At 41.3% G+C, this 1,153,433-nt stretch overlaps 1 protein-coding gene and 1 long non-coding RNA gene across 7 annotated transcripts; both read left to right on the forward strand.

Annotated features, from left to right (window-relative positions):
• The first annotated feature begins 27,402 nt into the window (after positions 1–27,402).
• NAALADL2 (N-acetylated alpha-linked acidic dipeptidase like 2) lies at positions 27,403–927,100 on the forward strand. Of its 6 annotated transcripts, none has more exons than XM_054039851.1 (16): positions 27,403–27,621; positions 77,270–77,332; positions 245,167–245,255; positions 405,530–406,031; positions 507,174–507,447; positions 534,205–534,324; positions 578,577–578,727; positions 677,502–677,645; positions 689,327–689,419; positions 696,484–696,689; positions 702,946–703,065; positions 745,819–745,962; positions 784,877–784,972; positions 866,393–866,486; positions 878,566–878,764; positions 916,916–927,100. In XM_054039851.1, exons 4-16 carry the CDS (start codon positions 405,538–405,540, stop codon positions 917,112–917,114), a joined length of 2,334 nt encoding a protein of 777 aa, XP_053895826.1. In that variant the 5' UTR covers positions 27,403–27,621; positions 77,270–77,332; positions 245,167–245,255; positions 405,530–405,537; the 3' UTR covers positions 917,115–927,100. The 6 variants fall into 6 exon arrangements, with proteins under 6 accessions (XP_053895826.1, XP_053895828.1, XP_053895827.1 ...); XM_054039853.1 differs by having other exon boundaries at positions 245,170–245,255; XM_054039852.1 differs by lacking the exon at positions 27,403–27,621 and adding an exon at positions 73,025–73,107.
• A 122,609-nt stretch (positions 927,101–1,049,709) lies between these two features.
• Positions 1,049,710–1,115,553, forward strand: LOC128842675 (uncharacterized). Its single transcript, XR_008446087.1, has 3 exons — positions 1,049,710–1,049,838; positions 1,113,234–1,113,331; positions 1,115,060–1,115,553. It is a non-coding gene; the product is annotated as an uncharacterized LOC128842675 (long non-coding RNA).
• The last annotated feature ends 37,880 nt before the right edge of the window (positions 1,115,554–1,153,433 follow it).

A 1,153,433-nucleotide genomic window follows, 5' to 3' on the forward strand; every position in this document is an offset into this window, starting at 1 on the left:
ACCAGTAGTTATCATCCTGGCATCTCTCATGGTATGCAGACCAGGTAACTTCTTTTAAAATGTGTTATGCTGATGCTCCCTATATCATATCCATATCCATGAAGGTTTGAGCTGCTTTTTACTTATCTGAACTGCCACACCCTTCTTCTGTTGAGATTCCTATAATTCCTATAAGTTAATTAACCATTTACATCAAACTCATCAGCATTTGTGTCACTTGCTTGCCATAGTATTATTGCTGTCAAATCTTGTGCACTTCAGTAAAACTATCAGTAACCCATGTTTTTGGTTTTCTTCTGTCACATCCATTGGTGTTTAGCACATCTTATTTATTGCAGTGCAAGCTTCTTGTGATTTATGGTCACTTGCCTGTCATCTCGTTATATCAAGCCCAGGCCTTTGTTAGGTTAAGCCATCCTTACCTTATAGGCCTCGGGCCTGTTGCTTTTCTACTTGCATGACAGCATTAATCAATACTTTTCTTATATGCAAGGCTACAATACACACACGTTTGTGGCTATCCAGAACCGCTTCCTGGAACAGACAGGGTGGGGTCATGATCTTGCCTCTTCCCTGCCCCTTTGGGAGCTCTCTAGGAAGCACTAATAGACAGTTAAATTGTGCTCAGCAAAGCACAGGTTCTACAAATGTGGCTGGCATTTTGTGCAGGGATTAAACTGGGTAAGTGTCCTTGCTTACTCTTTTCATTGTGTGTAAGGCCCAAGCATAATCTGGCTACAACAGGTGCACGCAAGCTTTAAAAACGAGTGAGTGTGTGTCTGTGTGTGTGTGGGGAGGGATATTATATGGGTGTCAGTCATGGCTCCATAGTTAAGACTGAATTAATTGCTCTAGCTTTGACAAGCGTACATCTTGTATATATCTTGACAATTGCATACTTAAATGGAGAGCCTGAGTAAGAAGATCAGAAGAAAAATCATTTGAACAATATTCTGATGGTCAAGCGCCAGCAAAACAGACTAAGCCAAGAGGCTGATAAAGAAAATCCAAGCTACTATAGGAAAATGGTCAAAATAACATTGTCATACATAGCGGTAAAATAAAATAATGGCTTCGTTCCTCCCCACGAACGTGACACATCTCTGCATGAGTTAACTTGACCTCCAAGCCTTTGTTTCTTATGGATGTGGAATAATACATTAAGCAGCATGATGAGAAATCGCTTGATGAGATCTTGCAGAGTTGCTTTTGGGTTGCACGAAATGAGAGATTTTCTGTATATTTCACAAAAACAGACATCAATGTCTTAATAGGAGGCCAGCTGTAAATTACAGCAAGACACTGCTTGTTCGGTATTCAGCTTTTCTGGAAATAATTCTGATTTAGCAAATAAGATGTTCCGTTCATGTGCCCTTCTTTAACACATTTCGGATTGCTATCAGGAAATTGCAAAATGTTAGTGAGCTGTATCTACTATAATAGGGGAGAGGGATAGCTCAGTGGTTTGAGCATTGGTCTGCTAAACCCAGGGTTGTGAGTTCAATCCTTAAAGGGGCCATTTAGGGATCTGGGGCAAAAATCTGTCTGGGACTTGGTCCTGCTTTGAGCAGCAGGCTGGACTAGATGACCTCTTGAGGTCCCTTCCAACCCTGATATTCTATGTATGTAAAATAAACAAGCCAGACTAGATTTACAAAATCAGATTTCTCTTTCTCTATTGTTGTTCCTTAGTGAGGAAGTAGAGAAAGAACTGACAGCGGTTTGAAGGGGATTTCAATGCAAACAGTCCCTCTGTGAGCAAGAGTCAGGCTAGCCATAACCCTAATAACGCGAGACTTGTAGAAGCTGCACCCAACCTGAGAGTGAGAACTTGTTTTTCTCTGACATTAGTATGGAAAATGTATTATTTTCCAAATTTGAACAAATGGCTTGTGAGAGTCACCATTATCCACTTTATAACTTATGGCTCTTCTGCTACAATAGCCTTTTGGCTAAGATATAGAAACAGATGTCAGTAGATTTGAGACCTTGTCCCAGCATTGCTGCAAATTCGCGTATGATCTTGGGCAAGTTGGTCAAAAAAAATTTCATCAAAACCTTTTTTCAATGGAAAATTGGATTTAGATTTGCTTTCTGCAGAAAATTTTGACTTTCAGTTGAGAAAAAAAAACCTGAAAAGTTTTCATTTTCCAGACAAGAACGGAAACATTTTGATTTGGAAATACACCCACAGAGCCTCATGGGAGGAATAGTTTGGGTGCCTCGTGCCCCCATTCTCTTCTGGATTCCCCAGCTGGATTACATCTTCCGGGTTACAGTGTGGGGACTCAGTAAGAAGAGAAATCATGGTGCATTATGGAAGATGTAGTCCAGCCTATAGAGGAGAATGGGGGCATGAGCTTCCAAACTACATCTCCAATAAAACCTCTAGGCCGTGTTTCCAAATTGAAATTTTAATTTTCAGCTGAAAAAGTTTGGCCTCAAAATTTTAGTTTTCAGCTGAAATGTTTCAAGTTTTTGATTCATTTCCTTTGTATTGAAATTTTCCATGGAGAAAGAAACATTTTCCAACTAACTTTATGGGCACGTCATTTAGGTCAAAAAGAGATAGTCAAGATCAGCACCTAGATCCCCAGTCAAGCACCTAAATAAGGCCCTGATCCTGCTGCTTTTGTATAGGCGACTGAACAGATCACATGGACTTCATTGGGTGCAGTACTCTGCTCGTGCACAGCAAGTTGCAGGATCCGACCTTATTTTGAGCACCTTCATTTTCCATTGACTTTCCTCAAAGGTGCTGTATAAATACAAAGTATTTTGATAATAAAGCACTCCTTTGACAATGGCAACTTTGTAGATAAAACCCAAACAATTTCTTTTCCTCAAAATTTTACTAACAATGCCCCAGTTTATATCAATTATGAAGGACATAAATCCACACCGTGTAGAGGTCAAGCATAGAAGTTTATTACACACAGCGCTGGCGGAGCGTCACCTTGCTTATTAGGCTCAGAGACACTGTCAATCAATTGATTACAATAGAATATATAGATTTTCCATGGGCGGGGGAAGGTGATGGGGTAGGCAGTTCCACACCCTGGGATCGGTTTTGCAGCAAGACAAGATAGCACATTAGCCAACAGTTAAAAGGTTACATAATGTCTCCGCCCATGGTCTCAAGTTAGCAAGTTAACATTTAATTAATACTTTGATAAAATGTTATTAGTATAAAATATATATGTTGAATTCTGATTTGGGACCATAGGAATGGAGCAACTCCTCTGATTGTCCAACAGGTACATTCCTAGGGGTTAAAGCAAAGAAACAGTGAAAGTACATGACAGTAGATTGTCTTCTTTATGTCTTAAGGCAGGGCATTGGTCCCTGGGAAGGGAGGTGGAAGGATGCCATATCTTATAATGACATGTGCCAATTTTCATAAACTCAAGGTTGGATCTGTGGGAAGAACGTTCCCTGCAGAAGAGACTGACGCAATAGGAACAGGGATCCTTTGTTCAATCTGAAACATTGGATGAAACATCATTATTCAGTTATTGCTTCAACATCTGGCATTTCTACTGACCAAGCATATCTTAGCAAAGGCAATGTTATCTGTTTACCCCAGCTTTTTCTTAGCTGATCACTATTTGCTAGGCCTCTGGTCTCCAAACCAAACTCTGGACTTTGGGTCTGAAAAAGAGCTGGCACAATCCATATACCAGGTTGTTATATAAAATGCACATGGATTTTTAACCCTTCAAATTACATCCTGGATAACTTCAAAAACAGTGCTGTCATTTGGCTAGTGAAATGTAACAAGGATAATATATTGTCAAAGCTGAAAATTAAGACAAAAAACAGAACCCCTTACCACTCCCATGTGTAGTATATTACTGTATATATTATTATTATTTATTATTATTGCTGCAGTGATACGTGCAATATCAGCAGTGAGTGATATCGATTATATGTTGAGTGCATTGTGCACAAGTTAAACTGGAAAAATAAAGTGGAGACAGTAGATTACTTTGTTATGGGGCTATGAAGTAGAGGGGGGAAATATAAGACTCAAGATGTAAGAAGTCAATGGAGTTAGGAAACAATGAGCTGAGCTGTGATTAATTGATCTGCTTTGCTTCTGAGCTGTCCTTGTCTAATTACAGGTACATGTGTCCAGGGGTGCAAAATGAATTTGACTGTGTAATGCTTTCTCTTTCTTTTCTTACGCGATGCATACACGTATCATCTCCAACACTGGAGTGTTTAAGAGACTGTAAAATGATGGCAGTAGATCTCATTATTAGCATTGGGAGTTGTAGCAAGAACAGATAAGGAGGCTGACATCAGTCTTAGGGATTGATTTACCTCTGCTGGAGCATTGGCTGCAATTTGCACCTTGCCTTTACTAGCAGGGGCAGCTACATCCAAAGGGAATTAAAGCCCTCCAAGGTAGTGCAAATGTAAAGAACTGCAGGCGTTGTCGGAGCCTCTCTGGTAAAGACTACTCAGGAGATGTCAGTGGATTTATAGAGAGAGCGATGGATGTTGCTGAGAGGGATCTCTTAAAGGGATTTCTTCATGTTGCAATTTTTAATTTTAATGCCTGTATGAATTTGGCTTAAAAAAGTTTTTCTAAGTATAGGAGCCCAGAGAGAGCCATGTCCTTGAACAGGTCTTTGACAATGGAAGTGAGTAAAACAAAGGAGAAACAAACAGCCAATGAGCTGCGCCTGATCTAACAATACTAGCCACTTTGCAGTGCTGGACTATGAGGGTTATAATGTTAGCTTCAACCTACATGGAGCAGGCCCTTTCCAGCACATTTAGAGAGTCTGTGGAGTAGCACTGGCCCAAAGCCAGCTTTGTCTAAGTTATCATGATGTAAAGGTTCTGTCAGACATTTAGACATGATAAGGTTGGACGTGTGAAGGGTAAGGATCCAAGGAAGTCCATGATTGTTATGTGAGTAATAGAGGGCAAACATTCTGATGGGAAGTAAGAGAGCCCTGAATTATTGTCTTGCAAGTACCGCAGAGTTTAGAATAAGACTGAATTTGAATAAATTGTTTATTATTTGTTCCCAGTTGAAGCCGCTATTGCCAATATTAACTTGATTAAAGAGAAGCAATAGCTACGTCTTTCTGAAGAAACTCACCCTGACAGCTTTGAAGCTGATCATGTATCATGCAACCAAATATCGGGTTTTATAAACAAGATTGTTGTTTCATACACATTATATAATCAAAAAGTAAATCATCCCACAGCGTTATTTGCCTGTTTTTTGTTAAAACAGGCATGTGCTCACTCATAAAATATATATATATTTGATAATTTAATATATATATATAATTTTATTAATATTTTATTATATAGGCCAAGTCCATCTTTAATTATAGCATTACATTGTAATAATAATATTTACTAATGGCCAAACTTATTTATACATTTACACAGTTGGTAATAAGATTACCAAATGGGAAGATCTTCTGATATAATCCCATAAAATATGTGGATTTTTAAAAGATTTGTATTCTCCCTGTATAAAAGCACTTCAGCCCCATAAGAATTCAGACTAATCTAGTTTAATGGCAGCAGCTGAATTTATTGTTTTGTGCTGCTATAATTCCATTAAATGTCTGCTTTACCATGCACTTAGATCCTGATTCAGCAAAGCCCTGAGGCCCAGGCTTAACTTTAAGCAAATGCTTAAAATCAATTGACTGCAAGATAAGCATGTTAAAGTTAAGTGAGTCCCTGAGTGCTTTGCTGAAAAGGGATTGATTTAAGCACATTCTTTAAATTAAACTGACACTCACCATCAAAATGGGCCTACATGAGTGCAGAGCACCAGGACTGGAGTGGCTAACTCCATATGTAGAACAGCCGAGGCCTTGACTAGTCTGGCTAATTCCACAGCAGTTGGTCAGGTTCTCACTCAGTCAGTACCTAGATAAACCCATTCCAACTGGAACAGCCTCCATGTGCAATGCAAATCCTCTTCATGCACTGGTCATTTACTCCTGGGGGAATTCTGCACCATTGTGCAAGCACAGAATTAATGTCCCCCCAGATTTGCCCCGCCCCCGGTTATGCTGGGGAGGTGAAGGGAAGTTGCAATTCTACCTTTTGCCCCCACCAGGTGGTACCAGAAGAGAATGCAGTGGGCTCATGGGCCAGAGCAGCCAGCTGCAGAGAGGGAGGGTTAGAGGTTGCCTTCCTCACAGCATCCTGCCTGCGGGGCCAGGTGAGGAGACATGGAATATAGAGGGGATGGACAGAGTGGGGCACATGGGGCTGCTGGGGGGGCGGGGTCACACAGCCTGGGATATAGAAGAGCTATGGGGGGGGACAGACAGGCAGGGGCACAGGAGCTAGTCGGGTGACAACATTGAGCCAAGGGCTGAATGGGAGTGGGGGTGCAGGGCCACATGGGAATGGGGGAAAGTGGGTGGCTGAGTGGGGGTGTAGAGATAGGGGGATGGGGAAAGGGGTGCAGGGACACACAGGGATGAGGGGAGTGGGGATGGCTGAATGGGGGTGCAGGGACACATAGGGACAAAGTGGTGTGGGGGTGCAGGGCCACATGGGGACATGTGCAGATATGCCTGGCTGAATGGGGAGTGGGAGTACAGGGACACACGGAATAAGGGCAGATGTGCCTGACTGAATGGGAGAGCCTAGGGGTCAGCCAGAGTCTGCATGGGGGAGGCTCCCCAACTCCCTAACAATCTCTCCCCCGCAACAAAAGTTCTATACTTCTCCCACCCACACCCAACAACCCTCCAGGTTCACTCTCAGGCTCCTTCCCAACAATTACTTCCCTCTCCCTCAGCTCCTTCATTGCCCCAGACTCCCCCAAGCCTTTGCACTGCTTCTGAGGAGTGCAGGAAATATGGTTCTGTATTGTAGTTTAAGTGAATTATTACTCAAAGTTCTGTATCAATATGCCTAATAAGGACACTATTTGTCAAAAAGCATTTTCTGAATCTTTTTTGTTGTCTGTATTGTTACAGACTTACTTGCTGACAGATATTTTGAAATAAATTACCAAAATAATTGAAACTGACATGATTATATTGACAAAGAAAATATGCAGAATTGTGCAGAATTTTAAAATATTGGTTCAGAATTTTTATTTTTTTGGCGCAGAATTCCCCCAGGAGTAGTCATTGTTCCACAACCTTGCAGTTGACTATCTCCACAGCCCACTGTTACTCCAACACCCCCAGAAAGTGCATCCCCACCATCACAGGGAGGCGGCAAATTACCTCTGCTCAGCCTCCAAGAGGTACTTATATATGGCTGCCTGGCAGATCATGGGAGCTTCAAGGCAGACTACTAAGGCATGACTCATGAAGATGCATAGGCAAAAATGAGCACCACTCATCCCAGAGGTCTATCTTTCTTAGGTCCCCAATGCTATAATATTGATCACATAAATCTTTGTTATGTATTTATCCCCAGCATGCCCTGGCGTGAGATGGGGAACTGAGGCACAGAGAGATTAAGTGACCTGCTCAAGATAACACAGGAAGTCTGTGTCAGAGCAAGGAACAGCACTCAGGTTTCTCAACTCCCGGGCTATTGTAACCACTAGACAATCCTTTCTTGTATTTCACAAGAAGTGTTTAGCTCATTCCCTATTCTTCCTTCCTGTATCCATGTTACATATTTTAGATCAAATTTCACTGCACATATCACACTTTTTCCTCTCACTTCTTCATGATTTCTAGCACTAACCCTTCTTCATAAGCTATAGAGAACACCTGTTCTCTTGTTCTGTTCTTACAATGCAATCCTGATACATACAGATCCCGCAAAATACGTGGCAACAATGAACCAGATTATTTACACATGACAGGAGACTGCCTGTGATTGATTTTGGAGGGTGGTGGATTGAGACATGTTACAAAATTTTGACAAGAAGGGACAGCTTTCTAGACAACTGTTCATGTGGGGTACTTTGCATTTTGACAGATTGACAAACCTGGAACAAAGAGTTCTTAACATTCTTTCTCTTTTCACTTTAGGAACAATGCTATTCACGTGAGTGGGAGTCCAAGCTCCTACATGGCTCATGTGCTCCAAACCAATGCTATGAGCTCTTCAATTTGGAAAATGGCATGCAGCCCAGAGTAAAAACGAGGACAGATTTGATGACATTTGGGCTCTTGATCCCAAGATGTTACAATCACTCTGTAGAAGTAATTAGAGGAAAATTCTTCTGGCTAGCAGTGTAATGCTTGAAAATAGCGCTCTGCTCCCTTTTCTTACTCAACACAGGAAATTGTGTATGTAACAATTGATGCAACTTACTGTAAATGAAACAAGTTACTGTGTACATGTGCAGTAACAGCTGTAGGTGGTTATGTGGGAAGGAAGGATGAAGGAAAATACAAAAGCTGTCTTTGACTTAGTTGATAAAATGCTACTGCTTGTTTGGAACACTTCATTGTAACATTCCCATACATGCTACAGAACTCTGTTCTGTAGCTTGGGAACCTAGGTCCTAAACCCACAGGTTATGAAGTCAGCGGGGTTCCACCTGGATGGAGAGGTCTGCCTGGGCGGTACTCATTGCATGATCGGGACAGTAGGTATCCTAAAAAATGTTGATGTGTGGAGGCAAGGATCAGAATCTTGCAAGGCATTTAAAAACAACAGAAGAGAATTAGCTGGACCCCCATTACTCTAGACACTAAAGACCTATTATGCAGACATTGCATGCGTTTATAAAGTTTTCCAGATTTTCTATTTTTTAGGTACAACAAGGAGCTATCCTTAACTAGGACACCTACTAATGCTTAACTACTTTTATTCTCAGCAGGCCAACCTTCTTGCACACCAAGGACCTAGTCAGAAATGTTCTTGATGCAGCCATAAACAGCTGCAACTGCAAGCTGGTCACTGAGACCTGGTATCCAACTGAATCTTTCTAAAAATACTCGCCCCCCCCCCCCATTCCCAAATCCTCCTTTAATGATGGTGTTATTCTAATAAAGTGATTAAATCGCCTTATCCCTGCTGTGGATGCTGCTAAACGAAGTGCAAATACCCATCCCCACTGGGATTACCCTTCAGGCAAAATTCAAATGACCCACCAAGGAGTGCATCTGTTGTCATTTGACTTTTTTTGCCCTTGCTACTTTTTCTGCCAGTTCTTTAAAAAGCTGTAATTTTCCCCTTGAGGCTGTGAATACTGTTTTTTTAAAGAATATATCTTGTTTCCTAGAAACGACATCCTTGTTGATAAGTCCTCTGCTTTCTCTTCAGCTAATAATCCCTAAATTTCTTCACCACTTTCTGACAGCTCTTCATATCCCTGGAAATGTCTGTAGCAACTAGACATCACACTTCAAAAAACCATCCACTCCAGGCTGACTTGTTGTCTTTCTCTGTGCGCCGTCACTCAATATAAAAATGAACTAGGCCGTTAAAAAAACATCCCTTACACGATGGCACCTGTAGGCATGTATTAGTCCACAACGATCTTTCATTCTACTTAAAGTCTAGCCGCTAAAGTAGCAACCAGCTTAAAAGCCAGTTCAATCACTGTTAGCCTTCAAAGCTCTGTTGGCCACATGAAATAAAAACGTTAATATCCCGAGATAACACCAAAATGAAATGAGACTCAATGAAACTGCTAAACGACCCTCATCACCATCTGATAACAGAAGCACTGAGATGATATAAACTCCCCCATGGTCTTTTTTGGCTCCCTTCTGCTTCTCCATATCCCAGCTCTTTTTCTAATTTCATTCTAGCCATCTGGAAAGACAGTATGTCTCCAGTTACCAGCTATGTACTTCCCCCCTTTAGCCCACCAATTAACAAAAAATAAAGATTCTCTTTAAAACAGCCAGGACTTCCCCCTCGCAGCCTCAGAGATGGAAGCAATTTATTTATTCTGTTTGGTATTAAAGGGCTTGTGCTTCCCGAGCAAGCACTAGAAGGAGATAACATGGGACTCAAACTCATGAATTCTCATCTAAATTGTAATCATATGAGTGTGTTTGAAATTATAAGATTTAGTAATATCTTGAATGCACTGCACTGCTTTAGGATGAGTGAGTCAGGCTGTCAACTGTTTGTTTGTTTAAAAAAAAACCCCACAGATTAAATCAGCTAAGCTGTCGTTTAATTGAGAGCAAAAATAAAATAAAAGATCAGTGAAGGGCCAAATTGAGATCTGATAGGAACAGATGCAATTCTAATGAAATTAATAGTGTTGCACGCACTTTCGCTACATTTGCGGTTGTCCCCTAGATTATATATTAAGTGATTATGCAGATTGTATTAACAATGTAAGTCCCAGCGTCTGCTTTTTTTGATGCATGTGCATGGCTCATCCTGGAGTTAATGGGAGCCACATCCACCAATCAAAGGTCAAACTTCGCCCCAAGAATTTTATAACTATTTGTGTCAACGTTTGTTTCATGTAAACGCTTATTACACAGGGATGAGGAGAGGCATAGAGCCTTGTAGCGGGGTAGTCACCCCACTCTTGCTCGGAGGGGTTAAAAGCAGCCCTGGAGAGGTCTGTGGCTGGGAAAAGGCTGATTGGGAAAGCAGCCACAGCTGAGGCCACACCCCAATCAGGCCACAGCTGGCCCTATAAAAGGGCTGTGACTTGAGCCAGGAGCTCAAGAAGACACACACTCTCTAGCTCCCTAGAGAGAGAAGGACCTGGCTGCCTGCCTGGGAAGCTGAGGAGGGTACCTAGGGGGAGCTAGGGAGCTCCAGCCTAGCAAAGCCCCAGGCTGCAGGCCGAGTTAAGGGCCCACAAAGGTACTGGGGCTGCAGAGGGACAGCCCAGATATAGGCAGAGGCAGCTGGTCCAACCAGTGATGAGTGGATTACAGACTGCCGTCTGCCCCAGGGAGCAGGGGCTAGATGATGACTGGCAGTAGCCATTGAGGTAAGGTGGGGATAGGGGGTTGGGAGTTCCCCTGGGAGGGGAGACCCAGAGAGAGGGGGTACTGCAGTGGGCAGAACCCCTGAGCAAAGGGCTCCGGGGTCCAAGAGGGACCCAGGGCCAGCAGCAGGTGAGGCTGGCAGAGGGCGCTCCGGAGCTGGAAAAGAGCTAATTCCCTGAACAACCAGCAGGAGGCGCCGTGCCAGTGAGTTGTCACCTGCGGCATCTATCTCCTGGTGACTATTGAAAGCAATCCGGGAGATTTTAATAGGATATTTTAAGAAAATAACATTACTTCCTGTTGGGGGAAAAAATCTGCTGGAATAGCTTCAGTCAGTATTGGCAACCCTAAGCCTGGTCCATGCTGACTCCCCTTAACACCCTCTGAAATCTATGAGCCCACTTTGCCATGGTTCTGTACACTGTGATACTATTTACAACAGTGCACAGGAAATGTAACATGTCATTTTGAGTTGGCAGCATTTTACACCCCTTTGAACTGTTGTAAATGATGGCACAAGAGGCTCATTGCACTAGTCCAGAGGTTCTCAACTGGGGGACAGGGGGGACATGTCAAACATTCTGGAGGGGGTGTCACCTTCTCATAATTCAGTGGTGGGGTGGCAAGCACCAGATTGCAATGCCATTCACTCAAATTTGGTCCAGCTGCCCCTCCATTATGACATATGATGGGGCAGCCAGGGTAAAATTGAGTGGTATTGTGCACCAGGTCACAATGCCACTCGCTCAATTTTTTTTTGGGGGGGGGCTTCCAAGTTAAAAAAAAAACTAATCTAAGGTGGGGAGTGATTCAGAAAAGATTGAGAACCCCTGCACTGGGGGGGTCCTTGGGGAATACACCTAGTGGAGGGGGCTCCTAGAAATGGTGCAGAACTAGTTCTGTGCAGCTCAGTGCCATCTCTGCAAGAGAGCCGGATACATGGTGGGGGCAGAGGAGAAGCGGGGGATGTGACTGTGACAGATCTACAGTAGAAGGGATTGTGGTGGGTGCAGCCCTGCACTCCAGCAAATCTGCATCCTTGCAAAGTCCCTTAAGAGTCTTGCAATCGGGGTGCAAGTTGGGGCAGCCTCAATGTTCCTGGCAGCATTTAACTAGGGCAGATGCCAACTACCCCAGGTACAAAGTCATGGCAAACCAGGCTCATTGTCAAGGTTCTGAACACCTTGCAGATGCAGATCTACTTAACTAGTTATTGTTTGCAAAGCACTTTGACGACCTTGGATGGAAAGTACTCTGGGAGTGCACAGTGTTATTGTTCTGCACATTTGGCGCTCTAGCAAATAAATGATGCAGAGATAAAAGCAGTACCAAGAACATGTCGAGCTTGTAATACAAACCACATTCTCACACCCCGACTCACTACAGTAGGCGTGGTTCCACTGACATCAATGAGACTTATCATGTACTTACTCACTGCTGCCCAGTAATGGGTTCCCAGTCTGGCCCTACAACAATTATATTAAAGTAAAATGTTCCGATTACATTTCTAATGATGCGTTGTAAGTGCTGTTCCATGTTATATACATAAGACTCTGCAGTGAGTTAAATTTAAATGCCCTTGATGCTGTTGATTTATGTGAGAACTGTAACACCATTTTATCAGTTTTTAGATTTAATTAGCTTGCTTCAGGGAACGGATTAACATTAGGAATATAGCCCTGGTTGTGTGTACTCCGTATTGTTCAACAGGGGAGTTTGTGCCAATAAGCAGGCCCTGCCCAAAAGAGCTTACATTTTAATGGGACAAACAGAAATACACAGCAGAAGACAAACACAGAAGTCTATACTGTCATTACAGATTGGGATGAGACGAAGAGGATAAAATATTTTAATTGCTGTGATTTTGTTTAGACAGTCCACATGTCTCAAGGTTTCAAAGGTTTGTTGCAGAAAAAAATTGCTTCCCTGGATATTCTATAATTTTCTTTCCTTCTGCGTGTGGTTCATACTGTAATTTGCAGAAAGTTTAGCAAATATATCTCCTGTTGCTGTAACTTTCACTTGTCTTCCTTACTTCAGAAATCTGTCTCATGATGTTTTTGCATCTAAGTTATGGCATTTTTCCACTACTGACTTTCCATGTGGTCATTTAATTCCTGTGGTTCATTTAATTAGATATCTCCATGAGGAGACACCATGGTGGGCACTGGCTCCAATGACTCTGCAGGATGAATTTGAAGGAAAAGTTTTGACTCATTAGGATAGTGATTGGTCTGTTTGTTTTTTAAAATATGATTTTGAAAAGAATTTACTGTGACTTTACCCACAAACAATTTTAGACTCAACTGGTCATTCTAAAAACAAGAGGTTGTCAACACATCATGGCAAAGCAAAGTAGAGGGGTGTGATTTGTAATGTGCACCAATGTGTTGCTCTCTAACTGCCCCATGTAGACCCTGCTGATGTGCTCTAGTTCACGGTATTGCAGATCTATTTCAAATGGGTGTTGTAATAAAGGGTCATGTCTGTAAAGATTTTTAGATGCCTAACTCCCATTGATTTCAAATGCCCAAATACATTAAAGACTTTCAAGCACTCATTAGAAAGACAAAGTGGGTGAGGCAATATCTTTTATTGGATCAACTTGTGTTTGTGAAAAAGACAAGCTTTCGAGCTTTTTATGGTAATAAAAGCCATATAAGTACATTTGATTGATGATCATACCAACCATCCTTCCTCCATAATCACATCTCTTGATGTGCTGTTCCATGCTTTTAACTCCTAGATATGCTTCCTTTGCTAGTATAGTGTGTATTTTACATTCAGAGGAATTCAGTGGAAGATTGTATCAGTGACACTGAATATACTGTAACAGCAGGACTGTGGAACAGCACATTTCTTGGCAGTGACTTTTTTCTGATTATTGAGGGGCAGTTGTTCTGTAAATATTTCCATTCTTCCTTTAGGTACAGCATGAGTAGGAGAGAGGGAAATAGGTGTTTTGAACTACAGACATCTCTTTTAGACCTCAATCTTGCAACGAGCTCTATATGGGAGATTCCTGCAACACAAATATTTAACCCTTTTTTAACCCTAATAAGCTCCTGATCCTAATCCTATTGAAGTCAGTTGTAAAAGCCCCATTATTTTTAATGGTGGCGGATCAGGCCATAAGAGAATCAAGAGAGAAAAGAAGATACAGGGATCTGATTCTGATCTCTTTTATGCCTGCATAACTATGGAGTTATGCCTGATTTATGCCAGAGTGATTCCCCTGTCTTCAGTGGAGTTACTCCCGATCTACACTGGTATATGTGAGATCTGAATCCGGCCCCATAACAGATTTGTTACCACAAATCCAGGTTTGTAAAGAAGGTTTTTATCTATTAATTCATTTATTTATTTATAAAAGAAAGCACCAAATGATTCCAAAAATATATCCACGTCTTTAAGACTGAAACCTGTGAGTTAAAATATCTCCTGAAAAACATTCCCAGGCCCATCACCAACCCCCGAAACATGAAAACTCTCTTATCTGAACTGATTACATAAAATGCCATCCTACTGAAGAATAAGAGAGTAACATTTAGTTTAACCACACATTATTTGGTACTTGACAAAATGATTGGTTATAGGACAATCATTAAAATCATAGGCTACAAGCTACTCTCCTCTGAAGTAAATTACACCTTATAGGCTCTGTGGGTCCTTGTCTTTTAACACACCAAAGGGAGTCTGAAGTCATTGGGACTTTCTGGGCTCTCCCTTATTTTTGCCCGATCTGCTTTTAAATAAAATGTTGCCACTATTAAAAAATAAAAACAACCCAAATAACAACACAACCCGGCACAGTTTTAAATTAAAGCAAAGCTTTGCTTCTGTTCATATCACCTGGGTGAATTTTAAATGCTAATGCAATGCTTGATGAAATAAAAGCTGTTATGCAGGACACATTTGCAGCAAGTATTTATCTTCTTGTTCAAAAACAATTGGAGGTCCAGTTATGTGAAGAAACTCCCCGTTGAGTTAAATGATAAGGACCCAAAGCACTAAAGTCTGTAGTGCTTCTTTCCCACTAGGAACAAATTACCCATCTCGGTTTCAATTCTCAATGAGGGTGAATATAGATTGGTTTTTCTATTTAGTTCTAATGTTGGGTAAGCCACCCCACCTGTGCTCTGTGTACTTGCTGGGAGTGTGAGCCCTGAAGGATGTCAACTGGCCTTTTCCAGTGCAGTATCTTCTCTCGTTTTAATTTTTTTTTTTTAGCCATAGTGGATTAGCCAGTGTGGGTCAGATGTGGGTGGAGGAATTGAAACAGGAAATGTCACTGACTGCGGGAAACGTGTGTGTCTTATGGTAAATGAGAATAAGAGGATCCCGGACTGTTCTGCTTCAGTGGAAAAGTGGCTTGGGTCATTGAATGATGGTTGTATTTCGTTGCTAAAATGAAAGGAAATTAAAACGTGGATTAAGGGCCAGCAGCTGAGGCTTCTCTCTCTCTAAATTCTCAAATATGTGATAAAACCCACCACTAAAATGGTTAATCAAGTAAAAAATGGTATACGGTTGGTTTTCTTATTTTTGATCGTTTGTAGTTATAATCTTTATTGTCAGTACTGATTCTCTTGTAAAACAGCGTAGAACTATATGCAAATACATTAGTAGAGAACTGGATATTATACACTCATTTAATCTGTTTGATGAGCCAATCAATGTGAATATTTTAGTAAACTGCATGTTCCAAGGAGGTTTGATACTGAACTTGCATGTGATCAGGAGTCCTGATCCCTGATCCCATTGATATCAATGGCAAAACAACTATTGATGTCATTAGTGCACAAAGTTTACCAGTCATTAGTTCACCTATAGTTTACCAGCCTCCAGGGTCTAAGGGAAACATATGGGGTCTTTCTACATTTCTTGGTAGCGTTGCAGCTTGATAGCTTCCTGTTTGAAACTGGTCATTGAGAGCAAAGTCAAAGATGACCAAAAATCTCTTTTTATTATATCATAATATATTAAGTAATAATAATACAATGGGCAGCCTTGATTAAGGACCCAATTCTGCAAACATGTACAAATGGGAGTAATTTTATGTGTGTGCTTTGTCCCCTTGTTCGCAGGATAGATACTTTATGTCCTTGGAATTGTATTACTTTGTGTCTTCAGGCTCTTTTTTTTTTTTTAATTTAAGAGGGAGCAGCAAACTTGTTTGGATTTTGTTTGGATCTCTTATTTTTTCCCCATCCTTTGTTTTATTGGCCTGACATTTTTATTTATTTAAATACCTTTAACTGAACTTTTCCACAAGCTTCATATTCAGGGCATTTCACTATGTGTACCATTACCATCTAGCATGTCTACATGTCAAATGTCTTGGACCTTTCATGCAATGCAGAAAATCACCAGAATGGTTTCTCCTGTCCATTGTATGCAAGTGTGAGCTTGTAACCTTTTATGAAACATTGGAAGTATAGTATAGATAGGCACTGAGGAACTGTGCAGTAGTGTGAAATTTACTAAAGCATAAAGGGCTGAGCATATCAATGCAGGAAGCATTTATAAAAGTAGTGGGCTTTAAGAAGAGTTTTGAAAAAAGAAATGGTGTAGAATAAAATAAAAGGTTTTTAAAAATAAAGCTAAAATATGCCATTTTTATGCCGTATGGACTGATGTGTCCCAATGGTGAGTCTTAGGACTAAATTTACACTGGGACTAAACTGGAATAGCATGCCATTAGTGGAGTTACGCTGGATTTACACCAGTAAAACTGGAGCCAATTTCTGAAATTCACTTCAATCCACACAATTTCTATGCATCATTGCAGCCTCCATTGAGTAGTTAAATGAGCATTTTAACATGGATTTGAAATTCATCCCATTTTCGGCAAAAATATGTGTGTATATAAATAGACCAATATAGATATCTTTTATTTTTGCATGTGTGTGGAGCCCCATTGGCTTCAATGGGGACCTATGTGAGTACGGAGGCCTGCCTATATAGAGAGACATATCAGTATGTACTGAGAAGAAATGCATATTTTATGAGGTTGGGGCCATAAACTGTAAACTCATCAGGGCAGGGATGCAATCCATGTGTATGGTGCTGTATAAAATACTAACCAATAGCCCTAGCACATAATACTGTACATGTTTTAATTCCTTATCTGCTCTTCTTATCAGTAGGCTTTCATTGGTAGATAATATTGACTTTAACTGGTTTCAGAGTAGCAGCCGTGTTAGTTTGTATCCACAAAAAGAACAGGAGTACTTGTGGCACCTTAGAGACTGACAAATACATGTTAGTCTCTAAGCTGCCACAAGTACTCCTGTTCTTATTGACTTTAATGGTACATAGCATATTTTTCCAGGTTCGTTATTTAAGAGGCCATTTCCAAGGTTGGTAGGTCTAAAACGGCCATTCTTGGCACCTGCCCCGTCTGTCTATTCATTTCATTAATTTCTTGCCAAATCATAGATCGGTTTGACAAAATACACACTTCAATTAATTCCTGCAGTGTAAAAAGCAGAGATTTGTTCACACAGAGGTGTTTCAGGCCTTTTCATCACATCTTGTTTCTTGGTTCCATAGCTGGGGTTCCTGTCGTTTCACGTCTTCACCTCTGTGCTTAAAAGCCTGATAATGCATTCCATGCACACCTAAAACTCCCATTGACTTCAGTGGGGTGGCTTGCTTAATTAAACAGCGCAGGATTAGAAAGGCCCTAATCCTGATAACAGATTTTTGCTTGAGGACCCCCCTGCCTATACAGAGCCCCATTGAAATCAGGAGGGTTCCCTGTGGGAGCAGAGGTTTGCCCACATGAGGTCATAGACACTTTACATGCTTAAAGTATGTAACAATGTAACTAAGTTACTTCCTGCTTGCAAGGAATGAAAAGTATGATTGACCACAGATACGCTGAATTGTTTCTCAGTTACAACTCACACTCACCTTGCATCTGAAGAAGTGAGGTTCTTACCCACGAAAGCTTATGCTCCCAATACTTCTGTGAGTCTTAAAGGTGCCACAGGACCCTCTGTTGCTTTTTACAGATTCAGACTAACATGGCTACCCCACTGATACACAACTCACACTATTGCCTTTAACCTGAATATAGCTCCAATAGAGATTACACACGAGTAATTAACAACACAAGCCAGTAGGTGTCACTGTTGCTCCACACAAATACAGCAGATAAATCATTTACCAGGCTGTAAAAAAACCAGCCAGTCAACCAGCCAACCAAACCAGAACAAACACAAGCTTGTTGCTGTGGTTGACAGTTCAAGGTTAGTAGTTAGGAGCATCTAGAGGTTGCTTCCCTACAGTTTGGCCTGATTTAAAGTAAAAAAAAAAAAAAAATTGTGTTAAGTTAGACTCATAGACTCATAGACTTTAAGGTCAGAAGTGACCATTATGATCATCTAGTCTGACCTCCTGCATGATGAAGGCCACAAAGCCATCCCTACCTTTTCCCTTGACTCTGCTGTTGAAGTCCCCAAATCCTGTGGTTTAGAGACTTCAATTAGCAGAGAATCCTCCAGCTAGCGATCCCTGCCCCATGCTGCGGAGGAAGGCGAAAAACCTCCAGGGCCTCTGCCAATCTACCCTGGAGGAAAATTCCTTCCCGACCCCAAATATGGCGATCAGTAAAACCCTGAGCACGTAGGCAAGATTCTCCAACCTGCTCCTCATTAGCCATTATACTATTTACCAGCGATGGCTCGCTGTTCCTTTGACTAAAATCACGTTATCCCATTAAACCATTCCCTCCATAAACTTATCTAGCTTAATCTTAAAAGCAGACAGGTCCTTCGCCCCCACCGTTTCCCTCGGAAGGCTGTTCCAATATTTCACCCCTCTGACGGTTAGAAACCTTCGTCTAATTTCAAGCCTAAACTTCCCCACGGCCAGTTTATATCCATTCGTTCTCGTGTCTACATTAGTACTGAGCTGGAATAATTCCTCTCCCTCCCTGGTATTTGTTCCTCTGATATATTTAAAGTTAAAGCACATGCCATATAGGCTTTTACCAGAAATTCTGGTAAATGCTTTTATAAGGCTTTTACCAGAATCCCACTTCAGACTTTGTAATCCTTAGTGAGGAAACCTAAAGTTTTCAGTATGTATTTATTTATTTTTGTAGTTTTCAATTTCCTAAAATATGTGTTTATGATGTTTTACAATGATGATTACAACTTGTTCTTTACTGGATGACCAGTAAAGCATTTTAGCCAGCAGTGCGGCATGCAAAGTACACTTTGTCCACTCTGCTTGAGCTAGGCTGTTCTGCATCATTTCTGGCCCATCTCAAGGCCTGTGAACCCACCATAGTGTCATAAAGTGATCATGCGAGGGTTAACTGGGTTGAACTTGCTCAGAGTATTATGGGGTGGAGTCATGCTCCGCCCCTCCTGTTTTGTATGTTGGAGTTTTCCCCCCCACTCTGTTCTGATGCAGTTGACTAAAGCAGTAAGTTCTCAGCCTGCAATACTGTGAGTAGAGAGTTTGTTTTTGTTGAACCAAGTGGCCCCTTTGCAAAAAATAGACCAATTAATTGCTTAAGATTGTATTGTTGGGGGGCACTTTCCACCTTAAAGAAACAAGCCAGTTTAGTATAGACTTTAACACACCTGCAGGCAGTGACTGTAATTTGACATTTGTGATCTCTTGCCAGTACAGTACCTCATAACAGAGGCCCCAGTTCAGCAAAGTCTTTAAGCACATACATAACCTTAAACTGATTTCATTGTGACTTTAAGCCTATGCTTAAGGACTTGGCTGAATGGGGATGGATTAAAGCACATAAGTGCTTCGTTGAATTGGGGCCATAATTTTGGTAGCTGGTGCTGTTTTTCATTTTAATCACCTCACATTTTTCCTCCCTCCAAAAGAGGCTTTCATGGGAAGGGGCAGTATTAAATTTCATTGTCCTGAATGTTATTTTTAAGTCACGTTAACAATTTGCAAATGTAATTTCACCTGTAGCAGTCTTCTTCAGACCCTAGTTTCATGATTCTGGATGCTGACGCATCACTTTTTTTGTGTGTGAATCATCTCTGGAGACTGTGATCCTGAGTCACAAGCCAAAATGGTTTATTTTCCTTGCCAATGAACTCAGACATTTGCCTTTGGCTATACCTGAGTACTGTGGGAAGCTGAATATATGTTTCTCTCATCCTGATAGAATCTGGCAGGTACCATGTAAGAATGACTGCGGGGAGGATGGGTCATTAGAACAGTAACATACAGAAAGTTTTTTAGGTAGCCAAACAAGTGTTGTGTTTTTAATCTGAGTAATAAAGTTTTAGACATTGAGCGACGCTGCATCACATGTGTTGTTGCTACAGGTAGAGAAGCAGAAGAAGGGATATAGATGCTAAATAATATAGGACCTCAGATACAACTTGGACAGAGAATTCCAGAAAGGGTTCTTTGTGACTACATAATGAAATGTGAGGCTCAGTATTGGCAGTGTGGCCTGATTCATAGATTCTAGGACCAGAAGGGACCATTGGGTCCATCTAGTCTGACCTCTTGTGTTACACAGGCTGTACAACAAAACAATTCCTAGAGCATCTGTTTTATAAAAAGCTATGGATAGAGCACTGGACTGGGATTCGAAAAAAGACCCAGGCTTTGTTGCTGGCCTGCAGGAGAAGGTAAGAGCAGAGGCTTAGGTTGGGGCAAAGTTGTACAGGATCTTGAAGGTAAGGATGTTGAACTTGAGGTTGAAGGTGAGAAGAAGCAAGTGAAGAGATGCAAAGTGGGGATTGACACGGATTGGATCACAGAACCCCCCTTTGGGAATGCCACCTGATGTGCTGAGACCACCCCTGAGCCCGTTTTCCCTGGCAGCTTGGGACTTCAGTGCCCTGCCTGGTTTGAGTCAGACACTCTAGCCTGCTGCAAACACAGACCCAGGTCTAACCCACACCCCCAAAAGCTGCAGGCTTAACTGAAAACAGCTTAAGAAGTGCTCCTGTCTCCAACACTCAGATGCCCAACTCCCAATGGGTCCAACCCCCAAATAAATCCGTTTTACCCTGTATAAAGCTTATGCAGGATAAACTCCTAAATTGTTCACCCTCTATAACACTGATAGAGAGATATGCACAGCTGTTTGCCCCCCCCCAGCTATTAATACATAATGTGGGTTAATTAATAAGTAAAAAGTGATTTTATTACAAAAAGTAGGATTTAAGTGGTTCCAAGTAATAACAGACAGCACAAAGTGAATTATCAAGCCAAATAAAATAAAACACGCAAGTCTAAACCTAATACCGTGAGAAAGTGATTACTGATGAAATCTCACCCTCAGAGATGTTACAGTAAGTTTCTTTTACTGACTAGCCTCCTTCTAGTCTGGGTCCAACAATCACTCACACCCCTGTGGTTACTGTCCTTTGTCCCAGTTTCTTTCTTTGGGTGGGGGGGAGGAGAGAGGTTATCACTTGAGCCAGCTGAAGACCAAATGGAGGGCTTAAATAGACTCTCTTGTGGGTGGAGAATCCTCTCTCCTATGCAGAATCCAGCTGCAAGATGGAGTTTTGGAGTCACATGGGCAAGTCACATGTCCATGCATGACCCAGAACTTTACAGGTGGCAGCCATTGCTCCCATGCTACCGTGAAAGTCCCCAGGGAGACTTCTTATGTGGATTGGAGTCTGCCAAGGATCCATTGTCCGTTAAGTGTTTCTTGACTGGGCACTTAACTTGCAAATTCCTTTCCTAAGAAGCTGACCAAATGTCTTACTAAGGCGACTTAAAATCAAACAAGTACACAGCCAATATTCATAACTTTGAATACAAAAATGATACATGCATATAAATTGGATGAATATATTCAGTAGCTCATAACCTTTGCAGAGATATGCTACGTGGCATATGTAGCATAAAACATATTCAGTTATGTCATATAAACATTCATAAGCATATTTTCATAAAGTGTTATGGGATGCAACGTCACAGGGATATCCAATGGCAGGCTGAGGGGAGGCAGGATGACTTAGGAGAAGGCTAGAGAAGAGAAGTTTGTAGTAGTCAAGGTTAAAAAAAAAAAAAGACCAAGTCATAGGCAAGGATTTTAGTGAGAGAAGAGGACAGATTTTAAGGAAATATTGAATTATTATTGTATTCAAGCAGTAAGGGACAGATTAATGGTCCATGGGACTATGCAGATGAGTAAAGTTATTAATGTACTTAAATGCTTGTAGGTTTGGGCTCCCTAGTGGTTACGCTTTGCGGTGGCTCTTTCAAGGTCCTGTCCACAAAATGCAGGACTTTGAGGAGAGAGGAAGGCTCCAGGTTACAATGCCATGACACATTGTTTTTCTTCAGGGTACCTTTCCTACTTCTTCCTTCCTGTTGGAAAAAACTGCTTTTTTGACTAATTTTGTAAATTAGCTTCTCCCTCTCTTCTGCTCCTCAGAGTGACTGTGTTGCTGCTCTCTGAACTATTCTGAAATCGCGTTCGTAGCTGTACCTGTCTTCTCAGACATTGCAATTGCAATACTCGAAGAGCAGAAGTTACTTTCCTTAGACGGGTTGAAATTCAGAACTGCTCTGCTCTTATACAAGTCAGAGGTGTGAAGGTTTTGGTGGTAGCACTTTTATCCTCTGGTCGAGAAAACAATATCCTAATTTTTGGTTTTTCAGTGGGGATGGGGATGTCATAATCACTCTTCTAGGAAAGGCTTCCTGATCCCCGTTCTATTCTTCTCTTGGTGTAAACAATAGTCCCTTAACCCTGACTTTTAGGCAGTGAAATTTAACAGATTGTTTCTCCACCTTTGCTAAGGGCTCTGTAGCCTCTACATTAGAAACACGGAATCCAAGACAAATTGCAGCTTTAGGACAGAAGGAATAGTAAAATGCTCCCAGTCAGAACAAAATCATTAATTGCCTTGAGGAAGCTCCTTTTTTACAAATGGACAGTATTATAATGGGACTGGATTCAAGATCAAAGTTTATCTATTGATGTTAAGGGGGTCAAATTACTGCGCGTCAGACAATTATAACGCTATACATAATCTATGATGTGCATTGGGAAACTGTCCTCTGATGCTGTGGAATTAATTAATTAGTATTGATACATGCTAAATTTAAGAGTTTGCCGAATACCGTTTAATTGTTCAGCCTACACATTCATATATAATTGTGAAGAAAACTCAGGAATCGAGGATTACTGGCTAAACCTCCGTGAGTCCACCCCATCCCACCCCCTTCCAAATGGCTGATCCTTAGTGGTTCCCTAAATTACTTACTCTACATATACACCACAAAATGATATCTTCTGTATATGTATATAGATTAACATGTCCTCAATTATCTGTAGGGCTTCTTCACTAATAAAGAAGAAACGTGAGTATCCCTTATTTGATAGAAGTATAGGAACTAAAGATGCCTTTCATGAACCTGGCCCATGAGGTTGGGAAAAATCCTTCTCCAGTCAGAGGAAAGCAGACATGCCAGTTGGGCAAGGAAAGGAGTTTGCAGGTTAAGGAGGCTGAGAGTGGACTGAGTAGAAAAATGTATGCAGTGTAGTTGTAGCCCTGTCTGTCACAGGATATTAGAGAGACAAGGTGGGGTGGTAATATCTTTTATTGGACCAACTTCTATGGGTGAGAGAGACAAGCTTTCAAGCTGGAAAAAGGCATAACAGCATGGAGCTGCCAGTCAGATGGGATGTGACTGGAGGTCTGATGGGGAATGGGACAAAGAGAACTGAGCTGCTGCAATAGGATAGGAACAGGAAAGGGGTGAAGCACAGCAGTAGGACAGAGCCATCAGTCAGAGGAGAGGGGATGAAAGCAGAGTAATAGGATTGAGGTGCCTGCACACTATCAGCACTTGATGCAGGTACAAGCGAATGGGCCAACTATAGATGCTTTCTCACTCTCTCAGATCTTGGGAGACAGACCTGTCCTCGCTTACAGACAACCCCCCAACCTAAAGCAAATACGCACCAGCAACCGCACATCACTGAACAAAAACACTGACCCAGGAACCTATCCTTGTAACAAAGCCCGATGCCAACTCTGTCCACATATCTATTCAAGTGACATCATCATAGGACCTAATCACATCAGCCATACCATCAGGGGCTCGTTCACCTGCACATCTACCAATGTGCTATATGCCATCATGTGCCAGCAATGCCCCTCTGCCATGTACATGGGCCAAACCGGACAGTCTCTACGCAAAAGAATTCATGGACACAAATCTGACATCAGGAATCATAATACTCAAAAACCAGTGGGAGAACACTTTAACCTGTCTGGTCATTCAATGACAGACCTGCGAGTGGCTATTTTACAACAGAAAAACTTCAAAAACAGACTCCAACGAGAGACTGCTGAGCTGGAATTGATATGCAAACTAGATACAATCAATTTAGGATTGAATAAGGACTGGGAATGGCAGAGCCATTACAAACATTGAATCTATCTCCCCTTGTAAGTATTCTCACACTTCTTATCAAACTGTCTGTACTGGGCTAGCTTGATTATCACTTCAAAAGTTTTTTTTTTTCTTTCTCTTACTTAATTGGCCTCTCAGAGTTGGTAAGACAACTCCCACCTGTTCATGCTCTCTGTATGTGTGTATATATTTCTCCTCAATATATGTTCCATTCTATATGCATCTGAAGAAGTGGGCTGTAGCCCACGGAAGCTTATGCGCTAATAAATTTGTTAGTCTCTAAGGTGCCACAAGTACTCCTGTTCTTTTTGCAGATTTATCAGGTTATTCTCCACTGGCTTGAAGCGGAACCTGGAATAAAACCTATTTGCAGACACAGCCATAATGAGTGCTCCATACCAACAGCAGCCTAAACTAGGGCTGGTCTGTATTTCGGTGTAGATTTCAAACCAGGTGGATGCTGTCCGTAATATTGTTTGGGTATTAGAATTTTCACTTACTTTTGAAATAAATTATTATATAGCCTCAGTTGAGACTCATAGCCTCAGACTGGTGGTGCCAATGACGTTTTAATTTATAGTGAAGTATGGGCAAAACTAAACATAGAAGCCCAAGTGAAAGTCAGACACTAAAAACTAGAGCATAAAAATGGGAAAACCTGGCCCAATTGTCCGAAACAGCAAGCAGAATGCAGAGAGGCAATTGCAGCAGCAGTATTATTTCATTTTAATGTGCCTGAGAAAATGAGAACTCAGCCCCCAAATATGGGCAAGCTCACTTTTTATTGAACAACCCCATTCAAAGACTTAACTATACTTAGACAAATGGTCAGAATTTCCGCTGCAGATTGTGGCCAACTGTCACTGTTGCCAACTCTGGCAATTCTTTCGCAAATCTCACAGTCTTTACGGTTTTTCTTAAAGCCTCAGCTTTTAGGCTCAGAAACCAGATTGTTAAGAAACAGGACCCAAAACAGAGGATTTGGCTCCTGCCTCATGATTTTAAACTTAAGTGTGGTTTACATAGTTTTTTACTGATATAACTATTTCAGCGGTGGGGTTTTTTTATACAAAGAAGTTATACTAGTGCAATTCCTAGGCCTGGTCCCAACTAAGCCCCCACTTCGGACTAAGGTACGCAAATTCAGCTATGTTAATAACGTAGCTGAATTCGAAGTACCTTAGTCCGAACTTACCGCGGGTCCAGACGCGGCAGGGAGGCTCCCCCGTCGATGCCGCGTACTCCTCTCGCCGAGCTGGAGTACCGGCGTCGACGGCAAGCACTTCCGGGATCGATCCCAGAACATTGATTGCCTGCCGCCGGACCCTCCGGTAAGTGAAGACGTACCCCTAGAGTGGACACAGTTATACTGATATAAAGGTACCTTACACTGGTAAAGCTTATTCTCCTTCCCTTAAGCCTTGTCTACATTAGAAAGGGCTTGCCAGTTTAGCTATACTCAAAACTCCTCCTAGTGCAGATGTAACACCAACAGGTCGTTGGCGGGCAGGATCAAACTGGGGACCTCTGCAGCTTAGTGCATGAGCCTCTACTGCATGAGCTAAAAGCCAACTGGGTGGGTGCCCTGCCAGTCTCTGCGAGGGCGGCAGTCAGGCAGCCTTCGGCGGCATGCCTGCAGGAGGTCCGCCGGTCCTGCGGCTTCAGCGGCAATTCGGCGGCGGGTACGCAGGACCGTGCTTGGGGCGGCAAAAAAGCTAGAGCCACCCCTGTGTAGAGCGGACTCCTTTAACTCTCTAAGTGGTCTCGGTGCCACTAGATGGGACAGAGCACCACACCCAGGAGGTGTGTGGGTTACACAGACACATCGTATACTAGCAAAAGAGTGCTTTGGGCGGTATAGCTTAAGCCAGTTCCTAGACAAAATAAGTCATGCTCATCTGCGAGGAAGGATTGTCTAGTGGCTAGGGCACTAGAGTGAGACACCCATTACCTGGGTTCAGTTCTTGGCTCAGCCACAGACTTTCTGTGTGGCTCTGGCCAAGTTAGTTAGGCCAGAATAAAGTGGATGCAAGACCGATTACACTGCCCAACTAAGTGTCTACAGTAAAATTTTGCTCCTGCTGACCTAACTGCCCTGCTACGCCAACTTAAGATCTCCATCTCCTCGAGAGGCCTAGTAGAGCAACGGTGATGTAGTTAGGTTGACTTAGTGTCAGACAGTGCATTGCTCTCAGCAGCCATCCTACGATGCCCCACACGGACAGTGCAATCGGTATAAGCACTCCTGCTGAGGATGCGCACTGCCGACACTAGGAGTGTAGTGTGGAGACCAGGGGTGAAAGTAAGTTAGGACACTTACTGGTACGGGCTGGGGGTCCTTCAGCCCCTGGAATGGGAGGGGCCTCGGGCAGAAGGGGGCGGGGCTGGGGGTCAGCATCCCTCAACCAGCCCTTCCAGGCCGCCTGGCCCGCACCGCCCAGGGCTCCCGTGTTGATTTAAAGGGCGCGGGGCTCTGGACACCGCTGCTGCGCTAGCCCTTTCAGATCGCCGGCCCCAGGGCAGCTGCTCCCTTTGCCCCCGCGCCCGTCAGAGGCTGCGGGGGTGGAGGGGGGCAATGGGGCAGGGACATTAAAGCGCTGCAGGGCTTTAACATTGCTGCGCCTGCCGCTTTAATGTGGGCTGGGTATGGGCCGGTGCGGGTTCTTACTGGTACGGAGTATCAGCCCGTACTGGCTCACCTTCACCCCTGGTGGAGATGCAAAAGCCATTTAGTTATTGTGGTGACTGTATGGTGGTGAAACCAAGGTCAACGTCCTTTGGTAGTGTAGACAATGCCCTTAATCTACCCTATCCTGCCTCCCCATCTGTGGGATGACACTTTCCTACTTGCTAGAGCCCGGTGAGGATAAAATCCCTGAATGATGGTAGGATGACACTGAACACCTGATACTGAACACCTCTTTGGCTTCATGTTGATGAAAGGTCGTGTTTACATGTAGGACAGTGACCATCTGGACAGCAAGGGGGTGGGGAGCAGGGTAGAGGCTCTTCTGCTTTTCCACGTGGCTAGGCTCAGATTTTTCTTTTCTGCTACTCTTTAGTTCTGTTCTGCAGGAATCCACCCCCCCCTCCCCGCCACAGCCCCTCTCCTCCTGCCCTTTAAACCCTGTTCCTCCCTGTGCAGACATGTCTCCCTGGCTGTGACTCATTCGCTCTCTCTTTCCCTCTGGCTCTGGCCCTGGCCCTTTGCTGATCTCTTGCAACGAGCACACACAGCAGCTCAGGGAAGGGAAAGGGCTCTCTCCGCTTTACGGCTGCTGAAAACCCTCCCTCCCCAGCCAGCTCAGTGTAGCCGCGCCGCGCCGCGCCGCGCCCGGGCTCGCTCCTCTCCAAGGTAATGGGACACGCGGAGATGAATTGCACAGGGCGGGGGCAAGTTTGCCAACTCCGCGGCGCCCCCGGGTAGAAGCGCCTGGGCGAACGCCCCCCGCCGGGAGCAGCCTGCAGGCGAGTAGGGCGCCGCTGCTGCTCCAGCTGTGCCCAGCTGCAAGCGCGCTGCGCCCGAGTTCTGCCCCCTCCCCCGCCGGAGCTCGCCGCTCGGGCTCGCCTCCCTTCCAAGCAGCGGAGTGATGGGCTGTTCCAAACGGGGGGAGGAAGTCTCTGACACTCAGCTGAGGCTTGGTCCAGAGCAGCTGCAGCAGTCTGCCAGCTGGAGCCATTTCCTGACCCGGGGGGTGGCCAGAGGGATCGGTGGGGTGTGCTTCGAGATCAGTGCGGGTCCTTGCTCCTCACTCGGTCCTCTCTTGTGGTGGCAATACTGTGTGAACGTGTTTGTAGCAGAAGCGAAGCCCCAGCAGTGCGATCGGCCAGGGCTAGCTAGAGTGCCATTCATTGTGTAACAAGTCACGCCTGTGTCTGTGGGAGAGAAACTGACCAGAGAACTCCTGGCGGGTTGGACCGGGCATATTCCTTCCGAACGGGGGAAATCCCTCTCAGAATGACGCTGAGGCGAGCTCAGCAGTGTTTTAAAGAAATCTTCTTTGAACCCGAGGGAAGAATGATGAAGAGGGATAAAACCTCCCGTCCTTACTCAGGCAAAGCTCCCACTGACTTTGCTGGAAGTTTTGCCTGAGGAAAGAACGCAGTAGTTGGCTTTAACGTTGATCTTATTTTGGTCTTTTAAAACACATTTTTAAAAAGGCAGGGCATTTCGATCTCCGACGTTGCATGAGCATCAGGCAGTAGGCATAAATATATATTCAAAGAAGTGTTGGAAATAACATAACGGGACAAAGGTTTGTGAAAGCAAAGGCACCGATTATTTTTTTTTAAAAGAATCGGGAAATACTTAGAGGCTCTTTTGAGAATAGAGAAGACATCTTGATGGGGTGTGTGAACTGTTTGTTCCAACAGAGTTTCTGTATCAAAATGCAGAAATACTTTAAAGACTTAAATGGTCTGTATCAAAATGAGGTTTGCTGCTAAATTTGCTCACCAGTAACAAGAAGTCAGCAAACTTTGAAAAATTGGTTGTCTCTTTCTTGTTGTTGCAGGGCATATTAGATGTCAGACAAAACTGGAAATTAAGTATTCTGACACTGTCATCTGCATAATGCAAATAGAAGGTGATTCAAGCTACCCAGAAACATAACATTTTAAACTCAGCATGATTTCTCTCTTGTAGCTGGGTCTAAGGTGCTGTCTTGAATTCATTAAAATTTTGCAATGTAACAGGCAATCTGCATTGCAAATATCCCTTACACTAATATGATTAGTTGCATTGTCACAGTGTTTGATTCTAAATTTTAACTTGTTGCCTTGAATTACTCAGACCGTAGATTATTTTCTTGTTTGTTCTTTGTGCAGTTAGGGATGAACATCTTTTTAACTTGTAAAATTGATGAGAAATAGAAAATGTAGCCTCTGTTACACTTAAAAAAAGCTTAACACACTTAGAGAAACTGAATTGTGCTCTGATCCCTTATGAGGCTTTGAAGGATTTTTAACAATTTCAGAGGTGTGAAGAAGGTCACTAGTGCTGTGTGACTTTTATCAGTGATATTTTAGAAAATTTCCACAGAGGCCAATGTCTCTTAGGTTTTTTAAATAACTATTAAAATCATCATCTAGAAAACCCTGTTCCCAGAAAGCATGCAAAGATACAAATCTATCCAAACTCTTTCTTCCCATCCAAGGTCCCAGTCCTTCAGTCTTCATTCACTCAAGTAGTCCATGCTCATATGGGTAGTTCATTGATTCCAATTTAAACCCTGATCATGCAATGTGATCTGTACTGGTTGCATCCCTGCACCTAGGTTGCATCCCTGCACCTAGGTAGCAACCCATTCACTTCAGTTAGACTCTATAGAGGTATAGTCTGCCTATGTGAATTAGAGTTCAGGATTAGGACCATAATTAAGAATTACTATGTAAAGGCCATGGGATTGGCAAATACAGCAAACGAGAACATCACTGAGGACTTTGGCTGACTTCAACTGTACTGACAATTCTATAGTTGAGCCGTATAAAATGATGGGGTCTAAATTAGCTGTTACCACTCAAGAAAGAGATCTTAGAGTCATTGTGGATAGTTCTCTGAAAATATCCACTCAATGTGCAGCAGAAGTGAAAAAAATGAACAGAATGTTGGGAATCATTAAGAAAGAGAGAGATAATAAAACCGAAAATATCATATTGCCTCTATATAAATCCACGGTACACCCACATCTTGAATACTGCGTGCAGATGTGGTCGCCCCATCTCAAAAAAGATGTATTGGAATTGGAAAAGGTTCAGAAAAGGGCAACAAAAATTATTAGGGGTATGGAACGGCTTCCGTATGAGGAAAGATTAATACGACTGGGACTTTCAGCTTGGAAAAGAGACAACTAAGGGGGGATATGATTGAGGTCTATGACTTGTGTGGAGAAATCAATACTTGTGTGGAGAAAGTAAATAAGGAAGTGTTATTTACTCCTTCTCATAACACAAGAACTAGGGGTCACCAAATGAAATTAATAGGCAGCAGGTTTAAAACAAACAAACAAGGAAATATTTTTTCACACAATGCACAGTCAGTCTGTGGAAGTCTTTGCCAGAGGATGTTGTGAAGGCCAAGACTATAACAGGGTTAAAAAAGGAACTAGACAAATTCATGGAGGACAGGTCCATCAATGGCTATTAGCCTGGATGGGCTGGGATGGTGTCCCTAGCCTCTGTTTGCCAGAAGCTGGGAATGGGCAACAGGGGATGGATGATTGCCGGTTTTGTTCATTGGCCACTGTCGGAAGATAGGATACTGGGTAGATGGACCTTTGGTCTGACCCAGTATGGCCATTCTTATGCTCATCTAAAGAGAGCAAATCTTTAGTAAGGAAAGAAAACAGATCATTCAGATCTTATTCTGAATATCTTGTTAAAAAATAACCTATTTCATATAGGCTTCTTTTCAAATCACTCAGTACAGTTTTTTATTGATATTATCATATACAAGCAATTTTGTTAGTAATCTCTATATAGAAGGCATTAGATAGTACGTACTGTAACAATGCCAAACTACTGTATATCAACCAACGCAACATATTTTTAGATTCTTAATCTAGAGAGCCTTTGTAAGAGGCCAAGTACATCCATAATCCAGCATTTATTTCCAGTATCAACAAAATTAGGACAAGAAAAGAGCCTACTCCCAGTTTTGTTCATCTTGCAGTCACAGCATTTCAGTGTAGAGATATTTCTAGAATAGAAAAGAAGTGCTGTATGTATTACTTGTCTAAAATAATTGAAAAATAAATGATTTAGAGTTGCAGGCAGGTTGGTTTGTATGTTCTAATTTTATTAAGCAGTGCTATTTTATGCAGAATAAACAGCATTTAATATAATCAATGCAATTATAAAGCATTACGAAATTTTCCTAGAAGGTCCTGCATGTTAACCTATATATTTTAGGTTCCTTACCTTAAGAATTTTCAAACAAGGGTGAAAAGCACTTGATTCTCTTAAGAGATATCAGAAGACCCATTCACATTGCTGAATGTAGAAAATCCTGTTAACCAATCCAATATTAATGGGTTAAATGCTTCAGTTTTTACTCAAGCATAGCAAAGTTGATGTCAATGGGATTTTTTATTCAAGTAAGTAGCACAGAATTTGGTTCATAGTATTATATATGAAGAAGTTGGGGGAGGAGGGGGGAGGTTATGTATAGTGAAAACCACCAGTTGTATACATCAGTACAAAAAGAAGAACAGGAGTACTTGTGGCACCTTAGAGACTAACAAATTTATTAGAGCATAAGCTTTCGTGGACTACAGCCCACTTCTTCGGATGCATATATGTTCCATTCTATATGCATCCGAAGAAGTGGGCTGTAGTCCACGAAAGCTTATGCTCTAATAAATTTGTTAGTCTCTAAGGTGCCACAAGTACTCCTGTTCTTCTTTTTGCGGATACAGACTAACACGGCTGTTACTCTGAAACTTGTCATCAGTACAAAGATACTTATGGCTCAAATGGTTGTCACAGGTTGCACTCAGGTTCACTACAGTAACAGCCAGGGCCGGCGCAACCCATTAGGCGACCTAGGCGGTCGCCTAGGGCACTAACATTTGCGGGGCGGTGACCGCGGCGGCCGGATCTTCGGCCACCCCGGTCATTGTCGGCATTTCTGGGGTGGGACCTTCTGCCATCTCTGTCGGGGGCGGCATTTCGGGGGTGGGACCTTCTGCCGCCTAGGGTGGCAAAAAGGCTGGCGGCGCTCCTGGTAACAGCATCCAATATCTCCTATATCACAAGTTTTCCAGCTTCACTAGAACATGGGCCTGTCTTTCCAAGTTCTTTCATTTACAGTGTGGTTACATAACTGTGTCACCTGCATTTTTGGTCTTCCTCTACAACCCTGAGTGGGCAGGCAGGAGGGAACTTGGTTTAAAATGAACTTTCTTCAGTTTAAAAAAATGTTTTCAAAAAGTTAGCTGATAATATGTTGAAACTCCATCTGTAAATCACTGGTAAACAGAGCTGAGTGAATAATTCGTTTTTTTTGGTTTGATGGCTGAACCAAAACATATTTTGTTCATGTTGACATAAAATGGAAATGTTTCTCACCAAAACAAAACAACAACAAAAATCATTTCAGGTCGAATGAAGTGTTTTGTTTGACTCAAATGATTTCTTTTGTTTGTTTTCAGGTATATTTACTTCTTTTTTTTTAGAAATAAATCTAGCTAAACTTCTCAACAAAATGTTGTTCTGAAACTGAAAATCAAAACGTTTTGTTTTGAAAATGTCAAAATATTTTGACTCTTTTTTTGCAGAAACAATTAGTTCACACTTCTGAATTCACAAATAGTTCCAGTTGACCCAAAACTGCATTTTTTTGGTGAATAAACTATTTGTTAAAAACAATGTATTGCAGGTCCTATCTGTGCCTTTGGCCATTCATACTTTTGGGCTTTGCAGGTCCTTGCTTCAATCCCCAGTGTGTTGAGCAAGAGGGCGGCCATCACATGTCTACTGTTATTGTTTTGGTAAAATGTACATGTTAGATGTTAGTATAGGAACAATATATAGTAAATATCATGGTGAAGAATAAATTACTTCAATTTGTAAATATTTTAAATACGGTTGTGTTGTATATAAATTTCTCTGTGTGTATAGATAGAAGAAAGATCTAGATTATCCATGTGTAATTGAATATGGACATATGCAGTATAATGTGAGAGAAGAGGCAAAGTAGTTTTGTGGACTAACCACAGGACATGGAGCTGGGAACTTTTTGCATTCCAGTTCACTAACTTGCTGTATAACCTTGGGTAAATCACTTCCCTTCTGTATGCCAGCTTCCCCATGTGTAAAATGAGGATCATTACACTCATAGGGGTATTCTGAGTATTAAATAACTGTAAAATGTGTGTGCGTGTGCGTACACTACTCTGAATGTTTAAAGCACTATTACATATTATTTTGTAATCGAGAGGATTGTCATCTTCCTTGCCATGAAGACACACCTTGGTGTCATTCTTGCTTTGAGACGCGATTTGCACTTGGTGGCTTTCGTTACCTATAAAAACAATAGCTCCCTGTTATTGCCTCATTCCTTGTGTGGTGGGGCACAGCATACAAACAGTAGTACTGTGCTGGGTCATACTCATTTTTATTATATGCCATACCCTATCTTTTATGTGGTTTTATACAGATAGTCCCAACTCCATATCAATCACGTTTATGTCTCGTCCATATATTTTTGGTAATTTTATGTATGGAGTACAATGATCTTTAGCATGAACCACTACTCAGGACTCTTCTTATGTTGGTGTGAGGAGATAAATCATTTGTCTCTATAAACTTCACAAACAGCAGATCCATGGAGCTTACACTACACGTGTTTCACAGGGCTGCTATATTGGCTACCAATTTTTGCAGCTGTCTTGCTCTGTTGATTATTAGGTTTTTGTGCAATGAAGTGTCGAAATCAAATATCGCTCTAGATAGAATAGAATCAGTTTAGGAAGCAAAGAATGAGATCTTGGGCAATTTTCTGATTACACTTCAAGCACACAAAGAGACCTGTTTGGGAAAGGGTCCACATGTGTAGTATTCCCTTTTTTAAAGATATAATAAAGCACTCTCATATTATAACTATAGGAATAGCCTTGCCCTCCATAGCAAACGTTGCAGAAATGTTCTGTTTGAACCCCCTGTTTATAACTTTCGGAAACTTTAGCCTTTTGTCAGTAGAATTTTTGGTTTCTTTTTCTCCTTTCCCCTGTGATTGAGTACTTGTCTACACTAAGAATTAGTTTGGTGTGTCTTGCCCTGGGGTAGACTGTGCCAGTACAAAATCATTTCTGATGCTGGTGGAGCGAGCTGCACTAGGGATTTGCACCAGTGCAGCAGCATTGGTGTAGCTGCTCTAGTGTAAAAAAAACTTGTGTAAACAAGCCCTAGGGGGAGAGTGGGTACATGTTCTCATTGTAGAAGATTCTGGTGATATCAAGCCAAATACACCTCTACCCCGATATAACGTCACCTGATATAACACAAGTTCAGATATAACGCGGTAAAGCAGCGCTCCAGGGGGGTGGGGGTGGGGGGCTGCACGCTCCGGCGGATCAAAGCAAGTTCGATATAACGCAGTTTCACCTATAACAGGTATGATTTTTTGACTATATCGGGGTAGAGGTGTACTTCCATATTATGGAATTTCTCTTTTTCTAGCTTGTACATTTGATTGAAAAACCTATGACATTTCATTTAATGAAACCACATTTAGAAAACATTATGGTTGGGGTGGTTAAGTACTCAGAAGGCAGGAAATGACAAAATGAAAGTTTTGCAAACAACAGTGATTCTGCTTCTTTATGGCTAGGTATAAAGGCAGAGGACACAGGTGGGCCTGAAGTATATGAATATACAAATATGCTATATCTCTTATTGAGTCAAAGCTCACGTCAGGTCAAAGAGTGAAATCCTGGCCCCCATGAAGTGAAAGGTATTTGCAGCATGAAAGGCAGGGGTCTCAGCCGCCTTCTGCCTCAGTGGCATGCAAAATTAAGAGTTTTACTTCCATTTAAATCCTGACTGTTCCGTGTATTCAATATTGATTTTTTTTTTTAGGTCTTATTTATTTTTACTGAGCAACATATTACTGCAACAATTTTCCAGACCATTGTAAACAGCTCAGTTGGGCCTCTGGACCATATCTGGGCTTAATCATTAATCAGAGTTTAAGGCCAAAAGGGAACACCAGACCATCCGTTCTGGCCTCCTGTGTGCCCTAGGCTGCCATCACCACCACCTAGCACTTGTTCACTAAACCCAGCAACCGAGATTAGGTCAAAGTATCACAGCCCACAAGAGACTAGACTATTATGTGCAACCAAAAAAGAATAGGCAAGACCGAGGTGCATCACCAGTGCCCAAGGCCCTTGCAATGGCAGGGAAATGATTGAGATATACCCAGATAATCCTGGCAGGTGATCTGCACCCACATGCTGCAGAGGAAGGCAAACCCCTCCCCCCCCCCATAACCTGGGATAAAAAATTCCTTCCCGACCCCACATATGGTGATCATTTAGCCTCTGAGCAGGTGAGCAAGAAATCCCTGCCCAATGCCCCATCTCCAGCTGTGGCTGTTCCTGATATTTCAGAGGAAGGAGACAATAAAAAAACCTGCAGAATACATTGGGAGAGAACCCTTCCTGACCCTGCAGGGGGCCAGCTGAAATCCTATTCCTTTCAATGGAATTTGCGACTTTGGAGAAAGTGATTTACAGTGACATAAACCAGAATAAATGGAATATGAGCTTTAATTTACAATGGAAAATGGAAAAAAAATAGGAATGGGATCCTCCAACATTTTTTGAATTCCCTTTTAACTCCTATGAAAGCAGGCATCTATAGCATGAAGAAAAGTAACTTTGAAACCAAACTAATATAAATTTATTTTTAAAACGTTTAGAGTATGCGTGTGTCAAAATACAGTAAGGGCTCAATCCTGCCACGTGCCGAGCGCTCTTAACCCATTCCAACAAAGGTTGTAAGCACATGCTTAACTTTAGTTTCATTGGACTCACCCACATGCTTAATCATGAGCTTAAAGTTATGCAAGTGCTTTGCGGGATTGGATTGAGAGTGCTCAGCACCTTTCGAGTTTGATCTTAAGTCTCTGCAAGTGTACTGGAATAGAGTGGAACCATAAATCTTACTGTGAAACAAGGATACAATATAGCAAATACACGTCAAAGCTTTGTGTTTTGTGTTCATTGTTAAAGACAAACTCAGTATTAAGGATATTATATAGTCTTGCAAAAAACTGCACAGAGTAACTAGGCTAAATCCAAAGTTATATATGGACAAATATGAAAAATACCAAAGTAAATAAAGACAATGAGAATTTTTTCTTGATAGAAACATTGAACATTTTTATTATTTCTTTTAGCACCAACAATGTGCTTAGTTCACTATATGGGTACGTCTATACTTACCTCCGGGTTCGGCGGTAAGCAGTCGATCTTCTGGGATCGATTTATCGCGTCTTGTCTAGACGCGATAAATCGATCCTGGAAGTGCTCGCCGTCGACACCGGTACTTCTGCTCCGCGAGAGGAGTAGGCGGAGTCGAGGGGGGAGCCTGCCTGCCGTGTGTGGACACACGGTAAGTACCTTTAAGTTCGAACTAAGATACTTCGACTTCAACTACGTTATTCACGTAGCTGAAGTTGCGTATCTTAGTTCGAACTGGGGGGTTAGTGTGGACCAGCCCTAAGACACAAAATTAAGATGGACCCTGCCCTGTAGAGCTTGAGTAATGCCAACAGACCCTGGTCATCGGCTGGCGGAATTGAACATGGGATCTCTGGAGCTTAGTGCATGAGCCTCTACCACATGAGCTAAAAGCCAACTGGCTGTTAGATACCTCTGTAGAGCAGACTCATTAATTCCTTTCTCTCGCGCTCTCTCTCACTCGTGTCTCAGTGCCCCAAGATGGGACAGAACACCACTCCCAGGAGGGTGGGTTACACTTGCATCTAAAAGACCAGCAGGGAGAAGAAGGGACCTACTGAGAACCCATGGAAATATCAGTAACTTGGAACTTATTGTTCTTATTAGCTATTTATTCTCTTCATACAGGCAATGTTGAAGGAGGGATTTGAACAGAAACTGAGCTGTAAAATATCGAGTAGGAGTAGAGAGATTATATTAATTTTGTATTTGGCACTACTGTGACTGCTATCGGAATAATGTGTCCAATTATGGTATCCACACTTCAAGAAGGATGTAAAAAATTTGCAGAGTGTGCAGAGAAGAACCATGAGAATGAGTAAATGATTGAAAAACGTGCCTTATAGTGAAAGACTCAGGGAAGTCAATGTGTTTAGTTTATCAAGGAGTAAGTTAAGGTGTGACTTGATCACAGTCTATATGTACCTATGTAGGGAACAGAAATTTGACAATAGAGAGAGCTCTTTGGTCTAGAAGACAAAGGTATATTAAGATCCAATGTCTGGCAGTTGAAGCTAGACAAAGTCAGACTTGAAATAAGATGTAAATTTTTAAACAGTGAGAGTAATTAATCATTGGAACAGTTTATCTAGGGTTGCAATGGATTCTCCATCACTGGAATTTTTAAATTAAGGTTGTATGGTTTTCTAAAAGATATGCTCTAGTTCAAACAGGAATTAATTCAGGGAAATCCTCTGGCCTGTGATATGTAGTTTAGACTAGATGATCACAATGATCCCTTCTGGCCTTATAATCTATGAATTTATAAAGAATACAAAAGAGAATTAAGCTACCTAGAAGATGATTCTTCATCACACAAGGATATTGCTGAAATCAGAACAGGTGGAGCTGAAAAGGCTACTAAGAGTTTGAAAATTAATGAAGTACCAAGAAATTATGGTTATGCTTTACAAGTTGTACACTGGGCTTTGGAGAAACGGAATGCTATGTTACCAACAAGAGTTCTTGAACAATGGAAAGATGCCACCACTAGGGTAACCAGATGTCCTGATTTTATCGGGACAGTCCCGATATTTGGGGCTTTTTCTTATATAGGTTCCTATTACCTCCCACCCCTGTCCCGATTTTTCACCCTTGCTATCTGGTCATGCTAGCCACCAGACTCAGTCACTGCAACAGTAGTATGAATTCATTTACAAAAAAGGACCACAAGAACTAGGTTTTATGAGATTCTTTACAAAGGAATTGTTGAATTGGACCTACTCTTGGCTTCAGTCAGCTGTGGGTAGAGGGTGGAATTCAATCTCTCTACCTTGGAGCACGCTCCATATAGCAGAATGGATCAACTTCTTTGGAAGACGGTTGAATACAGCAAATTATTTTACAACAAAGACAACTGGAAAAATACAGTTTTATTGTAATTTTTGGCATGAGGCAGTTATAGAACCTGCAAGATCCTGCAGAGATCTGTGGAAAATCTGCATTATTACAATACGTTATCTCCTGCAGTGAAGAGCCAGCAGGAATGTTCTACAGTTTTTGGCTCTCACTTCTTTACATGGCTTTGGCAGACTATGAGAAAGGTCTTTGACTTGGTGGACATAGAAGCAATATAGGAAGCAATAAAAGAACAATAAATAAGAGCCATGAAACATCTTCTTGACATTGAAGCTTGACAAGAGAGCAGAAATCAAATTGAAGTGTGAAGTCAGATGAGGTGTGACTTTGTTCAGGTAAACTCTTCACCTCTTTTCTGGAGAAGATCTCAGAAACCATCCTCAAATAGAAGGACAAGGGCATCAAGATAAATGAAAAGGACCTGGCGAGACTGGTAAGTGAAAGTGACATTTTTGTGCAAATCCCTAAAGACCCTGAAGCAGTGATCATGGGACTGCTTACAAAGGAACATTATGCAGGAGACCAAAATAATGTTTAACATGCAGGAGGAAAAACATCACCGTAGATGCAAAGGCTTTTTGAAGTATATTTAACAAGAACCATCTGGTACATAATATTCCAGCCAAGTTGAAGTGAATGGAAGAATATAGGCTAGAAAGAGACATTGTGCAAGACGGAAGAATGTCATGATGCTCCTTTGCTTGGAAAGGCTTTTGAATGATTAAGCATTACCAGTGTCATGAAACATTCAAGACAAACATGAGCATTTAAGAAGAGCATTGCTTAGAAGGTAAAAGCTGGATAGAATGCATGGAGAGGTGTCCTTGATAGTACATGATGGAGAAGAATACACAATAAGCAAATTAAGGTGGAAGGGCTCTAAGCCATCTTCTCTCTGCAAAATGGAAAACACTCATGGCTTGGAGATCATGGATGGAAGGCATACCAATCACTGCCAGTGAAAAAGATTGATCCTGTAACGGCTATGTCATTCATTAACCTATGTTCCAGGATAGAGATGTTTGGCAATATAGCTATGAGGACAACAATATTCCTACTTATATCTAGCCATGTGCTTAAAAATTTTCCCGTTTGTCTCCTTTAATAATATTTTTTTAAAACAAGTTTGCTGTTTCTTAGTTTAAATCGGGTTTACAATCAGGCAGTTTGGTAATTTGTTTAAAACAATTAAATGGAGCATTTGTTTTAACTTGACTGCTGTTTTATATGTGCATCTATATTCAACATTATTTCAAAGCCTGTTTGAAATTTTGCATTTTTTTTTCCAATGTTTGGTAATAAAAAATAATTTGTAAGTTTTTTAGCAAATGGAGTAAATGAAATTCTTGCTATCTTCTGAACAGTGCTCTGGCTACTAGTTTTAAGGGCTACCATGACAATTATACATGACTTCAGATACCAAAGGTAAAATCTAAACCCATGCTGAATAGAATTGGTGGTTAGCAAAGGGTTACTGTGACAAACCTCTATCTAGGCAACTACATAATGTAATTAGTGAGGAATGACACTTTCATTTGAGGAAAACAACATGCGTATTGGCAATTTCCAGGTGGACAGGACTATATTTTTCAGCCTGTTATAGCTCTTATTCTACAGGTGAATGTTCTAAGTGCAGTGCAGAATTATTTGGCCATATGCTTCTGTTTTTTCAGTGCTTTATTTTTCAGGCTTTCCATATAAATAGAATTATTCTGTTCCATCAGGAGTGTAACTGTGTGGTAGAGAGGGGAAGGGAAAGGAATGTTGTTGTTTCAAACATTATACCTTTTGTGAGTGAGCAGATGGTGTTTGTATGTCGGGCTTCCAGTAAGTTTTGTATCTTGCTGAAGCTACAACATTCTTCCAGATTGACTCTGTGAAATTAGTGGTTTTAGATCTCCCTAAATGTACCAGGTTGTATTACATTTGATACCAGTTCGTTTAAAATCGTCAAATCCTAGAATTTTATTATATTTTTGGAAACATTTATTTTACTGTCTGACAGTGGAGTTACATAATATGGGTGGGTGGGGTTGGTGGAAATAATACTTGCTTTAAAATTTTCTAGGTAATTGGTATTTTGGCAAAAAGACAATAAATAAATAAATAAACAAATCAGGTACCCAATCTGTTTCCCAAAGATGGAACCTAAAATCATTGCCTGTGGACAAGCTGTTTCTTGATCAGAGTGAAATTGAAGGACTCTACCAAGAAGTCATTTACTCAGTACAGCATAACTGTTTTAGGAGTTTGGAGAGGCAAAGTCTAAGGTCAGATTTGCATGTTGCCAACTGCAATAGGTTTATTAGACATGAACACATGTAGGAAAATGCTGATTTTAAAGAAAGAGAAAGCTATTGGGAGTGATTGAATTCAGCAGAGATCTGGAATCAAATAGTTCAAAGCACTTATGTTTTTTTTTAAAAAGGAAGAAACATGGCTTAAATAATCTAAAGGTAATTGAAGAGAATGGGAGTTTTGCCATAGTTAGGACAGGAAGACTGGTGGAACTCAGAGGGTTTGTTCAAGTGAAAACACCAGATTTGAAGCTATTTTTGACTTTTTATTCCCCTGAATAGATCCACTGATATCTATGGGCTTTGACTTTCCTTCTGCTTACACCGATTATCCACCTTTGACTCTAAGACCTGACTGTCCACTCACAGTGGTAAATGAAGTCAGTGGAGTTACACCAGTTTTATACCAGTGGGAGAGAAGAATTGAGCCCAGTGGGAATATTCATATAGAGTAAGCAGCATTTAGGCCACTCTGTATTTTTTTGATGAGGAAAAACTGAACATCAGCTCTTTGTCTACAATAATACAAATTCAGCACGTCCCATAAGCTAGCAATTCTTCAAGGTGCCCTGGAGATAGTTTAGGAACACGTGGTCTAATTACAAGAAGTACTGAGCAGCAACAAATCACATTGAAGCCTATGGGGAGTGGAGATTGGATGTGCTCCTCTCAGGATCAGGCCCCCAGTTAACATGGAGGCTTGATATCATGCCTGGCCTGTGGAAAAAAGGAGAATTTGATTTGATGATGGGCCATATCATGTAATCTACATTTTAAACAGAAATCATCATAATTAAAAACCTGTATCTTAATGCATACACAAAAGGGTGTGAATTAAGGTTACATGGGCAGCCTTAATTCTGGCATTTCCTACATTTAGATTGCTTAACTTTGCAACGCTAACATTCTTTTAACATAGTTTTCCCAGTTTTTTTTTAAAAAGCAAACCGAGTCCCCCATCCCTCCCCACGCCCTCAGAAATTCTGTCAAGTGGAATCATTCTGACTCTAGTAACATGGGTCTTGGATTGGAACCTTTAGAGCCAGTGCACAGACTTCTGCCACTTGAGCTAGTGGAGTAACTAATATATAGGTTAATGGCCTACTACTGCTGTGACTGGCTGCCACATGGAGATAAGACAGATTTTGCTAGTGGGTTTCACAAACATTTGCTGACAGCAAAGGAATGGTGAGACTCAAGAATCTTAAGCTCCAATCCATGTCCTGGAGGGGAGTGTGCTCTCGTGGTCACAGACTCATCTGCCTCTGTTCCCCTTGAGCCTGATCCCTTCTGCTTCTGTCCCTCCAGGCTGTCTGTGTTTGTCAGTGCTGTCTCTTTCCCCAACTATTCATACCAGTTCTTCACTGTCAATGTGACACGTCTCTCAGGCACTAAAAAAATTCTAAAAACTATGAAAAATACTTAAACTCTTGAGTTCAAACTTTTTTTAAAACACAATTTGGCTTTCAATTTGAAGTTTGAGAGACTGAGTTTAAATTATATGGTATGAGCCAATAACGAAATCTTTAATGAAAATAATACATCTTTGGCTACATGGTCCCATAGGAATTCATACATGGGAACTATGAGCTGCATTTAAAGGCTAACACTATTAAATATGCCTTTTTTGTAAATATATGCTAATGGATAGACCTCTCTGAATCACAGAACATCATGTTAGGTGGAAATAAGGGCAGTGATCTACATTGTGCTGCTGCCTAAATTAGCTAATTGGCTTTCTATGGTACTTCCTTGCTTAATTTGTTTTTGGAATAATAACAGTTGGAGCATACTTAAGAACATGCTTCCAATGCAGATATTTGCTTGGAATAACTTAGCTTTCTGTCATAATTAGTAATAACAAATTCACATGATCCCTGCCCCAGAAATTGCCCACACAATTCACTCTAGAGACATTTAAACTGGAGTCAGATGGAGATTTTTGAATTTCTGGACATATGCAATCCATGTCTAGAATAGGTGAAGAATTGTGATGAGGACTTCCACTGAGCATTGCAGTCTTGCTGCTACCAGTAACTGTTGCTTTGGGAATCATTGCCAAGGAGCTACAATATGAAGGAGCTAGTTCTGAAGAGAAAACAGATGTCTCTGGGATCAGAAAAAAAAACAAATATTGCTCTACTTCTGCCTGATGGACTGGATTTTATCTGCAAATGAATTTTGAAAGCCTATCTAAATATTTGCAGTCCTGATCTTTAGGGGCCTTGAAGAACAGCAATGGAAAATAATTGACATGATTAAGGGAAGGAGTTCTTGGTCTGGTAAAGCATGTTGCTATGGAAAATGCCCTTTATCTGACATGCTGTACTTTAGATGGTAGGAAGTGTTCAGCAGTGAAGGTCTATAGACATATAGCAGCCACCAGATACTAGGACTTCTCTGTAATGATCGCCTCAAACGATATTTCTGCAAAGAGATGTAAAGCTCTGATGCAAAAACGGAATATGTGCCGTGTGCATACATGCATGCTGCTAAGAGCCGATCGACTGCCTCAGGATGTAAGTCTGTTTGTATTTTCCCCATACCCAGCATGGATAAACCTAAATAATATTTATAACAATGCTAATAGCTAAAAGGTTATTACATATTCCATCTACAGGAAGGCAGATGCTGATGTATGCAAGCAAGCATGGTTTTGTAGCTAGGTCATTGGACTGGATTGGGGTTCAGGAGAGCTGAGTTCAGTTCCTGGGTCTACCACAGATAGGGTGACCAGACAGGAAGTGTGAAAAATCGGGACAGGAGGTGGGGGGTAATAAGAGCCTATATAAGAAAAAGCCCCAAATATCGGGACTGTCCCTGTAAAATTGGGACATCTGGTCATCCTAACCACAGAGTATTTGTATAACCTTGAGAAAGTCATTAAATATCTGGCTATTTATATTTATTATATATTATAAAGTAGGGTGCCTCTGTTTTAAAAGTGTCATGTAGTCTGTGGCTAGGTATGACTTGTGTGTGGTTACTTTGCTGTTACACAAGTAAAAGACAAATGTCATTTTGCAAGGATTCCCATAGGGAATGGGGGCTGTTTTTAATTCCCAGACAGAGGAGGTGTTCCTGTTGCAGCTCAATTATCAGACTTCTTCGCATTTTCATTGTAGTGGTTTGCCACAGTAGCGGCTGTTTAGGTTGAGTTCCAGCTTCTGTTATAACCTCTTTATTCACATGCTCCTGGTTTTTCGAAACATTTCCTTTTGAGATGATATTTTCTATGTTTGGTGTCAGCCCAAAGATCAGCATGTTTGGAAAAACCGGAGAGAAACGGGATCAGCCGTTTTTGATGAATATGGGTGTGGAAAAATAAAGTTTCCTATGTATTCTGGCTGAAAATTTTCTGCAGTAAATACATATAATGAAAACATTACTATTATTTATACCGGCCCCCGGAAATTTCCACCACATGCGTCTGACGAAGTGGGTATTCACCCACAAAAGCTTATGCTCCAATACGTCTGTTAGTCTATAAGGTGCCACAGGACTCTTTCTCGCTTTTTACAGATCCAGACTAACACGGCTACCCCTCTGATACTTAACATGACTATAGGCCCTCTCATAATCCCAAAATGACTGCAAGTAGACACTTCACTCTTGCTTGCTTTGTAGCCCTACACCAAGTTTTTAAAATCTAAATTGGAAGTAAATGGGATCATTAGCTTTGAAGTTATGGATGTTTAAAGCTATACATTTTGTACAAGCACATACCCAGTTTTGGGGGTTTTCTAAACACATTTTTAAAGGGTGTGCCACTTCTCCGGAGCAAGTCAGATGTGCAGTACATTTAAAAAATGAAATAAAAATGGGAATCTTTAAATGCAAAATCTTTTATTAGTGCAAAGTTAAGATTGAGAAATCAAATACTCAGAAGTCAGAATATCCCAGAAGCAGAGGTTCCCCCCACTATGTTAATTCAAACATGCAGTATTTTCTATTCCTGTTTTCCTTATTTGTAAACCTCAACATTATTATCATTTGAACTACTGTACATGCTGTTTAATAGCAACCAAGATATTAATAATTTTCAGTTAGAAGTAAGATTTTGTTGGGAACAATTCCCTCCCATTGTCTTTAATGTTAATGGGATTTGGATATTGGCAACAGTATGCTGCTTATTAACATTTTTTTGGAAGAGAGGCCCCAGCTGCAGGCAGGTTTGTGGGGCTGCAGCCTGTGAAGGAAGTGCTGAGACATGTCTTTCCTGGTTGCAGCCCTGCAAACCTGCCTGTGGACGGTGCTTAGCCCATCCCAGCACTTTCTCAGGGTAGAAGCCCCTCAAACCTGCCTGCATGCAGAGACAGACTGCATGTCGGGTTGTCTGGTGAAAAGGGGACCTGTGCAGTTGTAACCCACACACCTCCTGGGTGTGGTGTTCTGTCCCATCTAGTGGCACTGAGACCACTTAGAGAGTTAAATGAGTCTGCTCTACAGCCTTAGGCCTTGGCTACACTCGCAGATTCACAGCGCTGCCGTGACAGCGCTGTGAAGCGTGAGTGTAGTCGCGCCGCCAGCTCGCAGCGCTGCAAGTACTCCACCTCTCCGAGGGGAATAGCTTGCAGCACTGCGAGCGAGTGTGCAGCGCTGCAGGCGCTGATTACACTGGCGCTTTACAGCGCTGCACTCGGGGGGGGGGTGTTTTTTCACACCCCTGAGCGCAGCAAGTGCAGTGCTGTGAATTGCCAGTGTAGCCAAGGCCTAGCTACAGCCAGTTGGTTTTTAGCTCATGCAGTAGAGGCTCATGCACTAAGCTCCACAGGTCCACGGTTTGATCCCGCCCGCTGACGACCGGGATCTGTCGGTGTTACACAGTGTCCGATCAGTACTGCTGACCAGACACCAAAAGTCTGGTTACTGCAGTAACTGCAATTGGCTCCCACCACTGGGAGGGCGGGAAGAGCAGCTGATGCTGGAGGAGGAGGGATCTTGACAGCGCACAGCATTTGAAGAGTGGGGCCGGTGGCTGGGCTCACTGCCTGGGATAGCCCGTCCTGCCCTCTCAGCCTCCCAGGGCCCTGTCTCTCTCCGGCTCCTCACTCCAAGACCAACCCCCCTCCGATTGGGTAGGCAGGCAGGCTCTGCATCAGCACTTGAGTCCTGGGGGAGGGAGGAGTGAATGACTTCGGGGGGGTTGAGTGACGGGGGGGGAAGCAAGTGACGGGGGCATGCAGTGTCTGGTTTTGGAAAGCTGGCAACTCTAATAGAAAATAAGGGGCTGGCTGTGGGCTGAGCGGGAGGCTGTGGGCAGAGCAGTATCAGGAAGTGGGGGGGCTGCAGCCTGGATGCCGGAGCTGCACAGTACTACTTCTTCTCTGGGCTCTTCCCTGGGACATACTGAGCCCTGACCCCAGAGAGCACAGGGAGAGGTACTATGCAGCTTTGGGGGGCCTCCAGTGCCCCTACTTCCTGTAGAAAACCCTGCATCCAGGCTGCAGCCCTCCTCCTCCCCGCTGCTACCTTGCCCACAGGCAGGTTTGCAGGGGTGTAGCCAGGTAAGGCATGTCCCAGCACTTCGTTCCCTGGCTGCCGCCTCACAAACCTGCCCTCCGCTTATTAGCAACTGCCAGATAATGGCAACTTTTTGCTGGCAGCTGAGGGGTTGCTAATAAGTGGAATCTACTGTAGTTGTGAAAAATATAGAGGCCCAGATTCCCAGCAAGGGTAAATCAATGAAACTGCACCGCCCTCAGTGTCGTTTATCTGACCTAGAATGTGTAGTGTGACTGCTGTGTCTTTGCTCTATACGCAAAAGTAAGAAAAACCTTTACTAACTCTATACAAACATACAAGGCCTAACTCCATATACATACCCCTGCTCAGCTGCTAGGGGCTTGCAGAATAGAAGACAGGGAAGCCCACCAGAGGCTTACAAACCGCTAATAGGGATAATACCCAATTCCTATGTATTACAGCAGCGGTTCTCAAACTATGGGGCAGGCCTCCCAAGGGAGGCACCAGCTGTATGTTCTTTTTTTAAATTATTATTATTTTATTTTTATTAGTATTTATTTATTTTGAAGCTCTCTGGCTGTCAGCCCCGGGCAGCCAGGGCTTGTGCAGAAGGGCCGTGCACGCCCAGGAGGGATAAAGAGGATAGCTGGAGCCCCACCACCGAGCTCAGACTCTCCTTCCTCCTCCCTCTCCCCCCCGCAGTCCCTCACCTGGAGCTCCGACTGTCAGCCCCAGGGTGGCAGCAGCAGCACAGAAGTAAGGGTGGCAATGGGGCACTAAGTCTGCTATGAAAAATGATGACAAATGTCATTTTCACTTTGCCTCCCTTTCTTCTGTGCTGCTGCTGGCACGGTGCTGCCTTCAGAGCTGGGTGGCGGTATATGTACTTGAGGGGCGGTGGGGTGGTAAACAACTACAGACCCAAAGAAGGGGGCCCCGATCAAATAAGTTTGAGAACCACTGCAGAACAGTGACCAACTTAACTCTCTGAGAAAACCTTATCTTTTTTCCTCATTTTGGGAGTGTTTGAGCATGGCTACACTTGCAGATGTAGAGTGCTGGGAGTTAAACCAGCCTTCGGAGACTGCAGCAGAGAAAACGCTGTCGAGTGTTTACACTGTCAGCTGGAAGCGCACTGGCGTGGCCACATTAGCAGCTCTTGCAACGCCACAAAGCGCAGTGCATTGTGGTAGCTATCCCAGCATTCAAGTGTGTGCAACGTGCTTTTCAAATGGGGTGGGGTGGGGTGGAGTGTGATAGGGAGTGTGTTGTGTGTATGTGGGGGGGAGAGTGGGTTTTTGGGGTGCTGAGAGTGTGTCAGCATGCGGTCTTGTAAGTTCAGACCCCCTTTGCCCCCGCCTCTCCCTCACACACTCAAAGCAAGCAACATTCCACACTAATGGCTTGCTTTGTCCTCGAGCAGATAAGCATGCCGCCTGTCAGAAACGGAGCTTTGAAAGAGGATCTCTGCATTCCTATAGCCGATTCCAAAACAATGACAAGAGTGGCCACTTGACTTAAGGGGATTATAGGACGTTTCTGGAGGCCAATCAAAGCGCAGTAATGCAACACCTCATTCACACCGACACAGGGGCGTTTCAGCCGAGGCGCAACAAGCATTATGCCTCATGTGGAGGTGGATTACTAGGAGCACTCCAGCTGCAGAGTTCAGGTGCTCTAAGTGCCTTGCCAGTGTGGGCAGGTCGGGAGTTAGGGCCCCCGGGGCTGCTTTAATGCACTCTAACTTGAAAGTGTAGCCAAGCCCTTAGGGCACGATGTAGACCGCTTTAAGTTAAACCAGCCTTCAGAGAGTGCAGTAGGGAAAGCAATGCAGTCTGTCCACAGTGACAGGTGCAAACACACTAGCGTGGCCACATTTGTAACACTTGCAGCGGCATGGGGAGCGGCGCGTTCTGGGCAGCTATCCCACAGATTACCTCTTCCCATTCTGTCGCTGTGGCTTGTGGGAAGGGGGCGGGGTGTACAGGGCATTCTGGATCCTGTCCCAACGCCCTGTGATGCATCGGTTCGCATCCCAACAATCCCTCTGCTTCCGTCCACATTTGGTGCCATTTTTCAACTTTTTTTGTGCTACGCACTCTGTCTTCCCTTTCGGTCTGCAGGAATGGAGCCCGAATTGCTGAGGAATATGCTGATGAGTCTTGCCAGCACGTCACGTTTGGCAGTCGAGTTACTCCTTAAGATCCAAAGTGACAGTGAGGGCTCCGACAATGATAGCGAGTCGCATAACGTGTACGACACGAGATTGCTTGTGGCATTCACGGACATGCTCACCACTGTGGAACGCCGCTTTTGGGCTCGGAAAACAAGCACTGAGTGATGGGATCACATCATCATGCAAGTCTGGGATAACGAGCAGTGGCTGCAGAACTTTCAGATGAGAAAAGCCACTTTCATGGGACTGTGTGAGGAGCTCTCCCCCACCCTGCGACGCAAGCACACGAGATTGAGAGCTGCCCTGCCGGTGGAGAAGCGGGTGGCTATTGCAATCTGGAAGCTGGCAACTCTGGACAGCTACCGATCGGTCGCTAACCAGTTTGGAGTGGGAAAGTTGACTGCTGGAATCGTGTTGATGCAAGTTTGCAGGGCCATTAATCGCATCCTGCTCAGAAGAACTGTGACTCTGGGTAACGTGCATGACGTTGTGGCTGGCTTTGCAGAAATGGGTTTCCCTAACTGCGGAGGGGCGATAGATGGGACACATATTCCAATTCTGGCACCAGCCCACCTAGCCTCCGAGTACGTTAATTGGAAGGGCTATTTCTCTATGGTTCTCCAGGTGCTTATGGATCACCGTTGGTGTTTCATTGACATTAATGCAGGCTGACCCAGAAAGGTGCATGACGCACGCATCTTTTTGACCCCTGGCCTTGCAGGAAGCTGCAAGCCGGGACTTTTTTCCCAGACCAAAAGATCAGGGGCAAGCCAAAATGCCCATTGTGATCCTTGGAGACCCCACTTACCCTTTAATGCCATGGCTTATGAAACCCTACACAGGAAGCCTTGACAGCAGCAAGGAGCGGTTCAACAGCAGGCTAAGCCGGTGCAGAATGACTGTGGAGTATGCTTTTGGCCGTTTAAAGGGCTGGCACTCTCTGTGTGGGAAGCTGAATCTGGCCAATGACAACATCCTCGCGGTTATATCCACGTGCTGTACCCTCTATAACATTTGTGAAGGGAAGGGTGAAAGCTTCACTCAGGCATGGACCCTGGTAGTTCAACATCTGGAGGCTGAATTTGAACAGTCAGAGAGCAGGGCTATTAGAGGGGCCCAGCATGGAGCTGCAAGGATTAGGGATGCCTTGAGGGAGCAATTTGAGGCTGAAAGCCACCAGTAATGTTTGGTGCCCTGCATGGGAGTGATGTGCAGTGGTTCCAATGTTAGTAGGAATCTGTGTTTGCTACACTGATTTGCAGTGGCTGTTGCTTTCCTGGGCTAAGGTGTCTTTTACTTTATACAATAATAAAGAATGTTTTCAAAGCCAAAAAATCCATTTATTGAAAAGAAAATTCATTTATTGAAAACAAACACAACTGCTTGGGAAACAGGGCAAGGGGGTGGGGTGGGGAACGGTACAATAACAGATTTGCATATGTCCTGTTCTCATACTCAGCCTTCCTGTCTGGGGTGCTGTGCAATGAGTGCTGCACTTCAGGATGGCTATACTGCATGGTGATGGGGGTTGCATGCAGTGGGTAAGGGTCGTAGTTTTCAGGGCTGGGTGGTGAAGCTACAGCTATTGGAGGCAGCTGGTGGCGATATAAGAACCCGGATGTTGGGGAAAGTGGGTTGGAGGTGACATGGGGGCACAAGCGAAAGAGTTTTGGGATAACACAGATGGCTGAGATCAAGGTTGCATCTGTCAAGGCAAAATGCAACACTTAACAGAAGCAGCATTGTTCACACCAGACAGAGTAATGATTCTCCCGTACTTAAGAGCAAGCACAGTCTACATAACAGCATAATTTGCCTGTCCCAAAGTGAGCACACATAACCCATGGGAACCCCAAAATGGTGAGTAAGCACAGGGTCAAGGGGGACTGATTGTTTCATGGCTGTACTGTCCTCTGGGTTTCTGTGCCTGGGGGAGAGCCAACAGCTGCAGGGGCCCCCTATACCGAACACTGTCCCCACATTTTCCACAGGAGTTTGTCCTGGAAGATATCTCGCTACTGAGGGTAACCTGGGAAGCAAGGGAGGGTCTTCTGCTACAATGCAGCTTCTGCCCTGGCCCATGTACAGTTTGCCTGTGTGCAGCAATGGTCCCCCCACCCCTCACGGCACAGTGGTGCAGACATGTTAGCATGACTGGGACAAGGGCCACAGTGGCTCTCCCAAGAAACCTGCGCAAGCGCATTGCCCAAGTTCTGGCTGACACCTTTGAAGAGATCCCTGAGGCTGATTACTGCGATATGAGAGAGCACATCAATGCCCTATTCTGCATCTACATATGCATGAAGCCCTAACCTTCCTTGCCCCAAGAGCCTGCACTGAATAACTTTCTTTCCAAAATAAAAACCGCTTACCGGGAACCTCTCTGGTGTTTGTCCTTCCCCAAGCACTGGCTGCTGTGACTGGCTACCTTCCTCCTGGCTTGAGAACATTTCCTGGCTGCATGCATCTAGGGATTCCGGGGTGTCTTCCTCCGCCTCAGCACCCTCGCTCCCGCTTTGCTCCTCCTCCTGCCTTGTTGAACTGGGCTATGAAGTGTCCATGGTGGTCCTCGTAGTGGAGGTGGGGTCAACCCCAAGTATCGCATCCAGCTCTTTGTAGAAACGGCAGGTCACAGGGGCAGCACTGGAGCGGCAGTTTGCCTTGTGGGCTTTGCGGTAGTCATGCTCCTTCATTTTAACCCTGCACTGCAGTGCGTCCCGGTTATAGCCCCTTTCCATCATGTCCCTTGATATCTGCCCAAAGGTATCATAATTCCTGCGGCTGGAGCGCAGCTGGGATTGGACAGCTTCCTCCCCCAAACACTGATGAGGTCCAGCACCTTGCCATTACTCCATACTGGGGATCGCCTGGTGTGTGGAGGAATGGTCACCTGGAAAGATTCGCTGAGAGCACTCCACGCCTGGATGAGCAAACAGGAAGGGGATTTTCAAAATTCCCAGAGAATGTAAGGGGCAGGTCTGATGGTCACCTGAGGGCAGGGCAGTAGAGTTCAAACTGATGACCAGAGTGGCTAGAACAGGCACTGTGGGACACTTCTGGAGGCTGATCAGAGCGCATTAACAGACCAGGGTGTCCACACTGACGCTGCGGCGCTCCAGCGGGGGCGCATCAAACGTATATATATACTAATGTGCTATTGTTATCGAATCACTGTAGCTAAAACATTTATGATAAAGCACAATTTGTGTATTAAATTATTACAGTGCTGAGGAAGTCTTGTAAGAATGGTAAGTAGATGAGTTACTTTCCTTAATAGCTTAACATCGTTCAAAGCTACATGCAGCTTTATTTCTAACTATATGAAATGGATCCATTCAAGCCAAGTCTCTTTAGTCATTGAAATGGGTCCTAGACTCGTAGGGTCCCACTCAGTGCATTCTAAATATGATGATGAAGTATCTCATCTAATCCAAGGGTTAGACCTCATTCAGGTCCCTCTTCATCTAGGTCTGGATTCAGGAAAGCACTAAAATGCATGCTTATCTTTTTAAGCATATGTTTAAATCCCATTATCAGTGGGAGTTAAGCACGTGCTTAAATTCTTCCCTGAACAGGGACGCTTTCCTGAACTGTAGCCAGTATAAAAACCATTCAGGAGTAGTCTCCATTATTGAGAAGCAAGTACCAAATTAGCATCAAAAGAGGCTCCTGCAGTTGTGATATTGTTCAAACGATGGAGAGACTTGAAAGGTGATTTAAAAAAAAAATCTCGTTTCTACCTCTGCTGATTAAGAACGTCCTCAGAAAATACTGTTAATTCCGATGCCTTCAGGGCTTCTGAGACAGTATGGTCTTTCTGAGGCTTACCACTAGATGTGATACAAAAGGTTCTTCTATTTGTATAAAAGGCTCTCAGTGGCCAAGCAAGGCGGCTTATTCTTTTCCTACCTACTAGACACTGTGTGTGTGTGTGTGTGTGTGTGTGTGTGTGAGAGAGAGAGAGAGAGAGAGAGAGTGAGTTTTGGAGCTCGTTCTCTGTTTGCCTAATAGAGACATTTCAAATGTTTTTTTGGTTGAAAGGCACTAATTAAGGATACTTTTCAGAAAAATGGGATAAAAGAAGCATTACCAAAAAAAAAAAAAAAAAATCATCCTGACCTTTCATGCTTAACCATTTTTAGTACTGGTTCAGATGTCTGGAAATCACTGATGTCCTGAGATGGCATTAAAAATAAATAAATAAAGGCATCGTACAAAAATATATCAAAGTTATTTCATTTTTTTCACAACAAGTTGTAATGGATTTGATTTTAAAGGGACACTGTCAAGCTATTAAAGTCTCAAAGTTAATCTTCCTTTTAAAGTTACATATGTTATAGATGAAAATATAATTTTTTTTGTTCTGCCTTAGCAGATTTTATTTTTGTTCAGTTGACCCAGTATCTAATTAACTACAAGGTCTAGAAAACCTGAAAGGCAGCTATTATAATTTCCCACACATAAAAGTAATCCATTTACTATATGAACATTTTTTCATCCAGAAGAATCTGGGTGAGAGGAAACTTTACGTTGCTGTATCTAGCTTGCAGAGAGCATTGGCTTCTCATGCCCCTGGAAGGTAGTTTAAAAGTGCACTATACTATGTTGTTGCTGAAAGGAAGAGAATAAGAATACCATTTCAAATTGAAATTGTCGGGAAAATTCGATTATTTAGTAGGTGTGTATTGTACTTTACGAAACAGACATAAATTAGACCACCTCTTGTCCCAGTGAGCATAGAGTCTAAACTGGATGGATACAATAGAAAGGTAAGGCTGAATGTTAGTCTGGAAGCTGATAAAGTTTCAGTCACTGAGGCCTGGTCTACACTGGAGAGGAAGAAGGGGGATCAATTTAAGTTACGCAGCTTCAGCTACGTGAATATTGTAGCTGAAGTCAACGTACTTAGATCGACTTACTGTGGTGTCTTCACCACGGTGAGTCGACTGCTGCCTCTCCCCCGTCGACTCTGCCTGCACCTCTCGCTGAGCTGGAGTACAGGAGTCGATGGGAGAGCGCTCGGGGATCGATTTATCGCATCTAGACTAGACATGATAAATCGATCCCCGCTGGATCGATCGTTGCCCGCCGATCCGGCCGGTAGTGAAGACATACCCTTAGTGATGGCAATCTAGGTGAAAGAAGTGAATTTTAAACCATAATTGGAGGGGAGGGAATTTGGAGCATGAACAGAAGGAGATGGTGTCAGAAATGGACAGGGAAAGGGGGATGGAATTACAGAACCGAGTCTAGCATGGGAGAAAATTTCAAAAGGAGCATTAAGGAGAGAGGATTTGGCAAAGCATAGGACCCAAAAGGGAGTGTGGGAGAATGGAAGGGTTGAGATGTTACACACACAAACAACATGCACGCACACACACACAAACAACACACGCGTGCACACACACACACACACACACACACAGAATGATAACCAAGCTCCAGCAATTTGTGACATCCGGGATATTTCACAATCAGACTTTAGATTGGGGCACAGCACGGAGTGACACAATAATCTGTGTATGGCAACAGATAGAGATCACATCTCAGTGCTCATCCCACTGAACCTGTCTATAGCTTTCCACATTGTTCGTCTCAGTTGCTGCTGATCCATTTGTATGATGTAGCTGGAGCAGATGGTGCAGCCCTACTGTGGCTCCAATTATTCATCTTCAGAAGGACCCAGAGTGGTGTTGGGTAACTTCTTCCCCCAGAAGTTCCCACCTGCAAATTGCAATGCTGATCATTCTTTTTTGTTTCCCCCTCAACATTGACATGAGCCCACTTGGAGAGGTCATTTGATGAGACAGACTCATTGCCAACCACATACAGGTGCAGGTATCTCATTTTCCACACATGCAGCCAGTAGTATCTTGAGGCTGTCATTGTGCTTACAAGAGAACAGCTTGTGAATAAAGAAGAGCTCGATCACACTGAGCCCAGTCAAGAGCAAAGTGGTATTGGTTGCAAGGGAGAAATGTGTGGAAGAGCTAGTTAGGACAGTGTCCAATCAATAAAAGGAAGTCATCTGCCTCCCATTCACCAAAGCCATGCAAAGTTTTGGAGTTCTGTCAGTAAATCTAGCAAATCTGTAGGCCCCTCCCCCAAAAGCCTTTTCCCCATCTTCATCTCATGCCTTTATTACATATAAGCTTCTATCTAGCTACAGTCATTATCAGACGACTTCATACCTTCAGATTAGATTACTGTAACTCACTGTACCAAGATCTGAAGGTGAAGCTATACAGAGACAAGTGCTTGTGTGGAATGCAGCTGACCTCCATCTTGTTTTGATGGGTTCCCAGAACACATCTCTTTTGTGCCCCAAAGGTGTTGCTGCGTTAGATGTATGATGATGATGATAATAATGAATAGGGATATTCAGAGCTCACTACCTTCCAATTATGACAGAGGCTCATAAAAACAGCAGTACATCTCATTACAGTGTTGAGGCTATATCATTGCAATGAGAAGGGCTAAACCTCAGCATATAATTCCGCAGAATTGCAAGGGAAAAAATTTACAATCCTTGCAATTTGCAGATTTTTGTTATTCAACCTTTGGAATAATCCAACCTAGCAAAGCAATTTGCATGCGTAATTTAGAAAACAAATGTGGTATGTAAACAGCATTCAAACTTCCCTGGGCGACTTGTGGGACAGAATTACTGTATAAATCACAAGAAACATCTTGACTTTGTTCCCTTTAGCATTTCTGCAAAAGATTGGTGTTGAATATTTACCTTTCTGTTTCACCTTTTTATCCTGTAGTCTACTCCATTGAACTTGTGTTGAGGGAAATGTATTCTTTATCGTCTGCCCGTTACATTGGGTTGGTAGTGGACTTTGGAGGAATGTGATGTAAAGATGTAGGTACAGTGGTTCCCATAGGTTCCTTTATTCCTACAGAAATACACTGATTGCAATTAGATTCAAAAGAAACAGTATTGTATATCTAAAGAAGAGATTTTTTTTAAAGTACCCTTCTGCCTATTCAGATAAAGTAAAACAAAACATTGTTTTTAAGGGTTCTTTTTTCTCTTCTGTTCAATCTCAACATTTCAGGTCTGTACAATTGGTGTTTCTTTTTCTATTTTCTTGATTTGTTTTTAGAGCCGAGGACAATAACTAGGCTGTTTTGGCTTCTACCATGATTAAGGGTAGCTTTTAACAAAAAACTCCTGTGCTCTGTTGTAACCTTTCTAGGGAAAGTTGAAGGGAGAACTAAGCACTTTCTCACATGCTCTTTGGTCCTTTGATGCTGGTGGCTGATGTACAATTCAGCATTAAATGTAGTTGTTGTGCCTTTTTCTTACCAGCACTTTAAGTTTGAAATTCACAATGTATTGCATCATCTTAATAGTTACATGTGCACTCTAATTCAGTGTACACTAAATGAGTTAAGGCTGGAGGCCAGAAAAATTGTAGGTTACATAATTCTATCAGATGAAAAAAAGTGAATGTCTAAGGCTATATCATTTCAGCTGAAATCTCTGAGTTGGTATTGGTTCTTCTAGAACTGATCTAGGGGTTGAAATATTGCAAGGGTTGGTAAGACCGATTTCAGTCATTGTTTTTTTCTTTCATTGAACTATTGTGTGTGTTAGCACCTCTGTTTCAGAAATGTTGGTATCTGTTCATTACAAAGAATAGCTCTCTGGTTTGTGTAATTGGGAGAATATCTATGACTAGGATTCCTAAGTACTGTGATAATACAAATAACTAATTATAATAGTGATACCCTCTTGCTTTTGGTGAGCAGGCTATTGGCAAGCAAAGCAGTCATCTAATCTGGGTGGATGGGCAAGTGGTTGCCTTTAAATTGTTTCAGATGTCTTAATTAAAGAACAACAGAGGGTCCTGTGGCACCTTTGAGACTAACAGAAGTATTGGGAGCATAAGCTTTCATGGGTAAGAACCTCACTTCTTCAGATGCAAGACTCACTGAAGAAGTGAGGTTCTTACCCACGAAAGCTTATGCTCCCAATACTTCTGTTAGTCTTAAAGGTGCCACAGGACCCTCTGTTGCTTTTTACAGATTCAGACTAACACGGCTACCCCTCTGATACTTAATTAAAGAACTGTACCTACGTATTTGCAGTGTTTTTCTAGATATTCCCTTGATTTTCAGTCAGAAATGCACATACTAAGGCTGCATTATCTAGTTATCAAAGTAAATTTGGAATTGTTTTAAGGCTAATCACTCTAGATAGTTATATGGATAATGCCTGTCCATGTCCCCTGTAGCCTATAGGACTAACCTGCTTGCTTGTGTGTGTGTGTGTGTGTGTGTGTGAGCAAGCAGGTTAGTGTATATATATATATATCTTTTCTTATAATTTAAGTATTTGATGTATTTGAAGTATTTGTTACCTAAATAGATGAGTACCCACGCCTATGTCTATGACCTTTTATCTAAATGGGAAAAACCCCCTATGCCATTTTCTATTGTCTATTGGTCTAGAGATAAAAGGTCATAGACATAGGTGTGGGTACTCATCTATTTAGGTAACAAGATATAGGTCAACTTTGCTTTTTGAGTAAAAGGTCTTAATATAGATATGCTAACTTTGCCTTAGCTTAACCTACAGGATATGGCCTGTAGGTCTCTTGCATTACAGCCAAACTTACTTTAATATAAATTTATAAACCTGTTACAATACATCAAATACTTAAAGTATAAGAAAAGATATATATATATATACACAAGCAAGCAGGTTAGTCCTATAGGCTACACCCCCCAGCAATGTGTGTGCATGTGTTTGTGTGTATAATCACTCTGTTTTAGAACTGTTTAATCCTTATTGTTGTACAGTAATTGGATTCTGCGCTGTGTATTATTAGTCAGTTTTATTGATAGCTGTTTGTAATTTACAATGAATGGTTGATGAAAATTAAACAGACCAACACTATTGACTACAGACTTAGCACTGAGAAATTTCAGTTCACCAGGACTTCATACTAAGAATAAAACGGTACCAGGGGAAAACTTAATTCACATATGCTTATCCAAGATACTGTACGATTAAAGAGAGGCATGCTTTCTGACCCCATATTTCTGAAGGGTGTTGACATAGTTGTAGTACTGATGTTTTTTCAAATGTTTATCCATAAATCTTTTGGCCAGCCCTAGCTCAGCCTCACTGCTTAAGAATTATTCCAGTCCCCCAAAATTGGCAAGACTGACTAGAGATGGGTGCATGAGTGCCCATAGGTTACTTTGATTCTTATGCAACCCTAATTGCAAGATGAGACCGCCCTTCCCTGGCAAAACTTCCAGGGGCTGGTGCAAACACCACCTGCCCTCCCTTGGGATGAATTTCCCTGAAGATATTGCAAAGCTCATTGACTCAAGGGATGACATTTACATCCCCTGCATTAGTGTGAAAATCACAAGTATTCTCAATTAAGAGCAATTTTTGTGTGTATGTATGGGGCAGTACTTGTATTATTATTTATTATTTTATTATAATGCAAAAGAAGAATATGAAACAAAAGTTAGGTTAGAGTAATAAATTCATGAGGGTATTCCCGTAACAAAAGCCTAAAATGTTAAAATGTGTTACCACAGTGCAAACCTAAGGCTAGACTCAATGAAAACTCTGTCTAGCTAAAGAAGTTGCAGTAAATTTTTACTGAATTCAGCCCTTAAGAACAAAATATCTGATTTCACTGCCAAAATAATGATTTCTCCAAAAGTTGCTGTCTAAAGTGTATTCCCTCTGAGAATTTGTGATAATTTTATGTGTAAGGAAATGACGATTCATGAATTGTTTCTCTAAAACTAGGTGTCACTGATTTATACATGAGCACAGTAGCTTTAGGCAGGCCCAGAAGGATTACAATAGTTTTCTAAAATTTCGGTTGTTCTGAGAATATCAAATACTGTTCCCCATTGACTAGCACGTCTTTTGCTTTGCATTGTGAAACGGTGTGTCTGGTGCCAGCTTGGGGGTTGAGTCGCTGTGGATCCATGTTTGGGGATCTGAGATTGGCATTTGGATTCTGAATTCTTGTCCCTCACTTGGGAACAATAGGACCTGGGAGTGGTATAGAGGTGGGATAATGGGTGGAGTGCCAAATGTTGTCTTGCAATTGCCTTTCTGATAGCCAAAACACAGAGGTATGGGAGGGGTCTTTAATATGGAGATTTGGATGTAAGTCCTATGAGAACCTCCTCACCTTCCCCAATAATTAGAACTGGGCAAAAATTTGGGGCTTAAACTATATTAAAAAAAATGCAAATTTGAATTTGTGTCAGTTTCACTTAATTGTTCACATTAGGAAAAAACAAAACAAAACAACAAAATATTCCCCAAAAGTCAAAATGAAAAGGCTTTGCTTTTTCTGTTCAAAATGACTTTTTATTTCTAAATTTCCTTAAGCGTTTTAAAATATCCGAGAACCTTAAATGCTCAAAATCAAAACAGAATGTTTCAGGTGAAAGAAAACATTTTGTTTGATCCGAAACAATTTTATAAAACCTTTTGATGATTGTTTTATTTTGCATTTCCCTATTTAGTGTGTGTATGTGGGGGGAAGTAGAGATTGTGGAGGAAAATGTTTTCTACTTTCTGTGTTGCCCCTAAAGAGGTATACAAGTTGAAAGCAGGAAGCCCTTGTTGAAAATATTGGCAGCACATCAATGAGGCACTCCTAATTGAGCCCTGTGAACAAAGATTTAAGTGTTTGAAAGTTTTAAATGAGAATATTAGACCCACCATAGAAAGGGAAGAAACATAATACTTGATAACAACAGCACTTCCAAATTCTTGGCCAAATTCTTCTCTTGATTATGCTGGAGAAATGTTGAGAAAGTCAGTAGAAATGAGGGGCTACTCCAGATTAAATCAGTGTAACTCAGAGCGGAATGTAGCTCTGCATCTTCAAAGCGCCGTCCAAATGTTAACTACCTAATGAGAAAGCTAAAGGAATTCAAGACTCAGCTGAGTATAACAGAGATCATATTGTAGTGGGTTTACTGGCAGATATTCCTGGTTACAGAGACTCCCTGGGAACTGGAACTTCCATTATGAATGGCTCAGGTTGGTACAGGGCTTCATCCAAAGCTCATTGAAGTCAATAGGTGTCTGTCCATTGGTGTCACTGGGATATGGATCAGGCCCATTGTGAGTTTCCGTAGTTTAGGAGAATAAAGTTGGGAAGAAGTATGTCCATGAGAAAGCTTTGTTGGCAGTTTTGTGGTGCTAGTTTCACTGTTGGAACTGTTGGAATGGCTTTCCTAGATTTTACAAAATTTGCTCATGTTGGTCACTTGACCCCAAGATAAGGACGTTTATTTCCTTTGCGCACGCTTGAAAAGACTAAGCTGTTTGGTGCAGATGGTCACTTAAGGATTATCTAACAAATCGTGGAATTAGTAGCGATTCATTTGTGCAAACAAGTCACTGACACTAAAACAAAAAGTTGCTAAAATCCATCCTTTTCCCCAATTGCTTAAGTTACATTCTTGCACTAGAATAGCAGAATTAAAATTGCAAATGTATACCTAGAGTTTTATCTTAGTAGAAATTGTATAGTATGTTGTTGTTACTACTGCTACTAGTATTATAGTAATTCTATACGTTAGGTCATCGGTTTGCGATCTAGCACAGAGTTAGGAGCAGCACATTGTGATTCCTTGACATACTGGCATAACTACACCATTGGATGCATTGTGAGGATCGAGTCAAGCTTTGGCTGATAGCGGATGAAAATTTTCCGACAAAGTTTTTCCATCAAAAAATGCTGGGTGAGCAGTTTCGACATGGAATCAATATATTCCCATGCAACGCGTTGATTCCGTCAAAACTTTTGATGGAAATCGGGCAACCTGCTTCTCTGCCTGGTTCACAACCCTAAAATACTTGCAATCTAAGACAAAAATAAAGACAGGATACAAGATTGGCATATGTTTCTTGACTACGTGGGCTAGTTGCAGATTAACCCACGATAAGGACCTACAAGACCAAGTAAAAGAACTTGACTTTGATCTTACTTCCACTGACATCAGTGGCAAAACTCACAGTGATTTGATTAGTAGTGGGACAGGGCTCCTTTTACAATTAAAATGTGAATACATCATTTAAATCTGACCTGTGAAAAATAAATAAATAGGCTGTAGACTAAAAAATGGATCAGCTCCAAAGCACTATGTGTTTTCAGATACTGTTTCTGTCCTTGGCGGTATGGTTTCACTCTGTGGTTTTCAATAATGGTGCATAAGAGTGACCAGTGTATCTCCTGAAGGATGATGTACATTTCACGATGAGCTGTGCTCCACCTTATACTGATTTTAAGGTGTTTGTATCTTTTCTTTAACAGTATATCTTCTGGGATGAGCTATGAGCAGGGCTTGTAAATATTTATTCTGATAATGATGCAGGGCTGAAAAGTATTCATAAAATTCATGTGTCAGGAGCATGTGCAGGGCTGACTTATAGCCAAAGCGAAAGATTTTTCATTAAATTTGGTTCTCCTTGATGCCTGGGTGAAGGAAGAAGCCGCTTTAGATAGCATCGCATGCAGAGCAGGTGAAACGATACTGCATGTTTAGGGCTGTGAAAGAACGAGGCCATATTTTCTGCATTCGTGTTGTTTATGTAGAGGATTGTAATATTCGTATCCTTGAAGCAGTTTTAAAGCAGTTACACAGTTTTGTTCAAAGGGGAAGTTAAAATGGGAGGTGTTGTTTCAAACTGAAGTAGTGGGGAAGCTGTTCATTGCATCTGCTGGCCTGACAGATGGAAATGTGAGAAGTATGAAAGGGACTGAGACTTTGGGACTAGTGAAGATGTGTGGACATACATGGGCCCTTTTCCATGTTTGGGCTCCCTTTCATTGGATAAACTACTGGACAGTTAGAAAAGCTCTGTATGGAAAAGAAAACCCAGACAACCTATGGTAAAGAGGTACCAGGAGAATTTACTTCAAGTGAATGAGTCTTAATGCAATAGAGTTCTGTGCATCTTCTACAATCAGTGTTTCTCTGCCTGTACATTCCCCTCCAGTCCTCCTTTCTGTCCTGAGCACAACACGTGGAAGACAAATGCTGTTACGCCATATCAAGTCATCGATTTTTAAATGGAATTTCCAGTGATAATGAATGAAGACTGCTTAAAAATAAATGGCACAATATGGTACATGGTATAGCACTTTTTTCAGACCTAAAATAAAAAGTGTGTGTGTGTGTCAGGAATCATGTGGTAATATTCTTCATCCTTCTTTCAGCTGCACTCAAGGGTAACTATGGGGAGTAAATGCAGTAGTGATGTGAACACCTGACCCAGTTACATCGTGTTCTTGGACTCTTAACATAAAAAGAAACAAAGCTGGCCAAAAGGAAGGTGGCTTAATTGAAGCCTTGACCAGATGCTTGTGTGTAATTTACACAAACACAATGTGAGTCTTTGTCTCCCTCTGTTAACTAGACCAAATAAAGAAGTTGATGAGTCTCCCAGCTAATGGAAATGGTCCTTTAATTCAAGCAGTAGAGGTTCATGTGTTTAGACCTGGTGGTCACAAATCCAGTCCCTGCCCATGGCAGCTCATTTAGGGGTGTCATTACACTTGTGCCCCTCAAAAGATAGCCTCTATGTTCCTGACCTATAGCAGTTTGGAAGGATGATGAGTTTTGGAATAGGATAGGAGCAGTTCTTAGCACTGCAGTACTACAAGGCTATTACTTTTTAAGCATCAGTCCCATTACACCTCGCTGATAAACGACCTCAAAAAGAGAAACTGTTCTGTATTTGTATCCTGATGTGATGGAGTGAAAGGGGAAAAATCCCTTTGTAAAAATTCTCCACCACTATCTCCATAATCTCTACTTCAGTGAGCTTCAACCAAGTGCGAAAATGAAAAATTATAACCTGCCAAGCATCAGTGGCAGACTGAAATGAAAAAATTGCAGGTTAATAACAGTGATGCCTCAGAAAAAATTTGCTGGCCAATTTAACATTGCTCCATCCAAGGTCACATCTTGCAGCTGATTATTTTTAGTAATTTGCAGATGAGGATGCTCTACCTTTGTCATGGCAAGTCAAGATCAAGGAAATGGCAGGTAAAGTTTAATATTCAAGGTTATCTATCTTCTCAACTAAGAAGTAAGTCATGGTTCCAGCTTATTTATTTAAGACAGGGTACAGAAATCATTTCCACAGTGGTGAAGTGGAAAGCCGATCTTTTATGGCAGTCATAAAGTCACTGTAACATAACTTGGAGTGGAGAAAGATGCGGGGGTAGGTTGGGGAGGGGGGGATCTGACCTAGTAGCTTCTGGAGCAACATATCACCTTGGGAATGAGGATCTGATAATATTTACCTGATAGTGTCATTCAGAATATAGAGGTTACATTTCACATTTTATATGTTTCTTGACTACGTGAGCTAGTTGCAGATTAACCCACAATAAGGACCTACAGGAAGCTTAGCTCTGTAGTTGTTGCCATGGGACCTGCTTGTGAAGGAGGTTTCATTCCAAAGAGGGGTGGATGTGGAGAATGAAGAACAGACTGGGCTATGTTGCCTTTTGGGTGAAATTGTCTGTGGGGGTGGGGTGGGGCAAATAGTGCATTCCTGTTGCACCCATAACTCACCTACTGCCCCTGGCCCTACCCACATGTGTGACTCTGGTCCCATTGAGGCAGTTCTCTGAAATCTGGGCCACTGAGGGCACCGGGCCGGCGCAACCCATTAGGCGACGTAGGCGGTCACCTAGGGCGCTAACATTTGGGGAGCGGCGACCGCGGCGGCCGGATCTTCGGCCGCCCCGGTCGTTGTCGGCATTTCGGGGGCAGGACCTTCCACCGCCTCCGTCGGGGGCGGCATTTTGGAGGGCTGAACCTTCTGCCATGTAGGGCGGCAAAAAAGCTGGCGGCGCTCCTGCCGAGGCATCTGATACCCACCTTCCTTCCTGATGTGGCAGTGTGAGAAGTGTGTGTGTGTGTGTGTGTGTGTGTGTGTGTGTGTGTGTGTGTGTGTGAAGGGAACCCTCCATGTGAAGATATAAGAAGATAGTTCTACCCTCCACACCCTTGTCTGGAGTTGTGCCAGAACAACAGAGTCAACAACTTCTCATTTGCAAAAAGTGCAGTTGGATCTTTAAAGATCACAGCGATTAGAACCTTGGATTTAAGTCTGATCCTAAAAAGGCGGCACCTCCAGCAGACTCTGCCTTGGGCATTGGTTCAACAGGGACTCATACTGCACTGAATCCCCATTACTATTACATGCAACATCTAAGTTTTCAGTAGAAATTCCCTATCCAATTACTTCTATGCCTTGACTCTGTTTAGTTTCTGAGATCTGACAGGATCACAGCTTGAGAGCTTTTTAATTTTTCCAGCTGTCATACAACATATCAAGCTAGTTCAGTAGTTCTAATCTAATGCTCCCTGCAATGAAACTGTGAATGTATCAATCAATACTTGTTAAAGTACATGTAAAATCCACACCAAAAAAAAAAAAATTAATAGTCTCTTGACAATCTGTCCATTTCATTCTCTGTCTCTTTATCTTCTACCAAAAACTGTCTCTAAAAGGTTCCACATTTCCTCAAACTCGTGTAGCCTGTCTTTGTTCATATAGATCATCTTTGTGCCAGCAGCTCTCTCCTATCCCAAATAAGGCCCCTCTAAAGCATTAGGTTGATCTGTTGCCCCGCTGTAGAGTCTTCATTTGACATATCAAGACAGTAGTGACAGGCAGACTTCCAGTCCTAGGAACAAAAATGCAGGGATGGGGGACTTCAACCTCAGTGCTTTCTCTGTAATTTATTTTTCTTCCCTTTTTCCACAAAGTAGTTTAGCTTTAGGATAGTCACAAAGCAGAAAGAGCACAGAAGTTTTTTGTATCAGTTTCTAGCGCATAATCCAGTTTGAAACTATCTATTACTATAGCTGCCCTGGTCGCTACACACCACTTCATTTTAACTGGGTTCTCGCAACATGTGTTACCCCATTATGCTTAACAATCCATCTCACCTTGTATTTGGCTGTAACACTCTAGTTACATTTTCCAGACCTCTGTGAAGCTTGAAAGCTTGTCTCTTCCACCCTCAGTAGTTGGTCCAATAAAAGATATTGCCTTGCCCACCTTGTGTCTCTCATATCCAGGGACCAACACAGCTACAACAATACTGCTAACAGTTTTAATATAGCTAACAGGCAGAGTGTGTTCTATGAAGAACTGGATAATTAACCCAACAATTACCAGTGTCTCTTAGTGCTCATGCCCAGAGCGGAATCTCCTCATCCAGTTTCTCCTAGGAGGTTATAGGGTTTGATTCTCATTTATACCAAAGCCACTTTACACTGCTCTGACAACGAAAAGGCCTTAAAGTGCTTGTAAAATGTCATCTAGTCTCACTTTTGTGGCCTTAATGTAAATGAGAATTGGGTCCTGTTACCCCTAAATGCACCTTCAATCAGACCTCTAGTTTAGCAACTGTTGATGAAATTAAAGAGATCAAAATCTAGACACAGAAGAACCAAGTATATAGCATGGGAAGGGGGTCTGTCTACACATGGATGGATGTTGATTATTTCCCCTAGATCCTTGGGCTCCACATAGTATGAAGGCTTAATTGTCTGCCCCTTCCATGGAGTTACAGATCCCTTTCCTTTGTGGTAGCAGATCAAACTTGTGGAGGCTGACAGCCCTTTTTTTTGGGGGGGGGGAGGTGTGTCTTGTGTGGTTTTCCATGGGAGGGGATGGTAGAACCAGATCTCTTAAAAGCTTTCTTATGTTCACTTATAGATAGTCATAGATGTGCAGGATACCTTACGGGTGCTAACCAAAGATAGGTCCTTGTCCCAAGGACTTTACAATCTATGGACTAAATTCTGGCTTTTGTGGCCATGGTTGTGCAAATTGGAAGAATGGGAGGTACAGAAGAGCTGTGCATCCAGATTGACTCATGAACTCCCCTCCACCTCAGAACTGTAGCTCCACCACCCTGGAAGAAGATGCATATGCTTCCCTCCGTCAGCCCAGCTCTGTTAGCCTTTGTGGATGGGGCCAGGACCCTGACCCTTTTCAGGCAACTAATGCCCATTAGCAGTGTATGGTCTTCTCAACACTGTGATGACTGGTCCTTGCATGGGGGCTCAATAGGGAAGCCACCTTGGGCAATTATGCAGGTACTAGTCACAGTCTGATTCTGAATGAAAAACTGCAAAGGGGCAGCTGACCTCAGGCAGAGGTGGGCATGATAAGATTAAAACCGGTATTTTCACTTGGTGAAACTCGATGGCCTGCATTATTCAGATCAGACTAGTAATCTTAATAGGCCTTGAAATGACACTTTAAAATACAGATGTATAATTCTATTGATGTAGCTAACATCTTCCCAAATATTTGGACAATATAAACAAGCACCTCTTGAAAAAGAATTATTTGTGGCAATGCATTGCTCAATCTATTACTTATGGGCTTGATGCAGAAGTTATTGGGCTTGCGTTATGTGGGAGGTCTAGATGATCATAATGGTCCCTTCTGGCCTTAAAATCTATGAATATATGGAAGCATCTTGCAGGCTGTGTTTTATTTACAATAACACTCGTTTTTGATAACACAGCCCAGTACATACATCTGAAAATGTATCTATTTTCTGGTAAGTTTGTAACTTCCAGGGAGGAGCGAGAAGTTTTATTTCCTGTGTAAGAAGCTTTTCTTTTTGGAAGAACATCTGCTGATTATTAAAGTGCACATAAGGGGCTCTCTGGGTCTACCACACGAGCTTTCTTATGCCAACAGAAAGCGTAAGGCATTTCCATGACATTTATAATTGCAGCACTTCCAGAACAATTACCCTGGCAGTTCGTTTTCATATTGTTGGAATTATATTTGCTTGTTAGATTTAATTGAAATCTGTGCCGATGCACTTGCTTGACAAGGTTTTGCAATACCGTCAATATTCAATGGCTTAAACTTGGGGGAACGTGCATATTTTCTCTGTTAGCCAATCATTTACAGATATGACAGGAGACATTATGGGGTACATTTTCAGAAGGGCAGCCTCAATACTTGCCATCACAGTTTGTACCCACAAAAATATACATCAATAGGAATATTTGCACCTCTGTCTACCTAACTCTGGCCACAAGTCAGGTAGTTGTGTTTTCAAGTCCTCAGATCTGTGCTTGTAGTTCATTTGTGGTCAAGTATTGAGCACCTCCTCCTCAGTTTGCATGAACTGGCATTGCTTCATGTCAGGTAAGCTATGTTGATTTATGTCAACAAGGATCTAGTCCAGTGAGCCTGCAAATAGGGAAACTGGGCCTCACTCCTGTGTTTCATTTCTGGCAGCTTCCTCTTCAACTTGGTCTAGTTGAAGGCTGTAATATAGTGACCCCGATCTCTTGTAAAGAAGGGGCATTGGACTTAACCCATGTAACAAGAGACACTTGCCTGCTACGTATAGTGCAGGAGGCTGAAATAGGGAAAACATTTTTACAGTGGGTGGAGATGAAGAAATAAGAGAAGGATCTGGCACAAAAGGAAAAGGTTAAGTAGATTCATGAGTGCAAAACATAAAACATTTTTTTCCCTTTAAAGCCAGCTCTGTAAGTTAAAACGGATGCAAACATGCTGTCCTTTGTGACAGCCTGGAGATGGGCATGCTGGAACGTTAGACTTGTCCTTTGCTTGGATAAGTGGATTTATTTCGTATTTTGAAGTTAAATGGCTGTGGTAAAAATAGATCCCTCTATATGCTACCGGGATCTGTAGTTTAATCAGGCTGCTTCCTGGAAAGAAGCCTGAAACTACTGTGAAGTACTGGGCAAAGGTCATTATATTGATGTTAGGCCCATTATATTGATGTTATTTTGAAAGAGAGAGAAAGCAGCACTCCTGGTCATTCTTGTACTGTATAGAGAAAGAGCTCTCTAAGGCCTCATGCAGCACTGGCTTTTCTACAACCTCCCCCAACTTGCCGGGAGCAGAATCCAACTGTCTGGGCTTCTCACCTGGCTCCAAGCTGGGAGCGGGGTCTAGCCGCTAAGCTCTCCAGGGGAGCAGGGAACAGCTGGGCTCTATCTGCCCAGCTTTCTTGTCAATGTCACAGTTCTGGTGAAATTGAGAGGAGAGCTAAAAGCCGATGTAAGTAACAGTGTCTACGCTGGGGTTCTCAAACTGGGGGTCGGGACCCCTCAGGGGGTTGCGAGGTCATTACATGGGGGGTTGCGAGCTGTCCACCTCCACCCCATACCCTGTTTTACCTCCAGCATTTATAATGGTGTTAAATATATTAAAAAGTATGTTTAATTTATTAGGGGGGTCACACTCAGAGGCTTGCCATGTGAAAGCGGTCGCCAGTAAAAACGTTTGAGACCCACTAGTCTATGCAGACACTGCATCACCCTAACTACATTGACATAAACCCTATGCCTCTATGGAGGTGGAGATATTATGTCATTTAATGAGGGGAGGGATAGCTCAGTGGTTTGAGCATTGGCCTGCTAAACCCAGCGTTGTGAGTTCAATCCTTGAGGAGGCCACTTGGGGATCTGGGGCAAAATCAGTACTTGGTCCTGCTAGTGAAGGCAGGGGGCTGGACTTGATGACCTTTCAAGGTCCCTTCCAGTTCTAGGAGATGGGATATCTCCATTCATTTCATTTCATTTCATTTTATGTCGGTGTAGTAGAGCACTTATATTGGCGGGACAAGGCTGTAGCGTAGACACTGATATAATTAGGTCGACGTAAGATGCCTTATGTTGACCTAACTGTAGTGTAGACCAGGCCTTACAAATCATTTTCATTATCTGGCTTTCATTTTAGCCCTATGCAGCAAATTCCAAGTTGCCAAGTTAACAGCCCTGGAAGCTGAAAGGTCAGTATTTAAATATCAAACACGTACCGTACCGGCAGTGCAGGCTGCCTGAATCCCTCCACTGTGCCTTATCAATGTTCCTCATCCCTGGCATGGAGAAAACAGCTGGGCTGAGGGCAGTGTTTAGTGTCCATGCTTATTAACTGTTGGTTTTGCTGTTGAGACTGGCAATAGGAGTGTCATTTGTGCACCACTTTGGTCAACAGCACTGGGACCTGGAGTAAAACTCCATTTCAAATAATAGTGTCAGATGGGAACAAATTTTGGTTTCTACCAACTTGGGCAGGAAGCATACAAGGTAATTCCATTGAGCTTGCCAGTTTCCCATCCTTTTATTTTAATGTCTGCCTTCGTAATGACCATATTATAACAAAGTATTGTTTTTCCCCTCCACTAGCATTGAACGATAACCTATCACATATTTATTTTTATTTCTTATTAAAAGGAGAATTTTTCTTGAGAATAATGGAAATTAATTTTTATTCCATTACAATCGCATTGCTTATGTTTTTATATTTGCACTAAAGCCCTTAAATACAGACACATTAACACATAATAATTTATATACGTAAAATAAAATCACAGTCTGGAGGAAAGGATTAAGGATTTCTCCTTTTCTTTGCCCTAAACATTAAAACATGCTCTTTACATTTTGCTTAAGCTTTCATGTCAAAGTTATGAGCAGCTTTAGCCTGGTTTGAGTTTGAAAACAAGACCCAAGCCAGGACAATAACAGAATGACACAAAGATTGACTACACTGTACTGGCTGGATGAAGTGAAAACCGATGAAATATAAATCCTATCTCATGGGATTTCACTGCCTGCTGGAACTAATCTCATTAACTTAAAACCACCTGAGGCTTAAGAGAGATATACACTGCCGTGAGAAATTATATTTATCCCATCCAGGAAAAAAAACCACCAGCTTATATCTTACATTTGACTTTGCTATTCTTGAATTACCAAGACATTTCTATCCCATGGGAAAGTCATTATATCTTGCAGCAGCACAATTATGTATCTTATCTAAAGTTCACTATTACATGAATTCTCAAATGTTTGTTCGTTTTCTTTTTAAGTTATTTCCTAAGGAAAATAAAGATTGGATACTTAATACAAGCAAATGGTGATAGATTACTTACAAGTACACAATGCAGCCTTCTAGGGTTACAGGCAAAAAATCCTGAAGTTGCGAGATGATATAAGAGAAAACGTTGCTATTTGGAAGTAAAGGTTTGTGAGAGACTGCTTGTACTATGCAGTTGTTGTAATTCAACCTTTCTGATCTTTTTTTTCAAATAGCTGATTTTACAAGGCACTGACTGGCTCATTGGAAACAGAGCCTTCAGATGCGAGGTTACAGGTTTCAAGCCAGTGCAGATCAGGAGTGAGGGATAGCTTCATAACCATTGGATCGCTGTGCGAACTTCAATGTAGTGCCCAATGGATAAGTGTCCATAATGTACAAACCACCACAGTTGGCATTAAAGGTCTGATCCAAGCCCCTAGCTGTGGTGCTGGAACAATTTTTATGGCGGGGGTGCTGAAGGCGGAAACCGTGTGTTTGGGTTGTTGTTACTACTTCAAACCAGGGGGTGCGGCAGCACCCCCAGCACTCCTAGTCCCAGCACCTATGGGATATTAATAGGAATATTCCCATTGATAAAGCCCTGTCTGACAGTCTTGTCAGCCTCAGTAGAGACCGGGTGTCTATTGAGAGTCTCTTCATTATCTTCATTTTTTATATTTATTTTTATTTAAATTAGTTTTAAATCAATCATCCATCCATGGCTCCACGGCTCACATTAAAGCATAATAATAAGATAAATATCATTGATAAAAGATTTACCTTTCCTCTCTAATTTTGATGCATCTGTCAAAAAATACCCCAACAACCTATCCACCGTACATAAAGCCTCCCTCAATCCGCTCCATCCAGGAGAAGAAATTAGCTTTGCAGTATGCTCTGAAGGTCAACATGCTGATGTTCTGGTGGGAACTGCATGTCAGGCTTGAGGATTCCTCCCAGAAAATGTCTTACTCCAGCATGTCTCCCTTGTAACCAAGAAGCTGTTAGCTGGAGCATTGCTGCTGATGGCTAGCGTTACACAGTGCTCTAAGATCCTCACATAGTTCCATGAAGATCTGCTTCATCATGTAAGTTCTACAGCTACTGCTGGTCAGCTCAGTTCTGCATGATGATCCAGTCTGCTTGTGGTCCTGCCCTGGAAATGCTGGTCTCCATGTGGGGAATCTTCAGCCATTGCAGCAAGCATCAGCTGCATCACCTGGGTCACCGCTGCTATGTCTGTATCCGCCTCTGGGAACTGCTTTCAGAAGGACAGAGACTACTGCCAAAATGTCCACCAACTTTTAGTAGGTACTCTTCCTGAAACCTGAAATAGCAGAAAAAGATCAATCAGTGCTGGATCCATGGCCTGTCTCCAGTAGCAAGGAACGTGCAGAGCCAGAAAGGTCTTGGCTGAATGTGTTGGTGGACAAAAAACACTTTTGCACAAGGGTTGCGGGGCAAATTCTTCCCCCAGTGCACCATGAACCAGAACCTAGAGCAGCTACAGTTAGTAACATGCTAAGAACCCCTGGGATACACCTCCAGAAGCCACAGCATCAGACAAGTGTCAGTACATCGCCAGTATGGATGTACCTGTCAGGGTATGAGGAATGCATCCCAATGCAGTGTGGATGCTCACAGGAACAGGTTCACATGCATGGGTATGTGGACCTGGGTATGCTATGCAGTGTAGCCACACCCAAAGAGAGGCAGTCTTTCAGGTAGCCAGGAAAATTTAGATACATAATTAACTGAAAAATGTGAAAATCGCATTCAGGCAGTGCAATTTTTCTGAGCTTGACAAAATCCAGTAAAGCTGGTGAAATCGTTTGTGGACTTAAAGAACAAAAAGAGTGTCAAGGTTCAATATTAATGGTGGCTCATTAGCCCAAAGTCACCACTTTAAATACCAGGACATGTAAAATGTACAATGTTACTATTGTCCTTATAAGCCATTTATTAAGTATAGCTGAAATTAGATTAATAAAAATGATACCTTAACACCCAACCTCTCAGACTCAGTCTGATGGTTTATGAGTAGATCACAGGATAGAAGGCAGTGCGACTCACAGGTGCATTAGCATGGAATTATTAGAGGAAAACGAATAAAACATTTTGAATGTCAAAATCTCCTATTCAGCCACCTGCAGCATGGTGTGTATATTGAACTGGTGTGTGCTTCAAACACTTGAGGCCAGAGATATGGGTCGAACGAGCACCCATAAATGTCATGTGACTTGGATAGATTGCAACTTACACCCTGGGGAGAAAGGCCAAATTTAAGTAATGATTTTTCTTCTCTTGTTGAAAGTGTTAAGGCAACTCTAACTTGTGCACAGAGGGCTGAATTCTGTCTGACATACACCCAGTGCCATCCCATTGACTTCACTCAGGTTTCATGGGATGTATGTCCATGCTGAATTTGACTCTGTGCCTACCTTAAAATAAAAGTCCTACACCTGACCCCATAAGAATCCTCAACATCTCACCAATTCTCCATACAATTGTCTTATGAAAACAAAATAGGATGAGACTATTTTCTCATACAATACACTACTAATTAATGCTCTCCCATGCACATAGTATTTGCTAACATTTACATAAATGTTTTCAGTGTTGTTGTGGCGGTAACTGCTAGAGTCCAGCAAGATCGGTTGTGCTTTATGCTGTACAAACCTATGGGAAATGACTGTCAACTCAAGTCACCTGAGTTTGGGATAGAATTTTATCACAAATGTATCATTTTAAGAGTGTGTGTGTGTGTGTGTGTGTGTGTGTGTGTTTTATAGGTTCCTTCTATGTTGATCCACAGACGGTATGGGTTGTTACAGCTCCCGCGGCAAAGCCTTGATTCTTCTGCTCTTGCTGTAGCATCCCATGCTTTTAGCTCTCGAGGTTCAATCCCTAATGTGTTGGCCATGAGAGGGTGTGTGTGTGTGTGTATCTATATATTTAAATCCCTGGGTATAAAAAAGAAACAGGAAAATTGTCAAATCTATTTAAACTGCAGAAAAAAATATTTCAAAGTAGAAAATAATGTAGACTGTTCAGGGCATTTTTTCCCTTCTCTTTAAAATTAGGGGGGGAAAAAACCCTTCCATATTTTCAAAAACAGGACCCTAAATCCAGATTTAGGGTCCTAAGTAGGTGACTGGAATTTTCTAATGTGCTGAGCCCCCAACAGCTCCTGTTGAAATCAATAAGAACAGTTGGACACAAAACATGTTTGAGAATTACGTCTTTGATGCTTACGAGCCTAACTATGGACTTGGGAGCCATCAAGTGCCTATGTTTTAAAATCTTGGCCTGTACAAGATCTGCTGTATCTTTCCTTTCTTGTCCAAAGGCCAGATGCTCCTGCCACTGCACAGAATGAAAATAAGCAGAGACGCAGAAAAATAGTTGGAAAGGCCCCAATTTGGAATTGAGTGGGAGGTGTCTGGCAGGAGTAAGTGAAGAGGGGAGAGAGGATGCTTCATGCAGCAAGCTGCGTTAGAAGGTCTGAAATTCTCTGGCAAATAGCTGTAGCAGACTAGCAGTTAATGTTGACTAGACGAGCATTACCCTCCCCCTGACGCAATATGTTTTGCATGTTCGTGCTTGGCAAATAAGGAAAAAAAAATCTGCTAATATTGTTATTTTGTAAAATGAACTTGCTTCAGTCACGCTCACATCTCCATCTTATTCACTTTCTGACATTGTTCACATGATCAAGTTTGCTGACATATATGTTCATCTGCAGGTACTCCTAGAAACCCAATGTGAAATTTGCATGTGCAGGTATTCACACCAGATGCTGATGTACACAGTCAGGGAAGAGGAACAATATCATGTGACTTACCTGACGAGTCACAACTAAGCATCACAACTCCAGTTTTAGATATTCATGATCACTCCTGAGACTAAAATAATTTGACCAAACACACACACTTGATCAATAACAAATAAAGTGGAGAAAGCTGCACTCTGAATGGGGGCATTTTGTTAGCAGAAAAAAAGAATATATTCAGGCTACGAATGATTTGTTACAAATTATTTGCTTAACTCTCATGTGTTTTTCTTTCTGTCCACATGCAGGTAAGTACAGTGTATTCCAGTTATTTACTGATGGACAGGATGTTAATTCTTAAAGTATCTGAAGAACAGGCACCCAACAACATCCCTGAATAATGTATGTGCTTTCTTTGTAAGCTTGCTTCTGTTTTGTAACCTTTAAAACATGGATTTTATGACTGACATCATTAAAATTTATACTCCCTCTAGAATGTGATGTTCATTATTATTACTCCACTGTGCCTCTGGATCACCTGTCTGCATTGTGGTGCAGCCTTCCTCAGGACTAAAATTCTGATCTGTGTTCCACTGGTGTAAATCTAGAGTAACTTCATTATTTTCCATGAAGTTCAGTGGGTAGAACTGGGATCAGAATCTGGCTGTTTATGCTTTCAATGGAAATTTAAAAGGTTGCTATGAGTAACTATATATTTCTAGAAGTGAAATATGAAGTGCCTTTTGAGCTTTGACTATGGATATTAACAACAAGAAACTGCCATGGAAGGCTTGTTTTCAGAGGCACTATATTTCTTTGTTTTAAAATATTCTAGATTTTGTCAGGCCCAGAATCCAGGGCAGTCCTGAAACTTGCACCTACCACATTCACATTAATTTCCACAGGAATTTTAGGTGCTCAGGGAATGAGGTACTGGGGCCATTACATATTATGTAAAAATTTCAGTTTACATTGAGGAGAGAATAGTTAGTAAGAGCCAAACCTAAATACAAAGGTTACAATTTTTTGAAATTGACTAGTGATTTTAGATGCCTCAATTTGGGGTGCCCATTTGAGACACTTTTTAAAGGCATATTTAGCAGAAAGTGCTGTTCATCCATACTTAAAAAATCAGGCTCCAGATGGACACCCTAAAAATTAAGGCACCCCAAATCACTAGTCACTTTTGAAAGTCTTGGCCAGATTTTGCAAAGTTGTAGGTCTCTGAAATGAATGAATTGGCAAAAGGGAGCGATTGAGCTTTGGTGCATTGGGCCATTAAAGTTAAGGCGCAGGGCTTTTGTTGCTTCTTTGTGATGCATAAAGATGACCTCAGATTTTTTGTATATGGAAAAGTTGTCTTGCTTGTGATTTTGCATTAGAAGTATGAAGTCTTGACTTCCCTCTTTATGCTAAAGGACTATCTAGTGGACTGCAGAGCTAGTGGAAATAGGACATCACAAGAACGCCGAACAGAACAAATGAAGCAAGGGTCACCCAATTAAATGAATAGGCAGCAGGTGTAAAACAAACATAAGGAAGGTCTTTTTCACACAGTCAACCTATGAAACTCTTTGCCAGGGAACTTTGTGAGGGCCATAAGTATAACTGGGTTCAAAAAAGAATTAAATAAGCTCATGGGGAATAGGTCTATCAATGGATATTAGCAAGTTGGTCACTAAGGCAACCCCATGCTCTGGGTGTCCCTAAACTTCCAATTGCCAGAAGCTGGGAACGGAAGACAGGGGATGGATCACTCAATAAATTGCCCTGTTCTGTTCATTCCCTCTGGCACCAGCCACTGTTGGAAGACAGGATACTGAGCTAGATGGACTATTGGTCTGACCAGTATGGCCGTTCTTATGTAACATGAGCTATGTTTTCCCAGCTTTCATTCAGAGGGCATGTGTAGTTGACATAAAAAAAAGAAGTCCATTGTATCAAAAACCCAATTTCCCACTGAAAAAAGGCTTAGAAAGAAAATTCTCAGCCAGCCCTAATTAAATCACCTGTGATTGCTAACATGTTGTCTAAAGTTCTCCCTGTTGCTATCACTGGTGAAGTCTGCTGTGGAGTTTTAGCAAATATTTCCTTTTTGCAGAGTTAATATCCCCTCTCCTTCAACTGAGGAAAGAATACTTAGTAAGAGACAAATCTAAACACAAAGATTCAGATTAAGCTGCTGATCCAGGTTTAACCAGTCCACCAGGGCCACCCAGACGATTCAGGGGGCCTGGGGTCTTCGGCAGCGGGGGGGCCCCTGCCGCCGAATTGCCGCCGAAGACCCGGCGCTTCGGCGGCGGGTCCCAGGGCAGGAGGACCCCCCACTGCAGGTCTTCAGGGCACTTCGGCGATGGGTGCCGGAGTGGAAGGACCCCTGCCACCAAATTGCCGTCGAAGACCCGGAGCGGAAGAAGCTCCGGGGGCCCGGGCCCCATGAGAGTTTTCCGGGGCCCCCGGAGCGAGTGAAGGACTCCGCTCCAAGGGCCCCGAAAAACTTTCATGGGTGCCCCTGCGGGGCCCGGGGCCTGGGGCAAATTGCCCCACTTGCCCCCCCCACCCCCCGCTCCCGGGCGGCCCTGCAATCTACTAGTTTCTCAGTCTTTTAGTAAAACCAGGAAACAGCCTGTCAGACATACAGAAAGGCATGCCTATGTAATCATGCATTAAATAGTCACGTCTTTTAAAGATTCATGATCCTTGAATGTAAATTGTACCTTATAAGTCTTGCCTCGTTCCTGTGTGATCATTGCACTGTTACTGGTATGAGATTCTTCATATCAGGGTACTTTTTTTTTAAGAACAGGAGTACTTGTGGCACCTTAGAGACTAACAAATTTATTTGAGCATAAGCTTTCGTGGGCTACAGCCCACTTCATCGGATGCATAGAATGGAACATATAATAAGAGTATATATATACATACAGAGAAGATGCCATACCGGCTCTAAGGGGCTAATTAATTAAGATGACCCATTATCAGCAGGAAAAAAACTTTTGTAGTGATAATCAAGATGGTCAATTACAGACAGTTGACAAGAGGTTAAGGATCGTTATCATAAGGAAATAGATAACCTAAGGTTATCAAAGCTGCTTTTATACATAATAAAGGAGCAGTAAATCTTAAGAAAAAAAAACATTGTCCCCCTTGGCAGTTCACCTTAAAAAAACAGAGCCTGGGAGGAACTTATTTTACAGCTGTCTGAAAGCTGTGTATGTTGCTGTCAAGGTGCCAATCTAAAATGCATAGTTGTGACACAGCATCTTATGTAGTCATAATACAACATTTAGGGATAGAAATTCCTAGAAGTTTTACTGACTGGCTTAATGGAGTTATGTGCTTCAGACTCTTAGCTCAGCTGGTCATTGAGTGATAGCAAGTGCTACTTGACCTGGAGGTCATTGCTATTATAAACCCAGGAAGTATTAACATGTAAAGGGGAAATAAAATAATTACTACCTTAAGTGGGAAAAAGTTAAAAGTTTGTCTGCATGTTGCTTTGGATATCGTGTTTATAATAAAAATCCTAATAGTAGAAGGGCTGGCTCCAGCAACGCTTGCTCCTGTGAATTATCCTTGCTCATGCAGTAGTGTCCTGTTATTTTCAGTGAGACATCTCATGTGAGAAAAGGCTGCAAGGTCAGACCTCAGTAGCATAGTAACCAACAGGAAAGTAGGACAGCATCTCAATTTTCTGTTTTGATTTATGGCATAAAGTATTCTTTGGAGAAATTTAATGTCTTAACCTGAAGCTATAGCCGAGTAAGTGAAGTGCAAGAAATATTCCATATTGTCAAATTTGTCCTATTGTTTTGCAGTCAATGACAAAAATCAGGATTCCCTCTCTGCTCCTACCTCCAAAGTATTCATTCTCTCAGCAATTACTTATAAGCTAAATTTCAGCCTGGATTATAAATGTTTCCAAAATAGGCAGTAACCTAAATGGTTCCTGTAGACACTTTTAACCGCACAATGTTTTTAGTGTAGAGATGGGGACACTACTTATTACAAAGAGCTAGATTCTGCCATTCTTACTAATGTTGAATATAGTACCTTTCTCTTGGGTAGTCCTCTTTTCTTCAGTGTGACCGTTCATTGATTAAGGCAATACACAACATGAGCAAGAGGGGCAACATATTAACAGTTGTTTTATGTCATTTATACTTATTGAAATATATGTTTGGAATTCCCTTTTATAATGGGAAAGATGAGAGGGAGACGAGGTGGGAATGGAGTACTGAGGCAGATTAAAGAAGGGTGATTTCAGTTTTTCACAGGGTTAATGCTTTCCAAATTAGGGGAATACGAAATTGAAAGTGAAGGGCATGCTCCTTGTTGGGGGAAAGCTTTAGAGTGGTCCTAATGCAGAATCTCATTAAAGCAACTGTCAGGATTCCTCTATTTTACCATCACCTCCCCAGTTTGTAAGAGGCAACTGTCGTTTTGAGTGAGAGTACTGCCAAAGAGGCATTTACAAATAAATGAAAAATGTCACAATTGATTTTGCTCCTTCCAGAGGACTGTGTCAGCTTTGTCACAAACTGTCTTTGTTATTCTGTTTCAGATTTCTCAGCTGGACATTGGAAATAGCTTTTGATGGTTCTGGGCTTCTTTCATTTGACCCAGGGTAAGACCTCAGTCTGTGACCTTTCATTAATATTTGTGCAACGGTTTGGGCCTTTGGTAAACAGTCTGTTATTTCCTCCTCTTTGAGCATCCAACAGGCAAAATCGCCAAAGTGTGCAAATCAGAGATGTAAAAAACCGTCCACATTTGAAAATGTTACCAAAATAAGTTATGTTTCATAGTTTCTTCCCAGCAGAAATACATATCAATGTGATGATTATTTAGAGGAATATATATTGAAACAATGGTGCTATCCCTATAAAAGGCACATGGCTATACTTTTTCTTTGTTACCAAGGAACTTATAGCCATATTCCTAAATTATTAACATTCTTTCCCTCAGATGTTGCATATTATCCCTACTTCTTTTATAATGCACTTTTCTATAAGACATTCTTGCTGTGCAGATCCTTGCTTGTAAATATCCGAGAATGAGCAAGTTCTTATTTTTCCTAACATGTTTTCTGGCTAGATAAGTAGGCTAGTGGGGTATTATCGATTTAAAAAGGCTTTTATTGGAAAAGTCTGAATAACGTAAGAATGCAAATCCTTTTTGGAACTCGAGTTTGAAGAATTATTGGAAACAGTCCTCCGAAGCCTCTGAACCACCGGAGCCATTTCAATACAGTTACATATCTAAGTAGTTATTTTGCTCTTTGCACTTTACTTTGTGCTTTTAGGAATCAAAAGTACAGGATGTATTTTGCTAAAATTACTATTCCAGGACAACGTCAATTGAAATTCTGCTAATGATTCTTTCTATAGTGATTGTATATAGGCTCATAATGACAGAGCTTAAATGTAACCTTACCTGGATGACATATGTTTTCTAGCTTTATGCATTTTCTGTATGTGTTTAGTGTTCTGGTGGTAAAGTGCAATGGAAATCCTGTATAGTAGCTACAGTTTGTAACAAACAATAATACCAAGAGGAAGTAGGGTGACCAGTCAGCAAGTGTGAAAAATCGGGACAGGGGGTGGGGAGGTAATAGGAGCCTGTATAAGATAAAGCTCCAAATATCGGGACTGTCCCTATAAAATTGGGACATCTGGTCACCCTAAGAGCAAGATTTATTACTCTATTCCCAATGACTTTCAAGTGCTAAGCAAAAAACCCAACACCAACTGTTTGTAGCATTGGATTATAAACAGTTTCCTGTTAATATACTTATATCTACTGCATTTACAGTATTTTGAAAGTTTACCTCTAACAAAGGTACGTGTGTGTGAGAGTATTGTCCATAGAATATATATTTTTTAGAAGGATAGTGTCAAGAGAAAAGTAACTTTATTTGAAATTTTCTCCTTGTTACCAAGAACATACTATTAAAACGGAAAGAATTTTAGGTCCCAGTCATCTGTTTTTGTACATCTAGACCTCCTACAGAGTCCAATGGGAGGCTGGATTATACAAGGTAAACATAATCAGGTTTCTGATTTGCTATTTGATTTTCATGCTGGTGTGTTTACTTTCTGTACTTCATTCACCTTGGTCAGTGAAAATAACGTGGTTAGTTTCAGTTTTGTTAACAAAAGCGGTAAAATGCTACTATCTCTAAAATGCCACATTTGTATATGAATAACTCAGTCCTGTTTGTTTAAACTGGGGAAAGACCCCAGCTGTTCCTTCCTAATTAAGATTTGACACAAAAGCAGCACTTTCACAGTTAGTTTCAGTTTCCCGTTCTCATGTACTCACACAGCGGTGTTGTGTTTGGGTTCTCACAGATCCAGGGAATTATGTTAAAAAGAAACTGGTTTTGATTAATTAAAATTAAGTACCTAAACCAGATTTGAAAATATTTATATTTAGAATAGTTTTTGTAACTTCCTCTTTTTTGATTCAAGTACTTAACAGTTTAAAACTGTTCTCTTGGACAGACACCCTGGGCTGAGTGCTCCGTTCGTCCTTGAGACCGGACTCTCCAAGAGAGTCATGGTATTATGCAGTGAGCTGTTTACTGTTACTTTCAGTACCTGTAAATTAGGAGAAAATCTGAGATGTGAAGCAGGACTAAGGACAGAAAAGATCTCTCCCAGCGCAAAGGCTGATGAAATAGTAATAATCAGACATTGTAAGGTTGATGCACTGATATAATGAATCAGAATCTCTCTCTCTCTATATATATACACACTGGTATAATGAATCAGACTATAGTACCTAAGGAAATTGGAAACAAAAAATGAGGAGGTGAAAATACCATAATGTACAACACTATCAATTGCAAACCCAGAAAACATTTGACTTTTAACATTACAGTAAAATGGTTTTTATGCAAATAGAAATAGAGAAACATAAAATGTGAACAAGTATTGCTCAGAGAAATCTAGGCAATTCTTCAAAGGTGTCCTGAATGGTAGAAAGATCTTGGCAAACTGTGATTTGGCAAATGGGCAGCAGCTCAAACTTTAATATGTGAGTCTCCTAATCAAGTAGTGATATTTAGCCTCACAGTATTACCTGGAATTATACTGAAATTGAATTGTCCCAGCCAGTCAGAATGAAGGGGGAGTGCTGTAATGTACTGATGTATAACTCCATGGGTTTCCCCTCCTAACTATATATGCAATTCTCTGAGCTGCAGTTGGTTGTACATAGATGATGTAGTTATTTCTCAATAACAGTGTTGTGCAGTTCGAGGAACTCATGATTAGCTGGTGACCATCACTAGCACAAACTAGTCACTTAACACGATCACTGTGGACAAAGTTCTGACTTGGACAATGCATGGGTAAGGGACTCACAGGGAATAAGAATTCCCTTAACCTCTCTATACTGGCTACCCAGACCCAAGAGTAATAAGACTAGTCTCTCCCTTGGCCCTCCATGGAATAGGTGGACAGGGCATGAACCAGGAAAGGCAAGGTGAAAGAGGCTTGGCTCTACCAACCCCTCACTGGCCAGTGTGGCTGAGCCAGTGGGTAGGCCATCAGTAAGTAACTACCTGCTAGGAGCAAGGAGGGAGATAGGCCGGAATTGTGACTCAGAGCTATGTCTTTGATTTAGTGTTTTCTGAGCCCATTCCTGGTATGGTGTAACTTACACACACCCCCTTTGCGCAGTGTGTGTCTAAAGTCACAATCTAGCCCTGTCTGGTTATTTTTCAATAATTGTACTGTGGCTGTGTAATGTGTATGCTATATGTGTCTGTTCTTACTGGCTGCTAAAATTCCTTTATTCTGACTGGCTCTTGTACTCGGAATATCCAGGCTGTTTGCCAGCAGTGAAATATGTTCAGCTTTTTCTTAGAGTGAAGAAAAAAATTCCAAAAAGCAATGAAAGTGGATCTGTCCAAGTTCTGAAGGGGGAACTGTTTAAAAAAAAAAAAGTTAAATTCTTCGACTTATCTTACTCCTTTTTATCTGTCTCCAAAACTCAACAGGGTTTTTTTTCCTGTGAGAATTATTGGAATATGTGTCATTTCCATTTGTCTTCCCAGTCTTTTTATACTAATTCACAGATGCTATATAAGCAAAATAATAATAATAATAATAATTAATAATTAATAAAAATTACAGCTCTTCTGGGGAGAAGAGGTTGCTTCACAGTAGGAAAAGAAAGGAACTGGAGAAGGGAAATGAAAGAGAAGAAGGTGGAAAGGGGGAGGATGAGGATGTGACACTGGCAGACCATGTGCCATCTCTTGCCAAGGCTTTAGGCCTCAGCTGAGCACTGACAAATTCGTTGCTGGAAACCAGTCCTGCTCACCTGTGTGTTAGTATGGTTAACATGGGTATTGGACTTATAACAATGTGTTTAGACTTTATGAAATGCCTGTAATTTGCTACATGTATTAATCCTACTTATAATGTCTGTTTCCCATGCTATAAAATAATGCTGACGTGTTTGTGCTATAGCTGTAAAATGTTTGTTCTGAACTATGTAGCTCGCCAAACAAGGAAAAACTGTACCTTGTGCAAAATGCTAAATCCCTATAAAAGGTATAACTTCTTGCTCATCAGGAAGGACTGTCAAAACGAAATGGGCCATGGTGGGACATCACAGTACAAAGGTTTTGCTAATTGCCCCTGCAAACCCATGAAGAGGCTACCTGCAAAAGGGCTCGTCCTATCAGCAGGAATGCTGGAAGAAGGAAATAAAGATAGCTGCTAAGAAAATTTTTCATCTCTCTTTTACTGTTTAGACTCTGACAGGGCTGCAGCTACAGAACAGAAGAAGAGATCTCCAGGGTCAACCTGCGTTAGCCCTAAAAGACATTTAGTGCTGACAGATTACTACAACTCTGTCATTTTATGGAATCGTAGACTGTAACTCATTTGTGTCTATATATTTGCCTGCTTTAACCTGTAAATAGCTCTCTCATTTCTTTTTTCCTACTTAATAAATCTTTAGTTAGTTTACTATAGGATTGGCTACAAGCATTGTCTTTGGTATGAGATTTAATAAGGTAAGTGACCTGGGGTAAGTGACTCATCCTTTGGGATTGGGAGTAATCTGAATTTTCATAGAATCATAGAATATCAGGGTTGGAAGGGACCTCAGGAGGTCATCTAGTCCAACCCCCTGCTCAAATCCCCAACTAAATCATCCAAGCCAGGGCTTCGTTAAGCCTGACCTTAAAAACCTCTAATGAAGGAGATTCGACCACCTCCCTAGGTAACACATTCCAGTGCTTCACCACCCTCCTAGTGAAAAAGTTTTTCCTAATATCCAACCTAAACCGACCCGACTGCAATTTGAGACCATTACTCCTTGTTCTGTTATCTGCTACCACTGAGAACAGTCTAGATCCATTCTCTTTGGAACCCCCTTTCAGATAGTTGAAAGCAGCTATCAAATCCCCCCTCATTCTTCTCTTCTGCAGACTAAACAATTCCAGTTCCCTCAGCCTCTCCTAATAAGTCATGTGCTCCAGCCCCCTAAATATTTTTGTTGTCCTCTGCTGGACTCTTTCCAATTTTTCCATATCCTTCTTGTAGTGTGGGGCCCAAAACTGGACACAGTACTCCAGATAAGGCCTCACCAATGCTGAATAGAGGGGAATGATCACGTCCCTCGATCTGCTGGCAATGCCCCTACTTATACTGCCCAAAATTACGTTAGCCTTCTTGGCAACAAGGGCACACTGTTGACTCATATCCAGCTTCTCATCCACTGTAACCCCTAGGTCCTTTTCTGCAGAACTGCTGCCTAGCCATTTGGTCCCTAGTCTATGGCAGTGCATGGGATTCTTCCATCCTAAGTGCAGGACTCAACACTTGTTGAATCTCATCAGATTTCTTTTGGCCCAATCCTCTAATTTGTCTAGGTCCCTCTGTATCCTATCCTATCCCTACCATCCAGCATATCTACCACTCCTCCCAGTTTAGTGTCATCTGCAAACTTGCTGAGGGTGCAGTCCATGCCATCCTCCAGATCATTAATGAAGATATACCTCTACCCCACATAACGTGACCCGATATAACACGGTAAAGCAGTGCTCCGAGGAGGCGGGGCTGCGCACTCCGGCGGATCAAAGCAAGTTCGATATAACGCGGTTTCACCTATAACACGTAAGATTTTTTGGCTCCCGAGGACAATGTTATATCGAGGTAGAGGTGTATTGAACAAAACTGGCCCCAGGACTGACCCCCGGGGCACTCCGCTTGATACCGGCTGCCAAGTAGACATGGAGCCATTGATCACTACCCGTTGAGCCCAATGATCTAGCCAGCTTTCTATCCACCTTATAGTCCATTCATCCAGCCCATACATCTTTAACTTGCTGGCAAGAATGTTGTGGGAGACCGTATCAAAAGCTTTGCTAAAGTCAAGGAATAATACTTCCTCTGCTTTACCTGTAGAGAGACCTGCCTAGAAGGGGGAAACCCCTGTGTCCTAGTGCACTCTCTCCCTCTATGCAACTGCTTAAAAATAAAGTATCTGACTTTGCTGCAACCAACCAAAGAGTGAGAACTGTGTTTTTCTCTGACACCCTCATCCACAGAGCCAGTTATCTCATCACAGAAGGCAATTGGGTTAGTCAGATATGACCTTCCTTTGGCGAATCCATGTTGATTATTCTTGATCACTTTCCTCTCCTCTAATTTTGGCAGGATTTTTGTTGTAAATGACCATCTGTTACATCATTCAGCCTGCCTGGCTGGCAATACAGATTGGAATGTACAAGGGGACTGTCTGTGACTGATACAGTGCTTTGGGAGTTCACACTTGTTACTGGGTTGGTGAAATCTAATTGTAGAACATACAACCAGTTTGGGGTTTCCATCCTGCTTTTTGACACTCTGCCCTGAGGTTGGCACTGAGTCGTGAACCACTCCAGACAGTGTGACAGAGGAGATGGGGAAGGAAGAGCCAGAAGGATTTAACTTTTGCTTTTGGGCTACTTCATGACCCTGTTTGATTGTGGTTTTTTTCTCCCGATCCTTTAAAATGGCAATATTGAATTAAAATTCCTGGCTGTTAATAAGACCTTGAGGGTCATTTTGGTTAAAATAGAGCCAGATTCTGCCACACTCATTCACAGGGAGTAGCATCTTGCTCCATGAATGACCTTTGACTTCAGTGGGAGCACCCATGAAATAGGGTATTGTTCAACATGAGATAAGGGTATCGGAATCTGGCCTTTAGTAATAGCCATATATGTTTCAGCCTAAATAACTCCTTGGTATTCAGATATAAAGTTCATTGCCTATAACCACCTTGAATCCATTTGGTCTCGGAAGCAATTAAAAACTAAACAGGACTTATCCTCAAGTTACTGTTCTAATAACTTGCGTCATCCAACCAACTTTGTCCTTTGTATCTTCCAGAAACTTTTGTATAGATGCTTGTGTCAGTAACTTCACTTCAAGTGTTGTAACAATATTCATAGGAATAAGGGCACTTAAACAGAAGCTCTCCATAAAGCATACCCTCAGCGGCACTAACAGCCATTTTCCAGTTACTTGTCTGCGTGGTTGAATGAGCTGAGTTCAGGTAATTTGCATTTCAGAGAGTAACCAGGTGAAATGGATCTTCATTCTTCATTGTGACATGGTGGTCAGGTCCAAGCCACTGAATTGTTCTAGGGTTGTGAGTGGGAAAGGGGAAATTGCTAAATCACTTGGTTAGTTGATCACCATGACATTATTGCCTCAAGTCATTGCACATTTAATAATGTCCAAACAGATTAACCATCAAAAAACAAACTGTGAAGCAACTTTAATGGAGAAACCTTTGGTTTATTTTCTTAAAAGCTGAAGATTAAAGGGTAGAGGATGGGGGTGCTATCACGCTGGCTCTTAGGTGCTAATACAAGCTTTGACTTAATAAGGTCAAAATAAATGTGACTCGAATTGGGAGGTGGAGGGACTTATCTGTGGTGAATTCATTCCCCTGATGGTCATATTAGCAGGATAATCTAGAGAGGTGTAAGTGAAAGCATTAGTGGCACAGCTAAAGCACTGCAGGTCTGCTTCTGTAACATCTGTAGTGTAGATGTATCCTTAGAATCTTAGATTGTGATCTCTTTGGGAAAGGGACTTCCTTTGGATGTGAACAGCATTCAGCACTATGGACACTGTTAACCAATTAGGGCCCCTAGGCACTATAACAATGCAAATAATTAGGCCGGGGTTTTCAAAGGAGCTCAGATTTCATTGATTTTTCACTGGATTTGGGTGTGAAACTCCCGTAGGCCTTGTTTACATGGTAAATGCAACCAAAATAACGAAATGGGCTGTAATTCACATCTTCCATTATTTCGGTTCAAGTTTGTGTGTGGATGCTCTCATTTTGGAATAAGAGTGTCCTATTTTGAAAAAAATGTAATTGAGTAGAATAGGGAACGATTTGCACGCTTATTCCAAAATAAGAATGTCCACACAGAGACTTGAACTGCTGTAAAAGAGGCATGAATTGCAATTGATTTAGTTATTTTGGTTCCATTTATTAAACCAATCTGTATGCTGCTGTGAAAATCCCAGTGAAAATTAAGAATGGCTGAGCATCACTCGCCTTTCTCCCCTTACCCCCCGGCTAAAAATGGGGTGACATCTTGGCCCCACTGAAGTCAATGACAAAACTCCCATAAATAGTACTCATTGTGCTCCATTACTTTGGGAAAGGACTCGGATTAAGGTCTCTAATTTAGTATGTAGATGTAATTAAGATTTTACCATCTGTAAAAACTTGAATTGCAAAAGGCAAAGGAAGATTGTGGTGGCATAGCGTGTCATACTAAAATGATACATAAGGCAAACAACATTTTGCAAATATAAATGTGATGATATTTTACAGTTGTATCTCTCTATTTCTGCAGGGCATAATAAGTAATTAAAAAGGACCATAACATAATCCTTTAGTATTGCATATTAATTCCAGAGAGGAAAGAATTAATCTTTTCTGACTGCATAGTAATTTACAGATCACCATGGTAATACTGTAGGGCTATAAAATAATCCTGTAGAACAACATATAGGTTTTCTAGATGGCATATTTATGTAATAAAACTCCTGAAGGGCTGCACTGTCTCTCAGTGATGCTTTGGTTGAAGCAAACTGGAAGTGAAAGTATTTGTCTTAGAATTTAAAATCGACAAAAAATGTTGTGTACTTTTGCCTTAAAGGAAATACGAGGAAAATACACTTTTGCTCAGTGATGATTGAAGAGTACTAGAGACTCTGTGCCAAGACAAAAAATATATTTTTCATGACAGATGGTTGTGAGTTTTGGCAGCCACTGTAAACTAATATAACTATAGAGTCCTATAAGGAAAATCATTTAAAAAAAACCACACACATTTAGATTAACAAAATCAAAGGGCCACGTGTCTGTGTCCAGAGCAGGATGAAGACCTAAATACATGTAGCTTGACTAAACAATATAAAGATGGCTTGATATTTTAAATGGAAAAACAAGACACAAGTCTGGGATTTGGAGTAGGGGAGTAGTTTGGTGTGGGGCAGGGATCTGGGCATGGAAGGATTTTGACAACATGTGAGGGAAAGAGACTAGAGGGTTTGATCCTTTCTTCCACCTCACTCAAACAGTCCCTTTCTTGATTAGAATAAAAAGATCATGTTAAAATAATGGACAAGTGGAAACACTGAAGCACCTGATCTCCCTATGGACTCACCGGGTCCAGTCCTGCCCAGAGTCAGAGAGTTCCTGCTTCAAAGTAGAGTAGGCTTTATATGTAGATAAGTTCTGGCAGAGATTTGGGGAGATGTCACTGTGGATATGTCTGCACAGCAGCTAGACACCCGGGGCTGGCCTGTGCCAAGCAACTCAGACTCGTGGGGCTCAGACTGTGGGGCTTTTTCACTGCTGTGTAGACTTCTAACTGGCACCTGGGTTCTAGGACCCTGTGAGATGGCAGGGTCCCAGAGCTTGGGCTCTAGCCTGAGCCTGGAAGTCTACATAGCAATGAAATAGACCCACAGCCCAAGCCCCGTGAGTCTGAGTTGGCTGGCATGGGCCAGCTGCAGGTTTGTTTTTGCTGTGTAGACATACCTGGACAGGCCTAAGGCAGTGAGGATGGTGTCAACTTGAGACAGGCCTGAGGAGGAAGAAGTCCTTAAGGCACATATGCACTCAGCCTCCCTGCGTTCAGTTTCACCTGCTCCATTGGACAAATGGCTCCTTCTTCAGGTGGCCAATCTGCTGAGTTCCACCAAAACTTGGACAAAGTGGATGAGAACACAGACGTTCCTGGTTTCTACAAGCTTATTTTATGTAAAAAGCGACAAGGAGTCCCGTGGCACCTTATAGACTAACAGAAGTATTGGAGCATAAGCTTTCGCGGGTGAATACCCACTTTGTCAGACGCAAGCTTATATTATGTTAACTATCTACAAATATTTACAGGAGAGAGACTCCAAAAAGGGGGAGGAGTGGTTTTAGGTTGCCTGATTTATCACCCAATGCAAAAAGAAGATGATTTGTTGGTTACTTTCTTGCACAATTATGGTAGTTACAGCATACAGAAGTATTGCATTATCAAGCTATGGGTTTTGCTTGGTCTCTTGGCAAGTCCATAGATGAGATTTGCCTTGCTGTTCAGGGGCTGCAGAACCAGGCTTGTAAATTGTGGACTGATGTCTGGGCAGCAATGAAAGGATTGCTTTATAATGAACTGTTATGCAGAGCCAGAAGAGAGAGAGAGAGTATAAAAATCATAATTCCCCACCCGCCTTTTTTAGCCTCTCCGAGGGCTTGTCTGCACTTAAAATGCTTCAGCAGCACTATTGTAGCACTTCAGTGAAGTTGCTGCCTATGCCAGCCAGAGGGCTTCTCCCATCGGCATACCTGTTCCACCTCCCTGAGAAGCGCTAACTAGGTCAACAGGAGCTCCTCCTCCCCCGCACTGCCCCTCTTAAATCGAGGCAAGCGTTCCTGGTGAGGATGCGCACCACTGACAGAAGAAGGGTAGTGTGGCCATGAAAAACTGAGGTAATTACTATGGTGGCTGTAAGTCAACCTAACAAACGTTGACTTAATCGTGTAGTGTAGACTTGGCCTAGGTACTAAAAGGCTGTTGTGCTAATGTGTCCTAGTGGGACCTGCTCATGGATTCAAAGGGAGTTCAGTTTCAGGACAGATTTACTCCGAAGTGTCTAGGAAGTCTGGCAAAAAACATATCAGTTGCAGTAGTGTATTTTGTGACGTGGTCACTAGGAACCGGACTGAGACCAGCAATTTATTTCTCATATACTGCTGAATGACCATTAGACAGTGTAATGAGTCATTACTAATGAGTTTCATTTACTGCTGGCCTGAGCCAGTGAAAGGGTCTTTTTAATCCCATTTCCAGTCACCTGGACCGCCAACTCCCCTGTGTTACACTAATATTTTTAGCTGATTCAGAGTGATTCTAGTAAAGTGGTAGAACTGAATTGTTAATGAGTCCTTTAAATGTCACTTCATCAAATAAGGTTTCCTCCCAGAAGGGTAAACTGGAAGTTGGGAGCCATCATAAAATCCTGGTGTAATTTGGTATGTGTAATTGCTTCTTGTGTCAAATTGATTTAAGATTCATTCTAACTCCCTGTATCTTTCTTTTTTAATTTGCTTAGTACATTTTGGAAGCCAGATCAGTGGATACTCTAACATGTAGCAGGAGAAAGACTGACTTTTTTTTTCTTTCTTATCTTTAACTCCTTGCCTTGTCAAACTTTATTCTCCTCTGTTTCACACAGAACATTGAAACCTGCTACACATTGGAAAGGTTAGTTATTCCCTTGACTGTTACACAGGATATGACTTGTAAAGCCAAACCGTGTATCCAGCAAATGTGCACAATAGGCTTGGGATCCTGCTCATTGCAATGTTTTCCACTGAGTTCAAGGGGAGCAGGATCAGATCCTGTGTAGTATGGCGTGTGCTCTTACCCTCAGACTGACACAGCTGGTCTATAATCCCAAACTGTGACTCTGCTCGGGCCTGGCCCTTGTGTAGGTGCACAGTAGAGGACTGGGCAGGGTGTAATGAGCCTTCCTTAAGCCTTGTGTCACCTATGTAAAGGTCTGGCAGGGAGGTTACTTCTCTACTCCCTTAGGAGTGCACAGCAAACCAAAGGGGGTAAGGATGAGGCCCAGCTAATCCCCCCCCTTCTCCCTGCTTTTGCCCTCCAAGTGGAACTGACACACACAGGCAGCAGCTGGCTGCACCCGTAACCAAAGTGCTTGCCCTGTGTGCTGGAGAGTCAAGAAGGCATTCTGTTTCTGTGAGGCAGAATGCCTCCCAGTGCTGCCCTTTGGGAGGTCAGGCTCTTACTCTGAGCTGTGTCTAACAGGCATGATACAGCCCAGGGAGAGCAAAATTCCACTCAGTGTCATCACTCGCATCTTGTGGTTACTGTCATGCCTCCTCACAGCTCTTTACGGGGTATCTTAAGCACATGCTCTGCTCAAGCAAAGGCTATAGGCAAGTAAAAGAAAAATCCAAAAGGTTAGTAAAAGAAGTAGTGACTGTGAGCCCGATCCTGTTTTCCTTACTCAATCAATACTCCCAGGGTCTTGTAAGGAGTTTTGCATGGATGAGGCAGGAATGGCCATGTGACAGAGTGGGAGTAGACTCATCACTCTGTAAGCTTCCCTGCAGCGGCTAAATTGGGGAGATAATTGGTTAAGGACTGGGTGATTAACCAGTTAACTAGAAGATTCAGCTCATCATCTGGGAATGGTTAAAAGGGAGACAGGGAGAAAGAAGGGAAGGCTGGAAGGAAGGGCAAAGAAACCCAGGCTCTCAGAGAGGTGAGATCTCTTCCCCCTCTCTCACCGTGTGCTTAGGGAGTAGGTAGAAGCTTGGGGAAAGCCTTATGCTGTGGGGACAGGAATCTGTATAAGATGTTGTAAATAAAGCAGGTGGTGTTGAACCTACAGAGGAGTGTGAGGACTGGCTGAAAAATGAAATGCATGGGGAAGGGGAGCTCGCCTTGTGACAGTCTCCTGTTCCTGCAGGCAAAAGCAAGTAACCCACCACCTAAGACTTAAAACAGATCCTTTGATTTTACCGCATTACATTCAGCCTTCTGCTTCAAGCAATATAGGACAATCAATATTTGCTCTGTTAACACTGGTCTACAATTTTTGAGAAGTCGTCTGCTTCAGAGATAAAATGTGGTATTTATTATGTATTTTGATGTGCTGAATTCAAATATGACAATTAAAACAACTGATTGGCTACTGTTTTTAAGTTATTTAAGTTTTTACATTTTATGTCTATGTATATTGTGTAGATAGTAGAGTTTTAATCATAAATTGTAAACCTAGGTCTTTTCATGTGTTTATGGTTGCTTTACATGATAATATTTCACCTGTCCTGTTTATGTAACACTTTAAAAATCAGCAAAAGGGTTATATAAATAAAATGTATTATGAAACAAAAGGCAAAAAACTATTATGTACATAGTTTAGTCCTAGTCAGTGTCTACTCGGTGCTTCTTGACTTGTCTCTTGTATTCATTAAATGGAGCATCTCTTGTCGCTGTCCAGCAATAGTCTGCAAGCATTGATGGGCTCCATTTGCCCGGATAGCGTTTCTCCATTGTTGCAATGTCCTGATGAAATCGCTCGCCGTGCTCGTCGCTCACTGCTCCGCAGTTCGGTGGAAAAAAAATCTAGATGAGAGTGCAAAAAATGTATCTTTAGTGACATGTTGCAAGGCTTTTGTATGCCTTGAGGAGGTTTTTCACCACCAACCTGTAGTTGTCTGCCTTGTTGTTTCCGAGAAAATTTATTGCCACTAACTGGAAGGCTTTCCATGCCGTCTTTTCCTTGCCACGCAGTGCATGGTCAAATGCATCATCTCGAAGAAGTTCACGAATCTGAGGACCAACAAAGACACCTTCCTTTATCTTAGCTTCACTTAACCTTGGAAATTTTCCACGGAGGTACTTGAAAGCTGCTTGTGTTTTGTCAATGGCCTTGACAAAGTTCTTCATCAGACCAGCTTGATGTGTAAGGGTGGTAACAAAATCTTCCTTGATTCAACGAGTGGTGGATGCTGAACACTTTTCCTCCCAGGCTCCAATGACTGTCGGAGTGGCCAATCTTTCTTGATATAGTGGGAATCTCTTGCACGACTATCCCATTCGCAGAGAAAACAGCAGTACTTTGTGAATCCAGTCTGCAGACCAAGCAAGAGAGCAACAACCTTCAAATCGCCACAAAGCTGCCACTGATGTTGGTCATAGTTTATGCACCTCAAAAGTTGTTTCATGTTGTCATAGGTTTCCTTCATATGGACTGCATGACCAACTGGAATTGATGGCAAAACATTACCATTATGCAGTAAAACAGTTTTAAGACTCGACTTCGATGAACCAATGAACTGTCTCCACTCATCTGGATCGTGAACGATGTTGAGGGCTGCCATCACACCATCGATGTTGTTGCAGGCTACAAGACTGCAAACATAGCAGAAGTTATCTGCACTGTTCACACAAGTACGAGGCATCTCTGCTCACTTTGGCTAAACAGAAATGTGTCCCTTTGCAAAATCAAACACTGACAAATAAGAGAGCACGACACTGTATGATTTCTAGAGCTGATATAGGGCAATTTGTTCAGCAGAGTGATGTAAGCTTCGTTATGATTGCATCATCCATGACTTCTAGGAATAACATGATGCAATTCATATCATGTATTACGCAATACCAGCTTCAGATTGCATCATTCATTGTTTTGCCTAAAAAGCAAGTACTGTCCAAACCCAGTCATAGATTTATTCATAGATCCAGTCAAAGATGTATTTTAGTCATTTCTGGTTTAAACTGAGATCCCTTCCCTTTATAACTCACTTATCCTCCGCCATTCCCAAGTCTAGGGTCGTATATACTGACCCAATAGCATATCTTGAAAACTAGAGCCAATCAACAATTTTAAGCATCATTTTCGTTCTCAGTGATCCAGAATTAGTAAAGTTTGACTACATTTATTTCAGAAGCATTTTGGCTGTAGAGCAGTGTAATTGTGCAAGAACAAGTCCATATATTTGTGACTGTTGAGCAGTTTTTGTTTTTTTCTAATATTAATTTTTAGGACTAAAGGCAAGCATAGAGGAAGAAGACAAATAAATGTTTGTGCTTGGGCTGTAGTTTGGAAAAATCACAGCATTTAGCAGCCTAAAGTCTCAGAAGGAAAAAGAAAAAAACAAACAATCTTCATTTTTGCCTCCTGCTGTCTCTCCCACAGGGAAGAAATGGAGAGGCAATTGCAGGGAAAAATGGTAGTGAGGGGTTTTTTATTATTATTCCTCAAATGCGGTGTCTTTTAAAGTTACACTAGTGTTTTTTTCAGAGCACTCCTCTCACTTTCACAGAGGTGAATGCCATTTCCTGCTGGAGATGGGAGTACATACATTTATTTTGGGCAACTGAAACTCTAGTGATAATTTGCTGTTTGAAAAGTTGGGGAAGGGGGAAGTGTCCGTCAACTTCAGATCTAGTTCATAACACCTGTTACCCAAAAACTTCTTGGAGATTTTTACCCGCTTGGTCTTTAAACTATTTGTCAAGGCAACTGCACCTGTGTTCCCCCTCTATGGTCTAGCAAAGACACCCACTCTTAGGCTTCTGCTCCCCAGCCATTGCTTCTCTTGGGCAGAGAAATATCTTTCTCTCTTCTGACTGTGGTATTTCCAGGCTGCACAGACCCTGCTTACAGTGTGAATTCCCCACCATGTCCAATAGCATAAATAGGCCTGCTTTACTTTTCTCCTCCGAGATGGTAATTGCCACAATTAACACACAGCTCTTTCTAAGCAAGCATATTTATTCTGAAGATAAAAGCATTACAGAGAAAAAATATTAAAATAACAGCAGAATCTACTCCCCCACTAACAAGTTTCCCAGAGATCACCTCAACTCCCCTAAGGGCTCTGGCTGTGATCAGTCCTTCAAACCCCACCAAGGGGGTTTTCTGTGGTTACAAGTTCATAACCCCTTTGGCTCAGAAAAAAGAACCCTCATGAGTCAGAGAGTTATTCCTTTATTCTGTTTGGGCCTTTGATCCTGGGAGACGGTAATTTGTACACAAAGTTCCCCTCCTCAGAGCAAAGCTTCAAAAGATCAGGTTCAGAGGTGGGTATTTGCATTTCCTTCCTCCCCCGTATTTCCTAGGAAAACTCGTCAACTAACATTTCATTCTTAGCTTAGCCCATTGTTTAAAAGAGTCCTTTGACGCGCATAATGCTTCCCAAGGTTTACTTTAGTTGTGTCAGTTATGTCTCCTAAACAAGTTACATACAATCCCACAATAACACAAATATTTTCCTTTTAATTCAATGAGCTCCTGAGATATTGAAACTTAATTTAAAAGGTTTAACTTAATTCAGTAAGGTTTATCCAGGATATTGCCGGAAATCACCGTCTTGGTCACACTATTCATCCATTACTTACTTGTCATTCATAATCAACCCCTGAGAGAGAATTCTATTATTATTTATTATTAATTTGTATTACCGTAGCTCCTAGAGGCCCCAATTATGATCAGAACTCCATTGTGCTAGGAGCTGTACAGTGGCAAAGTAAATGACTGTCCCAGTCCGAAAGATCTCTCAATCTAATTTAACTTATTAAGTGTAGGAAAAGAGTTCACAATTAGCCTTCCTCTGCAGAGCTGGGCATAGGTCACTTGCTGATATGAACGACAGTAAATGGTAGATTCTCTGTAACTTGAGGATTTCAGTAACTCATCCAAAGGTTATGGATCTACTACATGTGTGGGTGAGTTTGATTCTGTGATCTGGAATGTGCAGGAGGTCAGATTCGGTGATCATGATGATCCCTTCTGGCCTTAAAATCTGTGATATATATACATACTTATACATGCGGTATTTTATATCTGTGTATCTAAACATTAATTCTTATACAATATACTGTTTTTCCATAGATAAAGCAATCTTACTGTTGTATTTGGCAATTGTAGCATATCTGATGACGACTTCTGCTTCTTTCTCAAAAGGAATTTTGCCATTGCAATTTTAATAGTATCAGGCCCGCAGACTGGTTTAGCAGGAAAGGAATTAAGAAATGATCAGCAATTGCTTGACCAATTAATAAATTGCATTCAAATCAGTTTAGTTAATGAACTTTTAAAAATCGTGTTTATGAGATGTGGCTACAATGCTGTCATTTTCTAGGATTACTATTAAACGTCTTACTAAACATCTTATTAAACATTACATCTTACTAAAACATCTTTCTTACTATTACTATTAAAAATTCCATGGATTTCAGTGGGACCATGATTTGCTCCAATGAAATTTTTTTATATATGTAAATATACAGTGCTGCCCAAAGCAAAATATTTCACAATCCTAGTATGAACATTTTAATTACTTTACTTCTCAATGCATCAAGGAAGAGAGCTCATATCCACTGACGCAAATATTTTGCACCTGCTTTTATTTTCACAAAAGTTAATTGTACCAGTATCGACATACTTTCAGAAAACCATAACCAAGAAATGATGCCCCAATTTGTAAAAATCTGCATAATATGAAGACAAAATCTCCATTAGAAGAACTATAAGCTTTCAGCATCAAAAGTTAGGCTATCTAAGGCTTGCAAAAAACTGAATATGGGCCTCATGACTAAATCTATTGTTCAGACCATTTTCTATCATGCAAATATAGGCAAATAGGGCATTTCTGCGCAAACTGCTCCAGCAGTGCTTAGAAGCATCTTTCTACAACCTCTACATGGTACTACAATTGCCAGTATTTTAAAAGGGATATGGGATGACCGGGGTAATTATAGGCCTGTCAGTCTGACATCTATCCCAGGCCAGTTAATGGAGTGGCTGATATGGAACTCCATTAATAAAGAAGTAAAGAAGTGTAACATAACTAATGCCAGTCAACTTGGCTTTATGGAAAATAGATCTTGTCAAACTAACATGATATCTTCTTTTGATGAGATTGCAAGTTTGGTTGACAAAGATAATAGTGTTGACATTATATACTGAGACCCGGGGTAGGCAACCTATGGCACGTGTGCTGAAGGTGGCATGCAAGCTGATTTTCAGTGGCACTCACACTGCCTGGGGCCTGGCCACCGGTCCAGGGGGGGCTCTGCATTTTAATTTAATTTTAAATGAAGCTTCTTAAACATTTTGAAACCTTATTTACTTTACATACAACAATAGTTTAGTTATATATTACAGACTTATAGAAAGAGACCTTCTAAAAACTTTAAAATGTATTACTGGCACACGAAACCTTAAATTAGAGTGAATAAATGAAGACTCGGCACACCACTTCTGAAAGATTGCCCACCCCTGACTTAGACATTCTATAAGGTGTTTGATAGATTTGTGGGTTGCAGAGCATTATCCGCTGTATGTGAACTCCCAGTGCCAAGTTGTGGTCAAAAGGGCTAATATAATCCTTGGATACATAAATAGGGGAATCTCGAGTAGGAGTAAAGAGGTTATTTTACCTCTTTTTTTGACACTGTTATGACTGTTGCTGGAATATTGTGTCCAGTTCTGGTGTCCACAATTCAAGAAGGACATTGATAAATTGTAAAGGGTTCAGAGAAGAGCAAGAAGAATGATTAAAGGATTAGAAAACCTGTTTTATAATGATAGACTTGAGCTCAGTCTATTTAGCTTAACAAAGAAGAGGTTATGTGGATGCACCATCACTGGCAATTTTTAAATCAAGATTGGATGTTTTCTCTAAAAGATATGCTGTCGGAATTGTTTTAGGGGAGTTTTATGGCCTATGTTATACAAGAAGACGTACTAGATGATCATAGTGCTCCCTTGTGGCCTTGGAATCTATGGAAGTACTGCTGCCACTTCTTCCCCACTCAGCTATGTACTGGTATTCTCTTGTTAGAATGACTTGCATCTGCAATCTTTTCAAAGCACTTCAAGCCAAGTGTTGCCAACTTTGTAAACTTCAGAGAACACATGGACTTTCAGTAAATCAGGGTGACCTTATGAGGAGCGTTATTATTTTCCTGGGTTAATGTGTTCTTTTTACAATGTATACCTACCTCTCTTCCTAGAAAAATGATTTCTCATCCTAGACAATACTATAATTACTTTTTCATCAACATATATAATGCATGCAGTACAGATAATGGAATAATGCAGTTTATAAAAAAAAGTAGGTATAATTAAAAAAACAGGTAAAATCTTTTTGTGAGTTGCAAATCATTTCATTAGTAGATCAGTTTGGACATAGACCTAATAACTTTTTAAATGCATTGTGTAACATCTGTTGAATTCTCTTTCGTAATTACAAAACTCATGGTTCAGTTTCGCAAAATGCCCCAACAAAGTTTTTAGAACACGAAATATGCTCTATGCCAAATAGCATTAAATGCGCCCCACAATTTCTCTCAATGGGAAAAGTTGTTCTTTTCTCTGGAATATCAGCGTAATAATAACCTGTCATGTTGCCAGTCCCTTTCTGGGTACCTTGAACCTCCTTCTCCTTCTCCACACTCTGCTGCTTGCTCCCTCTCTCCACTTATCCACAATGCTGCTGCCTCAGTGATGCAAGTAGAGAAGGAGGCTTGAACAGCACATGAGTTGAGGTAGAATGAATGGGAACTTGTGAACTGGAGTGGGATTGGGGACCACACTGACTACCACTACCAGAGACGCAGAGGAGAGGATTCACCTACTACTTCTGCCCACCGAAGGGAGAAGTGGGGAGATGATGCCTGACATTACAGTTTTCCAGAGTGCAGCTACCTTTGGAACATTTATGCCATAAGAAACACTATAACCTTTTGTTTATAGCACTGGTGGGCAACCTGCGGCCTGCGAGCCGCCCGCCACCCGTCAGGGTAATCCGCTGGCAGGCTGCAAGACAGTTTGATTATATTTGCACGGCCGCCTGCAGCTCTCAGTGGCCACCGTTCTCCGTTCCTGGCCAATGGGAGCTGCGGGAAGCGGTGCTGGCCTCAGGGACGTGCTGGCTGTCACTTCCTGCAGCTCCCATTGGCTAGGAACAGTGAACCGCGGGGAGCTGCAGGCGGCCGGGCAAATGTAAACAAACTGTCTCATGGCCCGCTAGCAGATTACCTTGATAGGCAGCAGGTGGCCTGCAGGCCGCAGGTTGCCCACCACTGGTTTATAGATATCAGTTTTTCAACAGCTCTGTGTAGTGAGGCGGCCTGGCCCCCGACGGCCCCTGAAAGAGAGGAGCCTGCATTGGCACCCAAGTGGGCGGAGCCACCGCCACCTGTTCCCGCCCCCCGGAAGTCAAGGGGCGGGACAGGAAGTATAAGAGCCAGGCCCCAGCTCTCAGTTGGAGCCCAGCGGCCGGAGAGGCCAGACATGCCGGTGCGAGCTCCGGCTAGACCGAGCCTTCCCAGAGCCAGGTACCCAGACGCGGACGGACCGAGCCTCCCCAGAGCCAGATACCCGGACGCTGACCGACCGGACCTCCCCAGAGCAAGGTACCCCGAAGTAGACTGGCCGAGCCTTCCCCAAGCACGGTACCCCGAGAAGGGGCCCGAGCGCCCCCCTGACCGGAGACCGGAGGAGCAGCCCGACCCAGACGACCCTCTGCGAGCTGAGGAACCCATGGTGTGGGACCCCGCTGCCGAGCCCAGCGAGGAGCAGGTACCAATGGAGGGGGAAATGGAAAGCAGCCCGGGGGTAGCTGACCCCAGTCTAGCTACAACAGAGAGCGAACCAATGTCGGTGTGTTGCGGTCAGGACCCCACCGACACAGCGGCAGACTGACTGCCGCTCTTAGGGCCCCGGGCTGGGACACAGTGGAGTGGGTGGGCCTGTGTCCCCCCTGCCACCCCACTTACGGGTGGCAGCTTCCCCCTCCAGCCAGCGCTCTGGCACCGCTACGGAACTATTGGTTGTTGCCCTGAACTATTATTGGTTGCCCCGCCCTGACTGAGGGCCTGGGCCGACTAACTCTGTTCGGGCTCAGCCTGCAGGAAGGTCCTGCGCCCCTGAGCTATTGTTTGTTGCCCCGCCCTGACTGAGAGCCTGGGCTTACTAACTTTGTTAGTCCTCCGCTCCAGTGACCCGGATCTGAACCCCCCTGGACTATTGTGTGCTGCCCCGCCCTGATTGAGGGCCGGGCCTTAACTCCTGACTTTACTGCTCAGCCTGAAGGAAGGTTCTGAGCGCCCTGGACTATTGTGGGCTGCCCTGCCCCTGACTAAGGGCCTGGGGCGTCCTGAGTTTGTCAGGGCTCAGCTCCTGATACACGGACCTGAGCGCCCGAACTATTGTTTGTTGCCCCGCCCTGAGCTAGCGCGGGGGCTTGACTGACTTTGTAATTCCCAGCTCCGGCAGTGAGGACCGGAGCCCGGACCAGAGTTGCTGCCGAACCCTGACGGAGAGCGGGAGCTCATTGCAGAGGCCGTGTACCTTTGGCCTAGCCCCTGCCAGAGGGGCGAAACCCCGAGACCGATCCAGGCCGTGTAGTGAGGCGGCCTGGCCCCCGACGGCCCCTGAGAGGGCCCGACCCCCGCACCGGACCTTTACACTCTGTCGCTTCCCTCAACCAGACATGAAAAGCCCATTACATTTCTCTTTGTTTCATATTTCACTCATTCAGATTTTTCCTAAACCTCAGGTCAGCTGGAGCTTGACAGATACGAATATTTTACTGATTTGTCTCCATGTGATGCCTTAGTTATTCACCCTTCACCCTCTGCAAGAAGAAATATCTGTTCAGTTTTTTTACAGCTTCTTTATGATAGGCGTTTCAGATGTCTACTGCTGAAATACTAAAACTGTCTGCCTAGATTAAGGACACTATTTTTGAAGTCGGTCGCATTATAGAATGCAGTTGGTTGTCCTGGTAAAGATGATGGCCTCCCATTGAAATGAGAACATAATTATTTTTACCTTTCTCAGGACATGGAACAAACGATTCCTTAAACCTTTCCATAGAGGTATTATACTTAACAAGTTCTCTTGAGAGAGATGGCAGCAAAGCTGCTAAGCTATCAGTTGAAATACCGAATGGCTATGCTCCCAAGAGTTTGCTTAAATTTGAAAGTAGATGGGCATTGTGAAGAAATGTATTGCAATCTGATAAAGAAGCTGTAACATAGCTCCAGTGATTTCAACAGCAGTAATAGATAGGTATAAAACCACATATTACCCTAGAATATAGGTAATATAAAGCACTTGTAACAAAGTTGCTTACTTTATATTCATACTCTGCATATCTGCTCCCATGTCCGGTCTTGCTGAGATCAGTTAATATTGTAATCTCTTTGAGGAAGGGGCTGTGTCTTTATTCATTGTGTAAAAGGCTGTGCACATTCATCATGCTGTTTACAAATGTTAAGTAATAATATGTTAAATGTGAAAAGTATATTGTCTTGAAACGATATTCAAATGGGGTGACGCAAAACATAGCCCAAGAACTGTGAAGGGAAAGCTCGCAAAGGGATGGGTCTCTCCTGTTAGTCCTCAGCTCTCCGGCAAATTAGTGCAAGAATATAGGCATGTGGCGGATGAGTTTATGGAAATTCCTGGCTTTCTGGAGCTTGTAGTTAATGTAAAAAGTGACAGGCCTTCTTAGAAGTTTATAATATTTTCTGTTTAATTATTTATCAGTATGCAAAATCTGTCAGTCCATCTGTTTGTTTCATACTGCTGCCCATCACCATAGTATCTGAATGCCTTGTGCATAAAATCACTAGCAATAACCTACCAGACGGCATGGAATCTCTTGCATGTTTCTCTTTTTGGGCTCAAACATCTGCTTGGAGTAGAGTGGCTCTTTTGGAAGGGGATATTAGTGGGGGTTTAGGAAAGGGATGTCTGTTTTTATTGTGAACACAACCGTGGAAAGTTTTTCTCAAAGAGGAAGATTTAGCAACATTTCTTAAAGCTTGTCAAACTCTGGATGTGCCTAGTTTTCTCTGGAAGATCTTTCTATAGCTGGATTCCATTGACTGACAATACTTTTGCCTTCAGCTGTCATATACTCTGTCGTGGGCTTTGTGATCTGTATTGTCCCATAGAAGCGCAGCTGTCATGGTGGTTCATAGATTGAAATTTGGTCTTTGATTTAGCCGGGGCTTGATCCATGAATTGCCTATCTAAGCACATGTGCATGTTTAAGCACAAACCGAAAACCTGTCCCAGGGAGTTGTTATTCGTAGCAAAACTGAACACAAATATTATGGAAGATATTCCAAACTCTTTTTTGTTTTTTTTTGAAAGAAGGGTATTCTGAAAACTGTAGTATATATCTTCACTGACCCATATACAGTGGCTTAGCAGCCTAATTCCTATGGACTTTCAATGCGATTTAGGCTTCCAAGGGTCAGATTTTGAAAGGTGTTTAGGTGACTTAAGATGCAGATAGGCACCTACTGGAATTTTCAAAAAAGCCTTAGCAGGTTAGGTATCTTAACTCCCATTGAAAATCTGGTCCTCGGAAGCCTGGCGCCTAATCTGCTTAGACTCTTGTGAAAATCCCACTAAGCCTCTGTCTTCATTTTTAGGCACCTTTGAAAATCTAGCCTCGAGTCTCTAAGTCACATATGAAAATGGGACTTAGGCTCTTGAATCACTTATGTAAATGTTACCCTGCATGAACAGATGAACGTTACATGGTGCCAAGGAGGTCACCAGACTGTAGGTTCTGATTGGCCAGGAGGTAGAATGAGTTCATGCAGACTATATACCTGTATAACTCTCTTTTATTTGTATTTATTTATTTGGCTTGTTCTGCCCCATTTATATTTCTAGGAGTCTGCTGTCTGCCATAAAGCAGAGATGACACAGCTTGCTATGGAGGAGACACATAAGCCTAGCCCCCTGTAGTGGGCCTGGCAATAACCCAACTGGGACGTCACTAAGACATGGAAGACACTGGCAAGATCCATTTTAGAGCAAATGCTAGTCTGTCAGAAAATCTATATTTATAATTTTGTTTAAAAGATGCTTTCATGATTCAATGACCCGTAATGGCTACACATCTGTTGTGTAAATCTGTGTGTATGTGGTGAGTGGTGTGCTACCAGATTGCTTCAGAGTGTTGAAGCTAAATCCATAGCGATCATACACGTGTTTTATTGTTTTTTGAATAATATGATTTAGGAATAAATATTCAAAAATAAATTTGAGACTGAGTTAAATTTGCTCTGAGGCTCCCATTGATTTCCCATTAAGGGGAAGCATTGATTGCTCTTCCTTCATATAGATATATTTATATGTGAATTATGGTAACATAACATCTATTAATAATTATTTATGTAAATAAAGGTATTAAGTATTAGGAGTAATTTTTAGCTCACTGACTGAAATACAGTGAGACCCAAATGTTGTTTAAAAGAGAAACAATGTTGCATGCACATTTAAAGTTTATTTAAATATCTCTGATTTGTATAACCATTTAAAAATATTAAATCCTGCTTAAAGCACCCAGAAACCCCTGCTTTGGCCAAACCCCAAAACAGGAAACTAATTATAGACCTCAATTTCTGTAAAGAAATAAATCAGTTTCCTTTTCTAGTTATAGAGGTGCATATATTTTATCAGCTACAAGACTGTCATTGATAGAGAAGAATATTTATGAATGCTAAAACTTATAGTTGATGCAGTAGCAATTTCTATAGGTTGTAGAGCTAAGACTTTCCCCTTGCTTGATGTCATCTCTCCCTATGTCATATCATCCTTTCTGTAAATTGAAGGAAATGGGAGTTTTCCCATGACTTTACCAGGAGTTGGATCAGGTCTATAGATTATAAACTCCTTGGGGCAGGGACTGAGGCCTGATTCCATTATGGCTCATTTTTGCGGCTTCGTAGTTAAAACCGGACTGGAAATCAGAGGCATCTGGCTAGTTGGAATTTCCCCTGTGTAGGATTCCCTGGGCGGCATAGAATCAACTGTACACTACACTCCCTTTCCAACTCCCTGCATAAGTAGCATGGCCAAAGCAAAGGAAGCATGAACAGAGCACTGGGCTAATTCCTAGTTGCTGGTATACCCTCTTGGGGCTGTAGGCAACAAGACGTAAGTTAGAAGAGCCCTGAGGCTTCTTTTATTTAGGACAGAGGCCATACTGGCTTTTATGAGTTCCAGAATTGGTGATCCATGGAGGTCAGTCAGGCCTATGAAGCAGGCCTTGTGTTTTTATTGTCTCAGTAAACTTTTGCACATACCTGTATTTGAAAATAATAATAGTGAAAGGATTTAGTAAAACATTTTCTTTTAAGTAACATTGAATTCTGAAGGTAACCCCAGTGGGTAGAAAAGTTATTGCCCTGTATATTAACACCAGCAGGGTATTTTTGCACTAAAGAAAAAAAGTTTAATATTTAAATTTTAATATTTGATCTTTTAAAAGACTGCAGCTCTAATGCTCTGGCTCCACATAACTCCCAGGTAAGTCTGTGAAAGTATTGCATGCAGAGCAACAGCAAAATCAAGGCCATCCTGTGGAATGGAAGAGAAAGCAAAGTGTATGTAAAAGCTAAAACTCTCCAAAGGAGAAGGATGTTCTGTACACTGCACTAGCTCTTGAATATATGTTGTCCTCAATAACGATTGACAGTGTACCATAAAGATTATATGAGCTGGCAAATTAGCTCACAGTTGGGGAATTCTTTTAAGAAAAGCTAATTAATCACATTAATTTTAGGTTTAATTTCAGGTAATAACTATTCATATAGATGAGGTAGCCGATAATTTAATCAATGTACTTCAACAGGAGAAGGGACTCTCGTCTTGTCAGCAGTGGCATTTTGCTACAACCTCCCTAGGAAACCACAGCACCTGGTGTCCTCCCTCTGGGTAAAAATCCTTCAGTCCTTACTCAGGAAGGAAGGAGCTCCATGGTGACAAGTCCTGAGGCACTATCTCAGGCAAACCGAACTCCCAAGTCAATGGGATTTTGCATGATAAAGGAGTAGGTAAAAACTGCAGAAGGACCTTAGGGTTTGCCCATTCGATTTCAGTAGGTCTTTTGAAGAGCTGAATAGCAGTGCGGTGCTGGATGTGGAGTATATTCTAGCCCTCTACAAGGGCTTTTCCTGTATCAATCTGATGAAAGTTCATTAAGGGAGGCTCTAAAAAGATCAAGACTCCACGCAGAGGATCTGGGCTGGAGGTTGACAGCAGAGGATTCCTACTGATTTTTCTTCAGCCTACAAACCAGAGGCCAGGCTGCTGAGGAAAGGCAGGGAGTGGAGCAAGGTTCTTTCTTCTTCAATCTGATTGGTCCCCAACCACCATTGCATCTGAGCACCAGCCATGATTGGCAAAACCTCTAGGGAACACACTCAGTTTCCTTTTCCTGCGTAAGGAAAAATGGGTCCCTGGGTAAGGACTATCTGTTAGCAATTCCCAGTAACCAGCAGGGGTTTACTTGTGTGTAAGTGCGCCTGTGTGCGCGCACTGTTATATTTTGTTCACATAGCTATGGGAGAAAAGCATCAATTTTCTTTTCTATGAAAGTCAAAACAAAAAATACTGAAATAAATTATTATTTTAGCAGAAAAATAATCCAATTCCAATATTACCTGCTGAAACAATGAAACTTTACAGTCCATTAGTTTTGTACATAAAAAGTTTGACTATATAATTTTCATGCCAGTTTTAAAATGTCATTAATGAATTTAGTAACTAGTCTTTTATGATCCATTAATTATATTAGATGAAATTAGAATTGAACTAATTATATGCTAAATTCTAAAAGATGGATTAATTTCAATTGCAATAAAAATACAGATGTTTAGTTATCCATAAGGCCTTGTTTTGAAAACTCTTATTTGATAACTAAAGAAAATCTGTGGTTTGAGTACCTTACAAATATTAATACTGTAAATTAATACTGTAATACTGTAAAACTCAACAGGTGTTTGATTATAAAGATTGTTCAGAATGACTCCTACGAATTAGTATGCTATCCTGTTAGTGCAGCGTGTTGCACTGTGCTGCAGCAAATCAATATAATCTGAATTAGAATGTAAATTTACTGTCTTATTTTAACATATTCCTGCATCCTGCAGCAATAGAGAGCTAACCATACTCTTGGCTTGATTCTGTGCCCATTTGCAGTAGTATAACTCCATTCACCTCAGCTGAGTTACTCTTGATTTATGTTAGTACACCTCTACCCCGATATAACACGACCCGATATAACACGAATTCGGATAGAACGCGGTAAAGCAGTGCTCCGGGGGGGGGGCAGGGCTGCACACTCTGGCGGATCAAAGCAAGTTCGATATAACGCAGTTTCACCTATAACGTGGTAAGATTTTTTGGCTCCCAAGGACAGTGTTATTTCGGGGTAGAGGTGTATAACTAAGTGCAGAACTAGGTCTCTAAACATGGTGGCTGTCCCTTAAATATATCGAACACACTATTTACATAGTGTATGTCTACACGGTAGAAAAAAACCCTGGTCTCAGAGCCTGGGTCAATTAACTCGGGCTCATAGGGCTCATGCTATGGGGCTGAAAATAGCAGCTCTGATACCCTGGGATGGGTGTAGGTCTCAGACCCCTGGCTGTAGCCCAAACCCGAACATCTACACGACCTCATGTCAGTTGACCTGGACTCTGAGACTTGCTGCCGTGGGTTGTTTTTTGCAGTGTAGGCATACCCGTATCCACCTCACTGTGTAATTTCCTTCCACATAATCCCTTTGCCTGTATTGGCTTTTCCCCCAGTTTTTTTATTTGTTGAGATCATTACAACCATTTCTCTCCTTTGCATCCTTTGGCTAGCAGGAAGCAAAAAGACCAACACTCTTCACCCATGAACAGACAGGAAAACAAAGCAGAAGGAAATAAAAAGAAAGGAAAACAATACAAGCCAGTACAGCACCCTATTTGTATTTTCCCCATCATCTCAGTGAGCATCTGCAGTGTTGTATTACTGCCACCATCTGGAGCAGTCTGAGCCTATGAATCCCTAAAACCCCTAAAACCACACACATGCTTTTCAAAATGGTGTCTCCCAACAGTACACAGGCTCTGCTGGCTTCTCTTGTGTGCTTGAATTAGAGGAGACCCAGGACACCAAAGAGCATTTCCCTAAGGTGAGAGACTCATCGGGTCTCTGTTTAATGTAGAGGGGTTGGAAAATGGAGGAGACCAATTCTGTAGTGTACCCCCCCCCATAGGTATTTTCACCTGTGTGTTAGGTCTCTATTATTAGACTTTGGATGAAGGGGTTAATGCCTTTGAAGTTAAGCATTCTCTGGCAACCCTCTAAGGCTTTTCCCTAGTGATGAATAGCTACATCACAATGGTGTTTCAATACCCTCCTGCCAGCAGATGGAGACAATACCTTGTGGCAGTTGGATCCATTATCTACCTCATTTAATGCTTTCATAGTTTTCTGGCGATGTCTGATTTATTTCAGTTAATGCAAAACAAGCAAACAAAAACTCTGGTGTACACGGATCCTGCATATAGCAGAGCAACTGAAATTAGCTCATATAATTAACTCGCTTACGCTAAATGACAAAGCGTTGCATTCTTTTGGGAAAGCATATGCATTTGGATGAATGAGTTCACGTCAGCAGTGTACTTTGCAGAGGGATCTGATGTTCTACATGCCATACAACTGTTGAAAATGCCGCCTATTTAAAAGAATGTGGTTGTGTGTCAGGGATTACTATTATGTCCATTGCTGAGGCGCCCAAACATCATTGCCCAAGTTAAGCAGCACGCCTGTCTTGTCGATCAATGCGCTCAGCAGTGCAGTAAAACAACCATGTATTTTGGCCAAGCATCTCAGGAAAGAAATACATTTGCATGGTAATCTAATGGTTAAGAGCACGGTATTTGGAGCAAGTCCACTAATGACACTGTCGGCTTCTGTGGCCTTTGATAAATTCTTTTACCTCTCTGCTTCAGTTTTCATATCTGTAAAATGGGAATGATACTTACCTCACAGAAGTGCTGAACACATGAGTTCATACTTGTATTGTTATATGGGAGAGGTGTATAGGGATGCCGTGTGATATGTATTTTACTGTCATAACATGAAAAATAGTGTATTTTTACTGACTAAAGTCAATTGTTAGCAGTTGAATAAGGGTTTCATTTATATTTTTAGGCCTGAGTCTAATCTCACCCTGGGCTTGCATTGTTGCAGTCTATTTACTTAAGTGGAGTCACTTCTGATTTGCAGACTGCTGTAACTTAAATCAGAATCAGGCCCATATGTGTTAGATTTTATTTATTTATTTTTGCTTGGTTGATCAGGAGGTAGAGAGCGGAAATCGCAGGTGAAGAGCACAGGAGGGATATTGGCAGACAGGTAAAGTGTAGCAGGCTACTTCTGAATAGATAACTTGTTCATTTGGAAGGGACATCAGGAACGACTTGCTGCATGGGAGAAGTGTTTTTTATGCCCCTAGCCATCTCCAATACATTTTGCAGTTTCCCTCCCTGTCCAGGAGTCCATATAATGGAAAATTTTCAAACTAATATCACTGCCATGGAAGTTAAATGACTGACTTGAAGTCATGTAAGTAAACTTCTTTCACTGCAATGGGAGTTGCACAAATGGGCAGAATTGAGTTTATGTGGGTTTTAGTTTAGGGTCCCATCCTCATCCCAGTAAAGTCAGTGGCAAAGCTCCCATTGACTGCAGCGGGAGCTGGATTGGGCCGTCATTGAGTACAACGATGGTGCAATAATCCAGTGTGGACAATAGTATAAATAAACTGATTGTCTGAACCCAAGTGTACAATACAATGATTAACAGGGCCTTTTGTTAGCATGTGAACTGCAAGCACTCTCCTCTGCTCTCCATCTCTCCCCATTGTTACTCCTACTGTTATTTTTGGAGCTCTATTATAAAAGATTTCTTTTATTTCTCATAGTCAACACATTTATTCCCTCCCCTCCTCTTTCATATCCCATGTGTTTTTAATTAACATTTCAAAATCCATGCTTCTCCCCCTGTTTTGAATAATCCAGGCTCATCTGCATTTCAATAGCACACCTCCAAAACTGTACAGGCTTCGTATTAAATACCAATTAACAATTCCTTTCTCCATCTAAAGCACCTAGTTTCCATGAAAACGTTTAATGGCAAACCTTAAATGTATATGCCACTTAAAATATTAAAATATTAGGTATTGTAGCTGGAAGAAGTGAAGTTTTAATAGCTGGGTTAAACGGAGGATTGTAAATGAACTTTGCTAAGTACGGTACCATTTATTATGATATTCCCAAGCCTTTTTAAAATGAATTTAATTTGATTAATACATTGTCCCTCTCCATAGCTGTCTAGGTGAACCTAGAATTCCAAAACACAAACAGTAAGCCAATATGTCAAAAGAGCATTAAGATGAGCCTTCCATAAAAGCTCTTCCAGCCCAGTCCTTCCTATCATTCACCTTGTAACGCTAATCAGCCTCTCCTCTGCTATCCATAAAAGCCTGGGAAAACACGTAAGCTTGCTCTGAAGGTCACCAAATCCAGATGGTAGCACACGATGGGTGGAAGTGAGCTCTAGAGCCAAGGATCTGTCACTGAGACCATCCTGCAGCCGCATACCTGCTGTTTATCCTACAGGTTCTTTTTTGCTTGATCACCTGGAGCCCTGGTGTGCATTGGTCCCTCCTATTCTCTGCTGTGGCACAGTATAGTCTAGTCTATGGTGGGTTGTAAATGATTTAGTTTCATTCCCGTTGCTGGGTTTAGTGTGCAGGTGCTGGGTGCTGTTGGTGGCCTCTGATATACAGACTAGATGATCTAGTGGTCCTTTCTGGCCTTAAACTCTATGAGTCTAATTGCCGTGATACTGCATGGTGGGGAGAGGGAGAAAGAGGCCATCTCCAACCAGGAACCAAACCATTTAGGACTTTGTAAAGTTAAAACCCTTACACCTTAAACTTCACCTGGCAATCCTATGGACGATTCTGCAAATGGCATAATGGAACACTACTTAATTAGCTACTTTCTGCTCTGACTGCTGTTTCTGAGTGCATTGCAGTAATTCAGACTGGAGATAGTAGCTGTGAATAACCATGGTGATGTCTGCATCCTAAAGAAAAGGAGGCAACCTTCTTGGTAAGAACAAGTGACAGAAATTACATAGGTAGCTAAGGGCTACCTGACTCCAGACGCAACCGGAACCTTGGTAGCAAACAGTTGATGTAAGCCCTAAATCCCATTGTCTTCAATAAGTCTTAAGCACATGCTTAAGGACTTTCCTGAATTGGGATCATGTCTGTCAGACAGGTGCTGATATAAGTATTATCCTGGTCTTATCTGAGATTTTAACTCTGAGCCTTCCACAATCTCTCTTAAGCACGGGCTCAGCGATCTCTTGCATGAGTAGGATTAGAACACATGGAGTTGTACAGCTGCGTGTCTATCTCAAGCCACCCCTCCTCCTTCTTAGCACTCCTGTTGGCTCCATGTACACAAAGAACAGGAGAGATGACAAAATGAGAGAGCCCCTCCAGGAAAATAAACAGTTGCCTCAAACTGTCTTGTGGGATCACTTAGAAAGGAACAGAGCCATTCAAACTATTCTGCCTGTCACTGTAAGAGCTCAATACCACCTCATAATCAGTGGTGTAGAATGCAGCTGATAGGCCTAAAAGCACGACACCTTATCTTCAGTTATCACCAGAAGGAGTTCCCCAACCAACATCTCCAGCCGAGTTACGATGTTAATAACATCACATACAATGTGTTCTCAAACTTTAATGCGACTTCACTGCATGCAATGAAAGGGACAATTTAAAAATTAAACTCCTAGACTACACATTTAGTATTTTTTTTAAAATCGCAATTACATATTTACTTTAAAAAAAACACAATTCCAATCATAATATTTAAATAAACAAAAGATCTAACTTTCAAAATAAGTATTTTTACATTCCTGATCACTCTTCATGCTGAAATAAGCATCACACAGTGCCTCCAGAGATCTATAGTGTCTTTCCTACCTGTAAGAAGAAACTACGTGCATGGGAGTGCCTTGCTAATATGCTACCCTTTTTGATTTGCAAGAATGCTTACAAAGGTTCTCCCTCCCCCCTATTATATTTCGTAGTGGTTGATAATATTTGAAAGAACAGATAACTTTCTCTCTACATATATTCATGTTTCTGACCCACTGGAGCATCTTTGTAGAGCATTTTTAATAGCCAGCAGTAAGTAGCTTACTACAACTATAAGGTAACTTATTTTTATGTGTGGCCGCAGGACAAAATTTTCAAACACAGATTGCTAAATTGGATTCAACTAACTGAAACTACAGGAATTCAACCTGGAAAGAAGGCACACATTTGTAATAGTGAGGGGCAATTAGTCTTTGGAACAGTTTAAGGGAAGTGATGGATTCTCATCACCTCTAGAAATCAGGCCATTTATTTAAGTGTCTAATTTAGGCACCCATGTTTGTAAATTTTGGCCTACGTGACAATGATGCACCACAAGCTTTTGGAAAAGTTTGGAATAAAATCAAGTGTTCTGATCTAAGATTGGGGCTTTTCTCCCTGAAGAGTATTGGAACCAATCAGGGCTCATGTTTCTGGAGATGCCAGTAAAATGGATGATTGATGATCTCTGAGTGCACTTACTGGCTGGAAGAGTTAGTCAAAAAGTGTGAATTGCAATGTAGTGAGCTGCACAATTCCACTTCCAGTGTCCATATTCAGCTGGTTTCAGATTATGCTTAAGTGGCCTTGGGGAGTTAATTTTTATCATCACCTACCAATCTCTCCCTATAATTTATAGTCTAGTATGAGAAGCACAAACAGTGCACAATGGCTTTCTTTACGAACACAATGGAGAAGGATGACAATCTTTTCCTGTGCTAACGTCTATTCCACAAGGTCTATGTGAGATTAATTTGGGTTCTAAGGAACAAAATAAACTTGGCTCCAAATCCACAGAGCTGGGTCACACCACATAAGGGGTAAGTAAGTAATTGTCCACTCCAGTGGGGTAGATGAAACTGTGCCACCTTCCTAGCGTGACCTATTTCTGTGCTAAATCTCTGCTATCATTTTCCGGTCTAGATAGAAAAACACATTAAATAAGTAAGCAAACAAGTGAATAAATAAATTAGTAGAAGCACTGAAATGTGTATAGCAGAGGTCATTATTAATGTGCAAAGGCTACAGGAGCCCTTTATTGCAGACTAGCTATAAAAGCTACACCACAAGAGAATTTCCCATGAAGTGATGTGAATGTTTAGATAGATAACCAAATGCAATACAGCACAGTTGACAGAATATTTTCTTCAAGCATGCAAATCAGTACACCATGGGAACAGAGTAGTAGTGGAATTGGCTGACCCATCTACTCCATGGAATAGAGATTTCAGATTGAGGACAAATGGGTCAGACTGAGGACACATCATAAAGGGGAAATATAGAGTCTTGGGGGTAGTCATTTTCACTGCTAATTGTTTTCTCCAGCCCATGAGATCTATTGATATTTCTCCTTAAATAACTGATACTTAGTGAGATACACACACACCCACACACTGAAAAATTGATAGGTTAAGAAAAGAGCCACAAGAATTATTTGACTTCTGGAAAGCCTGCTTTACAGTGAGATACTTAAGAAGCTCAATCTATTTAATTTATCATAGTGAAGGTTAAGAGGTGACTTGATCAAACTCTGTAAGTATCTACAAGGGGAGAAGATTTCTTAAATTGGGAACTCCTTAGCAGACAAAGACATATAAAGACAAATCCAAACAACACAGGGAAAATGAAGGACTCTGATCACAAGAAGTATTTGACTCAAGACTATGTGTCTTTCTAAAAGATATGTACTAGCTCAACTAGAAGTTAAGGGCTTGATGCAGAACTTGAGTGAAATTCTATGCTGTATGTTATGCAGGAGGTCAGACCATATGATTATAATGGTCCTTTCTGGCCTTAAAATCTATCTATCATACACATACAATTGAATTAGTTTAAGAAGCATTGTGTAGAAGAGTAGTATCAATAGATTGCCTGGGTTGAAGTAAGCGGATAATAATGAACAAAATATGTAATTATTCTGGAAGGATAAAATGAATGGTTTCATGAAACTGACAAAAGAATTGCTGCTTTCAGGAAAGTGCTGCAGTATGATTGGTTATTTTGAAACCATTAAAATTCTTTACAAACGCCTATTGACAGTTTTATCAAATTCACAAATTTGTTATCAGATTAATGAAATAGATGGACTCTTATTGGATTCATGAATTCAGAAGACAAAAGACTAATCCATAAAACAATTTTGATCGGGACTGTGGCATGTTTAACAAATATTTTGGGGAAAAAAGAGTACAGGAGTGGGAAAAAGATCTCCCAACCATTACATCAAACTGCTGTGCTAATTTAAAAAATAGAGAGCATGGTTCTGTAATTTGTTGCATGCAAGCAAATGACTGCACCTGTGTGGAGCTTCAACCATAAAACAGGGGAATCTTGAGTAGGAATAGAGAAGTTATTTTACCTCTGTATTTGGCACTGGTGTAACCAGTGCTGGAACACTGTTTCCAGTTCTGGTGTCCATAGTTCAAAAAGGATGTTTGTAAATGGGAATAGGTTAAGAGGAGAGCCATGGGAATGATTAAAGGATTTGAAAATGTGCTTTACAGTGATACTCTCAACAAGCTTAATCTATTTAGCTTAACAAAGAAGGTTCGGGGTGACTTGATCGCAGTCTATAAGTATCTACATGGGGAACAAATATTTGATAACAGGCCCTTCAGTCTAGCGGAGCAAGGGGTAATATGACTGTATGGTTGGAAGTTGAAGCTTGACAAATTGGAAATGAGGCGTACATTTTTAATGGTGAGGTTAATTAAACATTGGGACAATTTACCAAGATTCATTGTGTATTCTCCATCACAGGAAATGTTTAAGTCAAGACTGGATGTTTTTTCTGAAAGATCTGCTCTAGGAGTTATTTCGGAGAAGTTCCATGGCCTGTGTTAGACAGGATGTCAGATGATCACAGTGGTCCCATCTGGCCTTGGAATCTAGGATAAACCCTTCATGTTGGACATTTATTATGAATTGCAAACAAATGTTACAGAGTTCAAAACCTGGGCAGAGATTTTACTTTCCATGATTTTGGTGAATCACAGGTTTTCAGTGGTCCAATAAGAGCAGGATTGGACTTTTAAGCGGTATTAACATTAGAAGAAAAATTAAGATGTATTCAGATGCAACCCTTTGTACTTAAATCAGGCAAAATAACTAGTGTTGTAGGAGACTGATCACATATAAAGAAAAATTATAATTGCCATAAATGGAGATGCTGGTCATTTTAGTGGGTATTACTGAGTATTTGATGTGTTTTTGTTACTCAGCTGTTATATGTTTCTTAATAGTTTTACAAACGTAACCTAGTTCCAAATTTATTTTTTCCAGGGGTGGCTGTGATGCTTGTCGATATTCTCGGCGGGGAGGGGAGTGAGAAAAGTGCATGTTAGCCCAGCATTGCTGACATTTCTAAAAGATCATCAGAGGAATGAATGGCCTCACAGATAAGGAGAAACAGGCTAGTGCACACTGGATATCAAATCAAATAGTAAATTCTAATCTCTGAGATTTATCACTGAGATAGAGGAAGCCTTTTATTTTAAAATTTAAAAATCATCCTTTTTTTTACACCCTTGTATGTTGTTCTGTTACGTTCTGATCCTGCTACACGTTGCATGCAGCTAAACTGCTGCAGTCCTGTCCCACTGTCTTCCAAGTGGCTGCAGGAAGGAGATATCTGCTCACACAAAACAAGCTTCAGGATTGGGACCTTGCTTTTTGAGAGCAATTTGCTCTATTGCCCTGCTGTATTCCAAGGTGATGTTCGTGCATGGCAGAACTTCATCACTGACTTTCTCCTTGCACCCAGAAATATTTAAACTGAGTTGCCTCTGAGAGAAAATGAACAGAGCAAAGCAAAATTGAGTTGGGTTTAAGTATTCATGACCTTTCTGCCCTACATATCAGATTAATTTTTCTCCATCGGTGTTCATATTGTGCTGCATTTAATTGCATATTGCATATTCTTTATTCATCGTATACAACTGGTAATAACCAAAATTACATTTTTAATCCCCAGTGATACCTTCATCTAATGTTGCATTTACCTCTCTTCTTAACTAATCTTCTAACCTCTGAGCAAATTTGATTAAAACTATTGCATTTATTAAAAAGAAATAGCCTAAACTAGATCAATTTAATTCTGGCTGCTCAGGGGGCCAAGCGGTCCTGAATGTGGTTTGCAACCTAATGTGCCAGGGAGGAAGGGGGAGGAGAGGAATCATCTGCTTCCCAGGAGTAAAGCATGGAGCTACCTGCAGATTGAGAAGTCATAGAAATTATCTCCTTTAGCCACTGCTCCTTCATCCCCTTGTGTAGATTCCAACCCCTTCCATTCTGTGTTGGTGCCCTGGAGGCCGAGGAATTATTACATTCCAATTATTACAAGGACTCTAGTAATTCCTGCATAACTTCTAAAATTAAACTGGAAACCCTATTGGGGCTATGCAGTCAAGCCAGGAGGAACTCAGGCCATGTTGGGAAAACACTGTTTATATTCGCAGTGTCTCACCAAAGGTTCACTTGCCTATCTTGTCCATCAGGCTGAGCAGAGACTGTGATAGTCCCTTCCGGAGAGGATTGTGCAGCCATGTAAGTGCTACTGCTGCTGCTGCTTCTCTTTTGCTCCTGCCAGAAGAGGTTACTTTGGCTGCAGGTCTAAAGCATGCCACAGAAACCCTATATACTTTGTGCGGTGGAGGAAAGGCGGTTTGGTTGACGCGTTGTGTAGATTGCCCCCCTTTTATTACGCAAATAGAGAAATGGATTTAATTTACTCTGAACACGGCTTTTTTTTTGAAGTTGAGACCTTGATTCTTCTGTGCAGGGAGGGAGATGGAAAACACAAGTATTTCATCCCTTCAGAGTTTAATTAGAGCAAACACTCCTCCATTCAGACTGGTTAGTACAATTACAAAAAATAATTTTGGAATAAAGACAAAAAGACGGATAAACGGCATGAAAGAGAAAAGGAAAACAAAAGCAAGCAGGAAAAATTACATCAACTCGGTCTCTGGTGGCTTTTTCAAGTTTCATCTTTCCACTTCTCTTGGGCATCCACTGACAAAACAGCTCTCAAAGGTGCTGAAGGGACCGGCAAATCTTTCAGTGTCTTCAGGTGCCTGTACCTAGAACACACACAGTCCTTACAGATTTGAGCAGTCCCATTAATTTCAGAGGGATGCTTTCAAAAGTAATGGTTGCAAGATAGGGCCCCATATTTGCTGATAGCCATTCGTTCTCCAGTAAGAGTGCTAGCCATTCACAAACATTTGCAAAGTTCATTCCATAAAAAGTTATCAGAATATTAGACTAAATAGAAGTTCTTAGTTTAAGTCCAGCTGCGGTTTTTGAGTTCACAGCAGCAAAATAGTTTTTAGGCCACAAGACTCATTTCTCTAAGAGGAAAAAAGAGAAGGCCCCAACCAATCTGAGACTATGGAGCAGATTAACTGGTTGATTAAGGCCTGGTCTACACTGAGGGAGGTGGGATCGATCTAAGATACGCAACTTCAGCTATGAGAATAGCGTAGCTGAAGTCGACGTATCTTAGATCGACTTACCTCCCATCCTCACAGCACGGGATCGATGGCCGCGGCTCCCTCGTCGACTCTGCTTCTGCCTCCTGGCCTAGTGGAGTTCTGGAGTCGACGGGGAGTGTGTTCGGGGATTGATTTATCGCGTCTAGACGAGACGCGATAAATCAATCCCCGATAGATCGATTGCTACCCGCCAATCTGGCGGGTAGTGTGGACGTACCCTTAGAAACTTGAAGCTAGAGCCCCATTTAGTGTAAACTGGTATGGCTTGACTGAAGTGAAAGGAGCTATGCTGATTTATACCATCTGAGGATCTGGTTCCTATTTTCAGATATGGTTGCAGTGTTTGTAATCCAGTTGCTTTAATCTTATGATAACAGCATGTCCAATATGTTGATCTTAGAAGTACAAAATCATTAGAATTATTTTGTTGGCCGTCAGATGCATCTTCCAGTTTCTCTATTGTCATTGTTATCCGATAGTAAAGTGCCTACACGTTGCCGTGATTGGTGCTTTTTAAACACCAAAGATAGGATTGCGCGTATATGTAGAGTTATTTAATAGTGGTTATTTTAGGTAGCTTTCGATATCATTTTCACAATGTTCTGGCTTAACGTTACATTCAAACTTTAAACTGAAGTAAAAATGAAATAATGAGAAAAAATTATCTTAACCAGTTGACAAAAGTAGCAAATTCCCCCAGAGAGGAAGCTCTATTTCCACATAGCTATAGCAGTTGAGAAATCCATATTGTCACCTGAAATTTCAGCTGTAAATTGCCTGAAAAATATTCTCTTTCTGTCTCTTTTCTCCTCAATATACAGTATAGGTTTGATTGCTTCCTGAAATATTTAAGACACAGATTACACTGATTGTCCTTTCACAAAAGATGCACTCATCATCCTGTGATTGCTGGACCGTCATTGCAACATGATAAATTACTTTCCTGCTGATAGGAAGAAAAAGAAAACTGTTGAAATAGTAATAATGCAAACTTATGAGCATCTCAGGCACAAAAGTACAGCCACACTGCTATTCCTTGGTTCATTAAACATTTTCAGATTCTATTCATATATTCTTTGAAATTTATTCATTTTTCTCCAAGTAATGATTATAAGTATGTTATCTGAATAATGTTTTTCCATCATGTTCCTTAATTTTCAAATCTCCTCAAAAACACACTAGAATATCTTGCCCCCCCCCCCCCAGCATGATAACTTGATCAAATAAAAGGAACAGAGATGGAAACGCCCATTGTGGTTATCTCTAACACGGGACTGGAGATGCATATCTTAGTTTACAGAATAAGTGGCGGTCCTGGTATTTATAGCAGCATGTAACATTGTAAGATCTGTTGTTATAGGGCAGCCACTACATTGCTATATAGTGAAAGTACACTGTAACTCAAAGGGCCTCAGGAAGCACAAATTCTATTGCAGTATGGGACTACCACAGTTTGCATGTTGGGGTTTTATTCAGGTCGAGAAGGCAATTTTCCCCCCTTACTCAGGGATTTCCAGGCTTTGGATACAACCCTTGTGTTACTATGGAAACTGAAGCCATATGGCATTCTCTTTGGCCCTATTAGACATGTGTCAGGGATGGAGGATGTGAAGTGAACACGTTCTGAGAGCACACGTTCTGAGAGCACCTCAGGGAAGGCTTACTGACATCACCACTGTTCTTTGAAACTTGCAAAATGTGGTTCTTATTGGAAAAATGACTGTGTAAAAATGATGTGCAGTGCGACATTTGTTTCCAGTCAGTGATTTCTGCCTTGAATGTCCATAACTTGCAAGTGAAAGGAAAGTATTTCTAACTTTCAGCTCTGTAAATTCAATCTGGGCTCTGAAAGTCAAGCTGGGTTTTTTCCTTCCCATTCATCATTACCAGTGATAAAGGTTTTCACGGTTAGATTAGACGCTCAGTTTCATCATACAACCTCAGTGTCTATCCTGAGCAACTCCTATGTAACTTATTTGCACAGATGTATCAGATTGGAACTTAGTAAACAATTCCCCTTATGTTTAAGAAGGAATACAATCCAACTCATGTCCTCTGAGTTGTCAGCGCTGCAGGGTTAACCGGAGCAATTAGGATTCTGAAAATACATACGAGCAGTTCTGATAACTGAACAAAAAGTGCCATTTTCACATGAATAGATCTTATCTTATCCAGTGGTTCTCAAATTTTTTTTCGCGGACCACTTGAAAATTGCTGAGGGTCTCGGCGGACCACTTAATGATCTTTCCAAATGTTGTTGCTACCGTTAGCTAACTATTGTAAAGTGCTTTGGATAAAAGTGCTACATAAAAAAAAGTAATAATAATAAACTTTTTTTGTTCTTCAAAAAAAAAGTACACAACTCATATTTTAATATCCGTAGTCTTACCTTTCTAATGCGACAGATGTGCCCTCTCTCCCCCACTACAGCAGCCCCCGAGCTGGGGCTGGAAAAGAGGGGGGTCTCTCCCTCTTTCCCCAGCCACGACAGCCCCCGAGTTGGGGCTGCAAAGGAGGGGAGGGGTCTCTCCCATGCCACAGCAGCCCCAGAGCTGAGGCTGGGAAAGAAGGCCATCTCTCTCCAGCAGCCGCAGCCCTGGAGCTGGGGAAAGTCACCTCTTTCTCTGGCCGCCGCAGCCCTGCACGTCCCAAATTCCCCCCACCACCCTGCCTTCTCATCCCACTCCCCCTCCCACCTACCCCCTGTGCGGCTCCACTAATTTGGTGGGTGGCCCTTCATTCTCTCATGTGCAACCACCCAGGCATGCACTTTAGAGGGAACTATCCACGGACCACCTGAATGGAGCTCGTGGACCGTGGACTACAGTTTGAGAACCTCTGTTATAGACAGAGACTTGTGTAAGATGCGTTTGAGTCTATGAGTATTGGGGTTAAGAGAAATTCTATCCTGTTATTTCTAGATCCCAAGCTTGAATTTAGCTCACCAATGTCTAAATACCATCATCTAAGACTATGAAATGAAATGGTGTTTTCAGTACAATTCCTAAGAGGCAGATGTCTGTGTCTCTCTTTGCCTCATTTCTTAGTGGGCATGACTGGGAAGGTAAATGGATGAGTGGGCTAGAGACAGGATGTCTGTACTAGCTGAGATAAGGGGAAACAGCCTGGTACCATTTACAGAGAACATGCTATCAGGGAGTGGTTCCTGCAGAGTAACCAAGCCAATCCTGAAGCGTGTGTTGCAATGTATAGTTAAGAATGCATGTGTTGTTAGTGTGAGTAAAAATGTATATAAGGAAAAGTTTTGCTGTGTAACTTTGGCTGTGCGGTATGCCCTATATCCACCTGCTACACTTGAATCTCATCTACTCAGAGTAAATTTGCTGTATGCGAAATAAAGGAACCAGAGGGATGAATTGAGTTCTTGGGGAACCAAGTGGAAGACATCTTGGGGGAACCCCAGCAGGTGTGAGGAAACCAGCAATGCTACTGTCCTTGCTATTACTGATCTGTTGATATGTCTCTCTAAGTTTTCAATCTACACTATCACTGGCATTTAAATCACCTATGTTCCATCTGGTATATCACAATCTATTCATCAAGCCAAGGAAACATGCTTATTATCCCCTGATCTATAGGGCTGTATAATGGTGAACAATTACTATTAGTCACAACTGTGCCACACAGGTCGTATGGATGCAGCATGAGAAGTTCACATTAGCTACCAACATAATGGTTTACCATTCTGAATTATGCCTCGTCATCACACTAGATTTGTTGGGGGCAAAATTAGAAGAATTAATGTATATAACTTTTCTCTCCTGCCCACATTGCGTGGCATGGATTATTTGGGCATAGGAAGTGTAGATAGTTGCTTTTAAGATGACAGCAGAACTGTCCATGCTTTTCTGTTCATCACTCACTTTCTCATAGGCTATAGCATCATCCTCTTGGATGTGGGACACACTCACATGCCTTTTCTGACGGATAAGCACCAGAAAGAGGTTGGAAGCACTCAGCACATTGAAGACAAGGAAGACAAACATCTCAATGAGACCTACTTCTAGCTTGAATTATTCCTGATGCATGCTGCATCCTAAGCTATTCTCCATATGTTCGTGCATGCCGTCACAAATGTCACTTTGTTATAACATCAGTTAGTTAAAATGTGTTGTTTGGACTAACTCTTGTAAGAGTATTATTGCAATGGGATACTGTATGATGCCAGCATCAACGGTATTAAGCTGCCCTCATCAAATACTGCCATTTGAGAGAGTTTATTCATTCCATAGTTTTCAGTCTAACCTCTCTGAGGTTGATGACCAATGAAATCTCACCAATGGTAGTGCAATCTAGGAAGATTCAGGATTTCAATCCCCTCCCAAACATCAGTGCACTTTTCTTGGAGACATGTCCTGTTATTTGTGCTGCAAATAAGAAGATTGCGACTGATGACCAACAGATGACCATCTCTTGAAAATGGTGTATTTGGGGGAGCAAAAGGGAACCAGAAGAGGGGCCGAGGTAATGAAGATGGAAGTGGAATGCAAGAATGTTTATACTAATGGAGAACAGGGAAGCTCTATCTTTGATACTTGAATTCTTTAATGTCAAAGCTTAAATATAAAGTTGAAACAAAACCAACAGCTTTGTATGAGTATCATATATTTTTTTTTTCACAGCTGCAGCAGAATTGAACCTTGGAGTCCAAGAGATGACCAAATTCCCTCTCATCACACTGAGTATTATATGTAGTCTTGAAGGAGAGGGAAGAAATACAGTACATCAAGAGGAAATCCATATTCCAAAAAAGACATTGTTTATGTGTATGGTCATATAGAAGATACCACACAAAAGACTCTGTGTAATGTCTCTCCCTCAATCTCTGGATTCTAGTGTTGGATCTCTTTTTCTGAATGCCTACACAGACTAGGGAGATGACTCGGAGCATGGCATCCATGTATGTGGTATGGTGTGGAGTGTGTACGCTTCTGAAGAGTACCAAGACACTGTGAACTGTGGCTGTCTGAGAAGTCATACAGAGAAGGAACTCAATGTGTGATCATTGGATGGCAAGAGGAAAGACAGGTTGAACCATGGAATAAATCTGGGGCAATACAACTTCAGTGGGGCATAGAGGGGGATAAGAGATCATTCATAAGTGTCTCAAAAGTGCATTATCCAGTCCTGTCAGCACCAGTGTTTCATGACATGTGGTTGTCTTAAGCAATTGGACAGAGGAAACAGGCGTGGTAAGAGGGCAAATAAAGGAGCAGTTGTACCATCATAAAATAGTGGTGCATTTGGAGGATAGCATTCTGAACAGAAAGCTTCTAAGGAACTGGTTGGCCTTAATGACATGGGGTACAGGATGATCTGAGACAATCAAAACAGTAAGTGAAGTTCACCCTGCAAGACTAGCTCATATGCCATTGAAGGGACCAGGATTCCTTTCTGAGACTTAGGCAGCTAAAGTACATCCTCTATAATCTCCTGTTTCTGCTCTTTCAGGCATCTTGCTCTTACTAGGGCATTATCTTACCCATTAAGAGCTTAAAGGGATACCTCAAATAGTAGGTGACAGTGTAGGGAACAGTATCCAGGAAAGCAAAAACCTAGAAATTAATACTATAACTTTCTATATAATTTCTCTCTTGGCAAAAGCAACCTTTATGTCATCCACTATACAGTAATATGCTTCTGTTTTTCAGTGATAAAATTATATTGAAACTGTATTTCTCTGTTTGTGCTGCTTCTACAGTAGTCGTAAAATTAACTTTCAATGGTAATGACTTTATAAGCTCATTAGAAGAAATGTTGTCCTTTCCATGTTCTCGATATACCAGCTTAGAAAAAATGTTTTTTCCCCCACAAGTTTTCTTGTCATTTGTTCTATGAAGAACAGCAGGTGCATTCTCCCTCTCTCTCTCTCTCTCTCTCTCTCTCTCTCTCTCTCCTTGGCATCTTCCTGTACCAGTATTTTCTCAATAGCATGCACCACACACTGAACATCTTTGATATCTTTTTGAGACAAGACAAGGGATTTTCCCTGGGTTCTGAACAAGCACCTTACTTGCACTTTCAGCTTCTCTATAGTCAGTGAAAAAACAGGTGGCCAGGTGTGTTTAATTTTGCATCTTGTGAGCTGGACTGAAGGGATAGGTCATGAGATGTGTTTTGAAGACTCCTGCAAATAATCATAAAGGTTGAAAAGAAGGTCATGGTCCGCGATGTTGGTAATTATGGGAACCTTTGAAATACTTTTGTAATTTAATTGATATTATTTGAAAACCTACTAAATTTCTGTCATCCCTGAAACTTTCCATGTTAAAACTAAAAATATATTTGGGTAGCAAAATGAATAAAATGACCAATTTTGCATCTTTACTCCTATTGAGTAGTACTGCAAGTAAAGTGAATAAGAGACGACTTGCAGAGTATGGTACGACTTTACATGATTAAGGGAGGTGGAATCAGACTCCAAGACAGCATTGCCAGTATGTGTTCTGTGACACTTTTATTAACTAGAATTTAGTGGCATTGTCCATTCACACAGGAGAAATGTTCCCGAGTTCTGGAGCACCAACGCAACACAAGTAATGTTCAAGGTTCTCCAAAGTTATATGTCACACCATACTCATGACATACACTTACGTTGTGTTGCTGTTGATAACGAGCTGGTGCAATTTGCAGCTGCAAACATTGTCGTTTTATGATGCAGCATCATGCTACAATTTGTATTGTCCCGAACATATACAATTCATACGTGATGACACAGTGCAAGCTCACTATTTGGATGGTCTTGATGTGCACAATAGAGGAGGGTCCTGGATACTCTTCTTCATATCACAGCCTCAGATTGGCTCTGCCAGATATTCTCAGTAACATTTTTAGGGGGGAAGGGTAACTCTGGGTACCTTTTTGTTCCCAATTAATCTTTTTTCTCAGCTGACACTGGTCTAATGAGAAAACCTCATTCAGTCCTGTTCTGATTCTATTCTTGTGTAAGAGCTTTCATGGTTTGAAATGTGTTCTATGTGTTTACGTCTTGGAATTGAATTAATGTCCTGTAATTGATAATGGTATACTTATTTTATTACTTTTGCTCTAATTAAATTGTTACTGATTTAAAATTCTTAATCTTCTGTGTGAATTATGTGATTGTTTTTGCTCCCTGTTTCAGTTTATCCATTTTTGTAAAATTAGGATGTTGTAATTTACTTTTTATTTTTTTTTTCTGTTTGTTTGAATTAATGATGTCTGCTGAGAAGCATGATGTCACGTTACTAACTGATTGGCTGAATTGGTGGGGAGGAGCACTTTCACAGGCTGGTAGAATTTAAGCATGGCTCTTTTCCAAATCTATAACTCTAGGAGGCAGTTTTCTGCTGAAACATTAGCTTTTATTTATCTGGGTGGGTTTATTTCCCCTCTATCCTTTGTATTTGTGATTAATTGAATTTAAAATCTTGACTGTTCAGATGGCGTTAAAGCTCTTCGTGAAATGTGCTCTTATGAGATGATATGCTGTCTTTGTTGGCGTTTCTGAGCCCTTTGTTGAGCACCCAGTCAGAAGGTTGGTTACCCATTTGTTATGAGCTCTTCAGCTATGTAATTAGCAAGTGTCTTTACTGGATGTTTTCAGATTGCTGATGTTTACTCCCATTTACATTCATTATTTAGTTTTCCTCAGCCTGTCTCCTTTTATTTTCCCTCCTACTTGATCCTGCAGAGGACTCATAATGCTAATTTTGTAATACTGCAATTTAGCGTGGTATCACTATAGCAACGAGTTTCTCTCCAGAATCAAGGAAAAAGGAGTTTCTGGGTTATGAGAGCAAAAGCTTGTTGTTCCAAGCTCTGGATGCCAAACCTGTTTTCTATCAAATAAGGAGATAACTTCTGCCTAGAACTCACACAGGGAAGACTAACAAGGCAGAGTAAGGGTACGTCTATACTTACCTCCGGGTTCGGCGGTAAGCAATCGATCTTCTGGGATCGATCCCGGAAGTGCTCGCCGTCGATGCCGGTACTCCTGCTCCGCGAGAGGAGTAGGCAGAGTCAATGGGGGAGCCTGCCTGCCGCGTGTGGACCTTTGGTAAGTACCTTTAAGTTCGAACTAAGGTACTTCGACTTCAGCTACGTTATTCACGTAGCTGAAGTTGCGTATCTTAGTTCGAACTGGGAGGTTAGTGTGGACCAGCCCTAAGATTCTGTCATTGTATGAGTGAGAGATGCTGTCCCTTAATGGTTCACCTGCAGGGTGAAATTCACCTCTCTGCAGAAAAGCTAGCACAATGCCCGTGCACCTCTTACACCATCTCTTGAGGGATCAAGTGGGCTACTGAAATACAAATAATAATCATCATAATAATTTAAGTGAAGTGATGATCCTCTGCCAGCAGTGAAGTTCATCCATAGAGAATAAGGGACTCTTAGCTCAAGTGATAGAGACCTCTGTTTTTTGGAAATGAAAGATGAGAGTTCTGATGTTTGTATGTGAGCTATACAGTAATTATCTCTTGTCTGCAGCACATGGATTTCTTACAGAAGGGCAGAAGACAGAAAGTGTTATCAGGTTCTCAAATGAATTACAGGAAACTACATTAGAAGCAGCCACTTGATGCCTAGAAATGGGGAAGATATTTGAGAAGTAAGAATTCTACATCTAAATAGCTAAAGGGCTATTTTACATCCCAAGGCTTTCTGTTTTTATTTCGGTTGTAACCAACACGCTCTAAAAATACTAAAGAATGAAACCTTGAGGAGGAAATCTGCCTAAGTGAAAAATGGTTTGTTGTTGCTGAAATGGCTGATTCACCCAAGTAGCTTACATTCATATGTTAAATAAAAATGCTATACTAGCAAAGGAAATGCAGAAAATATGAGGCAAGTTGGCTTTTTCATGCAAGTTTTCTCTCCTTTCTTGATAAAAATTTAAATAATTACCCCTTAAAACGTTCCTAAGGAGAAAATGCCACATTTGTAGACACTCTAGGGTGACCAGATGTCCTGATTTTATAGGGACAGTCCGGATGTTTGGGTCTTTTTCTTATATAGGCTCCTATTACCCCCAACCCCGTCCCGATTTTTCACACTTGCTGTCTGGTCACCCTAAGACACTCACTTTTCCTCCTCAAATCCCAGCACTAACATACATGAGAAAAACAGTTATTTGATGATGGTATGAACACAATATTAGTAATAATGCACTGCCCTGTTTTGACTGGACTTTCTCTGCCCTGTGCTGATAGGCTATTTATTCCAACACTCTGCCCCCTCCTCCCTCACAGTGTCTTCACCTCAATTTCACTCCAAACCTACCTTTCTTACCTTCTTCTCCCCTGCTTCATCCTCCTCACCCCATTTACCTCTTCACTTTTTTTGCCCTTTAGCTGATCCTCCTAATTCCCCCTGCCAACATAAATAAAATAAAATAAAATTAAAAAATGGTGGCGCTAACTTGGCATTTCCTGCCATTACCTTGTTTACTCTGCTTGTGTGTTATACCCCTTCCCCCACCCTGTGTCTGCCTTGGCTGTTGAGACTGTAAGCTCTTCAGGCAGGGACCATCTACTACTCTGTGTTTGTACAGTGCCTAGCAAAATGGGGCCCCGTTCTCATTTGGCCCTTAGGCAATCCATAATAAACATTCATAGAATCATAGAATATCAGGGTTGGAAGGGACCTCAGGAGGTCATCTAGTCCAACCCCTTGCTCAAAGCAGGACCAATCCCCAACTAAATCATCCCAGCCAGGGCTTTGTCAAGCCTGACCCTAAAAACCAGTAAGGAAGGAGATTCCACCATCTCCTTAGGTAACCCAAATATTAATAATAATATTTAACATATTGCTTGCTGGAATAGCCTGAGATTATCATTGTGAGGATTCCAGAGAGGGTACAACTATGCAGTATTCCCAGAGCAGAACATACAGTAGCTACAATACTGGGCATTTGGTGTGCAATAGTGGGCAGCAACACTCAGCAGTCACAGTCTGAATGGGTGAATATCTTTGAATCTCTCCATTTATCTACCGTGCCAAACTCTGGGCTGGTCTACACTGGCAGGGGAGGGGGGATCGATCCGAGATACGCAACTTCAGCTACGCGAATAGCGTAGCTGAAGTTGAAGTATCTTGGATCGAATTACCTGGGGTCCAGACGGCGCGGGATCGACGGCCGCAGCTCCCCCGTCGACTGCGCTACCGCCGCTTGCTCTGGTGGAGTTCCGGAGTCGACAGTGAGTGTGTTCGGGGATCGATATATCACGTCTTAACGAGACGTGATATATCGATCCCGGATAAATCGATTGCTACCCGCCGATACGGCGGGTAATGAAGACATACCCTCAGTTGTTCTCATCCTCACCTGACCGCCTTTTGTAAGTTGACCCCCTCTGTAGTTTCACTCTTATTGCTCACAAGCCCTTCCTCATTTCCCTCTACCCTCCTTCCCCTTCCTTTCTGCCTTTAGTCTCCTTTTCCCGCCTTAAACGTTCAGGAGGAAAACTGAGTGAAAAATGGCTTGTTGTTGTTGTCACTGAAACAGGCTGAATCGCCCCTATTTTCACACACCAAACACCTTCACTCTACTTCAGATCTCTTTGTGCGTCCCACGTCTTCCAATGGTTCCTCCCCTTCCCTTCCTGGGAGAGGTTTTCAAAGGCACATGGGAGTTGGACACCTAACTTCTTCCATTTGTGATTTCATCTATCTCCCTCCTTTGTCTTTATCGGCGTATGGGAGGCATCATGTTCATGCCCGGCAATCTCTGCAGTAATCAGAATCCTTTATCATTGACCCCCCCAAAAGATCAATTTGTAAGGACAGGACAAGGAGTCAGTTCAAAAACTTTTTTTGTTGGCACTTGAATTTCTGTTCAAACTGGGCATTATCCCATCTATGAGAGGGCAATTTGTCACTTTTTAATGGCATGAACAGAAAACGCTGCATGCATCGATGTTTGATGGTTGGTGACAATATCCCTGTTTAAAATTTCCAGAAAGCATTTCAATGCAGAGTTTTGGCATAATATTAAGGAGATAGATTAATCTATTGCAAGAATAAAAGAGCTTTGGGGATGCTTGCAATGAGGATTTGGTCTCGGGTGAATTGAATCAGCATTAATGATCTGCGTGGGAGGAAATATATAGGTGTAATAATGAATTCACTAACTCTGAGCAGCTGCCCTTAGGAAGCATCCACTTAACTGTATGTCCCAGATGACATATTTGCTGCCTGCAGAAGACAGTCCCCTGGGCATTTCTCCCATGGGATCTTCACTATCACGTCTGCGGACTTGAACTCATATATAACCCTCAGAGTATTCATTGTAATCATATGTTGAATGTTTAAAAATGTTCATTAGGGGAACATGTTAATTTCCAACTAAATGGTTCAAAGGAACTTTGCATCCTTAAAATGTCTGATCAATGATTTACTTAATTTAGTAAAGTTTAGATGAAGTATTTTCATGATTGCTTTTAAAATATCCCAAATGGTTTAAAGTAGCTTTTAAAAAACATTTTAGAAATTTGTAAGTATTTTGTAAACATTTGTTTGTACAGAGAAGTGAAGTGACTTGCTGAAGGTCACATAGCAGGTCATTGGAAGAGCTCATAGTAAAATCCTGGTCTCTTGCCTCCTAGTCCAGTGCTTGCTCCAGTGGACCATGCTGCCTCTATAACTTATACTCATTAATAGTCCCCCTATGCCAATGGTGCTCAAACTTTTCCAGTTGTACCCCCCCCCATTACCATTAATGGAATCTGTCCCCTCCCCCCCATTACTGCACAGCCAAGGCTTTCTCAGCAGCAGAGCTTGGATTGCAGGCGTAGCTGGGGCCAAAACCGGGGATGGGGGAGAAGCTGGGGCTAGAGGCGGAGCTGGGCTGGGGGCGGAGAGGGAATGAGGACAGAGCGGGGTTGGGGTGGAGTGAAACTGGGGGCAGATCTGGGCCTGAAGGCGGAGCAGGACTGGGGGCTAAATGGGGTTGGTGGCGGAGCTGGTCTTTGGGCAGAGCGGGGCTGAAATCTTGGTGCTCCCTCCCTGTCCTGCATAGGAGATGGCCTGGCTCCTGCCACAGACAAACCAGAACATTCCTCTGTGCCTCCCTAGGGGGATGCACCCCACAGTTTGGGGACCACTGCTCTATGCATATTATAGTAGTGTCTAGGGCCCTCAGTCTGGACTAAGTCCTTATAGTGCTTAGGCACAGAAAGAACGTATAGTAAAAAAAGACAGCCCTTTCCCTAAAGATCTCACAGTTTAGGTTTATGACAGGATGCATACAGATTGTTAAGAAAGAAAAATGGAGGTTTGTGGCATGTGGACAAGATAAAAGTAAAACAAGTGGGATTTGTAGTTTGCTTAATCTTAGTCTTTGCTCACCATCTGTGCACCAGGTACAGTTAGTTCGCTCTAACTTAGTGTTATCAATTTTTTTTGTTTCTTTAATATTTTATTTGCAAATAGATTTTGATCAGTTCTATTCAATAGATAGGTAACTGCCAAGAGCCCATAACAGAGGAAACATCTTCCTAGTTACTGTCCTGGAATCTTAACATTCCTCCTCTCCAGTAGAGATTTCCTATCCTGCAAGGTGAATTCCAATGAATAAATAATATTCATATATTTAAGAAGACACTTTACATGCAGAACAGATAGAATTTTAAGTCCCCTTGACTGTGTGCACATTGTGTGTGCATAAAGAAGTGGACTGTGTAAATTCAGCATTGGCATGATCAATCCTTCCTGGTAAATACTGGTTAGGAGGGTTTTTGTTTTGTTTTGTTTTGTTAAATAACACAAATGTGCTTAAGGATAGGAAATCAGGCCCCTTGTTAGTTAGTTAGCAGAAGTGTCTGGGCAAAAACTCATGCACAATGGAGAAGACGCAATGGGCCAGTTCTTTAGTTGGTGTCACTCAGCATAGGTCCTCTGCCAGCTGAGGAATTGGTGGTGTGTGATTTTGTGGTATTCCTTTTCAGAAAAAATATTGGGGATGCAAGCAGGGGAGACTGTATTTGATTGTGCTGTGTAAAACACACAGCAAAGCAAAGGAACATAGTATGATTGTTAAAATATGGAGGAAAGAAAGTAAAAACAACTTTACCATATTGCAATGTCGTAGGATTGTGCCACTGCCAGTGTATTTCAAGACGCCATATGCATGCTATCTGTATCCACAGTATGGAGATGTAGGATAATAACGCCAGATACCACTCCACCAGCCCCTTATCTAGTCTGCTGTGATAAATAATTCTGCTCAGCTTGTCAGCCGCAACAGCTGAGACTTTTTGCTTAAATTGTTGACAGTGCTTGTATTAAACAGCCAGAGCCATACACTCCATTAAGTTTTTGTAAAATGAACTGCCTGCTACTTGCTGTTTCACTGATAGTGGCAGCAGTTGTGAGCTAATCCCCTCCAGTTGAAGGGTTGCTTGAGTGAGTGCTTTCAGTCATCTGACAGGTAGCAGATCTTGTAATTTCTAGTGGGGTGGCTTCGGGGCTGAATATTAGCTGTGTTAGACAAGGAATAATTCAGTTCAAAACAGACACTAACTTCAGTTTACTCTAAATCTGACTGCTACTGTGCTGCTAAATAAGAGGAGCTGACCTTTTAGATGTTGAAGTGATAGTTGAAAGAAAGTATATGCAGGAATTTAACACTCAAACCCTGGACATATTCTAATAGGGTGAAATTCACCCCTGTAGAGAGAGTGAGGAGAAGGTCTGTGCACCACAATGCCTGCCCTCTGTCCAGGGATGGATTTCACCAGGAAAGAGTTGCCACTGCAGATGGAATAAAAGCTAAAGGGAAGGCTTTTGTGGGGCAGGGACTGTTGTGTTTTCGTAGAGCAGGTAGTGTGGTGGCCTCCATCTTGACCAACGCACTGGGGAATGAACTGGGGTTCTCCAGAGCTAAAAGCACTCGCTGCTACAGCTTGAGCTAAAGAGCCCATGTGCTCTAGAGGTAGCGGAGTCACATTCTTTGTGGATTGGCACAGTGGGGAACCTGTAACGCACACACTAACCAGAGGGTTACGCTAGCACAATGAAGCTGAGGATATTGGTGGGGTGATGTCAGAAAGCTTGCACTTCTGCTGCTGGTGCTGTATTTTTTTTCTGGATAAATAGGACAGGGAACCAATGTGTTTTAGGTGGTATTCCAGACTCCATTATGGATACACTGTGTGACCTGGTGCAAGTCATTTCATCTGCCTTAATTTTCCCATCTGTAAAATGGGGATAATGTTTACCTGCCTCACAGGATGACAAGAGATTTAATTTAATGTTAGCAAAGTGCTTTGAGATTCTTGAATGAAAGGTACTGTATTCATGTAAAGTCAATAGGACTCACATAGCTGAAACCCTCTGCAGTGCTTTAAAATATTTCCCCTAAAGGTCCAAACACAGGAGCAGAGTAAAGGCTTTGGAATATTGTTACTGCTTGATAAGCATGTAGAACTCCTGTTAATGCTGATATGAGTTATCCACATGATCCAAGGCAATAGTTCCCATTCAGTGCAACCTCACTGCTCTGTTGTATCTGGATATTGCAAGAGGATGAGATTAGGGTGTGATCTTAAGTAACAAAAGAGCTGAAGTAATGAGGCACAGCAGGTAAAGTTGAAGTTTGAATGGAAACCTTGATTTTTGCATTTCTTTATAATGGTACAATTCATTTACCTTTTACTTTGCTATATAAAACAATTCACAATGGAAGTATGTCACATACTGCTGTACTCTATGGATCATTCACACAGTAGCTTGTAATGTCTCCTTCAAAGTCTTCAAATGCTGCTGTAATTAAGGGGTTTCCTGCATTTCCATCTAAAACCTTATTTTCAGAGGTGTGTAACTCAGCCATAAAAGTTTGTTCAGCCTGGGTTAAATCTTGGCATGAAATGTCTCACCCTAGGAGAATATATAGTTTTTTATAACATTTGGTTTAACTGACACTTTCCCCCCCACTTTTGTGATTGAAAAATGGAATTTAGCAGCCTGTTAGTACGATACGTGGAATTACCGAGTGTATCTGAGGCCACATTTTATTTGTTTGGGGTTTGTTTAAGAGCTATGAAATAAAATTTTAAGAGCTAAAAACAAGACACATCCCGAGTATTGAAAAAGAACTGTCCTGAGGGAATTGCTCCATCGGGACCTGGAAAGAATGAAGAGCCCTAGGCGGACAAGTGGCTTAACACATGAATTTATGCAATTAGAGACAATTGGATTGAGCAATTGAAAATGGGATTATACTGTGATGGGTCAAAGCTTGCAACACATTGTTCAGGAAACAAATCTGGCTTGATCCTAAGTCTGTCTTTTCAAAATCAGACAGTACTTAGAAAAAGCAAACAGAACCTCTGGCTTGGTCTACACACTTATTTTGTACCGGCATAACTATATGAGTTAGGTACAACTCCAATGTGGACACAGTTATACCTGTATTAGCATGCCTTATACTCATTCTTTCTCTTTCCTGTATGGGAATAGCTACACAGATATAAGCACGGTTATACCGATACAACTACGTCCACAGTTGGGGGGATGTGCTGCTTTAACTAGACCAGTGTAGTTATAAAACAGTACAACTATCTAGGCAGAGTCTTAGCTGAATAAAAGGAAGATCAGGCACCACTAGGGAGAGATCCTATGCAGAGGCTGCAACCATAATTCAAAACAGATGTAAGTTCCAATCCTGCAATGAACTCAGTGCGGGCGGAGGGTTCTGTCAGCATGGTGGCTTGTTACAAGACTGGGGCCTCAGGCCTAGAGGGGGAAAATAAATAAGCCAATACAGGTAGATGCCTGCCTCCTTTTTCCCCTGAAATGTAATGCCTTTCCGTGCATTAATGTGTAGTAAAATATCTTCTTTTTAAATGCTCAGTGCTAGGGTTACCATATTTCAACAATCAAAAAAGAGGACGGGAGGAGCCCCGCCCCCGTCCTGCCCTAGCCCCGCCCCTGCCCCTTCCACTCCCTCCCACTTCCCGCCCCCTCAGAACTTCCAACCCTCCCCCCCACTCCTTGTCCCCTGACTGCCCCCTCCTGGGACCCCTTCCCCTAACTGCCCCCCAGGACTCCACCCCCTACCTAAGCCTCCCTGCTCCTTGTCCCCTGACTGCCCCCTCCTGGGACCCCTTCCCCTAACTGCCCCCCAGGACTCCACCCCCTACCTAAGCCTCCCTGCTCCTTGTCCCCTGACTGCCCCCTCCTGAGATCTTCCCCCCATCCTAACTGGCCCCCTAGGATCCTACCCCCTACCTGTCCCCTGACTGCCCCAACCCTTATCCACACCCCCACCCCCAGACAGACATCAGGGACTCCCACGCCCCATCCAACCACTCCCCACCCCCTGACAGCCCCCCCAGAACTCCCAACTCATCTAAACCCCTCTGCTCCCTGTCCCCTGACTGCTCCGATCCCTCTCCACACTCCTGCCCCCTGACAGCCCCCCCCCAAAAAACTCCCCCCCCCCGCACTCCTTGTCCCCTGACTGCCCCTCCTGGGACCCCTGCTCCTAACTGCCCTCCAGAACCCCACCCCCTACCTAAGGCTCCCTGTGCCTTGTCCCCTAACTGCCCCCTCCTGAGACCCCCCCCACACCTGTACTCTGACTGCCCAAAACCTTACACCCCCAACCCCCAGACAGCCCCCCCCGGAACTCCTGACCCATCCAACCCTCCCCCCTGCTCCCTGTCTCTTGACTACCCCCTCCAGAACCTCCCTGCCGCTTCTCTGACCCCCTGGCCCCCTTACCGTGCCGCTCAGAACAGAGTGCTGCAGAGCAGCGCGCTCGGCAGCAGGGGGAGGGGAGCAGGGTCGGAGCTCCAGACTGCCGGAGGCCCGATGCGAACGGCCGGCCGGCGATCTGCGAATGCAGGGAGGGAGAGAGAGGAGGGGAGTGAGCTCAGCTGCAGGGGAGAGGAGGGGGAAGTGGAGGAAGGGCTCTGGCTGCCGGAGCCCCGTACGAGTGGCACGATCCGGCCGGCTGCCATGTCAGCCGCGCGCGCTCTGCATGGAGGGGAAATCTGGACATTTACAAATTCCCCCCGGACGCTATTTTTAACTCAAAAAAGCCAGACGTCCGGCAGAATCTGGACGAATGGTAACCCTACTCAGTGCACCTTTTTCTTTGATTCTGAATTTGGCGGTCTCACCTCTCTCTCTTTTTTTTTTTAAAGTGTTAATTTTGATCTTGCCCTATTTCTGTCGAAGTAGCTTCAAATGCCAAATTTTGTAAAGCATGTTTTCTTCCATGCCGAGATCCTCCATTGACAACAACCTCCCTGGAGTGTCTGTTTTAGTAATAAGCCCCTAAAACAAGGATAGCTAATGGAAATACTGGCAGACCCTTAAACTACAGAGATGCAAGCCTACATCTCTCTAATTAAGGCTGTGATTAGAAATAAGAGATGCTTTCGGCCTACAATTTCCAACCATGAAATGAAGGGCTATGCATTTGTCTCAATTTGGCAAGGAGTGGATTTCAGTAACAGTATAAGCTTTCTGAGCTTGGCGACACAGATGTTGTTTAAAAAGTGTTTTGTAAGGAATCAGTAACAGTGCTTCCCTATAGAGTATTTGATCACAGCTTGTAGCTGTTTCAAAATAATTATTGCCTTGATTGTCTTCTAAAATTGCCATTTTTGGGTTCTGTTTTTTATTCTTTAATGATGGTGTTTTGTTTTTTGAAAGCAAGAATCTTAGTAGATCTCTGCCCAGCGCTATAAAACAATAGAATGATTATATTTTTCATTCTAAAAAGAGACACTGACCACTTGAAATGTAGACAAGAGTTAAAAAATTAGTTTCAGCTCCTACAGCTGCCCCCGAGTCTTCCAGTCAGTTGTTGTGGTTTTACAGTAAAATTTTCCTGGGTTTTGCAAAAATGTTTTTCTGTCCCCTGATGTGTGAAAGCATCAACAGGGGAACAAACAACAGAGGAAACTAACCAGTTAGGAACCTGACTCATGATTTTTGAATGTTTGTGGTTGCCGTGTTGTCATAGAATCATAGAAGATTAGGGTTGGAAGAGACCTCAGGAGGTCATCTAGTCCAATTCCCTGCTCAAAGCAGCACCAACACCTACTAAATCAACCGCAAGCATTCAAAAATCATGAGTTAAGTCCCCAAAAACGTGAAATTGTTTTAAATATCATGAGTTTTAAAGGCAAAAAAAACATTTTGGGTGCTTTTTATTTTCTTTCTGTTGTTTGAACCTTTTGGGTTCATGTTTTCAACCTTTTTTTCCTTCAGCCAGGAGCCTAGCACCTTACTTTTATTTTTTAAATGAAAGCTGAGAGTCTCATATAATCACATGACTCCAGAAGGGAGGTTTATAAGAAAAATATCTAATATTTTAAGAATTGTGATTTTATCACAAGAGTTGACTGCTTTGTGCATTTATTAGCATTTTGCGTGTCAACTGAAAAAGCAGAGAAAAATCCTTTCCTTCTAGTCTCTTCACATATTGTAATCGTAGGTGTCATAATAAAAAAATCTGAAAGTAGTATGATTTTTAAACTGACATTGTCCCTTTAACCTCTTAGTCTCATACATTAACTGTCTTAAGTGGTAATGACCTGACAGAGGCAGATGTTGTACCCTGCTGTTAAACATTGTTTTAATGTTTTCTTATGTTTATAGAGCCAATTAATTCCTGTGTATTGCCTTAAACTATGCTAGGAAAAAATTCCTAGTGTTTGTCAGCCTGGGACAACGAGAGCAGCAACAATAGTGAATCAGGCCAAATAGTATTTAATTACTATAGACTAGACTGTCATTAGCCCAAATGTGATTTCTCAGGGATTGCTAGGGAGAAAAGGTATCTTTCCCCAATCTCCATGTAGCTGCAATAGGGCTACTGGAATTACAGCTCTGGGTCCCTGGTGGAGCACAGCCCCTGCATAACTGCTGCTCCCACTCTTAGCAAGTGGGTGGAGAGGCCACCACCCTTCTCAGGGCTGCAGTAAGTTACTTCCCCTTTGCCCTTCATCATGACCCCATTTCCATGTAAGCAACATGGTGGGAACTCTCCCTAGTGTTCAAGGCACCCTATGGTGGTGGAGGAATTGGATAGTCTGGTGGCCCATGCACTGCTGCTTCAAGTGCTAGGGGCTGTTTCCAACTTCCAACCAGCTGCTGTGTGTATTGCAGCCAGCAGCACATACTAGCCAGGAGTGCACACCGGTCCCCTGTACAGCAGCAGTAAAGTGCAGTCCAGAGCCAGTTCTCCCAGGCTTGCCCTGTGGTCTCCCATCCTGACTGGCAGGATTCCCAGAACTTCTGCCAATACCCCTGCCAGGGCAGGCTCTGGCTCTAGCAGTATACTTTTCTTTGCCTTACTCACTATTTTTAGGAGTGCAGGGGGAAAAATAACTTATTTTCCATCCCCAAACACAAAGAATAACACCTCCTCTCTCCAGTTGACATGATGGCTTTGATTGGCATCCATGGTCCACCCCATTCAAACGTCAAGATATATGTAACAAGCACAGACATTTCTAATAATGAATTAGGTCAGTGCCACTGTCTTGTCCTGAACCCAAATATTGAGAGGCAAAGTCCTTGTCAGTCTTCTTGCTATCTTGGAGAGAGGATTTTTGACACACTGTTATGCAGCCTTTACTCTAGGCAAACTGAACCAAAGGAAGAGCGGGGTTTCTGTATTATACTGTCAACTTAGGAAAACATGATTACAGGATCATACAGTGGTTGAATAGACAGCAGCATAGACAAATAGTTGTAAATCTGGAAGAGAGATGCATATTGCAGTCCAAGTTTTTCTTGCTCCCAGGTACTTATGGTTCAAAACCGCAGTAAGCTTTTGCAGCAGTTGGAGGCCTCTAGCAGTTGACACAGCCAGCTGAGTTCTAAGTGTCCTTCCTTTCTTGAAAAAAAATGATTGTGATGCTAAGAGGATTTGTTGACTAAAGAGAGAACCTTATTGCATATGTCTTTTCTCAAAGAAGAAAGAAAGAGACTCAATGGAAAAGAGAGATTAGATCATTTGTTGGAAGATTAGAGTGATTACCACAGGGCCTGCTCCCATTATATCAGAGTTAAAAGACATTCTCAGCTGTTTTTAACTATACTCTTCATAATATCAGGTAGGAAGGCTATCCTTTGAATTAGAAATTCAATAGGATTGGAATAAATGAAGCTGGAACAGGTGTAATTTAAGGCAGAGTTTGGCCAGTAGTATTCGTGAACATGCTTGGATTTGTCTACATCACTGGTTCCCAACTTGTTCCGCTGCTTGTGCAGGGAAAGCCCCTGGCGGGCCGGGCCGGTTTGTGTACCTGCCGCGTCCGCAGGTTTGGCCGATCGCAGCTCCCAGTGGCCGCGGTTCGCTGCTCCAGGCCAATGACAGCTGCTGGAAGCGGCGTGGGCCGAGGGACGAACTGGCCGCCGCTTACAGCTGCTCCCATTGGCCTGGAGCAGCGAACCGCGGAGCTGCGATCGGCTGAACCTGCGGACGCGGCAGGTACACAAACCGGCCCAGCCTGCCAGGGGCTTTCCCTGCACAAGCAGCGGAACAAGTTTGGGAACCACTGGTCTACATTGTATTATATTCATACACACTGTGTACTATACAGATAGCGTACATTTTATGTAAATAAACAATTGTTTATATATAAGGACTTTTTTGACTTCAGTGGTATTATTCTAAATTCATAGCCCTGTAACTAAGCAGAATTTGGCCCATAAAGTACTTGAGCTGGTCTAACGGTTTGAATGCTAGCTCTGGAAACAGGTCCAGTGAGTTCTAAACCCAGCTTTGACACAAAGTGTAGTAATTTATTCATAAAAATCTGATCCGGACAGATCCTTAGCTTCTATGAAACAGCATAACTGTTGACTTTACTGGTGCTATGCTGATATAATCAGAGGATTTTATAGATTTTTTTTAAAAACGTTTAAGTAGCCCTTCCTGCATCCTATGAATTAATGTTCATTTTCATGTCTGCACTTCTATAGCTTGAATATACTTAAGAAATCCTAAACTTTTTAAACTAACACATACATTTGGAAATACTCCGAGGCCTGTTAAGACATACAGTTATCTCTTGTGTGGGTTTCACTGTATTCTATATATGGTGAGGCAACATTTACATTGGGTGGATTGACATAAATCTTTATTTTCATTTCTTTATGTAGTTAGCGGTTTTAAAATTTTGGAGTGTGCCCTTAATTCCCTGCCTCTCACAGACCTGTGCACTTCTCTGTTATTAAACTGCAAGCATTAGAGACAGTCTGATTATCACATAACAGTTCTAGAGGGAAAATATTCATAGTATGTCTGCACAAGTTTTGTCTTGTTTTGTCTAGTGAATGTTTGATATTTTATAACTAAATCCATTATAACAGTTTTAATACATGGAAATAAATAGATGATGGATATTCAGTTTTTGCTGGTAAGTGTATGATCACTGTTACACATGATCATCTAGTATTCTATTTACGATTTCATCTTTCCTTATTAATAAAACATGTATATAACATTGTAAGTTTCCATGGGGCTTTACACAATGTTGCTGTCACTTGCTCCATCTGAAAGAACTGACACTCTGTATGACACAACAGAAGAAATTGAGGTCTGATCCAAAGCCCAATGAAATCGATAGAAAGGCTCCTATTGACCTCAGTGGTCTGTTGCATCAGGCGCGTGAAACTCACTGAGGGGTAGCATGCAAGGATGGGATTTTTGAGAGCAACTAAGCGAATCAGGCTCCCAGCTCCTAGTGATTTCCTGTGGGAATTTGGTACATTTATCTCGCTTAGATGCTTTGAAAATACCATCCGACTTCAGGACAGAATTTGCCACAAAGTGCTTGGGAAATATTGAACAAATGTTAATTTCCATTAACATCACCTGGATCTTGAAACCTCAGTGTCTTGTCAGTTTTTAATACCCCTCCAGTCCTCTAACAAAAACAGAAACACAACAAAACAAAACAAAGATGATGATGATTCTTGTTCACAAATACAGGTTTGAACTGATCGCCAAATACAAGTAGGGATGGAATACCTTCCTCTGTGTTGACAAGAGACTTCTGATTAATAGCTTTCCTCTGGAGCATTGAACAGGCATCATCATAGGATGATGTGATGTGGGTGTATCCTACATGATAGATTTATTTTTATTTCAGAAGGACATGCATTGCTTATTTGGTCCTGTTCATTTCTGTGTGTAGAGCCAAAAACCACACTATGATCAAAATCACGATGGAAGTATTTGTATAAAAAAGAGAGGGGAAAAAGCACATTAAGCTACGTTTTTACACTCTAACTTACCAATGATCAGCCAGATTTAAAAAGGTAAAAAGCTTTGCTCTTGGGATGACCTTATGTGGCAAGTTGCAGCCCTCAGCAGATTTTATATGGCTTTGTTACAAACCCCATGAGACCCTGAAGCAGTCTTAACTACATTGCACAAATTGTGCCATTTTAGTACATGCAAAGATATATTTGTGTAGCCTTCATCTAGAACTCCCTTCTTCACACCCTGATATTTTCATAACCCTCAGTATTTATTGAATTTGTGTCACCCTGACCTCCTCAACTCTGTGGCTGAAAACTATCACTTATACTTTTACCCCATCTTGTAATTATGCTATTCTTGGTGATTCAGAAAGATTATGTGAGGGTTTTAATGTTGACTTTCATTAGCTGTGAGTTTACGCTTTTTCAAGTTTAAGCTGACAGAACAATAAAATAATGGTGTGTGTGTGTGTGTGTGTGTGTGTGTGTGTGTGTGTGTGTGTGTGTGTGTGTGAAATTATGTAATTATATATTTGCAATTATAGGGAGCATAAAGGCAAGAAAAAAGTATGTGCCTTTCATTTACCTAATGATTTGTATCATACAACAAGAACAAAAAAAATATGGAACTGAGATTTTTTTTAACCTTCTTGCATCTTAGAGAGCATTGGAAGTGATGCATCTTTCACTTCAAATATTTATCCATCACTACCAGACACGTTGTGTATAAGATGATAAATAATACACAGGTAGAACAGCAGAAAACAGTTTTTTAATGCATCGTGCATGAACTGTTACTGTTTCAGGAAGCAGTTACTGGGCACTGTACTATTTAGGGGAAAGTTGTCTACAGCATCTTTTTATTTTTCAAAAACATATTGTTTTGGGCCCTACTCCAACTATGAGTGAGGTCAAATTTTTCTCTAGTAAGGAGCAGTTTTTCATCTGCTGTATTTAAATAAATAAATAAAAATCTGAACCTCTCTTTAGAAACTTAATTCCTCAATGGTCAGTGATGAAACAATTTTGTAGTTACCATTCTTGACAAGACAAGATGGGAAACAGGGTTGATCAGCTCTAGAAGGAGCTCTAGAAGGGAACACTAAAAGATGTCCTCTCATCCCCACAGATGGAGATGTTCTACTTCTGCTTTAAGTGAGGGAAAGTCATAGATCACTTTATGGATAGCTTACAGTATTGGTGATATGAAACCTTTTACTTTTGGATGAGCTATTTCAATCCTTTTTTTTTTTTTTTTTTTTAACCTTTGTCCATCCCATGCTTTGCTGCACATTGGGCTACCCACATTTGTCATCCTGGCCTGTCAACAGCCCTTCTCTCCAAATCTTCCCATTTCATGTTGAGGTGCTTGATGTCTTTCAGAACTGTTCATTTCCATGTTATTCACGATCTTCCTCTCTTTCTTCTTGCGTTTTCTGACTTTCATTCAAGGGCGGGATTTAAATTTAAATCCAGCCTATATCATTAAAGCCTGAAAGTTATTACTCTAGCAGTGTAATGAGTTAGTGATTTAATTCCAATTGCTAGTAAACAGGTTATTCACATCACCAAACCTATTATCACAGGTGGCACAATTCTTGTTAATCTTAGCAGGGAAGGGGAGAAATTTATTGTCCGTGGTGTCCTTTCTACCTTTCAGATCTAGAAGTGGTCCTCCCACATAAAGTTATGGAGACACTTGCCCCTTTGACATCTGTGCTGTTTCTGTCTGTAGTTAGAGAACACCTAATCCGGATTCCATCAAGACACTGAGCATTCCCACAAACCTAAATATGAACTGAAGGCAATTGGTATCTCACAGAATTAAGACCTTAGTCTGCTATTTGCTAATAAATTAGAAAAAAAGACAGTATAAACTTAGCAAGACCATCACCTATCCTAAGAGTCTTGGACTGGTTAACTTGCTTGGCAATTTCTCTGAACTGATACAACAGTAGTGGAACTGGGGCAACTTACCTAACCCCAACCCATGCCAAATACCAAAATCATGTTGTTGCTGCTTTCTGTAGCCCTGCCACGGGCACCCACGCAGATTCTTATTTCAAACCTTAGCATAACAGAGTGTGCCTGATCATTCTGATTGCACTCAGACTCATGTTGCAAACCACTCAGGAAGCAAAACAAAACTAGGAACAGAGGTTTGCTTTTAATAAAAAAATTTAAAACGCCCCAAATTGAAACTAAACATTTTGTTTGGCCTGAAACTTTTTTTTTTTTGGGTGGGGGGATGTCCTCAAGAAAAGAGATTTTCATTTCAGCTCAATCCAAAACAAGATTTTTTTGCAAGATTTTTCAGTATGATCAGTAAAGCTAAAAATTGATTATTCATACAGCTTTTCGTAGGATAGCCTCACTTCTAGTCAATGTCCATTCCTTTAGACCAGGTGGCCTGAGACAGTTGGTGGAGTTTTCTCTTTCTCTCTCTCTCTGCTCAAAAATATAAACAAAGAAATAGTGTGAGGCGTTTCAAATTGGCAAGGATTGTTTCTAACAAAGTCTTGATGTCATCACTTCATTATTAGGGGGAATGGTATTTGCCATCAGATCTCATTGAATCTTGCCTATATTGAAACTGCAGGAGGAAGTTAATCACACCGCTAGGATGCTATGAGATAATGGGCAATTTTTTAAGGCAGACAAATAAGGGGGAATTCTGCTTAAAAATCAGTGGCACCATATGGCCCATTATTCCTAATAAAGCTAAGACACTTTACTGATTCAGGTTTATGTTCCTTACCATTTATGAAAATCCCCATATGTATTTGATTTTTGTGTGCGTATCTGCCGTTAAAACTAACATACTTCATTGCCATTTCATATCACAGGTTGTATATATTTGCAACTGATCCTGCCAATTAGAGCTTGGTAAATATTCTAACTTTTATGTGAATCTGCTTCAACCGTGTTGGTGCTTCTCTTATATTTACATTCTGTGAATATACTAGTGAACGAATTAACTGACAGCAACATTTACTGGCTCAGCAAGTGAATTTTGGAGATCTTTGCTGAGTTAATTTTAAGTTCACAAACTTTGCACAGGAAACCTTATTCTAAGAGTTGTGCTCATCCAGTCAGAAAATAGAAACATACCATATTTCCAATCAAAACTAACCAACTTGAGTTTCAAACCTGGAGTGTTTGCAATGAACTTCTTGTACTCAATCTAAAGACCAAGAATTATTTGCAGAAATTATTCAAGAAATAGTTTAAAATAAGTAATAAATGAGAACATTGTAGACAAATCACTTGGAACAAAAGTGGTAACACCTGTCAACTGAATTATTTATTATGAATGTTGGCACAGCGCTATTGCCAAAAGTCTCTGTTCTGGTTGGTGCTTTTCTCTACTAACTGGAATGTGGTGGCATATGAAGATGAACATGTCGCCAGAACTGCCATGTAAAAATGTTAGGCTGCATAATTAAACAATTACAACCCATACTCAATGGTGACCACATCCTGAAAGAAATCTTTTCCAACTCCCCCCATTTCTGGCCTTCATATATCCCCTCCAGCCTTGCCAAGCTCATCATCAGAAGTAAGTTCCCCACAGACAAGAACCCACCAACTCAAAGTGGCACCAGACCCTGCCAAAACAACAGATGCAAAACCTGCAGACATATCTCCACTGCTCTGATGATCAATACTGCCCACAACACACATTTTAAGATCCGTGGGTCCTACACATGCCTATCACAGCATATGGTGCACTTCATCTAATGCACCAAATGCTCCAATAACAACTGTGTGGGTGAAAGCAGGCAATCACTTTGCTCTCAAATGAACTTGCACAGAAAAATGTTAAAAATCACAAACATCATATCACACGTGGGCAAACACTTTTTCACAAAATGATCACTTTTTCACAAAATGATCCTTTGAGGACAAGGCCTCTCAGGCCTTGTTCTCAAAGGAAGCTTGCACAAAACCTTCAAAAGATGAGCCTGGGTGCTTAAATTCATAACTTTGCTTGACACTAAAAATCAGAGTCTTTATAAAGACGCTGGATTTATGGCCTATTACAATGATCTGTAACCCACTAATCCCCTGTTTTGTTGTATGACTGCAGAGGTATTAATGGGCCACCTCACCTTGAGTGGTCTCTTAGAATGTGTTTACTTATGCTAAACAATATGTTTTACCCTGTATTTAACTCTGATATTCTACATACCTTTCCGATACCTCAACAAGATCTCTGTTTAGCTCAAGCACTTGTCTCTTTCACCAGCAGAAGTGGTCCAATAAAAGATATTACCTCACCCATCTTGTCTCGCTAATATTCTGAGACCAACATGGCTACAACCATTGCAAACATGCTGCATAACATCAGTTTGCCTTCTCCCACCTGGAAATTCCTTAATGCAACTTTGTAATTCTAACTTTTTTTAGTTTGCTTTTTAGTATGTTTTACTGAACTCAGGTTAGAATTATATTCATTTTTCCACTAAATAAGAGGAAATAGGGGACAGCCTGAAAGATATTTCAAATTATGAGGGTCTAAACCGAGATAGATTTATCTCAGATTGTTACTATACAAAGTTTTCAAAATCTGCCCCTTCTTGGGTTTCAAAACCTTATGACGTTTTTTCTTAGTGTTAGTAGTGGACATTTTTCGCCTGCGTAAACTACCCTCTTCTGTCATCTTTTGGACAACTTCTGTTGTTACTTAGCTAAAAATTAGGATTTTCTAGATGAAGAGGTTTAATATAATGGAACAAAAGACTCAGAAAAACAACCCAACCAAGATCCTTCCTTCATAAATCTAAACAATCCGCAACTAAGTTGGTGATTCGTAATGCAAACCTGGATCTAACCCCTTTTTGACATAGTGGGTTAATTCAATACTCTGTCTCAATTTCTGCCAAACCCAAGTAATACCTTAAAATATATGGTCAGTTCACCACCTGTCCCAAATAGCCAGAATTAAGAAATTCTGAACTGGGGCCTTAAACAAAATTATGAACCTTTGTCCTGTTGTGTTTCTGTGACAGGGCTGGGCTTACCAGTGGTGTTGCCTAGTGGTTAGATCACTGGGTTCCAGTGCTCTGTCTTCAGTGTCCCTTGCCAGCAATCACTCCGACGCTGTGGTGATCCCCCTTCTAGTATAAAGCAACAGAGTGTCCTGTGGCACCTTTAAGACTAACAGATGTATTGGAGCATAAGCTTTCGTGGGTGAATGCCCACTTCGTCGGATGCATCCGACGAAGTGGGCATTCACCCACGAAAGCTTATGCTCCAATACATCTGTTAGTCTTAAAGGTGCCACAGGACACTCTGTTGCTTTTTACAGATCCAGACTAACACGGCTACCCCTCTGATACCCTTCTAGTATGTAGTAACTCAGCCCTTGGGCCAGATTAGCCATTGTGTTTGCCCCCTTACAAGGTAATAGAGCTGCCTTCCTGGGCCATTTCCTACCACTTGCTTTCCCAGACCCAGGCATGATTAAAAGCCTTGCAAATGACTCACCAGAAGTTAGAATGAAGGATTCCCTAGTCCTAGGGAAAGGCTAGTCCCCTCTCTGGGTCAGGCGTAGCTACCACATGTAGACATCTCCCCTACATCCAGGACTACTGCTGTACCCTAACTCAGGCACTCGGAAAATAAATGTTTCCTGTCTGCCCCCTTTCTGAGCTGTCTGGCTCTCTTTTAAGCTCCTGCTCCAGTTTGAGAAGGCTCTGCAGGTGTGGCAGAGTGGAATCTCCTGGGTACAGAACTGCTCCTTAACCCCTTCTGTCCCAGCGTAGGTTTTATTCACTCCATCGGTTTCCTTTATCAGACCTCCTGATCTGCATGAGCATGTCAGTGGGGCTCATGTGGCATCCTTGCTATTGGCTAGTGAACATATTTTGCTGAAGTGAATTGGTATTGGCCCATCATTCTGCCAGTTTAGTTTGAACTTCTATTGAAAAGAGTGTAACATGAAAAGTTGGCACAAGTATATGCTATGGAAATTTGATTTATTTGTCAAGATGTGAATAAAGCTGAAGGATAAAATACTACAAAATAGAACCCTCTCAATCAGGTGGTTTCTAAAGGGTTGATTTTCTTTCTAGGAATATCACAGTTCTTGTTTGACCCCCACTCTATTAAAGAAAATAACAAATGCAACAATGGAGCGTTCTATGGTATCTGAATAGTTGATTGAGTTTATGGGCTTTCTTTAGCGATAAAGGCCTAAAATTAAGTCACAGTTACAGAGATGTAAAATCTGTCTTAACATCACTGATTTCAGTGAGTTTACACCAGTTTTATACAAGTGTAACTGAGATCAGAATCTGGCTGAAGGGCAGTCCCTACTGTCTGTAGTATAGTGTCTGATTATTTTTTATTTCATGTTCAATTATATTTTATTACGTTTTGTATATTTCAGTATGATGGTTTAGTTGATATATATGATTCTTTGAAAAAATCAATTTAAAAATATTTTAGAAAGGATTTTTATGCAAAAAACCACCAAGATTATTTCTTTAAAATATTTTAAATTATACATTTAGTACTAAACATAACTCAGTTGTATCATTCCGAACATCTTTTTTGTTCTTTTCATGACAGTACCTCCTCACTTCCTTGCAATAGTTGTTTGCCATCTGGCCTGGAGCCATTCAGAAATTAGTTTTCTGAGAGAGCTGCACCTTCGCAAATAGCAAGTAGTAGAATTACTAAAATGTATCTAATAATACCACCCTGCCACCCCCCAGACCCTTTCATTATCCTGGGTAATGTCTTGTAATACTGTAATAGGTTCAAAAGTCTCTGTTTCCTCCTTTTTGCATTTCTTGTATCAGACACAAACGTAGGATCAGATTCTCCATTTGATTATACCATTTTTACTCTGGCTAAGACCATCTCGCAGCATAAAATCAGGCTAACGGAATAGAGAATCAGACTCATAGTGTCATTCTTTCACATGAGAAGGATTTATTGATAGCTCCTGTTTCATCTAGTTACAAAATCCCTATTTTAAGGCTCTGAGATCATGGTTGTCATTGCAAAAGCTTTCCAGTGACTTTTCTTGGTTTTTCAGTGATTTAGGCATGGAATATTACGTGGAAATTTGCTGCTGGTTTTGAGCTGGCCAAGGAAATGCAAATGTATTTTTGGGAAAAGATGGTAGATCCATTTATTAATGGTAGAAATGGATGAGCTTATGAGTCTAAATAGTCCACTGAAGATCCTGATAACTACAGCAAAGTTCTGTTCCTGCTACTCTCAAGAGCTAGAATGAACATGCTCAATATAATCAGGGGTAGTGGACCAGCTTCTCCTGCATCAATTCTTACGTTGGGAAGAGCTATTCTGTTAAAAAATAATGGCTCTGAATGGTGCACAGACACACTACTTATTTTACATTGATCTTTTTTCTTTAGGGGGAGGTTCCCAGCTTCCCCAGTGGCACAACAATCACTAGGGCTTGGAAGGGTGAGCCCCTCTATCCCAGCAACAGTAAAAAAAATTATTATAAAATGCGGAGATGCTGCTTGAATAATCGTGCAAATAAATTATTTTAAAAAACGTTTAAAGGTAATATGTTATCCACGTGGCAGTTAAATGTGGTCTAATAAATGACAGAGTGTTATAGCAGCTTTCCACTTCCTTTTTGAAGGCTTTTGTCAGGAAATACAGTAGACATATTAGTAAAAGATTACTTGACTTTGGAAAAACACCCTAAATTTTTTAAGATTTGTGCTGAACGTAAGAAGGCCCAGACCCTTCAATGTATGTAGGTGCCTCACTCCCATTTATTTCAATGAGAAGTGCGCATCTGAGGATATAGGCCTAAAGATCTAATCCTCTTCCTGCTGAAATCAATGGAAGTGAATTCAGGCCATAATTGTAGGAAGAGTACAAGCCGTTTCATTTCCTAGATCAGGGATTGGCCACTTTTGGCATGCGGCCCATTTTGGCATGCGGATCCGCAGGTTCGGCCAATCGCAGCTCCCACTGGCCGTGGTTCGCTGTTCCAGGCCAATGGGGGCTGCGGGAAGCAGCAGCCAACACATCCCTCGGCCTTCGCCGCTTCCCGCAGCCCCCATTGGCCTGGAACGGTGGAGGTTGGCCAAACCTGCGGACGCTGGAGGTAAACAAACCATCCTGGCCTGCCAGCGGCTTTCCCTGATGGGCTGTGTGCCAAAGGTTGATGATCCCTGTCCTAGATAAAGACAAAGAACAACACCTCTTGGAACACAATGAGATAAGCTTCCTCATGGATGAGTTATGTAAGACAACAGAGGAACTAATCATAGAAAATTCCAGTGCTTAACCACCCAGACCGCTAGAAAGCTTTTCCTAATGTCCAAAAGAATAATGACAGATGATGGCTTAAATCAAATTCATAATTGATTTTTTATGTATGATACATTGTTGCAGGTTATTGAGTTGTCTGTTGAGAACCATGAAGTTAAAACCACCAGTGAACTGGGCTAGGGAGTGTACCATATTGCATTGTTCCTATATGTAAGTCTTAATGTAGAAGCAAGGAAACCTTTTAAAACATTTTTAAATTTCCCAGTACCACAGGGAATTCAAGCAATACGCCCTAAGTCTGAGTATTTAGTAGTATCGTAATTACAAAAACAAACGTTCTTGAGAAAGAAAGATGAATTGCCGGAGATGTCATCAGCTCTCCTTTGGAAAGACTATTTGGTGCTGCAAGAGTTCAAAAATGATGAACTTTCCTTGTTCTGTTCCTCAGTTACTAAAATATTTGATTATATCAAAACAACTTTAACCCTATACAAATAGAATATGTGGGATATGTTGCTCCTCTGTCATTCCTAGTCAATGCTACAATTCCACAGAGGCTTACCAAACAGGCTTAGGTGTACAGCAGAGTTGTCATAATAATATTATTATTTTGCACTTAAATAGCACTTTGTACCTTGCTCTGAAAATATAAACAGTAATTAATACTAACAATGGTCCTGGAAGGCCAAATTCAGCACTTCAGACAGCAAATGATTGTGTATTTTATACAATGCTGAGCACGTTGTTGGTTCTAAGCAAATAATAAATTATATTAACAACAATACCAGGGTAAACCCATTTAAATCTGTGGGGTTACACTTGGGATGAATCTTATCCTATAGTCTATATCAAGATGGTACTCAATGTCCTTCAGTCTGTCTGTGCTCCTGTCATCTGAACCAAGAGGCTATCAACATATGAACAGATGTATCCTTAAAGCTAGTTTCAGTCTCTCAGTGTTTCTCTGGGTATATTGAAACTCAGTCTGTCTTACAGTATTTCATTCTGTATCCTTGGTTAATTATATTTTTCTGGGCATGGTAATGCCCTGTGTTGTGTAGGTGTGCTAGATGCTTAGAGGGATAGGGAGCCACCGTTGCAACCTGAGTTGCTCAAAGAGAGTGCTTGTTGGGGGACCAATTAGGCACTCTACTTGGTACACAAAAACCCTGGTTTGTTGTCCTGCTGGTCACAGTCAAGCTCCCAAACACCTTAATGTTCAGCAGGTGCCATCTGACGATATGCTACAGTACTTCATTTTAAAGTAGCTCTATCTGGAAAGAGAGAAACAGCAGTGGCAAAAGAAAAGAGCAAGTACACACACACATACACATTTTACGTATACAAACTGAAATAGAACATATGCGTATATACATGAATGTGTGTGTACACACACACACACACACATATATTTATTGTTTTGTGTGCACCACCACACATTCCTACTCCTCCCTCTGACCACCTTTAGCCATCCTGCCATAAAAGTTCTGGGTCCCACCAGCCAGCACTATTCTTTTCTCCTGACCATAGTGGCTCAAAATGGGGAAAAAGGCAGCAATTTGCTGTGTCTGGTATTTCAATCCTGATTTCACATTCCTTCATGGTAATGGATGCACATGCAGCGCTTGAAATGAGAGGGAATGTGATGTGTTCTATTAATTACATTAATCCTGATTGTCGAAATCAAGCAATATTTGATAATATTTGTGTGTGGTCGCTTTCCTCAGTATGTGTGAGGTTACATTAACTAAGTGATGCTGAGGTGTCAGATAGTATTCATAAGCTGGAAAGTTCTTTTCCAAAAGAATTGTACTACAATTTGATTTAATTAGAAGCAAAAGAAGAGTGAAGAGTGGATTGTAAAGTGCTCAGAATAGTTTTTTATATGCATATATATGGATATGTGTGTGTACACACACATTCATGTACATATGCATATGTTCTATTTCAGTTTGTATAGGTAAGACGTGTATGTGTGTGTCTACTTGCTCTTTCTTTTGCCACTGCTGTTTCTCTCTTTTCACATGCCCTAAGGGAGTAAGAGACCAAAAGAATCTTCAGAACCACCCATTGTCATCTACCTCCTGTCCCTCACCCCTTGGTTGGACCCCAGATTTTGAAATTAGAAATCATAAGTGTTGCTAACACTTTTTTTTGGTAATGATAGTAGGTTAAATATTTTCAGAACGAAGCTTGTTAGTTTTGCTAGAGGTGCCTTTTTAAGTGGGCACTGAAGGGTAAGTAGTAGGAAGAAAGGACTGAGAAAAAGAGAGAGAGAGAGGATAGAAAAGAGGGAAGGGAATAAGTAGAGGTATGGATATCTGGTGAAAGAAGTGATCTTTGTAGGCTGTGATATCTCTTGTAAATCTTGTACATATTGTATAAATTTTGAAGGCATTTTTTTTCCATTTAACATGGATTGAGGATCAAAAAGAATAACTGAATAATTTCTTGGTTGTATTTTTTCAAAACTTTTGATGGGTCATTTTAAGAAATAGTAACAAAGTGTCTTTAAAATTCACTGGGTTGACATATTGTTTTAAAGGTAGATTAGTTATTTACTTTTGTCCTTTTGAGAAATCTCTGAAATGCAATGCATAATTAAGAAGAATCGATAACACAACTTGTAAAAGAGAATCCTCTTTCATTTTACCTGACCTTGGCTTGAGATAGTAAAATTTAATAAATGTTTTGTACAAGTGCGGGTAACACAATCCTGGCAGAAATTTGGAAGAAAACAAATTGTTATTCAGTATCTATAACTCCCCAGCGCCCAGTTCACTGCTCTAACCATTAGACCAAATTGCCTCTGTACTAGAAGACCTATTATCCACAAAATTGTCTGGGAGAACTTCTCTTCATAAATTCTTTAGAATCACATCCTGCCAACATAACTTTTATTGAGCCACCTTATAAACCAATACCTGCTACTACACCTTTCTGAGTTAAGGGCAATTGTTACATCTTAATGCCTGTTTTAGTTTGGCTTGGTCTATGGCTAACAGGTATATGGGCCTTTTCAAAATTAGTAACAGAATGGGCCAAACTGGGGCCTCATTCAAAGGGTGCATGTAGTTTCAAGTAAATCCAATGGGAGACGTGTATGCAATGTAAAGGAGAAAGATAAAAGCCCAAATACAGTGTGATTTATTTATTTTTAACATATCTTCAAGGCCTATGAACTAGACAGAATTCTCATTAATGTCTTTTCCCCAAGTTGTTGTTGTTTCTTTGAGGGTGGGTTGGTTTATTGTTGTTTCACATCCATTACAGGTAAAGATACTTACAGTCTGCACTGCAAGGTAATTTTGTTTTCTTTTGGAATCTTTAATTGACTTGACATATTTTCCTTGGCTGCCATATTGAGTAACTCTCTGTATATAACAGAGAAAGATAAATGAGGATTTACTCTTCCTTTTTAAGACAAACTCTAGTTTGAAAATCTGCGAAAGGTTTATCATAGTTGTCTCCTTCAATCTAGGTTCCATTAATGGAATTTCTTCGGTTTGTGGTTTGTAGTAATTGTAAAAAAGGCACTATACTCCATTTTGCTTCCATGCAACCTTTTCAGGAAACAAATTGCTTTAAAGCTGCAATTTTTCTCCAGATTTTTTTTAAGACTTCATTCCCGTGTTTGTTAAAACATTTAGTAAAGGGACCATTTGTTCTTTGTATCAATTAGACCAAATGTGGCTTATACATAATTCAATGTATATAGATAGAAGTCTTTATTATACAGCACTATGCTAAGCATTAAGAAATTTGCATTAAATTCTAGCATACTTGATGATGATAATAATAAAACTTTGTCAGGGACTCCATCCATGCAGATAAACTTCAGTCAGCAAGTCCATATCCAGTAGCTAATTAGAAACTTCTACTGTTTGAGTAAGAAATTGAAACATTAGAATGTAAGAATGGCTCCAATCTAAACATCCTTTAAGGGCTAGATTTTTATTTTAGTTGCAGCTATGAGCAAGGGTGGTGTGCCTAGGAATAGCACTCAAAAGCATTGTGTCTGAGAGTCACAATTTTCTCCTTGCTCCTGGAGGGTGTTGATTTGCCATGCTGGCCAGCACGATCCCAACTTTGCAGATGATATAGGTCTGTCGGACAAAGATGCTAATACTATGAAAAAGACCACTACCAATGTCAAATATGAGGCTGCCAAAAATAGGATTAAGAATCAGCCAAAAGAAAATGAAAGTCAAGCTCATTGAAAGAGAAGTCAGCAATTATGTTGCCTGTATGATCGATAGTGAAGAATGTGTCATGGCTAACGAGTTTATAAATCTTGGAAGCACAATTAGTGCCGCTGGCAAACCTCAGCAGGAAGTGGAAGCGAGAATTGGGAAGGGAAGTGGAGCCTTTTCAAGACCAGCAAATGTTTGGAAAAATAAGGAGTTCTTCTTCGAGTGCTTGCTCATATCCATTCCATTAGGTGTGTGCGCGCCGCGTGCACGATCGTCGGAAGATTTTCTACCCTAGCAACACCGGCGGGTCGGCTGTGGAGCCCCCTAGAGTGGCGCCTTCATGGCGCTGAATATATACCCCAGCCGACCCGGCGCCCCCTCAGTTCCTTCTTACCGCCCCTGACGGTCGTTGGAACTGTGGAGCGCTGCTTAGCTGTTCTCCACTCTCCCTAGCTTAGTTTGTTGTATCACAGTTATAGTTATAGTTATAGTTCTAGTGTTTATAGTTAAATAGTTAAATAGTTTAAAAGTTGTTCTAGTTGTTCTAAGTAGTTCAGGGGATTAAGGGGGTCGTCTCCCCCTTTCTCCCCCGGCTGCGGGGCCGGGCTCATGCCCAACGCTCCCGGCTTCAAGCAGTGCGCCTCCTGCGCTAAGCCTATGCCCACGAGCGACCCGCACGACTCCTGTCTGAAGTGCCTGGGAGAGTCCCATCAAACAGATAAGTGCAAGATCTGTAAGGCCTTCAGACCAAGGACCAAGAAGGAGCGGGACTTTCGGCTCCGGCAACTCCTGATGGAGGCGGCACTTAGTCCGGACGCTCCATCTACAAGTCAGGCCCCGGCACCTAGCACCTCGGTGCGCAGTGCCCCGGCGGCACCGGCTATGACGACCACGCGAGTGGCGTCAGACAAGCCTCCCCGGCACCGGACCTCGTCGGCACCGCAAGCAGTGCCTCGGCGCCGGTCATTATCCCCGGGGCATAAAAAAGCCCATAAGACGGGGACATCCGTGCCGAAGACGCCGGCTCCCTCAGTGCCGGGGGTAGAGCCGCGTCCGCCGGTGGAGCACCGGAAACAGGTGCCTCCAGCACCGTCGACTCCGGCGCCGAGGCCGTTGAGTCCGGTGCAGATAGCGTCTCCACCGAGACCGGCGGTGATACAGTGCCTCCCGTCGACTCCAGAGACCTTCGCGGCGGTGAGAGACTTAATAGCTCTCACGGAGCCGGCACCGCCTCAACCACCGGCACCGACTGCACCGTTGACTCGCCCGGTCCAGTCGAGGGGGAAACCTGCCTTGATGCGCCCTCCATCGCAAGGGCTGGAACCTCGGCACCGATCCAGGTCCCGAAGCAGGTCCCCGCGCCGCTCGCAGTCCCGGCACCGAATATCGCCTCGGCACCGGTCGTACTCGCGGCCAAGATCTTCTTCGCGGCACCGTTCTACGTCTCGGCACCGCTATGATCGTCGGCACCGATCAACGTCGAGACGTAGTTCTCGGCACCGCTACGGTCGACGCTCGACGTCGAGAGGCCGCTCCCGGCACCGGGCATACTCCAGGTCCTCGTCGAGGTCCAGATCCGACTCCCGGCACCGACGAGGTCATCGGCACCGGTCGCGGTCCCGGCACCGATCGCCGGCACCGCGTAGAGATAGATCATCTCCGGACCGGCACCGTGCGGCACCGCAGCCAATGGGAATCGTCTCGACGCTCTCGGCACCGCCGTGGCCATCGAGATCGGTGTCCCACTCCTTGGAGGACCTCTCGAGATCGGCATACCCCCCTCAGGGGCAAGCCGAGGAACAGGATTTGGGACATTGGCAGGACACGACAGGGGACCATTCTCATGGCCCATCTCACTGGTCGTTTTGGACCCCGTGGGCGTACCATCAGGCGCAAGGGGCTCCAATTGCTTCGACCTCTCGCTCCGGTCACTCCATCAGAGGGGCCCCGGAGTCCACCATTTCTCGGCCTCCGCCAGGGGGCATGGAGGCTTCTGGGTCCGCACCACCTGATGCCCTGGACCCAGGCACAGGTGATGCTCCAGCCCAGGAACAGGGAGACCAGGACCAGCCCTTGGATCCTGTTCCACCGGAGGCATCTTCCTCTTCTTCTCCGGATGAGGCAGTGGCGGGCACATCGTGCACAGGCCCACCTCCAATAGATCTTCGGGCTCACCAGGATCTTCTGCGTAGGATGGCCCGTAATATGGACCTGCAGGCGGAGGAGATAGTGGAGGTGCACGACCCGATCGTGAATATCCTTGGAGCGGATGCCCCATCGAGGCATGATTGCACGATTCAAACGAATGCGGATACGATATGGCAAACTCCTGCCTCTATCCCACCCACAGCGAGAGGGGTGGAAAGGAAATACTTTGTCCCGTCTAAGGACTACGGGTACTTGTATACCCACCCCCAACCGTGTTCACTGGTGGTGGAATCACGAGAGCGCCACGGCCAGCAGGCTGCAGCGCCTAAATCAAAAGAGGCTAAGCGGCTCGATTTGTTTGGCCGTAAGGTTTACTCAGCCGGAGGGCTGCAACTTAGAGCAGCGAACCAACAGGCGCTACTGAGCCGCTACAATTTTAACTCCTGGAACTCTATGGGGAAGTTTAAGGAGTTGATTCCCCAGGAGTCCAGGGAAGAGTTTGGAGCCATGGTAGAGGAGGGCAAGAAGGTGGCTCGGACCTCCTTGCAGGCCTCCTTGGACATAGCAGACTCAGCTGCGAGGACCCTGGCTTCGGGTATCGCTATGCGCAGGATCTCCTGGCTTCAGGTTTCGGGTTTGCCTCCGGAGCTGCAGCAAACCCTACAGGATCTGCCCTTTGAGGGACATGGATTGTTCTCGGACAAGACGGACTCTCGCCTGCAGAGCCTCAAGGACTCGAGAACAATCATGCGCTCCCTGGGGATGCATGTTGTGGGCCCTCAGCGCAGACCATTTAGGCCGCAGCCTCAGCGCTTCTACCCCCCCCCCCGCCTCGTCAGAGACAGGACTCGACCCGGAGGCGAGGGCGAGGTGGTAGAAGAAGGTGGACCGGCCCTCAACCCGGCCAAAACCAAGGGCCACCTAGACCACCTTCAGGCCCCAGGCAGAACTTTTGAAGGTGCGGTCGAGGACGGCGCCCCAGTCATCCCCCAGGATCCAGCCCCCTCCTTCCGGGATCGCCTCTCCCACTTCCACCGTGCTTGGTCCCTTATAACTTCGGACCACTGGGTCCTCCGCACGGTGGAGAAGGGATACGCTATCCAGTTTTCTTCTATCCCCACCCCCCACCCCCCTTCCCCGTCCCTCTTCAGGGACCCTTCTCACGAGCAACTTCTTATACAGGAGGTTTCTACGCTCCTGGCCATGGGGGCCATAGAGGAGGTTCCGATAGAGTTAAGGGGCAGGGGATTTTATTCCCGTTACTTCCTGATCCCCAAGTCCAAAGGAGGTCTGCGGCCCATCTTGGACTTGCGCGGACTCAACAAATTCGTAGTAAAGTTGAAGTTCCGCATGATCTCTTTGGGGGCCATTATCCCTTCCCTCGATCCTGGAGACTGGTTCGCCGCCCTCGACATGAAAGACGCATACTTTCACATCTCAATTTACCCACCTCACAGACGCTTCCTGCGATTCGTGGTAAACACGGTGCACTACCAATTTGCAGTCCTTCCTTTCGGCCTATCCTCGGCCCCAAGAGTGTTCACGAAATGTATGGCTGTCGTGGCAGCGTACCTTCGTCGGCAGGAGATACAGGTGTTCCCGTACCTAGACGACTGGCTGGTACGCGGTCGCACCAAAGAGCAAGTTCAAGCTCACGTCCACAGAATAGTGCACACATTCAACGAGTTGGGCATCCTACTCAACAAGGACAAATCCACTCTAGAACCTACCCAGAGAATAGATTTCATCGGCGCAGTTCTAGACTCCAGACGTGCACAAGCCATCCTGCCAGACAACCGCTTTGGCACCATCACGAGCCTCATTCAAGGGCTACAGGCCTTCCCAACTACCACGGTGAGGTCGTGCCTTACCCTGCTGGGTCACATGGCTTCCTGCACGTACGTAACCAGGCATGCCAGACTTCGGCTTCGCCCACTCCAGACCTGGGTGTCATCAATATACCGTCCACATCGGGACAGCCTGAACATGGTGGTCACGGTCCCGAACTCGGTCCTGACCTCCCTCACCTGGTGGCTAGATCACAATGTGGTCTGCGAAGGGAGGCCATTTCACGCCCCACAACCCTCTCTGCATCTGGTCACAGACGCTTCATCTCTGGGTTGGGGCGCCCATCTCAACGAACACCATACCCAGGGCCTGTGGACTGCACCCCAGTTAGCCCTGCACATCAATGTTCGGGAGCTGATGGCGGTGCGCCTGGCGTGCCAGGCATTTCTCAATCAACTACGTGGCCGTTGTGTGTTAGTTCTCATCGACAACACCACGGCCATGTTTTACATCAACAAGCAAGGAGGAGCACGTTCGTCAGTTCTATGCCAAGAGGCCATTCGCCTGTGGGACTTCTGCATCGCCCACTCAATCCATCTCACGGCATCGTTCCTCCCTGGAGTCCAGAACACTCTAGCGGACCGACTCAGCAGGTCCTTCCAGACGCACGAGTGGTCTATCCGTCCGGACATCATACATTCCATCTTCCGGAGGTGGGGGTTTCCCCAGATAGACCTGTTTGCATCCCGAGACAACAGGAAGTGCCACGTGTTCTGCTCCCTACAAGGTCGAGCTCCGGGCTCCCTCTCGGATGCGTTTCTCCTTCCCTGGAAAGACCACCTGTTTTATGCCTTCCCTCCGTTTCCTCTGGTCCACAAGGTACTGCTCAAATTGCGCAGAGACCAGGCACAGGTAATTCTGATCGCTCCAGCGTGGCCGAGACAACATTGGTACACCACACTGTTGGAACTCTCGGTTCAAACACCGATCCCGCTTCCATTATGTCCGGATCTCATTTCTCAGGACCACGGTCGGCTGCGTCACCCCGACCTGCAATCACTCCACCTCACAGCGTGGCTGCTCCATGGTTCACCCAGGCAGAGCGGCAATGCTCGCACTCTGTCCAACAGATTCTGCTGAGCAGTAGGAAGCCCTCAACACGGACTACGTACCTGGCCAAGTGGAAACGGTTCTCATGTTGGTGCGAACAACGAGCCACGCCCCCGTTGCAGGCACCTATTCCTCTCATATTGGAATATCTCCTCTCCCTAAAACAGCAGGGGTTGGCGATATCTTCAATTAGAGTTCACCTGGCTGCTATATCAGCCTTTCACCCAGGGGAATTCACGTCCTCGGTATTCTCTAACCCGATGGTCGTTAGATTCCTCAAGGGCTTAGACCGGACGTACCCACAACAGCGTCAGCCCGTCCCGACGTGGGACCTTAATCTGGTTCTCTCCAGACTGACATGTCCTCCATTTGAACCACTAGCCACCTGTTCACTTTTGTATCTATCCTGGAAGACAGCCTTCCTCGTAGCCATTACCTCAGCAAGGCGCGTTTCTGAACTCAGGGCGCTTACATCCCTGCCCCCTTATACAGTTTTCCATAAGGATAAAGTGCAGCTTCGTCCACATCCTGCCTTTCTCCCTAAGGTGGTTTCTCCATTTCATATCAACCAGGACATATTTCTCCCGGTCTTTTATCCCAAACCACATGCCACTCGCCAGGATCAACGTTTGCATTCCCTGGACGTACGAAGGGCCCTGGCCTTCTATATTGACCGCACAAAGCACTTTAGAAAGACGACGCAACTCTTCGTTGCAGTGGCCGACCGAATGAAAGGCTCACCGGTCTCCTCACAACGCCTATCCTCCTGGATTACGTCTTGCATCCGGACTTGCTATGACCTGGCAGGCGTCTCAGCACCGCACCTCACCGCTCACTCCACGAGGGCCCAAGCCTCCTCGACTGCTTTCCTGGCACATGTTCCGATACAGGACATTTGTAGAGCGGCGGTTTGGTCATCAGTCCACATGTTTACAGCTCACTATGCACTAGTGCAGCAGTCCAGAGACGATGCTGCATTCGGGTCAGCGGTTTTGCACACAGCAATGTCTCACTCCGACCCCACCACCTAAGTTGGGCTTGGGAGTCACCTAATGGAATGGATATGAGCAAGCACTCGAAGAAGAAAAGACGGTTACTCACCGTTGTAACTGTTGTTCTTCGAGATGTGTTGCTCATATCCATTCCAAACCCGCCCCCCGTCCCCACTGTCGGAGTAGCCGGCAAGAAGGAACTGAGGGGGCGCCGGGTCGGCTGGGGTATATATTCAGCGCCATGAAGGCGCCACTCTAGGGGGCTCCACAGCCGACCCGCCGGTGTTGCTAGGGTAGAAAATCTTCCGACGATCGTGCACGCGGCGCGCACACACCTAATGGAATGGATATGAGCAACACATCTCGAAGAACAACAGTTACAACGGTGAGTAACCGTCTTATTCACAGAAGAACTAGGACAAAGCTGTACGATGCCATTGTGATACTCACGTTGTTATATGCTTCTGAAACTTGGCAAATGCTAGAAATCCAAGGCTCTGCCTACTCCTTGCGCCTCCCTGCTCACTCCTGCTTTATGCCAAGGTCTGGGTAGTCCATGTAGAAACATAATGAGATATTTCTTCTTAACTCCGTTGCATGGACATGTAGTCCATGTCACAGTCGAGTCCTAATTTTGGGGACATTTAGAAGTGATAAGGGACATTTGTCCTTTTGAGACATTGCTCTGTTTCCATGGGAGTAAACAGTTCACTCCAGATCTGAAGATCGGTGTGATTTTTATTAATAAAGTTATATGGTAATTCTTTACAGTGAGAAAAATTTTACTCAAAAATTAGAATAGTTCTGATGTGATAGACTTTGCTGATGGGATGGTCAAGATGAAAAATCTGCCAGATTCAGCCTTGGGTTTCTGCCACAGGTGCTCTAGCCTTTTCCCCTCTTACCTTGTCTATCATCAGTCATTGGCATATTATGGTGAGCTGTGAGGATAAAGCCAGCAGAGAGACCGTTTAGTGACCCCTGGATCAATAGTGAAAAAAAAAAAAGATCTTTTCAAAACCATCAGTAGATTGGTTGGTTGAACAATATTCTCCCTCAAGGCTGTCTGGAATCTTTTAATCTTTTTATGTTATCTTCCTACTTGTTTGGACTTTTTCATTGTAGTATTTGAAGTATGTCTAGCATCCTACAAGGATAGATCATCAAAACAGGTCCCACTCCTCAGTGGGATAAATGATGAACCTCACATGAGACCTCAAACAACATGAGACAGTGGTGAATCAATGAAAAGTGTAAGATCCACTTTTCCTACCTTCAGTCTTAACCCAAATTTCAGATCCAGAGTGTGCCCATGTTTATAAGCAGAAACAGTGACTCCCTGGGACAGTCCCATGGTTCTTATTATAGCCATGAAATTCTGAACTTATCCAGAGGAATGCTTACCTGAGTGGATATTGAAATCACCAAGAGCAATTAGTCTTAATTACTCCGGCACCACTGGGCCTTCACACTGGAGAAGAGTGACCTATAAACCATTACCTGGTACTCAAACATGAAGTGGGTGAATTTAATTAGATCTGTCTTTGAAAACAAATAAGTTTTAACAATAGGATGTGGAATATGAAGTGATATGAAAACTCATCTGAATATAAAACTACCATAAACTGTAGTTTGACTTCACGCTCAATGAGATGCTATTTAATAGGTAGGCATGTAGTTACTAACATTCTTATGGATCCCAAAGTGCTTTGCCAACTGTTTTCCTATACTCCCAGTAAAATGTAGTCATTTCTGGGCTGGAGGATGAACACTACTTGGTAAATCTTTGCCCCAGGACACAAAGGCAAAACCCTACTTCTATCTGTAGTGACATGAGGTCATAAATGTCCATGCACAGTAGGTAAGATGGGTGCTTTTAAGGTCTCTTTCAAAAAGCTTACAATAAACAGTTTTGTACTCATTTTTCTGAGATACCACATAAAATATTAGAAGGAATGATAGAACTATCATACTGATGAATGGCTGCATTCAATGACATTGAAGAAAATTTATGTTAGAGAACTGTCAGTAAAAACGTTAATTAATCAAAAACACTTACATACCAGTTTCTAATTTGATTTCCATTAGTGTCCCATCAATACTACATTAGTTTATCCTTGCAATTAATGACAACCGTAGACACGCACACAGAAAAGTGATACCATAAACTCTTCAGATTCACTTATTGTTTGTAATTATAACGTATCTTGGGCTTTTCTATAATTTTAATAAAATACTGATATTATTTTTCCCTCCTAGGACTTCATGTGTATTTTCAGAAACTTCTCAGAGACCTCTGAAAGGTGAAAAAAAGGCATGCTTTTGCATGTCCAAAACCCCAGAGTACAAAAAAGGCTGAGAACAACCCTCAAACTATAGTTACGCATTTGAGGCGGAGGTGAAATACTAGCCTTATTAAAGATAATGGCAAAACTACCATTGACTTCAATAAGGCCAGGATTCCATCTTGTTTTCTTCTCTGCCTTGCTCCCTATTCAACATCTTTAAAGTCAATGGATTAGCACAAAGTGTAAAGTCAAGGGAGAAGGTAACCCATTATCTTCTTGCCTGATATATTTTTTTTATATTGTGGATACATGTATCAAAGCACTTCTCCACGGGTGAAGTGAATCCCCTTTGCAGCAGTATCATGCTGTGCATTCTGATATGTAAAGGTTACCACCTGCTTTGTATTAAATGTATTGATAACGTGAGACTGCTATTTAAGTCTGAGATGCTTTGGGGGTTCAGCCCAGATCAGTAAGGGGTTGTCACCACCTGCCCTGCCAGCCTGGATGCCTTAAATGCTGTGCTGCTGTGATTCACAGCCCTGACACCAAAAGCCAGCCTGCAGATCACAGCCTGGTTTCCATTGCCCAGTTGCTTTTTGCAAGGTGATTCCAACACCCCCAGTCCTGAATTTCCTCAAAACTGTCTGCTCTGTAGTCTCCAGCCCTCTCCTGGAACACTCTCAGAAGTTATTAAGCTCGCTGCTCCTTTAAAGAGATGGTAAACAGCAGCTTATTAATTCAACTGGGTGCTCAGCTTGCTGTGTCCTCCAGGGAGCTGACACCATGTACATTTGGTTTTTTAGTCTCTTCCCCCGTCATGATAGTTAAGAGGCTCCCCCACTTGCTAGTTGAATGGCTTTATTAAGCAGTAGTACTTCTCAGAGCTGATGGATCTTTGTGAGTTTTCAAAGTAGGCGAGGGAGAGTCATTGATGGACTTGGGAAACCTGTATTTCTGCAGAATATCACCCATCCAATGCAATGATAATTTACTATAAAAACAATATATTTTAGTAAGTATTGTTATAACTAAATAATATTGCAAGAGATCACCATGGTATATGGGGTACTAAAAACTGCCGTAACAAGACTACACTATTGGCCTGAAAATCAAATATTCATTTCAAAGGCACTTCCTAATTTTAATTTCCCATTTTAAAGAAATAATCCAAAACTTTCAATATTTGTAATTATTAGGGTGCTCTCACTGTCTGTTTGCTGTGTGTGTGTGTGTGTGTGTGTGTGTGTGTGTGTGTGTGTGTGTGCAGGATATAATATACAAATCGTCTCCATATGCCAGGTAGTATTAAAAAAATAAAATTTTGATTAAGCTAAGCTCATTATTTGATTTCTCTTCCCCCCACCCTCCACCACACATTCATGAGCAGTCTATGTAATAATCTGTTGGGATAAACAAAATGTTCTTAACCTGGCGACTCTTAGATAGCGGTTATCTTAAAGAGGACACATTCAGCCTGATCCCATGAATGCCTTGGAGGTTATCAATAGGACAGCATTATTTAGGATTATCAGGAAAATCAATATTGAAATACTATTACACTGAACAGTAGTATCATCAGTAGAAGTAGATGCTTTCTGACTAGAGGTAATATAAGGAAATAACCAACACATTTACTGAAGAAGGGTGTACTTTACAATACTCCTATGTCTTCTGATGGTTTTGGCAATGGGAAGGCCATAATCTTTGGATAAGGTGAAGTTCATATGCTTGGAGGGGCAGACCATTTTCCTGCCAGCTGCCTATGGCATTTGCATTGTTGTATATCTTCAGTTGTAGACCATTCATAGTGTGTTGTGGTACAGTGTTAATTTGGATGCACACATTGCTGTTCTATGTGTTGTGCAAGCCAACTGTATGTTGGGTTTGGTAGGTGGTCTCATGAGTTTAGAAAGCTCTGGATTTTGTAAATGAATGTATTTGGTACAGGGCATGTTGTAAATGTGGTTCTGGTACTTCCATCAAAGTCTCATAATTTCAGACGCACATCAATTTAGTATCCCACTGGATTGAAACTGTCTGGCATCATACATGCCAGGTAATGCACATTTAGCTATCTGATATATTTATGGAACCAGAAGTCCTCATGGTGTCTTTGAGAGCTTAATGTGTGTGAGTTTATAGCAGACTTGTCCTGTTTGTGCCATGTTGGGGGCATTCAATTATGGAACCAGAAGGCTATCTTGATCATTTTTCATTTTCTGAATACCAATGTAGTTTTTCATTTCATTGCAGAATCTAAACCAGAGGTGGGTAAACTACGGCTCGTGGGCCACATCTGGCTCGCGGGACCCTCCTGCCCAGCCCCCGAGCTCCTGGCCCGGGAGGCTAGCCCCCTCCCCCACAGCCTCAGCTTGCTCCGCCACCAGCACAATGCTCTGGGTGGCGGGGCTGTGAGCTTCTGGGGCAGCGCAGCTGCAGAGCCTGGCCTGACCCGGTGCTCTGTGCTGTGCGGTGGTGACAGCGTGGCTGGCTCCAGCCATGCGGCTGTAGTGCCGCCAGCCACCGGTGCTCCAGGCAGCACGGTAAGGGAGCAGGGAGGTTGGATAGAGGGCAGGAGAGTTCGGGGGGGTGGGTGGGGTCAGGGCAGTCAGAGGGCGGGGAACAGGGGGGTTGAATGGGGGCAGGTGTCCTGGGGGGGGCAGTCAGGAATGAGAGGAGGGGATGGATGGGGCGGCGGGGGGCAGTCAGGGTTCCGGGGGTGGTCTGGGGACAGAGAGCTGGGGGGATGTAGATGGGGCAGGGGTCCCGGGGGGGCCGTCAGGGAACAGGGGGGGTTGGATGGGGCAGGAGTCCCTGGGAGGGGGGGTGGGCCACGACCCCCTCCCCTAACTGGCCCTCTATACAATTTCCAAAACCTGATGCGGCCCTCAGGCCAAAAAGTTTGCCCACCCCTGTTCTAAACCCAGTCTTCTGGAAACAGTGTGCCCACCATTTAAACATTTCTAAGCTAACGCTGATGAACCCCTGGTGGAAAAAGCAACTGAACTGAATTCGATCACAGACTAAGTTTTATACTCTCCCATCTGCTTGCAAGGGCAATAGGAAATTTATATGGGTAATTCCTGGTTATTCTAATGGGAGCACTATTTTCTGTTGGAAAATCATCCTTAAAATATTTCCCATTCTGCCTTTGAATTTCTCCAAACATTTAAACAGCTGTACTGATTTTTGTATCGCATCATAATTTCACATAAATCATATCTGCACATATTTGAAGGTTTGTGGAAACCTTAATGTCAGTATACAATAAGGCCCCAGACCTGCAAACAGTGAGGCAGGTGCTTAACTTTACATGTGTGAGTAGTGCCATTGAGTTCATTAGGACTAGCTCCATGCATAAAGTTAAGCATATTCATAGCCGTTTGCTGGATTGAGGCCTAAATGTTTAAAGTGGAAATGCCAAGTGGCTAGGATCAATATTTAGATCTACCATAATGTTTGTTATTATTAAATGGAAAATATCTGTTTAGAATTGAACATTTTTTTCTTTAACCTACAGTTTTGTCACTAAATTATTTTCAAATGTGTTAAAAGTTAACTAAAAAACTCCCCCCTCTCCCCCCCGGGGGGGGGGGGAGAGAGAGAGAGAGAGAGAGAGAGAGCACGCTAGCTAGCTAGCTCAGTGGTTTGAGCATTGGCCTGCTAAACCCAGGGTTGTGAGTTCAATCCTTGAGGGGGCCATTTAGGGAACTAGGGTAAAAATCTGTCTGGGGATTGGTCCTGCTTTGAGCATTATATGACCTCCTGAGGTCCCTTCCAACCCTGATATTCTATGATATCATGACTGTATTTATTCACAAGCATAAAAACAAATGAAACAGTCATATTTGCTTCTGTTTGTAAAAAAAAAAAAAACAAAAACCAAGGAAACCCCATTTTGTTTGAGAATCAAAATTATTTTCTAACTTCCAAGTGTTGACATTCTGGTGAGACATTGCTTGGGTCATCTAGTAGAACTACTGCCCATGGTCTAGAACAGGGGAGGGCAAACAACAGCCAACGGACCAGATCCAGCCCATCAGGGCTTTCAGTCTGGCCCGCAGGATTGCCAGCTCCCTGCCTGCCCTGGCCCTGTGCCGCTCCCGGAAGTGGCTGGCACCACATTCCTTCGGCCCCTGGGGGAGGGGGGAGCAGAGGGCTCCGAGCGCTGCCCTCCTCTGCAGGCACCGCCCTCCCATTGGCCAGGAACTGGGGTGGTACCCACAGGTGAGGGCAGTGTGCAGCGGAGCCACCTGCCCCACCCCACTCTCAGGAGCCACTGCCGGACATGCTGGCCACTTCCAGGGCAGGCAGGGAGCCTGCCTTAGCCCCGCTGCATGCTGCTGCCACCCCAAAGCTGCTTGAGGTAAGCAGCGCTGGGCCGGACCCCAAACCCCAACCCCCTGCCCTGAGCACCCTAACCCCCTGCCTTGAGCCCACTATAGCACCCTTCCTGCACCCCAACTCCCTGCCCTGAGCCCCCTAACCCCCTGCCGCACCCCTCCTGAGGCCCCTCTCGCACTCTGCACCCCCTCCTGCACTCCAATCCCCTGCCCTGAGCCCCCTGCTGCACCCCGCACCCATCCTGCACCCCAACCCCCTGCCCTGAGCCCCCTCCTGCACCCCGACCCCTTGTCCTGAGCCCCTTCCTGCACACCGCACCCCCTCCCCCACCCCAACCCCCTGCCCCATCCCTAGCCCTACATTCATGGCTCTGCATACAATTTCCCCACCCAGATGTGGCCCTGGGCCAAAAAGTTTGCCAACCGCGGTTTAGAAGGATCCTTATCTGATTCTTCGATTTAATGATCTTCAGCGTGCATACACAAGCCTAGCCTAATAATTAGCTGTTTGCCTTAGCATCTGGCTATCAGATGGGTGAAAAGAATGGGAGAAATGGTAACAGCTTTTATTGTCTTGGCTAGAGGAAAGCCTTTTTTCACTCCTCCCTTAATGGAAAGGAGAGCTATTGTTTGGGTCGCAGTTGTCTTAAAGTAGTGGAACTACTCTACATGGAAATAACTAGAGGCGGTATGAGAGAAGTGGGTCTGGGCCCTGTTTGGCACATTACAGACATGGAGATCAGCTGCCAAGTTGTATTTATATCTACGCTTTCAAAAAAATCTAGAATTATTCAGAACCAGAATTTCATTTGGATCTATTTCTAGAAATATTCTTTTTAGTCCATGCATCTTCAATACATACAAGACTAGAAGAATTGAAGCCCTACTAAATTTCACTGAGAATTGAACATGCACTCTATTATAACCCACTATGACTTAATCCAAGAGTGTGCCTCAAGTGGTTTTGAACTTCTGCTTCATCCCCTGCAAGTAATAACCATTCTGCTGTTTTGATGCTCTCAAATAAACAAGAGGGGCCAAACTCTCTCCTAGCTGTAACTATTGTTTTAGTAAAAACGTTAATCTCAGATTAACTAATTCTAACCTTAGATTAATTAGCCCTAACCAAATTTTCAGACCAGAATGCAGATTCATGAACGAGATCTTTAGCAGCTGTAACTGAGCATAGCTGGATCTAACTCTGTACCTCTTTAACGTGCTCCAAAACTAAAAACTCCCAGATTTGGGAGATATATCTCTGGATGCAAATGTGCAAATCAAAAATGTGGAGGTGTTTGGATGGAATGTTGCGATACGACCCATTCTAGAAACAACTTTGAGCTGCGAATTCATATCTAAAAATGAACAGATGCTTGTGTATTCTAGAACTTGATCATTACTAGCAAAAATGTAGGTTCAGTGTCAACTGCTTTAATTAATTTTACACCAACAAGGTTTTTCAGCAGTAGGTTAATTGGGAAGAATTAAGGAAACTTGGAAGCAACTTTTAAGATATTTGAGCCTCTTCTCAAATACACATGATGGCATTATCATGAGAAAGCACAAACTATAACTGGTACGGAGATAAGGGCAAACCATCAGAAAGAGTTTTGGGATTTTTTTAAGAGTTTCCTTTAAAGCAGATCCACACACTTTTCAGTTCATCCATGGCAAACTGTGCTTGGACTAGAAACCTGTGCGCCAATTCAGGAAAACCCATAAACATGTGATCAAGTCCAATTGATTCCAATGAGACTTAAGTATGTGCTTAAGTGCTTTCTTTAATCAGGGCCCTAGTCTCCCTTCTTCGATGACTCCCTATTTCTTCCCACCTTTCTGTCCCTTCCAGAGATCATGGAACCTGACTAGGTGGTATTGGTTCTTGTTTTTATATTATCTACATTTGTTAGGGTCCGAAATTTGTGAGCTCATTTTTTGTCTGTATAGTATTTTCTGAGATATAACGTACTTTTTAATATCAGATTTCAGGGTTATAAAAGGTATGGTGGGTTCTTAAAGTGAAAACTTGAGGATTTAAAATTCCATTGAAAAACCTTGAGTTCCTTTTTTTTAAAAAGAAAACAAAGCACACACCACATCCTTCCTGCAGAACAGGAGAAACTTTAAAGGACCTGGACTATATAGTGAGTTTTGTATTTGTTTTTTTTCCCCCCTTTAAAGTTTAGGATTTACAGATGGTTCTAGCTATCAGGAAAGAAAGGAAACAGAAAAGATGTTTTGTGCTCAAGTTATTGCACAAATCTGCTTGTCTGGTTAACCTTGATCAGAATAACTACCATCTACTGCTTCATCTTGTGAAAAGAATGCTGAGGGAACAATGTTAATTAGGAGGCTTTTCAAGATTAATATTTTTCCTGAAAGTGAAGCACTCACTACACTCCACGCTAAGTAATTTTCTCCATTTAGCAACAATAGAATTTGCAACAGTAATTGTGCTCATAGAACATAGTTGATGGTGGAGAAGACAAGTGCAGAAAGCAATTTTTGCAACAGCCAACCTTTGTAGTCTGTTCTCCATTCCCAATAAATTAATGGGTTTAACCTTGCAGTTGTGGCATTATTATTATGCAAATCTTTTCCCACTATTATAAAAGATGACTGATGTTCTGTGGACAAAGTTGTCCTTTATTTCTCAGCAGATTCCAAGTGTCCGGTTTATTCATGTCTTCTATACCATAATATTCCTTTGTATATACAATGAAGACAAATTTTGCTACTCTAGCTTACCTTGAGTAGCACCCACTCTGCAAGTTAACCCATTTGGGCCAGCTCTTCAACTGTTGTTAATCAGCCTAGCTCCATTGATGTCAGTTTGTGTATTCACTTCAATAGAGCTATGCTGATTAATATGGAACAGCAAATATGAAATTACATAATAATGGAAAGATACAAATTATAAAGGCTACCGTGTAAGACCAGATTTCATTAGTTTTCCCAAATCCTAATAACAGGCAGACTGATAAATAAGCTTCTATTACATCATAATGTGGAGATTGAGTCATATCAAATGAATATTTGTCCTGTAATATTTTCTCCCAGTCTTGCTGCTGCTGCTAATCTTGCCTGTCATTACTTCTCAGCTGTCTCTTAAATCTCTTGTTTTTTCAGGCTTGCTGAGACGCTGAGTTAGAATAATACTGCTCTCCCTGATGTATACTTGTGACTGTTTTGCTGCTAGTGGAGGGAAGAGGGAGAGAGGATATCATGGTTATTTTATTTACTAGAATTTTTTCCTCAGTGATTAGTGCTTGAACGCAACAGAGGTATGACTCTGATCTTCCTTTAAAATAAATAGCCACCACTGGGGCTGACTCATGCATAACTCCTTCAGAAATCACGTGTTTATCCTGCAATCTGTGGAAGCTTGAAGGACTTGCTATAACAGTAATGTCTACTTTCTTTGCCAGATGGGCTTGGATTTGTCCTGAGTAAACAGCAGAGTATTGACTGCATATTTTACAAATAAATGTTTAAGAGAATAATTTCCAAGGCACTTAGGCCTAGATCCACAAAGGAACTTAGGCGTTTTAGGCATTTTGAAAAGCATTGAAATCCCCAAACTCTGGGTTAGGTGCCTAGGTTCCTTATACAATGAATGGGGAGAGAAAGGTGCCTGTGAATGGGATCCACAAAAGCCAGACTATTAGGCAGGGAGCTGCCTAAGGGAACCAATGGGAGACACCAAAGAGAAAGGTGTATCCTAAGTCCCACCCCTCTCATGGAGTTTGTGTGTGTGCTTAGAGTATGCCTAAGGGATGGGGTCCCACAGGTGAGATAGGAGAGATTTGAAGATTGCACTGGGGCTTAGGCATGAGATAGGTATCTGGGTGCCCACCTGAGGCACCAGTGCACATGCCCAGAGGCAGAAACATAGGCAAGTAGTTAATCTTTACAGCAAAAATGTAAGTGCCAAGTGAGTTTAGGTGCCTACAGAGTTAGGTGGTAGCTGAGTGTGGGGCTTGTGCATCACAGTAGTGCCTAAATCTGGGGTTTAGGTGCCTAAGTCCATTTGTGGACCTGGGCCTTATTACTTACAGATGAACCTCCACTCCTTTGTAACATCAAACCTTTTACAAGGAGAGATGAACACCTGATCCCTTGGGCTTTCTAAAGACCTCTCTTAGTCATTCTGCATTAGTACCAGAGTGTCATTATTAAAATCAATAGCTGTTAATTTACAGAAGTGCCCATGATGTGCTAGGTGCTTTGCAAACATTCAAGAAGATCCTGCTCTGAGGAGTTTACTATCTGAGGACAGATAGACAAGGAGGTACAGGTGAGGGGGAACATAAACCAGTGTGCAGACTCACTAGCCAAGTCCCAGCTACAAGTCTCTTTGCATCCCTTTCTTCAAGGCTATCTTTATTTGCAAAAACATGCTCAAAACTGAACCAGAATCAATCAGGCGAAACCTCTGGATAAGAACCAAGCAAGCCCTTTCCAGTTCCAGTTAACTACAATGAAGGAGGATAGGCAGAAACTTCCTAACCCCATCCAAGCAGGAATGCCTTAACTCTCTGTCATAGGGAACAATGGGAGGTAATTTATGCCCCTCAGTTCAATTTACTGTACAAAGCATGACTGAAGAAGGCCTTTAAAAGGAATTTTTATATTGACAGGTTGGAGATTGACTTATGGATAGGCAAAGAAGAATTTGAGAAGAATGTATTTCTTTAAAAGTATGCATTAGTGAATGACTTTAGAACTCCTCGTTTGGTTTTAAAGATGTATATAGCGTGACTTGACCTAGAAGATGCTTCATCAGCATGAACATCCCACATGGGTTACAGAATACTTCCACTTAGTTCAGTGTCTCCACTTTATTTATAGATATCTGTTTGGATGGTCGGAAATGCTGGTTCAATTAGGAGACCTTTCAGCACTGAGCACTCTTTTAGAAGCAGTAGAAACAGACTTTATTAACAATATATGCCTTGGACTCTGGTTTCTCACAAGGATAAATAAAAAAGGAAATATATTAAATTCAACTTAGTGCTCTGACCCTGCAAGCTTCTCCAGACACATTCAATATAGAAAAATTAGAACAAACTGAGATGCAATTATATTTCAGAGGGTCTAGAAGCAAAATCTGCAAAGTTTGGTGGGGTGAATTAGAATCCGGAACTAGGTTTTTTGGCTACCCACATGTTTATAAAGGGCCAAACTGAAACCCCAGTTATGAATATCCCTAGGCTTCTGGAGTTTCAAAACCTACATCCCAGTTTTGAGGAATGTAGTCATCTCTAAACTGAATATACCCATTTCTGTATAAGGTTGGTCCAGTAGTTAGGAGACTAGCCTGGGACTTGGGAGACCTGGGGGTAAGTCCCTGTTCCACAACAGACTTTCTGCGTGACCTTAGATGAGACTCTGTGCCTCATCTGTAAAAGGAGGGGATAATAGCACTTTCCTTCCAGGCACGGATGTTGTAAGAATAAATAGATTTTTGTTGTGTGGGTTAGTTTCTTGATGGGAGACCTCCAGGAAAAATGCAGAGAGTTGCAGGAAATGGGGCTGGTCATTCAGAAGTTGGCATTTTTCATTCTGAGCACATATTGAAGCAATGTCCTGGTAGTGGGGCTAGTACATATGTAGCATTTACAATAATCAAAATGGCTTTTCACCCGAAATATTGTGCACAGGTTGTCTTAAACATCATTATCCCCATTTTATAGACTGGGTAACTGAGCCACAGATTAATATATTGATTTAATCTCAATATTCTGAAAAGCTGTTACCTAGACAGCCCTTTTTTATAGTAGAGGTAGTATAATACTTGAGTTGTCTAAGATTTTAGCTCTCCATCCCATTAGCAATCTGAATCTCTGGCTGTCTGTCTCTGTCATTCTGATTCTGGCAGTTGAGATTTACAATCATTTTGAAGACCTGGAGCTTGTTATTTATATTATCATAGAGCTGAGTCATGGATCAGGACCTCATTATACTAGGCGCTGTACAAACACAGAGGAAGAAGATGGTCCCTGGCCCAGAGAGCTTACCTTCTAAGTATAAGATGAGACAATAGATGGTTACAGATAGGGGAATACAAGGAAACAATGAGAAGGTATTGATCAGCATGACAGGAAATGATGTCATCACACCAGCAGCCCAAGTTGTATCTGTTTTCAGGAGGGCCTGAAAAACCAACTTTCCTACTTTTCCAGACTGAGTACAAATGTTGGGTTTAGTGAAGCAAAGGAGCCTTTCTTTGGGTGATGGAGCTGGGGGAGAGCAAGCAAAGCACCCTGGATGGCTAGCTGCTTTTGATGATTGGAAGAGCAAAGTGGTTGGACCTTTTACATTTTTTCCCACAGGACATAAAGGGGAGAGACAGGGAAAGACTAGCCCCTGAACTGTTCTTTGCACTGGTTGAGAGTGAGAAGCAGAGCACTCACTGGGCTACAGGAGTAGGGAAGGTGATGTGAGGAGTGGAAGGCACAGGTATAGGGGGAGCTAGGTGTTGGAAGTTTTTATTTGTGCCCATGAGAGCAGTGGGGGCAGCAGCAGAGGAGATAGGACCAAGCATTCTTTGCTTTATTTGGGGTGGGTAAGGCAACAGTAATTGACTCAGGGGTTGACACACACATACAGTTAAACGATGCAGATTTTGTCTGCAATTTTGTCAGAAAAATTGGGAACAGAACTGACGCATTTTGTGGTGGGAGTCATCCGCTTGGGGCTTGTGAATGTTGGAAGTGTAAATTAAAGAGAGGTGGGCTTGTGGCATGTGGCTTTTGGGAAGAATGGTGGCACAGATGTTATGTGCTCAGGGAAAGTTTTCAAGCTACAGATGAATCGATTTCAAAGCTAGGACAGACCACCATGAAGCAGTCAAGGAAGTTTTTGAAGTCTTAGATGAATAGATTGTAAAGCCTGAAGGGAATACAATACTGGGCTCATCTAATCTGATGCCTGTGCGTCTGCATTCTAAAATGTGTATTGTGAAAGCAGTCAGTACAGGTGCTTTGGGATCATTGTGAATACTTATCTTTAAAGCCCAGGTCAATATAATGTTGTTGTTGTTTTTCCCCATAGTCCTTGCCTTTGAAGTTTGAAATTGCCTTTAGTTTGACTGCTTTTTTTTCCTGAAAATTTTTGTTTTAAGTAAAAAAACAAACAAACAAAAAAACCCGGGTTATATTATGAAAGCAAATAAACCCTATTTTAAGGATTCACAGCAATGTTAACACAATACCACTTTTATCCCTTTTCTGATGTTAGGAGCCTTTTACTTGCATTTGAGCTGCTACGGCTCCCCTTTGTTTAAAGCAAGTAAAAAACCATCAAGATCATTGTTAGGTGCTTGATTTAGATTGTTAAGAGGTTAAATTTTGTCTCCATGCGGCAAATTAAATGGGAATTGTCCACTTAGGGAGTAATGAAATAAATAGAACACATACTTTATATAATCAAGACTATAACATTCTTAACTGTAATTACAAGATTTGAGATTAGCATATGCCTGCTTTTAATTGTATAAGTTACAATTAAAACAAATTGTTTTGAGAATGACATTAATTGACAGAAATTATAAACAGAATCAATGACCTATTTAGAAAAGTGAGGCTGAAACCAGTTCGATCATTTTCCTAAATCATTTCAGGCTGTGTGTTATGCTGGAACATTGCCATTTCTTGAGACACTGAAGGTTTTTTGTCACTTGTAGCATCTCAGTATTCAGAATGCAGCATAAAATTATCCTAGCATGATATTTGGCCTGGAGTTTCCAGCTGGAAATGGAGCAGGCTTGCTTTGCTAACTGTATGCATGAAATGGTTTGGCAGAAGATTTCTGTATACAAGAACTATGCTCCTCACCTTTGATTGAAAAGCAGGCCCTTTGAGGGGGAGAATATTTGACTTTCAAAGCAAAAGCTTCTTCAGGCAGTGCAATTTGCCTTTGTTACGATGATGATCTTGTGTTCTTTAATTTTTTTTTACTTTTCAGAATGATCTCATTCACTACTTTCAGATGTTGGGGTGGTACTTGTTGATTTGGGAGAGATCCATTTTGACTTAGGACTGAGTCATCAAGGCTGGGGAACTGAGAATATCTAAGAAGAAATACAAAATGCTTCATCAAAAAGCTCTCCTTCAATCTTATCTTTGGCTTTTTCCCAGGCTCCTTTAAAGGATCAGTAAGATTTCCCTTCCTTCCCCTGTAAGATTTTGGGATAGCCCCTTCCTTTATTAAAATACTCCACAGTTGCAAATGCTAGAGTTAAGGTTGAGATGCACTTTGCATTCTTACCCTTTTTCAGATGCTTCTAACTTTCTCAAACTCCTTTGAGGATTGAAATTGTCCATGCTTGGTGTCAGCCCAAAGATAAATTACGGTACTTTAATGGAAATTTTCAAGAAAACATGCTTAGTTAGCTGTGAGTTTCAGTTTTTACTGTTTCCCCATATGTTCCAATTGGAATTTTGAGCCCATAGAACTCAAAGATGAAGGTAGAAACTTGATACTTGTCATCATAGGCCCCAGTAAAGAAAGAGACACTGTTCCAGGATCAGTGTGTGGCTAGCCACTGTGGAGATGTGCCCGTCACAATTCCAGTCATGTGAGTTTACTATTGTCAACTTAAAAAAAAGTGTCCTGTCACAATGCTGAGAGGAAGCCATGGCTCTTAAGCAGCTTGGCAGTGAGGGCAGCAGGGCACATCCTGGGCAATTTAATGCAATTTCAATGTTAATATCTGATCCCTTGGTGTTTGTAAAAGTTAGGGGTTCAGCTAAACAGCTAAAATGCAGCGAGTCTCAGTACTCTCCCAAACAACACCCCTTCAACAGTCCCCAATAGGCACCCTGCCCCCATGACCTGCAATTCTTTTCTTGCCAGGAAAGCCCACTGGTCCCCATTTCGCCATCCACCCCAGTAAATTTTGAGGAGGAACAATAGGCTGTATCTGTCCTCTTATCTGCAAGGTATATCTCCTGCACACACTGTCCACTGGATGACCTAGAAGAGAGATTTAAAAGGGATTTGGGTGCCTAACTCCCTTAGAAATCCCATATGGGGTTCATGCTCCTAAATCCATTAGTCACTTTTGATACTCTGCCCCATGAATTTTAAAGCTGCGGATGGATTGTTAAACGTTACAGCACAAATAGTTAACAATGACAACTCTTTAATGATACAGTTTTTCAAAAGGGGAACTTGCAAGTGTTTTTCTCCCTAACATTTAATGATTCACCTGAGCACATAAATATTTAAACTTTGCACTATACACAGCATCACCACATGTTGAGATTATTGATGCTTTTCTCTAATTTTGACCCAGAAGAATCAATAAACTGGTGCTGAGAGAATTAAAGATGCTCATGCACACACAGTGGGAAGTCCAATTACTGTATCAAAGTAGTAATAGCTTTCTTATTTGGTACCACTATATCTTCTACACACAGAGGCTAATGAAAGATGAGATTAACAACAAATAGGGTTAGGGAAGAACTAAAACAGGAAGCCACTCCCACATAATGAAGAGTAACTGATCATACAACCTGGAAAAAAAAATCAACAGGAACAAATACATTTAATTAGTGTTAAGGTTGTAATTTAAATCTAGACAAAATAAGAACAGTCAGTTCAGGGTTAAAACTCCAATACCTAAACAAAATCATATGGGGATTGAACACACATTAGATCTCATCCTTTCGGTGGTGAGCAAACCTCCAAAGTTTGAAAGGCTCATTCAGATTAAATAAGAATTAAAAAGTTGTAATGTGCTTCTTGAACTACTGTGGCCAATTCTAAACTTATTTACTCCGGTGTCAATGCAGAATAAGTTGTTTGAGGTCCATGGAGTTACTCCAGAGTTACAGTGATGTAATAGAGAGGAATCTGACACCTAATTTGCATGGAATCTGTTGAGAATAATGCTTGCTATGAATAATAAGAAAAATGACCTAATTTACAGTTCTGTGGATACCTTGGACAGAAGGTCCCCACTCTCGGCCAAAATCAATAGAGTTACTCTAGATTTATGTCAGCGTAAATGAGTAGAATTTGGACCTCCTGCCTTCTAACTTGGCCTTTCTCATTCATTATAACAATCCTATTTCTGCAACCTTCCCCAAACCACATAACAAGGTGTATACAACTGTACCATTTTTGTTTTAATAAGATATACTTTTGTTATATGTAGGTTAATAAAAATCAAAACAGCGCTGATCTAGTTGGCCATGATGCCAACTGACTAGAAATAAACGTAGGATTGTGAGGTTAGTTCATCAACTTCTGATTTTGTAGACCGTTCTTTGACCACTTGTGAGTGATGAAATGAGAATTTCTAGAGAAACCACTCCCTTGGTATCTGCATATTAAGTTCGTATGCCTTCCCATAATTCTGTGTGACAAAGTGCCTCCTCTATCTTGGTGGGTCCTACGCTTATTGGCAGATTTTCTTGCCTCAGAGATTCACCATGTGGGTTGGGGAACAGCCCAGAGTCCTTCCCCTCTGGAAGAACCCACAGTCCAGGTCAATTGGGAGGTTTGGGGGGAACCTGGGCCCACCCTCTACTCCGGGTTCCAGCCCAAGGCCCTGTGGACTGCAGCTGTCTATAGTACCTCCTGTAACAGCTGTATGACAGCTACAACTCCCTGGGCTTCTTTCCCATGACCTCCTCCAAACACCTTCCTTATTCTCACCACAGGGCCGGCCGGCCGGCCGGCCTCCCTCCTGCTGTCTGATAATGCTTGTGCTCCTCAGTCCTGCACGCCCACGCACCACAAACTGAAGTGAGCTCCTTTTTAAAACCCAGGTGCCCTGATTAGCCTGCCTTAATTGATTCTAGCAGCTTCTTCATAATTGGCTCCAGGTGTCCTAATTAGCCTGCCTGCCTTAACTGGTTCTAGCAGGTTCCTGCTTACTCTAGTGCAGCCCCTGCTCTGGTCACTCAGGGAACAGAAAACTACTCATCCAGTGACCGGTATGTTTGCCCTCTACCAGACTCCTGTACCCCACTGGTCTGGGTCTGTCACATCTGGTTTAGAAGCAAAAGGGGACTGAAGCACGGTGGTGATGGTGGAGGATGGAACGCAAGAGAAGCATTGACCAAGATGTATTCTAATTTTAAAAATGCATAAAACATCATTTAAAATGTACAAGATTCTCTTTTAGGGAATGTCTGCTGAGCTGTGATTGGGCTTTCAGAGGATGAAGAGGAGTTTGAAACACTCATCCTCATCTTGCTCTCTATATTCAGAAGTAGAGAAACAAGATAAAAGGAATGCTGCCAAAACACTTCAGGTGTTACTACTTGGGGCACTGTGCATATGGAGGTCTGAGTCAAGGAATAAACTTATTCATCTTTAAATTAGACAGAGGGAAGTACTCAAGGAGTATTAACAGAATTGCTAACTACTGCAAGATCCCTTTTGCAAGGGCAAATTCTGTCTTCAGTTTCACCTGTATGAGCCCTTTTAAGGCCATTAAGTGTACAGGAATAGTTTGTCCTGCAGAATTTTTATTACTGGTTGATATACAGGAAAGAAATAACCAAACTTAACATTCAGATCCCAGGCTGAGTTGGCATGGATGGAAGTTAGAAGAAACTTCTTCTTATTTGTAAACTGAGCTGGTTTGATCTGGAATTCACAGAGACACAATAATGGTGGAAACTCACTTTGTTACTGAGTCACCTTTTAGAATAGGACTTCACTGGAAGATAGTATTTGCTCTGTCAAAATTGGTTGGTTAAAATTTACAAATAAAATCTCACGAGGCAAATTGGCAGAAGTTTAATAACCATGTGGAATGATTATCAACACCACTCCTGTCAAAACTACAGAACCTAGTGGCCAGACTTCACCTAGTCTTCGTGCAGAGATCATTTTGCCCACATTGGGCCCATAAGAGCCTCCCTCACCTTTCAGTTTTTATTCAGCTTTTGCATACGAAAATTAACTAAAAAAGTCAACACCCAGAATTGAGGAAATGCCAGCATTAAATTGCCTATTCCACTTAAATATAGCCACTTTGCATGTATGTATTTTAACCGCCTCACCCAATGTCACTTAGGTAGTGTGATGCTCAATCCAGCACCTTTAGGAGAGTAAAAGAGGGTGGTAGAAGGAGTCTCTAAAAACTTCATATCCAACCAGAGAAGGAGACCACCAATGCATTAACTGTGGAAAACAGCCATAAGGTGGGCCTTGATGGGGCCCTTTGCAAGCCCCAGCACAGGGGCATGCTGTGGACAGGACTGGGAATGGGAGGAGCATGCCAAGTGTAGAGATTCGGGGCAGCTGCTATAACTTACATAGACCTTTAGAGCTGTCTAAAGTATTCCAGGGCCTCTGCAGCCCCCAGAGCAGCCTAGGAGTAGGAGGGCCTAAAGATAGCTTAAAGGTATTGTAGCGAACACACAGCACAGAATGTCAGTCAGGAAGTGTGTGGCTGAGCCAGAAATAGAACGTAGTCCAAACCAAGAGAATGCCCTTTCTTTTCTTATGACCTTCTGCTTCACTCATCATCTATCCTGTGCACTGAATGTGGCAGGGTTACTGGAGAACTAGTAATATGTCATCATGTAATTAAAGACTTTAACATATTGTATGCACATAAGAGGGAGGGTCCCTACATGGACCTGACCTAGGCGGAACGCAAAGGTAGCTTAAAGCCATCTTAATGCACCACTGTTTGTTCCTACACAAGTGCAGGAATGGAGGCCCAGATTCACAAAGGTACTTAGGTATCTAAACCCCACATTTAGGCATCACTGTGATCCCAGCTCAGCTGCCACCTAATCCTGTAGGTGCCTAAACTTACTAGGTGCCTAAATTTCTGCTAAAAAAGTTCCTTAGGTGCCTAATTTTTTGCCTCGGAGCATGTATGAGCACCTGTCTCAGACCTAAGCCCTAGCACAATCCACAAAGCAGAGGTCGATAGGTGTTCCCCCACCCATGTTGCCTGTGGGACCTGAGATGGTGGGTGTGCCTATTCACAATCAAGGAGGAGGAGCAGGTGGTGGTAGTGCAGCCTCCTTGATATCTCTTTGCCCAGTGGTTACAGCACTCACCTAGGATGTGGAAAAACTGAGTTCAGTTCCTCCTCTGCCTGATAGAAAGGATTTGAATAGGGTTCCCCAGAGGTGAAAGTAAGCTGGTACGGTGTACCAGACTGGACCAGCTTCCATGGTGGTGATTTAAAGGGCCCAGGGCTCCAGCATCTGGGCTTTGGAGGGGATTTAAACGGCCTGGTGCTCTGTGGCAGCTGGAGCCCCGGACCCTTTAATTTGCCCCTGGGCTCCCAGCCCCCTCTGCAGCTAGAAACTCTGGGTTGATTTAAAGGCCCTGGGGCTCCCAGCCACAGCTGGAGCCTCAGGGCCTTTTAAATCTTGAAAGGCCCCACCTCTTCCAGTTGAGGCCATGCCCCCACTCAGGACTCCAGCATACCAGCAAGTCCTTTAAGTTACTTTCACCCTGGGGTTCCCCCACCACTTAGGACAGTTTCTTAACCATTGGTTTATGGGATATTCTGATGGGGGAGGGGTATAAATATTTAAATAGTTACTGTGCCAGAGAGAGTGAGTATGACTCTGTAGGCTGGTAGTTGGGACACCCACTTGGGAGAAAGGAGTCCCACAGTCCCATTACCTAAGGACTCTTTAATTATTGATCCAAAGCAGAACAGATTCAACAGCATGGAGGTTAGCCCACTCTCCTGAGACATGACACGCTCCTGTTCAAATCCTTTTTTCCCCTCTGTCTGATAGAGGGGAATGCCACATCCCAGGTGAGTGTGCTAACCACAGGGATAAAAGTTATAATGGCAGCACCTCCTCCTCCTCCTCTGTTTCTTGAAAGAAATGACTTATGCCCTAAGCTATCTTAACTCTAGGAGAGGGGTTCTCTGCTGTGTGTTGCAAGCAGAGATAGGTGCCTTCCTGCAGTGGGATTTAAGTGCCTAACAGAGAGAGAGAGAGCTTAGGACACTCTTCTCTTATCAGTATCGCCCACTAGCTAGCTTAGGTGGCTCCCTGCCTAACAACCTGACTTTTGTGCCTCCCCTTCTTAGGCACCTATCTCTCCCCCATTCATTGTATAGGGAGCCTAGGCAACAGACTCAGGCTCTATGAAGCCCATTGTTGCTCTAGTCATTAAGTGTTGCATCACCTTGTGGATCCTGGCCAAATAACTGAGAATCAGGCTCTGAAGGGTTACCAAAAAAAAAAAAAAAAAAAAAAGTCCAACCTCCACATTCCTTCCTCTGTTATGCTTATTGACAGGATTTAGGGACAAGGCAGGAAAGAGTTAAGGATGTGGGAGGTGGGTCAGCTGCATTATTTACCAAGCAGGAAATGAGGCCCAGCTGCATTATTTACCGATCAGGAAGCAGAAATTAGAGAATGGTGTAGAAGATGGCTGGTTTGGCCTGATTGTGTGTGAAGAAGTAGAAACAGCTGCAGTTCCTCCTCTTTCTCTAAATGAGAATTTGGTGTGTGTTTATAGCTAAGAGTTGCAGGACAATGTTAGTTTGTAGGAGGAGAACCTGGGATAGATCCACCTTCTGAAAGGTGGGTGGAAATTACTTATTTGGATGTGCCTTAAAAAAAGAATTAACTTGGTCTTTTGTGTTCTGAACTATGGTGTCATGCTTCTCTGTATGAAAACTGGCTGGCTGATATGTTTACTGTTGCCATCATCTGCCTTGTCTTCTTCTCTGTTAATCAAATAGATGGTAGAACCTCTAATGCTATTTTCTGATGTGTGGATAATATCACTGTGTGAAGAGCTGAGAGCTAGGTAACAAGTCTCTGCAAAAAAGTAATGGTTTTACTTAGTCCTTCCTTAAGGGTGTTCATGCTAATAACTTATATATAATCTGAGGGACCACAAATACTTCCAGAGAGAGAGAGAGTTGGATCATTAACTTCTGATCACACAGGATATTGTTGGTAAGAACCGGCCATTAACTTCTGATCACACAGGATATTGTTGGTAAGAACCGGCCATTAACTTCTGATCACACAGGATATTGTTGGTAAGAACCGGCCATTAACTTCTGATCACACAGGATATTGTTGGTAAGAACCGGATGCTTCAATGTGCTATGTATCTTCATCTCTTATTGAAATCAATTGGAGGTGAGGGTGCCCAGCTCTTTACAAGATCAGGTACCATTAGAGTTAATATCAGGACATGCAGTTGTCTAAACAAAAACACATTGGCATATTTTTCCTCCATAGAAAAATCCCTGAGTGTAGTATTCTTAATTCTCCCAAAAGAATATTCTTCCTGAGTGCAGAGGAAAGACCATTAAGGAGATATACGCTGTATAATGAGCCCAGCTAAAAACTAATAACAAAAATATTGATTGGAAAGGACAATGTGAACCACCCAAATCAAATTTTGCCCACCAAAATCAACCAAGAATTTCTGTAACCAAGTGGTAAGTGTCTTTCACAGACAATGGAACAGTAGATTGATTATCAAAGCAGAGGGAAAGTAAGTGTGGTAGCTGTTGTTTTACTCCTGAGAAAAGAACAGGCATCCCAGGGTTATTTCAGCAGTTTAGATGGAGAATGGACAAATTACAAGTGATCCAAATGAGATCAACTGGAGACTTAAAAACTACACTGAGAAATTACACTTCTCCGGGACCTCATTTAACTTGGAAGTAATTAAAACCTTCTTGCAGAATATTTCTTAACCTGAAATCTGCAGATCATGGATGTTTGAAGCAGGGAGAATGCAACAAAAAGAAAGACAAACCACTGTTGTCTGTAATGAGGCAGGCAAAGCTGCTAGGCCACGTGGTCTTCAGATAGCTACATACACATGACATGCTGAAGATATAACTCCCCCCTACCCCCACACAGAATTGACTTTAAAAAAATCAAAGGTTTACTGCTTCCTGCCTCCTCGAATTTGGCTTCCATTCTCTGTGGGTCAGGAAATATGGGCCAGTGGCTGGCACTAGTCTGGGACTTGAGAGGCTTCTGGTCAATTCCTTGTTCTTACACAGGAAATTGTGTGTGATCAATCACTTTGGTGCTGTGTTTCAGTTCCCCATCATTAAAATGGGCATAATAGTATTTCCCTTCTTCTCGGGGGTGCTGTGAAGATAAATTCTTTAAAGATTCAGGTGCTCATATATTGCCTCCAGTACCATAATATCGGTCCATAGAATTGCACCTGTGAACTCTGATGAGAAAATTCTAGCCAAAATTATTCCCACCCATACAGAAGCAAGCAACATAATTGGGCCACTTACGTTATCTATTAGCAAAACATGAACGATACTTTTTTACAGTGACGTGTCGTCTAGTAAGCATTAATTTATTACTGTTTTACCTTTTTGGTTCTGGATGTATATCCATTTCTGCCTGATATTGATTTGCAGCTTTTGTGAAACCAAATAGTGTATATCAAAGAGTGCTCTGGATTGTTTTGGGGGTGATTTTTTTATTTTTTTAAATAAGGTTTTCAGAAGTGTAGAAAATCCATTGCTCCAATTGAAGTCAATGGAAACTGCAGGTGCCTAGTACTTCTGATAAGTGGTGGTTGTTGTGAGGACTAGTAGGATGATTGTTGAAGAACTGTAGCAACTGAGCGGTAGTACTGTGGGCTTTCTGCCTGAGAAGGGGAGATGCAAGCAGAATGCCTCAAAGGGTGTGAGAGGGAAAGGTTGGGCATGACTGGGCAGCTTTGAACATGATGCAGAAAGCTGTAGCATGCACTCTGGCTACACCAACTGCTGGGCAGTTAGCAGGTGATCAGGAGGCCCACGGCTACGGCAAAATCTTGATCCAGCTGGCAGTGTCAAGTTTACGTGGCCATGTTAACCACCCTTGTGTGTCTGGAACACAAGTGGTTGCATTCAGACTCAGCCCTAGCTATAATATAGTCTTTAACTCAAATAGATAGCTACAGAGACATTGTGCCTGGTAGGTACCAACTGACTAGCATCGCTCATTTAAAAACAAAATCTACATAGTCCATGCTTCCTTTTCATTTTAGAGTAGTAAAATGATCTTGGCACAGGGCATTTCCTTGGGATTAATGACAGCCTGGGGTTAATGGCCCTTGGCTGCGCTGTGAGCCATCAACTCCTCCCAGCTGGTCATTAATCCGCAGGAAATGCCCCGTGCCAAGATCATTATTGCTTTATTTGGGTTCTTTCAGAGCTGAATTCAGGAACCCACACTGCTCTAATGTGTGAAAGCCTGCTGCTTTTGTAATATTTAGAGTCTTCTGTAGTTCATTTTTTCCTGAACTCATCTTAAGTTTCCAAATGTTTCACATAATGGAAAGGGCCTGTGGTGCTCTGGGTCCTTTTGAAATATTGTTTTTTTGTCAAACAACCACTAAAAAGAATGCTAACATATTTTATGCAACACAAATAAAACCCCTCGAAACCAAGGGTTTTTTTTCTTTTTGTTTGAAGAGACCTCGGGGGTACGTAAACTGCACCACTCCAGGAGTAGCCTTTCATGGCGGAGTGACTCAGAGGACTGCACCCCGAATCACAGTTCATCCTCAGCTTCCTCCCAGGAGGTAGTATTAGGTATTGAAGGCTTATACCTGCCCTATACTATCCCCTGCTCTGTCCAGTGGGTGGAGTTGGAGCAAAGACTACACTTATTCCATGTCCTACTCCTGACCACGTGTCCTGAAGAGGGAACAAATATTCCCATGTGCCCAGACAGCACTTGCAGGGATGTAAAAGGGGGTTCTTAGTCCTCTTTACTCCCTTATGTGTAATTCTCGGATAAGTTGTTGCTGCTGTTGGTGCTTCTGTGGGTGTAGTCACGGTCTAGCCCTATTTGACTTTGTATCCAAATGAGACCCTGATCTTGCAATGAGCTTCCCTCATTGGAATGGCTTCAGCTTTAAATCATTGTGTGAAATATCTTTCAGGGCAGAATGGTGAGGGGCTGTTATTTCTACAGAAGATTTTGTAATATAGAAACTACAGGATAGTGATGCAGGTCAGGTATGTGAGAGAACCTAACTTAATCTGGATGCTTTGCCACCATTTTAGTTGCAAATGTTATAGAATGTGCAAGGACAGCATGATTCTAGCCAGCTCTTGTGTGATTTCTGACAGTGCGTTGTCTGAGACGCTTTTAGGGGAGAGTTCTAAGGTGGTTGGTGTTTGTTTGTTAATGCAAAAAAGAGGTGGTGGTGGGGATTTACATATGAATTAGGACCAAATTTTTCAGAAGCGCTCTGCTCTCACAACTGAGCCAGATTTTCCAAATAGCTCAGCTTGCATTTAGGTACCAAAATAGGTAGCCAGACTTGCAGAAGGGCTCAGTGTGCTGGCTGCCCGTTGGGTGCCAAGCTCTTTTGCAAATCAGGCTATGAGCATCACAACAGGTGCTAAACGTACTGGAAAATCTGTTCTGTATTTTGGTGGCTAGGTAGCTGAACTATGTATCCTGGTGATAGAGTTCATTTCTTCCAAGTTATGCATTCTAAAGGTTCTAGAAAATATCAGTTAATAGTTTGTAGTGTGTGTATGTAAAGTTGTGAATTTTCTCCTTCATTTGTTCTTTTGTATCCTGCAGGCTGTTGACATTTTATGATTTTATTTATTTATTTATAGAGAGAGAGGCTTTGAATTGATAATTCCTTCAGAAGAAAGAGCTAGCATAATTTATATATCCGTTAAAGTCAAAAGACTATTTGTGAGGTAATATTAATTCACTAATGGACTGGACAAGAAGATATAGAACCTTAAAGCAGAAGGCCTTAGACAAAAATAAAGCCATAGTATTAATTACTTTGTCTAGGTGCCTGCCTTCACCAGCTTCATATTCCTACCTTTAAAAGAGGGAAATATTTACAGCATATTTCAACAAAAGAAATTCTGCCATGCTTTAGCTGGCTGCGAATATCTCCTTTAATTTGGAGCAACAAAATGGGAATGACTTAGAGGGAGCAGGTTTGGAAACTTCTGTTTATATTTTCAGAGATGGTTTAGGGGATATCTTGCATCCTTTGAAGAAGAAATGCAATGGGGTTTTTGAGAATTGGAGAAAACCCCAGTTTTAAGAGCATTTTTCATTCTCTCCTTTATGGATTCTTCTCTGTCTACATGTATGCCATGTTAATTATATGCCCACAGACCCCTGCTTTTTCTTTGTGTATATCTAACCACCTTTTTTCACATTCTCTCTCTGGGGCCCCCACTGTTCTCTCGCTATATTTCCTTCTCTCACCAGTACCCAAACTGTATGTTCTTTCTCTCCTGCACCCTCCCTCTTTCTCCTTCTGAGTCCTAAAGTTAATCTTGTCTTCCTCCCTCATTTTGAAGCTCCATCTTTGTTTTGTTTATAAGGCCAGACTCTTATTTCTCCCTGTCCCAACCTTCCCTCACTTCTATCTATCGTACATCTCATCGTGTGACACTATAGTAGTTGTGCTTTACTCTGCTCAACCAATCTGGACAATGCTGTCTTTTACTTTTCCCTCCTGTCACAGAGCTCCGCCTACCCACTACAATTTGACAGGCTGGTTTGGGTTGGAGGAAGGAAGAAATGAGTGAGTGAACTATCACTAAAACTTCTTCCCTGGCAGCCATGAATAGGGAAATATAAATGGAACATCAGTTTGGACAGATCTGTTTCTCCTGGGTAGTCTCAAATTCAGAATGTTCTGTTGGTTTCCAAATCCTCCAACACATATTTATGTAGCTTTGTTGTGTACCGTCGGTACATAATAAGCAGCGTAAAACAGGTTTTTTACTTCCTCCTCTTTTTAAACTTTGGATGGGCCTGTTTACCGTCCCAGCCTGCACATGGCAAGACTTGAATTGTGTCACACTTGGTTTCTTTGTTAGGATCATCTTTATTTTATCTTAATTTGAATTTGCCTTTTTACAATAGTGACAACCCTAATATAAAATATGGAGATATACCTATCTCATAGAACTGGATGGGACCCTGAAAGGTCATCGAGTCCAGCCCCCTGCTTTCACTAGCAGGACCAAGTACTGATTTTGCCCCAGATCCCTAAGTGGGCCCCCTCAAGGACTGAGCTCACAACCCTGGGTTTAGCAGGCCAATGCTCAAACCACTGAGTTACCCCTCCCCCCCTTTGGTAGTTTCATTGGGACTACCTGAAGCATAAAGTACTACGCAACCTGTCTAAGGGTGGTATAATCCGGCTTTATGTAAGGAAACACTTGATGTGAGGTAAGGAGGCATAGATTATTTTGCTTAATTCAAGGTCTGATCCAAAACTTCTTGTAATCAATGGAAACGACTTGTATTTGACTTCAGTGGCCTTTGGATCAGGCCCTGAGATTTTAAAGTTGAGGTATCCTGGTTTACAGGGCTACCCACAGAACTGGGAGTTGAGAACTCCATGGTATGAATCCCATCTCCCATACTGAAAAGCAGTGTGGCCTTATACAAGTCACTAGGATTGTGTTTGTCTCTCTGTAAGAAATGTAGATGATGATGCCTGCTGCAGTATGGGATGTGAGGAGAGGGACCAGCATGTTTTCTTGTTCCGTTTTGAAGGGGGGAAATTGTCAGTCATGGCAAGTAGCAACTTTTCAATGTTGAGATACTCCAATGTTAATGTACTTATCGCACATGTATTTAATGATTCTGAATTTTTTTTTTAAATGAATATGACTTGGTGAAATGTTCACTTTTTTGGTGCTGCATGGTTTTTGTTTTCTTTCTCTCTCTCTCTCGCTGATCCAGTCTTAGGTCTCTAACGTGCCCTGGTCTTTCCTTTGCTTTTACTCTGCTCTGTATAGATGGCAGTCTCTGCAGTACTGGCTTCTGTTTTCAAATCTGTCCTTTTGTGAGGCTTCTTTGGATCAATGAGAACCACACATAGCATGCATCTTTGCTCCTGGAAATGCTACAGAGAGTGTAAGATCTGAAGACCGCAGCCAGAGATTGTCAGGTTTGCAGAGTCCTCGTGATGGAAATCCATAGCAGGATTTCAGCAAAAGACAGGGAAGACTTTTTTTTTTAATGGGCGGAAGACATCTTGGATCAGGTATGGATACAAATTGACCCAGATCTTTGGATCCAATGTGATTTTGACTGAAGCTGTGGATGATGATGATATTTTTACAAATCAATCCTCAAATCCCAGTGTTGGGGCCTATTCCTGTCATCCTTACTTAGACAAAACCTTCTTTTGAAGCCATTCTCTGGATCCAGTGAATAAAAGCTGCTAGACTGTCCCCCTAGAAATCTGTTCAGGAGAGGCCATCTCTTCAGCATGAGAATTACTAAGTTGATCTAAAAAATAAATACTGATATAATAGGCAAATTGAAGCTTATTAACACTTCGTAGATAAATAACAGCATTGTCACTAGTAGGTTCAATTTCCTTCCTGAAAGAATGATAGCCACTCTTAATAGCCTATAGCTGTGGGAAGAGAGGATGCTCCAAACTGCTCTATCTCCTGTCCTGTTGGTGACTTTCCATACCTATTTTTTTTTAATAATTCTGTCATTTCCCAAAGATCCTCATTACAGAACTGATACTAAAGTCAGACATTAATTCAGAAGGGTTGAGATTGGTTTTGATGCATTAGAGTATCCATCTGCTACCGTGTGAAAATAATGCTGTGGAGTGCAAGATAGTAGGAGGGATGACAGCGCTGACTTTCTACATATCTAAGGAGATACCAGTGGGGAAAAAAGCATCTTCCATTTGTAAAGAAACGGTGTCCTAATTAGCAGCAGGGTGAGAAGAGATCAAGTATTTATTCTTTCAGTTTAGTAAAGTCAAGTCATCCATTTGTAGACGTGTACTAAAGTAATGGAGTGCACACAACCACCTTTTGGGTAAGGAGCATCATTTTCCTTTGGAACTATTGTCCCTCCTCCTGCCCCCTGAAAGGCTGGTCTTTGGAGTTGGGGGTGACAAAAGATATTTTAAGGGGAGGAAGGGTGTAAGAACATCAGAAATGGGGTCTGAACATGCTTCGATTGAAGCCCGATTTGGAACTTGCCAAAACATTTGTGAATAATGTTGAAAGTACTTGGCTCTGCTCCTGACCTGCTTAGTGCTACCCAGTTAAAAGCATTCTTTACATTCCTAGGATCCCGATGCTACAGAATGTAGAGTCCATCTTAAGCCCACTCTGGACTTCAGTAAGAGTAGAGGACACTTAGATACTTGCTGCCACTTACTGAGCTTCACCTGCATTGCAACCTCCCTTTATGCAATGGGTAAAATTCACTGCAGTGTGAAGGCCACATGAGTTTAGGGCACATTTATATTGACTGGCAATTTGGAGTAAGGGGGTTTGAATAGCAGTGTGCATTAAAGTGCTGGACCATGTGGACATTACAGGTGTGAACTTAGAGGTCTTGAGTTCACAAGTGGTGTATAATAATAGCAAACTTGGAAAAGTCTAAAATGTAACCTAAGGTTTTAAAAAATAAAACTAATTTTCTGTTCCTTAGATTTTATTTGTGTGTTGTCAGCCTTTCTACTCAAATATTTGCTTTGGCTTCACTGTTTTTGACATCAGACTTGGGTTCCAAGGCTATTTAATTATCTATCTCTTGCTGCTCCTAGGATCTTGGTCATTTTATTAAATCTGATTATTTTTTCACCTTTTTTTGTCACCTTTAACAGATAACACAGCTGTTTTCATAAGTGTGGCTTGCAGCAGTATCGCATTTGAGGGGCTGTTTGTTGCTGTGCTTAATATGTTGGCAGCCTTATTAAAGGTAGCTAGCAATAATTTCCTTTGGGCTGCAAATCATATATTTTTTTTATTCAAATTTTACTTTAAACAAAGGGTTTGAAGTGTTCATTTTAGAGTTAGTGTTATTAAGGTCATATTCAAAATTGAGTTAGCTTGGATTTTGTGATGGATATAATTCAGATATTATTTGTGATAACCTTGTATTGGATTCTAGCTGAAACACAGTGGCTATGTATCATTTTTTGAGAAATGATGTTTCATTTAAGCATACACCACTTCCAACTCTTTTGATCTATATGGACCACTGAAGGCCCTTTAACTAAGAATATAGAGACTGACTCTATCACCATTGAAGTCAATGATGGGGACCGGACTCTCATTGAGTTAAGAGAGCAGGATCGTGTACTGATTTTTATATAATTTTCTACAATGATAGTACATTCAAAAGGAAGAGGGCTTTTTAGAAGAATGAAGCAGAATATTACCAAGCATTTATTTAAGGATTTAAAAAAAAAATCTTAGATAATAAAAATATTTTTAAATTCTGCTCAATATTTGTCTTGGTTGTCAGTCACAACTACACCTTTTAATTTGTGATGTCAATAAAAAGATTGAGGCTACAATACTGATTTGAGTGGGGGTTCCAAGTAAATTAATGATGTTTTGACAGGCTTGTTAATCAGATACTGCCATGGGGGGTGTGTGTGTGTGTGTGTATATGTGTATCTGTTGCTCAGTTTCATTGATTTCAGCAGAAAATGTATCATTCTCTTTGAACTGTGCAATATCGTAGGAAAAAAGAGAGACTCTTAGCATTTGCAGGCCCATGATACCTGGAGAACTCAGTTTGCAATCATAAAAAAAAGCAGCCGTGCCCAGGAGACATCACTCCTGGACAAAGGAAAAGGTTTGCCAGTAGGCAATATATAATGAAAAATATTTGTCCTCTTCCTGAAAATGGGGCATTGGGATGAAAATAGGACAGCTGTATTCTTTAATTGCAGCTGGATTAATAAAACGTATTTTTTTTACAACCCATTTGCAATATACCACTGGGGAATACATTTTATTACCACTTTGGGTGTCTTTTAGTTAATCAATTCATGCATTTTGAGCATAAGTGTTTTTGGCTTCAAATCCCAGATACAAGTTTATTAAAAATTGTAATAGTTCTTGGAGACTATAAAATGAAATGAAGTGCACAAAATGTGCATATCTAGTGCTTGAGTTTAAAACCATTTTTACATGACTAATTTCAATATTTCTAACTTAAGTGTTGTATTGAAATAATTATTAAATATTTAACCAACCAGAGATCTAATATATTGTACATGAATTCAGAAGTTTTTTGGTTAAAAAAAACCCTTTTTATATTTGTTAAAATAGGACCGAAATGACACTATAAAGAGAGTCCTATAATAATTATAAAAGCTTGAACAATGTTTATGCAAAGCTATGACATTACCAGAGAGTAAAACAAATTTAATTGATGTTAGAAGCAGAGATCCAAATTAGTCTGATGGGATTTGAGTGCAAAAATCACCCATCCCTGGTGAAAAATTGCTGAGAGACCCTCTAGGGAAAACTCAAATGTAGCCCACGAAAGCTTATGCTCAAATAAATTTGTTAGTCTCTAAGGGCTGGTCTACACGGGGGGGAGGGGGGGAATCGATCCAAGATAGGCAACTGCTGAAGTCGAAGTATCTTGGATTGAGTTACCTGGGGTCCAGCCGGCGCGGGATCGATGGCTGCGGCTCCCCCGTCGACTGCGCTACCGCCGTTTGCTCCGGTGAGCGCGTTCGGGGATCGATATATCGCGTCTTAATGAGACGTGATATATCGATCCCGGATAAATCGATTGCTTTATGTACCCTAAGGTGCCACAAGTATTCCTGTTCTTTTTGCGGATACAGACTGTCAGATGTTGCCAATGATTCAGAGGTAGACTCTTTCGTCAGAGCCAGAATTGAACCAACACCTTATTCTATTGGAAAGAGATGCCATTTTCCTTTCTGTGAGCAAGCTTATTGAGAAACAGAGAGAACACTTTCAAAACATATCTGTCCACAGCCAGTATCAGGGGCAGTCAGTTTCAGGGCAGGATACGGACAGAAACAACAATGATGGCGCTGATCCATGGCAAACATCCATGCTCATACTCTTGGATCTCTCCTCAACTATGGGATTGTGAAGTGGCTTGAATCCTTCCTTGAGTTCTGTGCTCTGATCCTAAAGATGGACAACTGCAGTTTGTTCTTCCCTCGTTGCTCTCACCTATGCAATACCACTGGGTTTTATTCTTTCCCTTGTACTTCTGCAGTAGTTGTGTGCAATTGGTATGAGAAATGGAGAAACTAAATTGTTTCCGATGCCACCAATTTGTAGACAGGATGCTACTCTCTGTTCTTCAACACCTTGGCTAATGCTGCTTTCACCTAGCTACCCCAATGTCTGAGATCCTCAGATAGATGAGGAAGATATGGCTGAAGTTAAAACTCGCAAGAGAGCTTTTGTTGCTAGGCAGAGAGAAACACTTAGCGCTTGTGTCCATAGTACTGTCTTTGTTAGAGGTTAATTATCCACAAATCATATATGTATGCAGTTTAGTGGCTTCACTTTCTTCAGTTAACACTGGATTCTCAATTAACAGCTTTCTCAGGAAACACGTTCTCCCTCTTCTGATCCCATTTACTGAACACTATAAACCAGGCCATGATGAGCTGCTCTCTCCTTGAAAAGAATTCTGCTATTGGTCTATTCGGTCACTTCCTGATTAATTGTTGAAAGGCAAATTTACTGGATTCTGCGAACTGGCCTTTTGGTGCCCTTTTTCTGGGTGCAGGGTATGTACGTACTTGTAGCAGAATCCCTACTTTGTGAAGAAAGACCTAGTTTAACTGCTGTAGCAATAATAAATCCAGAAAAGGTAACATCTCATTAGCTGTAGAGTCTATAAATGAAGTCCTAGTGACTATTATGTGGAAGAATGGGAACTTTTATTGAAATTTTCCTTGAGCCTCTTTAATCTTTCAGCTTGCAAGTCTGTTCTTCCCAGCTGAGTAAGAAGAAGCAGAGTTTAAACAAGAGTCAGCAGAAGAATTGATGGTTCTTATTCCGGTTACAGTTTGGGGAAACGAGGGCTAACCAATAAAACTTTGAAAGCTTCTGAGTAACTAAATGCCCTGTCTACACTGCAGTGGCTATAGCCACACAGTTATGCACTGCAACTGTAATACTGTCATGTAGACATGAACTACATCTTTGGAAAGAGTGTTTCCATCAATGTAGTTAACCTCTTCAGGGGGCAGTAGCTAGATTGATGAAAGAAATCTTCCATCAACCTAGCTGTCTACAGTGGGAGTTATGTCAACCTAACTACTTCACACACAATGCGAAAAATTTCACACCTCTGAGCCATGTAGATAGGTCAATCCAATTTTTAGGTGTAGATTGGAGCTTAAAACCTCTGTGGTCTTGTAGCCACTAATTCATGACCAATATTCTTTCCTGTTTTCTCAGGTTTGATCTACGCTACAAAGTTAGGTCAATGTAAGCTGCCTTTTATCTCCCTAGTTGTGCACGGGTCTACATTTGAATTTGTCTCCCACTGATTTAAGTGCACTGTTACGCTGACATAGCAACACCACCTCCCTTAGCGGTGTTGAGCCATGGTTGAGGTCGATGCAGTGTGAACATAGACACTGTTACTTAAGTTAACCATAACAGTCCTTCACCAGCTGTCCCACAATGCTTGACTGTCTGATACTGTGACAGAGACCAGAAGCATTTCCCGCCCTTAAAACCCTGCAGATTTTTGAAATGCCTTTTCCTGAGCAGCTGTGTGCAACTGCCCAACTGACCATGCCAGGTACATGCTCCAGATGCACTCTGGCTTGGAGTAGAGGAGATATTGGATTTCCTAGGTCTGTAAGGAGAAGAGGCTGTGCGTTCACAGCTACAGACCAGCCATAAAAATATGGACATCTATGAGCAGATTGCACAGGGGATACAGGAGAAGGGGATCAGCAGCAGTGCCATGTGACAGTGAAGGAACTGCAGCAGGCATGTCAGAAGGCCAATGAGGTCAACAGGATCTGATGCTGAGCTGCAGACCTTTTACAAAGACCCACATCTCATGCTTGGCGGAGACCCCACCAGTGCCCTTCACACCACTGTGGATACCTCTGAGGAACCCAAGCCAAAGGCCTCTGGCAGGAACAGCAAGGATGAGGAAGTGGAGGAGGATCTAAGGAGGGAGGCGGTCTAGTTATGCTGTGAGCCAATACATGTTTGAGAAACCACAACAGTCTGCTCAGTCCTGGCAGTCGAGCACATGTGAGCCCGATGCAGGGGAAGGAACCTTGGGAAAGCCTATAAATTTATTTCCCATTACAGTGCTGATGCCTCCAACTTAACAGGACTTAGCTAGATACTTATTGATTACTAAAAGAGGTAGTGGAACTACAAAGAGAGGTAGCATTATGTACTGTTCATTCCCCTATAGAGTTAGGCAAGGAGGGGAGGGGAACATGTGGTACAGTTTATGTACTTAGGGATGTCCCTGGAATCCTCCTAAGAGTTCTCTATGAAACTTTTATGGAGGTACTCTGCAATCTGTTCTCAAAGGTTTCTAGGGATGGCAGCCTTGTTTTTGTCTCTATGGTAGGACGCTTTCCCATGCTTGTTGGCGATAACTTAGACAGGCACCACTATAGGAAACAGGCTAGCAGCCTATGGGCCCAGATGGCTTTGGGACACCAATCGCAGCTGTGCTCTCTGTGCCTTTGTCACTATCAAGAGTGAGAGATCAGCTAAAATCACCACCACCTGTGGAAAAGGGTCCCAGTGTTCAGTGCCATTTCCCTATATTCATAGTTTCATGCAACTGAACAATTCCCTCCTCGTTTCCTTCACCCCCGGTGGGCCATAGTCACCTTGGCCAGTTGCTATGAGTGGTGCCGTGCACAAGCGCTCCAAAGTAGAAGGGTCAATGAGCATGTCTTGCTTAAAATTTTAGATGAGGAAGGGAATTCTGAATCTTAACTTCGACTCTCCATTGTGACTATACTGGCACTGGTACCTTTGTGTATTTATCTGCAGCTACTATTGTGGCCTTTAGGGGAGGTTCTCCCTCAACACCCATAGAACTCCTGAGCTGGATAAGGAGGAGAAAGGAGAGGACTTGGGATGACATGTACAATGAGATCTGGCCACCCAGTGAGGCATCCGACACTGGACAGAGTCTGGAGGATGAGTATTGTGGACTGTATGGAGAAGGAAAGAGTGGACAGGAGACGGTCCCAGCAGGAAAAGGAAAAGGGGATGGAGCAGGGCATAATGGGGCTTTTCCAGCAACAAACGCTGGTGCTGTAAACTCTGGCCTAAATCGTCAACTGTCCTGGGCTTGCCTCATTTTGCGGTTCATGGAGAACTCCATTATAGTTCTTCCATCCACTCCCCTCTCCCCCTCCAACATGCCTCGTAACATGTCTACCTTCCACACTGGGAGACATTAAGGATAACCACAGCTTCATATACACTGAGCAGAGAGTCACATTTGATATTTGTATAGCTAAAATTGATATTAATGTTCTTTTTCCTTTTTTTAAGCCCTGTTTCATACATTTATTAAGATTTTAATGTATTTGCTTTTAACTTGCATTGCATTTTTAATGTGTTTTTCATTACTCAATAAAACCCTGTTCTTTAGAAAATGATTCATCTTTATTCGTTCCCAACGTATGCTGCCAAATGCCTGGCGTTGGTGAAAGCACCGAGTCAGGTGTTGCTGTACATTGACACAACTCATAGGATCAGTGACAAACACAGTGTAATAATCGTAAGTATACAGCCCTCACCACAAAATCAAAAGACGTATTGTCAGTGTTGCATTCATAGATGTTCACCACATAATCCCTAATAGGCCCCTAAACTGCAAGGCCAGATAGAGCACAGTGCACCCGAATGGATTACTGTGGCTCTCTGTTGAACTGCTCTTTCAAAACTTCTCTGAGTTTTGTATAGCATTGCGTTGACCTCTTCTGATAACCCTTGTGTCTGGCTGGTCAAACTCAGCAGACAGTCACTCCACCTTCACCCCAGCAGCAACTTTCTCCTCTTTGCTTTACAGATATCATGCAGGACGCAGAAGGCAGCTATAACAATGGGGATTTCTTTTTCACTTGAGATCCAATCTTGTGAGGAAACAACACCAGTGTCCCTTCAGTCTACCAAAAGCACATTCAGCTGTCATTCTGCACCTGCTGAGCCGGTAGTTAAATCATTCCTTGGAGCTGTCAATGTGGCAGGTGCACAGCTTTGTGAGCTAGGGAGGTGAGGGGTAGGCTAGGACTCCCAGAATCACTATTGGCATTTCAACATTTCCAATGGTAATTTGCCAATTGGGAAAGCAAGTCCCTGCTTGTAGTTTTCTGAATAGTTCTATGTTCTTAAAGATGCGAGCGTCATACAGCTTCCCTGACTAGTGAATACTGAAGTCTATATGAAGTGTCTCAGGTGATCCATCAGCACTTGCATAACCATAGAAAAGTAGCTCTCTGTTGATGTACTCTGCCAACGTGGTCTGGTGACAAAATAGGGATGTGTGTGCCATCTATTGCTCTGCCGCAGTTTGGGAACCTTATTGCTATAGGTCCATCCACTATGTCCTGTAAGTTGCCAAAAGTCAGTCCTGTGTAGCAGGAGATAATTAATGGCACTGCACACTTGCATGGCAGCTCTCCCCCTTCCCCCCAGTGGATTTTCCAACTCCAAAATGACTTCCCACTGACTGGTAGCAATCCAGCGTTGCAGGTTTTCAGTGTGACTGACACTCAGGTCTCTACTGTCAGTGTAGCTCTCAATCTGGTGTCCTTGGGCTGAAGGGCTGGGGTGAGATTGGCACACAGATCCAGGATGTGGCCCTGTGTATCTGAAAGTTCTGCAACCGTTGGCCATCATCCCAAACTTGCATTCTGATGCAATCCCATCAGTCAGTACTCATTTCTTAGGCCCAGAAGCAGTGCTCCACCCTCTGCAGCTGCTCTGTGAACTCCACCAACAATCTTGAATTGGTTCTCGCTATGTCCCAGTGTCGTCTGCCCTCCACAAAATTGTCTTATTCCTCCAGCTCTTTGTATGGTGCTGCAAATACTGGAGGATCGTGCGTCCTGTGCTTGCAATGTTCATGACAGTAGTGCAAAGCTGTACAGGCTCCATGCTTTTGTCACAGATGATGGACAGCAACACATCCTGGATGGGTGTGAGGTATTTTCAAAATAGGTGTGAAAATTATGGTATAAAGATGGCATTGTGGGATGGCAAAATTTATATGATAGGAACTTGACCCCGCAGTCTGTCACTCCGGCATGACTCGTTTCTGACCCACCATGCATTGCCAAAACTTCTAAAAAGACAGTGCGCTGAACAGTAGTGTGTTGCATACTTGGATACCTAACCATGGGGCACCAAAACTGTGCATCAAAACAAGCATTCCTGGTGAGTATGCACAGCACTGATGCAAGTAGCCAAGAATGCATGAGCACAAGCGCTATATTTACAGTGGCAGCTTTATACCAATGTAACTTGCTTTGGAAAATAGAGATGCCGTCTGCCTCATGCTATTCCCTGAGTGGCTGACTGAATCAGGCTTTTCACTGTGTGGGTTCCCAAGGGAAGTCTTCTTTCATGCTCATCTGCTGGAAAAGAATGAAATGGGGAGGGAGTGACTGGCACTGATAACACACTTGTCACTTAGGATGATCACCATTTGAGCTTTTCTGTGACTTGGGAGGCTATTAATTAAGCATCTCCATAAGGGCTTTCTCAGCATAAATGTCAATAGGCTGTGACTTTTTTTTCCAAATTGGTAGAAACTCTCCTAGGGTTGGGCTTAACTGCAATATAGGGGCATTTAAGCATAGCTGCTGACAACTTCTGGGATATTCTTTTTTTGGTTTATTCCACTCTCTTTCCATAGTTTCTTAACTGGAAAGTCAAAGAATAACAGCAAATGAATGTCAGTTTAACTGATTAGAGTTAAGGCTGAGCAAATAATTAATTAAAAACAAACAAACTCTGTGATTTTTGTGTTCAAAACATTCAATGAATTTCCTGTGACTCTGTCCACACTCCTTGTGTTCACATTCTATGAATATTTTAGCAAATGAGTTTAATGATGGGTATGTTTCCTGAGGACCTGATCAAGACTCCATTGTTTTCAATGGGAGTCTTTCCATTGATTTAAGAGCTTTGTCTGGGGCCTTGAACTGGCAAATTTTAAACAAACATTGTGGAATAGTCACAGAAAGGGAACTTTAATTTCATATTTGTACTAGACACCTGATTCTAAATATCACACTCCTCCCATCGGGGGACAGAAAGTGTGTGAGGGAGGTGCTCTACAAGCCCCAAAGCATGAAAAATTAACCCAGCTCCCTGCCTCTCTCATGGGAGATGGGGAAGTGGCTGTGACAATCCCATATCTAGAAGGTAAAATGTGACTATCCCTCTCCCGGACAGCTGAGAAGCTGTGTAGTTTTCTGGCAATAGGGACCCACTGTTCTGAGGGCTATTCTGACTCTTTTTTGTTTATGAAGCAGTAAGGAAAAAAGAATGAAACTCAGCCATTGGGGAGAGCTTTTTTTCATAGTCCCTGGCTGATAGGTCTACCCACCGGCCTACACTGTCCAATCAAAACAGCATTAATTTTAAACTGTGCATATCAAAACAATGCAGTCTGCTGCTGATGATTAAGTCCCATAAGAAAAATTATTCGCAGCCATTATTTAACAGACTACTTTAAATTAGAAATTTGAGAATCTCTGTCTGAGGGCACTCAGCACCTCACCTGTGAAGATTGCCCTTTGATGTCAGGCTGAGTTAGCATCAGGCAGGATTTGGGCCCATGTTGTGTAAGCATTCATGACAGAATATTGTCTGTTACCTGTGTTTCCCAAGTGTATCATAGCTGAGCTCCCCTTCAGGAAAAATAAATCCAGTCATGCTCCCCCTGCAATCCCACCAAGTAGTGTTAAAGGCCTAATTAATACACATCTTAATTTATACATCAGCTGTGCCGACCCACTCCCACTAGTTCTTTGCACCCCGCACTTCTGTAAGTGCTGCATTAACAATTAGCTGTAGCTGATTCCACTGCTTGCTATTTTAGATGAGGTTATACTTTAATATATTTCCTTTGTTAATTAATAGGATTGCTTCATTGAGGTGGTCACCTCATTTACAAGCACGTCCTGTGAGAATTGCAGGCAAAATTGCACAGTATCCGTATAAGCTCATTAATATGTGATGTTGCGGCAGAAGAAAACATTCTATAACTCCCAGATGGACAGTTTAATGCAGCAGCTCACTTCGTCAAAATATTGTGGAAGGGATTAATTTTTGCTTTAATGGTCTGAAGTCAGCTTTCTATTTTTTAATTGTAAATGAGTTAAAAGCTTATGAAATGGATGCACTAAACATTGGGATGAGCCAAACCTAGCTAGCTCACTATTCATCCAGTGCACCTCAGTCCTGAGCTTCCTATTTCATCTTGTCTAGAGTAGAGACTTCCAGTAGTGTAGAGATGTGGTTAGACATACTGTAAATGTTAAGTGTTCAGAAGTAGTCTATTTTGGTATTATAAAGTTATTTCATCAGCTGGATTTCTGTAAATAAAGGTGACTACCAACCAGTCTCATTAAGCTATATTTTGTGATAATTTAGGCAAAGCATAGATAGCCAGGTTTGACACTGGGGATCCTCAGAACACAGTGTAGACCTCTTGGTCACAAATTGGAGTATCTGCCATGTGTTCCTGTGTTACTATAACTTTGCTGTGTGAGTCATGCATTGCATTGCTCAAAGTAATAAAAGGGATTGTGGAGAGACCAGGTGGGTAAGGTAATATCTTTTTAATATCAGACCAATTTCTGTTGGTGAGAGAGACGAGCTCTGTGTAAGCTCAAAAGCTTGTCTCTCTAACCAACAGAAGATGGTCCAATGAAAGATATTGCCTCACCCATCTTGTCTCTTCAATAGCCTTGGACCAACATGTCTACAACAGTACTACATACATGCGATATTTCCTACTGAGAATATATTGCTTTATAATGACCATTAATTTGGTCAGTTGCTGCATGAACTAACCTGATAGCATTGTAGGAGAAGTTTTGAATGGGTTACAGAAACTATATATTGTACTAGGTTTATAATTCAAGTTTATTCCCCTTATTCTTTTATATGAGAAGTCTGCAAGGGATTCTGGTTTGTCTGTATAGATAGCTAGGCAGAAACCATGCAGATTTGTAGTGTTTCATGGGAATATGAGTGTGTTGGCTGTATCCTGTATGCAGTTTATCCAGGTTAAAGTTTATAGCATAGTTAGTATAGATCTTTCTTTCTTCATGATTGGGGAACTTCTCTCTGGATCCAGGACTGTGCCCAGAGTCTTGAGATTGAAGAATTGCGTTTCCTGCCCTCATCTCCTCCATCAGTGACTAACATCAATACTGCTTTTACTGTCTGGGTGAGGCACATATTTCTCCTACCCACTCAGAATTCCTGAAAGCATCTGTTGGAGAAAGCTATGAGGCCCCTCTCTGATCTGGGCCAAGGAGACCCCATTGTACATTGACCTCAGCTAACCAGCAGTGCCCCCTCCAAGCATGTGCCTTGGGATGGAGCCCCCAACACTTAAGCCAAAGGACACTTCTTCTGGGGCTCCACATGAGGGTAGAGAGCACTTTCATGGGCATAAGGACAGATCCCCGTCAAGGACTGTTCATAAGAGACTTGTTTTACCCCCAAGCCTGTGCAGGTGGGGTGGGTGAGATGTCATGCACAAAATCTAAGGAACCAGCACTGCTAAAGACCCCCAAACTGGAGGATAAAGCACGTTTTTTTTTTTTTTTTTTTTTTTTTTTAGAGAGAGAGCTCTGCTGGTTCCACGGTCACCTTGGTACTGAACCGTAAGGACAGATGTTCACCAGTTCCATCTACGGTAGACCCATTGTTTGTACCACCTCATTAATCTAAGGATTGTCTGGCTGATGCAGATGCACCAGGTCCTTCAGACTTGACTGCGGAACCCCTTGGACACCAAGGTGTATGCAGACTTACATAATGCTGCTGGATATATTCCTCTCTTGTCCACAGTCTCCATTTTTCTCTGCCCTGGCCCTCCTGAGGGATGTCCTGAGTCCAGAGGAGGAGTCTACATCCATGTCCCAGGAGCATCCCACCGCCAAGCATCTGGCAGGAGTGCCCTGGTATCAACAGCATTGCTTCTACCAAAAGAGGAATTCTTGGACTCGGATGAGTCAGAGGAGATAGCCATACTCTGCGGAGATTGTTGAGGTCCCGTTGCCTGGAGATTTATGCTCCAGTCCCCAGGAGGAAACCCCAGAGACAGTCCTGTAGATTATGGCCACCACTTGCTCATGCACCTTACTACCAGAGCCCATCCAAGCATCTGCACAACTGACAGAGGATTCAGAAGTCTGGTTTCTCAGCCCCCTCTACTGCCACAACCTCTACTCACTCTCAATCACTGGCTAAGGGCCATTTTTGACCTATTGGTCGAGATCCATGTACCACCGCTGATGCCACCTAACTCTTCACCTGCCACCTTGGGGGGGAGGAGGCGGGGGAGAGGGTGTCTGTGCATCTCACACTCTTTGCCCACAACTGGAGGAATATCTCTATGGACAGTTGGGTTCCAAATATTGGCCATCTGGATATTCACAACTCCTTTGCAGAGAAACTAAGCAGAAGCGTCTTAACAGACTACGAGTGGGAGTTTCACGACACAGTCCTAAGTCCTATATTTACACAAAGGGATACTCTTCTGTGGGACCTATTTCCATCCCAAACTAACAAAAAGCTCCCCCTATATTGTTCCAGAGGAGCCATGGGTCACAACTTCCAGGGTGATGCCCTTCTTATGTCCTGGACAAACAACCTCAGACACACCTCCCTAGTTCCACAGGTTATAGGGAAGAGCCAATATACTTCTCCAAACTTCCTACTGGCCCAGACGGTTCTGGTTCACGGAACTTCTAACCATGTCTGCTTTCCCCTCAGTCAGGATCTGCCCATTTCCAGATCTGCTAACCCAGGACGGGGGAAAATATAGCATCTCAATCTGGGCTAACTCCATCTCACAGCCTCGTGTTTTGATGGACATCGGAAATATTGCAATCGTGCTCAGCCCCTGTTCAGGCTATCCTTAGACAAAATAGCAGGTTCTAAAAGAATCCTTTCTATCTGGCCACATGGAGACACCTTTTGGCCTGAACACAACTTCACCGACATTCTCCAGACACCATGAGCATCCTGGGTATCCTAGACTTTCTCCCTGTCCATGAAGACATCAGGTCTCTCCATTAGCTTGTTGCGAGTACACCTCGCAGTGGCTAGTGCCTTCCTCCCTCTGGTGGAAGGACATTCCTTCTTTACTCACCCAGCTATAGTACGGTTTATGATGGGCCTGATCAGGACTTTCCCATCAGTGCTCACCTACACCTCAGTGGGATCTTAATGTCGTTCTCTACACTTACAGGTCTGACTTTAGAACCTATGGCATCATATGCCATGATCCACCTGTCTGTTAACGTGGTGTTCTTAGTAGCTATCACTTACTATACCCCAAGTTTCTCCCGAGTTCAACATCAATCAAACTATATACTTACCTCTCTTTTTCCCTAAATCCCATACTTCTGCTGAAGACAAGAGACTCCACTCCCTTGATGTGTGGCATGTAAAAACATACATTAAAGTTCATCGGATGTCACAATAGCCTATGATAACCAATGTTGATTTGGAAAAAATATGAAAGGAAGACAGACTGAATGACTCCAAACAAAAATGCCTACTGATATAACTCATGGACTGTGTTAAGATCATACTTGGTAAACAAGAAGAGTGTAGAACTAGAAATCAGTGAACCAAAACTGGTGTGTCAGAAACTAGGCTTAATTGGTGGACAAAATAATGAAAGGATGAGCTGTTCCTCCCACCACTCCCTTTCTGAGTTCTTAAAGAAAGACTTTGGGGAGAAAAAATAGCTACTGGAATGAGATACACCATCACGACTGCCACCTCCACCATCTCCTGGGACACCAGGCCTTCATCATCCTGATATTGAGAGATGTCAGGACCAGACCAGACTAGAGAGAGGGACCCAGATCACATCACGACCTCCACTGGCTCCAGCTAAATCCCAATCACTGTCTGAAATGGAACGGGATGGGTCTTTAACAATAGCAAGAACAAAACAGCTCTGCTCATCTCTGCTAACTTTCTTCTCTTTTCCCCCAAAAGAACTGTTATTACCCTCTTTGATACATCTCAGATACTGTTAAACAAGGGTGTTTTTGTTTTTTTTCCTTCTAAAAACTCTCTACAGCTGAAGGGAAAGGGAACAAGGGATGTTGTTAAAATGAAATCCTTATTAAATATTTCACGTTCCAAATGCTTTAACTGTTTTTTTTCTTATTTTCTTCATCTTTAATAAAGGTTAAAAGGCTTTGGTATGCCATGGTTCTAAGCAGACTGAGATCATCTGTATACTAAACCCTGAACCATGTTTAACAGTGTTTAATGCTGGACAGAGATGGGGTTATAGTAACACCTTTGGCTGATTTTATTCCATCCAAATTAATATAACAGTGGACACTGTAGTTACGTTCATCTGAATTAGGCATCTAGCACTCACGTACAATTAGTTCTAACCTCTCATTAACATGGTATAGTTTCTAGTATAATACGAGCAGCACTACCTAGCATGATTTTGCAAGGTGGTTTAGCCATACCCTCTTAGCCATTATCTTGGGCATAAACACTCCTGCTTCCATCTGGGAATTTTTTTTTGCATTGATTTGAAAACTGTAATGGAGAGATATTCCTCAGTAGATGCCATATATATCAGACTACAACTAACAGCTTTCCTTTCACTTACTTCAAACAGACTTGTCCCAGGTAATGAGTCGTAGTTACTGCTACTGAAATACCTATAGCTATCAAGATGTAGGAAACATAACATCCCGACAGACTGAACCCTGACCTTCATCATTCTTGTGATGTGCAAACAGCCTGTGCATATATTTGTACAGAAGGTTGTATTGATTTGTCACTTGATTCTTTACAAAAGTCTAAATGGATTGAATAACCATCTACCAGTTGCAATATGAGTGGGTCCTGCAATGTAAAAAGTGTGCCCAAACTTCTGATTATGAAGAGCAACTACTATCCCACTGCATTTTAAGTGAGCTGTGTGATCTCACTACATTAAATTCTAGTGTGAGATGTATGAAGATGGGCATTCACATTTTAAAGAACGCCCTATCAGCGACTCTGTGAGAACAGTTGCCTTTTAGATTTGTTATAGCTGCTGTGTGTTGCTTAGTAACTGGAACCCATATGAAAAGGCAGGTAACAATGTAAATCTACATTATTATGAGTTAATGATTTCTTGCATCAGTTGCTAGGTACATATTCACTGTGACTGAAATTGGGCAGGTAGACCATGTACAATACATTTTAGAACAATAATGTTGTCTAAGTCACTCTTGAGGACTTACTTCTGTTGTGCTTCCTAAGAAGACTCTAGTTAACTTAAACTGACATGGATTTTTCCTATGCTTCTCAGTTTTTCTTCTCTCTGCTGTCCTCTCAGCAGTCTACACCTCTGTGTGTTCCCTCTCCCGCACCCATATTCAATGGCTACAATTAATTCGCAGCAAGCGATAGAACAGTTGTGATAGAGAGAGAGAGAGAGAGAGAGAGAGAGATGTCTGTATCAAATCATGAGCTCCATTTTGTGTGGTGGTGAACATGTGTCTAACCTTGCCTGAGAACAGCGTACTGTACTACATTCTAGATAGCTATCCTCCCTGGGAAAATTTCTGGACACCTCGCTGAAGGACTATCACAGGGAAGCCATCAAGATGGTAATCTGGGATCATTGACTGTCTCTGGAGTACTGGCCCATCCCCCCAGAACAGTGAACTATCTACTGAAGGATGTACATGGAGGATGGAGCATGTCTGGTAGGAGGGAGGTTGGAACTTCCCAGTAGAGCACATGGTAAGAGACAGCTTCTATTTAAGAGCAGGGTGCTGCTCTGTTAATGGGGGAAGGGGCAACCATTGACATGCACAAGGACTTGCAGGAGAGAGGTGTAGGATGGACTCTGCCCAGCCTGAAATGCTGAAAAACCTCAGATACACAGGAAGGGTGATGTTAGGCCAAGTGAGGACACTTGTTTGTTTTCCAACTCTTGAGTGCTTTAAGAGTAGTCTCTATAGTTAAGAAATTCCTTGGCTATGCCTGTGTTGTTTTCCTGCCACATTGTCCCCAAAGGGCTAGCCTAGGTGGAGCCCTCGGAGACCATGTGTAAGAACATAAGAATGGCCATTCTGGTTCAGATCAATGGTCCGTCATAGCCCAGCATCCTGTCTTCCAACAGTGGCTGGTACCAGATCCTTCAGAAGGAATAAACAGAACAGGGCAATTTATTGAGTGATCCATCCCCTGTTGTCTAGCCCCACATTCTGGCAGTCAGAGGCTTACAGGCACACAGAACATGGAGTTGCATCCCTGAACACCTTGGCTAATAGCTATTGATGCACCTATTCTCTACTTTTTTTTTTTTTAACCCAGTTATACTTTTGGCCTTAACATCCTCTGGCAACAAGTTCCACAGATTAACTGTGTATTGTGTGAATAAATACTAACTTTTATTTGTTTTCAGTCTGCTGCCATTTTAATTTCATTGAGTGACCCCTGATTCTTGTGTTATATGAAGGGATAAATAGCACTTCCGTATTCAATTTCTCCACACCATTCATGATTTTATAGACCTCTATCATAGCCCCTTCTTAGTCATCTCTTTTCTAAGCTGAACAGTCTGTCTCCTCATATGGAAGCTGTTCCATACCGCTAATCATTTTTTTTTTTTTTGCCCTTCTCTATAGCTTTTTCAATTCTAATATGTGTTTTTTGAGATATGGTGACCAGAACTGTACACAGCATTCATGGTGTGGGCATATTAGGTATTTATACAGTGACATTATAATATTCTTCTGTCTTATCTATTCCTTTCCTAATGGTCCCTAACATTCTGTTAGCTTTTTTGACTTTCGCTGCACATTGAGTGGATATTTTCAGAGAACTGTCCACAATGACTCCAAGATCTTTCCTGAGTGAACAGCTAATCTAGACCCCATCATTTTGTAAGTATAGTTGCAATTGTTTTCCAATGTGCATTACTTTTTATTTATGAGCATTGAATTTCATCTGCCATTTTGTTGCCCAGTCACCCAGTTTTGTGAGAGTCCTTTGTATCTCTCTGCGGTCAGATTTAGACTTAAATATCGTGAGTAATTTTGCCAAACTTTGCCACCTTACTGTTTACCTCTTTTTTTCAGATCATTCATGAGTATATTGAACAGCACTGGCCCAATAATATCCTTGGGGGACCCTGCTATTTTACCTTTCTCCACTGTGAAAACTGACCATTTATTCCTATCCCTTGTCTCCTATCTTTTAACCAGTTTCTGACCCAGGAGAGGACCTTCTCTCTTATCCCATGACTGCCTACTCTACTTAAGATCCTTTTGGTGAGGGTCAAAGGCTTTCTGAAAGTTCAAGTACACTATATCCACTGGATCACTCTTGTGCACGTTTGTTGATCCCCACAAAACATTCTAATAGATTTGTAAAGGGAAATCATACCTCAGCAAAGCTGTGTTGGCTCTTCCCCAACATATCATGTTCATCAATGTGTCTGATAAGGATTCTAGTCCTTAGCATAGTTTTAACCAATTTGCCTGTTACTGAAGTTAGGCTTTACAGGTCAGTAATTGCCAGGATCACTTCTGGAGCCTTTTTTAAAATATGGGCATTTCACTAACTATCTGCCAGTCACCTGGAGCAGAGGCTGATTGAAATGCTTGGTTACATACCACAGTTAGTAGTTCTGCAGCTATGTATTTGCATTCTTTCAGAACTCTTGGGTGAATACCATCTGGTGCTCGTGACTTCTTATGGTTTAATTTACCAACTTATTTCAAAACGTCCTCTATTGACACCTCGGTCTGGGATAGTTCCTCAGATTTGTCACCTAACAAGAATGGCTCCAGTGTTGGAATCTCCCTCCCATCCTCTGCAGTGAAGACCGACTCAAAGAATTCATTTAGCTTCTCCATAACAGTCTTATGGCCATATAAGTGATTTGGGGGCTCAGGAGGTCTCAGTGATTTGGGGGGTCTAGAGCAGCTGAGAAGTGGCCCCTCACATTCTGAGACAGGACATCAGACAAGAAATCTGGGCCTGAAAGTGTGCCCTGTACACCTCGATCTAGAAATGATGAGTAGACTCTACCTGGATCTGGTTGGCTTAGAAACATGTTTGACCCGCTATCAACAGACTGTTGACTGAACAGATTGGTACAGGGGTAAATTGTAATACCCAATTACTAAGGCAATTTATCTGTGCTGGAGCTTGATCTAAAGTCCGTTGAAGTTCATGAGTATTTGATCAGATTTTTGGAGGGAAATTGTGCAGAGGAATATTTACATTTTCATGTAAAATATTTCTCCAATTTACCCCAGCCCCTCCTCCTGAAAATTTTATCTATGTCCATATCTGCATAGTTTATATTTGCTATAAGAATGTGTGCTTTATAAATAAAGCCTCCCTTGGCTGCATTCAAATGTTTTCTTGACTTTGAAAAATATTCCAACTTTATGAAAAAGTATTCTGCATTTTTGTTTGTATGGGAAGGATTGCTACTCCCTCCCCTATAATTCAACCACATTATAATGAGACGGTTATCCCTGCTTTTCACTAGAAAAGAATACCCCTTTGGTGAAAATTACAGCTACATCATGTCATACAAAATGTATGAATTATTATGGTAATCATAACTTTAGTTATGAACACAGCAAATCTAGTAGGAATGGTCAATAAAATGTATCTGGTGGGTTCTCACTGCTCATCATATGCTGTGGGCATATTGGATAATTTTGGTACTGTTCAATATTTACAGAGCTAAAGGCAGATAAACATAACTAGTGAATTCTTACTGATGAAAGTAAAGAGAGCTAGTTACGGATTTCTTCAAGATAAGTCAAATAGTTTCCTCTTCATTCATTGACACTTTTTTGTTCCATAACCTTCACCCACAGGCTAGTAGCTTCAGTTGATTACAGCATTTCTGTGTTTATATGTTTTCCCTTATACACTTGCCAATGGTTCAACATTAAAAGTTATTGTTACAGCAATTTATTATGCGTGTGTTCACTGCCAATTCTTGTTTTTTCACATTAGTCCCCCTCTTTGTGAATCCTGGTGAGTGTCTTCGATCAGTACTATATCCACATTCTTTTGCAGGTTTTTCATTCTGCATATACTATTTAGTGTGTGCAGTGGAGGTGAGGATGGAGGAGTGTGTATATTCAAACTGATCCCTGCCTGTGGGAAACCTATTCTTTGCTTCAGAAGATGCCTAGTTTGATTCCCTGCTGGAACTATTGATATACAATGGAATTTATAAAAACTGCAATGTGTCTACTATATATTACTCTGGTACTTTGGTCCTGTTTCCTGTATATGTTATAGTGTAAGTCTTTTGCATAAGCAGCTGAGTTGTACAGGAATTGCTAAGGTGAGTGATTCTGCCACATTTGTGTCCACTCTGAACAAGCTAAAATTTCACCCCAGAGCTGGCTGTGTTTCAGTGGTGAAATTAGCCCTATCCTGCTGCTTGTCTGAGTGGGGAACTCCCACTGAAGTGAACAAAAATCTATGTATGTGGTTTGAAAAAAATCAGCCTGAAATGTTTGTAAAGTGTTTTGAATCCAACTGAACAAACTTTACTAGCGTGGGTTACGTTGCATTAGTTTCTGAGCATGTTATACTACGTAGTAGAAAAATAATGAATTTGAACTTTGTCATCATGAAGGTACGAGGTCAGTTAAAAACAAGTCAAAACCACATGGGGAAATAGCCACTGTGATGGTCCTATCCCCAGCTTAAAACAATTAGGTTCAGGATTTCATAGCAAAGCTGGGGATTTAGCCACATATTTTAATGAGAGTTGTGCCCCTTAGTTAATAAACATACCACTTGATACAGGGATGTGGGTTCAGGCCGGGGGGAGGGGGGGGTATGAAGGGGTGGGGCAAACCACACAACAAAGACAGAGAAATCATAAACAGAGTCTTAATGATGTCTCGTGACAAATCCCATAATCCCTGTGCGCGGCATGGATGGGAAGGATAAAGAATTAATCTAAACCTTGGGTTAAGGAGGAAAATCACTGATCAAAAAGCCAAGAAAGGAGCAGTATAAATGACTATGATAAATATGACCAGTTACAGCAGTGTCTGTCAGGTATCTGAAGCCTCACAGATTGCACATGCGTCTGACGAAGTGGGCATTCACCCATGAAAGCTTATGCTCCAATACATCTGTTAGTCTTAAAGGTACCACAGGACTCTCTGTTGCAGATTGCACATAAGTTCTGTAGAAGAATATGCTGGATATATCTATTTATTTTTATTTTAAGGGAGGCTTCTGCCCTAAACTCCATGTGAGCTTGAATTTGGTTGTCGGGGGTCAGTACTTTTCAGCTTAGTGGGTGCATTCCATTTTTCTTAGTTCATTTAGATGTGAACCTCTTGACTGGGTTGCTTTATGCTAGGCTCTTCCACTGTAGACTGTGCACTTGTACAGCATGATTGACATTACCAAATATTAATAAAGCAAATTGTATTTTTCCCCCTAAAGTCCATGGAGCTTGTAGACTCAAACTGAACAGGAAATAATGAATGTTCTGTTCCTTTGCTTTATAAAATGTTTGCTTTGAATTTAAACTCAGCAGCGTTATGGAAGTTGTATATTGCCCCCCCGCCATGCGAAAGGGGAAGTAACCTAACATTTTATAACTCTGACCCATGTCACGTGAGATTAGCCTTTTACCAGCTACCAGTGTGCTACACCTTTTCAATGGCTAAAACAAGGTTTTCTGCCAAACATGTTGGCATATGACTACTTGATTTCTAATCAAGTGCAGTAGTACAGACATTTGTATGCTGTTTGTATCAAGTAAGATGTTAGTGGAGGAGCCCCTGTGGCTTAATATTTCCTGGTGGTTAATAGTTTTTGTGTGTGTGTGTGTGTGTGTGTGTGTGTGTGTGGTTTGTCACATTGATTCTACCACCTTACGGGAGATTTTGAAAGATAGGCTCTTAACTTCCATTTGTGCCTTTTGAAAATATTCCCCCTTGTCTCCTACAGGAAAGAGCTGTTTTATACACACTCATGTTAAGAATGGGTATATTGATTTAACTCAAATAGTTACAAAAATTTATTTCGTGTTTGGAGCCAGAATATTTTATAGCCTTTTCTACAAATTGGCTATGAGCATTACCTGACATATCACCTCTCTATGCATTTTTGCATGTTTCTAACATTCATTGCGATATAATGTTAACCTATTGTAAATACAAAGATGTCTACTGACCTTTTAATGCAGACTGCCAAATTTCATGTGGCGAAAGATTCCAAGATTGGGTTTAGATGAGCCATTGTGAGTTAACCTCACAATTTTGGACATCTCCATAAGGTGCCGTTATGTAACTTAAGTGTTTTTCTGGTTTTAAGAAAAAATTGAAAAGTGAGTGCTTCTACAGACACTGGAGTGGGAGCTTTCCAAGCAGCTCAGTTGTGGGGCTGCTCTTTGACTCCTGCTAACCTGAGGTATGGCAAGAAAGGGAGGTGTGGCTGCATAATCCTTGCTGGTGAAACTTCCCATCTAATCAGGGCGAACACTTGATTTTTTCCCCCTCCCTCCCACCTGACTTCTAACAAATGGTCCAATTAGAGGGAAGGGTATAAAACTGAAGGTGCAAAACAAAGACCATACCATTTATGTGAGCTGTTTCCATAGGTGCTGGAACTCAGGGTGCTGCTGCACCTCCTGGCTTGAAGTTGTTTCTATCATATACCGGGTTTACAGTTTGGTTCAATGGCTCTCAGCGCCCGCACTGTACAGATTGTTCCAGCACCCCTGGCTGTTTCATCGCAGCTTCTGTCTGAAAGGTCTGCAGCTCCATTCCATGCAGTGGGTGTCTGTGGTCAGAGAACTGGAGGGATCAGAGGTGTTCGGGTAGTGTGAGGGGATAATCTGAGCAGGGCACAACAGAACTAGCAGTTTGGCAGAGTATTCCAGATGACTAGGTCCCTAAATGGGCCTAAAAGTTTCCTTCCACAAGGCACCATTAGCCCATTGTCTAGAATTATCAGCGGGGAAGGGATTCAGTTTGAAGTGGAATCACTAAAGTACTCCCTTATTGTGAAGGAAACCCTGGCCTGGTGGATGCCACAAAAGCAGCCATTATGTAAGTGGAGAAATGAGGAGTGAACTGGCGAGAAGTTGACTGTGAGGTTCTGTTTATTCCTCGTGTGATGAAATCTTCAAAGACACTATCTCTGCCTATATTTTCTTGCCACCTCTCACTACCTCGCCTTTTGCAGGAGAACTGGGTTCTCTTCCTGTCTGTCATTTCACACTCAAATCATATCACCTTGCTGTGCCTCAGTTTCCTCATCTGCAAAATGTGGATAAATATAGGGCCCCCTCCCTGAAAATTGCTTTGAGATCTATGAATGAACAGTGCCTTTTTTTTTTTTTTAATGAAGAGAATGAGGAATCCCTACAGAAGGGGGGTGTGTGTGTGTGTGTGTGTGTGTGTGCGCTTCCGCTAAAGCGGATGGGCTGTTTTACCCCTACTCCAGGTTCATGGAGTCATGGAATGTTGCAAGACTTTCTTTCTCAAAATGAAGTGACACTGTGCCCAGTCCTGATGATGATGCATAATCTTTATACCTTATTAGTAATGAGAGTGGTCACCAACAGACATTAATTTCCAGTTCAAGGGAACTATGTTAAATCTTCCAATGCAGAGGAGGAAATTTGGGTTGATATTCTTGTTGTTTCCAAAGAGGTCTCTGGAACAGTTTCTTACAAGAAAAGGCACTTAAAAATGGGGTTTGATAGGTGTAACTGAGAGTAGAATTTAGCCCTAGAATGAGCACTGGGCTAAGTTCTGCTCTCCTTTATAAATCCAGTGTAAATTTGTAGCATATACTGGTATGACTTGGGAGCAGAGTTTATCTGTTACTATACTTGTAGTACAAGTCTGACATTCTTTTGGAGTTGGGAATAAATCTTTTTCCTGGGATTGAAACATGTGGAGCTGCTGCTGATAATCACAGCTTCATGGTGTTTCACCTCAAGCAGGCCAGTGTGAAAGGGGAGAGGCTTCAGGGTATAGGCAGAACTAGTGGATTCATGATTACAGGGAACCACCAGCCTTTCTCTTTTCCCCCTCCTTTCTACAGGGTGGGCTTATACCAACTGCAGAGGCTGCGTTACCTGCCAGAGTGAAGTCTGGAGACAGGTCACAGAGCAACTCCCCCAGTATATGGCTCATTTACTCAGACTTTGACTTGTGCATATTTAGCCCATTGTAAATTATTTTGCAGCAATAACCATCAGACCCTGCCATATCAGTAGGAGTGATTCTCTAAACACACAGGGGGGCATATGGGGATGTGTAGGCTCAGACTAGAGTAAATTTACTCGGTAATCCTGAATACTCCTCTATCAAGTTTGCCATATGCAGGTAGATAACAGAGAATTCTACATTTTCCTCATCAATATATTCATGTGTGTTTTGTGTGTGTAGCTAATTGCTGGTTGTAGTCATGACTACTGCTGATAACTAAGTTTTTTGTTCAGCACTGGATCGTGTGCTACATGTTATCTTAGGCAGCTTATGTTTGAGGAAAATTTCAATCGATCTTAACAGTTTCATGCATTTTTTTTTTTTAATTATAAAGGGAAACCGAGGACCCAATGTTCTTTGGGGTAGGGAATTGAAATGTATATTTACATATAAATTTTGATTGATGAATGTCACTGTTAACACCATTTCCTGTGTCTGTCTTACACAATATGGGAACAAAAGTCCCATAACCTCCATCTAATGTTAATGATGTATTTTGCAGTAAGCATTACATTCAGAGCAGGGAAATAAAATTCAGGAAACGATTTGGTTATAACTACATTAAGAGAAAAATATAATTCTGAGTATTACGTTTAATCTGACTCTTGTTTAAAGCACAAGTTGAAAGGAAATGGCAAACTACAGGAAGCATGAAATGCTGCTAACCAGCAGCAGCATTTAGCGACTCGCTAGTACTGTATGTTATTTCTAATTACTCCTGTACTTTGTCATTGTTTAACACAATCAAATCTAATTGGCCGGAATTTTTTTTTGTTAGGTTATAGTAGGCTATGGCAACTTTCTTACTGATACTGTTCCACTTCCATTGTGAACATCCCAAACTTTTTTGCATCATTAAATCTTAAATTAGACTCTGATAATAAGCATATTTTATTAGAATTATCAAAAGATGCGATGGAATACACCCAGCAGAATCAAAATGCATTAAATGGGAGTCTCCAGCATCTTTCTATTTCATGTTTAGCAATCCCTTGTGGGTCATCAGATAGAGTGAGGCTTTGCTTTTAATTAAATACTCCTTGTTTAAAAGGTATGACTAATAAATGTCAAGTGGGCATCTTTGCGTCTATTTTAGGATGGAAAAATATGTAGGCTATTAGTGTTACAACTGTTGTGGAGCTGCTTTCAGTTCAAAATCCTAAACCTAAAATTACTAATAAAGCTGAAAAATTATTAGAACATTTGGTGGCCTCTTCTGTCACAAAGTGAAGTTAATGACATTTATTGTAATTAAGATGCCTACGAAACATTTCATTTACTTAAATGCTAAACCGACGTTCTGTCACTCTAAACCTCTTGTACATCTTGTTTCATGCTAAGTGAGGGCGGGTGTTAATTTATCCCACGAAGTGGGTGGGGATTTGGTGAAAAATGGTCTTTTTCAAATAGGCAAGTTACTAGAAGTTTGTCAGTAACAACCATCCCATGGGCACTTGACAAATTGATGTGCACAGATGGTTAATATTTAACCCTAGATTAGACACATCTGTTGCATATAATCACAAGTCAGTTAAAAAGTTAACTGCATTATAGGATTGAAAAAATCAGCAATCCACCAATATGCTAACTTTTTAACGCATTGCAGATTCCACTCTAAATCAGGTAAGTGATTTTTGCATCTTACCTGATCAAAAATAGTGCACATCAGACTTGCCAACATATATAATTTCAAAAGTATATTAATGAGGGTAACTCAAATATTAACGTTTAGGAGACTATCAAACCAGAATTGCATTTAGGTCTAAATCTTGAAATCCTTTGTTGACATTTGGGCAAAAGTCACCATTGTAGGTCATGAGTTGTGTGTGATTAGGGATTTAGTGAGGGCTGCAGGATTTGGCCCTTAATGATCATATGGTAAGTGATCATTACTGCTCATATAACTTAAATGCAGTTGTATTGGTGTAAATATATAATGCAGAATGAGTAAGGAAGGACACACCAACAAACAAGTCTTCTGTATGATACTGTCTAAATGCTTATTCCATCCCCATGGCAGTGGAGCCCCTTCCAATGATGCATTAAATGAAGTGACTAACATCTGTCACGTGTGACTCCTTGTTCAATCCTCTCCTCAGGAGGAAAATCATGTGAAGCTTTTTATTTATGTACAATGTGCTTTTATTAGTAAAGGCCAAGTTGAAAATTGCACCATGTACTTGAAACTGAAAGTGACATGCGTGATATAATTCTAATTTGACATAGTTACATCACGGTAATTGAAAACACATTTCTCATGATAGATGAAACTCTCAGCTATGAAGTACTGAACTCCGGATTGTATTCTGTTAATGCATGGGAGAACTTTTCTATCACACCATCCATTGAATGCAATGAAAGTGACCTGGGTAAATGACTCTGGTTGATCAAAGAAGCCCCTGAATTTTTTGTGCATGGTGGGTTTTTTAAAATACAGTATTTTAAATTGTGTTTAGGATAATTTAGCATAGGATTTTATGGAGCTTATATATTTTGTTACATTTCAGTAAGGACCTTCATATAGAATTTAAGTTTACCTATGTGAGGAGGATAACTTTGCAGTGTTTTGGGCATATAAGAACTGTGACAGAATCTTGTAACCATTATGTGTCCCCTCCCCGCACAATGGATTGTCTGTGGGGATTGAACCTGCAAACTTTACACTTGAACTAAAAGGGTAACCAGGACTCCGTATTGCAGATAAAACTAAAGAGTCTCCCAGAATCTCATTCTGAGTAATAGTTCTTTAGTGATCGGACTCTTAATTTCTCCTCTCATCTTACAGTAAGAGTAATATCTGCTGGCACAATTCCGCTGACTTCAACTCCATTGCACCCATCAGAGAATTTAGGCCTCAGAACTCCCTTTTGGCCTCAGCTGGGAAGGTTTAGAGCTACTGCTTTGGGTACAGCCTCCCGTGCCCCCATTAGGCACATATTACTCCAGGGGGAATTCTGCACCAAAATATAAAAAGTTCTACACATAATATTTTAAAATTCTGCAAGTTTTATTTGTCAAAATAACACTACATAATCATGTCAGTTTCAATTATTTTGGTAATTTATTTCAAAATACCTGTCCGCATGTATGTTGGGAACAATACAGACACACACACAAATTCCCTTAGGATTAGAGAGTTAAATAAACCCCTATGACAACCCAGTTCCTGTTTCTCTGCCCTCTCCCCTCCCAGAGCCCAGACGGGGGCCAGAAACTCACAATCCCTCCCCCCCCCCCCAAGCCCAGCTGCAGGGCCCCTCCTAGCCAATACACCCAAACCCCCTCCACCCCAGAGCCCAACCATGGGCCTCCCCAGCCCAGATACCCACACCCTCCCAAGAGCCCGGCCATGGGGCACCTCCCAGCCAATACACCTGTACCCCTCCCCGCAGAGCCCAGTCGCAGGAGGGCCCCCCGTTACCCAGATACATGCATTCAAGCACTCCCTCACTCCCTCCCTCGGCTGGGCCCTCTCCCTCAGCCCAGACACTCGCCCCCTACCACTCAGAGCCCAGGGATCGAGAGGGAGAAAGAGCCTGATGCTCCAGGCTTGAGTGGAGTTTCCTGCATGCCGCCGTCTCCTTCACTCAGGGCGTGCTGGGAACTGCAGCTGTCAGGAACCCTCTAGTTCCCTCCCCCGGCAGTGTCTTCTATGTGTGAGCTGGTCTCTGCTGAGTCCAGCAGCTCCTAGTGGTGGCTGGCAGCACTGGAGCCCATTTCTGTGGGGGGAAAGGAAATTCTGCGCAAAAACCATTAATTTCTGCAAAATTTTGCATTGCGCAGTGGCACAGAATTCCCCCAGGAGTGATAGATCCTGTCTTTTGTCCTTGAAGGATATTCAGCAAAAAAGAAGATTATTAGTACCAGATTTTTTTCAAACATGAAGAACAAGCAGAAAAAAATTGAGGCTTTCCTATAAACCATAAAGTGTGTAAACCAATCAGTTTTGTTTATACAACGTAGCTCACTTTTAAGTGTGAGGCCAAGGAGCTAAAATCAGGTATGGAAAATGAGAGCAAGCCAATAAAGGAGTTAGGAGGGGAGTATGAGTGGGTCAAAAGAAGAGGAAGAATCATATTTTGAAAGTACATACCAGTGCTGGTCCGGATCCTCAACTGAACAGCTCCATGAAGTTAATTTGCACCAACTAAGGTTCTGGCCCACTGCTTAATGCAGGGTGAAGGCATGTGGAAGGAGATATTACGAGGTGAAAGCTAATGATCTGACTGGCAGATGACCTCCCGTACTATTTCCAGGTTTTCTATACCTGGGGTGAAGAATCTAGACCAGAGTTTTGGGTTTTTTTGTGATTGGGTACCACTTGTGGAACTCTGTACTTTAAAAAAATGCTATATCTCTTGTGCTTGCAGACAGATTTAGAAGTGAAGAATCAGTCACTGCACTCACCTCATTTTGAACTGGATAATGGGCTGCTGGATTGCCAATGTGTGTTAAGTGAGCTGCACCAATCCACATGATGACTGTGCAGTTTTGAACTGGTCATAGTGGATGAGTTGAATCCTTTCAGTCAACTGGGCTCTCTGTTGTTCTTCCACATTTTGTAGTCCTGTCTTCCAAGAGAGGATTTTCTCTCAACAGGTGATTGGTACTGCATTTCTGCTTCTAGCTTCTCTTGCAGAGAATCCAGGACTGAAAGGCAGGAGTGAGACGTGAACTGTTTAAAAAAATCACCTTTTCTGATGTGACTTCTTATGATTGAGCTAAGACTAAAAGTACAGTGGCTGCCTTTATAAAATGGAGGCTTATCATACCTCAGTATTTACCTTTACCATGGTTTATGGTACCCTCTTTTGGGGAGTGTAACAGGGTTGGCCATCCAGTGAGCACTGCCTTGTGGCCAGAGATCACTTTGTGGCACCTAGCCTCTGGGTACGTCCAGACTACCCGCCCTATCGGTGGGTAGCGATCGATTTGTCGGGGATCGATATATCGTGTCTCGTTAAGACGTGATATATCGATCCCCGAACGCGCTCCCCGTTGACTCCGGAACTCCACCGGAGCACGTGGCGGTAGTGGAGTCGACGGGGGAACCGCAGCCGTCGATCCCGTGCCATGAGGACCCAAGGTAAATCGATCTAAGATACTTCGACTTCAGCTACGCTATTCACGTAGCTGAAGTTGCGTATCTTAGATCAATTCTCCCCACCCCCACCCCGGTGTAGACCAGCCCTCTGTTTCCCCTCTTGGTTCCTCAGTAAACTCAAAAACACAACCCAAAACACTCCCCTTCTAGGGGTACATTTTATTCAGCCCTCTGGGCGCATGCTGGCCCTCCAGTTTAGTGTGTGTTTCTCTGTCTCACTCTTAGGTAGGGAATCCCTAGCCTTCCTTCCTGGAGCTAGGTCTTGTTTCAGCTCTCAGCCCCAGACTTTACCTGACTGAAGTTCAGCCTCCAGTTTCAGACTTCTCAACTCCCTTGGTGTCAGGATCTTCCCTGAAGAAGCCCCTCCGCCCCCCGTGTGCTAGCACGCGCTCTCTCTCATTTCTTGAATTTTCTATCACAGCTTCCCCCAGCCCTTCGCTGATGCTTCCTGCTGCTCTTCATAGGGGAATCGCCTGTCCTCCATCAGGCCCCATCAAAGCTATTAACGCGAACACGTTGGAGCAGTTACATCAGTAATCAGGGTTGACTGGCCCCAGGACTCCAGTCCTTAAGGATCAACCCACCCTGTTACAGGGAGTCTTCTCTTGGTCCGGTGTGGTGCTTACCCTAGGTAGCTTACATTTTACTCCCTAGCACATGGATGCTACCAGTTACGTGTTCCGTAATACCCATTTCTTTATTCTACAGGAAGAAGACACAATGGTCAAATAAACATTAGTGCAGGTACACCTAGAATTAATCTGTCCCAGTCACTTTGGAATTACGGTATGTTTAGGAGGAGTGGGCAGTACTAAAATTTATAGGACAACTCTATCTTGTAGGATATAGAAGCCACATCATTGAAGTAATTATCTGTGTATCAATATGTCTAATTGTCTTCAACATTGTAAGGTGTCATGCTAACAGTTGGCATTACCCCTCAACTCCACTAAGGAGGTAGATGGTCAGCGTTACAGTAATACCATGCCCTTTATGTCTCGCTCAGAAGAAGCAGATGTCTGTGTTTTCAGAAGCAGAACTGAAGAGAGAGTCTGAGGATATCTTGTTGACAGTACATTCTTGACTCTTCGTTTGTCTGGGATATGGAAGCATAATTTAAAAAAAACCCCAAACTATATACAACACTGGTAACCCTACATCTAGTGTTGCAACTGGTTTTCTCCCCCTTCTCTCCCACCCAGTTCCCAACTACTAAGTGATCAGTCAGAAAGTGTCTTCCTGGTGACCAGCACGCAACTACATGTTTTCAAGCAGAAACCAAAACTTTCCATTGAAGTTCAGATTGTTTTATTTTATTCAGATTGGAATAATTTTGTATTAAAGGATTTCCAAAAATTATTTTAGAACGATATAAAATACTGGAATCTACTGCTCAATTCCACTTACATTGAGGTCAGTGGGAATTTTGCCTGCTTAAGGACAGAAAGATCAGGTTTGTGTGGTCACGAGGATGACTTCATGTGTGACGCATGAACTTTTAATGTAAAAATAATATTAATTCAGCAGATGTGGGACATAGTAGAAGTTAAATAATCGTTATAGGAGGTGGATGGCCTAAGAACAGACCACTCTGAAATAACATCCTGCATTTAGTTAGTAGCTTTAGTGGAGAAGGCCAATGGACTCTGTCTCTCATCTTTTAAAATTGATTCTTGCTGCATTCCTATTTCCTAGGCCATCCTTTAATTGCACTTATGTTTTCATGAACGACTCTTGACTAGTAAGACCATTTCTTCCAGTTATCTCCCACTTTACACCTAAAAGGAGAGACTGATTTTTAAAAGATTGAGTGGGTGATTAGCTGATTCAGATCCTAAAGTAGATTGTAAGACCATGACCTGATAATTGCATTTGAAGGCGAATACCAATATTTTGTACAGAAATTGAGTGATATCTTTACAAAATATAAGCTGAAGTGTGTGTGTTTACTGCAAGATTTCTCTTTTTATATAAACAAAAATAAATTGATATGAAATAACAATTCAGTATGAAAATGGCAAAACTAGACATAGATCTAGTTAAGCTAAGGTCAAGCTGCATTACACTGCTTTTACTTTTGGTCTTACGATTGCCATCATGGCTTTTGGTATGTTTTTACATGTAATTTTTCTACAGAGAATCTGGTTTATCCAGGAAAGGTGACTGGGTATTCCCAGTTGAAGGCCTTTTGCTTTTGGAACAGTCCCAGAAAGCATGAAGGTGATTATCAAATCTCTCTTTCTGTGCTTCTGAACTTATTTGATACTTGTTTGTCCCCCCCACCATACCTTTTGATATTTCAATGCAACTTTATTTACTTTGATTACACACAAATTACATTAAAAGATAGATTTGCAAAAGTCAAGCACTCAGAAGTTAGAAAATGCCAGAATTAAGATTGCTGCTGCAATCTTATAGTTTGGCTCCTTTGTGTGCATGCATGACAATTTCGTCTTTAATCACATATTAATTTTGCCATATGACACCTAGCTCTCTCAATGGACAGCATGGACAGTGCTCACTGATTGAGCAATGCTCAGTGTTTTGTTATCCTCACTGTTCAATGTATGACCTCATGCTCTATGAACTGCAAACCATTCAAATCTGGTTCTGAAGACAGAATTATTAATTTCCTCTTGGGTTCTATATCCCTCACCACTATGTCATCTGAGTGCTTCACAAACTTTAATTTATTTTCACAAGACTCCTGGGAGATGAAGCGGTAATATTATCCACATTTTACAGATGGGGAACTTGTGGCATCATAATTTTGGATACCCAAAATTAAATGCATAGGACATGATTTTTCAGAGTACTTAGCATTATAGGGCATTTTGTATGCCAAGAGGAGCTGTACTCTGAACTTCAGTTGGAGCTTTGAGAGCTCAGACCCCAGAATCTCAAATAGAAATCAGACCCCAGGTTGTCAAATTAGGCATCCAGAAAAAGTAACCATAGTTAAGTCAATTTTTCACAGGTAGTTATTAAGTCACTTGCCTAGTACCTCTGTGGTCGAGGCAGGTACCTCAGTTTTCCAGGGCAGCATTCAAATGCCTTAACCATGAGATCATTCTTTCTCTTTCTGCAATTGTCTGGTTAATTCACTACATACTTTGCAGCTTCCTCAACAAATGAGACTGGAGTTCTTCTGACAGCATCTTCCTTCAGTAGACAACTCTGATTTATCTTCAGAGCATTGTCATACCCAGCACTGAATGAGCCAGGGATCCTTTGGGGAAAAAATTGCATATGATTGTGTAATTAGACAGGATCATAAATGCATGTGCACAAGGGGGCTGTATTAAGGTGGCATGTGCAACCTTAATTCTGGCATTTCCTAACTTTTGAGTATTTCACTTTGCAATCTTAATTATGTTCTTTTAACATAATTTTTGGTGTGTAGTTCCCTAGGCTTTTAAAGAAGCAAACTCAAACCCCAGAAATTCTATTATGTGGAATCATATTAACACCCACATAGTTCATCAATAGGGTTGGAATCTTTGGATTCACCACATTAGGCCTCTGCCACTTGATCTGACGGACTAATTGATAGCAATAGTAGGTTGCCATCCTTGACATGGGCCAGCACAACTGCGGGATGAGAGAGACACATTTTACTATTGGGTTCCACAGATATTTGCAAAGGAATGTTGAGAGTTTAGAATCTTGGGATCTACTCCAGGTTGTGGAGGGAAGTGTTGTCTAGTGGTCTGAAACTCCTCTGCCCATTTTCCACCAAGCTTGACCCATTTTCTCCTGTCTTCTCTAGCTGGTGTCTGTCTTGCCTCTTTCCTCCTCCCAGCCTCCTGCCATCTTCTTATACCAGTCTCCATACGCTCCCTTTTTGGTGTCTTTGCCCCCATCCCGTCTTCATCGCCTCCTTGACTAGCCAGACCCAGTCTCCTCCATATTTTCCCCAGGCTCCTTGTCCTATTCTGTTCCTGCTACTGTTGGCTCTCCACCCAGAGATCTGGTTTTTGTCCCCTTTGCATTTGAGTCAACTGTTTCTTCCTCCACACTGCCTGGGTACCAGCAGAAGAGGATTTGAGAAGACAGGAAAGACAGTCTTCCTGTTCTCAGTTCCTATGCCCAGCACCACCGTGGCATGCAGCAAGTGCAGGGGAAGTTCTGCTTAAGCCCTGCAGCCCTGGGCTGGAGCATGCTCATTGCAAATGAAATCTTTGGAGAATTTAGCTGCCAAGCTCTAATGTCTCTACTGAGCATGTGCAAGTTGAGATTTTTCAAAGGCATTATAATATGGATAAATTTGGACAGTCTTTCACAGGGATACAAAAGGTCTTTCCCTAACATAAAGGTAACTGCCTTGCTAACCTTGAAGCCCATGCTTCAAAACATGGAGATGCTAGAACTTCTCAAAGAAATTGTTGTAAGCATTTAACAATGGCAAAATAACATATTTCCCCTCATCTCATTTTCAGAAACAGCTGAACCATATTTGCTGAAACTTAAACAAACAAAACAAAAAACAAACAAATCAAAAGCTGGAGGCAGACACCCAGAATGGAAGAATCAAAATTTCAGCCTGAACAGTTAAAATTTGGCAAAATTATAAGCAACTGAAAAGGGGTCTCAAAATGGGAGATTCTGGGCAACCTTAAATATAGGTAGAGGTGGTAGCACTGCCTATTGAACTATAGGAAAACCAGTGACTCCTTTTTGCATGGTTAATATACTGTATGAACAATTCAATTACTTACCACCATACTCAAAATTAGCCTTGGTAGAGGACCTTACTATTTTTGAGGGTTTGATGCTGACCTTACGTTATTAATATTTAAATAAACGGCTGCTTTAAAAAATCCCCCCAAAAAATCTACTAGGCATTTCCTTCTTCTGTACTGAATTAGTATGATAGATCATTTAACTTTACCTGAAAAAAAAATACAGAAATTATCTTTTTACGTATGACAATCAAAAAGCTTTTAAGACCTGAAGAATTTGTCTAAATGTGGTGTTTTTAATATTTTTTCTAATATTTCTTCCTTTTGTTCTTTAAAAAGAAGACAAACAGTTATCAGGTTCTCCTCTTTGCCTAAAGAATAAAAAGCAACCTCCCTATCAGAAATAAATAACCAATCACCAAAGCTGGAAACATGTCTTTTCCCAAATGGATGATTCTCAGATAATTAATTCGTTCAGTCATATGCAATGTAATCTAATTTTTAGATGTGTCCTGATTTTTGCCAGTGAGGTTTTTTTGCACATGATCCTTTAATCAAATTTCAAATATATCAATTTTTTGCAGCCACATTAATCAGTTTGGCATCAGTTCATTCTATGCTTGATGCTGAAAATGATCACTAGAAACTGTTTGCCTGCCTAACATAAATAACACAATTCTGCAACATTTCTCTTACAAATCTGGCAAGAGATGCTTTTGTTAACCTGCACAATAAGGTGTCTAGACATGTATGTCTCAAGCATGTCTGCTCATTTGCAAGAACCAGCTTCATTGTTTTATTTACAAGAAAAATCCCCACAAAAATGACTTTCCTTTAACAGTATTCTTGATTTTTAAAGTGTGTCAGGCATCTGGGTTTGTAATCTTGTGTTGCTTCTTTCTGAAGTAGATCGATACTGTTCTATGAATTTATTGTTTCATTAGCAGCCTAAAATCAATTAATCTGCTGCAGTTTTCATAAATAATAATATACTCTTTGCATGGTGGTGGTGCCTAGCAGTTCTAATTTGGGGATCAGGGCTCCAGTGTGCTAGGCATTGTACATGTCGTCCTCTCCCCTCCCTCCGAAAAGACAGTCTGTGCCCCCGAAGAGCTTACAATCTAAGGCTAGGTCTACACTACCCGCCTGAATCGGCGGGTAGAAATAGATTTCTCAGGGATCGAATTATCGCGTCTCGTCGGGACGCGACAATCAATCCCTGAATCGACGCGCTTACTCCACCAGCAGAGGTAGGAGTAAGCGCCGTCGACGGGGAGCTGCGGAGGTCGATTTTGCCGCCGTCCTCGCAGCGGGGTAAGTTGGTTCTGATATGTCGAATTCAGCTACGCTCTTCGCGTAGCTGAATTTGCGTATCTTAAATTGGACCCCCCCCCCCGTAGTGAAGACCTGCCCTTAGTGTATGACAAGAGACAACAGATATAATAAACACAAAGGGGGAACGCAAGCTAACAGTGAGACAATTATGATTAGCATAATAAGCAGTAAACACAGCACACTGGCTCTCTTGCATTGTCAAGTGCTTTGTAGGCATTGTAGCAGAGGTTAATAGAGGCTAATGTGGCAGCTTTGCAGACTTGATGGGGCGCTCCTCCCCAGCAGACGAGGCAGTATGAGAGAAGTCACAAGTTGAGGCTTAGAAGCATGTACCATGTGTTTGGTGACCCTCTAAGATTAGCAAGTTTACACTCTTTTTTTCAGTTTATAAGATGCTTGAGGCAGAATGTGATGAAAAGATGCTATTGTGCCCTTCTCAAAAGGAAAAGGATTGTCCACCACCACTCTCCATCTCCTATCACTTCCTCAGGCAAATGCTTTGGCATTTCCTCCACGTTGTGAAAAGAGTTTTTGTTGTGTTTTGTTTTTAAGATATTCTGCAGGCTCGACTGATTCTGGGCCCCCCTCATGCCCACTGTGGGGTAGAGTTTGTCATCAAAGCTCAGAAAAGACATTATTAACAGCATTCAGCCTTATCTCCATTTCCAACAGTTTAGGAATAAGTAGGATGGTTATGTGTAATAGGGTTATTATTGAGTACTGTTAGTACCCTGTATGTTCTTAGTAAAATCATGTGCTAGAGCTATGTAAAACATAGGCTACAGTGGAGACCCACTTTTCTAGTAAGTGATAATTGCTCAAGGTAAATTTTGTTATTGTTTTGGAAGGAAGATGCATTATTTGGAAGCCTATACTAATCTTAAATCCACCCACTCCTTTACACCTTCCATTTTAGCCCTCATATAACTTTTCCAAATAGACTTTCCAAGCCCTCGTTCTCCCAAAATGTCAGAGTTCCCCTTCCTTAAAGTGGACCAGTTGTTCTGCTGGTGCATTCTAGCACTGGGGATCCTCTTCAAGGGAAGCCTGCCTTCTTCTTTTGTCCTCTGGTAGCTTTAGAGGGTCAGTCAGGAGTCACACTCCACAGCTGTAAATGGGGACAACAGCAGTAACCCACTGCCTCTACCCTCATTCAGTGGGAATTAGAAAGCTGAACGCTGGCTGCTGGTGAGCTGTGCCTTTATAACATCAAATTCTTTGTGGAGTTGATGCCTGAAAGTGCGTTGCAAAAACATCTACATTTTGTAATATAAGCTCACTCCTCCCTCTACTGTTGCGAGATTAGAGTTTCTTGACTGCTCTGTGGGGCATACATTTCAGTGGCTTTTAAACCTTTAAGGGGAGATTCTCTGGAAAAATCAGCCAAGAAGCTAGTTCATCTCGTGCATTTTCAGCACGATGGGTCCTGAACACAGTGGAGAGTTGAATGTAATAAATCCTAATGGAACCGTAGAATTGGGAACATGTGTACAACATTGTCTGACTACGCCTTTGGACTACACTATGTGAAGCAGCATATCGTGTGGGTTATATAGCTGGATTGATTTATTCTTCACCAAGTAGGTGAAGTAATAGTAGGTCTTTCTTCCTGGTCATATATGTAAAATAAAAATTAAATTGTAAAATGTATGTACAGTCAAATCCCAACACCATGATTTCCAGTGTTATTTGAATATTGTGCCTCAGTTAAATATACTTTGAGCCACATGGAATGTGGATTAGAAGAGACCCCATTGTGGTTACATCTTCTGGTCCTTGACTTAAAGCAGATATTCTCTGTATATCTACCTTGATATAACGCTATCCTCGGGAGCCAAAAAATCTTACCGTGTTATAGGTGAAACCTCATATCGAATTTGCTTTGATCCACCGGAGTGCACAGCCCTGCCCCCCCCGGAGCACTGCTTTACTGCGTTCTATCCAAATTCGTGTTATATCGGGTCGCATTATATTGAGGTAGCGGTGTATATACTAAATTGGTAAGCAGGTAGTTCAAAAAGTGCAGAAATCAAACCACTTAGAACCCCTTTAAGCTGCCAGGTTGCTTTCTGACTTTGCAATTAAACTTTTGGTAACAAGTGAATTTTTGCAGTGGTAAGAGAGTAAAAAGCATTTTGTAACTTGCTTAAAGGTTACAGCTTCTTATGGCCTAACAAAATTTCCTGAAATTAACAGTTTTTGATTTTAGTTAAACCTCATGATATGTCAAGTCTAAGGGATTTGAGAGAGATTTAAATGCCTGAATTTGCAGTCAGACTGTAATAGTCACAGATTTTTACTATTAGCTCTTTTATCTTTACCATATGTATTTCCAAGTGTTGGATTTGTTTAGTTCACGCTGGCCTGGTTTTTATAGTACAAGCTTGGAGCTGGTGAATGGGCTGTGAATAGTTGACACTGTTTCTTAATATGGCCATACAAATTTGCAAATGTTACACTACATATGCAGGGCACATTGGTGTCTGCAATGTTCTGTCCTGATCTGTTTCTTACTAAATGCATATTCAGCAATCACAGGTTGTGAAAAGTTAAGAATATACATTGCCAGCAGGAGCCCAGAGATGGCATACTGATAATGGCTGTACCTGATTTTGATCCCAATTACACCAGCATAATTCTGTTATCCGTGTAGTTACTCTTGATTTGCACTAATGTAACTGAGGGTATGTCTGTACTACAGTGACTCAGCTACAGCTCTCTTGCTGTACTCATCGAATCATAGAATATCAGGGTTGGAAGGTACCTCAGGAGGTCATCTAGTCCAACCCCCTGCTCAAAGCAGGACCAATCCCCAGACAGATTTTTACCCCAGTTTCCTAAAGGATTGAACTCACAACCCTGGGTTTAGCAGGCCAATGCTCAAACCACTGAGCTATCTCTCCCCCACCCACCATAGTGTAGATGCTCTACGGCTTCTACTAATCCTCCTCGTCGAGAGGCAGAAGAATTTGTCCATTGACCATGGTGCTGCTACACCTTGGATAGGTTAACCTAACTAGAGTGCTCAGGGCATGGAATTTTTTATAACCCTGAGTGATTTAGCTAGGTTGATCTAATTCTTAAGTGTAGACCAGGCTGAAGAAGAGAATCTGACCCTTTGTTTCTCCTTCACTCTACAAAATGATTGAGTCATTGCTCCATGATCTTTGAACAAATCAAATTACATCCTTTGTCTTGTCAAATCTGAATATTACTTTATACATTGATATGCACATAAGATTGTGTTCCAGCATGAATGTAGATGTCAGTCGTAGGTTGAGTAATGCTTGTGTCTTGCTCTCATGTATATTTCTGTTTTGTGGAACTGCCCTGGTACTGGTCCTTCTGTTTTATATACCTGGCCAAGCAGGTCTCTGTTATTCTGATGTCATCTTTGCTCCACCTACGGGAATATTGATTTTTTTACAGTGTACATGCTTAAAAATCAATATGATTTATAATCGCTCACTAGCAAGTGCCTATAGTTAAGAGTGTCAGTAACTGATTACAAACATACATTGCAAAGGGGTTGACCAACAGCCAGGCAAACAAGGTAATTCAGAGCAAAACAGCATACAAAATGTGTATCTTGCTGCTGAATGCTTAGCTACTTTATGGGATGTAAGATCACCCGTAATGTAGAGACCATTGCAATTCATACTCACTGGAGCAATGAAATCATTGTATCATACCTTTTGGAGTGCCTATTATTGGTGGATTAGCTGGATTTGGATTAGCCAAACCAATCATTAATAGTATCATGTATAAAAAGTAACTATTGTGGAAATCAATTAGTGGTTATAAGATTTCTGCATTAATGTTGGTGCTTATGAAAATCAGGGATTAATAGCACTAGCGAAAGCAAGGCAGCCACATAGACAGTGTGACCTTCCTCATACAGCTCTACTAATGCCCTTTAGGGCTGCCTGAATCAGCCCTTTGCTATTCCTGGTTGTTTTTTGTTTTTGTACCCTCTGTTGAGCAGAGTGTGTCAGCTATGCTGTCCTTATATGCTACTTTGTTTAATGTGGATAAATGTCCATTACGGCAGGAAACCTTTTTTACACTTGTGCTATGGATGGAAGAATCACTGAATAAACTCTTAGATTTCCTTAACAAAATGGCTAGCATTTGACTCGTATAGAAACTGTGGAGAAGTCATTGCTGAAGCAGAGCAGATAACGCATGTAAAGTCAATAGTCTTTTTTTTTTTTTTTTTTTTTTTTTTAAACTCTAAGTTAAAAGCAACCTTTCACCTTGTATGTTAAGGTTCAGACTGGAATACATTTTTATTGATTTTTATAAACCCCACAGAAAGAAGGAATTTAATAAAAATGCTGACACACCATTATCTATAGTTATGCCATTATAAACTCCAGTTTGGAGATCTTTATACCTTCGCAATTACAAAATGCAACAAATTATTAGGAAAAATAGGTGTAAAGCTAGAAATTGACTTTTTGGTAGGATTTTTATTTTTATATTACACACACACACACACACAGAAACCTGCGCGCATTCCATTAGAAAATAGATATGCAGAATGAATCTTGATGAGAAATACAAGTTTTGAAAAATAAGTCATTTTAATTTTTAAGGGGACAGCACAATTTGAAAACAAATTTTCATAGTCCTATGACTGAGAAACACAGTTTTGCACTCATACCCTTTTTTCCCATGTCTGGAGATATTTTGAGCATATGAGCCTTGGCTTTCCTCAAAGGAGGAAACTTGAATGCAAGATGTGCCATACGTGCCGACTAAACCAAGGTAACTAAAAGATCGTTCTTGATATAATTTCACAGGAGATAAAGGGCCTATTTCAAAGCCTGTTGAAGTCAATATAAGTCCCATCAACTTCAAAGGGTTTTGGATCAGGCCCAAAGTGAACTTTATTATTGAGTATAACATCAACAAGTTATTTTCTGTTTTTCTTTCAGAATATTACCTTATCTGTCGCCTTCGTAGTCCTATCCATACTCACCCTTATGCTACTCTTGCCTCTTTGAAATACTGAAATGTGCCTTATTCTCAGTTTATGCTGCTCTATACCAGCAAATGCTGCTTTTATCTTGGTATCAAAGACTAGAGTGTGGCTTTAAAATTGACAAGAAGCACTCTGAGACAGTGACTGGCCTTTTGAAATTGACAAGAAAGAAACCTTATGGGATTCCATTAGGAATAGAAAAGATAGGTAATACTTCCCCCTCCTCCCCCCCCCCGAGATACAATATTATTCCACTTCTTGATGTTAGACTTCTTTGTAACTAATAACAAGATTTTTCTTGACCTTCTGCTATCAAGTCAAGGCAGAGATATTTATCCTCTGGTTTAAGTACTAGATATTACTTTTTCTTTAGCTTTTTCCTGAATGTTTTTGAGCTAAATTGTTGGAGATCTTATCTTGAAGACAATATATATACTATAAGCATAGGGTACAACTTATCTCCCTGCTTAATATCTTATCCTGGGTCTTTCTTCCTGCAGTTCTTTGTTTGAGGGCTTTGAGATACACACGGTTGCTGAAACAATCAGCATTGCAAGAGTGAGCAGTGGCATTGCAATTGTTGGTTGATTCCAGTGTGCTACCTGGCAGTTGCTAGAACAGTACATCTATTCTGTCACATTGCATGTTCTGCTGGGAGTTGAATTGCACGGTTTGATTCCAGCTATTGGGGCGGGGTGTGTGCGTGTGTGTGCGTGTTTGTGTTTGTGTGTGTGTCTGCACACCTCTGCTAGTAATGGAACAAGTAGTATGATTCTTTCTTCTTGAAGATTTAGATTGAAAAAGATAGGGGATTTTTTTAGGGGTGATTCTCCTTCAATATCCTCTTCCTTCACCAAGCTCTTGTATTGTAGTACCCCTATCTCAATCCAAGAAAGGCTTGAATCACAAGAGGCTGCATCCAGCTTGATTCACTTTCAGTTTGCAAGATTTATTGAATCCTTACAATGCTGCTCTGAGCACTGGGAAGAAAGGAGGTGTCCCTTGAGGCACTCCCTCCCCTCGTCACTGAGTTACCTTTACTCAGTGATATGTTGAAGAAAACTTTTGGGGGCTCCTGGGCGAGCTCATTATTAAAATGCTGTCAGGAAGTTGAAGGGAAGTTCCAATGATTGCTCCTTCTCTGGTAGAGTTCATTCCCTTACTGGAAATTGCCAAATTATGAATTTTCCCTCGGTATTGTAAAAATATATCTGAAAGGCAAATTGTTCGTATGCTTTTGAAATGAAGCTGGGTACATCAAATTGGCAGGTATTTACAAAAAAAAATAATTCCCCAGTGGAAGGTGTCTCTAAGCTCCCATACAAGGTTTTCCACCCAGGCCCCCTCGCATAGTACAGGTGGACCGCCAACCTACACCTTCAATGTGCACAGGTTATGGTTTTGCTAATAGAGCCTAAACAACTTCAGTTACAGGTAACTTCATACAACCAAATTTACCATTCAGTGTTTCCTTTCTTGGTTATGAGAGTCATTTTGTATAAATATGAAAATAAACAGATTATCTGTGCCCTCATTTGCTCTCCCGGGAAGCACAGGCACGCTTGGTACATGGAATTTGTCACAGACTAGGAGAAACACTTTGTGAAAGCCTCCGATTAAAATATTAGCAGCATTTTCTTGCCTATGCTGTGCTCTTTGTCCTCTTGTGTCTGTGTGGGTGAACCAAACTCGCTTCCAGTCATTAACCCCACAATTTATAGAGATTATTTTTCAGGACATATTTCTTGTTTAGGAACACATCTTGTCATTATTTAGCATTATATGTTGGTGGCTTTGTTAGTTTGCTGTACTCAGCATTGATGTTTTTCATTCAACTCTCGTGCTTGGAAGGTGCTAATATTTGTTTTCTTGATTGGCCTTCTATTCTGTGAAACTTTTAGCATGTTCTGCCTTGGGGTTCATGTTTGGGTCTGTGACTGAAGCATTGACCTGTTGTCTATTTCCTGTTCCAAAGCAGTTTTTCCAACAGTTAGTTCATTAATCAAACCACCTGGATTAAATTTCATGCTACTTAATGGAGAAAATCAGCCGATTTAAACTGATCTAAAAAGACTGTCTGTCTGTTTTCATGGTTGGAGAGTGACTTTTGGGAGGGTTCAAACACTACTATTTTTATTTTTTTAATTGAGCTATGGCCAGTGACACACGCTGACGATGTGGAAATAGTTCCTGTCACAATCTGCATTATGGATTCATATTTTGCTTGGTTTTTGAGGGCCAATGGGGAAGAACCAGGTTCACTGCAGGTGGAGCGTTTCAATGCCTCTGTCAAGGGATATGCCCTCACTGTCTGGTGGAGAGAAGACTAATGAACTCTTCTGGGCCTGTTCAGCACTAATAAGCTGCATCTGCCAGGTTTGTTCTGCCTGGAAGGGGGAGGAACTTAAATAGGGAAATCTGCCACAGGAAACATGGGGCGAAGAGGAGGAGGAGTGTCGCTCCAACTCAGAAACTGCTGACACCAGAGACAGGTCAGCTGAGAAAGGGACAGTGACAAGCTGCACTGCTTCCAAAGCCACATGGACCAGTGGCAAAGCAGTTTGCCGCAAGAAGAGGAGCTAAACCTAGGCCCCAGTATGGGGCAGTAGACTCGGGTGGACCGAGCTCATAGACCTGGATCCAGAGAGACAGACCACTTCTTCATTTCTTTGTTTTCACTCAGGTTCCCATCTCTCATAAAGGAAAGAGAGGGGAGGTGACCTTTCTTTTGCCTGTTTGTTTGACTCAGAGAGCCCCTTCTGTGCCAAGAACTAGAGGGAGGAAAGACCGCATAAATGATGGACAGCTGAGTCTGTAGGGGGGTTTAGAGAGCCCCTGCCCCCCACAGCCTCCCTTAGGGAGAGCAGGTTACTGGCTTCAGTGAAGGAAACCTCAGTGTGGACAAAATGAGTTCAACTACTGCAGCTGTGAACAGATCACTTTGGTTTTCTCAACCGAAAAAAACCTTCATTTTTTTTTGGTTGAGAAAAACCTCACAAATCTCAATATGCAAAGCAGATAGCAATTGTTAGGGAAAGCTGTGATGCATTTTTCTTGTTCAGCAAGTTGGAAGCTCTATCTGTGGTTATATATTCTCTTCTGCTCACAACTTCTGATTTTAGAGTTAACCCAAATGTCACAAGTGTGGTTATTGGCTTGGCCTCAATTTTTTGATCAAAGGATTAGCTATTTGGATTCAAAAGTCAATGTTACACATAAATGATCAATCCTTCCCTTGAACCCCACATTTCTATGCAATAATACAATATTAATAGATATTATGTGATTATCTATACTAATTTTCTCTGCCCCTGAGGCAGACTTTAAAATAATTAAAAAGGAAGAAATAGGTTTCATTGTTACCTAGCATTTAGGTTGCATTTAATCATTCAGATTATTGTCCACGGATCTACAATAGAAGCAAAATATTAAGTGTAAATAAAAATACTTATGAAAAGTATTAAAAGGACACTGTTAGGGTAAAGATATATCTTTAAATAAAAATCAAATTTCCTCAACTATTAGACTTCACATTATTAAAATGAAGGAATTTTATAAACCTGATTTACTTGTCACTGTGTTTACTTTCTTTCATTACTCAGCTTGAACAATGAAAATCGCTTTAGCTTTGTTTAGAGTCACCTTCACTCTCAGGCTCTCATTAACCAGCAGAAGGCTGCAGTGTTTAGGTTGCGGACACTGATTTGCAAAGGTTGAACTGGGGGTTAGGGAAGCAGTGGTATTCTTCTAAGCTGTACCCAAAAACCAAGCACCACCCTCTTGAGATGCCAAAATGAAACACCATTCTCAGAGGGCTGCAGAAATTCCTTGACGTGGCTCCCCTTTAGTGAGAGAAAGCACAGGGCCGGCTCCAGGGTTTTTGCTGCCCCAAGCAGCCCAACCAAAAAAAAAAAAAAAGCTGCAATCGGCGGCAATTTGACGGGAGGTCCTTCACTCCGAGCGGAAGTGAGGGACCCTCTGCTGAATTGACGCTGAATAGCTGAACGTACCGCCTCTCTCCGGACTGGCCGCCCCAAGCACCTGCTTGCTAAGCTGGTGCCTGGAGCCGGCCCTGAGAAAGCAAAATGTGCATTAAACATTACTTGGCCTATTCAAGTTTTACCCTATTCATGTTCCTACATTTCATTGCATTTCAAATACGGAAAAGTGGGTGAAAGGAGGCAAGAGACACTGTCATCTTAAAAATATATTAAACCCACACTTCCTACATGTTTTTACTCATAACAACTTAGGCTATTAAAACAAAGGCTTCAAATGGAATTTAGATTTTTTTCTTTTGCTGTTTAACTCCTATTTCTCTTACCTTGGATATTGAAAATACTTATTAGTGTCACTTTGGTTTCTAGTCTGTTTTTAGCTCCTGATTTTCAGGCACTACAAGGCTCAAAGCACAACGATGTTTGAGTTGTACACCTCTACCTCGATATAACGCTGTCCTCAGGAGCCAAAAAATCTTACCGCATTATAGGTGAAACCGCGTTATATTGAACTTGCTTTGATCCACTGGAATGCGCAGCCCCGCCCTCCCCCGAGCACTGCTTTACCACGTTATATCTGAATTTGTGTTATATCGGGTGGCGTTATATCGAGGTAGCGGTGTATATGTTGTGTCTTTGGTTTTGTAAAGTTTGTTTCCATAAAAACTAAATTTTAGGCCAAATTTGATCTGACTGTGTCCCATAAGAGGATAGTTTTGTTTCAAACTGTTGAAAATCCATTGTTGGCCAGTTGTGGTTCCATCTGTTATTTTAGCCCACATTAAGTCCTGCATTAGGTCATATCAGTGGGAGAGTAGACAACTTTGATAAGCAGCAAAGCCGTCCAATCCATTCAAATAACAGAATATTTTTGCTGTCTATCTCAGTCTTGCACCCTCACAGATTAGTCTGGTTTCAACAAGTCTCACTTGCAAACAGCAGAAAAGCCAAAGCAGGATTTGGTTTTAGCTTTTATAGTGTTAAATAAGATGGCTATCTTTTTTTGTGCCTGCAAGCAATTGGATGGATACAGTTTAATGCAGTTTGCAAAAGATACTTTGAACAGAAAATCATTGTCCTAAATAATGGTAACATAAGGGGTGGAGAAGAAGAAACATTTAAGCTTTCTCATTGTCAATCAATGTACTTTTATGATATATGATCATTTTAATTTGGAAATGCTTTTATGCAAGGATTCCGGACAGCTGCGCAGCTGGCTTGGGTTTATATTTTAGACTGTAAAAGGTGTTTTCTTGTCAAGGATGAAACTGCCAGAAATCATATCTTTTATTTTATTCCCACCATGACACAACACCTGCCTATCCAAATGAACATGACTGCATAGCCCAGTCTGACTGGGCAAAGAGCAAAACTGAGGAGAGAGGCAAAGATCCCCACCAATGTTGTGTATGAACTATATGAAGAAAATTGCAATCACCACCAGTTTGAGCACCTCTCATACTCAAAACAAAGATCTGCAGGGGAACCGCTGTTGTAGGTGCACAGTATCCACCTGCATAATTGTGCAGTTAATGGCTGCCTTAAAACAGTGTCCTAACTACATTCTCCCTTAAAAATGTGGAGGAGCTGACAGTTGGAGCATATTGGAGAAGAAAGCCTGAAAGCCCATGGATAGACTACAGGAGAAACCCTTTGTTCCTGTCAGAAATGCACTCTGTCTAGGTCCTGGGCCAGTGAGATCTGTCTGCTGGACCTTGGGTCTGTGACATCTGTTTATGGGACATAAGGCCATATAACAAAGAGGGTGAGCGGCTCTGTACTTGGTCTGCTTTAGATTTGTGCGATTGCTGGTGTAACCAAAGGTGTGTGTTTGCAAGTTTATCTCTCCACAGGGTCAGAAATAAAAGGATTTTTAATACCTACAACTGTGTTGCTCAACTCCAGTGAGCCTGGCCTCAGACATCTATGGACCCCTTGCCCATTGCACAGACCACAAAGGTTTCCAGAAGAATAAGAGGTCTTCACCTACTTGTGCCTAGCAACCTCAGGTTCTTTTGTGGTTGGGCAGATGATGTCTTCCTGCGGACAATCTCCATCACTCCCAGCTAATGGTGAGATGTCTGTTCCGTGGGAGGATATGTCTCCCATTTCTCTGCTGCAGTGCTGTTGGAAGATCATATAAACCCCTCATGCTCCAAGTACAGCCCTCAGAGGTGGCTATCTAGATCACCTACTGCCAGACCCACATGTGAGAGATAGTCTGAGGCCCTAAGCTTTGTTGGCATTGTCATTCTTTTAGCTACTAACCACTCTTCCAGCCATGACTGGAGATTTGAAGTTGAAGATGTAAGAACCAGCATTTGAGAGATTGATGTCACTGGGACAAAACAGGACAGGAAGAGGTTGCTTCCGAAGATTTGTTCCCTGGTGGAATTATGTGAAACCTCCCAACAAAGCCTTGTCTAAAGACTCTATATGTAGATACAGATCCTCCTTCCTGACACTCAGACTATCCTGTGCTCACACTTGATAGTGTGATAGTCTGCTTTTTGACATGGATGAAGAGGATGATGTCAAAGTACTGGGGGAGGGGGGAAGAAAAAGTAGGGGTAAACATGGAGACCAAGTGAATGGACTCCCTGTGAAACAATCATCTCTGCAATTTTGGCTGTCTAAATTAGTCACATGACCACCAAGTTTTTGGGTCTAGTTTAAAATTCATAATGGTAAATCTGCTTGAGTTCAGTGCACCCTTCCACTTCCATGGGCAGAACTGGGTTGAAATGTACCTGTTGTTTTGCCCCCCACTAATTCCTCGCTTTCAGTAACCTCACTGTAGTTGGCAAACCATTCAGTGTGAGCTTCACTGGGATTTGGGGCCTATCCAGGACAGAAACCAGGGAACAGCTGCTTCATATTCCTCTTGAGAACTAGTGGTTTTTAAGGCTGCCAACAAACAATAGTAATTCTCCTCTGGCATCCGCAGTTTTCCTCAGAGGAGTTAGCTTAGGCCCCACAGAAGCAGCCCCTTCACCCCCATGTTGATGTCTTGGGTTGTTTCTTCAACCCCCGCAGTGGAAGAGAGGATGGGAAGGGAGTTCTGTGAGGTGAACCTCAATGTTTCCAAGAGGCTTTCCCCCTCTTTCAGAGCTTCCTACTGGAGAGGACAATTAGGCTTTTTGTTGTTAATTAATCTCCTGATATTCTCTGTGTGTGTGTGTGTGTGTGTGTGTGTGCGCGCATGCGCACATGAGTGTGTGTAATCACTCTCCTCCAATTAGTGTCTTTTGATATCTGCTACCAGAAGTAGTGTACAGACAAGCTGCCATTTCAGCCAGGTTGATCTTTTTCAGATGTCATCGTAACTAAATGAAGCCACTCTCTCACACTGTTTTTTGCCATTTGTTCCTTTAGCTCAAAGCACCTAAATAGTTTTCATACAGCAACACTTTGCCTGTTCTCACTCACATGATTTCCAGGTGCATAGGCCCATGCCCAATTTCCTGTCATGCAGAAATAAGTCAGTTGATTACATTTCTGTTGCTTTTCTGAAACCTATAATCTTCAGGCGTCAGTGATGTTTAATGAATAACAGGATAGGTTGCTTCTGTGTCTCTAAATGGTTTAGATTGAAAATAAGTGTGCAATATTTGTCAAGAATAATTTACTACTTGTTAAGAGGGAAGAATACAATAGTAAACTATTACTATTGGAATTTTCATTGCAATTTCCTTTTGAATAGACTTTAAATTCAAACTGAGTAGAGAGGATGTCAATTAGTGTGCAGATTTTTAATTGTCTATAATAAAAAGCTAATTGGTATTTTGCTTAACGAGTGAATTTAAAAAAAAAGTTGCTATAGAAACTTTGCGTGTGAATCATAGAAATATAGGGCTGGGAAAGGCCTTGAGAGGTCATCAAGTTTGGTCTACTGTGCTGAGGACTAAGTAAACCTAGACCATCCTTGCAAGTGTTTGTCCAACATGTTCTTAAAAATCTCCAATGATGGGGATTCCAAGGGAGAAGCCTGTTGCTGAATTTAATTACCCTTGCAGTTAGAAAGTTTTTCCTAATATCTAACCCAAATCTAAAACTGCAGATTAAGCCCGTTACTTTCTAGTCTACCTTCAGTAGCCATGGGAAACAGTTGATATTGCTGCTATAAGTAGCAGTGAATATAAATTTAATCTAATAATCTTTCTGGTCTCCTATCAGCATAGTAGAGGGGAACAAAGTGTTTAAGATCAGTAATACAAAAACGAAAGGCAGTAACTGGTTTGCTAATGTGATCTTTCAGGTGCTTATAACTTTGCCCATTTCATGGCATTAAACCCTCTGTAGGAATTTCTTGCAGATTATGTTCTATTTCTATTGATTATTAACAAGCTGTATGTTCAGCCAGTCCTCAAAAGGCCTACACTTTCACAAATTCTGAATGCCTCCATTTTGAAACTGTAATCTGTCAGCCATGAAACATACTACTCTGAAAACTACAAATTCATAATTTTGAGAAACTGTAATGGTAGATCATAAGTGACAGGGGATCTAATTGGTCATCTGCTCACATATTCTCAGCCTCTGCATACTTCTCGTGAAACATCTGGATTGTTAAAATGGTAACGTGCTTTTGGGATGTTTGTTCTTATTCATAACATTGCCTCTCCCACCAAAGTACGCAGCTCTTCAAGCATCAGGCTCTTCTGTAAGCCCAAGCATATTACATGAGAGACTGGGCAATAGAAGTTTCTCTTTGCCAAAACCTGCGTGCTTTAATCGTTTCAGAGGAGTGATCCATATTCCTGGCAGTCTCAATGGAAAGCTAGATGTGGGTGTGCCATGAATTCAATATCCGAACTTCGGTAGCCTCTGAGTGCTCTTAAAGTCTAATTAAGAACTGTTTTACAAATATTTGAAATTTTGTGATCATAAAAAGGGACACATTTTTCATCAGTAAAATTTACCATTTGTCAGCCAGCTCTAATAACCAACTTCCCAGTTTTTGATCTCATTTACATCACTGCAAATGAGGAAGGAGTAACTCCATTGAATTCAATGAAATTCTGCCAATATAAGATTGCTGTGTAGTCAGAATGGGGCCCAGTAGTGTTTTAAAAAAAATAGAGGTGTCAGAGTTTGACACAGTAAATATTCTGAATAGATATAGTGTCAAGCAAAGCCGCTGCTTTTCCTGTGGATAGTCAAACAGCCATCCTTTTGGGAGTATCCTCAGGGGCTGCTTATTATTATTTCTTGAACTAGTTGTCTCCTCTCTAGTCCTGACAAATCCTGCTGATTGGGGGAGTTAATGCCATTAAACTCTGTTAAACCCATGGCACTTAAAAATAACCAAGTAGATTTAAAAAACACATTTATAATAGTTATTTGGAGACTTTGTTACCCAAGATTTACCTCATGGCATTTTTGTTTAACACACAATCAAAAAACACTAAAAGTTTGGATGTGTAATAGTGAAGCTGCCATCTTTCTATAGTGGCTCCAACAACTTCACTGCAAGAAAACATTGCCCTGCAAAAATAGCTATCACAATGGCCTGATTTCTTTACCTGCAGTGAAAATGCAGAAAGAGGAGTGACATTAGCCTTCTCATGGGATCCAAATATGCAATACACTGAATGCAATATAGACTGGGTCCTTGCATCAATTGTATTGAGATTAGAGGGTTCCAGGACAGGCTCTGTTCTGCTTGTCTTGAAGATGCATTGGGCCAGTATTAGAACAAAGACCTGATTTTGTTGGGCTCCCTTTATGCTCACACTCTCCTCTGGCAGATTCCCCTCAGCACTGAGAGGATAGTCCAGTGGTTAGGGCACTAGCCTAGGCCTTGGGAGAACTGGAATCAAGTGCCTGCTCTGTCCCAGGCCTCTGTGTAATCTTGGACAAGTTACTAAGCCTCGCTGTGCCTCATTTCCCCATCTGTAAAACAGGAATAATAGTAATTCCCTACTTTACTGGGGTGTTGAGGATAAATACAGATACTATGGTAATAGGGGCCATATAACTGTTGAAGATAGTGACACAGGATGGGCGTACACCCCTTTACCAGTCCCTTAGGATAGTGCATATAGCCTGCTCTTCTGGGTGTTATGGGGGAGTGCATGGGATGGCAAACAGGGCCATACATTCAGGAGTGAAAGTAACATTAAGCACTTACCAGTACCGGGTCAGTCTCCACAAGCCAGCCCATTCGAGCTGCCTGGCCCGTGCCACCCGGGGCTCCAGTGGCAATTTAAAGGGCCCGGGGCTCTGGCCACTGCTGCCCCTTTTGCTGACATGATAGCGCTTTAATGTAGGCTGTGTATGGGCCGGTACCAGCAGCCACTTCTGACCTGTACGCCATACCAGCCCATACCAGCTTACTTTCACCCCTACATACATTGTACCAGGAAGAGCAGTGCCTGTAGTTTCTCTAGTACCAAGGCTGTGATTATTCCTGAGCCTTGCTCTGGGAACCTACTGGGAGGTGAATACCCTATCCATATACAAGGGTCAGGCACAGTCTAGACCCAAATATTAAACTCATGAGGAAGACCGAACTCATGCCAGGGCAGGCAAAGCTGTACCTGACATAGTTCTCTTTGAAGATTTGCTTACATTGTAGACGGAATTGATGAATCCTGCCCCAGTGAAGCCAACGTGAACTTGGCCATGGACTTCACTGAGTACAGGCTCAATCCCTACATTAGATGAATCAATATAATGTTCTCTTGTTCCTGGGTAAGAAGCTCGGAAGCCACATGGACGGTGTTTTGGTTGGTATAACATGTCTCTCAGCACACCACTGAGAAGGCTGTTTACTATGTTCACGCTGGTAAAGTACTAGACAAAAACCAGAGTTTTAGTGGCAAGTAAATGATACAGAGAATAATGCATGCCCCTGACCGAGTTCAAGCTTATACTTCAGTGAAAGGTGTTTACTCCAGAAGAACTCAATTCAAGTGGTTAAGAAAGAACATTCTCTTTGACTGAAGTGCAATTTGATATCAAATATCAATATGTATAATACAGTTTTATTATATAAGTGGATAAAATACATGTCATCTTTGAATTCCGTATGTATATCATACATAGTTTCATGAGTATGGGGTTATTGAGTGTATATGTTATTGGATATATTAAAAGATAAAGATATGCTCTTTATATTTGAAAAATATTACTTTTGTGTGTGACTGAATACAGAAAACGCTGGGCAGAATTCTACCAGGAGCCAATGGGATCAGATTAGAATTTGGTCCTTCAGAAATATTGAGGCATTAAAAGGCAAGAGGAGAGCAAAGTTGCAGTGAGCAAAGAATGAAATGCCATCCAGCTTCACCTTAACTGAAACAGAAATAATGTATTTGATGTGTGCATATATAAAAAAGCACACTCAAAGGGGGATCCACAAACAGCCCTTAATTGCTTTTCTGAAGCTTACAAAAGCCTAGGGCTAACTCCGAACATCAGCAAAACAAAAGTTCTCCACCAACCATTCCCCGGTCAATCATCAGACCCAGCATGGAAGATCTACGTTGACAAAGAAGACCTAGGCAAAGTATTCTACATTTTCTATCTTGGCAGCCATCTCTCACAGAGGGTAGACATAGAAGTCGAGATTCAACACACAATTTGCTGTGGTAGTCTTGACTTTGGCAGACTGTCTCGCTGGGTGTTCAACAGTCACAACATCAGAACACATACTAGACTTTTAGTTTATAAAGCAGTGGTAATACCAGCTCTCCTCTATGGCTGTGAGACCTATAGAAAACACCTGAAAAACCTGGAATGCCAGCACGAGCACTCTCTTTGGAAGACCCCCAACATAAACTGGGAGGATCATCACACTAATGTCAGTGTCCAGCACCAGCTGAAGTGGAGCGGGCATTGTGTGCGCATGCCTGATGTACGCTTACCAAAACAACTGCTGTATGCCAATCTCACCAAAGGAGAAAGGAAACAGGGAGGCCAAAAAGAAACGCTTTAAAGGCACCTTCAAGATAAACATCAAGAGATCTGGCATCAACACCACAAACTGGGAGACAGCAGCCCAGGGTCGAGATAACCAGAAAAGACTCGTCCGAGAGGGAACGTCCACTTTTGAGGAAAATCGCCTTGCCGTGGTCGCAGAAAAACACCAGAAAAGAAAGGAAAGACAACGGTTACACAGCAATCACGGCGCAACCTTGTCTTCCAGCACCACCTGCGATGTCTGCCAATGAGCCTGTGGCTCAAGGATCGGACTCCTCAGCCACCCATGAAAAATAAAACCTGTGAAAGAGATCATCCTCGACCTCGAGGTATCTCCAATGATATAAAAAAGTCAAATGCAACTCACATTTTTTTTAATGTTTAATGTTGTGGTTCCAAGTAATAGGTCTTTATAAACCACTTCTTAAAAAAGACTCCTTTAAAAGAAGACAGTTGATCTGATTGTGCAGTATACATAGAGCTAAATGAGAGAAGCTCCGTTCTTCTGCACATTCTCTTGTGAGCTCATAGACTTTAAGGGCGGTTAATATTGTTCCATACAGAATAAACTCTCCACCACATTAAAAGGAAATTATGCAGCATTGAGTTACTAGTTCCTTGCATCTCATAAACACCCCACAAATTTCTACAGTGCCCAGTTACATGGTGTTTGTGTGCAATGGTGTGTGCTAGTTAAGGGAAAATGTGTGGTAAAGCCTCCGCTGTTTCATTTTACAAAGTGTGAAACTGAATGCAGTTTAAGTGGAACAAGTAAAACTTTATTAAACCCTATGGATTGTCTTCTGACTCCAGTTCTCCTGATCATGATACAACCATTCCCCCATATACCTGTTGTTATCAATCAGTTTTTGTGCAGTCTTGCTTTCCTGTGTGCTGCACAGTAAAAGAGAACACCGTGAGTCCTTATTTAGTGAGATTTTAGATCTATATTGGATCCAGTAAAAATCCATAAGAACATGGATAACTGTAGTGTCTGTCTAGTGGTGGGAGAATACTTGAAAACGCTTTCATGACTATATACAGAAATCACTTGGGTTGTATTTGCTCTTCCTTTCTATTGGCTTTCCGTAAGAATTCTGGCAAATAAGTTTAAATGACAGCCATGATTGTGGCATAAGTGAATTTTAAGTAGAACTGGTTGAAAAGAAGGGGGGGAATCAACAAAAAACTTGAATAAGTTTTCATTCTACAGATTTTAAAAAGAAATGAGTTTTCATTGATTCAAAAATCTTTACAAATAATTTTATTGAAAATATTTCTTTTAATTTTTGTTCATGTTTTGTTTTCTCTTTCCCTAACACTTCCCCCCCTGCCAAACTTTTCCTTTCCCCTTTCCTACAAAAACAAAAGAAAAATTCAATTTCCCTTTTGATCTAACAATAGAAATTTTTTTTAAAAGTCTGAAAATGTAATTGAAAATGTTCAGATTTAAAAAAAAATTCAGGAAAAAAGTCAATTTTCACCACAATCTCTTTTGTTTCAAAAATTTTAACCAGCTCTAGTTTTTAGCCAATATTGCAAATTATTTAGTTGAAAGTATTTGCACTGGAAATATGATCCTAAAAGGTATGCTTATCCAATCTGGGGACAGATACATACTATGTGCCTAGTCAAAACTGAAATCATTACAAATATTGATGAACTACTTGCTACTGACAAAATTATTCACATGATAATTATATTTTGAATACTGGAAACATTTGAGAAAATTATGATCTGTTCATGGGGAAATGCATAGATATATAAAGAGGTACTTAACTGATTGTGTATGAGTTACCCTTCTCTCCCTCCACATTTTAGAGTGGACAGAGGAAGGAGCTGTTTCAAAGATTTTTGTTAAGCATCACTAGCGTTAGAGTGCAAAAATATTAATTTAAAAATATTTTAAACACTCAAATGCACTAATTTTTGACCAACTGCCAAATGACTTCTCTTCACCTATTTCCCTTTGGATAAAGTGACAGGAGGTGCATACACATGTGGGTCGTATTCCCTTGTAGATGTATATACATTTTTTTTTTAAAGGACTCAGATACTTTTTGGGAAGCTTTCTTTGGAGCCCCCAGGCTAGGATTAAGGACTGGAGTATCTTCTTTCAAATACATTCTTCTTTGAAGCACATTTGAACAGTAAAGGTGACTTTTTTTTCTATTTGGAATGCAGTCGATGTCTGCCATATTTTGGGAACTATTTGATCACTTGGTGTTTAGTGGAGATTCTTGGTATCTAAATGTTTTTGGGATTTTCACAGGAAAATTCAGTGAGTTTAAAAAGTGACCTTTAAATGGCTAGAGAGCACAATCAGTGCTGACTTCGCAATGGTAGGACCATTGCCCTGGAGAGGGCAGAGCAGCTAACTGTTGCCAAGGGGGTGAGGAGAGACGGCACAGATTTAAAGAGGCAGCCCCACTGCTGACATCCTGATGATGGGTTGTTTCTGCGACCTGGCCCGTTTATTTGGGGAAAGGCTCCTAGTGGTGACCTATCAGACTCACTGTTTTGCGTGGAGTCAATCAGCTCATTTCGGCAGTATTTTGGCTGTTCATTGGGGATTTCCATATTGCCTATAAGAAGCTTCTTCTAGCGGCATTTTTCTGTGTCCTGTTGATAACTTGGCTATGTTTAAACAACAAACTGGCCTGCTTAGTGTGTTTAACTACAGTTCATTGTCTCTTGAAGAACACGAGTAAGGGCAAGGTGTGAGGTTAACTGGACTCTTTCCAGATCTGTTGAGCTCAGTGGAACAGGAGGAGGAGCACAAATCTCAAAGATATGACTGGGTCCATGTTTCAGAGGTACTTGAATGAAATTCTAAGGCCTGTGTCATGTAGGAGTAGGGTTGGGCCCTTGACTGGTCTGAAAATAATTGGTCAAATATTGTCAAAATGTTTAAAAAAAAAAAAAAAAAAGGTAAACTATTTTAAAGCAGTAATTTATTAGAACGGTAACAAAAAAGAGTAAGACTTTATGGTCTCTAAAAGGCTGAGCTTACTTACACCTACTTACAAAATCCAAGCTTTTCTTAATCAAGTTATTTTAACTCAGAAAAACGTGAAACACAATGAAATGAAGTTTAAAAAAATAATTATTACATTTTTTAACAATGTTAGGTTAGCATTTAAATGTGAATGCTATTCGAGACCGAACAGTTACCAAAGGAAAGAACAATGAAATTAAACAGAAATAAAACAAACACATTGCAACTATAAAGGGAAAAAAGTCATTTTTAAAGGCACTTATGTTGGGTAGGCAGCAGGCCAAATTTTTCAAGCATGTTGCTTTTCAGTATCATCTTTTTCTTTATCAGCTTTAAGTGCTTTACCTATGTCTTTGTTGCCATCATGAAATTCATTGGTATCTCCTTTTTCCTCCTCATCTGATGAATATTGAGTCCATTCTTCATCTGCCACTTTCTCATTTAATCTTAAATTGTGATACATGGTCACCAGTTTCCGAGCAGTGGAGTTAGAGGTCTTCAGTCTACTTCTGGTTTCTGAATGGATGATTCCCCAAACCGACCAGTTTTGTTCCATGCATGCAGTAGCACACAGAAGTGTTAAAAGAATTTCTGCCACTGTACCTGGAGTGCAAGGCGAACACAACCCTTTCCACCTTGACAAAGGAGCAAACTGATTTGATTCAACTGTTGGGATTGCATTCCACATTGTTTTACTATTGAATGGGCTGCTTCTTGCTTTATTTTATGCGTCATCTGTCAGATTGTTTGTTTATATATCCTTTACAATTTGCAAGAGCCACTATAAGGTAACAAACTAATTTAATTTGTCATCAGAAATGTCTTGGCTTGGAAGCATGGATCAAGAAGGCAGGCAACAATATGTGCAGAAGTGATCTCTTGATTTCCTCCTCTCCCACCCCATCCCCAATATTATTTTGTCAATTATCTTTTTCTCTTCCACTTTTGTAAGTGGACTGCGTTCAGTAGACCCACAAATATGTTTTCCTTTACGTTGAGGAACTTGTTCTTGGCATCAGACCAGACAATACAGAACTACCATTTCCATATTCTGAATGAACTGAGGTATGGGCTCAACAGTGAGATGAATTTTGACTTTGAATTCAAAAGACATTGTCATCAAGAATGTCCTTGTGGATCACTCAGGGGCAACATCTGGTCATCTCCTCTTCAACAGTAGCTGACTGAGCCTTCTTGCACATTTGAAGATCTTTGAGACATTTAATAGAAGAAGATGCACATTAACTACAACAAAGCTTACCCACTGTGGGTGAAATTAACTGCTGTGCTAAAAGATGTTGAAAAATGATTGCTGGTACTTTGTTTGAAAAACTTGACAATGCTTTTCTCCTTTGACATATGTGAAGAGAAAGTTGTTTGACCTTCAACATCACCACAGAAAAATTGTTGTGGGCCTGCAACATTTGGGTTTGCTGCCTGAGCAAACCCATTATGTTTTTGTGCACTTCCTGATGCTCCTCCTGGTCATTTTCCCACTATGCAGAAGGTCAGGATAAGCTCAGCTCACAGCCCAAGAAATGTGACATTGCACAACTGAAAGTTCTGCTATCCTTGCTTGTTGTCCCAAAGCTGCATTATGATGCATTCCCACCAGTCCATGCTCGTTTCTTGCATAGTGCGGTGCTGCTCCATGAATGCCAGCAGCAATCTGGCATTGTTTTTTCACTGTGCAGTTAGTGTGCTCAACAATCTCCACATCATCCTCATCACAATCTAACCATGTATAAGAGAGAGTGTGGTTCTGCAAGTTACTGCATACCAGAGGTGAAAGTAAGCTGGTATGGTGCCGCATACCGACAAGAGCCGGTATGCCGTGCTGGACTGGACCGGCTTCTCCGGTGGTGATTTAAAGGGCCCAGGGCTCCAGCCACTGCAGGGAGCCCCAGGCCCTTTAAATCTTGAAATGCCTCACCTCTTCCAGTTGAGGCCATGCCCCCATTCAGGACTCTGGAGTACCAGTAAGTCCTTTAAGTTACTTTCACCCCTGCTGCAAACAAGCCACTCACAGCCAGATCTGCACATTGCAAATATTTGTTTTGCAACGGAAGTACCTTTAGTAGAGGCTTTGCATCCCTGATCTCTCGTTGGGGTCTGCAGGAACTTGCCTGCTCCAACTGTTTGGTAATCAGTAATCTCACAGAGATGCAAGAGAGAGCTGCCAGGGTGATAGGTGGGCAAGGCAGAGTCGCGTGCTTCTTGTGCATTGTGGCACATTATTTTTAGTACTTAAGCTTTACAAAACCAGTGAATATTAGAGACCGCTTTAGGGAATCCTTGGGGAATACAGTTCACAGCATCAGAACACATTCTGGCTCTGAATGCAACAGATTGCACAGCGTATATTAAAATAAAGCTTAATACTGGAGGATTCCCAAGGTCCTGCTACTAGACCCCTAGAGTGTTGTAAAATGTTATGCTTGCCAGAAGTCTTAACTTATCATCCTTCGCCTTGCCGTTTATACTATGCTCATCACAGTACTTCTGGGTGAAGGATAAGGATCTCCAAGACCAAAAAAAAAATTGCTCTAATAAGCTTAATGATTTTTATTAGTAGTTAAATTATCTTAATCCGAGGCAACGCAGCCATTAGCTACCTGTGAAATCAGATGAAAAGGCAAACCCAAAGCAAAATATTGTTGAATCACATTTGCACTGTTTAAAACTCTCAGGTCTGACATTTTCCCAAGTACAAAATTATATTACTATTTGTAGTACAATAGCTTTGTATTGGTCCCAACCAACACTGGGGCCTCATGGAATTAGACATTGTTCCAACACACAGTAAGAGAGCATCCCTGCCCCAAAAAGCAGATTTATTTTTCTCTGGCAAGATATTTTGAATTAAAAATCAGTTTCCTTGTAAATTGGTTTTCCAAGTGGCGGTTGGGAACCAACTATTCTTGTTTCAAAACTTCCTGCAGCAAACCTAAGGGTTTTTCTCAGAAAGGACATTTTCTTGTGACACATTTTGGTTTTGACAAAGCTATAGTTGTCATCAGGAAAACCTTAGGAATTAAAATTTTGATTCAGCTCTACTATAGCGTGAATAGACAAGATAGAGAAAGGAGGGAAAACAGAAGCACAGAGATGAACTTGTCTCAGCTCAGTGCCCTATCCACTAGACCACGCAGCCTCAAACTACCTCCTCAATCTGTGAGGAGATTTAGTTTTATATTAATAACACATTAGCATCTTTCATTAAGGATCCCTTAAACTTTCCATAAGATTAATTAAATATGTCTGAGGGGCTTCTGAGGTTATGTAGAGCTGTCCACATTTTAAAAATGGAGAAACTTAAACAGGTCAAGTGACTTACCCAAGTACAGAATGAGTCCACGGCACAACTGAAGTGAGAATAGAATCTTACCCTGTTTGCAGTCAAAGAGATTGTGGACTTTACAATTCACCTTCCAACGTGTTAATTCTTTTAGTTCAAATGTAAATCTTAGCTCCCTAACACTTCAGGCACTTAAGCATATGAATATATTTACTGATACGAGTATTTCTATTGACCTAAACAAGACTATTCACACAAGCAAAGTTACACACATTATTAAACCTTTGCAAAATGGGGTTTAGTTTATTTTGATGTCTTGGACCTAATTATTTTTTATTTCTTCTAAGTGGATGTATTCAGGAAAATTATTTAGAACAGCGATTCTCAAACTGTGGGTTGGGACCCCAAAGTGGGTTGCAACCCTGCAGGGCTGGCTCCAGGGTTTTTGCCGCCCCAAGCGGCAAAAGAAGAAGAAGAAAAAAAAAAAAGCTGTGATCGCACTAGGTGGCAGTTCCACCATGCCGCTTTCTTCTTCAGCGGCAATTTAGCGGCAGGTCCTTCCCTCCGAGAGAGACAGGGACCCTCCGCTGAATTGCGCTTTGGTTCTCCTCCCCCCTCTAACCCCCCCCCGCCCCAGTGGGGCGACTCGGGCGGGTTCAGGCTTCAGTCCTCCCTCCCAGGGTCATGTAGTAATTTTTGCTGTCAGAAGATAATGAAGTTTGAGAACCCTTGATTTAGAGCATACTCCTATTTAATAGTTGGTTAGTATTGGTTTTCTTACAAAAATATGTATCACGACTGGCTAGCACCATAACTTAGTGGCTGTTCTCCTTTTATGCGTGTGTGTAAGCCCCATTACCATGAAGGCCTTTTTGGAATGCCTGTCTCAGAATTCTAATATCGACTATTAATGTCCAAACCCCTAACCTCTTATGAGATATTTATAATGTGGCTCTCTCTAGGGTTTAGCAGTAAGGTGGATTTAATCTTATAATTCATCTTTTAAGCAATAAAACTGTAAGACAGATAAACTGCTTTGCTAAAATGAAGCTTTTATCTGAGCAAACATACCTATTGATGGCCCAGGGAAAGGGCTGTTTTTGTATCCGGCCCAATAAGTAATGAGTGTAATATGCACCACTACAGACATTATCATTTCAAAGTCTCTTATTTTTTTAAGAAAAAAAAGTACAATATGTTTGTGGCTGTCAAGGAATTATTTCTCCCCCAAATGAAATATTATTTGCTTTATCGCTTTAAACTTCTGCGGCTTTGATATTCATTGTCACCTTAATTATCTTTCTGTCTTACTTTGAAGGGCAAAATATGGCTTAACTATGGAGCTAATGCTGTTTCTTTCTCTTCTTTGAAGGCAGCAGTGTTTTGTTTTATTGTCTGGCTTGCCAGGCTGAGTCCCTTGTAGTGAAGATGCACTGTGACTGATGGGCTGCTTGGCTTTCTGCTACTGCACTTGACAACTTCATCTTCGGCTTTTTCAGTGCAAAGCAAATGATACACTAGCTAAGGGGAAAGGATGGACTATTGGTTAGGGGCCTGGACTAGGACTCTAGCCCTGGGTTCAATTCCATGTTCCACTACAGACTTCCTGTGTGGTTTGGTTAAGTCGCTTAATTTCTCTGTGCCTCAGTTCCCCAGCTGTGAAATGCCCTACCTCACAAGGGGCTGTCCAGGGGGCTGCTAAACTTGGCACTAGGTGCTCCTATGAACCTTACAGCTTTGGTTCTTTTATTTAAAACCAGGTTCCCCTTTGACTTTTTGAATACAGTCCTAGCATATCTAGAGAGCCTCATCCTTTTCTGTTCTTTTTTTTCTTTCCCTCCAATGGGCAGAATATTTGATTCTAGTGTGACTGCTAAACATAGTCATTATGTTCTATCAATACAGTTGTACAAATGGTACAATTTTCATGGGCTCACATTGCAGTCGTCCTGTTTTATTGCATTATTTCTTTCTTTTGCTTGGTGATGTTTGAAGCCTTTGCAATTAAAATTGAGCATTTCTGATGGTTTTATGGATTCCCAATGTGAATTTCAATGGCAGGCCTTGGAAGGAGGTGATACTGTCCTTCTTTCTAATACAGCCTTTTCATTACCAGCATGCTACTGTGTTTTCAGTGGATTATAATAAGCACCTCTCAATTACTATTGATCCTTCTTTCTAATTTAATGCATATTACACTGCCAGTGATTGTGTAGCAGCAGCAGGATTACTTTATTATCTGTAGTATCTTTGTATTAGTTTACAGTTAGTACATCAGTACCAAGATCCTGCAGGACAAGTAGCAGCTCTGTTAAAGTTTGCACCAACCTGCCTTCTCATTACTGAGTGAGACATTTCGCTTTTGTGTGTGATGTTTTTGAGAAACAATTAAATAAACGCTCTTATATGTCACACGGAGTGGGGGGGGGTTGTTTTTTTATTTCAATGCACTGGTTGTGACAAGGTTGGCCAATGGAGGAGTATGGAATCCCACATTCCAGTTCTCTGGAATGTGGGGGGGGAGATTGGTGAGCTACAGATGACAGATTGCATTTATAATTAATTTTAAGTTTGAATGTGTGAAATATTAGAGAATAAATGGTTAGTACTCAGAGCTGGCTGTGGAATTGGAGTGAGAGTTGTATTGCTGACGTGCTAGATTATATAAGAAATGCTCTTTTTAACAAAACACCACTTAATAATAAAGAAGTCATCCACCAAAAGCGATTGCAAAGTTTTATACCCGGATAAATGGTCTGTGAAATAAATATAGACAGATCTGACATGAGAACACCTGGATGTCCATACAGCTATTTTTCCTCTCTCATGTATTAAACAAGTCTCATCCTGCTTGTAGGGGAAAATGGGTTCTAAATTAGATTTTAGTGAACAAATGTGGGTTGTTTGTTTTTTGGTGGGCAAGGAGGTCTTGATTCTACAAGTCCATATGTGATATGCAGCAGGGAATGCAAAGTTGTTGTGGTCCAGCACAAATGAAAAGGAATGCTATTAACCATGTCAGATTAAGTGCCAGGCATGACCTCTGCCAGGTGTGATAGGAAGTCTCAAGTGCCTAAGTGCCCAGTGTAGGAAGATAAGTAGTTTTATCTTTATTTCATTGATGGCGTAAACAAGGCACCGAAAGATTGCCCAGCTTTCTTTAGCAGGTTAATAACAGAGCTAGGAGTGGAACCTACCTCTTTGCCTCTTAACCCAGGGTCCTATTTATTAGATCATATGGATAGAAGGTTTTTGTTTGTTTGTTTGTTTTTTAATAAAAATTAGCTCTAAGTTCTTCAGGTAGGTGAAAACTCTTTGTTTAAATGCAAACCATTTGAAAAGTAGTAACAAAGCCTTCATAAATATATCTTGTGTGGGGTTTTGGATATCAAGGAAACAGCATCTTTTGTTTGTTTGTTTTCTAAATACTACTGTATAATGGTAACTAGATTCATGGATTCCAAGACCATAGAACTTCCCTAAAATAATTCCTAGAGTAGATCTTTTTAAAAAAAAATCCAAGCTTGATTTAAAAATTTCCATCTTGGAGAATCTACCACAACCCTTTGTAAAGTGTTTGAGTGGTGAATCCTCTTCAGTGTTAAAAATGTATGCTTTGTTTCAAGTCTGAATCTGTCTTGCTTCAACTTCCAGCCATGGGATCTTGTAATACCTTTTCTCTGATAGGTATAAGAGCCCATTATCAAATATTTGTTCTCCATATAGTTACTAATAGACTGTTATCAAGTCACCTCATAACCTTCTCTTTGTTACGCTAAATACATTGAGCATGTTGTCATCAATATAAGGCAGGTTTTCTAATCCTTTTATCATTCCCAGGGGTGTTACCTGAACTGTCTCCAATTTCTTGGATTTCCTTATGAAATTTGTTGTGAAATGTAATAGAATGATTTCTTCCTTTTGCAGCAGATTAATCTAGAGATCTGCACTCAAGACTAGAAATATGCCTTCATGAAAAGGTGTCTTGCAGTGACCCTTGCTGTCTTGGCTTTAAGGTATGTGAAACCACTTGTTATACTGCATGTCGCTTCTAACTTTTTGTTTTATGGTAACTATTTACTTTCACTTTGTGGAGAGAGTTTTGCCATTGTGCTAAGGAGAAAAATGTATTTGAAAGACAGATCACTAGAATTGAATGAGAAGTTTGCATTATTAAGGCCGCAGAAGATAAATAATTTAAAACCATATTACAATTCTCCCAAGCTTCTGAAATATAGAATAATAGAAATGTAGAACAGGAAGGGACCCTGAGAAGTCATCTGGTCCATACCCTCTACAATGAGGCAGGACTAAGTATTATTTAGATCATCCCTGACAGGTGTTTGTCTAACCTGTTCTTAAAAACCTCCACTGATGGAGATTCCACAACCTCCCTAGGGAATTTCTTCCAGTGCTTAACCACCCTGATAGGAAGCTTTTCCTAATATCTATTCTAAATCTTCCTTGCTGCAATTTAAGCCTGTTACTACTTGACCTGTCATCAGTGGTTAGGGAAAAAAAAATCACCCTCCTCTTTATAATGACCTTTTACATACTTGAAGATTTTCATGGCCCCCCGCTCCCAGTCTTCTCTTCCTCAGACTAAAGAAACCCAATATTTTCAGTTTTTCCTTGTAAATTGTTTTCTATACTCTTAATCATTTAGATTAAGGATTAGCCCTCCACTGGGCTTCTCCTGTTTGTCCACATCTTTCCCAAAGAGAGGTGTCTAGAACTGGACACAATACTCCAGTTGAGGCCTTATCAGAGTTCAGGAGAATGGAAGAATTACTTTCTGTGTCCTGCTTACAACACTGAAACAGTGTTGCTATGTTCTTAAAAACGAAACAAACAAAACCACAACCACCCCAAACTGCTTTATCTTTTAAGAGTGGTAGCCGTGTTCGTCTGTATCAGCAAAAACAACGAGGAGTCCTTGTGGCACCTTAGAGACTAACAGATTTATTTGAGCATAAGCTTTCGTGGGCCAAAACCCATTTCATCAGATGCATGGAGTGAAAGATACAGTAAGCAGTGTATATATATGAAAAGATGGGCAGTATTTCATATATATACTGCTTACTGTATTTTTCACTCCAGGCATCTGATGAAGTGGGTTTTAACCCACGAAAGCTTATGCCCAAATAAATTTGTTAGTCTCTAAGGTGCCACAAGGACTCCTCGTTGTTTTATCTTTTAAGTGTGTTTAAAACAAAGTAAGCTTTATGTTTGTTTTTTATGGTGCAAAAAAGAGCAAAGTGTTAAAAATAAGGGTAACAATTAAATATCTTAAGGGAATGCAGGCTCTATCATGTTGTACGTTTTATTGTTCATTTTTTCTGCTATTATTCACTCTCATTTCTCACATCTAGTACACTAGTCCTAAAACACTATGCATTGAGTCAGCATCTTTGTATTCTGCCCCAATCCTCATAATTATTGCTTAGTTTACTATATGTTTTATGGCAAAGCGTGACAGGCCTATGTCAGTGTACAAGGGAAATCATCATGAAAATGTATCACGTAATAACTTTGCAAGCTCTTTCTTACTTATCTATATTCTATAGGTAACTATTCTCAATGTTACAAATACTGAGCACTGACCTTAAGCATAATTTAATTTGTGTTCTCGTTCTCTCTCTCTTTCAAATCATGCAAAATGAGTATTCTTCAATTAGTAAAGCCTTTGGATCTCAGTAGCGTGGCATGCATGGGAACTGAAGATTAGGGGAAGCAAGAATCCAGTTCTAATTTGCAAGTAAAATTTATTTAACCTTTCCCCAAACTTTAAACAGCTGAATATTAATATGTGGGCTGTTCTCCCTAATTCTCAGATTTACCTGTGGGCCCTATTCATCCCCTATTATTAACAGATATTGGATCGTGCCTCAGAACTGTGATCCAGATGACAGTTTGAATTTTGAACATCCCAGAAATTCAAAAGTGTTCAGCTGCCTGGTTTTGGTTCAGACCTGTCTCTTGATATTTAGAGCCAGATAGTTACTTAGAGCCTGATCAAGTCTAACAGAAGTTTTGGGTGAGTATGGAGACCCTGATCAGGTTTTTAATAATACTTCAAAATTAGTGAATTCTCCTCTTGATGAGCGTACAAGGCTAACCTCAGCTCTTTAGGGTGGGACTGCAAAACAAATATCCTATCACCTGTCTTCTTCTGTTGTAACTGATTTGTTCTTCCTCGTGGTCATACCACTATGTAATGGGTTGATCTGTCCTTCCTTCAGCATTAATGGCAGTTGAGCACTCATCAAATGGGGACTATCCCTCGGAGACAATTACAAGAGTTTAAAAATTTACAGTTAATATGCAGAGGTTGGTACTTAAAACACTGCAGTTAATGACAAATATAGTATCTGAGCTCTCTGGGACATACCACAGTTATTCATACATTACAGGTAGGTAACTGCTGGGGAAGCTGTTGTGAGCACTGTATTTACCTAAATTGCGGTCATTGGACGAAGGTGTATAAAAAGATAATTTTAAAAAGCTTTAATAAATTGCTGATAAAGGGAGTTGGAAGGAACTTATAATGGTGAAATCATGTGACATTGGAACTTTCACTAAAATATATTGAGGGAATTATTGTGGTTGCCATTTAAATATTCATCATTTTCCAGCGGTTACCACATAGTAATAGCTGAGGGCTGGCCTACACTAGGTGGGGGGGGGGGGGATTGATCTAAGTTACGCAACTTCAGCTACGTAAATAACATAGCTGAAGTTGACTTACTTAGATCTACTTACCGCGGTGTCTTCACTGCGGTAAGTGGACGGCCAACACTCTCCTGTCGACTCCGCTAGGGTTACCATACGTCCGGATTTTCCCGCACATGTCCGGCTTTTTGGTGCTCAAATCCCCGTCCGGGGGGAATTGCCAAAAAGCCGAACGTGTCCGGGAAAATGCCGGCATCCCTGCCCCAGTCCCCTGCTTACCTGAGTAGCTCTGGCAGGCCGCGAGCCGCAGGTGGATTCCCCGCAGCGGCGACTGCTGCTGCTGCTCCCCCCAGACACCTCAGCTCTGTGTAGCTAAAGGGCGGAGCTGCCCGAGTGCTACCGGCTTCACGGTTTGCTGGGCAGACCTCCAGACCCTGCGCCCCCAGCCGGGCGCTTCCCCTCTTGGGCTCCGGCTGCACTGGGGAAGCGCCTGGCCCGAGGCACAGATCTGGAGGTCTGGGGGCTGCCCAGCAAACCGTGAAGCCGGTAGCGCTCGGGCAGCCCTTTTCGCGTGGCTGGGAGGGAGGAGGAGGGGGAATGCGGGGCGCTCAGGGGAGGGGGCGGAGTTGGGGCGGGGACTTTTGGGGAAGGGGTGGGGCCAGGGCCCCGTGGAGTGTCCTCTTTTTAAAAACCTTTAATATGGTAACCCTAGACTCCGCCTGCATCTCTCGTCCTGGTGGAGTACCAGAGTCAACAGGAGAGCACTCGGCGGTCAATTTATCGTGTCTAGACTAGACGTGATAAATCAATCCCTGCTGGATCGATCGCTACCTGTCAATCCAGCGGGTAATGTAGACAAATCCTGAGATGCAGCGGTTTCCCCTATGTACTTTAATGGGAAACAGCTGCAGTATCTCAGATTTAAGAGTATAGAAATTGTGACTAGTCATCCACTATATGTGCCTCCAATTGTCTGATGTAACAAAATAAATGCAGATAAAATTGTACACATGAAATCCCTATTTCCATGCTGTAGGTTCTTAGTGGAAAAAATAACAAAAGTCCTATAACTGGATTCTGGAAATGACAAGAGAATCTCTACTTTGGCTTTTAAGTTCTCAAGGTTGGAATAGCAGGCAGGAACAGCCTTCCTGTTTCTTTTCCTTGGAATGTGGGCTCTTGGACCATCCACCCTTTGATGTTGACCCTGGTGTCACACACACTACACTCTGTAGCTTGTAAAGATGTTACTGTTGTTGCATGCACAAGCGTGAGCAGAAGCCAGTTTTATGACAAGGATAGCCATGTGCATGCCCACATCTGAAAGCAATAGGGTGACCAGACAGCAAACGTGAAAAATTGGGACAGGGGTGGGGGACAATAGGAGCCTACATAAGAAAAAGACCCCAAAATCCGGACTGTCCCTATAAAATAGGGACATCTGGTCACCCTAGAAAGCAAGCTGGAGTTGTGCATTGGCTAAGGTATATACAGTGATAAAATCAGATGTTTTTCATAGAATTGTAGAAGTAGAGAAGTTCTCTTTTCATCTAGTTCCTCTTTCCAGTGTAGGGTTGTTTCCCTGCAATATATGTATCTTGCATCACCTGTTTTCTCCCCATCCAGGACATCTTACATTTTATGAAAGATATTGTAAAATACCCAGGAGCCCTATTTAAAGAAGCACAGTAAACTTCAAGCATGATGTGCCTGTACTGTGTTTTTTCCTATCAATTCTTTACATAAAATGGAAGGGTTGTGTACACATTTCTTTCTCCTGCAGCTGCTCTGTACAGAACTTGGAATAATTCAAATAATTGAATCTAATAACACATGCTTTAGAGATATTCTAAAGGATTGCTATTAACATTGACTTTTAACAGAGCCCCCTGTACAGCAATTATATGAATTGTGTGGTTTGACTGAGGAACTTTAGACATTAATATTCAAAATGATGATACTTTTGATCATAAAGAAAGTAATCTTATTTTACATAATTGTTATCTTTGTTCTTTTTTTATTATTATTATTTTAAAGTAGGCATTATGGCTGTTACCATAAACCTAACCATATTATCACAGTTGCCTGGCAACTGGGGAAGATCTGTTGAAGGCCCCAAAGAATAAACAGAAGATTCAGCAACAGTTTGGGTCATCTCTAGAGCTGTTGAAGACTGACTTGTGCATTGGGATTTTAATATCTTAACGTGTAATGATAGATGAGTTAGGCTTGGTCTACACTACCCCCCCCAATTCGAACTAAGGTACGCAACTTCAGCTACGTGAATAACGTAGCTGAAGTCGAAGTACCTTAGTTCGAACTTACCTTGGTCCACACGCGGCAGGCAGGCTCCCCCGTCGACTCCGCGGTACTCCTCTCGCCGAGCTGGAGTACCGCAGTCGACGGCGAGCACTTCCGGGTTCGACTTATCGCGTCCAGACTAGACGCGATAAGTCGAACCCAGAACTTCGATTTCCAGCCGTCGAACTACCTGGTAAGTGTAGCCAAGGCCTTAGATTCATATGTTGCCCATCTTTCTTTGCATGCTCTTCTGTAAAAGCAAGGGGAATGACAGAAAATCCAGTATTTATTTAAAGAAAGAGGCAGCATGTTGTGAACTCCCACTCTGTATTCCTTAAGGGCGTTTTGCTTTAAGGCTGATAAGCACATTCAGTAAGAGAGATTACATTGCTAGACCTGACATGGACTATCATTGGATTTTTGAGAATTCTGTGTATTTGGTGATGGGATGGTAAGGATCAGTATTACATAGCAAACTCAGGAAACATCTGGTTTTAGAAGTTAGTGAAGCATAGGGGTAAGCTTGCTTTGAACTGTGATCTCTGTAGTAGCCTCTTCAAGATGGAGTCATTACTGGCTTAGTCCAAAACCACTCTGGGAATTACCACCAATTAGCTAAATGCCTAATAGCGATAAATTGAGACTTCTGGATCTTAAATAGAATGAATTCTCTGGGATTCAAAACATGGTGCTTGTAGGTAAAATATAATTTTTAATCTACTTTTATTTCCCATGTTTTAGTCACACCATCTCAGGCTGTGAATTCATCCAGTCCCTGATCTTGTGGAACAAGGAATACAAGAGACTTGACTGGCTTAAGCTATCAGAGTTGCTCTTTCAGTGAGAATTGTTTTGAACTGTGGGGGTTAGTATTAGCCCAAGAAGTGGCTTTTCCCTCTAGTTCGTTAATTGTGTGTGTTCTTTGGTTCATTAGGGAGATGTAATATGGTCTGTGGCTGTTGATGGCTGTTCTCTGGAAGATCTTTGTAGATAGAAGATACATTGGTGGCTAGCACTAGATTTGGCTCACAATGCCAAGCATGGGAGCTCAAGGGTGATTTCCAGGAATGGCCAAAGACCAGATGCCACCCCAAGAGAGGAGTGTCTTCGGTGCTCCCACCCTTTGTGGTTAAAATTTGGAATACCTTATTTTTAATGGCATTTGTAGCCCATTTCACAACTTTGATCAATTTGCATGCATGATTTATCCCCGTCATACAAGTCGATACATTTGCAGACTAGTATCTGTAAATCTGTATTGACTCATGCTAACAAAAAAAACAGCACCCCAAGCTTGGCACCCCAGGGGGTCGCCTGGGTTGCCTGCCCCTTAATCCGGCCCTGGCGATTTCCATTACAAGTCGGATTAAATGCAACAGTCTGTGAGGCTACATATTGAGTTTAGCAACTTTATTCCTATTTCACAAGGAGATTGTCTTCAATTATATAACTGAGTGCAATTGGGAAAACATGTGAATGGCTCGTGAGTGCAGATTGCTATGTGTAGCAAGTACCTTGTATATAGCTGATATTTGTAGACTGAGGAAATAGCATAATTTCTCACTCTTCTGCACACACATTTCAGTTGCTTTTCTAGAAAGACATTGTGTCCTAATAGTTAGAGCAAGGGTTGTGGGGTCAGGAGACCAGGTTCTGTTCCTGACTGTTCCACTGTCTTGCTGTGTGTGATCAAGTTAACTTTGTGTGCCTCCCTCTTAACAGCGGTCAAAAGGGGATAATTATATGTAACCACATTGGTGAAGCGCTTTGGGAATCTTTAATTAAAGTTGTGATGCAAGTGCAATATCCTGTGGTTGTTTGCTTTATTTAAAAAAAAAAAAAAGTAGATTGACCCTCTCCTCCCCACTGAGAGAGTTTTCAGTTCTCCCAGGAGTAAGATGAGACAGTCCCATAAGATTCAAGGCTGACGTTTTTAAATGTACTTTGAGACGTTCCTTGTGGGAATGGTGAAGTAAACGGACTTATTGGAAACCTTTGTTAACAAACAGCATATTTTACAAGGTGATTCTACATAAGGAGGATACCGAGACAACTGAAGATGGAACTGATCGGCTAATTCTGATGGAAGCAAAGACAGACCTGATAAAATTGGAAAAAATAAAAACAAATTTATCATTATTCATCTACTTCCATGAAGCATTGTACTCCTATATGCTTCAAATCAATTGGCAGAGCAACTATTAAAGAAGCTGATAATGTGTGTGCTCTCAGTAATGAAATTAAATTGAATTGTAAAAGTTTAAAAAACTATGTATAGGTAAGGTACAGAATACAAAATTATATCTGTCTATGCATGAAATAGCAGAGAGGCCAAACATCCGTGTTAAAATAGACGTTATAATCATTTTTAACATAATCAGTATATACAGTGAATAAAATTCTACTTCTAAGGTCTTATATCGATAAAGAATTGTCAATCTTTCTTTTAAAAATTTACAAACGTATCTTCCACCCCCCCACGCTCCCCCTTGACTTCCATGGCATTGTCGCTGAAGTTAAAGACTGGGCCTTATATGTCTGAGCCATATGAGAATCATATGCTCTTTCAATATAATAATAATAATAATAATAGCTATTGAAAATCCATATAAATAATGAAGAAATTAGCATGCTTATAATCCATCAGATCATGCTTCCACTGAATTAAAAAAGGAGAATTACACAACTGATTTTATTGGGTCCACAGATTGTAGTTCTTAGAACACATCAGGAGACCAGTCCCAGGTGAAAAGATAGGCAGCTTGTGGGGAAATGTTTCAATGAAAATTGATTGGAATGTTTCCAAGGTATCACTAAGTAATGACAGATTGCTGGATATTCTGGAAAAGACAGTTCTAATTTCATTTTATCTATGTTTAACAATACTTTCCCATTCATGTACCGTTATCACATATAAGAGCTAAAATACAAGGTCCGACATTTCCAGAAGTGTTTCCCAATTTTGCGTTGTCTAGAAGCTAAAACTACTCTGAAAATTGGGTGCAAGGTGCATCTGTTTGGGCACATAAAATTAGTATACAGCCGGATTTTTCAGACATGTTTACTTTAACATAAACATGACTGGTAGTGTTTAACTGTCTGAATTGCAATGCATACTTCATTAATATTGGTGATGTTTAGACATTTTGGTTTTGCTTGCTATATAAATGGCAGGAAGAGGTTCAGTGTTTGGATCTGAATTTAGGACCAAGACACTTGGATTGTATTTTTATAGTGCTTGTCCCAGCAGCAGATTCTACTGCAATACAAATAATAAATAGTAGTAATAAAGGTTGAATATTCTAAGGGATTTGGACATATTGGGTAAAATTTTCAAAAGTGCCTCAAGGTAGGTGCCCAACTCCCATTAATTTCAATGGGAGTTAGGCACCTCAAATTTCTTTGAGGATCAGGATCTTAAGTATCAAGATCACTTTTGAAAATGGGACTTAGGCATCTAAGTCTCTTAAAGACTTTTGAAAATTTTACCCATCTTCCACTAAAAATCCAGTTAGACTATTATTAGATAATCTCAACTTCTATTTATTTGTACTACTGTAGCACCCAGGGACCCAGTGCTAGACATTGTACCTGTACTAATAGATATGAATACAGTCTGTATCCCAAAGAGTTTACATTTTCATTTAAGACAAGATGCAGCAAGTATCCTCACAAGCAATAGGAGGCTGGTTAGAGAATGAGGCTAACAGTAATAAGATAAATTACATAGTCTAGCTGTGTGCATAATTAATCATCTGAATTAAAGAAAAAAACCCCAACATCTCCCTGACTGCCCCTCAGTCTAGTCATTATTGTTTGGATGTACGGTTTGTGTTTGTGATGGGTCTCGAGGAGAGATTTGAAAGAGATGAAGGTAGCACCTTCATGAATCAAGTAATAAGAGAAATAAAGTAATGGCAAAGTTCTTGGTTCAGGCTTGTAGCAGTGATAGAATAAACTGCAGTTTCAAATCAAGTCTCTGGAATACATCCCCCGCTGGGATGGGTCCTCAGTCCTTTGTTCAGAGCTTCAGTTTGTAGCAAAGTTCCTCCAGAGGTAAGAAGCAGGATTGAAGACCAAGAGAAATAAACTTACTCAATGTTCATGGGCATTTGGGCCCAAATTTTTGGTTTGAACCCACATTAGTAATTAGTATGCTTTATACCAACTGAATGCATTATACAGCACTACTTTTATCTGTATTTTAGGGAGACTCCCGGCAGTGCTAAACAATGTAAGATTTTCCTCAGTGCATCACAAAGCATATTCTGTTCAAAAGCACTAAAAACCAGAGCGAGACTGTTTCCAAAGGAACATCAGTACAATTGTCCAGAGGATAACAACCTCTTGTGCAGAAATTCAGTTACTAATTATGTTTTTATACCTTGTAGCAAACTAGAAAGTTTGTCTGTTAGGTAACTGAAAACTATATAGCATTTTTAATGGGACTCTGTGGTAATTGAACAAGAAACTGCCTGTTGTCAGCATTTCTTAATTCTAATTTTGTTGCTCAGGAATATAATAGAATGGTATTTCTCTAATGTGTACAACCTAGTGGTTTCCTGTTATCAAAAATATTTGTGGAACTGGCATTGTATCCTCGGAAACTGCTATAACACTTTCATTGGCTGTTCTTTTACGAAACTGAACTCGACTATTTTGACTCAGGACTCTCATTCACACAATACTAGGCCACTCAAATGGATTTTTGGTGTTCTGAGGGTTGGGGTGGTGTGTGTTTGTTTTTGTGACTCAGGAATAAAATCTTTGAGCTCAGCAGTTGGCAGTCTCAGGACTGCTCTACCTTAAAACTAGGGTGACCAGATGTCCCAATTTTATAGGGACAGTCCCGATTTTGGGGTCTTTTTCTTATATGGGCTCCTATTACCCCCCCACCGCCTGTCCCGATTTTTCACATTTGCTGTCTGGGCACCCTACTTAAAACAACTACAAGCGATGGAAACAATGTGGGAGATTGGTGTCAGCATGATGTAGCATATCCTGGCCATGCTGTTTTTCTCTAGCTATGCTGGCAGCGGGGAAAAAGAGTGGTGTGAGAGCTGATATGGTATCTCTACACTATGGGAAGATCATACTTGTGTTGGGTGATCCTCCCTAGGATGGTTACACCTGAGGTGTGGAACAAAGTAGCCATGCCAAAACTGAGAATCTGATCCAGAGCAGTCAAAGGGTGTATCTGAGACTGCACAATGCAGCAGGAGCAAAACTGAAGGGGTTCCTAGCATCATGTTCAGTTCTAGGGTGACCAGATGTCCTGATTTTATAGGAACAGTCCTGATTTTGGGGGCTTTTTCTTATATATACCTTTTACCCCCTCCCCCACCCCCATCACAATTTTTCACACTTGCTATCTGGTCACCCTACTCAGTTCACTAGATTCTGCTACTTCTCTATTATAGCACTACAGTACTACATTATGCTATAACAGCTATACAGAGAGACAGGAATGAAAAATACACATACGAGACAAAGCCTTTTCTTTGGCATGTCTGGTAACTATCCAACTGATGTGGCAATTTCCTCGAGAAGTGTCTGCATATAACTAGTATGTTTTATTTGTAAGTCACAGCTGGCATGAAGTGGAATAACTATTCTTACTGCTAAATGCATATTTAAATTGGTTTCTTCATTCTGTAACATTCAGATATTCCTTTGCTGGGCTTTTACTTTTCCCCTGGGACTTTACAACATAGAACATGTGCAAAGAGTGACCTAGGATGGAAAACTTTGTATGTGCCTTAAGCAACATTTGGCAGCCTGGGAAGGATTCTGATTCCCTACCTTAATTATGAACACACAGCTAATGTCTCAGTGAAAAATGTTTTGTTTTGCATTTGGCCTCTGTGCTGTTTGCTTTGCCTTAGCTTCCACCTTATCAGATATATTAAGACAGTTTATTGATTAAGGCACATCAGACAAATGCATGGAGTATGAATGGCAGAAAGGGGCATGTGTGATGAATTTTAGATCTCCTTTCCAGTGTTGGTTTTGAATTAAAACATCTATAGAAATATGTTTAAACGCAGTAGTTATGTATTAAGTAAATACAGAGCAAATAGCTGTGAGATTCTAAAATACAGCATAGTGACTGGAAGTGAGCAAAGTAATGCCTTATTGCAAATTTCAGCAGCATGGGAGAGCTATACTAATCTAAAAGTCAGCTTTTCTCCAGTTGGAGATGATATGGGTTTGTGTCTTTACTTCCTCTAGAACATATATATTGATTAGTTTTAGGAATAATGCATGGATCTAGTCTTTAATCCTAAAAGAGATGCATGAAAGGATAGTGTGAAATGATACTCCATAGCAGAAATGCTCTATGTAAGACATTCTAGTTGATCTTTATATAGTGATTAAGAACACACACATTGTAGGAATAAGCTATATGGGATATGTTTGTTTTAAAAATGGGCATCCTATCCCTACCTTCAGGACTGCACATTTTAAATCCTTATAAATGTTTTTTAGCCAGGCTATAAGGAATGAGTTCTGAAGATCTTTGTAATCTAACAGTTTTGCAATGGTAATTATTCTTTCAGCCAGGGGCTGCATTCCTTTTTTTTAAAAAAAAATCCCTTATGCAGTTGGGTCACATTAATTTAATAATGTATGCAGAAGTCAATTCACAGATTCAGAAAAATCATGCCCTATATATAAGCTTTTGCGCCAGTGAATCACAGGGGCCTAATTAAGTGTGGCACTCTGGTGACAGAATTAACATCTGTAGTTTTACATAGGACATCAATTAGCCAGTGTGGTCTGACTCACAATTTTGTTGCTTTCCTTCAAAATGGCAGTAACGTGATAGATCAAAATAATGCTCTTCAGCCTCTCTCCCTTGCAGCTCAAATTCCTATCTCCGTCACATTTAACCTTTTGTTCCCCAAAATGTGGCATTTCTTTTAATCATAAGTGATGGGTAACCTGAATTGAAAAGCAGTTGGGAAGGGGGAGATGATGAGTTACAAATGTAATGAAATGTGGCCTGGTATATAAATCAGTTATCAGCAGGGGTCAAACCTAGGACCTTCAGCAACAAAACCACAAACTCGTAACACTTGGGTTAAAGGAGACAATTCCTTCTGTTGTAAATAGCTGGCTATTATGGTTACAGGGGTCTGCTGTTTATGGGCTTTCTCTTCCTCATCTTGTTCCATTTAATTCAGTGGCAAAACTGATTGACTTCCGTGTGTGCAAGTTCAGGGCCTATGGCAGTGCACTGTATAAACAATTGAATTAACCGCCTCGGATTCATTTGAGTCATTCTTCTGACCACCTCTCTGAGATCGTAGACTGAGAGGTAGGCTCTTCCATCTAGGGGAGGGATTTCCCCAACTTCTTTTGGGAAGGCTTAAGCTATGAAGTGGAGAAGATTGTTTAATGCAGAGTAGGAGTTGCCCGACACAAGGGTTCTCTTGAGAATGGATGGTGATAAAGGAGCTAGTATAAACACTTGCTAACATTGCCCTCTAAAGGCTGAAAAAATAACTTCATGGTAGCACCGTGGATGAATCTGGCCCATTCTGTTTAAACTGTCACACTCCATGTGCATTCTAGTCAGGCTTACCAGGAACTCGGCAGGAACTCACAGCTCCTACGATCCTGGAATCTGTGGGAGATGCAACACATCAAACAGTTTTGTTCCCCTGGCAACCTGATGTTTGTGTTTCCTTAATAAACTGATTGGTGGGTGAGAGATGAGGCATAAGTATTACACGAAATGTTATTTATAAAAGTTCTCATTGCTGCCAACCCACAGTAACTTATACACTGCGTACATTTTCTATTGCTTGTTTATAGCCTACCCCATTGGTAGGTAACACTACACCCTACGGAATACACCACCTTGTTTTTCGATAAATCTGAACCTGCTACCTATAGTGAGCAAAAAAGAAATAGCAAATAACTTTGTGTTCTTTATGATCCTCCAAGTTCTGCAAAATTCACATTTTTCACGTGATTTTTTCCCACCATCATTAGGAAACTTGGACTCCAACAGTGGGCTATTTGGGAAAGGAAATAAGTGGAGACAGACCAAGGATGCTTTATATTGTATTTTAGATCGTAAAAGTAGGGTATAACTCAAAATGTAGAGCTTTATAAATAGGGATCCGTATATATATACCCGCCAGCTGGGTCTGCAACTGCTCCAGGACACAGTAGTGCAATCCCTGTCAGCATGCTGGGGCCAAAATATTCAGAACTGTCAACTAATTTTGGGTACCCTGAGTTTTGGGTGCCCAACCTGAGCTGCCATAGGCCTGATTTATGCCAATGGAGGTGCATAACATATTTGTAAATCAGTCCCTTGGAAAAGATTTACTTTTCACTTGCACTAGTGTAATTTCATCGACTGTATGCCATCGTAAGTGAAGGGAGGATGAGGCCCCGGGTGTGTCAGGCCGGGAACTCAAATTTAGTGCACACATGAAAATGTTGGCCTGAATCTTTAGTGCTCAGTTAAGATTCCTAGTGTCAGAACTATACTGTTTGGGGAAAGGAAGTGCCTAAAGATTAGGTGCCCTGCAAGAGTACTTCGGAGAGCACACTCACCAGTGACCCTTCTTAAACCTTTAGAGAAGGTTTAGCTTGCAATTGAACAAGCACAGGCCACTGATGCATGCCATTGTGCTCGGATGGTAGTCCTACAGGCGTGACTCCATCTCTCTACGCATACCCCTTTCCAGATTGTTCAGTGCTCCTGGCAGCACCTCCTCCCCTGCACTTGGAGAGTGCTTGCCTGTCTTCTCTTTGGGAAGATAAGGAGCCAGAAGGTGATCCCTGTGTCTATACCCCTTCTAGGGCATCTGCAGTGAAGTGGTCCCAATTTCATTCCTTAAGTTAACACTGTTAATCAAAACTGATCTCTCAGTGTGGGGACCAGGTGTCAGTCAAAACCATCTCCTAGGCTGGCACTGAAGTATCCTTCTTAGCCTGGGAACCATTTGCCAGCTTTTGTTGCTCCACAGGATACAGTCTGACTTGGTATGTTCAGAGAAACAGCTGCTGGTAGAAGTGCCCTGCTACCATTAAGAGAAATAATGTGTTGTGGAAGTAGAGCAAGGCCTGAGAAGGATTGGAAAGGGATTTCAATGCAAACCGTCTCTTCTGTGAGCAAGAGTCAGGCTAACTGTAACCCTAATAACGCAAGACTTGTAGAAGCGAGGATTGTGTGAGGCGAGTGGGAAAGAACTGTGTGAGAAGTTGTTGCGACCTTGAGTAGGTAATATGGAATGTAGACTAGAGTCTAAAGAAGTGAGAAAAATAAGATATCAGGATGACCTATGTATAAACAAAATGCAGCTGTTGCTTATTATTGTATGTAACAAAAGGTATAAATGCTTGCTGTAATTGTTTACCTGTAGAGAGACCTGTATAGTTCTCTCCCTCCATGCAATTGCTAGAGATAATAAAAATATCTGACTTTGCTGCACCCAACCAAAGAGTGAGAACTGTGTTTTTCTCCGACAGTGTTTAATACAGTATTGATTGTCTAAATTCCTCATTTGCTACTACAGGGAAGGGTGGTCTGTAGTAGTTGTTAACTCTTTCCAATGGAAGGATTCTATCCCCCTCATATATACTTTATAGGGTAGATTTCCAAAAGTTTCTAAAGGAATTAGGGCACAAGTTCCATTGACTTGAAAAATCTCCCCTTATAATACACTTTCTGTGTTTTATACTCTGTATTTGCCACCACAGCCTGGGCTCTTGCTAGGTCAGAATTCCAGTGGTTGCACATTCTAGTGTTTTTAAGAAGCACACTCTGTAAGAGAGAAAAAGGGTGTAGGGAATAAAGTCATAAAAATAGATTTTAAAAAGAGGAAAAGCCTTTGATTTCATTTCACCGAGGTTTTTACACTTCAACCTTCTCAATGTGGTTTTCAGAGCGGTAAGCTTTTCTTCTTAGTTGTGCAAGATAAAGTTCAGCATTAGTTGGCATTTATAAGCATTTTAGTTCTCTTGCCAACAAATATTAGAAAAGCACTTTTCAGTCCCTTGGGTTTTTTTTAAGCCTGCTTGCTTTCATCAGTCAGTTTATCCTTTTGATTTCAAGCTTTTGATGACGACTACACGTTCACCAAAATGAGGGTCGGTGGAAATTAGCGGTGCAAAGATTTTAGAGTAAAAATATAATCTTGCAAAAAAAATTAAATTCTTGCAATTAATCACCATTCTAAATGATGGGGTGTATTGAAAGGCAGCAAAATCCCTTTTTTCATTTCCCATTATACTAGATCCAAAGGGGTGTATTCTGAGCCTTCAACTAAGAAAGTATCATCTCATATACATTGGTCGTTTAAACTTGTTGTACACAGATTTAATTTGTTTAATCCTCATACTTTGACTCAAGGCCAAATTAAAGCGGGAGAGTAAATATTTCTGTTTTCTCTCTTGTTATGGACTGAAAATGAGTTTGTTACTGCTCTGTTCATCACTTCACCTTCAATGCCAATGTCTTTGTTCAGCAACATAACTAAACTTTTGTGTTACTAAAGCTAGTATTATGATCCCTGTTTTCTGGACCAGGGAACTGGAATGTGGAGAGCAGAAAAAAGTAGGTACCTCTGGCTGGCTGGGGCACAACATAAAAACATCAGAATGGCCGTACTGGGTCAGATCAAGGGTCCATCTAGCCCAGTATCCTGTCTACCGACAGTGGCCAATGCCAGGTGCCCCAGAGGGAGTGAACCTAACAGGTAATGATCAAGTGATCTCTCTCCTGCCATCCAACTCCACCCTCTGACAAACAGAGGCTAGGGCCCCTTCACCTTGAAAAACAACAAGGAGTCAGGTGGCACCTTAAAGACTAGCAGATTTATTTGGGCATAAGCTTTCGTGGGTAAAAGGTGAAGTGAGGTTTTTACCCACGAAAGCTTATGCCCAAATAAATCTGTTAGTCTTTAAGGTGCCAACAGACTCCTTGTTGTTTTTGTAGCAACAGACTAACACGGCTACCCCCTGATACTTCACCTTGAACTGTCCCTTAGAATATGTGCTAATTCCTTATGCTAAAGTATCTGTTTGATCTTATATTTAGCTGTGACACTCTGTACCTTTCGCAGACTTGAAGAACTCTGTGTAGCTTGAAAGCATTTACAGTGACACTCAAACAATAGGGTTTATTAGCCAACTGGAACACAACATAGAAAGCACTGAGATTAGCATAGGGAACTGAAGGTTAAAGCATAGGCCATTCTGCTTAGCACAGAGCCCAGCCAGGCTGTAGTGAACCCCATTGTTCAAACTCTATCTGTCTGATCTCCATGGTTAGACTCCTGGTGATGGAGCGCCAACTCATTCCAACTCTTATCCCCTCACCTCACAGATTCCCAGTCTCTTGTTCTTGAACTGGAGGATGTTGCTTAGTTTCTCTGCTGAGAGATGGGGAACTCTCTGTCCCTGTGGATCATTGGTCCCTACGTGTCAGTGTCCTGCTGACTGACTTTGCCATTGGCTTCACAAATTCTCCGTTGATACAGGGTCAGCTTCAACTAGTCTTTTTCCAATGACCTATTTAGTCTCAGACATGTAGGTGACATTCATACCTATGCCTCTTAGCCTGCCCTGAGAGCAAACAGTCCTTTTCCACTTACAGGTAATAATGTGTCATATAAGGGAAATCAACGCACAAATATAGAATTCATAAAAGTATGACAGAATATTCCTACTTTGTCATACTACCACAATATAAATAGTGAATAAAAATATTGCTAATAACTACAAACCATATTGCTAAAAATAATAGCACTCGTACAGTATCTTTTATCCATATATTTCAACACGCTTCACAAAAAAATAGGTGAGCATTAGAGCTAATCAGGAAATAGTTGGTTTTTCCCATGAAAAACGTTGATAATATATATATATTTTTTTACAGAATTTTCAAGGTTTTGATAACCATCCTCCCCTTCTTTTGTTTTTGGCACCTGAAAGCTTAAAAAATTTAGCCAGTAGGGCCAAAAAAACCCCAAAACAATAACAAAAAATCCACCAGCTGAACTTTTTCAGTGTTTAGTTGCCAAAAAACAAAACATTTTCAAAAAGTTTTGGTTGCTGAAAACTCAAGTGTTTTCCTCCAAAAAAAAAAAAAAAAAAAAGTCATAGAAAATGGACATCTCCCGGGGAAACTTCCATTCAGATGAAACTGATATTTTCTATGGAAAAACAAACAACCCCCCAAAATTATAATGAAACTGAGGTGGAGAGAAAGAGGTTAAAGGACTTGCCCATAGTCACAAATCCATTGGTGGCAGCTGGGTCAGAAGCAGAACCTTGGGCATAGACTCCCAATCCCCTACATCACAATTGCTTCTGGTGTGTCACGGCTCCTGGGCCACTTAATTCATTTGTTGGAAACAATGAGTACCTATCTTCATAATCTTTATGTAACGAATTAGGCATTACAAGATTTGTAACACAGATTTTACAAGTGGATTACCAAAGACTCTCTTAAAAAAAATTATGAAAGTTTTGAACTCCCCGTTTCTGCTCCAAACTGGTACGCTCCATTGCACATCCATTCCTCCCCCCAGGGGGGCCTTGAGAATCAGAATCAACTACATGTGGTAGATGTAGTTAATCACTTAATGCACTAATTGATGGTGCCCAGATACTACAGTGATGACAGTGGCATAAGAAACTATAGAGAACAGAATGGTTTGTATAAAATTGTATCTTAATTCCATTAAGAAAAGGTGTCCCATATTGCTACTCCCTACCAGCTACTTTTATACAGTGAGGAGGAATCCTAATTAAATGTGCTTTTGAGTTTACGCATTTGTTTAAACAAAATTTTAAATCACTTGACACCTACATTGTGGGGCGGGGAGGGAGTGACACCTACATGGGGGGGAGGGGGAAATGACAGTCGGAAGGCTGTTACTTTACAAAAGCACTGTAGAAATTTTTGACCCTTATTTCTTCTTTTCCACAAGTATCTAATGATTTAAAAAAAATCATTTCCCTTTATTTTCTTCCTTGTACGTCCTTGCAGTTTGTTTTCATTGGTGGACCTAATTAAAATGTTCCATTTGAGAGATTTTCTTACTGACCTTGAGTCTTGTTAAGCGTCTGCCTCATCTCCACTTGTGAGTTCTCACATTGGTCAAAAGTGACAATGTTCCTGGAGGGGAAACATTTATATTGCTCAGAATATGAAAAAAAACTATACAGTATAAGCTGTCTCTGAAATGGAATTTACGGAAATTTTTAGTGTACGTAGATAATTGTGTGGAAAATGTATTGCAAATGTCAGTTTGTATGCGAATGTATGAAACGTTAACGCTTTTCAGCACAGCATGTGCTGTTTTTCTCTGCATCAGAAAGAAGAAAATAAGGGAGCTTTTCTCAAGAACAGGCACGTTTTTCTTCCTTACAAATGTGAAGTGCTTTTCTGTACATTTAGAGAAACCATTTCAAAAATCCAAGCATCTGGTGTCCTTTTCATCAAGGATGAATTGAACATCAGAAGTAGTGTTTTATTTAAAAGAAATACTATATTAGTTCACTTATTTTTCTTTTATACCTAAAAGGTTTATAGTAAGATGTCCTACCTATGATGGTGTTTTGGTTTCTAAGCGAGACCTTGTGTGTCTTTCTTGGCCCTTTAATAGCCAAAGCAAGTGAGTTACTAATATTGCATTGGTTCAGAAACATGCTACTTTTAGGGGTGTGCAATCCCAGTTCCCATGAATTAGTTGTGTGTGTACCGTAGGAAACAAATATACATGCTGAGCTCCACGTCTCCTGGAGTAGAAGGGTAGGGGAACAGAACCAAAGATCATATAGAATAAGTTAGGAATTTGGGGCAGGATCAGAGAGTTGATTATCAGCGCAGCTTTACATATAATGGCATGATCCTGGGTGCACAGAAACTGTGTAAGAGAAATAGTTTTGCAAACCCATCACAAAATGTTGGAGATGGCCCTGATGATTGTTTTCTTTACTGCAAATGTGAGCCAAGTTCTGAGGGCACTATAGAGACGCTACTTAGAGAGGGCCTGATGAAAATGGAAACTATGTTTACGAAGGCAAGAGTGCACAACTCAGCCATAAACATAAGCATCAAGTGTAGAAAGAAACCAGGTTATAATTTTGAATTTAGATCCCACAATCAAGCTATAAACTATGTTTAGTTCTGTATAACATTTACAGGGGAGGAGTCTTGTCTAATGGTTCGAGTTGAGGGAGGTGGGGCTGGGACTGGAAATCAGTAATTGTGTTTATTTCCCACCACAGCTCTGTCAGGAACTCCGTGCAAATTTCCCTACCCTCTCCTTCATGCCAGGAGCTCTGTCCTCCTCCTCCCCACTCCTTGCCCCTCTCCACCATAGCAGGGACCCTGTGCTCCCCTCTGTGTCTCTGCCCACGGCCTTCCTCTGCCTCTGATATGTGTGGGCAGCAGCAGGAGGTGACAGAGAGGTTCCTTTGCCTTCCCAGCTGGAAGTCTGGGGCCCCTGATTTTCCTCTGAATCAGACTTTTCTGATGATCATATTTGCTCCCAAATCAATAGGGTTCTGCCCATGGATGCCCAGAATAGTCCCTGAAAATTTGGAGTTGATCATATGCAGCATTCCAAAGTCACCCCATTACAGATAGAGTAATGAGTTGAGTGTAGGGCTTTGCTTTGGCCAGCTAGGGTCTGATATGCTCGTTAACATCTGGTCTCAGCTAAGTACCAAACAAATGAGCCTCCACGCAGCTGGGATTAATTGGCACAACTGTCCTCAGATGCAGTTTTGAGGCTAAGGACTGGATGGGTATAGAGATTGAATTATTCTCCTCCTTCTACAGCTGGTGCTTCCGAGACAGGTGTAAGCATACTGACAGTGCAGTATGGGAATGCTTGTAATGGTGCTGGCCCATCTTCTGCCTGGGTTGTGGATAAAAAGACTTCACTGTGTTATATTTAGCAGACACCAAGATAATCCTCATACATAAAGAGCTCATATTGTTCCCTGTCAGGTACAGTTTAGATGCTTCTTAGTTCTTGTACATATACAGACAGAGACAGTTCTTGCCCCCTGAAGAATTAAAAAAAAAATAGAAAACATTCTACGCTTCTATTTCTGGATTGTTTGATAACAGGAATTTGCAGATGCCAACATGAAGCCGTTCGCTCTTTATTCTTGCTATTTCTCACCTACCCCTGTCCCTTTCAGAGTGAGCATGGATGGAAAGCTTAGGTCAAAGAGTGGGGAAAAAAACTTCTTTTGTGGGCAAAAAGAGCAGTTCTGCTTTACTGGCTTGAACTGAATCGCTTGTAGTTAATGATGCAGATTGTGCCAATGGAGAAGATTACTTTCAGAATTCTGGGAGATGAACCTAAATTTCACTTGCCATAAGATCTCTTCAAAGATGACACTTCATGTCTCATGCAGAAAGTTTACATAATATTATTTGATGGCTAGCTACAAAATCCAGCCCTCTTTTCCCTCGTCCTAAATTTGGGTTCCATCACCAGATAACATGCTTTCTCTTTTTACACTGCTTGTGGTGTCAAACGTCTCTTTTTCCATTTTTTGCAAAAGATCTGCTGTTTTATTATGTTTCTGGTGGTCATGTTGTTCTAATTACCCTCCTGCAATCTCAAAGTGCCATCCATATCCTAAATAATCAAGTCTGAGGTAGCTAAATAGTTTTATGTGCAAGACAGTGATTGGGTGTTACTGTAGTACAAATAATAATCTCCTGCTGAGATCAGACCCCATTGTATTAGCTGTTGTACATAGATCTCAAGACAGTTATTGCTCAAAAGAGTTACAATCTAAATAGACAGGCCAGACAAAGGGTAGGGAAAAGAAGGAAATGTTTTCTTTTTACAGGTGGGAAAACTGAGGCATTGTCAAACATCATGTCAGAAAGAAGATGGAAATGTGGGGGACATATGTTAAGAATGAAGCAAGAGCTTCTGCCATGATGGGCATGCCATTGGACTGTTGGGGAACATGTAAAAGGGTCCTCCATCAAACACTACTCCAAAAAGGAAAATTTATGGGACTTAACAACACAGAGAATGTGCAAAGGGTGGCCCAGTATAGACAGGGATGGTAGAGTCTTGTTCATGCCCTGAGCAACATCTGATGGCACAAGAAGAATTCAGATGTCAGTAGCAGATTTGATTCCCAGCTTCAACCAGTAACCCCATTACCTTCCTCCTTTTATAGTATTTCCATGGCACATGGATAACAGACTAGTCACTACTGTTGGGTAAATCTGGCCTAATGTTGTCGCCATTTAATTGGTGGTATTGGTTTCCTTACATTTCTTTGTGCTATAAAATAGTATCAATAAAGACAGCAATGAAAGCATATAAATTGCTTGCTATTGCTGATTAGTGTTAGCCAGTCATTGCTTCATTTGGGAGAATTTCTGTCTTTCTCTCACATACGTAGACAGCCCTAATTAATGGGTGTTGTGCAAGTGAATCATTCATGGGCTGGATAGGAAGGAGGGTTGGAATTAAGTCCGAGAGGATGGGTTCGGGGTTAATGCATAGGAATAGGACTTGGAAAATCTGAGGCCCATTTCTGGCTCTGCTTCAGGCTCTCTATTAGACCTGAAACAAGTCACTTAATCCCGCTGTGCCTGTTTCCTTGTTTCTCAAATGAGGATAAAATGCTTAAGAACAATATGATGCATAGTAAATTTGCATTTGCGCAGTGCTCAGACACTGAGGTGGTGATGAGTGCTATAATAAATAGGGCTGGCTGAAAAACAAAAATTATGTTTCATGAAAAATTTCAGGCTTTCAATTATCAGAGGTGTAGCCGTGTTAGTCTGTAGCCACAAAAACAATGAGGTGGCACCTTAAAGAGTGACAGATTTATTTGGGCATAATCTTTCGTGGGTAAAAAACCCACTTCTTCAGAGGCACTTTTTTCAGGCTTTCAATATTTCTTTTCATTCCACATTGGAATGAAAATAGATCTTTTGAATTTTTTCTTGAAAAATGAGAGACAGCCACTTCTCCCCAAAGGGACCATTGGCTATTCTGGATCTCTCTTTCTGTCTCTCTCGAACCAGAAGTTCCATCCGAGACGACAGGAAAAACCTTCCCAACAAAAGTTTAGTCAAAACTATGTTTTTGCTAAAAGTTTTGACATCTATAAATCCACACTTCGTGATTTAAAAAAATTGTGAAAAATCCCCCACTAGCTCTAATAATAATAATATACTTCAAAATGAAAGAAAATGATCTCTGTGGTCCAGAGACAGGATGCTGCTCAAACTCCGGAGCTGTGACTCGTGTGCGTGCCTATGCAGGAGTTCATGGTCAGTGGTTCCACCAAACTGCAGGCAAGTTGGCCACTGATATATAGGGTGTTGGCCTGGGATGTGGAAGACTCACGATAAAGTGACTAGTCTCCCTGATTTCAAGTGATCTGGGATGAAACACTCAGCTATGACTCATGCTTGCCTTCCCGTGAGTTTTCATCCCAAAACAGACATTTTGAAAATTTACATTTTCACAAAAACATTCCAAAGGTCTTGGGTGTTTTTTCCCCAATGCAGAATTAAAACAAAATTTTAAACCTCAGAAGTTGCGCCAAACAAAATTGTCGCCTCCTGACCACACTCTGGTGCCAGCCCACCCCCACCTGCCCTCTCCTTGTGCAGAAGTGAGATCTGCTAACGGCAAGTAGGACAGCCATGGCTCTGCCACCTCCCCCCATCACCCCATCTCCCCTTGTGTGCTCTGCAGCTGTCAGCTGTGTCTGGCTTCTACTGCAGCACCTGTGTTGCTAGGTGAATTTCACTCGGAGAGGCTATTTTCTAGCTCTGCTGTTGAGCAAAGGGAGATTGATATTTGCTCAGGTCCCTTTCAGAATTAAATTCATTAAAACTGTCCTCTAATTTTGATGAAGGAAGGTAATTTCATGTCTAGATTCTATAAACTCCACTTCGCGGTAGCCTAGACTCACTTCCACAGACTCTCAGCCAGTGTGTGCTAATGTTCAGTCACCTCTTCATTGATCTATCATTTGTACAGACATTGAAAATATATTTTCCTGTGTTTCAAGACTTTTTTCTTGCTTTATGCTTAGACAATTTTCACTGTAAAAACAGGTGTATACAAGGACATACCTATTTTTCTCTTCTCCAGCTTTAATAAAGGTTGCAGGCTGAATGAGCTACTGGCTGTAATTTAGGAGACTAAAGAAAGGGGCTGTAATTCTATCCATAACACACCTATGTTCTGCATGAAATAAGATCTTCGTGTCCCTCTTCTCCTCTCCATCAAACAAACAAACCTGCCATCACCATGTCTTCCCCTGTCTTCACAGGCATTTTTACCACTGCTGAAAGCTAGGTATTAATTATCTTAATGGATATAATCCCTTAGCGGTGTCTTGACTGGCAGTTCAGTCACTACCAGCAGGCTTTGTGCAAGGGCTCTCCCTCTCACAGTACCTTTACTGTTAATCTAGTAGCATGTTTATAGGGTGACTGGCTCAGGAAGTGAATAGAGTTCATTGCATAAAAGACCTTCCTGTACCTTCTGAATTTTCTGTTCCAAATCCTGGGAAGAAAAGCAATTATATCACTGAAATTTCACATGTACTTAATACCCTCACTATTTATTTTTTGTAATACTGAGATTGTGAGCTTTATGGGACAGGGACCTTCTCTGTTGTATGTTTCTATAGTGCCTAGCACATTTGGGCTGTGATTAGTAGGTGTTACTGCATTACAAATAATAAATAATAGTGACATGCCAGATTTTTATGGCACTTGGCCTATCACCGTGATCTGTCTATTCTTACGTATCCATCTACCTAGATTCTAATATGATCCCAATCAGCGTGTTATCTGAATACCTCTTCAAATTATCAAGTTTTCACATAAAGATGTTGGCCAGGATTTTCAGAAGTGACTAGTGATTTTTTTCGTGCTTCAAGTTTTGGTGCCCAACTTGAGGCACCTTTAGAGAGGCCTGGTTTTTCAGAGGCTCAGATGCTCAGCACTTTCTCAAAATCAGACTCCTTTAAAGTGTCTAAAGTTGGGCACCCAAAATCGCTAATCATTTGCCCAATTCTCTGTCTCCCCTCCAACTGGAAGACCTGGACTATTGTCTATTATTTTGAATTGGCATTAATATGGGCTGGCTATGTCAAAGAAATGGGTTTTGCATTTTGTCCTCAAGTTTGACACATTTGTTAGCCTTATTTCTGGGACCAAGTTCCAGGTTGGAGGGCCTATTGCCAAGAAAGCTGCTATCTGCCCAGGTTTATTTCACTATTGAAAATGACCGTTCCATTGTTCTAACGGTCAGTGGAAGTCATGAGCATATAGAGTGTAGTAGTCCCTAAGCAACTGGGAGCTGTTGTTTGGAGGTGTTGAAAGAGGAGGACTGAAATGTTGAACCTGACTCTGCAATCCCTACAAAACTAGCAAAGAGAGACAGGTCACTGGGGTGATGTATGCTTGGCGGTCTGTGTTGCTTAGTGGGTGGCTTGCTGTGTCTTGGATGAGCTACATGATGCCTTTTCAGGGTGCAATTCCATAGTGTATAATTAATTAAAATAATCAAGGGGTATATGGAATTTGATTTGGGTCCATGAGCTTCCAGGATGGACCTTCAGAAACTCATTCATTTTATTTGGATAGCAGGGGAAGGTTCTGATCTCAGCCTGAAAGAGGCAGAAGCCAGTCCAGGGATAAGTAGGGTGTTTCTTGTCTTCCCTTTAGCTCCATCCAGGCCTAAAATCAGGTTCAAAATATGACTATGCAGAAATTAATAAGTAGGGCCATTGCATCAGAGGTGTTCTCAGATGTTGGAAGTTTCCAAGGAAAACAAGACTTGAGAGCTTTATCACCATGTCAGACAGCATCTCAGGCAACTCCTGTAGGAAACCTTTGCTTTTGGGATTAGTAAACTGCTTGTTTGGACTACTCTCTGGATCTGCAAAGCTTCTGGATACCCTCAAAGGATTTTGTGTCAAGGTGACCCGTCTTCCATAGAAGGTTATACTGGAATACGATAGCTACTCCCCCTCTGTCCTTGCCTTGTAATGGCCCTAGGTCTGTAGTGTATTTTGAGTAGACTGGGTGACTTGATGTGCTAATACTGGGCCTGCAGCATCATCCAGCTAGGTTTACGTAACATGAGCCAGATTGTGGGCTCCTTCCTATGAAGAGATTGTAGATGGTGAAAGGCCTCCTGATCAGTAGGGTGACCATACATCCTCGGTGGGACAGTCCCTTTTTTAAGCCGTGTCTTGGCCGTCCCAACTTTTTTGGCAAAAGAGGGCATTAGTCCTGTTTGCTCTTGATAAAGTTGACAAGAGCAAACAGGACAAATGCCCACTTTTGTCGTCAAAGTGGGGTGAGGAGGAACATGCATGGAGGCAAACGGCAATGCCAGCCCCATGGAGGGGAGGGAGGCAGGGCTCAGGAGCAGGGCAGGCAGGGTTTGAGCGAGCAGTGATGCCAGCCCCAGCCTTGTGCAGGGGGTAGGCAGGGCTCCTGCGAGCAGCAACACCAGCCCTGCGCCGGCCCTGTGCAGAGAAGTGGAGGGAGGGCTCGGGCTCGGGCTTGTCCCAAACGATGTCCCGTTTTCCCTTTGGGAAATATGGTCATTCTACAGATCAGTGATCTTGTGCAGATTATTAGAAGCTTGAGATCTTAGTGTATTAGGAGCTTAGGAGTTTGGAACTTATGTGCTTATGTGAACTGACTAGCCTACAATTATTTGACTGGTAAGTATCTAGTGATCAGCTTTCTGGGTGCTGGTTTTTGATTTCGTGGGGAGTGTTTCATCTAGATAAGACCTGGATATGCAGCAAGTGTTAACTATGGTGGCTGGGGAAGATATGTGGAGGTGTCAGATGCTCAGAGTGCAGCAAGTGTGCTTGACACACCTATGTTCTTGCTGTGTTATAAAAACTTCCCCAGGGTACTTGGGCACGTGCCAGTTTTCAAATGTCATAGTAAGCTTAATTTCTGTAGGTGGGGAGTACTCAACTTTCAGGAGCACCTGCTATATCTCTGATTTGTTGTTTTCATTTTGTTACACATGCATATTTTATCATGTATCTGCATACGGGTTAACATTTACCTTTTCTCCTTCAACAGAAGTATAATTGAAAGCTAGTTTTACACCCTAGCAAACTATATTTCCCTTCATTCTTCATCAATTACCTCCTAAGACCCAAAAAACAACTAAAATTACCTCGGTTGGCTTGTATTTTTCTATGCTTACAACAAAGGCAATTTTAGTGCTTTTTTGGGGGGTGGAAACGCCTATATTTTACGTTAGGGTCATGCTACAGATAAATTAGGTGAACTAGGATTGATTCTTTGGGAAACAGCCCATTTAAATTGCTACACATAATTGAGCACAATGAATAGTTTTAGGAGAACATAAAATGGAACTAACCACCTCTCCCCACTAGAAGCGGTTGTTGAAAAGGGAGTGTGAAAACGATTGTATTCCAGTCCTTTTTGCACTGTTTCTGACTGTAGGTTTCTTTTAAAATAGAAGAAACATTTTCAAAACTGTCATTCCCTTAACTCTCAGAAGCTTAAATATATTTTAAAAAATCAACAGAAGGTGATGTGATAAAATTTCGGAACCTGAAAAGCCACAGAACACTTTAGTAGGCGCTAAAAGCTTAAAATCAGAAAGAATCATGCTGCCAAATGCAGAATGTCAGCACTCAGCAGCTGGAACGAACATTTCTCTTTGTTGCTTGAGACTTCTTTTTTCATTGCTGGAAAAAAAAACTGAGTGCATAGTCTTCCATGGAAAAATACAACCTCTGCACAGTTGTAAAAGAACATACAAATCATTATAATTTCCTCTTTGTTTAGAAATGGTAATAGAATGGGACATTTAGGTGCTTCCTTGCTCTCAGGGTGTGTGTGTGTGTGTGTGTGTGTGAGAGAGAGAGAGAGAGAGAGAGACCAATGTAGACATAATAATAACAAAATACTGCATACTTTGCAATAGAGAATCTAATTGGGATTCAGGAGTTACATTTTTTTTTGCACTGACACTGTCTTCAATATTGAGCTCATGCTCCCCATGCAGGGGAGTGGAGAGCCCTGAAGTAGTGAGGGTCTTCTCCACATGGGGGCAGCATACGAATGAGGGGAGGTTTGTACCCTCTGTGTACCATGGAGCAATCCAGTGCACAGGGGTTTTCAGGTTGCATAGAGGGTGGAGGGGTGCACAAAAACCACAGAGCAGCTCCACTAGCCCTCTGTCAATAGGGTGGGCTGGCCAGTCAGATGATTGTGCCGCATCCCAGCTAGGTTCGTTAACTGGCCTCAGGGCTGAGCCAGCTAGCCCCATAGTCAGCTGAGGGAACTCGGGCCCATTGTTCATGACAGGAGGATGCCATCCCGCCTACCTTGACAGTCCCAGTACAGGGTCTGGTAACCTGGGTGAAAGTAAGATTTAACCATAGAAGCTTTTTGCATTGGACTTGACCCATTTTCCAGGCAAGGAGAACTGGATACAGCTCTTCTTGTAGTACTCTTGAAGTACATTGGCTAGAGGGTTTACTCAGAAGACGTAAACCATTCCCTCCAGCTAAGAAATGAGCATGCTCTAGCCCAGCCCATTGGGCTGAACAAACAGAGGATTAAGCTCTAACTTGGTCTCAAATTCAGGGCATCAAAGAGTTTAATGTTTGTGAATGTGCAGTGCAGTTGGAAGTACTTTGCAGAGAAACATGGTATGAGAAGCAGGAATGGTGTCTCCTCAGTAAAGCATCTTCCCGAAGCTAGGAGGCATAGTGGTTTCGCCTATGATGGAGACAAATCCTGGTATAGATAATACGTTCAGGAAAGCATATGTAATGGGTTCATTTGGGCCTTGTTTCAGCTACATCATAAAACCACCACACCCTATACTTGAACTTAATGATCTACTCTGCTCAAGGAAGGACCATGGCTTGGAATATTGTGCGTGTTGAAGACGAGGAATGAAGATTTTTTTTGTCACAGTTGTGCGGTGAAAGCGTATATGACTCCTGCTTCCTCTCTCTGCCTGCCTCAAACTTTTTATGTATGAATTCTCCATGTTCTGGAGACTAAATATCCTTCTCCATTCATATTTTTTAAAGTATAGCACATTTCCTACACACTGTGCTTGTTTATCCCTCTGTGAAAGAAGATCTCATTCCCTTACTTAATAAATGTGCAAATGAAAAATATTGCATTTATATCTGCCTTTAATCCAGAGGCAACACATGGGGGCAGCATATGGGGTGTTGTCCCCCCCAATTTTTTGGTTGCACGCCAACCCACACAGGCTGAGTGGCCTGCTGAGGTGAGTGGGGGTGGAGGTGGCGTTCCCTCCCTGACCCCCACCGTCCGAGGACTGGCCCAACCGAGCCCTGCTTGGCATCGCTGCCCAAGCTGCCTGGCGTCACCACTCGTCCCTCCCCTTCCACCCAACAATCTTCTGGGGGGTGCGCCCCACAGTTTGAAAACCTCTGTGTGGCAGTCTCATTCCCCCCAGAACCTTTAAATTGTGCCTCTGCTATCAACAGTTGTCGTCTCTGCTTTAATCAAAGGTCTTGGTGCAGTTTCTAAACGACAATCCATTCAGCTTCTTTGCATTTGTGTAAGGTAGGTAGGTACGAGCCTTGCCCTTTTACATATTGTAAACCAAGGCACAGGTGAGTTCCCAAGGTGTCACAGCGGGTTAGTGATAGAATCTGCAGTAGAACACAGCAGTCTTGGCATGCAGTCTGTGCTCTTTTTGCTAGGCTAGGCAGTCTCTCTTAAAATAGGGGGGTGGTTCATTGAGGATGGTTTAAAAAATACTTGTGTGTATAGATAAGAGAAATTGTCTAGTGTGTACGTAATAAAATGCCATTAAGTTACTAGTGTATCAGAGGAAGCTGCTAGATAACACTGAAATCTTCATACTGCATGTTAAGCTCAGTTATTTCTTTATGCTTTTGTTCTCACCCTGAATCCATTCTTCTCGTGCTTTGCTACAGCTTGAGGAAGAAAAACATTAAAAATCAACATTAAAAAAAAAATCTTTTTTTGTTAGTTTGTTTTTTTTGTTTGTTTTTGTTTTGGGGTAAGGGAAGGGATCATGTCTAGCATTACTGATCGGATTGTACTCATCATGTATGTCTGCAGTGCAGTCATTGGGTGTGATTGCAGCTTGTGTAGACATACCCAAGCTAGCTCTAATCTAGCTAGCGCAGGTGGCAGAGCAGTGAAGTCACGGCAGCCTGGGCCTCAGTGCAGGCCAGCCCAACGAGCAATTTCCCAACGTTCTGGGCAGCCTTGTACGGCCCGTGCCGAAACCCATGTTGTAACGGGTTCACTCTCCAGTACCTATGCTAGCTAGATTAAAGTTAGCTCGCGTATGTCCATATGCGCTACAATCACATCCGGTGATTGCAGCACAGGCATACCCGTAAGTGATCTAAATCCAGCTGAATATTGCTGTAGCTCCTTAATAGTATTTAATTCCGTTTCTTTCATAGTTGTTCCCTCAGAGTAATGTTGTAGCGCCAGTTTATCAGCACTGTTTTATATTTTATAGATATGCATGTAAATGTCAAAATAAAATAAAGTAGTTAAAAAGCCAATGATGCTTGTTTGGTAAATTGGGCGTGAATAGATGAAAATGCTGCTTGTTCGCCTCATGTAGGAGAACAGAGTAAATATTTCCTCAGACCACAAACTTGCCGCTTGGGTAGTGTTATCTTAGCATTTGTGTCCTTGGGCTAGAGCGGGAAGGGTAGAGAAAGAAAATACCCTTTTGTTTTGTTTGTACTCCCCTTCCTTCCTCAATGATACAGTCAAAACAGTCTTGAAATTGCAGTGTTGAGGTAAATCATTTTTCTGGGAGATCATTTTTGTGAAAACACACAAAATTTGTCTGAGGATTTTGCCAGTGCCACCCTATCTCAAATTTTCATCTTTCTCTGTGCTTAACAGTTGTGCCTGTAAAGTTCCTCTCCCACATAGACTAGCATGACAGTCAACATTTTATTTTTAGCTTCCCCTATGAAATGCAAATTCAAAGAATCTTTAAAATCAATTACTAACTTTCTAAAAGCTTCAGCGTTTTGACTATGACACTATCTGCTAATGATAAAAGTTGTTCAAACCGCTTTTTGGCTGAAGAAGTGAAAGTAAAAAATGAGTTGGGGGGAAATGAACAGAAGAGTCCCAAGTGAGACAAAGCAATGTTTTCTGAAGCACATGTTAATACAGCATGAGAGATCAAAGGGTGTGATGTCACTTCATAGAGAAACAGGTCAGGCAAGCCCAGGTAACTCAGGAAGCAGGATACTAATTATTCACAGAAGAAAGTCAGGTATATGGTTACAGTGCTACAGTAGAAAGTTTGGAGGTCAAAACCTGCACAGTAACTGACTCAACTTGAGACTGCTTGGCCGCTTGATAAAGAATTTAAAAAAAAAAAATATGGGAGAGAATGCAACAAGTTTACCTAATACATCCCTGCAAGGTAAGTACACACAATGTATGAAACAGTTTCGTTGCCTAAAAGAAAGGGTATTAGGTTAGTCACAGTGGATGTATGTTTCTGTTTTGCTTTCAGCAACAGCAACATGTGCTGCTTGACATACAGAGGGTGACTTGTTTCTGCATGTGCAAGCATTTTGGGAGAAAGAAGGAAAGCCACATTTCGGGGCTTGCAGCCTGTTCTTGTTTGTGAAATGCTGCATTAATCCAGAGGAGTGTGGGAGTGTATGCCACAGTTGTGGTAGCATTTAGCAGTGTGTGTGGAAGTCGTCCATTGTTGACAGAAGCTCAGTGTTTAACCGTAAGGTTACCTGTGGATTTTGTGGGTTGCTGTTTCTAATGAAGTTTAGTTATTTCCCAACCTTTTTAGTTAGGAAATCGGCATTGTAGTTTTTGTCTTGATACTACAGACGCATGCAACAGGTGTTCAGAGCTGGGCACAGCCAGGAATGAAAAATATATATCATTTTTCCTTTTCAGTTCCCATTTTATTCATTTTTTCTTTGTCATTTTGTGCTAACATAACATTGACTTGTGAATGCTAAGACTGCTCTTGTAAGCAGTACCAACACAAAGGATAGCTGGTAGAAAAGAACTCCGTGATCTTTTAGTAGAAGTCTGAGCGGGGCAGTTGAGAAGCTTGCATTGTCCTTGTTTATTGTGTCGTTAACATGAGGATTTCATTTCTCCAGTCCAGCTTTGAATTCTCCGAACAGTGACACTTTCTTGACAGGCTATTCCATGACTTTCTAGATCTTTCCAGTTAGGATGTTTTCCCTGACATTCAGCCTAAATTTTCCCTTTGCTGAATTCCTTCCTGTCTTTAACCTTCCCCCAGTGTGTAACTGAGAAGTCCCCATTAATTCTGCATAGTGTCGATGGATAAAACTCATGGAATTGGAGTCTCCAACTACTCTTTGTGTTGGCAAGGATCACAAAGCTACTTTCAGTTCACACATGTTTGTCCTACAACTGAAATCAGCGGGTGGCTTTCTAGCCAAAGGGAAGCCTATTCTATTGCTTTCCTCAAAAGGTAGGCTGGCACCAGTACCCCCACATATGGTGTGTGTGCGTGTAAACTTACCGTGCTTAGGGTCTGATTCTCCTCTCATTAATATAAATCAGGACTAATTCCATTATGATCAATGGAGTTAACTACAGTGTAAAACTGTTGAGAGAGAGAGAGAGAGAGAAGAATCAAGCTTTTATTTTTTATTAGAATATTTTTTTCTCTCTCCGCTCCTTTTGTGTCATAGTCTTTCTCTCTCTCTGGGCCTGATTCTGCAGCCACTTAGTAACACAAACTGCACCACTGACTTAAGTATTATCCAGGGTTTTTGCTTCTGGGAGCAAGAAAAGGTAACATGACCCTTTACTTCTAGCTTGTGAGTCTGAAACTCCTTTGCATGTCACAATGATGAGGAGGATTTATTTATTTATTTATTTATTCATTTTGAATTGTGGAAAAACATATGGTTGCATACTCTTCAGACATATCGGCTTTGATTCTGATTTCAGTTATGCTGGTGTAAATGAAGAGTAACTTCATTGATACCTGTGGAATTATATCAGTGCAAAACTGGTGTAAAATGAGGGCTGGGTAATCCCGTTGTCTTATGTAACTCAATCAATGTACATAGCTCTGAACCTGACCTGATTTGTACCATTTTTATACCGGCTTATTTCCACTGACTTTAATGGCGTCCCTCCTGACTTACACCAGTGTAACTGGGGTTGGAATTAGGACCATGGGGTGAAAGGGCTCTTTTCAGAAAAATAAGAAGTGTTATATGATCCTTTGTATCTTACAAAACATCCTGTTCTTCTGCATTTCTGTCCTGAAAGTTAGATTCTTTCTGGGTTTGTTTTGTTTTAGAAATGCTCCAAAATAATTAGAGATTTGATGTTGAAAATCAATAACGAAAGAGTTTGCACCAAAGACCTCTCGAAGTTATTGATGGCAAGGTGGCTGTATTTCTTCTTTATTTATGTATATATTTGTAGTGGAGGTAGGGCTTGTGTGAATTGCTGAAGGTGCCAGACTGACCGTCCTGGAGGCTGGCCTCATTTATTAACAGAACAGATACAGCATGAGCAGCAGGTGCACAAACTTCCTCGCTCTGTCCCTCAATGTTCTGTTGTGGAGGAACCACTTGTAGAGTCCCAGGAGTCCAGTCCTGTTCATTCGTTAGCCTCTCTGCAACATCTGCTTGTAAGCGTGAAAATTAATGCCATTGATGGTCTTGAGATGAGGATACTTGTACACTAGTGACTGGTTGGGGGCTGCCACCTCATTTCACTGAATAGCATCAGATGATAAAGAAAGGTGTATTTCTGCTTCAGGCTTACATAAATCAGCCAGTTCCAGCCATCTGGTCAATCAGAAATACAAGGTCACTCTGCCACTGCAATTTTCTATTTCACTTCAACTAAAGTAACTTGAGAAATCTGTTCCTTAACTCTGTTGCTGCTATTATCACTTGATCTGCTCTGTAAATATTTTCAGACACTGATGTTGAAATGTTGTACACTTTCGTTTTCACTTGAATGTGCATTCAGAGGGCCGGGGTGCGGCTCTGGAATGGGTAAACATAGAACAATAGGCCTTTTGACTGTTGATTTTAAATTGATTCCTGATTCAAAATGATTCAACTGAGAGTATTTTAGAAAGGACTTGTCCATGGACACTTACTATGCTTTTACACTTGTAGAGAAGACTGTAATATTTTTTTACCCTGCTTGTGCGTTTTATTACAGTTTGAATCAAGACACATCCCTGCATGCAGTGCACTTTGCATGGCTTTCTTTAATCTTAATGTGCGATTTTGGAGAATTTGGAAACAGTATGGGGAGGGCTAATAATGTTAGTAACTGTTTGCTTTCGAGAGGACATTGTTTTGTGTTGTAATTTATTGCATCCCATATTGCAATGAAAGATGACCAAAGAGAGTCCATTCTATCTGGTGAGAATGTATAATATGGTTCTCTCCCCAGCCCCTCCCCCCCCTTCCCCGAATCTTATTCGCAGCTTCAGACAAAGAGGTTTAGTGCTTTATCTCAAGCTGTAGCAGCTTAAGCTTTTGGTGGTGGAGGCCTGGGAGGTCACTGTCACATATGAGGATTATTAAAATGTCAGCTAGAAATACTTTATTTTGTTCTTCGGACTTGTCTGTATGATAAAAATTGCATTGGTATAATTAAATCACTTTTAAAATTGAATGTGGACATATGTTTAGATTAGTTTAGCTTAATTGTTAAGTAAGGTTTCCATGGGTTGAGAAGCAGCAACTGGTTAAAGTCCCGATACAATACCCAATGAGGTCAGTAGGATTCTTTCATTGATGTAAACAGGTTTCAGATTGAGCCCAAAGTGTGTCTTCTTTAGGGCTTTGCGCTGGGACAACTTTATAGATTTTTACACTGATGTAGTTACCCTTGTGCAACTTTTTCTAATTCAGCCCAGGCCTGAATGAGAATCCTTTTTCCTCCTACACAAAGGGGTAAGAAGATGATTTCAGGAGCCCACGTGAGGAATGGGCACCCACTGCATGGTACAGAGTAAAGCTGGGGTAGGGAAGAGAGTGGTCCAGAAGATGTCTCTCCATGGATCCTCTAGATTCTCCCCCCTACCAGCCCTCCAGGATTGTCCTGGCATCTCCAGGAATAAAATATTAATCTTTAATTAAAGATTATGTCATCTAATGAAATCTCCAGGAATTCGTCCAACCAAAGTTGGCAACCCTACCCTACACAGAGAACCCCAAGGCCCTGGAGTCTACTCCAGCCAGCTGCACTGTCGGGATGAGTAAGCCCCCCTGTGAGTTAACAAAGTATAGTTGAGAAGTGAGGAGCACTCTGAATAATGCTCATTATCAGTGCAATCAGTTGTACTTATTAATGGCGGATTTGTAGCAGGAGGTACGAATTCTGAAGGCCTATTGTAAAATGCTATTTTTTTTTTGCACATAATGACCCTAGTCCTTGGACATTTTAATGCCTGTTTGGTCTGTGGAAAAGTACTAGTGGAACATCACTGGACCCCTTTTGGCGCTTTGAACGATAATAGCGAGGGTATTCTGTGGTCGCATGTCTGACATAGATTGGCTCTATTCACCAACGAGGAACAATCACAATGGGTAGTTTAAAATAATTCATTTTATTGCTGCCTCCTGTAGATTCCCGACTTCCATTTCAAAGTGGCAAATGTAGAGACCTGAAGAAGTACATACTGATCACTGTCCAGGTGCTATCAAAAGTATGCGATTCAAACAGTCCCACAGAGCCAGCAACACCTGGATCAGTGCAGAGCACTGTGCTTGACTTCAGCATAAACCATTATAACACTGCCCAAATGTTTTAACTCTTTCATCACAGATGTGATATTTATTGCTTTGCTTCCTCGCTTCAATTGTGGTTGAGAACAGCTGTTTGGATTTTAGTTTTGGCTTGACAGAAACAACCCCGCTCACGAAACAAGTAAAAATAATAATAATAAAACCTTACCATACTGATTTTTAAGGATGGATAAATTGAAGCACAATGGGGTTAGTTGTCTTACCCAAGGTGATCAACTGAGTCAGTTGCAGAGCTCGAAATAGAACCCTGGACTTCTGATGTTCAGTCCCTGCTCTCACCTACTCATTGCTTGTAAATTAGGATCCTTTCCCAATCTTCACAGGTGTGCTTGCATGCTTTGCTTCTTAATATAGCATGCCTGTTATTGAAACAGGAGCCCATTGCTAGGGAGATAGCAACATGTCAATGCAATAAGTGGGGCAGAGATCGAAGGAGTTAGTGGATTTTTGGTAGAAGGGGGGAAGATCTTTAGGAATAGTCAGAAAATTGTCATTTCTCTTGTTTTGATCATGAAGTTGAAGGAAGTCAAATCCTAAAATGCACTAGAACGTGCTAGCGACCTTTTCGCAGCTGGGGAGTGTAGCAGACAGTAGATCCTGACTTACTACATGGAAAATTATTTTAGGATTTTTTTTCTTCCATATCATTTTTCTTACTGGATGACCTATATAAACCTCAAATGCTGAGGAGCCGCATTTCCCCCCCCCCCCCCCACCATCCTTTAGCATCCTTCGCCCATTTGAGAAATATATTCTGGAGAGCTGAAATCAACTAAGCTCAGGCCTTGGCTACACTGCCACTGTACAACGCTGCAACTTGCTGCGCTCGGGTATGAAAACGCCCCCCCCGAGCACAGCGAGTAAAGTGCCAGTGTAATCCGAGCCTGCAGCGCTGCACGCTCGCTCGCAGCGCTGCAAGCTATTCCCCTCCGAGAGGTGGAGTACATACAGCGCTGCGAGAGCTCTCTTGCAGCCTGGCGGCGCGACTACACTCGCGCTTCACAGCGCTGCCGGGCAGTGCTGGGAAGTCCCGAGTGTAGCCAAGGCCACAGTCAGTAGAGTCATCCTCATTTTCGAAGGTTCAGGCCATTTTCAATGACAGTGTGACTCCAGTGGGAGCTGCATGCACACCTGAGAATTTGACCCTGGAGTGTTTTACAAACATGTATTTGATGAGTTTTGTTTTGTTTTAGTTTCCCACTTCAAAGGGCAAAGAACATTTTGTAAGTTTTTTGACTGGCATATTTTTTTTCTTTCAATCCCAATAGTCTAACAGCTGGAGTCTGCTGACCTTCCCCTATGCAAACTGGACATACTAGGATAAGTTACATAAAGTAAGAATGGCCATACTAGGTCAGACCAATGGTCCATCTAGCCAGTATCCTGTCTTCTGACAGTGGCCAATGCCAGGTGCCCCAGAGAGAATAAACAGAACAGACAATCATCAAGCGATCCATCCCCTGTCGCCCATTCCCAGCTTCTGGCAAACAGGGCTAGGGACACAATTCCTGCCCATCCTGGCGAATAGGCATTGATGGACCTATTCTCCATGAATTTATCTAGTTCTTTTTTGAACCCTGTTATAGACTTGGCCTTCACAACATCCTCTGGCAAAGAGTTCCACAGGTTCACTGTGCGTTGTGTGAAGAAATAATTCCTTTTGTTTGTTTTAAACCCGCTGCCTATTAATTTCATTTGGTGACCCCTAGTCCCGTGTTGTGAGAAGGAGTAAATAACACTTCCTTATGTACTTTCTTTACACCAGTCATGATTTTATAGACCTCTACCATATCTCCCCTTAGTCGTCTCTTTTCTAAGTTGAAAAGTCCCAGTCCTATTAATCTCTCCTCATATGTTCCTCATTTGTTCCAAACCCCTGATAAATTTTTGTTGCCCTTTTCTGTACCTTTTCCAGTATCAATACATCTTTATTGAGATGGGGCGACCACATCTGCACTCAGTATTCAAGATGTGGGTGTACCAGGGATTTATATAGAGGCAATATGATACTTTCTGTCTTACTATCTAGCCCTTTCTTAATCATTCCCAACATTCTGTTCACTTTTTTGACTGCTGCTGCACATTGAGTGGATGTTTTCAGAGAACTATCCACAAAGTTTCTGACTCAACCATGCTTTTGAATTCTGATTTCCATATAAAAGTTATTTGTATTTTATGAGCTCTCTGTTCACATTTGGCCTCTGCCTCTGCAGGTACAAGTGAATGTGTAAACTGATCGTATTTAGATAAAGGTGCAAACGATACAGATCCAATTTCACAAGCTAAAAAGACACAACGGAGGGCTCCTAAATATTTGGACTATGCATTCTCATTTTGCAGCAACTAGAATAAACCCATATATATTTTTATGTTTGCCTATGATTTCATGGGCTGCTGCCACTCTGATACTGTGAGAAGTTCAGATCTTACCCAAGATGTCTGCCATATACAGGTTAAACTTTATAAAAGACCAACACAAACTCTTGAAATTTAAATATAAATCCTAGACCCTATGTATATTACCACAAAATATGTCTACCTAGGATGCAGAAACTGCCAGGAGGCCCTATATGCATATTTCGTTTCTAAGCTACACATAATGCATATTTCTTAGACTTACTACTAGAGTGTTGCAAATCTCTAGCAATGAAATGGAAACCAGGTGACACGTGCCTTGCTCAAACTTTGCTTTGAACCTGTAACTGCATCAGTTCCTCTAAGGCAGTGGTTCCCAAACTTGTTCCGCCGCTTGTGCAGGGAAAGCCCCTGGCGGGCCGGGCCGGTTTGTTTACCAGCCGCGTCCGCAGGTTTGGCCGATCGCGGCTCCCAGTGGCCACGGTTCGCTGCTCCAGGCCAATGGGAGCTGCTGGAAGTGGCGGCCAGCGCATTCCTCAGCCCACAAGCGGCGGAACAAGTTCGGGAACCGCTCCTCTAAGTGGAAACTTCATAACTCTGGTGGATCTGCACAGTTTACACCCCAGATCAGGGGTCAGCAATGTGTCCGTATACGGACACAGGTGTCCACAGTAAACAGTTTGAGGTCCGTGGGGGGCACTCACGAGCTGCTCCCCGCAAGCGGCTCCCGGTCCCTGCTGTTGCTGGCGGAGGTGCGGCCATGTGGCTCTGACGCTGCCTCCATCCCCCCTCCCCGAGCGCTGACTCCACGGCTCCCAGCCCACTGGCCAGGAATTGTGGCCAATGGGAGCTGAAAGGGCGGCGCCTGTGGATGGAGCAGCGCATAGAGTCTCCTGGTTGCGCCTCCGCGTAGGAGCCGGAGGGGGAAGTGGGACATGCCGCTGCTTCTGGGAGCAGCTTGAGGTAAGCATTGCACGAAGCCTGCCCCAGCCCTGATCCCCCTCCTGCCCTCCGAACCCCTTGGTCCCAGCCCGGAGCACCCTCCTGTACACCAAACCCCTCATCTCCAGCCCCACCCCAGAGCCTGCACCCCCAGCTGGAGCCCCTATGCCCCCAAACCTCCAGCCCAGAGCCCCCTCCTGCACTCTGAACCCTTCAGCTTCAGCCTAGAGCCCCCTCCTGCATCCCTGATCCCTGGCCCCACACCAGAGCCTGCACCCCCAGCTGAAGCCCTCACTCCCCCCCCCAACCCAACCCCATGCTCCAGCCCGGAGCCCCCTCCCACACCCTGAACCCCTCATTTCTGGCCCCACCCTGGAACCTGCACCCCCAGCCCAGAGCCCATACCCCCTCCCACACTCCAGCCTCCTGCATCCGCCGGAGCCCCTTCTGGATAATTTATGAGATCTTCCACTTTTGAGTTGTGCAGGTGAATTTTTCTTGTACATTTTCCATCTTTCCTGATCCCAGCAGTGGCTGTAGGGAGGAGGAACAAAATGGGGGCCAGGCAGAGGAGGCAGTTCTACTCCATCTCCTTTACTGTGTCCACAAGAAAGGAGCAGCTGGGTTCTCTCTTACCGCTCTGTGACAGTTCCAGCAGGGGCTGGGCCAGCTTTGGCAGTGGAAAGCATTTGAAGAGGGAGGGGAGAAATAGAGCCTTCAGGGAAGTAATGCTTTCCAGTAAAAGGACTGAGTTGTCCAGGTAGAGGGGCCTGGTCAGCATTTCCTGACTCTGGCACCCCTGTTATCAGCCCGGTTTGTCAGCTAAATCAGGAGGATAATTTAGGAGTGGGGAGGAAGCAGCAACTGTGCTGAACAAGCAAAGAACATAAATTTGTGCATGTGTGGAAGGGGAAGAATATTTGGAATAATTGGGTGCAGATGCTCATGCTGCCTCTGGGCAGCTTGAGTTAAATGTGATGAGCATGCAGCAGTTGATGCCTGAAGGCACTGATACTGGAGGTATTACAGAGGTTGTGTTTTCCTGGATTGTGCAAAAGTTTTGTGGCAGATCCCCAAAACCAGGCTCAGCTTTTTTGGAGTTGACTTCAAAACAGAATCCTCTGAGGTTTGTGTAAACATCTCACCCAAAGTTGAATTAACCAAGTGTGAGGCCCCTCCCCACCCCTTCTGCCTGTAGTCCAGCCCCCGTTCCATCCCTTCCATCTGCAGCCCTGCCCACAGCCATACCCTGTTCTGCCCCTTCCTCACCCCCGCAGCCCCACCCCATTCCACCCACGGTCTGCCCCATTCTGCCCCCCCCACTCTGGCCACGCAAACAGTTTGTTCCTTTTTGCCCCCCCCCACTGTGGCCCCAAGACCGAAGAAGCTCTGTTTCCCCTCCTGTCATGGCCCCAGGGCTGCGGCGGGGAGTGAGAGCTCCCCCAGCCCTGAGGCCGAGGCAGGAAGCTAGAGCTCCTCCAGTCCTGGGGCTGCAGCCAGGGTCTGGGTGCTGGGGCGTCCCCCACCTAGCACTCCTGCCAGGGGGTGGAGTTGTGATTGTTTGTTTTATCACAGTTATACAGTGCTGCATTATGATAGCACAACTCAGTAATTAAAACAAAATGCACAGAGTGGTGGGAGAACATCTGCTTTTCAGAAGTTGGATGTGGATACTTACCAGAATTCATGGAGAATCCAACCACGCTCTTCAATTTTCCCTCTAAAATCATCACTTACTAAGCAATGCCTGGTGATCCCACCCACCTGTTATGTTCTTGGTGGCCTGCTACCCTCATCTATTGTGACTAGGGGTGAAAAGTTGGTCAATTCCTTCTCTGGCATTTTCATGAGTCATATCCTTCTTCGCTCACCAGTCCCTCCCATCTCCCTTTCCACTCTCCCTCAACCACCTCCACCTTCCTCTTTCTCAATCATCGTTTCAACCCTTCCTCTGGTAATACCACTGGGAGGTTTCCTTTTCTCGTGAGATGGGTTGAAGTGAAGCTGATCGAGGTGATGTACATGCATATCGAAGCCATCAAAACCTGAAAAGCTAAATTGGTAGAGAATTTTGAAAGTTTCAGTGTGGGTCATTCGAAGTCTGTACCTCACAGGCTGAAAACTTCTCCTTCAAGCTATTATTTATGAGAGATGCTGGCCTTGTATACCATTAACTTTCACAATGTCTCTGGTAAAAGTACATGTATCAATGGCTATAGGGAACAATCTTGCCTTGGCAGAAGGACCGTTTTGATGAGCTAGTAGAATTTTTCCATCTCTACTTTCTGTGATTCTCTTTACCAAGCTCAGGTAAGCTATTTTTGGATGAGGTATTGTGACATTACCCAGGGTACAATCTGGACCATTGAACAGCTGTCCCCCCTTAATTATCTAGCCTGGGGTGCCACGCTGCTGTGGCTGTCAGAACAGCCACTCCTGGCAGGCTCACACAGCCTTCAGCATGCAAATTCATTCCCACCTAAATACATGAGCACTTTTACCAGTCACTCATGAATTGCATAGAGGGTGACCACCTGCAAGTTGTTAGTCCCAGCCTTGTTCCCCCTCCCCCAAAATGTGCATCTTATACTGTCCAGTACACTACTGAACAATACAAGCTCATAGAAAGTCCGTCATTTTATCAAAGGAAAATGAAATATGCGCCAACTTTGTTACCCCAAATGGAGTTTCCCACCCACTTTAATCCAAACACACTGGTTAAGATAAAACAATAAGATAAGTTTATTAACTACAGAAAGATAGATTTTGATTGATTACAAGTGATGATGCATAAAGGTCAGGATTGGTTACAAAAGAAAGTAAGAGTAATATGTAAGCTAATGTCTAACTTAACAAGACAAGTGAACATAAAAGCAAAGATTTTGTCTCATCATACACCATTGTACATGTCACAGGCTGGGTCTCCTTTCAGCCTGGGACCACTCTCTCATAGTTCAGTTCTTTGAGAGTCGTTGATGTCATGAGCAGAGAGATGGGAGGAGGAGAAGTCAAGCATCTTCCTTCCTCTTTATAATTTAATTCCTTGTGCTAAAAATACATTTGCTGAGTCACTGTGATATGCAGTGCATTGTGGACGTGAGGTTTGAATCATCCCTGTGATGAACTGTACATTTCTTCACACCCTCTCCCCAATGCTGGAGGATGGCTGCTTAAGTAGGTGACTTGTCTAGAGTGCTAGTGTGTCTCTAGAGTCTCTGAAAAACTGGTTTGTGGCTGCTATCTAGAATTACAACATATTTAAGTAACAATCATAGAATAGAATCTTGTAACTTCACATAATGCTGTTACACATATTTTAATAGGATAATGATACTCAGCATGTTATGACTTTTTTCAAATGATACCTCATAGGGGATACTTTGTACAAACTTATCATATATTCTTGTAAAAGTGGTGACCACAATAGTATAGACTCTTACAGGTATGTTGCTTGATTTTTGCTTCATAAAGCTGTTTATGAATTGTTAAACTAGAAATAAATGCTTTAGGCATTCAAGCAGTATCCGCTGGACACCAAAAGTGTATTATGTCAGGTTGTTTGCATGCATCTTGATAAGAGGTGGAGCAGAAGTACAATGCATCACATAATTTTACACTCCCATTAGCAATTTTGTTTGTTCTTGCCATGCATGTTTTATCAACCATTGTTGGGCGAGGTGTCAGGTTTCCCCTTTGCTCTTAGACACTCACATGTGGCTCTCTCAGCCAATGAGTCAGTTACTTCTGGAGTGATTGGCTGGCATCCCTACAGCACACTCAGCAAATAGTACCTGAAGTTCTTTTGAGTTGTTGCCAATGCACAAAGACTGAAACTAACGAAAATAGCCCTATTCGTATTTGTCGTCTTTGTGTGCAGTTTGGTCACTTTCTTTCAGTGATTTTGTTTCTTTTATGCAACTGAAGGAGTGGGTTCTAAGATTCCCTTTCATCTGTTTTGAAACAAAAGCCACACACTCCCTCTGGCTCCAATCCTGCAAAGACTTCACACATGCTCTAAGTATATGAGCACCACTGAAATTAATGCAAATACTCATGTGTAAGTTCTCTTAAATTCACATGCTTCCAGCTTAAAGTTTAGGTGATCATGAATGAAAGGAAAGTGCCATAAATGTACCTCCACACACCTACCTAAAATGATTTTTACAATTGATGTTTTGCTCATGCAGAGGAATTTTCCTCTTCACTGTTTCTATACTTACCAAATTACATATAAAAGCCATAAACTCCTTTATATTATCCATAAACATAATAAAAATGTTACACCACATAACTTTGACTTAGTCAGTAATTCTTGACTTAGCCTGAGGGGTTGAAAAGAAAATTATTCCTGTTACACATTTTAATTATGCCATAAACTTTGTGAAATAGCTATTGATCTTCAGCATCTGGCATCAGAAAAGTTGCTTGTTTGTTTATTACTTAGCCTGAGTAGTATTGCCATCTAGGATAAAAATAAAAAATATCTCAGGACTTGAAGATACCCCATCTGTAAAATAGTAATACTAAAAATAATTGTGGGAGGGCTCTATGCTAAAAATATTTTATTGCTGAAGAGTATTTTTACCAGATTTTTTTTTCCAGCCACTTCTGGAGAAATTTACATTCCAGACTCTGGAAATGCAAATTCGGATGCAAGAAAATATTAACTGCTATTCCAGAACAATTCAAGAATGGAAGCCTTGGGCCTCTTTGTTTATTTTTATATTTTAAACATCAGTAATGAGACAAATCTGCATTATAGGACTGTTTCCCTGAGGAAATGAGAACATCTCAGCTGAGAGCTCCACTCATATATTGCCAATTCTAACATGTTGAAATTTACATAAGATTTGCTTCTTTCCATATGCAAACTGCATTTGAAACAACAATTACCATTAAATTGGTATTTCAGTACTGTGGAAAAGTGACAATTCTAAGGGCCAAATGCCAGCAACTAGAAACCAGCTTCCATCCTTCCTGCTTTAAAACTGGGCTGACAGATCAAACACTCATGTCACCGTGTAAACATCAAGCATCTCCTTTAAATACAAAAGGTGAAATTTTGACCTCCTTGAAGGCAGTAACAAAACTCCCATTGAATTCAAGAGGGCTTGAATTTCATGACCACTAAAAAATGAAATCCGTATACTGTAGTGTTTCAGTTTGCTAAGCCGGTAGTAAAGTGTAATAGAAAGTGGGTTATGGAAATTTAGGTCCTCATATTTTTTTCAGTGTCACAAGTTGTTACCATCTTAGGTGGACAGAGCAGGCTCAAAAACAAGGAGCTGAATTACAATTTTCACTTTCAGATACAGTTGTCAGACTACACGTGGAGAGAGGTGCTGTTTCCCTCATTGAGTTCAGTATTGTACTGAGCATACAGGATGTAGCATTCTTTTAAAGGTGTTATCCAGCCAGCAGCGTTAAGTACTGCAAGTGACAGACTGGAGTGTGACCTGGGAGCTAAATGCTGACTTCCCTTCTGTGCCGGAGGAAGCCAGAATACTTCTGATGATCGCTCACTGAGTGCAGGGTGCTGGGAATTCTTCTGCTGCTATTCAACCCCCTCCCCGCACACCTTTTCCACATGTATTGAAGTAGCATGTTTTGCACCTTTTTAAAAAGCGTCGTTGTAGGCTGGGGTGCACTCTGCCCAGCATCCCTCAGGGCAAAGTGCCTACCGATATCCTCCTCTTGAAACTGCTGCTGATGTGGCGCCCCGGATATGCTTCCGTTTTGTCTACACTGGCACTTTCGTCACTAAAACGTTTGTCGCTCAGGGGTGTGAAAAACACCCCCCACCACCACCCTCGAACAACAAAAGTTTTAAACGACAAAAAGCGTGGGTGTGGACAGCGCTTCGTCTGCAGGAGTCGCGCTCCCAGTGATGAAGCTACCGCCCCTCATTGGAGGTGGTTTTATTTTGTTGCTGGGAGAGCTCTCCTGTCAATAAAGAGCGGCTACACAGCGCACCTTACAATGGCGCGGCTGTAGCGGCGCCATTGTAAAGTGCGCAGCATAGATGTAGCCTTAGGCCCCGTCTTCCTGCTTTAATTTATCTGATGCACTTAAACCCTGCCCCCTGTTCATGCAGATTTGGCTTCAAAAGCCACAGTACAGCTCACTGCATTTAAAAGTAGTATGAAATCATTCCCAGAGGAAACCCAAGGGAAATGGAGGTTAAATTGTAAGTCCTCCTCTCCCTGGTGGAATGGTGTCTCTGGTTCACCTGGCGTGCACACTTTCATCATGTAACTCCTACCCAGGAATTGCTTTACCGTGGGTTCATGAGCTCAATTGAAGCCACAGAGATCACTGTGTCACAGCACCACTCAGGTTTGGCCCAGCCACCCCGCTATCATGACAAAGCCAAACCAAGCCTGAATAGTGCTGCAATCCCGTGTGACAGGTCTCAATGCTTGGAGCAAAGAGCCTGGCCCAGCCCTGCAGGACTGGTGTCAGCACTGCAGGGTGGGTATGGTGTGGACTTGCTCACCGCTCATCAGACAGCAGATTATCTGAGCTAGGACATAGGTGATGACCAAAGTTGATTTCAGATGAGCCACTTGTGATGGTAACTGCTAGCTCTTCTACAGGAAGTCCCTCCTCCCTAAGTGCAAGTACCTGATGCATCATCCCTTTCACTGACATATCTGTGCCTAACTTAAAGTGCCTGAGCAAAGGATGAGAGAACACCATGGTGCTTGCAGGTATCTCAGGTTGCCAAACTGACAGATTGCATTCCAGCAGGTACATGGTAAACCGATTAAGAACACACTGGGTGACAAAACATGTCATATCAATATGAGGCATTTTGTTTGGCTGGCATGCTATGAAGAACAGCCCTGGGAGACCATCCTTAGCAGTCAGAGTGACAGTGGGTATATGGGACAGTAGGTTGTGTCTAGGCCTTTGGAAAGAGGGTTAACAGTTGAAGATAAATAAGCCAGTCTAGCTGTTTCTCCTTTGCAAGTTAATTCCAGTTCAAGAATGGCAAAAGAAAATATATCTAACACATGTTGGGTTTGTTCGGTTTTTTTTTTTTTTTTTTTTTGGCAAGAAATCTTTTCATATTCCCTGATTGGGTGGGATATAATGCACAGAGTGAGGGAGGTTTGTTCTTTACACTTAAGCAAGGAAAATTTGTGTTTTTTCTTTAAAAAAGCATATAATGAGAATCATGATCTAGAACCAGGATAGCAGAATACCAAACCCTTAACTCACAACTGGGGCCAGCTCACAACAAGAACTCAGTTGTCCTTCAGGTACCTTAATAAGGGCCAAAGAAGGGGGTCACTGGAGAAGGTTAAGTAGAGGTCTCACTGAGAGCTCAGTGGAGGTGGCCCAAGGCTGGTAGGATCTGGGCTGGAGGCTGAGGGATCCAGGCTACAGTCAGGCTGGGTTGGCAGGACAGCTCAGCAGATCTGGCTGAACTGTACATGGAGGGGTGACAGAAGATATAATGGGGAATATAGAAGATGATGAAAGGAGATAGCAGAGGGGAAAACTGGTAGCAGGTTAGGAAAAAGAATCGGGAGGATATGCCAGAGCTAGAAGAAGAACCAGCAGGCAAAAGACAGGAAAGTAAGGAGAAAAATCTAACTGTTATAATACTGAAATCACCAGTCAAGGATGTGAAGATGATACAAGTGGCAGAGTGGATTTAAAAAAAAAAAAGTGCTGGGGACAGAAAGAGTTAGAAAGCTACAAGCAGGAGATCTATTAGTTGAATGTAGAAGCAAGGGACAAGTGGGGAAACGATTAAAAATTAAATCATAGTAAAACAAAGTAAGCTGCCACGTATCTGATGGGATGCCGATCTAAATGACTAAAGGTGAGGCATAGGGGATAAGGTACTATATGCTAAGCAGCTGTTTTGCAAGAGGAGTGGAAAGAAAGATGTCAAGAGCTGTGGTAGATGCATTTAGAGGAGAAACCCTTCCAGATAGGGTAACAGGATATCAAATTTTTTGATCAGAACCATATATTCCACCCCCAGTGAGGTGCAACAGGTGCCAAAGGTTTGGACATGTGGCAAATGTATGTAAAGGGAAAATTAGATGCAGTAAATGTGGAAGAGAGCTCTTCTATCACAGTTGTGTGGGAGGGACAGAATTCAAGTGTAGAGGAAAGCACTTGCAGCATATGGAGGTTGTACATCAAAACAAACGAAAGAGATTCAAAAAACAAAGGTTAAAAATAGGTGGAAGCTAGTAGGAGACATCTAAGACCAAAAGGGGAAGAGGAAAGGAAACTTAGTAAGGATAAAGAGAGAAACACACAACAGAATAAATCAAAGGATATGATGGGTGTTACAGGGAAGATAGAAGACATATGCATGCATAGACAAATAGACATTAATAGCTTTTATGACTGAAGTAATGATCTGCATATCACAGACTGGGGGAACAGAGAAAACGAAAATTCTAATTAAAGCAGCAGCAAAGTACCTATGTGTTAGCAACTTATTGGTAGAACAACGCTATGCTTTTTTTTTTTTTTTTTTAATTAACGAAATACTGAAGGATAAATAGAATAGTACTGACTATTTACTGTTGGACTGCACATAGCCGAACAGCACATGGCCAGGAGCAAATATCTAATATCCATGATAAGGTTACTAAACCTGATATCATTTGCATACAAGAAACTTGGTGAATAGGAAAACTAGATTTCAGAATCCCAGGATATGGCATCTATGCAGGCTAAAGAAGTGGGGAGGAGTTTTTACATTCATTGAGGAAAACAAATTATATTTATTGTAGTTTCTTCACCTCAATTACAAGATAGAGTATAACGCTAGGGTGAGTTCAATGAAAATTAAGTCTCCGTTTTTGAAAATATATAATGTTTACAACCCCTGTGAAAAACTGGAAATTCGGGATCTAACAGAAATAATTGAAGTTACAATAGACCCATATAATATATGAGGAGACCCAAGAATCCATAACTGATTATGGGGAAGGGGAAAAAAGGATAAGAATGGCAACTGTCTAGAGCCATTAATTGGTGAAAATAATCTAGTAATATTGAATGATGTTACATCCACAAGGTTTAATACAGCCAATAGAAATCTCTCCTGTCTCGACCTCGGAATTGCCAAGTAGTATAACAAACAAATGTAGCTGGGAAGCCCATAAACAAGAGGGAATGAGAAGTGATCATTACTTACACGATGCCAAGGTAACAGTGCTGTTGAGGATGGATGACGGCCCATTACTTGTAATATTTAAAAAAAAGCAAACTGAGAAATATTTGAAGCAAATTCAATGAAAATACTAATCAACAGTGTATAAGTGATGACACTGAGGATGTTAGTAGCAATATAACTAAGGGAATCATGATGGCAGCAAAGTTAGCTATACCTAAGATATCAAGTCACCCTAAGGTAGCAACTGTATACCATGGTGAACTGAGGAATGGAAAAAAAGAATTAAGGAAAGGAACAAGGCATATAAGAAAGCAAAAAATACAGTGAATAGTGAGGGAGGACTTACCGAAATGTAAAAGCAACAAGGCAATTGTGCAGAGGGCTATTAAAAAGTCAAAGAAAGCTGGAGTTAGTATGGTGGCGAACATAAATAAATTCTAAAGCCTCAGACATATATGGGCAGATTAAGATAATAAATGGAATATGGAGAAGCAGTTCTGTACCAAAGCTAACTGTAGAAAGCCAAGGGATAAAAAGCTATAATAAAGAAAAAAAAATAGAAACCCTAGCAGACATATTCCACACATTAGTAATGGTGAAAATCAGATTATAGAAATCCATATGAGGGGAAAAAATAATTAGAGACACATGAGAACGGGAAGAGGTGGGGGGAGGAAAAGAATACAATACTAAATGAAAACTTCTGTATGAAGGAACTTCAAAAAGCTATAAATAATAGCAAAAACTCTGCATCAGGGAATGATGGCATAGGTAACAAATTGCTAAAACACCTGGATGAAGGGAATTAAAAACCGTACCACAGTATATGGGGAAAAGATGAGCTACCGGTGGAGTGGAAACATGCTGTTGTAGCCCCAGTGTGGAAACCAAGTAAGCTGTGATACAAGATGTGTACAGGCCAATTGCCCTTATATCATGTATGGGTAAAGCCATGAAAAGAATGGTGACTGAAATATTAACAACATATCTGGAGAGAAATGGACTGACAGACAACAGGCAAAGTGGCTTCAGAAGGGGAAGGAGTACAGTTGATCACATAGTTAGAGTACAGATGGAAACACAGAAGTATGAGAAACAATGAATATAGGATAGTAGTTTCCCGATACTCAAAAAGCATATGATGTGTTATGGAGACGGGGCTTATTGCATAAAATAGCCTCCATGGGCATAAAAGGAAAAGTATATAGATAAAGGATTTCTTAAGTAAAGGAACTATGCAGGTCCGATTAGGGAAATCCTATTCTAGTATATCTATAATCACAAATTGTACTTCTCAGGTGAGTGTCATCAGCCCTGCCTTATTCAATGTAATGATAAATAATCACCAAACCTACAAGATATTAGCATATACAGTCATGGGAAAATGCATTATGGGTGGAGAATCACTCCTCTCCCTGATATAAATGTGGAACTATATAAGGAAATTAAAATTGGAAAGGAGAACTAAATGTATTAAATATAGCAACTCAATATATATGTGATAAACAAACTAGCAGAGATAATGGTGGTGGTGTACTAGATCAGAGGTGGGCAAACTATGTGGCCCGCGGGACCATCCTGGCCAGTCCCTGAGTTCCCGGCTAGGCAGGCTAGCTCCTGGTCCATCCCCCACTGTTCACCCTCCCCTGCAGCTCGCAGCTCCGCCAGTGCTCTGGCCCGCCTCTCCTGCCGGGCAGCGTGGGTGGCTGGGCTGTGAGCTCCTGCTGCTCCAAGCAGCATGGTAAGGGTTCGGGGGGAGAGGGGGGTTGGATAAGGGGTAGGAGGTCCTGGGGGACAGTCAGGGGATGGAGCAGGGGGCAGTTGGATGGGGTGGAGGTTCTCAGGGATGCCGGTCAGGGGATGGGGAATGGGAGGTCTGCATAGGTGTGGGAATCCTGGGGGGGGGGGAGGGGGCTGTCAGGGGGCGGGGCTGTGGATAGGGTAGGGTGATCAGAGGGCAAGTGTGAAAAATCAGGATGGGGCTGGGAGGTAATAGGTGTCTATATAAGAAAAAGCCCCCAAAATCAGGACTGTCCCTATAAAATTGGGACATCTGGTCACCCTAGGATAGGGGTCGGGGAAGTCAGGGAACAGGGAGTGGAGGGGTTGGATAGGGGGTGTGGTCCCGGGGGGGCGGTTAGGGGCGGGGGTGTGGATAGGGGGTCAGGGCAGTCAGGGGGCAGGGAGCAGGGGGGTTGGATGGGTCGGGGGTTCTGAGGGGGGCAGTCGGGGATGGGAGGTGGAAGGGGGCGGATAGGGGAGAGGATCAGGCTGTTTGGGGAGGCACAGCCTTCCCTACCCAGCCCCCCATACAGTTTCGCAACACCGATGTGGCCCTCGGGCCAAAAAGTTTGCCCACCCTTGTACTAGATACTGGATGTGCGACCTACCTCCGTTGTCATCTTGTCAGATTCACTGTCAGGACTTCTGGCAATCAAAAATAGGAATTCAGATAGCAGAAATGATATAATTAATGTGAAATATTGTTACTAACAACAGAATTGGTGCAAATGGAAGTCAATAATTGAAATGGCATGGATCCCACAGCATGTTGGGACAGCAAAAAATGAGGGTGGCAGACAAAGTAGCAAAAAATGCTGTAAAAATGACAAAATGGCAGATTCCTTTAAATAGGAATTTAAAATTAAACTAATGAACTAAGAGGGGAGTGTCAGAAGTATGGACAAAAGAAACAATGGGGAAAGGATTTCGTGAGGATGCCCTAATCGGAAATGCTGACATACAGCAAGAACCTGAGCAAAAGAGTGAGGTAGCTTTATCTCAAATACTTATCAGATACTGTGGCTTAAACAGTAACTTGGTCTCAATAAACACATAGAAAAGGCAGTGTGAAATGTGCAAGGGGGATTCTAAGTGACAAAAGTTACCCTTAAATACCTAGTAAAAGCATCAGGAAAATTGGGAATCATTAAGAAAGCAATATTACAATTTTTTTAAATAATGGGAAAAGAGAGAGATTTAACTATATATTCCAAAATCCAGCACCTAGCGGTTATAGACTCGGAGTGTGACTCTGTTGCACCTTAAAATACAAGAAGGAGGGTTGCAGGAAGAGAAAAGACAAATTTTGCACTGGTTGCCAGAGAGTAGAGGAAAGGCCTAGAGAGAGGTGGACATACAGCAAGCCCAGGGAGAGGCCCACAAAGTCTTATTGTTTACAAGTTTTATCTGTTTTTAAAAAATGTAAAATATCACATGTACCTCTTGTGGATCAGTTACCTGTCCCTTACTTGTTTGCAAAGTCCTTGCACACCAATGACGCATGTAAAATTATACATTCTAAAAATTCAGCATTCCATTCCAGGTCTGTAATGGCTGAAATTCATTAATACATGAAGACTCTTTGACCGACATGCAGTGGTGTTGGAGGTCTCCTTGCAGGTCTAAGCAAACATCTTAAAATCAGCAACGTATCTTGGTATATTGCCTTGTATTGTATGGACGTAGAATGTAAACCATTTTCTTGTGTCTAAATGCAGTCCTCCCCGTTTCCCCCCTACCATCACATCAAGGCTGAGACAATTTGGCAGGGCAGTGTGAGGGAAGTTTATATTATTGCTATCCTTTCTGTACCTGTTCTGTGGCTAAACACAGCATCTCCGTTTTCAGGCCTTTCAATCTGGCATCTTTTGCTAGTACTACATTCAAATTAAAATAAACCCCACCACCCCTGCTGCTCTCCCCACCTTTTTATAACAACTGCTTGTGATTATACTTGAAACCCATGGAGCTGGCAGCATGTTCACCGAGAATAATCGGATTAGCCCTTCTGTTGTCCGCTTCCTTAACTGGCCATGGCATGGGGTGGAGGAGGCATGTCCTGTAGATTTAGCCAAAAGCAAGATGCAGAACAAGGGGGGGGGGAATTGTTTGGATCTAAAATCTGGAGCAGGCTCCATGACGGCACATGTGTAGCCCCAGGTTACTTATGTTTATTTTATTTATGTAATGAGAAGAGGTCATTTTAACTTTGTTCCTGTTTATTGCCTTCTCTGGAATGTAGACAGCAAAAGACATTATTAAGCTCAACAAAATTGTTTATGTCCTAATTTTGCAGCTTGTACTATCATTACTTCCTAGAGTAAGGTCCAGCAGAGCGTATCTTTGACTAAAGTGTGCTATTGAGCCAAGGAGAATTAGATCATTCATTCTGCGGCTTGATGTCAGCTCCAGATGATGTGAATTGATACCTTTTAATTTAAATTAAACCAAAAAAAACCCTTCATAATTCTCAAACGATTCTTTAATGAAATAAAATGTCCTTTTGCTGTGGTTACAGAAACAGATGTTTGTTTAAAGACATTTTGATGAACTTGGGCTCAGACTTAATTCGTCACTTAATCTTGTACCAGTCTTCAGTAATTGAAACTGCCTCAGGACCAAGCTAATAAGAGTCTTCAGCGTGCCGTGGTCTGTGAATGGGGCTTCTTTTTTTTTTTTTCCCCCCAGGGAATTAAGTGTCCCAGGAAAAGCAACACAGTTGCTAGTGAAGCAAGCCCATGAATATTGATTATTTGCCATGCATTTCAATTATGCAGGAACTTAAATCTGAACTGGATACCTGCAGTTAATGATGGGCAATCCAGTTTGGACCAAATAGGGTCCAAAACTTTAAAATTTGTAGAGTTTCAAAAAATTTGGCCTGCCTCTTTTGTATCCCCTGCCATCCAATATTTTTCATGTTCACTAGTCTTCATTCTTTCTTGTTCAGATACAATGTATAGGTAAGTCCAAAGCTGACTGCAAAGAATTACAAATAGCTCTCACAAGGATCTGACCAGGCAACCAAATGGCACATGAAATTCAATTATGATAAATGCGAACTAATGCACATAGGAAAACATAATCCCAATTATGCATACAAAATAATGGGGTCTAAATTAGCTGCTACCACTCTAGAAAGAGATATTGGAGTCATTATGGATAGTTCTCTGAAAACATCTGCCCAGTGTGCAGTGGCAGTCGAAAAGCTAATAGAATGCTAGGAACCATTAGGAAAGGTAAGACAGAAAATACCATATTGCCACTATATAAATCCATGGTACATCCAGACCTTGAATAATGTGTGAATTTCTGATCACCCCATTTCAAAAAAGATATATTAGAATTGGAAACGGTGCAGAGAAGGGCAACAAAAATGATTACGGATGTGGAACAGCTTCCATGTGAGGAGAGTCTAAAAAGACTGGGACTGTTCATCTTAGAAAAGAAACGACTGAAGGCGGATAGGATAGAGGTCTATAAAATCATGAATGGTATAGGGAAATGTTATTTACCCCTTCACATAATACAAGAGCTAGGGGTCAACCCATGAAATTTAATAAGCAGCAGGTTTAAAACAAACAAAAGGAAGTACTTCTTCACACAACATGCTTTCAGCCTGTGGGACTCATTTTTATTGGACGTTGTGAAGGCCAAAAGTATAACAGGATTCAAAAAAATATTCGATAAGTTCATGGAGAATAGGTCCATCAATGGCTATTAGCCAAGACATAAAACAACGTAAGTAAAACTACGTTAAAACCCTACCCAATGCACCCAATCTCGCTAAACCTCCGACTGCCTGAAGCTGAGACTAGATGACAGGGGATGACTCACTTAAAATTGCCCTGTTCTGTTAATTCACTCTGAAACATCTGGCACTGGCCACTGTCAAAAGACAGGATACTGGGCTAGGTGGACCATAGGTTTTGATCCAATATGGCCTTTTTTTTTTTTTTTTTTTTTTTAATGTAGCTGGAAAGGTGGTTTTCTGTTGTATTTTTGACATGCTGATAAGTAGACAGATACATACAATCTTATGACAGAGTTTCTTTGCAGGAGATTTCCAATCCAATACACAAATGCCAGTGTTTGGATAAAATTTGGAACCAAAGCCAACTTCTTAAAGTTTTACCTCACTGCAATCATACACATCTTAACAGGACCTTTTTACTGAGTCCATTTTTCCATTAGATTCAATCTGTTCTACCCATCATGGTTCCTTTCTATTATAAGAGTAAGTTCCATTACCCAGAGGATTTGGCTGAATTTCTCTTTTTGTCAAAGGGTACGGAGAAGGTTAAGTATGTTTTCCCCCCTTGCTGTTCAGTAAAACCATTTCATCTTGTGTGTGTATGTCAAACTCATTATTACTGTGCCTCTAAGGGCACCCAGGCGGGCGTGCACACACAAAAATGTTATTCAGACAAAAAGGACAAAATCTGTGTTTAAGAAAAAGAAGTATGACGAAGGGTACATAAAGCAAGAAGCCAGTAGCAAAGGTGCCGCTGAAAGAGCTTTCCCAAATGAAATCCCTATTCGCTCTTAGATGTTTGCACAGGATCATGTGCACTGTTTTCTCTTCTTGGCCGCCATGAGTCAGAATCAACTAGTGAAAATGATACCATGCGGTCTGCACAAGCTGCCTTTTGCTTTTAAGAAAAATTCCAGGTGAGAATGAAAAACATTAAAATTTGTGTATGGTCCCTGGAAAATATGTCTCTGGCTCAGCCCTAGATTGCTCTAGCAGTGAGCTTTTTGTGTGTATGGTGGCAATCATTGTCCTTGCAATTATTTGCACTGACTTCTGATCAGTCTTTGGGGCACCTGTTTCACTCCATGCTGAAAACATATTGTTTCCTTCTGTTCTTGGTTTTCTACCCCTTAACTAGTTTTCAGTCCATTAAATAACATTACCTCTCAGTCCACGACTGTTTTCCGTAGCAGTTTAAATAATAAATGAAGAGTATCCATGAAATATGTTGCTGTCAATGCTGTGATTTTTAGTTAGATGGGTCCAGAAAATTCTGTGATCCTTAAACAGCCATTGAGTTGCATGTAGATTTTGGGAGCTTCAAGCACACATGAAGTAGAGTAAGGTCATGATCCTTTACCACTGAAATCAATGGGAGTTTAGTCTTGACTTCAGTGGATGCAAAATTGGGCCATATATAGCCATATTGACTTGTCCTTGCAACAATATCTGTACATGGGAAATAATTTTTTGTGCTTTTTACATAGTAGAAGCATCTCCTATGTATCTGTGTGGAGCTGTCTTGAGTTATACTTTGTCAGTTATTGTTTGCCTGGAGTTATGTTCAGAGGCGTTTGTCTAAAAGAATCTATCCAGCAATTGAAGTTTAAGAAGAATTGTCAAATCTTGTTCAGAAAATCACATTTTAGTTAAGAATTCTCAATAGATCTTCATTAACATTCCTTAAAGAATAAGAAATCTATACAGTTGTATTCCCTTTTTGCTTGATGAGCACTGCTTTTAGCTGATATTTTTTTCCTAGTGCCATTTCCTGACGTGCAGTTCATATTTTCTAGTGGCTAAAAGGTCAGCATTGGCTATGCTTCTCATTCTATATTAGTTTTTATTTTCCTTTCAATATCTGTTTTGGAAAGTTAGCATTTGATTCTTTGAATATGCACATCTGTTGTAAAGATACAAATCTGAGGGAGGAATACTGTAATAGGAGTGTTTAAAACTGCATATCACAGTGCTAAGATATGTTTGAAAAGAGTGGTGTTTAAAATGTTACTTTATCGTGCAGTCATTGTTTGTAAACCCTGCAGCTATTTCAACTATTCTAAATTACTAGTGTATAAATGTTTAAATTATGCCAAATATAAAGATAAACATTTACATTATGCTGCAGAATTTGAAGATGATCAGTAACTTCCTATTCTTCATAAAGTTCAATTTCATGCAAGAGAAATTGATGTTTTCAGATGCACACAGTGATGCTGTGGCTTCAGCAAAGCTCAGGTGGCAAGAGAGTATATCAAAGATGAATAATTTTGAACAGTGTTTGCCTGATTTATTGAGTCTGTTAGGACAATGAATCTGTATACTGTGTTATTAAACTCAAGTGTTATCATATTATCCATTTTATATATCATCATAATTGTAAAATATGAATCCCCTCTTGTATTTCACATACCAAGTTTGTGTCCCCAAAGCTTCTATCTTTTAATTTTTAGGTAGATTTTTAAATCCAAAGCAAAGAGGAACATGTGTCCATCTTCATGTAGATAGCACTTCTAAGTTTTGACTCAGGAGGTCTTAGTTTTCAGAAATCAAAACTAATTTAGGATTCTAGGTTGTTATAAAATTAACCAAGTAAGACAACCAAATGGAAAATGTGATATAAACTGGCTCATCATTCCAAATGGAAGTCCACCTTAAAAAAATTAATGAACCACATTTTATAGCAAACCTTACTTCTGGGTCTCTTACTGTGTTGTTTGGTTCCTGTATACAAACAGTTCACCTCTTGCTGATTAAATTTCCTTCTACAATTCCACCAAAGTGCCTGTCAGGAGCATCTATATTGCACTGTCACTGCTGACATGATATGGAAATTCACTGAAAATGACAGGCTCATTCAACATGAGACTTCATCTTTTGTCAGAGACACAATGACCGGTATCTTAAAATCTTAAAAAGTAAGACACAGTTACCCTATTATAATACAGGGCATTGCTCTTATCTAGCTAACCACCTGTGCTCTATTTGCATTAGTATGCTGTTCCTATGTTCCATTGTCTAGCAGTAACTAGCATAAATATGTAATTATATGGTTTGTTTTGCTAGTAATAGACTTTGTAAAAAGTCTATTATTACGTTGGTGTTGAATTGTGTTTACTGTATCAACCGAAAGATATAAATTGAGTCAAATTACTTGTGTGGTTAACTGCAAAATACAAGTTATTTCAGCGGTGGTTAGTTTTCAGAACGATTTATGGCAATCTAGTTCTTTGCTTGGTTTTGTTAAGAACTTGCAACTTCTAAAACCTTGCCGTTATTAGGCATAGTCACAGGGCAAAACTAATGTGCTCAGTGAAATCCTGTTCTCTGCATGTCTTTGTCACTCAGAGGTTCCCAAAGGGTTGTAAGTGTTTAAACAATGGCTTATACATAATAGAAAATTGAAGATGATAGCAAGGCTTAATGTTGGGATTCCTTTCATTGGAGGTTTAGGGCCCAGTCCTGCATTGTGGCCACAGTAATTCATTGTGGGGTGACACTTGGTGTTTCAAGTACGTTTGGGAACAAATAATTAAAAAAAATTAAAACAAAACCAAAAAACCTTGCTCATCAGTCAAAGGGGATGTCTACGTAGCCCTTGGCAGTGCATCTCCGAGCCCAGGTTGACAGGCTCAGGCTCGAGTGGTTCAGGGTACTTTGCTAAAAATAGCAGGTGGATGTTGTGGTTCTGAAGCCTGGGGACAGGGGTGAGCTGCTTCAGAATCCGAGCTCCAGCAAGAGCCACGAAGTCTACACAGCTATTTTTAGCATGGTAGCCCAAGCCCCGCAAGCCTGTGTCTGTTGACCCAGGTTCGGGGACTTGCTGCTACTTGTACCCTTAGGGTACATCTACACTGCAGTTAGACATCCAGAGCTGGTCTGGGTCAGCTGACCTGAGCTCGCGGGATCAGGCTAACGGGCTGTTGGATTGCGGTGTAGATGTTGGGCTCAAGCTGGACCCCTGAGTGTCCCAGAGCTCAGGTTCTAGCCTAAGTGTCTATACCACAATTAAACAGCCCCTTAGCCCATGAACCCGAGTCACTTGACCCAGGCCAGGCATCGGTATCTAATTGCAGTGTAGACATACCCTGAATTGTAGAGTGCGAAAGAACTGAAGCTACTGTATTTTAGGGAAGGATTCTTGTTTAGCGGTTAGAACAAGGGACATGGGAGTCAAGACTCCTGGGGTCATTCTTGTATCTGCCACTGACTCACTCTGTGGCCCTTAGGCGTGTCACTTAACCTCTCTGTGCCTCAATTTATCTGTCTGTAAATCTGATGTTATATGTCCAAAGTATTTCTAAAGCCATATGTGACTGGATGCCACTCACCACTGTGGTGCCTTCTGTTGGCTGTCCTGGGAATTAGCTTTGCTCACCAGTGCCCTCTCTTCTGGTGATTCTTGCCGTCGTCACTTCTGCTCCAGGATCCACATCACTCCAAGGCATGTGGCATCCTCTTCAGGACACAGCCCTCCGGCTGTGCCATACTCTGTGCTTCCCCCCTTCCGGGGGACCTGCAGTCTGCTGTCCAGCCACTTCCTTCAGTGGCAACTGGAGCCCACTGTCTGGCCCACTTCCTCAGTGGCCAGGTAGGGGGACGATTCAGGCCCACCCACTACTCCAGGTCCCGGCCCAGGGACCCTGTGGAAGGCTGCTGCTTGCGGTGCTTGCTCTGACTCTTCAGTAGGTTTCCCTGGTGACTTCCTCCTGGCCCCCGCACCCTCTTTGCTCTTGAGAACCCAGTGTGGGGCAGGGCGCCCCATCACACCTATAATAGTCTCAGATGAAAGGTGCCATATAAATGCAAAAATAATTAATGGTGTTAATCATATTATGGTACTTTTTGCAATTCTATTTAAATTGTGTAATTCAAAAAGATTTTTAGTTTGCAAATTGAACAGGAAGGAATTAGAAAATAAGAATTCAGAAATAACATTTGATTCCAGAGCTTAGCTACCTTTATTTTCTTTTACCTTGGTTATCCATCTCAGCACTGGTTGGTGACCTAGCGAAGCAACATTGAATTGAGTTAGGGCTAGGGTTACCATATTTAAAAAATAAAAAAAGAGGACACTCCACGGGCCCTAGCCCCGCCCCTTTCCCAGCCCCGTCCCTTTCCCACCCCCGGCCCCTTCCCCAAAGTCCCCGCCCTAACTCCCCCTCCTCCCTCCCAGCCACGCGAAAAGGGCTGCCCGAGCGCTACCGGCTTTACGGTTTGTCGGGCAGCCTCCAGACTCTGCGCCCCCGGCCGGTGCTTCCCCAGTGCAGCTGGAGCCCGGGAGGGGAAGCGCCCAGCCAGGGGCGCAGGGTCTGGAGGCTGCCCGGCAAACCATGAAGCCGGTAGCACTCGGGCTTCGGGCAGCCCCTATGCCTCCGGACCCTGCGCCCCCGGCCGGGCACTTTCCCTCCCAGGCTCCAGCTGCTCTGCTCCTCCCCGGACTCAGACTTCGGCTCTGTTTAAGTGCCAAGCTGCCCGAGCCAGCGCTACCGGCTTCGGGCAAGCCCCCATGCCTCCGGACCCCAGCCGCCGGCTGGGCACTTCTCCTCCCCGGCTCCAGCTGCTCTGCTCCGGCAGCGCAGGGTCCGGAGGCACGGGGGCTGCCTGAAGCCAGTAGCGCTGGCTCGGGCAGCTTGGCTCTTAAACAGAGCCGAAGTCTGAGTCTGGGGAGGAGCAGAGCAGCCGCGGGAGAGGAAGTGCCCGGCCGGTATTTTTCCCGGACATGTTCGGCTTTTTGGCAATTCCCGCCGGACGGGGGTTTGATTGCTGAAAAGCCGGACATGTCCGGGAAAAACCGGACGTATGGTAACCCTAGTTAGGGCTGCATTGGTACAGGGACTGGATTATTATTTCACCGTTTCAGCAGCTCCCTGCAAGCAGATTGGCAGAGGCTTCCATTGGTGTTTCCACTCTACATTTTTCATGAATAAACAGCGCTTGGTCTTCATCTTGTCATCATTTCACCAACATTAATTTCACCAGGAGATGGGGTGGGAGAGTAACAGAGAGGAAGGGAAATTCAGCCTGACCCATGAACATTTCTTTCCCTATATTGGTTCAATGCAGATACCTGACATTTGAAGGCTGAGACAGTTAATTTAATTTACGATGTGGTGATGGTTTGTCTGTTTTAACAATACATTTGTGAAACTTCTCTACCGTGGCTTACTTTGCCATAAGTGGGTCAGAAATTAGGAAGTGGATTGCCATGGGCAGGCTTTGTTGTCTTTTAATGAAGAGCCACAAATTTCATAAACTGATTACAATCACAATCAGTTTATATGGTCCTTATGCATTAAGAAAACCATAAAGATAAAATGCTTGTTGTTATGAACCTGGTTCCACTTGGGATTCAACTCTTATCTTGCCCATGGTGCTTTCATGTAACAATGTAAGTGTAAGATTGTGGGTAGGTGCACACACACAAAACCCAAAAACTGTTCTGTAGCCCTTATTTTAAAAAAAAATAATCTTTGCCTGTCTTGTCTGTGTAGGTTATAAGCTATCCTTGGCAAGGATTGTCTCTTACTATGTGTTTGTATAGTGACTAGCACAATAAGGGGTCAATCTTTGGTTGGTGTCTTGTCTAGATGCTATTGTGGTACCAGTAATAACGTTGTGGAACTACACTCAATGCCAGGTCTGCACAGAGCTTTCTGAAGAGGGGCAAATACATGATGGAACACAGACTTTATTTACATTTTCTAAAATTTGGTCCTGAAGTAACATGATGTTGTCCAAATAGTGGTGAATGTAGCTATGAAATTGTGATGTCTGTGTACTGCACATTTTAAATGTCATAGAACTCTCCCTGTATACGAGGGTGCCCAGATAGCAAGTATGAAAAATCGGGACAGTGGGGGGGGGGGGGGGGTTAATAGGCGCCTATATAAGAAAAAGCCCCACATATTGGACTGTCCCTATAAAATTCGGACATCTGGTCACCCTACTGTATAGAGTCCATTAGCAATTCTGAGAACAAAACGGCTGCAAGCCTGTAACTCCCTCTCTCTAGGCCTGATCCAAAGCCCACTGAAGTCAATGGAAAGACTCCCATTGACTGTACTAGACTTTGGGTTAGACCCTCTCAAGGGGACTTCACTTTTGTTCTTTCTTGTTGGAGATTTTCTTAAATTGAAATGAAATGGAATTCCAGATGGAAAGGGCATGTTTTGTTCTTTGTGTATCTACTGTTGCATAATATCAGTGTCACTTGAACAATACAGTGATACATGAGGCCCCATCATGTATGGTTAATTGAGTCTTCTGCTTGCTGATGTAAGAGGATAGCTGAAATTTCAACACCTCCACTCCCCCCGTGCAAAACTGCAGCAATGACGGTTGTAAGTGCACTCTGGGTGTCTTTCTGCTTGTGAATCATGTCACTTCTGGGTACATGATATTGCACCAAGTCTTATCAGTACTGCCTGAATAACAAACCTGACATGTCATAATTGGGAGCAATTTGCTGGATGTTAGATATTATTTCCTGCTTTGCAGGTTATTCATTCTTAGGCGTAGAACTCGTTTTTTTTTTTTTTAATTTAAATGTTAATGATCCCTTTTTAGATGTAAAGAGAAACATGAATAATACACTTTCACAAAATGAAGATTTATTTCATTCTCCTGGAAATTATAGTAGTAGTAACTTTTATGTTCTAAGAATTCTCATTGAATAATCTGTCCCACAATTTGGCAGTAAACTGTTTACTTAGAAGGTATGTGGACAAGTTTTAAGGTGCTTAATCACACTTAAGACCAGATTTTCAGACAATCCAATGTGTTTGGAAGGTGCCTCTTACTTAGAGCTGTTTAGAACAACAACTACAACAACACAAAAAACCATAAACCCACACACACAAAAACCAACAGGATTTTTTTGAGTTTTCCACCTCATTTGCTTAAAAATTTTGATTTGTTGAAAAATTTTGACCAGTTCTACAGTGAGTTGAAAAACGCGAATATATATATATGTAGATCGATGCAAGAACTATGCTGCAAAACTCCTATCCCCAATATACATACCAACCCCAACCACATACACTGATGAAGGGGGGGAAAAATCCCATCCTACCCTTCCATGACTTTCCAGGTGACATTTGTGTCTTGCAAACCTACAGAGAACACCAGAATAGCTTTGCCACAAGTCATACTCTGTTTGTGTTCGTCCCTCAGATGATAGTGCTATGTCCAACTGTGGTTTTTAAGATCATGTGATTTTTGACTCTCCTAATTCTAAATTAAACAAGGGCATACTAATAAGCTAATATTTAGTGTCGTAAAGCAGAATACTACAAGAAATGTGTAAATGCTTATGTTGTGAAAAAAATGCCAAAACCCTGTCTTTAACACTGCAAAACTTTTGAAGCAGTGGTGGGCAACCTGCGACCCATCAGGGTAATCCGCTGGCTGGCCACCAGACAGTTTGTTTACATTTGCACGGCCACTCACAGCTCCCAGTGGCCACGGTTCGCCGTTCCTGGACAATGGGAGCTGTGGGAAGTGACGCGGGCCTCAGGGAACTGTCTGGTGGCCTGCCAGCGGATTACCCTGATGGTCCACATGCAGGCCACAGGGTGCCCACCACCATTTTTGAAGTGTTCAAAACACAGACTGGGATTTGAATTTTGGGGCTTCTTCAGCTCATCTCTAGTTAGAACCAATTTGAAAAGCCATTGTCAGATGAATTACTGGTACAACTATGGGAACACTAGGTTGATCTGCCAACATCTTAATTGCAATCAAACTTCAAAAATTTGAATTGCACATAGTACTGACGAATACCTAAAAAAATGTATTGCCTTTATGTGCTTCTGTGCTGACCAACTGTTTGTTTGAAAATTTAACTTCCTGTTCAGTAAAAAGCAAAACTAAAAGATCCATGCCCCAATTATGTTTTCATTTATCCTGTTGTTTATGGCAAGATCAAGCTTTGGAAGGGGTCTGTGATTTACAGAAAACCATGCTATATTCAGACAGGCACAGATGCACCATATAGAGCAGTATGTGAAATTCAAGCATACTGTTTTTTACTGTTATGGACAAGTAACACAATTGACAATATACAAAACATTTTCCAAATGAAACTTATTCACTAATGCATTCAAAGAAGTGGGCTGTAGTCCACGAAAGCTTGTGCTCTAATAAATTTGTTAGTCTCTAAGGTGCCACAAGTACTCCTGTTCTTTTTATTCACTAAGGCTCTGGTTCAGGAAAACACTTCAGCATATGCTTAACTTTAAACATACTTAAGCACATTGAAATCAACGTTAAGCACATGCTCAAGTGCAGCCCCGTAGGATAGTAATTAAGCATGTGGTTCAGTGCTTTCCTTAACCAGGGTCCTATGTTTGATCAACAGTCTCCTCCCAGGGTTTTCAGTGGGCTTTGGATCAGACCCTAGGGACAAATCTTCCTCCAACAGATATCAATGGGTGTTCCCCCTTCTACTGACTTAAGTAGAATCAGGATTTGACCCCAAATGCACTTTTAATCTAAAATAAATAAATAAAAAGACAAACCAAAGAACATTTCTACTAGGACATCAAGGCAATGCTATGACTAACATCCCATTGCTCTGTACAGTATATTGTATCTGAGGGAAAGGCATTAGACTCAACCAACTTCCAGGTACACCAGAGTGGTCTCCCTTCTCAAGGGTGAAGATGTCATTCAGTGTAGAAGAGCCTTTGCGCCTTACCAATCAATTCCATTTAAAAACAGTTGTTTATGCTTTCAGGTGGCATTAGTGGGGTCTAGAAATCAACTTTTTGGGCCAGAAGCCTTTAAGGTATTTGTTCCATCTTTTAGTAACTTCAGTTCCCCTCCCCCAATTCTCACTCTCTTCTGTGTAACAAAGCAGTTCATTAATCATCACGCAAACTCCAGTTACCTCCTTATATCAAAACACACGCGCACATGTACGCCTTACTGAAAGAATGCCAACATACAGTAGGTTCAGGTAAAATAAATTAAACCTCCAAAGGAAAAGCCATTACAAAAAAGAAAAAAAAAAATCCAGGAGGTTGTATTTGTTACACTTGTCTTATTTGCATGTCTTCCCTGAAATGACTAGAACTAATACCAAAAATTACATGTGATATCTGTGCATTTGTGGGGTTTGTTTTCTTAGAAAAGAGAGAGCTCTGCAGCTTAGAGATAAAATGCAATGTGGCAGTTACTGAAGTACTGCATCTTTTTGTGAATAGTGGAACAAATTAGGTGAGGAAAACATCTGTAAATTGTCAATACAGGAGTTAATGCTGCCCTGAGGCTACAGAAATTAACCACTTCAGAGCTGTTAGACAAGCCAGGAATTTGGGGAGAACTGGCTTCTAGTGCTGATCTATTTATTCAGTATATTACGTATGAAATACTGATATTCCAATATGATGTTATCGCTTCAAAAAATGCTGCCATGTTAAAATCTGAGAACTGTTTCACCCTTGGACCAGTTGCCTTAAATAGTTTCTAGTCTGTGAAGAAAACAAAATAAAATGTCACCCACTTGGATCAATCGGTGAGGGAAATTGATGGGGCCAGTGATGAAAGGGGAACAGTCCCAGTAACCCCAGGGAGTGAGACACTCACCAGGTGACAATAGGTAGCTCCTCCCCTGGGAGTGTCTGGCACCCATTGGCCAGCTGGGGGGAAAGGGCTGCTGATTGGCCATCATTGCCCAGCTCCCAGAATTTAGACCCAAACAGGAGGCTCTTTCCACTCCGTTCCAGCAGTTCATCCGACCCACCAGAACAAAGAATTGGAACCCGGCCTCACAGATGCTGTGGGACTAGCTGATCACCTCTTTAGGGGGTAGGGAGGCATATTTTATTCTCCCATGGGCCAGTTGGCAGAGGTTGAAGGTGATTTTTGCCTTCCTCGCAGCTCCTGCAGGCCACAGTGGCGTAAGTAGGAATACGCATGGTACCTTACTGAGAGGATGGTGTTTACTTGTCACAAGTTGCAGCAGGTTTCCAGTGCAGTTAAGAGAATAAAATGAATGGTTCTGAGTGGTAAAAGACCTGGGATTTTGGTGTTGGGCTCATGTGACAGGGTGAGACCTTGTGGCCTTTGTGGGCTGAGGTCCCCATCTTGCTGCACACTCTACCCCCCCCCCCCCCATGAGGGGGAGGGTGCTATTGTAACACTGACAGACCCTGGTTGTCGGTGGGTGGGATTGAACCTGGGGCCTCTGGAGCTTAGTGCATGAGCCTCTACTGCATGAGCTAAAAGCCAACTTCCTGTTAGCTAAGGCTGTAGAGTAGACTCATTTTGTCTCTCTCTAAGTGGTCTTGGTGCCACTAGATGGGACAGAACACCGCACCCAGGAGGTGTGTGGGTTACACTATGACTCAAAGAGAGGAGAGCCTACCATGGTTTGTGGATTATATGGTAAGGAGCTAAGTAATCCTGGCACCAGTTACAGGTTATATGGTAAAGAGCCCTGGAATCCCTACACTGGAACCAATTAAATGCCTAGTATAGGTGATATGTGGATAGCGCCCCTCCTTTGTGTTGAAGTTTAATAAAAGTTGCGGCCTGCCACTCAATTCCATGCATGTGTCCGTCCTCATTTTGCTGCTGTGCCCACATCAATAAGCATCATTTTATTGGGTAACAGCCCCTTGTAAATGCATTCAGCCATATACTTTGTTTGTGGGACTTGAGCCGAAAAGAAAGAGAGAGAGCTCTGACATATGATAGGAGATCAATTACATTAACAAATCTTAACTGGATTTTAAAGTTTTCTTTATTTTATATTTTCTAGTTAAGGTGCTATTATGATGTGTCTTTTGAGTTTTTGTGAGAGGCTGTTCTCACAGCAGCATGGGGTTCTGCATGCCACCATGTAGTTTAAATAGCCTTGTTGGATATACAAAGAATGGCCTACCCCTTTTAAGAGCCAAATACACCAGTGCTTCCCTCAACAGAACTTATAATTAAAGGTGTACAGGCTGAATCCTCAGCTAACATAAAGGGACGTAGCTCTAAGGACTTAGGTGGAGCTATGCTGATTAACGCCAGTTGGGGGATCTGGCTCATTAAATGTAGATTGTGTTGGCTATGAGTGGAGGCAGGCGTCCAAAGTGTGGCTCATGCCAAGCAAGCTCCATCAAGGAAGAGTAAATTCCCCTTTAGGTCTTAGCATCAGGTTCATCCCCAACTTGCCACAGCATGTCCTCCTCTTACAGTGCCAATCAGTTAATTCAATGTGCTAATTGACTGCCTCCTCACTGCTGCCCTAGCCCAGAAGCCTTCCAAATCTCTGCATTTAGAGCAAGCAAATGAGTGCAGGGAACGTCTGTCTAGCCTCCTTTTTTTCCATTCAAATCTGTGGACGCAGTCAGTAGGCCACAATATAAATATTAGATTATACACGCATGGCTACATCAAATGAACATTATTAAGCTTGCAGAGTCAACCATTGGAACGTGAGGTCTGTGCAACCTTAATTCGCCCCCCTTGCTTGAATGCATGATGATAAAGTTTTTGATTACATGATCATGTACTATTTTTTCCACAGGACCCTGTCTTATAATGGAAATGTTGGGACACCTTCATAATAAACAGTGCTACCAGCCCTGCCTATAGTAATAATAATGCACTCCATGACAATTTATGGTACCACGTGATATTATTAATTCTGCTTTTATGTTAGTTGGGCAGCAGCTAATTTCTGCTCTGGGTGGCTTTTGTAAAATAGAAATCCCAAATTAATTTCTTTCTAAATCTACGTCTACACTACCCGCGTGAATCAGCGGGTAGAAATCGATCTCTCGGGGATTGAATTATCGCGTCTCGTCGGGACGCGACAATTGATCCCCGAATCGATGCTTGTACTCCACCAGCAGAGGTAGGAGTAAGTGCCGTCGATGGAGGAGCTGCAGAGGTCGATTTGCCGCCGTCCTCACAGCGGGGTAAGTCGGCTCCGATACGTCGAATTCAGCTACACGAGAATTTGCGTATCTTAAATCGACCCCACCCCCACCCCCGTAGTGAGGACGTAGCCTAAATGTTATATTTTAGAACCTGACTTAAGTAAAACCTCATTCTATATACTGTGCATAATAATGCATTGAGGTTGATAGTGCAGTTGTTTTTCATACAGTGTCCAGAAAAGGTTTTCTGTTCTATATCTTGAGACACATCAGGGAGTAAAAGAATATTATAGATTCTTGCTGGTAGCTGTATTTGTGCAGTATGAAGCATTCACACAAATACCTCTTCAATTTGTTCTACTAGCAAATCTATGACTCTATTAATCAAATTCAGTTGACTAAAATAAGCCTAATTTAAAAAAAAACTGCACAGCATCTTCAGTCTTGTTAGTTTGTGATTTCCAAGAGCTGTATTTGGAGGAAATATTTTTATTATTCTGATAGAGCTTTATTGTTGTGTTTGGAGCTTTACTCACATATAAAAAGCTGAGTTTCCTGCCACGAATCTAAACAGGTATAATACAGACAAAGGAGTGGGTAAGGGATGCAATGTAGAAAAGCAAAGTGATTTTCTTTGGTACCAGTCTTATTAGGGCCAAAGCTATTTTAAAAAAATCCTCCCAACATATTTTTGCTACAATATGGGCTAATTACAATGTGTATGAAGCAAGAGGAAAGGCTGGTGTTGTGGTCAAGGAACTGACCTAGGACTTAAGAGGGATGGGTTAAACACCTTTGTGAATTTGAGCCAATCAGTCTATCTGCCTGTTCTCTCAATTCCCCATCTGTAAAATTGAATTAATACTTCCTTTCTCCCATGGTCCTCCACCTTAGTCCTCCACCTTTCTCCCATGGTCCTCCACTAGACAGTAATCTCTTCAGAGCAGAGTGTCTCTTACTATATGCTTGTACAGCACCTGATATAATGGAGTTCTGAATTTGAGTGTGACCTTAGAACCTAATGCGCCACAAATAATAAGAACATGTAGCCGGACAATATGGTTGGAAGCCTACTTGAAAGAAATGAGTTTGTGGGAAAAACATATAGAAGCTGAATGAGGCTGCTTAGACCCCTGGAATAGGGGATTGGCTCTAGGCATAGTGGTATGAAAAATGGCACAGAGCTTTGAACGGAAGGAAATGAAGAAACTAGGAGGAGGAGCAGGTTCACCAGTGCAACTATCACTTTCTCTCTCCTAAAGGCATCATACACTATATTTATTTAATACTTATTGATTGAACTATGACTTATTGCAGTCTATTAAAGATGACTTCTTCTTTTGTAGTCTGTGCTTTCTTACTTGCACAACTTTACTGAAAATTAAAAAGAGAAGCTAAAAATCAAAGATGGGGAAAAGCAATTAACAGTAACTTTTGCTCCTTAGAAGATGTATTTTTCCTGTTTGTATTTAGATGCATCTAAAGGAAAACAAACAGACAAACAAAAAAATCTGGTAAAATCTACTTATCTAGCAAATAATACATATAGAAAATATAAACTTATATTCCCAGTTAATGGTTCATCTTGTTAAATTAGCTTTTCCTCATAAAATTATCCTTCAATCCCAGGACTGAGATAGTAACAACTAGAAGATTTACTGCAGGAAATAACATTGTGGTGTTATTTCCTTAGAGTTGGTTGGAAAGTAGTATTGAAATTCGATATTTTTCCCCATTAGGCCTGTGTATGCTTTGGCATTGTGCAATAGTGCTACAGTGATCCACACAGGAAAGATGGAATTATAGATCAACCACGTATCTAAACATCAAAGCAGACTGCTGCATAAGCGTCTCATAGAATTTATTTGCTGTGTGCTTTGAAATTAAATTTGAGACATGGCATTGACAAGCATACATTTATCACCATTTGTGTCATCAGAGCATACAGTATACAACTGTGGAATAGAATTTCGGTGCAATTGAATTTCCGCAAAAGAGTCAAACCAAATCAAAGAAACTCAAATGTTTAGGTTTTAAAAACAAAATAACCTTTTGAACTCCTTCCATATTAATACTTCTGGGACAAATCTTGAAGTGAGTACTCAGAGAAAACTCTCATCAATCGACTTTTTCTCTGTGTGAAGAACGAGTCAGGATAATTATCCCAATAACAGTCGTGATACCGACAATATCGCTTACTTTTTGCTTTAAATCAAAGGATCCTGTTTTGGATGTGTGTAATACTTTTGCCAACATAAATATGGTTCTCAATTTTTTTCATAGCATGGACGGCTTCTTAGTAGAAAGATTGCCCTGTGACCACTTCTCCTCCAATCCCTAATTACATGCACCACTCATCCTCCAGTCACAGGTGCATAATATCCCTCTGTATGTGCAAAATTAATGTTAGCTGTCCTCATGAAGTTTTAATAGCTGGAAATAAAGAGGAGCCTGGGCCTTGTGACCAGAACATTCTCTATTCACCCCTCGCAAATGCTCTGCACGCTACTGGTGGTTCATGATACGCAGTTTGAAAGCCTCTTCAATATACGGTTTACAGGGTAAGAGTCTGATCTTCTTTTGGCAATGGTGTGAATATACTGTGATTTGTTATACTAGCACCTAATGGCACAAGCAAGCTCAGGGCTGTATTGTACGAGGTACAGTAAAAACACGCAGGTAGAGCTGGTTCCAGTGTGGCGGAGCTTATGAATTAGAGACCAGATGCAGTAAAATGATATGATAAAACCAAAGTAAAGAAGGCGGAGGAAGAACATAAGAATGGCCATACTGAAGTCAGACTAAAGGTCCATCTAGCCCAGTATCCTATCTTCTGATAGTGGCCAGTGCCAGATGCTTCAGAGGGAATAAACAGAACAGGTAATCATCAAGTGATCCATCCCCTGTTGCCCATTCCCAACTTCTGGGAATAGCTACTAAGGTTAGCTAGGGACAGCTTGATGATTCAAAATAATTTTATCGCCTTTTAAAATAAATAAAATCAACTATCTCTAATTCCACACAAGAAAAACATTACTTTCCTGTAATGTCCGTCAAAGTTCTGGGTTGTTTGGCTGTACGGTTTTGGGTCAAGTTCTTTTCTGCTTGAAATATTTGTCTCTTATTTAAAAAGAAAATAAACTGAAGTGAACAATTTGTGCTCGCTGAAGCAGCAGTGTGAGTCTGTAGATACTATAGAATCACAAAGCTCTAGGGCAAGATTTTCACAAGTGACTAGTGATTTTGGGTGCCTCAGTTTCTTGGGGCCCAACTTGAGACTGTTTTTTCTTTTCCCAGAAGTACCAAAAGTCAGGCCTCTTTTGGGCAGCTGCATTTGAGGAACATTGAGTTTGTAAGAGGTTGGTATTGATGGAGTTACATCTGTTTAATGCATGGCTGAATTTGGCTGAGTTTGAATACTTACTGTTGGCTTGGAAGATAACGTAGGCTCAAATGACACATTAGCTAGTAGAATTTTATTATTCAACACAGCAGATAGTTGACATCTAATGGGCCACATTCTGCTTTTGGTAAGAGAGGAATGAATCTGGAGTAATCCCACTGAAGTTAGTGGATTTGCTTCAGTTACTCTGGCATAACTGAAAGCAGAATCTGGCCCACTGAGAACATATCCGCGGGTAGCAGTTGTCTGTCAGGTGCAAAGATAAATGCAGAGGAAAAACTTAACATTTGGTAACATTTCAAAATAATTTACATTTCAGGAATCTCACAACTACTTCTTTGAGTTACTTCCTATGTGTGCGGCATTAGAATAGCTGATCCCTTGAGTATTTAAAAAACCTGGATTATAATCTTGAAAAGTGCCCTTTGTTAATAAAATATGGCTTTTTCTGGATTACAAGCTATATAACTGATTATGTAGCTCAGTTTTAACAGCAGCTTGTTGAGTGTGCCATACTTTATCCAAGTATTATGAATAAATAAAAATTAATGGGAGAGAGCCTAACAGTGCAGAAACACACTTGATTTTGCAAACAAGGGAATGATGCACAGGTATAGCTAATATCAGTGGGGTAGCCGTGTTAGTCTGAATCTGTAAAAAGCAACAGAGGGTCCTGTGGCACCTTTAAGACTAACAGAAATATTGGGAGCATAAGCTTTCGTGGGTAAGAACCTCACTTCTTCAGATGCAAGACTCACTGAAGAAGTGAGGTTCTTACCCACGAAAGCTTATGCTCCCAATACTTCTGTTAGTCTTAAAGGTGCCACAGGACCCTCTGTTGCTTTTTACGGGGATAGCTAGAGAGTTTTCAGGAATGCTGTTTCCAAATGTAAGAACATCTTAAATTATTCTGTCATATCCTTTCCCAGAGGAAGAAATGGCTACTAAAATTAGGCAGGCAGTATCGTATGCAGGATTACTTGGTCTTTAAATATAAATTTTCCAGGATGAAAGAAAGTTCTCATGGATTCTGTATGTCAAGCAGTATTCATTGACCTTGTAGTCTCAAGAGCTGTCACATTTTGTGTTTTACTGTCTCTCCACCACTCTCATTCATTTCTTACTTATCCTCCAATATTGCTCTGCATTGGTTTTTGCAAGTGACTTGTGGTAACCATACAAATAGCTGAACAACTTCTGTTATACCCTTAAGCCCGGGGGTGGTAGTACAATAAATGTAGGCTTTCTCATAGCTCTTGATGATAACCACCGGGGTTATTTTTGCTTAGTATAACAGGAGTACACTATAAAAACTGTTTTAAATTACTTTTTGCTAGTTATCCAAGTTCAGAAATCTCCTTCATCCCTCTCCTTTTAGCATGATGATTACTAGAATCACATGCTTCAGTGGCATTTCAAATCCAACTAATATATGGAGATTTATCTATCTTGTAGAACTGGAAGGGACCCTGAAAGGTCATCATGTCCACCCCCCTTCCTTCACTAGCAGGACCACGTACTGATTTTGCCCCAGATCCCTAAGTGGCCCCCTCAAGGACTGAGGTCACAACGCTGGGTTTAGCGGGCCAATGCTCAAACCACTGAGCTATCCCTCCCACCCCCCTTTGTGCTTGGATTGAAGTATGGGGCAGGATCCTTGAGGGCTGTATAAAAGTGAAAATTGTGTTCATCCAGGGATTGCTTGCTTCCCCTGCATCCCCCTAGAGGTTCTATTTCATCTGATTCACTACCTCGCTTACCCCAAAGCAAGTTAGCGATCAGAATTGCTTTTCAGACTGAGATTCAAGGTCATTTAAAAATAACAATGGTGTGTTATTTGTGTGGGGCATCATGCATCCCCATCAATTCTCATCCTCACCTCTTTATAAGTGAAAGGAGATGTTGACAACTATGTCACGGTTAAGAACAATTGGGCATGGTAGGGCATTGCATTCTAAATATGACTAAGGAAGAGACTCCAAATAATTTTTTTATAATCGTTTCAGCGTCACCACATGCAGTACACAAAACATTGTAGTAAACTATTTTAAAGTATTCAATACAACAGGGAATGCACCGATCACACTTTGGTCAATGTCTCTCTCTTTTGTAAGTTTTCTCTGTGATGTAGAGAATGAATTTTTTCTCCAAGACCTCTGTGTTGCCCTCTCTTGAAAAACAAATTTGTAAGGACTTTATGATGGCCTTGTTGTGGACAGATTTGTGCTTTTTAGACCTCTGATTAAAAGGTTCTGTATTTTCAACCTTCCTTTTCCTGAGGTTTTTATTGCAAAGCGTTCCTTAGATTCCTTCTGGAGAGTGCTTAATTATAATCCTATGGAACCTAAATCGTTATACATTTCCAACAAGGTCTCTTGAGGAGATAAATCTGTCAGTTCATGGCAAATGTTGACAACCGCATAATTTCCATAGTCTTTCAGAAGAATAATGATTATTTTTCAAATGAATTATTTCAAAGCCTTCTTGGAAAAGTGTCCATGTTATTGGACTCTAACAGGAAGATCCAGACTACTAATACCTGTCAATCTTAAATAAGTACCTTTGGAGCCTATCCAGCTAGATACAGTTTTGACTTATTAAACAGAATGAATGATTTCATTATAGAACGCTCTCCCACCATAGAGTGTAAAGCAGGGGTCGGCAACCTTTGGGAACTGGTGTGCCAAGTCTTCATTAATTTATGGTTTCGCGTGCCAGTAAAAGGTTTCGTATGCCAGACCAGCAGCGCGGGCAGCAGATGGATCCCCAGACCGGCAGCGGGCTGAGCAGCTCACCCACTGCTGGTCTGGGGTTCTGTCTGCTGGCCCCTGCCAGCCAGAGTCCCAGCCGCTGGCCCCGCTCAACCCACTGCCGGCCCGGGTTCCATCGATCCAGGCCAGTACCCCGGCTGGCAAGGGGCCGGCAGCCGGGACTCCAGCTGGCAAGGGGCCGGTGGCCAGAACCGCAGACCGGCAGCGGGCTAAGCGGCTCATCCCATTGCTGGTCTGCGGTTCCTTAATCCAGGCCGGCAGTGGGCTGATCAGGGCTGGCGGCCGGGACCCCGGCTGGCAGCAGCGTGCCACTAAAAATCAGCTCGTGTGCCGCCAGTTGCCGACCCCTGGTGTAAAGTTTGTCAGGAGAAAATAGTGGCAAAATTTCATCAAAAATAGGCCTCCAGATCCATGGATCTATCTTACAAATAAGTGATTCAGTTGATCCTGCTTTGAGCAGGGGGTTGGATTAGATGACCTCCTGTAGTCACTTCCAACCCTAATCTTCTATAATTCTATGACTTGGTCAATGAGATACCAGTGGAAGAACTGCAGTTGTTGGTCAACCAATAATAAATGTTTTTAGGCATAGAAGACCTAAAAGAATCCTTCTAGAGAAAACCATGCTACATCTACTAAGATGATGCTTCCTCTCTTTGGCATTGTGCAACTATTTATTGAATTGCAGAAATTATGGAAGGGTGACTAATATCTTGCTCCTGCTCCCACTGAGCTTAATGGCAAAACCCCTATTTGACTTCTGTGATGCACTCACTCTCCTGTTCTCATTTTTTATTTAAACAGGCTCCCTTTTCTTTATCTTTCGTCTGACAGGCCTTTCACTCTTTCCCATTGTCAGATAGTATGTCCTCCAGGGGAGTGTGAAATTTTCAGGAACAAGTCTCACCACCTAAAATATCCAAATCCCAGCCCCTCTTGGGGAAAGACTAAACTACTTTGCATTAGAATAGATAAACTGGTTCTAGCTATGCTTTAAAATGATCTTTTTGTCCCCTTTCTGAGGTTTGTTCCTATCCAGGACACACTAAATTAACATGAACTAGGTACCTTTTAGTTTGTGCCTGCAGCATCTGCACTGGGAGTTACAGCAGAGCATGCTGTATTGCAATTCACATCCCCGCAGTCCGAACTGTGGAGCTGCATAGACAAGCACTACAACACTTCCAATGGCAGAAATATACACATTTCAACAGAGGCCTCGAGAACAAGAGTTATCTGGGATCTCTTAAAAAATTTCCCTCCTTTCTTCCCAAAAGTGAAAGGAAGATGCTGTATTGTACACATAAAATAATTAACAATATATCCCTGATAAATCCCCTTGTGCATTTTCACTCATCAATTATTCAAATTTTTAAATTTTCTACAACAGTGAAACTCACTTCTGAACCTCAGAAAGCCTATTTATAAATTCTCATTTGGGAGAGAATGTAGTAGGGGTCATATATCATTCATATTATCAATTTATTTTAATCTGTGTAATCTAGCTATCTTGATCTATCCCTGTCTGTTCTTCTACCCTAATTCATTCCAAACTATTTATCTTTATCTAATCTATTTCCCTTTTTATACTGCCCACAACACCCTGATATCTGAGCTGAATGCTATATCTTATGTAGAAGAAAACAGTGGCCCAAAATCTGTTGCGGGGAAGTAAACTGGTCCAACATGGCAGGTGTCCTTCCCTCATCCCAATTTATGAAAACCTTTTTGTGTCCATGCTGGAAAGTCATGCCATTGTGGAAAACCCAGGGAAATTAACATTTCCAGTGCAAATTTCTGTGTGTTTCTTCCTTATGCTGTAAAAAACCTTTGGCAATCTGGAGATAAGGCACTCTGATCCCCTGTTGATGGGTGCCATATAAGAAGATGGGTGGATTGATAGAACTAAGGAGGAATTCAAGTCCTGAAGGAACTGTGCTGCCTTAAAGATAAGGTCAAGAATAAGGAGCAACAATGAGCAGCTGTCCTGTTATGTTGGTGAGCTATTCCTCCTGTCCATTTCTCAGGGAAGTACCCCCGCCCCACAAACACACTACCACATAATACTTAGTGAGCCTGAGAACAGCTTTCACCTCCTGTGTATTTTTTCCATGATTGGCAGAACATAGCCCTTGAAAGTCCTCAAATTTACTTAGATTGGGCAGATTTTTTTTTAATGCAAGGTTTAAAAAAAAATTCAGAAAATGTATCAAATGCATGAAAAGTGTGGCAGCAAATGGAAACGGTATCAATTATAGGAGAATATCTAGGGTTAGCTAAGAATTTTGCTTAAGGACTTCAGTTAGAGTGAGTATGCTATCTATTTTTGGCATACTGGAGAAGAGAGATGCATTCATTCATAAACTCTATGGCCAGAAAGGACCATTGTGATGATTTAGTCTGAGCTCCTGTATAACCCAGGCCATAGTGACAGTTTTTGTTGATTAAAAAATAGAACACAGCATATGAATTTTGAGAAACAAATGCTTAAGAAAGCAATTTGTCTTTTTTGAAATTCCATAGCCCTAATTACATTTCTTACAGTTTCTACTGAGGTGCAGAAGTATACCCTGGCTCTTATGAGTTTGACCAGTTTATTCATTTGATTGATAATGAGGATGGTTTAGAAGTAATGACTTAGTGTGTACCTCGTTATAGTGCTTGTTACTTTCCATTTGTTATATTACTGTCCTATAAGGATAATGTGGAAATAGATTTATTCATGCTGTAAAAACAATGTCTAGAAATGCAATGTTGCATACCTGGCAGTTGTCATAATTAACTAACTGAAAGCAGGGTGAGAGGGGAAAGTGATTTACAAAACAAGAGATTATTTGGGACCTAGATAGCTTAGCAGTTTTCCATTTTCACCAAGTGTTTGTTTTTTTTTTTAACCCCTTTTCATAATAAGAAATTACATTTTCAAAATCAGGTTAAGCAACAGTGTACGGTTTGAGAGAAGTAGGGTTTGTTTTTGCTGAATATGAAGTTTTGAGAAGGTGATGCACATGGGTTGAGTGCCTTGTAGTCTGTTAACAGCATATCAATATTAGCAGGCACATCTCCTTGGATTTTCCCATCAAGGTGGAGTTCATGATTAGGCAATAAGGGGCATGAAGTGCTCAGTTACTGCAGTAATGGGAGCAATAGATGAACCTAAATAGACAAAATAAAACAACATCGGAGCAAAATGTTGTCCAAGAATAAAGGGGCAAAGGAGGAAAATACAAAAGATTTAGCAGTCCTGACACACTGACTTGGCCAGTCTCACTTTACATCAGTGTGATTAGCAGAGGGAAAGAAAAATAGCCTCTTGAGAATTTTTTCTGAATAACCAGATAGCTGATTAGCATAATTAGAATGGTTTGTCCTGTAGATTTCTAAGGGTTTGGAAACTGATAGAAGCCATTTTACATATTATATCCTGCAAACTTGGGGTACGTCTATACTTACCTCCAGGTCCGGCGGTAAGCAATCGATCTTCTGGGATCGATCCCGGAAGTGCTCGCCATCGACGCCGGTACTCCTGATCCGTGAAAGGAGTACGCGGAGTCGACGGGGGAGCCTGCCTGCCGCGTGTGGACCCGCGGTAAGTTCGAACTAAGATACTTCGACTTCAGCTACGCTATTCACGTAGCTGAAGTTGCGTATCTTAGTTCGAAGTGGGGGGTTAGTGTGGACCAGCCCTTGGAAGCTAGGATTTAGACAGGACTCAACTGATCTGTGCTGTGTAGGGCTGCAAGTCTGTTATACTATGACCATGTATCTGAGAGTTGTGATGCGGACATGAGATGTGGGAGGTTGAGATTAGAATTCAACTGATTTATTCTGCAGACCAAAAGGCTAACAGCTGAGATAATATAGATTGAAGGGCCATGAGTCTAGTGTATAATGGAACTTATACTGATTATAGTGTGGTCCTGAGCGTTTGTTTAAAATAACTCTCACCTCTGAGTCACTGGGCAGACAGAAGCTAAATATAGAACAGAGTTGGGAGTTACAATTTGTAAAATGATGGTGAACCAACTGTTTCATTTACAAGGGCCATAACTATCATACAATGACATTGGTGCCTTTTGTAGGAGGCAAGTACCAAGTTCAGAGAGCTTTCTGATTAGTAACAGGTACAAGTAGAGACATTACCAAAAAACTTGAGAAAATAGCTTCACGGTATATTTTAGGACAGTTACATGTCTAATTAGAAAATGTCATTTTCAGTGTGGCTATATTCAATAAATACAACAGCAAATAAAAAAGCACAGTGTGATGTTCTGTACCTCGGGGGAACACCCAAACACCCCCATGTTCATCCTTATAATATGATTGTGTGGTATCTAATGCAAAGTTTGTTGTGTCGGGTGTGTTAGGAAGGCTCACGATGCTCTGAGAATTGTTGTTATAGTGATGTGATAGTAATTGTTGTTACAGTAATGTTGTATGTTATAATTTCATATATATAGTTATGAGGGTGAAAATGTATCCTCATGGCTTAAAGCAAGCCCAGGCAAAAACTCAAAGCAGAGGGGCAGTTCACACCTCATCAGGGCATGTATGGGACAAACCCAGCCCAGCCTCACAGGAACAAAGGACGCTGGCCTAGGCAACAACAAAGGATCTGTTGGACTCTCGAGTGAGTCACCCCCTTTCCTTTGGTAAGTTTGGGACTGCGATGAGGTAATGCTCACCTGACTCTGAAGGGGAAGAGGGGAAGCCAAGAGGGAAGAAAGGACATGATAAAAGGGAGAGAGGTTTGCCATTCTCTTCTTCTGTCTTCCACCTCCATCTACAGACATCCACACCAAGTGACTGACGCGCTGATCAAAGGGGATAGCTGGCAAAAGAGCAACCAGTCTGCCTGCGGTGAGAAGCATCTAAGTTTGTAAGGGCATTGAAAGGGTTAAGATCAGCTTAGAATGCGTTTTGCTTTTATTTCATTTGACCAAATTAGACTTGTTATGCTTTGACTTATAATCACTTAAAATCTATCTTTATAGTTAATAAATTTGTTTGTTTGTTCTACCTGAAGCAGTGCGTTTGGTTTGAATTGTGTCAGAGACTCCCCTTGGGATAACAAGCCTGGTTCATATCAATGTCTTTGTTAAATTGATGAACTCATATAAGCTTGCAGCATCCAGTAGGCATAACTGGACACTGCAAGAGGGAGGTTCCTAGGGTTGTCTCTGGAACCGGAGATATTGGCTAATATCATTCGGTTGCACAATTCAAGGAGCAGCTTACAGGCTAGAAGCTGTGTGTGAACAGCCCAGGAGTGGGGGTTCTCACAGCAGATCATGGATTGGAGTGACCTAGCTGGTCACCGGTCCAGATCACACCAGAGGGGAATGTCACACACAGCTTTGCTGGAAGCTTAATATCATGACCAGTGTTAATTTTTTTAAAAAAGGGGAGGGGGGACATCAACATCAGGACGTGTCTCACTATAGAGAGTATGAAAATGCAGTATTAGGTCCACATTTTGATCTTATTTACACTGATGTAAATCCCAAGAAATTCCATTGACTCTGTTATTTACGATTTACACCTGTGAAACTGAGGTCAGAGTCTGAGCCCTATGTTAATCTGCACTTTTGTTAAGTATCAGAGGGGTAGCCGTGTTAGTCTGAATCTGTAAAAAGCAACAGAGGGTCCTATGGCACCTTTAAGACTAACAGAAGTATTGGGAGCATAAGCTTTCGTGAGTGAATGCCCACTTCATCAGACGCAAGACTGCTGAAGTGGGCATTCACCCACGAAAGCTTATGCTCCCAATACTTCTGTTAGTCTTAAAGGTGCCACAGGACCCTCTGTTGCACTTTTGTTGTTGTTGTTGCTTGCATTACAGCACACTTTTAGGATACCTTTTAGCAGCCTACAGCATACAGACACACAGCTCATGTCTAATCAAGCATACTCAGATGACAGGTGACTTACTGAAATGATTAATGAAATGTAGACGTTATTAGCCACAATGGAACACATAATTTGGCTATTGAAGGTAGAACCATTGCTCACCTAAATCCTCACCTCTGGCCGCAGTCCTGTAATCTGCTTGATCTATGAGAGTGCTTAAAGGGGATAATTGGTTGAAGCACAGAATGGTAACATCATGACTTACATGGTAGTGCATGTATCACAAAGAAGGTCAAGAGCATATTTTCTTTGTCACAGAGATTTCATATATTTTATGCTCTTTATATTGCAGTTATTTTGATCAGCTTACAGGCTAAAGCTAGCATCAAACAGCATTAGCATCCTGTGCTCTTGTGTGGAATAGCTTCGTGTTCAGAAAGCATCCTTCTTGCTGCACACAATTAAATATTAGTCAGGTTGAACCCAGCCACTGCAGAAGAGAATTTACAGGGCCTAGTGGAAAAGCAAAGTCTAAGATTGCTGTTTTATGGTTTTTCTTGTACAAAATTTATAGGAGTAATCTGAATATAACCTTTCTCTAAGAATAGCAATTCCTTCTTTAATACTGATCAAGGTAAGGAATAGCTGTATTATACTATAGCTTTCCCTTTTATTCCCTTGACAGTGCTAATGTCTTTCAAGGACAGATATAAGACAGAATGTGGCAATCATTGTTCATTATTCTCTTTAAACTTCTATTTTATTAATGAAAATAGACTTCACTAATAAACCTGGATGCGGTTTCCTTGAATTTTTTTCCGAATTTTGTGGTTTTTACTTCTAAATAATACATATTTCTTGGGTAGGGCACCTTATATTTACACATCTTTGTATAAGATAAGTAGGCAGTGTTTATCACAAACTTTCTCAATAAACCTCTATTCCTTCAATATTAATACTAGCAAGCCCAGCTGTCCACAGACTCTCCCACTTTTGGCACAAAGAAAAGGGGTCAGTTGTAGATTGAGTATTGAACTTTTTGTGTCACACTATTTCAAAATGATTTACTAAAAAAGCAAATGTAATTTCTTCACTCCCTTCCTCAAGTGGTGTAGATCAGTTTTTAAGCATCTGTCTGTCTTTTATGTATATATATAAATTAAAAAAAAGCTGGGCTCTATATTCAGAAGTTGTATTGGATTTGTTTGTTTACAGTAAAGTTGCCAGCTCTTGTAAAACTAGGTTGATGGTGGGGAACCAAACTTCCAGCAGCTGTTGATTACTAACATATACATACACCTCTACCCCGATATAACATGACCCGATATAACGCGGTAAAGCAGTGCTCCGGGGGAGCAGGGCTGTGCACTCCGGCGGATCAAAGCAAGTTCGATGTAACGCAGTTTCACCTATAACGCGGTAAGATTTTTTGGCTCCCAAGGACAGTGTTATATAGGGGTAGAGGTGTACTAGCATTCAAGGGAATAAAATAAATACTTCTTCCAGGGTTTGATATGTAGGGAACTTGCTTTCCAGCTTCGTCTGGAACACTGAGTCAGAGATCATCTGTTAGGATCAAGTGGGTGTTCCCCTACAATCAATTTCCTGTGACTGCAGGAGGGTGGGCATTGATGGACCTCCGTGGTCAGATACTCACTACTCCCGCTGCTTCCACTGTCGTCTGTCTTTTTTAGAAAGTTCATTTCAACCTCATTGTCCTTTTATGTTACTACTTGTGCTGTTCCTTCTCCTGCTCTGGCTGACTTGGAACAATACGTTTTCATAGCAAAAAATCACCAGCTCAACCGCCATGTTCTCTTTATCAAATACGTAGCAATGTTAAATGTTTCCAGCAAAGTATATAATCTGGTGTTTAATTAGTAAATCTAGGGAGAGGATGTTAAACAGAACATAGGCAAACTGGGTGATGGTATTATTTTAGAAAGCTCGGTCTCTAATATTACCAAGGGGTGATAATAGAGAGTAAATTAAAAATGAACTAACAGTGCGGTATTCTTGCTAATAAAGGTATCGGTCTCTCTCTCCTCTGTGTGTGTGTGTGTGTATGTGTGTGTGTAAGTAAAAAATCATATCTAACACTATTAAGATAATTGCCATATTACATATCACAGCCCTAATGTGACCATGCTTTAAATATTGTGTGCATCTCAGATCTCTCTAGTTTAGGAAGGATGTAGAAAATATAACAAGGAGGACAAGAAATAGCTGATAGAACTATTACAGAACTTAAATGAATATAGTAAATGTGAAATCGGTTTATTAGATTGGGTTTTCTTTTGCAGAGAATTCATAATTATTTTGCAGATCAATATCCTATGCTATCGGCAGTATGCATGTTCATGCTTCGTACTCTTCCTAGATTGGTATTATATGTAATAGTCTGTATAGTTGGTATTTGAAGGCTTTCATTACTTATTGGTTAACCATATCAGTAGATGAGGCTTTCTTCCAGGAAATCTGGGTTTGATTTTAGGGGATTACCTCTCTTCTTTACTTCTGCCAAATACATTAGTCTCCTGAATTTTTCACTGTGGTGTATACACTATACTGTTGTGCTACTGCAGAATTCCTAATATAAAAGCCAAGTCAGTGGTAGGTCATTTAAACTCTCAAATATTCCTGCTCAGAACTTCAGAGACTCAGCTAGCTTGGTATGCTTCTTAAACTGTTTGGTAGGCTGGAATGTATTTTCCGGCTTGTTGGTAGCAGGGATCAAACTTCATTCTTGTAAGAGCGGCTTGTTCTACAAAGTAACTTCTCGACATGGTAGCTGTGAGTGTGCTAAAAAAAAAGTAATATTTATCCATTTATGGGCCTGTTAACTGCAATGTATTACTGGTGTGGAGAAAGTGAATAAAGAAGTCTTATTCCCTCCTTAACATAACACAAGAACTAGGGATCACCAAATGAAATTAATGAAGCAGCAGGTTTAAAGCAAACAAAATGAAGTATTTCTTCACACAACACACGGTCAACCTATGGAACTCTTCAGCAGAGGAGGTTGTGAAGGCCAAGACTATAACCAGGTTCAAAAAATAACTGGATAAGTTCATGGAGGATAGGTCCATCAATGGCTATTAGCCAGGATGGGCAGGGATGATGTCCCTAGCCTCTATTTGCCAGAAGCTGGGAATGGGCGACAGGGGATGGATCACTTCATGATTATCTGTTCTATTCATTCCCTCTGGTGCACCTGGCATTGGTCACTATCAGAAAGCAGGTAAACTTCAGTGACTATACAGCCAAAGGTAATATTTTCAAGAAGAAGAAGGTTAATTGAATAAAATATTTAAACACTCTGCTTGACCTCCGGATGTTGCTAGTTCAGATTTTCACAATGTGCTCTGTTTGTTGGTGATAGGCTGCATCCTTGCTACCAGAGTAGGTAGATCTGAGAGTTGGGAATTGTTAGAGAGTTAATTAAGAACTTAATGCTAGCAAATGAGAAGTGTTTCCCATATGAACTGGATATAGGCAAGTAATTCAAACATTATTTAACTATTTGACAAAGGTGGAGCTGAATCTTTTTAGCTACTTTTTCATTTAAACAGAAATATTCCTTTGTGACTAGAAGTTTAGGAAATAACCTTTTGATATCCATTTTTTGGCAAGGATAACATTTTTTTTATAAAGTATATTATATCAGCTATAACAAAGCCTCTCTGGGACTTCAGCCAGATCAATTGCTTTGTTAGCTGAATATTATTTTGCCATTCACCAATAATAATGAATCTTGCCATTATAACTCTTTTGGAGGAAAAAATATTTATTTAAACAATTTTAAGACATCATAGTATTACGCTGACTTGGTCCAAAGTGATTTGATGAGAATAAATGTCTTACAGAATATTTATAAGGAAAAATCACATGCTCTATAAAAATAATTCTACATTTATTTCCAAAGAATACACAACAGGGCCACAGATACATGCCAGTAGTCCAGCGGAGGATTCACAAAGTTGCATGTGATGTGTGGAGGTCCACTTGGGCGGAAAAAAAATGGTTATATTCATCTAACGACACACAAGGGAAAACCTCCATCTTCATTCAGTTTGCTAACTTATCACCCTATATAAGCAGCCCCTCTGTGCGCTGTTTTTATGATACCCTAAGGTGCCTCGGGACCTGGTTTGCTTTTCATTTTACTCTATCACATTCACCTGCTGTTTTTTCCATAATTGGGTTTCTCAAGAAAATATTGTGTTCTTGAGGGAAGCCTTTGAAAGATGAAGGTCTATGAAAAGCAGATGCGCAGTATTTAGCAAAATAGTGCACCTCTATATAGAAAAGACTCATCTCCAGTCTTTTAATGTGCAGATCATGGGAATTGGCAGGAACACATTATGTATACCACGCCATTTCTTTTTAGATTTCCTGGAGGCTAGGTTTCTTGGTTATTCTTCCCTAGGACTCTTGTTAGCCCACTTATGTCTTCCTATCTAATCCTACTTCCTGCATTAATGATAATAGTTTGCATAGTGACATCTCTGCTTTGTGATTATGGATCTGTTGTGTCTGTAGGACTGTAGAACACTCTCTGTGTTTATATATTTCAAATTGTTCGTTCCTTCCCCTCCCAATTCATGTTACCTGTATAACAGTGGTATTGCTGTAAAAGAAAAGGATTGAATTTAAATGTTGAAAAAAGGCTGCACTATATTAAGGCTAAGATTTTCAAAAATTGGTGACTAAAAGATGTACTCTTAAATCTGTATTTAGGCACCTAAATAAAGTGACCAGATGTTTAAAACTGTTGACCACCTAGCAGTTTCCATTGCTCAATGCTTTTGAAAATCAGGTCACTTTCTTTAGATACCTAAATATGGATTTAGGTGTATATCCTTTAGTCACCTGTTTTTGAAAACCTTGGGTTAACTATTTCAAGTGCAAAGATACCACAAACTCTTGAGGGTTTGCCTTGGTCCTAGCCTTTGTGAGCAGCAGCGATCGGTGTCTTGAATGAGCCATCATTGGCTTCTGGATGTGAAAGCAAACATTTTTTTTTTCATAGTGCTCTGTACAAACCACAGATATTTGGAGTTCTGTTGTTAGAGTTTACCCCATGCATTATCTCTCCTTTGTGTCAAAAAAGCTGTGGTGCAATCAGTGGGAATTTCCTAGGGATAGTTTCAAAAATACAAGATAGGTGCCTCTTTTCTATTCACACACAGAAATAAGACCCAGTATGAACTTATTTCATGTCTCCTTGCAGCAAACTGTATTTTTCCCGAATTCCCTGTAATTATAGACAGAGGAGTAAAACAGAAAAGTGACCCAACTAACAGAGAAGGGCTTTACAATATTTTCTTGTTTGTACATAGCACTTCTTGCTGTGCAAGGTTCCAAAGATATCAGCATGAGGACTCTCTTACATGTGCATTTTTTTTAAAGGACCAAACACCAAGGGGATGCTGGCATCACAGAGACTCTCATCAAAGGACACTCATTTAAACCAGTTTCTCATATTTTGTCTTAATCTTTCATTACCACATTCCCCTGAGTATTGGCTAAGCTTGTGAAGGCCTTATGCTCAACAGCATTTCTCTGTTTGTCTGTAATGTGATAACTTCTGAACTCTGTGTTCAGAATCAGTCAATTCTAAAAGGTCAGGGATTGTTCTAGACAGCGATGGACGGAACCCTGTGCATTTTGGGGACGATTGAAAAACTGAAAGTGGGAAAACAGGGAACATATGACGCCTCGGCCAGTTCTTTAGCACAGTCGCAGCTTCAAGCCCTTTTGCAATTGTCTATAGATCAAACTCTTTGATAGCACCCCTTAATTCCTTCCAGCATAATATCAGCCCATCTCATCTCTGCTCATCCTCCCAATAGAGTTTAACTTGTTGATACCCTGAATGACTTATCACCCAGCCAGAAAGAAGAATGGTGTGGGGGGGGGGAATGGGGGGGAAGGAGGGAATAGGACAAACAGAAGCCCTGGTCAGGGGAGATTGGGAGAACCTGGGGTGGGGAAGGGGGGGGACACACAGAGCTCCTAGCAAGGAGGGAAAGCTAGTAATGTGGGCCAGACGGAGCATCTGATGTGGGTGAAGGCGGGAGTGAGGGTTCACACAGAGCAGGCGGTCATGGGGAATGGGGTAGCCTGCCCCTTTAAAGGCCAAGAGGCCTATCTTGTTTAATTGGCACTGCCCTGCCACACCCATGCTGGAGTAGGATTTACAAAAGGAGAAAGCCCAGCATTTAGGAGCTGCTTGAGGAGGAGAGCAGTTGAGCTGGGCTGTAGCTGTAAAGTCAAGCCAAAGGAGGGGGAATGGAGGGAACACAGAACCCTGGCAGGGAGGCCGTGAGGAATTGCAGGAAGTTCCTGAAAAAGAGAGGGATGAGAGAGTGACACACAAGGAGCTTGCGTGGGGAATGGATGGATGCAAAGAGCCCCTGGTGTATGTAATAAGCTTGGCCTACTGAAACAAAGTATGAGCCCCGTAGTTATTCTGATCCTTCATACACTCATTTTAGTAACCATCAGTGGAAATAGTGTAACTCCAAAGGTGGTGCATAATCCTCCTTCCTTTCCAGTGTCATTAGTGCAATGGTTTTCAATCTTTTTGCATTTATAGACCCCTACAAAATTTCAAATGGAGGTGCAGACCACTTTGGAAAGATTAGACATAGTCCGTGGACCCTCTGGAGTTCGTGGACCACAGGTTGAAAACCACTGTATTAGTGCAATGGTCTTAATTAATGGAGCAGATGTATTGATGTTACTCCTAAATCTAGATCACACTCACCCAATCTACTATTAGCAGAGCTATACCTATATCTAAAACACTTTCCACTCTTTGATGAAAATCCATGATAACAGCAATAAGGTAAGCAGGTAGATGAAAGGATGTTGTGTAATATACTATCCGGTATAAACATGTTTTGTAAGATTAGAGTAATCTTACACACATGGATGCTTTCACAAATGTTTATCTTATATATGTAATAGGAGAAAATTATGTTTTCAGTCCCCTCAGCGTCTGAGAGTGGGACCTTCCTTGCCTGCTCAATCAAGGCTAAAGGTACAAAGCAAAGGGGCTCTAGGTTCTGCAAGGCTATCTTAAGTGTGCATGGCTGTGTGAAAATTTCCCAGTGAGACTGAAACCAAATGAAATTTATATGGTTTCAGACCATCAGCAGAAGAACTTGAATTTATTAGCTTGAGGCGCTCTCGGTACCTTATTCCCAGAGTGAAAGAACCAATAGAAGTGGCAGAAACATGACTAAACAAATCTTTCCAAGTCCTGCTACTGGAGAAAGGGGAAGGATAAGCCCTCACTGAAGATTTAGAAGTTGATAACAGGATTAAACATGTTTGGGTAGAGGCCATGAGGCCTCTTTCTTGTCTCCAGAGGATAACTTAAAGTAAGAAGTTTTAGGGATATACTCTGCAGCACAGCAAACTCCTCCAGCATTGAAAGGGTTAATTATCTGTGTCTGTTACACATGAGTTAATTGCAACACCACATATGTGATACATTTCAACTAGCTGTAAGTGCCTGGGAAAAGGAAAAATTTGGTATATTGTAATTACTAAAGTCCAAGTTTGCACCTGTCTAATTCCAGAGATGATGTGCTGCTGTTTTCACTTTTATTGCTTCTTGGAAGTCAGTTTCACTCTTAGTAAAGGTAAAATTATTTAACAAAAGGCTTTAAATGGCTGCTTTGTAATGCATCAGTTTACAACAGAGGTGGGGGCCTAAGCCTTTTGCAAACGTAATTCACCAGAGATTTGCTGAACCTCCTGCAAACCAAAACAGGTGAGGTTTGCACAACTTTGCTAGTGAGCTTGAAGAGTGTTCATACACCCCTTTGTATTGGAATGCGCTCATGCCTAACTGTCCCAGATGTACGGGCTACCCCAGGGGTCTGTTCTAGCCCCAACCTTGTTCAATCTATACATCAATGGCCTGCCACCAACCCAGTCATGGAAGTTTATCTATGCAGATGACATCTGCTGCGGGCTACAGGCTCCGACTTTCTCTGAGCTAGAGAAGACCCTGACTGATGACGTTGCAAAGATGGCTGACTACTGCAAGACATGGTGCTTTCACGCTAGCCACCTGCAAGGCAGTCTCTAGCATATTCCACTCCCACCCTGACAAAGTTAAGAGGAAATTAAACATCATAATGAATAGCCAGAGGCTGAAGCATACCCAGTTTACTTAGGCATGACCCTCAACCGAACACAGATGTACAAAAGCCATCTGAGCAAGATAGTAACAAACTGGCAGGTTCTTCATAGGGAGTGGATGCTCCAACCCTAAGGACCTCAGGCCTTGCCACCTCATACTCAATAGCAGAGTACTGTACAACCAGTATGGAGCTGGTCAGCATACACCAAACTTGTTGATGTTAAACTCAACTCAACAATGCGCATCATCACAGGAATTCTCTGATCGTCTCATTTTCCATGGCTTCCAATTCTGAACCACATTGTTCCTCCTTACAGCAGGAGGGAGATTGCAGCTGGCAAGTTGCTCGAGAAGGTACATGCCAACCCACGCTTGCCCTTGTTCAACAACCTTTTTAGCTCACCAGCTCCACCTCTTTCAAGGCTGTCACGCCAGGACATGTCAGCAGAGTCCCTGTGGCAGGAAGACTGGTAAATAACCTCAACCACCAGTCAGTTCCTTGTCAGAGATCCTACTACCCACCTGCCTGGATTTGACCTGCCACATCATCAGCAGGCCCTTCTTAACTGATTCCAGACTGGGCAAGGCCTCTATGCAGCCAACCAGCACCATTGGGGTCTTTAAGACACTCCAAGCTGCAGTGATGGTGCAGATCAAACAATGATACACATTGTTGAGGAGTGACCGCTAACCAAATTCAGTGGTGGGCTCAGAGAGCTTCACTTGACCAGTAAGAACACTGTTGCTTGGCTCTGCGAATATGCAAATGCTAAATAAAGAACTGCCCCCTAGATCAGTGACAGGGCCTTAAAGGCTAAGGCAGTCATGTGCAGGGCACTCCCTGACTGATGTGAGAATTCTGAGGCTGGTTCTTCCACTTCAAGAAAAGTTTCCTACTGATGACTTGTAAGGCTCCCCACCCTGCTGTTTAGCTACCAACTTTCTCTTTTAATCTATGCTGTCTCTGTGAATCACACATCCGAACGAATGAATGTTCTTACCTCAAATGTGAGAAGTACAGTATTCAAACTTGTTTAAACCTGGTATATAATTTACAGCTTATAAATGAAACTTTCAAGTAGAAGCAAGTTTTTTCTCAGTCAGTAGTTTTCAGTTATTGCTGGCTGTTCCTGGACTTTTGATCCATATTTTAAAATAGAACCTTCATGGCTATTCATTTTAATACTGTGTCAGAAAAGTCTTATTTGACATATTAAAAATCAATATAGAACATATTAAATGGATTACCACTGGCTCCGTGATAGATCTCAAAAGGTAGTTGCTAATGGGAACTCTTCAACAAGGTGGGATCAGTAAAGTGCTGAAGGGACCAGTACTCAGCCCAATGCAGTAATTAAGTAATTACTGATATCATTGGTGATGATACACAGACTGGTGGACTGTAAATAGTAATGAGGACAGATCAGTTTTATATAGAGTCCTCTGTATCACTTTGTAAACTGGTCCTTTAAGAAATATTAGGAATATTTGGTGTAAAGAACTCTAGGTTAATTTCAAGAGATGGGTGACTTTATTTGAGGGAGGTAAGGAGAAAGGAAATTCATATTTTAACTAGTGATGTGTCCTAATCGAAATGCTGAATCCTCTTTGGATGGATGTCTGCCTCTGGATCCAAACTTGGCAGCTGTCTTCCTACTGCTATAATCCCAGATCTGAACACTGTTGAGCTTCTTGAAACTTTGGGTCTAATTTTGGAGTTGAACTTGTTGGCTCAGACATGTCCGTAAACTTAATAAAAATTCTTCATCTCAAGTTAAAGGGACCATTAACTTTAAAAAGCACGTCATCTGTTTTTTTGTACCTAATGTTCTAAGTAGACCTGGGTGGCTAATGGATTTTTCACCAAAAACAAAAGTTTTGTACAAAATTTTTTGCCCCGCTGTAGTTATAAGTAAAGCCTAAGATTACTATAACTGAAAGGGATTTGATAAAATAATAAACCTATTTCTGTTTCCAGTTTCCTTTGTGCTTTTGACAGCACTTTGTGTACACTTTCACTTCTCCCCTCATTTGTTTCCCCGTTTGTGTTTCTCCCCTGCCTTTTCCCACAGAAATGGGAGAAAAACATTATATAAAAAATGTGATTGTCAAACTGTCACTGGTATACCATTCACTGGTGTGCTAGTGCCTCCTCCTGGGGTCACCCTGGGGATTATCTCTAGGGGCTGCCACCCCGGTCCATGGTTTGAATGCCCTCACTCCGACTCTCTCTCTTTCTCTGGTCTGCAGCTCCTCTAGCTCCAGGCCCTGCAATGTCCTCTTTGTGACTCAGCCCTCCCTGTGGCCATACAGTGTTCCCCCCCTTCTGGGGGGTAGCAAAGTCCCTTCTCCCTAGAAGTCCTAGGCAGTCTGCCCTCTCACTGCCCCATGGTGCTACTCCCTCAGTGGCTGATGGCGGAATCCGGGCCTACCCTCTACTCCAGGTTCCAGTCCAGGAACCCTCAGCTTAGCAATTCTGGGTTTTCCTTTCTCAGACCTCACTCCTCCTTCCCTGGATTGCTTCCTACCACACCTGGTTCCCCTTCTCACTCTGGGTGTACCAGCTCCAAAACCCTCTTCATAGGGACTGACTGCTGCCTGCCTTCCTGCAGCCTTTCCCATCAATCTCTTTACTGCTCACCTCTCCTGGACTTTATACAAGCCCCTCCTGTTCCTGCACAGCTGAACCTGCTTCCAGTTAGCTCCCTACTCCCTGGCTCTTGCTCCAGGTGCAGCCTGTGGAGTTAACTGACCTACCTGGTCACCTTAGCCCCCGGCCAGTCCTGTGTTGAGTGGACACCCTATCACACAAACCACAGATCAGGTATAGTCCCTGAAACTATTTAAAGTGATTTAAAAACAGATGTGGGGGAAGGGGAGGAAACTCCCACAAACTACATTTGAAGTTGACCTTGTCCTTTTAAATTGTGTGGAAGTTGATTTTTATTATTTGTATTATTGTAGTGCCTACGAGCCCCAGTCATGGACCAGGATCCGATTGTGCTAGGCCCTGTACAAACACAGACTAAAAAAGACGGTCCATGCCTCAAGGAGCTTACGAAGTAAATTTAAGATAAAAGACAGATGGTGCAGACTGATAGAAGGGGAAATACAAGGAAGTGATGAGACAATATTGGTCAGCGTGATAGGCGGTGGTTTCAGCATGCCAGCAACTACATATCAAATTGAGAAGATTTTCTTTAAAATGGGTGGCAGTGAATACCAATGTCTCTAACTGGGTGTAATACTTATAGATAATTGCACCATGCGCATGTTCAGGAGCTAAGTGGTGTAAAAGCAGTGGAGCTACGGTTATCATCCAACTACAAAATGGAACATTACTACAGTATTAAGCTAATCATAGGGCTAAGTTTTAATGCACTTTTGAAGTAAATTAATTTCAGGTAAATATGTAGGTGGAGGAGACATAATCTATGCAGATATATGTAAATGGATGATTATAGTGAATTAGGAGGGAATATTGCTGAGTAGACTGCTTAGTTTTCATTAAATAAAAAAGACTGAAGACCCGATTTACCAAGAAACATCTCTTTTACTCAGTTTCAATTGTTCTAGGTTGTTAAGCTGGTCCAAGATGATCAACTTCTCATTAATCATCATAATTAGAGGTAGATTTACTGAGCATTAGTGCAATTTTCAATCATACTAATAGTCGTGCAATCCACTATTCATTAATATAAATGAGGTAAATTAAAACCATGACATTATAAAGGAGGCAGAAGCTGCAGGAACTTTCCTGGATCCTCTCAAAATCCCGTTAATTTAATTGTGATAGCGTTTCTCAGGAGCATTTTTTTTTTTCACTTTCTCCATTTTCCAGCACTGGTGGTTCTGCAAGTTGTCTAGTAACGTTTAATTTAGGAACCTGCCCAGCTAACCGGGGACATACTGGCTTCTAACCGTTTGTAACCCTATTTAATGTGCATGGAGGCTGATAGTTATATTTCTGACCAAAATTCAAGCAAAGGTAAATATAAATTTATCCAAGGTAGATTTTCACTCGTGAGACCATCTTCTTGATCTGATCTAATGCTCTTATCCTGTAATTGGCAGCACGTGATTGGACTGCTGCATCTGCATGGAGACCCATTAATATTGGTGAGCTTCTATATAGGTGTTCACTTGTGAGGATCCCAGCAGAGGATGGGGGCCTAATAGGATAGTCCCATGTTGTAGTCCCCTCTGCTTTGTGAGTGGAAGAGAGTGATCTCCTGTGGATCTGGAGAGTTTACTGTATGAAATCTTACAGAGTCCCTTCTGTACTTTCTGTAAAAGAGGAAAGGAAATGAATGGAGCGGAGAAGTCAGTCTTCCCTGCATACTTCCTTTGTGTCCACAGACACTGGGAGACCACATACCACTTCTGCTCTCCACTCCAGATAAACACTCTTACCTAATGAACAATCAGATAGTGTGATCCTCATGGAATGTTCCACTCTGCTTATCTCTCCCTTGAGTTTCTTGGGAATGGATAGCCTGGAATGTGATCTAAAGCCCGTTGAAGTCTGAGGGGGTCTTTCTCTGGACTATTCACTATAATCTGATTTCTCTGGACTTTGGATTAGGACGTTGGTTCTTTTGGGGAGTAGTACTTGGCTCTCTGTGACCTGAGGGGTGAAAACATTATCTACTTTGGTGAAAACTTCAGACTTCATTAGGATTCACACCAACTCTTGGTCCTAGTGTGTCAAAGTCTTCAGATTCCCTTAATGGCCTAGCTGGGCCTTGAAGTCCCAGGACTGAGCCTTTCTCCTCAAAATGGTGTTTCTGAAATTTGGAATAAAATAATGTATGCTAACATTTAACAACATTAACACATGGATGAAAACTTCAGGAAAGCAGAGATTTTGAATTTAAAGCTTCCTAAGTTAAAATTCTGCATGCCAAATGATAACATATTGCTATCTTTCAGAAAGTCAAAGTAGAAAATCACGGTCTCTACCTGCTTTCAGATGTCACCAGTCAGATCTGCTAGCGTCTCACACAGATCTCATTTCCTTCTGCATCAGAGCAAGAAGTTTGGCAAAATTTTCCCCAAAAACTTTTGTGGCTCGAGTTTTTGACCAATTTAAATGTAAAGTGCTCTAGCCATCCAATGATGGACTAAAGCAAGGGACAGAAGTGGTTTGTCTGTTGCACACACATTTTAAAGGGTTTGATTATTTTTTTTTTCTGTCTCAGACTGGTATGAAAAGTCAGAATTGCAAAAATATTAATGAGCCAAAAATATTATTTTTTCATTTCAGGTAAATCCAAGTGCTTCATTTTGAGTATGACCATGTTCCTTTTAAATCTTTTTTTTTTCCAGTCTAATTAGCTTTATGTAGACAGAAAAAGGAATTTTGAACCAGAAAACTGGAATTTTTCATTTTGAACTTGTCAGTGTTTAATTATGACAATTTCAGAAAGAATTCCGACATTATTGAGACAGAATTTCGATCCTGACTGCATTTCATAAACAGCTTTGGTTTTGACAAATCTGCATTTTTTGTCCAAAAATAGTTGTTAAAAAGTTCATGACCAGCTCTCTCATGGATTTCATCATTCAATAATATTAAATATAAAAAGTCATATCCTAAAATTTTTGTCAATTGCTGTTTAAGTGTTGTACTCTGCCTTTTGGTACCCACAAGAGGAAGCCAACAGCCTTATGTATGTATTTACTCAGTATGTAAATTCTAGGCACCTCCAGATGCCAGGATGGCAGAAGAGCGTGCTACTGGAAAGCAGTACTCCTTGGTGGATAACGCTCTAGAATGGGAGTCAGGAGACCTGGGTTCTGTTCTAGCCTCTGCCACTCACCTGCTCTGTGTCCTTGGGCAAATCACCTTATACTTCTGTGCTTTGGTTTCCCTGCTTGTAAAATGGGGGTAATAATACCTACCTGTAAAGTGCTTTGAGATCTATGAACTATGAATTATTAAACTACAGGTCAAGGTTGCAATCAGGAGTGAGGGCCTCTTCTGGAAGATTCCTTTCCCCCTCCCCGCACCATCCGTTTCTTGAGTAGAGGCCTGCAAAGGCTATTTTTTTAAAAGTGACTGAAATCCTTCCTACTGATGGTCTTGGAGTTTAGTGATATTGCATTCACTGCAGCGATAAGTCCCAAGAACCCGGTGTGTCCTTCAGTTAACAGGTCAGATGGGGGGAGGGGGCAGAGATGGACAAAACACCAACATTCAGTTTATTATTAAGTTTGCATTTTTTTCTGTGTAGTTTTTCACCTGAGCCATACACCGTTTTACATTTAACATGTATAGTATTCAGGTTTGCTTTATGCAGCATTCAGGGGTTCCTGGGAAGCTTGGAAAGTTTGGGAATTAGTGACAATCATCTTTGGACTGTGTAGCAAGGCGGTGGGACACCCCACAGCCCCGCTGAGGGCCAAACCTCCCCTAATCCCAATGTGGGCAGAACCACTGGGTCCGGCACCCGCCCCTCCAAGGTCACGGCCCCGACCCGGAAGTATAAAAGCCCGCCTGCAGAGCTCAGTGGAGCCCAGGCCGGCGGAGAGAGCAGACGTCCGTGGCCGAGCTCCCACTTGGGAAACAGCCGCAGGCCGCAATCGGCCTGCTGACTCACCGGGCCGGTCGAGCCTACCTCTCGCCCGGTACCCCGAGGAGGACTGGCCAAGCCTGCCCCGTGCCCGGTACCCCGAGGAGGACTGGCCAAGCCTGCCCCGTGCCAGGTACCCCGAGGAGGACTGGCCAAGCCTGCCCCGTGCCAGGTACCCCGAGGAGGACTGGCCAAGCCTGCCCCGTGCCAGGTACCCTGAGGAGGAGCCGAGCCTGCCCTCCGCTACCTACCCAGAGGAGCCAATGCTGGTGGAGAGCACCAACGACACTAAGACGGCCCAGGTATCATACGAGGGGGAGTGTGGAAGTAGCCCGGGGGCAGCCGACCCCAGTCTGGCTGCTACACTGCCAGAGCCAATGTCAGTGTGTTGCGGCCAGGATCCCCACTGACAGCAGCAAGTTTCCATCGCTGCTAGGGTCCCGGGCTGGGACGCAGTGGAGTGGGAGGGCCTGCGTCCCCCCTGCCACCCACTCCTTGGGTGGCAGACTCCCCGTTTCCCCTGGCCTAGAGCGGCTGGCCACTGATTGACTATTTGTTTGCTGCCCAGCCCTGACCTAGGGCCTGGGCCGCCCCAAACTGACCCAGCCCCTGCTACAAGGCCTGGGCCACTGATAGACTGTTTGCTTGCTGCCCCGCCCTGACCTAGGGCCTGGGCTATCACAAACTGACCCAGCCTCTGCTTAAGGGTCTGGTCCTCTGACAGACTGTTTGCTTGCTGCCCGCCCTGACTTAGGGCCTGGGCTGCTATAGACTTTGCCTCAGCCCTCGCTTAAGGGCCTGGGTTTCGGACCTCTTGACTCAGCCCCTGCTTATGGGCCTGTTGTCCCAGACTGCCGCCGGACCAGAGCAAGGCGTTGGGACACCCCACAGCCCCGCTGAGGGCCGAACCTCGGCCCAAACCTACTACAGACTGTCAAATACATTGCCCAGGCCCTGTAGAGCTTCCCACTACGACAAGCAAAAATTGTTACTACAGACAATTAAACATCAATACGATGCAGCAAATGCATGACGTTCGTACAGTGTATTGTATGTTGAAGTTGGTCAGTCCTCAAGCTATGAATGTTTTTAGGGAGAACTTTGCCAACCTGCTTGCTCTCCTGCAGAAGGAAGATAGCAGAGGCTAATGGCAGTTAAAAATGGGTAGGGAGAAACAGTGATTTCCTATTCTGCTGTCCTGGGAGACAGTAACAGAATTTCCCTTAACATGCATATATGCAAAATCTGAAACATCTGTTTCTCAGAATTACCACTGAAGATACTATGTTAAATATGAGGGCCAGATTTCACGATGTACAATAGGGTCTGTGATGTGAGGCTCCACCACAGCTCTATTTGGAAGGTCCCCAGAGAGCAGCTGACATGCCCCTTGGGTCAGTGACGTGTTTGGGGCAAGGCTTCCTTCCTTCCCTGCCTCCTTTGGGGATTTTCTTTCCAAGGGGCATAAGAAGGAACAAGGCTTATACTCACCTGAACTCGGAAGTTGCTGTTGTGCCTGGCTCTTGCACAGACCTCTCTTTGTCCCTCCGTCTCAGCAAACCCACATCACACACTCTGGCCCTTGGTGTACATATCTCAGATTCCAAGCACATATCCTATCAGAAGACCTCACAGCTTATTGTATGTTGGAATCTCAGAAATCATCATTTTGATTAGCAGATCTTCCTAAATGCGAAAGACTGGCTGTTACGAAGGAGACCATGTTGCCCTTATGTTACGTCAGGTTTTTAGAACCCCCAACAAGGGCAACGTAACTATTTCACTCCAGGTGGTGTCAGGAATAAATCAATAGGAACACAGCACTTCCGTCTAATAGAGCACGCTTACTTGCATGAATCTTATCTAAAACAGCAGTTTATTAGATTTAAGCACACAAATATAAGCAATAGGTTTAGAACATCCCAGATATTTACATGCGTATGACGAAGTGGGCATTCACCCACAAATGCTTATGCTCCAATACATCTGTTAGTCTTTAAGGTGCCACAGGACTCTTTGTTGCTTTTTGCAGATATTTACCGAACATCCAGAATGGTATTGAGTAATTAACAGCAGGTTTGCAGTGGCCAGTTGCTCACCCACCGAGAAAAACATCTCTCAAGATGTCTTCAGAGGACTGCTCCAAAGTACACTCTGTTAACTAATCTTTTATAACTAACTTCTACAAAACACATAGGTCATAATGACCCCTACTAGATCATCACTTTTCTAACTTTCAATAAACTTTGTAATATCAGCGGCATCTGGACTCAAGATTTTCCAACTGCCAAGATGTTTAGTCTGAATTATTTACTTGTCTGTCCCTTTCTCCCATTCTGATTAACAGAAACTGCCAGCTAGATATGACCTTGCTTCTAAAAGCCTGTCTCCAAATTAACCCTTAACTATGCGGTGTTCTATTTCATTAATTCTGGGTGGCTGAATGCAGATAATATGGATGTAATTAGCTTGGTCACATTCTGGATTATACGCACCCCTCAAATCCAGAGCAACACTTAATCCATACTCCAAGTTATAAATCATCATGTGATAAAAATATCATTAAGAGAAAGCTAAGGTGTGACACGTTCATCGGCCACTGTGCTTCTCCCACAGCAGCAGGCTGTGAAATAAGATCTACCTTCCATTGGAAGCTCCTCAGGAGAGACGGCATAGGCTTTGCCTTCCTTATTTTGGGTAAGAAGCAGTCTGATCTTCACTCACTGCTATAAATTCTTTCAGATTGTGCCTTTACATGTAATCTTTGTGTACTTTTTCAACTGTCTTACGAAAAATGTAACTGGAGCAATTATTCAGCTGTGCTAGATTCAGAACATCTTGCTTTGATTTTCTGAGACTTTTCTTTCCCCCCACTAGCTTTACACTCATTTATTACCTGTTTGATGTACCATACAGTAGGCAAGGGTTTGGGGTTTTTTAGTATATTGGTATGATTGCAATTACTGGCTAGATTGGTGGGTCCAGAAATCAAACTGCAGTCTTGCAAGTTCAGTAGGTTATCTAAGCTCATCCAGTGCTTATTCAGAAACCCTGCCAGGCTTCAGATATTATTTAATCAATGGCAAACACCTTACAATCAATGAAGCAAATAGAGTCTTGCGGTAAGTGGGCACAACTCCAATGACAGTTTGTTTTAATGAGCATGGTGCCTGTCTCTAACGAACAGAACCAACACTGCACCTTCCTCTCTCCCCCAACCCTTCTGAAAAATCATAGAACTAATGAGTCGTATGCATAGAAATAACAGTTCATCACTTGCACCACTTCTGGGATGCCCCCACTCACTTTTTCTTTTTTGGCTGTAAAGTATCCATCACACTTTTGTTATTGTGCAAAGACACAATACTAAGTATCCTTTAAAGCCACAGAGGGTGGGAGTTTTGATCAGATCTGATGTACTTGAATCAGTTTGAAACTAAATAGCTTATATATATATATATGGTTCAATCCTGCACTGTGCTGGGAACACTGACTGTGATCCAGCAAAGCGCTTAATCACATACTAAACCTTAAGCATGCAAGTGGTTATGTTTAAGTCAATGGGGCCACTTGCATGCATATGTACTTCGCTGGATGATCAGAGTGATCAGCACAATGCAGGATGGATCTCATACACAGTACAGACGCTCCTAGTTTAAAACACACACATACTTGGTACTATTTCAGTCATCAGGTGCCAGACATGCACTGATTAATCAGCCCAGAATTGACCTATCTCTATTTGTTTTAATGAACATATATCAAGTGCAGGGTACATTTTTATTAGTATCTCTGCTGAAGGTTCCTTCTTTACATTATAGTTGAGATGCTTAAACAGAGTGTGAAAGAACTACATTGTACTTACTTGGCACTAAGTATATGAAGGGCTTATTTTTCAGGACAATACACTTTTATAGAACTTTGAAAACAGAGTATTTCACGGTTAAAATTGAAATCTACTTGTAAAATTCTGTATTTAACCCAGAGACATAAGTAAATTCTTGATCGTATTAACATTTACATGGAGAAGAATGATTTATATCAGAGTACAGCTGTTAATTTGTAAAATATCCAAATGAATATATAAAGCCTAATTTATGTTGTAATTTGCTTTTATAACACTTTTGCCCAGGACTGTTTTATGGTAAATGTTGCTTTTGTATAGTTTCTCTAATCTACACTTGCCTCTATTTTAAAAGGTATTTCTTAGCCCCTTGGCTATCGTAGGGAAATAGCTGTGATTTAAGATGTCAACTTTGCCATTAACATCAAGTGGCTGCATAACAACGATTAATCTTTTTTTTTTTTTTTTTTTTTTTTTTTTATGGATGTGCTCTGACTAAGATCACAGTATTATTGGATGTGGATGGATGGGTAGAAATTTGAGAAAGTGACATAGGTAACAGATGGGCTTCAGGGACAGCTGAACAAAGTTATCACCTTCACCTCTTTCTCGCATTGGAAGTGGAAATGGATAAGCCCTAACAAAAATATTTGGAGTTGTTCAAAGTGGGTTGTAAAATGACATGCTGCATCCTTTTCTAAAAGTACATGCAAATGAATGCTGCTTGCTGCAGCCAGCATCTTTAATGGTACAGAAGTGAGGGTGCACACTCAATGCCTAATGTACATAAGTAAATCAAGAATTTGAGTGTGTGCATGTGTGTGCGTGCTATTTACTGACTTCATTGGGTGTGTGCATGTAAATAGTACCTCCTTTGCATACCACTATTGCAAATTCCTGCACGTGTTAGCTATATCAACATTTTTAATGTTATACATTTAACAAGTAAAACCAAAAACAAGTATACATTTTTAATCTTTCTATCACTTAAAATCCAGTTGTGCTTGAAAGAGTTGATTATATCAGAGTGACTTCACCACACGCTAAGTGGTGGGGGGCATTGTCTGGCTTGTCGGAAAAGGTGTGTGGCCCCTAAAAGGGCAAGAGAGCCAGACTGTGACTTACTATGGCTGCTTCATACCAGATCAGCATGGGGTCGCTAATCCATCTGCCCCCCACATGACCAGAAGGGCAATGGTGACTGTTTATGTTCACGCCAGTGTAGGAAAAGCCCATTTTCACCTGGACAAGGTGCAGCAGCACTCATCCTCCCACCCATGGAAGTAGTTAAATAACCAGGTTTTGTCATGAGCCGCTGTGGGCATTATGCTAGTTGCTCCTTTCTCAGGGGGCTGGGAAGGAATATTTCCCCTCACCACTGGATTGGCTAAGGCAAGGTGTGTGGGAGGGTTCACCTTCCTCAGAATGGGTTGGGGGCTTAGTTTGGGCAAAAAAAGAAATGGGGGTTAGGTTATGAAGTTGCAATGCATTATGGGGCCCATGTGCAGTGCAGGTATCCTGTAGGGAAGGAATATGGTGATCAGATAACATGGATTGGTAAAGGATTTAAAGGATGTATTCTTTAAAAGATCAGAAATGGGGGATTGGGGCTCCTATGACTATACGGAAGGGACTCAACCCCCCCCTCCCTTAAAACCCCCCTTTAACACTCGTTTGAGGGGTAGGGGACGTCCCAGCAGCAGGTTGGCTGCAGACCAGGGTGGGTAAAGGGGAAGGGCTGACAACGGTCCCCTCGGTGTATTTAAATGATTATGAAATTACTAGCACTGTACAGTGTTATCTCCTGGTATTACCAGGCATTTAGAAATAAAGTTGCGGCCTAATTAAACTACATCCAGTGTCTTCTGTCCTCCTTCCAGCATAGCCAGCCAGATGCATCCGAAGAAGTGAGGTTTTTACTCACGAAAGCTTATGCCCAAATAAATCTGTTAGTCTTTAAGGTGCCACCAGACTCCTTGTTGTTTTTGTAGATACAGACTAACACGGCTACCCCCTGATACTTGTATACACCTAGTCAACTCTCGAGGATGACAGAGAAGAGTTGATACTGGGAGACTACTGATGCTGGAAGTGAGGGTAGGATGCGACCCACGGAGGGGAACTGTTGCAGAGAGACCGAGCCTGAATGCAGGAGTATCAGTCCCTCAGGGCCCCAGGTCAGGACGTAGTGGAATAGGGTGGGCCTGAGTCCCTCTATCCTACTCTGCACCCAGTGGTGGGTGCGGTCACCACCCCGAAGAGCACACTCTACTGCTCAAGGGCAGCCACATAGACTTTGGCCACTGGGGTCATGCTGCCTTGAATGCAAGGGCAGCTACATAGACTCTGGCCACTAGGCTGCACTGCTCGGAAGATGGGCAATTGTATTGAACCTGGAGACCAGGCCCTGTTACCCTAGGGACAAGAGACAGCCCAAGGAACTCTTGCCACTTGAGTCGTAACCCCTGTTCTTTGTCTTTCTCGATCCAACATCCTGCAATGGGGTATATCAACCCCACAACAAGCATGTAGAGATTAAAGCAATAGGCCAGGAATAAAAGTTTCTCATATGCTAGCACAGGGGACGCATGTTGAGTTCAGTATGGTTCCTGCATGAGTGGTCATCATGTTACTGTAATATTAATTTTTTTTACACCCATGATATGAGATCAAATAGAAACATAACTCATAAAATATCTTTATCCATGGAAAGAATTAGCATTTGGATAAAAGTATCAAATTTGAGACGACACAAGAAGAAATACTGATTCTTTTTCTGCCATCTTGCTTACAGCCATATTAGAAGGCCCGATTAAAAACAATGATCTTGAAAGGGAAGGTGAAGCTTACAAAAAATAAATACTTTGTACAGGAATATTTTCAAAAACCATCAAACTTTGAGCTTTTGATTTCATACCATACCAGGCATCTTTTATTATGCATTGTAAAGAGATGAGTAACTACTCTTAAATGGACCATAATTCTGCATGTATGATATGCTACGGTACTTCAGAAGTTTTTTTTTTTTTTCCATCTTACTGGGTCCAGAATGAGTGTCTGGGAAAATGTATTGGTCCTGTAAGCATTTCTGGTGGTCCATTAAGGTCCTGGTAGCATTGACAGATTGTGGAATGTTAGACTTCAACATTGTGATTCTCATATTTGATTTATTAAAATAATGTTGTTGCTATTTGATGATTGAATGTTAAATTTGCCAACGTTCTCAGTAGTTTCAGCATGCTGAAATAAAAGGTAACATTCAAGATCAGTAGTAATAATAATACTTATATCTTATAGAGGCCTTTTCATAAGTAAAGTTCAAAGAGTGGTACAATCTTTATTGATCCTCAGAACTCCTCTGTGAGATATTATCCCCTATAACAGATGGGGAGCTGAGGCACAGAGAGATTGAAGGACGTGCCCAGGGTCACACAAGAAGTCCTAGTTATTGTAAATTTGAAGACAGTTTACAGTAACTGAAGATCTGGCTCAAAACTTGTGGCTTGGCTGTGGTTCTTTTCTCCCACAAAGTCTGAGAGGTTGTTTGAGTCCATTAGTGCTTCTTGTGTATTATTAAGTTCTTGTCTCCAAATTCAAGGAGTACAATGATCCAATGATGTTAAGCACAGAAAATACCAGGGTTGGCTATTTTTTTCCTCCAAGTTCATTACATTGCTACTCTTGGATGTGAAAACAGCAACTGTTTAATACAAATACACAGCAATCACAAGCCATCAGCCCCCTGTAGCCAAAGGGGTAAGTCTAAGGCTTTGTCTACATTTGGAGCTTGAGGTGCAATTCCCAGCTTAAGGAAACATACGCTAGCAATAATCAAGCTACTGCACTAAAATTAGAGTGTGTCTGAGGTGATGCAAGCAACAGGGTGGGCTAACCGTCCGGAGAAGGTGTCTGTGGTCTTAGATGGATAAGTATGTGTACACGAGCTGGGATTCACACCCCCAGCTCCAAGTGTAGACTGTTGATCCTTGCAGCTATTGCTCGTGAGCTCAAGCCACAAGCAAAGTTCTGCTTATCTAGCCAGGAGGATAAAAGGAGAATCAAATGTTATAGTTGCATGTGTTTGTTTCTGACTTTAAACAAGAATAATGTACATTTAATTTGCTTGTAAATTAGCTGCAACCTTTGGGCTCATGGCAATTTGCTCATATTCGTGCTTGGTACCACAATTATTGGTACCACTCTTCCATTGGTGGTGTTCCTTCCTTCTTTTTAAAAACCTGTTTTATAATCTAAACTCATCTTTGAAAAAGAGTAGATAAATAAGTTCATCCAATTTGCCTGCCAGGGAGGGGGCAATTAAGATTAACGGACACCTATGAAACACAGACAAAAAATGAGGACGACAAAAAACAACAAATGGCATATAAGGTTAGTTGAAAAGGGTCCATCAGGAAAGACATAATTAAGGCATTAATCCAGCAAAGCATTTAAACGTGCATGATTTTAAGTATCTGACTAATCTCATTGAAGTATCTGGAACTACTGAAAGTTGTGCATGTCTTTGAATGCTTCGTTGGGCTGAGGTCTAAAATATCGTGACTGCAAATGGTCAAGAATTGATAATAAAGTATGTATGTGGGTGTTCTCTTAAATCTGTATCAGGTATTCTGAATCTGATCCCAATGAAGACACTATAAACTTCAATGTTCATAATATACATTGACAGATTTTTAATAAGCACATTTTCCCTTTAGTCTACCCCAAAACTGGTGAAATATTTCAGTTCCTAAAAGAGCGACAGATAAAAACAACAACTGACTAAACAACAAAATGAAGAAAACATTCAAGAAAGGAGATGACTTCATTCCCTTTTGTAACTTTCATGTCTTTAGAACACATTGGTCACTTTTCCAGACAAATTCTTTCTTGACATAAGCAGAAGCCTATGCTGGTTTCATTTTGATGAACATATGAGTCTGATGTCAGGCTTACTTCAGCTTTCAGAATGGAGAGAGAATAGCTTTTTTCGTTAATAAGATTAAAGGTCTGGGAACAAGTTTGGCTCTTAGGAGATGCTGGACTTTTAACAATCACTGTTATTCCAGAGAAGCAACTGGGGCATCGAGGTAACCGTTCTAGTGTTTTCTTGTTGAGAAAAGAAGAAAGTGTGGCCAAGAAGGAGGAGAAAAACACTAGTGTTGGTCCAATTAATGGAAATCCAGGTACAAGTAGGACACTCAACTCATCTGTTTTTTCTCCTTTCTCCTCTTTTCCTTTTGCCGGTTGCTATTCCCTAGTTGTCGACCCCTGTTGGGTCTCTGTGCCACTTCCCCTTGTTCATCTCCCCCCACCCCCATTTTACAGTTCCATTCACACTAGTAGAAGCAGTGTAACATCTGAGTCCATGAAACTTTCTGCATGGGCATTTTGGGGATCATAATATTCATAGTTTTCACTTGGCTGCTACCAGAAAAGAAAGCAAAGCAGGGAAGCATGGGAACCACACAGAAAATGGAGCAGGTTGAGGGGAGAGTCTTAAAGATTGTTGGCCTTCTCTGAACACAATGTAGTGGCACAGTCGTCATAACAAGCATCAAAAGCTATATCCGTATCTGTAGCAGTCGCACCATCGCACAGATGAAAAGCCTCCATGTTTATATTCAGGGATGTCAATCATTCTTAATATACTGACTTGCTTGTCAGCTAGTAGCAACGTTCCCAGTTGTAGTGAAGAAGTACTGAAAGGGCTATTTCATGCTGGAAACTCTTGTCATTGTCAAATGTGGTACATAAAACATCCATCAACGTCACTGGTAGGGGGAAGTAGTACTGTTTGTTTCAAAGTCCTGTTCTTGGGGTTAGTGTTTTTCGTTTTTCTCTGAAAACTGATGACAAGGATTGGCTGTTTGAAACTGCACTGGTTTCCCCTGGCAAAACATGCACCATCCTCCAAAGGTGGTGAAATCTGACTCTCACTTTCCATTAACTGTAACTGATTGGAAGTCAGAAAATCCACACCTTTCCCTGAAAATCTCACATAGAACTTTTTGTCACTCTACAAGGCTTTATGAAGTAAAAAAAAAAAGTGAGTTGGCTCTGAGTTGCCAATTGCTATTTTAATTTTTTTATGGATATCTTATTCATCTATAGGAAACATACTAATCTTTGAGGAACGGCTAACTCAGGTATGGGTGTAGCAAATTCTCCACCAGAACCCAGTTTTGTTGTTCCTAAGCCACTCACATCCCAGGAGCTCTGTCAGTGTACTCAGCATGGCACATGTATGAACGTATGTTGAACTGTCCTGACAAAAAATGTTTCTGTTGTAATTGGTAAAAAACAAACTCGTGGAAAGTCTCTGGGTAAAAGCTGCCATATGCATTTGATCTTTTCTAGCATTTTAAAGACAAAGCGGTCTTTTTACTAAAGCCAGAGTTAAAGGGTTCTTTTTAAAAATCTTCTCCAGTAGCTAAAATCAGATGTCTTTGCACTCTCTTAGCTGCACACAACAGTTGAAAATATTTGCAGTTGCAAAATAATTAGAAAGTTGCAGAATGCTAATAATCGAAATCTGCTTTTACTCCGAGCATGTCCAATCTTTTACTTAGCACTCATAGAAAAGAGGCCTGAGGGCAAAATTCTGCAAAACATTGCTTAGTGAAATTGGTCCATTTTTTGACTTTATAAAGAAATGTGAAACAGTTAACATTTCAGATAGCTTCTTCTTCTGTTGCAAATACTTCACACATCTCTAGCTGTTAACGTGTCAACAGTATTTGTCTACTTCTTGGTTTTTATCTGAATAATCTGCTAATATTCTCTTCCTTCTATGAGATTTAATGTTATGCAGTTTTAGATTCAGTACTTCATTGGTGCATATTTTGGAGACAGCATTCAGATAACTTCTTGCACCATGTTCGAAACAGCTGTCTTCATTTAGTTTTACTTGTGGTATAAAATTATTAAAGTTTTTTTCATAGATTGGTTCCTAGAAAGCTGGGGAAAAAATTCTCATCCTTCCCAATGATATCTGGGACACTTACCTTAAGAAAAAATCATCGTCCGGGGGTTTAAAATCTGATCCTGGGTGGTGTTGAACTTCAGTGGGAATTACTGGTGCACAGCAGTGCTCAGGAATTGTCGCTTGCCATTATTTGGCAAAAGAATAATACCTCTTGCTATGGTTCTGGCCTTCTAAGGTTCTTAGAAGTCCCAATCGGGCTCTACACAAGCACAGGGGATCCACCTGCTTCATTTTGTTTATAGACTAAGGCTTTTGTACTTAACCTAGTATGTATTGCTAGTCTCCAGCCTTTGGTCTGATTTTGTGCAAATTTTAACATCAAGAGGCCTCTTTAATACGGGGGAGGGGTTAAAGTCCTTTTTATAACAATATAAACTTTTTTAAAAATTTCTGCACATTAACCTTCTGACACGTTATAGGGGATCTGAGACATTTACATCAGATAGTAAAAATCAGGCCAATGAATTTGCTGAGAAACATCTTGTGAGCAACATAGTAACCATGTTATGGTCTTTTTACCAATACTCAATATATTATAATCATTTACAGGAAAAATGTTGCTATAAAAGGTTGTAACCCCGTAGCTACTTTTATAGGCCTCACAGTTTCCCAACTATTTGAAATTATTTTTAAAAAAGTTCCAGTAACTACTGCAGAATTTTCACTTTAATTGTTGTAACTTCTTGCTTGATGAGGTTTTCTTTAACATGCCTTTAACATCTGTTTTATTTTTGTATTTTGCTCCTCTAACTTAAAAATAAATCAGTTCATTACAAATGTCAGGGCTGCATTTGTCATTTCCTGGACTATAACCTGGAAATCTAACAATCTTGTCTGAGAAACAGTACTTTCTAGATACGAGGATATACAACTGGGAATCAGCACTGTGGGCAAGCCACCTTTCCTCTGTGCCTCAGTTTCTCCATTTGTAAAATGTAGAATCATAGAATATCAGGGTTGGAAGGGACCTCAGGAGCTCACCTAGTCCAACCCCCTGCTCAAAGCAGGACCAATCCCCCATTAGTGCCTCATACATTGTTTTTGTCTGGCCCTGCATGCGTATATAAGCATTCTGTTTCTACTGACTTCCTGCCGCTCCCCCCACAAGGGATCAGTAATAATCTCTGGAGTATAGGACGTGTAAAGGAGAGGATAAACATTGGGAGAGCACGTGCTGCATTTTGCAAAAAGATGGTGCTGTGTTCTAAGAGAATTCCAAGGCATTGTTCCTCTCAGGTATGGAAACTCTTAGGAACTGCTGTCAGCATGCAGCCTTTCATCACCCTCCAGTGAAAGCAGTGAGGTCCCTTCTTTTTGCATGCTCAAGGCAGCTTTCTTGGATCATGGGCAAGGCACAAATAGCACCTAATTAAAAGTTAGTGTGTGGGGCGGAGGGGAGGGGGGGTTGTTCTTTTTAGGAACCTCATTTCACACCATAACTCTTCCCTGTTGCCAAACTATTCTACAGTGAGAGTAAGGCATGTCTCCCCTGTACTATATCTGCAATATGGCATACAGAAGAACTGCAACAGATCCAAAATAGTTTTGTTTTCATAGCTCATAAGGTTAAACAGGAAAAGGTTTAGGCAGATACTTATCAGTAATATATCTCAGAACACTGGGCAGGCACTTATCTATGTTCCTGAGAAACTAATTGAATAGAATAATTTGGTTAGAAAACTGACCAAATAGGGACCTCAGTTATGAGTTTGCTGGTAATTTAATTTCAGTTTATTTATCATTTTGGGGTGGATGGTATTCTAACTGTATAAAGCAATTGTAGGACATAACAGGGTCAGCCTCTGTATCTCAGATTCACTGGGTTTCATATTCTGAGCCACATTCCACAAGACATAGCATTATACCAGTGGAAGTTTTGCATGAGTAACACTGGTTTTGGCTTTTATGATTTTAAAATATTTTGCTTTGTATATGAAAATAACTGATGAATGCTGAGAGTTTCTGAGGAATTTTGATGATGTTTGTCTCTTTCTGATTTGTTTTCCTTTTCCATGAATTAAATGCTAATAATGACACTTTTTTTTTTAAATACTGCCAGTATCCAGTACAAGTGGGAGACGCTCAGAAATTTTTGGTTCACCAGGGTTTGTGTAAACCGATTTGCTGTGTTTGCATCCCCTGAGATTGGTTTGGAGATTAGGATTTGACTGAATTTGAAAATTCAGATTAAAAAAAAACATCTGAAAGCACTGAGTTTCGCCAAGATCAAGTTCAAAATACCAGATGAAACTGGATTTTCTATCTTGTTTCCAATGAAAATCATAAGCTAGTGAGGTCTGTGCACAATTTGTCTCAATTTTCCTGATAGGTGGCAAACATCAGAGAATCTGGCCAAAATTTCACACTAGATGGGTTTTGCACAGTTTAGAATCGAAGTAACCAAATAAGACTACTAAAATGTTTGTAATTCTTTAATTAACTATGGCTTACTGCTACTACCATCAGAAAATAAATCCAAGCTTCACTTTCTAAATGGCTAACTAGGATTACACCAATGTTTGAAAATTAAAAGTGTAACCAGAGAAGAGCCAAAAAGTTAGGATATAATAAAAAAAAATCCCAAATTTGGGGCTTTTGTTCCTGGATTTTGGTTTTATCAGTGCAAATAATAGATCCAGCTTCCCTTCCAAAAGTTGCGGGTAGATTAGATTGGGGCATTCAGGTATTTCTTTGTCTCCAAGTAACTGCTTTTAATAAAGCTGGTGAAAATGCTTTTGTTAGGTTTAGATTTTTTTAAAGTGAAAATATAAGAAAATTCACATAAATATTTGCAAATCCCCATTCCCGCCCCCCCAGCTGGAAAAAAATGATGGTGATACTTTTGGGAAGTTCCAAGTGATATAGACCAGTTATCTCTACAAGAGACCAGGCCCTCCACAGATTGGGTCCTAATGCTTTAACCAGAAGTCTCTGATCAGAGCTGAAATGTCCTTCTTGGTGCACATACTCTTCTCTGCAGCTTTTTCTTTTTCTTAACTTGGGAAACATAGTGTTTTATCTGTCATATTGAGGTGCGTAGAAGCTCTGTTCATAATGAATGACTGCAGAGTATAACGCTGAACATCTGACCTTAAAAACTGTCAGACTCGAGTTCTGATGTTTCATTGTTCAGACACTAAGATTGCTCTATTACATCTTCATTAGAATATAAGCAGTTCCCTATTGGGATTCCATACTTGTCATTTCGTGGAACTGTCCAAATATATATGTCTTCCTGCACTCGGTGCCACAGTATTCATCCATTAAAATAACAGCAAATTTGCTATGACATTGTTTTTAAAGAATAGTGGCCTGATATTCAAAAGCACTGCGCATCCACAAATCCAATGGGGGATTTCTAAGGCTCAGCACCTTTGAAAATCAGGCTTACAATTCCTTGCAAGTAAAGCAAAATGCAGACTGGGGCAGGAAGGGCCTTTAACTAAGCTTGTTAATTTATCAGGAATGTAGGCAAGCTGCATAGAAAGTGGACTTGGAAGAGGAAAACATTAGAATTGAAACAGTTTTTGGAAATGTTACTATTCAGGAACACTAAAGCAGCCTCATAAAATTTTACTTGCCCACGGTGATCACTTCTTTTTGGCTCAGAGAATAAAATATCTTTATCGTCACCATTATCATCTTCATGACAATGGTGGGTGAGATTTTGTGCCTGGTCTGATATATTTTCATGAGCAAACTACATTCAACCAAGCTGGCTCCAGGTGGTGTAAACTGCACCCTGCTGCTTGCCCTCCCTCATGGTTTCTTCTGAGGGGAGGACAGCCTTAAATTGCAGCCAGAGCTCCATAGAAAGCATCACAAAGGTCATTTAGTGGTGGCACAGGTCAAAGGATGAAGGTTCACCTTTGGACCCATCTCTAGTGTATGTCACTAAGGTTCACATTTGAGGTACAATGTTTACATCTAATGGGAAAATGTTAAATGATTAAGTGGACTGTTGGAAACGGCAAAACAGAAAAACAATGGTAACAGTAAAGCAGTGTCTAAAGCCTGCTCATTTAGGAGCTATCAAGGGCATTAAGAAAGAGCATACATACATTGTGTAATATATTAAACTGCATAGAGTGGATTATAGTTGCGGGGGGGGGAGAAAGGTTCAAATATTCCATTTAATTTTAAAGACTTCACTGTTGTAGGATAAAGGATATTACTGTGCATGAAAAAGGGGTGAGACCTTGCTTATTCTCTGCGGTTTTGCTTTGTAATAAGCTGCCAACAGGTTGACTTGGCTGACAAAATTATATACACTACAGTGGCAAGTACCGGCTTTTGGTTGTCAGAGCAACCTGTGTATTCTGGAGCAGTGAGTAGTGGGATGGATCCTCTGAGATTTCTAAGTGATATACAACAATAAGAGAGATGAGAATCTCACTTGTATTGCCACCCACACTTGACATACAAATGGGATTTTATGTAAAATGTTTATTAAGCAGGAAGAAAGGTGAGGAAAATGAGGGTGTCTAAAATAATATGTTCTTTTGCGATGATTTAAGTTAGAGAGCTTTAAAAGCGGCATTTCAAAAATTGCTTCAGGGCTTTCTTCAGATTTTTTTTCTTGAGCTGGTAATAAAGACTGTGTATAATTCCTTGTGTTTTAAGCCTATTTTTAAAAATTATTTGGAATACTTCTGGTAGTTAACTTTAGTCTCATGTGACAGGCTGTCTTTATTTTAAAACTGTTCTCTAAAAATGGCTTGGCTTGTTATTTTCTTTTTAAAATTGCCTGTGAATTTGGTGAACTTGAAAGCCCAGGGCCAATAGAGTTGAAAAGATCTTACGCTATGGAAATGTTCTGTTCCCCTCAAACACAAATTAAATTAACCACCCCCTCATTCCATTCCTGGGCTTCTTGTGAGTGGAGACTTCCAGTTTTGCAGGAATGGGATAAATTCTGAGCTGTGGTCTTCTGATGTGGAAAAAAAAACTTCCACTATGGACATTATTTTCATTTATGATATTTGAAGCTGAGACTCCAGAAGTGAAAGGTGAGTGTATTTAAGCTAGTGACCTGTCAGGGTTGATAGATCTTGTGGTTATGATATTGGATTATGACTCATGACATCTGGTTTCAGTTCCTTGCTCTGCCACATATTTCCAATGTGACCTTGCACTAGTTACTAAGGGCAGGTCTTCACTACAGGGGGGGGTCGATTTAATATACGCAAATTCAGCTACGAATTTGACCTATCGGAGCCGACTTACCCCGCTGTGAGGGCGGCGGCAAAATCGACCTCCGCGGCTCCCCATCGACAGTGCTTACTCCCACCTCCTCTGGTGGAGTAAGAGCATCGATTCGGGGATCGATTGTCGCGTCCCGACGAGACGCGATAATTCGATCCCCAAGAGATCGATTTCTACCCGCCGATTCAGGCGGGTAGTGTAGACCTAGCCTTAGAGTTAGATCCTGCAAGGTGCAGAGTAATCTGGCCCTGATCAGCAGAGTCCTTAAACACATGCTTAGCTTTGAGCATGTGAGAAGTATTGTTGCAGTTAATAGGATTTATTGTGCACTTTAAACACTTTCCTAGATTGAGGCCAGCATGCTCAACACCTTGCAGAATCAGGCCCTTAGCAGTATGAATGATCTGGGCATGGGTGATGATACCCCCAAACTAAAGAATTAAGGGAAAATAATTGCCTTTTTCCAGATAGGCAGAGTACAATGCACCATTACTGTTGTCCATCTCTGTTTAAGTGAATATCCATTCATATGGAATCAGTGAATGAGAATATTATCTTCATGCCAAAATGGCAGCTCTAGAAGGTGAAAAAATGTTTGAACATGTACAAGAATACCTGATTTTGTAGCAAACGTTTAGAAATGAGACTACTCAACGCAACTTAGTGAAAGGCATAGGGATTAAGCATTAATATATTGATTCTGGGAATATGACCAAATAAAGGAAAAATAGTATAACTAAATTCATGGGGAATATGAACCTTGACCTTCATAATAACTAATATGGCCCAACATAGATCCACTTGCAAAAAACAACAAACCACAGAGCAGGGAGCACCATAAGTGCAACCCTCTTTGACAATCCATAACGGAGGGGAATTGACAGATGCTAGGAAAAATGATCCCACTGAAAAAAGAAAAAATTCCAAACTCAGGGGCTGGAGAATTTGTAAGTGACCTATACATGTGGTCAGAAATTCATCCACGAGGGATGAAAATGTGAAAGCTGCAATTACATATCCCTGCCATGTGTTGGGTGATGCCAAAGATCTGATATTCTGAGATATTCTGCCTACTATTTGTTTGCTTAAAAAGGAAATCAGAGCTGAAAGCACAGCTGTAGATCACAAGATTTAGACACAGATGCTTGGAAAGGCTAACAAGATGATGAAAACTGTGAATTATATATAAATGTGATATTCAACACCAGATCATAATAGATGATTTTTAAAAGTAACATAACATAATTCATGAGCTTTAGTGCAGCACTCTGCAGCAGGAACTCAATAGAAAACTGGTGGTGCATTTTGATACTCAGATAAAGGAGCAAATAGTTTAGATCTGCTATGATATTTGCCATGAGAGCAGGGGACTGGACTAGATGACCTCTCAAGGTCCCTTTCAGTCCTATAATTCTATAAGGGCAGGTGTAGAGATTTAAATAAATTCCAATGAGCACTGACTTTTAAAGTTGGAATTGTTGGTAGAAAACCCACTATAACTTTTTATTACAGGTCCAGTTGTTTGCTCGAAAAGGACTGAGTAGCCAGACTCTAAATTATCTCAAATAAGCCCTCAAGAGCCTGTGTTAATATTGAAATACGGCTTTGCAAGCATGCAGTGTCCTGATACAGTCCTAGAGCCTTAAATTTCCACCTGCAGAAAGAAGAGACTTTTTACAAGCACTTCATGGTATTTAATGGACTTTGCCTATCAGGGCAGGATAAATTTAAGGCTCTAAGTCTGTATAGACATAAGGCCAGATTCTGCTACCCTTATTCCCTTAGTAGACTTCTTGAAGAAGATGAATGACATGTTGAGTAGTACCTTACTCCCCTAGTAGTTCTAGTGAAGAAAGTCGTGGCTGCTCCTGGAACAAGTTATCACTCAACACAGAATGAGTGACGGGTTCTGTCCCATAAATGCCATATAAAGACATTTGTATGTATTTCCTTCCCTTTCTTTCACTCTCTCCTTACCCCATCCAGGAAATAGAGGACTGACATAAACAGATTTATTATGGTTTAATATAACATGTTTTGTTTGTACAGTTCAAAGTTAACAAGGCACATAGGCATATGTATATAAATTATATCAAAAATTTCCAGCCAGGCAATCGATGGGTGTAAAGCCCCATTGGACATCTTCAAAGTTTTAAAAATGTACAGTTGTGTTACAGAAGACCTGTGTATTTTTATATCTACAGTTCTTTCACTCACACACCCTCGTAAATATTCTTACTGTACATTTATATTTAACCAAATACAGGTTTTTTTGGAAAATGCAGACCTAATCCTGTTTCTAAACCCAAACATTTCCTGTATGACTAGTGCTATTGTGGAAAATATAATTTAATACTTTTTTCCCCTATTTTTTTAAGTCCCAGAAAATTTCCCTCATGTTTTCCCTGTAATGTCTTCCAACTTGATTGATTCATTATTTTAGCTTTCCCACCACTCCCACTGACAATTTCACTGTGACATCCACTGCCTCCTTCTACCCCATGGAAAAATGTCTTGATTGCTCCTGCTCCTGACCCTGACTCAATGCTAGATTGGAAAACCAGTGGGAAGTAGGTGCCTAACTCCTTTGTGCCTTTGAAAATACCTCCCATAATCCTTAACTCTCAAGATGTGGGAAGTATAGCACTCGTAGCAACACAAGTGACTCCACAAGTGCTGGGAAAGACCATTGTCGCAGTACTCTTGAGTCTCCACTCTGCAGTGTATCTATTTATTGCAAACATATGTGCTATCTAAATCACACACACCCACACACACCTGTGGAGCTGCTGCTTGTCCAAAAACACAGGCTTTATTCTGCTTAACCCCAAGAACTTCCTGATAGAGGTCAGCCTCACTCGTTCATACACACACAACCCTTACATCACCTAGAGCCCTTTTGGTCTTCTGCATAGCCGAGCAGAGCTGGGTCAACGTGGGGTGATATATATTGGCTTCTGTTAAACAGTATGATAGAGTGACTGAGTGTGAGTGATCCCCCTGAGATCTAGGAGGCATTGTATTTGCCTCAGGCACAATTCTTCCTCTGTCTGCCACTGACATATGGCCCTTTCCTACCCCTCAGTGCGGGCAGTGCCTAAAAGCCAGAATGTATCACTTAATGTGTTTCAGAACGTAGAAGAGAAAAGGAAGTTGCTAGGCCAATATTTAATGTGATGTTTGTGCTTTAAAAAAAGAAAAGGAATTGGTATTAAATTCTGGTGCTTTCCTTTCCAAAGGGTGATGGATTAGTGTAATCTATTTATCAAATGTAGATCATGAAGAATAAAATACATAGTGTACATAGAATTAGAACTATATAAGGGCCCATAATAAGAAATAAATGGAATTTCAGCATAGAGTTGGATGTTTTTCAGGTAAAGTGCCACTTTCATTTACCCAAGTCTACTTTTAAAAAAGGCAAATTACCTGTATTTTTCTGCAAAGTGGAATCTTTCAGCATTTTTCTTCAGTTTGCCTCAGACAAACGATATTTGCCTCTTCATTTAAATAAGTGTAATGTATGCAGATTTATGTAGAATGTTAGTACTGGAGATACGTCTCATTGTTCCTACATAAAAATATAGCCCAGGTTCCCATCTGGAACATGGGCAAAATTTCATTCAAAAACATAAAAATGCATGTCATTACCTTGTATTCATAGTCACTGTTACAAATGAATTTAAATAGGCCATTGTAATACAATAATGACAGATTTTTAAAAAGTCCTATGACAGTATTATAGCAATTATACTGTATGATATTCTTATCACACTTGCTTCTGTTTTCATTTTCATGTGTGTACCATTTCAGTATAATGCAATCATAACCAGATACAGAAATATAGTTATAGTTTATTGAACTAATCTAATATAGCAGAATGTAACTTTTTTTTGCAGAAGGTAAAAAAAAAAAAAAAAAAATCCAATCAACAGCTTGAAAACAAACAAACAACCCCTCCCCCCAAACCCTGCTGCTTTGCGTGGTGTCTAAAGAGTGGGACTGGGAGATGTAAAAAGCAACAGAGGGTCCTGTGGCACCTTTGCTTTTTACAGATTCAGACTAACACGGCTACCCCTCTGATACGGGACTGGGAGATAGAACTCTTACATTCTGACTTGCTGGGTAGCTTTCCGAAAGTCACATATAGTAATGTCTGTGTGTGAACTACCCCTATAACAGCTTGGGGGAATTAAAGTGGTTCTTAAACCATCGGTGTGCCTTCCTGATCCTGGGCTGCACCAGAAGCTGGAATGCCCCTGTGTAACTTGGGCATCACTGAGGACCTATGGCCACCTCCCCAGGCTACCCTGAGCCATAGCGCTGCCCAGAATGCCAAACACCCACCTTAGCAGATGGAAAACTTGATGGGACTGGCAGGGATTGGGACAGCCCAGTAGAAAGGGGCAGGAGAGCACTAGCTGGCGGGGACAGAAGGGTGACCACTCCCTCTCCAGAGGCTCTATCCACCCATTGGCCAGCCAGGGGAGGAAGGGTGATGATTCGTTCCTTGCTCTGTCCTTTCATTATTTTAAACCCTAATTCCGGCCATAAGGAGCCTCTCTGCTCTATTTCAGTAGCTTCACCCCCTCTCTGTAACTATAGTTTTGGAAACTGTGGGTCTTACCGATCACCTGTTTTGGGGTGAGGAAGGAACTTTTTCTTCCTGCTGTGGCCAAATTGAATAGGTCTGGAGGGGTTTTTCTCCTTCCTCCTTGCATCCTGGTGGCATAGTTACAATAAATAGGAATAAGATTTAGTACCTACACAGCCCCTTAGCCTGAGCCCCACGATCCTGAGTCAGCTGGTACAGGCCAGCTGTGGGTATCTAATTGCAGTGTAGACATACCCTAAATTGCTTAGTGCAGGTCTACACAAGAAATCTTTCCTGAACCTCCACTTCTGCCTTCAAACACCCCCCACCCGTCTTGCCTCTCCAATCTCATCATCAGATGGGAAGCTCCTCACAGACCAGGACACATGAACTGAAAGTGGCACCAGCCCTAACAGAACAGATGCAAAACCTGCAGACATATCTCCACTGCTACAATGATCAACACAACCCACAACACCCCTTTCACGATCCATGGGTCCTACACATTCCCCAATAACTATGTGGGTGAAACCCGATAAACGCTATGCTCTCGAATGAACTCACAGGAAAATGATAAAAACATCCTATCTGGATGAACACTTTTCAAAAAGTGATTGCTCTGTCTGACCTATCAGTCCTCATCCTCAAAGGAAACCTGCACAACCAGGGCCGGCTCCAGGGTTTTAGCCGCCCCAAGCAGCCAAAAAAAAAAAAAAAGCCGCGATCGCGATCTGCGGCGGCAATTCGGCGGGAGGTCCTTTGTTCCCAGCGGGAGTGAGGGCCCGTCCGCCGAATACCTGGACGTGCCGCCCCTCTCCGGAGCGGCCGCCCCAAGCACCTGCTTGCCAGGCTGGTGCCTGGAGCCGGCCCTGTGCACAACACTTTCAAAAGATGAGCCTTGGAGCTTAAATTCATAACTCTGCTAGACACACAAAATCATGGACTGAACAGAGACACCAGATTTATGACTTATCACAACAATCTGTAACCCACTAACCCCCTCTTTTTGTCCTATGACTACAGCGGAGTTAATGGGCCACTCTACCTTCAATGGTCCCTTAGAATATGTGTTAACTACTTATGCTAAACAATCTGTTCCACCTTGCATTTAGCTGTGGCACTTGGAGTACCTTTCCCAGAGCAGAAGAAGAGCTCTGTGTGGCTCGAAAGTGTGCCTCTCTCCCCAACAGAAGTTGGTCCAATAAACGATATTACTTTAACCACCTTGTCTCTCTAAATACAAAGTAAACAGACTGAAAAAACAGAAGGAAAAATTATTTTTCCTCTAATCCCTTGCAGTTATAGGAATCGTAGGTATTACCTGTAACAATAGCGGATAACAAAGGTTCCAACAGAAGTACAATATTTAAATAGACTGTGTCCCAGTGTGCTATTTTAATACTTAGGGCTTGTCTTCACATACAGTGCTGCAGCTGCACAGCTGTGCGACTGCAGTGCTTCAGTGAAGACACCACTATGCCAGTGGAAAGCTTCTCCCACTGGCGTACTTAATTCACCTCCCTGAGAGGCAGTAGCTATGTCGACAGGAGAAAGTCTCCCATCTACATAGCGCTGTCTATACCAGGGGACTAGGTCCCCTGAGGAATATAGTTCTACTGATATAAGTTTGTAGTGTAGACCTGGCTTTAGAGTTTTATGCCTGTTTTGGACATGTCTCATCTTGCTGTACCTTCTCTGATCATTAATGCAAGCGGGGGGCAGCCTGGAGTTAGTTTGGATTTAAACTGGTGTTACTCAAAGTGGAATAAGAACAGGAGTACTTGTGGCACCTTAGAGACTAACAAATTTGTTAGTCTCTAAGATGCCACAAGTACTCCTGTTCTTTTTGCGGATACAGACTAACACGGCTGCTACTCTGAAACCTGTCAAAGGGGAATGTGCCTCCAATTCACATTAACAATTGAAAGTGGGATAGTTAGGTGAGGTGCATCCAGAGCAGATAGAAAGCTTTAATGAGACAATGTTCTTTTACCTGTGGCCATATCTGTGTCAGCTAATTTCTTTACTATAAAATTAAATGTCATCAATTCAGTAGTTAGTATGTTTGGTTAAATTCTGAAAAGAGCAGATTTGCTAATAAATGGGAAAGCATATTTGCATGTCTATTTAAATTCAGTTCTTATTTTTTCTTTATAATTGCACTAAACTGTTCCAGGGCATGCATGATTACACTTTTTGGATAGTGGAAGGCGTTTTGCCTCCTGGTGCTCCTGAGGCATTACAATAAAAGACGCCCCTTGTGCCTTTTTGTTCAGAGGAAGTTCAAATAAATGCCAAGAGAATATTTTCCCCATCTATACAGCATTTGAAGGCAGAGAAAGATTTCCATGAGAAGGCACTCTCTGTCAGCAAAGTAAATATGATTTGTATATGCTACACTAAGTTAAGGCAATATTTATTTCATCAGTTGAGAGCTTGCAAAAAGGACATTATTCCCATTGTGAGTGTCAAAAAGCTTTCCTTAGCATCTTGCAACAGATACCCCAAACTCCTCCCTTTGATAAAGTACTTTTTGTCAGGAAATATATATGTTGGATATTAGCAGTTCCTTCACTAGTAAAACCTTGACATTGAATATAATTGAGGAGGTTAGTGTCGGCGTGTTCATAAGTATTACCTGTCATTTGAAATATGACGGTGCTGTAACTGCAAGACCTTGGGGACGTTAGTGCGTTGGCATTGCCATCTGACTGCCTTGGAATCTGTGAGACAGCCTTCTTACTGACTTCAACCCTGAGATAATTAACAAGGCCCTGGAGGCTTCTGCCTTTTGCTTTTGCGCACTTGTTGTTTAATAAGATGTTTGTTGCTATGCTTGTTTCTGATTCAGCAGTGTGTCTTTAGGGACAAAGGGTCCTTCAAGCTCCATCACTGTTAGCTGGTCTAGAAAATGCCTTCTGTGCATCCATTTCTTTAGTTTTCTAGCAAATTAAAATATTACAGTCCATTAGCCAGCTATCTTTTCTAGCTCATTTTATTTCAGTGAAGTCACACTTACTTACATTTTGCAGGAGCGCCGGGGAGGGGGAACATTTAAACTCTCACCCAATGTTGTGACACTTGAGTCACATAGTAATGTAGAGCAGTAAATGACATAATAGGAGCCAAAATAAAGTCAAGCTTAAAAAGCTTCAGGGCAGATTTGGATGGGATTTTTAGTTGCTCCTCTCCCAGAGGCATAGCCTAGAGTTAAAACATATCCGTTAGACTTGGTCTGAGATAAGTGCGTGCATTTATCATTTGTACTGATTGGGGTCACAGTGGTTTAATTTACAGAATTCTTTTGTGGAGTGATGGTGAATTACTGACTGCAAATCAGCTTTTAGCAAGAAAGGAAAGAAATCGTTGCTGAGAGGAGTGAGGTGTCTATATTATGATTAGCTGAGCACAGAAGCTCTATAATGTTAGTTTATTTATTCCTTATGTAAATTGTTATGTATATTACAAAGGGTTGTGAGAAGCTTGGTTGTTTTGTTGCAAGAGTTTATGTTAATGTTTCTTTCCTTCCTTTTAAACCCACATGGATTCATGCTGGCCAATTTAACCCTGGAATAACTCAGGAACTTAAAGCAACAGTCCATGTAAACCCCCAACAACCACTTGGCTTCTCACGGAAACATAAATATATCAGCACATTCACACTCCCTGTACATCTTCCCCTTTTCTGCCGAATTCTAATTACAATCGCGGCGTTGCGGAGGTGGTGGAAGGAATTGAGGCAGCCGTGCCATGCCCCATTTTCCTAATCTTGAATTCAGAATGTTCAAGACCAGTGAGCTCAGGGCAACTGGGACTGCAAGAGCACCGCAAGTGGACAGTGTCTCAAAATATTCCACCACCCAGATTGCTCCGTGAATGTGCAGAGTCCATCTCAAAGAACTCTGGTCCCTGCTGAGTAACCTATAGAGGATAAAAGGAAAGTAGAAAGACAAATCAATGGAGCTTGATATACTCATATGGCAGGAAACCCTCTAGTCGTATGCCTGCCCTTCAAGTAGGGGGTGTGATTCTCAGCTAGAGGAGACATACTCTCATTAGATCTGATCGAGCTAGTGTACTAAAAATAGAGCGTAGCCGAGCTGGCATGAGTGGGTAGGCATCCTGAGTACATATTCATCCAGGACCAGAGGCACACACTAGGGACAGTTAGCCTGTCCGACGGATCACGCCACCATGTGTACTCTATTTTTAGCACACTAGCTTGACGAAAACTAGTGCAAATAGGTCATCTTGAGCTGGGAATCACACCCCCAGCTCAAAGGACAGACATATTTTAAATCTGTACTGCTTGCTGAGAACATTATGCCAATGGAAAATAACATTGAATGGTCATTTTGGTCATTTTAGAGACGATGTCTTAGCATAGCAGCTTTGAAAATAATACAGAACAAAGCTGTAAACAAGACAGGCTAAGGTGCAAAACACAGTATGCCCACAGCATAAGGGAATAGGCTGACATGGTAATGTAGTGATATGATATTGCAGGTTACTAAACATATTGATTATTTCTACCATCTTTGAATGATACTTAATGACCAAGAGAAATGCAATTATTCTGTTCTAAAATCCCACACTAGATTAAGCTGGAGTTGAAACCAAGATGAAAGAAATTTCCAACATACTGAAGGTTCAAAGCCCAGTTTGTTCCCTTTTTAACATAAAAATGATCTTATCCCACTCCTTCCAATAACACATTCCACCATTAGATGTAAAATTCTTGAATAGACTATTTATTGTACTCTTGCCATCTTAGATCATATTGATTGATAAATCTTGTATATCACCATTCGGCACCTTATCAAAACTAGCTCAGAAATGTGTTTGGAACAGTATCTAAGAAAATATTTAGCTCATGAAAGGATTTGGTTGGCAGTCAAGCTTGCTAAACAGTTGGCATGATTTTTTGAAAAAGTGGTCTACCAACAGATGTGCCCTCATCTTAAGATACTTGTAGCCTGCCTTGCTAAAAGTATGGAAAGGATTTTTCATTCCCAAGAACTCCTTATCTGGATTTTTTTTTTTTTAATAACTGTAAGGTATTGGTGTAACTTCCCTGAGATATTAAATTTGAAATAAAGTTTGTTTCTTTTCTTTTCTTTTTACTTGGCACCAAATAATGGTAAGAAAAGCTCCATACCACTTCAAATTCATACAGTAAAATCATAAAGGAAGAAGCTGAAACTTCTACATTCTTCTCTCAGCATATTGCTCAGAGTCCCTCATATAATTGCTATAATTTAATTTTGCTTTAGGTAAATGATGACCATTGTAAAAGGTAACAGGAAGCATGATTGCATATACAGGAAGTTCAGTAACAACAGTGAAAGATTTGTGAAAAATTACATTTGCAAAAGTTCCAAGTATGCCCCCCTCAATATCCATTGGTGGCGAGATGTAGTAGATATTATTTGGGTTAGACTTGGATACCAGTTTGTCATATAACACTGTTATATAGAAACATTATGTTCTCTGTGTAAAATGCAGGTTAGTCTTGGTGAATTGAATCTGGCTCATGGGTAACCAATTCAGATCCTGTAAACGTTTACATGAGTAACTTTACTTACATGAATAGTCTCATTGATTTAATTTTGAATGCATGACTTTCAGATAAACAAGACTGTATTGTGATAGATTATTTTTCTGCTAGACGACAACCCATGTTATCGGTACAGGTGTAATTTGTAAAATGTAAAAAAAGGCAAAAATGGCTGAGAACTTAAAAACTGGGCAGTGACAGACCACGAATCCCAGTGTGATTCCACCTGATGGTATTTTCAACAAAAAGAGCTCTCTGCCATTCTTGTAACTGTTTCCATCATTTCACTGACTAAACAGATATTCTAGGATTCAAACTGACAACCGTGGAATCTTCTTATATAGATGATGTTTGCATTGCTTGTTGAGGATGAGATCGTAGTTTGGTTATGAAGCTGACAAGCATCCCTGATGCTTGGGAGAAGAGTGATATAATGGCCAAGAACCCAAGTTGAAGAGAATCCATGTTCACTTCTCAGCGTTATACTGAAAATAAATTATCCATTGCTGTGAGTAGAGGTGGTTGAAAATCAGGAAAACAATTGTGCAAAAATTCAAAGTTGTCTTCCTTTTGCAGGGTTCAAAATGAACCCATTTGGGGGTTATTTTGCATACTTTTCTATAACTCTTACAATTTTTATCAAAATATTTTTGATTGTTTTTATTTGCCAAAAATAATATTTTCTTAAAATTTCAAAAATGACTTTTCTTTAAAATGTTGGTAAGAAATAGCTCAGAACTTTTTTGAAAAGTAGATTTCTATCAATAAGAATTTTTCACAAAAAATTTCAAAAAGGACATTTTTCAATTGAAAAAAAATTTATATGAGAAATTTTGTCCAAATTATCACTTAATTTGGATGTCAGTCAGCACTGACAAGACTTACATGTTCAAAACCACATACCAACTCAACACTTATAGGGCCTGATACAAAACCCATAGATGTCAATTGGAATCTTTCCTTTTATTTTGATTGCAGTTGTTAAAGTCTACTGTGGTTTCTGCTGCAGTTGTCACAGATTTTGACAGGACTTGATGAAATATACATAGGATACCATAGGATCTCAGAAGACTTCTAGTGGTGGAAATAAATAAGCACACTGGGAAAATATATATACTTTATGTGTTAGTTAAAATGGTCTGAAAACTATGACTTTCTTCCAGTTTTCACAATACACAATAGAAAAATGTTAGAAATTAGATAGAATTAAATGAGTAAAATTAACAGCAGAAAAGTTAAGGAAGCATGAAATTAAAATGTGATTGCAGTAATAAGGTACAGAAGTGTACTTCCAAAAAAGCACTACCCTGTTAATTTGGCAAAAAACTATATCAGTCATAATTTTTTTATTTAAAAAAAAGTATTTATATTACTAATAGCTGATCTGTAAGGTCTAAATCCCTTTACAGGAATTATATATAATTTTTTCTAATTCTATAGTCCCTTCTTCCTGAGGATGTCAAAGCGTTTTACAAATATTAATGAATTTAGCTTTATAACACCCTGGGTCAGTAGGTATCACTAGCTCCATTTTACAGGATGATGACACAGAGCCACAGAGAAGAAATAGCCACAAGTGCCAAAGATGGCCCCTAGTTTTGGGTGCCCAACTTTAGACATCCTGCATTTTTAGAAGTGCTGAAGGCCCATAGCTTACGCTGAAGACCATAAAGTTAATGAAAGCTGAGGGTGCTCAGACAGCAATCCTGAAAATGAGACTGTAGATGTATAAAGTTGGGCACCCAAAATTAGAGACCATTTTTGAAAATATAGGCCATTGATTTGCCCATGGTCATAGTACAGTCTGTGGGAGAGATAGGAGTAGAACCAAAGTTTGTCCCAGACCTGCTCTGCTCACAAGACCATCTTTCCTCCCCTTGGGAGTTTTCCTTTCACCTCCCTTAATTTCAGTTCATGTGGGGAGGAGGAGTTTATGCCTATTGCCCTAATGTACATGAGATAGGGTGACCAGAGGTCCCGATATTTGCTTGTTTGTCCCGCGTCCCGACCAATGTTAGGTCGGGACACTGGACAAACAAGCAAGGCTCCCGTGCACAGGTGGAGCCCGGAAGGGCTCGTGCCCCCCCCCCCCCCGCCCCGACTCCGCCCCCTCACTGCCCCATTGGCTCCCTCCCCAAATCCCCACCTCCTCCCAAGCACGCCATACCCGTGAGACTCTGGGGAGCGCGGGGCCGGGGTGAGTGTGAGTCCAGCCTGGCCCCGAGCAGGCAGGACTCGGGCGCTGTACCTGGAGGGAGAGTATGGGGGCGGCCCGCAGGGCCAGGCAGCGGCTGTTCTCCCCATCTGGGCAGCGGGACTCAGGAGCAGCCACTGCTGCCGCTCCCACTGCCACGGGGGGAGGAAGTGGCCAACCACGTGGCGCTCGGCGGCTGTGGCTCTCGCGCCCGGGCCCGAACCCCCTGAGCCCGGGCCTGCTGTGAGGACCCAGCAGCGCGCACGCTGTGCCCAGCTCCTGGCCAGTCACGTCTGGGCTGGATGCCCAGCTGGTGCAATCCCGCGGGCGGCCCCAGGGCAGAGGCATCGACAGCCCCATTCGTTCCCCTGCGGGACCCGAGTGGGATGGGGGGGCTGGGGCCTGCTGCCCCACTCCGGGGCTGCCCGCGGGATTGCACTAGTTGGGCAGCCAGCCCAGACACAACTGGCCAGGGGCTGGGCGCAGCGTCCCCGCAGCAGGCCCGGGCTCGGGGGGTTCGCGACCGTCAGAGCCGCAGCTGCCGAGCGCCACGTGCTTGGCCAGTGGCTGCTTCCTCCCCGCATGGCAGTGGGAGCTGCAGCAGCGGCTGTTCCCAAGTCCCGCTGCCCAGGTGGGGAGAACAGCCGCCGCCTGGCCCCGCGGGCCGCCCCCCTACTCTCCCTCCAGGTACCGCGCCCGAGTCCTGCCTGCTCGGGGCCAGGCCGGACTCTCACTCACCCCAGCCCCGCGCTCTCCTGCGTCTCCCGGGCCTCCCTCCAGCGCTTGCGGAGGGAGGAGGAATGGTGGGGGAGGGGGTGGTGTTGTTGGTTTTTTTGCTCTGCCGCTGTTTTTTTTCCCCTTTGCCCTGCCCGCGTCCCGATATTTGACCTGGGTGATCTGGTCACCCTAACATGAGAGGATCTCACCACACTTGTGTGGAAATGGGGGTTCAGTCACCTCTGTGGCAACCTCCTCCAAACCTTGCAGTGAGTGGTCTGAAGCAATGGGGGAGCTGCACGTGCAGGATGAGTGAGGACTGGGTGGGCCAAGAGATGACTGGGCATACCAGAGGAAAAGCCACGTCATCCTCCAACTACATAGATCCCCCAACATATGTAATGTAGCCTGGGGTTACCTTATCTTTTCCACAGAACCCACACTGTGGTAGGGACTTTCATTTAAGGGAGCGCACGAGGAAGCCATGGCCACTGGGTGTACATCTACACAGCAATTAAACACCTCTGGCTGACCCAGATCAGCTAACTCAGGCTCGGGCTGCAGGGCTGTAAAGTTGCTGTGTAGATGTTTGGGCTCAGTCTGCAGCTTGAGCTCTGAGACCCTGCAAGGGGGGAGGAGTCTTCACAGCAGTTTTGAGCCCCAGACACCCAAGGCATCTGACCTGGACCAGCTGCGTCCAAACCACAGGTCTTTTATTCTAGCATAGATGTACCCTGGGAGTCTCTGGTAGCATTGTTCTCTGTGCTATCAGGGATAGGAAGGGTGGTTTGCTTGGAACACAGGACTGTCTCCACACAAATGGCCCTGGCTTCCCATGCGTCTCTGCAAGGTTTCTGAGTGGACCCCATGGTCTGTGTAGGGGTGGAGGGCAACCTATCTGGGACAGGACGATGAGAAGGGAGTCTGCAAGTGGATTCTGTCAAGAATTTCCTCCCTCTTTTTTTCCCCTGCCTGTGGATTTCACCATGGGAATGGGTATTCCGACCCAGTGGGATTTTGGCCTCAGTAAGGACTTCAGGGTACCAGAAAGGCCCTAAGGGTGTGTCTGTACTGCAATTAGATACCTCTCGCCCATTCTAGCTGACTAGGCTTGTGGGTCTTGAGCTTAAGGCTCTGTTTAGTTGTGGTGTCTGTAGACATTCAGGCTTGGGCTCTCGCACCTCGCAGGGTTCTAGAGTCCCAGAGCTCAGGTTGTAGCCTGAGCCCAAATATCTACACTGCAATTAAACAGCCCCTTAGCCTGAGCCCCACGATCCTGAGTCCGCTGATACAGGCCAGCTGTGGGTATCTAATTGCAGTGTAGACATACCCTAAATTGCTTAGGGCAGGTCTACACAAGAAATTGACATTGGCACAGCTAGCTGCACTGTAGTAGCGCGGCTGGTGAAGATGCTTTAAGCTGGTGGGAGAGAGCTCTCCCATTGGCTTAATAACTCCACCTCCGCGAGAGGCAATAGCTATTTCAGCAGGAGAAGCTCTGTGCCAGCGCTTAGGCCAGCATAAGTACATCGCTCAGGGGTGTGACTATTCCACACCTAGTTATACCAAAGTAATTTTGTAGTGTAGTACAGGGCCCTAGTTCAGTTGATTTTGATATAAATCTACATATCTTATGGCGGAGGTGAAGTGTCTTCTGTATACATACGTGACTAGTAATATTTCACCACGCTAATATTTCTGCAAAACTGTTAAGATTATTTTCCCCAAATATCTTAATTAAAATGCAAATAGAAACAACCCACTAAGGTTAGAAAAGAAGGTAAACAAGGGAGTATCATTTTAATAAACTATTTACATGAAAACAGTGTTTTCAGGCTAAATTATAATTTGTGTTCCTTTGAGAATCTGCCTTCGTAACACTCAAGCCTGTTTGATTTTTTTGCTGTTTAAATTACTGTAACAAATATGAAAAGCTTGGTAAGTTAAGATTAAAATAATGAATGAGCTTTTAAACATATTTCCTAAGCCCTGATCCTGCACTGACCTCTGTGTGGGTGGAGCTTATTGCAAGGTTGGCATCCTTGTTTGCGTTGTTATTCATCATGTTTGCTTCATGTCAGAACTTCATGTTTCATATCCAAAAATGTCAGTGCATTAAAACAGGGAGCTTTTCAGAACTGATCATTATTGTTTTCTTGGGTTTTGCCCTTTTAATAACCTTTAAATAGGATCCCATTCCCAGTTGGCATACTAGCTACTGTGCCATGAGGGTTTTAAAAGGGATAGAGAAAATATTGTTCCAGGCAGTAATGTATTTCTCATGTGTTGTTATCTGAGTCATAACAGCTCAGTGGCACATTAATGTGCTGTCATATTCTTTTGTTATGGAACAGTTCCCAGGAACTCACTTTAGTGATTTCTTATGTAACATTGCTAACTTCAGACTAATGTGCAGACTTTCACATTCAGAGCAAAGCAGGAAGGTACTTGGTGTTACATTTTACCAGTGTGTCCACTTCTTCGTACACAAAACATCGGCAACACTTAAGAAGTGAATGTTGTGTTGCTTTTCCTGCATGCTGAAAGGAGGCAGTGACTCTAGAGCAAAAAGCTTTATGAAAAGAAATTGATGGAAAAGGGTTCTGCCTATAACACAGAATTATAGAAGCCTAATGTTGAAGTTCAAATCTGTCTGAAAGTTGCAAGCGAAATTCAGTGATCCCAGGCACACATCGGGTCAGAGTTTTGGACTATGATGCCCACAGCGCGCGCAAAAAAAAAAAAAGAAAAAAGAAAAGAAAAAAGTGTGGTCTAGAGAGAAGGGTTTCTTTTGTTTGTTTTTGACAAATCTTATTCCACATGAGGAGGAAAAAGACCATGGCATTTTAAAAGAACAATCTTAAACTTCTATGTCTGATGTTCCCTATTCATATATTCACCATTGGGAAAGGCCTGGTTTTAAATAACACATTGTGTATGTGACCTTTTAAGAAAATTACTAATGTCTCTGTTTAGAGTGCAGAGGGCATGGATCTCGTAGAGCATTTTTTGTTAAATGGAGTATATTGCTCTAATACCGTTGCCATGTTGTCAAATAGTGGCACTTCATTAAGATAATTTGACCTTTAGAGTAATATTCTTTCAGCCTTTTACTGTGTCTTTGGTATTGTGAATTTGTCCTTTAATACTTGCTGCTTTCTGATAAACAGGAAATAAAAAGTAATTGAAAGTCTGTTTATTATTTCCCTTCAGCTATGTATATTGTGAACTGGAGAAAGCATTTGCAAATGTAAGAGCTGGGGGAGGGGGAGGGGCCATAACATAACAATGGGCAACAACTATTTTTCAATTAGGTGAATTTATGATGCATTCATCAGAAAACTAAACAGGCTGATAAAAAATCCTATAGAAATTGTATTTGTGGAGGGCTGTCTGTCACAGTAATAAAAAGTCACTCTATTTTAAAAATAACCAGCGAAAATGGGCATGGGAGACTAGATCATTGCATCCCTTGGTAAAACTCACAGGATGGGAATAAGAGTAAGGACATTCAGCAAAGTCAGTGGGCAGTATTGACTTTTGTATGGAATCACATGGGATTGGCGAATGGACACCATACATCACTTTCCCATGCAAAGAGACCCCCAGGTCAATGAAGGAGTTTCTTTGGAGTCAGGAAGGACATTGCAAGGAAGTATTCCGCTCTTCATGGAGGAGGGGTGGCATTGGAGTTTTCACCCCCCTTGTGTAAGAGATGATTTGGGCCAATGTTTACCATAGCTCATATAAATCATTGGTTGCTTACCTCAACCATTTAGACTGACTGGTCATTCAAAGATCCTTTCAAAGTTCTGTCAGATCCCACTTGGAACCTCTGGCATTATAGCAGAGTAAATCTTTAACTGGGTATCATATAGAAATATGAGTGGTAGCTTCACAGTATACCATTGCTTCTCCTAGCAGCACCTGTCACACTGTCACTACTATAATTAAGGGGTTGCCAGGGTTTTCATAATAAACCCATTTTTCAAGAAGTTGAAAATTTAGCCATAGCAAATTTATTCTGGGCTACAGACTGGCACATGCCTTATGCTCTGAAGAAATGTATTTATTCCTATATTTTTACTTTAAAATAATTTAAAATAAAACACACTCCAAACAAATCTTCTTAAGCTCAACCCCCCACATTTCCAGTTTGGGGATGCTTTAGCTCTGAAGAACCTAAAGCACATAAAAAAAGAACTGACTACTAGAAATAGGAATCATAGACATAGTAGTGTTGCATTAATGCCTTTGTATTTCACTGTCCATCCTGATATATAATTCCAAATTGGGTAGAATGTAATGTAAATATAATAGCTAAGCACATCTGCTTAGCTATATTAATGAACACACTTCATTTGAGAGTAAATTACCTAAGGCATCACCAATCCTGTTGTGTTGTTAATTCTTTTGCACACTGATATAACTGACAAATGGGAAGTCTTTCCTGCTGTAGATTGTTGAAGTAGAATTGGAAGCGTGTTAGTATCTCTGAGTGTATGTCTACACTGCAGCATGCACAATTGCAGCACATGTAGACATACCTGAGCTAGCTTTGATTTAGCTAGTGCCACTACAAATAGCAGTGAAGCAATGGCAACATGGGCTGTAAGAGCCCACCTGGGACTCTGCATATATACTCAGGTAGCTAGCTCACTCTGACATCCATATTGCCACCGCTTCATTGCTGCTGTTATTCAAACTAGCTAGATCAAAGCTAACTCCAGTATGTTTATGCTACACTTCTGACTGCAGTACAGACACACCATAAGAGGGAAGTCAGACGCAGAATTAACACCCACAAAACATATTGTTACAATAGAGCAGAAGCGGGCTGTTTTGGTCATTTTTAATTGCTATAATATTATAGCAGGCTTCCATCTAAATGCTATCCTAAATTGATATGGAGTTCCCATGTGAAGTCTCGTCCTTGTTACTGAATTTCAGCAATTGTCATTCAATACTAGAACTACAATAGGAAACCAATAACAAACATGTTACTTCAGTTGAAAACTTTAACTGAAGCTGAATTTCATTTAAATTTCACTGAGGCTTACTGGGTTCTCAAGGTTTGGGAATGGGTTTTTTGTGTGTATATGTTTTAATGGGGTCTGTAACCATACCTGCTGGAGTCTTATGTTCAGAAGGTCAACATCTGTTAAGATTCCTGAGCGAAAAACTCTTAACTATAAAGTAGCCTGGAGACAAAAACAGAAGAAATACTACATGAAAGCTGTGCAGTTACCCCTAATGTGTGCTGATAGAAGTAATGTGTCTGCTGTAATGTGTCCCTGACAAAGGAAAAACACCAGGCGTGGCAAATGCAGGCTATAGAAGGCGACTCTACCTCAACAGGTCACTGTAGAAGCAAATGTTTGAGAACAAAAGGTGGCCATGTGATCAGAAAGCTATTAAGATTCAGAGATATTGGAAATCTGTCATCTACTATCAAGACAGACTCTAGCCTGATGTCCATCCTAGGTGTTTTGCCTTCGACATCAATGGCATCAGAATATATTCTTGAACATATTGCATTAGGTTTCTGTTTGCTTTTCTTTGGGCTAACAGGCCAAGTCAAGTCAGTTGGAAGAGTTTCATTGATCTCACTGGGTTTTGGATCAAGGCCAAAGACCACAAATACAGAGGCATTACATGATTTGATTTCAAATTGAGCAGCTCTCATATGCAACCTCTTGTTAAAATGTGACCATGCTAGTGACAAACTTTTAGACTCTCTCATATCTGTATTAAAATCCATTGTATATAAATATTTGTCTGATGTATATTTTGCATGTCTTAAAAAAAAGTGGAGGGTGGACATCAAAGCTTATTGTTAAATATATATGTATATGTAACCCCCCTTTCCTCCCTGGCAACATTCGCATGGGCACCTGATGTTGCTGACGTTAAAGGAGATCCTAGGTATCCCAGTGTTGATGTTGGACCCCTCTGCTGCAGTCCCTTTACTCCTAAAGGAATTTACAATTGGCAGTGCCTCCATTTGGCTGGCCCCTGTACACACTTAATGGCGTGCCTTGGGAACCTCCAGGAATAAACCTATTGTAATAATAATTAATAATAATCTGTGGCATGGGTCTAACTCAAAAATCCCAATTATAAATAATATACGTCCAATATAATTAAATTAGAGTTAACACACCTTTACTTAACAATTTAAAGAAACAGGGTATAACAGACTAATTTAACACTACTAATTTAGATCCACAGGGGGCAGTTGAATAAAATCACATTTCATTGATTACTGTGTAATACATTTAATTATTTAACTGGCATTTGCACTGCCACCATTCACCCCACCCTACAGTGTACATTCCTCTGGGCGCACTGGAAGATCTGCAGCTGGAGACAGCACTCTGTTGGTTCTGTGTATCAGTCCAGCCAAGGCAAAAGGCTGCACAACCCTGCTGACGATTGGAGCTGGCCCCACCAAAGGTCAGCAGCTCTGGGTCCTGCTTCGGTGGGAAGATCACTCTGCCTCTCCTCAGACTCAGTCTCTCTGCTGTGCCCCTTCCCTTGCAAGTACTTTCCCAAACCAGAGTGGGGGTTACTCACAGTTCCTTCATTGCAGGCCCACCTCAGTCAGCTCTAGGCACAGCAACAGTCTCTGCTCTGACTCCAGGGAAGCCAATGGCCTCTGAGGTTCCCTGCTCCATCAAAACCCCTGCAGGCTCTCAGCAGCAGCTTCGGGCTTCCTAGCAGCAGCTCCTGCTATGGACAGAGCTCCACACCAGCAATCTGGCTCCTCTCCCCAAAATGGAGTTGTCCAGCTGCTCTGGCTGCACTGCCTCCAAGAGAAAGTCTCTCACTCTTTCCCCAAGTCATCATGGGAGTTATGGTCTCTAAGGCTTGATTGCCGTACACAGGATCTTCCCAACTGGAACACTCCCAATAAAGTTCAGAGGCCCCTCTAGCAAAGGGTGCCTACAGATATCTATATCTATATCTGATCATAGCTTCACCTGTCTTCATAAAACATTTTCATATATATCTCTACAAATAATTTAAATGAAACATTATTAGACCATTGTAGGTACCAGGAGTTTGTTAAAACTAGTATTTTAATTTAGTCAGTGAGCCCATTCAGTACTTAAAGAGTCTCCCAGATTATAACGGAATCATTACAAATTCATTTTATAACCACTGGACCTGGCTTTGAAGTCTGTTGAACTGCAAAGGCTTTTCAATCATACAATATTTCTCTGAAGCGAGTCCAATGGCTTTTTCAGCATGTGGCCTACTTCTACGCATGAATGTACAATTTAATTGTTTTAACATATAGACTGTAAAACCAATCCTCTTGTAGAAACAGTATGCTCTTCTGCATGTTTGTCTCATACCTCTTTGTGCAATGATAAAACAGTAAATCTCAGGAGATATACTGGTCAAGTAGGCCTCTTTTAAAATCCCAGGAAGCTTTAGGATTGTAGTCACCATTTATGTCAGTTATTCGGCCATATTCATGCCTGGTATAGCTCCATTGAAGTAAAGGGACTTATATCAGGAATGAATTTGGCCAGCTATGTTTTATACAATTCTGGATCTCTAGCCCGGGAAGGTGTGAGAAAGGAAGGGAAGACTGTGTTATAACTTTTTCCTCTTTATATATACATTTTTGAGAGTCCAAGTAATTTTTTCCCCAAAACCCTGTATTTTTATTACACATAAAGCAATGTTGTCAATCCCAAAGGTTCAAAAATCACAAGTCAGGCCTCCTGAAATTCATGAAATTGGCTTAAAAAATTTAAATGTTTAAAAAATACATTTTGGGTTCTTATTTTCTTTCTGGTTTATGAATCTTAAGGATTCATATTCTTAATATATTATCTACAACCAGCAGGGATAGTAACTTACTTTAAAAGACAAGATTCTCACATAATTAGATGAATCCAGGAGCTGAGGATTTAAGACAAAAGCAATTATTGCAAGACTTGAGATAAAATCACAGGAGTTGGTAACTCTACAAAGTGACTTGATTAGGAAATGAGCATATTGGGAAATTTATTTATTTTCTGCACACACAAATGTAACTGAAAATATTTTTTTTATTTTTCATTTTCATGAAAATTTGGGGAAATGGAGGTTGTCAAAAAAATAAAACCCACAAAATAATTTTTCCAGATTTCAGCCAATTTAAGCCAAACATTTTTGAAGATAAGTGATATTTTCCATAGAAAAACACTTATTGGCCAACTGTGCCTTTGAGGCTGAATCTCAGGACATGTACCTTTACTTACCAGATTGTAACACAATTGCGGTATTATTATTATTTTACCATAAAAAGTATATATGCAAATATCAAAAGGAGAGACATAGTCATGGCTGTTCAGTACTCTAATGAGATGGCTTTCTCAGGCTTGACAATGCTGTTCCATTATGCATGTATACATTCTGATGGTTACTGGAGAATCTGTTCAAAAAAGTTAGTCCAAAGCTGCATGAATGTACTTGGGTTACTTTAGTTTAAACACAGCTTGGTTTCACTTGTAATGTTTGCGCAGAGTATCATAAAAACCTTGAAAGAGAGAGAAATTATTATAGTTCTGTAGTATTATCCACTCCATCAACTTACTGGTCACTGCCATCTTTTTTTCACACAGAATGATTGACACTAGAATGATACACTCAATGTGGATATGTCCAATATTCCATTTGACAAAATAATATATTGCCAGATTATTGCAGGTAAGGAGAAGGCTGTGCAATAACTGAGCAGTTCTAAAAGCCTGAATGAGGGGGGGAGAGAGGAAATAGGAAATATGAATAGTATTTGACATCTCTTAAAGCTATGTGGGTGTATCACTATGGATTTAGTAATGGGATTTAGTTTCTTTCTTTAGAGCTAACATTACTATTTATCAGTCAGTAGACTGATGTAGGTTTAACATTGAATATTCATGTTTCTACTTACCACTACTCTGTTCCATAATATAAAAACCTTTTGAACAATGAATTCCATCTGAAAAATGTCAATGGATAAACTGTTAGGGCACAAATTTTCATTTGCATTAGAGCTCTTCCCGTCACAGCTGTGAGTAGGAGAGGAACAAAGTTGGCTCTAAGTGATACTTTGCCCTCTGCTGATCCCTGGGGTAGACAGGGTCAGTTTGGCCTCAGCCTAAGTTAGAGCGGCCTCAGGGATACTCTAGGATTACCATACGTCCGGATTTCCCCAGACATGTCCGGCTTTTTGGTGCTCAAATCCCCGTCCGGGGGGAATTTCCAAAGAGCTGGACATGCCCGGGGAAATAGGGAGGCATAAGCCAGGGTCCACCCAGCACGATCCGCAGGGTCCGCAGCGCAGCCCAGCTGCCCCAGCTACAATGCTCAGGCGGGGAATGGGGGGGGCTCGGGCTTCCCTCACAGACGGGGACCCCCCGGCCACTGAGGGACCCTTCCTGTGGCCCCATTGCCCCATGCAGCTTGGAACCCAGGGCGCGGGAGCTGTTTCCGGTGGGGACAGACAGGCCAGGGAACATGCTCGGCTGCAGGAAGGAAGCTGTGGCTGGGGCTGCAGGGACCCGCGCTGCTGAGCGTCTGAAGCCCCCAGCAGGCAGAGGATGCCGGGTGAGCGGGGGAGCAGGGCAGGCGGGGGCATAGAGGCTGCAGGGCGAGGAGGAGCAGGACAGGGGGGTGCAGGGGCTGCAGGGTGAGTGGGGAGCAGGGGTCACAGAGGCTGCAGGGGCAGGGGGTGCAGGGGCAGGGGGGTGGGGGCGGCAGGGGGTGCAGGGGCTGCAGGGTGAGTGGGGAGCACGGGTCACAGAGGCTGCAGGGGCAGGGGGGTGCAGGGACTGCAGGGCGAGTCAGGAGCAGGGGTCACAGAGGCTGCAGGGGCGGGGAGGCGCAGAGGTTGCAGGGCGAGTGGGGAGCAGGGGGCACAGAGGCTGCAGGGGCAGCGGGGCGCAGAGGATGCAGGGCGAGTGAGGAGCAGGGGGCACAGAGGCTGCAGGGGCAGCGGGGCGCAGAGGATGCAGGGCGAGTGAGGAGCAGGGGGCACAGAGGCTGCAGGGGCAGGGGGGCGCAGAGGATGCAGGGCGAGTGAGGAGCAGGGGTCACAGAGGCTGCAGGGGCAGGGGGCACAGAGGTTGCAGGGCGAGTGGGGAGCAGGGGTCACAGAGGCTGCAGGGGCGGGGGGGTGCAGGGGCAGGGCAGGCGGGGGGCGCAGAGGCTGCAGGGGTGGGGGGGTGCAGGGGCTGCAAGGCGAGTGAGGAGCAGGGGCAGGGCAGGTGGGGGGCGCAGAGGCTGCAGGGTGAGTGGGGAGCAGGGGTCACAGAGGCTGCAGGGGCGGGGGGGCTGCAGGGCGAGTGGGGAGCAGGGAAGCACTTAGCAACCCCCAACCAAGATCAGAGCGGGAGGGAGGAGGGGGAATGCAGGGTGCTCAGAGGAGGGGGCAGAGTTGGGGAAGGGGCGGGGTTGGGGCGGGGCTGGGGAAGAGCCAGGGGTGGGGAAGGGGCGGAGTTGGGGCAGGGCCAGGCCCCCATGGAGTGTTCTCTTTTTTCAGTGTTGAAATATGGTAACCCTAGGATACTCTAACCTGCACTGGCTTGTAATAGATTCCCTAGTTGCCATTACACCAGCATACATAGCTAGAGTTCAATGAACTCTGGCCACGCTTGTGGCATGACCCCTGTTGATAACTAAGATGACAAAGCCTTTATGCAGTGCATAGTAATAGCTTTACTCAGCCTACCAACTTGTGAACACTGTTACTTAGTCTTATGTGCTAGTAGTTGGGAGTATATACATTAACTGTCTACATATTCATATATATACAGATACCTCATTGATGTATCACTCTTGTAACACCCCTATGTTGGGAGGGCCAGGAACAGGTGGATTTGAGCTGGCTGTATTGGCGCTATTATAGCTGGGTGTTCCTTGATGCCAAGGGAGTCCTCGGATACCTGGTTAGAACAGAGGTAAGACTGGTTTGTAGCATTCTGAACACAAGGCATCTTCATCAGAGGTCAGGTTCTGGTCCAAGACAGAGAAACTTGGCACTTATTTAAAACAAATGTTTGCTCAAATAATGTCCAGCATTACACAAATACTTTGTATTTAAATATATTGCAGTAAATAAGTAGTAGTATTGTCTCACAGTAGCATGACCATAATTAAGGTGGCATGAAAATGTTCTTTTTCACAGTCTGTACCTCAGTGGCACACCGTATTTTGCAGACCCCTTTCTTGTAAACATGCCATATGGAACTTGAACCAATTTTCAGCCACTAATGAATGTGTGTGGAGTGATCTCCAATGTGTACTTTGTGTTTGTGTATTATTGAATTTTTTAGGAAAGTTGGGAAAATCAGAACACTGCTTTCTCCATTTTCTCCCTCACCCCAAATATTTGCTGCCCCCTGCTGCTGCCTGAGCAGTAACATTGTGACTAGGGCTGTCAATTAATCGTAGTTATCTCACGTGATGAATTAAAAAAAATTATCACGATTAAAAAATTAATCTCAATTAATTGCAGTTTTAGTCACACTGTTAAACAATAGAATTCCAATTGAAATGTATTAAATATTTTGGATGTTTTTCTACATTTGCAAATATATTGACTTTAATTACAACACAGAATAGGAAGTGTGGAGATGGTGTCTCTAGCCTCTGTTTGCCAGAAGCTGGGAATGAGCGACAGGGAATGGATCACTTGATGATTGCCTATTCTGTTCATACCCTGTGGGGCACCTGGCATTAGCCACTGTTGGAAGACAGGATACTGGGCTACATGGACCTTTGGTCTGACCCAGTATGGCCGTTCTTATGTTCTTAAGTACTGTAGTGCAATCTCTTGATTGTGAGAGTGCAATTTACAAATGTAGATTTTTTTTTTGTTACATAACTGCAGTCAAAACGGTAAAACTTTAGCACCTACAGATCAACTCAGTCCTACTTCTTGTTCAGCCAACTGCTAAGACAAATAAGTTTGTTTGCATTTACGGGAGATTATGCTGCACCTGAAAGTGAGAACACACATTTGCATGGCACTTTTGTAGCTGACATTGAAAGGTATTTACATGCCAGATATGCTAAACATTCGTATGCTCCTTCATGCTTTGGCCACCATTCCAGAGGACATGTTTCCATGCTGATGATGCTCGTTAAAAAAATAATACGTTAATTAAATTTGTGACTGAACTCCTATGCCTCCTCCACCGTTTTACCTGCATTCTGCCATATATTTCACATTATAGCAGTCTTGGATGATGACCCATCACATGTTCATTTTAAGAACACTTTCACTGCAGATTTGACAAAACATAAAGAAGGTACCAATATGAGATTTCTATGGATAGATACAGCACTCGACCCTAGGTTTAAGAATTTGAAGTGCCTTCCACAATCTGAGAGGGACAGGGTGTGGAGCATGCTTTCAGATGTCTTAAAAGAGCAACAGTCCAATGCGGAAACTACAGAACCTGAACCACCAAAAAAGAAAATCAGTCTTCTGCTGGTGGCATCTGACTCAGATGATGAAAATAAACATGCATTGGTCTGCACTGTTATGGATTGTTATAGATTAAAACGTATCAGCATGGACACGTTCTCTGGAATGGTGGTTGAAGCATGAAGGGACATATGACTCTTTAAAAAGCAACAAAGAGTCCTGTGGCACCTTAAAGACTAACAGATGTATTGGAGCATAAGCTTTTGTGGGTAAATGCCCGCTTCGTCAGATGCATGATCTGACGAAGTGGGCATTCACCCATGAAAGCTTATGTTCCAATACATCTGTTAGTCTTTAAGGTGCCACAGGACTCTTTGTTGCTTTTTACAGATCCAGACTAACATGGCTACCCCTCTGATATATGACTCTTTAGCGCATTTGGCATGTAAATATCATGCAACGCCAGCTATGACAGTGTCATGCGAATGCCTGTTCTCACTTTCAGGTCACATTGTAAATAAGAAGTGAGCAGCATTATCTCCTGCAAATGTAAACAAACTTGTTTGGGTGATTGGCTGAACAAGAAGTAGGACTGAGTGGACTTTTGGGCGCTAAAGTTTTACATTGTTTTATTTTTGAATGTGGAGGGGGTGGGTTGTAACTAATTCTATATATGTAAGTTCAACTTTCATGATAAAGAGATTGCACTACATTACTTGTAATGGGGGAATTGAAAAATACTATTTCTTTTGTTTTTTTACAATGCAAATATTTGTAATAAAAAATAAATATAAGGTGAGCACTGTACATTTTGTATTCTGTGTTGTAATTGAAATCAATATATTTGAAAATGTAGAAAACATCCAAAAATATTTAAATAAATTGTATTTTATTATTGTTTAACAGCGTAATTAATCGTGTGATTAATCGCAATTAATTTTTTTTTAATCGCTCGACAGCCCTAATTGTGACATCCAAGATAATCAGCCGCTCATCGCTCCCTCTCTCCAGTCATTTGCATGCTTAAGGAGAGTCACTAGGCCTCTGGTTGTCATGGCAGCAGCTGTCTTTGATAACTGAGTTACCTCTGACTCCCATAACATTATTACAAAGCAAAGTCCCAGGAGGAATTGGGATTGAATATGTTTCTGCCATGCTCCTTTTGGTTTGCATTGTGGTAAGTTACACTGTTACTTTTCAAAGGTTAATGTATGTGTTGTTGCTGTTCTTCTTATGTGGCATCTCCATAACTGGAGGTTTGCAACCATGGTAGCTTATTCTGTATAGGCCTCTGCTAGACTCTTGTGGTTGGATAGTCCTTTGGATCCACTCAGGATACAATATCATCCCTCCAAGATCTTTTTTTTTTTTTTTTTGGCTCACATTCTTCTGCCATCGGCTTTTCCTTCCAGTGTCCGTAAAGATGTATCACCCACTGAACCTCTTAAAATATGCATTGCAAATCAAATCTTTCTTTTCATAAGATCTCTGACTAGTGTTTGCTGATTTCCAATCATCTCAAAATACTTCTTCATTGGTTACGTGGACTATCCATTATAGTTTTATAGTTCTTCTATAACGTCATAGCTTGAAGGATTCTAATTTTTTTATCGATTGGTCAAATGTCCATGTTTCACAGTTATAATTTAACACACACCAAATGTAAGGTTTTAAGAGTGGAATTTAGTCTTCAGATTTATGTCCTTTCTCAGCAGATATTTATTCTTCTAGAATGCCTGTTTTGCTCTTGCTATTCTGGTACTAAGTTCAGTTTCTTACTTTCCTCAAAAAGGGGTACATGAAAATAAGTTACAGTATTCCAGCTCCTTTCCTTTTGGGAAAAAAAACCAGGAGATTATCATTATAAGTCCCTAATAATTTAAAAGTTGCAGTAAAACTTAAGTTGTATTTTAAAAAAGTTGTTTTGTTTGAATACAGTTTCATCTAATTACTTTCAATATATTGGTCAACATGGCACTGAGTGGTGAAGTATGGATCCTTGCAAAGATAGGAATGGCAATAAAATATACATTGAAGACAAAAAATGTGTAAGGGCTTTATTTAAATATCTCATACATAGATGATTTTCTATTTAAAAAAATGGAAATTCACAAACAAAAAACTTGGTTTAATATTAGTTAAGGTTCCTTTCATCAATATCTAAACCATACAAATTAGGAAATGCAAAGTAAAGGATTTCAAAGTATAAAGGGTTACAAAGTCAAGCTCTCCCAAGTTAGGAAATGCCACTATTAATATTGCCCATGCAAACTTAATTTGACCCTTGTGCATATGCATTATGAAACAGGCTTTAATTACATGATCCCATATTTTTACTCAGCATCCCTGGTCATTCTGTGCATAGGATAGATTTGCACTGAGGATGAATTGGGGTGGTGTGTAGGGTTGCCAACCCTCCCGATTTTGCCAGGAGTCTCCTGGAATCAGGCCTTATCTCCCGGAGGCTACTGATGCCAAACTGGGAGATTTTAGGTGCTAAAAGTCCGGTGGCGCAGCACGGCTAAGGCAGGCCCCCTGCCTGCTCTGGCCCCACGCTGCTCCCAGAAGCAACCGGCATTTACCTACGGCCCCTGGAGGGGAGCAGGGGATCTCCATGCCCTGCCCCAGCCTCAAGCGATGACTCCGCAACTCCCATTGGCCAGGAACTACAGCCAATAGGAGCTGGGGGGGAGGTGCCTGCAGGCAGGGGCATCGCACAGAGACCCCTGCCCCCCCCACTTAGGAGCCGCTGTTAGAGGGATGTGCCAGTCGCTTTCTCTCACCCAAACTCCCTCTCAGAGCCTGCACCCCCTCCTGCATCCCAATCCCCTGCCCCAGGCTCAGCCCAGAGCCCCCTCCCACATTCTGAATCCCTCGGCCCAACCCCCCAGCCCAGAGTCTGCACCCCCTCCCGCACCCCAACCCCCTGCCTCAGCCCAGAGCCTGCACACAAATTCTCTCCCGCTGCCTGACTCCTCACCACCTCCCACACCCAAACTCCCTCCCAGAGCCTGACCCTATATCCTCTCTGGCACCCAAACTCCCTCTCAGAGCCTGCACCCCCTCCTACACCCAGCCCCCTCCAACACTACAAACCCCTTAGCCCCACCCCCCAAACCCAGAGCCTGCACCGCCTCCCGCACCCCAACCCCCTACCCCAGCCCAGTGAAAGTGAGTGAGGGTGGGGGGAGAGTGATTGATGGAGGGAGGGGAGCTGGAGTGAGCGGGGGGGGGGCTCGGAGAAGGGCGTGGCCTTGGGGAAGAGGCAGGGCAGGCAGCGGGGCAATGGTATTTGGGTTTGTGTGATTAGACAGTTGGCCACCCTGGAGGTGTAGTCAAGGAGGCTTTTGTCTGTCGGAACCCTGGTGACTTGTTGCAGAAGTTGGAAGGTTGTAGTGAATGAAGAGGTCTCAGGGTTAAGGAAGTTGAATTCACCCTGGACATGTGGATACTATTCCTGCCTTTTCCATTGAGGGCGTGTCTACATTACTGCTTAAGTCAATATAACTTACGTCACTCGGGTGTGTAACTTATGTCGACTTAGGGTATGTCTATACTACCCGCCAGATCAGCGGGTAGCAATCGATCCAGCAGGGGTCGATTTATCGCGTCTAGACTAGGCGCGATAAATTGACCCCCGAGCACTCTCCTGTCGACTCCAGTACTCCTCCGCCGCAAGAGGCGCTGTCAAGGCTCCTTCCCCACTCTGAACTTTAGGGTACAGATGTGGGGGCCTGCATGAAAACTTCTAAACTTAACTACCAGCTTAGATCTGGTCCGCTGCCACTCCCAATGGGCTAACTCCCTTCCATGGGTAGCCTTGAGAGACTCTTCCACCAACTCCCTGGTGAACACTGATCCAAAACCCTTTGGATCTTAAAACAAGGAGGAATTAATCATTCCCCCCTCTTCTCTTTCCACCCCACCAATTCCTGGTGAGTCCAGATCAAACCCCTTGGATTTTAGAACAAGGAAAAATCAATCAGGTTTTTAAAAAGAAGGTTTTTAATTAAAGAAAAAGGTAAAAATAATCTCTGTAAAATCAGGATGGAAAATAACTTTACGGGGTAATCAAACTTAAAGAGACCAGAGGAACCCCCTCTAGCATTAGGTTCAAAGTTACAGCAAACAGAGGTAAACACCCTAGCAAAAGGTACATTTACAAGTTGAGAAAACAAAGATAAAACTAACATGCCTTGCCTGGCTGTACTTACAAGTTTGAAATATGAGAGTCTTGTTCCGAAAGATTTGGAGAGCCTGGATTGATGTCTGGTCCCTCTTAGTTCCAAGAGCGAACTCCCCCCCCAAACAAAGAGCACAAACAAAAGCCTTCCCCCCACCAAGATTTGAAAGTATCTTGTCCCCTTATTGGTCCTTTGGGTCATGTGTCAGCCAGGTTACCTGAGCTTCTTAACCCTTTACAGGTAAAAGGATTTTGGAGTCTCTGGCCAGGAGGGATTTTATAGTATTGTACACAGGAGGGCTGTTACCCTTCCCTTTATAATTATGACAGGCGCAGACAGAGTCGATGAGGGAGCAGCAGTAGTGGACTCACTGCAGTGAAGACACTGCCGTGAGTAGATCTAAGTACATAGACTTCAGCTACAGCTATGTTATTTACATAGCTGAAGTTGTGTAACTTACATGGACCTCCCCCTAGTGTAGACCAGGCCTTAGAGCAGTGTCTACACCATGCTCTGTCGGCGTGAGACACTCTCCCCCCAACATAACTTCCACCTCTTGTTGAGGTGGAGTAACTATGCCAACGGGAGAGCACTCAGTGCAGCTGTGCCAATGTAGCATGGTAATGTAGACTTGCCTTTCATTCCTGTGTGATGCTGGGCAAGTCACTGACACCAGACTTTTCACAATTAGTCACTTCTGCATGTAATTAAAGATTATATCATAATACACCTCTACCCCGATATAACACGACCCAATATAACACGAATTCGGTAAAGCAGCGCTCTGGGGGGGGGCGGGGCTGCGCGCTCCGGCAGAGCAAAGCAAGTTCGATATAACACTGTTTCACCTATAACTCAGTAAGATTTTTTGGGCTCCCGAGGACAGCGTTATATCGGGGTAGAGGTGTACATGCTCACAAAGGGGACGAATTAAGGTTGCATGGGCAATGTTCATTCTGGCATTTCTAACGTGAGAGTCCTTGATTTTGCAACCTTTTAATCCTATTTAATTCTTAACTTTCTATTTCCTATTTTTTTGTGATTTAATTTATTGATGACAGCAACCTTAACTAACAGTAAGCAAAATTTTTTGTCTGTGAATAGTATTGACAACATGCAAGCATTTTATGTATGGTTCAATATTGTCATGCATTCCTATAAAAATCAGCATATGATGTTATATAATAGTACATTATGACCAATATGATGACTTTAACTAGATGTTGTGATTTCATATTTTGTCTTTTACCATTCAGGGTAGGCAGAATGGAAGGTAAACTGAAGATTCATGAACCTGCATTTAATGTAAAAACAAAAATCTGCTTGTTTTGGAATGAAAAATGAACCAGTAGTCAGCAAACTAGTATATAATGTTTATTAAGATCTGATCTGTCCTGCCTCTTCCAGTAGTGAGCACAGCACAAAATATTTGTGGAAGTGTTTTTCTTAAGAGAATTTTTCTAATACATTCTCACTGTTTATTTAACATTTGAAGCTACAAATGCATAAACTAGTTTGGAAAAACACTGGGGATTTTGATGTTTCTATGTCAAAGTGACCTTTTGTGATGCTTCTATTTCATGTTTTGCTAATACAAAGACAACAAAGTGTGAGAACACACACAATGAAATGAGAACAAAACTGTTGCAAATATTCCTCCCATCCTCTTTTTTTTACCCTTTTATGTCTTTAGTATATTACTTGTTCTAACACTTCACTGTACAGTACTCAGGAAAAAAACAAAAAACAGCACTAGAAAAATAGCTATGTTGCTAAGACAAAATGGCACTTTAATAAACTCTGCTGCTTTATTCTTCCTCTCTGTATCCCACCTGGGAGTCATACACTCATCTGGAGCTTAAAGGACACATCACTAGAATTAACATGATGAACTTGGTTTATCTATAAAACAGAACATTATGAAAATACATTAATATGGTAAATTCTGCCCTCATCACAAAATCCATGGCAGAACTGTTAACATCCTAGGCACTCTTGGAGCCGGCTAGGAAATGGATGCATTCTAATTAGAGTGGGTCAAATAATATGAACACTTTATTCAATGAATGTTTGCATTTTAGTTGCTTAAGTCATGAGGCAAATACATTTTCACATCAGTCAACCAGCTCTGTAAACTGTGGACAGTATTAGTCAAGTGATTTATTAGACAGTGATTTTGAACCAATTGTTCATAATATATAACCTATTTTTAGGTGGAAGCCCATGTTGTCGTATGCATATAATCAGTAAAGTGTAAAAAAACAAAACAAAAAACAAAAATGGCTGAGAACTTATGAATCTCAGTCATGATTCAATGTGGTGATATTTTAAACAATAAGAGCTGTCAACCATGCTTGTAATTGTTTCCATTGTTTCACACTGACATACAGAGTGACAGTCCTTTAATCTTATTATATAGCTGATATATAATTTTTGATCAGCAATAAATTAAATGTAAAGAATACCCATTAAATCCCTGTATCCATCTTCTCATTTAACAGGAAGACAAGGTTCTCTGGCAAACACAAGTCACCTCCCATCCTATATTTTACAGTGGAATTCCATCATTTAACATATTGCTGGGGCACAGAATGAGTCTTGTAACAACACCACTGTAACACACCTTTCGTTGCTTCTTAAAACAAGACATCTGTGTTGCTTTACCTCTCTATGATTTTGCTTTTATCTTTCTTACTCATTTATTCTCATACCAATGGGATGCTCAGGATACATCTCTATGAGCCTGATCTGAAGCTCCTTGAAGTTAATGGAAAGATCTCCCACTGACTTTGATGGGCTGTTAATTAAACCCTATATGTTTTGGACTCCACTCATTAGTTTCTTGAATCTCATGTTTCTACTCCATGTATCCAAAATAACACTTCCTTTTCTTACGCAGGGAGTACTACTTGCCAGTCACCCAAAGCTTCTCCAAATAGTCTTGATTTCTTCCCTTTAATTTTTGGTTGGGAATAATGTACTGTTTTAATGAGCTCAATTCAATTTAGAAATAATAATCATAAAAAAAAATCTTCCTTGTAATCATTTATATTGCTTGCTTTCCTTTCTCGTCCTCTTCACTTTGATCATTATGTCTGTCCAAAAAAACAAAAAAAGTATTAAGCCTAACACTACCTTGATGCTTTCACATTTACAGGGAAGATGCTCTGTTTTGACTTAAGAGAGTCTATCATGTATACATCCTCCTGACCTCTTTGTGTCTGCAAAATATCTAATGCATCTTGTTCGGTTACTGAGTGAATATAGTTATTTTCCTGTCTTACAGAAGATGTTGATATGCAATGGTTTTTTAGTTTTGCATTTTTCCCTTTTATGTTTTTGCATAATTTTTTTTTGCTAGAATGAAATATGATGGAAAATGCATTTGCTGTTAATTTACTGCTTTTAAGTATGTGAGAGGAGAGTGGAAAATCATTGCTCAATTCAAAAAAACCTAGGGATTTTCACTGCAATTAAAAATCAAACTTGAAAAGATTTTTTTTGGAAGGATAAATATTGTTTACTTATCTTTGGAACAATTTGTTCATGCTGTAGGAGTTATTTAATTAAATTATTACCTGCTGTATCACCATCTGTGTACATGTTTTAGAAATATTTGTAACCTTCTTTTATGTGGGTTTTATGAATTGAAGAAAGTGTCAAAAAGGCAGTAAATATACTCAGCAGATGTACTGGGCAACTTTACCCTCCAGGCAGTGAGCCTTGATTGCTTTGGGTATAGTTAAGCATTTTTTCTAGATTTAATTATTGTTTCTCAAAAGATGGCAGTAAAGTATTTGTAATAACAAATTATTACTTCTGGAATGAAGATGTAAAGAAATGCATTATGTTTGTAGATAAATGGTACATATTTTCTACATATGCCTTAGGAGGTCATTATTATATAGTTTATTATTTCAAAACAGTCGAATCATTGTTCTTAAGAACAATACATTTCAGTTCTTTAGCTCTTCCCTACCCTGTGCAATAAACAAAGTTAAGAAGCTGAGCATTTAGTGTGGGAGTATATAGTGGGTCTACTAAACAGTAGACATTTAAGCTTTTGAGCCAGCAAAGCATTTAATGTGTGCTTAGCTTTAAGCATGAGAGTATCCCTCTGAGATCTGTGGGTGTTTTTGTGTACTTAAAGTTAAGCACATGCCTGGGTCGTGGAAACCCTGGCTCTATCAGTCTTCATATCCCCATAAAATGCAACTTCTCTGCAGAGCTGGTGGCAGTCTCTCAGACAGAAACTCAACCAAAAAAACAAAATGTAATTTTATCCTAGATAATTTTGACTTCAGATTGAGGGGGAAAAAACAAAATACAAATATATCTCTGTGTAAGACAGAACACAGTGGGTGAAATCCTGGCTCCACTGAAGGTAATGGGAAAATTCCCACTTGCTTCGCTCGGGCCAGGATTTCATTCAGTGACTCCGTCTGTCACATTCTGTATCCTAAAAGAAGCAAAATGTCAGCTACCTTACAACGTCTTTTGCAGAAAGCAGGGAGATAGGGTGACCAGATGTCCCAATTTTAGAGGGACAGTCCCGATATTTGGAGCTTTTTCTTATATAGGCTCCTATTACCCCCCACCCCCGTCCTGATTTTTCACACTTGCTGTCTGGTCACCCTACAGGGGGAAGAGCCCTCTATATTATAAGACACAGTATAGAGAAAACAAAATGGCCTCCTTTCCTTTTGCTTCTGTGGGTCGATAACCCACAAGCTATATGCCCATTTAGAACATTGAAGACAAGATCCAGGATCTTGTTAACAGACCTAGTATTGGATTTCCAGGATGAGGTGTGGATTATTGGGATGACATGCTCAGATCACCCTATAATACCTAGGAGATGGGCAACCATGAATTGAACAAATTGTAACTTTTACTGTCTCTCAAACACAGAACATATTGTAATAGCCTAGTCTTGGGTTAAAGGTTCCACAACATATGATATTTGTCACCATTTCTATTCTTTAGATTGCATATTAGATACAATAAATGGTAAAAGGTCTTAGTGATAATTACCAAAGTCTGAATTTATAGAACAGTGCCAAACCTAAACAAGAGCAGCTTAATTGGTAAGATATTGAATTCTGATGTATGGTGGGAAATTATTGTTGGTTTGATCCTGCAAGAAGCTACTGAGTACCCCTATCTCCCTTTGATGCTGATGAGAGTTAAGGAATCCTAGCACTGCACAGGAGATGCTCAGTGTTTTGTATGGTCAGACCTTATTTGAACAGAAAACATGGGAAATCTGTCTCAAATACATATGGGGACTGTGCTTCATAGATATAACAATATGTTGCATAAACCTCTGGATCTAATACTGTTTGACCTTAGATCTAAAACCACAGGATTAAATCAAGATCTATCAATACATGTGAGTATATTAAAAAAAAAAAAAAAAAACAACCTAAGATGACAAATATTGCTTTTCATTCCTGTCTGATTTGGCTCCAAGGGCAGTGTGTACATATTGTAAAGGTCAGACGCTAAGATGTTTTTGCTCTGTATACTACCAATAATAGATAATATGGTCCTGATTCTCCTGTTCTTTGCGCATCTTGTAATCATTTACACCTGGGCAAAATAAGTGTCAACTGCCCCCAGGTCCTTTTAGCTTCTTATCCTCATTGCTTTTTTCAACATGTCCCAACTTAATACCCTTTGCATATTTCTTGCACTAAAATATTTGTCTTTTGACTGAATTACAGATTTTAGTCCTTTCACAGAATGCGTATTATGGAGGCCAAATTTTTCAAAGTTGATGCCTAAAGTTGGACATCTCAATTCATAGGGAGTCATCTAAATAAAAGTGACTTCATGATTTTGCACAGAGATTGAGATCCCACAACTGTCACTGAAGTCAATAGGAGTTCCAGATGTTCTACATCTCTGAAAATCAGGTCACTTTTATATCATATGTAAGGGTTCAGTGGTATTATAATTAACCCTTCAGATTCATAGATCTCAAAGTGCTTTGCAAAGGAGGGTAAGTATCATTATCCCTAATGTACAGAAATGAAGTGATGTGCCCAAGATCAGCCAGCATGCCAGTGAGCAGGAGGGCAGTCAAACCCAGTTCTCTTGAATCCCTCCAGTGCTATCCCCACTATGCCACACGCATCCTGTGGAACTTTAGCCATTCATGGTTGAAGCTTTTGGTCAAAATGTCTACCTGTTTGACATTAGTGAATAAGGCTGGGTCTACACTACCCGTCTGAATCGGCGGGTAGAAATCGACCTCTCGGGGATTGATTTATCGCGTCCCGTTGGGACGCGACAATCGATCCCCGAATCAATGCTCTTACTCCACCAGCGGAGGTGGGAGTAAGCGCCGTCGATGGGAAGCCGCAGAGGTCGATTTTGCCGCCGTGCTCACAGCGTGGTAAGTCGGCTGCGATACGTCGAATTCAGCTACGCTATTCACGTAGCTGAATTTGTGTATCTTAAATCGACTCCCCCCTGTAGTGTAGATGTAGCCTAAGAATATGCAGTGGTGATAAGTTTAATATGTGACTCCAGTAGTGGTGACATTCTAGGTCTAATAAATACCTTAATTATTCAAGCTATAATTTATTTACTTTCATGTCCCTGATGCTGGTTGCAATAGATAATTCAATCTATTGTGATTATTTTGGTTTAAATTTTAGTAAAGGAATAAAATAGAAAATTCCAGCTCAGATCTATAATGATGTACCATATTTAATCAGGCAAACTATAATCTTCAACTATTCTCAAAGCCTATAAGTAAAGGTAAGGGTGAGTGGATTTTCAAGATATACATTATGATTGTAAATCTAGCTATCTTCTAACACAGCCCTGTGATGCAATAGTCTCTTTTAACCTATTGCAGCTGTTTCTACTTTTAAGGGAATATTCTTTTGGCACGTCTTTTACTGCATTATATTAGCCTTCTTGGCAGGTATATGAAGACAAGTAATTAAGCTGTTTTCTTTGCCATGTACACTTTATGCTATCATACGCTATACAATATTTATTGTGCAGCTAAATCTGTACTAAAAGTGCTGTATACAAGTGTGCAGTTTTGAATCTGTACTAAGGACAGATCTTAGGTACAAATAGAAATAGGTTTGAAAAAATACTGTATTTATTTAATGGAACAATTACACTTGAAATTAGAGGCATATTTAGTCATTGTATTTACCTTATTGTAATAAACATGGTTGTTTCAGGCTGCATGTTGACAGTATAGAGATCCTGTGATAATGCTGTCTATATTTTATGACTTAATGAATATTACATTTTCATGCCAGTTGCCTGACATTTAATCTCATAACAGTGTTACTTTTATGTGCCATTGGAGATCTTTTATTTTTAATAATGTCCCTATTCATAAATAAAATATATAAGCTGTGCGGAGTACTTAAAATAGTTCATGGTAGGCTTTGTAATAGTTTTAATTCATCTAAAAACTATAAATATACCCGAGTATGTAAAATACAGTGTATTCTGTTAAGCATGCTGTACAAAAGCAACAAATACAATTTGTAATTCTTGAAACTATAGTAACCAAATGTACAAAATGCTCCCTAATATCACTTTCTTGATTCTACTTAATTATAAATTTAGTCATTTTGTTTTTAATATTTAACAAGCTCAGATAACGTTTTTCACTTGAGACTTTGGGCCTGATTTTCCTCTCACTTACACTGTTGCAAATAAGGAGTCAGCTATCGCCACTGAAATAAAGGAGTCACTCCATTGTAAATCTGGTGTAAGTGAAGAAAGTGGGTCTTATTTTAAATACTGAGGGCCTGGTCCTATTCTCATTGAAGCCTGTGGAAGGAGGATTGGGTCCCTTATGTCTTCAACAACTCGTGCTCATAAAAAAAGTTAAGCTTAGAAACACAACAAGTTAGCAAAGAGTGTTATCCAGCAATTGCTGAGCCTTTTTCATGCCCTAAGTTATAGGTGGCATGGCAGGAAGGCTTTGGATTCAGAGTCAGAAGGTTTACATGTGGCAATCCTGAAATGATACTCAAGATCTTGTGAATCTCCTGGAGAGAAAAGATGAACGCTTATGTTAGAAATGTTAATAGAGCGATGCAGACCTTGATGTTGAAAATCAACAGACACAAACTTGTCTGTGCACAGCACATATAGAGATGTAAATGACCTAGAGAAAGTGGAAGGAATAGTGGAGGGTCATCATTGTAGGGGATGACTAGCGAGGAGCTGGATAGAAGGTGTGTGGCATATCACTGGACAGTCACTCAGCTGTCGAGTGCTTGAAGTTAGCAATGGATCGCCAAAGCTTTGGAAAATTCTGCAATGATATCCCCTATATTTAGACATGAATAAATGGATTTACTTAATAATCCAGAAATGAAAGAAGATGGAGAGGTATCCCTCTATTTAATATTTACTATCTGTGGAGGTTTTATCACAGGAAATCATGAGAATTGTGTTTATAAACAGGGTTCTTTTTTTAAGCTTGTTTTAATATTGCATAGGGGGGGGAAATAACTATTTTGGGAGACCTGTTTTGCTCAAACCTGGGCTTCCTTGTTTTATAGGCTGGTGTAGGTTTGGTGAGTTTGAGGTGGAAGATCTCTGCAGACTGCAGTGAAGGACAGAACATTGCTATGGAAGATCTTTGAAATGACTGAAGAAATCAGATTAACTTTGACACCAAATATAGTGCTAGCTGATTGTTTTCCTTTGCACTGAGATTAGCTGTTGCAACTGGTTTGATATCAAATACAAACTAAGACTTGAAAAGGGTAAGAAATAAAATTGCCTTTCTTTCGCAAATGTTTGCATTGCTAAATTCACAGGCTTCCTGTGACCTTGGGCGTTATTTTAAGATGCTCATAGGTTTCTTGAAAAGGAGCTGTGAGTACAGAGTAGCCAGTGGACAAAAAAGATACAAAATGAACAATTGGGAATATATCTGAGTCAATTGGGAGTGGCCTCTTGTGGTAGGTTGGAAATGGGGGACAAGCTCAAAGTTCTAGGAGTCGGAGCGGATTGGTAGAGTAATGGGCTGCAATCCTGCAGTCCTTACTCGGGCAAAACTCCCATTGATTTCACTGATAGTGCATAAATCAATGACAGTTTTGCCTGAGTAAATATCACAGTTATACTCATGCTGAGTTGTTGGAATTGATGATTGCTGGAGTTACGGTGAGTACAAAGTACCCAATTAAAACTTGATCCTTTGAGCGTGTAATTTTAGGCCCATTTGGGTGGGTTAATGCCAGTATATAGTCATATTTAATGCTTTAAATGTTCAAATGATTGATCATTAATCAATCCTCACAACACCCCTAGGACGTTATTGGATACGTTTTTTATTATCCCCACTTTACAGATTGGGAGACTGAGACAATAAGGTGAAATGACTTGTCCAAGGTCACATAGTGAATCAGTGACAGAGCCAGGATTAGACTTCAGGATCATCTGGATCTTGATTCACTAGTTATTCTTCCATGTAACACTGCCCTCTATATAGCATATCTAGCATTCCTGGAAAATAAATACAAACTATGTTAGATCTACATAAAGCCATGTAATTTATAGTACTATTACTAAATCTTCCTAATATAGTAAAAGCAATAAAGAACATGCAATTGCATTATATTGTCTAACAAAATAGAACATAACCTTCCTTTATTGAATATGGTATGTACTCTTTGCTGACAGAGGTCAGAGATGTCCAATGCATACCACTAAAGCACTTGCATTAGAAAAAGCAAACACAGTTCTGATTCCCAGTACTGTTATGGAGAAACTCAACCAAGAACATTCTGACAATGTACAAACTTCACATTGATGCTACTAGCTTTCAATTGCCAATTTCAGAGAGGTATCCAGGCAAAGTTTAATGATCTATGTGAAATATTACAATTGTCAAATACTCTTCTGCGGTCCAAAATTATCTTGTTTGAATTACATTTCATTTGTATGTGTTTTACTGATTTAGTACAAACCATCAGCCTTCTTGTCTATATCTCAATGCATTACGCTTTTTCAAATGGCTATTGCTGAAATACCTCACAAAATCTAGGTTAACCATATATTAGAGGGTACAACAATTGATGTTCTGCTTTAACTCAGCTTACTAAGTACCCTGGTATAAATTCCTTTTTGCTCTCCTAGTTTTAGTGCACAATTTCCCTCATCTTCAATTATGTACACAAATGTGTGCTTTAAAACAAAAGGCGGTACTCTCTAAAGCAGTGGTGCTCAACGAGGGGCACGTGTACCCTGTGGGTATGCAGAGGTCTTCCAGGGGGTGCTCAACTCATGTAGATCAGTTATTCGCAACCTGGGGGTTGCAGCCCCCAGAGTTGCCATGGGATGGGTTTAGGGGGATCGCAAGTGCAAGGCTGGCATTAAGGGGTGGCAAACAGGGCAATTGCTTAGAGCCCCATGCCACAGAGGGCCCCACGAAGCTAAGTTACATGGGTCAGTCCCACCACCTGGGGCTCAGGTTTCAGACAAGGCTCACAAGTGAAAAACAAGCTCAAGTATCACACTGAAATGTAAGTACAATATTTATATTCCAATCTATTTATTTTATAATTATACAGTAAAAATGAGAAAGTTAGCAATTTTTCAGTAATAGTGGGCTGTGACACTTTTATATTTTTACGTCTGATTTTGTACGCAAGCAGTTTTAAAGTGAGGTGAAACTTGGGGTATGCAAGACAAACCAGATTCTTGAAAGGGGTACAATAGTTCAGAAGGGTTGAGAATGACTGGTCTAAACAATAAGCAGTTTAAGCTTAAACAACTAACTTATTCACTTTAATTTTTTTTTAAATGTTGCCTAGTCTAAAAGGTAAAGAAGACCAATTGAAAAGTCTTGCTGTTAAAGGAGCTGAACTGTAAAACGTGTAACTGATTGTTCAGTTTGTTGTGCCCCTTCTAGGGGCTGTTCTACATAGGATATTAGTCTACTAGAGCTAACAGTTAAGACAATAATCCTTTAACTCAATAGATACAGGCCAATGTCCTTAATGCTGGATGTTTGAGGTTCAATCTGGTAATAATCCAGGATAGTGGTGGCTATACATTCAGAAAATGAAACACATGCGGTGCTACATTGAAGTTGTTTTAGTTGAAAGTCCATTAACAGCATTAGCGTTAACTTCCAATGAGTAAAAACATGGATTACTACAGAATGGAACAGTGGCATGATAGATAAATGATGGAGATGACCTTTTAGTGGTAGCTTTTCATATTCTATTTAGTATAATACCCCATCCTCATTCATCTCAGCAGATGCATAGAAGAATGGCTGAGAATGTTTTATAAAGTGAGAAGAAACAAACAGGGTCTATCAAATGAATTAGCAGTGCATCTTCACCTCCAGCCACATGCCCAAGGACAGAACATTTATCTGCTGTCCCAAGGTCAAGGTCACAATTGGGTGGGTTGGATGAGCATCAGTTCTAGCTTACAACAATTTTTGTTTATGTGATGTAATACTAAGGATTGACTTCAAAATAAAGAGGAAAAACTCACTAAGAAATTATCAAAAGCAGATATGCAGCTGAGATATAGCGCTTTAAATGTAGATTTACTCCATCATATGGGACCTAAGTGTGTTTGGAAAGTGAGTGCTGTTTTATGAATACAAACATACTAGATTTTAGGTAAGATGCTTACAGAGAGACTGAACAGATTAGTGTCTAGTATGGGGACTGTGTATCCAGGGCACTGCAGTTCTATCAAGAAATGAGAAACAGAAAAGGGGGATACATTTATATTATACATATAAATTCACTGACTATTTGAGTTGAGTTAATGTGTGTGAGCTTTTGTTTTTAAAGTGAAGCAATAAAGCTCAGTTCAGCATTTGCACATTAGGACATTCAGTTTCATTCAGGAGTCTGAATGTCACACAACGTTGAGTTTGTGTGAAATAACACATTGTGATGAATTCACAGGAATTGTACACCATGCAAAATAACACCTCTAGGCAGACCCAAATGATCAAACCTGGGCATTTCTGAGATTTGACAGCTTATTTCAGAAGAGACTCAGAAAAGAAGGTCAAAGGTTACTAGAGAGATTACTACTACACTGTTAGCCCATAGCTGTAGTAGCCCAAACTCTGCAATATGATATCTTATAGTGATTTTGGCCTTTGCATTGAGTTCCAAGAAGAAGTAATTGTAGCTTGAAGGCTTTACTGACTGGTATTTGGAAACCATCTTGTTCTGTATATCATACATACAATGATTCCGCTTTCCCTCTGGTTTTTCTATGGTTGCAATAGCCCAGTTGACTTAAATTAGCATATTCTTTGATTTTCTGAGAGCAGAATTTTGTCCAATATATGTGACTGGATAGATTAATTAGCAATAATTATGGTGTGTCAGTGCATCTGTTCATGTGTATATATATGTCTCAGTAAATGTATGTTCATACACATACTGTATGCTTTGCTGCAGCAGTTGTCATGGCAACTTACTATACTTGAGCTTTAACAATTTGGAATTCACCCAGAAAATACACTTTGTACAATGGTGAAATATACTTGCTTGTTCTCTGAATTCTTCAGATACAAATATTTAAAAAAAGCAGAAAATAAAGTTAGTCTATTTTCTGTTATAAGCCATGCATAAAATGATTAAGGCAATCTATCAAAATATAGCAAAATACCAATATAGCCCAATTGTATATCTTGCCTTCTTCAGCTCTATAATCTGTTATTTCTAGAGGTCCCACTTCAGGTTTGAAATTGATAAAAACTCAATTAAATCCCACTGAGCAAACAATTGAGAATGAGATTTTATAGAACGTACATTATAAAAAAAACCCTGTAATTTTTCATTTTTTTAGTGTTGACTTATTTTTGCACAGGGAGTCAGTAGACCCTGCAATGATAATAACATCTTATGTCTAAATATCTGAAAGCACTTTACAAATATTAGACAGTTTAAAAGTTTCTACTATAAAACATGGCTTTGTAAAAGAGCATTGTGGGGCTCCATATTCATTGTGCTTCACATTGATTTCCATATCAAATTTGCTCTATTTAGAAATAAATAGATTTTTCCCCCTAAGTACCAGCCCTGTTATCTCATCCAAAGCTCTGAGAATCAAGTCATTCTTCTCATCTTGTGCATCACTACTAGTTATAAAGGGTCTTTTGGCCAAATTTTGCCCTTAGCTGCACCTATGCAAATCCCACTGTCTTCAGAGTAGGTCTGAAGGGCCAGGTTTTCAAAAGAACTCAGCACCCGCAAATGGGGTTCACCTCCCATTTTAGGCATGAAAATAAAAAGTGCCCAGATTGGGTGTCGAGCTGTTCTATAGCCATATAGCCATAGGTGTCACAATGGGAACTCTTGGGTGCTGGTCATGTTTGAAAAGCTGACCCTTTATAAAGATACGTATGTAGGAGTTGAGCTCTTAAATATCTGGCCTGAGTTTTGGGTGCTGAGGAATTGAAAATCTGGCCCTGAGCTTTTGGAATTTGAAGAAGGCCTAATTTTCTTTTACCCTATGCCCCGAGACGACCTACGCCTGCTGATAGTGGGAGGCACAACCCCGGAACAACTCAAATCACGCTTCCCCAGCCAAATCCCTCCTCCTGGAAAGCAGCACACACATCCCTTCTCCCAGCTGTTCTTCCTGCCTCTGGCTCTCTCTGCCTGATGCTGCTTGTACCTCGCCAGCTCACCATGTGACTGAGCAGTCTGGGGGGGGATAGGGCCTTCCCCCCCCAACTCCTGATGCATCACCTCTGCTTGTGCCTACCATTCTGATTTGAGGTAAAAATTTCAGCAATACCTAATGGATTTAGGAGATTAAGTCCCACTTTCAAAAGTAATTTAGGCACTTTGACTTTCTGTGAGACTTAGGCTATCTTAGGATCCTGTCATGGGGACAGAGAGATTGGTGCACCCCAGAAGAAGTAAAGGCATGAGGCTGAAGGGTTCCATTCAGAGAGCTCAAGGACAGAGCTGCAGCTATCACACAATTCTCCCACCCTGAGCTTAGGCCCTGTGGATCCACCATGCTTACTAAACAAGTCCAGCTGGGTTCAGCACCTGTGATACTTTCCTATGGGAGTTTGTGACCAGTGGTGAATATAGATAGTGACCAGCCAACCTTTTTAACCCACATTTTATTTATTTTCACAGTAGAACAAAGTATTTAAAGAGAGAGGATTTTAAAACATACAGGCTTCATGGACGTCTGTCTTACGTAAAGGCTTGCCATCCCCTGAAGGGCACCTAAGGAGGCCTAGTTTCCCCAGACACCCCAGTGGGAGCCTGTATCTGTCTGCTTTCCACAAAAACTTCCCCAGTAACTACCACCCCTCTGGAAATAGTCTCTTTTTATTCAACTGGAGTTTTTGTTCTTGCCAGTTCTTGGGGGTTGGCTCTGTTTATTAAAAAAACAGTTCCGTAGGTTGAGCAGGACTCCTCAGAGCCAATAGCTCTACCATTGTCCTGTAACAACCCTGAAGTGTTTGGTGAGGGTGGCTTATTTTCAGCTATTCTTCCTTCCTGCTTTTTTCCTTATTAGCCCTCTGTTCAATTGAACCAATATATTCATATGGTAAAAATTCCAATAGCTAGGTCAACACACAGTATTAAAAAATTACCAGAGAGCAGCACTGTGTCCCACGTCACTTAGGCACTTATGGAAATTTTACCCTTGGCTTACTCCTGCTCCTGTTGAAATCATTAGCCGGCATTGCAAGCTATTTATATGCCAGATGTGCTAAAGATTCATATGTCCCTTCATGCTTCAACCACCATTCGAGAGGACATGCGTCCATGCTGATGATGGGTTCTGCTCGATAAGAATCCGAAGCAGTGAAGACCGACACATGTTCATTTTCATCATCTCAGTCAGATGCCACCAGTAGACAGTTGATTTTCTTTTTTGCTGGTTCAGGTTTTGTAGTTTCCGCATCAGAGTGTTGGTCTTTTTAGACTTCTGAAAGCATGCTCCATAACTTGTCCCTCACAGATTTTTGGAATTTTCTGATTCCTAAAACTTGGGTTCAGTGCTGTACCTTTAGAAATTTCACATTGGTAACTTCTTTGTGTTTTGTCAAATCTGCAGTGAAAGTGTTCTTGAAACAAATAACATGTGCTGGGTCATCATCTGAGTCTGCTATAACATGAAATATATGGCAGAATGTGGGTAAAACAGAGCAGGAGACATACAATTCTCCCCCAGGGAGTTCAGTCACAAATTTAATTAACACGTTAATTTTTTAATGGGCATCATCAGCATAGAAGCATGTCCTCTGGAATGGTGGTCGATGCATGAAGGGGCATACCAATGTTCAGCATATCTGGCATGTAAATATCTTGTGATGCCAGCTACAAAGGATGCATGAGAACACTTGTTCTCACTTTCTGGTGACTTTGTAAATAAGAAGCTGGCAGCATTATCTCAATATAAACACACTTGTTTTTGTAGTGATTGGCTGAACAAAAAGTAGGACAGAGAGGATTTGTAGGCACTGAAGTTTTACATTGTTTTGTTTTTGAGTGCAGTTATGTAACAAATGCATTTGTAAGTTGCACTTTCATGATAAAGAGATTGCACTACAGTACTTGTATGAGGTGAATTGAAAAAAACTATTTCTTTTATCATTTTTACAGTGCCAACATTTGTAATAAAAATCATATCTGTACTCCTTTTATTCTTTGTTGTAATTGAAATCAATATATTTGAAAATGTAGAAAAAAACCCAAAAATAGTTAATAAATTTCAATTGGTATTCTAGCTTTTATAGTGCAATTAAAGCTGTGAGAAATAGTGATTAATTTTAAGTTAATCACATGAGTTAACTGTGATTAATTGACAGCCCATATATATATGGTGTGTGTGTGTGTATATATATATATATATATATATATATATGTGTGTGTATATATAAAATATATATAAAAATATATATATATAAAAATAGTATATAATAGTGTGTGAGTCATATATCTATATCATATATCTATATCTATCTATAGGTAAGGACATAAGAATGGTCAGACCAGCGGTCCATCTAGCCCAATATCCTGTCTTCTGACAGTGGCTGGTGCCCAAATGCTTCAGAGGGAACAGAACAGGGCAATTATTGAGTGATCCATCTCAAGTCATCTAGCCCCTGCATCTCTAAACTGAACAGTCCCAGTCTTTTAAATCTCTCCTTATATGGAAATTGTTCCATGCCACTAATCATTTTTGTTGTTGTTCTCTACCTTTTCCAGTATCTTTTTTTTAAGATGGGGTGACCGAACTGCACACCATATTCAAGATGTGGGCAAACCATGGATTTATATAGTGTCGTCATGATATTTTCTGTCTTATTATCTATCCCTTTCCTAATGGTTCCAAACATTCTGTTTTTTTTTTGACTGTCACTGTACATTGAGCACATGTTTTCAGAGAACTATACATGATGACTCCAAGATCTCTTTCCTGAGTGGTAACATCTAATTTAGAACCCATCATTTTGTATGTAGTTGGGGTTATGTTTTCCAATCTGAATTACTTTGCCTTTATCAGCCTTGAATTTCATCTGTTGTTTTGTTGTCCACTCACTCAGCATTATGAACCCTTTGTAACTCTTCACAGTCAGCTTTGGATTTAACTATCTTGAATAGCTTTGTGTCATCTGCAAACTTGCCATCTTGCTGTTTACCCCTTTTCCAGATTGTTTATGAATATGTTGAACAGCACAGGTCCCAGTACAGATGCTGGGGTGGACTGCACTATTTACCTCTCTCCACTGTGAAAACGGACCATTTATTCCTACCCTTTGTTTCCTGTCTTTTAACCAGATACTGATTCATAAGAGGACCTTCCCTCTTGTCTCATGACTGTGTTCTTTGCTTAGAAGCCTTTGGTGTGGGATCTTGTCAAAGGCTTTCTGAAATATCTGTCTCAGGGATGTGAAACTGGTTGCACAGGGGGTGCATCAGGCTGGCCCATCCCATCTAATATTAGGCAATCCAGCGGTGCCAGGAACTGGGTGGAGTACCATGGGAGGAGGTTCATGCCTATGTGTGGATTTGTGTGTCATGTGACACTATGGCAAGTGCTAATAGGTTGGAATGAGGAGCCAGGCCTAGACCCACATGACAGGAGCTGCCATGAGTGAGTGAGGGGTGGGCTCTATTTCTAATCCTGCCTCCCCCCAAAGGTCTCCCCTCCCCCTGACCACTTAACCACGGCATGGCAGGACCCAATGCTCCCAACCCTCCTGCATCACCCAACATTGGTCCACCAAAGGGTTTTAGTGTATTTTGTCATCCTCTACTACCTTAAAGTTCCCATTCCGTGTGTGTGTGTGTGTGTGTGTGTGTGTGTGTGTGTAGTATTTTGATTTCAGGAATGAGGGCAGCTGTTTTCCCTTTAAACAGCTGACATTGTATTAGCTTTCTGGGGAGGCACTTTAACTTTCCATAACTGCAGCAATATTGAGCTAAAATCCCGTAAGGAGACTTGATATTATCTTCCCACCTATGATACAGTAGTCATAGGTACAAAATCATTATAAGGGCTTAAAACAAAAAACAATCTGGATAAAGAACAATGAGACAAACCACCAATGACATGCCAAAAACCAGGATGAAAAAACACTATTAAAAGTCATCTTTTCCAACCACCCACACTATTTCTTATGGTGAGCATAGAGGGAAACAGTGATGTGTGGTAATAGTTAGCAAAAGCTGATTTGTCAGTAGTGAACACTCTACATGACTTTTATCCTGACCATACCTACAGCATGGAGTAAATGCTAGACCTCACAACCCTTTCCTGCTGTGAGTGATCTGGCTATTGGTCTCAAAGCTATTCATGTTGAGCAAATAGTAGGACTAAAAAGAAGTGTGGCATCCCATAAAGACAGTTAGTAGCATCAATCACAGTCTAGGAGATTTTGTCATATGTCTCACTGATGCAGAGATGAAAATGGCCAGTGGTGAAGATGGAAAGAGGGGTTGTGGAAAGATCGGGGAATGTTTTGCAAATTATTCATAGGCCATGGTCAAAATTTAAGGATCTGATAAAGCAATCATGTGAGCGGGTTGTTGGTGTACCTAAAATAGGTGAGAGTCAAGTATGATATTTTCCTTGTAATCCTTACTGCATATTTTTCTAGGGCTTCTTTCACAGGCATTCAAGCTGTAAATAGATCACACAGAACAGATCAGCGCAAACATCTAACAGGACATGGGCCACAAACAAGAAATGCCACATTTTTAAGATTAAAGGACAGGTCAGTATCCTGAGAGAGGCACTTAAGGGCACTGATGTCCTTAATTAAATTAATGGAGATTTCCCATCTCCTAGAACTGGAAGGGACCTTGAAAGGTCATTGAGTCCAGCCCCCTGCCTTCACTAGCAGGACCAAGTACTGATTTTTCCACAGATCCCTAAATGGCCCCTCAAGGATTGAACTCACAACCATGGGTTTAGCAGGCTAATGCTCAATGCCTTTGTTTTTATTCACACAGTTAACTGGAGAGGCAAATAGTAGTAGCTATCTGTCCATCTAATAGTCCTCTCCCTTCCTCATAATGAATTGGAGGTGCACAATTTTATACCAAGTTTAAGGTAGCCCAGGTTTCCCCAATTTAAGGAAATCCTCAGCTGTCCCTTTAGGGCACATTTAAAGTTCACTTTGTGCAGCTTCAGCCTTTTTGTCCTGGAGTCCTTCTGTATAAGGAGGCATATTTTCATCAGTGAAGGTAATTAACCATTGGAACCATTTACCTAGGACTGTGGTGGATTCTCCTTCTCTTGAAGAATTCAAATCAAGACTGGATGTATTTTATCAAGTAGGTAGATGATCATAATGATTCTTTTTGGTCTTAAAGTTTATTAATCTCCCTACTGCCTAATTTTTACTATACTGATACATTTGTTCGATTTTCTTTTCTTTTTCTTTATTTGGTCTTTGGTCTCATTCATAACCTCTGAAATCAAGTGGTCTCCCCAAACCAGTTAGGAAATATGCTAATTGGTTATCTTACACTATTCACCTCATACTATATAGTATATCTTTGAAATTGAGAAAGGCCAGTTGTTGGTATCACTGTTGCTATAGGTGGACCTGCAATGGGGCCCTGATCTGAGCTGGGGGATTTAGGCACTTTTGAAATACAGCTGGAATTGTTCCCATTTACTCTAACAGTAAATTTGGCATCAGGATCCTAGGGTGTGGGTTATTCTCTGTGTTTTCTTTAACAAAGTTACATGTATTGTCAGGAAAACATTCTAAAATATGGTTCAGTTTCAAATCTAAAACTGAGTTGAACTTTGGATTGTAGGATTAATCTAGTACAGGGATCGGCAACCTTTGGCACGTGGCCAGTCAGGAAAATCCGCTGGCGGGCCAGGACAGTTTGTTTACCTGTAGTGTCCACAGGTTCAGCCGATCGCAGCTCCCACTGGCTGCGGTTCACCATTCCCAGAAGCTCCGGGAAGTGGCGTGGGCTGAGGGATGTGCTGGCCGCCGCTTCTCCCAGCCCCCATTAACCTGCAAAGATCTTGTGGTTTGGCAGCTGTCCATAAGGGCTGACTGTTTTTAATTGCGACCACTGTATATTGATGAGACTCAGTGAGGCTACTCAGATGCATAAAATTAAATGTGTGTGTGAGTTTTTGCAGGATCAGGGCCTTCTTGGGATTCTGGATGTTGTTTTGCAAAGCACTGAAGCACATGCATAATTTTAAGCACATGCCTATAAGTTTTGCTAGATGGAGGAGGGTTCTGTGATCAACATCTTGCAGAATCAAGCCCTTGTTTATCTGAGACCAATGGCAAGATTTTCAAGAACATCACTCCAGGTCATTGTTAAAATAAAGCATCACAATATCCCATCCCAGCAAAATTGAATGAGTTAAGACAGGCATGTTTATTTGAGCTCTGAATTGTGTCAATTTCTTTTAAAAAGTTAATTAAATGTAAGTTTTTTGTTTATATTCCTTTAAAATCAAACCAGACTTTCAAAGACTTATTTTTTCTGATCTAAAGTTGTTCCAGTCATTTAAGAAGTTCAGTGGGACTACATGCAAATGTAAAGCTAAGTCTATGAGTAAACCATGGTCCAAATGTTTGCAGTTAGTAACCCCTATATTTGCAATATTAAAGTTATTCCCTTGTAGTAACTAACTGAGTAGTACACTGGTAACTGAGAAATACAAGTGAATGATGCAGATACTGCAGTAGCATTAGGTAAAACTGGCAATGGACTTTCAGCCTTGAAAGTTGGGAAGACTGCTGATCCCTTTCAAGGATGGTCTTAATCTCCTCTAAGTGGCCGCTAATCTGACTGTAACTTTGACCATCTAAAATGTTGTTTTGGGTCATATCTTAGCATCTGTATCTACTTCCCCTGAAGTCAGTGGGAGTTTTGTCTGAGTAGGGATGGAAGGATCGGGTGCAAAATGTATGTGGGAACAGTGATATAAAATACTGTAAAAAGAAGAACGGGAGTACTTGTGGCACCTTAGAGACTAACAAATTTGTTAGTCTCTAAGGTGCCACAAGTACTCCTGTTCTTCTTTTTGCGGATACAGACTAACACGGCTGCTACTCTGAAACCTGTCATAAAATACTGTAGTGTGTAGTATACCTTAAGTGGGTATCCTGGTGGCTGTTGTAACCCTGTCTGCTGTCTGCTTTTAGGAAAGGGACATTGAAATGGCAGATGTTCTGTAGGGAAACAGGATTCCTAAGTTAGGTACTGTATAGAGCAAGACAGGTTTTTTTTTAAAGTATGATAGGCTGTTTCAGTAGATCATTGTGTTTTGTAATCTTTTATTCTTTTCAAAGATTATTGCTAAACTCTTTTTCTATTTTGTCATATAAAGTGGGTTCATCCAGTATGCGACCTAGAAAATGCCATCTGGAAGCGAGATCTTAGATCAAGAAAATGTATTAATGTGCAACAAGGAAGGTAGCAGTGCGGATGTCACTCAGATATCCATCATTGTGAGGAGTTAATATGTGTATCTGCATTTCATTCTAATTGATGAGTCTGTCTGAAGTTTGAAAAGCATTAAATTGCTGATGCTCATGTGATGGAAGGTCTATTGTCAAAGTATGGATGAAAACTGAGCCTCATCACTGCAGTCAGTTTAAAAATGATTTGTAGAGAATTGACTTTGAATGTTTGTATTAGAGGTCAGGGTTCCACTTAGAAGGCTCTCACAGCTGTAGAAATGTCTAGAATTGCTAGAGTTATGTTTTACTATTAAGTAAATGCTTTAGGTAAGAATCCCAACCTGGCAGTAATTTTGATTCATTAAAATGGAAAAATGAACTGGAGCAAAGCAGCTGGGACAATTTCTAAGTAAATTCATCAGTCATTCAGAAACTATGCATTTTAATACCTGTAAATAATAGAACAGTCTATCCAAATGGAAGCCTTTTATTGATGTGTAAGTAAAGTTGAGTGTCACCCTCAAATTTCAAACTTTAATCCCACATTCCCTTGCCTTTGCAGTCAGATGAAAAAAGCTATTTTATTTATATTTTCTTTAACTTTATTTTTATTTATTTGTTGTATTACCCATAAGGCCTACAAGTCCTAGACATGTTCCAGGACCCCATTGTGCTAGACACTGTATTTTACTACAGCAGCATGATTGATTTAGATGTCAAGCGAAATGAAATCTGTGGACAAAAATTGACATGTGCCATGTGCAATAGCTCCAAAAAGATGTTGAAGTGTATTGATAATACTTATTTTGGACATTTTGAAAATATAACATTTGTACTCACTGGATTAATGCTATATTAGAGAACTATAGAAATTAAAGATGCAGAAAAAACTACTAGGACAACTTGTATGTTCCCTTGTTAGTACTGGAATATTCCCTACATTCTCATGCTTTTTAATATGCTATGACCATTATTATAATCTTTTCTTTAATACCAAATGGAGATGCTAATAGAAATACTGACAGTATAATGACACTGAGAAGAAAATTAAAGAAGGTTATGCTTAGGAAGAATGCAACATTGTGGACTCAATTTTTTCCTTTAAATATAGACACACACATCCCTCTAAGTGTAGTGAGAGTCACACACTATTGCATATGATGACAGAACTGACACACGTGAATATTTAAATGCTTTCTATAGACAATAAAGCAAACACTGCTTTCTGTCATTTTTTAATAGGTAAAAAGATGGCTTATCGCAAAGTGAACGCAGACCAGAGAACACAGGGGCACGCTCAATACCTTGACAACGATGACCTCCAGGCCACCACATTGGAACTAGAATGGGACATGGAAAAAGAGCTGGAGGAGCCTGGCTTTGACCATTTCCAACTGGATGGCACAGTTGATCACCATTCGGGAAATTCACAAAACACCAACATTGATCTCGAGCCTATTCAGCCCTCGGCATCCCCTAAAGGAAGATTTCAGCGACTTCAGGAAGACCCGGACTATGTGTCACATTATACAAGACCAGCACCAAAGAGCAAGCGCTGCAACTTTTGTCGGATATTTAAACTATTTTGCACTGTTTTGATTTTATTTATTTTTGGAATTTTAATAGGATATTATGCACACAAAAAATGTCCTCCTTCCCCCACGCCTTCAGAACCAAGTGACCCTCATTTCTACCACGATATTCTCAAGGAAATCAAAGCTGAAAATATTCAGAAGATTTTCAGGTATGTACCTTTAAGATTTATTGTTAGCTCTGGTAGCTAATGTTTCTGATAGTATGTAAACACTTTCTTTTAGTCTTTTGTTTCTTCTATACAGTATATTGTTTGCAAACATTAATTCTGCTGTTTGTGTTCAACTTTCTCATGATGTTTGTGACACTTGCATCAGATATACTTGTAAGGGACTTAGAATGATGTGAAAAAATGTATAAAATTAATACAGAACCTTGTTAAAAAAATATGTCCATAATGACCCAAATCTGGGCAGTGTTCCTATTGTAAAATGGGGGATTATTTTTATAGGGAACATTATTTTGTTAAACATTGAAATGATTTTGGATGTGCACAGATTGACAAATTCAGACCATTCAAAGAAAGTACTGAAGCTGGCAGTCTTTTTATAGGTTTATTATGTAAAAAAGGTCTTGGGCGGTAGCCATATTTATCAAACAGAGCTCTAGATTCTGATGTAAAGGTTGTAATTATTTAAAAGCAAATGAGTGTGTATATGTACACAGACACCGTACAGATATTTGTGTTGATTCATGCAGGACTGTAGAAGCAAGGGTATAATGAAATATAGTCCTGCAGTCCTTGCTCACTCAAAACCAGTGTTGACAACTGACATGATTTTATGTCATGTCTCACGATATTTGGTGTTTTTTCTTAAAGCCCTAGTTCCAGGAGACAGGTGATTACTTGGGAATCTTGGCTTACTTTTTTAAATATGAAAGATCCTATCCACATGGATGCAAAGACAAGATTGAAAATGTGAACTTTGAAGGTCCCAAAACCAGTAGGCAAATAAAAAGACTGACACGTTTTTTTCCCAAATATCCTGTTTTTAAAGCCAATGTCATGATTTTTTGGGGACTAGTTTATAACCTTTGAATTCTGAGGGTGGGCAATACTGCAAAACACTTATTGAAACCACCGATTGTTTTATTGGGGAAGTAACCATTGATCAAACTATTTATACAGGACACATCACTGTGGTATCCGAGTATGGGATCAGGCCTTATATGTTTGGAGGTTCTGACCATTTTTCTGCAGCTGTGAATGCTGAAGACAAAAGGTTTTGCATAAATTTGATCCGAGCTTTGCATGTTACACCCTTGTGAAGCAGGACACTGTCAAGTCTGATTACTGAATTGGAGCTTAGAAAGAAATTCTGGACCTTATATAGAGAGAGCTTTACACAGATAGTTTGGACCCTATGGAGAGTCTGAATGGGAATGTTTATACAGCTGTTATCCTGTTATTTGTTTAATCTGTTTAATTTTGAGGGGTTTGTCGCTTTTCTTGGTGGTAGTGTAACCCACACACCTCCTGGACGTGGTGTTCTGTCCCGTCTAGTGGCACCAAGACCACTTAGAGAGAGTTAAAATGAGCTAAGAGACAGTTGGCCTTTTGCTCATGCGGAAGAGGCTCAAGCACTAAGCTCTAGAGGTCCCTGGTTCGATCCCGCCCACTGACGACCGGGGTCTGTCAGCGTGACAAGTGGGGGCTCTCATCCAGGATTTCAAGTGGGAAGTCTCTGAAGCTGGGGATGCACTTCCTCAGCTAGGGGAAGTATGTAACCCACACACCTCCTGGGTGTGGTGTTCTATCCCATCTAGTGGCACCAACACCACTTAGAAAGAGAGAGATAAAATGAATCTGCTCTACAGCCTTAGTTAAGAGCCAGGTGGCTTTTAGCTCATGCGGAAGAGGCTCATGCACTAAGCTCCAAAAGTCCCCGGTTTGATCCCACCTGCCGACGACCGGGGTCTGTCTGCGTTACAGTAGTATCAGTCTTTTGATAAAGTATTATCGGACAAGAGTTTTGAGTGGCTGGCTATCAATTGTCTATCAGATATATATACATAAACACTGTTTTTAGTATGCATTATTACCCAAAAGATGGTCTCCGACCAAAATGTTGGCCTTAGAAAAACTGAGTTTTCTGTTTTGTAAATTGAATGTTTTAAGTGGCTTTCCCTCAACATCTGTTTGGCAAGCCTTAGAGCTATTGCAAGGAAATCCGTTCAGATGTAGTATACACAATATAGAACACATCATACTTGTAGCTTGAAGACAAACTGACAAGATGGAATATATATTGTTGTAAGATTTTTTTTTTAAATGTACTTTGAATTACTTAGAATAACTGGCAGCTGCTTAACTTGCCTTTTCTAAATGCTAGGGTGGAATGGCATTAATTTAATTTTCCTAACTTACTTCTTGGCCCAGACTCAACAATGACAAAAGATTGTATTTACAATCCTGAATGAGATTTAGAAGGAAAACTGATATAGTTCATGATGGTTTAAATCTAATCATTAACAACATTTCTATCACCTTCATGCATGGTGAGGGCCAGAGTAAGAACTTGCTGCACCCACCTAAAGCTTGAATCTTTGGACCTTATGGTGTCTAATAAAACATCTGTGGCTGGCCTGAGTCAGCTGACTCGGCCTTGCAAGGCTCGGGACATGGGGCTATAAAATTACAGTGTAGACTTCTGGACTTGGGGCTGGAGCCCAGCTCTGGGACACTCCCCCCTTGTGGAGTCCAGAGCCTGAGCACCAGCTCAAGCTCGGACATCTACACTGAATTTTATGGCCCCACAGCCCGAGTCCTGCAAGCCCAAGTCGGCTGACACGGGCCAGCTGTGGGTGTTTTGTTGCAGTGTAGATATACCTTGTGGACCTTTCCAGCACTCATTGAAGTTAATGGACAGACTTCTATTGATTTCATTGAGCTTTAGTTCAGATTCTATATGGGTGCAGTAAAACGCACCTGCCAAACACTGGGTTCGGGAGTAGGCCTCATGTGAGACAGAAGCTGTACTCTCTCTGCACAGGTTGTGTGGGGTATAAGGCAATTAGATCCACTTAAGTATGAAACAGTGGTCCTGCTCTGACTGAGTCTGTCCTCACTAGACTGTACAGGACCAGTAAGGAGATCTTTTCTGAGGTGAAAATGGGGTGCACAGACATCCCTGTGCAATGGCTCCATCTGTGACCCCTGAAATCAGCGACTATGCAGGGCTCCTGTGAATCTAATGTTGGCCTTCTGCCTCCTGGGTGGATACTACCCTAACCCACCAGACAGAATGCTAGAGATCTTCAGACAATAAAATACTGTTTTGGCTTTTATCCTCTGTGCTTTAGACCTTTTTTCCCATGGAACATACTCATTGTAAAATTTCAGTGCGATTTAGCACAGTTGTAATTATTGGCTTTGGTTAAATGTTCTAATTAGCGACACAGCCTAGGTAAGGATTATCTTCCTAAAGTATTTAAAAACCCCAGTAGGGAAATACTGAAAAACGTGCACAATAAGAATAAAAATCAGTCTAGTCCCTGTAAATGGTCCAATCTTTTAGCAGGACTAAGATCATCACAGATTCTGAAAGGCAAAAATGCTCACTGTAAAATAAACGGTTTTGTTCCACCTTCTCACTGCATTGTTCAGTGCCACAGAAACCATGACAAATTATACTGGTAGAACCTTCTAAGTTGTCTAAATATTAAATTTCTTTTATATAAATGTAGTTAAGCAACATATTATGGGCTAAATGCAGCCCTGATATAAACAGGCACAACTCCATTGACAACAATCAAATATTGTGACCCTAATGGAACTACACTGGATAATGGCTTAAGTTGTCTTCATAATTTTCTTTGCGAGAGAGATCGAAGGAAGTTATAGGGACAGACCGTACTATATATAGCTGGAGAAGGCTGATGCAGTGGTTAGGGCAGTTGCAGATAGGCATCTAGTGGGATTTTCAAAAAAGCCACAGTAGGTACCTAACTTCCACTGAAATCTGTCCCGAAGGGAGACAGTATTGCCTAGTGGATAGAGCACTGGACTATGGAAACCTGTGTTCCTTTTCAACTCGGACACTGGCCTGCTGTGTGATCTGGGACAAGTGACCTCACCTCTGTGCCTTGGTTTCCCTATCTGTAAAAAGGGGATAATGGTCCTTTGTAAAGCACTTTGAGATCTACTGATGAAACATGCTATATAAAGCTAGATGATATTATTAAATCACTTTTGAAAAGGGAACTTTGAAAAGTGTCCGAAATCACTTAAGCACTCTTGAAAATGTCACCCCTTAAATTTTCTCCACACTGTGCCTCTGTGGAGGTGAAATGGGGAAAAAAACTTCCTCCATTCAGCGTGCACATGTCAGATGCAGTCTGGCCCAGCATCCCTCATTATACTCTGAGAATACTTTTAATGACCTGGTAATTATACCTTTTTGCAGAATGGTGTTTATAATGAGTAAACTGAACTTGCCAAACTAAGGAACAACAGTATATCATTTGTACTGTACTGTAAAATGTCAGTTCTCTTTCCCTACATCTTCAGTATATTTTCCCCTTGCCCTATAATATTTTATAGGAAAACATAGTGAGAGCCCTGGTCTACGCTATGAGTTTAGGTCGACTTTAGCAGGGTTGAATCGAATTAAGCCTGGACACGTCCACATGACGAAGCCCTTTCTTGTATGTACCCAGAACCCCCCGCGACACTGTTTTGCATCATCAGGCATTGGGATCTCAATCCAGAATTCCAATGGGCGGCGGAGACTGTGGGAACTGTGGGATAGCTACCCACAGTGCAATGCTCCGGAAGTCGACGCTAGCCTCGGTACTGTGGACGCGGTCCGCCGGCTTCATGCACTTAGAGCATTTTATGTGGGGACACACACAATCGACTGTATAAAACCGATATCTATAAAACTGGCTTCTATAAATTCGACCTAAATTTCGTAGTGTAGACATACCCTAAGATACATCACAATGGGTGACTTTCTGGCTCCATTGACTCAATGGGACTTTGGCATTGATTTCAATCGTGCAAGAATTTCACTCAATGTGTTTATTGTTAACATTGTGTATTGAGGAACTACAAAACATCAGCTTGGTTTCCTAACAAGTGATTTCAGTGGGAATATATTTGAGTAAAGACTAAAGCAGGGGTCGGCAACCTTTCAGAAGTGGTGTGCCGAGTCTTCATTTATTCACTCTAATTTAAGGTTTTGTATGCCAGTAATACATTTTAACATTTTTAGAAGGTCTCTTTCTATAAGTCTATAATATATAACTAAACTATTGTTGTATGTAAAGTAAATAAGGTTTTTAAAATGTTTAAGAAGCTTCATTTAAAATGAAATTAAAATGCAGAGCTCTCCAGACCGGTGGCCAGGACCCGGGCAGTGCGAGTGCCACTGAAAATCAGCTCGCGTGCTGCCTTCAGCACGCATGCCATAGGTTGGCTACCCCTGGACTAAAGGATAGGGTTCAAAATGCTGATGTTTAATAATCAAAAATAGAGAAAGAAAGAACAGTATTTCAAGGAATCATAGATCTTCAAGGCCATTCTTCTCAGCTTCCTGAAGGTGCTCTCCCTTTGTAGAGACAAGACTCCATAATTAATTAGACAGAAGTGCAATCCTGAACAGGAGTTGCAACGGCATATTGTCTCAATGTTCCCAAGCATCTCTAGCTAATAGGAATACAATACCATACACTGGACTCCAATTTAACACATCTAAATAGATTTTAGATGCTAGATTAATTCAGTCCAGATGCAAGTGCAGTCCTGAACTCTCTTAAGCACCTCCTCACTCTATAATTTCTTGTGAACAATAAATAATGAGACTAATAAAAGTTTATATGAATGTTTGTGGGAAAACAAATATATAAGGGTTGCAATTGTAAATACCATCAAAGTGAATTTGAGGTTTCTGTGCAAATGAACACTTATGAATATATTTTGCAGTATTTTATTCTCTGCAGTCATCTAAAAATACAGCCAGAATGGCTGCACTTAAACCAAATTCCTGCATAAATATAATGTATGCATTTATCCTTTAAATACTGAGCTGATCCCTAAAGGCAGGAATTTTCCATAAACATAAATATGTAATGCTGACTCTTCTAATCAGGCATGTCATGAAGATTCATTTTTATGAGGTAGGATAGAGATAGTTGAATTTCATGTGCATTTTAGACAGACATGTGGGGGGAGAGGAAGGGCAGTAATGGAAAAAGATTTCCAGTTAGCAAACAACCTTTAGATTCGTTGGTTCAGTTTCACCATAGAAATGTGATAGTACAAGAATGAAAAGAACTTGACAGTATAATTATAAACACAAATTTTGATACATAAGAAACATATCCAGCCAAAATATCTGGAATGGTCTTAAACTTCAAAGACTCTGAGTTTGATTGCTTGAGTTGAATGGCTCTACCTTTCTGTGCTACTGCTGTCTATGCATTCTGCTATATACGTTACAGGAGCTTTTGCAATAATGTCAATGAGAATTAATTTTAAGTGTATTGCAAGATATTATTTTTAGTATATCATAAAGCATTTTATCCCTCGCCATCACTGTTATTATTAACTTATTGTTTTGGTAAAGTAGTGCCTAGAGGCTCGGACCAAGATTGGTGCCCCATTGTGCTAGGCATAGAACATGCAGTTAGACAAGACAGTCAAAGGATGAAAGGAAGCAAAAATATGTCTCTCTTCTTCAAAGTCCTTAATATATTTGAGTGAATGCTGGTGTACAGTTGAATATAATTTCTGAAATTGAATAGTTTTCCTTTCTATTGCGTTATGTTTTTGACAAACCAAATGCATTTGGATAGGAGAAATATAATATAGTAATTATATTGTTTGCTGTGACCAGTAGATGGGAATTTCAGCTTTAACCGATAGAAATGTCTCAAGTACCAGAACTTTATTATGGAACATTACAGCAGTTTTAAAACTTGTATTTCTTTCTAGATCAGTTCATAAGACAATTGATTTTTTTTTTTTGCAGATTGTGTTCTAGTGACAGAATTTGGCACATTTGTGTGTTTATTCTGCCAAGAAAAGCAAAAATAAGTTTCACAAACCAAATGAGTTATTTTCAGCGGTGATGGTTGAGAGATGCTGTTTTTTAACCTGAAGTCTGCGACTTCCTTGTCTTCCAAAGTTCTTGATAGGAGCAGAAACTATCAAGTTTGTCCTTAGCCTGAAATCCTGTTTCTGACAGTGGCGGGTAATTCATGCTTCAGAAACAAATGATTACATGGTCCATAGAAATCAGCGATTCCATGTTCCATGCCAAATAGGCTTCGTGGTAGAGTAAAACTGGGTATCTTTTCCTGCAACAGCAAAGGTTACCACCATCCCTTGAGCTAAAGGCAACTGTAGTAGTATTGAGGCTGAGGCTATGTCTACACGACAGCTTATGATGGCATAATTTATGTCGCTCATGGGTGTGAATAAACCGTTCCTCTGAGCGACGTACGTTATACAGACACAAGCGCCGGTGTGGACAGCGCTATGTCTGCAGGAGAGCTTCTCCCACCAAAGTAGCTACTGCCACTCGTGGGGGCTGGAGTAGCTAAGATGGCAGGAGAGCTCTCTCCTGTTGGCTGAGAGCGGCTACACGGAGAGCTTACAGCGGCGCAGCTCCATCGGTGCAGCGGCGCCACTGTAAACTCTCTAGTGTTGCTGTGCCCTTAGCTTAGCTGATTAGTTTATATTTAAATTTTCCTTTAAATATTTCCTTACCTGTCCTTTATCAGTGGTTAATTTGACTGGTTCTCCTTTCTGTAACTCATTATGTCAACCTCTGTATTTTTCATGTTGAAGACAGATTTAACAAGGGAGTTTTAGCTCAGCTATCTCCGCTTTAATTTCATCCCCCACAAAATTTATTATTGGTTCTACTTTCTTCCTAGTATTTTTTCACTTGATACACCTATGGAATCCCCTGGACTGCTTTGGCTAGCATTAACTTGTGTTTGCTGCCCTTCTGTTTCCCTGCAAGCTGTGCCTAGCTGAATATTTCTGCTTCCTCATTTTCCCTTTCCAATACAGGTTTTCATTTACCCTCATATATTTTTTGCTTCCCCTCAGGGAGCTACACTGGACTTAGCCTATTTGCTGCTTTCTTCTTTTATCACAGAAACTGTAGTCTGTTATGCCTTAATTAGACTGCCTCTTAGGAATCCTTAACATTTTCCCACTCCGAAGGATGTTACTACTTCCTTCTGTTGTACCTTACTCATCAGCTTTCTAAATTCTCCAAATTATGATTTCTTGAAATCCGATACCCTTGTACTTCTGCACTCTGTCATCCCATTCCATACTATACTGAATTCAAGTAGATCATGACTACAGGATCTCACTTACTCTATTAATATCACATTCAGCGAGTCTCACAATCAACTATTTTCCATCAACTTAAATACAGTTGCCACTGGCTTAGAGAACAGGAGTACTTGTGGCACCTTAGAGACTAACAAATTTATTTGAGCATAAGCTTTCATGGGCTACAGCCCACTTCATCAGATGCATAGAATGGAACATATAGTAAGTATCTTGGGAGATGGATTTTTTTCCCTCTTGTTCTTCTCCCATTGTTTGGTGGTAGCAGATTCCTACTAGCAATTATCCTTTGTTTCTCATTCCATATAGTCTTCATACCCAAAGAGTTACTTCACTACATTCTTCACTGTGAAACTATCGTTCCCTATAGCAACAGTTAGGGCTTTACAAGAGAAAGGTGTAGATCCCATCATAATATGCATAGTTGTAACTCACTGTACTACAGGGGGCATTTGGTCCTGCTCCCAGATGGTGATCTTCCCTGCAGAATCTCACAAATCCATCTCTGTTAAGATTTGATTTGTCACTGAGGTTCAATGCAATCCGTAACTTAAGCTTAATGACTTAAAATGCTACAAGAAAAAAGAAACCAACAATTCTTCTGCTCCCACTTCTATCCAGTGCCCAACCCCCGCTCCCCAAACCAAGCCTGCTGTATAGTGAAAGATAATTGTGTGATCAGATACAGTCTTTCTGAAAAAGAAAACTTTCACCTTTTATGAGGAAAGCTTTAGTTCCCCATACAGAAGTCTCCTATTTCCTAGCCGTTGACATAGTAAAAAAAATCTTCAAACCTTTAAACCATTTCTTACACAAAGGCCTGTGAGAATATGTCTTGCAGCCTTCAATTAAAGAACAGTAAACTCTGGCTCAGTCGTACCAATGGGGGTGAGTGTATATGGTGGTACTGGTGGGTGTGTACGGTGGAATGCAGAGTCTGAAATAAGGATCACTTCCCCATTACTGTATTGCAGCCTCCTCCTAGAATGCAAGTTTAAGTGTTCCTCCATAAGAAAAGTTTATGGCTTAAATACAGTCTTTTTTATTAGCTGTTTGGAAACTGAAGTCAGCACCCTCCTTGGTAGCCACTAGCCAAGTGAATCTACAGATTTCCATTCCACAAACTATACGGTCGGTTGGGGGGTCATAGTATCTATGTATATGTTAATTAATAATATGCCTATCAAATATAGGTGCAAGTACAAAGACTTCTTTAAAAAGAAAAAGCCAAAACAAGTGCATGAGGTATATTGCTCTCCATCGTATCCCAGTGCTCTCCATACCCATGCATAATAACTTGGAAAACATAGGAATATATTTTTAAAAACTGATAGTGAAGATATGGCCTATGGATCTCTCGGAAACCTCTGGAAATCCAGGACCCAGAAGGTTGCAAGAAAATCTACACTGAATTTTATGGATTATTAATATTCAAAGGAGGGATGTCTCTGGGTCTCTTGTGGATTTTTGTGTAAAGGAATCATCTACATTCTGTTTCTCTTTGTATTAATATCTTATGGAGATCAGTGTGGCCCTTTTGTTTGTTTTCCTAATGTTGGGCGGGATTAATGTGAGACCTCCTTTTGACAGAGAAAGAGGAATGGATCACAGAACTAAAAATTAATGGTAGCTTAAATATCAGTGATCATTACTTGATCATATATATAGTATGCAAACAGAATAAAGTCAGAACCAGTAAAAAATATATCTATATCTATATATATAGATATAGATATATTTTTAATATATATAGATATAGATATAGCTATAGATAGATATACTTGGTGATTGAAAAGTGCCAGTCTCGCAAAGCTGAAAACCACTGTAGGTCAAATGAGCTAGGAAGAAGAATTTAATCAGAAAAATGTGAATGTTAATTGGGAATTGTTTAAGAACACTTTACTAGATGTTCAAAAAGCCACAATTTCACTATCAAGTCAGAAGGTCATACAGATTAAAAAATAAACTGGCCTGGTTTAGAAAGGAAGTGAAGGTAGCTCTCACTCTCTAGGGCTACGTCTACACTACGGGGGATCAATTTCAGATACGCAAATTCAGCTATGGGAATAGTGTAGCTGAATTCGATGTATCTGATCCGACTTACCCCACTGTGAGGACGGCGGCAAATCGACCGCTGCGGCTCCCCCGTCAACGGCGCTTACTCCTACCTGGGCTGGTGGAGTATGCGCGTCGATTCGGGGATCGATTATCGCGTCCCGACGAGACGCGATAAATCGATCCCTGAGAGATCGATTTCTACCCGCCGATCCGGGTGAGTAGTGAAGACAAGCCCTAGGTGTGTGGGTGTATGTGGGTGAGAGAGAGAAAGAAAAAGGAAATTGATAGTAATGAATATAAATCAAAAGCTAGGTATTATATAAAACTGATAAAGGAATCAAAGGGACACAAGGGGAAACTGGTGGCCGGCAGAGTTAAGAACAATATGGAGCTTTTAAGTATATTAGGAATAAAAAGAATCCTAACAATGGTATTGGTCCATTACTACATAGAAATAGTAGAATTATCAATAATAATGCCGAAAATCTTCTTTTCATGAGATCAAAATTTTGATTGATAAAGTAATAGTGTTGATGTAATATACTTAAAAGTCTGTAAGGTATTTGACTTGGTACTGCACAATATTTTGATTAAAAACTAGAAAGTATGTAAATTTAACATGGCATACATTAAATGGAGTAAAAGCTGGCTAACTGATAGGTCTCAAAATGTAACTGTAAACAGGGAATCACCATTCAGCAGGTGTACTTCTAGTGGGATCCCTCAGGGATTGGTTCTTGGGCTAATGCTATTTATCATTTTTATCAATGACCTGGAAGAAAACATAAAATCCTTACTGATAAAGTTTGCAGATGACACAATGGGGGGATGGTAAATAATGAAGGGACCAGGTCGCTGATTCAGAGTGATCTGGATAGTTTGGTAAGCTCAGTGCAAGCAAACGACATGCATTCTAATATGGCTAAATGTAATTGTATGCGGCTAAGAACAAATAATGTAGGCCATAGTTACAGGAAGGGAGACTCTGATAAATATTTGGGGGTCATGGTGGATAATCAGCTGAACATGGGCTCCCAGTGTGACACTATGGCCAAAAGGGCCGATGTGATGGTTGGATGCATAAACCAGGGAATCTCAAGTAGAAGTAAAGAGGTTATTTTACCTCTGTATTTGGCACTGGTGTGACCATGCTGGAATACTGTGTCCAGTTCTGTTGCCCACAATTGAAGGATGTTGATAAATTGGAGAGGGTTCAGAGAAGAACCACAAGAAAATGATAAAAAGATTAAAAAACATGCCTTATAGTGATAGACTCAAGGAGCTCAATCTATTTATCTTAACAAAGAGAAGGTTAAGAGATGGCTTAATTTCAATCTGTAAGTATCTACATGGGGAACAAATATTTAATAATGGGCTCTTCAATCTAGCAGAGAAAGGAATAACATGATCCAATGGCCAGAAGTTCAAGCTAGATAAATTCAGACTAGAAATAAGGCATGCATGTTTTAATGGTGAGAGTAATTAACCATTGGAACCATTTACCAAGGGTTGTGGTGGATTTTCTGTCACTGACAATTTTTAAATCAAGATTAGATTGTTTTTCTAAACAATATGCTTTAGAAGTTATTTTGGGGAAGTTCTATGGGCTGAGTTATACAGGTGTTCAGATTAAATGATCACAGCGGTCCCTTCTGGTCTTGGAATCTATAAACTTTTTTTGGTTATAGTGAAATTTGAATATAAAGCAGGCAGGTCCAAGAGTATAAATTTAATCCTTCTAATGCTAGTTATAGTCTATGATCAGGAAACTCCCACTGACTTTCAAAAAGATCAGAATTTCATCCAAAATTTGTTGATTCAAGACTGTATTCGACATCACAAGCACACAACATTTTGTATCTCAGGTCCGCAGTGTGGTTCTCAGAAGACATTTTTTCCCCACAGTTGATTATTTTTTTAATGATAACCTTTAAAAAAAATGAAGCTTAGATATTTGATTTGGGAAATCATTTTGTGTTCTAGATATGTCCTATATAAGTGAAGTGCATTCTATTGCTTAAAAATCATTTCCCTAAGCACTACACCAGTGTGATATAGTAATGAATTAAACCCAAATGAGTCTTGCATTCACATTGGCATAATAAGTAACTACTCCCTTGTGAAATTTCCTTATTATCGAAGACAACCCAGCCTAATGACTTTCTTCTTATAGCTTGCCTCTCGCTAATATTATGTAGTATTGTGCTAGAGAAAATAGAAAGAAAATCACAAATTCAGGACAAATTACCAGTTTATAAACTCTTTAAATCACTAAAAATGTCTTAACTGGTCTCTGAAATGTGCTGATCAAATGGTGATGGAATTGAAGACACAGGAGGCATTTCCCAGCCTTTTGAGTCCTTTGTTTCCAGTGAAGAAGAAAAGCATGCCTAACTTTGATGTGCAGGAAGTGTTCTATATAAACACTACCGTTATGGTGCGTCAATAAAATTGATGATAATAAAACCAATCCAAAGGGACTAATTCTTAAAATCAGTGTGTAGAAGTCCTGTAGATACAGTATAAACTTAAGTGTGATCATTCAGAACACCATATTTGTTTTCTTGTTTAATTTAGAACGCTGCATGTAATCATCCCCCAGTAACAATATCTCGACACAACGTACATTTTCTCTGGTGACCTATGTTTTTTGGGTTGCACAGCTGTCATTTATTTTAAGTACAGAACAAGTAAAGCATGGACACTGAGATCACCCTGCTGGTGTGCCTCAGCCTTGTTGAGGCGCAGAACTATTGTTAGGGCTTAGATGGCAGTCCAGTGTCCATGCCCATTGAGTACCTGCCCTGCTCTCATAGACAGCTAAAGCAGTGCAAGTTAGTCCCAAGTGGAATGGGGGCTTTTGTGACATACTACATTTCCCAGTAGGCACTAGAATGAGCTGAACGAGCATAAGAAGAGAAATAAACTGCTTGGTAAAGGGCTGGCATAGATTAATTCCTCCCCTTTCCTGAATCAATAGGGGAGCCAGGGACTTATCCTTAGGTGAAGGATAAATGAATAGTATTGGGAAAAATCAGTTCTGAGCATTGTTTGTGTTGCAACATGACAAATCGGTACAGGCTGTAGCCATCTATGAATCACAAAATATTAAGAACATAAGAATGGCCATACTGGGTCAGAACAATGGTCCATCTAGCCCAGTATCCTCTCTTCTGACAGTGGCTGGTGCCAGATGCTTCAGAGGGAATGAACAGAACAGGGCAACTGTTGAGTGATCAATCCCCTCTCATCCAGTCCCAACTTCTGGCAGTCAGAGGTGTAGGGACACCCAGAGATGGGGTTGCATCCCTGACCATCTTAGCTAATAGCCACTGATGGACCTATTCGCCATGAATTTATCTAATTCTTTTTTGAACCCAGTTATACTTTTGGCCTTCACAACATATCCTGGCATCTCCTCAAGATGACTGTGTATTGTGGAAAGAAGTATTTCTTTAGGTTTGTTATAAACCTGTTTGCTATACATTTCATTGGGTGGCTCCTGGTTCTTGTGTTACGTGACGGGGTAAATAACACTTCCCTGTTCACTTTCACATTGTATTAGCAGGAGTGTTATATAAGCAAGACACAAAAAGTAATTCTTCCACTCTACTCAAAGCTGATTAGGCCTTAACTGGAGTATTGTGTCCAGTTCTGGGTGCCACATTTCAGGAAAATTATGGACAAATTGGAGAAAGTCCAGAGACGAACAACAAAAATGATTTAAAGGTCTAGAAAACATGAGGTATGAGGGAAGATTGAAAAAATTGTATTTGTTTAGTCTGGAGAAGCTAATATTGAGTGGGGTCATAACATATTTCAAGTACATAAAAAGTTATTACAAGGAGCAGGGAGGAAAAATTGTTCTTTTTAACCTCTGAAGATAGGACAAGAAGCAATGGGCTTATATTTTCAGCAAGGGCAGTTTAGTTTGGGCATTAGGAGAAAATTCCTAACTGTCATGGTAGTTAAGCACTGGAATAAATTGCCTAGAGAGGTTGTGAAATCTCTGTAATTAGAGATTTTTAAGAGCTGATTAGACAAACACCTGCCAGGGATGGTCTAGATAATACTTAATCCTGCTTTGAGTGCTGGGGACTGGACTAGAAAGCCTCTCAAGAGCCCTTCCAGTCTTACAATTCAATTAAGTTCTGTGATTCCATACATCTCATGGTTGTATAGTCCTCTAACATATTTCCCCACTTAGTCATCTCTTTTCTAACCTGAACAGTCCCAGTCTTTTTAATCTCCTCTCAGATGAAATCTGTTCCATACCCCTAATCATTTTTGTTGCCCTATACTTTTCCAGTACTAGATTTTCATGGTTGTTTTATGTACTCTTCTCTCTTTTTGGTCTCCCACTCTTTTAGGACTCTACATTAGACTATAACTAAAAATACTTTGCCAGGCATGTTTGAATATTCTGTTGTCTGCAGGAAAACCTCTCTGTAACTCTCTCACAAATTGACTAAGTAGCAGCATTTTGGGCCATGGGCCTATTTGCCATCTGTCTTCATAAACAGTGCCATCCCTGCCAGTCTCACAGCTGCAGCCACCTATTAGCTTCTTGAAGGAACCGAATCTGACAAAATCACACACACACTATACTCAGCAGGCAAGTTATTTACATTTTAGGCCATTTGCTTTCAGTAACAAAATGCAAAGGTATCCTGAAACCAGACAAGGCTGCTCTTTGCTATCCAATGTTAGTAACCTAAAACGAGGAGGAGAGTCAGCAATTTTGGTCCTAGGGGCATAGCTGGAGAGAGATTGAGAAGCAAACCTTTCAGAACAAAATCCCTTAGCAATTTAATTAGTTTTACTGAATCCACTGAATGTCAGCTAATTGCTTGAACAACTAGAAGGGTTTCGCTCCTACTGAGTTAACTCTATTAGCTCTCAGCATCTTTATCATACAATGCAATTAGGGTTTGACATTCATTTTCCCAAAAGTGAGGGATTCTGGTAGTGAGCATTGGGAAGGGGTTTCTTTTGAAAATGTCCCAAGGCCTTCCCTGGCACAGAATCTTCAAAGTGATCAAACTTCCTGGAAGTTAGGATGCACTTCCTGGAAAACATAAATCCATTGTGCTCTCGAGATACAACGTTTAAGTGTAGTGTTTCAATTCCACAGCATACACCGAAACAATTAGCAGTTAGTACAGTATCCTGACCTGTGTACATAATCTCACGCCCCTGAAGGCTTTTATTTGATTTTTTTTCAGCCCTATTTGGTGTGGCTGTGATATCCAGGTTTCTGTAGTCAGCATCTATGACAGCCATTTACTTGAGGCCTGCTAATAAGGCAGACTGCCTCCAGTCTCGCTGAGACCAGCAGGACTGCAATTTGTTGTGCAGTATTAAGCTATTGTTCATGGAGCACTCATAACTGAAGCGACAAGAATGAAGGCTGTTAAGGAACATTGCTGGGAATCAATCAGGGATAATGAAATTGATATCGTCTGAATAGTAATCAATTTTAATAATTGTATGTTACAATAGCCTTTCAATAAGAGGCTGCTATTCTCAGTTCAGTTCAGTTGGAAAGCTCATGTGCTTCCAAGGTACAGTGGTTGCCATACAGAAGTAACTATAAAATATATTAAAAGGAAGGGCTTTTTCCAGTAAAATTGTGACTTTGCAGTATGACACGTCTCAAAACAGACCTAGTTCTTTTGATGAAATCACTTTTCTGTATATTTCTATAGGGTCCAATCCCTGGAATCCTTAGTAAAGCCTGCAGCATATTCAAGTGCACCTATTTGCCCAAGTAAAAGCCTACATCAGTGCATAAAAATGGACATTTGCACATAAGAAATGGGTAACAACATATGTGGACTGTAGTGTTTGCATACATTACTAGTAATAATTAAGAGATGATAGAAAATATTGCCCTAAATTTTTAGGTTTAGGTAGGACAGAATACCAAAGGCATAGGGTGCTGGGTTGTGACCTATTCACAGTCTTAGATGTGGAACTGTAAGAATTGAAGTCCGTTTGTAATGTAGATCACAGCCTGGAAATTGTGTCATGGGGACAGGGATGAGGTAGTTGGGTGTGAGAAACAGTTCTCCCTTTACCTAGTTAACCAACTCCCCTGTCCCACAATAAAGCATCCTTGTGACATTCTTCTTTCAGGATAAAATAAAACTGGAGAATATTACAGAAGAAAGCAGAGCAGGATAAAATGACTGAAAACAGTATTTATCCTTCTGTTGCCCCAGAATGTTTCTCTCAGTCTCACTCTATTTTTATTGTATTTCCTTCTCTGTCCACACATGCCAGCTCATTTTAAAAAGAAATATCATACCATTAGTGATTGTCATGCCGCATTTTGTGTTTCTTTTCCATTTCTTTAGTGTTCACTCCATCCATTTTTTTTACCAAGCTGATCAGTATGGTATTTGAGCATATCTTCTTCTCAAGTTGTGTTCTGAATTTTCTGTGCTCTTGCCTTCTCTGACCCTCCTCCCCCACCCTTTTTGTCATGTTGTTGGTGCCACTCCCCCTACTTAAGCATAGACTCCCCCCCATCACTTCCTCTAGGGCTCCCTCCACCACTTGTCATCCTCTCCAGCCTCCAGCTTTCTATCCCTCCCCATTTCACTCTCCATTCCCCCTTGTCCAGTCATCTTTTTGCTTCCCTGCAAGTTACCCACAAAGGCAAGAATGACTCTCAGTATAGGAGTCAGGGTTCATGAGTGCTTTCGAGCTGCCTAGGTACTAAATCAGGGGTCGGCAACCTTTCAGAAGTGATGTGCTGAGTCTTCATTTATTCACTCTAATTTAAGGTTTCGTGTGCCAGTCATACATTTTAATGTTTTTAGAAGGTCTCTTTCTATAAGTCTATAATATATAACTAAACTATTGTTGTAAGTGACGTAAAAAAGGTTTTAAAAATATTTAAGAAGCTTCATTTAAAATTAAATTAAAACGCAGAGCCCCCCGGACTGATGGCCAGGACCCGGGCAGCATGAGTGCCACTGAAAATCAGCTCGTGTGCCGCCTTCGGCATGTGTGCCATAGGTTGCCTACCCCTGTACTAAATAAAGCCCTGCCTAGAGGGGTAGAAACACTTTCCACAACACCTCTGGGATGTTTTGAGCTACACCTGAATGTGGAAGCCACAACTTGGATGTGGCTAGTTAGAGAATTGCTGATGTGGGAGACTTGTTGTGGCATGGGTGGTGTGTGAATGTTTCTCACTCTGCATGCCATATTAGGTGGCAGGGCTTTTCCTCTCAGCTGAATTGCAGGCAGCCAGTACTTCCTTAACCTTATTTGGAAAGTAAAACCCATGTTATGTTGAACAGTCTTAGGAGAGATACTAATATACACAGAGGTACATATTTTTTTCTTTTTCACTCCAAAGCAATGTTACCAGTACCTTGAGTGCTGCTAGATTTTCACAGGAATTAAGAGGTTAGAATTTGCTGTGAAGGTGTCATCACATGAATCATTAGAAGCAGTAACTTGGGTTTGTGCAGTGAACACTTTTGCCTGTGGTAAGCCAGTCACAAAGATAATTGCAAGTACAGCTCTGGGGAAAGAGTTCAGGGAACACTGCTAGGCTGGGACACAAGGGGTCTGATTCTCCTCTTGCATCAGTGTCAACAAGAGTAATTCTTTTGAGACTGATGGAGTTAGAATGACATAAAACTGGTGTATGTGAGATTAGAATCCAGCCCTGTGACCATATTGAAAAAACAGCAGCCTCAAGAAAATGGAATTGTGCTGGTGATATAAACCCTCTGAAGTACTAAGTCTGCCACTTCCATGGGAACCTGCCCATGTCTTTGATGGCAGATTTTGTTCCTGTGTTTGGATAAAGATTGAATGTAAAGCCCTGGTCTGTCTATCCTTATATACACACGCACTCCTGTTTATGTCAATGGACTCAGTTATGTCAATTGACAGCCCTGTGTTGTGTGGTACAGAGGTGCCTCACTCCAGCAGAATCACTGGAATTATTTATCTCAAAGATGCACAGTGCTTATCAGAAGTCTTTCACACACGTCCTCTTTTAGGATGCTTGTATTCAAGGGCTGCTAACAGGAAGCAGTATCTGCCCTCAGGAGAGCTCAGGGACTGTCACTATAGCTGGCTAGCCTACTGGGAAGGCAAGATGGTGACAGCTTCTTGCAGAATCCCACTGGGATCATCCAACCAGTCCCAATCTGGTCCAGTGAGAGACTGTTTGCAGGATTGAAAATTAAAAGATTGGATTTTGTATATTTTTGCCCTTAGCATAACACAAGTCAACTTCCACCTACATGTTATAGGCCTTGATCCTGCATTGAGAACCATGTGGAGTCAAGGTTGCACCTTTGCATTTTTGAATGCAGGATCAAGGCTGTGTATGGTCTAAATCAGTGTTTCCCAAATTTGGGATGCCGCTTGTGTAGGGAAAGCCCCTGGTGGTCTGGGCCAGTTTGTAAACAACCGTCCCGGCTCGCCGGGGCTTTCCCTACACAAGCGGCGTCCCAAGTTTGGGAAACACTGTTCTAAATCAATGAAATCAAAATTGAATAGACTCCATTATGTGATACCAATACATGGCTATGTGGATATTTTTCATAGGCACTTGTTTAAATTCAAGCCACCTAAACTTCTGAAAAATGTGCAAGTCTGTTTATTGATTTTGAATGAAATGACGCTGAATAATCTTCTTTCAGGAAAGAATGTCACTACATATGTAATGCATCTAAAAAAAGAATCCTTTAATTAAATTATAGGCATAATTTATTTTATTAAATATTCCAAGGAAATATATCTTTTTATTATTTTGCATGTTTGGTGTATAATCCGCCAGACTCTTACTCGGTGAACAACTTTATGTACATACACAGTTAATTCCCTGCATTAGCATTCACAGTATCATGATCTTTATGGTTAACACTATTTCATACACAAAACAAACAAGCATTTTTGTGCACTGATAATATTTAAAAAGTCTCTTCCAAGTAATCAAGACTATTTAAGGGGCATTAGAAAGCATTACATTTCCTTGTTATACATAAACATATCTCAGTGGATGTCCTTTCATTTTGCAGCCAGCAAGCTAAAATTTCAGAAAGTTTGTGTATATGTAATTTGCATAATTTATCTGAGTTCTCCTTCTTTTCTTCAGTTCCAGTAGATAATCAAAATATTAGATGTCCAATTTGTATGTCAGTGTGTTCCTTTGAAAACATTTAATACAGATCTGATTTATATTAGTAGTCTGTTGGACTAGGGGAACAGTAAATATAGCTTATGGAGTATTATGACGAAAACTTTGTATCAGTTTCACAGAGCTGGTGAAAAAATATTTGCTGAAACATTTTTCCATCTAGATTGAAATGTGTCATGGGAATGTCTATTTTAATGACATTTTTAAATTAGAAGCAGTTGAAACACTTAATTTGCAGTATGTTGCTTTAATTAATTCAATTTCAACTTTTATATTAAACTATGTATGCATATAACATAATAAAATTTGAAATGTCAGAATTTTCTACAAAACAAAATTCCCTTTCTTGACCAGTTCCTGTATCTTAATTTGTCTTTGTATATTAATTTAAATCATTTAAACACAGGGTTTTTCATCAATCTGCCTGCTGTGACAAGTTAGTCTTTTTTCCTCATACTCCCATAGAGACATTGTTGTAACCATGCAATTACAGTAGTATTATGAAAGTCTATTAGAAGTAAGAATCAGTGGGTCTTTTGTTTTCACAAAGACAGATAACAGTAAAGTGTCAACCTTTGGTAGGGATTATTCTAACCTCTTAAAATAAGGTCTGACCATAAATTATTATTTATTATTTGTATTGCAGAAGCACATAGGAGCCCTCCTTATTGACCCTAATGCCAAATACTTAACAAAAAGATGGTTCCTGCCCCCAAAAGCCTAGATAGATTATTTACATATAGGACTTTTTCCCCTCCCTATTTTTCTATTTACATCTAATTTATTTTAATTCTAGATTCCCAAATAAAATTGTTAACAAAAGCTTTACGGTTTAAAGTGTGTTTCGGTGTACTGTAGTTAACCCTCACCTCTGACCACTCAATAACAAATTATGCTTTCCTGACAAAAGTTCTACACAACTTTTAAAACACAAACACATTAAAATCCTAGAAAGGAGCAGGTAAGGGACCCAGCCAATTCCCTGTAACCATATAATCTTTTATCACTCACTATTATCTTTTCAAAAAAAAGTGTAATTTGTTTTTTAATGTTGACTGGACTCTACTGAAACACACCTTTCATCTGATGAAGTGGGTTTTAGCCCACGAAAGCTTATGCCCAAATAAATGTGTTAGCCTCTAAGGTGCCACAACAACTCCTTGTTGTTTTTACACCTTTCATAGTAATTATTTTGTCTTTTCTTTTTGTGTGTGTGGGAACTTTCTGTGGCTGGTGTTTGGATTTTTTTTATGAAGGCTAAAAGTTTACGTTAGGTTGGTGGAGAAGGCTCAAGTAAGGAGAGCTTTGCTTCTCCAGATTTTGAGGCCCACCAACACATGGCTACTCCAGCAAAGTTTAGTAAGTCCATAGGAAAGAGGTGTGCATGAATACAAGCATGTGAGAGTTATACTTCAGTGGGATATGGTGATAGAAGCCTATGGTTGAGACCAGAGAGGGCAGGGTTTTTTTTTTTTCCCCTTGGAAATTGTAGCTACCTTTTTAAAGACTATTCAGGAGCTTCATGTTGTGTAGATAATTGCCACCAATTTTAAAAGATGATAGTTTCACTTGAACACTCAGCATTTGGACTTTGCTATACAAGACCTCCCAGTTTAGTTCTGAGCACAATTCCAGAAGGTGGTGGTTGTGTAAAAATCCTTAAATGACAAAATTCAAGGAATTCCTCCCCTCTGCTCCGTCGTGACAGCTGGGAATAGTCAGAATGCTCTTGTATTGATAACTCTTACTGTTGAAATCCTAGTAGAATAGGAAGAGTTTTCTTAATAGTTTTGGAATTTGCTTCCAGCTGAAGTCCCCCTCCCCAAGGTCAAGTCTGATGCGGTTCAAGTCTCAACTATATAATTCAATTTTTTGTCAATCTATAAATATTATGAATATTGTTCAGGAGCAAAAGGTGCCAATGCTGGGAAATGATTTGTGTTATGACCATTTGTTGGCAATAGTTATTGAATGCTTTCATTTTTAATAAATGCACCCCAGCATTGGCACGATGGGGACAGTGACGTACACTATTAAATATACACAAGCTTAGGAAAAAAAGGCAGACTGTTATGAATAAAGTTTCCATTTTCTGTCACCGATGTAGGGATTGAGGCAAGAAACTGAATTATTCATGGTGTTCTCAGTGTAAGGCAAATGGAAGCTGCCACTGTGCTGCTAGCAATGCAAATAACTTACATAGTACAAATAATATTCTTCAGAATCACTAAGCTTATTTTTCAATGTTAACATTTCTGGAGACTATTTGTTTTATGAACACTTTATTCTATGAGAAGGAAAGAGTTAATTCTGTATGGTGGCTCAGAATCTCAGCCCTGTTCCTAAATTATTCAGCATACGTGCTAAGAAGATTGATAAGACATTGTGTTTGGGAAGGTAATATGGGTATGTCTTTTCTCCTTAGTTCTTTCACTTGAAATGAGTTCCATAAAGGCCATTTCCTATGATGTGACCGAAATAGTTAGATATGCCCATCTTTTAATTTATATTGATGTTGTGTGTATGTACACCAGGGCCAACTCTAACTTTTTTGCCGCCCCAAGCAAAAAAAAAGAGCGCCGCCCCGCCGTAACACCCCCCCGCGAGCGCCGCACCGCCCGAAGTCCCGCCCCCTGAGCGCCGCACTGCCGAAGCCCCCCCGAGCGCCGCACCGCCCAAAGCCCCCACGCCCCCTGAGTGCCGCGACGCCCAAGCCCCCCTGCACCATGCCTCCCAAGTCCCTGCCCCCCCAGCACCGCACCGCCCAAAGCCCCCACCCCCCCTGAGCGCCGCGACGCCCAAGCCCCCCCGCGCCATGCCTCCCAAGCCCCTGCCCCCCCCAGCACCGCACCGCCCGAAGTCCCGCCCCCCCCAAGCGCCGCACCGCCCAAAGCCCCCACCCCCCGCGCCGCACTGCCCAAGCCCCTGCCCCCTCGAGCGCCGCGCCACCCGAAGCCCCCGCCTCCCCGAGCGTCGCGCCGCCCGAAGCCCCCGCCCCCGTGAGCGCCGCACCGCGCTGCCTGAAGCCCCACTCCCCCGAGCGCCGCACCACCCAAGCCCCCGTCTGCCCCGAACGTCGTGCTGCCCAAGCCCCCCCTCCGAGCGCCGCCCGGCAGAAACAAAAACAAACCAAAAAAACACTCCAGCGCTGCCCCGCTGAACCAAAAAAAAAAAACCCGAGCGCCACCTCAAGCACGTGCTTGGTCGGCTGGTGCCTGGAGCAGGCCCTGATGTACACACACACATCTAATTTTTTGGCTATGCCTACACTTGCAGTGGCCTGTAGAGTACAAACACTGCATGCTTCTACCGCCTGCCTCACCCGAGCACAGGTATGAATAGTGATGTTAGACAGTGAGGCACTGTTTAGGCGTGTAGAGTAAAGACATGCTTGAATCCTAGGGTATGTGATCTACTTGGCTCTCTACACATCCAAGCAGTGCCTCCCACATCTACACTGCTATTTTTAAGGCCAGAGCCTTTCCTAGATGCAGGAAAAGGCTCTGGCAGGGGGGAGGCAGTGGGAAAAGACTCCTGCAATGTGGATGCAGCCTGCTTTTCACTGTGGTGTGTAGCTATGTGGACCGTACACGTCACTGCCAGTGTAGACAAGGCCATATATATTAGCTATAGATATACTGCCTATATTATATACCCTATGTGTTCACTATTACTGCTCACCAAGGTTAAGGTTCAAGCCTGATTTCTAATCTGATCTTACCTGCCGCTCCCTTTCTGTTACCCATACCTCCTGTCGACTTACTGGAGCTCAGACACCATGAAGATGATGAATGTGGAATAAATGCCTAGATAGATACTAAAGGCTTGATCCTACCAGTGCCCTCAATTCTCAGTGAAGTCAGATAGAGTAGAGGTCTCTCAGCACCTCACAAGGGGTATATTTTTAATGCATTTTGTCAAATGGTTCTGCATTTTGTCATAGGGGCACTTTTTATCACCACCTTAGACAATGTGTATAAATGTGCATACAAGTGCTGTGCACATAACATTCATAGTGCCTTGTCTCGTTCTTGCTGAGATCACAGAATCATAGAAATGTAGGATAGGTGATCTAGTCCTGTCCCCTGCACTGAGGCAGGACTAAATGTTATCTTTCTAGACCATCCCTGAGAGGTGTTTGTCTAACCTGTCCTTAAAAGCCTCCACTGATGGAGATTCCACAACCTCCCTAGGGAATTTGTTTAACTACGGTACTCTTGCAGTTAGGAAGTTTTTCCTAATGCCTAACCTAAATCTCCCTTGCTGCAATTTAAGCCCATTACTTTTTTGTCCTGTCCTCAGTGGTTAAGGAGAACAATTTATCACCCTCTCTTTATAAAAACTTTTTACATACTTGAAGCCTTATTATGCCTCCTCAGTCTTCGTTTCTCCACATTAGACAAACCTGTTTTTTTCAATCTTTCCTCGTAGGTCATGTTTTCTAGACCTTTAATAGTTATTGTTGCTCTCCTTATGACTTTCTCCAATTTGTCCATATCTTTCCCAAAGTGTGGTGCCCAGAATTGGACGCAATATTCCAGCTAAGGCTTTATCATTGTTGAGTAGAGTGGAAGAATTGCTTCTCCTGTCTTACTTACAACTCTCCTGCTAATATATCCCAGAACGATGTTCACTTTTTTGCAACAGTATTGCAGGTATTTAGTTTGTGATCCACAATGACTCCCAGATCCTTTTCTGCAGTACTCCTTCCTAGGCACTCATTACCTATTTTTTACTTGTGCAATTGATTATTCATTCCTAAGTGTAATATTTGCATTTTTTTTATTGAATTTCATCCTATTTACTTCAGACCATTTCTCTAGTTTGTCAAGATCATTTTGAATTCTAATCCTGACCTCCAAAGCTCTTGCATAACTCATTGACTTCAATGGGAGCAATAATAGGCAGAGTCCTGGTCTGAATGCAAGATCTAATATGCTTATGTTGTACTTATTTCAGCTGCAGGTCAGCACTTTATTTCCTGTGACATAATCTCCTGTTGTTCTGTGTTTGTTTTATAGTAGTAAATATTTCGGTAAGCCTAGTGTATAGGTGAAAGGGGTTTACCTTCTTGCCATTTTTCAAATGAAACACAACATGGAGAAAATGATGTACGGTGAGAGACTAAAAAGAGATCAATCTGTTTAGCTTATCAAAAAGAGGACTGAGAGGTGACTTGATTACAGTGTATAAGTACCTTCATGTAGGGTTACCATATTTCAACAATCAAAAAAGAGGACGGGAGGAGCCCCGCCCCTGTCCTAGCCCCGCCCCGTCCTGTCCTAGCCCCGCCCCTGCCCCTTCCACTCCCTCCCACTTCCTGCCCCCTCAGAACCCCCAACCCTCCCCCCCACTCCTTGTCCCCTGACTGCCCCCCAGGACTCCACCCCCTCCCTAAGCCTCCCTGCCTCTTGTCCCCTGACTGCCTCCTCCTGAGACCTTCCCCACATCCTAACTGGCCCCCTAGGACCCTACCCCCTACCTGTCCCCTGACTGCCCCAACCCTTATCCACACCCCCACCCCCTGACAGCCCCCCCCAGAACTCCTGACCCATCTAAACCCCTCTGCTCCCTGTCCCCTGACTGCCCCCTCCTGGGACCCCTGCTCCTAACTGCCCTCCAGAACCCCACCCCCTACCTAAGCCTCCCTGTTGCTTATCCCCTAACTGCCCCTTCCTAAGACCCCCCCCAACTGCCCCCCAGGACCCTACCTCCTACCTGTACCCTGACTGCCCAAAACCTTATCCACCCTCCCCCAGAAAGCCTGCCCCGAACTCCCGACCCCCCCCCGCTCCTTGTCCCCTGACTGCCTCCTCCTGGGACCCCTGCTCCTAACTGCCCTCCAGAACCCCACCCCCTACCTAAGCTTCCCTGTTTCTTGTCCCCTAACTGCCCCCTCCTGAGACCCCCCCACCTGTACCCTGACTGCCCAAAACCTTACACCCCCAACCCCCAGACAGCCCCCCCCCGAGCTTCCTGACCCATCCAACCCTCCCCCCTGCTCCCTGTCTCTTGACTACCCCCCCCCGAACCTCCCTGCCACTTCTCTGGCCCCCGGCCCCCTTACTGTGCTGCAGAGCAGCGCGCTCGACAGCGGGGGAGGGCAGCAGGGTCGGAGCTCCAGACGGCGAACGGCCGGCGATCTGTGAATACAGGGAGGGAGGGGGAGGGAGAGAGAGGAGCGGAGGGGAGTGGTGTCAAGTTTCAGGAGAGAGGAGGGGGGAAGTGCGGGAAGGGCTCTGGCTCTGGCTGTCGGAGCCCGGGCTGCTTTGTAAGCCGCGCGCACGCTCTGTATGGGGGGGGAGGAGGGGAAGTTCGGACATTGACAAATTCCCCCCGGACGCTATTTTTAACCCGAAAAAGCCGGACATGTCCGGGGGAATCCGGACGAATGGTAACCCTACTTCATGGGGAAAAATACTGGGCTCTGTTGAGGTCTTTAATCTAGCAGATAAAAGTATAAAAAGAACCTGACAAGCTCACATTAGAAATAGGACACTTTTTTTTTTTAAACAGGGTAGTTAACCATTGGAACAAACTACCAAGGGAATCAGTGGATTCTCCATTTCTTGATATCTCCCTGAAGGGTACCCAGTCTTGATTTGAAGATATAATTTAACCATACACAAACAGGAGGCTCAACACAGGAGTAGCTGGGTGAAATTTAATGACTTGTGATTCACCCATCATCTTCTGAAGGATTTCATACACACACACACACACACACTCAAAAGTCTTGAGATCAAATCATTTGTATACAAAAAAGTGAATTTGATTTAAAAATGGCACTTCATGGGTATAGCAATTTATTATAAGCAGTTCTTATAAAATATTGTTCATGAGGAGTAAAATCAAAATCCATCACATACATTTACTTCTCTTGCACAGAAATTTCAGTGGTTCTGAAGCACGGTAATGAAAGCTGTTCTTCAGAAATACCCCGATGCTTTGAAATCTCTGAAAAAATGATATGTGTAGGACAACCAATTTTAGCAGATTTCTGATTTCTAAAGATTCGTGACTGAATCCCAGCTTCTAGAGTAATGGGTTACAATGACCCTATGTTTGTGGATGTGAAAAGAAGTCATGACATTATGGTTTACCTGATTGTTTGTCAAAATAATGAAATTAATCAGCTCACTTTTTGAATGACTCTCCACAAGCCAGTATTCAAGGCTCAAATAAACATTGGGGAGGGCCCAACTTCTGTAAACTAAACAGCAAAGCACCCCCACCCATACATACCACATCCCACAAAGACCCCAGAATGCCCCTCTTTCCTCATCCCACCCCACACAGATCCCCAAATGCTCTTCCCACCCCACATATACCCTAGCAACCCTCCAACAACTTTCACTTATTCTGATAGCCCCCATGCACATCCCAACAGCCCTGACATACATCCCACTGACCTCAGCCTCCAATATCCCAGCCCCCAACCCCACTGCCCCCAGCATCCCTCATTCCCTCCCCAGGCTCCACAACTCACACCCCCAACCAACATCCCCCATTTACCTCAACCACTCTCCTGCAGCCCCCCAATTCTCCCCACTCCAATAGCCCACCAGTCACTGCCAGTCCCTCCCCCACCTCCCCCAGGACCTTCCTGACCACTCATCTGTGTCCCCTCTTTCCCCAGCTGAGAGCTTCACCCCAATCCCAGCTGTCCAGCTCCACTTGCTCCCATTGCCTGCCTCACACTCACATGGCCCCGCTGCTCATGTTTGGCATAGCTGCTCCTCCTTCATCACGGAGGGGTGCCTGGGCCACACTTAAGCGAGTGGCATTGTGATCTGGCACACAGGGTCTCAACACTGTTCAGTTTTTCCCGCCCTAGTCATCAGGGCCTCTTTAGATGGGGGTTCTTGTAGAAGAGCAACAAGAGTACATTGATAAATCTGGTCCTCTAGAAATGGTTCTAAGAGTGAAAAACTTCTCCCATTACTTTCTATTTTCAAGGGGATCAGAAAAAACTATATTCAATCTTATTTTTAATTTGAGACTATTGAACCTGATAAGGAAGAGAGACAAATGCAGATAACTGACCTATCCATCTGTTTTTCTTCTGTAAATTGAGGAGATTTGAAGTCTGCCCGTGATTTTAAGAAAGTCTACTTTTGCATGCTGATTTAGTCCTCTCACAGAAGACCTTTCTCGTTTCTAGTGTGGACTACCTGTTCACAAGGTAAGATTCTTTCTTTCACAGCCCAAGAAACCAGAATAAAATAAGCTTACTGTGTCCAGTTTTGGTAGCTGTTGACTGGTACAAGTTGGGATTGAACATATTTACTAGCACTGGTTGAAACACAAAATTTCCATTTCACAGGAAATTTTGATGTTTTGGAATTTTTTGTTCTGAATCAGACAGGAATATATTTTCAAAATTTCCCACATAACAATTTTCAATAAGAAAAAAAGTGTTGGAAATCTTTTTTCATTATTATCCCATAATGTGTCAGTAGTAATAGTGTATTTTATGTCATGAAGTAATGTAAAAATACTATTAAAAATGAAAAACATACAATTTGAAATGAAATTTCAGAATTCCCCCAAATGAATATTTTTCCAAATCAAAACATTCCATTTAGATATATATATTTTTGTGGGAATTTTCATCAAAATCAACACATTTTTCTAAACATTTTGATGTAAACAGTGTTTTTAACTGACAAAACATTTTGATGAAAAATTTCTGACTACCACAAATATTCACTGTATATATTAGGTGAAGTGTTGGCTTATTCATGTAGGAAGTTTGAGTTTTTTCAAACAGTGTGGTTGAATTCTACAACTGTTTTGAACTCACCCAGAAATGTCTTCCTTGATCCCTTCTCAGAGCTGTGTGTCACAAAGGTGGTCAGCCATTGCTAAGTAATGTGAATCCGATAACTCTTTTGCCTGACGTTCTTTGACTAATGCTTCATCTGACAGCACTATTTCCTGCCAAAAAAGGAAATCTGACTTTTCATATACTGTGCATAATTTTCATAATGGCGCTACAGGATTTCCTTCCCTTCTTGCACTGTTTGGATCTGAATCTTATGTTTCAGTCATTTACTAGATCTTTCCCTTGAGCTTTGGCAGGATTTGATTTGCAATACTTATGGTTGCACAATCAGCAAGTTTCTTTTTGTTCCTCATTTTCTTCCCAATGTTGTGGCCTATTTCTGCCTAATCAGTCTGTTAACATTATTAGTTTTCAGAGTAGCAGCTGTGTTAGTCTGTATCCGCAAAAAGAAGAAGTGGGCTGTAGTCCACGAAAGCTTATGCTCTAATAAATTTGTTAGTCTCTAAGGTGCCACAAGTACTCCTATTATTAGTTTTGTTCTCTTTAAAGGCAGATTTTTAAGGCAAAAAGGGCAGTTAAGCCCCAACTCTCATTTGTGCTTTTGAAAATCTCCCCCCTTATTATTTAAACTGTTTGCATAAACTCCATGTTTATATGTTGTTATAAATAGAATCAGGGCCGGCTCCAGGCACCAGCTTCTCAAGCAGGTGCTTGGGGCGGCCACTCCGGAGTGGGGCGGCACATCCAGGTATTCGGTGGCAATTCGGCGGACGGTCCCTCACTCCGCCCGGGTGTGAAGGACCTCCCGTCGAATTGCCGCCGCTGATTGTGATCGCGGCTTTTTTTGTTTTGTTTTTTGTTTTTTTGTTGTTGTTTTGGCTGCTTGGGGCGGCCAAAACCCTGGAGCCGGCCCTGAATAGAATGTGGGTTATCTGCAAGCATTTTCATCATTTTGTAGCTACAGTTATGGAACAGGTGATGTCCAAACTAGGCCTCTCATAGGGCCAGTCTTTCAAAGGTTTTGCCTCATATTTAGGCACCAAAATAAGGGCCGTTTTTTCAAGAGCTGTCAACAGCCAGCAGCTCCTATTGTGACACTGAAAACCAGATTTTAAAAAGAGCCCAGTACCCAATGTGCACTTATTTTGACTCCTATGTGGGAGATGAGCACTTTTGAAAATCTGTCCCCAATTATGAACTCACTACTCTTTTGAAAAGATGTTACTAAATAGACAGTGAATTGCATTTCCCTAACTTAGCCTTGCTTTAGGACTTCCATCAAGAAGGAATGGTCTCTTTGATTTTAACTATAATATTTCTATTCATAAAACATGCCCTGCTTCTACCTTGCAGATCTCAATGTATATTCTTCAAACTATTATGGCTTAAGCTTGATGTCAGTGCTGACATTGACTTTGTGACATGGTGTTGTTAAATTTGTTTCAAAATCCACTATTATTATTATTCATGCACTCTATCTAGGTATACATTTATCATAGCCACAAACAACATAATTCAAATATTAGGGTAAAGCAAAACTATTCAATAGAAAGTGTTTTTGTGAGAAGAAATCTTAGGAACATTATTAAGATTAAGATTATATTATCAATATTATAACCATAGGCCTTATCTACACTGGCAGTGGTGTGTAAGGTATGTGTAGCTGCATGCTGGAGTGAAAAGCAGGTTGTGTCCACAATGCGAAATGTAGCTCTACACAGCAGTGGAAGTCTCTGGTAAAGGGAAGGCGCTGCCAGGGCCTTTCCCTGCTAGAACATTTCCTTGCTGCCATAAGAACATAAGAACGGCCGTACCGGGTCAGACCAAAGGTCCATCTAGCCCAGTATCCTGTCTACCAACAGTGGCCAATGCCAGGTGCCTCAGAGGAAGTGAACCTAACAGGCAATGATCAAGTGATTTCTCTCCTGCCATCCATCTCCACCCTCTGACAGACAGAGGCTAGGGACACCATTCCTTACCGGTCCTGGCTAATAGCCATTAATGGACTTAACCACCATGAATTTATCCAGTTCTCTTTTAAACTCTGTTATAGTCCTAGCCTTCACAACCTCCTCAGGTAAGGATTTCCACAAGTTGACTGTGCGCTGCGTGAAGAAGAACTTCCTTTTATTTGTTTTAAACCTGCTGCCTATTAATTTCATTTGATGACCCCTAGTTCTTGTATTATGGGAATAAGTAAATAACTTTTCCTTATCCACTTTCTCCACATCACTCATGATTTTATATACCTCTATCATATTCCCCCTTAGTCTCCTCTTTTCCAAGCTAAAGAGTCCTAGCCTCTTTAATCTCTCCTCATATGGGACCCGTTCCAAACCCTTAATAATTTTAGTTGCCTTTTCCCTTTGTCTCCCCTCCGCCAGAGCCTTTTACCACCATGTGAACCATGTGAAGCCACACAGAGCCATGTGTAGGTACATGCTTCAGTGTATACGCAGCCAGTTTTTCACTGCAGCGTGTAGCTACACATACCCTACACACCGTAGCCTGTGTAGACTAGTTCTATGGTTATAGTTGGTTAAATATAGTTATAATTATATTTAATTATATATAGTTAAAATTTAGCACTACAGTGCTAAAAATAGCAGTGTAGATGTGGGAAGCAATAGAGAGCTGTGTAGTGCAGTGGTTCTCAAACTAGGGCTGCCACTTGTTCAGGGAAAGCCCCTGGTGGGCCAGGCCGGTTTGTTTACCTGCCGCGTCCGCAGGTTCGGCCAATCGCTCCAGGCCAATGGGGGTGCAGGAAGGTGGTCTGCCTTCATATCCAAAATAATTGGAAATAACTCAATATTTTGAAAATAGAGAATATTATATCTATTGGTGCATGGCTTGAAATGTTGTGGCTGAGACATCTCATACAATTGCCTTAGACCAGGGGTTCTCAAACTTCATTGCACTGTGACCCCCTTCTGACCACAAAGTTACTACATGACCTTGGGAAGGGGGGCAGAGACCAGACCCCGCCACCTTTGGGGGTAGGGCCACAACCCGAGCCCTGCCACCCGGGGTGAGGGTGGAGCTCAGGTGTCAGCTTCAGCCCTGGAGCCCAGCAAGTCTAATGCTGGCCCCACAGTTTGAGAACCACTGCCCTAGACTTTTACAGAGATCATATAGTGTCCACATAACCATCACAATTTCAGTGAAATAATTGTTTCCTTTGAAATTGCATTAGGTCCAGAGAAGCCCGGGATCTTGTATGATTTCAGCGGGAGATGTATACCTTTATTAAAAATAAAAATAAATCAATAAATCACACACAAAAATGAACAGCTGAGCCTGTGATGTTATAAGCTAAGCAGTGTTGGACTTGGTAATTACTTTGATGGAAAATAATTGAGCAAACCTGAAATGTAGTTTGGTTTGTCGGTGAGTGGTATTCTTTTTCTTTCTGAGTCAGCACTCGACTAATATCCTAGAGAAATTAGTGTTGCTGAAGTGCTAGCTTTTAGATGAGACATAAAATCAGAACCTTGGCAACGTTCTGTTTGCGGGATTTTTTTGTTTGTTTTTGTTTTGTTTTTTCTCATCAAAGGTGCTACAGCATTCCTACCCTCTCCTCCTCCTTCCAAAGGAGAAATATTAGCTCTGCTTTCTTGATGAGATTTTAATACAGGTAATTGCATTATGCCTACCTAAACTCCACCTGCAGTTTAAATTGGATAGGATGTTCTTGCTAATTTTGTATCTTAAACTTGATATACACATCTAATCTGTTGCCGGTGTCCAATCAGGAAATGACAATTTCAGTGATGGTGGAAGTGAATTCCGTTTATCGTACAGTGTAGTTCAGGGGTCAGCAACCTTTCAGAAGTGGTGTGCCGAGCCTTCATTTATTCACTCTAATTTAAGGTTTCGCGTGCCAGTCATACATTTGAATGTTTTTAGAAGGTCTCTTTCTAGAAGTCTTTAATATATAACTAAACTATTGTTGTATGTAAAGTAAATAAGGTTTTTAAAATGTTTAAGACGCTTCATTTAAAATTAAATTAAAATGCAGAGCCTCCCGGACCGGTGGCCAGGACCCGGGCAGTGTGAGTGTCACTGAAAATCAGCTCGCATGCTGCCTTTGGCACGCGTGCCATAGGTTGCCTACCCCTGGTGTAGTTTAAAAAAGCCCTTTGGGGTGAAAGGCCAAATATGAATGTAAAATACTGTGATTTCTAGTAATTTAACATCCGACCAAACTACCAAAACAAAGAACAGCAGAGTAAGTTAAAGATATAAAGGGCTAGATTCTACCTCTTTTACTCACATTGGGTAGTACCTTCCTCTGTAAGTAGTCCCACTAATGTCAATTGGATTACTCCTGGAGAAAGGTGCTGCTCTAAGGCAGTGTCATAAGTCCAGGTCCAAACTGATTTACTTTAGCTGCACATCTCCTAGTTTGTCTTTATCGCCTTTTAAAAGATTTGTCCATATTTTGTCATTTTTGGTCAGATGTGGTCAAATTCTGCAGACCTTCATTGAGCAAAGCTAAAGAAGTCAAAGAGAGTTTTGCCTGATTAAAGACTATAGCATTTGGCCTTTACAGCTTTATTACTGTTGCATTTTGGAGTTTGTGTCTTCATTTTTCTTCATTATAACTAAGGTTATGATTTTGTCACAGTTGTTTTTAGTAAAAGTCATGGACAGGTCGCGGTCAATAAACAAAAATTCACGGAAGCCCATGACCTGTCTGTGATTTTACTAAAAATAATGAAGGGGAGGCTGACGGGGGAATGACTGAAGCCCGAGCACGTAGGGGGCGTGAGAGCCCAAGCCCCTCTATGTCACCCACCACCCACAGAGGCTGATGGCTCCGGGGGGCCTGCCACCATGGAGGGGGCCGCTGCTGGCTGATAGCTCTGGCAGGGATTCTGGAACAATTTATATAGTGGGAGTGCTGAGAGCCATTGAACCAAATTGTAAACTCTGTATATGATGGAAACCATGGTGTCTGATGGAGTTGATATTGATATTCAATGTTGTTTACTAAGCCAAAATAAAACTGAGTATTTGATTCTTGGCAGTAATGAATGTCTAAGGCAAACCTAACTCGGTAATATTTTCTCTGGAATGTTCTCACATGCCCATTCCCACCGATACGAGGAATTTAGGGCATTATCTTGGATTTACAGCTCTGTAATGGCAAACATTTTTTTAAAGAGACTATTAAAAGAGACTGATTTTTTTAATATCATTTCAGAAATATAAAAATTAAATCCTGCCTGACTGCTATGGATTTGGAAATTGTTTTTCCATGCTTTCGTCACATCCCAACCGGATTAATCTAATTCCCTCTTTGCAGCTTTGCCAGTATCGCTATTGCAGAAATTGCAACATGTTCAGATTGTGGCAGCAACAATGATCTGTGGTTCCCTTAGGAAGAGCAAACTTCATGAATTTGGAAGTCGCATTTTATTTTCTCCTGACTTTGCAATGACTTGAAGCTCACAAAAAGAAAAAAAAGAAAAAAACAACACCTATGTTTTGAAAACACTGAATATCTGACCGGATCGCATCCCTACAGCCCATAGAGTTAAGGCTGAAATTTAAGGCCATGTTGTCCCCTCCCATTGCAGCTGGCTCAGTTTTAGGAAATATCCACAAGGATCCTCTTTGAACTATTCCCCTCTATTATTCTATTCGTGATGGGGTGGTGTTTTGCCCTCCTGCTACATGGTAGGGTGATCAGATGTCCCAATTTTATAGGGACAGTCCTGATTTTTGGGTCTTTTTCTTATATAGGCTCCTATTACCCCCCACCCTCTGTCCCGATTTTTCACACTTGCTGTCTGGTCACCCTACTACATGGAAAAGATCATGTGGCTCACGTAGAAAAACTGTGGATTCTTTTTGATCCAATGGAGGCCAGCGCCATCTTCACAGAGGCCCCCATCTCTCCTCCCATCTACTACAGCTGCTGCACCATGAGGGACTCTCAGTGGTTCCTTTAATTAGCAATTATTGTGTCTCCTGCTCTTAACACAACAATAATAGTATGAAGAAATCACGTGGGCATAGTGGGCAGGGTCCCAATATCCACATCTCCGAAGCCCAATAACATATGCGCACTTGCTCCGGTTAGTTTCTGAAACCCAGAACACAGTAGTAGGTACCAGTAGAGGGTTCACAAAGTATTGAAAGAGTACTCTATTCCTATACAGTACAGTAACTCTCACTATGTTGTGTCTAAGTGAACTGTTTAAGAAAAGTAGACTCAGAGACAAGCACCTGCAAGATCTCTATCAAGCATTCTTAAAACTACAGTACCCACCTGCTCAAGTGAAAAAACAGATTGACAGAGCCAGAAGAATACCCAGAAGTCACCTACTACAAGACTGGCCCAACAAAGAAAATAACAGAACTCCACTAGCTGTCACCTTCAGCCCCCAGCTAAAACCTCTCCAGCGGATCATCAAAGATCTACAACCTATCCTGAAAGATGATCCCTCACTCTCTCAGATCTTGGGAGACAGACCTGTCCTCGCTTACAGACAGCCCCCCAACCTGAAGGAAATACTCACCAGCAACCACACACCACTAAACAAAAACACTAACCCAGGAATCTATCCTTGCAACAAAGCCCGATGCCGATTCTGTCCACATATCTATTCAAGTGACATCATAAGACCTAATCACATCAGCCATAGCATCAGGGGCTCGTTCACCTGCACATCTACCAATGTGATATATGCCATCATGTGCCAGCAATGCCCGTCTGCCATGTACATTGGCCAAACCGGACAGTCTCTACGCAAAAGAATTAATGGACACAAATATGACATCAGGAATCATAATACTCAAAAACCAGTGGGAGAACATTTCAACATCTCTGGCCACTCAATAACAGACCTAAAGGTGGCAATTTTGAAACATAAAAGCTTCAAAAACAGACTCCAAGGAGAAACTGCTGAACTTGAATTAATATGCAAATTAGACACTATCAGCTTAGGCTTGAATAGAGACTGGGAATGGCTGAGCCATTACAAACATTGAATCTATTTCCCCATGTTAAGTATTCTCACACCTCTTGTCAAACTGTCTGTAATGGGCTATCTTGATTATCACTACAAAAGTTTTTTCTCTTAATTAATTAGCCTCTTAGAGTTGGTAGGACAACTCCCACCTTTTCATGTTCTTTGTATGTGTATATATATCTCCTCTCTATATGTTCCATTCTATGCATCCGATGAAGTGGGCTGTAGCCCACAAAAGCTTATGCTCAAATAATTTTGTTAGTCTCTAAGGTGCCACAAGTACTCCTGTTCTTTTTGTAGACTCAGAATGTGTGTGTTTTGTGTGGTTTCTCCTAATGACTCCTGTCATATGGTACAGGAATGTTTGGTCTTCTATGGCAGAGGTGAAAGTATTTTTTTTTATAAAGGATTTAAGTTTAAATTTTTTGTTTTAACATTTGAAGTGCAAGATAGATAGAAGCCTAATCCATTAGGTCACTCATCCTACCACACTTCTCAATTTATGTACCGCCTCCCCTGCTTTGTTCTGAACCTATGACACTTTTGGCTCTGATTGCTTTTAAGGGATGAAACAGGAATTGCCTGTATTTTTGCTGCATTAGCCCTAACCCTTTGGAATACCATATTTTGTTACTAAAGAAGTGCTCTAAATTTGGCCCATTTTGAAAATGGTCAAGAATGTTGCTCTGGATTCTGATGTCAATTACTCCAGTGTAAATTAATTCTCCTGGAGTCATTGGAGTTTATCTGTATTCACAACAGTGTAACTGAGTTCAGAATCTACCCTTTATATATTTCTATAGCTTATGGCAGTATGATGTGATCTTGAATTATTATAATATTTTCTGTTTGGTTGGTGAAGTGCCTTGAAAGCGTTGGCAGATCTGTGCTATATGAAATAACATGCTGGAGGGTATTTTTAGACCAAAAGAAAAAAAATGCCAAAAGTGTCTAGTGCTCACTTTATATTTATTTTTGATTATATTTGCACTGTAAAAAACAAAATAAATAGTATTTTTCAATTCACCTAATACAAGTACTGTAGTGCAGTCTCTTTATCATGAAAGTTGAACTTACAAATGTAGAATTATGTTAAAAAAAACTGCATTCAAAAATAAAACAATGTAAAACTTTAGAGCCTACAAGTCCACTCAGTCCTATTTCTTGTTCAGCCAATTGCTCAGACAAACAAACTTGGTTACAATTTGCAGAAGATAATGCTGCCTGCTTCTTGTTTACAAAGTCACCTGAAAGTGAGAACCGGCGTTTGCATGGCACTGTTGTAGCCAGCATCACACGATATTTACATGCCAGATGCACTAAAGATTCATATGTCTGTTCATCTTCAACCACCATTCCATAGGACATGCGTCCATGCTGATGGTGGGTTCTGCTCAGTAATGATCCAAGGCAGAGCGGACTGACGCATGTTCAATTTCATCATCTGAGTCAGATGCCACCAGCAGAAGATTGATTTTCTCTTTTGGTGGTTTGGGTGCTGTAGTTTCCGCATCTGAGTGTTGCTCTTTTAAGACTTCTGAATGCATGCTCCATACCTTGTCCCTCTCAGATTTTGGAAGGCACTTCAGATTCTTAAACCTTGGGGCGAGTGCTGTAGCTATTTTTAGAAATCTCACATTGGTAACTTCTTTGTATTTTGTCAAATTTGCTGTGAAAGTGTTCTTAAAACACACATGTGCTGGGTCATCATCCGAGTCTGCTATAACATGAAATATATGGCAGAATGCAGGTAAAACAGAGCCGAAGACATACAATTCTCCCCCAAGGAGTTCACTCACAAATTTAATTAACGAATAATTTTTTAATGAGCATCATCAGCATGGAAGCATACGAATGTTTAGCATATCTGGCACATAAATACCTTGCATTGCCAGCTACAAAAGTGCCACGTGAACAGCTGTTCTCACTTTCAGGTGACATTGTAAATAAGAAACATGCAGCAGCATCTCCTGTAAATGTAAACAAACTTGTTTATCTTAGCGATTGGCTGAACAAGGAGGAGGACTGATTGTACTTGTAGGCTCTAAAGTTTTACAGTGTTTTGTTTTTGAATGCAGTTATGTAACAAAAAAAACCCTACATTTGTAAGTTGCACTTTCATGATAAAGAGATTGCACTACAGTACTTGTATGGGTGAATTGAAAAATACTATTTATTTTATCATTTTTACAGTGCAAATATTTGTAATAAAAATAATAATATAAAGTGAGTACTATACACTTTGTATTCTGTGTTGTAATAGAAATCAATATATTTGAAAATGTAGAAAAACATCCACAAATATTTAATACATTTCAATTGGTATTCTGTTGTTTAACAGTGTGATTAATCACAATTAATTTTTTTAATTGCGATTAATTTTTTTTAGTTAATCGCATGAGTTAGCTGTGATTAATTGACAGCCCTAATTTTAACATGTTTGGACACATTTTATTTAATTTGCTGGAACGCCAAGACCTTGTAAACTATGTTTCTGCGTGGAGTAAATTCTTACAACCAAGTTATACATCTATGAAAAAGTAGTGTATAATGGAAACATTGACAGATTTTACTATTGGAATGCTTGAGAGTGCTTCTAAAACAAGGCCGTTAGTGATTTGTTCCTTGATTATTTATCTGGAGTGCTAGGTTGATATAGACCCAGTATCCCTTTGAGATCAGTCACTAAATAATGGATGAAATCTTTGGCTAACAGACTTTCTGTAGTTTTGTGCTGTGGCTGCGTAACACTCTGCCAGAATGTACTAAATTTACTCTCCACTTGCCAGTTTTTCACATCTAGGTTATAAACAGGCTTTATTTTTTTCCTTTTTCATTTACAAACAAATTGTTACACAAAGACATGTTTATGTGAACTTTTCTAACCTCAGTTTGAAGGTTTGAGCTCTCTTTTATTAAATGTTTTGAGATGCTTACTATGAAAAGCCCTATATAAATAAAGTGATTGATGGATTAGTTCATTTGCTTTTTATTTCTTATACTAATGCCAGATAACTTCATTATTAAATATTACAGCACAATAATCTTGTATATCTAAAATGCTAAAGGGCAAATGTTTGTAATCATGGCTCCCTTTAGCTACAATTAATTTGGCCCTCTATATATGCTATGACAGACCCAGACCAGTGGGGTACAGGATTCTGGTAGAGGGCAAATATACTGGTCACTGGGTGAGTAGTTTTCTGTTCCCTGAGTGACCAGAGCAGGGGCTGCACTAGAGTAATCAGAAACCTGCTAGAACCAGTTAAGGCAGGCAGGCTAATTAGGACACCTGGAGCCAATTAAGAAGCTTCTAGACTCAATTAAGGCAGGCTAATCAGGGCACCTGGGTTTTAAAAAGGAGCTCACCCCAGTTTGTGGTGGGAGTGTGAGGAGCTGGGAGCAAGAGGCGCAAGGAGCTGAGAGTGAGTGCTGCTGGAGGACTGAGGAGCACAAGCGTTATCAGACACCAGGAGGAAGGTCCTGTGGTGAGTCTAAGGAAGGTGTTTGGAGGAGGCCATGGGGAAGTAGCCCAGGGAGTTGTAGCTGTCATGCAGCTGTTACAGGAGGCACTATAGACAGCTGCAGTCCACAGGGCCCTGGGCTGGAACCCGGAGTAGAGGGTGGGCCCAGGTTCCCCCCAAACCTCCCAATTGACCTGGACTGTGGGTTCTCCCAGAGGGGAAGGTCTCTGGGCTGTTCCCCAACCCACATGGTGAATCTTTGAGGCAAGAAAATTTGCCAATAAGCGCAGGACCCACCAAGATAGAGGAGGAACTTTGTCACAATGCATACTCTTTTAAGCCTGGATCACAAATTTTAGCTAAGGTTTGGACTCCTTCCTTATTGAAGATAATTTGATTTCAAATTGCAACACTTTAGTAGTATATGTCAAGTCATATTCTGTATGAAATCTCTGCTCTATGGAAACCTTTGCTATCATCTGCAAGCAATGAGCTTGGTGTCAAGTTACAAGTATCTGTCTTAAGTCTGAACGATTTATACATTTGATTATAATGTTTCAAAACTCTGCTTCACATACCTGTTTTTTAAATAGCTAATGTGTCATTCAACTGTCAAATAATATGCCTCAATATTAAAGCATTTTCCTCCAAACCTTCATTAAGATGTGGTTAGTTGCCTTAACTTCAACATGCAGTTTATCAGAAATTTATAGTGACATTCATTTTTGTTCCTGCCAGTTTGCTATTAGTTAATTAATTAATTTATTTATATTCTGGTCTGAGATCAGTTAGCATTGCCCTGACATCAGATTGCAGTATGATGGGAGAAATGTCAGTCTCAGTCAAACTCAAGTGGTTATGTTGAACCCTTGTGGACACAATGCATCATTTGCTGATGCTCTTTCCCTGTTCATGTAACTGGATTTGCATGGTATGGTGTTTCAAATTTTGGACTCCTGAAAACCACCTGCATCTACTGAGGTATTCAGACAAAGAAGTATGGATGCTGGCCAGACTTGTGCTGTGCTCGTGCCCATTGCTTACGTGTTTGACAGGAACATCTGGTAACACAGATGCTGAATTCTGGAGAGCCATAATTATTTGGAGAGGAGGGAGAAGTTGTCACACACAGTTATTATCCTGCTACTATCACAGGTATTAGAATCAAGGAGATCATTTTGTTCTTTGCTGACAGCATATGTTTCCTCAACTTTGGAGATGAGCTATCTGGATGTCATGTAATATGCAGATTAAAAATTATTTTATGTTTTTATGCAGTTTGAAAAAAGCACAGAGGATGTGAATGGAAAATATTTTGTTTTCTCGGAATACCAGCTTCAAGAGCTATTGTGGTTGCTGCCAAAATATGTAGGATAGTCTATTACATGTGAAAGCTGATGACAAGAGCCGCTGCTGGTTTTGCACTATGTCCTGGAGCCACTCATAAATAAGATTGTCGGATTTTATACCAACGAATGGAAAGTGCCTCAGCTCTGCTTATCTCAGCTGTAAAGTCCTCTTCTCGCCTTCCCGCTCACATCTTTCTTTCAGAGTGTTATTAGAAAAAATATGACAGGTGTGATTTTGTGTACTTGTGTGTTTACAGAGGTATTCTAAAACCAACATTTAGACTGCACTAAAACAATAATGTCGGGAATTTTAATTCAAGTAACAAGAATCTGCAGCTAATTTATAAGGGAAGCCTTTCACTGAAAAATGAAATCTGACATTATTAGCTGCAGGATTCATTTCTAATACATATTGGATTTTTTTAAAAGCAAGCTCTATTTTTGGACATCTGCGGGAGTGGGAATAAATGCCCTAGTGTGAAATTCCTTGAGTCCAGTACGATGCCCAGTAATACACTAATGTTTTGCATTTTTATAGGGCAGTCATGTACAGCGGTATTAATAATTGAAATTTCTAAAATAACATAACAAGTCTCTAGCAGAGCCAGGAATGGAACGCAGATCCCCTAGTTACCTGAACTTGGCTTCACCGATTAGCTAAATCCCTCTCATCTCTAGACCTTTAAGGACCCAATTCTGCATTATTTTATTCATATGAGTAGTTTCTTTGCACTAGCCAGGGTAAATTTTGTTTTTCTGTGGGAATAAGAACAGTATTTGGCCCAATGAGATGGCTTAAATGACTAAAGGTTGCAGGAGCAGGCCCTAAAATATATAAGAATTCTGTGTCTTCTCTCGCTGATTCTAAATCTGAAGTCAGATTCATAACACTTCAGATTGTTCTGATTTATTTTAGCTTTCGGAGAGAAGGGTTTTTCTTGTTTTCATTCACCTACAAATTCAATTATGAATTACTGACAGAAGCTTCTACAGGATGCTCTGTTTTTTAACCAGTTGTGTGATTTCAAATTGTTTTATTTTATTCAGGTTCTTCTACTGCATCCATAACCACAGCATCCAGTTGTTGTGTCCCCACTTGCTGGGTGACTTAACTGATAACACTGATACCGGGTACTGAGTAATTCTTGCCGTGTAGATTATTCGCAAACATGTTATTGAGAGTATTCCATATCTGAGCTACCTTGCTTGGTTTGTAGTTGGGCAAAGGTCACCTGTCCTTGTTTCTGTTCTCTGATTGGCAGAACATGCCTCTGAGACTCAGACATCTGGGCAAATGCTCACGTTTATCCACTAATATGGCCCAGTATTCTTTCAGCATGCACTGACTGCAAACATTTCTGCCATCAAAGTTCCTCACTAGAATATTCAAGAAACGCAAGTGCAACAGGTGCAGTCATTTTTTTAAAAATTGGATGATTTTGTACAGCTCAGTCCAGGCAGCACAGTTGAAAGGACATGGGGAACAAAAATCATTTGTTTCAAAATATATAACATACTGACAGTTACCCCATCCATATGATTTTGTATACACTTGAAATAATGATCCAGCTATTGTGCCACTCCACTTAGAGTTAGATGTGTTATTGGAGGGGAAAGAAAAGCGGGGGGGAGCATTATGTACATGAATAATTGGATAACGTGTAGGGTTGCCAACTTTCTGATTGCAGAAAACGGAACAGCCTTGCTCCACCCCCAGCTCACTCCATCCTCCCTGTGACATTGTGCAATCTATATGGTTTTATAAAAACTTGATAATAAGTCAATATAATGTAACTGAGATAGTTTTAGAGAAAATATGGTAATAAGTGAATGTAACGTAACTGGGATATGCCTCATGCAAAAGGTCTCTTGTAAGGTATCATTACAAAGCTTATAATCTACTGAGTATGATCATCTGATTTGTATAAATGTACCACTCTTGTATCTAAAACTAGAAATATAAAATGTAACTCTGAGGGCCTATTGTAATTATGTAAAGTGTGGACCATTAATGATGGTTTGGAATCTTGATGACTCCCATTGTCTGCAGATGGCTGTATTTACCTGTGAGTCTTCCTGTATATGTGTGTGCTGGCAAGTGAGTAATGAAGTCTTGCAGGGACATGTGATCATGTCACGTGAACTGGAATCCATCTTTAACCTGGTGCTTTTCCAGTGAGGGGGGGTGGAAACCCAGAGAGACAAAGAGTTCCCGTCTTATGCAAAAGATATATAAACGGGGGAAGAGAACAGAGAGGGAGAGGAGCCATCATGAAGAATCCCCTAGCTATCACCTAAGCTGCAACAAAAGCTGTACCAGGGGAAAGAATTGTGCCCAGGCCTGGAAGGTGTCCAGTCTGAGAAAAACTTACTAAAGCATCTCTGAGGGTGAGATTATCTGTATTTAGTTTGATTAGGCATAGATTTGCGCATTTTATTTTATTTTGCTTGGACTTACTTTGTTCTGTCTGTTACTACTTTGAACCACTTAAATCCTACTGTCTGTATTTAATAAAATCACTTTCTATTTAGTAATTCACTCAGAGTATGTATTAATACCTGGGGGAGCAAACAACTGTGCATATCTCTCTATCATGTTATAGTGTTATAGAGGGCGAACAATTTATGAGTTTGCCCTGCATAAGCTTTATGCAGGGTAAAACGGATTTATCTGGGTTTAGACCCCACCTGGGAGTTGGGCATCTGAGTGCTAAAGACAAGCACACTACTGTGAGCTGTTTTCAGGTAAACTTGCAGCTTTGGGACAAGTGATTCAGACCCTGGATCTGTGTCTGGAGCCAAACAGGAGTGTCTGGCTCAGCAAGACAGGGTGCTGGAGTCCTGAGCTGGCAGGAAAAACAGAAGCAGGGGTAGTCTTGGCACATCGGGTGGCAGCTCCCAAGGGGGTTTCTGTGATCCAACCCGTCACACTCCCTCCCTCTGTTGCTTGCTCTCCCCCCCCCCCCCCATTCGCTCATTTTCACCAGGCTGGGGCATGGGTTGGGGTGAGGGCTCTGGCTGGGGGTGCAGGCCCTGGAGTGGGGCCATGGATGAGGGGTTTTGGGGGTGGGTGCGGGCCCTGTGGTGAGGCGATGGATGAGTGGTTTTGGGTGCTGGAGGGGGCTCAGGGCTGGGGCAGGGAGGTCAGGGCTCTGGCTGTGGGTTTGGGCTCTGGTGTGGGAACAGGGATGATGGGTTTGGGGTGCAATAGGGGGCTCCAGGCTAGGGGATGGGACAGGGGGTGAAGGCTCTGGCTGGGAGTGCGGGCTCTAGTGTGAGTGTGGGAAGGGGCTCCGGGCTGGGGCAGCGGGGTTGGGAGGGGGTGAAGGCTCTGTCTGGGGGTGCGGGCTCTAGTGTGAGGCTGGGGATGAGGTGTTTGGGGTACAGGAGGAGGCTCTGAGTTGGGGCACTTCCAATTCTTCCTGCTTATTACCCATACGTCTCACATTTGTATATAGGCATCTAAGATACTGGTTCGATCTTGCCTCCCAGTTTTGCCCTGACCCTCCATTCTCTCTGCCATTATAGCCCACACTCCCTCTTGTTTCTCCCAGGTCTCCATGTTCCCCATTTACCTGTGGGCTTTGCTCACCTGTCCCCGTCGAACCTAGTTTAAAGCCCTCCTCACTAGGTTAGCCAGTCTGTGTCTAAATAGGGTCTTTCCCCTCCTCGAAAGGTGAATGCCATCTCTGCCTAGCAGTCCTTCCTCGAATAGCATCCCGTTGTCAAGGAAGCCAAAGAAAGCCCTCCTGGCGACACCATCTTCGCAGCCAGGCATTCACCTCCATGATGCATCTGTCTCTGCCCGGGCCCCTACCTTTGACAGGAAGAATTGAAGAGAATACCACCTGTGCTCCAAACTCCTTCGCTCGTACTCCCAGAGCCCTGTAGTCACTCTTGATCTGCTCAGTGTCACACCTCGCAGTATCATTTGTGCCCACATGGATGAGTAGCATGGGGTAGTAGTCAGAGGGCTGGATAATCCTCGACAGTGCCTCCGTAACACTTCGGATACGGGCCCCCGGCAGGCAGCATACCTCCCGAGATGAAATGTCAGGGCGACAGATGGGTGCCTCCGTCCCCCTCAGTAGAGAGTCTCCGACCACCACTACCCTACGTTTCCTATTCGCAGTGGTGGCAGCAGACCTCCCAGCCTTAGGGGTACGAGGCTTCTCCTCCTTTACTGTAGGGGGTGATTCCTTCTCTCCTTATCAAGAAGAGCATAACGGTTACCTATTACTACGGCGGGAGGGATCAGAGCAGGGGTGGAGCACTGCCTGCTGCCAGAAGTAACCAGCAGGGTACCTTTGGCATCCTCCAGGATGAGTCCCCTATTCAGCTAGGGCCAGCCATCACTGGCTTTGCTGGCTTCTGTGCCTGAACTATACTGTTAAAAGGGCCCTTTATGGCTTCTCATTTTTCCAGCGTGGTGTCCCTACATTTTTACATTCTAGCTTTTTGCATTCCTCATATTATCATTCACTAGTTGCTTCATAAACTGCCAATGTAGAAGTTTCCCAAAGTGATTCATTATGTAGGTTCGACTTGACTTTGATGTTTGCTGTTTTATTGTTTTGTTATATGTTGAGTAGGAATGGATGCCCTGAGACACATTTTGTAACTTCCTGTTATGGCTTGTTGATGCAGCAAGCTTAAGCAATTTAGCATTGTTTTCAGCTCTCTAGCTGTACAGGTGCTGAGTGAAGACCATCTATTCAATTTTATTTCCTTACGTGTAGCGGTTTAGCACCTTGTTCGTGCTACGCTACTTACAGTAACACTTTGGGCCAAATCCTAGCTTCAGATGCACCTGTGTAATTCTGGAGTGGTTAAATCAGTTTAACCAAGGACAGAATTTGGTTCACTGTTACTGTCAAACTGTCTGGAGTGGCTCACGAGTGTGAATACCAGCCTTTAGCGCAGACTGTGAAGAAGGGGTAAATATCAACAGAGGGAAAGTTACTTTTTGTAAGTGCTAACGAGGGTGGATTTGGCCCATTCTCACACCTTCTTGTCAACTGTTGGGTATAGGCTACATCCACCCTGTTTGAATTGGCCTCCTTAGCACTGACCCCACCCCGACCCCTTGGTATGGTAACTCCCATCTTTTCATGTGCTGTATATTTATACCTGCCTGCTGTATTTTTCACTCCATACATCTAATGAAGTGGGTTTTAGCCCACAAAAGCTTATGCCCAGATAAATTTGTTAGTCTCTAAGGTGCCATGAGGACTCCTTGTTGTTTTTATAGAGAACAATTTCTCTTGACAGGGATTTTCATTCCCTTTCCCCAGAGCTCAAGCTAATGAGATGAGCCTTTGTGCATGTCTCCTCTTCATGGGTCGGGGGTGGAGAGGAGGGGGGAGAGAAAGGAGGGAGGAGGAGAGCCATCAACAAAGTGTTTTGTTCTCTGATGTCCCACAATGGTTTGTTTGATGTCTATAGGCCTTCTTTTGTTGGGCAGGAGACAAAACCTCTTGTAATAACTAGTATTTCACACTTGGTAATGCTTTTCTCCTGTCTGGGGGATTTTCCAGTTTTGTAGCAACCACTTTTATAGTTACAGAGCAAATATGTAAAAATTACCTTATAACGTAGGATATAGATATTATAAGTGAGATTAAGGCATGAAGCAATTTAAAAGCATATCATAAAGTCCAAACAAAAAAATCGAAAACCTGGTCCAGATAATACTTAGTCCTACCATGAGTTCAGGGGACTGGACTAGATGACCTCTCAAGGTCCCTTGCAGTCCTGTGATTCTATTTTAACAATACTAGCACACAGGTGAGCCAGCCTGGTCTCTAGCTATGCATTTGCCAGTGTCCAGTGAGGCGTAGGGGCCTTGGCATGTGGTGGTAACTGCTCTGCCAGTGTCACAGTTGCATCTACTGTCTTGCATTTTGTTGACACATTCTGAGTTGATCACCTTACAACTGGATTTTAAACTGCCTTCTTATGGCACATCCAACACACTGTCACTAGTCAGCCTGTGTTAGAGCTTCCATGATGCAATTCACTTGAGATGGCTCCCCAGTTCCTTCCTAGCATTCTCTTAGAACTTTTCCTGTCTGATACAGCAGTGTCTCCCCTATCACCCTATTCCGCTCCCCCGCCCCCATCAACATTTACTGAGTTTCCAAATGGAAATACAGCCATTATTTCTTGTTCCAAGTTTAGAGAAATATTGCAACATTTCAGACATACCACTGTGTAGTAACTGTGGGTAAATATACACTTTTAAAATCAATGAATTCAGTCACAGTTGCAGTAATTTTGTGATGGTCACTTTTAGGACGCTAAACTATTGTCAGTGACATGTGACACCTTTAGCTATGGTTCCTTTTTATTCTATTGCAAATGTGCTTGCAATGGTAGGCTACAAATATGTCTTCCGGTGGTTCTTTTATCATGTACTCGTATGCTTTGGTCTTAATTTCTTAATGTATATTTTGAAATGTTCTCTGTAGAACAGGCAGAGTGTTAGAACGAACCAATACAAATGACATCTTCCTAGTAAACTGAATGGACTCTCTTCATTGGACGTTCATCAGTCCTTTTTAATTTGACTGCAGTATTGACTATCTATTTCCCTGGTGTGTCAACAGGCCAACTACTATGAGCAGTCGCTCTGTGAAGCTGTTCTTCAGTTTGTTTAGAATGGAGATCCCTTTATTACATTGCTTTGATCTCTGCTTGTTTACTATAGCCAACAAATTATAGGCTTGGAATACTGTCAAGCATAGTTTTTGTATTTGGGGGCCTCATGTGTTACTTATTTTTCCATCATTGGTGATCCTTGCTTTCCTGACCAACATCTGCACACCCACTTTAGGGTCTGGGCAATCTGGACCAGTTTTTTATGTTCAGGGTTAATTTGTTTTAAGATTGTACCTAATGTCTTACTAACATTTGTCAAATAAACATGAGTTGCCTGTTCATGATTTTTTTCCACGTTATCTGCATGCCAGATACTATTTGAGGGTTATTTTTAAAAGATTGGATTTTGCCAGCCCTACCACAGTGGAGGAGTTACTATTTTATCAGTTGGTCTTTCTCAGGGGCATAATTGTCAGATGCTTCCCAATGCTAATTAAACTGAAATCAACACCATTTCAAAGCCTAGGAAGATGGATCTTAGTGACACTACTTCAAACGTAGAAATTTCTATAGTGAGCTTAAAGAAAAGCGATGGATGTAATATACTAAACAGAGATCTTGAGTGCATCTTTTCCCTGTGAAATATGCAAAGACTAATATAGAAATTTCCATATGTTAAAAATATTTGGCAATTTATGTCACTTACATTGAGGCTGCATGCAAGATATTGTCCTTGCTGAAATTTGATTTTTAAGATATTCACTTGTACACATACATCAGCTACCTTTGTCATAAATACGCCCACATAGGTGAAGTTTTGTATTAAAGAATGATGAGGTTCCCACCTAAATATGTTTAACTAATGTGTAGCTTCTAGTTACATACAGAAAATAGGTTCTGGGAGCAAGATATCAAAACAGACCATATTCCAGAAGCCAATCGTCTTCTCATGAGCAGTTTTCAAGCTGTTGTTATATACAGTGCTCTGTCTCCAGGCAAAGAATTTGATTAGAATCCCAGGCAAAAAAAGAACACTGTAAGATGTAGTTAAAGTTGAGAGTATGTCTGTCATTTTAAGGTTTAAAAAAAAATAAAACCTTTTCCAAGAATGTTGTAGTAATCAAACAATAGAAACCGAGAACATTCAAAGCTGGAGTTTTGGGTAACAAAAAATGTTAAATGTACAGAAAAAGGCTTCCATATGAGAAGAGAGAAAAGATTGTGAATGTTTACTTTAGAGAGCAGGGCCGGCTCTAGGATTTTTGCCGCCCCAAGCAAAAACAATTTTGGCCGCCCCTCCCCCCCGTGTTTTTCTTACCCCACCCCTGGCCCCACCTCAACTTCACCCCTTCGCCAAATCCCCAGCCCTGCCTCCTCCCCCCAGGCTCTCAAACTTAGGAGGGAGGGACGAAGGGAAGGGGAGAAGCGGCGTGCGCCCTGCGGCCACTCGGAGTCTCCCCCTCCCTCCCAGGCTCTCAAACCTGGGAGGGAGGGGGAGCAGCGGCGCGTGAATCAGCTGTTTCGCGCGCCGTGGCCGCTTGAGATCTCCCCCTCCCTCCCAGGTTTGAGAGCCTGGGAGGGAGGGGGAGCAGCGGCGTGCGAGCGGCAGCAGCGGAGGTGAGCTAGGGCGGCCGGGGCACATTTTTAGGGGCGGCATTCTGGCGCCGGCCATGCTTGTTTTGCTAATGCCTAGAGCCGGCCCTGTTAGAGAGGATATGAGGGAACATGATAAATGTATACCAATCTAATAAGAAATGCTATCAAAGAAGGTAATTTGGATTCTCATATGGCCCCTCTGTTCAAGTAGAAGAAAAGGGAGGCATTTAACGAAATGGAAAGGTGACCAATTTAAAAGTGGTTAAGTGCAGTGCATTTTTATACAATACCTAATTAATCTGTGGAACTTTCTGCCATAGAATATAAAGGGAGAGGTTGCAAGTGCTGTGCTGCACAGGTAGGGTCGGAGGGTAGAATTCAAAATGATCTTGAAATAAATTGGAGGAAATTCAATAAGGACAAATGCTACTACACTTAGTAAGGAATAATCCATTAAACAAATATAAAATAGAAAATGACTGCATAGGAAGGAGTACTTCCCCCCCAAAATTGGGGGGTTATAGTGGATCACAAACTAAATATGAGTCAACAATGTAATATTTTTGCAAAAAAGTGAATATCATTCTGGGATTTATTAGCAGGACACGAGAAGAAATTATTCCATTCAGCATTGATAAAGCCTGAGCTGTAATACTGTGTCTAGTTCTGGGCCCCATACTTTGGGAAAGGTGTGAATAAATTGGATGAAGTCTAGAGCAGTGCAACAAAAATTATTAAATGTCTAGAAAACGTGACCTATGAGGAAAGATTGAAAAACATGGATTTATTTTGTCTGGATAAGAGAAGACTGATAACAGTCTTCAGGTATGCAAAAGGTTGTTATAAAGAGGAGGGTGATAAATCGTTCGCCTTATCCACTGAGGACAATGGACTTGAATTGCGGCAAGGGAGATTTAGGTTAAACATTAGGAAAAACTTCTTAACTGTGAGGGTAGTTAAACACTGGAACAAATTACCTAGGGAGGTTATGGAATCTCTGTTATTGATGGTCTTTAAGAAAAGTTTAGACAAACACCTGTCAGGGATTGTCTAGATAAAATTTAGTCCTGCTTCAGTGCAGGTAATTGGACTAGATGACCTGTCAAGGTCCTATCCAGTCCTACATTTCTGTGATTTCTATAATGAAAGCCAAAAGCTGAGTAAGATTCAGAAGGGTTTAGACATTTTTATGGATGATTCCAATGGGAGTTAAGTGTCTAAGTACTTTGAAAAAATCTCAGTAGGTGTCTATATGCATCTGTAAGCATCCAAATACCTTAAAGTTTGGCTCTAAGTGCCTATTTCTTTTTGAAAATAAGCTCACTGAGTCACTTTGTGAAACTTTTACCCAAGGTGACCAGAACTGAGCACAGTATTGTTGGTGAACATTTATTTGTATAATGGCTTTGTAATATATTCAGTATTATGCTCTGTCCCATTTTGAATTCTCTAACACTTCGCTTGCTTTTTTCATTGCTTTGTCTATTGAGCAGAAGCTTTCATTGAGATGTCCACAGTGATACCCACCTTTTCCTTCCCCAACTGCAGAGTCCCAGAAAATAGGTTTCTTTCCCCTGATTTTTTCCTCTACTTTGTATGGCACTCACTGAACAAAGATCCCGAAGTCATTTTCCCTGGGAGATACCCTTCATGTGTAGGAAATGCCATGTGTATAATAGGGACCTATGGCAGGGCGCTCCTGGGGAAGTCTTAATCAGCTCCTGCTACTCTGGCCCCAATCGGGAAATGAATTGGGGCTGGGTAAATAGCCTAGTTTGCCTAATCACTGGCTACCGAGAACCTTCCAGCCTCATTAGGTAGGAGCTATAAGGCTGGGAGGAAGTGAGTGAAGAGGGGGGGGCAGAAACCAGGAGGGAAGAGAGGCTCAGGGAGAGGTAGGAGCCTGTTACTCTGTTGCTGACCAGGCCTGTGTTAGGCCAAGCCATTGTAAATAGCCTGTATATAGTAGGAAACTGGTGGTGAGAAACAGCCACAAATAAACAGCCCGGGTGTTGCACCAGCTTGGAGTGCCCCTGAGTCTGTGAGGATTGGGGCCAAGGGACCAAGTGTGCAGGGGCGCAACGGGCACCCCATTACAGGACGGTACACTACACTATGTATTGGGCCAATACCACGTGCTCAAGAAATGACTCTGTGAAATGTATTCTGAATCTTGCTAGAAATTAGACCAGAGACCATCATGAGATGCTTGGAGTGGGGAAGAGGAATTAAAATCAAAGTAGCACCTAAACATCTTTAATCCAGCACTTTCCAGTTTCTCAGAACTAATTCTTCTCATGTCCTGTTGTAAGCGTATCGATTTGCAAACAACTTGGTTACTCCACCCAAATGGCAGAGAGGGTAGAAAATAAGGATTTAGAATGGAAGTCTAGACTCACTTAACTATGGAGTTACACAACTGATGCGCCCATAATGCAGATGCAAATGGAAATAAACAAGTTTGCCCGTCCAATGACCCCAGGCATTGCTAGCCATTAGGAAGAAAAAAGACCCACTGTGGTAATTAAGCCTTTTGAAACACTGCTGCAGAACTCATTTAACACTTTAGACATTGGCTTAACCCACTTGCAAAGCACATTGAGTACCTAGCCATTGATAAAGTGATTGATCACTCTGAGGAAAAGACTTGAATATAAACTGTTGTACTGGGCTTGCAAGGCCGTTCTTTGTGTTTGGGTGTCTCCAGAGGCTCCTTCTTTTGCTTGCTAGAACAAAGTGATAAGAGGTGAGTTCCTTCTGGAATTCTTCACCTTTAAATAACTTAATGCTACTGACAGATTTCTGGAAGATCTGATCCAGGCAACTCTCTCAAGTATTTCCCTTTCTGAGCTAAGTTATTTTAGGCTTTGGGGCTTAATTAATACCATTATAGTATTTCCCTCACCTACTGTATGTAAATCTTGAAATACAGATCTTGTATAATTACCTACATTAATCAAGCAAGCTTCTTTATCATTGCCCTGTACTCAGCTACATTTCCTATTCCTTTAAACGGGTAGCTGTTTCCTTTTTACTTTTTCATTACTGAATATTCTTTATTTAGTCTGATTTTAAAAAAACATTTCTAAACATCTCATTTTTATTTCTGAAATGCAGTTTAAATTCAAATAGGTTTGTTAAAAGAACAGTGTAAACATTGGGTTTAAAAAAAAAAAAAGAATTCAGAGTCTCTCACACTATTCATTTGATTCTCTAACACGGGGTGGCCAACCTTAGCCCGAGAAGGAGCCAGAATTTACCAATGTACATTGCCAAAGAGCCACAGTAATACGTCAGCACCCCTCACCAGCTTCCTCCCCCGCTCCCAGCGCCTCCCACCCACTGGCAGCCCTGCCAGTCAGTGCCTTCCCCCTACCTCCCTGCACCTCCCGATCAGCTCTTTTGTGTCGTGCAGGAGGCTCTGAGGGGGGAGGAGGAGGAGCGAGGGCATGGCAGGATCAGGGGAGGGGGCAGGAAGGGGTGGAGTGGGGGTAGGGCCTGTGGCAGAGCCAGGGGTTGAGCAGTGAGCACCCCCTGGCACATTGGAAAGTTGGCCACCTATAGCTCCAGCCCCGGAGTCGGTGCCTATACAAGGAGCCGCATATTAACTTCTGAAGAGCCACATGTGGCTCCGGAGCCACAGGTTGGCCACCCCTGCTCTAACAATAGGCCAGGTCAGTGCTTAACATGGGTGTGTGTGTGGGGTGAGGGGAGAGGGGATGCAGACCTGCCTCCTCCCAAAAAAATAAATCCAGCTCTGTCACTGAGGGGCATGCTTTACACACTGTTTTGCCAGTTGCTTCTCCTAGATTATGATAGGCTGTCCACCTTTTTCAGACCACTTTAAAGACTGCCCCAGCTAACCACAAGTTCAAACCAGAGGTATGGAATAATGGAACTATATTTGTCCTTGACACCCAACAGTCCTTGTTTGTTTTCCATAGTTTGATTGCATGTTGTCCTCATATCTTAAAACAATCAGCAGCTTCTAAAAGCTTGTCTGCACTGCCCCCCAGTTTGGACTACCCAGCTGTGAATATCTGTATGCACCAACGTTCTGCGCTGTAATGTCTCCCGTGTGGATGCTGTGGGCACAAACTAAAAGGTTCCTCGTTTGTATAAAATCCCATTTAAATAGGATTTCATTAATGTGAACTAGGAGCTTTTTCGCTTGTGACAATAGCATCCGCATGGGGGAGTTACAGTGCAGCACTTTGGTGCGCACTGCTATTCAGCCTCTCATAGTCTGAAATGTGGGGCATTGTAGACAGGCCCTTAGAATCAAGCTTGCTTCTGACTTACAGCCCAGTCCATCTCCTTGTCATGTGGAAATCCAAAATTAAAATTCCATTGACAAAAAAACCCATTAAAGTTATAGTATAGCATTATTTTAATAGTAGTCAGAACCTATTCTCTATGTATACACTCTCAGTAACTCAGATGTTGGGTATATTTCAATTGTTTTGATTGTGTTTATTGTAACACATTAAGCAGGCCATAGGTATTTATTTACAATCACTGATGTGAAACCACCAAAATGTAGTTGCTGTAACCACTAATCTGAAAAAGTATAGTTAACAGGCAATAAATTAATTAAAATATGTGTATTGATTTGAGTTAACCATAATTTTGCTAAAACACAAGTATACCTGATTTTAGTTCCAAAATGTATTGAATTTGGATTAGCTTTTACTGAACTCTTTTTGATTTAATACAACAAATACACAACAGTCTAGGTATTCTATTTTATAGAAAACTATGGTGAGGGTTCCCTGTAACAGGGGTACAAGATAGAATGTGTGTACCTGGTCACAGTAAATGTTTGATTTTTTTATTATTATTATTATTTAATTTAAAAATCAAACATGCAACAACTGGGTTGTAGATTCACTTTTTAAATGAAAATCTGACTCTCAGTCTCCTGACCATTTTGTTTTATTATGGGCCAAATCCTCAGGTTCTTATTCATGTTTTGTTCAGTCCCCATTCGTAGAGGATAGGTCCATCAACATGGTGGATAGGTCCGTCAATGGCTATTAGACAGGATGGACAGGGATGGTGTCCCTATCCTCTGTTTGCCAGAAGCTGGGAATGGGTGACGGGATGGAACACTTGATGATTACCTGTTCTGTTCATTCCCTCTGGGGCACCTGGCGTTGGCCACTGTTGGAAGACAGGATACTGGGCTAGATGGACCTTTGGTCTGACCCAGCATGGCTGATCTTATGTTCTGTAGAAAACTCTGATGGAGTCAATAAAGAGATGTAACTGGATTAGGTTTAGAGATTCATAGATTCTAAGGTGAGAAGGGACCATTTCTGATAATGTATTCTGACCTCATGTTTAACAAAGGCAATAGAATTTCATCCAGTTTCTTCTATATTGAGCAGAACAGATCACATCAGAAATATGTCTAGCCTTGATCTGAAGACATCAAGAAATGGAGAATCCACCATTTCCCTTAGTAGTTTGTTCCAGTAGTTAATCACCTTCACTGCCGAAAATGAGTTTGCTCTATGTAAACAACTGAGTAAGGACTTTAGTATTTGTCCTTGCAGTGCAGAACTGATTAAAAACACTCCTCCTATTACTATCTTATTCCTCCCTCAGCTTCTAACCTATGAAGTTTAGTATATTAACTGCATTTAATTTGTACTTATTCCCATAGGCAGCTCTGTTTGCATCATAAGTCAAGAAATAAACTGTTTTCTTAGTTAATATTAGCTTGTGATCTATTGTAGAGCATCTCAAGGTCTTTGAACCCATATCATGCCCCCAATTACTAGATATCTAGAGTTCTTAATCTAGCACACTGTACAGCATAATTTAGCAGTGCATAATTTTAAATATTTGATTATTGCTGGGTGCTATTTTTATGTTTGCATGACTGCAGATGATGTTAATATAGGACTTACAACACTAGTATATTAAAGTCATAATCATTATTGCCAGTATTCATTGTGATTTTGAAGTGTGACTTTATTCATGATACATTCTGCTTTTGTATTGCAGGCAATAGTTTCAGAAAGCTATGCAGCACAGTATGCAGGTCTCTGTTATAAAAAAGTGTGTCTGCAATAGATATAATAATATTTAGGTTTTTTTATATCATGCTTTCTATCCATAGATCTCTGTGATAGGGTCTTCTGTGGTCGGGTGGCCTAGTGGCTAGATCACCGGTCTCAAGTGGCTGTGGTGGCTGGCAGGTTGCTGATCTGGCCCTTCGGGCAGGCAGACAGAGAGCTCCTGCCTCCTTGTCAGTTAGCCCCTAACTGAGCCAGGCTCCCTTATTTCCTCTTCCCTCCCGGCCTGGCACTGGCTGCAGGTATAGCAAGGCGGGGCTAGCTGAACCCAAAAGTTTTCTTTAACTCCTCTTGTGCTGGACAGCTGTTTCTCTGCACCCTCACAGTCTCACACTAATTTATAATATTTAACTCCAGGCCCAAGGACTGGGAATACTCAGTGTAAAACAGGGACATATTGGAAATGAATGAGTTTTACTAACTGGGCTGAATTCATTCCCCCATTTGTAAGCCCATTGATTTGAATGAACAATTAATTTAGCCCATTGTCTTTATCCTTGCAGATTTAAATTCTAGCAGTATACATATCTTTGGCCGTAGAAGTACCAGTATGAGGATCATTAACACTTCAGGGTGTTATAGGTCAAAGTGGAAACCTTATTACAAATCTAGGAAAACTGTCTCCAGTGACAGATTTTCTAATAGCCTAAAGAACATTGGAGGCATGGCTGCGTGCTGAGGATATACCCACCGAGGCAGGTTTGTACTCGGCAATGCTCAGCCGTACGTCTACTGCCGATATGTGCGCTACTGTGGCTACACAGCTCTTCATTTGAGCTAGTGTGACTGTGTGTACGCAGGCAGGGAAATTACACCCCTAGCTCGTCGGGTAGATGTAACCTAAGGGCCTGGCTACGCTTGCGGGTGTAGAGCGCTGTGAGTTAAACCTGCCTTCGGAGAGCGCAGTAGGGAAAGCGCTGCAGTCTATCCACACTGTCAGCTGCTTGTGCACTGGCATGGCCACATTTGTGGCACATGCAGAGGCATTGGGAGCGGTGCATTATGGGCAGCTATCCCAGCATGCAAGTGACTGCAACATGCTTTTCAAATGCGGGGTGGGGTGGAGTGTGACAGGGAGTGTGTTGTGTGTATGTGAGGGGAGAGAGAGTGGTGTTTTGGGGGGTTGAGAGCATGTCAGCATGCTGTCTTGTAAGTTCAGACATCCTCAGACCTCCCTCTCCCCCCCCACCCGCCTCTCTCTCACACATAGCATTCCCGGCTGTCAGAAACTGAGCTTTCAAACAGCATATCGGCATTCCCACAGTGATTCAAAACAATGACAAGAGTGGCCACTTGACTTAAGGGGATTATGAAACATTTCTGGAGACTGATCAGAGCACAGTAATGCAACACCTCATCGACACTGCCGCTGCGGTGCTCCAAGGGGCGCAGCAAACGTTATTCCACTCGCCGAGGTGGAGTATCAGCAGCGCTGTAGCCACGGAGTCAAAGTGCTCTTCGTGTCTTGCCAGTGTGGACGGGGAGTGAACTAGAGCGCCCGGGGCTCCTTTATTGCGCTGTAACTTGCAAGTGTAGCCAAGCCCTAAGATGACAGAGGAGAAGTGAGGTTACTAAGGAAACATAGTCTTAGGGGGGAAGATAGGTTTGTATTGTTAGCATTATTAAATAACAATCCACATGTCATTGCAAAATACACAGACAGTAAGACTATAATTACATCCTGAGCACCTAGCAATTCTAACAAAACCCTCCAACTTTGAGCTTACAGTTTGTGTCATCGCTGACATCCCCTGGGATGAATTATGTCTGAGTTGTCAAAGGGATGGGGTTAGGAGCCATCTAAGCCATAGTGTGCGTGTAATATTATGTAAAAAACGTATATACCACTTCAAATTAAAAGGTGAATCTAATTAATGATGTATTCCCTGTTTGAAATATAATGTAATCTGGCTGGCTGTGGTTTTTGGCGAGGTTACTATCTTTTGAAAAGGAATGTACTTTATAATAGCCATATCTATGAGAAATGGTTGTGCTCCTCTCAACAGACAGAGATGAAAACTCTCTTGGGCCACAGCTGCTGTTTGAACATCCAGGAATCGTCCAAACTCTTGTAAGATTCCCCAAAATGTTAACCTATATGCCAAATCTTCATTTTTTTCCCCCTTAGCCAACCCAACATGACCTCTGTTTTATCTCAGTTGGGCCTCAGAACTAGCCCTCATCGATTCCCCAAAATCTTGTTGACATTGTCTTCATCTCATTTGACCCAGCTGAATGAATGAATGAACCAAAGATGCTAGGTGCTGTTCCCAGACTGATGACTAGAGCTCTGCAAAATTTTGCAGGCAACTTTTTTTCACTGAAAAATGAAGATTTGGGTTGACTGAAATATTTGTGAATCATGTAGAATTAATTAAATTCTGGAAAAGTTGAACCATTTGATTACATTTTTGAGATACAGGTCTGTTGCATCTTACGCGCATTTAACATTTTTTGGCTTAGCGATGTTAAGGAAGGTCAGCGAATTAAGATTTTAAAAGTTTGTTCAAGCATGGGTGGAAATGCATTTTAGATTAATTTGAACACAAACACTGTTTTTATTGCTCTGTGCTGTTATATATGGCAGTGAGAGCTGCTGTAACGGCAGAGTACTTGGCTTGGTTGCTATATTGGAATGGTATGCTGGTAGCATTAACCTTCGTAGGTTACAGTACAATTTCAAATTATAATGCATGGCATCACACCTTTTTAAAAAACACATTAGTCAGTTCCTATAGAGGAGGACAGTAATGACATTTATGGGGCTACTCGGGTGCCTTTTCTCAGGACTTATGTTCTCGTTTGAAAGTGGACTAAGGTGGTTACCATTATGGAAGTCATGAATTATGGGAAGGCTTGAATTTACTTAATCTGTCACAAAACAGCAATAGATAAGAAACAGAACTATGACCAATGTTTGAAGACCAGCTTAACATGGGATAAACAGAGTTTTGGCTCAATCCTGTATTCCTATGGCATTCAAACTCCCACTGAAATCAACAGGATTTCTGTCTGCATCAGAACTGCAGGACTGGGCCTTAAATTAGCCATCTCTTTATAGTAGACAGTTAAGAAATATGCTTAGCCCAGTGGATCTCAGTTAATTTCCTCTTTCTACAGTAAGTTTATTCACAGCATTCAGAACACTTCTGTGTGAAAGTTCTGGACCCCTCTCTACCCGCTCCCATTTCTTAAAGAACATTTCAATCCTGCACTAACAAGCACAGTTTAAAAGAATGAACCTTTTACCAATTAACTCTCTGTTTGTAATCGGGAGAGGAGGTGGAGTAATTGCGTAACTGACTAACCCACCTTTTTATCCCAAGAACGATCTCAAATGAACCCTTTCGTTCCTCTTAAAAATAATAAGTCGGTGTCTAGTTCACTAGTAATCATTTGTGAGGGACAGCCAACTAATTAGCTAAATTGTATGCCAAACAATTACTTCAGTTTAGCATGTGCAGTAACTTTAAACCATACTTTTTCCTTTGGAATTATCTAAAACCTATAAAACGGAACTGTGGTGTTCATTGTTCTTTTCCCAGAAAGTGTTGCAAGAGGTGTACTCCATCTGGTGGCAAGATTACAAAAGAAAATGAAAGCATTAATAATATACTTACAGGAAAAAGTAAAACCCTCTCTCTAGCTGTTGATTTAACAACGTAATGCCTCTGTAGTCAAAAATTCAATTGTTAGCCTTGGGTTTTTTCAGAGTAGGAGCTTTGTTTAGAATAGTTTTCTTTATTCTACAGCAAATGAGTGTTACTTAAACATATCAGTTTGTCTTTCCCCTTCATCAGTAGAAATCAAAGTGCATTTTGTCTCAGCACTTCTATTATTCCTCCATCATTTTACAGAAACATAAACCCTGTAGTTTAGTTTATAACTTAGTGATGATAGGACCAAGGGTTTTCTAGTTGCTAGGGCAAAGGACTCCTGTGTGCTGTTCCTGGCTTTGCTACTGTAGGACTGTGCAAGTCACTTAACTTTTCTGTGCCTCAGTTTTGCCACCTGTATAATTTTGTTTTATATGTAGGCAATATTCCATCCCCCCAAAAAATCAAGTGATTGGCTTAAAATAATGAGATTTCTAAAATGGGGGGATTTTATTTGCTTTCTTATTTTTGAGCCTTTAGGGTACATTTGGGTCACATTTTCAGCATTTTCTTTGCAACTGTGAGTGATAGAGACTGACTTTTTTAAAGCTGAGATTCTCTCACTATTCCACCATTCCAGGAGCTGAGACTTTTTAAAATCCCCCCACAAAATATTGCGAAACTCTTGATAAAATTGCAATATTGGTAACACTGCCAAAAATATTCATATATTGCTCCAGGTCCTTTTACAATTATTAAAACACATCACATCAAGAAAAAAAATGAGCATAATTAATGAACTGCATATGTAACTTCAAATCGACCACAATGATGATCACAATCATAATACAGATATACACGGTAGGCCAGATGTTCACAAAACTCCATTTCCCATGTGGGCACCTAAATGAAGTGGCCAGAAGTAGTATGTGATCTTTTTTGTCATCTCCATTCTTCCTCTCCCCTTTCACCCCATTTTGTCTATTTATGACCCTTGTTTACAATGTAGATTGTACATTTTTGGAACAATCACTGGGTCTACTTGTTTTTCTAAAGTGCCTCACATAGTTTTGGGCAGAATAATATTCATAATCATAACTACAAATTAATGAGAGAAGCTGGGTGAGATAATATCTTTTATTGGAGCAGCTTCTCTTGGTGAGTGAGACAAGCTTTTGAGCTTACACAGAGCTCTTCTTCAGGTCATTTTCTGATTTTTCTCCCCCAGAAAATATTTCCAAACTGATTTGAGAATGTAAAAAAGTAAACTCAATTTTTTATAGCCCAGATTGCCAAATAATTCTATCATAGTAGCATTGGATTCACTGTTAAAATTAAAGACTACGGTTGTCAACTGATGAATGTATAATAAATATGACATAAATCATAAAATGACCTGAAGAAGTGCTCTGTGTAAGTTTGAAAGCTTGTCTCTCTGACCTACAGAAGTTGGTCCAATAAAAAGAGATTACTTTGCCCACCTTGTCTCTCTAATATCCTGAGATTGACACAACTACAACAACACTGCATATCATAATAATAACATATGTTTGTTCAGCATAGTCAACAAGAGTTCTACAATAAGCCTCTTAGATTCATAGATTTCAAGGCCAGAAGATACCCCAGTGATCATCTCCTCTGGCTTCCCGTAAAACACAGGTCGTAAAACTTCCCCAAACACAAACAGCAGAACTTTGGGGTTCAAAACAATGGTCATTCTCTCCTAGATCTGACTGTCAAGAGATTGAAAAGATAATCACATTAAAATTTGTGTGTTGCTCAGTCTACCACTGTCAAAAATAACTAATCACACATTTCCTTCTTATGACCATATGCAGTATGTCATATTCATTATACAGCCATCAGCTGACAACTGTAGTCTTTAGTTGTAACAGTAGTTCCAATGCTATGCTGACTAGGAATTATTTGGCAATCTGAGCTATAATAATTGCAGTTTACTTTTTTACATTCTCAATCAATTTGGAAATATTTGATGGGGAAAAAATCAGATCACGATTCATCTCATATGTTGTTTTTATGTGTTTATAAGCTTCCTGTCAACTTGCTATTTAAGTGCCTATTAAGCTTTCAGATTTATCACTTCCATATTTTTTTCAGTTACATGGGAAACTTATGTAACACAATAGAATATTGGTACAATGAAAAGCTAAAGTAGTTCATTGCTATAGAAGGCTGTTACTAAAATAGAATACCTAATTGCTTGTTGGTCTTAGTATAGTTCCTATTAGACAAGGGCAGGTCCAGTGCAACCACTAGGCAAACTAGGCAGCCGCCCAGGGCGCCAAGATTTGGGGGCGCCGCTGCCAATCAAGACGCTGGCTGCAGATCGCAGACTGTAGGGAGGGAGGACGTATATGATAAGAACCACGCTCCCAGTGAATTGCTCTCCTGCCATTTAGAAAGCCAGCGAAGGCTTTTGATTGTGAATGGCTACAGATAGGTACATTTACACAGTGATAGCTCCTTTGTCTTGTAAATTGCACAGCAGCCAGAAGGAGAGTGGAGCAGCTTGCGGCGGGAAGTGTAAGACCCCGACTGGGGCTGAGCTGTGCTGTCAGTGTGGTGCAGCTGGGGCCAGCTTGCATGGCATGCTGCAGGATTTGCAGGCAGAGGCGGCTCTGCTCCCTGGGGAGAGAAGGGAGGGACGCCGCGGCTGGCAGCTCTGCGGGTGCTCTCACGTGGAGGGGCGGCTAAGCCGCTTTAACCCACCTCTCTGCGCCCCAGCTTGCTACCCTCCCGACCCTGCTTTGGCGTGAGGGCCGCGCACTCTCTGCCTCATAGTCCTGCCTGCCCCACGCCCCCCCTGCTGGAGCGAGAGCCCAGCATTCAACTCCCCAGTCCGGTCGCAGGACAGACTCGTGAAGGCAAAGCAGGCGACACGCTCCCATTGCCCTGTTGCAATTGCTCTTGGCCCGCTGCTGCCAGGGACTGGAAAGGAGAGAGCCCGTTTCACCTTGCGACTCTTTGAATCCTACCCCGCCTGCCGCCCTCTGGCCAAACCCAGATTGCGCCCTCTCCCCCCTCCACACCCAAACCCGTCAGCTTCCCTTCCACTCCCCAGCCAAACCCGATCTTCCCAGTGACCGAACCCTGTCTGCATCGTCTGCTCCCCTTGCACTCCCCAGCCAAACCCGATTCCCTCTCTGACTGAACTCAGTCTGCTTCCCTTCCCCACCAAACCTGATTCCCCAGTATGACAGAGTATCCGCCATTCTAATTTTATAAAAACAACAAGGAGTTCGGTGGCACCTTAAAGACTAACAGATTTATTTGGGCATAAGCTTTTGTGGTAAAAAACCCACTTCTTCAGATGCATGGAGTGAAAGTTATAGATGCAGGCATTATATAATGACACATGAAGAGAAGAGAGTTACCTCACAAGTGGAGAACCAGTGTTGACAGGGCCAGTTTGATCAGGGTGGATGTGGTCTACTCCCACTAATAGATGAGGAGGCGTCAATTCCAGGAGAGGCAAAGCTGGTTCTGTAATGAGCCAGCCACTCTCAGTCCCTATTCAAGCCCAAATTAATGGTGTTAAATTTGCAAATGAATTTTAGTTCTGCTATTTCTCTTGGAAGTCTGTTTTGGAAGTTTTTTTTTGTTCAAGAACAGTGACTTTTAAATCTGTTATAGAATGTCCAGGGAGATTGAAGTGTTCACCTACTGGCTTTTGCATGTTACCATTCCTGATGTCCGATTTGTGTCCATTTATTCTTTTACGTAGGGACTGTCCGGTTTGGCCAATGTACATGGCAGAGAGGCATGGCTGGCACATGATGGCTTATGTAACATTAGTAGACATGCAGGTGAATGAGTCCTTGATGGTGTGGCTGATGTGGTTGGGTCCTCTGATGGTGTCGCCAGAGTAGATATGGGGACAGAGAGGAGGCAACGAGGTTTGCTACAGGGATTGGTTCCTGGGTTAGTGTTTCTTTGGTGTGGTGTGTAGTTGCTGGCAGACTCCTTGTTGTTTTTGTGGATACAGACTAGCATGGCTACCCTCTGATACTTGACACCATGCAAGGCTCTAATTTTATAAATTTTATTAATAACAATAATTGGATATTATAAAGGTAGAATCAAACGTAGTAGACTTTGATATGAAAGAATGAAGGAAGGAAGTGACAGTGTATTGTGTATAATGTATGTGATTTATTTTAAGATTCATGCTATTTTGTGCAAAGTGAAAACAATAACAATGTCAACACTGTCAGGTTATTCATTTATTTTTATTAAATATGTAGACTAAATAATGAAATTAATAATTTTTCAAGCCGAACGTGTATTAATTCTAATGAACAATGCCACATTATGCAGTATTCATTTTTGAAAGTTTATAATAAGCGATGCTCCAGGGGGAGGGGCCGGGGGAGTGGGGCGCAAGGTGGAAGTTTCGCCTCGGGCGCAAAATATCCTTGCATCAGCCCTGGACAAGGGCCTCTATCACAGGACCATCACCATAATTGGTATGCAACATCTTTGTCAGTGTCGACAGAAAAGCCAAGGCTAGGTGAATGGAGAACAAACTACTCTCTCCTTCTTTGTTGTATGTTGTGGGGCAATGCAGGGAAATTTGCACTACTGCTTCCTGTGTTGCTTGCACCTATTCTGTGGATAGATGGAGGTGGAAGTCCTCTGGGGCTGTTAAGGCTGAACCTTTCACAAGCACTAACTCACAATTTTAATTAATACGTTTTATATTTAGTAAATGATAGACCTCGGTGCAGACTGCTTCAGAGCTCCAGCCGTTATTCTTAAAGATGTCAGTATTAAAAGACAAGAAGTGTTATTGCTAAGACTGTCTGACTTTAATAACTAGTTTATATTAGCTCTAAAATTAACAGGTTGAATGAGATTGGTCTCATGGTGTCAGTTGCTATTTTTAGTAGATTTGTCATTTTCTTTCTTTTAGAAAGATGCTGACAAAAGCTTCAGACAAAAATGAATCACAGTTGGAAGTTGTTGCCCATTCCATCCCCACCAAAAAGAGAAGCTCAGAATTGCTACCTCTAAGGCTAAGAACCACATTCTAAAAATGCCTGAAGGGGTTTGACAGAGGCATTTAGCTGCTGAAAATTACAGCAATCTGTCACATCCACATTTAATGGAAGGTGCATCTTAAAAAGTGAGATGCCATAGCAACAAAGAGAAGTTACAAAGAAGCATCTACTTTTCTTTTCTTTTTTGCATATTTATTTTTAGATAATAAATCACAATTTCTAAGTAATTTTCAAGTCATAAAAATGATTGAAAATACTTTAAATCAAGTAGCGCCTTGGGGGTGATGAAAAGATTTGCTAAGTTTATAAAATTAACTTTGTAAGAAAACGACCATGAACATGTACCTTGCCTCTGTGTTTTTACAAGAGATCTTCTGTCTGGAAAAATATCCCTTGATCGGTAGAATTATCTTGATTTGATCAGTTCATATGTGTGACTCAAGAGGCTCTTATTTTCTGCATTCGAAAACTCTTGAAGTGATGCTGTAAATAATGCTTTCCGTAAGTGCTGACCTCTGACATGTTTCTGTAATTTATAACACAACTGCCTTTCAACTTGTCACATACTGATGGCGCTGAGTATTCTGAAAGAAGGAGGCGAGGAAAGCTACTACTTTTTAAAGATGTTCAGCAATGTGCATTAATTGTTGTTGATGCTGAATGTGTGACACTGTGACCAATTTAGAGTTGCCAGGCATACAGTTTTCAACTGGAATGTGGCCAATGGAAATTGTGGGGGCGATGCCTGCAGATATGCCGGCTGCTACCAGAAGCCACCTGAGATCAGTGCTGCCTGTCCAGATCCTACACCCCAACCCTCCACCCCAACCCTCTGCCCCAGCCCTGAGTCCCCTACAGCACTCCATACACCCTCCCAGAGCCTGCACCCAACCTCCCTGCCCCAGCCCTCAGCCCCCTCCCGTACCCTAACCCTCTGCCCCAGCCCTGAGTCCCCTCCTGGACCCCAAACCCCTCGTCCCTGGCCCCACCCCAGAGCCCGCACCCATTCCTGCACCCCAACTCCCTGCCCCAGCCTGGAGCCCCCTGCTGCACCCCAAACCCCTCGTCCCTGGCCCCACTCCAGAGCCCACATCCCCCAGCTGCAGCCCGCACCCCATTCCACACCCTGAACCCCTCATTTCTGGCCCCACCCCAGAGTCCACAACGCCTCCTGCACTCCAACCCCCAGCCCTAGTTCAGTGAAAGTGAGTGAGGGGGAGATGGAGTGAGCGGGGGATGGGATCTCGGAGAAGGGGTGGGATAGGAGGTGGCAGGGCCTCAGGGAAGGGGTGGGGCAGGCACTGGGGCAAGTGTGTTCAGGTTTGTGAAATTAGAAATTTAGCATCCCCTAGACCAATTCAGCCTGGTGTTTTACTCTTTGTGTGGTACCAAAACTTTCTCGGTTTGAGTGCAACAGCTTGGACTTGCTCTGAAATTAACCTAATTAGAAAGCCATAGTGCCATATGTATAGTACTGTTGTGATCTAGGGACTGATTTTCAAAGAACCCCAAGCCCTAACCCACTTTCATACTCACACACGCACTACCCCAAAGCTGGCCAGGCTTGGGTGTAACGTAAGAAGAGGCGGGGGAAGGATGGACGGGAGTGCTGTCCTGGGCCCAGGGCGTCCAAGAATCTGCTCCAGGTCTCAGGAGGGTTTTAAGTCCTGGGCTCATTTGGGGGTGTTCCATTCCGTGACCTCTGTTTCTGGTGCTTTTTGTGACAGTTCAAACCGGCTTTCTGTGGTCTCCTTGACTTTCTCCAAAACACACCGGCTCGACTCTGTTCTCTTTGTTTTCCTCTGTGCTGGCCTTTGCTTGCCTCGCTTGTTATGGGCTAGCTCTGCCGGTCTTTGTTCTATTCTGGGACCCCCTCGTTCTTGGCCGGCAGCCGAGAGTCAGATGTGTGCAGTGGCCTTGAGTGTTTTATCTTCGGGCCTAGCAGGAGCGTGGAGTTATCCCGTTCTCTGCTTTTCTTCCTTCTCTCCCCACCTCTCTTGGCCTCTCATACTCCTGTAAAGGAATCTTCCATTCCCCACTCACACATCTTTGACCCTCCCCAAAATGCTTTGTGATGCTTGCAACAGTGTTAGCCACATACAATGCTGATCTGCCTTCCCCGGGGAATCCCTGAGGGAGGGGGCTATTGGAGTGTGACATTAACATTCAAATTCTCAAGGAAAAATAATCCTCATTTCCTAGTTTGTAACAAAGTGTCCATTTTTCTCCCTTTCAGTGTTCATTCAGAGTTAAAGGGACTTTTTACAAAGGAACCAGAGAAATAAGTGAATGTGTCCACCCAGCAGGACAGCCTAATGCATTTTCCCCCTCCTTCTTTAAACAGGAGCTAACAGAGGCTGAAAACTATTGCAAAGCTTTCTCCAAGGCTTTGTTGAATGACATTGAGTGCAGAATGCTTCCTAGATCAAGGAGCAACACCAATGTAGCTATGTCTCATAGGGTTCATGCTTCATCTAGCAGGGGACAAGTTGAACTGTAGCTAGACGTGTCCAAGGTAGAAAAAGCAGGTTGTGTTCCAAACATCTTGTTTGTTTGCCATCATCAGGAGTTGCACTGAACTCTTGCAGTGTTTTCCTGTAATCAGACTTAGATTTGAAAATAACTGGTGCAGATTATGCAGTTGTTGAGGCTCTTCTAGTCACTGATTATTCAATGTAGCAAATTCGTAACATATTTTTGGATTGACTTTTGAGCAAAGAAAATGCAGTTTGGAAAATTTGCTATAAAATTATGTGATTTTGAACTACATAGGAGGTCGTCTTCTGTCTATTTTTAAAGAAAGGAGCAGTATTAGTTAATTTAGCTATTTCTGTTTTTGTTGGTAATCATATATTATTAAAATCCAAACGAACAAAACAACACCCCCGCAAAAAGAACCCCTAGCCCCAAACTACCACATTAACAAGCAGTATTTTGTGTGTCTAGATTCTGGAAGGGATGTAGTGTTAGAAACAATAAGAGGGAGATTTGCAAAGGCACAAAGGACAATTAGGTGTCCAACTCCCTATGAAGCTTAGTGGGAGATGGGAACCTAATTCCCATGTGTCCCTTTGAAAATTTCTACCTGAATGCAACTTTATATCATACAGTTAGATACAGTTTATTGTAGGACTGTTGATTAATCTCAGTTAATTCACACGATTAACTCAAAAAAATTAATTGTGATTAATCACACTGTTAAACAATAGAATACCAATTGAAATTTGTTAAATATTTTTGGACTTTTTCTACATTTTCAAATATATTGATTTCAATTGCAATACAGAATACAAAGTGTACAGTGCTCACTTTATATTATTATTTTTGATTACATATATTTGCACTGTAAAAATGATAAAATAAATAGTATTTTTCAATTTACTTCATACAAGTACTGTAGTGCAATTTCTTTATCGTGACACTGTAACTTACAAAAGTAGATTTTTTTTTGTTATATAACCGCACTCAAAAACAAAACAATGTAAAACTTTAGAGCCCACAAGTCCACTCAGTCCTACTTCTTAGTCAGCCAATCACTAAAACAAGTCTGTGTACATTTAGGGGAGATAATGCTGCCTGCTTCTTATTTACAATGTCACCTGAAAGTGAGAACAGGTGTTCGCATGGCACTTTTGTAGCCGGTGTTGCAAGGTATTTACCTGCCAGATATGCAAACATTTGTATGCCCCTTCATGCTTCGGCCACCATTCCAGAGGACATGCTTCCATGCTGATGATGCTTGTTAAAAAAATAATGCATTAATTACATTTGTGACTGAACTCCTTGGGGGAGAATTGTGTGTCTCCTGTTCTGTTTTACTCACATTCTGCCATATATTTCACGTAATAGCAGTCTTGGATGATGACCCAGCACATATTCATTTTAAGAATACTTTCACAGCAGATTTGACAAATCGCAAAGCAAGTACAAATGTGAGATTTCTAACAATAGCTACAGCACTCAACCCAAAGTTTAAGAAGTGCCGACCAAAATCTGACAGGGATGAGGTGTGGAGCATGCTTTCAGAAGTCTTAAAAGAGCAACACTCTGATGCGGAAACTACAGGACCCGAACCACCAAAAAGAAAATCAACCTTCTGCTGGTGGTATCTGACTCAGATGATGAAAATGAACATGCGTTGGTAAGCTCTGCTTTGGATCATTATCGAGCAGAATCCGTCATCAGCATGGACGCATGTCCTCTGGAATGGTGGTTGAAGCATGAAAGGACATATGAATCCTTAGCGCATCTGGCATGTAAGTATCTTGCGATGCTGGCTACAACAGTGCCATGCAAACTCCTATTCTCACTTTCAGGTGACATAGTAAACAAGAAGCAGGCAGCATTATCTCCTGCAAATTGTAACCAAACCTGTTTGTTGAGCAATTGGCTGAACAAGAAGTAGGACTGAGTGGACTTGTAGGCTCTAAGGTTTTACATTGTTTTATTTTTGAATGCAGTTATTTCTTGTACATAATTCTACATTTGTCAGTTCAACTTTCATGATAAAGAGATTGTGCTACAGTACTTGTATTAGGTGAATTGAAAAATACTATTTATTTTGTTTTTTACAGTGCAAATATTTGTAATAAAAATAAATAAAAGTGAGGACTTTGTATTCTGTGTTGTAATTGAAATCAATATATTTGAAAATGTAGAAAACAGCCAAAAATATTTAAAATGGTATTCTATTATTGTTTAACACCACAATTAATTGTGCGATTAATCGTGATTAATGTTTTTAATTGTGCAATTAATCACGACTAATTTGTTTAATCGCTTGACAGCCCTAGTTGATTGCTGAGTGTGTTTTCTTTTAATGTCAGGATTGTGCATATTTCATTCTTTCTAGATATTTTGTCTCATTTCAACACATTCTCTGTATAAGTACTGAATTACTTGGGGGTAGCAGGGGCTGATTGGTTATATCTGGTTAGTAATACACATTTAAGGTCCTTCTGATTATTACTGTTCTATGAAGTATTTTACTTTCAGAAATCAACAGTTGAGAATAGCCCACTTCCACATCAATTGAATTGGCTCGTTAGCACTGACCCCCCCCCCTCACTTGGTAAGGCAACTCCCATCTTTTCATATGCTGTGTATTAATACCTCCCAATTGGATTTTCCACTCCATGCAGCTGATGAAGTGGATTTTAACCCACAAAAGCTTATGCCCATTTTTAGTCTCTTTGGTGCCAGAAGGACTCCTCATTGTTTATACTAAAAGAGTATTGGGAAGCTCATACAGTTAATGCAACTCTATGCATATCCTATGAAAGAAATATCCTCTCTCTGACCCCTCAACTTCCCTTGCTGAGTAAATAGAAGCTCCTTTGCTATGTCCCATGAGACCTAGGAAGAAGGTGGGGGAGGGCGATTAGTTAATTACTTCTGAAAAGCCCTTTCCCCCTAGGAGATTGTCAGTCATTACTTAGGCTTCTAAATAAGTGACCCGAGTTTCAACAGAGCATCCAGCAACTCCTGTTAAAGTCAGGTGACATATTTACATGCCTAAATATGGATTTAGGATCCTAACTTTAGGCACCCAGGCTTCTTTTTTATTTAATTTGACCTTGGTCCAGGTTCAGTGTGAGGTTTTCTGATCATTTACATGAATAGCTAAGGTGGATAATTCTGACAGTTAAAAAACATAATTGGGCCACATAATATATTAAATTACACAGCCATTATTTGTTGCAGACAGATGACAAATTAGGTGCCCCTATTATTATTAGCCAAAGTGAATGGATAATATGATAGAAGTACAGCAAGATCATTTTAATTTCCTAATTCTCAAATCTCTCAAGGTTCATATCTGTTTAATGACTTGTTATATAAATAAAAAATTCTTCAAAAGATGCTCTTTTGTTCAGAAACATGGAGGTGGTGCATTAGTCATGCAGTACACAAGTACACTTTTGAAAAATTCCAAGAAATTAAACTGTTCAGATGATCAGATATTTCACCTGCTTTAGAAGAAAGAGCTTGTGTTTGTCCCTGGAACACAGCGTGAATGTGTGTCCAGTCTACAGTATACAGAACCCTATGCCCCGTGCCATAATTCTGGGAAGTGACATCCACAATATCTAAAATTCTTAAACCTTGGTGCCTAACTTTAGGCACCCAAGTTTGAAAACTTTAGTCTGTATATTCATTGTAGCTAATCTTTCATATTTCTGTTGCTAGTGTTGATTTCTATGGTCTAATTAAGCATTGTGTTCATTCCTATATAATGAAGACAATATGAGCTAGATTCAAAAGAGATTTAGGTGCCTAACGGCCTCTTTAGACAGCTACATCCAATATGTAGGCACCACTGACATTCACAACGCTGCTACTGCTTCTTCAGGTGCCTAAATCCCCATAGGTACCTAAGCTTATGCAGCTGGGCATGCGCAAAGTCAACCAAGTCCTGATGCCACCCCATAGCTAACAAACTGCTCAGACCTCTAGTTCGTGCCTAAGCCCCAGTGGGACTCTCAAAGTAGGCGTTCCCCCTTATCTTACCGGCAGGGCCTGATCCAGTAGGCATTCTCAAAGCACACCTAACCCTACACAAAGCACAGCGGGGGACAAGTAAATTGGGAATTTTGGGGGCAAGTTGGTTGGCTCTCTGTGTGTCTATGCACCGCCGTCTGGTCTGTCAGTCAGATGCCTAAAACTCAGATTAATAATTCCCTTTTTTTGGTGCCAAACACTCGCCATATAATTCATGGGAAACATAGGTACCTAACTGAGAGGCTATGTATTCCAATATGTGGCAGGGTGCCTAGGAGTTAGGTGTTGCAAAGCCTAAGTCCACTTTTGGACTCTAACCCTCTGGTCCCAATCCAGCAATGCATTTAAGCAAATCCTTGCACTAGTAATCTTATAGAAGTCAGCACTTTGCAGATCAGTCCCCAAAGAGAGGTATGCTGGTCTTGTTTTGTAATATTACTAGTAGTTTGGACTAAGACTTTTAATCTGAATTTCTGAATGCTTTTCAAACCTTAAGATTCAAAACACTCCTGCAAGGTAGGTATTGTAATACTGATGTTATCCATTTTAGAAACAAGGGAATTAAGGCACAAAGACTTGTCTCATCACACAGAATTGAACCCAGCATTGGATCCCTTCCTCCCTGTCCCATACTCTAATCCTACATTTAGTCTGAAAAAATTGGGTAGAGTGCACACTTACCTAGCTAGTCCTCATGTTACAAATAATAAGCTGTCCAACATACGTTTATTGCCATTATGAACTATTAAGAGAAAATAGTGGTTTCCTTGTGGAGTTTCCAGTGTTTAGTTTTAATTGTTCTGAATCCTAGATGGAGAAAGTAATGCTACTGGATTTCATGAAGAGCAAAATGGTAGGGGTTAACTGTCTTGGTTTAAAAAAAAAAAGTGTTGAACTGCTCTGTCAGTCATTCGTGTAGGAAATAGATAAACTTTTAAAGGGAACAACAGGTCTGCTACATTTAGATGCTAGTCCAATGTAGAATAGCACTTAGTGCTTTTCAGATAACGTAACTGATATCCCCATATTCAATGTAGGCAGTGTTGTAGACGTGTTGGTCCCAAGATGTTAGCGAGACAAGGTGGGTGAGGTAATATCTTTTATTGGATCAACTTCTGTTGGTGAGAGAGACAAGTTTTCAAGCTACGCAGAGCTCTTTTTCTGGTCTGGGAAAGGTACTTTGATCATCACAGTTAAATACAAGGTGGAACATATTGTTTAGCATAAGTAGTTAGCACATATTCTAATGGCCATTCAAAATGTCCTGTTGACACTTCTTCAGTCATAGGACAAACAACTGGTGGGAGCGGGAAGAAATTGTAGGTTATAGATTGTTGTAATAAGCAATAAATCCAGAGTCTGGTCAGTCCATGATTTTTAGTGTTTAGCAAGGTTAGAAATTTAAGCTCCCATACTTCTCTCTTGAAAGTGTTGTGCAGGTTTCCTTTGAGGATGAGGACTGATAGATCAGATATAGAGTGATCATCCACAGATGATATAGGGTGTTTTTGTCTTTTATTATTTTCCTGTGTGTATTCATTCAAGAGCATAGTGATTGTCTGGTTTCACCCACATAGTTGTTATTGGGGCATTTAATACACTGGATGAGATATACTACATGTTGTGATAGACATGTGTAGGACCCAGGCAACTTGAAATGCATGTTGTGGAGGGTGTTGATCATTGCAGCAATGGAGATATGTCTGCAGATTTTGCATCTGTTTCTAACATGGGCTGCTGCCACTTGCAGTCGGTGTGTCCTGGTCTGCGGGAGCTTGCTTTTGATGATCCGGGAACTCACGAATGGAAAGGCTACAGGTATTAACAACATCCCAGCCGAATTGATGAATTTCGGAGGAGAAATAGTAATAGATGTACTCACCAAGATCTGCAACAAGATCTGGTAGACTGGTGAGTATGTGGCCACAGTCACTAATCATCACTCTGCCAAAGAAAGGCAACCTGCAATTGTGTCAAAATTACCAGACCAAAAGCTTAATTAGCCATCCCAGCAAAGTGATGTTGAAAGTCATATTGAACAGATTGAAGCCACAAGCAGAGAATATCATCACTGAAGAACCGGCTGTCTTTTGTGCTGGAAGAAGTACCACAACAGATTTTCAACCTTCATGTTCTATGTGAGAAGTACTTACAACACCAGCAGGACATCTACCATGTCTTTGTTGACTTTAAGAAGGTGTTTGACAGAGTATGGCACGAAGCTCTCTGGGCAACCATGAAGAAGTACAATGTTGGTCGTAAGCTTATTCTTACCATTAAACAACTAAACCATTAAACAACTAAACAATTAAACAACCATTAAACAGCCAAGGCCAGCAGTGCAGTTCTCGTCAATGGCACAACAGGAGAGTGGTTTTGCACTGCTGTTGGAGTCCGGCAAGGCTGCCTTCTTTCACCCACACTGTTCAACATCTACTTGGAGCGCATAATGACTGATGCCTTAGAAGATCATATATGCACAGTCAGCACTGGGGGGTGAACAATCTCAAATATTCGGTTTGCTGATGACATTGATGGTCTGGCAGGCAGCGAAGATGAACTTGCCAACCTTGTGAAATGATCGGATGAAACCTCCGCAAAATCTGGCATGGAAATCAGTGCAGAGAAAACTAAACTGATGACAAACAAACGTGAGGGCATCAGCTCACATATCACTGTCAGTAGACAAGAGCTGGAGACAGTGAAACAGTTCCAAGTATTTGGGGGCAATCATCACTGATGAAGGATCCAAGGCAGAAATTTGGGCAAGAACTGTGCAAACAACAGCAGCAGTGGCAAAGCTAAAGCCAATTTGGAGGAATAAGAACATCTCCCTGGAATCTAATCTGAAACTGCTGAACGCATTGGTCATCTCCATTTTTCTGTATGCGTGTGAGACACAGAACCTTATGGCAGAACTTGAATGGAAAATACAGGTGGTAGAGATGAGATACTTCTGTAAAATCGTGGGCATCTCCTACTTTGATCACATCACTAATGAAGAGGTCCGCAACATCATCACCCAATACACTGGGTCATATGAAGACCTCCTGAAGTCTGTGAAGAAGGGCAAGCTGAAGTGGTACGGCCATGTAACAAGGTCATCTGGCCTATCCAAGATCATCCCCAAGGGACATAACAGGGGAAGAGAAGAAGAGGTAGACGGAAGAAGAGATGGATTGACTACATAAGAGTAGACAGGAATGGACTTCGCAGAGACTCAGGCACTGACAAACAATCATCGGGGTGGAAACAATTGGTTGATTGCTCATCAATGACGGTGCCCCAATGACCAATCAGTTATGGGAGTGGTGGTGATGATGTGAGTTCTGATATTGGGCTGTAGGTGACAACTAGCAGTGTGCAGTAGGAGGGGATTATTTTCTGTATTGAAGCACATTCTTTTGGAGTATTTAGGTGGTCCATTCAATTATACGATCTATTTCTCTGGTGGAGTGTCCTTGTTTGGTGAAGGCAGTTTTAAGTGAGTTAAGGTGTATATCCTGGACTTTCTCCTCAGAGCATATTCTGTTGTATCTGAGTGTCTGGCTGTAGATAACAGATTTCTTGGTTGTTTGGGCTGGCTATGGGATCTATGAAGGTAGGTGCAGTGATCCAGGGGGTTCCTGTATATGGCTGTCTGTAGGGTTCCATTGTTGAAGCTGATCGTGGTGTCCAGAAAGTTGATGCTAGTGTGGGAATGTTTCAGAGAGAGTTTAAGGGCTGTGTTGTGGTTATTGAAGTTATGGTGCAAATCTGTAATGCAGTTTAAGTCTGGAACACTCCCATTCTAGCATCAACTTCCTGGACAACCACAATCAGCTTCCACAATGAAACCCTACAGACAACCATTCTCTCTCTGTTAGTCCAATAAAAATATTTCCTCACCCACCTTGTCTCTGGAATCCCCATATTCAAGACTTTTTTTTTTTTACTTCTAATTTTGTCACTCTAATGTTAATTTTCCTTGCTATAACTATGAATTCTAGACATTTGCTGAAAGTTTTAAACATATGGAGCCTTGGGTGTTTATTTTTTTGCCACTGTGCTATAAAGGCCTGATTCAAAACTGATGTAAGGCAATGGGAGTGTTTCCCATTGGCTTCACTGGGTTTCTAATCAGGCCTTAAATGTTCAAATGTAACAGACTCAGATTGACTGGATCCAGGTGCAGTACAGATAACCTGCAATGTTGTTGTCAGAAGACAGGTCCAAATGGCAAAGGCAGAAGTTGAATTTCTCCAGCCAGAATGTAATAAGATGAAATGTTTTCTAGCAGCTAAAGGCTCCCTGTATTCTGCAGTAGGTCTACTCCCCTGGTCTGGACAAACACTGTGAGTAAATTACTGTCATAAGCACATTCTTTTTGGAATGTCTCCTGAAGCAGCATCTGTTCCAGTTTTGCCCAGAAGCATTCCCACTCTGAGTTGCCAGACAGTCGCTATGGGGAGACAGCTGTTGTCAGTTTCCATGCTCAAGTAGCTGGTATTAATGGTCTCCTCTCAGTTTGTAAGGCAGGTTAATTATTTGGGATTTTGCTTGTTTTTAATCCAGTGGTTTAATGGCATTATTTTGTTATTGATTTATAATAAGGGGAAGAAGACTTCAAGGAGGGAGCTATGAGGGACTTTGACAAAATAGGAAAAGGAAAGATGAACTGCTTCTGGGGTGTAAGGGAAACCAAGATAGCACAAAGTTACAAAAGACCAGAGAGAGGAGTAAGGGGTGGGGTAGATAGAGTCAAAAGCAGCTAGTAGCCTCAGAAGGATGACGAAGCAAAGAGGAAAGCTCCCTTTTAAAAATTTAGTTTTCTATTATTTTATTTCTGAATTCAGATTGACTGACACAGATATTTGTGTGTCTGAAGCTTTTTCTGTTCTGTCGATACAATGTACAGTACTGGCACCCTAGATTTTTGTGACATTAGTTACGATAGCTATGAAAATCCTGATATGTGAAACAATATATAGGGAGATTTTTTTCTAATACTTAAGGAATTTATGGGCACATGTCCTATTGACTTTCAGTGAGACTACTTTTCCTAAATTCCTTAGGCACTTTGGAAAGCTACCACCATAAAACTCACAGCTAAATCTAAGCATAAGCTTCAGCTAAACATGAATTGCAACAGTGCTACATTTTGGGAAGAACAGCAGGGCTTTACGCACAACTTGAATATATTGGATATTCTTCTTTTACATTAATGGACAAAGTACAAGTTTGATGCTAAAAGCAATTATTTATCAAAACCATTTATGTTCCAATAATCTCACATTAATTAGGTTATAATTTGAAATGTTGTTATGCAGCCCATTAACTATTTCTTGTTTGTTGTGCTAGTTTCTGGTTACTAGAGCAAGCTATTTGGCAAATATGATATATTTTACAGGCACAGTAGAAAAGTATAAACCCTACTTGAAGATTGTGTTAGCACAGGGGATTACAGGTACCTTGAACTTTTGGGGATTGAATTTACCTACACAGCATACTTATTTTATTAGTTGATTGAACTGAATGAAAGCCACACACTTGTTTTTACTTAATACTTCAGGATCTTTAGGGGAAAAATTGTTGATGGGACCATGACTTTCTCCAACAGCAGGGCTCTTGGAGAAGCACTGGTTAAGGTATAATTACATTCATGTTTCAGACAACCTTTATAGACTTCTCCACTTGTGACTAGGTTGGTAAAGTTCTGTTTTAAAAGATGCAAATTTGTCATAGATTGTCTTCCTCCATAAAATATATCAAGGACCACCCCCCAATCTTTTATTAGTTATGCCATTTTGATATTTATCCTTAGAATGCTAGTAAATGTGTCATAGAGTCTTGAGAACATGGGGATGACATGTTGTGATTATCTAGCCTTGTTCACACAGTTTACAGAATATAAATGGTATTAATGCTAATAACTGTTGGCACACTGTCTTCCAGAATCCCTCCACTCAATAAATAGCTACTAGATAACTTTTCAGCCTAAGGGTAGACATAAGAAGCAATAAAGATGACTATGCCAATATTTTGTGCCTTCTGAAATTTAAAAATATGACTCTATTTTGAACCTATATTCTCACTGGAAATATGCATCACTCCAGTGCAGTTCTGAATGCTCTTGTTTGTTATTTTGTTTTGTTTGTTTTTGTATGTGTGGTTTATTTAATATCACTGTAAGAACAAACTGAGACTCAGAACCTCAATTTCTTTGTGGAGAGGAAGGTAAGAAAAGAAACCAGAATTTACCTTTGACATGTAATGATTCTGCTTTAGTTTTCCAAAGATTTAATTGATATTGCAGTTTCTGCGTAGCTTACTTTCTTCTTTACTGCCTAGTAACAGCTACCTCCATCTGGCTTTCAGTATTAACATTCACATTCTACAATGGCCCATTTGTACTTTTGGTAAGCAATTCAGGTGATTGCACATTAAAGCACAGTTAATACTAGGGGGCATCTTGAAATCTTGATTCTAATTCCCAAACATCTGTACGTTGCAGTTGCTTAATTTCTCTTACTTGTATTTTAGTTGTTCAAATGTTGCCTTGAAGTTTTAGTTTTATGAACACAGGAAACACTGTGGATGACTTAGACCATTTTAATATTGTCATATGAACTGTGTTTTGGGATAAGAAGTGCATCCTTTTGGATCGGATTTTGGGGGTGGGGCAGACTGTCCATGCAATACGGGAGGGGAAGTTCCATTTTATTTAGTGCTCATTTTTGTTCTATGGCTGGGTGGCTGTCAGACAGAAAAGTGCTAAAACTCTGGTAGAAAAAATAGAATGGACAAGCAAGCTTTTGTCTTAAATGTAGAGAACAGGCTCCTTATGTGGAGTCAGCTACACCATAGGAACTACGGTGAAAGGAATTCCTAATATTCTCACCAAGAAAAACTAGAAAAACTGACAATAAAGAAAGGAAAGATAAGAATCCTTACCTATAAGGAGAAGAGATTTTAGAAGAAGAATATACACCACTGCAGTTCTATGCACTTATTCTGCTACATTTTAATTCTTCTTTTGGGAAAGTAAATTGTTGAAGGCATGGGCTATGGCACAGGGGAAATTAATTGGTTGGTTTATAGCATGTCTGCTTAGCTCAGTGCATCCAAAAAAATTAACAGCATCTCATTTCAGGTACCCAAGGAGCGGACACTGCGTTATTGGGCTAAATCGGCACCACTGCAGTCGATGCAGCAATGTCGATTTAGCAGGTCTGGTGAAGACACGCTAAGTCAATGGGCGAGCGCTCTCCTGTCAGCGTCTGTACTCCACCTCCCCGAGAGGCGGAAGCTATGTCGACGGGAGAGCGTCTCCCATTTACATAGTGCGGTGTAGACACCGCTGTAAATCGACCTGAGTTACGTCGACTTCAGTTACATAACTTACGTAACTGAACTAGTGTAACTTAGATGGACTTACAGCATTAGTGTAGACCAGCCCTTAGAAGTAGGCAAGTGAATTCTGGTATCAAGAGGAAAATGAAAAGGAATTTTCAGGAGGTAGGAAGTGAGTCTGCATACACTAAAATGGGCAGTATCATGGTGTCCCTCTCTCTCCTTTTGCATTCCATTGCAAAACAGGTTGAAGGGGAATAATGATTGTCTCAGAGGAAGTGTAACGGTGTTGCACAAATATCATTAGGAAGGTATAACTGGAAGAATATGGGGTTGCAAAAATGTAAGTAAGAAAATAATTTGACCTGCAGATTGCTTATTATTGGTGATAATGTTCAGGGAAGAAAGAACCCATCTTGACTCTTAGTTCCCAAGGTAAGTTTGCGGAGTTGTCAGTGACAACAAAATCTTTTTACTTGTAAAATAGGCAAAATTGAATCGCTGAAATGCAATAAACATGGCACCTTAACATTCCATTTTATGGAGTTACTAGTTACAGTAGAACCACAGTTTAAAATGACCTACTTTGTCTCTCGGACCCCCAACATGCTTCTGATAATCATTCAACTGTTGAGTTTATCTTGAACCTCAGTGTTGTGTATGTTTTATCTTTTTGGAGAGATTGGTCATGTTCATGAGAAACTTGTCTTGAAGGGGAATTGGGATTACTTCCTCCTACACCAGGATTTTTGTTGGTGGTCAGGAGTGGTATCTTCAGTCCCATGTCAGAGTTGGAAGGTCAACCTAAATAAAGATATTAGAGCTTTTTAGTATGTGAAGGCATGGTGTGCATGCATGTGTGCATGTAATATATGAAATTTTAAGTGAGATACAATTCCTAGAGAGTAGCTGGTGAAATGAAATTTATTTGGTATATACCTGTGATTAAATTCACATGAGGATTTTTGGCTATATAATTTTGTGTAAATGATGATGTGCCTTTTTCCTTTCTATATTTGTTTGTATGTTTGTTTCTGCAGTTTATGTAATGTCTGACAAAATGCTCTAGGCTCAAGCACAATTTACAACAAATCTAATTTTACACAATGTCAGCTGGAAATCTGCAATCCCAATTGCATTACACTGATAAATTTATGTACAGTGATAAGAAACATACAGTTGGCTTAAGAGAAAATGTGGAGACGTACCATTATTAATTTCATAATCGGACACAAGTGTGTCCTGTATATGGTTAATTGTTTCTAACCTTTTGAGCTAGAAACGTAGTTTATCTACCATATTTATTTTATTTTCAAAGATGAAATGTTTATTTGGGGAATCATCTATCCTGTAAATCACTGTGATTTACATGAGTGGCATGGACCCTTTAACTAATAGGTAGTTTCCCTAATTATTACTCGATTTCTCTAGGACTTCAATTACCAGACCTTACTTATTAATTCCTTAGTGTTCATCAGGACCTAGACTCCTATTTAAAAGGAACTAAATCATACAGTTTAAACAAAAATGCCCATTAGCTATGACATACCGACTCGGTTATGCAATCTAATCACTTTCCAAGTTCACAGAGAAGACTAATGATTAATTTGAAAGGGACAAAACACCACCAGCTGGGCTAAAAGGTTCAAGATTTTATGATCAGTGGATTTTCTGTATAAAAAGCATTGGAAAAAGCTTCCACTGTTATTCAGATATATAGTCCTTTCTTGGGCTAAGCTAACGGAATTGCATTGGGAAGTAAAAGAGGCCACTTGGACTTGATTATGTGGCTGGTCACATTTTACTGAGACATTGACATGTTCCCTATAGTTTGTGAAGAAAAGAAAATTATATCCTTGTGAAGTCTTGCTGGGTCAGTGTTTTAACTACAAAAAAGGGGTTATATGTGAGCACTTCCCTCCTGGGGCATTTTTCCCCTTTCTTCACTGCAGTGATTCATTGGCACTGGTGTTTTAACCCATCTAAACCTTCATACTAGTGCTATCTGGAATTTAGAGGGCTTGATTCTTCACTCATAGTTGTATAAATGAGGAGTAACTCCACTTAAGTAGGGAGGTTTTACACCTGTATAAAACCAGTGTAAGAAAGAGACTAATCAGGCCCATAATTTTGAAAGAGGTGTCTATATCTGCAATGTGGCATCTAAAAGGGAGGTTAAGCAACTTTTTGTGAAAATGCTGCTGTCAGGGTTTCCCCCCCACTCTGAACTCTGGGGTAGAGCTGTGGGGACCCGCGTGAAAGACCCCCTAAGTTTATACTCTACCAGCTTAGGTTAAAACTTCCCAAGGCACAAGTTCAAGCTTAGGTTAAAACTTCCCCAAGGCACAAATTCCTCTCCTTGTCCTTGGACAGTAGTGCTGCCATTACAAAGTCATTTACACACAAATTCAGGGAAGGGTCACTTGGAATCCCTATCCCCCCAAAATATCCCCCAAGCCTCTTCACCCCCTTTCCTGGGGAGGCTTGAGAATAAACTACCAACCAATTGCCTTTGCAATGTGAGCACAGACCAGACCCTTTGTTTTCAGGACACTGAAATCAATCAGGTTCTTAAAAGAAGAACTTTATTTATAAAGGAAAAAGTAAAAGAATCACATCTGCAAAATCAGTATGGAAGATAACTTTACAGGGTAATAAAAAGATTTAAAACACAGAGGATTCCCCTCTAGGCTCAGCTTCACAGTTACAAAAACAGGAATAAAACTACCTCAGTAGCATAGGAAAATTCACAAGCCAAAACAAAAGATAACCTAACACATTTCCTTGCCCTACTCCGTTTCTGTTGTTTTAGATGGATTATTCCAGGTATATTTTCAGGAGATGTTGTAGCTGCTTAGCTTCTCCCTCCATCCAGAGAAGGAACCACACACAGGAAAAAAAAACCCAAATCCTTCCCCCCCAGATTTGAACGTATCTTCTTTCCTCATTGGTCCTTCTGGTCAGGTGCCAACTAGGTTATTTGAACTGTTTAACCCTGTACAGGTAAGGCAATCCAGTACAGCTGCCAAGGAGGGATTTTATGCTACTGCATACATAAAGGTTGCTACCCTTCCCCCTATATTCATGACAGCTGCTATCAGAAGTGCAAGAGCAATTACATATAGGATGCCTGATTCTTCAGTCTGAGTGCACAGAATGGGTTTATTACACATGGAGTAGCCAAGATTGGGGCCTCACCATGTAATGTGATATTGTGTGCTTGGGATTGTATCATCATATGTAATATGCAGTGAAATTTGGCCTATGCTAAACTTTAGCAACTAAGGCAACTGTTAAAAAATGGGTGGTATTCTAGTGATGATTGATCAAACAAATTACTTGAGATTTATGGGAACACTTTGGGGTATCATTTTAAGATGGGAGGTTTCCTAATTAAAATAGCTTCTGTTGTATACAAAAGTTTTTAATAGTAAATTCCTCACTACAATTTACTGTGTTTGAGAAAGGAACTGCATGTAGGATTAGTCCTTTTCTTTTACGCATTTAAAGACTGAAAACTCTTTATCAGAAAGAGAGAGGTCTCTCTTGCTTTGCCAGCAAAAATGCAGCCTTTCACCCAAATCTTTCATATGCAAAAACTGACAAAGGGTCTGTGACTTTAAGCTTTTCTTGTTTCCATGTGGATAATATGAGGGATATCGCTTATCTCTTCCTTTGATGGTTTGGGTAAAAAGATCATTGGGCTACTGAAAAATAGAAGTAGACAATATTGGGGGTCTGGAACTGTTGTTATTATCTTCCGTAATAAGATTGTTGCAGTTCAGTAGGTATCCTGAATGTGGATAAATAGCAAAATATTTTTTTTGACTATGTCTCCGGTCACCATGGGGGAGAAATACCAACTGACAGTCATTGTTGCATTGCACCACACCTGATAATTAAGTAATCTGTGTGTCACTGAGAGGGTAAGTTAGATTGTACTTAGAATCATTTAAAAAAAAAAAAAGACAAGACCCAGGGCCAAGGAGAATTTAAATGAGTGAGATGGTCTGATGACTAGCATGCACACTATGAATCAGGCAATCTGAGTTCTGTTCCTAGCTCTGCCATAGCCTGCCTGTTGGACCTCACACAAATTATTATGGTCCAATGTTTTCAAGTGTCCACTAATTTTGAGATTCCCAACTGTTGGGTGCTCAACTTCAGACAACCTGGGCCTGATGTTCAGAAATGTTTAAAATCACAGTATTCTGCCAGGTCAGTTGGATTGTTTTAGGTAATTATTAAAGGTCTGTACCACTGTTATGCTATACAAATCAGACAGGATCTTTTATAGAGGAGAAGGCAAAAACACCGCATTTATTGAGACTACAGCAGTTAGCATATGCTTTTCTCACACACACACACACACTCCTGCCAGTTGATGTTTATAGTTACCAGTCCAGAGTCTCGATCAATCTAGTGGCCAGACAGATTGGTCGCAGAGGGGAGCTGGGCTCTGTCGGTCACGATCCGATGCTCCTGGAGTGTGGCAAGCGAACCCAAAGTCCCATGGCACAGCACCCTGTTCTCACAGTCTTTTTTCTCTGTTGAAGTCTATGGATTTTGTTGTGTCAGTGATCTTCTGATGTAAACATTCCAATACACCTCCGAGAGGATCATTGTGTCCTGGTTTAGATTTAATCAATTGTCCTGTCTTTAGGAGAGCTAGCCTTCACCTCAGGGTCCTCAATCTGCCCTTCCTTCATTATGGATGCGCACTGATGGTTCTTCACTCCTTCCTCCTTGACCATCTGGCTATAACAATGGCCTTCACACCTTATCTTTTCCTGATGCATACATTCCTCATTCACACAAGCAGTCTTTTACAGTTAAAGGTATACAGCAGTTTTTATGTTGAGCAAGAAAAGGCATTGTAAATTAAGCCTTCCTAAATCTTATAATCAAAACAATTTACATTGGGGCCCAGGCCTTCAATGTTCCTCTAATCTCCTTAATGTAGACACAATACAAGACCCTGTCTCTTACTTTCTAAACCTTAAAACAAAGAAACGTATATTTAACTAGAGTGCCTAATTTGTAATACATATAGGAAACCACAGTAGACATTGTAACTTATCCTAAAACAAAAGGGTGACCATAATCAGTCATAAGGATTGTTCTGGTCTATCATTCCTTTCCCCTATTCAAAAAGGGTGGCTGGCAGGATGAAATCAAACCATACATTAATTCTCATAGTACAATTATAAAATCCTGATATAAAAATAAAAACTTAGTGGTGGTCTGTGGCAAGCTTGGCTTCTCATAGTGTGCTAACTCTTTTTACTGGACCGCATCCCCAAGCAGGACGAATTGGCATAGCTCCAGTGAAATGGAGGGTCTGGCTCTCTGCTTTCATGTGCTGAATGACATTACAAGGCAGTGGAAAATTTATTAAATGCTTTTCGTAAAATTATGTTTTCATATAAGCAATTGCTGTTATTGCCACTATGTAATCACTAATGGGGTGGGAGAGGTGTTTTGCGCTATCGTACATGGGAGAGGAAAGCTGGGTATGTGAGACAACATCTCTGTTCAGGTATAGCCCGAAGTATGGAAAGGTCTGAGAACCTCTGTGGTAATAAATAAGAACATTTGTTAATTTCATGTGGCATCAATGGGGGGTTTTGCTTAGCTGCATTACAATAATTTTCTGTTGTCATTAGTTACTGCAAATGGCGAGAAATTATTATGGTAAACTGTAAGGGTTGAATTTCTGTTTCTCTCTCCAAGTACTATTGTGACCACCATCACCATATTATCTGAGCACCTCACAACCACTAATGAATTAATGTTCACAATACCCCCGTATGGTGAAGAAATATTACTAGCTCCATTACACAGCTAAGGAAATAACGGTATATCTACACTGCGAAGAAAACCCCGCAGCAGCAAGTCTCATAGAACAAGGAGTAATGGTTTTACAGAACAAGGAGTAATGGTCTCAAGTTGCAGTAGGGGAGGTTTAGGTTGGGTATTAGGAAAAACTATTTCACTAGGAGGGTGGTGAAACACTGGAATGGGTTACCTAGGGAGGTGGTGGATTCTCCTTCCTTAGAGGTCTTTAAGGTCAGGCTTGACAAAGCCCTGGCTGGGATGATTTAGTTGGGGATTGGTCCTGCTTTGAGCAGGGGGTTGGACTAGATGACCTCCTGAGGTCCCTTCCAACCCTCATATTCTCCGCCTCGCACTATGTGGCTACAAATAGCAGTGTAGACATTTGGGCTCAGACTGGAGTGCTGAGATCCTTGCCCCTCACCTGGTTTCAGAGCCTGAGCTCCAGCATGAGCCTGAACCTCCACACTGTCGTTTTTAGCTCCGTGGCACAAAGCTAAGTCAGTTGGCCCGGGCTCTGAGACTCACTGCTGTGGGATTTTTCTCTACTGTTGATGTATCCCGAGGCACAAAGAGATTAAATTATGTATCAGAATCAAACAATCTTGCCTGTGGCAGAGTCGTGAACTGAACCTAGATTTTCGGAGTCGCCGTACATTTCCTTAGCCACAGGATCATTTGTGGGTGTATTTTCAAAAGAGTTTAAAATCCTCCCTTTTCCATTGGCAGTTGAAACCTGAAACATCGATTCTCACATTTTTGTATCTGTGAAATGAATTATTGGTGCATATTAGAGTATTTGTACCTCTAACTGCTGGATTTGCACCTGCAGTTGAGCAGTTAGATTTCCACATGAAATATAACTTCAAGGTGCAGAAATGTGGCACATAATTTTGCAGGTAAAAATTGCACCTGGAAAAGGAAGTTGTTGAAAATATGGCTCCTCTCAGATGATTCTTGTCAAATGTATAAACCAAATTTCTAACTGTTCCAATACAGATGTCCCAGCAAATGATGCATATATAACTTACTGTTCCGTATGTTATATGCCCCGTTTCTAGTGGCTGGTCCACAAAGGATTTTTCTCTATTATAGATACCAGATAGAGGGTCGTACTCTTAGCACTGCAGTTCGTGGATTCAGCCCACAGTGAAATATCAGGACCAGGGGCGGCTATATGTTTTTTGCCACCCCAAGCACGGCAGTCAGGCGGCCTTTGGCTGGTCACGCGGATTCGGCGGCGTTTCTGCGAGTGATCTGCCGGTCCCGCGCCTTCGGGGTACCCACCGCCGAATTGCCGCCGAAGCCGCGGGACCAGCGGACCTCCCGCAGGCTTGCCGCTGAAGGCTGCCTGACTCCTGCTCTCACGGTGACCGGCATGCTGCCCCCCGCGGCTTGCCGCCCCAGGCACGCGCTTGCTGCGCTGGTGCCTGGAGCCGCCCCTGATCAGGACATACATGTCATAAAAGCAGGATTTACATGCACAGAATTTGCAGATACTGAATCCTGAAATTCTACAGTTTAATTATATCGCCCATTGTGCTAGATTGTCTTTTAAATTTGAAAAATGAAATACGTGCTTTGGAAATGATTTATATTTTTGATCAGTATTGAAAATAAGAGTAAATGTTTTCCGATTAAAAGGAGACATGAACAGGCATCATTTAAACAAGGCTAGAGTGTACTACACCCCTTGCAAATATAAAATGCATTTGTGCAGGATTGCTTGTTGATATTTATCTTTTAAAACTGAAGCTGTGGATTAATTGAGGTGTTTTGTACAAACATCAGTTGCTGATTTTTTTGATGGATCTAGCCATGTACTGTTTGTGTTATAAGAGTTAAGATATTGCTTATCATCTGTCTTCTGTATCTGTCCCCTGAAAAAATGTAAGAGCCAGATTTTGTGAAAAGTCATGTTTTCTGTCAAGACCCTGTGGTGGCAGAAAAGATGGGAATGAATACAGAGTGTATTTACAATTTCTCCCCTTTTCTACATCTGTCATGGATGTCAACAAATATCTGCACAGATCAGTTAACTTAAAATATACATGTGAGTCCTTCTTAATTCTCATAGAATTAAATTTACAGGCTTGGTCATTGAAAATGTAACATAAATCTTGAATCTCACAGATATTAAAGAGAATGCATTTAAAACAACCACCAAACTGCAAAACTATTTCTCTCCTGTATGGTAGTTTTGTATAACATTTCAGCTCATAAGGCTTTTTTAGGCTAACAATACCATGGTGGGTTAAAAATGTTTTGAGCTATATTCTTTTTCTTCTTTAGTTGGGCTATAATTCATATGGATAAATGATCTATAATAACATGGAGGGGGGTCCTCTGAACCTTTAAAATATGTGCATAGGAGTTGAGTGGAATTAATAGTCTAAAAGAAAGATAACTTCTTCTAATCTCATTCATCAGGTAGATATCTCATTGATGTGGTTTTAAAAAATAGTTTTATATTAACACAGAAGGGAGAGATCATGTCAGTTTAAAACAATGTGAATTTGTATGGAGTTATTAAACATTTAAAACTAATATTGATTTAATCTGCAGAACAGATTTTTTTAATGTTGTTTAAATGGGTGATGTATTACAAGAGAACGTTCCAAATAAAATTGCTCTTTTTCACACATTAACAGAGTTAAAAGGCCACTACATGGACTCTTGAAGTATATACAGTACTGCCACACACAAAATGAATGTTACCATCAGGAGTGGCGCCAGGGTTTTTGCCGCCCTAGGCGGCAGCGCTCCTCAACAGTAATCGGCGGCAGCTTCTCCTATGAAGCTGCGTTCTCAGCGGCACAGGTCCTTCCTCTCCGGGTCTTCGGGAAACTTCGACGGCGGGTCCCGGAGCGGGTGAAGGACCTGCTGTTGGATTTCCACCAAAGACCCAGAGCGGATGAAGCCCCTCGCTGCCGAAATTCCGCAGAGGGTGGCAAAATGCCTCCCCCCCCGCATACTGCCGCCATAGGCGACTGCCGGCCCTGGTTACCATATTGTGTTTCTGTTCCTTATGCTGCTTCAAGTGGATATTCCATTGAAATCAATAAAGCACTAGACTAGACAACTGCCGTTTTACAGAAAAAGATGTGCACGGATGCCAAGTGTACCAGGAACAGTTGTCACCTGAATCAACAAAGCCAAAGCAATTCATATTTAAGACCCGGACTCTTTTTCAGATCATCTTACAGATGCCAACTTATTGCAGGAAAATATGGGGAGTGATCTCTAGGAATACAGTTAAATTGAGTTTTTCAAAGCTGCCTAAGGGATCTGGATGCCCTATTTCCATTTGAAGTCAAAACTCATTAGGCATCCAGATCTCTTAGGCACCTTAGGAAATCTCGGCCATAGTGTGTTTACTGACGTCTTAATATTTAGTGTACCTGAACACTAAATAGTCTGTTTTCCCATTGTTACAGAGGAGATTTACCTGTTCAAATTTCAGGAACACAAATGGTAATAAAGTAGAACCTCAGTTACAAACACCAGAATTACAAACTCATAGTAGGCAATCAGGCAGCAGCGGAGCCAAAAAAAAAAAAAAAAAAAAAGGCAAAAACAGTACAGTTCTGTGTTAAATGTTAACTACTAAAAACTAATGAGAAAGTTAAATAACAATTTGACAAGATAAGGAAACTGCTTCTGTGCTTGTTTCATTTAAATTAAGGTGGTTAGAAGCAGCATTTTTCTTCTGCATAGTAAAGTTGCAAAGCTGTATTAAGTCAATGTTCAGCTGTAAACTTTTGGACTTACGAACATTTCAGAGTTACAAACAACCTCCATTCCCGAGGTGTTCGTAACTCAAGTTCTACTGTATGACAGATTGTCCATTCCTAACACCCTGCACTGAGATGCAGAGCTTGCCTTCTGACTCACCTTGGCAATCATTTCAGGAGTGTCCTTTTAGTTCCAACCAAAAAGTATGAAAAAATGTGAATATCTGTTTGATGCTGTGGGAAACAGAAGTAAGCTTAGAGAGGCTTGTAGAGAAAAATATCTACCTTTTGAGCCAGCCTCAAAAGGAAGCTTAGGCAGAGGTTTATGACTGTTCTTTAATCTATCAACAAAGGAATTCCCAGGAAGATTGAAAATTTGGTCTGTCTATTGTGTATTATATCATGTTAATACTACCAGTTTACAGGCACTTGGTTCTGTCTCTGTTTAGTGTACAAATGAATGAATCAGCCACTGTGATGGTGCAAAAAAAATTGACACTCTCACTGAAAAAAATATTACCAGGCATGCACAATACATCCTTTTCTAAATGGAAGAGTCCAGTCTCTTGCAATATTTTCCTCAAAATTACCCAGCGGCACTTGTCCACACAATATACTGAAATCCTGGAAATAAATCGAAACCATTTTTCTGTTATAGGACTGTAAAAATGTCTGAAACCACAACATCCTATTTTTTTTTCAATTTTATAAATCAAATTTATACTATACATATGGGAAATAAAACCCACCATAAATCATACTGTTTTATGTTAATAGCATCATCACTGTACTGTAGGTACCACATTACAACATTCAGAGAGCAGATATATATATCAAGATTTGCAAATGTTCGTATAATATGTTACAATAGAGTGGAATATGCTTCTAATTTTCCCTTCTATTAGGACAAACAATACGTTCATCATTGTGATGAGCTACGCATGAATTGTTCCATCAGCCATGTCAGCCAGGACTGGATTGCAAGGGATACGGCTTGGAGAGTGAGCCACAGTGCTGAGATGGCACTTGCTAACCTTTGTCAGGAAAGTTACTCTTGGCTATTCCCAGGTGTTGGGACTGGGTTGCAGGTGGAACGGCACTGCCCATAAAGATGGTGCATGGCGGAAGCAGACCTCTCATAATAATAATCTGCACCATATTTAATTGCTGTACCATACTGAGTATCGGGAAAATAATGTTTTGCAATCGTGATTTGCACTGTAGGCAGGCATTGTTTCACTTGTTTATGATTTAGGAAGCGTATCTAAATCTGATGAGACAAGTCACCATTATACTCAAATCTTTCTGTAAGGGAAGAGTATGCAGTACCATTAATGTAACGCCGACAGACCCCAGTCGTCTGCGGGCAGGATCGAACCTGCATGAACCTCTGCCGCATGAACTAAAAGCCAACTGGCTGTTAGCTAAGGTTGTAGAGCAAACTCACTAATTTATTTCTCTGTGGTCTCGGTGCCACTAGATGGGACAGAGTACCGCACCCAGGAGGTGTGTGGGTTACATTAACACATCCCATGCTGAATTCCTCTAATTTCCTGTAGCCCACAGCCATCACAAAATTAGCATGTGTCAATGCTGCCATCTTGCCTGTCCAATTTCCAGAATAAAGAAGCACTGGGTACACTACCATTTGCATTGACATATTTTAAATACAAAATTGGAAAAAAATGTACAAAATTAGGGGGACTAGATGGGGGTTGGATTAGATGACCTCCTGAGGTCCCTTCCAACCCTGATATTCTATGATTGATTCTATGGCTGCATTGATAAAGGGGATCTGCAGGATTATCTTATTCCAGGCTCAGACCAAAAGATCAAGGGTCATAATCATAAAACAGCTCTTTGGTGCTCATAGTGAAATGGGCTATTGGTGTTAGTCTACTTCTAAGTAGACCAATATCCACATCTCACACCAGGGCCGGCTCCAGGGTTTTTGCCGCCCCAAGCAGCAAAAAGATAAAGAAAAAAAGCCGTGATCGCGATCTGTTCTACCGCCGCCGCTTCAGTCTTCGGCGGCAATTCGGCGGCTGGTCCTTCGCTCCAAGAGGGAGCGAGGGACCCGCCGCGGAAGACCCGGACCTGCCGCCCATCTCAGTTGGCCGCCCCAAGCACCTGCTTGCTGGGCTGGTGCCTGGAGCCGGCCCTGTCTCACACACAAACCCACATACACACACCCTGCATGATAATTTTCATCCTTGTTGACATACTCAGCAGAGATGCTAAAGATTGCATAATATTTCAGAGCACTTTGGTTCTAGACACACTAAAAAACAATATGTAGACAAGTATGTGGGTAGATAGAAATGTAGATCCTGCTTTCTGTGCTAGTGAGGAAGCAGAAAGAAAAATAATCTTATAAATAATGTGATGACCATCTTTTCTGCTTGATTGCTCGTAGGTTATTTTGGTCATGGATCTGAGTTTCTAAATTATTATGTGTACTGTAGCATGGTCTTTCCAAACAATCTCCATTTTGAATATATTACAGTATTTTATGGTAATAGTTTTAATCAGATGGACTATGGGAATATTTACGCAGATTCTAACTTCTGATGCATGATGTGCATCACTCCTTGTCTTGAGCAAATTCATTGTGTACAAGTACAGGGGTGAGTGTTTGTTTGAGATATCTTTCATTACATCATTTTGGGACTGGGAACTCGGAGTACAAAGTATCATTTTAAGGAGAGCAGAATTTGGTTTTGTAACAGGTTGGCATTGGTCCTTTAAGAGGGAGCAGGGCCAATGTCAACTGTGACTCACCAATTGGGCTAAAAGAGGGCATCTGGGGCCTATAAAGAGAGAGAGATGGTGAGCCTTAGAGCACAGAGTCAGTCTGGAAAAGGGGAAGCTATCTGGGTCAGTGAGGGAAAGGGCAGGTGCAAACTGCCTGGGAATTCACACTGGAGGAAGTCTCTGGGCCGTGCTGCAGAGAGCAGAAAGCTTTCCACTGACCTTCCCTGGAAACGGGGGATTATCAGGAAGCTGGAGGAACTAGCCTGCTGACCTTCCTGAGTCAGTGAGTCCTGGCCAAAGAAGACAGGAGAGAGCTGAAGGCTGAGAGCAGCAGAATGAGATGAATGCTGGTTCTGAGCCAGAGTCCTGAGGTCAGAGGGCCAGTAAGGCATGATGAGGGATGCTGGGGCATGGGGAAAGATGCCAGAGCTGTTCTGTTGCATGCATTGTTTAGACTATGTTGGGGGAATTTTGGACTGTGGTTATGGGATTTTATGATGTGTGTGCAAGACCATCGAAAAGCCTTTAAGGACTATTTCTGGGAACTCTGAAGGGGAAATTGAGGCAGACACACCTGGCACAGTGCTGCCTACCTCATGAGAGCACTCCAGCCAGGGCCATACTATGACATGTATCTTGTTAGTAATAAATCACAGTTGCTGTATATTGCTAAAGAACTGTTTATGCTTCATACAAAATACAGATATATTCTACTTAGAAACAATCAGTTCTGATGGTTTTCTACTTTTATACCTCAGAATACTTTATCTTGTGCTTTAAATATTGTGGTACTTCTTTCCATTTAAAAAACAACTCTTTACATATATTTTCCACGTCACTTCATCCATAATTTGAATGAGAGACATTGCTTTGCAGAGGAGATTATGTGAATATGTCTTTTCTGCAAGTGGTGATGGTCTGGGCCAAAGTTCTTATGCTGTCTTGGAACTCAATTCCATATTAGAATCTGCTACTATAGAAAGTCTGTGCAAAGTCCCATAAAAACCTGCAGGAAGGGACATGAGAATAAAATGCTTGTCTGCATGGAGAGATAACTCACAGCATCCAAGGACATGTGTCTCATTTCATGGCCTTGTATAAAAATTATGGCAGCCTGTGAACTTAATACAGTCACAGATTTTTGGTCCCCAGGAACTACTGCAGCTGAGGGTGATTGCCTGGTAGCACAGCTGCATTGCTATGAGGGAGCGGGAGAAGGAAAATGTTGAGGTTGGTATTGTACAAAATCTTTGAAAAAATGGCCCTGGAATCCCATGAATCCCCTGTGATCTGTCATGTATGGAAGCAGCTTTTCTTTTGTGGTGGGGGCAAACTAGGGCAGATCAGCATTATTGGAGTACAGGTTTTCTTGGTCAAAACTGGCCTCCCCCCACCCTTATTTTTTTTGGAGAGAAACTGATTTTTTTTTTTAAATGTGACATCATTCTTGAATTTCTTACCAAATCATGGTAGGAGCAAATTCTTAGCAAAGGGGTGTTTCTACGTTTTTTGTTAGTGAGTTTTCAAGAAGCAAAAAATTGTTGGTGGCTATTTTATTAACAGTTTGGGTGACTGTAATGACGAAATAATTTTTGATTAAAACGTTTTTGGGAAAAAAAATAGGTCAGTTCCTAAACCCTGTAAAACTGAAACAACTTTGACAGTTGTATTTTTTAAAAACTGGTTCTTCAACCAGTTTTAGGGCAACCCCCTACTCCCAGGGAGACCGTGGATAGAGAATCTCAATTTGAAAATCCTTGCAGATATTTCCTCAAAATCCCCATTAAAGATTTTTCACACATGAAGGGGAAAAAAATCTGTCTCTCTAGTTTTGCTCTCAAAACTATAGAATTCTATCAGTCTTTTATTAAGAACTTTACTGTTTGTATCTATATCAAATAGGAATTTCTGATAAAGAGCTCTGTATCTTAGTGATTATCATTATTATATCCATTAGACAAGGGCAATGTGGTGTTAATGGGGGAATTATTCCAAATTTAACTTCTGATTTAGGGGACAAGAAATCTCAGTTTTTCAGCAATCACTTCATGTATTTCCAAGTCTTCTGATGTGCACATCTGGCCTATTATTTGGTATGACGAGTTATCTCTTTTAGCAAGCAATGGTGAAAGAAGTGCTGCTAGAGCAAAGAAGTCTCCATTGCACTGCTTCAGCCGTACTCTCCCCACGGTCATTAGTTTTAAAATGAAATTCCTGTCTTGCGCATGTGTTCATTTCTCTTTATAGTCACCTGGTACAGCTTTGTATTTTGATGTTGTCACTCTGCTGTGTTGGGATGGAAAGCCCAACATTATGACTGCTGCCTGTGCAGCCCATCATCTTGTAAACTATTTTATCATCTTTAGCACTTCCAGCCTTAAGCAATACTGGCCAACTTGTAATCTCTTGCAGTTAGGCTCTGGGCCATTCTGCAAGTCAGGGACTATAAACTCTCTCCTGTCTTCGAGAAAAAGCCCATGAATATGTCTTCCTCAATTTTTTCCTGATCTTTTCATCATTTCAAAGAAGGAAAACCAGTTAAGATTTGCATCTTGGCCTTAATGAAACATTGTGTCCCCTTTGCCTGTCTTGGTTCCTAGTTTGTTATTAAATGTTTGGGTCTAGTGCTGCCCTCACATTCAGCCTGTAAAACCTATTATCTCCATTATGGCTGCACAAGGTATACAGGAGTTAGGGTTACCATACGTCCGGATTTTCCCGGGCTCAAATCCCCGTCCGGGGGGAAATCCCCAAAAGACGGGCACGTCCGGGAAAATCGGGAAGGAGGGAGGGCTCGGTGGTGCTTGGCCGGGGCCTCTTTGGCTGGGGTCGGGGCCGGTGCGGTGCCGGGCCGGGGTCCAGGAGCCGGGCGCGCGGTGCCGGGCCGGGGTCCAGGGGTGCAGTGCCGGGCCGGGAACCAGGGGCGCAGTGCCGGGCCGGGCGGGGAGCCGGGGGCGCGGTGCCGGGCCGGGGTCCGAGCCGGGGGGCCGGGCCGGGAGACGGGGTCGCGGGGCCGGGCCCGCGGGGCCGGTCCGGGGTCGCGGGGCCAGGGAGCCAGGCCCGCGGAGCCGGGGAGCCGGTCCGGGGTCGCGGGCCCGGGGAGCCAGGCCCGGGGAGCTGGGAGCCGGGGTTGCGGGGCCGGGAGCCGGGGGGCCGCCGGGGGGTGCGCCGGGTCGGGCCAGGGACCGGCAGTGCTGGGCGGGCCGCGGGTGCTCGGCCGGGGGCCGGGGCCGGCACCCCAGGGCCCGAGCCGACCCAGGCTGGAGCCGCTGGGGGGCCAGCCTGGGCCGCGCCTCCTCCCCCCACAGTCCCCCTTACCTGCTTCAGGCTTCCCGCGAATCAAATGTTCAGCAGCGGAGACTTTGGGGAGGGGGCAGAGTTGGGGCGGGGGGGCATGGGCGGGGCCCCGTGGAGTGTCCTCCATTTGGCGGCACAAAATATGGTAACCCTATAGGAGTGAATTAAGTATTTAGGAACAGAGAACTGGGATGGAACTCCTGGGCTATCGAATCCAGTCCCCTGTTATCACAAGCACCTAGTCATAATCTCATTCATAAATTTATCAATCTCCATTTTAAAATTAGTTAGGTTTTGTTTTTCCTCCTGCTCCCTCACTGCTGTTAGAAAGCTGTTCCAGCACCTTACCCCATCTCTGATGTTAGAAACCTCCTTCTCATTTCCATCCTAAATGTATTCATAGCTAGTTTATACCCATTTGTTCTTGTGCCAAGTGTAACTGAATTCCAGTTTACATCCAAATGGAACTTGACAGAAATCCCAAATAACAAAACACAATCTAGTAAATAAGAAATGTAGCCTCATTCACCACTTTCTAACATTAAAAGGGGAAAGTTAATAATGTGCATAAATATGTTAAACTATATAATTTTGTATAAATAAATGTGTATTGATATAGTGTACCCTCCTGCTTAACGAGAAATAGTACCAATTTTAGGTTGCAAATAAACATGTTTTAATGGTTATACCAACCAATGAGAGTAAACCTTTCTTTGAGAAAATAATTAAATAGTACACTTATTAGTAAAAAGTAAATCATTTTAAATCAAGGTTTTCTGCTTGTTAATGTAAACTCTGATTAAAATCCGTGTTTTTAATCAATCCACATTGCATAGGAGGACCAATACTGGTTACACAGACCAAGGAATGCAGATTTAATGACACCAGTATCAGATTTCTTTGCTCCTACTGGCTGTCTCAATGCTTCAGTTCAGCGGGTTTTCTAAATTTGATTACATAATAGATAACATTAGACACTGCACCCAAGGTGCAATGGTAGCACCCAAAAGTGTACCAGGTGCGTAACAGACACAAGTAAAGGCATCCTCCCTGCCCTAATGAGTTTATCATTGAAATTCAGTCATGAAACCAGCAAGGTGTGGTCTGTACCAGAATGTTGTACCAGCAAAGGTTTCCTTATGGGGAAATGAAAGGCAAGTCAAGCATTATGGTAACAAGATCATGTGCTTATGCTGATAGTTAACCTTTTGTTTACTTTTTATTATTTACTTCTTATAGTCGTCACAGAGAAATAGCCATGTGCTGTTTTTAGGACATGTGCAGCCAGTGGTTTATTTCGGTATTGCTTTGAAACTGTTGTGGCCACTGCCAGAGGCCCGTAAAGGGGAGGAGGAGGAAGGTAGGTCTGCTGCTAACTAGGAGGGGAAGAAAGAAGGAGGAGATTAGTTGTCATTAGCTTCAAGGACAGTGATGGGGGGAGGGGAGGACTGGCTCCCTCCTCAGCAGGCTGGTGGAGGAGAAAGTGGGGGTAGAGTTGGCCACTTTCAAACAACTCAGTTGGGGAAGCAGGGAGAAGCCCAAAGAGGCTGCTGACACAAGGAAAGGTCAACTGATTCCCCAGCTTCTTTCCACAGACAGAGAGGAGGGTGAGGGGCCAGATGCCCCCACAGAGGAAAGGAGGCGGCAGCCCCCACACCGCACATGGTCACTGCCTGGGGAGGGTAGAGATCAGACGGTCGCTGCGTGTAGGGAGATAGAGACAGGTAGGACAAGTGGCCATTGGATCAGGGAGGTGGCGGCAAATAGGTGGTTGGCACACCCGTTCTGGGGGCTAGTCCTGCTGAGTTGAAGAAGCGTGCTTGTTGCCTTACCTCTTCTGCTGCCTGTATCCCAGTGAGGCCCCATAGTGACATTCTGATGACTTTCTTCTACCTGAAGTACGAGGAGGATTAGGTCTTTTGTGTCTGCCTATTTCTGAGGGTGTTCTAAAGCTTAATTTGGGAAAAGCTTCTTGAAATCCTCAGATGAAAGCCACTATATTATTCTGCCTGTTGTTGTTATTCATGTAATGTACTTGTGCCAGATTCTAATACCCTTATGTACATGAAGATCATTAGCCAATGAAAGTCCACTGACTTAAATAGAGCTATGCAGAATTAGAGTAGCTGAAGATGTGGCCCCTAGAGTAGTACCTTACTTGGCAGTATCACTATTGATTTCCACGGAATAACTTGCTGAATAGAGTATTACAAATTATAAAGCGAATAAGAGTATCAGAAACTGGCTCACCATTAAAGGCAGTAGTGTAAATGAAAATTGCCATCGAATTTCTATTGAAGCTTTAGATACTGAAAACATTCTCAGTAGCAGTTGCATGATGATGCAGACACTCTGTTCCTTTCTACAGCTCACCCATGCTATCTTGTTACCAGCCTTAATATTCTGTAAATTAAAAAAAAAAAATAAGTAAATTAACTCACGTTAGTAGGATGCAGAAAGTGACTGCAATGTGTGAGGTGTAATGTTGGTTTTTCTCATTAACTGATAAGGAAAAAAACCTTCTAGTACTTTCTGGGTTTCTGAATTTGGAGTACTGTCGGAAATACTATTCTTCTGGCATTGTTTCTGTTATCTAACCAGCTTGTCACAAACAATAATGGTCCAAATTAATCCCTGGTGTAAATCAATGAAATTAGTGGATTTACAACAGGGAGAAATTTGGCTCAACCTTTTTAATTAAACTGCCAAAAGTGTTTGTGTTATTTTGTTCTCCATGAGACTTATCAAAGACACCTAATATCTGCTGAGTTGTTTAACACATGTGCCGTGATTTGCAATTTGATTTTAATAGGCTGTAAGGAAATTTATGAAGTAAATAGTAGGTGTATTCATTTCTGTAATTCAGTCAAGTATATTGTCACAAAAGTTTCAAAGGCATACTTCATTTAATTATAGAGTAAAAAGCATCTTTAGTTATTATTGAGGGAACAATTTGATAATTGTGTCCTTTTAAAAAATAATAATAATAAACTGCCTTTTATTGCAACAGAGTGCTGGCTGTTGAAATGTGCCATAACCTTATTTGTATGGGATGGGTTTCTTCCAATTATTTATTCTATTACTGTTTCTAACACCTGTGGGAAATGTGGATCTTGAAGTAGTGACTGTGTTAATAAAATGACTTTGTATGTTTCTGTACTGTCCAAGTTTGTCATTGCATTAAAGGGCATAGCAGATGAAATTGGAGACTTGTAATGTACTACTGATTGGATTAACTTGTCCAATTTGTGCAGCCTGCTTGAAGACTTATTTTAGATAAATTAAGAAGATTAAATCTGGAGAGTGACCTTTGACAATTATTCCTCCTGACTGGATCTCTGAAGTCTTTAACATAAGCCCAGCGTTCTTGTAAAGAAGTTGAACTCTGTACAGCAGGAACTCTGACTGTTGTACAGATTACATTCTGATATAATGTATCTAGTCTCTTTCAGTAGAGGTTTTTCAAATATTTTCATCTGCATGTGCAATCAATAACATATGCTGCAACCTCTAATGTCCTGTAGGTGGCATTAGCCATTGAAGTGTACTATACTGTGGGGTGAAGTTGTAACATGATATCACTCAAGGTTGTTAATGCATCACCAATATGATATGGTATTTCCTTTTCACTTTTATAAGGTTGTGAGTGACATTGTGTGTATAGTAAATGTTCCTTAACTAATGGAGTTTTAAATTGTAAGATAGTATTATTAAAAGGAGAGGTTTAAATACCCTTTTCCTGTTATGTTTTCCTGTTCCAAAGTCCACTGAAGTCAATGTAAGTCTTTCTATTTATTTCAATGGACTTTGGATGAGGCTCTTTGGGCCAAATTTTTAAAGGTATTTAGATTCAGATAGGCTACTAGTGAGATTTTCAAAATTGTCCTGGTCCTTACTCCAATGGATTTCTGCCAGTGTTTTAACAATTGTTCATTGTTTTGTTCATCCATTGATTACCCTAGGAGTTAGGCAGCTAGTCACTTCTGAAAATCCCAGTAGGTTCCTATCTTCATCTTTAAATGCCTAAATACCTTTAAAAATGTGGCTCTTTGAGCACAGAAAATCAAATGTCACAAGCTATTCTAAGGAGTACAAGTGAGCAGGGCCGGCTCCAGGGTTTTTGCCGCCCCAAGTGGGGGGGAAAAAAAATAAAAAAGCCGCAATCGCGATCTGCATCGGCAATTCGGCGGAAGGTCCTTCGCTCCAAGTGGGAGTGAGGGACCGTCTGCCGAATTGCCGCCGAATAGCTGGACGTGCTGCCCCTCTCCAGAGTGGCCGCCCCAAGCACCTGATGGGAAACTGGTGCCTGGAGCCGGCCCTGCAAGTCTAAGCTGAGATGTCACTAACTGGTGGTTTGGGGTTATATCACTGAGTCTCAGTTGTATAATCATGTACTCTTCAGGCCTAACTGAAATGTTAATTCGGTTCAATATAAAATGTGTTAAGCCTGTTACTTTGTTTATAGATTCCTAGATGCCAAGGGCAGAAGGGACCACTGTCATCATCTAGTCTAACCTCCTATATAACACAGGCCACAGAACTTCCCCAAAATAATTCCTAGAGCAGATCTTTTTTATTAAAAAGTATCCAGTCTTGATTTAAAAATTGTCAGTGATTGAGAATCCACCACAACCCTTGGTAAATTGTTCCAATAGCTAATTACTCTCACCTTTAAAAATGTATGCCTTATTTCTATTCAGAATTTATCTAGCTTCAACTTCCAGCCAACTTTTTCTACTAAACTGAAGAGACCATTATTAAATATTTGTTCCCCATGTAGATAGATATAGACTGTAATCAAGTCACCCCTTCTCTTCAGTAAGGTAAATAGATTGAGCTCTTTGAGTCTATCACTACAAGGCATTTTCTAATTCTTTAATTCATCCTTGTGGCTCTTCTCTAACCCTCTCCAATTCATAAACCTCCTTCTTGAATTGTGGGCACCAGAACTGGACACAGTTTTCCAGTAGTGGTCGCACCAGTGACAAATATAAAGGTAAAATAACCACCATACTCCTACTTGAGATTCTTCGGGGTGCCTCCCCGGATTGCTCTTTTGGTCACAGTGTCACACTGGGAGCTCATGTTCAGCTGATTATCCACCACAACCCATTTTTCAGAGTCACTGCTTCCCAGAATAGAGTCCCCCATCCTCTAAGTGTAGCCTACAGTCTTTGTTCCCGGATGTATACATTTACATTTAGCCATATTAAAATGCATCTTTTTTGCTTGGTAAGCTTGTGTCCAGCTTACCAAACTATCCATAAAAACAGCCATACCGGGTCAGACCAAAGGTCCATCTAGCCCAGTATCCTGTCTTCCGACAGTGGCCAATGCCAGGTGCTTCAGACGGAATGAACAGAACAGGTAATTATCAAGTGATCCATCGCTTGTCACCCCTTCCAAGCTTTTGGCAAATAGAGGCTACGGACACCATCTCTGCTCCTCCTGGCTCATAGCTAGGCTAATATCCTGGCTAATCTCCAGATCACTCTGTATCAGTGACCTGTCCTCTTAATTATTTACCACTCCTGCAATGTTTGTGTCATCTGCAAACTTTATCAATGAGGATTTTGTTTTCTTCCATGTCATTGATAATAATGTTCAATAGCATATGGTCAGAAACTGATTCTCAGGGCATCCCACTGGAAACACACCCACTCAATGATGATTTCCCATTTAACATTACATTTTGCGACATTTTGTACAGCAGGCAGTTTACATATCCAAGCAAAGACCTCCTAGTACCCTTTCAGCATGCCAACCAGGCTACTACTCTTCAGAGCTCCCCGCAGTATGGTGAATGATTCTGAGTTTGGGGGTGACTGATGTCTTTTATCTCCCTTTCATTTTAGGCTTCCATTTTTCCACTAAAATTATCATTAAACGTCTCTCTGAAGCTGGTCAGACTAGATCCATTGTTTCCTTCAGTTCTTTCATCAATGCCACTCTGTGGATCATCCAGTAGCAGGTGTTCAGCAGTGATGTAAACTGTATTTGGCCCAGAAAAGCGAAAATCAACCTATTTGTGGTCTGTCAGCCTATTGAGCAGTATTGACAAAATCATTTCTAGGCTCAGGTGTTTTGCATGACACTTCACAGTGTTGCCCGGACAACCCTTTATTGTGGATATCAAGGCTGAGGAAAACTTTCTGTCAAATAATATATTATGATACTTAGTGAAGCTGTTCTTTTCAGCTTTGCAAATTGTTTTGCTCAGTGAACGTAGGCTAAATGTTTAATTGTAGCTAATTTCCAGCATCATCCCCTCCCTCCAGCCCCCTACAAAATGACATCAAATGAACTCTCCTGTGTTGAATAGATTTGATTCAAACGAATCATTTTGTAAAGCTGAGACTTTTGGAAAAACAAAACAAAACAACCTAGTGGGTGTCCAGTGAATATTAGGTATTTTTTCATTAAGTAAGGCGTTTTAAAAAAAATGGGCTATTTCTTAAAAATCTAGTTGTGCCGCTGAGTTCTGAGCTTCCTGGAAGTGGAGTTTCTGCTCTTTTGGTACACTGCGGATGGTCTTGTATTTCAACTAAACTGTAAAGTACCATACTATGGCACTGCTGGATGCTCTAAAATAATAGTTATTATGGCAATTGTTAGCAATGGTTAAAAATCATGTTAAAGATGCAGTTTTACAGCAAAGTACACCTCTACCCCGATATAACACGACCCGATATAACACGAATTCGAATATAACGCGGTAAAGCAGTGCTCCGAGGGGGCGGGCCCGCGCACTCCAGCAGATCAAAGCAAGTTCAATATAACGCAGTTTCACCTATAACGTGGTAAGATTTTTTTGGCTGCCGAGGACAGCGTTATATTGGGGTAGAGGTGTATAATCCCTGTAACCATGCCTTCATTTTGTATGTCTTTGGCTGTCTTAAAATTCAACATAGATTATGCCACTGAGAAGTTCAAATCTCCTGATAATGGTCAATTGCCAACCGCTCCAAAGCTACTGATCATAGATTTTGTGAGTTTCCTTATCAAAGGGTGGCTGGCCATTGCGAATGAAGCAGATCCAGCGCCTGTATGCCAGAGCAGGTGCTTCCATTTGGCCAATTAAGAGGGCGGAGTTGCACCTAAGGATTAGAAAAGATCAGGGAGCAAGCCACTGAGGGGGAGTCCTGGAGAGAGTCAGTCAGGAAAAGTCAGAAGACAAGAGATCGTCTCTGGGGAAAGCTGCCGTGAGCAGAATGCTCATGATAGGCCTTCCCTAGGAAGAGGGAGGAATTGGCTGGGAGACTATGTCTGAGACCTGGTCAAAAGCTGAAGGTAGGACGGCAGCAAAAGGAGTTTGCTAGCCGATGTGTCCAAGTCACGGCCAGGGCTGAAAGCAACAGAAGCAGCAGTAGCAGAGGGAGTTGCCTCCTGACTCTGAGCTGGGGCCCAGGGCTGAAGAGCCTTGAAGGCAGGGAGCAGCAAAGGTGCTTAACTGCTGGAATCTCTGGAGCTGAAGAGCTGGACCCAGAGGAGTTGTGAGAGGCCTAGGGGAAGTGAGGAATGTTCCTTTGGCAAAGATGATCCCAGCATAGAGGCAATGAGGGTTTCTGCTGGGAAGAGCTGGGTTGCACTCAAGTTGGAAGGGGTAGGGTGGTTATCCTGTTACAAGGACAGGAGAGGGCCACACTAGAGAGCTGGGATGTGGTGAGAGATGTTTAGGCATGGTGAGAGATGCCGTAACTCTATGCTGCACTGTTTGGACTATCATGGGGGAAATCTGGATTACTGTTATGGGACTTTTATTATGATTTATATGCCTGGGACTTTTGTAATAAATTAACCTCACTTGGGAAAACTCTGAAAAGGGTAACTGAGGTAGGTGTGCCTGTCATTTCCCAGCCTGCAGCAGGAGTGTGCTCCAGACAGCATCACCCTATCACACTCCTGTGCCATGTTTTAATTATGATCCACTACTTTGTGGAGATTGTAATACTACAGAATTTAGAAAGATTCTTTTAAACAGATGTAATATAAAATTAGCAGACTTAGTTTAAAAAAAAAATCTGGACATAAATATTTAGAACTTGCTTTCACATTCATCAGTGGATCAAAATGTGGAGCCCTTCCCCATACTTCTCGAGATGCATAGAGTGAAATCCTGCCCCTACTGAAGTCAATGGGAGCTTTGTCATTGACTTCGCTGAGGCCAGGATTCCATCCCTGATTTCTATTGCAAGCTCAGTCAGTTAATCACAATGTGATAATGGATAAGTTATTTACCCTCTCTGTGACTCAGTTTGCCCATCTGTAAAATGTACCTAAGTTTTAAGGTTTTATGAGGTGGAATTAATGTTTCTAATGTTTAAACTCATAAATGAAAGTTACTTTATAAATGTTAAGTATCAATTATCTTGTTTAGAATTGATCAGGTTTGAGGTTAAAAAATAAATATTCCCTCTGAACATAATTTTGTAGCCAGGCTAGCTATAGGGATAAAAGCCAGCACCCAGAAATTTAACAAGCAGATACTTCAGCATGGAAGTGCAAATTTTACATGTAAATATTGAACGCTTTACAAATTATACTATGATTTGAAATCACTTCTGTAGGATTTTGGAATTCCAACAGGATATTTTTCTTAAAAGACAACAATTATTATTCTCCACAAAGAGTTTTATTTTTCTGATAACTGATAGGAATTACATGCAAAGAGAAAGAAAGGTGCTTTGTTGTATTGTATGGTAATCTATCATGAATTCCTTGCCTCACATTAATGAAATTGTGAACTGCTATATCTGTACAAGATGAATGTGTATTGGAAAAAAATGTACTATTACTGTTTTTTTTTTCCCTACCCCCAGAGATTTGATACAGTTGCCTAGGAAAGAAGAAGATACAGACATTGCAATGAAACTTCTGGTTCAATGGACGTCTTGTGGCCTTGAAGATGTTCAGCTAGTAAATTACTCTGTCTTGCTTGACCTGCCAGGCTCTTCTTCAAATACAGTAACTTTGAAAAATAGTGGTGAATGCTTTTATCCTAGTGGACAGAAGTGTTACAGGGAGACCAAAAAGCTTCACAGCCAAGACCTTCTGTACTCATACGCCGCTTACTCTGCCAAAGGAACTCTCGAGGTAATACAATCATTTGTCTTTGTCACTTCCAGTGAAATAGAATTAGAAAACAGCTTCCATCTGTCTTTAACTGGCAAGTCATGGGAATAATGGTGAAAACCTCAGACTAGAGATGAGCAAACAGATTCAGGTAAATAAGATGTGGCCCACTCCTCCGCTCAGACCTTGAAATGATCTGTTATGTTGTATTTTTACAATTAAATGTCAGCTGTCTCTCAACTGGTGGGCCTACATTTCCTGGTTTTAACTGGATATAAGAATCTGAGAGAGCTTTGTCTAGAACTTTGTCTTCTCCCTGTGCTTGTGTGAAGGAACTGCTGAGCAAACCCTGCCAACTAACACTTGAGAGAGGCACACAGAGAAGGGAAGATGAGTTTCTTTGCAATGAGATCTGGTTTAAGGACAGGATTAGGTGCCAGAAACTCATGAATTATAATCCTGGGTCTGACACATTCTCCATCTCCGGCCTTGGGCAACATTTAACATCCCTGCCTCAGTTTCCACATGGGGGTTATAATTCTTACTTACCTACCCAACAGGGAGGTTGTGAGGCTGCATAAATGTTTGTAAAGTGCTCTGAAGAAGGCAAACAATATAAATTCCACTGTTGATATTATTAGTGTCATCTTTCTCCTCTCCACTACAGGATGCGTCACACACAATGAAGCAGACCCTTTTTAATCTTATTTTATTTCCCCACGCTTCAAAAATAAATTTAGTTTCTTGTCATGACTAAAATATTAATAGACCAAAGAAGTGTGGCTAGGAAGTTGAGTTTTGGGGGATTCCACCCCCAACCCCCCACTGCCGCCCCCAACCTTTATACTTTCTGAACATTGTCCATCACTATGAGCTTTATAGTATATTAGGGTATGTCTACACAACAAAGAAAAACCCAGCCTCTGCCAGCTGATTTGGCCTCGGACTGTGGGGCTATTTCATTGCTGTGTAGACTTCCGGGCTTGGGCTGGAGACTGAACTCTGGGACCCTCCCACGTCGCAGTGTCAAGCTCCTTGAGCCCAAGTCAGCTGGCACGGGCCAGCCACAGGTGTCTAGTTGCTGTGGAGACATACGTGTAGTGATGTGGATACCAGCAGTATGATACAATTTTTGTACATTTTGCTTGTATTGTGTTTGTGACCGTACTGAATTTTCAAAGTCCACATGACTTCTATTTCCTCTGGGTATTCCTATCTTTTGTTCAACAGCTGATTGATTAGACATCCCAAGCACAGTATATGCAGGTATTGATAGGATGTAATGCTCTGTGGGAGTCTTGTCAACTGGAAAAATTCAATATACAGTATCCCTTAGTTTTAATAAACCCATAACATTAATTGTAATGAGATAAACATACAGTTGTGGTCTCTGAGATTAATCCCACAAGTGTAAAGCTGTCCTTAACCAATAAGGGGCCTGATAAACTGCAGACTAAAAGAGAGCTAGCCTCTCTGGGGACCAAAAATGAAGACTCTTGCAAAATCAAAGACGTTTTTACCAATGTCAGCTCACCACACAGCAATTTAAGTTACATTTCAGAATAGTTCTTTATTTACTAGGAGTTCTGCATAATGAAGCAGGACCATACACACACAGACTACATAGACATTAGTGGTGATTGAACCCTGGATCTTGCAGCAGGAAAAGCAAAAGACGCACCTTATCACTTGAGCCAAAGGAATAATTACTTTAGCTATATCAGGGTTTTAAGAACAGCAGCTAGAGATATGATCATTGGATTATATGGATGTTGTTTTAGAAAAGGCTAGACCCCAATGGATTATATGCATGTGCTCTTAGAAAAGGCTTTCCTCAGTGTCTATAGGTCCACAAAGTGCAAGTCCCATCGGTGGTAATGAACCATGACCACATATATATTTATCGAGACTACATTGTTATCAGCAGTGATCTAACCTTGGACTTGGAGTGCCTAAAGCACAAATCACTAACATTTGAGCTAAATGTGCAAGTATCTTAAACTGTGAGTACCAGGTTGTCATCATTACTAAAATAAGCCAGTAGAGGGAGACATGATCACATGAAGTAAGCCAGTAAATTACATTTCCTTTGGATGTCAAATAGCCTGGCAATGATTGAAACATCACAGGGTTTTTTTTTCTTTTCTTTTAAAAGATACTTTGTAACAAACTTGCCATAATATGGATTATTTTAATTTTCAAAACCTAATGCAAATCCTTAGCAGGGGCTAGCTTGACATGGAATTTATGGTCCATAAATAAACATGAGTTTCTGATACCAATGATATTTGTTTGAACTTCTAGCAGATAGAGCAATTAAAGAATTCTTAAATTGTAGTAGCCAGGCTACCAAAACAGCTGCAGTCTTACTTTTGTTTTGACAAAGTTATTTGTAGACTAGCAATGCTCCTTTTCTTTGAAGACCTGTCATGTCCATTCATCATATGGCCATTTTATATGAGCTGTCCAATTTGTACTTTCCCTAACAGCCTAAATAGCATTTGTGATATCCGAAATCTACTTCGAAAGCCAACTTAATGCAATGTGATTGATGGCATGCCTTGCTACTTCTCTGTAATTCACTGTGCGCTGGAAAGGTGACACTGTTTACCCCATCATAACGAGAAGCAGGTCACAGTAGGGTTCTGAAGAGAGCTGCTGTGTCAGCTGTGAAATACATATCACAATGGTTATGTAAATAAATTAGCATAAACCAGGTCTTCTTGAAGAAATAGACACTTTTGTAATATATTTTTATTAAAAGTTGAGTATCAACCACAATTTAATAGCCAGGTTAAACACTTTGCCTACTTTGTGAAAATAAGGGGGGCGGGGGAGGAAATGTGGCTAACTACAGATTATATTAAAAGAGGAAATTATGTTGCATCTAAATTATGCATTTGGAGTTAAATTTACCTCTTTTCTGAGACATCCAGCACATAGCTAATACACCACCTAAGCCAAGTAGAGCTTAAATATGAATCATGTGGTGCACAGATGCTTTAGTGGCTCTCTGAGCACAAGTGAATTTCACCCCAATTCTGATCCTGCAAAGTGCTGAAAACCTTGCAGCACCAGGTTCTTAATTCCCATGCTCGTTAAGGAGCCTTGACTAGAAACACAGGTTGGAGATAAATTATTTTAATGAAAGTAAAGACAATTTGGTTTATTGTTAATTGCCCCAAAACTTTCTTAATGCAGAATTAAGGTTGCGCAGTAGTGCTCATGCCTTTCCAGAATGTGAAAGTAGGACATAGAAAATGAAGGTAATGAAAACTTAAAGTGAAGGTACACACCACCCCAGCAATGCAACCTTAACGCTGCCTGTTGAATTAGGAATGATTCAGTCAAGGGGGTTGGTGGTGGGAGGCCATAAGTACACATGCAGAAGTTCTAAGAGAATATGCCATTATTTGTGTTGTGTTCCAGAGTTTTGAATTAACTCCAGCTGTGTTCACTGTATTAGGTGTAGCTGTATTGAATGCTTGAGGGATTAATTGGAGCAGGTTGGCAGAGCTTATAACTATGATATGAGGAGAGGATCAAGTATACCTCATTTCGAAGCTGAATTTTGTAGGTTGCATCAGTAGAGGTGCACAAAGATGTCTTCTTGCCATGGGAATTGTCTGCAATCTGTTGGGATGTGTGTCAGTGATCTCCAGAGCTTAATGAGGCAATGTGTCAGAAGGAATGGCCAGAGTGAAGGGGCGATAACATGTAAAAGCCTGGGGTGGTTGTATGGAGTACCATTGATGTTTGGATGAAGGCCTGGTGTATGTAGCTTTGGTTTGCTATGCCTAACCTAAACCTAAATTTTGATGTAGCAAAGAGAAGGTGTTAAACTTAACCCTCCAGTACTTGTGTACTCTGTAGCGTCTGTAAAGGAAGAGGGCTAGTATGTATTGGGGCACAAACTTCAGTGTGGGTTAGCTGCCCCAGTACAAGCCCACCGGAAATCCCTGGCTACTTCCTCTGGTTGCTAGTCCACACTGAAGCTTGTGCCTCCGCATCTTCGTATCTATTGTCTGCCAGCTGTGCTAGCCAGACGAAAACGAGCAGGGATATGCCTACCTGCAATCACACTGTTTGGGTGCAGCTCAGGGTCTGTAACCACAGCAAATCCCCTTGAGCCATCTAGTTAGTGTGCGAGAACACTGGCTGCAAACCGTCTGGCTTGAACTGAGCCCTAGTCTTGCTGCATATGCACACTTCATTCTTTTAGGCTCTACTAACATGGAGTTACAAATTTTCCCCCAGTAACTTTTTCACTATTGCGTCTCCAGACAGACAGTGGGTGCCATGCACTAATTGAGATAAATCCCAAGTGACTGAGATTGGTTTGGGGAGCATTAGAGCTATAGTTTGAATCCCAGGTGTACCCCCCAAAAATCAGCTGTTTTTTTTTAAACAGCTGACCTTCTGTTTGAGGGGGAATATATCTTGAGATCTCCTTGTTCAAATGCTCCCATGTTTGAACTATTAACGCTATCCTATACCCCCAAGAAGCACAGCGAATTTTAAGACTGTCTGAGAAAGCACGTGGATTTTAAAGGACAGCTGACCTTTAAACAGAACGCAGAAGGCTGTGTTATACAATTAAAATCATGATCAGGAAGTACAAAAGTTATCCTCACAATGACAGCTTCACAAAGGCATGTTGCACATTTTGTTGTCTTTTATGGTATCTGTTTAATGCCTAACTATTCATATTTCAAACTATACATTTCGCTAGTAAAAGAAAAGAGAACATTGTGTGCTGAAGCCAGAGCAAAGTTGCTAGTAGAAGTTGAACTATTGAGGGGTAGATTTTTCAAAGGCACAAATGGCAATTAGTAGAAAACATCATCCTTTTTCTCCTGCTTTTTTGTATTTTTAACTGTGCTATTTGAATGCTGCACTAACTTTCCCGCCCCCTATCACTTATTAGGTATTCTTAAAGAATAAAAAAAGACAAAAAATCTTCAACTATTCAGCTACAGCGTTTGCAATGTCCTTTAAAAAGAGCTACTGGGTTGGTGGACTTACAAATTCTGACTATGGATCTTGTAAGCTTGTTGGACCAAGCAATGAACACTTACATAACTGTGCACTTAATCAGGCATGCGTTAATATCTCTGTGCTGCTTAGGAATGGATGAGAAAGAGCAGCGCTGATCCACTGGTGGGGACTGCTAAGCATGGTGCGTTCATAGTCCAGTGCTGTGAAGTAAATGGAAGGGTGAAGGCACTGCAGGTTGATGGAATGATGAGGACACTGCATCAAATTCAAGGCCTGGTCTACACTTAAAAGTTAGGTTGACATAGCAACAGCGCTCAGGGGTGTGAATTCACAGCAAGGTCAATGGAAGAATGCTTCCATCCAGCTATCATCATTCACTGAAGAGGAGTTTCTACGGCGATGGAAAAGCTCCTTCCATCGCTGCAGGAAACATCTAAGCTATCACGCTCCAGGGCTATAGCTTTAGCACTGTATCCTTTCAGCCTTGAACTCCGATACTTCGTGTCAGTGCAGGCATAGAGCTTGTACCACACTACGTGAAAGCCTCTCTGCACCATGGCCGAATGTGCCCTTCTCACTCAGTGATAACAAATTGGCTTCTTTCAGCAGCTTGTAGCTGTTTGAACCAAATGTGAGCACATGGGTAACACATCTGTTTTAACTAGAGCTAGGCAAATAACTCATCTTTTTTTTCAGTTTGGTAGTTCCAAATATATATTTTTTGTTAGGATCAATCAAAATATGAATGATTTTGGATTTTTTTGGTGACACAAAAAAGTCCATTTCAGGTCTGTTCCAGAGTGTGAATTTAAACCTGCCTTTCTGACATCCCGGGTGAGTGCCCTAACTACTGGGCTAAAATTTATAAGTTAGGGTGGGCAGCATCAGCATCCCCTCCTCCTCCTTTGCCTGTGTGGTGAATGATGAAACTACTCCTATCAAATTTGTGAATAGATTTGGGGTGACCAAAATTGCATTTTTAATTGAATAAACTATGAAAAAAAAATTGTCCGACTCTAGTTTAAAAGTACACGTGTAGGCTTAAGGAAATGTTCAAGTGAGCATTTTAGTATGCAATTTTCTCATGTTATATTTTTGTTAAATAGCAGTTTTTCTCAAGCCATGCAAAGATGCTAGTCCTTACGAGTATTTTCAGGCCATATTTCACATCTCAAACCTCAGTTTATTCTTCCCCTCTGGTGCGACTTGGTTTGTTTTAAAATGAAGTAAAGTGGGTGGGTTTTTGTTGTTGTTTGTTTTCTCCAGTCTCCGTATTCAGAAATTATTTGAAGGAAATTTGTTCAAACTTTAACAAAAAATGTCACCTCCAGCCAGAGAGCCAATATGGAAAATGTCAGATCAAAAGGTGAGAGTTGTGACTGTGAAAACAGGGGCTTATAATAGAAACCATTTTGGAACTGTTGCTAAAGCTAGTGTTATCAGAACTGTACATAGTAAGAAATGCTGTATGTATACAACCCTGAATTCCTGTTATTCTAAGCAACTGCACAACTTGCAAACTAAAAATTAAATAACCTTTAGAATAAACAGCTATTTAATAGTCCCTTCAACACTGTGGTATTTATGGATGATTATAAAATACAATAAAGAATAAGCCATCACTTGCTTCTGTTCCTCAGAAAATAAGGACAGTAAGTGCTAAAAATTTAGGAACACTGTCAATATAAAGTCACTGTAGTTGGAGACAGATAACATATTATCTTGCCTGGACATCCTTGCTTATCTGATATTTAATCCATTACCACAGGGAACAGTAAGGCTCTCATACTGTTTTATTGGCCATAATAATCTGATCCTTGCTCTACCAGCAATATGTCAGACTGCCATGAGATCTTGAAATAAACACACTATAAAAATAAACATGTTGGATCACTGCACTGAATGTTAAGGGCTTGGTGGGCAGGAAAGAAGAATTAAATGTAAATAACAGTGGAATGCGCTGTGAATTAGAGCTGGACACGCAAAAAGATAAGCAGTGAGATGTTTTATTCTTTGATGCAGCATGGTATAGCATGTCAGAGGGAGCCTTTAACATTATGTCCTATCTTGCATGTTATTTAGACATATTGTCATAGACTCTAAAAAAGAAATAGCTGTCCTGTACTATTGCAGTGGCATCAAATCCATGGATACTTTTCTACAAGATAGCTGTTCTCTATTTAGGAGAGCAAAAAAAACACTTTTTTTATGATTTGAAATAAGGGCAACATTGATAAAATCTGTAATTTCCAACCTACTAGGACAAGATGACAGTCAACAACATAAGTCTTCTTAGATCACCACTTGAGGACACTGCCAATCAGTTTTTATTAAGGGGAACATACACAAGAACCTGTTTTAAGCTAAACAGATCAAGAAGAGAACTATTTTTATAGCTTCTTTAATAAAAGATATGATTAAAATATTTGATTCTTTCAGAGTATCAGGTGACAAATAGTTCAGAATAGTTCTGCTGAGGATGGATTTCACTGAACTTTCTAAAAGCTTGACTACATGTTTTTCTATAAGAAGGTGGGTGGTGGCCTGTGTACAAACTACATTCAGGAGTGGTATAACCATAGAAAGCCATAGGCTCAAAGCCATTATAGTAGCTAAGATGACCAAACTGGAATATTTGAAACAAGCAGCTAACACAGCCTCTCCTAGTGAAGCCTCTTTTTGGCAAATGTCTCTTGAAAATCTTTCAGAGAAAGATGAAGAAACCAGCAGAACGTAGTCTCAACATTGATACAGTTACACCAAGATATACATAAATTGGACCAAATTCTAAAAAATCAAATAAAAAAACCCAGGTAGGCCAATGTTTGGCATCAAGGTGCAGTTTGAATAAGCAGGTGTTTATTTCAGCTGTCCAAATTCCTGAGTCTGCAAACCAGACTGGAAAAGTCATAAGCGCTGTCTCATGTTTTCCATCGCTACTTCTGGTTGTAGCTAGATATACCTCAGAAATGCACTTCTTGCTGTGCCTCACAGTTCTGGTTGCAGTCCCAGAAGGATTCCACAAGTTAAAAATAGAAAAAAATGTGTAAACAACTCTGAGCTTAAAAGTTTGGTTGGATTCTAGAGAGCTCCCCCACCACCACCGTCCTTACTATTAACTATAAATAAATTTAAAGACTAAAGTGTCTTGTGTCTGACTTCCATTATGAATATGCAGTACTCTTTTTCTCATTCATTAGGGGCCTTAATAAGTGAATTAGTAATGAGAAATATCAGTCTTAGTCCCATTTGTCATATGTCCCTGTACGTTGCAGTTCAAAGAGAAGGTGATTAAATACCATTATGGGGTGGTGTTGCAAGGTGCTTCCCAACCACCCCCTTCTCCCCCTCCCCTTGCACCACCCTGTGCAGAATTATGCCACCATTCAGAGATGAATCAAAATTGTACCCTCTGTCCTCTACAGACTGAGAGACTGCTTCACCCTAGCACTTTCTAGCAGAAGACCAGGTGGATGAGGGAGGAGGCTAGGCCATGCTCTCAACCTCCCCCCCTCCCCCCGCTCCAGCCAACCAAGCTGACCGAGCCTGAAGGAGAGAGCATGCTGCATTGACATCTAGGAGGGAGGTTGCCACTTGATGCAAGCTAATGCCTCTCAGGCATGATCTGATCATAAAAGTATTTGTACAGGATTAAAATGGGATGAAAATCTAGAAATGAAATATCAGTAAATAAGACTTAAATAAGACTTCAATTCCTTAGGGTTTTTTTTTCTAAATATCCATGTTAGTGCTAGCATTTATCTCTAAAATTCACAGACTTTTAAGCCCAGAAGCGCCCATTATAATCATCTCCTCTGATCTCCTGCATAACACAGGCCATATAATTTCATCCATTTACTCCTGTGGGGAGCCCAAAAAATTATGTGGATCATTTCAACTTATATGTTTCACTGAATATATTGTGACTGATCAATGATCACCCTTTGAAAACCAAAAAATATGCAAAACTTTCCAGCTTTGTCTTAAATAGAAATGGTTACTGCAGTGTTCTCTACAATAAAGATATGCAGTGTACAGGGAAATCTGCAAACACTAAGGTGACCTCATCTAATATTTATCCAAGGCAAAATTGCTAAGTATTTTTAAGGATGGCCATGGTACAAAGTTTATGATATTTATCAAATTTACAATCCAATTTTGCACACAATGCAGAGACTAAGACAAATGATGTTTGTAGAATTTCAGGAATAGGACTTTTTGATGTTGAATGATAGATTATTAGGGAAATTTGTAGCTTAATCAGAATTTAGGTGAGTGCATATTGAGCTCTTTGCTTGTAGTGAGAGGGTTTTCTATTTCCTGACAGTTTTGCACTCATTTACTCTGGATTATTGATTGGTCAAGGTCATGTGGGTCATAAAAAGAGGGTCAAGAAGAACTTGGGTTACGTTTTCTTCAGTGTATTCAGGAGACAACAGTTCTGTAATAATGTCCCTAATTATTCTAAGGGTGGCAGGTAATTATCTTACTATTAAATGTTGCCTGTGTCTAAGTATGCATGTAGTAAGTCTCCTGCTTCCTCAAAAATCTACCACAATTCCTGGAAACAATGTAATTTAATCACAATCACATCAGACCATGCACTTGTGGCAGACACGGGACCCTTCCCAATCAGATCTCCCTGTCTCACATGAAGGTGGACTAGCTACATCCACTCTGTGCACAATATGTAGAAGAGCCTCATCAGGTCCTGTTTGTAAGAAGGAGAAGGTCTGTGTCAGAACTGTAACACATTTGTCTTTTCTTTCCTCTCCTTTTCTCCCCATCTTGTATCTGTGGCACCAGCAATAAATCCATCTAATACATACTCAGTCTACATTCACTTGTCCACAAAGTCCCTTGACTATTCTAATTCTCACACCATGCCCATCGCTACGGTATCTGCGTGCTGTCTTTTGATTGGTGATCCAACCATCAGGGGCATCTTCCTCTGTGTTGGGGAACTGCCCCATGACACAGGATCCCAATAGCTGGGGAGCTTGGCAGGGACTGGAGGGTAAGCAGGATGTCCATAGCAGGTGCAGAGGAACAGGGTCTCTGAGCCTCTAGTGGAACATCAGATATCTGTTGGCCCTGGGACCCATACACTCTCCCTCTCATTGATGGAGTGACTTGGGAAGAACATTTATGTACAGTTGTCTTCCCCAGGGCCATACTCCAGCATGTTTTTTTCTGCCAGAGGTGGCCCTCTTTCTTCTACCCATTGGTATTTCCCATTAAAATATGCATTTGATAATTGTAAAAAAATTAAACCAGGCAGTTTACTTAGGCTTATGCTAATCCTCAGGAGTTCAACAAAACCAATAAATGTAAATGGAATGCCACACACTTGTCTCCTTTAACTAACATATGTCGGGGAGACAATGCTGAATACCAGATGGCATGGGATTTAATGTAAACTCTTTTCAGGATTCAAATGTAGCTTTAGGGCAGGGGTGGGCAAACTTTTTGGTCCTAGGGCCATATCGGGTTCAGATATTGTATGGAGGGCCTGGTAGGGAAGGCTGGGGGAGGCTATACCTCCCCAAACAGCAAGGCGTTGCATGAGTATCGTGGGGCCTTATCCACATAAGAGACTTGCTAAATGAGTTGTATGGTGTCAGAGGGTCAGGCTAGCCTATCCTGGCACCTAGTCATCCTGACCTCAGTTTCCTGTGTGGCTCTCCAATAAATGCACACATTTCAAATAATGTCTGTCCTCCCCACACAGTCTTTTGGGGTCTGGTTTAATGAGACATAACAAGAAATAAACAGTTCACTAGGTACAAGCAATTCCTATCCTAGTCACACTGTCCCTGAAAGCCCAAGTCCCACTAGCTGAGTGCAGGAACCTAGGTTCTTCCCCTGTTCCTCCCACGACTTGGCTCTCTCCAACCCTAGCACAGTTCTAGTCCAGAACTCCACTGTGTCTCCTGCTCCCTGCAGGTCTCAGTTGCTGTGCATGTTGCTCTTCTTATAGTAGGCCCTGCTTCCAGGCTTCTCTCACATGATCCTTGGTCACCTGACTCAGTCTCAGGCCAGAGCTGGGGCCTTAACACCTTATAGGCCCAGATGAGTTTAGCCTGGATAACTGTCCAAAACATTGACAGGCAATTTGGCACAATTCAAGATAGTCACTTCTGCTTAGGGGAGGCACAGGCCACAAACATATCAATGGTACAACTGAGCTTAACAGGGCAGAGCTATAAGGAGCATGTGGCAGAGTCTCATCCTGTGGCTCCCTCTATCCCCTGCTATCAATCATCAAGAATAATGTACTCATAACGCAAATGTTCGCTATTTGAAGCACTCCAGCCATTCAGTTGTTAAATCTGAAATCCTTTAGTAATCAATACAGAATACAGTACCGTAATTAATGACTGCTAAAAAATGAGTGTAGCTTTAAAACGGAATTGGAAAGCCAACATCAGAAGATAGTTATAGAAAACCTGTATGATCTGACTTTTTGCCACTTCTGTATGATGAAGATACTATCTGATTCTCTAGACCACCCTTTGTGTACATTTTGTAAGGGGACAAAGCTGCTTTCCAGAATTTTTAGTGTCTGAAAATACAAATATCTACTTGATTAAACATCAAATAAAACTATATTCGTCTCACATAAAAATCGTATTTGATTATTGATTTGGTTGATAATTTATATAATATTAAATGAATATTTGCATAAAAATATCTGTAACAAAAACACTTGAATCCACTTTCAAACAAATGTTTTCTGTTTTTTATCCAGTATTCATTTTAAAACATTGCCTTAGTGCTTTTTAAAACATTTTTGTAATGTTTTCACACACCTTTTTCCCTAAAGAAATGATTTAGTTCTATACTTTGTGTAATGATTTAAAGCAAATAAATTCACATTAAATGTGAAAGTTGTCATTTCAGTTGTCAGAACTACCCTTTTGCTCATCTAGATTGATTAAAGCTGCTTTAACGTGCAGATTTATGTTTGCAGTACTACATGTTCATGCATCTCTCTGCCTGATTATATTCACATGGATCATGTTTGGCCAATTCATGTATGCAGTTTTCTAAATAGGCTTGGCAGAATTTGATTTTTATTTTTTATAAATTTCAGTGGATAATATCAATGTTTATTTTTAAGTTCTTAAATTTTTTATCTATTTAAATTTTCACAGTCGCAGGAAACTGTGAGGGTCAGACAATGTCTGTGGGGGTAGGGTTAGACAATAATTATTTGACAGTAGACACATTCAAAAAGGTAAAACTTTCTAACTATTAAAACACAAATTGTATATTTTGACATGCAATGTTGACAAAGTAAATATCCATAAATCAACTCTAATAAAAGTGGAAAACTAGGTAGAACTAATGGAAACTAGGTCAAATTACAGAGGATGAATATACAAACAACAACACAAGCACTGAAGGATAAAAAATATAGAAAGGCCAAGGCACAAAATTAGATTAAACTAGCTAGGGATATAAAGGGTAACAAGAAAACATTTTTGCAAATACATTAGAAGCAAGAGGAAGACCAAGAACAGGCAAGACCCATTACTCAATGAGGAGGGAAAGACAATAATAGAAAATGCAGCCATTGACAAAGTGTTAAATGCAGTCTTTGCTTCAATTTTCACCAAAAAGGTTAGCAGTGATGAGATGACTAACACAACGAGCATCAGTCTACATGGTGTAGGATCTGAGGCTAAAATAAGGAAAGGACAAATTAAGAATTACTTAGGTTTGTAGTGTAGACGTATCCTAAGGCCTTGTCTACGCTGCCACTTTACAGCGTTGCAACTTTCTTAGGCCTGGTCTACACTGGGGCGGGGGTCAATCTAAGCTACGTAACTTCAGCTACAAGAATAGCATAGCTGAAGTTGACGCATCTTAGATCGAATTAAAATTACTTAGTTTGCATCCTCGTGGTATGCCGCCGCTCCCCTGTTGATTTTGCTTCCGCCGCTCACCGAGCTGGAGTTCAGCAGTCGACGGGAGAGTGATCGGGGATCGATTTATCGTGTCTACGCTACACGCAATAAATCGATCCCCGACTGATAGATCGCTACCCGCTGATCCGGCGGGTAGTGTAGAAGTACCCTCACTCGGGGGTGTGAAAAAACACCCTTCTGAGCGCTGCAAGTTTCAGCACTCTAAAGTGGCAGTGTAGACAGTGCATCAGCACTGCGAGCCACACTCCCAGCGGGGGTGGGTTTTTTTACGGCACTAGGAGAGCTCTCTCCCAGCACTACACAGCGGCAGTGCTTTAACGTTGCTAATGAAGACATACCCTTAGTCGACCTTTATTAGGTCAGTAATTACTGAGGTGGGGCATGTCCACACTACCCTCCTTGAGTCGGTGGTGCATGTCCTCACCAGGAGTGCTTCCACCGACCTAAGAAGGGCAATGTGGGGAGCTGACAGCCTGGTCTCAGCTCTGCTGGCAGCTCCCTGCTAGGAGCCTGGCTGCCTCACAGGCTCACAGCCTTCCGCCAGGCTGCTCCCCGCCAGAAGTGGGGGGAAGCTGCCTGGGGCTTCCCCCCTACCCATTCCCCGCCGGGAAAGAGAGGAATCTGCCCAGGGCTTCTCGCCACTAGGGAGCAGGGTACACCCCACCCCTGCAATGCCCCTCTGCCATGTACATTGGCCAAACCGGACAGTCTCTCCATAAAAGAATGAATCAGACATCAGGAATGGTAACATACAAAAGCCAGTAGGAGAACACTTCAATCTCCCTGGACATTCAATAACAGATTTAAAAGTAGCCATCCTGCAACAAAAACATTTCAAAAACAGACTTCAAAGAGAAGCTGCAGAGCTACAATAGGGACTGGGAGTGGCTGACTCACTACAAAAGCAATTTTCCCTCTTTTGGTATTGACACCTCCTCATCAACTATTGGGAGTGGACCACGTCCACCCTAATTGAATTGGCCTTGTCATCACTAAGGTAACTCCCTTCTCTTCATGTGCCAGTATATTTATGCCTGTATCTGTCATTTTCACACCATGCATCTGAAGAAGTGGTTTTTTTACCATGAAAGCTTATGCCCAAATAAATCTGTTAGTCTTTAAGGTGCCACTGGACTCCTCGTTGTTTTCTTGAAATAGTAGATGATCTCATCCTTTACACATGTATGTGTAGCTATATCTTTATAGATGCATATTATCTTTCTATCTACACACATACTCACACATATATAACTGTATATAATACAGTGTGGATGTGGATGCATACACATACTTATACTTACGTATAGATATAGATATAGATATAGTGTGTGTGTGTGTGTATAGACTTGGTTGGAAAATGGAATGAAAGTTCTGAAATATTTAAATTGAGAAACATGTAAATGACCTTATGCTGAAATGTTCTGATAATATTGAAACATTGTAATATAATAGTAAATATGATATGTAAAGATAATACACCTCTACCCCGATATAACGCGACCCGATATAACATGAATTCGGATCTAATGCGGTAAAGCAGCGCTCCGGGGAGGCGGGGCTGCGCACTCCGGCTGATCAAAGCAAGTTCGATATAACGCGGTTTCACCTATAATGCAGTAAGATTTTTTGGCTCCCGAGGACAGCTTTATATCGGGGTAGAGGTATATATACAAATATAGAAGTAAAAGTAAAATAGGAAAGTTGACACAAAATGCTATGAATAGTTTCAAAACTTTTCAGTCAAATGTAATTGAAATTGACAGTTGCCATGAAACATTTCAGTATTACCAAAACATCATTTTCCCATGGGAAACTGCTTTGTTGAAATGTTTTCAACCAGCTTGAATTCATACTTCTATAACTACATATAATATATTGTTTGAGGGTGGGGCGTATAATGTATTTATTTGTAAAGAAGTTGCAACACATTTTTCTTTTATGTTTTTATTAGATGGACTTTTGTGGGTTTTTCCTTTTGGTTTGATTAATTTATAGTGGCCATAAGTTCTAGTTTAGCCTGTGTAATTGACGGCCTTTTGCATACTTATATGAATAATTATTCCCACATCAAGACAGGTGGTAACTTTAGGTTATTTCTGCTTAGGAAAGCATTATCACTGACAATATATCAGTCCAGTAAATTGTTATAAGGAGAGGGATGCAAATTACAATGGGCAAACATAACAAAAAATAATTAGAGAGGTTACAAGTTTATGTCAGTCTAGTGAACTTTGGGAGATGGCTGATAATCAGACATTCCTGAATAGAGTTTAAAGACTTTAAAGTGAAAATTGCTGATGATGCTTTTAAGTCTGAAAAGTCCCCATATTCTGCAATGATTTGTAACAAAGGCAAAGTTGTTTGTTTGAGAGACCCATTTATGTGTAAAAATCAAAGATAATTACCAGAATATCAATTCATCAGAGGTAGAAATGTCTGGTTTTAGGTTACACAAAAAGCCACAGTTTGTATATCATATCTGTTTAGAAAAGATAGGGAGACTATGTTTTCCTCATTTTAAACTCAAGTGGATTTTGTGCGTTCAAAAGTTTGACACAAATATTATTAGGTTTGCCGTCCGCTTAAGAAACTGTAGAAGAAAAGGAGCGGGGATGGAAGAGCAGCGAGAAAAGAATAATAAATAGGATGAAAATATGAAGCATACAACAGAAAAAATAGAAAACAGATATAGAAAGATTACCCGGGGGAATGCTCACTTACGTAGGTTTAGATTTTGTGGCAGTCGTGTATCCTTAGTATAAAGCACAGGTTCTTCCTCTTGGCTAGAAATATGTTTTAATTTTAACTCAGTAACCCTTGGAATTAAAAAAAAAAAAAAGAAAAGAAAAAGAAAACTAGTATAAATGTGAAAAATATTCACAATGTCATTCTAAAAATTGGGAACAAGGAAAAACCTTGAACTTCAGGAGATTTTCTCTCAGTAGAATGCTAAATGAAACATAGCTGACTAAAGATGTTTTCAAGGAGAGGAAGATATGTAAGTTCAACCTACTGTGAAGGCCAAGTTTACTACCAAAACTTTCAGCTCCGGGAAATACAAAGTTGTTTTTGTCTTTGATAAAGCATTGAACTATCTGTGCTTGAGCAGATTACTGATTTTAGGTGGGATGCAATGCTGTGTGCAGTTTAATATCTAAAGCAAATATGGGTGTGAAAAATCCCTTTCTACTCTAAACAGACATGGGCCAGATTGTAATACTCTTAGTACCATTGAGTAGAACCTTTTTCTAGTCAAGGTCCATTGAAGTCAATGTGTAACCTGTGTAACCTAATCCTATAATTTTTTTGTAGGATGTGCAATTATACACAGATAGGAATAACAAGTATTTTAATGAACTCACAGACTAGGGGACAAGTTACTTCATGAAGCAGGACCCCATATCTATTCATACCGGCTTGCAAAACATAAGTATGTATAAATAATTTGATGAAGACTATAATACAGAGTTTTCAGTGTGATAGAACCTAGGGCTGCCCTACTTGTTTCGTAGGGAACAATAAGATGTCATAGCTATGACTGCTGCAATACTACCACAAAAAGAGAGAAACCAAAACCCTGGGATCCAAATGCACCTAGGCTTTATAGTTCCAGTCAATCTCCAAGACACGTAAAGAGGAATTGATAGAAAAGAGAGTCCTGGGTAGTTAGAAGTTGGAGGTTAAGTGGAGAGAGAGCAGCCATATCTGATCTGGAGGGTAGTGACTTTTTTGCCTTAAAAAAAAATCACCCTAACTCTGATCATTTTGCAGAACATGCTGAGACATTTTTATGGTTGTTGGATGTTCAACTACTGATTAGGGCTCCCGAGTCTATAATTTCCTGTAAATTTTCTAAAGGTTTCAGGACCTTTTTGTTACTAATCAAGTCTCATGCTGTTTTTACATAAGTGCAACTCCACTGACACTAAGGTATCATGAAAGACAGTATCATCATGGCATTGCCAAAAAAGGGTGATCTTACTCATTACACAAACTATAAAGGTATTGTACTGCTACCAGTCCTGGACAAAGTATTGGCTACTGTAATGCTTAATAGAATAAAGAAGGCAGTGGATAAAATGGTATTGGAAGAACAAGGTAGGTTCCTTCCAGGTAGATTATCTTGTCAACAAATATTCATTCTTTGACAGATCACCAAAAAAATCTACTGATTGGCAAAAACTTTATTGACTTTAAGAAAGCATTTGATAGTACCCAGACAGAGAATCCATGAAATATTGCTAGAAGGTGTGGGGTAACAGATAAATTGATCATCACAATAAGGAGTTTATGGGATGGAAGAAGATGCACAGTGAGGTCAGATACAGGCCAGGGTGAACAGTTGAATCATAGAATATCAGGGTTGAAAGGGACCTCAGGAGGTCATCTAGTCCAACCCCCTGCTCAAAGCAGGACCAAACCCCAGACAGATTTTTACTCCAGTTCCCTAAATTGCCCCCTCAAGGATTGAGCTCACAACCCTGGGTTTAGTAGGCCAATGCTCAAACCACTGAGCTATCCCTTCCCCCCCTAATAAAAACAGATCATGCCAATTTCCTCCATTTGACAGGGTTTGCGGCCCCATCCACCAGAATATTGTGACTGGAGTTAAACCAGGGTGTGTTATCAACAATCTTTGCATTAGCAATAGACTGAGTGAAGGGGTAGATGGTGTAAAATGGTTAGCAGAGAGTTATGTGACCTTGACTTTGCCAACAACATTGCTTTACTAAGTATGACGTGGAACAGAACAACTGGCCTTACTTCAGAGGTAGAACAGTAAGCAGCAAAAATTGGATTGAAAATAAACGCATAGAAAACAAAAAGAGGAAAGTGGACAAGAGATGCAAAAGTGTACGTGGATGGAAAAGAAATTAAACAGGTAGCATTCTATCTGGGGAGTGTGATGAGATTTGAAGGTGTTTGTGATAAAGATATTCATACAAGATTAGGAAAAGCAAACTACTTTTGGGATGATGAACACCACCTGGTGAAAGAGGTCTCCATACCAAATTGAAGTTAAGATTATACTGTCTGATTGTACAGAGCACACTACTGTACAGAGCAGAGTCTTGGCCGCTGAACGTGGCTAACAAAAAAATAAAATAAAATGGGAAGGTGCCTATAACACATAGCAGAGGAAGATATCACATATTTCATGGAAAGACAGAATAACAAATATGAGCATAAGGGAGCTGATAGAGCAGGACATGATAGAAAATATCATCAAAGAAAGAAGGCTCAAATAGTTGGGACATGTGCACCATATGAAAGATGGGAGACATGCTAAACAAGCACTGAATTTGATACTGGGATGGGGCAAGGCCAGATGGCTATAGAAAAGAGATAGATATATTAGCCCCAGGTTAAACAAATCCCTGGTACCAGGATAAGCAAATGGCAGCTGCTCCAGGTCAATTAAGATACCTGGGGCCAATTAAGATCTTTCCAGAAGGCAGTGGAGATTGCTAGGTTGATTGGGACACCTGAAGCCCATCAGGGGCTGGCTGAAACTAGTTAAAAAGCCTCCCAGTTAGACAGGTGGGTGCGCATGTCAGGAGCTGTGAGAAGCTGTGCTATTGGAGAGACCGAGCTGTATACACCATACGAGGTACAAGGAAGGAGGCCCTTAGGTAAGGGTGAAGTGGAGCTTGAGGAAGTGGGGGCTGCTGGGGGGAAGTAGCCCAGGGAATTGTACGTGTCCTGTTCTTAAAAGGTAAGCTACCATAGCTGATACTATTAGTGTCCCTGGGCTGGAGCCTGGAGTAGAGGGTGGACCCGGGCTCCCCCCCACCCCTTTGCCCCTGATTAATCAGTGAGACTGGGAGACAACAGAGACTGTGCAAGGAAGGATAGCTTCTCCTCACCTCCCTTGCTGGCTTATGATGAAAATGGTTCAGTAGACTGTGACCCTTGCCTCAAGAGAGAAAGGTTAAGGGGAGGGTCATAGTGAGCCTCTGAGGCTAGCAAAATCCATCAGGAAACGCAGGACCCATGGAGATAAGGACAGAGCTTTGTCACAATACCCAAAGGAGGAAAGCAAAAATAAGGAAGTCCAAGAAAGAGCTGGCAGAAGACCGTGACAGAGGATATTGAATGTGCTGGCATCACCTGGGAAGATTTACCACAACTAGAGGGCAACTGTAATCAGTGAAGGAACTGGACTGCCCAATGTGTCAGCAGCACAGGAGGAACTAAGGTCGAAGTAACTCCATTATCTTCACTAGGGTGACGCCTCATTCATACCAGTGTAAGATAGATCAGAATCAGGCCCAGGTTAGTATTCATATTTACCCTTGGGAAATGTTCCCTTATAAATGAAACTGAAAACTTTGACCTTCATCCCTACACTTTAAACTGGGGGCTTTGATAAAGGGATCTCTCTTTGCAATGACCTGAAGTTTATTTGAAAGTGTATCGAGCCCTTCCAGATGACTCACGAATGAATGAAAGGATAGCTATGAAAGATATCCGATGTAATACCTTATTATTTGCTGACTGGACACAGCATGTGAAATCATAGAGTTCGTATCATGAATTGCTTATGAACTAAATAGACAATGCAAAACTCCCCAGAAGATTCACGAGGTAGTCTGTCTTGGAACATTTATAAGCATAGTGGGTTTGGGGGGTGCTAGTTTTTGTGCTTCGTGGGGGGAGGAAATCAGTTTAGAAGAACAACTTTTTTATTATTATTTTTTAAATCAGACGTGGATCAATGAAAATATGGTTGGGTTTATTTTCCAGCAGAAACAAGAAACAATAACCTATCTTTGGGGAAAAAATCCTTCATCATCTACCCTCTCCTTCTTCTCTCTGACACTGTTTGCATCATGTGTCTGTTTTTGCTCCAACTTAAAGAGAGAGACAGGAATCATGCCCACAACATCAAAAGACTCTTCAGTTTCTTTTTAGGACAAGGTAAAAGACAGGACAAAAAGTTGGAAGATAGATTTAGAATAGTTAAATCTCCTCAATAACAGATCTAGTGGTGTTTTATTCTCTATGGCCATAATTCTCCACTGTGTCTCTACTGTTCTTGGGCAGTAGATGGTGACAGCTGGAGCATGTACAGTGGCAGCCATAGGCAGTCAGTTCCAGCTCTCTCATTCTCTGCCAACTGTCCTCAGCAGAAGTCAAAACAGGAGCACTCTACTGCACCTTCTGCTGTTCTGTGCTTCATTTTGCAGCTGTAATAATCTTTTAATATAGTTTCTTGGATGTAATTATTTGTTTACAATACCTCAAATATCTTGTTGGGATTTCTAAAAATAATAAAATCTTCTAAAAATGTTTGTTTTGTTACCTACCCTTACTTCATGTCATGCTTAGGGAGATACTGCTTCATTCCATACAGTCCATCAGAGTTTGTTTTTAAATAGCCATGCCTTTCAAACTGCATAGGATGACACAATTCAAAGAGGAAGTACCCAATTCAAATGGATGAGACAACTCGTTGTTTAGTATTTCACAGTTTTAGCATACGAGGATTTACCTTTGCATATCTAAACCATGTACACGAGTTCTTTTTTTTTTTTTGGCACGTAGAAGGATGATTGCTTCTTTCTTTTTAAATAGCATTATTCTACCAAAAAAGAGCAGTTTTTCAGTAGTTTGCCTCCAATGTTTGGGTTTTTTTCATATTCAGAATGTATAGTATCAGGATTATATCCTGTTGTAAGCATCTCTGAAAACACAAACAAAAAGGAAAAATCCAATCATTGAATTAGGATTTGTTATGTTGGGGATATATAAAAATTAAACATAGTTGCACAATGCGTTAATTGCAGACAGATTTCTGAATAGATTAGGTAACACGCTTTAGTAAAATACCTTAACATATTTCTGTGGTTTTTTGAGCTGGATGAATTTTTTTTGGATTAAACTTTTTTTTTGCTCATGCAGATTCGGGTTGACAGAAACATTTTATGAATTTATGTGAAATTCACCAAATTGTTTCAGTTGGGGGGAGGGGGACTTCAAAAAAAGTTTAAAAAAATAAACTTTTATTTTCACATTTTCAAACGAAGACATTTTGATTTGTCGATTCCAAATTAATTTATTTTTATTTTTTATTTATTTATTTTTTACAAAATTCACTTCAGTTTTATTAAAAAAAAAAAAAAGGTTTTAAAAGCTACAAAACTAATCAAAACATTTTGTTTTAGTTTAAACTTTTTTTGGCTGTTCAGTTTGCTGAACATTTTTAAAAAAATGGTCAGGTTGACCTGAAATATATATATTTTTTATTTTTGGTTCAGCAAGCGAACCCAAAAATCAAATATAAGCACAGCTTTAATTATGTGATAGTTATAGTTTCATTTAGATTAACTAGCACTTAAGGTCTCCACCAGCCTGAATCCCATTGTGCTAAACACTACAAATGTAAATGACTCACCCTGACTGTATGATGTTACAATGTATTTAATGAGACATCTCTATTAAATCAGCTTTGACAAGTGGTATAATTCCACAATTCTATTGGGAGTCCTGTGAAGCATTTGGAAACATGTACAAGCTGTAAGTTACCTGATTAACCATTTTATTGTGTCTTTGTTTATGAAAATCAATAAAAATAATTACTTTTTTTTTCCCCCTCCAAGGACAAAACTCTTCCCTCATAAAAACTCTACTGGAGTCAATGGGTATTGCATGGTTACACCGAATGCACTTTTAACCCCCAATGTTCATCTTTCTGAAATGTACTACCAAATGTATATGGACTCGTTACTAACTCTCTTGATTAGTAATTTCCTTAATAGCAGTAGTTGTCTTTTTGTTGTATGGTTTTACATAACGTATGTTTCTTTTCAGCACTTGGTAACTTCAATACTAGATTTTAGGGCAGTGTTGTCATTTGCCCCACTGAGGTTATGTTACACAAACTTTTAGCAATATCTTTTAAGGGCACCCATTGACTACATATGACATCTTACTTTGGTACTCAGATTTGGTGCTTCAGGTTAGTAGACCAAGTGCATTTGGTTTATCCATATCCCCCAAAAGATGGAATGAGATATCAAAGAGAACTGAGAGCAAGAGAGCCAGTTCGAAGTTATAGGGAAATGCAGGGGGAATGAGTATTCCTAGAATTAAGATACTGACAGAAGCCCTGGGTGATCCACTCACATAAGAAGGACCCTTAATATAATGAACTTTCACAGTTCCTTTAAGTGGAAGAAAAGTAATTAAATTACCTTTTATAATTAACCATTCTCATGCCTTAACATATATTATACTCAACAACTGTTCTTAAGTGAACTACACCCTTTATGCATGGAGGTTTTTCATGGGAATAGTTAATTAACGTGAGCTCTTGATCCTACCTTTAATTTACATTGTAAACTCCTTGAAGCAAAAAATCATGTATTCCTTAGTATTATGTACAGCAGTGAGCACCATCTTGGTACCTAGTAAGTCATGTTTTTGTAATATTTTTCAATCAATTAGTTCCTGCCGAGATCATGTATTGACTTAGAAAAGCACAATATATAGTGTCTTGGATCAAGATACAGCATTCACCAGGAAGTTAGCTCATAACTTGTGAAGCAGGAACTGTGCAAATAACTAGCTGTGCACACTTATAGTTCTTTTATACAAAGGGAAGTGAGAGGTGGGAATGCCTAGCTAGGAGTACTTAGTAGGAATGATACAAGCTGAGGCATCTCGAATAGAGGCATCTTAAACTAAAGAGAGTTAAGGCCCAGGCAGACAAAAAGATCTCTCAAAACTTGGTGACTGGGCAACAAAATGGCAGATGAAATTTAATGTTGATAAATGCAAAGTAATGCACATTGGAAAGCATAATCCCAACTATACATATAAAATGATGGGGTCTAAATTAGCTGCTACCACTCAAGGAAGAGATCTTGGCGTCATTGTGGATAGTTCTCTGAAAACATCCACTCAATGTGCAGTGGCAGTCAAAAAAGCAAACAGAATGCTGGGAATAATTAAGAAAGGGATAGATAATAGGACAAAAATATCATGTTTCCTCTATATAAATCCATAGTACACCCACATCTTGAATACTGCATGCAGATGTGGTCGCCCCATCTCAAAAAAGATATATTAGAATTAGAAAAGGTTCAGAAAAGGGCAACAACAATGATTAGAGGTATGGAACAGCTTCTGTATGAGGAGAGATTAATAAAACTGGGACTTTTCAGCTTGGAAAAGAGATGGCTAAGAGGAGATATGATTGAGGTCTATAAAATCATGACTGGTGTAGAAAAAGTAGATAAGGAAGTATTGTTTACTACTTCTCATAACACAAGAACTAGGGGTCACCAAATGAAATTAATAGATAAAAGGAAGTATTTCTTCACCCAACGCACAGTCAACCTGTGGAACTCCTTGCCAGAGGATGTTGTGAAGGCCAAGACCATAACAGAGTTCAAAAAAGAACTAGATAAATTCATGGAGGATAGGTCCATCAATGGCTATTAGCCAGGATGGGCAGGAATGGTGTCCCTAGCCTCTGTTTGCCAGAAGCTGTGAATGAGTGACAGGGGATGGATCACTTGATGATTACCTGTTCTGTTTATTCCCTCTGGGGCCCCTGGCCACTGTCGGAAGAATGCTAGATGGACCTTTGGCCTGACCCAGTAGGGCCATTCTTATGAATATAAATGAGCACCTCATTTTCACAAAGGCCCATTGCGGAAGCAAACGGATTGACAATTTACCCTATTATATCTTTGTAAATGGATCTGTGCTGGGGAAAATTCAATGTGGTTTTTTTTGTTTTTTTTTTTCATCTGAGTGGTGAAAGCTATGATTTTCAGTTTGCTTGAGGATAAGTGGAAAAGGCACATTTCACAAAGGAGCTAGATCAGAGGCCTCCTCAGAATGCAGCATATATATTTTTATTATAACCTCTCAAACCATTCTGGCTTTTGAGACTCCAAGTAATTATTGTATATAGTATGTATTTTCTAAGGGCACTTTGTGAAAGAAAAATTGGGAGCTATAGAATGATGTAAAATTTTGTGTAACCTTCCATACAGTACATTAGTGAATTCTTTGTTCTCAGTTGTCAGGGGTGGTTTATGCTCATGTTCCTTCTATGGGACTTTTCAGTTGGGATTATCTGTGTAGGTAAAAAGATGAGGTTTTAAAGATAGTGGAAAATATTTCATCAACTCTGCTTTTGTCATCTCTCTCAAATAACATGTTCATAACACCAATAATGTACTATAAATTTTATCTGAACTATAGCTCCCATTTGTGTTTTCTTAGTAAGCAGTTCTCATACTCTCTAGATATTAGAAACAACACATTTTTAAAAATCAGCTGTGCAAACTATAAGATTTTCTGCCCTTGCATTTCAGTATTTGATTTTTAAAGGTAATGTCTTCCTGTTGCTGAAGCATTTTATTACATTGCATGACACGTCAAGATCATGGTTTTGGCAGCATTCACTATACATGGCATACTTAGAGCACGCGTCTACATTGGCAAAGTTACAGCACCAGCAGTTATAGCGCCACTTAGGGAGCACAGAAGGAAAACCACTGATGTGTGTTCACACTGACAGCTGCCTGCGCAATAGCGTGTTCACACTTGCAGCAGTATTTGGAGCGGTGCACTCTGGGCAGCTATCCCACAGAGCACCTCTTTCTCTTTTTGCTGCTCAGACTTGTGGGAAGGTGGAGGGGGTCACAGGGCATCCTGGGTCCAGTCCCAATGCCCCGTGATGCATTGCTTTGCATCCCAGCAATCCCTGTGCTTCAGTCTTAGGGCTGGTCCACACTAAGCCCCCAGTTTGAACTAAGATACGCAACTTCAGCGACGTGAATAATGTAGCTGAAGTCGAAGTATCTTAGTTCGAACTTAAAGGTACTTACCACGGGTCCACACGCGGCAGGCAGGCTGCCTCGTCGACTCCGCCTACTCCTCTCGCGGAGCAGGATTACCCACGTCGACAGCGAGCACTTCCGGAATCGATTTATCACGTCTAGATAAATCGATCCCAGAAGATCGATTGCTTGCCGCCGAACCAGCGGGGAAGTATAGATGTACCCTTAGAAAGAAACTTATTACCTTGAAAATTTAGTGAAGAGTTAACTCAAGAACAAAGGGGCTTCAAGACGTGGGTTTCTTACCCATTCAACTTGGACTTTGAGATATAGATTTCAGTCAAATTTTTCAGATGTAAGTGCCTAAAATTAGGCACCTAACTCCATATATATTTAGGCATCGAGCTAAATAGCTTGACTTTCAAAGGTGCTTAGCATCCACAATCAGCTTCTAAAAATAAGTTTGTTTAGATGTCTACATTTGAAAAATTTGGCCTTTACATTTACCAAAGTTAAGGTTTTACAATTGCTCAAAATTTGCTTACTAAGGGGTAAGCCCTTTTTATACTGTACAGTTCCTCTATGGATTATTTGAATCTTACTTTGATAAATTCTTTTGATTTTATTCAGTTTCCCTGAGGGGTGTATGGTGGTGGTTGTTAATTATTTATTTTTAATTATTATTACACTGAAAGAATGTTCTTGTACCTGCACTGATTTGTTGCTGTTCATATGACTGATTTCTTGGTAAAGTATTTCTGTGTGGTGGTCACAGTGTACATTATATCCCTAGTCCTGACAACAACAATATTTGGACATTATTCCAAAATGACAACATAAGGCTGACATTTCTCTATGCTTCCTTTTTGCCCAAAGGTGAATTTTTGTGGAAACAATGAGCAAAATCTCTTTTTTGTCATTTTTGAATTATAAGGGGAGGGAGAAAAGAAATCCTCCAGTATAAAAAAGAATTTGTGAGTTATTTTTCCACCTCTCCTAGTGCTTGGCTTTAATAATATTTTGACTTATATAGCCCTCTACAAACACTATTTAGTAAGGCCTCACAGTGTCCTTATGCAGTACCTCAATAAGGAATTATAGACTCCACATGGGTTGGGTTACACATACATGGGAAGTCCCCAAAAAATTTTAAAGTCCATTTCTTAATGGCAGAATTTCAGAGGCGGTCATTCAAATACTACAGTGATAATCTCATCATAAATGCCTGGATGATGGATAGATAATTAGAAACAGGGTTTTTAATGCTATACAAGAACCATATGAACCATATCTCCCAAGACAAATGTGGCAGACTGGGGGGAATTAGGGTATTGTCCTGCGTGACTAATATAATCGTTTTTGTTTATCTGAAATATTATATGAATCTGTGATTTCACTTCAAAAATTCACAAAAATGAATTAGCAGATTTCTCCATTCTGGTTGCATCTGCATAATTCTGTTGATTTTTGGATCCTACAGCTCCATTGCGTGTAGAGCATGGAATGTTATATTTACATTAAGGAACTTAGATTACAGGAATCATTGCCAAATCACTATCATAGGTGAACATTGTTGGGCTCCTTAAATCACAGCCAATGATTGTGGTGGAAAACTGCTGAAAGAAGTGTATTTAACAGTCATGTTTAATTCTCAAACTCTTTGGAGTTTTTAAAGATGATTGGGAAATAGAGAGAAGTTAATCACAGAACTTTGATTGAGCACTTTGTTGCTTTACGGGTAATTTTGTTTCAGTGGCGAGAGCACACTGAATTCTTGTTTACACAGTGCGTCAGTTCTCACTAAAGGGATGTGAATTCTAGTGCACACTAGCGTGTTGCATGCTAAAAGTTCCCTAATGCGGGAGAACATTACTCTGCACTGTGGAACTTTTAGTGCACAGTAGCAGGGTCCACACGGACCAGTCAGTGCGCAACATGCTGATGTCCAGTAGAATTACTTCCCTCTTGTGCTGACTAATGCACCATGGATAAGCATTAATGGTAAATGGCTAACAATAGAGCCTTAATTACCTTTCTCTTTACAGGCAGAAGTAATTGATGTGCAGTATGGGACTGTAGAAGATTTAGTCCTGATTCAAGCCATGACAAATGTGACCAATAAAATCGCACTTCTGAAGCTAGGACAATCACCTTTACTCTATAAGGTTAGTTACTTGTCTGATGTACTTTATCTGAGTAATTTCTTTTGTTGTTCATTTCCAGATACTAAAATGGGGCCTTGTGTTGCCATCTCTAATGCAGCAGGCCAGTATCTGTTGGCATTTAATAGACTCCTTAACTCTTTCGTGCAAGTGTCTGCGGTGCTTGCTTAGTTCCAGTTTTGATACTGCATTATACAGTTCAATAAAACAGATGGCATATCAGAGGCTGCCTGTTGAGAGTGCCATATTTTCCCTGTGTGGTGTAAATCTTACGGTGAGGGAAGGAATCTGTAGGAGAGAGAGGGAATGAATCCAAGAAAAGAAGCGGCTGAGAGCAGGGGTAGCTGGAGCCTTGTCTGTCTGAAATTTGCATGTCGTCTTAGGCTGAAATCTCTGACTCAGACATTCTATCTAGTACTTGGCCTGCTGGAGACTTAAACATGCCCTGAGGTGAAGCTGAGTGCAGCCTGTGCCTGCTTAACCTCAGGCTTTTGAGGATCTTCCCAAGCCCGCTGGGCTGCCTTCAAAATCCAGAGCTGCTTAACTTGCTATGACTGCTCTACAGACACTGAAATTGTGAAGTGATCCTCAATAAAAATACAGCACAGGAGGAATAAACAGATGGGGCCTATCAGGCAGGCTGCAAATGAGACAGTTATTGGTCTTCACTATGGTTTGCTTTACCTGGTTTAATTGTATATGCTATACATACCCAAGTTGGCCCAGTGGCAATGCTGCCATTGGCTCTGTAGCTTTCCTCCCCATTCTTACTACCTCCGAGGGAGGGAAGAACTGTAGAGAGGAAAACATCATTAACTTTTACGGAGTTTTCTGCCATAAAATGTGTGAGGGCATGCTGCCTAAAGCATCTGTACTTTACTTCAGCTCTCCACTTCCTCTGCAGGCCAGCCACCTCCTCTGATATAGTGGACAACCAGAAAGACCTTTTAAAGAGACATATAAAAGGCCGACTGCCAGCTCAGAATGAGCATATTGTGTAGTTTCTGTTCCCCTCCTTCCTTGCTCTCTGGCTGTGTGTGTGAGTGTGTGTGTTTGCTTACTTCCATCTCTGATATTGGTGGAGAGCACAGAGATTAAACACGTTTGTTCATTTTCATCTGAGACTCGACTAAGATCCAAATATTATATAAAAATTGAGTTATATTTTTGATGTTAAAAACTCTATTTTTTTTATTGTGAATATTTTATAAATACGAATTATATTAGTTTGGTATTTCAAAAGACTCTGCTGGCTCAGTAAATAATTAAACAAGACACTTCATGCCCAATTCACAGAAGCAATTATAAAAGACCAGTATCTCCAGATTTTATAATTAAAAGAATCCAGAGCTGCTCCACTGGCCACAGAAATCACAGTGAAGACCAGGACACCGGTTCATAAAATAGCTGCTTAATATTTTTTGAATAGAAACAATCTTTGTCTCAATGAAAATGCCATTTTCAACTGAATAATTTCAGTTATTTATCTAAATTATTTAGAGCCAATCTCATTACATACATGAAAGGTCAGTAATCACTGTCAGAATTTGACATGTGCAGCAGCCTCGCGCATAGATTTTATGCTGCATTTCATTGTTAAATGCCAGTAACAGTGAAATCCTGGCCTGTTAAAATCCCTGGCAAAATTCCCATTGATTTCAGTAGAACCTGGATTTCACCCCTGAATTTTTTTAAAACTGTTCTTCATTCTGTTTGTGTTTATGTACTTACTGAGTCTTCCGTTTCTGTTTCTCCAGACCCTCCTCTCCTCCTTGCCTTTTTTCCTTCTTTCTTCCACATACTTTGTTTTACAGCATGTTAAAACAGAAAGTTGATTCCAAGCAGAGCTGTAATTATAATTTATTTCCTGTTTTTCATCCTAAATTTTGTATTTAACTCACATTTTCCCTATTTAGTGAACTTTAATCTCTCATGATTATATTAAAACTATTGTATTTATGTTACAGTAGTGTCCAAAGGTCCCAATCAAGAGTGGAGTGCTACCATGGCAGGTATATGCAGAGACATCATCCTTGTCCTGTAGTTTACAATTATCCCCTTATTTTTCGATTTTCCCCCCCACCCCGCTTTACTTTGTCAATCTGTTTGTCTCTGTATCTCTTTACTGCAATCTCTTCTATCTTTTCATTGTCCTTCATATTCCCCTCCTCTCCCCCATATTGTGTGTGGTTTTTGTTTGTTTGTTTTTTACCTCCTCTCTTTCTCTCCTTATTGAGTCCACTGGAGAAAGTCCAAAAGACAACATTTTTATTACTAGCAAAGCTAGGCCTGAGTTCACAAGAAGCACATTTCCTTGGTTTTATAGATCATACTCTGCAAAAAAGCAGAAAACAGTTGTTCATTCAAATACTCACTGGGTGACAGTTTATATAGAACTTGTAAAATATGGATATAGATCTGGATTTTTGAAGCCTTCAGTATTCTGGGTCTTTGGATATGCAGTTTTTGTTCTGCCCATGGCACTGATTTGTGCAGTTCTGGCCAACCACAAAATTCAGCTCCAGATACAGATTGATAATGTCACAAAAAATGCAAGTGTCACTCCTCTTCAGAGTTTGTGTGGTCCATTACAGAGATTTGGCAGACTGCAAAATTTGCATCTGGGAACAAATTCTAAACCCATTTTGGGATGTTTGGATAGAGTCTTTTGGTTTGTTCCCATCTTTAGTATTTTATATGGGTCTATTGAAAACAGTTTACCGGATGGGGAGCCAGCAGCAGAAGGAGAAAGGAAAGAACTATGAAACTAACCTTGGGCTAACTTCTGTAGATGTCCATTGACTTCAGTGTGACTACTCGCATGAGTAAAGGCTACTCAGTGCGAGTAACATTTGCAGAATCTGGCCCTACATTTTGTTTAGATCCAGAACGGAGGATGGAGCTGGAGTAGTGGCTGTAGAGGAGCTGTGTTGTTGAACTTTAACCTTCCTGTTGAATCTACCCTCCATCTCCCATAGATATAGAAATCCATAAGCTGGATCACTTGATCTTTGTGAGGAAAGGTGATGAATTTCACTATAGGTGACCAGTAAACCATTTGGTGATTAAACGTACCTACTCAAGAGACAGCATTCGGACTCATCTAATCAGTTAAAAGATAGAAATTTCCTAATCTGATGCTATAAAATGCAGGATGACAAAAAGATAAATGCTTTAGGGCCAGTTTATGTTTTCACAATCTGCCCTAAGTAAGGGGCTGGCATAGCTGCCCTGCTCCTGGGAATGAATTGTGACTCGGAGTCACAGTTCATTTCCTGTTTGTTCCCTTACTGTAACAGTAGCAGATTACTTGCCCTCTGCACAAACTTACTGTGCCCTGTTGGGTCCATTTGGAGGTGGTGGGTGGGGAGAGATTCTGAGCACTGCATGTTGACCTAGACAGGAGGGTAGTAGCAGCCCCGCTCTGCCCACAGTGGTGTGAAGTTCAAGGTGCATGGCCCATGTAATTTATATACCCCCTGTTTCAACCGGAATGGACACATGAAACAAGCAGCAATCTTGCCCTCTAGGTTAGGTGAGAATGAGACAGTAATCACAACATGCAAACTTATTTCTGTGCTTCAGAAGCACTAAAGGCCTGATTCACTTTATCAAGAATCTCATAGATACCAATCATGATTTAATCATTTGGAATTGGTATTCAATATAAAGCATAACTTCAGTCCTAAATTAACTTTTAATAGCCTCGAGGACCCAACCACTCTAGCTTAAAAATGTTCACAGTTTAACATATTTTAAAAAATACATTACATGAAATGTTATTTTATTGCAGAAATATCTATATTTATTTTAATAATTTACTGTCTTCATAAATAGTAACACAATTGCTTTTTAACTGTTATAAAGTTTTTGGAAATGTGCATTTATGCAAGGGTTATTGGCAGGCACTTATTAATTAGGTTTTACTAGATAGTAAATATTAAAAATCCTTTGTTTTCAAAAAATGCCCATTTTTAATATTTACACTGGGAAATGTCTTAATTTTTAACTTCAATACATATGTTAATATCAATTTTTTAAAAACATTATTTGTTTGTCTCTCCCTCCCCTCCTCACTTTTATGGTTCGCACAACGTAATTGAGGAAATAGTATTCTAAAATCTCTGAGTTAGGACACTAGATATTTTTCTACTTAGCTTGAATGGGAGTAAGCATAGGAAATACCATTGAAAGCTGATAGGGGAGACATTTGAATGCGTTCTTGCCACTCTGGAGGAATTGGGTTGCCAGGTGTCTGGTTTTCGATCGGAACACGCAGTCAAAAGGGGACCCTGGCAGCTCTCGTCAGCACTGCTGACTGGACCACTAAAAGTCCATTTGGCACAGGGCTGGCTGACTTCCTATCCGGCTCCCGCGTGGCTCCCAAGGAGCGGCAACATGTCTCTCGGGCTCCTAGGCATTGGGGCGGCCATGGGGGCCCCTTGCGCTGCCCCTGCCCTGAGCACCGGCTCTGTAGCTGCCATTGGCTGGGAACCAATGAGATTCTTGTGAAGGAACAAGTACAATATTTTGAAGGCTTAGTCTTGACAAAGTGCAGTTAATATCTGGCAGGAGTTGGAAATGGAATTGTTTCTACGATGATTTTTTTCTACAACTCATCAATATTTGAAACCAAAATGTTAGTTTAATCAATAAAAATCTTCTGTCGTTTGCTGCTTACTTCCTCTTTGGTTTCAAAATCTGGTGGTTTTTTAAATGGAGGGATAAACAAGTTATTAGAAGGGCAAAGGAGGGAATGAATAAGTTAATGAGCAAAAGAAGATACTGACCACTGCAGTTCTGATGCAACAGTTTTTCCCTGAATGTTTTGAAAATCTGGTACTGTTTTGCATGGATAGTTGGGCTCCAAACAGAAGGCCTGACCCAAATAGGTGCCTTTGGGTCTCTACTGAGTGCCTGGAATTTCTCTCTGCAGGACTGTACCCTGAGTTCTGAGTAAGCCATGCACCTGGGCAAATAGTTGGTTATTTTCAATAGCAGTCAGTATTTAATTTTCACTTAAGAAAATAGTTCTCTGTATTTGTATGCTCAATTAGTTGTTTAATTGCACATTAACTGTATGTACTAAATTTATCCTTTGAAAAATTAGTCCTGTTCATGTTAAGAATCACTATTTTCTTAAAGATGGGTGACCTCCTGCACCACCTCCTACAATGTATTATATCTGTTAAGGGCTACACTGAATAAAAATGTATGCGGCTTCTATTCAAAATTGGAGGATGCCTCAAATACTAAAACTTTTGGAGGGTTCTGAGGCTTTGTGCAGATTTTGGAGGTTTTGGAGATTTTGAATCCAGACATAATTTTCTACTTACCAAGCTTTTAAAAAGGAAATGAGTAGTAAATGCAAGCATCCAATCTACTGTCTATGTGCCAACTCCTGATAAATGGAGCGAAGTCAAGCTGCTGTGAGGAAATTGCTTTGAAGTATAGCACAGCTGATGGAATAAATTCTTAGCCTCAATATATATTTAACCCAGGGCTTTAAAAACCATATAGCTGATCACATATTGAATGATATTGGAAAGGGGTGAGATTCTACTCCTCTCCATCATGAAGTTTTGGTCCTTTTGCTCTTCATAAAAACCCACTAGCCACACTTTCAGCATGCCCACTGCATTCATCCTCATGGCAACAAGGCCTGCAAAGACAGATCCTCTGTGTCATGTTGCATAGTATGGAATACCTCACCACTGCATGGCCCACTAACAGAACAGGAACTTAGCATTTCTGCTGAGTGTCCTGATTTAAGAAATGCTGTTCAAGATAAAAGTTGACCTGGAAAGAACTTAGTGTTAAATTAGTAGGCTGTTGCTTCCTGGATTCAATAGAGAAGGGATTATTGTATTAGAGTCCATTCTAATATTGGCTATAATACTCATCAGATTGGCAAATCTAGTTTGTTAAATTTCAGTTTTAAAATCTGACACCTTAGCAAATTTACGAAATCCACTCCTACAGTAATATCTTAAGGCCTACTGTAGCTGCATTTTATGAACACCTTTCCTGGTGAGGCTAGCTGCTTGTTCTTCAAAGTGATGTCACTAAATGTTTAATTCAGCTTGGTTCTTTAGCCTGTGACTATTTTAAACCATTTTAGTAGTCTTATTGACTTCAGTTGCTTAAATTAAGGCACGTGTTTAAATATGTTGCTAAATCAGGGCAAGTAATTGGGGACGCTCATCTCCTGCCCTGGAGTTCCTCACAAACAGTCTTGGACATCTTTTGATTGTCAACACCTCTGAGAGTTTTTACTTCTGTTACGACCATCACAATCCCCGTGCAACACTTCTACCCACAATGTCATTCAATCCCCAGCCCTTTCTCCAGGGACAGGAAGCAGAAGCAATCTCACCAGCCAGAGACCTAGCTTCCCCTAGGCTCTACTAGCCCCTCTCTTCTGCACTTCCTTCCTGTGCTTTTTAACTACCTTCTCAGCTGATGGGATAATTAGCCCCTTAGCTCATTTGCCCATAGTCTGATTAGGTAATTAAGTTTTTGGTCCCTCAATCAGGGTTTCTCTGGGGTGAAACTTAGTGCCTAAGTGACCAGAGTGCTGGGTCAGCTGCTTGCTTTCAGCACTCTGTCACAAGGTCTAAATTCTGTGTTGGACAAGAAGAATTTGTAACTGGGAAATGTTGCTCTATATATATTAAGGATTATCTCACAGGTTTTTGTATGTCTGATAACTCACTGGAGTTGACAAGATTTATGTACTATGTTAACCACTGACTGATTCCAAACATTCTAGATACACTGAAATAGAATTAACCTACCCAAGTGTGCTCTAACCTTCCACTGATTTCAGCGGGATTTAAAATGAGTGCCAGCAGCACCGCAGGTACAGTAAAGGAACAGTAGTTAACTGTTAGCAGTAACAATACAACAGTCAAACAATAGCCTCGACTTGCTAGCACCAAAGGTTAATAAGTAATAATAATTAAATCCTCAGAAAAGTCTGGTGATTTTATTTCTTGTTCCTTGTGTGTGTGTGTGTGTGTGTGTGTGTATATATATATATATATATATATATATATATAGTTTTTAAATGTAATCATTTTTTCCCCATTTCTTTGCTATGTGTCTGATTTATTTTGGAAACATTGCTGAATAATGAGGAAGTGCCCTAATAGGGGTATAAGAGAAATTGGTTTTTCTGAGTCACAAGGAAATATGTTCAGGTTTAGGTTGCCCCCTCTGCACAAAAAACATGTAAGGGTTAAGACGTGCAATAAATTTTCAGTGGCAAAGTTTCCTCCAAATAGTTGTATTGGGGATGGAATCTGCTTCCCCCATCCCGCAGCACAAGATACATGTGGATGTTAAGACACCTGTTGGAGACCAAGGTCATCCCTGAAGATGCATTTGTCTCCATACTTTCCCCAACCCCCTCACTTCATGGCAACATGGCTCCTGAAGTGCTCATGTTTTTGTGGCCTTTTCACTTGAGGCTTACCCTGAGGGTGGGTTCTTAAATCAGGAGAGGAAACATACATACAACATTACCGATTGGTCAGTATTGTTCTACACAGTAATTCCCATTTTTCAGGTGAATTGATGCCATGCAGTTGTTGTCCTTTCCTGGAGCCTCCACCAAGTGATTTTTGCATGGAGGAGCTTCTTTGGTCTCTGGGTCACAATGTGTGGGAGCAGGCTGCTTAAAGCGGTCTGCACCATTTTGCTGCCTTCCTTCCATTCCACACAATGGAGTATGGGGTGAAATTCTGGTCCCCCTAAAGTAGGAATTTCACCATTGGCCTTTGGGGCCTACTTCTATTTCCACTGAAGTCAGTGCTTTAAAGTGATTTCAATACGAGCAGGATTGAGCCTACTGTGGGTAACAAATGTAATTGCTACAGCAGTGATAAATTGGAATGTCTCACTTACTTTGATTGGAGAAAGCAGTAAACTAAGTTTTTTGCACACACACAAATTCCTCTACGATTTGCATTTTCAGTAACTATAAAACAATGTGTATTTCAGAAAAGAACTGAGGCATTTTATTACTTGTCACATTATGTGAGTGAATAATTCACAGAGCACAACTTATCCAACAAATTTAGCCTTGCCTTTCTATTCATGGTATCTCTCTGTAAATAGATTGCAATTTTCTTAAATGGATTTGCTACTCTAATATATTCTGCACATTCTTTAAAATTATGTTTAAGCTTCTCTGAGTTGATCATGAGCAATTTGCTGTAAGCAACTGATTTTCCAAATTCGAAATTTAAGCTGTGATGATTAGCGGTGATTGGTCAGAAAAGTAACATGCTATTTTTTCCTGATTAGATAAGGATGTGAACACTTTTGATACATAGTTTCACCCAAGGATACTTATACTAGAAAAGATCTGTCTCCTAATCTTCACTGAGAATCAATGCATAAAAACATCACACAAGAATCAATGCAAATTTAGGCTAATATTCATGGGGGAATACTTTGAAGTAAAAGTCACTAGCCAGTATCTTTTCATGAGTATCTCCTGAATCCCCATGATCTTAAATCTTAAAAATGCAACCACAAGAAATCTACAGTTTAGGCCAAAGATTTTAAAAAAATAAAGGCAGAGAAACATAATTCCTAATAATGATAATAGTGGCTTTGTAATTGAAAATAGCCATTAAGTGCAGTGGCTGAGATTTATCAGTGCAGCATGCAGCTAGATACAGGTCGTGGTTTAGATTAGAGGAGAGAGAGTTTGCATTTTGTGAAGGTTATAGGAATGTCTGCACTGACAAGTGAGGCTTTTATTTATGACATTCCACTACAGGTTATTATGCAGGCATTATAAGAACCTCCCCGCACAGCCTCACAAATGATCTTAACATGACCTAGAAAGAGCACCCTTTCAGTGAGAAAGAGACATATTTTTCACTTCTAAATCAATCTTGAGTTTCCCCAGAGTAGAAACTGATTATGTTGCCTTTTATAGCAATATTCAGTTAGGGGATGTTTTTATGATATAAACTGTCCATTGGGGAATTGACCCAACAACCAATTTTAGACTGGATTCCTACCAGGATCTCAAAGGAAAAAAGATAAACTTCAATCCACTTAACCACTTGACCTTGTCCTACTCCTGTTTATCATATAGTGAGCTATGTGGGTTGCCAGGTGAGTCCAAATCTGCTGATTCAGGTGATGCTAGAATTCCAGTTTTAAGGAATCTTTATGACCGATCAGAGATTAATTAGCCCAGTGCATCTGACTACTGTAGGTCTTACTCTCCTTTACTAACCATGTTTATCATTTTAATGTCAAATTAACGTCCAGCAACTTAGTTGATCACATAAACGTGTGATGCATTAGACCTGCTGCTTTTGACATCAGATAAATTTTGAAGTTTACAGAGACTTTATTGGCTCTCATTGTGTACATGCTGGAATGGACAGACTGGGGTGGGAATACAGAGGAGGGCGTCATTTTCCCTGGCTGGGAAGGGTGTGGGGAGGGGCAGCTGCAGGAGATGTGTAAAGCGCCTCCCAGGGTCATGGCAGAGTCGTCCCTTTTCAGCCTGTCCGAGTGGGCATGAGCAGAAGGCCTCATGTTCTCATCATGGCGGTTGGGGTCCTTGGCACAGCGGTCCTGTTCGCTCCCAAGCGCTTTCAGCATGGGGTCCCCACCGCCATTGCAGTTGTTGAGCAAAGAGGTCTGCAGCAGATTCTTGGACTTTGGTTCTCCGCTGCCAGCACCCCGGTTTGGCATGTGCTCGGCTAGGAATGGGACACTGAGACAGTGCACAAGAACCTTAAAAAATGAAATACATGGAAGACCTCTAGAATAAATGAAGAAAATTACATGCCCTACTTTAATGGACAAATGTGTTAAGAACCTACTTGTTGCAGTGATCACAGTGTATCTTTCTTCCTGTTTGTCATACCATACTTAAGAAATTGTATAAGTACCACATTTTCACATTAGTATAAACTTTGCTGCAGAGGAAGAAGTCTTTGAAGTACATCCTTTGCCTTGGCCAAGGAAAATGGCATTGCAAGGGTGACAGTGTAAGGCATCAAAGTCTGTGGATGCTGCTGCAGAAACTAATACCATAGTAAATAGGAGACAGATAAGATGTACTTTGTTCCTTTTCTATGGCATGTGCATACATTGCAGATTAGATTAATTGAGAGAGATTGAGAGCTCAAAAATGTTGATATGTAAAATGCTTTTGAACCTGTAGTACCCATAAATCTGTAGTGCCTGTGAAAACCTCCTCCTTTTCACACACAGTTCATTCTTTTGTATGTGCAAATCTGTGTATTTTATTTTATTTTTCTATATTGGTTGCATTTGTATATTTTTGTACACACAAGTTTCCTGGGATGTTTGTCCCTTTGTCTCTTTAGCTAAGGATAAATCAGCTCTCACGATGACCTGTTTGCATGTTACTGCTCATAATCTCATTTTAAAAAATTGTATTGATTGTTTTTGGGTTTTTTTGTAAATGGCTGTATCTGGCATCCTCATGCGAAGGACGGTTTATGTTGTATGTGTGAGTGGCAGCATGATTAAATGCTGCAGTGAGTAAATTGGGTGTCCCTACTCAGGGTCCTGAGCTTTATTTTCTTTGAAGATGAAGTTCTTTTAGGGACCTCCTTGGACATAAATTTCCTCCTCCTTTCCTTCTACTGGGTCTCATAAGACTCAGGCTTGGAGATGGGCAGGGGAAGACAAGAGGATCTTGCAAAGTAAAGATAACATGCAGGCATGCAAGATACTCATTTCTAAGTGAATTATTAGAATTAACCAGGCTGCTTTCTATACTTCAATGGCTCAAAGACTGTAGTAGGTTGTGAACATCAAATATATGCTATTTATCTATCTGTTCATGTGTGCATTTTTGTATACATATAGTAGTGTTCCCAACTCTCACAATTTTATCACAAGTCTCACATCAATAGGTATTTTTCTTTCAAGTCCCAGCTCCTAGAGACATATATGATGTGAGAATCTCAGATTTCCTTAAAAAAAAGTTTCTAGCCCCTATAATTGCAAAGAAAGAGTTGGAAACATGAATCCTACAGGATGGCAACTAAATAGAACCTGGCATCTATTATTTCTAAAAATCCCATAGTTTTCTAAGTCAATGTTATGATGTTTTTGAGGCCTGATGCATGATTTTTAAATGCTCAGAGTTACCAATACTGTATTTGATATTTATAACTTCTGGTTTATTAATATTATAGATTTTTCCCAGCTTTCTCTCAGCCTAGCCGTTGTACTCTGATTTCGATAGTTGTCACTGCAGAAGTGAGTCCTGGAAAAGCATTTGAAGGTGGAGGTGGGCAGCAGACTTGAGTCATTCTAAGGACAATGTTCAATATATTAAGGGTGGCCTGGAAGAAAGCGTGAAGATGTTCATGGGATACATGATCAAGTGCCCTGTTGTGGCTGAGGACATTGATGGAATGGAGGCAGAAGTGGGCAGTGTGATAGCAACACAATCAGAGAAGGGTGAAGAACTTTGAGGGACCTTGAAGTTTAGGACAAGAAACTTGAACTGGATACTCTGGTAGAAAGCGGAGTCGGTGAGTGAAAGATTCAAAAGGGAGGGTGATGAGGATTAACAAAATGATGTAGTTTTTTTAGCTGGGACTTGATTAATCCTCCCCAGTTCAGTTTTGATCTAGTGCTCCCCCTTCCCCATCCAAATAAAGAAAACCAATGGTGTGCAGTGTTTGGTGGTGGCGGCTTAACACTATTTCCCCCACTATTATCCTGGGCTGGTCTAAAATGTAACAGCTGGAAAGTGGTAACAAACCCCAGCCCATCCAAAATCAGATGAACAAAAAACTGCTGTATACCTTAGGGGTTAGAAGTAAGGGGGTTGAGTGACATCTAAGAGCCTAGTGTGGGCCAACATCTGGTCCAAAACCTTGCTTAAATAATTCAGAGAACTGGCTGCCAAGTTTGTGTGCAGAGTGAAAATTTTCACATGTACTTCAAACCCTAAAAGTTTCCTTATTCTGTATTGTAAGTAGGACATTTACATTTTTTTGCTTATAGTGGAATTGTGTTTTATCACAGGATGTGGTAATTAAATACAAAGCAAGCTCAATTTTCCTTGTGGAATGAAGACCTATAAAATGTTCTAGTTATAGGACTTCGGTATTGTATTGTATGCTGTTCATCTATCCAGTCATAACAATCTGTTTGATAAATAACATTAGGCCAAACTCTGCACAATTTTACTCACACAAACAGTCCATACTATGGGAATAGTCCCAGTGAAGTATATAGCATGTGAGTAAAAACTATTTGCTGGAGCAATTAGGCTAAGGCTTATAGTGTTAATATTAAATGAGCAAGTATAACATGAACTTTAAAACTGGAAATCAAATTCAATGGAGCTTTATTTAAGAGTAATATTTAACAGAGATTACCTCTCAGTAGAGATTTAGGGCTCAGGCCTGCAAGGATCTCAGCATTCTGGCCCCAATCTAGTAGAGCACTGACACACACACACAACTTTAAGTATGTGAGCAGTCTCAGTTGACTTCAGTGGATCTACTTATTTGCCTAAGATTAAACACATGCTTAAGTGTGTTGCTGGTTTAGGGCCAGAATATTCAGCACCTTAAATTAAATAAATGGAGATATCCTAGCTCCTAGAAGGGACCTTGAAAGGTCATTGAGTCTAGCCCCCTGTCTTCATTAGCAGGACCAAGTACTGATTTTGCCCCCAATCCCTAAGTGGCCCCTTCAAGTATTGGGCTCACAACCCTGGGTTTAGCAGTCCAATGCTCAAACCACTGAGCTATCCTTTCCACCTTGAAAGATCCAAACTTCCTTTAGTAAAGGAATCTTATCCCACAGTCCTTACTCAGGAAAAAACTCTCTTGAAGTCCATTTAATTCTGTAATTATTGAAATACTGATGTTATAAACTGTGGAGATATGAAACACATGCATAGTATCTCATCCAAAATGATGAGCTGCTTGCAGTGTTCCACAGCTGAGTTCCTATTGACTAGAGCAGTGGTTCTCAACCTGGTGGTACACAGAGATCTTCTAGGGCAGTGGTTCTGAACCAGGAATACACAGAGATTTTCTAGGGCAGGGGTTCGCAAACTTTTGTACTGGTGACGACGCCTTTCACATAGCAAGCCTCTGAGTGCAACCCTCCCTTATAAATTAAAACCACTTTTTAATATATATTTAACACCATTATAAATGCTGGATGCAAAGCGGGGTTTAGGTGGAGGTTGACAGCTCCTGACTCCCCGTGTAATAACCTCATGACCCCCTGAAGGGTCCTGACCCCCAGTTTGAGAACCCCTAGTGGGTCCATCAACCCATCTAGATATTTGCCTAGTTTTACAACAGGCTACATAAAAAGCACTAGTGAGCTCAGTACAAACAAAAATTTCATACAGACAATGGCTTGTTTATACTATACACTGAACTGTAAGTACAATATTAATATTCCAATTGATTTTTTTATAATTATATGGTAAAAATGAGAAAGCAATTTTTCAGTAATTCACAAGGGTGCTCTGACACTTGTATATTTATTTCTGATTCTTGTAAGAAAGTAGTTTTTAAGTGAGGTGAAACTTGGGGGTACACAAGACAAATCAGACTCCTGAAAGGGGTACAGTCATCTGGAAAGGTTGAGAGCTACTGGACTAAAGGAAGCACTGTCTGATACATGTTTTGCCTTGAACAGATTTCTTTCTTTGTTTAGATTTGTGTAAATGTTAAGGAAAGCACTTATCCAAAGCTCTATACACCTTTGCCATATATTCCAAATACAAAAATAGATACAGCAGCCTCCCCAAAAACTCAGGAAATAATATTTTTAAAACCCCACGCCAGCTGCAGACCCTAGTGCATAAATTCCAGCCCTCCCTCTCCAAGTGCCTGTGGAACATATGGGCTTTGTATCTTGGCCTAAAGATCAAAAGGTATGGACTAATTAGAACCAGCAGAAGAGAGGTGTGATTTCTAAGTCTAATGCAAATATTCTGTTAGCAACTGTGTCAAGCCATAGTGCTATGTAGGGTGCAGTGTGGTAGTAGTTATAGTCTAATATGATAAAGGCATGGATCATATTGGCAAAGTCCACATTAGAGAAAATGGTCACAGACATATATCCTGGTCATTACTGTTACATGATTGTCTAACTGGGGATCCAACAGTACCCATTACTTGTGAACAAATTGCATAATAAATGGTGGCCACACACCCTCACCTAAAAGGGCAGCTATGCTTCTCACCATGTCTGCTGATGTTGGTTTCAGTCTCTTGGGGTGTTACCATTTTAACACTTCAGGCATTTTATTTTTAATTGGAACTCCTTCAGTTTGACTAAAAACACACGGAAATCTGTTTCTTGATTTAGTTTTTTCATCCCTTTTTTTGAAGGGGGGGGGGGCAAAGTTGCGTATTATGCCCATGCCTCTTGTCATTAACGTACTTTAACCTTCTAGCTCAAACCGTCTGGGCTTTTTATGCTGAGGGATATTACATGGTATTTTATTGCTTTGTGAATTTTACAGAGGGCAGGATGATCTGAAGTGATAATGTCAGTGGGAAAGGCATGATAAAATATGACTGAATTTTACAACAGTCTTTGAATATAATTCTTGTACATATTAGCAGATTTATGTATTATAAATAAAGTTGAACAATACAAGCTGCAGATAGAAAATATATGGTTATGTAAATTAATCATTGAATAAATAAGCAATATTCCTGTGTTTTAGCAGTATGAAAGAGTATAAATTTACAGAAGGAAATATCAGTGGTAGCAGCTTTTATTTTTTTTTTTAACAAAATAAGCAGTTCAAAAAGTTTTCTTCTTTGAGTATATGTCAGTGTGGATCCCATTGGAGAGCAGATTGTTTGTTTTTATAGAAGTGTCCATCGGGGCTGTGAATGCATCCTATGCTTCCTTGTGCTCCTGTGTGAGGATATAAAGGGTGGAGCAACCATGACCCTCCCTTGGCGTCCTTTTACTGTCTGTGGCAGCAGGATAGAATCTGGCAAGTGTTCAACCTGCTATTTTTCCCTTGAGCCTCAAACTCATTCTAAGCTGGTTTTATTTGGAACAAATCTTCTTCCCTTTCCTTATTTTATTAATTCTTTTAGTTTGGACGTTCTTCCCACCCCAAATAAAAAGACGAGACCCCCCCCCCCACTGCATATCTCCAGTACAGTGGCGTTAGGTGCTCACGTCAACAGTATTGGAAGATTCCAAACCTTCACATTTTAAGTCTCATCTGAGCTGCAACAGATTCATCCCCTTTGTTGATGGGGATAGCTGAAACCTTTTCTGTTTGGGAAAGTGTCACATCCTCTGTGGTGTGAAAGTCCTTCTCGTTGAAGTCTCACACGTCAAGGGACATGAGGTTCAAGCTACATCTACTCAAGTAATCAGTGAGCATCACTGTAGAACCAGACAAGATATTCCCCCTCCCAGGAACCCGAGGGTCATCCTCAGTGAGTGCCCCTCTCAGCAGATACCGCACTGCATGGGCCAGCAGCGAGAGGAAGGCAGAGAAGAAAACCTCATCAAAATCATTACAGATTATTGGGGTTGCTGGGGTTGTCCATGCAGCCAATTCGGCAACTACCTCAGCAATGGAACTGACAGAGCTGGTATCAACCCTCTGCACTAGCTTTGGCACCAGTTCCCTAGGCACCGACAAAGTCCTCACTAGAGCTGACTCTTGGTACCTCAGCACATTGGTGAAGCCAGAAGAAAAGTCTGTTTTAGCAGACTTCCTGAGCAAGCAGTCACTGACCAAATACAAATGGTCTTTTCACACTGCATCACACAATCAATATTGCCTCTGTTCAGTTCCCCACCAAGGACAATGCAAAATGTGAGAACTTTAGCTGCAGATGAGGCCTCAGTTCAGGGTTATTACCAGATGTCTTCTTCCTGTGGTGGGACAGAGACTTGCTGTATACTATCTCCTCAGTCCCGGGTGATTTCAAACATCATGAGAGACAAAAGCCATGAGCTTTCTGGTGGCTCCATATTGGCCAGTCCTGGCTGACATATCTGCTGCAGATGTCTATTCAGCCTCCAATCCAGCTCCCTGCCCACCAAGGCCTGTTCTCCCAGCATCATGTTCAGATACTCCAGACCTAATGTCACTGCACTTGATGGCATGGCTGAGCATCAGAGATGGATACAGCTTTCTACAAGTCCAGGAAATACTGACACAAAACAGAAAAGCATCTAGGACATAAGTCGAACTGTTTCTTGATATTGGGCAGTTGAAATGGCCTGGACTTAGCCCAGGCCTCAATACCAAAGATCCTTCACTGCCTACTTCACCTTAAACAGGCCAGTCTTTTGCTCGGTCATTTTGCCTGTGCAGTTGTGTTCAATCTTTTCTCACTCCACAGTGCTGAACTTTCTTAAGGGGCTATTACGTACTTAGGTCTAGTACATACTCACCCATTACACAACCCATTCTATGTTGTGGAGGATTTTGATATTTTGAAATTTGGTTTCATTCCAATTAAGAACAAAAAGCTCGATTTCACAATACTTACTGAGTGTATGGGGTGCTCCACTTGGAGTTCTGCAATTAGAATTGATTCTGTGAAACTGTACTCTTGTGTTTGCTCTCTTTGTGAAGAAGATTAGGCTTCAATGAAATAGTCAAAGAAGAAATTTCCTGATTCACCGTCTCTTTAATTTCTCTCCCAATGGGGAACCAACCCACTAAATCCTAAATTTCATGGAGACCACTCGAGATCTGGGTGTATATAACTCACATTTCTAAAGAGTATATTCGTTTCTGGTGCCTCCGTTTTTAGGCATCCAGTTTGAGGTATTTAGGGTTTTATTACCAGATGTGCTGAGCATTTGCAGCTTCTGTTGGAGCTACAGGTTTTTAGCACCTTTGAAAACCAGGCCCAGCTTGTTCAGGCTGTTACCCAAAAATGAAGGAACCCAAGAATCGGGCCTAAATATTTCTCTCGTCATCTGCTTTTTGATCTTGTGACTATTTCACTTTACTTACAAAATAATATCCTCACAACATAGAAAACATTTCGGTGAGCCCTCGCAATGTGAAACTGCAAAGTTTCATACAGTTCTACTTGTTACCAAGAACATTTCACCTCTTATTGAGTATTGTTTTTTCATCAATTACTTGGGCTGCTCTGAAACATCTTGGCCTTGGGCTGCATACAGTAGGCTGTTTTGTTTTATTGTGTCATTTTCAAACTTGTCTCTTTGAAAAGTATCAAAATCAAAACTGTCTACTTCTGGCAAGGAGACATTATTCCATCTGCCGTAGGTGGGTTACGGAATTCTACAGTCAGTGCTACCTTGTGCTGTGATTCTGTCAGGCCTCACCAGATGGGTAGAGTAAGGCTAGGTCAGAAATGTGGCTGATTGTCAGACCTGTGAGACAGAGATAAGTATACAAAAGTGATGCTTTAGCAAGTTGCCCTCTTCCCCTAATAATTACTGGACCAACGCCTCAGTATGGTTCTAGGGATCGTGCTGTGCCTGGGCCAGATTTTCCCTGGCCTTTATACGAGTACACAGTGTGGGGAAGATACAGGGAGGTCAATTCTGCCTGAAGCTCAGGGCTGCTCAATTTCTGCTAACCCTGGGTGGACACGGTGCACCCAAGGAGGCAGAGAGAAGCCATTGCCACACACCACCTTTGCACAGGCCTGCAGTGAGGCCTGGTGCAGCAGGGGAAGTAAGCTGCACCCTATGAAAGAGCTTAGCAGTATTTGTGTTCCCAGGGAGCTTGGTGAGGAATTCTGCTTTTCTGATCTTCCCCAAGGGTGACATGGCTCCAAACCAGATCAGTGCCTAAATGACACAATTGAGCTCTTTGTTGTGAGAGATGAGCCACAGTGCAGAGGCATATTTATGGATCTGAACTTTTCCAAAGATAGTGGGAAGTGTTTGGATCTAAGATTCCCGGTTGGGCCTCTCGTCTCATCATAACCCTGATGGTTCTTCTTCTTCTAACACAGATTAATCATCCTATTTTATAGATCTAAGCAAATTTTATTTTGCATCAAGGGCCTCATGGGCAGAGCCTGAATGATTACAAGAAACCAATAAGGAATAAAGCAGACTTTGGTTTATCCCTGTTACAGACTTGATTGGTATGTGCGCCTGTTACATGGGAGCCAATTCACTTTGAATAAAAAAAAAAAAAATCTCTCTAGTGTTTTCGCGGTTGGTTGTTTTTGTCACTTGAAACCAAGGAGGTGGTTCAGTCCTTCTATAGATTTTCTCCCATTTAAGAATAAGTTCTCTTTGTCTCTCTCACCTTGCCCCAACTGTTCACCTTTCTTCATGAGGCTTGTAAACTGAAGTGTGAATTGAACAGATGGTTGGAGATCAGTTCGCAAATGTCCATCCTGATGGCTACCTTGTCAATGTCCTTTAACGACCAGGCTCCCCTGTTCTCAGCCCACAAGGTACTCATTGACCTAGTGGAGTGGGCAATAATGCCTTCAGGAGCAATCATTTTCTAAGACTTACACACACACGTACACGTACATATACACATACATGTATGTATAAATATGCGTGTGTATACATACACACACATTCTTTATATATATATAAAATCCTGTGGCCTTATTGAGGTCCGCCTGGTAGACTTGGGAAAATTTGTTGTCTTGCATTAATTAACCTCCCAGGACTCAACTCTGCACAGCTTGTCACTTTCCATCAGCTAGGACACCCAGCCACTTGTCAGAGAAAGGGGAATGTTTTGTCATTTTTGTTTCTCTGATGAATGCATGACTGGCAGCGTGATCCCCATCCATGTGAGTGGATATTATGTCTGTTGCTGATTAAACTTCTTTAATAGCTATTTTAATCATATTCTTCATCAGTTACTGCCAAACTGGGTCATAGTTTGTCTGCCCTAGTATTTTTTTTCATTATTCCAGCTGTTGATAGGAATTATGTTCTCCATACGTAAATCATTATGGGGTTGATTCTCCATTACACTACTTTTATGCCAGTGTAAATCCACTGAATTCAGTGATGTTACTCTGGTGTAATGAGGTGGAGAATCAAGGCTATGATGTTTTATGTAATTGTTAATGGTTCCATTATATTTAAAATATTTATTTTTTCTGTTACTAAGCTTTGAAAGAGTAATCTGGCCAGGTATCCTCAGACTGGCTTTCTTTTCACATTACATACTGCCTACAAGCACTGGTAAGTGCAAAGATCTCTCATCAATCACAGCTGTCAACTGTGCTGTCACCAGAGAAAAGGAATTAGTGGGTGAGAAGAGAAATTTCTATTTACTCTTTACACTTCCTGCTATACTCACAAAAATGTTGCACTAGATCATGCCAGACTGAGCTCCTACTATTCTGTGTTCTATGTAGGTTCTTATACTGTGCTCATCACTGTGGTATCTGAATGCTTCCTTCATTTCATTGTCAGTCTTTTCATTCATTGTATGTGTGACACTGCACCCCATATTCTTCATAGTGATATTAGTATGATATAATTATATCAAAATTATAATGTATTTTATGTGAGGTGAGTTGTCAGTGGAAAGGTTATGGTTTGCTGAATATGATTATCCTATTTGTATGCCTGAATAATTTTTGAATCCAAAGTTATGTATATTGACTATGTATCTATTTCACATGTAGCTATTCCTGTGCAATGCCCACTCGGCAAAATGTTCTCAGTCTAGACTGCTGGCTGGGAAGGGCCCATTTAGGTTAATGAGCCATTAGGAAGAAACAGTAGGCCTTAGGAGAAGTTTATCTACCACCTGGGAGATAAACAGCCAGTGGGAGATGGCTACTATAACTCTACGGGGATATGTGACCAGGTCACCTGGTGCTGGACTACATCTTGGGATGTCAGTATTTTTCTACTGACTGGCATGGGAACCAAGCTTTGAAACAAAGGGTTCCCACCATATGCAAAAGCTTAAAGTCTATCTTTTGTAGTTAATAAACTTATTTTTGCTCTATCTAAACGGGTGTGTGGGAATCCTAACTTGGGGCACAAGGCTGTTGCATATTCCTTTCCTCATTGAGGGAGGGGGCGAATTTGATGAGCTTACTCTGCACAGTTCCCTGTGCAGTGCATGACAGTATAATTTTGGGTTTACACTCCAGAAGGAGCTGGAAGGTGCCTTAGGTGGAGTCTTCCCATGCAGGGGCTTACCAGAGAGCCTGCCTGCATGAAACTGCAGCTGGGTATGACCCTAACTGTATGTATGCTGGTAAAAGTGCAGGCTAGAGAGGGTTTTGCAGCTTGTCACAGAAGTACAGTGTAAAAGGGAGCCCCGGCTGGTGGGTCGCGGGGGCTCAGTGGTACCTCAGTTCCAAGTGGCACTCTGGGGGGGACCTGTCACAGTATGGTGTTGCATTTTGATGGGGTTTTTGGACTATTGAAAGCTTTTACTAAAAGTTTTTTGTCTTTTAAAATAAAACTCGGGTGTAGCTGTAATTGATGTGTTACCGGCTTTACTGTGTTTCTTTCTCTATCATCTTCTAACTATACTATTGCATGTTTATGTTTCCGAGATGTCAGTTCAATGGACTCTTAGAAACTTAAAGTGGTGCTAAATCTTTTTCGGTGAACCTATCTTGGCAGAATTGCATTTGCTTCGAGCACATATAAGGTTCTGAAAGATATTTTCTTTCAACTCCCCCAAAGAATTGCTGGTGAAAGAAGGGAACTGACCTAGTGAATCACAAGAATGAGTTTAGTACTTTTCTGCCCATTACCTGTTTTGGGGGTCATTGTTACTAACAGAGCTTTCTTAATATCCTCAGCATGTCCTTGCTCTGATACTGCCAGCCTCCTTTCCTAATCACTGCATAGACCATCTTCATGGCAATACATCTGGCAGTTTTTTCTCATTTTCCACTCCTTCCTTGCGGACAAGGTTTGGGCATAACTGTGGATTAATGCTTCTGGGCCTAATAGCATATTGGTGTTATTGTGCGGAGGATGTTTTCTCACCGAGTGAATGAGTGACTCTGTAGTGCTCTGTGATTGCCAAACTAATACAACTGCCATCTCTGGTGTCATCAAGCACTTTAGCTCCAAAGACCTTCTCCAAGTAGCTCTTTCTACTATTTCATTTTAGTGAAACAAGATATTTAGAAGGTCAGACAGGGTGCCAAAGCCCTGATTTATCAGTGTCCTGAATGGAAACAATGAAAAAGTAAGGAATTTAGGAACTAAAACTAACAATTGTTGACTTATTCATCTCTTTCCTGCAATTATACTTCACCCAAATTACACAGACGCTGCAGCTGTTCTGTCATATAAGTCACTAACACAAAATGTTCACTATGAATGTACACTGTATAGCACATTGAGTGAAAAGGCACTCTTGAGAACTCCCAGTGTAATGTTTCAGTCATGAAAACAGTGCAGGCTTAATATAGTTTGAATTTCTGGATTTCCAGGGGAACTTGGAAGTGGAGGATTAATGTTGATAGTTTATAAAGAACTTACACAACTAAGGTTTTTTAATAACATCTTTAATATTTATGGCTTTCAAAAGGATTTTCTCCACCGAGGCAACTTTTTATGTTTATTTCTTTTATCACTGCTGACTGTTTTTCTAATAAGTAAGATAAATAAGTTCATTTTCCTGTATTGATTTACTTAAAGGCATGCTAACCAAGTAGTGAAACATTCCTTGGCTCTTCTCTGTAAATGAAAGTGAAATATTAATCAACCAATTAATATTATGCTGTTCCCCAGATGATATATAGATGTGCCTGAGGTTTTATACAGTATATTCTGCATTATGTATTGCATTTAGAAACATAACATTAAACCAAATATAAATATCTAAATACACAGTTGGTATCTACAATATATGGACTGTGTTGTTGCCTTCAAAGCGTTATTCTAAAAGCACCAAACCTTAGTGCCGGCTACTGCCCCATAGAACACAGTCAGCAGGAAGAGCAGTGAATGAGTTTGTTTTGCTTTTATAAGAAACAATGGCTTTTCAAACAAGATTACTAGACAGTAGTTGTGAGAATAGTGAAATAAGAGAGAGTTTGTTTCTCAGTACAATTGAAGACAGTTGCATTTAAAAACACCTGTTACAGATCCTAAGTTCCAATTACCAATGCAATAAATTTGCCTTAAGTCATTATAAGACTAAGGTGAATTGTAATTTATGTGGCTTGGAAGAGCGTATGCTAATACTGAGGTATAGACTACAACATTTACACACATGGGGCTAGTAAAACCACAAGGTTTCTTTCATTTTGCAGGTAGTGGCACTAGGAAGACTTTGACCCATTGTATCTCCACATGATTATTTTGAGTTGCAGTGATTAAAAAATGCATTTAGGGAACCGATGGGGGAATATTGCAGAGTTTAAGTTATAATTTTACATAAGGGGAGGAGAGGTTGTTGGAGGATGAAAGATTGCAGGGTCACATTTGTCTGTGATGCCTCCATTGCTTCAGATCAATATTAGCATATCTGGTTGTTTACGGATATTTTAACACTTTTGAGATTATCAAAGTAGCCATATTAAAAACCAGCTTAAGTTTGTTCAAGGAAAAATATTCTCCAAAATAATTCTAAAGTGGGATAGTGTAATACCCTCTACTTGCAGAACTCTTCGGTGGCTTGGGACCATTACACGTACAGAGCCCTATTTATTTGGAGACTAGTTCAGGGAAAATGTTTGTAAACACTGGCAATTATGCAGCATTAATGTAGAAGCTAAGTGAATAATAGGAATGACATCCAAAATCCCAGGAGTAATTATAATGTACAACGGTTGATGGAAGTCAGAAGCACATGAAAATAAACACTTCTGACTGTCATATGAATTCAATAAATATTCCACTGCTGTTTATCATGTTTAGCAGTGCAGCATATGTATTTATTCTGCTATTTCTGTGCATGCCTGTCAGCTCTGTTTCTGTACTCTTGTTAGTTCCTGTACTGGTCTTACTTAGTTCCTGCCCTGAAGAGCTTACAAACGATCTGTTCTGTGCTTTTACAATGCACTACTCTAATATAAATAATAATGATGATAACATTGGAAATGCAGATGGTGGTCATATTTAAAATAAAATTGGTAGTTGGGATCGTATCTGTAACATCTCACCTTTCAGAAATAAACCATTTGTGGACACAGTGCATCCACACATATCTGCACCAAGCTGAACAGTGTCCATGCAGATTGCAGTATGTGCATATTGTCTTATGCCATCCATATCAGAAATGGGACATCTGCAACTGGTGCATTTTGTAAATACTCCAAGTCCCCCTCACACTGGCACCAATGTCTGTCACAAATTCAGTGCCCAAAAGATGGAAGTCCAAGTTGTGAATTTCAGCAGTTTTAACTTAGTCTTTTTGTTTCTTTTTGCTGCCTTTAGAAGGTTACATTCACTTACAAACTTTGAGAAATGCTCTTGCTTGTAACACAACCCAGTCCCTGCAACATTTTATTTATTGTAATAAAAAGTACTTTACCCCACTCCTACGTTTTGCTAAAATATCCCATTGCAATTGACACCCACTTTATCAATTTGTACTGTGTGTAACTGAAAACTAAAGAACATTCAGTAGATGTAGCCTACGGGGAAAAACAAGCTGGAGTGTATGCAGTGATGCATAAATATAAGTAGCGCTTCCTGAATACATTTAACATCATGTTTTTTTTTTTTAAATTACCTGTTAGGCCACTGCATTAAATTATCATCAGGAACATAGGCTAAAATGTAACAATTTTGACTTGTAAATATCAGACAAAGAATTATGGTAGTTTATTAAATTGGTGGTAACTATGCCCGAACCCAGATTTAGCTAAATATCCACTCTGTGAGTTTTCAGTTAAATGTATCCCAAGTATATGAATAAAGAACACTAGTAAGCAAATAAAAATATTAGCTCTGCTTTCATGTCCATTTAATCATTGACTTCTCCTCTCTGAGGTCCAGGAAGAGTGTCAATTATGCAGAGGGTGTTTTGGGTTGTAGACACCAATGCTCTGGGATCTGGGCTGAAATCCCAATTTATTTCAAATAGGTCACCAATTAGCCATCATCTGGAAAGAGCTTTCAGTCAGTATCAGTCGGGAATGGATTTCATCCATTGCCCCTCACAGTTCATTTGAAAGCCCGAATAACCCATTACCAACAGTGGGTCACCCACTCCCCTGTTTGATTAGCCTACTGTATATGATTAGACTAAAAATGGAACACATTGCCTAGGTTTTCCTCAAACTGTCTACTTCTTACGAGTTAAGGGAGAAAATAAATCCAAATTGAAAAAACAAATGCAAAATGTGTTTGAATGACAGATACAATATCAAAGGGACAGATTAGTATTCAGAGATTCCAGGGGCAAAAAGATCCATTGTCAACATCTAGTCTGATATCTTCTGTAATACTGGCCATAGAACTTCCACAAAATATTTCCCACAACATATCTTTGAGAAAAACATCCAATCTTGATTTAAAAATTGTCAGTGATGGAGAATCCTTGGTAACTGCAACCCTTGGTAAATTGTTCAAAAAGTTAATTACCCTCTCAGTTAAAAATCTATGCCTTTTTTTCCAATCTGAATGTGTCAAGAACATAAGAATGGCCCTACTGGTCAGACCAAAGGTCCATCTAGCCCAGTATCCTGTCTTTCGACAGTGGCCAGTATCAGGTGCCCCAGAAGGAATGATCAGAACAGGTAATCATCAAGTGATCCATCCCCTGTCGCTCATTCACAGCTTCTGGAAAACAGAGGCTAGGGACCCCATTCCTGCCCATCCTGGCTAATGGCCATTGAAGGACCTATCCTCCATGAATTTATCTAGTTCTTTTGTGAACCCTGTTATGGTCTTGGCCTTCACAGTATCCTCTGGCAAGGAGTTCCACAGGTTGACTGTGTGTTGTGTGAAGAAATACTTCCTTTTATTTGTTCTAACCCTGCTACCTATTAATTTCATTTGGTGACCCCTAGTTCTTGTGTTATGAGAAGTAGTAAACAACACTTCCTTATCTACTTTCTCTATACCAGTCATGATTTTATAGACCTCAATCATATCTCCCCTTAGCCTTCTCTTTTCCAAGCTGAACAGTCCCAGTCCCAATCTTATTAATCTCTCCTCATACGGAAGCTGTTCCATACCCCTAATCATTTTTGTTGCTCTTGTTATCTAGCTTCAACTTCCAGCCATTACATCATGATACACTTTTCTCTGATAGATTGAAGAGCCCATTATCAAATATTTGTACCCCATGTATGTACTTATAGACTTGTAATCAAGTCACTCCTTAACCTTCCCTTTTAAGCTAAATAGATTGAACTTCCTTGAGTCTATCATTATGAGACATATTTTCTAATCCTTTAATCACTCTAGTCGCTCTTCTCTGAACCCTCTCCAGTTTATCAACCTCCTTCATGAATTGTGGGCACCAGACCTGGACACAGTATTCCAGCAGTGGTCACAATAGTGTCAAATTCAGAGTTTAAAATAACCACTCTACTCCTATTCGAGGTTTAGGCATCCAAGGATATCATTAGCCCTTTCCACCCTAGCATCATACTGGGAACTTAAGTTCAGTAGATCATCACCACTATCCCCAATCTTTTTTCAGAGTCACTACTTCCTAGCATAGTGCCCCCATCCCATAATAGAGACTACATTCTTTGTTTCTAGATGTATACCATCCACGTTTAGTCATATTAAAATACATATTTGCTTGTGCCCATTTTACCAAGCCATCAGTGACCTCCTCTTCATTATTTACCACTCTCCTCATTTTTGTGTCATCTGCAAACTTTATCAGTGATAATATTCTGTTTTCTTCCATGTCATTGATAAAGCAGTTACTGACTGGAGCTGTTGACTTCCATTGAAGATTGTGACGGGGAGTGTTCCTTGCCTTTGTGGCTCCCTATAGTAGGCCCTGCAGTTCTACCACATCCTTCCTAAGGAAGCAGTGAAGTGACAGGAAAGGAGCAGCAAACAGGGCCGGCTCCAGCATTTCTGCTGCCCCAAGCAAAAAAAAAAAAAAAAAAGCCGCCATCGGCGGCGGCTGTTCGGCAGCAGGTCCTTCTCTCCTAGAGGGAGTGAGGGACCTGCCGCCCCTGAATTGCCGCAGGTGCCGCCCCTCTCCCTTGGCCACCCCAACCACCTGCTTGTTAAGCTGGTGCCTGGAGCCGGCCCTAGCAGCAAAGGGGGGTAAGCACCCAATCAGAACCCAACAGGCTCAGATAAAAATAGCTCCTGGGGCTTAGCCAGTCAGTTCCTGGCTAGGACAGGAGGAGTGAGGAACGGGGGGAGGGGGCACTCTTCTGTGGCTGAGAGAAGAAACTGAGGATACTGACCCTGAGATAAGGCTGGAGATAAAAGTGACATAACTAAGTGAAATGGGATGAAGTTAAGACAGGGAAAATATAGGGTAATTGTTAAAATCACTTCCTAAATATTAGAGCTGGGCAATTTTTTTCAGGAAAAAAAAAAAATTCAGGGCACCAAAACGATTCACAAATTCGGATGGAATTCAGCAAACAGTTTTGGCTGGAAAAGATGGTTTTAGTGTTAGTTTTTTGTTTTTTAAGTTATGACAGTTTGTTTCAACCATTTGAAAAGTCATTTCATTTCAAGATCCTATTTTGAGATATAGCTATCTTCTCAGGATAGAAAAAACTAGCCAAGACCAAAATCAAAGTAACCAGCTTTCTCCTTGCCACGCCTCTCCCCCCCATTAAAAAAAATCATTTTGGATCAAAACCACCTGTAGTTAAACAAAACAAAAATCCCAAAATGAAAGTGTTTTTTTTTAATCAATCCCAGTGTCTTTTTTTATCATTTTTTTTTCTCCTTTTGTTTTTGTGTTTTGGGAAGGAAAAACAAAGCAACTTCAGTTCAAAACTAAAGAATATTTTTTTTTTATTCGGCCCCCAAACAAACACCATGGAAAATGGTGGAAGACCTGTTTTTAGGACACTTGTAGTGAGACACTACAGAGCTTTGCAATGAATTTGGGGGCTCAGATACTGTGGTGATGAACATGGTATAAGAACCTATATAGATTAGAACAGAATCTGGAAATAAATGTTACCCCTCAGAGTTCTGGATCTGAAGTGCCTCTTGTAGTTGTAGAACCATGTAGATGCACTGGAAACGTTTGTGTTCTCAACATTAAGCAACTGATCCCCTCTCTCTTGCTCACACCACCGCCACCAGCACACACAAAATGTATGTATCTTTTCTGGAAAATTCCATTTTTCCAACTAAGATAAAACAATACATGGGTATAACTCCTGTATTGATGTAACACTATTGATAGCTTTACAAAATAGACTTCCTTTTAGCAATCTTTTGTATACTGTTCCAGTAGCAAAGCTAAAATTCATTGCCACTCACAGGGTGTGTGCTTGGCAGCTTCAAGTTCAGAAGCTCCAGTGTTGGAAACGTTGTCTGATTTGGGGCTAGGGACATGGTCAGGCTGCTGTGAAGGGATCTAATCTACCCTCATGCCATTGCTCTTTAATTTAATTCTTCCAGTTTGCTATGTTTCAAAACATTGCTGTATGCAAATACTGTACTTCAGAAGAGCCATAAAAGTCTTATTTAGAAGGGATTTTCCCCTCACTCATCTTTAGAGTTGCTTGAATAATAAGAATTTCCATGACAATTTTTGAAAGAAATGAAAAATGTTTTCAAAACTTTTCATGGAATTTTTGAGGGTTTTTATTGTTTTATTGAAAAACACAATTTTGTATATTGTTTCTGGCTTCTGAAAACTGAAAAAAAAATTAGGGTGTTTTTCAATTTTTTTTAACTAAAACTTATTTTAAAATAACCATGAAAATGTTCATTTTGAAAAAACGAACCATTTTTAATTTAAGAAATTTTTTCCAGTTATATCATACCAATGTATCTTACATCGCTACCTCAATATAACGTGATCCGATATAACACGCATTGGGATATAACATGGTAAAGCAGTGCTCCGGGGGGAGGACTGTGCACTCCGGTGGATCAAAGCAAGTTCAATATAACGCGGTTTCACCTATAACGTGGTAAGATTTTTTTGGCTCCCAAGGACAGCGTTATATCGAGGTAGAGGTGTATTTACAGAAGGAATTTGCTTTGAATATAGGTCTCTTTATCCTATTTGGAGCATACCATTACATAGTGAATTTCATCCTTCAACATACCAGGCTAGATTGTGAATGCACAAGGGGGGACAGAAAATGCATGAGAAGCCTTCCCTTTACATATCCTCTGTGCAGCAGGTAGCAACATTTCAAGTGAGATTAATGCATGCAGCAATTTACAAACATTTCATAGAGTTTCTTATAAGACTAATACCTGTTTTGAGCAAAACTAATATACACGTGAACTGGTCTGATCTCCAGCTATGAGTTTGCCAGTTCTTAGCTAATGCCTGCAGCCTGGACCAGACCTGGCATTTGGCCTGCCAGCGTTGAGTGCTCACTCAGTAGAGAGAGAAAATATTGGAAATAAATAGTCTAAAATGGAGTTATAAACATCAGCTGGAATAACACATTCATCATTTACAAGGAAATGCTTTCAGAGTTTTGGAATGTTTCTTTTGTATGCTTGTTGAAATGTTTAATGGCATTTATTACACGCACTGTGCTCCACTACATGGTGACTTAAAATATATAGTATTTCATGGAGAATGAGGAATGTAATAATAGTGTAAAAGATTTTGTGTCATATACTCATCAAATAATGTAAGCATTTTTTTTTTTGGACTGTAAGCAATTCAATTATTTTGTTTCTGAAATAAATTAAGTAAAGCTTATTGAGTCCAACCAGCCCTTGTTTCTGGGGAATTGTAGTTCAATTTCAATTTTAATTAGAATTGAACATTGTGGATTTCTTAGCACTGGTAAGCAAGATCTGGCAATAAAATATGCACTCCGTTTGTATTAAAGCTTCCTGAAATCTAGTGCAGGGAACTGGCAGTATATCTGGTTTATATTTAAACATCCAAGTATTCTATTGTAAAAATTTCCATTTTTAAAAACTGCTGTTGTGTAACAAATTACTTTTATTTTATACAACTGCAATCATGACAAGAACAGACTAAAAATATGGGACAAAATATTTAATTCTGTATAAGCTTGGTATTGTGTCCTTGCGAGTGTGACCTTAGGAGTTTTGCCTGTATAAGGATTGCAGGAATGGGCCAAATGGTTTTTTGGTATCTAATGAGTTTAGAGATTGGGGGAGAGGGGAAACAAACAAACAAAACAAAAAGCCCTGCCAGGGTAAAACCAGAGGAGAAATATTATGCCAGGATCCCAGGGAAGAGCACCCAGGAGCAAGCTATGAACTGAATTGTGACTCGGAATCAGAGTTTGGTCCCTGGTATCCTCTTGCTTCACTGGGAAATAATCTGTGTCAGCCCTTTACCTGATCAGACTACTTCCTCCTTTGTGTTGGCTCAGTTGTCAAAACTCTGCTCGCTCTCCACCCACCTTTGCTGGAGAGCGAGCAGCAATACCATGCAGGCTGCTTTCCCATGATTGATGCTGTGATAGATCCACAGTACGGCTAGTCTGCACACGAGCTCCCAGTGTAACTCTGTGGCCAAAAGGACTAATGTGACCATGGTGAATATATAAATAGGGGAACCTCAGGTAGGAGTAGAGGGGTTATATTATAGCAGGGATTGGCAACCTTTGGCACGCGGCACTCCAGGGTAAGCACTCTGGCGGTCCAAGCCGGTTTGTTTACCTGCCGTGTCCGCAGGTCCGGCCAATCACGGCTCCCACTAGCCACGGTTCGCCACTCCAGGCCAATGGGGGCTACGGCAAGCGGCGCGGGCCGAGGGATGTGCTGGCCGCCACTTCCTGCAGCTCCCATTGGCCTGGAGTGGCGAACCGTGGCCAGTGGGAGCCGCAATCGGCCGAACCTGCAGACGCGGCAGGTAAACAAACCAGCCCAACCCGCCAGGGTGCTTACCCTGGCGGGCCGCATGCCAAAGGTTGCCGATCCCTGTATTATATTAACTCCTCACTTAAAGTCATCCCGGTTAACGTTTCATTGTTACATTGCTGATCAATTAGGGAACATGCTCGTTTAAAGTTGTGCAATGCTCCCTTCTAACGTCGTTTGGCAGATGCCTGCTTTGTTCACTGCTTGCAGGAAGAGCAGCCTGTTGCAGCTGGTTGGTGGGGGCTTGGAACCAGGGTGGACGGGCAGCCCCCCGTATCAGCTCCCCGCTCCCCTAAGTTCCCTGTGCTGCAGCCACCCAGCAGGCTATCAATCGGCAGTTCAGCTGTCCCTCCCCCATACTGCCATGTGCTGCTCCTGCCCTCTGCCTTGGAGCTGCTCCCAGAGACTCCTGCTTGCTATGCAGGAGGGGAGAGAGGGAGCTAATGTCAGGGTGTCCCCCTCTGCCCTGCTCCTGCACCCCACTTAGCCCTTCTCCATATAGAGCAGGGAGGGGACTCAGATGGAGAGAGACAGAGAGAGCTTGGGGCAGCAGCCACTGTCTCAACTTCCTGATCCACTTAAAAAGACAATGCACTTAAGAGTGGGTCAGCTTACTTAAAGGAGCAGTGTGCATCTCTCTCTCTCTCTCTCTCACACACACACACACACACACACACACACACACACACACACACACGGTGTGTGTCTGTCTCTATCTGCTATGCTGTCTCCCTTCCCTCATGTTCGTGCAGCCTTTTGTGAGAGGCTACATCAACAACAATGTATTAACCCTTGAGGGCTCAGCCAAGTGCTAGTTCATCATTTAGCAGCAAGGCATTCCCAGGGAAATATCCCTCCCTCTTCTACCCTCTAACTTCACCACCTCAACCAAGCTTCACAATCATCATAGCTGTAAACAGTATTAAATTGTTTCTTTAAAATGTATACTGTGTGTATATCTATATAATATAGTTTTTTTGTCTGGTGTAAAAAATTTCCCTGAAATCTAACCCCCCCCTATTTACATTAATTCTTACGTGGAAATTGGATTCGCTTAACATCATTTCGCTTAAAGTCGCATTTTTCAGGAACATAACTACAATGTTAAGCGAGGAGTTACTGTACTTCTGTATTTGGCACTGGTACAACCATTACTGGAATACCATCTAGCCTGGTGTCCACAGTTCAAGACAGAGTTTAAAAGATTGGAGTTTAAAAGATTGGAAAGCATGCCTTTTAGTGATATAGGAGCTCGGTCGGTTCATCTTAAAAAAACAGATGGTTAAGGGGTGACTTGATTATATTCTATAAGTACCTACATGGGGAACAAAAAAAAATTGATAATGGGTTCTTCAGTCTAAAAGAGAAACGTATAGCATGAACTGTTAGCTGGAAGTTTAAGCTAGACAAATTCAGACAGAAAATAAGATGCAAATTCATAACAGTGAGGGTAATTTATCATTGGGGCAACTTAGCAAGGATGATTGTGGGTTCCGTATTACTGGCAATTTTTAATAATGACTGGATGTTTTTTTCTAAAAGATATACTGTAGTTCAAACAGGAATTGAGTCAGGGAAGTCCTCTGGCCTATGCTATGCAGGAGGTCAGACTGGATAATTACACTGATCCCTTCTGGCGTTATCATCTATGAATTTATAAATTTTCGTTCTTATGACAATAAATCAAAGGCTGAACATTTTGTCACGATGCTTTGGCGTAGTAAGTAGTACCAACAAATTTCTGACTGTGTTTTATAGAACTGTTCAGAATTATGCCAAGAATAATTTTGTTTACTTCAAATTTAGTACATTTTCCACCTTGTTAACCTTTTGTGGGGAACAACCTGTCATTTATAAGATCAGTTACCCACGTTTCCAGCTATTTGCAGTTTTAAACACCTGGGTCCTTTTCCCAGTCTTGTTTGTTCAATGTAGCTGTAGTGTCATTCATTAGACAAGGACAGTGTTTGAGCTGTATAGCAAAGAGGTATTGTTTTCATCATCCCAGAGCACTCAGGCATTAAACTGGATATGTCACCCATCTACTGTACTATCTTAACACAACACCTTGGGGTGGATCAGTAAATGTATAAGCCTCCTGGGATACTATTTAGCCAAAAAATTCTCTTGAACTCTGCCCCTAGACATCTGGGATGGGAAATGTAGCAGCATGATTAAACATTTAATGTAGTGTTCAAAAATTAGATCAAAGCTAAAATGGACCTTTGCTACCTTATTTGTTAAAGATGTGGGCTAGAAGATTTATATAAAAATGTAGATGTGCGTACATCTTTTTCCCTCTAGTCTCAACTGTGATACTATAGCAACTCACGAGCGCACTGTTTTATAGCAAATGAATAAGAGGGTGGTAGCATCCAATTAAATCTGCACTGTGCAAAGTTTTATTTTTCTCCTTGGGAAATTTGCTTTGGAAATTAAAAAGCAGTATATCCATGAGGTTCTTGAACAGCTGAAATGGTGTTATCCTCCCAATTGATAATGTTAGGCATTGCCAATTAGTAAAATAGAAGAGAATTGCTTCCAAGGCCTTATTATATTAATTGGGACTTCAGCGGGAAAGAATAATTCACTAACAACTTGTAACCTGTCCAGCTAGTAAAGTAGGACCTCTGAGTCATTAATGAACAACTCCTATTGCCCATTGCACTATAAACTTATAAAACGCACTTGTTCAAACTGAGTCAGGTTATTTATTATGACCAGCGTCACCTAGCCATGTTGCATAGAAGTGTAATTATAATACTAGGTCCTTACCCTGCAAACACTTATGCACATGCTTAATTTTAAACAAATGACTAGTCTCATTGACTTCAGTGAGACTATTTAACTATAAAGGTATGGGCACAGGGGTTAAGTTCTTATAGGATTGCTGTCCTAGTATTGTAATGGACAAGGAATGCTGTGTGTGTGTGTGTGTGTGTGTGGTGCACATACTACTGCTTTTCTCATTGAAAAATATAGGAGGGGCTCAACCTTTTGGAAGCAGCTTTTTGCTTTAATAATTTATCAAACTTTATACAGAGATGACTCATTCCTACATAGTTAAGATGGAGGCAATGCTCCCTTGATATGGCCAATAAAAAACAAAACCCAATCTGTCAAAGGTAAATCCTATGATTGGGTGGAATTTTTTTCACAAACTTTGAGAGAAATAATAATAATAAAAAAAAACCACACCCAAAACCCAAACAAACAAACCACAGAACAAAACAACCCAGAAAATCAATTTCTATTTGGATTTTTTTGAAATATATTTGAATATTGAATTTTATAGTATTTAAATTTGTATGAAATCCCAGTATATTTTTTTTGTCCTACTTGATTTCATACATTCCTGTCTTTGTTGGTCTCTGTGAAGATTGGTGCTTTTTACCCTTGTTTTTTCCAGAAGTCTCTTATACCCGAAAAGTAATTCACCTCTGCTCTGAAACACACATAGAAAACTGCATGACTCAGGTGCTTATATTTCCTCCAGTTGTTTTCTTTATTTATACATTATTCTGAAAGGTGTTATCTGTGATTCTCTGTATATTAATATGCTTTTACTGAATAAACTCCTAAGTGTGTCATTGGTAAAAAGGATACTCTAGTTCACGCACTTCTTACACATCACAGGGTTTCCATGTAGGAGAAGATGTAGGTTGTCCCAAAGAACCACATCTGCATGGATCTTGGGGAGAAACTTTAGGCTATATCTGCCCACATTTTCTGGGCAGGGGAGAAAAATAAGGGGTGGAAGCAATATGCAGATTCCTAGAATAGCTATCAGTGGAGAAGGTCTAAAAAATTCCTATTATATAAATGCCTAGGCAATGATCAGGCCCTGCCACAGTAACTGTGAAGAACCAGCTGTAGCATAATGGATTCATGGTGCTCTTAGAATTGAGGCATTTGAATCCAGAAGTAGACAAAAGTTTTGGAGAACCTCAAGGTATGTCTACACTGCAATTAACACCCTCCCCCCCACACCACACCGCCTCTGGTCTAGGCTGTGCTAGCTGACTCAGGCTAGGTGCTGTTTAATTGTGGTGTAGATGTTTGAGCTCTGGGACCCTCCCACCTCGCAGGGTCCTAGAGCTCTGGCTCTAGCCTAAGCCAGAACGCCTATAGTGCAATTAAACAGCCCCTTAGGCCAAGCCCTGCGAGCCTGAGTCAGTTGGCATGGGCCAGCCAGGGGTGTCTAATTGCCGTATAGGCATATTATAAGGGCCATGTGGTATGCTATTGATTTTGCCACATTTCCTGGATGCATTGCCTCGTGCATTTGGCTAGACAAGAAATGGCCTTATTCCGGTGACAAACCCTGATTCTCCATTGGCTGGTTCCCTGTGGTGTAGGGAATGCAATGTCAAATATTATGGTTTGGTAGTAGCCTGACACTCACTTGGTACAGATTCAAATGACTACATTAGGTGGAAAGGTGGAAACTTGGACCCACAAAGCCTGAAATGCCCCAAGGTGATTAAAAAGCCCCTCACTTAGGAGTTTTTTAATTGAAATAACTTGCTTTTATTACATTTGCTAAATAAAGTGACTTATCTCAGTATTAAGGTTACTTTACCAGTAATAGGCATATTTTTCCACACATTGATAATTGTTATACTTCTCCACTCACTTTTAGGCCTCTTTACACTTGTTGAGTGGTATAAAGGGGACTTAATATAAATGAAAATCAGGACCTAAAGACACACAGGCCCATTTTCTGTGTAAAAAGGGGTTGGATTTATATTAACTATACATTTTTGGTAATACAAAAAGTAGCATATGGCTAATATGAATGTTTAATGGAGACAGGGTCCTATATTTGAAGGTAATTTCAGCGTATGATAGCATGCTGTGCTCAATGCCCTTTAGGAAATATAAGCTGTTTTAAATGGCCCTGGCAGTATATTAATAATTAAAATATATAATAACCCAGATAAAATGCAAAAAAAAAATTGAACACTAATCTGCTGCTAGAAAATGTACCCTAGTTATTCTATAGTCATTACATTGTGATTGCACACAGTAGGTTTGCATAATGTAACTGAGAGTGGAATATGACCCAATAAGAAAAAGAAAAATGTCACTTGATTTGTGTTGTAGCTGAGATTGAGTAGTAAAAGTGATCTCTTACTTGAATGGGTACCCTCTGATGTTTAGTAAAATTGTATTGCCGAGTGTCATGTCTTCCCTTATCCTACAGTGGATCAGAGACTTAGGACCTGATTCTCCACTGCCCTGCACCTTGTGCAACATTGGAAGCACACTCACTCTGTGCCAGTGTACATGACTGCACAAGGTACAGGGCAATGGAGGGTCAGGGCCAGTGTATGGTAGATTTCCACCTATTGAGAAGGAAGCAGGTAAGAATAGGTGGTCACTCATGAAGGAGATTAAGAGCCAACACTTAGCTTTGCCCCTAGCCTCATTGTTCCTTTCCCACTCTCCTAGAGGCAGCAAAGGAAAGAAGAGGGAAAAGGGAATAAAGAAGAGGGAAAAGGGAATAAAGATGACAGAAAAAGGATTAGAAGAAAGACAGACGAGAGTGTCAGATCAGATCTGAGAGCCAAGTCAAGACTCCTGTTGGGGGAGAACCTGATTCCATGCATCCTCTCCAGGTATCCTGGGGAGTCACCAGGGTTTTCTAAGACTTTGGCCACTCGTCCTTGGCTACTTCTTTACCTCCCCTTCATCTTCAGGTTGGAAGAGGGAAAGTTGCAGCTGCAGGAAGGAAGCTGGAAGTTGGTGTGAGAAAGTGTACATTAAATCAGAATAAGGAGTACTTAAATTTACACCCTTATTTCAAATCCTTGGTGTACAAGCTAAACCAACTTTGATCTCCCTCACCCATTGATAGATCGGGTATAACTGAGCCTTATACAATCTGAGTTCAAGGGAGTCTAAGTTAGTGTGAAGGGTCTAATTTACATTACCTTAATCATCACTTCTGATTTTGGCCCCTAGTCTCTGATGTGTTGTAGGATTGGGGAAGAAAAGAAACTCGACAAGATAAAATAACTTACTGGTAATTATCTTTGTATCCTCTTCTTTGCTTTCCCAATCCTATCTCTACCCTCTCATGTTTCACAACACATGGTCTCCAGTGATGGACATTGTTTGTCATGTCCTTGCTTCATGATACATGGGCTTGTCTTCACTGCAGAGTTAAGTGTTGCTCCTAATTCAAGTTCCATTTGCATACACAAACACTTCATTTGCGTGTGGTGGTGCTTTTAACTTGAGTTGGCTTGTCTGTTAGGTGCTATTGGCTACAGATTGAATTGACAGAGCTTGTCGATTGCTAACACAACCATTTGGTATAACTCGAGACTCATTTTGCAGTGAGGCCATTCTCCTTTGAGCTAGGCTATCTAGAGAGGAGTTACCTCATGCGAAGATAACTCACGTTAAGTCTGCTATGAAGACATACCCATTCTTTACAGAATGTGACAAGTGGCGAGTGCAGCAGCATAAACTGCTTGGGGCAGGGATTTTTTTGTTTGTTTAGTTCTGTGTTGTGGAGCCCTATTCCAGGACTGGAGTTTCTGGGCACTAGTGCAATACAAATAATAAATAAAATAATCTTACCTTCCTGTATATAAGCGTGTCCATATTCGTAATTGTATGTGGTGCGATTCTTTCTAGTACACCAGCAATACTGAGTACTACTAAAATAATAAATAAGAAAGAGGTCTTGTTTTTTCTCAGAACAGCAGTCTGAATGATTACAGTGATGAAAGGCACTTCTCAGCATTTATAAACTGTGAAATGCACTTGAACGTTAGTTTGTTGTGGTTTTTTTTTAATTAAATTAGTGTTTTGAGGTGTAATGTTTGTGCTAGTCATTTTCCAGAAGAATGCCATCTCCTGTGACACCAGAAATCTGCTATACAAGATTGTAAATCAATATGCAGTGCTTGAATATGTATCTTTGTTATGCTGTACAAAGCACACAGGATCTTTTATAGAGGAGAAGGCAAAAATGCCGCATTTATTGAGAATACAGCAGTTAGCACATGCTTTTCAGTCATACATTTACGCACACACACACACAGAGTCCTGCCAGTTGATGTTTATAGTTACCTGTCCAGAGTCTGGCTCAATCTAGTGGCCAGACAGATTGGTCGCAGAGGGGAGCCGGGCTCTGTCGGTCGTGATCCGATGCTCCTGGAGTGTGGCAAGCGAACCCAAACCCCATGGCAAAGCACCCTGTTCTTATGGTCTTTTTTCTCTGTTGAAGGCTATGGATTTTGCTGTGTCAGTTTCTGACTGGTTACTTCTTATTTGGTGTAAACATTCCAATACATCTCTGAGAGGGTCATCCTGTCCTGGTTTAGATTTAATCAATTGTCCTTAGAGGTGCCAGTCTTCACCTCAGGGTTGTCAATCTGCCCTTTCTTCATTATGGATGCGCATTGATGGAGTTGTTAAGTCTCTTCACTCCTTCTTCCTTGACCATTTGGCTATAACAATGGCCTTCACACCTTATCTTTTCCTGATGCATACATTCCTTATTCACACAAACAGTCTTTTACAGTTAAAGGTATACAGCAGTTTTTATGTTGAGCAAGAAAAGGCATTGTAAATTAAGCCTTCCTAAATCTTATAATCAAAACAATTTACATTGGAGCCCAGGCCTTCAATGTTCCTCTAATCTCCTTAACATAGACACAAAACAAGATCCTTTCTAAACCTTAAAACAAAGAAATGTATATTTAACTAGAGTACCTAATTTGTAATACATATAGGAAACCATAGTAGACATTATAACTTATCCTAAAACAAAAGGGTGACCATAATCGGTCATAAGGATTGTTCTGGTCTGTCATTCCTTTCTGCTATTCAAAAAGGGTGACTGATAGGATAAAATCAAATCATACGTTAATTCTCATAATACAATTATAAAATCCTGCTCCTACATCTTGTGTACGGTATTACATGAAAAATTCTTCCATTGGAAATATGAAATATTTAACAATAACAACAAGGTTGCTTCTGATATTTATCCTGTAGAGCAGCGGTTCTCAAACTGGTGTCTGTGGACACCTGGGTGTTTGCGAGGGTACTCCAGGGGGTCTGCAAGTCATGTCTGGGGCCACCGGTCCCACTGATCAACTCCTCCCCCTCCCTCCCAGTGCCTCCTGCATGCTGCTTGAACAGCTGTTCTGCAAAGTGCAGGAGGCATTGGGAGGGAGGGGGAGGAGTGGGGATGGGACATGCTCGGGGGGAGAGGGCGGAAAGAGGCAGGAAGAGGAGAGGCCGGGGTAGAGCGGGTGCGGGAAGAGGTGGGGTGGCAGTGGGGCCCGGGGCTGAGTGAGGGTTGTGCACCCCCGGGGAAAATTAGAAGCTGGCTTGGGGGGATCCCCGAAAAATTTTAAATCAAAATGGGGGTCCTCAGGTTGCTAAAGTTTGAGAACTGCTGCTGTAGATAGAAATATTAGGGGAGATGGGAATCAAGAAATAAGGTGGTGAGGGGAGAAGGGGACAGGGAGGAGGATAGGCAAATGGGCCTTGATACTGCAACTGACTGTATGTACAGAGAGAGCCCTGCTAACTTCAAAGAGGATTCAGATGAACACAAAGACGTGTTCATGAACAGTCTGTTGCAGATTTGGGGCTTGCATGAGTCTGGTCATACTTTATATTAAGGTTCGATTTATAATTGGGTTATTAAGAGTCAGTGATGATCAATAGCTCTTCTTATAAATGGTTTATCAATTGTTATAGTGCACAACAAGTCAAAACATGACATCTACTAATGTGCTCATGCATACTACTCTTGACTGTGACATGCTTATAACATATTAACCCTTTATAAATCCCTTACAGAGGGAATCTTAATATAACGTGTGATTGAGAGTGAACTAAAGTGACCAGAGGTCAGGTGCCCATTGTGGTTTTATTATTTAGTTCAGTTTATAACATGCCTGTGATGGGGTGTATAAATCCTACACCAGTGAGAGAGGGGTTACAGAGCTGCTGTGGGCAAGGCTGGCCCTGCCCCTCTGACGCTGTCCATCATGTCAGGAATGGAATAAGGATGTGAAAGCAGGCAATTCCCAGCAGTTGCTGTGCATAGGTAAAGACCAGACATGAGACTACAGCTCCCAAGGGAGAATCCTGGGAGCTTTCAGGGGAACTGCCCTCAGGGAGGCCATTCACCAATGCCCTCTCCCGCCCTGCCCCCCACCTACAAGGAGACAATAACCCTGGTATAGTTTGGCAAGTTTCCCCTTCAAACACAAGTGGACTATTTGACTTAACTTGTATCACCAAGACCCCTATTTAGGCAAACGGGGCGGGGGAGAGAGAGGTTTTTTCAGTATCCGTACAATCCATCAGCATCCTGAGAATTGTGACACAGCCACTATACCACGCACAAAAAGGTGTGCATCCGTTATCCTAGCCTCCTTTGACAAAATTTAGAGACAATTCCATTAAAACCCAGCAGTTATCCCACAATAAAACCTACCGTAAACCCAACCAAATAAAGCTCCCCCACCAAACCAAAACTTTTCCCAACACTTCCGTGTTCATGGAGCAGCTTTCTCACTCTCCAAAGGCCTTTGTGAAATGTTAGGCCTTTATTGCATCAGCAGCCATTGAGTCTCTTAACTGTGCGCTGTTGCCAACGTGCCAGTGAAAATCAGGGCTTGGGAGTAAGAACTCGTGGGTTTCATTCTGAATTCTGCCACTGACTCACTGTGTGACTTGGGACAAGACAATTAAGGCCTAAAAGTGAGATTTTTTTCAAGAGCTCTCAGTGTTAGCCCAACTGTGCTCCAGGCAGTTAAGGCAACAGTGAAAAATCCCCATGTAAAGGTCCATCTTTTCTGTGCTTCAGTTTGTTCATCTTTTTAAAAGAGTATAGTAATTTGAGCTAGTTAAAATGTTTTTGTCAGAAACTGTTAATTAATGAAAACAGGAACTGTTTGCAGGAGAGAGTTGGTTTCCATAATCTCCCAAACTGGAAAAAAAAAAAATTGAAAATGTTTTTGAAATTGTTGAAACATGTTGTTTTGACATTTTCGAAATGAAAAGTTTCATTTTCTGGTTCAAAAAGACTTCCCTCCACCCCCATAATTTCACTTATACAACATCCTTTTCTCTGTAACCATGGCAGCAGCAGCAGCTGTTGCATTGTGTGACTACGACCTATGCAGCCTTTCTTAATGAAATAGAAGAATTTAATATTGGAAAAATATATTTAAAATGTAAAATTTTTAAAATACATTTCAAATAAATGAAATGACTTTGAACATGTTTACTGCCTTTTCTATTTCTGTTATTTATTATAATAAATGGAGAGATGAAGGAAAAGATGTAACTGGAGAAGGCTATGGGCACCGAGGAAAAGAGGCAATTGTAATTTTAAACACACTGGCAAACAACTTGGCTTTTAATGCTGCTTCTTTCTCTTCTCAATGATTGCCTACACCATTTATTATCTGGATGACTATCTGAAGATGGAAGTAAAAACAGGAGGCAGAACATTGCAATAGCTAACTGACATGCAACTTTCTATTATTGCTCATTCATGACATTTTAGGACTCTCACCCATATTAACCCTTTAAAAACATCTATTGTACTCATTTAAAACCTGATTCTGCAAACTCTTATTCATATGAGTTGTCTTTATTTAAGCAGATAGTCCTACTGTCTTCCAGAGGTTACTTATTTGAGTAAGATTTGTAGGATGGACTATGATGTTACACAAAACTACAGTAGAGTTGCACCTTTTTACACAACATCTGAATTTGACCCATGGTTTGGAAACAAGGGCTAAGGACCATATATATTGTAAGCTTAGTATTTGCAAAGAAGGCCATTAGAATACAGCAGTATGCGGTAGCTAAGAGTGCACACTGGATTTTCCTGTCTTTACTTAAAAGCAAAGATAGATGTGAACTAGTTTTGAAGCTTGAGCCAAACACAGAGTGTAATACCACAGAAATAATAAAGACACGTCACAAACAACTGTGCTAAAGTCCAACATTTAACAAAGCAAAAAGTAAAATAAATAAGTGTACCCAGAGAGAAGTAAAAGGGGGAAAAAAAGAAAAGGCACAGGGAAACAGACAGTGAACCATAAGATGGAGAACAGTTACCATACTATGGTACTGAGACTAAGGTCTCAGTAAAACAGGATGTTGCAGAAATCTAATACACTTGCAGGTTTCAGAGTAGCAGCCGTGTTAGTCTGTATCCGCAAAAAGAACAGGAGTACTTGTGGCACCTTAGAGACTAACAAATTTATTAGAGCATAAGCTTTCGTGGACTACAGCCCACTTCTAATATGCATTCGAAGAAGTGGGCTGTAGTCCACGAAAGCTTATGCTCTAATAAATTTGTTAGTCTCTAAGGTGCCACAAGTACTCCTGTTCTTTTTGCGAATACACTTGCAATCACTCCTGACATCTTGTAATAGCCACTCAAAAGGCCATTGACAATGTGCAGTTAGGCCTAGTCTTCACTTACCGGCTGGTCCGGAGGCACGCCATCGATGTTCTGGGATCGATTTATCGCGTCTGGTTAAGACGCGATAAATCGATCCCGGATCGATCCCGGAAGTGCTCACAATCGACGCCGGTACTCCAGCTCGCCGAGAGGAGTACGCGGCGTCGACGGGGGGAGACTTCCGGCCGCGTCTGGACCGCGGTAAGTCCGGAGTAAGGTACTTCGAATTCAGCTACGTTATTAACGTATCTGAATTTGCGTACCTTAGTCCGAAGTCCGGACTAAGTGTAGACCAGCCCTTAGAATGCAGGGCTGGCCTTAGAGGTGGGTAATCAGGGTAGTCACCAAATTGCTCAGCTGTCTTTTGTTTGTGTTGTGTTTTTACTCAGCCACTCAGTGGGCACTAAAAACATTTTCCACCCTGAGGCTAAAACACGAAGGGCCAGTGTGAGGTCACTGGAGCAAATGTTTTAGAAATAGATCCAAATTGTGCATATTGAGTAATAATTTTGAACATTTATCTATTGTATATATTTTTGTTAGTGTGATATAAAATATATAGTAAGAGAAATGGGGGCTGCACTTTTAAGAATGGGATGGGGGAACACTGAGTGAGCTAATTCAGCGTAGAGCGTTCGGTGTATGTGTTACTGCTGCAAGAGGAGGCTGGCCTGTAGCTGGGCACTGAGGAGGTCTCTGTCTGCAAGAAGGTCTTAGAGCAGAAGGTTTGAGTTCCCAGAATAAACAGTGTTCTCTTTGAAACACAGGCAGAGCCTTGTGATTAAGAGTGCAACACCAGGTTTGGTAACGTACCTCTCAAATGCCGGAGTGGTCTCAGACATAGTACAGGTTGATCGGTCCATTGCTGATATACAGGGCTATGTGGAGAAAGATCATTCTGTTTCCTGGAGGATTTCAATATGTTGAAAGTTGTTTTTTATTCCAGTTCAGAACTAAACCCCAAAAATTCCTAATTCTCTGCAGAAAGGAAAGCCTGAGGGTCTCCAGATCAGAGACCATCTGCATGGATGGCTGCCTTGAAGCTGCGGACTCTGAGAACCCTGGCGTTCCTAGCCCCAGTATAGTTCACCTTGCTGGCTGACCCCAAGCTGTGGATCCTGTAAGCCCAGGCGCCTCAGCCGTGCAGCTGGTGAGCTGGCAGGAAAGAAGGCAGGTTTCCAAAGCTGTCTCATTTCCAGACAAATTTCACTGAAATTGAACCATCTCTACAGATTGTTTTGATTTCGACAAATTGGCAAATTCCAAAGACAATCTGTTTTGTCGATTTTTTTTTTTTTTTTTTGACCAGCTCTACTGATATAACTTTTCCCAGGGTAATCTCCTCTTTCCATCATTTGCCATTTCACCTGTCAGAAAAACAACCCAGTAAACCCCATCCTCTAGAGAGGGATGTCAATCTTCCTATTTGCAGAGCTGGTATTGGGATGGAGCTTGTAGCTGTGGTCCACTTCTGAGGCCTCTAGGGTGACCAGATAGCAAGTGTGAAAAATCGGGACAGAAGGAGGGAGGTGAAAGGCACCTATGTAAGAAAAAAGCCCCAAATATCTGGACTGTCCCTATAAAATCGGGGCATCTGGTCACCCTAGAGGCCTCACACTGACCACCTGAGCCCATGTACCTCACCCTCTTCAGGTTTCCACTTGGTGATGTTGCCAGAAGTCAGGTTGCCTTTCTTTTTCAAAAATCCAAGTAGGATCACTCCTCAACCAGCCACCCAATGCACCAACAGTTGGGAAATAGACGGTGTCACCTGATGATGTGCTGGATTATAGAGGAGCTCCTTGTTACATTTTTAACAGCCCCTTATTGATTTAGTGCTACTGAAGGAATCTAGAATTTGAATCTCTAGAGTAAATTAATAGAGACCGTTTTAGTGGAGGCCTGATTTATCTGGGCAGAAATAAATCTGTTTACATTGTGATGCCTACATATTGGCCACTGGAAGACTCTCCCCCCCTCCGCCCCCCCTTTAAATGAAAGGTTGAAATTTGCAGCATTTTGCATCGTGCTACACTACTTTGGAGAGACTAAAAAAAGTAACAACAAAGAGTCTGGTGGCACCTTAAAGACTAACAGATTTATTTGGGCATAAGCTTTCGTGAGTAAAAACCTCACTTCTTCGGATGCATAGTGAGGTTTGGGCATAAGCTTTCGTGAGTAAAAACCTCACTTCTTCGGAGGTTTTTACTCACGAAAGCTTATGCCCAAATAAATCTGTTAGTCTTTAAGGTGCCACCAGACTCTTTGTTGTTTTTGTAGATACAGACTAACACGGCTACCCCCTGATACTTAAAAAAAGTAAGAGCAACATTTTTTTTTTCTGAACCAGCATTTCTCCCTCCAGTTTTCAATATTAACTGTCAGTTTATATATCAACTCCTAAGTGCATATAGTATAACCCTCTTAATATATAAGCAAAAATGAAGTCTAATTTTCAAAATGAAGGGATTATTTTTATCTACTCCAGTTATTTAAAATATAACATATAATTGACAAGGTCCCAATTAAACTATGTGCATAAGCATTTGACTAACTTCTACAGGACTGCTCATGTGCTTAAGGTTAGCCATGTGCTTCCATACCTTGTTGAATCAGGGCCTAAGTGATGTAGTTACAACACAATACTTTGCAAAATTTAGATGGATTTTAGGTTGATATTGTCAGATCAATTCATTTCATGTGCTGTATAATTTATGTTTAAATGAGAGCTTATTTTTGCCATTATGCGTGGAGGTAAATGTGGGGAAACAGAGTTAAATCACTTTGGTTTTTCTTTTCTTCTTTTTTTAATACAGAAGCTACTGTGTTGTGGTGTCAAAGCTTTTTGTTAATAGTCACCTTTGTTTCTCTGTTTCCTCAGCTTTCTCTGTTAGAAGAGGTGGGGTTTGGAGGCGTCCTTCTTTATGTTGATCCTTGCGATTTACCAAAGACTCAAAACCTTAGTGATAAAGCATTCATGGTTTCCCTAAACAATGGAGGAGATCCATCGACACCTGGTTATCCCAGTATTGGTAAGTACTATTCTAGGTCTGTCCAGTTAAATGGCATTTTAAATTTGATTGTAAATAATACATGAGCTGAAACAATAAGCCCAGTCCTGATCTCAGGCACAAACCCTGAGTGAAAGGGCTTTGCACAGAGGAGCAATATGGTTGAAGGGATAGAATCCACTCTCATAACCTAGATGTAGGCTATAGAATTGTGTAACTGGCCTCCAAAGGCTACTGCAGACTCTTGGTAGGAGTAGGTGGACTACACACCACCTTATGCTGGCTTTTGTCAGTACATTCACACTCCACCATTAACCCTTGTAGAGAGCCACTGTACAACAATTCTCTTCACAGTTCAAAGGTTTCTGTTGAATAGGGCTCTCCAGGAACTGTCCCCCACTAATGAGGCAATTTCCATTACATACTGGGCTTTGTGCTGGCATGTTGTGCATGGTGGGGGCATTTGACTTTAGATGTAAGTGCAGTGTAATCAGAAAAGGTTATAGCAATGATCTCTTGTACAATCTTTGCCAATAACACTTTCATATGATATACGTTCTACTTGCCTAGTTTCAATTCTACCAGAACGGACCTGGTCATTTCATCTAATGAACTTCTGCTTTGTTAAGTGATAGGAGGGCAAATGCATTTTTTGAAATATCTGAAATAAAAAAAAGATGTTAATTAAACATAAATGTTAGTGTGCCACAACAATGGTTTTGAAAATAATTTCTACCTGCAGCATATCAGACTATACCTTCTATTTAAAATCTTTGTTCTAGCAGTTCAGTGAATATGTGTTCTGCCTGTCTGCTATCTTTTCTGCTTTACAACCTCCTTTAATATCTAGCTAGATGGAAAAAGTATTAAGAATCATGCTATGAGTTTGTGACAAGGCTTCATCAAGAATATTTGGTCCAGTTACTAACACAGACATCTTAAGGCTGACTCGAATTGGCACTAAATCAACTGAGGCAATGCTGAGATGCTTCATGACTAGAATGGCAGAAAATAGAAATATTGGCCTAGTTGTCAGAGAAGGGTGTTAGCTATTCACATCATGAAATGCCTTGACAGCTCAATGGGAAAGGAATTGCACATTTTCTCAGTGTCTCACTATACCTGACCTAGAACTGCCATGGGAACTACAGAAGTAAATGTAGCACTCTTTGAGCTTTATTCGTAATCATTTTGTGAAGAGTGGTCTGTTTATCAGTCTGGCTGACTGCATAACTTTTCATTTACGCTACATGAAAAATAAAGTTAATTACAACTGATACGCTGATAGTAGGATGCCGGGTTATTGTCTAAACCTTGTTTGTTGTTTTGCTGACAGTTACACCAAATCCTCTTTTGGGTTGTGTAGATTCCAATCTCTAGTTTCAGGGGGGAAATACAAGAAAAAAAGCTGATAACCTTAACAGAGGAACAGAGAGAATTAAGTAGGTTGATGATTTGTGCTAGAACCTTAAGTATCTTGCACCTGTTTTTAAGTCTCTAAACAACATTCATCAGCAGCAATAGGCTATCATGTGTCTAAAGTATTTGTGATAATCTGGATGCAATGATAAACTGAAGGGATTCTGAGGAGAACTTTTGGGATCCTCTTGTTAAAAGCTGTGTCACCAAGTGGTGGAGCAAGTTGGAATGGTTTCTCTGTCTCTGATGGTTTTCACACTTCTCTGAAGACCAATAAATCACCCTGGCCAGAATTAACTTGTGTCTGGGCTGTATACAAATAAGTCTGAAAAGCACATGTTTTACCTTTGTAATATCACATGTCCGATATTTAAAATAAAATCTTGGGGACAAATACTCAGGATTGTCCAGATGCTTATCCCTCTTCCCTGCAAGCACAGCACATATCCCCTGGTAAATTGAGTTTATCACAGACTACAGGCAGGGATTTTTATGGAAGCCCATGCTTAAAATATTGGCAGCACATCATTGTCTGCAGGATACCATCTGCACTTTATCCATTGCCAAGGGGAGAGTGTAAACTGTTACCATTACTGTCTTGGGATAAGTGTAATCTGTAACACACATGAGATAGATCAGAAAAGGAATGGTCTTTGGTGAAAACTTCAAAATCTGTAAAGGAAAAAGAGGATGAGGATTTTAATGTAATTTGTAACTGAAAACTGATGAATCTTACAGCACATTTTATCCCGTTTTAGTAGGAAACCTGTAGACGTATGAGTGATCCAAAGGTAATCATTGTTTAAGCAAATCTTTGCACGCTACACCCGTCACTGTACTAAATGACATGGGTGCAAAGTTAATAAATGTCCTAATAAGACCTACATAATATGTACAGTGTCCAGATCAACGTCTTTCTATTTATAGTGAATCTTCTTTTCTTACCCCCAAAATAAATTTCTTCATGGCCTCAGAATTAGAGCTGAATGAATACTTTGTTTTTTAATTATTATTATTATTATTATTTATTTAGAGGCTGAACTGAAAAAAAATGGTGGGTTTTAAATTGAAACTGAATTTTCTTTTTTTTTTTAATTTATCTTATATATATATATATATATTGCCAAAAGGATCAAATGAAACATTCCGTTCGGTCCAAAAAATCATTTTTTTTTCATTTCAGATCATTTTGGGGGGTTTCCCAACTCTCTCCCACTGTGTGTATGTGTGTGGTTTTAAAAAATATTAGCTAAATTTCTAAATGAAATACTGTTTTGAAACAAAAAATTTGAAATATTTTGTTTTGAAATGGCGGAAAGTAATCCTTTTGCAGGGCAGGCACCAGCTCAGCAAGCAGGTGCTTGGGCGGCCGAGGGGAAGGGGCGGCACATCCGGGTCTTCGGCGGCAATTCGGCGGCGGGTCCCTCAGTCCCTCTCGGAGGGAAGGACCTGCCGCCGAAGTGCTGCCGAAGAAGAAAGCGGAGCGGTGGAGCTGCCGCTGAAGTGCCGCTGATCGTGATCGCGGTTCCCCCCTCTCCCCCCGCCGCCGCTTGGGGCGGCAAAAACCCTGGAGCCGGCCCTGTCCTTTTGACCTGTTTATAAACCAAAACTGCTCACCAAATTTGGACCGAATTTGTGAAAAGTTTCAGTGTTCCAAAAGTACATTTTTGATGAGTTTACTATTGGTGGGGAGGAAAGTTGTCCCAGCTCTACCCAGAATATTACAGTGGTTACTTTTTCCCACCAATATTTTTTTGGAGGTCAATCACACTTTTAATAGGATTTATGTAATTGATTATACTAGACTGCTGGGCTCTCAAAAAATTCCAATTCAAATCCTGCTCTTTTATGAAGATGGAGACAAAATGCAGAGCTTCAGTATGTGGATTACTTTAGGATGTACCAATATGCTGGGTGAGGGGTGAATGTGCCTCATACCTGTAAGTGGCACAATCCCTTTATCTGTCTGTAAAGGGCAACCAACACAGCTTGGCAAGGAGTCGTCCAGGTGCTCCTCTATAAAGATAGCTACTGCCTTGTTTGCATCTTTTGGGCCCTTTTCTAGGTCCTTAGCTTCTAATTTGACATTGTTAATCTTGGTTCTGCTGCTTCTCCACTATGGGATAATCCTCTGGGCCTTTGTCAGCCTCTGTCCTCTCTGCCTGGTTTTGATTTTCAAGGACAGTCTCTTTCTCAGGAATCTTTCTTTGAGTCTACATTGTGTCACTCTTGAATTTGAGGGGTTCAATGCTCGGTACTCGGATTTAGGAATCGGGGGCTAAGGAGCCCTGCAGTGGAAGAAACATGAGATCTAGGGAGCTGTGAGGGCTCTGGGGACATCAATAGGCAGGAGCGGGACCATAGAAAAGTGCATTACAGAGAAGCATGATGAGTTTCCCTTCTCATTTTTTGCATTTTGACTTTTTGAATGCTGTACTTTCTCTTGCCCAGCTTGCTATGTCAGAGATATGTTTGGTTTTGCTATTGCTGTACTTCAGAGTCATTTCAAACCAAATCTGTCTTCAGACAGAAAAATGGTTCAGTAAACGAAGATACGGACAGAACCTATTTGTCAATCTTAGTATGTAAATAGTAAAGTGTCTTCACTATGAGCAGTAAGAACCCTGTGCCTAAGATAAGGCACTCAGTAATAGAATTCCTATCTATGCAGTGGGGGAATGGAAATTACATCATGAAGAATTCTTCAGAAAGCATGATAGAAACGGCTATCGGTTTTAAACGCTGAAATATAACAGCTCAATTGAATAAAATCCTACTATATTGAGAGGAGTATCCAGTGCAATGTTCTTTTCAAGAATTTCACAGAGAAATTATAGCACTAAAGAAAATAGATATAAACTGTTCAGAAGCGTTCTGTGCTTCAGATCCCTGTGCACAGCCAGTCATGTGAGCCATAAAACAGGTGTGGGAGCGAAATCAGTTATAATAAAGCACAAGGCTTGTGTGCATGCGTGTGTATGCGCGTGCACGCGGGACTAGATTGTGACGTGAACGACTTGTGCACAGAGGTGTAAGGAGAATTAATACCTACCACCTCTTATATTCCGCATGGGCTACCTAGACCTTAGGTATGGGCACACAGGAGTAAGCAGATGGGAAAGGAGAGGGCAGGGAGGGTCTGTGAGTGACTGATGCACTGACTGAATTTCCCCCCACACCCAGTGAGCTGGTCAGTGCAGCTGAAATGGCACGGGGTGTGTGTGTGACATAATTTGGAGCTGGTATAGGGCAATGGCAAATAGCTCCCCCATGCACCCACTCGCATAAGATCCCAATCTTCTCACATTAAGTAGTACATTACTCCTTGATTTCAATGAGATTGCATGCATAGTGATGTGTTACATAAAGTGATTAAGGGTGGTAGAATCCGTTCCATCATTTTCATAGAATATCCTGTCTGAGCATTCCCAGTTACTGATATCTTCTATCCACATTACTGGAACAACATGGTGTTCTATTCATAGAATAGGTACAATAGTCACCTTTGTCGTTCTCTTTCCTCACCTTTCTCTGATAGAAGAGTAGGGTTTTGAGATGTTCTTCTTTACCTTGATCCTTCCAATCTACTTCAACTATGGCCAGGAAGGGACCCATTTGGATTGAGAGAGCAGTTTAATTTCCAAGTCTATTCAGTCTTTGACCTCTCTGGCCAGCTTTGTTCGTTAATAATCTCAGCAGACACTTGAACTCCTGTTCCATGGGTAACACCAATTTTTTTTTTAATGTTATTCCAAAATCAAATGAAACATGACATTTTGAAATTCCCCACAGAACAGGAATTCCAAAACTTCATTTAGGAAAAGTCAAAATGACATTTCATTTTGACCTTTTTCTAAATATTTTTGAGGCTTCTTCTGATCTGTCCAGGGCCCCGGCAGCCTGCCATGTGGGAAACTGGGCAGCACAGGGAACCTAGGAGCCAGGAATTCTGAGGAGCTGGGAGCTTTGGGAGCACTGGCTCTGGGACAATTTACCCGGTAGACAGCTGAGAAGCTAGGAGCTGGGGCTTCCAGACTCTGGGCTTCTCATCAGCATACCAGGAGGGCTGCTAAGGAGCCAGGTTGGTGAGCTGACAGGATAATACCATGCATGGTTCCCTCAGAAACCTGCCTGGTTTCTGTCAGAATATTGTAGAAATCAATACTTTCCTCAGAACGTTTCAGTTTTGATGAATGAGCATTTTCTGACAGAGAAATGTTCTTCTGGAAAATTTCTGACTGGCTCTATTCAGAGAAGTGTTAATGTTGATGATGGTGGCTTTCCTGTTGTTATTTTGTAAATACGTTCCGGACACTTATCATGTAGTAGGAATTGGGTAGTAGCAACCAAATCATTGCGAATGGAGAACTGAACAGCATGGTTTACAGAGATGTTTATTACTGAAATATAGCACAGTATATCTTCATTACTCACATTCTTTTAGTACCTGCCCTTTTACCATACAAGCAGCAAGGGAAAGTAGTTAAATTTAACGGAGCAGCATCTTCCAAATAAAGATATAAAGCAGGTGTTGTTTAAACATATGAGATCAAATCCTGTAGTCCTCAAACAGAACGTAGATAAAATGGTCACTGAATTCAAGGATTGCATCATTTGGGTCATGGAGAGGAAGGATGGTGTGAGCAGGTGACATCCACACCCTGCTCCAAACAGAGTTCACACAGCTTGTTGCCAGTCAACACTGGCCCATTCAGAAAAGGAACTCAAAATAAAACAATACAAAATCCAGCCCAAGGCTTATCCTCAATTTTGTATGCTTGCAGGCTTCTTCTCTGAGGATTATTCAGCCCATAATTTAGGATTTCGCGATAGCCTCTCGTGCCCAACTCCCTCCTCTCCACCTTACATCTGGGTTGGACAACAACCCATTTTAAATGGAGAATTGGCAACATCCATTAAATATAATCTGGCAGAATAACGGGGTTGGGTTTTCAGGCAGATACTGTCAGACAAGTACAGATAGTGCTGTGGCTTGAGCACAGGGCCTGGAATCAGTGTTTCTGGATTTCACCTGGCATTGGCCACTGTTGGAAGACAGGACACTGGGTTGGAAGGACCATTGTTCTGATCCAGTATGGCCATTCTTATGTTCTTAATTGTTTCTTTGCCCCTGCCTGTGTGACCTTAAGAAGACACTTCTTTTTCTCAATCTGTAATAAAGGGAAAATGTGGGTCATAACAGAATTGTCATGCATAAAAACTTGCCAGTTGTGTTTCAGATAGCTTCACTTCTGTGCTTGCAGTATTTTTAGAGAATGTTGCAAATACCAAGGTTAAGATATTTTTGGTATGTAAGGGAGAGATTCTCTCTAATCTTTATATGGGTGCACAATTGGAAAGGAGGGAGTAAGGGGCCTCTGTTCTTTATTGTCACCTACATAAATCAAGGACAGAATTCTGTCCTGAAGGCTTCTAAGGGATCCCTCTGAGATGATCCTTCCCTTTTTATGTGTTACATTATATGCAATTTGCACAATCTAGCCCTCGAGTACATTTTTAAGCATTACTATTTATTTTACTACTTTGCCTCCCCGTGGTATTGCAAGACACTGTTCATTGATTTAAAAGCTCTTTGAGATTGTCAGGTGCTATGTAAGTGATAAATATTATTCATTATTAATAATAAATCCACTCTCTATTTTCTCCTTACACAGCTGTTATTTCAAAATGTACTGAAAGCTGCCTTAACTTGCTCTTACCATTACAATCAAAAGCCATTTTCCCAGAAAATTCCTCTACTCCAGCCCATAAGGCCTCTTGGAACTATTCACAGGAGCCTCGTTCTCTAAAATACTGTGTAAGAACATAAGAATGGTCATACTGGGTCAGATCAATGGTCCATATAGCCCAGTATCCTGTCTTCTGACAGTGGCCAGTGCCAGATGCTTCAGAGGGCAAATGAACAGAACAGGGCAAATTATCAAGTGAGCCATCCCCTGTCATCTGGTCCCAGCTTCAGGCAGTCAGAGGTTTAGTGACACCCAGAGCATGGGGTTTCATCCCTGACCATCGAGGCTAATAGCCATTGATGGACATATCCTCCATGAATTTGTTCAATTCTTTTTTGAACCCAATTATATTTTGGCCTTCACAAAAACATCCCCTGGCATCAAGTTCCACAGGTTGATTGTGCGTTGTATGAAGAAATGTTTCCCTACGTTTGTTTTCAACATGCTGCCTATTAATTTCATTGGGTGAAATGGTTCTTGTGTTATGTGAAGGGGTACTAACACTTCCTTATTCAATTTCTCCACATCATTCATAATTTTATAGACCTCTATCATATCCCCTTAGTCCTCTCTTTTTCAAGATGAACAATCCCACTTTTTTAATCTCTCCTCATATGGAGGTGTTCTATACCCCTAATCATTTTCATTGACCTTCCGTGTACTTTTTCCAATTCTTATTTATCTTTTTTTGAGGTGGGGTAACCAGAACCACCTGCAGTATTCAAGGTGTGGGCACACCATGGATTTACATGGTGGCATTATGAAACTTTGTCTTATTATCTATCTCTTTCCTAATGCTTCCTAGCATTCTGTTAGCTTTTTGACTGCTGCTCCACATTGAGCAGATATTTTCAGAGAACTATCCATGATGACTCCAAGATCTTTCACATTCAGTGCCACTTTCCTCCTTCCCCCAAGCCTGACCTACTCTGTCATTCTTATATATTTTGTCCCTTGGTATTACCATGTCCCATTGATTATCATCATTCCATCAAGTTTCTCTGATGCCTATTATATCAATATCCTCATTTAATGCCAAGCATTCAGGTTCGCCCATCTTAGTATTCAGGTGTTTAGCATTTGTATGCAAGCATTTATAAAATGTGTTAGTATTTAATTGTTTGCCTTAATCTTCTCCTCTTTAGTAGTATATAGAATTTCTCCTTTAATAAATCCTCCCCCAAGGGATGTCTCTGTCTGAACTGTGGGCTCCCCCACAATTGTTTTCTTTTTCCCAGCCCTTAGTTTAAAAACTCCTCTGACCTTTCATAGCCCACTGTACTTTAGAGACTAGCAATATACCCCTCACAACATTTCAGATCTAAAACCACCAGTTGTTTCCCCCTTTTTAGTTGCTTTAAAAGTAAAAGTTGCCATTTGCTAGTGAGGAAATTACTTTTTTTCCCTTTTGTTTATTGTTTAAATATTTTGTACCCCATTACTCCTAATGAGGTTGGAAACCTGAGGTTGCATTAGGGAGGAAAAAGTTCAGCTTTAATTGAATACGCACATTGCGTGTGAGCAATTTGTATTCAAATAAGGCCTGATTCAACGCTCACTGAACACAATAGATAGATTCCCATTCATTTCTGTGGCAGTTGGATACAGACCTATGGGGAGAAGAATAAAATTATTAATTATTTCAGGGCTCGGGACATTAGACTGATCTTCTCAGGTGCCTAGCACCCACAGATTGAAGACAATCTGAGCTGGAGGTGCTCAGTACCTCTGAGTATCTGAGGCATTAATTTTACAGTGTAGAAACAAAGAGAATTGTTATAAATCTTGATAATTTAGAAATCCACAGATGGGGTAGCCAGAGAAAGGCAGTCATTTTCTCAGAGAATGACTCAGCGGATCTAAAAGGCTTAAATATGAGAAAACACGTAGATACTCGTCTCATCTCTCACAACATGTAGATACCATGAGCTCTTTAATACGAGTGGTCAGAGGGAGATTGCAAAAGGAACAAGCTCTAGATTTTAATAAGTAGACAGTATTTTTGCCTGTCGTTTGTAAATGAATTTTCTTCCTCCATTACCAAAGCCTTTTAGTTAGTTTTTGCAATGAATTTCCTGTCTTACATATTGATTTTTCATATTCCCTCTGTTGTCTTCTGGTTTTATAAATAATGTGGTTTTTTTTTTTTTTAAAGCTATACAGTGCCCTTTGACTGCACTGCTTGAGACTGAAGGCATGTTAGTGCAGTCATTGGCTATGGGCATATCTGTTAATCTTCAGTAGCCAAGACAGTATATTTAATTTGCAGCACTGGTGTCCCTGTTTTTTAATTTTAAGGGTCTCAAGGAAATCTTTACCACTGTGGTATAAACTTGAGTATCCATTAACGGTTTAGGACTGTGTCATAAGGGTAAGGCTAGAACTGATGTGGGACTTAGATGAGCTAAGCAGGTTAATTGGGAAAAAAATATTCCAGTGTATTTGCTTTCATTTTAAAAAGATGAACATTGCTTTAAAAAGGAGGAAAAATAAGCTGAACTTTAAATTTAAAAGCCATAGAGTGAATACAAATGAGCTTCACCTACAATAATTGTCTCCTGTGCCATCCTGTTTTTATATATCTGTATATATTTATCATGCAGTAAAAGAAGCACACTAATTGTGCTAATTGCTATAGAATAAAGCCCCATACTGTACATACTCCAGCTGGAATGTTCATCTTTTGTTTTCTTGTTCTTCTCCATCCTTGAAATTTTTTTACCCATGTTCACCTCATTGTGGAACTGTAGCAACAGTTGTGAAACACCCGGTGCACATCAGAAAAAGCCCTTGACATTTTCAGCCTTAATAAGGTGGTATTGTTTAATTGAGCTCAGTCAATTATTCTGCAGTATTTACATAGGACCACCTGGAATGTGATGCATGCAATTAAATGCCGTCTTTATTTGTAGTGAGTCCAATGATTCTGTAGGTTTAGAGACTTGCTGCTTTGTACCTAAGCTTGTCTTCACTGTCCTCTGCTTTGTGATATTTCACTTATTTGAAGCAGCAAGTTGAGCAGAAATTAACTAGAAAGCAGCATTGTCTAACAATGTCTATCATACACATGCAAGATGACCTATTCTAAGGTGAGGAGACTAACAAATTTATTAGAGCATAAGCTTTTGTGGGCTACTGCCCACTTCTTCGCATATAGAGTGCATCCAAAGAAGTGGGCAATAGCCCACGAAAGCTTATGCTCTAATAAATTTGTTAGTCTCTAAAGTGCCACAAGTACTCCTGTTCTTTTTGCGGATACAGACTAACACAGCTGCTACTCTGAAACCCGTTCTAAGGTGTTTTCTTGTAAACCGTTATGATTTGTACACGATCCCTATTGCTCTTACTTGTTTGTTCTTTCAAAGAAGTGTATTTCACAAACTCAGCTTTTAATATCAACATAATTTTTCTATTGCATATTTAGCTTTCCTGCTGTGTGAATGGTTTGAAGTATTTTATACAAAATCTGTGTTTACAAGTCCCCTAATGACATCCAGGGCCGGCTCCAGCATTTCTGCCGCCCCAAGCAAAAAATAAAAATAAAATAAAATTAAAAAAAAGCTGCGATCGGCGGCAGCAGTTCAGCGGCAGGTCCTTCGCTCCTAGAGGGAGTGAGGGACCTGCTGCCCCCGAATTGCCGCAGGTGCCGCCCCTCTCCCTTGGCCGCCCCAAGCACCTGCTTGTTAAGCTGGTGCCTGGAGCCGGCCTTGATGACATCAGAGGAATGACATGAGGAAAGCCTCAATGTAAAATTACATTTGAGAAGTAAATTTCAGAACAAAAGCTTATAATTGATAGAGTAATTCTATTGATCTGAAAGAGCTATATATCATTTCCAACTAGTAAAGGCAAAAAAGGTATTTCCAAAGATTTTTTTCCCTTTTTGGATAGTTTTTAAAATGTAATTAAGAAATGCTTTATAACAGAGAATCATACATTTTTCAGTATGAAAATGTAGATTCATATTTATTTTAAATGCTAGAAATAAAGTGCTACGTACCCACTTGGTTGTATGGATTATGCGATATTTGGATCTGTTCTCCCGCAAATGCATGAAAATATTTATGAATGAATTTTAACAGCACATGGGTCCTGATCCAGCTCATTGTGTTTACTGGAAAGACTTACGTAGACGTCAGTGGGTTTGGGATCGGGTCTATACTGTGGAAAGAATTATTAATTTTCCCTGTATACATACTTTGCATGCAGTATAACAGAATATATTAACCTAATGATTCCAAGCAGTAATAGCAAATGCATTTGAACTTATGTCATCCATAAATTGCATAAATCCAGTGTTTGCCACCAGCTGCCACACCATTGGACCTGATATACCACTATAATTTCTTATTTTAAGTGTATGAAGGTACTATGGTATCTCATACAATGTGGTAACTTTTAGGAAATATTGGCTTTTTAATAGTCATCACTGTAGGTAAGTGATTAATGGCCAATAGTTTTATATTAAATTATTGATCTGTAAAGCTAATACAGTCCCGAAGTGTATTAAGAACAATGGCCAGAATTTTCAAAGTTGGAGGCCTAAAATTGGGGACCTAAATCTACATTTCAGCTGCTAAATAAATGGCCTGATATTTTTTTTTCATGTTTTCAATGTGAGTTCAGATGTTCAGAACATCTGAAAATCAGACAATTAATTGGTGTGCCTAATTTTAGGTCCCCAGCTTTGAAAATGTTTCCCCACATATAGTATACAGATATTACTGCATCTATCATTGCATCTGCTCTAGTTCTGGACTGAAACATGACATCTACTGAGCAGCACATAGTAAAATTACGCTATAGTTCGGCAATAGTATTATGCAGTTATATAGTATTTTTCATCAGTAGAGGGAGGGATGTTACAAAGGTGGGTAAGCATTATAGTCCCCCTTTTACAAATGACACAAGGTGAGGAAAGTTAAGTGACTTGTCAAAGGTCATGCAATAGCTCATTGGCAAAATAAAGAAAAGCTGCCAGATCCTATGCTCAGCCACTAGATGACAACTTACCTCAGTTTAGAACAGAAAGTGAAGAAAAATGTATCCTTATGAAGCTGCACCAGAAATTTAGATAGACACCCAAGAATGTTTGTATCTCCAATAGCACAAGGCCTAGGGTTGCCAGACGTCTGGTTTTCGACTGGAAGGCCTTGTCGAAAAGGAACCCTGGTGGCTACGGTCTGCACTGCTGACTGGGCCACTAAAAGTCCAGTTGGCGACACAGCAGGGCTCCCAGAAGTGGCTGGCATTTCCCTCCAGCTCCTACGTGCAGGGCAAACATACGTTATTTGCAATTTCCTGTTTTATTTCAGCTGGAGAATGTAGTTCTGTGTCTCTGTTTGGGGCTACGTGAAGCTATAAATGCAGTGTGCACCTAGGCTCACCGAAGAAATTCAAGATGGGACCTCTCAGCAGCATACAGGTAGCAGTGGCTTCTTCAGTGCCTCTCAAGCCAAGAGGGATCTATAGTAGGAGGTGACTATCTCTGTGACAGTGTACCCCATAAGGCTTTATGGGGAGGGGGTGCTTATAAATGTATGTATGGCATAACTGGAATATGTTTTGTGCTGCCTGTGCCATGTAACATATCTCCGTAAGGGTTATGGTCTACTATATCTATTCATCCTATTTGTACATATATATCATTTTCTACTCGAGGTTAAGAATATGGGCTGTATGCTGGCTTGGTTTCTAAGTAAGCTTTGTGAGGCATTTGGTCAGCTTCTTTAGGAAGGAATTTGCCAGGTTAAGTACCTGATCAGGAGACACTTAGGGAACAATGCATCTTGGAATGCTCCAATCCACATGAGAAGTCTTCCTGGAGACATGCAAGATGCCATGTGGACAATGGCGTCGGCCTGCAAAGACTGAGTCATGCAGGGGCATGTGACTTGCCCAGGTGACTCCAAAACTCCATCTTGGAGCTGGGCTTTGCATAGGAGGGAGGAGGGGGGTCTCCACCCACAAGAGAGAGTCGACTTAAACCTGTGGGAGACCCCTCCAGGTTGTCTTCAGCTGGCTAAAGAAGGAGCCTCTCCACCCCCCCCAGGATACTTGAAGGAGACTGAAACAAAGGACAGTAACTACAGGGGGTATGAGTGATTGCTGGACCCAGGCTAAAAGGAGCTTAGCCTGTAAAAGGGAGCACTCTGGAACTGGTGAGGAAATTATCTGTATTCAGTTTGATTAGGCATAGATCTGCGCATTTTATTTTATTTTGCTTGGTGACTTACTTTGTTCTGTCTGTTACTACTTTGAACCACTTAAATCCTACTGTCTGTATTTAATAAAATCACTTTTTATTTAGTAATCTACTCAGAGTATGTATTAATACCTGGGGGAGCAAACAACTGTGCATATCTCTCTATCAGTGTTATAGAGGGTGAACAATTTATGAGTTTGCCCTGCATAAGCTTTATGCAGGGTAAAACGGATTTATTTGGGTTTAGACCCCTTCCACTGGGAGTTGGGCATCTGAGTGCTAAAGACAAGCACTCTACTGTGAGCTGTTTTCAGGTAAACTTGCAGCTTTGGGACAAGTGATTCAGACCCTGCATCTGTGTCTGGAGCCAAACAGGAGTGTCTGGCTCAGCAAGACAGGGTGCTGGAGTCCTGAGCTGGCAGGGAAAACAGAAGCAGGGGTAGTCTTTGCACATCGGGTGGCAACTCCCAAGGGGGTTTCTGTGATCCAACCCGTCACAATCTCTTTAGATGGATACTTCCCTAAGGTATCTGAGACGTTTAGTTCTATAAGGAGGGACTGGAGAATGGAGTGATGAAGACTAATTCTATAATGAGCACCCTACAACTGGTTCCTCCTGTCCTCTCTACTCTGTGTCTCTGTATGGGACTTCAGCAGTCGGCCAAAATTAGGGTATCCATTTAGGTTAACCCCATCACAGCTCTTCTCCCACCTTGGCCTTCTCTTCCTCAGCAGTGGATCACTGTGTTACAAGATTGCCCTCCTCTCCATCAGACAACCAGGAGGAGAAATCAGCTGACCTATTCTGCATTCCTCAGCAATATTTGCCACCATTTTCAAAGCAGCTTTGGGACAAGTGATTCAGACCCTGCATCTGTGTCTGGAGCCAAACAGGAGTGTCTGGCTCAGCAAGACAGGGTGCTGGAGTCCTGAGCTGGCAGGGAAAACAGAAGCAGGGGTAGTCTTTGCACATCGGGTGGCAACTCCCAAGGGGGTTTCTGTGATCCAACCCGTCACAATCTCTTTAGATGGATACTTCCCTAAGGTATCTGAGACGTTTAGTTCTATAAGGAGGGACTGGAGAATGGAGTGATGAAGACTAATTCTATAATGAGCACCCTACAACTGGTTCCTCCTGTCCTCTCTACTCTGTGTCTCTGTATGGGACTTCAGCAGTCGGCCAAAATTAGGGTATCCATTTAGGTTAACCCCATCACAGCTCTTCTCCCACCTTGGCCTTCTCTTCCTCAGCAGTGGATCACTGTGTTACAAGATTGCCCTCCTCTCCATCAGACAACCAGGAGGAGAAATCAGCTGACCTATTCTGCATTCCTCAGCAATATTTGCCACCATTTTCAAAGCTCATGTCTCCCTAGTGAGACTAGGCAGAAGGGTTGCACTTATACAAAAATGTGGTGTCAACAAGCTAAGACGATGGAATGACCTCTTTTCTTTGTTCTCACCATTGGTGGACATTGCTTGAACACGCTCGGCCCAGTTCACCATTGCCTTGCACCTTGCAGCCATTTTACACAAGGGCAAAGTGATTGTATAAGTTTACCTTTTTGATGGGATAGTGTGTTACACTGACTTTGCACTGGTGTAAATGACAACTGGAGATGTAAAGCAATGGTGAAATGGACCTGCTATGGCTATCAACCTAGCTGTATATGTGAACTTCAGTTACATGGATACATTTGCTCATACAGTTCAGTGAAGAGTTGAACTCTGCCAGATGTTCAGATGAAATTGTACAGTGTTCTTGGACACAGGGTGCTAGGAGGCTGGGACTGTACACAGTGTCTCTGAGGTGCAGCAAACTTAACGCCTGCAAGTACACCTGCTTTTGACTCCCAGGAAGCAATCGCTGGAAAGTCAGCTGGCTGATTGTTTAGGCAATTAAAGGTGTAATTAGATTTATAATTGAAAATTTGCCTTGTGTAGCCTGAATTGAGCAAAGTAGAATAAACCAACCAATCTTTAACTCAGCTTGATCTTTGTTCCAGCCCATTGCTAGCCACGCTCAGCAGCTATTTAAAAAAGATAATACTACACTGTTCCACTCACAGACAGACAGATACTCCCCACTACTAAAACAATTCATCTCTAGGTGGGGATATGAAAACTGCTTTTTTATTACACAAATACCTACTATCATATTATATGCATAAAGTCACAGAGGGAAATTAGATAAAGGCAACATTTATCATAATATTTTTTTTTCAATCTTCCCAACACAAAAGTATTTGTTCACTTTTCACACTTCCTGTAGTCTCATGTTTCCCCTGTCTACCTCCTCCTCCACAACAAGTTTTATCCCATTGGGAATGAGAAGAGCAGGATGTAGTGAAGGGTGGAAAGCATTTTTTATTGGGCACAGCCCAAAATTCTGTTTCACTGGGGTGATGTGAGAAGCTGAAGAGACAAATTCACAGTCAACGATCTCCACACAATTCATCTCTGAAGCACATATAGCCGTATCTTTGTACTACCAAAGTCAGCAGTGTGGTACTGCTCCCATTCAGTGGGACCAGGACAGTTCCCATCATCAGTACAAGCTTGCAAGAGTACTTAGTACAGGGTTGGCATAAGTTTTGAGAGTTGGAAACATGAACATTTGAGAAAAGAGTATGCTCCTCCTTCTGTCCCCTCAAATCACCTGGTGGTTGTTTTGTGCCATTGTAGAGCTTCCAGGTGGGGAACAGGGAATAAGGGGACAGTTAATAGGAGATAGTGGCGGAGTTGTTCATTGTGCACTTCAAGGAAACTTTTACAAGTATGGGGAAAAAACCCTGTTAGAATGAACCACAATGCGAGTTGGGCCTGAACCAAAAGAGATAATGGAGTAGAGGAAATGACAGTTTAAAGAGCTTGATCTCTCAGGAAGGGATCTCTTATGAGATGATGCTGATCAGTGTTCGCTGTGTGATGTGCACAAAGCGAGGTTGGGAAATAATCAGTTTCTTGCAAAATGCTTTTGTTTCCTGACATGTTTTTCATGTGCAAAAACTAGGCCATGAGAATGGTTTGAATAAATTTTTGAAACTATGATAGCTGTTTCATTTTCAATTAGAACACGAATGAGCAGAAAATGTGTATAACTTCAAATACGTCTTATGTGTTACTTTTAGGTGGCTGACAGGTGGGTTTATTCAGTGAGTAAAAAAGAACAAAGCCTCTTGGGTTATTTAAAATCCTTGTTGAAGTCATAGATGTTTTAGAAGAATAACATAATGATTTGCATATTTATTTAAAATTGTATGCTATTGGGACTTCACTGTACAAAATATGTAATGAACAAATGCTTGTGCTGTTTATTTGGGAGGTAAAATTTATGTCTTATAACAGATGTCAGCTAAAGTTGTCATTTTGTGACAGTACATTCCTTTCTAATATAACATTCATGACAACGAGACCATTTTTAGAACAGCTGGGCTCTACTTGTGTTTTAGAGCACCTCGAATCTTTCTGGATTCCCAGAAGTCATGCATCTTTCAGCTTTTCCATTGCATAATTTCCACCAACAATTTATTTCAGGCCTACAAAGGATTTTCAATAATATTCTGCCATTCAGACAGAACTGAACCGATATTGCCAAGCCATTAACAGTTAAGAGTCAAGCGGCTGTAATTTCTGCATGCTGTTAGATATTGTATAACATTATTTTTACTTTTAATCCTAGCAACCCAGCATTAGGCAATGAAAAAGGTAATGGGTCAATGCCTTGCCAAACAAAGTCCTCTCCATTCCAACCTCTGAAAAAAACCCTTTCAGAAACGCAGCTGTATAGAAGTGGTGCTTTATGATTTATTAGTGATGTGAACAATATTGCCGACCAACCTCCGCTGTTTAACACCACAGTGTGTTCCTAATCCATTGAAAGAAAAGATACATAGGCTGTCATGGAAGATCTCACAGAAACCTAATTACCAGATGAGAAGTTAACGTGTAGAAAGACTAATAATGGTTGTCCAGTGTGAGCAAGGCTGGGCTTTTGGAAGGTAGCATCAATGGAGTGTTTCTCAAAAGTAAGAAATAGAAAACCCTTAAAATTAGAAGGACTAATAAATATTTAGGTAAAATGTATATAAATAATGCCTCAACATAAATATATTTTAATAAATAACAAAACAAACTCCCACAACTGCACCATGTTCTCTTTTAGTGAGAGAGTGGTTGACAGACAATGTTGAAATAATGTGAATGTAGCTACAACATTCAGTATTGCCAAATCTTGTGATCTGATCGTATGTTGCATTTTTTTAAATCCTCATCTCCTGGAGTCCTGTTACCAACTGAGAATCTGAGCTTTTTGGCTTTTATTTTCCTTTTTCCTTTCTTTCTTTTTCTCTTTTTTTTTGGGAGGGGGGAGTGGCAATCTCTAACTGTCATGTTTATGGTTAACAGCTTTTAAGTAAGTCTCTAGCTCTAATGGTTCTGGTGAACAGCTTGAAAAAGTGATCTGAGTGCAGTCTTAAAAATCTCTCTGTTTCTCTCTCTTTCTATGTCTATAAACAGAATTCAGATAAACAACGTGAAATGTATTTTTTTTAAAACACCTCATGATTTTTAACCCAATTTTATGATTTTTTGGAGCCTGACTCGTTGTTTCTGACTGATTGGTGTTGGCAATACAACAAACTGAAGCACAGAAGGAAAGTATTCTTGAGGCATATGAAAGCAAGACCTGCACCTTTCCTAAACTGGCAACATCATTGTCCTTTTGTTGGTGTTTAAGTCTCAGAAGTGCCATCTCATTCCCACCCCCAACCCCCCAAAAAGTATCAGAAGTATCAGTGAATGATCATTAAATAGGAGCAGAGATGATGGTTGGCTGAGACCGCATCATAGCAAGTGAGTTTGGTCTTACGCCCTTACAGACATATGGGTATCAAAAGAAAAGGTAGATATCTGTAAGAATTTATGTAGTTGACTGATTCCTGTTTGACTATTAATTGTCACAGGGCAACATTTACTCCTGTTCAGAGAATAAGCTCAAGGCCCTGCACATCACTTAAGCTCCATTCTAGGTCTGTGGACTGATTCAGCAGCGAGTGGGGGGGAACAGTTGCTTTCACCAAGGTCTTTGCCTCAGGTGTTTGTGTAGAACAAGGAATTAGAATAATTTAGCATGATCAGAAAGGAAACAGAAAATACTCCTGTTTTGAGTCTCAGCCCAGTCTCTGAACCCGGCATGTGGTGCCTTCCCAAAGATCTTGGGCCGGGTCCTCAGCTCATATAAATCAGTGCAGTGCCAGTGAAGTCAGAGGATGATAACCTAGCGCCTTCTCTCTGTCCATTCAGAAATTTTTTCCTCTGTGCATCTGAAGAAAGGGAGGGGGAAGCTGAGCTCTAATTAACCCTTTGTTCACTAGGGACCAAGCAGAGCCCCTGAACCCCGTCACACCCAAGTTGAAGGCTTAAGTGGGCCATAGAGCTTTGTGTTGGCCCTCCACACAGGTGGATTTCACCCACATTGGCTATATAGACATGCACTTCCCAGAGTGGGAGGATTTACCCTCTGACTCATTTAGCCAGCCAGTAAGTCTTAACCACAAAGCTTTGATTTGAAAATTATCTTAACATGGGATTTAGGTACAGCTTTCAGATGCTTTCTAAGTCAGGGAGTCAATTTGCAAATCTGCAAAAAGATTTACAGATTACACCATATATGTTAACACAGTGATTTTGAACAGTACAAATCCTTACTTAACACTTGACATACAAGTTACTTGTTCCTAAGTCAGGAGCTCTGTGATCATGGTAAGGCTTTCTTTTGCATTTTAATATCTGTCCTTTTCAGGTCAGGTTCTGTTTTTATGATTTTTTCCTACAATGCTTACATTGTAGAAGTTACTTCTTCGAGCCTCTGTTTTCCATCACTTCCTCAGGACAAGAGGGTTCAGAATACTAACTCTATCCATTCACTCAAGTAGAGAGAGAAGCACGATGGAATTTATCCAATAAACTTACTGTTCAGAGCAGTATTTCTGTTCTACTCCACTGCCCCCCTAACAAATACAAAGAGGGAGTTAAAGAGGAAATAAAGTGACAGATAGCAACTGGGTGCTAAGCATAACACCTACTCCTGCAGTGTTTGGACACAACCAGTCACTCACTGTTGCTTCAACAATTGTTTTCTAATTTTTTGGGTTTTTTTACAAAATTAATGACAGCAGAATGACAGGCATCATTTATAGCACTTAAAGTGCTGTTGTGTGTCTTCTGCTGCCTTTTTATTTGGCAAGAAAGTAATACTAGTTATATTTTTGCATTTTGTTTTGAGGCTTTTGGTCCAATGAATCAACACTATAATGAGAGGATTCTTAAAATGGGAGTGGGTCAAATGCATGGAAGATATTAGAGAAATTATAGGCCATGGCCCCAGTAGTTCAATGTTTTTCACACTATACCTACAATAAAGTTTTAAAAATCTCTTAATCTCTATTTAAAACAAATAATAAATGGAAGGTGGTCTTGTGGCTAGGGAGGTGGACTAGGACTCAGCAAATCCCAGTACAACTTTCGGCTCTGCCATAGACTTCCATTGTGACCTTGGCAAAATCAATTAATCACTTTGTGTTTCAGCCCCCATTTGCTATGGCTTGTCTACATGATGATGTGTTGCATGACCATGTGTGACTTCAGCTGCATGGAACCTGATACTGCGCACTAAAAATTCCGTAGTTCACTTTGACCTACTGCTGATTGAAACATCCTTTGTTAACTTTTCCTCGTTATAGATTTTAAAGTGTAAATAACTCGATGCTATTAGTGAAAAACATTTCCTGAAATGCATATTATAATGTAGTGAAAGAACTGTGGTCACAAAAGTGCTGCCATGCAACCAAATTGTCATCTGATCATATGCTGGTTGCTCACTATTGCTATCTGCAAATGCATGCTATTCCATCTCTTGGATGATGATTGCGGGATGAGGGAAGATTTGGTCCTGAATTTCTTGACTGCCTTTCCTTCTGATTCACCTGGGTTTGTGTCTATCATTTGCAAACCGGAGTGTGCAGCTAAGTTCAGAATAAATTCAATCTGACAACCAATTCTTGGTGGTACTGATAAAATTGAATATATGTGAACTATGTTAAGATGGAAAGAAAGTAGTCGGATCTTATACATGCCATAAGGCCCAAGAATCCTTCCAGTAGCCATCATGTAGAAAAGAGCTGAGCAAAGCTCAACACCTTCTGGAAGAGCAGAATTGGAAAAGAGAAAGATAAACAGAGTACTGTGGCAATTGTAAGAAGGCAGAAGCTCCATTGTATGTGTTGATGAACTATTTCAATCAAGTCTTTTTCTAACCTTTTTATAGATTCTGCTTCTAAGCACTCCATCAACAAAATAAAGTATGAGAACAAACTATGATTTTGGCACAATTAAAATGTCAACTTTCCATGTTAACTGGAGCCAATTCTCTTTTAAATTAAGTCAACCATCACTCTATATTGTAGGTTTGGTCTGTTTTCCTTCACTCTTGTTCAGTGGTTTATTTTAACTCCCCCATTTTTCCAAGAATAAAGAAGGAAAACTTCCTGTTAACTATAGAGAGCATACAACCACTTCACTATTTTGTCATTTAAAATGACAACAATGAAAGGAAAAGATGCTGTTGCATCTGCTACCAATGGCCTGCAAGAGAATGAGTAACTGATGCAATGCCTAAGCTGGAAACAGTGCAATTCCAACACAATTATGAGTTGTCATTCGTGACTCAATCTAGGGAATAAAAATGGAAACAAAATTGTCTGAATTAGAAGCATCAGCTGCATTTTAAAGTGGAAGCTGTAAGTTTAAGTGGGGAATTAAATGGATGAAATACTGGGATATCATATTATTATCCTCAACTGCAAACATCAAAGAATACTTCTCTAACAACAATGGCTGCTGGGCAATGAGGTGGATGACAGGGATGTAATATTTTTATTAGATCTTATTTAAACACCCTTTGATACATGGTGGGGATTGTTTTTGTTCTGTTCTATTTTTTGATAAATGGTTTGTGAAATGAATGCTGGTTATGGGCCAGTCCTGCAACCCTTTATCATTGGATAGCTTCTCTGACTCTGTGTGGTTGAAGGTAGGCCTTGATGGCTTACTGTCATTTGTTGAGGACCTGTAGCAGGGCACATTCCTCTCCTGCCTTCTGGCACCACAGAACTTGCTCAGACTCCATTGGTTGGATAGCTACACCATGTGTTTACGTTCTTTCCACCAATGCCTCTACAGTTTTGTGCAGCAATACTATTTACAACATCTCTTGTATCCTCGGGTCTTTTCTCTGGGTCCTAGAGGAGAAGAGATTTCCCTTCCTGGAGATGTCTGACTCTGGGATCAGATAGCCCTACTCTCTCTTGCACTTCCTTCCTGTGCCCTTTTTATCAGTCTTCAGCTGATGGGCTAATTGATCTTTTAGCTCACCCAGCCTGCCAGGCATATTAGCTAATTAAATTCCACTCCCCAGTCAGACCTTCTGGGAAAGTTAATTAGTGCCAGAGTGATCAGAGTGCTGGTTCACCAGATACCTGTCTTCATTCCGTCACATGACCTTAAAGGGGGCATGCAACTTGCTGAGTAGATCCATCTGACAGCTCAGCAACATAGTTGTTGGCAGAGAGAAAAAAACCTTATTAGGGCCACTAGAAAGGAATAGAGAAGGACACAACTTCCCTCCCCATTTTATTCACTTAGTCAGCAAAGTACTTTTTTCTTTCTAGATGGGGAAGGTATGATATTTATAGGAGCAATTCTAATCTCCTGCCCTCTTTGTGACAGCTTTGTGTGGCTTCTATAACCCCAGGCTCATGGTAGCCTCAATGAATCATGTGTGGAGGAGTTGCAGGCCAGGATCCATGAAAGGCTGCTTGAAGGTGTTGGAAGCTCATTTGAAAGTTCTGGCACATGTCGCCAGGTGGCACTGTTACATAGAAGTCTTCTAAGTTCTTTTTCATCGTGTGTGAGCAAGTTTTTAGTTTTGGAAGAAATACTTGTATATTTCTGGGTAGAAAAAAGCAGTGTCAAGCTTTAGGAGAGTTTGTTCTCTGCCTTAATCTGTCTAGCTAGCGTACATTCTTGGTCTCAAAGTAGCTTCATGGGAAGTAGGCAATGGTATGTGGGCTGAGATTTACTGAAGAGAAGAATGCCTGAATGCTGTTTGTGATCACGTCTGGTCCAGAGCTGGTGTATATTTGTAAATAAAGTTACGCTTAGAAAATTCCCAGACATTGTCACTGATTTCTCATTCACTGGGAAGCTTACCTGCAAGACCCCAGACATGTGATATTGCTCAGCAAAGGGGGGACATTGATGTCAGAAGAATGAGCAACAATACCATCTCTAAGATTTTGACAGTGACCCAGTTGTAGAACGTTTTTGCTCCCCCTTTTTCAGTGATCTGAATAACTTCAGGATTGGTCAGGCCAGTGTGGACTTCAGACATACAGGAATAGAGGTTAACATACCCTGTAGTCCCATATAAAACTCAGACCCTACTGGAGATGCAACAAGAGGAATATTAGGAGGTGTTATGTTTGAGAAAGAAGGATTGCTGATGTAGCCTATTAGTCATGTCAGATCTTTCCTGCAATATGAAGACTCTTCCTTTAAAAGGTAGCAGTGCAGTTGTATCTTTTTTCCAGCTCATTGAATTCATAGACTATTACTGCAATTAGTATATTTTCTCATACTTACTTTTGGACCGTAAAGTTCAACCATTTCAACTACTATAAAAAAAAATGAGGAAGCAATATATTAATGTTCAGGACTGTGGTAGGACTGCTGCCTGTTAAAATATTTTCAGCTCATGGCGGTACTTCAATCAATCATTTTTCTGTTTGTTCTCCTTAACTGACAGATCCATTTTTTTCCCTAGTGAAGAATCATCCTTTGAATGTTTTTATATCCTATCCTCACTATTTTTTATTCCACTTGGTTTATTTGATTAGCAGTATTTCATCTATACATAATTTGTTTTCGCTCTAATCTTTGGGAGAATGAGGAATATAACCTATATCAAGGTGTAGGTCATGGGGATCAGTTGAGAGGTGGTGACACATTTTGTGTTCAGTGCAGTCAGTGCATGATGTACTGAGAAAATCTAGGTGCTTTCTGATGCCAATTGTGTTTTACATAACAAATCATTCAATTGTTTCCCCAAATATACAAGACAGTGGAATTTTCTTGAGATTACCTCCTTTATGGCTTGATCTAAAGCCCCTCAAAGTCAATAAGAGTCTTTCCATTGAGTTTTATGGGCTTTGGATCAGGCCTGTTAGGGCTTGATTCTGCAAGTTGTTGAGCACTCTTAGCTTCTGTTGAAGTTAATGGTGTACTCATCTCTCGGCCAGAGACGTTGCTTTGTGTTTCCTAAGAGTCCAAAGGACAGATTTGTGCCAATATGAAGTTGGGGGGGCTCTGAAGGAGGAGGATACTTGGGGAAGGTTTAATTGCCATTTTGTGGGTTGTACTTGTTCTATGGCTAACTAGGAAACTCAGACATCTCACTTACACTTCATTACATTTTAACTATACCATAAAAAGGAACCATGTGACATTAATTGAGTCCCTTATTACTATAAAATTCTTAACATCCAGCAGTTGAAATATTTCCAGAAGAGAGATTTCTTTTAATAGAGAAAGAGATTAATAGGCTGTTTTGAGGGGTTAGTGAGCCATCTCTACCTCTTTTTCATCCGTCCGTATAATTGGGTTAATTAAAGTTTATATGTTCAAAGAGTTGCACAAAGTTCTGCGTAAGATCTGATTTCACATCACCATGATTTGCTTAGACAGAAGTAAGTTACAAGCGTGCACATATAGTCCTTACATGTATTTTGAAAAAAAAAAATACTGTTTTAGTGATTGAGTGAAGGAGGATGTCAGCTGCAGTTAGAAAGAAATGTTAAGAACCAGGAGAATGGGCAGAAATTTAACTTTGACCCATTTTTGGGGGGGGGGGCACATTTTGTGCTCCCTCCCCTCCCTCCCCCCTACCCTGGTCAGAGCTCACTCTTCCCTCTCTTCTGCCCCTATCCCGGTTCTGGCAGGAGCTCACTCTCTTCCCCACAACCCTTGGGCTGAGAGGAGCTGGTTCTCTCCACCGCCTCAGCCCTGGGCCGGAGGAATTCTGTGCCCCTGCCAATTATTGGGGGGGCCCCCGTGTGCCTGCTTCCTCCCTCCCCCTCCCCCTCCTCCCATGCACACCTCTGCCAGGAACTAGAGTGAAATGGACAAGAAAAATATCAAGTATAAAAATTCATAATTTGATTTACTCAACTATAGCATTAATATGATCTGGTGGAGAAGATCCTTCAGGTTTCAAATATCTTCCACCATGACTTGAAGGGAAAAAAAGCTCAAACAATACCATTCATGCCTCATAATTTATATTTATCTGCAAAGGTGTGATTCTCCACTTCTGAATCAGCAGTAAATTGCATTGACATAATCCATTATTAGATGCACAGGAAGTATTAGAGAGGGTAAAAAATAACTTCAACTCCCATTTGAAACAAAGGAAAATTCAAAAGAGGTAGCCTTTATTGAAGTTAGCACCTTTCAGGATTTGATTGATGGCTGATGAAGAAAGAAATCTTATTTCCAAATGTCTGATGGATAGGTGATAAGCTTTTGGGAGCAGGGAGTATCTTTTTATTTTGTGTTTATACAGCACCTAGCAATATAAATAAACAGCAGTAGTAGTATTTATTATTTGCGTTACCATAGCACCAATAAGCCATGGTCATGGACCAGGATCCCATTAGGCTAGTCACTGTACAAACACCGAAACAAAAGAAAGTTCCTGTCCCAAAGAAATCAGCATCAAACAAAAAGCCTAGGTCTGAATACCTGTCCTCTTTGGTGGATCTGGATAAGAACTTTTCAACTTCTCCCTGACTCTTTTTTATAAAGCTGCGGAGAATAAAGAATTCTTGTTAATTTTATTTTAGTAAGGTGTTTGTTCAATGTTATTGATACAGTATGTCACACGTGTATCACTATTTTATAATAATACCGCATCAAAAAGCATTATTTGCATGTTAAATGGACTTCACTCCACTCATAGCATGTAACATCAACATAGTGTAAACAATAGTTTATATGAAAGTAGTATAAATAATCTAAATACTGCTTGCTAACTTCGTAACAGACAAATAGGGATAAAATACTGAAATTACTCTCTGGGCCACATTTTCAAAGGTGGCAAGACCAAAATTTGCAGGCACACCTGTTTAATGTGCAAAGCCATTGTTTCTCTGTGCAAATGGGTACTTACATGTTTGTCAATTTTGTGTGTACAACATAGATGCTAGACATTCCAAATTTAGCTCCCTGAATCTGTGACAGACCCTATGGGAGATTTGCTATAGTTTTTTAAAATCTATATTGGCCCCAATCCAACTCCTATTGAAATTAATGGAAAGACTCCAGTTAGTCCTTTTGTTCCTGTACGATTTTAAATACAGAAATATAGCTTAATTTCATGGTACGGACGTATTCTTTGGCAAACTCAGACTGCAGATAGTTTGTTGGAGTAATGCAATTTGCAGTAATCTATACAGTTTTCATAGAAATATTTTTTCAAGAAGAAGCTGTCTAAACTTGTTTGGTCATAATGACTGTTTTTATAAGAGCGAGCCAGCTCTTACATCTATCTGACTCTTTCCGCTAAGTGGATGCAGGAAAGAGAGCAAGTTATTGTTTTGCCAGAGAGCTAACAGCCTGCCAGATTACTTCTCCATTATCCATGACTATAGATTATGGGTAAAAAAGAAATCCCCAATAAAGCTGTTTTATCTTGGCTAGTACTTTACAAAGCAAAGCTACACATAAGTTACTCCTAGTGAAATCTCCCTGTGAGAAAAATAGCTCCTATGTCCAGTTAGCAATATGTTAAATGGATATCTGAAAATAGTCTGATAGTTCTATATACATTAGGTGAGATTTCCAGAAGTTCTCAGCATTAATTCTATCCCTTTGCCCATTTTAGTCATTAATGCTTTTGCAAATATCATCATTGGCATTTTTATTTGTTTGCCATGCAACACTAGGTTCTTACCCACGAAAGCTTATGCTCCCAATACTTCTGTTAGTCTTAAAGGTGCCACAGCTGTTGCTGTTTATTGTCATTATTTATGCAGGTATGGTTTTATCTTTTCTTGGTTACTCCATGTTTCTGGCCATGTGTGATTGCATTCTGTTAATAAACACACACACACACACACACACACACACACACACACACACTCTGCAATCTAAAAGAGTTATGGGAGGTGGATGAATAATGTTTGTGGTTGGCAGTCAGTTTTAACAGTTCTGTGTAATTATTGATTACAGTGATGGTTTTAATTACTGGAAGGGCACTCAGAATATAGGATCCACACATCTAGTATCTAGAATTTTAAAAAAGAATACTCAAAAAAAAAAAATTGAAAACAATTACATACAGAGGTCACCATTAAAGAATCAAAATTTAGCTAGAATTAGCCACACAATGGTCCTTAGAATATTTAGAAAAATAACCTGGAACAGCTAACCTGACTTATGGGTTGATAGCTTGTTTTATGTATTAAAAATGTTCTGCTATTAAAAATTATAACTGGATAAATGGTGAGTTTTCAATAGCAACCACTAGGAGAATGTTTCATTTTCGGCTGCCATCATATTTTTAAAATAATGATACTCAGTTCTCAGAATGCTTTACCAAAGAAGATAAGTATCATTACTATCCCCATTTTTTCAGTTAGGCAAAGAGGCAAAGAGTTGAAGTGACTTACTCGGGATTATAGAGTTGGTTAGTAGCAGATCTGGATATAGAATACTAGACTCCTAATCGTGATTCCATTGCTTCTCACTGGACCTTCCTGTTTGCTAAGTTAGTAAATGTACTGATCTGCTACATGAATTGAGGGATTATGACATTGAGAAAAGTTGACACACTAGTTCACAGTATTGATTTATTCCTTCGCATTTTCTTTTTTTGTAAATTACTAAATTATGTACTAGAACACGATAGTACAGCAGCGCTGTGCCTCAAAATGTAACAGAATATGTTATTTACAGGTCAGAATGCTGCTACAATATCTCAAACTCAGTTCAGAGCAGCTGTTTGGTGTTGAAGAGTAAAAGCTGTTTCTCTAAAGACAACAATCATGTTAAAAATGTAACTTCATAAAATGTTCTTATATGTCGTTACCTTTGGGCTTTCTACATTTTGGGTCTCTCTTTTTGTCCTGAGGATTTAATTGTTGTAAGTTGTATACATTCACTTCTCATAAATATATGATTTGTTATATGTAGCATCAGCTGAAGAAGGCATTCAGGGAACTGCCATTCTTAATTACTTTGTACTTCCCATTGCTGACCACTAGTTGTTGAAATCTAGGAACAAAGAATGTAGGTCCCATTTATAAGATGAGGGACTGTATCTTGGGAAGCAGTGACTCTGAAAAGGATTAAGAATCATGGTAGATAACCAGCTGCACATGCACTACCAGTCAATTGCTGTGGCTAGCTAAAAGGGCAGACACAGTCTTTGGATGTATAAGGAGAAGAGTATCAAGTAGGAGAAGGGAAGTGTTATTTTATCTGCATACAACATTAGTGAGACCATTACTGGAATAGTGTGTCCAGTTCTGGAGCCCACCATACAACCTCATTTAAAGAGTATTTGAAAAACTGAAAGTGGTTAATAAAAGAGCTAAAAGAGGTCTGGAAAACATGCCATATAGTGACAGACTAAGGACGGTCAATCTGTTTTGTTTATCAACGAGACAGCTAAAAGGTGACTTGATGACAGTCTACAAGTGCCTACATGGGGAAGATATTTCTGATGATAAACAGCTCTTTAATCTAGTAGAAAAAGGCATAACAAGATCCAGTGGTTGGAAGCTCAGGCTAGAGAAATTCAGCCTAGAAATAAGTTGCACAATTACTCATTGGAACCATTTACTCTAGGAATGTGGTAGTCTTTAAGTCCAGACTGATTGTCATTCTAAAAGAAACGCCAGAGCCCAGAGAGGTTATGAGCTTGATAAACAAAATTACTGAGTGAAATTCTACAGGCTGTGTTATGTGGGATGTCAGACAAAATGATCGTAATTGTTCCTTCTGATTTCAAATTCTGTTAATCCAAAAGAATTTGTTTAAAACAATAATGGGGAGGTTACTTTTTTATAATTATGTCTCTCTCTTTTTTAGAACTAAAATTAATTAAAAGCAGTAACTGCCAGAGACTTAAAGCGATGGAAGCCCCTTCCAATCAGGGTTCAACCAAAAAGTAAAACTTCCTAATGGTAGATGTAGAGACAGATAAAAACATGTAAATACAGTGCACTGTGCCTCTTATGATATTGTTATTTATGTTGCAGTACAGCTACAATGGGACACTTACCTTTCAAAACAAAGAGACACTGCCCCAGTGTCTTCTCTGCCATGAGGAGCTTACATTCAGAAAGGCAATAAAGGATGAAAGGTGGGTGAAAATGATGCAATAAATAGCAGAGTGACAGGCATACATATTGTAAGTTTCAAAGGGGTTTTTTTTGTTTTTATTTTGTATGCTCTCCTACCTAGGGATATAAACTAGCTCATTTCTTGGAGGTGTTGCAGGAATGGATCTCAAGGTGTGTTTTGAATGATGAGATGATAGTGACCAGGAATGTCAGCCTTTCAAAGAATAGTGCACAACATGGAAGAGGGCAATAGACACAGTTATGGAGATGTCAGATAAATAATGCAGTAAGGCTGGAATGTTTTGCTAAATAGAAGATGCAAAAATGACTCGGTTTCACTTAATAGTTATCATGATTCTCCTTCTAGTAAGTAGAGCCAGGGCTTTCAGTGCTCCCAGGCTATTTGCTGCTGAGTCTGACTCCCAGGCCAATTGGCTCTCCGGGAGTTTAGAAGCTCTGAGGTCCTAGGCCATGGTGCAGTCTGCATGGCTGAACTATTCTGGAGCTTGCAGTCCCCATGATACCCAGCAGCTGACCTGTTCCATGTCAGTTTCACCCATGCTAGTTGGTGGACATCAGTGAAACTGACATGAATCATGTCAATTTCACTGGGTAGCTGCAGAGGATTCCCAAGAGCATATTTCATTTTGAATGTTTCCAAAAATATTTTTTGTGGCACTTCTGGTTTGCAGGAAATTGAAAAAATAACATTTCCCGTGAACTGAAAATTATGAATTTTGGGTAGCTTTACTACTAAGGCAAAGTTTTTGGTGCAAACAAATCAGTTATGCTTGCTAATTGAAAGGGGAAGTTATTGAGATAAATGGTTATTTCTAGAATATAGAATCTTTACCTCTAGGTTGCTGGCTTGAATCTGGCCCCGGTTGGTAGTTACCAAGAGTGATTGCCATCTGATATCTGTCCAGTGGCCTATGAAAGCTGAGCTGGTGGTCTGAATTTGGGCCTACATTACAAACAAACAGCTCCCCACCTCACGTCTCCTCTCCCCCTTTTCCACCACACGATTTCCAGAATTGGCTGGTAGAAATAAGATGGTTTACTTATAAAGTAAAAGATCCTAATAACATTATGTTTTCATTAGATTTTGCACAGATGCAAACTCAGGAATTGCACAAGAATCCTTTTGCTTGGTTGCCCTTTTATTTCACAGAAAATACTGTAATTCTTGAAGTGTAGAAGAACTTACAAGACTGAAACCAAATGTCAAGGCAATATTATCTACTCTGCTTGTATGGAAACTGATCAGTTAATGTATCACACAAGCCTTTTAAAATTAATCAGATAACTACTAGAACTGAGAACTACTCCTCCTTCCCAAATCTGCAAATCTGAAAGATCCCTATGACCTTTAAAATACTGAGTATTCACAAAAAATTGCTCTTACCATTTTTCAAGGGAGATATGGTTGTGCATATCTGAATATATGCAGATAGTGAGACTCGCTGGTGCCTATCAAATTAGCTGTGCAGTTCAAATCATTAGCATTGCAATTAAGGATGGTTGATCTGGTTTTGATAAAATAATATCTCTAAATCTCTGTTTCTTAGACTTGAACAGGACCGGTTTTTAGGTTCTGTTTTGAAAGAATGAGGTAACTTTTTTCTGGGTGCATCTTGCTCGATTTCAACTGGGACCAGAAGATACAAATAACGTGAAAATAGCTTTTTGGTGCGTCACTGGCAGTATTGGAACATAAGTCTGTTCTCGTGACAATTCTAACTCCGTTTTGCAGACACAATAGGTTTTGGCTAAAAAGCTGAGCATGAGAGGAAAGACTTTCAAAGGTATAAATGGAAATTAGGCACCCAACTCTCGTTGACTTTCAGTGGGAGTTGGGCACCTCACCACCAGGGCCGGCTCCAGGGTTTTTGCCACCCCAAGCGGAGGAAAAAAACAAAAAGCCGCAATCATGATCGGCGGCAGCTCCACCGCGCCACTTTCTTCTTCAGCGGCAGGTCCTTTTCTCCGCCCCCAAAGAGCCCGACATGCCGCCCCTTCCCCTTGGCCGCCCCAAGCACCTGCTTGCTGGGCTGGTGCCTGGAGCCGGCCTTGCTAACCACCCTTTGTGCCTTTGAATATGTCCCACTAAAATGTTGATTCCAACCGAGCTAAATTCCCAACCGCATTATTATTTGTAACTGTGTTTATTTTGAATATGAATACAGCAAGCTCACCCTGAAAGGGAAAAACATTTCCTTATATTTTGGCTTGTAGCATCATTTATGTTATGCAAACCTAAAGAGAGTGATCCTGCACTGAGAACCATACAGTTAGACGCCTGCACCCACACAGATCCAATTTGATGAGGCACTGTATGCACATAGGAGTCCACCTGCATATTTCTCAGTGCAGGACTGGGGCTCTACTTTGTACTTTGGACCAAGATACTGGGCTGATTCTGCTCTCCCTTTCCCCAATGAAAGTCAAGAATGTATCCATCAAAATCAATGCATGGACCCTAGTGTACAGTTGATGTAATTTGGATGAGAATGAGGAGTTTGTTAGATATCCATTTTATATAATGTCTCTATTTAGTATTTTACAGTATTCTGTACGGTGTTGTACAGAAAAGAGGAAGAAAAGATGGGCAATTTAACACAAGTGTAGTAAATGCCTCTGTGTAGTGCTATTTCATTAGGACCTTTTTCTTTTCCCTAAGAGATTTTTGATTATTTTAAGCGAAAAATGTAGTTGGTTTAGTTGTAGGTGAATTTAACTCGGTGTGTGAATGGTTACTCTCTAAATGGGTTGCTTATGAGACATACCTTTGTACGTTGTATAGATAATCTGAAAATTCAGGAGACTTACTTGCAGCATTTTAAGAAATGAAATACAACAGAATGCTAAAAAAAAAACAAAAAAAAAACCCACAACAACCCAACCTCAGCATCATTACAATTTAATAGCCTCCCTTTCACTCATGGCTTTTGTGGCTCAGATTTTTTGCTTTAATTTCGAAGCATTTTTTTTTTTTAAGCCAACAGGTCGTGTGATTCAGAAAGAGCCTGATTCAAAGCCACTGAAGTCAACAGGAATCTTTCCACTGACTTTAATGCAGCTGGTATCAGGCCCAATTCTGCAAGGTGCTGAGCAATTTCAGCAAGATGCTAGGCACCAGGCAAGCTCAGGCCTAGAAACAGCTGATTTGTCATGAACAGTCAGAGATTAAAACTGCATGGTGTCTTAGGTTCAATTCCTAACAAAGTTTATAGGAGAAACAAAAGTAGTTGCTAGAGATTGGGATGTTGCCTCATGTCCCTGAATCTCAAATACAGGAATATTTCTATTTTTAGTATCTGTATTAGCACCGGTCGTGTGTAGGGAGAGGACAGATAGATATTGGAAGCATGTTCTTGCTGTGGGGAAGAGAAGCCACCATTCTTTTAACTTCTTTAAAGCTCTTTGTGCCTTGTTAGTTCTCAAAGCTGCTGACCATATCCACACCGAACTGAGAGGGTCCTTTAAGAAATGTTAATCCCATTAAAACACAAAAAAAGCCATCTTCAAATAACATTAAAGGTCTGAAATCCACAAAGGGAAAGAGATTCAGAGTTAAGGTAGAATCTCTGTTCCACCCCTTTGTACCTCAAAGAGGATTTTTTTTTCCTTCAGAATTTAAGGTCGAGAAACAAGAGTCATTCAAAATCCCTTCTCTGTCCTGTTTAGTTGAGAGGAAAAGGTGGACACCGTTTCTTAGAGAGGTTGGGGTGGGGCACCAATAAATGAATAGAAGCTGTCAACAAAGGAGACTGACCAGAATCTATTTGCTACATGTCTGTTATTTGACCAGATTATTCAGTTTTGATGGGCTCCCTATGGTGCCCTAGTTTTCTTATTAACCCGCTGTCTACCATTTTGCTCTTCAGTCCTCCTCTTGAACTGACTGCTGTGTCTTGCCCTGTATTTGACACAGAATCTTAAGCACTCTCAGAAGAGACTTTTAATTTTGGATGTCAGGAGGAGGAAAGTGAAGAGGATTGAAAAGCTGCTATATTTTCCACCCTCCAGGATGAAAACATGTTTTGAAAAGAGCTGAAAATGGTCCAAGGGAAGGCTCATGGATAAAAATAATCCTTTCCCTGGGGTGTCCATCAGAAATGTTTTTATGAACCCCTCTGGGATGAAACTATTTCATTTCCCCTGTAGACTGAAATGTTTGAAGGGTAAACTTACGCCAGGTGGTCCAAAGCTAAAAAACCCAGTATATTGTCTCAAAGTATCTGATGTTCAAAATGGATTCTCTCACAAGCTCTGTCATTGCAGTAACTGTAAACTTGGGAAATACAACAAACACTGGAAATGCCTGATTGCCTGTTTAGAACTGCTTCAGCATTTTGGCAGGGAGAGTTTCCCTTTTTTGTTCACTCATAGACAGGCAGAGAAGACTTGCTTATTGAGAGATGTGTTGCAAAAAAATCCTAACAAAAGCCAAGTTTCTGCTTCGCTTCTTCCAATGATGGGCTGGAATGTACTGCAGCATTCATAGCATGCACCTGAAGGTAGCCTCAGGCAGACAAACTCAAGGGCATTTTTAAAGCCAGGTACTGTCTTTTCCAGTCAAAAAATTAAATTGATGACTTTGAGAACTGTCTGAAAAAAAGAGAACAAAGAAACAGACTTTGGGCCTGATCAAACTCTACTGTGGAAAATTCCACAGGAGAGGAAATGCATGGTTGGAAACTCTGCAGGGATCCTGGAAATTCTGCAGAGCTCAATTTTCCACAAGGAAACCAGGCTTCAAGTCTGTAGTGCTACAGTTGCTTTGTGGATTCCCTTGTATCCCCCATCCTCCCTGGGAGCATGACTATCACAGGAATGGCTCTTCCCCTCCAATCTACATTCTAGCCTTTGCCCCACCAAACAACAGAGGGAGCATCAAAATATAGTCGTCAAAAGCATCGAGTTCAATTAGCACTATTGTGTGTTATTTCTGAGGGGTATTTGGACCATCACTGTTGTTTATGAAAATGTTTTCAAATTCAAAAGGTTCATCAGTATTACCATGATTGATGCATCCACACATTTGTACTAGACCCAGGTTTGCAGGTATCTATTCGTTAGTCTGCTGTTCAAAACATTTGTAATGCAGCCAAAGAGTAGAAACAATACCATGTGACTTAGATGATTAAACTCACACCATGGAAAAATGATTTACAAATCATCAAAGCAAACAGTTAATGAATAACCTAGGTTGGAAAATGATGTTTTTATTTCAAACTAAATAGAAAATAATGACGATATTAATGGAAAATCAGGGTTGCTTTGTGACTGATTTAGTAACCATAGCAGGGCTGAATTTGTGACAAATGCTATTCATAACACACATTATTCCTAAGGACTAATCTGACCAACTCTAAATAATAATGTAAAACATATATAGTAACACAAATTAGAGCATTTGTGTGTGTGTGTGTGTAGTATATATTAAATTTTTCACAGTTCTGTTGAGTTCTTAATACATTAAAATGATTAGTGACAATTAATTTTAATGGAATATTTGTGGTTCTCTTTGTCCTATTAGAAATTTCAGATTTATTTTCCGGAAAGATAAAACTGTATATTACTATCCTGTAGATGTATGGTTATTTTAACATAATGCAGGTTCGATTATGTAGATAATCTGGGTGAACTTTAATTTTAGTTTAGGGTCAGGATATCCCTTTAATTGTGATGGGTTGCCTGTTTCTTATCTGTCTTTAAAAATGGGATTAGCTGACTTTATAATGATGATTTTATATTGTCTAACTATGCAGATCAACGCAGTGGTTTATGTTGCTGCTCTACCAAACTGTTATTGAATCAGATAAACTATGTTTAGTATAAATCCATAATGGTGAAAACATCATGTTTTGACTTATCACTGTCATGTTAAATCTCCCCTATCATTCAGTTTACTTATACAATGCGCTTTCTTTCCAGATCCCATAGTACCTATTCTTCATCTCTTTCCATTTGTACCACTAGTTAAAGGTCAGGGGAATTCTGCATCTGTAAGAACAGAAGGAGCAGGTTATACTGTTATGACAGTGCTACTATCTTAATGATGGTTACACACCAAACAATTGGAAAAGTTAAGATTTCTACATTGTTTTTGAAATTGTTTGACCTTAGGGGAAAGATGTAGATTGTTGCTTTGTGTAATTAATTAAAATAAATGACAAAATTATATGAGGCAGCTTAATAGTTAGATCTAAGCCCTAATACTTGATATAAACAGAGAATGGGATGGAAAATTTCTTCCTAATATCATAGTTGTCATTATGGATTTGTTCAATTAGATTTCTTTTTATAGTTTGCTGAAAATATCTGTAGTTTCAAAGTGGAAAAAAATGGAAGCAGTTTAAATGTTTAGTGATTATTACTATGGATGTTTTGCTTGATTTCAAACCCACTTGTACATGACGGTTTTGAAAGTTGGATTTAAACATTATTGGAAGGGAACAGAGAAGTAAAGAGAAATGAAAAACAAAATCAAGTTTATATACCATGCTTAAGATACTTATTTGTGCCAGCCTAGGTTTTGAGATTTTCTTCTATCCCTAATATATAGCACTGGCTTCCCTTTAGCTAGACAGGGGTAGGCAACCTATGGCATGTGCGCCAAAGGCGGCACACGAGCTGATTTTCAGTGGCACTCACACTGCCCGGGTCCTGGCCACTGGTCCGGAGGGCTCTGCATTTTAATTTCATTTTAAATGAAGCTTCTTAAACATTTTAAAAACCTTATTTACTTTACATAAAACAATAGTTTAGTTATATATTGTAGACGTATAGAAAGAGACCTTCTAAAAACATTAAAATGTATTACTGGCACGCGAAACCTTAAATTAGAGTGAATAAATGAAGACTCGGCACACCACTTCTGAAAGGTTGCCGACCCTTGAGCTAGAACTTGACTTTTTAAGTGGATATATTCTTTGGGAAGAGAGGGGGTGAGGGAGGGACATGGATTTTAATTATAGTGTAAAAAAGGTTTGTATTTTTGTGTTTGAACTAGTTTTGCAAATCTAAAAGTTAGTTCAACAGTTTCGCAAAAAGTTATCCTGTATGATTTAAGGCTCAAAGGGCCACATTTTCCAATGGGTTGTCTCCGTTTGTGGTGAGTGCAATTTGTGCCCATCTGCTGGGCCTATAATCAAATGCAGTTGTGAATCTGAGTACTTGTGCCTCTCACGACTTGAGTTAGGGGCCAAATTGAGTAGCTAGAGGTACAACTATTCAGCTAACAAAATTATTGTATCTATTTAAGTATTGCATGGCAAACATCAGCAATTACATTGGGAATCTTACTGCTGAGTGTATCAACCTTTACACTGACTGAAGGACCTTTATAAAGCATGATTTATTTATACAAGTTGGCTTTCACTAAAACAAGAAACATCTATTTAGACTAAAATCAAAAAATGATCATTGCATTGCCATGTGACTAGAAAAAAATGTAAAATATATTAAAACTTTAAAAATAGAAAAAATATAATAAAACCAGAATGCTGTAATTTTAAGAACTGGTAACTCTTAACATCAGCTTCTCCAACATCTTAGTTAAATAGTAGGATTTACCATGGAAGAGAGGTGGTATAAAGTAGCAGGTCAGAATCATGGAGTTTGAAATTGGCACAAAGAATCTGAGAGTCTTTGAAAACTAAATTCCACTCTGGGCCCATTGGAGAAACAGGCTCAGTCTGTGGAATTTGGATTTGGATTTGGATCTAGATATTGCCTTCCCCAAAGTCGGGGGGTGATGATCAGGGGGTTGGACTGAGTGTTAGTGATCAGATCCATCCCTAGTGTAAAGTTATGCCATTTGCTATTCCCCTTTTCATATATATATATAGTTTTTATGGAGGAGTCCATCTGAATCCACCACTTTCCATTATTCTTCTCCCAGAACCCCATCAAACTCCCCCATTTTTGTCTCACATTATGTTTTTCTTTGGTACTATCTTGGTTGGCCTCAACATCTGAAGAGAAACCTCTTGTAAACTGAGAGTGTTAAGGTGGTCTGTATCCAGAGTTCTAAACATCTCCCTCATCGTTGGCTTCCCAACATAGCTAATGATATTTTAATAGTTATAGGTCCTATCCTGCAAAATGCTGATCACTCTTTAATTCCTGTTGCTTTAATTAGATCTCTTTCTTAAGTGGTAACAGCTAATTTAGACCCCATCATTTTGTATGTTCGTATCATTTATTTTCATACAGTTGAAGAAAACCATTCCTTGATGAGAAAGCACAGGTTCCCATAATTAAACGATGAGCCTGTCACACATTTTTTCTGATTTTTCTCATCTTCTCAGACTCCCTCGTTGGATTCCTGACTGAGATCTGCTCGAGTTGTTTTCAGCTTAGTTTTTATATATTCTGACATTTCTTTTAACTTTTTCATCAAAGATAACTTCCCTAAAAAACTGCAAGGGTGTAAGTGTCTGGGCTAAACGTGAGTTGATCACCCACAACAAACTGTTTGTGTTTGAAGTAAATGTGTGACTTAAAGGTCAGTTTTATTTTTGCTTTTAATCAGATCAGAGTTCTTCATAGCTTCTTTTATAGATTTTCATGCTGTGGGAAACTTCAGTTTACTTTGCAGACACTGCGTTTCTCTTGGTCACCAGCATCTAGAGCTGTCTGAAAGGGGGGAATTTCTTTCTGTAAAATCTTTCTTGTTTTTAAGAGAAAACGTTTTGTCCTGAAGCAGAATGAAATGTCAACAATGCCAAAATTTTTGTGGAAAATGGTTTAAAGAACAAATTCATTTCAGGAGAACTGAAATGGAATTTTTTAGCTTCTCAGCTGCCCTCCAGATCAGCTTCCAGAGAAGCAAAAACCCTGGCTTCTCTACCTCTCTGCAGACTCCGAGTTCCAGAAGCCAGAGAGGAGCTACCTGGCCCCTGGAGCTAGGGGTTAGGCAGCTAGTGCTCTACCTCTCTGCCCTTCCAGAGCTGGAGGGGAGGCAGAGAAGTAGAGCATTTAAACCTATACAAGAAAACCACTGAACCAGCTGACCTGGGAGTCTGAAAGGCCTGTGCATCCCAGTCCAGGGAACTCCCAATAGGGTGACCAGACAGTAAATGTGAAAAACCGGGACAGGAGGTGGGGGGGGGGGGGGTAATAGGAGCCTGTATAAGAAAAAGACCCAAACATCGGGACTGTCCCTATAAAATCGAGTCATATGGTCACCCTAACTCCCAATGACAGGACTTCCCCAGAGCCACATACCCTGGGACTCTGTTTTGTTGGAAAATTCCCAGCCAGCTCTATTTATGAAGGTTTATAAAATGCTTTCAGATCTTTGCATGAAAAATGTTTATATAAGTGATGATCATTTATTTCTATTACAGATAGTTGGTACATGAAATGAAAAATAGTATTATTTTTATAGCCAGTTATATTCTAAACTGATTGATGACTCGCTAATGATTGCTTGAGCCCTGGCTTTTTGTCTGTAAAAGATAAGCTAAGGGACAGTCAAATCATTTTGACTGTTCTGGCAATGCATGATGGAATTTGCAGTAACTTTATCCTGTAAGTTTAAAAAGCTGTGTTAGTATTATGTATGCAGTGAAACACAAAAATTGGCCTTGTCTTTTGGCACTAACTTAAGCTATATGTTTATACTCGACAGTTTTTGGTGTCTCACTCCAAACCCGGACACTGTTGGAGAAGTAGCCTTTCTTTTTAATTTTGATGAGTTAAGTTAGTTTGTGAAGCTAAATCTTGGTTTTGCTTTAGTCTCTTTTTGTGTGAAATGAATCAACAGAGTATCAGCCTTCTTTATCTGTCAATACTGTGAGTCAGATTTTCAGCTGGCCTCCACAAGCTCCCCTGTAAAATGTAAAGATGAAACCATTTGAACATACAACCAGGCAAGCAACTAAATTGGTTAGTTAGCTACTTGGTTCCTGGATTTGTGTGTAAATGTGCGATTTTGCAGATACAAACAGATGCAGCTGGATTTTTGAGGCTAGTTTAAAAATGAACCCAGTTTTAAGAAATTTAGGAAGCAAAATCATGGTCTTGGCAAATCATGGTTATTAAAGATTCTGTAGCACTTTTCACACAAATTAAAGACATAGCTCTCGTGTTCTGGCTAAGATCTAGTTTGAATAATTGTAGTCTGCCTACATATAATGTACACTGGAAATAGTGGGCCAAATTCACTGCTGATGTAACTCCATTGATTTCCGTTGAATTATAGCAGCAGAGAACATGTCCTCTTATGTTTTGCTTCCTCTCTTAAATTATTGTTGCTGTGCTATGTTATGGATCTTGTGGGCACCTTACAAACTTACAACACCCGTCCTGGCAGACCATGCACTATGGACTAACTCAGGATTGAATCTAGCCACCAGACTGTAAAGCAGCATAGATTCTTTCAGGGTGAAAGATACTGCATACTTGTGAGACAAGTCTTGATTCCAATGTAGACAGCTGCACATTTATAATCTAATCTGATCTACTCATTTTGTATCAATCAATGGTATGTGACGAAGTCTAATTTGAAATGTTTACAAAACAATTGGGATCAATGTAAGATGGTGGAAGTCAGAGCATTACAATGATTGTGAGTTTATATCTGTGGAAGTACTAGACCTAAATTAGACTACATCTAATCTGGTAGTGTCCAAGGTCCTTCCTTAACTTTCTTTAATAGAAAACATCATAATTACAAAGAGATTTTATACTTATTTACAATTCAGTCATAACAATGATAAAAGCTAGACTTGGGAGTAAGATCATTTTGATTAAATTTCTGGCACCAAATCCGTGTTCTTAATTTAAGAATCAGTTTCACAGTTGGTTGACTAGACTCAGGAAGAATCTGAGTTTCCATTCAGCTAAGATTCATTTCATTTATTTAAAATTAGAGGACACTATCCCATCTTCAAATAATTCCCAAGAAGTTTTATTTCCTTAGGTAACACTTTTTTGGTGTGAAATGTGCACTTTGAAAAGGGCTTGCATAGATTGTGACATCCAGTGACCAATTAGCATACTTGTTTTTCATATTTCTTCAATCCACACTATGGAAAAGATTTATAATATCTATTCCCCATTTATTTCATTCCGATGGCCATGCTTTCTTCAATTTTTCCCCCTATGTACAGAAACCTTTCACTATTCTGGTTTGTAACTCCAAAGACTCATTTATTTCATTTGCTCCAAGAACTAAACTAATAATATTTTAAAAAGTCAAAAGAACCTTCTGTGAATTTCCTGGTATGCCTTATCTTTTCTGGGTCTGGGTTTTAAATTACAGTGTCTTCATTATTTGTGTTTTGTACAGCACCAAGAATATTGGGGGCACTTAAACAATAAATAATAAGGGCATCACATGTGATGGTTTGGGGAAGAGGAGCTATTCTCCAGAAAGCAGAGGGACACCAACATTTATTTCACGTAGGGGTGATCCAGCATCCTTGAAGTCAATTGCTAAGTTCTAGAGCTGGTCAGAAAACAAGTGGGCTCCCTCTACCCCCTTTTGAAAACTGAACTAATTCAATTTGGAAATGTTACTAACATGCCTGTACATCTCCCATGATGCACCACAATCTCCATTCATGGTGAGGGGAAGAAGTTGCATCATGAGATACCTTAGCCATGATGTAGACCTGTAGTCTAGCTGCGGAACACAGGAGATGGGGACATAAGGAAACCTAACTACAACTCCCATGAGACATCATAGTGGATATCCAAATCAAATTATTTTAGCTTGCGGATGAAATGTTTCAGGAAAATATTTCAGATTCAGGGCATTTGTTATTTAATCAAAATTTTCATTGGAAAGCAAGTATTTTCTTCTTTTGTTGTTGTTGAAAACCCAATTTTCTGTAGAAACACAATTTCAACAAAATATTTGACCAGCTCCACTAAGTTCCTGTTGACTTCAGTGGTGCAGGATCAAGGCAATAGTTCACTGAATAGATGCCAAGCACCTGAGTTTGATTTACACCAGATGACTAATGTATTCTTATTTCCTGAGCTGTGCAGACTTTTTTTTTAAAAGAATTTGTCTTTTTAAAAATTCTTTATAGTTTGTTATATCCTCCTAGAAGCTTAAAAAATAACATGAATTTTGTCCTTTCCCATTTGGCAAACATTTTTGTAAAGCTCTCTGAAGATGAAAAGTGCCATATAAATGCTTATTATTTTATTGACTTTCCCGTCTCTTTATTGAGTACAAACCAGCATGTGTCTGCATTGTTTACTTTGCTGATATTCATCAGCATCATTGATGATATCAGGATGTCAGCACCACTTGCTGCTGTGTTTGTACCCGAGGGATAATTGGAGAAGCCTTCTGAGTTATATGAGTTGGGGAATATTTAGAAAGCAGTAACACTTTACTGTCATAATACTGTGCATTACTCTGGAAATTCAGTTGACTATAAGATCTTTCGGCTGGCTGCCTGGTTTTGTAGCAGCAAAGTAAATCTATTCTAGGGTTACACCAGGGTTGTTGTTTTTTTTCATATTTTTGGTGAGATATAAATACTTATGACCCAACTCTGTTGCCCTTGCTAACTTTGCAAGCAGTCCCATTGACTTAAGTCAGACTACTCACCAAATAAGGTACTCAGCTTGAGTAAAGAGGGCAGAACTGATGCATTATAACATGAGAACACCCTTTACCAGGTGGCAGACATTTTGAAATATAATAGGTCAGATCAGGACAGTTAATTTTATTTATTTATCTAGGGGAAGATTTTCCAATAAGACTAAAGGGCTTGGGATCACGAGCTCCATTGACTTACCTTGTGTTCTTAAGTCTGTTACGCTCTTTTGAAAATCTCCTCCTTAATATTAGTATTACAAGATGGCCCAGAGCCCCCACTAAAGATCATAGCCCTGTTGTTATCGAGTCATAGAGTGGAAGGCCAGAAGGGACCACTAGATCATGCAGTCTAACCTGTACATCGCAGCCCACACCACCCAGCACCCATACACTAACCCAACAACTGAAATGAGAGCGAAGTAAATGATACCCATAGGAGACTAGACTATTATTGTGATAGGTTCTGCACAAATATATGTGATCACACAGTCCCTACCCTAAAGAGCTTGTAATCAAAAAACTCTAAAGACCACATTTATTGTCAATAACAATCCTTGCCGATGTATATTTTAAAGTCAGATAATGGGTTAAAGGGCCATCAATCAACTCAGATTAAAATGGAGAGTGAGATTTTCATTAACTGGCTGCAATACCTTTTTGTATAATAAAAGTTATGGAAAACAGACCAGCATGAGTATGTCTACATGAGCTGGGAATCGCACCCCAGAGCCAAGTGTAGTCATAGCCATATTGTGGTCCTATAGAAGTCAAAGGGAGCTTTTTCCACTGACTTCACTGGGGTTAGGGTTTCACTCATTATTTTTCACCTTTTAGTTGCCGTAAATCCACGTCAATTGAGATCAAAAGTCACCACATCTGTGTAGTTTGTGCAAGTGTCTCTTCAGAAAATGTTCTGAAGTTGTGCTCATTAATTCGGTTTGCCCGTGCATGTCCACATGTGCTTTTCTGCTGTCATTACCTTTGTTTAGATATGTGTATAATCTCCATCATTGTATTTGGGCTGCACTCCCTGAGGCGCATACAGTTTCCTATTTTCATGGTAACTGATAGCATGTAAGGTAACCCTACTCAGAAAGGTACAGGAAATTCACCATCTATACCTAGGAACAGCTGCTGATAAATGGAGCTGTCAACCTATTTCTTAATTTCCTTTTTTTTTTTCTTTGACAGAATACTTAAAATATTTTGTGTACCATCACCTCATGTGCTTTTTTTGTATAGACATAAATCACTGCCAGTACAGTAAGATATTTTAGGCTGTGTGCATCCATTATTGCTCTTCTCAAAGTAGCCAGTGATATTTCTACAGCCATGGATAGTAATCAATAAGAGTATTGATCTGGCTATACCCTTTGATCTTGTTAATTGCAAATTATTGCCCCCTGAGTCGGCCTCGGTTAAATTGGGTGGAATTGCTGCTGAATTGTTCTCTGATCACTTACATGACTAAAAGTTTCATTTTGAACTTTTTAAAATAGGCATTTTGAGGACAGTGACGGTAGCATAAGGCTCATTTTGGGGACAGAGACAACAATGAAAGGGTCATTTTAATGAGAGTTGGCATTTTGTCAATGTCACTGAATAGCAAACACATTTTAAATTGACCAGTATGCAGCAATACAACTTAAAGGTGCTAGTTACCATTTAGAAGCATAGACATATAGGGCGGAAGGGCCTATCCCCCTGTGCTGTAGGGGGACCATAGACCATCCCTGATAGATGTTTGTCTACCCTGTTCTTCAAAACCTCCGGTGATGGTGGTTCCACAACCTCCCTTGGAAGCCTGTTCCAATTCTTAACTATCCTTATAATTAGAAAGTTTTTCATAATATTTAACCTAAATCTCCCTTACTGGACATTAACCCAATTGCTTCTTGTCCTACCTTCAGTGGACATGGAGAACAAATGCTCACTGTCCTCTTTATAACAGTCCTTATTTGAAGAGTGTTATTAGGTCCCCCCTCATTTGTCTTTTTTCAAGACTAAACATGGCCATTTTTTAACCTTTCCTCATAAGACAGTGTACTCTGAGGTGAATTTTGTCAGACCCCACCAATTTAAATACATCTGTCTAATCTAAATATTCTTTAACCTGTTCTTTCCATATTCTGGCTTCTGTTCCTTTTCCCTCGTTGTTAATATTAATTGTGTTAAGCATCTGGTTACAATCAACCTTTTCACTGAAGATTGAAGCAAAACAGGTAGTAAACACCACAGCCATCTTGATGTGATCTGTTATTAGCTCTCTTTCCCTGCTAAGTAGTGGACTTACACTTTCCCTCATCTTTCTGTTGCTCCTAGTGTATTTATGAACCCTCTTCTTATTGCCTTGTATGTCGCTGGCTAGGAGTAACTCATTCTGTGCCTTAACCTTTCTAATTTTGTCTCTACATGCTTCCACTATTCTTTTGTATTCATCCTTAGTGATTGTCCATGTTTCCACTTTCAATCCCTTCTCCCATGTGCACCATGTAACAAAATAAAGGACACAACTACCTCATGTAACTGTGCACTATCAAAGAAAGAGGAGTACTTACCAGATCTCCCATCATCTGCTTCAGGCACTCCAGATCTGGACTGCTTGGACTAGACCCTTCTGGCATCAAAAAGAGGTCCTGGCTTGCTATGCCACCAGACGAGCATGTCGGCTGTCCCACATCCTCCTCCAACTCGACCTCCTCATCCACCACTTTATCCTTGGGGTGACTCCACTGGTTGCTGCCTCTAGGCCCCCCCAAAGTATCCATGGGGCTCTTGGCGGTGGAGATGGGGTCACTGCCAAGGACGGTATGCAGCTCCTTGTAGAAGAGACATGTTTTTGGCACCATACCAGAACGAAGGTTGGCCTCCCTTGCTTTCTGGCATGCTTTCATCAGCTCCCTGATCGTAGCATGTCACTGGTGGGTGTCCCTTTTGTGCCCCTTCTCATACATGCCACAAGCAATCTGCTCATAGGTGTCAATGTTCCTACGGCTGGATCAGAAGCTGCAACTCCACAGCCTTCTCTCTCCACAGACCCAACAGATCCAGTAACTCCGGTGTACTCCACACGGCAGCCCGTTTACTGTGGAAAATTGGCATGGTCAGCTGGGAAGATGCAATGTGAGCTGTCCATGCTGAGCAAACAGTTATTGGAATTTCAAAAATTCCTGGTGCTTTAAAGGGGGAGGGGCGCATGCCTGTGTAACTGGCTGCAGGGCAGTGGAGTAAAAACTGCTTTCCAGAGTGGTCATGATGGGCAATGTGAGACACCTCCTGGAGGCCACTTAAGGCAACATAAGCAAGTGCAGTATCTATGCTGACACTGCGTTGCTCTAACTTTGTTGCAAAAAGCTGTGTCACTTGTTGAGGTGGTTTTATTATGTCGGCATAGCAGGAGAGTTAAATGGGCGGGTGGACCATTGTTGTATGTACACATGCACTGTTTTGTCGATGAAACCTGACTTTTGTCGACAAAACTGTGTAGTGTAGACAAGGCCTAAATAGAAGTGAGACATTTGCTGCATCTGTAGCTTCTGCCATTAGTGCAATCAATTGATCAATCAATTATTTTTGCATGAATAATGCTGATATTCAGTTCATGATACTGGGGAAACAAATGTTGTGGCACAGGTTCTGCTTATTTTGAGTATTTCTAATTGGACCAGAGGGACACTTTTGACATTCAAATTCCCAGATGAGTAAAATTAACCTAGATCTGCCAAAGAATTGCTAGTGCCGAAGGTAACAGAAGTCTAATACAAAGGTAGTGCCACTCAGCATGATGACAGAGAGCTATGTCTGTTGCTTCATTTGTACTGATTAATGTGTGAGGTCTAAGAGTTTCTGGCTTGTGTTCATACCTTGTACTGCTAGTGCCATTGTACAAACTCAAGCAGTCAGGGTGTATATTCTTCATTTTGACCTAGTGTGATAGGTTGTTGAACACTCAGTGTTGTTCTATAGCATTAGAAAGATGGAAGAGAATTCTAAATTAAAGACAAAAATGTGAGACTAAGAGCCGTTATTTCATCATTACCTTGGAAAAGAATAAGGCCAGCATCAAGGGTGGTAGGATTTATTTTAAAGCAGAACAGTGGGGGGGGGGGGGGGTTAATATAAAAGAGAACAAAAAGACATGTACATTATGCCTGACCTTTATGGGAAACTAATTTGTGCCAATACACTGATAACTTGTCCAAGAATAGGTCACCCATAAGTAAGATTACTCCAATTACGCCAGCAAAATCTGATCTGGACTGTTAGTCACTTTGATTATCTCACTGAAAACTTCATACATGACATCTGGTGTGGACACTTTAAGGTGCACACTTTTCTTACACCACTTTTTATTTTGTATTCTACTTTTACTATTTTACGGGGGTTTTTTGTAGTCTAGAATTGTTCTTTATTTTGTTTACTTATATATAAATATATACACACACACACACAAATTGTTCTCCGGTGATGGTATAAAATACTGGAGTCTGCAGTAGAGTTACTATGGTGTTTTGTAACTTTTTGTCACTAGGCCTGATAGGAAATAGACAACGGTGATTTATTCCAGCTGAGTATCTGGTTCAGTATCTTAACCCCTCTTCTCACATATTTCAAATTACACAAGTTGAACACCTAGGCCCCAATACTGCTAAAATTTATGCACATGTTTATCGTTATACACTCTTTGTAATTCCATTGACTAGATTCCAGAAAGTTAAACACATGCATAAGTCTTTTCAGGCTCTGGGCCTTAACTATACTGTGCACTGAGTATGATTTTGGGAACAAAGTATAAGTGTATTCAGTGGGCAGAATTTTTTGACTAAAAATGGCTTTATTTTGAAAATAAAAGTTTAAACAGAAAATTTTCATTTTGGCCAAAGTTTTACGATTTTTTTCTGACAAGAACATAACTTTGTTTTTGAAATCAGAAGTGTTTTCAGTTTTTTTCTTCTCCTCTTCTTTTTCCTACCTTTTATTAGTAGGAGGAAAGGGAAAGATGAAAATCAAAATATTAAAAATGTGGAAAAATCCACAAAATTTTTTTGGAAAAAAAATTATTTCAGTTTTTTCTACAGAATGACCCCATTTCGGCTAGCTCTAAAATCTAGAATATACCTTGAATATAAGCTGGTTTCATGAGTGGCATTGCCTCCCTCATTGGTTATAGTTATGATGAAGCAGTTTTGTTTTTATAGAGAAAAAGTTTCGATTTGACAGTACTTCACCCTTCCAACACATGAATACTTGCTTCAATGGATTTAACCAAAGGTTGAGCAGAAATGTTTATAGGTTTGCTTGTTAAATATTGGCAACGTATCACTGAACTATTATCATACCTTGTTACAGTGAACTCATCTTTTTTTTCCTTGAAAGAAATGCTGTATTTTAAAGATATTTATAAATATGTTTTTGCACCATTATTTTTTAAGGTTATTAAATAAGTTAGATTTAATCTTTTAATACAGGCATTTTTGTGTAAATAATTAACGTGCTGTAGCAAACACCAGGAAGACTTCAAAGTCCTTTTAGCAAATTTGCCATATTGATAAAATATTACTTCTTTTAATACAGCAATGAACATCTGATACAACGCCATGTTGCAGTAATGTCACTCAGTAAGGATTTAACTAATTTGGTTTGTAGAATTACTCGTTTGACGTTGATGTGAAGGATATTTGTATTAGTTTACTTTCACTGATGATGAGGAAGCCTTGAGGTATGTAGTGTTTGGTAAAAAGTTTCTTCTGCAATTTAAGGTGTGTGTGTGGGGAACTTTGAGTCCCTTTTTTATTACAGAGGTAATACATCACTAACCTTCTATTACCTCCCATTCTATGGGATAATACTTCTTCTGTATGAATTTCCACTGGGAACAGTAGTTATTAGAACAGGTAAATTGAACCAAGCATCACCAAATAGATTTTTTTTTCTTCTCCTCAAAATCCCAGAGCAAATGTTGTCATGCTCAGGAGCAGCTAGCAATTCAGAACTGTGATTAAATTTATTTGCTGCTTTTGAGGTCTTTGTCGCTTCTTTGACAGTAGTACTTTATGCCCACAAGCAACCGTATCATTTTAGTATATTAATATGACTTTAATGTAACACAAGGTTTCTCCGAATCAGGTATTTTTGTTGGGTTGACTATGTAGAAAAATGAGGGCAAACATTTAGTTGAATCTAAAGGCAATGCTTCACATAAATGGGAAAGACCTTATGTTCTACTGAGGTCTGCCTTGCTTCTGCTGCTATTTTTAGAGAAACAAAAAATCCTTGTTCAGGTTCTACAATCTGGGTCTCTATTTCTCTTCAGTGTTGCTACCGCACTAAGAGAATATTTTTCATTGCTGCAGTGTGAAGTCTGACTGGAATTACTGCATGTGTTTTGTTTTCAGTAATATCAGTGTATCAGGCAAGTGCAAGAAATGTAGTAGATATCAGGGCTGTTTTTAAAAACAAGGGCACCAAATAGCTTCAGTTTTGTAGGTTTGCTATGACTTATGTATATTATTGAAAATAGTTTCTCCAAGCATAAAACTGACAGTATGAGACAAAGCAGTTTTATTGGGCCCTTTTCACATGAGGTGACCTCATAACCTGTCCCTCCCAGCACTCTTACCTCCCTGTACGTTCTTCAGTCATTCTAGTTCTGCCTCTGCTCTCATCTTCTGTTCATATGCAACCTTCCTGTTGAATCTGTCTTTGGTCATGGGTGACAGTATAAAGCTCTTAGGCCTGGTCTACACTGAAGGGGGTGGGGGGAGGAATCAATCTAAGTTACGCAACTTCAGCTATGTGAATAATGTAGCTGAAGTCGACGTACTTAGATCGACTTACCGTGGTGTCTTCACCGCAGTGAGTCAACTGCTGCCTCTCCCCCGGAGTCCCTGGAGTACAGGAGTTGACGGGGGAGTGCTCGGGGATCTATTTATCACATCTAGACTAGACGCGATAAATCGATTCGTGCTGGATTGATCGCTGACCGCTGATCCGGCCGGTAGTGAAGACATACCCTTAGTATCTGAGCACCTCCCACGTAAAATCAATAGCAATAGTGGACTTCATGGAGTCTCTTGCACTTCTCCTTTTTGAGGTGAAATCTCTTCTTGGGAGTAAAGTGGGTTTTTGGGTTGGGGGTTGGTTGTGGCACCTCTTCCCCTTCTCACTTCACCTTCCCCTGCCCCTACCCTGTATAATCACATTGCCTGGTTTCCTTGCCACTTCTCAGCCTCTTTTAGTGGTTGCCACTGTTACCAGCACGGTCTTATGCTCTTACCACTCCGACTCCTCTACTCTTTCAGCATTGCAGCTGCACATTGATCAGTTTAGCATCAAGCCCTCTGCATTGTAGAGGAATCTTTTGGGGACATGCTGGGCAAGTTTGGACTCTGCACTGACCAGCGGGAACTGATAGTAGATTGAAAAGCAGATCTTTTGACTGACACTCGCCTATTAGCTCCTCCTTCACCTTTCCATAGGCCTTGTGGCAGCCTCCCTTGCCATGCAGCTGCTTATCACAGTGGCATTGGAGGAGGGCACAGCATGATAGCTAACTTGGTAGCTCTTCTGCGGCATCCAGCATCTGCTGCAAGATGGATAAGGGTGTACTGCCTGCAGCTGAAGACAAGCAGCTGCATGCAGCAGCATGATGACCAGGTGCCCAGGCCACGTGACAGCCAGCAGGAAGAGAAGGATGACAGCCCCTTGTGCAGTGTTTGATTCTGTGGACAAGATTCTCAGGGAAGGCAGCTGCATTGTTATCTTTCTCCAGCGATTATTTCTCTGAGTTTTGAGTTTGTACAGTGAGGGGAGAGGTTCTAAAAATATTTACTGGTGTGGTTGATCATGCTTCCTGCGTAGCTGTGCCAGTGGTGTGAACTTGTCAGTCACATCAGTTGACCCAGGAAGAATGTAAACCATGCATGGGGGGGGATAGCTCAGTGGTTTGAGCATTGGCCTGCTAAACCCAGGGTTGTGAGTTTAATCCTTGAGGGGGCCATTTGGGGATTTAGTTAGGGATTGGTCCTGCTTTGAGCAGGGGGTTAGACTAGATGACCTCCTGAGGTCCCTCCCAACCCTGATACTCTATGATTTACTCCCCAGATTTGTCAAGGAAATCCTAGAATACAGATTGCTCCTGGTTAATTCATCCTGATAGGTTCACTTTTTGGACATTGATTATGATATATTTAACTAGAGATCCTATCTTGAGGATGACTACTGGTGAGGCCATTGAAGGGATACCAGCAATCAAATCACTAACAGCTTCAAATGGTGGAATAGCAATTTTTAGAGATTAAATTCAGTCAGTTTGGACTATCATGGCAGTTGGTTGTCTTTCTCTGTGGTCACTTTGGGATCTGTTGACATCACAGAAAAGTAGAGGCTGCTGAGGATTGGGCTAATGACCATTCTGATTCACTATATAGGGGTAGAGCATTTGTAGAGTTAGCGTTTTAAGTTAGCCAAACATGGGAAGATTGGATTCTTGATAGTTTCTAGTGATCATTGTAAAATCATTGTACATCTTGCCTGTTCTGTCTGCTTTTAGAATACATTTTTGGCCTATGTGCGTCATTCACTTAGAATTGTGTTCCTTTCTCTTTTTAATGGCATGCTTGCAGCAAATTTCTTTTGTGTCATATATTTCTGAGCAGATCATATTTTATCAAGCAAAGAAAATGTTTTGTCATTTAAAACCATACTTAGAATAACTTTCAAAAATATTAATATTTTAATAGCATTGTACATTTTTTTTATAATTATAACAAAGTTCCTGAACTGTAGAACAAGGATATAATTTTTATATAATTGCTTATGTCTATAATTTACATCAGCACACTAAATGAAATTGTTCCACTATGTTGCCCAATCCTATAGCAACACTAGTATGTTCAGATATCTACCCTGAATTTCACCTCAAGGTATTTTAAGCATATCTTTATTAAAAGCATAAAATAATGTTCTTCTAGATTTTACAGGCAGCTTCAAGCCTTCCTTTGATCGTTTTTAATGTGAATTCCTTCTTTCTTTGACCATTTTCTGTGCTTTAATAGATTTCTCCTTTTCTCTGAGTAGGGGTTCATGCAACAGCCCCTCCGCCATTCAGTAACATGAGTGATCTTTAAGTGATAGTTTGCAAGCATGTTTGAGAGAGTAAACTATTTATCTAGTGCACCTGTTTAATGATCTTTCGTTTAACTAGATAGCAACCACCGTTCTTTCCTCCTAGTTCATTAGAACACATGCTATTTTTTTTCTTAAAGTGTTGTACAATTAAAATAATAAGGCCCTATTTAATACCATGTTTTTTATTAAAACGACTATTGTGTAATTCATAAAATGGTTCTCTAATCTAATAACCTGATTTAAATGTATGGCAGTATTTTAGTACTGTCACTGCAGTAAACTTTTATGTATGATATGACCATCAATATTAAAAGAGGGAGGCCTACAATTTGCTACAAGAAAAGGTGTAAGTGGCAATTTCACCTCTGAATCAGTGCTCCATCATAGAGGCATGGATGCTAAAATATTGACACTAAAGATCTTATGGCACAATGATAACATTCACAAAAGTAGGTAGTGTTGAACCCGGTGTCATGGACTGATTCAGCTTTGGTAGCTGTTAGAGTACACAAAATGTTACACTTTCTCTAAATAATGGGCCTACTTTTGTGCAAAATGTTCATGCCTTTGCAAAATTTTCCTACAAAAATCAATCCATTTTCTATATTCAGCAAAACAGAAAAAAAATTACACGAGAGTACTGGCATTTTAATATACGTATTTTCCATGCTTCTAGCAGCAACATTCTGCCTACGTAAATGCTTCACACTGTTTTAACTGGGTATGATGTACATCCATACTCCCCATTTTAAACTGATTTGTTGTGCTGCGGTGAACTGAGAAACAGCTGCCAGATTCCATCTCAGAGGTGATGGGTGAAGTGATTCCTGTGTATACATTGTTTTAAAGCACTTCAGAATGAGAGATAAAATGTTAGGCTAAAGCCTGCAGTCCTTACTCGGGAAAAAAACTGTTGTTGTCAATGAGATTTTTCTCTGTATAGACCCAGCAGAATTCACCCTGATAAAATCCAGTTTTTATATGCAGTGACTGGTAGGGTTACCATATTTCCACAATCAAAAAAGAGGACACGGGGGGGGGGGGGAGGAGGGGAAAGCCCCGCTCTAGCCCTGCCCCCATTCACTCCCTCCCACTTCCTGCCCCCTGACTGCCCCCTCAGAACCCCCAAACCCCCCCCCGCTCCTTGTCCCCTGACTGCCCCCTCCTGGGACCCCTGCCACTAACTGCCCCCTAGGATCCCACCCCCATCTAAGCCTCCCTGCTTCTTGTCCCCTGACTGCTCCCTCCTGAGAACCCCCCACCCTAACTGCCCCCCAGGACCCTACCTGTCCCCTGACTGCCCCGACCCTTATCCACACCCCTGCCTCATATTCACACCCATGCCCCCAGACAGACTCCTGGGACTCCCACACCCTATCTAACCCCTCCCCGCCCCCTGACAGGACCCCCAGAACTCCCGACCCATCCAACCCCCTCTGCTCCCTGCCTGCCTTGACCCCTCTCCATACCCACGACCCCAACAGGCCCCCCCAGAACCCCCGACCCATCCAACCCTCCCCTACTCCCTGTCCCTTGACTGCCCCCTCCAGAAACCCCCTGCCCCTTCTCCAGCCCCCTGACCCCCTTACCCTGCCACTCAGAACAGGGTGTTGGGCTTCGCGCGGAGCCCGACATGTGGCTGCGCTCCCCAGAGCAACACACAACCTGGTCCCTGTCCCCACACAGTGCTGCTGGAGCGGGGCACTGGGCAGCAGGGGAGGGGGCGCAGGGGAGAAGGGCGGGGAGGAGGAGCTACCGAGGCCCGATGCAAATGGCCCGGCTGTCGATCTGAGAATGCAGGGAGGGAGAGGAGGAGGAGCTCTACAGCTGCCGGAGTCCAGCCCGGCAATGATCTGAAGCTGCGGGGGAAGGGTTCTGGCTGCCGGAGCTCCATGCGAGTGGCTGAATTTCCTGCAGCCCTCCCAGCCTCACCTCGCTTTGCATGGGGGGGAAATCCCGGACATTTTTAGTTATTTACAAATTTCCCCCCAGACGCTATTTTTCACACAAAAAGCCGGACATGTCCAGGAAAATCCGGACAAATGGTAATCCTAGTGACTGGAAGCACCAATATGTAAAGAAAGGATCCTGGGTTAGTGGTTTTGTTCAGTGATGTGTGGTTGCTGGTGAGTATTTGCTTTAGGTTGGGAGGTTGTCTGTAAGCGAGGACAGGTCTGTCTCCCAAGATCTGTGAGAGTAAAGGATCATCTTTCAGGATAGGTTGTAGATCTCTGATGATGCGCTGGAGAGGTTTTAGTTGGGGGCTGAAGGTGACAGCTAGTGGTGTTCTGTTATTTTCTTTGTTGGGCCTGTCTTGTAGGAGGTGACTTCTGGGTACTCGTCTGGCTCTGTCAATCTGTTTTTTCACTTCAGCAGGTGGGTATTGTAGTTTTAAGAATGCTTGATAGAGATCTTGTAGGTGTCTATCTGAGGGATTGGAGCAAATGCGGTTATATCTTAGAGCTTGGCTGTAGACAATAGATCGTGTGGTGTGTCTTGGATGGAAGCTGGAGGCATGTAGGTAAGTGTAGCGGTCAGTAGGTTTCCGGTATAGGGTGGTATTTATGTGACCATCGCTTATTAGCACAGTAGTGTCCAGGAAATGGACCGCTTGTGTGGATTGATCTAGGCTGAGGTTGATGGTGGGATGGAAATTATTGAAATCATGGTGAAATTCCTCAAGGGCTTCTTTTCCATGGGTCCAGATGATGAAGAGGTCATCAATGTAGTGCAAGTAGAGTAGGGGACGAGAGCTAAGGAAGCGTTGTTCTAAGTCAGCCATAAAAATGTTGGCATATTGTGGGGCCATGCGGGTACCCATAGCAGTGCCGCTGACTTAAAGGTATATATTGTCCCCAAATGTGAATCGCCCTCTATAACACTGATAGAGAGACATGCACAGTTGTTTGCTCCCCCAGGTATTAATACATACTCTGAGTGAATTACTAAATAGAAAGTGATTTTATTAAATACAGACAGTAGGATTTAAGTGGTTCAAAGTAGTAACAGACAGAACAAAGTAAGTCACCAAGCAAAATAAAATAAAATGCGCAAATCTATGCCTAATCAAACTGAATACAGATAATCTCACCCTCAGAGATGCTTCAGTAAGTTTTTCTCAGACTGGACACCTTCCAGGCCTGGGCACAATTCTTTCCCCTGGTACAGCTCTTGTTGCAGCTCAGGTGGTAGCTAGGGGATTCTTCATGATGGCTCCTCTCCCTCTCTGTTCTCTTCCCCCCTTTATATATCTTTTGCATAAGGCGGGAACTCTTTGTCTCTCTGGGTTTCCACCCCCCCTAACTGGAAAAGCACTAGGTTAAAGATGGATTCCAGTTCAGGTGACATGATCACATATCACTGCAAGACTTCATTACTCACTTGCCAGCACACACATATACAGGAAGACTCACAGGTAAATACAGCCATCTGCAGACAATGGGAGTCATCAAGATTCCAAACCATCATTAATGGTCCACACTTTACACAATTACAATAGGCCCTCAGAGTTACATTTTATATTTCTAGTTTCAGATACAAGAGTGGTACATTTATACAAATCAGATGATCATACTCACCTATCCTTGTAACAAATCCCGATGCCAACTCTGTCCACATATCTATTCAAGTGACATCATCATAGGACCTAATCACATCAGCCATACCATCAGGGGCTCGTTCACCTGCACATCTACCAATGTGATATATGCCATCATTGCCAGCAATGCCCCTCTGCCATGTACATTGGCCAAACCGGACGGTCTCTACGCAAAAGAATTAATGGACACAAATCTGACATCAGGAATCAAAATACTCAAAAACCAGTGGGAGAACACTTTAACCTGTCTGGTCATTCAGTGACAGACCTGCGGGTGGCTATATTACAACAGAAAAACTTCAAAAACAGACTCCAACGAGAGACTGCTGAGCTAGAATTGATATGCAAACTAGACACAATCAACTCCGGTTTGAATAAGGACTGGGAATGGCTGAGCCATTACAAACATTGATTCTATCTCCCCTTGTAAGTATTCTCACACTTCTTATCAAACTGTCTGTACTGGGCTAGCTTGATTATCACTTCAAAAGTTTTTTTTTCTCTTAATTAATTGGCCTCTCAGAGTTGGTAAGACAACTCCTGTGACAGTGTACCCCATAAGGCTTTATGGGGAGGGGGTGCTTATAAATGTATGTATGACATAACTGGAATATGTTTGGTGCTGCCTGTGCCATGTAACATATCTCCGCATGGGTTATGATCTACTATATCTATTCATCCTATTTGTACATATATATCATTTTCTACTCGAGGTTAAGAATATGGGCTGTATGCTTGCCTGATTTCTAAGTAAGCTTTGTGAGGCATTTGGTCAGCTTCTTTAGGAAGGAATTCGCCAGGTTAAGTACCTGATCAGGAGACACTTAGGGAACAATGCATCTTGGAATGCTCCAATCCCCATGAGAAGTCTTCCTGGAGACATGCAAGATGCCATGTGGACAATGGCGTTGGCATGCAAAGACTGAGTCATGCAGGGGCATGTGACTTGCCCAGGTGACTCCAAAACTCCATCTTGGAGCTGGGCTTTGCATAGGAGGGAGGTCTCCACCCACAAGAGAGAGTCTACTTAAACCTGTGGGAGACCCCTCCATTTTGTCTTCAGCTGGCTAAAGAAGGAGCCTCTCGACCCCACCCCAGGATACTTGAAGGAGACTGAAACAAAGGACAGTAACTACAGGGGGTGTGAGTGATTGCTGGACCCAGGCTAAAAGGAGATTAGCCTGTAAAAGGGAGTACTCTGGAACTGGTGAGGAAATTATCTGTATTCAGTTTGATTAGGCATAGATTTGCGCATTTTATTTTATTTTGCTTGGTGACTTACTTTGTTCTGTCTGTTACTACTTTGAACCACTTAAATCCTACTGTCTGTATTTAATAAAATCACTTTTTATTTAGTAATCTACTCAGAGTATGTATTAATACCTGGGGGAGCAAACAACTGTGCATATCTCTCTATCAGTGTTATAGAGGGCGAACAATTTATGAGTTTGCCCTGCATAAGCTTTATGCAGGGTAAAACGGATTTATCTGGGTTTAGACCCCATTGGGAGTTGGGCATCTGAGTGCTAAAGACAAGCGCACTACTGTGAGCTGTTTTCGGGTAAACTTGCAGCTTTGGGACAAGTGATTCAGACCCTGGGTCTGTGTCTGGAGCCAGACGGGAGTGTCTGGCTCAGCAAGACAGGGTGCTGGAGTCCTGAGCTGGCAGGGAAAACAGGAGCAGGGGTAGTCTTTGCACATCTGGTGGCAGCTCCCAAGGGGGTTTCTGTGATCCAACCCGTCACAACTCCCACCTGTTTATGCTCTCTGTATGTGTGTATATATATCTCCTCAATATATGTTCCATTCTATATGCATCCGAAGAAGTGGGCTGTAGTCCACGAAAGCTTATGCTCTAATAAATTTGTTAGTCTCTAAGGTGCCACAAGTACTCCTGTTCTTCTTTTTGCGGATACAGACTAACACGGCTGCTACTCTGAAGCCCCTTTAGGGCATTTCAGATCAGGCACCCAACATCACTAGTCAATTTTGAAAACATTGACCTTAGAATTTTAGCATATTTGGAAGTTTTATAGGTAGGCTTGGCAGAATTTTTTTTTTATAATTTCAGTGGATAGCAATGTTTAATTTTAAGCATTTTTTTTCAATTTTTATCTGTTTAAATTTTCCACAGTTGTAGGAAATTATGTGTATGTGGGGCAGCCAGACAATAATTATTTAATGACAGTTGAGATTCAAAAAGTTAAAGCTTTATAACCATTGAAACACAAATTGTCAGCAACACATTTCAAAATGTACAAAATCAAATGCTAACAAGTTCTCAAGCAGCATTTTTCTTTCTATAACTACCTGTAATTTTTTTATTAGTATTGATGGACATTTTTTATTGGGTTTTGTGTGTATGGTGAAATCAGCATCTGACATATACCAGTAAAAATCTAATCCTTCCATGCCTATTTGTAGGGCAGATCCTCACATGGTGTAAATTAATTTCAATTTACCTCAGGTGAAGATCTCCACCTCTGATTATAAATCTGTATGGAAACTACTTCTTGTATAATGGTTAACACAAACTAGTCGGGATCAAATATTTACTATGGGCATTTATGTACTAATACAACTTTGCATGTGGAATGCCTTCTTCTGCCATGTAGCATTCCTTGTGTGAGGTCTCACATAAAGTGTCAAAATGCTGTCATATTGCTTGCAGTATGTCATGTTGTGTCACGTTACATCACCATGCAAACGTATATGCTGCTAGCTAGAAAGGAATGTTATTTCCAAAGACTAAATACATTAAGGGTTATTAAAATGTTTAAATCTTGAGTTAGAATTTTTGGTTTGCACAACCATGGTTACATTAATCTTTAAATTCACAATACACAGTGTGAGGTTTCAGCACCATGATTCTCATTAAAATCAATGAGAAACACTGGGTTGGAAAACCTGAAGATTTTGGGAAATATACTCTTTATGTGTTGTTTCTGTGGGAGAAGAAGAAAGACAGAAATGCTACCAGGAAGTAATTTAAGAAAGCTCTGCTTAAATGACTAAAACAACAATATAAATGCATGAGAGACAAGGTGGGTGAGATAATATCTTTTATCGGACCAACTTCTGTTGGTGAAAGAAAAAGCTTTCAAGCTAACACAGAGCTGTTCTTCAGGTCTGGGAAACTTACTCGAGTGTCACTACTAAATACAAGATGGAACACATTGTTTAACATAAGTAGTTATCACATATTTCAAGGGACCATTCAAGATGAAGTGGCCTGTTAACACCCCTCCAGTCATAAGGAGAAGAGGGAGGGATGCGAAAAAAGCTGCTCAGTGCGGGTGGGGAAGGTTGTTAGTGGGTTATAGATTGTTGTGATTAGCCATAAATCCAATGTTTCTGTTCAGTCCATGAATTTTAGGTCTGCAAAGTTATGAATTTAAGTGCCCAGGCTCATCTTTTGAAAGTGTTGTGCAGGCCTCCTTTGAGGATGAGGACTGATAGGTGAGATATGGAGTGATCACTTTATGAAAAGTATTCATCTGCAGGTGACAGGGTGGTGATGTTGGGTTTGTTTTAATAATTTTCCTGTGTGAGTTCATTTGAGAGCATAGTGATTGTCTGGTTTCACTAGGGTTACCATACGTCCGGATTTTCCCGGACATGTCGGGCTTTTTGGGCCTCAAATCCCCGTCCGGGGGGAAATCCCAAAAAGCCGAACATGTCCGGGAAAATAGGGAGGTGCTGGGCCGGGAGCCGGGCTGGGACCGGCGGTGCTGGGCCGGGGGTGCTCGGCCGGGAGCTGGCCCGGGCCCCAGGGGTGCTGGGCCGGCAGTGCTGGGCTGGGGGCCGGGCCGGGGGTGCTGGCCCGGCGCCGGCAGTGCAGGGTTGGGGCCGGCGGTGCTGGGCCGGGGGTGCTCGGCCTGGGGCTGGCCTGGGGCCCGGGGGTGCGGGGCCGGCCGGGGCTTGGGGGCGGGGGTGCTGGGCCGGGCCGGGGCCGCCGCTGCTGGGCCGGGGGTGCGGGGCCGAGGGCCGGGGCCGGGCCAGGGGCCGGCAGTGCTGGGCCGGGGGCCGGCGGTGCTGGCCTGGGGGTGCTCGGCTCGGGGCTGGCCCGGGCCGAGCCAGGCTGGAGACGTGGGGCCAGGGCCGCCGGAGGGAGCCGCTCGGTTGCGGGGAAGCAGTCTGGGCCGCGCCTCCTCCGCCCCCCCCCCCCCCCCAGCTTACCTGCTGCCTGCTTCAGGCTTCCCGCGAATCAAATGTTCGCGGGAAGCAGGGGAGGGGGCAGAGTTGGGGCGGGGACTTTGGAGAAGGGATGGAGTTGGGGCGGGGGCGTGGGCAGGGCTGGGGGCAGGGCCGGGGCCCTGTGGAGTGTCCTCCTTTTGGACACTCAAAATATGGTAACCCTAGTTTCACCCACATAGTTGCTGTTGGGGCATTTAGTGCACTGGATGAGGTACACCACATGTTGTGACAGGCCTGTGTAGGACCCCTGGATCTTGAAAGATGTGTTGTGCGTGGTGTTGATCATTGTAGCAATAGAGATATCTCTTCAGGCTTTGCATCTGTTGTTCTGGCAGGGTCTGGTGCTGCTTTGAGTCAGTGTGTCCTGGTCTGTGGGACGCTTGCTGCTGATGATGAGCTTGAAGAGGTTGAGGGATTGTTTGAAGGTCAGAAATGGGGGTTCAGGAAAGATTTCTTTCAGGGTGCAGTTCCCATCAAGTATGGGTTGCAGTTGTTTGTTGATACCCTGTATGGGCTCCAGTGTGGAGTGGTAGGTGACAACTAGCAGTGTGTGGTCGGAGGGGATTTTATTTCTGTGTGGAAGCAGGTTCTCTCGGGGTATTTGTGTGGCCCATTCAATGATGCAATCTACTTCTTTGTTGTTTGGTGAAGGTGGTTTTGAGTGTATTACAGTGTCTATCCCTCACTTTCTTCTTGGAGCATTCTGTGGTATCTGAGTGCCTGGCTGTAGATAACAGATTTCTTGGTGTGTATTGGGCGATTACTGCATCTGTGAAGGTAGGTGTGGTGATCTGTGGGTTTCTTGTACATAGTTGTCTGAAGGATTCCATTGTGGTGTCTAGGAAATGGATGTTGGTGTGGGAGTGTTCCAGAGACAGTTTAATGGACAGGTGGTGGTTGTTGAAGTTATGGTGGAAATCTATGTGGGAGTTTAATGTCTATAATATAAATATATGAGGGAGCTGATATAGTAATATAAATGCATGTTATCTGTTAAGGAGCAATGAGTATTGTAAGTAGCCTGAACACTACAGATGATCTAGATATATAGATATATTGCTCTTTATCGTAGAAAATAGCACAAAAGGAGTTGCTAATATCATGTTATTTAAAGAGTTTAAATTTATTTCTTTGTGGAGTGAAATGAATTGAGAGCCTGAAGCACTTCACTTTTAAAATGTTGAATTTCTTCCCCCTGAATGTTTATATTTTTAAAAGCTTTATAACAGTTACCCTTCTGCTTTGCTCGGACTGGAATAAATTGCATTAAAGAGATTTCTTAAATTAGGGAAAGGCATAAATATGTGGAAAAATCTCCATTTTTTTGTATGAGACTACCTGTCACATATTTAAACTAAATTCAAACTCCTATTTTTATGTCAGAGTTCATTTATATGAATGTACACTGTAACAATAAACTTATGTCAATCACAGCTCCATCTTCAGGTCTGGAAAACATAAAAGATTTTTTAAGAGAAATAGATTTGTAATCCCTCTGTGCTTCGTGTGACAACTCTCCTCGAGTACCCAAATTCTATACAAGGGTATCCAAAGAACACCTACAGGCGCTCTCCAGAAGATGTTTTGCAGTTGAGTGTGTGAGCTGCATGTTAATCCTGATATTTAATTTTAAATGTAGAGTTGTATTGAACTCTGAGCTCCATAGTTGCAGTGGTATTGATGGAAAAATTGCCAAAAGTCATTTGGGATTCTCTTTTTCCACTTGTATAGGTTTGTAATGTAGCCATAGCAGGAGGAAGGAGCAGAAGGCATGTAAATTGGTTTAAGTGCCAAGTTGCAGCTTGCAGACATGGCTTGTGATAGCATTGATCAGTCATAGCTTCCTGATACGCTTTTTAAAATATTGTTTACTCACATGAATCATTCTGATTAATTTGTTGTTCATCGCTTATTTTGAGCCATTTCTCTGATATTTTCCTAATGCTATTTTGCTAATGATGACTGGCTTTTTGTCTTTTTTAATTGTTTTATTTCATTTATTAAAATGAGATTAAAGTTGTTGTGGAATATGCAGTGATTCGATTCCTTTATCTGGAAGACTCTAATTTTCAGTTGCATCAGATACGACAGGTGAAGTAAAGCTGATTTTGGGGTAAGAGGAAAAATACATACGAAGTATGCATCAAGTCAATTTTTTAAAAGTCTGTGGGATCACTGAAGATGACCGGCATTATAAAGAGATTATATTTGCAGTTCTGTAGTGCCTTCCATTTGAGGATCTCAAAGTCCTTTAAGGAGTAATGAATGACTGCAGTTATGAATAATGAAAACCACCTCTGTGAGAAATAGAAGTATAAATATACACCATTTTTCAGGAAATCTGAACGCATAGGAAGTTTAGGCCTGATCTGCACCATTGAAGTTAATAAGAGTTTTGGTGTAGGATTGGATCCTAAGGCCCCAATCCAGCATAGCACTTAAGCACATCAGTAATTTTAAGCATGTGAGTAGTCCTGGGGCCCTGATCCTGCAAATATGCACATGCTTAACTTTGCTACCAGAAGTAGTTCTGTGGATTTCAATAGGACTATTCATGGTGGTAAAGTTAAGCATGTGTGTAAGGTTTTGCAGGATTGGTGTCTTATTGAAGTGCAAGTCTCTTGCCCAATATTTTTTCCGGAAAAAACAACATTTGCAGGAATTTGTTTTTGTTTTTATCGATTTACATTTTGGTATCTCTCTTGCCATCCTGATTAGCATATATAGTTCAAATATGTGATAGACATTGAGATGTAAGTTGGTAATCTTTACTGCTAGCACACACTAATCATCGTGGGCGATAATTATCAAGCATTAAAACAATTTAATTGGTATACAGATTTTAGCTGAACTATATAATTATTAGATGGATTAATCAGTTATTAACAAGCCCCCTGATAAGATAATTGGCATATTTGAGAAGAAACTTTTCAGTGCCTTCACAAATGGCAGATCTTTGGTGCAGGAGGAATTTGTTACTGTTAACATACTTTGAGTATGACTTAACACTTGTTTATCTAATGTTTCTCATTATACATAACTTTTTTTAAAAGGGGTTATAAAGAACTGACTGAGAGGTTAGAGGAAGACTGAAAATTACAGTGAATAATTCAGTATGCAATCATTTATATAGGAATTAATATGTAACATTATCATTGTACAAGGCACTGGCAAGACTTCATTTAGAATACTGGTCACCGATGTTAAAGAAAGATTAATTCAAACTGGAACAGCTACTAGGATGATCAGGGGAATGGAAGGCCTATTTTATGAGAGGAGACTGGAAGAGCTTGGCTTGTGTAGCCTATCAAAAAGCAGGCTGCGAGGGGATATGATTGCCCTCTATAAATACACCAGAGGAATAAACACCAGGGAGGGTGAAGAGCTGTTCAAATTCAAGGACAATGTTGGCACAAGAACAAATTTGTATCAACTGGCCATGAGCAAATTCAGGCTGGAAATTAGAAGAAGGTTTCCAACCATCAGAGAGGTGAAGTTCTGGAACAGCCTCCCAACGGGAGTTGTGGGGGGAAACAACTCAATTAGTTTTAAGAGTGAGGTGGACACATTTATGAGTGGGATTATATAGTGGGGGCAGGGCAAGGCAGCCATGAAGGTCCCATCTGGTTTGTTTTATATTCCTAAAATCTCATGGCTTCAACCAGTCACCTGCGGGGGAAGGGGTCAGGAAGGGATTTACCCTGCTTCCCCATGTGGTGGTGTGGGTTTTGTAGGGTTTGTATTTTGTCTTTTTGTCTCCTTCCTCTGAAGCATCAGGTAGGGCCACAGTTGGAGATAGGACACTGGACGAGGTGGGTTAGTGATCTGAGACAGCACTGAACATTTTCTCAGTCACATGCTTTTCTGGCTGGTTCTTGCTCACATGTTCAGGGCCTAACTGATCACCATATGTGGGGTTAGGAAGGAATTTTTCCCCAAGTCAGATTAGCAGTGAGTTTGGTTGGTTTTTTTTTTTTTTTTTTTTTGTGCCTTCCCCTGCAGCATGTGGGTGCTAGTCACTGGCCAGGACTATCTGGGTATATTTCACTTAATCAGTTCCATGCCATCGCAGGGGCCTCAGACACTGGTTCACCTCAGTCCTGCCTATTATCTGCCTGTGGCATGTAATAGATTAATTTCTTATAGGCTGAAATGCTTTGGTCTAATTTTGGTTGTTGGGTTTAGTGTGTGGGTGTTCTTGGGGGCCTGCAAAATATAGGTCAGACTAAATGATGTTGGTTGTCTTTTCTGGCTGTAAATTCTATGAAGCGCACACATGCAGGGTGCTATATAAGAACGTGGTAGTGGTAGTGATGATGGTATTCTCTCTTCCTGATGTAGGTGGTAGATATATGAATTTTGAATAAAACTAGAGCTGTCAAGTGATTAAAAAAATTAATCGCGATTAATTGCATGTTTAATCATGCTGCTAAACAATAATAGAATACCATTTATATAAATGTTTTGGTTGTTTTCCACATTTTCAAATATATAGATTTCAATTACAACACAGAATAGAAAGTGTACAGTGCTCACTTTATATTTATTTTATTATAAATATTTGCACTGTAAAAATAAAGAAATAGTATTTTTCAATTCACTTAATACAAGTATTGTAGTGCAATCTCTTTATCATGAAAGTTGAACTTACAAATGTAGAATTATGTACAAAAAATAACTGCATTCAAAAATAAAACCATGTAAAACTTTAGAGCCTACAAGTCCACTCAGACTTACTTCTTGTTCAGCCAATCGCTCAGACAAACAAGTTTGATTACATTTGCAGGAGATAATGCTGTCCTCTTCTTGTTTACAATGTCACCTGAAAGCGAGAACAGGAGTTCGCATGGCACTGTTGTAGCCGGCATTGCAAGATATTTACATGCCAGATGCAGTAAAGATTCATATTTCCCTTCATGCTTCAACCATCATTCCAGGATTACTCCCCTGGCCCCCAGCTTCTCCCCCTCAAAAAATTTCCCCACCAGTTCCCCGGCCCGTCAGGGAAAGTAGCTGTTGCGCCAGGACACTTTGTTTACCTCCGTGCCTGCGGACGCTCCAGGTAAACAAACGATCTTGGCCCACCAGCGGCTTATCCTGATGGCCCGGGAGCCACAGTTTGCCGACCCCTGCATTATAGGGTTGGCTTATGAACGGGTCATAAAAATGTTCCATTTTTACTTATCCATCTTGGGGGTGGGGGGTCAGCTTATAAACAAACCGGCTTATGATCGAGAATAATACGGGTAAGTTGTTCCAATGTTTTGTGTGGTAAACGCATATCTACAGATTATCAAATGTGGATGTGTTCTATATACAAGGGCTATCTAGAGGGTGGAAGTTAGGTCATGTAGTCCCTATCTTGACTTCACCACTGAAGCCGTCTGTGTGGTGCCTTTCTAAATAATATGCAGCTGAGAAGTACCACTACTGAAAGGGCTCAGAGTAAAGTGCTTTAATGGTGGGATGAACTTTAATAAAGCTTGGTTTGAAGAAGTACCCAAAGGTTAAGATATTTATCTGAATTCTTTGAATCTTTCGATTATGCAAGGGGATGGTTAATAGGTTATAGAGCTTTTCACCTCTAGGCTGCTAGTTCAAATTCAGCTAGGTTGCTAGTGATTGAAATGTGTTGCCATTTGGTGGCTGATCATTACATTGCTCTCAGTTCAGTTTACAGGTTATAGACACATGGCTGGGCTATTTTGGAGACGCTTGCCTTTCATAAGCACTAAAATTGTATGTGCATATACACACACTGCAAAAAATGGGACTGCCAGTCTCATGATAGTAAGAATCCTTATAAGATTTCCAGTATTACTTGTTTCTTCTAGTGTGACTGGTAATAGCATGAGAAGAGTGGTGTCCTGATATTTATGCTTTAATGCATTAATTACAACTGAAGAACATTGAACCATATGCAGCAACTTGCATTGTTAGGTTCCAATGTCACCTGTGTGGTTGGACACCTGCACCTGTGAAGAGCCCTTTGACTTGACTGGGACAGTATCTAGGTGATAGATTTGTCCAAATGATCATCAGTATTATCAGTACCTCATATGAATACATAATCCTGGTGGGTGTTCACTGCATTGCTTTAAGTATAAGCATATTACAAACAAAGTGAATCCCCATAAAATATAGCCATATGAAATGTGTCTACTATGGCAGGTCAATTAATAGGTGTCTCTCTCTCTCTCAAGCTAGTAAATTAAAGAGAAAGCAAAAGTAGTTAAGGATACAGGCCTTGATTTATTCCCTGTGTCAATTACCCCAAAATATCACATTGGATGGGATGGAAAGGCCCCAGGACTAATTCTAACAGGCAAAACAAGTTTTTCTTCTAAAAGATGGAAATTTGGAGATCAGCATAGATGGTTAGTGATCTTCCTCTGTTACACTGGTAGGTATCAAATGACTTAGTTGTATGATTGGCCCTAGGAAATGCAAAGCTATTTATATCTAATAGTGGACATTTTAAGGCATATGCACTATCAGAGAAAGAGCCAATGCAGTATTCTAAAAGCTGTAATATGATATGAGATTTTACTCACTGTTTGTGCACAAATCTGGCTGATGTATTTGAGATTGCTGGGGAGGGTACTCAAGGAACTTTTACTGTCTGTTTAATAACATATCTCCAAAGAGACTGGGGCTTTCTCTGTGCTGTGAGCTAAGTGGCAACAAATATTCAACTTTGTGTAGTCTGAGGGATGCTCAACATGGGCTTAGAGCTTTAAAGCCACACCACAGTACCAAAGACTTTGCACTTGAGTTGTTTAAAACAGAATAACAACATGCACGTTATTTCCTTGAGCTATTTGTATGGGATCATGGACGGTGATTACGAGGGAGCCAGTGCTTTATTGTGTTGACCAAAATAGTCTTCAGGTCTGATTTTAAAAGCACATATAACCAAAATAAATGAACAACTAAATGATGGTCAGAATGAAGGATCAGAGGAATTTCTACCAGATTCTTTCTCTCACCCAAAACAGAAAGAGTCACTGTCTAAATAGTGGTATCAAAGGATTGGTGAAAGCAAGTGGAGTGAGCTCATAAATCCTTTTCATAAACCTAATAGCCCCAGTCGATACAATTTTCAATAACATGCAGTTCCATCAAAGTAATAAAACAATTCAGGAGTCCTTGGGAGCTCAACAGTTCCAAGAATTTTTATTTTGATAATAAGGACCTTGCAAGAACAAGACAGTAAAATAGTTTCCTTTTCCAAATATATAGCTAGAGTACAAAGCAATGGATGGGGAATACACATGGCCAGCCTATCAGCAGGAAAAATATCCCAGTTTTCAGCAGATTTTGAATGGATTTATTTATTTAATGCACACTACCAGCCCTTTTTTCCCTCTACGGATTTTAAGTGGAGATTAAAAAACAAACTACCTTAAGATAATTATTCACGAGCAAGAGACAGAAAATTATTGAACAGATTTTGAAAGTGAACATAATTAGCCCAATTAATCTCAAACAATGCCTTATCCTGTTCAATAATAGGTAGGGGTGGGAGGGCCAGGGTGGCGGGGTGGAGGAAGAGGAGGGGAGGGAATAATTACTTAAACATTCAGAGCTGCATTTATAACTCAAAATATTATTGTGATCAGGGCATGTACATTCATAAATATATTATGTCTCATCAATACTGGTTCTGTACCAGCCTACATATAAGAGAAATATACTTTTATTTATTGGTGTATTATTTATTGGTGTCTAGTAAACTCAAATTGAAATCCTACATAACTTCATGACTTCTTTCAGTTCTCCACTATATTTGAAGAAAACCTTATCGATTGCCTTTGATTTAGCTCCTTAGGGCCATTTTTTTCAAATGAGCCTGGCTACTTTTCCAAGTGCTCAGCACCCATCATTGAGGCTAAACTTTTAAAAGAGTTTTGGCTGAGAATCATTTTGCGCCTTTTTTCTGCGCAGACGCCATACCATGGCAAGCGTGGAGCCCGCTCAGATCGCTGCGGCAGTTATGAGCACTGTAAACACCACACGCGTTATCCTGCAGTGTATGCAGCACCAGAACCTGCAAAAGAGAGGCGAGGAGGCGACGGCAGAGCGGTGACGAGAGTGATGAGGACATGGACACAGACTTCTCTCAAAGCACGGGCCCTGGCAATTTGGACATTATGGTGGTAACGGAGCAGGTTCATGCCATGGAATGCTGATTCTGGGCCCGGGAAACAAGCACAGACCGGTGGGACCGCATAGTGTTGCAGGTCTGGGATGATTCCAGTGGCTGCGAAACTTTTGCATGTGTAAGGGCACTTTCATAGAATTTTGTGACTTGCTTTCCCCTGCCCTGAAGCGCAAGAATACCAAGATGAGAGCAGCCCTCACAGTTCACAAGCGAGTGGCGATAGCCCTCTGGAAGCTTGTAATGCCAGACAGCTACTAGTCAGTCGGGAATCAATTTAGAGTGGGCAAATCTAGTGTGGGGGCTGCTGTGATCCGAGTAGCCAATGCGATCACTGAGCTGCTGCTATCAAGGGTAGTGACTCTGGGAAATGTGCAGGTCATAGTGGATGGCTTTGCTGTAATGGGATTCCCTAACTGTGGTGGGGCGATAGACGGAATGCATATCCCTATCTTGGGACCGGAGCACCAAGGCAGCCAGTACATAAATTGAAAGGGGTACTTTTCAATGGTGCTGCAAGCACTGGTGTATCACAAGGGATGTTTCACCAACATCAACGTGGGATGGCCGGGAAAGGTACATGACGCTCGCATCTTTAGGGACTCTGGTCTGTGTGAACGGCTGCAGCAAGGGACTTACTTTCCAGACCAGAAAATAACAGTTGGGGATGTTGAAATGCCTATAGTTATCCTTGGGGACCCAACCTAGTCCTTAATGCCATGGCTCATGAAGCCATACACAGGCATCCTGGACAGTAATCAGGAGCTGTTCAGCTATAGGCTGAGCAAGTGAAGAATGGTGGTAGAATGTGCCTTTGGACGTTTAAAAGCGCGCTAGTGTAGTTTACTGACTCGGTTAGTCCTCAGTGAAACCAATGTTCCCATTGTTATTACTTCTTGCAAGGTGCTCCACAATATGTGTGAGAGTAAGGGGGAGACATTTATGGCGGGGGTGGGAGGTCGAGGCAAATCGCCTGGTCGCTGATTACGCGCAGCCAGACACCAGGGCGGTTAGAAGAGTGCAGCAGGGCGTGCTGCGCATCAGAGAAGCTTTGAAAACCAGTTTCATGACTGGCCAGGCTACGGTGTGAAAGTTCTGTTTGTTTATCCTTGATGAAAACCCGCACCCTTGGTTCACTATACTTCCCTGTAAACCAACCGCCCTCCCCTCTCCCCTTTGATCACCGCTTGCAGAGGCAATAAAGTCATTGTTGTTTCAAATTCATGCATTCTTTATTACTTCATCACACAAATGGGGGGATAACTGCCAAGGTAGTCCAGGAGGGGTAGGGGAGGAGGGAAGCACCAGGTGGGGTGGTGGAGGAAGGAAGGACAAGGCCACACTGCACTTCAGAACTTATTGAATGCCAGCCTTTTGTTGCTTGGGCAGTCCTTTGGGGTGGAGTGGTTGGGGACCCAGAGGCCCCCCCACCGCGTTCTTGGGCGTCTGGGTGAGGAGGCAATGGAACTTGGGGAGGAGGGTGTTTCGTTACACAGGGGCTGCAGCGGCGGTCTGTGCTCATGCTGCCTTTCCTGCACCTCAACAATATGCCGGAGAGTATCAGTTTGAGCTTCTAGTAGCCTCAGCATTGCATCCTGCTTCCTCTCATCACGCTGACGCCACCTATCACCTTGATCCCGCCTCATGTCCTCGCGTTCATTTAGTGCTTTCCTGCACACTGACAGTGTTTGCCTCCATGCATTCTGCTGAGCTCTTTCAGTCTGGGAGGACTGCATGAGCTCAGAGAACATTTTATCACGAGTGAGGTTTTTTCGCCTTCTAATCTTCGCTAGCCTCTGGGATGCAGATGATATGGGGAGCGTTGAAACATTTGCTGCTACGGGAGGAAAAAAAAGGGAGAGTAGTATTTAAAAAGACACATTTTAGAGAACAATGGGTAGACTCTTTCATGGTGAACGAAGCTGTTAACATTACATGGTTTCAAACAGCAGCACCCTCATTTCCCATACCAAGCTCCCGTTGGGTTGGCCATTTAAAAGGAGGGGCTGCAGTTTTTGGGTTAACGTGCAGCACAAACCCAACTAACCTCCTCCCTCCCTCCCCACGCCTTATTCTCTGGGATTTTCACTTCACCCCTCCCCCCACTGCGTGGCGCACAGCGGGGATGATTTCTGTTCAGCCACAGGCAAACAGCCCAGCAGGAACGGCCACCTCTGAATGTCCCCTTAATAAAATTCCCCTATTTCAACCAGGTGACCATGAATGATATCACTCTCCTGATGATAACACAGAGAGATAAAGAACGGATGTTGCTTGAATGCCAGCAAACACCGGGACCATACGCTGCCATGCTTTGTTATGCAATGATTCCAGACTACATGCTACTGGCCTGGCGTGGTAAAGTGTCCTACCATGGAGGACAGAATAAGGCTGCCCTCCCCAGAAACCTTTTGCAAAGGCTTTGGGAGTACATCCAGGAGAGCTTCATTGAGATGTCCCCGGAGGATTTATGCTCCATCCCATACACATTAACAGACTTTTCCAGCAGCTGTACTGGCCGCAAATGCATCCCAAGTCTTCAGGGCAAATTAATCATTAAACACGCTTGCTTTTAAACCATGTACAATATTTACAAAAGTACACTCACCAGAGGTCCCTTCTCTGCCTTCAAGGTCCATGAGCCCACTTTGGGTGGGTTGGGAGGGTACTGGGTTCAGGGTAATAAACAGTTCCTGGCTGTCAGGGAAAACGTTTTCTCCGCTTGCATGCTGTGCGCTATCTTCAACGTCCTCCTCCTCCTCATCTTCCTCATCCCCAAAATCCGCATCCCTATTGTGTGAGAATCCATTGACGGAGTCCATGCATGGGGTGGGGTAGTTGTAGGGGCACCCCCTAGAATGGCATGCAGCTCATCATAGAAGCGGCATGTCTGGGGCTCTGACCTGGAGCGGCCGTTTGCCTCTCTGGTTCTTTGGTACGCTTGCCTGAGCTCCTTAAGTTTCGTGTGGCACTGCTGCAGGTCCGTGTTATAGCCTCTGTCCTTCATGCCCTTGGAGATTTTTTCAAATATTTGGGTATTTTGTCATTTGGAACAGAGTTCTGATAGCACGGATTCGTCTTCCCAAACAGCGATCAGATCCAGTACCTCCCGTTCGGTCCATGCTGGAGCTCTTTTGTGATTCTGGGACTGCATGGTCACCTGTGCTGATCAGCTCGTCATGCTGGCCAAACAGGAAATGAAATTCAAAAGTTCGCAGGGCTTTTCCTGTCTACCTGGTCAGTGCATCGGAGTTGAGAGTGCTGTCCAGAGTGGTCACAATGGAGCAATCTGGGATAGCTCCCGGAGGCCAATACCGTCGAATTGCATCCACACTACCCCAAATTCGACCCAGCAAGGTCAATTTCAGCGCTAATCCCCTTGTCGGGGAGGAGTACAGAAATTGATTTTAAGAGCCCTTCAAGTCGACAAAACAGGCTTGGTCGTGTGGATGGGTGCAGGGTTAAATTGATCTAACACTGCTAAATTCAACCTAAACTCGTAGTGTAGACCAGGGGTAAGTATGGTAATTTTGTCAAGTGTCCGTCGCACAACATGGTGGTGCTGACTCCTGTTACCAAGGAGACCAGACATGTTTAACAATTGTAATCAGATTAAGGGACTGCTTTAGAAGGCCTTACTCATATTCACTATTACCTTCGTTTGTGAGAAGACCCACTCCATTGAGCCAAATTCTGCATTATGTCATATAGATCCAAACTAAGGACAATTTGGTCCAGTTACATAGTAAGGAACTTCTCAATGCCAGTAGAATGGTAGAATTTTTTCAAACATCTTTATTTAATAGTCCAAAATGCAGTAGTTTAAATATCAAATGGCTATTGTGGGCAAGATTTTAAAAAAGCAGTGCCTAAAGTTAGATTCATGGCCATCTATTTAGACTTCGAAAGAAAAGTAGTTTGATTTTAAGAAAAATGCTCAGTACCTAGCAACTCCCTTTGAATTCAGTGTGCATTACTGAGTACTCAGTCAATCTGGTCAGTTTTATCTGAAAGGCTAAATATGGAATTAGCCTAACTTTAGGCTCCCACTTTTAAGATCCTGCCTTGTGTGTATTTTTAATTTTTTAAGCAAAACGAAATATTTCTCTGTACAATAAGATGCAAATATAATAGTTCGTGCATGTGCACAAGGTGGATTTCTAGCCATTTCAGAGTTTAATAATTTGCACAACATTATTATCCTGATGTAAGTGGGAGAGCGGAATAACGGAGGTCAGATCTGCATTGCAGATTAGAGAATAGAATTTTGCCTTCTCTTCAGTTATTGCTCTGAAAATATTAGGCTTGCTTCAGCAGTTCTGTTGCTGGCACTGAAATCAAGTTATGATTTTGTATCTGACACGAAGGCTGAAAAACACTTGATTTCTTCCTTTGTAATAAATGGTGATACAGAACTAAAATAAAAGTGTAATCCGTTATCTCTGACATATACGGTGGGCTATCTCAAACCTTAGCATTACAAGAATTGAGATGTTGTTGGTAGTTGATGGGAAAACAGTTTCTGACACTCAAGCAGCAATAAATAAATATTTATTTGTCAGCAGAAAAAGATACTTGAAGACAAACTACAACTTTCTGATGATGCCAGTGGCAGGAAAAGGGGAGTTTATTGTAAACTGCAACTGTTAGATTACACATTCATATAAAACTCAATACCTGGAACAATAAAAAAAAAAGATGTTAGCTATTGTAAAGAGGCAATCACATAATATATCAAGTGTCATTTTAATGGTACGGTGTCAATGAAATTTACAAATGAGGCATCTATTTATTTCCACCCATAATGGAAAAGAGATGAAACACCATGGAAGTGATGATTACTTGTGACACATTTCTATTATAAAAAGAACTGTTCTTTAACCCATGCTGTCATAATAGTCCAACTATACTTTTTATTTGTATTATTTGGCTACTTTCATTTTAACCATATTTTTATCTCTGTGTGTGCATGCTTGTGTTTATCAATCTGATGGATTCAACTGCACCAGACAAAAGCATCTATCATTTTTATTTTTTGCAAAGTTTTGGTTACAGCTTACCAGCTTTGTTCAGCTGTAACTTCAGGTAAAAAATCCATTCAACGGAAACAGTGACTAGCATTTGACTAGAAGTAGTGCTGACAGTGCCAAAGATATTTAGGCACCTCAAGATGAAGTTAGGTGTCTAGCAGGATTTTCAAGAGTGCCTAACTCCCTAGGTTTCAAAGGGAGTTAGGCACCTAACATGCTTAGGCACATTTGAAAAACCCATTAGGCAGCTAACTTCATTTTAGGCACCTACATACCTTTAAATATCTGCCCGCAACTCTGAGAATAGTGTACAAACATTGCATCTGTGGGCATATCCTGTGTGTTGCTTTGTGTCCTAAACATCCCAAATCAAATATTTTTTATCTGTTAAGTTTTCTAATTTAGTACTTGCTTAGTTGCTTATAGAATCATAGGGATTTACTGAAACACTGCCTGTACCAACTCCAGCACACACAGGTAGGACTGAACTGCCTGCTAAACCCTGAGCCTCAGGTCAGATCCAACAACATACAAGACAACTAAGATAACGATACAGCACCATCTAGTAGTGGAAGTGGTGTCTGCACAGGTCATTACAACTTTCTTTGCCCCATCTAGTTAAATAAGCATTTAAAACAGTAATGCCTAGGAATCCAGCTAGTGTGCATCCACACAGGTTTTCAGGATGATCTACCTGTTCACGTTCTGTATTCAGTTACTGTACTATATTCAGTTGGTTCTAAATTATTGGCTAGTTCAGGGTTCATGTCCTTTAGGTTAAGCCTATCTGTTTTGGACACACTGTTGAAGATTGAAGAGTACTGAGGTCCCATGGACATGGAATTCTGCGCCAAAAAATCCAAAATTCTGCATATTTTATTTGTCAGAATAATGCAATATAATCACACCAGTTTCACTTATTTTGGTAATTTATTTAAACTACCATACAGGGGAAAAAAATCACAATAATTGTTCAGCATTTCCTAAACACATGAAAGTTAAGTTACAACTACTTGGTAACCAAGACCATACATTCCGGGTATAATCCTGGATTTTCATTTAAATGACATTACTTTTATTTTGGTGGTTGATGTTCTGTAAAGTAGACTGTCGCTTTAAATTTCTCAGACTTTCACCCATGAAAGTCAGACAGTTCTACTAATCATTATCCTGCATTTTTTTTAAAATGGATAAGTAAAATAGATCCTGAGCTGTAATATAACCCCATTGTGCCTCTCTGGAACAGGAAAAAAAGCTAGAAAGCACATATAGCTCTTCCTAGCTGAGGATTCCATTATTGTCATTTACAATAAGGCGTCTTTACACCACTCTGGCAAGATGGGATCTGCTCTCTGCTGGCGGCTGCTCCCAGCAGACGTGCCCTGGCTGCTGAAGAAGGGGCATACGTTCTCCACAGATTTCTTTGCTCCCCCATTTTTCTGCGAGGGAGTCAAGTAATCTGCAGAAGATTTGAATTCTGCATCCCCTGCAGGATGCAGAATTCGCCCAGGAGTAGGACACCTTGGGGATTCCTCTTCCACAAGTGGTCTCCCTCTATGAGCCACAGGAACTTGCTAGGGTACCTCCAAATCTTTCTCTGCATCCCTCTGGGATGATGGGTGAGCATCCTCAGTGTTTGTCCTCCCCTTTCTTTTAATGACACTGTGTGGACCAGTTCTGGATACTTACAGAGGTACAAGCTCTTGCTTTTTGTGTCAGCAAGAATAAGTTGCTTAGTTTTTAAATTACCATGTAAATTCCCCTCAAAAAAGAAGTAGGCTTGGGATTTTTTTCCAGGCTACTTTTTCTAGTTGTGTAGCCACACCTTCTCTCCTTCCTGGATGGGCACATATTCTGCTTCTTTCAGGCATCTTGTGCCTGGAATGCCTGCTTCTGTCTCATCATGTTCCTCCACCTCTTGGAGTGTCCTCAGGTCACTGATATAAGACTCTGTCATGTCTTTCACCTGTGTAGGTGAAGGGGCCCTTGTCAGTTCCTGCTGCCTGAACATTAGGTCATAGGGAAGCATGGGTATGCAGAGTCCAAAAATAATTTCACAAGTAGAGTAATGGATAGCTTAGTGCTGGCCGGTGTTCTGTGAAAAGATGACAAAAGATGTCTTCATATCCCAGTCTTGTTGGCCTTCACTGACTAAGGGCATGTTTATTCTGCCTTTCGGTTTGCACAAAGGGGGTGTGAATAGCAGCGTTCACCAAAGTGCTGCGCTGTAACTTCCCCATGTGGATGCTGAGTAGGACTATGTTAGTGCAAACTTTAAGTTCACACCTGCAACATCCACACGGGGGAGTTGCAGCGCAGCACTTTTGTGCACATTGCTATTCAGACACCCTTAGAACTGTGGAGCAGTGTAGACATGCCCTAAGCCTATAAACATGGAACCATTGGTGCGGATTTCTCTCTTCACTGTCCCATTACTTGTATTGGCATCCTAACCGGTGGTGCGAGTAAGCCGGTACAGTCAGGTACACCGTACCATTAAGATATTTATTGCTGGTACGCCGTACCAGAAAGAAACATTTTCAACAATGAATTGTAGAACGCTGTGCAGATAAAAATATATACCCGTGGATGCAGATATCCGTGGATAGAAATTGGTATCTGCTGAACCGCAGGGCTCTCCTGGGAACCACAGCAGCAAAAGGAGCAGAACGTGGGACCCAGGGGCGGCTCCAGGCACCAGTACAGGAAGCTCGTGCCTGGGGCAGCAAACCGCAGGGCTGGCGTGCCGGTTGCTGTGAGGGCGGCATGCCTGCGGGAGGTCTGCCGGTCCCGTGGCTTCGGCGGTAATTCGGCGGCGGGGATGCTGAATGCGCGGCACCGGCAGACCTCCTGCAAGCATGCCTCCGAATCCACATGGCCAGTGGACCGCCCGCAGGCATGCCGCCGAAAGCCGCCTGACTGCCGTGTTTGGGGTGGCAAAAACCATAGAGCCACCCCGGGTGGGGCTGACACTCCCAGGAGCCAGGGGAGGCGGGGAGGTTGGTACTGTACCGGTAAGAGTTAAAATCTATTTACACCACTGATCCTAACCCTCTGTTAGGTACTGTGCTGCTTCCTCATCAGTCCACTCATTCACAGTGAGCAACAGCTCAAAGTCTGTGAAGTACTCTGACTCCCGTCTCATCTGCATGCCCAGGAAATTTCTTCTCAGGCAGAAGTGCTTTTGCCAGCTTGAAGCTGCTGCCATCATTTGTAATACTTGCTTATAAAATCACGGGGACTTATGGAACACTGCAAGTACCAGCTCCAGCATGCATAGGCAAGACTGAACTTCCTGCTAAAGCCCCCAGTGAGCTCTAATGACATAAATAACGTACAAGACCACAACAACTTAACACTAAAATAAAGGTACAGCACCATGGAGGTGCTGTCTGCACTGATCATTATACTATGCTTTTATAAAACTGTGATCAACAGTACGTAAACTGGTTTGATTATGCTTCCCCATCTGCCAGGAAAAAAGGGAGAATTATTATCAAATTTTGGATGGACAAATTTAGGTACCATGGTGGGGTGGTTTGAAATTCACCCTCTGAAGATGCCCAGGATTGGGTATTTTTTTTTGGAGGGGCGGGGGTGGAGGTGGGAGGGGGAAGGGTTGAAAGAGAGAGATCTCAACTCTGTGTTAAAGAGTTATATAACACTGGCTGTGCCACCTGCCCCATGCTTTGGGGTCGGGGGCGCTGCGGCTGTGCTGCCCGCCACGCACTCTGGGGTTGGGCTGGGGATGGGGCTTGGCCACTGGCCTGGGGACGGGGGGGCAGTTGTCAAGAGGCCCAGGTAATTTAAAAGGGCCCACGGGCCACTGACCCTTTTCAATCGCCCGGGCAGGCTGCAGGGCTCCTAGGCATGCGCGTTGTGTGGTACCGGCAGCAGCAAAGGCAGCCAGGCAGACATGTGGAAGAGCATCCATTGACTGTTCTGCCCTGGGGTCTGGAATTGCTGTCTGTGGTCCTGGGCTGAGGGGCCTCGGGCAGAAGGAGGAGGGGGCTATCCTTCCCCAACTGCCGGCTCACCCGCTGCTTGTGCTGAGAGGTTTAATTACTTACCACAGGATGGAGCAGAGAATTGAAACCAAGAGTCCTGGATTACAGGACCATATGCTGATGACTAGATTACATTGCTTCCTTTCTAGAACAGGGTAAGTTTAAGAATCATATAGAAAATTTTATATTAAAAAATAAGAGTCAAGAAATCAATAGAAAGATGGTTATACTTTTGCTGTTAAAGCAACGCTGACTGAACTTTAAATGATACTTGGAAGCATATACATTTTATAAAGACAAGCCACATAGAACCTTTCCTTTCTTGGCAGCCCCAACTTCACCAAAACAATGAACTAGAAATCTATTTAAAGAAACTCTTGTCCTTTTCTTTACAAAGAGAATGGTTTCAGAAAAGAATGCTAATGTGCACTATGGAGAGGAATTTACATTCCCCAGTAAGTACTAACTTGTTGCCAGTGAAATTCTGGGCCAAATTCTCTTCTCCATTAAGAGCATGCATCATGATGGAGGAAATGTTAATGCAATTGCATACAAGACTATGAAGAGTCAGTGGAGTACTGTGAAGAATCAGAAACTTTTTTGTGTTACAAGCCAGGAGTAGATGTAGCATTTGCTATAACTCAGCTTTTAATGAGTATTACATTTAAAAAAAAAATTCTCAGTAGAACATGTGGACATTTTCAAAACACTACTGAGAAACACTGTCCCAAACCCCTTTTGTAAATGGGGCTTGTGCTTCTATCCCCTATACAAGTGCTTGTTAGTAAAATGTAGCTTGTTACGGTGTGACGTTCCCCTGGTGTTATCTGGACCGGTGATCTGCTAGGTCATGCCAATCCTTGACTCTGGGAGCCAGTCTTACGCTGCTCCGCTGTGAGAACCCCCACTCCCAGGCTGTTCACGCACAGCCTCTAGCACATAAGCTGCTCCCAGCTACGTGAGTGAACACTTTTGGCCAGCCGCTGCTTGGATTGTGCATCTGAATGACACTCGCCAATATCTCCGGTCCCAGACACAACCCTAGGAACCTCTGTTTTGCAGTGTCCAGTTATACCCGCTGGACACTGCAAGCTTGTATGAGTTCATCAGTTTAACAAAGAAATATCTAGATGAGTTGATGAACCCCTTGGAAGACCTCTGGCTACCCCCACGGGTACATATACTCCTAACCAACAAGTGCCTCAGTCACGGTCACTGTCTTTAGTACAAATGCTAACTACCATTCCTCATCTCCACCTCTCACTGGAGAATGGGATAAGCAGATCACAATCCACTCTTAAAGGTGGAGTCTGACCAGTTATGAAGGAAAGGTTAATGTACTATTGTTATGGCTTCTGCATTGTTTAACAAACTCAGGATTTGAAGTCAGAAATAAGAGTTCTACTCTTAGTTCTGCTCTTGACTTGAATGACCTTCAGGAAGGTCACTTTAAACTTGCAGCATCATAGGAAAGGAGCTGTTTCAATGCTATCCATGACTCCTGTCTCCATCACCCCCAAAGCCAAGACTTTGGGAGGAAGGGGACATATCCCCAGAAACCTGCCCCTCAGGTGCAACAGATGGCAACACATTTACAATATCAGGACTTTGATAATGTCAGCAGTTCAGGACTATATGAGGTGTTTTGTTGGCTTGTGTGCATGTGTGTGAGAGAGAGAGAGAGAGAGAGAGAAAGAGGTAGTATCTAAGTTGGTGGTGGACAGACCTTTGCAGCATCTTCAGAGCCTCAGACCACTATGACATAAAGTATATGATTCATTTCTGCCTTCTTGTACCTGAAACCTGCGGTGACATACCCTAGACAGCAGAGAGAGAAGAAAAAAAAATCAGGAGCTAACTGGCCTTTCAATCATACATGGGGCAGGCACATCAGGTTGAGGGGGACTTAGAAAGAGGGGGCAAGTTATCTGAGAGTGTAAGGAGTCTTTGTATTTAAAAAGGACAATACCAGTGCTTGGTACGTGGGTGATTGGGAATAGTCTGTATGGAAGTGGGGAAAACCAACATAAACAATATAAAATAATAAACTGTGAGCCTGAACTCTGACCTTTGCTGACTAAGAGAACTTGAGCAATTCATGTAACTTCTGTGTATTTTTTGGTCCATCTTTAATATATTGTAAAAAGCAACAAAGAGTCCTGTGGCACCTTATAGACTAACAGACATATTGGAGCATGAGCTTTCATGGGTGAATACCCACTTCATCAGACATCTGACGAAGTGGGTATTCACCCACGAAAGCTTATGCTTCAATATGACTGTTAGTCTATAAGGTGCCACAGGACTCTTAGTCTGGATCTGTAAAAAGCAACAAACACGGCTACCCCTCTGATACTTTAATATATTAACTCCCAGAGGGATATAATCAGGAGCTTGGAAACTTTGGGAACAATGGCCATAATTACTCAGATAAATACTTAGGGAAACTTAATTAATACATAGTGGGAACTTAATTAGAAAAGTGCTTTGAGGAAAAGTTAATACAAGTGTTATTAAAAAATGTAATTATATATAGAACTGAGCAAAAGTTAGAATGTCTGCGTGGTGAAATTCCAATATTTCAAATTTTGTTTTTGGCCTGAATTGGGATGCACCTGCACCCATGTGACTTCTTTGCAGCACCACGTGGCTCAGTCAGAGGGGAGACTGTGGTGCATCATGGAAGAGGTAGTCTAGCCAAGGAGATGGGCCACTGGAGAAAATAGGAGCGGGAGATACCCAGACTCCCATGAGGCCCTGCAGCACCTTAGGCCGACGCAGTCTCACTGTAATAAAGTTAAGCATGGGTGTAATTGTTTGCAGGATAGGGGCCCTCGTTAGTTAATTAGTAAGGGGGTGGCATTGATTTTGTGTTTTGAATGGTATTTCTTTTCCCTGTGATTTTTCTTTGCTTGAACATTATATTTTTATTCCATCTTTCCTGATTGCTTTACTCTGTTGCCATGCATGGTCTTTTCAGATTATTATGAGTTCAGTTCATTTTTTTCATGTGCCTGAGATCACAAAACTGTACTCAGCGGCTGCTGCCAGTGGACACATTAGCTTTTATGTGAATAAATTATCTACTCAGTGGAATGGAGTCAGAAGAATGGCATATGTAAATAAATAAATAATAATAGTGACTGGAGGATAGCTTTTCTTATTATTTAAAGGGAACTGCACAAAAACAAAGTTTTGCTTAAAAAAAAAAAACCCTCTGACCTTTTTTCATTAGCTATAAAGGCATGAAACAGCTAATTTGCTGTAATTGCAAGTGACAAGGTATTGGAGATCAGAGTACAAACTGTTTTCTTCTTAAGAATACTACTGTGGGTTGGGTGGGAAAAGTATTCTACTGATAAGGGAAGCATTAGTAATCAGAGAATTACCGTGATTCACAGAAGAAAAGCAGCAGCAAATTATCAGAGACTCTGAAATAAATCTTAATATGGGGGGTTAATTATCTTTGTTTCCAGCAATGATGCTTTATATTTCTACTGGACATAAGGAAAAAAGTCTCCCCTGTTTGAATTATTCTTTATTTCCTGTAAAAAAGTATAGATATAGATTAGATTACTATCCATAATTATTATTTAATGTACATAGTGAAGTAAGTTTGAGAAGTGGTTTACAGAAATATTACATGGAATAATTAGTTTTCACTACCAGTTGTAAAAGTGCTCCACAGTTGTAAATAGTACATTATTCTCCTGAAATTATAATAAGCATTACAGTTCTTCACGACTGCAAATCTTTTCTTTACAACTTAAACAATTCTCTGCAGTAAAATGGGGGCCCTGATTTAGCTGAATGCTGTAGAGAGGTACAGCACCCTCAGCTCTTGCTGAAAAATCAACAGCCAAGTTTATTTAGCTGGGGCTTCAATACTCTGTCTTTCTTGAACCAACACAGAAGTTGACCTGTAACACACAGCACCAGCATTACTTACTTCAGTGGAGAATAAAAGAAGATAGTTTAGGACAGTGGCTCTCAAATTTTTTTTACTGGTGACCTCTTTCACATAGCAAGTCTCTGAGTGCGACCCCCCCCCCTATAAATTAAAAATACTTTTTTATATATTTAACACCATTAGACATGCTGGAGGCACAGTGGGGTTTGGGGTGGAGGTTGACAGCTTGCGACCCCCTGAGGGGTCCCGACCCCCAGTTTGAGAACCCCTGGTTTAGGAGAACAACGAAGATCTTTGCAACCCAGCCACTTCAGCTGCTTTGTAGGATTGAAAATAAACACACACAAAACCCCCAAGCCCTCCACTTGTCTTGCACTTGGTGTATTCTGGTGTGTAAAGAATGTGCATAATATCTGATCTAGGCCATGTCATGATGACTTAATGCTAATAGGAAAACTTTTGACTAGACATTTTAGCTACTTCAGTAGGGCGGTATATCAGTTTGGGAGTACATCAGTTTGTCTAAGCAACAGGCTTCATTTGGAATAGTTAAGGGTAAACAGAAGGAAAATTACTTAATCACGCATTAAGCAAATTCTTCTAACCGAACCACAAAAATAGCAAAACTACAAATCACATACTTCTCTGGGGTGCTGACCTACTATCAAGAGAGTGTTCTCCCCACACAGTTGGTGTTCCACTTCTTGCAGGATTTGGCCTCAAAGAATTAAACAAATGGAGATTGTTTATACTCATTCTGTAAGCAAAGTACAAATACCAGCAATGTAGACAGACAAGTGTTTAATTAAAGGTAAACTTTGCAAAAGTGCCTCAATGGCATAGGACCTTAAGTCCCATTAATCATCAATAAGACAAAGGGCTTGTCTACTCAGTGTCTACGCCAGAGGGGTGTAAATCCTAGCATGCACTAGCATGTCATGCACTATCTGACCCATGTGAATGCTGCTTCTGCACACTAAAAGTTTCCTAGTGTGTATCAGTGTACAGTAACTCCTAACTTAAAGTCGTCCTGGTTAACATTGTTTCGTTGTTACGTTGCTGATCAATTAGGGAACATGCTCGTTTAAAGTTGTGCAATGCTCCCTCATAACGTCGTGCATAATGTTGTGCAATGCTCCCTCAGCCGCCTGCTTTTGTCCACTGCTTGCAGAAAGAGCAGCCCTTTGCAGCTAGCTGATGGGGGCTTGGAACCAGGGTGGACCGGCAGCCCCCCCCATCAGCTCCCTGCTCCCCTAAGTTCCCTGTGCGGCAGCTGCCCAGCAGGCTATCAATTGTCGGCAGTTCAGCTGTCCCTCCCCTCACTGCCATGTGCTGCTCCTGCCCTCTGCCTTGGAGCTGCTCCCGGGAGCCTCCTGCTTGCTGTGGAGGGGAGGGGAAGAGGGGGGCTAATATCAGGGTGTCCCCCTCCCCCCTGCCACCTGCTTACCCCCATCTCCATAGAGCAGGTGGGGGCACAACAGGGCTCAGGACTGAGGGAGCTTGCAGGCAGCAGCTGCTGTCTCAACTTCCTGATCTAAAAAGGCAATGTACTTAGAGTGGGGTCAGCATACTTAAAGGGGCAATGTGCATCTCTCTCTCTCTCTCTCTCTCTCACACACACACACACACACACACACACACACACACACACACACACACACACACACAGGGTGTGTGTCTCTGTCTGCCATGCTGTCTCCCCTCCCTCCATTCGTGCTGCCTTGTAGAGTGTGAGGCTACATTAACAACAATGTGTTAACCCTTGAGGGCTCAGCTGAGTTCTAGTTCATCATTTAGCAGTAAGGCATTCCCGGGGAAATATCCCACCCTCTTCCACCCTCTGACTTCACTACCTCAACCAAGCTTCACAATCATCAGTGCTGTGTACAGTATTAAATTGTTTGTTTAAAACTTATGCTTTGTATACATATATAATATAGTCTTTTGTCTGGTGAAAAAAATTTCCCTGGATCCTAACCCCCCTCATTTACATTAATTCTTACGGGGAAATTGGATTCGCTTAACATTGTTTCGCTTAAAGTCTCATTTTTCAGGAACATAACTACAACGTTAAGTGAGGCGTTACTGTAGTACTGTTTGAAAGGGACTATGTTAACATGCACTAGGGAACTTTTAGTGCACTCCATCAGTATCCATGCAGGCCAGTTCATATGCAACATGGTGGTGCACATTACAATTTACACGTTCTGGGCCAGACTAATACATCATGTACACACACAAAACCCCCAAGCCTCCAGTTGTCTTAGGCTCTTGGGGGCAGATTTGTAAAGGTATTCAGGCACCTAAAGAGGCAGATAGATACCTAGTGGAATTTTCTAAATCACCTAGGTGCCTAAGTCCCACTCAAATAAATGGGAGCTAGGCAGGTAGTACTTTTGAAAATCCCACTAGATGCCTATCTGCATCTTTATACAATCAAATTCCTTTGAAAATCTGGCCTTAAGTGATGGGTGTGATATATCCCAGAGGGAGAGATTAATACCAAACAACTCAAATTTATGAATATTGTTTTCTGTGAGAGGTGATTCCACCCCCCAACCCCCCGCCCCATGTAAATGTCATGAAGGTCATCCATGCACAGAGATTACATCACTTATTATGTTCTCTAGGTCCTATTCATAATTGAAAATCGCTGCCTTAAGGTTTTATTGACTTGTTCCAAGAATGAACATGTACTGCAGATGGGGGTCATATGAGGATCCTGATGATACCCACTCCTTTGTTCTGGAAAAAAATGTCATTTTTGCTTAATTTGCCATACTTTTACCTCCCTAACAATTGCAATCAAATTACTATTTGTACATGAGCCAAGCTTCTACATTAGATAAACAGCTGCACATCACAGTAATAGAATTTTTGCTTTTGAGACACTGAATGAAATAGTCATTCTCCAAAATGCAGGGGGTATGAAAGCTTACTATGAAAGCAGATCTTATAACACTATGATTACAGGGTGTTTTGATCAGGTAACTGTTCTGTGTATTAAGACATGTGGTTTGCTATAATTTAGCATTAGCTAAAAGACCTTTAAAACAACGCATAAATATAGAGGGTTCACTTTATTTTAACCATCCTATCATTACATGGGAATTTCATATTTATCGTAGTAATTCATTTGGTACTTGGTTGTCATATGCATTTGCATTGTCATATGCACGTGTCCCATTTAATTTAAAATTAGTCCAGGAATCGTTCAAATATAGTGGTACCAATAGACACATTGTAACTGGATTAATCTTTATGTCAGTTAGAAATTACTTTTACTTTAACATCACACAGTGCTAAAATTAACACTGTAGCTTTCCTATAATTTATTTTTATGTTGCTGCAAACTGTGTAAAATCAAGACACATTTTGGTTTATTTTATGAGTGAGAATGCTAAAGGGTAGATGGTAGAATTTATTTTTTTAATTTTTATTTATTTATTATGCATTGCCAGTGCTTAACTTGTGCCAGAGCTTGCCAGGGCTGAGTCCGGGATCTCTCGGCTTGGAAGGTCATAGTCCCCGCACCTCTGGGCTTGCTGCATCCGTTATGAATAGATAAAAATTGCTTGAGCCTTAGTACCTAATTGCTTGAGCCCCGACAGGTCTTTCGTTACAAACTAAGCGCTCTGCATTACTCATGGGGAAAAGCAAAACGATGAGGGTATTTTGCATGATCATTCTCAAAAAAACAAATGGAAAAAATGGTTAGTCTTTGACACTGCTTGTGCCATAGCAGCTATTCTGTTTTTAGCGCACTAGCTCTGACTGAGCTAGCATGTGTATGTCTCCTGAAACTGAAGATTACACCTCCAGCTCTAAGTGTAGACATACCCGTAGTCTTCCTCTTTTTGGTTGTATCACCATCAGCCTCCCCATAAAATCCATGCAGAGCCTCCTGTATAGCTTATTTTAGTCTCCTGCAATAATTTCTAATGGAGACTCTTATTTTCTCCAGAGGGAATTATTTTCATAAGGTTTGCAGATGATGACATATTTGCAATTCAGAGTTCCAATATGGAATGTTGTTGATTTCTCCGAGGAGACGCTTTAACAGATGGCAGTCAAAAGAGAAAGTAAGGGGCTTGTCTTACTACTCTTTCACAAGTGCAATGATAAGTATCTGCCATTACACACAAAGGTATGATAAGATCAGAAACAAGCATGGGAACTGTAGAAAGAGCTAAGCAAAGTGACTGAGAGAAATAAGCAATCTGAGGCTGTCTCTACACCATGGACACAAAGTGGCATAGCTGTGCCAGCATAATGCCATGGTGTAGAAACAGCCTATGCAGCAGAAGGGGTTTTTCTTTCTGTGTTGGAACACCAAATCCCTGAACAAAGTTAGCTACATCAACAGCAACTATATCTTCTGTTGACATAGCTGTGGCTACGCTGGAGGTTAGGTCTGCATAGCTATGTTGTTCAGGGATCTGGTTTTTTCACACCCGTGACCGACATAGCAGTGTAGACCACGCCTAAGCAAAAATGACTTGACATTTGTTACTATAGCAAAGAAACAAAGAGGAGGAAGAGGAATACAATGTCTGTGTCTTTCTGTACCTTATTGTACTGCAATACAGCATGCCTCTTCTACAGATTTGTTACCTTATCAGCATATTAGATTATTACACAGGAGTGGTACATAATGTAATAACCACTTTTAAAAAAGTAAATTCTAAAAGGGAATTTTAGTACATATGAAATGCTCCGGATTGTAAACAGGGACTGAAATCCTTAAGGATGGTGTCCCTTGTTAATTCACGCAACAGCTATAAGACATAATTTTATTCCATAGGCAGAGGCAATGAAAGTTTTACTGACAAATTGCCCCAGCCCTGGCCTACAGTGACCACATCCAGGGTAAGATAATAAATTAGTTTCCTTTTATTACTTCCATTTTACTGACAACATGTGCCTGTTCTGGTGGTGGTGGTTTTTTGGTTTTTTGTTTGTTTGTTTTGTGATATGGATATCCATTCTATAGGAACTGGACTGAAATTATCAACTCATTTCCCATAAGCCACGACACAGCTGTCACATAATTATGACTTTTGATCAGTTTTTCAAATAAGTACCAAATCCTTTATCCCTTATGTAGGAAGTTTTTCCTGTGTGAAGATCATAGAGTCAGTTCCTAAATATAAAAATGTAAGGGCACCTGGCACTTTCTCCCAAATCAAGATTTAACTAGATTAGGTTAAAGGAGAGAAAAAAAGCTCAGGGAAAGTGAAGTACAGGGCAATGAATAGCTTCTGGAATGACATCCAAAGAAGGGCAAGGGCAAGGCCCAAAATAAGTCACCTCATGTCAGGGGCGTGGGACTATGTAGCGAAGCGTAGCTTTGTGGTTTTCAAATCTGTATGGAGGAATAAATCATTTAATGCATATTTTTTATAGGTTACACATACCATACTACAGGTAGCACGTACAACTTTATTTTGTGTTTTCTGCAACATAGATACTGAACGTGAGAGATTCTGAATCACTGTGTGTTATAAACAAAATAATTGATATCCTAAAGCTCTCACAATCAGTGTTTTCCTAAAGATTTTATATTTCCATTCCATTCCCTTATAGTGTGTGATAAGATTTTTATTATTTTTAATAATAATAAATCTCATTATTATGGGTACATAATATTGCTTGCTTGTTCATAACAGAACACTCATTTAAGATGTTATGGGTGTTCCAAATGCAGATTCTGGCTGCTGTAAACTTACTAAACCATAAGCAGGGCAGTTATTTTGTCACCTATTGGCCTGATGGTCCCCTCCTGCAGGAAGGCGCTAAAGAGGAGAATATCTCTGTGAGGTTCTCCTCTTTCCCAGTTATTCCATTGATTCTTACACAGTGCCTATCTCCAGGGTAGATGAGCACTACTAGGAAAAGGCAGGATTTCTCCCTTCACCCAAGTGGCCAGAGGGCCTGCCCACCAACTTCATGGATACCCTAAGAGTCACTCAGCCCCTGGGGGCTCAGCAAGAAATAAAGGTCATCCACATGGAGACTCATGTCTTTGGTACCCCCTTATCTAAAACTGTAACCTCAAAGGACCCCAGCTGACAGGACTCCTGCAGCTGGTGGCTAGTCTGAGAACCATCCTTTATGGTTGATCCATGATGCAAAGGGGAGGGAAGCCTAGAGGCTGTGTTATCTTGCACCAGTGAGCTCTGCAGGGCATGTGCAGATCTACTTCCTCTGTGTGGATCCCAGGACCTGTGGTGTGCCCTCCACAAAGCCTGAGGGAAGGCAATATAATTAGTGATGCTGAGGAAGGGATAGCTCAGTGGTTTGAGCATTGGCCTGCTAAGCCTCGGGTTGTAAGTTCAGCTCTTCAGAGGGCCACTTAGGGATGGGGGGTATAATCAGTACTTAGTCCTGTTAGTGGAGGCAGGGGACTGGACTTGATGACCTTTCAGGGTCCCTTCCAGCTCTATGAGATAAGTAGGTCTCCATATATATATATATATATATATATATATTATTATCTCAGTTACCCTATCTGTAAAATGGGGATAATGACACTCGCCCACCTTTGCAAAGCACTTTGAAATCTACAGTTGGAGCATTATTATCATTGTTATTTCATTCTGGTGTGCTGCAGCTAGATAAGGAGCAGGGAACAGTCACCCTAGTCAGATCCACCCAAGCCAAGACTTGTGTGTGGAACAGGCAGCAGTATTAATTTACTGGGGAAGAGGGGTAGAGAAGAGGGCAGTTCTGTATATCTTACTGCATTCTAACATTGTTCACCCTCAGAAGGGCTTCATTCATAAATAACATCTCAACACTGAATAAAATAGTTACTACAGCTGATATGAAATATTCCCAGCCAGGAGTAAAACTTCCTCCAGAAATAAATGCATGGTCAGCAACTTGGGGGGTATGAGCGGGTAGACTAGACACATGTAGTGATTGTGCTGCTGTTGATTTTTTTGTTTGTTTTTTAAAAGCTCTTTACGGACATATCACCCTGGCTAATTTTTCCTCGCCTTATAAAAATGTAAAGTTACTGCTTTCCATAACAAGATACTGAACGAATCATCTCACACACACACATAGCCTTCAGGATTAAAAGGGAGTATTATCAATAAAAAGCCAAGCAAGGAAACTTGCACTGCTGAGAGCTGCCTCGCATTTAGCTTGTGAATATATAAAGGGCTACAGCTTGCAGATGGTCAATCATTCCAATTTTATGAGCACAGAATATCCTGGTAGGAATAAACTATAAAGTGAATGTTTTTTGTGTCTCTTATTTGGTTTCTTATTCTTATGGTGTCATTTTATGTTTTCAAAGTTCTCACATTCAAAGAATACTTAAGGGAACGATCCAGACTTATAGTAAAAGAGTGATAGATTCAGTGGGAATGGATGTGTTTCCATATCAGTACGATGGGCCAAATTAATCATGGATACAAACACTCACGTGGTGTTATGGTACGGAAGAATTGGCCCCAGTGCACACAAGCAGTCGAGAGACACCCAAATGGATCTTAGACAAAGAATGCTTTTGAATGAAGTTGAAGAAGAGCATTATAATCCACTTGGTACTTTCATTCAAAATGGCCTATGGTATTTCAATTTAAAAAGCTATAAAAAGTCAAACTTGGTAGGTAAATTTGATTTGTATTTTTGAAGAACATAGCACAGCTTAGGGGTCTGAGTTCTAGGGGCACAAAGGCAGCTACATCTGAGATGCATGCCATGCTTTGAAAACATACAATTCTTGAAGTGAACTAATCACTGGGCATTCTGGGAAAAAATAAGAAATGTTTAATAGATAAATATTTCATTCAAAACCATAATCTTGAGCATGAGAATAACATTTCCAAACTGTTCTGAGCTAAACACCAATTAATTCCTACTGTAGTCCATTTTAGGATGCCACGTCAGGTAGTATTTCCATCATGACAAAATTTGTGTTAGGAATATTTTATTATAAATATATATTTGTTCAACAAAGGTGATTTGGGACAATGGGCAACGTTAATGTTTTAAGTGAGAATTATTTAAGACTCGTATAACACGATCACAGTGTGTGTAATGTACTGTGGTCAAAATTTTTTTAAAGAGGCCACTGATTTTTGAGTGCCCCGGAGGAGACATCTTGGGCCTGATTATTTTTTTACCAGGAGTGGTGAGCACCCACATTTCAGTGAAATTTGCAGATGCTCAGCATCTCTTGAAATCAGTCCCAAAGGGTCTCAAGTTGCACACCACAAATCAGTGGCCACATTTGAGAAATTTGGAAAAGTCTTTTGCATGTGAAGAGCAATTTGCAAAAATATGAAATTTTATAATTCATTTATATTACTAAAATCTTTAACTTTTTAAAGAAAGATTGGGTGCAAGTAATTCCTTCATTAAACAATTGCTTAACTGATTACCCAGACCACCTTTCTTAGAGTTCTTTTAATTTTGATTGCTCAACTAAAGAAACAATTGAAATTAGTTTTGTAGAGTTTCTTAAATATCCTTAACAACAGCAATTAATAGTATAGAATATAAGAAGGCAAAAGTGCTATTGGACTATGATTTGGCTAAAATTTTGTTTGTATTCCTCCTATTTTATTAAATATTCTACAGCAGGGGTAGGGGAAGGAATGCGTGGGGGAGAGAGCAGGTGCAGCAGCTGTAAGATACTTTTGCATCAACATGTGTCAGTGGTTTTGCCTCTGCAAAATAAATGTGTTTCTTTCAATTCCGTTTAACTTAAAAAGAAACAAGACTGACAGTATTTTTATAGTACATTAAGTGGGCATTAAGACCAAGTGATTTGTACTAAGAGACAGAGGAGTGGCTTTTTTTCTTTTCTATGGTTGACCAGATTTGTTGGGGGCGGGGGATGAAATGACAGTGACCATCATGCAAGATTCTTTTCCCTCTAGAGACATGGGTTCCAATCTTGCAAAGTGCTCCTGTTTGGTGTTTGTGTTTGTTTGTTTTGTTTTTAAGAACAAAAGTAGCATTTGCTTAAAGGGACACTCTCAATTAGTGCAAACCAAGATGAATTCCACCCCCCACCACAAAAAAATCAAATCCGTGTGAAAGTATATAAACAAACACACACAGTGTTGTCAACACAATTTTTTCAAGAGTCTGGTGATATTTTATGGTTTAAAAAAATATATATGGAGATAAACCTATCTCATAGAGCTGGAAGGGACCCTGAAAGGTCATCAAGTCGCGCCCCCTGCCTTCACTAGCAAGACCAAGTACCAATTTTGCCCCAGACCCCTAAATGGCCCCCTCAGGTATTGAACTCATAACCCTGGGTTTAGTAGGCCAATGCTCAAACCACTGAGCCATCCCTCCTCCAATCCAAACTCCAATTCCTGTAGCCATGTGAATACACTAAATCCCTGCTTACAGACTCTCGGAGTTTTGGACCTTTTTTACAAAGACCAAAAAGTGGTGTTCTGCCTTCACTTACCAATAACGATAGTGGTAGGAAAACAAAATACTTCTGAGTTGACATACATTACTAGGCTCTTTATGTTGTGCTTATTTCATTAGGAGATGAATGAAAATAGTAGGGAGGTTGCTTGTGACTAGCTGTACTCCATTGTCGTCTGTTCCAGGGAGCGCTCCTTCCTAATGTTGTATTCTCCTATACCAGGGGCACATTTTCCCATGCATTATCAACTACTTAATCTATACCTCCCAGGACACCTTCCGCCTTTATTTTCTCCTTCCACCACTGTAAGGTAGTCTTCAAGTATGCACTCCATTCAAGTATGCCCACAGAATGGCCTTCCTCCTCTGATATACCTCACCCATTACATGCCTACTGCACGACATCCACTTCCATGGAACTCTCCATATTTGAGACATGGGTGGGGGGGACTGACATCCCCTCTGCTGGGCATACCTGACCAGGGAGAGAAACATGGATGGCCTCCAGATCTCTGTTTGTGGAGAAAATACGTGGTTTTCACAGAGCTTCTCCTCTCTAAAGGTGTAGAAAGGATCTAACAACCTTTCACACATTAATTGACCTCCTCTCCCACAACTGAACAGCGCAAGTTGTTTTCTTCCATCAGCATTAATACAGAGGGTGACAGGTTACTTCTTCATGTATGCAGAATCACATCAATATTAGAAGTAGTGCTTGCTGTGACAGAAAGTAAATAGTCGTCACTGAGGGTTTGAGAACAGGTGTTGCAGAGCAGAATTATTATGATTTATATCATAATAAAGTCCTTGTCTCTCCGAGAGGCCCTAATTTGGGTTTGGGATCCCATTATGCTAAGCACTGTACATACCTAATAATGACAGTCCATTCCTTTCTCAGCATACAACTAGAAACAACAGATGGATACAATGAAAATAGGGAGGCAGGGTGGGAGAAAGTCAAGGTAACTGAAACAATCATGATTAATACAATAAGCAGCAGGGGTGGCACACCAGTTGTTGATTCAATCAGAAAAAAATGGGGTGAATTTCTGTTGAAAGAGGACTTCTGTAAGTGCCAGAGATTCTCACCTACAGCGGGTACATTTTCATCAGGCTTAGTGCAAGATCAAGTGTTTGTCAGAGGGCGGTCAGATGCAATGCTAAGAATACACACATCTCTATCACCAAAGAAATGCACTAAACTAACTTCACTCAAGGGGATTAACAAGAGAGAACCTCTTACTCAACAAAACACACTTTATTCTGTCTTTTATGCCATAATTTAATTTTCGTAGTGTGCTGTAAAGTCCTGCTTGGGGTGTCTGTTCTCAACATAAAACTTTGTCAAATTTCCATTAAGCTTTAGGTGAAAATTTAATGAGGCATGCACTTCAGATATTTCAAACCGAATACCATTTTATTATTAATGCACCAAAAAGTCAACGATGTGAGTATGTACAATTATGGTTCAGTCACAGTTAATCTTTTTTCAACTATATTTTAGATCATTAAAATGGTATGTTAGGGTATAAAAGGGGAATTAGTTTACTGAATTTTGTCAATAACAGAATACATTTTGGGCCACATTTGTTTATTGACTTTCTTTTGTTTTATCTGATCCTTGTAGAGGGTGACTTTAATAAACAGAAATGACAACATATAGTAATACTGTCCTCCCTTTTTCTGTGCACTGGACCTGGATCAAAACAAACAACACAAAATAATTCCTGCACCACACACTCCTTTGTATTTAAAAAGAATCAGGAAATATTAAAGTAAGAAACTAGGAATAAAATAATATGCTGTGGTTAGGAGGGTAAAAAAAGTCCATCATCTTTCCCAGTCCCTCTTAGATTTTTTGCACTTCCCCCTCCCCCCTATGCTTCTTTATTCCAAGTGTGCTGAAAAGCAGTAGGATGGTGTGAATGATTATGCTTGCACCTGGATGCATAAAGAATTTAATGGAAGGTGCTGTAGAAATGTAATTATTATATTCTCACAATGGCAACTTTCCAATGACGTTATAGCACTTTACAAACTCTAATGAATTAAATTGCCCAACACCCCTGGAAAATAGAGAAGAATTGTTATCCCCATTTGACAGATATGGAAACTGAGGTACAAGGATGCTGTTATTTGTAAAAAGTGATACAGCAAGTCTAAACAACTAGGAAAAGAACCCACATTTGGATCATAATGGTGTAACAGGATTAAGTTCAATGGCCTGTGTTGTATGGAAGGTCAGAATAGATGATCTAATGATCTCTTCTGGCCTTAAAATCTTTACCTCAGGAATAAAGCAAATGATACAAATTATCGTTTGAGTTGATTTTTTTCTAGTCAAATTTTGATGTCGGTGGGAGTTTTGCTTGCCTAAAAGGCTTTAGGATTTGGATTCCATAAGATTTAGGGTTGAGCTTGCAAACTTTACTCATACTCAACCAGTTAGCTCCACTAAAGCAAGTAGTTAGTTTGCTAAATTCATGTGTGGACTGCAAATTGTTTTTAACACTGATTGGCTGCATGGACTATATATTCTGCTCTCTGTTGCAACAGTATAAATTCATCACAACTTCATAGGTTTCACTGGAGTTACTATGATTTGAGAGCAGAATATGGCCCAGCATCTGTAATCTTTGTCTTTAGTCATAGAATATCAGGGTTGGAAGGGACCTCAGGAAGTCATGTAGGCTAACCCCCTGCTCAGAGCAGGACCAATCCCCAGACAGATTTTTGCCCCAGCTCCCTAAATGGTCCCTTTAAGGATTGAACTCACAACCCTGGGTTTGGCAGGCCAATACTCAAACCACTGAGCTATCCCTCCTCTCCCTATAGATACACTCCCATGAGAAGGGTGGGATTTTCAAAGGTTTTACGGGCTCTAACTATCCAATTCCCATTGAAAGCCCATGAGATTTGGGCACCCAACTGCATTAGGCTCCTTTTAAAATCCTAGCCTGAGTACCTAACTCTTTTAAGACCCTTTGTAAATCCCATCCAGTACATGAAATTTCAAATTGGGGTGTAGCATTTGAGGTTAAAATTGTTTTCCTTTTCCTCTATTTTCAATAACTTCAGTGGTGGTCATTAGGTCTCATGAAGGGGCTTATAGATTAAGCACTATTAGAATAATTAGAATAATGTGCCAGGAATTTGCTATTGCCACATCATAATGAAGGGTGTTGTGAAAAGAAACTGAGTAGAACAGCATTTACAGATCCTTTCCTCAGTGTGCCTTTGTTGGCAAAGTAATTACAACGTTAGGATTGGATGTCAATTTATAAAGTTTGTATTTCTAGTATGTTGGTTGTCCTTCAGTGAGTTCATTTATTCAAACATCCCTTTCCCTTGTTCTTCATCGTTTATCAGATATGTCAGAATACTTCTGACATGAATATATTTAAATAGTTTATTTCCATTCACGTCATATTTAATTTGTAATTAATTGTGAGGTAGTAGTCCTTTTTGTTATTGCATGTGCCTTTGTTTCAGTTGCTTACTACTTGTACATTTAAGTAAACATGGATATCCTCAAGGTGGCATTTCTGTCCCTCATTTTCATTCTTGACCACTAAGTCACTCGTTGGCTCTAGGCACATAGATTTTAGGGCTAGAAGAAACCATTATGATCATCTAGTTTGACCTGTTGCATTGCACATGCCATAGAATTTCACACAGTGGTTCCTGCATCAATTACATCACTTCTGGTAGCACATATCTTTTAGAGAAAACATCCAATCTTGATTTAAAGACTTCTGGTGGACAATGTGTCACATCCTTAGTGGGTGAGGGAATATCTTTTATTGGACCAACTTCTGTTGGTTTTGATTTCCTGCATGAGCGCCCGGTAGGTTTCCTGGGTTTCTTTTTCTTCCAGCGTGTGGGAGCATGAGATGATTTCTTGTCTGAGGTGGTTCCTTCTGGTATATGTGAGGTGCAAGACCCCAGTGGCGGATCGGGTGCATAAGAGAACCTTGTAGTACTCTGTGGCTGTGAAGGCAGATGAGGGCTGCAGCAGGAGGGAGGTCCCTGGTTCTCTTGGATTCCCTTGCCACTGAGTCAGGATTTTCCTCCTCTCAAGTCTCGTGTGGTTACCGCCTGAGCACCTGTTTCCCCACATGAAAAGATTTCATGCACTGGCCTCTGCCAATGGGCTCATACCCATACAAAGCCCTGCAGCGATGGACGAGTGGTGGTGAAGACAGGCACAGTGATCTCTGGGAGTTTTCAGTCACAAATCTGAACAGAGGCAGCAGCCGTGTGATGGTCATCTTGTGCTTGGATGAAACAGAAGTGCATTTTGACAGCAGCAGCTGTGACAGACCAGGGCTTTTCAGGATCCTTTCTGCTCACCCCAAATGGGGAGGGGGCTAAAAAAGGTGCCCCAAACATAGGCTGTCTCTCACTTTTCCGACTAGATGGCTGCAGTCAGTGGTATCACTCAACAGTGCGGCCGAAATAAGAGATATAAGACAATGAATTTCTCCACCTGGAATGTCTGCACCCTTATGGACTCTCAGCACAGTGAATGTCCAGAAAGAAGAACTGCCACAATTGCCAGAGAATTGGCAAGACTCAACATTCACATTGCAGCCCTTAGTGAGACCCGCCGGGCCAATGGGGGTGGCTACACCTTCTTTTGGAAAGGAGAGAGATCTGTTCATGGGATTGGCTTTGCCATCAAAAATAAGATCGCCAATCAGCTTTTGGAGCTTCCCGTGGGGATCAACGAGCATCTCATAATTCTTCAGCTCAAGCTCAGCACACACCCAATATGCCACAGTCATATTTAGTTTGGAAAAGAGAAGACTGAGAGGGGACATGATAGCAGTTTTCAGGTATCTAAAAGGGTGTCATAAGGAGGAGGGAGAAAACTTGTTCACCTTAGCCTCTAAGGATAGAACAAGAAGCAATGGGCTTAAACTGCAACAAGGGAGGTTTAGGTTGGACATTAGGAAAAATTTCCTAACTGTCAGGGTGGTTAAACACTGGAATAAACTGCCTAGGGAGGTTGTGGAATCTCCATCTCTGGAGATATTTAAGAATAGGTTAGATAAATGTCTATCAGGGATGGTCTAGACAGTATTTGGTCCTGCCATGAGAGCAGGGGACTGGACTCGATGACCTCTCGAGGTCCCTTCCAGTCCTAGAATCTATGAACCCATGAATCAGTGCATACGCCCCAACACTCAATGATGAGGAAGTCAACAAAGAGCAGTTTTACAACGCTCTTGATGAAGTCTTCACTGCCACACCTAAGGCAGAGAAACTCATCTTCCTGGGAGATTTCAATGCCAGAGTCGGATGGGACTCCCAACTCTGGAGCAGCACAATAGGCAAAGAAGGAGTGGGAAATGTAAATCTCAGTGGTATTCTCCTCCTCAGCAAATGTGTGGAGCATGACCTGCTCATCACAAATACCATCTTTAGTCAGAGCAACAAATTTAAGACCACCTGGAAACATCCTCGGTCTAAACACTGGCACCTCCTTGACTATGTTATAATCAGAGCCTGAGATTACACCAACGGCCGTATAACATGAGCCATGAGAGGTACAGATCGCTGTTGGACAGACCACTGATTAAACAGATCATTCATGTACTTGCAGCTCGCTCCACCACACTGCAAACACCCAAAGACTAAGCGAAAGTGGTACAACATCAAAGCACTTCAAGACCAAGCCAGCTGCGAGACTTTCCAGCAACACTTGTCTGAGAAACTCTCTAACTTGCCTGATAATATAATTGACATTCAAGAGCACTGGAATCAACTTAAAAATGCTATTCACAGTCCATGTGCTGAAACTAGGACAGTGGAGGGCAACCCGCAGCCCGTCATGGGCCACAGGTTGCCCACCACTTCCATACGATATTCCACTCATCGGCACCAAAACTGATTTGATGAAAATAATGAGGAAATCCTACCATTAATTCAAAAGAAAAGAAATACATTCTGTACCTGGCAAAATGATTCCTCTAACCAATGAAAACATGAGGCTTATCACTTGCTCAAAGTCAAAGACTAAAGGAGGTTATGTGACATAAAAAAAAGTGTTGGCAAGAGAAAGGCCTCTGAGATCCAGGGTTTCGTAGACCAGGATCACATGAGAAGCTTCTTTCAAGTAACAAAAGCTATATATGGGCCAAGTTCCAAAGGCCCAAACCCCTTACGCTCCACCCTCCTCAAGGACAATGCAGCCATTAAACAACGCTGGAAGGAGCACTTCGAGAGCTTTCTAAACCACAGATCCACAGTCTCTGAAGACACCATCGAGTTCATTCCACAACACTCAGCAATGGAACACCTTGCTGATCCCCCATCTTCTGAAGAAGTCTGGCATACCATCACCCAGACAAAAAATCACAAGGCACCAGGCCCAGACGGCATCCCTGCTGAGATTATTAAAGCTGGTGGAACAATGCTCCAGCACAAACTTTGCCAACTCGTTGACAAAATCTGGACCTGCGAAGAAATTCCACCTGAATTTAAGAACACCAACATTGTTACAATATTCAAGAAAGGTGACAAATCTTTGTGCCGAAACTATAGAGGTATTGCCCTCTTCTCCATCATAGGGAAGATCCTTGCCCAGATCCTATTAAACTGCCTCCTTCCCCTGGCCGAGGAACTTCTCCCCAAATCACAGTGTGGCTTCAGGCCATCTCAGGCACAACGGACATGATCTTCATGGCACGAGAGATTCAGGAGAAGTGCAGAGAGCAAAACCAGGAACTATTCATGGCATTTATCGACCTAACCAAGGCCTTTGAGTCTATCAATCATGATGTCCTATGGAAAGTGTTTTGTAGGTTTGGCTGTTCACAGAAATTAATTTCCATCATCAGACTACTCTATGATGGGATGACTATCACCATTCTGTGCAACAGCTCAGAGACCGAACCATTCATCATTCGCACTGGTGTCAAGCAGGGCTGAATCTCCAACACTCTTCTCCATTTACCTTGCTGTGATCCTGATCCTGATCCTCATCGGTAACTGCCTTCCTGACAGAATCGGGATTGAGTATTGTATGGATGGCCAACTCCTCAATCTCCGACATCTCCAAACAAAATCTAAGTTCACAAGAATTGGCATCTGTGATCTTCAGTATGCAGATGCCTGTGTCATCCTCGCACACACAGAGGCCGACCTGCAAAGCTCCCTAAATCTTTTTGCAAATGCCTATCACAGCCTGGGTCTCTCTCTCAACATTGGGAAAATCAAGATACCAGCCCTTACCTGCACAAACTACTCTTTGTACTCTACTAATCACCATCAGTGGAAAACCCCTGGAAAACGTGGACCATTTTCCATACCTTGGCAGCCAACTCTCCCAAACAGCCAGCATTGACACAGAAATCAAATACAGATCTGCTATGTCAGCACATCCTTTGGAAGACTACTCAGAGGAGTCTTCAGTGATAGGGATCTGCAAACAGGCACCAAGATCTTGGTTTACACCTACCCTTCTCTATGGGTGTGAGACCTGGATAACCTACAGCTCAAGCTTCTGGAGTGGTTCCAGCAGCACTGCCTCAGGAGGATTCTCAGGATCATCTGGAAAGACCGACGTACTAACATCAGCATTCTCTCTGCAGCCAACATCAGCAGTGTAGAAGCACAGGTCATGAAACATCAACTCGACTGGGCTGGTCACTGTGTACGTGTGCCTGACACGCCTCCTGAAGCAACTGCTCTTCTCTCAGTTAAATCAGGGAAGAAGGGCTCATGGAGGGCAGTGGAAGCGCTTCAAGGACATACTTAAAAAACACCTTAAATAGGCATCAATCCAACAAACTGGGAGGACTCAGCGTGGAACAGAACACAGTGGTGACACACTGTACACCAAGCCACAACCCACTTTGAGGAGAACAGATGTTGATGTTGCACTATTTGTAAAGGCAAATTATGAAACCTTGGAAAGCCTCTGATATTTTCAGCACTGTCTGCAAAGGAAGGATACATGCAGATGTTTGTAGAATTTAATTCAATGCTAGTTCACTAACAGGATTTTTGTTAGTAATTTTGTAGAATTTAATTAGAGTGCATGTTATTGATTCTTGATGGGTCCAACACCTTGTGACTGCATTATGGAGATCACAGGGAATAGCCAGGTCTCTTTTGGTGTTGTAAAGCACTGCACAACCGCCTCAACCAGGCTGGATAAAACAGATACTTTTTTTTTTATCACCGAGTTTATTTTTAATCTTATCCAATATCTACCTTTATTCTGGATTTCCAGACTAGAAATAATGTGGTATGGGCAGGGATACAGCATATTTTGCTGGCTTTTCTAGCTTGCTATAGAACCAATTTCAGTGCAGGGGAGTTTGGAAATTGCATAACAGTGGATCCTAGTTGCTCTTAGAGGTGAGTTCCTTGCAGGATGTCTCCTGGTAATAGGCAAATCATTATCATTGAGCTGAAAGGCATTTTGGTGCATGGATTCTGAAAATTCTTCCAGGTTGTGGGGTTTAGCATATCCTAAGACCCCAATTAAACAAACATGATTTCACCTAGACTGTTTTTCAGGTCATCAGTCTTTTGTTCCAGGGCATGTTGAGAATCCTTTATTAAGTCAGGAGTTTTCCTCCTCAAGCATCTTGCGTTTGTCCCCTAGTGAAATAATCAGTTTTTCTGCTTCACTCACTCAACCTTTTTAATGTTAAATATTTTTTGTTTGTTCTCATAACAGTCATTTCCTCCTTTACTGCATCTATCTTTTTAGAGATTTTTCCTTTCCCATTACTTTCTCAAAAGGCTTGCATTATGGCTTCAAACGAGAGAGCTCAGGTTCCATCTTGTCTCGTGAATCAGTTCACCGCAACTGTTCCCCCCCTTCTGGGCTTCCAACCTCACAAAGTGTATTAGCTTTTGCTGTCATTTTGGGGGAGACTTTGAAAGTTGGCTTGAGCCTTTTGATATGGCCAGGCTTGTGCTACTGCTTCCCAAGTTCTTTGTAGCTGTATTTGCAGGATTTTGCTTTTATGTAAGCTTCCCCCCCTTGACATCTGCTCAGCATGAGTCCATAAGAAATCAGTCAGAAATCCCACAGCTGAACCTTCACCCCTACATTACAAAAACATACTTGAATTTAGAGGATAAATCCTGTTCACTTCAGTCAAATGAAACTCCCATTTGCGTCAATGAAATGAGCAGGATTTGGTCTTTAAAGAGAAAAGAATATATTTCTTATTTTTGTGCTTGGAGATATATGCATGTTGGCTCTCCTCACATCAAGAAGTCAGGATCTCTGAGTAGAACACTTATGAGGCTATTGTTCTGTGCAGTTCGGTCTATTTTGTATGTTTTATTTTCAGAATTCTTGTGAAAGCCTTACTCTGTATGGTAATGTAGGTCTTTTGCTCCTTGAGTAACACCAGTGCTATATGCTTCTATTTTTTGCGTCATTTAAAAATCTGTGCAAAGCTAAACAATCCAGTCAGTTTGGAACTGTGCTTGCATTTATCTATGCATCTGTTTGTTCTGGAATCCAGATGTCTGTTTTGCCATCTGATACTATTGTATCGTCTCATTCATTCCTTACTGAACAAAGGTAACCATAGAATCCCAATACTTCTTGTCTTTTTTTATTCCTTTTACTACATGCCACCCTGGTTTCATATCTGTACCACACAGACAATTTAATATGTGCCACAGGAGATTTTTTTAGGTGATTTACTTCTTTAGAAATTACTCCCCCAAATCCTATATTGTGAATTTGTAGTATACTTCACTGAAGAGCTTTACAATTCTTTCATTAATGTAAGTGCAGAATAACGGCTGCTAATCTAAATCCAACTTTTCATTGTAGGGGTGAGTCTGCTATATCATAAACTGTGTACTGGCTTTGTCTATTTTAAGACCTATGCAGACTCTGGAAATATTTTCCTTTTTAATTTTTCATTTACTAAATTGCTGTTTGCTCTCTTTTATTCATTTTCAGATGGAAACTACAGACAGAACCGATCGAACCTTACATCACTGTTAGTGCAACCCATATCTGCACTGCTAGTCAAAAGACTTGTTTCTTTACCTGAGGACAGAAGCAAAAGTGATGGGTGTATCCCTCTCAAACTGGCTATGACAGGTGATGAAGGTTTCTGTTCATTATGGAATGGTCCTGAAGCACTTCAAATACATTCTGGGTAATTGGGTATAATTGAGGGTTTGTCTGATTGCAGGTATGTTCTGCTAGCAGCCTTTTAAGAACAGGCTATGAAAAAGCCCATAAATTACACTCTAAAGATCTGCTAAGTTGAGGCTGAATGAAAACAAAATGCTGTGAAGTACTATAAAAGAGCCATTTTTAAAATAAGGCATTTTTTGCATTAGCTTCAGAAACCACATTCACATTGCTTCCAAGTTTCAGCTTCAGCAAACATTGCATCTGCCAAGATTCAGTTTATATAAGTCACATTTCAGGAGTATGAAGTGTCTTAGTACAAGGCATTAAACTCTAATTCCTGCTATTGACTAGAAAATCCCTCTGACTTTATGCATCATCACCCTGGAGATGTTGCTAGTGATGCAGGGCAGTTTGTTTGGCTTTGTTGGAGCATTTAAACTACCATATTAATGCGATGGGTTGTGTCTTATGTCTGCCTCCAGCACATACGTAGTATTTCTAAATGGTGATCCATCTTTCATATTATTCAGTTTGTATCTGTTTGCTAGAAAATAAACATCAGTAATGTGTATTTGTGTCCATATCTCTGGGGCCTTTTCCATATGTTTCACCTGGAGATGGCTGCATTCTGACATCAAAAACAGTAGAAAGCAATGTGTTGAGTAGGGCTGGGAGAAAAGGGAGAATGCATTCAGAATGCCTCTACAAAGACCATACCCATGCAGATTATTACCTTAACAAACTGATAACTGATTTGAGAAAAATAGTAAATTATAGTCTGCTAGAAAAGATACTGCATAGAGATTAAATGAAGGAATAAGAATAGAGAATCTTCCAGGAGAGCTGCATGTTTCAAACAGAAATACTCCCTTGATTTTTATTTTGTTTGCTTATCTTTTATAAGAGGAAAAATACAGTGGGGCCACGCATTGTATTGTCTCATCTATTTAACCCAGTCCATTCGCAGTATTGTTTGTATATTTAGGTGTGGTGGCCATTGTAAGTAATGGGTTCTATTAAAGTATTGGTTACTGAAACCTCAAATAGTAAATGCCAACTGAGTTGATTAAATCAGGTTGCCTGACCAAAGAAAACAACAGCACATTGAAGAGACGCAATTACTGACCCACTCTGGGGCCACAAGGCTACTACTGGGCCAAGGTGGTTCAAAGTACAGATTTCTTATATTCCCCCCTTTATTTATTTCATTTTACAGTTTGTGGCTAAATGTGTAACTTATTATTGTCCTATTACTATCAAATGACTACTTTGTGATTAATTGTCTAGACAGTTACATTTAACACACACCAATTTTCCAGTGTATAAAAGATCACAACAATTTTGACCAACAAAGACAATAACATTTGTTAATTAATCACTTATTTTTCCCCTTTGCAGTTGGAACATTTTATGCTTTTGAAAGACTTACTCCTTTCTCATAGTTTTTCTTATACTCTTATAACTTGGTATTCAAGTAGTTAGCGCTGATTACAAGCATATATGTTTAAGTGACTGCAAAAATAAGTCATGACCTTTAGATATATTTTTCACTCTATAAGCAATGTAAAATTTGCTTGCTATCATTTTTTATTATTTTTCTTAGCCTAATTTTGCAAATCTTCATGATAATTTTGATTAACAATTTTTTAACCTAACTTAGAGCTTTTAGGTCTATGTGTTAACACCATCCTTTAAAAAGGCATTGCCAATTTTCTTTGTAAATAAATAACATTAACATAGTATTTCCTACTCTATCTATAGGTGATAAAACAATTACTATAGTAAAAAGCAAATTTTAAATGCATTTTTAGGGGCAACTATTGCCCAGTGTGTGTGTGTGGTTGTATCAGTTGTTTACCACTTTTAGAAAGTTATTGTGGAATAAGGATATAATAAAACAAGAACATAAAAAGGTTGGTTAAGTTTATGACCACTCTTAGCATTTGTACTTATACGTACTAAGAATGAAGACAGTGAGACCTTATGCTTCTGGACATAAAGTGATTATTGCTGAGGTCAGGAAGGAATATTTTCCTCTATGCAGACTTGACTAGGTGGTTTTTATAGAAGGACTTCGTCTTTCCCAAAGGCATCGAGGGTGGGGGAAGTGCCAGAGGCAGTGTAACAAAATGTAAGGCAATGTGATCAGCAAGTGGAGAAGTAGTTAAAGAACTTTCTCTTCGGAAGGGAGAAGTGCCTGTCCATTCCAGATGAGATGTGTGTGAGCTCTCTAGCTTAGAGGGAACACTAACAGCTGAGCTGCCTTCAGGAAGCAAGCAAGCCTTAAAAGTGTGTGTTTGGGCTGGGCAACCTTTGTTCTAGAGAGGGACAGGATCTGCCCTGCTTCCAGCTCTACAAGACCTCTGCTTGCAGGGTCCAGGGCAGAATCATCCTAAGGATAGGGACTCAGCTTTATTTGCCTGGCAGCCTCCGGATTGGGTGGTTGATTGTTTATTTCAGTTTGTTTTATTTTACTGGGACACCAGGAGTTGCATGTTTTCTGGGAGTAAAGGGCTTGTCAGACTCTATGCCTAGGAAAAACCTGGCCATAGTTCATCTTAGCCTGGACTGGAAGGAACAGCTTATGTCTGATTCCAAATAGAAAATACCTTGACTAAAGTTATTGTCAAGTTATCAAGGTGGAGCATTCTTGGATTTTAAATAAGAGAGTCTGTAATAGCAACTTCACATAAAGCTAAAGAATGTGTCATGCTTTCATGTAGTGGACACACAGTCCTCAAGACCCTATGATCCTTGCTGAGGATTTGTTGGAATGGACCAAAGATTTGAGCTGGTATATATCTATGTCCTATTTAACCTATTTTAAAATTTTGCCTGCTGAGCAGAATGATACATATTAGAAGGCTGATACTTCAGACTCCCAGTTGATTCTAAGAAAGCATAAGAAATATTTCACTTCTGATGTAGAACTCATCACTTAGATGTCAGAAGAGATGAATGAGCAATTCAGATAACTGGGTGGCTTAAAATTTGTTAGGATAAAATACTCATTCTCTTGTCAGTATGTTTCAAAAAGCTGTAAACATCAGTAATGATTAAGCATTTATATAGAGTTTTCTTATGTTGCTTCCTCTTCCCCACAGCCCAGCAGTTTTCAAGTGATGTAATGTGACAAAGGGGTTGGGAGGATCAGGAAGGAAACATCTCAGGCACACTAAATAGTTACAACCTATGAAATAAACTGTAGGGATAAAAGTTTGCCCTATATTTTGTTTTGCTTTTTGTTTACTGCAGTACAACCTCATTAATCCAGACATTTTATAACCCCTCCCCCCCCAGAATAAAGTAAAAATAAAAATGTTGTGGTCTCTCCCTGCATCTTAGCAAAGATTTAAGAGCAGTGTACTGTAGTGAGGTCTCAATACTATGGATCTTATTTTACAGAATATATTATGGCATATTTACTAGAATGTTATAAAGTATTATCATAAAACTAAAATACACTTATCAACATAAACAAAGTACATTTTGTGTTGCAGAAACCTTTCTTTGTTATTGTTCGTTCACTTACTTACCAATTCATGAATTTCAGCCATTTAAATTGGATCTCTGAGTTATTAGTGCCTATTAGTGAGTTTCTGATGTACTTTTATCTGTGAAGGTATCTCGCACGTGAAATATTCTGAATCTGAGCAATTCTGTATTTTACAGCTGTAGCTACAAGGAACATTCTAATCACTTAATAGCACTATTTTTTGGATGTTTAGTGATGAAAGTGGGTTAATAGTCAAGCCTTACAAGCATTTGAGATCTGTATTTAAAATTTTGCCTTGGGGCATAAGTGAAAATGAGATTTGTGGAGTTGTGTTAATGCAGGATGCTGGATGCACACCACAAAATTGCTATGTTAATTTGGCTCCGTTTGGTATATTTCACAGCCTCTGTTCAAGGTTATTCTAGGGAGGTTGAATCAAGAATTTGACTTTTACAATGAAAGAGCTCTGTGGGGAGGTTTGCATTTAGCAGAACTTCACTTTGCTTGGTTACTGGTGTTAGTTCTTTACCATCCTGAGCATCAAATCCACAGATGTGGTAAGCTGCCTTTCTCACATGCTAAATGCATTTGGACTACTTTGATCTATTTAATGGCAGTCTGGATTTACTGTTAGAAAAATGCTTGTGTGGTTTGTTCTCATAAAAGATACAAATTGTTGAAAAGATTCATCTTCTTGCTTTTAGCAGCTACGGTACAGGTTCTGACTCTAGTAGTCACAGCCCTAACATTATATTACTGTAAGTAGGATGTAAGTCTTTTTTTGGTTGTTGTTTCTAAAAATGTATTCATCACAGGTGTCTCTGGGCATGTGTACGGGTCTTAAAAGCAAGACAAAATTCATTAATGTTACCTCAAAACACTCCAGCAAGAGGAAGAGAGATTTAACTTCTATGCTATGCCAACACTCCCCTATTCTTTGGTGAACTTCTTGATGTGTTTAATACGGAGAACATCAGCCCATACACCTTGTACTGTAGCTTTATTATGGACCCTTTTGCCACTGAAGTTATAAATAATGTTTAAATTGTGGATGCTTCCATCATTACCCCAAAACATGTGCTGCTTTTTTTTTTTTTTTAATTTGATGGTAACTGGAGAAAATTTGCTCTGTTCTCCTGCAGAGCAGTAATAAATCCAGGATGTTATGACCATGTATCACTATATTTCCTCCAAGGCCTGCTCTACAGAGATTTTGTACCACTTTAACTTTGGTTAGAGGGATTGATTTTTTACTGAAATAGTTAAATTGGCACAGCCCCTATCTGATGCAGTTATACTGGCATTAAGGCCTTGTATCTTTATAGCTCATTCCCCTAAATTTACTGGAATAAACTGTAATGGGATAAGCACTGTTATAGCAGTATAACTCTGTCCACATGAATAAGTGGGGAGTGAGGAGGGGTATATTTCTTAACTATACCAGTTAAAACTTCAGGCTTTTTGTGTGTAGACAGAGCCTCAAGAATCTTTACATGCTTTAAAAACATTGACTTAATAAACTTCATAACATCCCTTGCATCGAGGTAGACTTGTTTATATCCATTTTTACAGAATGGTAAGCAAAAGCACTGATAGATTAAGGAACTTGAACAAGACCAAATGGTGTGTTAATAAGAGAACCAAGAATAGAAAGATTTCTAGTGCCGTGTTATAACACTAACACATACTCAGGCCAAAATGTTTGTAGTCTGGGTAGAACCACTTCATGTTTTATAACCACTCTTATCTCTACAAAATGTAATTACTGATCATTACTGAATCTCCTTAATTACTGTAATACAAAACTGTATGATAGTCTGCAAGCAGATCACACCAACCGTTGGCAAATAGGGAGAAGTAAAACATACCTATAACTGAAAATGACTGAATGCAACCAAAGAGGGTTTGTGGCATATTTTTAAAAGAAATTATTAAAAATATGTTTTTAAAAATTGAACCCTGTTTCATCTTAGCTTCACACAATTCCACATGCCAAATGGTCATTGTGTTGTGATTTACATTCAGACCTCATTTGTGAAATCTGAATCATGAATCACATAATCCTTTAGTCCCAGCATCATATGACATTGGTCCAAGGCAAACAACTTTCTCTGCCAGGCATTGCAGTAGTGCAAACCAAGCCTGTCTTCAATTCATTGGGAAAAAGGGCATAAAAAGATAAAGGTTATATCCTCTCAGTCAGCAGTAGAATGGAGCACTGTGATACTGTTGTATGTGTTTCTTCTTCAGAGCTTGCTGAAAGAACCTCATTTAATAATGTTGACCGTGCCATCAGTCAGTTATATCAATATGCGAACAACCTTGTCATTTCTTGACATAGTACATAATCATTATGTTATAAATCCAGAAGAACAAATGGAGGAAAATGCCACAAGGGAGCTCTGTGATGTATGTTACCATGTCTAGATGGCACAAGTATACTTATGTGTTGCTGCCCTGTGACTATTTGAAATGGAAGCCTTATTATTTCATAGAAATGTATAGAAAGAAGTAATCTTAAACTATATGCTGCTAATACTCATTCTTAATCATCATATGTTACAGCATTTTCTTGTAGTATATCTTTCTTTCTATTCTTTCTCAAAGATCATCCTTGAAGGCTTCGTAGTTATAAGAGACCAAGACATATTAGTTGTATTCTCTCCCTCCACTCCAAAAAAGCTTTCATTGTTGAGTTTTTATCCCAAAAGAGGAGAATACTTATTCTTCTGGGTAATTCTTAGAGGTTGATAGGTCACAAAACAGCAGCCTGGGCCTCTCAGAAAAAATAACATCTTTACTTCTGCCAAATAGAGTAGGATATGGCAAGATTTATCTATGTAATATGGATTGGTTTGAAGTTGTCTCAGATATTCAGTGTGACACATCTGCTCCATACCAGATCAGGTCTGCCCTCTTTAGAGCCAATTTTAAGTATTGAGTTCCAGACATTCTTTACACTCAGAAACCTTTTGTATAAATAGTTGTATTGCTGATCTCTTTAGTCTAGGTCTACAGGGTTCAATCAAGTAGTGAAAAAATTAATTATGAAAGTCTTTAGACCAAGCCAGGTATTATGAATATACATGTTACTAGAAGAATGGTTTTGATATTGGACAATATTAGTTTGCTAATCAATCAAATACTACTGCGAAAATAATTAGGGATGTTTCAGATTTGAATTTAGATGATCAGTCACTTGCATGAGTAAAGAGAGTGAAAGGAAGCTTTTTATTGCAGGAACCTCAATTCATCTCTTCTTCTATGTCAAATATGTTTACAGTATACTTAGCATTTTGTATATACTGTAGCCCGTTTGGTCTCCTGTACCATGGTAGTGCATGAACTTCCTTAATGCAGTGTTGTAAACTCTCATAACCTTAAGTCTTGCAATATTTGACATTTGTCTTAAAACCCCACCTCCAGGAGACATGTAATTTTGTGAGAATCTCAGCTTTCATTTTTAAGCAAAAATAAGTTTTTAGCCTTTGTGGCTGTGGAACTTGAAAATGTGGGCCCAAATGGCTCTGAAAGCTAAAGACAAATTAAAAATACCCTAAATGTATTCACATTATATTTTGGAGCCTGACTGGGGATTTTTGAATGCCTGGGGTTAGCAGTGTTGCAAATATAATGTGGGGCAAAATATCCTGATAGAACTCGGTGTTCTTTGAAATCCCATAACATTACATACAGCATCATACTTGGCTTTATTTTTAAGTTTCATTTTAATTGTGATTTAAAATGGTCATCTTGTTATCATAGCATCATAGAATCATAATGTTAGAAGGGACCGCAAGGGTCACCTTATCTAACCCCCTGCCACGATGCAGTATTCATTGTGTCTCAACCATCCAAGACAGATGGCTATCCAGCACCTTTTGAAAAGTGAAGAAGCTTCCACAGCCTCCCAAGGCAGTCTGTTCCATTGTCCTACTGTTCTTACAGTTAGATTAAGTCTCAGGAAAAACTTTCTAGATCTGCCATGCTATGAACCCATTGCCTCTTGTCCTGCTCTCTGTGGCAAAAGAGAATAACTTTTCTCCATCTTTTTTATGACAGCCTTTCAATTAGCTATAGACTGCTATCATATACCCCCTTAATCTCCTCTTTTCCAAACTAAACATACTCAGTTCCTTCAGCCTTTGCTCATATGGCTTGCATTCCTCCCTTTGATCATCTTTGTTGCTTGCCTCTGGATCCTTTCCAGTTTATGTACATCCTTTCTATACACTGGTGACCAAAACTGGACATAGAACTCCAGCTGAGGTCTAACCAGCCCCAAGTAGAGTCGTACTATCACCTCCCGTGACTTGCATGCTATGCCTCTGTTAATGCAACTTTGCTTTTTTTGCAACCGCACTGCATTGCTAACTCATGTTGAGGTTATGATGCACCACAACTCCCAGGTCCTTTTGAGCAGTGCTGCATCCAAGCCAGTTTTCCCCCATTCTGTATTTGTGCATTTGGTTTTTCTTCCCTAAGTGTAGCACTTTGTTTGTCCTTGTTGAATTTCATTTTGTTGTCTATAGTCCAGTTCCCCAATTTATCAAGATCCCTCTGAAATTTAGCTCTATCCCCCCAAATATTGTTAACCTCCCCTAGCTTTGTGCCATCTGCAAACTTGATCAGTGTGCTCGCTATACCTACATCCAGGTCATTAATGAAGACGTTAAACAATACCAGACCCAGAACAGATCCCTGTGGAACCCCACTTGAGACCTCCCTCCAGTCCGACATCATTCCATTAATAGTAACTCTTTGTTTGTGGTTGTTTAACCAATTATGTATCCACTTAATGGCAGGGGTGCTGGAACAATGTTAATAGTGGGGGTAAAGAGAGCCATTGAGCCAAACTGTATACCCATATATGATGAGAATCATTTCACATCCCCTGCACCACTAGTTCCAGCACCTATGCTTAATGGTAGTTCTGTTGAGCCTGCATTTCTCCAGCTTACTTATCATAATATCATGTGGGGCTGTGTCAAAAGCCTGTCTGAAATCCAGGTATAGTATATCCACTGCATTCCTCCTATCCACCAAATCAATTATCCTGTCAAAGAAGGAAATCACTGGTTTGGCATGATTGTTCTTGATAAATCCATGTTGGCTGCTAGTGATTACCCCTTCATCTTCCAGGTATTCGCAAATTGAATGTTATATACATTGCTGTAGTTAGTAGCTTCCCGGGTATCGAAGTCAGGCAGACTGGTCTGGAGTTCCCCAGCTCCTCCTTTTCAAAGATGGACACTGTTAGCCCTTCTCCAGCCTTCTAGGACTGTCATCTTGTCTTTCAAATTTCTGTGAGTCAGGGAAAAATTCAGGCACAGCTCCCATTGACTCCAGTAGGAGTAGTGTATTCATCAGAGACTGAATTACATCTTTAAACCCTGATTCTGCTAGTTATTCCACACGAGTGGACTCCTGCAACACAGCAGAGTAATCTGCAAAATTTTACAGTCTGAGGCTCCATTTCTGCATGTGCTCAACTTTACTCAGATCTTCATATGCCTAAACTTCAATGTGTGTGTTAACGGAGTCTTATTAGTATATTTGGAGAAGAATTTTGCCAGAAGGAGCTCAATTTTCAAACCTTAATACCTTAAGAAAATTTCCAAATCCCACACTAAAACTGGTACCAGATTTTTAAAGGTATTTAGTCACATAGTCGTATTTTCAGAAGCATCTGGGTACCTAACTCCCATTGAAATCGATGAGTTTTAGGTGTCTAGGTGCATTTTAAAATCCCACTAAGTGCCTAAATGACAAATAAAACTGACATTTTTGTGCCTAAGTGGCAATTTGAGCATCTAATGATGGATTTAAAAATCCTATTTAATCAACATATTTGAAATTGGACCCAAATATTCTCAGTGTGAGCCTGGGGCAAGGTTTATTTTTAAATGTGAGCCTAATCATTATTTCAGCTTCTAAATAAGTGACTTTGCTCTTCAATAGTGCTGAGGACTGAACAGCTCCCATTACATTCAGTGGAAAACTGCTGAGCACTTTTGTCTTTATTTGTGTGATGGGTAACCATGATCGGAACAAATGGTTATGTATATTAGCTAGATAACAATTAGCAGGTTTCAAGTCAAGAGAACGTTAAAAGAAAAAAAATAATCAAAAATATTAATGATATTGATAAATCACTTTCTTTTCTTTTACTTCTGAAGTACTTTTATGGCTTAGATAAACTTAAAGTGTATTTCAAGCAGTATTAAGCTAAAATCTTCTTATAGCTTGCCAGAGAATTTAGGGAAAAGAGATAATGTTGTCAAGACCTTTAAAGTCTTTCATCAGACACGTAGCATCAGGAACCGAGATTTGTTGTCAAAACTGTTTAAAGAAAATTAGATTTTACTTTTTTCTGTATATGCCATGGAAACCCCCTTGAGCCTTTTTGTCAGGTGTATTAAGCCTTAAAGCCTAAGCCACTTTAAACTGGAGTACTGTACAGTATGTCTATTCATTTTATTATCTGATTCCAGAACATATCACTTGCCAGAAAAAAAAATTGTGTTGCTTTGTTGTCAGTTCAAGTCTCAGTAGCCAGTGTTGATTAAGACACTGACTCAGAAAAGCATTTAAGCACATGGTTAAGTCTAGTTGTCTTGTGGGGCTTAGCATGTGTTTAAGCTTTGTTGAATTGGGACCTAATAAAACATACCACTATTAAATGCTGTAGAATTAGAACAAAGAAGTCAAATCAGCTTTGGCTTGAAAATGCTTTAAAAAAGAATGAGCAGTTCGGCTCTAGAATGGTTTTATATCCAAAATGGGTCTTGGGAATAATTTGTAGAGCATATACCAGAAAGTGTTTTCAAGTTGTATTTTATAAAAGCCAATGCTGGGAATTCTTTGGATTCATTATTGTGCAAAGCTAGAAATTCTAGTTGAAATTCCAGGTTACAATTTGAGGTTTTTACAAAGCATATAAAACAACCAAGGCATTCTTCTTCAGGAGTGTCAGTAACACGTATGGCAATACATGTCAGAAGGATAAGGTTAATCAGAACACTAACCTTAACATCGTATGAGACAGGACTCACCATGGAAATTATCAGTGGTGATTATATACTAGTAGGATCTGAATTTTCGATTGAACTGCACTCATAACTTCCACTGACTTCACTGGGCATTTCCATTGCACTCTGTGGCAGAGCCAAAGTTCTTATTAAGTTCTTACTGAGTTCTTACACAACAGCATATTTATTGATGATACTGAACATTTTGCCTGCATAAGGCATTGAGTAATAATTTGAAGGTATGACCTGTCATTTATTTTTTTAAACTATTTTCCTAAAAGCAAAGGAAGAATCTCGGCATTGTTGGATCTGCTTCGATCATTAACCGGCCATCCATTTCTGAGGTCTAGGAAATGAATGAAACCGAAATGATTTTATTCTGAATATAATTTTAAAATCAACTCATTACAAAAATATCAGAGAATGAACCTGAACTTGAAAATCTTTCTGATAGACAGACACAAGTTAGTTTTATTTTACGTATTCCAATGCACTCATCATTTAAACACTCCAGACAGCTCAGGGAGCAAGACTTGAAAACAAACTGTTTAAGAAAATACAACACCGGAAGGATAATAGTCTGTGAGCTTAAGAACAAAACAATCTTTCCACAGAACATTTTATTTTGGTTCAGTCAGTTTTCAGAAAAGGATGTTGATACTGACTTTGGCTCAATTATGCTATTAAGATGTAATTCCAAACATCATGGTGCTGGGGAGCTCCTTAAGAGACTAGAATTGACAGCCCGTATAGGGATGTGACTTGGGTGTGTCCTCCTCTAGTGGTGACTGGGCCACATGCACAGGTTGATGAGGCTACTATAAGCTCAGTGACTAGAGCTGAGTCTTTCAGCTCAGTCAGTAGAGTCTCATGTGTTTGGAATCTAGAAGTCCCTTGTTCAGTCCCCACCGTTGAGGTACCTGAGTGTTACCTGAGTGTGGGAGATTGGATAGTTACCTTTTTTTGTCTGCAAGCTATGTAGTTTAGTAAGTGTAAAATATATTCCCCTCTTTCTGTGGGTAGAAGGAAAGAAGGGAAATTGATGGCCTACAGGATTCTGTGGTTTGATAAATGCTGATTTAAAATGTTCGCATTTTTTGTTTTTATCTCAACAGAAAAGAGAATAATCAGTCTAAATGTTCAGACAGTCCCAACATACAAGACAATTTCTAATGTTATTGGGTATTTAAAGGGATCTACATTTCCCGGTAAGTAGACCTCTATGACTTCTATTATTACCTTTATTATTATTAATTATGTGTACAACTGTAATCCTAGGGACTGCAATAAAGTATCATGTTCCTGTTGTGCTATTCAAATATTCAATTAAAAAGGCTATTATAGCTCCAAATACTTTGATTTATGCCAGGAAACAACAGGAGGATTAAATAGAGAATTGGTTAAAAAGCAAGGAGAGATGGTACCAGTACAACAAGCATGTTTTTGCACAATAAACAATAATTGTCTTTATAAACATTCATGATATTACTGTTTTGTCATTTATGTTAAGTAAATGTCTTAGGATTTCAAATTCTAGAAACTACTTCAGTGTTTGACTTGTTCTATCTAAGCAGTCTATCTGACCTTAGCAAAGGCTTAATTCTTCTTAAGTGTGGACTGTTGTTACATTATATTTTTAATTATATATTTGCTAGTATTGCAGGAAGCGGGTGCAGTATATCAGTCAAAATACTGGAAATCAACGTTTTTTCTTATGTTAGTGCCCAATCCATTTGCAAATTGAATGAATTATTTTTTTAAGAAGTAATTGAATGCAAGAATCTCACTGTGTGTGATTCGTATATGTAGCAGTGGATTGTACTGTGGCTCGATTGTGAACAGATTGTGAATAGAAAATAAGACCTAGAACAAGCTTTAGCCATGTAGTCCAGGACCTAGAACCTGCCATGTTTATAGTGGAGATGATGGACATGCAAACCTTTGCAGTTTTACCTTTGATAAAATTTAAGACCCAGTTCTGCAGCCTTCTTTATGTTAAGTAGTAGCCTATACCATGAGTATTCCCATAGATATCACTCTCGGAATAAGATACTATTCCACATGAATAAGGGTGGCAGAATCAGGCCTCAATAGCAACTGGGACATCAAAACACACTCAGCTCACAAAATTTCACTCAGTTCTAATACTAGTAGTAAAGCGTGCAATTATAACAGGTTTCAGAGTAGCAGCCGTGTTATCCGCAAAAAGAACAGGAGTACTTGTGGCACCTTAGAGACTAACAAATTTATTAGAGCATAAGCTTTCGTGGACTACAGCCCACTTCTTCGGATCCGAAGAAGTGGGCTGTAGTCCACGAAAGCTTATGCTCTAATAAATTTGTTAGTCTCTAAGGTGCCACAAGTACTCCTGTTCTTTTTAAAGAATAATAGTAATAAGAGGTCATCAAGATCAGCACAAGTAGAACATGAGTGGAATCTCCCCATGAGAATTCTTTGGCTGAAAGGAGGGAGGGCTACTTCAGCCAGTAGTGAAAGCTGCTGTTGTCTGATTGCTGTTTACCAGCATGTGACAGTGCATTGGTGGTGTCAGTCCAATTCCTAATGGATAAATGGAATCATTCCCCAAACCATCATCAGAATTCCCCGGGTTAGCACTCTTGTTGGCAGTCTCTGTAGAGAGATTGCTGATTTAACTACTCTGTCACAAGAGGTTGTCCATTAAGGTCAGGTTTGAGGCACTGAGGTGGAGTAATAGGGAAAGCTTTCATTATCTTGTCTGTCAGTGAAATAATGGCTGCATCTTGCAGCACTCTCAATTTAGCACCTTTCACCAGAACGAAGGCCATTTTATAAAAAAATGGAGAACAATTGCTATTTGAGTATTTAATTTCAATTAGAGGTTTTATTCCACAAGAACTTGTAATTGATGTTCTCATTTGCTGCATATTTGCAAATGGCTGTCTTGGATAAAAGGGTTGAACAGTAGAAAATGGAATGTTTAGAAAAAATCTGTCTACCGACTGAATTGCAAATTAGAAATAGGACAACAAATAAGAAACAAGCATGTATTCACCCCAAACATCAACTTCCTACAGTGCATCTTGTAATACTTTAATCAACTTCAATATTTTGTGTAACACGTGAAACTTAATGATAATATATGTAGGTACTTAAGCACATCCTAATTTTAAGAACATGTAGTCACACTGAAATCAAAAACAGACTCCAACGAGAGACTGCTGAGCTGGAATTGATATGCAAACTAGATACAATCAATTTAGGATTGAATAAGGACTGGGAATGGCAGAGCCATTACAAACATTGAATCTATCTCCCCTTGTAAGTATTCTCACACTTCTTATCAAACTGTCTGTACTGGGCTATCTTGATTATCACTTCAAAAGTTTTTTTTCTCTTACTTAATTGGCCTGTCAGAGTTGGTAAGACAACTCCCACCTGTTCATGCTCTCTGTATGTGTGTATATATCTCCTCATTATATGTTCCATTCTATATGCATCCGAAGAAGTGGGCTGTAGCCCACGAAAGCTTATGCTCTCATAAATTTGTTAGTCTCTAAGAAAAAAGAAACAGGAGTACTTGTGGCATGTTAGAGACTAACAAATTTATGAGAGCATAAGCTTTCGTGGGCTACAGCCCAGTTCTTTAGCCCACGAAAGCTTATGCTCTAATAAATGTGTTAGTCTCTAAGGTGCTACAAGTACTCCTGTTCTTTTTGCGGATACAGACTAACACGGCTGCTACTCCGAAATTAGTCTCTAAGGTGCCACAAGTACTCCTGTTCTGAAATCAATGGGACTCCTAGCTGGTATTGTAGCTGTATCCCTCCCTACTTGATGTTTTCCTGGCACATTTGTTACTTTGGCATTTTGATGTGGTTCTTTTTAGTTTTATGTGTACACGCTATTCTCCCTGGTGCTCCTATGAGTAAAGAGGGAAAGCCAAATTGATCCCTGGTGTAATTACACTGAAGACCAAGGAGCTGCATCAGGGATGGATTTTACTCCATAAAGGCTTCCAATTCTCAAGCCATCTGTTTTGATTTTTAGTTTGAGAAGTATTATAGACAGAGTTTAAACACTCTCCCAGAGTATTTGAAATCCAGCCATAATGTTAAAGGAATAAGGGAAAGCATAAATGTGTAGTTTATTTGCAGGCACTGTGGGGAATTTAAAAAAGTAATCAAACGTATGTGGGTTTTATAGACTGCAAGCAGCAAATGGTCTGCGACTGTACAAAAGGGAGGTGTAACTGACATAGGAAAACACTGTACAAAGTCACCTGAATTTCACCTTTTCTATGCTGCCCACTCCTTGCCTATCCTGCCTAAATCCTAACTCTCCACAATACTTGGTGGTTCTTCCTACTCCACTTGGGACCCACAGTTCTTATTTCTCTTTCCTCTCGTCATGCTCTCTCAGTTTCCTTGCCTACTCCAGCAGGTGATTGGCAAGAGAAGCTGCTGCTGCTGCCTATCCGCTACTCTGCTGTATGGGTGACTGCTATCCCTCATGTGTGCTCCTGCAGCCAGGGCCAGCTCTGGCTTTTTTGCTGCCCCAGGCAAAAAAGCCACGCGCCACCCTCCCACCCTCCCCCCAGCGGGGAGCGTGGCAGGGGAGGGCACCAAGCCCGGCCGCGGGCCCACCCTCCCCGTCCAGCTGGAACGCCGGGAGGAGGGCGGAGAGCCCGGCCGGGGCTCTGCTCTCCCCGTCGGCCAGAGCGCCGCGGGGAGGACGGTGAGCCCAATCGCGGCCCCGCTCTCGGGCCAGAGCGCCACACCGCCCCCCTCCAGGTGCTGCCCCAAGCACATGCTTGGTGGGCTGGTGCCTGGAGCCGGCCCTGCCTGCAGCCTGCTGCCTCTGGGGGCTTCTGTGCATATTCAGGTGCAAGGGGTGTGGGCAGGTAAGTAGCTTCAAAAGAGCCATCTGCTGCTGTCCATGCTCCTCTCCATCAGCAGGAACTTCCTGGAGTGAAGATGTCATTTGGCAGCTTTCTCAACCACCTACTAATTCTCTGCCATCTCCTGTGAGATCTCTTTCTATCTTTCTGCCATCCCTTCCTTCCATAGACCATTCAGAGAGGGTGGTGAAAGGTAGTCTTTGCATCCCGACTAATTTTTTTGTTATAACTAGGGTGACCAGACAGCAAATGTGAAAAATCAGGATGGGGGTGGGGGATAATAGGAGCCTATATAAGAAAAAGACCCAAAAATCGGGACTGTCCCTATAAAATCAGGACATCTGGTCACCCTAGTTATAGAAGTGGTTCCTGCAGGCCCTTGTGGGTCCCTAAGGAATACAGAAGGTGAAATTTACATCTATGAATGCCCTGTCTCCACTTGAGAGATGATATCCTCATGCTGGTTTAAAGTGTTAGGTCTTCCCATTGCCATTGCATTATATTAATAAGTTTTCCCTGGCACAGGATACAGAAATCTAATTACATTCGTTATATTTCTCATTATATTCAATTATGTATGCTTAGATTTAATTTTTGCTGACAAGCTGTACAATTTTGTTTTAATGATTCTGTGTCAGTACTACCCAGTGAAATTGTAATCTAAGAAACAGTTGCCTTTACAAATAGATTTTCATTTTTATATTTGTTTAAAAACACATGCAAACAGCCAGGCAATATGATTAAAAAGTGCTTATGTTGCAGATACATTGCAGCAACTTCTCCAGTAAAACATGATACAGCATTATTGTACTCTACTTAAACAATGTCCCTGGGTATTACATTGACCAAAACTCTGGTAAAAAAACCCACTTTGATGGAGAGGAGTTTTATAATTAGAGAGCGCATGTCAAATTCAAAAGTGTTTGTAGGTAGTAATCACAGAAAATATCCCCAAGGAATGTGTAGTATTTAATTTCATAGGCAATTTAACGTGTGGACAATTTAGCAAATTGACAAAAAACATGGATGAATCAGTTTGGATAAAATAAAGGATTCAAAAAATTCCAAGCCCCTTTTGCTCTCTAGAACCAACCTGACGCCCAGTGTTTTTTAGGATTCCGTCACAATCTAAACCGTAGACATGACACAAGAAGTGAGAATCGGGAAAAGGAATTAAAGTACAAGGGTCATAACTGATGGGTCTGTTTATTTATTAGCATCTAGAGCTGGCCAAAACTCAGAATTTCATAGGAAATCCTGACATTTTGAAATGCCCTTTCTGTCCAACTCAGATCAAAAAGCAAAATTTCTAAATTTCCTGTAAGACAAAATTAAAAACAAAAAGAATTCAGAAATATTGAAATTACTTTGTCAAAATGCTTCATTTCAATAATGTTGAAGTGCTTAATTTTGATAAAGTCAAAGTTCTTCATTTTGACTATTATCATACAGTCAAAATAATAACATTGATATGGAGTGCTTTCATAATTTTTCATAGAAAATGTTGATGAAATCAATATGTTCCCGTGAAACATTTCAGTTTAATCGAATCAGCATTTTCCAATGAAAAACTGTTTTGTCATAAAATTTTAAATTAACTCCATTAGAGTTGTTTTAAAAGATTGTCAAGTATGTCCAGAGCATTGGATGGATACTCTTCATTGTACTTTAGTATAAATCCAAATAAATAATATCACAGGTTTCTCATTTAAAGCATGTGAACATCTTGATTTGGTTTCTGTATTGGACCACACGTACTTCTATTAGGATGGTGTAGGTAAAGTAGAGAGAGTTGTATATATCTTGCACAAATCTTGGTATGATCATGCAAGCTTGTGTTAAAAGAAGAACAGGAGTACTTGTGGCACCTTAGAGACTAACAAATTTATTAGAGCATAAGCTTTCGTGGACTATAGCCCACTTCTTCGGATGCATATAGAATGGAACATATATTGAGGAGATATATATACACACATACAGAGAGCATAAACAGGTGGGAGTTGTCTTACCAACTCTGAGAGGCCAATTAATTAAGAGAAAAAAAAAACTTTTGAAGTGATAATCAAGCTAGGCCAGTACAGACAGTTTGATAATAGGTGTGAGAGTACTTACAAGGGGAGATAGAGTCAATGTTTGTAATGGCTCAGCCATTCCCAGTCCTTATTCAAACCGGAGTTGATTGTGTCTAGTTTGCATATCAATTCTAGCTCTGCAGTCTCTCTTTGGAGTCTGTTTTTGAAGTTGGTAGATTCTTTTGCGTAGAGACTGTCCGGTTTGGCCAATGTACATGGCAGAGGGGCATTGCTGGCACATGATGGCATATATCACATTGGTAGATGTGCAGGTGAACGAGCCCCTGATGGTATGGCTGATGTGATTAGGTCCTATGATGATGTCACTTGAATAGATATGTGGACAGAGTTGGCATCGGGGTTTGTTACAAGGATAGGTTCCTGGGTTAGTGGTTTTGTTCAGTGATGTGTGGTTGCTGGTGAGATCACAGATCTTGGGAGACAGACCTGTCCTCGCTTACAGACAACCCCCCAACCTAAAGCAAATACTCACATCACATCAGCCATACCATCAGGGGCTCGTTCACCTGCACATCTACCAATGTGATATATGCCATCATGTGCCAGCAATGCCCCTCTGCCATGTACATTGGCCAAACCGGACAGTCTCTATGCAAAAGAATTAATGGACACAAATCTGACATCAGGAATCAAAATACTCAAAAACCAGTGGGAGAACACTTTAACCTGTCTGGTCATTCAGTGACAGACCTGCAGGTGGCTATATTACAACAGAAAAACTTCAAAAACAGACTCCAAAGAGAGACTGCAGAGCTAGAATTGATATGCAAAAGACACAATCAACTCCGGTTTGAATAAGGACTGGGAATGGCTGAGCCATTACAAACATTGACTCTATCTCCCCTTGTAAGTACTGTCACACCTATTATCAAACTGTCTGTACTGGCCTAGCTTGATTATCACTTCAAAAGTTTTTTTTTCCTCTTAATTAATTGGCCTCTCAGAGTTGGTAAGACAACTCCCACCTGTTTATGCTCTCTGTATGTGTGTATATATATCTCCTCAATATATGTTCCATTCTATATGCATCCGAAGAAGTGGGCTGTAGTCCACGAAAGCTTATGCTCTAATAAATTTGTTAGTCTCTAAGGTGCCACAAGTACTCCTGTTCTTCTTTTTGCGGATACAGACTAAGACGGCTGTTACTCTGAAACCTGTCAAGCTTGTGTTGACATTACTTAAATATCTGTATTAGTAACACCATCAAGTATGGGCATAATGCATCCTTTATTTTTGGAATTATTTTACCGTTAAAGTCTAACTGAAACAAATGTTTTGATGATGTTGTTTTTCTTTTCAGATAGATATGTCATAGTTGGTAGCCACCACAACAGTGTATATGGTTACAGTGGACAAGAATGGGCCAGTAGCACTGCTGTCATCACAGCATTTATACAAGCCTTGATGCGAAAAGTTAAAAGAGGCTGGAGGCCTGATCGGACCATTGTTTTCTGCTCATGGGGAGGAACATCATTTGGCAACATTGGCTCATATGAATGGGCAGAGGTAAAAACTGTAAACAGAAAGGAGAGAAAGAGAGAATGTCATTAATGAAAACATTTGATGATGTAGCTATGGAAACTGTGAAAAGCAGACACTACAATATGGCTATATGTGGAAACCGCAGCTCTATTAAAAACTATTACTTAAGTGGGATAATAGTCCAAACTACCTGGCAGGGTTGTTCCAGTGCAGAACTCAACTGGCACCAATGGCCCGGGTGGACTATAAGCCTGACATTGAGCATGGAGGCCATGCCTGTTCTACACCTCAGACCTGCCCAGGGCCCTTGACTGGAAACCAAGGTTCCAAACTGTTCCCCTCCTCCATGCTGGAGGTTGGAGAGGGGAGCTGCATGATGCATGAGCACCATGGAAACATAATGCCCCACTATGCAGTGCTGTACTCATGTCAGTGTCCATCCAGCCTACTGAGTTACATGGACCTCAATTTGGACCCTTTGAACTCATTATCCTATTGGAACCACGACAGATGCTTCTGGTTGAGATTTTTCCTCCCTCTCTTTCCTAGCGCCATCGAAGCTGCACCCTGGTTAGCTAGCGAGATGACATTTGTTTATTGTGGAAAATGATTAGGAGAATTATATTTTTAGTGGAAAAAAAAAGACTACTGATAGGGCATTTAACTAATTGCATAAATACTCATAGATCAGACAGCTTCAAAAACACATTGATTAGAGCTGATAGAAAAACAGGAGGATAAGAGGGGAATTTACGATTTTTGGGGGGGAATGGTTCTCCACAGGGTGTTTGAAGGCCTGTGGATGTCTCTGTTTATCAGTCACACTACCATGCTGTAGTCCAAAATGTCACCTTCAATGCTATTCTTTCCAAAAATGAGCAACATCAAAATAAGGTGATCTTGGGATAAATGACTGATATATTGTGACTATGATTGGGGAGGTTTGAATAGTAGGAAATAAAAAGGGACCTGAACCTTCATCCAAAATTAAAGCTGAAACCAAATAAGATATAGAGAATCATTTTATTAATTTAAAATATAAATGTCTATTTCATGTGTGTATATCTGCTCTCTCTGTGTGTGTGTATGTGTTTAATTCAGCAGCCATGAACATCTCTATGGACTTCTCCTTTTTAATCAATCAAATGAAATCCATTGGAATCTTATTTAAGCTGGATAGCATTGTTTGATAAGTTATCTTCATCAAGTTTATTTGCCATTCTGTTAAACCTAACAGCCCAAGGAATTGTGTGTGTCAGATTGAATCTAACTTTTAAACACAAATGGGTCGAAAGAGCTACTAACTATGGGGACGCTAAAATGTGTATGTGATGAATAGCTTGTATGTATGGAAACTACCAGTGCTCTCTCATCCCTCATCCAACTGTCTCCTGGGTGCTCTTTCTCTGAACAAAGCCTGGAGTTGGAGTTATAGTGAGAGTGTGTGTGTGTGTATGTATGTATTGGAAGTGGTAAAAATAGCTCAAGAATGTCTTTTTAGAAACAGAAATTACTGTGGGTTTTGTGAAAAGAGCCTATGCTTGAGAAATTTCCATCCCAGTTTTTCAGATTTAGAGGGTTCACCTATGTTTTACATGTCTGAGCCCATTTAGTAAGCTGTAATGGGAAACTCTATTAATCACAATAATCTGTGGCCACATACCATCCATATACTATAGTAATCACTATGACAGACACTCTGGTCATTGGCTAATTGCATATTATCTGTCAATGGAATAGAACTCATCAGGGCGGTGCTGGAGGAGGACTTGGAGGGGGCTATAGCCACTCCAAAATTTGCCTGAGCCCCCTGTAGTCACCCCTTAGCAACTGCCACTCTCCAGCCACTCAGCACTAACAGCAGAGTGGATGGAGTGGTAGCTGCTGGCTAGGCACCCAGCTCCAGCAGCAGTGGAAAAGTAAGCCCAGGTGAGGGGCTGAGCAGCCCAAGAGTAGGCCCCAGCTCTTGTCCCAGCCTGCCGGAGTGCGCTGCCCAGGGCAGTGGAGGGTCTGAGGCTCCCCACAGTGGCCCAGACTGACCTGCTCTGGCCTGGGCTTCTGGGCCCCTCCCCCCATGGTCACTGCTTCCCAAGGGCTCTGCCAGCCTTAGAGCTGGGTCCCTCTGCCCAGGTTGCTCTTACCAGCTGTGAGCCACCAGGCCTATGATTGGCCTATGAACAGTGGGCATGGCAATGGGGCGGGGCCTCACAGGGAGGCAGGGCTTCATGGCAAGGTGGGGTGCAGCCCTCCCCCCCCCAATTTTCTGTCTAGCTCACCTAAACACCCCCACTGGGAAGAGGCTGGCACCACCCATGGAACTCATAACCTTGGGCTCCAGAAATGTGGCTGTGAACAAAAGGAAATTTAATAGGCAGAAGGCCAAGACTATAGTAGGGTTCAAAAAAGAACTAGATAAATTCATGGAGGATAGGTCCATCAGTGGCTCTTAGCCAGGATGGGCAGGGATGATGTCCCTAGCCTCTGTTTTCCAGAAGCTGGGAATGGGCAACAGGGGATGGATCACTTGATGATTACCTATTCTGTTCATTCCCTCTGAGGCAGCTGCCATTGGCCTCTGTTGGAAGACAGGATAGTGGGCTAGTTGGACCTTTGGTTTGACCCAGTATGGCTGTTCTTATGTTCTGAACAGAGCAGCCGTGTTAGCTCACCCAACCAGTTGATGGAACTGGTAGAAACCTGATCAGGTCTGATGTATAGTTCATCCTTTATTATTATTAAGCTTGATTTTTATATATAACTTTGATGGATAATATCAGTGTTTATTTTTAAGCATTATTTCAATTTTTATCTATTTAAATGTTCAATTATGGGCCTTAAGCATTGTATTTATTTTTTGTATTGATTTGAACGTTCACAGTTGCAGGAAATTATGAGGGGTCAGACAATGGGTAGGGGCTCAGACAATAACTATTTAACAGCGCGAATGTTGAGAGTCAAAAATTAAAGCTTTGTTGCCATTAAAACACAAATTGTCAATATCATATATCAAAATATACAAAATAAATAAACTAAATTCTCAAGTTTCTAAATTCTAAATTCTCAAGCAGCATTTTTCATACTTTGCCTAGCTGTAAATTTTGATGATCAATGGAGATATTTTTTGTTGGTTTGTGTGCATATGGTGAAATCAACATTTATTGATAAAAATCTAATTTATCCAAGCCTATTTATTAAGTATTGCTTGTTAAGCCATAAGTGGTGCTTGGAATTGTATCTAAAAGATGACATTGTCTAAATGGAAAAACAACACAAGAAGCACTGTGAGACCAAGAGAGTGGTGATAGCTTAGAGGGCTTTTCCCCACTCATCAATGTTTAATATTTGTGAGCGTCATAGGTCATCTTCTTGTTCTGCATCTGCCACTTGTAGAGTTTGTTCTGTTGATTGTTCTCTCTGAGGAACAAACTGTAGATGTCAACGGTTTCTGTTGAACTCTCCACTGTCAGTCTCAGCCACATATGAGCTAAGTGCTGAATTCCTTTTCTTTATGACAGCTGAGGTTGTCCATTCCTTTTCTCCATCCAGTTTGACATGAACACAGTCACGAGGTTCTTAACTGGCAGTTCTCTAACTGATTGACATCTGTTGTAAAAATGTTTACCTTTTTTACCCGATTTGGCTACTCTCTTCATGTCTGGGCCACTTTGGAGATAGATTCTTTTCCAAAGTTGGAACAGTAGTTCTGAGTTGTTATCCCATCAGGAGTTGTGTTGGACTACATCCAGTAACAGCTTTGGTGTTGATCTGTAACTCAGAAGGGCAAGGAATGGATCTTCCTGTTGTAAGATTTCTTTTTGTGGCTTTACAGCTCTATCAGCCTATCCATTTGCTTTTGGGTAATATGGGCTGCTAGTAATATGATCAAAATCATATTTCATTCAGAATGAGTTAAATTCAGCAGCAGTGAATTTTGGTCCTTTGACTGTCACTGACATGAGCAAAAGTGCACTTCAGTTTCTTGGTCACACTGCAACGTGTTACATCTTTCAAATATGTTATTCCTATATACATGGCGGGAAAAGTTCACAATGACCAGGTAATGATGTTCTCTAAATTCACATAAATCTTCCGTTACTCTTTTCCAAGGTCTGTCTGGTTGAGGTGGTGTTATTAAAGTTTTTGTTTGGTGTGTTGGTCTGTCAGCTCTGCAGTGTTCAGATGCAGATACTTTATTTTTTACATCATTGCTGATGCTTGGCCACCACACTGACTGGTTGGCCCATTTATGGCATTTAGTGAATCCTTGATATCCTTCATGGGGATGAGATTTAGGATTTCTCCTCTCATTTCATTTGGAATTATGATGCAATTGCCTTTAATCATGAGACCATTTGACTTTCTTAATTGTCCAGGCAACGCAAAGCTGTCTCCGGTCACTTCACATACTGGGCTAGCCACTCCTAATGTAATTTAGAACTTCCTGAAGTTGCGTGTCTGTCAAGGTTGCTTTTTGTAGCTGGTATATTCTCTTTTCTGACACTGGTCTGTAAGTATCAACATATGCTTTTATGTTGTCTTTGAGCTCACAGGTAGTTGAGTGCAATGCTGGGCTCCATGACAGAATGCCTGCTACTATCAGATTTTTCCCAGGAACATATGTAGCCATAGGCGCCAACTTCCCCTCTGCCTCGTGGGTGCTCGACCCGCCCCGGCCCGGCCTCTGTCCCACCACTTCTCGCCCCTGCACTGCCCTCGCCCTACCCCCATTCCACCTCTTCCCCCAAGTCCCCGCCCCTTCTCTGCCATCTCCCATGAGCGCGTTGCATCCCTGCTCTTCCCCCTCCTTCCAGGAAAGTCCTAAGCAGTGCCAAACAGCTGTTAGGTGGCAAGGGGGATGGGAAGTGCTGGGAGGGAAGGAGAGGGGAGGGGAGGGGGCAGGAGGTGGGGGGGGTGGCTTGGGTGCCAAGCACCCGCTAATTTTTCTCCATGGGTGCTCCAGCCCCAGAGGACCCACAGAGTCGGCACCTATGTAGTAATTGGGTTAAATCATATGAATCTTAGCAGTAGATGTTGGCATCTCAGCGGTGCTTGATGCAGGGCTGACAAAAGGCCACCCCAGCTGTATTAACTGCACTATACACTTTTATCTGCTGGGTATTCCCTGATATTTAGAAATAAAGTTGCAGACTAAGTAAACCACATCCAGTGTCTCCTGTCCTCCTCCTGGTGTAGGCGAACAATGAGAGAAGGAAGTTTCCATACATACAAGCCATTAATCGCGTATATGTTTTGGAGTCCCCATGACTAATAGTTGTTCAGTTATCACCCAGGTGTGTTTAGAAGTTAGATTCAATTTGACATGCACAATTCCTGGGCTGTTAGCTTCAACAGAATAGTAAATCAGCAGCAACTCAATGAAAATAACTTATCAGACATGCTATCCAGCTTAAATAAGATTCCAATGGATTTCCGTTGCTCAATTGAAAAGAAGAAGCCTGCAGTGAAGTTCCTGGCTGCTGAATTAGAATAATAGGTAAATAAAGGGTTAATTGCTTATCATTTGTTGGAAGCAGTTAGCACTTATCAAAACCTCATCCTTCCAAACTGATTATTCTTCAAAAACAAGAGAGGAGAAAAAAATCAAGTCGAAAGAATCCATGTGACTGAGTGGGAGCAAAATTTGTTTAGTTCCACTTCAAGTCAGCTTTACATCAGATGTAATGGTGCTACCCCCCTTCTGCTCAATATAAAGAGCCACTTCACGCAAAGAGCAGCTCATTATTGAGAAAGCAAAGAGGATCTTTTAAAAAAAATAATTGAAGTGGTTCATACATACTACTTCCCTTGTTTAAAATGTAATCAAATGACAACACTGGATAAATTATGCAATTCAAATCTGAATTTGGGCTCCTGGTCTGAAAATTCAAGTGCATTTAACTGTTTGATAATGATTACTTTTGAAGTTTGGCTTCTGTCAGGCGCAAGTTTAAAAGCCCTTCTTGTTGTTTCACAGTGTGTAATGTTTTCACTCTCAGCTTTGCAGCTATAGTCATTCTTAATTCCTCCAGGGCCTGTTTGCATTTTGTTCAGATGATGTGTGAAATGGAATTATAACTTTTGCTACAGCGAAATAAAACTCAAATATCCTTTGAAGTTTTTAAAATGATATTATAGGAAAATGAAGTTAAGTAATACTTAGGGAATCGTAGTGGAGGAAAAACATAGGGTATATTTTTTTCCCTTAAAGGAACTAAAGTAAGAAAACAAGCCTTAATTATAATCATGCATATTAATAACCATTGCTGTGCTTGTGTTGTAGGATCTCAAGAAAGTTCTCCAGAGAAACGTTGTGGCTTATGTTAGCCTCCATAACCCAGTAAGAGGCAATTCAAGTTTGCATCCGGTAGCATCGCCTTCCCTTCAGCAACTGGCAACAGAGGTTAGAGATATGATATTCTCCGTACAGCTCAGCTTCTCCGATGATACAATTCTTCCATTTATGTTGGTTGCTTTTACTTAATTTCACAATGAGATCCTTCTGAGTGAATACTGACAAATAGAGTTTAAGGCCAGAGGGACCACTAGACCATCTAGTCTGACCTCCTGTGTATCAGAAGCCAACACCACCACCCACACAACCAAAATTAGACCCAAGTCTTACAGCCCACAGGCAACTAGACTATTATGTGCCACAGAAAGAAAACATCTTCACTGTAGCCTTTTTGATATTCAGTGGCTGTTTTCAATCAAGTAAACACACTAACCAGACTTAAATACTTACCATACAGATTAAACAGTGGGCAGAAAGAATAACCTACATTTCTATACTAGCTCTACGGAAAGCTCTCAAGAGTTCATTATACTAAGTCTCACTACACTTGCATGCCCTTCAGCTTTTCTACTTCTTGGCAGCTTTAAAGTAACATATTTCCTATTCATTAGCACAATTCACATTTTCCTCTTCCTTTTATGATCTTTAAAAGCTGTTTATCAAATGACATTTAAACTTGTAAATTTACCAGCGGTAACATTTTGCACAAAGGGAAACAATTACTGCTCCTATAATCAGCAGTGTGTAAAGTCAATAGGTCAAATACTGAACTCTATTACAGCATTGTAGCTAGCAAGAAGTCATTGGAGTTATTCCACAGTTACCCTGGTGTAACAGGGCTCAGAAATTGGTCTAATAACCTTTCTATAATTTCTCAAAGGTTACAGAATTCAATATCATTTTAAATGAAATGGAAATATTTTGAAGAATGTTGAATGAAAACCCTACTAGAGCTGGGCAAATTTTTCATGCAAATAGATTTTTGGTTAAAAATGTGCATTCGGTGAATGGTTTTGGTAAATAAATAAATAAAAAAAATTGGAAATGCTGAAATGGTTTGTTTCAGCATTTCCAAAACAAACTATTTAAAATGTCTAAAACACCCTCCCCCTCAATGGAAATAAAACATTTTGTTTCCGCAAGAAATTAAAACAATAATTGTCCTATGCAAAACAAAATTTCTTTTCAATATTCTTGGTTCAGCCACCAAACTGAAAAATCACTCTTTCACCCAGCTCTACATCTTGCATTTTAGTTGTTTTTCCCAGGACATATTTCAGACTGAATAGATTAATGGGAATACATAGAATTTGCCACCCATATTTCTACCTGTTCTCAGCTGGTACCTTATTCTTTTTTTCCCATTATCCTGATTTATTGTTATATAAGAGAATCAGAAGCTGCAAATTGACTGAAGCAGTGGCATCATATCTTGGAACACTGCTTATGAGAATGATATTAAAACATGGTATCTTTTCTCACTTCATAGGAGTTGAGCATAGGCTGGACATTTTGAAGGTAACCAAGCCACCCATGTATTTCAGTGCGAGTTTTTCTGTTTTCCATACTCATGTATGGGAAAGAACTAAGGAAGGAACTCTGATAGTCAATTACTTGTTTATTCCTATCGTAAACAGAGTGTCAAATTTCTGTAGCCAAGCACAATTCAATGCTGAAGGAATAAGATGCTATTATCAGTGAAAGGTGAACCAGTTACTCTAAGGGTGTTTCTATGCTTTAACCTCAGGGTTAACCCCAGGGTGTGATTCCTAGCTCAAGGAGACTTAAATGCATAGAATGTAGCTGCCACATCACAAATGGCAGGAGGGGCTAGCCATACCCATTATTTACCTGTCGGAGACCCTAGGTACATAATCAGGCTGGATAGCCCAGCCTGCTGGTCATGCTGCCACAGCGGCACTCTATTATTAGCACACTAGCTCAATGAGGGGTAGTGTAGTGTGAGTATGTCTCATCAAGCTGGGAGTCACACCACCAGGTCAAAGGGTAACATACCGGCTAATAAGAAGGGACCCGAGTCTGACTCAAAAGTTGGATTAATTTAGCTTTCCTGGGCACCTTCTACTTCTGGATCCCAGCCTACATCAGAAGCAAAAATTCTGGAACAGAACAAAGAAAGATATTCTCTTGTCTGGGGTTTGTGGATTCCAGGCAGGACTGACTGATTACTGACATATAAGATGACTCTTCCCCAACCTCAGGAAAAAAGGGGGCCTTTTGGGGCTGAACATTTTATACAGAACCATAGGTATGATTACAAGCGTTACTGGGACCTATCAAGGATCATTTTGTTATAAAGACTTAAAGAGATGTTTAAAACAAAAATAAGTGGTGCCATGTTGATAGACTGCAAATCTCACTATGGAGAATTTGCAATCTTGTTTCGGTGAAAACTGGATCCAGCTCCTCTCAGAAAGTTTGCAGTTTTAAATCATATATTTAAGGCATGAAGTCCATGAGGCATTCTGTTTTTCTGATAAACACTGTTTGTTTTGTTACTTTGTCTTCCTACCCTGCCCCATCCTGATAATCTGTCTGTTTTGTCTACCTGTTTTACCTCATCTAATGCCTAAGTGGTAAGCTCTCTGAGGCAGGGACTGCCTTCTTTGTTACTTGCCTGTATAGTGCCCAGCATAACAGGGCCCTTATCCTTGACTGGGGTCCTAGGTGCAATTGTGATATAGATAATAATAGTAAAAATAAAATGCTGCCCGGTGTTGGAAGGCAAATGAAAGCTCTCTCTCTCTTTCTCTATTCTCCCACTCTGCCCCAAACACCAGCATATTCTTGGAAATATTGGAAGTCAATCCTCAGTCCCGTACAATGATGTCTATGGTAGCAGTAGGTGCATTATATAGGACTTTTTTCCCAGCCTTTCTCATCATTCATGTAGCTAAGGAATCCTGAGCAAGGCTAGATCATCATCACTCTTTCCTACCAGGAGCCAGCTTTTTCTCACCCAATGTGCTTTTTTTATAGCAAGGGCAATATTTTGTCTAAACAATGCAGTTATGGGTTTCTGCATTCTTCTCTGACACACAAAAATGTTGAAGAAACAAGACAATGTTAAAACACCACAAAGGGAACCTGTATTTTTTGTACAGTGATATCATTTTTAATTAACACAAATGCCATACTGGTTATGACATTTAAAAAAAATGATGTGAAGTACTGCTTCCAAACACTAGCCAAAATTGTTAGTTCATGTCAAGTATATCCTGAAGGATGGAAAAGCCAGACACAGATCTTTCATCTGTTCCCATGGGTGCTCTCAATTTGCCATCTGCTTAGGACACTTCCATGCTACTCCCTTTAAAGAGAAGAATGATCCTCTTATAAAGAATATTAATATCGCTTCCAGTAGTTGCTGAAAAGGCCAAAAATTTATGGGATTATCTCAAAGGTACATCAGCTTAAATGGAGTGAGTTCTGGTTTTTTTGGAAATTGCCTCCTCTTGCAGAAATTGTCAATTCATTCATATTAGATTCTTGCTAACAGAGGCAGGTTGTAAAAAGTGCTTAAAAACTCCAGCAAGAGCCAAAGATAATTGTAAATACTGTAGTTTAAATTTAACAGTTCATCAGAAACAGGGTCCTTTGAGAACAGCCTTGTTAGAAACTGGAGCTGAAATCTGTAATTCAGGGTTTATAAACCTGTTTTTAAAAGGGAACGGAGAAATGGCTATTCTGGTTTTGCCATATAGAAATGTGAAATATTGTGGACCCATGGCAGGTATCCATGGCATGAAAGCACCTCTTCAGCTTCACAACACAGCAGCACAACTTGTGTCACTTTTCTACTCCTAAACAGGACTTTCCATGCTAGCTTTGCCAGAGTGTCTCAGAGACGCCCAGCAATATTTTGTTAAATACTCAAAACACACACACACACACACACACACACACACACACACACACACAAAATAAAAAAATAAATAATGCAAGAATATCACTGTTCTGAGGACCTAACATGCTTGTTTTTGGTGTTTGTTGCAGGTTAAACACTGGGGATCCTTGGAAACTAGGAAGGGGAGGGAAACAGAATGGGAGGATGAAACCAGAGCTAGTAAAAAAAAAAAAAATGGGGAGGGGCGGGGGCAAATTTTTAACAAAACTCTTGCAAAAAATGTGTCTCCTTCCCTTACACTCCTGAGACTAGAGGCCAATTTCCCTGGCATGCTGCCTGCCTAAAAGGATTGCTTGTTTTCCTGTGGATAGATGATTGGTACCTATGTAGAATAGCTGGTACAGATGAAAACTGGTACAGAAATCCTGGAGTTTTAGTGTGTAGCTTTCTTTAAAGATTTTTTTTCCTCTCCAGTTTTAATAAATACCATTTTTAATTTAACCATTTAACCAGTCCCACTACAGTACATCCATAAGGGAAAACAATAATTTGTTTTGTTCTGTGAGAGGATGTTGGGAAGAAAAATATACTTCTCCCAGAGCACTCAGCTATGGCAACTTGCTAGGAAATGCCACCAAAACACTGACTGCAGTCAGCAGTGACATAGGGAAAGCTGATTTGAGTGCAAAGAGTGTGGCAAGGATAGGGCACCAAATGTTATAGCCCACATGCAATGAATACAGGGCATTTCTCATTTGTTTCTGAGCATCTCTAAAGCAGACCTAACATTTTCATCAGTCTATCTCCTAGAACAAGCTCTCTTCTCTCTTTCTAGCAAGGAGAGGCCACAGAGAAAGGCATCAAAATTGGATCTTCAGATCTCTCAAGAACAAACTATTTCTATGAGGTTTCAGGCACTTTGTGGTTTTGACTGAGTTCAAAATCTCTCTCTCTCTCTCTCTCTCTCATATTAGAGGTTAATAAACATTTTTAATCTGCTAAAAGGTTCATTTCAGCTTCTCAGCCCAAGAGATGGGCAGTAGTTTGGAGAGGTTTATATTATATCTTTTGTCCATCTCTAGATGTTTACTCAATGAGAAGCTAACAGGATGGCATACCCCAAGACCCTGAATAGAGTCCCACGCAGGGGAGAGGCAAGTAGGGACCTAAGGCAGAGGAGGTCCTGCAGGGAAACTCTAGGAACAGCCAGCGTCAGAAAGGAGCTTCAAACTGAGATTTCCTCAGTATTATTATTATTATTGAGTTACCAATAACACCAAGCCCAGGAAGATGGTGAGTTGGGTACTAACTTGGGATCTGTGAGTTCTGTGGAAGGACAGAGTAAGGACTTGACCTGTTCAGAGAGGAATATTTTTTTTTAGAATAGTTTGTTATATAGAAGGTCAGATCTTCATTTAATTAGCAGATTCAGAAGGGGTGTTATTTCTTGATACAGAAACAATCTGCAAGTACTAATTTCATGTGCCTGTCAGTTGGAATGTTCAGTGGGATTCTGTCTGAGAAACTGAATTAAGCAAGAAGGCTAATTTAAATATTTGGATTATTTAACCAAAGAGGAATTCAAACAATTCTGAGACCTTGACACGTTTAGTGTGAACTCTTTTTATTCAGCCATGCTAATTACTGTCCACATTAATGAAAGAGAGATACTGCCAAGTAACATTTGTGCCTCTGACTATTTTTTAAGGAAAGTTATAATTTACTCACTTGCTGTGTTAATGAATCACCATTTGCTGGCAGATTGTCATTGGCAATTCAGGATTGTTTGGTGCTGGCAATCTGTCCCCCTAAATAAGACTATTAGTGGATTTGTCTAGAATTAACATTTCACAAGCATAAAAGTTACTGTGACTGACAAATTAATTGCCATTTTCTTTTCAGCCTGATGCTATGGTCAGTGCTGATAACATTCTAGAGCAATTATTTTTACTGAACCCAAAAAACCCTGCTGATTCTTTCTTTCTTTCTGAGAAAAACAGCTACTGAAAACCTCCACTAAATCCCTCCAAAAAGCCATGAGGATTTTATGAGATGAAACACAAAGCACATATACTATGCCATTCACCTCATAATTATATTCACCTCCCTGCACTTTAAGCAATGGGGAGGTCGGAGGGGGTGTCATTACCAGATGCCCTGTGCACCGTCTGGAAGTACCTCGAGTCTACCAAACCAAGCTCCCTGCTCCCATTTCTCTCTTTACAGTCACAGTGATACCACCAATCCTCCTTTCTCTTCTGGGCTGTTTCATAGTAAGTATAGTTTTTTATTAAAAAGTCAACAAAATGGCCTGAAAAGGCGAACGTTGTTTTTTTTCCCACCCCCCAACATTTTTCATGTGTTGTTTTGGTTATTGTTTTTTCTCCCATCTTCCTCTTTTTTTTTTCTTTTTCCCCAGAACTCCTTTTTTCTTTTTGCCATTTGTCATTGGAAAAGGTATGTGGGGAAGGGGAAGGGAAAGAAAAGAGGGAGGAAAACAAAACCCAAACAATTGAAAAAACAAACATTTATCAAAGTTATAAAAACATATAAACAATGTTTTAAAATGTGATGTTTTTCAAATTTTTCATGAAATACACCATTTTTCTATCAGCTCTGCTAGTAAGCCTAAGACATGTAAAAAGAACCTTGAAGATCTCATCACTTCCCTCTTCGCTTTTTAAAATAGTGAACTTTGATTCACAGATTGAAGGTAGAGCCCAACAGTTCTAGTATCAAAATACTCTCAGGTATGTCATATAAATATGTTATATGTCAAATATGCCATATAAATACTTGAGAGGGACACACAAGTTCAAAAAATAAAACTCCAAAGCCTTGAGATTTTTGTATTGAGTGCATTTTATAAATGCACATTATCATTTATTAATTATATTGTTGCCTTTTCTATTTTAAGATGAACTTTTAACAGAAAGTGTCTTACTTCAATAAATGTAGCCTCTGATAGACAACCTTATGCATGGTTGTGTTGTAAATCTTTAATTTATTTTAAGTCAAGCCATTGATCATTTGGCCTTCAAAAGATTATCATCTTTTAGCAGAGACCAGTGAACAATAGGACCTAGCCAGTCCAATTTTCAAATATTTCAGGAGAGCTTGGGGTAAATATTGGAGTCATTCCATCAGTTTAGACAAAAAATATCCAAAGAGCCCACATTTTAATTTTTTCAACAAAAAAATGCTTTATAAGCAAAATAAAACATTTGACAGAAAATTTTCATTTTGGTTTAATGTTATGGTTTTTCACTGAAAAAAAACTAAACATTATTGTAGGGTGAAAATCCTGCAAAAAATAATTGGAATTTTTCAACCACCCCTATTGAAAACATATGTGTTGCAGATAATGTGTGACTTTCACATTCATTTTGGTTTTCAGAAATTAAAGTTATTTTAGTTTGACCTCAGATAAAAATATGTCTTAAGTAGCTCCTAACTTCTTTGTATTTTAGAAATTATAGATGGAGAAAGATCTATCAGGCTTCCTACTCCGTTCTTCAACCAATGCAGGATCTTTCCTTCTAGAGGAATGCTTTGTCCAGGCTAGTTCAAAATGACTTATGCAATAAGGTATATTATTTACAAGAACAGTTTTCTCCTTTAAAAGATGGTTATTCATTCTAATAAAATACATTATTTGAAATGTCTCCTGCTATGCTGTCTAAATACGTCATAGCTCAATTTCATGTTATTACTTCTCATTATTTCCCTTTGAAATTGTCTTCTTCATGACAATAAAAAGTCTTTCAGGTAGATAGTTGAAACTGAACTTCTAGTGCTCATGAAAGATGCCAGATTCACAGCCCTGCGGATTTTAAATCGTCTGGTTCACAAGAGATCGGGTACGACTTCACTGAAAACTGTTCCCACACTGTTCTGCCACTGTTCTGCCAATGTGCATTAATTTGAACAGTAATGATCATTAACTGCTAGAATGTTTCTAGCAGTTGGAAAGTAGTTCAGTCTTCATGGCGTGCCTATCACTTTCCTTTACTGCTGGATCTCTCAATAACGGTAGCAATTGTGGTGGTGTAAGAATCATCCAATAGGATATGAACTGATGTTACCAGCACATTTCACATAGGCCACTGAACAGCCATAAAATAACTTTCTGAGACAACTCACTAGAGCTGTTTTCAAATACCTAGTCACCTAGATTAGAAAAGCTCCCTGTCCTGTTACCAATTCCCTAAGCCATCCAGTCCTTCAGTAAAATCGTCTTCGTCAGTGATATGCTGGAAGAGGCATTCAGGAACCCCATTTTGTCATCAAATTGAACAGATGATTACGATAATTTCCCAAGTCTTGTATGGAATCTACCCTTCCTTTGGATAACACTAATTCCGAAGCTGACTTACTGCTGGAGGGCATAAAATACTTCGGAAGAGCACAGTTATGCCATTGACGTAGACCAGATTGAACCAAATATTTCACAACTTTAAAAAAGCTGTCTGAAGAAGGATGCTCCCAGACTCTGCTACAAGGACATCACCTCTCTGTCTCCCAATCCAATTAAACAAGTTGAGCACTGTGCTGTAACATCTATTATATAAAGAGTTTTCAGGAACAAAAAATTCCAGCCAACTACATGTAATATGTTTGTTTGCTGAGCTATCTTACCTCCTTCCTATCAGAAAATATATTTGTTTAATTGATCACCCAAATATATTGTCCTATGAGTACACACGCTTTTGGGATTTGAGGTTGATCATGTGTAAAGAGGAAAATTTTTGTGGCTTCTTAAAATATTAGTAGCGTATCTCTGCAGTTTTCCCAAGGTTTCTAGAAAAAAAAATATTTCAGTACTTCAAACAGGTCAGACCCTTCAAACCTCTGTTTCTTGAAACATAGCCACAAAGATGACCGCAAAATCTGTTTTGGAGATTTCTATTTTAAGATGTAAATGCTTAGGTACTCCATGTCTTTGTACTGTCTCTTCCTCTTGGTGGTGGATATTTTATTGTATAATTACTTGGAGAAGGTTAAACTTTTAGACTTCAATAGGGAATTTGGCATTAGAAGAGTTGAAGCATTCTCTTCTGAGAAACTTTAACCAGAAACATTAGCTTTCACATCTCAGTGTCAACACGGAGTTTAAGCAATCATTAGATTGTGAGGTTTCTAAGGTCATAATGAACTTGGGTACAGTGAATCTTTCCAATTACTCAGGAAGCTGGTTAAATCCCAAAGTGTCTGGGTGGTTGTTTTTCAGTATTAAATCCAAAATTTCTAAATGTCGTTTAACGGATGCAGTCTTGAAAATCTATTAGCCTTAAACATGTAACAGTTACAGCTCTGAAGGACTTTCTATCAGCCAAGACCTCAATAAAATAAAAAAAAACAGGTGTTTCTGATCAAAGAAAGGAAACTGCACATAAGTCAAAAACAATTACACCTTTTATAACAGGAATTATATTTTCAGAGAATCAATACATCTACATAGACGTTAGTGGGAAGTTTGGTATTTGAAATGGACTAATACAGGTAAGCATGTGATTGTGCTTCATTAACTTCAGTTTTGCAGAAGATTATCACGTCAGGCACATGACTCTCTAGGTAATATTTTAACTGACTTAAAATGGCACAAAAATGTATGTAAGGTAGAAGATGCTGTGTGAGTGACCATATCAGAACAGAAACATGTATTTTGCTTTAATTTACAGTATGCTTGTATTGCTGTAAATACAAACAAATTTCTGATTCACTATCAAATAACATGTTTTTTTTATTTTATTGAGGTCTTGGCTGATAGAAAGTCCTTCAGAGCTGTAACTGTTACATGTTTAAGGCGAAACCAAAACATTTTGTGGGAATGTATTAGTTTAAGTGAAACACTCGGAGAATGTTGTTCATGTCTAGAATGGAATTTCTGCTCAAAACATGACTGTGAGTGAGTTCCCACCTTCCAACAGTCAAGTGGTTAGAGCATTCACCTAGGATGTGGGAGAGCAAAGGTCAGGTTGTTGCTTCAACCCAGACAGAAAGCCAGGATTTGAACCTGGATCTCCCATGTAACAGGTGGTGACTTGAGATCAGGGCCGACAAGAGGGAGGGGAAGCTGGTACAAATTACTGGGGCCCAGTGGTCTGGAAGGGGGTCTGGGGCCCGGCTTTCCCCCCTTGTCGGCCCTGTTTAGCCGGTCCGCCCTTGCTAGGGGGCCCGAAAAAATTCTGGGCCCGGCTTCCCCGGCTTTCCCCCCCTCTTGTCGGCCCTGTTTAGCCGGTCTGCCCTTGCTGGAGGGCCTGAAAAAAAATGTTCACGAGGGCCCAAACCCACTCTTGGCGTCCTTGCTTGAGATCCCTGATCACTATGCTATTGGGTATGTCTCTCTTGCTCCGGTTTCACTGAAAAAACACAATCCCTCAAAGTTCTTAGATTGGCAGGGCAATGAGGGAAAGCTTGTGCTGCCACTGTTTGTGCATTATCTGCTGCAAATATAAACAGGCTGAGTGCACAGGAAAGAGTCACAAGCACTAAATTCACTGACATTTAAAATGTTTCCTTCCACTTCTTTGCACTCTCGGCTTAATGGCTGGATTGAGCCTTTAGACTCGCTCCTGTGTAAGGAGTGGTGCATGCTGTGAGCTACATGATGAATGTAGCTCACAGGCCCCCTGGCTCTAGGGGAAAGTAATCTGTTTCTGCTTTCCCCATACTAGCTCAGCAGTGCTGGCCAGTTAATTGATGGGGGCAGAGACAAGGTTTCACCCAACTCCCTGCCTCTCTGTGCCCATTTCTTGCCCACCAGCACCAGATGCACAATCCCTGCTATTGCCCTATATCTGCAGCGAAGATACAGGGAGGCTGTGCTGAGGAGCGTGTGTGCGTTGAGGGAAGGGGTCAAGGGGTCACACGGCTTGACGTTAACACTCGGCCACAATCTGCCCCTTACAGTTTTAGAGACAAAATAAAAAAGAGAGAGCACGGGGAGGCATGTTTGTGTTTTTCAGGACCGCGTATTCATTTCCAGCTGATGTTAAATGAGGCATAAAGAGCAAAAGACTGAGATCAGTTCTGCCCTCAGTTACACCTGTATGACTCCATTGACATGAATGAGGTTACGTGGGTGTCAGACAGAACTTGTCCCTACAACTTTATTTGCCTGTGCGATGACTAGAAGAATTGAGTATGGGCTCTTCACCACTTCATTAAAATTGGATGAAGGGTGTGCATCACGTGGACCTTGGTCCAAAATGTAGTGACTTGAGACATTAGCTAGTCCAAGTAGGATCCTACATCCCTCTTGCTCCTCTGATCATTCTGGAACTACATACTATCTATATGTTCCCCTCTCTCTGTCTTTCTGCCCTCCACAAGTAAAGCAGCGAGGAGTACTGTACAACATTTGCCCTGCAATTAGAGCCTCAAGAGTTATCTGCAGCATGGCTGCTTAACAAGCTCAGTGACTCAAGGCAAAATATTTTGATGATTTCACTTACAACCTACCTATGACCTTTTAAGAAAATAAATATGACAATATCTGAAAGGAGGAGAGTTAGGCCATGACCTTTACTGGGGCAATGTGGTCATGCTCCAGAGAGAACACAAACTGCCTTGGGCTCAAACATAGACGTTTGGGGCCTGATTCTGATCTCATGTTGGTGTAAAGCATTGAAGCTAGTGGAGTTACATGGATGTAAAACTGGGGCATGGTAAGTGAGATCAGAATCAGGCTCTTTCTGTCTGTATAGAGCTAAAGGATTGATTTGCAACTAGCTAGATTTTTTTTTCCCCCAAATCCTCCTTTAAGTAGCAATCAAGTTCATGAAGCAGAGTTTCCCCTTATATTTAAAGGAATAGTGCTGAGCCTTCTTTAGTAACTAGCTACTGATTTAGCCTATTTGCTCTCTGTTGTTACCCTCTTATGGCTCCAATCCTACTGCTGAAGCACAAAGCAAAAGAGAAGAATAGTTAATACTCCTTTTACATCCAAACCTTAAAACAGTCGAGCAGAATACAGCCATAGTGCACCAGTATGTTCTGGGAGCGGTACAAATCTATTATGGTGGGAAAATCTGCAATATCCACGTGTCAGTCCCGCACTGGAAGAGAATGGTGTTCCAGTATCTAACGAGCTGGCCTGATATTGTCAAGTGCTGCTTTTATCAAGTGTTAGCTTGCAGCAATTGGCCAGGGTATTTTTATCCTGAATGAGAAGAGCAGCACCATTCTCCACACTTCATCCAAACAGACTTTGCCAACTATCTGAGATGTCGTGCCCAGGATGTGTCTTTCCAGTCACCGAGCCAGCTTCGTGAGCTGAACCTGCATGATTGCTTGGCTGTACCAGGGTGTGGCCCTTAAAATAACATTTCTTACCCTAATTGGGGTTGGTATGGGTTTTGTTGTTGTTTTTGTTTTCTTAAGGGTGACATGTTCCTTCCCGTCTAGGTTTGGTTTATTGTCTGTAGATGGTTTGTGAGCAACTTGGTGTACAGTTTTTAATATGCAAAGTTTTACCTATTGGCTAATTTGAGCTGAACATATAGTACACATGGTGTTTTTTTCTTCTTTTCTCTGATTAGATTTGGGCAACCCTTATAATCAGGTTTCTGGTGTCAATTCTCATGTTTACAAATTCAAAATGAGCTTTCCCCAAATAGTTACTAATATTTGCTGTTGTAAATTCCTGCTTGGCAGGTTTGTCTGGTCCAAAATTCTTTCAAACTCCAAGGCCTTGTCTATGTTTGAATTAACAATCATGTTTTAACAGCATTTAATTTAGCATGGTTCAAAATTCTAAGGTAAGCAAAGTCACAATTCTTTTAGCTGATTGTGGTTAACCCTACGTGACCCTTAGGATTAACCACAGGCAGTTAAAAGGATTGTCTCCTTGTCTGTTCTTCAGTTTTCAGAGTTGATAGTTAACAGATGTTACATCCAATTGATAATTCAGGTGTAGACATGCCCCAGTTTAAATCGGGGTGAGCTGCTTGTTCTTAGTAACTCTAAAAATCAGGTGGTAGTTGCCTCACTTTAAACACTGAAGTTTGAAAAATGTGGTGCTGATGACTCGATTAGGTTGTTTTGTTCCCTTAACTTTTATGATCTATAGAATTTGTCTAATCTGGGAAATAATTTTGCAGTTTGAGACATTTAAAAGGATATGTTCAAGCTTGCTGGAAGATTGTAGAATATATAGAGGATTTTCAGTGGTATGATATCAGTTTTCAAAACTTGTTTTAATATGTACCTGTGGTAAACAAGTTCAAAGAATTCCTGACATAAAAATTCCTTTAATGCTTTCAGATGGAAAGTATCTTAATGTAGAATAATACTGTTTATTTCTTTGTGTTGAATTCTAGAAGCGTTCCCCCCCCCCCATAATGCCTTTTAGTTAGCATGACTGGCTCCCGTTGCAGCATATTCTCCAGTGTTTTGAGAAGTCAATCAGATTGCACTCCTGTGTGTTAGATAAACCCCTTGAAGTAGAATTTGCAGCTCCGGGAACTCATTTTTGATCACTACCTTTAAAAAGAGCCTTAGAAGTGACAGATTTGGAGACATAAATTACTAAAAATTCAGCATAGGTATGTCATGCAATGCCATTCGACAAGAAGGTGAATGTTACTGTAATAGACAATAATTATTAGTGTTTCCTTGTGGTGCCAATATGCAGAAGCTTAGATGAGTTTCCTAATGCATGTTCCTTGCTGCTTGTATGCTATTAGTTTGAAGGGCAAGGCAAATTTATGGATTATGAAAAGGATGTGTGGAAATCTTACGCGACTTTTCACTAACACAGGTTTGTCATACAATGTGGCCCTTTTATATTCTTCATAACAACTTTCTGTGTCCCTTTTCTTCTCTACTAAGTACAGGTCTGGATCTTATTCTTACTTGAAGTCGACATGACTTTTACTGTTGATTTCAAAAGGCGCAGGATTGGGGTCAAAGCTGTGTCTTGAATATTTAATTCAATTTTTCAAAGTACTACTACTACTAATAATGAATGATTCTAGTGAACTTTCCCACATACATAGTCAAACTGATTGAAAATAAGGCCAAGTTTTTTTAATCTAAGTTGCTGAAACTCTTTAGCACCCATTAACTTTAATGGAATTTGTGGGTACTCACCAGATCAAGCCATAATTAGAGAATCAAGGGTGTGGGCTGAATAGTGGTGAGGAAGGCACTCTAGAACAGCCAAGGCTAGCAGAAGTTTGAGCTGGACTTATTGCTAAACCCATGAGAGGGGTGAGGTTAGACCCTACAGAGTGTATGGACTGGATTAATAGAGTGGATTGGGAAAGATTTTTCAGGCTGAGTCATGGAAGAAATGGTGTGAGTAAATGAAGGACATTCCTTGAAACAGTACTTTCCATTCTGAAGACTGAAATGCAATGAAACAGAGCGGTTGTCTTCCAAGTATAAAAGCAAATATAGAGAGTTATAGTTTAACTTTTTCTTTCATCATATTTAAGTTTGTATAGTGTGAAATTCATCACAGTGCAGAAGGAATGTACAAAGTCCTAGGAACCACTTAACTGCTCCTTAAACCAATCATTACATGGCACATAGGCTTTATGCAAGCCCTCTGTATTGAGTTAAATTAGCCCTGTAGGTTGATAGTTCAATTTGTCTAGTTATTTATGTCATGTTAATGAATCTGGCAGGTGAGTGCCTGAAAAATGTGTTCAAGACAGTAAGCCAGAAAATGGAAAGGTTTTTGGTATGTGCCTCTCCATAAGCAAATCTCTCTTCCACCACATTCTTCTTACTTTTCTGCTGACATATAGATGTTAAGACTTTAATATACTCCTGGCATCACAAGGCTCTGGCTGAAAAAGCTGAATTGTTTATAATCTAATATTGGCTCTAACCTTAGCTGATTTTTGTTTTCTGGCAAATAAAATAATGCAGTGAACTCATGACATTGAAAAAAAACAAGCAGTGAGTCAGCTTTACCTGATAGATTTTACTAGTATAGGAGGAATCTGATTGATTATACTCTGTGAACAACTGAATGATCCATTGAACTTTATAAACTTACAACAATATTACTTTTAATGAACGCTCTCCTTTGAGTCACTCATAATAGAACCTAATACCACAGAAAAATTGTAGATTAGAACTCATATGGTTAGTTCAACATTGAAAGTACAGATGGGCTAACTGCTTAGAATAAAATAAGAATACTCCCTCTATGTCACTTCTACCTACCAAACCTTCACCCAAAAGACAAACAACCTCATCCAGTTTTTAAATAGTTTGGTTAATATATATTTTTTAAAAAATCACTGTTTTTCACTTGTGTGCATGCCTGCAGTTCCATGTTACAGCTGGATCCTGTTGTGGAATGCAGAGATGCTGATGGTGTGGCCAATTCTGAGGTGTTTCTGGAATCAGAAATAACATAAAACCTGGGATTTCCAAATTAATTCTGCAGAAAAGTATCCAAACTATTGTAGTCAGAACCTGTGTGGGCCTGTGGATAAACTATGATATTGGGAGTCAATCAAGAGGCTTTTGTTCAATTCCCAGCTGTGCCACTGATGTGCTTGGTGACCTTAAGCTGGTCACTTCTCAACCCTGTGCCTTCATAAAAGCAGTATGATTGTTGATGGATGCTACTGAGAACCCAAAAAACCCATGAGTCAATGAGAGACTCAGATGCTCAGCAGCTTTGAAAATCAGGTGCCTTTATTTAGCTTCCTGAATACGGATTTAGGAGGCTAATTCTGAAGGTTGAAAAATTTGGCCTGCATCTCCAATCAAAACAGCTGGAATTCTGAATATCAAATAGTTGCACCTGGGCTACAGAACCAGAAGTATTTGCAGTTATTTTTTTAGCAAGTACTTTTCAATAATGGATGAACTGGAGAAAATCATGATCAGTTCACAGACAGTTCAAAAACAAGAGTGGAAATGGCAAAATGTGTTGAATACATTATTCATTGTGAATTAAATGCAGATTAAAATGATCACCGTCCACCTTTTTTGAATGAAAGTTTCACTGCAGTTTGATCTTTTTTCTTAGACAATCTTCAGAGGGACTAATTTCTAAAACATGTATGAAGACTTGGTTTTGTTTCTGTTTATATGTCTCTTAGTTATGTATTGGTAATATGGTCGGTGTTTAAAAAGCCTAGAAATCCAGTCATTTACTGAATTAATCCTTTGTGTACACAGCCATCTAACAATTTAAATGTAATTCTGTACAATCTAGAAGACAGAGATGGATATTGGGTTATGTTCTGTCTGAAAGTTCTGCCTCAAAACATGTTTTTAAATAAGGAGTTGGTTCTTTACAGGGTTCACAAGAGTGCATCTTTGAGTTATACTGAAGTGAGCTAAGATTAATACCAAGTTGGCTTGATACCGCTCTTTTTAGCAGCATTTAGTACATTTTTTCTTGTAGAAATATTGGAGGAGAGTTAGAGATTATGCAATATGAATTAACAGCTAATGAGCTGATTTTTTTATATATAGCTCTTTTAAGACACGTGCAGATGAAAGCCAGAGACAAAGGCCACTTGATTTTATTTGGCATTAACTGTGATGAGAGTAGTGTTTTTGTATGTTTTCTTAATTTGCCTCTATAACTGAAATGAAGAGCCCAGATTAATGTTGTTCTAAAATCCACAGAATCATAAGTTAGGTCATCTGGTTCATCCTCAGAAATGCCTACCCCAAAAGTTCAAAAGTTATGTCAGACCCCAAAAAATCATTAGATTTTTAAAAGTAATAAATTTGGTGGATTTTTTATTTGCCTCTACCTTTTAAGCCTTTAAGGCGTTACATTTTCAATCTTTTCTCCACAACCATGAGGGCTAGAAATGTTTTTAAAATAAAAATTGAGATACTCACATTATCATATGATTCAGGAGCTATGGTTTTAAGAAGAACACTAGCTATCTCAAGACTTGTGAGCACATACATCTTTGCTGCCACCAATGCAGTTGCTCTTTTGGTGGTGGTATTAATTTTGAAAAGTCAGATTAGGTCTGTGACTTCACTAGGAAACTAATGTTTCCAGCGCACAGTCTAGAGAGGTGGAACGTAATGTACCAATGATACCAATGCATGATACCAATACAGGATCAGAAAGCTATAGGAGACATCCCTGATGGGCATCCTTGTTGTATGTAGCGAATAGCTACCAAGTGGGAAGCTAAAGATATCAGAGAGAAACCTCTAACTGTCAGTTAGAACAATAAGAAGTAGTTTATTAGAAATAAAAGAAGTCCCAACAGTGTAATAGGCCCAAAACTAGATGGAGATGATACATTGTTAATAATGATGCAGAAAAACAGAAATGTTCAGTAAATATTTCAGTTAAATAATTGGAAACAAGCAGCATGTTGTACTCAAATCAAATGAGGAAGATGAAGTACTTTCCAGTGCTTTTGTAAATAGGGAGGGTGTTAAACAGCATCTACTAGGGATAAAGATTTTAAAATCAGCAGAACCAGAACACTTGCACCAGAGTCCCAAAAGAGTTGTCTGAGGAGATCCTTGGCCTGCTGATGTTAATTTTTAATAAATTTTGGAATACCAGGGAAATTCCAGAAGACTGCTAATATTGTGCCAATATTTCAAAAAGGGCAAGTGGGATGACCCAGGTAATTATAGGCAAGTTAGCATGGTATCAAACAAAATAATGGAACAGCTGATTCAGAATTCAATTAATAAAAAAATTAAAGAATGGGATTATAATTAGTGCTAGTCAACGTGGTTTTATGGAAAATAGGACTTGTTAAACAAACCTGATTTCGTTTTTTGATGAGACACATGTTTGATTGATAAAGGTAACTGTGTCGATGTAATATATTTAGACATTTGTTGGGCATTTGACTTGGTATTGCACAATGTTCAGATTGAAATACTAGCATTATACAATACCAACAATGTGTATGTTAGATGGATAAAGGACTGGTTAACTGACATATCTAAACAGGGCTGCCCAGAGGATTCAGGGGGCCTGGGGCAAAGTGGGGGAGCTGCGGCGCTTGTACTCACCTGGCGGAGGTCCGCGTCTTCGGTGGCATTTCGGCGGCGGCGGGTCCTTCAGTGCTGCCGAAGACCCAGAGTGACTGAAGGGCCCCCCCCCGCCACCGAAATGCCACCAAAGACCCAGACCGCCACCGGGCCAGGGCTCGCGGGGCCCCTGCGGGGCCCGGGGCCTGGGGCAAATTGCCCCACATGCCCCCTCCTCAGGGCGGCCCTGTATCTAAAAAAATAGTTGTCAGTGTGGAATCATCATCGAATGGGGTTCTGCAGGAGTCAGTGCTAGACCTGATGCTATTCAACATTTTAATAATGATCTGGAAATAAATATAAAATCACTGCTGCTCCTAAAATTTGTGGATTTAGTGGAGAAAGGCATAGATGGACACTGAAGCCAGACAAATCCAAATTAGAAATAAGGCATAAAGGTTTTACTGTAAGGGTGATTAACCATAGTAGTAAACTACCGAAGGAAGTGGTGGATTCTCCATCTCTTATGGCCTATGACATACAGAAGGTCATACTAGATGATCTAATGGTCTCTTCTGGCCTTACAATCTGTGAATCTATGAATTGTAAATGAAGAGAGAATCTCCAAAATGCTCTTATTTTCTGAAAAGAAAGTACTGAGATTATTATTATTTGCTAAGTCCCAATGATCTTCTTAATACTGTACAAGACAGAATGAAGATAGCAATGTCCTGAAGATGTTAAAATCAAATGTCTGGATGTTGCAAACACTCTCACTCGTGCTTAGCTTATGCATATAGTAATTCTCATTGAATTTAGTGGGCCTACTCATGTATAAAGTTACTTGTGTGTATAAGTTTCTGCAGCATCAAGATGGAAGAAACAAAATGCAGAAGATGTGGTGCTCCGAGGAAGATTTAACTTTGAGTTAAAAAAAAGAAGAAGAAGAAAGGAGCTTTCTTATGTAGCTGGAACAACAGCTTTATTCTATTAAGAAGTTTGAGGACAGTGGAGTAAATCTTATTCCATAATGGTGTCCACAATCTGCATCTTTCAAAGTAGATATAAATCCTCCAGGGCTCTCAGTATCTTCCACAGAAATGTGCATATACAGATTTTACTGCTCTTTGCTATCTGAATAGGGTAGGCAGATATAGATTGCACTTTACCAGATCTGCCAATTTATCTTTTGCAATGTGTGCCATGTAAACACGTCTATCTTTTATACACCATGCATGCATCAGTCTTGAAAGTTCAGCTTCATTGCTGCAAAAGTAATTTTTGAAGGTCACCTTCTAAAGGATAAAAACCTGAAAGATAATGTAATATATGTTCATCTTAAATTATATTGTGCAACATTTAGAAACTATCAGCTTTCACTCCTTAAAGGTCTGATCTAATAAATTCTGAGATAAAGCACATTATCAGCCTTTGTGGGATTTGCTCTTGAAACCTGTAAATAGTAAATCCCACTTTTTTAACAAATTTTAAATTTGACATCAGTCCTACAGCACTCGATGTCAAATAGGAAAGAGAACACTACAGCAAGTGTCTTAGAAGCACACAACTAAGAGCTTACTCTGATCTCTCAGTGGTGGTAAAAACAGACTGGGTGCCTAAGTTGTTATGTATGTATTCCCCAGGCTCCATTCCTGTACATTTTAGTGAAATAACACATCAAGTTCACTTTAAGAAAATAATTGGATCTCTCTGCATTTTACCAGTCAGTGCAAGTAGGCTATGAGAAACAACAAGCTTTCCCAAATCTAAACAATAGTCCATAGATCTTGGAAGCCTGAGGAGAAGTATCCTCCCATCACTAATGGGAAAGATTAAGACCAGTACTTGCTCCAGTTGTCTCTGCTCCTTTCCCTCATGCCAGCTAGCACCACAGTCCCTTTCTACTCTTCCAACCCTGCTCCTCTTCTCAAGAGCCTGCTCCTGCCCTGCACACAGAGGAAATACAGATCTCCTTCTCCATTCTAGGAGTAGAGGAGAAGGGGGATTGCTCAGATATAGGTGGGGTTGGAAGAGTCTAATAGGGGAAAGAGGTCCAACAACCCTGCCTCAGCCCCCAGGAAAATCTGCAATTAAAGGAAAGATTAATTATATAGGTTTAAAAATACTGAGGTTTTATTTTTTTATTTAAAAATACTGAGGTCTTGCATCTGAAGAAGTGAGGTTCTTACCCACAAAAGCTTATGCTCCCAATACTTCTGTTAGTCTTAAAGGTGCCACAGGACCCTCTGTTGAGGTTTTATTTGTTTGTTTTTTCTTTTATTTTTTTCAGACTAGGATTCTTACAATTAAATGGTAGTAATATAAAACAAGCTATTGCCAAAATTTGGTGTTTTTATAGTGCAGCATATAACAAAGGGAAAATGCTTACTGGTTAAATGGAAGACTGAGGATTAGGACTTGACCATTGACTTGCAATGTGACCACTAGCAACTCACTTAAAATCTTTGGCCAGAATTTTTAAAAGTGACCTCTCCTTTTGGTTGCTTCCATTTTGGGGTTCCCAATTTTGAGACACGTTGAGCCTGATGTACAGAAGCTTTGATGGCACATGGTTCCCATTGATCTCAGTTGGAGTAGTGAGTGGTCAACACATCTGAAAATCATGTTGGGCAAGCAAAATTTGAGGTACCAGAAACCAGTGAGAGCCTTGAAAATGTTGACTTTTGTGCCTTCGCCCCTCCTCCTCCCATTTGTTTAATCAAAATGATTTAAGGCCTACTAAAGAATGGCATTGTGAGTCTCAAAAAGTGTGTGTTAAATACTTTGAGATCTTTGGATGAAAGGCAGGAGTATGTACAAATACTACAATATTGAAATCATTCTGTGTTATAGGCTGATGAAGTGTTGAAGAAAATTTGTCTTAGTAGTTTCTGCCAGTAAACTGTGTATGATACTACCATGCGATGATTCATACTGTGGAAAATATAATCACGTGGTATCTCTTGGGTCATTTGATTCATCCATCTGTATTGTTGTCTGCAGGACAAGGCTCATAGTGCCCTCAACTCTGCTTTAATAAGTCTGCTCCAGGCTGATCTTTCTGAAAAATGAAATTGGTACAGATAGCATGATGAATGTGAATGGCCATATAATGCTATTATTCCATTTTCACAGGTCCCATTGAAGTCAGTGGGAGTTTTGCATGTAGCATGTAGCTTTTCATGTTCTATATCAGGGATTCTCAACCTTTTTCTTTCTGAGGCCCTGCCCAACATGCTATAGAAATTCCACAGCCCACCAGTGCTACAACGCTGTTTTTCTGCATATAAAAGCCAGGGTCAGCATTAGGGGATAGGAAGCAGGGCAACTGCCCAGGGCCCCACACCACAGGGGTCCCCAAAAAGCTAAATTGCTCAGGTTTTGACTTCAGCCCCAGGTGGCAGGACTCAGAGCCCTGGGGCTTCAGCCCCACACGGGGAGGCTTCAGCTTTCTGCTGTCAGCCCCAGCAAGTCTAAAACTGGCCCTGCTTGGTGGCCCCCCTGAAACCTGCTCACTGCCCCCTCCCCCTGGGGGGGGGGCTCCACACCCCTGGTTGAGAACCAATGGTTCTATATGATGTTTGGAAGCAACTTACTATTTCAAGGGTTGACTAGGGAAGGAGTGACTTGTTCATGCATGGATGCAATCAGGGAACTTAAATGTCAGACCATGGTTTCAGTGCAAGTTAAAAGCTTTGCCAACTGCAAATTACATTGGCTATTTTCCAGGGTTAAACTAGTGCCTTTGGAAAGAATTATAATTTACCATTGGGGCCAGAATGTTCCTTTTGTTTTTCCATGATAGTCATCTGTGATGTTCTCAACCGGTTCCAAAACGTTTGCACACTCTGTAGATGGTCAAACTTACCCTTCCTGGGGATTGGCTTTAATAGTAACTCTAGTTCCAATCACAAAACATAAACCTCAGCCTAAGATTTCCCCCCAGGCCTGACAGTTCCTTGGGTTTCCTGCAGGACCTTCCTGTCTCATTCCCTACTCTTTGACCAGAGGGATCGTGCCCACCTCTCCTTTCCTGGTAGGAGTCTATGCCACAACAGGACAGTGTGAACTTAATCAGCAGCTTTATCCTGATTCTAATTTATGATAACAGAGTGAGACTACATCCCTGTGTGTGGTTGCAAATTTTACTGCCTTGCTGAACTTTTGCGTGTGTGTGTGTGTGTTTGCATCTCCACCCTCTTATTTGGCTAGTCCGTACAGGCCATGTCCTGCCCCATTATGCAGAGGACCTTGACTACAATATAGGTCCACAGCACAAAGTAGCGATTGGGCAGAATTTGGGGAAACCCCATGCAGTGTTCCTTGATCACTGCCCAGGAAGGAACAAAGCTCTCTCAGTCCTGGAATATAGGGTTGGTGTGGGACAGAAAAGGAGTGGGGGGAAAAACTACTGGGTCGATGACTATGGGGTCCATGCATATGTTCATGTGCTGAGTAGCATGATTAAATGATCTTTATGCAGTTATTGTACTCTGAACATTTAAAGACAAAGGAAAGTAAATGCAATTAACTCTTCAAAGTGTGGGGTGCACTGTGAAGAAAGGAATCTCACAATAGTGAAAGAGTTCTGGCAGTTTCTATAAGATATTTCTGCTGTCCTTAAAATAGAAAATACAAAAAACAACAACAACGGAGAGCATGTTATTCAGAAGAGACCGAGCATAAAATCCAAACCAGCAAGAAAGGAGCACGGACAGATCCTCAACTGGAATAAATTAATATAGCTCCACTGAAGTCAATGCAGCGATACTGATATATAACAACTGAGGACTTTGTCCCAAAATATTATTGAAACAATTTGTTCAAAAAACAACAACATGGGGGAACATTTTCAAACTATATTTTTAATCATCTCAGTATGCAGAATAAATGCCGGCTTGACTATTCCTAGGCAGGTTTTATGCTTCTGAGAGTAATCCCTTTTGTTGTTTAAACAATATCCGAAATGTCATTGCTTGTAATTCTGATTTTATTGGGTCCAGTAAAAAGAGCACAATCATATTCTATTGTTGTCACTTAGTGTTTAGTGGAGAGGTAATTGGCTGTAAATTCTTAAATAAGGGAATCCGTATGACGTAGTAGGATAACCAAAACTAAAAAGACTGTCTTAGTCCATAAGGCTAGATCACTCTTTAAAAATACTTTGCTTTATATTACTTTATTTTAGAGTAAAAATTAAAGGGTGCAGTAAAGTACACATAAGACAATTTGCAATATCATAGAATAAATATTTTGGTAATATGTTTGAAAATAGAAGAACAGGAGTACTTGTGGCACCTTAGAGACTAACAAATTTATTAGAGCATAAGCTTTCGTGGACTACAGCCCACTTCTTCGGATGCATATCGTGGGCTGTAGTCCACGAAAGCTTATGCTCTAATAAATTTGTTAGTCTCTAAGGTGCCACAAGTACTCCTGTTCTTCTTTTTGCGGATACAGACTAACACGGCTGTTACTCTGAAACTTGTTTGAAAATAGTTAATGCTAGACTGAGCAATTAAGTATTCCTTTACTTTCAAAAACTGTTATGTGAAACATACAGGACACAGTGTGAAGCAGGAGCACATTGAGCAGGAGAGAGAGGGAAGATATTTTTAACATTAATTGTTCCCTAGGAATATCAGTTAGATTGGGGTGAACACACCAAGCAGGAGATGTCTAGATCTCAGCATGGTAAGCCAATCCATTGGGAGGATGAAAGGGTGATAGATGGACTTTCTACTGGAGCTCTGCACATCAGTCTTTTTGAATCAGCTTTCTGATGAGACTTAGTAGGATGTCTTTGGTGAGCAGATTTACACTCGCTCTGACAGGTGTTCTTTTGGGCAGTAGTGGCAAAGAACTTTTCAACTAGAAGCCTGCAGTCCAGTGTCTCTTCTCGAGTGTAAAAAGAAGGAAAGTGGCATCCTGGTATTAATGGATTTGGGAAAGAGAAATTAGACTGGATATATAATTTCTCGGTATCCACAGTACAGTACTTAACGGTTTGCCTAATGCGTCTTTTAACATTACCCATAGCAATGATGGAAATGGAATTTCAGTATTGTAAGACATAGGTTGACCAGTATTAGATTGTCAGTTGCTATTATGTCTGGAATAGAACGATGAGATAATTCAAGCAATTTGATTGTCTAATGTACAAGGCATGACTTCTGTCAATACATCTTGAGCATACTAATTGAGCAGACATGACTCATTTAAAATAATCCACATACTTATTTTTATAGCTTTGTTTCTGTTTGTTTTTCATTTTCAGCCTAAAACAGCAACAGGGCATATCCTGCAAATTAAAGATCAGCTGATGCCCAGCTGATATTATGTTTGTATCCTCTCTTGTCTGATTTGTATCTGTTCTCTGGATTGTAAACTCTCTGGGAGCAGAGACCCATATATTACTGCACGTTCCTATAGCACTCAGCCTGATTGTGACCAGGAGCGCCGCCAGCTTTTCCGCTGCCCCGAAATGCCGCCCCCTCCCATAGAGACAGCGGAAGGTCCCGCCGTGGAAATACCGCCGCGGTCGCCACCCCCCAAATCGCAGCGCCCTAGGCGACTGCCTAGGTCGCCTAACGGGTTGCGCCGGCCCTGATTGTGACACTATCCTGATTGGTTTCAGAGTAACAGCCGTGTTAGTCTGTATCCGCAAAAAGAAGAACAGGAGTACTTGTGGCACCTTAGAGACTAACAAATTTATTAGAGCATAAGCTTTCGTGGACTACAGCCCACTTCTTCGGATGCATATAGAATGGAACATATAATGAGGAGATATATATACACACATACAGAGAGCATAAACAGGTGGGAGTTGTCTTACCAACTCTGAGAGGCCAATTAATTAAGAGAAAAAAACTTTTGAAGTGATAATCAAGCTAGCCGAGTACAGACAGTGTGATAAGAAGTGTGAGAGTACTTACAAGGGGAGATAGAGTCAACGTTTGTAATGGCTCAGCCATTCCCAGTCCTTATTCAAACCGGAGTTGATTGTGTCTAGTTTGCATATCAATTCTAGCTCTGCAGTCTCTCTTTGGAGTCTGTTTTTGAAGTTTTTCTGTTGTAATATAGCCACCCGCAGGTCTGTCACTGAATGACCAGACAGGTTAAAGTGTTCTCCCACTGGTTTTTGAGTATTTTGATTCCTGATGTCAGATTTGTGTCCATTAATTCTTTTGCGTAGAGACTGTCCGGTTTGGCCAATGTACATGGCAGAGGGGCATTGCTGGCACATGATGGCATATATCACATTGGTAGATGTGCAGGTGAACGAGCCCCTGATGGTATGGCTGATGTGATTAGGTCCTATGATGATGTCACTTGAATAGATATGTGGACAGAGTTGGCATCGGGGTTTGTTACAAGGATAGGTTCCTGGGTTAGTGGTTTTGTTCAGTGATGTGTGGTTGCTGGTGAGTATTTGCTTTAAGTTGAGGGGTTGTCTGTAAGCGAGGACAGGTCTGTCTCCCAAGATCTGTGAGAGTAAAGGATCATCTTTCAGGATAGGTTGTAGATCTCTGATGATGCGCTGGAGAGGTTTTAGTTGGGGGCTGAAGGTGACAGCTCAGAGGTGGGAGGAGAGGCTATAGCCTAGTGGCATGCATTATTTAATACCTATCTGGGCAGTGATAATTGCTGAATTCCAACAGGAGTAGCCCAGTGGAACCTGATTATAATGGAGTTATTTCCATTGAAATGCATTGAAGTAAGTTCACTACATTTCCATTTTTATATACGGTAGAATGAGAATGCATCAAACCCTTTACAATGATCTACAACCCACATCCATTTTCCCATGGAATATAAAATATCAGCCACTTTGAGAAGGAGGTCATACTTGTCAAATCCGAATTCTGGACCTACTTAACCAATGTTTTTATATCAGCAACAAATGTTAGTACAGCAGAAAACATTAGGAGATTCATGCATTTTTTAGCAAGTCCCCATTTATCAAAAGGTTTTGTACTAAAACTCTGATTCATTTGCATTTAGCACAGCTGTGTTTTACAACAGTTTTGTATGTATACGACAGCTAGGACTGACCTTTATTTGTGTACTGCTAAGTACTTGGAAGAAAAGATCTGGCACTATTCAGTCAAGCAGAGTACTCTAAATGTTTTAAGTAATCAAAATATATATATATAATGAATGTGTGCATTGCCTATAAACACCACTGCCTTCCTGCATCAGAGTAGTAAGCCATTTAAAACAAATAGATTCAAAATATAAATTGTGCTAGTCCAATGCATCCTACGATTTTTTTGTATCCCTTATAATAAATTTTGAGTTCCTAGTTATTTCTTTGGAAATTCTCTGCTTTGGGGATTGGATTTTTACACACTGTGATTTTGAGTTTGTTTTCTGGATTACCTCATAAATAACAGAAGAGCATTAAACATGCAAACTGAGCCTCAGGTCATGGCAAATAAGTCACTGGAGTTACTTTGCTTCTGGTACTGAAGATCCTGGGTTTGATCCATGTTGATGATGTGGGGTAGGAGGTCTTTGATTTGTCTCGGCTGATATGTGTAGGTGCCATCTAGAAGCTGGGAAGAGGTGACATTCTTTATTAAAACAATTCAAGTCAAGGTTATGTGTGTCTCCTCTTTAACTATTTTTTTTTAAATAGTGGTTTGACAGTTCTTAAATTTATGCTAGATAGTGAAATCAGTATAAAAAAAGCGCAACTAAGTTGATTAAACTTTTCTTTTTAACCTAAAAATAGAATTTCTGATTTCCAGTTTGCATTCTTTACATCAACTACATTTCCATAGGCTTCAATGGAGATTTGGTATGCTAGGAAATTAGGAGTGGGCCCTTGATTAATATGGCTTTGACATGAGTTGCTCAAAGTAACATTCTTCTTCCCTGAAGGCTGGAAAACTGAATTTTCCCCGCGCCTCAAAATGAAATATTTTTGGCCCCAAGAAGCCTGTCTGGGGAAATACTGATAGGTAAATGGTGAGTCCCTGGCAGCCCTTTTGACAGTGAACTTCATGAAAATCAGCTGTAGTTAATAGATAACATAGGACTTTAGGCCAATTCTAAATTCCTGAGGGGAGGTTCTTGTCCTAATTTCTTTAAAGCCTACATTACTAGGCCTTGTAGGATTTGTTTTCCTTTTGGTCAAATTTCCATATTTTAGTGAAAAATCAACATTTTTATTATGAAAAATGTGAAGAAGCAAACCCAGTGAATTTTCTGAGAGTTAAATTCATCTGCTTTGTGACGGATGTTATATTCTTGCAACACTACAGAATAGTTTCATTAAGACAGACTCCAGGCTCCCCTTAAAAGTAACCAAAGCAGTATTAATATTCCAGGTTTTTTTTAGAAAAATGTATGTATCGCATGTGTGAGTTCCAATATTCATGAGCTGGAATTAGAGGAGACAACATTTTATTCTTGCTTACTAGTGAGTTCTTTCATTCTATAGATAAACGTCATTAAAAGCAAGTCTTTAATCATTCTACTATAGAAAATCTGAACGTATATATTTTAATCTTGTCTACTTATCCTATTCTATGTTGAATATTAGAAAGGTAGGGGACACAGGGTTCTTTACTAACTCCTGGGATGCCTCCTTGTGTCTGTGTCTGCAAAATAGCTCTGCCCGGTCTGACACCCCTCTCCCGTCTCATTTCTCTCTCTGGACTCAGGTGACTCTCTCTTCATGACTCGGCCCTCCGGCTGCATCACTATAGTCCTCCCATTCCGGAGGAACAAAGTCCCACTGGGTGAATTGTCTCAGGGAGTTTTCTGATCTACTGCCCTGTCTGTGTCACTCTCCCAGTGGCTGGTGTGTGAGTCCAGGTCCACCCACTACTCCAGGTTCCAGCCCAGGTGTACTATGCCTAGCAACCGCTGTCTGCTTAAGTCTGACCATGTTAGTGTTTCTCTGGACTCTTTCATACCTTTCTTCCCTATCATCTGGACCACATCTGAGTTGCCTCTGGAGCTTCCTCCACTCCCCATGGCTACTTCATTCTCATGGATTTTTACCTGAATCTGTAGTCCAAGGAGGATTCAGGTCCTGTTCTCCCTCCAGAGAACTCCTCCTCCTACCTAGCCAGCTCTTTCCTCACTAAAGAATGACTGGATAGCACCTCCCTGCAGCAGGGCCGGCTCCAGCATTTCTGACGCCCCAAGCAAAAAAAAAAGCCGCGATCGGCGGCAGCAGTTCAGCGGTAGGTCCTTTTCTCCTAGAGGGAGTGAGGGACCTGCCACCCCCGAATTACCGCAGGTGCCGCCCCTCTCCCTTGGCCGCCCCAAGCACCTGCTTGTTAAGCTGGTGCCTGGAGCCGGCCTGGCCCTGCCCTGCAGGCCTCTCTTTCCACCAACGTTGTCTCTTTATAAGCCTGTTCCAGCTATTTTCCCAGCTGGGCTTCATCAGCCATTAGGTCTTATCAGTCCTTGGCTCCTCTCCAGCTTGCAGCCTATTGGTTAATTGGCCTGTTGTACCTGATCAGGCCTTGTGTGGGTTGGACACCCCATCACAGTGGTTAAAAGAATATTTTTTTCAGTGACCATATTTTACTTGTGCTGAACAATTGTTGTCTTAAAATATGCTGAAGAGTGGAATGAATATCATCAGATAGGACCGTTTGGTTAGATTTTTTACATTTTATATAAAAGCAACTCAAGGCTCATTGTGAAAGCTGTATTGTAAATTCTTTCTGAACTCTGCAAACAGTTGACAGCATAGATATAGAAGCATAGAAATGACCACACTTTACAATATTACTCTCTGAAGTGGATAATTACAGTCTACCCTTGTTTTTTTATGTGCCTAAAACAGGTGGTGATGATGATCTCATGATTGCATTTTGTGTGCAGAGAGTCAAGTACATCAGAGAGGGCAATACATACTTGCAGTTTACGTAGCATATACCAGGGCCGCCCAGAGGGGGGGCAAGTGGAGCAATTTGCCCCAGGCCCTGGGCCCTGCAGGGGCCCCCACGAGTATGTCGGAGGCTCCCCCCGCCTCCGTCTTTCCCCATCCCCCAATGTGTCAGCTGGTAAGGGGGCGGGGCTGCGAGCTGTGTCCGAGATGCGGGAGCTCAGGCCCTGCTGGAAACACCACGCTGCTGCAGCGCTGGACGCGGTGCGCTGAGGCTCCGGGAGAAGGGATAAGGGGCCGGGCACCCCCCCGACCCCATCCCCCATAGCCCTGACCCCCAGCTCCGAGCCCAGCCCCTCTGAGCTGGGCACCCTCTGACCCCATCCCCCCCCACAGCCCAAACCCCCAGCTCCGAGCCCAGCCCCTCTGAGCCGGGCACCCCCCCGACCCCAGCCCTCCCACAGCCCAGACCCCCAGCTCTGAGTCCAGCCCCTCTGAGCTGGGTACCCCCCCCTGACTTCATTACCCCCACAGCCCAGACCCCCAGCTCCAAGCCCAGCCCCTCTGAGCCGGACACCCCCCAACCCAGAGCCCAGCTCCGCACCCAGCCTTGGGTAACAGCAGCACCACCCCCAGGCAGCGACAGCCCATTGGCATCAACCATCACCATCACCCAGCAACAGCCCATTATGTAATTGCAAATGTATACATACCATTAAAGCATTTAATGTTTTTAAATAATGTATTTAGTGTATTTTCAAATTATTACAAATTAATTTTTAAATGTATTTCACTAGTTATTTTTTACATTTCCAAATACATGTTACTATAGTATTGCAACTTTTTTTTAATGGAAGGGGCCTCCAAAATTGCTTTGCCCCAGGCCCCCTGAATCCTCTGGGCGGCCCTGGCATATACCGTATCATACTCTAATATAGCATATATATTCACATTACACATTTAGATTTTCTCTCTCTCTGCATGTGAAAAATAAAGAATGAATGTAATTTTGAATGATATCTTACAAGGTACCATCATGTCAACTTGATCTGGATCATAAGGCACCAGACTGGGAGGGTCCTGGGTTTGATTTCCAGTTATGCCACTGATTTACTGTGTGACCTTGGGCAAAGCTCTAAACTACTCTGTGCCCTGGTTATGGAGCTGAGCAAAATATTTCAGACAAATACTTTATTTGCCAAAAAATGAAGTTACAGATCAACTGAAACTATTCATGATTTCACATGAATTTGCCAAATAATTTTGGCCAAAAATATTTGGGAGGAGGGAGGGAGTGTAGATTCAAAAGGGGACTTAGGTTGGGCTGAGGGAATAGCAGATCCTGGTACTGGGGAATAAAATAAACCCCAAGGGAAAAAGACTGGCTGAGTCGCAAACATGCCATTGCACTGAAGTGAGCCACTTAATTGGTCATCTGCAGACTGCATTGTCCGCTTTCCTTCCCTTAGTTAGCCCATAAAGAGAAACTTATTGCCACAACTGTGAAAGCAGCTTGTGCGACATCCAGTAGATGCCGATTTCTGATCTAGACAAGTCAGGACTGTGTGTTTCTCTTTAAGGCCAATCAGATGAAGATGTGTAGTCAGCCTGCCTCTCAAACAAGGGAATAGTTATTACAGAATATGCTGCTGATAATTTATTTTTAAAAGCTTTTTAATTTTTACTTGGTTACATAAAAGTAGCATTTAAGGATCATTAAGTAGGAACTGACTGCAACTGGTAAAGTAATTCATAGAAATTAAACTTTTTTTTTTAACTGGGAACTCACAGCTTGTTTCATTTTTAATACCAACAATCCCCAAGAGCCCTTCGTTTACATATGAAAAACAAACTATAAAGTCTATCCCTCTTAAAATTGCTAGAGGGATTTTTGTAAATGACACAGCTTTAAACTGAAAGATGAAGTGTGTGGTATGTGTCAGTGGAACAAGAAGTGGTGTCAGATGGTCATGCCAGGATGATTGACTGATGATATGATGTCACTGCAGGACATCAAGAAGTGCCATGACTTCAATGAAGTTATTCCACATTTAGAGTGATGTTACTGAGCTCAGAATATGATCTAGTGGAGTTGAACAGTGTGTAAAAGGATACAATATTTCTGCTGATCTTGTAGATGGCTGCACCCTATGCAGCACAAGTGGCACAGCTAAGCAACCTGTTTAGGCCTCTAAGTATCCCTTGAACTGTATCCTAAAGTAACCATCACCCATTAAATTTTACTCTTGAAAGAAACAATCTTCTCTGAAACAAAGTGCCCTTCATATGGTGGCCATGCTCAGTGAGTCTGTAATGACACTGACGCCCTCTATGAACATGAAAGGAGAGAGAACAGATGCACTGTGGAGGCTGCATACTCCGAGAGTCCATTCTTACAAAAAGAAGAACAGGAGTACTTGTGGCACCTTAGAGACTAACAAATTTATTAGAGCATAAGCTTTCGTGGGCTACAGCCCACTTCTTCGGATGCATATAGAATGGAACATATATTGAGGAGATATATATACACACATACAGAGAGCATAAACAGGTGGGAGTTGTCTTACCAACTCTGAGAGGCCAATTAATTAAGAGAAAAAAAACTTTTGAAGTGATAATCAAGCTAGCCCAGTACAGACAGTTTGATAATAAGTGTGAGAGTACTTACAAGGGGAGATAGAGTCAATGTTTGTAATGGCTCAGCCATTCCCAGTCCTTATTCAAACTGGAGTTGATTGTGTCTAGTTTGCTAAGTACTCTCACACTTATTATCAAACTGTCTGTACTGGGCTAGCTTGATTATCACTTCAAAAGTTTTTTTTCTCTTAATTAATTGGCCTCTCAGAGTTGGTAAGACAACTCCCACCTGTTTATGCTCTCTGTATGTGTGTATATATATCTCCTCAATATATGTTCCATTCTATATGCATCCGAAGAAGTGGGCTGTAGTCCACGAAAGCTTATGCTCTAATAAATTTGTTAGTCTCTAAGGTGCCACAAGTACTCCTGTTCTTCTTTTTGCGGATACAGACTAACACGGCTGTTACTCTGAAACCTGTCATTCTTACAAAGAGGAACAAAGAAAAGCTTCCCTATGCCAGCGATGGGTAGCTCCTCTGGAAGTGCTGTAAGGAAAGCTCTCAGACATCTGAAATGTTACTTAACCTGTCTTAATGCTTCATGTTAGTTTATTCCTGTGCAGGGGATCCAGATTTTGATTCTCATTCAGTGCTGGGAATGTTAAGAGAAAAGGCTGGTTGAAACGAAGGTGCCTGCAATATAGGGATTTCAGCCTGGGAAGGTCCTCGATGCTTTGACAGAAACCTTTAGGGCAGCTTTTTTGGGGAAGGAGGAGGAAACAACAAAACCAAGAAATGAAAGTTTTAAGTCTGAATGCCTTTCCAATCTCAAACCTGTGTTACACTTGCAACTTTGCATGTGTGAATATTTGCAGTAACTGTTTTGCTACCCAATTATTTAAAGGTGCAATTTAGATGTTTATCTGCTTAACTTATTGCCCCTACGTAGCAGTAGGTAGATGGCGAAGTGATGTTACTTGTACCTGCCAAAAACAACAAGGACAAAATTTTACCCTAGATACTATTGTTTTAAGGGTGGCACTCTGTTTGTTTGTTTTTCCCTCAGTAGAGCATATACCTACTTCATGATGATCTCACATTGCATTCAACATTTGCCTTGCCAGCAGCATCATATTGTATCAAATCACCAGCACTGCATGTTGCAGTTTGATGATACATCTAAATGTTACCAAGTTGAATCAAAAGGTCATGGTGGTGCACTGCAGTATTGCTACAGGGTTAATGGTCCATGGACCACGTGACTTTTGGACATGGGGGTGCGTATAAAGAGTGGTTTGGCTGAAAATTGCCAACCAGAGCCTCTGCTGGTCTACAAAGGAAGGACTAGGAAGCCCTTTCATCTGAGAGCCAGCCAGGAAACAACATGCTCCTCCTTCCAGTCTCCTACTGCCATCCCTGTGCCTCCACCTGCCGCAAAGCAGCTTCTCATCACCCCAACCTTGCTGCCTTCAGGCTGTTTAAAAGGAGAAAGTGCTACTGCTCCCAAACAGTTTCCTTGCACCCTGCACAGGGGCATTCTGGAAAAGGGAGGGTGTATACACATGCCTCTGCTGAATCTCTTGGCTCACCTCTTCTCTGCAAACCCTACCCTGTTGTGACCTCTCCATCCCCAAATTTCTTTGTCTGCTGGCCTCTTTTTTTTTCAATAGTTCCCTGATTTTGTGGCCCCTCAAAGCCTTCCCCCACCCAAACAGTATAAGTAGGATTGTTCCAAGAAAAAATGCGAATGATGGCAATCCTAATGGCCTTCCTCACTATTTCTGCATGGGTAGTAAGTTTGATGTGCTGTGTATAGTGGGTGGTTATTCTATATGTTTTTCCCACTGATTAGGATTTGTTTGCAAATTTGTCTTCATGGATAAGATATTCTTTACTGCAAAAAATGATTATTCTTTTAAAATAGCCCTTGCATTTTGGGAAATTTTCTTTTATTTAATAAATATAAAACACCTTCCGTGAACTTTACTGTTCTTTCAGAATGCTTAAAGCACTGGTGCTCAAACTCTTTCTCCCCGTGCCCTCCCTTACTGGTAAGAGAATATGTCCACACCTGCCACCCAGAAGCAGAGAGTGGAGCAGAGCTAGGTGGCACTCCCTCTCTGTGGGGGCTGGCCTGGGCCCTGTTCCCCCCTCCCCACTCCTGCACATTCCTTCATTCCCTTCTAGGGGGGCACGCCCCAAATTTTGGGGACCTCTGGCTTAAAGAATACTGATGGTTTGGAATCTGCTTCATAATGAATATAAACTGGGAAAAGCAGTGTGGTGCATGTAAAACATTCCCCCTATATATTAGTGTTAAATATTTATTGGTGAACTTATTCTTATAGTATTAATTGGCCTCACAGATTCATGTTTTAAAGGGTGTTTTACATTCTGGTGCTTGTTAGTAAACTAAAACTTGAACCAAGCAGTTAAACATTAAGATACTAGAATTATTGATCTTGTACATTGGTGTCACAAAGATATCGCTATTGGACCATGAAGGATAATGATATTTTAAAACGTCAAACCTCATTATTTAATTACATTATCGAGTAATTACATAGATTACATCCCTATTTCATGGGGTTTTTTTTGCTGGCTCATAGAATTATTACTTCATCTTTGTTCCACTTGAGCAAAAAACCAGATTGGGGCTTATTTATGAAGGTGTAGGATGAAATGAGAGGGCCCAGTCCTGCTAACTCTTAGACGCATAGTACTTCCAGACGTTCTCTTGTGTACAAGTAAGCACTGAGTAAAAAAAAAGATGTATTCCTTCTGGATTTTATTTTAATTGGATAACTCACATGAGTAAGGATTGTTCATGTGAACAAAAATTGTCAGAATGCTGCCATGGGTATATAAATGGTAAAGAAAGAGAATAGGTAGATAGTATTAAACCCCGGCCCATTAAATATTTGGAGTTTGATCCTATGCTCTTTCAGTTCAGTGGCAAAACGCCCATTGATTTGAATGGTGCAGAATTGGGCCTTTATGCACATACTTAACTTTACTCACATGAACAATCCCAGTGATTTCATTGTGATTAATCAAGTGCATAAAGATAAACACGTGCCTAAATGCTGATAGGACCAGGGTCTATATTAACAAAAGTATCATGTGCATGGACAGTAATGGAAAATGAAGATATTTTAATAACATTCTATTTTTTCTCTATTAGTTGGCCAAATACGTTTTCTCCATAGAATTAAAAACTTGAGAAAGTTATTCTACCGTGTAATGAAAAGCTAAAGGAAACCAATTTTGCTTTGCAGTCATAGTCTTAGCAGAACTTGTAGACCTCAAACTTACAAAGTCTTTAGTCAGTGTAATTTTCATGCACATGAATAGTTCCATTGAAGTCAGTAGAACTGCTCACATTCTTGAAATTAAGCATGTGCGTAGGTGTTTCTGGGATTTTGTGCCAAATTCGTGTCATATCGGGTCACGTTATATCGAGGTAGTGGTGTACTTGCAGAGTGATGAACGGAGTGAAATTGATATAGTTTGAAGTGAGCGCATGTATTTGTGTTGTGATATCCTCTTATCTTGAAGCTTTTCATTTTAAGAATCCTGTTGATCAGGATTAAAAAGTGGCGGTTTCTAAAGGGAAAAATAAATTAATCAAAACCAAATTAAGACTACTTTAATTTTGAATAAAAGCATCCATGTGGGAGTTATTGAGGTTTAACTTATCCAGTTTAAATTCACACCTGTAGTTAATTCAGATTAACTTGTCCCCATGTAGACAAGCCCAAGTTTATTATGTGTTGTTGCAAAAAGCATGCAGTACTATGTGATAGTCAGTGAGCATTCACTCTGAAACAGTCACAAAACGTCAGACTTTATTAGACAGACTGTCATAATAAAAAGTCTTCCCTTATGTTGTTTAATATAGAGCAACGAGGAATTGTTTTTAAGGAACAAGTGTTTCAGGGAGACCAAATTGTACAATCAGTTTTCAGCAACCAAAGAGCCACTTTTTGTTGAATGAAGTCTGATAAGCCACAAAATATTATCCAGATAAGGCAAAATCTTGAGGTGCAGGGCATCTGCAACATTCAGTGGGCCAGACCTGAGTCTTTAATTCAGCTTTTTTTTTTTAAACTCAGATCTTATTTACCATGTCTGTGTAAAGACTGAGTAAGGAACTCTGGATTTGGTCCCTTGACCTAAATGAGTCAGAAGTTCACAAGGGGCTTGAAACCCGTATTCCACTGGGGGTCCTGCAGCTGGCAAGCCTTGCCCCCCAGAGCGGGGAGAGCTGGCCAGGAAGGGGGCATAGCAGGTGAGCTAAGGGCTGCAGTGATGCAGTCAAGGGATGTACAGATGCAGCCCATCTGCTGGGCTCCGCCTGCTGCTTCTGTGGAACCTTGATTGCACTTTTAAAGCAGCCCTCCCTTGTGGGATGACTAAAAAGATCTTTGTTTACACTACTGATGCTAAACGAGTAGGTTTTGGAGCACAGATGAGAGATGTCACAATGATGGATATTATATAACTTGATCTTGACAGTCCGGCTGACCAGAAAACCTGTTCACTTCTCATGTATCAGATTGAAAGTTTCTGAAGGTCTGCATCTTCATCTTGTGAAATATTGCCTTCTTTTTAACTTTCCCCTGGCATCTTGTGTCCTGTCAAACATGTGACTTGCCCATTACCGCCTCACAGGAGTCTAAATTCTCTCTAGCAGTTCCTGAGAGGTCTTCTAGGAGGCACTAAGCCATCGTAGGGCCGCATCCAGTTGAGTCTCATTGACTTCAGTGGCCTTTGGATCAGAGCTTCAGTTACTTATTTTGAGTTAGCTCTGATTTTAGACATAGTCAAAACCTATATGTGAAAAAATACTGTAAAAATATAATGAATGACCAACCTCAGAATCTAGAGCAGAGGTGGGCAAACTACAGCCTTTGGGCCACATAATATGTATGGAGATATACCTACCTCATAGAACTGGAAGGGACCCTGAAATGTCATTGAGTCCAGCTCCCTGCCTTCACTAGGAGGACCAAGTACTGATTTTGCCCCAGATCCCTAAGTGGCCCCCTCAAGGATTGAACTCACAACTCTGTGTTTAGCAGGCCAATGCCCAAACCACCAAGCTATCCCTCCCCCCACAGGACCATCCTGCCTGGCCCTTGAGCTCCCGGCCCCTCCTCCACTGTCCCCCTTCTCCTGCAGCCACGCTGCTGCATGCGCAGCACTCTGGGCGGCGGGGTTGCGCGCTCCTGCTGAGCAGCGTGGCAGCGTGTCTGGCTCTGGCTGGGCAGCGCGGCTGGCAGACATGCTGCTCTGAGCAGCATGGTAAGAGGGCTGGGGCTGGGAGGTTGGATAAGGGGCGGGGGTCCCGGGGGCAGTCAGGGGACAGGGAGCAGGGGGCGGTTGGATGGGGCGGAGGTTCTGGGGGGCAGTCAGGGGACGGGGAATGTGTGTGTGTGTGGGGTGGGGTTAGATAAGCATAGGAGTTTCAGAGGGCAGGGGTGTGGATAGGGTTCAGGAGACAGGGAAGGGGGAGTTTGATAGGTGTGGGGTGGCAGGGGGCCTTTCAGGGGGTGGGGGTGTGAATAGGGGTCAGGGCGCTCAGGAGAGAGGGGGTTTGGATGGGGATGGTGTCCCGGGAGGGGGCAGTTAGGGGACAAGGAGCGAGGGGGGTTGGATGGGTCTGAGGTTCTGAGGGGGGCAGTCAGGGGGGCCAGAAGTGGGAGGGGTCGGATAGGGGGCAGGGGCCAGGCTGTTTGGGGAAGCACAGCCTTCACTACCCGGCCCTCTATGCAGTTTTGCAACCCCAATGTGGCCCTCGGGCCAAAAAGTTTGCCCACCCCTGATCAAGAGTCACCCTGCTGATACACATAGGGGAAAAAATAGATTATTGACACAGTTCTTCAGTTTGAGATAGCATGTCTTCCATTGCATTTTAATCACATTAACAGAGTAAATCTGAAACCGACCAGATCATTTGCAGAAGATAAAAAGGGAAATACAACCCATAATATCTAATGTAAACAAAATGCCCAGAAATCCAATAAGAGACTATCACAGGGTCTGCTACTCACTGCTCGACAGTGCCTCCTTGTGGCTCATCTGGGGAATCAGCTCGCCACTGTCAGCATCCTCTCCAGCGGTCGCTCAGCCGTTACCTCAGTTACTCACTCTGTGGCTCCTCTCTCACTGGTCTGGAGCTTCAGTGCTTCTCCTTTATGGCTTAGCCCTCTGGCCAAGTCACCGTTATCCTCTCCTTCTGAGGTAGTCTCAGTGGCTAGGTCCACACTACCCGGCTGATTCGGCGGGTAGAGATCGATCTTCTGGGATCGATTTATCACGTCTCATCTGGATGCGATAAATCGATCCCAGAAGCGCTCCCCCGTTGACTGCGGAACTCCTGCTCGCCGAGAGGAGGAAGCGCTGTCGACGGGGGAGCTTGCCTGCGCCGCGTGGACCCGCAGTAAGTAAGCTTAGTTCGATCTAGGAAACGTCGACTTCAGCTACGCTATTCTCATAGCTGAAATTGCGTTTCCTAGATCGATCCCCTGCCCCAGTGTGGACCAAGCCTCAGTCTCCTTCCTCAAAGTCTCAGGCGGTCTCCATCTCTACCATGCTGACTTCACTACTCCCATAGTAGCTGGTAGGGGAACCCAAGCATGCCCTCTACACCGGGTTCCAATCCAGGGATGCTCAAACCAGCAGTTCAGGTTCATCCCTCTCACACCCTTCCTGCTCCATCCCTGGACTGCACCTACCCTGCCTTTCTCAGGCTCCACCTTTCCCTCTTGTGACTGCAGGCTCCCCTCCTTGCAGTCTCCTTGCCTCCAATCTACTGCCAACTTCTTCTCATTATAAACCATGTCTAGCTCCGCTCCTTCCCCAGCTGGACTTCATCAGCAATTAGGCCTTAGCACTCCCTGGCTTTCCATCAGGTGCAGCCTATAGTTTAATTGGCCTCTCTTGCCACCTTAACCCAATCCGTGCTGGTGTGGGGTGAATGCCCCATCACATAAAGGTTTTTCCTCAGACCTTTCCCTTTAAAAGTTCATTTGCACCATATAGCAAATAGATTTCATATGGTGTGCCTGGTAAAATCTGGCAATATTACAACTTGAGGCTGCTGAACAGCAAAAACTAGCAGAAATCATGGTTTGAAAAGCAAGATAAATGCACTGGCAAATTAATTAATGCTAACAATCCATGCTGTCTCCTCCTGCAGTTGGAAATTAATGGATTTTTTTTTTAATGTGGTATCCTTCGATGGCAAAGCACATACTGGAACTGCTGGGACCAAGATGTTAACCAACATAGTGTGCAAAATCTCAGATAAGTGGAAAATATCAGCATATATGTTGTAATACTTAGGCACAATACCCTCTAATTTTGGGTGCCTGGTGTCCTATAACACAATCTTTCTTTTCAGAGGTATTGAGCACCCATAGGTTCTATTACAGATGCTTGGAGCTTTGAAAATCAGAGTGTGAGTGAGGAAAAATAGTTTTATATTATCATGTAAAATGTAATAAATGACAATTAGAGCTCTCTGAAATATTCTCAATTATATTAATAAATCTCTGCATTGGAGGTTTTCACAATCGCAGCTCCCACTGGCCATGGTTCACCGTTCCAGGCCAATGGGGGCTGCGGGAAGCGGCATGGGCCGGGCCACCTCTTCCCGCAGCCTCCATTGGCCTGGGACGGTGAACCATGGCCAGTGGGAGCTGTGATTGGCTGAACCTGTGGATGCTGCAAGTAAACAAACCGTCCCGTCTCACCAGCGGCTTTCCCTGATGGGACGCGTGCCAAAGGTTGCCGATCCTTGGTTTATTGTGAACATCCCATTTTGCACAATTTTGTGATATACATTTCCAGACCTTATTTACCAATTTGCATAATCCTGATAGTAGTCAGATTACTCTAATACAACATACAGAGGGATGGTGTCTCTGTAACATTGTCATGTAGGAAACAAAAAGGTACTCAACATTGAAACCGTGTACTAGCACTGTACATCAGATGTGTGTTTCTCTGCTGTGGGGGCAGAGGGCAATGGAGTTACCGAAGGCCACTAATTTCACAAGTTAAAAAATGTGCTACTAGACTGGTATTTCTTAGGCGACCCCTGAAAATGTCTAGCTCATAAAAGATATATAAAAAAGTTATTTTGGACTTAACCATCCATTTTAACCTATAGTGTACACATTTTCACTACATGATTTGTCTTTGACTAAGCAGTTGTGTTTGCTGCATTGTTTCCACAAACAGAAACTCTTAAATGGAGTGTGTGTGTGTGTGTGTGTGTGTGTGTGTTTAATATTATGTATGTGTATTTGTATGTGGACACGTAAGTCATATTGCATTTTTGATGTGGATCATATATGTTAAAGTAAGAAAGTCAGGTATAGTTAGTTATTTTTAAACATCTCTTTATTGAACTGAGTATATAAGAAGCATCAGACAAGTTTCTGCAGCTTCTAATGTGACTTCAGTTCTATTAAATAAAACCATTGACTTCAATCAGACTATTTATGTCAGTAAGTACTGCTCGGCATGAGTGAGGATTACAGAATCAGGCCTGTAAGGAAGGCCAGTGAAAGATGCTCTCTAGTATACCACTCTTTCTAGACAAGGATTCCAACATTTCTGAAAAGTGAAGGTTGCCTTTTCTTTCCTTTTGATCACATAAGAGAGCTAAACACATTAATCTATAGACAACCTTTCCCAGTACGTAGAGTACAGGATCTGGCTGGTTTCATAACAGTACTGAGTGGGTGGATTTTTCACTTTAAACAGTCACACATTGTGAAATTGTTAAATGTCTGCCTAATGTGTTTGAAAACTACTATTTAAAGAATGGGTGGGAGGTTAAGTGAGACACCAGGAATGAAAGGACTCCATCAACTTAAAAATCAAACTTCTGACTGAAATGTTTTAACAATTATGATTATGAGGAGCGCATACGATTAATTTTTAATTTTCATATCTGTTTTTGTTTATGTTCTTTCTATACTTTAAAGAGCAAGAATTTTGGTTGGTGTAAATTGTTCTAGCTCCATTTATGTCAATGGAGCTACACTAATTTACATTAGCTGAGAAGCTGACCCTTTGTTTAGAGACAGATCCATTTTTTTCTTCTAGCTAGTTAGTCAGCCAGATTCTCTTGATGCGTGGATGGGTCTTCACAGAGCAGTAGGAGAGAAACAAATACTCAAGAATAAATGAAAATGAGAGTGCACAACCACAAAATAATTGACAATTGGAGTCAGAGTCGGAATATCACCTCAAAGTACTTTAAATAAATTTTGGGCCAGATTCCAATGTTCTTATTCATGTTGAATTCTGCCTTCTTCCAGCACAATCTGACTGTGTAGTACATGCTCTATTCTGTATGTGGAAGAAAGAGGGACCTGGCTCTTTATTTGTAATTGACTAGTCTCATGTATTTATTTTTTTAAATGTTAAAGGATGAACAAACCGTTTATGAAACAGACTATTAAATGACAAAGAGGGCTCTAAGGAGTTGTAATATACTGTACAGACTGTCAGCCAAATAGTGTGGACTACTTTAACCTCTTACTATTCTTAAGAAAAGCTAGGCAGCTTATTTTCTATAATAGACATTGAAAGCCTTTTTGCCTATTTATAATTACCTAATGCATTTGAAAGCTACATTAGTACATGATGCTAGTACTCAGTCTTGGGTTTATTTTCTAGCTTTCAGCTTTCGTTTACTGCACTTTCCTTGCTAAGATTTTGCCATTAAGTACTCCTGTGAAACAAGGATTATGAAGATATTATTGCACAGAATTTTTTAAATCAATAGCACAGACAATGTGTATGATGTAGTTTCTATCTTTTCATTGCATTTCACTCCTTAACCCCTTGTCTGTGAACCACTGCAGCACAGTCCTTTAAATTGCCAGCATTTCATGGAACATTGGTATTTCAAGTGAGATGACCAGATATCTACTGCATCACTCTGATGTTAGGGAGCTGTGACACTGAGCCAGAAAGGGTTAAGCAATTTGCAGGCTAAATGACCCAAATTCTACCTTTAAAGACATATTAGGAAAGTATGTAAATGGTAATTAGGGCCATTTCTTATAAATAGCTAACATAGCCATGTTAGATAGATTACAGCTTTGAAATGTAGACTTGTATTGTTAGAGAACTGGAAGAAGATAGTGATCGTAGTAGTCTATGTTTACCTATATCTTGTTAGAGGTTAACGATGTAACCAGAGGGTTCCGGTCTGTCACTGTGTTCTATCGATTCAAAGATCAAAATGGAATATTAACATTTAGATGAACTGTGAATGTGGTAATATTGTCTTCATTTCTCTTTGAAGTATGTAATAAATTATATGCAAATGGTGGGAGATAGGTAGTTACCTTATGCTAATCCATGTAGCTAATTATCAGTGATGCTTAGGAAATAGGTCTACTTCAAAGCCACAATGCTTCACCTATTATTCACCTACTGTCAAGAGACTGCCAGGAAACTATAAAAAGAACTCTTGGGCCCTGATCCTGTATCTCAGATCTGCTAAGGCTTCATGAGGGGAAGTTTGAGTCACAAGACTGAGGTCCCCAGCTCCAGACTGGGTCACCCTAATATTGGACATTGGACTATAACCTATGGAACTAATTCTGAAAGAACTCTTTGCAGCTCTAAAGCTCACCATCTCTACTATGAAACTGACCTAAGAATTTTATTCATGTTTGTAGGCATAAAATGATCTTTTAACCTATACTCTTTCTCTTTTCTTTTGTAATACATTTTAGTTTAGTTAATAAGAATTGGCTGTAAGCTTATATTTGGGTAAGATCTGAAATAGTCCTTAACCTGGTGGGTAATTTGTCCCATCCTTTGGGATTGGTAGGACTTTTTATATGATGAACAAGATTGTCAGTAATCCTCATCATATTTGACTTGGCAGTCTGGGTGGGAGCCCAAGGCTGGCTTGCTTTAAAGGAACTGTGTTTTGGGTTCTGGGTTACCAGGAAGGTGTTGTAGAAGCTGGTTTTTTGCTGGCTTGGTGAATCTAAGTACTAGAAATAACCACCAGTTTGAGGGATCATCTGCCCCATTCTTTGCAGTTTGCCCCAATTGGGCAATCTCAGTGTGCCCCCCCCCCCCCCGATAGGATCCCGGTCACAGGAACATTGTGCTAATCAAATAAAAACTTGATCCCATTGTGGTCATTAAAGATCCCATGGCACTCTTTGTAAGAGTAGGATGCTAACCTCCCAAATCATGGCCAATTTGGGTAATTGCATCTGCCTGCCTAAATTCCCCCACCACTCTTTCATTTGAATATGATATTCACCTTCACTTCCTACTCTGAAATAATCAGCCATGGTGCTGTGCACGCTTAAACATTCCACCACAGAGGTTGCTGCCTTTAAATGGTGGATGAAGTTATTCCTGTCTATATATGTAGCCAGGTGCTAAGCTGATGTGAATTGATGCATGCTGATGTGCATGCGGAAGATCAGGCCTGTGTTTTTAAATTGCTTTAGAGTCCTTCAGGCTGAAATGCTGAATAAATATCAGATATCATTGTGAGTCATTATAGGTCAGTTGCAAATAATTAAATAACTAGAACTCTTGATTTGTTTTTTTGTTTTTTTTTTCAGAGACAGAGCCTCACCTGTCTGGGGAAAATGAAGTGCCCAGGATCCAATGTGAGTTCTGTGCAGATGCAGGGTGATTCTGATTATTTCATCAACCATCTTGGGGTTCCCACTGTGCAGTTTTCTTATGAAGACATCAAAACAGAGGTAATTGTGAATGGAAACAGACAACACAATAAAAAAATGCAGAATCTGGTTTTACTCAGTGTGATATTCCATGCCAAGTAGGTTGCAGCAGAAAGCTATCTCATTTTAATGAATTATTTTAGATGTTTGGAAGTTTCTATAGTACTTAGAAATGTCAGTTCTTTGCAGTGGTGTAGCGTTCTATTTAAAAAGATTTATACTGTCTTTTGCATTTTGATAGAGCAGATCACAACAATCAAATTGCAATAGTAAGATTAATATCAAAATATAATTGTAGTCTTCAGCATTCACAGTAACCCCATGAGATATGAAGTGTTTTTTCTTATTTCTTGATTTTGAGGGACATGTTTAAGGCTCCATGTCATCTAAGAAATTACCTGGTATGGCTTAGCCAACCCAACTTGACACACAGCCTGCTACTAGAAAAAAATGAATATCTGTGTGTTTCTGTTGTTCTGTCTGGCAAGGAAAGAAAAACCTCAAAATGCATTTTACATCTGTCTCCAAACTATGGTCAAAATTCTGCTCTACAATCTACAAGCGGCTGTTAACTTCCATCTACTGGGTTAGATTCTCCAATCCACTAAGATCACTTTCCATGGCATAAACCCTGGCTTCTCCCCCTATCCTGGTGTATCTGGAGTGTATGCTGACATTGTTCTGTGGTGGAGTTTTAGTGGGACAGGGATCACAGTGGTGGAGGGGAGTACCACTTAGGGTGACCAGATGTCCCGATTTTATAGGGACAGTCCCGATTTTCAGGTCTTTTTCTTATATAGGCTCCAATTACTCCCCACCCCATGTCCTGATTTTTCACATTTGCTGTCTGGTCACCCTAGCACCACTACTCCTGATTCTCTGGCACAGCTCTAATTTGTCCCAAGCTTAGGTGGCTGAGGATTATAAAGACACAATTGGTTCCCTGTACTACTCACCCTGCACTGCACCGAAGCAGAGTGGAGAATCTGCCCCACTGTTCTCAATGCATTGGCCTCTGCTGGCCCTGTGCACGAGGGTGAGTTTCACTCCGTATGTGCAATATTAATTGCAGAGTTAAACCATGTTGCCATTTCCATAGCATTGAGTAGGAACTGGTTACTCCAGCATTCTGGGCATGTAGGGTGAAACCACCAGGCACGGCAATATTCTGCTCTCCTTAGATGAACAGAACTCCCACTATTCTCCTTCTAGATGTCTTCTCTCCCTATGCACATAAGCTATTAGTCTTCATTCCTTCCAGAGTCATTGCAAAATGGCAGCATACTTTAGCAGTGCATTTTTTGTCAACAAAAGGAGAAGTCTGGGGGTTGATAGAATTAATTCAAAATATTTTGTGCCAACAAAACCTTCTTGTTGTTTTCTCTCAAGAATCAAACATTTTCAAGCTGCTTCTATTATTATTATTTACTTTAAAAATAAATCAAGACAATTCTCATTTCAAGTAATATACTGCAGTCAGCAAATGTTCCTATCTAGGTAACTCCTTCTGGGGAAATTTGGATCAATTTTTCTGTCCTTTGTATGAAAGAGAGACTGGGATTTAACAAAACAAGCATTTGGTTTACTGAACATCTATCACAATATCAACAGAGATATTTCCCTGAAGTCAAAAATGGCTGACTTTAACTTTATTTTTGGAGACAACTTCAAAATGGGAGTATTATCAGCAAGTGTGATTATAAACAACGCATAGTGACTATTTCCTTTATAGTGAGTGAAATAAATACGGTACACAATGCTTATGGAGAAGTAAATTCTAATGAGTCTTTTTCATTTCTATATTTTCATCTGGGTTCAAAAGGGAAAGAAAATAAAGACCAACATTTTAAAAATATTCTGTGATTAGTTAGAATGTCATTTTATTATTTCTCACACCATGCAAAGGTCAGGACTGTGTCTTATTTACTGTTCTTTATAGCAGCAAGCACATGGTTGTAGTCATCAAATAAAATGAGACTTATTATTAACTGATTATTTTTCTTTAATGCGGGGTGAAAGTCACACAGGGTGTAGGGAGGCCTGCACAAGGCCCTATGCACCACTTGATTACAACTTAAGATATGGAATTTCACTCCTGATGTGTAACCTGTGTGTTAAGCTTTAGAAAGACAGAGCTTCTGTGTGGTCAGCTAAGTATACCGTTTCTCTGTTAAAATGTTGTTGTTTCTATTTAACTGATTTGGGAAGCCATTCAGGGTAACATGAAGCTCTTTTGACCAGAGTCTGAGTATTCTGTATATGGATTCTTTATGTGGCTAACAAGAAGATCTAGCATTCTATTTGATGCTAACAAAAATTTGTGGAAGATCCATAAAAATTTAGGATCACAGAGACTGTCATATTGGATTAGACTGAGTGTCTAGTCCAGTGTCCTGTCTCCAACAGTGGCCAAACCCAGACACTTCAGATGAATGTGTAGGAAGAAGACAGATGTGGAGTAATCTAGCCTCCACATTTATGTCTCCTCCTAATCTCAAACAGCTAGAGATAATCTTATGCCTATAAACATAACGCTCGGGAATGGGCCACATCCACCCTGATTGAATTGGCCTCGTTAGCACTGATCCCCCCCCCACTTGGTAAGGCAACTTCTTTCTTTTCATATGCTGTATATTTATACCTGCTTACTGTATTTGTCACTCCATGCATCTGATGAAGTGGGTTATAGCCCACAAAAGCTCATGCCTAAATAAATTTGTTAGTCTCTAAGGTGCCACAAGGACTCCTCATTGTTTTTGCTGATACAGACTAACACGGCTACCCCTCTAAACCTTTAAACGTGAGGTTTAATATCTCTTCCACAAATGTGTTTGTTATAATTAATTATGGTAACTCTGCATATTCTTGTTATCCATATAAATATCCAATCCCTTTTTGAATCTTGCTAAATTCTTGGCCTCAGCAACTTCATGTGGCAGTGAATTCCACAGTTTTATCACAGCTTGTGTGAAAATTATATTTCCTTTCATCAGTTTGAATTTCTCATCTTTTATTTTCATTGAATGTCCCCTTGTTCTCTTGTTAGGAGACAGGAAGAATAGAAGTTTGTGAGCTATTTTCTCTAGATCATTCATTATATTACATACTTTTATCATGTCTCCTTTCAAGTAATAGCCTACCTTTTCAAAAGTGAATTTTTGACTGTCTAACTTGAGACATCTTATAGGGTCTTGATATTCAGGAATTTTGAGCACTTGCCTTCTGAAAATATATTCCTTTTAAGGTGTCTCAAATTAGACATCCAATACCGCTAAACACCTTTGAAAATTGGTGCCAATGTTTGTGAAAGCCATGTAGATAGAAGAGGACACGAAAATGGTGTCTGTTTCCTTATTTCTAATCATGAAAACATTTTAACATCATATTTCCCTCATTGTCATGTTAAGCACTTTCTGTGCCTACACATGTTCCCTTAGCAGTTTAGATACAAAAATTAAACTGAGTAACAGGGCTGGATCCCTTTTCATCCTTAGCTTTGCTTGGCATCTGCACTGCTAATTTGCTAATGATTCAATTTCACAAAGCAATTTTTCAGAGCAACCTATGGATGTGCCAAATGTTGGAGTGATCCTCCTTAGAAGACATTATGGTGTTAATTGAAATGTCTGTAGTCACAAGCTTTAGTTTAATAAGAAGGTTTTCAATTTGTAAACACTGTTGCACCTATTAGGAGAATCATTCTGTTTCAGATTAAATACAATGCAGAGGTTGGTTTAAAGGAAATGAAAAAGCAGATGCTCTCAGATTAAGAGGCAACGTTTATGACAGGCTTGTGGTCCAATACACACTTAACAGCTGTTGCATGTAGCTTCTGTTCCAGATCTGGGTATTCACTATATATAGGGCATGTGAAAGAATCTGCAAACTCGTTTGTATCAAAACCATAATCCTTTCCCCAGCAACATTTATGGTATTAACACTGAATTTCCCATAAATATTGCTTATTTTACTTCTATAGAAAGTTTCATTTTCCATCTTCAGGTTATTTTTACAACTATTAATTATCATTTTGTTTTGAAAATAATGAAGCAATATAGCTAAACTTGTAGAAGAAAATATTTGTGCATTTGATTAAATGTCACACAATGAATTTGAACTTTTTAGGCAGCGCATTCTGTTGAAAATCCAGTTACTTTATCTCTCATATTGTAAATTAATACCTGAAAGTAAATTATGTGATAGATATTATCTCCAGTCTTGAAGTTGATGTACCGCACCTTTCAGACCTTAATGTGTTTTGCCCTGAACCTCATGATATCTGCTTTATGTGAGAAATGAAATACTTAGCAAAATATGCAAATTTATGTAGGCAAGTGGATGGGTTTTTAGTACAAGCAAAGTTACTCAGCATGATTAAATTTGGATTCTCTTGATTATTTATTGTATTGGTTATGTGAGCAGTTAATCTTCCATCATTTACATGCCACTTCATTGATTTATTAACATTTCCTTATGAAACTGGTTCAGTGGCTCTCATAGTATGCTATATACTACCAGACATGAGCAGTTCAGGAGAGATTTAAGGATGCTAAATCTATTTTCTGGAGGAGGCTGGGAGTATCAAAAAATGATAGCACCATTCTGAGAGAGGCACAAATTATGCTGATCTTGCATCCATTCTATTATATACTGCAGGAAGCTCCAATTTACAGCTTAGTAACTTTTGGCAGATACAGTAGTAGTTTGTTTCGTACACCTGTCAAACAGCGTATGGTATCATGTAAAACCAATGCAACTCATCTAAGAACTGGTCCATTCAACGTACCTCTCTCTGGCAAAAGGGTCAAAGAGTCCTCCCCGTAGTGTCATATACAGAGCAACAGTTACAGATCAGCTACGGAAACGTATTTCTTGCATAGTGTGTGCAATGCTGATCCTCAGAGAGAAGATTATAAAAACTGTACATTGGCAGGAGCCTGAGAAGTAAATAGGAGGAATTAAAAATGTAAGAGGAAATGCTCAGACCAGAAGAGTGAGCAAAAAATATCTTTTTTGAAATTAGCTAATCTACTGAAGCAATGTTTCAGGGAGGTGAGATTTCGATGGCAAACACCTTTGGTTAGAACTGAGCAAGCAGACTGCATACTAAGTGCCCAACCACCAGGATAAAAATGTACTAAGTGAAATGTAGTTCATCTGTTTACTAACAGAAATACACAGCATTTTAGTCTCCTGGTAAGAAATAAAGTCGAAAGAGTTTTCAAGCAGGAAAACCACAGTATTAATCTCTCCTTTTTCTAAGAGTCCTGCTGTTATTGCTTCGGGGGAACCTCTGTCTCCATAGCCTCTGGGGCATTAGCTTTACCTCTAGGATGGATAACAACAGCTTGAAGGTCACATTGATTCATCATGTCAACAAGAGGAAGCCCAAGTTTAATACACAAGCAACTGGAGAGCTGGTATCCACTGATTCTCCTGCTCTCTGGGCCCTGTTTGAAGTGGAATCTGACCAAGAAGCAAATGGTGTAGAACAGTTTTCCAAACTATTCAAGCTAATTGTAGGACAACTTAAGCAACAGTGGAGGAGTCTGTAGAAGCAGTGAGGAATTGTGCTGAGAACACATCTGAGCTCTTCTAATAGAGAAAGGATGGTTCAGTGGTTAGGGCATTAGCTTATGACTTGGTGACCTGGATTCAGTTCCAAGCTCCACCACAGACTTCTTGTGTGACCTCGGGCAAATCACTTAGCCTCTCTGTGCCTCAGTTCTCCATTGTAACATGAGGATAATAGCCCTGCTCTCCCTTGCAATAGTGTTGCAAGGAAAAATACATTAAAGATTGTGGGGGTGCTTAGATATTACGTGGTGGGGGCCATATAAGTATCTAAGATAAGTAGACAATAACTGAAGGTCCATAACTATGTCTTCCTTTTCTCAATGGCACTATATAATGGTACTAGTACAGAAACAATCTTACTCAAATCTTACTCAGAGCCGCACAAGTGAAGACATTCTAAAGCACAGTAGTTTGGTCCATCATTGTAACTCTCCATGTTGTGTAATATCTACATTGGTGGTGCAAAATCATAGACTCAACAGAAATTTCCATGGAAAGGGTAAATTTCAAGTGCTATTTTTTTCATTCCATTTTTTACAGTGCATTTCTATATTCTTGAATGTACTAAATTTGTATTTTCACAATGGTGTGGCTTCATATCAGTAAATAGAGCATTGGATATAAAAGATGAATGTGCTCCATGATGCTGGAAAGTACATGTGCACCATTGCCAAACCACAGTATTTGACACCTCATTGGTCACTGTGTTTATAAAGTTCTATTTAGGGATGAATCTTTTAGAAGTGTTTTCGTTTCAGCTTCCTTTCTATTCCTTACCTATGGTCTGAGGGGGTTGTAATGAGCAATACAAGTCTGATACTGCTCTCAGCTTCATTTCTGAACATCAGAAACAACCATTGAAGTCAGTGGCGTTACAGTGGTTTGAGGTCAGAATCAATTTCTGTGTGGGAATTCAGTTTCCTATTTGGTTGTTCCTGGTTCCAGTTCTGTGCATAGATTGTATGTGGTTGCATGTCTGGTACAATGGAGACTATCCTTTCATCACTTAATTATTTCCCCTCTTCCTCTGCCCTTGCGTATTGCTTTCTTTCTTCCTCTCAGTTTCTATTCTGTCTTTTTTTTAAAATCTCACTAATACAGTAGTTTTATATAAGTCTTTTTACTTCAGATGAATAATTGATAGCTGAGTTCTTCCATATGAAGTAACATCCACCTTACGTTGAATTCTGCTCTTGTAAATGCCCTTCATAATCTAAGTAAATCTGATTGAAGTCATTGAAATTGTGTTTCACAGCATAGCAGATGGGTAAACAGATTTGTAGTTAACAAATGTTCTACCTGCTAGTGTAGCCATGTGCCAAATAGGGAGAGATCTCTCTGCAATCTAGAGCAAAGGTGGAACGAGGAATGAATTGTGTCTGGGTCACCATTGGTAGGCAAATGCACAATTAGCATGCCAGGCCCAGAAGTTTCTGGAATTGGGTTAGGTAGTTTTCTGCATGTTCAGGAGACTCCCTGTAGCTGGACTAATAAACTCCACTGGGGGCAAGTAGTCAGGTCAGCTGTTTTACAAAAGGACATCTGACCTGTGTGGGTTGGGAGTAAAAAATAGCCTATTTCCCCCTAACTCTGAAGCATTTTGCAGCAGGTTAGTGCTATTGTTAACTTTCCAACACAAGGAAGCACTAGCAGTATTAGTTAGAAATAGAAAGAGGAAATTCTGAGGGAAAACTAAGTTCTTTCATTTTAGTGGATACGTCTCATGTTATTTGATTTTAGCCAAACTGTTTCAGTTAAATTGTTTTAAACCAGTATCAGTCACCAACTCTTTTCTTATTTAAATGTGATGGTGGGGCAAGAGTTATTGGGATTTTGCTAGTCTCAGTTTTGTATTTTTTTCTTGTAACAGGATTTTTTATTTATATACTTAAACACAGGTTGGTTGGTTAATTAGTTAGCTGACTAGCTAATTGAGACACTTCACAGTCCAGCAGGAGAAAGAGTCTGTGTGGGTTTTCGGTGAATCAGTTGGAGATTTCTGCAAGCAAGAGGAGGGAAGGTATTATTGTAGTGCTTTTGACTTAGCAGACTATGTAGAGTTGACAACAAAGACTGAAAGTCAGGTCAACTCACCCTAATCTTTTGGAACTTTTCACTGGGCTTCTGTGGGACTGACCTGTTTAGATTTAAATTGTGTGTTTTATTTATATTTATGTATAACTGTAAAGATAATATATGTGGATTCTGAAGTAGCCTTGTTATATAGTAAAAATTAAGCTATTAACATTGTTTCTTTATCATAAGATTTTATTAAGTTGGTACTTAATTCTTAAGTTCATTACACTTGTTCTTTTTGGATTTGATTGTGGGCAGGTTCACAATCCTTGCTGAAAATGCTCATTGACTGAATTCTGGGTCCCTGTGCTTTTCTATAGGAATTAATTTAAGTACTAGCAGCTGGGGTAATGAAGTAAACTCTAGCCCTCCCAAAGGTTATCCTACCATAAAATGGTCTTTGTTTTACTGTGCACATTCATTAATTATTGTGTGATTTTTTTCTGTAAGAACTCTAGATATGTCTGGAGAAGACTTATGAATGGGAAAAGAAAGAAGTGATGAGAAGTGGAGAGAAGGAAGCAATTAAAGAACTCTGGATTAGCTTAGTTAGCACGGTGTTGTGCATTGTTTTGTGCAAATAAATGTTGAGAAAGTGGAGTTATAGCTTATATCCAAGCAGAAGAATGGGACTGTCACTTAGGCAAAAACTTTCAGAAAAGTGGCCACTGATTTTAGTTATCTCTTATATTTTAGGCTGCCCAATTTTAGGCATTTTGGGTCAGATTTACAGAAAGACTGAGCACCCCTAATTCTGTTTGATGTCAGTGGGATCTGTCTAGGTGGTCAATATATCTGAAAATCAGTCCCAAGATGAGTCCTGTTGTGACACCCAAACTTAGTAGACTTTTTGAAAATGTTTGTCTTAATTTCTCTGTGCCTGTAATAGGATTAGTTATTCTAGTTATTAGTCATCTCTTAGTGGTAGCTAGCCAAGTTTGTAAAGTGCCCTGAATATGAAAAGTGCTATAGCCATTAGGCAGTTGGCCTAGGGGTAGAGTACTAGAGAGGGACCTAGAAAGCCTGACTTCTGTTCTCAGGTATGTTACTGGCCTCCTAGGTGACCTTGGGCATGTCACCTTACCTCTCTGTGCCTCAGTTTCCCCATCTGTAAAGTGGGTATAATGATACCTCTATAAAGCACTTTGAGATTTACTCATAAACTACGTAAGAGCTATGTATTATTGATTAATATGTGTCTATTAATAAATGCATACATTTTTAACTTTTGCAGCACTTTCAGTGCCATTTTATCTGTGAACCGTTTGGAAGAGTGGTTGGCCTTCTATTTTTTAGGAAGGTAACTCTCATAATGGTATTACTGGGAAACTAGTACTAGAATCCTGGCTTTTCCCTACACCTTACATTAGCTAAAATAGAGAGGCAGAATAAATTGTCCCCAGTACTTTCTAACAGCAAGAGAAGTGTCACCATTCATGGAAGAATTTTAAATCTACCCTGGTTATTGGTGAGAGTGATTGCAGAAGTGATTTGCTGGCATCGTTGATGTACTGGGGAAGGTGTTTGGGAAAGCAGGATCACCCTGCTGACTGTCATTATTTGAAGGCTAGATGTCTCTTTCTAAAGTCCAATCTCTTTTGAAAGAAGCGGGAGCCTCTCTGAGGATAACGTGAGGCTGTGAATTGGAGAAAGTAAATGTGGCTGCTGACACATGTTTGTTACCTACACTGTGGGGATATTGCTAATCTTGCCCTGTGGGTGGTGAAGGACAGGAGAAGACTGTGATTCTGGCTTGAAAAGGATGGATGTTTATCTGTTCGAGATGAATGATGGCACCGCTTCACCGCCTTTAGTACTCCGGCCTCTCATTGGTGCTGAATCTCAGGTTCATGTGTCAGATTTCAGAGTAGCAGCCGTTAGTCTGTATCCGCAAAAAGAACAGGAGTACTTGTGGCACCTTAGAGACTAACACATTTATTTGAGCATAAGCTTTCGTGGGCTACAGCCCACTTCATCGGATGCATGTAGTGGAAAATACAACAGAAAGATATAGATATATACATATACACAGAGAACATGAAACAATGGGTGTTACTATACACACTATAAGGAGAGTGCCATGTACGTTGGCCAAACCAGACAGTCTCTACGTAAAAGAGTAAATGGACACAAATCAGACGTCAAGAATTATAACATTCAAAAACCAGTAGGAGAACACTTCAATCTCCCTGGCCACTCAATTACAGACCTAAAAGTCGCAATATTACAACAAAAAAACTTCAAAAACAGACTCCAAGGAGAGACTGCTAAATTGGAATTAATTTGCAAATTGGACACCATTAAATTAGGCTTGAACAAAGACTGGGAGTGGATGGGCCATTACACAAAGTAAAACTATTTCCCCATGCTTATTTCCCCCCGCCTTACAGTTCCTCGTATCTCCTTGTCAATTGCTGGAAATGGGCCATTTTCATTACCACTACAGATTTTTTTTTCCCTCTCCCGCTGATAAAAGCTCAACTTAACTGATCACTCTCCTTATAGTGTGTATAGTAACACCCTTTGTTTCATGTTCTCTGTGTGTATATATATCTTCTTACTGTATTTTCCACTACATGCATCCGATGAAGTAGGCTGTAGCCCATGAAAGCTTATGCTCAAATAAATGTGTTAGCCTCTAAGGTGTCACAAGTACTCCTGTTCTTTTTGAGGTTCATGTGTAGTATTTGGTTTCTCAAGAGACTACTTAAATCAAATTAACAATTCCCGAATATTTGTGTTGGCCTGTTTGAAACAGGTTAATGTTGACTTTATTTTTTAAAATGTATCACCAGGGAAGGGGCAAAAGAGGCAATTTCCCCTTTATTGACCGTGGTGATTCTGGCCTTCTCTGGACCGGCTAAGCACCTGTCTTCCATTTCACTTCTTTATCAACCTCACTGAATAATAGGGTTGCCAACCCTCCTGGTTTCGCCAGGAGTCTCCTGGAATCAGGCTCCATCTCCCAGAGGCTACTGAAGCCAAACTGGGAGATTTTAGGCGCCGAAAGTCCAGCGGCACAGCAGGGCTAAGGCAGGCTCCCTGCCTGCCCTTGCCCCACGCTACTCCTGGAAGCAGCCGGCACATCCTTGCGGCCTCTGGGGGTGGGCAGAGGGTCTCCATGCGCTGCCACTGCCCCGAGCACCGAGTCTGCAGCTCCAATTGGCTGGGAACTGCGGCCAATGGGAGCTGTGGGTGCACTGCCTGCAGGCAGGGGCAGCATGTGGACCTCCTTTCCCCTTAGGGGCCACAGGAACATGCTGGCCACTTCCAGAGAGGCGCAGGACCAGAGCAGGCAGGGAGCTTGCCTTAGCCCCACTGCCCAGCCTGAGCCTGCACCCTTCACACCTCCTGCACCCTAATCCCCTGCCTCAGGCTCAGTCTGGAGCCCCCTCCCACACTCCAAGCCCCTTGGCCCCAGTCCAGAGCCTGCCCCATCTCCTGCACCCCCCCCCCCAACTCCCTGCCCCAGTCCAGTGAAAATGAGTGAGGTGGAGGAGAGCAAGCAATGGAGGGAGGGGGGATGGAGTGAGTGGGGCAGGGCAGGGGAAGGGACTCGGGAAAGGAGCGGAGCAAGGGTGTTTGGGTTTGTGTGATTAGACCAGAGGTGGGCAAACTATGGCCTGTGGGCTGGATGTGGCCTGCGGGACCCTCCTGCCCGGCCCCTGAGCTCCTGCCCTGGGAGGCTAGCCTCCAGCCCTTCCCCTGCTGTTCCCCTCCCCTGCAGCCTCAGCTCACTGCTTTGCTGGTGCAATGCTCTGGGCAGTGGGGCTGTGAGCTCCTGGGGCAGCACAGCTGCAGAGCCCGGCCTGACTCGGTGCTCTGTGCTGCATGGTGGCGTGGCTGGCTCCCGCCAGGTGGCGCAGCTGCCTGTCCTGCTGCTAGCCGTGCCACCGGCCACCAGTTCTCCAGGCAGCGCGGTCAGGGAGCAGGGGGGGTTGGATAGAGGTCAGGAGAGCTTGGGGTGGTAGTGGTCACGGGGCAGGGTGGTGGATAGGGGTCGGGGTGGTCAACGGAGGTTGAATGGGGGTAGGGGGGCAGTCAGGAAGGGGGGGGTTGAATGGGCCGGCAGGGGACAGTCAGGGGCAGGGGTTCTGGGGGCAGTCAGGGGACAGGGAGAAGGGGTGGTTGAATGGAGCAGTGGTTCCTGGGGGGCAGTCAGGAATGAGAGGAGGGGTTGGATGGAGTGGTGGGGGACAGTCAGGGGCAGGGGTTCAGGAGGCAATCAGGGAACAGGGGGGTGGATGGGGCAGGGGTCCCAGGAGGGCCGTCAGGGAGTGAAAAGCAGGGGGAGTAAGATACGGGGCGGGGGCTGGCCCATGCCTGGACAGGGCTGCCCAGAGGATTCAGGGGGCCTGGGGCAAAGCAATTTCGGGGGCCCCTTCCTTAAAAAAAAGTTGCAATACTATAGAATACTATATTCTTGTGGGGGCCCCTGCGGGGCCTGGGGAAAATTGCCCCACTTGCTCCCTCCCTCCCCCCTGGGCGGCCCTGTGCCTGGCTCTTTGGGGAGGCACATTTTAGCTAATGTAAGGTGTAGGGAAAAGCCAGGATTCTAGTACATGTCTTTCTGGAAAAGGCACTTTTGCAGAAGTTCTGAAGAAGAATCTGTAGACTAATCTGTTCCTGTCTCTCTGGTACAGTTTGAATACTGAGCCCTTAAACGGTACCAATCCTGAAAAGTTGCCTGACTCTCTGTAAGCACTAATTGGCTGATTTTAAACACAGATTGTCCAAACTCTACTCATTTTGTGTATGGCCCCATTTGGACTTTTTGGGGGTCAAAATGAGCCAGGGAAAGAAGCACTACACACAATTTCCAATTAAAGTAAATCAAAGTAACCTTGTTACAGCTGACTGCAAGCTATGTTAAACTACAATTTCTTGAGGGAATGCTACCTGTGGCTAGTATACCTCACCTATGAGAAAGCATGCAGAAACCAAGCCTCTGGAGGCTTATAAAAAAGGCAAGAAAAGGGTTAAAAGGGAATGCTTTATTATAAACCATCTACACCACAGTTGCAACTAAGGGCCTCAATCAGATTGTGGTCCCATTGTACCAGGCATTATATAATCACCTGATTCATTTCAGTCCCTGTCAAATGTATTCATATATATGTGGATTCTGAATTTGCAATGTCTGGAAAGGAGAATGCCGGATATTGAGAGTCAGCCTAAGGCTTCTGCAACTGAGCTTGCACTGACCTCACCGATCCCAGTATTCCACACAGAGGGGGCTTCACTCAGGTGAAACGCAACTGGAATTCCATGTTTTGCAAACCTGACTTTACCTTTTTTAGGTTCTCTCATCAGCAGTGTTCCCTCTGAGAGGCATCACAGCCATGCATAACACAGGTGCGATCTCCTTTCAGAAAATGCAAAAAGGCTGGGCTTTTTGAAATCGACTTTCATTGCACTTGAATGTAAGCACTGATGGCTTTTATTTGTAATTGTCAAACAGCTTTTCCGGGTTTTCTGTCTAATGTATAGCACTATAAATTTAGCCTCCGAGAGCTTTCAACGTTTATTAACTCATATAACTAAAACACTTACCAAATATCCCATAGTTTACTTTTAAGTTTTAAACGGATCTGCTAGCACTTTTAAACGAAGCCATATTTTTATCATCTCAATGTCTTTATCTATGAAATATTCATCCCAGCTATGCTATGTAACGATAAGTGTAGTAAATCAGTAGGAACACAGTAAATTCCCTTTTCTAGTAAAAGCCATCAGGGCCAAATTGCATCTGGAACCTGGCCTGGTGCAAGGAGAAAGAGACAGCACAGCAGCCTCCAGTCCACCCTGTTGCTTTTGGTATTATAATTATGCAGTAGGGTTGCCAACGGTCTAATCCAGGGGCGGGCAAACTTTTTGGATCAAAGATTTTAAACTGAAATACTTACATTTATCTTAAAGTGGAGGGAAGGAGCAAAAGAACTTTAACAGAGCTTTGTTGGAAGTGTCTTAGTGCATTCCCTACCTAGCCTCCCCTGCTAATATCAAGGGAATAAACCAGTAGTTGCAAGCTGTTGCTCCTTAGTTATTTTTCCTCAATATTCATGCTTTACTTATGTTCTTACTCCTATGGTCAACTAATCAATAAGCTTTAACAACTTTGTCTTGGCTTCTTCCTGACGGCACAGGGTAGAAAATAAAACCTTGATTTGCTGTGGTTCCAGTTAGAGATTTGTTTGTGTTTAGATTTAATCATGATCATTATAAACTAATTCAAGTTACATTGTTCAGCATTTTAAATAACTTTCGTGTCATTTGCAATCAGAGCCGTGTGCAGGGTGGGAGTGTCTCCATCCTTTGTCGAGATTGAAATAGACTATTACCATTGTGACATTTTCTGTAGTGTACCATTCTACAGTTTCACAAAGAAACAAATTCTTAAAATTACAGCTAGGCGGTTTTGAATGTTATCTACTTACTATTCATCCTTTTCAGCAGTTATATAATGGTTCTTCTCTCATAACAAAAGCTTATATTCCCTCTCCAATAACGTGGCAGGGTACATCAAGATTACTGCTAGCATTATCAGGTTGTTTTGAGAAAATAATTTAGTGTAAATTTAAAAAAAAAAAAAAACTACCTCAAATTTTTTATTATTTATTGTGGAACATAAATTTAGCATGAAATATTTTATTCTAGCTGTCCAAGCTCTGGCTATGTAAGGCTTACAGAACATTTACTTTTACCACCTATGCCATAAAAGTTGTTTTCCGTATCTTCAGTCAAACTTAAGTACAGGCAAAAAGAAGTGTACAAATGATCTGTCACATTATTCACAGGCTGGACCAAAAGACTGCAATACCATGGCCCACTAAGCTAATTGAGAAGAAAAATGAAAAAAAGGTTTCTTTAAAAGGGCCATTGATATGTAATATATGTAGAAGAGTTTAGAATTTTGACAGCTGAAGATTGTATCCTCTTTAGAGAGAATGCATAATGATTTTTATTTCTGTTGAAATATGCATAACTTTTTGAAGGTAACTTTCAGCTTTCATTAGAACCCTCAAGAGTGAGTATTCCACCATCAGTGTAAAAACAAAGGCTACCAAATCTTAACTCTTAAGAGAGTGAATGTAGGTCTACGCCTCTCCCCCCTGTTACTCTTTTTCTTTCTTTTCACAATTTTTTTGAGAAATTTACTGCTGCTGCTTGATTTGATTATTTAGATGCTTAGGCTTCTACACCATATGCTGTTTCGGAGAAAATAAAAAACAAAATTCCATTGTTAACATGAAAGGAAAACAGAAGCTGTCCTTGACAGGGAAAACTTAGGGTCTAGTGTATGGGAAATTACTTTCAAGTTATGTTTCTATTTTTTTTCTATCTTTGCTTTATTTGTGTGTATTAAGGTGTGGGGAGAGCTCCAATATATATTGTCCTCATGTGTTTCAAAGTAGTGAATGGGATTCTGCAGCATGAACCCATTTAGGTCAATGAGAAATATGCAGTTGAATCTCTCTGAGACATTTTGTATGACTTGTTTTGTTTTTGTGATCTGCCTGTGAACTCTAGTGACTTGTACAGTTTTAAACTGAGCATACAAACTTATGCCACCTCCATTTCTCTAATATCTGAGGAGCTCCAGGCTCTAACGTCTATTCGCTTTGGGCCAGATTGTGGCCTGTCTCACGTGGCAGCAAAAGCATATTCCTTTGTGCTGGCTACTCGTACCACTGGTAGCAGTGTTGGGGTGGGGGTGGGGGGCTGAGAGCAGCGTCCATGGGGCTTCTATATATCCCCAAAGAGTAACAAAGAATATATGTCCGAGGCCAGCTATATGCCTAGTGTATGATACTTCCCCTGCAGAGCAAGTGGAAACTGAGTCACAATCTGCTTTCCTTTTTCCTTCAGGGGAGCACAGTAACATTTTGCTTGTGGCAAAGCCATGATTGAACCCGGTGTGACCTCGGACAAGTTACTGAAATTCAGTTTATTAAAATGGGTGTAATAAGTACCTCATAGGAGTTCTGTGTTTTTAATTGTCTGTAAAGTGTTGCTTTGAGATTCTTTGCTGAGTATTCTTATTTTTAGCTGAGGGCTTATTATGAGCCTCAGTATAATCAACAAATCATGTGCCAGTTTTGGTTATTCTGCATGTCCTTCCTTTGCCCAAACTGCTATAGACTGTTTATGGGATGGTTTGTTGTTGTTCGTTTGGGTTTTTGTGAACCTTTCTGCCTCCTTCATGCAGAGCTGAGGTTTTATTCTTGGCTCACAGTAACTGTAAGAAAATCACGTTCCATTGATTTCAGCCAAGTTGAAGAAGGTGAAATGATGGAATCAACAGAAAACTCCACTTGCACTCCTCATCTATGGCTTGGCTAAAGACTCACATATGCTGGAAAGTAGCGTGAGGTAAATAATTACCTTCCTTGTAATTAGTCCAAATAACCTATTGGTCATCCGTGCACCAATTAAACCAAGAAGCTCAGTTTTGACCTCTCTTGTTCACGGACTTTTGATTGAAGGATAGACTGTATCAACAAGAAGAGAGAAGTTTAGGTAAGGGGAAATATCTATCTCGGCCTTTATTGTTTTAGCCTTTGTCTCTGATTTTCACTTACCTTTGGGTAAACAAATAATCTTTGTTTGGAAGAAGTTGTCTTTGAGTCTCTTTAATCAGGTGCTGTCACAGGCACAAACATAGTTGGGCCTGTCGGGTTAATGCTATTGATGAACAGGGGATCTGCAGCCCAGAGATCCAGTCTTGAAGGTATGTCTATATTGCAGCTGGGAGTGTGAGTGGCAGCTCCTGTAGGAAAACCCATGCTAGTTGTACACTAGCTATCTCGCTAAATACAGCGGTGAGGACACTTCAGCTATACAAGCCTGGCCTTCAGCTATACAAGCCTGCCTGACCCTGCCTCGTATGTACTTGCACTGTGGCATCCTTGCTGCTGTTTTTAGGGCACAGTTAGCACATGTGTATATCTACACAAGCTGCCATTCACACCCCAGTTGCAAAGTACACATCCCCCTACTGGGGTTGGACTATGTGATTACACCCAGAGAGGGTGGTAGCAAAACCTGCCCCCAAGGGGCGCACTCGAGAGAGACTAAAAGGTGTCTAAAGAGCAGCTTGCCTGTAACTGTGACACAAACATAAACATTTTATTATAAGGATAGTGGCTGTTCTTTATTCACTATATATAGGCTGTTTAAATTTACAGTCTCTAGCAGATATTTGTTCAGGATTTTATTCAAAAGGGCAGTAAAAAAGAAAACCCACCGTTTCCCAGATTTCACAGTACAAGTACAAAATGGAAATAAAGAAAAGTGCTACCTACCACCCAGCTGTCACCATCCTTTGGGCTGACTGTGCTGCCCCACTGCTATTGCCTTGTTTAAAAAAAAAACAACGTTTTCCTCCATTAATTCAAGGAGGACTGAATATGCCCACAGAACTTAAAACAGCCAGTAAACAATGTGCAGCCTTACAAGAGAGACAGATATTCCCCAGGGGCAGTCACAAAGTCTGTCTTCACTGCTGCAACATCTGAGCTGCAATTTACCTGAGAATGTAACATGTATTTTAATGGGAAGCAGCTGGAGGTATTGCAAACAAACACTGATTCTGCCACTGTAAATTCCTGACCGGAGTTTTCTTCCCTCCCCTCCAGCAGCGCTCTTGTGAAGCATTCTTGTATATACAGTATATCAAGATGACACTATGGAAGACAACACAGCCAGGGGTCTAGCTATCTTGGCAAACCATCTGATGTGTAAGGCAAAGAACTCTATCTCACAGTGTAAATATTTCAACCCTGGTTTGTCCCATGACCTATAATCTGATCTATTGACAAATCACACAGTAGCATCAATGGGATTTGCAGTTCAAATTACAGTATTTAAAAACAAATTAAAAGTCTGTGGAGTCTGCCTAAAAAGATTCAATATTATAATGATCTGTATTATCGTGGTGCCTAGCTGCCATGGTTATCGATCAGGACTCCATTGTGTTAGACACCGTACATCCTTGTCCCAACTACAATACTTACTGCACTAAAAGCTTTGCACCACATGCCTTAGCAAACAAAGAATTGGTATCACAGTAAATCAAGTCGACACAGTCACAGCTGTTGTGCTACTAACCCAAAATGCTGGTAGTTCACTCCTGCCTGTGATACCATGTCTGTCTGTCAGTAGTATCACAATTACTCTTACTGCTTCTGTCTGTTAGGTCTATGATGAAGGACAAAACATAGGGGCACCTAAGGCTTACTAAACCCCTACCACAATGGACCTTTGCCTTCTTTTACTTCTAACTACTTGATCTGTCTTCATTGTAAGTATTTCTGAGGTGTCTGTCACCTTTGTTTCATGCACCATAGGTATTTATTAAGCATTTCAGCACTTTGCCACTTGATCTTATCTTTACCCCAATTCTAGATTACCCCCCACTCCATTCTCGCCTCTATTTGCACAGTTCTCTTCCTATCTCTCAGCACTATGAACAACATTGTATAACCTTTAGTGAAAGTAAGATCTAGCATATTGTTCTGAATGTCTGGCATAGGGCTTAGTTAAATACCCTCCGGCAAGGCATTCCTCAGGGTCCCAGCTTTGAGATCATTCTCTATATCTAACACTTGAGAGTCTGAACCTAGCTTCTCCCATGGCATTAGTCCTGCAGAGTGCAGCTGTTTTGAAAGATCATATAAAGGGAAATAGCCTCTGAGAGAGACCAGTCCAAAAATATTCAGGGTCTGATAGAAGAGTCACTAGGACTTTGAAATCAGTCTGGAAGCGAACAGGGAGTGTGCAGACAAAGAAGTGATTTGCTCTCTTCAGCCTCAGTTGCTTAAGAAGGTGAGCTACTTTTTGTCACTTGGCTTCTGCCTTCATTGTCTCAAGAGCGAATGAGCTCCAGTAGTTTGACTATCAAGTCTTGGAGACCTGGCCCACGGTGGCAGGTCCTTGTCTGAGTGGATGTGTCAGAAGATAGTCTTTCCCACTGTTCTGCTGTCTGTCCAGAGTAATGAAGAGTTCAGCAGGACTCAAAGGAGTGTGCTACCCTGAGGAACTGCAGCTATGTGACCATCAGTTGCGGGGATGTCACTGCTTTGACAAACATTTCCAAGTAGTTTCCTCTTCCCTTTTATCACTTCTCTTCTCCCAGGATTTTTGGACCAGCAGCTTTTCTTCCATTGGTTTATTTCTTCCAGGCTTTGGGAGACCTTGGAAACAATGGAGGCTGTGTTGTTTGAGGAGAAGTATAGCTGAGTGTCCTCTGTACAAAGGTGATGTGTGAGTCGTGGGAGCTATCTCATGCATATGTTGAAGGGGATGATTGAAAGTGCTGGTGCTTGTTGGACTCCACAAATTGAGGGTTCGTTGTGAGGAGGAGCAGATGCTCAGAATGACTTCCTGGGTTCTCTCAGAAGTGATGGAGTTGGTTGGTTGTTTAGTGTTGCTCAGTTTCTCTTCTAGGTCTCATACACATGGCATCCGCACTCTGGTTAATGAGATGAAAGAATGCTGAGAAATCTAGCAGTGTGTGCATATAGGTTTGATTTCCCACCCCCCAAGACAAGGAGGCCAGACTCCAAAATGAGCTGGCCCAAAATATATCCCTGTAAGTAGTCAGCCACTTGACTGCTTCCTACTTTTCTAACTCTCTGCCACTAGAGCTACATTTAACCTATGAGCCTGAATCACAGATATCTATGCATCCTGCCTTACTCCCTCCTTGACTACAGTGCCCCTCTAACTGGCATTCATTCATTTTGTGCACTCCATTTTTCTTTCCCTGTCCAAAGGGGCTGCCGTTTTTGACTCTTTACCATACTTTAGTGCTTTCTAAACCTTTTGCAGTGCATTCAAGAGATGCTCAGTTAAATAGATGCCATTAATTCATTAATATATTGCTCTATGTGAAGTGGGCTCTTAAATATTCCCCTAGACATTTTAGTTGATTTTGCTAGTAAGAACACACTGCCATTGTTAAGGTTAATGACTCAATGTTTCATAAGACAACACACTGATTGTATGAATTGTCTTATTGGACAATGTGAATAACTTTGAATATAGTGTTGCTTAATATCATGAAAGAACAATTTAGTAGAATAACAAATGGTGTTGCAGTGTTCTGTTAACATCCTCTTTGTACTTGGTACCAACTAATTATAGATTCAGCCCTTTCCAAATGGCATTGTCTCAAAATTTACATAATCCTGAAGGTTTTTCTCTATGAACACCCCAACATATAAACTACCATGCAAGAACAGACCAAGGGTCATCTAGTCTGGTATTTTGTCTAAGTCTAGATGGCTAGACTAGATGTTTCAGAAAAAGCTAGGGGTGGAGGAGAACAAATGTACTTTATTATTCTGGAGGTATGGAGGATGTTTTTCTTCATGTCACCCGTGGATTATATCATGCCCTGAAGCATGAAGTTTGATATCCCTTGTGATTGTTATGAGATCTAGTATGATTGGCTTGTGGATCAAGCCATTTTACAGCAGATATATGGTGCAAATATATATATTTTAAAAATTCTTTCCACCTAAAAAAGCTCAGATTCTTCTAATCACTATATGAAAACTTCTCAATTCCACCGATGGAACAAGAGCAAGAATATCATTTCCCATGTGAAACCAGAGAATACCATTCATGGAGAGAGTAGTATACCATACAAGATTGGAGATGAGAATTTTTCCTGAAATCTGATTATCTTAATTATTCCTTGTAATATTCTTTGTCTATCTTCAAGAACATTACATGGTCTGTAGACCTTTCCAATACATCATACTAAATACAACACTACAAGAAATGCTGAAAAAAACTGACCTTTTCATTCTGTGCAGTGTAGTTTTGAGTTTCTTTGCTCATGTGCTAGCGTACTTTATGATATTAAGCCAAATCCATTAGGATGAAAACTTGATGTTCAGTACAAGATTGATTAAAGCCACAAGAGTCTCTCTATCATGGAAATATAAGACATTTAGCGAAAGCTAATGAGGGTGAGATTTCTCTTCCTGACACTAAAAGGATTCCATAGAAGATGACATGCAAGATCTATCGGAATTTCATTTCCCAAATGCTTGCTTTGAAATTTGATTTCTCCCTGAGCAATTTGTTTTGGTGCATTGGTAATATGAGATGGTGCTATTTTATTGTAAAATATAGTGATGAGGTTCCTTGATTCTGTAAGGCACTGAAAATTCATATCAATTTCATTATGTTTGCAATTGATAAAATTATACATTTTAGAAAGTAATCATTGAATAAACTGCTAATACTGTAGCCTAGGTTGGAGCAGAAAGTTGACAGCATAACATCAAATAATGGTTTCCCCCATCATAGAGACACTGAAAGTGGAAGTTGAAAGAGATGGTTGTACACACCATCCATTCATGCAATAGCAGAGTCCAAGGCAAGTGGTTGGAGCATCTAGTACATCCAGAACTGATGACCTATCAAAGGTGAATATTTGGGAGGGATGAAACTGTGGCATGTCCTACTGCATACCCTGAAATCTGTGCTGTTGAAAGAGAGAATGCTGGAAAGGAGCACATCTCCCCTACCACCTCCTGGATTCAGTTTTCCAATTGGATTGTACACTTTCTTCCCTTTCCTAGCGTTAGTCGTTTTCCTAAGAAGCACGATTCGGACCAGCTGTAGGTATTTATTTTCTCCCTTTAAATTATATGGCGAGTTTACAATTGTCTTCACTTTTCCTTCAGTTTTTATTAAACTTCCTCATATTTACTCATTATCAAGTATACAACCATTCAGAGTGTAGTTGATTGGTTTTTGTTGTTGTCGTTTTTTAAAGATGTGGATTGAGCATCAGCACTTCTTTGTCTGTTTGACATTTAAAATGTGAGGATGCTCGCTAGTTGTGCTTTGTCATATTATTTTGATGGTATTGTTCCTGCTGCCTGACTAGAGGAGTTTGAATGCACTTCTGATGTGAATATTGCTCGAAGCAAATTTAACATTCACTTTCCTCAAATAAACTTGCGTGTGATTTTGAAATTTGCTTCTTACGCCAGTAAAACCACCGCGAAACTGTTTGTGACAGCAAACACAGTGAGAGCTAGTGTGAAATGGATGTAACTAAAATTCAGTAAACTCTGCACAGAAAATGGTATGGCATTTTCTCAGCTCTGCGGTTGACCAGTGTTGTGGGGAGAAAAAACAGCAAGTCACACTCATGGTAAAGGCAAGGATCTTTTTGTTGTATCATCTGTGCTAGAATGCTGACTTCCTGATGTGAGTTAAAGAAATTTCTTTTGCAATTCATTTGTCACTCATTTTATACTTACTTTTTTTTTTTTTTTTAAAGCGGGGGGCAAATGAATTGTTCTAATTAATGGAGCAGTGATGGCGGTTATTGGACACAATAAGTATATGTATAAGACAGAGATATGACAATGATCATCTGTGCTGCAACTTTTGTGGCTGCTTTGGGAAAATGCAGAATCTAAAATGTCTAACTGGGCTCATTTCAGTCAGTATTTTATAGTTATTAATCATAAGACCACTCAATTTGCAATATTAAAAAGTCCTTAAAGTTCCTGTATGAGATCTTTAAAAAAATCTGCACTTGCCTCAGTGGGTACCTGGCTGTAAAATGGCAGTGATTGTATGCTTAATGAAACTGCAGTTAGAATTGAGGCCAAGTCTCAGAAGGAATCCCTGGTTTATATAAACAGAGATCTTTGAGTCCTCTGACTCCACTTCTACAAAGAATGTACAGTGGATTTTTGCTCATTTATAGTCCCACAAATAGCCCAAATAAAACCCTACCCAATGCTTTGAGTCTTATTTCTTGGAAATCTTTTTGCAGAGTAAGGCTCTGATCCAGCAAAGCATCTAGGCTAGTACCTCACTCCCAACTCCCACTGGATTTCAGTGGGACTTTGGCACCTAACTCTTATGATCTTTTGAAAAATCCGAACCTTACTTACTGCACCTGCATAAATTTAATTCTGATCATGCTTGGTGGGCTGATTTTTAAAGAGCTCTTTTTCAGAATCTCTCTTTAAACCCATTTATTTTGCTTTAATCTCTGGAAATGTGCATCTTGTGTCTTCCTTCTGTTTGGCCCAGTGTAAATTCTGGAGTTTTCCTAAACAGAGATGACCTGCGATGACATCCCAAACTGTTTCTTTTTATGCAGTTTGTGCTTGAAATTGAGTCCGTAATTTAGGGCCTGATCACCAGTCCAATGAAGTTGTTAAGAGTCTTCCCATTAACTTTAATGGATGATTGATTGGACCCTTAGAGAGCTGAATGCCTTTCCTCCTCTCAGCTCTTGGCTTTGTTTTTCCAGCAAGAATTCCGGTGCTGAAGCAAAAATGCTTCTGAAGAAGAATGGATACATTGGACTTAATTGCAGTTTAGACTGCATAGGTGCAAATCCCACTGCATTTAGCATGACCATGAAACAAATAGAAAACACAAATCAGAAATGTAGGTGTAGAACTAAATATTAGCAAACATACATGAATTAAACAATGTAGGAGCTGGAAGTATATTTGGGGATGTGCAGAAGATTGTTCCTTTTTGGCTTCCCAGTTCCAGCTCAAAACTCCCTCTTTCTCTGTGACCTATTGTAAATTGCCAGTTACCACCCCTCTTATTCTGATGATTCCAAGGGGCATCCCTTCTCTGTCAGAGTTTATGCAGCTGTGAGCCAATTCCTGACACTTCTCAATTCAGACTCTGGCCCTCAATGGTTGTCTTTTTGGGGATTACTCCAGAACGTACCGTACTATTGTTTTACAAGTTCCTACCAACACTGCATTGTATCTCATCTCCAGGTCACAGATAGGAGCCTTCTCTATTCCTTATCTTCCTGTTGTATGAATATTATTAGCAAGGAGTCAGTGAGATCATTAAGCGGGTAGCATGTAAAGAGAGAGTGAGATGTTAGTGAAGAGGCCCAAAGAACCCAAGATCATCCTTGAAACCCAACTAAGTAGCATCCCTAAAATCCAGTCCTTCTGCTAATCTGAGTAGAAACCTCAGTCTCAGAGATGAGGATTCTTTCATAGCCCTCACTGTAATGCAGTGGTCCCCCAACCTTTTTCATCTGGCGGGCGCCAGACAACGAGCCACGGAGAACCGTGGCGGCGGACAAAAATCGGCGGCATTTCGGCGGATGCTCGTCCGCCAGCCAGTTCGCGGGCACACTTAGACGCCCCGGCGGGTGCCATGGCGCCCAGGGGCACTGGGTTGGGGACCCCTGCTGTAATGGAAGAAGGATCATTATACTCACTTTCCAGGCAAAAGGACAAATGGATCCCTCCAATAAAATTAGACCTGAGGTGAATTTGACCCAACGTATTTTGCAAAATTGACAGATGCCAGTGGGTCTGAATATATTCCATGTTAAACGCCATCAGATCATTGTATGCAACCATAGGCTTTGTATTAAGATGTTTCCTTTTCCAGCATGTTCTGTATGTTAAAAACATCCCCAGCAACAGCTAGGAGTGGCAATCTTTCATTGTTCTTCTAATATTGTTTATTCGCAGCTTTACCTCATCAGCATACCCATCATCTTCCAAATATTTGTACAGAGCATTTTGTTCTCTACTTAGGTTATTAAAGGTTAATTTAAATATCACAGGAATACGTAAACTTCCATATGCCAGTCAAATTTATTTAGATTCATTGGAATTAAATGCAGAACTTGCTAACATTTGTGCAGATCTGAAAAGATTTTTGTATGGAACTGTGCGTTTAAATGCCAAAATCTATTAAACACATAGCTTGTTAGAAGTAAACTATAAAGAGAGGTTTTATTTTCAGCTACAAAATTTGAGTTAAAATATTTTTTTTTAAACTTTTGTTTTGATAAGTTGATTAAATCTGTAGCTTCATGTGTATAAGACCTCTAGTGAATTTTGGGCAAGTTAAAAGTTCATAATATACTTACAAGAGAAGAATTGGAATTTCACATATTTAACATTTCCCTCCTTCCTCCCCACTTTAAAAAGCCAAGAAATGGTTGACACAAGGAATAAATCATCCTCTCACCCACACAGATATTTATTGTTCTTAGCAAAAACTGAAGCCAGTTGGTATTGCAGCATGGTGACAGTCCCACCCACACACTATCTGGCTTATGGATAAAAGGAGGATCTCATTCTGCAGTGCAGTGAATTCAATACCTTACGCTAAGTGCTAAAGATAAAAACTGGAAGTCTTATACATCAACTCATGAAATAAAAGCATTCTGCTTCCTAACATATGTATCTGTCAACTGCATTGCTGCCAGGATTCAGTACATATAGCCACAAGCGCTAACTTTTGTTTTTGCCAGTGGGTGCTTTCCACCTTCCGGTTTCACTGTGTGCCATGAGCATGCTCCTACCACCTACTGGCGGCTTGTGGGTGCTTGAGTCCCGGAGAACCCACAAAGTTGGTGCCTATTGTGATAAAGTTCTGTCCTTGACTCTGTGGGTCCTGCATGTCCTGATGGATTTTGCTAGCCTCAGAGGCTCACTGTGACCCTCCACATAGCCCTTCTCTCTCTAGAGGCAAGGGTCACAGTCTACTGAGCCATTTTCATCATAAGCCAGCAAGAGAGGTGAGGAGAAGCAACCCTCCCTCGCACAGTCTCTGTTGTCTTCCAGTATCAGTGATTAATCAGGGAGAGGAGGGGGGAGGGAGCCCGGGCCCACCCTCGGCTCCAGCCCAGGGACCCTAAAATTAGCAGCTATGGAAGCTGACTTTTTGGAAATAGGACATGTACAATTCCCTGGGCTACTTCCCCACAGCAGCCCTCACTCAATATCTATCTTCTTCACAATTACCTCAGGGCCTCCTTCCTTGCACCTAGGGTGACCAGATGACAGGAAGAAAATATCGTGACACAAGGGGGGGGGGGGGGTCCACCGGTGGAGCAAAAAAAAACCCAAAACCCAAGTGCTGCTGGTGTAACGGCACAAACAACTCCCTCTCCCAATTCCCTACTGTGTCCCAGTGCTGCCGGCAGTGCGGGTGTGTGTGTGTGTGTGTGTGTGGGGGGAGCCGAGAACAGCCGAGTGCTGCGGGCAGTCAGAGGAGATTATGCACCCTCCCTTAGCTATGCATACCTTCAGCCTCTGGTTTTCAGGAGGGGCGGGGGAAAAAACCAACCGAGAACAGCTGAGTGCTGCCGGCAGTCAGAGGAGAAGGGGGAAAAAAAAAAGCTGAGAACAGCTGAGTGCTGCCGGTGGAGGAAAAAAACAAAAAACTCAAACACCTAAATATTGGGACGTCTGGTCACCCTACTTGCACCTGATACAGATTTGTACTGCTTCATTCCTCCAACAGCACAGCTCCCTCCTATAGCTCCTGACACCCGCTCCTCACTGACTAACTGGGAGGCTTTTAACTAGTTCCAGACAGTCCTTGATTGGCTTCAGGTGTCCCAATCAATCTAGCTATCTCCACTGCCTTCTAGAAGGATCTTAATTGGCCCCAGGTGTCTTGATTAACCTGGATCAACTGCCATTTGGTAACCATGGTACCAGGAATTTGTTTAGCCTGGGGCTAACATACCTGTTCCTCACTACTTTACCATCTGGCCTTGCCCCGTCACACTATGGATATAGCAATGGATTCTAAGTATGATCCTGCAGGCACGTCACAATTTCTGCTTGAGCATTATTTTAATGTTCACAAATATTTGAGTTCCTTGGGTTTGCTAATAGCAAGTCTGAATAACATATAAATGTATAAAATACCACACAAAGATACAAATGAGATGGGTAATGAGAGCTATAGATCTATCATGGGTTTAAATGTACATACAGGATATATATATAGGATATGTATATGTAAAGTGCTCATGCTTAAAAGCTTGCCAATTGCCTCAGATAACAAAGTATTCCCAATATTAAGTATGAGTGCAAATACTGAGGTAACACTATTTATTTATCTAAGCCTGACCGTGGTAAATAGCCATTGCCCACAATGTATCAATGTATTTTGGTATGCTTAGATGCCACTGAACAAGAATATACCCAACTACATTATTAAAAACTGCCATACTGGGTAAGATCAATGGCTCATTTAGCCCAGTATCCTGTTTTTGACAATGGCCAATACCAGTGCTTCAGGGGTGTTTACAAAACAGGGCAAATTTAGAGAGATCCACCTCATCTTCCTTTCTTGGCTGCTGGCAGTCAGAGATTTAGGTTTGCCTCATGGGATTGCATCCCTGACCATCTTAATTAATAGCCATTGATGGACCTATCCTCCATGAACTTATCTAGTTCTTGTTTGAATCCAGTTATAATTTTGGCTATCACAACATCATATGGCAATGAGTTCCACAGGTTAATAGTGCATTGTATGGAAAAGTACTTTTTCTTGTTTGTATTATCCCTGCTGCCTATTAATTTCATTGTGTGACCCCTTGTTTTTGTATTGTGGGAAAGGGTAAATAACACTTTTTTTTCTAGACACGTCATGATTTTTATAGACGTTTATCATGTGATAGCTCTGAGTTGGAACATTGAGTCCTAAGCTCCAGGGACTTTGGAGATGTTTCAGTCTGGTTGCAAACTTCAGGCTTGGGGCCATCACTACCACTTCTTATACCCACTGTACCCTCAGTGTTGCAGTCAAGTAGCAGGGAGTAAAATAAGGTAGCAAGGTCCTTGACAGGAACAAAGCTAGGCAGGCATCCTACTAGCTCAAAAACCACATTCTGTGTCTGGCAGTCTCTGAATTTATGGTTCTGTCAGCAATCATTTCAGTTTGTGTCTAACTGCGAAGAAGAAAAAATTAAAGAAAACAAATGTAGAATGCTTGCATTCTTCTGTTCTCTGATGATTGTTGGTTTGAGCTTGTCTGGCTACATTTCAGCTTAACAGTAAACCAAATTGCACAGCCGTGACTTCAGTTCTGTGCCTTGTATTCTCTGTCTATTCTGAGTGGGCAGGCATTATTAATGTCTTCCATCGTGTGCAGTTGCTTTTGGTGATTTCATGAGGTCAGTGCATATCCTTAACACAAAGTTAACAAGCAATAGATTTGTTTTTGTTGTTTACTGGAAGTTATTTAGTGCTGAACAAAATAGGGAAATTATAAAAGAAATGCCTCTTGGCTGAAGTTCCTTCTCTGGCTGTGTTCATTCTCTCACAGAAGGCAAAACTGCTTGCAATGATATTTTTGGCTTCTTTGCACTGTGTTATGTCACAGCCAATGACAAAACTTCGCCTTTTTTGTTGTTTAAATAATTTTTGTGCTGGCAGCTTCCATATGCAAAGCCACATTTACTTCACTTTACACATTTCCTTTTGAATATGTTCTACGTAAACATACTAGATGTCACAGTCCATTTACTGGATTGGGAGAAATCAGCTGTGGCCTGCTGTCACAAAAACAGGTTCTAACTTTCCCTAAATCCATTGTGTAACTTCTGCTGGTGAGGGTGCCCCAAATCCTTTCCTTAGGAACTTCTGCCCTGGGATACCTGCATGTCGTACATTCATTGATATTGAGGGAATTGCACTCCACGTTAACTTGGCCCAAGCATTTGAGAGCAGGATTTGGCCCTTGGTATAATTAGTGTTGCATGCTCCACTTTTTGATAGATGTAGTTGGAAAGCTTCCCAGATCATATACCCTTTCATTAAAAAAAAAAAAAAATGGCCAGAAGGTTGATAAATGAACTAAAAGTATTCGCTTATGAGCTGCTTTCTCTGAAGCTTCTCCAAGCGAGTCCTTTCCCTCCTCCCCCCACTCCCAGAAAAAAAAAAAAAGACTGAAAAAGCTGGCACTCTTGCTGATAGGAGATGAAACACCTATTTGACAAGCATACAATTGTATGTTTGCTGCCAAAGCACCATGTGCCAGTTGCTTGACTTGGGATAAGTGGGAAGAAGGAATTAGTGAGAGAGCCTGCAGTGCAGATTTCAGAAGTATTTTTGTTCTGTTCACTGCTCTCCCTTTATCTTTTCTTCTTATGTGTCTTTCTCCTTCATGCTATGACAGACTTTGGCACTGGTCCTGAATACAAATGAAGCCAATCAGTTGTCAGCATCTGCTATTGGGTAATAAGTTTTGGGCACTGGCACAACTTTGTGCTTCATACTGTACAGGTGGATTCAATTGCCCAATTACACATTTTCTGTTTTGAGAGATCATGGGAATTTTTGCTTGCTTAATTTTCAATGTCCAGAAATTGTGTGTGTGTATTCCCCCAGCTTGATGCAACTCTAAACTCCTTGCTATCGTATTACAAGAAGGCCAACCGGACAAAACAGACAGATTCTTTGTATGAACAGACAACAGATTAGTTCTTGGTCCCAGCATAGCAACTGCCTCCACAAAGGGTCTGACACCCTTTCTCTGGTTTCTCTGGTTTGTGTTGGTGAAAAGAGCAGAGATATGATCCCATCTTTACCTGTCCCTCGCTATTTGTTTTGGAGAACTTAGGACTGATGGAAGCACTAGACTAGTGCTTCCATCTGCACCACTCAGTCTAATTGTATCTGGATAAGGGTGTGTGTGTCTGGGGGGGTGTTCCTCTCTCCAGACTTCCTTGCAGAGCCTGCCAAAATGGGTACATTTGTACTGGAAAGTAAGGCTGGATCTGTGAGACCTGTAGACCCATTGAGTGTTCATATTGCATTGCTATGTGAGCATCACACCCAGCAACAATGCATCCATGCTGCATTATGCAGTTATGAGTGGCTGGAGGGGGGCAGGGGCATGCACAAGAGGGGGCAAGCAGCGTCACGACTGTAGGTATGACTTCGTTTTGTCCAGTTGTCCCATTGCTCCAGATATATCAAGGTCAACACCTCGGAGTCTCTTGCTTACAACATTTATTTCAAATAGTATGACATGCCACAACACTAAGCCACACAGAAATTTGACGTTATGTATGTTTCTGGTGATTCCATTTCCCTCTGCCACAGTTCTCCCACAAACAGTTCCTGTCATAGCATTATCCTCCATAATGGCAACTATGGCATCATCTATCTTCCCAATTTGGTGTTTGATAGGCTTTATCGCCTTCACTCGACTTTCCCATCGTGTGGCACTCAGTGGTTTCAGTGTCAGAGAGGATGTTCCCAGATGTTGCTTCAAAATTTGCCATCGATGAGTTGATGCGGAGAAAAATACATAGATGCTTTGAATTACATTAAAAAATTCAGCAGCCTCACTAGAAGCTGATGCTGCACCACTGACCACCAAGTTCAATGAATGAGAACTGCACGGGACAAAAAAAGCTCGAGGGTTTAACTCTCGGATCCGTCTCTGCACTCCTCTGTTCTTTCCTCTCATGTTGGCACCCATTATCATAACCCTGACTTCTCATGTCAGCTATTGCAATTCCCGTATCTTCCAGTTTTTTAAGAAGCACATTTGTCATACCAGCTCCTGTAGTATCATCAATGTCAATACATTCTAGAAAATGCTCTCTGACAGTCATCATTGCAGGGACATTTTCGCTAGGTTCTGTTGTTACAAAACGCACCATTAAAGTGATTTGTTCCATATGGCTGATGTCAGGTGTGCCGTCCAGAATAACAGAGTAATATCTTGCTGACTTCAGATCTGCCACAATCTTCTATTTGACTTTTGTTGCCAGTAACTGTATGATCTCATTTTGAATTGTTTTCCAAAGGTAGCGGTGTGTGTACATTTCTTGGGTGGTGACTCTTCTTAGATGCTCCTGGAATACAACATCAAACTCAGCCATCAGCTCCACAATTTTAAGGAAGTTTTCATTGTTTGGCTCATACAGCTGATCTGAAGTGCCATGCAGTGCTAGGTTTTGGGTAACTAGCATTCTCACAATGGCAATGAGCCTTTTCAGAACATTTTGCCAGTAAAGAGACTCTGATGCAAGCTTCTCTTGATGCTGATCATCTATGTCATTTAACCTTCGTCTCATCTCAAGCTCTTTCCACCTATGGAATGCTCTCTAGTGATTTGCTGCCTTCTCATGGCATGCCAGATTTCTAGCCAGATTTTTCCAGTCCTTTCTGCCTGTAGAACCCAATGTGGCTGAAACATTAGACTGGAAGAGTTTGCAACAAAAACAGTATGCAGCATTCTGGGTTTTTGAGTGCATAAGCGATGGCCTCTCCACTTTGTCACTATTGGGGATTTCACGCCAGTAATGTGTTTGATGGAAACTTCTATTTTCATTGTTTTTGGGGAACATGAAGTTTTGTACTTGCTGTGGCCCATGCAGTACAAGGAAATCCCTCAGGCTACTGCTTAAGTGGGTCCACAGTCCTGGATCATCTAGACTTAAGGAACTAAACTCAGCAGCAGCTGTTTCTTGTGCCTCCACCACACTCTTCTCTGATCTACACTTTTCTTCAGGAATGTGCATGGTTACATCCATTTGAGATGGAGATATGGATGCTGCAGTAGCTGCCAGGTCACCTGCACTCTGACTAACTGGAAGATCAGGCATCTCCTCACTACTCACATCCTCCCTGGGGCCGGAAGGCTCAGCGTGAACATTTGTGTCTATGTATCTCAGGAGAGCTCCTTCCTGCTTAGATAGAAAAGCTTCCTTTGCTTGCTTTCTTTTTCTGAATGCTGCCTCAGAGGGACATTTTCTTCTTTCACTCATGACTGCTGTTCTGTGCCAGCTATAGTGGCTCTCAACACTCAATTGAAGGGGACAAATAAGCAGGCTGGTAGCAGGGCCTGAGTGAGGGAAGATATCAGCGTCTTAAGGGCCTAAGTGGCTCCTACTACTTCAGTTGACTCCCTGTTCTCCTCAAGAGGGTTCAGGGAAGCAGCAGGAAACAGGAAGCTCCCTGAGAAGCTGGTGTTAATCAGTCCAGGCTCCTGGGGGTGCTAGAGAGGTACAGAAGAGGCTCCTCCTCCTCAGGGCCGGTGCAACCTATTAGGGCGCTACAATTTGGGGAGCGGCGGCCGCGGCGGTATTTCAGCGGCGGGACCTTCCGCTGCCTCTGTGGGGGGCGGCATTTTGGGGCGGGACCTTCCGCCGCCTAGGGCGGCAGAAAAGCTGGTGGCGCTCCTGCTCCTCCTGTCTCTCCCTGCAGCTCCTGCTGCTTTCTGTTATTCCCGCTCACCTTTTCTCCTGCCTGCCTGTTAAGTCTCTTGTGCCCTCCTTCCTCCAGCACAGTACTCCACCATCTCTGTGCATCTAGAGCAGAGAGAATACATATGCACCAGCAGCAGACACAATTTTCTACACTCTGGGTCGTAGTGGCGCCGCCCCCCCCTTCCCCCCCCCCCCACACACAGTCTGGCACCTGAGGCGGTCGCCTCATGGTAAGGCCAGCCCTGCTATTCTAAGTGGAGGGGAAATGCACTGTGTGGCAAATGCTGATTTTTAATGGCAACAACTGTGGCTCTCTAAAACATGGAATGATACTTGCCACACTTTAAACTCAATACCCAAAGATGCTGTGAGGTTTAATTAATGTTTAAAGTGTGTTGGATGAAAGGTTCAATCTAAATAGAAAGAGCACTGTAACTAAGTACACAAGGGATTGCAAATGTAGTGGCCAGAAAATGAAAGGGAACCATTCTGTAGAGCTTAGTAATTGGGAAAGGATGGGATTAGTCAAGAAAATGAGCCTAGTAAACAAAGAGTAGCTTGCAATGCATATATCCCTCATAAATAAATGAAAGGAAGCAAGGTGGTTTTTTTTGCATTTCCCATCCCCATTTAATTGATTCATAAATCAATTAATTACTGTCAAGAGACCTGAGGGCAGCAGGAAATTGGGTCCAAATTAAAAAGAAAAGGAGGCAATTTGTTTTAAGATTGAAAGTTGAATGTTCAATCGAAGTTTAATCAGAAGTGACCCATTGTTTGAAAAGTGGAACATCAATGTCTTTCTAATTTTACAGAATGCTTCATTAAATGAGTAGTCGGAAGATAAGGATACCTGATAATTCTGAAAGGAAGGTGAGGGGAAAAAGATGCTCTCTGGAGCTAAGTTTAAAATAAAGGTGTTTTTTGCGTGTCAGTTTTTCCTTTCAAGAAGACAGATTCAAAGAGGAGCAAAAGGCATTACACTGGGACTTTGGGGATTATTTGTAGTACTTTTATATATGTTATGAAAACTGTATTATGAGAACTCTAAACCACTGTCAGAGCAACAAAAGTATTTAATCCACTCAGGTTCACATATTAATACTTGGATAATTGGCTAGATCTTAGCAGAGGGTCACAAAGGGCATATATATGAGGGATATATGCATTGTAGGAACCCAGGGGGAGATTTTCAACAGACACAAATGGGAGTTAGGTGCTAAACTTACAAGGGGAGTTGGGTGTCTATCTGCCCATGATTTTGAAAATCACTCCACTGTTACATATGGCATTATGAAATTCCTTGGAAGGAGCAATTACCATTATGTTTTCCCCTTGTTATTTACCACTTCCATCAGACCTGATGTGACCTGCTTCCTCCTGCTGACAATTTCTTACCCACTTCATCGAGGTGCCGAGCAAATCGGCAGGGCATAGACTAGTCACAGTGGGGCAGGACTGGACTGGCGTGGGGCCAGAAGTAGTGACTGATCAGAAGGGCATATGTAGTTATCTGCTTTGTGTCCTAGCACGTGACTGGGGGGGATTAACGGAAGGTACAATGATGTGATGAGTCTTGCTTTGTTCATGGAGAAAGCAGGATCTGAAAGGATGCTGGAACTCCTATTGTGTGGGGGAGAGGTATAAAGGATGGATAGACTCCTGTGCTGTAAGGTTAGCATCTCTTTCCCTTATTGCGTGTTTACCAAAGCAGTGAACATCTTTGCTTAGCAAATTGCTGCAAAAAATCCCACATGCATTTGTGAGCCTGCTGAAGGAATAAATGGGAACACTTCATTCATCCTTTCACTGCTGGGAAGCATTGCCCTGGCTATTAAATGCTGAGAGGTGTTCCTGAAACATCCTGTGGGATGAAATCTTTGCCTATACTCTTTGGGCTAAAGAGTGGGCTTCAGTTCTTGTGGAAATTCATTTTGCTTCCTATGGTGAATTCAGTATGTGAAAGACAATAATATTTGACCTTATTTTTATGTAAGAATAGAGCCAGACTATGCCTGGGTTTCTAGTAGTTCTATACAATACAGTTAATTACAAACTAACCTTTCCCAACACATACCTGTTATTACAGATGGAAATATTTCAGATGCCAGTGAGGTATTTGATAGCATCCTTTTTGGTACGATTGGCAAATGATTTTTTTTTAATGGCAACCACGAGATTTCCTAATGTTACACTGCATGTAACATTAGGAAGGTTTGGAATTGTCATCCTTTCTCTATGGCAGAGATGCACAGCATTTTCCCACATGCTAAAGTGCTCCAACCCAGTAAAAACACAGTGATTGTGTAAGATTTCTTTTTAAAGCCTCACCAAGCAGATCAGAGTAAAGACGCATACCTGTGTGATCCTAAAGACATGGCTACCCACAAGGATTTGCCATTCATTTATATTTTTCAAATGTTGGAGTCTAATACATTCTGCCCTGTAGGTTGTTGGAGAGGAGCAAGGCCAGGGTAATAATCTGAGTCATAATTAATGTACTGTGTTGCCATCTCTGCCCTCACCTCACTTATTTTAACTTTTCACCTTAGAAATATTGCAAAAGCTAGCTGTTCTGCTTCCAGTGCTGTGACATATGTCAACGATTTTTTTTTGAAGCCCTTACATCAATCATAAAGTCATATGGTGTTCTGCATCAGCTGTAATGTGACAGAAAATTATATTTGTGTAATTCCATTTGAAAGAAGAAGAGCTTTGATTGATGGCTGCTGATCAAAGTTCTCGTGGCATCAAACAGGAATATGCACTGATTCTCTTTCCTTGTTGGCTAATGATGATGATCACCATATGCCAGGTGCCATTTTGTGCACCTTCAGAGTACTTCTGGTGTGTATTGTGCAGCACCTTTTGCTTGAAGTTCTAACAATGCAGAATAACCAGTGGGAGGGTTTAACAAGTCAACACTACAGTAATTAAAATAGTTTAGAAGGTAGTACTGGGATGCTGCACACAGCTCTTTTATTTATGACATAAATTGATTCTTTTTATATATATACATACAAATAAACTGTTGTGGGTTAAAAGGACATTTCTGCTCAAAATAGATTTTAGCATAAAAGCTTTGGACAAGATTATTTTTAAAAATAGGAGCCTAAAATTGGCTATCTGACGGCACCTAGACAAGTGGCCTGATTTTCAAAACTGCTGACTACAAAGAAGCTCCAATTAATTTCAGTGAGTGCTATTGAGTGCTCGGCACTTCAGGAAATCAAGCCACTTACGTAGGTGTCTTAGGAGCCAGAATCTAGGATTCTATTTTTGACAATCTCGGTCTATTTGGTAATAGATATTTGCAGATTCTTTCAGAGGCTGCTTTGTTATATACACAAAGAAGGTATCTTCTCTCTCAGAGCATTCTCCACACTTTTGCAGCGGCTCAGAGTAAAATGTGGATTTTCTGGAGTATAAATGCTGAACTGAGCAATTCACAAATTGATGTTTGCAGAAATGTAAGGCAAGAATGAGATTAAGAAATAAACCTTGTGATTCATGGAGTTAGCTGTTTGCCTGCAGAAGTTGGAAGGAATTTTCCTCCTACATATATCTTAGGCCTAATCGATAGATTCATTGGGATAATGGGCATTGTGTCTTCCTGGGAACAGACATTCAGCCAATTCAACTACAGGTAACAACTGGAACATGTTTATGAATGTATAAGTCCCACTGCCTAGCTTATGGTGGTCTGGAAGGAAGTGCCTGTATACAGGAAAGGGGAATACATAGGAAGTTCATACGGAGGTCAGCGTCTAAAAGAGACAGACATCCCAAACAGCATACACAAATACAACTTCACTACAGAGGGATATATGTGTGTGTCTGCTACATATGATGCATCAAGTCTCAAGTCTAGAGGTAGAGTACAGGACTAGGTGGACCAATTGTCATATCTTGTATGGCAAATCTAATGTTGTAATTGTTTCCTTCGGTTACCTTTTAATAAGGTACATAAGAATAAGGAAAAATAATGTAATTGTTTCTAAGTTATTTATTGATTGATTGCAGTTATGTGGATAATAATTAAGTGCATTAGTGATGCTGCGTTAGACAGACTACCCACCATAACTGAAGTGGTCTTGCTCTGTGAGCCAATTCCTGTATAAACATTTAAAATAAAGATGAATAGGTGTTATGAATCAGTCCTGATGTCTGTATAGTATCTTTATAATAAATGACTTCATGCGTATTCTTGTCTGAGGTCTTACAAAAAAAGTGATATTTCTCTGAGGGGAAGAATAACGTCAAGCAACGTATTACGTCATTTATTATTCCGATACTTCTATGACAAATTATACAATGTCCAAATCTTTGTGTTCAGTCATGCATCTGTGTGCTAATTCCATCATATTATTTTTAAGGAAGTTTTGGGACTAGTGGGAAACCATCAGAAACAGTCACCCCAGGATGAAAGGGGAACATTGACTGATACATTTTGTATGTCTATATATCGATATATCTGTTTTTCCTCCAAACTTCAAAGTGTTATAGAATTACAAATGATGGGACAAATTTTACCTGCCCGCCCCCCTGCTCCCATTGACTTTCCATGTCTCAATATGTATATTACAGAGATACCACTGTACCCACCAGTGGATGCATAATTCACATATCTTTTATGGGCTGTTTGCTTTTTAACTTGGAAGGATGAGACTTCATTGGAATTAAGACCAACTAAAGCTTTTGCCAAAATAGCGTTTCTGCTTGCCCTTCATAAAACCTAAAACCCATTCTATGAAAGAGGCAGGCTCAGCCATGGGTATAAATTGTTCATGAGCTAAAACAAAGCCTCTAGTTTCTCTCCCTTCAGCTCACTTCCCGAGAACGTTCCTAGGTATCAGAAGCAAGTGGAAAAGGTTGGAGGGTGCAGGCATTACACATCAGTCCAGTTAAAGTGCACAAAACAGTTGAAGTTCAGAGCAGTGTTAACATTTTTTTTAATCAAAGCTTTATTTCACCACTTCACAGCATGCAATCTCTAACTGGAAATAATGTTCTGGCAACATGATTAAATGTGGTTGCCAGATTTACAGTTCCTAAAGGCACAACTTTAATATATGTGCGTACTAGGTAGAAGTCTTTTCTGGCAGATATGGGCAGAGACTATTGGATGTCAATAAACGTCTGGATGGAGAAACTTCAAAGATCTTAGTCTGACAGGCATAGGTATCCATCAGTTCATCATTTGGTAGAAAGGAAATGCCTCTAAGAACGTTCTGTAATATCTGTCAGTATTGCCCACAGGTCTGTCTTAGAGTAATCAGCTGGGAAAGAAAAGCCAGAATAGATAAGACAATCAACTCAAATTCAGGATTTCTTCAGCCATATCATAGTCTGCACTCGATCCTCCTTGCAACTTAATCCCAAAAGAATTTAGATATGCACCACTGTTAATTTTATAGCGATGTAAACACAGTACTGCAGAGTGATTTAGGCATTTCTGATCCTAGGGTGCAAATTCAGCTTACTTGATGGTAGTATTATTTGTATTGTAATAGCACTCTCAGGACCCAATGAGGATCGGGGCCACATTTTACTAAGTGCTGTGCAAAACCCTATGAAGACACAGTTCTTGCCTCAAGATGCCATTATTTGCACCTTAAATATAAATTTAATCTCACTAATAATACATTCTCTACTTAGCCCCGCTTGGTGAGTGGCTGTTAATGTCTGAGCACTGTGTGTCCTTCACAGAGAAAGATGGGTGGCCTCTGAAAGAAGACAGACATCTGCTCTGAGATTGCCCTGCCTTAATTGGAAACTGGATTCTAGAAATTCTGGGAGGGTTGTCAGATAAAGGATTATAGGATAACAGTCATTCTGCAGAGAATTCATAAGAAACCCTTCAAATTATACAGAGTCCAATGAGACGGTACAAATAATAAGATTAACAGCTCTGTTCCTTTCTCTCCCTGCACACACTATGCTCACTGTAAACATAAAACAGTGGTGCAGATTTCTTTTCCTAACTATTTTGTGCACTTATTTCACATGCTTGTTTTTAGAAAGTTTTTTTTTCTGAGTGTTAATATTTATGCATTGAACTCTCTTAATCCAGGTCCCCAGCCAGTTTAGAATCAGGCTTGGCTTCAGAAAATTCTAAGTCCAACCAGATCCTGATCAGTTTTTGTAAAAAAAAAAAATAATTAAATCAAACTTCTCCTGAGAGAGTAAGTTTCGTATGATGTTCAGATTCCATGTGGAGTACATTACAGTATGGACTGAGTGGCCACATAAATATCAATTCTTGCTTGTGACAACGAAGGGGCTGTGATGGGGTGTACCCCGCATTTGTTATCCCTTGCCAGAGGCTCCACTGCCTTTGTGCACCCTACCTTAGTGCATCCCACCCTAAGAAGGTATCCTGCTGCAAGGGAAGAAGAGCAAGTTTACCTCTCCAGGGGTGGCTTAGAGGGGCCTACCATCATGAGCTGCTGCCAGAACCAGCAAGAGTTGGATCTCTGGCACCCAGATGAGGCAGGAGCAGGTGGAGGCCAATCAAGGCCCAGCAGGCCAGATAAAAAGAGATGGCTGTTTTTGCTAGGGGACACATTTGGGTAAACCCAGGAGAGGGAGGGAGGAAAGGAAGGATCGATCTCTCTGCCCTAAGCCAAGTAACCTGGCCAGTCAGGACCCCAACTTTGTTTAGTATTTGCTGTGGACCTCTGTGAATGAATATTGTGTATGTTAAGGAGTTTAACATGTAGGTGGCTATCTTGAGTTCAGCATTAATTTGTTTTCTGTAAGTCTGAGGCAAATCCACTCCATAAGGCGCTAGGCTCGTGTGAGCCTTTTACAGGGGCAATCTGACCTCCTCCTTGCTTATTGTACAAAAAAGTGCACATCACATAAAAATTAATGACCTCTGTGTGTATGGAATTACTTATCTATCTATCCCTTATTATCATATGTGTATATATTCTGAACACTGAACATAATTGATCACCTCAGATATCAAATTGCTAGCTAGCTTACAATGAAATCAGTGTGGATCTTCTACTTCTAGGTAGAAGACTCAACTGTATTGGGAAATATAATTATGAAGACAACCATCCTTCCAGAAACAGTTATAAAACTAGGCTCTTAGTGTCTGTTTCAGCAGCTTGGAATGAGTCATTTAGATCAGTAAGATGAACTCTAATAATCAGCACAAACTTTAAAACAATGTGCAGTCCTTTGAATCTTGAAACGAAATCCAATAAGCATCTGATGACAGAAATTGTTTGGAGTCCTAAGAGGTTTCTCTTCCCTTTTCCACAGAGTCCAAGCTTTCTCTTTGAAGCTCTCTTTCCTGCACATAACACAGTAACTGAAGAGCTGGATCCCTTGTTCAACCTCCATGAGACCATTGCTAAGGTAAGGGAAATTGAAATGCCTTACCTGAGTCACAAATGCTTTATTTCATGTTGGCAAATTGTGCTTGTTAGTCAGACAAGCTGTTTTCAAAGATGAAATGTCTCCTTCCTAGGGGTCTGTTTATTTCATAGCTAAAAGTAACATGTCTTTCAGTCAAATTAGTATTGTTATGTGCACCACTGGGGATACTGATGAGATTGCGGGAGCCAAGAAAACTTGTAAACCTATATAAGCTGTATTTTATGTAACTTTCTGTCTCGTGGTCAGTGACATGTTGCACAGTTGAATTGGTACCATTGGTGCAGTAGATTGACTCCCACTGGATGGCAGAGTGTTGCACTTCCATCACCATCCTTTTTGTGGGAAATCTACAACAAGTGAATGGCTAAGTTATGGGATGGGACACCACAGGAATTCTTCCTGGATCCTCCCCAAGAGTGGCGCTGAATCAGTTTATCTTCCAGGTAAGGTGGCCAACTCACTTTCTGAGCTACGCTGGCTGGCGCCAGCCTCCCCAGTAGAGAAGAGGTTACTGGAGGTTGTGTGACATTTTGGTTTTGGATGGCCTCTAGGTTGGGTTCTGCCAGTGGAAAAGATATAGTATTATTGTATTGCCTGCTAGCTTCTGATGAATGGCCAACCTGATAAGGCAAAGTTCAAATGCTTATCTAAAACATCTGAATGTTTTCTGGATCTTCTCTCAGCCTTCTAATATGACCTGAGTATCCCTCCAAACAACCTGCTAGTATATCCTAGCAACCGCTCTCTGATCCTCCAAGATGCTCTCATTTCCTCTTTCCTCCTCACATCCTTCCTGTGATGGGGTGTCTACCCCATACAAAACCTGAACAGGTGAAATAGGCCAATTAACCTTACAGGCTGCATCTGCAGGAGAGCCAAGGACTGATAAGGCCTAATGACTGATGAAGCCTAGCTGGGGGAGGAGCTGGAATAGGCTTATAAAGAGAGAAAGTTGGTGGTAGGAAAAGAGCCGTAGGGAGGAGCTCGGCAGCCCCTCTCTAGAGAGGAGGGGCATTGGCTAGGCAGAGAGTAAGCCCTGGGAGCCTGCTTTGGACTACACATCCTGGCCAGAAACTGGGAAAGGGAAGTAGCCATGGGGAGCAGGGGAAGCTCCAGTGATAAACCCAGAGGTGAGCCAGAAGATGGAGAAGAGAGGTAGGAATGAGCCCAGGGAAGCAGCAACAGGGTTGGAGCTTGAGCAAACCACAGTTGCTGGGCCTAGGGTCCCTCCACTGGGTTCCACAATGGAGGCTGGAATAGTAGCCAGGCCTAAATTCCTCTGGGAAAGTGTCAGTCTTGAATGGGAAGAATGCCTGAATGGCACCCAGACAGCTGATCAGGTGAGACTTTGTTACCCTTGAAGGGGAAAACGGTATAATGACCTGGCCAGAGGGCCATGCCATTAAGAGGAAGCACTGCAACTATGAGAGAGCTAATCCCCAGCTGCAGGCACTAGTAGACCCCCTCCACCCTCCTTCCCCCCTCCAAGCTGTGAATAAACCCTGCTATAGCTCCAATAAGCCCTGGCTCTAACAAGATGTAAGACTACAAACAAATTGAACTTAATGCAATCAGATCCTTTTTCTTAAGTTATAAGAGTGTAAGAACAGGATTTCTTATAAGCTACAAATACATGGGCCTTGTGAACTGAATGCTTTGCACATTTGGAGTTATTTCGTTTAGAAAAACAGCTGCTGTGGACACACTTCTAACAAAAAAATTCCTGAGGATTATCAGGGTGCAGATTTAGCATGCAGGCACTGTAGCTGCACTGTCAAGACAAATAGTAACTCCTCTGGATTAAAAAAAAAAATAGACATGGTCTTTTGAACCTGAGGCTGGGAGCACAGAAGATTAAGGAGCAGTAATGATGGGGGAGTCCCCTCTGGTCCTTCCTGGCAGGAAACGTGGTTGTTATGACATGGGTCCTTCATGCCAAAGCAACTTAAAAGGGGATCATAAGAACCCCATCCTTGAACCCTGAGGCTGGAGGAGGTATGAATCATTTAATGAATCATAGTTTCATGATGAACCATGATCATGATTGAATAATCTGCCTTTGAATAGTCCCTCGATATATGTTGATTAGTCTAGAAAAAACATGCTTTAATAAAGTAATGAGAGAGTTGCCTCTTAATATTTTGGACTATCACACATAATTTTATAGTAGTTTCACAACTTCTCATTGCTCATTTGGGATAAAACTGTGTAGAATGCAGTACAGTAACTCCACACTTAACGTTGTAGTTATGTTCCTGAAAAATGTGACTTTATGTGAAATGCTGTTAAGCGAATCCAATTTCCCCATATGAATTAATGTAAATGGGGGGTGGGTTAGGTTCCAGGGAATTTTTTTTCATGAGACAAAAGATATTATATACATATACAGTATAACTTTTAAACAGTTTTAAACAAACAATTTAATATTGTACACAGCTATGAATGATTGTGAAGCTTGGTTGAGGTGGTGGAGTAAGAGGGTGAAATATTTCCTAGGGAATGCCTTGCTGCTAAATGATGAACTAACAGTCGGCTGAGCCCTCAAGGGTTAATATGCTGTTGTTAATGTAGCCTCACACTCTACAAGGCAGCATGGACTGAGGCAGGAGGGAGGAAACACAATAGATGCAGGGCAATAGCTGCAAACACTTCCCTGCAAAAACTGAATGTGATAATGAGAACCACGCTATCCAGCTGGAGCGCACCCCTCCCTCCTCCTGACAGCACATGCACAGGTGCTGACTTTCCAAAGTGCTGGGGGGCTGAAGGGGTGCATGAATGAGAGAGAGAGAGAGAGAGAGAGATGTGCATTGCCCCTTTAAGGACACTGACCCCACGTATGTTGCCCTTTTAAGCAGATCAGACAAGAAGCAACAGCTTCCAGCAAAGTCCCTCTTTTCTGTCCCTGAGCCCTGTCTCCCTCCTCTGCTTTGTGGAGAGGGGGTACAGAGTGTGGGGGGGGGAGGCAGGGGGACATCCTGATATCTAGGGTTACCATAATCCAGCATCAAAAAAGAGGACGGGAGGAGCCCCGCCCCTGTCCTGCCCTAGCCCCGCCCCATCCTGCCCTAGCCCCGCCCCTGCCCCTCCCACTTCCCCCCCTCAGAACCCCCAACCCTCCCCCCACTCTTTGTCCCCTGACTGCCCCCTCCTGGGACCCCTTCCCCTAACTGCCCCCCAGGACTCCACCCCCTACCTAAGCCTCCCTGCCTCTTGTCCCCTGACTACCCCCTCCTGAGACCCTCCCCCCATCCTAACTGGCCCCCTAGGACCCTACCCCCTACCTGTACCCTGACTGCCCCAACCCTTATCCACACCCCCACCCCCAGACAGACCCCTGGGACTCCCATGCCCCATCCAACCACTCCCCACCCCCTGACAGCCCCCCCCAGAACTCACAACCCATCTAAACCCCTCTGCTCCCTGTCCCCTGACTGCTCCGATCCCTCTCCCCACTCCTGCCCCCTGACAGCCCCCCCCCAGAACTCCCAACCCCCCCCTTTGTCCCCTGACTGCCCCCTCCTGGGACCCCTACTCCTAACTGCCCTCCAGAACCCCACCCCCTACCTAAGCCTCCCTGTTCCTTGTCCCCTAACTGCCCCCTCCTAAGACCCCCCCAAATGACCCCCAGGACCCTACCCCCTACCTGTACCCTGACTGCCCAAAACCTTATCCACACCCCCAACCCCAGAAAGCCCCCCCCGAACTCCCGACCCCCCCCGTCTCTTGACTGCCCCCTCCAGAACCTCCCTGCCCCTTCTCCGACCCCCTGCCCCCCTTGTTGTTGGCCTTTCTTCACCTAATGTCTGGTGAACTTGCTCAGAAACTGGGCAGCAGCGGGGGAGGAGCTCCGAACTGCTGGAGCCGATCTGTGATGCAGGGAGGGAGGGAGAGAGGGAGGAGGAGGAGCCCTCTCGGGCTGAGTGTCGGAGCCCCAAGTAAGTGACACCGTCCGGCCGGCAGCACTGTTAGCCGCGCGTGCTCTGCATGGGGGGGAAGTCCGGACATTTACAAATTCCCCCCGGACGCTATTTTTAGCTTAAAAAGCCGGACATGTCCGGGGGAATCCGGACGAATGGTAACCCTACTGATATCAGCACCCTTCTCCCCTCCCCCTCCCAGCAAGCAGGAAGCTCCCGGGAGCAGCTCCAAGGCAGAGGACAGGGCAGGAGCGGCATGGCAGTGGGGGGAGGGACAGCTGAACTGCTGCTGGGCAGCTGCCGAGCCACATACCTTACAGGGGATTTAGGGGAGCTGATGGGGGGAGGGGCTGCCGCCCCCCCATAGTTCTAATCTCCACAAGGAGGGGCTGCTCTTCCAGAGAATTTTGCAAGCTGTGGACAAAGGAGGCAGCTGCCAAACGACATTATAAGGGATCATTGTGCAACTTTAAACAAGCTTGTTCCCTAATAGATTAGCAACGAGACAACGTTAAGTGAGGAGTATGCTAGAGCTTTATTTTCTCAGTGTGTTTCTTGCTATATCTCAAAATACTTTTATGGAGATAAATATAACATAGAGTCATGGGGCCAGATCCTCAGCTTGTGTAAATTGGTGTAATGGAGCTAAATCAGATTATTCCATCTGAGGATATGGCCCATGAAATTAAAGTTTTCTCTCTCGCACTCTCACATTCTGTATGGTGGAGAAATGCAACATGGCTGTACTGGATAGCAAGAGCTGTCAGCCATAAATGGATGAACATTTAGAAGGCCAATGATGCACACCCTAGGCTCCTAACTGCCTCAGGTGTGATCTGAAGACCATTGAAGTCAGTGGATTCCCATTCAGTGGATTTTGGATCTGTCACCAATAACCTACTAATTACAGTCTGTTATGGCTTGTTGTAACAGTCCGGTTCCTTTAACTTATCTTTGTAAGCCGTGTTATTAATTGTAAAGCCTGAATTGTTCATTGTATTCCAGTGTCTGTGCCTGAGGTATCATGTCATTTCTATTTTTCCTTGGCAAGCTTGTTTTCTGTCAACCCTACATTTGATACTGGTGGCTGCATGTCCATGCCAAAGAGTTTCAGAATATGTAATCAGGGTTCAGACAAGTCTTTTGATTAGAAACTATTTCACTGGACTTTTTACCTGACACTGATTTCCATGTTATGGGTTCCAACGTGACAGATCATTTTTTACATTATTAGTGGTACCTGCTCTTATTCTTTCAAAGTACAGGTATGTACTTGGAGAAATTTAGGTAAAGGGATAACGTATAAAAGAAAGAGGCTTAAATTATTCTGGCCATATGTGGTAGCACAAATGTACTGCAAAACATTTTGGCTCAACTGCCATTTTACTGTGTACGTTCAGTGATGTCCATGCTTAGAATGTACAATATGGATATGGGCATGTTTTAATATACAATATATGTGTAGTGAAATAGCAAGAATAAAGTATACGGTTATATCAGAAGTCTGAATGTCAGGAGTTGGACTCCAGAGGAGATGATACAGAGCAGATACTACAGGGTGGATTGCCTACCAAGTATTTAATATTTTATTTATTCACATGAACCCACTCTCACATGCAAAAATTAATATCAGACAGTCAAAGTTCTATAAGAAAAGATCCAAGTCCTAAGAGTCTTGCAGAGCAGCAATGTAGATGATGATGAATATTTGCAGTTTGCTGTAGCACTAACAGACTGTATAACTTCGAAAGTTTGAGTGTTGCAGTTCTGACAACTCCTGTGATTTTATAGCATGTCTCACTTTATTTGTTGTTGTTTTCTTAAGGCTCCAGCTCCTGGATTTGTGAGAATCTCAGCTTTCATTAGCCCTCCTGGTTGCAGAGAAAAGCAGGAAAACATGACCTGAGCACAACTTAGTCTCTAAAATCCAGAGGGCAAAGAAAGCTTAAAATGTACTGGCTTAAAATCATAATTTTTTTTTTTAATAATCTTGTGATTTTTTTTGAGTGCCTGATTCATGATTTCTGAATGCTGGGGGCTGGGAATACTGTTGACTTCAGAGTCACACATCGTCTTTTCTCATGTGCCTTTGCACTACAACATCACTAGTCAGTGTGACGGTTAAGGAGATCAGGGTAGAGCACAGTCAGCTTGTATTCCGAGGACACCACTCCCCTGAGTGTACTCCAACTGTGGGTATGTCTACACAGTACCTTGAAGGTATAATTTCCAGTTTGAGGAGACATACCTGTTCTAGCTCTCATCAAGCTAGTGTGCTAAAAATAGAATTGTAGCTATTATGGCTGGAGGAACTAGCCACTCAAGTACGTACTTAGGATCTTGGACAGGATCGCACTCAGGTGTAGCTCGTCCTGCTGCTCACGCCACTGTGCTAATGTTTCTATTTGTAGTTCACTGTCTCATAGAATCCTAGAATATCAGAGTTGGAAGGGACCTCAAGAGGTCATCTAGTCCAACCCCCTGCTCAAAGCAGGACAAATCTCAAGTCTCAATCAGAGCTAGTGCAGTTGTCTTCTCAAGCTGGCCGTCACACCTCTAGCTCCAGGGGAGACATATCCAGTAGATTGGGTGCCTGCAATCTATTGAGAGTGCCAAAGCCTGTATATTTTCATGTAGCTTGGGCCTGTATAAAAATCAAAGGGTACTGGGATCAAATAATAGTGCTGATAGGTTCTCTATTGTCTTAACCCTCGTCTGCTGATGGCACTACTGATCTGCAGTTAAAACCTTTGCGGACAGGGAGAGAATTCAGAAAATCTCAAGTGTATCAGGCAGCAGAGGTGGTCCCAAATGTCCGCACTCCTATTCCTGTTTGACATGGATAACACCATTCATTCATATTGTTGTTCAGAAAATAGCAAACTGGACTTGCAGGGAGTTCTGGACTTGCTTTCACACAAATATATCATGGTCACTGCGCACATCACTGAGGTCTTAAATACAAATTTTAATTGACTTTGCTTGACAGAATCTATATGTTTGAGGCCTACTTCTGCAGTCCTGACTCAGAAGTGAACTTCCTTTGCTATCCAAAGGGAAAGATGGATGGGAAAAAGATAGGAAAGGAGGAGGGAGAAATTGAAGGGGAGCAGGGAATTTTTTTTCTTTTTTTCAAACACAACACAGACAAAGGCATAAGGGGAAAGAAGTGAGATGGAATGACAGAGAGAACAGTTTCTGGGCATAGAAAAATAAAACTGAGGGAAATCGAGGAAGAAAAAGAGAATTCAGAAACAAGAGCGAGAAAAAAAAATGCAAACACAAGGGAGATATAGTAAGATTTTTTTTGTAATTATTACACAGCAGAAAGCTTAATTCTGTAATAAATAACCCAGTAGAATAGTTTAAAAAAGGATGGGTTAGAATCATTGCACACATTGAAGTTCATCTAGGGCAACAGCATTCAAGAATCAGTCCTACTTCTTCTCTTGCCTTCATGGTCAGACTTCTTTAAATGTTTTCTTGATCTCAGTCCTCTTTAGTATCAAAAGCTACCTGGCAAAACTCTTTCAAACAGAGTCAGTTTTTAGGTTCTATATCGCTACGCTCTGTTTTGCTGTGGCTTTGTTCAGTTTCTGAAGTTACTTAGCTAGCTATTAATTATAGTGAGAGAAAAGGGAAAAAAGAGAGAATGGTTGAAAAGGAATAATTGTATTATCTGTTCAGCTGTTAGAACTCATGGGTTTCACATTACTAGTAGGGAACAAAATCTGACGGTGTATATATACATCTGCATGTTCCCAACTCTAAAAATATTTTCTGTATACTGTATGCGTATTGATTTTCAATGTGATCCCCCTGAGGGGGAAAAGGCTCGATAAAGTTTTATTTCTTTTAAAAAGAAAAAAAACACATTTCAGTTCACCCTTAATGGAAATGTCTGATCTAGTAAAAGAAAGGAAATTTCAGTTACATGGTGATATAGATCATTTAAACTGTGCCTATTCTACCCATTCTATTTTTGATCATTTATCCATGGTCACTGTATGAATAGTAGTAGAAGTCAGCCTATTGTACTTCACTCTTATGAATGATACATGAGACTTGGTGCTTTTGTTTTTTGTTTGTTTTTTCTTCCCCCCCCCCCTCCTGTTTTAAAGCAAACCATTAGAATATTTTTGAGTTTACTAGTTATTGTATGCCTGCTGGTTTTTCTTGGAATATTGCAGCCTGAAAATAAAGATCTGCATTGTTATTCTAGTGAAAGTAAGACAGAGGTGGTGGATAGGAATGCAGAAACATATCTCTTAAGATCTTGTAACTTTGAAAATAAAGTTCTGTAGCCTTTTATGAATTAAACAGAGAGAGACAAAATATCCTTCTTTTATTTGGTCTTTTGATTTTCAAAGCCAAGTTGTATTAATGATGTCAATAGAATTTTTGATGCGATTCTCTAGACACCTAGGAAACCTTGGTGTATCCTGGCAGGTTGAATGATCAGGCCTTTGTCAGAGCCTCTTAAGTGGAAATATCATTTAGATTTAAGAAGTAAAGAAAGATAGTTAGTTAAATAAATTCATAAGCATTTTTAATACTATTGCTTAATCTGAAAGGATACTGTACATTTTCCGTGTGGTACTCTGAAGCTATGTGCTCAAATTATGCCTTTTTAAAAAAACACTCCAGGCTCTCTATTTTTATATCAAATTATTGTTATTCCATGCCGAGTATCTCCATGGAGAGATGCACTATATGTTTTCTGACATATTAAATAAGTGAAAAAAAATATGCTAGTGCATATACCTGTAAAATGTGGAGAGTGAATGTTGTTTCTAATAAAGAATCAAACTGCCATAAACTGGATCTAGGTTTTTAAAGCACCCCTCTTTCCCATGAGGGAAATATCCGACATGTCTTGCCTTTCTTCAATCACAAACGTATAGTTAAACTCAAACAAAGATTTCATTTGCTGAAATTGGAGTTTATACTGACTACATATTTTCCATCATAGAGAGGTTTATTTTATTGTTTTTCATTATATTACTTGAAATATTATAGCTTATGCAGTTAGTTGCTTTTACTACTTATAAGTACATTGTTCCTTAAAATGAGGCTGTCAACAATTGATTCTTTTTTTAAACTGAAGCTAATCATGACATTGTCCTTTCACCAAATAATGTAGCATGTTAAAGGAATTTTGTCTTTTCAAAATTAAGGGAGAAAATGGCTAGCATTTCACCAAAGATACTGTACTGATAGGCACACTGGTTATGATTTAAAAATGGACATGTTCCTACTGCATGTGACTCCTGCTTTCCTGAATTGTATTGACTAGAGCTGACCCTAGAAGTTCTGGCACAATGCAATTCAAATTTGATTGAGATCCCTGACAGTGCTGTCAGACTTCAAGGCAGCATGCAGTTTGGTCCACGGATAGTGTTGGTTATCATATTTAATCTGACTCTGCTTCCTGCATATTCATAAAATGATGAGAAGAAATTGTCTTGCACACTAAAATGCATGAACCTGAATAATGCATACAGAATACCAAGTGATGGGCCTACTCCCACTTACCCCTATATAACTAATATAATTATTATAGTACTGGGCCAGTTCTTCAGCTGGTGTAATGGATTTACCCTATCTGAGAATCTAGCACCTAGTGTCTGATTTTTGGTAACTGTGAATAGATACTTACAAAGTGCTTTGCATTCTGTGAGTTTTAAGGTATGTCTACACTGCAATAAAACACCTGCAGCATGGCCATGGCTGACCTAGGTCAGCTGACTTGGGCTGCATGGCTGAAAATTGCAGTGTGGATCTTTGGACCCACACTGGAGCCTGGGCTCTGAATGTGATGGGGGAGAGTCTCAAAGCCGAACGTCTAGACTGCAATTTTTAGTTCTGCAGCTTGAGCCCCATGAGCCTGGGTCAATTGACCTGAGCTCTGAGAGTTGGTGTGAGGGTTTTTTTATTGCAGTGTGGATGTACCCACAGTTGTATGAAAAGCTTATCTCATGCACTCGGGGTATTTTTGCTGCTAAATTATATACCTCGGACATAGAGGCTTTTTTTTTTTTTTTAAAGACTCCCTCCTCACCAACCTGATTCCATTCTTGAAGCTGTTCTGTCCCCAACTGAAACACAGAAGACAGAATCCTGCTGACTTGTGACATGGAATCAAACAAACAAATGGAAAAGACAATATCGGTGCACTTGCCGAAATTGCATGTATCACTTAGAAATGGATACATCCCTTCCAGCTTCTCCGGCTGTGGTACCATCCCATCTTCAAATGGGAGTTTTTCTTAAACGCTGTGCACTTTACACTCAAAATAATACATCATACCTGTTTTAAATGTATTACCCAATTAATAGACTGCCCTTATGAATGTAACAGTGAAAGTGACGCCCTCATTAGCAATAAGCCATCTGCCTATCCGCCACATGTCTTTTCAGTCAACCTGTCTTTCCTACAAATCTCTGAGTGAAGAAACAAAGTTTTTACAAGTTGTGCTCTAAACAGCTGATTTAGACTGTAAATACTATATATATTAGTATTGTACCACTGCTGTCTAGGGGATGTAAAATAAATATCAGGTATTTGATTCTTTTGCAAAGCTGAGCTAGCAAAATTATGCTTCTTATCTCAAGAGGTAGAGAGACCTGTGGTGGCGATGGCTTGTTTTGGTTTTTTGGAGCTGTAGGTCATAAATCTGTTCCCAATGTTTTATGTGTGGTAAAATGCTGATTAAGTCTGAATGTAGGTAGATTGTGGGCTACCCCAGCACTTTATACATGATGCTCTGTGACACTTGGTCCATGCTAAGGCCTAAAAAGCAGGCAATAGTATATTATAATCACGTGTGTAATGCTCCAAATCCGGGTGTTTCCTAATTTGAATCGTGTCCATCAGCTGCTAGTGCAAATTAATATTTTAACAGTGATCTATGCCTCTATACATAATCTTCAATTTTTCCTTTAGCAAATTGTAATGCCCAAAGAAAAATCTCCCTAGAAAGCATCAAAGTCTGAGTGCCATGCCATTATAACATTGCCCTTTCTCAGCTGCTTATGTGAGAGAAAATGCATTTTAAATTACAATCATGACTCTTTTAGTGACCAGCTTGGGCTTGATTTGAATGATGCTATGTGCCTTGGAAGATCTACCCATCATTGGTATTTTAGCACAGTTAGTATATATATGCATTGAAGCCAGAGTAGCTTTATCATATCAAATTGAGATTTAGAAGCTGAGAAAATGTTAAAATCACAGCATTAAGAGATTCATAGGCTGAATAGTGATTATTATAAAAGCAATACTATTGATTAAATCAGGATTTTTTTATTCTGATCCAGCTGTGAAGATGCTGTACAATTGAAAGATATGCACAAAGTAAATGTTAAAACCGTATTCTCAAATGCCAAACTGCATGTAAATTAGATCTGGGTGGCTTCTGAAGTACTTGACTCATCATGGGTGCTGTCCACACAGAGAGCCAAAATGGTTGTGGGTAAACTAGGTCACCAAAACTGTCTGTTTCCAGAATAAGTGTGTGTTGTCTACTAGCTTCTAGGTAGCCTGCTGGCACAGTGGTCTTAATCTAGTTCCTAGCTATTTACAGCACAGGACCACTACCACATTTGGCATTTCAGTGTCAGTCTAAAAAAAGAGGCCACAGATCATGGAGACTGAGACAGTCTTTCACCCATAGCAGCAGACGCACACTGGCGAGATCAGTGTGGGAGAAGCTTAAACTGCAACTGCCTATGTTGCACTTGTTCTGTGCATAAAAGGATTGATCCTGCGCCCAGTGGAGTCACTGGGAAAGCGCCCATTGGCTGCATTCTCAAAGAGAGGTACTGTGGAACCTTAATGAAATCTAATGTGTGAATTATCTGGTACTAGAATCTATGAAAAGTTTAAAATATAAATACCTGGGGTTATGTTTAAGAGTAAAGGATTAGCTAATTAGGGTTAATTGTCAGCCTGTGGTGGCTGATTAGCATAACTAATCTAACCCAATGAATACCCTTAAGGTAAAGGTATTCCTGGATTCACCAGGTGAAATGAATGGTGAATGAGTGTCTAATTAAGAGGCAAACAGTGTATAATCAGAGCATGCAGGTGCTCTGATGGCTCAGAATAGCTGTCAGATCAGCATATGTTAGAGCCTAATAGTTTGAAGGCAAATATGGGGTTGCTTGCTGGAAGGCCTGGGACGGGTTAAAAGATTTTGTGCAATGGGAGAAATATATGGACTGCCTGATGGTAGAAGAAGTGGTGTTATAATGGCAAGGTAGCCAAAGTGTAAACAAGCATTGGCCCATCTTCATTGTTGGAGCAAGTTGCAGAACAACAGTTAGTGATCTGTCAGCTGGAGCCTCAAGGCACTGTTACAGCTGGACATGGAATGTACCTAACCATAGGAATAGGCAATATGTGAATTAGTGCAAACAACTTGGACCTGGATCTCTTCGCACACTGGAGTAAATCTGGTGATACTCCATTAACGTATATTAACTTGGTTCAGTAAGACCCATCAATACAATTCTGCAACTCTCTCACAGAGTTTCATAACAACTAGTTGTGATTATGTGAGTTAACAATACTGGCTTTAAAATATTTTTGTGTCACTTTTAATATGGCAACATGCGTTGCTTAGGAACTGCACATTGCTGAGAGCTTTAATGGCAGTGCTTGAGAGAATGCCAATGGGGCCATTCATCAGCACTTGGATTCTCAGCAATGAAACCTTTGCATTGATTCTACTTTGGCAGGGACCAAACTGACAAAAGGCATGCTAGAAATGTCATAATTGGCTCTATGATGAGTTCTGGCTTCTGACCACTAGCTCTTGAGAAAGTTATCAGTGATGCTGATTACACTAAACTTCAATGAGGGAGTTATATAATCTAGAATCTTTATGCCTTTATACCTTAAGAACTGGTATGTTTCAAATGTCCCTCAATAAATACTCCCCCCCCCCCCCCGTTTCTGGGAGAAATACCCTTTGTTTCTTCTTGAGTTACAATATCTCAGTCCCATTCAGGTTGTAGACATACAAAAGATATATTACACTCCAACTCTTCTCTTTGGGTGAGGCTACAAATGAACACTTTTATTGAAATTGAACTGAATGGCTGCAAGTCTGTGGCTAAATGAAGTTTACTCTTGACCCAGAGACCAGGTGTAGCACAAGAATTGGCAATGTACAAAGTGCCCACAAATGCATTTCAGTCCTTCTTTCCCTTTGAGGCCGAAGGAGGCATTTAAGTCCATGCCTGTTGAATCACTGGCTTCTCTGCTGAGAGTGAGAGCAAGGGAGCTAAACTTTATAGGAAGCTGTACCAGGAATACAGCAGTATCACTCTCTCTGACATTTCCTTTGTAATTAATCCACTTAGATCACAAACATCTTATTTGTTACGTACTATATAAATATTAAATATTTGTGTATGTACCAATTCCTGTTTTCTCCACACTTCAGGGTATCTTTGTATTTTTCTTTCTATATTACAAAAACAAACATAACTAACCTATATGAAAATATATAACTTATAAGGCCTGGTCTACACTGGGGGGGATCGATCTAAGTTACACAACTTCAGCTACTTAGATCTACTCACCGCAGACACTGTGGTGAGTCGACCGCTGCCGCTCTCCTGTCGACTCTACCTGTGCCTCTCGTGGCGGTGGAGTACAGGAGAGTGTTCGGGGGTTGATTTATCGCATCTAGACTAGACACGATAAATCAACCACTGCTGAATCGATTGCTGCCTGCCGATCCAGCGGATAGTATAGACATACCCTATGAGCGTCTCATAAGTAGCATATGTTTTACATATTGAATCGATGCACAATCAGATACTAAAGCATGTATGAACTAATATGAAAATGGCAAACCGTCCACAATGACAAAGGTCAGGAATGTATGTTTTGAAATGTGAAAATCATGGAATCCCTGTATCCTAGGATACCTTTTACAAGTTTAGCCTTAGTGACCATGATTTCTGACTACTTCTGCATGTGTTTGTATGTTTTGCTTTGAGTGGTGCACACCATTTCATCCCCCTTCATTCAAATCCTGTGGTGTATGATGAAAACCATAACATGGAGTTTACTGGTCTTTCTTACGTTTTTCCGTATGCATCGGCTACCCCCACTCAAGAGATGCCCTCTAATATCCTCTTATATGCTTGCATCATCTGACATCAGCTGCACCTCTTCTATTAGTTCATGCAAACAGTTTACAAGTGATTCCGTGTGGAAAGATAGGTTTCTTTTCTTCCATATCTACAGATGTTAGATCCTATTTGTGAGTGAGCTGTAATATTTGAAGGACCATTTTTATAGTTGACATTTGAGATAATATGGATTGACATAAAATAAGCTCCCTATAGCATTTGCAAACAAGTTATATGTACATTTTAGTTCCAGATGGGACATGAAAGCTATAATGAAAAACAGTATAACAGCTGTACCTTATATGAACCATACCACATGTGCATTATAATAGGCTATACTTACTTAAAGATCAAATGCTGTTTGGAAATAAGTATAGCAGGAAGGACAAGCACATCACAAACAAGAAATATAAAAGTAAAAAGAAAGAGAAATGTTCCCTTCTCCAGCTTGAATACTGGCAGTCACTGCAGAGCATAAGTAACAGCTACCACTGAAAGGAGTATCAGTGTTGACGTGGTCCGTGTACTGCTGAGAGCTGGGACTTGGGGGGGAGGAGGAGCCCTGGAGCCTGCCACTGGCTGCAGCTGCAGCAACATCCTGTATATTTGTTTGTTTTTTGTTTTTTCTTAAACAGCTTTTTAAAATGGTCTTAAAACAATGTTTGCATTCACTGCTAAAATACAGAGAGAAGAGGGGCCAGTAGGAAAAAGAAACAAATGGATAACAGGTGCCATTGCATTTGTATTTAAATGAGGCACTAGCTGGTTATGTAACAACACAGACAGAAGATAAATTGAGCTAGAAAATAAGATGTTTCAATCTGTACTAAGTAGCAGCTGCCTTTAATGTTTTCTCAAACACTAAATAAAGTAATCTAAAAATAGAATAGGACTTTTCAATGATTATATTGTATTATGACATGTCATATGTACTGATACTACTGACATCATGAAATATTGTAAAACATGAATATACATTTTTGAAAACTGAAACAATTTTAATTTTTTCTAAATTGTTTTCATTTCAGAAAAATGTTTTTGTGGGAAATTTTATCAGAATTGATTCACTTTAATGAAAAAATTCAGGTTAGGTGAAATGGCTTTTTTCCAACTTTGAGTATTTAGCTTGTAGGGAAGCATAAGCTTAGAGGAGGCCAAGGCTGTTTGTGTTTTACTCCAACTACTAAATAAAAATATTTTTTGTTTGAAAAAGCCTATTGGCCAATATCGCTGGTCACAAGTTCCAAAACAGAAGAAATGCAAGTGCCTGACACACAGCTGGTACTGCAGGGGGATAAGCGATTGGTATACATAGGGTATGTACCAGTCTAGGGGTGGAAGAATTGTGAGATGCCAACCAGAGACAGGTCAGAGCAGGAAGCCCAGACTTGAGATGGGCGCACTTACTCCAGAAAGGTGTAGCTAGCCCCTTAGCAATTATAGGCATATTCAAGAGAGCAAGAGTGTGTAGCCTCAGAGATACAAAGAGATGGTATTTAACTGGACAAATAGGGCTGCTTACTGTAATTCTTTCTCCTTGTATTTGAAAGAACACCAACACCATGATATTTGTGTATATGTAGGAGAAAAACCACTGCTTTAATAACAAGTGCATGTGTAGTTTGGATGAATGTATGTCTACGATCTGTAAAAACCCACTGGTGTTTCACTATAGGAGTTTCTTCATCTTATAATTTGGGTCTTGCAGCACTGCTATTAGACTATGCAGTGTTATGTCCCAATCATACTACATAATTTCATTCTCACCTTGCTGATTGTTCTTCTGTATTTTCTTCCATTAATCTGTCATAGTAACTCCCTGAATGTAGTCAGACTTGCGCAGAAACTTGCATTCCTGAGATTCAAAAGCACAACATATTCTGCAACTGTTCATTCGGGAAGAATAATGGGAGACTATATTATTATTAAAGATAGCTGGAAGAAAAGGGAGAAAAAATCACGTGTTGTGATTTGTTTAATCAAATTTTGAAATTTCAAAATTTAAAACGTCTACATATGAAATTCCATCAAGTTTGAAACTGAAAACATTTCAATGCATCCTATAGTTGGTTGAAAACTGGTGGGGGAGGTGGGGAGGGAGGAGAGAATGTGCAAAAACATTGCCACGATTTATCCCAGGGTGGTTTTTATTTCCCCTCCTGCTTTCTTTCTTTAACTGAGAACTTCCGTGACAGTTGTGATGTTGAAACTATGAGAAAAACATCAGGGAACAAAAACTTTAGTATTTAGTATTTTTCCCCTTAGCTTACACACATTTATTTTATTTAATTACTGTTGAAGCAACTGCAAAGTTGAACAATACTGTGTAGGAGTAGAACAATACAACTCAACTGTTTCCAGCCACAGTCCTGGTTTAAAAACAAAGCAAGTGGTTCATTATAGTCAACCAGCTGGACAGCTCTTCACCATTGTCCAAACTCCTGCTCCCTTTCAGTCAAGCCTCTTGACTTTTCTAGCACTCTCTTGTACTTCGGCAGGCCTTGTACTTACTACCTGGCCTCAGATTTCTACACTGCCCTGCTGTTCAAACTATGGAGTTGTGAATATCAGTGCGTACCAAAGTGCAGCGCTATAACTCCCCCCGTGTAAATGCTGCCGGCGTGAACTAAAAGATTCCTAGTTTGCACTAATGTAATCATTGTCAAACAGGATTACCTTAATGTGAACTAGGAAACTTTTAGTTCACCCCTGCAGTGTCCACACGGGTGAATTACAGTGCAGCAATTTGGTGCATCCTGCTTTAGTGTAAACTATGGGAAGTGTAGACATAGCCCGAGTCTCAGTTTTAGTAGTGGAAACACTTTCCCAAGATGTTAATTCTGTTTGCCAGACAATCTCATCCTTAGTTAAGGCACCAGCCTTTCCCTTGATTTACGAGCTTCCCTTACACTGAGTCTATGCTGTCCATCTCTAGTACACCTCTACCCCAATATAACGCGGCCCGATATAACACGAATTTGGATATAACGCAGTAAAGCAGCGCTCCGGGCGGGGGGTGGGGGAGGGCTGCGCACTCCGGTTGATCAAAGCAAGTTTGATATAACACGGTTCCGCCTATAATGCGGTAAGATTTTTTGGCTCCCGAGGACAGCGTTATGTCGTGGTAGAGGTGTAGTTTACAGCTCAGTCTAGTGAAGCTCAGAATATGCACTGTAGAAATATGCTCTGCAGCGACAATCTGGATCAGCTGGTGCAAAGACAGAACTTGTTTTTCTGCAAAGACGCGTAGTCATGTTTCATTGGAATGGCTGAAGTTAGCACATATTCTCTGAAGTGTACAGGTGAAGTCGTTTATTTTCCAACCCATCCTTCCTCCATGAAAGAGGGCATAATCCAGTTCAAGCAGTGGGTAAATAAGATGCTCTGCACAAAGCTCCATTCTGGAAATGTGTACTTTGTTGCTGACAATTGCTATGGAATAATGAAACCAAGAGGCAGACCTGGCAACGTGAACCAGCACTGAATCTTCACCTCATCTAGCATTCTGTGTGAACTGTGATGAACAGGGCAATAACAGGATTCAAAAGGAAAGATCATGTCTAGGGGTTTTTTCAATGCCACATGTAAAAGGAGGCCTCTTTTTCTAGTAAAGAAAATAAGAGCTCTGGCACACAATCAAGCTGCCTTTGGTCAGATACTGTATACTAAACTACTGTATATTGTAACTTCTCCTAGGATTAGAATTTTCCAGGAGCCCACATGTTCTTTGTTAATAAAAGCCAGTTTCTTCAAGGAATTCTGCACCTTATATTTGAACTCTAATAGCTGGGGAGGGGGAACTAAAAGTACCGGTAATAAAAATCAGTTAAAGTTGCAGAGTTGTTGATCAAGATATTTATTTTGGACCTGATTTTCTGACCTGTTCCATTTTGTTTGCATTGCTCACATGGTGCCACTCTACTTCCATGCACCCTCGGCTGGAGCTGGAATGGCCGGAAAACACTCTGCTCCAACACAGTCTCTTGGGCAGCTGGTGGATTTAGAGTGCTCAAGTCTGCCAGAGCCGTAACCATCATAAAACTGTGCAGGTAAACAGGGAGTCATGGCCAGTTCCCCATTGAAGCTGGCTGCATCAGAGTATCTGGGCCATTGTTAGACTGCACCCAGTTTTATGCGGGCATAGCTCATGGTTCACATATATACACTTCTAACCATTCCATTCTTTGGGTGCCAGGAAAGGATTAAATCCTGATTCCCTAAAGTCAGATCAAGGCACAGCACACTCACAATGTTCCAAGTCCCAGCTTTTTAAGAGTTACATCCATTCTCTCTACAGTGTTCAGGCAAATACAGTCCTAAAAAAAAATTCCCATTGACTCACTGAGAGATCTTTTCAATTAAGGATCACAGGAATTCAGGCCATTGTTTTTTGTCTAGAATCTTACAGATCCTGAATCCCCCAGTTCCTCTCAGGCTGAAACCCCTACTTGTTTTACTCGGGGGGTGCATCTGTTAATGAACAAATTTTATCTGGCCTCTTTAAGACACAACAAGCAACATATTTTTGATAAGTCACTTTTTAAAGTAGAGCTGCAATTTAAGCAAAAAAAATCAGGATATATAGCAACTTAGCTAATTTGTACTAAGCACAATATAATCATGTAAAAGTTATGGGTGCCTGTGGTATAGAAGGAGAAGTAGTTCTCTGAAAGACAGGAGAGCTGCACTCTTTGAGTGGTTCTTTCATTGATCCTCACTTCACACCCAGCTCTCACCTGTGGTTCCAAATAGCTGCTACTATGCCGCAGTGGTGGTGGCAGTGGCCACACCACAGGTCACTGCTTTGATTGACAGGGTTAAACCAGGTAGAGAGTAGTCATGAGGGGAAACTCCTATCCCCAGCATATTAAATCTCCTTTGGTAGACCAGGCAGAGGACACATGTTGGTCCAATGGCTGGAAAGGCAATGCAACAATGAATTGTGGAATATGTAAGGCTTGACAATGCACAAAAGACTTTATTGGCCTCTCAGAGTTGGTAAGACAACTCCCACCTGTTCATGCTCTCTGTATGTGTGTATATATATCTCCTCAATATATGTTTCACTCTATATGCATCCGAAGAAGTGGGTTGTAGCCCACGAAAGCTAATGCTCTAATAAATGTGTTAGTCTCTAAGGTGCCACAAGTACTCCTGTTCTTTTTAAAAGACATCAGTCGCTGCAGCTAATGAAGTTCCCAGTCATCATGACCTGTGGGGTCGTAGGTCTTTGACTTTAGCAGCTGAGAGAGTGAGATTGCCCCTGTGCATTTGTCTTCATGCATGAGGTTTTTTATGTGATGACATTCACTCATTGTTAAGAAAGAGAGAATTCTGTGGCAATAGGTGAATGCTGAAGGGCCACGTGTAGATGAACACTGGGAATCATAACCACAAACCTGCATGCAGGCCTGGGATTCTGGTCATCAGCCTTGAATCCTGGGCAACAAGGATGTTCTACATCATCCCAGGTGACTGACAGCAATCCTTTCGCAGGACAGCGCTGCTAATCCTACTCAGGGAAGGGTCTGGAAAAGCCCTTAAACATTGCCTGCCCAAGTTTAATCTGCCCAAGTGACTGGTGGATCATCCACACAGGGGATTTGGTCCAATTACAGCTATCTGTCACCAGCCACTAGTATAACTGCAAACCCTTAGTGTGTAGATAAGCAAAGTGTCTATTTTGTAATAGTGAAGCTTACTCCTGCTTGAAAGGAGGGTATACTGACCAGGGGAATATCCCTGTCTGTTAGGGATTGTAATGCTGCAGCTACACCACTAGCTGGCCACTGTGAAAGTAGAATGAATTATATTGTAAAAATAGAATGGATTAAAGAAATGCTGTATGTACCTTTAAGCAGAAATAAGGAATGCTGAAATACAGGTGTCTGGAAAAGGAACATTAAGACCTAAACAATGAGTCCGCTTAAGCTAATGGTGAAACATCAGACGGAGATCTGTAAAAAGTTAGTAAGAAAATTGAATATGTATGTCTAGCCTCGGGTAAACTTGTCAGTTCTGCTGTCTTTGTTCTCTTGTTAAGTTCGCACCCTTTTTATCTGTATAAAATAAGGTAGTGTGGGTCTTGGAGGGTGCTCACATTATCCGGGTGTTATTAGCAGAGCTCTGTGCTAATAAAACAGAGTGGTCTGACAAACTGAGAGTCCTGAGTCTAACTTTGACACCACTGATGGCTGTAGTGGAGGAAGTCCCTCCTGACATCTGTCTCTTTCTGCTGAACATTGTTACTCACTGTTGCAATACAAAGAAGCCACTAGTATATTTGCCTGAAAGTCAATGTTATCATGGACTCTAAAGGTGTGTTTTGTTTGTTGTGGGTTGTTTGGCCACAAAATGCCACCATACTGAATGATGAAAATATTTTGCGTCTACTATTTCTGTTTAATTGTATTTTTGAATATGTAAGCGCCATTGATGCCCATCCTAGGGTGACCAGATGTCCCGATTTTATAGGGACAGTCCCAATTTTGGGGGCTTTTTCTTAAATAGTCACCTACTACCCCCCCATCCCCTGTCCTGATTTTTCACACTTGCTATCTGGTCACCCTAGCCCATCCCAAATTAGTTTCCATAGAGCAGCTGGCAGTTATTTCAAATGCAATATAGTTGGACTTCTACACACATTTTGAAAAGACACTACAGCCCGAATCCTTGCCCATCTAACCTGAAATCCAGTAATTGAAAGAACAAACCTGACACTTGCTGTCCTAATTGGAAGGATTGAAGAACATGCCTGGAGTTATTCAAGTCCTCCCCACATTCCCAGTTGTCTCATTCTGCACCAGTTGTACATGTTCAATCAGAGAATCAAACTTCATAAAAGTAGCATTGCAATGATCCATTCTTCAATGTCAACACTGCTAAGAGAACACATTATTGGCTATCAAGGTAATTCAGTTGCCAAAGGCTCTATCATCATTGTTGGCATGAGCTTATTAAGATAGGTGTCTACACAAAAAAAGAAAAAAAAACAAAACCCCCCAGATATTTTTTGTATTGCTTTAATGGTGTTTTTCCTAATTCATTGGCTGCTCAAAAACTGCATTAACTTGCTGTTCTCTTTCTTTCCTAGGTGAGATCACTAATGCTTTCAATTTACACTGTGGAAGTATTATATTTAATTAATTTTATATTGAGGTAGCATATCGACTCCTATGTGCACCTCCGTATTGGTGCACCAATCAGCCCTCCCCGCATGCCCCCCCCCCCCAACCTAAGCACTGTACAAACAATTCCAGCAAATACAGTCCATTTCCTAGTCTGCCTCTTGTGGTTAGTAGAACACTCTCCTTACAACTGAGTTTCTCTTAAGAACATAGTATGTGGAGATGATGCAGTACTCTAATGCCTTCATTATGGGATTTTATTGAAAGAACTTTTATTTGACCAATTGAGCTGTTACCAATCTCTTTACTAGCACAGCAATTACATCAATATCTCCTGTTCTGAAAGTTTTTCAGTTTTCTAATGCAACATGTTAAAACACTTATGTTTCAGGGGCTTGATCCTGCAATATTCAACTCAGTAGAGTTTTTTACATTGACTTGAATGGGAGCAGGATTCATCCCCAGATGAGCACCATGAACTCCAGATCTAACAACTCTTATCTGTTACATACTGTATTATTGGCCTCAATCCTAGCATGGAATTTCCATTCATGTAAAAAGTAATAAATGCCTGGATCAAGGACCAAGTATTGGCCCTAAGTGATGAAAGATGTCAGTGAAAGGATCATATTCATTTTGAAATGCCAACCATTGGGGGGGAGGGATAGCTCAGTGGTTTGAGCATTGGCCTGCTAAACCCAGGGTTGAGAGTTCAATCCTTGAGGGGGCCACTTGGGGATCTGGGGCAAAATCAGTACTTGGTCCTGCTAGTGAAGGCAGGGGGCTGGACTCGACTCAATGACCTTTCAAGGTCCCTTCCAGTTCTAGGAGATGGGATATCTCCGTTATTAAGCATTAAGCATTAAACCAGTGTAGCAATTATCATGAAACCCTAAAGTACCATTGTAGTCTCTTCTTGCACCTTCCCTCAAAAGTATGTGAATTGGAATTCAGAGAAGGGACTATGTTTAATGCATTGTTACAGACCTGTAGAAACCTGTGCAATTCAGAGCACTTTAAACTTTACAGAATGTGAGCATAAATGTCATTTATGATGTCTGGAATATGTCACAATCTAAAGCAATGTGAATAATAATTCCAGTTAATGATTCAAACTGTTAAGCTGAGTGGTTAGTTTTCATAGCAGTAGTTCAAAAGATCATAATGAACTACAGTCGTATGTAAAACTACCCTCTCATTAGCATGAAGAAATAGGTGAAGAATCAAACTAAAATTCTGGTATTCTGTTTTCTATTTCAATATCTTAGGTTCTTCACAGTAAACAAATGGTGCAGTTTTAAATATACATTCCCCTCTTGCTGTTAAGCTTCAGTTCAGTCATTATTTTTGCATTATGCAAATTTCTTCATTACCCAGAGAGTAAAATAATTCCTACGATACACTGTATATTCTTTCCCAACAAACAGAGAATTCAGTACAGGGGAAGGACCCTCTTGTACTGTATTCTCTGTTTGTTGGGAAGGAATATATAGTGATATTGTAGAAATCGCCTCTGCTTGTTGAAAGAAAATGTGTAATACCGACAGACCCTGGTTGTCAGTGGGCGGGATTGAACCTGGGACCTCTAGAGCTAAATGCATGAGCCTCTCTCTACTGCATGAGCTAAAAGCCACATGTCTCTTCACTAAGGCTGTAGCAAATTCATTAATCGCTAAGTGGTCTCTCTGCCAGTAGAAGGGACGGAGCACCACTCCCAGGAGGTGTGTGGGTTACAAATGCACCAGCCACTTCAGAAAATCACTGAAATGTTCCACAGCCAGAGACGGTTTCCCATTCATTCCTAATGTTTTCTTACTGTGCTTTAGGGTTTAAATACCTTGGGACTTTTCTTCTACATCAGTGAGTTAGTTAACCAGATTTACATTAGTGTAAGACAGGTGAGATAGGGCCCCAACAGTGTTCCCTCTAATTTTTACCACACATATGCAGAATGAATTTGACACATCACCTCCGTATTGGTGCACATAACAAAATTCATGTGGTAGGGGTGGGGATGAGGGGTTCGGAGTGTGGGAGAGGCTCAGGACTCAGGCAGAGGGTTGGGGTGCAGAGGCATGAGGGCTCAGGCTGGGGGTGCAGTCTCTGGGGTGGGGCTGGGGATGAAGTGTTTGGGGTGCAGGCTGTCCCAGGGCTATGGCGGGGAGAGAGGACTCCCCCCAGTTCTCTCTCCCCACAGAGAGACTGTGGGGGGAGAGGCACCAAGTTTGCCAACCCTCCCGTTTTTGCTGGGAGTCTCCTGGAATTGGGCTCTATCTCCCAAAGGCTACTGATGCCTATTTGGGAGATGTTAGCCCGCTTAAAGTCCAGGGGAATCAAAACATTCACCTTTCAGATGTAGATTTACTCTTTTCTATGTCTGCAATCATAGGCACCAACTCCATAGGTGCTCCGGGGCTGTAGCACCCATGGGGAAAAATTGGTGGGTGCTCAGCACCCACCAGCAGCTCCCCACCCTGCCCCAACTTGCCTCCGCCTCTTCTCCTGAGCTGCCACATGCCTGCTTTTCCCCCAGCGCTTGCGCCGCGAAACAGCTGTTTCGCGGGGCTGGGAGGGAGGGGAGAGGAGGTGGAACGCAGCGCACTTGGGGAATAGGCAGGGCTGGGGCAGGAATTTTGGGGAAGGGGTCCAATGGGGCAGGGAGGGGGCAGAGTTGGGGTGGGGACTTCGGGGAAGGGGTTGGAATGGGGCGGAGCAGAGGCGGGGAAAGGGTGGGGTCGGGGCGGGGACAGGGGGCGTGAGCTCCTACCAGCGCCGTGGAAAGTTGGCACCTATGTCTGCAATATTCCCCATCTAGCAAAATTCCACTGGGAATCACAGTGGCTACATCACATAAGCAGTGTGTAACATGATGGCAGATTTCTGTATCCAGTTTGGGGATGCAGGGCTTTTCTGTGCCATCAACTTGATGTCAGGGAGATGTGTTTTTGCTGAGCCACTCTAAGGTTAGATCAGGTATATCTAATTATCTCCAATCTAGTACCATAAGATAGGTTGGATTGTCTCTTACATAAGTCGTCAGGGACAGTGAGCTCCTGCAGTGAAGATCCTACCAACGGTCAAGTTGACCAGAGATCTATGTTCTGTTCATGTGAATTACTGATAAGGCCAGATTCAAGGAAAGAGGTAAAGTTTGGACTTTATAGCCTGGTCTACACTACATTGTTTTGCTGGAATAACTATGTCAGCCAGAAGTGTTTGTTGCTGGTAAAAATGCTAATGTAAACACAGTTATACCAACAAAAGAGTCCTTCTGCCAGTGTAGTTTGTCATTTGGGGAGGTGATTTAGCTATGCCACCAAAGAACTCTTTTTGTTGTTGTGAGCTGCATATCTACTAGGGGGCTTAGCCAGCAGAGGTATACCCATATAGCTAAGCCAACAGAGGGTAGGTCTACACTTACCTCTGGGTCCAGCGGTAAGCAATCGATCTTCTGGGATCGATCCCGGAAGTGCTCGCCGTCGACACCGGTACTCCATCTCGGCAAGAGGAGTATGCGGCATTGACGGGGGAGCCTGCCTGCCGCGTCTGGACTCGTGGTAAGTTCGAACTAAGGTACTTCGAATTCAGCTACGTTATTAACGTAGTTGAATTTGCGTACCTTAGTTTGATGTGGGGGTTAGTGTGGACCAGGAGAGAGTATTGGTAATGTAGACAAGCCCATAGTGTGTACAGTCTGTTCAGAGAGGGTGGACTTTGCTTGGTTATGTGGTATTCTAGCATATCGAGCGGCTTTGCCTACAACCAAAGGAAGTCAGTGGTCTCCTATGATTGTTTTATAAATGCGTTAGGGGAAAGTTCTATACTCTGATGGAATAAAGCAAGTTGCAACTCCAATGGGAAGGATATGGTGCTATTGTATATCCAGGATCAGTACACTTTCTAATCTGTAATTTAATATCAAGTAAAAAAAAGAAAAAAAGATCCTGACATCAAACAGAAATGTATGAGGTCAAAGTAATACTGGTGTCCTGGACAAAATGGCAATGTGTGAGTAATTATATTCTGCCTATCTTGATTGTTCCTGCAGTGTCATTTGAAATTGGTGTCCATTGTGTCCTCAGTTGTAGGGTAGTGTGGGTATGTACAGTTAAGTAGTTGTCAAAATCCTTCTGCATTGGAGCCATGATGCTAGGGCATCTTGCACTGTCTGCAGCTTTCAGGAACGGTCCACTTTGTTCATAGAATCACAGAATATCAGGGTTGGAAGGGACCTCAGGAGGTCATCTAGTCCAACCCCCTGCTCAAAGCAGGACCAATCCCCAGACAGATTTTTGCCCCAGATCCCTATAATGGCCCCCTCAAGGATTGAATTTACAACCCTGGGTTTAGCAAGCCAATGCTCAAACCACTGAGCTATCCCTCCCAGAGAGGGGACATGAAAAAAAATGCTGAACAAATATTTGGGTGTGAATAGGGGGGGCATGTTCATTTTCCCCTTATTCCCACTCACCTTTCCATGGAGGCCTGGACCATGAGGGCTACTGTATGGGGCCCAGGCCATGGGGAATGGCGCTGTGTAAGGGATTGACTCTCTACCCATGCGGCAGAGATGACATTCATTTCCAGAGAGTACTCTTAGTTAAGCGCTGTGATTCACCAAAGTACTTAACCATGTGCTTAAGCCAATTCCTATTCAACAAAACACTTATGGACAGATACTTGAAAGAGCTCTGCCTTTTTGAATGTGTATTGAGTACTGAGCACACTTTTTCAAACCTGGGCCTGAGTTTTTGTTTGTTTGTTTCTTAAATGTGGCCCTAAGGCATATACTTAAGTGCTCTGCTGAATTGGGGCCTAAGTGGAGCTGGAGGGAACAATCTCCCCATCAATTTTTTTATCTCTTTTCCTACTTTCTCAACTTTTCTCCGTTTCAGAGAATGGCAATAGTAGGAGACAATCAGTTACCTACTCCTTCTTATTTTATAAAGCAGTATTTGCTTAATGTTTTTGGAATGTATTAAATCCATTCTACTTGGGAACCTGCGCTGGTAATTTTCATAGACAGCAGTGACATCTGTTGATAGAAACATGACTGATAAACTCATTTTAATTATTGCTGAAGCTGGGCATAAGTGTCTCTCGTTCAGCAGATGGATATGTTTCATGTTTTATTTTTCCCTTTCCTCTTTGTTAGAATATTTACTCATAGACTCATAGACTTTAAGGTCAGAAGGGACCATTATGATCATCTGGTCTGACCCCCTGCATGCTGCAGGCCACAAAACCGTCCCTACCCCTTCCCTGGACTCTGCTGTTGAAGTCCCCAATCCTGTTTTAGTGACTTCAATTGGCAGAGACCCTCCTGCTAGTGATCCCTGCCCCATGCTGCGGAGGAAGGCGAAAAACCTCCAGAGGCTCAGCCAATCTACCCTGGAGGAAAATTCCTTCCCGACCCCAAATATTTCCCATATACTTGAGCTTAGTATTTTACACTTAAAACAGATAATGCTCAAAATGTTGTTGTTCTGTGATGTGGTTTCTGCCATGCAGGGAGCTAATATTTGCGTTTACAACGTGGTGAAATCTTATCCTTTTTGTTTTGTTTTTCTGATGGGAATTCATTACTAACCTGCACTGAATGATGCAAAAAGGGTGATCAATGAATAACCCCTAATTTTCAAAAACCAAACTGGCTCATAGGTAGAATTTTAAATACACAAGAATTTTGACTACAGTGAATTTGCTTTTGTAATATACAAATGAATACACTTTTGAAAATATAACCAGACAGCACATTTCTTTACAACAGCTGTTCAAACTCAATCCAACTAATTGGCAAGCAGCATTCATTTTCTATATCCTGACTGTCAAGGCAGCTTTATTTTATGCACGTATTTTTTTTATTCTTACCTACAATAAAATGTCATTGCTATTTCATAATCAGAGGTCGTGTATTAGAATGCTTTTTTATAGCTGATTACAAAGACATAAAAACAATTTTCAGAGTAACAGCCGTGTTAGTCTGTATCCGCAAAAAGAAGAACAGGAGTACTTGTGGCACCTTAGAGACTAACAAATTTATTAGAGCATAAAACAATGTTACAGATAATGGCCAAGATTTTCACAAATGGTGCCTTAAAATTAAGCACCTAAATAAGTGACCTGATTTTCAGAGACGCTGAGAACTAAGCAGCTGTTGAGATCAATGGAATTACTCCAGACTTGTAGCAGAGTACAGAATTTGGTCCTAAGAAACTTTTAATGAAAGATGTAAAGTTCTCAAAGACTTCTTGAGGAGGGGGGGTTATAATCATTATCATCACTGTTGAAATTCTTAATAAAAATGACTGAAATTATTGCTGGCATAAATTTGCACTGATTATTAGATTTGGAAAAAAGTCCAGGTTCATTGAACCATGATATTCATAAAATTTGCCTTACAGAAAGAGTACTAGTAATTGTGGAGTTAAATTCTGTTACATGCCAGTGCCCTCAGCATGTGCTCTTGGCTTCATTACCTCTAGTAACTACACAATTTATATTGTGCAGGAAGTAAAGGGAAGTTGCAATAATCAAATCTATTGTTATATAGTCTGACCTAAACTTCTCTCAAAGTGCCCTCCATGAAAAAAGAATGTTCACCATTACTTCATCAGATCTCTCAAGTCTCTCAGAGTACTTGTGGATCTTAATTTCTTTTCAGCAGGTGACAATGTAAACCATTATCTCTCTGCTTATCATAAATATCTGAACAGGTGAATTTCTAGCAGCATTAGCGCAGATTTAGCCATAAAAACATATACTCTAATTGAAAATGATGGTACTTCTGTGAAATGTTTATAGACACTTGTGGCAATGTTCAAATTCTTGTCAGTTTACAATGTGAGAATCAGAAATTCAAGCAAATGACTACAAATAGTCCAACAGTAATTTCTTCTTGGCAGTAGGTGTAATGGTATGTGACCTATCAAGGTGCACATGCTTATTCTGAAAAAGAATGAAGCACTGACTTGAACACGTAATCTAGAAAGCCAAAATGTTTTTAATTATAGTCACTTCCAATATCACCAAAGGAATGACAATTTTGCTGGATCTTGAAGATGTGGCTTGCTTTAAAACTCTTGTTTTAAATTTTGTGATTTTCCATACATTTTGCCTCATCAGATTTGATGTAAGATTTTTGTGAGTTCTCCTTCACTAATTTCTTATGACACTGAAAAATTTTCTCCTTTCACTTTGATGGCCCTCTTAACTTATGCTTTCATCACCTGGGTAATGCAACTGACAAGTGTGTATATGAAAACTGACACAACTCATCAATATATATTGTAGTCTAGGAGAGTAATGTACCCAAAGATCATAGCTTGGCCAGCCATTAATCTCTCACCTGCCTGGACAGACAGAACAGCGTGGCTTATCCATCAAAATTTCATGATGAAAGCTCTGTGAAATTTTGAAACGTACAGTAAGAAAATGAGAGCTGTGTAATCAAGATAGGATGAAAGGTGACGTGCAGTAAAGCTGATATAAGTCAGCCTTTCTCAGGTTGAATGCTTATCTCTAACTTTAGATTAGACATGGTGCAAATCTTTTAAACTCATATCCCAGGAGATTAGAAAATGTTTCAAGTTGATTTTTTGTTTATTTTATAGTGGAGATGACACCCTATCACATCATCAGAGCCCCCTTTTTCAATCAAAAAAAAGTTTTTACATCTACCCATCATTTCTGAATTTATAATGGGCCAACCTCAAAAGTTTTAATTCATTTTGGAAAACCGTCCAAAAATGTTGATGCTTATCCCAAACTATGCAACTCTGGAAAAAAAAAATTACACTGGGCATATGTCACCGACTCCAGGTGTGGTCCTTTGGAAGGTTGCTGCTGCCCTTGCCGGGAACCCCTTAGTTTGCTCCTGATCACGGTGTTTCTTTGACTCTGACTGAATCTGGAAGCATACCTCAAGTCTCTAGCTGTGCTTGGAAAGGCAGTCTGGAGCAGGAATGTTGCCCCTTTGCTATCCCAGGCCTCTCTGCCTCCCACTCCCTCTCTGCACTCTCTCCTTTATAGTAGGCCTTGTTTCCTCTGTTGGGCGCAGCTGTGAGTACTTGCCTTTAGGGTTGGCAGCTGCGTGTGGGTGTGGTCAAGCTGCTTGTCTCCCCACCTTCCCCTACTGCCTAAGCTCAGTATGGGGTTTTTTGTAGACACCATTACAACATCTCAGGGAAACAGGCTTTCCTAATTGATTATCAGCCCTTTTGCTTCAAAAACAGAACAGAGTAAAGCGTTTTGACTGGTATTTCGTCACTTACTGTCCTGGTACTTGAGAGACACTGGAAATGAAGGATCACCTATGTAAATATTTCAGAAACTCAAAACAAAAAATTCTTCTGACAATGGACAGTATTGGGACAGGTGAGAAGGTTTCTTATTTTATCTGAAATTATTTCCTTGTCCTTCCATGTGATCACACATGAATATCTCTACACCATCAATACTACACTGTCTGTATTACTCTCCTTAACCGTAAGGAATTATACCATTATTTCAGTGACAAAAGTAAAATGATTTTCATAAATTTATTAAAAGCATTTGATTAGTTAAAATCATACTTTTATTGGCTAAGCTAAAGGGGCATCCCCTGTAAACAGTTGCAGCCCCAGTGGCCCCTCAGAAGTAAGAAGCTGCAAAAAAGGTTATGATCTTTCATGTCTTTGAAGTGAGGTATTGTAGGAACCATTGTTTTAGGCAAGGAAATGTTTTTGAATTATTATTATATATTGTTTGTGTTACAGTAGAGGTCACATTCAGGGATAGAGGCCCCATTGTGCTTACTACCGTTCAAACATGTATTAAAAAACTAAATCTGGTTGTAACTGCCAATTATTTTTCATGGAAAATTCAGGGGAATGTTTTTTAACTTTCTGTGAAAATTTTGTTTTTTTCTGAATCATAAACATTATTGGGGGGGGGGGGGAATCAAGTTGGAAAAAAACATTGAAAAACTGGAAAATTTCTACCAAAATACATTTTTCCATGAAAATGTTTTGATACAAAAGTTATTTTTATTATAATAAGAATAAAGTGTTAACTAAAAAAATCAACCAGATATAAAACAGAGACTTCCTGCTCCAAACTATTTATAATCTTACAAAATACTTCCAGTCTGTGGGCACATGTAAAGCTTTTCAAAGCATCCAATGGAACAAAAGCAACCAGATTTCAGTGGTTTCAGCTCACGTTGAAATGATCATTACTGTTCCTGGAGGTAGAGTTTCTAATAAGTCTTTTTACTCATTTTCATTACTTAACATGAATTTTTAAAAAGAAACTGGCAAAATACTGTAAGCATTGTTTTCTCTTCAAGTTGTAACCGTGGGTATATGGTTCTGGGGAATCTGATTTAAATATCAAGATTTGATGTTGCATCTGTTTAGTCACATCTGTACAAGTGTCTAACCTTTATTAATCACTCACATTTCCCTCTGTGTTAAAATGCATTGCTAGTGACCCATTTCAGACCAAATGGATGTGACATAAACATATAGGCCTGATTCTGATTTCACGTACACCGGTCTGACTCTACTCACTTCAGTGGAGTTACTCACCGTTTACACTGATGTAAGTGTCTTCAGAATCAAGCCTTACATGTTTTCATAGTGTGCATATACAAAAAAAAATTGGACAGATTTAACCAGCTCAGAAGCCAGACTTTGATTCTGGGCCCATAAGCACAGATGCACACTCTTATTTGCAGGTGCAAAATCAGAGGCAGCAGCTGCTGCAAATGTGATTCATTGTGACTCAGAAAAAAAACTGCTTTTTTTCCCCTGCTTTATAAATACTGCACCATTTTGGGAATTAAATAATAACCCATATTCTGCTCCTCTACAAACAGCGCACATCCAGTATGATGCCAGATTTACATTGCCGTAGCTGAGATAAGTATAGCTCAAAAACTGAAACAGATTTTGAAGACTAAGAACCAAATACTACTTTCAGTTTCACCACTGTAAATCGATGTAGCTCGGTTGAGTAAGTGCTCTCCTATGCAAGTGCTAAGTATTATTATGAAAAGGTAAATCAGCCGCATCAGCATAATAGGAGACCACATCCTTTCTTGACTTCTTTATTTTCAGTAAATAATGAGTACCACTCTTTTGTCTCTGCAGTACTATTTTGCAGAACATTGTCTGACCTCTGATTTTTAGATTATGTACTGTGACAAGGAGAGGAATTGGCAGCCTGGTTTTTGAGCAGAGTCTTTAAATTGCAAAATATCCTTAAAGCCTATTTTATGTAGCTATTTGAGAGAGACCTGTATTTATTTTAGTAAGTATTGTACTCAGCTATAAATCTTGGGGGCTTTATTATGAGATTTCTTTTGCGGTGTTATTTGTGTGATAGCCTGAAGAATGCTATTATAACTTGTCTTTATGTTTCCAGTTCTACTTTTGTTGTTCCTTTAGCAATTTAAATACTTCACATAACTAGAGCAGTGTAAAAGAACCAGGTGTCCCAGGATCAAGATGAAAATGCATGGAGATATAAATTCTCAGAATTTCTGTGGTTTCAGGTGTGACATTTGTTTCTTGCTTCAATGACCACAAGACCAGCAGCTCTTAAAATTCATTCAGAGCAAACACCCATGGGTGCACAGAAAAAAGTATATTTGCAAGTGATTTGTGCTAGTCTTGGTTATGTTTGTTTCTTTTCACACCAATATTTTAATGGATTTTCTGTTGGTTCTGTTGGGTTACTGTCTACTGTAGGAATAATAGATTGCTCTGGAACAGATCTTTCAGAAGTATCACTGACAGTAATGTCAGGAAGATTTGTCCACATGCTGCAGTCATCAACTTCCCCTTTGACACACAACCACTGTAGTATTGGCAGAGTTCCTTGACTGAGATTGCTTACAGCTAGAGGCCAAGAAGATTGACTGATGGTAATAAGGGATGGTCAGACTGATGTACCTTACTACGGAAACTCCAGCAGATTCTGTGCCTTATGGTATCTGATAACAGCTGTGCTATTTTTAAATGTTAAAGGTGAAGTACAGAGCAAAAGTGAAAAACTGAGTTAAGCTCAAACATGCGTGATGAACATCTCTGCTAAAGTGGCTGTGGGGCACACTCAGCATAGAAATATATTTTAACTTCTCTCAGTACTTCCTAGTTCGCTGACAGTATCGCAGAATGTGACAAATTTTGTACCAGAAGTCTCATTGCCATTGATGGATTTGTGATATCAAACAATGATGCATTCTGGGATATTTCAGTGAACGGGAAGACACCAAGACAGTCTCCACAGTGTTCATCTTCTGGAGAAGCTTGATCCCTGTGTAGGGAAGATTGAGGACATTATTATTTTTCTTGCACTTTTGGCACAGGTGGGGAAAGTAAATGCCATGGACAGGAAAGACTTCCAGTTGGTGAAGATGAGGAATCTGAATTTGAATTCCTAGTTTCCCATCACACAACCCTTAACAGCAACCAACTACCCCACAGCCTGCTGTCTTGAAACCATGAAACAATGGTGGATAAACCTGTATCCTGTCTCCGTTGAAGTCAGTGGAAGTTCTGTCATTGACTTCAGTGGGACTAGAATTTCACCCAGCATTATTTTCTTGAAAATAAGGACCAGAAACATATTTGAAGATTTAGGTTCCAGGGAACAACTATGTGGCAAATTCCATGGAATATGCAGGTGCTGGGCTATATTGTGTAAGGTGAGAAAGGAGAAGAAGCATTTAATAATAGCTCAAAAGCCTCTTGCACTTTTCAGCTTATTTTAAATTAGTAATTGTTTTCTTTGGGAAACAGGCTAGCAAGGTATATTTCCTTACTCGTGTGTTAGGTATGGCATGCTGCTTCCTAACATTATCACACTTGAAATAATGTTACAAATAAGAAATAGCATTTGTTACACAATTCAAAGAAATATTCCTGTAAGTCAAATAGTAATTTCCAGGTCACCTTGTATAATTATACCTTGTATAATTACAGTACAATTTTGTCCACCGTTGATGTGTAGTTGATGCATCATTTAATGTAGCTTGTTAATATGTTGTGAGCCATAAGTGACCCTAGTTTGAGGGGGAAAAAAAGGGGGGGGGATAAACATTCATTTTCACTCTTTTTTCATAAACAAAAGTCTTATGGATGAAGACAATAAAATTCAGTGTACCGGTTACAAAGCACAAATCAAACTGCTTCCCTTTTTAGACAGAAATATCTTCTGAATAAATTGTATTGTTTGTAGGATGCTGATAATTTCAGGAATTAGGGCCCCATATTGCTAGGCAAAGTACATGTGATAAAAAGATTATATCTGCCCCCAAAGAGTTTCCAGTCTAAATAGTAATAATAATATAAACATTGTAGTTACCAAAAGTGTCACCTTTAACTGGAGGACTGATACATTTTCAGTGTCCTGTGCTCAAAGACATGCCTGATTTACCTGGACAAAGGATGGGTAACTTACAGAAATCTTCAAATTTGGTTTTCTGAATGAATATAGTAAAAGATTCTATGGGTTTTTCAAAAAAAAAAAAATTCACCCTCTCAAAATCTTTCTACAACAAGAAAATCACTTTGTGGAAGGTACCAGGTTGAGAGCCATAGTGGCTGAAGCTCTGTATTTATACAGGGATTAACAAACATTAGCAATATACACATACACACATTACCCTGCAAACATGCTTTAACCCGAACTTGAAGGGAAGATTTCTCAGAGTGAAAGAGTAATCCACTTTCCATGCTCAGACAGGAACCAATTGAGCAAAGCTCTTAAGCACCAATTTAAGTCGATCCCTAAACACTTAGAGTTAAACATGTGCTTATGTGCTTTGCTGAGTCAGGGCTTTGGTCTATGGTCTCTCGACTAAGCTTACCAACAGTGCTGTCAGTTAGTAACATTTGTGGTAGTGGCTTTTGTGATGTAAGAAGAGGATGTAGATGTCCACAATTGAAGAAGGATGTTTATAAGGTAGTGAGGGTTCAGAGAAGAGCCATAAGAATGATTAAAGGATTAGAAAACCTGCTTTAAAGTGATAAACTCAAGGAGCTTAAAGTATTTAACTTAACAAAGAGAAGGTTAAGGGGTGATTGATTAGTATGTAACTACCTACATGGGGAGCAAATATTTGATAATAGGCTCTTCAATCTAACAGAGAAAAGTATAACATGATCCAATGGCTGGAAGTTGAAGCTACACAAATTCAAACTGGAAATAAGGCATACATTTTTAATGGTGAACTTAATTAATTGTTGGAACAATCCACTGTGGTGGATCCTCCATCATTGACCATTTTAAAATCAAGATGGGATGTTTTTCTAAAATATATGTTCAAAGAATTATTTGGGGGAAGTTGTATGGCCTGTGTTATATAGGAAGTCAGATTAAATTATCACAATAGTCCCTTCTGGCCTGGGAATTTATTAACCTTGTTGCAAGGCTATATTAGGGAGGTTGGGTGACACAATTAATGAGTGGTCTTTCTAGGCACCATCTTACTGTCAATTCATCACAGCTACCTTGTGGAGCCCCATGGTAGATTTTCTCTACAGTATTTAAACTAGAATAAAATAATTTCCTTTATCTCAGATTTATGCCTATTTAGTCCCAATCCACCAAGCTGCTGTATGCAGGCAAACCACTGAGCCCATACAGAGCCCCATGGCCTTTAGTAGGGCTCCATGTGGAGCTGCTTATAGGACTGCGGTCTTCGATCGTAATTTCCTCAAGGCAGGGACTATATATCTTAGTCTGTCTCTTTATGTACAGGACTGAGCATATTGTTGACATTTTAATAATAATAATAATAGTGAGAGAAATAAGACATGTTCTCTACCTCCTACTAGCCAGGTAGTTACACTCATTCCTTTTGTAGAAGGATCAGGCAGCCACAGTCTATATGTTCATCACTGCAAGATGGATTACTCTGCTTCACTCCATCTAGGGCTGTAGGTCAAGGTTCATCAAAACTACCAGTGGGAACAACACATAGCAGTCCATTTCCTGAGAAGGACTAGACACTGTGAGCATATCACACCAGTTCTCTATATCGTCACCGGGTCCCTATTTGTTCTCAGATTCAAGTCAGCATTTTGGCTCTGCATTTGTTGTACTGGAAAAGGCAACCTTAATGACTGGTTCTCCATCTATGACCCACCAAGATAACAGTATTCACTGCGGACATGGAAACTAGACGGGCCTAGGGTGAAACATTTGGGAGCAAAAGGCAAGCCATTCGTATAACTGGGTTTAGAGTGTGGAACAACCTACTGGAAGAGATCAGGAAAAAACATATTCTGACCACATCCAGGACTCCTTGCACAAGTCTGCCTGTACTAATGAGGGAGAAAATCAAGTGTAAGCAGTCAAACCATAGACTGAAAAGAGTGCAAAGTCCTATTTTGGCTTTAATGCTTACCTTAAGATTCTATAGTGCTCTTACATGCTACAATGACTGGCACCCTAGAGATATCTAAAACAGATTAATCACTAATTCAGCAATGTAGATGATGGTTTTCAGTTTTGATTGATTTAAAATCTCTTTAAAACCTCATTTTACTTTATGAAGTGAAATCAACCCTTTTCCTAGTGCATTTTTCTGTTTTATTTAAAGCATTTGCTTAATTTCTTTGGCTCAGAGTCAATAAAACCTGTCTAATTCTCATACAGCAAAAATCCTGATCAAGGCCCTGCTAATGTCTAACAACTGGGAGAAGCTTATATGGAATGTGCTTGTATCACAGCACAGTATGGAGATTTTAACGACTTCACCTATAAATCAACAAGAGGATATTCACATCTTGCCACAAACACAGAGCTAATGCTAATAACTGATAGCAGGTCTCAATGCTTCTTCTACCTGGGGCACTGTTCACAGATTCGGCAGGAATGTAAAGCCCTGTCATTGTGATCAGGTTTCTGAGTTTAAATACTGTGAGTGCTGAACAGGTTTCAGAACAGTATGTCGCATCAGATATGTGCTGCAGTAGTGAGGATTGCCATGATCTGCTCTTGAGAAATTTCCCTGGCACTTATTAGCTGGAGGACTATGTCTACTAGCCAGGGTGAAAAACACCTGTGATGCCAAGTCCCATAAAGACATACCTCCTGCATCCTTGTACAACTTACTGGATTCTGCATTTAACTACAATAGAATGTCTATCAATATTCTGTTTGAATACTTTTTTTTTTTTTCAAATGTAACATACTAAATTTCTCTTGCTGCTGTTATATCTGTTTTCCATCCTGGCTTCACTCCATTTTCTCTTATTTTTCCTATCACAAATCATGGTGGATCTTTTTTCTCTTTTGTCTTCAGTGTCTCCTTTCTGTCTTTCTCCACTTATTTCTTTCTCTTTCCCTACCTTGTGTACACTCTGGTTCCACCTCTGTATTTATCCCCCCACCTCCAATCACTTTCATTCCACCATTCTTCTCTTCTCTATCTCACCACTCTGTCCATCTCTGCCACATACAGAGCCCCTCACAAGTAGAGTCACATTTTCAAATGCTCAGCACCCTCAATTGAGACTAGATTTTCAAAAGAGTTCATATTCTATTCAGGCACCTAAATAAGGGGCAGATTTTCAAAAGAACTCAGCACCCAGCACCTCCCATTGTCACACTTAAGTCAGATACAACACAGTGTAAGTTAGCATGTCAAAATCTAGTCCTTAGAAAGCTTAATTACAAAATTAAGAGATACAAAAACTAAATATATAGGTAAAAAAATTCCCCTCCCACTGAGTGTTGTGGTCCTTGGCCGGTGCACAGTGCAAAAAGCTGACTGTAAAGTATGTCTACCCAAACACCGCTTTTAAATTAAAAAAGAGTCTTCTATTATCACTTTTAAAAATACATATTGTTATTGCTATAAAATTATACAAAACCTCATGGCTAAAGGTGACAAAATGCAACATATTGTCACATTGCAACATAGCCAGGATGCCTTGTGGGTGCAGCGTGCTTCATGTTGAGCGTTGGAGGAAGACAGGAAACAAATTGCATAACCTTTTATGGAGCTCATTACTAACTCTGAACTTTAAGGAAATAGCGGCAGAAAACCTGATCAGAATTTATAAAGCCAACCTTAGAGCTAATGTGTTAAAGTTGGGTTTGTAATCTGATCCTAATGGCACAGTTCCAAAATCCTTGTATCCTTGCAATGCATCGTCAGTTTTGTAAATCAATTCAAATTTATTGGCAAGTTTTGTATATCTGTTGTAGGCCTTTGAAATCTGTTGCAGGGTAGGAGCTGTAAATCAATTTGAGAGATGTTTGCTATAAATCTGCTGAGGCCTTTTTATTCTTTGACTCTTAATGAAATGCATATTTTAGATAAACCCGTAAACATTATTTCAATTTTTTTCATAAGTTAATGAAAGGCAGGCTCTGAGAAACATAGATTTACGATCCCAGCTTGTATCACATGTTCATTTTGGTTCTTTACCATTTTTCTGGAAAATTATGGTTTTCATGATGCAACTGTAGGACTAGCTCAGTTCTGCCTTTCATCTGAAATGACTTTATACATCCAGGACCGGCTCTACCATTTTTGCCGCCACAAGCAAAAAAAAAAAAGCCGCTCAGACTGCTACCGAAGCAAAAAAAAAAAAGCTACCCGGACTGTGCTGTCCCAAGAATGGATAGAATGCCTCCCTTTAGCATGTGCCACCCCAGGCACGTACTTCCTCCGCTGGTGCCTGGAGCCGGACCTGTATACATCCATCCTTTCAGATAAGTCAGTGGACAAAGGAAGAGCCATCTGCAATAACTAGGGCTGAATTTTTCAAATGTCTGCTTAAGTGTAAATAGCCACTTGAGTGCTCAGAAAGAGGCGTAAGTGGTAGTTGGGCACGTAGGAGGCTTTTGAAGCTGTGTTTGGGTGTGCCCCAGTCAGCTGGACCCCCTAAGAACTGTGTATTCCAAAGGAACAGGTTTGAGGCCTGGTCTGGCACTGAAGTGCTAACTTTCTAAATGCCAAGAGGTGCATAGGGGCTCCTCAGAACTTAGTTCGCTTAGTGGTACAGCTAAGCCAAGAATGCAAGCAAAGGTGTGAAGGGACCACTTTGAGTTTCTTGCGGCCTATGTACTCCTATACAATACACCAGGGGTCTCAACCTTTTTCTTGCTGAGGGCCACCCTCAACATGCTATAAAAACGCCACAGGGGTAGGGGGAGCACAGGGCTCCGGACCGAAATGGGGAATCCTTGGGCATAGGCATAGTTTAACTTCAGTTTTTGGGGGCAAGGGCTGGCGGGACTCAAGCCAGCTCCGCACGGCAGGGTCCAGGGAGGGAGCGCCACATCCATCCCCTGACTCACTCAGGAGGCCACCCAGCCTGTCTGTGTTGTGGGGGGATGCAACCAAAAAATATAACTCAAAGCGGGGACTCAGTTCAAAAAGTTTGAAAACTGCTCAGGGTGCAGGGAGGGGGTAGGTAGGTGCTGTGTGAAGTGAGGGGAGTAGCTTAGGGTGCAGGCAGGTGGTAGCTATGGGCTGCGTATGGGCAGGGGGGCTCCCAGTGCGGCTCCCAGCTTCGGGAGGAGGTGCTGCAGCTTCCAGCTTCAGCACCCCACTGCCCCTGGCTTGTGTGGGGGAGGTTTGCCGGATTCAGCCCCGTGCCGCTCCCGGCTGGGGAAGGGGGGCCACCAGCTTCAGCCCTGTGCTGCTCCCGGCTTCAGCGCTGGGGCTTGGGGCACCAGGTTATACATACGTACGTGTGTGTATATATATCTCCTCAATATATGTTCCATTCTATGCATCCGAAGAAGTGGGCTGTAGCCCACGAAAGCTTATGCTCAAATAAATGTGTTAGTCTCTAAGGTGCCACAAGTACTCCTGTTCTTTTTGCAGATACAGACTAACACGGCTGCTACTCTGAAAGGTGTCCCTTGCCCTCTCCTCTTGGGCTGTTCTTAACATATTGGCCCTTGTGACATTTTCTGCAAGGCTAGTATGACAGGATCTGGCTATGAACAGACACTTTCAAATCTCTTTCAGAGCATCTGACCCTATGGAATCATATGCCTATGAATTTACATAGATCAGCATATGTTAACAATTTCCTCATGGGTGTTTCCATGCAGCCCAGAGCACCCAGTGTATTGTACAAGAGTTTGAAAATTTCAGTGGGAGGTGTTTACTCAGGCTTCTGCATAACCCTTGTCCCCGCTCCCCACCCCCACACACTCCAACCTCAAGGTGGAGACTAAGTGCTCAAGTCTTTCTGTGCTGCCCTGGTGGGAGTCCAGATCATACACTGTCTAAGCTGGCATCTAGGAACAAACAAACAAATGGGGTGGTTCCCGCATGAATTCAGTCAGTTTCAAAGAGATATGCTGCTGCTAACAGCAGTTGAGCAGAAGCATGTTTTACAGATAACAAGGCTCCTTTAACGTTTATAGCTTGGGTGGTGACCCAACCCCTATCAGAAGCCTGTCTTACTTACAGCCAGTTAATAGGACCAACGTTCCTTTAGTCAAATGGAGTTAGATGATTCTGGTGCCTTGTCTCAATCTGAACATGACTGTGACATACAGGGAAGGTTATATCTGTTTATTTACTTATCTGAGATTAAAGATGATCATTTGTAGCGTACTAATAGTAATAATTTCATGAGGTATTAAGAATTATATCAACATAACAGGAATGTTTTATTATTGCATAAATTCATTTGAAAAATGTTCATCAGTAAAATGTGCATGGGTATTGTGTCCGTTCAACTTCCATTCATATGGGAGGCAGGTATTTAAGTGTTTCAAATGAAAGAATCATTCATTAGGTAAATTAGGGCACCATACTCTGTACACATCACAATACTTAAATGTGCTTTCCTTTACTGAGTAGTGTTTTTCTAAATAAGGACAAAGCTCTGAACATTAAGCAGACAGTTTGGGAACTGGGATTCTGACTGCTGGATCAACAAAGGATATAATCTTTGTATCTCCAGAGATGGTTATTGTTATTTGAAACATGTATAGATAGTAGATATTATTCATCCTTGAACATGCACTTGAGGTGTAGTAACTTTTCAAGGAGTGCTAAAGAAGCTAACTTTAGTGCAGCCAGTTTAATCCAACAGGGAATTTTGCTAATAGTGGGGCAAAACAAGAGGAGGGATGGCCGTGTGGCTAAAGCACTGCTCTTGGACTTAAGAGAGCTGGCTTCAATTCATGACTCTGATTTTCTGTGGCCTTAAATCAATTGACTGCAAATATCAAAATCACTTGGACTGCATTACAGATATCTGTCTGTTCACATGTTCTTCCATGAGATGCCAGTTACTTGAAGTAAAATGCAATTTGTGTCTTTAAAAGAGGCTTACGCAAATAGCTTCACCTTGACATCTCACATTGTGTCTGAAAGTGAGGATTCTTGGGGGAGAGGTATGTGGCAGATTTGGGTCTAAACACTCACTTGCCACATGGTGTGTTTTGATTTGGATGAGCTGCAATGGCTGCTGTCTGTCATGTGGGGTGTTTGTGGGGTATTGGGAGAGCACAACAGTGTTTGGGTTTTTTAACACAAAATAGTTCTTTTTCAAAACAAAAAAACTTCCATGGCAATTTTTTGTTTCTTTCAAATTTTCTTGGGTTTCAACAACAAAAACCAAAAACATTTTCTGCATATTTTTGGAGGGGGGGGGGGGTTGAGGGGGGAAGGGAGTAATTTCTTTTGAATTTTTTTCACAGAAAATACTGTTTTCCAAACACCTCTAATGGTGGGATAAACAAAAAGAACTTTTCTATTGTAGCCAATTTTAATTATATAGCCAGTGGTAATGGCACCATGTGGCTGAGCAAAGGTATTCGGTTTATTGTGTGCAAAGTATGGTTTAGTACTGTACTTCTGAGCTCAATGTTCACCGGAATTCCACTGTAGAATAAAATTCATTCTCAATGCATTCCAAAAGTTAAATCGTAAAAAGACATTTCGGAAGTGCACACTCCCTGTTTTGTTACAGTGTTCAGTGAGGTAGTGCTTACTCCAGTGAGAGAAACACAGCCATGTAAATTTCGCATCTTTTTTTTTTTTTTTTTTTTTTACAAATTCACCATCCTCAGGAAAAATAAACTAATGGGGAGAGTTACACTTGGGCAAGTCCCTTTAATTCTCTGAGGTTCAGTTTCCCCATCTGTAAAGCAGGGTTAACTGGTATCTCCCAGGGATGTTCTGAAGATACATTAGATTACCAGGTGTTCAATAAAGTATACCATAGTAAAGGCTAGATAAAGTAGATAGGTCAGTGAATACACATAAGGAGCAGGTTGTTGGGCAAGCAGATGCTGCTTGTACATGGTCACTTTTAAGAGTAGAATGATGGTCTAAATTTGAATTCATAAATTTAACGTGTCTCCATTCATCTCATCAGGGTCTCTCCCTCTCTGTCATTCTTATTCACTTCAAGCACTGGCAAAAAGAAGAATAAATGATATGACACTGGCCCACTGGATGATTTTCATGTCTTGACAGGGTCTTATGCATCCTATACAAAAATAATCATAATTTAATAGTGGAATCAAATAAATGAACACAAGCCAAATGACTAGGCAAAAGTGATTCTAATACAAAGCTACATACTCAGGGCCAGATTTTCCAGTTTAAATTGCACTGCCAGCAGAATGGCCCCTTAAAGCTAGTGTAACTGGTGCAGGAAGGATCACCCCAAATAGAGATTCTTAAGCCCTTTCTTCTTGTTGCTGATGGCACAGCAAGGAAAGAAGGGTGTAGACAGAAAGCCCAGGCATTTTGTTCAAATCTTCTGCTGTGGTTTCAGCCTTTTGGTCGCTTATGCTGCTCTAACCTAGCGGAGTAGACTAAGCCACACGTAGAGGCAGCACCAGACCTGGGTGAGTACAAAGGTGAGTTTTAAACCACCTTTACATGCACACTTTTGAACTACACTCTGGGCAGGTCAGCAGCACCCCAGGATAAACCTGACAATGACAGATTAGAATTTTGCATGCTTGTAATACCAATATTAACCAACTTGTAAAGCATGGAGACCTAAGCTCTTCACAAGATCATGAAACATACCAAATATAATTTATGCAGGTATTAGATCACTAGCTTTTATTTAAAATGACAGCAAAGCTCAGTGCACTGTGAGCTGACTGCCCAGTATTTTATTAACATCATGTTGATTGCTGTGAGGTGTTATTTCAGCCCCTACAGTCACAGGACTTGTGGTTTGAAACCTCTATGACAGGACTTCATGTTTCTATTTGTCTGGTAGATGCCAGATGCCTGCTTGCTGGAGGCAACAATACCACTAGAGCAGTATTCTGATCTCAAGTGGTTGATAGTCTTACTTTGATGTTTTAAAAAAGTTCTTACAACTTCAGATACTAAAAGTTACAGTTATTAACTAACATGATGTAATTTTAAAAAGAGAGAAATATAATACTGAATAGAAGACAGATGACACTATTAAAATTATGAGAGTAATTTAAACAGACATTTCTCTTGAGTCCAAAGTCCCAGTAGAATACATGATGCTTATGATAAAAACACATTTGCTTAAAGGGAGAGAAAGGCGAATTGGGATTTATTTTATAGCTTTGCTACTCGAATGGAAAATAAAGTGATAGACTAAAAAATAAACTCATTTATCAAGGGAAAAGAATCTGAGATCCACCAGAGGAATTTTAACATTTTCCATAGCACTACTTAGCACTGATTTTGCACTTTTCATCTACAGAGCCCCCAGATATGTGTAAGTATCATTATCCTTATTTTAAAGATGGGTAAAATGAGGCACAGAGAAGTGAGGAACGGGGAGTAGAATAGCTACTGCCTGGGGTGGTGGAATAGCTATAGACTTTGTAGTAGCCAGAGAATAATGTTAAGTATTAGATATTGTACTATATTGTATTAGTGGATCGCACATTTTGTTGCTTATGCGAGCTCTCTGGGGCAGGGCCTGTCTTTCTGTACTGTGTTTGTATAGCACCTAGAACAACAGGCTCCTGCTCCGTGACTGGGGTTCCTAGGCACTATGGTAATACAAATACAATTAATAATAATAATAATTAATAATAGGTCAAGTTGTACTTCCAGCTGGATCACTTGCCACCCCTTTTCTGGTCAGAACCTTATTGATTTGGATGAAACACTTAATTTTTGGTAAAATCAGGCTTTTCCAGTTTACCAGTTTTCAGCCAAATCAATAGGGTTCTGACTAGGATGACCAGATTGCAAGTGTGAAAAATTGGGACAGGCGGTGGGGGTGCCTATATAAGAAAAAGCCCCCAAAATCGGGACTGTCCCTATAAAATCAGGACATCTGGTCACCCTAGTTCTGACCAAAGTGTATGTGGGGTGGGGTGAGGGAGGGATGGCAGGACCATCACTGGAGTCAGGAAAAGAGGCCTGGCTGGGGAGGCTGATCAGAGTTGAGTGGTGGGGCCTGGCTGGAGTGAGCTGAGGGGTCCACTAACCCTCAGCTTAAACCTTAACCCTGAGGTCTGACTCTGCTCCCTGTCACAGGCCTCTGGGAGGTCACTGACTCACCCCTACATACTCTTTGGTGATCTGAATCGAAATCAGGGTTTTCTGATTATCACTGAAATCAATTGGGTTCTGTCTATAGATGCTGAGAACGCTTTCTGATGTTTTCTAATTGATTGGATGCAGCCTTCAAAAGTTACAGGCCAACTTTGGACAGTTAAGACACACAAACAGAGAAATGCCATTGAGTTGAGTGCAGGGCCTCACTTCACTCAGCTAATTAATATTTTAACTAATTTTCTTTTAAAATAGAAAATAAGGAAAAATGCACATTGGAATCATGGCCTGAATATCTGTAGAGATCTTAATATAGTCTGGAGCTAATTTGCAGGTTGGGTAGGGGCCTTCCCATAAATATCCGTCTGCACAGAAGTGGGGAAGGGAGAGGACAGCGAGATTCTCCTTACCAACATGAATTCATTCATTCTGAGTTTGATCATTTCAGCCAGAGTGGTACACAGCTTAGAACAGCATAAGCTTTCATGCTTCCTTTTTCTTTAAATATAAGCCAAACAAAACTTGCTGCATAACAAGAGCTTCACATGAGATCCTAATGAGGCAATGAGAAAGGGTCATATTCCTTTTTAATGCTTAAGTACTGAAACCACCATCTTATAGTATCCTGGCATACAATACAATTGAACCACAAAAGCTTAACCTGGTGGTCACTCAATACCTGCATAAAGCAGAGCTCTGAATACTGATCATGTGGGGAATCTTAGTTAATGTTTCATCTTGTTCCCCCCCCTTCCAATGCTCCTCTAGTTTGAAATCTTTCATTTGCATTCTATTTTTCCAGCACAACAGCTAATCTGTGCTCAAACTGAAATCCCATAGGACAGTGTTTCCCAAACTTGGGACGCCGCTTGTGTAGGGAAAGCCCCTGGCAGGCCGGTCTGGTTTGTTTACCTGCCGCGTCCGCAGGTCTGGCCGATCGCGACTCCCAGTGGCCGCGGTTCGCTGCTCCAGGCCAATGGGAGCTGAAGGAAGTGGCACGGGCCAAGGGACATGCTGGCCGTCGCTTCCTGCAGCTCCCATTGGTCTGGAGCAGTGAACTGCGGCCACTGGGAGCCGTGATCAGCCGAACCTGCAAATGCGGCAGGTACACAAACCGGCCCTGCCCACGGGGGCTTTCCCTACATAAGTGGCGTCCCGAGTTTGGGAAACATTGCCATAGGACATAAGCAAACAGGAGCTTGTCATGTGGAACTTTTATTCTAATATCTTTCCATATAAAATATGTTATTCTTTAAGATGCCACAAGACTCTTTGTTGTTTTTGCTGAAACAGACTAACACGGCTACCCCTCTGAAACCTGTCGTCATGCATACAGGCATTTATTCAGCCTTTCTTCTAACACTGCTCAAAATTCAAGGGACCAAATTCTGATCTCAGCTACACCAGTATGGAGTCAGAGTAACTCCTCTGAAGTCCATGTCATTACAATACCATGGGTTTAGACCAGCGGTGGACAAATTTTTTGGCCCAAGAGTCACATCTGGGTATGGAAATTGTATGGCGGACCATGAATGCTCATGAAATTGCGGGTTGAGAGCTGCTGCTGGGGGTGCAGGCTCTGGGGTGGGGCCAGAAATGTGGAGTTCAGGGTGCAGGAGGGAGCTCTGGGCTGGCACAGAGGGTTGGGATGTGGGGGGGCACTAAAGTTGGGGGTGCGAACTCTGGGGTGGGGCTGGGGATGAGGTGTTGGGTGTGCAGGAGGGTGCTCCGGGCTGGGATGGAGGGGTTTGGAGGGCAGGAGGGGGTCAGGAGTGCAGGCTCCAGGTAGCGCTTACCTCAAGCAGCTCCTGGAAGGAGTGGCATGTCCCCCCCCCAGCTCCTACGTGTAGGTACGGCCAGGCGCCTCTGAGCACTGCCCGGTCCGCAGGCCCTGCCCCTGCAGCTCCGATTGGCTGCGGTTCCTGGCCACTGGGAGCTGCGGGAGGCGGCACTTGGGGCAGGGCCAGCCTGCAAAAACCCTGGCTGTCCCTACACGTAGGAGCTGGAGGGGGGACATGCCACTGCTTCTGAGAGCCATGCGGAGCCATGGCACGTGTGGAGTGAGGCAAGCCCCCGACCCCAATCCCCGGCTGGAGCGCTGGCACAGGGCAAGCCCTGGATCCTGCTCCCCAGTGGGAGCTCGAAGGCTGGACGCAGCCCCCGGGCCATAGTTTGCCCACCCCTGGTTTAGACTGTTGTAAATGAAAGTAGAATTTAACCCTGTATTGGTAAATTCTACTTTACTAAGCCAATTAGCATTCCCCTAACAACCAAAAACAGAAGAGAAAAATTCCACAGACTTCTAAACATTAGAAATAAAATATATTAAGAAACCCAAGGCAGCTAAAATCAAGACAACTTTACTACTTGCTAAAAGATACCTTCAAATATAAGGCCTGGAAAGCTCCTTGGGCATTGCTTTATTGCACAGATTACAAGCTACTATGTAATTGAATTCTAATTACAGTGTAGGAATAGCCAATGTAAATACATGGGGCTGTTCTCTGACAGAGGTTTATTTATAAGTCAATATCAGCGATGATAACATAGAGCCTATTGGAAAATCTTAAATCAATTCTCCCTTCTCTTCTACATTGGCAATATGAGAACTGAAAACTGCACTTTATGCAATAACCGTTATATTGTATTACTGTATTACCGTGTGATATTTACTCAGCAGTTACAGTATTTCCATAGTCGTTTATACCTTTAAAAAATAGACCTGTCTGGAGCCCCGTATAAATATCAAATCCTGATGCATAAGAATCTATATCAAAAAAAGTTTTCATCACTATAGTTTCTCCAGCATTAACTAGATTATCCTCACAACACCCTGTGAGGTGGGAGCTAAGGGACAAATTAAGACTCTGATCCAAAGACCATTCAGATCAACGAGTCCTTCCAATGACTTCAGTCGGCTTTGGATAAGGCAGGCAGTGACTTGTTCAAAGTCACCCAGAAGATTTTGGTATAAGAGCCAGGAACTGAACCCAGCTCTCCTGAGTCTGAAGCTAGTACCTTAATGACAAGGCCAGTCTCCTTCTCTGCAGTGGAGTATGATACAGAATTTATGTTTTTATAGATTAACACTAATACTGGAAAAATTTTGGCAGCCACTGCAGAATCCAGAAACACTGATGCAATGTACATCTGGTGTGGAATACCACTCAGCATGCAGATGGTACATTCTCCACTAGCTTCAGTTTCTGTGTAGTTGAAGGTGCAGCCTCACATACAGAAATGATTTAATTCTGCTTAACAACAGCAGATTAACACAGTATTTTTGGCCACAACTGGTAGATTAAGAAGCAGATTGGGATTTTAAAACACACTTAATTTGCATACTTACATAACAATTTGTGCTCAAATATCCTCAGTAAGGGTGCGGATATCTGTCCCATCTGCTTCTCCTGTCCCATCAACATGTCAGTCTTGTCTGGATTAATTTGTGCCAGCTAGTCCTCATTCAAGCTTCAAATTCATGCAGGGAGTGGGTTTCTCATTCCACTACTCCAGTCAGATCAGCTGTGATGGAAATGTAGACCTTGAAGTTATCAGCTTACAAAATACATCATAGCCATGTTTCCTCATTAATCATTTCAGCAACTTTATGTACACATTGAACAGGAGGGGAAACAGTATAGAACCTCCTCAGGAGGTCTTTATGGGAAATTGGTAGTACTCTCCAAGAGAGACCCATCAGCAAAGAGGAAGAAATGCCCACAACTATCCTCTGAATCCTCCCAGATATGAATAGAGTCACGCAAAAGCTATTCCTTTTACCCTCGTTGGGTCTGTGGGAAACAAAATCTCATGATCAGCCATATCAAAAACTGTTGGTGGATCTAGAAGGATCAGTCAGAAACTTTATCTTCTGCTATTGCTGGGGGAGATCATCAACTTTGAAAATATTGTACCAAACACAGAGTTCCATCAGGGATAAATTTGGCCCATGAGTGTATTCTATGATTTAAAATATACTGGCACTTTGGGTGGTGTTTTATTTTAATTTTTTTTTGTTACTTTGTCACCTGAAATAGTGTGAGATAGCTCATTATGTGATATTAAAATACCAAGGTTGATTTTAAAACAGTGGCTACTTAAATAATGTTATGACTAACATTGGTAGTTATAACTGTGATGGTAGTTAAATGTTATGAGTCAGGGCATACAATGATCATTGCAGGAGTCAGGAAGAAATACTTCTGCATGTATGCAGCATTGCACAGTTGGTTTGATGTATTTCTGGAGGATTGGTCATTAGTAGGGATGACCTTTGGATGTGAGAAGTTCGCAGCTATGCCCCCGCTGATTTTTTTACCCTATCAGTGACTAATATAATCTCAACTTAATTTTTAAGAGTTTGGGAAATGGAAGCCAGAGCTAGTCATTGTGATATATTTTATTAGGTAGAGGCCAGACCAATTAATGTCTATGGGAGAGAGGAGGCCCCTAAACTGGTATTAAATCCACCACAAATTCCCTTCCATTTGCCAGCTAACTGCCTGCAGCTGAGTTGTTTGTTCCTCTACTGAGTAGCTAATGTACCCTCTTATCATGGTAGGGCAACTCAATAGTATGAGGCAGAATAGTTAAGTGAACTAAGGACCTATAAACCTCAAGAGGTGTTGAGCAGTCCTACACAACTACCATTGACTTCAGCTGTGGATGTTCGGTTCATCTCACATCAAGGGACACAGGCTGCCTGTGTGGCCTTTGCTACATCACTTAACCTATGTCACAGTGATGGTGTAACTATTAGTTAATATTTTCAGCGCACTATTGAAAGTGTCCTATTAATTTCAATGAGCTTTGGATGAAGCCCTACACCAGTGCTAAGTAGTCATATCGGAGGAGAATGAGGAAGGACTTTGAAAGCCTTCCATTGGACTGATTTTCCTGTTAAAATTAAGGCTCACCGTTCACTATTGTTAATAACCAGAGATTCGTAGAGGAATAGCTCCGTGCAGAAATGTGATGGGGGCTTACTGTACTATATCAGAAATAAGTAACAAAGAGAAGTATTTGGAAGCAGCTTTATAAGAACAGCGACAGAGACAACTGGAAGGAAGAGAAGAACATTGTAAGGTGGTTTATTAAATCTTTTTAACTGATCTCAGGGGAAAAAAATCTAACCATCAACGCTTCAGCATTGTGTCTAATAAGCTACCAGGATATAGATTGTATGGTTTCCCACTGAGCTGTAGTTTCGTTTTATTCTGAAGCCATCCCTTTCACAATCACAAGGGGTCAATAACATTCACCAGGTTAAAATTTTGATATCAAAACGTCCGTCACAAATATAGACATTTCTCCACAGGACTTAAAAAAGCAAGACATATCCCATGAAGTGCAGATCATTAGCAGCACATTCGAGGGCCTTGTGGCCACAGCAGTGAAAAAAAGAAGACAAAATAATAGCGTGAAGGCAAAATAAAGTAGACTTATGGAGTCTGTAAGTGTTTTATTTTAGTACTGTGTATTGTTCTATTAGCCACTGTCCACAGGAATAAGTACCGTCCTACGATATATCCGATTACAGCCTGGCTTGCAATGATGGAATTTTTCTCACAAACCCTTTAGTAATGAACAGATCCGAGGAATTGCCTTTGAAAATAAAGAATTAGCTAGATCTTAAAAATATCTAGCTATCATTTAGTTCAGGCAAGAAATTATTTTCAACTGGGAGGTTGTGTTTGCTGGGGAAGGACAGGAAAGATAGTCTAGAGGCTTTTGCTTCAGTGAAGAGAAAGTAAGTTTAAAAAAAAAAATAGATCCGAGCACATAAATATGCAGGTTAATGTCCCAAAATACAACAGGCACTTTTGTCCTATGATGCTATTCTAGTTGTCAAAGAACGACTCAGTATCTATTAAAAATACTTTGTAGATTAATTGTATGTATAGTTTTTCTCCCTCCCACACACACCCCTCACATAGTGGGAAAGTGTATGATTCCTAATAATGTGCATGGCAGATGTCATTTAGCCAGAATTAGCCCACTGTTGAAAGACACCAGGTCCAATTCTAACCTCAGGTAGAGGGGCTCAACTCCCCTGGTGATTGTAACCTTGAGTCTGGGAATAGAACTGGGTCCCCGTTGCCAATATGTAAAGCTACCTTCAGATCTTGACAGTCTTTCAAATTCTGATCTCTTGTAGACAACTGTGTAGCTAGCGTGTAACAATGAATAGGGTTTATTTGATTTTTTCTTACCCCAACTGGATGCTGGATGTGTAGGTTCTTCACATGTTTGCAGCATTGGAAAGAAACTGGACAAAACCTTGTTGATACTAGACTACTAGTTGCCTGTCTTATTTTAAGAACATCAGCTATTCCAGTAGCAATATTTCCAGAGAAAATAAAATAAATGCTCATTGTTCGTGGTGATTGCAGCAGCAAATTTGGAGCTACGATAATTTTTGCTTGGTATTGCATTTTATGAAGATTATCAACATGTGGGTTTTCCCTTAATTATTCCATTTTAACACCTGATGATTCATCTAATAGTTCAGACATTCCAAAATTAGATTAAAAAGACAAAACAAAGGACATGAACATGTGCACATCTCAGGAATGTGTGAGAAATGCAAAAATGGACAAATAATTTTTTTGCTCAATTTATTTAAAAAAAAGACTTTTCCTAGTCACAATTCAGTTTCTATGCTTTCATTTTGCTAAAGTATTTTAAGGGGATAAAAAAACCCAAAAATCAAAGTCATGACAATACATTCCATAGATTCTTAAACTTAATTGGGAATTCAATTATATTGATTCTATCAGGGATTCTCCGTCCAATAGTTCAATTCAAGTTTAGGGATAATCTTTCTACACAGTAAAATATTGGTTGATAAAACTATTAACCATGTTATGAGATGGTTTGTTTTCAGATGCTGTTTACATTCATTGAAGAGGCATTAATTAGCAGAAATATGTTTTTCTACACAATATTTAGCATAAGATGTACAAAAAGGCATACATATGTGTTTCCATTAATTGGAAATCCCGCTTATGTACCTAGAATGTCACACCTACTAAACATGGTACAATTAATATATTTGTATTTGTTGCTTGTACAGTCTTTATCTGAGTGATGAGTAAATCTCTCATGGATGTGTGAGATAGCTATGGATTAAATTAAAGCTGTTCATTAACTTGTTCCTGTTGTAATGCAAAGTATATATGGAGCTCTGTACAGAATGAAGAAAACTTATGATGTAGACTACGGAAGTATGCCAGATTCAGTAAAACTCTTTCAAGTTTACTAGCTCACAGTTTGAATTGGATCACTGATGTGGAACACAGAAAAGTAGCAATTCTTCTGAGAATGTTATAACAATAAAAATAAAAGCCCTTTGCCCCCTAAAATGCACTTTTCACTTGTCATGTATTCCCACCATCCCATTTTCAGCAATCCATTATGCCATTGTTGTTGACTTAGTGTGTGTGTGTGTGTATTTGAGAAAACAGAATTCTTGTGTGTGTGTGTGTGTGTGTGTGTGTGTGTGTTTGAGAAAACAGAATACTAGTGAGCTTTTTTGGAGCTTTTGAAAGATAGTAAGGATAGTATTGCCCAAAGACACACTATCATGTTTCTCACAGCTATGATCCAGCACTCTGTTATCCCAGGCAATGGTCATTCCCTGGACACAGACTTGAAGAACTTGAAAGACAATTGTGGTTTATGCATGGACTAGACTGAAATCACTACAGGCATTATATGTAACCAAAGTAAAGCTTGAACCTAGGTCTCCAGGGATACATTATGCTTGAGATGTCTAACAACACTGACAGTCAGGTTATAAAAACATGAAGAACTTATCCCTTTAATATATTTATATACAGACTTGCAGCACTGATTATAAATCATTCAGGACAGTGACAACATATTTTTCATGACAGTGCTTAAGTAAGGCTCTTTAGAAGCTCTTAGCAATGCTTTATAAGCTGAACACTCTTGTAATCAAGAAGCTGTTAACAATCAATTTCCATATCCTCACCTACTTTTGGGGGGATCTGCTGGAATTGTGTGAATTACTCTTAAACAGAGCTTAAAATATACAGTGTCTTGCATAATTGTGTGTTTCTCTTCATTAGCATGTGTTTATATATTTGCAGTGTTTGTAGTCAGAATCTTTCTGTGGAACATCACTACTGTGCAGTAATTTTAAATAGCAACTTTCTCTTCTGGACATATATATCCCATCAGAACACTGGCTTTCATATCCATCTTGAGAAGCTAGCTCAGGAACTGTATTTTTCAGCATCTGTTACCGAGGCGGTTTTAGTGATTTCATTTCTTAGCTAATTGCATAGGATACCATCTGTTTAAATTTGCATTAGGTTTTGACATATATAAAGTCCAACATGCCTTAGGCTAGGGCTATCTGAGAGATGTAGCTCAACTACATTTACTGGAGATGCTCAATCTGGGTCCCCGCTGGATTAAAAGAGTGGGAATTGATAGGAGGACGTTCCCCCCTGAAAGGCCCTTAGCTTTGCATTCACTCCCCCTCCTTGGTCTGAAATAGTCCAGATCTATTGACCTGTGATATTAATGGTTATATTAATTCAGATGGAATAAAATGAGCCCAAAGAGTCAAAGGTGTTAATCTGACTCTGAAACTGTCCTACATTAAAACAGTTTTAAACAAAGTTTGGTATACAGAGACCTCAGCCTGCTTAGTACTATGGAAAACACACCATTAAAAATCTTTTAACCTTTTTCATTTAAAATACAGAAAAGAAAGGAAGTTAAAGTATTTGAAATGCAAAGTATTAAATAAGACATTTATTGTAATGGTATTTGTTTGCTTTCCCTTTACCTGTAGAGTCTTAGGAAGGAAAACCCTCTTGTTTGAAGCAACAAAGAGTCCTGTGGCACCTTATAGACTAACAGATGTATTGGAGCATAAGCTTTCGTGGGTGAATACCCACTTCATCAGACGCATGTAATGGAAATTTCCAGAGGCAGGTATAAATATGTAGGCAAGAATCAGTCTTGAGATAACGAGGTTAGTTCAATCAGGGAGGGTGAGGCCCTCTTCTAGCAGTTAAGGTGTCAACACCAAGGGAGGAGAAACTGCTTTTGTAGTTGGCTAGCCATTCATAGTCTTTGTTTAATCCTGAGCTGATATTGTTAAATTTGCAAATGAACTGAAGCTCAGCAGTTTCTCTTTGAAGTCTGGTCCTGAAGTTTGTTTGCTGTAAGATGGCTACCTTAAAATGAACTAACCTCGGTATCTCCAGACTGATTCTTGCCTACATATTTATACTTGCCTCTGGAAATTTCCATTACATGCATCTGACAAAGTGGGTATTCACCCACGAAAGCTTATGCTCCAATACATCTGTTAGTCTATAAGATGCCACAGGACTCTTTGTTGCTTTTTACAGATCCAGATTAACACGGCTACCCCTCTGCCTCTTGTTTGACAGTCTCTTAGATCAGGGGTTCTCAAACGTCATTGCACTGCAACCCCAGAGGGAGGGCCGAAGCCTAAGCCCACTTGAACCCTGCTGCCCCAGGTAAGGGGGGCCAAAGCCCCACCACCCCGGGCTGGGGGGAGGAGGCAAAGACAAAGCCCAAGGGCTTCTGCTCCAACAGGGGGCTTGCAACCTGAGCCCCGCCACCCAGGGTTGAAGCCCTCGGGCTATGGCTTCAGCCAAGGGCAGTTGGGCTTGGGCTATGAATTTGGCCCCAGGCCCAGGAAGTCTAAGCCAGTCCATTAAACAGGGTCGTGACCCACTTTGGAATCCCAACCCAGAGTCTGAGAATAGCTGTCTTAGATGGTAATAACTAGGCTTGGAAGGAATGGATTTGTATCTGTAAAGGTTGATTTCACTGCACACACAAACTGACAAAAAGTATTTCCATTGATATTTGAAATTTACCAAAATGCAGCGTAAGAAAAATGCTGACTGAGAACTTATTAGGGTTTGATTTTAAGGGTATTTACTTTGTATATTTTTGACATATGATGTTGACAGTTTTTCCCAATTCAAGCTTTAATTTCTTTCATTTTAATGTCTACTGTCATTAAAAAACTATTGCCCGACTCCCCAATAGTTTCCCGTAACTGTGAAAATGTAAATGGATAAAAATAAAAAAAAGCTTAAAATAAACATCTATATTCTTAGAAATGATAAAAACCTACGAATAGAATTCTGCCAAGATTTAGTAATAGGTTTCATTTTGGAGAAAGAGAGAAGAGCTTAGCTGGGATGGGATGCAGCTGCCGATTCCATTTCTGAAAAGACAAAACAAGACAAAACACACACAAGCCATGAGAGAGAAGAATGGCAAAGATAGGAAATCCAGCTTCTGTCTCTGGTGCTGTCTCTCACTTGCAATCTTACTGCTGGAAAAACACAGGTATGGCACATTGTCTTATTAGCCACTCCAAAATCTAGCAAACCAGCATCAGGTTGTTTAGGGCATTGCTTTTATCTGCCTCTCTGGTCACAGGCTCTCAGCAGGGTTGCAGAATATACAGTCTTGGCCAGCTATGCCAGACTTTTATTAGACAGAAGGGGAAAAGAGAGAGATAGGAAAGAGAACAAATAACATCTGGAAAGAAAAGGACATATGGGAGAGTGGGAGGGTGTGTGGAATTTAGTTGGAGCAGATGGAGATGGCAATGTCATCTGGGTTGCTCCCTTTGGCATGGTTTGGGCAGAACATCTCTCCGGATCAGGATGACAAAGGCCCACTGGTAGAAATCAGTCTCAAGATATGGTGGGAGTGGTGACAGCCCAGATGGTGAAGCTTGCGTTTTCCCCTTTTTTCAGTCAGCAATTGCTGCATTCCCCTTCTGATGATTTTTTCCCCCAAAGTCTCTTTGTGTTTGTCTTATCTGTCAGTGGCAGCTTGCTTGTAGAAATGGACAGGATTAAGTTGTGGAGTGCTTGCTGTTTTAGCAGGGTGTATGGGGCAGTGGGTGCTCACTCCAGAGTCTCTTATATCTTTCTGTTTCCATGAAATTATAGTAAAACACATCTTACAAGCTTTTAAATTCAAGTTGGTTGCTGTCACTCATTCAGTGGCTCCACACCTTCTTGGGTAGTCCTTGGGAGCCTTTTTATCTTATGAATGTGGCGTTTATTAATTAATATGCAGTATTTCTTTAATTGCTTTTGTGCTTCCTGTGGCAGGGAAGCATCAGATAACTTTCAAAGCTCATTATATTTCTTTTTTTTATTCACTCCATATTATTTACATTTTATTAGAATTTGACAGGAAATGAAATTCTCTTTTCCAAAGGTCAAAATACTCCTGTTCTTTATATAAAAAGTTTAGTTCTCAAAACTGTCTTTTAAAATTCAATAACTTTTAGAAAGTCTTTAGCTTAAGTTGTTGACTGTACGTGACAGTTTTTGGAACTGTGATTTTTCTTGGCTTTCCGAGCTGGGTGAGGGTTTGTTTGCACACTGCCAGTAATTAATTCTCCATTAATGTAAATATTATATCATTAAATGGCTTCTTACACTAATTTAGCAAGAACATTAGATTCCGTATTGGTGTATAAAGTATATTACCATTTACTTAGCTATATTAGGAGCTTTGCATTTAGCTAATACATTTGCAAGTATGAATTTCACAAATGTTTTTGCCATTTTAACATTTAAGAAATAAACTAAATTTAAAACATTTCCAACTACACATTTTCCTTTAAAGTTTAAAACACAAGCAGGATTTCATGCACGACGGTGAGGGTTGGTACACCTACTTTACCTAGTTTTATTGCTCTGATCACACACCCTGCATTCCTTTCAGAGTCAGACCTTTTGCTAAAAACGTGAATGTTCTACACGGTTCGTCATCTTGATGTTTTCTTGTCCTTGGAAGATAAAAGCAGAAGCCTTCTGGAATTTATTTGATTAGGTTTAACATTTTGTTACTTAACTGGCTATAGCATGGTTATATTTTAAGCATACTGGCTATAACATACATGTAGCTATATCTTAACATCCAATAAAGTCGCAAACAAGTTTGTAACAACTGAATAAAAAATTACAATAATTGTATTAATATGAAGTTTACATCGATATTGAGGTCTCTCCCCTACAGCAGTAAATAAAGCAAAAAAAAAAATATTGAATAGTTGCGTATGAAGTGAGCAGTGTCCCTTCAGTGCACTGAATGAGGTAGGGAATCTGTGGAATAAGTAACTAAATATTGTACCATAATGCATATGCACATGGGGCCGAATAAAGTTGCATCCAATCTCAGTGTTCTGCCCACAAACAAATGGCTCCCAGTCATCTTCCTGTTTCTGTCATTCAGCTCCCTGTCTCTCCTTCTTGGCTCCAATTCCCAGTACAACCTCCCTGCCCTGGGGCTCCCAGTCCCAGTCTCTTTGTCCAGACCGTCACTGTTTAAGTTTCTCTCTTTCCTTCCCTTTCCAATCCCAGTCTCACTAGATTTCTTGTCCCAATCTATTTCTTTCACTTACCCTGCTCCAGCTTCTGTCTCCACTGCATTCAAATCAGATGATTTCATCCTCCAGGCGAATGGGTGGTGGAAGGGAGTCATTGAGAGCCCGGAAGAGGTGGGCTCTTTGCTCTCAATTCCAGAGACAGCTCCTACTCCAGCCAAGAGTTGCCGTTACAGGGAAAGTCCGGCTTCTCCTGTGTAGCCCCGAGGTGGAACTTAGTTGCTTTGTGGGGGTGACAGACACAGAGTCTGGTCAGATATAGGAACTGCGAGAGGCTTGAGCATGATCAGTGAGGATGGAATATTCAGAGATTTTAACTGCTACAATCAAAGAACTCTCTAGTGAGCATGTGTGAACTGTGACTTTTAAAATTCTTATAACTTGGCCAAATTTGGGTGGATTTTCACGGGGATGGCAAAAGGTACATCCCTGACACAAAGGCCACCCTCCTAAATTTCAAATTCCTCCTCAAAAGTGTGGTCGTCCTGGAGGTGTTCAAAGAAAAGGTCCCCAGATTTTTTTTAACATGAACAAAACAACATATTTTCCCCTATCCTTGTTCTTGGAAATTGCTGAATCATTTTGGCTGAATTTTTCCAAAATGATTCAACCTGGGACAGACACCAGCATGGAAAATTTCAGCCTGGATGGTTGAAGTTTGGCAAACATGCAAGCAGCTGAAAACATGGTCTTATAATGAGAAATGTCAGGCTACCTAAATAATAGGCAGTTATACCAGCCCTGCTTATAATAAAAGCTATATAATGTAAAGTTAGTATTGTTTTGAACGTTTGAGTGCCCAATCTTGCAGACTTTTTTAATGCAGAACTCCTGCCAGGACTGTAATAGCTGCCAGTATTTTCCATGCAATAGAACAGAGCATAGGTGCTGAGCAGCGCAGACTAAGGTAGATTTCCACCACCTCTTCTGCCCAAGAAATAGTTAGGCATTTCTGCTTAACGTCATCCATCAAACTTCCCTGTACCTGACTTTTAATAAACTTTCCTTCTCACACTATAGTCCTAGTCAAAGAAGATTAAATTATGACATTGTAAGTGAAAACGTAATACAAACCTCAGGAATGGAAATACAAAGTATTATTTTTTCCAATATCCCTAGCTTTCAAAATGATGCAGAACTAGAAATGTTGCTACTTTGGCAGGTCATGTGGGGAGCATTTTTGCTGAGCTTTGGTCCCATGATTAACCGAAGTCAGTGTAATTTGGATCAGGCTTTTGTTGATTGATTCTCATACTGCTCCTATGAGGTAGGTAATTACTATTATCCTTGTTTTACAGAGGAGGAAATTCAGCCCAAAGACATGAGATAGTACCAGAGCTGAGATTAGAACTAAGGAATTCCTGGTGCCCACCTGTATCCTCAAACCATTAAATGCTTTTGAAAAATTTACTTATAGCCTAAAACATTTTCAGAAGTGACTTAGGGTCATCACTAGCTTTGATACTTTTTAAAATTTTTATCTCCTGGCTCTTTCTAAAGTCAGGCTACACAGTCTTATAACAGTAAGCCTCAAAATGAGAGAATCTTGTGTTTTGAGAGAAGAGATTCTTTTGGTTATTTCCATTTAATATCAGAGCTCTGCTGGTCTTTCCTTATCAGAGAAGTTGAATACAATATTTGTTCCAACACATTTATATCGTTACGTTGATTGGAGCTTTATAGTTACTACTTTATATTTTTGTTTGCATTAATTTAGAGACACACTGCCACCTCTTACTCATTTGTATATAATATATCCCAATTAACTTAGTTTTTTCCCTATAAAATCATGGAATGGAAATAAAATGTCATGGGTAAGATTCTGGGATCCATTATGATAACTCTTGGGAAACTGTTAGATTTTAGGATGACTGGGTTACCCAATATCCTAGACATTTTGAGATAAAAATCTAGATCATTTATTGGAGAGAGAGAGAGATTGGATTCTGCTTTAAGTGTCCTAAGTGAAGGAGGCTTCCAGCAGTTTACTTGGGACACTATTCCACAATCTAAGTGCTTTCCTAAATCAAGGCCCATATGACCCCCAATTCTGTATAGACCATCATTAGCCCATGGGCCATAGTTTGAGATCCTAGGCATGCGAATGCTTCAAGACATATTGAGTGTCAGCATTACAGCTTCAAACATTATGGTTATTGTCAATTTGTGACAACATTTAAATGATATCCAAATGTATTTTTAAATCTGCCTTGTACCCTCTTCTATTATAAATAATAATGTGCATTTACCTAGTATTTCATTCAAGGATCTCAAAGTGCCCCTTTAATGCACAGCCAGTCCTGTTTTGAGGCAGGGCCCCTTTAAGAGCAGGTGTTTGGGCCTGGTGAAGGGGATTATCTGATCCAGCTGGGAAGGGGTCAGGTGATTATAAAAACAAGGAAAAACTTCTATGGGGGGGAGGGGGGAGTGACAGCTGCCAGGAGCAGGGAAGCTCTGGCAGGAAAAGTGTTGGCTCCCATTGTAGGCAGTGGACCAGGGTGTGTTTGTGGCAAGTAGTTGGTAGAGTGGGAAGCTGTGGAAAAGAGAGAGGCCCCTTTGGAGGACCCTTGTTCAGGTTAAAAGGCTATGTCTATATGTTAGATTTCTGCTGAACTTGCTTATTCTGTGGTTAGCTAAAGGTTGTTGGTGCATCCAACAAATGGTGCCCTGAGGAAAGGGCCTTAATAGACTCTGGGTGTTTTGTTAATCCTTCCCAGGCTGGGGAACTGGACAGCAGCCTACAGTGCTTTATGTACATTAAAGGCTTATAATTAAACCTGTGTCTCAGTGCCTGAGTAATGTCCTCTGTACAGAGCAACAGTGTTGTGGAGAGGTGTCTCTGCCTCCAACCCCCAAATTGTGGAGCACCAACACCGCTGAGCCTACCATTATCATAATCTGTGTTGCCCCTAGAAGTGAGGTTTTAGTGTTTGGAATCCCACAGTTGCAGATTCACCGGGCATAGCCTACCATCTCCTTGACCCCAAATTACTGCCTACTCCCTCACTCTAAACCACTAAAACATTCTGCCTTAAATGCAAAAGCAATAAGCAGTGTATTTATTCACAAGAGCATAATGTATAAATGGGGAGGGGGAATGTTTCCAGTCTTTTAGGGTCAAATTTTCAAGAGTTCAGTGCTCAGTTTTTGGAGCAGGTTTTCAAAGGGGTTCATTTCCTTTTTAGGCATGTTGGCTGCTGTGCTATTTTGAACATCTGGATATAAGTGACATAATGGGAACTACTGGGTGCTAAGCACATCTGAAAATCTGGCCCTTTCATTTAGGTGCCTAAATGGAGACTGTGGTCTTTGCTAAATCTGGCCTCAGTTGTGGGTGCTGAACCCTTGAAAATCTTGCTCTTAGGACTTAATCCAAAAGCCACTGAAGTCTGTGACCATCTTTCCACTGACTCAATGTTCTTAGTTATAAGCATTAGTAAATGCTTTTTATAACACATATAATTATGCCAACAGATAAACCACCTGCTGATTATTGTAGCTGTCCTGGCCATATGCATCATTAGCTTATGTTCTAAAAGAGCGATGGTATTGTGGCATACCTAAGAAACAGGAACAACTCCTGTACAGCTTTTCAGTTTGATTATAAAAGAGCAGCTTTAAAAAAAAAAGTGGTTTGTATTTCTCAGATTTGTAATGTAGAAGTGAAAAAGATTGATGAGAAATTTCACTCTGTCATGGAAAGCCTTTTGAAGATCGCCTCAGATGAATTAGTCTAGACTAAAGCTTTTCAGAGTGCCTCAGAGTTTGTAGGTTGTCTTTCCACAGAGGGAAAAAAAAAAGGGGGAATTCTTACAGTCTGGTAAAAGAAGGAACATTTCAGTCTGTAACCAGCCATCTGTCTTGTACACACAGTATGATTTAGAGACCTCTTCTGCTCCCTGATTTGTGCACGCACGCCCCTTTGAATGGCTACTGTGGACTCTTCTGTTAATTTGTTCACTATTTATCAATGACCATATTACACTCTGCAGTACTTATTGTCTTATGAACTGAAAAACAATTTAGTTGAGGATCATGCAGGGATTGGGGGAATTGCACTGACAAACTACTTACACTGGACATAATTAACAAGTTGACAGTTACCCCATTACTACAGTGTTCTAGGAGATTCTGTAGTATTTCCCTATAACTTTTACATTTTTTACTTTATCATATTTCTAATATCCTTCCTTTCCTCCTGTCCTAATGGCCAAATCACTTATCCAAATCCTAAACTTTTCACATTTTAACTACTATATCTGCTCCCCGCCCCTCCCACCAGTCTATCCCTAATGCCACTGCCAAAATGATCTTCCTCAGCTGTCCTTTTAACCCAGGTCACCCCCACTTCACGATGGTCCCCAAGCATCCTATTGTGCTCTGCATCAAATTCAAACTTTATGTCCTTGCTTTCATGCTTCTATATCACCGATCTTCTGCCTCAATCTCAAACCTGGTCTCTTCTGCTGTTTCCCCCTCTCCCACATCTTCTTCAATATCTCTTTCACTATCTCTCACTAAAGTCTGCATGTTTTCCTCCATGCTGCCTCTTATGCCTGGAATGCCTATGCTGAACTTGTCCACTAGACATGTCCCTCACCACATTGAAATCTCTCCTAAAAACTCGCTTCTGCCATGAAGCTGACCTGAAGTCAGGGGGAAAATAGATATTCAACTAAATGAAAAACAAAGGAAGGGAACACCAGCCAAAAAAGGGACTTAACCAGCAAGATGAGTATATGCCTTCAGCCCTGATTCTGCAAGGTGCTCTGTGCAACAGGACCCCTAGGGTAACCTCGTGACCTTCTTGTCATCTGTGCCTTTCATCATCTCCCTTCTTCCCCCTTCTCTGTTTGACATTAGATTTCTGTTTCCTGTTTGGTATAGTCTGTATGCTCTTCAAGGTAGGGAACATGTCTTTACTTGTTTTATGAGGCACATAGTGTGTCTTTGGTATTTGAAAACTAATGATAATTATTAATAACAATAAGATACTTAGAACAGGAAATAGAGCTACCATGGTGTGGTAACTTTGAGTAAATATTGGGCTTTTTTATACTAAGTGCCATCATTTGACGGAGCAATATCATTTTTTTCAGTAGCTTATGGTTATATCTCTATTTAATCTATGTGACTGGAGTAGTTTGCTATAATGTGTTGCTGCCTTTATTGTTTTAACAGAGAGTCTACATTAGTATATCACTATGTAAGGAATAAACCACATGTGGGAAGACAGCACAATGGAATGAAATCTCCATCACAATTTGAATAACTTTTATAACAAGTCAGTTATTAGGAAGCCAAACGTGGGCATAAATCTCGCTTCTGCTTTCAGATCCTTTTGCAGTTTTATTGGGTCTCAGGATTCATATGGGACTGTAACAATCTATAGCACAATATATTTCTCCAAGTCTCCTCTCTTGCTAGTCATATCAATAGTCTGAAATGAGAAATGTTGCTGCTTAGTTCTTTCTTCTTTGTTACTCAGGGATGGATTTGAAAGATGAGGAATGTTTTTTGTTTTTGTTTTTTCAGGTAAACCAGTAACCTTGGGAGCATGCAGACTAATTATAAAATACTTCAGCAGGTACATCAAAGTGGCCGGAGATTTCCTAACGCTTAAGGAGTCTGTCAGCCCAAGCATTGTCACAAAGCCTTAGGGGAGCTCACTCAATCCCAAGCATATGCATCCTTAATGTTTTCTTTTAAAAAAAACAAAACAAAAAAACATGCAAGGTGCATGGTTTAATTAAGGGAAAGTGGTATGAGTTGGAGAGTGTTTTCTCCTCTCCATTTCCCAAAGGTATTAATCAGTCTTGATATCCGTCTAGGACTTGCCTCTTATTCTAAGTATCATGCTCTGTATAAATAGATATAGTTACACAAAATTGAATTGACATACTTCTTAAAAAATGTAGCTGGAACAAGTGCACAGAAATTGTGTTTTTGAATTAGACCATGAGCAACAAGCGTACACACCTAATTTAGCCCTAATTAAAAGAGTTGTCTAATAGGATATTAAAACTGAGCCTCCTTGGAAAGTCTGCAATGAACTCTGTGTTGTATAGCCCTCCATTTTGACTATGATTTTATGAAGTATCAGTTTGGTGTCTGATCTGTCTTAAGGTGTCCCTGAAGAGGGATGGACTTGAGGAATGTTTCCTTAGCAGTCTTTTCCATCTCTAGTGACTACAATCCTACATACTTGCAGCTTCCCTGGTAGTGCAGTAGGCCAGTCTCTGTCCCTCCAAGCTAATGTGTTGTTTTTAGTCAGCTGACGATGTTAGGGTTACCATCCGTCTGTATTTCCCCAGACATGTCCGGCTTTTGCGTCTCTGGTCCGGGAGGAATTGGTAACAAAGTTAAAATGTCCGGGGGTTTTTTCTCCCTCACCTGCCTCCCTCCCTCCCTTCCATGCAGAGAGCGGCTGCTGATTGGGCGGCTTGGCCGATTGAGCTGCTCCCATTGGCCTCCAGCAGCCAGAGCCCTCCCCTGCTCCCCACTCCCTCTGTCTGCAGCCCTGTGTAACACACAAATCGACCCACCAGGCAGCGTGTTTTTCAAACATGTGGAGCCAGAATGGTAAGGGGAGTCCGGGGGGGCAGTCAGGGAGCGGGGGAGTGTTGGATGGGTCCCCGGCCTCCACCTGCCACCCCCCCCCTCCGCGCGTCCCCCCACATAGGGCCCCCCCAAGGCCAGCTCTAGGCACCAGCAAAGCAAGCAGGTGCTTGGGGCGGCAAATTTGCAGGGGCACAAGAATCTAGCATGGGAGCTGAGAACCAACAGGGAGCCCTGGGAGCTGTAGTTCCTTGGTTAGCTCCCTGCCTATAGAGCCAGCCCTGGAGCAGGGAAAGAACTACATTTCCCAGCATTCCCTCGGCCGCAATTAACAGGAAAGGGAGGGGGAAGGAGTGTGGAATTGAAACCTCATGCTGCAGCTTGCTGTAAATGGTAGGGACAGAGCCAGCTCTAGGTTTTTTGCCGCCCCCCCCCCCCCGCCCTGGGCTCCCCCCGCACCCCAGTGTTGCCCCAGCCCTGGACTCTCCCCCTCCCACACCCCCTGCTTCCCCAGCTCTGGACCCCACCTTCACTCCCCTGCTGCTCCAGTCCTGGGCTCTCCCCCCACCTGCATCTCCTGCTGCCCCAGCCCTGGGCTCTTCCCCCCCCCCGCACCTCCTGCCGCCCCAGCCCTGGGCTCTCCCCCAAAGAAAGAATTGGGTGGACTAAATGGATATTGCACCTCTCTATTTGAAGCCTAGCAAGGCAGGTACGTGGATCCCACTAGAATTTAAAATGAAAAGTAAGGGAGGGGAGGCTCTACTAGACTGGGTAGCTTTAGATACAGTACCAGGCACGTAGGAGGATTTACACTTCTGAGCCATGGAAGCAGAAATTGACTTTTCTTTTCCAGATTTAGCTAATATTCAGAAAGGGAATCCAGCACCTGCCTTCCAGATTTGAACACCCTCAAAATTCAGGAGTGCTCAAGCTCAATTTGGGCAGCTGTTACTTCATTTCTCCCAAATCAAATATACTGATCCACTGTAACTTGCTGTAGAAAAAGTAGACTAAATTGAGCAAGAAATGCTTCCTGGTGGTTATTAGGACTGGAATTGCTATTTTCAACAGCCATTGCCTTTTTGTTTGTTTGTTTGTTTGTTTGTTTAAAAGGAAGACCGTGATATTGCATTGGCAAATTCCCCATAGAAAGAAGGAGGGGGGGGTAGCCAAAATTATTTTTGCTTGGGGCAGCAAAAAACCTAAAGCCTGCCCTGGCGCGCTTCCCCTCCACCCCGCCTGCCTCTCCCTTGCCTGCTTGTACTGCCAGAGCCAGAGGCAACTGCTGTCTGCTGCCCTGGGGTCCTAGTGTCCCCCATCCACTAATGGGAAGACAGGCTGCCCTTACCCTGCCCTTCCACCCTAGCCCCAAACCCCTCAGCCCCAGCCCTCATCCCCCTGCACCCTAATCCTCTGCCCCAGCCCTGAGCCCCCTCCTGCATCATGAATCCCTCATCCTCAGCCCCAACCCTCATCCCCCTGCACCCTAATCCTCTGCCCCAGCCCTGAGCCCCCTCCTGCATCATGAACCCCTCATCCTCAGACCCACAGCCCTCACCCCTGCATCCCCTCCTATCCCCACACCCCCTTCCCACACACCCCCTCCTGCCCTCAAACTCCCTCCCAAAGCCTACACCCCCTCCCTTTGCACCGCTTCCCACCCCCAAACTCCATCCCAGAGCCTGCACCCCTCACCCCCTCTTGCACACCCACCCCCTGTCCCAGCCCGGAGCCTGCACCCAGCATCCCTCCTGCATCCTAATCCCCAGCCCAGGACCTGCACCCCAAACCTCCCCCCCCACCCAACACGCCTCTCCCAGAGCCTTAGGCAGGTGGGGAGCGTGGGTTCTGGGCACCACCAAAATTTCTACAACCCTGCCACCCGTGCGAGTGGATAAGGGTTGGGGCAGTCAGGGGACAGGTAGGGTCCTGGGGGGGCAGTTAGGGTGGGGGGTTCTCAGCAGGGGCCAGTCAGGGGACAAGAAACGGGGGTTGGGGTTCTGAGGGGGGCAGTCAGGGGATGGGAAGTGGGAGGGAGTGGATGGGGTGGGGCTAGGGCGGCCCCCCCCCCCAGTGTCCTCTTTTTTGATTGTGGAAATATGGTAACCCTAGATGATGTGCCAGTCCTCACTGATTAGGGTGACCAAAGTGCAAAAATGCACACAACTGTGCATTGGGAGATGGGGAATGTTTTTCAGACTAAACTATTAACCTTACACACAGTAAGGTGTGTTGGGAGGGAGAGACAAAAGACAACTCTGATCTTTTTCATAAATACTGAATCTAAGCAGTGTAGACAGAATTTGTGATACATTTCTATGGCCCTGGTCCCCCCAAATCCCACTGCCTTATTCCTTCCCTGCAGCTGCTTCTCTGCTCCCCCAGCCCAGAGAGTCATACTCTTCCTTTATTTCCTACTGCCCCTCACTCTCTTCAAATCTGACTCCTTGCGTTTCAGGACTGACTTCCTCCTGGCTCCCAGGCTCTCCTGGGACTCTGGATGTTCATCAGAAGTCAAAGGTCAGTGAGGATCACAGCCAGGCAGGACACAGGCTGCCTGTTCGGGAAGGCTCTGAGCTGCAGAAAGCAGGGACAGCATCTCCTCGTCAGCCCCCTCCTTGCTAACCTTCACGCTGAGTCAGGCCCTGTGTAGCTGCATATTTTGAAGGTCATAATTACGCACTGAGTCTTGAAGGGTTATGCATCTCATTGCCATAGTAGCAAAGGCATTTCCTGTTGCTGACATTATGATCATCAACACTGAAGAGTCTATAAATGGAAGCAGTGTACAGAAAGGGAAAAAAGAACAAATTCTTTTTAAAAATTGATGGAAGGAAAAGAATTACGATAGAATAATCAGAAGGAAAAAGACTATGAGATACCGAAGCAGATTATATGCATTATTTTAATTAAGAGTGCTTGGTAATACATATGGCTTCTTTTTGAATAATAAGTGTGTGCTGATGAGGTATGATTAGAGATGCTCTTTTTTATAAGTTCAATTAAATCAAATACATTTCTGTAAATGGCAAGTGATTAGAAGGATGTTATCAGGCCCTATACCGTAAGCTATGGTTCAAGCTTCCCATTACAGAATTCTCTGTTATTGCTACCCTCTGGTGACTATCATCTAGCTTTTACAATGCCAGAATCATAGAATATCAGGGTTGGAAGGCACTTCAGGAGGTCATCTAGTCCAACCCCCTGCTCAAAGCAGGACCAATCCCCAGACAGATTTTTGCCCCAGCTCCCTAATGGCTCCCTCAGGGATTGAACTCACAACCCTGGGTTTAGCAGGCCAATGCTCAAACCACTGAGCTATCCTTCCTCCCTAGTTTTAGTCTGATTGATTGACTCTTACAGATTCAGCATAAGAATTGTCTTTACTGATGAAATGGCACTTTGGCAAGCACTTTGTTGTCCTTGGATGGAAGATCCTGCGTAGGCCCCAGTTCAACAAGATACTTAGTTTAGGTGTGTAACTTTAAGCATGTGAGCAGTTCCTTGACTAATCAGGGCCTTAAAGCAAAGTAGTATTTGCTGTGCAAATGATTTTTGTCAAGCTGGAGCTGCTGCTTCTGCAGGACTTCTGAACATCCCTATGACAGCATATGCAATTAAAGCTATATTTTTACCACCACTCCTTTTGGGTGCGAATCATGATTGCTTGATTCCTGTTGCCTGTGTAGAATGGGATACATCCACTAAGAAAATGATCATTGGTGTAATTCAGCTTTCTGAAGTCATGCCACTTTGTGCTGTGACCTTGTCAGTTCTTATAACTATGTACGATTGATCTGAATCAGGACTCAGATAGGAGCCCCCTAATAAACACTTAGGTGCTTCAGGAAGTGATGTTGACTGCTTTGTTGGCGGCACTCACTTACCAAGGCCACAAATAATATTGGAGGGCACAGTGCTTCTGGTGGTGTTATTTTTGGATATCTCAGCTTCTGACCACATGCCATCTTTAACATCCTGTGGTGTTTTTTATAACAGTACATAGAATCATAGAATATCAGGGTTGGAAGGGACCTCAGGAGGTCATCTAGTCCAACCCCCTGCCCAAAGCAGGACCAATCCCCAGACAGATTTTTGCCCCAGATTCCTAAATGGCCCCCTCAAGGACTGAACTCATTGAGCTATCCCTCCCTACGTAATAGGAGGTAACTCCATTGTCCTAGGGAAATTCCGTCTTGGTAATTGTACTCTTCCTACCTAACAGTTTAAATTGGAAAAGGTATTCTTCACTTCCTAGCCTAAACTGTGCTGTTGTGTGGCTGTGCACTGATAAACAGTTGCTGTTTACCCCAAATGTGACTTTGTTTCAGTGGTGGATGAAGAGAAACTGGTCTGTAAGTCATATATCAGTTTTGACAGTCACCCGTTATATGATCCTTCAAGATGGAAGGTGCTATGTAAATGTATGATTGTCATCAAATTATGCTTAAAACAATTAATGGGAACTATATCTTCTGATATATGCAAACATATTGTGCACCATTGCCCATCTCTCATGCATCCCCATGCAGTTAATCTACCTTCCCTGAGACTTCTACTAACCAGCTTCTGTCAATATTGTTTATTTTAAAAAGGATCCAACATAATTTCTCCCCCTTCTTTTCCCTGTTCCAAAGGTGGGTCAAAGAAATTCAGAAATTTACAAGGTCATTATGTCCTACACTTGTGACATCCTGATTTATGGGGGAGTTATTATGCAAAATTGTTGGGATTTAAAAACAATCTTCTATATTTGTTTCATTCAGGCCTGCACATGGTAACCAAGGCAACCTGGCTTTACAGTTGAAGGGATACATAAAATTAATACACATACAAACTCTTAAAATGCTTAAAAAAAAAAAAAAAGCTTTTCCCTCAGATGTAGTAGAAAAACCCATAGTTTATAATGCTAAAGATTTTATTGGCATGAGGTATAGATACAGAATGATGGCATAAAATCAAGTGTATTTTACCGTACCCCTTCCTCAATGCATGTTTGTAACACTTGACTTAGCCCACATTCCTCAGAAAAAACCTAACTGGGAATGATTGTAATAGCAGGAGGTTTTAGAGGAGGGGTCCCTTCTATCTGTTGGTTTATTTTTACATTTTGGGCACACCTAAAGATTAGAGTTTTAACAGATATAAATATATATAAACATGAACCCTTATTGGTAGTAATGCGAGTTACATGCATGCCTCAAAGACTCTCCATGCTGTTTCTGCTCTCCCTTCATCCACCGGTACAAAACAAGAATAAAATACTTAAGTCTAGATTGTCCCTTTGCATCCACCTTTGTGTAATGGGTTATCCAGGAGCAGCTCATGGAAGGAACTGTGCCTCAGAAAGCCATGACCATTAGCAGATTACTAATTCCTGTGGCAATTTAGCTATGCTGGCCAGTGTGCTGGGGGAAGGACCTAAGGCTCTGCCCATTTCTACCCGCATCCCCAGCCACCTACAAATGCAGGAACACACCCCCTCAGCAGGACCTGCAGTGGTAATGCAGGTAGGCCATATAGGTGAATGGAGATAATACTTCTGGGGGAATTGTGCACCAAAAAACTGAAAATTCTGTGCACAATATTATAAAATTCTGAAAAATGCTGCATATTTTATTTGTCAAAATAACACAGTCTTGCCTGTTTCAATTATTTTGGTAATTTATTTCAAAATACCTGTTAGCAAGTATGTCTGTACTAATATAGACAAAAAAAAAAGATTCAGGAAATATTTTTTTGACAAATAGATTCCTTATTAGGCATATTAATACAGAACTTTGAGTAATAATTAATTTAAACTACAATACAGAAAAGTAATTCCTGCATCCCTCAGAAGCCATGCAAAGGTTTGGAGGAGTCAGGGGGGGTTACAGAGGAGCTGAGGGAGAGGGAACTAATTACTGGGAAGGAGCCTGGGAGTGAACCTGGAGGGTTGTTGGGTGTGGGTGGGAGAAGTATAGAACAGGGTTGTTGTTTTTTTGGGGTGGGGAGGATTGTTAGGGAGTTGGGGAGCCTCCCCCATACAGACCGTGGCTGACCCCTAGCCTCTCCTGTCCCCATGTGTCCCTGCACCCCCTCTCCCATTCAGCCCCTGGCTCAATGCTGTCCCCCCATTAGCTCTTCTGAACCCCACTCTGTGACACCCCCCCCCAGAGCCACATGTGCCCCGCTCGGTCCATCCCCCTCATATCCTGTGTCTCCTCACCTGGTCCCGCGGGCAGGGTGCTGTGAGGAAGGCAGCCACTGCCTCCTCCCTCTCTGCTGCTGGCTGCCCTGGCCCTGAAATGACTGGCCTGTCTTCTGGTGCCACAGCAGCCCCTGGTGGGCAAAATGTGTAATTGCAGCACCTCCCCAGCAGAATCTATTTTGATAGAATCTATTTTCTGTGGGGAGGCGGGAGAGAGAATCTGTGGGGGATATGAATTCTGCCTGTGAATAGTGGCACAGAATTCCCCCTGGAGCAAGATAAGCAGGATCTGTCTTACCCTTATGCCTGTCCTGTGTAGTCTTATAGGCTGGGCTATGGTCTGCCATTAGAAATTGAGAACATTTAAATTGTATATAATATATAAAATACACACAACTGTGTTAAAGAACATTATTAAAGTTGCTTATTTTCTAGATGCCTGACTTGAGAACTTGGGTCTGATTTGCAGAAGTGCTGAGCACTCGCAGCTGCAACTGATATCAATGGAGCTGTGCTTTGAACATAGAAATAGTTGTATAATGCTAAATTACTCTGTAAAGTTAGGTGCCAAGCATCAAATTGGGCTCCCAAAATCAGTGGATGTTTGCCTTAGTCTCTGTGCCTCAATTACCCACTGGTAAATGGGGAATAATAATACCCCCTTGTCTCACACTATAGTGAAAAATGCCATAGAAAAGTCCATGAGGAAACAAACAGTGCTGTCTTCAGGCAGGGTTTGAATAAAATGTTGTAAATAAGGCATGAGACCACACACTGAACAAGAAGGAGAAAATAAAATGTATAGTTGCTTATTAAGTGAGCACTGTCTGTCACAAGCATTGAATGAGGCAGGGATACTATAGGAAAAATAATATGTGAGTATGTAATTAAAGACTGTATCATAATGCATACACACCACGGGGTGTCTTAAGATTGCACAGGCAATCTTGATTCTAGCATTTCCTAACTTCTGAGTGCTTGACTTTGCAGCCTTAGTGTTTTTTTAATGTAGTTGTGTGTGTGTGTGTGTGTGTGTGTGTGTGTGTGTGTGTGTGTGTGTGTATATAGAGAGACACAGAGAATTTTTTGTCATTAACTCGTTTACTTCCTGATCAATATTTCCTGAACTGAGAATAAATTGATATTAGGTGAAATGTTTTCCTTTTGGAGTAATGCATTTAATATTTATAACACGGCATAGTATGATGAATACTTTCCCTTGTTCAGAAACAGCTATCTGTTGTGAATGGTTATTCTCTGGTTCATCTATTGTAGCCTTAGAGTCACTGTACGCTTCTCTCGGAGAGCCCCCTGCTGACCTGAAATGCAAGCTGCCAGATTGTGTTGAACTGAGTGTTAAAAATATACAAATATATCTGTCCCTGATTTTCAGTACATGACCTAGTCCTAAGGCAGCTTTAAACTGTAAGAACAAATAATACATATGTCGCTCCATAAGTGCTGATAAAAATGTTTCAAGGGTAATTTAACAGCCTTTGTTTTAAAAATAAATAAATAAAAGTTTAAACAAAATATATATATATATATAAATCTCCTGTTTCTTAATCTGTCCACCAAAACTACACTTAGTTACAGCCACAGCTTGTTAACATAGAAACGCAAGACTAGAAAGGACCTCGAGAAGTCAAGTCCAGCCTGCTGCAGTGTGGCAGGTCCAAGTAAATCTAGACCATCCCTGACGGGTTTTTGTCGAACCTGTTCTTAAAAACATCCAGTCATAGGGATTCCATAATCCTTGGAAGGCTATTCTAGAGTTTAACTACCCTTAGTTAGAAAGTTTTCCCCACTATCTAACCTAAATCTCTGTTGCTGCAGATTAAGCCTATTACTTATCTTATCCTACTTCAGTGTACATGGAGAACAATTGATCACCATCCTCTTTATAACAATCCTTAACATATATTTGAAATCTGTTACCAGGCCCTGCCTCTGTTTTTTCTCAAGACTAAACGTGTATAATTGTTTTAACCTTTTCTCATAGGTCAGGTTTTCTAAACCTTTTATCATTTTTGTTGCTCTCCTCTGGACTCTTTCCAGAAAATTTGTCCACATCTTTCCTAAAGTGTGGCACTTAGAATTGAACACAGTACTTCACCCGCGGCCTCATCAGTGCCAAGAAGAGCAGGACAGTTATTGTGTATTACATGACACTACTGTTGATGCACCCCAGAATGATATTGGCCTTTTTTTGCAGCTGCATCACATCATTGACCCCTATTCAATTTGTGATCCGCTCTAACACTCACACCCTTTTCAGCAGTACTACCACCTAGCTTGTTGTTCCCCATTTGTAGGTGTGCATTTGATTTTCTTTTCTTTTCTAAATGAAGTACTTTGCACTTGTCTTTATTGAATTTCATCTTGTTGAATTCAGACCAATTCTCCTATTTGTTGAGGTTGTTCTGATTTCTCACCCTGTCCTCCACAGTACTTGCAACCTGTCCCAGCTTGGTGTCATCTGCAAATTTTATAAGCATACTCTCCACTTTATTATCCAAGTCTTTAATAAAAATATCCAATAGTACAGGATCTAGAACTGACCCCTGCGGGACACCATTAGATTCACCCTCCCAGTTTGACAGCAAACCATTGATAACTACACTTTGAATGTGTTCTTTCAACCCCCTCATAGTAATTTCATCTAGACCACATTTCCACATGACTAGGTAGGCAAAGCTTAATTGATTATTTTTACCAGTTGTACTTTTTAAGGAGATGTTCCTCCAGTTTATCCCCTCTCCCCTCCAAAACACACACACACCCAGAACTTCTTGTGAGTAAAGCAGAAGTCTGGGAGGTCAGAGAAATTGGGTCTTGTTCCTGCCTCAGCCTTGTCTTTTCTTGTATGATCTTGAGGAAAGTCACTTCACTTCTTTTGTGCTATAGTTTCCCCCATCTATAAATGGGTGCAATAAGAGGTTTAGTGATGCTTGATTGTATAAGCAGTGCTTATAGAGCACATTCAGATTCCAGTGTTGTCAACTCTTTTGATTTTTATCATGAATCTCATGATTTTTCATGTTTTTCTTACAGTCCTGGCTGCAGGAATCATGCTATTGCATGAGAATCTCTGCTTTTATTTAAAAAAAAAAAAAAAAAAAAAAAAAAAAAAAAACTCACCATCCTTCATGCAGACAAAAACTTGAAAATGTGAAGCAAGTGTACTTTGAAAAACCAAAAGGCAAATAAACCCCCCCCCCCACATTTATTATTCTTAAAAAAAAATTCATGACTTTTGGAGTCATTCATGATTTTTGAATATTTGAGGTTGTCAAACGCTAAGATTCTCTTATGAAAGTCAATAAATATATGCAGAATATTATGATTTATTAAGGTCAGGACACTCCTACTATTGTACTTGTGTTGTGGTGGTTCCCAAAGACCCCAAGTGAGATCTCCATTGTGCTAATCACTGTACATATACCTGGGAAGAGGGAAGATGTCCCTGCCATGAAGAGCTAATAGGAGAATTAAGCAAGACAGAAAATAATGGCCACGCAACATAGAAGCATCATTTCAAATCTGTCTTGTGATTAACTTTTTAAAACTAAATTACCTGAATCACTCCCCTCCTCCCCCATATTCCAAGTAACTCAGCCAACATGTTATCTTTCTGTGCCCACTCTCAACTGACCACCCATGGGTATAGATGCAAGAGAAAAAACATGACCAATCAGATGCTGCCTATTTTAGAGGCCAGAAAACTGAGCCCCAGAGTTTAAATTCATCATCCAAGCAGATCTTAATTTGTGGTGGGGCTCTTATCATTCTGGGGGCAGAGCCCTGGTACCTCTTCTGTCAGTGGCGTGCAAGGCATGACCTCCTACATATGGTGAGTACCAGGTTACTCTGTGCGGAGGAGGCCATCATTATTGCTTGGGTCCCCTCACCTCTTCTGTCACAAATCAAGCATTGCATCCAAGGTCACTCAATGAATCGATGTAGGGTTGCCACCCCCGAGGCTCAAAAAAACAAACAAACAAAAAAGGGACATCCCTTAGCAAGGGAAGAGGAGCACAGAAGGGAGGGGAATAGGAGATGGCTCCGGGGAGTGCGAACAGGGCCATGCTGAGCAGGAACAGCTGCCACCATGATGCGAAGCAGGGTGCTGTGGGGCTGCTGCCTTAAGCTCTTTTCACTGCTCTCAGCAGCTTGTTGGTCAGGTGGGAAGCTGCAGCTTCTTAACAGTTCTTAACTGCTGCTGGGGAGCCTTGGAGCAGCTGGGAGAGAGGAGGAAGATAAGTCACCTCTCAGGCTGCTGCTAGGAGCGGGACTCAGCTGAGAAAAACCAAGACTTTTAAAGTCCTAAGAAGACTTATCAATTTCCCAGGACACTTACCTCAAAAAAGGAATGATCCTGGGAAAATCTGAATCCTAATTGGGAATACAACCCAGGTCTCTTAAATCCCAACCACAGACCCAGTCGCATGTACCACAGCTATTGTAAATCACTTCCTCTAAAGTGTATTGCCATGTATCTAGTAAAACCAGCTTCTGCGCATGTACTGATTTTCTCCAATACATGCAGATCAGAAGGTCATTTTCTTAATGCACAGCCCAATACAATGTAATGGCTAACCCAGAACAAAATGATCATGTACAGGAGAGGATAGGAAGTCCAGTATAGTAATACACTGACATGTAAAGGAGGAGCTGGTACTCAATTCAAACTTCAAGTACCTGTTTCTAATTCGCTGTAGCAGATAGAATTGGAGTGAATCCAGTGTTGAAGAGCAGTGTTCACAAAAGGATAAATATAGCAGTTTACCTGCCTTTTTAAGTTATTTTGTTTGTAACTTGGCACATAAACAGTTCTGAGATGTCTGTTCGGCATTCTACACTTGGTGGAGCTAAAAATGTCCAAAGGTATTACAAATACAGGCTCAACACTTGCACCCGCTGAGATTTGCATAGCATGTAGCTAGTCTTCGGGCACAGTTCTGACAAAAAGGAATAACTCCTAAGATGTGGGATAGCTCTGTGCTAAAACAGCAATACCATGCAGATCGTATCCTGATGTGTATTTTGGCACATCTATCTATATTTGAAAGGCTCTTAAGCAAAGTGAACAGTCATGGCATAAGAGGGAACTTTCTCTCATGGATTGGTAACTGGTTAAAACAGGGATCAGCAACCTTTGGCACGTGGCCCACCAGGGTGTTTACCCTGGTGGGCTGGGCCGGTTTGTTTACCTGCCGCATCTGCAGGTTTGGCCAATGGGGGCTGTGGAAAGTGGCGCGGGCCTGGCAGGCCACGGGCCAAAGGTTGCTGATCCCTGGGTTAAAAGATAGGAAACAAAGGGTAGGAATACATGGTCAGTTTTCAGAATAGAGAGAGGTAAATAGTGGTGTCTCCCAGGGGTCTGTACTGGGACCAGTCCTATTCAGCATATTCATAAATGATCTGGAGAAAGGGGTAAACAGTGAGGTGGCAAAATTTGCAGATGATACAAAACTACTCAAGATAGTTAAGTCCCATGCAGACTGCGAAGAGCTACAAAAGAATCTCTCAGAACTGGGAGACTGGGCAACAAAATGGCTGATAGTATCAGAGGGGTAGCCGTGTTAGTCTGAATCTGAATCTGGACCCTCTGTTGCTTTTTACAAAATGGCTGATGAAATTCAATGTTGATAAATGCTAAGTAATGAACATTGGAAAACATAATCCCAACTATACATTTAAAATGATGGGTTCTAAATTAGCTGTTACCACCCAAGAAAAAGACCTTGGCGTCATTGTGGATAGTTCTCTGAAAACATCCACTCAATGTGCAGTGGCAGTCAAAAAAGTGAACAGAATGTTGGGAATCATTAAGGACGGGATAGATAATAAGACAGAAAATATCATATTGCCTCTATATAAATCCATGGTATGCCCACTTCTTGAATACCGCATGCAGATGTGGACGCCCCATCTCAAAAAAGATATATTGGAATTGGAAAAGGTTCAGAAAAGGGCAACAAAAATGATTAGGGGTATGGAATGGCTGCCGTATGAAGAAAGATTAATAAGACTGGGACTTTTCAGCTTGGAAATGAGACGACTAAGGGGGGTTATGATAGCGGTCTATAAAATCATGACAGGTGTGGAGAAAGTGAATAAGGAAGTGTTATTTACTCCTTCTCATAACACAAGAACTAGGGGCCACCAAATGAAAGGAATGGGTGACGGGATGGATCACTTGACGATTACCTGTTCTGTTCGCATTGGTCACTGTCGGAAGACAGAATACTGGACTAGATGGACCTTTGGTCTGACCCAGTATGGCCGTTCTTATGTGTATATTTCACTGTGGGCAGGGTTTTCATATCACAGTGTCTGCTAAATATGATCACTGCGTTCACCATAGTTTGCATGTGGAGGTGGGGGCTGTCTATTGTGGCCCCTCATTTTTCTGTCCTGTCCAGGTCAGGTTTCCAAGCTGTTTCTCTACCAGACATTGCATATACCAATGCATGCCCCAGTCCTGCAACTGACTTTGTACAAGAAACCCCGGCACCTTACTGAGCTTAGTATTATGTCATGAATACAAAACCGTTTTCTGAAAGTGCAAGTAAACAATAGCTCAGATAGCATACATGTGAGTGAAAAACAAATGCTTCTATTCCTCCTACCGTATATGTGACTTCCATGATCACTATTTCCTAAATATGACTGATGCGATTACATATTTAATATATGTCAGAATAACTCACGTTTAATTCATAACCTATGACAAAACATACAGAAATTTTGTAAGATTGATATTAGGAATTTGTAAATATCTTTGCTTTGTAGACAAAACAGAAATCAAGTAACAAGAAAAATATTTTTTGGGATAGTAAAAAGAAAAATAAATCGAAATGTATAAAACATCTCACATTTAGAATACAAATTTCCAAAAATAATTGATTTGCTCAAATAAAACAAGAATAATCAGTAAAGTCTTAGCCAATGTCCATTATAGTCAATTGAGGGCCTCCCCCCGCCTACATTGCAATAGGCTTTGGGTCAGGCCCTAAATAAATACTGGATTACTGACAATTGTGTAATACTCTAATTTGTTGACGTAAAATCAGCACCGTTCTCAAGATTAACAGAGCTATTTTCCCTCTCCTTAATTTGTAGGGCTAAAATGTTTTTCCTTTCATCAAGGACAAAACTGAGTGGTAGGACATTGTGTGTGGTCCACAAACCTGGAATTTGCTAACCCCACTGGTTTGTTAGATTCCAAATTTGTTGCTGCATCTCAAGGTTTTGTGTTGGGAGTTGGGTGGTGGGTTGGCTTGGGATCTGAGATATTCAGATGAGGTAATCATTTTGGTGGTTGATTATATATTTTGTTGGTCAGGATTACCTACTCTTGGCTATGGCAAGTTTGTATTTTTTTCTAGATTGTACGTGCTGGGGAAGGACTTAGAGGTGTTAGGATGGTCACTGCATTTGTAGAAACAGTCAACAAGTTGCAGTTACTGCTGCAGCATTTTGTGGCAAGTGGCCTGCATATTAGGTAAGATAAAGGCATATTACATGCTATTTTGGGGGTTGTGGTCTACCACAAGGGCTGTGATTGCCTCAGTGGCCATAATAAGAGTGTGACATGCTGTTCACTTCACTGCAGTCACCCTGCCCCTCTTTTTAAAAGCAATTTCCATTTGCTTGGATTTCCTCAGATATTGTGGAAGTTAAAGTGCAGAATATTTCCAATTTAGAATAGTAGAAAGTACACTTGGAGAAAGTGGTGAAGAATTAAATGAGGAATATTACCAATATTACATCTGTCACAGGTGAAAAACTACATATATAGATGAGTGTAATCCATTCATTGTTTATAGCCTTGCAGTCCTCCAAGTAATGTCACAAATCCACATGATGTCCCTGAGTGCTGATTTTTATAGTGCATTTAGATCCGTGAGCTGGATGAAACTTGGGTAAAACTGCAAGCAGGTATAGCTCCCTGATGAGCAGATGTGCTAAGATGTCGATGATTGGATGGAGGGAAAATACATCCGAATATACAGCTATCCTAAAAAAGTGTCATGTGATACTGAATCCCCTCTTGAGAGAGGCTTTCTCAAACTTCAGGGCCTGGCCCCATTGGAGAGAGCTAGTGGTGAGTGGCCTGAAATTCTCCCACTGAAAATAAGAAAATGTGATTGGCCACTGCATGGGGATTTTCTTTTATGCTTTTCCCACCGTAAACTAGGGTTACCATATTTTGTCCCTCCTAATGGAGGACACTCCCGGGGCCCCGCCCACGCCCCCAGCCCCGCCCCCGCCCCAACTCCGCCCCCTCCCAAAAAGCCGGACATGTCCGGGAAAATCCGGACGTATGGTAACCCTACTCCAGGAGGGGCGTGGATGTGTGTGCATGGGAAGCCAGAAGGAAGAGAGCAGAGCCAGGGAAAGAAACCTTAAATTTAGAAAACAGTTTTTATTATTGACTATAACATTCCCAGGTATCCTCAATTCAGAAACCAAACTACATTTGTCAGGCCAAAATAATCATCATTATTATTTTCTATACTTTGAATTTGAAGTTGAGGCAAATATGGCTGGGACAAAAGAGCCTTTTCCCATAACTTGTGCCTATTGGGTTTGTTTTCACGGTATTTTGTGCTTTCAGCTATGTGATTGTGCATGGATACTTTGTAAGCATAACTTAGATATTTAGTGTCTGATGCTGCAAATATTACAGGTCTAGTCTCTAAACCGGTGCTTCCCATTATTTAAGTCCAGGGGGTACATATGCCAAGAAGAACTGTGCCTAGTAATAGGTGTTTGCTAGATGAGGTATTCAGTTCATCCCTGGGAATTTCTTAGTTACTCATCCATCGAGCTTTGTAAGGAGATTTTTTCCTTTGCTTAGGATCTCGTGTCTGCCTGTCAATGGATCACCAGCAGCAGTTCTTATTATGTTTTAGCTGGACGGCGAAACAGCATGAAAAACATGATTATGTACAGCAAAGGTCAAATATATTTTGAATATTCAAAAAATTTTTGATGGAAGCAGCAGTTCAAAGAAATAATCGTATGCTACTCCCTTTCAGTCCTTTTGTAACATACCCAGTAGCACTCTGCTATTATCAGAATCTTTTATACTAGCATTTCTCTTGAAAATAATTGGATTTGTACTATAAAGGTTACAGATTATTTAAGGAAACAATTTCTCAACAGATACCCAAAGCTTTAGTGAAATAGAAATATAATTCAGTGTTTTTTTTTTCCATACTAAATCACAGAACATAAACAGCTCACAATCAGTTGGTATACTAACTATAATATTGTTCTTCAGACTGGATAATTGCATGTATGTTACATCAGTTATTGTGTATTATGATTGTTGTGTGAGGAGCTGTCATTAATAATTATAACTGGTAATGTGTGGTGGTGGAATCAATTATTATTTTTCTTTTTTTAGTATATCAGTTTGTGAAAGGAATGTTGTCTGTACCTTTCCCTAATGTAGCCTTCTATTTAATAATTTAGTAGTCAGTCTGAACCATGTTTTGAAGGGGGGAGAAACACGTCTTTATTTTGCATGTGTATTCTCTGGGGATAGAATATCCAAAAATAAGACTATAAATAAGAAATCAGTGGCCTTTTCTGTCTTGTTGCATTACGTGGGCTTGATGTATGTTTCTGCAGCATTATTACTCACTCGGCTCAAATCAATGCTCTGAGCTTTCCTCTCAGTGATTGATTTCTTCAGGTTAACTTACCATGTACGTGATTTAATAAACACTACAATTACTTCATTAACAAACATACAAAAGTGTCCACAGCAATATGTAAAACTGTTACTATGAGATTTGCAAATTGCTTCAGTCGGTCATAACTTTTTTTTCTTGGTATTGCCTAATCTAATGGATAGCACAATAGGGTGTTCATCTTTTGTAGCTGAGAAGCAAAACAAAATTGCTTTTGAGAAACATATGTAAGAGGAGGAATTTAGCATAATCAAAACTGATGCTGTTAGGGATGAAGGTGAAAGGGGGAGCAGCTTCCTGGGATGCTTCTGTTCCATAGCACGTCTGATATATCACAAAAGAAGCATTTTCCAGTGCTTTTCAAGGCTCAAACGTTTCTGTATCAGACTGTGCATTGAACAGAACCTGCACCAGTCTCATAGCATTCATAGCCCAAAGATGTGTGGAGGCTGAGAGAAATGTATGTAATCATAAATCAAAATTTAGTGAAGGTTTGTATTGATCAAATTAAGAGCCAATAATGATTTTAAGTGTAAATATTTTGGACAGTAAACCAATACTTAGGACTTACATATATATCTTTGAAATCATAGAATATCAGTGTTGGATGGGACCTCAGGAGTCCAACCCCTCCAGACAGATTTTTACCCAGTTCCCTAAATGGCCCCCTCAAGGATTGAATTTACAACCCTGGGTTTAGCAGGCCAATGCTCAAACCACTCAGCTATCCCTCCTCCCCACAGTTCATTCTCATTTAGTAGGATAGTTGTTCTAGAGACATGTTGTTCCCTAACAACTTATACATGTTGATGTGTGATTAGGGTAAAGGGCAACTGAGTCCATTTCACATGTGGTATTAGCACAAGGAAGGATTTGCAGGCTTTGGCCATTTGGGATCAGAGTTTAGGGGTGAACTTTCAAGTGCTCAGCACCCGTAATGGAAGCCTGATTTCTGTAGAATTCTGGGAATTTCCTCTTTTGTTATACTTCTCTTCCATAGCACCTCCATGATATTTCACAAAAAGCAGCATTTCTCAATGCTTTTTACTCAAAACTTTTCCTATCTGAATATATGCATTCAATTTTTTTTTCAATGGCCTCCAAGCATTGGTATGCTATGGACAGAAGTGTCCTAATTTTGAGTCAAAATATCAATGCAGCAGCTAGAACTCCATATCCTTTAACACTGACATTCTCTCCCCCCCCCCCCTTTACAGTTCAGCCTCTGTTCTCCAGTTTCCCTGCTGAAGTCCTGGGATATCATCTATTTTTCCCGTTGTTCTTCCTCAATATATGGTAGTTGTCTTTTTCTGTGCCTTTTGCAGTATTATTTCTTTAGGTGTAAATCTTAATAGCTTCACAATAGGTCTCTGCTTGGATGTGAGTTTCAGGCTGATGTACAATGTGCTCCTTCTATCTCTGTGCTGAAATCAGTCAGTGGGCAGGTCAAATACAATATTTCTTTTAGTGCTTTTTTTAGAGATGTTGCTGGGGTTCCATTTATCTTCTCTTTCCATAAAGACTTTTTTTTTTTTTGGGGTATGTTGCTTCATCTTCGTCTGTTCTTGGGGGTGAGTGTGGCAGAGAATGATGTTTTCTTTTCAATTCCTCCAATATTTTTTCTCAGTTAGCACTGTTGCCTTTCCCAACCTCTTTGTATTGCAAAGTTGGAATGCTACTTTCAGCCTCTAGCCTTCTGGTAGATTTTTGGAAGGTATATTTTATTATATCAGTGCCATCTGATGCCTTTTAAAGTATTGTACAATATGATTCCATTCAATCCACATTTTTCTCATCATTGCCCCCGTTACCTGTAGTCTTCCCTCCATCTTGGAGCATAGCCCTGCAGCTTTCTTTGCAATGCCAAGTGATGAAGGAGATGAGTAAGTGTTCCCCCCCTCCCCAGGTTTTTGTCAGTGTATTTTTATAGTGCTCCTGAATGGTGATGGGCTTGAAGTCCCTGGAGACTGAAATCCTGTTTAATCACAGGGTAGGTACAGCACAGCAGCAAAGCAAGTTTCCACACACTACCCTGGTATTGTCTTGAGCCTGAGAGACTACCTCCTGTAGATGAGAGGCGTTCTCCTCCAAAGCCCGTTCAGTCCTTGGCCTCACCTCTGAGATTGCCAACAAAAGTGCCATTTGTAGTAATGAAATTTGTGACATGGGCTACTGTCCACCTGGAGCTGGACTGAGACCTCCATATCACAGGGTCGGGGTGTTTGATCTGTAAGTTATTGGGGTTTTTCAACAGATGTGGGGTCAGAACACCTTCTTTAAGCTGTTATTCATGTCAAGCCATCGCATACTCCCTAGACACTGTGAGTTCTTTGGGGAGGGATAGCTCAGTGCTTTGTATTCATGTGATTCAGTGCAAAGAGCTTGCTCCAAAGACAGCTAAAGTCAGTGGAAAAAATTCCCTTTGACCTCATTGGGTTTTGGATCCTGCCCTTAGTGTCTTAGCAGTTCACCTGTCTGCTGTAAATAATTTTAAAAAAGAAACATTTTAAATTTGCTTCCTACTTTTAGAAAAACAAGAAGATATTTAAAAAAAACAACAACTCTCCCATAGTATCCTATGCCATATGAAAGCACTGAGCAGACGTGGTCATAAATTATAATCTCACTATACATTTTTGTACTAGAATTATTTTGTTAATAGCAGGTCTTGTGTGTGTGTTTTCAGTTTGTCCTTAAGGAGCTGTGTGTTTTATTCAGCTTCCCTGGCAGACCAATATAATGAAATTATATGGTATTCCAAATGAAATGCTGAGTATTAAACATGTTAGAAATTATTTAATCTCTCTTGATTTCTTTCAGCTAACGGGAGAGGTGACTTTGCAAATTGCCAGTGAACCGGTTCTGCCCTTTAATGCCCTGGACATTGCATTAGAAGTTCAGAACAGCCTTAAAGGTAATTTTATTCAAGCAAGACTAATCTCAGCTAACATAAAAAAAGGTTCAACTAAATTTCGATCCTGAGATTCTCTGTTTCAGTGTAAACAAAACCTGCTTATTTTATTACTCAAACAGTGTCTTTCTATGATGTTGACTGAAACATAATTTTAGTTTAACATAGGATAAATTGTTTACATTTCTTCTGATCTTACTAAAACAGTTTAATCAATAATTAGCATTAAAATCTCATAATTACTGTCAAAGATAAACAACCTCCATGACTGAGCTGCAAGAGTTTGTTTCCATTTAATGCTACGTTCAGTACAAGCAGGAAGGGGACTCTGAACTTCACAGCCATTTAGGCTCTGTAACTTTTACCATTTGACAAGTGGCCAGCTTGGTTGTTTATTTATTACTCTAGTTCACATTGGCAGCAGATCACTCCAACTTGCCTCTGTTTTCACAGGATAATGTTCTGTTGAATAATTTGTTTGAGTTGATTTATCAGTTAGATCCTGAAAGCGCTGTGTTTGAAACTGAATGACCTTGGTCTCTGTGTTTGGATCACAGGCTGAGGGAAGGGAAAAGACAATTCCTGTATGGGGAAAGTAGAGATTTCCTTTATCACTTGCTGCATCATGGCCCACACATACAGGGGAATTATCACCCATAGAGAGGCAGACATGTCTCCAGTTGAGGTGGGGAGAGGAGAGGATATGTTCCCGGTACTAGTGAACGCATCCCAACAGAGGGCTGCAAAGGCAAAAGTGTGATGGGATGGTTTCCTGGAGCATTCACAAAGGATTGAACTGGAGTGCATGGTCCTGGAAAGGGACATGTGTTAGAGGCAAACAGTTGTGACGCAGCACCTTTTGTTACAAAGGGCAAGCTCTGCACCCCAACCACGCACTGTCCTGCATACTAGTGGGGCCACTGTTTCAATCCATCTAACTGCAGGTCTGTCCCACAACCATTAACCCCCCCCAAGACATGGAGAATGAGAATTCTTTGCAGCGCATCAACTACAGGAGTTTGTGAGCCCTCCTTGGTTTGGCAGTGCCAAGGTTTAATTGGTCATAAGTTTGCATTACATTCTTGGTTAAATTTTTGTTAGACAAGAAGAAATGTGTTACCTGGGTTATTTATGAACTCAATAACTTTATTTTGGAACAGCTCAGCTGAAAATGTTCACTGAGGAATGGCTCATGACATGACATACCCCCTTAGTATTAATTCCTAATAACATTTCAGACATTTCCCACAACTACTCCTTCACTTCAAAGTACAAGCACAACGTATGCCTGTCCCTCTCACTCCTCGGATAGTTTTTGGAGGCACCCTCTCTGGCTGCCATAATTTTCAGAAAGTCTTGACACAGGCCTGCCGACAGCAATTCCGGGCCCCAGGGCAGAACAGTCCTAGAAATGGGCCTGACATTTGGGGGGTGCTGCGCCTGTGCTGGCTTGTGCCCGGTGAGCTACCAGCTGTGCTCTTCCGGTATGCCCAGGGCTTCCACATGCCCGCCCGGCTGCCTTCACCGCTGCCGGTACCACCCTGCGCATGCCTAGGAGCCCTGCGGCCCACCCGGGCAATTTAAAAGAGGGCCCGGGGCTCCCGGCCACTGCCACCGTGTCCCCTCTCATTTTTCCCACCCATGTGCAGAATGTATTTTATGATGTGCATCAATATGGAGGTGATGTGTGACAGACACAGCACCTCCGTATTGGTGCACATCACAAAATTCATGTGGTGGGGGTGGGGCTGAGGGGTTTGGCGTATGGGAGGGGGTTCAGGGCTGGGGAAGAAGGTTGGGGTGCAGGGGTGTGAAGGCTCCGGCTGGGGGTGCGGGCTCTGAGGTGGGGCCGGAGATGAGGGGTTTGGGTGCAGGAGGGTGCTCTGGGGCTACGGCGGGGAGAGAGGACTCCTCCCAGCTTTCTCTCCCCACAGTAGCACCTGGGTTGGGGGAGAGAGGCCCCTCTCCCTTCCGTGGCAGCTCCAGGGATGGGGCTGCAGAATAGGCACCCCTCCCTCCGGCCCCAGCTGGTCCGGGCTGGGGCTGGCCATGCCTGGTCCGGGCTGGGTCGCTCTGGCCGCACCTGGGTCCGGGTGCCCCGGCCTCAGCAGGTCCGGGCCGCAGCAGAGTTGGGGCTGGGGAAGGGGTGCCCTGGCTGTGGCAGGTCCGGGCTGCCACAGCAGGTTGGGGGCTGGACCCTGAGCGCCTGCGTGGCACTAAATAGGCTTCTCTGCGGCCACACAGCTTACAGGGAACTTTTCCCCGGGCCCTTTTAAATCCTATAGGCCCCTAGGCAATTGCCACCTTTGCCCACCCTTGTCAGTGGGCCTGCCTTTACACCTCCAGCTCCCCTTCCCTGTCACCTCCCTTGGTTCTCATAGATGTGCAAAATATGGCAAGCACTTGCCACACGAGGCATGGTCGTAATACTGAGAAACATCCGTCCTTGCCATGAGTCACCACCACCTTCCCTTAAGCCTTCCAAAGACACAATCTGCTGACATTCTGCAATTAGTAAGGGTATTTTAGCAGAATGACAGTTCTGGTATAGTTAAGGTTAAAACCAGCTTTCTGTTTAAAGAGGGACTATTCTAATTGCTGTAAAATCCACATAATTAATCATATTGCCTTAAAATGTGATGTGCATCATGGGGGTACAAGGTTGTTAGTGATCCAAATTTGGGGCCATTTCACCAAGTGGTTCCCAAGATATAGCTATCTGGAAAACTACCTCTATATTGCATGACCTGGGTGATTGAGGGTATGTTATGGTCATTGAATCCAAGCATGAATCCACCCCGTGAGTTGAAATTCAACCCAGGGCAGAAATCTGAAGTAAAAAAAGCAGGCATAGTTCCAATGCTTCTATGAAAGGGGCATTTTTGTTTGGGGGAAATGTAATCTGAGTACAGCAGCATATTCAGAAAGTGCTGAAACTATTTTTGAAAGGAAAATAACACATGGGAATGCTCACTGGGAAGGGAGAGGGGAGTAGGGCTAGGAGTACAGGGGAGGGAGGTAAATGCAGATGGGTGGTAAGGGAGGGAAGAGGGGTCAGGAAAAGAGGTAAGGATTAGAGGCAGTGAATGGAGAGAGGACGGGAGGGATTGGAGAATGTGAGGGGTCGCAGAGGAAATTGGGGAGTTAGGAGTGCATAAGTCAGCCCTAAATTCTCCCTTATGTCCGTGCTGGGATCTGACATTGTCCTACCTCTCTGCAGTCCCTCTCCCAGCCCACTGTGTGTTGTGGGATGTGGGAAACCCTGCTCCTCTTGGAGATTCTGAGCTCCTGTCCCTGTCCTTTCATGCAAGCTGGGATCTGGGATGGGGGGAAAGAAGGTAACAAAAAGTTAAACATCTGAAATCCAGATGATGAATAGTTAAGATGCCTATCACCTGTGTGTGAGGGGATGGCGGAGAGAGCTGGCCAGTGTTTTTGGGAGGAGATGGACTGAGTAGACCTGAGCCATGGCTGGAGAAGCCTGGGTCAAACAGCAGCAAATGGAGGTGAGTAGTGGGAGTGAGAGGCCCAGCTCAGTGTGGAGCTTGGGCTATATAACCAAGGTAGCATGTGGCGCTCCAGTAAACTGCTGCCTGTGGTATGTGTACTCAGGAGCATGGGGCAGGAGACATCAAGGAACAACTTCTTACGTGTTGATGGTGTCTGTAGTACCAGATAACGGCTTAATGGGATGAGAATGGAAAGGGAAACTGGAAGTGGTGGGGGGCTACATATTGCAGGGTGGAGAAGGAGAGACAGACACAGGTCTTCTTTCACACTTTGTTACTACAGCAGGCATGTAATAAAATTGTTAAGGTTTTGGGACATAGAGCAGGGACGAGATTTCTCTCACCAGCCCTGTTAGCAACCACACATTGTAAACATTTCAAGCATGACCATTATCCCCATTCCATTGTAACAAAATATACAGGAAGGAGGAGGGGCACTAAGGAATCACATAGCAACCATGTGATCTACTGGAAAGACCACTGGACTGGGACTACTAGCTCTGCCACTGGCTTGCTAGGTGACATTGGGCAAATCACTTCACCTCTGTGCCTCAAGTTTCTATCTGTGAAATGGGGATAATGTAAAGTTCTTTGAGGTGTACTGATGACTATATAAAAGCATTTAAAAGATTTATATTTAGAAAATGTATAGAAGATGCTTTTAGAAGGTTTTCTAAATGTGCAAAATCTTCTAAACATGAAGATAGTAATGTACCCAAACTGGTCCTGCAGACTCTGGCCATTCACAGAACAAATCAGTTGTTTCTCACAAACATCCATGTCGAGAGGTCTTTTCTAATTGGTTGATTTGCTTGTGACCAGTGATGCTCTTCCAAGTGGTCGTGAGGAAATATATTACTGTCAGAGGGCAGAAATGTAACTTTTAAATACTTAAGCCTTCATCAGTACTTTTTTTATAAGAGCAATTGGTTACAAGAGAAACATTATTGCACTCAATCCATCTGTCTAGAATAAATATCTATCCATTGTAGCCTGTCTTTGAATAAAATCCACATACAGCATGTGTAATGAAAGTCAGCTGTATAATTCAGTGATCAACAGAATGCAGGCTCCCAAGTCCCTTTCTGGTACCTGCATTTTTATTTATTTAACAACTTTAAATAACTAGCTAGATGATTCATTATGATTCATACTGGATTGTGCAGCACAAAGAATAGAAAATGTAGGATAATAAAGTGCCCTTGTTTTCCCTTAAGTGAAATAACACTTGTAATTTTTTTTTCTTCTCTCTAGAGTGGTGTCACAAGATGTTTAAAATGATATTAGTTAACACATCCTTTTCTTCTGAATCATCTGCCCTTCCAGTTTCAGCCTCTGTGTTTATACATAACATAAATCACACTTTGTCCCATCAGTGAAGTCCACATGATTTCTCATGCCCTTATAATTCCCTATGAGTTCAATATCTATAAATACTCAGGGTTTTATGAGAGACTATTAAAGAAATTATTTGTTTCATATAATGAGTTCAGTTTTAGTGTGTGATGCACACAGTATATAATAGCTCATCATTTTATATGAAATTCATAGATTCATAGATTCATAGATTCTAGGACTGGAAGGGACCTCGAGAGGTCATTGAGTCCAGTCCCCTGCCCGCATGGCAGGACCAAATACTGTCTAGACCATCCCTGATAGACATTTATCTAACCTACTCTTAAATATCTCCAGAGATGGAGATTCCACAACCTCCCTAGGCAATTTATTCCAGTGTTTAACCACCCTGACAGTTAGGAACTTTTTCCTAATGTCCAACCTAGACCTCCCTTGCTGCAGTTTAAACCCATTGCTTCTGGTTCTATCCTTAGAGGCTAAGGTGAACAAGTTTTCTCCCTCCTCCTTATGACACCCTTTTAAATACCTGAAAACTGCTATCATGTCCCCTCTCAGTCTTCTCTTTTCCAAACTAAACAAACCCAATTCTTTCAGCCTTCCTTCATAGGTCATGTTCTCAAGACCTTTAATCATTCTTGTTGCTCTTCTCTGGACCCTCTCCAATTTCTCCACATCTTTCTTGAAATGCGGTGCCCAGAACTGGACACAATACTCCAGCTAAGGCCTAACCAGCGCAGAGTAGAGCGGAAGGATGACTTCTCGTGTCTTGCTCACAACACACCTGTTAATACATCCCAGAATCATGTTTGCTTTTTTTGGCAACAGCATCACACTGTTGACTCATATTTAGCTTGTGGTCCACTATAACCCCTAGATCCCTTTCTGCCGTACTCCTTCCTAGACAGTCTCTTCCCATTCTGTATGTGTGAAACTGATTTTTCCTTTCCAAGTGGAGCACTTTGCATTTGTCTTTGTTAAACTTCATCCTGTTTAACTCAGACCATTTCTCCAATTTGTCCAGATCATTTTGAATTATGACCCTGTCCTCCAAAGCAGTTGCAATCCCTCCCAGTTTGGTATCATCCGCAAACTTAATAAGCGTACTTTCTATGCCAATATCTAAGTCGTTGATGAAGATATTGAACAGCGCTGGTCCCAAAACAGACCCCTGTGGTACCCCACTCGTTATGCCTTTCCAGCAGGATTGGGAACCATTAATAACAACTCTCTGAGTACGGTTATCCAGCCAGTTATGCACCCACCTTATAGTAGCCCCATCTAAATTGTATTTGCCTAGTTTATCGATAAGAATATCATGCGAGACCGTATCAATGCCTTACTAAAGTCTAGGTATACCACATCCACAGCTTCACCCTTATCCACAAGGCTCGTTATCCTATCAAAGAAAGCTATCAGATTGGTTTGACATGATTTGTTCTTCACAAATCCATGCTGGCTGTTCCCTATCACCTTACCACCTTCCAAGTGTTTGCAGATGATTTCCTTAATTACTTGCTCCATTATCTTCCCTGGCACAGAAGTTAAACTAACTGGTCTGTAGTTTCCTGGGTTGTTTTTATTTCCCTTTCTATAGATGGGCACTATATTTGCCCTTTTCCAGTCTTCTGGAATCTCTCCCGTCTCCCATGATTTTCCAAAGATAATAGCTAGAGGCTCAGATACCTCCTCTATTAGCTCCTTGAGTATTCTAGGATGCATTATACTCAAGGAGCTAATAGAGGAGGTATCTGAGCCTCTAGCTATTATCTTTGGAAAAATGTAGTGGGTTTGAGGGCAAAATACATATCACATTGTTTTAAAACAAAAAATTCCAATGTAAGCATTCATTTGTTTTTATGTTAAAAAGGGCGGTCTACATGGCCTCATTTCCAGATATAGAATGATGAACTATTCCCCTAAGCTCACACTCACTGTTGGAGTGGCTTGATTGATATGCACAATCATTTGTATTATATTAAGAATGACAATTCTAAATATTGCATGCTGCTTGGTATATAAACACTGCTGATGAAACTAAATAGATGTTCCTAATGCAGTGAATTTTAACCTTTCTATGCTGGCAAGGATCATGCATGCATAGTCCATCTATTATGCATAGAATATGAAAGGATATCCTTCGTTAGAAATGATGCTTGCATTGGATTGGTCGATAACTTTCATTACTCGTATATGATCCTTGTACTTTTGCTGATATGGGTGGGGGATTTCGCTTATGTTTTTACTGTTCCTCCTGGGTGCTCTAAAAGGAGACATGAAGATGGAGAGGCCATGGCTACCAGTGCTGGCCAAGGATGGAGAGCTGAACACGGTGTAACATCTGCATTACCCTGCTTGGTGCTCAAGAAGGGATTTTTGCCAGAATTCCCTCTAAGGTGGCTCTAAATGACATAACCTAGGCCTTATCGTATGCACTCTCTGCAGAGACCTAAATATTTCAAAATTAAAAGGAACAAATTCAACCATAAATTTGCCTTGTCTTTCATTTTGTTGCTCTCAGTAGATATTTTAAAACTGTCAGGTGGATTTTGCAGGGTACAGTTTTATACTTACACACTATAACTGGGCCCTAATGAGATTGTTGGGCTGATTCAAGCATATGTTTATCCACACCAAAAATGGAGTTAGTTTATTGATATCCAAAAAACCCCCAAACTTGATGTTCAGATCCAAGGGGGAAAAATAAGATATTTTACTGGATGTGTGAAAAGAGAGGAATAACACAGTGATTCTGTTAAGCTGTTTCAACAAGCCACAAAAGCCAAATGCAGCATATTGTCTCACGTCTTTTGCATTCAAAACAGCAGGAGATAGCATCATGTAAATCTAGGTCAAAGCATAAATTTCTTCCCTTTTTCATTATCACACCAATAAGTTCTAGTTGGCTGCTGATTGCTTATTAGCGGAAAGAGAAGAGTTCTGAGTAAAGTAAAAGATTTTACAAAGGAAAATAGTAGCATAAAGATTAAACTTCTGTTAGTTTATACATTTTGTGATTAGATTATTGCTTCTCTTCCATTAAACTTCACAGTTTTATGAAAAGACTGCACTGTCATTTGATTCTTTAGGATGGTTAATACAGTCTAACATACTTTGAGACATATGAAGTGTGCCTCTATGGCAAACCATTTAGAATCAGCCAAAATCTAGCACCTAACCTAAAACCTGTGCTGTTGGGACCCAACATGAATAGAAGATAAGCTTGGATAGCTAAGAGCATTAATTTTTTATGTCATATTTTTCCAATTTTTTTCTGCTTTTTATGATTAAATTTTATACCTTCAAATAATATTTGATTGAGTTGTCAACCAGTGTAGGGTTACCATATTTCAACAAGCAAAAAAGAGGACGGGAGGAGCCCCGCCCTAGCCCCGCCCCTGCCCCTCCCACTTCCCGCCCCCCCAGAACCCCCAACCCTCCCCCCGTTCCTTGTCCCCTGACTGCCCCCTCCTGGGACCCCTGCCCCTAACTGCCCCCCGGGACTCCACTCCCTATCTAAGCCTCCTTGCCTCTTGTCCCCTGACTGCCCCAACCCTTATCCACACCCCCACCCCCAGACAGACCCCTGGGACTCCCACGCCCCATCCAACCACTCCCCACCCCCTGACAGCCCCCCCCAGAACTCCCAACCCATCTAAACCCCTCTGCTCCCTGTCCCCTGACTGCTCCGATCCCTCTCCACACTCCTGCCCCCTGACAGCCCCCCCAGAACTCCCAACCCATCTAAACCCCTCTGCTCCCTGTCCCCTGACTGCTCCGATCCCTCTCCACACTCCTGCCCCCTGACAGCCCCCCCAGAACTCCCAACCCATCTAAACCCCTCTGCTCCCTGTCCCCTGACTGCTCCGATCCCCCCTCTCCCCACTCCTGCCCCCTGACAGCTCCCCCCCAGAACTCCCAGCCCCCTACCCCCCGCTCCTTGTCCCCTGACTGCCCCCTCCTGGGACCCCTGCTCCTAACTGCCCTCCAGAACCCCACCCCCTACCTAAGACTCCCTGTTCCTTGTCCCCTAACTGCCCCCTCCTAAGACCCCCCCCAACTGCCCCCCAGGACCCTACCCCCTACCTGTACCCTGACTGCCCAAAACTTTCTCCACTCCCCTCCAAAAGCCCCCCCCCGTTTCTTGACTGCCCCCTCCAGAACCTCCCTGTCCCTTCTCCTGCCCCCCCTTACCCTGCTGCTCAGAACAGGGTGTTGGGCTCTGTGCCAGCTGGACACATGGCTGAGCTCCCCAGCACAACACAAAACCCGGTCCCTGGCCCTGCACAGGGCTGCCGGAGCGGGCTGCAGGAGGAGGAGCTGCCGGCCGGCTCAGAATACAGGGAGGGGGGGGTGGGAGGAGGAAGCTGCTCCGGAGTCCAGCCCGGGACTTTCCTGCAGCCCTCCCAGCCGCTCGCTCTGCCGGGGGAGGGGGAAATCCCGGACATTGTGAGTGCTTTACAAATTCCCCCCGGACGCTATTTTTAGCACACAAAAGGAGGACATGTCCGGGTAAATCCGGACGAATGGTAACCCTAAACCAGTGTAACTAAACTTCACAGTTCTAATCCATAACTATGTCAATACAGTGGTACAGGATCACTGCTTATCATCCATCCTCATTAAGAAATAGCAAACAGGTTAAAAAAAGTTAGAAACAGCCCAACCTCTCCTTCCTCTATGCCCCAAAGAAATCTTATCCCAAAACCGAATCTGACTCTAACCCACCCTCTCTCATTTTTTCCCGTCAAAGTGACTTCTGCCTGTGTTGAAATTCATATTGATACTTCAGCAAATGTGGCAACCTCTGCTATGCCACCTGCTGTCTTCTTCACCATGATGATGCATTTTGGATCACTCCAGAGTGCACCATATTTGAATGCAGCGGCAAGAAGAGTGTGTGGGAGATCTGTAAGTTCCCCTCCCCCTTTGTAAAATATAATCAATAGCAAGTACTCTGTTCAGGGCAAAGAGACAGTGGGAAATTCAGGGGGATCCTTCAGCCTCATAATGTTATTTCTCTCATGGTTTCACACCCTTCCCACCGAAGTCCACCCATCCATGTATGCAAAGAGGTTCTGGTGGCAGTTCTGATATCTGTTTATATTTATTAACCAAGCAACTTTGGTACCTTTAACTTGTAATCTTGGAATTGTGTATTCTTCTCTTGCTGTTAATTATACATACTCATGAGCTAAAATCTTAGATCCAAAAATATTTGAAGATTGTACTTTCAGCTACTGATGGGTAAACTTCTAAAGTCCTGGAAGTTCTGTTTGGATCAAATTTAGCATTTAAAATTTTTGAGGTTTATTTGAATTGCTGGTTTCATTTCCCATCATTAATAGGCCAGGTAGATCTTGCGCTTACCAGAACATTGTTGATTCTGTGAACCTTACTCGGATCTGTGCATGCACTGAGAGGAGAGCATACCCTTCACCAGCACTGCAGGTGGGAATACACGGCACAAGCCAGAAGACTCTCCAATTCATGCATCTCATTTTTTTTCCTTCTCTGTAAATCAGGAACAATCTCAATTGAATCTGTGCTGTTCATTTGTATAAGCTCTCATTTGTTCAGTTTCTCCGTCGGTGGCAAATATCAGGCCAGGTTAACTCTCACTGTGTTGTTAATAATTTTGAAAACACTGAGCTCATTGGAGTATAACACTTCAATGTCCATTAAAGTGTTAAACTGTAAGTAAATGCAGACTCTGTTAACTGGTACAGTTTTAACTTAGAGGAATCATTTCAAACTCCTTCTACAAATGTAATTAACCTTTAAGAAGTTGTAGCCCAATCTATAGATTATTAAATATATTTATATTTATCGATTACTTTTGAATTCTCAGTTACCACTTTGAGGGTTGACAGGTTCTTGTCCCAAGATCAGGCCCAGTATAATTAAAATTAGTATATATTTGGGAACCCCGATGTGAACAGCTGCAACACTCACATTATAGGAAACCTTCTATATTTGGAATAATTTATTAATACATTTAGCGAAGTCACAAACAGTCTAGTTCTGTAGATAGAGATAATACAGAAGGTACATCTGAACATCCACACTCACACCATCCCCTGCAGAACAACCCAAAATGTTAGCCATTATCTTCCTCTTCATCACCACCAGTGGCCATCATTCCGGCATGTCTCAAGGGCCACATCTCTCTTTCTCCCCTACTACACACAGGCTGAGACACAGCTTTCATAATATGTGATGCTGACACCACCATATCTAGTGCCAATAGGGGTTTCTCTCCTCTTCCTTATTTGTATTTCCTCACCCTACTAATGTTGGCATGTCCTTCTATAGGTTAGTATATTAATGATCTCAGCTTATTATCAAATACGTCAATTCATTACCATGGCACTCTTGTGGTCAGATGTTCTTTCCAAAAGCTGGTGTTAGCTCATGTGTCCGTCATTGGCTGGTGTCACTAGGGACAAAACTCCCCCTCACTGTTACTTAAGAAGAGAGAGATTATTCTGTTCCCCAAACTTAGGGGTTAATGTTAGGCTGTTTATCTGTGCCAAAGTTTATAGGCCTCAAGCATTATGATAACTGCTGAAGCTAATGTCTTATAAGATACAGGCCTATAGGTTCCTTGCATGACTGCTGAATATAATAAAGGGAAGATAACCTTATGGACTACAAAGTTTAAGTACCCTTAGTATTCTAGAATGACAGATGGAATTCAAGTAAATTCTTGCTCTGGTGTGTATGCTTTTATGCTTTTTATGAGGGAGGAAAGGGTGAAAGGGCAAGAGCTGGTGCTTATATACTATAGGGATAGGTTTTCAGATGCAGTAGACTAACACATACAGAATCTGTGGCATGAGAAGCAGTATCTAACAGCACTGGATCAGTATTGTCTCAGAAAGAAGAGTTTCAGCTACTGATATTTAACCATCACTTCTTGCAGAACTAAGTTTTCTTTGGGGGGTTCCCATGCAAATACTGGCCAGGTCTGACGCTTCTTAGCTTGTAAGATTTTAAGAGATCACTGCACAAGTTGGTACTGCTGCAAAAATTATTGTACATGTGAAATTGATTATAGGCTCCATTGATCCATGGTTTTAACTCCACCAGAGATGCCTTTGTTTCCAGCCTAAGACAACGTGGCCATTTTAAAAAAGTATAGGTTATTTTATTGACAGCATTAAATTATTGCCTTTTGAATCATTTACAGAGCTGTATCTTTCTGTTATCATTACTAGGTGACCAACTAGACACCCGTCAGTTGCTGGCAATGGCTTCAAGACTGAGGGACAGTGCAGAATTGTTCCAGTCAGATGAGATGCGTCCAGCTAATGACCCCAAGGAGAGAGCTCCTATCCGAGTGAGAATGCTTAATGATGTTCTCCAAGGTCTGGAGAAAAACTTCTTAGTTCAACAAGCTCCTCCAGGGTTTTACAGGTAGGATGTTCAGTATGTTCTCCATTCGTTTATTCCAACTAAAATAATCATCTCACATTGCTTAGCTTTCAAAACTGTCATGCCTCTTTTAAAAGTCTCAGTGAGAATCCAAGATAAAAGGTAAATTTAAAAAAATCATCCTTACAGCAAAAAATTTAAATTCATACCAGTGCAGGAGGTGATTAGAGTGCATCTTTGTAACATTTCTGTCATGACATCACTGCTAACAAGATGTTCTGTGCTATAGGAACTCAAGCAGCATGACAGATACTTATGTTAGATGGTACAGCAAGCTTTCAAAAGAAAAAATATTTTGAAATCTAATGGTATTTGACATGCTTCTCAATGTTTTATTAAAAACTTTACAAAAAATTTTTAAACAACACTGAGTTACAGAAGATCCAACATAGTGTTATATAAAATCTTCACATAGGTGCTAATCTATCTTTCCCTGTCTATGTACTTTCAAAGGGATAAAGAGAGTACCTTGGTCTGAATGGTAAGGCTTTAGTCAGCCATCTTCCATAACTTCCCCCTCTTAGAAACTAGAGTTTTAGAACTTTGGGGGCAATTAGTTCATCTCCCCCTTACCTAAATTGTTCCCTATTGAATATTCAAGTGCTTTGTCCAGACTAGCTTTAAATGGCTCAAGCAGTCCACCTTTCATCTTCTGGAGAAGGAAGAATGAGCCTTCCTCACTTCAGCTTCTAGAGTTGACTTGGTAGTGGGAGAAATTTGTACTCCTTTTTAGTTAAAAAAAAATATGTTTGGTTAAAGGCAACCATTTGACTATTCCAAACAAACTGTTTTAAAATAGTTCTAAGCAACTTTCCAGATCCAAATGTTTAGGATTTAAGTCTTGCTTAGTGGTGATCATGTTGTTTTATGGTTTTCTCAATCCTCCAGGGAGTATTTGGAGGAGAGTTGAAAGTTTGGTACTTAAGAAGGAGGGAGATTATTCCAAGCATTGAGGATGGTATTAAACAGGTGTAACCATATAAGAAAAGTAAATTGTGGAGGAGCTAGAATGGAAATGAATCAGTCCTATAGCTATAATGAAGGGGATATTAACAGAAGAGTAAAATTTGCGGTGGGACCAATCAATGTCATTCTCACAGTAGTTGAGCTTGTGGCATGAAAGAAGATGTTCACCAAAGAAAGACTGATAGACCATATTTTGTAGGCATTTGATTTTTTTCTACCTAAGTGTAGTACTTTGTACTTGTCTCTATTGAATTTCATTTTGTTGATTTCAGACCGATTCTCCAATTTGTCAAGGTTGTTTTGAATTCTAATCCTGTCCTCTAAAGTGCTTGCAACTCCTCCCAACTTCATGTCATCTGCAGATTTTATAAGCATAATCTCTACTCCATTATCCAGATCATTGATGGAAATGTTGAATAGTACTGGACCCAGGACAGACCCCCATTTGATACATCTTCACAGTTTGACAGGAAACCATTGATAACTACTCTTAGCGTACAATTGTCAACCAGCTATGCACCCACCTTTTAGTAATTTCATCTAGAGTACCTAGGGTTATGAGAATGTCATGTGGGACTGTCTCAAAAGCCTTACTAAAATGAAAATTCTGTAACTTTTCTCTTTCTGGTTTCAGTAAGTTAGACTTAAGATTTAAAAAGTGGACCATGATCATGCTTTGTTTTGTGGCAACACTTTGGATGTGACTTCCTTCTTCCATGCTTTGTCAGAGTGTTGCTTTGCTCTGAAGTGTTCTGCCTAGCATATACAGTAGTGTACTACAGAAGTAAATGATTCACACCTTTTATAACACTATTTATACATACCCTTTAAAAGAGTGACTTTAACCCTTCCCCTCTTCTGTAGCGGTCATTTTCTGCACTATGAGAATGGACGATAGGTAGTTTGGACCTGCTTGTGTGACTCTTACTCACATTGGTGAGCACGCAGTCATATAAATGAGAAGGGAAGGACCAAGTTTAATTCTCAGATCCCCGAATGAGTGAAGTGTATTGGGAGGCCCTTGGAAACTAAGGGTAGGTCCACACTACCCGCCCGATTTGGTGGGTAGAGATCAATCTTCTGGGATCGATTTATCGCGTCTCATCTGGATGCGATAAATCGATCCCAGAAGTGCTCCCCCGTCGACTGCGGAACTCCTGCTCGCTGAGAGGAGGAAGCGCTGCCGACGGGGGAGCTTGCCTGCGCTGCGTGGACCCGCAGTAAGTAAACTTAGTTCGATGTAGGAAACATCGACTTCAGCTACGCTATTCTCATAGCTGAAGTTGCGTTTCCTAGATCAATCCCCCGCCCCAGTGTGGACCAGCCCTAAGCAAATGGGATCCAGAGCCACTAAGAAATAATAACATGGAACCCAACAATGCCATTTGACTAAGACTCTTGTCAAACCATTTTAAAGGAAGGTGCCTTACACAACAGGCCTGATTCCCATTCACACTAAGTAAATGGTAAATTGTATTTATGTGCCCTTTAAAGCCCCTGTACATAGCCGGGGCAGTGGAAAAGAGACTTATGCCTATACTGCAGCTTTAAGTGTAATTTCCAGCTTAGCTAGACATACACAAGCTAGTTTTGATTGAGATAGCGAGCTAAAAGTAGCAGTGTAACTACAGTGGTGCAGAATAGCCACTCATGTGCAATCCCATCTGATAACATAGGTATACACTCGGGCAGCCAGCCTGCACCACTGTGGCTGCACTATTTGTAGCACACTAGCACTATCAAAGCTAGCATGTACGTGCGTTTTAAATTGATCCTCCAGCTTTAGATATATCCTTAGTGTAAAATAGAGTCTCAGGTCCTACAACTAGAAATCTGATTTCCTTGTTTTTTTGTTTTGTTTTAAGAACAACAAGATGCACCATAGCTTCCTTTTGGGAGGGAAATGTTAACCCACTGATGCAACTTTATTTGCAGTATTTTTAACGATTTCTGGGGAGAATTCCTTATTTAAAGAATTAAGAGCCGGTGTAATTATGTATAAATAGTCTGCAAAATGTGTCTTAAAACTGAAGCTATAGTTGGGTTATACAATAGGAACACTAAGAAGTATTTGAAATAAGTGACCTTTCTTTTATTGCTCTCATAACTTTAAAACTTACCAGATGAATTTCTTTTTGTAATTTGGTAAAGAAAACAACAACAACAACAAAAATCAATCCCACCGCTGAGACCTTGTGTGCTGTGTTTCATCCCAGTGCGAAGATTGATGGGCAAGTTATAAACCTCTGAAATAGTGGTTTATAATGGCAACGCTGGCAGACCTTTAACTATAGCAGCACAAGCAGTGCCACAATAAATACCGTACTTCATCTGTAAACAGAAATTTAGGATGCAGTTTGCAGCCTTGACCTTCAAGCTCCAACTGTGGTTAGATCATTAAGATTCCATAAATACTGTAATTTACAGTCTTTTGAAGGAAGAATGTGTGTGCACAATAAAGCACATATTCTTCATGAAAAAATTATTTCTCCCTGTATATTCATTTGGACTCATATTCTCAAGCTCAATCAAAGTACTTGACAAAATTCACTGAAGTTCAGGCATCACTTCTCAGTCACTATTGGCAGGCTGGTGTTTATCCTTAATCCTTAGGTCTTTGAACCGATATTATACTTTTCTTTTCTAGAATCTAAGCTGAAAAGGAAGGATGGCTTTTGTAGCAAAGGCACTAGACTGGGACTCAAGACAGTTAGGCTGTGCTTTGCCACAGGCTTCCTGGGCAAGCTTGGGCAAGTTACTTAACCTCCTTGTGTCCCAGTTTTCCATCTATAAAATGGGGATAGTGATCCTTCCTTTGTCTGTCTTGTCTACATGGCTTGTAAACTGTTTCTTACTACCTGTCTGTATGTGCTTAGCACAATAGGACCCGATGTCAGTTGGACCTATTGTAATGCAATTAAATAATTATTAATGATGACTGTATAACTGTAGTAAACTGATGGAATTCAAGTTCCTTTGATTTTTAATCATTTTCATACATAATTATGTCCTTATAATAAACTTACTGTGATGAGCAAACCTTAAAAGCTTGTTCAGTCTAGTTTAGGAAAGTATCTATTTATCTATATTATCTGGCAACATTGATTGAAAAATCTCACAATAACATGCTCTCTCTCAAGATTTCCTGGTCCCAGCCATACTAGAAATACACAAGAGCAGCTTCCACCAGGAAATTTTAGGGCTTTCTACTTGTAGTCTTAACCAGAAACCTGGACAAAGATGAATGATAATGGGGTGAGGAAGTTTTTCCTGCCTCACAAAAGGTTATTTTCAAGTTTGATTTGAGTTTTGGATGAAAACTCATTTAGAATTTTTTTTTATATGAATCAATTCTCTGTTCCCTAATCCTAAACCTGATATTTTCCCTTCCTCTTCCACGGTGATATTATCATCAAGAAGGGCAAGGTTTGAAAGCTACTGGATATTTTCCATCCATCTTCCTGTTCTTATAATTGAATCTGCCCTTATATTGTAAATTGATGGTTATTTGAATGTTTTTTTGATTCTCTTGAAGGCATGATGTGTACATGTCCTGTCTTTCTTTCTTTCTTTCTTTCTTTCTTTCTTTCTTTCTTTCTTTCTTTCTTTCTTTCTTTCAGCTAGCCACTTTCTTTCTTCCAGTTTACTTTTTATCGCAGTTTTTGCTGTGCAGTTCTGCCTTCTTAATTTTCTTATTTTTGAGTCATTATTTTATTATTAATAATATTGAATTGAATAGCAGCATGGAGTCTGAGACATGGATCAGGACCCCATTGTGCTATGCACTATTAAAACACATATTAAAAAAGGTTATCTCTGCCCCAAAGCTTACAATCTAAGTATAAGACAAGAGACAACAAGGGGATGAAGAGAAGGGGAGCACAAGGAAACAATGAAATGGTACTGGACAGCATGATAGGCAGTGATCTCTGAACACCTGTTGCCTAACTGTTAAGCTTTTAGGCATCATTACAAATGAGAATTTGAAGGAGGGGTTGGAAGGAGGACATTGAGGTGGCTTTGCAGATGTTCATAATAGTGACCAGGTCTTTGTATTTTCTCAGTATCAGGGGAGTCATTTCCAACCTTACTTAGTTTGTTCCTTTTCCTATCAGACTCTGCAATTTGAAAACATTCCATTCATGTGCCTTTTTGATCTATTATATCACGTGTGCCTGATAAGCCATACTTCCCCAGCTGATGTGTTTTCAGCCCAACCCCCTCAGATCAGGAGCCAATATTGAGAGAAGGCATTTGAAAGATAGATTGGGGGTAGGGACTTGTTAGCAGAAGTCCAAAGTGATTCTGTTCTGAGGGGAGGCTTGGCAGGGGGCATAAAATAGAAGGAACATAAGGCTATTGGCTTGCTGTGGTGAGAGGGTAGTGAAGGGATTGAGTCAGAGGTGGGAGGGAAAGGGAGCTCCACAGAATAGGAAAAGGAGCAGAGTCAGGACTCCAAGCTCTTAGAACCTAATACATTGAACCTGATGTTTTGTCTTTTCTTTTGATGACTGTGCCAGTATTGTTATCATCTTCATTCTGTGTAAACTGAGCCTGTTAGTCTGATGGTTACTGATTTGTTTGTCTCTGCTACTCTCTTGTATCAAGTGGGGATGATTTCCATTGCTTGCTCTAAGACGCTGTTGCTGATATTTGCTTTTGTTATTAGTTTTAATGAATTCTCTGTAATGATATACATATTCTTTTGTTTAGAGTCATAGAGCTTAAGGCCAAAAGGGATCACCTGATCATCTAGTCTGACCTCTTGTGTATCACAGGTCAACCCCACCTAGTGCCTACACACTGAGTCCAACAATGGAACTGAGACCAAAGTATTACATCCCACAGGAGACTAAATTGTTATGTGCCACAGACAGAGAATAGGAGGGAATGAGGTGTCCCAGTGTCTGAGGTCTTCACAATGTCAGAGAAATGGTGAAGTGAGATATATACCCAGATAATCCTGGCAAGTGACCCACACCCAGATGCTGCAGAGGAAGGAGAAAAAAAACCCCATGGTCATTGTCAATGTGACCTGAGGGAAAATTCCTTTCTGACCTCACATGTGGCAGTTGTTTAACCTTGAAAACAAGATGTACACTAATGGCCCAGAATTTAACATTTTCGTCACTGTATTTAAAGACCACAGCTTCCAAGAATTCTTGGCCACATTCCCTAATATTTCACTTAATTACACAAAGAGCATCTCACTATAGTTTGAAGATTATTTTTTAGTTTGGAGAAAAGATGGCAAGGAGTTATGGAAAAGAGGATCAGACAAAATAAAAACCATGCCGAATCTTGGTCCAAACCTGAACTAAACCTTTCATTGAAGTTAAAATAAAATGTGTGTGCATTTAAACAAAAACCCAGAAATCACAGAATGATAGAACTGGAAGGGACCTCGAGAGGTCATCTAGTCCAGTCCCCTGCACTCATGGCAGGACTAATTATGTGGACCATTCCTGACAGGTGTTTGTCTAGCCTGCTCTTAAAAATCTCCAATGATGGAGATTCCACAACCTCCCTAGGCAATTTATTCCAGTGCTTAACCACCCCGTATGTCTGTAAACAAAGCAGAGGGGAAATATTATTCCAAACTGAATACAAGTCCTCAACCAAATGACTCAGGTTTCTGTGAAGTTTTACAAACTATGAATATTCCGGTGAATATATAACCTTTCATGGACAGTTTTTATGTCCCCAGTTCTTTACACTTCCACAATGATCAAGTGTAGTCGTCCTCCTCCTCCACAAGATGTAGCTCAAGTCTTCTCCCTGGTGCTTATAATAATAATATTAATAAATAATTAATGGAGCTATCCCATCTCCTAGAACTGGAAGGGACCTTGAAAGGTCATTGAGTACAGCCCCCTGCCTTCACTAGCAAGACCAAGTACTGATTTTGCCCCAGATCCCCAAGTGGCCTCCTCAAGGATTGAACTCACTACCCTGGGTTTAGCAAGCCAATGCTCAAACCACTGAGCTATCCCTCCCCCCTTTCCTTGAATGGGCTGGTTTCTTTTTAGTGATGCCTGGTGACTCCTCACTTAGCCTGACACATTAGGGGTGCTGTCCCTTGGGAAAACAAATAATGCTACCACTGCTGGATAGGAGCATAGAACCCAGTACACAAGAAACAATGAAGTACATCAACACAAACCCCAGCAAATAATTGACACCACCCCAAAATAACAGTATAACAAGGGAACTTTATTGGGAACAGGAATATATTATTCGGGGAAGGAAAGTGTTAGGGTTAATAAGTACTAACACATCCACAAATTCCCCAACCTCCAATATACACAACTTATCTCAACCCCCAGATCCCTCCCTGGCACCTTCCAATGTGGACAGTATGCTGAGGGTGAGTCTGGAGACAAGTGTTGTGAATACTGGCTGGCTTGAACAGCAAGGAGTCCCCTTACTTTGTCTTTTCCTCAGAGTAGGGCAGGATCCTCTCCTTGCCTGTGGAGATCTTGGCTGGCTCTCAGTAACTAGCGCCGGGTCGGATCTCAGCCATTCTGGATTATGTACTCTGCAGGGCTGGAACTGCTCCTCCCATGTACTAGAACCCACAGCAGTTAAAAGGCTTCCTTTGTGGGGCGGAGGAGTAAATCAGAGACTCCTTGGGCTGTTCTGCTTCTCTCTCAGCTCCCGAACTCAAAGCTCAAAACTGAAACGAAACTTGGGCTCTGCCTCTGAGTCAGGCTGCATCCTCCCACGGAGGGGCTGAGCAGCCCTTGCTCACCAAACCATTTGTCCATATCACACCATGCAGAAGCCTCCCTCTTGGCTTCACCAAGAGTTTCTAGTCCATTCTGTCCCCACTCCTGACTCCAAGCATGCTGAGAAATGGTGTCAGAGGGCTCTGACTGTTACTGTTGTAGTAGAGTTCTGAGTTCCAGGAGCTGGTAGATTCAAAGCAGAGGTTACATAGTATTGCAGTTTTTCTGTTTTTATGTCTCTTTCAGTTTGACTGTCTGTATTATAGTTGACCTAACTTAACAAACGAGTGCAAAGGCAAAAAATAGATAATCCCTTTACCATATACAAATATTTAAAGCCCACTGAGGTCAATATTTCGATTACCTTCAATGGACTTTGGACAGGGGCCTAGATCATCAAATTGATGGCAAATAGGTGATGTTTGTAAACATGAGTTTATAACTACCACTAATAGAATTCTCTTCCATCTCATCCTCTCAGTCTGGTAGTCAGTATCAGCAGTAATAAAAACTGGTTCTATAGATGCCGATAAGTCAAAACGTCTTAACCCCATCAACACCCACTACACAGGTATACCTGGATGCCAAGGAGAGGAGAAGATATTTCCCTTTCTAAAAAAATGCAGAAACCTGGAGCAAATTGCCGGCAATGGAAATGTTAGCTGACACCTTACAGTGATACTAATTAACCAACTCTCCACATGGGGGAATAAAAGCTCCATTGGTTCATTGCGACAAGATGACAAAATTAATTTCTGTATATTAGCATTGATTTGTTAGATAATCAGACAAATGCATCCATGCTGAGTGGTGTATGTGCATCTACTGTATCTCCTCTTCATCAGCTTCTGCCCTGCAGTCTCTTATCCTTGAAACTCCTTTCAAAAACCTTCTGCCATCATTTTCATGAAAATCTCACCTAAAAGCCCATTTTTGCACCATCACCTAACTGAATGTGTTTATGCTTTAAAAAATGTTGAACTATCAAGACTTTTCTATGACTAGATGAGGTGTTCAATAATATTCCAAACACAACAGTGAAACTGAGAGAACTTCATACAGTATTTTCATGACACACATACTATGCAAACAGAATTGGTTTCCTTTCTTGGTTTATGTTTCATTCCTTCTGGTCCATTTTAACAACTCAACCACATCTTGAGATTACTGGTTATTTACATTAGAGATACTCTCTTTCACTGCAGATGCTTCTGAAATGTCCCTTGATGTTCCCACCATACTTTGCTTAGTTGAAGGAGACACTAAAAACAAAAACAAACAAACAAAAAAAACGACTAGTCTCTTCATTCTTAAAGCAGAGAGCAAAAACTACATGCAAGGTATTAGCCTGTCACTTCTGCTCCAATTAGCTATTTTTTATTCTTCCTATTATCCTGCCACTTCAAGCACAGGTATCTCCGCACTGACACATGTTTGTAGTGACTCTACAAAAGCTCTTCCCTAACTCAGTTTTGCATAAAACCCATTGGTGAGGTCCACCTACTGCACCTTACCAATTTTGCCCAGTCAATTAAAGCTATATCTATCAGTCACCATTTTTGCATAAAATCATGCCTGAGTTGTTGTGACTACTTTGATGGAGATCATAAATGATTTACAGATAGCGCTGGAGAAGTAAGCTTGTCATCAGCTACCTTTTTCAAGAAGGACTTCCAGCAATGGATGTTGTTACTCATTTTTCTAATACAAGACTGCTTCTAACTCTTGTTCCCTGGATGATGCATTTTTTGAATAATATTTTTTAGTGACTGCATTTTTTTAACGTCTTGAAGTAATCTATCTGACATGAAAAAACAATTTGTGCTACACTAATACTCCTGTCACAGAGGAGTTGTGCCCAGCCTCATCTGTGATGAATCAACTACTGATCAGTTAATGATCAAGTGATTAGGAAAGCCAGCAAATGGCTCAGTTGGAGGTGGAGACTTACAGGAAGTAGGCTGGTTCCTGTGGTGGGTCCTGGAGTGAGGTGCCTCCCAGGCAGCCGGCCTGCAGGAGGACTAGTGGAGTGCTACAGGAGACTGGCCAGCTCCTGCAGGAAATCGTAGGGAAGGCAGGGCCAGCTCCAGGCACCAGCCTGGCAGGCAGGTGCTTGGGGCGACCGCTCTGGAGAGGGGCGGCACGCCCAGCTATTCGGTGGCAAATCGGCGGACGGTCCCTCACTGCCGCTCGGAGCGAAGGACCTCCCGCCGAATTGCTGCCAAAGATCGCGATCACGGCTTTTGGGGGGGGAGGGGGTGCTGCTTGGGGCGGCCAAAACCCTGGAGCCGGCCTGTAGGGAAGGAATGATTGATGTACTGAATTTGGATTGTTTGGAAGAAATAAAGCTGAAGCCCTGAGACAAGAGGCTTGAAGCAGATTCAGACATGGCACTGGTTACATCCTGGGCTGAGGAAACAGGTCAGCAAGTCAACAACATCATTATAATGTAAAATAGTACAGTATAGGAAATAAAGGATCTAGAACAGTTGTAGTCAATAGGCAGACCGTGGGCCAAATCTGGACTGCAAGAGATTTTGAACAGACCGCGAAATATTTTTATTTATTACCATTATTGTTATTGCTGTGTGAAAAATGTTTCTCTGGAGTCTGAACCTTAACCAAGAAATTTGTACCTTGACAAAAAATAGACTACGTTGGTCTAAAATTTAAATTCGCCATAATGATATTGAGGCACTGTGAAAAGACACTTTTAGCACCACACGATGATATACTTTGCATTACTGCTAATCTCATGCCACTCAAGTGTTTGTTGTTCATTAGAACAAATGTTTTTCTTTCAGATTGAGTTTTGTCTTTCCCTGTTGCATTCACTCCTGATATATGTACAAAGTCTACTTGATATATTCCAGTTTAGCTGATAAGCTACGGCAGGTTCTCGGGTGACAAAATTCACATATCCCAGGATTCAGTCTTTAAAAGATATGTTTATTAAGAAAATTAAAGTTCCTTTTAAAATCTCTGTGTGCACACAAACTTCTCATTGTTTTTTACGGAGGACAAGCTTTACTGATACAAATATTCCCAGAAGACCTGCTAATCCTATATTGTGACATGGCTACATATGTAATGCAATGTCATTTAAAAAAAAAAAAAAACACCTCAGCAAAAAGAACTGTTGAATTACGGTAATTCTTTTGTCACAAACACTTTGCAAGTTTTGCATTGTATTTTGAGCTCATCATTTTGTGGTTTTGCATCATGTAACTTAATGTTTAAACAAACTTTGTTATAATATTTCTGTCGGTTTGAATCTATTAAGATTTTTGACTGTAGACCTGAACTAAACATGTTCAGTGGTCTTTCTGATCCTTAGAATGGGAACTACCAAAAAGACCATGCTAAATTAACTGTGGTGGGTGAAAAGTATCCACTTTATCATAAAACCTGCTATGATATTTATAAATGTAACACTGTGTGTTATGCTGGAGGGTGGGGAGGAAATTGTAAATTTTTCAGAATTAAAGAAGGTGTCTTATCATTTTCTTGCCACCCTGTAAGGATAAGCAAATTCTCTCCTCTTCTCCCTCCATGCTGATGACTTGTGAATCAGATTTTACCATCTCTAGTGTCTTCAAGTCTGTCCAAACTTGCAATTCCTTTTATTTCATAGCAGGGCCGGCTCTGGCTTTTTTGCCACCCAAGGCAAAAAAGCCTCCCGCCACCCCCACCCCCACCCCCACCCCCACCCCCACCCCGCGCGGCAGGGGAGGGCACCGAGCCCGGCCGCGGGCCGCTCTCCCCGACCGGCCGGAGCACCGGGGAGAGGGCGGAGAGCCCGGCCGCACCTCCACTCTCCCTGGCGGCCACAGCGCCGGGAGGAGGGCGGCGAGCCCATTGCGGCTCTGCTCTCCCCAGCAGCAGGAGCCGCCGCGCCGCCCCCCTCCAGGTGCCGCCCCAAGCACAAGCTTGGTGGGCTGGTGCCTGGAGCCAGCCCTTTTTCATAGATAGCTCTTGCTGTATGTTCCGCTGCCATCTCAAAACTCCATTTTTCCAAAATAGACTACCTATCTATCTTCCTTTGCCCTTCTCCTATATGTCAGTTCTCTATCACTGTTGACAACTCCATTGTGTTCAGACTCTCAATTCCAGAGGCATCTTTGAGTCCTGTTACCCACATATTCAGACCTAAAGTCTTGTTATGTTGTCTTTTGGACCACCAAAAAATCCTTTCTAGTCAATTCTCACTGCTAAAATCCTTCTCTACATTTTAGTCATTTCTTGCCCTGTACACTATAATCTTCTCTTCAGCCTCCCTGCCTCTTCATCTGCTTTTCCTATCTTGCTTTTCTCAACAAGAACCTCTCCCCGGTCTTGTTTACTCTAAACCTTTTCCACTACCAGACAATCCTATTGTAGTTTGTGTTGGTTTAAATCAAAGATAATGCAATCAAATATTAGGGATTGAAAAAGCAACACACAATGCCACTAAGGCTGTGTCTACACTACACAGCTTTTAGCGACAAAGCTGTGTTGTTACAGCCGTGCCACTAAAAATTGTGCAGTGTAGCTGCTGTTTGTCAGCTCTCCTGCCGACAAAAAACTTCCACCCCCAATGAGCAGTGTTTGCATTGTCGTCTGGAAAGCGCTCCTGTCGACAACGCACTTTTCACACTTGTCACAGCAAAACGTTTATCTTTCGGGGTGGGGGAGGGTTTTAACACCTTTGAAAGACAAAAGTTTGTCGTTCAATTGCCAGTGTAGACATAACCTAAGATTTCCAGTTCTTGAACTACTAAAGCAGAAATAATTCACAGGAGATAAAGCAAAGATATTCAATGTGCTGAAAATATGAGAAGACAACTAGTATTTTCAAGAGACTTGAAAACTAATCATCATCTATCAGTATAGTGTCCAAGATATTATACTTTATTTGATAAAACTGAGGTTTGCTTGATAAAAATGGGATATGGGCTTTCCTGGCAGGCAATTTGCTCCAAGTCTGTGCTATCAGATACCACAAAAGGATTAGAGCCTGGGTTTGTGAGCTCTTCAGGTGAGAATATGTGTCTTAGGCCTGGTCTACACTACGGGTTTAGGTCGACTTTAGCAGCATTAAACCGAATTAAGCCTGGACACGTCCACACAACGAGGCCCTTTCTTTCGACTTAAAGGGCCCTTTAAACCGGTTTCTTTACACCACCTCCGACGAGGGGATTAGCGATAAAACCGGCCTTTGCGGGTCGGAATTGGGGTAGTGTGGACGGAATTCGATGTTATTGGCCTCCGGGAGCTATCCCACAGTGCTTCATTGTGACCGCTCTGGACAGCGCTCTCAACTCAGATGCACTGACCAGGTAGACAGGAAAAGACCCGCGAAGGTTTGAATTTCATTTCCTGTTTGCCCAGCGTGGAGAGCACAGGTGACCACGCAGAGCTCATCAGCACAGGTAACCGTCATGGAGTCCTCCCAGGATCGCAAAAGAGCTCCAGCATGGACCGAACGGGAGGTACGAGATCTGCTCGCCATATGGGGAGATGAAGCAGTGATAGCTGAACTCCGTAGCAGTAAAAGAAATGGAAAAGTATTAGAAAAGATCTCCAAGGCCATGAAGGACCGAGGCCATAACAGGGACACACAGCAGTGCCGCGTGAAAATTAAGGAGCTACGGCAAGCCTACCACAAAGCCAGAGAAGCAAACGGAAGGTCCGGGGCAGAGCCGCAAACTTGCCGCTACTACGCGGAGCTGCATGCGATCCTAGGGGGTGCAGCCACCACTACCCCAACCGTGTGCTATGACTCTCTCACTGGAGAAACACACAGGGAAGACGGTTCGGGGAACGAGGAAGATGACGATGGAGGTACTGTAGGTAGCTCACAGCAGCAAGGAAGCGGAGAAACCGGTTTCCCCAACAGCCAGGATATGTTTGTGACCCTGGACCTGGAACCAGTAACCCCCGAACTCACCCAAGACCCTCAGGGCACACAGGAGACCTCTGGTGAGTGTAACTTTGTAACTATTTGTAAACATTACAAAAAAAAAGCAAGCGTGTTTAATGATTAATTTGCCCTGGCAATCGCGGCCAGTACATCTACTGGAAAAGTCTGTTAACGTGTATGGGGATGGAGCGGAAATCCTCCAGGGACATCTCCAGAAAGCTCTCCTGGTTGAAATGGGGTGATTTTATTAAGGGGGACATTCAGAGGCGCCCGTTCCTGCTATTCTGACCAGAAATGTTCCCCGCTGTTAACCACGCGGTGGGGGGGAGGGGTGAAGTGATCATCCCAGAGAATCGTGTGTGGGGGGGTGGTTTACTTGTGTTTGTGCCGCATGTTAACCGGGAAACCGCAGCCCCCTCCTTTTACATTGAAACCCCATTTTAAATGGACAACCCAATTCATCCTTGATATGGGAAATGCGCTGCTGTTTGCAATCTTTCCCGCATGTTAAGAAGGTTAAAAAAGCCAAAACACTGTGGCCTACGATGGCTGCCTGCAAGCCGAAATATGCGACCTTGTAATGAAAGACTGTACCCATTATTCCCTAAAATGTGTCTTTTTTAACCACCTCTCCCTTCTCCTCCACCAGCTGCAAATGTTTCTCCTTCGCAGAGGCTTGTGAACATTAGAAAGAGAAAACGTAAGACGAGGGACGAGATGTTCACGGAGCTGCAGATGTCCGCCCAGGCTGATAGAGCACAGCAGAATGCGTGGAGGCAGTCAATGTCGGAGATGAGAAAAGCCCAACATGAACGAGAGGAGAGGTGGCGGGCTGAAGACGATAGGTGGCGTCAGCTTGCAGACAGACGGCAAGAGGCAATGCTCCGTCTGCTGGAGCATCAAACTGATATGCTCGAGCGTATGGTTGAGTTGCAGGAAGGCAGCAGGAGCAGAGACCGCCGCTACAGCCCCTGTGTAACCAACAGCCCTCCTCCCCAAGTTCCATAGCCTCCTCACCCAGACGCCCAAGAACACGGTGGGGGGGCCTCCGTCCACCCAGTCACTCCACCCCAGATGATCGCCCAAGCATCAGAAGGCTGGGCTTCAATAAGAGTTAAAGTTTTAAAATGCAGTATGTCCTTTTCCATCCCTCCTCCCCCACCCATCGCAGCTACCTTGGCAATTATCCCCCTACCTCTGTAAGGAACTAATAAAGAATGCATGAATGTGAAAAAACAATGACTTTATTGCCTCTGCAAGGGGGAGGGGAGGGTAGGGTGGGGTGGTTGGTTGGTTTACAGGGAAGTAGAGTGAACCGGGTCGGGGGGGGGGGTTGGAGGGTTCATCAAGGAGAAACAAACAGAAGTTTCACACAGTAGCCTGGCCAGTCACAAAACTCGTTTTCAAAGCTTCTCTGATGCGCACCGCGCCCTGCTGTGCTCCTCTAACCGCCCTGGTGTCTGGCTGCGCGTAATCAGCGGCCAGGCGAGTTGCCTCAACCTCCCACCCCGCCATAAAGGTCTCCCCCTTACTCTCACAGATATTGTGGAGCGCACAGCAAGCAGCAATAACAATGGGGATATTCTTTTCGCTGAGGTCTGAGCGAGTCAGTAAGCTGCGCCAGCGCGCTTTTAAACGTCCAAATGCACATTCCACCACCATTCGGCACTTGCTCAGCCTGTAGTTGAACAGGTCCTGACTCCTGTCCAGGCTGCCTGTGTACGGCTTCATGAGCCATGGCATTAAGGGGTAGGCTGGGTCCCCAAGGATCACGATAGGCATTTCAACATCCCCAATGGTCACTTTCTGGTCCGGGAAGAAAGTCCCTTCCTCCAGCTTTCGAAACAGAGCAGAGTTCCTGAAGACGCGAGCATCATGTACCTTTCCCGGCCATCCCACGTTGATGTTGGTGAAACGTCCCTTGTGATCCACCAGGGCTTGCAGCAGCATTGAAAAGTACCCCTTGCGGTTTACGTAGTCGGTGGCTTGGTGCTCTGGTGACAAGATAGGGATATGGGTTCCGTCTATCGCCCCGCCACAGTTTGGGAATCCCATTTCAGCAAAACCATCCACTATTGACTGCACGTTGCCCAGAGTCACTACCCTTGCTATCACCAGGTCTTTCATTGCCCTGGCAAATTGGATCACAGCAGCCCCCACAGTAGATTTGCCCACTCCAAATTGATTCCCGACTGACCGGTAGCTGTCTGGCGTTGCAAGCTTCCACAGGGCTATCGCCACTCGCTTCTCAACTGTGAGGGCTGCTCTCATCTTGGTATCCTGGCGTTTCAGGGCAGGGGAAAGCAAGTCACAAAGTTCCATGAAAGTGCCCTTACGCATGCGAAAGTTTCGCAGCCACTGGGAATCGTCCCATACCTGCAGCACGATGCGGTCCCACCAGTCTGTGCTTGTTTCCCGGGCCCAGAATCGGCGTTCCACGGTATCAACCTGCCCCAGTGACACCATGATTTCCACATTGCTGGGGCCTGTGCCTTGTGAGAGGTCTATGGCCATGTCAATTTCCTCATCACTCTCGTCGCCGTGCTGCAATCGCCTCCTCGCCTGGTCCGGGTTTCGCCTTGGCATGTTCTGGCTCTGCATATACTCCAGGACAATGCGCGTGGTGTTCATAGTGCTCATAATTGCCGCGGTGATCTGAGCGGGCTCCATGATCCCAGTGCTAGCTATGGCGCCTGGTCAGAAAAAAGGCGCGAAAGTAGTATCTGATGGACCAGGAGAAGGAGGGCGGGAGGGAGGGAGGGAGGGAGGGAGGGCCGAGTGACGACATGGCGTACAGGTACAGGAACAGGGAGAAACACAAACAACTGTCACACAGAATGGCCCCCCCAAAGATTAAACTGGAAACCCTGGGCTTAGCAGGCCGTTGATTTCACGGAGGAAGGGGAAGCAAATGAACACAGAACAAATCTATTTTTTACATCTTAAGGTGGCAGCCGACGCTGCAGCATGAGTGACAGCCATACCAGTATGATGATGATGGGTACCAATCATAATATACCATCATCTGCCAAAAGGCAAGGGGCTGCTGCTGTGTAGCAATGCAGCCCCACGTCTGCCAGCCCCACGTCCGCCAGCACCCAGCATCGCCCTCGGCCTCTTCTGGGTGCTTAGCAGACAATATTGGGCAATTGGCAGAAAATAGTATATTATGACTGGTAACCGTCATCATCAAAACAGTAGCATGTCTGCCCAGGTGGCCATGATTGACAGCCATACCAGTATGACGACGACGGGTACCAGTCATAATATACCATCGCCTGCAAGGGGCTGGTGCAATGCAGCCCTACGGCTGCCAGCCCCACGACTATCACTCATGCTACACCGTCTACCGCCAAAAGGCAGTTAGCAGCTGCTGCTGTGTAGCAATGCAGTCCCACGTCTGCCGGCACCCAGAGGACATATGGTGACGGTGAGCTCAGCTGAGCTGAGCGGGCTCCATGCTTGCCGTGGTATGTTGTCTGCACAGGTAACCCAGGTAAAAAGGCGCGAATCTATTGTCTGCCGTTGCTGTGACGAGGGGGGAGGGGCCTGACGACATGTACCCAGAACCGCCCGCGACACTGTTTTGCATCATCCGGGCATTGGGATCTCAACCCAGAATTCAAAGAAAAGGCGCAAACCGCTTCTCGGCTCGAGCTGTGGCGCAAACGTAGTATCTGACGGCCTAGGGGAAGGAGGGAGGGGGGCCGAGTGACGACATGGCGTACAGGCACAGGGAATTAAAATAAAGAACGGTGGCTGTGCATCAGGGAGAGACACAAACAACTGTCACAGACTGGTCCCCCCCAAAGATTAAACTGAAAACCCTGGGTTTAGCAGGCCGTTGATTTGACCGAGGGAGGGGGAAGCAAATGAATACAGAGAAAATCTATTTTTTTACATCTTAAGACGACGGTGCAGCGTGACTGATAGCCCTCGGCATCTTTCTGGGTGCTTGGCAGCAAATACGGGGCGGTGTATGACGATGGTCTTCAGGCCTATTGCACGAGCTGCTGCTCAGGGAAGACTCTGCTAATGTGCGATGACCCGACTTGTAATAGGCCGGCTAACAGTCATAATACACCATTTACTGCCAAAAGGCAAGCCCCACGGCTGCCAGCACCCAGATCGCCGATGAAGGCTACCAGTCTACTGCACCGTCTACCGCCAAAAGGCAGTTAGCAGCTGCTGCTGTGTAGCAATGCAGTCCCACGTCTGCCGGCACCAAGAGGATATATGGTGACGGTGAGCTCAGCTGTGCTGAGCGGGCTCCATGTTGTCTGCACAGGTAACCCAGGTAACCCAGATAAAAAGGCGCGAATCTATTGTCTGCCGTTGCTGTGACGGGGGAGGGAGGGGCCTGACGACATGTACCCAGAACCGCCCGCGACACTGTTTTGCATCATCCGGGCATTGGGATCTCAACCCAGAATTCCAAGGGGCGGCGGAGACTGCGGGAACTGTGGGATAGCTGTGGGATAGCTACCCATAGTGCAATGCTCCGGAAGTCGACGCTAGCCTCGTACTGTGGACGCGGTCTGCCGACTAGAGCACCTAGAGCATTTTATTGTGTGGACATACACAATCGGCTGTATACAACCGATTTCAATAAAACCTGCTTCTATAAATTCGAACTAATTTCGTAGTGTAGACATACCCTAAGTCCACGTCTTGTAAATTGCTTGGATAGTAAAGACTAGTGACAATAAATACACTATAAGTCAGGTATTCAGCACTTTCACAACATAGTTAAAAGTGGTTTGGACCATAAAACTAAGTATACAGAAAATCTTTTGTGCAAGTTCTTTCCATTTTAAAAATAAATGATAAAAGCATTATAGCAATTCTTAATTGCCGATTTACCTTCTAAAGAAATAAGAGACATTACCGTTGCAATTAATGGCATGAGAAACAATTATGGGATCTGAACTATACTGAGAACACCCACACCTCACTAAATATATATAGTGTAAACCATACAAAGTAATAATTATACTATTTCCAATTAAATCCTGAACATTCTAATAGCACTTATATAACTAATTCTAACTTTTTAAAAATTGAAATAATGTTTGCTACATTCATTTTAGTTAATTCCATAGTTTGAGCCAGATTCATGTGTTGGTTTCACCAGTGGAATCTAGAGTAACTCTCTTGGAATGATAATGTCTTTGTTGCTTTCTTCTTTCTAGATTGTATCAGCCCTTACACAGGTGGGGAGAGGGAGAAAGGAGCCTTCCTCCCCCTTGAGTGGCCAGCAGCAGAGACAGCCATAATTATAGTCACTTCCTATTCTCCTGAGTGGTGCAAAATACCTGAAAAGGGATTAGGAGGGTCAGGGAGGAGATAAGACCATAGCCCTGCCCTATTCTGGGCTAGCCTGCTGAGAAGGACCAGTGCAGCAGAAAGAATAAGCTATACTCTTGAATGGCACAAGAAGCTTTCCTAAACACACTGCATGCATGGCCCATGCAAGCCCTTGGGATAGTCACAGCCATGCATTCGAGGAAGCACAAGCACCGCATCCTTCCTGAGCCCTTGGAGGTGTAAATTGCCCTGAAGGAGAGGAAAAGGGGTTGAACAAAGCAAGGCCTTGTCCCCTCAACACCATCTTGCAGAATGGGCAGGGTGCACCATGGGAGCAGTCTGCCCTCTCCTAAAGCATAGTGTGCAGTGTGTGCGCATATGTCTCCCATGCATTGGGAGTATTGTGCTTCAATCTTCCTCCATTACTCAAGGCTGGGCCTAATATTCAGCTGTTTTTGGAGCAATACATTTATCATAATGTACACCAGTACTAATCACTAATCTGATGATGCTCTTACAAACTCCTGTTGTGGTTATAGTCTTTTCTCATTATTGCTAATCATGCCCAATCATGCTGTTTCTTAATACTTATAGGAGGCAATACTTTCAACATAACCATGCTCTAAATGTCTGATCCTTTTGCGCCTCTCAGAGCACAAGGTATTGAGCATAAATTTTGGATAAATGCCGTAATATAACACTATGATCCTTCACAGTGTGCCATATTGTTGTGGCAGCACAAATGGATTCTATCTGCAAACCACAAATATATGACTAAACACAGCGTGAAGTAGAATGTTCATGTCTTACTCTAACCATGACTTTGGCTTGTCTTGCAATTTTTTTCACATTTTAAAGCGAAATTGCTACTTAATCAATGCTGAATATTAGATGATTCAACAGTGATTTAATTATAGTTGACTTTAAAAATCAGTTAAACAGGGAGCATTAAAATCTTTTCAATACTTCTGCAAGAATTAGATACTCTCTGAAAATTTTGGATTATCCAGTAGTTTCTGTTGAGTTTCCCCAAATTATTCATTTTATCCTGAAATGTATAGTCTTTTGGAAAGTGTTAGCATGAAAAGATGGGTGACATTTCCATGCTGTTAGATATTTTCATGCAGGGAAAAATATGAAAATTGTATCGGTGATAAGTGAACACTTCAATCTCCCTGGTCATTCTATTACAGATTTAAAAGTCACTATCATTGAACAAAAAAACTTCAGAAACAGACTTCAAAGAGAAACAGCAGAACTAAAATTAATTTGCAAATTCAACACCATTAATCTGGGCTTGAATAGGGACTGGGAGTGGCTGGCTCACTACAGAAGCAGCTTTTCCTCTCCTGGAATTGACACCTCCTCATCTATTATTGGGAGTGGACTACATCCACCCTGATTGAATTGGCCATGTCAACACTGGTTCTCCACTTGTGAAGTAACTCCCTGCTCTCCATGTGTCTGTATATAATGCCTGCATCTGTAACTTTCACTCTATGCATCCGAAGAAGTGAGGTTTTTACTCACGAAAGCTTATGCCCAAATAAATCTGTTAGTCTTTAAGGTGCCACCAGACTCCTTGTTGTTTTTGGTGATAACTTTGTCTTATATAAATTAATTTACCTGGTAAAATGCTCAAAAACATAAAATGAAAACATTTAGATATTTTTCCTGCTTGAATTTTTTTAACCTCTCCACAAAGGGTAGGTCCACACTACCCGCCCGATTCGGCGGGTAGAGATCCATCTTCTGGGATCGATTTATCGCGTCTCATCTGGACGCAATAAATCGATCCCAGAAGCGCTCCCCCATCGACTGCGGAACTCCTGCTCGCCGAGAGGAGGAAGTGCTGTCGACGGGGGAGCTTGCCTGCGCCGCGTGGACCCGCAGTAAGTAAACTTAGTTTGATCTAGGAAACGTCGACTTCAGCTACACTATTCTCGTAGCTGAAGTTGCGTTTCCTAGATCGATCCCCCGCCACAGTGTGGACCAGCCCAAAGTTACAAAGTTACAAATTTGTGATGGTTTGTTTTCAGCATACAGGATGATAGAAGATGATTGTAAAGAATGTTTACAATTAGCAAGTAATTGACAATAGACATATATAATGTATTAGCTTTGACTTTCAGCTATGCCTTTAACTGTGTTATGATTTATTTTATTATATGCATTATAGTAGTGCCTATGGCCTCTTCCAAGATAGGGACCTAATTGTGCTATGTGCTGTGTCAGACCCATACTAACAGACAGTTCCCATTCTGAAGAGCTTAGAGCCTGAATAGATGAGACAGACAAAGAAGGAAGAAAGAGGTATGATATAGAAGCAGAAGATTGACTACAGGGGGACAGTGAGATGAAGGCCTAGCTGACTTAGACGCCTGTTGACTTTCCATGAGAGTTCAGCTTCTAAGTGGAAATAGGATTTAGGCTCCTAAACTACATATGTGCTTTTGAAAATCTTACCCTAAGTGAGTTGCTAAGGTCACAAAGAAGAGATGTAGTAGAGCTAGGAAGTGACTCACTCTCTCCCTAAGCAACAAAACCCTATAATGCCAGATGGGCAGAAAAAGCAGGCAGTCAAAAGTGCAGCTTATTCTGAGTTGTGAAAATCTCCACAGGTGACTTTTGCACTTGCAGAAAGCTTTTTGAAAATAAAGAAAAATAAATAGACATGAAGTTTTACAATGATTTTCAAGTAGAGATTGTGATGGGGTCCCTGCAGTGTGACCTGGACTGTGGTATCACTGAGCCCTCGGGCCCACCAACGTGGAGTATCTCCCTCACACTGTGATGCTGTATCAAGCCACAAACCTCTGGCACAGGTACTGCACTTACACAGACATCTACAGGCAGGGACACACCCAACTGAGTTACAAGAATGATCTCCCAGACACTCATGAACCATCAATAGGAAGGCTCCAGCCAGTTCCCCCAGGCTCCTCAGCCTTGCACCCCAAACTATACCATCCTACACTGGTCAGAAGTCTGGCCAGCATAAGTTCATTACCCAGTCTGCCCCACCCTCAATGTGGAGAGGACACATACTAGCCTTTGTGAACTGAGCTGAGATTTCCTAAGCACTTCAACCAAAACACACTGTTTTAGGTAAAATACAAAATAGGTTTATTAACTACCGAAAGAGAGATTTTAAGTGGCTATAAGTAGCAGGCATAGCATTCAAAGTTAAGAAATAAAAATGAATTCGCTGTCTGAGTTCTACAAACTAAACAGGATTTGAATCAAGCAGTGTCTCACCCTGACAGATGGTACAAACAGGTCATTGATCCTCAGTACACAGGCTTGGACTCTTTTCCAGCCTGGGACCACCCTTCCCCAGTTCAAAGTCTTTTGTCCTCCAGACATTTCTTCCAGGTGTTGATGGCGGGGGGGAAGGGGAGAGGAAGCCCAGTGATGAGGTCACTTCCCCTCTTCTATATTTTCTTCCAGCTTGCTGAAAAGATCTTTGCTGTGACATCTGTTAGCTGCCCCTATGGCATACGTGCCTCACCTGAGAAGTCTCCAAGATAGTGGATTGTGTTCTTGATGGGTGTTGATGAGCCATTAATCACTGTCTGGCTATTCCATTGTTGTACCTGAAAGGCTAGTTGTGGGTGTTCCCAACCTCACAACATATTTCAGTAATACACAGCAAAACTTGAAAACTTCACATCCAATGATAGCACATACAATCCAACAGGATATTAATATTCAACAGATCAAGACTTTCAAAATGATACCTCACAAGGCATACTTTGTACAAAACATATAATTATATGACAGTGGTGAATATGGGGGTTCCAGGGTGCTGCTTTGAGGTAGTGTCACAGAGATATCTTAATTATCAGACCCATTTTTTCTCTGTTACAAAAGTGAAACTCTGTTGACTTTAGTGAGGTGGCAGGAATGCAGCATAGGCCTGTAGAATGAAAAATTTGTGCTTGATAACGTGTCCACAGCTAAAGTATAGCTCAGTGGAGGAAGAATTTTTAAAGGAAAAAAATACTCCATGAAACCTGTTCTTTAAGCAAGCTCTCCATCCCTGGTTTATATCTGCTCCTGCTTGAGTCCTACAGTGTAGCTTGAACCCATTTGACATCTGAGACAAAACTCCCATTGATTTCAATGGTGTGGCTGAGCCCTGAGTGCTTCACCAACATGTAATCTTAAAATCAATACTAGCTTTTTTTCTAGTTTGCTTAGATTGACATTTGATAGCAGTGTGACTGAATGCAGTTTTGGATTATCTCTTTATGTGTAGTGGCTTTAATTTCTTTTGTCCTATTCAGACTTACTATAGCAGAGTAATACTAAAGAATTCTCAGCTTTGAAAATAATTTTGAAAGGTCTATTAACATATGAGCCCAACCCTTACTTTGTGTTAATCTGCATACCTCCATTGATATCAGTGGAATTACATTGATTTATACAAGATGAGGACCTGGCCTTTAATTTTTATGCAAAGGCTCAGCTGTCCCCAAAGGAAAAGTGCCTTCTGCCACCATTGAGCATCAGCACTAGGGCCAGAGACAACTGCAGCAGGAGCAAAGGGAGTGTTCCATCCACGGGCCACTGGGGCACACATTGCCTTAGCAGTGGCAAGTGAAGATTTGGAGCCATGGCCCGGCTCCTAACTCTGCACAGGAAGAAGAAAGTTACTAAAGGCTGGTGCAGCTTGTGCAACACCCATGCCTGTAGGGTAGCCTGAGGCAAAGTTTCTTCTCAAGCTCCTCCTTTTGAATGTGGCTCTGCACTGTCTCCCAATACAGGGATATGCCTTGATGATGTGATAAACTTAGACTAGCCTGACATTCTGTGTTTCCCATAAAAACACTCACCATCTTGTCTCTTCCTAGCATGACTCTTTGCAGTGGTATTATAGCTGTGCTGGCACCAGAACATGAGACACACAACGTGGGTGAGGTAATATCTTTTGTAATATTTAGGATCGCTTTGTGCACTAGATGAGGTTCACCTCAAATGCTCCAACAACAACTATGTGGGTGAAACCGGAAAATCACTACACTCTCGAATGAACTCACACAGAAAAATGAAAGAAGACAAAAACATCATATTACCTGGGGGGCAAACCCTTTTCACAAAATGATCCCTTCATATCTGACCTCTGTCCCTATCCTCAAAGGAAACCTGCACAACAGCTTCAAAAGACAAGCACAGGAACTTAAATTCATAACTGCTAGATACTGAAAATCATGGTCTCAAAAGAGAAACTGGTTTATGGCTCATGCCAACGAATTGTAACATACTAACCCTCCGTTGTCCTATGACTGCAGAGGTGTCAATTGCTTGTGATGGGATGTTGAAACCCCACACTGGAGAACAGTGATAATGAGCAGCTCTGGGCCCAGGCCACCGCACCGCAAGCCTGTACGTGCTGGAGGTGTAGCTTAAAAGGGGAAGCAGAGAGGCTCAAAATGGGGAAAGCAGTGGAAGGGAACAAGCCTGAACAATGGGGAAATAACAGCTGAGGAGCCCTTGTTGCCTGAGACCTGATCACACCTACTTGACCAAGCCTAGAGAGCCTGGTAATTGTTTGGGAAGGTCAGAAACTTCATTTTCAGTTCAGTTCTTTAATTTACCCTGCAGGGGGGAAAGAGGCGGCACTCGGGTATAAGAAGTGTTTCAGGGAGGCAGTTCTTTAGCACCCCAAGGTGCAGAATATAGCTGCCCACCATTTGGCCCTGGATCGAAGCCCAGTGGAGTGGGTGGACCCAGGCTCCCCTACCAACACCTGAAGGTGGGACAATAATAGGAGTCCCCTTGGCAGAGAATCCAGCTGGGGAAAACCCTGAATACACAAGGGTCCAGACGGAAGTCCCAGAGATAAGGAGAAAGTCCTGAAGCCCTCCTGGGCACCAAAAGACGTCTCCATTATTGGACTTTCCTTTATGTTTACCCTGAAAGGGGTGGACTAGAATGTGTGACCTGGCCGAACAGCTGAGCCCAAAAGAAGTGACCAAACCCACAGGATGGTATTGTAGAAGAAAGGAGCCCTGCCTGACCACTAGGTGGCACTGCCAGTGAAGGTCATCTTCTGCAATTGCCCACTTCATTTTACGTTGATTCTTGCAACGTGTTAACCCATTAGGCTTAACAGTCTGTCCGACCTTGTCTTTAGTTGTGACACTCTGGTTACCTTTTCCAGAACTGAAGAAGAGCTCTGTGATGCCTGACAGCTTCTCTTCCACAAACAGAAGTTGGTCCAATAAAAGATATTACCTCACCCACCTTGTCTGTTGTATTATTCTAGCATATTCAGCAAAGGTTTGCTTGTATATTCTTATCTGCTCTGCACTTCTGGATTTGATTTGCTTTATTAAGTATGGTAAGCTAAATAGAGAATTAATTTAGCTGTAAGAACATGTTTGAACTTTAGACAAATATAGCTACAATTATGGTAACAGCAGAGTGCATACTATTATTGTATCTCCCTTTGACAGATTCAGATTTCAATGTCAAGTGGTTGACAATGGGATCTCGTAATTTGCAATGTATTAATGTAGATTATCATTAGTACATGGCTGAATATTGTAAGAAAAATGGAAAGAAACTAACTTTTATAAAGCAACAGAGGGTCCTGTGGCACCTTTGAGACGAACAGAAGTATTGGAGCATAAGCTTTCGTGGGTAAGAACCTCACTTCTTCAGATGCAAGTGACTTGCATCTGAAGAAGTGAGGTTCTTACCCACGAAAGCTTATGCTCCAATACTTCTGTTCGTCTCAAAGGTGCCACAGGACCCTCTGTTGCTTTTTACAGATTCAGACTAACACAGATTCTGATACTTAACTTTTATAAGTGGCTTTTAAATTGGAGTGGAACAGTGGGGGTGAACTGCAGCGGATGTGCCATGTTTTCTTTCCTGTCTGAAGCTAGAAGGGACTTCCTGTGCTTGAAGTGCAAGTTTGGTGGCAGTGCTGGAGGAGAAGATTCTTGGATTGGAAGAAAAAGTAGAGATGCTCCTGAGGAGCAGAGAAGCTGAGGAATTCCTGGGCATCCAGGTTGAGAAATCACCAGTATCTCTGGTTCAAAGAAGAAAGGAGCTCAAGAATTTGGAAAAAGAAGAATTCGGAGAGGAGACCTAGCGGTTCGTAACCGCTAAAGGCAAGAGGTTATGGTGGCATTCTGCCGGGCTGGAGATAGATGAGGGGCAAGCTTTTGGCCACCAGAGAGAAGAGGACCAGGGGGAATTCCACACAGCTAGAAGTTTCCAGTCAATACCAGGTCCTCTATGTGGAAACTGTGGAAGATACTTACCAAGTCTCAGCTGGTCCAAGGGAATGGAGATATATAGGGGACACATCTGTGAATGGCAGACCTGTAAGAAAATCACGCTTCTCCACAAACGATTCTCCAAATGTCCAAGGAAGATAGATGATCCTTTTTGGGGATTTAGTACTCAGTAGAATCAAAACAAGATTCTGCAAGGGATAGATGGACAACCGGGCAATGTGCTGCCTTCCTGGAGCCAAGACCTGAGACGTCACTCTGATTGAATAGGCTTTTGAAATCAACAGGAAAGACTCCGTTGGTGATGATTCATATTAGCACTAATGACACTGCATTGTCAGATATCTCCCAGATAGTAGATTACTTCAGGGAACTCTGAAGCGTGCTGAGGAAGAAGTATGTCCAAGCGATCTCCTCTGAGATCCTTCCTGTCCCACAAGTAAAGGAAGACAGAAGGCAGAAGATTCTGGACGTGCAGCACTGGCTAGGTAAGTGATGTAGGGTGGAAGGTTTTGGTTTTGTGAAACACTGGTCCACCTTCTATGGGGAGAGATGGCTGTGTAGGTTGGATGGCTTCCATCTTCGTAGAAGGGGGACTAATTGTCTTGGGGGCAGGCTGGCTTGAGTAGGCAGGAGGGTGATACACTAATAACAAAAGGGGAGGTAAAAAGAGGGAAGATATGAGTACACCATTAGCATAAAATTGAGCTGTTGAGAACAAAATTAATCAAGGAACCAAAGGACACAAAGAGAAGAAATTCTTTAATTGCCTATACACCAATGCTAGGAGCCTGGGTAACAAACTATAAATTGGAATTGCTCATTTATGAGCATAAATTTCATCTAGCTGGCATTACTTAAACCTGGTGGGGTGTTTCTCATTATTGGAAAGTTAAAACCAATGGTTATAACCTATTTACGAAGGATCAAGTGGGCAAAATGGGAAGAGGATTAGCACTCTATGCTAAAAATGGCATTACCTGTTTCCGGTCACTGATAACTCATAAGAAAATGATTGTGAATGCTTATGGTTCAATGTCCTAACAGATAACGCACAAGATGGGCTATTAGTTGCTGTCTGCTACAGACCACCAAATCGCACTAGGGAACAAGATGACCAATTCTTTATGCACCTATCTATAATGTGAAGGAAAACAGCTGTGTAATCATGGGAAAATTCAATCTGAGTGACACATGCTTGAGTTCTCATGCTGCCAATACTAAAACATGCTTGGAATTATTAAGTATTATAGATGACAATTTCCTAACTCAAAAAGTGTTGCATCCCAACATGGGGGACTCCTATATTAAACTATGTCTTGATAGATGAAGAGCAATGAGGAACTGATTATAGAACTAAAAATTAATGGTAACTTAGGTTACCATGATCATGACTTGATTACATTTAAATGTGAAAACAGATTAAAGTCTAGACCAGTGATATATATAATTGCTGCTTTAAAAGGGCCAGTTGCACAAAACTAAAAACAATTAAGAGCCAGATTTGCTGGGAGGAAGAATTTCATTAGAAACATGTGAATGATAATTGGGAGTTATTTAGGAAAACTTTACTGGATGTCCAAAAAGACACAATCCCACAGTTGAGGAAGAAGCTCATATTGTTAACAACTGACCTGGTTTAAAGAGGAGATGAAGGCAGCTATAAAAATTAGTATAAAACAAATGGAAGAAAAGGGAAGTTGATAGTAATGAATATAAATCAGAAGCTAGAAATTTTAGAAGCTTGATAAGGGAAGCAAAAGGACTCAAGGAGAAATCTATGGCCAGCAAAGTTAAGGACAATAAGAAATAAGTATATTGGAAACAAAAAGAATCTTAATAGTATTGGTCCATTACAAGTTGAAAATGGTAGAATTCTCACTACTAATGCAGAAAAGGTAGAAGTGTTCAGTGGAAGAGTTGGAAATAGAACCCAGGACACCTGACTCCCGGGGTGTACTACTTTTAACTACTGGATGCTGCCTCCTACTTTTTGAGTTAGAATTTTTTCCCCACTGGGAATCACCATTTGTCTTACCTGTTTTCCTAAATTCTGCAGCAGCTGCTGAACATAAGGTGGGCACCATTCGGAAAACATTCAGAGCTCACCCACACTCAGTTTCTTCAACTGGTAGCACAACAATTTTGAATCAATATCCCAGGCTGAGACATCCTTGTAACAAAAAAAAGTCTTCATATTGTTCAACATTAACATATGCTGTTCTCATGTGCAAAGTAATAGCATAACATAAATCTACCAGCGAGGAACGTACTCAGATTTATTGCTACTGGTGGAGGTAATTAGAGCTGTATTTTAAATATCATTCAACAAATAACAGAAAGCATATTTTACACCATTGACCCATATGTTTCCAGCAAATAGCATATTTTAAGATACAGTTGTTAGTTTTAATTTTTAAACAATATGCCTTAATCACTCTCAAAGGTACAAATCCACTGTCCAAGCACCTATGGAAAAATCCTATAGAATTTTTTAAGCAACCTATACATTTCTGTAGGAGGTATATCACTTTCTATTCAGTTCCAGAAGCTGGCTTTAAAATTCTTTAGAAAAGATGTGGTACTTTGTATGGGTTTTTACACTCATTTCTAGAGAAACCTATTTAATTAATTTCTATAAAACCCTACAAGGAATCATGCCTTATACATTATATAGGACTGTTCTTTAACAGTGAAAAGCATCCATTTGTGACTCCTGAAGACCATTTGCCTTCCTGATACTTCCCTTTACGCTCTGATTCTGCTGTACTGAACCAGGACCTGAATCTGCACTCCTGAAGTCAGTGGGCCTCATTCTGATTTCCTTTACCCCACAGTAAATCAGGAACGACCCTATTGAGTTCAGTGGAAAAACTATGGGAGTGAGATCAAAATCAGGGGATACAGGAGTTACTTTGATAAGAGCAGAACTGAATTCTAAAGAACACATTGGAGTATTGTATAAAAATGTAGGTGTTTTTTCTATACCAGGTGTGCACCAATCTGTGTCTCACCTGATATTCAGGGATTGCTGTGAGGATTATTTATCTGTAATTAAATTTAAAAAATTGAGATTTAATGTTACTCCCCTTATGAAAGCTTAAAAATGTTGCAGCTCTCAGAAAAGTTGTTGGCATTTCAATATTTATGGAAAAACAGTACAATCTTAGATCCCAATACATCATTTTGTTCCATGTCGGTGGACCCCTATCCCTACATAGAGCTCCAGTGAAGTCCTGTGCAGTACAAGGTGCAGAATTGGGGATACAGATGCTAATACAATTCATTGAATGTCCATCAGGGAGAACATTTCCCGCTAGTTGATGCCAGCCTGGCTTGAAGAGGTACATCTTACTGGGCCCATAACTGAATCAGTGATTAACTGTCAGGAAATGCTAGAGGCCATTTTTGCTGTTATAAACCATGAAAATATAAAAATGTCAAAGAAAAAAGCAATTACTATTTTATGTGCTGAAAGTTAAACTGTGTGGCTGCATGTTGTTATGGATACACTCTTCTGTTTGAAATCTTTTCTAAGGAATTACAGATCAGTGTCTTATTAACAGAAAATCAAGACTTACATTCTGTTAGTTTTATGATGGTAATTGTGCTAGCTTTGTCTATGCACAAGGCTAGAATGATTTGTTATATACTCTAAACATGTGAATGCTGGTATTTTGTCATTAACAATTAAAGAAAGAATCATATGTCCAGCTTCCTTTTCTTTGATAAATATAAGTGGGGAGGGATAGCTCAGTGGTTTGAGCATTGGCCTGCTAAACCCAGGGTTGTGAGTTCAATCCTTGAGGGGGCCACTTGGGAATCTGGGGCAAAATCAGTACTTGGTCCTGCTAGTGAAGGCAGGGGGCTGGACTTGATGACCTTTCAAGGTCCCTTCCAGTTCTAGGAGATGGGATATCTCCATTATTATAAGTAAAGCTGGCCAAACTTTTTTGGTCAAATAATAAAATTCACCCAAAAATGAAGTTTTAGGATGACTGAAAATATTCTCTAATTGAATTGAATTAAGCAAATAATTCATCCCCCTCTTCCCCCAAAAAAATGAAACAGATTTTTTTTTCCCTCAAAAAAACTGAACTGGTTCATTTTGACATTGCCTAAATGAATCATTTTGACATTTAATTTCAAAAGGGTTTTCAATGAAATGTCAGTTCAAATTGGTTAGGGGAGTGTTTGTTTCAGTAAGAATAACCAGAAAAGTTCAGTTTCTGTTCAAAATGAATTATTTTTTTTCTGGATATTCTGGTTTGGCCACCAAACTGAAAAAATCAGTTATTTGCTCAGCTCTAACCTGAAGGTCCAAATCCTCAACTCTGCTGAGTAGTCAAGATTTGACTTTTTATCTTGAGCGAACCACAATGGATCTTATCCTGCTTTCTCTTTGACTAGGTTTACACCAATGAATCACCACTGACATCAGTGTAGTTTGGCCTAATTACACTGGTGTACATACATGGAGAATTTGGCCTTGCAAGTAAATTCTGCCCTCATTTACATTCTTGCAATCCACTTAGTAGAATTTTGTGAGTGAAATCTGACCCTACAACTTTTTATAATGGGGATAATGATACTTACCTCCTTTGTAAAGCATGTTGAGATCTGTTTAGGGAAAGCACTATGTAAGAGAAAGGTATTATTATTTATGCATAGAAGTGCTCATTAGTTATACTTGAATACAGTGTGGCTTTCCAGAGAGTATGGAGTATAGAGTATGTGATTAGTTTGTAAATGGACACATTTCATCCACTAAGAATGCAGTATGCAAATGAATTGGCGAATAGGACAAGAAGACAGGGAAGAAGTAAAAAAGGGGGGAAGGGCCTCTTACCTTTAATCAGCCTTGCAAATATTTCATGACAGTTTACCAGCCCAGGAATAAAAACTTACTCATCCATCTTGATGATGATGATGATGAGAAAGCTAATGATATTTTTACTGATCAACAAAAATTATACACCCTGGAGCAGAATTTTGCAATATGCTTCTCTTTTGTCATCATCATACCATTGGACAATACCATAGTCATACCACTTCAGAATAAACTATTTGTAGGGTGAAAGGAAGAAAAGAAAAAAGAAGAGGCAAAGGACTGAGGTAGGAAAGATAAGTGGGTGTGTAGAAAAGGAAGAGGGGGAACCTTCATCTCCACCAACCTTATAAAGTTTTCATAGGTACAAGCTAGTATAACACATTTTTAAAATCTCATGCAAATCTAGTGCTAGTGAATATATAGTGCTCTAGATCCTGTAATAAATCCAGACCCCATGAATCTAAAAATCTCAGCATGTGAATATTTATTATAATAATTTATTTGTTTACATAACACAGCAATGCATTAGGTGTTTTGCAAACATGAAAGTGGACAAGCTCCCTGCCTTTAGGTGTATTCAGAACTGAAAATTTTCATGATGATGAGAGGGGAAATAAAAAAGAATGTCAGAAATCACTTGTTGGTTTTTATTTTTCCAGAGCATAAGTACAAATCATTCAGAGATACATAAAATGAATTTGTGAGAGTATTGAAACAGCTCTAGTCACAGCACATTTGATTATAAGTAGAACAGAGATACTCATTGCACTTCCCATAAGTGATTTTAGTGTGATCCCATTGAGACAATGCGAACTGAACTCATGTGGGACCTTTTGCTTTCTGTCACATTCCAATGATTTAGTAATTACTTTTGGTCAGCAAAATCCAAACCTGAACCCTTAGGATAGAAGATATATGTGAACGGAACAATAATTCACCTCATGTGTTTGTATGTTACTTATGTAAATGCTTGTCTCCCAAATAAAATAATTTCTTTCAGTGACAAGGTAAATACAGTCATCTACTTTTAACAGTCCCATTGCTTCAGTATAACTTCTAAAATAGTTTGGGGATATATATTGGTCCCTATATTATGGTATAATATACACAGCTTAGTCTGTTTTGAAAGACATGACTTATTATCGAGTGTGATTTATCACTGAGAAATTTCCTGGCATGAGGTATAATGCCTGTTAATTTCAGTTGTGTAACGAGTGACATTCCATGCCCAGTTGTGATAATGAAAATCAACATTAGAATACAAAGTTATTACTTCCATCAGCGACAGGCATGCTTGCAGACATGGAAATGACTCATTGTAAGGACTATAGATTCCTTTCTTTTAAAATTCATTTTATATGCCCCTTTGCCTTCGTTTATGAAGACTGATTTGTCAGTTATATGAAGACGCTTTATCTCTTTCAGTAGTACTGTCTGGAGTTATTAATTAGGTGTCCTAGTTTGGTGCTGTACTTTTCAGGTCACTGTGATGTGTCATTGAAACAGACCCATTAAGATGAGTGATGTGTGTTGTAATTTCATTAGTGTCATCAATAATGTATTACACTTTCCTTTTAGTAGTCTCACTGTGTTTTGTGTGGGTCAGACTGACTATATGAATTATATTTTTAAGATCAAAATAATTAAAGATGAAGGAAGATATTTAAATGATTAGGCAAGAGGGTGGAATTAATGTTGTTTTAAAAGTGTAGGCTACAAAAACGATTTCAGTTACAGAATGTTTTAGTGATTGAATTACATAGAGTAAATGTAGGTGTCTTGGGTATGGGTCTATGTATAGCAATTGTATATCAATATTAATGCATGCAAGTGAAATGGCGAGGTATTTTTCAAAGCAGTTGTAATTTTTAATTAAAACACTTTTTACTGACTGGAAAATACATGAAAATACAAAAACTGAGTAACATTATAGCCATTTTTTCATTTGATGAAACTTGGAGATACAAAAATGAAATACTATTCACTGACTCTTTGTAAGGATTCATAAAGAGAGAATTCGTTATATGCAGCAAAAAAAAGGTGGTATGGTTTGCAATGCAGAGATAAGTAATTGGAAAAATAAGATCCTGGTGAGAATCCATAGAAGAATTTTTTTTAAAAGATACTTGTAATGTTGCTTCTTATGCTTTTAAAGTATTGTCATATATCACAAAAAGCTTCCACCATACTGTGCAATAGATCAACTGTTCCTAAATTATATTATTATTGCAGAAGTTAAGATCTTCTTTTACATGATGATGAAAGCTCTCCTGTCTCTTACATTCACCAGACAACTAAATATGCCTCATTACATGTTGATTTGTACTCTGGTCAGTTAAGAGTATTTGTCTTAAATATAGGGCTGTAAAGCGATTAAAAAATTAATTGTGATTAATCGCACGGTTAAACAATAATAGAATACCATTTATTTAAATATTTTTGATGTTTTCTACATTTTCAAATATATTGATTTCAATTACAACACAGAATACAAAGTGTATTGTGCTCACTTTATATTTATTTTTGATTACAAATATTTGCACTGTAAAAAACAAAAGAAAGAGTATATTTCAATTCACCTAATACACATACTGTAGTGCAATCTCTTTATCGTGAAAGTTGAACTTACAAATTTAGAATTAGGTACAAAAAATAACTTTATTAAAAAATAAAACAGTGTAAAATGTTAGAACCTACAAGTCCACTCAGTCCTACTTCTGCCAATTGCTCAGACAAACAAGTTTGGTTACAATTTGCAGGAGATAATGCTCACACATCTTGTTTACAGTGTCACCTAAAGTGAGAACAGGCATTCGCATGGCATTGTTGTAGCTTGCGTCACAAGATATTTACGTGCCAGATGCGCTAAAGATTCATATGTCCCTTCATGCTTCAACAACCATTCCAAAGGACATGCGTCCATGCTGATGATGGATTCTGCTCGATAACAATCCAAAGCAGAGCAGACCAACACATGTTCATTTTCATTCTCTGAGTCAGATGCCACCAGCAGAAGGTTGAGTTTCTTTTTTGGTGGTTGGGGTTCTGTAGTTTCCTCATCCGACTGTTGCTCCCTTAAGACATCTGAAAGCATGCTCCATGCCTCATCCCTCTCAGATTTTGGAGGTACTTCAGATTCTTAAATCTTGGGTGGAGTGCTGTATCTATACTTAGAAATCTCACATTGCATTTTGCATTTTGTCAAATCTGCTGTGAAAGTGTCCTTAAAATGAACATGTGCTGGGTCATCATCAGAGAGTGCTATAACATGGGGGAGCAATAGCTCAGTAGTTTGAGTATTGCCCTGCTAAACCCAAGGTTGTGAGTTCAATCCTTGAGGAGGCCATTTAGGGATCGGGGCAGATGTCTGAGGATTAGTCCGGCTTTGAGCAGGGGGTTGGACTAGATGATCTCCTGAGGTCCCTTCCAACCCTGATATTCTATGATTCTATGAAACATATGGCAGAATGTGGGTAGAACAGAAGACATACAAGTCTTCCCCAAGGAGTTCAATCACAAATTTAATTAATGCATTTCTTTTTTAACGAGCATCATCAGCATGGAAGCATGGAGGGGCATATGAATGTTTAGTATATCTGGCACGTAAATACTTTGCAACGCTGCTACAAAAGTGCCATGCGAATGCCTATTCTCACTTTCAGGTGACATTGTAAATAAGAAGCAGGCAGCAGTATCTCCCATAAATGTAAACAAACTTATTTGTCTTAGCAATTGGCTGAATAAGAAGTAGGACTGAGTGGACTTGTAGGCTCTAAAGTTTTGCATTGTTTTGTTTATGAATGCAGTTATTTAACAAAAAAAAAGCTACATTTGTAAGTTACACTTTCACGATAAAGAGGTTGCACTACAGTACTTGTATGAGGTGAATTGAAAAATACTGTTTCTTTTGTTTATAATTTTTATAGTGGAAATATTTGTAATCAAAAATAATATAAAGTGAGAACTGTACACTTTATATTCTGTGTTGTAATAGAAATCCATATATTTGAAAATGTAGAAAAAATATTTAATTTTATTATTAAATATTAATATTAAACTATTTAATTAATTTCAATTGGTATTTTATTATTTAATAGTGTGATTAATCACAATAAATGTTTTTAATCACAGTGGATTTTTTTAATTAATCGCGTGAGTTAACTGCGATTAATCAACAGCCCTACTTAAATAGTAGCCTGTAACCAACCTGCCATTGGAATCACTGCAGCAGAGTGAAAATGTGTTAAGATCCCAGTAGATGTTCATAAAGATAAACAATCTGTTTTATACATGTGGCTTGTTTACAGTAAATTTTAATACTCAAGGTGGATGTGGTAGAGAGAGGTCCCTATATACCTCTAAAATGCACTTTCTAATTGACCTCAAAATCTTGCCATCTTTAGGTTGCCATCTCTTCTCTATGGGCAAGATCTGTGGCTGATGTGAATTGTCATAGCTCCATTGATTTCAGCTGACATATAAAGATTTACACAAGTTGAAGATCTGGCCCTATAGCTTTATCTAGGTACCTAAATCCAGACTACAGTGCCAAAGCATTTAGGTACTTAGGATGAACTTCTGGCTCTACCAAAGTCAATGAGAACTCCCATTGTCTTCAACAGTTTAAAATTTATCCCTTAATGCCATGGTTATGTTTCATTGCTTGGAATAATTTAGCCTTTAAAAAAAAAGCCATTGTTGAAATAATTTTCAATTATCAATGTTATTTTCCTCTGTTTCATGTAAAGGATGCTTTAGTGGGGAGAGAGCATCCAATGAGCTGCTTCTTCCCACCTCCCCCCGGTGCCAGACAGGACTGCAACATACCTGTCAAGAAGGAAGGTGACTAGCTTCTGTGCTGGCCACTGCCCACAAGGTTGTATGGCTTGATGGTTTGAGAGTATGACCAGGCATCCAGTCTCCCCAGCATGTATGTCGTGAACACTACATAAGGGGGGCATGCACATATCCTCTGAAAGAACTTGATCCTACTCCCTTTGAAGTCAATGTGGAAGCCTGGACTTCAGAGGAAGTAGGATCCAGCCCTCAAGGAGCAGTATGGTATGCCACATAACTCATTCACCCATAATTTCCCTGAGGGCATGACTGCTCTGGGACCCAGTGCAAGGCTGGCAGTGCTCCCTCAACTCACCTTAAAAAAAACCTCTCTGGCTATCAGCATGCACCGATTTCACTCATTATACTACACAATAGTCATGTGACTACAGGCAGCATAATCCAGTCACCGTTGAATTTATGGTACATCATGTTCACATGTAACAGAATCATGTTAAACAGATCTTTGAAGTGGGCACTGCCCTGTTTTACTCGTGCTGTTCACTCCCCCCCCCCCCAAACACACACATGTTGATAATGATTATTTTTTTGGTATAGCACTCAAAATATGCTAGGTGCTATCCTGTTGGAGGATACAAAGATTATCATTCCTACAGCACCATGCTAATTATTGTTTGGGTATTTAATACTCCCTGTAAGAGCAAACGGATTAGAAATAGGTAAGGCTAGTAAGAAATCCATTTTTAAAGATCTGAGCTGTTTCATATACTTGGAAAATGTCGCTCTTTATTCATAGCATTTTGTTACACGCTGCTATACACAAAACACTACTGAGCATAAGTGGCTGTTCTGAGTTGCCATTTATCCTGCCACTTCATTACCACTCCCTCTTGTAGACTGGTAATTAGAAGACTCTGATAGTAATCTGCAACAGATACTCTTTTGTAGTCTTCTATCTTCCAGATGAATATCCCTGGCAGTTTTATTACTAATTTGGAGTTGCCACTGGGCCTGTCTTGTAATTAAGTTACTAATGTAGTGTCTCGGCTGTCCTGCTTTCTTTGTTACTGTTTTTGTGTTCGTGCTATGGAATTTCTTCCTCCCTATGTTTTTCTGGATAAAGTCCTGCTCAAGAATCACTTATGGCCTTTTTAACTGAAACGTCACACACTTCGGTTTGCAATCAAAGGCGCCCCTAGGGTAGAGTTTTATGATATTTACATGATTATCTAATTGGTATAATGATTACTGCATTTACTACTGCATTTAGATTACTGCTTTTAAAGACCTACAGAAGTCTCATGAAAACCATTGAATAGCTTTAATTTCAATCCTGCAACACCTTACACAGACAAAGTTCCCAAAGAATCTGGTGGTAGGTTTTCCTCCTGCAATAGCAACTTCAGGATTGGGTCCTATATAAATAATTCTGCTCATCTCTTATGTTGTCTGTATTTCTCTTTGGTTATTTTTTGTTAATTCCTAAGGATGTTGCCTGAAAACACAAGTCTTTGTTTTGTAAGAGTTTTGCTATTCTTTTAGTGCAGGAATCGGCAACCTTTGGCACATGGCCCATCAGGGAAATCCACTGACAGGCCGTGACGGTTTGTTTACCTGGAGCGTCCACAGGTTCGGCCGTTCCAGGCCAGAGGGGGCTGCGGGAAGCGGGAGCCAGCACATCCCTCGGCCCATGCTGCTTCCCGCAAAGGTTCCCGCTTCCCGCGTGCCGAAGGTTGCTGATCCCTGCTTTAGTGTATTCTCTGACTTTAGTCTGCAGTATTAATGATGGTTGCACTGGTGATGATGTCACAGAGGACTATGGGTGAAATAATGTTCCTGCTGAAGTTAGTGAGAGTTTTGCATTGTCTTCAGTGTGACCAGGATTTCTCCCTACTATGACATTAAAGTGGGAAATAGGCAACAGGAGCAGAGAGGAAAGAAAATATTTCTTTCATATATAGGTTCCCCAGTAATAACTAAAATCTTTTAAAAGGGGGAATAAAAGCAATCCTGCTGAGAACATGAGATACTTCAAGAAGGGTATTATGGGCCTAAGTATGTGAGTTCAGTTGAATCTCTGAATGACTGAGTGGGCAAGGAAGAGTCTGGGTGTTCTTGCATAGGCTTTGTAAATGTTTTTCGGGTACATGCACCTAGAGCGATGGACAGGTGCACTTTTGAAAACCAGAATAAATATGTACACATCTTTTCAGTGTGCTGCAGGCTAGGTTTGCTATGTATCATTTGTAAAGCGTAGCTGGTACTTGGAGGGATCCTTGATGATTTGTGATGAAGTAATTGTTTTCATCTGTTTGAGTAAAGCGTTTACCATTTTCCATTGTTCTCTTTTAGAAACATTCTTTACAGGCTGGATGAAAAGATGAGCCAATTTTCAGTACTACTAGAGGCACTGGAGCACTGCAAGCTACATCAGTCAAATGAGACCCTTCAAGCAGCCTTGTCAAAGGTGCTGAACAGCATCAATTCAGCTCAGGTTTACTTCAAAACAGGACTTGATGTGTTTGAGACTGCCTTTGCTGGAAAGAAATGACAAAACTCTCAGCATTCTAAGAAGTTTGTTTACAATTCACTAAGCAAAAGTTCGAGTCGGACCAGAATTTCTTTGAGATTGAAAGTTTTTTCAACTGTTTTTTTTTTCAATCGGTGTTTAAAGGTACTACAGTGTGTGTTCTTATAACTATAAAACAGTCTTTTGCACTGTTCACGGTAAATCCCAGATGTCTCTTTGAGAATGTATAAAAACATATTCAGAGGGGAATAACACTCAAGATTTGATTTTTAGAAGGAAATCTGCTGTATTTTTATATGTAAAATATATTTTTATGACTAAGGGCTCAATCTTGCAAAGTGCTGAACACTTGCTGCAAAATGCTAAGGGCCTGCTTTTCAGAGGTGAGGAACACCCACGGTTGTAAGTATCTCGGAGCTGTGAATGCTCAGCACCTCAACAAATCATGACTGCAGTACCCTAAAATTCATTGGTTCACCCTTAAGTCCTCCAATACCCAGATTTGCTACACCTCCACAACAAACTCATCTTTGTTCTTTCCCCTTTATGTCTGGGGAGAGGAAATTGAAGGATGTGGGTTTATTCTATTGGTGTTCAGGGCACGCAGGACTAAGGAGGAGGCACTCAATATCTTGCAGGTAGAGTCCAACATTCTGAGACCATCCTTACTCCTGTGGGTGATGCATATAGTATGAATGTTGCTTAGGTTCTGGGAGAGTTAAGAACCTTTGATTATCCTGTTTCTGCACCAGAAAAGGAGAATTTTAATTTCAGTGAAAAGCGTTTGGGGTTTTTGTTTTTAACACTTCGGAGGATTCAGAAAGATTTGAATTAGTCGACGGAGTTGACCAAAAACATTTTGAATGTTTATATTTATGAAATGAAGTGCCTAATCTTATGGAACTAGTAGTACTACCCTGGTTAACAAAACTGTCAACCTTTATATTGGCATCCACTATACGGGCTCCCTTCACTCCCAGAATGGTATAAGGGACCCTAATGTAAATGAGAATCAAAACCTAAAAATCCTAGGGAATTTCTTAAGATATAGGGCTTGATTGTTTCATTGGCAGGACCCAGGCTGTGGACTCACAGCAGTGCAATCATAGTAGTGCAAGCCACCTACAGTTCCCACCCCACCAGAGAACCTAGCACAACCCAAATAGATTAAGCAGGTCTCTTGTCTGAAACATAAAGCAGTATTCCCCTAATGGAATCGGTCTGAGGGAAACAGTAATACCTCTACCACTGCATAGCATGGAGTTATTGATGGGTGGAGCAAGTACAGTTGTACCTCCCTGCGCTGCTGGGGTGAATGTGAGTGCACACAGGACAACTGGAATGCTAGTCATTTAATTTTGCAAAACAGGCGACTGATGGGACCAAAGTTTACTGGGACTTAGGGCTTTAAATCCATAGATTATTATAACGCCATACAATAAAATTTAGAGCATATAGAGAAACACAGTTTTAAGAATGATGAGTGTGGAATTAGAGCTGCAAGAAAAAATGATCAGACGTCACTGGGACTTCCAGACTGAAAAAGTAGTTGCTGTCTGGGATCCTAAATAGTTTATTGTTGCCTCAAATTTGTCCGTGAAAATAAAAAGGAGGCATTTCAGTTTATAATGAAAACAACCACATTTCTGTTTGAATGTAGAAAAATTTCACTTGGGGAAAATTGCAAATTTGTCCAAAGGGTGCAACTTTGTGTCAGTACTGTTTAACAAGAGCATGTTCCCAAAGTGAAAACAGGGAGTTTTATCACAACTCCGAGTCTTTATTTCCCCACATATTGTTCTTCAAAAAATACTTCTATAGCTGCAATGATTTAATATAGAGTGCATGCAACTTTGCTTTTGTTACATTTCATCATACATTAACAACGCAGGAAAGGGTTTACTCTCTACCTTTCAGCTAATACTAGGTGCTTCTAATATGGAGGGATCTGTCCACTGGAGGGCAGGTGAGCAATTTGACTTGCCACACCGACTCTAAAGAGATGGCATGGCACCATTTTCTTCTGCCATAGTACATCTTCTCTATCATCGGGTTTCCAATAGCACCCATCACCGTGGTTTCTAACCAGTTGGAAATGCTTCATATGAACTGTGTGTTCTGTATTTTCCAACAATATTTAACAATTTATTGTGTGCACTAGATTTGTATTGTATTTCCTGAGGAGGAGCAATCTCCCAGCTGTGAGGTTAGCGCGAGTTCTTCCTTGGGTTACTGATCCCCACAAGCCTGATCCTGCTCCCATTGAAGTCAATGGTAAAGCACTTATTGACTTCAGTGGTACAGAATCAGGCTCCAATAAAGGGGCCTAAAATATAGATCAACACCTCCTCCTTCCAGAAGGGACTAGTAGCCTCTTCTGGGTCTAAAATGTAAAATCTCCCAATCTCCCATTAATCTAATCTGTGTCATTTCCAATATTGTATACATTGAGATTTTTTTGAGAAGACTGTGTCATTTGTTACAACTGCATTATTCCTGACTAACTTTCCTTTCCGCCTTCCTCCAGTGATGTTAGACCATAACCAGTTTTAAAGTCACAGACCTTGAAGTATTCTACTGCAAATAACACCGTTATAGTATGTGTCTACCTAGGGCTGATCCCCTGCACCTGCAGGGGCATAGGCTTGATGGGTTACTAGACACTAACTTGTCTGATTTTAGAGGTGTAAGTGAGCGCTCACAGGTAATTTTTGCACCTTTGAAAAGGTACTGCGGGCCATCTCCTGCCAATGTTTTTTACATGTAGTCTGCTAGATTCAGGGAATTGATAGCAAGATAAAGCCATAAATATTCAGTGAATTTCTAATATAGAATCTTTCTCTCAGCCACTTGTTCCACATCAGGTAAGAAAAGGTGTTTGTAATAGTTTACTCAAACTAAATTCCTTCTGGTATTGTGTTGAAATAAAGGCAATGCCCTTTTTAAAAATGCAGTATGTTTGCAAACTCCTTGAAGGATACTAAAAAAAATCTGTTACCTTTTCATGAGCATCGATTGCCAAACCCAGCATAACAAATACATTGATTGCTAGAGAACCTACTCACCAGGACCAGAAATCCTAAGGCTTGCAATAGTTGTGTGGTAAAGCAGTTGATAATAAAAGGCTAACATGATTTTATGAGTGCATATTTTAGTGAGTCCATAAAGAACTAAAATATAATCAAATCAGATAAATAACAAGGACATCGAAGCTGGAATTTCAGCACTAACTTCACAAGGGGCAGTGAATTGCTTTTATCACCCAAGAAAAACAAGCCCTTTTTGCTGTATAGTATACACAAATAAACATATGGCTTGTATAGTGCCTTTATTTTTCAATTATTGTGCATATACTAATTTCTATACATGGTACCATCCTCACTCACATAGATGGAGATGATACCCATGTGATAAATTCCAGAATGAATTTACCATACACTTGACTGCTTCACCTGCCCTCTGCCCATTATCACAGTTTCTAGGACTTGTTCAAATCTAAGGAGCTGTAAGAAGGGCACTGCAGCAATGCATGGGGAACAGATCAGTCTCTCAGTTAACTACATTTTTTCCCCTAGGAGTAGTTCTTCCATATGTTTTTGTACCCACTTTAATCATTATTATTTCATGCATTTGAAGAATGCCCATTATTATAATATTAATTTATCATTCATTTTACAGGGAATTTGGTGTGAAAAATCTTAGCCTAATTGTCTGGGATTCCAAAGCCATTATTTATTGGACAAAGAAATATGACTTGCAAGCCCATTCGCTCAAGCTGTAAAGACTCATGTTTTTATCTCTGGAGATCCCCTTTTCAATCCCTGCCCATAAGCATGAAGGTGGTCATCAACATACTGTCTAAGAGACGGATATAGAGAAAGCAGGATGCACTAGGAAATCTAGAGAAGGGTGTAAACTTATAGGGAAAAATACATGGAGATAGTTAAATATCATAAACTACATATTTTCCTTCCAACTGTAAGAGTTTGATGAAATTCTATGACCTGTGTTATGCAGGAGGTCAGACTAGATGACCATAATATGGTACCTTCTGGTCTTAAAATCTGTAACTCATTTTAGAGAGAGAGAGAGCACTAAGTTTGGGCTTAGACACATTTTCAAGGGAACAATTATAAGAGATGGGCCCATGCTCAAAGCCTTGTATTGTGGGCTATCATCCTTTGAGCTAAGGATAACTGGAAGTGACTACCTCTAAAATATGTTAATGTCGCTCTTTCAAGGTCCAGTTATGTGAGGTGGAAGAAGTTAAGTTCCTTTAACTCTCAGTGGGACTTCAGGGTTCCCAGGATCAGACCTTAACTTGGATAGGTGGTTGCCTGAGTGGCATTCCCTTTGCTCTGAAGGCACATTCTTTCTAGCACTGCACTACTAGTTCCTGCCAGTTTAGGAGTGGAAAGCAAAGTCCAATTTCAGAGGTCTGGGGTCTGATTTTGCAGCATACTTAGCATATATCACTTTGTATGTTTAAAGCATGGCTTCATTGACTTCTGTTGCTTCTGTAAGTGCTTAACACTTCTGCAAGACAGACCACAGGGTCTCAAGTCAGGCACCCAGAAAATTAGTTAGTGGCCACCTGTGAAAAGTTTGGTTGAAATGATTTGCCCAGCACCACAAAGGAACTTTGTGTCAGAGGCAGGGATAAAATCTAGTTCTCCAGGACAGTATCCAACTGCTTTAACCATGAAACCATCCTTTCCCCCCTCACAATCCCCTGCAGGGTTCCTACAGACAGCAGCCTCCTTCACTACACAGCCCTGGTTCATCCCCAGAGCTTGTTCATTCTGTGCACTGAATAAGGCAGGAGTACTGTGGAAAAACAGTGTGTGATTATGTAATTAAAGACTGTTACGTCATGCATGTGCACAAGGGGTAACAAGTTTCTGTAGGAAACTTTAAATCTGGCATTTCCTAAATTGGAGTGATTGACTTTGCAGCCTTAATGTTCTTTTAACATCGTATTTTTGTGTGTGTTATTTCCTACGTCTTTCAAATAGCAAAGCGAAAAAGCAAATTCCATCATGTTGCATCATAATGATACACATCTGTCTCCCCTTCCCCCCACCTCCTTCCCTCTGCCTCACTGGATTTCAGTTCATCTCCTTCCTTCACCAGTCCTAGTCTCTCCACATGCTCCTTGTCTGTTCCCGGTATCTAGCCCCAGGCTCCTGGTACCAATCTACTCCTTGTGCCCCTCCCCAGGTTTGGGAATGCCCCCTCTGCATTCAAATTGGGCAGATTCCTCCTCTACACTGCCTGGGGCCAGCAGAGAGGGCATTGAGAGCACAGGGTCCCTCCTCTCAGATGAGGGTCTCAGTCCCAACATGACCAGGGCATCCCAGAGCTGTCTGCAATTGCAAGGAAAATCGGTGAGGTTTTTAATCTGTTAAAATGTTGGCCGTCTCTTCTGAGCATGTGCAAACTGCGATTTTTTTTTAAAGGCTTATAACTTGGCCAAATTCGGACAAATTTTCATGGGGATGGCAAAAGGCCCGTCTCTGATGCAAAGGCCACTCCTCTGCAAAATTTCAGCTCCCTGAGGGTGCTAGATCTTCTCAATTACACATTGTGAAAATGTTGTGAAAATAGGCAAAATAATGTATTTTTCCCTAGCCTTATTCTCAGAAACGATTGAACCATTTTCACTGAAAATTTCCAATAATAGTAATACTAACAATAATTAATAATACTCAGACTGAGGAAAACACCCAGCCTGGAAATGTTCAGTCCAATGGTAAAAATTTGGCAAAGTTATAAGCAATTGAAAACAGGGTCTTCTAATAGGAAGCGTTGTGAACACAATAATAGGTGGTGCTACCAGCCGCACCTATAACAATTATTTTGGTGCTCATGCAGGGTTACAAGATGTCATCACGTCATCAGTGTAATAGGTTATTTCAATGTGTCTCATTAAGTATTCTCCATATGGGAATAAATCATATTGAAGGCTCCCATTGTTTAGTCCACAAAGTGGGTGGACATAATCAAGTGTAAATACTTATTAGTAATTTTGACAGAAGCTGGCTTAATGATAACGTTTTCTAAAACATTTTGTAAGGAGTATTAGTTATTTATATTCTGCTTAATTAATAAAGGTAGGACCAACTTTTTAAAAGTTAGCAGGAACCTTTCAGATTCTTTGGACAGTACTACACAAAGCACAGGACAGAGTATAAGTGTATGTATATGTGGTATACTGTAATTTGGTACAATCATGATGCTTATTAAAATGTTGGAATGTATTAATGTAAATCCTTTAATCTTGGAAATACACAGGCCTGGAATCAGAACAGAGGCTTAATTTAAGAAATATAGTTAGAACACAGGTATTGAACAGAATTTTTTTTTCATGTGTAAGTACAGTTTCATGCTTATTCAGCTATCTGTTGGTAAAAAAAAGAATTTTGTTTAAGCTACTTTTTCTCTGTTGTTTTTCCCCAACAAGGCTTTTAAAAATGAAATAAGCGCCTGTTCTTTGTTGTTGTTTTTTTAAGTGCTTGCTGCCTTTAATATTTTTAAATGATGTTACACAATGGTTGGGAAGCTTATCTTGTTTTAGAATGGTGTTAAGGCCTCTTTATCTGTCATTATCGTGCATTGTTTGATAGGCAGAACTCAGGGCTGATCTTCACTATGGATCGATGCTGCTGCAAATGATGCAGCAGGGATTGATTTAGCGGGTCTAGTGAAGACCCACTATATTGATGGCAGAGCACTCTCCGGTCAACCCCGGTACTCCACCTTTCCAAGAAGAGCAAGGGAAGTTGACAGGAGAGCTTCTCCCATCAACGCAGCACAGTGAAGACACTGGGGTAAGTCGACCTAAACTACGTTGACTCCGGCTATGTTATTTACATAGCTGGAGTAGCATAACTTAGGTTGACTTACCCCCGTAATGAAGACAAGCCCTCAGAGTTAAAGTGGTATTGTTTTGAAACAGTCTCTTGGGAAGGAGGTTCTTTACAGATTCACTAGTGTATTTAACGTAACGCACTTAGGTGGCTTTTACTGTGTCTTTATTATGGAGTCACTATAGGTATCCAAGATGATGTTCTGAGGCACTAACCTGAGAGAGCTGAATGTGGTGGTGTAATCAGATTCCAAAGACCTAGTCAATCTGCCACATTTGGAGTGAGCTGTGGGAAGGACTGTAGTTAAGCAGTTGGTTCAGCTTTTATTCTGGATTCTTTAAGAGCACCTCCTCATTGCAACTTTCAAAATATTAGCACTCGGAACATAATCTATTTACTGGTGCAAAAAGCTCCCTGACTGTTGATTGCAAGATTTTTGTTGTTGTTGTTGTCCCCCTAGAATTGATTAAAAAAATAAAAAAGATAGCTCTGGAGACTAAAGACAATCATAAGGTTCCTCTGCCAGGGATTGTGGAGATGTTTTCTTTCCTATGTTTATTTCTGCCTACAATTTATGTTTGTACTACACTTTCAGTTTGTGATGCATTCTTAGTTAGAATTTTTATCCATCTAATTCAACTAACGCCATATGAAAAGCTTATACAGTGCTACACTTCACAAAGCAGTATTATTTGACAGGAAATCAGGCATGACTGGCATGTTGACAGACATTGGGCCAAATTCTCAGCTACGGTATTTAGAAAGTTGATTTAATTGGCCAGCTGGGAATTCTGCCAGTGTGCATAGGGGTTTAGAAATTGCATAGAGAACTCCTGTGACTCCCCTCTTCTCCAGGCCCCTTGTATCCATGTCACATTGGCAGGATGGTTCAGAGCTCCCAATGTGCTCCTGTGATTCCCAGTTAGCAGAACCTGGTAGCCCTGATCAGCTGATGTAGGATAGAGCAGTTTTGAGGCTGCTTTGCAGCCCCACGCGGAACGTTAAGGCACTAATGGTTTCCAGTACTTACTAGAATGTTCTGCCTTGTGGCAATCTGGTATTGTGCACTATTTGTGGCTTTTCATACATTCACCTGGACCTTTTTTTCCCTATCTGCCCTCATTTCCCGGCCGCAGCATCTAAATTTTTTTACATTCGATGACTTCACTAGAGGGGAATTAAGGAGATGCTTAATATTTCACATTTAAATCAGATGAGATAAAGACAAAAGCTCTTTGTTTTCCATCTGCAGTCTATGGAAGTTCGTGGGCAACAAACTCTTATCATGTATATTATGATTTGGTATGCTAAGAGAAATGGAAAATGAATGTAATTCCTTATCCAATGAAAGCAGAAAGAATTCAGGGAAATATACACTCAAATATTTTAACCATTTGTGCACAACGAGGGAGAACAAGAATGAAGTGAAGAATTATGAGCAGATATTTTTCTTATGGAAAATTCTGTTGTTTTGCTTCAGTAAAGGATTTTAATATTGTACTCATACCTATGCATTCTATACCTCTGAGCCCTCGTACCACTGCCGTGTCTAGTGGGGATTAATCCTAGTGCTGTCATTAGTGCTAATGTTCAAAACACTGGTTCATACTGAGACTGTGTCCCATAACTTCTTATGGGATTTATGTGATCCGATGCAATATGCAAATATTTCCACATTTTATAAAATGCTATAAAAAGCATCTATTAAATTGCATCATCAATGAACAACTTTGACTCAGAACATGAGAAACACAGTGAATGTAGGCCTCTCTCATTCTGTCTCCGTCTAACTTTTCAAATAGTAAAATAGAGTTAACATACAAAATATGCTCACCTATAGTAAATGATAGCTAGTCAATTCAGAAGAAGATTAAGTAACCAGGATTTTGACCATGCAGTAATATAGACTTGATATAGTGATTCCACGGAACCAATAAATCTCATACTCTGTGATAATGTGCAATGAAAGGTTGATTTTTATAATACATTAAAGGGCACAGAGTGGAGGTATAACAGCTTCTTTCTGGAAAATAGTTTATATTGTATGAATTTGTACTTTTATAACATAGTATAATAACAAAGATAAAATTGACTATTAATGTAAGTAGATTCTACATACTTGGACTAAGAAGCACATATTACCTGTTTTATACCATTGCTATAATTTTTACATCATATATCAGTGTTGATAAAGAAAGGCACTGAAATGGAATGCAGTAACAGACATGATGTGAAAGTGGTTGTAATTGTGAATTAGTCTTTATTTTTCCTGAATTATATTTTTTTAGAGATTAAACTGGAATATGAAGATATGAATCTAAGATACATTGCACTGAATTATATGGAATTCTTTTCATTTGCTTTGATTTTTTATTGGCTTTGTCAATGAATTGTACCATATGCCTCTCAAACTGCTGGTTCAGTAACTTGGATCCCAGGGCCCTAAAATATGGTAGAACCTGGGAGAATATTAAAAAAAAAACCTGGGATGCAATGGCTAATGTCACTTGGGACATTAATAGACATTCAAAACCATTTAAAAATGTTAATTACAATTTACAGACAGATACATCCCAATTATCCAAATGTTCCAGGAATTGATGGGCAGAGATCCAACATATCTGATAATTGGAATTTCAGATAAAATTGTCTTCTATGTGGATTTCATACTCAGGGTGGCCAAGATTTCCAAAATAGCTAATGATTTTGGCTGCCTGATTTGAAACACTTAGAGGGAGCCTAATTTGCAGAAAATGCTGAACATCTACTCTGAAAACTCTTTTCAGCATGACTCAAGTAGTCACACATTCCGTTTGAAAATCTTGACCATGGTATCTAAATTTCAGAGCATCTGAAATCCTGCTAATTTGGGTTTGCCTGTATTACAAATGTCCTAAAATTACAAACAAGTGCTTACTCTCTCAGGAAAATAGGAGTTGCCTACTCTGCCTATAAGATTTATGGAATGTTTGGATGAAGCTGCGGAGTTTTCCCACACTCATGAAGCACTCGAGAGGTGTAATGAATTGTTCTCATTGTAAAATGAATGTGTATTTCCAAATTTATGTTTTTTCCACACTATGTTGTTTTATTTCAAAACTGCTTTCCTTTTCTCCAGATTAAAAATAATAACAACAATTATATGTGGTTATTTTTGAATGATGGGCCGAATGTGGAGAGAAATAACTCACTGGTTTGGTACAAAGAAGAGCTCTGCCAAGGATGATGGCCAAAGCTATAATGGGGTTCAAAAAAAGAACTAAATCAGTCCATGGAAGACAGGTCCATCAATGGCTATTAGTCAGGATGGGCAGTGATGCAAAACCATGCTCTGAAATGTCCTTATCCTCTGTTTTCCAGAAACTGGGAAAGGGCAACAGGGGATGCATCACTTGATCATTACCTGTTCTGGTCATTCCCTCAGAATCCTCAAATCCAATATTTTAAAGGGTTTTCCTTTCTCTTTTAAAATGTAAATCTAACTGATGAGGGTAAGTAATGAAAAGATAGATCCCTAAATTACAATAATTAACCAGAATTCCTAAAATTCTCATCCAGCTTATGTTGACCAAGGAATGGTTGCATTAGTCTACTTCTAGACAGAATAAATTAACATTTCATTGCCTCTTCAGTTTCTCTTATGTCCTTAAAAAGCCATCTGGGAACACTGGTGAATAATACAAGGTTGCCTTTGGCACTGAACCTCTGATAGACTCTACTTAAAAATATTCCCTACACAAGTAGAGCAATGGAAATCAGCAAATAAAATGGAGACAATATCTAAAATAGCCCTTTTGCTCCTAATTATCAAACTTTTTTCTCAAGGTAGCGGCTCAAATTATATGATGCATAAGCATTTGGTTTTGGCCACAAGTTCAAGCTTGAACCAATGACACATTTCCTGTGAAAAGTTACCTTTAAATAGTATTGTGTCGTGAACACAAAAGTCAGTTGCACATCAAGGAGTTGATACAAATATCTGAAGTCCTGATCCTGCAGTCATCTCTGTGTGCAGTTGGTAACTGGAGCTGTGTGAATATCTGATTTTTTAGTTTAATGATCAAACCAAAAAATTGAAAAAAAGGTGTTTTGGGTCTATCTGAAACAATTTTTTTCAAAATTTTCAGCAAACCCTGAATGTTGAAAAAAAGTGGTTTCAGATTACATGAAATGTTTTGTTCCATTTTTGAAGGGTTTTACCTCTTTTTTAAAAGAAAAAAATAGAATTGATATTCAAAGCAAAGAAGTTATTTTGAATTGAAAAGGTGAAATGCTTGGTTTAGAAAATGTTGAACCATGTTTACATTTTTTTGGATTTTTTTTATTCCTCGACTGAAGTAATTTGGCAAACATAAATTTATGAAAAGTTTCAGTTGACACAAATCTGCAATTTTTGGCAAAAAAATTTCACTCAGCTCTATTGGTAACATAAACTTTTAAACACATTCAGCTTTTCATCGCTGTCCTAAATCTTTAGCTGGTTTTAGGTAACCAATTCAAGCTGAGTATGTGAAATTTTTTAGTTGTCAATTTAAAGTGCTGTTTCACTTTTGGCGTCCACATTATGAAACTGATGTCTTCTTCCATTGGAACTAGCTTTTTTCAGAGTATGAGGTCTAATAAAGCTCTCACGGTACTTTCCAGCATATATATGCATTTTTAAATTTAAAGGGCCTGGTAGCTTGTATAAATGGTGAATGATTAGGAATATAACAAAAAAAAATCTTGGGCAAATCTTCCACTCTGGCAAGTCCAAGTAATACAGGGCCCTATATTCAGTGGATATAGATATAGCTCCATTGGTTCAATTATTATATTTATTTTGCAGTGGTGCTTAGGTATGCCAATCATGGGTTAGGGTCACGTTATGCTAAGTACCATAAAAGCATATAATAAAGACCCTACCTCAAATTCCTCAGTGGAACTATGTATGTTGATACCAGCTGGCCCATAAACTCAGTTATCCAATTTAAACTAGCAATGGCAACTCACTTCTGCATTGATCTCTTTTAGCTGAAGATATAGATGATTAGGGGGAGGGATAGCCTCAGTGGTTTGAGCATTGGCCTGCTAAACCCAGGGTTGTGAGTTCAATCCTTGAGGGGGCCACTTGGGAATCTGGGGCAAAATCAGTACTTGGTCCTGCTAGTGAAGGCAGGGGGCTGGACTTGATGACCTTTCAGGGTCCCTTCCAGTTCTAGGAGATGGGATATCTCCATTATTATATTATATTTAAAAAAAAAACCTGTGTAGCTTGTGGAACCTCTAGAAATACCATCTAATCCTCTGCCCTTGAAAAAGAATTCAACTGCTTTGTCGAGTTAGCCTCAGTATCCTATCTGGAGTGAATATAAAAGTAGCTATTAGAGTAGTCCTGGGAGCTGAATCAATTCTGTGGTACTTAAGGGCAACAATTGGCTCATCACCTTCCCAGTAATGGGAAAGAAATAGAATGGGAAGTCCAAGGTGCTTCCCAAGATATATCTTTAAATAGTGTCGGAGTTTATAAACCCTTACAAGTTTTCTTGAAGCAGACATACAAAGACACTAAAGCAAAGATTTCTTTCATGGTGCTGTCTGTGATCGGCAGCATGTGGGGGTCTAACTCAGTTTCAGAACCTGTGCCCCCACCGGCCCTTTCAAAGGTCTTTCTGGGTTTTAGTAAGTCTTTGTGGGCAGCGGAGGCTTGTCAACTGTTTCCCTCTCCACTACTCTGTAACTAGTCAGCTCCTTCCAAGGGGCAGCAGCTTTCCTTCTGCTGGTTGCCATCCTGTCCTGGGACCAGTTCTCCTTTTTAAGCTTGCTTCCTCCAGCTGGAGCAGGTACTGCAGGTGTGTCCGGTAAGGATTGAGCCCAGAAGAGCTCGTTAACCTTCTCCTGATTCGGATGGCGGGGGGATGCCCCATCACACTGTTCTTCAACTCTTTTTTTCACCTTACTTGTGTCTCTTTATACTTGAAGTCTTCACCTCTCAGGTCCAAAAACTCTGGGCTACACTCTCAACTTACCCCAGCTGGGGATCTGACCCTTTTGTAGCTCAGCCTCAAACACATTAAAGCTCTTTTCTGATATAGCTTCACCATATGATTTCAGGAGCTATCCAGGAGGGTTTGGAGCCAATGGGCCAGATTCATCCCTAGTGTAATTCAGATAAACAGCATTGTGCCCGGGATTAATTTGATCCATTGTGTCTAGGGTTACTTTGCCAGCACAATCGGGTATACACTTAAAAACTAAAAACCAACCTGTTATTTATTTCCCTTTTATAATCAGTTGGATAGCAACTATTGTACTGGAAATTGACCCTCTCTCTTAAAGAGAATGTTACCTGTCAGTCCTTAAGTATCTGCTATTTGTTCCACTATACAATACAATCTCAGTTCATATAGTGTCCTTCAGTATCACTGAACGCTGTTTGGAGAGGAAAATGAGAGAGAAAATGCTGCACAGAAGTGTTGTCAATTATTCTTGTATGGGTAGAAAGGGGAAATGCTGCACAGAGATGGACTATCATGAAGAAGAGTTGAAATGTCACCGTGGTGATGTAATTTGAGATGAAAGTTTAAGGGGTTGGCGGGGAACGGGGTCTAGACTGAAGTGAACAGGAGGGTTGTATGGCAGGGCTGGAAGAGAGAAAGTGACTCAAGCCTGCTATATTGATGGGGCAGTCCAAGTGTGAAGAGCTGCTTGGGGAATATAGAGACATTAGCAGTGAGGGACCTGATCCCATTCCCAGTTCAATTCGTGTAGGTGAGGTGTAACACCACACAGTTGATGGAGTTACACTGGGGTAAGAGCAGTAGGAGAGCAGAATCAAGTCCTATATTTTGAGAAATACCTACTACCCATAAAAAAGGGGACTTCTGATAGCCAAAACTGGAACGCAGCAACCATAGAAGAGGAAGAAGAAAACAGTCTATCCATCTACCACTGCAACTAACATCCTGTTCACTCCATAAAATACAAGACATTTCAAGCATCCTTTTGCTCTTTTTTCCTCTGACTACTAATAGAGCTCAAAATCAGAATCCCTGAAGGTTGCACACTTGGATTGGTGCCTTGACCAGGTGACAAGCAGATATTTATCTGTGCAGGACTCTGTATGAAAGGTGGCCAAATGCAGAGTAAATTTCCACTATGCGGTGTGTCACTGCATTTTCCAAAGAGAAAGGACATGATATTAACCTACAACGAAGATCCAGAACTATAAGGACACAAGAGATGGAGATATTAACATCCCGTAAGTATGGAAAAATTAACATGCCTGCTCTCATAAGGTTCATATAGCAAATTCCAGTGGGATGCCCCTGCAATGAATACAGAACTGGACTTTGCCATTTATAAAGTGCTCAAGTCACACACTCCTAGCCTGACATAAGCAGAGCACCATGAGTGAGTAATTGCCTTCTATCCATCCTAAGGTAATTTATTATTCTATAAGTAAATGATAACTTCATTACCACGTGCTATTCTAAAATAGCAAGGGGAGCCACAATTGAAATAAAAAGGCAGATTTTTATAAAGCATGAAGTGCCAACAGAGAAATACTCAATGTAACATAGTAATTAATACATGAAGCGTTTAGCTTGATATTCAATGGCATACTTTACTGATGCTTTGTCAGGAGGGGTGACAGAAGCAGATTTATAATAACTGGTAGTAGCATATGTTTCATCAAACTGGCCACACACCTGCTACTGTAGATATTCAAAAATACAGATTCCCACATAATTGTTTCGCAAAAGATCTATGGACCAGATTCTCAGCTGGCACAATCAGTGTTGCTCCGTAAGCTGAGTGAGTTATTTGGTTCTGCTCACACTATATAGTATGAACTATTTGCTGAACTTGGTTTCCTTGGGAATTTTTTGGTCTCTTAGGCTACATCTACACTATGGGGGGTGGAGGGGGATCGATTTAAGATACGCAAATTCAGCTACGTGAATAGCATAGCTGAATTCGACGTATCGCAGCCGACTTACCCCGCTGTGAGGACGGCAGCAAAATTGACCTCTGCGGCTTCCCGTCGACGGCGCTTACTCCCACCTCCGCTGGTGGAGTAAGAGCGTCGATTCGGGGATTGATTGTCGCGTCCTGACGGGACGCGATAAATCAATCCCCGAGAGGTCGATTTCTACCCGCCGATTCAGGCGGGTAGTGTAGACCCAGCCTTAGAGGCATCAGTATGTAGATGCAATAAAGAAACATGCCCTCAACTGCTACCAGCCACACTGCTGTGTTTCATGTTGAAATGAGCTGCCTTTTGCAATAACCATTCCACTTAACATCTTTTTCTAACATCTACAGAAATGCTCAAGATTAACCCATTTTAAGTGACATTTATTTATTTTTAAATGGATGGCTGATGCCCATGTTTCTTGGTAACTGCATGATGAGTTTTATAAAAACCCCATTCAGCCAGAATCTTGAACCTGATGTGTAGCTCATTAGGGAGCCAGTGAAAGAAATCAGCAAGAGGCATGAACATTTGGGGGGGGGGTGTCATGGATGAGGTGGCAAGGTGAGCATCCAGAAGGCCTGCTGATAGAGATGAGAAAGGAAGATCTTGAGAGCAAGCCAGCAAGTGATCCAGGAGAGTGAGGAGGATAGTGGGGAGCTGTATGGGACACGTTGAGACCATCCCCAATCTCCTTTCTTCACAATTCTTTCCCTTAGCCATTGATACTGTACTCTGAATAAATCTTTATATGCAGTAATAGTCAAAAACCTAAGCAATATCATATTTGAACTGCCCAGGACTAAATCACTTATTCATGACATACCATTCATAACGTGATCCATCGCTTTGTCTTTAGACAAAACAAGATCAGTAGAAAAAAATGATAAAGCTTTTTGCCCTCAGGAGAAAGAAGCTTAAACAACAAATTCATCTTCACATCTGACCTCATGAAATTCAAAGTAGAAAGGATTGTAAAAGCAGACATAGATTTCAGAACTCTCCATGATGCTGGTGTAAATCCAAAGTAATTCCATTGGCTTCAAAATAAATAGATGAAGACAATGGCATTACTCTGGAGTTGCAGCTCGGAGCAGAACTTGACCATTAAGGAGAAGACTTGCATTGAATGTATACAACGTTGAATTACATGATTCTAATGTTTCACAAGATCCCATATGATGGGATCAAATTCTGCACTCAGTGACACCAATGTGAATTTGGTGAAATGCCAGAGATTTCCCAGCCAGAACCTTCCCTCAAACTGAACCAAATCAATAGCTTCCTTGAGTTTCAGCACTAGTGCAGGTAATTCTACCCTGCATTCTCACCTGTTTCACTGGCAAGATTTCATATTAGTTGTGCTCCTCTTTCTGGGAATGTCCATGATCGTGGCTTCGCCAGAATGTACAAACAGTTTGACACAACAGTACCAGAGAAATCCGAGAGCTTTCAGTAGGGCAACAGGAATCCTAGTACTCCCACCTATTGATGCTGAGAGGTGCTGCACACACCTGTTGATGGACTCATGGCCAATGCTTCCCCAGAAAGTGCTATTTCTGGCTATCCACCACCTGCTGACAAAGGGAAGTCCTAGGAGGAAATTCATCAAAATTCTTAGATAGGCTGATGTCACGGTCACTGGGTAAACTGCTCTTTCTGTGGGACCGTCAGTCAATCCTCCTAGTACACCCTTTTCAAGTGACAGGCCCATGTCTCCACTTTTCTGTGTGGGTGGGACTCCATGATCCAACCACTCTCTGATTGGGTCTCCAAGTTACACCCCGTGGTTGCCACTTCTGATATTTGCACCTGCAAGAATTTTCTTTCTGGAGCCTGTGGACAGTAACAGTATGCAATGACACTGAAGCAGCTTCTCCAAAACAAAGTATGATTTATTTACCCAGTACACAGCACTCTGGAAAAAAATGGAGCTAAAATAGCAAAAGACCTATACACAAACTGCCTTCCCTATACTTGGCATTCCTCAAGCCCCTAAGAAGATAGAATTTACCTTTGAAGCCCCTTCTTCTCTTTGGTACCAAATTACAGCCTGCTTGCTACAGACCCTAACTGTCCATTCGCCTGCCACAGCTGACCTCCCACTCCTGCAGGGCAGATCTTTTTACTGATCAGTATCTTTTAATTTCCAGGGTATCAACCTCGGCAAAACAGCTATGTAACGAGGGCTGAGGAGTTGCTTCTTCACAGCTATTAACTGGGCTTCTGGGTTTGTTGGGATGCTCAATAGATTCCAAGACCAGAAGGGGCCACTGTGATCATCTAGTCTGCTCTCCTATATAACATAGGCTATAGAACTCCCAAAATAACTTGGACAGCATGTCTTTTAGCAAAACATCCCATTGGCATTGATGGAGAATCCACCACAACCCTTCATAAATTGTGTCAATGGTTAATCACCGTCACTGTCAAAAGGTTATGCCATATTTCTAGTTATGCCTTAATCTAGCTAGCCATTGGATTATGTCTTTCTCTGCTAGATTGAAAAGCCCATTATTAAGTATTTATTTCCCATGTGTAGATGCTTATAAACTTAATCAAGCCACCCTTAACCTTCTCTTTGTTAAGCTAACTAGATTGGGCTCATTGAGTCTACCATAACAACGCATGGTTTCCAATCCTTTAATCTTGTCTGAGCCCTCCCAAATTTAGCAACATCCTTCTTGAATTGTGGGCACCAGAACTCATACAGTATTCTAGCAGTGGGTGCACCAATGCAAAATACAGAGGTAAAAATAACCTTTCTATTCCTACTCAGTATTTCCCTGTTTATGTATCCAAGGAGCGCTTTAGGTCTTTTTGCCCCACAATCACGCTGGGAACGCATGTTCAGCTGATTATCCACCATGATCCCCACCCAAATCTTTTTCAAAGTCATTGCTTCCCAGGATAGAGTCCCCCACCCTGTAAGTATAATCTACATTCTTTGTTCCTATACATATATATTTTCATTTAGCCATATTAAAATTCATATTGTTTGCTTGCTCCCAGTTAACCAAGAAATCCAGATAACTCTGTAGCAGTGATTTGTCCTCTTCATTATTTACAACTCCCCCAGTGTTTGTATCATCTTCACACTTTGTTATTAGGGTTAATAGGCCATTGTTGCTGTTCCTGCTTGATTCCCCTTTTTTATCTAACCCCATAACAACTTACCCATCATAACCACACAGCTATTTCCCATGTCTCCAGAGCCCCAATTCATCAAAGAACTAAGCATAAGTGTATCTTTATGCACATGAGTTGCTCATGAAGCTATCAGTGCGACTGATCATGGTTTTAAAGTCACATTTGTGCTTATGTGCCTGGCTGGATCAGAACCTTAGTTCAGCTATGATTCAGATAAGCTTCTGTACATGTAAGAGAGGCTTGCTTCAGTTCAGAGCATCAGACTTTAGATTTGGGCCCTATTTTGGGGTTGTGGCCCAACTAAATTTAAGGCCCAGTGTTGAGCATTACTGAGTGCCCTTATCACACAGTAAAGGTAAGGCGGCTCAGCGCCATATACATAGGGCCCTTTGTAATCGGAGCACAATGTTTAATGCTACTAAAAAGCTGTTGAAATGCTGACTTAATGAAACTGGGTGTAACTGGGTGAAATCAGTTGCACATGTTGATAGTGGGGCTTGGAGATCGCGTAAAATACCAAGACAATTTTTTTAAGTGTGTGTGGGGAAGGGTGTGGGGAGGAAACAGACTTAAACAAGTATTTTAATAATTTTATAATACAACCCATCGTATGAAACACTAGACTACCACGCCACACGACACCATTTTAAGCGTGAGCTTGAGGGTCCTTGACTACAGTGAATTTCCCCTGCATTTCATTCTAGCATCTGTGCTAAATAACTTGGTGCTGATTTCACATTTCCAGTGTTCAATAGCCTTTAAAATTTTTCAATTATTTGGTCTGTGATTGTGCTTTAGGCAGGAGAGTAAAACGTAGAAATTTACTGGTTCAAAGGCTTTTAATGGTCTTTTCTTATATCACAATACTCACAAAGTGAACCACCTGTGCTTTTTTTTAGCTTAGCGGTATATATTTACTTATTTTTACAGAATTTTTAGCACATTTAAAAGAGAAGCAAAGTAAATTTCATTTAAGCCCCTAACATAAGCATAGCATCACACACAAAAAATTGAACCACAAAGATAGCCTTATAACAAATCCAAGTTTGAGAGTTCCTTTTTTATTTGCTTTTGTACTCTTACAACAAAAAGTTTTTAAAGTAATTAACAACAAAGGTAATAAAGCAGGGACACTCATGACATGCCCAAAGCCAGAGGAATAACACACGTTTTCTTTAACAATTTAAAATATATTACCTTTCAACTTTTTCTTTTTTCCCCAATCTAATGGAATGGGCCTTGGGTGGGTCTAATATGATTTATTTCATCCTATATAATCACAAGAAATATGAGATTCTTCCGTAACATGGTAACCCATTACAAAAAAACATATTAATCTAAGTGGTGCCCATCTGTGTTCCACAAGCTCTCAATCATCTCAGTTCAAGAGTTTACAAAAATATATTTTCTTTAGTTCCGGGAAAAAAAAGGTTGGCTAAAGTCAAGCATTGTAGGGTCAAATGCTATCCACATCTCCCCAACAGGCTTTGTTCAATGCACCTCAGTCCTGACTTGCAACGTCCAAACAATTCCAAGCAAAGGCCACCAAGTATGGTCAACTCTGTAGTGGTTTGTGAAAAATGACAGAGGAGCATGACTGGCCCATCAACAATACCACATGCCAGTTCAGAGCTCTGCACTTGAAAGGCAAGTAGCATGCCATGGCCCCTTCCTCCTGAATTCTAGGAACATATCCACAGGATTTGCCAGAGCAGGTAAATCCATTAGTCTGTCTAGTCCCATCTCCAGCCAAAGCCATTCTCTAATGTTTCAAGGGGAAGTGGCAAGAACACGCAGTGTACCTATCCAACTATACACTAGATTAGATTTGACTACCCTACCTTATCTCATCCTGCATAACTATACATGGGATTATTGTTCATAAAGTTATCCTTAAAAATAAGGATCCATTGTATTTGTCCTGAAGGCTGCTCTATTTTCAAATGACTGGGAGGTCAAGTTAATAATTTATTAATAACTAGCATGTTTATTTCTATGCTTCTTGTCTTCACTAAGTCGTTCTGCATAGATTTCTATTCTCAGGCCATTTAAATTCTTGCTGTAGATCCCTACCTGGTTTCAAGGATGCTCTGGTTTGACACTTCTATTGACACCCTTTTGTCACTGCTGTTCTACTTCTCACCCATTTAAATGAAGTGTTACATTGATAATGTTAAGTAGTCTCAGTCAAATTCTTTCCTGATGTAATTCCACTTTTCTCTAGTATTTTTTGTGGTACTTTACTGTTGTCCTATAATTCATTTCCCTGGCATATAGTGTTTTCAGTGCAGCTCGGCAAATTTTGCACTGAAAAATGCAGATTTGGGTCAACCAAAACATTTTACAAGTTCTTGTGTTTAACAAAAAATCCAAAGAATTCAAAACATTTAGTTCCAATATTTTCTAAGAGAAATGTTTCAACTGTTCAAGTCAAAATGACTTTTCATTTTGAATTTTACTTTAATTTTATTATTTGTAATTTTATTCAGCCACCAGACTGAAAACATTGATTATGAACACAACGCTAGTTCTCAGCCCTTTCCTTAACAGGAGTGTTTTTGCCAATGCTTGAGAATTTCTTGGGGTCCTGCTTCTGTATTCCTTTGGCAAACTTCTCTTTGTATTCAAAAGCACTTATTCATGTTAGTATCCTACTATGTATCCCCTTTCTACTCTGCATAAGCATCACGCCGTTCTATAAAAAAACGTCTCCTAATTGATTCACAATATTTGGCAACCTTGTAGATTTCTGGTTCATAGCACTCTCTACTCAGATTTGGAGATATGTGCATGTCCTGAAAAATCACCAATGGGGTACTAAGCTGTTCATTTAATGTGTTTTTTTTTCTTAGCATTCTGAATTTGTTCAGATAAATTTTAACCTAGCGTAATTTTAAAAAACTCAGATTAAATCAAACAAATCCATGTATTTGATTACCTGACTTCAGAAATGTATCACAATTACTTTTCAGTTCACTTATTGTATTTGAAGCACTGATAAACATAAGTGTTAAAGATCAAACATTTTATATTGATTTTTAAACATTCTCAATATCAAGCATAGTCATTCACTGTTAAAAGGAAAGGGATAACATGTTAAACACCCTTATCTATGCCTTAAATTCTTGAGTGAGTAGGAGCATGGTGCAAAGGTAGGAATATATCATTCAGCCTGACTGGCTAGATTTCCCCTGATTGCAGTTAAATACAGAAAATATTAATACCAAGCCATGGTGCTCAATATAGAAGGTCAAACTTATTCTGCAACAACAACCATATTAATGTTAATGGGTGTTCTGTGCATGGCAAGAGGGGAAAATATCACCCCATTAATATAAATCCAAAAGTCAACAACTATCTTTCTCCAGGTAATTCTAATGTGTGTTCAGTTTTAAAGGCTGCAAAATCCTTTGATTTTTTTTCTAACTGAAGGACAGCAAAGCCATTTAGAAACAAAGATAGTTTGCGCATCTATAATTGACACTAAATACTTGAAAGCATGAAACCATTGGAAAAGATTAGTGTCAAGGCAAAGAAAAAGGAGGGCAGAGGCAATATTCTCTCACATTTACAGAAAGTGATTGACTAATATCAGAGTAGGAAGTTAAAGACCAATGTGCCATGATCAGCAGAAAGTGGGTGTACAGGGTTCAAGAGACCTGGATGCATAGTCAAGCTCGCCCTCCCTCCTTCTGCCTTCCCCCTCACCTCCCCAGGATGGAAAAGAGGTTGCCAAGTTGGCCAGGTCTGGACTTCCCCAACAGAACCTACTCTTTCCAGTGAATGAGTAAATCTCCCAACAAAACAAGTTGTTAGTGACCTTTTACCCTTCCTACTAAATATGCAGATTCTGCAGTGGGAGTATCCCCTATTGATCACCAAGGTGGAAATTCATCCAGAGACAAAAGATGAAATCTTAGCTCCATTGAAGTCAATGGTAAAACTAGCACTGACTTCAATAGGGCCTGGATTTCATTCTGAGTCCACACAAAACTGCATATACTGTCGCAGTGGAGAAGTTTCTCATTAAAGGGAGAGGAAATGGCCAGACTCACTTTGTTAGGTGAACGGTAACCTGTGGTACAGCCAAGCAGAACTCCAAAAATTAACATAACAAACACATGGGCAATGCTGAAAAACTCAACTTTATAAATGATTCAAAGTATAAAAATGCCTATAAATTCTAGCTGTGATCAGACGCCTATTGTGTTAGGTGCTGTACAAACACATTGCAAGAGACAGTCTCTACTCCAAATTGCTTACAGTCTAAATAGCAAAACAGACAAAGAATGGGAGGAGAAACAGAGGCACAGAGAGATTAAATGACTTGCCCCACAAAAGAAAAAACGGTGTCATACCAAATGTCAAAACCATCTGTTTCCCTAGTTTATTTCTTTGCCTTTCTGCATGGGTTAATATGTTATTGAATAAACAGACGCATATTATATTGTAATACATATTATTCAATAAGACACCTATTGTTTTGATCTTATCACCGGCAATATTTTGAAAGACAAGGTGGGTGAGGTAACATCTTTTATTGGACCAGCTTCGGCTGGAACAACACTGCAAACAATATTTTGAAATGCAGTATCGTTGGATCTTCCTGCTAATAGGGAAATGATTAAATGTTTGTTTCACATCTGGTCATATTAAGAATATGGTGACAACAAATATGACAAAGTGGTAATTAGGAAATTAAATGGTCTTTAGTTGAGTGCAGCTCAGTTATTATGTGTCTGAGAGCCAACCTTTTTTTTTAATCAATTTGAAAGCTGATGTAGCAAAAACATTGTAGCAAACCCCACGATGTTTAGTGTTGGGTATAAAGTCTGCTGCCAGAAAAACAGAAAGGATGTTCTAAAAATGGTAGGGAAAGGGTCAGTGACAGATTATTGATAGCCTCTGGAACCACTGCATACCCCTTTCTACATATCTGAGCTAGAGTAAAATTTTCCTATGTGATTTAAGGGGTTTAAGGCTTGTCTAGACTGTGAGTTAATGTGCAGCAAGCCGGGCTGGGAATCTACAGCACACTAATGTGCTGCGCATCAACTGTCTCTGTGGACGCTGCCACGGTGCACTAAAAGTTCTGTATTGAGCTTTGATGTGCTCCGCTTTGAAACGGGAGGAGGTCAATGTGCACTGGGGATCTGTAAGTGCATGGCGGCAGGATCCACCTGGCTGGTTACTGTGCAGCAGGCTAATGCACTGTAGATTTACACCTCAGCTTGCTGCACATTAACTCTCAGTCTAGACAAGCGCTTAGTCTCATTTTCAAAGGTGATTTAGGCCTCAAGTCTCATTCACAATCAATGCACCCTCGGCTCCTACGTGCCTATGGTTACACCTACACTGCAGCGCTTACAACGGCGCAGCTGCACCGCTGTAGTGGAGATGCTCTAAGCCGATGGGAGAGAGCGCTCCTATAGGCGTAATAACTCCTGCGTCCATGAGAGGCATGTCAGCAGGAGAAGCTCTCATGCCAACATAGCACTGTCTACACAGGCATTTAGGTCGGTGTAACTTATGTTGCTCAGGGGTATGGATAGTTCATACCCCTGAGCGAAGTAAGTTATACCAAAGTAACTGGTAGTGTAGATAAGGTCTAAGTTTTCTTTCAAAATGACATGTAGGCTTGTAAGTCAGTTAAATGCTTTAAAAACATTTACTCTGTCTTTTTTTTTTCTACTCCAAGCCTTTCATTCGTCCAACTCTGCCAGCCTTGATGACTGTTTGTCTGCTTCTCCCAAAAAGACTGTTTGTCTGCTTCGGTCCCTTTCTCCACAGCATCCCATATGAATGGAATGTCCTTCCTAATTGTATTTTGCCAGGTCAGTTCACTCACTCCAGGCTTACTTTTTTTCATAATGTCTGTAAGAAATGAATAATAATTATTATTTATTAAAAGCAACAACAACTTAGGGGTTCTGTTAAAGAGATAGGCCTACACTAAGTAACCACATGATCTCATTGCTGAAATGCACCTTTCTCCTCATTGCATCTCCTATTATTTGCACCTATTATTTAGATACTTCTCACATCATGTCTAAAATGGGATGGGACACTCATTGGGAAAAGGACTGTCTCCTTTCTTTCTTTCTCTCTGTAAAGTTCCTTTTATATTTTGGTCACTAAAACAATTAATGATAACTAAGATTAAAACTACTGGGAATGTTTCCAATCCTATGATCCATGCTGATTTAAAACATTTCAGGAAAACAGGAGCCCTATAAACAAAAACATGAATAAATACAAGCAAATGGGAACATTTAAACTCTTATGATGTGAATCATTCTGAATGGCTCTAATGGCCCGTGTCCCAAAGATACATGTCTGAGATGTTACCAAGATGCATGGATCTATTTTTTTTATTATGTAATCATAATACCTAGCTCTTATGTAGTGTTTATTCATCAGTAGATCTCAAAGTGCTTTACAAACAAGGTGAGTATCATTATCCCCATTTTACAGACGAGGAGACTGAGGCACAGAGAGAGGAAGTGACTTGCCCAAAGTCACTCAGCAGGCCAATGGCAGAGTCAGGAATAGTGCCAGTCCAGTGTGCTGTGCACTAGGACACACCGCCTCCCTATATAGCGCTATGCATGTGCATGGAGCTTACAGCCCAAGGGCTTGATCTCATCTTGAAGCCAGATGGAACTACTTGTGCACCTAAGGCATGCCCATGTGAGAAAAACATGCAGAAATGTGCCATAGACACGGGGGCTCCGTGGGTCCCTGGGGTGCAGGATTCTGCCCATGTGCCTCCTTTTGTAGAATTGGGGCCTAAGTTAAGACAAGGCATGAGATGTTAGAAAATAGCAGGAGAAGGTGGCGGGGGGGAGGAGGAGCAAGATGGGGTAAGGCTGCATTTATTGAGTGCTTGATGTATAGATCTAGGGGACCATCCCCAGCTAGTGTACAATGTCATACTTCCACTGACTTCCCTGGAGCTCTGATAGTCTACACCAGCTGAAGATCTTCCCTGTGGAGCCTACAATGAATTGGGCTCTTCGAGTAGCAAGTGTAAATACTTTACTTTTTTTTCTATTTAGGTTCTCATACCATGCCCATCACTGTGATATCTGAGCATCTATACACACATGATTTTTAAGGTTGACTATTATATTTAAAAAAAGTATTTGTAGGTGCCAAGACTGTTTTTTTTTCCAACCTTTTCCTGGTTTGCTGTAGATTTTGATATACAATTCATCAATCAGCCGGTAAAGATTATATCACATATTCTTGCCTGCTGAAAATGGCAAGATTTAGTGCTTTGTGTTGTCCGTCTTCATTAAGACACAATATTTTTCCTCCTCTCGTCTCCAAAATTATGAATACAGCCATTTCCGTGATACATTTAGACCAAATATACAAATAATAAAGTCTTCCATGTCTAATTTAGAGTTTGTATTTTATACTTGCTGTTAGTGTTCCCTACGGTGTGTTCAATAAAACGAACAACGCGACCATCTGCTTTTTTAAAGAAATGTTCCTTTAGGTAGCACAAATAGCTACCTCAAAACCCTTGTGTGTGGAGACAGCAAGAGGAATAGCGAGTAGACAGCTGAAACCCCTGTAAATATTTTGTATTAAATCCAAAGGCTTTTTTTTGGGGGGGGTGGAAGAAGGAGAGAAAAAGAAAAACAAAAGTTATTCAAACCATTCTCCTGAAAAGCTATCAGTCTTAAAGTCACTTTAAATGTACTTTTCATTACCCGGGCATTTTCCGTAGACGATTCATTCTGTAGTTGATAAGGATTCTCTAATCCTTAATGTGACAGCCTGTAGGTAAGGATCCTTTCCACTCCATGTTCAGAATGTGCGGTAACGTTGACATCAAATTATGACACATTTTGGGTTACTAAGATAAACAAAAGGGAAATTAACTGCTCAATTAATTCACAAATCATTTTGCATACATTATAAACAGAATCATTACTGCATTCTCCTGCATTCAATTTCATTGTAATAAATAACTACATCTCAGACACTGCAAAAGAAAAATGTTGGGATTATGCTGCATCAAATTAAAGTATGTACTGAACTCATCAGAAGGTTGATGAGACAGAAAATGTCAGGGATGCAATGGAGGTTGATGGGAATTGAAATTCCCAGCTGCCTAGGTAACACTTAGGCATTACCAATTTCCAGGAGGATAATGGCGCATGATCTGCAGCCAAACCACCTTCTGCTGGGATCCTGTTATACCTTGCAAGCTTATGCCTGGGCAATGGTTAAATGGGAGACCTCCAGAAAAATCTAGGTGCTCCAAAAAAGTGGAGCTGGTAAGTACTGAACTAATATGCCAGCATGATGCTAAGATGGCATCATGTTTCTGGAGGTGATATCTTTCTACTGAGCTATAAAACCAAGGTCCTTTTCATGTATGGTCATTCAATTTTTCCTAACATGAGCAGTGTTGCCCCAATTTCTTTTTACAATTTCAGTTGGGTATATGCTACCCTTCTGGCTGTAGAATGTTGTGCACTGTTAAACCATATTGTATTTGCAGAGGGAGCTGTATTCCATTGATGGATGAAGAAATAGTTCATACATCATTTTAAGTTTATGAAGTCCTTGAGATCTTTTGGGATGAAAGGCACTATCCTATGTAAATGCACGATATTATTGTTTTGTTTATTAGCTGGATTTGTCTTATTAGCATTCCCCTCTAGTGGCTTATAACACAAAGACAGACAAATAAAGAAAAGGAGAGCAGTGAGAAAAGTGCTTTTATATCTGTTCTGTATTCAGTTTGTCTCTTGCTTCAATACTTTCAGTGTAACCTTTTCCATTTAACTAGCATGTAGCTTATTCTTAGATTTGGAAGGATAAGATTGTTATTGGTGAATGTCAGTAAAGTCAATTTCACAGTCCTCCCACAAACAGACAAAAATATTTCCATCGATGATGATCTAATTTTTATAGAGAGGCAAAATAAAACAGTGCTGCTTGAGAACTTATTAGACTTTGATTAAAGGATATTTGCGTTGTACATTTTGACATGTGATGTTGACATTTTGTGTTTTAACCATTTAAAAGCTAACTTTGAAAGCTTTAAAAAGTAACAGAGGGTCCTGTGGCGCCTTTAAGACTAACAGAAGTATTAGGAGCATAAGCTTGTGAAGAAGTGAGGTTCTTACCCACGAAAGCTTATGCTCCCAATACTTCTGTTAGTCTTAAAGGTGCCACAGGACCCTCTGTTACTTTTTACAGATTCAGACTAACATGGCTACCCCTCTGATATTTGAAAGCTTTGAATCTCAGCACCTACTTTTTACAGATTCAGACTAACACGGCTACCCCTCTGATATTTGAAAGCTTTGAATCTCAGCACCTACTTTTTACAGATTCAGACTAACACGGCTACCCCTCTGATATTTGAAAGCTTTGAATCTCAGCACCTACTGTCATTAAATAATTGTCTGATGCCCCCTGTTGTCTGACACCGTCCCCCATAATTTTTGCAAACTTAAGCATTTTATACTGGTTACAAAAATTAAAATGCTTAAATAAACATTGATATTAGCCATCAAAGTTATAAAAAATAAAAATTGAATTCTGCAAAGCCTACTTACTCTGCAGATCAGTCAGTGTAGTCACAAATAGAACCTGTATAAATCTACCAAATGTGATTTGTTTCATGACAAACCTGAAACATGCTGCAGCATTGTGCAAAGATTCAGCATGGTACATGAAACTTTTGAGCACATCCCTTCCTGCCCATGCTTTTTTAGGAATAAGTTCTGGAGTGAAACTGAAACAATTTGTGCTGTGTTTAATTTACCTTTTTAGGTTTGCTTAAAGCAAAATACAAGGAAAATATGAACTCCCATGAAATGGAACCAAATGCAAAATGTTATTTAATGAATTGCAAACTTCAGATCCCTGTAGTGACATTGTCAAATGAAAGTGTACAATCTTCCTTTTACAATGACTATAGTTCTTAACTTTTATATTTACTTTGTGTCCAAGGGACATACAAGACTTTGATCCCAATGGCACTACAACACTTTATGCTAGTGGTGTATTTTGGGCTCTGTCTTTAATTTTCTTTTGACTGACTTACATTGTAATAGTGGCTTTTCTGTTGCAATGTGCAACTGTGTATTGTACCTTTTAAGTGACTTTCCCTCACATTTTTAAATGAAATTGCTGCCCAGTGTGTCTAGACATAATCTTCCAAACCATTAAAAATAATTACTTGGGTTTTCTGGGGGGAAAAAAATCAACAAGAAAAAATACAGTTAAAAGTTTTGGGGAAACGCTCCAGACTGAATTTCTCCTCTACAACCAGTCCAGATGGGATGATTAGATAATATTTGCATAGTGTTTACAAAGCTACATAAGTGCATTACATAAAGTGAAATAGGTCAGTCTAGCCACCATATTGGTGGCTGGCTGGCTGTTGTATGGGCAATAAAAACATTTGATATCCAGGGAAACTTCATATACTAAGGCTAAGAATTTCAAAGCTGCCTAAGGGATTAATGGGAATCAGGTATCCAAATTCCCTATGCAGGTTTAATAATCCCAGGCTAAGCAGTTAGAAGCACTCAGTTTTCCAAAGAGTTCCGACTGTCTTTGGCCTACAATATAATTGAAAAGCATGCATGCAACATCTCATGTTGTACAAGGGGAAAAGAATAAAGCAGCACCATCAATGTGTGGGAAGCAAGTCCCCTAATTTGCTTTCTTTCCATGGGGTAACAAATAGCTGCACAGTAATGTTAGCAGAACATCACTGAAACTAATTCTCAGTAATGTGACTCCTTAATGTTACAAATGCATGAAGCCCATTAAGTAAAGTTGAGTGAAATTTTAAAAAGCCACTTACAACTCGCACATCAGGTAGTTCATAATCAGGGCACTTTCTTTGTGAATGAAAAGCAACAGGGCAGATGCAGGATGGCGGAACCCTTACACGTGGTCAAATTCTTTTCTCATATATTCTGCACTCTGTACATACATGCTGGACCTAGCAGTGGTGCTGCCGCAATCCATGCCTTGAAGTAGTAATAACAAACATCAAATTCATGGTTTCCATCAGCAGCACCCCTAATATAAACATTGTTCCAGCTTCTCTAACTACTAGTGGATAAACTCCTAACTGAAGAAATGTCTTCTTAACCCAGTGGCAACAATGACACTTGTTAAGGGGAGCATCATGTGTCTAGCGAGATCAGAAAACTGGTCCCCAAAGAAGTGCAGATGTAGGAGGAAAATACCTTTTATATATAATCAAGAAAATATTGTCATAACAATGGAACACCTAAACAGTGATAGGAAGGAAGGAAGCTGTGTGAACTAAAGCCATCATCCTGCAAGGACATACAAAGATGTGCTTAACATTATGAGTGAGTAGTTCCATTGAAGAACTAGTCACATATATAAAGTTAAACATGTATATAAATCTTTGCAGGATTTGAACTTAACTTTGGGGGGGAACCCTGAATATTTATCCATCCATAAAGCCAACGTGAACCTTTTAAGAGAGATGGACTCAAGTGTTAACAATTTTGAACCCTCTATAAATCCGGAGTGGCTGCAGCACTGGTTTACCCCATTAGCCAAGCTAAAACTGCAGCTCCAGACTTTGGCTGTGAAGACACACACAGAGTCTGTCTTTAATGGTGCAGCGTCATGGCTGAGCTGTGCTAGATAAACATACACAATCACAAACTAGACCTAGTACATAATAAATACAAGCAAAGATGAGAGAGAATATGGGCCAAATGAAATACTAAAAGGATGACTCACTTATTCCATTAAGGGTTTGATATTTTTATAGGGATAAATTGAGGCCGCGTCTGTATGGGTGAGCACAGGGAAAAAAAGAGCATAAGGGACCTTTGCTTCCCTTTTTGCCCTGGATAAGGGTCAGGCAGTATTTTCCTTGAGAGCCGAGGTATTTGTCCCAGTGAGCACCTTCATCCAGAATTCCTCCAAGGGCTTCTTCCTCCAAGAACCAGCCGATGGCATGATTCAACTCCACTGATGTCAGTTCCAGCGAGTTCAATGGGAGTTCTATCAACCTCACATAATCACACTGTGGCCTTTAGCATTTGAAAGAAATCCTTTTGAAGTCACATACCCAAAAAGCATTAAAAGCAGCAAATACCCAATTAAAAGCAGCAAATATATCTGGCTTCCTGGGCTGCAAAGTAGTAAAGAGAAATTAATAATCAAAGCTGAATAATGACCAGAATGGCAATTTACTTATGGAAAATGCATTTTCATCTCGAGCAAGGGAGGATGAAATGCCTCCTGAGAATATAAATAGGGAAAATCAAATACCTTGAAATGTATGCGAGGAAATTTTGTCTTTTAGTGATGAGTATGATAATGATTCCATTACTAATACTGATAACAATAACAATGACAGTGTGTGATCTTAGCAGCATCAAATGGTTTGTATCTGGCAGGAGAATATGTGTAAATTCTTAATATAAAAATAAAAAAAAGAAATGAGAAGTTAAGGATAGAGCAGTAGAGCCACAGAGCAGCAGAGGCGTAATAATAAATGAAATGGGGGCGTTGAATACAGAATTTGTTATTTTGATTTATGCAACCTGGAAATGAAATTGGTGAGATTAGGAAATTCATTAGTAACATGAATTCAAACGTGTGCCACCAAACTCAGATGTGGAATGCAGTAGCAAACTGTCAGTCTTGTTTAATGAAAAAATTGCTAATGTCTTTATCACTTGATGCTTTTTAAAAATTCTGCTGAAAGTGCACCTAAGGCTGAGAACTCCCCACCTTCCCCATCCTGGTTAAAAATTAGTAAAACAATTGTCTGTATTTGGCCCTGAGTTACAACCAGGGAACACCAGCTATGGAAATTCAGGCCTGATCCAAGATCCATTGATGTCAAGGTTTTGGATAAGGACCCACATGTTGAAGAAAGCTGATAATGACTATGAACTAATTATGGTAGCTATTTATCGTCCACACTACCTTAGACAGTTTTATAAGTTACAGCTTTTCCTGCCAAATCTAGCCTCGGGTGAAGGTTATAGAGATTCAACCCAAGCAGCTATGTAGATGTAGGGAATATTATCATCTGCTGACATTTACTTTCCATCCCTTTATCTAAAGATGTAGCTCTATTAATTCATAATCTATGTTACGTAAAATATACATGCAAGGAATAAGTTATGTACTTTAAAAAGGCTGGTATTGTAATTTACAGCTAGATTAATCAAAGCCACAGTTTTAATGAACTAAAAGTTTCCACTCCGTGCGCCGCAGCGGGGGAAGCAGTCCACTGGCTTAGTGATAGTGCTTAGCACTGCTAAATGGGATACCGTGATCTGTGCATTGCTTCCAATCTGTCACTTTCCAGTGGGAATTCTGAGCTGCATATGGGCTGCATTTTCAGTCCTGGAGCAAGGGCATGCATCATAGCATTCAGCAAACATCACTTTCACTGATTAAAGAATGTTTGATTCTGACACTCTTACTCATTTTGAGTAGTACCTGATGATTGCACAAATGGCCTTATTGACTTTAATGGGACCATGGACTTCCATGAGGTTACTCGTGGAGTAACATACTATTTGTTGTAAGAATCTCGCCAAAATTAGCATCACAATACTGAGCTATAAGAATAGAAGATCAAAGAGGATGGAATAAGGAGGATTCGTGATGGTTCCCATTAAGATATGGAGGCCAAGTGTTATCATTTGGGATTGGTGAACTGGTCTGGCTAAAATTTGACTCGGACCAGAACTTCGCCCCATATTCAAACAGTCCCTGATCCAAGGTTTCCTTAACTTTGAAAAATGTTCACGTAACTTTTCGTGGTTCCAACTGAGGCTGAAATCAGAGATGACAAAATATTGAAATGTCTGGGAGAACTGATGAAGAATTGACTTTTTTTTTAGCTGAATTTTCCAGCTGATGTCACTCTATGGTGTACAATTCCATGTATGCAGCGAAATGCTATCTAAACCTCATAAAACTTGCATGTTCTTTCCCCTGAATGGCAACATATCAAAAACCTATCTTAATAGAGCCCTGCCATTTTAGTTGTTGTTGATATACCAGTTGTTACAGGATGATTAACTTTGCCATTGGTTTTCTTTTGCAAGACTGAACTCATTGTTTTCTTAAGAAAGGAAAGTCGAGGGAGAATTTACCATATTATCTGGAAAGGGAAAATCTGACATTTCTTGCAAAGATGATGCAGTCTCATTTCCTGGTCTTTATTCTGCAAAGTTTGTTGCAGCCTTTAACTACAAGGCACTGACAAACCCCCTGTTGCATCGTTTTTCTGGAATTGTTCCAAATTACCCTTTTTCAAGCTCTTTGTGGGTGGGAAGAGGCAGATTTGCAGATGTAAGTGCGCTGCCAAAAAATGTATTCGTGCTCTGTAATCCTCTTGCTGCTCCCTGTGCCTAATGGCATCCTTCTTTTCACTGTAGATTTCCTGGCCTATGCTAACTACCAGTTCCATGTTGCCCTACATCTGTGTTTACTTAACACTATCAGAACTGATGTGATTTGCACTGACATGACTCACACTGGATGAAATCCCGATTCACTGAAATCAATGGGAGTTCTGTTGTTGACTTCAATTGGACCAGGATTTCACTCATTATTTTGATTGTGATTCTTGAGAACCATTTCCCTTTGCCTGCCTTCCCATTCCACATAGGTCTACTGTACCTGTGACTGCAAGATATCCAGGGCAGGAATTTGTCTCTTTTCTCCTAAAGGGCCTCTCTGGCTAGTGAGTTTCACAAGCCATGGCAAACTATTTTGCTTTGTTCTACCTGAAATATGGCAGCACTTCTGCTTGTAGGGACAAAGCAAGAACCTCAGCCAGTTTAAGTTATTGTAGCTTTATTGACTACAATGATTTACAGTAACTGAGGATCTGGCTATAGTTGTAAAGTTCTTTGCATTACAATTTAAATTTATATTATAACTATTATAGTTACAAAATTATATTAGACAAGTTGGGACAAAATGCTCTGTTACACCTACCCAACATTCATATGGTATTGGATATTTAGATGGATTATAATAGCCACAGTTGTATTACACAGGGAGAAAATAACTTTGGAAGATATATGAACCTTCCATGGGGGGGATAGCTCAGTGGTTTGAGCATTGGCCTGCTAAACCCACGGTTGTGAGTTCAATCATTAAGAGGGACACTTAGGGATCTGGGGCAAAATCAGTACTTGGTCCTGCTAGTGAAGGCAGAGGGCTGGACTCGATGACCTTTCAGGGTCCCTTCCAGCTATATGAGATAGGTATCTCTCTATATATTATTAACCTTAATGCTTCAGGACACAGACTAACTACTAGCCGAGAGGTTTATGAAAAAGTTTCTTATGGGCAGATTACTCCATAATTGTTAACTTTGGGGTCCTTGCACCTTCCTGTGAATTATCTAGCACCGGAAACAAGGTACTGGAATAGATGGCTCACTGTGAATGAAAATCTCTATGTCCCTTTTGAAGCAAACAAGATGCTGATGGCAGTTAGTACAGAAAAAATGTATTTAAGTCATCTAGACTATCCCCAACATTAAATTGCACCTAATGTCTTTATTTTATTGTGTACATGCAGTAGAAACTTTTTGTAGGAACAAGGCCATAGAGAAGGATGGTATGTCCTGTCCATATATGCATTCCACCAAACTGATGAATAAGGCCTTCTATGCTGTAATAAAAATGACAATGAAATAAGCTATGGAATAGGCTCCCAGGGAAGTTGTGGAGTCCCCATCATTGGGAACTTTAAAAACAAGTTGGATAAACACACCTGTCAGGGGTTGTCTAGGTACACTTCATCCTGCCACAGCACAGGGGGGATGGACTTGATGACTTCTTGAGGTCCCTTCCAACCCTACATTCTATGAGTCTATAATCTGTTTGAAATACTTTTTGTAATGAAGAAAACATGGCTTGTAAAACTATTAATTTTGTTTAAAACAGGATTGATATGCCTGGAAAATATTAGGTAAGTTCTAAATAAAGAATTTGTCAGTATCACTATGCTATAGCAAAAACTCCGTTATTTACTACCATTTCTATCAAAGTATATCTTTATCAACTATATCATATGCATGCTAAATGTTAGTTCTTGCAACAGGCTCCAAGCACTGTTTTAAACATCCTTTCTTAACATCAAACATAGAGCAGAACATTTTTAAAAGAAAATATATGGTTCTTCATTGAAAGATACAGGCCAATCCATATCTGCATTGCATGGTTCTCTATCACACCATGTTATTTTAGCAAGCACTTTAATTACAAGTAATTTGTATAAACAGGTGGGACTATGCCATGGCTTTAGCCAAAATGGACCCTATCCTGCAGTTTATTGTGGATGACTCTCTCATTAAGTCCATGCTACTATAAGAATGTATCCGAGGATGAAATGTAATGAATCAAAAGCACCTGGTAACTCCATGCCTACACAGTGGGTCTGTTTTAATCAAAGCTCTGGAGAATGAATAGGTTTGATGAAAAGGATTGTTAATAAACTGGCCAGAGTTTATGTTGAATTATTGGTGGTGTCCTTATTTCAGCAGCATCTATTGTCCATTGTGGAGTGTTAGCAGCAGGCTGTCAGCAGAAGCTAGTGAATAAATGGCAGAGTTTCTGTAATGAGAACAGCATTCCTGTGTTTCCAAATGATTCCTTAGTAACAACTGTGGCAGAAACAACGTAAGTTAATATATGTGACTGAATGGATAGCAGACATGTGAATGCTTTCTGAATTTTCTGATCAGAGGTCTAGACTTAGGAGGTTTTCCTCCAAGCTCCACTTAGCAAACAAGCAGCAGACCAGGAAAAACATCAGAAACTTTTAGAGTCGTCTTCCCCACTGGCCAGTCAGCATCTCTGATCCAAATCTGACATTTCATTGTGACTGCAATTTTGCTTGAATGGGGACAGCTTGCTTGGGCCCAAATTTAGCAAACAGCTGGCCAAATCCTGCAGGACTTGTCATCCTATACAACCCTCGTTCCTCAGCTGGGTTGCTGAAGTCAGGGCAGATTCGTCCCGTTATTTTGTAATAAAGTTTAATGGCCAGCATTGCATTTTTATAAAACCAAACCATGCATTCTGCAGTGGAATTATTTATACTTCAGTAGAATTTTTGGAAAAAAAAGGGCTAAACCCAGCAAAGCACTTAAGTTCCTGCATAATTTGGAGCGCGTAAGTTGTCCCGTTGCCATCTGTGAAACTGCTCAAATGCTCAAAGTTACTCATGTGCGTAAGTTTTTGCTGGGCTGGGGCATTCTTCGGAGGGCCTGACTTAGGGTGAGACCCTGGCCCCATTGAAGAAAATGTCAAAACTCACATTGACTTCAGTGGGCCAAGTATTTCGCCCTTACTATTGGACGTAGAGTTTATGACCAGGCAGAAACTCGTTATGGGATCTCCATGGGACTCTACCTGATAGTTAAACTCTCTGCCAAGTACACTGAGTGCTTGAAGGATTGAACTCTTCGGCTATGTCTACACGACGAGCTAGGGGTGTGATTCCCCTACTTGTGTGCACATACTTGCATTAGCTGTCATTGAGCTAATGTAAGTACAAATAGCCGTGTAGCTTGGCTGAGCTATGCCAAGTATGAATCCACCTGAAACTGGTGGGTATGTACTTGGCATGGCTCTGCTGTTGCTACCAGTGCTATCATAGTAACGTTGCTATTCACACTCACACTAGCTTGCTGAGAGCTAGTGTGGGTATGTGTACTTGAATAGGGGAATCACATCCTTACCTCGTAGTGTAGATATGGCCTTATACTTTTAACCCTTCATGGTGCAAAGTCCATCCTTTCTCTGCAATGTTCTGTATAGGGACAAGCCACTGTCTCAGCAAATAACAAACAATAATAATTATGATAATTTTTGGTCTCAGTATGTGGAACTGCCTTTCTCCTGTTATCAATAGGAATTCCACATCTAGTGAGCTGATAGAACCAGGCTTATGAGAGTTAAAGCAATGGGCACATGTGCAGTACATTCTTCCCAAAGAAAATGTTTCAGGGCTCAATCCTACACTCCTCAGTGAACATTTTGTCAGAGTAGGAAGTACAGCATTGACTCTTCATCACAGCAGATAAGTAAGAGCCATCCTAGGCTACTGCATAAATATTATGCCTTTTCTGTGTGATTATGATTTGGAGAGCGAGACTAGACTTCAAAAAATGCCTCTGTGTGTGTGTGTGTATATTCTTATTGCATAATTAATGCCTGGTTTTATTTATCCATTAGTTACATTTCCCTTCTATACAGCTGTATGCTGAAAACTCACTTTCAGAATTTGAGTTGCTAGTTCCTGATGGATCATTATTAACAAAGGGTTGCTCTGTAGTACATTTACTGGTAAATTTCCCATTGAATTCAATCTGAAATTTACAGGTTTCTGGTCTGTGGTTGGACTCTAACTCCTGATCCCACTGAAGTCAATGGAAAAACTTCCACTGAATTCCAAAAGACCGTGAGTTGCACCTAAATAATGTAAGCTGCTTTTGAGATATAGATGTTTAAGCATTGTAAGTCACTGGAAGGGCAATTCTTAAAGACACTAATGGGAGTTAGATTCCAAACTGCTAGATTTTCAGTCGGAGAGCATGCCTATCACTCATTTGTGTCTTTCAAGATTTCCACCTGTAGGTCTGTTTTTCATATATTCATGGCTCTTGCATGTGGAAGTAATTAAGAGAGATGCTGAGAATTCACAGACAAAAATTATCTGGATCAATTTTCAAAAAACCCGAATTGAATAAATGTGAACATAATTAGAGCAAATTATAATTTTATTTATCAAAAACAATGCAGTTTGGGGGAAACTGAAACTATGTGAATTTGGACAAATTTGGCGAATAGGTTTGACCAAAATAATGATATTTTTTAAATGTTGAAACAATACATTTTGACTTTTCATTTTGGAAGGACATTTAATAATTTATCTAGATTTATTTTTAAAAGGGTAAAAACACCTGAAAACTGAATGAAAAAAAATCAGGAAAAATTGTTTCTTAGTGAACAAAATTAAAATTTGGCAGTTTTTTCAGTGAGAAAAAACAAAAAATTTCCACTTTGGCTTGACCTGAAATGAACCCTTTTTGGATGTTTTAGATTTGGCTACAGAACCAGAAAAATCAATTATTTGCTCAGCTCTATGTGTAGTGACTATGGGGTAGGGGGATATCTGGGATTTTGCATATGTTCTGGAACAGTTATTAAATTTGGAAACTTATACATTTACAGCCTGTTCCAGAGCTCATTAAAGTAATTTCAACTCTTTCTATTGGCTTCTATGGGCTTTGGACCAGGCCCTAAACCCTTACACATTTCTGGTAGTCCAGAGTAAAAATTTTACAACCGAGTTATTTAAGTCTCTAAATATACCAAAGACATTTTAATGCAAGCGCTGACACTACTCTTTCTAGGGGTAGGTCTGGATCAGTGGGCAGTGATCGATCCAGCGGGGGTAGATTTATCACGTCTAGTTTAGATGCGATAAATTGACCCCCAAGTGCTCTCCCGTCAACTCCTGTACTCCACCGCCGCGAGAGGTGCAGGCAGAGTCGATGGGGGAAGTGGCAGCAGTCGACTCACTGCAGTGAAGACACCGCAGTGAGTTATTCACGTAGCTGAAGTTGCATAACTTAGATCGATCCCCTTTTTCCCTGCCCCCCCCCCAATGTAGACCAGGCTTAGGGTTATTGAACAGCATCAATATGAACCTGTAGAATAAGGCTATGTCCATAAAATGTGTTTTTATGTAGAAGAACTTGGTAGAGAATTATAATTGGGAATCCCTAATTTTCAATTTATAATGATGGTCCAAGTTTGATGATTGTAGCCCTTTAGAATTTTATTATCCAATAAGAATACGGTATTCCCATCATCGGTTGATATTTAAAATACATATAAAATACTAGCAGTTTAAGACCATTTAAGTAGCACTAAAAATTGGAAACATACACTCTAAGGAGTCTAACCATCATTCGAGCTTGGTGGGATTGCCTGAATGTAAAGATTATTTTCTCCACCTCCTATACCTTAACAAGATTAAAATAGACTGCATCTCTTAATCCATATATTTTATCTTTATCTTGCATTTTCAGTGTATAAACCATTCCGATGGCTGCCATTGTCTTAATACCATGCTGTTTACAAAAGAGAGACTGTCCTCATTGTAGAGAATCGCAGCCACATGCAGTCCAGATAAATATCCTCTATATTATTGAAACTCATTTGCATGATAAACATTTTACTTTCTATTTACCTTTTGGAATCTCTTATCTCAGCCTTTCATTTGCAGTATAAGCAGGCAGGGGCATATATGGGTTTCTTTTTTCTCCTGTAGAACCTGGTTTTATCTGAGAGCATTAAAGATCAAAGTGCTAATGTTTTATTAATTTCCTCTTGCTGATGTTCATGATTATGCATAATATGTGGTTAAAAAGAAGCGCACATAGATATATTATTTTATAAAGATAAAATAGAAAGGACCAGTTTTTGATCCAGTTCTCATCTCCTTTGAGATTTTTGCAGTTTTATAAACATGTGTAAAGGGTTCAATCCTGTGAGGTGCTGAGTAACTCCTGGAAGGACTGACAACCTCAACTACTGTTGATTTTGATGGAACTACACATTTACTTAAGTTAAGCCTGTGCTTCAGTGCTTTGCTAAACTGGGGCTTCAAACCTTTCAGGAGTTGCTTATCTCCTTGCAGGATTGAGCCCCAAATGTCTAATTCTTGGAAAATGGGGGGAAATATACATTGTGTGTGTTCAGACAAGTTTCACTTGCATTTAGAAGACAGTGTCAGCCATATGCTGTTATAAATCTTGCTATTGTTATAATTTTTATTTGTATTGTGGTAGTGCCCAAGTAGATTGAAGGTCTCCTTGTGTTCAGTGCATTACATACACATCATGAGAGTTGGTCCCTATCCAAAGAGCTTACACTCTAAATAGAAATGACAGACTGTCATAATGTGCATGGTCCCTTTAAAAGGGCATGTGCCAACACATATGCCTAGTGACTGGCTCCTCAGAGGAGCCAACTGATCCCAGAGGGGTGCACCTGTGGCTGATTAATGAGCTGGGGTGGAGGCTGAGAGGGAATATAAGACAAGGAGGGCTACCAGAGAGTAGGGGTTGACTGGTTCTCCTTGGAGCTAGAACTGCCTGGAGCAGGGGCTCAGACAGGGTTGGGCTTTAGAAGTTAATCTTTGGATGGCAAAGATTCTGTAAAGATTTATTTTGATAAGATGACATCAGGAAGCAAAGGACCTGAGCATCTCCTGCTGTTCAGCAATAAGCAGACTACAAGTCTGTGGAATGGTTGGGACAGGCAATGGGTGGAAAAGAATCACATCAGGCTGGTCCACGTTGTTCCTTAGGGACATTCTGTTGAACTATGGGCAGTGTGAAGAGATGCCCTGTGACCCAGTGAAAGAGCCCTGATGTCCTTTGTATTTGAGTTGGAAGAAGACTTTAAGTGGTAACTGGTGGGATCTGCATGGGTGCACACCAGATGCTAGAGAAGCTCTGGTAGGGACAAACAGCCACACAGACAAATGGCGAAAGAAAGGAAATGCTGTGGTTATTTGCATTTCACAGCTGGGGAACTGAGCTTCAGAGGACCTGATGCAAAGCCCATACAAATCAATGGAAAGACTCCCATTGATTTCAGTGGGCTTTGCATCAGACCCAGAGAGATCAAAGGTCCTGATTCAGCAGAGTACTTAGACATGTGCTTGAATACATGCTTTGCTGAATAAAGACCTTTGCGACTTGCCCATGGTCACACAGGAAGTGTGGAATGCAGCCAGGGATTGAAGGCATATCTCTAGTTTTCATAGAATACCTTAACCTCATTTCCATCCTTCCTCCCATTTTACCCAGCAATACATTTGCCCTGGCAGCACTGGCTCATTGGCATAGTCCCATTTTGTCATTAGACAATCCTTTATATAGAGAAGAAAAACCCTGTCTATTTCAGTCAGGGATTAAGGTCTGATCCAGAGTCCATTGAAGTCTGTGTAAATCTTTCCATTGACTTCAATGGACTTTGGATTAGACCCTAGGTGAGATTTACAAGAGTTTCAAAGAGATCTGTTTTTTAAAAGCATTTCCCCCCTTTGTAGGACAAAATATTGTTTCAGTGAATTTTTATCAGCCTCTGAAATACTTTACTCATTCTCTGTGAGTAACACACATTAAAGTAGGCCATAACCCAGAACATCTGAAATGCCAGTTATGATGAATCACACATGCACCAAGCTAAGGGCAAATTTCTCCCTGATGATCTACACTGCAAATCTCTACTGCATATTCTATGCTCTGACTCTCTGTAGATGTCCGTGGGAACTCCACCTGGGAAGCAGACAAGAAAAGGAGAATTTGGCAGTGAAGACAATGAGCACCACTAGAGAGATCATTAGCTATTTAAAGGGATGCTACCCCATTGCCATATGCTACCAAACCAGATTCAGAATTCCATGTGAGCTGGCTCCTCATTTGTCAAAATGCAGGGAGAAGAGCAAACAAATTCAAAAGCCCACTGCTTTGTTGGAACCAAGGAGTTTGCAAATTCTCCCGCTAGTATGTCAGACAAGGATGGGGCTGTCCCTGGAAGCTGAGAAATCAAACACCCAGCCCCACAGATGCAAGAGAAGGAGAACATATCCTTTATCCATACCCTCATCTGCCCCATTGAATTTCCCCTCTGTCATTAAAGGGGAGCATGAGAATCTTTTTGGTTGTGGATTTCTCAGGCGTTTGATTGTACAACATGGGTTGAGGGGACTCAGAATTCAGAGTCTTGGCCTGTCCCTCAAAATCCAGGTGTTCTGGGAGCTGTATACTATTCAGTAAACAAACTGATTTAATAAAAGCTCCCCAATAAAGTTACTCTAAAGGTTTAACTACTCATGCAAGGTAGGAAATTGAAAAAGGTAGGATTGTAACTCAGTTTTTAATATGTTGTGCTGTATTACAAGTGATACCAAACCTAATGAGTGAGCTGAAGCTCTAGATGCTGCAGGATGTAAGCAGAACTGATTGCATTAAAATTGGAGTCCCAGCCATAATTTTGACTGTTCTTGCTTTGCTGATTTAAGTTCAGTCCTTACCATCATTATATAAATAAAAATCATCATCAGTGTCAGAAAACAAATGTTGCCTAATTGAGTGAAGATTTACTCTTCACAATACAACACTTAATGTGATTTGTAGGATGTAAGCAGTAATGCCACCAAAGCACCTCTGGGTCAAGTAATGACATTGCAGGAGTCCTTTGCCTCTAGCACCCCCCTATTCCCTCCATTCTACTTATGCTGCAGTCTGTGTCTTCCATATCCTAGCCCTCTGGCCTGGGCACCTTTCAGTTCAGTCCCCTTTTTGGGTCACCAAATAAGTCCAAATGAAAACCGGAAGTCTTGGTGACCACATAGCAGGCCTTCAGTCCCGGTCTGGGATCAATAGTCTTTGCCCCCTTCCTGAGGCTCACACCACCCTCTTGTTTGGGTTCCAGCCTTTGGGATAAGCAGCTAAGGTCTGTTTCTTATGATCCCTCAATGGCTCTCCTAGCCTTTCTGGCAGCTGCCTAGAACCCCTTCACTTTTGCTGCTCTCTCCTTTCAGGCCCAATCCCAGGGTATAATCTCTCTACCCCAGCCCTCTAATTTCCTTCTTTCTAAGAAGACTTGACTGGATAGTCTATAGCTAATTATAATTTCTAAATATTTAGTGGCTTATGTTCTTTCACCCTGCCATGTGTTCCTCAGGTAATGTAACAACACCTTTCTAATAGGACCCCACTTCCCCAATATTTTTACTAAATAAAATGTAGTAATTTTTGTTGCGTTAAGATGTTTTAATTCCTCAGAAAGCTTTTCCTTGTCTTTATCCAAGCCTTTAGATACCTATAAAAAGGTGATGCACTGCTTCTTCCACTTTAAAAAGCACATGTTGTCCATCTTTATGTCTATTTATTCAAAAAAAGATTTTTGAGCCACAATGGCCAGTTAGTTCTCTAAAGAAAATCACTCCATTTTTCCTATCTAGGCCCTGACGTATGTCATTATCCTCAGCTCTAGGGCACAATTCAAAAAAATCTTCTTCCTGTCTCTTCATTAATCCAAGCTTTTTGCCATTCCTCTTTTACATTTTTCTGTACAAGACTTTTGAATTCCTCTGTACTCAAAGGCATGTCTATGTCAATCTTTCCATTTCTTATAGAATTTTAGCTCATTTGTCCACCATTTTGTTTCCTGTTATCCTAATATGTGTTGGGATCTAAGCTAATGCTACAGGTATCCCCTTCTGTACTAGCTCTGTTAGTAATATAATTTCATTGATTAGATCACTTCTGTGTACTGAGAAACACTTTTAATTGTCATAAGGCCTGAGATTGAATCTGAAAAAGTAACCACCACTGCTGGATGTATATCCAGATCCAATTTAGTGCTAGAATAATTGCTACTAGTTTGACTGTCGTGACAACTACAAAATTGGATATTCTTGTGGATGTACTAATCTCCCTCATTGGCCCTGCAGTCCTTCCTTTATTCCCCAGTCTAGTTCTCCTCAGCCGGTCTGCTCCTTAATTACGTGTCTCCTCCAGGTGCCATGGAATGGACTAATTGGGCCCTTAGTCTCCTGTTAACCCTTTATTTGCCAGCGAGGGGCATACACTCCATTACGCACAGCCTCCAGGGGTAAAGTACAGTAGTGTTTTCTGTTTATGAAAAATATGGACTTTCGCTGTTGGGGACATATCACTTAGCTGGTGGAGGAAAGCTGCATCTTTGATTTTAAAACAAATGTGTGGAAGGATTTTTAATGCATTGATAGTGAAAGTAACATGCTGCCCACCTATTAATTTTTATACATTGGAGTTTTGTCCTACTTTATGCAAGGCCTTTCTACAAATGAAGCTGTTTCTGGTTAATTGAAGCAACAATCCAAATACCTGCCCATCAGAGGTTTCATTACCTTGGTGTCACAGGACTGGGACTCACCACCGCAGCATCTCCTGCTGGTTGTCTCCGGGAATTAGCTCAGTCCAGTGAAGCACCTTCTCCTGTTGGTGTTCCACCCATTGTCTCACCCTTGGTTGAGGTCTGTGCCAACATCGCTCTCCAGATCGCAGCGCCCTCTTCCGGACCACTGCCCTCCGGCAGTACCCCTTTGTCCATCCACACCCCCTTCCAGGAGGGGGGGTGATCCGCAGTCTTTCTACACCCCAGCCACCATGTCCAACCACACCCTCAAAGTCTAATCCCTCCTGTCAGGGATCTGGCATAGTCTGTGATGGCCGCTCCCCATGGCCAATGGCTGGGTGTACTGCAAGGGGAGGACCCAGGCCCACCCTCTACTCTGGGTCCTGGCCCAGGGACCCTCTAGCGACAGCCTAGCTGTCCTCCTTCTCTCCCCTCGTCTGTCCACTTCCCTGGGCCGCTTCCCCTATGGTCCTTTGCACCCGCTAGGCCCTTCCCTTCAGGACCTGCAGGCTACAGGCTGAAGCTCCCTTCTGCTCCCCAAGCCTGGCCAGCACTGCTAGTCTCCCAGCTCTGGAGACAGACCTTCCCCTGTCAAAGGTCTGAGACAGACTGCCTGCTCCTTTCCTGGGCAGCCTTTATATAGGATCAAGCTGAGCCCTGATTGGCTGTCTCCAATCTTGGCTCTGATTGCCCCCCAGTAAGCAACTTTCTTATTGGCTGTCAGTCTGTGCGGGCACTCGGGTCTACTCTAGCCCTCTCTAGCATGGGTGTGGGACAGACGCCTCACCACACTTGGTTTTTGGTAAGTCTATTTGCATCTTTGTCTAGGTCGGGCTTGGCTGGTCCTTCTGCTGGTCCTTCTGCTACCTATCTGCAGATGACTTAGGACCGTTTCTAAAAAAATCTTCTTTCCCCTTAATCGCCAATACTAGACAATCCTCTTAAACATTTCCATTTGCTGGCATAGCTGTCCACCTCCCTTCCTTATTAGTTACCAGTACAGCATTTAAAATCCTGTTCACTTCCCTCTCACCCCAGCTCAGATAAAGAATCCAAAATTCCCTTGGCCAGATCCCAGTCTCATTTCCTTTCCCCAATTTTAGTTAATCCCCCTAAAACATGCTATAATGGACAATAGCAAAGATCTACCCCTTGTTCCTTGACCACTAGGGAGTGTTCTGGAGCAGTGTGCCACAATCCACAAGCCACTTTGTAGACCCTCCCAGCCACCCAGAGGGAACCAGGCTCAACCCTCTTCCTTCAATGTTTGTACAATGCGTAGGGTGGTTGATCTGCAAATCTAACTGCAACATTTGGGCACTATCACAATTGCCCACCAAAAAAGAAAAAACTCTCAGGGTAATGGCTTAAAAACTCTTTTATGCCATTCACACTAGAGATTTCAAAGAAACAGAAAATAGGATTCATGTTGCTCAGCTATCATAGGAATTTTCAGAGACTTAGCCATGTGTTGTGTATTTAATCCTATGGGTTTATCCTACTTAACACCCAAAGAAGAGGCCACATTCAGTTCTGGGGTAAGCAGTCCATGGAGGTTTCTCCTTGGGTTGAATTTCACTCAGCATGGTGAAAATCTGTATGGGGAAAAAAGTCATCCCCAGATAATTTGAAGAATTCATGTGGATTATTGTTGTCACCAGAGCTCATAGTCTTTCTGAAGAACCTATCCAAGTTTTTAAGATGTTCTTGGTTGTTGTTTTTCCCCCCACTGTGATCAGGATACGACTAAAATAGTATTGTGTTCTGGGGTGGACCTGGTAGAATTTTCCTCATTACGCACACTCTCCTTTCCACACTCACACAGCTGTATGTGTATATATGTACAGCTGATGCAAAGCCTAAAGGGAAACAATTACAGCAGAACAGATATCTTGGTGTGTTTGTCAGGGACTGTCATGATTCATCTTGCATGAGCATCTGCAAATATGCATCTGCCAAATCTATTTTAATAATTGCTTGTTTTCAGCCAAACACATTCTCACCCCCAGAGTATAGCACTCTGACATGTCCAGGGAAGGATTAATGAACACTTTAATAACTCCAGAAATTTGCACCTTTCCGTTTTCCTCCTCCACAATTGACACAGCCATTGCATCCTTGGAGAAATGACTTTTGCACCTTTTCAGTCGATCATCTATTGTGTGAATACGTGCATATGGAATAAACTGTGCCTTATAGGGTTTAGGCTAACAGTCATCCTTAATGGTCAGTCTTGCCCCAATACTCTTCTAAATTTCTAATTCCTATTTCCACTGAATTTGATTCAGATCAGCACTGATTACTAGTCTCAATCAATGACTTGATCTCATGACAATTGATGTCCATATCCTTAGCCTCACTCTGCCAGGAGAAGGTGGGGCCAGGCCAAACTACCCAAAACTCTCTAATAGTTGTTAATGTCCCTCATACACTGTGCTTACTCTGTGTGAGACTTCATTATCAATTGTTGCTCTCATAGGCACATGACAAGGTTTCATTTTATATTCTTATAGTGCAACTGTAACTTAATATTTTAACGAGCGGAATGTTTAAATATTACAGTACCCTGTGCAATTCTGATTGATTAATATACTTCCCAGTTATATTATACCTTGCCATTGCATGGCACTTTCCATTCAAGACGCTCAAAACTTTTTTATAAACTATGGATTAAGCCTCTAAAGAGCTTTGTGACATAGGGAAGTCTGTAATAGATTTAGGTGGATGAACTGAGGCATGAGGAGTCCAGTCTTTCAATATGTGGAGTGCTCACAACTCCTGTTGAAATCCTTGGACACTGAAACTACCATGGAGGTGCTTAGGATGGCTAAGCTTAGAAAGGATGAGGGTAGGTCTACACTTACCCGGTAGTTCGGCGGCAAGCAAATTGAACTTCTGGGTTTGACTTATCGCGTCTTGTCTGGACGAGATAAGTCGAACCCGGAAGTGCTCGCCGTCGACTGCGGTACTCCAGCTCGGTGAGAGGAGTACGCAAAGTCGACGGGGGAGCCTGCCTGCCACGTCTGGACCGAGGTAAGTTCGAACTAAGGTACTTTGAACTTCAGCTACATTATTCACGTAGCTGAAGTTGCGTACCTTAGTTCGAATTGGGGGGTTAGTGAAGACCTGCCCTAAGTGATTTGTTCAGGGTCACACACAGTCAGTGTCAGAATCAGGACTAAAACTTAGGTATCTTAACATCCTGTCCTGCCCTCTAACCACTAGACCACGCTCCTGCCAATACTGAACACCCTCTGCAACTCTTTATGAACACACCCTTCATCTTACAATTAAATACAGGAAACATCACGTTGTCATTCACTCTCAGCACCCTTCTTGGCCCTGTAAATAATAAATGGTCATAATACTCAGAATTTTAAACTCAAGTTACCTTTCCAGTATAAGTTTGAGCCCAATGAAAACAAAACAGCTTCATTTTCACAATATTGTCTGAGTCGTTGTCTATTGTTTTAGTTGAAGAATGCAGCAAATTAGCAACATCTTCTTACTTAACTGAAACAAACCCACCTGTGTGTTCCTTCCCTCGCTCAGCGTTGTCAACAGGGAGTTTTGCCAGGCTGAAGACTGCAGGATTAGCCTCACCATATTTAATTTTGTTTTTGCTTCAAGCTGTTTCCTTTGATTTCCTTTTTAAAAGGAAATGCAAATCAGCAAAGTAAGGCAGGGATGATTTTCATTATGGTTTTCTTTTTTATTGCTCAAACACCTATATTGTGCGCTTGGTGTATTGCTAATAAGATACATGTAAAGATACATTCAGAGTCAGATAATTATTTGGACTACACAGTCACACAAGGGCCTTGTCTTCACTAGGGTAAAAAATGTGTTCTTACCTCATGTTAGCTCATACGTGGTAATTAACATGAGGTAAAAGCCTTGTAAGAGCAAGGCAGTCGGTAATTTTTACATCTCTTTTGCAGGTCTAGGGGGAAGCCCAGAGTTTACCTTGATCTGCTAATACATGGTAAACTATGGGGTCCTTCCTAGATCTGCTAAGATGTGAAAACTACAAACTGCCTTGTCCTCACTAGGTTTTCCCCTCATGTTAGTTACACAATATCAGGAGGTAAGACCATACCTCCTTTCCTAGTGTGGAGGCACCCTAAAGTGCATCTGCTTATTTTCACGCTGGAGCAGATGTGTGAAGTGGAGTGGAGCCTTCGTTCTATCCCACCTAAGATGACCAGATGTCCCAATATTATCGGGACTCTCCCGATATTAGGGGCTTTGTCTTATATAGGCACCCATTACCATCCCTGCCCCTCCATCATGATTTTTCAAACTTGCCATCTGGTCACCCTAATCTCACCTCCTTGCTGGCCAATGTACCTGAGCAGATCTGAGTGGCTGTGTAATTTGCTGCTGGTATAAGCCAGCAGGAAGTTACTCCACATCAGAAGCAAAGCGGAAGCAGGAGAAAAATCCTTAGGCAGTGCAATTTACAGATTACCCTTGCTCAGGGCTGTGCCCAAATCCACACGCTAGCCCATAAAATGCAAACACAAAAAGATGAAACATATTTTTAAAACAGTTTGTTTGTGATTTAATTAGAATAAGAAACAAAACCGAAAAAAAAGAAAAAGAAAAACCAACCCCGGGTTTCATTGTCTAATGTGTGGTGAATTTAGGAATTCATTTTCTGTACTGGAGCTGCTAATGGCCCTTTTGGCTCACTCCTTCCCCATTCTGATGTGAGCCCTTCTGGGGCGCACATTAGCGAGATGGCCTCCTGCATATAAAAAATAATTAAGTTAATAAAAAATATAGTACATAAGAGGCCAGAGTAAATGGGGCATAACATTTTTTTCACAAACTGGTCCCTTAAGTTTTGTCTGTAAAAGCTTTGTGTTTTTCTATAATTTATAAAAATATAAAGTCGTGAACTGATGCTTAATACACAACCTACTTAACCGTTTTCAGCATCATAGTATTTTCTCTGTCAGAAAATCCAATAGCTACTACCTACAATACCTAAAAGACAGAATAATGACACTTCACGCTTATACAATCCTGTAATAATGCAAGCTTTGCTCAAGAAATCGCTCATCTTCAAAATAAGATCTTTCTATTTGCCAGCATTCAAGTAAATGTATTTGCAAATTAACCATTAAGGTCAGAAGAGTGGGCTCAACATGTACCAGTTATTTAAGCAAAACATTTTACGAAAATACACTTGATTGATAGAGATGGGTGAATATTAGACTTTGAAATACTACCCAGCTAGTAGTAAAAAAAAATATGTAGCAGTTACATAGTGCTTTTACTCTATAGATCGCTAAAGCTTGCTACAAAGATGGCTAAGTGTAATTGCCCTCATCTTATGTCTAGAAAAACCGAAGAACAGAGAAGTTAACTTCTTAAGGTTATGCAGCAAACCAGAGAGACAGAACTGGCATTAGAATCCACACCTCCTGACTTCCAGTTCTATGGCCTGTTTAGTGAAGTACACCCTCATATCCTACAGGGATAAATGAACCATAAACTGCCAGATTTCAAGGACTGACTAATTTCAAAGAGCTGCTTTCCTGCCCTAGTGGTGTGCAGCTGAATAACTTGTGTATTAAGGTTGACATCACATAAGAAAGAAGTAGGTGGTGATCTCTCAGCCTTATTGATTCCATTTCTGTTGAGATCATGGCCAACTTTGTTTGATAGACAAGTTAAGAGAGTCATAGAACAGTTGAATTTGTCTCCTCACTACTACAGGTGCCTGGAAAACAACCAGTTCTGTTTTGCCAACATTTTTGAGGTTTTTGGAATTTGTTTTTGTTCCGAAGTGGAATGAAATGAAGACCTTCCAAATGCTTCACGAAAATCCAAGGAGTCTCCCATATCCCAGGTTAGTGTTCTAGCCACTGGGCTATGGGCTGCTCTGAGGAGGTTGGTTTCTTTCTCTCTCTCAGTCTCTTTCTCTTTGAGAAACTCCACCCCAGACCGAAGAAACCTTCCAATGGTCAACCTTCCCAATGGCACATTTAGACAAATGGCATTTTCTGAAGGAACGAAACTTTCAGCCAGCTGTACCCACCATTGTCTTTGAGTAGTATTGAAATGCTCCAAGGACATATCCAGGTATGTCCCACTGAATTTGAATTTGCTTCACCACTATTATAACATAATTCTCAGGAATGTTCTACTGAAATGTCCAGGTGATATCCTAAACACCAGCCAGCATGCTTTCAAAAACCTGTACATGAAAACGGATACACTCTACAGTTTTCAAAGTAGACAGCATATAGTTTCCTACATTGCCAATATCTCCATGACAACTGCTTTTATACTTCATGCCACATAATATATAGCTTTACTTTGAAAAATAATCCCTGTAACTAACGAAAAAGGACACATTTTTCTTAAAAATTTAAATGAATCTAGAACAGAGTTTCAGCAAAAAATTAAGCACTAAATAAAGATTAGGGGACATTAGGACAGTAAGGATGACAATATTTATAGCTTGTTGCGATCATGAAATCTCATTCTCCATTTCTCCATCACTATCACCATTTCAAATCTCTCTAAGTGATACTGATTCAGAGTTTCAGTCGATAGCTATAAAAAGGAATGAAGAGCATGAAATGACTCTTTGGCATTTAATGAGTAAATAATAGCACGCGGAGCTTTGTGCATTCTGCTAATCAATCTTGTTTTAACTTTAACTTTGTAAGTGGATGAGGGAGATAACAGACTTTGAACTTGTCAGAGCACTGTAACTAAAGCAATATAAGAGGTAATGAAATATGCTGTCCAATGTAGTTCAAACAGCACTAAAAATATTAAAATGCATTCTATATGTTACTGCATATGCACATTTTTGAAGATACACTAACCAAAGAAAACTGTAACTGTAACCAAAGGGGATACTCACAATTGTGCTGATGGTGCATTATCATATGCAATTTGGTGCAAGTGTGGGTCTCTAATTTTCCCAGTAATATATGTGATTCATTTCACAAGGCCAAATCCTGCTTACTGTGCATATCTCTACTGAGGTTTAGTGAGCAGAAGCAGGGCTAGCAGAGTGGAGCCTGCCATGTTTAATGGATTGTGAGCCGTTCAGCTGGTGTACACTATGTTTTTTTATACTAATAATGTTAGGGTAAGTTCCAGAGATAGTAAACCTTGAGAGATGGAGCTCTTTTCTTCCCCTATAGGAGGGCAGGGATAGCTCAGTGGTTTGACCATTGGCCTGCTAAACTCAGGGTTGTGAGCTCAATCCTTGAGGGAGCCACTTAGGGATCTGGGGCAAAATCAGCACTTGGTCCTGCTTGTAAAGGCAGGGGGTTGGACCCACTGACCTTTCAAGGTCCCTTCCAGTTCTAGGAGATAGGATATCTTATTTAATTTATGTGCAGAAAATACATGAGAAGTTATGTGTATCTGTTTGAAATTATATTCTTTAGGGCTTTGTAGTTAAAGGCAGGTCACTTCAAGGTAATGTATCTTGAAACAAACTTTTCCAGACAGGAGGTGGGAGACACTTATCTCCCTGGTGGACTATTGTGTATTTTATTTCTTACAATAGAAGTCTATTCGGGTATTGAATCAAATGTTAATGCAGAGCTTGCAGAAACTCCGGAAGGAAATTAACAGGAAGAGGTAAACAGTGTGGCAGGGGAGGTAGGAATTGGGGGATATATGCCCTATTTTCAGGTGAATATCAAAGATCTAGTCTGATGTAGCTAAGGGTGCAGAGAGACACCTTGGCATCCTTAAATCTGAGAGGACATGCTGCTAGCAGGCTTGTTCTAATGAAAAGGGGTGCTCAGTCAACCTGGTTGAAAATGCAGGGGAAAGGACTTGGGGTAAACTCTCTTGTAGGAGATAGGAGAATGCCTTGTGATTTAAGTTTAGGATCTAGAAAGTGTGCTATGATTTTGTTTTATATGTAACCATTTGTTTCCAATATTCTTGTTGCTATCATTTGAATCTCTTTTCTTTGACAGGAAATCTATCCTTGCTTTCGCTATAAATACATCTAAGTGCTGTGTATTAAATGGGAGTGGAATGTTGTAAGCCGGTGTGTACTATTCCTCTGGGAGTAGAGGATCTGTGAGATCTGGGGTGTTCACTGGAACAGCGGCTGGACACTGCAGAGGGATGCTCGGAGGATTCACGGGTTGGAGTGTGCCTTTCGCTTACCAGTACAGAGAGCTAGGCCTGTGGAGGCCTGGAAAGTAGTGCTTATGTTTCCAGAGAGCGGGTAAGAGTCAGAGGGCTGATGCACACCAGGCACAGCCAAGACTCTCTCATGCTAAGGCCAGGTGGTAGCGAAGTGCATCTGCGAAGAGTCACACTGGCTTTCCATCTGCCTTTCAGCCATTTTCTCTCTTTCCTCAATATAAAAGATACCTTGTGTTCCGAAGGGACTCTGCATGTTTCGGAGTGGGGAGAAAACTTCCTGCAAAGATGAGTAGAGAGATTTTATTTAAATTTTTCATAGCCAGAAATAAGAGTACAGCTCTGGGTGGGGGCTTGAGCCATAATTGTATTTATTTTAGTAAAGGACCCCTAGACAGACTGAACCCAACCCTTTTTGCTGCCATTGGCTCCTTCCAGAAAGAATGCATTCGAAATATTTTAAAAGGTGAAAATAAAAGGCACTTCTCATGTGATTATTAGCAAGGGATAAAACAGTGGTGATGGGGACAAAGGTACACGTTCAAGGTCTGATTCTGCAGTCTTTACTTAAGATATACTTCTGTTAGACTCGGTGGGAGATTGGGCTGAATAAGGGCTGCAAGATTTGGCCCTGTGGAAGTTAACAACATTCAAAGGGCTTGTCTAGATGAACTGTTAATCTACAGTGTTCCAGCATACCATGCACTAACTGTCATGTGGACCCTATTATTGCATGCTAAAAGGGCCTTAGTGCAGATCCCCATCTTTGCTTCCTATCAATAGCAGCATCACTTGGTTCCCTTCTTCCAAAGAGCTTCTCTGCATCAAATCATGTCCCTATCCCTTCCTTCCATTGTATCTAGAGCTGGGCAAATATTTTCAGTAAAGAGTAATTCCACTGAAAAAACATTTTTCAGGGCTCTGAAGCTATTTGCAAATTGAGGTTGAATTCAGCTAATAGTTTGGGCCAATATATCTATATAATCAATACAGTTTGTTTTGGCCATTTTGGAACTAAAGATTTTAACTTTTCGTTTTGAAATGAAGTTTCATTTTGGAATTTAGCTATAATTATTAAACAGCTAAAAACATCCCCAAACGACACTTAAATGAACTCCCTCCACCCCAAAAAACCCCTCATTTTAGGTAGAACAAAATGTTTTATTCAACCTGAAGAATTTATTTTCAATTTTTCTTCTTGGTGAGGGGAAAAAAATGGGGAAAAAAATCAATTTTGGTTCAAACTCATCCAATTTTTTTTTCTAGATTTTTTTGGGGTTAGCCCCCAAACTGAAAAAAAATCAGTTATTTGGTTGGCTCTGTCTGTGCCTTGTCTTTCTGTGTTTATCTTCTGGATTGTAAGCGCTCTGAATCAAGAGCCCTCTTGATATCTGGATCTCCTACAAGCCAAGCATGTTGATGCTAAATAAGTAACAGTAGAGCAAGCTGTGAACAGTCACTGTAAGAGAGCTGAACAGTGTACACAAGTGCAGATACTGCGTCTTCTGCACCATACAGCGTCCATAAAACCTATCCAGTAGCTAAACTGTTGTTGTTCTGGTGTGCATCAAAGGGTTGCAGCAATGAGTAAACGTCAGAAATGTTTACTTTCCATTACCCTGCTAACCTCCAGCACATATAGCCTCTTGATGCATTGTAAATTCCTTTTAAGCTGCCTTTTGAGAAGGATTAAATCTGCATGGAGCACTAACAAACGGAAGCACAGTGGATTTATTCATTTAAGAGAATTATTAATTTAATTTTCACCATTTAGTATTTATATTCATTTATTCTCTTCATTTTGATTCATGTATTCATTTATCAAATATTCATTTTAATGGGTTTCATTATAACTACAGTAACTGTAAGGACAGATTTGCAATAATTTTATTCTTTAAATAGGTTTATTCTTAGAAAATCCATAGAGCAGGGAGAGGCCACTTTTTTCTGTCTGGTTTGCCCCCTTTTACTTTCCTCAGAGCCGTTTGTCTCATTACTCCACATACGTTTCTCTAAAAGTCTCATTAGATTTCCTTTCAATTCATTCATTTGTCTTGTTTCACCAGCTCAGTTTAGCACTATTGTGCCCGAGCCTCAGCTCATGTAAGTCTGCAACGCTTCACTGAAGTCGATGCACTGTAGTCAATGGAACTACAATAACTTACACAAGCAGTGGCTCTGAGCCCATATGCTTCTTTCTCTCTATGTGGTAGTTCATAAGCAAATTAGGGAAATAGGGTCTACTTGAAATTACTACCAGGTAGATGCAAAATTGGTTGAAAGATCATACTCAAAGAGTAGTTCTCAATGGTTTGCTGTCAAACTGGGAGGCCATATCTAGTGGGGTCCTGCAGGGGTCTGTCCTGGGTCTGGTACACATCTGCCCCAATATAGTGTGACCTGATATAACACAAATTTGGATATAACATGGTAAAGCAGTGCTCTGGAGGGGCGGGGCTGCGCACTCCGGCGGATCAAAGCAAGTTCGATATAACGCGGTTTCACCTATAACGCAGTAAGATTATTTGGCTCCCGAGGACAGCGTTATATCAGTGTAAAGGTGTACTAGTCAATATTTTCACGAATGACTTGGATAATGGAGTGGAGAGTATGCTTTTAAAATTTGTAGATGACACCAAACTGAAAGGGGTTGCTAGCACTTTGGAGGACAGGATTAGAATTCAAAACGGCCTTGATAAATTGGAGCATTGGTCTGAAATCAACAAGATGAAATTAAATTAAAACAAGTGTAAAGTACTTTACTTAGGAAGGAAAAATCAAATGCACAACTGCAAACTGGGGAATAACAGGCTAAGCGGTATTACTGTTGAAAAGGTTGTGGGGGGCTATAGTGGATCACAAATGGTATGAGAGTCAACAATGGGATGCAGTTGCAAAAAAGGCTAATATCATTCTGGATTGTATTAATGGGAGTGTTGTGTGTAAGACACAGGAGGTAATTGTCCCGCTTTACTTGGCACTGGTGAGGCCTCAGCTGGAGTACTGTGTGCAGTTTTGGGTGCCATGCTTTAGGAAAGATGTGGATAAATTGGAGCCAGTCCACAGGAAAGCACCAAAAATGAGAAAAGTTTTAGAAAACCTGATCTATGAGGAAAGATTAAAAAAAGGGGCATGTTTCATCTTCAGAATAAGACTGATGCAGAACCTGATAACAGTCTTCAGCTATGTTAAGGGCTGTTAAAAAGAGCATGTGATCGATTGTTTTCCATGTCCACTGATGATATGAGAAGTAGTTATGGACTCAATTTGCAGCAAAGGAGATTTAGGAAAAACTTTCCAACTATACAAGTACTGTAGTTAAGTTCTGGAAAAGGCTTCCCAAGGCGGTTGCGGAATCCCCACCACTCGAGGTTTCTAAGAACAAGTTTGACAAACCTGTCCTGATGCAGCTCAGGGGGCTGGTCTTGATGACCTTTTGAAGTCCCTTCCAGCCCTACATTTTTATGATTCTTTGGCTACACACATCTTGTTCCCCTTTTATATTGGCCCTCCAGAGTAACCTTTTCCTTAAATAAAATAAAATAAATTAATGGAGATACCCTATCTCTTAGAGCTGAAAGGGACCTTGAAAGGGCATCAAGTCCAGCCCCCTGCCTTTATTAGCAGGACCAAGTACTGATTTTGCCCTAGATGGCACCCTCAAGGATTGAACTCACAACCCTGGGTTTAGTAGGCCAATGCTCAAACCACTGAGCTATCTCTCCCACCTTTTCAAGTGTAAAGAGTTTTACTTGGATTCATCTGAAGGATTTCCCATTTTCTCCATAGTTCTCTGTTGCGTATAAACTTGGGGCCCATATCCTCTAAGGTGATGAATGTTCTGATCTAGGACAGGTCAACAGTTTCCAAATTTCAATTTCTGGACCAAAAAAAGGGGATGACAGTTCTGAAATTCAGTTCTACTCATGGATTTCACTAGAAGCAGAGGGAATTCTGTCTCCATTTCTAATCCACCTCTCACAGTGCTATCCAAGTTTCTCTCCACTCTGCAAGTTTACTATGTTAAGAGCAATATTTTACCCTCACCAATCTTGATTTTAGTATCATTAGCCAAGTCATCTAAAGAATTGAAACCATTAACTGATCCCTACTCAGAGGTCCATAATCTCGTTATAGCTATAATCCACAAACCATCCCTATTTTTTATCTCATCACTCCAAATCCCAGAGACCCATCATTCAGAGTTCTCTATTCTTTTTTCAACCAAAAACAAGCCACCCTAACACCCAATAATTTGTTGGAATTTTTAAACTGATCTTGCCAAATTTGGCATCTATAAATACAGACAGATTTGATCATTTCACATTTATGACATATAACAAAAGAGCATAATGTATACATCTTTATTGAACGCATCAGGAATTTGTTATTCCCCACTGCTGCATATTCAATAAACTCAATTGCTTCAGCTATTTATTTTCAGAAGGTTATCTTCACATCCAGTTGAGCTAAAAGTAAATTTCCTTTAAAATGAAAGCTTAAAAGCTGTAGAAAACGTTGGTACCCTGCAGAAAGCAGCTGCATGGCCCACTTTGAAACCGTATCCCCAGGGCTGAGAACAGCTGCATGGAACAATTTTTAGCATCTCTAAAAAATATCTTAGCAATATTAATTTCCAGCTACATAATAAATGGTCATTCTAAATAGCCAAATTCTCCCTTGGGTATCAAAGGGCTTTGGATCAGGCCCTTATTCCATAACTCCTCTTAGTGAGTGTTTGCTCATATAGTTAACCCAGGCACCCCATTCAAAATGCGCTGGATTCAGAGGTGGTGGTAACTACTTCACACTAGCACAGGGTCTGATCCAACTCCTGCTGAAGTCTGGAAAGACTCCCATTAACTTCAATGGGAGTTATATCAAGCCCTTGGATTCCCTTATGCCTATTTACTACTATGCTACTGATGTGGGTGAGACTTATTTGCAAGAAGATGTGAGTTAAAGTAAGATGGAGGTTAATATAGCTCACACCTTCTTTTGTCTCCTTGGCATGTAAATTACACCAACCTAGAGTTCTTTATACATTGGTAGGGTGGGAATAATTAGATCTGAAGGAGTCCATGTGAAGAAAAGACCTCCCTCTGGGGTGTGTGTGTGTGGGGGGGTGGGTGCGTGTATGTGTGTGTAGTCCGTCGGTTCGACAATGACGTTTTCATGCTCTCTTTTTGTGGATTCTGGAGTGACTCTGAAGTCCAAAGCATGACGCGCATGTTCGTGAGCAGATCGGGCAGACAAAGTCATTGGTGAGCGTCTTGGTAGCTATGGCAGTAGTATGACACTTTTCCCTTGCAGCTAACAATCAATTAGTTCTGGCCTTTTCAAAGGCTTGAAAAGCTCTGAGTGTTGTGTGTTGCCATGCTGATCTATTTAATGCAGCCTTCTCAAGATCATCTGGTTTTATTGCATCAAGGTGTATGCTGATCTTGATGCTGTCCTTGTAGTGCTTTCCGGGGCAACCTTGATTCCAATTCTCCATAGAAATTTTTTCTGGAGAATCGATATTCAGACATCCTAATGATGTGCCCAACCCAGCATAGTTGGGCTTTTATCAGCATGGCCTTTATACTTATGGTATTTGACTTTTGGAGAACCTCCAGGTTGGTAATTTTGTCTTGCCAGCAGATCCCATAATGGCATGCAGAGACCGCATATGGAAGGCCTCTAGCTGTTTGATATGACATTCGTGACATCCCTTATGTCTCATTGTCGGACAATGAAGTAATCTATTAGATGCCATTGTTTGGATCTTGGATGCATCCAGGTTGTTTTATATTTGTCTGCCTCTCTGAAGATGGTATTTGTAATTGCCAGGCTATATTCTGCACACTTGCTTAGGAGTAGTAGACCATTTTCGTTCATTTTTCCAGTGCCATTTTTCCCAATGACACCTTGCCAGTTGTTCTTATCTTTACCTACTCTTGCATTGAAATCTCCTAGGATGATGAGTTTGTCACTTTGTTGTGTTGACTTGATGAAAGAGTCGAGATCAGAATAGAACCATTCCTTAGCACAGTCAGGGCTTGTTAAGGTGAGCGCATATGCACTGATGACGGTAGCAAATCATGACCTATTAAGTGGTAACTAGATTTTCATGAGTCTTTTGTTAATGCCTATTGGGAAGTCTTTAAGACATTACAAAAGTTTGGTCTTGATGGCAATTCCCACTCCATGGAGTCTATTTTTGTGTGGTTCTTTTCCCTTCCAAAATAAGGTGTAACCCCCAGCCGGTTCTGTAATAATGCCCTCATCTGCCAATCTAGTTTCACTGAGTGCTGCAATGTCAATGTCATACCGGGCTAGCTCTTTTGAAAGGAGAGCGGTTCTTTCAGATCGAGAGGTATCATCTTTGTCTATCATAGTCCTGATGTTCCAAGCAGCAATCTTCAGTGCTTTTTTAGTTATCTTTGGTTTTCAACCGCATTGAGGATGATCCACCAGTTGAGTTAAGCTGGTTGGATTTAATTTGGGCAGGCAATGTTTGAGGCATCTTTTCTAGCCCCTTCCCTTACAAAGGGAGAGCAGTGCAATCCTAAAAAGGGATGCTATGTCACCTGGGTGTTGCCGGAGTGTATGGGAGAGGTAGTACCTTTGAGTGATGCTGCACTCCTTGAGTGGTTCTTTTCCTCTCTGGTCCTCACTGTACACCAGGTCTCACCTGGTATATGTATAACTTTCATTAACATTAACCAGGTGATGTGAAGGCAATGTCTTCTGAAAAATCTAAGTGCACTTTTTATTTCCAGTGTCCCAACTCCAGTCCCTCTCGCAAACATTGAAGGGACCTAATTTAATTTTGCAGCTATATTAAGTTTCCTCAAATATCCTGCTGTAGTCCAATGTCTTCCCTTGTCAGCTTATTCCACTTTATATATCAGAAGGTGATTTTATGTTTTTTATTTACTTACTCTGCAATCTTTTTTCATTGCCATTGTTGACTTCCTACTTCTTTTACACTCATCTTTCTATAGTTTCATTCCTTTTTATTCCCTTTACAGTATATTGTGTTTCTCATGCACGTAATGCATGTTCCTTCATTTCTTCTTATTGCTTTAATTCAAATTGGCCAAGAAATACAGAAGAACCATTTTCCTGATATTATTACTGAGCAGTATAATCGCACGCTGAGGTTCGTGTACGGCAACAGGAAGAGAGTCTTTTATTGAAGGGGAGAGAAGAAAGTAACCTTTCAGATTTCACCTAAGTTTCATTGTAAACGTTTTCCATGGTCCTAGCTGTAGTTCTTGGATTTACCATTTGACAATTGCTATGAAATATGTTATGCACTAACTATGGTGGGAGTAAACTCTGGGCTTGTACACAACCGAGGTCAACAACTGCAAGGTGCAATATGGGAAGTGCGGTTTTTGCTACCCAGATTAATTGTTATAGTTAGGAGAAAGGGAGCAAATCACATCAACTGGTTTTGTTCAGTGCCTTTTATTTTTCCTTCTAGTTTGCCTGGGTTTCATTTTTATACAATAGCCAATACCAGCTCAGACACTTTGGCTCCTCAGAAGTGAAAAATGTTAGAGAGGGAACATCGAAAGAATAAAATCAATATAAATGCACAACCTGCGTTATGTTATATCATCCTATTTTGTGAAATTCAGGGTAAGATTGATCAGTTCTTACCCTAGAAATACGTGAGCATTTTGCACAAAAAGCAAAGATACAGTATTCTGTTTTGATACCAAAATACTACAGGGATTGTGTGCCCCTGTAGTGTGCCTTAGAAATGCATATCACAATCTCTAATACCCTTGAAATTTGACTGCCATTAGTGAAGAAATATTGTGAAAACAAATTTTCCCAATTTACCAGTTTTCCATCAGCAAAAATCACAGTTTACAATGAACTACTTTTCAGTTACAGGGAACTACCCTGTGATCAGATCAGCATGAGTGGATCCTCTGGTCCATGCAGAGCCCCATTAAAACCAACGAGGAGGCTCCATATGAGTGTAAGGATCTGACAACATGTATCTCATTGCAGGACTGGGTCCTTTGAGGAACAGTGCTCTGGAATCAAGTGAATGGAACATGGGAATGGTAGTGCGGAACTCCTGGGTTCTAATCCTGGTTCTGATATCATCAATTGCCTCTGGTTCTCTACTTTCAGGTCTGCTTAAAGGTACCTAACTTTTATTAAACAAATAAAAGGTTGAGAAGAAAAAATAAGATTTTAAAACTGCCATCAGACTTTGCCACTTGCTCTCCACAGAGTTACAGTTTCATCAGGATTTTTTAAGGCTTTGAAAAATTGTATTTAAAATATTTTAAATAAATTCAAAACATTTTGAATGAGTTTGAGGAGGCCGTTGTTGATTACTCTGACTCGGATCCTGTAAAATGCTCCATGCACTAATGTATACTTCAGTGAGACTGTGCAGCAGTTTAGAGGATCAGAGACTATGTTCGGAAGAGTTTGCTTCCTTAGAGTCTTCAAAACCTGGAGTTGTTTGCCCAAGGGGAGGAGTACTTGATGGAGAGAAGAAAGGAACAACAATCATTTAGAGAGATGAGAAATGATTTCAAATAAAGATCTGTCTGAAACCATCACATTAGGGAGCAACAAAAATCGGTCTATTAATTGAAGATGATCTTTAACTTAAGTTGAACAAACCTGTCCTGGAGGTAAGACAATTGGTAAGACAACTCCCACCTGTTTATGCTCTCTGTATGTGTGTATATATATCTCCTCAATATTTATTCCACTCTGTATGCATCCGAAGAAGTGGGCTGTAGTCCACGAAAGCTTATGCTCTAATAAATTTGTTAGTCTCTAAGGTGCCACAAGTACTCCTGTTCTTTTTGCGGATACAGACTAACACGGCTGCTACTCTGAAACCTGTCCTGGAGGATATTTTAAAGTGGTCATATAAGATAGTAGTTCTCAACCAGGGGTCCAGAGCCCCCTGGAGGAGGGGGGCGCAAGCAGGTTTCAGGGTGGCTGCCAAAATAAACCAGAAAGCAGGGCCAGCCTTAGACTCGCTGGGGCCCAGCGCAGAAAACCAACCCGCCGCTTAGGCTAAAGCCGAAGCCTGAGCAACTTAGCTTTGCAGGGCCACCTATGGCATCGGGCCATGAGCCATTTCCCGGCTTGCTACCCCCTAATGCCAGCTCTGGCTTTTAATCTACTGGATATGGAGAAAAACAGTTGTTGTGGCAGAGGTGGGCTGGGGAATTTTTATAGCATTTTGGGGGGCCTCAGAAAGATAAAGGTTGAGAACCCCTGATATAAGACACCAGGATCCCTTTTGGAAGTGCTCTCAATATCTAGCTGTGCGTTTTTAGGGTGTGGAGGTTACAATTCTGGAATTGGAAAATCCTGCAGAAAGGCAATGGCTTTTTTAACAGTGCCCCATTGTTGCTCAGTGGAATTCACCCCAAAAAACCAGGAACCATCTCTGGTGGGATTTTAAGGCTGCGGGGCTGTCTATATCTTGGATTAAATCCAAAAGGAACCATGCAGCTGAACAGTCTTTTTCCAGGTACAGGACCACCGTCGGGGCTCTTGACATTTCTGAACTTTTCTGCATGATTGGGTTGTTTTAAGCCTCAGCAACTGTTTGTCGGTGTAAATAGGGAACCCCAAGTTTCCCAGCTCAGCAGCGATTGCGTGGCACTGTTTGTGTGCTCCCTGGGCGGCGCTTTTCCCTTCATTTGTTTCTACGGCACAGTACTCATGTCACAAAACTGCTAAACCACAAAGAAACAGGGAAAGCGAAATCTATAATTTTACTGCTATTTTTTTTGTTGGTTGGAAATGTAAGCGCACTGGGCCATGGATTTTCTCTTCATGGCTCCTACAACATCTTACATTGAACTGAAAGCTAAGCCAAGGAAAAAAATGAACTTGGGGGGCCTAATTTTCCTACTCACTTACTCTGTTTTTACACCAGTGTAACTTCATTGACTTCAGTGGAGATACTTCTTATTTACACCGGTGTAAGTAAAGGAGGGATTGGGGTGTAGTGTTCAAGAGAATCTGCACTAGTAGTTATTGAATAAGGAAAAGAATAGAGAGCTGTAATTTTTGTTATCCAGTAAAGATGAAGACAAAGGCGTGTTGTTGTTTGGACTGTTTATTGCCAGTTTCTACATTTCAGTTTGTAAAGGAGACATGGCGCTCTAGAGATAAAGTAATGGGTTTAAACTGACAGCAAATCAGTGGTAAAGCCAGGACTGTAATCTCTGACTCCTGACATCCGCTCCCATGTTCTGATCACTAGACTACGCTTCTCCTTTGGTATATACACTCCAGAAAGCAAGCACACAGTCAAATTCTGCAGTGATCTAAACAGTGGGGGTAGGTGGTCAGAAAATGGGCATAATCCATACATAAAATAAACAACGGTTTTGAAAATGTGGCTGAAAGTCTTAAATAACTTGTACTGATTGGTCATTCAGCGAGTGTGCAGATTGAGTATAATTCATATGCTCAGATGACAAAATGAAAATGTCTAGCAGGAAAAACTACTGACAGGAGCATAAGAGATAGAGGATGCCTTTGCTCCTGTTATACCTACCCATTTCCTCCTCTTTGTGTGGAAATTACCCTCATAGTATACTCTCATTGGATGACAAGTTGGTGAAAACTACAGTACTTTACTGCTTACACCCAATGTGCAATTGACACCAGTGTTCATGTTGCTGCCCTAGAGTGTTCAATGGGAGTTACACTCATTATTCCTAGACTGTAAATCTAGGGCTTGTGTTTGCCCAAAATGTAGCAATTATTAAGGACAAAATTCTTCAGCCACTCCATACACAGAACTCCAATTGACTTTTACGTTAATTCTAAGTAACGACGGGATGAGGTACCACTGGCTGCTAGTACTCCTCACAGTTAGCTAGATCAGATGCCCAGTGCCCATGTGCACAATTACCATCGCTTCATTTTCAAAGTGATTTCAATGGTACAGCCACTCTTACATTTTGCTGTAGGGTGTGTAGATAATTTCAGGTATAAATTACTTTGTTGTAATAATGTGTGTAATTCTCTCTTTATAATCTTGGCCACTTCATTAAAACTACGCTGCATCCTACCTGCTATCTTTATCTCTGTATAATGTATCCAAACTCTCGTACATTTTTATTTCCTGAAATGCTGATCTTTTCATAAAACTCAAGGTTTTACAGACAGTTTTCTCCCTGATTATTTTATACTTTCTGATATCTAACTCCATTTACCTCGCTATTGGAAAGCCTTTGAGACTCAAATAATTGAAGCTATTACTGCCTGTATGGAAGTGCATTTTAGTTGCTCTTGGAAAATAGGTAATTTCTCATTTAAAGGCTAACTGCATTCTCTTTTTTTTAACCTTAAGTAAAAGCCAGATGTTAGGATTCATGAAATGCCTTTTCTAACACAGGCTGAAGATAGGATCAGAAGAAAGAAGGTATGTTCATTTTTGTTCAAAATGTAAAAAGTTCCAATTCAAAAGGAAAATAGAGAGAAGATCTCTTTATAGAGCCCAACTTTAGACATTATGTGAATATGTGAAAGGCTCTAGCATTTAGATGGGAACAATACAAGCAACAGACATGGTGCAGGTCGGAGATTGTATTATTAACTATACAATATGGCTAACTATACAACATTGCAGCATTGTAGTCTTGCGAGATGAGTATGGTAAAAGTGTGGGGGGAGGCTCTCCAATTTTACATGATAAAGGTGACTTGTGAAGCAAAATGTTTTCCGTGTGCCCTTTGTTGAGCATATCTGATGTACAATAAAGAAATCATAAAATTGTATTTAATGCAGTCCTAATAAAAGGGAAGCAGAGACTCCTCTTTTTTTAAACAGTATTAAATATTGCAAAAAACTTTCTATGAATATTAACGAATTCACTTCATGTAATGCTCACACCTCTTTGTGTTTGCAACTTTGGAGAGAGCAAATCTGAAACTTGCATGTGTGAATACATATGCAAATTCACATGTGTGATAGCATTTTTATGTGTAAATATTAATATAAATAATGCCACCTTTTGGGACATAAAATATGTAGTGTTGTGTCATCAGATTGTAGGATAAATAAAGTTATCTGCTGCAAATGGCTTCTCGATTGCACAGCTCTTAGCATGAGTTTGTGTGTGCATATTAATTCAGAATCGGAACAATTGCATGTGACTTATCTGACCAATCAAAACTAACCAGCAAACAAATAGCAAAAGTGAATATCAAATGCTCACAGAGAACAGTGTGATCAATCTATAGAGTGAAACAAAGATGCGTAAAAGAGGAATACAGTTCAGAAACTAACCTCCTCAGAGATATTCCTTGAGCAGAAAAAAAGGCTAAATGATTAACTGATACTCTTTTGCTCATCTCTAATTTTAATATTGGAAGTTTTGATGGAGAGGTGGTGATGAACCTTAGGCCGTGTCTACACTAGGAGCACTTTCACAGTACGTTATACAGCTTACCAGTTCCTAGTGTGAACACAGCTTATGCTGTCAAAATTGTACTTATCCTGGTATACCTTTTTTGTGTGTCTGTGTGCCAGTATAATTGTGTCTACCAGGGGCATTTGCTGGCACAGATACATCAGTCACAAACCACACCTCATCATACTTCTGACCAACATAGCTATTCTGGCTATACTGCTCCACAGGGAAGCAGTCTGGTATAGTAGAGCACTGTGGTAGGACTCTGGAAATCCAAGGCCTACTCCTGGTTCTGCCATTGGCCTGCTGGGTGACCTTATGTAAGTCACTTCATCTCTATGACTTTCACCATGTTGAAAATGGGCATAATGATACTGATCTCCTTTGTCGAGCATCTTGAAATGTATGGATGAAAAGCACTATATGAGAGCTGTTCCTATGCCACCTATAATAGAGTTAATATATACTATTTTTCCCATATGTATATGAGTGTGTATATGGAAAACAGTATTTGATCAAATATTTAAAGACTACCAGAATGCAAACACACAAGGGGCATGAATTAAGGTATGCAGGGCCACCTGAGCATTTCCTAACTTCTGAGTGTTTGACTTTGCAAATGTTGTTAATGTTCTTTTAGTGTTGTTTTTAGTTTGTAATTTCCTAGCATTTTTAAAAAGGCAAATTAACCCTCCCCAGAAATTCCATCATGTGATATCATATTGACTCCCTCATGCTTACAATCAATTTGTAAGCACCTAGAGCAATGCTTCTCAACCTATTTACCATTGTGGGCCACCTATGCAGCTCTCTGTGTGTTATGTAGGCTGCATCCACAAAATATATATACTACCTGTATGGCCCTGAGAATGTCACATGGGCCACAGCTGTGTGCTGATTGGGTTGAAAGTGGCCCGTGGGCCATGGGTTGAGAACCACTGACCTAGAGGATAATAGTGGGACAAGATATGGCCAACATGGATTTGTCAAGAACAAATAATAAAAAAACAACCTAATTTCTTCTTTGACAGGGTTATTGGTCTAGTTGATAGGGGACAAACAGTCAAGGTGATATTTACATCAGCAGGTCCAGGTAATTTGCATCTAAGAGTTTTAAAAGAGCTGGTTGAAGAGCTCACTGGCCTGTTGTTGTTGCTTTTCAATAAGTCTAGGAGCATTGGGAAAGTTCCAGAAGACTGGAAGAATGGTAATGTTGTGCCACTATTTAAAAAGGGTAAAGGGCATGGTCCTGATCATTATAAGCCTGTCAGCCTGGCATTGATCCCTGGCAAGCTAATGAAGCAGCTGATACCGGACTCTATTAATAAAGAACCAAAGGAGGATAATGTCATTAATGCAAATGAACATGGGTTTATTGAAAACAGATCCTGTCAAACTAACTTGATATCATTTTATGATGCGATTACAAGTTTGGTTGATAAAGATAATAGTGTTGACATAACTTAGACTTCTGTAAGGCGTTTGACTTGGTGCCACACAATGTTTTAATTGAAAAACTAGAACAAAATGCAATTAATGTGCCATGCATTAAATGGATTAAAATCTGGCTAACTGATAGGTCTCAAAATGTAACTGTAAATGGAGACCTCTCATCCAGGGGGTCTGTTTCCAGTGCCATCCCACCGGGATTGGTTCTTGGCCCTATTCTATTTTAAAATTGTTATCAATGACCTGGAAGCAGAGACGACCCATGCCTGCTGATAAGGGGGGAGGAGGAGGGGGCAGAGTGAGGGCAGCTGGCTTCTTGCAGTGTTACTGAGCATGCTTAGTACAAGCCAAGCAGCAAATCTGGGGGAGCACGTGACCCCACATGCCCCTCCCCCTGCCAACGTGTCTCTTCTCCTGGAAGAAAATATAAAATAATCATTCATAATGTTTACAGATGACACAACAATTGGGGGAGTGGTAGATAATGAAGAGGAAAGGTCACTGATTCAGAGCAAGCTGGGTTGGTTGATGAACTGGGCGCGAGCAAACATATACATTTTAGTATGGCTAAATGTAAATGTGTACATCTAGGGACAAAGAATGTAGGCCATACTTACAGGATGGGGCACTCTATCCTGGGAAGCAGCAACTCTGACAAAGACTGGGGGTTGTGCTGGATAATCAGCTGAACATGAGCTCCGGTTGTGGTGCTGTAGCCAAAAGAGAGAATGTGATCCTGGGATGCAAAATAAGGGAATCTTGAGTAGGAGTAGAGAGGTTATTTTATCTCTGTATTTGGCATTGTGTGACCACTGCTGGACTTCTGTGTCCAATTCTGGTGCCCACAATTCAGGAAGGATGTTGATAAATTGGAGTGTGTTCAGAAAAGAGCAACGAGAATGATTAAAGTATTAAAAGATATGCCTTAACGTTAGACTCAAGGAGCTCACTCTATTAATTTAACAAAGAAGAGATTAAGAGGTGACTTGATTACCATCTGTAAGTATCTACATGAGGAACAAATATTTAATAATGGGCTCTTCAGAGAAAGATATGTCACAATTCTCATAGGCAAATGTGGTCTAGATTAAATCATTTTAAGGTGGGTACACAGCTAGTTGAAAAAAAAACATATTATCAAAAAGGGAGGCCATATCTAGTGGGGTTACACAGGGGTCTATGCTGGGTCCAGTAGGATTCAACATTTTCATTAATGACTGGAATGACAGCGTGGAACATGTGCTTATAAAAATGTTTAAATAACATAAAGTTTGGGAGGGTTTGCAAGCACTTTGGAGGATAGGATTAGAATTGAAAATGAATTGGAGAATTGGCTTTGAAATCAACAAGGTGAAATATAATGAAGATGGGTGCAAAGTGCTAGACTTAGGAAGGAGAAATCAAATGCACAAATACAAAATGGTAAATAATTGGCTAGGGTGGTAATGCCGCAGAAAAGGAACTGAGGGTTATAGTGGACCACAAATTAAATATGAGTCAACAATGTGATGCAGTTACACTCCGGAATGATATATGCCATTTTTGTATTATGTGGAGGTAATTCTTCTGCTGTGCTTGGCACTGGTAAGGCTCAGCTAGAGTACTGTGTCCAGTTTGGGCAGCACATTTAAGAAATATGTGAACAAAGTGTAGAGAGTCCAGATGAGAGCAACACAAATAAGAAAAGGTTTAGAACCTTTGAGGAAGGGTTAAAAAAACTGGGAATGTTTAGTCTTGAGAAAAGAAGACTGACGGGGTGTTCAGGGCTGTTATAAAGAGGATCAATTGTTCCGCATTACCTCCACTGAAGATAGGAGAAGAAGCAATCATTGTAAGCTGCAGCAAGATTAGATAAAACTTTCTATCGATAAAGATAGCTAAGTCCTGGAATAGGTTACCAAGGGAAGTTATGGAATCCCCATGACTGGAGATTTTTAAGAACAGTTGGACAAACACCTGTCAGGAATGGTCTACATTTATTTGGTCCTGACTCAGTGGAAGGGAAGGACCAAATGACCTCTTGAGATCCTATCTTTGTATGGTTAATGAGCACAGTTGGAACCTTTATCTCTCCAGCACAGACCTCTGCCACTTGAGTTAATGGAATAACTGACAGAAGTAGTAAGCTATTATCTTCAGTGTGGACTGGAACTAGAGAGGGAGGAGACACTTTGCCAGTAGGTTTGACAAGTATTTGCTGACTTCAGAGGAATGATGAGACTCAGGAATCTTGGGCTCCATTCCAGCTTCTGGAGAACAATGTTCATAACGGTTATAGGCTGTTTTTTGCCGTTCTCTCCAAGCCTGACTCCTTTTGCCCCTGTTCCCTCCAGCCTGTCCCAGTCCTCTCTCTTTCCCCTCTCCCATCTGATTGTCCCTGTCTCAGCCTCACTGTCTCTGTCTGCCAGTGTCCTCACCTAGTCAGTCGTGGGCTTCTCATCCCAGACTCTATCTCCTTTCCCAGTTTCTTTCTCAGGACTCTACATCTGAGTCCCAGTCCCCACCCCCACCTTGCTATTTGCCCCAGACTCATTGACTGGCATTTTTACTCTCACAGTTACTCTCCCAGACTCCCTTCCCATTGGGCTCCCAGTCTCTTTGCTCAGCCAGTTCCAGTCGCAGACTACCTCCCACCAACAACTGCTAGTCCTAGTCTCCCCATGCCTCCAATCTACGCCTTTGGCCAACTCCAGGTCTGGTTCTTGTGCCCTCTTCATTCGAGTCAATCTCTTTCCTCCTCCACGATGCTGAGGTACCATGTCACATGGTTTAGAACAGTTAAACTGGGCGTAATTGTAAATCATATTCATTATCTGAGATTATGATCTCAGAAGTATCACTGCAGGATTTACAGTGCAGCCTAAGGCTGTTTTTATAACTACAGGATTTATATTATTTCATCTATCCCCCCCATTGTAAATAAATGGTCTAACAATATGAGCATTTTTAATATACACTCCAATCCTACAACCTTTAGCCACATGAGTAACCCTTACTCAAGTAAGTAGCCCTGTTGAATTCAATAGGACTGTTCATATGAGTCAAGACCTAAGCCCTTAGGGAGTGATAAGAAACTGGATATTTTGAAAGCTAATACCAAGTACATTGGTAACCCAAATTCCATTTCAATAGATTACAAGACCCCTTGGGAAGTTTTAATATATGTTCTATTAAGTTCTCCCTTGAACCTTGCCAGCTGATTTAATTTCTGATACTCCGGCTAAGAGGTTATTATTACCTGTGATGAATACTGTGTACAACTTGAAATATTTCTGCTGGCTGGTTATTTCACACATTAGCTGCTGTAATTGATTTGGTATTAGTCTTGCACACTTGATTTTGCTTAATAGGTTATGCTGAGCAGTGAGCGTTATGAGTATGTACAGGTGGGTTACAACAGGCAGATCTATTCCTTCTTTTAAATGCACACTTGAGCAGCCTCTGGATGAAATATTCTTATTTCATCCTTTGCTATCTTGTTTTCTTGGAATGTGCTGAATCTTTTTATTATTTTGGTGGTCTCCGTTTCTGTTCCCCACAAATAGTTTTATATATGTTTTCATTCTCTTGAACTAAAGACACTTTCATTCTATCATGCCTCCAGATAAGGGTATATTCCAGCCATATTTCACCACAGTATCTTTCACTAGCAATAATGGCCCCAATCCTGCTTCCATTCATGAGGTTCTAACTCTGGTGAAATCAATGGAATTCAACTGATGTAAACTGGTGTGAGACCAGAATCAGGCCCAAGACCAATCTCCTCAGAGGGTGAAACTCATCTATATATTGAGAGCTTTGCAGTAGGGATCTGTAGGGGCCATCCATTGTAGGTGAAATGACTGTGTGGGAGAACTCTGTATCCTCTGCATGAGGGTGGTGGGCTCCATGTCAGATCAAAAGAGGCTGGTGTACAGGGGAGCTTTGGGAAGTTGATCCAGTGCCTGGTTATGCTAACATAATGCGTGGCCACTATTTCAGCTTATAGCATGAAGCATTGCATAGGGACAGATTGTGCTGCATTACCATGTGGCTACCCTAGTCGTCTCAAAAATTCCTGGTGGACTAGTAGTTTCCTAGAATTTATGAGTAGATCTTGCATTTCTCTGAGATTTTGGGGTTTCTGTAGTGTCATTACAAGGTATTTCCACCTCCTTTCCAGGGCAATGCGGCAATAAATAGATAACCAGGGCCATCTATATAAGTGAGGTGAGGTGCTGGGCAAACCTCTAAAGGTTAAAGGTTTAATCATTGCTACTGAGTCGACTTCCTGGCATTGAGGCTTGAAATGGCCAGCAGCAGACCAAAGCACTGCATAAAGTCACTGAGGGAACTGGGCAGACTCAACAGGAAGGCTTTGTAGGGAGACACCACTGCATTTCTCCAGCCCCAGGAATCCTCAGACAAGGGAGATGGAGAGGAGGAGACTGTTCTGGCACAAACCTGCAGGAGGTAAAGAAAGGGTAAAGGCTTCAATAAATAAATAAAGGTCTGAAGCAAAATAACAAAACTCACTTGGCTGACTTGAATGCCAGAGCTTAGTCTGCAGAAGACAGAATTGGTAATGAGGGCTGGACAATAGCAGGAAGAGCTGCTTGTAAATTTTTCAATAAAATATTTTTTTCAAAAAATGCCAATTTATCAAAACTGAAACTTTACAAGGGACCACATTCATTTTCTCTAAACTTTCATTAGGAAGGTTTCTCAGGTCCAGGATGGAATGTCTCAAAGAGAGGGGAAGAGACTTATATCCCTCTCCCTCCTCTTTCCCCCGCTAGTAGTCCAATAGTTACAGAGCTCATCTGCACTGTGCCAGGCACAGGTTCAAGTCTCTGTTCGGCCAAACTGGATTTTGTTCTGTCTTTTACTTTTACCTTGGAACTGCAGTAGGAATTAGGGTTGTTGTTTTTTTTTTTTTTAATATTTTATTTGTTCATTGTGGTTTCATGCCGCCAGTCAAAACAGACACTGGCATTTGGTCAGAATAGTTTATTAGCTGAATGCCATTATCTTTTCTTGTCATTACCTAAAGCCCAATAATTAATTACGGCATAGACCCATGCTGAACAGTATATGCTTTATCAGCTGGTAGCACAATTCTTTGACAATCCTTTTCTAGCTTTTACAGTGAAGCCACTCAGGGTTTTGCTTACAGCGTTGAGGTGAGAGACCAGCTATGAATGTAGTACAAGATTTGAGGCTGTTGCTAGCATGTATTAGATCAGGGGTCGGCAACGTTTGGCACGCAGCTCGCCAGGGTAAGGATCCTGGCAGGCTGGGCCAGTTTATTTACCTGCTGACGCGGCAGGTTCAGCTGATTGCGGCCCCCACTGGCTGTGGTTCACCGTCTTGGGCCAATGGGGGTGGCAAGAAGCGGTGCAGGCAAGGGATGTGCTAGCCGCGGCTTCCCGCCACCCCTATTGGCCCGGGACAGCGAACCGCGGCCAGTGGGGGCTGCGATCGGCCAAACCTGCCGCGTCAGCAGGTAAATAAACTGGCCCGGCCTGCCAGGGTGCTTAGCCTGGCGAGCTGCGTGCCAAACGTTGCCGATCCCTGTATTAGATCAATCCTCCACAAAGTTCACTGGGCTAGATAGTGAGGCAGCTACGTACAGTGATTTCATTCTACAGCTATTCTCTTCCCCGAGAAACACTGTTTTGGGTCATTACACTATAAGGATATTGTTACAAAACTCTATGGGCCAGATTCTAGGCTGGTATAAATCTGCAGAGGTAAAAGCGCTATGTCAGTTTACACAACCTGAGGAGCCAGCCCTATATTTTAAAAATACTGCGTTGCTTACTCTTGCAATTTTAGTGTCAGTTTCACAATATTAAAGCCCCAGTTGTTGGACTCAAGTTATTATCGCAGAATCTAAATTTTCATTTAAAAGAAAAAACAGTTTCTATTCGTCATGGCTGTGGAGAAAAGCTTCAAAACATGAATCTTAATACGTTTAATGACAGAAAGCAAATAAAAAGAACCCTCAAAGCTCTTGATTTTAAGTCAATTTTGTGATTTTTTTGTTTGTTTGGAATTGTCTCATGTCTTTTGAATTCTTGGGGCTAGCAATATTAAAAATACAAACCCAAACAATAGTGAGACAAATAATACAGAAAAATGTTTTCTGCAGTGGCTACCAGCTCACTGGTCCTCAGAAGAAATGCCTCCAAAATGCAAAGACCCCTTTTTTGTTTTGTTTCTCTTTTGGTGTTTTTGTTCTTTCCAGTGTGCTATATTGAGTGACAGGCAGCCCTACTGATACACCTTACCTCTACGAAAATGAATCAAAATGGCTTCCAATCATATCGGTTACACTCAGCCAATCAGAAAATGAGAAGCAAAACCTCGTGCCTAATCACAACCATCCAACTATCCTAGTTAAAAAAGCAATGTTTAAACTGTTTCAGAAAATTTTCACTGCTATTCTAAGAGAGGGGGGAAAAGTTTGCATGATATATTGTCAGTACATTTCATAAAGAATTCTCCAATTTCACTAAACATTTTTGAACATGAAAACAGATACATTTTGATTCAAAAACATTTCACCGAAATATTCTTCATAGATCTTTAAGAATGGTTTTCGTAAAAGATTGATGATTGTCCCAACAGGACTATAATTTCTCCTTGGACCCATCACTATTTTCTAGGTACCTCTTTCTAGTTTTTTTCTTCTGATCACTGACATGACTAATAAAGTAGCTCTGCAACAGTAATATTAATATTTTGCCTTTCATATGGTATCTTGCAGCTAAGTTCTTTACACACATAATGAAATCTCACAACTTGCCTATGACGCTAGTCAGTATTACTTGTTCCATTTCAGAGATAGGGAAACCAAGGCACAGATCAGTCAAGTGATTTGCCAAGGTGACACAGCAAGGTCAAGACAGAACCAGGAATACAACCTTAAGGGTCTGATTCCATAAATACTTATGAATGTGAGTAACTGTACTTTTAGGAGTACTTCCATTGATGCCAAGAGGGACATCTCAGGGCAGTAAACAGTACATCTGGCCATGAGTGGTTGCAGGACCAGGCCCCAAGTGTACTGAATTACAGTTCCTGGTCTGTCACATGGCTGGGGACTTTTTATAACCATATTCTCCCATAAATTGTCTTCTGTGTAGGTTTTTTTTAAAAGTAGTGGCTGTAAAGCATTGACCTGCTGTAGAGTCATTTCATTCTCTTAAATACATTTTTAGTGACTTTTGAAAAATCATTTGAGTGACCCAATAGAAGGTAGGATTGTTAAAATCTATTTATATGTTTAGTGATGTTTAAAAAAATGCAGGTTATTGACTTAATTATTGATGCAAAGGAGCCATTACAGCCTAGTGGGTAATTAAATACCTTTTCATAAACAGCCCATTTACTGTATGCAACCTAAATTTATGGACACAATGAAAGTTAATGACTCCTCTGGAACCATTACATCAACTCAGGACATGCTTTGGGAGTACTGTTATTTTTTATTTCCATTTCCATAGTAGTATTAATGAGAAAACGATGAGGTTTTCAGAAAAACACAAATTGTGCGTGTATGTGTGTGCGCATGAAAAAAAGCTTAATGAGCAAGCTACCTGGTCCTTTTTCCTTTTTATGCCTAACAAGGCTAAACCAGCTCGGTGAAAACAGATGGCCACGCTTTGAAAGGTTTTGTAAATACAGACTGTAGCAGGTTAAAATTTATAATTTTTATTTTCACTTCTGCAACTGATTTATGAACTGTGCTAGCCACATTTTATACCTCTCCTCTGTAGCCATAATTCTACCCAGGTCAGCCTGACATATATTTTCTAACTAATGAAGGGTTTTGGATGTATCCAGGTACAATATGGCATTGAATCTGGAAATCATTCTGGCGTCCTGAGTGGAGACTCTGTAATTCAGTGATGACTTCAGCATCCAACCAACCCTATCTCATCACACTGGATTTTTTCCCCCTTGCATCTGGATGTATTTTAAGAATCTTGTATTAGATCTTTTTTTAAAAAACATTTGCTTTAGAATATCAAAGGGAATTATTCAGTTATTGAATATTAGACCCCAAGGATGAGATTTTCAAAAGTGCTCAGTACCCACAATTGATGCCAGGTTTTCAAGAACTCAGTTCCCAGTAGATGCCTATATGAAGTGGCCAAAACCTAATGGGACCTGAGACCTTTTGAAAATACAGTCACTTTCTTTAGGCCTCTAAATGGAAGATGACGGGTGTTGAGCCCATATGAAAAATCAGGTCCTAGATCATTCAGGGAATTGGTAATTGGTATGCAGAAACTCTCATTTCTAGCTTGCCAGTTCAAATCTTCCCCGAATCTATTGTAATCAAAAGTTATTATCTGATGGTTGTTTAGTAGCCTATGCCAAACAAGTGCATTGTTTCCTTATGTCCACACTACAAAATTGCCAGAATGTTTTGGTGATAACTATCTGCTTTGTTCATAATCTCATCAGAAAGGCCAAAAACTAAATGGCAGTGGAGAGGAAACTATCCTTTCTCCCAGTTTGGCAAAGGACTATATGCCAGGAAGATCACATTGCTGCTGCACGTGCTGGACCTGTTCTGTGGATAAACCGAGGAATTTAGTGCTCAAGACTGTCAATCCAGCACGAAAATTCATAGAAGCTTAAAAATAGATAGATACATCGCAAACGCACATACATGCCATGCAGTGCCTGCTTTAGAGCCATCACTCACAAAGCCTGGAAGTCAGTGGCAAAACTCCCATTAACTTCCATGAGTCCAGGATTTCACTTTTGGTTCCTCTGAACAGGAGAAGTCCAGCATTGTCTTGGTTTTTTCGAGCCTTTTGAAGGTTTCCTCATTATACCCCCATATCCCATAAAGACATGCTCAAAGTTAGGCATGAGTGTAAATCTTTGCAAGATCAGGGTCTCTATTCATAAAGAAGGCATTCACCGCACAGAGCCAGTGCTTTATAAGGTCCCAGTTCAGGAGAGCATCTCTACTCAAGGCAGCACTGAAGCACATGCTTAATTTTAAGCAAATATTTGTTGTAAATGCGTAAAGTTAATCACATGCTTAAGGGCCGTCCTGAATCAAGCCCTAAATAAGGAAAATATCATTCTGGTATCTTCCTTGGATTATAGCAAGAGTTAAAGCAATGCCAATCTTATTAATAGATTGTAAATTCGGTTCCTCTTTATTATTGTTGTGCAAAAGCTTTATTTGCCAAGTCTGGAAGATTTAGGACTCTTAAGATAGTTGGTTCCACTCTTTCACTTGAATGATTTTCAGCCTTTTTTGTTCAGCAGCTTCTACAGTGGGTCCTGGAACTATGGTATTTAATCATGATGTACCATAATAATAAAATAAACCCTTTGGCATCCATTTTTAAGTGGTCTCCGCTAGTCACATAACTAAATCCCGAACGGGCCCCACATTGAAATCCAGCTTTGTTAGCCATTGTAATGGGCTCCATAAATGGCAAGTATTTTTAGGACCTGATTCTGCTCCCACTGAAGTCAATGACAGAACTCCCATTGATTTCAGTGAGAGTGCTCTGCTACAGGGTATTGTTCCATTGTTTTGACTATAGTCAGTCACATAGCTGACGACAAACAGGGAATGCCTGATGGTCCTGTCTTCATCTTATGACAGGACAGCACTTTGAAGTTCAGCCAAGGCAGCTAGCCTATAACTTTCCTTTTTTACTGTCTTAAGCACAGTCCTGGCACAAAGGCTCTTTTTCCATCTGGGTGACTTCATCTGCTACCCCTGAGACCTCATCCTTTAGGAGCTCAGTGACGGATTCACTGCACCAAATTTGGTTTCGGTATTTAGGATTTTAGTGAGTTTGGGGAGTTCTTTATTGTTACCCATTTCCTGCTCTTCTAGGGTGTCTAAATTGTGTGTCTTCCTGGGAGAGTAGATTTCCCCCTGACGGTTTCTGAGTACCCCAGTCTTTCTTCCTGTTTTCTATAGAGTACTCGGGCAAGTTTGCTCCATGTAGCCTAGGACTACAATTAAACAAAGATAGGAGTGAGCAGCAAAATCTGGACCTGGATCGACATCCATATCCCTTCCAACCGTAACAGGTGATTGGAGCTGGGGTCCCAGTTCAGGTTTATTGCTCTACTTAACTGAAGATGGCTCCATATATTCAACTGAATACTTGTACCTCTAGAGTCAATTCTGCTCTTTCATTCCCGTATCCAACACCTGCATCATCTGACACCTCTCTATGGTACAAAGACAGTATCACAAACTTTACTCCAATGTAAACAACACTGCTATACTACAAAGTCAGGTCTGTGTGATACATTAAAAAGTAGAGTCTTCTTTATCACAGGTTAATAAACGTCACCAATAAAAAAGGACTGCAGGTTCTAATGGCAAGAAAACACTAATGAATGAGGATTAATGGAAAATTAGGGTATAAAAGACAGAGGAGAGCTGAAGAAAAATCAATGGCTATACCAATAAGTGTGAACTGATAATAAATCAACAGCAACAGCAGCAAGTACCGTACTTAGGGATACATCAGGTTAAATTTATCAGGGAAGTAAACAGTGGTGTAAGCTGAACGTCAACTGTAAGTAAATTGATCAGAAAGGAGTGCAGGTGCCAAACAATTCCATGTTGCACCACTTTGGAATTCAGCAGCTGTGCAAAGGGAGTCTAATACCTGGTCACTCAAGATCGGGGAGGGTGGCAGCTGAACAAGGGGGTGTAACTAGCTAAGAAAAATAACATTCCACAGGCATCCTATGGGGAAAGTCTTATTAAGGCAATTCAGCAACAGTTTAATCAGTTGAAAAGTGCTTAACAGTGGAGGTGAGGTTAAAGCAGGCTCCAGTATATCCCCTAAGCCTACACTGGCACTGTGGTAGACATCCCCCGCACCCCGAGAGCGCGCGCATGTGCGCACACACACACACACACACACACACACACACATTCTCTTTCATTATTCACCCAGAAGTGGATGGTGGGGCCCAATCCTGTCAGTACTCAAGGCCCCCCACCCCATCAGACTGTCTGACAGAGCCACAGCGAGACTTCAGCCAAAACTCAAAACCCTCCATCTTCCCCACTCAGCCTCCACTCTGCTGCTTCACTGGGCCTTCATATCTTCCCTCCCACCAAAATACAGCGTGGAAAGTGCAAAGTAGCTAATGTTACATTTCGAAACGTGCCCACTGGTAAGTCACCTGAGAAGAAAAGGCGAGCCATGTTTCTATTCTGTGCCGGCATAGCTGACGATAAAAATATTAATTCTAATTTCAGTACTGGCGTGCTGCTCATTAGGCATTTGTAAAGCTTGAAAAGCAGAACAGCAGCAGCGAGACATTCTGCACAATGCTCCTTCACCGATTCTCTTCTCCCCAGTGATGATGAATACTCACTATGGAGAGATTAGATCATCTGCTTCACTCAGGTAATAAAATGTTCTGTGCCTCTTCCTTTTAGTCATCTTGCTGATTCTAAGCAAATTTGACATGGCTGATATTGGGATTCAGTTAATGTGCTACTGAAAATATTTAACCGGAAATTGACTGTGAACGGCATTCAAGCCCGTTGGAATAATCATCATTAGAATATTATATGCGCTTAGATTTATTGCTGTTAATTGTGATAAACTACACAAACAAAAGACTGCACCTGAATTTGAATGTGTGGCACTATTTAATTTTCCCTCATGGTTTCCTAAAGAAAAGCCTCAGTCCTTTCACCAGCAACTATTACCGTCTTTATATAACCTGCCACTGTGAATCAAGGCCCTGGATAGCACATAGTACACCATCCCTACAGCACTCATAAACACACTGCTGGGAGGTCTGTGAAACTCAGAATTCCAAACTGGGTGAAACAATGAAAGTTACCCTCTCCTAGTGGGGCAATGTGACCTAATAGTTAGATCAGGAGTCTGGGAGTCAGGCTACCTGGGTTCTACTCTTTAGTTTGTTTCCGATTCACTATGGGCCAATCGAAAGACCACTGAAGTCAATGGAAACACTCCTTTTGACTTTGCTGGGATTTGGCTCAGGTCCTGGGTGACTCTGGGAGTGTCAAGGAATCGCTCTGTGCTTCAGTTTACCCCTCTGTGTGACCTTGGGAAAGCCAAGGACCCTTTCTGTTCTTCAGTTTAATATTTGCATAAAAATACTTGTTTACCAAACATACTTGCCTACTACTGACTGATCCTGAGGCTTAGCGTGGTTTGGTTTTATTTTCTGCGTGTTTCCCCCCTTAAATCTAGACATTTGCTGTCTGGTGAAGACAGCTGCCATGTCGTGCTTAGTTCAGATGTAGCTTTTCATGGAAGACACACACTGTGGCTCTAAAATAAGTCATCTAGGCCACAAATATATGGTTGCCCTTTGTATATGTCAATGCAACATACAGAATGATGCAGCATAACCATGATTAAACAACACTGTCAATAAAGTTGAATAAGCCATTAGGTTTGGAAGTGCCTGTTTGTGACTCAGCAAAGGTGACGCATCTCCTCCAAGCTAACTACTGTATTGTGTCTTCTTTTTAAGAGCTGTCAGCTTATTCATAGCTAAGATATGCCACATTTTGTTGACCAACATCCTTGTTGCACTAATACATAACACTTCCATTACTGGGCTGAGTTCTAGAGAACCTCGTACGATCAATAGCAATCAAACACGCGGACTAAGTAAGTCTGCAATCAGGGGGCGAAGGGGAAGTTCCAATCAAATCAACAATTCAGTTGCGTCCATGTGTTTTAATATACTGGAGGTGGGGACCTCCAGCTGCACCATAATAATAATAATAATAAAGTCAATATAATATTTTTCAGAAAGGTGTTATTAATGTGCAAAGGGCCAGATGTCCTTTCATGAAGAGATCCATTTGTCCTTCTTCTGAACTATGCCTCGCAAGACTGTTGGGTTTAAAAAAGTCCACACTTATCTGCCTATTCTCCTTATAAAATAGAACTGCTAATGCCTTTCCTGTTTTAAGATTGAGGGAGTGTTTCTAGACTGACGAGGCCTGACAGCATGACATGACTAGGCCAGGGATGTACACATGGCTAGCAACATCAATTGCCATTTTAGTCGGAAGTGGGCTGAAAAGACTAAAATTTAGAGAAACTTGCTTTGCAAGACTGTAGTTTGGGAAATACATAACAATAAAGGCATGTTTACTTTGTGCAGAATTCATGGCATGATGAGGATAATAAGACCCTCCAAGGCAATAATTGTTCACTGTAGGGTGCTTCTGCATCTCAAATTGCTCAGCATCTGGGCTTTAAATCATTTGTGCTCCTGGTGGGTAGTACTGCCAGCTAAACAGGCAGGCAGACAAGTAGGGTTTTTAAACTTACACAGCATGATCATAGTGTGCGTGCAGTTAGGGCTCAGCTTATTATCATCAGGAATTGTTACCCAAACCATGGAGGCAAATATCAAAATATCTTCTACGTGACAGTGCTTTAAAAACGTTCATGTATCTTCATTCATAAGAACAACACTTGGTCTGTGGTTACTGATATGGCATTGGTTCGGCATCTTCTTTTTGGCATGTTGTAAATAAGAAAGCAACTGTATAGGGTCGTTTAGAAAACATCTCACTTTATTTGAAAATCTGGTTGAACTTGACCATGTGGGTATTTCTAATTTAGTTTTACGCTAAATGGAATGAATGGTTTAAGTAGAAAGCGAGATTTTTGCTGAGTTTCAAAAGGAATGTGATGTTGGCATTTTATAAAGCAGAAATAAGTCTGTGCTACAGCCTGGTAAACCTTCTGATTGTTGCTTCAAGGTTTGTCCATACTTGATGGCTGTTTAGGAGGGCTTCGTAGTCTATCATCGATCAATCTTGGGCATGTATATGACACCCCCTTTCTCCTCCCCCACCCCCGGTTTCTATCTGAGCACCTCACAGTATTGATAGTATTTATCCTCACAACAGCCATTAGGTAGGAATTTACTGTTATCCCCATTTTACAGATGGGAAAGTGAGAGACTAAGGCCCATTCTTTTTTAAAGGTGTTTAGGTATTGTGCCACTCAGCATTGCAACACTTGACCCCTAGGGGTATGTCTACACTGCAATTATACACCAATGGTTGGCCCATGCCAGCTGACTCAGGCTCGCAAGGGGCTGTCTAATTGTGGTGTAAACATTGGGGCTCGGATTGCAACCTGAGCTCTGGGTCCCTTTTCCCTGGCACAGACCGAGAGCACCTGGCTCCAGCCTGAGCCCAAACATCTACATCACAGTTAAATAGCCCTGCAAGCCCGAGTCAGCTGGCATGAGCCAACTGTGGGTTTTTAATTGCAGTGTGGTCATACACTAGGTGTCCTGCCACCTAGTGGAATCCCTGGCCCAGAGCTAGGTGCCCAGGCTCCCCACAGTGGGTGAGTTAGACCCATAAGAAAGCGATATTCAGATGCCAAGAAGCTTAGCAGGGAGCTGCCTAAGTTAGCCAGGAATGAAATGCTGGAGAGGGGGCTGGGGAGACGAGGAGGGCTTAAGTACCTAAGCATCTGTGCGGCTGCACCTGGCTGACAGGCCATAGATAATACCTCCTTCCACTTGGGATCCTGGAGTTAGGCACCGAAATCAGTTCACCCACTTAGATAGCCCATGTCCTAGTAGCCAGGGTTAGACAGCAGCTGAGCAGCAGGTTTGAAAATGTCAGTGGTGCCTAAATGGTGGACCTAGCTACCTACAGAAACAGACGGACAGCTCAATACCTTTGAGGAGCTGGGCCTAAGTGCCAAAGTCACTTTTGAAAATAGTTGGCTTTGCGATGTAGACATTCCCAAAGTCAGAAAAAGGCTGTGGTGGTGCAATCAGTTGAACCTGGTTCTCATGTCATGGCGAGTGCCCTAAGTACTGATCAATGCGTCAGGTTGTCATGCTACTTGGTTTAGGAAACAGAGAGAAATGGTCATGGAAGAAAATCATTGTGAATAATTTATCAGAGGAACATACAATAACTCTTTTTTCATCTTCAGAGTATCAGTTTACAGGGTCAAAAACAACAAGGAGTCTGGTGGCACCTTAAAGACTAACAGATCTGTTAGTCTTTAAGGTGCCACCAGACTCCTTGTTGTTTTTGTAGATACAGACTAACACGGCTACCCCCTGATAGTTTACAGGGTGAGATTTTACTACTAGTAGGCCTGAACCTGGGTGTAGTCATGCTCAGTTGCATTTGCTAGTTTCAATGGTAACCAATAATAATGTATAGCTAGTTTCGGATACCCTCACTCACATTCTGATACCCTCACTCACTGCTTACTTAGTTCCCCTGAAGTCAACAGTGAAGTAAGAAAGTAATCAGCATGGGTAAAGATATCAGCTCATCCATAGTACAGCAGGTGTATAGTAAAAAGCCCATCTACACAGATGATTTGAGGACTCATTCAAGTGAATGTGCATAAGCAAGATAAGTGATGGCAAATATCAGTGAATGGGCTCTGGGAGTTCATTTACAAGAATATTGGCAAAGGTTTTTTCTGTATTCTCTCAGTGCCATTGTACAGCTGTAGACGGGTTCTTCCTTTTTCAGTTGAATTGCAGAATATTGATAATAACAGCCCTTAAATGACATTTCTTTCTTTCTTTCTTTCTTTCTTTCTTTCTTTCTAGGTGATCCTTGAGCCTGTAAACATGTCCTGCAAGAGAAGTAGGCATTGGATGCTGCAACTTCATTATACTCTATTAAACAGTGCTATCAGATGGCACTTCCTGTGACTACCTACTTGATCTGGACCTGAATAGGAATAGATCCTGTGTCCTATTACCCATACTCCAAACACCCATATTAGCAGTCTATAGGGCTGTTGTAGAAATAGATCATAGAAAGGCCTATTAAGTAGGGCTATGCAGTCCCTGCAGGGTTAGATGCTTGTGTGCCATATGAACTGAATCCTGCAAGGTACTTTCTCAGGAGATGGCACCATACCAATCCTTGACAACCCTTACATTTTTCCTGAAGCATTGCAAGTTCAAGAAGAAACCCTGGCTTTCCCCCTAAGACTTGTCATACATTAAACATCCTCTCCTTCCAATCCTGGGACACTGCATTTTTTTTAAAGTGGGATCTTCTTTTTTGGCTCCACTCTTCTGGTGCCAAGTTGGGCATACTGATCTTCAGGGGCAACAGGTGACACTTCTTCCAAATATAACATATGGAGAGAATGCCTGGTAGAAGCTACTGCCTTCTTCAGTCGCTCAGGGCCTTTGGGGTGAGAAGGACAAATTAGTTTTTCTGCTTGTCCCTGACTTGGTAGCCAGAGTGAGGAAATGCTTCTACTTCAGATGGCTGTCTAGGGAGCAGAGATGCCCCATACTTGGTTTCATAGCAACTCCATGGTTTCTAGGACGCTCCAGTGTGGTTGTTAGGGAACTCCTAATGTTTCTAGTTGTGCTAGTAATTAGGAGCTGTATCTACAGCCAGCTTAGCAGCAAGCAGGCTGGCAGCAACAGTAAAATTATTGTTCAGCTCCTGCTGCGCTATTGAGGAGGGAGAAGCAGACAGCTTCCTCCATCCCCCATGCCAAAGCACCTGAATGGATTGGGGAAGGCTGTGGTCCCTATCCTTGAAGTGCAATGGTGGAGTATCCTCCCAGGAGAAACAAAGGAGGGTTTCTCTGCCTCAGTGATTGAGTCATGGCCCGAAGCCCGCCTGGAAACACCAGCAGTAATCTTGGGATCCAGGCTGAAGGGTTAGGGTGCTGCAGATATCTATGAGGAGCTTTTGGGGAGCAGGCAGGGATTTCCCCAACACCCCCCCCCCCAGTTTTATGAACTAGTTACATGCAGTGTTGCCAATTTAGTGATTGTTTGGAAATTTGAATTGAAATTGAAACCTTAATACACACTTTAAAAGCATATAAAGTGTATGATAAAATACGTGTATCTGAAAAAGTATAATTGGTTTGAAAAGTATGAACATAGACTAGCTTCCTTATACAGCTGTTGTTTTTATGACAATGTCAGTGCATTCATTTCGGTGATGTTAGCTAACTTAATAATTTCAAATGATGATTTGTAAGCAAAGTCTAAATGAGCTCTCCCTGACAGCTAGTGATGAGCTGCGGGTCTGGGGGGAAAGGCTTCAGGATCAGATTGTATTTACATTCACACCTAATCTACCTAGGTATCCAGCAAACGGAGCTGTGTTGCCCAAGTGATAGATTTTGGCTGGGGCTGGGTTACAAATCACTTGAAGGGGAAGGGGGGGGATGAAATTTTGTTATTCTTATTGTATGAGTAAAGGGCAGTAGAACTGTACTTAGCCTGTGTTGATTGAGGGCATCAAGAGAGAGGGTGGGGACAGGTGTTTTGCTTGATGGTCTACCTGAGTGACAAGTACTATTTGACCTTCCCTTCTCCACTGTTTAAAGACAGAGCTGATTAGGCTCCCTAGATAGTCTTTTGTTTTGTTAAGTGACCACTATAGCTGAAATCACTGATAATCAGGTCTAAGTGCTTAGACCAGCTGTGGGACAGTGTTTCTGTGGAAGAGATGGCCCAGTCTGCACTAGCAGTGAGGTTCCCCCACTTAGAGCTAAAATCACTGAGAGCTGGGTGGAACCTCAAGAGACTAACTCACAGAGGTCACAGTGGCTGGTGGCAGCAGAAGGTGACTACACAGGGCCATTGGCAACAAAGCGATGGAGTGAACGATGGCACAATGAACAACAGTGGCCAGAGCGAACAGTGAGCAGCTGGAGGAATGAGCAAGGTGCCGTCTTGCCCCCCACCTGGGAGGTGAACTCATGTGAAAGCACCTCTGAACTCGGAGTCTCCACTGACCAAGGACAACACTAATGAGTGTTAATGAGGCTGTGAAGAATGCTGGAGACACAACACAGTTCATGTGAACAAACATGGCTATGGCATCATACTTTCTATTTAAGCAAGAGATACCACACACTACAAACTGGAGGCCAATGTTAAGTGCATTGTCACTTGTTCCTCCTGAAGTTGAACACTGGTTCCGAACAAGACCAGCAAAAGCTCACTATCTTTCTGCAAGAAACTCAACTGACTGGCTAGAAGCATGTGGTGCAACAGTGAAAGACTCAACGGTTGAAAAAGTGAAGAACTTTCTCACCACATTCAAAAAATTTGCATACGTGGCTGATGAAATGGGCATCCAGTATTAAGTCATTGTGTAAGTTATCTTGATATCAGTGGTAGATGCATTTCTAGATGTTCAAGTTACAGAAGACACATTGGTTGCATCTAGTGTGACCAGACAGCAAGTGTGAAAAATCAGGACAGGGGTGGGGAGTAATAGGAGCTATATAAGAAAAAGACCCAAAAATCGGGACTGTCCCTATAAAATCGGGACATCTCGTCACCCTGGCTGCATCTGTGACAACCCACATCTTAGAAGAGTTAAATGCTTGTCAGTTGGACCCCAAACAGATGGCTGCTTGTGCATTTGATGGAGCTGCAAACTCCTCTGGAAGACTTGGTGGAGTACAAGCTTTGCTCAGAGAAAACTGTAACCCTAATCTCTCCTATACACATTGCAGAGGCCATCTACAACTAGCGCTAGTACAAGCTGCAGACTCTTCAAAAGACATTTAAAAAGCTATAAATGTAATGTCTTCATTATATTCTTTTTTTCAGCAAGAGTCCAAAAAGACTGAATACTTGGAAAATACAGAAGATACACTGGGACTGAAGTTCAATTAGTCCAACCTGGGAAAACCCTCTGGCTTTCTCATGAGCGATCCTTGGCTGTTGTCTTAAGATTACTCCAGCCATTATTACTGACTTTGGAAAGTATCTACAAAGATGGGATGGATCTAAGTAGTGAGGCTGGTGGATTACTTTTGCTACTACATTCAAAGAAGATTATTGCCATTCTCTTTCTTGTAAGTCTACTGTTGAAACCACTTGGGTCATTAAACAATGCCATCCTGGCATCTGCTACAACAGTAGTAGATCTTTGTCCAGCAATAGAAGAATACATTTGGATCAACCAGAGAGCTATCCATTGAAAAAGTACTGGAAGAAACAAAGATTTCAGTCCAGAAGTTGACTAATGAAGACATTTATATTGAATCCTTAAGTGAAGAGGACAAGAAGTGTTTCTTAAGACAACTGAAAAAGTACACAGACTTGATTCTTAAAAATCTACAACAGTGACTTCTAGATTCTACTCAACCTCTATGTAGCTTTTACAGATCCCTGTCCTATAAAACACCAACAGTTGAGTGGAGTGAGGCACTACCAGCAATGGGGATGCCATGTGCTCAGGACAGAATAGAGAATTTGAACACGGAATGGAATATCATACAACGAATGAATGAAGATTTGACTTCAACTTCTTTTTTATCATCACTAGTGACTCAACCCAATCTTTATGCTATGTTTCCTGGGATGAAAGATATAGGAATTCATCTCTTGCCACTCCCAGTCACAACAGCTACGGTTGAGTGTTCGTTTTCATCACTGAATAGAATTTTCTGTTCTGAAAGAAGTCGCTTTCTGCCTGATCATGTGAATGAACTAATGAGCATATGAATTGAAGGAATGGAAGTACCAGACACACGAGAAGCCACCAAAGATGAACACATTGCAAGAAGTTAATTAACAGAGTTGTGCAAAATTATAACAAGAAACGAAGAAGGATGTAGATATAGTACTTCGTAGAAGGCTTGAGTAGCCAACTTTAATTTGTGAGATGATTTAAAAACATGAGTTAAATCTAATAAAATGGTCAGGAAACATTTTTCAGTTTTTACAATGGTGCCTACAACCCCCCTTCATCCTTACAGTCTCACCCCTCATCTGCCCTGATCTCCCCCCCTACCCCACCGTAAATTTGACACTGGGGAAAACACTGGGACCAGGGGCTGGGAAATAAGGCTGTGCAAAGAGAATCTGTTCACAAAACTAGAACTGAAGCATGCAGATTTCAAAAGAACGTATGTTCTTTATGGTTGGGTGCTGGGCTCTCTGTAGTTTTTGCACATAGGTACAATTAGATCATGCTGGCAAGGGACAACTAATTTAGGAGTGTTCCCAACAATCTGTTTCCTAGTTTTTGTCCAGTCTAGTTTTAAATTTCTCAGGGAATCGGATTTCCATCACTTGGGAGACTACTCTACTATATAATACCATACATATCTCTGTCAATAAGATTTTCTTGATATTTCTCATCTTTATCCTGGTCTTAGCAGAGGCCAAATGGGCATGCTCAAAAGTTATTTTAAAATTGCTCATAAAGGTTTTATTTGCAAAGAAATTCTCACAGCCCTTAGCTAGCAGACTCTGTAAGGCTGGCCATATGCCAACTTTGAGATATTTTCCCCTATCCATTTCTGTGTTATTGGCAAATAGAAACTTTATTTTTTTCCAAATGTTTCTCCTCCCCTCCCCCAATAGCTCAAAAATGACTGAGGGATTTTCCTCAAACCTTCCAAAAATAAAAATAAATAAAAATCAGCTCTGGGCTGACATCATGCCTGGTAAATTTCAGCTTCAAAACAAGACCTTTTGAGAAATATACAAGAAATAGGACGTTAGAATGGAACTTTGAACCTGTTAACTGTAGATAGCACAAAAGGTGTAGTACACTCACTGTGGGCCTGATTCTCCACAGGCTTGCACCTTCGATCAGCATTTAATCCAGTGCACAGTGAGTGCACAATAAGATCTTTCTGAGCTGGTAGACATTGTTCACCCATTTGGCACATACTTTCCACAGGTGTAAATGATGTCACATGATAGCAGGGGAAGCAAGCCCCAGATGTATGTATACAGTCTACTAAAACACTGCTTTGTGGAAAACTCCAGCATGGTTAGAATTCTATGTAGGATGCTATTTCTGTGATAATAAGAAGTTATGAGGAGGGTGGTGGTGGTTTGCTAATTGTGAAAAACAGATTCATTCACACTAAATGCTTGTCATAATTAATTCTCTGGCCCAGATCCTGGGCTCCAGCTGAGCTGCACCCAACCCTGATTAGAAGCGGAGAGCACAAAGGTAGATTTAAGGCTTTGAAGATGGTCAGTCCTGGGGCATGTTCTACAACAGGCCAAATCCCAATGTAAAGTAGCATCGATGCTGCCTGCCAATGGTGGCCTTGGATGGCTGGGGCATAGTTATGTCTTAGCAATACCCTTTTCTCTCCAGATATTCTCCCCTTCACCAGGAAGTCAAGAGCATGTGGCTCTTATAACAGCTCTTTGTCACCAAAGGGTTCCCATAGGCAAAGAGGATCTGCACCTAGCCAGCCCCACTAGGTTAGAGGTTGCTTTGTGCCATTGGCGGACACTTGAGAATCTGCCCTTAATGCTTACATAAGACCTTTGAAAAGTAACCTACCTTAAGCGTGAGCCAAGAGTCCTACCTTTGAAGTGACTTTTTTCTCTGCTTTTATCGGTATGGGTCTAAGGCAATTAATCAATAAGCAAGGACACAGGATGAAAACATATGGGCTTTGATATTTAATAAATGGATTAACAGAGACCACCACTTAATATTCAGCTTCTGCCTTAGGAGTATAAAGTAATAAGCATTAGGTCCTTTTTAATGAGGAATTTCCTTTATCAAAAAGAGCCCTGGCAGAATGTCAAAGACATTTTCTGACCTTCTAGTATTCTGGCCTGCATGAATTTTTAACAAGATGCTATATATCTGGAAGGTCTATTAGAATTCGTCTGCATGAAATCTATCCCCTTATATCCTCCACCCCTTTTTTTTTAAATCAGACTACTGAAGCAGAGAAAGGAAAAGAATCTATAATAGCAAGGGAATATTTAATTTATGTAAATGAAGTTTAAAAAAAGTCCTTATTCAAGTTAATAAAACCTCACACATTGCTCTTAAATATTAATAGTGGCTGGCAAAGATCCTTTATTTATTGTGACATTTTCATTTATATTCATTTTTGAATAGTATCAACAAAGTAAAGTGTTCCAAGGAGCTGGTGGAAAATGCATATTTTAAAGAGCATAACATGCATAACTTATCATTAAATGCATTCCTTCATTTCTGTAAAACATCCTCTTTTTTTTTCTATATTCGAGAAAACTTTTTTGATTTGTAACCTTTTTGAAAAAATAAATGTAATTGACCCAAAGCAGGTTATTTCAATGCTATAATATTTAGCAGAGTGTAATGCAGAAAGTTTTTCCATTTCCTCTCCCTGTTTTTATTTATAGGGTCATTTTATGACATTTTACAAATTTGGAATAGCTGAAAAAAATACTGTGGTTATTTTTCCAACCTTCCATTGATAATACCCACCACTTCCCACCTCACTTCAAATAATACTATTCACGAGTGACATGAAAAATGTTTTACTGCCTCCTGAAATGCATACTGGCCACTGCTGGAGATAGGATATTGGATTAGTAAGATAGTTGCTCTGATCCACTATAGCAATTCTTATGTCCTAAATTCTTTGTGGTCAATGCAGAACATAAAAAAACAAAACAAAACAAAACCCTCATGGAACAAAAAATGATTTGATCACATCCTTGTTGAGTCAGGTTGATAAAGGACATGGAGAAGCATCTCTAGGTTTCCTTTGATGTGATCAGTATGCTCCTTATTCATTGCTAATATCAATGCTTATGTACAGCAAGAAGGTGGCAAGCTTTACAGTTCAGTAAACAGATTATTAGGAAATGGTTGGCCTTAGCCTGAGGATCAATAAGGACTGAAGAACAGGAGTACTTGTGGCACCTTAGAGACTAACAAATTTATTAGTCTCTAAGGTGCCACAAGTACTCCTGTTCTTCTTTTTGCGGATACAGACTAACACGGCTGTTACTCTGAAATAAGGACTGAGGATACGATTTGGTCACTGATTCCATGACTTTAACAGATCTCAGTGACTTCTTCGGTTTCAGCTTCAACCCCGGACAGTAGGCCTCAGGCTGTTGCCCCCAGATTGGGTGACCAGCTAGCAAGTGTGAAAAATCAGGTTAGCGGGTCAGGTGTAATAGGCACCTATATAAGACAAAGCCCCAAATATCAGGACTGTCCCTATGAAATCGGGGCATCTGGTCACCCTAGCCCCAGGCGGTGGGGCTCAGGCTTCAGCCATGCATGATGGGGCACCAGCTTCAGCCCCATCAAGACCCCACCCTGATTTTGTACATTTTTCCACTGACAGTTCTGTGAATTTTGCTTAATTTTACGTGACAAAATCGTATTCATAATAAATGCCACTAAGAGGATTTTTCTGTCACTGGTTGTTTTTTTGCTTGTTTCACAGGCACTTTCCCTCTTTGTTAATCTTAATGAGCCAAATTCATCCCGGGCAGGGCTGGCCTTACCATGAGGCGAACTGAGGCGGCCGCCTCAGGTGCCAGACTGGGGGGGGGAAGGGCCATTAGGACCCAGTGTGTAGAAAATTGTGTCTGCTGCTGGTGCATATGTATTCTCTCTGCTCTAGATGCACAGAGATGGTGGAGTGCTGTGCTGGAGGAAGGAGGGCACAACAGTCATAACAGGCAGGCAGGAGAAAAGGTGAGAGGGAATAACAGAAAGCAGCAGGAGCTGCAGGGAGAGAGAAGAGGAGGAGCCTCTTATGTACCTCACTAGCACCCCCAGGAGCCTGGACTGATTAACACCAGCTTCTCAGGGAGCTTCCGGTTTCCTGCTGCTTCCTTGAACCCACTTGAGGAGAACAGGCAGTCAACTGAAGTAGTAGGAGCCAGTTAGGCCCTTAAGACGCTGATATCTTCCCTCACTCAGGCCCTGCTACCAACCTGCTTGTTTCTCCCCTTCAATTGAGTGTTGAGAGCCACTATAGCTGGCACAGAACAGCAGTCATGAGTGAAAGAAGAAAATGCCCCTCTGGGGCAGCATTCAGAAAAAGAAAGAAAGCAAAGGAAGCTTTTCTATCTAAGCAGGAAGGAGCTCTCCGGAGATACATAGACACAAATGTTCATGGTGAGCCTTCCGGCCCCAGTGAGGATGTGAGTGATGAGGAGATGCCTGATCTTCCAGTTAGTCAGAGTGCAGGTGACCTGGCAGCTACTGCAGCATCCATATCTCCATCTCAAATGGATGTAACCCTGCACATTCCTGAAGAAAAGTGCATCAGAGATCAGAAAAGTAGATCAGAGAAGAATGTGGTGGAGGCGCAAGAAACAGCTGCTGCTGAGTTTAGTTCCCTAAGTCTAGATGATCCAGGACTGTGGACCCACTTGAGCAGTAGCCTGAGGGATTTCCTTGTACTGCATGGGCCACAGCAAGTGAAAAACTTCATGTTCCCCAAAGACAATGAAAATAGAAGTTTCCATCCAACACATTACTGGCGTGAAATCCCCAATGATGACAAAGTGGAGAGGCCATGGCTTATGTACTCAAAAACCCAGAATGCTGCATACTGTTTTTGTTGCAAACTCTTCCAGTCTAATGTTTCAGCCACATTGGGTCCTACAGGAACAAAGGACTGGAAAAATCTGGCTAGACATCTCGCATGCTGTGAGAAGGCAGCAAATCACCAGAGAGCATTCCATAGGTGGAAAGAGCTTGAGATGAGACTAAGGTTAAAGGCCACCATAGATGATCAGCATCAAGAGAAGATTGCATCAGAGTCTCTTTACTGGCAAAATGTTCTGAAAAGGCTCATTGCCATTATGAGAATTCTTGCTACCCAAAACCTAGTATTGCGTGGCACTTCAGATCAGCTGTATGTGCCAAACAATGAAAACTTCCTTAAAATTGTGGAGCTGATGGCTGAGTTTGATGCTGTACTCCAGGAGCATCTAAGAGTCACCACCCAAGAAATGTACACACACCACTACCTTGGAAAAACAATTCAAAATGAGATCATACAGTTACTGGCAACAAAAGTCAAACAGACGATTGTGGCAGATCTGAAGTCAGCAAGATATTACTCTGTTATTCTGGACGGCACACCTGACATCAGCCATACGGAACAAATGACTTTAATGGTGCATTTTGTAACAACAACAGAACCTAGTGAAAATGTCCCTGCAATGGTGACTGTCAGAGAGCATTTTCTAGAATTTATTGACATTGATGATACTATAGGCGCTGGTATGACAAATGTGCTTCTTAAAAAGCTGGAAGATACGGGAATTGCAATAGCTGACATGAGAGGTCAGGGCTACGATAATGGTGCCAACATGAGAGAAAAGAACAGAGTAGTGCAGACACGGATCCGAGAGTTAAACCCTCGAGCTTTTTTTGTCCCATGCAGTTCTCATTCATTGAACTTGGTGGTCAGTGATGCAGCATCAGCTTCTAGTGAGGCTGCTGAATTTTTTAATGTAATTCAAAGCATCTGTGTATTTTTCTCTGCATCAACTCATCGATGGCAAATTTTGAAGCAACATCTGGGAACATCCTCTCTGACACTGAAACCACTGAGTGCCACATGATGGAAAAGTCGAGTGAAGGCGATAAAGCCTATCAAACACCAAAATCAGGAAGATAGATGATGCCATGGTTGCCATTATGGAGGATAATTCTATGACAGGAACTGTTCGAGGGAGAACAGTGGCAGAGGGAAATGGAATCTCCAGAAACATACATAATGTCAAATTTCTGTGTGGCTTAGTGTTGTGGCATGACATACTGTTTGAAATAAATCTTGTAAGCAGGAGACTCCAAGGTGTTGACCTTGATATTTCTGGAGCAATGGAACAACTGGACAAAGCAAAGTCATACCTACAGTCTTACTGGTCAGATAAGGGATTTCAAAACGTTCTGAAGAGTGCACAGAAGTTGGCAGAGGAACTTCACACTAAAGCTATTTTCCCACCCATTCAAGAATACAAGAGTCACCGAAGAAGATGACATTTTGATTATGAGGCACGGGATAATCCCATAAGAGACCCCAAACATCAATTCAAAGTTGAATTCTTTAACCAGGTGCTAGATTGTGCAATACAGTCAGTTGAAGAATGTTTCATGCAGCTCAAGGAACACAGCAGTATATTTGGGATGTTGTATGATATTCCAAAACTCCTCACTATACCTGAAGAAGACCTACACCAGCAATGGAGGGCACTAGAGACAGTGTTGACACATGATGGCATGTGCAATATCGATGCGAGTGATTTAGGTGATGAACTGAAAGCCCTTTCAAGATACATTTCAGCAGGATCAACTCCAAAGGCTGTCCTGGAATATATGTGCACAAATAATATGACCGTCCTCTTTCCAAATGCTTTTGTTGCTCTGTGCATACTTCTAACACTTCCTGTGACAGTTGCCAGTGGAGAATGCAGCTTCTCCAAGCTGAAGTTAATAAAAACACATCTACGCTCCACAATGACACAAGAGGTGGGTCAGCCTTGCATCAAGGCACTCACCTGGGAAGTGGGGGACCCTGGTTTAGGTTCCTGCTCTGAATTGAGCAGAGGACTTATATCTGGATCTCCCATATCCCAGCTAAGTGCCCTAACCACTTGTCCAGTCTGCGGTGAGGATGGCCCAGTAGTGGGAAACCTGCGGCCTGCGGGCCGCCAAACAGTTTGTTTACATTTTCACGGCTGCCCGCAGCTCCCAGTGGCTGCGGTTTGCTGTTCCCGGCCAATGAAAGCTGCGGGAAGCAGCGCAGGTGACCTGACAGTTCCCATTTCACCTGACAGAGTAGGTGGTGTCTGTGCCTGTGGAAATAACGGGGCAACAGGAAGAGTCCATTTAACCTGACCCAGATGAAGAATGCACAGTGCAGTAGGCACCGAGAGAGAAATGGCAGAAGTGCATCCCAGTATGGGGAGGAGGAGCTGGTGAAGACCTCAGGAGATGGAATAAGTCTGTGGTTTTTGATATTCAAATATATGGCTCTAAGACAGCTATCACTGCCATTATGAATTTCTATTCTATATAAAATTAAAGTGCTTTTGGCACAGACTCCCTGTGTGGGCAGATCAATATGATTAATGCTTTCACCCCAGGGCCTAGTTCAATGCATTATGCATAACACCACTCCTATTATGCTGCCCAGGCTGAATGGGTAAGCAGCTCAATGAAAAACTGATGCAAGGACTGGTATATGCCCCAGTCTGCAGGGGGCACCAATAGGAGTGTGAACAAACAAAGAAGAACCAGCTGCTTGGTAAGCAAAGGAGAAGAGGCCGAAGGTTTGAGACCTGAACTTTTTTTAGTTAACTCACAAAATGACTTACTGGAGTTACACTATGCGCTATCTCATCAACATTCAGAGCCACTGCCAAGACTTGTCATCAGCATGAAGGAGATAAAAAAACCCACAGAAACATAAGGCCAGGCAATAAAAGGAAAGCAGTGAGGTGAAAAAAAATCTTTCTCACTGGAGAATCCTGTACTGGAACCACAACTAATCAAGCAACTAGTATATGGCAAAGTCTGCAAAATCATTAGTAGCTGCACACATATTGGTAGTTCTGCATATTTGACATCTGCATGTTTATTTTTATTTACTATTATTGTAGTGCCCAGAGACCACAACTGAGCGCAGTAGGTTTCTGGTGTACTAGGTGCTGTACAAACATATATGGGAAAACAGCACCTGCTTCAAAGAGCTTATGGTCCAGATAGACAAGAGGGACACAGAATGAGACATAGACAAGCACAAAGCAGGTGAACAGTAGTTTTGGGACTAGAACTGGGGTTTTCTCACCGCCCGTGAAGGACCCTGTCCACTTGACCACACTGTCTTATATAAAAGTTGCAAGATCTGGGCTTGTTCATGTAGTGTGGACATGCACCACTGCAGTAATTACTGCGGTGACTGTAATTTGACCTAATATAGGTTGACTTATATTTCTAGTGCAGACATACCCTGAGTGACCCCCACATCTAGACAAGCCCAGAGACAGAAATATACTCCTTGTGGCTAGAAGGCCTGGTCCTGCACTAGTGATGTGAATATGTGCTTTATTGTTGACTTAATTGAGCGCAGCCTGAAGCCTACCAAAGGCAATTGTAGGATCTTTTATACTGAGAATATTTACTGACCCTTATGCAAGTGTTAGGAAGAGCTAGAGCAGTGGTCCCCAAACTGTGCCCCCACCCCCGACGGGTGTGGAGGAATGTTTTGGGCGGGGGTGCAGTGGGGCCCAGGCTCGCCACCAGTCCTGCTCTGCCCCCAGCTGTGCTGGCTCTGACCACAGGTCCACTCCCGGCTCCACCAGCCAGCCGCACCCCCAGCTTTTGCCCCCGGTTGTGGCTGTGGCCTGGCCTCAGCCTCAACCCCCTTACCCCTGTCTGTGTTCCCCGCTCCCGACCACGGCTCTGGGGGGAGGGGTGCTGACAGGCGTAAAGGGGGGATCATGACATGGAAAGTTTGGAGACCACTGAGCTACAAGGAGAGATGATAATGATGATATGATCACTACAGCTGTGTATATGAGAATGTCATTGCAATGATATAGTATAACTGCATCTGAGGGATGGGTCAAACTAGATTTTCAAAGCTCTACAACATTTGTGCACTTGCAAACACTAATGTGCCTATATAAAACAGGACAAATTAGGTATTCAGATACTATGGTGGTGCTGTAAGAACACGGATGGATGAGGGACATGTTTCCATTTTCATGCACAAATGTGAATTACACGAGCAAGCGCCTGTTTGTACATGAGCAGCACAGCCTAGTGGAACGAACATGGAACTGAGGAGTCATGAACAGCTACATTTTAATTCTAGCTTTTCCTCTGTCCTACTGTGTGACCTTGGGCAAGTCACTAGGCCAACATTTTGGTGGTCTAGATAATACTTAGTCCTGACTTGAGTGCAGAGGACTGGACTAGATGACCTCTCAAGGTCCCTTCCAGTTCTATGATTCTATGATTTTCTCATAATGTCAGGTACCTAAAGCCATAGTTGAACCACTATTTTGGGTGTGTACAAAAGTGAGGCTTTTTTTGGATCTCAGACTCCAGGTGAGTACCCTAACCACAGGGCTAAAGGTTATAAGGGGGAAGGGGCAGCACCACCACCACTTTCTCCCCGTCCTCAGGCCGTTTTGCAAATAGCCAAAATTATTCATGGCCAATTTGTGAACTGGGTCAACCAAAACTGCATATTTTGTCGAATAAAAACTATTCACTGGAAAATTTTGTCCAGCTGTACTTATGACCTTGCTCTCCTCCATACCAGTGAAAATAGCCAGGTGTACAGACAGACAAACAGATTGCATGCAAGCTTTGGGTGGAATTATGCCAGAATCAATTTCAGGCACAATGCTTCCCTGCCCTCTCAACCCCCGTCCCCACAATGTAGGCCTGAGCCTTTAAAGACACAATCCAATCCAATCCAATCAATGTGTTCTGAAGCTGCATGTTGTAGTTGCGTTTTGCATGGCTGGGACACGCTATAGAATCTCTTACATGTAAATATGTCAATAGGCATTGTCCATACCGGAGAAGATCAGGATATTTGTGATCTTGATAGAACTGGCAAAGGTTCAACAGTTTAATGTGCCCAGTGAGAATAAGTGAACGACAATGGGACTGTATATAACTGAGATGCAGCTCGGCATTTTATGTGTACGTATATGCATGTGTAGCTTTTTTTATTCCTTGGCATATTGTACGCCATCGGCTGATATTTTTCTGTTTACATCAGTGTATGATGTTTCTCCTGTGGGTCTTGTATACAATTTGACAGATGCATACACGACATGATCTGAATTAAGCATATTGGAATTATTTTGGTGTGGGGTAGGCATTGGTGCAGACAAAAGCGCTTCAGATATGGTGATTTCCTTACTTTTCAAGCGATACAACATAGGCTAACCCTAACTGTGATCAAATGTATTTGTATTTTAGAGATGTAATATTAATGACAAGCAATATGACTGCATCTGAAAATTTGTGCCTATCTGCAGAGAATTGTTTAGTCTATATACAAATAACACTATAGTAACTGCATGGAAAAATAATACAAGAAAAACTGGGTGTCTATCATCCTCAGTAGAGAGAAACTTTCCTTAGTGGTTTCAGCAAGAGGACTGGAAATAAGGATTTTTTGAGTTCTAATCCTGACTCTGACATGTCTCTGCCCTGTGCCGGATGCATGTCATTTAAATACTCTGTCTTGGATTCTCCATCTTTAAAGTACCAGAATATTGTTGTCTTTTGCTGAATATGTGATATTTTCCTTGTAAATATTAGTTTGAATTTTCAAAATAACTTACTTTGAGAGTGTTTTCATTTCCTTTGTGTTTGCTTGCTGCACATATTATACTGGATGAGTTTGCTGGCAGGAAATTTCACAGAAGCAGCAAATTTTAAATGGTTATTAGAAAATATTCATGGAGGGTGAATTTTAAATTGGTATATACAAGTATTCACACATGAAACTTGCTTCTAAGAGTCACGCTCTTCCAATAAGAGACCAGAAATTTACAGTGCAACCTAGGTGGCTAATCCAAACTAACCATAACTCAGATTTTAAATGCTGGCCATAAATTGTTTGTCAATGACCAAGAATTATTTGCAGAAATTATTTGGGGACTAATGAACAAAGCTGTGAAAATTGTAACTGTTGACCATTGTTTGAAGATAATTTGTGAGCAAAATAAAAAGCAAATTGTATCCAATTAATTATTCACTGCAAATTATTCACCCATCTCTAATAGCTACCTACTGAACCTCACTGAGGCTTAATTAGATTTTGTGTATAAACCTCTATATAAGTGCTAAAGCATTATTATTAGTTTCACATTAGAGTGACAATGAATATGCTATTTTTTATAACTTCAGTTCCACTAGTCAGCTGGGCATAAGGAACACTAAATTTTCTTTGAAAAATGTAACTGCTTTTTGGTATACAGTAACAGAGTGGCTCTGTGCAAACAAAACAAATGCATAAATTCACTTGTGGATGGCTGTAGAAGCTATTTCATTTATAGTTATTGGCATACGATCATCTAAATCATTGGGAGTTGTGAAAAATCTCGTCTAATTCTCAAAAAGAAAAAAAATCTTATCTTTTCTATCTGCAAGTTCATATATCTTTAGGGATGAGCCTCGTAAATCCCAGACATATTTTCTGAAAGCTCAGCTCACTTTTAGTTTGACTGCTGCTTGTAAAACTGCCGTGATGACATCTTGAGCAGGAAGACTCCAGTTTTAGGTAGGCTTTACTCAAATGAGTAATCCTTACTCGGTCCCATTGATGTCATGAAGGACTACTCACATAGTCTAAGGATTACTCACATGAGCAAGGGTTGCTGGGTCAGGTTCTATCTCAGTTTCTTGCAGCTCAAGAACATGACATGACTGGAAGACAGGAGAACTAAGTTTTGTTCTTGCTTCTGCATCAGATTTCCTGTGCCCCTGCTCAAGTCCCCCGTTCAACAAGCATGTGCTTAAATTCCTTTACTGAATTGGGGGTTCACTCTCTCCATGCTTCAGTTTCCTCATCTGCAAAATGGGGGTGATAATGCTCACTGGGGTGTTGTGGGTCTAAATTAAGGCTAAGATTTAGTCCCGGGTATTTTTAGTAAAAGTCATAGACAGGTCACGGGCAATAAACAAAAATCCATGGCCCGTGACCTGTCCATAACTTTTACTATAGGTAACCCTGACTGAGGCCTGGTCTACACTTGGCGGGGGATAGATCTAAGTTACGCAACTTCAGCTACGTGAATGAAGTCAACGTACTTAGATCTACTTACCTTGGTGTCTTCACTGTGGTAAGTCGATGGCTGATGTTCTCCCATCAACTCCGCCTGCGCCTCTTGCTCCGGTGGAGTACCAGAATCGACGGGAGAGTGCTCGGCGATTGATTTATCGTGTCTAGACTAGACGCGATAAATTGACCCCAGCTGGATCGATCTCTGCCCATCGATCCAGCGGATAATGTAGACAAGCCCTAAATCTAAGTTGTCCTGAGGCTGTCGGGTGCAGCTGCTCTGGGGAGCCCTGAGGCACTGCTGCTGCTGGGGGTGGGAGGGGGATGCAGCCCAGGGCATTGGGGCCAGCCATGGCGGCTGCTGATCCTGTGGACCCCGGAGCCAGCTGCACTGGCAGCTGCTCTAGCCTCAGGGCCAACTGCCTGGGGCTGCCCGACAGCAGCGAGTCCCAAGCCCCCCAGCAGCCACCACGTGCTCGGGTGTCCCTGGGGTCAACTGCACTGGCCACTGCAGCTGCGGAAGTCATGGAGATCCTGGAAAGTCACAGAATCCGTGACAGACTTGCAGCCTTAGTCTAAATCAATGTTTGTAAAGTGCTTGGAGATCCTCGGATGCTAGAAGCCATAGAAAGGCAAACTGTTGTGTTACTGATCAAATTCTAACTGTTATTTTGCTGGAAGCGTTGCCCCTTTGGCTCAGGCGGTTACCCTGGGAGGAGTGTTTTGGTTAGAAGGAGAAGTGGTAGGAAGCAAGTATATTCTTTGGTATAATCCTGTTTATTTGCAAAGAATTTATGCAAAGTCTTGTTTCTCTGAACACAGCAGAAACTAACAGCTGGCAATGTCCTTACTCACTATTTCCAAGTCTGCCGCTCCTGTCAAACCTGTTCCCCAAGGATCTCTGTCTCCGCTACCTCTTAGGGCCATGCTCATGACTGCTTCTCTCACTGTCGGCTGGCTTCCTCTCTTTACTGCAAACACACAGAGGTTGCCAACTGTTGTCGAACCCCTGCTGTTGTTTCCAGATATCTCACCCCATAAAAGAGTTTAATTGGGCCTTCCATTGAGCCTGAAAGAAAGTTGCACAGCGCACCATTCAGCTTTAACCAAGTCTGTAATTATCTATAGATCAAAGACCTGCTTGTTGGCTTCTTCCACCATCATAGATGTGATTGCTAATTGTGTTCAAAATAAAACAGAGAGAAAACATCCTGGCCAATGTATATAGCTGATGTTAAATACACTTCTATTTTATATTACATCATTTCTCTAGAAATTATGGGTCAGATCCTCAGCTGATGTGAACTGAACAATAACATAATAAATATTAATAGTAATAATTAACGACACCTCCTATATAGCACTTTTTATCAGTTTATCTCAAAAGACTTCACAGAGGAGATCAAACCTATGCCAGCTTAAACCAAGGTACTTTATGTCCCTCATCAGTTGTAAAACAAGAATTCTCATATTATGAGAGGAATAGCAAACAGTAGTGTGATTGTAATATGACTGACTCACAAGACATAAACATAAAAACAACCAAATAACGACTCATAAGATATGACAAAGAGAAGATACCATTCCAATTCCACCTATTTAAAAAATTATCTCAAAGACAAAAATTCGTGAATTTTCTTGAGCATTTTCCTTTTGGTTCTTCTATTTTTCCTCTTCCATTCAGAAAAACCTTGGTGCTTAGATGTTTCCTTATATTTCTTTTCTCTGTACACAATATGTTTTGTAAAATCCCTGAACATTAAAATATTTGCACATAATTAAACAATTTAGTCGGAGCCAAACCAAATAATACACCCAATGCTGTTTGCATTTATTTTTTCTTCTTCCTAGATTTTTCTTTGTTAGGCTAACTTCTGCAGCAGCTAGGTATGTAGCCTCAAGACAGTATCAATATATGTTAAGATAATCCTTTTTCTCAAAGTGAGATAATTGCACCTTTAGAATTAGCAAAGCTTTATCAAATTGCCTTTTCCCCCCTCTAGACATGCTTCGTCTAAGCACTCCATATTAACTCAGCTTTAGGTTTTCTACTAGTTCATCTTTAGTCCTATAAGAATATAATGGATATAGAGCTGCTTCAAATGAAAAATGTAAACCATTTTTTTTTCAACTCACAATGATTTTTTTCCTCAGCTGAATGTTTTCGTGAAGAGCTTTCCCCTTTTTGAAGTTTTCTGGGTTTTCATCAAACCTAAAACCCTCAAAATATTGATTCATTGTGTTGTTTTCCCTCCCTTTTGCCGTCATTCCTTTCTGTCACTTAGTGCACTCGAATGAATGATGTCCAGGGCGTTTTAACCATTTTTTCTTTTTTTTTATATTTTTATTTTTGTCACTCCATAACTCTTCCAAACTGCCTCCAGCTTTTGAAAAGTTACAGCTCAGCAAAAGGAAAAATGTAAAAGAGGGGGGGGAAGTACGTGTGTGTGTGTTTGTGCGTAGGACTGACCATCATTCATTTTATTGCATTGGAAGAGGGGGGTAGTAGAAACCCCCGCCAAAATTCAAAACATTTGAATTTTTTCCCAAAAAAATTGGGGCGGAGGGGAGAGCACAAAAGAAATCCTTTTGAACTTTGCAAAATGGAAAGAAATATTTTTTACACAATTGTTTTTCCATTTTTTCAATCAGCTCTAATTGGACCTGACCTTGCATTTGTTGTAAATCCAAAACCTACCACTGAAGTCAACAGGAGTTTTGCGTCTCCAAGGCTTGAAGAACTGAGTCAACTGATATGTAGAACAGCAGGCATTATGCAATATATGGCCATAACAGAAATATTGGACTAAAGCTTCAACTGGTATAAATCAGTGTAGTTCCAGTGAGGTCAATGAAGATAACCTGATTCACACCAACAGAGAATCTGTCCCGTTCACGCTTAGTGGGCCAAGTCATCCAACACTGACGCACGTGAGTATCCCCATTGAAATAAATGGCAATTCTCATCTGAGTAAGGTTTGCTCCTATTGGTGAAGCTTGTGGGATTTTACCTTCGGCTAGATTGAACACATGACAACAAGAACCAATAGGTCTGTTGCAGAACTGATCTGCTCCTTCACTGCACCCTTGGGAGCGTCACTGATTTCGATGGGAGCAATTTTGAGCCTTGCTTCAAGATTTTGAACTTTCATCAAAACATTCAATTTTTTTGACTTAAATGGCACAGGGCTATGTGATCCTTAGATCACATTAGCGTTACCAAGCTAATGTTTTGGCGCTCAGTGTTTTAATTTATGTGTACATAGGGGATTTACTGAGCGCAACCCAATTAATTTCTAAAGATGTTACATTTAAGGAAAATAGCCGATATTAATGTAGATAGTCTGAAAGAAGAAACTCATTGGGCCAGATTCATCCATGGTGTAACTCCACTGACTTCAGTTATTCCAAAGATCAACTTGTCCCACATTTTATAGACCTATGTCTTTGATCAAAAATTCCGATCTTCAAGTTGCTGCAGAAGCTTAAACCATGATTTTCAAAGTAGTTTCATCCAATTAACAAGCACTTAGGGCATTAAAGGGACGTGCATTAGGGATAATTGCAGTGCATCTGTTTCACAGAACTGTAACAATATTACTACTGTAGCAAAAACAGAGTTGGTATGGAACAGTTTAAATTTGGTGATGCAGCTTTTAATGGAGTTTGACCATAGAGTATTAAAACAGCATCAAACAAAGTCATTGGCTCTCTAGCCAGCCCAGTGCAGTCTAATATTCCTCTGGAAGAGAGGTGGCTGGAAAATGGCTTTTCCACTCTAGGAAAGAGTCTTATATGTTGGAAAAAAAATTCCTATCCTGAATCAGGGTAAAAAAATTGAAATCTCAGAAATGCTTGTGAAACTACAAAACTGAAAAAAAAAAAATGATTCAGGTCAATAGAAGCATTTTGTTTCAATAATTTCAAAATGTTTCAATCATTTTTATTATAATTTGATCAAATTTAAAATTGAAAAGTTGTTTCAAACTGGGATACCAGAAGTTTTCATTTAGAAAGTGTCTCCTCACTGATACAGTCTCACACTCCTCGGGTTTCTCATCCCAGGCCCAATCTCCTTGCCCAGCCATTCCTAGTTCTCCCACCAAACTCCTTGTCTCCAGTCTCTTTGCCCAGCAAGATTCAATTCCCCACCCACGTTCCTCATCTAATCTGTTTGCCCCCCCACATCTTGGCCTCTAGTCACTCCCATTGCCCATGTTCTCCACCTCAACTGGCTCCCAGTTCCAGTCTCCCACCCTGGGGTTCTTATCCAATCTTAGTGTTTCTTCAGGCTCTTTGTTTGTCTCTTTGCCCAGCCAATCCTAATACTCTCCCACGGCTGGCTGGCTCCTGATCAGGTCTCTCTCCCCTCCCCCGCCACTTCCTGCACCACTGGTTCTTAGTACCAATCTCCTTGTCTAGCCACTCCCAGTGTCCCCACCACCACAGCTGCTCATCTGATCTCATCTATTGGTTCCTAGTCTCCTTTCCCATTTCCCTTCCCGCCTACTAGTCCCAGTTTCTCCCCAGCTCCCAGACTCCTTGCCTAGCTCACCCCAGTCTCCATCCCCAGCTCCTGTTCTTTCCCAGCCAATCCCAGGCTACTTCCTAACCCAGCTCCGTCCCACTTTCTGTCTCCCTCCCCTGCCAATCTCCAGTCCCAGTCTCCCCATCTACTCCATGCTCTTTTCCCCAATCTGTCTCCCCACATACATTCCTCCTAGGTCCAGCACATGTCCCCTCTGCTTTCAATCAGGCAATGTTCTCTGTCATGCTGACTGGACCAAGTGGAGGGTTTGAGGGGTGTGAATGAGAGCAAATGCAAGATAATCTCTCTGGCCTCAGTTCAAGTTCCTGGACCAAAGCACAGCCCAAAGGTTCCAACCACAGGGGAAGTCCTACTCAGCACTGCATGGGAGCATGCCACGTGCAGATAAAATCTTCAGGGAATGTAACTGCTAAAAATCTAAGGAGTCTCTCCTGAGCATGTCTGAACTGCAGTTTTTCAAAGGCTTATAACGAACAAATTTAAGCCGATTTTCATGGGGATGGCAAAAGGTACATTCCCGATATAAAGCCCACCACCCTGTTAAATGTCAAGACCTGGCCCAACAAGTATGGGGGCACTAGAAAGAAACAGTCACCAGAATTTGTTAACATAGACAAAATAATGTATTTCCCCCTGGCTTTGTTCTCAGAAATGGCTGAAATTTTCCAAAAAAGAATTCAGCTTGAGACAGATGCCTTGCATGGAAAATTTCAAATGGTAAACCTTGACCAAGTTATAAGCAATTAAAAGCAGTGTCAGGCAGCTTTAATAATCAGCGGTACTACCAGTGCATATATAAAATAATAGGTGGTGCTATTATTAGTGAAGTTGTGGACATGTAGATATGAAATGAAGATATAAAGGCTGTTGAGGGGAAATTCCAGTGGGAACCTTGGTAGCCATGTGGTTCATGTGAACCACAAACCTCGAAGAATATACAGCTTTAAAAAAAATTAAATAATGGATCCTTTAAGATTCCTAGCCTCAATATGATATAAATGCTGAAGATTCACAGGGTGATAATAAAATTCTAATCATTAAGGGCCAGACCCTGAAACCCTTATTCAAACTGTTCAGCTACTCAAAGGCATAGTCCCATTGAAGCTGAGGAGACAACTCACAGAAGTAGGTGTTAAGTAGCATGAGAAAGGGATTAACAGTGAAACCTAAATGGATGCCACTGAAGATCTGTTGATAAGGCAAAGATAACTTGTAATACATGAGCCTCAGTGATGATGCTAAATGATTGTCAAAGTGAATGAACACAGTATATTACCTTTTCCATATAACTAGTAATACGCACAGTATCTTTAAAGAACAAGGACACTTTTTCTAATATCTGTAATTAATGAGGTTTTTTCCATGTAGCTTCTTGAACTGTGAGTCTCATCACCCTGTGAAAGAGGTCTATGAACAGACTGAACATGACAAGATTAGGCTCACTTGAATGGCTTGGCAGTCTCTTGCTGAATCACTGACAGCTTTGCTTTTGTACCCATTGTAAACTGGCTACGGAATTATGGGGTATACAAAAGACTTATTGTCTGAGAGGATTTTGAGCCTGTCGTTATGTGCAAATCAATGACACATTGGTCAACATGAGTCTATCATATAGTTTACCATGCTGGGCAATCCCTGAGCATTCCCGTCACGGTCAGTGCTATTTGGAAAACATAGCACACCTAGCTCATGAATTTAGACACAGGCTGGGATGCAGGAGACACATTATCAACATATAGTAAATGGGTAAAATATTATAAAAATATAGTCTAAAGAAACACCAAGTCCCCAAGAGGCCCCACACTCAATATTGCACTGCTAGTCTGTCACCAATTTTCTCAAAAAAACTACCTTAATAAAAATGGGGGGATGCTCAGGGCTGGAAAAGAAGCAGCACACTACTTTTGCATCCTTACTCTTCCTGTAGAACAGTGGTTCTCAAACCCCCTTGTGACAATAAAAATTACTACACGATCCCAGGAGGGGGGACCGAAGACCGAGCCCCTCCCCCCCATGCCCAGGGCGGCGGGGGAGGGCGGAAGCTGAAGCCCAAGGGGGCTTGTAACCTTAGCCCTGGGTGGTGGAGCTTGGGTTGAGACTTGCTGGGGCCCAGGCCCAACATCAGCGTTGGGCCCCACTTTGGGGTCCCGACCCACAGCTTGAAAACCCCTGCTGTAGAAGAAAGACAAGGATTTCTTTGGTGCCTGCATCTGCAATCAGCCTTGCTAAAGAGAAATGGAAAGGATAAATTGTATAAAGTGGTGGTTAGCTGCTATCTTTCTGAGGTTGTATTTCAGCACCAGACTCCTAATGCAAGAGAAGATGAGAGAAAAGTGGAGGAGACAGAGATGTACAATTAACAAGTTTTATGGTTTTCCACCTAAGGGATGCCAAATGTCTCCCTTAAAGAGCTAGACTTGAAGGAAATTCTGAGAGCTAACTTTCCTTTGTCTTATCCTATAGCCTGTGGAATCACTCCTTAGCTTGGCTAAGTTCCTGGAATCTAAAAAATCACTTGCACAGACAATTTCTGTCAAGGACATGCTTAATCAGCTGCACTCAGATAGGAGGCATCAGCAGTGTTCTCCTGGGCTTTGTAGTGAATCTTCATGTAGACAAGCAACACATTCCACTAGCTGCTTAAAAGTGTCTATTCTGTTTGAAGCAAACTCCACGGACTCCAACCTATATTCGGAGTTACTTTGATAAATGCACTGCTTAAATATTCTCAGCACAGAAAAGTTTTTAAAGCTCTGGTGAACCACCTCCTCCAAGCATGTGAGAACTCAATGTCATTTGCCTTTTCCTTCATGTACCTAAGCTTTAAAAATAAAAGAAAAAAGCCCGTTCGACTCAAAGAAGGGTCTCATTTTGATCCCTTTTATGTTGTCTCCCTTAAACATGGCTGTTAGTTATATGATAACGTATTGTAAATCTGAGAGAGAGTCTCCTTTTTCCCCCTCAGTGGCATGATGCTTTGAAGCACTGGAATCTTATCATTTTCATTTTTAATGCACTTCCATTTACCTCTAGTAGCTTAATATTGCCTGCTTTGCAAGATTCCCAGGAAGACATGCTGCATCTGTTTTTGCTACTTGTCATCTTCCCCATTGGCTTTAAGTTTAACTTTGATTTAAGAAGGACTGTGCTCTCCCATGGGATGAAGTACCTGTAGTTTTTGTTAATGTCTTCTATTGATTGTCCATTCTTTGGTTTTATTGTATTTTGTGTCTACTGTTGAACTTTTCCTTGAAAATGAAGAACTAGAATATAAGCAGTAGAGAACAACTCTGTTAGCCTAACAACCTTATACAATGGTTATCCTTATACAAAGGTGAACATGTTCACAGAGCTATCTGAGATAGTGGCTTCTTTTTATTTCCTCTAGCGTGCACTTAGAATAGGAAATATATCTCTGAATGGTAATTGTGGATAAATATTGACTTTTTAATGGCACGATGGGCCTTTTTCAGACTCTAATTTCCATTATTCCATTAGAGTTTAATTTTGGGTTTGGATGATTTCAGCTGGTTTAATTTGGTACTGATCTACCTAGTAGTGCTATCAGCTTATTACTAGTGCATCAATCACTATGGTATTCAGATGACAACAATAAAAATTAACAGTTCTGTTGTCCTCTGAGGCCAGCATCTCTGATCCATCCCCAGTGGATTCTATTAGTCTGCAGGAAGAGACATCTAGAGAAGGATGAAAACGTATTGGTCAGTATGTCACTGGTTTTGTTGAGGAGACAGCTTATGGAAAAGGTTTCTTGCATTGTGCTCTAAGAGGCAGGACATGAACAAGGAACTTCCAAGGCCAGGCCATTGAATGAGGATCAGGGAATTGAACTAGATCCAGTAATAACTGGAAAGCCAGAGCACTGCATGGAAACCAATATGATATGCTTTCACCTATTGTTGAATAGATATAGACCACTTTGTGATGGACCAGCTGCACTTTGCATGTAGCATCCATGATCAGTTCAGTAGCTTGGTATTTGTAGAAATCTGGCCCACAAATAAGAATCACCATAACAGGGTCCAAGAGGATTGGGACTTCTTGTCAAATGGAGCTGGGGAAAAATATTTCTCACTAATGGTACAACCCGAGTGTCCACGTGAAGTTCTGAGTATAGTAGCATTCCCACACCGTGCACATCCCACTTGGATGAACACCATTGATAGAGGGAGTGGTCATGATTTTTCCTAGATCTTTTAAATGCTCCCTCCCTCCACCCCGTCCCACAGTGTCCCCTCTGTTTTATTTGGTTTAATTCTGTTTTTTATCCAGGTGCTTATTTTTTCCAGACACTTGGGTAGCTGAAAGCACTGTCTACTCCAGTTGAAGAAGATACATCCAGCTGCATGCCCTGTTGACCCTTGAGTGCACAGTGCCTCACTGTGTCCATAGTGGCTTGTCATAGATCTTTAAAAAAGAGCAGGAAAAAGATTGATCCTTCAAGGAAGACAGAGCAGTGAGAAAGAGCAGCTCCAATTTCAGCTTTGAGATATGTTTGAGACTGAGTAACAGGTACAGCTATATCTCTGCAGTTCTGTTGACCCCTCCTAAACTGGGCAGATGGGCTAAGAACGCTTCATTGTCCCTACGTAAAAGGATAAATGGACACAAGTCAGATATTAGGAATGGCAATATACAAAAACCTATAGGAGAACACTTCAACCTCCCTGACCACACAATAGCAGATGTAAAGGTAGCCATCCTACAGCAAAAAAACTTCAGGACCAGACTTCAAAGAGAAACGGCTGAGGTTCAGTTCATTTGCAAATTTGACACCATCAGCTCAGGACTAAACAAAGACAGTGAATGGCTAGCCAACTACAAAAGCAGTTTCTCCTCCCTTGGTGTTCACACCTCAACTGCTAGAAGAGGGCCTCATCCCAGGGTCGCCCAGAGGATTCAGGGAGCCTGGGGCAAAGCGGGGGAGCAGACATATTCACCGGGCAGTGCTCCAAGTCTGCGGCTGCGGTGGCAGGTCCTTCAGTCGCTCCGCATCTTCGGCAGCACTGAAGGACCCACCACCGAAATGCTGCTGAAGACCCGGACCACCGCCAGGTGAGGAAAGGGATTCTTGGCCAGGGCTCGTGGGGCCCCTGCAGGGCCCAGGGCAAATTGCCCCACTTGCCCTCCCCTCTGGGTGGCCCTGCCTCATCCTCCCTGATTGAACTAACCTCGTTATCTCTAAACTGATTCTTGCCTGCATATTTATACCTGCCTCTGGAAATTTCCATTACATGCATCTGATGAAGTGGGTATTCACCCATGAAAGCTTATGCTCCAATACATCTGTTAGTCTATAAGGTGCCACAGGTCTCTTTGTTGTTCATTGTCAACTGTGTCAAAAGCATCTGATAGCTCTAAAGAAGAATCAGCATGCTCTCCCTATGCAGACAATTTAGCTACACCTATTTACACCAGCCTATGTTTGGGTATCTTTGTTTATTATGTATATTTTATTATCTCATGCAGCATGTTTGGAGTTTATGACAGTGACTGTGTTCTGACTCTAGGAGGGCTCAGGTTTTTGCTTTCAGTGATCTTTCCAAATTCTCTAGAAGAATCTGCCTTTCTGATTCACAGCTGCAAAGTGATGCTCAGATAACTTGCCACCAGAGCAGTAGTGCAAGTAGAGTGGTACTCTCCAGTATGTAGTACCAGCAAGAGATTTTTAGCAGGTACCAGTTACTGGAAAAACTTGGGGATAGCCCTTCCCCCCTTCAAAAAAGAGGGGGGGGGGCTGCTCTCTGCTCCTCAAAGGAGCAGAATGCAGCTAGGGAGGGCATTCATTCTTTATCTGGCTTTAACAAGACAATACATATGCTAACAAAAAGGCTTTGTTTAAGTTTGTTAGCATATGTATTGTGCTGTTAAGTTGGTCAGGAGTCCTCAAGCGGGGAGGGGTGGATAGCAGGTGTTTAAACAGTATTTTTTATTCTGTTTCTCCCCATTGGTCTGAATTATCCATGACATCCATAGTGCATCACATCAAGTCCAAATCAGTAGAGGCATGCCTCTGCTTGTACTGACCAGAGGATGTTTGTATTCTGATGTCAGCCCAGTTCTGCAGCCTGACAGGAATCAGGTGTAGTCCCCAGTGTACACAGAATTCTTTGCAGCCAAACTAGTCTAATATGCATTTTGTTAAGTGGAACTGGAATAGCAAAACAAAGAAATCAAATGCCTCATTTTGCAGCTTTGTGGGTGAGAGAACTATAAGTGAAGATTATAATGCCGGACATCGACAGCCTTAAACCAGCTGCCTCAGGAATCTGCCAAGAACTTTGCTGAAAATATGTTCCTCATCTTAGCAATAGAGCTAAGACTTATCACACATCTGCCCACCTTTATTTGAATGAAGCGCCTTCTGATCTGACAGCTCAGGCATTGTCAGTTTCATCCAGAACAATTTACACACTTGGAACCTAATCCTGTAAACCCTTAATCATTTGACCAATCTCACTGAAGACAATAGGGCTATTTGCATGTGTATGGACCACTTTTGTGGTAAGAGTTTCAGGAGTCTGTTCTGTTCCTATAAAGGAAGTTGAATCTCCCATTGAAATGCAACGTTTGGGTACAATACCATAATGCAGTTTAGGATACAGTTCTACTTAAAATGTGTCTTTTAATAAGTCACACATATGCTGAAATGGCTCCTCACCCAACTCCCATATTCCATATAAACAGACTGAAATACTACATATTTGGGAGGAAAGTGAGTAGTTAAACATGTTGATGTTTGTATATACAAACACCCTTTTCATCACTGTACTGGAAAATATAGCTGAACTTAATTTTCTATGGAATTTGGAGAAAGTTTAACAGCCCCAATTGTTTTCTGTGTTAATCGGTATCTACCTGAAAAAACTACATGCTTTTAAGAGAAAAGAATCAGTCCACACTTACTAAAAAAAAAAATTCCTTCCAACTGGTATTCAGAAGAGTGCCACAAGACACATACAGAACTTCATGAGCAGAGGGTGGAGAGGATACCCTCCCACAGTATGACCAGCAAATAAATAAATAATAAAGAGGCAGAGGTTCACAGATTTGCAAACTTAAAAAACCTGTGTTATGCTTTAAACCACCTCAGAACATACCAGGTTTATTAATATTAAAAAATTATCTGCAAAGGAACACTGAAGCCCATTAACCTGAATGTTTGCCAGCCAGTATGCCCTCACTGACTAAAGGTTCAGTCACACCTGAACAACTAAAAATTAACCTTGCCATTTTAGGATAAACAGAGTCATGTCACTGGCTCCATCTCTGTTGTTACATAACAGATAAAACTCCAGTGGGGCATGATGCTGGCAATTAGGGTCTCAGGTACATGGTGTGATTTTTTTCAGAATCTCTTTTGGGAATAGTCATGTAGGTGAAATAGCTGGTATTTATGATTATGTTACTTCTATGCATGTATATTCATCTTGGTATCTGAAGTTATGAATATTATCTATGTTTACTATGTTTGCTCCTGTGGTAACAATCACAAGGTATTTAGCCAGCACATGAAGGGACAAGTCAAGTTGAATGGCCAATTAAGGAACACTTAGCTCACAATAGACCCTGGAAAACGCCTGTCTACACTTAATGGACTTTTTGTGAACATTCTAACTAGAATATGGGTGGGGGAGATGGATATGTAACTTGCCCATGTGACTCCAAACACCATCTTTCACAGTAAGAATGGATTTCCCTTTACTTGGAACTTGGCAGAAGCTAAAAGGCCCTGGCCTGGAAACATCTCTTTTCCTCTTTCCTGCTCCAGCCTCTGGACTATGACCATATACTAATGGGAGCATTCTAACCAAGGGACTGAGGACTTTAAGGTAATCTGGAGCCTTCATATTTCCTTCATCCTTTGCAGAAGGACTTATGAGTTGGATAAGGTACAGAGACTGTTCTAGCCTCATTGATTGCTGATTTCTTCCTTGCAATGGACAAAGATCTCAAATGTCGGCTGACTTTCTCACATGAGTCAGCAGCCTGTGGTATAAGCAACATAGCCCTTGCTTGAATGGTTTTGTTCTTTCCTCTCCAAACGTCGAAGCCTGTTCCCATTGAACTCAATAGCAAAACTCCTTTTGATTTCAATGGGAACAGGATTTGACAGGTTTAACAGATGCAGTTGTAAAATTTTAGATAGGTAAGGGGAGTGTTGGAGGGGACAGGGAGAACGTGGGAGTCCTGGGCTGGGGGCGGGACAGGGAGTAGTCACATGGAGGGTCACATGGGGGGAGGGTCACATGTCCTCCCTAGTGTCCCTCCCATGAGTGCAGTACCGGCAAGAAATGATTTCTACTTGCACCACTGCACCAGAGGGAATCCAAAAAGTCTCCACCACCTTCCTTTTCTGCTCTCCTATTATTTAAATCAATTTTGTACAGTTTATCAGGTCGTTGTGAATATAGCAATCCAGCAGTATTCAAGATTCAGAATTTTCACTGGTTTGTCAGATAGCCTTCTGGCTGACTGCAAGCACATAGAAGAATCCCTCAGGGGTCCCTGGAGTCCAGTTCTCTTGCACATACATATATATTTCCTCTGCGTACTGTATTTTGCAACAGTGAGCTCAGTTGTTAACCTTATGCTACTGGTAGCCAGGTATATTTATCAGCTGGTTGTGACTTATTCAGTACTAAGCTGTTTCAAGTCCAGTAAAGCACCTACCAATGTTTGATGCCTGCTAACGTCTGATGCTTCTCTCAAATAAAATGGAATTTATTTTCTTTAGCCTGCAGGGCTTTTTCCATTTGGTGGAAAAATAAGTTGACTTTTCCCATCAGCCCATTAACTTCTTGTCATATTTGACCCTGAGCTTCCCCTTTGATACTCTTGTCAGCTCTGTGAGAAGACTTGTTCATCCTTTTATATTAGAAGGTAGCAACAGTCACTCATTAGGGAACAATAATATCAGTTCATCCTTTTTATAAAGTCCCAGCTATGTTGCTGTAGTTCTGTAAAGCAACCAAAAGGTACCCCACACCAGTTTCTGCATAGAGAAAAGACGGCTGCCAGGATACTCATGAAATCAAAATGATTCATCATGCCACACAACTACTGCACATATTATTGTACTGCCATCCTGAGTGGAACTGAATATTTTAAAATTATCTCTGCTTGTAAAGATTTCATGCCTTACCTAATTTTTATACCACCCTATTCAGATGTGAATAGCCATAAACACCCAATCATTTGGGATTAGATATACATTTCCTTTGCCATAATGCTGCCTCTTTGGGGACCTAGATCTGTGCATTTATGATTCACTTTAGTTTGGCTTTTGTAAATGATTCTGTTGAGCATGAAGGGAAGTAAGTACAAATGTGAATTGTTTACTTGCTTTTAGAGCTTTATTGCTCTTTCTAGGGCAGCCATCAGTATTGCCCCTGAGCCCCTCTACACATACGATTTCAATGAGCACACAACAAATTTCAGTTTGAAGTCCTATGTCCTTCCCAGTGATGGAAGCTAATTGGTAGGCAGGATCGGACTTAGGGGCAGGCGACTGCCTGGGATGCCATGATGGGGGAGGGGGGCGGGGGGAAGAGGGGGTGACACTGGGCTTGGGGTGCTGTTTTTGTCATTAGCGACAAAAGGGAAAATAGAATGTTTGAAGTAACATGTTTCAGGTATTCTGTACGTGGATTCATTTTTCACTAACCTCCTAGAATGTTCTGGACCTTTGTAGAATCTGTGCTTCGGTTTGAGAAGGCAAAGGCGAGAAAAGCGACATTTTGAACTAAAGGACAAGGGTTAACATTCTAAGGCTGTCGCCTACTCTAACACTATTTAATAGTGGTCCGCCCATTGTTGGCGCACAGTTACATTTCTTAATGTTAGTACATTTCAGTTATTTTAAAATTAAAAAGTTTCTATAAGCTTAGAGAAAACAATTGATTTGCTTTTATATGGCATGAATAAATACAGACATAGATCCTAGCGTGCAAATTTACCATTTATAATTTATAGACAAGGATAATCATGCATGCAAATCATGCATCAAAGTCATGAAATGGGCTACAAATGCAATAAGAAATAAGATATTCACAAATTTAACAGATTGATGGGGGCGCTGAAGATGCTCCTCATCTAAGGCGCCATTTCGTCTAGGGCTGGCCCTGTGAATAGATCAGCTGCAAATATGCATCTCACATTCAGTGCAATAGTGTGGCTTCATTGTGTCTGTGGATTCTGGCATTATGTAGGGTGTTATTTTAATCAATTAAAATATATGATGGACTTGGGAATTATTTTTAATTATTTCACTTCCTTCCTCTTCATAGATTACTTTGTCTGCATTGACTTTTTGAGAGAGAAACTAGCTGAGTGTACCTTAAAGATTAAGCAAGCAGTTATAAAACACACGAGTTTAAGCAAAATATGTCATTAGCTAATTTAACTATAGCTTTCCTAACCTAATTTATAATAATACAATGCAACAGTCAAATCAAGGTTATAACTGAAATATAATCAATAAATCAATGGTTTAATTTATCTGGCTTGCCAATTACTATAATAAGCAATTAACTCAATTCATAATGACCCTGGTAAGGAAAAGAATTCTCTTAATATTTCAAAGGAAGGGTTGGAGGAGACGCTGTTACCTTGTAGTCATTTAACTAAATGTGTGTTAAAGGCAAAGGCTATTCTTTGCTTTCATTTTAAGGAAATATAGCTTTTAAAATGATTTTCTGGTAACTTCCTCCTTTGGCTTCTCTGTCCTGTTAAGCTTCTCTGTTCACAGAAATCATATCAAACTTTCATCTGTCTAGTTTATTTCCCCTTCACTCTTTAGCTCCACATCTTTATCTTTCTGGCAGTCTTGCACAGATACAAAATGATTTCTAGGATCCCACACTTGTAGCAGCTTTGGAATGACACTCATTTAACCCAAAGGTCTCTTCATGTTAGTGTCTATTTGGGAAACAGTGACACAAAAAGAGAGAACACACGCACACACACAAGATTCAAACATCCTCAACTGGTTCTACAGAAGGATTTTCACACCTTCTTCTCAAATTCTTTAGCTCCCGTGATTGGTCTTAGTTTGGAACTAAGTTGATATTTACTGGTATGTCGATGATAAAATGAACTTAAAGTTTTTTGTATGCAGGGTGGAAGCTTGGTCTCCTCTCCCTCTCAGTTGTAGACTTCAAGCTTATATTAACTGTTAGAGTCCTTCACCTTTCCTTCTTTGGATGGCTGGTTCAGAGAAGAGAGCAAGATACAATTTCAGGTGTTGCCATCAGTGCAAGAGAGATCCCCCACTTCCTTCCACATGGTTACAGTCTTTTGTAGAGATTAGTGTCCCCTTGCTCCATCTCAGGGACCATCCTGATTATCTTCAAAGCACAATTAGGTATTACAGCCTGATAGTAAATGGCCTGGCTTCTTGATCGTGAAGACACATTGAAGATTCCAGGTTAATATGTACATGTCTTGCAACTATTAGCTGATGTTTCTTGAAGACAGGACACAAGAAAGTGCCATATGATAAGGAATGGGTAGAGAAACTTCTGCTTAAGCCCAAGACCTAAATGTTTTACTTATTTAAATAAAAGTAATGACTTGTCAGCTTTGCATGTCAGTCATCCCCACATCCTTGTGACAGTGACTTAATTATGACACTGGGAAAGTAAGTCTAAGAGGTGGGAGCAGAGTCTGGGGCAACTGGATGACTTTACCTAATATTGCCAGGCATCATGATTTTATGATGACTTGGATGTTTTTAATTGTCTCATTAAAACAAATTTTCCCTTATTCAAATGGCCACCATTTCACTATAGTGTCTCTGCATGTGAAAGTGAAGCTGTCCTTAATAAAGTTGGTTATCTCCCATTGTTTTCAGTGAGATTGAAGCCATGCACACAGGCAAAATACTGTGATTCAGGGGACTGGTCAGGACACAGGGACTGTGAGGAGCAGCTCAGACATGGCAAAAGGTGAATGGGGAGCAGGGCAGTAGAGGTTGCAGGGTGACGTAGGGCAGGAGGGAAGCTGAGGGGGTTGCAGAGGACAGTAAGAAGGGGATAGAATGACTCATTTAAGTGTTTGCTAACTTTTGACAATTTAAAATATGCCCATTTTCCACTATGAACCATTTTTGTAGAAGCATCCAGCTGATGTATTTTATGCACCATAGCTGGACTCACTTGAAGACTATTTCACAGCAATAAGATTAATTAAAGATGCAAATAACGGAATGTCAAATATTTGAGGAGATGGGAAGATCGCTTGATGGAGAGGTGGTGAGAGTTCTTAAGGAAGTAGGAAGAAGATTTTAATTTAAAGACAGGGCCAGTAAAAATAAGTTGATTCTATTTAAAATGACTTAGAGATATATAACGCAACAACAATTATATTGTAAGCTCTCCAGAGCAGGGACTGTCCTGTAGTTGGTGTTAGTACATTGGCTGGCACAATGGGCCCTTACCCTGATTGAAGCCTCTGGGAGTACTGCAATAAAAATAAATATTAAACACCTATGAGGTTGAGTCTTTTGAAACCATACTTTTGTGAGCAGTGCAACTGACCTCAATGCCACTACTCACTTGAGTAATAGCTAGTCATACGAACAAGGGTTTGCAAGACCGTAGCCAAAGTGATAGCAATTTGTTTGGTGGCCTCATCATTAGGGTATTCTACTTGAGACATATTAAAGGGACCTGATATGTTTTAGAAGTACTGGTAGCCACCCTCTGAGAATCAGCCCCCTTTTAGGTATCCCAATAATCAAGCCTTATTAATTTAGACACCCAAATCACTAGTCACATCCAGGGGTGTGCACAGGAATTTATAATGTGACTGTTTTTGGAGGGGCACATTCTGCAGCCCTATGGCCGGAGGAGTTCTGTGCCCTGCATTGATTATGTGGGGAGCATGCAGCTCTGATTGCTCCCCCTTGTGCATGCCCACATCTGAACATTTAAGTCTTGGAGTTTCCATATAGGTTAAGTGAACTTACTCTTGAACAAATCTTGAAGGTTTTGCAAAATAGTTGGTACAGTACGAGAATAGTAAGAGAGAATGTTCCTAAGAGTTTTGCAAAAATTCCATCACTTTTTTATTTACAGGTGTGTTCCAATGAGTTGTTCATTCCAACAGAGAAAGAATGCAGCATCCACTCTTGGGTTATCTATCTCAATAATCCTTCTGAAATTAACATGGGGGGGGTGGTTATGTCTGTTTATAGAGATATTATATAGTGATATTTATGTTTAAATATCACTTGATTTACTATGCCTTATCCACCAAGAAGACTATTTGGCAAGTGACTTAATATTTACTCACCATAAGGTGATGAAAAGAATATTACTGGTGGAATATGCAGTCACTAACACTTGGATTAGTCTAGGCATATTGTACACACCTCTGGAGTATGGATAATTAAGAGTAGATAGGATACAGAATTACTTATGCTGTCCTTGAACATCATTATTAAGGCAAGCCTAATTATCACCCTGTACTGTTCATTATTGCTTCACAACCCCAACGATCCTCATTATAGTAGCTATATCTCAGAAACAACTAATCACAATTAAACTAACAGCTTGGGAGTTTGGCTTGTACACCATTTTCTTTAAAAAACTTGGATCAAACTACATATTTCTGAAGTGAACTAGAGAAAAACAAAAACCCTGCCCACAATGAAACTGCCTCCATGGTACCAATGGTCATAATGTGTTTTGTGGCATGCTACTTGGATTTTTGATTGGCAAATCATGATATCCTGAAATACAAAAGATTGATCTTGCTGGTTGGTTTTATTTTAGACCAGTTTCCTTCATCCCAGTGCCTGTTTCTTATCCAAATATCATTTATAAAGGAACCATTCTATTCTTTTTATTTTTACCTTTTTCCCAAATAAAAGCCAAACATGCCATCTGAAAAATTTCGGCTTTAAGAACTCAACAGGCCTTGCTATGATTATGTGCAACTGTAATCACTTGCAAGGACTAGCTGAAGGGTAAATATTTTTTTAGCAGTGTAATGTACTTTGCTTTCCTATTGAAATGGCCATCATTACCTCTACAACAAGCCAGCTGCAGCAATAGGAAAGGAAAGGGGCGGATTTTATTAATCAGTATGGAGCTTTAGGTCCCTCGTGCAATTAAATAACATTACCATGGAATGTATGGTATTACCTAAGCTTCCATGTGCTTAATCTATGAATTCGGAGGTAACATTATAGTTACTGCATACAAATGCAGTGGTTTTGCGAGTGCCCACAGTAACATTGTTACCCAGAAAATAGGTTGGGATCAGATCTACAAGGGCTGTTCTCCATTCTGGGCTCAGTAAAACTCCAAGTCAATGTTATTAGTTTAGAGCAGAGTCTCCCTGCTGAATTGGTGGAAGCCACATAGTCTTTGAACAGCTGTAGTGCACAAAATTTTAGAAAATATAGGGCACAATCTTGCATTGGCCAAACTGATGGACTACATTACCTAAATCCTTTCTAGCTCTAGTTTCTAATATGCCTTAATCTAAATCAAGAATGTTAATTTAGATATGTCAGTAACCTAGATCTCGAAGGTATTTCACAAGAACCATTGCCAACTGCAACAATCTTGCAATCGATTGCATTGGAAACATGAGTATTCTTTAGAAAATAATTATTTTCTATTATACTTCAAGTACTGTATAGATTAGATATGTTTATATTGAAGTCAAAATGGAACTTGATCACTAGCCTATATATCTGTGCTAGTTGGCAACTTAATATTTGATTTGCCCATTCCCAGGAGTTAAAGCTTTTTGCGTTCAGCCTCCAGCTAGTTATATTATTATATGTAGTCTGGTAGAGTCCACAATGTACTCTGTGCTGTCCTCACACATTGATTGATTGTGAACTCTTTAGGGCAGGGACTCTGGCTCTCTACGGTCCTAGTTTCACACTGGACTCGGAGAGCATGGAATCAAGGAAGCAGGAGATCCATGCTAACAGTTCCCAGTGTAGGACTCAGGCCTAAAATGGTAGCGACCAAGACCATTCCAACAAGGCATAAGCAATCTAAGAAAAAAAAAAAAAAAGATTTGATCCCAATCAACCTTTTTGGAGGTTCAAAAGAGTTCACTTAATTTGTTTCCATGCTTTTTCAATTATCAAGCTCTTCATCAACTTAGGTATACAGTGCATACTATTTAGCCAGAAATAGGGTGTATTAAAACTACCATGAAAGAGCTTGTACACCTGAGATTTAGAGGCTCAATTTGGATTCAATTTTAATTTGGGGGAATGCAGTCTTACATGATTAAGAGATTTTGTTGAATACATGGCATAAGTTTAGAGTGCATCTACTTATAATCCATGTCACAACTTAGTAGTATTTTATGAGAACTTCAGACTTCCAGAAAACCATTGCAAAACTATCTTTGTATGAAAACGTTATACAAGGGCTATTTACTGTATAGGGGCAGATCAAACCAGTGGGATGGAAACAGCTTTTTGAGCTTTTCGACTTTTCCAGACAGTTGAGTTTTTTCATATTGATTTCTTCACCTCTCTCTATTGTAGGTGTCGTTTCATGACATTACAGGCACAAAGGGTTTGATTCTGTGAGGTGCTGAGTACCCTCAATTCCCGCTGTAGTAAAAGATGCTCAGCCGCTCGTTACTTCAGGCCCTAATAGTGGTAACAATGAAATGGTTTTGCAGTATTTTAACTATAACTTAACTGAGTTTAATTTCTTGAGTGACTGAGTAGCGAGTGACTGTAGATACAGATTTCAGACAAAGCAAGAGTAGTCAAAATATCTGTAAATTCCTCTGTGTCAATCACCATTTAATCTGTTATATGTTGCTCTTTTCATTTTGTGGAGATTGCAAGCTTGGTTTCGTTTGTAATGTGCCATTATGATATGTATGCTTTACTTGAGATTTTATGCTGCTAGAAATAAATTAAAACTAAAGTAAGTTGAAGTTTATAAAATGATTATACTTCTATATCTTCCTGACATTTACAAGCATTTCAATACAGATTAAAATCTCTGAGGAGAATCTCAGGCAGCCAAACCACCACTTCAAAATGAATTAACCTTCTTGAGCCCAGTTCAGCTTTAGTGCACTGTAGATCACAATTTTGCCTTCCTGGTAATTTTCTGTTTATGGACACACTTTAAATGCAGTACCAGATTCTACTTTAACTATCCTGAAAGCCAAATTCTTCCACTGACTCTGTGTGTGTGGCTCCCCGGCTTCCATAAACATGACTCATACACTATTCAAAACCCGCCATTGTGCATGAGTGTCACCAAATGGGATAAAATGCTCAGAAAGGCAAAACAATAGCTTGAAAAAAGTCACCTCCAAGAAAAAATTGCTCCCACTGTTATTACGTGTGAGGGGAGGGCCCAGGTTGCATTAATGAGCTTAGTCAGATGTAAGCAGAGTCAGAACTGGCTCTACCCTGACATCTGGTGGTGAGCTGTGGAAAAGGACTTCAGGGGCTGATCTCGTTTGCATGGGCACACTCATCCTGCCTAGCATGATGGGACTGCTGGCCCAAATGGTCACTTTGGCTGCTGTGGGATCCCCAGTCTCTTCGTTATTGGGGCAGGAGTAGTAAAGTGTTGTTATCTTGGTTATGTGAATCAAGGACAGTAGAACTGTACTTGGCATTTTATGACGGAGGGACTTGCCCTCAACTAAGTAGCACTCGCTAGGCAATGGACATGGGTTCCAAAACCCAGTGAATTGAGAGAGGCTTGGGACAGGTATTTGTACCTCATAGCGGAGTCCCCAAATACCATTTTGATGCCTCTCTCCACTGTTACATACTGCAGAGCTGAAATCACAATACCCAGGTCTAAGCATTAGACCTACTTTGGGCTAGTGGTTCACCAGCACTGAGGCTCTGCTACTACCAGCTAAAATCATTAAAGAGCTAAAGTTACTAAGAGCTGAAATCACTGAGAGGTGTGTTAAGTAGTGGGGGAGCCTGAAGATATATTGGTGAGCGGCTAGCAGGACAGCTGGTGGAGAGGAGCAGCTCGCAGTGAAGACTGCAGCAGAACACCATGCAGAGGCATGGCAATTGGCCATCAACAGGAGCAGCGGAGCACATAAGATGCTCCCATACCTCCCCCCCTTCCGCCTATGCTGGAGGTAGACTATGCAGTGGAACTTCTGAACTTTGGGGGAGCTGCATCGACTAAGGGCAGAAACTGTGGGAGGGGTGACTTTGGGTTGCTAGACTCAAGAACCACTCTGGGGCTGCACTGACCAGGGACAGAAATGGTGGGAGGGGTGACTTTGGGTTATTGGACTCAAGAACCAAAGGGAAGGGACACGGTCCAAGCCGCTTGGGGTTGGGTCTTCGGGTTCATGGTTTGTGTTTATGAACCCTAGTTATGGTATTTTCCCAATTTAATGCTGTGTTGTTTACCTCATGTTATTAAAGATTTGTGCTACACCGAGACTCTGTGCTTGCGAGAGGGGAAGTATTGCCTCTTTGAGGCGCCCAGGGGTGTCTGTGTAATTTTCCCAGGTCACTGGGTGGAGGCTCGAGCCGGTTTTGCATTGTATTGTTGAAAGGGAACCCCTATGTGCTGAACCCGGCCCTTGCTGCTGTCAACTCGGCCTGGCAGAAGGGTTACACAACTATCAAGACAGCTTACTTCACAATTTCATCTCAAAGCCACATTAAAAATGCTGGTTAAAGTCAAGATGCCCATTTTCTGAAGTAGTTGAGCTTATCAGACAGTATGTCAGACATGCTCTTACTAAGGAACAGTGGCAACAGGTGCTGTGGGATTATATTGTGGATCGATGGTGCATTTCTTGGCAGATAGACAACTCCGATCTGCCTCCCCTAGTTTATCTGGATCAACTCTTGCCTGCCCCTCAGAACAACCATATGAACTGAAAGATCCTTCTTCGTTATAACAAGAAACGTTGTGGTCAAGAGCAGTTTAACTCACATCTTTACTGTTGGGGCTTCCTGAGATCCCTGCCTTGCTCCGGTGGAACTGAGTAACAAATCGTATGCAAGCTGGTTAAGGACTGCCTTATTTTAATGGTAGATGGATGCACTTGATGCCTCCTGATGATGTAACCACTGTACTTACCCAACATACAATTCATTCTTTGTGCCATCAGAAGGCATACACCAAAAGAAGTAAACTCAACAACATGGCCAACAGACAATGCTAAGCCATTAGATTAGTTGGGAAGATCTTCCCTTGGGGCTCCAGCTAAGTTACAAAACATGTTTTGCTTGCAGAGTCAATGCAGGGAGCCAGCAGATGAAAAGGACTATAAACAGGTAAAAAGACTCCTGTTCCAGAGCAAAAGTTGTTGTTGGACAGCTGTCTATGGGCACACACACAGACACCCGCAGGAGCATCTGAAGAAGTTAAGCCTTTCTAGGCTTCCATCAGGAGATGGTAAGTCTCTAGGTAAAATAGACATGCAGGTAGGCTGTTTGTTGTTCTAAAATCTGTTATGCTTTATTCCTACTGTTAAGATTAGACAATACTTTGGTTTAAGAAGGGTGGCTGATCTATAGTGATCACTGCTGGTCACAGACTTCTGAAGGGAAGACCTGCAGGTGCCACACCCAGTCATATCGCCTTGATAAGCATAGTGGATTCACACGGTACTGCAGCCCAAGATCCAGTATATGAGTCAGAGAATAGTGTGATTCCACCCCAGGAGAGGTAAAGGCACAAGGCCTGACACCTGAGGGGGTGCACTCTGAGCAACTAGAATGGGGACAGAGATGCAGTTAGCCCTAGCACCCTCAGAAAGATATTAGAAATCCAGGGCAAAGCTACTTAAGTGCCTATTGATTCCAATAGGAGTGAGGTGCCTAAATACTTTGCATCATCTGGAACTCAGTTAGTAGTCCCTCTGTGAAAAGAATCACAAAAAAGCTTTATAACCTAAGATGGTATGGCCCAGGAGAGAAAATGGGATTCAGCTACAAAATGGGGATAATGGTAGTTACACATCTTTGAGTAGTGCTTTGAGATCTAGGAATCACAGGTGTTATTTAAGAGCACCTGTGCATTTTGAGTTCAACTGCAATGCAACTGCTAGAGAGGAACAGAAATTTCTTGTGTGTCTTAGACTTCAAACATATGTAAACATAGGTGCAATCCTCCAATTCCTATCAAGTTGCCATTTTGGTATCACAAAGCATAGTTGCCCATGTAAATAAGGGAATTGGGGGATGGATTTACCTTAACAATTATTAACTAGAAACCTTTGAAATATTTTGCTCCTCTGTATATAATCATGCTTATAATACCAACAATAAATATTGAAAAACCCCGCCCCGTGACTGAATTACTCTGCCATGATTCCAAACTAGGTCATCCGTGCAAAGGAAGCACAATCTAAAATTGTAATAGAATGAAAAATCCCCTCCAAAAAAACATTCATTTTTCCCTAGTTTATGCAGCACTAGCAGCCAAAACAAAATCAGGTTAAATGGCAAATAGCCGTGTATGTGTGTGCACGTGCTGGAAAATCCTTTTCATTTCTGGACTGTCCAATTTATTTAATTATTAATTCATAATAATTGAAGTGGGTTCAATTCACACAGATGTGACTATTCATTTTTCTTTTCCTGTGAAGGTCTTTAAGTCAACAATCTCAAAGAATGTTAGGGAGTGAGTTTCACATGTAAATGTTGGCATTTCAGTGATAAGAAGTTCAGTTTTCAATGTGAAAAATAGAACCTCACCAATACAGTTGTACCACATCTTCTCCTCTCTCTTTTTGTTCTTGTTTTTTCGTTAGACACTTGCATCTAGAAGTGCTATTTTATGCTCTATCGGTATTTGCATATATGGCTAGGAAGCACAATAAGCCGGAACAGATTGACAGATCTTGCTGTCCTTTCAGCTGAGAAGCGAATGCTTGATGCAGCTCCCCTCAAGGAAATAATAAATAGATTTGCAAAACAACACAAGGCACCAACTTTTACTGCCAGTCCCCAAATTACAATATTAAATTATGTGCTAAAAAGGTATTAGGCGCAGAAGCTTTGGGAAGAACCATGCATACATCCAGTTTGAATTAGCATATAGATGAGCAGAAATCTCAGATGAAGAAGAGCCAGCATGCTGACTTGTCAACGAATTCCATCAAAGTATTGGCCTGTGCATGGAGACTAACCTTCTTTTTCTGAAGTTGGGGGGGCAGGGGAGGGGGATGGGCAAAGTTTAGCTACACGTATGAAAATATGCATTCAGTCAAAAGACTTAAATTCCCCTGATCTGTGCCTTAGAGGGTCAAATATGCCAAGAGCCCCAAACACCTTCCAGGCAAGCCAAGAAACTCACATTCCCCTGCCAGCTTGTGTCCACAGCAGAGAAGGATCCGGCCACTGAGAAAAAGAAGAGATTAACCATGAGGCACATAACCCTGTGCCTATGGTCCCTAACTTGCAGATTATCTGATGTACATGAAAACCTGACCTGCCATTGCTGCCACCGCTTTGCACAGACAGAGGAAAGGGGGTCCTGATCTCTTACACTGCTTCCCCTTCTCAGGCATGTTGCCCTTATATCAATCACTCCAAGCCATCATCTCATATGAGGATATTGCTAGGGGTCAGTTGCCTTGGTCCACCCCTACTAGGGCAGACATCACTTGTAGCCAACTTTATTTAAACAGGGTTTTGAGTCCCGTTCCCCCCTCCCCCACCACCCCTCTTTCATGCTGGGGGAAGGAAGAGAAAAGACTCTGGAGTGCAAGGCCTCAGCTTCTAACTGTATTATATTTTGTTTCATGGTAAGAGTTGGCTACTATTCCACTCTGATGAAGAATGAAGCTGAATACTGATTTCTTGAAAAACCCTTAGGAAAAAACACCATGAATTTGGGACTGAATAAGAAAAAACAGGGCCAGTCACATGGCATTTATCGTTTTTCCCATGTTGCTACACTCACTCCTTGTATGCCACATTAAATCTTGGCACAGAGATAAACCATCCTTAAAATGCACTGTCATGAGTTCAAGCTAAAGGTCATTATCAATGATTTGGCATCTCAGAGCTTTGTGTGTGCATTTTAATATTGCTGAACGATAAATAATTTTATTTTAACTTTCATTGTTGTCCCTCAAAACTCGCCTGACACTCTTTTTTTGTGGTGCCTATAAAAAACTTGACAATGGCTGGGCCACTGCTGTGCTAAAACCACCGCCTCGCATGCTTACCAATTCAGTCTCATGGTTTACTTATATTCCCCCATCATTCTGTATCCATTGGTTGCTGGTTGTATTACACTTAGATTGTAAACTCGTTGGCAGCAGGGACCATCTTTTTGTTGCTCGTGCTGCACTTAGCATCCTGATCCATGACTAAGGCTCCAAGTGCTACACTAATACAAATATATAATAATTATTATAATAAAGGCATTTTGTTTGGGGGATAGTCAGGATGTGAAATACCTGCTACCTTTTTCTTACCGTAAATGAACGTGCTGGGAACCTGCAGCTCCCTTTGACTTCAGCTGGGGTTGTGGATGCTTATTATGACTGGAAAAATCAGGCTTGAGTTACCTTTCCCACAGCATGCCTCTGGTCCCGAAACTGTGCAGGGAAGACCCACAATTTGGGGCACTAAAACTCATGCATTCCCATCCCTGCCAACCACCTGGCCTTGGGGAAAGAAACTGCAGGGAGGAGCCAGACAAAGATAGAGCAGCTGCAGAAGCAGCAAATGCAGGGACCAATCAACACTGACAATATTTCTGCTGTTTTGACTGGACTTTCTCTGCCCTGTGCTGACTGGCTGTTTCCCCAACCTTCTCCCATCCCCTTTTCTTTGCACCTGCCCCTCCCACCCTTCTCCACTCCATCTTCTTGCCTGCTATGCAGGGCTGGCTCCAGGCACCAGCACAGCAAGCAGGTGCTTGGGGCGGCCCATGGAAAGGATCTTCAGCGGTGGGTCCCTCAGTCCCTCTCGGTGGGAAGGACCTGCCGCCGAAGAATGAAGCGGCGGTGGTAGAGCTGCTGCCGAAGTGTCGCTGATCGCGGCCATTTCCCCTCCCCCACTGCTTGGGGCAGCAAAAACACTGGAGCCGGCCCTGCTGCTATGTTTCCCGCCCTTCTCTTTTCTTTCCATTTAGCTCTCTCCAAACTAACCGCTATCCCCAAACAAACAAATGAAACCATCACTGTCATGGAACTAATGTGATGATTGCTGCCATTGCTCTCTGCTTGTATGTTCTATCCCTTTCCCCTCCCCTTTGTCTGTTGTGTCTATTTAGACTGTAAGCTCTTTGGCAGGGATTGAATAGACAGTGTGTTTGTACAGCACCTAGCACCACGGGGCCCTAGCCTTGGTTGGTCACTAGCCAGTACTGTAATAAACATGATTAATAATAATCACAATTTTCCCCTAGCAGCAGCATACATAATACCTCCTGCATTAAAACATTCCGCCTTTAAAAAGGCAATTGTATAACAGCAGATTAAACAAACTGTGCTTCTGAGAATTAGCTGGTCTTGAATTGTCATTAGGGTTATATCAGACAATTTAGTTGGTTGTTTATAGAATAATTTAAACTAAAGGGGAAAAAGAAAACAAAATTGGGAAAGGCTTGAATTACACTTATTGAAACATTGAAATAACAATATATCACCACACTGCTTCCTTTCCGTAGATTAAGTATACTAACTACCACATTAATTATGCACCTCCCCCGCAAAAAATTGTGTAGAGATTCTTATAGGACATTAAAATAGCCTTAGACCTTGTTGCAATAAAACTGACCTGCTGAAATAAAATCAGGAATCAAATCATGAGACCATGTCTTCATTGCAGAGAGAAAATAAACTTTTAAAAAGCCACCCTTGGGAAGTGCTGTGATGATTTAGAAATTAGATTGAATTTGTACCATAATACCCTCAGAATTAGCGGAATCCTTGAAGCCTGGGAAGGTAATGACATAGCTGTCGTTTTACAAAGGATACTTGAATCTTCTGTTCAGACACTCACAAAACAGAAGTAGAGTCCTCAAAGAAACGGTAACAGTGTTAAGAGAGTCTCTGCCCCTCACTCTTACGTTGCTCATATTCGATTACAAAGTTGTTACTATGAAAGGTGCAGGGGGAAAAAATCCCGCCCCCCACCCTAAAAAACTAGCTTCATATACCTCTGTGTGTTACTGTGGCAGGAGCTTTACAGAGCTTTCGATTGAGCTGATAACATGAACGGAAAACTCAAAATGTTATAAAAAACAATCCTGTTGCCCTACGCAAAGAACAGGCAAACAGCATTGTTCATCAGCTGGAGATGTAAGCAGCATACCAGAAAAAGAGCTGGGCATTTGCAGCAGTACATCTCTCTAGCATTTATAGCTGCCTACCTGCTTGGTAACTATCCCCCCGAATGGAGGAGAAATGAAGCTCCATCCATTTCTAGCTGTCTTAACGGTGTGGTCCTGAGATGTGCTGAGCACCAGAAGCTAGTGAATGGGAGTTGCTGGTTTTCAGCACCCCTCTAAGCTTAGGCTATGAAAGCCTGATTTTCAGCTCATGGTCTTCACTTTTCTGTGCTTGTGCACATGTAACACACTTGTCAGCGTGTTACGTGTCTCCCTCTGTGCTTGGTCCACAGAGGCTGCGAGTGTGTTACACCAGTCGGGGTCAATGCTTTTCGCTCTAGAGATCCCTCCTGTTGGTCCAGATGGTGGCTGTCACACACACATATGTACTGCCACTTTGCAAGTACAAACACTTGTGTACACAAAGAACAATGGCAGCACATGTGAGTGTAGGAATGCGCACTCACAGAACTCATTCGTTCCAATGGGTTTTGGGAGTGCAAAGAGCAGTTCTTCCACATGTGCAGAGGGTGCGTGTATATATGTGTGTGTGTGTGTGTGTGTGTGTGTGTGTGTGTGTGAGAGAGAGAGAGAGAGAGAGAGAGAGAGACTCAGAAAAGCCTGCTGTTAGCAGATTACTATGTGCTCCCTTCCAGACCAATATTAAAACACTATTAAAACAACGGTATGGATACATGCCATCCAGAAGATAGAGCTCAGGTAGAAATAATATAGGTCAGGCTGTTCAATTCTAAAACATACGAAGGGCATTTGAAGGGGAACGAGGAAAAGAAAACCTTAACATGCAGAAAACTGACTCTAACAGTACTGCTGTAGCCATGATGGGCATAAGAGAGGCGAGCGACAAGGTAAGTGAGGTAGTATCTTTTATTAGTCCGACTTCTGTTGGTGGAAAGTACAAGCGTTCAACCTACATGGATCTCTTCTTCAGGTCTTCTCCCACAGAAGTTGGTCCAGTAAAAGATATTACCTCACCTGCCTTGTGTCTACTTTCTAGGTACTAGGCCTAGTAGGTTTGGGAGGTGCTGTAATCCTCTGCAACCACCACCTCAAAACTCTCCTCTGCCATGATGCCTACAACAGCTTGACAATGGGCAAGCTACTGCTGTACCGTGAGCACTGCCTACCATGCTGAACAATACTGTCTCATTGGTTCCTTGTGCGCTCTCATCTGTCTGGCTTTTGGCTCTTGTTTTATACTTATACTCTTGCGGGCAGGAACCCTCATTTTGGTCTGTGTTTGTACAGCACCTAGCACAATGGGGATCCTGTTCCACAACTAGGGCTGCTAAGCACTCTGGTAATAATACTTGGTGAGTCTCAGTTGCTCAAAAAAAAAAAAAACCCTGACAAGATGCTGGACCCTACAGAAGACTTTCCTTCCTATTTTATATAGCGTCCTTCTCCCAGAGGCTTTTGGCATGCATTACAAATGTATTTACAAAACAAGGAGCTGAATTCAGAATGTGCATTTCTCCTTGAGTGCTCCCATTGGAATCCAAAGTGTTAATTTTCACCCCTAAAGCTGCAAATGGCTTGAGACCATTCTGCTTGAGAGACCCTCTCCCCGCATGTCATCCTGCCATCACTGTGACCAGTTATAAATGGGAGGAGATTGCTGGCAGGGGGTTACATTAACAAAGGGGACTTAGGCATTGCAATGCCTGACTTTTAGGTGCCTAGCCACCATGTGGAGGCCCCAAATACCGAGTTAGTCACCCAGAAATGGGATTCACATAAGAACATAAGAACGGCCGTACCAGGTCAGACCAAAGGTCTATCTAGCCCAGTATCCTGTCTACCGACAGTGGCCAATGCCAGGTGCCCCAGAGGGAGTGAACCTAACAGGCAATGATCAAGTGATCTCTCTCCTGCCATCCATCTCCATCCTCTGACAGCCAGAGGCTAGGAACACCATTTCTTACCCATCCTGGCTAATATCCATTAATGGATTTAACCACCATGAATTTATCCAGTTCTCTTTTAAGCTCTGTTATATTCACAATTGCCAGGACTCTGAGTGGGAGCCACCAAAGCTAGCCAAGAGCAGGTGCCAAGGAGCGGGATGTGCTCTAAATCCCTCCTCTAGAATGGACTTAGGTACCTAAGTATGGATTGGTGGGAGGTGCCTATCTCTGCTTTGGCTTCACATCTGTGACTGTCCAGTGGAACAGCTTCAGCGGGAAAGGGTGAGAGAGCCCTACATCTAAATAGTGCATAAACCCATCATTAGGGTAGTCACCTGTGAGGTAGGAGACCCATGTTCAAATCCCATCTACTCATCAAGCAGAGGGGGAAATGAATGGGGGGAGCCTGGGTAAGTACACTAACCGCTGGGCTAAAGGTTAGAAGATCAGGTGCTGCCACCTCCCCCTGCCTGCTCCCACCCCTTGCCTATTCAGTGTTGAGTTAGTTGTGGTCAATGCATGCCTACCAGATTGGGCCCAGCAGGCGAGATAGGTAAGGCAATGCCTAATCTGAGAATCCCTCTAGGACTTGGATGAGAGAGAGAGGCAGTCAGGAGCTACCTAAGGCAACAGTGCACATGCCCAGCAATACAAACTTGGAGGACTTTTACAGCAAAGATTGAGACACATAAGGAATTGAGGTGCCACTAGAGTTAGATGCAGCTAAATGGGGGTTTTGTGAATGCCCGTGTTGTCTAAATGTTGGACTTAGGTACCTAAGGTGAGATTCACAAAGGTTTTTTTGTAGGAACCTAACTCCCAAGTTAAGTCCCTTTGTGAAGCTGGGCCGGAGTGTTTTCTATAAGAGACTTTTTCATTTTGGGAATGCTCTAACCTCACCAGGTTCAAAATTTCTGGAACTGGTTAATCTTCCAGGAGTACTGTAAAACTCAGCATGGTGGGAGGAAGGAGAGGTCCTGCTGCAATTTCTGTTTTCTATTTCCTATACTGTTGTGTTTTTAAACGTATATCAAAGAGCTTGTCCTCACTGCAGTGTGAGCTCAAGGTAACTTGAACGTTGCTCCTAACCCAGTTCCCATCCACACAGTAAAAGTTGTAGTGAGAGTTAAGTGGAGCTGTACATTTGAGCTAGCTGGCCCATCAGGGGATATAGGCTGAAGCTTGAGCTAGTAATACGTCTCTCCTGCTAATCCTATTACTCTGTGCCGCTCGAGTGTTGTTCTGCAGTGTGACCCTCTCACTAGGCTAACTCAAGTAAATTTAAGTGTAGATAATATGAACTAACACCGTAGTGAAGACCAGCCCAAAGGCAACCAGAGCTTTGGATGGACCCCCATTGATGCAGAGCTTCTTAAAGACCAATATCTAAATCCATATTAAACACAAAGGACTGGGTGCAGAGACACCGCTAATGGTTTAAAGTATTGCAAAAAACCCCTCCATGAAGCACAATCCAAACAAACATTTTCAAGGATATCTCCTAATTAAACAAGTAGCTCAGAGCAACACATCTTGGGGTGCAATGCTTAGAATAAACCTACTTTGACAAGACAAGGCATAAGTGTAAAGGCTAATGGGAAGGTTAGAAATCAGGTCTGATCATTGCCCACAAACACTGACAAGACACAACCCCATTTTGCATGCTCCCAGCGAGACGGCGATTGCCTATTAAGATTCTCTGAACATTATAATAGTTTTCCCATTGCTGTTATAATTGTGTATGTCCAAATGCTATGATGTAAGTGCAAACCTAACCCAAGCCTTTGATAAATTAAACTCCCTTAAGAAAACTGGGAGGAAAAAAAGTACAACAAAATGGAACTAAAAGCTACTGTTAATACAATGGATTCTTTTTTAAATGACTGAGTGGCCCCAGGCTAGACCCTAGGCATACCATGTTGACATATTTTATCATCGGGGCTGCTGAAACATGGCGTGCTATTTTGCACATTATGCCAGATTGGCCTGTAGATGTGGGAAGGTGTTTTTTCCCTGAAGAAACAATGGCAGCCAGAAGTGGAAAATATTGCCAGCTCATAAGATGCACTTGAATGATACTGGAAGCTAATGCCTGCCAACCCTCTAGGTTGTTATTGTTAAATCTTTTTACAGGTCACTTTATTCTACCCAAACTCTTAAAAGACCCATTGTATTTTAGTCGGATAGCTTTGTTGTTTGAGGAGCAGAAGAAATCTACACTCAGAGAGGTGAATTCAACCAGGGTGAAGCTGTATTCAAAACTCAGTACCATAGAGCTTCAGGACAGGGAGCTTCAGCACTGGCCCAGTGCTATCTGAATGTACCTGCAGCCTCAACCATCTTCCCCCGGGCTGCCATGATTACTGCAGGGGGAGAGGGCAGCATAAGCTGTTCCCATGACAACTCCAAAGGAAGGAGGACTTGTCCCCAGGACCAGACTTGGCCAACAGCCTGCTGTCATTAGACTTACATTTTTGCTTGGTGAGTATCTAACCATATGGGGAACATAGAGATGTGAGCAACACAAAGGATTGAGTGAGCTTTAGGCTTTATTACTCCTTATAACCAGGATGCTAACCTCTCCATTCCTCATGTAATATTTGTTTTATTTTGTTAGTAGCAGGGGAAAAAACCCCACTCATATCAGTAGAGAGAGAAAGATCTGAAACATAACAACTCAGCATCTAGCAATGGGCTGAGGAGAAGCTGCCACCAGAATTTAGTCCTCTGTGACACAAATGAACGTATCTCATCAAGGAGGCACATGCTGTCTCTTTTTTATTATCTAGCATAATTTATTAATGTACAGTACTCACAAGTGTACGTGACAGACTCACATAGAAGACAGGCTCCTGCCACAAAGAACTCCCATCCAGTGGTGAGATCCACTAGCCTGGACCCTTGTGCCCATGCAGAGACCTTTCAAAGTCAATGGGATTCCAGATGGGTATTGGGGGGCTCTGAGTGACATTGCAGACAAATGAGCATATAACCAAGACCAGGAAAGGGAGGATCAAGGAATGACTTGGATTACAGATATAAGATTATGGAGATATAATGTTTCTTTTTTATTAATCATGCTTATTATTTTATTATTAATGTAAAGCTGCTTACCTTTGGGCCAGCTATGCTAGATGTGGCCCAACATTTTGACTTCATTATAAACACATCAAAATAAAAACAAAGAGGTATAAAGGGGAATCATGAGCATTTGAACAATAGAAAAGGGCATGTCAAAAACAAGTTTGGGATCATATGCACTGGAACATGTTTAGCTCATGGGCATTTTTTAATGTGGCATTTCATGACTTTATAACTATTTTAAAAGTTAAGTAAAACAACTGTAGAGTTAATATACCATGTTTGAGAATAAATAATTGCATAGTTATGTAAAACCCAAGATACCCTTTAAATAATTAAAAAAAAACCCTTAGTTGCCAAGGTTAAGGGTTAAATATGGCTTTTTCACACTGTGTACAGGAGAAATAGTGTTGTCCAAAGGCTAATTCCCATTGTGCTATGCAGTGTATAAACATAGAATAAGAGATAGTCCCTGCTCCAAACAGTTTACAAACTAAACAGACAAGACAAGCAAAGGGTAGGAGAAAGGATAGAACATGCCCTGGTCGTAAACTTTGGTGGCAGCAAACATCACGTTAGGTCTCTGGGGGGGGGGGTTGTTTGTTTTGTTTTTGTTATTTATATCCTTTCAGTGGTGTTATGTTAGGAGGGGACTAGCTAGATGGAAGGAAAAAGGAAGGGAGGAGGACTGAGGGGTTGTGGCATCAGCTTTGGTTGGTCCCTACTTGAATGGCTTCTGCAGTTGTCTCTGGCTGGCTCCTCCAGGCAGTTTCTTTCCCAAAGCTCTCCTGGCTATTGGTGGAAGAGGGACACCACATGGCTCCTAGTGGCCCAGGAATGGAGATGTCTCTGCACAGTTCTGCATCTGAGGATTGCTGGAGGGGAGGTTGGCCCCAACTGGGTCCCATTTGCAAAACACTTCTCTGGCTCAGCGCTTGTTGAAAATGAGGCATTTTGACCATTTTGTGAAGAGGTGGTGATGTAATTGTCATCAATCAGACCTCAGTGTCTTTATGGACCACAAAAGAAATATGTACAAGGACATGATGATGTTACAAGTGGCTCACAAATATTATTGGTTCATGTACCACCTTAATAAATTGTTGTGAATGGATGGAACATAAATTATGTGTCCCACCAGAGGTACATGTACCATAGTTTGGGAACCCTTGTGATAGCCATTTAGTTCGGTAATTGTGGGTAGTCACCTTGAAAATGCCTGAAAGTTCACTTAGCTATGGTGAAGTGATTAAATGCATATGACACTATAGAAACTAATATACTTAAGCACAAGTCGAATCTGCTCTCAAGTAATGTCACAAGGTGCCAAACCTTAAACTTGTTATTGGCCAAATACTCAATCGTACTTGTCCAGGGCACAAGACCAGTGAATGGGTGAGGCGAAAAGGGGAGGATAATCCAGCATTTTGGGGAAAAGGAAACATCTTGAACTAGGTTTCCCCCCCACACTATTTTTGAAGTCTTTCAGAGGGTTGATGGAAATGGCACCCCACTTTGAGCTGGAGATAGAAAGAGGAGACACCAGAAACGACAAAGAATGGCCCTAAAGATCTTCAGACAGTTTTGGGGCCAGATTCTGAGCAGGCATAAATTGGCCACTGGGTTTACACCAGCTGAGGCACTTACACCAGCTCTGGCTCCCTGTAATAACATTTGATTGGCTGGGGTGGGGTGTGTGTGTGTGGTTTACACACTGTGCTTTACACTAAACTTCATACTGGGCAGGGTGAAGGAGGACACTTTGGACTGTAGAACAGGCCAGAATCTACAATCTTGTTTGTCTTTGGGCAAAGATAAGCAGGCAGGAAAACAGAGAGATGGAGGTGTTCACTTGATAATTGTGTGAGGTGTTCAGAAACGATATTGTTGGGCTCCACACAGGAACTTACACAAACATAAATAGGTTTGACAAAAGTTATGCTAATGAAGTTTCTCTGTCTCTCCCCCTCCTAAAACAACCAAGTAAAGCAGTATTTATAATATTAAAAGTATCCTCAACAACAAATTTTGGAGGGTACAACTACCGATTAAGGGCAATATACTGCTGTTGGATGGATGCATGTCTGAAGCACCTATCAAGTTCAACAGGAAATTCTTTTTATATTTTAAAGAGAGGCTATCAACAGCCAACATGTGAAAGGCAGAGAAACAGGTAGAAAAATCGTGTGGAATGATTTGCCCACCACATGCTCTCCACCATCCGAGGCTCAAACAGCAGCCTTATTAGTAAAATGAAATCCCATTGGCGTCTACTCTTCTTAGCACTGAGCTATGACTGCCTGCCTGTATGATGGAGAAGAAAGGACAGCTGAACCAATTAGAGAAATAGTTGCATTTTAGGAACATCTGTTTGAGAGAATCTCATTTTCTTTGCTGTGTAGCCCAGCGATGCCTTCCTATTGACATCAGTGGGCGCTGTGCATCTGAGATTAGAATGCAGCTCAGGACGTTGGGTGACTGAAAAAATATGCTTCACCACAAAAACTCAACATCTAGCCTGGGCAAAGAATGAAATATTTTGTTAGCTTAATGAGAAGAGGGTGTGGAAAGAGGCACAGACAAATTCTTTCACTATCAAGCCACAGTATATAATGTGCCACCGGTATATTTGGAAGTTGTGATAGAATCAGTTTAATTTTCCCACTCACCTAACAAGGAGAGCGACAGACACTGAAATTTGCTCACCTAAATTTTCTGAGCAGCATTGCCTGCAATGCTCCTGCAAATAGAGGGAGAGAGGAATGCAATAAATCTAAGCCAAGAGGAGTTATTTTATTACAAGCTGTAGCTGGGAATGGGAGCAGCGTTTCTTGCAAAAAATCAAAGGAAAATAAGTATTTTGTTCTAGCAGCACCTCCAGCTAAAATCATAAGCAGAGAAATTAAATTCTCCCCTGTGTGCTATTGCAGAATGAAGACTCATAAGATATTTAATTTTGTGCAAAATATTAGTGATTAAACATGCCCCAATTATCTTATTGCTAATGCTGATATTGGTGCATAGTAGGGAAAATTCAAGCCCCTGCCCAATCCTTGGATATGTGGGACATTTAGAGTTAGCTGCATCAGCAAATGGCTGGTTCACCAGAAGTAATGCAAATAACCTTGAACAAATGACAGTGTGGTGAGGCTAGAAAATTGTGTGGGAGGCAGGGATGACACCCTGGGGCTTTGGCAATGAGTAGGAGAGTGGATAAGAGGCAGGGTTCTATAGGCAACAGAGAAAGAGAGACTGGGGCAGGGAAGCACATAGAATCTGGACTGTGGGAAGAAGAGGTCTTCTGACAGCAAGAGTCTCACCAAAGGGCAGTGCCAAGGGGAGTGCCTTCCAGCCCTGGACACTGTGAGTTTCAGATTTTGCTCATTTAATTTTTTTCTCCTTCTATAATTTTAAACAAAATAATCTGCTTTAAACTGTAATTAAAAATCAGCCCCCCCCCTGCATGCCAAACCCTTTTCCTACCCCCAGCCCTCCTATTTAAAGGAGGCAGGAAGAGTGGAACAGGGAGGGGCTCTCCAGAGGCAGAAGAGTGAATCCCATCCTAAATCTCCTCTCTGCTGATGGAAAGCACGTGCTGCATTCTCGCTTTCCATTATAACCCTCACCAGGGGGATAGAGAGCAGCTTGGATCACTACAGCATCGGGAACAGTAATGGAACCTACTGGGAGCAGGAAAGAGAGCAAAGGAATTAGTCCTGGGGAAGGGCTGGATTGTGGCACTTTGTAAGGGAAGGGTCCATGAGGGCTTGAGAGGGACTCCCATCTTTTGGGGGAAGGAGGGAATCAGGAAATTGTAGGGATAGGAGCTGAGAGGGTTGAATCAGAATGCCGGTTGATTAAACCTATCTTGCATGCACAGAAATTTGGACTAGTACCCTCCACAAGTAAGAAATCTTTTAAGAGCTATTGTACACAATTTTCAGAATGGAACTAAATATATTTTCCACCTGTGTTCCTGGCATTGTGATACCTTTCGGACATTCACTGCTGCAGTTTCTCTAAGTCCCACACATCTATGTGGAGTCCATGAACATTGAGAACAATAAAAAGAAAACAGTTAGTCTTAGAATTTCATAAAGGCTTCGCTTTTCCTGTCCACAATCGAGTCTGTGCTACTTTGTTTTTCTCTCTGTGTTTGCCTGTGCTTAGACTTATAATCAGATCATTTTTTAAAGGGGTAAAATGGGTTTTCCAAGGCTCGGATAAATACCAGCAGGACAAGGGCCTGATCCTGACCCCAGTGACGTCAATGGGCTCTAGATCAGGCAATGTGAGGCAATGTGATTGCAAATAAACCTCCCTCACAAGCTAAGGTTATGTACCTTATGTAAATGAACAGTAATATTACGCCATATGCAGTTATTGGTTTTCTGTTGCATTGGAAAACTGAGTGAGGGTATGTGAAGTGTTAAGTTGAATTGTACAGCTGGCATATTGAAATAATACAGAAAATCCAAGAAAAATTTAATATTAACATTAGAAAAAGTACTCATTGAAATTCAACTCTAACTGCCCAATCCTGCAAACACTTAATGCACATCACAGGGACTATTCATATGTTCAGGGGGTTGTAGGATTAGATCCATAGACATATTGGGATTTGATTTTCATAATCTCCACCAAGTATGTAGAAGAACCGAGTCAAGAGCTGGAGTTCTACTCTTTACTCTGCCCAACTTGATGTGTGACCTTGGGCAAGTCACTTAACCTTTGTGCACCTCTTTCTCCCAGCTGTAAAATGGGGATAACAACACTTGCCTGACCTAATAAGATGATTTGATATATATGAATGAAAAGTGCTGTGTAAATTCTAAGTATTATTAATTGAATAGACATCTGAGTTTAAGCAAGTGTCTATGTTTATTTTAATTATCAAAGAAAAACATAAGAGGCTCCTAATATCAATGATGTTCTCTATAAATGATGTCCAGATAAAGATCTCTTATAAGACAATTATACAGTTGTCTGCAGTAATGGTCCAAAACATTAGAGTTTAGTATTATTCCTGTGTTCTGGCCCATAACTATAGGATATTATATCTTTAAAATATATAGATAAACTCAGAGATTCAAAGAGGCTGTATGTCTAGATATCTAAGGGTGTGATTGCACTAGAAAAATTGGTAGCCATATTAACCATAAATATGGCTCCAACAGTGCTAGGAATGGTGGATGCTATAATGTAGACAGCATAAACACAACATTGTCAAATTTCCTCTCTATTGCTGCAGGAAGGGAGCAATAGAGAATTAGCAGTTGCTGTATCTAATTTAGCAGGAATCCACAGAAGCTCTCAAAAACATCTAACAAAACCCTAGGGTTCACTTCCACCAGTGTAAATCAGGAGTAACTCTGTTGAAATCAGTGAAGATACACCAATTTTAAAGCTTTGTAACAGGAGAATCAAGCCCCTGGAGTTCACTTCTAAAAAGAATATATTTACAACATGCCTCCCAACAGCACTGCATGGATGGTGGAACAATTTTAAAAGACTATCTGTGAAGGAAATAAACCTATTAATTGAACAGAATTATTGTGCACCAAGGCTACATGTTTAAGAGGTCTCAACTGTATTCAGAATTATTACTGAACCATTTGGCACATCTCTAATATAAACCGTTATCCACTAGCCCCACTGGTGCATGCCTAGGCAAATTAACTCTTTTATATGCAGATCAAAAGAAAATGGTGTGTTATAATTAAATGATTCTTTTGGGGGCAGTAAACCTCTCTTCAAACAGCTTGAATATTAGTGCCGTCGTTCTTCTTTCAGCCCTACTAATCACAGCAAATTTAGCTTGCAGAGCCAGCGTCAGGGTGCAAGGTACTGGTGAATCTGCAGTACTGATGAGCAAATCCCAAAAGTGCTGGAGATTTGGCTCACAAAGATTTTTTCTGAAGCTATTCTAGATGTATCTGGACCCCTCACTGCTCATGAAATCAGGTTGGAAATCTTAAGATGACATGATTTCTGGTACATCTCTCCCCTGATATAACGCTGTCCTTGGGAGCCAAAAAATCTTACCGCGTTATAGGTGAAACCGCGTTATATCGTACTTGCTTTGATCCACTGCAGTGCGCAGCCCTCCAGCCCCAGAGCGCTTCTTTACCGCGTTATATCTGAATTCGTGTTACATTGGATTGCGTTATATCGTGGTAGAGGTGTAATTACAAGTTGGGTTAAGGTCAGAAAGAGTGATAGCAGTCTTTTGGGAGGTGGGGGGGGGACATGTTGCTCTCTTTAACAGGAGGTCCAGGCAGTGTATGGAAATTAATTTGTTGTAACAAGTTATTGTCTTTGTTCAGATCTCAGAAAGATAAAGTTTAATCAAGTCCTAGGGGCTTAAATGTTGAAGAGTTCCGTCTGCAGGAAGGAAGCAACACCTGGCCCAGATCAGAAGGATCCATGGATTCCTAAAAGCACATCTAGGTCAATATTTGCTAAAGGGCTTAATTTTAGTTGCAGACGTCTTAAAAAGGCCTAATTTTCAGAAGGTGCTGACACCCATCCTCTGACAATCGGGACCTAGGAACATGATCATTGCTGATTTTTTGCTGAGAAGCTCAGTGCATTATATTTTAATAAGGTAACCTCCAGAGACTTCAGTGGAAGGCTTTCAAAGGTAAAAATATGTAAGGTCTGTAGGTTGTGAGCAGCAATTGATAAATTACTTAGAGACCTTTGAAAAGTTAGCCTTTGATCTGCATAGATATTCTCATACTCTTTAATTAGCAGATTGAAAGATCCATAAGAATAGTATCTTTTTCTCCATCTCTCTAATCGACTGAGTACCTTCTTATATAACAGAGCATGTAGAGTCATTCAAATAAATCCCTGTAAGATACTTTGGAGCATGAGAGATGTCGGGAATAACCTGTGGGAAAACACTTCAGTAAAGATGGACACATCAGTTTTGACACCATAATATGCAAAATGGATTGCTGCTGTAGATTATACACTCCAGGATATAAAAGGAACAGCAATTTGTCTCTAAGGACCATGAGCTGCCTTCGATCTGCACATGTAGCTTGACGTCAGTGGGAGTCCCAATGCAGGCTGAGGGCAGAATATAGCCTAATTCTAACAAACCTCTTAGGAAAATGTTTAAAATGAAGAATCGAGCCATTCCATATTTCTCAGCATTACTTTAAATTGGAAACAAGCACACTTACAACAATAAAAAAAAAAGAAACCAAGAAAACACTTCTACAGCACAAGTCCACTGCAATGAATATAATATACACATTTTATGTTATTGACATTCCCAATTTACTTTTTGTAAATAGCCAGACAATCACAACATCAGGGTTGTAGAAGGTATTTCACTGTTTAAAATATAGGTACATATTTCTCCCCAGTTTCAAGGTTTCTCTGAATGCTCCTATTTAAGGCTAGTGCACCAGAGTTCCCAGCTTCACTGAGGAGCAAAACAGAACCATTATAGTTACACCCTTCTGCTCAGAGCCAAATTCAAGGGTGAATCTAAGAGAGCATGACTAAGTAAAGTCAATGGAGTTATGATGATTTACACAAGCTGTGGATCTGCCCCTAAACTGGTGTAACTTACACCTCCTTTCAAGTCTCCTTAATATGTACCTCTCTCCAACTTCTTCTATACATTTGCACTTCCTGTTTTTAACTGGAATTGGAAGTGCCAAAACCATGAGCCACACATTCTCATAAGATTTCCAGTCCAAGACCCCAAACCTGCAAACAGATTCAAAAGTAATTCTATGCAGTGAGTTTATAAAGTTTGATAAGAGTTTGCAGGATCAGGACTCGACTTTACAGATTTAGGAGGTTAAGATAAATTCAGATAAACTTGAGAAAGGCATGCTCATCATTACTGGCACTCATCTAAACTGAACCTTCACCCCTTCTGAGTTTCACACATAAATACCTATTTAATCTGGGAGTTGGTTTTGCCACTTGTTTCTTCACAGTAAAACAAAATCCTGTAGGTGAAAAATTATCCATTTTTGGATTGTTGAAGAGAGAGGTTTTGAGAAGCATCATTATCAGTCAGTAATTGATCCATTTCTGTGTTCTGTATGATTGCCTGGTCATCAGTTCACTTCCTGTGAAACACCGCTTATCTAAAGCTGTAATTCATAACCATTGCTTTCATTTCTTTAGCATCAGCAGATTGTTTAACCTTGAGGTTAGCGTCTGCGGATGTGCTGGTGTTTAATGCGTAAAGGCACTATTTTGTAATTCAGAGGTTGTGCCTGAAATGTCCTACCCTACAGATTAGATTAAGTTTCCTAGAAGTTGAACTATTATTTTCCATGTCTCTCCCGAGGCATACACAAAGCTTATTGAATTCTTTAAAGAACTGTATTGTCTGCCTACTAATCTCTTGCTAATGCCAGATACTGATGAATGTACATACTGTAACATAACAAAAGGAAAAAATGTTTCAGCATTACATGAAAATAATTGTTATTCTACTTGGCTTCAGCTCCTTTGAGGACACCAAAACACTCCATGGGGGTGAGCTGATTTTGACAAAAAACTTTCGATGGAAACCAGACATATTTTAAGGAGCTGGACGCCTGGAAACCCCAGCTTCCAAACTCCCCTGATCCTCCATAGCTCACTATGCAGGCTGCTCAGACTCAGGGAGCCAGGGCACTCGGGAGATGGGATCAGAAATCTTTGCAGAATTCCTTGTCGGTTCTTCCAAAATGGTATTTTTTAAAAAATGTCTCTCCTGTGGAAAATGTTGCCTATCTATTTTTTTCCCCCAGTAATGCTAAATGTTCTCCAGGAAAGAAATTCTGATTTCTGTACAGCTCTTGTTCTAACTTTGTACAGTAATTAACAAAACAGCTTCAGTGACTTTCCAGAACCTTTCCCTATTACCTCCTCCCTGTCGGTGTCTTTCCCTGTGGCAGGGAAAGGCTTTGTCAGCACTGCTAAAAATAGCATAGTAGACAAGGGGCAGGAGACTGCTTGGGCATGTAGAAAGTTGTGTAGGGCATGTACCTAAGGTTCTGGCATGTCTTTTTTCTACTCACCGTCTACACTGCTAACCCCTGTTGTCATGGAGCATGCAGTGTATGTACTCCACACTCCACTGTAAGGAATGCGCAGTGTAGACATACCCTCAAAGCAGTCCTGTCGTTAGAGCTGGGGACTGGGACTCAGGACCCCTGAATGCTAATCCTAGCTCAGCCACTGACTCACCGTGTAGCCTTGGATAACCACTTAGGCCTGCATTTTTAAACGTACATGCCTAGAGGCCTTATCTAGGCAGTAAAATAAGTGATCTGAGCACCTCTGAAAAACAAGCCACTTTGCATAAATATGGATTAAAGCCCTGATCTTGCAAACATCTATACATGTGTGCTTAACTTTCCACATGTCATTATTGCCGTTTACTTACATATAGGCATAAGTGTTTGCAAAGGCTGGGGCCTGCGTACCTAACTTTTGGTACCCAAGTTTGAAAGTGTTGCCTCAATCTCTCAGCCCCTCAATTTATTCATCTGTAAAACACACGGTAAACATTTGTTCCCTACCTTGGAGAATGAGGATCCCTGACTCCATAGGGATCAGTTTTGCTATGACCTTTGAGATGGTGCCAAGACATCTGCAGGGGCTGCTTACACCAAACTTGTCCTGTCCTCTCCTCTCCTGCTCCCCAACTTGCAGATTGATCTTGGTGACTGAGTCAGCCTTTCGGTGAGCTAGAGAAATGATGGAGCCACAAAAGTCAAGAATAAAAATTAAACTATTGAAAGAGGAAGGGATTTTTAAACAGACAGTTACAAATTTGTATTTTCTTTGTTAACATTGGTTTAACTTTAACAATGAATTAACCTTTTGGAGAAAGGACACATTTGTTACAGTTTCAACTCACCACCTCTTCAATTAAGTTACAAGCAATAATGATATACATCCACTAAGCCCTCCAAAAAGTTCTTCAGCAGAGCAAGGATAGACCAGGGTTGGCATTCCTGATACCTAAGGAACAGAAATCAATCCAAAAAAGAGCAAAACCCCATTAAAAAAAAAAAGAAAAGAAATCACGTAGGTGACCTTTAATTGCAACCTAAATCTAAATGAAGCACTACAACAAAACAACAGTGTCAAATATGAGAGACAAGGTAACTATCTGAAGCAAAGGTTTGTAACACATACTGGCTAACATCCTTTGCTTGAGAAACTTATTTCATACATTATGCACCATGGGATCAGATCAGATCAGCTTTGGCTGCAAATTACATTACCCCCCAGGTTCCCTTGATTAGTTTTCAAGAACAGCTCCAAATTTTCCAAGCATAAGTAAGGAATTAATCTACACTTTGAAAATGATCAGAACTCCCATTTTTAAAAAAGAGATGACTTGATTTTACAGTGTTTTGGAGTAATTTAAGTGTGGGCTCCCGCATATTTTAAGATGATGACCCTTTCTTTTAAATTGCTCATGATGGTTAATCAGCAAATCAAGACAGACTTCAACTTTAATTAAAGCTCTGCAAAAAATGCAACAGGGTAATAGATGTAGGCCAGGCAATCATCTGAAAATTAAAAAGATGTACATTACAGGAAAATGTTTACTGCACATTTGCATTTTCAGAGGGCAGCTACACTGGTTTCTGCTGCATCACTTATCATGAGCTTTAATAATTAGCTCCAACATAATTAACTGTTAAATCAAAAAAGTATACCCTGATTTGCTTGATAAGAGGTTTCAATATTTCTGCATTTTCAGTATGAAATGGATATATATATACACATACATACATACATACACACACACACCCTCAATAGAGCTTATTAACATGAGGAAATTTTATAACCCTAAATGTTACTTCCTTGTGGCCTGTTCACATAGTCTCATTCAAAATTCTCATTACATTTTTTTTTTTTTTTGCCTGCATAAAAACCTACAAGGTTAGATCTTTAGTCTACATCGCTCCCTAACTTCTGATGGGTCTGTCTTGTTAAAGTCATGCATTTTGTACTACTAATGATACCGTTCACTTTTATAGTCCTTTTCTCCTGAGGATCTTAAAGCACTGTGACAAAATTAATTAAATAAGCCTCCCAGTCCCTGTCAGGTGGCTGAGTATTATACTATTTTCATAGGTGGGGGGACAAGGTTGACAGAGATTCTGATTTGCCAAGGGTTATGCAGAAAATCAGTGGCAGCCCTGAGTACAGAACTCTGAAATTACTGCTGCTACTACTGAGTTCTAATCACTAGCTGACACTTCCTCTTTCGTGTACTGCTTGTGATACAGCATCTAATTGAATATAGCAGATATAAATGGAGGTATGGGCTAGCTGTTTATTGTAACAAACCTGTACCATTTATACCAGTGGGGTGGATGAAAGTTTTTGGACTGGGTTCTCCCCTAGTCACTTTCTGCACCTTCTGTAATTAAAAGTTGTCTCCAATGCATTCCAAGAACCTGTTGGATAATCTGTGCCCTGCTGTATTATTTTCCCAACAGAAGTCTGGGTAGCTGAAGTCCCCTATTACCACCAACTCCTGTGCTTTGGATGATTTTGTTAGTTTTTTTTTTTTAAAGCCTCATCTACCTCTTCTTCTTAGTTAGGTAGTCTATAGAGACCCTGTACTATTACATCACCATTAATGGGGCTGTTTCAAGGCCTGCCATGTCTAGAAGTTTGGTAAGGTATTTTGATCATGAGGCAGTGTGGCCTAATGAATAAGGCTCTAAACTGGGACTCAAGAGACTTGGCCTCAATTCTAAGCTCTGCAACTGGTTTACTGGGTAACCTTGGTCAAATCACTTCACCTTCCTATGCCTCAGTTTCCCCATCTGTAAAACTGTGACAGTGATACTGACCTACTTTGTAAAATACTTTGCTATCTAGGGATGAAAAATGCTAAGGTCTAGCTATTATTATTTCGCAGCCTCAGCTCCTCCTACCAGACACTCTCAAGCCAATATAGTATCGCTAAAGTGTCTAAGCATTTCCATTCTAAGGTCTTGATCCATCCCTGAATTTCCCCACTGAAGTTAAGTTAGAGCATATACTATGTGCAAGCCAGATTAAGGTCTATGACTATGGGTCAGATCCTGGCTTCCATTGCAACATATCTACCTGTGCCAGGTGCTCATGGACATTTCAATTAACAAAAGGAATATTTGTATAAGAGATGTCTGTGACCTCCGTAATGAGCATTGCCTGACACCTGTGGTATTTTTTCGTCATTATTAGAACTGGAAAAAAGTTGTTTGGCCAAAAAAGGCACCATAGGCAACACTGAAATATGTATGGATTTATGTTGGTTTTGTCAAATTGTTTGTTTAAAAAAAATTAAAAGTTGAAGTGTTTCATTTTGATATTTTCTAAATTAAATATTTCAACCTTTTAGTTTGAAATGACATTTTGTTTCAAAATCTCCTTTAATTTTATTCTATTTTTAAAAATTCAAAAAATGGCAAAAAATGTTCAGTACCAAAACATTTTGATTTTGTCAAAACTAAAGGTCTCGTTTGCCAATAAATGAAACTTTTTTGACTTTTTGGTTTGCTGAAAATTTAAAAGATATTTGTTGTCAGTCTGATTCCAAAAGCATTTTTGTTTACTTTTTGTAATTCCCAACAAAGCAAAAAATCTGTTATTCACACAGCTCTTATTACTAACTACTACTTGCAAAGAAGACCATGTAGACTTACTATTAATAGAGGTTGGCAAATAATGAAAAAAGATTGTGAATATTAGACTTTTTTTTTTTATTCCCACATTTTAGTGATTTTTTTCAGTCAGCTCTATTTACACAAGCTGGGTATTAAACAAAAGATCTTTTAAAAATAAATTACTCAGTTATCATGAAAGTCATTGAATTAAATGATTTGATGATTGTTATTCAACCAGTTCTGATTACTAGTATTTCCCATATATATATTTCATGATTGACATGAAAGGTCAATTAAGGTGGGGCAAATAAATCTCTGGTGCATGTATGACCTCACTTGGGATTGCACCCATTTATACTCTTGCTAAAATTAGTTCAACAGGCTTTTGCCTGAGTAAGGAGTGCAGGATGGATCTCATACAAGTTAATTTGTCAAATGCCCAGAGAAGACATATTCTGAACTGAAAGGACAGGATGAATGCAGAATGTGCTTGCGTCATTCATCTAATAAAACTGGAATGACACCATTTGAATCTAGAAGTTGTATTCTGTGAGAAGTCAGGGGAAACTGTATTACAAGTAATTGACTTCAGTATGATCAAGACTTCTTTAATGACTCCATGAGATTTTGTGTATTTTCTTAGTCTATTTTAAGACATGCATTTTGGTGCTGTGCTTCTAATCAAAATGGGCTATATTTTATTCAGACCTTGGAGACGAAGTAGGTAGAGCTAATTGGCTTATGACTGACCTGCTTAAAGAATATCAGAATTGGCTGTTGGCTATTCCTTTATTAGATTGACTAAGAATCTAGCAGCAAGATAGCAAATATGATGAACCCAATTCATTAAAACTGTCCCCATTATAGATTGTTATACATTTTCAGTATAAAGTAGGACATACTTATAGCATGAAAGAACTATAGATATGTAAAATCATTAATCCATTGCCCACATTGTTTCCTTCTGAATTTAGACCAGAGAGGGATAGTATAAAATGGAGGAGAAAAAAACCCAGATTGTTCGCACTGCAGTAAAAGAAACATACAATATTAACTTTTGAAACAACTTAACAAGGGTTGTGTTGGATTCTCCACTACTGGCAATTTTAAAATCAAGATTGGATGTTCTTCTAAAATATATGCTTTAGTTCAAATAGAAGTTAATTCAGGGAAGTCCTATTGCCTATATTATACTGGAGATCAGACTAGATGACCATAGTGATTCCCTCTGGCCTTATCATCTATTAATGAAAAATGTGCAAAGAAGGAGAATGAGTATTTCAAAGGGACACAGTCAATTTAAAGATCATGGACTTGATTTTCCATTGCCTTGCACCTTGTGTAGTTGTTTGCACCTAGGAAAAGCGAGTGTAAAAAGGGTGCAAAGCCCTATTCTCTTCCAGCCATTCATCAGGGAATGGGATTTGTTTATTTTGCATAGCAATTTATTTTTCTTTCCTTGTACGTGTGTTTTGTTTTGATTTTCTTCTTCTTTTGTTTTAAACACCAGAAAACACTTACGGCTTGCCTACAGGCGCAACTGATGGCAATACTCTTGGGGGTGGGCTGGTTTGAGCAAGGTCGTAGCCAGAGGTGGACCAAGGTGGGCCGTGGCCTACCCAATAACCATGCAGATCTACCCAAATCTGAGCATCAAGCACAGTGCTTAAAGTGAGAGAGGTTGCAGGGGTTCAGTCCCAGAATGTTTGTTTGTTTAAGATTGAGCCAAGTCTCGGAGGAGCTCAGTCTTTTGGTAAATCTACTGCTGCCTCATACCACTCTGGTCAGCTCTGCTTCCACATCAGTATTGGATCCGACTCAATCCCCTTCTGTCCAGCTCCAGTTAGTGCCTCCCCATTGGTTGTCAGGTTCCAAGCAATCAGCCAATCAGGTTTTAGCCAGGGCCCTTCCCCAGCAGTGGGCAGAGGCAGAACAGATCTCTGCCAATGGGGAGGAAGTAACCAGAGCTGGGTGGAATGGGATGGAGCCAGAGCCTGTGCCAATGGTGAACAGCGCAGAGCCTGGGATTGAGAGTAGGAGCCTGTGAACTGGGTCACCACACTACTCTGTGGCTCAGCCACCTCTCTGTCACTCACTAACTGGAGTTGTGTATTGTGGGGTGGAATTGCGGGCAGTATTGATGGGGAAGTGGTGCAGTATGAGGCAGCAGCAGCTTTACAAAAGACTAAGCCCTTTAGTGACCTGGCTACATCAATTCCTCCCCCCGGGCTGCAAGCCACCTCCCCCCGGGCTGCAAGCCACCTCCCCCCGGGCTGCAAGCCACCTCCCCCCGTCCCCCAACACACACACACAACCTCCCTCCATTTTAAACACTGTGCCTGCTGCTCAGATTTGGGTGGGCCCTGTGCGATCCAGCCAAGTCGTGCCTACTCCCCTGAGGTGGAGATAGATAGGAAAGGGCTGAACTATGGCCACCCATCACCTCTGTTTATCTACACAAACAGTGTATGGCAAGCTGGGGTGTAAATCTACTTCTCACTAGCCTGGTGTGCACTTAAAGCGGGGTAGATCCAAGCACATTAGGGAACTTTCAGTACCAGGGCCGGCTCTGGCTTTTTTGCCGCCCCAGGCAAAAAAGCCTCCCGCCGGCCCCTCCTCCCCAGAGCGCGGCAGGGGAGGGCGGCGAGCCCGGCCGGGGCTCCGCTCTCCCTGGCGGCCAGAGTGCCGGGAGGAGGGCGGCAAGCCCGCTGCGGCTCCGCTCTCCCCAGTGGCCAGAGCTCCGGGAGGAAGGCGGAGAGCCCGGCTGGGGCTCCGCTCTCCCCAGTGGCCAGAGCGCCAGGAGGAAGGCGGAGAGCCCGGCTGGGGCTCCGCTCTCCCCTGAGGCCAGAGCGCCGCGGGGAGGGCGGCGAGCCCAGTCGCGGCCCCGCTCTCGGGCCGGAGCGCGGCGCCACGCCGCCCCCCTCCAGGTGCCGCCCCAAGCACATGCTTGGTGGGCTGGTGCCTGGAGCCGGCCCTGTTCAGTACACGCCAGCAAGGTCTGCATGGACAAAGAACACATGGCAGGCTACTGAGATAGTTACGTCCCAGCTTCCTGTGCACTGACTGTTCCTATAGACACACCCTCAGGCACATGCTTAACTTTATCCACGTGAATAGTCTCATTAATCACACCCATAATTGCTTGCAGAGTTGAGTCCTAAATGTGTAGGGCCTGAGGTAAAACTAGGTCCAATAAGCTATTTTTTGCATTGTGATCTGAAAGTGCTGAGATTTACAGTCATACTGGCATCTAACAGGATTAGTTCCAGACTGGTGGGCTAGCTGTTGAAAATATTCTGTCTCGTATACACATGCACTTCACTCCTGAATACTAATACGCATAGCGCAGCATATGTTAATAACGATAATAGTGTCATCTCATGAGTGGCACAGGGGCAACACTATTAATGTAAGGGTTTTGCATTGCATTTGCATTGTGAAGCAGGCAATCCAGTAAATTGAACTGCTTATTACTATGCTTGAAACAGAGGTGGATTAACTAGTTCAGAGTGGGTAATCATCCAATGGTTTTGAAGCTCTCTGAATCTCATACAACCCTCTTGCATTAGTAAAATACAGTTGGGAATCTTGGGCCCAGTGCAGGAAATTTGTCCCAGTAAGAAGTGGAATTAGTCTCTGGTGACAATAGAATTTCTCATGAGATGATTGGTACTTTCTGTTTACTTAACTAAAACTCCACGATTCATTGATTGACATGTTAGTTCTACAACCAGTTATCTGTTTATTCACGTGCCCATTTATATTAAAAGATTATATAGGAAAAGATAAGACATTGGTGGCCAGTTACATTGTACTGCCACCCATTGCTTTTTGACAGATTAGAACAATTAGCTATTGGTTTTGAACCCATACCTTCCAGAGAGTGACGATCGGAGAATTCACTGTGGTGCCAATCCTCTGGGGAACAGGCCTTCTGTAGAAAGTTCTGCAACCCTCGTCACACCTTGTAGGAATGCTACAGAGGGGGTATTCTGAGCCACACCAAGGGTGTGTCAGGAGATGGAACAAGCAAAGTGTTATTAAACTCTGCAATTCTACACTTCTGCAATGGCCCATGGATACCATTACATGCATGTTAGAATGTCTGTCCCCCACACCGTCGCCCAGATCTGTGCAGTCCCTGCACTCATGGGACAACAAAGACTGCTTTACTTGTGTAACCCTCACACCTTCTGGGGGTGGTGCTCTGTCCCATTTAGTGGCACCGAGACCACTTAGAGAGAGAGTTAAATGAGTCTGCTCTACAGCCGTAGCTAACAGCTATTTGGCTTTTAGCTCATGCGGTAGAAGCTCATGCACTAAGCTCCATAGGTCCCCGGTTTGATCCCGCCCACTGACAACCGGGGTCTGTCAGCGTTACATCTGCACTCCCATGATGAACCAAAGCAGGCAGGGAGGAGTAGGAGGAATCTAGGGAGCACTAGGAGGAAGCTAACTAGAAATGGAGTGTATTCTACAGTCCCTAACGGGGTGCTGTAGTAGATGAGCTCTCACTGTATGCTGAAGTGGTCCACAAAGCATTTGGGAACCGCACCCCAGGAGTAGTCTGGCACAGCCCCAGCCCAATCTGCACCTAAAAGTACAATTCATCCTTAGTGATTGCTTCAAAGCTTTCTCAGCCCACACATTGCACACCTTCATTCAGTTGTGTAGTACACAAGAGGCACTGCTCACAATGTCATTATTCTGCATGTAGCCGAGCTATGTGTCTTATACCGTCCTCTTTGTTTTACCTCACGGAGAGATGCTCATTACTATTCATAGTTTCTTCTTCTTCTTTCTTTCTTTTTTCTTTTTTTTTTTTTTTTTTGGCAGACTCCACAGTGACCTCTGGGAGCTGAACCTCACTGACATCCTCATTAACTTTGATGGCAAATGAGGCACTTTGCATCTTTACACAGAGAACTGTAGTACTTTTGCCTTTAAAAAAAAAAAAAAAACTTTTTTACATGTTAAGTAGCTGTTTCAGTTTCTGCATTTGGACACAGAAGGCACAACATAATGAGCACAAGCCTTCAGAAGGAAGCAGCACTTTATAAGGCTTATGTTATATTGCTGTTCTGAGGTGCTGCTAGAGCAGGGATGGACAAACTTTTTGGCCCAAGGGCCACATTGGGGTTGCAAAACTGTATAGAGGATCGGGTAGCAAAGGCTGTGCCTCCCCAAACAGCCTGGCCCTCACCCCCTATCCGCCCCCTATCCGCCTCCTCCCACTTCCTGCCCCCTGGCTGCTCCCCTCAGAACCTCTGACCCATCCAACCCCCCCAGCTCCTTGTCCCCTAACCGCCCCCTCTCAGGACCTCCCACCCCTAACCACCTCCCAGGACACCACCCCCTATCCAACCCCCCTGCTCCCAGTCCCCTGACTGCCCCCCGACCTGCATCCACACCCCCGCCTCCTGACAGGGCCCCCCAGGACTCCCCCGCCTATCCAACCCCCCTGCTCCCTGTTCCCTGATTGCCTCCTGACCTCTATCCACACCCTTGCCCCCTGACAGGCCATCTGGGACTCCCATGCTTATCCAATCCCCACCCCCCATTCCCCGTCCCCTGACTGCCCCCCCCCAAACCTCCGCCCTTTATCCAACCCCCTGACCCTGGCCCCCTTACCATTCCGCTCAGAGCAGCATGTCTGGCAGCCGCACCGCCCAGCCGGAGCCAGACACACTGCCGCGCTGCTCTGCAGGAGCGCGCAACCCTGCCATCCAGAGCGCTGCCCACATGCTAGCCTCCCCAGCCAGGAGTTCAGGGACTGGGCAAGATGGTCCCGCGGGCCGAATGTGACCCACGGGCCGTAGTTTGCCCACCTCTGTGCTAGATGCTTGTATCATCTGTGTGTTCCTTTGCAAACTGTTTGACATTGGGTGAAGTGAGAAAATGATCTGTTAGCTGTTTGCATGCTTCTTTCAATTCAGTTAGCCCCTGTGCAAAGAGAAAGACAGTCCCATGCTTTCATACCCATTGCATTTAAAAATTAAATGGGGGAGTAATGGCTCAGGAGATTAGTAATGGGGTAAGAAAACCTGGTGCCACTTATAGGTGCCAGTTATTTGCCATGCATCCCCTAGGGTACTACGTATGAAAAAAACAAATAATAATCCTTAAAAGTAATGGTATCTCCGTTGCTCACTCAAATCCAGCCCACATTAGTAGCCGCTGAACGGCTCTGTAAACTGATATTTGTTCCGTATCCTCTGTTAAATGAGTTTGATCGTATTAATAGTCCATCGTGGTCAAGTACTTGATTCTGAAAAAAGAAGCATAGCAGTTGGCATTAACTAGTGCCCTTATTAGCAGCCTCAGTGGATAAGACAAATCGGTCATGGAAGAGGAACTGTTATCTCGCTCTCAGAGGCAACACCTCCATAGCTGAGCTGAGGCACTCCTGTTCTTTGACCCGCAGTGGACTCCTCCTCTCCCCTTGACCTGTCCCACACCCAGGTTGGCTGCTTGGAAGATGATTTGGGCTGTTACAGAATATGAGGCACTCAGGTACCATGATGATGGGCCTGGTATTAAACACACACAGACAGTAGCAAATATATCCAATCTTACTTCATCCTTCTCACGGGACAAAGGAAGCTTAACATAAAGAACAAATCTAAGATGCACATCTTAAAGCTTTGGAGGCCTGCTGAGATACATGCCCCAGGTCTAACAGACCTTAATGTCAGGAAGTTTATCCTGTAAATGTCCCTTTTTAAAATGCATCCCTTTGCTCTAAGTTATAGGTTCTTTTTCCACGTTAAATACAGTAATTCCTCTCCAGCCATTCAAGCATTCAGACGTAACAAGCCCTCACTTAACTGTTGCTTAGCCGGACGCTCCATATTTAACTCTCTTCATCTTTCCTCAGAAGTCAATTTGAATAAGTCACATTACAGTGGAGATGGGGGAGGAAAAGTCCAGCCTATTTTGGAACATTGCAATACTAAGGTGGCAGACAGGGGCGTTGTGCCTTTTAGGGCCACACTTTGGATGTTGTATGGGAGCCCTGGGTGACATTGCGCCTCAGGCTGTACTTAAAGGAGCACAGGTGGGTGCAGGGAGATTTCAGCTGCTATGCCACGGATGCAGCATCCACTTCCCTCTGGGCCTAGCCTCTTCTCTGACTCTCTGCTGACTGAACAGACTAGAGCCGCCTGGCACGCACCTTATTTGAGGCCTGAAAGATTCCCATTCACTTTAATGCACTTTGCTTATAGTCCTTGCACTCAGGAGACTGCCAGGACCACATTGTACCTGACTCCTGTGCTCTCCCCACCTTGCACAGCCCAGCTGGGGTGGCCACAGTCTTACCCAGTTTTGCAAATGTGTTCAGTCATTTTGCCAAAATAAGGAGCTGTTGGAGGAACCACACACTCGCTGTTCTATTGAGCGCTCGGCTTTACAAAGATGGGACCAGCCATGTTGCTGATTTACATTTCATCTTGTGCATTGGTTTCTCCTCTGGTGGTAAGGATGTGCCTTTCCCCCCACACTGACCATGCGCAGTAATTGAAAAATAAATGAATTCAGCAACATCCCCCCTCCAGCCTTCCTGCCTCTCCCTATTTAGCCCATCTAAATGGCCAGTAATCACCCTGCCTCTTAATGCATCAAATTCAAGCCCTTGTCCTCAGTTTCAAGGCCTTACATGATCTTGGTTCCATCTACATCTTTGCTTTCACTTCCCACTATTTATTCCTTACACTCATCTCATTCCTCTCTTCTGACCTGTGGCTTCGCTTCTTTATTCATTTTGCCCCTGCGTTTTGTCTGCCAACCACCTTCTCTTCAAATCTCTCCTGAACACTCACTGAATCCTTTCCCGCCATCTTCTCTCCAGTAGCCCATACATCTTTCCGTACCTGAACACTTGCTCCATATCTTGTTTCCTTTTGTCTTGACTGTCTTTGTGGAAAGGAATGTGTCTCACACTATGGGTTTGATCCTTTGATCTAATCAAACTGAGCTTGACACAGGACAAAAGTCAAAGGTGGGTTTAAGATATCTCTACAGGCTTCCAATACTAAGCTATCTTAGCACTGGTATACTCTCCTGGCACAGGTTAGAACAGGGATGGGCAAAACTACGGCCCGCAGGCTGGATCCGGCCCTCCAGCTGTTTTAAGCCAGCCCCTGAGCTCCTGCTGGGGAATGGGGTCTGGGGCTTCCCCGCTCTGGCACTCCAGCCAGGGAGCAGGGTTGGGGGCCGCTCCACACGGCTCCCAGAAGCAGCTGCATAGCCCCCCTCCGGCTCCTACACGCTCCAATGGCCCCACTCCAGGGGCCCCCTCCGGTGCTCCAATGAGAGCTGCAGGGGTGGTGCCTGCAGATGGGGCAGCGTGCAGAACTGCCTGGCCATGCAGGAGCTGGAGAAGGGACATGCTGCTGCTTCCGGGAGCCGCTTGAGGTAAGCGCCGCCTACAGCCTGCACCCCTGAACCTCTCCCCACGCCCCAGCCCCCTGCCCCAGTCCGGAGTCCCCTCCCGCACCCTGAACTCCTCATTTCTGACCCCACCCTGGAGCCCCCACCCCAAACCAGAGCCCTCCCCCTCTCCCCCACCCGAACCCTAATGTTGTGAGCATTCATGGCCCGCCATACAATTTCTATTCCCGGATGTGGCCCTTGGGCCAAAAAGTTTGCCCACCCCAGGATTAGAACACCATGAAAGCAGCTGTAAACAACACCAATGGCTCCCAGGGCTAATCCTATAGCCAAGAATCATCAGGGAGCAGGGGTTTTCTGAACACCGCCCTCCCCTTTCCCTTGAATATGACGCTATGTTGGGGGGCAGGGTGTACACATGCGGTAGAGAAGCCACTGGCAGCTCTGTACTGCCCAGGGATCACCATATGTAGTAGTTTCAGAGTGGTAACCGTGTTATTTTGTATCAGCAAAAACAACGAGGAGTCCTTGTGGAACCTTAGAGACTAAATAACAAATTTATTTGGGCATAAGCTTTCGTTGGCTAGAACCCACTTCATCAGATGGGGAATCCTACACTGTCCTGATCAAAGCTACCTTGGTGTCCCAGAGACTCTGGCCCTGCCAGTTGACAATACAATACTATATATGTGATTGTGAATCATAATGATTATAATCCTTTCTGACAACATTTGGACCCCTGCTTTGCAAGACACCTGCCAAAGGCATTGCTTGTTTGTACCTGTGGGTTCCCTTCCCTCATTGGGGGAAAGCAGTCTTGGCAAATGTACCAGCTAAAAATGCAAGAAAATAAGAAGTGAAATTTGAAATTTTAGTAATCATCAGATAATCAAACCTAAATTGAAGAGTTCCAGAAGTGTAGCCAGGCATAGCAAAAAATGTAATTACATGTCTTCCCAACAATGCTGAGTAAAATCCCCTAGGATAATTGCGTATTTTTTCATTACCCCAGATGTGGTCTTAGTTTCATCTACCCTGACAACACATCAAAGCAAGTTCATCTTGGTGCTTTACTTGGGTCCTTGACTGTCCCCTGTAAAGCACACCACCATTGTTGTACCACAGATCCATTATCCAGACACCTTCGAGGTATGTACAAAATGTCATCAAATATGACAGAAGACTTCCACGGGATAATGAGCTACAGTATCTCATGTTTAGCCAGCTCATTGTCAGAATGACATCTGTTTTTATTAACTTGGTAGTAACATGTGGTGCAAGGAACTACACAGCAATCTTTTATGACTTGCTTCCAGGAACATTTATCAGAAACACCATATTACAGCCCCAAGATTTGTAGTACAGCTACAGCTGAAAAATCGTGCAGCAAAATGTGCTGTATAATGGTTGACATTTGCTCTTGTAGATCCAGTTGAACTAAATTATTCAACAGTGGTTTTAATAAATAATAATAGGGCCTTACATAGAGTCACCTCTGGGGTGTAAAATGGCAGTTACAAAGCGTGGTAGGGCAGGAAACAAAGACGATATCATACTCAATAAAAAATGGAGGTGCAATTTAGAAGGGCAGAATGCAATTACAGCAGCTGTGAGAACATTGCCAACGTGGGTTTGCATAGGTTTTGGTGAGCAGAACTAATGGACTCACTCCTCAGGTTATTGGGAAACTCCATCTTTAATCAGGATACAGAAAAATGTTTCCTTTAAACATTAAAGGGTTTTAAAATGAACCAAACATTGGGAACCCCAGATGAGCTGAGTGTCACATGCCTTTATGTTCTTAATGAAAGGTTTGCATGGCTCTTGTTATTACCTGAATTACAATCAGTCAAGATCATTATAGTTAACTCTTGTAAAAAGGACCACCAGTCTTGTGTTTCACCTTCATGTAATGCTTTGTACCTCCCCCGGCTAGTTCTAGCACCATTCTAAGACAATGGTGCCAATCCCTCCTCTATTATTTGCACACAAGAATGCATTTGAAAAGTAAATGTAGGGGAAAATCCACCTGGCATGCTCTACTTTGTCTGGTAGCCTGAGCAGTGACAACAGAGAAAATGATTAAGTACTTCAATTTTTGAAGTTTGCCTATGATGAAGTCAGACTGATGAAACGATCAATTTTTTATGATTGCTAAGTTTGTGCTGTAAACAGATGACCCCCTCAGTGCCCATTCTCACGCAACCCTCCCCCCCCCACACACACTTTTCCTCTAAGCCTCTTGGATGCTTTTGGGAAAAGCAGCACTTTGAAGTGCTCTTATGGTACTTAGTGCAAGTTGCCATTCTCTCCCCACCATACATTTGCTGACATTCTGGTCCACTCAGTGCATTCAGTGCTGCCTCTTGTTTCCCGGGGGGTAAGAGATGCACGCCTGGGATTTGCATGCCTGCATCACGGTGAAACTCGACACTTTAGTTGTGCTAATACCCATTATTTGTGTCACACGCACACATAGGCGTGGGAAGTAGGGGTGCAGGGGATGCTGCAGCAGGTTTTATGCGGGGCCACTGGCTCCACGCCTGGGGCTCCACTCCCTGGCTCAGGTCCCAGCCGCCAGCCCCACTCCCCAGCTGCTGGCCCTGTGCCTGGGGCCCACGCCCAGGACTTTGCTCCTGGGGCCCCGACTGCTGGCCCCGTGCTCGGGGCAATGCATCTGGCCCCAACCCCTGCTCCCAGGCCTCCGCTCATAGCCCCCCGCTCCCGGGGCCCCACACCAGGCCCCACAGATGGGGCTCTGTTCCGGGCCCCTAATGTGGGGTCCAGCTGCTGGGCCCTGCCCAGGGCTCCGCTCCTGGCCCCACACCCGCCGCTAGCTGTGGCCACAGTCTCAGCTCCCTTACCCCTGTTCAGGTCCCCCTCTTCCTGGAGAGACAGCCTCAGCACCCCCACTGCTAAAAATGTTCCAGTGCCGCTGCATGCACACAATACAAACAAGTTACTTTCAGAATGAAGTCATGGTTTTAATGATCTCACATACTAACTTGTAGTTATCAGCCCCTCAGTTGACTACTGCTGCAGACTTGGAGACATTTGAAAACTGGAGTGACATTGTTTTCTCACACATCATTGATGTCAAACCCACTGGGCAAAAGACAGTGCCACACAGTTAAAGACTGGCAACTTGGAAGACTGGTTCAGGAGTCCAAATCTCTCACACAGCTGCTTGACCTCAAACTTGCTCCAGAGCTGTACTGTGCAGTTTTACAAGTAAGAAATGTGAACATTCCACTTAAATGGTGCATAAAATTTTTAATAAATCAAATCACCAGCAAGCCAGAAGGCCCTGGGGAATTTCAAAACCTTTAAAAAGGATTCTTTTTTATTTTATCCTCCACTTAAGGGTTATGGAAATAGTGTTGGCTTCTAAGTCCCATAATGATCATGGTCCTCTAGGAAAACATGAGTGCTTTTAATTCAGAGACAGGTACAGGCCCTGTTCTCTGTAAATTCTGCTTCTGTAACACTGGCGTAAATCCAAATAACTTTTCCCCAAGTCAATGGAGTCTGGATTTATAGTGAGAGCAAAATTTGGCCTGGTGCATCTGTTTCTGCTCCTTTTCTATTTCTTCTCTCTCCCACCCTCCCCTACAGTGTTTCATGTCTCTATTATCGGTCACAGGTTACATCAGTAAAACAAGATGGTAGCACCACCTGATCACCATTATGTCTGAGTGGTGGTGACCTTTATTAAAGGACTTGGTGGGCTTAGTGGATAACTGCCTGCATCACAAATACTATCATTGAAACAGGTACTCAGTAGAATCCATACTGGCATTCTCAGGAGAACTTAGAGCAGCATAGGGTAGATTGCACTGGTGCTACACATGCTATACCTGTTGTGTTCATAAAGGATTTAATGGATTTAAAAACCAGAAGGGGCCATTACAACCTCCTAGTCTGACTTCCCATATAACACAGACCACAGAATTTCACCAGGTGGTTCTTGCATCATGCCCACAACTTCTGGCTGAGCTAAAGCCTCACTTTTAGAAAAGCATCCAATCTTTATTTAAAGACTTCACATGACAGAGACTCACCCACATGTCTAAGTAAGATGTTCCAATGGTTAACGACCCTCACTAAAAATGTGTGCCTCATTTTTAGTCTGAATTTGTCAAACTTCAGCTTTCCTCCACTGGATCTTATTATGCCTTCGTTTGCTACATTAAAGAGTCTTCACCTATCAGAAAGCTTCTCCTCCAGGCAGATACTTCTGGATTGTTACCAAGTCACCTCAAACTAAATAGATTGAGCTTCGTTAGTCTCTCACTGTAAGGCAGTTTTTCCAGACCTTGAACCATGCTGTAGCTCTTCCTGAACCTTTTCCAGTTTGTATCAGGAAAACCCACTTCCTACCTTCCACTACTGATTCTTTCATGAGCATTGAATTGACTTACAAAAGGTTTTTTGGGGGGAAAAAACTACGAGCAACTTCTCTCAGGAATGGATCCTACAAAGGGTGTAATGCTTACTGCTGGGATGGAACACATGGAAGACATTCAGTTGGCTGATCAGCCCCGTTAAGGCTGTTTTGCATCACGTTGGGAGAGCAAAACAACTTTTAATAGGTTTCAAGTGGCTAGAGCAGGTTTCTCTCTGCCTAGGGGATCCCTTCTGCTGTTCTAAGGCGGCTGATGTGGTTCCGGCTCCACTTCCAGCTCCTCCCCCCACCGGCGGGATGCGTCTGAGTCATCCTTATTCCCTGGCAATCTCTGGTTGGTGGAATGGTCCTTGAGGGCACCTGGTGCAATGTGTAGTAGCCCTGAGGCTCCTCTGCTTTACAACAGGGCAAGAATTGGCACAAATTGCTCCTGGGATCTGGTGGAGTGTAAAAATGGCTTAAAGTTACCTTTAAACCACCCATCTCAGCTGTGCTGAGCAGTGCTTTGGTAAGTATGAGGATTTGCCCCAGTATTTGCAGAAACAGGCTCCAAGCTAAACTGTGAGGGTACCTCTATTTACTTATTTATGTATTTATTAAGGATGTGTAATAAGAAAGTTCAGCTCTCCTAGCAAAATTTGTAAGGTGCATTTCCATTTCAGTAAGTATTTATCAAGTTAATTCATTTTAAGTTTGATAACTACCATGTGCTGAATATACTCATATAGTGATACTACAGGTGTTATCTTCACAACCCTTTGCTACACCCATAAATATCTATAATTACATTTGGAAAGAGAACCTTTCATTCTTATACTTATTTTAAAATGACATTTTTCGGTACTTCACAGGTTAGATTAATTAAATTCTTCAGAATAATAGTGTTCTGAACCTGTATCTATTTTTAGAACACCAGTGATATTCTCCAAGGTTTCCTGAGACAGATGCAAGCATTTGTATGTGTTAATTAAATCTAAGTTAACATTGCACTGGTGTGTCAGAGCTGTATGATGTGTACATGGACTCACTCACTGGATAATATCTTTCCTATTATTTGGTTTTGTTGCTTTCCCAGGTTCATGAGACAGAAGATTTTAATTATTTGGTAGTTGACGCAGTAGGTAAAATACAAAAATATATATATATATATTAATTTGGTGTGAAATTCACCCCTATACAGAGAACTAGGCCTTCCCACTGTACTCAATCAATTTCTGGGTTACAGAGGGCTAGAGAAACATCTGTGGGTATGTCTACACCACAGCTGGAGGTGTAATTTCCTAGGAATACTTACCTAGGGTCCCAAGCCAGATTGTATTGGGTGGCTAGCTCATACTACCGCCTGCACCACCACAGCTACACTGCTTTTTTATAACTCAATCAAAATTATCATGTGTCTGTCTAAATGACACTTCGAGCTGCAGCATAAACATACCCTGTTGGGCAATTATACAGGGAGTAGGGCTAGATGAAAATTTTCTGCTGAAACTTTTGTGATGGAAAATTGTGTTTTCTACTAACCTATTTTGCAATAAATAAACAAACAAACACAAAAAAGTGTCTGCTTTCCATTTTAGTTTTTTTAATATGGAGATATACCTATCTCATAGAACTGGAAGGAACCCTGAAAGGTCATCAAATCCAGCCCCCTGCCTTCATTAGCAGGACCAAGTACTGATTTTGCCCAGATCGCTAAGTGGCCCCCTCAAGGACTGAACTCACAAGCCTGGGTTTAGCAGGTTAATTCTCAAACCACTGAGCTATCCAAAGCCGGAAGATTTAGTCCAAACACCAAAAATATCTTGATTTGGATATGCTGGCATGATGCCTCAAGGGAGCTGTAGTTCATTGGTTCCCTTCTGGCCTTGGCATCTATGTGATCATCTAGTCTGACCTCCTGTACAATTCACGTCATAGAACTTCCACAAAACAATTCCTAGGAAATGTCTTTTAGAAAAAAAAATATCAAACCCTGATTTAAAAGTTGTCACTGATGGAGAATCCACCATGGCCCTTGGTCAATTGCCTCATGTCTCCACTCTCCTTTATGGACCAGGCTCTCAGGCTGGACTATATCCCCCATGAAGCACCTTGGCAAGGGAGACCCACAAGACACTGCCTCCCCTCTGAAATGTGGACACCGTGGTGCATTAAAAGATATGTAATCTGATCAGAGAGCTCATCATCACAGGGTAATGGGAGCAAGAAGCACCCAAACTACAACTCCCATAAGGCAATGTGTCAGCATTTCTAAATCAAAATATTTTGGATTTGGGTTAAAAAAAAAAACACTAGGATTTGAATTTCCACTGACAAAATCAAAATTTTCCATAGAACCCCCCACCTATCCCCATTTTCCAACCAATTCTAATAGGGAGTCCTTGCAGCAGAGGAAGGAGAAAAGAAACTTCTTTAGTTTAGGCCAAGTGTGGCCAAGAACACCACATCAAGGTTACAGCAGGGGGAAAGCGTCTGATACTTGTTGTTCTCTACTACAGCCTCTAATTCTAACTCTTCCATACAGGCACCTGTTGCTTACCGTGATTTTGATTTTTCCAATGTGTTAGCCAATTTCATATATATTTCCAGATGCTTTGTATTTAGGCTAGATAACAAGGAGGGTAAAGCGTATTAATCTTCTACTTGTCCTAAACAAGTGGACTATGAATATAAATCAAATTAAGATCACATTTTAGATCCCACTTTAGGACAGACTGAACTGCTGCAAGATTGTTCCCCAGAGACTGATAATATATGAACTCTTTGTTTGTGCTGATTTATCCTTGATTCATAAACTGATTGAGCCAAGTTATCTGACGTCTTGATAATCTACACAGAGTATACAGCCTTTTGGTCAATTCTTTTTGTGGTGCCAATTAATATTGATTCATTGAATTCATTGGAGATACATTGATTTACACCAGCTATATTTTGGCCCTGTATTTTAAAAGAAGATATAGGAATACTCTTCATTCTAGCCTCTACATTTGCAATTTCAGATGTCACTGTGATGGGTGCCATCTTGGCCAACACATTGGGGATTGAACTGGGGACCTCCAGAGAAAAAAGTATGACCTGCTACAGTTTGGTATGAAGAACAAATCTCTATTAGTTGGGACTGTAACAGACTCATATATGCAGATTTCCACAATGTAATACACACACCATGGGGCTACACCCCTAGAAAATTTAGACCATAATATAGAAATTTCAAACAGAATGAGGTATTCTAATTAAAAAATGTCTTTAAGTCACTTTAATAGTGTTGGAATCCAGTGATACCTTACATCCAGAGAAAACATATCTAATTAAAACTAATATGTGAGAACATGAGAGTAGATACTGTAGAGTACACATTGGTTTATACTATTTCAGTTTGCCAATCAAGTTTATACCACTCAGATGTTATGGGACTGACTGTGACAGTTCCACCAAAAGTAATAGAATTAAATATTTTAACTATTACTTAATTACTGAAACATCATTTCAATTTCATTTGTTTTTTGACAGATATAACACGCCACCCTCAAAATATGATTATATTGATTCAAACTTACATCTAAGTCCTCTTGAAGTTCCATCAGTAGAGCTGGGTCAAACAATTTCCCCATCCACTTAGAGTTTTTGAGATTGTGACATTTTTTTCCCATCCAAATTGATAAGCAAAAAAAAGCATATGGATCAGGTAATTTTGAAATGGTTTGTTTCAATTTTGAGCTTTAAAAAAAAACCATACAAAAAACCCCAAAACAAAACAAAAAAATCCAACAACCACCTTTTCTTTAGTATAAATTAACTAAAATTTTGAATCAAATATCTTTTTGAACGAATACCTTTTCATTTTGAAAATATCAAAATGGGACATTTAATCAATTTCAAAAAAAATTCTAATTAGGAGATTCATCAAAACTGTCCTTTTCTGAGAAACAGTTACAGTTTTGACAAATCGACATTTTCCAATGAAAAAATATTTTGTCCGAAAAATACTTCTATTCACTAGTAGGTGAATCCTCACGTAATCCACAACCCTAATCCTAGTTTACTAAACTCTTGTTTTTCCAAATAAATATTGAAAAAGTGATAAACTTTTTAGTTTCTATTTTATAACTCAGGAAATTATGCTTCTGTCTCTTGTCTGAGAAGCTGTCATATGCTATCTGAAAGACTGCTAGATCTAATTGCTGTAGGCATGCATTTTAAATTTGAGCTATCTTTCTTGCACCTGTAAACAGGTTCCTATTAGCAGTATTATGCTGAACTAATGCAATAAATTCTCAGTTATTTAATGGAGAATAACCATTCATTACTTTGGTAAATGGAAATGCAAGTATAAAAGTTTATGGCAGAACTTAGAACTGAATCGGGCTCGCTTGAGTGACTCAAATACCTTCCTTCTCTTAAATTACTAATACAATTACCATTATTATTTATGAACATAAACCAATATAGCACTGATTCAAATAACCTTTCAACTAGGGTTGCTCAAAAATGTTCCATCTAAACTATTTTCAATGGAAAAATGGGTTTTCAACGAACAAGATTTGTCGTGTAAAGTTTATACTTGCCACAGAAAATTTTGATTTGTTGAAAAACTGACCACCCTAACGTGCTCAATCAAAACGTTTTGATTTGGAAATGCTGCTGTGGTGTCTCACAGGAATTTCAGTTTGGGTGCCTCAGGCCCCCATTCTCTTCTATGGTCTGGGTCCAGCTGGACTGCATCTCCCAAGCTGCACCATGTCCAGGGACCCCCCCCCCCCGCATGATGCACCACAGTGGACTAGCTAGAGGATACTGTGGTGCATCATGGGAAATGTAGGAAGATCAGGAAGACCAGCCAATAAAGAAGACTAGAAGCATAACCACAACTCCCCTAGAAGCATAACCACAACTCCCATGAGACACTATAGTGGCATTTTAGAATGGAAATTTTCAGTTTTCAGCCAAAAGTGTTCACAGTTTTTGATTTTTTGAGAAAAACAACAACAACAAAAATTTCCATGGAACAATAAACCCATTTTCTTACCAGAGCTACATATTAGGGGTTTGATACAGCTTTATTTGAAGGACAGAATCTCACTCAAGTCCTTGCTAGCAATGTTGTTATTCCTATTTTGGACTTGTCTGTTTTACCATCATAAGGAAAGAGCTGTGCTGGCTTGCTCACTCTCTCCTAAAGTTCATCTATTATTCCTTATCAACTGTTGCAAGGACAGTGAGCCTTACATGGGTTTTGCAGAATCAGTCTTGGAAGACATCAGCCAGCAGCAGTCAAGCAATCAAATATGCTGCACGTGAGACCTCAGCAGAGGCCTGGCATAATCTGTGTGGAGTTACAGGCACTGATTGCTATTCCCCCCTTCCCCCACCTCCAAAGATAAATAATTTAGCAGCCACCACATGCCCTTATTCTACAGTTAAGTGCAAAGGGGAAAAGAAAAAAAAATCATCATTAGTTTAATCAAGCCAGTGATCCAGTATCCTGGAGTGAAATTGATTACTGAGGTGAAAGAAGAGTTGATGTCCATTTAGCAAATGTTCCTGAATCTTGAATTATCTAATTCCAAGCCATTGACCTGAGAGGCTAGAAGGGAATGGAGTGTATGTAAGGGAACTAAAAATGTTGTGCATCAATCAGAATAATAGAACTATAATAATAAAGGACTAGCCAATTGTTACCATTTTGGAGATTGCATGTGCTTGTGGTTTGGAGGAAGGGGAGGTGATTTCAGAGAGGCCTCAGAAACGGCTTCAGTTCTTTACTCAGCTTCAGCCCCAGGATCTGCCAGCAGCATCTGTAGATCTGAACTGTCTATAGCGTTACTTCTACTTGTGCACAGCAATGAATATTCTGAATAACTGTGAGTCCTTCACTCAGAATAGTGTCTCCAGAACCACATTTGCATTCAATTAGTTGGAGTGAAAACCATAATTTTATAAAGAGACACATGAAAGTTGAGTAGCAAAAAAAAAAAATTACATCGACTTAGCACAATGACATAGGGGCTGAATACAATTCAGAGAAAGGTTTTTTTAAAAAAAACCCTGGTACTCTTTCACCCTCTTTTAGCTCTTCGATGAATCGTGTTTTAAGACTGAAGTTCACCTCTTGAGCAGACAAAGCTCAGAGATTTTCCAAATCGGGAACTAACTTGAGATACAGAATTCCCCTTCTCTACTCTAGATTCTCCACCTTTTTTCCACAGTGCCAGTTGCACCAGTCTTTACCTATCCTGCATTGCAAAGATGACTGGTTTTATTTTGCATAATACAATTAATTCCTTGCACATGTAGTCCTCCTTTTAGAAACTGTTATGTATCAAGCTCCAACAGTTTGCTTCACACTTTACACACATATGGCATACAAAGATACAATAAGTGCCCAAAGACATTTGCAATCTAGTACAGACACTAAAGTTACAATGGTGTAACTTTGCAACTAATCCATTAAAATAAATGGAATTACTGTGGTACAGAGTCTATTGATCTGATTTACATTGGCCTAAAAGAAATGAAAATAAGACCCAAATTCAGTGCTGGTTTACACCATGTACAAACCCACAGGCCAGATTCTGACATGTTACATTAGTGTGAAATCAGAGTAAATTAGAATCAGTGACATTTCACCAGTGTATAACAACAGAAAGGGAGATGAGAATTAGACCCATTGACTTCAACGTAGCTATATGTTATGTAAGTCATTACAGAGGTTGGGCCATTGTCATGGTCCTCCCTTGGGGTCTGGTAAGGGAGCGTTGCCTAGTGGTCACGGCTGCAACCCTTGACTGCCACAGGGGGTTGTGGGGAGGGGAGCTTGGGCCCTCCCACTCCACTGGGTTCTGACCCAGGGCCCTTTGGTCTAGCAGTGGTCTGGCAACCCAGGCTGCTTAAGGCTGTCTTCCCTAGGCCTCTTCCTCCGGTCTCCCAACCCCCACTCCCCGGTCAGCTTAGTCCAAGGCTTTTCCCTGTTGGGGAAATCCTAACCAAAATAAGTAATAGGAGGTTACCAATGTCCAGGGTCTACAGGCGGGGGAAGAGAGGGATACTTCCCTCTCTGATTGTTTCTGGGGTGGGTCCTCCCTTCCCTTGGGGAGAGCCCCTTTAGGCAGCCGTGTCAGAGCCTTTAGACTTCACTCTGTACTGCTAGAACTGTGGGCTGCAAGTCTGCTCACCTCCAGCTCTGCCACTCAAAGAAGCTAATTCCTTGACTTTTAATTCCTCCAGCAGACGGAGCATTTGCTGCAGGTGTGGCAGGGCGGGGCTGGATGAGCCCAAAACAGTCCCTTAACCCCTCGTTGCCCAGTGTGGGGTTTGTACACCCCATCACAGCCACATAGAACATTACATATTTTATACTGATATATAACTTTCATGTTATAGCACAGTGAATAAGGGCATGGGTGTCCTCAGACATGTTGACATGCAGAGACATCTTTGGAGAAGGGCTCACTAAAGGAGTCTATGTTCAATGATTTAACAAGAAAAGGTTTCACATGACCTAGGTTATCTAGAGATAGGCAAGGCTGGGCCAAGGCAGACACTATTGCAGCCATTAGCGAATGTTTTGAGCTGCCACTGAATTGCTGTTACTTCTGTGCTTAAGAAGCAGTCTGCTGAAACTTCCAACCAATCAGGCAGTGTAGCCAGCCAGGCAGCCTACTACAGGCCAGCTGCACTTGTAAGGTTGCTCAGAGACTGGCTCTGTTGCAGTCCTTGATTTCTGACACAGGGAAATAAAAGGGCAGTGGCAAGATATTGTGGTTAGAGAAGGGCCAGGGCCAGCTTTCATCGCACCTATTGCCTAGTGTTTTGGGTAGACTGTGTGTGATAGGCACAGCCTACAGTAAGGAGCTGAGGTGCACTGGACTCCCCAGCATGCAAGAAATATGAAACTATACATTCCATATTCTTTGGCAGAACACAATAGCTGTAATTTACAGGCAAGTAAAGATGAACAAAATCCAAACTGTGTATTAGAGGGAATGACCAGCACCACATTAATTGCCTGACTTGTTGAGGCTACGAGTTCTTATTCACAAGACAAACTTCACCCACCTAAAACCTCACTCAAAAATCCAAACAGACTCAGTGCTTATTAAGTGAGTGTCAACGGGTGGCTCTCCTTCACCTATTAGCCAGTCCAGCACAACTTCCATGGCTAGGTCCTGTTCAGACCTGCAGCTTCCAGTTCTGTGAAGTCAGCTCCACCAACCCAGCTGCTTCCCAGTCTGGACTCACAAATTTATCTCTGTCACTACCACTCTTGTCCCGGTAGGTCAGTCCTACAATCACCTGTCTGATCTGGTCATCACCAGCAGCAGTCTGGCTTATGCCACGCTTGTCCAATCCTACAGTCATTCCTATAGAGGATTCAGAAGCTCTGGATGAGAAACCAAAAGCAAAGTAGCACCCCATGGACAGAGCTCCTAGTTTCTTCCCAAGATAGACCTTCTGATCCTCTTGCTGAATTTGAATTCCCTACCCAACCAGACCGTAATACTTTAAAACTGTGGGTGACCTACTTTCCCCAGGCCATACCTTTCACTATTTCTTCCCACTTCTATAAATACTTTTACATGTACCATTTCCAAAAGCAGAACACAAACTCAATCCAAATAATGCAAAACAAAATGCTCAATGGGACTGCTGGGAGGCAAAATTTTAAATTACGTAAATGAAGCCTGTCAGCAGCTAGACTTTCCCATTTCTCCTGTTGAGGGAAGCAGAGAGTTGCATTCCTTAAAGCCTGCTAGCTCTGGGCCTGACATGCCATTGTACTGGCAATATGACCCAGCCACTGTAGGCAATGGTCTTGTAGATTAAATAAAGAACCCACAAAGTCACTTATACAGCCACTTTTCTTATTATAATGGCACTCTGAAGTGGGAAAGTTTAGAGCCACATTATTCAGCTAAGGAGAAATAAAATCCTTTTTTGCAAGTAGATTATACTGATTCACCTCCACTCCCAATATCCTGATGAACGTCAATAATTTTTTTCCAAGCAATTGCTAATTAATCTCAAACTGTGAAATTAAGTTGTTTGAACTAGGAATTAAAAATTTCCAACAATTAAAAACAAAAGGAACAAACTAAACTAGCCAACAGGACTTAAAAAATGATTAAACACAACAACAATTGAGACATCAAAATTAGTTGTCTAAATGCTAAAGGTTTTCAGAACTATTATGCTGAGTTTAAAGCTATTAAATGATAGTTAAATGGTGTTATTATTTATAAATAGCAACTTTTGAAATTTGATCCACTGAGTGAGTGGCTCACACAGTATGAGGCTAGAGTACAGCTGGACTAATCACTGTCATTTTTACTGTACAAGAAGCAATTTTAGAAAATGATTCCTTAAACTGTGAGATTCAAACTGAAATAAAAACTTCTGCAGCTGGGGAACTTTGTTCTTTTTAATGATTAAAAAATGCCCTGCTTTTTAATTCACTGTCCTTGTGGAAGTTGCATCAGAGCCTTCATAATATCGGAGACTCCTGTGGCAACTTATAGACTAACAGGTGCATGAGCTCCTAAACGTCTGTTAGTCTATAAGGTGCCACAGGACTCTTTGCTACTTTTACAGATCCAAACTAACACGGCTACCCCTTTGATACTTCATAATATCTGATCATTTGTTTTAAATCTGCAAACTCATATTCATGTCTAGGTCACTGATTCATCAAGTCACCAGTGACTTGTTACCCTATGAAAGCTGATCAGTGGTCCATGTGAAAGTCAGTTCTACTTTCAGTGCATATGTGTCCACGTGAAGAAAAAGCATCACTCTTGTTGGCAGTTTCAGCAGAATGGTCTAAGATTGTTCAGGGTGAATCAGACCAGCTGAGATTGAAGCACGTGATCTAGGTCAGCAGATCCTGAATGCAGACTTCAAAGCCTGCTGTTCTGTCTCCCCCTGATTATAGTGAGCCAACCAACTTCCCCAAGGCAAGCCAGTACTACCACTGCCCTCCAATGAGTTGTACAAAAGGCTCTGGTACTACACAGCTCAGTCATGTGGGGTTCCTGAGTAATTCGGGATTTCCACAGGACCATAACTTCTGCCAGACCTCCAGGTGGTACATCAGATGAAGGGATTTTACTATCTGGAGTTCATTCAGATAACGGAGGTTTGATTGTATGCTTTTCAATAACTGTGATTTGACCCATTTAAAGGAAATTCTGTCCCAATTCCTTTTATTGCCAAGCCATCTTTTGTGCAGATAACGCTCCGTGTTCTTACATTTGATACTAGAACACAAAGGGGGAAATTCATCACCTAATTCCTACTTAATCTCTGCACTAGCACTCTGCCTAGGATGAATTTCATCCATAATCATGTAGCTTAATTTCCTTAGTCATTTTTTAGAATTTCATATATTTTAACAAGGTCCTTTTCATGTCTTCTATCAATGATGTCAAAACAGCGATGCTGTAGAGTGGGCTTGTGTTTGGCCCTTATTATAAAGTGGTACATACAGTTAGGAAACATTGGGCATGCGTCTCTACTCCAGTTTGACTCTGGTTTAACTCCACTGCAATCAGGGGCATCATGCTGGTGTAAAGTCAGAGTAACGCAGAAGAGATTCAGGCCTGATCAATCGAACATTTTGAATGAAAAGGCCCTTGGAACCTCAGATCTTTTCATAACATGAACCTGCATCTTTTTTTGGAGAGTGTGGGGGGATGACCAGAAATGTGCTGTGTATCCAAATGCAACCTCCAAGTCTGCCAAAATACTTTCCTTTGAATTTCAGTCAATACCCCTAGTTACACAGATGAGATCTTTATTTTACTGTTGTTACACACGGTGCTGAAGGTTTTAGAGTGTTATCCACCATAACTTCCCAATCCTTCTGCTCAGTGTTTTGCAGCATATTACAGTCATAAAGAGTATATTCCATTTTCATGTGTTTTGCCTCAGCCTCATTACCTTACATTTTCCCTATATTGAATTACATAAACCATTCGTCGGCATGCTCCTAGTTCATCCAAATCATCCTGAATGCTATTGCCCTCCTCTTTTCTATTGACTTAACTTTCCACCCTCATCTTTGCATAAGCAGAAAATGTCACCTCCTGGGTGGGCTGGGCACACGTTGCTTCTTCCAGTTCACTGAGAATGCAATTGAAATATGTGCTAGTACTAAGGGCCTGATTCTCCCCTGCCCATACTTTGTGTCAGCATTTGCATGTCTGCAAAGCGGGTGTAGAATGTTACTCATTTTTATTTGGTAGCATTTCATACCCACTTTGCACAGATGTGGATGACTGCACAAAGTACAAGCAAGTGAAAATCAGGCCCAGAGCATGCTGCCTCAACCTGGACTCTGATGGCCAGAACAAAATGATATTGTTAAATGTTTTATTCACCGGACATTCCTCTGAGATTGTCGGCATCAAAGACTTTCACTCTTGCTCTCAGTCTGTGGCTTTTCTCACTCTAAACTAACAGGCATCCAGAGACTACAGAAAATGTATTCTGTTACTGAGCTTCAGGACTTTACTTCTTTTTTCATCTTTCAGCTGGTCCTCAACATTCATTTAAAATGAACATTACTACTATTAGCAGTGGGTGTGAGAAGCTGACTGATGCCATTAGACCATTCAATCTGCAAGCCATATCACTCAGGATTTATACACCCAACAGGTGGGAGACTGAGCACATATTGCATACAGACCCAAAACTGAAACAGGGCAAATGTGTGTGGAAGAAGAGCTTGACTAAGCAGGAAGGATCAAACAACTGCTGGGGTTGCTAGAGGGGAACGTTTAATGACAAGTTACTGAGTCGTTTATGGCCAGACTGATTATGAAGACTGAATAAATCTATGGTATATTTCAAGAGTTCTACTGTACCACCATCTGATACAGGGGTTGCCATGGTAAGTACAGATTTTCTATTAACTAGGAAGGTGAATAGACTCATAAAACCCATGAAACTTATTAGTGAATAAATTACACGTGAGATATGCCTCTATTGACCCCTTTGGATATTTAATATTTTCAAAAAATTCTATAAAATCTCCTCCTAGGTTATTTTAAATGAACAATATACAGTAATGTCAAAATCTATCAAAATGTACCATTTCTGAGATTCCCCATGTCTTGGATGATAGCTTAGAGAGACTGGAAAATCATCACTGTGCTCAAAATACTGATGTGGAGGCAGTAGCGTAAGGAAGTTAGAGTTACTGAATCTAATTCAATAGGATTTGCTACTCAGATTCTAAAACCTCTATAAGGTCTAGACCTCTGACTTTACACTTGCAGAATTTTAAAACAAATTAAATAACTCCAGTTTATTACTTGGCTGTATAATTCGTGACAAAGATTTAAAATTAGACTAGTAATACTAGTACAAAAATAGAAATTAATATTGTTAATGCAAAGCTTAAGTTAAGAAATCGGGTTAATAAAAGTCACCCAGTTCCAAGAGCTAAATGCTAACTCAGACATATTGCATACCCTGTATACTTTGTGAAATCTATTTAATAACCGCACAAAATGCTGCCCTTATATACACTTATGAAACCCTACTGAAGTTGTGCATGGATATATGTGAAAGTCAAGTTGCCCAGGTGCCAAGCATTGGCCACTCCTAGGACCATTTGGCTGGAGGTAGGAGGCTCATCTTCAATGCACCTCTGCACAAGCCTGATCCTCAGTCTATCTGGGTGCTGGGCAGAGATGCTTAAGTTAGAAGGCTGCTTTACCCTATACCAGCTGTTGAAAGCCCTAGCAGTCATTCCTGCAGCCAGGGATCACCAGGGCACAGACTCCTTGACTGTGTCCCCTGCAGCAGAGGTCAGTAGCAAGGTAGCATAGTAGCCATCTTTGTCTACTTCTACACTTGGAGTTAGGGATGAGATTCCCAGTTTGCACAGACATCTTTGGGCAAACCCACCTGAACCCCCTGGGTACGTACTTGGGGCGGCTAGCCCATGCTGCAACTCACCACTGCTTATGCTACCATGGCAACACTATTATTTTCAGTACACTAGCTCAATGAAAGATAGTGCAAGTATGTCTACATGAGCTGGGAACCACACTCTTATATCCAAGTGTAGACATAGCCATTGTATCTCTAGAACACTCAAGGATCTCCCTCTGCAGCAGCATTAGGGATCAGTGGTGCCATGCAAGGCAACCTTACCATATCAATGAATTGGCCCTCCAATGTCTACAATGGGAGTTGCAGGTACCCAGCACCTTTCAAGCTCAACTCTGTAAGCAGAAATATTTGAAGTAGAGCTGAGTGATATTTGGAATTTTTGTCCAGTGGGAAAAATTCCAGCATATCAATATTTGTCCCAAATTGGAATGAAAAGTTTAAAAGTTGAAAATCTCCACAGAATGGAAATTCTAAAAAAAGAAATTGATATGGAAATGGCAAAATGTTTCATTTTGACATTTTCGACCAAAGCAAAACAACTCTTTCATTTTGAGTCATTTACACGTTAAACTGCAGTTTCCCATTGTGACACATTGTCTTATGGGAATTGTAGCTTGGCAACCTGATGCCCTCATTGTCCCCTATGGGCCAGGCTCACTTGTTGGACTACTTCTCCCATGATGCACTCAGAGTGATGTGACTCCCGTGATACGACTCCCATGATGCATCAGTTCCTCATTTCCTGTCCTAAACTGTTATGTGGTGTTCCTGAGTGCTGTTAAATAGCTATTGCATTGCATGAGGTTGGGGGATGGAACAGGAAGTGGTCTATAATGTGATGTCTGTCTCTAGCTATAGCAGATATGTATCCCTAGATAGAGTGTAAAGCACATTGGAACCCTCATGATAATTTATAAATATAAGGTATTGATAATATTTGAACTATATTTTAAATGCAGCTGTCTATGCCTGAATATTTGTCACAATGCTACTTTTACTGTAGCTTTGGAAAAGTTACATATTTTCTTGTATGTGCTTTTGTTGGGTGGAATCGTTTAGAGAAGACTACTTTAGAAATCATAATAAGCAAAGTGTTTATTGAACATTACGTTTTATTTCCATACTGAATACATTATGAACTGTTGAATTTCAAGGACTCCTAAAATACTGTACACAACTAATTAAAATTATTTTCCTGAACATTTGAATTGAAACTAGAAAAATAATCTGTTTTTGCAGTGGGTGCTCATTTCCCCAAGAAATCAGTTTCTCAGAAATGAAGCCTAGTTGGCAAATTATTTACAACAGGTGTGAGCGTTCTTCATCTTTCCCTCTTAATTATTTAGCCATCTCTAGCTCTGTAGACAGGTGCTTTGGGGAAATTAACAATATTGCATTCTTCGAGCACAGGCATATTCCTCTGTCACTCATTCACTTATTTCTGAGTTAGCACAAAATTAAAAGTGTATTTTGCAGGAAAAACTCAATTACTGGAATCCCTAAAGGGAACAAGTAGCAGTAAATATGAGGCAAGTATATGGTTATACTTTTTAAAAATAACAACTGCAGTGTAAATGTACAAAAAATGATTATTTTGCCACAATTGAGATTCAAAAGCATTCAATTACCCTCCTCCCTTCTTCTCCCGGACCTTAATTAAATGTTAGCACTGGATTCTCATATCCACCAATTGTCACTTAAATAGCATGAGTGCTGACTTTTGGTTTTCAGGTTAGTCTTTTGCAAACTATATTGCCTGTTTGGATATAATGCATCGACAGTGGGATTTTCAAAAGCACCTATATTAATTATGGGCACAAATCTCATTGAAAATCATTGGCTTTTTGAAGTCAATTGGAACTTGAGAACTTAGTTCATTTGAGGCACTTTAGAAAATCCCAACCTCAGGGCGTATGCATATATGCACATGCACTAATAAATATTATCCTGTTATGCTGAAGGACTGGATGTATTTCTCAATATGTAGGTAAGGTTTCCATGAAGACCTATTTTGTGCAGAAAGATTTTATAACTTTTTCAAGGGGACGCTTTCCAGGAGCTGAGGTTGTATCAATTGATGGCTCTCTTTGCAGAATCAATCTTTTATTCCTTATGCATCTTTAATGAAACAAATCAGTGGACTTTGGCTAACTTTGATGATGCACCAGAGAAAAATCCCTTTTTATTTTTATTTATTTATTAATTTTGCCCAGAAAGAGTGCAATATAATGTTCACTGCAGATATTCATGTGTCACATGTGGGGAAGAGAGTGGGACACATGGTGGCAAAGTAAGAGTGCCTGATGACATGTCTGGCAGATTTTGAACACACCCATACATGTCTTTGTATCCATTCCTTGTGCTATTTTCCATTATTTTCATGGAACTGAGTTCTGAGAAATCCTAAATCCATCTCAATATTTTAATTTGCTTGAAGCAGTAAATAAATCAGTGCGGCTCACCACTGGCTGCTTCACAGGCTGAAGTCCTCTCAGGAGCTGTCAACAGAGCAGATGGTTAAGCCAGCACAGTCTGTCAGCTTTGAGACTATCCCACACAAGACAAAGACAGGTAACACTTCAATCTTACTGCAGATTGAGCAGTTTAGAGAGGATTTACAAATGGCTTAACACCTCAAACACAAGTCTGTGGGAGGAATTAAGACAACCTGTTTTAACTTGGGAAGATTCCTTATCCATATGCAGCTAAAATAACTCATAGATAAACTGAGGTCCTCTAAAAACTATTGCAGCTGGTCTCTGCTTTTCACATCACAAGGAGCTAGACAAATGGATCCTCTTAGGAAACCAGACCACAAAAGCCTTTGGCCTTATTACTTTTCTTATATGAACTACCTTGTGTAGGAGTGCACAGAATTCTTACAGACAAACTTAAGCCTGGAGGTAGCCCAAAGGCCTGCTCTAGCAGAGCTATAAAATATTTAGACCATGCCTATAAACCAAAAGAAACGAAAGCAACCAACTCACCTTTTCCTCCAGATTTTAGCATCAAACTTGCTTTTTTTTAAAAAAAAAGGCTAGTAAGTTCTGGAGAAAATATACGAAAAAGCCTGTTTAGCAAAATGCAATGCTGTGCCTGCCAAGTCGAGAATCATTTGGAAAGGGAAATGATTAGCAGATAAATTTCTTTCCCGAACTGTGTATTGCCCTTCTCATCAGCAACTTTAATGTCGGTTGTGTGTGCTGCATTTTTTCTGCACACTGGATCATGTGTCTGCTGTAGCTTCAGTCTCTTATGACTTTCTGTGTACAAAGAACGAGGAGTACTTGTGGCATCTTAGAGACCAACAAATGTATTTGAGCATAAGCTTTTGTGGGCTAAAACCCACTTCATCAGATGCATGAAGTGGCAAATACAGTAGGAAGTTATATATACACAGAGAACATGAAAAAATGGGTGTTGCCATACCAACTGTAACAAGAGAAATCAATTAAGGTGAGCTATTAAGTGAGCTATTATCAGCAGGAGAAAAAAAAACACATTTGTAGTGATAATCAGGATGGCCCATTTCCAACAAGAAGGTGTAACAGCAGGGGAGGGAAATTAGCATGGGGAAATAGTTTGTACTTGTGTAATGACCCATCCACTCCCGATCTTTATTCAAGCCTAGTTTAATGGTGTCTAGTTTGCAAATTAATTCCAATTCTGAAGTTTCTCATTGGAGTCTGTTTTTGAAGTTTTTTTTGTTGGAGTATTGTGACTTTGAGGTCTGTAATTGAATGACCAGGGAGGTTGAAGTGTTCTCCGACTGGTTTTTGAATGTTATAATTCTTGACGTCTGATTTGTGTCCATTTATTCTTTTGCATAGAGACTGTCTGGTTTGGCCAATGTACACGGCAGAGGGGCATTGCTGGCACATGTTGGCATATATTACATTGGTAGATGTGCAGGTGAACGAGCCTCTGATAGTGTGGCTGATGTGACTACGTCCTATGATGGTGTCCCCTGAATAGATATGTGGACAGAGTTGGCAACGGGCTTTTTTTGCAAGGATAGGTTCCTGGGTTAGTGTTTTTGTTGTGTGGTTGCTGGTGAGTATTTGCTTCAGGATGGGGTGCTGTCTGTAAACGAGGACTGGCCTGTCTCCCATGATCTGTGAGAGTGAGTGATCATCCTTCAGCATAGATTGCAGATCCTTGATAATACGCTGGAGAGGTTTTAGTTGGGGGGCTGAAGGTGACAGCGAGTGGCATTCTGTTACTTTCTTTGTTGGGCCTGTCCTGTAGTAGGTGACTTCTGGGTACTCTTCTGGCTCTGTCAATCTGTTTCTTCACTTCAGCAGGTGGGTACTGTAGTTGTAAGAATGCTTGATAGAGATCTTGTAGGTGTTTGTCTCTGTCTGAGGGGTTGGAGCAAATGTGGTTGTATCTTAGAGCTTGGCTGTAGACAATGGATCGTGTGGTGTGGTCTGGATGAAAGCTGGAGGCATGTAGGTAAGTATAGCAGTCAGTAGGTTTCTGGTATAGGGTGGTGTTTATGCAACCATCGCTTATTAGCACTGTAGTGTCCAGGAAGTGGACTACTTTCTGTGTACAGCAGCTTTACATGGAGAGAAACCCCCCTCACCACAACAGTGGCAGATGCCATTGTGTATTCAGATGCAGCCTACTACAGAGGGTGAACCCATACTGTGCTCTCTCCTGGAGACATTACTTTCATTCCATTCTTCTTTGGTTATTCTCTTCATATAAAATTAAGGTCATTCTGATTGCAAATTAATGGTTGCTCTTTGTGGCTAGCAAAACACAAGAACTTCCATTGCTGTTATTTCCCCTTTGTCTTTAACAGCTCAGCAGAGGTTTCTGGCTATTTAAAGACCACTTTAATGATTTCTGAATATACAACAGGGTTTGTATTTATTTTGGCTTGAAAGCCAAATATATAAAGTGGTCCTAGGTTAGGAGTATGGGAGACTTTAACTTCCCAGATATAGATTGGAGGACAAGTGCTACAAATAATAGTAGGGCCTACACTTCCCGGATGCGATAGCTAATAGATTTCTTCACCAAATAGTCATTGAACCTACAAGAGGTGATGCCATGTTATATTTGGTATTGGTGAGTAGTGAGGATCTCATAGAAGAACTGGTTGTAACGGAGCAACCTTGGTGTGAGTGATCATAAGCTAGTTTAGTTTAAACTAAATGGAAGGATAAACAAAAATAGATCTGCAATGAGGGTCCTTGATTTCAAAAGGCCAAACTTTAAAAAATTAAGGGAATTAGTTAGGGAAGCGGACTGTACTGAAGAACTCAAGGATCTGAATGTGGAGAAGGCTTGGGATTACTTTGAGTCAAGGATGGAGAAATTATCTGAAGCTTGCATCCCAAGCAAGGGGAAAAATTCATAGAGAAGGGTTGCAGACCAAACTGGATGAACAAGCATCTCAAACAGGTGATTAAGAGGATGCAGAAAGCCTACAAAGAATGGAAGATGGGATGGATCAGCAAGGAATGCTCCCTCTTAGAGGTCACAAAGTATAAAGGAAAGAGTGTGAACTGTCAAAAGCAAAGCAAAGTTGGATCTCACAAAGGAAACCCCTAGTAACAAGTTCTATAGCCATTTAAATAAAAAGAAAACAAGGAAAGAAGAAGTGACGACTATGAGCTGCCAATGTGATGCGGCTATGAAAAAGGCTAATGCAATCTTAGGATGCATGATGCACCAGGCAAGGTATTTCCAGTAGAGATAGGGAAGAGTTAGTACCATTATACAAGGCACTGGTGAGATGACATCTGAAATATTGTGTCCAGTTCTGATCTCTTATGTACAAGAAAGATGAATTCAAACTGGAACAGGTGCAGAGAAGGGATACTAGAATGATCAGAGGAATGTAAAACCTGCCTTAGGAGAGAAGCCTCAAAGAACTTGGCTTGTTTAGCCTACCCAAACAAAGGGAGATATGATAGCTCTCTATAAATACATCAGAGGGATAAATACCTGGGAGGGAAAAGACTTATTTAAGTTAAACAACAATGTGGACACAAGAACAAATGGATATAAACTGGCCATCAACAAGTTTAGGCTTGAAATTACACTAAGGTATCTAACCATCAGAGGAGTGAAGTTCTGGAACAGCCTTTAAAGGGGAGAAGTGGAGGCAAAATCCTAACTGGCTTCAAGACTGAGTTTGATAAGTTTATGGAGGGGATGGTATGAAGAAACTACCTACAATGGCATTTACCTGATCTGTGACTGCTAGTAGCAAATATCCCCCATTGCCTGTGATGGAACACTAGATAGGGAGGTCTCTGAGTTACTACAGAGAATTCTTTCCCAGGAGTCTGGCTGGTGGGTCTTGCCAAAATGCTCAGGGTCCAACTGATCACCATATTTAGGGTCAGGAAGAAATTTTCCTCTGGGTCAGATTGGCAAAGGCGTTCGTTTTTTTTCACCTTCCTTTGCAGCATGGCGCATTGGTCACTTAAAGGTTTAAACTAGTTTAAATGGTGGATTCTCTGTAACTTGAGTCAGTGGTTTTCAACCTGTGGTCTGAGGACAACTGGGGGTCCACAGACTATGTCTAAGATTTCCAAAGGGGTCCGCACCTCCATTTGCAATTTTTTAGGGGTCCACAAATGAAAACAGGCTGAAAACCACAGCTTTAAGTCATTATTTGAGGACTTCAGTAACTCAGCCAGAGGTTATGGGTCTGGGTGGACAGGGTTGTGTGGCCTGAAATGTGCAGGAGGTCAGACTAGATAATCATGATGGTTCCTTCTGGTCTTAAAGTCTACAAGGACTGAGCAGAGTGTGTGTGCAAGTGTGTATTATTTCATAAACCCTACAATCTATTGTTACTAAATGATGTTGATTTTCTGTTAGTTGCAAAGTTATTCAGCTATATTCAGGAATACCACCTGCTTCCTCTGATAGGATCTCCAGATTTAGCCAACCCTGGTCCAAAGCCTCTTAATGGCAATACGAGTATTTCCATTAACTTCAGTGGAGTTTGGATCAAGGTTTAAGTGCAGGCTTCATTTCTTAACTGTGGTCACTTGAATTCCTCTCAAGTCTCTGTGGTTTGTACAAGTGCCTTCGTGTTGTATCAACTTGAAACCTGTAGTTCTTCATTCATGCTCAGATCAGTCTGTTCTCTATGGGATTTGTCTATTCCATAGTCTAAAAATGGCTAAGGTTTACCTGCATAATATTACTATTTATTTGCATTACCGCAGTGTTTAGGAGTCCAAGGCAAGGACCAGGACCCCATATGCGCTAGGTGCTGTATAAACCAAACAAAAAGCTGGCCCCTGTCTCTCTGTCCCCAAAAGCTAACAATTTAAGTTAAAACAATAAGACTGACAGGGGAGTACAAGTAAACCACAAAACAATATTGGTCAGTATGACAGGCACTGCCTTCAGCACACCAGCAGCCTAACGGGGCTAACTGTCTGTTGAAAACAGTGTTAATGATCTCTTTGGACACTAGTATCAGAGGGGTAGCCATGTTAGTCTGAATCTGTAAAAAGCAACAGAGGGTCCTGTGGCACCTTTGAGACTAACAGAAGTATTGGGAGCATAAGTTTTCGTGCGTAAGAACCTCACTTCAGCATCTGAAGAAGTGAGGTTCTTCCCACGAAAGCTTATGCTCCCAATACTTCTGTTAGTCTCAAAGGTGCCACAGGACCCTCTGTTGCTCTTTGGACACTGATTCCCTTTTGGCTGGTACATGATGAGCCTTATACAGCCCACAGGAGAAGGTTGTTACACAGCTCTTCTAGTATGGTGTCCCTATATGGTTATTAGAGCCTGGAAAATGCAATGTAGTTGCTGGGATGTTCTGGGCAGCTAGGAGATGTGCTAAGTCAATACATCCCCACTGCATCATCCACTGTGAGTGGAAGCCCCAGCCAGGGCCGGCTCCAGGCACCAGCTTACCAAGCAGGTGCTTGGGGCGGCCGCTCCGGAGAGGGGTGGCACGTCCAGGTATTCGGCGGCAATTCGGCGGATGGTCCCTCACTCCCACTTGGTGCGAAGGACCTCCCGCCGAATTGCTGCCGCAGATCGCAATCGTGGCTTTTTTTTTTTTTTTTTGGTTTGGCTGCTTGGGGCGGCCAAAACCCTGGAGCCGGCCCTGCCCCCAGCATGAACAAAAGCTGTGTTTTCCTGTCTGAACCCTCAAGGAGAGGGCAAAGGGGGAAATCATCAATTACCCTCCTGAGTGGTCAGTCCCCCCACGGGTTCAGCAGTTATTTTGGGTACAAACAGGGCCAGCTCTAGGCACCAGCAAACCAAGCACGTGCTTGGGGCGGCACAATTTCAGGGGCAGCATTTGTGCTCCCGGAGGGTATTTTTTGGCTTGGGGTAGCAAAAAATCTAGAGCTGGCCCTGGATACAAAGAGTAGTTCTCATTGAACTATAAAGCAATCTTAACAAGAAACCTATCTGATGGATAAAGGACAATAGAAAACTGGAGATGGCTGAGAGGGACACTTCAGGCAAATTCAAAAACTTACCAGAAGAACAAATATCTCATTGGTTGGCATGGAACTAAAGCAGGCGTATATTTATGCCTTTATTAGAGGGTGTTGCTTGTAACCTTTCTGCTCTTCCATCCCTTTCCCTCAAAAGAACAAACAGTGCCAGATCCCATGGTAAACACAGCATTTTAATTCTGCTCCTTCAACAGAGAACTTGATACATTATAATTTAGAACAAACAGGCTTAATAGGACTGCTATTCCGATCCAAATCTGTTTGCGTAATCCTAAATTTGTTTGATGCCTGGCAAGGGAAGTATTTCAGGGCCAAGACTACAAAAAATGCAGTGTGATGTGGATTAAGAATATATTAATTTCATCCTCTTTCATGCCCAGTGTATTAAGTGTAGGCAGAGTCTCTATTAAGCGACACACCAGTCAGGCTCTGTCAACTCATATTAGCACAATGTAACTCCCTCTCTCAAGGCTTTGAATAGTACTCACCGCTGTCATAGCTAAGGGCTTCTTATCTACATGCCTTTACAATGGGCTTATCATCATCATTCAGAAGTCACAGGAGTCAATGAGCCTCGGAAAAAAATCAAGACCGTTATCTACATGCATAAATATGGATTTTGGTGCTTAACCTTCAGCACCCACGTTTGAAGAATGTTGGTCTAAACTTTCTATCCCTCCTTTGTTACAGCCACTGTCCTGAGTGGACTCAATTAACTGGAATTCACAAAATAGCTTCATATCGGTGGTAAACATAACTGAAGTTATATGGAATCTCCTTAAAAACAAACCTTCAAAAATATTCCTGAAACACAATGGACAGAGAACATCCAATTTCTTTCGTACCTTCTGACAAACAAGCCTAAAAAAATTCACTTACAACATGAAGTAACTAAACTAGAATATTTACATGAAAGAAACTGTTCTTCTCAACTTTACAAGGAAGCAATTAATTAATGCTAGAGGCAACAGCTTTTGCTAATCGAAAGAACAGAGCATAACTTGTGTCTGCTTAAGCAATCCTATTATAAGAAAGGAGGAAAGCAGACACATTATTGGCCTATCAATTAAAATGAAAACATGCAATGGAACACAATTAATTCTATTAAAAGCAATCACTTACTTTGCACTGAAGATAGAGTTGTTGAGTTTGATATGTTATATTAAGATGTATATGTTCCCTCAGTCTGCCAGCTCTGATATGCTAGGTGAATGACTTTTTAAATTCAGTCTTTCAAGTCTGTCTATTTCTGTATGAATAAATCATCATCATCTAAATTCTGCATAGATTCTTGTTACTATATTTTCTGCACATCCTATCTCACTTGGTAATTTCCTCTATCTAGTGGCTTTTCAACAGATAGTCTGTTTAATTTTTTGTTTGTTTTTTTTGTTTGTTTTGTTTTTCCAGTCACGGTGAACCTTAAATGGTACCTTTAGGGAAAATAATCTTTTTTAATAGATCATTGGATCTGAATGAAGAAACGGACTCTTCTCCAAAGACCTACAGGCTTTGGCTCCACTCTGCATGACAGAATGGAAAATTGCTAAAAAATATTAAGAGAGCTAAGTCAAGGTAATGTACCGGTAGGAGCTTTGAAGTCGCTGCACTATAAACTCTCTTGACACATATGCTTCAATAAATATTGCAGAAGGTGTCCAATCATAGCAGCCCAGCTTTCCTTGTTATACAGGACAAACCTTCCTCTAGTTATAATCACTTTTAGACAGGAAGGACTGGGACTGAGGGCTTGTCTCTACTTACTGGTGGATTGACACTGTGGCAATCGATCCACCGGGGGTCGATTTAGCAGGTCTAATGAAGATTTGCTAAATCAACCGCAGATCGCTTTCCTGTTGATTCCAGTACTCCACCAGACACTCTCCCGTTGACATAGCATAGTGTGGACCCCACGGTAAGTAGATCTAAACTACGTTGCCTTGAGTTACACTACTAACGTAACTCAAATTGCGTAACATAGATAGATTTTCCCCCATAGTAGACCTGCCCTCTGACTTCAATTCTTGTCTCTGCCACAGACTCCCTGTGTGATACTCAACAAGTTGCTTTAGTCTCTATATGCCTCAGCTCGCCATCTATAAAATGGGTATAATACTATTTCCTTTCTCCCACACTTTGCCTTGTCTTGATTGTAAGCTCTTAGAGGCAAAAATAATCTCTTATGATATGTCTATACAGTGCAGGATAATAGAGCCACAATCTTAATTGGGGCCTCTAGGTGCTACTGAAATACAAATTTTACATTATTCTCAGAAGTGCCAAATCCTGGAACTGAGCTTATAAATATATTTTTTTTAAACGGATCACATATCATTCTACTTTTCCTGGATTCTTATTTTCCATGTGTCTCATTTTGGCTTTGTTGAATCCTGGGATCCTAGTAAATTAGTATACATGCTTAGAACTCATTGGAATGTTTCATATGGTATGTTCACTGGTAAGAACCCTCCATCAAGTAGATAAGCAGGCTATCTAAAGGCCAATACAGTCCAAAGTCTTTATGTTCTTTATAAAGGGGAAAGATTTGTCATTTCAAGCACTCTTAAATGGTGGTTTCCTGTATTTTCAGTGCCCATTTCGAATATTGATTAGATTACATATAGATCTTTTTCTCTTCTCTACGTTTGTATTGTTTAACCAGAACTGATGTATCCACCTCCCAGTTTATAAAAATGTCCATTAAATCTTGGGCATATTCATTCAGTCTGTTTTCTACCAGTTAATAAGTTCTTGTAGCTCTCTCTCTCTCTCTCTTTTCCCCCCTTGAGCTTCCTTTCAAAAGGACAAAAGGAACTGTCCAGCTTTCCTCCCACTGTGAGTGACAAAAACTCAAGATAGTGTTACGCTGACACCGAGTGCACTGCTTTGCCGATCTCTGAAATGTCATTGCCTGGGCAGCCTGCTGGGCTCAGCTCAGAGTCCCGGTGCCAAGACTGCTAATAAAAAAAGAATAAAGGTTAATGAAAGCATTGGGTTATTTATTATCTGGAATAAAATATGCTGGTTTTTATCTGTATCATTTGTTCAAGGCAGAAGGTCTGGACTTTGATTTTTAACATTTTATTTTTTCCTTTGCAGTATGCTGTGTTTGATTTCTTGGCTACGGCACAGTCTTGCAATACTTATTAGATGTAGTGGGCCTGATGGCGATATTCGTCATCACACCGAGTAATGTCTTGCTCCATAAGTAGTCCCATTGTCTTCAGTGGTACTTTGCAGGGTGGAAGGTACTACCGAACATGAGTAAATGTATCACAGTCCAGCCCATTGGGATTAAAGGGCAAAACCTCTCTGCTGGAGGGCCCTGGTGCAAGGGGCAGGATTTGGAGAGGCCATGCATGCATGGAGCTCAGCTATACCTGTTTGTGGATCCACTTGCTGTGCCCCTAGTGTAGGGTGTTACAAGGGTTAAAGTGCAAGTTCCTGTGCAGTAGCACCAAGCCACTGTGAGTGTTAGGATGCATTACTTGATGAAGTGGGGTCATTTCATAGCACAGTGACTCCGACACAGATTGTGTATGAGACTTGAACCATTGTGGAGGAGTGTGCGGGCCTCAGTGGTTGAGGTGGCAAAAAAGCTAGGATCAGCCAGCAGCAACAGCTTTTATGTCCTATGTTGTCAGCTCAATGGGTTCATCGTGTCTTGTCTGTCCATCTGTGGGTAGCAGTTCTAAGCTGTGGCACTCCCAGGGCCTGGGGCCGTTGCACCAGCTCATCATCACATAAGCCCTTTATTCCCAGGCCCCATCCCAACCCCCACCCTTGTGTGAATAGTCTAGACCCAGACAACATTCAAATTATACAGTGCATGAAACTCTACGATTATGCCGTGGTTAGTTCCTACTTCCTGTTTTTGTTCCTGTTGTGCTAACAATCCAGTGCCTTAATTAGGAGCCCACGTGCTACAGGCCTGCCTCAGCTCGCCACTTGAATTTGCATTTGCCATGCCCCTTGCCTACAGACTATCTTGTCACCACATAACAGATGCACACACCAGTGCATTTGTATGCCATGTTCAGTTTTGGGGTAGCACTGGTACAACCAACACCATTTTTTAATTGCAATGAGGCATTGGCTGCTATGGGAATGGAAGGGGCTAAGTGCCTCCTAGGACTGGACTCTATTAGGATGATGAAAGCAACTTTTCTTGTCTTACCTCCTGTCCGATCTTCCTTTAGTGGCCCTGTGAAAAGCACAGTAGGTGACTAAAAGTAAAATTCTCAGTGGTAGAAAATAGCTCCCAGGTTGAAGTCTGATAGTTCAGACTATATTCTTAGCTGTAAATCATACTTTTATTCAGGGCAGAAGATCTGTAAAAGGTCTGATATTCTTTAAAATAAGGGATATTTTTCTGCTCCTCCTGTGGGTGTTTAAATATATATATAAATTGCAAAAGGCACAAATTATAAAAAGCTGGCCACAAAAATGACTGGTTGTGAGTCTGTTTACTGCATTTTTTTTATATTGCAAACTATTTTAGCTTCAATAAAGCAAAAAATTCCAGTAAGCAAGTGAAAAAAGAAAGTAGCACCATTTTAATTAGTTTGAGATTAAGATAAAATTTCTAATACATCTAACAGATCTTGCGGCAGGTCATAATCTAGCAAGACGTTGCTTCTGTGGGAAATATTTACTTGTGTTCATGGTAATGTGTACTATTCCTGTCACATTAACTCATGACAAGAATTAAATTATCCCTGTAACTAATTATTCAGTTGTGTAGGTGGGTGAGGACATATATCTTTTATTGGACCAACTTCTATTGGTGAGAGAGACAAACTTTCGAGATTACACAGAGCTCTTCTTCCGGTCTGGAAAATGCACTGTGTAATCTCAATAACTTGTCTCTCTCACCAACAAAAGTTGGTCCAATAAAAGATATTACCTCACCCACCTTGTATCTCTAATATCCTAACACAGCTACAACAACACTACATACATATTCAGAGTTGTAACAGGAAACAGACAGATTAATCTGGTTAGACCAATATCTCCTTGCTATACAAGCACATGTAAATCTGGCATAGAATACTGAATAATGATAGAAATAATAATAATGCTAAACCTTGCAAACGTGAATACCAGTTGACCCTAAAGAACCTGAAAAGACCCCAAACATGCAGCTGACCACTAAGACTAGATGCCTGTCTTGAAAATTTGTTTTAGTCAGCCACAAGTTATTGGTCTCAATTCAGAAGTAACTAGATCAAATTCTATATCAGACTAGATGATCTAGTGCTCCTTCTTCTGGCTTTAAAATTTATGAAACTATCAAACTAGGACGTCTGGGCTTGTGTGGAGCCATACTGACGTCAGCAGGGTTTTGAACAGGTATCACCATCTGCCTGTGCATTGTAGACAGCAGGACTGGGGGCATATCAAATAAAGATCTTCCATTTGTGGTTTAAAAGACAAAAGCTTCCTTGGTGAAATTTCCTGTTGCACTTTTAGCCTCAAACAAAAACTCATGATTTAAAAGTACAAACCCTGCCAGCTGATTCATGCAGGTGGGCCTTTATGTCCACAGAGTCCCACTGAAACCACTGGGGCTCAGCGGAAATAGGGGCCTGCTGGCACAGATCAGATTGCAAGGCCAGGACCATGTTTAGTGAATTAGTTTAATGTATCATTGGACAAATCCTGCATTCCTTAGGCAAAATTCTCTTTGAAGTGACTGGGAATTTTTTCCTCTGTTAAGACAGAAAGATAGGTCAACCTTAGCATCTTGACTGACACACCAGGGACTGAACCAGATCCCCCCGGAGCTAAAACCATAAGCTACTAGAACTTGAGTAAAAAAGCCTCGGTAGCTGGTGTTGTAACAGAATCTTATCCTTTGCAGATTGGGCACAGAGGGGGACCCATAATACAGGCTATGCCTACAGACATAGGCGCCGACTCCGTGGGTGCTCCGGGGCTGGAGCATCCACGGGGAAAAATGAGTGGGTGCTTCACACCCATCGGCAGCCAAGCTCCCCCCTCCTTGCCGCCTTCTCCCACTTCCGAGCGCGCCACATCCCCGCTCCTCCCCCTCCCGCCTGGAAAGTCCTAAGTGCTGCCAAACAGCTGTTAGGCGGCGGGAAGCGCTGGGAGGGAAGGGGAGGAGCGGGGATGCAGCGCGCCCAGGGAAGGAGGCAGAGAAGAGGCAGGGCAAGAGTGGGGACTTGGGGAAAGGGGTGGAATGGGGGCAGGAAGGGGGCAGGGCTGGGGTGGGAAAAGGGCTGGGGTGGGGTGGGGCAGGGACCTTGGGGAAGGGGTGGAATGGAGGTTGGGTTGAGGGCGGTGCAGGGGCAGAAAGAGGCGGGGCAGAGGCAGGGCCGGGGGGGGTCAAGCACCCACTGGGCAGAAAGGAAGTCAGATATTATGCCACCCAGGCCTGCAATTCAGACTACAGAGTTGTCACTATCGGGCATATAGATGCTGCTGGCGTGAAATAAAAAGGACCTAGTTTGCATTAACTTAGTCCTGTTTGAAAGAAATCTACATTAATGTGAACTAAGTACCTTTTAGTTTGCACCAGTAGCATACACATGGGAGAGTTACAGTGCAGCATGCTTGTGTGTGCTGCAGTTCACAACCCAGCAGTCCAAACTGCAGGGCCATATAGACAAGCCTATATACTTACTGGTGGGTTACAAAAATATGTATATGCTGCTTTTTAAATACACACACACACACGCACACACACACACAATACATTTATATATATAATTTCCTGTTGTCGTTCCCATGCTCCCACCACCACAAAAATAAAGATAAAGAAAGAAATCAAATCATGTATTTGAGAGCAGTTTTTGTGGGTAAACAATGGCAGAGAGAAATATCCTACCCAAAACCCATGTCCAACAATAAGGATGCTATCCAACTTCCACTGAAGTCAATAGGAGTCTTTTCATTAGAACCTGGATGAGACCCTATGCATATTTCTGTATGACACTCTAGCTACAGGAGATGAGGCAGAATACAAAATACAGAGGAACCATGTAAACTATGAGGATATAACTGTATCCGATAAGATGATTTCATAGAGAGTTAAATGATACAGTAAACTTTTCAAAAGGTATGACAGTAAAATATGGCTGGGAATAGTCAGGAAAGATAATGTAGAAAACAGGGAGCTAATCCAATATCAAAATGCGGTAAAAGTAGTAAAGGCCAGGCTCCATTAAGGAGAAAATAGAATATGAGATTCAGGAGGGTGGTAGAAGGACAAGGATTTGGCTGAAAATCGTCCAACACAGACATTTGCATTTTCCCTTTAAAAGGCAAACATTTGGAGCCTACTTTGAAAAATTACATCCATTCTGAGACTAGCCCAGGGTGTAACATTGCAATCTAAGAGCATGCTGCAAAGCCCCTTGCAGTCAACCCAGGTATGTCTACATTGCAATAAAACACCTGGGGCTGGCCCAGGGTCAGCTGACTTGGACTCATGGGGCTTGGGCTACAGGGAATATAAAATTGCAGGGCAGCTGTTGGGGCTTTGTCTGGAATCTCATATCCCAGGCTCCAGACCGAGCCCGAACAGGTATGCTGCAGTTTTATAGCCCTTGAGCCCAAGTCTGAGTCAGCAGGCCAGAGCCAGCTATGGGCGTTTTATTTCAGTGTAGACATATAACAAGAAGGTATAGCCATGGATTTAAAAGGCTTTGCAACAAACTATATAGTCTTTGTTCTCTGTAACTTTTATATACCTCTTTTCACATTCTACTCAAAAAGGTGATGTTCCCACACATACAATTTTAAATCGCCACCCACAGTCACAATGACTGATTCAGCTGTCACTGTTGGTTACCGACAGAGAACAGTTACTAAATTTGAATGAATGGTTGCTCAGATATGCACTGATAAGAAATTCCCTATAGAGATCCTGTATCCAGACCAAACATTTAACTGGCTTGATGGTGCTTTTATAGACTTGTAACAATCGATTCTATAATCATCCCCTGCTTTTACAGGAATGCCACCTGTTTACCTGTATCGGAGCTAGATTCTGACAGCCGTGAGTGTGTAAATTGTGATAAAAAATATAGGAGAAAACCTTTCTCTCCCATTAGCATAGCTATATAGGAAGTAGTCAGAATAGTGGTGCTTATGCTCTTTGGGGGTAAAGGATCAATAGCATGACCAGGGCCATCGAATAGCCAAAAGGGGCAAGGGTGTAGCCCAGGCTACTGCTCCCATTCATTTCAGTTTTGAATCGAACCCTGTGTTGGTTGGATTCCCATTGACTTCAACAGGCTTTGGATCAGGCCCATAATGCGAGTCCTGGGAGAAAACTCAGTTTAGGCAACACTAGCTAACAAATTCTGCTCCCTTCATTAACATCATTCACAAAACAAGGAGAAAAATGTACTTGTTTTGATGTTCAGTGCCTGAGATGATAATCATGTGCTGGCATTGAGTTTGTACGTATGATTAAGTGTGTTTACTTGCTTGTTAGGTCATCTATTGTTAATGAACTTTACTTAAAATTTACTCTTTGTATAAAGGACATCCTAGATTAAAATAATTTTATCCTTCTATTTAGGGGAAAGAATGTCTTACAGTTTGGTTTTTTTTCTCCTTTTGGTTTTTATTGAAATTTAAATCAATTAGACACCTCAGGCTAAATTCATCCCTGATGTAAATCCACTGACTTCAGTGATGAATGCATTCATTCAAGTCCCTCATCTTTTATGAGCACTAGATTAAAGATACTGGTTTTCTTTAAAGGATGAGACAATATTGAGAGTAGTCATGAATTTGTACATTTTTAATGGCGAGAGTCTGTAACCACTGGAACAATTTACTGAGAGTCGTGGCGGATACTCCATCACTGGCGACTTTTTAATCAAAATTGGTTGTTTTTCTAAAAGATATGCTCTACGAATTATTTTGGAGAAGTTCTAAGTTCTGGAGTTCAGACTAGATGATCACAATGGTCTTTTCTGGCCTTGGAATCCGGAGATCTTTTCTGGGCTACAGAAGCTGCTAGATCAATCTTCAGAGGGGTAGCTGTGTTAGTCTGGATCTGTAAAAGCAGCAAAGAGTCCTGTGGCACCTTATAGACTAACACACGTATTGGAGCATGAGCTTTCGTGGGTGAATACTCACTTTGTATTCACCCACGAAAGCTTATGCTCCAATATGTCTGTTAGTCTACAAGGTGCCACAGGATTCTTTGCTGCTTTTATAGATCAATCTTGAAAATTATGAACTGTATAATTTGTATCCATATTACTAGACTTGTTTTCTTCTAATCCTTTTTTATGTTTCTTTAATTTCTGTTATTACACATAACATAAAAATAAACTTATGCTAAATGCCCAAAGTATTTCATATTCAGTGGTAGCTGCACCATCTTTTCTCATATGGTAGGGGCTGGACACTAACTGCAGCTGACAAATTCCTATGTAACATTCTGATGTACCCTTCTTTTTATTATATTGATACATAATTAAGAAGATGAATGGGTTTCAGATATTTAATAGGCAGGAGGGAAAGAAAAATCAGTTTCACAACACACTTGCCATTTTTGGGCCAGGTTGCAATGATACCCAATTAGCAAACTAGCCTCACCACTGCGAAGTTGCAGCAAACCAGTGCCAACATAACAAAACTATACAATAATCTTGTGATGGAGCAACTTGAAATGTTTCAGAGTTCTCTGTAGAAATGCCTCTGGTTGCTTTCTTCCAGCTATGGCTTTTCCACACCTCCTCCAGACTTCCATTTATTACAAGGATCAGAGCATTGGCAGGGGCAATGATGGAGGCTTTGATTACTAGTAATTGTTAGTTCCCATTACAGATATCTGTACATGGGATGGTTGTGGGGGGCGGGGTCTGTCTGTACCACTTCTGAACAGTGGATGATTTTATGGAATTGTATCATGAAATTTTTGTGTCGGGAAAGCTTGTATGTATGTGGCTCTACCACAAATCAGCAGGGTTGTACCACATCTTGATCAGGCCAGAGACAATGGCGTGGGATCAGCACTCAGGAATTGTCAATTCAAAGTAAAACATCTTGGGAGAATGTGTTTGCTCTAGTTGTTAGAAGACATTCCCTCCTCCTGTCTAATGGGAGTAGGGTTTAGGAGCAGTGGAAATTTACCAGAAGACGGAACAAAAAAGTAAGTGACCCCAGTATGAGTCTATAAAAGGATTCCCAGAGGGAGAGAGCCATTTTACACCAGATTAAGATGAGGGAGGCTATTACAGAGGCAGGGCAGGCCAGGGGGCAGAGGACACTGCCTGCATACAGATAGTCCCCCAAGGACTCCCAAGTGACAGGTAAGCTAGTGAGGAACACTGCATTTCACCCACGAAAGCTTATGCTCCCAATACTTCTGTTAGTCTTAAAGGTGCCACAGGACCCTCTGTTGCTTTTTACAGATTCAGACTAACACGGCTACCCCTCTGATACTTGCATTTGGGATGTTTTATTGTTTTCTATAGGATTTGTACTCTCTGTGCTTTATCTGTTAAGTAAAGAGCAATGGTACTAGACTCGGTCCAACGCCTGTTCACCAGTATGTGTTAAGCTTTCATGTTGCCCCTCAGAGAGTTAAACTGTAAACCAGAAGCTTTATACTTTTTGGGTGGAGTTTTGGCAGAGGGGTGTATTTAAGTACTGGGGAGTCTGAAGGGTCAGTGCTGAGCTGAGACAGGTTAGGCAGCTGGACAGTGGGTTACACCACCCAGAGGGGATTCCAGAGAGAAAGTCTGCACCTTGAGAGTGCACCTCAGGACAGTGAGATTGGGGACACTTGGTTCAGGATCCAGCAGCTTCAAACAACCCAGAGATCCAGAGTAGCAGAGGGTTGGATGCCCCTCAGAGTAGTCCTACTGGGTAGCTGGAATTCTCTCTCACCCCACCTCCTAGCTGTGCCAGTTCTCACTGATCCCAGAAAAACTCTTGCCACACTCAGCAGTGACTTAGTTTCTCTAGTGAGGGTAGACAGTAAGTTTGCCCCTCTGCCCCCAGCCTGAGTCTAGCCATGGTGGGTTTGCACATGAGCCCTCATGGTTTAACCCTGTTACAACATTATACAAAATAACATACAAAAATAAACTTTCCACATTCTCAAAGTCAGAATCCCAGGACATCCTCATGTCCACACTGACTTAGGATACAGGCAAGGCAACAGAATTCATCATACACACATCCGTTTGCCTGCTAGCCCCTGATCAGGAATACCCTTATGTCCCTCCTGAGTCCATCGGCATGACTTGACTGAAAACAGAGGGGAGCTGATTAAGGTGAATTACTCAGGTTGTCATCACCTCTGGAAATGTACCACCCATGGAGGTTTGTATATATTGGTTTGAACTGGGTTTTCAGAGACCAGCAGCCAAAGAAAAGGCTTTTGGCATAAAAAGACGATGCTTAAACTGACTCAAGGCCTTCTTTCTGATCCAACAAACATACATTACCTTTTCACCACAGTAGGGACCCAGTCCTTGTGGATGGATTGGAAAAACTTTGGCCTACTAGGCCCCCATAAGATAAGATCTCTGGTAAGTTTTTAGTATGCCATAGGAACTTTTATTGTTTTATACCTTTTCTCTGTAACGCTTTTACCTTAAGAATAAATATGCTTGCTTAGGAAGAGCTGGGTGGTAACTGGTAACCAATGGCAATTCACTATTCATAGCCCTCAGAGAGAAAGCACCGCATGGGTGCTGGCCATTAAACAGACTGACTTGCTGGGGATATCACAGTGTAAGACAGGGAGCTGTGCAGCCTTTAAAGCTCCGAATCAGAAGGCAGTGGGACAAGGGTTCCTGCTCAAAGACAAGTGACAGTTTGAGAACATGAGACCTGACTGTGCACTCCTGGAGCAGACCAGGGGGTGGGAGGTGGTGATACAGGTGCAGTTACTTTGAAACTGTGACAGCAAGCTCCAGTTTCTTCCAATTGTCAGCACCCAGACCAAGCAGTGCACGTCAGGTCAGATGCTGCTCTTTCGTGAGCTGTTTGAAATTCATGCTTGCTAACTAGCTTTACCTCAGACAAACGAACAAGTCTGCTCCCAGCTTTTGATTTAAGAGAAAAAATGTAAATCTTTGCAACAGTAGGGTTACCATATTTCAACACTGAAAAAAGAGGACACTCCACAGGGGCCATGGCCCTGGCCCTGCCCCAACTCCGCCCCTTCCCCACCCCCGCCCCTTCCCCGCCACCATTCCAACCCCTTCCCCAAAGTCTCTGCCCCCTCCTCTGAGCACCCCGCATTCCCCCTCCTCCCTCCCACTCTGATCTTGGTTGGGGGTTGCTAAGTGCTTCCCTGCTCCCCACTCGCCCTGCAGCCTCTGCACCCCCCCTTGCCCTGCAGCCTCTGTGACCCCTGCTCCCCACTCGCCCTGCAGCCCCTGCACCCCCCTTGCCCTGCAGCCTCTGTGACCCCCTGCTCCCCACTCACCCTGCAGCCTCTGCACCCCCTGCCCTGCAGCCTCTGTGATCCCTGCTCCCCACTCGCCCTGCAGCCCCTGCACCCCTCTGCCCCTGCAGCCTCTGCGCCCCCCGCCTGCCCTGCCCCTGTGCCCCCTGCCCCTGCAGCGTCTATGCCCCTGCCTGCCCTGCTCCTCCTCACCCTGCAGCCTCTGTGCCCCCTGCCTGCCCTGCTCCCCCGCTCACCCGGCAGCCTCTGCCTGGCGGGGGCTTTGGACGCTCAGTGGTGACCGGGGCGGCGCGGGTCCCTGCAGCCCCGGCACACGCTGCACTGCCCGCCCCATGCCGCAGCCTCCTTCCTGCCGCCGGCGAGCACGTTCCCCGGCCCGTCTGTCCCCTCTGGAAACAGCTCCCGTGGCGCCAAGTTCCAAGCCACGCGGGGCGACGGGGCTGTAGGAAGGGTCCCCCAGTGGCCGAGGGGTCCCCGCCCGTGAGGGAAGCCCGAGCCGCTGGCTGGGCCCGGCCTCCCCGTAGTCCTGCGGGCTCGGCCTGGGGCGCGCGGTCTGCCCGGCCTGCAGGGGTAGCAGCGGCCCCTTCTGCGGCTGAGGCCCCCCCCCCCCCAAGCTCGCTACAATGTAGCCGGGGCGGCTGGGCTGGGCTGCACTGCGGACCGGGCTGGTTGTGCTGGGGCCAGACGGACCCTGGCTTATGCCTCCCTATTTCCCCAGACATGTCCGGCTTTTTGAAAATTCCCCCCGGACGGGGATTTGAGGACCAAAAAGCCGGACATGTCCGGGGAAATCCGGACGTATGGTAACCCTATGTCTTTAAAAAGCTTCACATACAACTTAGATACCATGGATGCAACTATTCTGGGATAGATCCTAGTGACCTCCTGGCCACACATTAGGACTGCTGTCAGGGGAATCCAAGCCTCTCTGCTCTGGGTCCTTTGGATGTTTCAATCCCTAGAGCCTCAGCAGGCTGCATCACTGGTTCCTCCCTTGGCTTATCTGGCATATTCCCTGGGCACTGACTCTCAATTAGTTATTCCTTTTCCCTAGACCCAAGAACTAGTGCTGACCCCCAGATATCCCAGTTACTTAAACACACTCCTCTCCAAGAACTCCATCCACAAGGTATGAAGCTCCTGGTTTACAGTTTCTCTCTCTCAGGGGGACCTGGCAGTCAACACACACACACACACTGCACCGAGTCTAACACCTTCATGCTATTTTATCCTTAATCTTATAAAGCCCGAGAGAGTACAGAGCATACAAAAGAAACATCTGAAACCATCATGTCCCTCACTTCATAGCTCACCCTTTCCTTGTGAGTCTTTGGGGAAGCATCTGGATCCCAAATCTATACCGACATCTCCCTCTAACCCCCTGCTATATATGGGAGTCAGGATGCAGAAAGGGCTCACAATAAAAGATTAGAATTTTGAATGAGAGAAAAACAAGATTGGGGCTAGAAAACAGCATGAGGCAAAGCAGAACATGCACAGATTACATTCTTGCCAAACTGGATTAAATCAATAAAAGCTCTGATGAAACCGGAATTCTGTAACAGACTTGGATAACAAATTTGATCAAATCTTGGACACCGTTGAAAGCCAGGCGGTTAAAAGTAAAGCTGAGCATAACAAAATGTAAGGCAACTCAAAGGAAACATTCAAAACTTTTCAGCCATTTAAAGGAAATCAAGTAATTGGGAGCAAAAGGGAGATCATGAAGAATCAAGTCCACCTCAGATTCTGGACACTTTGGGGATTCATGAATGGGGAGGAAGAAAGTGACATGATTACCTTTTGGAGGGGGGGGGGCAGGTTGGGGGAATGGCTACTCAGAATTATTTCACTGAATATAAAGAGCAAACCAAATTCATAGTGAAAGACCATAGTATGCTCTGGAGAGGAAAGCTAACTAGGAGCTGATCCAAACTAAAATGACCATATTTCAAGTCTCCACTTACAGTGACAATATGCCGGTCTTATAGCAGGAGAAGACAAAAAACAAACAGTGTATGAAAAAGAGAAAATGGAAACTTCCTTATACTTACCACGGGGGAATTCATGGTACTCAGTAGGGTTCGATAAAAAGTGCATGTTGGTTCCCACTGGATAAAAAAGTATTTCCCTTCATTCCAAACAGGAAGAATTTGGGCTAAGATTATAACATAACTTTTATTATCATTAGTATTATTGTACATATTTAATGTTGCCCTAAAAAGGAACAACTGGTTGTTACTGAATGTTCAAGCTTTTCAAGAAAACCCTTAATAATTTAAAGTGAGGAGTATATGTGAGAAGAATCTCATTTTTCATTTAAAAAAAAATCCATTTGTTATTCAAGATTTCTATGGAATTTGACTTACTCTATTATTAGGTTACCACAATTATCCTGAAACCACTTGAGAGACATCACTGAAAAATAAGTATGATTGTGAGAAGGCACTCAACACTTCTGAAGGGTTTGCTTCAGCATTTATCGAGCAACTGACGTTATACAATACAAAGACATCATCTCCCAGGCTATCCAAAATTAGTCAAGTAATTATTTCTTGAACTCTAGAGCTCTATAAATATTTAGTGATTTTGTAGTTCAGTTTCCACATGTTCTATTTGTAGTGAAGTGTGCTTTGGTCATCAATGCTCAACGATAGCTAAACTACCACAGGCCTGAACTAAAGTCCATTAAGCTGTGACGCTTTGGGGGTTGTGACACTGCTTGCCCTGTAACTCTGGGTGCCTTAGATGCTATACAGCTGTGGCTCACTGCCCTGTCACCAACAGCCAGCATACAAGCATGCAGGTCACACATTAGCCTCTACCAGCCAGTTATTCTTTTTGCAGGGTGACCCCAACCTCCCAGTCCTGAATTTCCCACAAACCATCTGCCCTGTTGCCTCCAGCCCTCTCGCTGAACAGTTGCACAGGTTACGTGTGCTGGTCCCTTAAAGAGACAGTAACCAGTGGCTTATTACCTTACCTGGGGTTAACAGAGCTCGGACCTCACAGTCCCTTTGTCTCCTCAGGTGAAGAGTCCAGGCCAAAGTCTGGTCAGTCTTGCTGGAAAAGAGACTTGGCAAGAAACTCTGCTTAGAACAAGAGACTCTAGATTGCTAAATCAAGTTTTAACCTTAGAAGCATATTTTTACTTTGGTTTGCTTGTAACCCTTTCTATCTTTATGCCTTATACTTGGTCTCACTTAAACACATGACTTTTTGTTTAATACACTTGTTTTACTTTCACTAGAAACCAGTTCAGTGCCTTGATTAAAACATAGTGTTTGAGGAAATTTGAGCAGATAGTTTAGGGGAAATGTGGGACTGGGAGGATGTTGGGGGTCACCCTGCAAATAGTAAGTGGGTGGTGAAAGCCAGGGTGTGACCTGCATGCTTGTACGCTGGCTGTTGGTGTCAGGGCTGTGAGCCACAGCAACATAGCATTTAAGGCAACCAGTGTTGTAGGTCAGGTAGTGACACAACCCCTTCCTTGTTCCCCAAAGCCTCACAGACTTCAACGGGCTTCAGATCAGGCCCTGTGGACCATATTCTGAAAGAGTATTTGCCCAAATAATACAGCACATCTTTCAGAAAGACATTGCATTGCCATATGCAATCTCCAAATGATGAGTTTATCCCTGCCAAGGTAAACTGTTGCAAAAGATAATTATCCTCATTGTTACAATATTTCATCTGATTTCCAATCTGAATGCATCTAACTTCAATCTCCTGCCATTGGAGCTTTACCCCATATTAAAGTTTGAATCTTTAAAATATAGGACTAGGGGTTTGGCCCTTTGCCATTTTTCTTGATCATTTGTCAAGAGTTAGCAATTGTTTGACTTTTGCACAATTATAATCAAAACCTTAACAAGGCATTAACATACAGTAGGGAATTTTTGCACCTCACATCACAATTATGGAAATTCTTGTGAGAAATATTATTTTATATGGAAATTATGAGAACTCTTGTTAAGATCTTAGGACATCAAAATCAACTATTTTATATCCAAACTCCTAAAAAATCCATCTAACATTGCTGCATTCACTTTATTGTATAGTTTCACATTGCTGAAGCTGATGTGACTGTTAAAGGTATGATCAGTTTGGTTTCCAGCAGTGAAAGATCAGTCACTATTATACTCTGGCAGGAAATTGCATATAATAATAATTATTAAATGTATTGTTCTGAACACTTTCATAACAGTGGCTAAAATATAGTGAATCTCCCAATAACAACTATTCAAAGAATGTTCAGAACTCTTTTATTCTCACTTCTTGCTATTAAATAGTGAGACAATGTTTTGACAATTTAGTTCAGATAATTCCCTAACCGGATCGAAAGCTTAACTAAACCTTTTCATATCTCCCTTTTCTCTTTCTGTGTGTTCCGTTATTCTCTCTCCCCCTGCCCCATAACCAGGTTTTTCTCCCTGTCCCTCACAATTCCCAAATCTCCTTCTTCTATTCTAAGCTACACAATGTACGATAATAATCATACTCAATGGGACTATCCGTGTGCTTAAAAGTTAAGCTGTGTATAAGTCTTTGCAGGATCGGTGTCTGAAACACTGACTACCTAGCTTTCTCCCAGGGGATTACTTATGGAATTCATTGCACAATGACAGCTGGATGGGCTCCATGCAGACACAGGGGCCTGCTTTCACAGATGTCACAGATGTAGTTGCACGATTGGGGTTCAGTAGTATCATAGAATCATAGAATATCAGGGTTAGAAGGGACCTCAAGAGGTCATCTAGTCCAACCCCCTGCTCAAAGCAGGACCAATTCCCAACTAAATCATCCCAGCCAGGGCTTTGTCAAGCCGGGCCTTAAAAACCTCCAAGGAAGGCCAAGATTAGATAGTAAGTGTTTGCAAAACTGGACCATTAAAGTGAGTAGCAAAGCTTTGTATTGAAAGTAAAGTATGATTGTAGAAACTACTTTTCCAAGTGAAATCTGCCATTTTAATATTATCTTTTCAAAAGAAGAAAACCAGTCTCCAGTATATTTAATTTAATTCCATGTCACCTCATTTTATTATTCCCAAATCAGTTTTTTTAAAATTATAAAGAAAATTAAAGCACATTAAACTACACCTCTACCTCGATATAACGCTGTCCTCGGGAGCCAAAATTTTTTTACCACATTATAGGTGAAACCGCGTTATATCGAACTTGCTTTGATCCACCGGAGTGCGCAGCCCTGCCCCCCCAGAGCACTGCTTTACCGCGTTATATCCGAATTAGTGTTATATCGGGTCGCGTTATATCGGGGTAGAGGTGTATTCAGCTTTTAAAAAAAATTCTGTACAACTGAATATATGACTGTATCAAAACCTTGCAGTCTGCTCCATTTCCCACAGAAGTCAGTGGAAGTCTTTCCATAGCTTTCAATGGGCATTGGATTAGGTATTTTGTATTTAAAAAAAACCTAAAACCAAATCAAACAATCCAAAAACTGCCTCCTCACACACAGAATTTAGAAAAAAAATATTTTAGTTATTCCCTTCTGGAATCTCAGTGTATATCATCTTCCTTTGTATGTCTTTTTGGGACCGATCCTGTAAACGTTAGCAAGCAAAATGCACTATGATACTAAATGTTTGCGGATTCAGGCACTAAAAGTGAGTGTGCTTTGGGTCAGGGATTGCCTTTATCTATTCTACTGAGAAATTATATGTTATAACTACGGCCCTACCAAATTCATGGCCGTGAAAAACGCATCACAGATCATGAAATCTGATCTCCCCCAGGAAATCTGGCTATTGTATGGAATGGGAGCTCCTACCGTGCTGGGGAGGGATTGGATTTCCTCTTTCCCTACAGGGGCTACTGCTGGAGCTGGATCAGACCCACTTCTGAAGGCAGCACATCCGTGGAGCTTTCTGCAGCCAGGGAGGTTCCCGGAGGGTGGGTCTGACCCAGCCTCTGGAGTGGCCTATGCAGGTGAAGAGGAAGTCCCGTCCCTCTCCAGCCCCACCGGAACTAGCAATTGGAGCCTGGCGCACAGTAGAAGCCCCCGGCTGAGGTGCCCCCGGCTGAGGTTCTCCCAGCCCTGGGCCCAGGGCTTGGGGGTTAAAGAGGCCTTGGGTTGGCTGTGCAGGAGAGGGGGGGACCATGGCCTGACCGTGGGTCCCTGGGTGGTTGCCCACCCATAAGGCTGGTCCCGCCCCCCCCAAAAGGAACAACACCCTCAAATCCTGTGACCTTCACTTGTGTGCTGCTGCTGGTGGCAGCGCTGGCTTCAGAGCTGGGTGCCAGGCCATTAGCTGCTGCTCTCCAGCCACTCAGCTCTGAAAGCAGCACCCCCACCAACAGCAGCGCAGAAGTAAGGGTGGCAATCCCATGACCTCCTTCTGGGTCAGAATCCCCATGGTTATAACACTGTGACATTTCAGATGTAAACATCAGAAACCATGAAATTACTGTATATACTCGTTCATAAGCCAAATATTTTTGGTAAAAAAGTGACGCATCAAAGAGCAGGGGTCAGCTTATAAACGGGTCTACACCAAAATTTGATGATTTTAAACTCTATGGAATCATTGAATTGAATATCTAATACATTGTCATTTTGTTTACCTGGAGCGTCTGCAGGCATGGAGCCCCTCAGCTCCCTGTGACCACAGTTCGCCGTTCCCAGCCAATAGGAGCTGCCGGAAGTGGCCACTTCCTGCAGCTCCTATTGGCTGGGAATGGCGAACCGTGGCCACAGGGAGCTGAGGGGCTCCATACCTGTAGACGCTCCAGGTAAACAAAACGTCCCGACCCGCCAGCAGCTTACCCTGATGGCCAGGAGCCAAAGTTTGCCAACCTCTGAAATATAGGGTCAGTTTATGAAAGGATCATACAGTTTTTGCTATTTTTACCTAAACATCTTGGGGGGTCGGCTTATAAACGAACGGGTTAACGAAAGAGTATATACGGTAACTATTATAACAATCCTATGACTGTGAAATTGACCAAAATGGACTATGAATTTGTTAGGTTCCTAGTTATAAAAATATCTACAGCTACCCCACACAGTTTAGCTAATGGGCCTCAGCAGTGATCTACTGGTTCCACTGGAAGTGGTAAAAGTGTAGTTTAATCCACATGTTCATTCATTTTGAGCCTCTCTGCCAAGACCACACCGAGTTTAGTGGAGTAGGGACCAACACAACATAATCTACATACCTTTGGTCACCATCAGCCTGAGCTACAGTCAAACTGGCTAGCTACAACCGGAAGACTCCATAATACTAATCTCTGAATCAACCAGTCCCTGAATCAATTCTTGATTACTAACAAATTAAATAATTCACCCTAGTCCTGTATGACGAACTCTAGTCTGAATAAATGTTTCTAGCCAAATTTATAAACTACTGAAAAACAGGAAGTACAGCTATATTTTAGGGTATAATGCTGCTGCTGGCTTCTGCTGCTGTAATAAATTGCATAGCCCTCATCCCAGCCTCTTGGAGTAAGTAATAAAAGAAAATGAGTAAGAATGCAATTCAATCATTTTTCCTTTATTGAATAAAACATCTTTTTTTTGGTTCACTAACGTAGACAGTCATGAAAATGAATAGTTTGGCTTCACCCAAAATGATGGATAATCTTCCTAGAAGAGTGTGACAATGATGGACAGACATCTTCTGTGTGAAGAGGTAATAGAAAGGCTGACACTTTGATAGACACAATGATGAATAAGCCCTCAAGGGGTTGCAAGTGAATAGGTTAATATAAGTGTTCTCACACTCTGACCTCTTTCACCCTCCCCGTCAATGCAGTTCTATGTTCGTATGAGAATAGAATATATATATATTTTCTGGATTTATGTTCCCTGTGGCATATTTCTTAACATTGTTCTAAAATACTGGATGATAATATTTGCTTTACTTAAGTGGTTAAAGTGAATGCTCCTCTACTCTCTGAAGTTCCCAGGTATCTTCCCTAAACTTGGCTTTCCCTCCTATCCAATCATTTTTGCAGATGCCACTTGTACCTGATATCATACCATACGGACATTTGAACATAACAATTGTAATCACCTGTGATTTGTTTTGTCATATGTGTGTATGGAAGTTAATTGTGGACCAAATTCTGATTGAATTTACACCAGTGTCATTGCAAAGCAACCTAATTTACTTCAAATGATTTACCCCTGTGTAAGTATATTAGAATTCAGACCTGTTTCTCCTAAACTACATCTTCATCTATCCCTGTTTTAAAGTCTAAGGCCTGGTCTACACTGAGGAATTTTGTTTGCATAGCTATGTCAGTTAGGGGTGGGATTTTATTATTTCACGTAGGTAACCTATAGAAGCTATACCAACAAAAGTATAAACTGTGTCTAAACTCAGAAGATTCGCTGGTATAACTATATTGGCAAATCTTTTAACTATAGACAAAGCTTCATATGGTTTAAGTTTGGGAAGTGTTAATTAATCCAAATAATGTGACTGGATAGGTTTCTGAGGAGGACAGCACAGCTGAGAAACAAAAATGGGTTGAGGTTTCGTTAAAACAAATAGTAAACCATCTGGAATTCAGAACAAGGTAAATTTCTCCAGAGAGAGAAATTTGTAAATTGGAAGGAAAGATTAAACTTTATGAGGCGCCAATTTATAGCAACACGTCACTTTGTTGCCAGGGTGTTTAAAAGTACCAAAAAGGCTATCAGAAAAAGAACAACATAGGAAGATGTAGAAGACACCCTTTTCTCCATGTGTCATTATATAATGCCTGCATCTGCAACTTTCACTCCATGCACCTGAAGAAGTGAGGTTTTTTATCCACGAAAGTTTATGCCCAAATAAATCTGTGAGTCTTTAAGATGCCACCAGACTCCTTGTTGTTTTTGTGGATACAGACTAACACTGGTACCCCCTGATATCATGCAGATATTGTCTCCCAGGGTCAGGCATGGAAGACGTGGGCCTAAAACATTAAACTAGTGGATAGGGCACTGGACTGGGACGCTGGAGATGTGGGTGTTATTCTAGGCTCTACCACTGGCCTGCTGTGTGGCCCTGGGAAGACACAGCACTTCTTTCTGCCTCTGTTTTCCCTCCTACCATTGTCTTTCTTGTCTGCTTAGACTGTAAACTCTTTAGGGAAAGGATTGTCTCTCACTAGGTGTTTGTTCAGTGCCTAGCTTAATAGGACCCCAGCTGGGCACTACTTCGCTAGCCATAATAGCCACATCCTTATTACAGTAATCTTAATAGTATTGAAATGTGGGTTTATGGATTCCTTTAATTTTTTTCTTCTTTTAATTTAATCCTTCTGCTTATAAATTTATAGGATACAATATAGTGTTGCAAACAAGTTGATTCAGTGTGAATTTGTCATCATTCCTTCTAAAAATCTTTGTTTCTTATTAATCCTGTCAGGATACTGAAAACGTTGCGGTCTTGAGCCGGCAATCAAGTTGACATAACATCTATCATTTAATATTCTCTTATGTTGTTGGAATTTCTTGAACTGAACTAGCTTCATATTATCCATTTTCCTCAAACAACAACTGCAACTGCCGAAGGAGTCATTTTTGATGGGAGGAGATTTTCAATGGGTTTTGAATTAATGGTGATTGAACTGTGTTATAAAAGAAGAAAATAAACTGAGGATTTATGCTGTCAGTAAAGTATGTTCTGCCACTAAGAGAAAACAAACTCTCAAACTTCAGATCAGAAGAATATTAAATTACACGTGAATGGAGTATTATCACTAAGAGTAGAGTTATAAGTAATAACTATTTGAGAATATAGGTTGTTATTACCCAGAAAACTACAACAAATAGGACACTGGACTGGGACTCTGGACATCTGGGTTCAATTCCCAGATCTACCACCAACCTGCTGTGTGATGTTAGTTAAATCACTTCCCGTCTCTGTACTTCTGTTTTCCCCCCCGCCCTGTCCATTTGGGCTGTACATTCTTCAGGACAGGGATTGTCAGTTACTCTGTGTGTACAATGCCTACCATAATGGGGCCTTGATTTGTAGTACAAATTAGAAATTATATCAGTATTATAGTGATAGATATATAGCCTAGCCCCAGGAAATAATCAAATCCAGATAGTGTAGAAGTGTATAAGAATGCTACCAAACATTTTTGAATCTCAGAAATGACTCATTACAGTTTTGGACAAAGGTGTAGGCCAGTTATTTCTTTCTATACTTTGATTAGTTTGCCCTTTTAAGTATATTCTTAAGCATGATGTTAATCCTGCAGTCCCTTTGAATACAAGAATCCCATTGGACTTCAGTTTACTATGGTGATAAGAAGCAAATTAAAAAGTCTACCTACAAATTGCTGCCACATATCGCGATCATGGCTTTTTTTTTTATTTATTTTTTTGGCTGCTTGGGGCGGCCAAAACCCTGGAGCCGGCCCTGCCTACAAAGAAGGTGGGTTTTGTCTGAGTTAGGACCGCAGTATTTGGCCAGCAATGTTTCTATTAGTGTGCTAGGTTATGGGTACCAGGCACAGAAATGGTTTTGGTGCACCACATAAAACATTCAGGTGTTTTATTTCCCTACATCTCTTGGTTAAGAATCACCTTTCTACCAAATTGTTGTGCCACCTTTGCTTAAGTAAGATAGCAAAAGTGCTATCAATATACTATTAAAACATATATGCATCACATTTAGTCAATAAGGATACTAACTTTTTGAGAAGTGAACTCTGTTAGGTTGGGGGCAGCAGAACGTTTGTGGCGTATTCCAGTAAAATGCAATGCCACTTTAGTTTGACATTGAAAGTCCAGGTAACTGCATGAGTCACATCAAAAGAGTTCTAATAATTTCAACTCCACTTTTAATATAAATATTACTTATCTTTCCAGCCATCAATTTGCTGTATGTATTTCCTTAGGACTAACATGCCAGAGATAATGAAGGAACATTATTGCAGCTGCCTTAAATTTTTCTCCTGTAGGTTGGTTATATTTCTAAAATAATATATAAGGTGCCTTTTATTTATTTATTTTCATTTTGACAAGCAGCACATAACTAACATACTGCTAATCAAGAAGCACAACACAATAATGAGCATGGACTGTGGTGGGCAGCTCTGCTCTTCAGGAACAAGGAAATTTTCTACCAAAAGGGTAAATCTCATCTGTGGAGAAGACAGAATTTTCTTGAGGGCCAGTTCAAAACCTTGGAATAAACTCCCACAGCAAATAAGGACCATCCCAAACGTTACCTGGCTCTTTAAGAACAAGGTGCACTTTTTCAACCTGCCTTCTCTAACAAACAAAAGAGCAGTGCATATATAAAAAACAAAACCCTACCAAAATAAAACACTACACTGAACATGCAGTTATCCCCCAGGGAGAGGATATGAGTGGGAACAAATGGTGACAAATGGTAGCTATGTTACTTAATGTACTGCCAGATGGCACTCAGCTACTGTGGTGATGGGGGAGGTATAAAAATCTATACAGAATAGAATAGTTTAAAGTCTATCTTTTTACCCTATTTGCATCTTATTTCTTGTCACAGAATATTACATATTTATTTCAAACTGTAAACTTTCTTCTGGAATGACTTATTATTAAAAACAAAGTGCCACTGGAAGGTACGATACTTTTTAGATATAGAGGAAGACGGGTCCTAATCCAAGGACCTTACAACCTGTGTCAAATAGAATACCAAGAATACAATAGAGTAATATGTACCAGTACAAAGAAGATCCAAACTTCAAGCAGTACAATGCCTGCCTGCCCAGCCACTTATGAACTGGGTACTTTATATGTGTACCCCTGCTGTGTCTTGGATATCAATGGACAGAACACGGACATCAAGAACAGCTTGATATCAATGGAGCTACACCAGTTTACTCCAGCTGAGGCCCTGGCCCATTACAGTAGATTGTTATTCTTCCTTAAGCCAAACTTTTCACCTTTTGTGTTTCAGCCTCCCCAGCTGCAAAATGAGGATAACGGTACCCTTTTTTAAAAAAAAGTGCTTTGAGATCTAGAGAGGAGAGCTAGGTATTATTTGTTATTGGTCCTTCAGTCAGTTTCCAGTTGATTCTTACCTAAGCCACTTATTTTAAGTAAGGTTTAGCGACAGTTTCAAATACTCTAGTAAAATTCAAATATATTGCACATATTACATACATTACATGTTTGTTTATTTTTTCTGAACCTGTTCATTTGTCCTGAAAGTCTTCACCATAAATTAATTATCTTAGCGGGCAAAAATAGCCCATTTATAGCCAATATACTGCATTTATTCACTAATCTCTGCCCACCCGGAGCCTGCACTTCAGGAACCAGTCTCTAAAAGCCAAATCCTGGGAAACACTACACAGCAGAACAAACAGACCATGTGCTTGGGGGGAGGGAAACAAAGTGCTCAAAAGGTACAGGAGTCAAGGGAGACATTTTTTACTTCCAACCTGCACTAACTGGTAAGCAGTGAAACTATAGTTGCTTGTGTGATATATAGGAAATTAAGGGAGTTGTGGCTGCAGCCTGCTGGTTTCCCCCATGGGCCCATACAATGCACTCACATATCTCAACCACACCTCCAGCATGTTCATTCCAGTCCTTCCTCCATGAGTATAGAGATGGAGATGGGAAAGGTGTGCCTCTGTGAGTGATCTCCACTGTCTATGACCACCAACACATGCAGCAGAAATGAAGAACTTCTGTTGTACTTTGGTCTGCACATAATTTGCCTGAAACTTGCATAGATGACACTTTAGATCAGTGGTGGGCAAACCACGGTCCGTGAGCCGTTTTAAGCCAGCCCGCTAGTTTCTGCTGGGGAACCGGGTCTGGGGCTTGCCCTGCTCCAGCTGAGGTGCCGGGTCAGGGGCTGCACCATGTGTAGGAGCCGGCGAAGGGACATGCCACGGCTTCCAGGAGTCGCTTGAGGTAAGCGCTGCTCGGAGCCTGCACCCGTGAGCCTCTCCCCATGCCCCAACACCCTACCCCAGCCCTGATCCCCGTGAGCCTCTCCCCATGCCCCAACACCCTACCCACTCACCAAACCCCTCGGTCCCAGCCCAGAGCACCCTCCTACACCCCAAACTCCTCATCCCTAGCCCCACCCGAGAGCCCAGTGGCGTAGCTGGGGTGGAAGCAGGGGGAGCGGCCACTCCCCCTGAGGCACATTCCCCAAAAGTGGCACCTTTTTAACTCACTCACAAAAAAAACCATGCCACCCACTGTGGCGCGGTCTTTGGCGGCTGGGCTTCAGCAGCATTTTGGTGGGGGGTCCTTCAGTGCCACCGAAGACACCTGGAGCTAGTGAAGGGCCCGCCGCCGAAGACCCGGAGCGTGCCCTGTCAGTAAAAGCGCCACCGGGTGAGTAAAAGCACCGCAGCGGGTGGCGCCTTTTTAACTCACTCACAAAAAAAGGTGCCACCCACTGCGGTGCTTTTACTCACCCGGCAGTGCTCCGGGTCTTCGGCGGTGGGCTCTTCACTAGCTCCGGGTGTCTTCAGTGGCACTGAAGGACCCGCCCCCAAAATGCCGCCGAAGCCCCACGGAGCGAGTGAAGGTCCCACCACCTAGGTGCCACCGAAGACCCGGGTGAGTACAAGCGCCGCAGCGGCTGGAGCCTTTTTTCTGATCACTCCCCCCTGTTCCCTCCACATGGCTACACCCCTGCCAGAGCCCGCACCCCCGACCAGAGTCCTCACCCCCTCCCGCACCCCAACCCCAATTTTGTGAGCATTCATAGCCTGTCATACAATTTGTATTCCCCGATGTGGCCCTCAGGCCAAAAAGTTTACCCATCCCTGCCTTAGACTATGGGTTCTTTACAGTAAGGATCATCTTTTTGTTCTTTGTTTGCCTATAGGGTGACCAGACAGCAAGTGTGAAAAATTGGGACAGGGGTGTGGGGTAATAGGACCCTATATAAGAGAAAGACCCAAAATCGGGACTGTCCCTATAAAATCGGGACATCTGGTCACCCTATTTGCCTACCACGATGGGGTCCTGCCTATGACTGGGCTGCTAGGCATGCCCACAATACAAATAAATAATAATACTATTAAGAGGTTTAAAAGAAAAAAACTGTCTGGGTACTTCATTTTTACAGCATCTCAATGGTAGTTTATGATTTATGACATATATGCAGCACAGTGAAAACATTTAACAGTAGAAAACCAAAAGGGTTAAAAAATGTTAAGCTATACCCTAGCCCCAACACTATTCTTAAACAACAATGAAGGATTCTATTTTATTCTCTAAATATGGCTACAAGGCCAATCATTATGATGATGATTTTATTGCTCTTTCCAACAGAAAGGGTATTTCTCATTACTCTAGCTTCTAAACCAAACAACAGCGAGTGATGTGAATGCTAAATATACATGTATGCTAACTGCTAGACAGATACCTCAAACATACCAGAGGATTTTTTCATTTAAGTATGAAAATTAATTCATAAATCTTTATATATTTACAACAGTCCTGACACAGCTTATCAAAAATGAGTTGCCTTATGGAACTATCAATGGATAAAAAAAGTCTGATCTAATATTCAGGACACAGGAGATAAATGTAAATGGCCAGGCAACTTCATCTTTTTATTGTTAGAGAAATGTTGTTTTTTCATAACTTTTCCTTGTAGGATTTGTTTTCTCATTTCATAACTGCTCTAACAAAAGAACTGTGCCATCAATTTTACTATACTGAATTATTCATGTAAAAGTATACACACCAAATTCAGTCCACAAAAGGAGAGAAATACAAAAGAGCAAGCTCTCATTATTGGTATAAAACCAAGAAAGCCTTCATATTCACATGCTGTCTTGATAAATATCTGACCCACTACTGTCCCTTAACTCTATAGTTCATAGTGTCCAAACGTGTCCTACTGCCAACACCGCATCCATCCACCCACTTATTCAAAGGGAGCCTCGGTATTCCATTAATCATTCTACTCATCTTTCTTGCTTGATTTTTCTCTTTGCCCCAATCTACTACTGATTAAATAAATAGCAAACTCTTTGGGACAGGGACCACCTATTCATTCTGTGTTTGTACAGTCCCTACCACAGTAGAGTGCTGGTCTGGGACTGGGGCTCCTAGGTGCTCCACCATACAAACTATCACCCTTCAGTTCTGAGCTGCCAGCTCTAAAGACAGGTACCGGTTTACTAGTATGGGAGTGAATGTTCAAATAAAATAATGTAAAGTTACTATACTAACACTTTTGCTGAGTCTCTGAGCAGGCTCAGTGTAAACTAAATGTTTCCAGGAGTCTAAGCAGACTCTAAAATAGTGGGGTATTTGTGAGTGGTGCTTCCATTCTATAAAAAAAATATATATGGCGATATACCTCTCTCATAGAACTGGAAGGGACCCTGAAAGGTCATCAAGTCCAGCCCCCTGCCTACACTAGCAGGACCAAGTACTGATTTTGCCCCAGATCCCTAAGTGGCCCCCTCAAGGATTGAACTCACAACCCTGGGTTTAGCAGGCTAATGCTCAAACCACTGTCAGAGCTTATTACAAATTATGGGCCAGATCCTCAGCTCAGGTAAATTGGAATAGATTCAATGAAGTCAGGCAGATTTATTATCTGAGGATCTGTACTGAAATCAGCCTCCTTACCAAGAATTAATATTGTTTTTACATTATAGTATAGAAATTTTACACTATCATTTTGGCAATGCTAAGCCTTCCCAATTACAAATAACCTAAAATGGTCATTGTTAAAATACTGACATTTCCCATTTGAAAGTAGTTAGCACACTTCAATTCTCTATACTTACTTCCTAATTGAGTATTATACTAAAGACAAATTGCTTTCAAACCGTAAATGTCAACTGTTTCCTAGCAACCAGGAGTATCCGAGAGCTTTACTTTCGCCCTATGTGCCATCATAATGGTATTCTATGGACGGGGTCATATTTCCTGTTGGGTCCTGGGGCTGAACTTTCCAGGCTCAGCAGCAGAACATTTTCAGCAAAGTATGCCCAACTTTGGAATGCACTCCTGCTGGTGATGGGCCAAAATCAGAGTTTGGAGAGCCAGCATATCGCCTATTATTTCTGTCAAATGTCTAACTTACTGTTGGATTCATTTTGGCAATAGGTTATGAGGGTGGAGGGTTTTTACAAAGGTCTTCATAATAAATGAATTTTTTGTTGGCTAACATCTTTGATTGCATGCCCAGAAGCTGCAGAAGTGGGTGCCATTGCAAAAAGTAATTCCATTAGTCAGAAACCCAATAAGGCCTAGTTATTGCAATATGATTAACCACAGGCAACCTACAAAATCAAACCACCATCTCTTTTAAATTATATCTATAAACAGGGCAGAACTATTCCACTCAATGCCATTGGTACTATTCAGATGACACAAAGGAAGCAGGGACTAGATGCATCTTCTTAGCTGGAGAGTCCCCCTGGTGTGGTGGTGTAGCCAGCTGTTACACTACTCAGCCCGCCGTGCGCAGGTACAGGGAGCTCATCGGGGGTGGTAAGTTGGAGAGGAGTAGGCACATGTTGCATTCTGGCTAGGTGCAACTGCTGGACAGTCCCTTGGATTCACCCTTTTATGTCAGCAATGGTGGCAGATTTCACTGACCATGCTCCCTGTTGCAGGAAGTAGGTGGCATACAGAGTTCTTTCAGGGACTGGCCACTACGTGAAGGATTTGGTCCCAGGTCTGTAGATATCACAGTAATTGAATCATTACATATATAGACGAGACCAGTCAAGTGCGGTAGCTTTAAGTTGCCTTCTCTTGATATTATTGATAAAATTAATGTTTTAAGGTATACAGTTACTACATGTGAAATGGTTCTCAGCTCCTACTGGTTGAACTTCTGCAAGCTGGTCCTTTCTAATGCTTTAGAAAAATGTTAAGGGCCATTAGAGGCCAATGTAAAGTGGAAAATGGCCTTAAGGGGTTTGCTGATATAGTTGCACTTTATTTTTTCCCTTCCTAATGTCAGAGTAGAGAGAGAATGTCTATGTACAAAAAAGAATAGAGAGTGTGAAAATTTTATTCACAACCATTAGCACGTGAGCAGGATTTCAGCTCAGATTGATTTAGGAATGTGAAATTTAATATGCCCACTAGAGAAAACTGTCATTTGTTTCCCCAGAAAAGACTGATTACAAAACCCTCAGGTTGCCATGCAAACAAATACAATAAATCAGTATTTCAGTATTTTAATACTGTAACGGCATAAAAATTCAAATGACATATAGAGTTGCTGTTTCTTCAAGGAAGCACTAGCTTTCTCCAAAGAACCATACGAACAACAAGAGGCAGTTGCCTAAGGACTGGCATGGTGATGATGGTTTTTATTGAATACTTTAAGAAATGAAGGAATTAAACCTACACACAGTAACCTGACATTGCCTAGGCTGCTGCTGGCTCTTCAGCTACACCTTTTTTTCTGCACTCGTCTTTCTGAAAACAATTATATTACCTTAAAATGAAAATGTATATTTCAGACAGTAACTCAGGTGTTGCTAGGCATTCTATTCCCCATCTTTAACTGCTTCCAGCTGTTCTGATATCTAGTAGGAATCTAAGCTGCACCCACAAAATCTCCCAGACACATAACTGGGAGGGTAAGGCATGTGAGTACACAAGCAAAATAGGTGACTGATGACAGCAAATTGCAGTGGTGAAGAAATCCATTTTGAATTTTGGTTGGGGTCTGGATACAGTACCATCCTTGGACTCACTTCATCCATCCAATGTTGGGGAGATCACAGACTGGCCCAATTCTGCTTTCAGTTAAACCTATTCCATCACAGGATCTGGACTAGGCCACTGGGCAACAAATTATTTGCTCATTGATCCACCTGCCTGTGTGGGGATGTTTGACAAATGAAATTGGAACAGGGTCAAAATTTTGTGAATGGTTCCATCTTTATATTAGGAAGATGAACTGAAATTCCCCTAGCTGCTTCAGAAATGTGAGTTGTTTGACATCCAGATTTGGATTTTGCAAATGGAACCCATACCCTGCTCCGACTATGCAAATCATTTAGTAATTTGTGGGCTGCTCAAAAAGCTTGCCCTATTTGCTGCTTTTGTCTGCCCTCTAGGCTAGTACACTATCACTGTAGTGCAGACCCACTCTCTTCACTTTGGGGGAGGGATAGCTCAGTGGTTTGAGGAGTGGCCTGCTAAACCCAGGGTTGTGAGTTCAATCCTTAAGGGGGCCACTTAGGGACCTGGGGCAAAATCAGTACTTGGTCCTGCTAGTGAAGGCAGGGGGCTGAATTCGATGACCTTTCAAGGTCCCTTCCCGTTCTAGGAGATGGGATACCTCCATTAATTTAAATTTTCCCTTATTACATCTGCTAACACACAATGGGTGAAATCCTGGCCTCACTTGAGTCATTGGCAGAACTCCCATGGATGTCAATGGGGTTAGGATTCCACCCACGATTTGGATGTATAAACAGGGAAGTTAGGAGAAGGAGGGAGGTGATTTTACTGCTGTGTATGGTATTGGTGACACTGATCCAGGAATACAGTTCTGGTGTCCACATTTTAAACAGAAGGTTGAAAAATTGCAGAGGCTGAAGAGCCACAAAAATGATTCAAGGGCTGGAGAAAATGCTGGGCAGTGAGACACTTAGACAGCGCAATCTGTTTAATAAGATTGAACTGTGACTTGCTTACAGTGTCTTAGTACCTTCATGGAGAGAAAATAAAGGTACCCAGGGGCAACCCGAATTTACTAGGAAGCGATCCAAGTCAAGTGTTTCTAAGTGCTACTGGGCTCTGCAGCAGACGTACCAGCTCCTCTGGTCCCATGCTCACTTCAACCCCCATGCAGGAGTGGAAACATAGATCAGGCCCTCACGATTTTCCACGATGGGGCTTCTAGCCCCCACCAGTTCTACTGCCCCGAAAGGGACAGGTCCTTGGCGCATCCAAGCCCAGCATAGTGCAGGGAACAAGAGTATGGGCAGGGTGCCTCCCCTAGAGCTACAGCCTGGCTGCAGCAATCGTGGGGCCTTCCAGCCCAGCAGCTGCCCAGCTCCAGGAATCACGGCCCCATGGCTTACCCTCCTTTGGAGGTATCAAAAGTGGGGCTCTGGCTGGCTCCCCCTACCCTATGCAACTTAGGAGCTTCTGGGGAGGGGAAGTCCTGGAGCCAAGATTCCTGGAGCTGGGCAGTTGGGCCCTGGCTGCCCAAGTGGGGTGGGGGTTAGCAGGCCCCACAGCAAGTTCATATGGACTTGGGGCCCCGGCAAGAGCCCTTACTCCATACCCAGGCAGCCAGGCCTGCTCCCTGCACATAGGCTCAGACATACTGAGGGGTGGTCACTTCCAGTGGCTGCCTGCTGCACCTCCAGCAGCTACCCCTAATCCCCACCCCCGCCCCCATAAGAACCAACAGCTGAATTCAAATTAGAAATAAGGCACACATTTTTAACAGTGAGTGATTAAACCTTGGAACAAACAGCCACGGGAAGTGGTGGAGTCCCTGTTTCTTGATTTCTTTAAATAAAAGCTGGATGCCTTTCTGGAAGATATGCTTTAGCCAAATAAGTTATTGGGCTCAATAGAGGGTAACTGAGTGAAATTTAAGGGCCTTAGCGAGAGTAGGTCAGAGTAGATGATTTAATGATCCCTTCTGGCTTTAAACTCTATGATTTCTTTTACACTATTGGCATACAGCATTGGCATATGTATCAAGCTGGCTTTCTTTCCAGGTTGGAAGAAAGTTTTCATTCCTTGCCAGGTAGCATCACTAAAGAATGCAGAGCAACTCTCTTTACTGCTTACTGAATTGTCACATAACTATATTTGCACAAATCTATCCAAATGTGTGATTTCCATCTGATGATTAGTACCAGGAACACAGTCAAGGATGACAGAGCAGCATCCAATTGTGTTTCTCTCTACTACACTTATCACTGGAATCTGAGCATCAATAGCTGTATAAATTCCATCCTAAAATGAAAATTCTCTCCCCTGAGCAAAGAGCAAGTAAACAGACTATGAAAAGGAGATTTCTGATGGAAAATGGGTGATGGGGGACTGGGGAGAGAGGCCGTTGGAGCAGCACCCAGAATTATTGCCTGCATATCCCTGCGCCGTCTCAGAGCTACAGTCTCCCTGAAGTTGCTGTGTTCATGCTGCCCGTCAAAGGGACAGAGTTAATCAGGACAATCCACCTGACAATCACAGCTTCAACAGCCCCACCCCCAAAGCTCATTTGTACACTGGCTTTCAAAGACCCTGAGTAGATCTATGATTGAGAGCCTCCATACTCCTCATGTGAGACCACTTGTCATGCGAGACCACTTGTCATGCTGCCAAAGTACACCAGATTTGTTTCATCCAGAGCATTTCACAGGCATTAGTGGTGGGTATTAACTGCCTAGTCAACTGAGTCTAAAACACGTGGCAAGAGGACTTGAATGAGAAGTTTATGTCACACTAGAAGTGTCAATGCACAGTTGCCAAACAGAATTGACATAACAACGTGCATTAGAGCTTATATTATTTCAGCCTTGTGCTAATCCCCATTCTTCCTTGGTATCGCTTACAGTATTTATCTTCTTCAGTTCTTACTACCAGTATTGTTTTTGGCTCCAGTTCTGTGTCTCATTTGCTCTCTCTCACATGTTTTGCTTCACTCTCTCTCTCCCATTTCGTATTTATCTTATTTCCATTTCTTATTGCTGGCAATTTTTTCCTTCCAAAAGACATCTTTGTTCAGTATTTTATCTTATTCCCTGTTCTGAAATTTCTCAAGTTTTAGCATTTATCAGCCCCTCGGGGAAATAATAAGCAGTGCAGTAAATCCTGTAATAAATTACTGAGACTGCGGTTTGATCTGTACAGTAAGTTATCATGGCATTTTTGTGCAAACTATGCTGTCACTACAGCCTTTTTCTTATTAAACCAAACAAGTAAACCAGTACCAAGCAGGTCATTCCTGATTCAGCTGTCATGACTGGCTTAGCTTTCCAGACTAGAGCATATGCAAAATGCAGCTGCCTGGCTTCTCCCATGCACCAGCCTCATCTTCAGATACCTCCCCCATGACCCTGGTTCATTTCAGGATCCTATTTAAAACTGTCCTTCCAGATTCCATCTCTACCAGCAGGAGCAGGTGAAAGCTGCCCCATTGGGTGAGAGGCAGCACTACCATTATGCTTTCTTCTAGCAGGGAGAAATTTTAAATGAATCAGCACATGTGCCAGCCTGATCTCATCCCTTCCAGGCTAACTCCCCTGCCCCCTTTTGTGGGCATACTAACTAAGCTTGGAGACCTCAGGTGCAGTGTGGAGGTCAAGGATGGTCTACATTACTATGCCAATGAAAGCCTGGATGCTCATGGAGGCCAAGGGAGGGAGGAGTGTAATTGTTTTTAAAAAATTCTCTATGGATTTGTTCTAATCCAAACTTATGGATCTCGTCTTCCATTACAGACATACCTTGAGCCTTCTCTGCCAAACCGACAGCCCTGTCCCACAACATAGCCATTGTTCGTTCAAGAGTCTTCTCCATGATAGCTCCTGTTATCCGGAACAACCTTCTTGTCAGTTTTAGTAGTTCTCTTGCTCTTTTCACAACTTAGCTGAAAACTTCACTCCAACCATTGCTTATGCCAACATTGCTAGAAATAGATGAAGGCCAAAATTTTCAGAAGTGGCCAGTAATTTTGGATGCCTCAAATTTTAGGGGCCTTACCTGAGTAAATACTCTGATTCTGGGGACAAGGGTGCTGGGTCTCTGCTATTCCACTGATACCAACTGGCGGTATCAGGTACTCAGCATTTTGAATATCACGTCCAAGGTGTCTGAAGTCTGGCACCCAAATTCATAGGCCACTTTCAAAAAACAAAACAAGATCCTTGCCTTAACATTTAATGTTGGAAACTGCAACAGTAACAAATATTATACTCCAGCAGTACTTCTGGGATCAAAAGGCAGTAGACATCAGAGATGAAATCTTGGCCTCATGGAAGATAATAGGAGTTTTGACTTCAATGGGAACAGAATTTCACCTCAGAAGGGCTGGCTAGTGCTATTCACAATTCCTCATTGAGAAATCTATATCAAATCGGCCCCATTCAAAAAAATGTGACAAACTTGCCTACACATGTTGATGTTATGCAAAGCGCTGAAATACATTCATTTTGCAAAGCTGCAGTCTAAGAGCACTAATTATGGTATTATGTTTGCAAGTACAACATAATCATCACAGAGTTATAATGATAATCTTTCTTAAACTAAAGATGCGCTATGAGAAGCAGAATTAAATAAGTTCATCCCAGTGACGTGACTTGCTCTTGTCTCAACAACTTACCTTAAAATATTTCTGACTATTAGTTCAAGCTGGACGGTAACTAACACAATGAGTGAAGTGATGTTAAGTGTAATTTCTGATGCAGTCTAACTCTACAGTGACTGCACTGCTCAAATTAATTAATACCAAATCATTATCTTTAGATGACAGGCAGATGTTGAGGTTATGGTGTTTGTGAACCCTGAGCACTTTTTCTTTGCAGATCAAGAGCTGTTGCTTTCTAAATTGAGGAGCTAAGGTCTAGGCCTTCTGGCAGTGAATTGGTTTTGTAATTATCTTAGTAATAAGTCCCAATTATTATTCAGCAAAGGTCTTCTTTCCTCTACTAATGGGTCATGGCACCCCCCAAGGGATCCATATATTGTCCAGTTCTAATTTTTCTCTTGTAAATGACTTTCCATCTGTGTCATTCAAGTTCAGCTACTGCAGTTCTGAAGATACTGATAAATTAATATCAAAGTGGCAGGTTCTGGCAAGACTATAGAATGGTTTTAGGGCATTTTTGTTTTGTTTTTAGAGATGGGTTTGTGTTTCCTAAAATAAATCAAGCATCTTTGATAATAAAATTAAGTTGGTAAAACTTTATGTACTTTTTCTATAAATACTCTAGATCTGAGCACATGGGAAAATTCAGAATTAGTTGTAGGTGGATTGGATCATTTGGGTTCTGCCTTCTCACTTTTACCATGTACACATAATTTAATTCATGGAAATTATTATACTTAGAATACTTATCAGATATATTCCTCCATGTGACATTGATTGCAAATCCTTAATAGTCAGGATAATTAACCATTTGAATAGGTTACCAATGTATGTAGTAAAATTCTACATCACTCAGAGCCTTTAAATCAGTTTCTTTTAGTCTTTGTAATTTTAAATAAAATGATTGAGGGTGGACTGTCCACCTTCTGTGTTTTTACTGTTTGTGTGCATTTTGTTGGGTCCTCGTGTATACATTTTCCCCATATGGTTCGGTCATCAGTAGGGTTTAAATCCAGAATCTTCAATGTTAAAAGCATGAGTCTCTACTGTTTCAACTAAAGGAGTAGCTCATTAGCCATCATCTGTAGTAGACAATTAGCTTATGTGGGCCGGCCTCTAGAGCAGGACAAAGACCCAGACTGTGTACACTTTAGTGGACAGGTATTACTTTGGGTTTCCTTGTAAGGAGTACCGAAGTCTGCTGTCAGAGTGTAAAGAGTGATTTCCCAAGCAGAGAATCCTTCCTGTCTCTTCTGGGACAGCCCCAATTGGTGTCTAGCCAATTCATGTCACCTGCATAAAGCCAAGGGAATTCTATAAAGAAGATGGCGCCTTACCCAAAAGCAAGTGGATGGAAACTCCAAGAGGTGGTATATAGCAGGTGTCTGCTTTTTATAGAATCACAGAATCAGAACTGGAAGGGACCTCGAGAGGTCATCTAGTCCAGTCCCCGGCTCTCAAGGCAGGACTAAGTATTATTTAGACCATCCCTGACAGGTGTTTGTCCAACCTGCTCTTAAAAATCCCCAATGATGGAGATTCCACAACCTCCCTTGGCAATTTATTCCAGTGCTTAACCACCCTGACAGTTAGGAAGTTTTTCCTAATGTCCAACCTAAACTGCCCTTGTTGCAGTTTAAGCCCATTGCTTCTTGTCCTATCCTCAGAGGTTAAGGAGGACAATTTTTCTCCCTCCTCCTTGTAACAACCTTTTATGTACTGGAAAACTGTTATGTCCTCTCTCAGTCTTCTCTGTCTCCCTTGCATATCCGTACTGCTATTGAAATATGAGAGTGTGCTGGTATACAGGAAACACAGGAATTGGCCTGAGGCCGTTCACATAACATCATGGAAGTCAATGTGAGTTTTGCTGTCGACCCACCCAAACAAAATGGAAGAGCTGAAAGTGGTTATTCACTCACTATTTTCTTTACATTCAATAGGCTGGAAGCAATTGGTGAAAAATCTTGACATGACATTTCACACACTTGGGATCCCTCCTTTAGAACCAGTGCCAGGTTCTGCAGTGAGTTCTTTGCGCCCAAAGTCCCAGAAGTTTAGAGGTAGGGAGCCAAGCTAAAGCCCTAAAGCACCAGCAACTACAAGGAGGGTGGAGGCTGCCAGATCATACAAATGAACGCCATCTCCAATTGCTTTGGGACTGTTCTCCCTCAGCATCATGAGACACAGAAGGACTGTGAGCGGCCTCTGGATGACCAGGAACTCTGGCTAATCGCAAGAGAGGCAGGCCCATTCCTACAGCCAAAGACCTGTGTATTGCCCTATTACCGATTCTGCCCTTGGAAGCTGGTTCTCCTCTCTACCCACTCCAGTCCATGGGAATTGAAGCAGCTGCCAAGATGGGAACCAGTGTATTAGGCATGTGACTTTAAACTGGAATTCCGGACAGCTAGGTTAGAGGCTGACAACATGGTGACGACTGTGGTTATGGCTTGGGTGCAGATAAGCAAGGCTGTCCCCACCACCTGGACCTCAAAACATTTCTGTCTCTTTAGTGACCTCTGAACTGTGACTGCATGGGGAATAAAACTAAACATGCGCAAACCCCAGCATTAAAATAAACTGTATGTAAAAATCTGCTGCAAACTATCCTCTACATAGCCCAAATATTATATATCTACACATGGTGAGACCTGAGTTTGTATGCTTATCCCAACTAGCTTATCCTGCTACTCTCCCTCCTCCTTCCACCCCCACCCCCCGACACTTTCAGGAGATGGACCTGGCTTCATCCAGTGCTTGAGGAATGATTTCCATTGCTCCCCAACCCTGATCATCCCCCCAAATACAGTATGATTATCTGTGGGATAAGTAGTAAAACCCCTAAGCGCAGTAATAGAGAATAGCAGAGAACCTCTTCTCTCCTGCTTTATTCCTTTTGTGGCATTGTTTACTATGCACGCTAAACGAATACTGGGTAAAATTGAAAAGCTAACAAAACGAATAGTCATCATTTGTTCTCTCTTGTAGTAGTCATGCTGTAATTGGTGCTGTTGCCTATAAAATTACCATGTAAATTATGCCATGAAATCTGCAACAGACTTCAGACTTGGTACTTCACAATAAATGCCAAGTCACTGTTAATAATTGATATCCTAATAAACAAACCATTATAATCTACTCTTATTATTCATTATTAATAACATCTCTTATTTCATATTCACTGCAGAAGGATCAGCTATGATTAACTTTTCTAAAATGAATGGACTATACAAACGTACATGATTTCCTGGACCTTTTCCATTCAATGCCTGCATCGTTGGAATACTCTGCCTGTTCAACATGTTATGTTAGGGGACTGGAGAGCCCCCATACAGGCTGCACCCTTAGACACTCCTCTGTCCCTGGGGTTAGGCACCTTTGCCCTTCTTGTGTTACTGTTGATCTTACCATGTGTTTCACATTTTAGGGCACTAGGGGGAACTGTAGTTGGGCATGTCTGGATATGCTGTATATGTACGCATGACAATCGCATACGTTACTTAGGATATGTAGGGCTGTGTTAAGAGCTTCTCTGTGTGCTTGAGTGGTGACAGACTCTGGCCAGAGAGGAAGGTTCGTCAGCCCACAACTGGCATGCCTCGCTGGACTATCTAGCAGGGAGTGAAACTGTAGTTTCCAATAAATAGTTAAAATCCACCTGGTCTCTCTCAAACATAACAGAATTACTTTTGGGGGAAGAGTTTGTAACAAACAGGAAGAAATAAATTATTAAACTAGAACAGACAAGTGGTCCCTCTACTCCAGTGTCCTAGCTCTGACAGAGGCCTGCACCAGTTGTTTCAAGGAAAGATGCAAGAAGCCTAGTAATAGGTAATTAAGGAAGAAACTGCCTGTTAGGGGGCTTATTCCTTCACCCTCTCACTTCCCTGGTCCTTCTCGCATGAACAGAGAGCAACAATACCCGAAGTCCAAAGGCGCAAACAATTCGATGTTTATTGGGGTGAACTTCCAGCAAGCATGATTCCAGTTTCCTTCCTTAGTGTCCCCCTTCCCACCTCAGACACCAGAGAACCGTCCCTGTTCCCATTCCCTGTTCCCATTCCCCCCTTAGCAAAACATGATTCCAATTCCCCCCACCACTTCCTGATTGACTGCAGACTATATAGTAAAATTTGAGTTCTGCTTAGCTATACCTTAACCAATCATTTTACTGAAATTTAACTAACCAATCCTAACATACTGTAACATGGTTATTTAACCTATTATATCCCACCACCTTAATTGGTTTATAACCAACAAAATTAATTATACAGCAGACAAACAATCACAGAACCAGACAGAGATTATACAGACAAACAATAGGGAAGTGGAGACTACAGTGATAGAACAATACAGAAATGAGGATTTCACATCCCAGCTATTGATAAATGAGTTCTTGCCAGACAGGATGCTATTAAACTAAGTTTCCTTTTACATCTTCTAGGCTCTTCCCTTTCTCTGGAGGTGATAGAAATATCAGGACAGGATTGTATTCCTAACAGCCCAATTGCACCTCATTTCAATGTGACTAGTTTGGAATGTGAGGAGGTGACCATACACTTCCCAGTTTATGGCTGGCCTCTGCTGCTTAGCTGAAGGCCTTAGCCTAAGAACCAGGCCTCAGACTGTCACAGTAAAAGAAGGCCCTTACACAGACAGTGTTTTTGATTCTTCTTTTATAACTCTATAACTAGCTAAGTGATAAGAATACACCTAAATTCTTAAAGACAGGTCTGAATATCTATATCCTAACACTGCCTCTTGTGGCAACTGCTTGCTAACTCACATTAGTTATTGGTTGCCTTATGACCTGAAGCATGTAGATGTATATGATTTTTTTAAGCTATCCATCTTAACTGTGGATGCTCTCTATATTCACATAAAGATCTGATCCATTTACTTTCTTAGCCTCAATGATATTTTGTTTCACTGGTTAATTATTCATAGTGTAAAAATGTATTTCTTTCTGTCTCTCTTAGGAGCCTGATCTAAAGCCCACTGAAAGATAATAAAAGAATGCCTATTGACTTCAGGCCCTAAATTTGTTGTCTTTCAGTTTTATTGCTTAGTTCTTGTATTATGAGAGAGGGTAAATAGGACCATCTGGCTTACCTTCTCTGTGCCATTCATTAATTTGTAGACCTTTATCATTTGCCCTCTTTTTCATTAAACATCTCATCTTTTTCATTTCATTTCATTCTCTTTAAACTAACCAATCTTTTTTAATCTCTCTTCATACAAAAGCCTTGTTTGCTTCTAATCACTTGTCACCTGCCTCTGGAAACCCTCTACTTCCAGTAGAGACTTTTGCAATAAAATAAGACCAGATACAAACACAATATTCCAGCTGAGGGCATACCACGGACTGATACAATGATATTATAAAAGTTTCAATATTATTGTTTGTCTTATTTTTCTACCTCCTCACCACATCTATGGCATCCTTCAGGACAGGCCTCAAGCCTTTTCTCTTTCCTTTTTAGACTACCTTGTTTACTATTGGGTTGTCTACACATGCCAAGGGGAGTACTTAGGTCTGTTTTGCTCTGGATCTCATCTTTATGTGGGCATATTTCCCCTTTTGTGATAATTTCCCTTTCTGTGATAATACTTTTAGCTGCATATGTTTTAAAGAACCAACAGCTCCTTGGGTATAGGTACTTGGACACCCCCTATATTCATTATACAGAATATACTGAAGTTCACTATTATAATCTTACAATAAATGCTGTGATAATAATGGGCTAAAGTGAGGCTCTTCAGTCACTGCCCACAGAAGGGAGGGATATGAGTTGCAACACCCAGAGGCAGTGGCCCTGATTCATAATGGCTTCAGGAGCAATGGGAGAGATAAGGCCAGAGTGGCCTTTGCAACACCATGCACAGGCGCACCACCAGCCCAGTTTCACCAGACAGCATAGCTGCCCGTCTGTATGTATTTTTGCATACAACTTTTGTTTGATGGATTTCTCCATTGTTGTCCCTAGTGCTCATTTCAGTAGTTTAAATTTCTTATTTGCTTTTGTGTTTTTCCGTGATGTGACAGTTTTCACCAGCTGTGGTTTTCCAAACACAAGGATGCAGTGGTAAAGCAGCCAATAGACTTGTGAAAATATGCTAGTTTTCCTTGTGCCAGAGAGAATTTAGCATAATGATTCCAACTGAAAAAAATAAAGCATCACTTCAAAGGAGAGAAGAAATCCGAAATGGATTCAAATACAACGGATTCCAACATGACATTTTTTTCAAATAGTGACATACTGTACAGCATATACAGCATCTGGGACATAATCATCTCTTCTTCTTCTTCTTGACAACATAGGAGCCAGCTCTTCCCTGAGATGTATGCATGGGGCTTCAACTAAAGAGAGTTGTGATATAGTACAGCAAGTTTTAGTCAATAAAGAACAATATAAAACTATTTAAGGCCCAATTCTGGCTTGAGTTACACCTGGGTAAATCTGAAGTAACACCACTAAAGTAATCTAAATAAGAGGAGAATTTCGCCTTTTGTATTTGCTTAGTATTTTCCTTCTTCAAAGCATTCTACAAACATTAACTAGCTGGTCCACACAACCATGTGAGCTAGTTGATATTGGTATCAAGCTCATTTTACAGACAGGAAAACAGACACAAAGGGAAGCTTTTCACTGGCCTCAGTGGCCTTTGGATCAAATCCTAAAATAAATGTTATGTCAGGTGTCACTGTTACATATAGTCTTCAAGTTATTTGTCTTTGTCGTTGCATTAGGCAAATGTTCGGGAAGACACAGTTTATGTTGTTAGTTTTGCTATGCAAGCTTCTGGGTACAGAATAGTGTGAATAGTAGGAGATTTTTTGCTCTTGGCCTTGGTCTCTGATTATAGTCAATTCTTGAAGCAAAGTTGCTCTTTGGGAACTGGGAATTGCTGCAGGCTGGGATTCCTGAAAGAAAGGATTGACCTGCATGGTGTTTAACCATCTCTGTTCTAGGACTGATAAATAAGGCTAATAAAAAGTTCCAATTAGTATATACCCAGACTCCATGTCACATATTTCTTCTCCACTGGGAACCCAACCTGCAAGGGCCCAGACATCTACTACTGCTTAGCAGATGGGCAACTGTAATAAAATTAGCACTCATAGAATGTTAGTGCTTTTCATATTTAAAGCACTTTAAAGCCATTATCTAAATAATCCTCACAACAACTCTATGCAGTAGGGCTGGATAAGTATTATCCAGAGTTTACCAATGGGGAAACTGAGGCAATGTTAGCAGTATTCAGAGCAAGCTTTGAAGCAGTTAAGCAGCTGAGTCCATCTTGCAGAAGTTAATAGCATAATGTACACACCAGCCAGTCCATTACAGTATATGGTTCTCCAGATATTAATTTTAGCAAGAAGTCTTATTAAAGAACAACTCTGTGCTAGACACACAAAGGCAAAACAATGGAGGAGTTTAATCCCAAATTAAATACAGTCTACACTGTACTGTAAAATGTTACAAACAGCATGAAGCCAACAGAAGACACTGTAAAATGTCTATCTTTCAGAATCGAGGTAATGAAAAGGATCATCATGGATCATAAGCTGCAATGAAAACAAATGATTCAATAAATGTTGTTAATTGTTTTCAGTTTCTCATTCTTCTCATTTAAAATGAGGACATATTTCAACTGATTTCATGGAACCTTAAAGCATGGAAATATAAAAACATCAAGAAGGGAAAGCTACAACAATCAAGAAGTGAAAAGTTTTTCTCCTGCTGGGACAATAGCAGGAGCTTGCCTGTATGTTTTCAGTTGAACAGGATTTGCTTTATTTGTCTTCTTACTATGGGAGGGTGGCCAACTATTCCCTAAACACATTTTTAAGTCTCATTGAAGTCAATTTCCAAATTAAACATAATGCTTTGCTGAATAGAGATTATCTACTGTATCAGGGCCTTAATTGCCTGTACCTTAAGTAAATTCATATATATGCTCCTTTGCTGAAATCCTGGCCCCATTGAAGTCAATGGCAAAACTCCCATTGACTTCAATGGGGTCAGGATTTCACCCCTTGTTTTTCTTTGTATGGGGACTAGTATATCATCTCACTGATCCTGACCAAATAATCCTTTATACCTCTCTCTCCTGCCCTGCTCCACAATTTCTTCTGTGTATTTCACAGTGGCTGTTCAATCCCCCTGTAATAATTTTGCATTTAAATAGTGCCTTTCATCTCAAATTATCTCAAAACAATTTACAACATATACTGAAATTATTTCACCCACCACTGAAATACAATTTACAACTACGTCTTGAATGTAGGATGGCAGCCAGGCAAATAACCAAAGATCAAATCTAGTCATAAGAACATAAAAACATAAGAACGGGCATACTGGGTCAGACCAAAGGTTCATGTAGCCCAGTATCCTGTCTTCCGACAGTGGCCAATGCCAGGTGCCCCAGAGGGAATGAACAATACAGGTAATCATCAAGTCATCCATCCCCTGTCGCCCATTCCCAAGAGTCAGAAGAGAATAGAAATAATATCCCACAGCGATTATCATCCACACTTGTGGTAATATACTGTGGCAGATGTTTAGGTACTTGGCAACTAGACTACTAGTTAATTCTAACATGTTTAATTACTTGGCAATTAAATGACTAGTTGTTCGGTGTGTGCATGCTTATTTGCCAAATTAAACTAATACTTAAATGAATCTTGGTAGCACAGAAATTGTACTGAGATTTTCTTTGAATTAAATTTTCCTTCTAAAGATTTCATTTGAGCAGATTTTGAAAAGCAGAACTGTATAAAATGAGAACGCCTCATCAAAATAATCATACTAAGGAAATTATATTTTAGACATTTACTAGCTCAATAACCAGGTCAGATTCCTGAAAGGACTAAAACTTAATTGATGCACATGAATGACAAACCAATAAGCTTTTAAAGCATTACTACAGCAAGTAAGGAAACAAATTAAAGGCAATTCTCTCTGTTGGGAATTATATTTCTATGATGTCATGCTCGTGAGATCTGCTTGTGAGATCTTGAAGAAGAATAGTTCAAACACAGGTCTTTGTTTTTATTTTAATTTTTTTTAATGCAAATGTATGCAAGTTTGGTACATCACATTGTTATTGTGTTTGATTCAAAGCTATTTCTGTAAATGTATTAGCCTATGTTCCTTTACTAGTTTTGCTATAATAGCAATCTAAGAAGGTCATTACCCAGAACTGAAATATAGTTATTGTGTATATTATGCCTTTCATTATTGAATGCATTTCAATTAGATTTTACAAGGGATTATATTTATCAAGACCATGTTTTTTTTTCTTCATTATCACTGATTCCTTTTTATCCACATTATGACAGATTATGCGATTATCAATTGTTCTCTGCCTGCCTTCTGCAGGTGCTCCCTTTCAGAAGTTTTGCCCTGAAAACAAAGCTTCTGGTTTAAGAGCCAATATTTCAAACTACTCTAAAATCCATGGGCATACTCTGATCCCTTGCCGGGGTAGAGTTAGTGGTGCAAATCTGGGATCATTTGATACACGGGTTCCTCCAATACAGCCCCCACTATAAGGAGTTGCTTTTAATATGAAATTACCTTTTCATTTCTTACTTTAACTCTTGTAGCTCTAAAGTTTTATATTTATCTGTCTATCTATCCATTGACACACAGAGAGAGTAGCACCAGATGCCAGGTGAGACTTTTAGCAAATATAGGACATACCGATTGCATTCATTCCCCTTATTTTATTTTTGGATGAAATTTGAGTTCATACAAGTAAAGAACTACACCTCTACCCCGATATAACGCAATCCGATATAACACGAATTCGGATATAACGTGGTAAAGCAGTGCTCCTGGGGGGGGAGGGGAGAGCTGCGCACTCCGGTGGATCAAAGCAAGTTCGATACAACGCAGTTTCACCTATAACATGGTAAGATTTTTTGGCTCCCGAGGACAGAGTTATATCGGGGTAGAGGTGTCTCAGCAATTCCTTAATACAGCTGAAATGATCCTTTGCAGGCATCTCCGTACATCTACCTTTTAACATAGAACATCCCTGCTACAGTAGTCCAGAATAGCCATCTCTTCAGTGGAAACCGCCCATTATGCTGAAATAAATCCATTTGTGAAATGGTTTCCTAATGGCTTTGTGATGAAGCCAAATGGCTATTTACCAGACAAGGAGTGTCAACTTACACTAGACACTATGGAGGCAATATAGGTTGGGGCTAAATTAAAAACACACATTTTGTTTTATTTGGACATATGCCAGACCTGTACTCAGGTGTCCAGAGGGAATAAGTTCTTTAACTCCAGAAAGGAGTTGAATTCTTTACATTCCCACTGAAGTCAACACCATTATATTTATTACCCAGCAACTTCTCTAAGTAAGTGATGCAGAAGAGGGTGTAAATAATCTTCATTCAGCATTTTAAAAATAAATCCCTTGGAAGGATAAAACTTTCTGACTCTAGGGGAGAGGAAAAACATATTTGCACTGAGTCTAATGAACACCACTATGCAAATAATCTTTCCAAGACTTTTGTGTATTCTGATTGCTCTCAGTGTTTCTTCTGTCCCAATTAATTAGAATCATAGAATTATAGAATATCAGGGCTGGAAGGGTCAGCTAGTCCAACCCCCTGCTCAAAGCAGGACCAACCCTCAACTAAATCATCCCAGCCAGGGCTTTGTTAAGCCTGACCTTAAAAACCTCTATGGAAGGAGATCCACCACCTCCCTAGGTAACCCATTCCAGTGCTTCACCACCCTCCTAGTGAAATAGTGTTTCCTAATATCCAACCTAAACCTCCCCCACTGCAACTTGAGACCATTGCTCCTTGTTCTGTCATCTGGTACCACTGAGAACAGTCTAGATCCATCCTCTTTGGAATCCCCTTTCAGGTAGTTGAAAGCAGCTATCAAATCCCCCCCTCATTCTTCTCTTCTGCAGACTAAACAATCCCAGTTCCCTCAGCCTCTCCTCATAAGTCATGTTCCAGCCCCCTAATCATTTTTGTTGCTCTCTGCTGGATTCTTTCCAATTTTTCCACATTGAACATTTTTCCACATTTCCAATTGCAGCTGGGGAAAAGGTCCCCACTTTAAAAAATATTCCCACTTACCATATCTGCAGGTAGAAAGAAAAGAGTCATACCACACATAATGGTACCCAAAAATGAGCTACAATCCACTAAAGGAGGGTCACATTGACCCATACGTTCATGTATGCTTTGAAAAATTATGGCTACATCACTTGTCATGATCACAGGACCATGACTAAACACTTCAAATGATACTTCAAAACCTACTTTCTCAGGCTTTTGTCCTGTTCTTAGGGGATGTTTGAGTGGGATTGGGTACATGTGTGAAAGGGAATTGGAATGTGTTTTATACTGAATATTTATTCAATTTGAATATTTCTATTTATTTTTTCAGGACAATTTGTCTTTCGACACACCTGGAGTACTGTGGGTGCTGAATTAATACAGAGTCATTATAAAAGAATAAATTCTCCATGCACCTAGAGCTCTGGATAGCTGCATTTTTTTAAACGGACAAATATAATAAATAATTAAGTCTGACGTTTATCCACTCACTTTCCACTGCCAGGTGGGAGCTTTTCATCGTTACTGTGACAAAGGCACAGAGACTGTCATTCATTAAAAAAAAAATTCTCTCTTTAGCAGTAAAAAAATACTCAGTAAAAATGACACACCTCGTTTGATGGACGCAGGCAAAGATCACACTGTCACCCTCAGGTTTTGGCTGCTTAAATTGATTTGTCTTGATGCAGCATTGGAGGCAAAGCTGATAAATGTGTTGCAATGGGGATTCAGACCACTTTTAAGTGGCCATAGCTGAACCTGTCCCTGGCCCCTGCTGGAGAGCTGCTGCTTCCCAGGTGATAACAGGGAGAAGGATCCAGCAGGAGGGAAGCTGGAGAAACTGCAAAGAGAAGGAGAGGGGTTCTGGGCCCGGGGGAAGGCAGGCCAGATTGGCTTTGGCAGCATGAGTCAGTGACTAGAGCAAGGGACTATGAGTGAGGAGATTGAATTCATTTTCAAACAGTTATTCTCCCCCTCACAGTGACCATGATCTGTGTATGGCCCTTGCACTGCACAGTCCTTTTGGGGAAACAGATATGCAGAACATTCAGCACTCTGAGTGATATGGCTGATTGAACATTCGTTCTTTGGTACTTTGTAATACTGACAAATGACACCAGGGATTCAGTTAAAAACAACTCACAGGGTTTTATCCAAAACACCAGATGAGAATAGATGGTTTTAATGTACACTTTCGAAGACGGCATGGCAAGTCACCTTTTGGAATTTTAATTTTAAATAGAGGCTAAATCCAAATTTGGATACACACATTTTTTTTTTTAAGCCTCCCACTCAGAAAGCATTATCCAAAACCATGTTTGGTATTGCATGTACTCTGGCACCTAAATGCATGCAGTTTCTCTCTACAGTGCTGCCTTAAGGTACCTTACCACCTAAAGTGAGGGGATGCATACCCAAAACCATGCACAATAACCAGTTGTGCCGAAGTAGACAAATTGTCCTCAGCTGATTTTGTTTCAACTTACTAGCATAATGATTTGTGAACATATAGGAACATAAACAGAATTCAATGTCCATCCTCTTCTCCCACCAAGCCCACAGAATTACCTTCCTAATAATGGCATCCAAGTCACCTTGATATGAATTCAAACTTTGATAGCATCATTACATAGTAAATGGACCTCCACAATGTTTGTAGAAAACATAGTAATTCCTGGCACCTAGCATCTTGGTTTCATGGGACGATAAGACTTGCCATATCACTCCAAACCATTGGCCCATACAGACCACCTATGTTATGCAGACAAAATTCAGACAAAACATTCAGGACAAATGAAACTTAATTATACCTTTTTCCAAAAAAAACCAAAAAAAACAAAAAAACCACCACCTTCCTGGGTTAGAAAAGCAGTAGTTTGACATTTATTTATTGTTTAAAAAATGTGGTTCTATGCAGATGATGAAGCTGACACATACTTGACTCATTCACCAAAAGAACATCTAAATATCTAAATCTGTAATGAATCAATATTTTGGTGGGGTTATTGTAAATGTGCCTATTATCACTGAACATTAATGTACGTTCACTGTGCTAGCGCTCTGGGTGTCTTAGAGCAGAGGCTGGCACATTTTAACATTCTGCATCCTATTAAATTGATTTTGAAGTTTCATCGCCACCCTTCCTTTTCTATATTTTAACTACATCCAAAAGACAATATAAATAAAGTATATTTGAAGGCAGAATTTGGCCTCCATTCCTCTACTGAGACCTTTGAAAAACCCATGTTATTGACTTCATTGAAAGGTGTCTATGAGAATCCAAAAGCAGAATTTGGCCATTAATATATTGCAGCATTTAAAACATACATTAAAAACATGCAAAGGACCACATGATTTAAATTCTGCCTTAAAACACTCTTCTCCCATGAAGTTCTACAACATCAGTGAGCTAAGAAGTATGTGTGCATACGTATATATGTAAGAATTATATACAATACGTCCTGCCTTGAGATTAGACCATCTTTGGTAACCAAATTTATTGTGTGTTTAAAAGACATTGTCTAACTAGACTGTATGCCCTTTTGGGAAGAAACTTTAATGTTTACTACATGACTGAGTACACTAACAGGATTCATCAAATGATATATATTTCACAGGATGAAGTCAATGCCCCTTATAATTATATCATGTGGCAGCTGTTGGCTACTTGTAATAGAGGTGAAAAAATTCTTCAAACTTTTTTTTTTCTTTATGCTGTTGAAATGTCAGTGAAAACTTGTGTTGAAATTTGAAAAAGTTTAGTTTGTTGGCACACTGGTATTTCCAGGCTGCTGTTAGCTACAGATACTAGCAGACTTGACAGTTAATTGTCACAGTCATCTTTTAGCCAGATCGTATTTACTGGAAAGGGAAACACTGTGGGTTTACTAATAAAACGTATACATAAGTAAACTGTTCTCAAGAGGTTGTTGGCCAGGAAGCTATCTTGTAGCTTTCTTCTTCGGAACTTACTGTAGCACAGATTATACTGATAGGATTGTGTGTTCTGATGTTGCATTGTTACAGGGAAAATCCAAAAAGCTTATGGCACTTTAAAAAAAAATTTCAAATGAAGATAAAAGAAAATCTTAACTTTGTGTGTGGTTTGTGTTTGCATTTTTATCTAATCAACCAAACCATTTTAATTAATTCAGACACTTGCCTCTGTTTTCTGTGCCCGTTAGGAGCTCTTTCATTAGGGATGCAAATGTGCTCCTAAAATAATGAGAGTGTTATTATCACCCTTTAGTCATTTAGGTGGTCATGAAGAGAACAAAAAAATCATTTAGTGGGAAAGTATTCTTTGAATATACAGTGATAACATTAACGTCAGTATTTCTGCAGATCATTAGTCTGATTATTCTCCCATGTAAGCTCCCTCATGTTTAGTTTGCTGGCATAGAGCGCAGGGTAAATAGGCAGGCACATATCTGAGCAAAGAATCCCTAAAAGCCTTTGTCTCATCAGCCACGCTTTGATCCTGCAAGGGTCTCAGCTCCCTGGGGCAATCCAGCAAAGCACTTCCTTAACTTCAAGATCATGAGTAGCTCCACTGATCCTGCACCTTGCAGGACAAGCCTATGAAAAACAACAAAATCACTTAGGCCTGGTCTACACTGGGGGGAAGGGGAGAATCGATCTAAGTTATGTAACTTCGTAGCTGAAGTTGACGTACTTAGATCTACTTACTGTGGTGTCTTCAGTACTGTAGGTCAACTGCTGCCGCTCCCCCATCGACTCTGCCTGTGCCTCTCACTGAGCTGGAGTACAGGAATTGATGGGAGAGTGCTCGGGGGGCAATTTATCGCATCTAGACTAGGCGCAATAAATCGACCCTTGCTGGATCGATCGCTGCCCACTGATCCGGCCGGTAGCGAAGACATACCCTGTGATTATGTCTTAAATGCAGAAACTTATATTTGGGGTGGAGAAGAGGGACTGTGCTGTCGTAGCCAGAACCCCAGAATCCCTGGTTTCGTAGGCAGTGCACAGTGCAGTGACACTTCTGCTTCACTTTAAATGGGTGTACAGTGTGTGCCAGCTTACTACCGCAGGATGTGGCGCCATGGCTCTACCCTTCCTTGCTATTCAACGTTCAAGCAAACAAAGCAGGCCAAGAAAGTGCAACAGTCATGCTTTATACCTTCCTCCACATATATACCTCTACCTCGATATAACGCTGTCCTCGGGAGCCAAAAAATCTTACTGCGTTATAGGAGAAACCGCATTATATCGAACTTGCTTTGATCCACCGGAGTGCGCAGCCCCATCCCCCCGGAGCACTGCTTTACCGTCTTATATCCGAATTCGTGTTATATCGGGTCGCATTATATCAGGGTAGAGGTGTACTGTCCTCTCTCATCTAGCACTTCCTGAAAACAGAGCTGTCTATGTTCCTATACATAATAATCACATGATAACTCCTGCTACTGGAAAGCTATTTATCACTATGCTTGCCCCTTTGTGGAGTACAAAAGTGGCAATACTGATGATCAGACACTCTAATCTCGTAACTGCATTGTGACTGCCCACTCTGCCCCCCTGCTACTTATGCCTCCACACAAAGACAGCCATAAACATATCAAGAAGAATTAACAAAGTCCTCTTTGCATACCACAATAAATTAGTAGTCCAGAAAAAAAGGCATCAGTGGCATGATTTTGAAACCAATAGGGTGCCCACTATATTTCTGTGGACAATTTTGCTTGGCTACGAGGGATGTAATGTGTTAACATGTTACCCTAATTAACCATTTGCATATTCAATTATCTCATTTGTCTGTATACACAAGTTACAAACAAAAACATTGAACTGCAACAGCATTTTGAGTACAGCTGGTTTGGAATTTCCTGTCAAAATGATGTTTTGATAGAAAATGCAGCTTGCGCAAAAATCAAAATGTTCTGCTGAAAAGTTTTGATTTCACACAAAATATTTGTTTCAGATCAGTTTGACCCAAACTGAAATATTTCAGGTTTGTCGAACTGATCTGGAATATTTTGTTTCAAGTCATTTTAATATTAAACTGCATTTTCTGATTGTGGTGTATTGCCTTATAATTACTGTAGTTCCAGGTGCTTCATTCTTCCCTATGGGCCAGGCTCTGTGGCTAGATTGCACCTCCTGTCATGTACCCATAACCTCCATCTGAATGACCCTACTGATGCATCATGGGAGTCTTGTGGCTGCAGAGCATCATCAGAGAGAGAGTCTGGCCAGAGAGCGAGACCCATATGACACACCCAGAATGACAGTTCCTATGAGGCAGTGTGGCACTATAAGGAAAGGCAGTTTAATGTTCAAACCATAATGAAACATTTCATTTTAAGAAGTGTCAAAATGTTTTGTTTCAATCACAAATGTCAAAACAAAATATTTAGAGAATTTGGAATTGAGATTGCTCAGAACTGGAAAATTTCAATATTTCAGGTTTTACACTAAATTTGTGGTAAAAAAAGGTCTAAATATCAGAATTTCCTGTTTGGCTGAAATTCTGGTTTTCACTCAGCTCTAATTTTGAGCTCAGTCTTTCACCCATTACAACTGCAAAATTCCTATCGACTTCAGTAATACAGGACTAATACAACTGTAACTTAGCAGTGCACCTAAATTGTTTAAACATCAGGGCCTGTGAATCGTTTGAGTGTCTAGTCATTACATATAGTTTGACGCCCTCTATATATTCTTAGATTTTAAAGCCAGAAGGGACCATTCTGATCATCTACTCTGACCTCTTCCATTACACAAGCCACAGAATTTCACCATGCAGTTCCTGCATCAAGACAATCAGCCTCTGACTGAGCTAAAGCATATCTTTTGGAAAGGCATCTAATCTTGATTTAAAGACTTCAAGTGATGGAGAATCCACCACATACCCAAGTAAATTGTTCCAGTGCTTAATTACCCACACTTTCAGAAATGTGTGCCTTATTTCTAGTCTCAATTTGTCTAGATTTCACATCCAGACATTGGATTTTGCTAGGCCTTTGTCTGCTACATGTAATTACCATAAAACCTTGTGCCATTCTTTGAAAGCTTTAGGAAGCTTGTCTGCAAAATATCAGCATTCCTATTGACAATTATGCCAATGCCCCCACAGATTAAAAGGTTGGTAGATAGGCACTGACATCATAGACAAATGAATAACTCCTACTGTAATGGCTTCAACGAGTCCCTGAGAAACTTGCTTGGATAACACTGCTATAGATAAAAAGAAGAACAGGAGTACTTGTGGCACCTTAGAGACTAACAAATTTATTAGAGCATAAGCTTTCGTGGACTACAGCCCACGAAGTGGGCTGTAGTCCACGAAAGCTTATGCTCTAATAAATTTGTTAGTCTCTAAGGTGCCACAAGTACTCCTGTTCTTTTTGCGGATACAGACTAACACGGCTGTTACTCTGAAACTGCTATAGATTACAGCTTTGTTAACGAGACAAAACCAAATAGGTTTAGACATCCCCCAACAAAACCTTAATTCTGATATTCCACTACCCTTGTGTTTTGTGACCAAAAAGGACCCTTAAAGGTTACTTTCATTCAGGTTTGAGGATTTTTTGGTCAATTAACAGACAATATTTGTTCTTTAACTAGGGTTACTCTTTAATCTTAGATGCTATATGAATTTAAAGAGAAGTAATAAATATTTGCTGAAAATAGCTTGGCTGTTGTCCATTGGTGCTAATAGGATTAGGGATGTGATGAATTACCCAAGAGATTTTGATACCTCTGAACATAAGAGATCCTGATATTCTACATGCAATACTAGCATCATCAGTCCCCATCCGTAGCCGTTTCCATTGCAAAATGGTTTGGATGACAACAAAATGTAATCCAAATGTTGTTTATATTTTCTCCTTCCTGTCTTCATAGGCAGGTTATTATTTGGGGGATGGGAGTTCACCTATTTCATAGCCACACAACCTAAAAGAACATTTTTCGTGAAAGAAGCACAGTAATTTGTACTGCTTCATGCTTGTTTTTGCTTACTACACTTTTTATAAGTATGCAGAGACAGAAAGGATATTTATATTTTGTATTTATCCAACAATCTCCGAGTGATGTAAGTAATTATGATTAGAGCTGGTCTGGAATTTTTTGATTACATTTTTTTTGGTCAGAAAATACCAGTTTTATTAAAACCAGAACAGGTTGCATGAAAAGTCTGGTTTGACCAATTATTCTTACTTCACATTTCTTTTTGAATTTTTTTTTCAAAATTCTCAATACATTTCATGTTGACATTTTTTAAATGAAAAATTCTGATTTTCTGTTTTGAAATGACTTTTCATTTGGAAATTTAAGCTAATTGGAGTAAAGTAATATTTTAAAAATAAAAAAAATGGTCAAAATCAAAATGAAGGAGTTTGAAATGATCAAAACAAAATATTTCAGTTGAGCCAGGACCATTTTTTCCCCCAGATTTTAGTTTGGCGAACATTTTCAATATTGACTTTTTGTTCCAACTCCAGACAGGATGATTTTTCAAAATCTCAAAATTTTTCACAGGATGGGGAAACCATTTTCTGACTAGCTCTAATTATGATCCCATATTACAGAGGAGGAAACTTAGGCACAGATAGATCAAGTGATTTGCTCAGGTGTGTATGGAAAATCTGCAGCAGTGTAGAAAATAGAACTTGGGTCTTCTAGTACCTAGTCCTGTCCTCTAAGATCATTCTCCACAAGGAGAAAGAGGGAAAATGGAGGTGTAGAAAAAGAGCGTCTAAATCTCTATAGTCATGCACTTTACGCGTTTATGTACACCAGTGTAAAGTGCTACCACTGATTTTAGCGTGTGGAAAATTCTGATCTGGCAGCATTTTATATCCACTTTGCACAAGTGTAAATGACTAAACAAAGTGCAAGGAAGGGGAGAATCAGGCTCAGACTGAACATGGGAGGAAACAGTCAAGGGCCAGGTTCTACCCTTACGAGAATGCACGCAGTTCTGCAAGCAGACAGTGGGATTTTCATAAGTGTGCAGTTCTGGCCTAACTCTGGCCCACAGATGTCAAAGGGAGCTTTACCATTGACTTCAATGGGAGTAATAAGACCTGTGCAGAGTGCTTTTGAAAATGCCGGCCAAAACGTCTACCCGAATCATTATGCATTATACATATTGCTTGTGGAAACATCGTATTGAAGGATTCACTTACTATGGTCCCAAACCATTACATCACTTAATTTTAAACACCATCGTAGTTCCCCCAGAGTCAGTGGGACTATTCAGATGCTTAAAGTTAAACACATGTTGAAGTGCTGGATCAGAATCTATGTATTTAATTCAATAAAAATACTCCATTAGGTTCCTGACTATATTAGGCTAAGATTATTTTGTGGGTTTTATGCTGCAAAGAGGCCAAGCAGAATTTTACCTGAATTCTGTTCTACTTAATTTGCTAACATTCAGAAAGTATCCACACCTAAAAGAGTAACCTGAAAGTGAAGAATACAAAAAAAGGAATTCAACAGGTGGTCAGGTTAGATCAGTGTATTGTTAAAATATCCTGCTACCGTTTGAAAAGAACTGTTATTGCTTGCTGGCTTATCACTGCTGTAAATCCCATTGAAATCACATCACGCTAAAGGGAGTTTCTTTTCTAGTATGAGGTCACAGAGATTTCTAAAAGAATGCATTCTTAATAAATACCAAATGGGGAAGGAACACCAAATATTAATGAAAAATATCATTTTCATCAACATTTTCTATAGAAGTTTCTAATCTTTTGGTGAAAAACTTGGAAACCAAAAATTTCACTTCAGAAATGCTGTTGTGGTGCCTCATAGGAGTTGTAATTCAAACGCCTTATGCTCCTATTCTCAATGGACTCGTCTTCCTAGCTGGACTACATCTGCTATGATGCATCCCTCTTGCTGAGCCATTGTAGTGCATCATAGGAATTCCAATCTATATTGTGGGAGACACAGTCCCTGTGGGGAATCTGGCCCATAGAGAAGAATTGAGGCATGAGGCACCCTTACTTGGGGGGAGGGATAGCTCAGTGGTTTGAGCATTGGCCTGCTAAACCCAGGGTTGTGAGTTCAATCCTTGAGGGGGCCACTTAGGGATCTAGGGCAAAAATCAGTACTTGGTCCTGCTAGTGAAGGCAGGGGGCTGGACTCAATGACCTTTCAAGGTCCCTTCCAGTTCTAGGAGATAGGATATCTCCATTAATTTAATTTAATTTACTACATTTCTCATGAGCCAGCATTTCAAAATAAATTTTGTTTGTTTGTGTCCAAAACTTTTTTGGTTTTAGAGCATTTGATTTTTTTTTTTTAAAGTAAACATTGGTTTTCTCCCCTGGAAGTAGACAACTTTAATGAAAAATCTGTTGAGTCAAAAGCCCAATTTTTCATCAATATGCAATATCAACAGAACACTCTCAACCAACCCTAATTTTCACTTTACAGACTCACCAGTGTTCCTCCAACCTGACTGGGCTGGAAACCCCTCTATAAATAAGGGATCATTTTCAGCTCAGTCTTTGGCCTCTCCACTGGCTCTGCATCACTGGAAACAAGACTGAAGCCAGAAAACTCATTTCATATAAACCACCAAGCAGCCATTCTACCTTTGCATGACAATCTTTAGCTGACAAAAACAACAAAGAGTCCGGTGGCACCTTGAAGACTAACAGATTTATTTGGGTATACAATTTCTGCATCTGAAGAAGTGGGTTTTTAACCCACAAAAGCTTATGCCCAAATAAATGTTAGACTTTAAGATGCCACCAGACTTCTTGTTGTTTTTGTGGATACAGACTAACACTTGACACTTGAATCTTTAGCTGGGGTAAATTCGTAGAGCTCCACTGACGTTAATAGACTTACAGTGATTTAGATCAATAGAGGGTCCAGCCTCTAGATTTCTATGGGGTTGGGATCCATTCACCTAGAGGTGAAAAGCTCTGTATCCTATTATCTATCCAGGTCCATCATTCTACCTATCTATGTTTATGCTAAAGTAATTTTAAAGATGTGTCTATTTTAAGACCAGAAAAGATCATTATAATGTTTTATGCTACTAATTAAAGTATGTTGATCCTTTTAGTAGGGCAGTAGACAAAAAAGAACCAGCAATCACCCTGCCAGCTGAAGTAAGGGGAGAGTTTAAAAAGATACACTGCCAAACTGCCACTCATGCATAGTACCTGGAAGAGAAACATCAGCAGAAGTGGCAAGTACATCACTGATTTTATCCCTTTCATTTCAGCCTTTCTTATTGTTTTCAATAGAACATTAAATTACTGTAGTGCAATGTATCACATCAGGACATAGTCCCATGCATTCTTAATTGAAAGCTAATATCTATTTCAGTATCTGCATTTAAGCCAATGCACTAGCCATAATATCAGCTTTTGAAAACTCATAATCGCTCTTTTACTGATACCATCTGTCAGTTTAATCTCCCCCTCCCAGAATTCAAGGAAGGGGGTCCCCTAAGGGAAAGAGGGAGAAAGAAATAGTGCTGTCATGAAGGCTCAGTAAATTGAGAGAAGGATGTTGAGTTGAAATCTCAGCTTGATTAGATAAGATATATTACTTATTAATTATTTAAGTAGGGAAATAATTGAGAACTATTATTATTAGGTTACTGCCATTCCCATTCCCTTAGAGTGTTCATTCTGCAAGATTTACTGATACACAAGGGAGAAGGAAAGTAAAAATATGTATTAAGCACACTAGCACAATGAGCACCCTTTTGAAGTTAGGTTAATTATTTCACTAACAAAGAACGACCATGTACCCTCCAATTTACAGTGAACAACAACAGAACAAGTCACAATAGTGGATGGACTGGGGCTTGATTCGCCTCTCCCTTATGGTAGTTTCACACTGTTATAACTTCACTGATTTCTGTGAAATCTTACTCCTTACTTACACCAGCATAGGTGAGAAGAGATTCAGCTTCACCATTTAATCCAATTTAGTTACACTATTAAAAGGCTTAAGAAGCTATCCGTTAATGCAAACAAAACACACCATCATTTACTCTCATTTCATGGCTGAAAAGAGCATTTTGCCTAAAAACCACATGGAGTTGCCCACTTTTCTTCAAACATATAGATGGGCTTTTATTGCCTCAGTATGGTCCAGAACCTGGCATCAAGTTCCAATTTTCCATCTGGGACTGGTGGAGCTTTCCTTAAGTAATATTGCCGATAATGTCAGGATCAGAGTCTACTTCTATAATCTAAATCCTTGCATAGTGACTGACATTTTTCTTTGGAATGTATGTTTTAATCTCAAATACCCTGTTTTTTATCAGCTTCCAGCTATCCATGTTATGTGAAGAACCTGGTCCAATATTTTTTCTTCCTTGGAACAATCGGCCATTCCTCTAATACCTTGTATTTTCAGAGGTAAAAATTCTTAGAAAAACTCATACAATAAAGATCTTCAAACAACCTGTAAGGCAGACAAATAATCTGAAAAGAGGAAGAAGAAGAAAAAGAAAAAGGCAGCCTGTAAGGTGTGTTTTGTGCTGAAGTCAGAGAAAATACCAAAAGAGAGCATACCTGTCTCAGACTATTTAAAATTCCTGCAAAGCTAAAGTGCCTGCATTTCAATTTCCATCTTAACAAAAAAGAGAGAGTCTGAACTTCAGAAAATCACCACATGCTACCAAATTCTTTAACACGCTCCATTTACTACATCACCCTAAAGAAACTGAAAAGTGATTGTTCTCTCAGAATGTTGCTATTACTCTAGTTTCAAGATTATATAAGTGCATCAGATTGTAATAATAATAATCTTAAGAGTCATGCTTAGAGGTTTCAGCTGAGATTATACAGTGGGACCACAAACACATAAAAGGAGACAACCCCTGCCCCAAAGAGGCAAGAGAGAAAAGACAGACAAATAAAAGGGAAAGAAAGGAATACAAAGTCACACAGTTGGTCAGTGGCAGAGAGGAAAATACACCTGCCAAGGAATAGTCAGGCCTCCTGACTCCTAGTCCAATGACCTGTCAGCTACGCCATACTACCTCCCTACTTTAAATATAGACAAAATTATGCATTAATACATATAATATCACCTCAGACATTTTTAGATAATTGATCTCCAATTTGACCCATAGTTGACCTTCAGCTCGATATAATTTCATTTGGAAGCATGTTATATTTGTTTATTAGAGTGAATATAGCCTTTTTAAAAATTATACATAATTCACCAGGTTACTATAAGCAATAATTAAGTTACTTGATTCATCATTTTTGAGGCATTTGTTAAATTATTAAAAAAAAAAAAACTATTTTCCAAAAAGACATATTTAAGACAGCAAGGTCATCAGGGGATGTGAAAGGAAATGCCATTCCGTCTCTGGGCAGACACAAGCCATCGCTCAAAGAGACATATGGAGGTCACTGTCGGTATGTCAACACTGGGATATAAAACCCCTGGCTCCAAATCTCAGAACCTGATTCGGGTTTGTGGGGCTCAGGCATTGGGGATAAAAATAGCAATCTAGATGTTCAGGCTCAGGCTGATTCGGGCTCGCGGGGTCTCAGAGCCCAGGCTCCAGCCTGAGCCCAAACATCTACACTATAATTTTATAGCACCTCAACCTGAAATCTGTGAGCCCAAATCAGCTGACCCTGTCTCTGAGACTTGGTGCTGTGGGTTTTTTTAAGGGCAGATTAAACGTACCCTGTAGGTATGTAGACAGGAGCCTCGAACAGCCATCATTGGTTGGGTTCCCTTTACAGCTGCTAATAGGCAGCAGATGAGTGCAGGAAAAGGTACATCAGATCCCAGGTCTCCCTGTGTACATAGATCAACATGAAACAACCCTATGCTTATTCTCTCAACTGCCTAAAGTTAAACATGTGCTTAAGTGTTTTGCAGAATAAGGATGGGCTGTTGAATTGGGGGCCTATGTAACTATATGCTATTTCATTGTGTGGATCTTTTTGGTCAGCAGGGACGTGCACTGAAATCAGTGGGGTGCTACACAGACCCAAGATCTGTCTGCACAGAGCCACGGGATCAGGGCCTAGAACATAGTTTTACACCAATACACTGCAAGTCCTTTCTTCTTTGTATGTTATTTAAACTCTTCCCCCTCTCCTGCTTTTGTGTTTGAATTCCCTGATTTTACTTCTCTCAGGTGGATCAGGAGGAATATTGATGTTTCTGACTGTAAATGAGGTTCGCTACTGCAAGTGGTCCAATTGAGCTTGTATGAATAAGAGCTCCCAGACTTGGGGCCTCCGGTTTCTGTTTTATTAGTTATGTGGGACTAGAAAAAAAGACTGAATTTCTGTTACTGGCTTTGAAAGATACTAAGAAATCAGCAAGTACTCCTATCTGTAGTCTCACTTTCTCTTTGCTGTATCTAGTCAATCATAAGTGCTTTCCTGATTAAAAAAAGAAAAAAAATGCATTGCTACACATCTTCCCTAATAAGTAGTGGACAGACTGAGACCAGTGGGGTACAGGAGTCTGGTAGAGGGCAAATATACTGGGCACTGGATGAGTAGTTTTCTGTTCCCTGAGTGACCAGAGCAGGGGCTGTACTAGACTAATCAGGAACCTGCTAGAACCAGTTAAGGCAGGCAGGCTAATTAGGACACCTGGAGTCAATTAAGAAGAAGCCGCTAGAATCAATTAAGGCAGGCTAATCAGGGCACCTGGGTTTTAAAAGGAGCTCACTTCAGTTTGTGGTACGAGTGTGAGACGCTAGGAGCAAGAGGCACAAGGAGGGTGAGGGTGTGCTGCTGGAGGACTGAGGAGCACAAGCATTATCAGACACCAGGAGGAAGGTCCTGTGGTGAGACTAAGGAAGGTGTTTGAAGGAGGCCATGGGGATGTAGCCCAGGGAGTTGTAGCTGTCATGTAGCTGTTACAGGAGGCACTATAGACAGCTGCAGTCCACAGGGCCCTGGGCTGGAACCCGGAGTAGAGGGTGGGTCCGGGTTCCCCCCAAACCTCCCAATTGACCTGGACTGTGGGTTCTTCCAGAGGGGAAGGTTTCTGGGCTGTTCCCCAACCCACATGGTGAATCTCTGAGGCAAAAAAATCCACCAAAAGCGCAGGACCCACCAAGATAGAGGAGGAACTTTGTCACAGTAGTTTTGGAGCTCAAATAGTTTACCCAAGTTCTGTTTCTTAAAATATGGTACAGCCTGAAGTACACACAGAGACAAAACTTCATTCATTTAGCAGTGACAGGTTAACAAGACTTTTTACACAAAGAATATGAAACATTGTTCAATCAATGTCATCCTCCTCCTCCTCCTTTTTGCTTGGCCCATTACATATTGTCTTAATGAGGCATTAAACTCCTGCACCACATTACAGTCAAGAGTCATTCTGATGGGAAAGAAATCCCATAATTTATCCTCCAAGGGTGAAATTCAGCCCTGTATAGAGGGCCAGCATGCGGCATATGCAACA

Source organism: Malaclemys terrapin, chromosome 9, assembly GCF_027887155.1.
Source record: "Malaclemys terrapin pileata isolate rMalTer1 chromosome 9, rMalTer1.hap1, whole genome shotgun sequence".
Lineage (NCBI taxonomy): Eukaryota > Metazoa > Chordata > Testudines > Emydidae > Malaclemys > Malaclemys terrapin.

Bases quoted from the DNA above. Each gene is read 5' to 3' on its own strand.
- NAALADL2 (XM_054039850.1), top strand. From the start codon at position 275,648: ATGGGAGAGAATGCAACAAGTTTACCTAATACATCCCTGCAAG. The intron at 578,728-677,501 runs GTAAGTACTATT...ATTCATTTTCAG, and splicing joins ACCTGGTTATCCCAGTATTG to ATGGAAACTACAGACAGAAC. The intron at 696,690-702,945 runs GTAAAAACTGTA...CTTGTGTTGTAG, and splicing joins GCTCATATGAATGGGCAGAG to GATCTCAAGAAAGTTCTCCA.